The sequence below is a fragment of the Podarcis bocagei genome (genome assembly GCF_964188305.1).
Source record: "Podarcis bocagei genome assembly, chromosome: 1".
NCBI lineage: Eukaryota > Metazoa > Chordata > Lepidosauria > Squamata > Lacertidae > Podarcis > Podarcis bocagei.
Window position 1 is genome coordinate 138,730,665 of NC_138125.1, and position 1,153,433 is coordinate 139,884,097.

Here is a 1,153,433-nt window from a genome sequence, read left to right on the forward strand (position 1 = left end):
TTGCAACCATTATGTAGTGATTTACGGTAATGGCTGGAAGCCGTCAAGGTGGGTGGAAGCCGTCGTGTCCCAGAGTGTGGGCAGGAGACGCAGGCCTCAGCGGTTGGGTGTGAGCCAAGTCGTGGGGCGCTGGAGTTCCACGCCTGCCAAGTTTGCACAGGCCTCCGGCAGCTCGCGCACCCCAAGGCATGAACAGATGGCGGGACCCAGAGAGGCCAAAGCAACCTGGCGCCCGGGTTGAATGTCCTTCCCAGTCAATAGCCAGCAATCAAGGCCATCGGCAGCCCAGCTCCACGGATCCTCCTGCTGTCAAATTATACCCTGCAACTATTATGTGGGGAAAGCACTGGAACCAATTTTAGAGCTGCAAAAATGGGGGTGAGACTATTATGAGATTAAATGTGGTATTTTAATATCAAAGTACAATGATTATCTGCTTCCCATACATACAATGCCCAGCTGATTATCTGCATACTGCAAAAGCCAATAAAACCAATGCCCACACCTTGAATGCATAAAGAATTTGACTTCAGACACAGTGACAAACACTTTTGTCCATTAATTTTTCAAGAAATGCATCATAGGTTAGCTACTTTAGTTTTCTCAAAGCAATGGGTATTATATGTAGAATATAAAGTGAAATGTTCCCATGAAGACTGGCTTTTTAGAAAGCAAGCAAGAACCAGTTAATGAGGATGCTTCCACAAGCAAAGAGACAAGCAAATGAGCAAGGAGGAATGTCTGGCAACATGGGGAAGCTTCAGTGGTGGAAGAGACGGAGGCTGGTATGAACTAGAGTTATTCCCAGCTCATCGCAGGCTTCGATCACAACTTGGTCAGCTGCTGAACCAGAAGGGGCAGCAATGAACTGGACTCCACTCTGAGAGAAAACGAGGGGGGAGACAAAAACAAATCAGCTTTATTGAACCATTTCATTAGCTGTTGCACAGTTCTGCACATATGGGGTGCCCACAAAAGCTGTCAACCACTTTTAGGGAAGATTGTCCTAAACGGAGGTCAGAGAGGATACTAAGGGTGGTGAATCTTCTCTTTGGAGGGTGCTGAAAGATGAGAATTGCAACCTGTCTGAGTTTGAGTAAGTATCACCAGCTTTTTCCTGAAATGCATGTCTGGACTAAATTTCCCTACAGCTACTCCTGCTTCCACTTTGATACCTCTTACTTGCAACTGGAACCTACAAAACAGGCTTTAGGGAGCCAGTATGCAGAGCAAGAGCAGCTAACTGGGCATATTCTCCTCAGGCCCATTAGTCATTAAGAGTCGCAGTCACACACACACACCCCCCCGCCAATTCCACAGCCTTACCCGCTTTGCTCTATCCACGTTATCCCTGAAAGGGAAGAAAGCATCAGAGCTGAGCGAGACTCCGTTCAGTTTCCCAATCCATGCCTTTTGGTCTGCCTCAGTTAGCAAAGCTGGGACTTCCTCAAACAGCGCCTTCCACTTGACAAGATCTTCATCCTGCAAAGGGGCATTTTAAAAATTCACCTTCTTCATTGATGGCATCTAATTCAACAATGCAGGCAAATACAGTGACAAGAATGCAAACATTTCTCCAAGTTCCCCACTGGAAGGTCACAGCTACGTAACACCTTGCTACAAAATTTGTACTCAGAGGTTTATTAAATTCTAAGCCCCTCTGGTTCCTTTGTTGTTTAAACTAATACAAACACGTACCCTTATAGCTTCCTACTACAAAGCTCCCTCCTCATTTCAGTCATTTGCTTTGCTTGGCCTATTTTCTGCTACTCCAGCCAGTGAGTAAACATCAAAGCACCCAAACAGACCATTTAGTACAAGGAGCCCAACACAACATTCAACAAAACAGGATTTTGGCTCACTGTCCTCTGTCTTGAGTGCCACTGATCCAGCTGCCGTTTGCCCCAAGGAAGCAATCAGACTTCTGACATGATTTGCAGAATGTCTGTTTTAACCACATCCCTGTTTGCTTTATTGCATTCAGACTTTATTGCATTCCGAAGGAGTGTGTAGTTTACCAAGTTATGCAACGTTTGTGGAAGCCCTGAACTTGCTAGAGAAGCATTCAAGAAATTGGAATAAGAAGTCAAACACCCTTCTGCAGCTAAAGGGGGTGGGGGCAGTGTTCAAATTTGGATATTTGTTTTTAATGCTTTCGGCACAAGCTTTTCAACCAGAGAGTTGCCACTCGTGGTCCTTTTATTCCCTTAAAGATCTCTGATGAGAACTAGGCGGCAGCTCTGACTTAATTTCTTCTGGTACTTCAGATTGAAGTCTTTAGGAACCTTCCCTCTTTATGAACCAGTCCTTCTCGTGGAAGCAGCTATAAAGGTACCCAGTTGGATCTTCTGAAATATCAGTTGATAAATATGATGTGTGACTATTTTTCTTTAAAAACCCAGATCTGGAAGGAAGACACTTGATACTGATCCTAGTTTTATTTGCATCTGACTCTTACCTTTCAGATGCACTTCATGATGGGAGTATTGTCTGCCTCTGAGAAGTGTGGAGATGCCTGGCCTTTTTACTGAGGCTTCCAAGGAGGATCTAAGTTGGGGGGAGGGCTGCTACCCTAAGATGTCTAATGCACTTGGAACAAACTTGCCTGTTTTTCATACTGCTGTTTTTTGTAATTAAGTACTGTATAAAAGCAACAGAGAATTGCAGCTTCAATAACTAACAGCACATAGATCCAGCCATGGCAATCACAACCAAGAGCTCCCATCCCAAGTACATGAATATGCAAGGCACACCTCTTCCTCCCTAGGCTTTGGCTATCCTATTGAATATTTGAATAAGGCAGCCCTTGGCACAGAGCTTTTGCAGGGTTGTAAGCATTCCAAGGTGCCTCCTACACGAGCAGAGGTTGCACGTGGCCTAGTGGTCGGAGTGCCGGACTAGGACTTTGGGAGGCTAGAGTTCAAATCCCTGGTTCGGCCATGAACCTCACTGGGTGACCCTGAGCCAGTCTCTGCCTCACAAGACTGTTGTAGGGATTAAGTGAGGAGCAGGGGGAATCATGTAAGCCACCTTGAGAAAGGGGTATAAATGCAACAGACAAACACAATGTGTGCAAGCACCATTCTGGAGTTTGTCTCTAGCCAAGTGCCCCCAGGCTTACCTCTCCAATGGTCCCTGTGACATACTGGTCAATAGCATTAGAGATTTCCGCTCTTTTCACTCCCGCTTTGAACTTCATGGAGAGCACCCGGGGGTGATGCCTCAGCCACCAGTGGTTTGCCTTGTCTCCAGCCAGTCGGGTGCAATGGATTCGGGACTGCTGCCCTGCCCCAATACCAACCACCTGAAATAGACAGAGCGCTAGAATTATTCGGAGGAAGGGCAAGCTTCCATGGGCACCTTTTCCTAAGACATTCACTCAAGGCCTCGCCAGAGAAGCCAAACCTTAAACAAACTGTGTCACTGATATGTACCAGTTTAGAAACAAGATTCCTGAACATTACACACCCGCCGGGGGTGGGAAGCAAAATATTTGTTAAGTTAGGAAACAAGACTGCTTTTTCTTCAATAATCCATATATTGAGCCAAGGAAAAGGAAGCACTCAAGTTATGAGAGTTTCTAGGCATCTAGCCTGCTCTGGGAAAGCAGTTGCACTGCGTAGTCTGAGATGAGCCGTTCTCCAACGTGGGAGTCCCAACCACTATGGAGAAAGCTGTAATATTCTCTACTACATTGCAAGCTATCTTAATTTCCACTAGCGCTACAGACTTCATTGAAATGGGCAGATGGTGCAGGAGTTTAAGGCAGCCAGAGAGAGTCAATTCTGGCTGAGTGAATAGGTGTCACTGCAGCCCTTAACCTCTGGAAAAGATTAGGGGCCCCAACCCAAAGGGGGATTATAAAGCTCCAAGATATTTCCTTGGAATTCAGTCTTACCAGGTTCAATAGGACCACAGGCTGTGTAACCTAATGCTGTCCAGCATTATATGAACTTGTCCACGTAAGCAAAACAACATATAGGAAAATTGTCAAAGGTTAGATTTGCAAGCATGGAAATATACAGCTCAGGAGAAGTAGGTAAATTTCTAGCTGAAATTTATTCATTACTTTAATACAATTTTGTATACTGCTTGATTGCAAAAAATCCCCCACAAAAAAGCACAAAAAACCACGATTTTGGTTTACAAATTGCTGCAACATATGATGCAACATATGTTGCAACATATGATGCAACATATGTTTCCTGCTTGGCAGGGGGTTGGACTCGATGGCCCTTGTGGTCTCTTCCAACTCTATGATTCTATGATTCTATGATACAAGAGTAACATAGAAACTGCTGAGCTTTTTTTGAAGGGGTGGGGAGACACAACTCATAGGCCTCTAATGTTAAGGAGAAAGAAAGAGGGGGGCAAGCAGAGATACAGAATACCAACATCCAAAACTTTTGAGTTCCAATCACTGTCCCGTACCTGCATATTTTTTCCTGCTGTTACCACTTTAGTTCTACATATATTTTCAAACTTTTTTTCACAACAATGAGGACTAGAAAAGCAGGCAGAATCTAAATGAAATTTAGAAGGCAGACTGGATTTTTATATTCTCCAGATGCTATCCAGGCAGTTCCGCACAGGTTCCCAAAGAGCGCAGTCTGGCTGTTCAATATCAAGGCTGCCTCCTAAGTCCATTCAATATCATTTGCTTGAAGCACACCATCTCTTTTGGCAGCGATGGCTTGGGGTAGGGAGGATGCGGAGGCAACGGTGGATGTTGTCCGGATGGTGGTGCTGTGGTCATTAGGCCAGAGGAGCTCCAGGGGAGCTGTGGCAGCCCCACAGGTACACACAATGCTGCTGCTGCTGCGAGGTCACAATTTTCCCCCTTCCCCCTGTCCCTTATGGAGGCACTTATACTGGGCATTGCCAAAGCCAGAAAGAATTAACTGGTGCAGAAAGACAACTTCTTCTCCTAAGCTAATGCCTTTCTGCTTAGTAGCAAATCCAGTTTCTTCCTATCTAAATTCTACCTGCCTGCATGTGCTCAATCTGAAGCAGAAATAGCAGCAATCCATCAGAAAACCCATGCATGCGAAGACAAGTTCTTAAGAAACTAGTCTACTTCAAATGGCTGTCCTGTAAATCCACTAATAAATGAAGAAAACGAAACGGGGGGCAATCACCCTCACGCGCGAAGTCTGGCTAGCAAGCTTCTTTTAGCATCCAAAGTTTTTGTGGTCTCAGCCCTTCTAATATGCTGTTATATCTATCTAAAACGCTCCGGGAAAAATCATTACATAATTTATTTTACAGGTGGGCTGGAGAGCAGTTTAGCAGACTGACTAGAGAGGATACTTTTAAGAAGAAGACAACACATGTTTTATTTTGCGTAAAGCCAAGAGCAGCGTTACACCACCCTCCCCCTCTCTACAGACCGGCACTCACCGGGAGAAATGTTAACCGAAAACCAGGTCATTACCAGTGCAATCAATAACAATTTCCCTGCTCATTTTTTCCAGGGTCCGCAATTATAGAAATTAACAGTTATTATTATTCATGACTGCAATCCTATCTAGCAGCAGGGCTTAATAACCTTTACTGAAAGAATAGCATGTGACACTCTAAACTACAATCTGGGTGTAGAAATTATGATTGTTGGGATCAGGAGTCAAGGGACCAAATTCAAATAGCCGTTCAGCCACAAAGCTAATGGGGTAGCCTTGGGACAGTCACATCTTTTCAGCCTAAACTACCTCCTGTTGTGAGCATAAACATCCGTCGGTATGTGTGTATATGTGTGTGTTTTACGAACCATGCATTCTGCTCTGCGCACCTTGAACTCAAGAGACAGATTAAAAATCTAAACAAATCCAGGGAAAGGTGTAAACCTCATTCTAATGCAATGAGGACTCAAAAGCTATGCTACAACTGTACATTCACAACTCTGCACTAATTCAGATAATAATGCCAGTTCCATGCTTAGGCAGTGCAACTCTGTGCATTTTTACTCTGAAGCAATCTCCATATGCTCAGAACAATCTTATTACTGTAGATTAAAATTGTGAATTCATTTTTAAGCCTGTATTTAAAGGGCAGTAAAAGGCAATTCTTACTACCTCCAGTGCCATTGCAACAGGGAACTCAGAGAGCAAATAGTCTCCTAAGTTAAGCGACTGACATCAGGGAGGTGGCCTATAATCTCAAATGGCCAAAACTCAAGAGTTGCATCATCCACGTGGATTTCATTTTCAGCTCAATTATTTTTGGGGTTTGGGCCTTCATTCTGCTATGTTAAAAACAGGTTGGGGGCACTTTCCACTCTCCTCACCCCCACCCTCTGCAATATTTTGGGACTGTGTTCCCGTTTCCGCCCAAGGACAAGCTCTTTAGAAAGGAGCACCAGGGGAGAGATGAGTTCCTTGCTGGGTCAAGAGGCCTGGCCACTGCCTCAAACTTTCCAGGCTGGTTAGGCTGCATTTCCAGATGTTAAAGCCCTAAGTCCAAGGCCAAACTGAAAGAAATGAACCATTTGCTGTCTTATTCCTACCGTGATTTCACATCTTGCCAGGATCATTTAAAAAACAAAAATAAGGATCGTTCCCCAATGACAGGGAATGAAAAAACTGAACTTGTGTCCTTTTTTTAGCAGCCAATGAATAATATGCTCCTAGCTAACAAGACAGCCACTGGCATTACACAACATTGCGCTTGTTTAATATTCCTCAGGGGCTGCACAGTGAATGGATTTACAGAGTCTGCATGCTGGGCAGCTGTAATGTTTTGCCTAACATGGCTTCTCCACTGGCTTCAGGACTGCATTGAACCTCAATACAAGCTGGTTTTACACATCAAACAACACTCTTCATCTTCACAACAAACCAAATACTGCTGCACCTCTAAGCAGTACAAGTGCTTGGTCTATGGCAGTAGCTCTCAAAGGGCAGGCCTTGCCCCACGGGTGGACCAGGAGAGGGTGGGAAGTGCAGTGGGAAGATTCAAGGGCAATCAAAGAAACATTCCAACATTTCAGTGTAGCATAGTATCAACTTAAAAAATAAAATAAAATGCAGAATATGGATATCTTTTTAAAATGAGAGTGAGAGCACTGGCTGTTCTTCTACAGTTCTCCACAACATATTGTTCTGAACAGGGATTTTGAACTCTGACAAATATGAAAGATCAGAAAAGAGAAAGGCTTCTTTGTGTTGAAGAGATGAGTTTGTTTGTCTCAAACTACACCTAATATAAATGTGATTACTCATACTTAAGGCACAGATGAAAGAGGCTTGTTTATAATTACATTTTGGAAATGATTCATGTTATTATGAAGCGGCGCTGTTTTATACTTTCTGGGTGTCTCATGACCATATTATATAGTAGTTGTGTTCTGTGTTATAATTCAAGCACTGCTAGGAGTTGTTTCTTTGTGTTTTCCAATGTATTTATTATCAATAAAAAATCTGATGTGGGGTGAGCTAATTTATATTCTGAGAAAAAAAGTTTGAGAACCTGGTCTGTGGTGTTTGATTTGTTAATTCTTGCTCCTTCGTAGTCACTGAGTGAAAGACAAGGTGTGTGAAGCTGCTTCCCTTCCAAGCAGAGTGCTCAGGATCCTGCGTGAGCCTCTACACCAGTGTTTCCCAACCTTTTTTGGGCAAAGGCACACTTGTTTCATGAAAAAAATCTCGAGGCACACCACCATTACAGCCCCGTGACGTCAGCGCGCAGCGTCACGCCGGGAGGGACATGAATTGCTAGCAAATTACATAATCACCTCCTTGAGGGCTGGCTCATCTTCTCCGAAGGCAGAACCCCATTAATTAACAGGACAGACTCACACCATAGCCAAGACGAGGGGGGGAAACCTCAGTCATGCACAGTCATGCACATGTGGGGGCTAAATGAGGACGAAGACCGGGCAGAGAGCAGGGTTCAAATCACCCCACCTGGCCAGGACAATCCCTGGGTGCTCCCTTGGGCCACTCGCCTGACCCACCTCGCAGGGCTGTTGTTGCGAGGATAACACAGGGAGAACCACGCACGCCCCGGGAGCTCCTTGGAGGAGAAAGCGGGCAATGAATGCAATGCACGAAATATATGAGAGGCGACCAGGTTTTGCAGGTGAGGGGCCCCCGCCAGCCTCCGCTTCCAACACCCGCCGCAACGAAGCCGAAGTTTCCCCCCGGGCTCGGCTCGGGGAGCAGCGCTGCTCCCCCCGGCTGCCCTTCGCCCTCCCGGCTCTCTCTGCCGCCCACTGGGGACCCCCCTCACCTGCCAAGTCCGGAGCGCCGGTGGAAGTTGCATGCATGCATGCAGGGCGCCGCGTTGCCATTGCATTGCACTGCACTCCATGCAACGCCTGCACGCATGCATTGCCTTGCACGCCCGCCAAGGGGTCTCCCCGCGGTCCAATGCGTCCCCTCCGGCGCGGATGCAGCATTGCAAAAATAACCCCCCCCGACGCAGCCCTACCTGGGGGGCAGCCTCCGCCTCCGCCGCTCCGCCTCCGCGGGGATCCCCGGGCTCCATCCTGCTGCCCGATCTCCGCGGGGGCGCAGGCAGGCTGCGCGGGGTCTGCGCGGAAGAGCCCCTGCCCGCCCGGCCGCCGCCGCTGCGCTCATTCCATGGCCGGGAGAAGAGCGCTTCAAACAAAACGCCCGACCCGCCAGGCCACGCTGGGAAACGTAGTTCGCGCACCCCACGCGGGCGCGGAGCCCAAGGGCAAGGGGACTACGGATCCCGGCAGCCCCCGCGCCGGGGACGGAGGGGGAGAGGCCGGGTGCAGGGATGGCGGGACGGGTGGGCGAGCGAGTGAGTGGCAGCCGCCAAGCCTTGGCCAAGAGCCAGGAAGGGCCTCCCCGGAGGAGGAGGAGGAGGAGGGAGGCGCAGAGCGGGAGGGAGGGAGGGAACCCCAGGGGTCATCTAGTGACGGTGCCCCAATCGAAAATTTGACTTAAAAAAAAAAATCTTTCGAATTTTTTAATTTTTCCCGCGGCACACCAGGCAACATCTCGCGGCACACTAGTGTGCCGCGGAACAGTGGTTGGGAAACACTGCTCTACACTCAAGGAGCCACCATGCGGCAGAAGCCACGACTCCCTCCCAGCGCTGCTCCTTAACTGCCCCATGGCAGCTCCTGACAACCTCCACCTTCAGATCTGCTCCCAGGGCCAAAAAGCTTCTTTACCCCTGCATGATAGTTTCCACCAATTCCCCAAGCCACATGCAGCCCCTAGAAAATCTACCTTGCTTTGGTGGTGGCAAAAATATAGGTGGCCGTGGCAGGGGAGGGGGTGGGTCTACAGGAAATTACAAAAATCACAGCAGGGGTTTCCGTTGGATGTGAATGGAAGCAGCCCTTCTGTCCCTGGGGAAGAACAATTCAGGAACTAAGGCCATGTGCTTCTATTACCTTTATTCCTTCATAAGCATTCTGGGTTGCTTATTATATGCCTCTCGTCTGAGTAACTGAATTTGAGTACCGTGATTCTTAGTTAAGGGGAAAAGCAGCAAATCCTGTCAGCTCTGAAGAGAAAAACTCGAGGGGCACTCAGGGCTCCCTCCACACTCCCCCTTGTCCTGTGCCTAGAAACATGGGGGTCTGAGCTGTTTCCCCCTGCCCTACACCTTTCCCAGGGAAAACCCTCTAGCTCTGAAATGGAGCCAGCATCAACCCAGAGAAAACCCAAATGGCGGTTTGCTCCAATTGACTACTAAAGAACTTAGTTCTCAGCTGAGTCCTAAGGAGCAGACTCTTTTCCCTGGGGAACAGAGTGGGGCAAGAGGAAGTGTGGATAAGCCCTCAATATCAGGAGCTGGACAATATTGAAGCACATCCCAAGGGGGGGGAGTCATGGCACACACCCCTGAAAGTTAAGGGGCCACCCAAGGGCTTGTTCATTCTGGCTGTGGCCCTGATCCTTTAAGATTTACGGGAGATTTGCCACGAATTTCAATGGCTCTTGAATGGTGCTAAAAGCAACTGAACATTTATACAGCCAACACTATACCAGCCAGGTACAAGGTATATCAAAAGTACCCAGTGGAGAGTTGCCATTTCAGGTCTGAATGACTTGTTTATTGCAACGAAGAATCTCAGTGTATTCTAGTTAACTCTCTTGGGATGTTTGCAGAGACTGCAACAGAATACAGCCCTCGTGTCTGTCAACTGAAATGACGGTATAAACAGTTCAATCATTTATCCGGAGAAGAAACAGAAGCAGGATTAGAATCCTAAATTATTCCATAAGCTTCCCCCCCCCCTTGTTTTTCAGCTCAGCCTAGCCTCTGAATAGCCCCCTGAGCACATAAACAAATCACAGGACGAAGTCAACTAAGAGGCTTTTGACACAGAGAAAAAAGCTCATTGTGTTGCTATAACTGCTACCATTAAAAAAGTGTGTGTGGTGGGAGAGGGTAGAAGCCCCACATCCAGAGAAAAACAAGCACAGTTCAAAATGTACCATACACAAACAGAATCAAAATGTACACCTTTTGCCCCAAGTAGCAAAGAGTCTTCCTTCTGCTTGAACCTGAATGGAGTCTCTTACTTCCCCAGCATCACAGATGGTACAGTCATTATTGCAACGCTCCAACAATGGAAAATGCAGCTGCCTCTGCAAAGGCTCTGGAGGAAACATCAAGGAGGGATGCTCAACACTGTTCTTGAAAGGGAGCAGCGGCAAACACGCTTTGTTCCTGGACCAGTCCTATTTATTATGCTTATGGGGAGGACATGAGCTTGAAATGACCTATGAGACCAGCAGCAGAACAGCTACAGCCCATGAGGCTCCTCTGAAGCACTTTAATAAGGTCAAAATTAAAAACTGCACCACCAGCACAGCACCAAGCTCCTCGCCCTTCCTGGCAAGCAACAGCGACAGACCTGCTGGGAAGCTTCCACAATCTCCCACCTTGTAAGCTCACAGTGTTGATAAAGCACAGGACACATGACTGCCACCCTAGACTCCTTAGGAGAGCAGAGCAAATTGGCAAGTTATAAAAAAAGGTAAAGGACCCCTTGTCCAGTTTCCCTGACTCACTAGAGGATTTCCCGCCAGTCTGCCCCTAGCAGCACTTCAATGCAGGGAGACATATTGACATTTATGGCGCAGCAGCAGTAAACCTGTATGGCACCACAAACGAGTCTCCTTGCAAAGGCAGGAGAACTCTTTCAAAGTCAGCAGATTGGTCCCAACAAGCCAAACCGTCTTTAGAAGGACAGCAGCAACTCAACAGGACTCAATATCCCAAACACAGTTTCTAGCTCAACATCACCACTCGTAATTGTGTGCAAGTTCAGAACTGGAAAGTATGCAGAAAGGTCTGCCATGCACTTGAAAATAATAAACAAGAGGTGTGAAGGGGAACACTTCCAAGGCATGCAAGTAGCACTCTGAAGTCTGATGGGGGCGTAAAGATGGCAACGCCTAGTGGAGAAGAGGAAGCGCTCTTTGTGCATGAAAACACACTCAGATTCCGGATGAAGACACGACTGCAGTGGCAGCGTGGCGCAAATGGTTTGAAAACACATTCACTGTACACTGAGGTATTTGTTTTCTGGGCAGAGAATGTGCCCTCAGTCACTTACAACGTATGTCCATCATCACCCACTATGCTGCTGGCTTCAATATAGTAAACACACACACGAGAAATTTTGGAGTCTGTGAGCCAGGGAACATAGACAAAGGTGGGAAGGGACTTACTGGGGAAGAATGTATCAAATGGAACTTAGCAAAACTTTAGCTGCAGACCCTGCAGAAAGATGTCTAAATCACTGCACTTGTATTTGTTTCACAGCACCAAGTTTCAAAAGCTGACATTCTGGCCAGAAAGTAAAATGGGATGATCTCCCTTGAACATTTCCAAGCAGTTACCTGTCCATTCTTGGCATAACAAACTGAATTAGACTGGGTGTATTTGACAGCGATGCTGGCAACAATCAGATCTCGGATTGCTGGCTCGGGCAGCTGAAACAACAAGAGAGAGGTGGCTGTGAAGGTATCTCTATTAAAGTAATGGAAATTGGCTGCAGAGGCAAAAGGAAAGGAAATACCCACTTCCTAAGCAGCACTACTCAAGACATAAAACTGAAGATCAGGGCACTTACTTTAATAACTGTTTTGAGTCTTTACTCTAAACACTCTGCAAACCAATTATCTTCTATAACCTGAGTGGTTAGATGACTGTTGAATTAAAATGAAGGCACAACAGTTTTTTTCTAGAAAAATCTAGGTGGTCTTTAACAGAATTCTCCTGCAGAGCAAGGCAGCTGTCTCCATGAGACACAGACATCTCTTCACCAGCCCTGGGTGAAGTCTCTCTCTCTCTCTCTCTCTCTCTCTCTCTCTCTCTCTCTCTCTCCCTCTCTCTCCCTCTCTCTCTCTCTCCTGACAGGGCTGCTGCCTCTTCCCTGGAGACCAAGAGGGGAGCTGAGAAAAGAGGGGGCTGGGAACCCTTGTTGGGGGGAGTGACATTCATTCCAAGAAACAACACTGAGTTTCCAGAAGATGCTAGAAGCCAGGGCGCAAGGTCACTGTGAAGAATGTCTCTACACATGCACTCTTCTGCACTGGACAGTTAAGAGATGTTTAGTCTAAACTCTTCTCTCAAACTGCAAATATGTGAGAGACGGTCTGGCAGTTTTTAGGGCCAGGCCTGAGCATTAATTTTAAACTGCCCTCTATCAGGGCTCTAGTAGAGGCTTTGTTTTGTATAGTTTGTAACAGCCACGCTTAAAACTGACCGTAAAGACTTGTGTCTGTACTCAATCATTTCCTGTGATTTCTTTCTACTCTCCATGCTAGTCTTGGAACTCTCCCATGCTGTGGAAGCTGTGTGATTACTCTGCTGCAGAGCAGGCCAGGTACCTGGAAGTGGGCTGGACCCAAAGACAGCTGCAGGCCAAACCCCAACAGGCACCCCAAGGGATTTATCAGAGCATCTGAAAATCCAAAGGTGGATTTTCAGATGAGCATGTTTCACCAATATAGAGAGCAATTGGCTTCTGCTTCTACCATCCTCACTACATACAGGATCTCCAGCCCGTCTCCAGATTTCTTGGCATCCTTGTATTACTAGTGAAGATGGACAGTTTAGTGACTGAGCAGTAGAGAAACGAGCCTGGGGAAAGCAGGCAAGCAGTGATGTTTAATGGCAACCTGATTAATGGCAAAGTGTTCTGCAGAGCCACCTGCTGATCTTAAGTGGTACTACACCAACAGGTTGGGTGCCTGCCTGTCTTTGGTGAAAATGATGAGGTTCTGAATGAGCTTCTGGACTTGTTCGAAGGAGAGGTGTTTTACTTGGGGGGGGGCATCGGCCTTTGGAGAGGACTGGTGTTTGGATGCCACTGTTCAGAACTGATGCTTGGTGTTCTGTTCTTTTCAACTCAACATAAAGCAGGATGGAATCAGAGGGCTGTATGTCCAAAGCCCGAGTCCTGCCACTCAACTAAATACCGTTAAGACTGAACCATTAAATGGTCTCAATGCAGCACTCTAATTTCCATTCCTGACAGGAGCTTTGTCAGTCAGCTCTCCCATCATCAAGGCACCCTTTCCTTCACTTACACTTTTATTTTTAGTAACGATGTTTTTGAAGAGAGATCGGTCAATCACGCCATCGTTCCTCTTCTGCATCAGGTGCAGTCCAAACAGAGTGCGGATTTCGTTTTCATCCGGCTCATAAGCTGGGTCCATCTAAAAAGCAGGATTCTGTTCTTAATGCCATGTCGATTTAATACAGTTTCTCTCATTGCTTATTGTTAATGAAGTACTGAAAAGCACCTGCTGAAAACCAGGAGCCAGCAAAAGGTTTACCAGAAATGTTCAACTCCATGGTCCTCACAAATGCCAAAACACACTTCAAAACAAGCAAGCAGCACCTGCTGAAAGTTTCTGTGTGGCGGCTTCCCAAAGTGTTATTCATCTTTCAGGGATTCAAGCCTCCTTCTCTTAAAGTGACTATGACTGCAGTCCTAGAAACATTTCAGTAGGAGCAAGCCCCACTCAACACACTGGGACTGGTTCCAGAGTAAAAATGTGATGGGTTACCCCCCCCAGCACACATATTAAGGGGTTTTGTATATAAATAGCTATATTTTTGTCATTTTATTTCTTTGCAGAACTATTGAGTGCAAAATCTGTTTGGTCCTATACAAGTAGGGAATACTTCCACATTGAAAGATATGAAACAGGAACTACTTTTAAACCATATGCCATTAAACCCTAAATTGATAGCAACGTTGTATTCATTACCTTTTGGACCACGGCCATATTGTCAGGTTTTTCTTACTGAAGGCTTTTTCTTACTTTCAGGTTTTCCTTACTTCTCATAGTTTTATTAAACTATCAATGCACCGAATACAAGTTTATATTGCAAACTACAAGCATACTGTATGGAAAAGTTTGGAATCACTAAAATGAGTCTCCTCAACCTAAGAGGCAATTTTAAGAAATGCCATTGCACTTTGAGGTTTTAAGATGTCATGGTTTTTGCTTAAATATCACACTTTAAAAATAAATTGAGGGAGGGAGCATGGAAGTCTGGACGTAGTTGGATATGACTGAGGAGTTGAGAGAAATCAGTTGTTATATTCACATATCCTGTAGCAGTTCAAACACTAACCTGGAGGACACAGTAGCTTCCATTTTTCTTTTTGGATAGGATTTTGAGGGCTTCATCATCATAGCCAGGAGCCACAATCCCATCAGATACCTGTATGCACAACACATGTTTGCAATAGATTCCCTTTTTCTATTGGATGAGTCACATATCTTCGCGCTTATTAAGCAGAGGCTACTGGACCATGAAATCCCCAAAACTTCACCCCAAAACTTCACCCCTCCCAGCCTTCTGTATGCTCATCTGCTCACTTAGGATTGCAGCCTCACCATGGAGTAATACCTAATTTCTTTTATAATTTAGATACTCCATAGCATTGCAGAGCTTTTATGTGATGCTCGTCAAAGGCATTCCCCTCATCTGTATTGGTTGGAAGGTTTCAGAAAATCCCCTTCCAGAACAGATTCTGCTCCTGTATTAAGAAAACACCAGATAAAAGACGCCACATCATCTTGGATTGCCCTCTTCTCGACACCCATCGCAGAGATCTCCTAGTGGCTCCCTTACAGCTCAAAATATCCACTTATAAAGAATCTATAACCCAATACCTGTTGAGGGATGATAATCCCGAAACTAGCAAGATTGTTTCGGGATATTTAGCCAAGATTTTTAAAGCTAAATCCAAAGTTGTCTGATTTATTCAGTGGTGGCTAGCGAGCCTTTTATATATTGTATGTGTTTGGATTATTCATATATTTGGGTGATTTTGTATGATTTTATTGTTTAAACCTATGCCAATAAAGGTTTAAAAAAAAGTTAAGTCACCCAAGAATGTCCAATATCTTATCAGCAAACTAAATTCTAAGGTAGTGCCAGTCCTATCGTAGTCAGAGCAGAACAGCCACAGATGAGAGGGAGGTGTCAGCATGCTCAAGGGACCCTTAAGGGAATGATTGCCAAAGCTGCCCAATAAGGAGTTAACCCTTTCAGTAGTCAATGAATCCTGTCTGACATTTGGGAGGGGAAAGGTACAGAAAACTGAACTGAACTGAATACTTTGGAAGACTACATAACTACTAGCTTGCTAGCAACCTGAACAGGATCCCTGCCACCACTACTGCAACATTTTGTTGCAGGTTCCGCTGGTAATTACAGAAGCCTAAATCCAAGCAGGCTAACTCTGCCCTGCAGGAGGGGCTGGAGCCTCGTCCTAAATGAACCTTTTTGGGGGGTAGAGGGACAGCCATGGATTTCTTAGACGGTCTGCCTTTAAAACCAAACCAAACACAAAAACACAACTTAAAACAAATGCTTAGCCTGGGGGGGGGGGGGGAAGAAATCTCAGTTGGGATTTCCAGCTTGTTATAACAACCTGTCAAACAGCCTTAGGTATCTCCCATGAAATATAAAACAGAAATTGATCAGGAAAAAAAGGCATAAAAGTTAGGTATAACCCTATGTCCGAAGGCTTAGGAGTATCAATTTAACAAAGGGCAGGGAAGAAAAGATCAGTTCAAGAATATGTTTTTTATTCTCCAAGAAGTGCACATATTTAGGGGAAATGATTAGTACGGACTCCCTGTTGTTCCATCTCATCTGCTGCTTTATAAAAATCAAGGGGTCACAGGCTGAAACTGAATCCAAAAGTTTTAGGTGAAGGGTAAAATTATGCTCTTGGTGAAAACTGACAGTCACGAGCAGTTATTCTGGGTCCATATTTCAGGACTGTGAAGAGGAGAGGGGATTTCTTTTTCATTTTTAATGGTGAATGGCAGGGGTTTAGTCAGGCATTGCTCTGGCTACAAAGGAGCAGCGTTCAGTGCTCAGCACGCTTAGGTTCTGATCAACAAAGCTTCCCAGTGCCTCTGTGTACTTCAGAAACTCCTTCCTCCCAGCCATTCCCTTGGTCTCACTTCTGCCCTTTATTGCAACATGGGCAAAACCCAGGCCTAAAGGTCTGGCCTTCCACGCACTACTAGGGTTGAGGGTTTCAAGATCAGGGCAGGTTCCCAGGGCAGCACAGGGATTAGTGAGGAGGACAGGGGGAGAACAACACCCACTATAAGTAAATTATATGCAACAAAATCACTACCAACCACCTTATCCCTACCCACCATCTACTCTATGGTCATGTAGTAGCCAGGCCAACTCCAGCCATAGTGACCAGAGAGGTGCAGAATGCCACAGGGACTGACCTCTCTGGAAATAATCTTCGCTGTGGGGACGTCACAGATGTCAGAGAGAGCAATGAAGTCACCAAAAGACGACATCCTATCAGCACCTGGGGGAGGAAAGTAGCATTTTGCACCAGAAAGGTCACCTACCAGAGTCAGGGATCCCAGAATTTAGCTTCTTAAGTGTACAGCTCAATCCCAGGTGCATTTACTTTTGAGTAAGTCCCAATGCGTTCAGTGCGCCTTACTCCCTTGGCAGGTTTCTTCTTAACTGCAGCCCAAGTTACCCAGGGGGGCAAGCAAGCTCAGTGTAGCAACTGAACATTTTCAACATCACTGTATTGATGTAAGTGGATCGCTGCAGCATGAATAACCAAGTCGCCAAACCTGTGTGGTACTTGCCAAGAACCACAAGTTAACAAAATTGCTTAACTAGCAGAAGAATCCCTTCTCCATGGAGTTCTTCTGTCTGTTGCCAGGAGCCACAATGTGGGGGAAATGTCTAACCAGCCTAGGGCCATTTCCAACAGACAGGGCACTGCTGCCCCACAATGTCATGCGATGAACAGGGAAAACAATAATTCTACACAGGGCAGTAAGATCAAAGGCATGGATGCAACCCTGATATGAAAACCCAGGCTGGATCTATACAGATATTAAAAACACTATTATCAAAAGCTATAGGAGGGAAACGCTCCCAAGGCAATCTGCCATTGACTTTGGATTCTGCTCTACAACGCCATCTGGTGTCACATTTTTATAACACATTTTAATGTTATACCGTATTTTTCGCTCCATAAGACACACTTTTTTCCTCTTAAAAACTAAGGGGAAATGTCTGTGTGTCTTATGGAGCGAATGTGTGGTCCCTGGGGCTGGGGGGGAGAAACGGAAAGGCTGCGTGCAGATGCCCTGCGCTCCTGAGCAGCTCTGGGGTAGCCCACGAAGCCTCCGCAAGGCAGCAGGATGAAGGAGGCCCTGAGGAGGCCCTGAAGAGGCTTCGTGGGCTACCCCAGAAGCCAGAACAGCTAGAGCAAGCGCTGCAGTGCTCCCTCTAGCTGTTTTAGCTTCTGCCTTAGTGGCGCAAAGCCTCCACTGCCCTGTGGAGGCTTTGTGCGGCTATCCCTGGCTTTTGCGGGAGGTGGGGGAAGGGACAAAGCGCGGCTCTATCCCTTCCCCCACCTCCCAGAAAAGCCCCCAAGAGCCGCGCTCCCTTTAAAGAGCTGCCCTTCTCCCTCCTTGGGGAAAAGCCTGCAAGCGCCGCACACACACTCCACACAGCTCGTGAAAGGGAGCACTGAACAGAGCCGGGGATGCAGACAGGCTGTGCTCAGCGCTCCCTTTAAATAATATGTTTTTTCTTGAATTCCTCTAAAAACTAGGTGCGCCTTATGGAGCGAAAAATACGGTAAATTGCCCTGAGTCCCCACTCACCTCTTGCTCGCGCATATGCAGATGCCAAGGGTGTCAGGGTGTTGTGCATGTCGTGCACCATACAGACTTGAGCTTCCTGTTCAGTGAGAGGTATGCCAACAGCTGCACCTGGTAGGCAAAAGAAGTAAAAGCAGTAAGAAGAGCTTTGTAAAAAAATAATAAATTATTATTATGACATCTGAAGGCAGCCCTGTTCAGGGAAGTTTTTAATATTTAACGCTGTATTGTTTTTAATACTTGATTGGGAGCCGCCCAGAGTGGCTGGGGGGACTCAGCCAGATGGGCAGGGTATAAATAATAAATAATTATAAATTATTATTTGTTTCTCTACAGTGGCTGTGGCCAATGGGGGCTTTGTAGCCCAACCTCTGGAAGGGCCACAGGGCTACAGATGCAGTACCATTTGTGTATGGCACTCCCCACCTGCAAATATCGGAACCTGAGCTTCAAATCGCAATTCCATTATTCAAAGTACAAGAAAGAACAAAAAGACTTGGACTAAGCTATTTGAAACTGGAAAAGACTGCCTTGGAAGGTGGTGGATTATCCTCTCATAGAGGTTTTCAAGCAGGTGTTGGATGGTGACTTTTTGGAGAAGCTATAGCAGTAGATTTCCTGCATTGGTAAGGGGCTGAGGGACTTTTGAAGCCCCTGCCAACTCTACGCATACAAGCTACTCTGAGAAAGAGAAGCGCACAACAGAGCTCTAGTTCACCTTTCTGTTAAGTGTCTCAGTTCTTCTAGATAGGACATTAGTGCATCTTTGGAGATGTAACACAAGAAATACAGTCTCCTTTAAGACATAGCACAGGTGGAGAAAGCCAAGCAAGTTAACCAGGACCCATCCTTGGAAGTCAGAGTCTTACCTGCTGGACTGACATGTTTGAAGGAGGCTGCGGCTGGAATGGCCAAAGCCTGTTTGAGCTCCTTGACCAGCTGCCACGCATTCAGAGCATCACACAGGTTTATAAACCCAGGAGAGCCATTCAGAACTGAAGGCAGAACATAAAAGTAAATTCAGTCATAAAGGCCTTTTTTATGTAGGGGCACCAACAGCCAAAGCGGAAGGTGCCATTCAGTTTAGGAACAAAGTGTTATGAACCATTTCTCTTTGCTTTTAATCCTACCAGTAGTAAACGCAAGGGAAAAGAAAGGAAGGAAGGAAGGAAGGAAGGAAGGAAGGAAGGAAGGAAGGAAGGTCCCCCTCCACTTTTACATTAACAAGAGCAAGGAATGAAACATCTGAGGGCTTGAAGAACTTGACAACATTCCAGCCACTAGAGCACGCTGCCTCCATCAGTAGCATTACTGAGAGCCGGGTGAAATGTAGTGCCTAAGATTATGAGGTATAGCTCCTAATCTCACCTCTTTTACCTGTTTTGAATGTACTGAATGAGTGTTGTTCTCTGCAGTCTGTGATGTGGAAATATCAATTCTGACCTACCTGATAGTAGTTCTTGTAAAGATTACAGTAGAAATGTGTTCCGTATATTCAAAAGAACTGTTTCCTAGTACACAGGTCCCACTATCAGAACTCTTGTTATAAAAAAAATCTGTTATCTGAGCACAAAGGATTATGCCCAAACCTCACTACATGAATGGCTGATCCAGATATCCGAACAGCCAAAGTTTGCCCACTTCCTTGTTTGTTTGTTTTTTGCTGGTTGGCGGCAGCCATTAGGGGCAGAAACCGTGGTGGAGGGAGAGAGATCAAAGAAATCAAGGAGGAGTAGAGATCGGGCAGTTCAGTTTTTCCTTTGTATGGCTTTTGCTGATTGGCTGCAGCAGTTTCAGGCAGAAATCATGGAGGAAGGGATGACAAATCACAGGTTATAGAAATGTTCCCATAGGAAATCATCAGTTTGCTAAGCAAACGCTCATTTAATGATTCCCTGGGAACACACTGTGTTCAGAAAGGAGGATCTGCGTGCATTGTTACAGAACCATTATAAGGTTATTCAGAGCAGACTTACAACGCATCCTACCTGAAAGAGGGAGCTTAGACCTCAATGTGTAGAGCTGAGCAGGAGTCTGGTGTGGGTTCATGCCATACCTCAGGGGAAGTTGAGACACCCCTTTGCTGTACTGTTTCCTGAAGTAATCAGAGATGGCCATATCATACTGAGCCGTATGAGTGAAAGCCTGCAGAAAGTACATTGAGACTAGTCAGTCACCAGCATTCTTGGAAAGTTGCGGGAAAGCACGACACACAGTCAGAAAGCCGACCTTCAGAGCCAGTTGCTGCCGAGTTTCCAAAGTCGTATCCTTAGCGCTGGACGCCTGCATTTCCTTTGCTATGGTGGGATAGTCCCCAGGATCACACACAGCAGACACGCGAGCGTGGTTCTTTGCAGCAGCCCTCAGCAAAGCAACACCTCCTGCAATTAAAAGGAAGCCAGGAAACCCATCACCATTCCTCTCTACATCACAGACTGGGAGCTTAAGGTCCTACCTTCAAAAACACACAACGCGCTGATCCATCCAGGGTCTGCCAGAAAACTCAGGGGAGGTGCCGGAACCAAGCTGAAAAAAAGCCCTGGTCCTCCGGATGTTGCCAGACTGCAAATTCCACCATTCCTGACCAGCGGCCATGCTGACTGGGGATCATGGGCACTAGAGTCCAGTGAAGTCTGAAGGCCCTCAGGCTCCCTAACCTTGCTATACAACATCTCAGACACACCAAATCTAGTCATCTCACATACAACTCATTTCCTCTCGCACACAGGGTTTGCAGGATTTATAGCATGTTCTACAGCCAGCCTTCCAACAACTTAGCAGATTTTATTACAACCACTGGGTTGTATCCGAAGCACCATATAGGTGCAGTTCCACTATGATGGGACTTCTCTTTACTTCCCTCCCCTCCATGCTCCCTCCCCCCAAAATCTGCTGCAGAGGGTCCTTAAACCCCCTGGAGTCAACTTTGATGGGGAGGGGACTGGAGGGGACAGGACAGGAGCTGAAGCCACACTGTGTGCATGGAAGTCCATTGAATCAGCAAAGCTTCATCGTTGGGTAAGATGGACAATGCAGCGGTTTCTGCACTGGCTTCTCAAAGTAATTTCATAATTTATGGAATTTTCTCTGGTGGAAAGAGAACCTTTAGAAAAATTCAGCCAATTACTACATACAAAATAGATTTTAAGGACCCTTTTTGTCCAAGGAACCATTTCCAATTCCGTTTCTGCTTGTCCAGGTCACAGAAAAGCCACCAAGTTGCCAGAAATTCAGCATTGCGAGACAAACATCGGGATACCCAGTGGTGGTGGGCTTGCACACATGCATCCCTTTCCACACCCCTCCCTGAAGTCTGTTTACCAGGAAAAGATGAAGCAATGACAGCCACAAAGTTGCTGGCACAAAGTTGCAAGGCACAATCCATTCAAACCAATGTTCCTTTGACTCACCTATGTCAATCTGTTCAACTGCTTCTGGGATAGTTACACCTGGAGATGTGACTGTCTTGACAAAGGGGTAGAGGTTGCAAACTACAACTCTGGAAGGAAGAAGATTGAAAGGCTTTAAATTGTTCACTTCAGACAGGCAGCTGCAGAGCTATGGGGCTGATGCAGCCCACAGCACCTTCAACCTAGCCCACATCTCCCCAACTTGGCCACAGCCACCCACTTTAAAAGTGTGGGACATCCTGTTAATGCAAGTGGGAGCCCCGCTCTGCTAAGCTGAACTGCTGTGTGATATGTGTGCGTGTGATTCATAGGGGACGGCAGCTTAAGGAAGGGCTACCCCTCCCCTCCACACATGATCCCTGAGAATCAGACTCCTTCCACCCATGCCAAGCTTTCTTGTGGAAAGGGGGAATTGTCAGCAGGCAGGAAGGAATGAAAAGAGGGGATAAGAGGATGGCAGAAACAAACAAGGGAGCAACTACAAGCTCTGGCTCTGCTGACTTTTGGCTCTGCCTCCACCGCCTGCAACACTGGTATGCAGCACCCCAGACGTATCCCTCTGAGGGAAAATGTGGTCCTTGACTCCACCTCCTCCTACCAGCCTCAGCCACCAGGCCCCAGTTGTCAGGAAGGATGGCAGTTATAATGCAGCAAAATCGGGGGGGGGGGGATGCAGTTCCCCATCCCTGCCCTAATGCAAAGCGATCATTTATCGGATCCCTGCTGAAGCAAAGCAGAAACCAGACCCTGACATGGGGCACTCAGGACAGCCACACCCCAGCAGCTGCTCTTCCAAAGGGCAGGTTCAAAAGGCAGGGCAGGAGCAGCCTTTGCAACAGTACCTGGCTCAATCTGGCAATCCAGAGTCAGGTCATCACCTTAAAGTTGTTTTCAGGTAGCCCACCAAATAAGGGGAATGTGCGTTTCATCCATACGGAACCCAGTTGAAAGGAAGCAGTGGGCAAACAGCAGACGATCTAGGCTGCTGAGACTGTGACAGAATGAGAACTAGGGGAACAATCCACCCACTAGTTCCAACAGGAGATGGAGGAAAGAGTATTACGCATATGCTTAATTCTCCTCTGAAATCAGTAAGAGGGAGACCAAATATTTTGGTTGGATTGTGCCCATATTGTCCTTTATTAGGTTAAAAAACCCAGTATCATTAAGGTGGCCCAGAAATATCAAACACTAAAAGTCATCTGTCCAGGTCACTGGGTGCTGATGGTACAGAATCAGGTGACCAGTTGCCAGACAGTGACCCACGTTACGTTTCCACTGTGCTTTACGCAAAACTGGCCAGTTAAGAACCACTTTTATTTAACTTTGATGCTTAACTTTCGGATTTCCATTTAATGAATAACTTCTGTTTGGCATCCAAAGTCGCACTTTGCACCACACCCACATCAAGTTGGCCAATCGAATGAAGCTGAGGAATTATTGCGCTACTTCTAAGTTAAGGGATGGGGCAAGAGGCGCAAAACTGAAAGGGGGGGCGTGCACAGACCAAGTCTTCAGCCCCAGGGTCCTCAGCCTCTGGCCCTGAATTTATGCACTCTTACGTTTGAAGTTGACTTACATGTTGCAATCCAAACAGTACTATGTAAATCTCAAAAGGGTATGTTTGCCAGTGTTTCAAAATAAAAACAATGAATAGAAGTATAGAGCCTTTAAGTCTCTTACGCTATTATTTTTTCTCCCTTTTCCTTCACTCCAAAAATGATGACAATGAGACCATCTCACAAAATTTATGCATCTGATCTATTTTTCACTCTAACACACAGATAAAGGCTTGTTTATGGAGTAGAAGCCCTGGTGTCTATGGCAAATGAACATTTGATTGGTTGCAGGTTTATGTCATGATTATTTATTAACTCGCAATGACCCTTTAAACATTTTACCTTACAAGACTGAAATCCAATTTATCCATGTCAGCTTTATCTTGTGGGATGTCCCGAGCCAGAATACCTAATGGGGGGGGGATAAAAGAATTAGAGAAAGGAGTAGGAAAACCAATGTATGATTAGCTAAGGCTGAGAATGCCAGATTCTCCTGTAGAGATTTCATAACTGAGATAAGTGCCAACTACTTTCCTAGTTACTCAAATATTACTCATGAACATCCCAGTTAAGTCTTAGCATATAGCTATCAAAGTTGAGACAGCATGAGCCAAAGTATTTTTAAATCTAAGTGAGACCCACTATGTGTACTGGGCTTATTCCTACCCAGGTCCTTAAAGTGTTGAAGCCTTAAGTCTCAAAGGCACCTACTTGACTCAGACTTTGAATTGCTCTTACAGCACAAGTCTATTCAAGCCTCCTCAGACCCAGCAGATTCAATGGAACACTCCCTAGTAATTGTGCACAGGAATGGAGCTTAGAAAAGGTTGCCTCTGGATTTTTTAAGGCTTCCAAATTATGATAGAATACTGGCCTACGTTTCTAGCAGTATTTGACATGCCATTGGTTTTTGGATTTCTAAACCAACATATTTTCACAACGCCAAGTCTTTCAAAAGGAGGGGGAAGGGAATCCCTCATGTCATCAAGCTCATGTTATAGGAAAGTGGCTGAGCTATGTATAAAGACAAATGACATAGTGCTGCCCTGTGGGGACTATATAACTTCAGAATGCAAGCTCACATATGCTTAACCCCCCCCCCCAAAAAAAACCTGACATCCAGAAAACTCAGCCTAGCCTTTTCCTGATATGCCAATTCCCAACATTCTACCTTTGCAGAGGAAGGCAGTTTTTGACTGGGAAGGAAGACTTAAACAAATATGTAGTTTCTTGCATGTATTTTGCAGCGACACCGCTATCCTGAGAGAACTGTACCACATGATACCTTCCAACTCTTAATTCAGCTGTAAGGAGCCACAAAACTTTTGACTTTATGCTTCTAAAATGAACACCCAATCTTTTTAAGGAGTTGTAAGCAAGGAACCACAAACATATAATCACTGTGGAAAACTTACATAGGCTACAGTGGTACCTCAGTTTAAGAACAGCCCTGTTAACAAACTATTCGGTTTACGAACTCCACAAAACTGGAAGTAGTGTCCTGGTTTGCGAACTTTACCTCGGTCTTCGAACGGAAGCCGAACAGTGGAAAGGCACTGGCGGCGGGAGGCCTCATTAGGGAAAGTGCACCTTGGTTCAAGAACGGTTTTGGTTTAAGAGTGGACTTCTGGAACGGATTAAGTTCGTAAACCGAGGTACCACTGTAGTCAGAATCATGGGCCGCAATAAGTCTCACAGATTATCCTCCAGGAAGATGCACAGTATTTAGGACCAATTCCAGTTTCTACACACACACACACACACACAATACTGGATCTCAGGGAGAGGGGCGGCACCCTATATTTCTATGGGGAAGGAATTATTCTGTGAAGACGCATTCAGGAATGCAGGTCCCCATACGGAGCTTGGAGCAAAACAGCCCAGACCCAAGTGCATCACCTCTGTGAGAGGAAAGCTTGAAAATGGGGTAAGCAGCCTTTTCCCTGGCAATGAGTAATCTATTGAGATTGCATGCTGAAGTGGCCAGAGCCAATGATGGGTGGAGCCAGAAGCAAAAGCCTTGACTAATCTGGAATAAGTGTTGTCAGGGATGGCATAAAGTGAAATCAGAGGCCATAAATCACCCCCCCCCCATGTTTTAGATGATGTGCAACTTCAGCAGATCCACCTTTCCCCAGATGCCACACAAATTCCATAAAATACAGCCAACAGAAGCACGTTAGGACCAACCTACCTGCATGAACAGCAGGATGAAGGGTCTTCACACGCCCTCCCAACATTTCCGGAAAGCCAGTGAGATCAGAAACATCTCTGTGCAAAGGGGTGGGGGTGGGGAGGAGAGCAATAGAGAAAGAGAAGAAAGTCAGAAGTCAGTTACTTGATTTCTATAGTACTCCTTTGGTGCAATAAACTGTTTGACTAAAAGACTGATCTGCCAGTTGAGATGGTATAATAGGTATTTGGTTAATATGAAACACATGGTGGAAGATTCTTTCCATCTCTTCTTCTCTCCATTAAATAACACTTTTAATGTATCTGTTCTAGTGAACATCAAAAAATTGGTGAATGTAAACAATTATTTCATGAATGTTGACAATCCAATATGAATGTCTATTCTGTCTATGTCTGAAAATGCCGCAGCAACCATTGCCTAAATGAATGTCAAAAAGTCAAGAAGCACAGGCTTATTTTCACAAAAGGCAACAGGGATTGCCAGCACTGACCATGTGGATACCCACTGACTTCTGGGCAGTCACTGTAGCATATATATGAATTGGCTTGGCCAGCCTTGTTCGGCCTGACAAGGATGCTGTGATAAATCACTACTTTAAATGTACAGGTGAAATATGGAAGCTGAAAAAGGATTATTTACTCGGTGTCACCCAACGTTTCCAAGCTAGAATTTGAACAAACTCTTCTGAATGTAAGCAAAGTACCTCCTTAGCCACAGGTTCTCTGTACAGTCATGATAATGTCTTGGGTATAAAATAAAAAGAGTTCTTGTAGTAAAATGTCTGAGCTCCTAGAAATAGAGCTGCCCTTAATCTAAACAATGTATGATTTTCCAAGGTAAAGGCAAAAGATAGTATTTTTTTACCCAACTTTGCAGCCAGTCATGAAAACCCCAAAACCCAAGTCTGCATTTAGAGCTAGATACATCAGCTATCCATAGCAACTTGACAGCTTCCTCGCCCCTCTGTGAAATACTGGCCGACACCACAAAGTTGGTGGGAAGATAAATTGAAATTTACTGGAAATTAGGGAGAACAAAAACAGCAGCAAGGGGCAAATTGCTAAGGAGTTGAGTCCATGCTGCACAGCTCCACACTCTCCAGCACATTATGGTTACACCACTGTTCACCTTTCTTTTTAAGAAATACTACATACTTTGCATGGTACAACAGGATGACCAAAAATCACTTAGTAAAGACCGGAGTTGGAAAATAGGAACTTTTTGCCCAGGGAGGCACGTGTTACCTCCTCTTGGACTAATCCTTTATCATGGTCTTGAATGGGTATTTTGTTTAATGCTTGCCTATCTTAATGGTTTTCCTTCTCTTAATGGCACACAGCCTCAAACAGATGACAGATTACATGAAAGGGGACAGAAAGGCTTTCAACTGCTCATTTCAGAAAGCCTTTCTAGACATCTAAAAAGCATTAGTTCCCTTTCACATGACCACAGCCAAATAATGCATTTCCTTTCCTCTAATTAAAGTAAATTTCACCAGGAAAGGCTATTGAGAAAAGAATTTAAAGGATTCTAAACTCAAGACAACATTACACTCTCTCTCCCCACTTTAAAGTCCATTTTCAGAAAGAAAAGCAACCTTGTCTTGTACCTTGGAAGTCAAACAGCTTAGTTGCTGAACATTTTGGTTCCCAAACGCCACAAACCTGGAAATGACTGTTCCGGTTTGCAAACTATTTTTGGAAGCCGAACGTCCAACAGGACTTCTGTGGCTTCTGGTTGGCTGCAGGAGCTCCCTGCAGCCAATCAGAAGTCATGCTTCAGTTTTCAAGCTTTTTGAACAGACTTCCGGAACGGATTCTGTTCGACTTCCAAGTTATGACTATATTTCAAAGCAGCCATTTTTATGTGGAAACAAACCACACCTTTAGAAATTTGGGTGGAGAGCTCAGTGGTCTAGTCCATGTTTTGCCCAGAGAAGATGGTTATGAGGACAGAATGGGAAGGGAGAGAACGACATACGTCACCATGAAGGAAAGGCAGAACATACATGCCATCATATGTAAATAAATGTAAAAATGGAAGCCTCTCATCCCTCCCCCATGAACATTTCTTCAAAGTCTTGTACTGGCCTCCTTTTTACAGACCCCCCCCCCCCCGTGAATACTTGCAGGATACAAGAAACCTAGGCAAAAATATATGCACAACACTAATTTGCAGGTCCTTTGAATCTTTATACTGGGTCACATCACAGGTCCATCTGGCTCAATACAGTCTACTCTGACTGGCAGCACCTTCGCCAGGGTTTCAGGCAAGGAATATTCCCTGCCCTGGCTGGAGATCCTGGGGCTTGGACCTGGGATCTTCTTTATGCAAAGCAGGTGCTGTGACGCTGAGCTAAGGATTTCTGTTCAAGCTGTGACAGAAGTCCAATGTGAGAAAAATCCCAGAGAACAAGGACAGCAAAGGAAATTAAGTTATAATCTAGGATCTGTCAGCTCAATATGCAGAGATTTACTTAAATTTGCTTACTCTCTGGTTTGAACTGACTACAGTCTGCCACTTCACCCAAACTGGCAAACTAACAGAAAACGGTGGGTTTATGCAAACTAGCAAGTAACTAAGAAAGGAGTGGATGAAGGGATTGCACAGGAAACACAGAATCACAGAGCTCGTTTCTATGAAACAAATCCATGGTTTGACAATAACAAGTGAAGTGGCAAACCCAATCTCAAGTTTGCAATGCAGAAGCAGGCAATGCCAATTACTCTGAAACACTTCATCTGGGGCATGATTCTGTGAACCTTCAAACATCTTTTACCTGACGTTCAGGCCTGCATCCCGAAGGGTTTTTGCGGTTCCTCCAGAAGCAACCAAACCCAAACCCAAGGAACTGAGGCATTTTGCAAATTCCACTAGGCCGGTCTTGTCTGAGACACTGAATAAAGCTAGAAGGAAAGCAAAAGATAATCAACATTTTTTAAAAGACTGTTAGCATGTAGCAGAACCCCCAAATACACAATGAGTCACTTGTATTTCCTTGTGCGCAGCTCAGGGAGTCAAGAATGCATAATAAGGCTGCGGTAATGTGCACTCTTAACTTGGAAGCAGACAGCGGAAATTTTCTAAATAGGTATATTTAGGATCAAAGTATAGCCAGCCAGTGTGGCGTGGTGGTGGGAGGCCTGAGAAATCAGGGTTCCAGTTCGCCTTCAGCCACGATGCGCCAGGGGCTGCTGCGAAGATAAAAATGGGGAGAGGAAGAACCAGGCAGGCAGCCTTGAGCTCCTTGGAGGAAAGATAGGATGTAGCAAATGTAGCAAACATGCTAAATGTAGCAAAGAAATAAGGTGCAGTGTCACATAAATGGACTTGCCTTCCGACTAAATGCCTTTAGGTTCATGGCACAAGGCCTGTTTAAACTGAAGAAACTCCAGAGGGCAAAAGGCAGCCCTCACTCAGAAGCACGGCTCCTAGAAAGTTTGAGTCTTCTGTTCCCATTTTAAAATTAAACAGCAAAAGGTGGGGAATCTGATCACAGATCTCACAGATCACGTGTGGCTCAGCCACAAGGAAGAAGGCAGGATGCTGAAGCCCATTTCCACACTCCTTATCCAAGGTTCACACATACACAAAGCACCTCTTCAAGGTCAAGGCACAGGGAGCACATGAAAGCACAGCGCAGTCATAGAATCATAGCTGGAAGGCACCCTGAAGATCATCTAGTCCAGAGCTCTCCCAACTTTTCATGTTGGTGACACATTTTTTAGACATGCATCACTTCACGACACAGCAATTCAGTTTTACTCGCAAACTGGAGGTGAAACTAACCCCTTTCCAGCCCTGGCAGAAGTATGGGGAGCGTTTGTGCAACACACCAGCGCACTGCCGCCGACACACTAATGTGCAGAGCAAACTGCACTGATCTAGTCCAGCCCCTTGAATGCAGGACTAGGCATCTGCTCCACACAGGGATCAAACCTGCAATCTTGGCATTATCAGCAACGCACTATTTCTTTCTTACCATCTTCTTACAATGTCTTGTACTGTCTGTCCAGAAACGTAACTGGCACAAGTTTTCAGAAGCAAAACAATGGGAAACACTGATTTGTTTTATTTTATTATTTTATTTATGCCATCCCTACACAAGAGGTTTCTTCAGTGATGAGTCCTTTGTTATTTTGCACATTTGCAACTTAGGCTCCAAAGCGTTTCACTTTCTAGGCAATTCCCCCTCTCCCCAACTTTTTGCCTACAGCTTGGTGGTACAGTCCAGAAACAGTTTCACCACACAAGAACAAAGGAGGGTCCTGCTGGATCAGGCCAAGAGCCCATCTAGTCCAGCATCCTGTTCCCACGGGGGCCAACCAAAGGTGCCCTCGTCTCCATGAATTTGTCTAATGGTCTTTTAAAACCACCCAAATTGGTGACAGTCGCCGTCTCTTGCAGGAGTGAGTTCCATAGTTCCATAGATTGCGCACTGTGCGAAGGAGGGGCACCTTTTATCTGTCATAAATCTCCCAACATTCTCCTTTGTTGGATGTCAGCAACTTCCAGTGCTACGAGAGAGGGAGAAACACGTTCCCCTATCTCAGGGATCAGCAAACTTTTTCAGAAGGCAGCCAGTCCACTGTCCCTCAGACCTTGTGGGGGCCGGACTATATTTGGGGGGAGAGAATGAATTCCTCTGCCCCACAAATAAGCCAGAGATGCGTTCTAAATAAAAGGACGCATTCTACTCCTGTAAAAACACGCTGATTCCCGGACTGTCCGTGGGCCGGATTGAGAAGGCGATTGGGACGGATCCGGCCCCTGGGCCTGTGGTTGCCTCCCCATGCCCTATCCACTTTCTCCACCACCCTGTGAGTATTTTTATAAGCTTCTATCAGCAGGGCTGGTCACCTGACCCCCAAATGGCAGCTCCCTCCCTGCCAGGGAAGAAGGGGCCAGGGAACATCCACCCCAGGAAGGGGGAGGGGGGACCGGGAGAAGGACTGACACTGGGATCTGCTGTCCGAGGCAGTTGTCTCACTTTGTCTCCTGGGTGGGCCGGTCCTGCTAAAACGTCCCAAATGCTGCAATCTTTTTTCATAGGGGGTGAAGTTGCTCCATCTCCCTGATAATTTGGGTGGCCCTTTCCTGAGCCTTTCGCAACTCTGACCCTAACCCTCGATTCTGCAGCAGAGACGGAAACTTTAACTCTTCCAGCCACGCCACCTTTATATATATATATATATATATATATATATATATTAAAAAACCACGGCTGCTGGGGCTCTGTCGCTGCGGCCCTAAATCTGGGTCCCTCCGGAAGCAGCACGGCTCCCTCCGACCCGGACGAGCTTAGGATTTGCAACCCCGGAGCGAGCCCGAAGGAACCAGGCGCCCCTCGCGGGCTTCCCACCCCTCCGCGCCCGCAGGTGGGCGGACGCTGCTACTACTGCTGCTGCTGCTGCTGCTGCTTCTGCCCAACTTGCCGAAGCGCCCCGAGCTCCCCGCCCCGCACCCCGAGAGAGCGCAGCGCAAAGGCCCCTCCGCCCCCCGAGCCCATTACCCAGCTGCTGCCTGGAAGCCATGCTCGCTGCCCTCCGAGGCGCCGCGGGAGAAGGCTCGGTCCCACGGGGGCGGGAGCGTAAATGGGGCCGGAGGGGGGTGGGCCCGGCCGGGGGAGGGCTCCAGGGGTGCATGCCGGGAAGCGGGGACGGAGGAGAAGGCAGGCTCTCTCTCGCCAACTTTCGCGGGCGCGCCTCCTGCGAAGGGAGGGCCGGTCCAGCAAGCGCCAAGAAGGGGGGGGGCGCGGGGCGCCTGAGCTGCTTCTCCGCGCGTCGCATTGGGCGCAGGCTGGCCGTCTCTAGAAGTGAAGCGCGTGGCCGAAATGCCTGCCCTGTTGCGGGGGGGGGGGCAGCAGGGCGCCAGGCGCACTCCGGCTTGCTCTCCAGAAGGCGGCTTCCTTTTCCTCCTGGGGAGGCGCCCCAGGAAGGTAGCGCTAAAGGCAAGGCTCAGCAACGGGGCGGGGCGGGAGCCCCCACGGATGCCCGAGGCTCCCTGAGCAGGGCTCTGGGGGAGGCAGCTCTGTAGTTTGTGTGTTGCGTGAAGGGGGAGGTTTTTTAAAAATCTGTCCTAAATCTTCCAACATTGCTAACCCAAATTAAAGAAGGTGCAATAAAAAAATTCCTTCCAGTAGCACCTTAAAGACCAACTAAGTTAGTTCTTGGTATGAGCTTTCGTGTGCATGCACACTTCTTCAGATACACTCTTCAGATACTCAGTGTATCTGAAGAAGTGTGCATGCACACGAAAGCTCATACCAAGAACTAACTTAGTTGGTCTTTAAGGTGCTACTGGAAGGAATTTTTTTATTTTGACTATGGCAGACCAACACGGCTACCTATCTGTAAAGAAGGTGCAGTTATAGGGGCTGCATCTAAATTTCTGTCAACTGCCTCATTTGGCTTCAGCCCACCCATAATAATCCTCTCTTCACCTAAGAGAATATTGACTGAATTCTACGCTCAGTATGCCATTTAAAAAACCGTAAGAGTTCCAGTTAATATAAGAATATATTTACACTACACCTTTCCCCCTGACAGAGACTGAAGGTGGCTTACAGGTAAAATAAGCAGTCAGTTCCCAAAATACTGTTCCAAGGAAGTCCTTACCTGCTGGCGGAAGGACAAGGAGGAAGCCAGTCTGGCTTCTCCAAGAAGAGAGTTGCATGGTCTGGGAGCAGCCACCAAGAAGGCCCAGTTCTTGTTGCCTCAGAACCAATCCCAGTTTGATGATCAGGTCGTGGTTCTTCTGGTCCTGGAAAGAGGAATGACTCTCTGGCCCCAGGTCTGTGGGGAACCTGTGGGGCCCTCCAGATATTCTTGGACTCCCAACTTACACCAGCCCAGCCAGCAGAACTGGTGCTCAGGGATGTTGGAGTTGTATGTCATCTTGAGCTCCATGGAAGAAAAGTGGATAGAAGTGTAGTGTAATATAATCTGGAGCATTGAAGGTTTCCCTGTGTCAAGGCGCCGAAAGCCACTAAGCAGCTTACATTTGCAGTTGCAGTGGCACTGCTCTGTCACTTTATATTACTATGACTAAACCACATTAGGAATTTAAGTGGAAAACTAATCCATCCTCAGCAAGGAAGTGGAGTTGCTTTTACAGATTTAAACTGAGCTGCCCAAGTTACTGACACTGGAGCAAGAGACAGGATGTGCAGCTGAGTAACCACTCTGGAGGCAGGGCTGGCCCAGGATACTTCGGCACTGAGACGAACCATAAAAATGGCACTGCTCCTGGTAGGGGAGGGGGGTGATTGAAGCTCTGCATCAGGTACAAGGGTGGGAGGAGACCAGCAGCACCTCCTGTTTGCCCAGAAGCCACGGTAGAGGTGGCCAGGGGGTGGGGATGCACATCCGGCCTTCAAGGAGCGCACCACAACTGATAAACCACCATGGCAGCAGCAGCCTCAGCAAGTAGAGCATTCCTGGGAGGACAGATCTGCTGCCCTTGTGGCTCTTGCTGCCTGAGACGGTCGCCTCACCTTGCCTCATGGTTAGAGGCATCCACAGAAGCCCAGTGCAGCCCTGTTTCGTGTGACTTTTGAGCCTGAAGAGGCCTGGAAGCTGAAGGGTCAGAGCCCGTGCATCTTGTTATGTGCTCAGAAGCGCACAGGCTGAACTGTGGGGTGATTACGTACTTCTTCTGGTGAATCAGAGCTCTAAAAACAAAAGTTTATTCACAACTGCATTTGATTACTTCAGCTACACTCCTAATTGGCCTTCACTGTAATCTTCCCTGAAATAAATGGAAATGCTTTGAGGATTGCATGTTTAGTGCAGTATCGCTGTCCCAGTTCATCTGGGGAAGGAAGAGGCAGGCCTCAAAGTCTGAGCCAGGAAGCCCTTGAGGAATGCCTGATGCCTTTTGACCCTGACTTCATATAAACTCAGGAGGATACTAATGTATCTTTTCTTTTTGATACAGCAAAAGCAGCTTGTGACCTGCCTCCTTTTTGCTCCTTTAATGTTTTTCTGTTGCCAGGGATGGTTTTTTTGCTTTTGCATTTGCTACATGAGGCGAGCCCTGCTGGATCAGGCCAACCAAAGGTCCATCTAATTCCACATTCTTTTCTCACAGTGAGAAACCCCAAGTCAGGACACAAGTGCAGCGACACACTTCCCATTTGTAATTCCCAGCAACTGACCTGCAGAGGCAGAACACAGCCATTGGGGTTGGCAGCCATTATAGCCAGACCTTTCTGGTCTAATCCTGATTCAAAGCTATCACTACTTGTGATACTGTTCTCTTTTAAATTATATTTGTTTGAGTGGCCAGATCTGGACTTCAGTTTGCCCAGTCCCTTAATCTCAGCCCCACAGTCCGCTTCACTTCTTGAGCTGCAAAGGCCTGTAGCCTGAGACCTTGCCCAGGTGCCAGGATGTTTTTTGTTTCTTTGAGGAGCAGATTTAAATAATTGGGAGATGCTAACCCTGTACTATCTCAGCTTTAAGCCTGGCTGCTATCCTTGTGTTTGAGTCAAGCGAAAACATACAATTTATGGACATTGCCTTCTCCAAATAACAGGATAGATTAGAAAGAAAAAGGTCAGAGGCAATTGGAGAAATCAGTCATCCATGAGACAATAGGATTATAACCCAAACCTTTATTTTATTAGATTTCTTACCCACATTTCAACACAAGGCTCCAGAGTTGGTTGCAACAATAAAATGCACAGTTCTAAAACAAACAAAACGGGTACATTCATGAAACAAACGAACAGATAGTTAAACCAGGTCCATATCTCACTGTATACAAGTTGTACAAGTGACAATAAAGTATTTAAGTTCAATTTCAATTTTCAATTCAGTATGTTTAACAATTAAAAACCACTCCACCTGCAAAAAATAGCACATTTTTACAACAACAACAACAAACCTGACATAAAAACAGTTAAAATAGTTCCAGTACAGAATCTGACTGGGATAAAGATCTCCATTTAAAATTTTCATTGAAAGAAAAACTCTCAGCAGGCACCAAAGAGATAAGAGGGACAGAACCTGTGTGCCATGCAATGGGAGGGAATTCCACCGCATGAAAAAGCTGCATCCTCTATCGTAAGGAATGCACCTCCTGTTAAGATGGCATCTGGAGGAGGTCCTCTCCTGTGGTGATGGATTAAGTATATAAGAAATGAGACACTCATTTACCGTAAGTGTCCTGGTCCCAAGCTAAATATACCAGCATCTGGTACTATTTAGAGAACACCATCTTCTTTAAAAAAATAAATATTGAGATTTAAGATCACCAACCAACACCCACCAACAAAACATCAAATCTTGTTACATATGTCCTACTTTATTCTCCATAGAGCCGTTGACTTCCATCCTTCCCTTCCACCTGTTTTCCTATTCCATTCTATAATTCATAGTTTCTTTAATTAAACATTACATCATGACATAAGGTTTACTTCAGTCCTGCCAACGTTTTCAAATTTGTACAGTTCTCAGTTATATAAATCATAAATTTACTCCATTCTTTTTGGTACTTTGTTTCCTCCTGATTGCGAATTCTGTGTGTCAATTTAGCCATCTCAGCATATTCAACCAACTTTATCTGCCATTCTATCGGCGGCATCTCCTGTTGCTTCCACTTTTGAGCTATCAAAACTCCAGCTGCTGTTGTTGCATACAGATATAGTCTTTCATCTATCTTCTTAATATCTTCTCCCACCAAACCTAGCAAGAATTCTTCCGGCTTTTTGGGAAAACTATACTTAAACATCTTTTTTAACTCATTATAAACGGCTTCCCAAAACTCCTTTATTTTATTACATGACCACCACATGTGATAGAAGTCTCCATCCTTTTCTTTGCATTTCCAACAAGTTTTACTGCTTGCTCTATACATTTCTGCCAGTTTGGTGGGAGTAAGATACCAACGATAGACCATCTTCATAACATTCTCTTTTAAGGCAGAACAAGTGGGAGAACACCATCATATCTACGCACATGACAGCAAGCCAATAATCTATGCATAGAACACCCTTTGTGGCCTGAAACATGGCTCCCGTTTTTGGTCCCCACTGCTCCATGCACACATCTCTAAATCAATTAATACGTTTGACTTATTAGCAAGCGACTTTGGGAAGGACCAAAGTGTTGTGCCAGAGCACAGAATGGGTATGTCAAAGTTCTGGTGCTGAGTTGTGTGTGCTCCTTTTCCTTATAACGAGGTTGCAGGGGGCGTGTCACTGTTGGGTCAGCAATTTGATTATGTATTGCAATGACTTGGGCATTAAAGATTTTGGTAGAAAATGCAACATAAGTTCAAGTTCTCCATTGAGTGGGAGCCACAACAATTAATTTTAATACTAAGGAAGAACAATGGGGATGGGGAAGTCATATATATTGTTTGCAGATTGACAAGAAGACTGCAGGATGCTGGGAGTGATTTCCATTCTGGACCTAGGGTGAGTAAGACAACATTAACAATTTCCATTTCCACTGGAATACCCACTGCCAGGACACAGCCTCCAACAGAGTACCACTGATGGAATGTGACCCTTGACAGAAGTACAAAGGTGTTCCCATTCCTGCTTTAAAGAGTAGGTGAACACATAGTTGATGGACTACATGGACTGATTCTGGCAAATGATTAACATCAGTTGAGGAATTTGCTTCTTCCTCTAGGCCAAACACAATACAAAGAAATACAGTGAAATAAAGAGAAACAGCTCACGCAACTCTGTATGCAATTATATCAAACCTCCCAAAGACCAAAAATAAAAATAAGACATTTATATTCCAAGTGTCCCGTTTCTTTAAATACAGCTTTTTACATTATGCATGCAATACCAAAATCATTTAAGTTCAATACAAGATGTCTCAAAGCCAAAGTTCCATCCAAATGTTCATTTGTTCAATAAAGAATCTCCTTATTGTTAAAGGATAATCCACAGACTGGGAAAAACTGTCCGCATTTCTGGGAGTGTTGTAGCTTTGCTCTCAATCACTCAAACTGCAGTGGCAGTGCCCTGGCTGTGTGGAATCCTAAGTGAGTTTCCTTACAAAATGAGTAGAGCACATTTTCACTTTTATGGAGCTGACATTTCTATTTTAGCATGTGTTTTGCTGTCATATCATCCCATTGCAGACTGACCGGAGGAAGACATTTGAAACAGAGATTTGCATCCAGCCATCTTGCTTAGGATTTCACACAGCTGGGGCACAGCTATATTTAAAGAAACATACACTTGGAGGAATATAAATGTCTTGTTTTTATATTTGGTCATTGGGAAGTTCTGTATAATTGCATACAGAGTTGTGTGAGCTGTGTTTTTCTAGGCCAACAATTTGCTCTTTTTGAGGATGTGTAACAAGACCTCTGTTCAAGCCATGTTTGATGGCATGGATCCAATGAAGTTGACTCTGGTTCACTGGTTAACCTGGTTTAGAAATTTTGTTAGGATTAGGGTTGGGATTAGTGTTAGGTTTAAGGGTTGGGGTTTAGGGTTAGCAGTTTGGATTGGTGTGGGGGGGATGGGGGTTAGGGGTTTTGGTTTAGGGTTAAGGGTTCGGGTTATAGGTTATGGGCTAGGGATAGTGGTTAGGGTTAAGGTTAGTGGTAAAGGTTAGGGTTAAGGGGAGGGTTATGGGTTGGGGGTTATGGGTTAGAGTTAGACTTTATATAACTCCTGACTGAGGAAAAACCTCAAAGTGGTTTATAAAAAAGGATTGCTGCCTAAAATGTCTTATTTCCTTTTTTCTTTTTATTCATATTTTAAAACAGGAAAATTCAGTCTGAGCTGCTGCTCACAGTGAAGGTGCAGTATACAGGATTCCTTTATTTGTGTCCCAGGAAATGAAACATTGCACTCCACTGGAGACGCTTCACTTTTTTAAAGCTCATTTTGTATTTTATTTTTTTTAAATCAAGCAAATGGAAATGCTGACGGTCAGTCCCTTAGAGGGAGGTCTTATTTAAATCAACGTGAAATGCTTGCAAGTGGTGAGTGTTTAGGGCTGCTTGTCACATTCATTTCCTAAAAAGAAGCAGGGAGTTTCATTTTTAAAACTGTAATAATAGAGATTCAACACAAGAGTGTGCCAGTGCATTTGAAAGCTGAACTGATTTTCATTTTCAGGTTTCACCTAGAAATCCAAGAAACATCAAAGCAGCTGGGATGCCTGCCCAGCCCAGCAATGTTTCACAGATGAAAATGCATTGGCAATCTTGCAACACCTCCCTCTTCATAAGGAGAATCACTGTGAACCCTCCTATTAGGACACATTGCTGAAGGCTTTTCTACTCTTTCGTGGCCACTGCCTCTGCAGTAGCCTGTCCTCTTCTGACTTAAAAGCCAAGAGGGTAATACAGCAGTTCCTTTTGCTAAAGACATACCAGAAAAACATAATTGGCTTGCAATGACTTTTTGACAATTAGAAAAAATGCCTTTGTATGTGAAGTGGCAGACTGTATGCTGCACGGTGCTTTGTGTGATGTGCCTGCATTTAAATGCATGTGCTCTAGACACAAGGAAGGGAGGAAGGGAAAGAGAAAATAATTCTAGAGACTCTGGATACAGCATATCTGCATTAATTCTCCATTGTTCATACCACGTACTCTAAATCACTGCCTTCTCACACTTATCCCTCCCTCCATATGGATACACTCACTCCTTTTTCAGTATCCCTGGTACAGTATTAGAAAATCTGGACTGAGGGAAGAGAAAGTGTAGGAAGGCAAGGAAGTAGCTCCTAAGAATGGTTAAAAGGCTTCCTATAGAAAAAGACAAATGGGGAACCAGAACCTAAGGGTCTTGGTCATTGTTCTTAGTCACCTGTATGACACTCATGCATGTAAATGAGCTCTGAATCCTTTCGTTGGAGAGGAAGAGGAATGGTTGTAATTCTTTTTTTCCTTGTTGATGGAACAGGTGAGTGACCATCTCAAGGAGATCAGCCAGGCCTCCATGCTCACAGCATAGCAGCAAGTGCAAGGCGATCATAAAAGCTGTCACACATTATTGTTGACACCTGGCACCCGTCTGTCTTGAGAGACAATGGAGTGTGCCTCCAGGGATGAAGTCCAAGTGCTGGAGAATCACAGCACCCATTGTGACTACAGAGACCGGTAACTTGCAACTGCTGCCTCCGTCCCACATTGTTTCTGCTGCGTTAGCAGAACTGAAGTAACCTCCTTGGGCCACAAGCATGGCCAGGGTGTCTGGAGGTCCTGCGCTGCCCAGACGACAAGCTGAGCTGAGCTAAGATGGGGAAATTGAGGATTGCTTTTTACAAATAGCTGTAATTTCGAAAGACTTATGCAGCCACCATATGCTTAGCTGTCATCTGTTTCCACCTACAGACTCTTAGCCAACAGGTGGATGCTCACCCCACCCTTTCTAGTTTGTTTCCCAAACTGTTCTATAAGAAGTTGCCTGAGAATCACAAGAAAAGATACCAGGGGAGTTAATTAAATATGGTTTTTCACCTTTGGACCTTTTGAAAATATATCACGTGTTTGAAAATCACATCCATAGAAGTCTGCAATTAAGTCCCATATAGATGATACATATTGGATGATACACTTCTTAGATGCATAGTACAGGTAACTTGCAATTTACCTACATTTATCTTGCGTGTGTTCAACTTTACATGCTTGGCAAATAAGGCACCTGTCTTATTGCCTTTAAAAAAAGCCCTGTAAAGGCAGATATTTTTTTCTGGAACAGGGATTTAGCAAATTTCTAAAGTTTTGATCATTTCCCACTTCTACGCCCAGATCTCATGCTCAGGTTCTGCAGTTCCCCCAGTATCAGGCTGATGTTTGAGATCAGGCAACTTTAAGAAGAGGAAAAAGGAAGCAGGACAAAGGAGCTTTGGTAAGTGGCAAGTTCATTAGCATTTGATATCTGACTGTGTAAATTCCATAAACATGTAACTTAAGAAGATTAAACCCCTGAGCAGAAAGAGCTACAACTTACTGTATTATAACTAATTCCCTTTGCGTGTCCAGGGCTTTGAAATGTTAATAAACCTGTTGCATAGAACAGTTCTGCTCGCTGCCTTGACTCATCTCACAATTACCTAGTTTTTCCTCATACTATGTCTAAAAGAGATAGAAATAAACCTCTGATCCAAGACTTGCAGGCACCACATGATGTCTGTATGATTTACTGCAGGGATGGGGAATCTGTGACCCTATGGCCACTTCCTATGCATTGTCAGTTTGAGGTGGTCAAGGTGGGGAATGGGGCATAACAACTCCCCCCCCTCCCTCCTGCCCCATAAATTAATGAATCGATTTATTTCAGTCGCTGACCAGAGTGCAACCATATACAACAACAGAGAGCATACAGCTATAAATAGATTAAAATTAAACTATGAGCTGATACACGATAAAGAATTCACATATAAATATATATAAGTTAAAACCTTAACCACTAATTTAAAATACATTAAGACATTGGCCATTAGATTCATTCAAAGCTTGTCTCCTTAATTTTATAGCAGCAGCACAGAATTTAGCCACTTTTAAGGTAATTTCTGGTTCCCTGTCCTCTATTAAGTATTTTAAGTAGTAATCATCAGTTCTTCTTGGGGTTTGCTGCATGATTGGAGTGATAAATGTATAGCCTTGTAATAATGACAGTGTAAAGGTAATGGACCCTTGGACAGTTAAGTCCAGTCCAAGGCGACTATGGGGTTGTGCCGCTCATCTTGCTTTCAGGCCGAGGGAGCCAGGCGTTCGTCCACAGACAGCTTTCTGGGTCATGTGGCCAGCAGAACTAAACCGCTTCTGGTGCAACGGGACACCATGATGGAAACCAGAGCGCACAGAAATGCCGTTTACCTTCCCGCTGCAGAGGACCTATTTACTTGCACTGGAGTGCTTTCCAACTGCTAGGTTGGCAGGACCTGGGACAGAGCAATGGGAGCTCACCCAGTAATTCTTGGCCGTCTTTAAGAGGGGAATGTCCAGAGCAGGAGAGAAGTCTGCATACTGTTGTAGACCCAAAGCTGATCTGCTGACAGCTCCCACTGGGGTGCATCTCATGTGCCTAATGAATCTCAAGTTTCTTTTATTCAATGTATGATAGCAAATATTGGTTGAAAGAAAAGATGGTAATGGATGATACCGAACTATATCACAGGAACATAGGAAGTTACCTTATACTGTATACCTTATAAGGTATATACCTTATACCTTTGGTCTATTCAGCCTTGTATTGTCCACACTAACAAGCAGTAGTTTTGGTTCTGGAATAGGCAGTCCATGGAAATCCCATTGTGTAAGGAGAAGTCTGTTCCACTAGCAGACGGACACAATGGATATTTATTTATAAAGATTTCTGATTTACAACCACAAAATTGTCATAAAATTATGAATAAAACACACATATAAAAATCATCAGAAACTTTAAACACAAATAAGGCTATTGGGAAAATATTTCTGGGTAGACTTGCTTCAGCAGGCATCTAAAACAGTTTAGCAAGGGTGCTTGCCTAATATCAATATCACAGTATCACAAACATCCCCGCTATAGTTAAGACCACCAATATTGGTACACAAGGCATTTACTATCAAAAATATATAAAAATTATATACAATCACTATATTGTTAAACATTTCTGATGATAGACTCAAAAGAAAGTGGAAGAATTTTATATAACTTGTTAAAAGTGGGCAAAGGTTTGCTGGATATAAAATCGAATGAAAACTGCCTCCAGATAGTGCACACATAGCATTGTACACCATGGTAACTATAAAAAGAATACACAGCTAGTTCTAGGCAATTCTTAGTTCTGGAGGTATAAATAACAGTATTCTAACCTCAAAAAATGTCTTCATGTAAATCTACAATGACTTTTTGGAAACATTATTAAAGTTATTAAATGAACCAGCAGGAAAAAAGGAACCCATAAATCTTCTTGTCTCATTATTAGGACTGTTGCAGCAACCTATAAAAAAACAACTATTACATGATTATACATTTGATTGTGACACCTTGGATACAGATTGCAAAAGACTGGAAGAAATCAAGCTTATCTACAACAGATGAATGGCTTTCAAGTGCCAGGCATACGTCAATAATGATAAACATCACACCCTTCAAAATACTCTGAGACAATAGAAACCCCACACTTATAGGCAACTGTACAAAGAAAATAGTGGTTGGAGAAAAGGAAAACGGGGGCCTTTTGTGATGTTGGGATCAAATTAAACCATACAAATATGTATGGAAGAGAATACAAATATTGTTTAATCTTAGTAGTAGATAGGTAGCCGTGTTGGTCTGCCATAGTCAAAATAAAAAAATTCCTTCCAGTAGCACCTTAAAGACCAACTAAGTTAGTTCTTGGTATGAGCTTTCGTGTGCATGCACACTTCTTCAGATACACTGAAACAGAAGTTGCCAGATCCTTCTATATAGTGAGAAGGTGGGGAGGGGTGTTACTCAGAAGGGTGGTGGGAATGGGAGATAGGCAGATAGCTGGGAGAGCCTGTTCTCCCAGCTATCTGCCTATCTCCCATTCCCACCACCCTTCTGAGTAACACCCCTCCCCACCTTCTCACTATATAGAAGGATCTGGCAACTTCTGTTTCAGTGTATCTGAAGAAGTGTGCATGCACACGAAAGCTCATACCAAGAACTAACTTAGTTGGTCTTTAAGGTGCTACTGGAAGGAATTTTTTTATTGTTTAATCTTGTTGAATTTAAAGTCCCAATTAATTTTTAAATAGAATCCAGCAGGAATTTTTGTGGGGGTTTTTCATAGAGATGTTTTCTGTAAAGTCAGAAACCCGCCCTCGTCTTGGTGAAAATACAGCAGCTTACAGAATTGACAATATGCCTGTTAAAAATATCTCCAAATTTACTACAGGTGGAAATGATTTGGGTGTCAAGATTTAATACAAGTTTTAGAATTGAAGTTTGATCTTTGACCTCAAATGTAAACTGCTTTTTCTCTCTGAATCCTTATTTACATTTATTCACAAACTTACACCTTCATTTTTTGAGAGTGATTTTTTTTGATGTTGTGCAGCTCCAGCATCTTTCTCATGCTCTCATTCATTTTCCGCATCATGCTATCAGAGCAGTCTAGAATCCATTTCATAATGTGCCATAATAATCCTAGATTGGATCTTGTTTTGTTTTCTCTGTTCAGCAACTTAGGGTAGAATTTGGAATAGGAATTACTAATTGTGTTCCCCATTTGTTGTTTCTGTGACTATTTTTAAAAAATAGTTTACACCATTGTTTTGTCACAGTCTAGCCCCACTGCTTTGGTGATGCAGATTTTGGATCAAAAGTTAATACAATGTGACGTATTATTGATTAGGAATGGCTCCCACCGTCATGACCGCCTGCACTGCAACTCTTGTCAGTCTGAATTTTGTTTATTTAAACTGAGATCTCATTAGTATTTACATATGCAAGAACACAATATCCTATAGTCATTTGTCAAATGTTCTGGAATTTGGTCAAGGTGCAAACAAGCTTGCAGCAATTAGGGGAAAATATACAATCTACATGAAAGTCACATTGAAGGTAGAAAAGACGGTGGGCACAAGAATCAAATTCATGGAATTCAAATGCTAACTAGTTGCTGAGAAGTTATTCTTTGGGGATTATCATTTGGGGCATGGCAGTTCATCCCTCACTTCGAATTAATGTGATGAACAGTCATTACTTAAATATAATTAAATGTGTATGACTCACAGAAATTACTGGCACAGCCAACCACTTCCCCCCCACAAAACATTGAACCAATGCCTAACCGCCAACCTTACAAAGTTGTGACGATTTGCTACACGGTAGGCAAAAACCAAATGGCACCAGCCAATCAGCCAAATGGCAAAATTCCTACCTGGCCCCTCCTCCAAAACAGACGACCCCTAGACAGGCATAGCAAGGCCAAAGAACAGCTCTAAATAAAGGGTGAGAGGGTGGGTGATCCGATGCACGGCGCAGGAAAGAGAAAGCTCCCAGCAACGTGCAGCAGCTTAAATATCCCCTCGGTAGCCAACAGACGACCCAACAGGCCAAATTTCTGCCCCAGCAACAAAGGAGCAACCAAGGGGGTGTTGTGGCTATCCAAACGGTCCTGCCCCACAACAGGGAGGCAGTTTAGGTGATCTCACCACAATATCCCATCCCTGGTGGGCTAATAAGGAACTGGAGTTGCTTCCTCTTTTATAGGCCAGGTGGTTTAGAGAAGATCCCGTGTTTCTTTCCTTAGAGTCATGCACAGTAATGGAAGTTCTTATTGTTATATCAGTAATTAACACCTGCCCTTGTCCCTGTGTAGTTTATTAAGTTGGGCATTTTTAGTTAATGATTTCAGTCATTAGTAAAAGAAGATTGCTGCAGCTTGTTTCAGCTTTGCATTTTCAGTTAAGTACAGTATATAATGATACAAAATTATGTCAATGTTTTTAAGCATTGAAGCAATATACATTATGGTCAAAGGCCTAGAAACGATGCCTTATGAGGAACGGCTAAGGGAGCTGGGCATGTTTAGCCTGGAGAAGAGGAGGTTAAGGGGTGATATGATAGCCATGTTCAAATATATAAAAGGATGTCACATAGAGGAGGGAGAAAGGTTGTTTTCTGCTGCTCCAGAGAAGCGGACACGGAGCAATGGATCCAAACTACAAGAAAGAAGATTCCACCTAAACATTAGGAAGAACTTCCTGACAGTAAGAGCTGTTCGACAGTGGAATTTGCTGCCAAGGAGTGTGGTGGAGTCTCCTTCTTTGGAGGTCTTTAAACAGAGGCTTGACAACCATGTCAGGAGTGCTCTGATGGTGTTTCCTGCTTGGCAGGGGGTTGGACTCGATGGCCCTTGTGGTCTCTTCCAACTCTATGATTCTCTCTCTCTCTCTATATATATATATATATTAGTAGTCTGCAAAAGTTTATGTCATATTAAATTGGTTAGTCTTTAAGATACCACATTCCTCCTAGTCCCCAATTAAAGTGTAGCAGCTAGTGAATAATAAAATAGTAAAAGTGAACCAAAATGTCTCCCAAACAGGGCTGTGCTCAGGGCTCTGCAGACCATAAACCCAGCACTGATTCTTCTCTTTTATAACAAATATATACCGTTATATCTTCTGTGCTTAAAAGGAAGCTAAAATATATCTTTAAAATTGCAAAAGAGAGAGGCTTGGGAAGAGCTTTAAGGATGTAGATTAGATTGCATAATAGCTATTGATTATACAATGCTTCCGGCCACCTCACCATTGCTTGAAAAGTGAGGATTACATTTCACTTCTTCTGTTACCGAACAATCTCATTTATTTTGCAACAAACAAAGCTAGCAGGGAAACGGAAAAGCTAAAGAAACCTTCCAATCTAGTAGTATTACAAAAGAAACAGTGCACCAACAGCTATTAGCCCAGGATGTGTAAGCGGCCAATTTGGGCAATCAAGTGTGATGCCATTGATGACACATACTGCTCTAATTGTGTCAACTTTCACAAAGACACAGATTAAGCATTAGGCACTCATCACATCAAAGCTATTGGCATCTTTCTAGCACCTGGGTGTAACAGGGCATATTTAGTTTCCCTTTTTATTTAGCAAAAGGAAAAGTGGCCTTTATAAGAGCTACAGGTAGCAGATGAAGACTAACAGTGAGACAAGAGACAATTGTAAGGGCAGACCTTTTCTTTCTCACTCTCTGGCCTGGCCTACAAATCCAACAAACAGAGATGGGAATGAAATGGAGTTATGACGTTGTGTTGTTGTTTGTTTAGTCGTCTTAGTCGTGTTCGACTCTCCGTGACCCCATGAACCAGAGCATGCCTTGGAAACTCTCACTTTCTTCTCAAAGCTTCTCCTTTTTACGTCCGTGGAGTTTTCTTGGCAAAATACTGGAGTGGTTTGCCAGTTCCTTCTCCACATGACGTTGTAGAATGGTCTAAAAAGAAAAAGGAAAAGATAAAGGGCCTCTGGATGGTTAAGTCCAGTCAAAGGCGACTATGGGGTGGGGCACACATATGCATACCACTCCTGACTGCTTGGAAGCCCCACCTTTTAAATATCCCCGCTTTTAAATATCCTTGCAATTAGAAAACTAGAGCAACAGGGAATGGGCTGACCTTGAACAGTTCTCCCTCATGTGCATTTTCCTGCAGCATTTTTTTTAAAAAAATAAGGTCATTAAAAATAGTGTGTGCCAGATTATAATAAAAGACATGGTATATAAACCACTGGTAGCATGGAAAAAAAGGAATCTATAAAAAAATAAAAGGACAAGGGTTATCCAAGCTGCTAAATCTAATACCTTTGCTCTGTTTTGGAACCCCATAGTGCTCTCCCAAACCTAAAGACCACCCATGGCAGACTGCCATATCTCCCCAAGGATTTGGGAGGTGTATTTTCAGGAGCCCTATAGGGACACTGATGGTAGTGTAGCAGGGCAAATCTGCTGTCTCACTTGCACCATTAAGTACTAGTGAGTTGGGTTGAAGGAAAAAGTCCAAGATTTATTTACTGCAGTAAATTGTTGTTTTAGCAGGATTGCTCCACAAAGGCTGAATGTGGGGGGGGGGGTGTTATCCACCTGGACTTTTATAGGGTTTACAAGCAAAGGATTCATTTAAAACCCAATCAAAAAGCTCCAGACATCTGCAGAGAGTAGTTGGCAAAATACTTATTGGATACAACTCTCTGTGAAGTCTGGTTTGCACCCTGACATGGCATCTCTTCAAGGGTCCCTCGCTTCTTACTAAAGTTCTGAAGTCTTCATAAATACAAGTCTACATACTAAAAGGGAGAATTGTAGTCTGAGATTTATGTTCACATAGATAACAAGCCTACATAAGGGCGAGTTGTCCTTGGTAAGCTGGGATGGCCGGACTCCCAATGGCCAGACTCCCATAAATTTACTTCTTTAGAAGTTCACTCCCCAAATGCCTTATCTTTGGTATTTCCAGCAGACAAGCAGCAACTGGACTTTGTGTCTTTTATGAACCAAGGATTTTTACAGAACCCAGATGTCTCATTCAAAGGGGGCTCTTTATAGGTTTCTCACACAAAGCATATTTTGGGGGGGGGCAGGCCCTTGGGGTCCCCCCACAGTGGAAGTGGCCAAAATATCCAAAACATAGAAAGTCTTCCAAAGTGGGATCCTGTGACAAGAACAAAGACTGGCAATCTTATAGCTCAACCAAATCAGGGGAAAGCCCTGGGAGAAGACTTACCTAATTCCTGCTGAGGAGGCCATCAAAAACAATTTGGATTTTGGGGCCCCTATCCTATACCATCCCAACATTTTCTGAGAAAAATTCGGGCCACCTCCCACTCCCTGTCACTTGCCCCCTCCCTGCCTCTGACCCCTTCCTCATCCGCCTGCTTGCCCCCCCTTTGTTGTCTTCAGCGTCCGAAAGTGGCCTCCGCAGGAAGCTTCATCTCCTGACACTACGCAGCCTTGAGTGGCCTCCAGCAGGTCTCTCCAGCTGGTGAAGCGTCGTGAAACACCGCGCGGCCTAGAGGGGTTTCTGGGAGGTTGTGGTGTGTCCTGGTGCAGGAAAATTGGGGCATCCTGGGTTGCTTTCAGAAGCCGGGGCAGCTTCTGTAAATTTGGGGTGTCACCTGCAACGATATCTATGGACCCCCCCCCAAAGATTTGGGACTTTCAATCATTATCCCAATATATAAAAAAGGGAGGAAAGATGATCCTGCTAATTATAGGCCAATCAGCCTCCTCAGCATAATCAGTAAATTGTATGCAAGGCAGCTGCAATGGAAATTTCAGGACTGGCTGGAAGAAGAAAACATCCTTGCAGAGGAAAATCCGGATTTAGGGAAGGCTGCTCCACCACTGACCAGTGTTTAGTACTCCAACACTGAATCGAGAAATACTCCTCTTGCAGCACAGTCTCCCTTTATGCTGTCTTTATTGACTTTAAAGCAGCCTTTGACTCCATATCCAAACTATGGAAAAAAATGGAGGCCTCCCCACTTGACAGGTGCTTGTTATATTTAATATGCATGTTACATGAAGGGACCTCGCTAAAAGTGTAGTGTAACCCCCTGGGGCCATCTCTCCAATGCTATTGGAACTGAGAAAGGTGTCAAACAAGAGTGCATACTGGCCCCACTCTTATTTAACTTCTTATGCTTGTTTACTGTAACTAAGAGTATGAGAATGCACACCCTCTACTTCTGCAGCTGCCCTATCAAGCATGTTTTATTTATGTATGGAGGTGCTTTTATCTTATGCTGTCCTTAGGACCATAATAAAGATCTGGATTTGGTTTAGAACCAAAGCAGAGTTATGAGTTCACAATGTACTGATATTTATGAAGAAGCATTATGGTAAATATGAGTTTGACCAAACTGCGGGAGGCAGTGGAAGACAGGAGGGCCTGGCGGGCTCTGGTCCATGGGGTCACGAGGAGTCGGACACGACTAAACAACAACAACATTATGGTAAATAGAAATAGATATCCTTTCTTTATCTTGAAAAGTATTAGTGAAATTGGTGAAATTGTGTTCTTCATGTGTTCATCATTTGAGATTATGAGTATGTACAGGTAGTATAGCCTTATGATAGGCTACCATGAAAATTTCTGCTCATGGATGAAGCATTATAGCTTCTTTGCTTACTCTTGTTATGAGCGATCATTTTAATTATCTTTTCTTTGATATGGAAATATTTATATTGCAATAATAAAAAATAAAATTGATGGGCTTCCCGTAACAATGAAAAGGTAAGCTCCACCTTTAGTTTGAAGACATACAATCCTCTTAACCTCCTCAAGATGTACTGCATGTGCAAAATTTGCTCTGCATACAAATCTCTCAGGGAGATTTGGCTGAAGGTTCCACATACATTTTTATTCTCCCTGTTGTTTATCTGGGTCTGTGTTATCCAGAATTGGCTAGAGGTTGGGGTCTGGGAATTGTTTCACGATAATATGACAGGTACTTTCCAGAAACAACTGAAGGCATTTTCATTCTGCCAACCTTTGCAGCTGAATGAATAGGTGTCTGCCACAGGTGTTGCACTGTTTTAAAACTTGTACACATATATACAGCATGAGTCGGATGGAGAAAGGTCAGAACTTGCACATTCCAAGAGGATCCCTTGCTTCTCCCATAGATGCAGCCGGCTTGAGTGCAAGAATAGAGCCTTCCGCACAGCCTACATAATCCAAACTGAAATCCTAAAGCCTTTTTTTTTGTCTCTGCCCACTAACACACAGCTGAAGTGGGGATCCATTCCTCTTTGTCTGGCAAAGAGTAACCACCCATTATCTTTCTTTTGTTCTACATAATGGCTCTTCTGCCAGGTGATCTCCCGATCAGGAAAAACTAGTGTAGCCCGAGGCTGTTAAATCCAACATCTGGCACCTTCTCTTAATACTCCAAGTATTGGTTAAATTCTAGCATTTACTAATTCTATGAATTATAAGGAGGATCAGGCACCCAGGAATTGAGAGGGTCCTTACCTAACTAAACTTACAACAATACTATCAGATTGCTTTCATTTTAAAGTTGCCCATAGGTAAACCACTCATGGGCAACATGACCACACTTTTTCAGAATTCTGAGTAACCCATTTTCTTCTAACCTTTGATTAAAAATAAGGCACTAGACATGGGCCTTCTGACAAACCATCCTACTTACCGTACATTGTCTCTGATAAGGGTGCCTGACAATGACACCTGCCTGGATCATCATTGGCTCAAGATAATGATAGAGAAGAGCAAGGCATCACTGTTTTTGTGGTTAGCGAAGGTGTGTACCAGCATTACTCAATGAAAGGTTCTTAAGAAGGCTCACAAGCAGCATTCCAGGCATCTAGATTTTCCCCATAACTTCTCAACAGCCACAAAAGAAAAGTCAATGTTTATTGCTCAAACTAGCTTATGCACATGAAAATGAGGACAGAATGGAAGAGCCACATATCAAATCCAGAACTAGTATACTGAATGTGATAAAAAAAAAAGTTTAATCCTTCTCTGAACCACGTGCCATGCTGTATTCTGGACTAATTCTTCTGATCCCTGTATTTGATAGTTGTTGTTCTTGTGAGATAATAATTTGTTCCTGGTGCTAAAATTCATCTAGATCCCAATTACTGCTTTGAAAAGCATATATACTCAGTCTATACTCTTGTAGTATTGCTATCATGTGTTCTGTTCTTCAAGGATAGACTACTTTAAAGCTTCTAAATAGATACAGGCAGGTTCTTTGTGTTGGTGACAGCCAAGCTATTGTCATATAATTTAGGAGGACTGATTCTTCCTGAATTAGTCCAATACTTGCACACCTTCTTTTTCTGGGGGTTGTCTATAAGGGATGACAAACCAGCAGTGCACCCCATTTGCAGAATGGCTTTTCGTTTGCTCAGTGACATTTTCATTTCCTCCCCCCCAGTCCCCCCCCTCAGTCTGATGCAGAGGTGGACACAGCAGGGAGGAGATGAAAGTTCTGTTGTATCAAAAGGCATAACATTGGATATTGCCCAGTATCATAATATACTGTTGTGAGTTTGAAGGGGGGGGGTGTACGCATGCCAGACTCCTCTAATCTCTGGATCCAGCAAGTGTTAAAAGCGACTAAAGCCTTCTAGTTCAAGAAGGTGGCCAATCTAGCTTCCTGGTGAGGTGATGGGGGATTAAGGGGCTCAGTGTGGGGTGGCAAATGGGTGAGGCCCCCTCCCTCAACAGATAAAGCCAGTGCTGAGAGCAGAGTTGACAGTGATGTGAACAAAAATCAAAGCAGCAAGCAGGGGAGAGAGCCATGCTGGATCTCTGTTTGGATCCAAAGCTATGGCTATGGGAGAAATGAGACACTTTGAGAGGTGTTAATGCTGTGAAGCCCTCCATCGTAGGCTGATAGAATCATAGCATTGTAGAGTTGGAAGGGACCCTGAGGGTCATCTAGTCCAGCCCCTGCAATTCAGGCATCTCATAATACATGACAGATGGCCATCCAACTTCTCCAATCAAGGAGGGTCCACCACCTCCCAAGGGAGTCCTTTCCACTGTTGAACAGCTCTTACTGTTCTCCCTGATATTTAGCTGCAATCTGCTCCTTGATTCAAGTGTCCTGCCCTTTGGAGCAGAAGAAAGCAAGCTTGGTCCATCTTCCATGTGATAGCCATTGAGATATCTCCTCACAGTCTTCTTTTACCCAGGCTAAACATACCCAACTCTGGCTTAAGGACAACTTTTACAAATAGGAAACATTTGCTATAAGAATTCAAAATTTCTGCTTTGTTAGTCACTTCAGTAAAAATATGGTTTTAGTGATTAACTGCATTCTACCAAGATCCAGAAGAAACATGTCAGAAGTGCTGCTTGATGCTTTCATTGGTATCTGTCTATACATACACATTCCCAAGTGAGAGAGAAAGTTGTATAGATGTGTAATTAAGCCATATATCATAAAGACACCACAGTCTCTGCTGTGCCTCATTCCCAAAGGAAACCTGAATGCTGGGTGGGTGCCTGGAACCCTTGGTATTTCACACTGCTCAGAAATTGGGATGGCATGCACCAATACCAAAAGTGGTGCGATGGCTGGCCAAAAGGCTTTCTTATTTCAGTGCTTGCCCTTGGGTAACATTTCCCTTCTCACCTGCCTTTACTTCTCTTTCATCTATTTTCTAATATCATTTGAATTAGCTGCAGTTTGCAGAGTCAGTACAATTTTTTCAAAAGTAAGTTGAAGGCAATTGCTCCTTTTGCTGCTGGCTGAATGCGTTGCATGCTGAGACTGGTTTCATTTCTTCTCCAGGTGAGACCAAATGGCAGCCAAGCACTTTCCGTGTCTGCTACTTTGCATCTAATTTCAAAAGATACTCCTCTGCATTTTCTTTCATCATTTATACTCTTATAGAGTAAATAGCTTTTTAGGGTGTTTTCACAATGGACACCAAGATTGGCTGTTCAGTCTGGAATTGGGTGACTTGCGAAGGTGGCTAAAGTTGAATGGAAAAGCAGTGAGTTTTGTCTATTGGCTGTTTATATAAAGAATTTGCATGTGCATCACACAGCTGTATGGCACTCAGCCTGTGTCTGAAAAGCCTTGTGTGATTTCATATAGTTCATTCAGCAGACAACCTTGGGTCGAAAGAGCTGGCATTCTGCAGAACTTGCCTGCATCTTGCTCTGCTCACATGAAAGAGGTGCAGGGCACTTCTCAGAAGCTGAGCAGACTTTGCTGATGTCTGATGGCAGAGATCCAACGGGCTGCTTCATAAGCCCAGTGGCAGCAACTGTACAAGCACTCTGGAGTACAGCAATCCATAGATCTCCTAGAGTTTCTCAAGGAATGCTGTTGTTTAATGCATTTCCCCTCAAACCAGCTTACTTCCAATCTGAAAATGTGAGGCACATTTATATTGCAATTAAACTGAGTTGTGCACATTTCAGACAGTTATTAGTTTTATTATGGAATACAGTCTCTGTTGTTCAAGATGTATTTCATTTTATTTGCCTTGCAACAACTGGGAGTTCTGTTTCTGCTCCTAATATGATCACGCCTGTTCTCTTGCTGTTTTGGTTGCTTACAGTATGCTTTTCTCACTCTCTTCTTTTGCCTGGCGGAGTGGAAGAGCCGAGCAAGTTTTATTCTGCTATCACAATGCCATTTTCTTCTTCTTCTTCTTCTTCTTCTTCTTCTTCTTCTTCTTCTTCTTCTTCTTCTCTTCGTCTGGGGTCACCCACACTTTCTCTTCTTCCACTGCTTTCCCCACCCCCAGGGGAAATCACTCTTTACTGCCGGATTGACACTTGATCCGGTTTAGCCCTAAAGAGCAGGTTTTCCCCGAGAAAGGAGTGGGGTGAGACCAAACTGAGAACCCCCTGGAGCCCTGCTTTCTAGGTAGAGGACCAGGGGAAGTGTGGTTGAGCCCAATGTCTCCTCCTTGTGCCTCTTCTTCTTCTTTAGTTCTATGCTGGACAATTGCTGTTCCCTGCAAATATTTATTTGACTGTTACTTATATACATCCTGCCCCTTTGTTTGCTTTTCTGATTTTGAGGTTTGTCATTCAACTTTCTTGGCATCTTCTTCAACTGATTTATTACTTGGTGGTTATCATTTACATATTGATCAAACTTCCAATTGTAACACTTTTCTTCTGTTGGGCTCTTGCTCTTTTTCTTTCTGTTTCTCCTCATTCTGTTAATCATTATTTTATTGCATTATTCTCTTATGTTATTGAATGTTGCCTAGACTTTTTCTGTTGACCTCATTTGATATCATTTCCTTTCTTCTTCACCTGCTCTTTCTAAGCCATTTCATGATTTCCAGTCCTTGTAACTGGATTCCTCCCTTTTTTTTGGCTCTCTTGTCTTCTCTGTTTTGCTTGAAGTTTATTTGGCATCTTAAGCAGTTGGGGACGCGGGTGGTGCTGTGGTCTAAACCACTGAGCCTCTTGGGCTTGCTGATCAGAAGGTCGCCGGTTCAAATCCCCTCGACGGAGTGAGCTCCCGTTGCTCTGTCCCAGCTCCTGCCAACATAGCAGTTCAAAAGCACTCCAGTGCAAGTAGATAAATAGGTACCGCTGCGGTGGGGAGGTAAACAGTGTTTCTATACACTCTGGTTTCTGTCACGGTATCCCGTTGTGCCAGAAGCGGTTTAGTCCTGCTGGCCACATGACCACATGCTGTCTGTGGACAAATGCCAGCTCCCTTGGCCTGAAAGCGAGATGAGTGCTGCAACCCCATAATCACCTTTGACTGGACTTATCCATCCAGGGGTCCTTTACCTTTTTACCTAGACCAATATACCGTATTTTTCGCCCTATAAGATGCACTTTTTCCCCTCCAAAAATGAAGGGGAAATGTGTGTGCGTCCTATGGGGCGAATGCAGGCTTTCGCTGAAGCCTGGAGAGCGAGGGGGGTCAGTGCGCACGCCCCAAGCTTCGGGCTTAGCACAGCGCACCTGGGGGGGGAATAAATTTTCCCCCTTTATTTCCCCCCCCCCAAAAAAAAAACTAGGTGCGTCCTATGGGGCGAAAAATACGGTATTAGAATTTGGGAGATTCAGTGGTTGAAGTAGCCAAGCCACATTCTTGGTGAGTTAAGGAGCCTAAGCAGGGTCATTAGTATAACAAAAGGAAGTAGCTTTGTGCCAGAGGGCAAATGGGTGGGCATGGCTGGTAGGGAGAAGGACAATAGGTATAGTTGAGTTGTGTGAGCTGGGCTAGAAGTAGGCAGAAGACAGTGAGTGAGAGCCATGCTTGACTTCTGCTGAAATCCAAGGCTATGGTTATGAGGGAAGCAAGGCCCTCTCGGGGTGTTAATGCTGTGAACCCCTCCATCGTAGGCTCATGTTGTATATATGTGTAAATAAACCATATATCATAAAGACACCACAATCTGTTGTGTCTCATTTTGATGGAAACATGAACCCTGAGTAAGTGCCTATAACCCCAGGAAGCTTACACTGCTTGGAGATTGATGTGGAAGGCAACAGTACCATCCAATAACATTTTTGGGCTAAAGCATACTTTGGACATAAATAGCCTCTGCATGCTATTTGCATCTCATAAGTTTATAAGGAGTTGTTGCAGTGGTGCCAGATTCAAAACCACTTTCAAAGCCAACATGACTAACTTGGGCCTTTTAAATTTAAGGAAAGGGGAGCAGCAAATTGCACTTGGATGTTCAAATAGAGCAGTGTTTCTCAAACTTGGGTCTCCAGCAGTTTTTGAACTACAACTAACATCATTCCTAGCTAGCAAGGTCAGGGATGATGGGAATTGTAGTCCAAAAACAGCTGGAGACCCAAGTTTGGGAAACACTGAACTAAAGCTTCCAACCTTACAAAGGGATTCAAACACAGAGCTGTCATCTTCCCTTTATTGATGAGATCCTCTTTGAAGTTCATGTAGATCTTGAACCAGAATGACAATGTTTTGGTATTAAGATGTGGCCCTGAGAACACTTTCAGATCCATGCTTGTTTCTTCTTTGTCCTACAACCAATCAGCTACCTACCTCTGTTTAATCATTAGCATAATTCAACTGTGGAGAGGAAATTAATTAATGTTGAAGTAGTGTTATTGACCTAATGTCAAACTCTTATAGCCAACCTACATTAATTTAACAAAATTAATCAATTCAACAGTAAATTAAATTTACTTGCCACACTCCATTCAGGACAAAATATGTTGTATGAATGAAGAGTGCAAAGACTCAAAGAATTAAAAGAAAAAAATTGCAGTGCCTATATCCTTTGAAAGGAAGCTCTGAGAAATTGCGCCAGCACGACACTCCCACAGTGTGTTGCAAAGTTACCATGCCATCCTCCACCCCTGCGTGGTCTCTCCACTTGGAACATTCGTGGCTTGGTGAAATGAATATAATTGATTGGCAACTGTGTTACCACAGTAACTTATGACTAAGGCACACATTCAGGGCTTGGCCACACTTACCTTTGCTCTGTGCCATAGGAGTAGCCGGGATTTTTGTTGTGGGGGGGCAGAACCTCTGTTTTATATTGATTTGTATTGCTTTTGATTGATTCCCCTCTGCCCCCCCCCCCTGGCTACGCCCGTGCTTTGTGCTTTCCAGGCTCAGATCTGCGCTTTCAAGCTCCATGTCCGAACGCTCTTTCCTTTACCCCAGAGCTTTCCCTGCAAAAACAGCAACTCAGGTTTCCCACGGAGTTCTCTGATTTAGCAGTAAAGAGCAGGTTTTCACAGAAAAAGCTCTGGAGAAAAAGAGCACACACACTTGGACATGGAGCATTAAAGCGCAGGCCATGCCTGGAAGGTGTGGAGGAAAGGTAAAGGTGGGAAAACCCTCTGTCTTAATGATTAAGAAGGAGCTGAAACTATCCTAGCATCTATTCACACGCATCCCTAGGAAGGGCCACCACAGTTGTTTTTGTTTTAAGGCAAAAGTTAGAGTCCCTGTTCTCTTTTATAGCACTCCCTGCCAAATTTATATGCATAGGAAAGCAGGCAAAAGAGTGAGACTGGCCACACTGGCTTGTCAAGCTGGTTCCCAGCTCCTTTTCTTTTATGACTTATCTTCTGCAGGCAATATGTGTAGGTGGCAGGGAGTTCCTAATTGGGGAAAAGGTGTGCTGCTTATATCCCAGCAGAAGCATCTTGGAATGCCACCCATTTTTTTATCACACAGGTACTGGAGGCAGCTCAAAGAGAGGGAGACAATATTATAATTAACTCAAGATTGCACTGGCTGGTGCTTCTCCCATTCCTTCCTCATTGGAGGAATAACCTGTTGCATTTGCTAGGAGCTATTGCAGAAGGAAAGGCAACTGTGTGCACAGAGCAGGGACAGGTTGATGAGCAAGCTCCTGAGAGCTATGCTGCGCAGAGAAAGGTCACATTCAGAGTGGTGGGCCACCGCAGCATAAGCTTTTGGACACCTCAAGGAGGGGAGAGAGACGACTGAACCAGTTGGCTTTGGGGGGGAATTCCACGGATGGCTTCACTATTTCAGCACCTGCGGGTGCTGCTGTGGAAGAACTGGCTGGGCGTCAAACGGCAAAAAGTAAGTATTTAAGAAATAAGAATAAAATGAGAGAAAACCTTATATTCTTTGCAGGTTCAGACTGAGAAATGGCTTGTGACACTGACCAAAAAAATAAAAAAAATAAATTAAGGTGAAAGATATTTGCTGGTGGAAGAGCCCTGAGTAGGAATGTGGAGGTGTTACATTTTAGATCACGTTCAAAGGTGTGGTGCCTCAGAACAGAAGCAAAGTCTCAGTTGCCTTTATTTGGCCTGCTCAAATTTCTGTTGACTTTTTGTTCCTTAGTGGGGATACTTGAGTGGTCTGGTCTACATGTGTAGCAGAATGAGGTGGCGATGAGTTGAAGGGTTGGAAAGGGCTGCTCAACTGTAGGCTGCAGGTGGCAGGTGGCAGGTCACGCTTAGGAATGCTCACGTTTGTTAAAAATACCCTTTGCAAAGAGAAACCTAGCAGAGCAGTCAAAGGTCTGGGCTGGAGTCTCGCTTCAGTAGACTGCTTGCCCTTTAAAAATGTAGAAGAATAGTCAAAGATTACTTGCAGTCAGAAGCGATACCGACTATTCTGTCTCCTGGGAATTATACCAACACATCCCATCTCTTTCTGCTGTATGTGTGCAGAAGTCGACCAGGCTTGCCATGCTCCTTACGCATGAGCCAAATGCTTGTTGAGGCTGAAAAAGGAGCAGCGCTTACCTACAACCTCAGCTGGAGGGAAAGTTACAAAAGGAAGAAAAAAACACCCTGAGGAATCAAGGGGGTCTGCCTTTCATTGGTTCATGACTTTTTAGCTTCCACTGCACCTGTTTCATGGGTATACCTATTTAGTTCTGTACTTATTTAGGACTGTACCTGTGCATCTACTTTCTGAGCAGGTGCTGCCATGGACTGATTTTAGGAAAATTACTTCATAGCTATACAAATTGGGCTGCCAGGATTATGCAAAACTTTCTCCGTAATTTCCCTCAAGAAACTTGGCAGTTTGTGAGCATTTGTATCATACAATGTGATGACAACTAAGCATTAAAATCTACTTCCTGAGTGGTAGTTTAATGTAGTGAGATATGTTAAAATTTAAAACCATTTCAGCAGGTATCCGTCTGCTTTTTTATGTTGGGAGAAGGCTAGGAGACTTTCAGCTCCATATTCCCTGATTTTCATCCAATGAACACTGCCATTTTTATTTAAAATCAGGGTATCTTTCTCCCTTGTCAAATGTTGATGTGTATCACAGTCCATTCACAAAACTTTCCCCTCAGCACTCTGCCATCTGAAGGCTTAAAAAAACCCCTCTCTTCTATAATCCCCCCCTCTGGATTGTTGTTCAACAGAGCTACTGCTTGTGATATTTGTTGGTCCTAATGTTGCCCCTTAAATATGTGGCAGTCGGTTATATCGAAGAGTCTTTCATCTGCCGTGGTTTGACTGCATCAGCTCTACCCTTTGGGGATTCTGACTCAATGGGACAGATACAATGAGCAGGCAGGTGGAGGTGTGTGCCAAGGCAGGAATTCTGAGAGCTGCCTTTTCTTTTTCCTCTTCCCCACCCCACCCCAGCTTCAGCCAGCTAGATGCCTCTGGGGAGATAAGCCAGCGTGAATTACACCAAATTCCATTCAAGGGTGGGGCTGCTGGTGGCTGGCAGAGGGAAGGCAAGCCTTTAAAATAGAGTTTGAGTTACACCACCACCTTTGGGTGGGTGGGCAGGACAGCCCATCTCTCAGACATCTGACATCACAATGACATCAGGATTAACAGGTGGATTGTCCCGCCCACCTGTCAAACAGTGTTGAACTGTTGAACAGTGTTCTGGCCTGGTGGACCAAAAGGTCTCCCCACCCCTCTTCTCTATGGACCACCTTCCTCCACATCTTCCTTTCTGAATGCTCAGTCCATCACCTGAGCTCCAGATTCCTGGGCTGTCCAAGGAATAAAACTTACTATTGCCACCTTGGTAACAATACGCCATTTGGAATGATGCCCTCCTGGTTGAGATTCATGAAGACATTATAGTTTATGGCTTGTTTAATAATATATTTATTTCATAAAATTTATATACCACATGACTGTAGAAAGAAACCTCAAACTGGTTTATAAAAAAGGCAACACAATAAAATTGTTACTCAAAAAGTTAAAGCTATAATTTAAAACATACAGGAAGTTAAAACCACAATAGAATAGACGGAAACAAACTTTCTAAGCCTCTGGGTAGGTTTGCCCAAATAAGAATGTCTTCATCAGGCACCAAAAAGAATACAGTGCCTGCCTGATATCAATAGGCAGGGGGATCCAAAGTGTTGATGCTGCCACATGAAACCATTGAATACTTACAGATGCAGAATGGGTACTATGTCCATTGACTGAGGAGGTCGACTGGGCACATGTGGGGTAAGGCAATGTTGTAGGTAAACTGGTCCCAAGTTGTTAAGAGCTTGGCAGCAAATCAGTAACCAGTGCAGAAGGCTGTCAGCTGAAGAATTTTTACTGTTGTGATTATGTTTCCTTTGTTGTTTTTTTGCCTTCATTTGTTGCTTTGTTGGCTTTTGGTTATATGAATTGCTGCTTTTGTTGATTTTTTTTATATTAATGGCTGTTTCATGCATTCTGTGGATTTGATTTGATTATTTTTCTTTAAGCCACTTTGAACTTCTTTTGGGTAAGGAGCATACAAGTTTGCACATGCACAGGCCTTGTTCTGTGCCCAATAAGTGCAGGGTGCCCTTTCCTGGCTTCTTGTGGCCCATAGACTGAGCAAAATACTGGGCAAGGTTTTGCCTAGTATCCTCTCTGAGCGATGTCCCATGAGACCTTGAAATGCTTATATACTGTAAGACTGCTTCCCCTGGAGCTCAAAGTTTCACTCCCATGCACCCCTGGGTTAGAGCCTTCACTGAGCAATTGCATTGCGAAGGGTCAACACAGATCCATAAGGGGTTTGAGGGGAGGAATGACCACGCCCCCCAAGTTTGGGTTGGGGTATCTGCCTGGTTGGAATCTGCACCCTGTTTGCCCAGTGAAACCTTGTTGCTTGGCTTGCACCACGGCAAGGTTCAACACTGGCCAACTCCCGTGGAACGGGTTTGGGATGGTTCAAATCTGGTGGACCCATTCCTTCAATGTGGGGCTTATGGAATGATGAACTAATCCAGGACCCCATGCCATGCCAACCCTTACCCTGCTGCCTTCTGTCAATAAATATTTGGCCTGATTTCATCCTAGTTATTTTGCTGGTCTCATGGGTCACATAATGTGCTTGCCTGGGCAATTGGAATATTTTGGTTTTTGAATCAGAGGATTCTTTCAATGTCTATATAAAAAGGTCCCAAGGCCCATCTGAGTCAATTTTTGAGCAATTTCAGACTTGAGACTTGGCTAGCCTTTGAGCCTTCCCACTATTTTTATAAATATGGAATAATTGCTGATGGAGAAGAGAGGCATTTGTAATGGTAATGACCATTCTAGCTAGTGTAGGCTTTATGCTTCCGTTACAAAACCATTTGATGGGGGAGCTGCTTTAAGCCTAATGCGAAAACACCCTGTGACACAGAGATCGAAATATAACACAGTGCAAGAAGCAGGGATTTGTGTATGTTTGGATACCATCGAGTGCCTTTTTGAAACAAGATGGCAGACTGAACCTTTCAGAACTGTACTGATTTCAACCATTGATTTCACAGCAGCACTTAACTTTTTGTTTCTTAGAAGTCCTCCCCCCCATTTTTTTTATTGATTTTCACAAAATTATAGACACACTAACAACTAAACAGACAAACAAAAATCAAACCTTATTAAAACTAATCTTATTAACATTGTTAAGTGACTACCTCGTATCCTCCTGGTTGGGTTTCAATGCATATCATTTTAACGGTTTTCCAAATCAAAATTCTTATATACTTAACTTGATCACTTAACATCATTCTTTCTTCCCAATTCAGCATTAAACATGTTAATTCATCATATTACTTATTTAAATCCTAAGCCTAACTGGCAATTGCAAGCTTTTTCCAATTAATTTAACTTAACGTATTTAACTAAATAATCATTGAATTTCGACCATTCTTCCTGGTACTCCTCCTCCTTCTGGTCGCAGACTCTTCCGGTCAGGTCGGCTAGCTCCGAAAAGTCCATCATCTTCATCTGCCATTCTTCCACAGTTGGTATTTCTTGTGTTTTCCACTTCTTAGCTAGTAAAATTCGAGCACCAGTAGTGGCATGCAAAAATATTTTAACATCTTTCTTGGGCAATTCCAAACCTGTTATCCCAAGAAGAAAGGCCTCTGGTTTCTTAATAAATGTATATTTCAACATTTTTTTCAATTCATTATAAATCTTCTCCCAGAAGTCTTTCACCTTAGGGCAGGTCCACCACATGTGATAGAAAGTACCTTCTTTTTCTTTACATTTCCAACAAAGATTATCACAGTTATGATAAATCTTTGCTAGTTTGACAGGGGTCAAATACTATCTATACATCATTTTCATTATATTTTCCTTTAACATTGTACATGCAGTGAACTTAACCCCTTTCTTCCATAATCTTCCCCAATCCTCAAACATTATGTTATACTGTATCCTACATCTCTTGCCCAATCTATTATCACTGATTTAACTTGTTCATCCTTTGTATGCCACTCCAACAATAACTTATACATTTTAGACAGATTTTTAACTTTAGAATCCAACAACTCTCACTCCAACTGTTTCTTAGAATTCCTGAGCAGTGTCAGGCACGAGTCTGCTAGGGGTGTAATAAAGTAAAAATCACCAGATCTTCAGTTACTGCATAAGTATCCTTTTTAAGATTTATAAAATCACTCATTGCTATGCCCACTAATTCTTACTACAGTGGTACCTTGGGTTACATACGCTTCAGGTTACATACGCTTCAGCTTACAGACTCTGCTAACCCAGAAATATTACCTCGGGTTAAGAACTTTGCTTCAGGATGAGAACAGAAATTGTGTAGTGGCAGCGCAGCAGCAGCAGGAGGCCCCATTATCTAAAGTGGTGCTTCAGGTTAAGAACAGTTTCAGGTTAAGAACGGACCTCTGGATCGAATTAAGTATGTAACCAGAGGTACCACTGTACCTGTTTTCAGATTTGATACTCATTCTAATTTGTAGCAGAAAATCATTTGCTTGGTATAGGGATGAGGAACCTGTGGCTCTCTAGATATTGCTGAACTCTAACTCTCCTTGCTGCCATTCAGTAAGTTACTGGCTGGGGATGGTGGGAGTTGTAGAAGAGTTGCATGCCTGGGGACATTGGATGGGATTTGTGTGCATTCCCCAGCCCCCTTCCATGTTTTAAGCCCTTGCACCTTCAGGTGAACATCAGAACAGGGCTGCTGTGTCACATGTAATACTAGAGTCCCTGAAACATCAGCACATGTACTTTTATATAGCAACTTTTATTTTAACACTATGCTTCATCTTACTGTCTTCATGATCTCAGTAAGTTGGGTGGAAAAAGATTGCAGTCTATGCTCCAGCAGCTGCAGTGCCGCTGCCCAATCTAATTGTCAGCCATGCCTGCCAGCTGTTTTGCACCCCTGTTTGTTGGCCTTTGCATGCCATGTCTGCTCCGCTATCCAGTGGGCTGGGGGCTGGGGAAGTGGGTCTGTAGCAGTGTTGTTATTGATTTTATAAGGCTGCAGTTTCCTGCAAGCCACCCTGATTGCATCATCTACCCAATCAAGCGAATCTAGAGCTGTTTCTATGATTTAAGCTATCACTGAGAGCAGAAAAATTCTCTGTATGGGTAGTCTCAGCACTACGCTGCCATTCTGCCCACTGGCAAACCACATCCATATTGCAACTTTTATATAATTCACCACTTTCCGAATAGTTTACTGGGGCACTGAGACAAAGTCCCATATATTACTGAGCAAGTGATTGATTGGTTATTCATTTGTGCTGTGTGTTTCAATCAAAATGGGTCCTATGACCATAATGAAGATGTTTATTATTTTCCTTAGAATACCTGTGCCTTAAAACATTTTCCATGTTTTTTAATTTGTTGATTTCCCCTTCACTGAGCATGTATGACATGATAAACCAATAAAAGAGTAAAATGTAGAGTTGCTTGAGCATAAAGCAACATCTGAACTATGGGGAGATTCCTCCTCAAGTGAAACAACATGCTTTCTAGCCAATGGACAAGGGGAAATGTGGACAAGTCCCTAATGGCACATTTTGCTGCAACTGGTCAACAAAGGGCAACTGGGATGGTCAAGGAAGGTAACAGCCCAGTTGTTTAAGCTCCAGCCAGGGAGTCAAATTCGCTCTTCCCTCCCTTTGGCTGTCTTTCAGAACGGGCATGAAAAAAACACCCAAAAGGCTGTCACATTTTCAGTGGAGACAAAAGGGTTCCCATAAACCTCCCTCCCACCCTGCTTTGTTTAACTCAGTACCAGAAAGACTGGGGTGGACTGGGGTGGAATTCCTGAGTTGCTGAGACTGGGTTGCTATGTATAAAGTTGGGTGCCTCTCCACCCCCTGCCAAACTCTGTAGGGTTCCAGGCACTCACCCAGGGTCTGTATTCCTGTGGAGAATTGAGACACAGTGGAGACTGTCATAGCTTTAAGAAATATGGTTTATTCACCTATTTACACCTTCATTCTGCATGAAGGGAGTCCAGATCTTACAGCATGAGGAGCTTGTCCCCCACAGCAGCACAGCCATGGAGTCTGGTATCTCTCCCAACCAGCCTTCAGCCAACCTGCCCAAGATGAATCCCAGTCTTTATTCTTCCTTCTTCTTCCCATAACACTTCTAAAAGCTCTCTTTTTACCTCATACCCAGTTACCCTGCCAACTTCCCAAAGCCCCAGTGTCTGTTCACACCTCCGGGCAAGAGGAAGGACAGTTTTATTGCATTGGCAATGGCTCCCAATGGCCCTGTAATGTTTCTTAATGGCCCTAGCTTGGCCAAGTCATTTTGCATAGAGTAACCCAGGAATTCCTCTGCAGCTTATATTTCCCCCCTTCACATACCAGCTAATCGAAATCCAATCATTTATTAATTTCTAATGTTTTTTTGGGGGGGGGGTTCCCCTTCCAAATCTATAACATGTTCTGTCACGTCAAAGTCTGGTAGATTCTTTGAAACAAAAGAAATCTCTTGGCTGATTTGTTGTTTTTGTAAATTAAGGCCAGATTGTACAATATATTTCACTACTTTCTTTCCTGATGGGTGAAGTTCATTTATCTCTTAATTGGAAACTCATCTGGTATCCAAAGAAACAAAAAGTAACTTCTGGTTTATACAGGGTCCCAGAGATCCATGAGTTTCCAGTTCGCACAATTCAGTTAGCCCATTGCATGGAGAAAGCTAAAACTATCACTAGGATAATTTCCCATAATTCCCTTGGCCTTCCCTCAATATATGGCCTATGGCAGGCATAGGCAAACTTGGGCCCTCCAGATGTTTGGGACTACAATTCCCATAATCCCTAGCTAACAGGACCAGTGGTCAGGGATGATGGGAATTGTAGTCCCAAAACCTGGAGGGCCAGAGTTCGTCTATGTGGCATGCCTGGCTCAAGTTTTAACTGCTTTAGAAACAAGGATATTTTCAAGCTCCCAGTTTCCAGTTACATCTAGTTTTATAGATGCTAAAATCTTGTAAAATTTTAGAAAACCACCTGAGAAGCAAAGGATTGGAATAAAGTGCACCCAACCAAAGGAAAGAGACAGCTATGACACCCAAAAAGACACATTTGGGAACTAATATACAAGCTGTAATTAGCTGTGATATGAGCTTGAGCTTTGAGCTGGAGACTCATGGTTTATTGCTTCAACACATAAGTGAAGCATGAGTAGTACCAGCTAGCAGCCACCTACAGTTGCAATATGGGGCAGTAATAATGCTGTTCTACTTTACACAGATATTGTAAAAATAACTGAGAAAATGTGCACAAAGTTATTTTACTGTGAAGATGCACAGTTTAAATATTATTGTTGTTGCCATGATAAGTATGGAAGAAAGGGGTGTTTTTGATCCATTGCAAGTGAATTGAAGCTGCTTCAGTGGCTGCTCCAGCTACTATTTCCAGGAGCTTCCACTTCTTTTTCTATGAATGTTGCTTAACAGTTCTATATCATTTTCAGAGACATTTTTCTGCCTATATAAAATCAGTTTGCATTGCTTGTAGGTCCCTGTGATAAAAAAAAGAGGCCCAAGAGTTGATTTGCCATGTGCTGGTGTAAATTAAATAAGAATTACTTGCAGGCTGTGTAGCAATATAAGAAAATATGGGATTTTCACTGATCCTCTAACTGTTCAATTAGAATAATATCTCAAAAACTATTATAGAATTAGTTTAAAATTTACCAGTGCTTTCAAGGATTGAAACTCCCTGGGGAACCTTCTATGGAAGCCTGGCTTATTTGAGCCTAGAATGAACTTAGTTCACTTATTTATTTTATTATTTGATTTATATACTGCCTTTCATCACAAGCTCTTGGGGCGGTTCACAGAATAAAATACAAGGTAGTAAAGGTAAAGGTACCCCTGCCCGTACGGGCCAGTCGTGACCGACTCTGGGGTTGCGTGCTCATCTTGCTTAAGAGGCCGGGGGCCAGCGCTGTCCGGAGACACTTCCGGGTCACGTGGCCAGCGTGACGAAGCTGCTCTGGCGAGCCAGCACCAGCGCAGCACGAGGAAATGCCGTTTACCTCCCCGCTATAAAGCGGTACATATTTATCTACTTGCACTTAGGGGTGCTTTCGAACTGCTAGGTGGGCAGGAGCTGGGACCAAAAGACGGGAGCTCACCCTGCCACGGGGATTCGAACCGCCGACCATGCGATCGGCAAGTCCTAGGCACTGGGGTTTTACCCACAGCACCACCCGCATCCCAAAATACAAGGTAAAACACAAGTAAATAGTTAAAAGAAAACCAACAAACAATAACCCCCCTCCTATAAGCACATTTAAAGGGCTGTAGAATATTAATCAGGCTGGTTGAAGAGGAACTAGGAATTTAGGAAGTTATGTTTTGCTGAGTCAGCCCACCCAAGAGGCCTCAGGCAGCAGGATCCACAGGAGCAGTAGCTCCAGCCAGTGGTGGAGGAAGGGGGGCGGTGGAGGTGGTCTGCCCCGGGTGTCATCCCCGAGGGGGTTGACATCGCCACCCCGCCCCCTGGGACTCCCACCGCTCACCATGGGTGGCATCCCCCTGGGACGCTCGCCGCAGGCACTGCCCTGGCTGCTGGAGCAGCTAGCTGCTCCTCTGGCTCCAGCCGCCAAGAAATGCAGTGCCTACTGCTGCTGCTGCTGTCACTGCTGCATGCTCCTTGGAGACCCATCTGCCGCCTCCTTGGCAGCGCCTCCCCACCCTGCTTGCCACTTCTGCAGTGGCCTCTTGGCAAATAGGAGGCTCAGCTTGTCTCCCCCACTCCTATGGGGCTGCTGTCTGGGGTCTCCTGGGCTCTGCACCTGCCCAGTGTGACTCAGAACAGGCCCCTTTCAGCCCTGCAACAGCCTTTGACTCCACTTCAACCATCAGTGAAGGTTGCTTCGATTCCCCCCTTGTTCCTGATGTAGATCTTCACTCACCCCTTCTTCCCTGGTAGTGGCAGGGGGAGGCACCATTTTGTGGTTCGTCTCAGGTGCCCAAATTGCTTGGGCTGGCCGTGAGACTATCGGTCCAATTGGTCTAGCCAAGTATGATGTACACTGGTGAGCAGTAGCCACTCAATGTTTCAGACAGAACTTTTTCTTTCAACCTGGAGATGCTTTCTACCTGAACCTGGGATTTCTCTCTGCAAGGCAGATTCCCCACCACTGAAGGCTAGGACAAGTATGACCACAAACAAATAAGGTTTCTAGTGATTATTGGTGAATGCATTGGATTCTGGTAGAAAGAGAATTGGAAAGCTGATATTTTATATATGTGTGTAAGTTGCTTTGTTGAACAGATTTTCCTTTTATGCTACTGACATACCCTTTTAACCATTTAACAAGGATTCACGCTGCCCCTGCTTCTCTCTCTCAGGTTTGGTCACTCACATTAATTGCATGGCCTGTGTTTCTATTCATCCTTATGGCCATCATACGAACCAGATTCCCTCCAGAAGCCCAGCCAAACTGTGAGTAACTTGATCCCCCTTTAAAGACGGATATGGGTTTTGTATTGTTGTCGAAAAGGCTCAGGTCCTTTATGTCTAGCAGCTTTAGCTATTTGAAGATAACTATCATTTCTCCTCTCAATCTCCTCTTTTCTGGGCTAAACGTACTCTGGGAAGAAAAAGCTTTTAATAGTTTCTTAGATACCATTGTCCCAGAAGGGTGTTTTCTGTCTACTGCAACCTCTCTCCAATCTGCCTATTGTCAGCAAAGTCAGGTGCCCAATTTTGTGTGATGGTTTTGTCAATGGGGACTTTATGCACTGATTCTAAGCATAATCTGGGAAGTGTAGAGGTGCCACACCCTCTCCTTTTGGATGACACCGGCATGTGTGTGAAATCAAAAACGCTTAAGAGATAATCTGAATTTACTATATTCCAGGTCAGGTTGGTATAACCTGTTTGCTGGAATGTTTCTTAATAGTTTCTTCAGCATCTCTCTTTCAATTTACGCTCACATAGAGCAAGCTATTTATTTTGCAGGCTCACCTAGAATTGTAGGAACAAGGAACAGTGCCTGTAGCAGCATGAAACTAGTTGAACAAGATCCTTCTCCTGTTAGCTAATAGTTTCTGGTCTCTGCATGATATTAAAAAAAAAGAAAAGAATTAGCAATTGTGCAATTCAATATTGAAGTAAAACACTATACCAGAATATTTTTCTAACTAATCCTACACTTAATCCAAACTGACATTGTAGAACTTAGTCTCAATGGTCACTGCTGGACACTTCCAGCATTAGCTGCAGTTGGGGAGTTTAACAGGGACAAATAAACTGCATGGCTACAGTTCATCTTTAAGGGCTCAGAACCCACGTTAGTCTGGCAATTTCCAGCTAATCACAGCCATGACAGGTTTGACATCTTCCAGAGCAGAGGAAGATGGTTATGCAGAGTGGAAGGTATCACCAAATTTTCCCATCTCCTTATTAGAAAGAATTGGACCATGGACTTCATTTCTTTGCTTACCAGAGATGGAGGGCTGGGTAATCTTAAAATAATAAACTGGGGGTAGTATAACTGCCCTATGGCAGGTGTCTAAATTTGATGGGGCAGGGATAGGAGCTACTTAATACTTTTACATTGGACATCAGTCTGCTAAAAACCCTACCCAGCTGCTTTGCTCCCTGGAGGAGAAAAAACCAGTGCAGACTTGGGACACTCCCAGGCAGGAGGTTATTGTGGAATCAGTGCTGCTCATGCACACAAGCTTTTTTGCAGTGACTAAATGATGTTGTCACCAAAATGCCATTCTGCACTTCTTCTTTTTGGTATGTTTAATTCAGATGACGCCTTACTGTGGGGAATCCAGTCAGGAGAAATTGCCATTGTATATCTTCGGTAACCACTAGTGTGGAAGCTCATTAGAACATTTTTGGAAGTGGGGTGGTGGTTTGTCATGTGTCTGCTGGTGTTTCAGTTGGCGGCTTCTCATGCAGTACCCTTACTTCCATTTGCTCCTCAGCAGCACCCAATAACACTCCTCTCCCAATTTCCACTGTTTGCTAGATGTTCGTATACCAACAACCCAGCTCAGCAGAGCTGGTCTCTCAAGATCTCCACACAGTAAATTAGGGGATTACCTTGGAGACTGTAACTGCAGTATTCCTAATGTTTTTAGGCATGACCAGCCTCCCTGCCCTCCCCAAAACAAACAGAAATGGGTTGTATTATGAAATAAGAAGGCATCTACATATTTTGGAGATCCCACACCTCTTACCTAGAGGGCCAGGCTCATTCATGTTGTCTATGCTTGCAGAAGATAGCCAGGTTACACCTGCTGTTTTTTTGCTCCAGGCAACTAAGCCTCAGCTTGGTATACTTCCCCTTCCACACCATCTAAATGGAGATTTTGGAGTCAATGTGTATTTTATATACATTCTACAAATGACAGAGTAGTGCTTCCCTTGCAACATTCACACATAAAATAGCCTTGTGCATCAAAGCATCTTCCTACTAACTTGAGTTGCAGCTGTGCTTAGGACTTCCATCTCATTCTCCTAACTATACAGTGCCCTGTCAACACATTTCCACCGTATTGAACCTTGACATCTAGAGCTGCTTTGCACATTGTATTTTGCTCCCGACTTCTGTGGGCAAAAGCAGTAACATTCCAGTGGACAATTGTTAAAATGCATAATGTAATTCCTTAAGCTGATGCCTCTTCTTGCAATAAATAAATAATATGATCAACAATGGCATTTTAAACTGCATACCACTATTTGGTAAACTCTGCCACAACAGCAGTCCTCAATAGTGCAGCACTAGCCCAGTAACGTCAAGGGTAGAAGTAAGAGATTTTAGGTATGTTAAAAATAGAAAAGAAGACATGCAGTTTTTGTCCCAGTGAAATATGTCACTTTGAAAATAATTTCCTCAGAACTGATACTTATGTAAAACTCAAGCTGGTGATGTAATGTCTATTTTCACTGTGGGAAAATATCATTCCAGATACTTTATAAGAAGGAGAGTGGCACAGAGCTGCCTCAACACTTTGCGTCTCCAGGGGCAAAGTACCCCCACCTCCATTCTCCTCTTCCTCCCCACTGTCACCAATACTTTCCCCTCTCCTTTCTCCCTGATCTGCTGTTGTGCCAGGGCTATCAATGCCACACTGAGGAAGGGGTCCTATCAGTGTACTACCGTCATTTTGCTGCGATGGTGGCAAAGCTTGTATAGTTAAATTGTAACAGGATTTGCCTCTGTCATGGCTAAGGGGCAATGGCACAGGTAATCTCCAGGGTCTCCTCACCTACACTGCCTGACCCCCAGGAAGGGGCACAGATCCAAAATATGTTACCCACAGGAAGGGGCTCACCCTCAGGAAGGGGCACAGATGGGGGCACAATCCACTACCTATCCTGAACCTCTACCTGAGGTGTGCATCAAGGTTTAAGCCCTGCGGTTCCAAAGTCTAACTTATGTAAGTTATTTTCAGGATATGTTCATTCAGAACTTTAAAGCACTCTGCCACTGGAATAATTGGCTCCTACCTATTATGTGCCAATCCCTGCCCTCCCCCACCCCCAACTCTGTATCGAGGAAACTCAAATTCGCTGTCAAATTTAAAATTATCATAGTTTATGTACTTTGTGTTGCAAAATTATTCTCAGTTTTTGAGTTTTTAGTCAACAAGTGTACTATAGTGGCGTGTAGTATGGGGTATGTCAGGACTTGCAAGGCAGCATGTGCAGGAGAACTTATCTTGTCATGAGAGTGAGATACGAATGGTATTGGACTCTGGACAGTTTACAGTGAAAGTTAAAACCATATCATATGGAGAAAAAAAGTTCAATGTATAGAACAGAATAAAACAGCAGCTGAATAAAACCAAAGTAAAACCCGAAATGGTGAATAAAAACACCAACACGTTATTCTGGCACTTATGGTAGAAAACTCCACAAGTACCTCACTCTGGTTATAAAATAAATAAAAGAACTATCACTTTGCTACCCTTTCATGATACCCATAACCAGCTGCCCGAGGTGGTTGCCTCACTCTGCCTGATGATAGAGCCAGCTCTGAATGCTATGCAATGCAATACTGGGACCTTGCTCTCTACAAAGAAGTAAATCTGTGCCTAGGCTATACCAGCTTGCAGATCTACAGATAGAAAACTACCATGTATTTAAAGAGATACAATAAAGAATAAATTTCCAAGAAGGGTTAGAAATATGAACAGCAGTCAAAAACACTACAGCAAATATATACAATTAATTGGGTGGCATAAAAAGGATATGCAGCAAAAAAGAAGACGAAGAAAAAGAACCATGGAGAGGTGGAGCTGGAAGTCCTTTAAAAGAAATAAGAGAATGAAAATGTAAGATGTGTATACTAAGTTTGTGAACATGCATAAATAAAAAATTAAAAAGGAAGAAGACTAGTTTTCTGTGTCCACCTGTGTCCACCTGCATTCTAAAATAGTACAGCCTAGAGGGAGAGTTACTGTCTCAGTGAGCACTAGAGCCTAAGCCTCATTGTGAAGATAAGGGTTTGGGAAACATGCTTAAAGATTATGATTTTCAGGACCAAGAACGGGATGTGTTTGAAGGCTCAGTTCCACTCATTTTATTTTCAACCTCAGTTGACAGCCAGTTTTAATTTCTTAGATCCGTCATACTTTACTAGATGCTAGAAAACAGATCCTGAAATTATTAGAAGTACCAGAATGGAGGAGTGAAGGAGCGTTTTTGAGGGATTGTTTCTCTCAGCCTCTAAGCAAGAGCACCTGACTTTCTGGGGTGCATGAGAAACTTTGCGCAGGAGGAAGCACTGGGTGTGAGGTGCAGGGGGAGGGAAATGTAGGTCTCTGCTTCTTCCACAGCATCCCAGAGATCAGTGAAGAAATTTGAGTGTGACTTGGAATTGATCTGGGTGGTGTGGGCAGAAAGGCGGTTCAAGCGCTGTGGTGGCAAGGAGGAGAAGGCGTTTCTGGTGCTTGGAAAGAAAGATCTAATCAGGAACATACTCCCTTGCTTAATGTTGGGAAGATGAAGATTCCTTTAAAAATCAAAATCAATTCTAATAATGATAAAAACACCCTTTAAAAACAAACATTTGTGATCAATAACTGTGAAGAAAACCATAACTAGTGTTACCTAAGTGTGTTACCCTCCTAAAGCAGAGTTGTCCAGCCTAATGCTCTCAGGTGTTTGGATTATACTTCCCATTATTCCTGACCATTGTCCATGCTGAGCAGAGCTAATATAAATAGCCTGGAGGACACTAGCTAGAGGAAGGCTATCCCCAAACATGGCGTTTTCAGGCTTAGACAGAACCCAGAACATATTGTCTGTTGCCATGTTTTCCATTGCTAGTGACCAAGGGGAGTTTCACCCTCACAGTACCAATGTGGGATATCTCAGCTCCGCATTTGTAAAGTAACAGGTTGTCTGAGGGATTCTGTGTCTGCTTGAATAGCGGCATAGGGGTCATTGACCCGGGTGCAAAATTGTTAGGTACAAAACTTCAACACTGGGTGCTGCCTTAATACAGGCGTGTGCTTCTGTCACCGGGTCCGTTGAAAACAGCTTCTCCATGAGAACCAGGAAGTGTCAGCTTCGTTCTGGAGCTGAGAGAGGCTGGGAATGAGGCCAGAGAAAGAGAGAGAAGAACCCTGGAATGTGGGAAGGAGGAGGGCCAGCCTAGCCGCCTGACACAGAACAGAGAGCAGGCAGCATCCCTGAGCATAGTGGACAAGGAAAGGGGCGCCAGAGCAGAGATACACAAACTAACAGTTTCAGCTCAGAAACAGAGGGAGAGAGGCCGCCCCAAAACTCGAAGGCGTGAAAGGGACAGTGAGAGGAGGGGAAAAGAACGAAAGCGAAAGGGCTTTTTCCCCTGTTGGAGGAAGAGGAAGAGGCAGAGTTTAGACTCAGCAACTGCTAACCTGGAGTCAGACATGGAGTGAAGGAGTGATTTATGTGTTTGAGCAATAAACCTGAGATAATTCCTACCAGTGTCTCGCTTCGCTTCTGTGGGAGAGCCAAGCCATTACAGGAAGTGACCTCCACAGACAACAGATCGACTACTCTTTTCTTATCTCTGTGGCTATGATCTCCTGTGTGACGCGGATGCAATTAGTTGCATGTGCATGCCTATTCCATCCTTTTCCCTCCCCACCCCTGCAAGGTCCCAGACTCTGGCAACACATGCTATGCCACTGAATAGCTGTGCAGTTACAGAACAGCAGACGCCTAAAGCTTGCGCATCTCCAAGCACAATTCAGTGTGCTGATTTTAATCTACAAAAGCCTTTTGTGTTTGGGATTAGGGCTGGACAATGTCAGGTTTCCTACATCACAATGTATTGCTAGGCAAACATCATGATCTAGCGGTACATTGCAGTGTTCAAAACCCCGCTTCCCACCACAGCGCTGAGGCATCAGGGTGAGATCGCCAAGGTGGTTTCACCCCAGTGCCTCACAGTGCCAGGCAGGAAGCAGCTTCATGCTCACCATCTAACCAGCCCCATCCTTCTCCACCGTGCATGAGAGCAGGAGAAGGATTGGGGCTGCTCAGCTAGAGAGCACAAAGCCTCCCGCTCCTCACCTGAATAGCCGCAATCCTTCTCCAGCTTGCACGCGAGCAGGAGAAGCATTAGGGTTGCTCAGCTAGGGGCGTGAAGCCTTATGCTTCTCCGGCTTGTAAGCAAGCCAGAGAAGCATTGAGGCTCCTTCAGCTGGGGGAAGGGAGCACTTTAACAGAGACCCCACCCCGCCACTGGCTCACATGAGCCAGCGGTGGGCTGGGTGTTCCGTTAACTGCTTGGCTGACGGGAGCGGCAACCGTGCGCCCCTCAATGGAGCAGTTTCATGGAGCCTGCACGCCGCCACCGGCTCATGTGAGCCAGTGGTGGGTCAGGGCTCCATGAAACTGCTTGGCTGAGGCAAGGGCAGTCGCACACTCCTCAGCCTTGCCAATGTAGCTTGTATCTCCTTATGCATCGGTATGAGGGCAGAGTGGGATGGTGGCTTCGCGGTATATCACTAACTGCTGCCGCTCCTAAGTCCCTAGAATCATAGAATCATAGAGTTGGAAGAGACCACAAGGGCCATCGAGTCCAACCCCCTGCCAAGCAGGAAACACCATCAGAGCACTCCTGACATATGGTTGTCAAGCCTCTGCTTAAAGACCTCCAAAGTAGGAGACTCCACCACACTCCTTGGCAGCAAATTCCACTGTCGAACAGCTCTTACTGTCAGGAAGTTCTTCCTAATGTTTAGGTGGAATCTTCTTTCTTGTAGTTTGGATCCATTGCTCCGTGTCCGCTTCTCTGGAGCAGCAGAAAACAACCTTTCTCCCTCCTCTATGTGACATCCTTTTATATATTTGAACATGGCTATCATATCACCCCTTAACCTCCTCTTCTCCAGGCTAAACATGCCCAGCAAAACATGCCCTCTGCTTCCAGCACCCGGCTACAGCTTGTTTCTCTTTTGGTGCACTGGGCACTGGTGGTAGAGGAACTCAGGAGTGGCAGCGGTTTCACTCGCAATATACTGCTGAGTGAAGCTGCCATCACAGTCTGCTCCTCATAGTGGCCCTGGGTGAGGTATCAATACATTGCCCAGGCCTAGTTGGGATCAGCGTACTTAAAACAACTGCTAGTAGTTTTGAGTGCTGGATTGAGATTTGGGAGACCAGATTCTCATCCCTACTCAGGAGTGATGCTTGCTATGAGGATAAAATGGAGAAAGGGAGAACCATGTGCCCCACCTTGGAGGCCTCCTTCAAATAGAGGTCTTACAGCCCTTAAGGAATCTCCTCAGTGGTCAAAATAGATAGAGATTCCTCCCATAGACTGCAAACTTAAAACTTTCTGTGAAGTTTCAATGAACTCAGAGAGACTTCTGAATAAACATGTTTTGTGCTGTGAGAATCTGAAACTGATGTTCCTATGAACTGCTATGTTCTTACTTGCTATTCTGTTCCTTTTCTTTTGATGGAACAAAATTTTGCATTTAACCTTGATTTAATTTTTATTTTTCCTGTATTTTTTGTATTTAAAGCCATTTGAGTGTTTTGTATATATTTTAATTTCCCCAGTTTTATACTCTCTCCTTGTTGTTGTTTCAGGGATTGCATATTGGACACACTTTGCTTTTATTTGTTGGCTACAATTATGGTTTTTCCTGTATTTTTCTTATTGTATATATAGATTTTTCAGTCATGGGACAGAAAGATGGAGTAGAAATGCTTGCATAAACAAAACTTACTGTCCTTACATGATATAAATAGCAAACACCCATGGTGTCTGTTGCAACCACCATCAGGAAAACCTGCAAATAAACTATCATCTATCTATCTATCTATCATCTATCTATCATCTATCTATCTATCTATCTATCTATCTATCTATCTATCTATCTATCTATCTAGCATCTATCTATCTATCTATCATCTATCTATCTATCATCTATCTATCATCTATCTATCTATATCTCCAGTCTCTGAACCCCTTTGTCCACGACTGATGTTCTGCCCTAAGAAGGCACTAATTAACTGCTTTGTCATTTTAATGTTATGTTACTTTAATTACATCAGAATCCACTTCTAGAACAGGAAGGCAACTGTGCAATCATTGTTGCTTTGCTATCCAACAGTCATTAATTAATAGGTAGACTTCATTTGTAATTTTCAACTCCATGAGTTTACCTTGTTGGCACCTGTCTGTCTTGGGAAATAAAGGAGGAGTGTGCTTTCAGGGGTGAAGTCAAACTGTTGGGGAGTTACAGCACCTGTTGTGGCTGTAGAGAATGGTATGGGAGAGATTTATGTTGTAGCTGGGCCAAATGCTTTCAAAGCCATCTAACTGGTGGCCATTGCTTCCTTTTGTGGACTCAAATTCAACGCTTTAACTACATGCAACAAAGGTGGAGTTTTTTTGGTCTGCCGTGAACCTTCCAAGATTCAGCTTCGTTGGATGTTCAGGAGTTCTAGTATGACAAGGGAGAAAAGCTTTTCTCCACGCCATGCCAACTATGCTAAACTAAATGAGCTCTTAGCAGATCTGAATATTTACACATGAGCTTTCCTCAATTGAGAGTACGATCTAAGTGTGAACTCACCCCTTCCTTACTTTCCCCCCAGCAGGGACAGACTTTGGTAATATGGCATCCTGAGTGAAGACAAAATTTGGCAACTCTCATAAAGATGTCTTATTTTCACAATAATTCATTTTGGTACAGTTGCTTTTTAATGGATCTTCTCAGTAGGTACCCCATATAAATATATTATTGTGTGCCTCCTCGTCTTGGTGTCCTTTGTGGGGCACTTGCACTGCCCTAAATCTGCCGTTGCTCCCAGCCAGATTCCAGTACCAAAAGTGAGCTGGCTGAGGGTAGACTGCAGGAGAAAGAGAGGGGAATAAGAGGAGGTCGGTTCAACACATACCTTATATGCACTTTAAACCATACCACCACACGTGTGATTGGGATTAACTCATATTTAAAATATCAACAATAAAGACATAGATTTTAATGACTTTGGATGAATACTTTTTCTGTGCACCATTTAGTCAGCTTTTACACTGGGGTGTAATAGAGTTCATAGTGAGGGGAAACCTTGGTGCATTGCATCCAGAAAACCAGGCAAGGATAAAGTAACCTGGGAAAAAGAATGCCAAATGCTCATCAGTCCATTACACTTCTTCATCATCATCATCATTGTTTATTTGTATGCTGGCTTTCCACAGTTAAACCAAGCTCTGGGCGGCTTACAACATGAAAAGATTTACATAATCACAAAAATATAACAAAGGTTTTAATAGCCAATAAATTACATATCAATAGGTATGCAATAAAATTAAGTGATCCCTACATAAGTCATAATAAGGGCTAACAATAATGAATCTTAAAAATACCCAAAACAACAAAATTAAGCATCTCCAAAATTAAATTTTGACCTCAACAAAAAACCCCAAACAATACCCCACACCAAGTGTCTCTAGGTATCCTGAGAAGCGGGTCCTGCTGACTCACAGCGAAGGTGGCCTCTGGCCTTTTCAGCAGCCAAGTGGAGTCAGTCAGGGCCTGGCCCTTCTAGGCCTGGTGCAAAGAGGCCAGCGAGGCAAGGAGCAGGTCTGGCAGGACGATGAGCAAAGAATAGGATATGATATGTTATAAAGGTTTCTAGAACGATCTGAGTGGCTATATCCACTCTTGCCTCTTCTTCCCTGATTTATTTTCTTCATCCTGGACCCGGGCACTTCTTCTGTACTCTGTAGAAGACAGGCTCTAGATCATGCCCAGGGGGTCCTAAGCTGCAGGAGCCTCTCCAGATGGAGCCTTGAATGCATGGAGAACAGGGCTGGGAAGTCTGACCCCCTTGATCTGGTTGGCCATCTGCACAAGGCTTTGTTTACTTCTGCCCTTGGAGGTGGCCGCTGGAAATAAATACCACTCTTCTTTGTACTTAGATTTGCTGTCCAAACCTTCATTTCTAATCTATGTGTGGTTCTGTTTTACTTCTCTTCATTATCAGAAACTTTTAATAATAAAAAATGGACCGTAATTTTTCACCGATTCTCATGCATACCACCAAGCCATACTGACTTATGCCTATTTCTTGCCTACTTTCCAGGTTATCTCGCCCCCCGGAACCTTCCCAGTGCAGGTTTCTTTCCATTTCTTCAAACTGTGCTTTGTAGTTCAGATGCCAGGTGCAAAAGCACACCATATACACCGGAAGACCTGCTACCAAAACTGAATGATGTATCACCCATAAACAGGTAAGGGAGTAAGTCCTCTTGTTACATAAGATTCAGATTCACCATTTGTGATTTTATCTTTTACTTCTCCAAATCCTTGTGTGGGAATCATTTCCATTTCTGCATCACCGTCTGCTTCTTTCCGTTTAATTATTTATTGATCCAGTCCTGCCAACATTTCATCAATTTGGTCTGAAACCTCTGTGTATGCCTCCTTTCCATTTCCATTTTCGACCTCATATTACTCTGGCTCATTTTTTCCCATCATTCCCTTCATCTTCATCAAACATTGATCTGATCATTTTAAATTATTCATCCATCAACTGCCGAACAATACCAACAGTCACTGGGTCATCCAAAGGTACCACATTGGGTGCTTTTAATGTTCTAGATCTTATTAGACATTAAATCCACCTTAATGTTCCCCCTTAAAAGTCCTGGACTTCTACAGCTGTAACTGTGTTATTTCAAAAGCAGATTCTTGTCTGCCTCCTTTCTCATGGCTAGTTATGGCTGCTTCACTTTTGATTTCCCCGGTTCTTTAGTGGCAAGAAACAAAGTAAAAGGATTGAGGATTTCCTATCATCTGATTTAATTTTTGTTGTCTACCAGAAATCAGCCTGTCTGCTTTGCTATAACTCTTTAACAGTTAGTTTCCTTTCTGTTTTTTCAGCCACAAAAGGTAGTACTCACAGATTTTCAAATTATAAATTTTCCCAAGCAGATGGAAAGGGGATGTGTGATTCTCATTACAGTTTCATTGTACTAAATATGTTTTAAAGGGCTTTTAAAAGAGAGGGTGAGATTCTTTTATTGGCATTGCTCCTTAGCTTGCCAGCTCTTCCTTGCTCCTGTCCAAGGTGCAAGGTGCAGACAGCAGAAAAACGGCTTTGATCCAAGTGTCTTGAGGATAAATCCTAGATTACTCTGTCTCCGGAGTGAGTAATAGACCCAAACTATCTGTCTGGCTATTAACAATCCCCACAGAGCTAGCAGATAGCTCTCTGAATCGCCACAACTCTCTCAACTGTAGGAAGCTAGCCGGGCTTGATTAGCTTTTAACACTTGCTGAATCCAAGGATCAGAGGGATCTGGCACATACAAACACATAACAATAGTATCAGCTTGCAGCAAAACTAAGTGATCAATTTTATCAAGCACATTCCTTGCTTCTCTGAGACTCTCTCTTAAGATTTGAAATATTTTGATGTAGACCACGCACAGGAAGTTTACCTTACCCCAAGTCTGACCACCTGGCTCTGTTGTCTGCACTGATTTGCAGTCGCTCTCCTAGGTTTCAGACAGGAGACATTCCCAGCCCTACCTAGAGAGGCTGGGGGTGGAACTTGAGGCCTTCTGCATACAAACCAGGTGCTCTGTCACTGAGCTACATCTATTCTGCACCCAGAATCTCCTATACAATACTCTAAGCCTGCATCCCTGCCTAAGGTCACACGGAATGTGTACACCGAAGAGAGTGGCAGTTGACCCTGATTTTGTGGTGTTGGTCAATTAACTTAGGATTCATGAGAAATTCTTATAAGGTCTTGAAAGAGAAAGGTGAGGAAATATGATAGGAGAGTTAATTGTGAATTAAAAATCTCCCAAACTGCCCTCTACACACCTGGCTTTTATGAACAAATCACTCGAGGTTTTAACCCAGAAGTGGCAAAACCTTTAGAGTTGGAGAGCCGGATTCTCTCATGGCAACTTTCTAGAGCAGCCTTTCTCAACCTGTGGGCCCCCAGATGTTGTTGAACTACAACTCCCATCACCCCTAGCCAGCAAGGTCAGAGCTCAGGGATGATGGGAGTTGTAGTCCAACAACAGCTGGGGACCCACAGGTTGAGAACTGCTGCCTAGAGGCTGCATGCTCATGGTGAGTCTTGGTTAGCACATTTTGGGGCTTCTGCTGATTCCTTGTGGTTGCAGGGGCTCTGTATCTTGTCATTAAGGTTGTGGTTAGACTTGCTGTTGTTCCCAGTCTTCCTTTCATCATGCTCACTTCTACCAGCATTTGTCTCAGTTAAGAGCTGCCATGTGCCATGTGCTTGAACTGTTGCACCTGCAACATCCTGGGTGCTTCTGCTATACTGTTGCAGCATTACCTTGTGATGGAGCTGCAGTCTTGGATCTGGCCCTATCCTCTTTTTGCCATACCCTATGAGAAAGACCACCAGGGGGGAGAGCAAATAGCTTGTCCGTAATGGAAATAACATCAAGATTGGTTCCAGAATGGTTTTAAACAAAACAACAACCCATTGTGTGAAATAAAGGCAGTGCTTTATCAAGAAATTCACATTTTGGTGGGAAGAACTTGGCCTGAGTGGTTTAATGCAAGGAGCTTCAGTGAAGGGGTAACTATAAGTGATGATGCAGGATTCTTCTCACTCCTTTTTCCTTATCAGAAAATGGAGAAGGTCAGCTAACCCGGAGAAGGACAGCCATCCATCATCCCAGAGTGCTGATGTTCCCAAAAGCAAGAATGGTTCATTGGGTAGGTTATTTGATTCTATTAAGAGTTTAGCAAACTTCCTCTCTTAGCTGCAGATAAATGTTACAACCATGGAGAAGTATTTGAACAAGGGCCCAGGCGAGTTCTATTAAAACAATTGCTTTGTTTTCTATGGGTACTTGAGTGAGTAAGCAATTATTTTAAGCAGCTGAGGATATCTTAGAAGCAGCAGAAGCCTATATACATGTATATGCAAAACTTCAGTGGGACTTATTCCCAGATATGTGTGCAGTCTCATGTCCTGCAAGCTCCAAAAAGCTCAGTAGGACTTGATTCCCAGGAGGTCATTGATATGATTGCGCTTTATTAGTTAAAACTATTGAGAATAGTTACAGGTGTGTGCCTTTATATTAGGTTTTCCATGCATCTGGAATTTCCCAGGCATTGTTGGGAATCGGCCGTTCAAAACAATGTCCAGACGTATGGCAACCCATGTCGGAAGTGTAGATTTCAGTAAATTTGCTTAGAAATAGCTCAAGCAACTTTGGCCCTGCTTGCTCCTTCCATGTCTGCGGGGGGGGGGGGGGGAGAGAGAGAGAGAGAGAGAGAGAGAAGGGGGAAGAGGCAGAAGCCTCTGCTGCTAGCGCTGCCTAAGCAACCACTCACATTTTCTGTATTTTAATAAAGCTGTGGCCAAAATTATGCCAAAAGCTTTAAATAAAAATTATGTGTCAATTGTGTTTTTATTGGGGTGTCTTGGGGACCTCGACACACAAAACTAAAGTCCCCTTCCTTCTCTTCACGTATCCTCATTGGCTGGTTAGGGAGCCAAAGTGAAAGTGAAAGTGAAATTTCTCAGGACTCAGACAAAGGCAGAAAATCAGTTTCCTGAGCCTTAAAAATTTGTTCAGGGCAACGGCAAAGTCAGGAAATTGGTTTTTTAAGCCATAAAAATTTGTGGCTCCCATAGTCCAGTTTGAAATCAGATAGATAACAGGCTTGCTTAAAATGGCATGAAGGGAGAAAGGAAGTTCTGCTGAAGAAGAAACCCCCTGAAGTGAATGGGAGTTCTTTTAGAATCTTTGTGGGAACACCTTGGATGGCTCGTGACATGAGGCTGTTCCCTGGGGAAAACTGCAAGTCAGGGTGTCTGCGATGGGAGGGGAAATCCTACCTTTACTTTGAAGCATTGGGAAGGAAGTGCAAGTGTGTGGCTGTTGGCTGGATCATTACCTTGATTCAGGCTTCTGAAATCAGCAGGGGATGACTGTTGAGCTAGCTAGCAATTGTATGATTGCATGGTGCAGACAGTGGTGATCATCAGCTCCCTTATTCAAAGGCAAGAACAGGATCATCCCCAAACAAACTGGTTACTCCTGGTTTCGCACCACAAACTCTGTGAGGTGAGTGGGGCTGAGAGACTTCAGAGAAGTGTGACTGGCCCAAGGTCACCCAGCAGCTGCATGTGGAGGAGCGGAGACCTGAACCCGGTTCCCCAGATTACGAGACTACCGCTCTTAACCACTACACCACACTGGTGGTGGAATAATGCTGCTTGGAATAATGGATTATGACGGCTACATTTATCCATGCCAAACAGAGGCACTGTTTACTTTACGTAGGAGGCGTCATGAGCTCACATTCTTTGGCAAATTCAGAATTTGAAATTTGTATGTTTTTTAAAATCATTGCAGGGCTAATTGATTCAACAATCAATCTGAGCAGCATTGCTGAAAATATTTCCTCATCAGCCAGCCATGCCAGAATTAACTTGCTCAACAAGATTCTCAGTCTGGGAGAGGTAATTTCTATATTCGCTTTAATGAAATCACCTTTGGAATATCATTTTGTTACGTAATATTAGTGCGTGGGTTTATTTTAATAAGAAAATGCAAGCATGTTTCTAGTTTCCCAAATTGCTATCTCGGTATGTTCAAATGCTCTGTTTCTCCATTGTTGCTGCTGCTGCCACCACACCAGGAAAAAACAAGCCATAGTCCATCTAATAATAATAATAATAATAATAATAATAATAATAATAATTTATTTATTTATTTGTACCCTGTCCACTTGACTGAGTTGCCCCAGCCACTCTGGGTGGCTTCCAGCATATATAAAAACATAGTGAAACACTAAACCTTAAAAAGCTTTCCTATACAGGGCTGCCTTCAGATGTCTCCTAAGGGTTACTCTTCTCCTTGACATCTGATGGGAGGTATTCCACAGGGTGGGCGCCCCTTCCAGGAAGGCCCTGGTTCCCTGTAGCCTCACTTCTCGCAGTGTGGGAACCGCCAGAAGGCCTCCAGTGCTGGATCTCAGTGTCCATTTTGAGAAGAGCCTGGGTTTGGGGCTAGTAGCAGCTTCATACTTTACATACTTCCTGGTTTCCAGATATAACATGAAGTCTAAGAGAGATGTGTGCATCCCTGAGTGTGTGCATGTGCAAGCAAACTATAGTCACTTCTAGGCATGGCAGTCAGACAGGCTCCATATTCCTTTACTGGGAAGTATGGGGGTGGGGTAGTGGTGCTCACAGTCCCAATTTAGATTTCTTACAAGTTCTGGTGCCCCGAGCACTTTTGCTAGCCTCGTGGGTGCAATAATTGTGATCCTCTAACCTTTGCACTAATAATTGTAGCTGTTCAAAAAATTTGATGAAACCATTGATCATTCACACATTGAAACAACCACCTCATTTTCAGTTCTTCTTGTACGGAAATTTATTTTATAGATGCAGATGCACAAGTCTTCTGCAGGAAACCTTAAAGCTGGTATTTGTAAAGTCATGGCGGCATCATCACAGAATCTCCTTTGGGAAGTCTTTGGAACAAACATCTATCGAACATTTTGCTTCACCAACTTGTCCCTTGTAGAGTCCTTTTTTCAGGAATTCACAAGTCAGATTCCTAAAGTGAGTATCCAACTCATTTTTTTTTGACTGCTAAATAATAACCTCAATCAAGTTGCTTAGAGGAAAAGTTCCCCCTCTTCCCTTATCAGAGGAGCTTTTCACATTGTGCCCATTCACTCACCCTGTACCCTCAGCATAACAGTTGGCAGTTTTGTGAAAGAGGCATTTCAGTTTCTTTGTGCTTCATGAGCTGCAATAGCTGGAAATGAATGGCAGGAAGAAGCAGGGATGGAATATAAGACTTTATCTTTAATTGTTGGAAAACAGGCAGGCTGATCTCTCCTTGGTCAAGGGCAAAGGCTGGAGATGGGAACGCTTGCAGTATTTGTTAAGCTAAACTCAATAGCAGCAGGTGGGAGTGTTTAAACCTAGATTTTCTCAGCCATGTAAAAAGAGGGGAGTTGTGGGGACTGTTTTTAAGAGCAAAACGATTGCATGGGCAGGAAGTTCTAAACCTTCTCCTTTGTGTGACTTCCTGTAGCTTATACATAGTTTATATCATGGATATTTTAATTCTCAGATGATTAGATTACGTTTCCCTCCATCCCTGACCATTGGCCATGTTGGATGGTGGTGAAGGGAATCAGAATCCAACAAAGACATGAGGTCCACAGGTTTCATAACTCTGTCCTAGGGGAGATGATGAGAAGTAGGTACAGGGAGAGCTCAGCTCCACCAACCCACATACCTCCGCATCTCTAAAGCTTGGATCCCCAAACCCACTTTTATACAATGATCAGAGCAGATCTGAGTTTCAACAAATAAGTTTACTGCTGCCCTTTCTAGTTTGGCCCTAGTTATACCTGACAAAGAGTTCTAAAGGGAAAATTCAACAGGAATTTGAGGGAAATTGAGAAATGAGCAAGCATTACTTACCCATAAAATTGTCTTATACTGAGTCAGATTATTGGCCCATCTAATCAGGTGTTGTCTACCCCAATTGGTAGCAGTTCTCCAATGTCTCAGGGGAAGGGTCTTCATCAGCTCTAGTTGCCAAGAACTTCTGAAGTGGAAATGTGTATTGGTTTAGTAAAAGGAAAAATAGAATATGGTCAAATAAAATGAGAATTCACTGTGTGCCTAGATTTGGGGCAAGTTCTGGGCAAATGAGAGAGCCCAGCAGAGGTTTAAAATCACAGAGCATGCAACAAAGTAAAGCATTGAAATATAGGCTGTTAGACCTTTGAAATATCCCCTTCTAAGTTGCTTCCAAAGTTCCCCACTTCCCTTAGCATAGCAAGAGACCACACATTTGGGAAGTTTAAAATGGTTTACAGTGGTACCTCGGTTGTCAAATGTAATCCATTCCGGAAGACTGTTCGACTTCCGAAATGTTCGACAACCGAGGAACAAAGGGCAGTTGGCAAAGTCAATGGAGAAAAAAGGAAAAAAATGCAGCGGAAGCTGTTCGACAACTGAGGCAGGTTTGAAAATGGAAGCAATTACTTCTGGGTTTTCGGAGTTGGGTTTCCAAAATGTTTGGCTTCCGAGACGCTTGAAAACTGAGGTACCACTGTACTTATAAACTCTTCAAAAGGTCAGATACATACAGCAGCAAGAAAAGATAGGCAGTTTCAAAATGGTAAATATTTCAAATTATTCATATAGAAACACAAAGATGGCTTGCTTAAGCCAGGCAGTCTAAGGTTGGAGCATCTAGTTTTGACCTCCTTACTGGTAGGGTTCACATGATGGAAAGGAAAAAGAGCAAAGAGTTTGGTAACCCTTCCTTCCACAATGAGGGCATGTAACCTAGCTAAGCCTGGCAGGACAGCTTACTCTATTGTCTTAACCCCTTCATGCATTAATTAGAGTTAAGCATGTTGGTTATATGAGGCTGGTTATATCCAAGGATCAAACCTGGCACATCATGAATTCAAAGCATGGCCTCTGCCACTTCACCATGTTACTTCTTAAAGCTATAACACCTCTTTGCCTTAGACCATGTGTTTGTGTGGACATAGTAGCAAACTTTAAAAGGAATGAAGGCCCTGATTGAAGGCAAAATTCCATGTGCACTGAATCACAGGTGATAAAAGCATCCCTTTCAGTTAATAGAATTAATGCAGACATCCCTTCTCTATAGAAAAAATACTTGTGCACCATATATGCACCAACACATGTAACACTTCTATAGGCATCTGTTTCACTGCTTGTATATTTAATATACAAGTCATTAAGAAGCTGCAGACAATAGTGAATTCCTGCCGCAAGTGCATGCAGTGGTCAGCTATATGTTCCCACCCTTGAACTGAGTTCAAAAGAACCTCTTATTGGAATCATCAGATTAGGTTTTTTAAATGTGATTTTCCGTAAGAGTCTGCTTTCTCCTGTTGTGCCTTCATCATGTTTTATAAGGGCATCACCCAGCAACTCTTATTCGTTCTGATGCTCTAGGGCTAGTACAGTACAAGCCTTTGGCATACTTCAATACTATCTGGGAGCCCAAGCCTGTACCAGTTTCCCCTTCCTATCTGGGAGGTTTTGCAACTGGTAGGGCAAGATCACAAGATCTCCTAGTCATGGAACAGGTTCATGCAGGTCTGTAGTTCTCAACTCTCAGCAGCATCAGCAAATGAAGCAAACCTCCACACCCCGTATATAGCTGGGCTTTCTTGAGGTTTAGTATGGAAACATTTAAATTTTCAACCAGGCCAAATTAATATTTTTACTACTAGTAGTAGTATGGTTTGAAACATGTGTTTCAAAAAGTACAATACTTTTACAGAACAGTAATAAAAAAAAACCCCAGAAAGGTGTGCCCCTGAGCTGAGGAACGTGTATTCAGTTCATCACATGTCTTTACTTTCAGTATGGGATGAGAACAAAGGGGTTAAGCCAAAAGCTACTGAGGAAAGGGTTTTGTAAAGAGTGACTTGAAGTAAGTATGGAAGTGGGTCAGCATTACATAGGTGATCTGGGAGTAAGTTCTGGGCACGAGGAACAGCAATCAGGAATCTTCTCTCCTGCCTAGTTCTAAAAAGATATCTAGAATGACAAGTCAAAGAAGTGACTAGTAGCCAGGATGCCTGCCCAGGTATGGTATCACACACACATACTTTCCCCACAGAGCTGCAGTTTGAAGTTGTTTCCCTTCCTCCGTTGTGAGCGAGCTATGATTAAAAGAGAACTGGGGTCCCGTGAACTGCTCTATCTATCTATCTATCTATCTATTCCTTTTAAAAGTTTCATTTTTGTTTTAAGTTGCAGCAAGATTCTCAGTACCAGGTGGCTTTTGTCAAGGAAACAGTTTCGTTCTTATCGCTCATCTCCCAAGTGCAGAATGAAACTTCTCTATGGCGCATCCTCCTGATGGCCCCAGATATCACTCAAGGTGTCAGTGCTATGAAGGATATGATTGCTGCCCTTCAGAACACAAGCAGGTAAAAGAAAAGGCAAGCTATACACCAAAAACATAATAGCTATGCCTGGTATTTCGCTGACAGTGATGAAGTAGTAGCTTCCACTGACAGTTATAAAGGGAGGTGTTATGAAAGGAGAGCATGAGATTTCAGTGGCTCAGTAGTAGACTGGTTTATTTGAAGGTCTAGGCTGTGTACATGGACTTCATCTGTAGTGCTTGTTTCATTAAAGTGATTTTATTGTTCTTGGTGGTACAGAAATTTTTGCAAGGAAATAAAAATAAATAGTGTTCAAATGGGGCAGTGATGATACAACAACATCTAATACAACATTGTATTATCAATTGTTATATCAAAGGAGCTAATAGAATAACATAGTGAAAGAAATGAATGTTTATAACAGAAAATGCAAAAAATTAAAGCAAAACAAACAAACAAAGGGGCAGTGATGCTTGCCACATAGAAGTGTCTTAGGGAGGGAAACCCTGACTATTTGGAATTCATAGACTTCATGGCATTCATTTTCATCCTCCCCTTTATCTCCATTTCTTACTACTTTGGGAATAGGCCGCCTGCTTGCCATTTTGTTTTCCTAAAATGCCCTAGACATTGTGCAATTTCTTCCCTTACACTACCTAGCTATTTACAGGAAGCAAAGCTGTTTGATGCTCTATAATATGCTCATTCTGTGTTACTATTGCTTTATTTCCCCTGTTTACAAAGAATTATTATGGCTGTGGAAAAGGATTCTCCACTAGTTGCAAGTGACAATGGACTGCAAGCCATACAGAACATGATTAGTGGTCTGCTGCATGCCTTGAACTGTTCAGAGCAAGGTGAGGCTCCTTGCTTATCTCTTTATCAGGCATCTAAGTAATATTGATGGACAAGTTTAAGCTCTTGCAAATCCATACTTGTTGCATCATACAAAAAATGTTTTTTTGCTTCAGTTTATAACAGACACTAAGAGGCACAAAATAATGAAATGCTTACTGCCAACAGAAAATAGAAGCAATTTTTTCATAAGTTATTCAAGGCCTTGTTGATGTGTTTATTCTGATAAATGGAAAAGAATAATAGTCATTAGAGATACTGGGATGGTTTGTATGTAATGTTTATGGCTTAAGAGAGCCAGGAAAAGGGTCTCTTCTCATCTCCTCCTGATACATGCCATCTTTGGCACATTATTTAACCCAGAGTTCATTTTTTCTGAAACAGGTAACCCTGGTTTCATGTCAGTTTACTAACCAGGATCTTTAAACGTGGTTTATTCTTGGATCTTGTTAAGATCCTAGTTAGTAAGCCATCATCACCCCAGTGTTCCCCCTATGACACACTGTTTTAAGCAAACCGGGACAGAAGTGCTGAATATAGTTTTGGGATGGGGAGAAATTTGTTTCAGTTTTCATGTCCTAATTGATCAAATTTGCACTTTCCAAAACACAGCCATACTTCAAAATTCACATTTATCCTTCAAATGCTATGTTTGACTATCATCACAATTAAAGTTGAAAGGCAGTAACTCATATTGTGGATTTATCTTGTTTATTTTTATTTTGTAGATAATAGCAGCTCAGCAGTGAATGACATTTGTCAGCTCTCTCTTTACTGGAAAAACAACCCAACTTTAATGACTCAAATGAAAGACATTGTGAGGTGAGATTAGAGTAATAAATTATGTATGGGGTGAAAGTTAGGTTTTTGCTAATGTGAAATTTTATTCTGGGGGGCAGTGGGAAGGGGGCTTTGCAAAAACTGCATAGCTTTCACTGGATCATATGAACATTTAACCAGCAACTGCTGTATTGTTGAGGCAAAGCTGGTCAATTAAACTCATAACACACTGTGGATTTTAGGGGGAAATGTATCCCTGAGAGTTAGTATTTGTGTAACATTAACATATGCATGATTCCTCAGAAGTAAGTCACCTTGGCCGGGATTTAACTAACCAGCTCCATAAATAGAAGCCTTGGACAAGGGTTTCTGTTTGTGCGCTAGGGCTTTCCTTCCTCTCCTCTTTCGGCAGGCCCTGTCCCTCAAAACTGGCTTTCGTGTGTATGTGTGAGAATTCCCAGAATAGTACACAAAGGGAGGAGAGGGGCTTGTTCCATCTAGCAAACTGAAATGCTTGTGTAGAGGGAACAATTGAAAGAGCTTGAGGTTGAATTCTACCCACAGTGTTTAGCAGGCTTACTCCCAGCTAACTGTGTATAGGATTTCAGCCACAGTGACAGAATCCATGGCACATTGGTTGTTCTCAAATGTAGCTTAAAACTATGGCTTAAGGTTTATATGCGCAAGTATTGGGCACATGCGCTTCCTTCCTCTCTTCCTTCAGTGCAGCAGTGTGGTGGGAATCAGAACCCTTCGCTTCTGCTTTTTATGAATGATGATTTGTTGTTCTATGCAAGCCTAGAAATGCAGCACCATTCAGAAACTGATGGGCGTGTACTTCATTCTTCAAGCAGAAGCAACGTATTGTTTACTGAATTTTAAAGAATTACACATTTGTCATGGCATAAAGACTGACACGTTTATTCTGCCATGTTCTAGCTTGAGGGGGCATTATTGTCTTTTTGTTATTATGTTATGTATTTTGTGGGGGGTTTGTGTGTTTTATGTTGTAAACTGCCTTGTGATCTTTGGATGGAGGGAGATATATAAACTGGATAAATAAATCAAATCATTTGAATTTGTATTTCTGTATTTTTGTTCTCATTTCAGAAAAATATTACCTCCAGATTTTGCTGGTGAAGACTTCAAAACGCGTAATCTCTCAAAGGATTTAGAAATCATTAAGAAGTCTCTACATCTTTTTGAAGTTTTACCAGAGAAATTTAGCATTGCTGAACTGAACAACCTGTTCAAGCAATATGAGAATAACAGTGGAGTGAACTTGACTGATATCCTTCAGTGGCAAATGGAGGCTGACAGAGACAGTAAATTAAGAGGTGCACTTAATAGGAGAGAAATCAAGCAAATCAACAACTTCACATCTCTCCTGCTTCAAAATGACTTTAATAGGCTGCACTTGCTTGATATAATGGCTCACTTGAAAGAAAGTAAAAGTGTTCCCAAGTTTAGAAACATTTGGAATCAAACATTTTTAAATAAGACTAATATTATGGTCACAAAGATATGGCAAACCATTAAAACGATAAATTCTCACAAATTATCTTATATGCCTGAAAACCTTAGAAGGTACTTAGCATCAGTCCAAGATGTGCCATCATTGTTTTCAGATTTTCTGTTTAAACCTACAACTATTTACAACTTTCCTGAGAAGTTCTTGACACTCCAGAAAATCTTAAACATTGTAGCAAATGTTCAGAAAAGTCATAATTACTTATTGCTATCCTTCATTATTGACAAGATGCAGGACATTCAAAATTTCATTGGTGAATCTCATTGGAATGAATTCAATCATTATTGGCGTATTACAGAAAAACTGAGGTCTGCAAAATGGAGTGATACAGATATCGTTGCCTATGGGCAGGTTTTGGACATATTGCACAACAATCTTCATGTTCACCACAATGGCTCTGGCCTTCCTTTGAAAAAGGAGCTTGGGCAGCTGACCAAATTTGTGAACCATTTAATGAAAGAATACAGTGAGGAGAACATCAGTGGGGCAAATGTCTCAATGTTTTTAGATGCTGCTCTGAAAACTCTAGATGTACTAGAAGACTTGGAGGAAAGGTACATCCATGAATTAATTCCTGTTAATCCACTAAAGGATGCCAGCAATGAAACTGTCCAGAGATTGTTCCAAATATTCAAGGAAGGGGTAGATATACTTTCTGATCCTAGGCTGACAGAATCATCTAGTATTAAAAAATTGGATACCCTCTTCAGTTTTTCACGCATGTTACTTTTGCAGAAGTTGTATAGGACTTCAGCACAGCATGATTCTTCAGGAGAAGCAAAAGTACAGGATCTTTTGTATTTAACATTGACCCCTTTTCTAAGGGAAGACAATCAGGTTAATGAAACACTGCAGAACTGTACTGTCAAGGATGTTCATCACATTGTTCTTGAAGTGCTGTTGAATAATGCCACCCTACTGGATGCCTTAAGAGGAAGCAGCTGCCATTTCCTCTTTACCTCCACAGACTTGGAAAACCAAACAGCCCACCACCAGACATTTACTGAGCGGTTTCAGCTTGTGATAAGAAATTTAAAATTGATGCCAACTTTTCAAACTCTCCACAAAGACAAATGGAAATACTTTTCAGATGAATTTCAGTGCTTCATCAACTCATTGCAAGTTTCATCAGAGTTTCTCTCCAAACTGAACTATTTCCATAGCTACAAGAATCCCTGGATACAAAAGATGCATAGACGTCTAACAGCCATCTCTAATGAATTCCACCAAAGTAATCTGACCTGCCAAGCACCAGGGCTCGGGCTTATGGACATTATAAATGGACCTTCTGCTTTGCACATTTTAAGCCCTTTTATTCTGAATGAAACAGAACCTCGTGCACAAAATTTATCTGGCAGTGTACCACAAGCCCTTGCATCTTTTATTTTGTTACAAAATGAGCCCTATAAGAATGCCGCTGTATCAAAGATATTAAAAGTGAGCAAAAATGATGCAAGTCAATCAAAATGGAAGAACTTATCAAAGGTATTGAGTGAAGTTGCAAATATGTTGAGCTCCAATCAGAATGTGACAAATGCAAACCAGTATGTTCGACTCTTGGACATGACCAGGAAAGCTCTACTTCTCGTTGGCGCAGGACTGGCGCCTAATAAAACAGAAGCTCATCTGCCCCTTGAGACCTTAAGTTGGCAGATGAAAGCTTCCTATTTAGAAGACATGCTTGCTTCATTAAAATTATTCCTAAGTGAAACCTCTGACATAGATTTCAAAGCTCATTTAGAAATACTTTTTAATAATTCGTCTACACCTGTTGATGTTCTTGCTCAAAGCCTTTTTTATATGAACCCTCACTGGAAAGAAACCAAGAAGGCATCAAACCTAAGTAGAATGACTTGGAATCAGCTGATTTTAAATGAGACTAATTTTAAATTAGCAACAATATGGGAAGATATCAAAAAGGTGATCTCTATGGCAAATCCGCTGTTTCCTGAGAACGTGAAGCAGGACTTTGATGCAACACAGGAAGCCCCATTGCAGTTTTCAGATCTTCTGCTTAGATCCAAAAGCAGAAAAAACATTTTGGAGTACTTCTTAGCACTTTTGAATAAGTATCGTTTTACAGCAAACATGAGCATGAGCCACAATGCCCCCTTAATGGCGTACCTTTCAGGAATAATGCAAAAAATCCAAAACACCACAAATTTATACACACAGGATAATGGTTCTGATACTCTTTTCAGTGCAGAACTGGAGGAACTGACTAGACACTTATCCCACATTACACAGAAGTATACTGAGGAAGACTCACAAAGCAGCAACATCTCAGAAGTAATCTATGTGGTCCTCAGGAATCTCTTGTTACAGAAAACTTTTGAACACCAATTTAACACCAGCCAATTAGAAGCAACCCCTCAGTTGGTCTATGATAGCAATAAAGCCCTCCAAAGGGTATATGACATACTGAGGCAAGGGAGAATAATGCTTTCTGACAGCAGGTTGGAAGAAGAAACTGCTAAAGAAAAAATTGCTGCACTGTATGGTTTCTCACACTTTATCTTTCAAAAAGAATTTAATGAGTCTTTGTTAGGGCTTAGTACTTTAGCGGAAGCAAAGATAATAGATGTCTTGCATTTATCTCTGAGTCTTTTCTTAGATATTGGGAACCATGGAGCTGGAAGGCCACATAACTGCAGTGTCCAAGATGTAATTCACGTAATACTTCAGATGTTGTTTAAGAATGCCACTATCCCTGAGTTCTTGAAACAAAGTCATTGCAAACTACCTTTTACTTCCAGGGACTTTGAAAACAGAACAATGCCCAATCAAACATTTACTGAATTGTTCCAGGACTCAATAAGCAACTTAAAGCAGACTCCAGAATTAGCCAGACTTTACAAAAACAATAGTGAATTTTTGTCAAGTGCATTGCTATGCATCATCAAATCACTACAGTTTTCTTCAAGCCTGCTTTCAAAAATGGACGCCCTCTTCCATTTTAAACATCCATGGATAAGGGACATTCATAAAACTCTAGCAATAATCTCTAACGAGCTGCCCCCAAATGATTCAACTTGCCCAATCCCTGTTCTTAGTGATACAAATAATACAGTCAACTATGATCCTTTGAATCTCGTCCCGCTTTTCCTTGCCAGTGAAGCAGAATTTTATTCACAAAATCTCACAGACAGCTTAGCTGATGGGAATAATTTGTCAGTGTTTTTCAAGCTATTGCAGGATAGCCTTCCTTCAAATACTGCCATAAATGAAGTGCTTCAGATTGCCAGAGAAGCTGTCCACAGCCAATCTGGATGGAAGACTTTTTCTCATATCTGGAACGTGTTTCTCAAGTGGAACATTACAGAAGTTGAGTATGTGAAGCGTGGCTTGAAACTAGTGGAAAGAGTTCTAGTCGACAATGAAGTACCTGATGCCAGTGTTTTTAAAAATGTTACATTTTTGAATTTACTGAAGGAGCTAAAAGCAGATGTGAATCTACATTTTCTTCAAGACAGAACCAATCTGGAATATCAGCTTGACCATGTTGCACGCCCTTCTGTCATGACCACTGAAATGCTTCTAAACAGAATACTGCTTCAGAATGAACTGGTGCAAACACTGCCTCCAAGCAGTTTGATTGGACGGTAAGTGGTCAGTTTCATAATTGTAACAATCTGTTGTTGAACTCAGCAGTTCAAAGATTATTCAGCCTTGTTCTCAAATAGAGTTGGGGGGCCTCTAAATATCAGAGAGCTGCCAAATAGGGAGCTTGCTCTTCCACTCAGGCCCTGCTTGCGAGCTCCCCATAGGCATCCAACTGGCCACTTTGAGAACAGAATGTTGATCTAGGTCAGCCATAAGCAAACTCGGCCCTCCAGATGTTTTGGGACTACAACTCCCATCATCCCTAGCTAACAGGACAGGTGGTCAGGGATGATGGGAATTGTAGTCGCAAAACACCTGGAGGGCCGAGTTTGCCTATGCCTGGTCTAGATGGGCCTTGGATTCTCTTATGTCATTTTAAGTGAAGGCTGGCCCACCCATGAGGCAAGGTCAGGTGGCAAATCTGAGCCCAAGTTGCACACCACTTGCCACCATTGCACCATCACTGACTCCTCCTGTGTGGGGGTGCACCACTGCTGCTGCAAGCATGCCCTGCTGCCTCATCTGCCATGGGTGGCACCCATGGAGGCGGTCGTGACAGAGGTGACAGGTTTTGCCTCAAGCGGCAAAAGATCCTGGCCCGGACCAGATATATGCTTTAGTGTTTAAGCATGGGATAAAAACAATGTCTTGAATCCAAGGACCACACAACTCTCCCTTTTTGCTGAACTGCAGAAAAAATGACTGTAAGCTTATGGGTTCCTTCAGAGCAGCCTTTCTGGAGGCCTGGGGGCAATTGCACCAGAAGGAGAAAATCGGCAACCTCCCCAGCACCAGCAGAACTACATTTCCCTCATACTGGAGATTGAAACTGTAGTGTTTGACAAAAATAAGAGGGAGGGGCAGAGAAAGGGGGGTGCGGGCCGCCCTGGGTGTCACCACTGAGGGAGGTGACAAAATGCCGGGTGGCACTCACTGGGGGGCCTGCAGCACACCTAAGCCATGCGTCTCTCCTGGGAGTGACATGGCGGCTTGGGCTTGCACAGGCTTTGCACTGCCCAAACGGTCTGCCCACTGCCTCCCCCCAGCTGTAGGGTGGGAGGAGGCAGGCAGACTCTGGAGCCCCGCAGTGCGCCCCACCCCATGGGTGGCTCGCCCCACCCTCGCCCTGCCCCCATGGGTGGCTCGTCCCGCCCTTGCCCTGCCCCCATGGGTGGCTCGTCCCGCCCTTGCCCTGCCCCAATGGCCGGCTTGCTTTGCCCCTGGATGCACCGGCCCAGACGCCTGAGCGGCTTCCTCCTCCGCAGGACGGGGTGTGTGTGTGTGTAAATGAATGCACTATAAGCTAAACTTTTTTTAAAAAAGAGGCTGCGAGATCCAGGATAATAGCAGTTACCAAGACAGGAAAAATATGTAAACTAGAGGAATCTGTGTATGTGTAAGTGATTGAAATAATTGTTGCAGCCCAATCTTAAGCTTGCATATTAAGACACAAGTTTGACTGTTGTTTTTTTACTGTGGGACTTCCTTCTCAGTAAGCAAGTTTAGAATTGTTGCCTGATGCCCAAATTGTGTACTTAAAGCTGCAGTCCTAAACACACTTACTAGAGGGAAAGTCCTATTGAATTGAATGAGGCTTATACATGAGCAAACTTGCTTTGGATTGCATTTGGTTTGGATCAGTGGGTTAGCTTGTCTCCTGCTCCCAGCCTCTTAGCCTAAGACTCGCACTTGGACGGGCCAGGGAGGATCATACTGAAGCTGGTGAGATTTCTTAAATCTTTGAAGTTTAGACAGACTGTAAGTAACGTAATAAGTGAAGTGTCATACAGAGAAATCTGTTTAATTATGGCTACTATCCCAGATGGTGTATCTCTAAATTTGTTTTACTCAAGAAAGTTGAACTCTGCTATCTCATTTGGAAACTAGGAAAGCTACTATGTGCAGTGTTGTTTAAAAAATTTACCACCTTCATGTAAAATTCAGCTGAGCTGTCTGGCTTAAGCTAATTTGGTCTCACCGAATCAAATATAAGTGGGCTACAGATACATTTTTTTAAAGGATTTCTATTTCACACCATTATGTAATGTTTGCTGCGGCATACTTAAGAAGTCGGAGCATTCCTTTCTTGTTCTGTTTTTTTTGTTCTAGGTTTCTGTTTTCGGAATTTGAAAATGTCTTCTTACACATGTTCCCCAATAATGTCTTCAGATCGTACTTGATTTGTGTATTGAATGTCTCTGAAAGGCTGGAAAGTGAATTTTCAGGTAATGTATATGTTGATAGTGGCATACAATTTACAGTGATACCTCGGGTTACATATGCTTCAGGTTACATACGCTTCAGGTTACACACGCTTCAGGTTACAGACTCCGCTAACCCAGAAATATTACCTTGGGTTAAGAACTTCAGGATGAGAACAGAAATCGCACGATGGCCACGCAGCAGCAGCAGCAGGAGACCCCATTAGCTAAAGTGGTGCTTCAGGTTAAGAACAGTTTCAGGTTAAGTACGGACCTCCAGAACGAATTAAGTACTTAACTTGAGGTACCACTGTACTCGTTTTTGAAACTTCCCTTTATGGATGGCTGAACACTTTTATGTATGAACGTGCCATGGCTGGCTGTGTACACCCCATACATTCAAAGCTGATTATCCTCTGTAAGGATTCTGGAAACTGTAGTTTACCCCTATAGAACTAGAATTCCCAGGACCTTTAATAAGCTACAGTTCCCAGGATTCTTGGGGGGGAAGGAATGTGCTTTAAATGTATGGTGTGTAAGCAGCCTTGGACTAGCTGTTATCCATAAGATGAACTCAATATATGTTCATTCATGTATGCATTTATGTATATGTGCAGAGAGGGAGGGAGGGGAGTGATAGGATTTCCATTTTTGTTTTTACCAAGAGAAGCTGCAAAAGCCGCAGTCTTGATTTTGGGGGTGTCTGCTCAATATCACCCTCCCCTACCTGCATTTCTACATGCAGGGAAATGGTGGTGGTGAAGATGATGATAGTTGGATCTTCATAGGCATCTTGGTAGCCTCTAGGGCAAAAAAAGTACTAAGAATGCTTGAAATAAATAGACAAACAAGTAATTGTTTGGTTTTTCTGTACAGGAAATGCTGACCTTCCTCCAGGCTTAGCACAGCTGAAAAAGGTTATTCTCACTCCCCGTGATACCGACAAGAAAGATCTATCAGTTACAGAGATCCTGATGCGAAGAGTGAGTAGGCTCATGATGTTGGCTGGTACAGTATGATTGCATGGGCTTGTAACAGCTGTTATTAAGGCCTAGGTCCGCCCAACGTGCAAGTGTATTAAAAACCAGAAGACTACATTCCCTAGAGGAAAGCAGCTTTGGGAGGGGAAACCTAGCACAGAAATGGAGCAGGAATGCATCTCACCCTTTCCTCACCTGCTGCTTCTCTATTCCAAACCTCTCTTCCCCCCATTGCAAACATACATATAAAATGCAAATGGAGAAACTTTTCCAGCCCCCTTTGTTTCTACACCCTCACACAGCCCTCTTTATCCTCCTCCCAGTCAAGCAGAAGGCATTGTCTGGGTTCAAGGACATACTCAGGCAACACAACAGAAACGAAGACCACTCGAGGAGGGTGCAAAGCAGAGCTTCTGAGCCATGTTGTCTGTGGAGTGGAGGTGTAGTTGGTGAAGGGGCGTGGCATGAGGACAGTAGAGAGGCTGGAGGGGCACATTTGACTCCCTCCCCAGGTCTGAGGTCCCCTACTCTTAAAGCCGAACTTGGGAAGGTGGGAGGTGGTTTTGGCAGTGGCGGTTTAGAGCAACAAAGCGGCAGGTGGATAAGGGTTCATCGCCTCCCCCTTGGCTTCTCTGCTCCAGATTCCCATTCCAAAACTAGGGGAAAGCACCTATTGGGCCTCTGTCACATCCACTCACAAGTGCATATAACTTGCACTGCCATCATCACCTCACCAGTGAAACATTCTTTCTTCACCAAATTGGCCGGATTTTCCTCATTGGTTTTTGTTTTTAAACCACTCATTTCTGAATAAGTTTTCTCTCTTGATTGTATTTGAAGCTAACTCACCTCCAAAACTTGACATCCCTCCTTTGTGACACTGAGAGCATCCGGTCATTGCAGCAAACCTGCCAACTCCCTGGTGTTGGCTTTGCAGAGTTGTGTGATCAAAGTGAGTTCCACAAGAAGCTTCTTCGTGGTATAGAACTAAGTGATCGGATTGTGACCAATTTTATGAACCATAGCAGGGTGTCTAGAGAATTTCGAGACATAATCATAGGGGATCCCGAGAAACTCCAGCAGCAAATAAACAGGTAAGGCCTTCTTCAAGGTAATTTGTAGCAGAATATTAGCAGTGTATATTGCAGTGTATTATCTGTATCAGTGTATATTAGTTTGAAGTAACAAAGTATTTGGTGGTTTTTTTTAAGGTTACAAGAAAATGTGCCACAACTTAAATATATCCGTGATATCCCACAGTATATGGCATCTTTGGATTCTATAATGAACATCACTCAGAATACAATACACTCCAAGAAGCAAGGTAAGTTTTACATTCACTTGTTTGTTTCTTAGATTGAATTGCTTATTAAATTTAGTTGTCAGTATGAATCAAACCATTTTCATTGTGAAATTGTGGACAAGGCTTAGAATTTATACATATTTGTATAAAACTTAATTATATTCAACAAAGGCACAGTGACTAGTTACAAAAGCTGTAATTGGTGATAATATGACCTTCCTATCTTTGCTATGCCGATTTATTGTCTTTAGTGGGATAAGAAGCTTGGTCTCTGTTTAGTCCTGAACAAACAGAATCAAACTTACTCATAAATTTCCTCCTGGAGTCTGGCTTCTGGGATGATGGTGACATTCAGATCAGCAACAGAGCATCCTGGAAAATTAAATGCTCCCTCACTAGTTTCTGAAAGGTGCAGATTTTATATCAAATTTGTATCCATTTAGTCTCTGTTTGTCCTTTGTAGACAACAGAAGGGCATTCATGGCAAGTGATGGATATATTATCATGTTGGAGGATGGATAGGTGAATGAGCCCCTGATGACACAGCTAATTTTATTCATTTCTGTAATAGTGTTGCCTGAGTAGCTATCCTATACTATTATGGACTAATAACATCAGCCATACCTTTAGGGTCTCATTTACTTGCTTGTTCTAATAATATAAGCCACACCATCCAGGGGCAAAATGAAGTAAGGAAGGAAAACATAGCATTAGTGATTAACTTATTGCTATCAGCTAGGACTGAAATAGCGTTTAAATAGAAAAGTGGTGTTTCATCTAGTGAGGATTGGTAAAGAAGCAAATGGAATACATTGCTGATGGTAAAATAAACTCATTTGGTATGATTCAGAGAAGGAAGTGAAATTAGAAACACATTTATGGGCAATTGGGGTTTATTGTTAGGCTTTTGAAATACAAGATTTGGACAAAATGTAGCAGGTGAGATTACTGTATTGATTTTTATCAGGGGCTATGCTTTATTAAGACAGTGTTATTTTAGGTTTATTATTTCAATGTGTATGGAAAATGTTTAAATACATAAAAGAGAAAAGAGGAGCTATTTGAATACTGAATGGCCTTGAAATGATACAGCCTCAGATCTCTCTGGGCACAGGAATACAAAATAGTAGAAAATGGGAATGATACCTTTGCATATAAATGTACCACATGGTGACACTCTTGAGGCGTGTTCCCTACATCTCCCTGAAGCTACTTTCAGTGCTCTGCATAAGCAATGTTTCCTGAAGACTGAAATATTTCATTTCGTTTTGTTTTCTGATGTTTTAAAGACATGCTAATAGACCTTTTCAGAAACGTTGACCTCCTCAAAAATGATCTCAGAAATATGGTAGGAATGTCGGCAGAAAGTATCAATTCTTTGATGGAAATGCCTCTTCCAGAAAACAGAACACAGGCAAGTTTATTATGAATGATGCTGTCTACTTAGCTGGCTTTCCACATGCGGGGGATAAGTGGTAACACAGGCGCGCAGCTCGTGTATACTTATGCATTATGGGATGTGGTTACATGATCCACATCAGCCAGTAGCTCATGTTTCTTTCTGATCTGTCCATTCATAATGTATGTTCCGTCATAATTCTTTGTCAACAGTTTAGCTTATAGTGCATCTTGTTACAGATTCTGGGTGGACTTAATAGTGTGACAGCCTCTCCAGCGGGAGAAAATATGATGCTGAGACATATATAAAAAAGTTCTTCATATGCTAGCTGCTACTAATTTAGAGGTGGTTGCTGAGGGAAAGGCTTATTAAGAGCATGACAGAACATGTGCATTATTCACAGCTGCCAGTAGAAAGCAAGGTGGCCCCCTCCTGTTTCTCCATATAACCTAGGTTAATAAAAGCCTATCCTATCTTTTAGGAGTTTGGGCAACAAAAACCGCTCGTGGCGTATATACAACTGCTCTCTTTTGCCTCTGTTAATCAGGTTGGGCAGCTTTTTGAGTTGTTGAAAATGTGTAAACCTGTTTGACATTGGGGCAAAATAAATATGTAAGTACACCCCAGGAAACAAAACCTCTCCCAAAACACTTTCAAGTCAAAAACGAATATTTATCTCCAGCCCTGAGCACTGCTGGACAGAGAGTTGTGATGGATTCAGTCACATCGGCTAGAGTCATAGAATCATACAACTGTAGAGTTGGAAAGGACACCGGGGTCATCTAGTCCAACCCCCTGCAATGCAGAAATCAATGCAGGAGTCCTTCAGCAACACTTTCGTGGGCTTAAGATGCAAAACAAGTCATGAATCTTAATAGTCCAAAGATCCTGAATCTTTTAACTTGTGTTCTTGCATTCAAGAGGTTAAGGAAACTCCCAATTTGTTGTGTGAAGATTTGTATGTTGCTCCATCCTCTACTGGTGAGGGCCGAAAAAAGAGAGATGCTTAATTCATCCTCATTAGAGAGAGCTCACTATTTACAAACTTGCTTTTCCTCTGTGCCAATACAGCTGATTTTCTGGATACACCAGCTGGAGTCCTGTGATACTAATGCAGCTGGTGCTGATCTGGGAGTCGTAGCAAAGCAATTCTGCAACCTGCCACTCACAGAAAGAGTCCACAAGTCTTACGTTTTAGGGGTCACACTACTGCATTACCTGGATGTCTACAGTTTCATGTACAAGGTTTGTGTTGCGTTTGAATCTTAAAAATATCTCCCTAAACTTGTTTGTATCAGTACAAGTCTTCTGCTTCTTTCGTTGCTTTGAACATAATAGGAAGGAAGTTCAGGAAATCAAGCAACCTGGTTTGTGTGCCCATGTGCAGCAATGGTGTCATGTCTGCGAGCAATGGATATTCATAGGTTGCTGTGCTCATCTCACTTTACAGGCTGAGGGAGCCGGCATTTGTCCACTTCCACAGACAGTTTTCCTGGGTCATGGTGTGCTGCTGACAGCTGACTCCAAGCTTAATTCCATCTCATGAATGATCGTTTCAGGAATAACGTGAGCCTGGGCTCTCCCACCATTATAAAAATAATCATGGTTGTAGCTGTGATGAGGTTCAGGGCAAGCTTTTTCTGAGCCTAGTTCACCTACCAGTGAAAATATCTAGCAGTGCAAAGGGTAAAGGATGACAAATACAACCAAGCCATTGCCCCACCTTCCTTCTGCATGCAGTTCTTTACGGGGTCCCACCCGTGCACGATAACCTCAAACAATACCCTAAAGGAACCTATCTTCTAATTTTGCATTGCTCAAATCTTTCATATTGCTATTGCGAATACTAATCTGTTGCTGTGCTCCCATATCGTATATTGTCACAGTCCACCCCAATCTCTGGGCAGTGCGAGGTTCCACGCGCTTAGCCAGGGTTTGGGTTCCCTTTTGAAAAAGAGGCACAGTGGAGATTGTGGTGTCTTTAGGATATATAGTTTCTTTACAGATATATACAACCTGAGCCTATGATAGAGGGCTTCACAGTCTTAGCACCCCAAAAGGGTCTTGTTCCTCACATAGCCGCAGCCTTGGATTCAAGCAGAAATCAGCCATGGCTTTCTCCCTGCCTGTTCAGTTGCAGATTTGTCCTCTAGGCCACATCATAGCAAATTCTGCCCTCAAAACTCCACCCTCAAAGAAAGGGTAGAGGAGCTCCACCCATTTGCTGTCTAGCATAGATTCCTCTTTCCTTTTGTTCTCTTAATGGCCCATCACCCCGGCTGGCCTGGCCATTCTAGCAATTGAATCCAGGTATTAGAAGGGTCTCCATACTTCCTCCCACCCCAGCCCCTTGCAAACTGGTCTAGCACTCATAACAATGTATTTTAAAATGTAGCCCATTGAAGAATATTTTTTTAACAGATGATTTTGTAGAATTTAATAAAGAAATGATTAACCTGAGTCCAACTCCAAATTGCATTGAAGCACTCAAGAGTTATTACCTACTTGAAAACGTAATTGCTAAACTATGTTTAGCAATTGTATAATATTCCCTCTTCCCCTCTTCCTTGGCCCAATAAACCACTCTTTCCTTTGCTCTCTGCTTCCCTAGTCAGACCTGCGAAATCTCAGGCCTATCAAAAATTCCATATCCATTTTGTTCCACATGTATATTGACTGCACTCCAAATGGGACATTTTTATATGCCAATAAGAGCTCCGAACCAGAAGCCAAAGCCAGTTTTTCTCTATCGCTGCAATAATGTGATGAGAGGTTACCAGGTTGCCAAAGACTCACATCCTGGGCTCTAATGGCAGGTGAGGAGAGAGATCTTAGTTTTGCCTGGTGGGGACAGAGGATGGCACCTGATGCCTCAGAGCCTTGCTGTGCTGGTAACCACAAGGTGCACATAGGGTGCAGGGCTACACCAATGCAAGCACCCACAGTTTCTTTCTCAAGTTATAACAGTGGTTTATTTTGGAGTAGCAAAGAGACAGCATTTAGGATGACGGGGAGAAGATCAGGTTTCTGGCAAGAGGCTCCTGTTATTTTGACTCTCCCCCTATTGTGTATGCTATTATATTCTGCAGAAAAGTGCAAATGGTCGTCTTGCAAGACTTGAATGGCCTTGAAATTATTAATAGGAACAATAAGTCGCAGTTGGGGTAGGTTAAAATCCACAGCAGCCTACAGCAAATATGGCTTTGAAAAATGTATTTCGCTGTCCAAAGCTCTTAGCATGCAGCAACTTTTCCCTTCTCTCTTGTTTTACAAAAACACATTTAAACAATACATCTTCAAAATTGCACTGCCTCGCTTAAACCTAAAAAAAAATCTGATTTTTAAAAAACTTCTTTTCAACTGGGATAATAAAAAGGCCACTCCCTGTCTTTTGTCTTAAGTTGCCTAAAAGCCATTCTAGGCAAAATCTAAATGTTAAAACAGCCATCTTCAGTCATTTGCCTGAACTTGCAGCAAGTGGAAGCAGGGGCAGGCTCCCACGCCCCACTTCCCATGTCCCCAGATGTGCAGGCTGCTCTTCAGATCTTTCTGTTAAGCGCTGAAGAGGGTTTTGAAGAGTATTTGATGGAACCTGTTTGATTGTCTTATCAGGGTTTCTCATTGCAGGAAATTTTCTATGCATGTTCAGTTTAACATACTTAACCAGCCCTCTAGATGCTTTTACTGTAATCTCACAAAGATCTGAAGAGCAGGGCTTGCCTTATTGCCCCCTTCCCCCATCCCATGACTAACAAAAAGAAATAAAGTGATTTTCAAATGCAGCGGAACAAATTGCATGCTGTATCTGGACTTTGGTGTCTTCTTCTTCCTCATCTTCTCCTTGCCAGTGTTGATAATCTAGTCGGTGGTCCGTGCCTGGTGAAAAGGCACCAAGTAGGGCTGGTGTGGGTTTCCTCAAGAATGTAGCACTGTAGGAACTGTGTTTTACTTGCAGGTATATGTTGTTCAATCAATATGCTTTATCCATAAAGAATGAAAAGATGCTTGGGGCAGGATCTTGGCAAATCATGCCTGTTTTGAATACTTTCCTTTGTACTGAATTATACAAGTTCAACACTGAGCCAGTGTTGATTATTTTACAGACCTAGGAAATGCTAACATATTTGGGGTGGATCCACACACAGGAAAAAATAAGTCAGAAATTAAACAGTTATAACAAAAGAAAAAACGCTATGTAAAAATCACATGGGAAAATTTATTTGTTCTCTGGCACCATCAGGTGTTGCATGCTTATAATGCATTCAAAGCATATTTTTACTAATGAATACAATCGCAATTCAGCCAAAGTTAAGCAGTTTTAAGTCCTATTTATTTCAGCAGGAGAGGTTTAAAAGCATGTGCTCAATGCTCCCACTGGGATCATTAGGATCTAGAAGTTCTCTGTTTTGATTTTGTACCTCACATGCTTAGTTATGATGTTCCTTTCTCTTTGCTATTCTAGGTGCTTTTCCCAATGGAACTTCAAACTTCTTTGGATAAAGTGCTGGCTCTTCTCAAGGATTTGGATCACATCAAGGAACAGGTTGCATCAGATGTCCGTCCCCTCTTAGATGCAATTCATTCACTTAAAAAACTACGTCAGTCAAGAAATGTACCACTGTCCAAGGTTGGTTTTCTTTTTCAATAGGCAAAAGACAAAAATTCATTCTAAATAATAAATACTGTTGTGAAAACTAGTTATTGGTAGAGTTTCCAGGAATGTTAGCAAACATAACTAAAGATCAACAAAACATATATTATGTGTATAAATAGCAAATCATATGTTTTCCAGAAAGGGAAACCATGTTAGTTTGCTGCAGCCGAAACAATAGCCTTGTGGCACCTCAAAGACATAAGGATTTATAACAGCATAAGGTTTGATTTCTGCTACAGCATACTTCTTTAGATGCATAACAGAGTTTTACCCTGAATACATTTTATGCATCTGATGCAGTTACTGTAGTCCACAAAAGCTTATGCCATAATAAATTTACTGGTCTTTAAGGTGCCACAAAACTCTTTTTGTTGTTTTATGGTCTATTTTGGGGGAAGAATTCCAGGTAGGACAGTAGGAGCCATAATGAAGGTGGACAGTTGTATATCAGGTCTTTCTGGACTGTATTTAGCACTAAAGTATGTGCAAGATTTTACTGTTGTTGTTATTTTATTCATTATATTGATTTGTTTAGGTAGTTATTTAAAATAGATTTACCCCACTCCCCAGCAATAATATTTTTTTGGGACTGGCTTTAACATGAATTAAATAAAAATACATAACCATTTATGTATTTAAATACATAACCATTCTGCCACCAGAATGTGGCAGCTAGACTGGTAACTGGGAGTGGCCACTGAGACCATATAACACTGGTCTTGAAAGACCTACATTGGCTCCCAGTACGTTTCCGAGCACATTCGAAGTGCTGGTGCTGACCTTTACAGCCCTAAACAGCCTCAGCCCAGTATACCTGAAGGAGCGTCTCCATCCCCGTCATTCAGCCTGGACACTGAGGTCCAGCACCGAGGGCCTCCTGGCGGTTCCCTCGCTGCAAGAAGTGAGGTTACAGGGAACCAGGCAGAGGGCCTTCTCAGTGGTGGTGCCCAGCCTGTGGAACGCCCTCCCACCAGATGTCAAGGAAATAGACAACTACCTGACTTTTAGAAGACATCTGAAGGCGGTACTGATATCCATCTTGTTGTGACGGGGCAGGGGGGCTTTTCTGTTGTGACTCCATCTCCCCTGCGATATAGAGCAGGTGCCAACTGTGCTTTGCTTTCAGGGCTGGTCAAAACTTAGCTATTTTGCCAGGCTTTCACTGGCTATTTCCACCAACTTAACATGGTTTCCACTGATTTGCACTATATTTTGATACATTCTAAATGATCTTTTATTGTGAGCCACCTTGAGATTTTTCTTAATGAAAGGTGGTATAGAAAGTAGAAATTTATTTTTCTATAAAATTCTGAGATTTTTCTTTTTCCTGTCCATCCCCAAAGGAAGGCCATTTTAAAAAATTGTGACTGCCATTTCACTGTCACAATGTCCTGGAATGATGTCATGTCCAGGGCACTGTGGTAGATACAGAATGGTGGACAGCTGCCATCACAGCAGCTGCCTGCTTGCTGCAGCAAATTACAACTACTGTAGGAAAAAAGAAAGAGATGCAGTCCCAAGAAATGTGGTGGACAATTTCTCCTGTCCACTCACTCCTTGTTCCCTGGTGGGGTAGCGGGACATGGGTGCCACTTTGTGGTTCATCTCAGGTGCCAACAAGTCTTGGGCCGGCTCTGCGTAACATCCAGACACAACACTAACCATCCTAGTCCCATTTTGGCTGCCAATGTTATATGTTGCCACATAAATGTTATGCCATATATAAATTTGAATGTTACCATTATCTCATTTGCCAAAATTTATTCTGTCCATCAACATGCCTTCTGTTTGCTTCCACAGGCATTGTCTCAGGCGAGCAACTTAACAATGAACAGAGGGACATTTAAAATCATTTCGAAAGCTCTCTGCAATGAGGAAATCACTCCTTTGTTCTTTGAGTCTCTGCTTCCAGATTTTGAAGAGCAGAATGTTCACCATTCTTCTGTACAAGATGAGCGAATACAACATATTATGAATAAATATGGCATCCCACAGAACACCAGTGAGTTGTTAATACTATTGGTATCTGAAGCCTCTTGTAAAACCTACAGGGTACAACCCAACAAAATTATTGGGTGGGAGCAAGTTGTAACAAGTCTTAATTGGGAATTAAGATTTCAACTCATTGCTTTCAGGAGAACATAAGCACAATTAGGAATGTGCAAAACTGCATTTGTTTATTTCTTTAGAATTGTCCAATATGTTTTTTAAAAGTCCACAAATAGCTTGCTTATCAAAATCCTACGAACCTCTGCAAGATCATGGTCATGTTTATGTGTGTATTTATGCCATTTACATTTCTTGATATGAGGAAACAGGCAAATAAAGATGTCCTAAATATTTTAGACATTTCCCCTTTCACTCTTTCAACCACTGATCAACCTTATTCCCTTATAAATTAGTTAGAGGTCAATGAAATCTAAACACACACACAATCAGAATCCAATAAGATACTCTCTCTGAACACTATTGAAGTTGCATAGGAACTGGTCCAAGAATAGCTTTCTTTTGTCCTCCCACCTGTCTCACCAGGTAGAATAGAAATCTGGGACCTTAAAGATCAGCTTTCATTTTAACTTCATGGCTTATTAGTAAGGGTAATTAAAAGTCATATTTCTAGAGTTAGAAAAGCACTTATATGAGCAGGATTCTGTGCTTTTATATCAACTGAGTAGGAAGATGACTACAAGAGGGGAGGGTGTATACAGGGTGTATTTTGCATAAGAACCAGATTCAATCCAGTTATAAAGGATTTCAGGTGGCAGGAAAGACCTAATCTTGAGACCTGGTGCCAGTCAGACCATTGGTCCAATGACAATACGAGTCAGAATGGACTCAGTATGGCAGCACCATATGTTCATAAGGGCGCTCCGGTCTCAATGAGATCAAATTCTGCAATACATGTTTGTATGTAGTTATGGTGACCTATTTCAAAAATGGAAAAACTGACTTTGCTGCTGGAATTGCTGAGCTTTCAGCAGACACTTTACAAATAAATGCAAGGTTTGCATTTTCTTGGTGCAAGAAAAGTTTCTATCTGAAAAGTGAAGCAATGCAGACAGCAGTTGAAGTGGCTTTAATACATTGCCAAATCTAAAGTCCCCAATGAGTTTGGCTTTAGTATTCAGAAAGGTCACTGCTTTTATTTTGAGGAGTTGTTTTTCCATCTGTACTGACACTCGCTCCTCTGAGCTCCAAAAGCTCCATTTAACCTTAAACAGAAGAGGTTTTTGCTAGAACAATAAGAACCTTGTTAGCTGAGTTCAGCTATGGGAGATCTTTGGGGAGGATTAGCTTTGTCAAAAGGCATCACATCAGGATGTGAAGACAGGGCTTTCAAGGGATTCTTCAAGCATCTGCTCTCATCTGGCAAGCATCAATATCTGCATCCAGACTGTGCATCTGTGTTATATGTGCTAATTGTCTTTTTCTAGCATCGTTCTGCACATCAATCTTTTTGGACTTGGTGAAAACACCTACAGGGGCTTTAATTTGGTCTTTCTTAAAGCCCATGCTGTTTGGGAGGATTCTGTATACACCAGACACCCCTGAAACAAGAGCAATCATGGAGAAGGTAACACCACGCTCAATAAAATCAATAGTTCTTGGTGATTAGAAAACACTTGGTACTTGCAGTAGACACCAATTAGGAGGTTGCTTCTCCAGTGACTTGGGAACTTATGGAATTCCTAATGTTAATTTACCTTCAGAATATGTGGCTTAGTTGGGAAGAAGTTTTGTAAAAATAGCAAGAAATTACTATTAACCAGTGTGAGACTGCTCTCATAATCAGGGAGCAAACCAAGGCATCAAAGCACTGTAATTCACTTGATTGACTAGATATGCATTTTTCTTTGCCCATATATTTTTGTTCTCTTAGTCTAATGCAACATTGAAACTAATGGCTGAATTAACACAAAAATCCCAGGAGTGGCTGGACAATTCACCATTGCTGATGAGCTCACTGAATATGTTAAAGGAAACTATTCCAATAGCAAAGGTATGAAACGTTTACTCCCTATCTCCTTAACTGATCGAGTGTTGATTTTGTCTTGTTATGGTTTTTGTGCTAGTTGATTTGTACGTCTGGATTAATAATTATGCTTAACATTTCATAGCATAGGATTCCAGCAAAGTTGACCTTACCTCGGAGCTCCCTGATTCATAAAATAAGGTCCCCTCTGCTGCTGCTTACTTTAAAATGTGTGTGGAAGATGAGAAGTGTTTCCTTCCCTCATAGAAAGGGGAGCATTGCCTACATGCCCAGGCCTGAAAAACTTTCATGTGTCAGTCTTCTGTCCATGATGAATGATGCATCAGCCTTGCTGTCTGCATTGCAACCATTTTCACATGTATCATGAATGGGGAAAGGGCCTTGCAGCAAGTGAATGAGTGTGTGTGTGTAAGGTTTTAATCAGAAGCAAGAAACCAGAGACATCATAATGATTTCACAATGGAGTCTCCATCTCCTGTCATCCGGCTATCTCAAGTTCTCTCCCCCAAATCCAGGCTTTATGGGCCAACCACTGCTAATTTCTCAACAAAACGCCAAAGGTATTTTGGCTCAGCTATAGTTGCATACTTCCTATTAGCTGTCTCCTCTCACATGTACCTTCTTGCAGTTTGGGGGTAGGGAGAGCTTGCTCTCTCTCTGCTTGGGGGCGGGAGTTGGTGGAGCTTTCTCTGCAGTGGTGCTGAGGCTGCAGTAACGCAGTACTTTTGACCATCTGGCCCATCACATGGGGTTTTCTGATGAGGAAGGTAGGCATAGCTTTGGGCCCTTTTGCAAGGGAAGGTTAAACTGGTCAAACGGCTGACAGAGCTAGTTCCCTGTCTAATTTTTAAGTGCAAATTCACCTGTCTGTAGCTTTATGGTATTTTAATTAAGCTGCTTAATTTTTTAAAAAAGTTATATCATTGTTACAATGTGTGATTGTTTTGAGGTCTTGTATGCCCCCTTGGAACAACATTGTTTTATGGAAGGGTATGCGGTCTGAAAAGTTTAAAATACTTTTTTCATGATTAAATTAATATCTTTGAGCCTTTCCCTAAATTGTAGAGATACCTGTGTGCTGACAGGCTGGTACCTGCTCTATTATCTAAGAAAAACTGTTTGAGTCAGGAGGATCAAAAAGGCTCCATAGCGTAATGAGTTGAAATATTTGAATTCAAGCTACAAAATTCAGACCTTCTTCATAAATCAGTGCTAAAACTCCCCTCTGGCGCTGAGTCCTATGGCAACAATCATTTTCTTTTTACTATGAAGTTGCAGCTGTCTTCTGTCAAATGATGTCTTTATTAACTCATGGTAGCATGTGAAATTCAAGACAATGTATCTGACAGAGATAGCTATAACACAGGAACTTATTAACTCATGTAAGCAGTCAAATTCAGTATAACACAGTCAGTATAGCAAGGCTTGAGGGAAACCTTAGGGGTATTTTATTTTTTGTAACATGGAAATAAAATCTGGATGCTAGAAAAATTCATGCATCTCATGATGTCTTAATGGTGGCTTGTTTTTCTCTCAAGCCCATTTGAAAGCTTCATATGAAACATGCATATCAAGGCTATAAATAGGGATAAACAAAATTAGTAACGCTCATAAAGTGCTATAAAGTAAGCTGGTTTTGTTTTGCTGCCCTTCCACTTATGCCTGATGCAGTACTGTCTGCTCCACTGTGTGCTGTGGTTTTGTTTTCAGTCTGTCATGATCTATGCTGCTCTGCTATGCTATATTTACTAATCCATTGTCTCTCCTGCATGTTCCCTTTCAAAGTTTGATAAACAACAAATATCCTTGTGCCACCTTAAAGTCAGTGTTAATGAACTGGCCATTACAAAACCATCTATGAATGCAAACCTAACCATGCCTACTTAGAAGTTAGTCATACTGAATTTAGTGGGGCATACCTTCTGGTAAGTGAGGTTAAGATTGTAGCCTCTCTCACTGCCTTGATTTCACAACTCAGTATAAACTTGCCATCTTATATTGCTTCCCTCACTCAGTTACCAGAGGTAGGCAGTTGAGTTACAAGTCAAGAAAATTTCAAGCGGAAAAAAGTAAAGGAACTTTAATTTAAATTTCCTTTTTTCCAAATTACTTTTATTAATTTTCCAAATGATTACAAATCAAACCAAATTAGTTTAATACAATTTCTTAAAGCCAGGTCTTCCACTCCTGTTCCAAACATATGATCATGATCATTATTTCCTCACATTGCCACATCATTTCTTATTTTGAGTCCAGTTGACATCCTTCACTTGCCGTTTAACCATTCTTCCAGCTGGCCGCTTTTTTCACCTTACAACCAGCACCTCCGTTACATCTTGTAAATAAGTAATCCATTTCACGTGTGTAATCCTTCATATACATTGTTGTTCCAGACCTGGTGTGCTGGGAGAGTTAATTACTATCTTCCATTGTTCAGTTCTTTGCAGTGTTTATCTGGATGGTACTAGGTCATATTTCATTTTCCCGCTGTTTACCAACTAGCGTATGAGCTGCAGCCATAAATAACTCACAGAATACATATCCAAACTCTGCCATTAAAATTCTGCTCTGGAGTTCTTCCTCGGCACACAGTTAAAAACAAGATCTTTTCTCAAATTCAGTCTCTTTGCCAGATCTGTTCAGCAGCATTTCATTCTCCCCCTGCTGCATTCCTCCAACAGCAGTTCAGGAATAATTTTAAATAAAGTCCATTCAGCCCCAGTCGAGGGGGGAGGGCTTAGTAAACACTTGTGAAATTCCTTGTTGACAATAAATCAAAAGCCTCCCCCCTCTTTTCTGAAGTAACAAACAGAATAACATAGCAGTAGCTACACACATCCTTTTCATTATGCGGCGGGGGGATGGCAGGAAAAAATGAGATCATTTGAAAACCACAAGAAAGCACAAAGCACCTTGTCCCCCCCCCCTTCATTTCCTGGCTGTTATCAGGATTCTTGAGATTCAAAGAAAACATCCAGACACCTTCAAAGAGCCAAGCACAGTCCTTTCAGCAGCTGATTGATTGCAGCCCATTGGCATACAGCATGTCAGCCCAGGAGCGCCTCTTGATTAACGCCAATATTCCAGATTAAGGAGGAACCAACCACAAATCATGCTGGAGACGGAGGCTTGTCCATGGCAGGGACACACTCCCAGGTCGCACCCGCTCCGCCTTTCAAGTTGGCAGACGTGGGCTTGAGCGGCACAGCGGGATGCAGGGAGCTCCCTAGACTCCACTGGGGAGCATTGCCGGGATTTTTGCCTCAAAAATCCCGACTATCCCCTGCCTGAACCTCCCCTTTGCCTGTGGAGGGCAGCGAGGAGCTACTGCTATTGAGTTCGTGATGTAGCCAGAAACCTAACTGAAGTTTACTTTTAAGGGCATTTTTATAGTGGTCAAAAATCCAGATGGTTCTCCCCACTTTGACAAAGAGGCTAGGACTTTAACAGAGGAAGAAATATAAAATCCACAGGTAATAAGAGAGATCACTTATTTACATATGGAAAAAAACAATTTTGCATTCCATTGGCTTCTAAAATTCACAATATGAAGAGAAGCAGATCAAGGCTGAATCCCTAACTCTATTTACCTGAGAGTAAGCCTCACTGAATTCAATGGGATTTACTTCTCAGGTTTGCAGTCTTAGTGCATATGGGCTGCCTTGGGCCACAAACAACACTTCAGAAATAAAAAAAGAAAAGCAACACCTGTGTACATCGGTGACTTTCTTACACCTTGGCAGTGCCTCCATCAGCCCCACTTTCCTGTTAATTCTCTTTCAAAGTAAATAAAGCAGGTAATGGCCCATGAATTAGCCATCTCCCCACAGGGTTCTAAACATTTATTGAGCTTCATGATAACAGCATTGTGGAACATCAGGTGAAGTGACATGTAAAAAAATTACATTAATTATGTCAAACCTGCATACTGAAAAAGATAAAATAGATGCCAATGTGAATGTGGGTTGCATTCACTTCAAGGAATTCCATTCCTGAATACTGGGAACAAGAACTTTCCATATCTGCATCTGCCTATAGCAAAACTCTCCGACATCCCTAGCTATTAATAAAACTGCTCTCTTGCAGAGGGATATTTTTTGCCATTACTCTGAGGCCAAATTTGCTTAGTACTCAGACCTAGTTTACATTTACAGTTTTAAAAAAAGAAGATTAAAAAAGAGAGGATTGAGTGTTACATATTTCTTCCACTGTGCCTCTTTTCTCCCATATGGATTACCCCACCCTCCTCTATATTGTTTTGAATGAAACTAGGAAGACTGATAAGCTGACTTGGAGAACTTTGATTAACAAAAACATTCAGACAATGTGAGGTGCATAAGTTCAGAAGTATTCCTCCCTTTAAACTGAGTTAGCAACAGTTGCATGACATACAGAAACTGGATGCATAGTTTTGGGATGGGCAGATTAATATGAGCGAAGGGAAGGGCATGCCAGAAATGTAGATATAGGGAGTTTGGGGTTTGACAGTCATCTTTGGATATTGGGGGCAGTTTGCTAAAACCCACTACATTCTCAGCCTTGGTATATAATTATCATGGCAAAATTGTGCTAATCCTGGTGTGTTCCATGGCTTGGTCCCAGTCCAGCCCTTTTCCTTCTACAAATGGAAAGCTTGAGGTTCAGTTCCTGGGCCTGGCCTACATTACACAAGAAGCCAGCCACTGAAAGAGGAAAAGCTTGTGTCTTCTCTGGGAACTGACCATACCTTCTTCTCAGGGGACTCGTTTCCTCCTTCTGACAACTGTGGTTCTAATTTTGATAAGTGGCTGAATATACTTTGTTTAAGCAAGCTCTCATTTCATTATTTTGTAGAATGCACTGCAGAATCCCTTTGTGCAAGTGTTCATCAAACTTATGGTGAAACTAGATGCTGATGACCTTCTAAACCAAATTGATGAGCTGGGTAAGTTGTTGCACACAGCCATGCATGCTAACAGTACTAGAGATGTTCCTGATTATACACCTTTACTTGTCTCACATAAGTGGGTGGTTGCCGCTGATTTCTATAGGAAAACATAAGTCCGTATTACTTGCAGTACCCTGTGGAGACACCTATTTTTTGGACTGCATACTAGTTGACAGAGTACCCACTGAAAGGGACTACATTTTGTGGGGTGGACATAACACCCCACGCTTCCCTGTTGCTTCCCAAACTGCAAAACATCAGGTTCTTGTGTGAAGTGGGATTGTTGCTCAGGGGTGACAGAGCCCTGTAACCCACTTCAATCATACAAATCTAAAGTTCTGGTTTGCACTTAAATCCCTTCACTTCCACACAATATTAACTGTCTGGAGACACCCAAAATGGGAAGAACCCTAATGTGTGGTTTTATTTGTGAAGGGATTTGCTTTTTGTATGGAAGAGTATTTGGTCATTCAGCCCTCATCTATAGTCTAAAGTGGTCTAGGCCAGATACAAGTTTACCCCTTTCAGAGAGAACTAGGCAATCATTAGATCTTTTTCAGCTTTATGAATCTGTGAACAGAAACTACTAAAAGTAACTTCTGCTAATTTTTAGGTTTTCTTGTGTCTTCCACAGGAGAGTGTCACATTATAATCAATAGATTATGGCAGAGGTGGTTTTAGGTTGGTGCAACTGGCAGGCCCAGACGGGGGAGGGGGGGCATGTGAGCCACTTGGCCCGGGCCTCCGATTCCAAAGGGGGCCTTGGTCAACATATTTATCTATATTTTCAGTTTTGTCTTTATATGCAGATAGGGTTCAAGCCTTGAAATAAAATTATTTGTCGGCATAACTTTTGTGAAAATCATTTATATACTTACTTATTTATAAGATTTCAGTTATCCCCAGGGTAAAAAAAAGGGGGGGCACATTATCTACCTCTGCCTGGCTCTGCAAGGCCCTGGCAACTGGTGTGGTCATCCTGGGTGCCATCCTGCAGGGCTTGCCAAAACAATGCTGTAGAATACATTGTGAGAGGCGGCGGGGGGGATTTTTGTCTCGCACAGGGCGCTGCTGAAATTTGAGAGCCCAAAGTCCACCACTGATTATGGTTCTCTTGCTTCATTTCCCCCCCCCCACCCCCAGATGATATACGTTGGGAACTACAGAATAATGCTGACATCATAAACCAGCTTAGCGTCTTAGCAGGACTTTCAGTAAATATCTCCTCATGTGTGTTGTTTGATCGTATTCGTCCATTCAAGACTGTAGAGGAGCTGGAAATGGTGGCAAAAGATTTCTTTTTGAAGAACGAACTTCTTGCAAGTGAGTATTGTCATCTGAATTTGGATTTCTTTACTGAAATGAAATAGTTTTCAGCCAAAATTCAAGATGAGGTGTTAAAAGGTGGATCTTTGGGCTGAGGTGAATCATTCTGGTCTGTTACATTGGTGGTTTGAAATACATGACTTGACAAATCAAAGCTGATCCCCAGTGGCATGTGTTCCAGCATCATTCAGGAATAACTTTTAAAACAAACAAGCTGCCTAGGAAGAAAGTGCATAATGCACTGAGGTTATCTGTAAGCAAGGTCTGTTGCGAGAATCAGCAGGGATTGCAGTGGCCAGGTGTGAATCGGATGTATAGCTCACTTCAATTTTTCGTTTACCGTATTTTTCGCTCTATTGGACGCACCGGACCACAGGACGCACCTAGTTTTTAGAGGCGGAAATCAAGGAAAAAAATATTATCCCCCCCCAGCCCCAAAGAGCAACGGACAGGCTGCATGCAGCCTGTCCACTTCTCCCAGAGTTTCTCGGGGCTGCGGGGGAAGCCCGGGTTACCCCCCCCCCCCAGCCCCAAAGAGCAAAGAAGCCAAGACAGCGCACGGGATCCATGGCCGCGCAACCTCTCCAGCCAGGAGCTAAACCTCTCCAGTGCAGCTAAAGAAGACAAGCCAGCAAGCGCGATCCATCCCGCTCACTGCCTTGGCTTCTTCTTTAGCCTTGCACAGCATCTTTAGTCTTGCGCAATGGGATGGATTGCGCCCGCTGTCCACCGGGGCTGGACTAGATGACTCCTGGGGTTCCCTTCCAACCCTGCAATTCTATGACCTCGGAAGGTGTTTGGGGTCTCCACCACTGGAGGCTTTTAAGCAGCGGTTGGGGGACCATCTGCCTGGCGTTCTTTAGCTGTGATTCCTACATTGTGAGGGGGCTGGGCTAGATGACCCTTGGGTGGCCCTCCCAACTCTATACAGTCCTACAGTTCTGCGGCAGGAGATCCACAGCCACTTCACACAATGCCCACTCCCAATTTGTACCCCCCTACCTGCCACACTTCCCCCACCCCACTTAAGCTGAGGGAATTCCTGCCCAGAGAAACTCCCAGCAATCAAGGAGGAGGAATCCGCTGCAGCCGTGAGCAGCGGTGGATCCATGGTCCCCTTCCTTCTCTCCTCCGTAGTTGCTTTGAAGCAGGAAAGTGGGAGAGGAGCTGCTTACACGAGTGTAAGCTGCTCCCCTCCCACTTTGCTGCTTCAAAGCAATCACGGAGGAGGGAATCCGCTGAAGCCTCCAGCAGGGGAGGATCCATGGTCCCCTTCCTTCCCTCCTCCGTGGTTGCTTTGAAGGAGGAAAGTGGGAGAGGAGCTGCTTACACGAGTGTAAGCTGCTCCCCTCCCACTTTGCTGCTTCAAAGCAATCACGGAGGAGGGAATCCGCTGAAGCCTCCAGCAGGGGAGGATCCATGGTCCCCTTCCTTCCCTCCTCCGTGGTTGCTTTGAAGGAGGAAAGTGGGAGAGGAGCTGCTTACACGAGTGTAAGCTGCTCCCCTCCCACTTTGCTGCTTCAAAGCAATCACGGAGGAGGGAATCCGCTGAAGCCTCCAGCAGGGGAGGATCCATGGTCCCCTTCCTTCCCTCCTCCGTGGTTGCCTTGAAGGAGGAAAGTGGGAGAGGAGCTGCTTACACGAGTGTAAGCTGCTCCCCTCCCACTTTGCTGCTTCAAAGGGAGCCCGGGAGGAGGGAATCTGCTGCAGCCTCGAGCAGCGAAGAGGATCCATGGGTCCCCTCTTTCCTTCCTCCGTGGTTGTTTTGAAGCAGGAAAGTGGGAGAGGAGCTGCTTACACGAGTGTAAACTGCCCCCCTCCCACTTTCCTGCTTCAAAGCAATTACGGAGGAGGAATCCGAAAGTGGGAGAGGAGCTGCTTACACGAGTGTAAGCTGCTCCCCTCCCACTTTGCTGCTTCAAAGGGAGCCCGGGAGGAGGGAATCTGCTGCAGCCTCGAGCAGCGAAGAGGATCCATGGGTCCCCTCTTTCCCTCCTCCGTGGTTGCTTTGAAGAAGGAAAGTGGGAGAGGAGCTGCTTACACGAGTGTAAGCTGCTCCCCTCCCACATTGCCGCTTCAAAGCAATCACGGAGGAGGGAATCCGCTGAAGCCTCCAGCAGCGAAGAGGATCCATGGTCCCCTTCCTTCCCTCCTCCGTGGTTGCTTTGAAGCAGGAAAGTGGGAGAAGAGCTGCTTACACGAGTGTAAGCTGCTCCCCTCCCACATTGCCGCTTCAAAGGGAGCCCGGGAGGAGGGAATCTGCTGCAGCTTCCCCCACCTCCCGCAGAAGCCGTGCGCTCTTTAAAGGGGCTGTGCGACTTCTCCTGGCTTTTCTGGGAGGTGGGGGAATTCCCCCACCTCGGAGAAAAGCCCGCAGGAGCCGCGCAGCCTTTAAAGAGGGTGCCGCTCTTGGGGGCTTTTCCCCCAGGAGGGAGAAGGGACTGCTGCAGCCAGTCACTCCCTTCTCCCTCCTAGAGAAAAGCCCGCAGGAGCGCACGAAGCTTGTGTGCGGCTCTTGAGGGCTTTTCCCGCCTGCCTCCCCCCTGCATTCGCTCCATAGGACGCACACACATTTTCCCTTGCTTTTTAGGAGGGAAAAAGTGCGTCCTATGGTGCGAAAAATACGGTATTTCTTTTCCCACCTTTTCCCTCCAATGCGCACATGGGCAGCAGTGCCATATCAATTCTCAATTCAGCTGTCCCCAAATCTGATGATATACCTGTGTTTTTATTGTATACTCACTTAACATCCTTAAGATTCTCTGCTTTGCAAATTGAGAATCATAGCAATAGACATTATATTAATGCCTGTTCATTTTATTAAAGCATGCTTGAGATCACAAGCAATTGTACTCAACCTGTTTTTGGCAGATGCACAGACTTCTTTTGAGCATCAAACCCTGTTCTGCCAATTCACCCACCTTTCCCTAGACTAGAGCATTTTTTAAAGTTTGCAGTAACTGCTTTTTATTTCTTAGCTATTTATTCTTTGATAATTTTGTAATGTTACAAGTTAAACAAAGCAAAAGTTGAACGCACAAAACAAAAGAAGTTTGCATTGTCAATTAAGAACTACAGAATCAATATAGCATCTGATACATTAGTGGCATTTACCAGATAAAAAGAGATAGAATATCAGTATTACATACTGATAAGATCATGCCAGAACAATTTATGTTGTGTTGAATAATGTTGTGTTGAGTATTGAGGGATCATTATTACCATAAGAAATGAAATGAAACTATTGAGCTACAAGAATTACTTATGACTACACAAATCTGTTGCATCAATTCTTTCATTAAATGTAATCTTCACATTCCATTATCAATTTTCTATATGAAAAAACATTTTCTCTCTCTTCAGTTGAAGTTCTTTCTTTTGTCTTGTAGCACATATAGAAACAAGGTGATAAGGAACTGAGAAACATATTTAACAGGATTGGTTTGGTTTTAATGGCTGACAGATTAGTTTATTTATTTCCAGAATGTCTGTATGGTGATGCATGTGATAAAGGGACCCTGAGAAATTTTGTGGATGTTTCCCTATTAAAATGAAGCAGTGCATGAGTTCGATTCCAAATTACTGGGTTTTCTTCTTTAGTGGTTACTGAACAAATGTTTAATTAAGGAACTTGCAAGATATCTGAAAAACAACATAAAAGGTGACCAATTTGTCTGAAGCATGGTTGCAGGGCTGGGGAGAGAAAAGTAAATGTGTGTTTGCTTCAGAGGCAAGTAGACGTGTAATCTGAGGAGGACATTTTGGTGGGGAGGACCAACAACGGACACAACTTCTGATCCCTGTCTAGAGGCCTCTGAGTTTGCATCCCAGAGTTCAAGGCTAGTGTCAAGGGTCAACTTGCTGATGGCCCACACCCCAGTGAGGAACCTACTGACACGAACCCCCCTTAGCCCTGCTGCAGTGAAACGCATTTCTTTCTCTTTTTTAAAAGGTATCATTTTCAAGCCATTCTCAGACAGAAAGAGGGAGGAGACAGAAATTCCTGGCAGTCTTTCCTTTCCACCGCTAGTCAACTATACCATCCGAATGAGCAGCAAGATTTCCCAAACAACCAGAAGAATACGAGAGAAAATCTGGACGGTGGGTCCACATAACTCAGCCTCGCAAAGTCAGATCTACAGCCGAGCATTTATCTACATCCAGGATAGCATTGACAGAGCAATCATTGAATTGCAGACCGGGAAAACCGCAGAAGAAATCGCAGTACAAGTTCAGGCTACCCCCTACCCCTGCTACAACAAAGACATGTAAGTCTGCTGACTAAACCTCGTTAAGCAGAGCGTTTAATAAATGGTAGTTTACAACAGTATGCTCTCTGTGGGGCTGCCCTTGGGCCTAGTCTGGAAGCTCCACCCGGTGCAGAATGGGGGTCCTGGGTGGGGGCACAAAGCCACCAACATATGACACCACTGTTAAAACATCTGCACAGGCTCCCCCTCTACTACTGGGCCACCTTCAAGGACCTTGCACCAATTTACAAAGCCCTCAACAACTTAGGTCCAGGGTACCCGAGGGACTGCCTGAACTGTTATCTCCTAGCTCAGTCACTGAGATCATCTGCAGGCACATCATTGGCAACATTAAATTGAGTCTTTGGTGTCATCAGCCCAGTGGAATGTTATGCAACAGAGATTTGGGAGGTGCTTTCTGTTTTAACCTTCAAAAACCTGCTGAAAACTGTTCTGTGCCACCAATGCAGACAATAAGGAAAACAACTTTCCTCAATAGCAGATGATCTCTGAGTATACATTTTTATGAGGGTTTTCTAATGGTATTTAGATATGGTATTATGATATAGTGTTATATAAATATTTTTATAAATAAATAAACATTATAATGGGACAGAAATATGGTCACTCACAATCTCACCAGTTGTATCAGGCTTCTTTGCTAAAACACTTCCTGGTCAGGTAAAATCACCATAATGTGACAACTGGCAAAGGGATCAAGTAAGATCTCCAAACCAAACAGCAATCCTGATTTGGATGGCTCATTCAAATCACAGTTTGATAGTTTGGATATAATGTCTGTCTGTGCTTTGATCCAACTCATGGAGAGTGTTACATCTGAATGCACCCAATCTTCATTTATGCCTTCATAGGCTGCCTTAACAATATGTGAAACCCTGAAAAACTATGTTCCTTTTCTTTTATGCCAAGCTCTACCCACCTCTCTCCCTACCCACACCCACCCATTGTAGTGGAATCCTGCAACATCTGGTTGCCTTAACTTTAAGAATTAAGTAATTTTTACTTCTCAGACAGGAATCTCCCCTTCTTAAATTATTTAATGATAGCCATGGTAAGCTTTGATTTCTCACTATCACTGTTTTAGGCATTGCTAATGGTAAATTGTCTTTGACCCAAGTGTTTTGTGTAAGTAAACTCAGAATACAAGTGGATCCATACCAAATTCATACTATGTATGCTCTATGAATAAATGATTGCAAAAATAATCATTTTCAGTGGGACTTAGTTCCACGTAAATATGATTCAGTTTACAAATTAAACCTTTGCATGTTTACTCAGAAGTAAATCTACGTAGGTTTGCAGTCCTGTATACACAGGAAATTGCCAGGGAATAAGCCATGTTGAATAGAGTAGGGTATAAGTCTGAGTGAACATGACTAGGACAGGACTTGTCTGGCATAGATGTTATTGCTGCTTTCATATTCATCTCCTGAGAAGATCACAACGTCAAGTGATATTTCTGCAAAACATGGCAAAACATAGTATGCTTTGCTTTGAGGCGGAAAATTGAAACTACTTCCAGTCTCTAACTTCATAGAGTTTTGCAAAGGTATAAGAGCCCTTATATCTTTATCCCTACATAGGTTTATACAGAGGAATATGAAGTATCAGTCAAGGAAGGGTGGGGCACAAAACATGGCTCAATGTAGGGACTCTGAGAGCCAGAAACCAGTAGCTGTAGGTTTTTGTAAAAGCAAAAATTCTTTCATTGAATGTAGTTACCAGTTCCTAGAATGAGCCAAATGTTTTTTAACTATAGTCCAAGTTTCAGAGAAAAAACAAGGGCTTTTATGTTGAAAGTCATGCTAGTTATCCCTCCCTAATCCAACATACTTTGCCTTTGCAGCTAAATAATTGCTTTTCTTTTTACAGGTTCCTAACCAGTGTGACTTACTCCCTTCCATTCATGTTGATGGCTGCTTGGATACTTTACATTGCAGCCTTTGTGAAGAAACTCGTTGAAGAAAAAGACCTGAGGCTTTACGAGGTAGGCTGAAGTTTTGAGTATTCACCACACCCTGCGGCTGTATCTGACAGAGTCTGAGTACCTGGGTGGAAGGAATCCAGTCTATAGGGTTCCCTGTTAACTTATTCACAGAGACTGACAGAGAAACCACTTATGAAAGCTATGCCCTGAGCTCTTCTCCAAAACAATTCATACAAGCAAATTCAGTGGAAATTGCTCCTGGGTAAGACCTGAGAAGGCAGGTCTCAGAGTTCATTTTTCAGAATGAGAGATAGACTACCAACAAGACTTGCACCTTTAAAAGCTAACAGAGTTAGTTCTCCAAGAATGTAGAGGGGCCTAGCAGTTGATCTTGAAGACATTCCACTTTTCTTTGTGGTGCTCCTATGTTGTTTATCACTCCTATATAGGGATGCAGGAGAAATTCAGTTCCTTTTTCCAGTGAAAGCTGAAGCTATTGAATTTGCACTTTCTGAAACAGTATGTGAACTGAAGCACATCTACATTGTGCGGTGCAGTTCTCCCAACTAATGTTTGAAAATATGCATATATTCAGGAAAAGTATACATAAAAATGAATATATTAGTGAAAACTCCTTGCGTTGGGGGACATTGCAAAGCAAAACTGTGTACATTAGTCAAAAATGCATATAAAATGAGTTTGCATTCAAATGTTGATGGAATTTCAGGAAGATTTTTACAATTTCATTTATAAATTGATGCAAAATGTGGAGAACTCAATTTAAGATTGGAAAAATGAGAAACCAAGAAAACAGAAGCAGATCCTTCTGTTCCTACTCCTAATTATGCATATTTAACATTATTTGTTCTTTGAAATATTTCTTACCCTTCTTTCACCACAACGCAATTCTAGGGTAGGATACAATTAAAACAGATAAATGACAACTTGAAAAATAATAAATGACAGGAATCCAGGCACTGGTATCCAGCAAAGGCCTAGGCAAGTAGACAACATCAGAAGGGTGAGCAGGAGCTGTAGCACAGAGGGGAGGTGCTCCAAAGCTGGGGCCCACAATGACAAACCTCCTTGGTAGATCTCAACAGCCAGGCAGATCTATGTGGGAAGAGGCACTCTCTCTAAGTTACCGTATTTTTCGCTCTATAACACGCAGATTTTTTCTCCTGAAAAGGAAGGGGAAATGTCTGTGCGAATGTGTGGTCCCTGGAGCCGAAAAATCAGACAAAAATCAAATCGGGCTTCACAATTGCTGAAACGGAACAAAGAGCAGGGAAAGCCCCTCCCCTCCAGGCAAGAAGAGTGTCTGCTTTCCTCTCTGTGCTCCGGAGGGAACAATGTTTGTGAAGGGAGAGAGATTACAGGTTCAGCTTAAAATTCTGATTTGACTTCCTGCTTTTTGTTTTTGGGGACACACAGCATTCAAATATGCTTTCTTCAATTTTAAAGGATGAAATCCTTAAACAGTGTTTTGCCTGTAAATTCATGCGATCTGGAAGATTACAGTGTTGTGTGCCTCTTAAGGGATGGCAAAGCTTAGGTTTCGCTGCTAAATAGTTCTTAATGCAGTTAAAATGCTTTCTTCTGTCAAGGCAATTAAAAAAAATAAATATCAAGCAGCCGGAAAACATGCAGATGGGAGGGGGAGAGAGAGAGAGAGAGAGAGAGAGAGAGAGAGAGAGAGAGAGAGCTGGCTGGCTTGTGTGGGTGGGTGGGGGGACTTTTGCCTTCCTTTCCTCACGTTATAGCCCTCTCCTGCATTCTTAGCCTTCTGTGTTTTTCCTTCCCTCCCCACTTAAAACGTGGTTACAAAGCATGGATCCACATGGATCCTCAGGATCTTTGCATTGGGTCAGCCAAAATTCACCATCAGAGCACACAGCATGTCCATGGCTACAGCCTGCCCCCCAAAAATCACGCACCCACTGTTGCCTGGGGCTGCAATGGTGCAAAAAAGTGGTTACAGGGATTCTCAGGATTTTTGCATTGGGTCACCCCAAATTCACCATCAGATCACATGTCTGTGGCCACAGCATGAAGCACAAAAATGATACGTCCACTGTTTCATTCAGACTATTTTTTCCCTTGTTTTCCTCCTCTAAAAACGATGTGCGTGTTATGGTCAGGTGCGTGTTATAGAGCGAAAAATACGGTATGTAGGGCTTTATAAGTCAATGCAAGCACCCTGAAATGGGCTTGGTAGCATATAGACACCCAGTGTAGTTCTGTCAAGATTGGTGTAAATTGTTGCCAATAGGCAGTCCCCAATAAGAGCTCAGCTGCCTCATTCAGCACTAACTGCAGCTTCCAAAACAGCTTCCAGGGCAGCTCCACATATAGTGCACATTTCAGCAGTCCATTCTTAAGGTTACCTGCACTTGAAGCTTTCCCTGTCAAGACCATGTGTCCTGCGTGCAAGTTATGCATCATGCATATTATTACCCCCCCCCCATTTCATCAGTGTGCAGTGTGACAAAATATGTGCAGGAGTATAGTTCTCACTTTCCTGGCACTCCAACAGGGAATATTTGTCTGGAAAAGTTCCACTGGGAACAAACATCAGGAGGAAAACTGTGGGATGTAGTTGGGTAGGGTCTGCTGCTCAATGGAAGAGCACCTGCTTTGCATGCTGAAGGTCTCAGGATCGATCCCTGCAGTGACGGACCTTGGCACCTCAGATTTCAATGGCACCCTGTGCACCGCCAAAATCTGGCACACCTCTCCCCACACCTCTCGCAGTGCAGTGGAGTACTGGTGGCAGAGCCAGACGTTTTGCGCCCAGTACAGCCACACAGGTCACACTCTGAGCCACTCTGATCCCTGGCATTTCCAGGCCTGACTGGGAAAGACTCCTGTCTGAAACTCTGGAGACCCACTGCCAATCAGTGTCAACCATGCTTAACTCGATGTGCAAACGGTCTGACCTTTCGTAAGGCAGCTTCCAGAGCTCTTAAAAACTTTTGCACACAGCAAAGGGGTTCTTGGGATTATGGGCCTCTAAAAGAAAGCCATAGATTTCAGAAGAAAAGTCATTAGTAAGATCAGTGATTGGAAGCTGTTCGCTATTTTGTTTAGATACATCAGCGAATTGTTAAGAAATTATTTCTTTCATAATTGGTTCTTCTGACATGATTCTACTTTCCTGACCTCTTACATACCATGGTGTTTTTTGTGGTGTTATCTCAAGTGAGGCATGTGCAAGATTAGATTTCCTGTGAGACAACATAGCGATCAATGTGAAAATCTTTCCCCTTCTTAACTTGATTTAGTTTTCAAACTAAACTTCCACCAGAGGAGCAAAAGGGCTTTGTAATTCTTTATCTTGGTAGTCAGTGAAGTAGAGCATCCACTTCCACAGAATCAATTATTGCCTTAGCCCAACTACTCTCAATTTAGTGTACACTTATTTAAAATATGAGGCTATTTCTGCTAAAAATGTTCCTGTGTGCTGTCCTAACACTCAGTGGGACTTTTAGCACTTTCATTAGTGATTCAATCGATTCCACAGGTTAAACAAAGAAAATTATTGTTTTTGAGCAAACAGATCCCCACAGAGATGCTACTATTTCACAGAATCATCTCGGGTCATCTAGTCCAACCCCTGCAATGCAGGAATCTCAGCTAAAGCATCCATGACAGATGGCCATCCAAGCTCTGCTTAAAAACCTCGCATGAGGCAGAGGGCACCACCTTTTGAGGGAGTTTGGTTCCACTTTGAAACAGCTCTGATGTCATTTGTGTAATATTAGAACAGCAGCAAGTGTGGACTTTTCTAGAGTTATATCTGTGTATCTAATCCTCAAAGTATTTGTAGGGAAAGGGCAGAGTAGCTCTGTCGGAGGTTAGCTTCAGAGAGTCTTGGCCATGCCAGAATAACTCTCTCTTGCAAAATGTGGTAATGCAGGCATGAGGAGAAGTTATAGTGTGATCTTCTCATACCTCTGGTATTACGTTTTTGCCAGGGAAGAAGCTGTGTTAAAGCGGCTCAACAATGTAACATAAGAAATGGTCCACACATTCTTGTTTATGCTGAGTTAAAAAAATAACCAGGCAAAATATTTGGGGCAAATGGAGCAAAATATTTCACACATGCACCAGTAGCATTCAAGGATGTCATACAAGGAAGTCTACCTCCTAATCCTTGAGTTATAAATGTTCACTCCAAAGAAACAGCCTGGAAATGTTAAATGGAGTGAATTTTAGGGTGGGGTGCATGATTTGTTCAGCAGATTTGCAAGTTAAAATATTAGAATAGCTGGTATTTTTGAGAAACTTATCTATTTGGGAGGTAAGTGCCACTCCGTTTGAACTCCACCATGGTGTTGTTTATTTATTTCATTTTTTCCCATAGCTTAGCAAGTTAGAGATTCCAACTTTTTGATCATAATACATTAAAGATTTTGGTGCAGGAAACAATACTTGTTGGAAGAAGCTGGCAGAGCTGTTGCTGACCTGGCACCACTCAATAGCACTACTGATAGGAGCACACTTGATAGGTTGGGACATTGCCACTTGTAAACCTATCAATGCACACATAGGCCTTGTAAGGCAACCTCGACAACACCCAATTTTTTAAAAAAACACACACAGAGAGAGAAAAACCTACTTTGCTGTTAGTCAGAGTTTGCAGAAATATGAACTGGGGAGGTAACAGTGGCCTCAAGCGTCTGATTTCTCACAATTCATTAGGGTGTGCACATTCAGCTTAGTGGGGCACAATTTGGGCATTCCTGGTAAGGACTGACATGTCCCTCTCAGAGACTGTGAAACTTAAATTAATGCTGCAGACCACCAGTCACCCCTTCTATTTTAAAAGAAGAGACAACGGCCATCTTACTATGCCTACAGTACATAATTAGAATATCTGGGTGGTGCTGTGGTCTAAACCACTGAGCCTCTTGGGCTTGCCAATCGGAAGGTCGGCGGTTCAAATCCCTGCGACGGGGTGAGCTCCCGTTGCTTGGTCCCAGCTCCTGCCAACCTAGCAGATTGAAAGCACCCCTAAGTGCAAGTAGATAAATAGGTACTGCTGCGGCAGGAAGGTAAATGGCGTTTCCGTGTGCTGTGGCACTCGTCACGGTCCTCCGTGCGCCAGTAGTGGTTTAGTCATGCTGGCCACATGACCTGGAAAACTGTCTGTGGACAAACACCGGCACTCTCAGCCTGAAAGCAAGATGAGCGCTACAACCCCATAGTTGCCTTTGACTGGATTTAACCATCCAGGGGTCCTTTACCTTTTTTACCTGGGTGAGCTCCCGTTGCTCAGTCCCAGCTCCTGCCAACCTAGCAGTTCTAAAACATGTCAAAGTGCAAGTAGATAAATAGGTACCGCTCCAGCAGGAAGATAAACGGCATTTTCCCTTGGCCAATAAAGCGAGATGAGCACTGCAAGCCCAGAGTCGTTCATGACTAGACTTAACTGTCAGGGGTCCTTTACCTGTTTTAGAAGACGACAGCACTTAATACTTTGGTGTTTGTGTAAATGGTTTTATTGCTTTAGAGTTGGCTAAATTGATTTTATTTTTCTTTGAGTCTGTGTTTCTGTGTTTTAGTCTGTTTTTACCCTGTGCACCTCTTTGAAACTGGTTTCTAAATTTGTTTTCATAATAAATAATAGTAATAACTAATATACATGTTTGAATTCAATTAAGTGGCTATCCTTTTATTATTTCTCCCTCCATAGTATATGAAGATGATGGGTGTCAATTCCAGCAGTCACTTCATCGCCTGGTTCATTGAATGTGCCACCTTTCTCCTAATTACTACCACGTTTCTCATTGTTATGCTCAAAGTTGGGAACGTCCTTTCCAACATAAACGTTGTGATACTGTTCCTGTACCTCCTGGACTACAGCTTCTCCATCATCGCCATGTGCTACCTCATCAGCGTCTTCTTCAACAACACCAACATTGCTGCCTTGGTGGGCTGTCTCATCTACATCTTGACCTTTTTCCCATTCATCGTCCTGCTTGTCGTTGAAAATCACGTCAGCTTTTCCGTGAAGAGCCTGCTGGTAAAGCTCTCAGCTGTGTTAAGATGCGTGAAGGTGCTGGGGCAGCCTTAGTCAACCTGGAGCCCACAGAAGTTTTGGACTACAACTCCCATCCACCCCAGCAGGGCAGTGCTAGGTGGAGCTGGTGGGAATTGTAGTTCAAGACGTCTGAAGGCTGGGGGAAGGGTCATTTACCAAAGAATTTTTGTGGGGGGGGTCAACTTAAATGCACATTTTGGCTTGTCTCTCAACCACACAATAGCAGTGGTGTACTATTACGCCCAATTGCTTCAGGCAGCAGGGTTCACAAGGCCAGCAGATACCAATGCTGATCTTCCTTCCTTCTTATTCCTGACGTAGATCTTCCTTCATCTCTGCTTCCCTGGTGGGGGGGGGCACCATTTTGGGGTCTGCCTCAGGTGCCAAAATGTCTTGGGTCGGCCCTAGTTAACACCTCTATGTTTCCTCTTATCCAATACAGGGTAAAATAGATGAGAATTGGCAAAATGTCAAGAATATTTGGTTTGGATGTGCAATGCTGGATTCAAAAAAGCACACTCATGCCATGATGCTCAGTCAGTGGTCCCTAGAACTAACTCTCTCTCTCTCTCTCTCTCTCTCTCTCTCTCTCTGTGTGTGTGTGTGTGTGTGAGAGAGAGAGAGAGAGAGAGAGCCAGTTTATAGGGTGAACTGCATGGATATTGCCTTACTCTCCTTGTAGGAAGAAGAGTCTACGGGGATAATAAGAATGATTCCCAAGGCTTCTTTGTGCTCATTCTCTCAGGAATGCTTTCTTTCTCATCTCCCCACTCTCTCCCTTCTTTCGTTTAAAAAAAATACTTTCATTTTCATCTGAATCATGGGGTATAATTTTACATCTATACTTACATTTTACATGTCTCTGAAATCTGCATCGTCTTCATATGTTTACCTGGATATTTGTATGCAAATATTTCAGTAGGGTTTCTGTGTGTTTGTTTCTCCCCTGCTTTTTCCAGAGCCTGCTGTCTCCAACCGCGTTCAGCTATGCAAGCCAGTACATTGCCCGCTATGAAGAACAGGGCGTTGGTAAGGGTTCTTCTTATGTGGACACTTCTCTGGGTAGCCCTGGTGCAGTCTGGTTCATTGGCTAATGTGGAAATTGTCTTTATCTTACCTTTTCTCTTTTGTAGGCCTGCAGTGGGACAATATGTATAAATCACCTATGTCTGGAGATGAGACTAATTTTGGCTGGATGTGCTGGTTAATTCTGATAGATTCTTTTATTTATTTCATTCTGGGCTGGTACATTAGGAATGTTTTTCCAGGTAAGTAGTGCATGCAAGAATTTTCACTCACACACTCAAACACACACAATTACTAGGTTGCTCATAAGGGCATTAAGTTTGTGTTAGATGGGACAGATTATGGACTGCAGCCCATTGTGTTGTTAATCACAGAGAAGCCACCAAAGACATTCTTTGGTTGGGGCAACCCAGCCAGATATGTGGGGTATTGTTGTTGTTGTTAATAATAATAATAATAATAGTAATAATAATAATAATAATAATTAATTCCTATTGAGGACATCCTCTCCCTTGCACATTTGCAAGTGCTTAACAAATGGCATGTGCCCTATATTATTGCACATTCTACCATTCTTTGCTTCTAGGGACTGTGCAGAAGGATGTATTTGCATGACGAATGGCCATACAAAGTACTTACAAATGTCATAACCAGAACGGGTGTCACTCATAATTTTCCATATGTAAATTATGGTGAGCTCTCCCACTCTATTTCTAGAGGCAGATGAATTCAGGAATGTATGTGTGTGTTTTAATGTAATTATTTTGACAGCATAGTGGCATCATTATCATCATTTGTTCGCCGCCTTTCCATAGTTAAAACAATGCTCAGGGCTGCTTACAACATGACAAGATTTACATAATTACCAACGTAATAAAAGTCATAAGCAGTAAATAAAACACATCAAAAAGTACACAACAAAATGGAAAACAACTTTCACATAAATCATAAAATCTAAAAGAAGAATACAGCATTAACATCAGTTACAATTTGAAATGACATAGATTAAAAAAAGCAATTTAAAAAACAAAAACAGAGCCCTCTCTGCCCAGATGGAAGGAGGCAGGCGAGGCCCTTCAGGCCCTCAGCAGCAGGCGAGTCCCTTGCTGGGCAGCAGCAAACAGTCACAGTCCTTACAGAGCCCTTGGCCCTCTAGCCATGTGGTCTGGGTACCCTTGGGATACTGGGAAATTAGGGAAGAAAACAACACATTCACTTGATCAGAGGTTGCCAGCACACAAGTGCAATATACTCTGGGAAATGATGAAATCACATTGAACTCACACGACCACATTCTTTGGGCTTGCAGTCATATAGACCATGTAAACCTAATTCAGACCGTCACATGCTATAGAGTAACTTTTCCCAACTTCTCAGCCTCTCTCTCTCTTTGTCTCATTTTTTAAACAGGCAAGTATGGTATTGCAGCCCCGTGGTATTTTCCACTCCTTCCATCTTACTGGGCAGAGCGCTATGGCTATTTCCCCTTGTGGAGTGAGAAGAGGAAAAATTTTATTTTCACCAATTTCTTCTTGAGAAAAGAGCCAGCATTCCCTGAAAAGATATGTACGTACTCCAAGTTTTTAGATGTGGTGAATATTTATTTCATAGATTCGCTTACTTTAAACCAGGGCACCCAACAAGGTGCCCTTGAGATGTTTTTGGACTACAACTCCCATCAGCTCTGCCAGCATGGTCAAGGATGATGGGAGCTGTAGTCCAAGAATATCTGGAGGGTGCCACTTTGCCTGATCTCGCTTTAATCAAACCATTAGTCTTGTACTGAAATGTAACATAGATATTTGCCAGAGCTCAAAGCTGAGCAGTTATCTTGAGACGAGGGGTAAAGTTTAATGTTGTTGCATTTTGACCTGATGCCCAGAGAAGGTGGTGAGGCTGGACCATGAACAGCTGCAAGTGAGCAACTTGCTCAACAAAGGCTGAGAGCAAACTGTAGCCTTACAAGGCTCTCTCTGCAGACTGCCTCCTCCAGGCCCCACCTCCTTGTAGAAAACCTTAGAAGCTTAAAGGGCCAGCCCTCTGGCCTGAAGATGGACACTCCCTTGCTGTTTCATAGCCTCCTTTCTGGTGCCCGTGAGTGACCAGGCTCTGGCCCTACAAGCCCTGGGGGTCAGGGGCTTTCCTCTGAGAGCTCCTGTCCAGCCGTCTCAGGCCCAAGAGTCTCCCTATCTTCAGCAGTCAGCTCTGCACCCTGAATCTGGCTACGCTGCCCCACAACCTCCGACTCCCTCTCCAGAGCACCACTAGAGTCAAGGGTTATGACAAAAGGCAACACAATTTAGATTCCTCACCTGACCCTGACTATATTTGGAAATATGTATGCTGTCATGTTTTGCAAACTTAAATATGGGTAGGTTATTTGGATACTCTGCATTGTGAAATCCCAAAGCAAAAATTACCCCCTCAAGCTGATTGTGCAGGGCTTGTGTGTGATGACTGACAGGTAGGTGAACCAGGGATTGTTTGTCATTAGATATATACACACAGTATAATTTCCATATTAATCTTCCACCTATTTAAAGACTACCCATCTTGAACCATAATATTTCTTTGGTGGGGGAAGACAACCACAACTCACTGCTCTTAAATTTGCTGCTAAACCTGCTGTTTATTTAAAACCCACGTTGATGCATTATAGTTTGTTACAAAATGTTGTGGCTGTACGGTCATGTACATCTAATTTTCATAGAAAGAAGTCTTAGTATCCACCCAAACAGCTGTGTTTTCCATTTCTCCTTTTGACATGCCAAACATGGGCAGTAGCAGATATCCACAACATACGCCCCTTTCCTCTCCCTAAAACGAAACACAATTTTGAACTCCCAGCTCCAGAGGCCATCCCGCCAGCATACCTGCCTGTGTGGTACATTTTCATGCCACTTAGCACACTTACCATTTTTTGTGTTTTCTTTTACTGATAGCTGTCCATATATTCCATATGCAAATTCCCACCATCTGAAGCACAGAGTAAAAGGTTTCTCCATTCTTGTTGTTTTATAGTTGTTCAAGGTGCTCTGCCTTCTAACCTTGAACCTGAGCCGACCGACCTAAAAGTGGGAGTTTCTCTGTATGGAATAACAAAGGTCTATGGATCCAAAGCGGCTGTCCAGAATCTCAACCTGAACTTTTATGAAGGAAACATAACTTCTTTGCTGGGACACAATGGAGCTGGAAAAACTACCACAATGTAGGTTCTATTTGAAGATGAATTGCTTTGAACTGCAAGAAATACCACTTTGTAGCTAGTGAAGATAAATGCCAGAATCAGTAACATCTTTTTATGTTTCAAGACCAGATCAGTTATTGTCTTTGAGATCTGCTTCTTTGAAATTTATGCCATATACTTTCAGTGTTCTTTATTTATCTCAGCAGGTTTCTGTCTCCCCTTCCTTCATAAATGAAAGCATGTTTCTTATTTTTACTGATTTTTCTGCTGGCTTTTCTGCTCCTAGGCCAACAGAAGTATCAGCAGTAACACTTGTGGATGCTAAAGGTTCCCATTTTGTTGAATTATTGTAGAACTGTGTGCTTCAGCAGCTGGGCTTGGTGTTTCTTTTTATGCTCATAGCGGGAGAATGACACGCAGCAACAGCTTGTACGAGTCATCCTCCACACTAACTCAGTGGCTGTCATTTCCCATCAAACTAAGACCGTCTAAATTTGCAGGGTGCAAAAGTCCTTTGGGGTAAATCCAGCAGCTTTTCAGCTTTGCTAGTCTCTAGGAACACCCTGTTCTGTGCATGATATCTCAGTGCGGAGCTCCAGTTTTGCATAAGCACATCTCTGATCAAACAACTTAAATATTGTATATTTCAGGATCTGAACTATAGGTTACAGATCAGTCTATTGCGATTGCCTTCTGTCAGCAAAGTGGAGCCTTATGACAGAGAGCTGAAATGAAATTTTGTCACAATAGCTTTCCATATTGGCAATTTTGAAATATTTAAATTCTGATTTTTTAAAATAATCAATTTGAGAGGGATGCAGACTGCAAAATGTTTTAGTTATCAAAGGAAAACCAAAGTCAATGAAAAACTATGGATCTTGGTTTGGACAATCAATAATAGCTTGCATTGTGCTGACCAAAGGGAGACAGGCATCCATCCTCCTGACTCACGGTGTACATGTAAACTGGTCTTAAAAGGATCGTGGCAGAGTGAGGATGTGACTTCCTTTGCAGTGACATTTCATCATCTAGCAGTGTTTGCAAACATAGTTCTGCTTTAGCGTGTATGCCTTACATACATTGTCTTGTTGAAATCCTTATAACAATCCCGTAAGACATGTTATTATTAGCTCCATATTACAGATTCAGGGCTGAAACTGAAAGAGGCAGGTTTTCCTAAGGTTACCTAGGGAGTTCATGGCAGAGGGAAGATTTAAAGGGATTTCCTCATTCATAGCTCAGCCTCATGGCCACCCCAGAGTGTAGTGACTACACTATACTAGCTCTTATAACTTCTGGGATGAAACGCTGGATATTTGTCTCAACTGTTCCGTATCTCCCCTATTTCTAGATCTATTCTGACCGGCTTGTTCCCTGCTTCATCTGGCACTATATTTGTTTATGGTAAAGATATCAGAACAGACCAGGATACAATCAGGAAAAACATGGGAATCTGCATGCAACACAATGTCTTATTTAGTTACCTAACCACAAAGGAACACCTGCTTTTATATGGCTATATCAAGGTGCCCCACTGGAGTAAGGAGGAGTTACGCGCGGAAGTAGAAAGGTACATCATAGTAGTTATATGGAGAACAAGTGTGAATTTGGTGGGTTCACATTAAAATGAGATCCAAATAAAATTTCTTCCCCACATTCCTAGCTGCAGACAACCAAATCCAAATCCAATCATGTTCTTTCTTGGTTTTGCTGCTTTGTTATCACAACATTTATCTCCACACCGATTTTCTGTCTCAAGACTTAGCTGACTTCTGTATCCAAAGTGGCATAAAAAGACTGCATGGAGGAAATGATGTTTCCTAAATTACTAGGAAGTTTTCTGAGCAGGGTATACTTTGGATAAAAAATGTGCTTCTTTCCTTTGCCTGAGTCAGAATAATATTGAAATATTGGTGGTGAAATCAGGGTTTCATGACATTAATCCAAGACAAGGTAATCCCTGTTGCCAAGAACAGTAGCTTTTGCATAGTAGCTTTTCCTCATTATTATTGTCCTTTTTGTTTGGTTTTACCGACCAGTTTTTCTAAGGCTATTTCATGCCACTTTAGAGATATTAATCAACCTTTGCCATCCAATCAAAATGAGTTTGTAGTTTCTTTGTGTCACTGGGGGGCTTGGAAGCGGGCCAGAATACATTGTGATTCAGCTCTGAGCCCTTAACCTTGACACATTGGCTAGAAATCCTGAAACATCTTAAAAAGAACGATAAATGAAATCAAGTCCAAGGAGCATGTTAAATCACAGTTTTGGATTATGCCAATTCTAAGACAGCAGTTTTTCATGTGTATTGTTGGCCCTTTGATATATATATATATATAGGTTCCTTTGTTTTAGTTACACACAACGAAACATATTTTACTCTTACCTTTTCCTGGGTGCTATTTTGAAGGACTTTGAAGGAAACTGGATTATACAACCATCGTCACAAGCTGACCGGCTCTTTATCAGGAGGAATGAAAAGAAAGCTATCAATATCCATTGCTCTCCTTGGGGGGTCAAAAGTGGTGATTTTGGATGAGCCAACTACTGGGGTTGATCCATGTTCAAGGAGAGGCATTTGGGAGATTATTTCAAAAAACAGAAAAGGTAATGTGGGCAGAAAAGTTGACAACCTGGCTGTTTAAAGCAAAAGTAGAAGTTAATACTGTCATACACACAATAAAAAATGGGGGGGGGGGTCAGGGTGAGCTTGCATCATTGTTGAAACTCATGTCTGGAGTGTTAGGTAATCTTATGAAAAAAGTATTCTTTCTAAAAATATGTATTTTATTGGTTTTCAGCAGTAACATTATAAACATTACAGAAAAACACAGAGAGTGAATATTATTGGATTGTTAGCTACAAAAAATAACAGTAAGGTACATACATAATATCTGATTAATTAGTCCTCTGCACAGTGATACATGTGTTATAAGGGGGTTTGCAATAACTGCTGACTTACCGATGTGATCAATCAACAAAGAACATGTGCCTAAAAATTTGTCTTTCTTTGCCTGACCATTATTAACTCTGCTGTGTTAGGTCAAGCATTCAGAAAGTGCTGTTTCCCATACACATGCATGCCAGGATTTTCTCCTGTTTTCCACCTGACAGCTACCTCCATCCAGGCAGCAACTAAGAGGAGAGAGACAAGAGTTTGAGATGGAACCTCAGAGTTAGAGTTACTCTCAAGTGACAAAAGCGCTAATTTAGGATTCATAATCAATGACTTGCAGGCCAAAATGGATTGTCCAGAGGATGCCATTTACAATCGTCTGAGCCCCACACAGACCTATAAAGCCTCGGGCGAGGGCCTGCTTTTCAGTCTGAGCAATTCATCTCCTAGAGAGCAGACACTATCACACGAGTCCCTGTTTCCCATTTCCCTCTCGCATTTCCTGCTGTCTGCAACACCTCTGCAACATATTGATTGATATATGCTGCCTTTTCTGTATGCTTTTTTCAGGCAGAACAATCATTCTGTCTACCCATCACTTGGATGAGGCAGAGGTATTGAGTGACAGGATTGCATTCTTGGAACACGGTGGACTCAAGTGCTGTGGGTCCCCATTCTACCTGAAGGAAACTTTTGGCAGTGGATACCACCTGACCCTGACTAAAAGAAAGGTTTGGAATTGTTATGCAAAACACTTGAATGTTGTTATGGGGTGTGAAAATATCTAATGCTTTTCAAACCTGAAATTTCCCTGTGTTAAGGAGGAAAGTGAAGAAATGGCATCTAATGGAAATGATTTTTTTAAAAAGTATCCAGTGGCTGTTATGAATCTACAGGAAATGGTAAAATCGAGAGCTCAGATCGCACAACAGCTTCTCCCCACGGTGTCTTTACGTTTTGATTAGCTATTTGTATAGAAATGGCCAAGTGCTTGTCCAGTTACACTCTCTTTGAAAATTTAGCTTTTATAGTTTCATTTGGCTGTTTAGAATAATAAAATGTCTCTTCCTGAGTTGCTGGAGAAAGTGCATTTTCATGCATGTTTTGAGTGGGCCAGGAAATATAGTGTCAAACCACCCCATTCCCCTTCGGCCAGTATCTGATGGTTGATTTAAACTCAAAATCAGGGATGCTTGAGGAATTGGATTTTTTGCAAGTCCTGATATGAACTTGCCTGATCCATAATTCTATCCACCAGATTTTGCACTCCTCCAAATGTTGCAGCACAGTTCACAGAAATTTAGGGTTACCAAGTGGTGCATTTAAATATGTTTTAAGAGAAATAATTGATTTTAAAATATGTATTTAAATATTCATTTTGTAATGGTTTCTGATTTGGAAGGAGAACAAAACTGAGTAAAAATCTGCAAAAGTGGCATCACCTGGAAATAGGCAGATTTGACCATGGCTATAGTTGGATGGGGTTTTGTGCATCTTTCCTACATTGCTTTTTAAAAAAAGAAAGTTGAACTGGAGGAAGTGCAAGTGGATAGAAATCCATGTCAGAATCACCATTCCTGAGTTGCTTTTTCACAGTGTATCCCCCCTTCCTCCCTCCCTCCCTCCCTCTCTCACTCTCTCTCTCTCACACACAGAGAGAGAGCGCACTTGTGGAGGGAAATTTTGAGCTTCAAAAGATGGAACTGAAAGCATTAAGTAACCTTTTCCCTGGACTACCCTGGATTTTAAACATGTGGAATAAATAATTTTAAAACATTGCCTAACCTGTAATTTCATTCTGAGATTGATCCAGGGAGTGAGGTGGGAGGTAGTGGAGCAATTCTATTTTAACATCTTTGCAGAGTTCTTATAGTTAGGGATGTGCTGGAATGGAAAAGAAATAAAGTCGGCATGTGCTACTGTGTCACATTTTGACTGGCCAAAACAAAACTTTTGTTTATAAAGAAAACCTCCAGGCAACTGCTAGATTAGGCCAAAGAGGCCTTGTCACCCAGCCGCCTGTACTCATGAGGAGCCTGGAAGCAGGACTTGCACCCAGCAGCACCCCCCCCCCGTGGGATCCCCATTAACTGGTATGCAGAGCCATTCTGCCTCCATTGGGAGTAGGAGCCATTACTAGCCTTCTCCTCCATTTCTTTGGCTAATCCCCACTTAAAGCCATCCAAGTTGGTGGCTGACACTATATCTTATGGGAATGAATTCTATAACAGTCTACTGTGTCAAGAAGAACTTTCTTTTGTCTGCCTGGCTGGAATGTGCCAGCTTTCAGCTTCACTAAATGCCCCTGGGTTGTAGTATCTTTGGCATTAATAAAGAAATATGTCTGGAGAACCAAATCCTCACATGCAATAGCTTTAGTGCGCTGTGTTCTCCTCCCCTCTTCCCCTAGAGTCCAACTCTAAGCTTCACAGAAGAATGTGATACTTCTGCAGTGACAGCCATGATCCAGTCTCATCTTCCAGAAGCCTATCTCAAGGAAGACATTGGGGGCGAGCTTGTATATGCACTCCCCCCATTTAACAGTAAAGTTTCCTCGTCCTACCAGTCTCTCCTGAGAGGTCTGGACAGCGGCTTGAGTGACCTCCATATTGGCTGCTTTGGAATTTCAGACAGCACCGTGGAAGAAGTGAGCATCTAAACACTTTTAAACATCTGATAAGTTTTAAGTATCTGGTTGTTTTATTGCTATTTTATGCTGAAGTTTTATTGATTGTTGTTTTGTTTCAATTTTGTTGGGCGGGGGCAGTTTAAATCTTGTGAACCACCTGATAATAATTTTACCAAAAGGTTGGATACACATTTATTAAAGAAATAAATCTACTGGGAGCTACAAAGGCGAAGCCAAGGTATTGAACATTTTGCCCTGATTTTCCCTTAAATATATGAACATACATTCAATTTATTTATTAATGCATACATCAATCTACATAAAGGGAGAATTACAATCAGGTGCATAGGACCATTTATAGCCATCTCCAAGCTCTACTTTCCAGAGATGGAGCAAAAGATGGTGCAAATTGACTCAATGACTGGCCGGTGGCAAAGATGCCAGCATGTACAAGCAGCACCTCCATTGGTCAGCAGGGTTTTCTGACCCCTGGAAATGGGTTATTTACTTACATCCAAGGCTCTTTACTCCAGGGAGGAATATAAGAAGATGTGGATGATGAGGAAGATGCCAACTCAAGTCTTTCTGTTTCCCCATCTGTTTAGTTTCAGTGGTGATTTAGTGCTAGAAGTTTGTTTAAAGATATGTACATATTGAATTCACAGAAATATTTTTGAATTCACAGAATTATCAGTTGTCGGAAGACTCTGAACGGGCACTGTTCTCTTTTAACAGAGTGTACACCAAACCCTTTGTCCAAAAAACTTCTGTGTGCTCCTTCCCCCCACCTCTACCTGCTTTTAATATTTTGCCTGGGCTGTGGGCTTCTTCCCCCTTCTACATCTGTAAGAGGGCTTCACAGAACTGAAATAAAAGTATTTTTGTTTTGCTGTTATGCAGGTATTTCTTAATTTGACCAAAGACCTGGCAGAAGATGAACAAGCTGATGTGGAGCTGTCCCAAGAGGCGGCCAGTTGCAATCTGGAGACAGACGATCTCTCCATGAACGCTGATAACTTCACTGAGAGAGATGGTATTTATCCATGATTAGGTCCCTGGCAGCTAAATAATTGTCTACATTGTCAACTTGCATTAGCTAAGGAAGGACTCCTGTTTTAGGGCAGGCCCCTCTGGGGGTGGTGTGTGTGCTAAAAATTTGAGGATTCTCAGGAATACACCTTAGAACACTTGCTCCCCCTGCCAACCAAGAATAGTGGATGCAGTTGTCAAATCATTTATCTCATTTCCCCACTTTTCCAGGCTTAGGCTCTATCTCAGCAGCCAAGCACCTGCTTTGCATGTGGACGCTTCCAGGTTCAAAGCCCAGCATCTGCAGTAAGGACTTGGAAAGACCCTGTCTGCAACCCTGGGCGGCCACTGGCAGTCAATGTAGACAGTGCTGAGATACATGGTTCATTGCTCTGGCATAGTATAAGGCAGCTTCCTATGCTGTTATGAAAAACTTTCAATGGGAAGAGGGTAAAAAAAGACTATGAAATCTTACCCCAGTGTACAGTTTCGCCCAGAAAAGTTTCAGGCTTCTAGCATGCAAGAAAGAGCAGTTGCACTAACTACGATGTAATGCAGGCCTGCAAAATTCAGGAATCACCTCCCACAAATTAATGCAGCTCATCACCCTCCTGGATCCTTGACTCTGTTTAGACAAGCTGGAAGTTTATCAAGCTGACTGGGTGGGCCATAGATCTGCCATAGTAAAGGAACTTTACAGCCCAATTGTAACCACATTTATTGAGGACTCAATCTCATTTATTTTGGTGGGGTTTTCCAAGTAAATAAACTTTATATGGATTCAGTCTTAAAGGACACAACAGGCATTTTCACAGTCAACCATTTGGGGAAGGGGCGAGAGTTAAAGTGTAACTTTTGCTTCATTTGTAAACCTAGCAATTCAAGTCCCAACTGGCAACCAGCGTTGCCAGGACCAGAGAACATCATCCAAAGAAAATCAGAGCTCTGAAGCTGCAAGTTGCTTAAAGAATCTTTTGCTTGTCTGAAAAAGCAGCTTGAATTATAGGCCTAGTTCCAACTGAGGAGGTAAACCCCTGCCTGGAGTGTACTACTTCAGTGTAGGTGGATGCTCACATGACTGAAGATTCCACCATAAAAACCTTAGATTTCAGAGAGAAGGTCCCTAGCCTACAAATAAAAATGGGCAAATCACGTGAGCCCCCACGTTCGGACAATTACCTCCATAAATACCTTAGGCAGCTATCATAATTGACTAGGTAAACCCTATTTTCTGTTGGCTAGTTTGGTACCCTAAAGTTTCTCAAGAGTTTCAAGCAAATAATACAAATACAGCTGTGAGGAGAAAGTAACTTGTGACTCATCATGGCCACACTGATAACTGACGCTGCTTTCCAGTGGTTAATCTTGTTGCATTAAAAATGGGTAAATATGTCGGGTAAAAGAAAATAAGGCTCAATTTATTCACATGAATTACTGCTATCCACATGGTTGTGCTAGATCAGACATTACTTTTTTCACCCAATTGTATCTATGGAGGAGCTCCATGTTCTGAACTGGCCCTATGACTACATGCAAAGGAGCATGTTAAGGTAGGAAAATCATGATTCAGTGACATATATGCAGCTTCATGGCTGTTTATCAATCAGGCTGGTTGAGAGCTGAACTGCACTTTCTATGTGTCAATGTAGATAATCTAATGCGGATAGCAGCATATCACCTCAATTAAGATTTGAGAATTTGATTTGACTGTTTTAATTTCTATTCCGCTTAATAGATTTCAAATGTCCCTAAGTGGTGTACCAAAAACTGAAGCAACAACAGGCAACTGAAAGAAAATATTTCGAAAATACACAGTTACATAAAAAAATGTTGCATTAATAAAAACATTACAATATATATTCATTTTCCTTCTGACAGACCCTTTCTACTATGGCAAATTTTATATCTTTACATACTAAGAGACAATGTTCTTGTCATTTTTTGGAGTCCCATGTATTATCTTGTAGTTGCGGCTTGCTTTGTACAAATTTAAAGTATGGCTTATTGCCGATGGATGTGGTTCATAAAGGCTGAACATTTTACCTAGAAAAAGTAAAAATGCCTGCCGTTGTAAAGTCTCTATGTAGATTGAAATCTGAAACTTTGCTTCTGTGTTTTCATAATCCCTCAGCCGTTACTTTGCAATGGCCCCAACCCCCTTCTCATTGCATTTGGGAATATTAGTGGGTCCAATGAGTGCTGCAATTGCACAATACAGACTGTAATATGTATTTGGGTTGCAACCCCCAGTATCATGTTTTGAACAGCTGCAGGATGATTTGGGAGGGAGCGCAGAGCTTTTGGCTTGAGGCTCTTCCTCAGGCCAAGGAAAACGAATTAAGCAGCACTGACCTTTGCTTCTCCTTTCTGGAGTTAGGCGTTGAGCCAAACTCCAGGCGAATCTTCCTTGCCTGAGCTGTTTCTAGCCTTTAAATTTTACCTCCCAGCTAATGCCCTCTTTGTGCTTCCTTCCCATATAACTTTGTGACGGCCATATCTCATGAGTTTAGAGGCCATAGATCAGTGGCAGAGCACCTCCCTCCCTGGCACCTCCAGTTAAAAAGGCAAAATCTCCAGTAGCAAATGATGTTTATACCAGAGATCCTGAAGATCCGGTCTGTCAGAGTAGGCAATATTGAACTAAATGAAAAAACAGCACTAACATGTCTCTATTGCCTCTCATGTCATTCTTGGGAACGGCCGGGTTGCACCTCTTTTGTGATACTGACGGGTCAGTTGACGCACACTGTAGCACCTTTCCGCAATTTGTAGGTTTCCTCCAGTCTTGGCTGTGGGTCTTGGGTGAGCGCACCAACTCCTAGGGGCCGAGGCAGTTTTGGCCCCTCCCTCCCAAGTATTTTTTGAAGGAGCTGAGCCCCCTCAATATTCAGGGGGCCTTTGGCTCTGGCCCCCAGCTTCAGAAGCACGATGTCATGACGTTGCCCCCTCAGTCCCTTTAAGAAGATGGCGCCCCTGTTCTAGGGACAGCTTCAAACATGTGGAGGAGGTTGAGCAGAGGGTTTGTACAGTTTGGAGCCCTGGAGCAGCAGTGTTAGTAAGCCACTTTTTGTTTATTTTTTTTTTACTTTGTTTAAATGGTAATTTTTTTGGTACTATTCCATTCCTCCTGCTTTAACCACAGCTGGAGGATATCAAGCATAGAGACTGCATAAGGGTCTTAGACCTTTTTTTAAAGATGACTCTTTATCCATGGAATGAAGATAGTGTATATGCTCCCCTTCTTTAACCTTGACAGCAACAGTGTGAAGTTGATTAGGCTGAGAAAGAGTGATGTGCCCAAGGCAATACAGTAAGCTTTATGGTAGAACAGGAATTTGAACACATGTACCCATCCACTCCAGCCTGTCTCCAAAACTCTAGCTACCACAACACCTTACTACTTGGAGCTCAGAAGTTTGTAAAAACTTAATGTTCAGGCTAGCTGATTAATAAACAGCAGGAATTAACACAAAGCTGCATTGCCTGATTTGGTGCTATCTGCACTGGACATTTCACACCCTCTAGTGTGGTGCTTTAGTACAAAACTACTAGTATGGTAAGCAGCACTTAGAAAAAGTTCATGTGAGGCTTCTACATGCCAGCAGAATTCTTTGCCCCGTGTTGAGTGCACCATCCATGTGCAGCACATAATTCCATGAGGTGGCAATTTGTGCCGCAGGTGTCAGAGTGCCAAGTGAGTGCATTTGAGGCACTTAAAAAAAATCCTTTAGAGCAGAGCTTTCCAAACTTTTCATGTTGGTGACACACTTTTTAGACATGCATCATTTTGCAACACAGTAATTCAGTTTTACTAGCAAGCAGGAGGTTAAGCTAACACCTTTCCAGCCTCGGGAGGAGTGCCAGAAGCATTCACGCCTACACACTGCAACCAACACACTTTGTCGCAGAAGTGTGAAAAACACTCTGCTTTAGACAATGAGCTTGGGCTCTTGGCTGGCCATCAAGCTTGTGGCTCCAGCACAGATTTCTCCTGGGAAAGCAGCACTGGTGCAGAAGCTACCCCAAATCAAGGATTTTTGATGTAAATTAGTAAAAGAGAAGTAGCATCATTTGAAACCAACCCACGTGTTTTGGTCAGGTAAACTGGATGAATGCAAGTGTGAGGAGGGAGCAACGCTCAGTACTTATATATCTCGCTCATCCCTTTTTTGCTCAATAGACCAAGCGCTGGTTAAGCCGATGAAGTCAAACAGCTTTCCTCTGTTGCTGAGGAAGGCCACAGCTTTGCTGATTAAGAGGTTCCATCACACACGCCGCAATGTGAAAGGCTTTATTGCCCAGGTCATCCTTCCTGTGCTCTTTGTGACTGCTGCCATGGGCCTTGGCACCTTGAGAAGTAAGGTGGCGGAATATCCAGCGCTCCACCTCTCCCCATCCTTGTATGGTTCCTCCAAGCAGGCGGACTTCTTTGGGTGAATATCCCTTTTTATGTTATTAAAGCTAGCATTATGGACCAGGTATAATGGCCAAGATCTGCCATATGGTTAAGTGACAGTCTGGGGGCAAAAAACAGTATCATAATGAGGTATACTAGGAATATGGTTGGTGTTGTCTTGTTGCTGAGCAACAGCGTGCAGAGCTCAGTGGAATGGGAGCCCAGCCAACCAGAAGTCTCTTAGTCAGGTCTAATCCTAGGGTCGGGCGAACAGCAATCCACATGTTCAGATGGTCCAAGGGAATATGTTGATCTTGGGGGTCAAAGGTCAAGGTGAGAAGGCAGCAGCATGGTGGGGCCACGAACTAAAAGCGTTGTTACCAGCACCTGGCTGCTGCTGGAAGCTCTGCTTAAGAAGGCCGAAGCCAGCTGGTTTTCACCAGCACCTTCTCCTCTGTGTCCTTGAAGGCTGATCAGCTGCTGATGGAGTTATTCTACCTTCTGCCCCTTCAGGCAAAACTGACTCCTGGCTCATGACAGTTGGAAGAGGGGCTCGACAAAAGGAATTTTTTTTATTAAATTCTGCAATCCAGTGTTTTCTAGAGTTGGGAAAGCCTCTGGGATCTTCTTGTGGGACAAATCCTCAGCTTACCAAGTGGTGGCCTAAGAGGCTGGGTCAGCAAAGTGCAGGAGCACAGCTGTTGGCTGGTCAGTAGGGTTTTGTGTGTGTCTCAGGGCCCGTCAGCAACACAACAGAACTCTGCAGACCCAGTAGTCCCACTTCCTCTCACACCTGTTGGTCAGGAACATGAGCTCCCTTTGGTTTCCACAGCCAGGTGTTGCCTTTCAGCTCATGAGTTGTCAGAGGCAGCTTTAAAGGCAAAAGAGGCTCTAGGTTGCCAGTCTGACAACCTGCGTGTGTGCACATGTATACACACACACACACACACTCTAACTTCAACAATATGATTAGGTCTACTAAGAAATTATGTCTGAATTTTTTTACCTATCAAAGAGATTACCCAGAAATCTCTTGACTGACAAATTCCACAGATTTGAAGCCTCGAAACATTAAAAGTTTAATTCAGTCGTGCACAAATGCGGAGCCTCACAATTATTTTTAAACCTTTTCATATCAGCAGCTCTTTAGTAAACTTTCAATTGCTACTTTATATTCTTCTGGATTTCAAAAGTTTTGGCACAAGGCCGGCAGATAGGAAAACTGCTATCACTGTGCATACACCTTCCTGCCCCCCCCACCTTAAAATGAATTTCTATATCAACACATGCCTTGTGCTGAACTGCTTCTTCAGTTCAAGATGAATTGAATTCTAAGCAGCAGTTTGTGGATTCACCTTCAGGGACTGTTTACAGGGAAACACTTCAGAAGAATGACTCCGGTGTACGGTGCAGAAACTTTTTGGAGTGCTCTCTCATGTCAGAAAACGTCCCCTCCTGAAAAAGACACATGGGAGCTGGGAAATTTGCTTCTGAGATAAAAGCTGTTGATTCTTATTTGAAACGGGACTTATGAGTGATACAGGAAAATTTGTTTAGGGTAGATAATTGAAGAATTGCTCACAAACTGGTTATAGGGTCACAGCGTAAATTTTATATGGCAAATCATTAGTTTTATATGTGTAACTTTGAACCTAGCAAATGAATGTTTGTGCCAAAACTTCATATCTATTTCGTGTTTTATGCAGTGGGATATAAAATAGTGTTTGACTTTGACTATGCTTATTTTATTCAGTTTATATGCTATGTATCAGTTCTGACTCTAATGAAAGTTCAATTAACAATTTTTGTACTTTTTAAAAACCCTAGAAATTATAATGAGACTACTGATGCTCTGGTTGCTTCGCTGCTTTCTTTTCCTGGAGCAGATAGCACCTGCGTGAACAAAAGTCATTTGTAAGTAGCTGTTTTCTTCTTTTAAATTCCTAATCAGGGAAGGGAAGTGGCCAAAAATTAAGAGTCATCATGCATTAAGGGCACTCTTTCACCATCTGCCAAGCTATGGTTCTCTTAGAAACAGGTCTCCAGCAACCGTCAGATTGTTAAAGAATGTCGTTTTTAAAATGTTTTGCATTTACTAAGGCTGATATTTAAAGCGTACTTACTTGAAAGGTTCCATTGGTATCCATTCTGTGTTCAGTGCCTAGATGCAAAACAAATGACTTCAACTAAATTTAAACCTTCCTCACAATGCTATTCATATTTACCCAGAAGTAAGCCCACATAATTCAATAAATTTTATGCAACCCAAAGTTATGCATGTTTACATTGAAGTAAGACTCTTTGCACTCAATGTGACTCAGTCTGAAGAAAATAGGCATCGATTACAGCCATGGATTTCCTGTTCAAGGAGGCTCACTCACAGGTAAAAGTGTGGGGGGGTTGTAGCCTTAGCTGCCCAAGCAATATTCGTACATTGATGGCATGGGCCAAGGTGGGTAGGAGATTCTGTATCACACCTGTCAGGTGCTAGTGGTGGTTGCTCGTGGGTAACCAGGCAGGACTCCGACCTGTCTTTTACAGGTTTTATTGTGCAAACTATTTACAACGCAGAGCTAAAAGGTTCATGTCCATCTTAGTCACTTGCAGAATCTGGGAGTGGCCCCTTCCGGTTTCTGCCCCAACATAAGAACTTGGACACCCCAAGCCTCCGCCTCCCCTCCTTGCGTTTCACTCCTCTGCGCAACGGAAGTGGCGTGCGTCCCTCCTGACCAGCCGGTCTAGGTGAGGCGCATGGGCTCTCAGCAGCATCTTCGAGCCCTCTCCTCGCTTGGCTGGCCCTTCCCTCTCTTCTCCACTGGAGGGGGACGAGGAACTGCTCCTCAGAAGTTTCTGCGGCTCCCTGTATCCCAACGGCCCCCCTGCCTCCCTCCCCTGTTCCGATGGCAGTCCCCTGACAACACCTATTGAAGCACCTGTCTCATCTGTGCTGAATGATCTGTGTGTGGGAAAGCGTGATGGATTTTCATCTTGGGCCTTGGCAGTAGCTTCTGATTATCCCTGAACTGACTTAGCACAATTCTCTTGCTTAGGGAAGTATTTGTGCAGACTGCACATGATCAAGCAAGTATCACAGGATTATCCAATTAATGCTTTACCCATGCAATGCCTCAGGGCAGGCGCTCCCTTATGTTTTCAAGAAAATGTTGTTATTTTAATGTTAATTTCTAAAGTTTCTTGCTAAGGAATTTAAAGCAAGTCTCATTAGACCTTTGCAATCAATATCACAATTCAATGACTGAAAAGAGATTGACAGAGCAATAGGCAGAACCATTAAGAACTAGACAGGCTGAGTGAACTTCGCTCCCCTTGAAGCGAGTGGGATTTGCTGGGGGCTCTCAGGAGAATCAATAAATAAAGGCGATCTCCAGCCAAGTGCCCTGCATTAAATAGGAATCTGCCACCTTCTTACCATGTGTCATCTGCACACCTGCCAACAGGAAATGTCAGTGTTAAATCTGCTTATTTTCAGAGCATGTTTCAAGGAAGACGTGCCTGGAGAGTGGGTGTTCAGTGGGAACCAGAGTGCTCAGTATTCTGCCTGCAACTGCACAGACACCAGACAGGTAACGTTAAATTAAAACTCAATGAGAGGAGATAAATATGAAATAAACATCAGGGACTTGTGGAACTTGTTCAGGAGCAAGTGGCTGACTCCAAGGGTTGCATATTTGAACATGGGCTACATACGTTGGATAAATTGGTGACAGGAGTTACTGTCCACTGTCTGTCACTACCTTGAATTGAAAATACGGCTGTGCTTTCAGTCTTCTTTAGTCAGGAACCAATTATGGTATAAACGGATATCCTTCTTTTTATTATATTCCTTCAACTTTCCTCAACCTGGTACCTTCCAGATATTTTAAACTTTGGCTCCCATCAGTCCCAGGCAGCAGAGTGGTAGCCCAAAACATCTGGAGCGCACCAAATTGGGGAAGGCTGCAGACTCCAAGGTGGCTTGATGTGTTGAATGCTGGACAAACACAGAGCTGGTTCACTCACAAACAAGCTAAAACAGAGTTCATGGCTTTAAACTGCTTCATGGTCCAATCCTATGCACATGTATTCAGAATGAATTCCATTAAATTCAGTTGAACTTATTTCAAGATAATGCTGTGTGGGTTTAGAACCTTGGGTTGCAATTCTATGCACAGTTAGGCTGCTTAAATCCCACTTAGGCAAAGCATCACAGCCCGACCCCACTGGTCTCAGTGGGAATTGCTCCATAATACTATGGACTGTGATCTTAATCTCATTGGAAATAAGGGAATTGCAGTTGCCTGTGGAAGATATTACAGCTGAGGGTTGGACTCTTTCAAGGCTTCAACCAAAAGAGGAAAGATATAATTTGACTTCCAAGTGGTTCTCCTAGACCTAACACTACACTTGGCAGTATATAGTGATCTTAGTTGGGAATTCATCTCACCCGTCCTCTCTCTCCAACGTTTTGGCTATCCCTGGGTATATTAAATCCTATTGCGTGCAAAATTTTGTGTGTGCAATCACTGTGCACATTTTTTTGAATGCTGATAAGGGTGGAGTTGCCATAGTCCTGACAAAAAAGGGAGAAAAGAATCCTATCTCAGAAGCTGCTCCTTGCATTTCAAAGGAAGCTCCTGTTGGCAAAAATGCATTTTTGTTGACAGCATACAGACCTGTCCCAAGACATTTTGCTGCCTGAGGCAAAATACAAGGTGCCCCCGCCCACCGCGCCGTCCATGTCATGCCATATTCAGAAGCTCAGTGGGCCTGCAGATGAACTTGAGTACAACAGTGGTGACTTGAACAGTATGCCCCCCCCCTTCGGAGTGCAGCTGGTTCGCTTAGGAGGTGCACGGCAGGTCATGTGACACACACTGCTCCACCCTTCAGCATTTTGCCACCACTTCCCACCCATAGCAGCTGCCTAACTCTGCTTAATGGAACCATGACAGGGAATGAAAAATGCAAACTTCCCTGCCTCTCACTCACCCCACCCCACTGTTGGGAAGCTTCTCAGGCATTCCCTTGGCGGCCACAAACATAACAAAAATGTGGACATTCATTGCATTTACATAGTTAATGCCACTTCCAGTCTGGCCTGCACTGTGCATGTGTGCCTTTGTATGTGTGTCACTGAGTGAAAGGAAGAGTGTAAAGAAGAAATGAATTATGTGCTCCAACTAGACCGTACTTCCTGTGATTGAGAGGGTGCCAATAAACCAAGAATATTGTCTTGTGTTGTCCTTAAGCCTGGGCTTAACAGGGGCTGTAGCAATGCCATGGTGTGCATATAGTCTAAGTTTAAGGGCCTTAAATTCAGTATGTTATGTTAATGGCTTTTGCTACCATTGACCATGGTATCCTTCTGGGTTTGGGAGCAGGGGGCACTGTTATACGGTGGTTCTGCTCCTCCCTCCTGGGCCGTGTCCAGAAAGTAGTGTTGGGGAATGAGTGTTTGGACCCCTGGACTCTCACTTGTGGGGTGCCTCAGGGCTCCATCCTCTCCCCCATGCTTTTCAATATCTATATGAAGCCTCTGGTGGAGATCATCAGGGGATTTGTATGCAAGTATGCTGATGATACCCAGCTCTACCTCTCTTTTAAATCGGAACCATTGAAGGCAGTGAATGTCCTGTGTGAGTGCCTGGAGGCGGTTGGAGGATGGATGGCGGCTAACAGATTGAGGTTGAATCCTGACAAGACAGAAGTACTGTTTTTGGGGGCAGGAGGCGGGCAGGTGTGGAGGACTCCCTGGTCTTGAATGGGGTAACCGTGCCCCTGAAGGACCAGATGCGCAGCCTGGGAGTCATTCTGGACTCACAGCTGTCCATGGAGGCACAGGTCAATTCTGTGTCCAGGGCAGCTGCTTACCAGCTCCATCTGGTATGCAGGATGAGACCCTCCCTGCCCACCGACTGCGTCACCAGAGTGGTGCATGCTCTGGTTATCTCCCGCTTTGACTACTGCAATGCGCTCTACATGGGGCTACCTTTGAAGGCGACTCAGAAACTACAACTAATCCAGATGCACAGGCAGACTGGTGACTGGGAGTGGCCACCAAAACCATATAACATTGGTCCTAAAGGATCTTCACTGGCTCTCAGTATGCTTCTGAGCACAATTCATAGTGTTGGTGCTGGCCCAGTGTACTTAAAGTAGTTGAAAAGAATATGCCTAGCTGAAAAAATGGGTTTTTGTACACATTTTATGTATCCATATTTAAATTTAGTTAACATTAAAACAAACCTATTTTAAGATAAATTTTATGAATGACAAGTGATATAGGAACAGTATAGTGAGTTGTACTATATGATTTTTAGCTAAAAGAGTTAAAATTTCTGGTTGCTCCTAGAAATGTCCAAAAGTTGACTTTTCTCCACCTCACAAGAGGACTTTCTTCTCCCGGACTATTTACAACCTTACTGGCCATGATGTTGAGACATACCTTCTAGTGACTGCCAAAGACTTTGTGCAGAAGAGGTACATTGTTTATTCTATTAACCCCTCTTTATTTCTTATGCATTTTATTCTTTCAGTAAACACTTTTTATTATGCAGTCTCCAGTTGTCAGGTCATTGGAGTTAACAAGTGTGCTGTGTATTTAATTTTGATTAATTTTGAGGCATTTCCATCGTTCTCCCAGTGGATAGGGGAGGTGTGGGCAAAGTGTTTTTGACTACAACTTCCATCAACCCCGGCCAAAGTAACCAATGTCAAGAGATTATGACGATGACAGCTGAAGTCACCAACATTTGGGAAATTGCTGTGTGGCGTTTCTCTCTATGGTGCCCTGTTCACCTGATTCTACATCCCTGAGCAAATCCAGGTCACATTTCTTCAAGTTCTGGCAAGCCAGAATGTATGAATGACGTAATGCCACACATGGGTGAGGGGGATCAGGCTTGCTCTAGAATATTTTAGGAATCTCAACATTCCCATTTTGAAAAGGAGAAAATTGTACAACTACATTTTTTAAAAAACAGGAAAATGCATAAATAATGTTTATCTTATTCATTAATTTATTATAACATTTGCAGATACTGGGTTTTGTAAATGTAGAATTGTAAATATTGTGGCTCTGCTTTCACTGTAAGAGATGGTTAAAATCCTGCAAATCTAAAAATAAAAGGAAATCACTAACAACCATTTGAAATTGTTATTCTTCATTAAGATTTTAATGTGCTGGCTTGGCATTGCCTTAATGTAAGTACTTATGCAACCATTGCTGTACATGGTATGACTGGGCTGCTGAGCCTCAGAGTTTCACCCACCTTTAAGGAATGAGGCAATCCTGTCTAGCATGTAATTTATGACTGTTCTGGGTAATTCCTGAGGTGTATTTATTTTCCCCCTCTAGGTATGGTGGTTGGAGTTTTGGACTGCCTTTGACTAATGACCTGAAGTTTGATATAACTCCAGTGCCTGCTAACAGGACAATAACTAAGGTAAACTGCAGTTGTGGAATGAAATATGGAACGAAAATCTAGAAAAGCAGTTTATTGCATTCAGTTTAAAATAGGTACATAAAAACTAACCTGGTTAAAACTGGCTAAAATAATTACATGACAAAATTGGAACATTGAGCTATATTCAACTAAGTGATGGTCAGAGTCAATTCTTTGAAATTATTGAACATAACAAAGTTAGGTCCATTAGTTTCAATAAGTCTACTCTGAGTAAAGTTCAATGGTCTGCCACCACCCAAATAACAGGGATTACAGTGTTTATGACAGATTATTATTAGGTTCAGCAGGGATTTCATCTGTTACATATTTGAGGTGTTTAATTAAAATGTCTTACCTGTGCCCTCTCAACCAAAATATGTGCACACAACAAATATTATTTATTATATTTGTTAATTAATAAAATAGAAAATATTTATTATATATAAGATCTTTTCTGGATGGCTTACCAATACATAGGGGTGCTGGTGCCATGGGACTGGCTGTGGTGGAAGTATGTGTCACTGTTGCATAGGACTCGTTCACCCACTCATTCACTTGTTCTGCTGGAACAGTCTCTTGTATCAGTCATTTTTTCTTGCGTCAATAACATTTTTATTATAACAAATAAAAATCATTGTGTAAAGGGATACACAGCTGCAGCCTGTAGCAAAAGAAACATAGGAGGGGCGAAGCCTGTCAAGATACATGAAATAGTTCCATAAAAAAGACATTTCATGCTTATTGTCTTTTTGTGCTCTTGAATGAATCTTTGAAAGAGCCTCCCTAGACCCCCATCTTATAGCAGTCCTGGGTTACGGCTTTTCCTGACTGATTCTAGATCATTTGACATCTTCAGGACTTGAGACCTGGGTTTCCTGAGGCAGGAATCTGAAAAGTCTGAGAACACAGCCCGGTGGGCTTATAGCTATGTCTGCCCCTTGTTAGCACCGTATATTGAAGGGGGGAATGTGACTGGAATAAGTATCAGGACTCTGCTAAATTGGGGGTCTTTTTCAGTCTTATCCCATTAATGTTACTCAGTCAGAACTGAGTCGCACTGACGTCAGTGGCATTCATTCCTAAGAAAGTGTTGTAAAATTACAGGCCCAGGCACATTTAAAGCTCATTTTCTCTCCTCCAAAGAACTCAAAGCACCAATATTAGTTTTATTTTTACAGCAAGCCTAAGAGAAAGTTTAGACTGAGAATGAGTCCCTTGCTCAAGACCGCCTAGTGGGCCTCCTAGCTGAGTGGGGTGCTCTGTTCTTGTTCCATTACTGGAGGGACTAGGAAAATATCTAGGCTGCTTTCTGTACTACCATGTTTAAAAAATTACCCACAGTTCAGAACATCACTCAAGGTCAGTCTTTGAGGCACTTCTGAGTAGCGACTGTGAGGATAATACAGGAAAGTGCAGAAAGGCAGTTCATGGAAGAGATTAGAGTTCATGAATTGAATTCAGGGGTACAGCCTGTGAGGGAAATACCATAAATCCCTCAACAACAACAAAAGACACACACCTGAGACGCTGGTTTGGTGGCATCCTGGCACTGATATACATACCTGTCAACGTTTCCCTTTTTTAAAGGGAAATTCCCTTATTCCGAATAGGATTCCTCACAAGAAAAGGGAAAAGTTGACAGCTATGCTGATATACGTGTTACTGGAAACTACCATTCACAAGTGCACCTTGTTTGGGTGGCATTGGCCAGGGAGAAGAAGACACACAGGCCATATGCATAGTGGGCGAAGAACCATTTCTTATTAAAAGCAAAAATTTAAATTAAAAAATGACTCTTCCCTGTTGCTCTTGCCTCTCAAATTTAAATATAGGTCTGGTATAATCCTGAGGGTTATCACAGCCTCCCGGCCTACCTTAACAGCTTGAATAACTTCATTCTCCGTGCTAACTTGCCAAAAGAAAACTCCTCCGGATATGGTAGGTGCTCAGCAGGCTTTGGCAGCATCCTTTGCCTCTTCAGGTCTTTTCTGCCTATTGCCTAATGAATTGTGACATTGTAAAGCATAACACTTTTATTCATGCCCATTAAGAATGATTGGCGTAAAACAGCAAAATGGCTTGTCCAATTTTTAGGCTTCTCAGGGCATCAATTACACTTTCCTTTGTGTTCTTAATATGTGCTGCTGGAGACAAAAGTAATTAGTAAACATTGTCTTAAGACTCACATCCCATGATCAAGCAGGAATTATTTTCAGTCTTTTCATTTAAGCTCATTCAAGCACTTGGAACTGGTAAGTATGCTGTGAACTTGTAACTTTAGATAGGTCAGTCTTATTGAAACCTAGTTGGAGACAGAATTGATGGTATTTTCTCCATGGCACCTTTCAAACAGCCAAAGTCGTTTGTTGCTTTGACAAATAAATGACAGCTTAAGAACCGTTGAAATGGCCAGATAAAAGTTGACTGTCATTTTAGCAATTTGAAATAGGTGGCAATCCTGCTTTTGAGGTTTGACTTAGGCTTCATGTATTTAAAAAAACCACATAAAAAGAGCTTTTTACACTGACACTAAGCAAATCATAATGGCTTTCGACTTATGTATATTGTGCTTCTTTGCCTTCCAAGCCTAAAAAATATGTATTGAAATGGAAATTTTGACTTCTAGCCTAAGCTTCAGTAAAGGGAAAATGACTTTATAGTGAAGGAGCATTAACAGCTTAGTCAAACTGTATCTTCTTTATTTTTGATTGCAGGTGGGGGGGATTGCTTTCTAGTTGTTAGTAGATCTTGTTCTGAACTAGAAATTGCTTTCATTCCTTGATTGAGGCATGAAACACTGCACTGAAGGGGAAATTTTTGGGGTTGGTGGGTTTTTGGTTTTTGCAATGAACTGCAAGAAATATCCTGCTATTCCATATTGGCAACCTATTTTTAAAAGCCTACCCCAACTGCAGAAAATAAAACAGGTTCCCCCCCCAAAGAACAAATGGCAGCCAGGACCCCAATAAGAATGGATGACACATAAGCACTCGGCACTGCAGTGATTTCGAAATATGTTAAGAGATCAACCCCCTTGCCCCCCCCCCGCCTGCAGGCCTCATTTCAGCTCTTGTATAAATATAAATGAAAGAAATCTACATTTTTAAAAAGTTTGGTTTTTTTTTGCAATACTTAGAATTTGAAAATGCTATTATTACATTTATACCTCACCTTCCTTTCAAGAAGTTTAGGACTATGAAAAACGTTCTCTTCCCCAGTCCAATTCTTTCCTCACAGCTATTCTTAGAAGTACTTGACTGTTTGAAGGTCACCCAAGGAACTTCATACCTAAGTGGGGATTTCATTTAAGTCTCCCCATTCCTTTTTGTGGAACTCTTAATTACTGCACCACACTTCCCATTTAAAGGTGTGGGTTTTTTTTAAAAAAAATGTAATTACATAAAACAATACAATTAGCCCATATAATCATAAAATTGTAGAGTGGGAAGAGACCCTAGTCCAACCCCCTGGAATGCAGGAATCTCAGCTAAAGCATCCAGGACAGACTGCCATCCAGCCTCTGCTTAAAAACCTCCCAGGAAGGAGAGATCACTACCTGTTGTAGGAGTCTGTTCCACTGTCAAATAGCTCTTTCTGACAGAAAGTTCTTCCTGATGTTTAGTTGGAATCTCCAAACCCATGCAAAGTCTAAGAGTTAAAGGTGGCAGTCTCTCCCCTTATCATGCTTCATCACTTTGGATATTTTTTATTTTACGGATTTTTGCAAAATGCAGCTGATGGTTTTCTTCCAATCTGGTACCTTTCATCTGGTCAGTTTAATTCTGACAAGTAGTAAAGGATCATCTTCTTTTTCTGAGTGGAGTCGGATCATGCATAATGATGGCACCTTCACCTGGTGCAAAAACAGCTGGATCACCCATTCCACCTATTCTGAACATGGCCCCCATCCTTTTGACACCTGTCATAATTACATGTTTTCCCTAGCCCATTCCAGACCACACCTGGCTGGCTCCTGTAATATTCTCTGGCTCCTGCACCTATCCCCATCTTGCGCCATTCATTATCTCCAAAGGCTTCACTATTCCAGTCCATTGAGTTCTAGCTCCAAGTGCCCTCACCGTCCTAACTTCTATTCCTACCACCATATTGACCCCTTTAGATCTAAGAATGGAATGCTTTAAAAAGAGACACAGCTAAGGTTGTTTTGTGGCTTTCTCTCCAAGAACAGAATTGTGAGCACCAGTCTTCAGATGCCTCAAGTAAACCTTAGTTATTATCCTTGTGTCCTGCTTTTCATTTGGAAAGAGTGATTTATATGCGACTTCCAGGGGACTTCCATCTAATCACTAATAAAAGCTACAGCTCCCCTGAATAAAACAGCACATGACATTGGAAACCCATTGCTAAAATTGGTTCTGCGGTGCCTCCAAATTCTTGTAAATTCAGGTGGAAGTGCAGGATGGGTGAGTAGGAAAGGGGAACTGAATCCTGCACTCAGTCATCTCCTTTTACTCTGCATTCCCACCCACCCCTGGCCAAAGCAGGGCTCCAAAACCAGAAGCTGTTCCTGCCATGAAAGAAAGTGCTGCAGTGTGCAGTAGTGTCAGGGTGAAAAGCATTGCTGGAAGGAGGTTTCAGTTCCCTCCTCCTGCCCACTTGAGCTTTACTTTCAATTGCATCTCCTGCTTTATAGAGGTTTGGTAGGACTCAAGATAGGTCTTTCCTCATAAGACCTGGTTTGACCCTTAACTTCACTGGTGATATAGGATTGCCAGATTGTTCCTTGGATAAATGATGGTAACAAATACTATTAAAAATACCTAATGGTCATACCTAATGGCTTGCCCATGATGAAATACCATGGCATTCAGAACATAAATAGACTGCTGTTAACCTTCCTGCTCCTCAGCTAGCACTTGTGTTCAATGATCAGTTAAAGAAAACCCTAATTATTGTTCTTTGTGTAGGCATCTCAGTCGTTGCTCATCCTTATCCTGGTGGAGAGAGTCAAGAACAAGCTATGTAAGAACTTGATTTTATTATTTATTTTTATGGAATTTAAATTGTAAGTCCCCCTTGAGGGTTGGGGGAGGGTGGGCTGCTGAGCGGCACCAGCCAACTGGACCCAGCCACCCTTTTAATTCCCCACAGTGCCCCAGAGGGGTGATAGGTTAGAGGCAATGTGGGGAATTAAAGGGGTGGCTGGTTAAAGCTCTGGCACCAGAGCCCAGAAAGCCCAGCCAGGATGACAGAAAGAAGAGGTGTTTGTGAAAAGACACTTTACCAGGACATCTATCAAATCTAGAGCTGGATCTGTCTGCATACTTATTTTGAACGTACTTTTGTTTACCTTCCCCCACTCAGGCTTAGTAGTTTACTGGATATCATAGTCTCCATGTCCGTCCTGATTGGCTACTCCATCACGACAGCTAGCTTTGTGCTTTATGTAGTCAAGGAGCATCAAACCAAGGCAAAACAGCTGCAGCATATCTCAGGCATGGGTGTGACAAGCTACTGGGTGACTAACTTCATTTATGACCTTGTAAGTATCTTACCTGTTACATATCAGTTTGCAAAATGGTGTATGATGAAGAGCAGCGTGGAGATTGCAGCATTGAGATTTACCTTGAACTCTGACACAGAACACCTGAAAGGAGCTATTAAGTACGTATTAAGCTCCTTTCAGGTGTTCTGTGTCAGAGTTAAATCAACACCTGGGACTGGAGGAGGGAGAGAAGACCAAAGATGAGCCTGCTGGTTGTATCCCATCGCCCTTAACTTTTGCAGCGAGCCATCTGCTATACTTGTACAGGTTCCCCATGTGGTTAGAACCTGGACTTTCCAGGTTTCTAAATCACACAGGTAGCCTCCCTGAGTAGAACAGGCTCTCTGCTACAAAAGTTATCCCTTCAACTTGTGCAAGAATGGGAATGAGAGGTGGACTCAGTGTTCTTGTCCTTTCTCTCCTGTGCGTGTGGAACAGTTGAATAGCTGCAATGGTCGTGGTGATTCTGACCCACATAGGAGCAAACTAACTTTGTGCGAGGACATTTAAACATATTTAGAACTAGAGCTATTACAGTACGTATATGCTAAGAACATGGACAACCCCTTTTTCCCCCTGGCTGTAGCATATGCATAAAGCTCAGCACATTTATAGAAAGATCAGTGCGCTATTAAGGTCAAGACTTCATTTTATTTTTAACTTGTAGGCATAAAAATTGCTTTAGGTTAAATTGCAAAGAGGCAAAGGCAAAAAGCCAGATCTAAAAGTCATCCAGTGGTATGTATTTTGTTACGAACTATGAGTAATGGCTGTTCATGTAAGACTGTTTCCTGTGACCTTCTAAACTCAGTCAAATCTAGGCAGAAAATTTGCTCAAAAATACTCTGAACCATATTTTTCCAAGAAACATTTTATTCTTATTCTTATTAAATTATTTTGAAACAAATATGTTGGAAGCTTTCCCTCTTTTCGGGGCTTGGTTACTTTTTCAGAGTTGTTCAACCTCAAAACATAAAAAATTGTATTAAAAATTAGAAACATTTCATGGATTCACAAAACGGCATTGCATTAGCTTCTCAGGGGGGAAAAGAATATTTTGGATTGCAGCAGAATGAAAATATAACCGGAATAGAATCAATTGGATTGACTTCTGAGTAGACATTTGTTGTATTATGATGTAGAATGTTATAAAAGTTACAAAAGTAAGAGGTTGAATTATTACAATTAACTGGATGGATAGTTACCCCAGAGCATAATACAACTTGGTTCAGGAAAATGATAGAAAGGGGTCCAAGATAACAAAACAAGTAGGCTGGCTTGCTGAATTATTCAATTCCTCTTCCCATTAATTAGGATGTGTCAAATCGTTATCTAGTCGCAGTTATTTTTTGACAACCTCTTATCTCTATACATCTCAGTGGCATGCTGAAAACTTCACTACACTGGTTCCTCAGTCAGGCTGAGGCTTCATACACACTCAACATTCAAAGTACATGACTCACCCCCCCCCCAAAAAAAATCTTAGGAACTTTAATTTGTCAAAGGTGTTGAAAATTGCAGCTCCTTGAGGGGTAAACTACAGTTCCCAGGATTCTTGGGGGGAAGAAGTATAAATGTGCTTTAAACAGAAGCTACTTCTGATATTGTGTGCTAGTGTTCAAGGGCTGCATGACCACCCAGAAATTCGTAGTCTCTCAGCCTGCAGGGACAAAGGTGCCTGCACTATTGCAATGGGAGAGGAGAAGGGGGGGGGGGTATGAGAGCATTTACGTATGTGGGCTACACTCTTGTTCTCTCTTTTCAACACTTAGCCACCTCTTGCCAAATTATTCATTAGATCTGGGTTGTTTTCTCCAGTGGTTGTCCGAAGTCACCTCCAACTGGCCTGTGCACCTGCAAGAATCATGCAAGCCACTCAAAGTTGGTTAGATCTGAAGAACTTGCCACACATACTCTTCTGGCTCAAACCTTCATGTAATAGGCCTGCCTCTATCATGCTCCACATGCTTGCCGTGAAATGGCGTATTTATAAATCATCCAGTCGAAAACGTCACAGTGATCTAACTGAAATCAATATTCACCAGACTGAAACTAATGCAGTGATACTCTGCAACCTGATACTTCTCAGTGAATTCCTACTGGCAAACAATTCTCATTTCAAATTAAGGGGAGAGACTGGGAAGTCTTGAAGCTGCTGCTAATTAGAATTAGGGTTGGACTCAAGTGATTACACCCTCCCCCAACAAGAAACTATCAGCAATATTAAAAAACAGCAACACCTTGTGGTCATCCGCTGAGCTTCCTGCTTAGTGAGGATTTGAACCCTCCTCCCTGGTCCTAGTGGAAAGATGCACAGGATGTGTAGTTCTTGCAGAGAGTTGAAAACAATTTGAAAGAGAGAGTTGCTCTTCATGATGTATTTTGCTTAGCCCACTTTTGTTCTTGTTCTCAGAGTTTGCAGAAACGACAGGTAACAGTGCCTCTCTCAAACTATTTTCAGATCTCTTAAAGACTACTGTATGTCTCTAGCAAAAGACTACTCATGCTGCTTTAAAAAATAAAAATGAAAATTTCTTTTATTGAAATAAAAAAGCCTCACCAGAAACACAACCTTAGCCCTATGTGGAGTGGTGATTTCAGTCCATGTCAGTGACTCTGATCAAACAAAGGGGAGGGAAGAAAAGATGTGATTATATGTATCTGTCCTAAGGATGCTTCATATTTTTCATGCAATAGAAGCTAATTCAGTTCCATGTGTAATTTTCAGGTTTACTTTCTGATACCTGTTACACTCTCGGTGGGAGTAATTTCAGCTTTTCGGATACCAGCTTTCTTCAATGACAGCAACCTGTTGGCTGTATTCCTACTTCTTCTCCTTTTTGGGTAAGGATTTGGTTTAGTTTAACCTAACCTGAATTTAACACCCCATCCTGGCTCCAATCGTGAGCAGAACTCTCTAGCTCCTGCCGCCTCACCCGTTCTGCTAATGGAAGCCTTGCCGTCCGTCAGCTGAACTACACCCGCTGGATACAATCAGAGTAAGAAAGGAGATTTACAACATTGCACCATTATAACTTTTCACTTGGTGCTTTAAAAAAACCCAAACCTATTTAAGAACCCCTTTTTTATTTTGGGATATTATGATTCTGTGTTGCCTTGCTGGCTCATTTGGATATAAAGTCAGGCATAACTAAATAAAGTACAAACTATGAATGGTCAGGCTAACCTCAGTTAGCAGCTTGATTAATTTAGTAATCACTCAGACCAAGCTCATCCCAGAAACAACATGATCCTTTCCTCATCTTTTTGCTCTTGATAGATATTTCAAGGAAGCCAATGACCAACACCAGCTTTGCTGTTCTTTTTGACTTTGCCCAAAAAAAGATGAATGGTACATCCTTGTTGTTTTCTTTACCAGAGACAATAATCAGCTCACAGGCTGACTGGACGAGTAGCGTCAGTCAATAAAGGACATACTTTGCTGCTTTTGTTGGTCTCTTGCTTTATTGTATTTTTTATTCTTGTTGTTGATGCTCTGCAGATATGCAACATTTCCATGGATGTACTTGCTGGCTGGAATGTTCAAGGAAACAGGAATGGCCTTTATAGTTTATGTCTGCATCAACTTGTTCTTTGGCATCAATACGATCATGACTCATTCAATTATGTTTCTACTTTCCCAAGAAAAGGCCACTGATCAGGTATGAGCCTTGCAAACACACCTTGAACTCTCATGTATAGAAGTTGTGCAAAATTCATTCTATTTCATGGGGGGGACAGACAACAATGCTCTTACTTCAAGGAAGTTTTGACTTGATAGTACCACATAGTTTGGAGGCTGGTTAAATAAAGAAGTAATATAATTGCTTAAATTGAGTACTTTAAATCAGCCTGTACCTAAAACTTCTAAATACAATCAGCCAACCTCTTGATATTGCCTTCTGTTTATGTAAGGATGGCTTTCTCTTTCAGATTACAATGAATACCATCCATAAAAATATCTAAGGGCAATAAATCTGTACTGTGGGTATATATCTCAGTGATGGGGTTTCCTTCATGTAGGCTTCTCCACTCTGGAGGTCTCAAGTATCAAACTGCATCACCATTCTCAAGTCTCATTAGTGCCAGTGGCGTAGCGTGGGGGGTGCCAGGGGTGCCGGCCGCACTGGGCGCAACATTTTGGGGGGCGCGTTTGGCCGGCCCCCCTCGAGGAAGCGGGAACCTCTCCAAGGCGCAGCGCGCCGTCAGTGGAGGAAAAGAGCCGCGCAGCAGCAGCAGCAGCAGCAAAGCCGGGAGGAGGAGGAGGTGGAGCGAGCACTCATGCTTGCTTTACAGCCAGGAGGAGGGGGTGGAGCTGAGGAGGAGGGAGGGAAGGAGAGCCATGCCAGCAAAGCGGGCAGCAGCCGCTTACATGCGAGGAGGGACAGACGGGAGCCATAGGGACCCGGAAAAGCGCCGCGTAGCCAGCAACAGCTGCTGCAGCCTCAGCTAGCAACACTCTCTAAACGGAGCAATGAGGCTGCAGAGGGACGGCAGGGCACAGGAGGGCTCTGAGCCACGAGCGCAGTGAAAACCAGTAAAAAAGTTTTTTAAAAGGCTGCTGGGGACAGGAGGGCACGGGATGAGGGAGAGGGGGAAATTACAATTCTCCCAGCGTCTCAGCTGATCCGCTGAGCAGGACTTGGGTTGCAGGGGATTCACCATTAGCTGTGTAAAGCAGCAAAGAGGGAGAGAAGGAGCAAAGCGGGAGAGGAAAGGAGCTGCTTACACTGCTGTAAGTGGCTGCTGTCCGGTTGGCTCCTTTAAAGCAACAGTGCTCTTTCCCTCCCCCCTCCCCGCTCAGCTCTCCGAAAAGCTCCTTCTCCACCCACCCCATGCGAGCTCCTTTTCCCCTTAGACCCCCCTCCTGCATTATTAGCCACATCCTTCTCCACCCACCCCACGCGTGTTCCTTGTCCCCTTAGCAGTGGCGTAAACTGGGCGCAACATCTGGGGGTTAGGGTTAGGGGGCGCAAATCCACGGGTTAGGGGGCGCAAATTACTTGCCTTGCCCCGGGTGCTGACAACCCACGCTACGCCACTGATTAGTGCAGCACAATGGACGGTGCCTGGGACCTTGAGAACAAAGGAAGATATTTCAAGGAAACAGAATGAATTCATACCTTCCCTCCAAAAACGAACCTCCTTGGCCAAACTGGTTGCAGTGGGACCACCCCTGCATAAACCAGGAGGGGGGGGTGTCAAAGAGGAGCAGAGCTTCTCTTCCTCTGCCTGGGAATCTCATGATATATAGCTTCAGGCACTTTTTCCTGCAGCCTGAGTTTCCTTCCCTCACTGATGTGGGCAGGGTAAGATGTGGGGCATCCGGCTGTTGTTGTTCCGTGTATTTCTTACCTGCCCTTCACTGGGTGGACTTTTTTGTATGAATCTTTTGGTTGCTGCAAAAAATGTCTTGGCCCATATTTGGGAATTGCCTTCAATATCAACAGCTGCAGCAAGGATAGTCACAGTGTGTGAAATTGTACACGTGGACAAATTGACATCAGTATGTTTCAGATGGTTTTCTGGGACTGTGTACTCATGTGCACAAGCAGCGAGGTTTTTTTAGCTGTTCATATAAATGGGTGGCATCCAGTGGAATCGGGCCCATTGCATCCACTGGCACAATGCAGGCTAGCACCTGGTGCTTTTATTCTTAAAGACGCAGTCCTTATTTCTAGTTACAATTTTTTTGCCCAAGCTACTGCACCGTATCTCTTTTTCTCTTTTATAAAAAAAGAAAGCAACCACAAAAACACACATTGTGAAGAAGGATGATAGGTGAATAAAAACTGTGACTGCCCTTGTCATATCTTGTTTAGATAACATCATGCCTGGGAGATTACCTAACAGTTTTTGAACCCTAGCTATAGATATTTACCAAATTAGGAAAAATGCTGTCCAATTTAAAAATGTAACGATGGGTAGACTAAATTCCTAAATCTAAACATAAAAGCAAAGTACTTCCACCGTAGTAAGAAAGTATAGAAGCCAGCTCCCTTCTCTAAAAGATAAGCATTGTTTTATAATGGACCAGATTGTCAACTTTCATTATGGACACAGGTCTTTCTTGAACATGCATTCAGCATTTTCCTTGAAGGCGTTTGATCAGGAAAGCGCACGCAAAGGATTTACAAAGGATTTGCTGCCCAAAGGCAGACAAGAGTTGTTGATTGACATTGATATGTCCCTTGCAGGTGCCTGGCAAAGTCTCCCTATGGTGATTTATTGCCTATCTGAGGCCCAGCACAAGTGTCAACAGCATTTCTCACTCCATGACAAGAAGTACAGGGATCAGACACAAAGACCAACTTTTCACTGCTTGTCAGATGGTATTTTCACACACACCCTTCTTGGAACAGCTGTACATAGTTTGGGCCAGATTATAGCCTGAAACCATCTGCAGCACCAGTTTTTGTTGTCTGCTAGCTGACCTGAAACTAATGTCTTCAGTGTATCTATGTGTTAAAGACTAGCTGAAATAGAAGGTCATTTATGGGCTTTGGCAACAGTAGTGCTAGCAATGTAGTACCAGAGGTGAAGCGTTCCACTGTGCTGAATATGCTACAACCCAGATCTCCAGAAGTTAACCTGAATCATATTGGCCTGGACTACATACCTGTAAACAAGATGTGAAAATAAAGCATACACGATGGGGAAAGGCAAGCATATTGGAAAGTATGGCAGGAAAGGGGGAAAATTACCTTTTCTTGAGATGGGAGCAGGTTAAGCCAGCAAGTCCCTTTTTCTCATATAAGTGAGGGGTAGGGAAATCCTTCCTCATTCTGGTGAAACTGACTGACTGGACCTCCACCAAGAATAGCCTGTTGATGAAGAAGGGGTCACAATAAATTTCTGTGTGATGCACACATACTTAGCATCAGGATGCGTACAATACCTCTGCACCACCACCACCAGGAGGGACATTTTGCTATAAAACTCAATACATTATTCCTAATTTTTATGATATATGAAACTAGAAAGTAAATGCACATTAAGGTATTTTTTCTTCCTTTCAGAGCTTACATGACCTTGCTGAAACACTGAGGCATATTTATCTGATATTTCCACAATTCTGTTTCGGATATGGATTGATCGAACTATCACAGTATCAAGCCTTGATGGGTTTCCTAAAAGCATATGGAGTGGATTACCCTGACAGAACCTTTGAGTTGGACAGGATAAGTTCCAAGCTGCTTGGGTTGTTTATCCAGGGGACTATATTGTTTTCAATCCGCCTCTTGGTCGATGATGGGACAATTCAGAAAGTCTGGCATAATACATTAGAGTAAGTGACCTGTGGGGAAAGGGTTCTCCAAAATCAGAAACAGGGTGATGGATTGACAAGGAACAAGATGTGGCATATAGACTTGTGATTTATTGTTTTACATTTACACCAGGGATTTGTAAAACGCTTCCGCAACAAACATGGATTTCTGATTAGATTATGATTATGACAACAGCCAAGCGCAGTTTGCCCCAATCTCTCTCCCCACCCCCACCCCCGCATTGCAATCTGCCTTCTGTGCATTGGATACAGGAATTAGAAAATCGTCTTGTCGCACTATTGCCTTACTACATAACAGGCACACAGCCCCAAAATTAGAGAAATCCAAAAACAAGAAGGTATTTATCCTTGAGACAGGAGAATGGTCCCTCAGCTTGATCCACAAACCAGTATAAGCAGGTAGTTCTTACGCTAAATTGGGTTGCATTCCAATTTCAACTCAGTGGTTTTTATTTCTGAGTAGACATGTATATAATAGCTACTATTTCCATTCTCACATTTTCCAACTGTGGAAGAAGATGGTATATGCAAAGGCTTGGCGCTACCTTCTACAGAACTTTCACATATGAAACTATACCTGACCTACACAGAACCACAGATTAAAAAAAATAGTAGAGTTGGAAGGGACCGCAAGGATCATCTAGTCCAGGCTTCCTCAAACTTGGCCCTCCAGATGTTTTTGGCCTACAAATCTCATGATCCCTAGCTAGCAGGACCAGTGGTCAGGAATGATGGGAATTGTAGTCTCAAAACATCTGGAGGGCTGAGATAGAGGATCTATTCCAACCCTCTGCAATGCAGAAATCTTTTGCCCGACGTATCTATGGGAGCTGGTCTCTTTTAACACACCATTTTAAGCAGGAAGTTGTTGCACTAAGCTGAACTAAGGCTGCAATCCTATGTTCACCTACCTGAGACTAAACCTGATTTAACGGAATAGGACTTATTTCTGGGTAAACATGTCTAGGATTGCACTGTTAGTCTCACTGACTTCAATGGGATGGAATATTCCTCTCTCCAGATGGTATCTAGTATGTGCCCCTGGGACAGCTCAGTCAGCAGAGCATGAGATTCTACCAGTAAGCAGGGCATGGAGGCCATAACCCTCTCCTGCTTTTGCTTTGGGTTTTTGTGCCCATCATCTCATCCTGAGAGATATTCCTGCCTCTGATAACGAATGCTCCATTTATTCTCAAAGGTGACAGCTATAGGCTGACTTTTTCTCTTTGTCAAAAGTTGCCAATGTGTTGTCATCCATTGTTGTCCCAAGCCAGCATGACCAATGGTCAGGCTTAATAGGAGTTGCAGTCCAAGAATATCTTGAGGGCTGCAAGCTAGCTACCCCTGCTTGCCTCTGCATCTGTCCAATCCCCTTCAGAAGCTGTCTAAGCTGGTGGTCATCATAGCAACTTTTGGTAGTATCAAAGCTGCTTTGAGGATCAGAGTCAGGAACATAAGAATCTCTTGTTTCTAAATGCTGCTTCAAGGGCTCAAGATTAGGTGTCTCCAACAAGCAGCTGTGCTCCTTCTGCATGAGATGGTTTGTTTGTTAATGTATTTTTATTGTATCCCATTTTGGGATTGCTTTTAGTAATGAAGAGCAGGCTAGAAATATTTTAAATGTATTTCTTGTCAATCAAACACGACTACAACTTGTGCCATCGCAATCTGTTGTTATGGAACCTTCTCCTTCATCCCTTAATTTTCCATTGTCTTTTTGTGGGGCAGGGCTGAGTTGGATCTATTTTTTATATTGGTGGTTCTTGTTATTACACTTGCTTTTAATGTTTGTGTTGTCAGCCACTTTGAGTTCACCTTTCTGAAAAACAATAAGATAGTGCTAACAGGAGTTGTCTTCCACCATGCTAGATTCATGTATAACAAAGTACATGGCAAGCCACAATTCCACCTGGAAGCCATTGATGAGGAGGAAGACAAGGATGTACAAGCAGAAAGAGAGAGAGTCACATTAGGCTTAGCAGATTGCGACATGCTGCAGCTCCAGAATCTCACCAAAATCTACCACCTTCCCCACCGAAGAATTGTGGCAGTAAAAAATGTCAGTATTGGAATCCCAGCAGGAGAGGTAAGTCGGTACAATTAAAAACACTGCTACTGCCTTGGAATACATACACAGGCTGGCTTTTTGGCTGGCTGGCACCCAACACTGAGCATTTGGGGAGCCATTTACTCAGAGCTCTCTGCTGCTACACAGTGTTATTGTCTATAATCAAGAGCTCATCCAGGCTACAGTAAGCAGGGATGCAAGAGAGTGAGTGTGGGATTTCTCCCCTAAGTGGCCATAATATTACATTGGAACTTCAAGGAAAAACAACTCCAATATTGTGGAAAAACAGATGATATGGTCCTGTACCGTATTACTGTACCGTATTACAAGCAAGATGAAAGGGTTCGTTCCTCACGTCAAAAACATCCTGCATGTAAAAAGTAAACGTGTTTGCAGGAGTATTCAGCTGAGGCATTTGACTTCTCCACCTTGGAACTGTGATTTTGATTAATTTTGTCTGAAAATGAGAACATCCAAACACACTCAGTTCCCTTTGCTGAAGCCCATAAATCACTTCCTAGGTTTCTTTTGTTGTTTCGGTTTTCTCGTATGAATTAACAACTGTGCAGATAAGATTTCAGATTTTGCATTTGCAATTCTGTTTTAGCTCCAGCTATTGGATTTTCTGAAAGAAATTATGAATGGGTTGATCTTTATTAATGCACTATAACTAAATTCTGGTCTTTCCCCCTAACAACCCAGTGTTTTGGCTTGCTTGGTGTGAATGGGGCTGGGAAAACCACCATCTTCAAAATGCTGACGGGAGACATTGAACCATCTTTTGGAAGGCTGCTGGTGCGAGATGAAACTGGGTATGACAGACTAATTCATTTTGGGCAATGAAAGACAAGCAGGTTAGCTGAGGAAACAAGTCTAATGTGACATTTGCTTGGGTTACAAATTTAACCATGAAGGCTGGCCATAAAGGAAGTGCAAACAATATAAATATAATGATTTTGCAGTTCCTTAGGTGTATGACATATGCCCAATTTTACTGTGCTCTCCATTTTATTAATGGGAGATGGAAGCAATGTGGCAATCTTAATTCAAACTTAGTTGGGAGGCATTCCCACAGAACTGAGTTGAACTTGTTTCTGATGAAACAAATGTATGATCAGTCTGAAGGTTGCATCAAGTCATTTCTGCCCCAATCAATAGTCTGTTCTCCTTACTCCATGAACACTTACATGGTTACTTAACTACATCTCCCAGTGATTACAAAGGGTCAGACATCCAGCGAAGTTTGGCATATCTATATAAAAGAAGCAGTGTGGAATTTCTGTGGAGGGTTAGGGTGAGGAAACAAGACCAGTCGGTGAGATCTTGCTCCCCTGCTTGCATGCACTTTCACACATTGTGTCTGCAAAGACATGGCCTTAGCACTGTATCCCTGAAGGAGCATCTCCACCCCCATTGTTCAGCATGGACACTGAGGTCCACTTCCAAGGACCTGCTGGAGGTTCCCTCACTGTGAGAAGTGATGTTACAGGGAGAAGGCCTTCTTGGTAGCTGCGCCCACCATATGGAACGCCCTCCCATCAGTTGTCAAACAGATAAACAACTATATGACAATTATACACAGAGGTCCAGCACCGAGGACCTCCTGGCAGTTCCCTCTCTGTGAGAAGCCAAGTTCCAGGGAACCAGGCAGAGAGCCTTCTTGGTAGTGGCACCCGCCCTGTGGAACACCCTCCCACCAGATGTCAAAGAGAACTACCAGACTTTTAGCAGACATCTGAAGGCAGTCCTGTTTAGAGAAGCTTTTAATGTTTAACAAACCACTGTATTTTAATATTTTGTTGGAAGCCACCCAGAGTGGCTGAGGAAACCCAGCCAGATAGGCGGGGTATAAAAGCCAGAGTGGCTGGGGCAACCCAGTCAGATGGGGGGGGGCACATTTATTTATTCATTTATTTATTTATTTCTGCTACTACTACACGGAGCTTAGGTATTTGTTTTCTGTTAGCCCTAACCTTTATTGACTGAAAGCTTTCACATAATTGTATCAATTCAGGTCCTTGAATGATGTTGATGATGCACACTGGTCACTGTTTGGATACTGTCCTCAAGAGGATGCCCTGGATGATTTGCTGACAGTGGAAGAACATATGTATTACTATGCCCGACTACATGGCATCCCAGAGAAACATATTAAAGGGGTAAGTAGGTGTACATCAAGTTAGCAGTGAGTCTGTTGTGAAACTCTGCTCACCGTAGTTCTCTTTGGGTGTTACTTCTAAGGAGAGAAACAATAGTAGGGGAAACCATTGACCCTACCTCCATCATCACATTATCATCTGGGTGCTCTGATGTCCAGCTTCTACTTCGGAAGCGGGAGCCTCCTGTAGTTGTAGAGAGTCCCCTTGCATTTTAAAACCCTGGAAACAGGAGGGGAACCTCCGTGAGTACAGAAGGTCCCCAGCTTCAAAAGCAGCAGCCAAACACGAGAGCACATAGAAGTCGTGTGATGATGTGAAGACTGCCCTCTGTAATCCTGTTCTACTCATACTTCGGCTTTATAGGGATAACTCCTGAAGAGACACCGTGTTTTGGTTAGATATGTATTCATATATCTGTCCAAATTACTAAAGTATTTTGATTAACACTAAATAAATAATATCAATTGTCTTAAATTTTCATTCAGTAGCTGGATTTTTAAACAACTTAGCCTAGAGTTAAAAAACTTGGGGGGCTTTGCTGAACTGAACAAGGCTTACTTCTGAGCTAGCGTGTATAGGATTTCACTATCCAAGTGTGAAGATTGTGAATTGAAAGTCAAGTTACCTGGTGCATTTTGACTTTTTCAGTGTCTTCTTCAATGGCAAACACACAGAGATTAGTGAACGGGCTCCTCCAGAGTGTTGTCACATAATTCAGATTCGTCCACAATAAGAGAAAGGACAACTCTCTTCAATTCCCTTGCATATCATGGCTGAGATAACCATGGTCTTCAACAAACCTGCATCATTTTACTCATCACATAATAATGTATAAAATATAATGCCTTATATAGCAGGTTTTCCGCTTCATTGTCCACTATAATCTGGACACATGCAAGCTCTATGACATTTCTAGGGAGACAAATAAGCATAGTGCCAATTACTGTATTTTCCGCTCCATAAGGCGCACCTGACCATAAGGCACACCTACTTGGGGGGGGGGGCATTCAAGAAAAAAAATATTATTTAAAGGGAGCGCTGAGCAGAGCCTGTATGCATCCCAGGCTCTGCTCAGCGCTCCCTTTCATGAGCCACGGGGGTGGTGGGGGGGTGAGGCGCTTGCAGGCTTTTCGCCGAGAAGGGAGAAGGGACTGACGGGCTGCCCTTCTCCCTCCTCGGGGAAAAGCCCCCAAGAGCCACACACACACTCCGCACAGCTCTTCAAGGGGAGTGTGGCTCTTGGGGGCTTTTGCGGGAGGTGGGGGAAGTGAGAGAGACTCGCTCTGTCCCTTCCCCCACTTCCCACAAAAGCCAGGGATAGCTGCGTGAAGCCTCCCCAGGGAAGCAGGATGAAGGCTCCTCGCTGCCCTGCGCAGGCTTCGCAGGCTACCCCAGAGCTGCTCAGGAGCTTGTCGGGACTGGTGGGGGAAGCCCGGGTTCCCCCCCAGCCCCCAAAAGCAGGTTGGGGAGCAGCGGAAAGGCTGCGTGCTCCCTCCCCTCCCAGCCCCAGGGACCACACATTCGCTCCATAAGACGCACAGACATTTCCCCTTAGATTTTAAGAGGGGGGAAAGTGCGTCTTATGGAGCGAAAAATATGGTAGACCTTTAATAATTGACATTCCACTTGAATTTAAAGATGAAGGCTTTGCACTCAACCCTGGTTTCAGCTAAATTTGAGTTCTTGATCTTCTGCTTTGCCACGTCATCTTGGGGAGCCATGCAGGATAGCAGCTGCCAAATGTCCAGTCTTCTCCCCTGGACTGAAACCATGGGAGGCCTTTTATTCTGATTTGCGGCAGAAGCTTCTGCACAGGGTGCTGCTGACTGGCTGGAAACTGGTGAGGTTATTAACCTGCTTCCTCCCAAAAGTAATTTTCAAAACTGAAAAAAGCCTCTGACAAAGAAAGAGGAAAGACAGAAGGAAGGAAGAGCTAGACATGCATTGTGATTGCATAAATGTAGATACGGGGCTTTAAAAACAAAAGAGCTGAGAACCTGCTTGAATCATGGCAGGGAGAGGAGGAGGAGAGACAACCAAATCAGCATTCTCCTCACTGGGCGGCACGTCTGTCAAATCAATGGCAAATGTGGCCTAGAAGGTGGAAGGTAGGAGCCAAGTTCAAGACACGACAGAAAAACACACACAAAACACAGCCTTACAAAACAGCAGAGTTTAACATGAAGGTCTTGTGAATGCTGACTCTGTTTTATTCACCTTCCGTCTTTGCTAACTCCAAGCTGGCAGAGCAGCCAGGCATGCACTGCTTTTGTTTGGCACAAAGAGGCTATAATATGACAGCAGTTTTTAGAGTTCAGTACTTATTGCTTAATTTGACAAAACAGGATGAACAAAAATAAGAGGGTTGTTATTTCCATTCATTATAAATTAAGCAAAGTTTTATTTAAATGTATGCAAGTTTCAAATTGCTGATTAGCTAGCATTCAGGCTGAGCTATTGAAAAAAGGGCATCTGAGAGGCAAAATAAATGTTGGACAGTCTCGAGTATTTACCTGAATGTCAGGTGCTAATGGTTTTGTTGTCTTGCTGTCACTGTGCGAGTTGCTCAATGAGTTGCAACAATGACAACATATCAATGCCCAATCTTAAAAACAAAATATGTTTCCACAGATTGTACTTCGGCTTCTTTATCGACTTAACCTGATGCCTTACCAACACAGAATCACTTCTATGTGTAGCTATGGTACCAACAGAAAGTTATCAACTGCTCTGGCCCTTCTCGGAAAACCCTCAATTTTACTCCTGGTAAGAAATCAACACTAGTGTGTGTGTGTGTGTGTGTGTGTGTGTGTGTGTGTGAGAGAGAGAGAGAGAGAGAGAGAGAGACTTTGATTCACCATTTTCTCTAAACTGTTACAGAAACAGCAGCAACAAGAAGGGGCACCACATTAATTGTTAGAGTGAGAAGATGTACTCAGAACATTTAGCCATGAGATTAATGCTCTGAATAGAAACTAAACAATAGGGAAGGCTTGTTAATGTTTCACAATAAACGAACCCTTCTCAAGGAAATCAGAAACACTCTACATTCACTTTTTATAAAATCATTTTTGGGCTCCAAATTGGAGTGGTATATAAAAGTTTTAAATAAATAAATACTCTTCTCCCCTCCAATTAACATATACCGGTAACACATCTCACTTCAAGTGCTGAGTTCAAAGGGTAGGCTACAGAACATAGTTTATTTTGGGTGAGAGAACATAGGAGACTTGTATAATCTTTGCAGCATTTACCTTATTTACGAATATATGGGCAAAACCTAATGGAGACAAATACGCTCCTGTAAAGCAGACAGCACAGCCATTAATTCTGGCTCAGATCTTGTACAGAAAATAGCTGCACCCAAGAATGCTTCATCTTCAACCATCTCCCTCCCTCCTTCCCTCCCTCTCCCTCTCTTTCCCGTTTAATTTGCAAACCTGCTCCAATCTTCTAACTCTGAAAAACACTATCTCACCCATTAAGGGGCATTAAGGTTCTTATGTTAAATTCTGGATTGTGCACTGAGGACAGGGCAGCCCATCACTTCCTCTAATAGCAAACTCAGCTGAGTGTTGTTGATAGTAAAGTTCAACCCCTTGTAGCATCTGATCAGGCAGAGCCATTGCCTCCTTGCATGGAGTCTCCCTTCTCGTCAGGGATGCTTGTCACTGTCTCTGCTTCTTGCATCCTGGAATGGAGCATCCACAGCATGTCCTCAAGACTCCTTTGAAGCTGCACCACTTGCTGTGGGGTCTCCTGCCTTTGCAGCTGGTCCACTGGCCACTCGAGCTGCTCCTCCATTGCATTCAGTCCTTCATTCACTCATTTATGTATTGCATTTAGACACCTCCTTTATCTTCCAAGGAGGCACCCCAAGTGATGCATTTGCACTAGAAGAGTGTGTGTGTGTGTGTGTGTGTGTGTGTGTGTGTGTGTGTGTGTGTGTGTGAAAGAAATGAATAAAGAACAAGGATATTGTGTTAATGACGGAACTTATAATAGTTGGGAAGGAGATTTCCTCAGCAGAACAACTGCAAACTCAGCCTGGTTTCTGACTATCAAGCTGTGATGTTCCTGTTTTAATATCATGTTATCACCAAACAATCACAATTCAAACAATCACGGAAGTGCCTGGCAATTTTTGCTGATGGTGCCTGCTGAAGGATAATAGCATATGGGAGCTCATCTGTGGTCTATTGTCTGTGTAACGCTCAAAGCAGAAACCTTGCTTTAATCTATAAATGGAGTAGTAAGAATGTGCACAGCCCAAGTACTACTTGAATAGAAGTCATACACATTATCTGCCCCCAACATCATAATATCTGCCCAGTGCTGTTATCTAACAATGTGCATCTATCACTAATATTAACCATTTCCATTGTACACAGTAGCAATTGACTTTTGCCATTCATGATAACTTTTGTGTATTCTAGGAAGCATTCTATGCATCTGTTTAGTCATGCTCTGTTGCAGCTTTACTATTACAGCATTGCTATTATTATTGTTAACAATAATATTAATCTTTTCTGGAAGCAACTACAACAAAAAGGGAGGAGTGATTAATGTGAAGGCCAAATATTAGTGGCCAAATATAAGAGGAAACAGTGGCAACAAATCACAAGTTCCTCTTCTTTACTTTTTACATTTGCTGTCAACTTCTTTTATTTTAGGATGAGCCAAGCTCTGGCATGGATCCGAACGCTAAGAGACATCTCTGGAAAATCATCACGGAGGAAGTACAGAACCAATGTTCAGTGATACTTACTTCTCACAGGTAGAGTCCCAGGCTTCTAATGAAAATGATCAGACTCACTTTCCACATTGAGATGAGCCCAGTTCCTCGTTAGGCAAAAAAAATTGCATTCAAACCTGTATTTGTTCACTCAAGGTAGAGTGAGCGCAAATAGAGACTACCATGTGCTCCACTGAGCTAAAAGCTAAAAGAAAAATGGAATTGAAATGCTGGACTGGCCCATAGAACTAGCCTAGGAAATATAAAATGATGTTTTAAAGTGGCTTACAATGAAACACAGAATGCAACACAAGAACAGACCAATATCCATGGACTAACATGGTGCCTGCCCACTTGCACTATAGAAATCCACTTACGCAGCAAAACTTCTGGTTTCTCTTCTCTCTCCAGCCCCTGGAACCCCTCGAAAAATATGCACTGCAAGTTTCCACAACCCACTGGTGCAGATTTTGGAGGTGCACAGAGGGCTGGAAGGGGGAGAGAGGAGAAGTCATATTGCATTACCCACTCAAACTGCACTGGGTTTCACCCATACTAAATTACATTTTTTACTGTATGTTCCCACTACAGCTTCTCTTGCTGTTTCTAGTGGAGCAGAATTTCTGAGACTCTGATTCCCCTGAAAGCCCCTCGTCCTTTGATGGTGCCCCTTCAGCAGCTGCCCAAGGACCTTCTAGTCAGCAACTAAATGAAGGGTCACAAAGTTGAGCTGAACCACTAATTTCATTTAGTTGTTTGTTTCTAAAATCTCTGTACTGGATTCTTTGCTACCAAAGCACTGCCCTTTGCATTAGCCAATAAAATGAAATGAAAGCCATTCTGAAAATGAAGAGCAATTTAAATCCAGTTATCAAATCCACACAAGCTTTTATAATAGTTGCAGTGGAAAAAGAATCCAAATTGTATCAACCTGAGCCATCACTAAACACTTGTTTCAGCTAGTCATTAAATGTCAACAGTGAAGTGGCTGAATGGGCTTCCAGAAGCAGCGCATTGCATTCCAGAGCATGGCTGGTGAGGCGACTGCCTCGGGCGGCAAGCTCCACAGGGCCAGCAGATCCCAATGGAGATCTTTATCCCCCCCCCCCCCGTTGCTGATGTTGATCTTCACCTCAGGGACCAAAATGTCTTGGGCCAGCCCTGGCTGTCATCTTGGAGAAGGTTGTGACTGTGCTTACGCAGTCCTCAGGGTGCTGTACTTCCCCCACTATTCTGGCAACCCGAGGTGGAGGGGGCATAGCATATTCCATAACTCTTACGCGCTTGGTGGTGGGAACTGTTACCATTATTTAAGCAAAAATTGCACATTTTGCTACAGACCTGGAACATTATCAAAGTGGTAAGATGGGAATGTTCCCTTCCTTTCTCATTCAAGAAAAGACAGAATTACAGAGCTGAGGGAAAGTGTTGCTTGATCTAGCAGACTGCCCCTGATAAAACGAAAAGCTAAAGAAGCTTAACGTTGCAGCGATTAGAAATGACAATCCTCCCCAAGCTGTTATTTGTCTTTTAGGCCAGGTGCTTGGAAAATGGAAAACTTCTATTAATAACTTTATTTATTTTTTTCGGAATAAAAAGGCCAGACTTAGTTCTGATTTGCTATACAAAAATACGGTCTACGGTGGGGATGGGAAAGGGATCAGTTCCTGATTATGGAAGACATTCAGGCAAATGGGATAGTAAGCCCCCTTCAGTCCTTTGCACTAAACAAAGTTGGGGAGGGGGCATGTGTAGTGATTTGGGCAGTGGGACCAATATGTGCACTTCCACCCCACTGCACACTTTTGCCCTCACTTGTCCAGGCAGTACACCCAAAGAAGGCTTCTGCTTTCCTCTGAGAGGAACTTCTGCAGGGATTGTTGGAGATGATGCCCCCCATGGTGCCTTCTAACTGTACAGTTCTATGATTCTGTGAATGCAGCCGTGCCGCTGCTTGGCACTGCCCAGAGTGGGTGACAGTCCAGGGAAAGCCATTTATGTATAAGCCCTGGGAGGTCAAGCAGCTGAATCCCACGCTGCTTAATATTGACTGATGTGCAGATTGTGTGCATTTTCCAAAAACACTGGAGATCCACTCCACACACATTCTCACCATCATAGATTCTTCTCATGCTTCTTGGGGACTTCATTACTCTACTTTCTCCGTTTTTCAGCATGGAAGAATGTGAGGCCCTCTGCACAAGACTGGCTATCATGGTAAATGGAAGTTTCCGGTGCCTGGGTTCACTGCAGCATATAAAGAGCAGGTTGGTAAAATGTCTCTCACAACAGTTCCCGTAGGTTTACTGTGAGACCCAACTGAGCAGGAAATGGTGAAATGAAGACTTGTTTTTGTTACAAAGCCAAAGAATAAAGGGAGAATGATAGCAAGAGAGCAAACCAGTGCTTTTCTCTGGATAGGAAATTGCAGGTTGCAGTCCTGTGCACTTTCCCCTAGAAGTAAGTTTTGTTGAACTCAATGGAGCTTTCTTCTGAGTAGACACATACAGGACACCACTGTTAGTCTGCACCTGTTATCTCTGAGGATTTGGACAGGCTGGTTGGATGAGTTGATTCTCCTTGATTCTTGCCCATCCTGCCTCGTTATAGCGGCCAGGCTGGGCTGGCCAGGGGGCTCCATGGGGTGGTGAGGGAGTCTTCCTGGACTCCCTTAAAGAAGTGGTATCTTTGGTCCCAGCCATTATGGTCAATTATCGCCCAGTCTCAAATCTTCCATTCCTGGGCAAGGTGATTGCGCGGACAGGCGGAGACCCCCCAAGCCCCAGGCGACCCCCAGGAGGAATAATGACACTTGACAACGTGTTATGGGATTAAAATTGGCCACAACTTTATTAAACTTTCAGATGTAGTAAGACCTTGGCTTAGGCATTGGGCATTTATCCCTCCCAATCCCAGCTGGGGATCTGGGGAACATCAGGGTTATCCAAACTGTGTGGGAATTGGGCTGACGCTGGAGAATGTCTGTTCAAACAGGGAGCCCACCCCCAATTTCGCTGCATTGAAGGGGAGAGCACTGACAACCCATTGGCGTATGGCCAGTGCCTCCCCTCAAAATAACCCCTTTAACAGGGAACCCTGGGATCGCCGCCTCGGGGGGGCTTGGGTCACCGCTTCACGCCCCCCCATTGAGGGAAAATAGACTAAAGGATTCTGCCCAAGGCCTACAAACCACCAAAGTTGTGACGTTTTGCTATGGGGAAGGCGAAACCTGCCAATGCAGGGAAATTCCTTCGCGGTCTCTCAGCAGCAACCATCAAAGACTGCAGCAACGCCTGCAGGCTGTAAAGAAGAAGTTTAAACTGCAAAAGAAGGCATAAACTGAGGGAGGGTGGGGTGGGGGGAGTTCAGGAGCCGACTGAGGACAAACAGGTAAGTTACACCCTCTATTGTGAGTGTGGGCAGTCCTAGCTCTACCTGGCCAATTCCCTTGGCAACGCCCCCCCCCAAGCATTTGTCGAGGCTAGGCGGAACCTCCAGGTACCCAGCTGGGTGGGGGGAGAGGTGAAGCCAGGCTACCTTGCCGGGAGCCTCATAGTCTTGGGGGGGGCTGCGCTCAACCACGCAAAAGTCCCTCAGTTAATGTGGGGAGCGGTCATTGAGCGGGTGGTTGTGGAACAACTCCGGGCACATCTGGAGGATGTGGAACATTTGGATCCCTTCCACTTAGAATTCAGGCCCCAACATGGGACTGAAACTGCCCTCGTCACACAAGGGACTGAGGTGAAACAGGACTTCAAACTCTGTTTTGTAAATCATCTTCTGGTCAGCCCGAAACAAACTCTAAATTATATGCAATACAACTCTCATCTGGAGGGTCACACATTACCCATCCCTGGTGTGGATACTTGGGGCATGTTTTGTTCTCGTTTAGGTGCAACACCCATGCGCTGAAGGATGAGCATAAGGCTCATTAAAGTCCCACTGCTTCTCATTCAGTGCACTCACATTGCAGCATTTAGGCAATGATTAAAACTTGTGTGCACCTTCTGTATCCCCATCCAGTCATGGGTGTAAAATACTTGACCACTAGCCTGTTCCACTGGATGGTGACCTAGATTTTGAGAGGCGCATGCAAGCTGGGTGGAGGAAAGGAGCTCTGCTGAAGCAAATATTAATTCCTCTTGCACAGATAGTTTGCTTGCGCCTTACTTCTTCCAGACCCTACATGTTGACTATCCCTGACATGTGAGTTTCTGCACATTGACAGTGGACAGATTTATCCCTAATGTCCTTGCGGTTATTGTAAGAATTTAATATAGTTTTGTTTGGTGTCCTAGAAGGACTGCTTGATTCTAGTTTTTAAACCTCTTTTACATTCCATAAAATATTTATTTCCTTTTATCCCCCCAGATTTGGAAAAGGTTTCACCGTGAAGATGCATTTGAATAATAATTCCGACAGTATAGAAAAGCTGACAGAATTTTTGCAATTGACCTTTCCAAATACACATCTGAAGGTAAATGTAAAAGAATGTGCAGGGCATTATGTTGTAGGAAGTGATAAATATTTTGAGTATCCACCTGCAGCCTAAAGTGGTACAACCCAGATATTGGCAAGAATGAGGGTAAATAGTTTTGAATGCATTTGAGCACTAGCAGAATTTTTAAAGTGTCTTGAGTTATTTCAGCAATGCTATCATTAAAGTACTTCCATGATTTAACAGTACCAGTCAAATATTACCTTCTTATTATAAAGGCAGGGGAACTGAGGTGTAAGATTTTACATAGCTCCTCTGCAAGCTAGACTGGTGACTGGGAGCGGCCGCCGAGACCATATAACACCGGTCTTGAAAGACCTACATTGGCTCCCAGTATGTTTCTGAGCACAATTCAAAGTGTTGGTGCTGACCTTTAAAGCCCTAAACGGCCTCGGTCCAGTATATCTGAAGGAGCATCTCCACCCCCATCGTTCTGCCCGGACACTGAAGTCCAGCTCCGAGGGCCTTCTGGCGGTTCCCTCACTGCGAGAAGCCAAGTTACAGGGAACCAGGCAGAGGGCCTTCTCGGTAGTGGCGCCCGCCCTGTGGAATGCCCTCCCATCAGATGTCAAAGCGATAAACAACTACCTGACATTCAGAAGACATCTGAAGGCAGCCCTGTTCAGGGAAGTTTTAAATATGTGACATTTTAGTGTATTTTTCATCTTTGTTGGAAGCCGCCCAGAGTGGCTGGGGAAACCCAGCCAGATGGGCAGGGTACAAATAAATTATTATGATGATGATGATGGTGATGATGATGATGATGATGATGACTGAATCGATCTATCATGTCAGTGACAAAATGATAGAACCAACATTTGAAACATCTTCCTAATCAATAGCAGCTAGTAACATTAGACCTAACTGATTCTGGTGCTCCTTGCATAACTGTTGTGTGGAGATCCAGAATCAGCAACAGAAGCATTGGAAAAAAGGAGGCCGTACGGAGGAATAAACACGAGCACACAAAGGGGCCAGAGCTCATAAGGATAGCTATCAATCAATAAGATAAACAGTGCCTCCCCCCTCTGAATCTGGCATTCATTAACAGTAAATCTTCTTATTGGTACAGGACCATCAACTGAATATGGTGGAATATCATGTCCCGGTGTCTGCAGGAGGCGTAGCAAACATATTTCAAATGCTAGAAGCAAACAAAGAGGTCTTCAAAATCAGGCACTTCTCAGTGAGTCAAACAACTCTAGAAGAGGTATGGAATGATACTTGTCCAATTATGCTATACATGTATGTATGTATGTGTTTATTTTTATCTTAAATATGTCTACCTTGCCTTTCTAGGCATCCAAAGCAGCTAGCAATTTGATTGTCTTTATAAATAATAGTATACAGCACCAACACCTAAAATAACACAACACAACCTAAACATGTAAGCACTGAAAACATCAGAGAGAAGCCAACAGACCAATAATATTTACTATCAAAAGCCTTGAAGAACATGGCAGTTTTAATCAAGTACCCAGAAGATAGCAGTTTTGGTGTCCGGCACGTGCTTCTGGGGAGGGAATCCGAAATCAGGGCACCACCACAGAGAAAATCCTGCTTTTGGACCCACCTTCTAACTTCCAAAGGCAGGGACACCTGGAGCAGGTTTATGCAGGTGGTGGTATCTTTTAGATATATTGTATTTCCTTTGCAAACTGCTCCATTACTGAACATAGAATATCTAAAAGCAGCTTTTACCAGCTATATCATTCTAAGCTCACAGCCCAAAGCATAGGAACAATATGGCAGATACCAGCTAGATTTTTTAAAAATATAGGTGTACCTGAGATACAACGTGAATTCTTTAGCCAAGCAGTACATGAAGGCTTCTATTTAACATCTAATCCATTTTGCTATTAAAACCAAAAGAAGAATATAGTAGGCAGGAAATTTCAGAGGGATCTGTAGGAAATAGAAAAAGCAATAGTTTGCCTGTGGAATATTATGTTTTGCCAAGTCTCTTTACATGCACGTGAATATCCAGCCTTGGGAAGGCATTTGTAAGCAATCCAAAAAGCAGGGTAGATTTAATTTCATATATTTTGTTTCATTTTAGGTTTTCATCAACTTTGCTAAAGATCAAGGTGACCTGGATGTTTCGGATGCAAGTTCAGACATAACCTCAGATAGCTCTGACTTAAGCAGCCAAGATTCTAATGTAACTGCTCTTTACTAAGATTTTATTCTCTCAAGATATTTTAGGTATTCATTTTGGAATCCTGAACACTAGAACCCGTGATGGAAACACCTATCCTTATATCAGATTGGTCTTTAACTTGTTTCCTCTGCATTGGCTTCTGTGCTCATTATTTATCTATGCAAAGAATGTATAGACACTTTCCTGTATATGTTGCCCTGTGTGCTTGGGAACTTCCCTCCTCCAAGTACCATATCCGCTAGATGAAAACAACTCTTCTGCATTCAGGGTCATAAGCTAATGCTTTGCTGTGTACAGGGATTACGTCAGTATTAAATAAAATTATTTAAAATCCAAAGTCGTTACCTTTTAATTTCTATGATCTTTGGTTTTAAAAAAAAGGTAAAGGACCCCTGACAGCTAAGTCCAGTTGCAGGCGACTCTGGGGTTGCGGCGCTCATCTCTCTTTATTGGCCAAGGGAGCTGGCGTTTGTCTGCAGACAGCTTCCGGGTCATGTGGCCAGCATGACTAAGCCACTTCTGGCAAACCAGAGCAGCACACGGAAACGCCGTTTTCCTTCCCGCCGGAGCGGTACCTATTTATCTACTTGCACTTGGACATGCTTTTGAACTGCTAGGTTGGCAGGAGCTGGGACAGAGCAACGGGAGCTCACCCCTTCACAAGGATTCTGATCGACAAGCCCTGGACTCAGTGGTTTAGACCACAGTGCCACCCGCATCCCATGATCTTTGGTTAGCCCCATATATAAAACATGAAGCACCATATAAATTTTCCTGAACAGTGGCCAGACAAAGGAAGTGTAGAATGAAATTTTCTTGGACTGATGGAGCAGAATTTGGTTGTCAGATCCCTTCTAAGAAGAAAAATAAGTTTCCTAATCAATGGAAGGTTTCCAGCAAGGCTCCCAAAGGTCCAAAGTCCCCCTGGTGTAGCTCCCATATCCGTATTGATACACTCTCTTGTCTTCTACCATCTTTGTTCTTGCCAAGATATTATGAAATTTACCCAGCTTAATGGTGCAGCAATAAAACTGCTAGTGCATTTGCAAAGCTAACCCGGGTTTCATCTGAGATGGGGGGTTGTGTGCTGAGATTCCTGCTTTGAAGGGGGTTGGACCCAACTCTACAATTCTATGATCCTATCAATCCTCTAAAAAATCAGAAATAAATTGGATATAATATGCAATATATATTATAGAATATTGTCAGAGCTGCTTCCAGATCCTAGCTCACAGAGGATCACGCTAGCCAGCGCTCACTTTATAAAAGTCTTTATTGATTTACAGTTTCCATTTCCAAGCTGCCACGTGCAGCCCTACGTCTTATAAGCTAGACCAGCGAAGCTCCGTCTGAGTCCCCGCCTCCTGTACACCAACTTAATACCCTCGCCTTACTCCACCTTTTCTGCCTTTCCCTCCTTCTCTGGGTCCCTCTGCCCCCCGTGGTCTCTTCCTTCCTGGACTCTTCTGACGCTGACCCCCCGGACCCTTCTGTCTCCTTGCGGCGGGCTTTAGGACCTGGCTCCCTTTCCGGGCTGCTTACTCTGCCGCCTTCCTGTGCATTTGAACTTGGCGCGCGCGCCCAACCTCCCACTTTCCGCTTGACCGTTTCTTCGCTCCCCGATGGAGGTGTGGTCACTCCTGACTCATGCCCTCCCCCCTGTGGCGAGCCGCTGGATCCCGATACCTGGCGCCCTTCCTCCCCACTGCGCTCTGTTGGGGACGTTGGCCCCGATTTCCAACTGCTGCTCTCTGAACCCCCTTTTGTTCCTTTTTCCTGGGGTATCCCCCTAATCTCCCCCCTTGCTCTGGCCACTGGCGCTCCTTTCTGTGAATCTTCTGATTCACTGGAAAGACTCGGAGATCTCGGGTCGTCGTCATCGCTCATCTTTCCTTCGGACTCCTCCCCCTTGCTCTCTGTTTCCTCCCTTGCCCTCGCCTCTGCTCCTGAACCCCTGACAAATATAGAATAAATTGGATATAATATAATTTTGCTTTGTTCAGTCTGGAGGCAGATTATTCAGCTCCTTTTTTTATTGTACAAAATTTGATCAGATTTAGAATAATCTCAGTGTAAGAAAATTTGCCTAGTAAAATGTGTAAATCCAGGAGTACAGCAACCTGTTGCTGCTGAGACCTATTACAGAGAGTGATTGAGGGTTTAACCACACTCCTCTGGCTTTGCTGCTTCCCCCACCCTGCAGAAAACAACAATTTGTCTTTCCCCCAGATGGACATTAGTTCTGATCTATCACTAAAGATCAGGTTTTTCCTTGGAAAGGAGCAGGGCAAGGGGGAAACTGCTTGGACTCACGCTTTCTAGGCATCGCACAAGTGGAAGAGTGGCCATCCCTCATCATTTGCTTTTTTGTTGTTATTCCCATATTTTAATGAGCATAAAGTGGAACACATCCCACCTTTTCTACAACACTGATTTTTGCATTATGTTATCATTAGAAAGTGAGGTCCTGAGTTAGTCTTGCTATGTATGTGCAAGAGAGAAGAGGCTTCACTGACTTTTTTTAACCCTCCAAGAATTGCTCTTTCAAGCTATGCAGTCTTAAACCTGCTTCCATGAAGGTAACTCTCATGGATACTTCCCTCTTGTGTGCAAATGGTATCATTTTGGGTATCTTACCATGAACATCAGAAATAAGAGGAAATTGTTTTTATTTACTAAGACAGTGAAAGAAATTTTGCACCCAGGATATTTCTAACACGCCAAAATACCCACAAAAAGCAAATTGTGGTGAAATCCGACTCATTAAACTGTAGTGGAAATTTGCATGTGCAAAGTACTTTAGTACAGAAGTTAATTTGATCAGGATCAGAAACAGCTATTTGTTGAGGAAAAGGTAAGTGTTAGATACATTCAGAAATACTTTCTGTCTTTCCCATTATTACTGTTGTCCCTATATTGTGAATTAGTTTTCGGTTGCATGTCACACAGCATAGACTCAAGTGTTCCTTTGATGGTGGGTTTGCTGTAGCTGCAAAGGGTTCAGAGCCTGAATGCCAATGATTTAAATCCAATCATTCATTCCAGGCAGTGCATTGTTTTATGATGTCAGTGGCTTTGCTCTGCTGGTGACAGACGATTCCTAATCCTCAGTGTCCAGGGCTGGCTTTGCATTTGATGTGGGATGGAGAGAAAACTGTCCCTTTTCCCCACTTTAGACTTCTGTAACTAGAAAATAATTTTTTAAAATGCTTTCACATGACTGCCAGTTTTAGCTTTAAAGAAAACATACCGTGTTTAAGTATAGAATGGATGGACTGGAAATCAGCAAGAGACAGATCACTAGGAACCATTACTCTTTGCCTTTATTGTAAAGCACAACCTTTTGGCCTCTGCCTTTTAAACCAACTGAGGCTCTTTCCAGCAGATTGCCTTCAGTGAAACAGTTTTTCAAGGTGGCTTCAGGTCTTCTGTCTTCCAAAGGCACTAGGACCAAAATCAGTATTCCCAGAACTTTTATCAAGACTATCAGTGGGAATGAATGTCGAATATGACAAATCTAGTCAATCACTCTTGAGTTGCTTTGCCCAACAGCTATTCTGGGGTTACATTCTGTCAGTGCTATTTTTCAACAGAAAGAGGGGCTGGGGCTCACCGGGAATGCTTCCCTTGTTCTCTTATAATGACAGTGGCACCCACCTGAGAGGAGCCGGAACGGAGTTCCAGTGAGTTCCAGCTGAAAAAGCCCTGCATTTATTCATATAAATGCATTTGCCCTTGTGTCATAGAACAAACGCTGCTATCTCCAACCTAAAACATGGAACTCACTTTTAATTTATTAGCATATAGAACCCACCTTGTTCTCTCAGATATAGGGTTATCTCACTCATCTCTGTGACGTGTGTTTCATCTCTGGTCTGACATAAAAGTTGCCTTGCCTTGTTTTTCAAGCCTTAGATCTGTTCCACATTGACTATAGGAGGACAATAACAAATGCCTAGATCTTTTTTTTTTTAACCATGTTAGCTGATTTTGATAAACTTTTCAAGAATAATAGGACCTTTGGAGGGGATGAAGCCTACCAAATTTCAGGCAAACAGATGCAGGACTTTTTGCGATAGGTGTCTTTAAAGTTTTAGGTCTTTTCAAATGTGTTGTTTTCCCGTGGGCAGTAAATTAGGGTTGCCATGTGTCCTCTTTTTCCAGGACATGTCCTCTTTTTCTTGGGTAGAGTCGCTATAGCAATCCATAGTTAAAAGCAGAAGTCAGTCAATGTGTCCTCTTACTACTCTTCAAAATATGACAACCCGCCCTTCCTCACAGAGCACAGGGCAATCCATAGCACAAAGGTCCCCCTAAAATTCAGAGAGAGATATGCAGAGATTAGGGATTTATGTATTAAAAAACCATCAGGCTTCAAACCAGCCCTTCCCACAGGGGGCTGGGAGAGAAGTACACACTCACCCTTTTCTGACTTCTCTCTGCCTGGCATTTCCCATTCTTGGAGAGCTTCTGGGAGAGTTCAAAAAGAAACAAGTAGGGTTTTGTTTAACCCACTTTACAAGCTCTCCTGAGGCACTGAAGAGGTTCTGAACCCTTGGAGCCAGTGTGCTTTGCCTCAGACCATCATCCCAAGGCTGCTTCAAATATCTCCCCAGGAAGGTTTGGCTGGCACCTTCAATATATAGTGGTACCTTGGTTTGCAACCGTTTTGGATCACAACCACATCAAACCCAGAAGTGCATGTCCGTTTTTTTTTTGTTTACAACCCATTTTTTTGGATTACAACCCATTGTTTTTTGGGAGGCCCCATTGGTGAAAGTGCGCCTTGGGTTACAACCTGTTTTGGTTACAACCGGACCTCCGGAATGGATTCTGGTTGTAAACCAAGGTACCACTGTACACCTTTAGGAAACAGGCCTTTGGCTGATTGACATCTGATGCCCTTTTAAAATGTGTTGTGGATGGAGGGGTTACAGTATTGGGTTTTCTTCTTTTTTGTATTTTGTGTTTTTTATCGTGATATGTTGTGAACTGATCTGAAATCTGTAGGTATGGGACAGCATACAATCAATCAAATCTATCTATCTCTCTATCTATCTATCATCTATCTATCTATCTATATGTATCTATATCTATCTATCTATCTATCTATCTATCTGTATCTATATCTATATCTATCTATCTAATCTATCTATCTATCATCTATCTATCTATCTATCTATCTATCTATCTATCTATCTATCTATCTATCTGTCATCTATCTATCATCTCAGAAGCATGGCTCCACATGTTGGTCTCATGTCTTATCTGAGGGGAATGTATAACTCTGTCACATATGTCCTCGTTATTTCTTCTCTTTTCCGACTCCCTGCCCCTTCTCTAAAAAAAAGAGGTAAATACAAATGGTGATGATACCGTTGGTGTGAACCACTTAAAAGCAGAGTGCAACAACCTATTTATTAGCCATGACCCCAGTAGCTAAAGACCAAAGTTGCAGAAGTTCCCTAGGATACACTGAAACAATTGTGGCACAGCTGTCATTTCTGTGTGATTCTCCTCTGGCAGAAGTCTTGTGCAAACATGTCTTTCACTTCAACGCAGCAGAAGAACTCATTCTTTACTGACTGAAATTCATCAATCTCTCTTTTCCCACCACTACTGATCACTGTGGTCCCGAAGCCCTCATTTCTTTTCCATCAATAAGCTTTTGACCTCTGCTCCCTTCCACATTATCTAACTTGAGAACTTCACAGTGCTAGAGCATTTTTCAGGGAATAGGGGAGAAATGAGTGTCAACTAGATGAATCATGTGGCCTCTAAATGTTAATTAGAAGAGGATGGTTGATTGAAGGACACTCTTGTAAATCACAAATGCAAGTGAGGAAGATTTGTACTTTGTGCAATGGCTAGAAAGGTCCAAGGCTAAAGATGTCAAGTAGACATTTAATAATTGACTCACAATGGTGACTTGAATTGATTGAAGTTGATTTGCCTCCTTGGCCTAATTTGGTACTTCAGGTGGCATCTCCCTTTTATTACATGCTAAGTGTAGCATCACAGGTTACTTCTGGTCACAACGATTGGGCTCAACCGATTGGGGATAGCCCCTCCATGCCCAAAATAAATGAATCACTATGCCTAGAAAACTTAGTGTTGGGGCGGAGGTTCTAGCCTAGATTTCTCTCTGACATTTAGTTTCTAATGTCTTTTTCGTATGGAGCACCTGCAGTTTGTGATGTTACACTCTAGACACAAGCGTAGGTAAATGAGACTCCAATGATTTATCGATGAACGAGCTTGCAATCCTTTCTTTTCTTTTCAGAGTGCCTTGATCACGTAAGTACTGTGTCCAAATCAGTTTTTATACTTGAATAAATAATTTGTTTCTGAGACATTTCCCTTCAAGATACTCCTTTCCTTCCCTCCAGCCAATACTCTCAGCTCCTCAAAGATATTCTCTCTCTCTCTCTCTCTCTCTCTCTCTCTCTCTCTCTCTCTCATGAGTTGGCTCAACGTATGCTGGATTTTATATATGTGAACTTCCAGAGGTGCTGGAAGCAAAACAGGCACAGCCAATAGGTGGAAGTTGCTTTTGTAGACAGAATAACTATCTGAATCTGAATTATTCTTATTAAACAGGTATAAAACTGGTAGCATGTATATATAATTAAAGTTGCATTTCTAGAAGGAGGGACCGGGCTTAAAAAACACCTTGAAGAGTTCAGTAAGTAAAAAGGAGGAGTAATCTATGATGCAATCATACTGGCCATACTGTGGCCTTTTATTGGTTTGGGGGTGATTTTGCATTATAAAATCTGCTTCGTATTAAAATATGCAGGGACAAGGAAAGGGTGAAGCTCTATAACAAATGAAAAACATAATGGAGGAGGGAAAGGAAATTTGAACAGTGGTTGACGGTGGTGTTGTGGTCATTTTTGAAGTGCAGGAGCTGGCCATGGTAGTGCCCCAGCCATGCACCTAAGTAGAGTCCAAAAATGGTGGTCACATTGTTCACTCATGTATGTGTGTATGTATGTACATACTTATGTTGACATATCCAAGGTGCTTTTGTTGACATATAGATCCCTAAACAACTTGGGTCCTAAATATCTGTGCTGTCAGCAATTCACTGAATACTAAATGTCCTGTATTCCAACCTGCCAACATGGCAAGATGGTATCCTGCATATAGTGTCATCACTGATGCAAAAAAAGTTCTGGAGATGTGTCTCCCTGCCACGCCAGGTTCTTGCTCCACCAAATCACTGGGCATTCACTTTATTCCCAAATAACTCTCTGCTGGTTATGTGTTAGTTACTGTTAAAATGCAACAGCCAATTTAGACCCTCCTTGTGGCTGGTTGTTGTTGGGGTTTTTTTCTCCATCTTGGTTTATCCCCCGCCCCTCATGCCCCCAATGGATTGTGCTCTTGCTTTCAAAGCAGAAGATTATTTAGGCAGTAAATCCAGACAGGTCTATTGAAATCTGATCTGGAGTTCATTTAAACAGGATTGTCTTCGGTGTACCTTAGAGCTTAAGCCATCCTTTGCTGTCAAAATTAAATGATAGTTTAACAACCTTCAAACTGTGCAGATAAGTGCACTGTCATTTCAGATTTCTTGAAAGCACTTTTGGGGGGGAAACTGTGGACTTCATATCAAATTAGAGTTCTTCTTTAAAGTGCTGGGAAAGCTTTTAATAACTTAACATTTATCTATAAGGTGATTCTCCTATCCCTGCGTGATCCTAGACCAATTGAACCTGGAGGTGTGCACAGGGCAAATGAGGCACTGTGCCCACAACGTGCCAGCATGATGCTATGCAGGATCACAACCCCACTCAAGTCTGCAGCCGCTGTAAGCAGGACATGTCTGAAATACATTCTCTGCTACAGAGCATGGAATATACAGAGTTATGATTATTTATGTAGGGATAGGGAGTGCTTAGGGTGGTATAAAATGATAGTACATGACAGAAAATGCATTCTTTTTACCTGTTCCAAGCCTTATTTGCATTTGCTGGCATATACAAATATGTGACTTTTGTCATCCGAAATGAAAACACTGAGTCACCGTGTAGCACAAGGCACCTATTAATATGCTAGTCTCATTCTGAACCAAACCGGCACACCATTTTTAGTCTGATGTAGCAACGCATGCACAGACAACAGCATCTTCATAGCAAAGAGGCCTTTTCACTTGATGCATTTGACAGTGTGCATCACAGGTTGAGTTCAAAATAGCTTAACTCAGAACTCCCTATTGGATAAATCCAGCCCCATATAGCCAATATAATTTATGCATAAAGGGTTAAGATCATAGAGCAAGTTGTCCTGTCAGGTTTAGCTAGGTCCGACACCCTCGCCTTAGAAGGAAGGGTTACAAAGCTATGTATGTTCTCTCATTTCCACCATGTGAACCCTACCAGTAAGGATATCTAAGCTGGCTGCGTCATGCTTAGACCGCATGGCTTTAGCAAGCCATCTTTGAGTTTTATTTTACCTATAGTTTCCCCCCGCCCTTTCCAACCAAATTACAAAATATTAAAAACCAAGAGTTCTTCCAGTGCTTTCATCAGAGGAAACATTGGTGCATTTTGCTACAACAAGCAGTAGGTCTCAAACTGCAGGCTGGGCCTCAAACTGCTGCTTTTCAAAGTTGCTTCTGAGTGACCTCAGATGTTGATAGAGGATCCTTGTAAGCAAGTTTAGTCATGCACAAGTCTTTGCCTGACAAACTATTTTCTTACAGCTGTGGGCACCAATGAGCTCCTTCTGTGGAAGGAAATGGATGTGTGGATTATCTTGAGCTTGTTTATTTGGACTCTTTTATTATTATTTTGATAAGCCCTTTGTGCTGTGCAGAAATTGCCATACATTAAGCGCATAATACTTCACATTGCTGTACCACCTTTGAGCACACAAAGGGCTTTGCATACATTATCTTGTAAGGTAGGTCAGGTTTATTACCCCTCCCCCACCGCATTGTAATTTGGGAGGGGGGCCTGAGGTCGAGAGAGTAGCAGCTTATTTAGGTGAAATCATGGCGAAGATGAAGTTTAAGCTGGGGACATCCGCATGCACTGTTCAGTCTCCATTTGTCAGAAGCAGTCATAGTAGTAATTACATTTATTCATTGTAAGCATAATTGCTTACAGTTAAGTACTGAAATAGTAATACATACTATTGTTTTCAACTTCTGGAGAACCTCACCAACTTTGAAAGAGCTGATTTCTTGAGAGGTTTTCCTTTCGAGTGTCCCTTCCTGTTTTTGAGGCTCTAAAGCGTAACATCCCAGCATTAATATCTAGGCTCTGCCTGAGCAGTGCAGGTGATAGATTTACTTGTCTACCTTTCCTGGCAGTCTATTTATCTCCTAACCAGCTGCATCACAGTTGTCTTTGTTTTATAGTTATGAATAATGTCTTTGTGATAAGGGAACTCCAAAAGTCGGGCAAGTTTGTTTTTCTTGCACCAGACCAGCTTTTTTTGGATGGTTTAGCGGTGTGATCCTCGTGTCTTATTGCTTCCACCCCTGATGGTCAAGTGTGCGAGTAAATTAGCAAAAGGAAAATGCATCTGCAACACATTTCAGTGATTGGCACAAGGTGTCAAGTGCTGCATTTCCCCAAAGATATGCCAAATGGGTAGAATCAGAGGTATGCCAGTCTTAGATGTGACACTACACTGAGAAAAAGAAATAACCCTGCCATGGCAGGGCTTTCTCAGTGGCTGCCCCCGCCCCCAACTCTGGAATCCCCTCCCCAGTGATGCTGTTTGCCCCCATCGTTCCAAAAGAAGTTGAAAACATTTCTGCTCACTCAAGCACTCAGTAGATAAAGATGCTTGATTTGGCAGGCGTGAAATTTTTATTTTTGACAATATTGACAGGTATTTTTATTGTTTACGTTTCTCGTGTTTAACTGAGATGCTGTGTGGCTGCCTATGTTCCTTTGGGAGGAATGGTTGGATAAAAATGGAAATAATAATAATTTAAAGGTCACAAATCATTATATGAAACCATGGTTTCCATGTCTACAGGTTCCCCCCACCCCTCCTCCACCATATCAACGGCACAGGATTTAATGAAATGGTGCCTTTTATGCTGTTATTTCTCTTACTGTTACATTTTCCTTATTTGTTAGGAAGGCTGCCTTGTCGAATGCCTTCAGGTATCCATCCTATGCAGGCTTACTTCAGAGTAAGGCCAACTGCACTCAGTGGGGCTTACGTCAAGTAAACATGCACATGATGAGCTTCAAAGATGGAAGAAAGGCAAGAAAAAATGCAGTATATAAAGCTGCAGTGCAAATAAAGCTGTATGCCCTAAGCGAAAGTAATCTATTTGCCCCCCTCCCTCCCAAAAAGGTACGTTGCAAAATTAACATATAGATCATCCACTTGGCAGTGGCACATATGCAGCTATTCATGGGCAGAAGCATGCCATGATCGATGGGACTCTCTAGTATTTGTAGATTCTGGTAGTTTAAAAAAGACAAAAAAAATGTCGCTATATGTAACCAGAGTTTACAAGCTTGGAAGTTGGAGCTGCCTAGAGTTAAATCACCACCTTTTCTCTCTCATCCATACATCACAAGCATTGCTTAGGGGGGGGGGGCATTTTTCATTTCTCTTTTAATTTACATACCACCTTTTTATATTCCTATATACAAGGCAGTTTACAAGCAGAAAAAACAACAAAATATACAACAAGGTCACAACACACAATCCGATCCAATACAAAGAATCATAGAAACATAACTATAAGATAAACAACAAAGCAATATTCACTAACCTATTAGAACAGCAACAACAACGACAGCAACAACAACAATAATAATTTTATTATCTATACCCTGCCCATCTGGCTGGATTCCCCACAATAGCATACAACAAAATTAAATATCAACAAATAATTAGACAGAAATTCACTATTAACAATTACAATAAATAATGACTGCCACAACCATCAAGCAAATTACTAAACCACCAAATAAAAATAAAAATACAGAATACAAATTAACATGTAACATTTAAGAACAATTTTAAACAACACCCACCCCAGTTAAACCCCATTCTCATTAAACATTAGCACAGGAGTTCGGGGGGGGGGGTATTTGTTTACAGGTTCTTCACATGCACAAGGATGGATTTGGATTCTACTCTACGCAGAAGGTACAAGGAGGGCACCTTCAGAGTCCCCTTGCACCAGAAAATAAGGAGAGCGAGAGTAGGAGAGAGGGGTGCTGGACTTTCTCTTAGTCTTAGCACTGCCCTTTACGGACTGGAGGCCTTCAAGCTTGCTTGCACCCAACAGTTTCTTCCTTAATTTGTTATGTCTGTAAAGGTTTAATACTTTCCCGCTGGACTAGGTGGTCATTTAAACTTTTTTTAAAAAAGTGGTGAATATTCACATTAATAAGGCTGTTCCGTTGCTGCAACAATGCCCTGCATTTTGCAGCTTTAATTTGCTTTCTTTAAAAGCTGTGTGCTTACCTTCTCTGACATTTCTGTGCATGCTCCCCATTTTATTAAAAAGAAAGGAAGCAGCGAAACCGACGGATTTTTTGCTTTTACCCACAAGGTTAACCCCCAGCTCCATGACAAGGGAACACAATGTGGTATTTTCCTGGTGCTGGGTCAGCACTAGTGCTAAAACAGCATTAAGCATTTTTTTAATTATTCTTCTCTGGACATGCCTTTAGGTATTACACTGGGGTGAGGTTACGAGAAAGAATTCATGGTACGTGGTTTAGCAGCACAAGCCACACGAACAAAATTAGCCTGCTTTGAAAGTGTGTTTATTTACAATGAAAAAACCCCCCGCAAATAAGTCTCATTAATCATACACAAAGCAATATGTGGTTGCTGTTATTTATTATACCAACATAAATCACAAGGCACTGCCTCTGTATTAATTTGGATATACCATGTAATTCTAGAGAGAAGAAAAATGTCCTTCTTTGTACATGCTTCTCAGTTGTTTTCTCCTTCCAATCTCAACGTAAGAATTGCTGCACCAGCAAATAAGTACTTTTGTCTGAACTCTGACCACTGCCGTGTTCCAGGACCACACACAAGGAGGTAACATGTGGGACTGTAGCAAATGTTGCCATGCCCCCTCTGAGCATACTCTGTTCCGTTTCCCACCTCCACCCCACTTTTTCTTGTAAGCATAGGAGCCAACTCCTAAGGGCCAAGGTCCCTTCAGTCCCCAATAAAATATTTGAGGGGGTCAGACCATTCAAATGTTGTGTGTGCACCGTGTCATGTGATTGATTATGAAGTGTGGGGCTTGCCAGGGTCTCCCCAATATTTTATTCAAATTGGCACCCCCACTTGTAAGGTCAGTCAGCATTTCCTGCCCAGTGGGTTCTATTCCTTAGGGGAGAGGCTGTACCCCTTTTCTACCTCAGTTAACCTTGGGGTTCTACCAAGCCTGCTGGTCCCCCTCCCTTGTGACATTTTGGGCCCATAAAGACCCAGACTTGGAGAAGGAGTTCATTATTTGTATATGGGATTGACTGGAAGCCTGCTAGAAAGACACTGTGGTCTATGATTTAACAACAAAAGGCACACAGACTTGGCTTGGAAGTATGTAAGTGTAACCCTCGCTCCAGATCAGTGGGGCTGTGTAACTTACACTGGCATAGGTTCCCCCAAAAGAGGCCTGGAGCGACACAGGGCCCACACTCACCTGCCTGCTCATGGTCGGTCTGATCCCAACCAATTCCCTCTGAAACAATGGAGTGGGTCTGTTTTCAAGCTCAGCCTGGATGGAGGAAGCAATGTTGGTCCAAGACATTTTGCTGCCGGAGGCAAATGATGAAGTCCTGCTCCCTCTCCCGTTCCATCTACAGAGGCTGGCTGGACTGTCTGCCCACTCTTGCTTCATCAGTGGCGACAGGACATCATCTTCCAAGTCACCTGGCAGCTGCGGGTGGGGGCTGTACAACAAGCAGACATAGCTCTGATGCCCAACAGAGGAGAATGGCCAGGGGGCTTAGAAGGAATCTTCCGCTTTGGGTGATTGTCTCACATGCCTAATGGTAAGGCTTGCCCTGGGAAGAAGGGAACCCTTGCCTCCACCCCCCCCCACATCCCCCAAAAGCTGATTAAAAAATATATTTATCACACTGAAGCTCCTAGACCAGAAGCAACTCCCCCACGGGAAGACATTCATCTAAAAAGGGAGTTTTCATGAACTCAAATTTAAATTGGCCCATCGCTCCTTTGTAAGGAACTATGAGGATCAAGGTTGGATCCTGCTGTTGTTACATCTGGTCACACCCTCATTTCACAAAGATGACAATGGCACATTCAGTCTCTCTCAGTTCAAGAGGGAGGGAGGTGGTTTCATGGGGTGTTTTTTTCATATTCATTTGCTCCACAAACTTTGTCTACTTTGTCCTGAGAAACAAACACACAAACACCTGCCACTAAGGGAAGGATTGGCCCCTGCAAAGCTCTCAGAAGTTCCAAATTAGTTTGGAACTCTTTCCCTTCTGTGTTGAACGGTTTCAATAAGAAATTGATCATCTGGGTTGCAGATGTAAAATAAACTGTCAATTTAGCCACTTTTTAGTTGTTGCCATTTTTCTACTTCAATTTCCAGAGATCACGTCCTGGCTTGCTTTTTTTTGCAGGAGTGCCCTTTGGATTTAGCAATTCATAGAGTGAAAGCAGAACTGATGAACCACAAGCTCCTTGTGCTGCTGACTTTAATTAAAAATGCCATGTCTAACTCCAGCAGATGTTCCTGCGGTTGAGAGTAGACTAATAATTTAATGCTGCATAATGTGGAGCTGAGTCTGCTGCTTAGACTAAGAATGTACCAGATTTCTGTTCTTTTTTCTCTTTAAAAAGGCATCCTTTAGGGATCACATCCCCCACCGCTCAGACTCTTAAAGTTTGCTGTTCTAATAGAGCTGAACCAATTATGGACTAAGCTCAGCTTAGTAAACAGCAGTTCCAGGACTTGAAATCACAGAGTTTGAAGAGACCAGTATCACCTAGTCTGCTCCTGCAGAACATGAGCATCCCTCCCACTCAGCAAATCTGGCAACTGGCAACCTCTAGAGGTCGTACTGAAATTAAAAAAGCGCAGTGTAAGTGGGAGGCAAAGCAGCTTTTCTTCCTTACTGCCCTCTTGTCTGAGCATCTTGCCTCCACCTTCTCTTACCATGAGCAGAATTCCAGTCTAGCTTGCTATATCAGGTGATGAAGGAGGAGGGGGAAGGGGAGAAAGTGGGAGACGGTCCAGTGGCGTTGCCCCTTTCTCCTTAGCTATATGCAGAACATCTGCACCTGTAAGCAGAAGCAGCATACAGGCGCACAAGTTTTGCATGCAAAAAGTCCCAGGTTCTCCAGGCAGAGCTGGGAAACATCCTTCTCTGAAAAGATGAAAGTGTTTCACAAATATGTTTTCAGTAATCCTAACAACAGTTTTAAAGTCTAGGCTTTATTATTATCCACATATTGGCGATTGTGGACTTAGGTTAAGTGAGAATCCTTTGCCTGTTGGAAGTGATTTGCCCGTTGGGCTTTTAGCTGAAGTGAGCAAGGTGGACCTTTGGTTCTTGCATATATTGCCAGCTTATTTGCTGGTCCCTACAGTTGTGCTTTTAATGACAACTTGATTGGCAGAAATCAGCTGGTAATGCTTTTATGGCATGGGGAAGAAAAACACCAACTAATCTCCATGCTGCAAAAGGATTATTTGCTGACTTCCTGCAAAATCAAGCCGCTATAATAATTACAGTAAAAAGAAGAAGTAGAAAGTTATGTGTTTTGCCCCAGCCCAACATCCCTTTTCCTTACAGGCACCCCTGTAGTTTGGGGTCAATTAGTGCTGAACCAGCCACACAGACACAGGCAAGCAATGTGCCTGCTAACACCATAGGCAAAAATCAATGCAAATCGGCTTTCTCTCCCCACAACTTCTGCATAGGCTGTTCTGCATTGAATTTTGCAGATGGCATGGGTGTTCGCATGACCTTCTTGGCATGTGCAATCTATAATTGGAAGTTGATTCAACGCCACAGCATGAGAGGGTTGTAATAATTGTTCCTTGGAGGTTTGATTAAGTCCAGAACAAGAACTATGAAGATTGGTACAGAATGCAAGATAACAATGTTGTGAGTTTGCCGTGTGTGAGAGAGGCAATGGGCCCCAGTACGAGTCATTAAGGTAACCAACGAAGTGGCTCTGTGCCAGATGACAAATGGGTGGGGCCCCCCTCTCAACTGGCAGTTAGTTAGAAGGACAAAAGGGCTTCTTAAAGGGTTGAGGTGTGTGTGAAAGAGCTAGAAATTAAAAGCCTATGTGAGAGAGACATGCCTGATTTCTTCTTTGAATCCAAGGCTGTGGCTATGGGAGAAGCAATACCTCCTGGGGTGGTAATGCTGCAAGCCCTCCATTGTCGTCTCAGGTTGTATATATGTGTAAATAAACTATATATCCTAAAGACACCACAGTCTCTACTGTCCCCCTTTCTGAGGAAACTGAACTCTGGGTAAGCGCTGGAACCCCTTGCACCGCTCAGAGATTGGGGTGGTGTGCAACAATATGGTTTCAAAAAGTTTGGACTGCTCTGCTTTCTATTGAATTAGCAGAAGTTTTGCTTCTGAGGTCAATGATGATAAGTGCTGGGAACATAAGTCATTTTATTTGTCCTCTGAAAGATTGCACTCTCCAGAGGTATCAGTGTTGTTGGTTGATTCATAATGTGAAACGATGTTGTTTTAAAAATGTTGCTCAGTATCTGATTTAGCAGGAAAAACCTTTCCCTGTTCCACATGCTCAGGAAGGGGAAAGCAATTGACTTGTCAAACAGAAAGCACTTGCCTCTGTTTATCACCATCTTTCTTACTGTACCCTGTGCTGAGATATGATGAATACGGTAATAACTGTAACTTTACAGAGCAGTTGGGAACTTTCAGCAATGAATAAAATTTCAACTGGTTGAGTGTTTATATTAAAAGTGCATGACATAGGGAGCTCCCAGATGCAGAATGATGGATGGTCAATACACTTTCACTTGCATCAAGACCTACCACTAGCTGAGTGTGTGAGAGCAGTGGTGACTAAGGTGTGCTTCCACCTTGCCTAAAATAAACGGTGGTGAGATCTGCTTTCAAAAACACCCTCCCTGAACCCAGTTGTGCTGGATGATTTCCCTGGCTAGTATCTAACTTTCCGTTCTTGGTCTTTCAGTCTTTCAGCACTTGCCTCTCACCTCCAGATGTTCCTGGATGAGGGAGATGATCTAGAGCCATTTCAATCTGGTTTTAGGAACACAGAGTGGTATTCAACTGAGTGATACTCAGAGTAAACCTATTGAAATTAATGGCCCTTAGCCACATTCATTAATGAGTCTACTCTGAGTAAAACATAGTGGAATACTGCTGCCTTACACCACTGGTCCATCTAGCTCAGTATTGTCAACACTGTTTGGAAGCAATGCTTCCAGATTTCTTGCAAGAGACTTCCCAGCCCTACCCAGAGATGCAAGGGATTGGACCTGGGATCTTGAGAACCACTGCTAGACAGACTAGCAAGATTGCCCGCTTGTGCATTAAAAAACATATCAGTGAAGATAACATTTAAAAATCCATTGTACTGGGGAAAAGGCTTGCAAAAACATGTACATAAGCCCATTTTGCATGAGGTTTTGGCTAATTAGGAGAAACATGCACTAAAATGCTGATGAATTTCCATGAGGATTTAGAAAACATAAATAAATCTCAGAACTGAATTTGAGATTGGAAAAATGAGAAACAGAGAGAGCCAAAATTGACAGATCCTTCTATCCCTATTCCTATTATATCTTTTAAAAAAGAAGACAAAAATACTGGTTATATTACCCCCCTGAAACAAACTATTGCAGATCCAGACATCACTTCAACCCCATTGTTGGTTCACATTAAAACATTATCAAGTCTAATATAAGTGCTTAGTTCACACAACGTTTTGCTAGAAGTTCAAAAATAGCAAAAATGGGCATCATCTTCGAGCATATACAAAGTTCACATACATTACAACAGTCAGCCCCCTTTATAGCAGACAGCTGGATATTTTAAGGCACCCAGGAAATATGTGCCTCACATTTCTTCTTTATTTAGATTAAACATGGGCTCCAGCAAGAGCAATTTCTTGATTCATGTGTTTGTAGGAACATGGTTATCTCTCTATATCTCACCAGTAGCAAAACTATTTTACTCATTTTCTGTCACATAACAAATTGATTTTAAAAGATGCAGGTATTGTAAAGGCCAGACTTGCTTCGCCTGTGCTCTAAATACTGCATAAACCAAATTTAGGGACCTGCTTATTTTTCACTCCTTGCTTGTCTCCATCGTTTCCACTTCTGGCTGTCCAACTGTCTGAAGTAATTCACCAAGAGGACATTCCTTATATTTTTAGCATCTGCAACACCTTAACCTTATAAAATTAGAAATAATGAATCACTGGAGGCTTTTATATCATGCCTGAATGAAAATGTTGGTTACCTCTCACTAGCTGCCCTATGCTGTAGTTTGTCTTGCACAGTACCTACTATTCTGACAAACCTTTCTACATGACAGGACTCTTCACGCATGTACTTTACTGAGGAAGCCCCGAATATATTTTATCTGTCAGATGGGGCAACAATGTTATCGTCTGTTTTATGAGCCTATCCAGCATATAATGGCATCCAGTATGCTGCAGATGTAAATGTCTGCTTCACTACGGAGATTCATGGATCATCTGTGGGGTTTTCTTGTAGCCTCTGCTGGGTGTTCTGTATCACTTGTGAATGGGCAGACCTATTGGGATGTTCACTCAGTGATAAACCTAGGTCAGCCCCTCTGTAATACTGTATACAAAGTGGACTCTCAATATCTCCTGGCCACTGCTATGATAACTCTTCCTTGTCATTTAGCAGGAAGATTAATCTGGTTCTTGTGTTCAGCTTCATGTCTTGCTAAGTTAATTGCTGAGACTCTGAAACTGCTCTTGGAAAAAAAGCCTTAATGAATGAAATACAGCTTCATTGCAAAGTTTCAGCGGAGACAATTCTTTATACTTCAAAGGGACTCAAATATCAGCTGGCTTACTAGCAGTACAGTGGTACCTCGGGTTACAGATGCTTCAGGTTACAGACTCCGCTAACCCAGAAATAGTACCTTGGGTTAAGAACTTTGCTTCAGGATGAGAACAGAAATTGTGCTCCAGCAGCACAGCGGCAGCAGGAGGCCCCATTAGCTAAAGTGGTACCTCAGGTTAAGAACATTTTCAGGTTAAGAATGGACCTCCAGAACAAATTAAGTTCTTAACCCAAGGTACCACTGTAAATGTGAAAGGATCTAGGGGTCTTGGTGGACCACAAGCTTAACATGAGTCAACAGTGCGATGCAGCAGGGGGGAAAGCCACTGGTATTCTAGGCTGCGTCAACAGAAGTCTAGTGTCCATATCAAGGGAAGAAATAGTCCCACTCTCTTCTGCCTTGGTCAGACCACACCTGGAATACTGTGTCCAGTTTTGGGTACCATAATTTAAGAAGGATGTTGACAAGCTGCAACGTGTGCAGAGGAGGGCAACCAAGATGATCAAGGGTCTGGAAACCAAGCCTGATGAGGAACGGCTGAAGGAGCTGGGTATGTTTAGCCTGGAAAAGAGGAGACTGAGAGGAGATATGATTGCAATTTTAAAATATCTTAAGGGCTGTCACAAGGAAGATGGAGCAAGCTTGTTTTCTCCTGCTCTGGAGGGTAGGACTTGAACCAATGTTACAGGAAAGCAGAATCCAACTAAACAAAACAGTAAGAGCTGTTTGACAGTGGAACAAGTCTCCCTCGGGAGTTTCCTTGAAGGTTTGTAAGCAGAGGTTGGATGGCCATCTATCATGCATGTTTTCAGTGAGATTTCTGCACTGCAGAAGGTTGGAAGAGATGATCCTTGGAGTCCCTTCCAACTCTACGATTCTATCATCATAGCAGTGGATGACATAGGGCCAACCTAGCTCTGGTACTAGAGGTGACTGGAACCTGGAGAAAAGCACCTGAGGTGATGGGAAGGTGTTACTTGTTCCCCACTTGCTGGCATAATAAACTGCAACCCTAACTTACATGTGAACAGGGCAGTCCCACAAAGAACAAATGCTGCCGCCCCCAACACATCTAGTTTGCATCTTAGCACAGGATCTGATGGATGTTCCACAGGTATCTTGCATTATTTATGTTTCAGTTCTATATTATGCTGCCACAGAAAACTGCTAGTTCCTGCATTCCTGCAATAAATAAGCAGGAAGTATTTCTGTCCTGCTGAATAGAAATCAGTGACTAAAGCATCTCTGCCATCTGGCAAGCCGGGGTATCCAAGGGCATTTCTGGATGACAGGAAAAATGTGTTTTCTTCTTATTGCAATATTAGCATTTTCAGGTATTTTAGTATTATATTGTAGGCAGCCAAGAATAAATGTAGCTCTCTGAAGGTAAAAAAGCCTAGGCAGTATAAATGACGAAATATAATGTTATTTTAGTGCAGTCAGTTGTCAAGGTTAACACACCAGTGGTAGCAGCGCAAAGGGCTAGGGTAGAGGTTTTCAACGTTTTTTGAGTCCACATCTCCTTTAACCAACTACATGCTTTCTGTGGCACCTCTGTGGGGCTCAGGAGCCCAGCTATGTCCCCCCTTGCCTGCAGAGCTGGCAGCCCCTCACCCTTTTCTCCCTTGTGGAGTGTGCCCTCAGCCCCCTTTCCTCTCCCCTCTCCTTGGGAGTCCTCCAGGCAACTGCTGCTGCCCCTGGTCTCTGAGCTGAATCTCTCCTTCAGGAAGCCTCTGTTAAGCATTGCCACTCTCCCCTTTGGGCCTGAAGCTTCTTATTTTTAATTGAAGCTTTATATGTTTGGCTTCAAACCACTCTGCAGGGAGTGAAGGTAGATTAGCAGACCTCTAGTTCCTATATTTTCCCAGCAAAGTAAGCTTCATAGCGTGGCATTCCTGATCGAAGCAGGGTTTGGATTTTTTAGGACGTAATGGCTGCCGTGTTGCCTTTTTTTTGAGTCAAGCAGGCTTGAAGGAGTAAGATCAAGTCCTGAAACAAGTCTATTATTGTTTCAGGACATGCGGAATTTAAGAGGCTCTCTCTCATAATGAAGTATTTCTCTGAGAACAACTCCCCAAAGATTTCCTCATCCAGCTCGTCAGACCATCTAATACGCGAAAATCTCAGCTCCATGTTGGTGGGCCTGGGGAGCTCAAGTTTGTCATTACAGGATGGTCTCTGAGCTGCCCCATCCCCACCCCAAAGAGAGGTAACTTCCAGAGCCCCCATTCACCTGCTGAGTTTATAGCCAGGCCTGCTAAAATAAACAGCTGTGCAAGCCTTTGGGCGGCAGAGATGCAAGAGTGGAGGGGTGAAGGTCAGGATGACCAGTTGAGAGCCAGGCCAGAGCCAGGTTTAACCTCTAAAAGCCATTTCATAAACGCAAGCAGCTAAAACTGTTTTTCTCTCTCTTGCCTTGCAAACAGCAAGCTTTGCAAACAGCAAGTAGATTCTGCAGGTGCAGCTAGCTTGCCCCTGCAGGAAGTTTGCCAGTTGAGGTTAAGCCATTTCTGAGAAACGACCCCTGACAAAGGCAAGTAGCAGGATGTTTGCTGACCGCCAGGCTCCAGATATAACGCTTAGGTGTGAAGTTGCTAAACCACAAGGACATTTCTTGGAAGCGGGGGGTTCAGGGGCACTTCCTGGAACTAGTAAAGAGGTTAAGTAGATTATAAGCCAGTAGCGCCACCTAGTGGAATAGGCAACTTGGAACCGAAAGGACACACCAATTTATTAATTGGTTGAGCTTTAATGAATATGCATCAATGACCATAGGAAATTGTCAACCATTGGCTAAAGGGATGCCAAGGGGCTGGACTGTGCTTTGCAAAAAAGGTATATAAGTTAACTGCCCCAAGGAGAGGTGGGCATTTTCTCATTTTCCTAAATGAGAACATTTGCTTTTGTCTGACAAAACCAAATAAAAAACTTTTTCTTTAAGAAACTTTGCTGCCTGGTTTTTACATTCCTGGTCTGTATTTCTGCAGTCCCTTTCATTTCTGGTGCCAAGGTGACTCGGATCAGAAGGACTTTAAGTGTCCTCAGAGACCAGGAGGCAGCTCCCTTGCCCTCTGGGCAGAGACGGCGGAGGGCCAACGGACCTCCTGGCTTCCAAGTGCACACCGAACCTTTTCTTCGGAGGGGGACAGAAGGCAACTTGACCCTCTTGCTGTATCCTGGGACAGAGGACAACGGATTTGAAGAGCCTAGGTTGGGAGGACAGGGCAGAGAATAGCCGGCTGGGGTGAGTACATGGCAACAAGCCCTGAGGGGATAGGAAATCCTCCTTTTAATTAAGGAGAAGGGAGATACTGATCACATCTCCAGCGTGGATAGTGGCATTAAGTAGAAGGGTTGACCCCTGACAACCACCCACGCTTTAGTATTAGGAAGGAGAGAAAGGGGGGGCACAGGGTGGTTAGCGTATGGTACAACGTCTGGCGAGAGAGGCATTTTGTGCATGTATGTGTGTTACCCCGGGGCATTCCCCTGGGGTCGTAGCAATAAGTACTCCTTGCGAAGTGAATGTGTGAGTGTTTGGTGTGGGGACGTTGTACAGGGCCATACTGAAAATGGGAGGGGGGAGGCTCGAAAGCCTTGAAAGGTCCAGTAATTCCCCTTCAATGCATGTTAAACAACTTCAAGAAAGGATTCAGCGGAGACTATGGCATAGACCAGGGGGGACATCCTGACCAGATTCCCTATATAGACAACTGGCTGAAGGTGGTAGATGACAACCCCCCCCCCCCGGTTGAAGAAATGCAGGACTGAACATTGCAAAGTCACTCCCTCATGTCAGGTTTTGGAGAGGGAAGATGTCCAGAAGAAGTGCAGTGTTTATGGAGAAGAGTGTACAGAACAGTAAGCAGTTATTACTGCATTAACAGAGAAAAAAAATAAATAAATACCCACTTTCGAAAAAAGAGCATGAAACAGGATGCTGCTATAGAATTAATGTAACAGGATCTTGAACAGACAAATGAAGGACTTAATAGATTAAACACAAGTCATTTAGAAGAGAGGTCTCAACTAATTCAAGACCTCCAGAGGTATGGAAGAGAATTTGACAACCTCAGAGAGGTTTTAGCTGAGAAAGACAAAGAAATTTCTGCTATTATTTCAAATATAAATGTGTATTCTGAGCAGATTAATATTCTGAAATGTCAGATCAAGTGCAAAGAGGATGAAATGCAAGACAGGGAAGAAGTGTTGTCTAAGGCTGAAAGGGAAGTCCAGTTGCTGAAAGATGTACAAACCGAAGATGTGAACAGTGGAGGCAGAAAGCTTTCAGAACTTTCTGAACAGTTAAGTGTAATAAAATCAGAACTGGCTGAGGGAAAAAAAAATTGAAAACGTTAGTAAAACAAAAGAGAATGAAGAATTTGTTAGGCAAAACAAAGAGACTAGCCAAACAGTTAAAGATCTTCATTCTGCAAGTAAGACTTGTGATGTTACTTACAACAACAAACTCATGGAGTGTGACTCACAAATTAAATTGCTTAAAGAACAAATAAGTAAATCAGCTAAAAATTGCAAGAAACAGCAATAGAATGTAAGGAGGAACAGACCATCTTAAATCCCAGGTCGATGAACATATCTCTGCAAAGGAGAAATTGAACAAGTTACTAAAATTAAAAGAAAAACAAAGAACAAAGTTTTGTGAATGAGCTGAAATCAGTGAAAGATTCACACAACCAGCTCACTTTACAAAATGCAAAAAAAAGGGATGAAGATTTAGCTAATTTATCCAGACAACTTGCTGAACATACTGACCATCTAGAAATTGTCAAAAGGTCACTGCAAGAAAAGGCAGAGATTGTGATATCCCTAAAAGACAAGTTTAAAGTTGTGGAGAATCGGAATCCCAGGCTTCAGTATTTTAGCAAAACCTCTAAATTAAGTTACCAGAGGAAGGGAAAGAGACCCCTTTGAGTGGGGACCGGCCCAACAAGAAGCCTTTGAGACTATCAAGCAATTAGATTCCACAGTGAAAGGCTGGCCACCCTGTCTGTGGCCTGTCACTGCCACCGCCACACTAGTGGAAGAAGCAGACAAGTTCATGTTTGGCCAGGAGATGCATGTGAATGTGCCCCATTCGGTTCTCACCCTTATGGAATATAAGGAGGCTGAAACAGGCTTTGCCCAACCCATTGAGAAGTCTGCAGGCGCAGTGGAAGTTTGTGAAACAGACGTGCCTGATGGTCTAGAGAGACCAAAGGGTCCTAGCCATTTTAAGGGCCAGCCTTGATTCTTGGCTGTTGCCAATACTCCAAGGGAGGAAGCCCTGGGTCGCGTGGCAGGAACTGAAGACAGCATGTCAGGCCACAGTGGCAGCCAGACCAGAGGGGGCTGGGCTGTAGGACGCCCAGAAAGCCCAGAGGGGACTAGAGGATGCCCAGAAAAAGTACCAAGCCCAGAGGGGGCTGAGGCTGTTTTGAGAAGCTGTTTCTACGCTTCAATAAATCTGTGTGATGGACTGTGGGCTGGAGAGAGGCTGAGACCTGGGAAGAGGAAGGCAGTTACAAGTTGTTCCTCAGGCAGCAGAGCACCCAGAAGTGGGGGTGCAAGCCAGGCAAGCCGTTCCAAGAGCTCTAAGAAAGCCAAAGTCTCCAAGAGTTGTTTGTGTTCTGAGGCGAAGTCCAACAGCAAAAGGCATTGCCCTGCAATTGGCAGCTGGATGCAAGGCTAATATCCAGAAGTTGAGACGTTACTGGAAACAGTATGGGGTCCCGGAGAGATTGCCGTGATGCACTGCAAAGGCCATGGGAGAGGCCGGGACATGGTCACTAGGGACAACCGGAAGGCAGACAACGCAGCTCGTGAAGCAACTTTGAAACCTCCACCAGCACTCAACGCAGCCCTCATCCCACAACTCACTCCAGACGATGTGGAACCACGCTACACACCGGAGGAACAACAGTGGGCACGCCAGGAAGGAGCAACACTCCAGGAGGGATGGTTCCGTCTACCAGAAAACCGTGTTTTTGTGCCCCAACATCTGGCTACCGTGATTGTGAAGAATTACCACGAGTCCACTCATCTAGGGGGTCCAGCTGCCAGAGCACACCTTGGGAGACTTTTCTATATCACTAACCTTTCTCAACTAGTTGCTGCTATATCCCAGAGGTGTGTCCTGTGCGCCAAGAACACCCCCAGACAAGGCCACCTCCCTCCGCCGGGTGTACAACACGTGGGCTTCACCCCTATGGAGAGCCTGATTGTGGACTTCACTGAATTGCCTCCAGTTAGGGGTATCAAATACCTGCTTGTGTTTGTCTTCACGCTGACGGGCTGGACAGAGGCATACCCCACTAGAACAGAGATACCTCGTGAAGTGTCCAAGAAACTGTTACATGAACTCATACCCCGATTTGGCCTCCCCAGAAGTATTGGCAGTGACAATGGCCCTGCCTTCATTGATAAAGTTGTGGAAGAAGTGTGCAAGGCGCTGCAGATAAACTGGAGGCTACACGCAGCCTACAGACCCCAGAGTTTGGAAAAACCTGAGCGTATGAATCGCACCTTGAAGGCCCACTTGGCCAAGTTGACCCAGGAGACGGGACTACACTGGATAGATGTCCTGCCCATTGCCTTGTTTCGAATTTGGAGTGCTCCAACCAAGAAACTGAGACTATCACCCTTTGCACTTTTGTATGGCAGACCAACCCCTTTCGTCCGAGACATCCCCGCCAGTTTGGGGCGGGTGGGAGATCACATCACTCAGGAACAAGTGCAATTCCTGTCCCCGTGTGTGTTTGCTTCCCTTTCCAGGTACTACCTCGAGCCTACACCGTGCAGTCTCGCTGAGCCGGTCCACCAGTTCCAGCCGGGTGACAGCGTGGAAGCGCAACCCCCCTCATCCCTAAGTGGCGAGGCCCGTATACCGTCCTCCTCTCCATCCCAACTGCGGTGAGAGTAGCCGACGTGATTCCCTGGGTGCATCACACGCGTCTGATCATCACCTTGTGTCTGACGCTACCGGAAACGCGTTGGGCCACGGGCAACGAGATCCTGCGACTGATCATCACAAGGACTTTCACAAGGACTTTCCCCTTTTCTCTATAATGTTCTGTATTGATTTGCTCTATGTCCTATTGCCCTGACCCCACCGAGCCATACCGACCCTATTGGCCTGCGGACCTCTGCTACGACTGGTTCGTCTTGCCAGTGGTAAGAAACGGCGTGCTCATTGGCTATTGGGAACAGGGCTTTGATGAGGTTGCCGTATTGAAACATCCCACTACCCCACTGTGGCTTCTCTTCCACACCACTGTCCAGCGCACATGGGTACTGCTCCTACGGGAAGTTGCAGAGACGGTCGAAATCTACCGCTCTTGCTGTTGTGGGGGGGGGGAACCAACTGTCACTCAGGGGGTAGAGCACTGTACCAACCCCATCTGGTAGACCAGGTCCTAATCTTAATCCAGGTGTTGCATGGGACGGAGCCTATCTTAATGCAAATATTGCAGGGGAGGGAGCCTGAACCAGGTGCACATTGAAATTGCTGAACAAGTGCCAGTAAATCCTGCAGCCCCACCTGTGGTTGTCGTGGTGGCTCGAGCCTCCCAAAAATCCCAGAATACTGCCTGAACTACTGGGCCTGGTAACTCCACATCTAATACCCTTGAATGTGGTAGGGTATTCTTATGGCTGCATAAGGGTTACCACCCCAGGCTTCAGCCTCCATAGGCCCTGGTCAGAGACCACGTAGGTGACCGCTACCCAGTAGGACCAGCCTTTGAACTTTACAGAGTCTATTGCCATCCCTACAGCTCCCGAGGCCTAGCAGTGTATCAGTGCCAGGCGGCCACTTTTCCCTGTGTAGAGTGGGAACGTTTTGTGTGTAGACGCTGTTCACGCCTCAGTAGGGCCAGGAGTTAGAGGCCCACATGACCTGGCCTTCGTGGGCCCCCATCCCTTTGGCCTGTGGTATTACCCTTTTTGTGGTATTTTTGTGTTGGTGGTACAGTTCTTTGTTCTGGGGCACCGAACATCCCTCGAATCAGGATGTGGATCGAATCAGGATGTGGATCATACGCTGCCTCCTGATGGTTCTCACCTCTCAGATGGCCACCGGGTGGGAGGGAGAACACCTTCCTGAACATGACCACGGCTGTGGCCAAGAGCCTGAACAGGTCTGAGTGCTGGGTATGCGTGCGAGGTCAAGATTCTGAACACCACCTACGTGGTTCCCCAGCACCATATTTGAAGACTTGACAGGGTCATAGAGGGAGGCCTGTGTATCCACAGGAGTGTACATTTCCTGGCTCTCTATGATATTGTACCTATAGGTCCATCAAGCGAAAATGGAGAACCGTGACCAGTCAGCATTTTTGTGATGGAAAGGGGGGAATGGAGGGGTGAAGGTCAGGATGACCAGTTGAGAGCCAGGCCAGAGCCAGGTTTAACCTCTAAAAGCCATTTCATAAACGCAAGCAGCTAAAACTGTTTTTCTCTCTCTTGCCTTGCAAACAGCAAGCTTTGCAAACAGCAAGTAGATTCTGCAGGTGCAGCTAGCTTGCCCCTGCAGGAAGTTTGCCAGTTGAGGTTAAGCCATTTCTGAGAAACGACCCCTGACAAAGGCAAGTAGCAGGATGTTTGCTGACCGCCAGGCTCCAGATATAACGCTTAGGTGTGAAGTTGCTAAACCACAAGGACATTTCTTGGAAGCGGGGGGTTCAGGGGCACTTCCTGGAACTAGTAAAGAGGTTAAGTAGATTATAAGCCAGTAGCGCCACCTAGTGGAATAGGCAACTTGGAACCGAAAGGACACACCAATTTATTAATTGGTTGAGCTTTAATGAATATGCATCAATGACCATAGGAAATTGTCAACCATTGGCTAAAGGGATGCCAAGGGGCTGGACTGTGCTTTGCAAAAAAGGTATATAAGTTAACTGCCCCAAGGAGAGGTGGGCATTTTCTCATTTTCCTAAATGCACCCACATTTGCTTTTGTCTGACAAAACCAAATAAAAAACTTTTTCTTTAAGAAACTTTGCTGCCTGGTTTTTACATTCCTGGTCTGTATTTCTGCAGTCCCTTTCAAGAGGGCATCAGAGGAGGGAGAGAAGGAAAGAGGGACAGAGGCCAGTGTTGCCCATGGCACCCCTGACCATCATTCAAGGCACCCCAGGGTGCCAGGGCACACTAGCTGAAAACCACTGGGCTATGGAATAGCTAGCTGAGGGATGGGGGTGGGGGCGGGGGATCAGGATCAGGATCAAACATGGGATAAGGAGAAAGTGTGATTCCACCACAATTTTGTGAAACTGACCCAACAGTTCAAGGCATAGCTTTTCAACTTTTGCGAGGAATCCTATTCAGAATAAGGGAATTTCCCTTTAAAAAAGGAAAACGTTGACAGCTATGGTTCAAGGTGAAATGGCATCATGAAATTGTTTCACCCCTAACTTTGCACATTTGCTTAATAAAACTTATTAAACTCACTGGGGCTTGTTTCTGATTAGACACCCACAGAACTGCACTATAGATCTCTAATCTTCCCCACCCCCCAACAGACACACATTCTGCATGGGACACCTTTTGGGTCTCCTTCTGAATAATGTATCTTTAAGGGTTTTTTCTTCCAAGACATGCTTAATTTTTAAAAAAAGAAATCCAATCATAAAAAATGTATAAAACATCTCTCTGTAACTTTATATTTTTAACACTGCTGTTTCAATCACTGCCATACTTTGGAGGATTGTGTAACACTTCAACTCCTGTGTGTTTCTGTAGATTTACGCTCACTATCCACTATCATTGTGGCCCCCCAGTGAGTAGCAAATGAGGCAGATTTGTTTTAATGGCAGGAGCAGCCACCCAGTCAGACCTGCTGGAGGTGGCGGCCGGCTGGGCCTTGGAGTTCCCAAGCCTATTGGATTTGGGAGACTTCAACGTCCATGCCTATGCCGCCCCCTCCTCACAGGCTCTGGACCTAGTGATCTCCATGGCAACACTGGGGCTCTCCCAGTTTGTTTTGAGCCCCACCCATCAAGCAGGCCACACCCTGGATTTGATCTTTGGTGCTGGCATAGATGTGATCATGCTCCCCCCTGTGGAAGTGCCATGGTCTGATCACTGTGCTCTGAAAGCCAAGATTGACTTCCCGCTCCTCCCCTGCTCAGGTGGCAAGCCTATTTGGGCTCGCCCACAAAGGCTGATGGATCCTGATAGATTCCGTCAGGCCTTGCGGGACCCTGCCCCTCCTGGCGACTCATTAGATGATCTTGTCGAGGACTGGAATAACCGCCTCTTGGCGGCCATCGATGAGATTGCGCCTAAGCGCCCTCTGCGACCCCGTCGAAACCGGGCCCCTTGGTTTACCGAGGAGCTCCGGAAAATGAAGCGGGATCTCAGACGCTAGAGCGAGTATGGCGATGGACTTGTGATGGAGCTTCAAGAACATCTTATAGGATGCTTATGAAAGCCTATGGGCTGGCCATGAAAGCTGCTAAGAAATCTTACTTCGCAGCTTCCATTGCATCCACTAGCTCTCGCCCAGCACAACTTTTTAGAATAATTAGGTCGATAACGTCCTTAGGAGGACAACCAAATTTAAGCACAAATTCAACCTGCAGCTGTGAGGCCTTTGCGAGCTTTTTTGTGGAGAAAGTCCTGTTGCTTCGCCGTGACCTCCCTGCCGATTTAGATACAGTGACAGAACTGGAGGCCCTTTGACTGTCCTCGTGTCCAGTGTTGGACCATTTCGATCGGATACTCCTTGCTGATGTGGATAGACTCCTCCAAGCTGGTAGGCCCACCACCTGCCTCCTCAATCCGTGCCCATCTTGGCTGATTAGGGCGTGCCCAGATATCGCGCAGACCCCCCTGGTTGAAATTATCAATTTGTCCCTTGGCACGGGGATATTCCCAGGGGAGCTGAAGGAAGCAGTGGTGTGTCCGCTCTTAAAGAAAAGTTTACTAGATCCTTTAGATCTATCCAATTACCACCCAGTTTCAAATCTCCCATATCTGGGTAAGGTAATTGAGAGAGTGGTTGCTGAACAGCTTGGTAGGTTTCTGGAGGAAATATCGGCTTTAGATCCATTTCAGTCCGGTTTCCGTCCTGGTTTTGGGACCGAGACGGCTCTGGTTGCCCTAACAGACGATCTCCATAGACAGCTGGATCGAGGTGGGTCGGGACTGCTGATTCTTTTAGATTTGTCAGCAGCCTTTGACATGGTCGATCATGATCTTCTGGACCACCGCCTCGCAGACGTGGGGATACAGGGCATAGCCCGTAACTGGCTGTGCTCTTTTATCTCTGGTCTGGGACAGAGGGTGGCACTAGGGAGGGAAATGTCGTCACGCCACTCCTTGGTGTGTGGAGTGCCGCAGGGCGCAATTCTCTCCCCAATGCTTTTTAACATCTTTATGCGCTCCCTTGCCCAGATTGTCCGGAGCTTTGGGCTGGGTTGTCACTAATATGCTGATGACACTCAGCTCTATCTGCTGATGGATGGCCACACCGACTTAATATCGGACACACTAACCAGATGTTTGGAAGCTGTGGCTGGATGGTTTCGTGGGAGCCGATTGAAACTAAATCCTTCGAAGACAGAGGTCCTCTGGCTGGGTCATGATGGCATGGGGATGAGGGACCAACTCCCTTCTCTTGCGGGGGCCCAATTAGTGCCATTGCCTTCTGTTAAGAGTTTAGGTGTAATCCTTGACGCCTCCCTTTCCATGGAGGCACAGGTTGCAGCTGCAGCAAAGGTGGCACTTTCCCATCTCCGCTGTATTAAGCAGTTGGTCCCTTACCTTTCCCGCCCTGATCTGGCCACAGTGATCCATGCGACGGTCACCTCCAGGTTTGACTACTGTAATTTGCTCTACGCGGGGCTGCCCTTGAAGCTGTCCCAGAAACTCCAGCGGGTGCAGAATGCTGCAGCGAGGCTCCTCACGGGGTTTCGGCCATGGGAGCATATTCACCCAGTGCTTTTCCAGCTGCACTGGTTCCCAGTGGAGTACAGGTTCAGATTTAAGGTGCTGGTTTTGACCTTTAAAGCCCTTCACGGCCTAGGACTCTCATACCTACGGGACCGCCTCTCCCGGTATGCCCCATGGAGGACCTTAAGGTCCATATATAGCAACACCCTAGAGGTCCCGGGCCCTAAGGAAGTTAGATTAGCCTCAACCAGAGCCAGGGCCTTCTCTTCACTGGCCCCGGCCTGGTGGAATGCTCTGTCTCATGAGACCAGGGCCCTGCAGGATCTGATTTCTTTCTGCAGGGCCTGTAAGACAGAGTTGTTCCACCTGGCCTTTGGCTGAGAATGTTTGATTCCTTCCCCCTCTTTCTTTTTTCTTTCTCCTCCTGTGAAGAGGCTGCATCCTAATGTTTTAATGTTGTATTTTAATCATTTTTCTAAATTGTATTTTAATCAACTTGTTTTTATTATTGGTTGTTAGCCGCCCTGAGCCTAGTCTTGGCTGGGGAGGGCGGGGTTTAAATAATTTTTTATTATTTTTATTTTTAATTTTATTTCTGAAACTTTAAAAATCACACCAGAACAGGTTTTCCTGGAAAAAAACAAAATGGCAGCCTCTCTTAGTCTCTCCTTCCCCAAACAGAATTTCAAATCACCCCTCAGAATGCAGCTAAAAACAAAGTAGAAGCATCAGATTTCAAAGTAGGTGAAATGGCTGAAAATTCCCCCCTGTTGATTTGGGCCAGCCTCTCTAAACCAGACAGGACCAAAGTACTCCTCTGTGGCACAGTCGGACTGTACAGGAAAAACATGAATACAGCAGGACAAGACTATAACAGAAAAGATGTTTGAAATGAATTACTAGAAGCTACAGAAGCAACTTTAGCAAATGTTGTATGATTGTACGGTTTACGTCTGCAAAAAGAAAAAAACAATAACCTGGTACATTGCTAAAATGGGGTAGTTAATGCTGATTGGTCCCAGCTACAAAAGCGGAGGCTCCTGAAGAGGCCAGGGAGCATCTGGGCTGGGAGTCCTGGGGGACCTGCTCCCTGCCTTGCAGGCCTTTCCCATCTGGCCTGGGAGGGTGGGGCCCGGACTGACTCCAGCTACAAAAGCGGAGGCAGCTGATAATTATAAGACAACTTCCAGAATTCAGAATTTTGATTTTATGCTACTCTATAATACATACATTGTGCTTTCCTATTTTATTGATACAATAGAAAATGTAAAAAGATTGATGTGTGAAAACAAGTATTACAAAATCAGAGGCTGCAGTGCTATATATACTTACCTAGAGTAATTCCCATGGAATTGAACAGGGGTTACTTTTGAGAAGACGTGGATAGGATTGCGCTGGGAAGTACTTAAAATGGGAATATGTTTAGATTGTAAGCCTGCAGGCAAAGCTTTTTATTGTTTTATAACTACATTTTATTAATTTTCTTTATTGATTTTAGCTAGTGTACAGTGCCCAGTACATATAAGGTGTCATAAAAGTAACACATTTTCATAGTTAAGGTAATAAAATTGAAGAATGTTATAATTATGCAACTAATATGAATGTAGGTACTTGAATCAACACAACGCCCAAGTCAATAAATAGCTTAAGCATTTACTCCAGGTCAAGTTGGAGTCATGTCTCTTTACTGACCTTATACAATTCAGGCGCTCCACTGGTGGTTTCTCCTGGTTTGAAAAGAAAACTTCAACCAAATTAGCAACCTAATTTCCAATGCTATTCTGGCTGAAATCAAGATAGTTGTAGACATACAGGAAAGCCCTAACCTCAGGGCTAAATGAGGCACGGCAGCAAGAGCAGACATCTTGGTTGCCACGCCAGCCGGCCTCAATCACATATTGAAAAGGTGGAATCATAGAATCATAGCATTGTTGAATTAGAAGGGACCCCAAGGGTCATCTAGTCCTACCCCCTGCAATGCCAGAAAACTGCCCACAGCTGTTCCTAGGTGGGCTTCAACCACCAACCTTCTGGTTAACAACCAGGTGCACTGACCCAGCAGCTCCTAGGGTCTGGGGAGCTCTCAGGAGAGCCCTACTTGCTGGGACCTGGGAAGGTCGTGTGAGGCCTCTGAAAGTCTCTGCGCGATCTTGCTAGGCTCCCACAAGATCTCGTTGGAACCCAGAAGCTGTAGCCATGTAGTGTAACATGGGGGGGGGGGAACCATTGCCCCGGGCTCATGTTTTGAGGGGCGCAACCAGGCACCCCCACTATAGTTCCATCATTGAGGGAAGCCACGCCTGGGCTGGCGTTTGGGGCTGGGATATGGGTAGCAGCAGCAGCTGCTCCACTCCTGGGTCAGGTCTGAAGCGTCCACGCAGCGCCCCTGAGGCAGCCCCAGTAAGCAAGGCTTCAGCAGGAGTGGCAAGTGGAGCAGGCAGCAGGCAGGGCAGCGCCTTTCCATTTTCTCAGGTGGGATGGCCTCATCCATTCCCTGATCCAGGCCAATATTTCAGAATGCTCTGGGGCATTCTTCCTCAACCCCCTTGGGGCCCTCCAGATGTTTTGGACTACAGTTTCCACCCGCCTCAGCCAGCATGACCAATGGTGAGGGATGTTGGGAGTTGTAGTCAAAAAGACCTGGAGTGCAGTAGTTCACTGATACTTATTCCAAGGTAAACATATTCAGGATTAAAATAAAAAAATTCCTTCCAGTAGCACCTTAAAGACCAACTAAGATAGTTCTTGGTATGAGCTTTCGTGTGCATGCACACAATCTGAAGAATGTATCTGAAGAAGTGTGCATGCACACGGAAGCTCATACCAAGAACTATCTTAGTTGGTCTTTAAGGTGCTACTGGAAGGATTTTTTTTATTTTGACTATGGCAGACCAACACGGCTACCTACCTGTAACTATATTCAGGATTGCAAGCTACAGCTGCTAATTGGGCAAGAGATATGGAGATAATATGGTTTCACAGCTCAAATGCAATGGCAGTGTATCCAGCTGAGGCATTTACTATAAAAATTATCCAGACCTGCTGTGTTGCCAGTTGCAGAAACATCTGTAGTTCTGGCTCTGTTGAAGGACAGTAATGGCAAACACCAATTTAGCAAGCTTTAATGTAGGTGATATTGAGGGAAATATGTAACTACTGTATTTATTTGTAAAATTTCTATCCCACTGTTCCTCCCAAAGCTGTCCAGGAGTGGCAAACCACAAAACAGCCAAACAATGCAAAAGCAGTTTAAAAACCTGGAAACATTTTAAAACAATCAAATATCCTCACAGCTAATAATTAAAAGGTTGCCAGGAGCTGTATATTTCTGACACCCAATGTTTAGGTGAATAGGAATGTTCTTAAATTTCTCCTGAATGTTAACAATGAGGGAGGGAGATAGACTTTCCCAGGGAGGGCTTTCCACAAATTGGGATCCACTATTGAGAAGGTCCCAGGAGGACTTGGGTGGAAGGGAGCCACTGATTTCGGAACTTGTGGGAATAAGCAATGGGGGCAATACTGGCTTCCACTCCAATTTTAATTTTTAAAAAATCCCACAGAAAAATTGTATATACAACATATTGGGCCCCTAAGAGACTGGAGGAAACTCTGGGTAAGAGGTGGCCACGCTGCTTAGATTTACAATGATGAAATGCTGTCTGTATGAGGATATGCAGAGTTTCATTGGTAGCAAAACTACTAGTGCCACAAAATGCAAGGATCCAACACTTCTTACAGGTGCTACTTGTGTGACACAGATGATAAAGGCAGCTGTGCGTAAGAAAATAGTATAGATAACATGGGGGAAACTGCAATAATAATGGAAAAATATTCGTGGGTGTTTCTTTTTATTTGTTTACATGCCTGCGATTGATTGCAAAGATTTAATGCTTTATTTTAAAAAGGAAACCATCTCTTATAAAGTGCTGTGTTTCCTTGGTCGTTTCCTTATTCCCATGTTTCCCATCTCAGCTGAGACTGCCTGATACAGCATTGTCATCTCAAGATTGCTTTCTTAGGATTGGTTCCTGTGATAAAAGCTCCTGTCCAGACAAGCCCAAGAAAGTTTGGGAAGCTTCAGCCACACACCATTGCTAATCATTGAGAAGTCTCATTCACTGTATTTCTCAGCGGAACTATGAAATAGCATCCACCAGCCTGTTACCATTTATCACAGGAGACACTTAAAAAAAAAAGTATGTAGGAAGGAGGGGCATTTTTATACTTTCTACTTGTACTTTCACCTCCTGTTCATCTTCTAAATCAGAGGCTTAAAGTAACACCAGTGATGAAGACATATCAGATGACTGACCACATAGCTGGTACAGCAAAATGGTTAAGAAACTAGCAGCACAACCTTGTTTATGTTTACTTTGGACATTGTATATTCTACAATGGTGCTTGTTCTCAATAAGTATTGTATATATCGGGGAGGGCATACTGGCTCTTTGGGACAGCGAATAACAAGGTGGATCTGGGTAGTTCAGGATAACCTCTCATGTTACTTACTGTAGGCTATGTACCCAATAAAAGCAGTGAGGTTGTTTCAGTTTCTTACGTCACTAATACATACCAGGAAGGGGTAGGAATGTCTTCATCCAATGTGCATTAGCTAATCTGTTTCCTCACGATTAACTCCAATTCACTGTATCCCAGGCACAGTTCAAACACCATGTTATCCAATGTTAACTTTCTTTTTGGATAAATAGCAGGAGAATGGTCAAGAAACTGGATTCAGTGCTAAAGGCAAGGAAGCTTAACCTAGGCAGAATCTAGATCATCTAGACAGAAGTAAGCCTTTGTTTGGCCTTTTGAAGGTAGAACATGGCATGAATAAAACTGAAATGACAAATGTGTTACTTGGAATGCACATCAGAATCAGTGTTTCCTTCAACACCGTCATGTGTGAAAACACAGCTTTTTTATTGTCATGGTTGTTCTTTTGATGGTGATTTACTGTAGCATTTCTAAAACCTGAATGTTTGTATGTTCTTGGTCTTATATGTCGATGGAGACATCCAGGTTACAAGTTGGCACACAAACCACCCACTGTCACTGGGTTTATAAGGGAAGCTGTTTGTACTTTCAGTTAAATCTTACTTCAACACTGACAATGGACCAGGGACCTCCATAGCACCAGAGCACATCTGGCTAGTTTAAGGGGCAGGCTGTGTGGCAGATACAGCTCTGTCCTCCAGCACTGTGCCATCGTTGTCAGCCACCCGACATCAGTTGCCGGAGGTGGCTGCCCCACTTTTCTGATACCAGGGCTGGGCCTCATAACACCCACAAAGGAAGAAAACCCACATAGGCCCAGAGAATGGAAGTCACTTCACATTGGCTTCTATATGCTGCCAACATTATGTTGGGAGCAGCCCTGTGTGAAATGTGCACAATACTATGAGTCAATTCAATGGAAGGAGGTTTTCAGCTACAAACTTTGCTGTTAACGATTAGCCCCAAATGGAGCAATGATTCCCCATTGCACACTTGATATACACACACCAAAAATAACACTTGAGAATACCACTAAGCTCTTTATAAAATATGAAGGAGGTGCAATGTTGCCAGTGCTCTTTTACCAAAATGAACAATTTACCTTAGTCCCAAACAGCTGGTGGCATGGCAAAGGATTTAAAAGAGAGAATGGTTGTACATTTTACTGACAGCTGTTTTTAATGACTTTTGTCAACCAAATGTTGCTGCTTTGCATCAGAGAATATATTTATGATAGGGCTCCCTCCAAGAACAACTTGCTTGCTCTAATCACGTTTGCGTAGAGATTTATGACTTGGTGCTTATTCGCTGGTTAAGGCTTCACAACATGAAATGTCAGTGAGCCTGTTATAAATTGCTTTTGGCATCCCTATTCTATCTTTTATTTGGCTCAGAGTATTTCTACCTGAAAGTGATAAATTCCTGCTATAACTGCTTTATGTGCTCCAGTAATTACAGAAGGGGTGTGTGTGCAGATTTCTGCAGAGGTATCTTTTTAAAAACAGCAAGCAATAAAAAGCAGTAGAATGGGTTGAACCCTGAAACGTTATTGAACAAAAACAATGGCCAGTGAAATATCTGTGTCAGGAAGAATGTGATAAATGAAGGGGGAAGAATAGAAGCTACAGAAGTGCTTGAAGCCTCTTTAGGAACATGTTAATACTACTGCATTCCACAGGTTTTTCAAACGTCAGGCTTAGGGACTGACCACATTTTGAACACACATTTCATTGCCCTCACCACCACCCCATAAGTTCAGCCCTGTGTCAATAGCTTTTCAGAGGAATTCCTAATTTGGACCTTGTGTAGAAATAAATGAGCTTTATACCCAAAGAATTAGTTTCAAAGCTTTACTGCAGAATAATCTTAAAACTAGTTACATATAAACATTACATGAACAAAGTAACACTACAAACATGTAATGTGATTCAGTCCTTTATGCACTTCAGTAAACTTTCCTCTCTCCGATGCCAGAGATGAAATGTTCATCATTGCAGAGCTTCTCTGCTACTGCTACTACTGGCCATCTCTGACTTCTCAGGTTTCCTCTCTTATATGTGAGAGCTGCAGCGATGTGTCATCAGGTAGTTTAGCTCACTGAAATAGAAAAAACACCAGCCTTCCGCTTTCACCTAGAGTGGAGCCTCTTGCTTAAGGTAAACTTACTCACCACTAAGTGGCCAGGGCAAGCGCCACACTTTTTAACAACGAAAGAGGGGCTGGCGCTGCGCATCCTTAAGCCCCCTCTGCCTGCTGGAGCCACTGGGCTGCAATCCCACCCGCCGAGTCACCCCGCCCAGATGCCCGCGAAGGGGGAAGGGAGCGTCTTCCGAGGTGGCGCTGCCCCGCCACGCGCAGAGGGATCCCGGGCGCAGAGAGGCCTCCGAGGCGGAGCGAAGGGGCTTCCGGGCCGCCAAAGACCTTCCCCGCTCTCTTTCTCTTCCCCGGAGGGCGGCGCCTCCGCCCGGAAAGGCCGCTTGGGCGGCGGCTTTGCGCGCGCGTTTCCCTCCGCGGTTGGCGCCGGCGCGCTGGGCGAGGGGCGGAGCCGGGCGGCGGCGGCGGCGGAATTCGAAGCGTCGGCGGGCTCCTGTGGTGTCGCGAGGCGAGGGCGAGCCATGAGGGCGGCGGCGCTGCGGGGGCGCTCCGGGAACCAGCCCGAGGGACGCATGGAGGCCGAGCCAAGAGGCCGCCGGTGGAAGGAGACCGGCGCCGCCCTGGCGAGGCTGGCCGAGGCCCTCAGCTGCTCGCAGTGGTAATCAGTTGTCCCGGGGGGGGGGCGGGCGGGCGGGAATGTATATATAGATACATATATATGTTTGTGTGTGTGTGTCAATATATACGGCGTGTGTTTATTATTCTTATTATATCACAGGAGGGTTTATAAAAACACAAGAATATAAAGTATAATAACAAAGAAAAACAACCACCCCCACAGCATGATGTGCGTGTGTGCAAAAAGACATAGGTTTCCGTGTCTGTGTCCCTGCGCCCCTGCTGCGGGGGTGGGGGGGGGGAGAAGGGCGCTTCTTCATGCCCAGTGGGACCACCTTGAAAGATCCCTGCTGTCTCCCCCCATTTATTCTTGCCCTCCTTCACCAGCTCACCCCAAGTCTCCTCTGTTTTGAATTGTAAGTCTCTCGGGGCAGGAACCTGTCAAACACTTTCCTCATAAAGGTGCTGTGTTGTTATTGCTATTTATTGTTATGTATTAAATTTGTCGGTTGCTTTTATCTTGCCCAAAGCAAGCCAAAACAACTTAAAATCAAAAGCAACCCCTCCTCCATGGATATATTCAAATCAAGAAAGAGAAGAAAAAGCACAATACATCAAAAAAATCCCCCCCACTTCTAAAGGCCGCAGAGGCCCTCTCTGGGGAGAGCATTCCACAAACAGGGAGCCTTCTCATATGGTGGTGGTGGTGATGATGGTAAAGCTAGCTTGTGTGTAATAAATCAAGTTGGACATATATCATCACCATTACAGATGTATTTATACTCTGCCTTTCCCCCCTTACAGATAAAATAATAACATAATTGCTGTATACTGAGTAAGACATATCTGTCTATCTTAGGGTTGCCTTATTTCAAAAAGGGAAAACCAGGACACTCTGAAAGTTGAGTTGTTGTTCCATTGACTTGCCTAAGATCCAGGACAAAGCACCACATTTCTGATATTTCCCCCGGACATCATTTCTGCCTTTGAAATCCCGGTAATATCCGGGACGAATGGCAGCCCTAGTCTATCTAGCCTACTTCTGTCTGCTGTGAGCGGCCGCTTCCCTCTGGGTACAACAACAATTATTATAATAATACTTTTCCTCAGCCACTCTGGGCGGGTTACTAAGTCAAAGGCTTTCCCCAGCCCTGCTTCCTGAAGTTCTTTTACTTGGAGATGCCAAGAATCAAACCTGGGACCTTTCTGCGTTCAAAGCATGAGCTCTAATTCTAAGCCTTCCTTTAAGATTTGTCCTGTTACCATGGGAAAATCAGAAGGGGGAATGGAAAGGCAGATGTAAAGCAACGCCACAAAACAAATAAAAAGCTATAGGCTTTGTACCAGAACTTTATTAGGAATTAATTATGTGATTCTGATAATTAGGACAGGAACTTAATATATATATACTTTCCTTGACAGTAGGGACATTTTGAAGAAACCTGTGAACATAGGAGGCTGTGAACATGTCTTATGCCTGTAAGTAATTCCATATTATGCTGTGGTGCAATAACTCCTCTTCTGGCTTATTGGTGAATGTTGAAGATCCTTTCTTCTTCAATATGCTTTTAGTCATAGAATCATAGAGTTTGAAGGGTCCTGCAATGCAGGAATCTCAAGTAAAGCATCCATGGCAGATGGCCATCCAGCCTCTGCTTTCTGTGTTCTTGCTTCTGTTTTAAAACGATCTGCTCTTCTGTCTTTGGTATTTTTTGTTTCTTTGTCACATGGTATTTATTGCTTATTTTAAGCTTTTATAAACCACACTGTTTTAAAAAGTGGGATAATTGTACAGGAAACATCAATTCACCCTACTTAGGAGTTAATATTTGGAGTCTGCTAGGCTCAGTAATGCGTGTTGGATGAGTGTTTTACATTAGGTGCAATAGTTTGTTGTTGACTAATGAATTATATATATTTGTGGTTGCCTGTGAAGTTGGGCCACTTTCAGACCAAAATAATTGACACGTTTGTTTTATGAGCTGTTCTGGGTTGCATAAAAACATGCATACTTTTAAAGCAATACAGGCTGATCCAATAATGAAAAACCACTCCAACTTCTCTTGGATAAGGCTTGATTGGTAATTTTAATTGATAATCTTGTTGATTAGCTTCAGTCAGGGTTTAGGCATAGTTTTGGCACATGAACTGCCTAGGTCACCATGTACAGTGACCTCTGTTGATTCTCCTTGATTTTTCACCAACTTTCAAAACCCACAACCTCCTATAGAGGCTGCCCAAAGTGGATCTAGGTTCACCGTTTTGAGATGGTTTCCGCCCTATTCGGATGGCCATTTCCAGAGAGGTGCTTGGGTGAAGCAGTGGGGTTTCACAGAGGCCAGGCTTCATATTGTTTAGCATCTGTATGAAATGGCTGAGTGGCATCATGCAGAGATTTGGAGTGTGTTATCAATGTGCAGATGACATGCAGCTTTTTTTCTCCTTTACATTTGTAGGTGTGGCAATGGATGTGCTAGACTGGTGTCTGCCTGTGGACTAAATAAGAGCCAATAAACCGAGGCTCAGTCCAGCAAAGACTAAGGCACTATTACTGGGCAGTTCCTTAGACCTGATGGGTGGGACACAACCTTTTCTAGAAATAGTTGCACTCCTCCCTAATGGAGCAGGTTCACAGCTTGGGGGGCACTTCTGGATCTATTGCTGTGGTTGGAGGCACATGTGGCCTTAAAATTCTGGTTCATTTTAAAACATGGTTTTGCTCTACATGGCTTAAGGCCCCTTAAAGATTGTCTCAAACCACAGGAACCAGCCCAGACGCTGTGGTTTTCATCAGGGTGTGAGTGAGGTGGGGAGTGTGGCTGCATGGAAATAGACCTTTTCAGTGGTGGCACCCCATCTATGGAATGCTATTGCCAGAGAAACATTCATGGTGCCATCAGTGTCAATTTTTAGGTGCCAGGCTTAGACATTTATATTTACCCAGGCTCTTTGATGTTAAGTTACCGTATTTTTCGCTCTATAACACGCATATTTTTTCTCCTAAAAAGGAAGGGGAAATGTCTGTGCGTGTTATGGAGCGAATGTGTGGTCCCTGGAGCCGAAAAATAAAGCAAAAATCAAACCGCGCTTCAGGGAGAAGGGAGCTCCGTGAGACAGGAAGTTGCTGCTTTCCTGCATTCTGCCTCAGGGTCTTACTGCCCACCCTGCTCTGTTTCGTTGCTGTGTTTGCTCAAACGGAACAAAGAGCAGGGAAAGCCCCTCCCCTCCAGGCAAGAAGAGAGGAAAGCAGAGCGTCCGAACAAAGAGCAGGGAAAGCCCCTCCCCTCCAGGCAAGTAGAGAGGAAAGCAGAGCGTCGCTCTATCCTGTCCCTGCTCCGGAGGGAACAATGTATGTGAAGGGAAGAGAGATTACAGGTTCGGCTTAAAATTCTGATTTGACTTCCTGCTTTTTGTTTTTGGGGACACACAGCATTCAAATATGCTTTCTTCCATTTAAAAGGATGAAATCCTTAAACAGTGGCTGGCTTGGGTGGGTGGGTGGGGGAAAACTTTTGCCTTCCTTTCCTCACGTTATAGCCCTCTCCTGCATTCTTAGCCTTCTGTGTTTTTCCTTCCCTCCCCACTTAAAATGTGGTTACAAAGCATGGATCCACATGGATCCTCAGGATCTTTGCATTGGGTCACCCCAAATTCACCATCAGAGCACACAGCACGTCCATGGCTACAGCCTGCCCCCCCAAAATCACACACCCATTGTTGCCTGGGGCTGCAATGGTGCAAAAACGTGGTTACAAAGCATGGATCCACATGGATCCTCAGGATCTTTGCATTGGGTCAGCCAAAATTCACCATCAGAGCACATAGCATGTCCATGGCTACAGCCTGCCCCCCCCCCAAAAAAAATCACGCACCCACTGTTGCCTGGGGCTGCAATGGTGCAAAAACGTGGTTACAAAGCATGGATCCACAGGGATCCTCAGGAACTTTGCATTGGGTCAGCCAAAATTCACCATCAGAGCACATAGCATGTCCATGGCTACAGCCTGCCCCCCCCCCAAAAAAAATCACGCACCCACTGTTGCCTGGGGCTGCAATGGTGCAAAAACGTGGTTACAAAGCATGGATCCACAGGGATTCTCAGGATTTTTGCATTGGGTCACCCCAAATTCACCATCAGATCACATGTCTGTGGCCACAGCATGAAGCACAAAAATGATACGTCCACTGTTTGATTCAGAATATTTTTTCCCTTGTTTTCCTCCTCTAAAAACGATGTGCGTGTTATGGTCAGGTGCGTGTTATAGAGCGAAAAATACGGTAGCTTCTCCTGTGGTGGAGCAGGTTAGGACTTGTCTTTTTCATTATATTGCTTTGTCTTCATTTTACAAATTTTGTATTGTGAGCCACTTTACATTTGGCTTTTAGCTGATTTTATTTTGATGCTTTGACCAATTTCTTTTTTTGTATAAAGTGACGTAAGAAATGTAATTAGAATAACTGACTGCCTTATATTACTTTATCTGATCAGTACAGCAAGAAGTTTCCCTGCCTTACTTAATTGATCTCAAGCAGACACATTTCTTGTTTCAGGCAAAGTAATGATCTTTTCTACTGGGCAGTTTTGTAAACTACCAAGCTTCAATGCAGCCTGCCAGCCAAGAATAGCATAACTTAAGTTCCTGCTTTTGCTGCCTGCCTAGAACTGGCAAGCAAATTGCATTTATCTTAATAATAATAATTTTATTATTTGGAGCCTGCCCATCTGACTGGGTTGCCCCAGCTGCTCTGAGCGGCTTCCAACATAAATAAAAATATAATAAAACATTAAACATTAAAAAACTTCCCTATACATGGCTGCCTTCAGATGTCTTCTAAAGGTTATATAATTGCTTATCTCCTTGACATCTGATGAGAGGGCGTTCCGCAGCGTGGGTGCCACTCGGTGTTCAAAACTCCCATTGTTCTAGGCATGTTTTGTGGCAGGGAATTTCATTAGCACAAGCAGTTTCTGAGCTCTGGGCCTAGTATTGCGCCTAATACTTCACATTAAAACTTTAGAGTGGAAGGGAAGGAGGACCTTTCTTTGCCTCCCCACTTCCAGCTACTCTCTGAAGACTGGAGAAGAGACCCTCTTAAGAACATTAGGTGGGTGGACAGCGGAAGGACTAGACCATGTGAAAAATGAACATAATATTTTAGCTGCAGTTCATTTTCAGCTTTGTATTATTGTTATAAAAAAGCGTGCATAGACATTCCGTTGTTGCGCCCATAACCTAGGTTTAAGGCGCCATTTAGCTCCTAGCTTTCATATCTCAGTTTCTAACACTGGTGCCACTGCCAAGAAGACCCTCTGCCTGGTTTCCTGTAACTTCACTTCCCACATGTTATCCTTATTTTGGTGGATCACTGGTTGTGCAGTCCTGCTCTGTGTAGCTGCTTGCTGTAAAACTACTTAATTTGTATCCCGCCCTTCATCTGTAGATCTTAGTGTGGTTCACAACATCTAGCCATGTAAAGGGATAGTTTTTGATAGTAACCTTTGGTAGTGGATCCTTGTTCATTTAACCTTTTGCCCATACAATAAAAACCCAAACATCTTACGCCATTTGATTTTTGTGGGGATTCTTTAAAGGTAATGTGTAATATATTTATCTGAAAATTATGGTATCTTGCATCATCAGCCATAGTTGAAGCAACTGTCAGTTACAAAATCCATCACATTGGTCAACATTAGGATCTGAACTTCTGAATCTTGAGAGGTTTTTTTAAGTGAATAAAACTAAGCTTCAGGAAAGGAGTTCTTGTTTTCAGTTTTGCTGAGCTTATATTAAAGGGAAATGCAGTCATTGACCTGCTCTGATACGCCCTCATATTGAAGTGTATATATTGATTTGCTCCCTGTTGTGTGGTGCAGTAACAAGTGTTTTTGTTGTCTTACCTTTAAAACATTGCAGGTGGATAAGATCTCCCTGAGGTTCGGATTATCTGTTTTGAATACACTGCATACTTAGAATCTGGTTCTAAAACAACCTATACCAGTAAGCAGATGCTTTAGGAGAGAGCATAGAGGTTGCATTTTTCTGTAACTGCACATAACATTGCTTTTCATTTTACATGTATGTAACCAAGCACAAATACTGGGTCACCTCCTCTTCAGTGGCAGCAGGTTAATTGTGAAGTTGGCAGACCATCATGTATCCTGCATGCCTGTAAAATATGAGGACTTATCAGGGTGCTCCATTTCTAGAGTTTGCAGTGAAGGAACAGGCAAAAACTGAAAGTAAACAAGTAGATCTAAATCACTGTCCTTGCTATATGGTTTTTAAAGCCCAAATCATGCCTTGGAGCATAAGCCGTATAGTTAGCACAAACCGTGGTTTAGTGTGTTGTCTGAAAATTGAGCTGATGTGGCCTGTGTGTTTCTTCTGTTTATCTTATTTTGCCGTTTCTGCCCATCACAGTGTTAGATCCCCCTTAATAGAAAGCTGTAGCTATGGAGACTTTTAAAAGAAACAGCAGTAAGATGCAATTTTGTTGTTGTTTAAATGAGCCTCCAGAACTAGTAAACTAAAAGGTTGCAATTAAACATTGTCTATAAGACACCTGGCAACATTTATCATCACATCATTTGTGGAAAGGTTCCAAAGTGACTGCAGCTGCTGCAGCATCTTTTTGGCCTTATTGGTAAAGTAGGAGAGGATACCTTTGCTGGTTCCATAAGTGGCACAGCAATGGGCTGCATTATAAGTTTCCAAAGGCGTTATAGGTTTCCAAAGGCATGCAAACATAAGTGAATGCAGGGGAGTTTATATTCTGGGGTGATGGGATTGGGTTATGCAGCCCCACCCATGTGATTTATATCCTCTAGCTGCTGTGGTTGTCCCCCTTAAATTGTCTGACACGTTTCAACATATGTAAGCATGAAAAGCTGCTGTCATACTTTCAGGTGGGCCACTGAGCTATCTTGCCCAGGCTGGCAGCATCTCGCATTGAACTTGGTCAGGGTTTTTTTTCTCAGTCCTGCTACCTGGGACTCCTTTTAAATAGGAATCTCTGGGGACTAAATATGTGAGAAGCATGCACACTGCCACTGAACTGTTTTCTCACTATTCTTGAGTTATTTTTAAATGCCTCTGGAAATAGTTCTAAAATATTCCACAGTCCTAGTTCCTTGAGACTCTTTAACTGAAGTTCTCTTGCCCCTTTCCATGTGATCTGCACCATACAAACTGCTTAATTCATGCTTTCCTTCAGTTCCCCAATTCCCTTGGACTTATCACCTGATCTAACAGTCTCCAGTGCCATTCATGGTTTAATTCCCCCACCACCCCACCTAGTATTTACCTTTCCTGGAATGTCCCACCACAGTGGCTCCTGCTTCCTTCTTCATTCACATCCCCTTGACTCACTTTGTACCTTTTCTCCTTCCTTGTGTCTTAAACTGGCCATTTGACTAGTTAAATATTGTTGAAATTAGTCAAGTCGTAGAACTATAACATGCTTTCATAGATTTGCTCCAGTGACAAAGACCCGGATTAGGTAACTGGTATGGAGACAGATTACATTTTAAACTATTTTATCCATTGCTGATAGGTGAAAATATCATGCAAATATAAATATTTGTGTGAATAATAGAAGACTGAGCAGTCGTCTTGGCTTTTATCCTTGGAATCCAGGGACAGCCCAAGCAATAACAATTTAATGGTATGGTGGTTTAAATGCTATCCAACTAACAAAATGGACTTGAATCCACAAAAGCTTATGCTATAATAAATTTGTTAGCCTCTAAGGTGCCATAGGACTCTCTGGGTTTTATGTTTTGCTTAAAATGAAATTAAACAATGGCACATGGAACCAATAAAGACATGTGGGGGGAGGGAAGAAAGTTGATTTCTTCCCTGCTCCCTGGCATTGCATGACACTCCCAAGGGTTTCCCACTCTTCCAAGTGGCATTGCCAGGGGTCCAAAGGGCTGCACAGAAGTGAGTGAATATCTGTGTGTGGTTCCATTTATAATACAGGACAGAGAGTGCCTATACTTCAGTTAAAGTGTGCATGGAATCAAGCTCTTGTAAGGCATAGAAAGCTCCCTTGCACTTAAAGTTTTAGCATTGATCCATCTAGCTCAGAAGTATCTGCACCAAGTATAGGGAATATTTTTTCAGCCCCTTCAGGGCACACTGTGTTCAAGGCAACCTTCTGGGGGCCACTTTCCAGTGGACAGAGGAGCCAGAGGCAGAGAAGTGGGCTGATCAATAAATGTGAAATTTTCCTTTGTATAGTACACTAGTCTCATCACACTTGCACATTCATCTGCAACCTCTATCCAGGAAAGCAAAATGCATTATTGATGCTCAAGGGCAAAGTTTCAGCCAGGCAAAGACGCCCCAGAAGGGTTCATAGTGGGTCCAGTAGAGAGTGTGGCCCTGGGGAGACTCCTGAGGGCCAGATAGGCCCAGAGCACTGAGGTTTCCCCATTCCTAGTTTATACAGAGGAGCAGCGACTCTCCAGGGTTTCAGTCAGGCAGTCTTTCCTAGCCCTACCTGCAGATTTCAGGGGCTGAGTAATGGCCCCTGTCCTAGTAGAGTCGCCAGTTTTGCCTTTGCTTTCTGATGGGGCTACTGAGGTGTGTGTAAAACAGCAAACTACCTGCTTAACACTATTCGTCAATTGATTTACTGATGTATTAATCCTCACATGTCCACTAAAAGAAATCTAGATGGCTGAAGCAAGGGAGGTGATTTGAAACTGAGACGTATGGATATACAGTATTTCCCACGGTAGGTGTCATGGAGACTCTTTCCAAATCCCAAGTATTGGCATTTAGCTGAAAGCAAAACTGTTGTCTGATCATCCCCAAGATAAATTTCTTAACCCGTAGTTTGGCTGTCTTCCTAAGGGAGAGACCAGCATCTGGAAAGAGTGGGGGAAGGAACTCCTGACCTCAAAAATCTCTTCTGAATCAGCAGACTAAGATCCATCATCCACATTGCTTTAGAAGAGACTGATTTTCGTTCCCCAGGTGTCTTAAAGAAATGATTCTAGTGTGCTCTTCTCATGGTTGGAAGAAGGTTGCTTTGGAGAAAAGGCAGAAAAGGAGAAAATATAACAGTAGCAGCAACAACAAAAGCTCTTGTTATGCTGTTTCCTCTTATTGAATACAAATTATAGTTGAGTCTTCCACAGGAGTACACCCTGAACACTGCTTAGGGTAGTTAAGTCAGCTGCAGTTAGTTTTCCAAGCCAAGTCAGCTGCAGGTCAGACCAAAATAGTTTTGCTGCGGCATAAACTGTTAATGTGCCTGGAGAGGGGCGGAAAGTAAGAGGTGACTGATGTATAAGAGGAGAAGTGTGTGGAAGCAACAAAACGGCAGCCGCTGGGTCATAAGGGGTCTCTGAGCACTGGGTAACCTTTTCTGAGGCTTGAACAAAGCTGGTCCCTGCAGCGCTGCAGTTTGGTCGAAGGTAACTTCTGAAAGCTGCCTATGGTTAGCATGCATGGCATGCCACCTGAAATTTAGTGCATTCTGACATTTGAATATGCCCTTGAACATCGGTCTTTTAAAAATCACTGTAGTTGTACCAGCAGGCTCTAAGAGAGGTCATTTGTGTTATCCAGACTTCCTCAAGAGGCAGGCCTTGCCCTGTAAAAAGAGAGGAAAATCCTGCTTAAAATCCAGACAAAAAGTGGATCTCTTGGGAAGCAGAAGGTGATAACTGCTGGTGCAGTCCGTCCTTTTTGCACTGTGGTCATTAGAAACTTTCTTTGGTGCAATTTTAACCCATTCTGTCTTGCTCTGTCCCCAGGTTTCAGGACAGTAGTTTTCTTCCATGTTTTTATGGATGTTTCAGCACTCTTTGTATTCTCTTCTGCCCATCTGCAGTGTCCTATAAGTTCAACATTTCTATTTCTTCAGTTTCCTCTTGTATATTATTTACTCTTTACTATTATTGTAGTTTTCTCTAGTCCTTTATTAATGTATCTGTGTTGTTCTTGGACTTGGTCTAGCAGGACCGAACACCAATGTTCTTTATGTGCTGTTGTTGGTACTACAGAATACAGCAAAATGTCCCTGAGATCTGACCAAATGTACTGAGTAGAATTTAACATATTGACATTTTCTTCCATTTATACCCCACCTTTCTTCTGTCATGGAACCCAAGGTGGCAAACCAAGTGGCCACTGACCCAGGCACTGACCAGACCCAGGCCTGTTTTGCAAGGTGTTTGACACATGTGCTTTTAGACCATATCCTGTGTCATCAGTTTTTGTGATTTCACTCCCACTCTGCCCCATACAAATTTCTCTGAGTCCAGGGATCCATTTGTGTGTCTATTAGTTGCTCCTTCTAGCTCACAACATATATGAGTTATCCAGAACTTCAGACAGAAAGGAAAGGTAATTAATTCTCAAAAAATTGTATAGCTCAAAGATGAGGAATTTGTGCCCTCCAGATATTTCTGTCATCTTCCCTGACCACTGGCCGTAATAACTGGGTCTGACAGGAGTTGGTGTCCAATAATATCTGGAGGGCCAAAGGTTAGCCATCCTGGTATAGAGCAAGATTTATTGCTAAGGCAAATATTTGATCAATTCTGATAGGTACTCACAAAACTGTTAGGCTATGATCAAGCCAAAATTAAGCACTTAAAGTCTCGTGGAAGAGAATTAAGCAGGTCCTGAATGATTTCAGCAGGAGAATTAAGTGTTAATGAATTGGGCTTCCCCGCCAGCTTCCCCCGCCAGCCAGCGGGCAGGCTGCTCCCTGAGCTGCTCCCTTTAAAGAGCGCACAGCTCTTGCGGGAGGTGGGGGAAGTGACAGAGCGAGGCTCTCTCATTTCCCCCACCTCCCGCAAAAGCCCCCAAGAGCCGCGCTCCCTTTAAAGAGCCACACGGAGTGTGTGTGTGTGGCTCTTGGGGGCTTTTCCCCAAGGAGGGAGAAGGGCTGCCCTTTTCCCTCCTCAGGGAAAAGCCTGCAACCTCCATGCGGCTCGTGAAAGGGAGCGCTGAGCAGAGCCGGGGATGCATACAGGCTCTGCTCAGTGCTCCCTTTAAATATTTTTTTCTTGAATTCCCCCTCTAAAAACTAGGTGCGCCTTATGGTCAGGTGTGCCTTATAGAGCATAAAATATGGTAACTTGAAGCATCTTGGATGGATGCTTGGTAGAGTTGTAATGCTTAAAGCCTACTTCAAACCAGGAATTATCATCCTAATTTGTATTTGACCCTTAACCATGTTTGGGTATCCATACTTTAACATTTTAACTATGATTAAGCCTTATATTTTCATAGGGCCATTGTCACAGGCTGGATAATCTGTAGCCAGATAAATCTGTTAAAAGGTGCATGAAATATGTTCAAATCACTGCTTTCATAATTTATTGCAGCCTGTTATTTAGTCAGATTTTATTAGGCTCTTTTAGCTATTGGGCTCTTACTAGCTGGAAAGATGTGGTTTTCGCTGGTTTATAACTTATTCCAAATGTCTGCTATCTTGTCCAGCATTACAGACAAAATGTAAATAATTAATTTATTTATTAAATTTATATGCTGCCCTCCCTACCAGAGGAGCTCAGGGTGGCAATGATTGCCTTGCTTTGCCGTATTAGTACTTCAGTACTTACATAAGACTTCGCTTAAGCCACCTATCTTGAAACTGTTGCCAGTACTCTGTGTGAAAATGTTTTTGCTTATATCTGATTTGCAGAAATTGTGTGGGTGACAGCAGTGGAACAGCTTGCCCAGTGTGTCACGTGCCAGCCATGGTACAAGATGTGAAAGTAAACAGGCAGCTGGACAACATTGTCAAACTGCACAGCAAACTGCAGAGTCTGTGGGGCAGGGACTTATCAGGTAAGTGGAAGGATGGCTGTTTAAAGCATGTGGGGCAGACACATTTCTGAAATGCTATTAAATGTGAGATCTGGACATTTTATAGCAAAGTATGAACCTCACCCTCCTGAAATCCACTGAGATCTTCGTTAGAATAAAGGGTAAAGGCTAATGCAGCATTTATACCTGCAGTTCACTAGAATCTGTTGAATTTAGATGAAAATGTCACATTTTGTGGGGGACCATCTCCTGGAAAAAAAAGCTTAATAAAACTATGGGGCTTCTGTATTCTCATCCCTGCTTAAGGTTCTGAGGGTCAGTTTTCTCATTATGTATTCCAAGCATGGGCCCATTCCTACAACACAGTGCCCTGTTTTCATGATCTTGAAAGACCTGTGGTTAGGTAAGACGTGCAGTGTGCTTTCTACAGAGCTTTTTATTGTAGAGTAGATATTTGTAGCCCTGTGCCAGGGAACATGGTTTGTAGGTAATTTGAGTATATTTATGCATTTTTCCATGCCATATTTTCTAGTTATACAATTACATTCATGAACAAATATTATTCATTTGGAGACCAGCAAACATAGTATGAGTATTGGCTCTTAGATTGCAGTCAAAACCAGAATCTGTTCATAGAAAGCCTTTTCAAACATTAGTATTGAATGCAGTTCGTTCAGTGCTCTTTAATGCTAGAGGATTGTTCCCCAGGTTAGCGCTTTCCAGATGCTTTGAACTACAGCTCCCATCCAAACATTCTGATGCAGCTTCTAAGATCACAGGGGTTCATTACTGTTGCATTCACATTGGATAACTGACATTTGTATTTGGTAAATTCCCCCTTCATTTGCCCACCAAACTCAGTGTGTGGCCTTAACTAAGTCACTCTCATGGTAATTGAGGTAGAAAGGAGTGTACCTACATTGACATGGGGAGATTAATTCAAATTCTGGCAAAAACATCATTGCTGTGCTCTCTGCTAGCCAGTGTAGCACTTCCTTGCCCTGAGCATGTTCGCACTGTGGCAGCCTTGCCGCCTTGTCCTTATCTGTCACCATGCGCAATGGCAATACAGGCCACCAGATGCCACATGAGTGCTGCTGCACCACCCTGCTATTGATCTCCGCACTTGCAGAGTGCACCGAGTGTTGGTTTGGATATTATTTTAAATGGAAGTGGCTAATTGTGTAGCTCTTCAGCCATAAAAAGCAAGGCCAGTCATTGGGGGTTGTGGAAGCTGTAGTCCACTGGTGTCTGAACAGCCACAGGCTAGCCATTCCAGATTTTAAAATGGCTAGAATAGTAGCTTTGTTAATCAGTTTCATCAGAAATGAGAGTTTCTGTGTGTCAGAGTCCAGCTGAGCGGATGCCAGTGACCGAAGTTCTTCAGTCCTGTAATATTGTTGTCAGGATGGACATGGGGACAGGATATCGGCCCCAAAGTTTGGGTCCTTGTTCACTTCCTCATTTTCCAGTGTGATATGTGCCCTTCTGCTTTCTATGCTTGAAAATAGTTTGGTTTCTATGCAAAGGAAGAAAATACAAATCTGGCATCAGAAAAGATAGCATTTTTAAACCAACAGGAGAACATTTTAATCTCAAGGCTTTCTGCTCTTAACTGGCATTCAGCTAGAGTTCCTTGGTTTGAACATAATGGAACAATGGCTTAATAGAAACCAGAAGCTTTGCACTGACGCCAGTGATGCAAAGTGTTATACCATGGTTTTATGAAGACTCATATAAATTGTCAGAACCAGTTCATGGTGAGTGCAGATTGGAGCCAACCGATATCCACTATTTTTTCTTTAAAGAGCAACTATTACTTGCAGATTTGCTTATATTGAAAGTGTAATTCCGGACATAAAACTGAATCAGATCCACCCCTTTTGTTATCAGATTGCATGGTAGACCCTTTTATTAGCTTCTTTTTTCTTGAGTAAAAAATATAACTGTCAGCTGGTTCATTCTTCTAGATTGAAAAAAATGCTAGCAGTCTGCTAATATAAAGGTTCACTTGTTACAAATTTAAATTAAATTAAAGGAAAACTCCTTCAATGCAACTGTTTTGTGTAGTATCTCATGTATTTGGATGTTACCTTCTTAAGATGACTGGTAGGCAATTTGAAAATTAAATCTTAGAAGGCAAGTGTTAACGAAACCATCTTCAAGTGACAATCAAAATATGTTAATTAAGTAATTGAAAAAGGAAGATTCTTTTTAATTTACATGTAATTAAATTCAGACTAGGGAAGACTTAAATGCCTTTCCTGATGAGCTAGTATTGAACCACAGTGCTGCTGCTTTAGCAAAGAAGGGGTTTGTTTTGTCATAATCTTTACTCGGGGTTTTTGCTGACATATTGAAATCTCTGTCTTGCCAATGCAGTGACTCATGGGAAACCTGCAACAGTGTCTGCATATCAATTGTGGATCCTTTGTCTTGCAGAATTGAACCAAACTAGACTTTAGGAAACAATGCTTTGCCTCTTAAGGGGTCAAAACAGATGTGATATGGGAGATCCATGATTGAATTTCCCTTTATTGCTTTAAGGCAGGGGCATGTGGGGGTGTCAGATTTTGATCAGAGCAGCAAACAACACTTGAATAATGGTTCCAAGTGCTGTTCCTTTATCACTTAACTGTTATAAGCATACTGTTATAATGTTATAAGCATACAGGGTTGAGGAAAAAACCTTAATCCCATTGTTCCTTTGCAAATTTATATACACAAAATCAACCCCTTACCTCTTAAATGCTAAGTTCCAAAAGGTTCAATGAATAAATGGTTTGGAGTGGAATAGATCTGCGCAAGTAGCTACCGTATTTTTCGCCCTATAGGACGCACCGTCCCATAAGGCGCACCTAGTTTTTTGGGGGGGAAATAAAGGGGAAAAAATTATTCCCCCCCCCAGGCGCGGGGCTGGGGCGGGGGAGGCCCGAGCTTCCCCCGACCCCAGCCCCCAAACAGGCAGCTCTCTGCAAGCTGTGGGAGCCCAGTGCTGGCTCCCGCTGCTTGTGGAGAGGTCCGCGAAGCCTGGACGCGCTGATCTCAGCGCGCGCAGGCTTCGGCATGCCGGCAACTCTCCGCAAGCAGCGGGAGCGCTCCCGCTGCTTGCGGAGAGGTCCGCGAAGCCTGGAGAGCGAGAGGGGTCGGTGCGCACCGACCCCTCTCGCTCTCCAGGCTTCAGCGAAAGCCTGCATTCGCCCCATAGGACGCACACACATTTCCCCTTCATTTTTGGAGGGGAAAAAGTGCGTTCTATAGGGCGGAAAATACGGTAAGTGTGAAGCAGTAAAAATGAAAGTGCAACCTTGTGAACAGAATACTCCACAAGTCTTGGGATCTTTGTGTAATAATTGTGCAAGTCAGTTGCATGTCTGTGCAACTCAGACTTGAGGCAAGTGCTGAAGGCACTTCAGGGCTGGCAACCTCTTCCCAATCCCACTGGGTCCCAACAACTGCACTCACACTTAACTGTACAGAATAGGCACCTGAATGTAGAAGCAAATCCAAAGGGGTGTTTTTGGAGGAGGAAATAGTAACTGGGATCTTTAAGAACTTGTCAAGACCTTGAAGTGCTTGCCAGTCAACTAATAAGAGTTCACCGGTTCCAGTCCCTCCTTCCCAAGGCTCGCCTGACATTCTCCAAACAATAAAGTCTCTACCTGGAACTTCAGTCCTGCAGCAGGAATCCCTGAAGTTCTCTGCTCCAGTCCTTGAGTCTCCTTTTCCAGCTTTCCACCAGCCTGGTTCTCCTCGGCCTGCTCTTTCTGCTGTTTCTCCCACCCCCGGAAAAAGGAAGGCCAGTCTCTCCAAAGCCAGAGCTGCAGGGAGATATAGCCCCTATAAACAGTTAACTTATTAAACCTTACAATAATTTCATAATTATCTATGTATTTCTAATAGTATAACCAAATCAGTAATTTTTGATATAACTGTAGAAACTACTCTAAACAATTATTATTCCGAAAATAAAACCTTCATCTGGTTGTAAATATTAAGATTATACCAGCAAGAATGAGTCTTTCTGTAAAAAAATGATTTAAAACAAGTCTTACTGACTAGTGGTTTAAATCGTGATTTAAATTGATTTGATTTAAATCAAATCCACCCTGCTTAGCAATAAGTTTGGTTCTATCATCTGTGGCTTTAATCATGATAATGGCGTCCTATCGCACAGCAGGGTTTAATTACCTTACAAATGCTAGGATATTCAGTTTATCAGTTACTGTTGTGAATGGTTACTGTGTTTGTTTCACCTTAACATAATTGTCACATTTCATTTTCATCTGATCTGTTTTTTTCTCCATACTTGTGTCATCTGAAAATATCACTATACCTGCTCTCTGAGGAGATCATTCCATGTGTCTAGTGACACAAAAGATCGTGCCATAATGTTGATGTTAGTCTTTAAGGTGCCACATAACTTTTTTCTTTGTAAGAAGTGGGAGGGTGTCAAATCAAAGATTATAAATTCAAAAGGGAAAAGAGCCCCTAACTATCCAGGGGCTATGTCTTTCTTGCTTTCCATTTTTAACTCTTAATCTTGTGAACGAATTGGGGACAGAAGTAAGGTATGGGATTTAAGAGGTAGCTGGCACAGCAAGCTCTTCAGGCCATTGTTGAAATGCATTTCCCTATACCTTGCCTGTGAGCTGTGATCATCACTAGCAATTTTCATTTGACTCTGTTCTCCTCCTCTTTTCTATGTGCTCAAGTCTTCCTCCCCTCCCTAAATGCATGGGAGAAGGTAAACAGCCCTCCTAAATTATTGTCATTATCGGCTTTGTCATCCCCGAGAGGAGCGAGGCTCTTCGTTCCACTGTCTTTGACAGCATCCTTTCCAAGTGAACCTTATTACCTGCATTTACTCTAAAGTGTATAATTACTGTAATTAAGGTGGGTAATTAGGAAGAACTTGTTCAATTGAGGGACATAGTATGTGGCATACTGGAGATAAAGAACTCTGATTTATAGTAATGCTTTTTTCAAAAACGAACTTCCCAGCTACTTTAGCAGACTTTTTTTTTCTTGGCTCAGTGTACTTTAAAGAGACGCAGTTGTCTGCTGTAATCTTTCCTGACCACTGCTTATAGATGATTCTACCATATTCTTCATAACATAGTTTTACTTTCACTGAAGAGCTAAAAGGAAAGCTATTTTCTTTTTAAAGCATGCAGGTGCTGGCCATGTGCTTTTAAACACATGCTGGACCAGGTGTACAGGGCAACAAATTGGACATTGCGGAGGTGTGTGTGTGTCCCAATTTGGCTGTTATGCAGAGGTGGTGATTTTGACCCCTTTTCTGTTATGGATTGCATGGTGTTGCATGTGTATGATAAGAGTTTTCATAATGGCTCAAAACAAGTGTTTGAATAAGCTGGAAAATCCTCATAATTTTTATTCCCCTAGAGCTGAATGCTTAACATACGAACTAATCATTCTGTCATGAAGGTGCTAATGTTGTGCAGATGGTATCAAAGCACTTCCCTTTGGTTTTTAATAAGGGACTAGTTTGTCAAAGAGATTTATCAACTTCTGTTCTGAAAACTCATAATAGAGAATAATTTCAGCAGCACGCAATGTGCATCATTATATTCTTTTGATACAGATTAATGATAGTTAAACTAGATTTTCTAATTGCTGCTTTTTCCTCTATAGCTTGTTAGTGCATTACAGGAAAACCGTGGATAGGCAGCACTATAGCTATAAATCTTTTTTGATCTCAAATTTTATCTCCTTGGAAGTATCCTTAAGGGCTGTATCAACTGAGAGCACAAGGAACCTTGGTTCATCTTGTAGAAAATAATTCTACTTCAGTTTGGGTAGATATTATTCCTGTACCATTGTATGCAACTATATATTAAATACAGTGGTAGCTCAGAAGTTGAATGGAATCTGTTCCAGAAGTCCGTTTTTCTTCCAAAATGTTCAGAAACCAAGGTGCAGCTTCTGATTGGCTGCAGGAAGTTCAGGTTCCAAAGAACGTTCGCAAACCAGAACACTCACTTCCGGGTTTCCAGCGTTCAGTTGCCAAAACGTTCAACTCGCAAGACGTTCAGGATCCAAGGTATGACTGTATATGGCTAATATGCAGCGTAGCAGTATCATGTAGTTGTGTTTTCTTTGTAAAACAATCCTGTACTATATTAAGATTGGTATGTTTGTGCCCAGTTCTTCAAGTCTCTTGATGAATAAATGCTAGAAATGAGTCTTGACTAAATGCAGTGGATTTAGTCGTGAATTTAGAATCCATTAAATGCATACACAGTTGGAATGCATATTGAAGGGCCCAATTGCTTACTTTCAAGTTGATAGGCACCACCCTTCTATGTGGGGGTGAAGCTCAAACTAAACATAGTGATTTCAAACTCATCTCTGTTCCTTACGTCTAAAGTACAGAGTGGAGATTAAATCTTAAAATAGTGAAGGGGTGCTTAGGCATTCAGAGCCCTCTTTCCTGGTCTCTTGTTTTTCCTCCGGACATTTTCTCCCAGCTAGGTTAGTATCAACCTGATTGGAGCGGGGAGGCGGAGGCGGAATGGGCTTCAGAGGGTGGTCTTCAGCGGGGTAAGAAGACAGGAAAAGATTCATTCTCTCCCCCCCCACCCCATTTTGTTTGTTAAATCGCACTACTTTCTTTAGGTATTGCAGTAAATTGTAATCTTAGTAGAACCTTTGAAGAAGATAAAAATTGTCTTGCTTGATCAGATCATCTAGTTGAAGTATTCTTTTAAAGAATGGCATACTACATTCTTTTCCACCTGTGAGCATTTTAGAATGCTGAAAAAGCACACCAAAATTGCCAGAAATTTTGAATCCATGGGGGGTGGGTGTCAGTTTTTTCTTGGGGTTGGGAGGTTATCCAGTCAAAAGTGACTGCTAACAATAATAAAATTATGTGGACTGTAGACATCTATGTGTGTCTGTAGGTGGATTTAATAATATACGTAAGAGATTTTCAGAGAGAGTGTTCCATCTCTTGAACCTTGTGTAATTACTTTTATTTTATTCCTTTTTAGTGTTCTGCTCTTCTGCCCATTTGAAATATCTGGATTCATTCATTGCAGCAGACTATGGCCTATGCTAACCATAGGTTAGACCTTGTAGCTTGCATTTTCAAGTGCATTGTAGGCATACCACGGTTTAGAATTGCTTTTGTGTTGTTGTTTTTTTGCTTCTCCCCGCCAAGGCACTTTTATAGCTAACTTTCTGTTTTATTAAAATGTTCAGAGTACTTTATTATAATATTATAAACACAAAAAAATTCTCAGCCTCATAAACTTCCTCTTGCTGTTGTTCAGCAGTCTCTGGGGGCAGAGCAGTGGCTTTAAGTATTGTATAGTAGTGCATCTTGTAAATTCAGTTTTGCAACTGGCTGTAGCCTAGGGGTTGCCAATTTGGCTGTTGCACCAAACCATAGTCACAGGTGCTATCCAATGAATACCCATTGTGTTCACTGGGGCTTGGTCTCAGGAGAGTATTATAAGACTTCATCCTTTGGCTTCTTTAGCTAAAGCTTGGCGTAGTGTCAAAACTGAGCCAGTGCACCTGTAACAAAATGTATAAACCTATTGTAGAATAAATGAATATGCAGTTAAAATCTTGAAGATGCTTCCTACATTCTATGACTGGTATCCAACTTCTCTGCTTGCTTCCTTCATTTGTGGAATTGTTGAAAGCCCTGCTTATAATCACGTACAAAGCTGAGCTGGTATGTCTGCAATAGCAGTTTTTCCTTCCTTCCCTGAGCTATTTTATTTCTCTCCTGCTTCATGAATGTGAATATTTATATCAAGGTAAATATTTTGCAATTAATCTTGTTGAAGTGTAAACAGAGAAGAAGATAGGAGTAAATATCATCTGCAGAGTGTATTCTTCCCCAATCTGTTGGCAATCAAAGCATGTAGATGCTATTGTTCAACTAAAATTAGATCTAAGATTTTATTTGGATGGAAAGCTTCCTGGTGAAGAAAAAGAATGCCTTGTTTCCAGCACTTCTTTTTGTTCTGTCCTGTGGCTTCAGGCTAGCTGTGTAGGATTTGTGCTTTAATGGACTAGCCTTGGTATACCACTGAGGTACTTAGATTTCTTTATTAATTGGCCATCATCACCTGAGGTTATTTTTCTTCTTCTTGGAGTAGGCAGTGACTGATTGGTGCAACATCCTCTCAGCCAGTGCAGTAATTGGAGAAGAATGAGATTTGCATTCAGTCCATCATATTAAAGAAATTCCTGTAAGAGCTCAGGAAAGTTGCAGTTGTAATGCCCTGTGCTCTGTTAATTTTCTCTGCAATTTTTCATTTGTATTATGGTAACATGGGTTTTTATCGCTCCCATTGCAGGAGCAGTTATGCAGTCTATGCCTCTGGTTTCATGAGAGGGTTAAAAACCCATTATGTTCTAAAAAAGAAAAATACAACTGGAATTTTAATGCTGTGAGGTAGAAGTAATGTTAACTGTATTTAGTCTCAAAGGGCCATCATTTTTTAGTATTACACATTTTGATTTGCACGTCCCTGTTCCCAGAATGTTAAGCAGCTAAAATCTGCCTTAGAAGAAAGGATATGTCTTGATCCTTTAAAAAAATACTCTATATCAAGATTCATTTATATGTAGTGCATGATTTTTTAAATTATGATGTGGGGCGACGGGACAAGTTCCCTATAGTGGCACATTTAGTTGCAAGCTTTCTGCGTTTTGTGTCCATCTTGAGTCAGCTTATGGATCCTCTTGGAATAAGAGTGACAGTGGGTCAGTTCAGAGGCATAATGCGAAAACATGGCTTTTCACTTCAGGCACAAACCATTGGCTTGTGTGTTGAATATTTGAAGCTGCTTATACAGAGTTAGACTATTGGTCCATATAGCTCAGACTTGTCTGTACCAATTGAGAGCATCTCTCCCTAGGTCTTTCCTTCCTCTCCCTGGAATTGCCAGAAATTGGACTTGAAACCTTCTATATGCACAGCATATACTGTGCCACTGAGCTAAGGCTCCTTCTCTTGGTTTGGAGGGCAATCACTCACCAGAGTTTGATGGTTCAAATGTAATGCAAAATTGCAATTGGTTTGTTGTGAACCAAATTGACTCGGGAAACTCAGCCAGATGGGCGGGGTATAAATAATAAATTATTATTATTATAACCAGGGAGCAAGCAATTAAGCAGAGTATTAGGGTGGGATGGCAGTGTGTGACTGAACTATGTATGGTTTTAGTGTTGCATTTGAATTGACCTTGTTTGCATGGGTGAATTGTGCCAACTTTTTGCACAAGGTCCACAAAGGAATCTTAATTGTGATTGGTTTGGTGTCTGAATTGACTGTCTGAAATCATTGTTGCAAATCGCTAGCCTACCAGAATAACAAACCATGGTTTGAAAAAATGAAGAAATTTATTGCAGATGGAAAACCAGTAAACCATAGATGGATAGATGGAAGAGAATTTCAGAATTAATAACGCTTTCCATCTGCAGTCTGAAGTGGGACAGCCCAATCACTAGTTTGTCACCTCATTGAAAACTATACCTTAGTGTTCCAGATTATTTTGAGTTTAAACAGGCCACACACAGTGTTATAACGGTTTTTTTGTTTTTTGTTTTACTTATTCCAACTTCCTTTGCTAGGTTCAGGAGAGAACCTGTCTGACCCTGGAGATGTAGTTTGTGAGACAGGAAGTAAGAAGCAGCAACTAAAAGAGGACTTCAGTCCTCGTAGGAAGAGCAAGAAATTGACCATGCAAAAGAGACCAGAGAAGACAGAACAGGCTGTGAAGGGCCAGGATGGCCAGCCTCATGCCCCAGCTTCCACTCATGATTTTAGTCTCTCCCCCACTCAAGAGCCTTTTAAAGAGCAAAAGAACCCCAGTCTGAAAAAGCTGAGGAAAAAGACTTTAACAGACATCAACAGCCAACTGAGATTGCTCAAAGAAAGACAGAAAAAGACCAGTGGACATGATGAAGAGAGCACAAGCGAAGCAAAGGTGGTGTTTTGCAGTCAGTCATTGGATATCCCCAGTCCAGACCCCAAAAGCACATCGGAGCACAAGTCTGTAATGAGGGCGGAGCTTGCACAGGGTGAGAGTGAAGTCATTGTGGATGCCATTGTGAAACTTACAGAAAAGAGCAGCAGGGATAACTTGTCTTGTTCATGTGGTGTTGTGGAGGAGAACTTGAGTTCTAAAGAGTGCCTCCTCTCTAGAGGGGAAATGGCTCCACTAAAACGTAGAAGGCAACAAAGCAGATTGCCTACTCCTTTACACAAACAGCCCAGCAGGAAAGAGCATAGCACCCCTGGAAGTTTAGCACTGCTGAAGGTGTCCCCAAGGCCATCACCCAAAGATTCCCTTGGGGATTCTTTGCCCACCATTGACTGTATAAGGTGTTATCCATCTACACCATCTGCTAGCTCTTCACCAACAATGAGAAACTCTGAGGATGCATGTAACCAGAAAACTTCCAAAGCAGCACATCTGTCCAATACTGCTTATCAAAAAGAGGCACAGCTAACTGACTCTTTCTCCAGGAAATCTCCCAATAGCCTGCCAGCCAAGAGAAACCATAAAGGGGAGACTTTGCTCCACATCGCTTCTGTTGAGGTAACGTAAGCTTTTTGATTCACACACTGTAAATACTTTGTTTCCATTTTATAGAATCATAGAATCATAGAGTTGGAATAGACCACAAGGGCCATCGAGTCCAACCCCCTGCCAAGCAGGAAACACCATCAGAGCACTCCTGACATGGTTGTCAAGCCTCTGCTTAAAGACCTCCAAAGGAGGAGACTCCACCACACTCCTTGGCAGCAAATTCCACTGTCGAACAGCTCTTACTGTCAGGAAGTTCTTCCTAATGTTTAGGTGGAATCTTCTTTCTTGTAGTTTGGATCCATTGCTCCGTGTCCGCTTCTCTGGAGCAGCAGAAAACAACCTTTCTCCCTCCTCTATATGACATCCTTTTATATATTTGAACATGGCTATCATATCACCCCTTAACCTCCTCTTCTCCAGGCTAAACATGCCCAGCTCCCTTAGCCGTTCCTCATAAGGCATCGTTTCCAGGCCTTTGACCATTTTGGTTGCCCTCCTCTGGACACGTTCCAGTTTGTCAGTGTCCTTCTTGAACTGTGGTGCCCAGAACTGGACACAGTACTCCAGGTGAGGTCTGACCAGAGCAGAATACAGTGGCACTATTACTTCCCTTGATCTAGATGCTATACTCCTATTGATGCAGCCCAGAATTGCATTGGTTTTTTTAGCTGCCACGTCACACTGTTGGCTCATGTCAAGTTTGTGGTCAACCAAGACTCCTAGATCCTTTTCACATGTACTGCTCTCAAGCCAGGTGTCATCCATCTTGTATTTGTGCCTCTCATTTTTTTTGCCCAAGTGCAATACTTTACATTTCTCCCTGTTAAAGTTCATCTTGTTTGATTTGGCCCAGTTCTCTAATCTGTCAAGGTCGTTTTGAAGTGTGATCCTGTCCTCTGGGGTGTTAGCCACCCCTCCCAGTTTGGTGTCATCTGCAAATTTGATCAGGATGCCCTTTATATAGCAATTGAAAATTTAATTAGCCAACTTTATTAGCTGTATTTCTGTTTGGAGTGCAGAAATTGCACCATTCTGGAGGATTAGCAAAAATTCTGTTGCCATCATTTGTGTGCTGTATATTCATGTGAGGCTTATGGTATACTGCATGGTTTGTGGTTGGAGGGGGTGGGAATGCACATCAGTGGAAGATGCACAAGATTAAGGGACTGAAAGCTGTAGCAAACCAGGCATTCTCCAGTTCAATAATTAAACCTAGAAATAACTGAAATTCCAAAGGAATGAATTTTAGAGAAGAGTGAACCAGAGGAAAACCAAGGAATGGCTTGCATGGTGTTTAATAACCCCCAAACCCAGGCCTTGTTTTTCTGAACAGGGTATCTCAACTTGTGTGGAGGTTGTGGGGCTGCAAACACTGTGCTTGCCACAATGTCCCCGCAAGGGCTGACCCTGCCTGTCCCACCTTCAACTGTTCCATGTTGTGTGGGAAGGCCAGAAGAAGGTTTCTTAAATCTACTTGTGTGAGCAATGCAGGGTTTCTGATGGCGGGGAGGCATAGGAACACTTCCTTCAGACCTTCCTGCTCAACTCTGAAAGGTCAGAGGTGGTGCAGATGTGCATAGGCCTTGCTCCAACTTCCCAGCATACATTTCCCCTACATGAGTTGGGATAACCTGTTCGGGAATGATGCTAAAACTATCAACTGATCAGGCTTGTAGGGTGGAGAAACCTTTGTGTCCATCTGTGATCATCAGGAACGTTAACTGGGTACTTAAACCCAGTTTGCATTTTCTTTAAAAAATGAATGTGCATATGGAATTCACAGAATTCCATATTTGGTATTCGTAGATTTTGGATGGTTTGTCAATGTAGCTTTATGTGAATGACATATGGGAGAAGTGAATAGCTGTAGCTCCAGAAGGGGGAATAGATTGCTGTGATGAATGCACATGCTACTTTCCTTTAACCGAAGCCCCATCTGTCTAAATGAATTTGGTGTGATTGCTTCACAATAAATATACATGTGGATTTTATCATAAAAACTATTTGTCTTCCTTTTCCCTCATGGAGTCAGTATAGCATTTTTTACCATGTGTTTATGAAACCAAACTTTTCACTTTAAATGGAAGTGGAAGCTGCATGTTATTGCATACAAATTCCCTATCTGAAATCACTTATATTTAATTAGTCATTGGGGGACGGAATTGTATCGATGAGAGTGCTTCTGCTTGGAGGGAATTGCTATTCCTTCACTTCATTGAAATCAGCATTTTCTTCATTAAAAGGCTGTGTGCCAAGTATCCCAGGACTCTTTCCACAGGGATATTTGCGAAGGAGATGTTGAGCTAGGTTGTTCTGAAAAACTCACTTAGCTTAGCAGTTTTCTCCTAATGAGAGTCCCTTTCCTTTTCAGATTCACAATAAGTTTGTATATTTTAAGGAAGCAAGTAGTTCTGGTAGGAGTGAGATAAAGCAGTTGGGTTATTATTCCAGTATTCAGCTTTTTTGGGGTGGGGGTGAGAATTCACATGGAACTAGGTGGCAAATTAGTTTTATTAAATCTAACAAAACTCGGTTGAGCTTCTCTGCCCTTCAGTGCATCTCTTCATATTTCTAAGTCCTTTATTTATAAAAGTAGATTATTATTATTATTATTATTATTATTATTATTATTATTATTATTATTTAAAAATTGAATTTTCCCCTAATACCCACAGGTCTCAGGGTAGTTACAACATAAAATCACAATATAAAAATGCAAAATACTTAATAAAAACAAAAGCAACCCAATAACCTGCCCCCCCCCCCATTTTAAAAGGGCATTGAATGTCAATCAGCCAAAGTCCTGGTTAAAGAGAAACATTTTTGCCTGGTGCTTAAAGGTGTCTAATGTAGGTCTTTTTGTCCAGGACTGTACAGATGTTACCTTGAATGTGTGGAAGGAAGAACAGCGTATGCTGTCCTACCTTATCGCACACAGGTTCAAAGTAACTTCTGAACAGTTCAATGGACTGCTTTGTTCAGTTGTGTGTCTGTTGATGTTGAGACTTCTAGTTGGGGTCTTCAGAAACGTGACTTCAGATGATTCCTATATCAAAGTTTGAAGGTTTGGAAATGAATGGCAGGCTTGGGACATTTGAAGTAGGTTTATAACGAAATTTTTGGAGAGCAAGAACTAACTATAGTTTACCAATATTGAAGTAACCTGATTAGTGCCACACAGTGAAATCTTGCAGAGGAGGCATGCCTTCCCACTTGACTTAGGATTTGTATCTCGAGCAGATGCCTAAATCTTGCCCCTCCCACGGTACATTGGTATCATGATTCACACCGTCACTAAAGAAAAAAATCATTAAAAAATCAGGTCTCCTCTGGGCCTGAGTGTTACATATAATCGAGTGCAGGAAATATCAGCCACAGTAACAAATGTAGTGCCCCACCCACTCTGGGTGGCTTCCAACACATACAGTATAAAAACATAATAAAATGTCAAACATTAAAAACTTCCTGATACAGGGCTGCTTTCAGATGTCTTCTAAAAGTTGTACAGTCATACCTCGGGTTAAATATGCTTCGAGTTGAGCGCGTTCGAGTTGCGCTCCTCGGCAACCCGGAAGTAACGGAGCGCGTTACTTCTGGGTTTTGCCGCTTCCGCATGCGCAGACGCTCAAAATGACGTCACGCGAATGCACAGAAGCGGCAAAAAGCGACGCACACATGCGCAGACGCGCCATCGCTAGTTATGTTTACCTCTAGATGCGAACGGGGCTCCAGAACGGATCCCGTTCGTATCTAGAGGTACCACTGTATAGTTATTTATCTCCTGCAAGAAGTGAGGTTACAGGGAACCAGGCACAGGGCCTTCTGGGCAGTGGTGCCCTCCTTGTGGAATGCCCTCCTATCAGATGCTTTAATGAGAAACTGTATGTGTTGGAAGCTGCCCAGAGTGCCTGGGGCAACCCAGTCAGATGGGTGGGGTATAAATAAAATTGTTGTTGTTGTTAGGACACAGTTTGGGTGGGCACGCATCATTTCCCATGTATTCACAGTCGCTAGAGGGCTGTGAAAATTGCGTTCCTGACTTTTTAGACTCGTCTACTCCTGTACTATCTGAAACCAAAGGGGCACTTTGGTTGCCAGATGTGAAATATCTTGGTATTATTTTAAGCTCTCCCACCACACTAGACACACACTGCGCATAGAATAAAATTGCGTGATACTTAAGCATATGCCTGGTCATTCTATTGAAGTAAAGGAGTTGGTTGTTGAGGATGAATATTCATGGAAGGAAATCTAGGTGCCCCATTGATCAACTAGCAAAAGTATTTTTCTTTCCTAGTAGTTTTCCTATCAAAGTGTTCTGAATTACTTAACCAGTCGTGTTTCTCGATTTATCTGTGTAATGGAAGCAGTATTGTGGGAGGGTGGATGAGAATTACACTTATTTCTTCTGGGACTTCATTAATTATCAGGATAAATCCATATTATTTTCATTAGGTTGTAGGGCTTAATACACCAAACTTAATGAAAGTTAAATGAGTTGTACATTTTGGACTCTTAAAAGAGAGTATTAACAGCATTAGGCATTTAAAATTAAGTATGTTGTGTTGTTCCAGATCAATTTAAAATGGAATTGCGGGAAGGTCTTTCCCATTTTACTACTTTGACACTCATAATAAACATCCTAAAAGCACATTGGCTCTGAAAAAGAATCCTAGAGTTAGATGAGTTTGAAGCTGAAATGCATTAATAAATTGAAACAAATGTAGCCATTTGCCTAGTAAACTGGAATCCATGTTTTTTTTTATTACCCACCATACTCATTAAAGGTAGAATAAAATTAGTTAAATACAAACCGCAACCTCTTGTACTTCATGGGGTGAAAATAATCTAAGATAGTTGGGTAAGCTCTCTGTCACAAGCTTAGTCAATTTTAATTATCCAAATGTTATTCCCATAATTATCTTAATAGTTTTTTTCTGATAAGCAGGGTGTTAGTTTTTGATATATTATTTTGCTGTACAGCTTTAAGTTAAAGAAAAGTTAAACTTTATATCTCAAATGATATTGTGTGTAGATTTGTATATCAAATGATATTGTGTATAGATAGTTTGTTTTAGGGTATTATGTATCCCCTGAGCTGAAGGAACACATTTTGAGCCCCTGCTACCTAAGGTATAGCTCTAAGAGGGGCAATGGTGGTGGAAAAGTTTGTTTGGAGTGTCACTCGATATGTTTTGAGTCCTTATATTGTGCTTGGTCACTCCGAGTCTGCTGCGGACACCGTAGGTGCAATCCCTGTGACATGCAAGCTCGTGTTTAATATTCCCCAGTGTCTTTAGTTATTCTCATGCCCCTGCCCATTACCCACCCAATAGGAATAAGGGATGTGAATGACCCCCCCCCCATCTTCACCCTATAGAAGCAGGCCCCATTATACTGCTGACGAGTCCATGATGTATCTTTTTGTACCTGCCAAACCAATGTGACTGCCCTCCCCTCCCTTGACAGATAGGAGCACATTTCACAACTCCATCATTCTGTGGTCCACATTTTTAATTTGCTAGTAGAAGTATGTGTATGGGATAGCATACATAATCTACATCTGTGTCACAGTTAAGAAAACAAATAATAAAAAAGCATGTACACTGACACATTTTTAGAGCATTTATTACAAACAGCATTTTTGCTGCATCTGTTCATTTACATGTTTAGAAAGAGGCATTTTTACAGATAGGCACTGCAGCATTTTTAGGTACTCATGTGCATACTGTCCCCTCTGGTCATAAAACAAACCACATTGTGGTGTTGAGAAACAAACACATGCATTGTAGACCTAGAAAACTCATTCTCCAATAAAATATTTATGGTGTCCCCACTTTGCTATGAACTCTGACTATGTGCTTGCACCTTTTTAAAAAAAGTTCATTGTGGTATATATGTCAAATTTATTCTATAAATATTGAGAAAATAACACCCTTAACTATCTTCTGAGTCAATTTGCAAAAGTTATGAGAAGCAATGAAAACTGAATATTTTAGTCACTTGTGCTTGTTTTTTCTGCTTCTTCATAATGTGCTAAGAGAGAGGACTTTAATATCTTGTTGCAATAGTGATGTATTTAAGGGTTGAGTACCATTTAAGTGTCTCTTGTCATTTTTAGGCTGTGATGTGACAAACCAAGATTCTCAGTTACAATTTCAGCCTTTTTGAATCAAAGCAACATCTAACAGGCAGCTTAATGTATCTATAAAAGGAGCAGAAGGTCCATAAATGTAACATAGCACTCTCGCTCCCAGTTACTGATGTTTGTGCCCCATAATTTTATGCACTTCACTCACCAATATTTACTTTCATTTGAGGGTAGGTTAACAGCTTTCTGGGATGTTTTTAATCAACTAAGATGTTAGGTGTGATCCCCCACAGCTGCAAATGAGGATGAGCATTGAAACTGAATGAGATCTCCTCTCGCTATAGACACACGCACCATTTTAAAATGTGTTCTAGATAGTTAAACCAATTCAGAATCTTAATACAAGGTACGCTGCCTACCCAAAGATCATAAAACAACTGCCCCGATCCACTTCTAAATATTGCTCCTGCTGTAATCAGGAGTGTGAAGGGGGCCAAATATTTAAACTACCTCATTCTGCGCACCCTCCCCCCCGCCCCGTCAAAGCTCCAGCGCCTTAACCATTGCAGCTTTCTTTCCCCACCCAAAGCTTATCTTGCTGTGGTGACAGGCTATCATTCCTCCGTGGCCTCTTGAATACTGCAATGGCAGCATCACATTGTGCTTCTTTAGAAAGCTTATTTTCCATGCTAGGAATTTAGGAACACTATGGATCTACATTTTGTGCTATGCCTGGGGTGCTGCCTTTGTAACATTAAAGACGGATGGAAAAGATGCAGAGGGACCACTTCTCTGCTGCAGCCATTGGGGAGATTTGTGGGAAAGAGGTGCCTCTAGTGGTGGGGTATGCGTTCCAGCAAATTCATGACCCAGGCCCATGAGTTTTTTGAGTTTGTGCTTTGTCTCAAAATGAATTCAGGGTGTGTTTGAACTTGTAAGTTTGCCATTTTATGCCTCTGAATTCTGAACTTTAGTTTCATTGCAGGTTAGCAACTTACCAGCTATCAACTGGCCAGCCATTACAACTCTCCACTTACTGTCCTGTTCTGACTGGACCAACTGTTTGGCAGCCAGGTGCCCTCCACATATTTTGGATAAAATCTCACATCAACCCCAGCTAGCACAGATGGCTGGGGCTGTCATTTAAAACATCTGGAGGCATCAGAGCAGTTCATTTCTAACCTATTGACAAGTACTTCATTCTTAACTTGTGGTGTCTCTGAAAGCCACGAGGAATTTGAGGAGGTTGCTTCTCTCTTAGTTATTTTATTCATTTGTTTTTGTAGTGCATATATAAGAAGAACCAGGAGAGAGCCAGTTGAACATGTAGGGGTGGCTCTATGTCAGGAATGGGCTGGACTAACATGTTAGCAGTAGACTGTCAGATGATCTCCTGAATTGTTTTCATTTCTAACAAGCAGCTCATTGTATGTGCCAGATGAAGGCCTGATGCACATTTCCCCCATGGATTTGAATTTCAACATGCATAATATATTCCATCCTAAGGAAGCTGAGTGTATTTTGTTAAAGATACAAAATGAAAAGGGATGGCTCCTTTGAGAGCTTTTGCAACTTCTTTGGCCGCTGCTGACATTTTCCAAAAGCAGGAGATGGAGGAAGTTTAAGTGACTCATGCTTCTGGGTCATATCTGAAGGGGGAGATGTGCCCCCTGCTCTGGAGATGTGCTTCTCCTGCTTGGGAGACAGAACTTTCATTCCCCACCCCCACCATGTCACAAAGTGGTGTGTAAAGCAATCTTATTGCTTCTGCAAAACAGCCACAATAGCCCTTAATTTCAACTTGAATTTCACACAGCTATGTTACTTTACCATTATGGACAATCTAGATTTGATGGAGTAATGGTTTTTTCTGAAGCTTCTTTTGTTTAATGTTAACTACCATGTACAGGTTAGATGACCCAAGGTGTATGGTTTCTTTCCCCATATCATTTTTGGAAAAGAAGCTCCTTTTTGTTGCAAGCTCTGAGATGTGATCTACTCATAATGCAAGCACACACACACACACACACACACACACACACACACACACACACCCTGCTATTTATGCACATTTACATGTATCAGCACCTACCTAATATAAAAATTAAAATAAGTTATTACTGAATACTAATCTGCAAAGTGCATATCAACATTGCAGTCCATATCTGAGCCTAAGGGAACCCATTGGAACCTTCCACAGCCCTCTCCAGGCCGCATTACAAACACTTCCTGAAGTGGGATGAAAAGGCCATGTCTGATATTTTTGTGCAAAGTTCAAATGTATGCATGATGAGAACAATGACCAGATGATAATATTTGGCAATAACAATTCTTGCAAGGCAGTAGCATGTTAATTTTAACACCCCTAGTGGGAGAGAGGGGTGTATAGGGTGATAGGGGAGGGCTAGTACCTCTGGACTAAGGTATGCCATGCTCCTTCTGGAGTAGTCTGTCCACCTTTGGTCCCTACTTTGCATTCAGCTCTCACCTTTGGCTCCTAGAAGCTGTCAGCATGGAACAGTGGCCACACCTCAGGAGCAGCTTAGGAGAAGGAAAACTCTGATCCTAAGTCCTGTTGTCTGGGCAGCCCAGGACCTCCATCCACACTGGCCAGCCTTGCACCCCAGGGAGGTCAGTTTGGTGCTGCTAATGCAGTCGTTTGACTTCACCCCCGGAGGCGCACTCCACTGTCTCTTGAGACGGATGGATGCCAACAACAGTAGCGGGAGAAAGATCTTGTGTCTCTCAGTTGCCTCAAACTGTAAGTTAGCTTTGCATAGGTGTTGCAGACAGCACCCTTGTGTTTCTTGACCTTTGACCCCACAGTTAGCATCTCCCCAGCCCTCACTTGTATTGTACATATATGAGAACTGATTATACTTTTTATATATCTGATGACTGTAGCCAATGAAAAGCTGATGCCACAAATCTGTAAGTTTAAGGTGCCCCAAGCTTTGTTTCTCTTGATTCTTGTGTTCTGCCTACTAAGTAATTTATGTATTTTGCCTAAGGATGGAGACAGACCTTGTGTTTCCAGAGATGGACGATTGGCCACTGTTATGCTTCTTGTTCTAGCAGGCCTTGGTGCAACATAGCATCTATATGAACATCACTTTGAATGTTTGCTACGCTTCTGGCATACCATCTTAAGACTGTGACCAAATGCAGTCTTCATCTTTCTGGCTTCAACATCAGCAAAACAAAAAATTTAGCACCAAATTAGTCTGCTTACCATAAAGCCTACTGAAGAGTTCTAGAGAACTCAAAAGCTTGCACATTATTTTGTGATATTTTGATTAGCCCAATAAAGGAATTGCTGTAATGTGGATTTTTGCACAATAGCCTGTTTCTTGGTGTAGCAACTTGATGCACCTCATTTGGAATTTTGTTCTCTTAATTGTGGTTGTAGTATTTGCTGTTAACATGGGTTTTGAGACACCTTTGATTAAAATAAATCCTATTTGTGCTTAATAGCTTTTGTTTAATATTTGAATAGTTTAATTCATTAATAGCACATTAAAAACAGAGTATTTTAACTCTCACTATTTTATTTGAAATGGAGATAAGACATGGGCTTGTATCCAGCATCTACAGGAGCAGAAAACAGGTCATGCAACCAATATATTTCTATACAGAAAGGGTACCTCCTGACCCATCCAGGATCTCCCCTGGACTTTCCCCATCAGTTTTGGGTTGTTGTTGTTGTTGTTTTGCTTTTCTGCTACATCCATTTCCCATCACATTTATAGTATTTGAATATTATATATATGTTTGTTTGTGTGTATACGGTGCTTTTTTCTAAAAAATGTTTAGGGGTACTCTCATTTTGACTCAAGAAAATCACCATTTTATAGTTCAAATCGGGAAAAATAAATACAATAAATGGACAAAAGTACAAAGATTCACGAAATGTTTAGGAGTATGCGTAGCCACAGAAAAAGCACTGTATGAAGATACTTTTAACTACCTTTCACCAAAGGGGAAAGAGCAGTAGACAACAATTTGAAGGTTGTTTTTTAAATGAAATAAAATAAATCCACACAACACAAACAGTTTAAAATCAACAAATGAGCATAACAAAAGGCAACAAGGCCAAAACACAAAATAAAATCAACCCAGAAGATGAAAAGACAATTCCCAACAAATTTGTTGGAGTAATATGTGTAATAATCATGTATGATAAGTTGCTGCTGCTCTTATTTTTATTTGCTCATAAAATGCCCAAGCTTTTCTAAGTGCTGTACAGACATTAAAAGATAAAACAGGCTTAGAGTGATACAAAAGGAAAAGGGAAGGAAGAAGAAGGTTAATGGCTCCTTATTGCAGACAAGTGAGGGGAGCTGAATCTGAGAGGCGTCAAGTAGGGAGTTCATGCCTGAGGAACATTTTAAACCTTTTAGAATTACCACCACCATTTTTAAAAATTAAACATAGATGCCATCTTTGTTTTCACTGATTTGATTGATTGGTGCAGGTGCTACTTAATTCTTCCTATCGTAGGTTATACGTAGAAGTAATTGAGAGAGAGGCTGGGTGCCTTCGGCAGCAGAATGCAAAAGTGTTTGTAGGTAATAAGCATAGTCATTACTTGAAAATGTAACTGTTATCCTGCTTTTTGGTTCCCCACTCCATGCTTCAGTTTATCATGAGAATATTTTGTTCCATTATCGTAGGATGGAAATGAAATTATTTGGTTAAAATAACTGCCAGTAAGATAAGCAGTGCTGCCATTTCACTATGGATAGTCACTGAAATATTAAGCAGAAACTATCTTGTTTCCTCTGCCTATATTTGTAATCGTGCAATCTGGCTCATTGCATAATGTGTGCAAACACTTCTGTGGGTATTCTGGATTGGGTAGAGTTTTATTGGTTGGGGGGGATACTTTGATGAAAGACACTTAATTTTATGACAAACAGTGAAACGACAGTTGATTTTAACTTGGTGAAGAATACATCTATGCTAACCTGCCCAGTTAGAGTTCTGAATTATTGGAACTGCCAGAAGTGACAGTAGGGTGATTTGTGCAGTGTGGATGAATGTTGATTCAACCCATCAGTTGAGGTGGGTAGTCCAAAACATTAGGGGAGCATCAGGTTGGCAAAACGAGCAATACATACCTAACTTGGAACCCAAACAATAATAATGTAGACTGTTCTTCCCAGTTAATTATTTTGTTCATTTTTTTAATTATAAAAAATCAGATCCTTCTCATTCAAATAAGCTTCACTTCATGTGAGTTTCCATTCCCAAGTGTGGGGCAAGGGTGAGAATTGCAGGTGCTAGTCTTTTTGGGCAAGTGACCCATAAGCTTGGAGGTGTGGGATGGTGCCACTCCAGTGAGCCCTGTGAGACGTAAGCAGTCCTTCGCCCCAGTGCCTTTGGGGGCTTTGCTGTCAGGAGTCTCAGGCAGGAGTGCACACTGGTGTGTGGGGCCAGGCAGCAGGCCCTGCGGGACCTGACATCTTTCCGCAGGGCCTGCAAGACAGAGTTGTTCCGCCAGGCCTTTGGTCAGGGCGCAGCCTGACTCCCTCCTCTGGCAACCTGCACAGAATTTTGCTTAATTGGTTGCCACCAATTTGATTTAATTAATTTTTATAATGAAATATTTTTTAGATTGTGTGACTATTTTACTGTTTGATTATTTGATTGTTGTTAGCCGCCCTGAGCCCGGCTTCGGCTGGGGAGGGCGGGATATAAATAAAATTTATTATTTTGGCATTCCCACACATTATGCTTGTGCTGCAATGTTGCTAACCCAGTTTTACAGCAGAGGGAACCAATAGTCCATTCATATGTGGCTCTTGGACTAATTTCAAAAGCCCTCTCTGCAAGTAGTTCAAACTTGTAGCAAAAGGAATCTGTCCACTAGGAGCTAAAGGGGTGACAGAAAGGGGGGGCCGGTTGCAGAACAAGATGCCTACCTGCATGCAGCACCTGACAGATCACCCTCAATGTAATTCAGCCCTTGCAGAGAAAGGTTTGCCACCCGTGTTCTGTAGTGAGTCCAGGTACCCATCTTTCCTCTCTAAACAGTGGAGATCTGGCTCTTTCTAGTATTCATTGCAGTGTTCTTTGTAACCTGAAAGCTTGTGTCCTTTCTCCATCAAATTGTTTTTGCAAATAAAGACACCTTTCACTGAGTGTAGAGGGGAAATGTTAATGCTAAGAGGTACAAAAAAGAAGATACTGTAACAGTTTACAAATGTGGTCACAAGGAGACAGTTATAAGTAATTCTCAACTTTTCATATTAACTGATTTTGGGGGGCTGAAGTTTTGATTTCCTTCCTGACAGGTGTTTTTTTGTGTTGCATTTCCTTGAGAAATTAAATGTTTCCCTCTCTCCTCTCCTCTAGGGTGATCTTTCTGCTGTTAAGCACTTACTGAAAAGTGGAGCAGATCCCAATGTTAAAGACTATGCTGGATGGACTCCACTGGTAAATATCAAGTTTACTAAACATGTTCATTCTTTTTCATTCTGTGCCACTTTTCTTCTCTCTCTCTCTGTTGCATTTAAAATGGAAAAAGTGGCTTTCAAATGACAATGCCATGGCTGGTATGATTTCCCAGGAAAAAATCATGCTGAAGCTTTGCTGGATTTTAATTCAGTACTCCAGTAAATCAGCAGTTTGGGATATGAGGCAGCAGGCTCATTGGTTTTAGAATAGCATGGTTCCCATAGTTCACAGCCAGAGTCCCATGGATATACCAATCTCTGGTGTAGCCAGACATTATGGATGAATAGGGGACCCGCACAAGATGAAGACGCTCATTCATGTGAGGCTTCGTGTGTGTTGGATACACATCAGTTCCCCTTCAAAACTAGCATACAGAGATTCCCTGCTCTGCAATTTGTTGTTTCCCAGACTATGGTCCACTTCATGAGATGGACCAACAGGGCTAGTGGGCTCTAGTTTGCAAAGGGTCATGTCACGCTAAAGGCTTTATAACCGTCTGCTTCCTACTACAGTATTCTTTGTTGTGTTTGGTGTAAGAGATTACAGTAGGCTAGCTTTCTAGAACCTCGAGTCATGGGTAGCCCATCTGGTACTCCCATCAGCTGCACTACCCTAATGAATGGTCAGTTGTGATGGGAATTGTAAGCCAGCAACAGCTGAAAGGGATTATGTTGGAATCAAAGGGAGAGCTTAAGTAAAAAGTACTTGGTCCTAGGAAACACAGTGTTGAGTACAGTATCTACGAAGGATGCACTGATGGTTTTCGTTAACAACACATGCTGTTGTTATGTTTTCAGATTTTCCTTGTACTGGAAACAATTTTAAACGGAGATTCTCAGGATTCTTGCAGATATGTGGCTGGTTGCCGTAAATACACTCCGTCATCAAGGACAGGGAGTAGGCCAGTCTGGACATGATTATATCCAGTGGTTTATTATGTACATGAGCCGTGGGATTTCTGTGCTCCCCAGTTAGAGAGGAGTTCATAAGCTTTTAATTTCCAATGTCAGTTAACCACAGTTTAAAGTTAAGTTGTCATTAATCGTAATTGTGGCTAGTTAAAACAATCTGGTCTCGTGGGTTTGAGGTTGGCTAATTTAACCTAATCATAGTTAAGATTAGCTGCAGTTGTCTTGATTCAGATGTAACACTTAACTGTGGAAGGGCAAGCTTCCAAACCTCCTCCTCCTCCTCCTAGCCATGCCAGAGGAAGAAGGAAGTAGAGAACAGGCGAGTCTGAAGGTCACTGCAGCTCATTTCTCATAACAAGAAGCCATGGTTTATCATTAACATCCAAACGAGGCCAATGTCTGTGACAGCTGATATACTTTTGTATTGCATTTTCAAACTCAAGGGAAATTGAGTTTAGAAGTAGTCTGTGTTCATCATTGCTAGCTGTAAAAATCCATTTATGATGGATGTTGTATTAAAATGACTTCATTTTTACTGCCAGACTGAGCTCGTTCACATACCTTTCCCATTATTTATGTAACAAAGATTCCTAAAATCGATGACCTTTAATTGTTGTAAGCTTCTTTGAGATTAAATGTAGTGATTTTTAAAAAAATTCCTTTGAGCAATTCTCATGCATTGTCATGGAGATCAAGACTCACTTTTTAATCATTCAGGTTCTTAATGCTTTCTTCTGCGTTTTCCTCTTATCCAATTCAACACTTAGCATGAAGCTTGTAATCATGGACATAAGGAGGTCGTGGAGCTGTTGCTACAACATGGGGCACTCCTGAATGCGGCTGGGTATCAAAATGATTTGCCGCTTCATGATGCTGTCAAGAATGGACATACAAGTATTGTTGAACTGCTGCTTCTGCATGGAGCTTCTCGAAATGTAGTGTGAGTACAGGAGAAATGGATTTATCTCTGTATTTTCAAATGAATGACTGGAGGCATACCATTAGATCCTGGTGTTCAGAAATCTTGGGGAACCTACCACCTTTATTCTGAAGTGGTAAACATGACTGAAGTTCACTGCTTCATCCTGCAGGTAGAATGTTTTCCCCTCTAATTAAAAAAAATGCTATACATAGTAAACCAGGGAGAAAACTAGGCTAGAACAATGCCGTCATCCCCACCTCAGATTCAGGTAGGTGGTCTTGTTGGTCTGACGCAATCGGGGAAAAATTAAATTGTCCAGTAGCACCTTAGAGACCAACTAAATTTGTTCTGGGTATAAGCTTTCATGTGCATGCACACTTCTTCAGATACACTGAAACAGAAGTCACCAGACTCTTATGTGACCCAGACATCGTGGGTGAGATTCAGCTAACAAATCCTGGTAGCAGCAAGTGCAAGGACTTTCACTAACACAACATGGCTCTCCTCCTCCCATGCCATCTGAAATTTGTTCAGGGGCGTGTGCCAAGAGAACCCCAGAACAGCGCACAGGGGGAGGCGAGGGGGGATTGTTCCATCTGGCAAGCTGAATTCCTCCCCTCATTTTCTGTGTGATGGGAATTTGTATTGAGGGACATCTCATCATGTGGACACTCGGCTGTAGTCTGAAAGTGTATAGCCAAGTCACAGGCTTTCTCCTTCAGGGAAGAAAAACCTGACAGGAAGTTGACTTGCTGGAAGCTTCCCAGTGACCCTTATGTCATGTTATTAGTTTTGCTTAGAGCATTTTTATCCCACTCTTCACCTGGAGAAAAAAAGGCTCCTGGAGTGACTTACAGAGGTCAGAAATAAGACAATCCCTGCCCTCTTCAGACCTGCAATCTGAAAGACATAGCACAGAAAGAAAAGGTATGGGGAGAGATGAGGAGGGAAAGCAAACTCCCTTTCTTCAAAGGGAGATGAAAAATCGGATGGGGGGGATCTGTTCCGTTTCTCTTCCTTAAACTTAGAAAGCCCCAAATGTCTTGCACCATAATATTGCTTCTTACCTGTCCCTGCTGAGGTACAATATGCTACTTCAGCCCGCCTGTGCTGTCCTCAGGCTCCCTGCATTTGCAAGTGCCAGCACCACGAGAGCCAGGCTCTTCAAACAGGAATCTAGCTATTTTAAGAATATCGGGCCTTCAGGTGCCTTTTAAAAATGTGTTTGTGCTTTTCTAGTGTGTTTATATAAATTCTTAGTACTTCTGTATGCTTCTTCATTTCTGATTGTGGTGAACACTGTGCCTGAGAAATGTTTCAAATGCAGGTTTTGAAGTGACTTCTCTTTGTGGTCACCTCTTGGTGTCAATGACCAGCCTGCATTTTATAGCGCCCCCCCCCAAGACCTAATTTCTTATTTGTCAGGGGTTCAGGAGCAGAGGCAAGGGCAAGGGAGGAAACAGAGAGCGAGGGGGAGGAGGCAGAAGAAAAGATGAGTGATGACGACGACCCGAGATCTCCGAGTCTTTCCAGTGAATCAGAAGATTCACAGAAAGGAGCACCAGTGGTCAGGGCAAGGGGGGAGCCTAGGGGGACACCCCAGGAAGATAGAGCCAGAGGGGACTCAGAGGAGAGCAGTTGGAAATCGGGACCAGCGTCACAGCCAGAGAGCAGGGAAGAGGAGGAGCGCCAGAGATCAAGCGCTGGCAGCTCGCAACAGGGGGGAGGGCACGAGTCAGGAGTGGCCACACCTCCATCGGGGAGCGAAGAAACGGTCAGACGGAAAGTGGAAGGTTGGGCGCGCGCGCCAAGTTCAAATGCACAGGAAAGTGACGCAGTAGGCAGCCAGGAAAGGGAGCCAGGTCCTAAAGCCCGGCGCAAGGAGACAGGGAGTTCCGGGGGGTCGGCGTCAGAAGAATCCCGGAAGGAAGAGACCCCGGGGGGCAGAGGGACCCAGAGGAGAGCAGTCAGGCGGAAAAGGTGGAGCAGGGCTAGGATATTAAGTTGGTGCACAAGGGGCGGAGACTCAGACGGAGCTTCGCCGATCTAGCCATTAGACGTAGAGTTGCACGCAGCAGCTTGGGAATGGAAACTGTAACTCAATAAAGACTTTTACTTAATGACCGCTGGCTAGCGTGATCCTCTGTGAGCTAGGATCTTGAAGCAGCTCTGACATTATTAGTGGTCAGGAAATAACTGTTTGGCAATGCCTTCTAAATGCCATATGTAAGTGATAAAGAGCATGCATATATATATATCTTCTAGTAGAGAAGATAGGAAGAAAACAGAGCACATAAAACACAATATAATACGTTAAGTATACTATTAATTGTAGAGTTAAAACAATGTAAAACACTAAAATACATATATTAAAATGGCATAATTATATATAAATGTTAAACTAGCATGCTTGGTGGCTAGTCTCACCAATAGTTGAAGTCACCTGTACTATTTGGCTCTAAGACCTTTAGAAGTTAGCATGTATTTATTGGTTTGGGATTTACTGATAGAGGGCTGTGTGTGGGTGTGTTTATGCGTGCACATAGATATGTATTTGAAATACAATTTTAGGTCTTAAATTTTAGGTGTTAAAATAATTTTAACACAAATGATAGGAATTGCAGCATTACAGTAGCGACATAGAAAATACGTAGGTTGAGAGGTGAAAAACGAGTTCTCTGAGTACAAGTCCACTTTCAGTTGGCACACCTTGGAACAGCAACCCTTGGTGCCATTAGCCTGAAACCGAGGGAAGCAGATTGTGATTTCGTCAAAGTAAGGTAATAAAAAAAGTGTGCTAGGTGTGTCTAAACTCTTTGATATGCCTAAAGTAGCTCTTTGGCTCCCAACCAGTATAACAAATTGCATGCTTATATAGGCTTTAAGCACGTGCATCTTGTTTTCCATGAGGAAAACCAAAATGTCTATTCAGGAACTTAAATGAAGAAAGCAAAGATTAATTCCCCCCCCCCCCACCAAAAAAAAAATCTTATTCTGTAAGAAAACGCCAGAAGGCAGATATAGTCATACCTCGGGTTACAGACACTTCAGGTTATTTTTTTTTGGGTTACAGACGCACCGAAACCCAGAAGTACCAGAACAGGTTACTTCTGGGTTTCGGCGGATGCGCAGAAGCAGCGCTGTGGGTTGCGAATGCTGCGGGTTGAGAACGTGCATCCCGCACAGATCACGTTCGCAACCCGAGCATCCACTGTAATGTATGTTTCTCTGGAAATTGTCAAGTTTTAGTAACTGCTTTCCTAGTTTTTTAACCTTTTCTCCATTTAGCAGAGATGTGAAGCTACAAATAGAAAATATTATATGGACCAGTGGACCTATTAATTGCCCTGTTGGCCTAGTTAATTTTTTTAAAGTTAATCTCCTGCACATAGCTAATTCATATTTTATAACTGGATTTTTTTAATGTGTTTGCTCCCTTGAATTTCCTGTCTGTCTTGCTTCACAGCCAGCCAAGTGACGTGAAAAATTAGCTCTCTGCATTTGCAATTTCAGTTGCTCATAAAGGCTTTCACTCAGATGGACTGTCTTGCCAGTTTTTCCCCATGCACAATAAGTTTAACAATGGTAAAAGCTGTCTTGTTTCCTTTTTTCTGCATAGAATAATGGGTTCCATCCAATGCAAGTTTGAATTTGAACACAGTCAAGCTGTTGGGAGCATTTGTTTAGGACCAGATAGTGCTTTTAACAACAAATCTGAAAAAGGAACCTCCTCCCTTTGCTTGGAAACTTTTTGACAATCCTTACTTGTCTTTTTCACTTGACTGTACCTTGTGATTACATATATCATTTGGCCACAGTTTCTGTCCCCTTATGGCCATTATCTACTTGTGGCATAGCTGCTACTGAGTTACTACTGTGTGGAATGGGGAAGTATTTTCTGCAAAGTGGTTCATATGTGGTGTGAGTCCATTTAAATCCAGCCAGTGAAATCCCATGAAAACTGGAAAGTAAAATGGTGGCCCGGTTCAACTCTGTTCACTCTGCCCCTAACCTTAGTGTTGTGAGATCATTTTGTCATCTGAATGATCATTCATAGATCCCTACCTATAAATTGCTGTGCTTCAAAGTGGGGTTGCTGGTTGGGTTCTTTCTGACGTAACAAAATCAATGAACTTGTCCAACAAATGTTTTATTCATAGTTCTTAAAGTTGCTGCTAGTTAATAATATTCATATTTTGCCTTCAGTCATAGGCAATACATGCCTTCCATGGCAGTTTTGTTGACTTCTCACTCACAATGCTATTTTAAAAATGCGGCCCTGAACTGCAATACAAAAATCGAACACCAGAGATTCTCCTAGCTTAAGGGGCTACCTTTAGCATTGGCCAATGCTAGGTTTTTATTAGGAAATATATACAAGAAATTTCACGTAGTAAGTTCACTTTGTGCCTAATTCCTCATGTAATTACATAAAATTATCCTTAATTGTTAAACTGAGGGTTGAATTGAACACCTCATTCTTTACCGAATGCACATTCAGTAAAGCTAACAATATCCTACCAAATAGGCAATGCAATCTTCCTTGTTGGCCTTGTGTCCTTTTCATCGTACATAGATTACTGAGTCTGTAGTCTTACTGAGTTTGCATCAATTCTGTAGTCTTATAGGACACAGTTGTTGATAATAAATGTTTTAGAATGATTTCCAAGTTGAAGCAGACTTCATTCCATTGATTTAAACAGGTCTGCTCTGATTATGATCAACACTGCATATTATACTTAAATAAATATAAATATTAAAGCATGGCTTTAATGTTTGCCTGCTCCTTGCTCCCCTGCCATGACAATTATGTGAGGTATGGTAAGTGTGTGTGACTGGCCCGAAGTCACCCAGTGAGTGACTGGGGATTTGAACCTGGACCTCAGCACCTTGACCACTGCACCACACTGATTTCCTTAATTCTTCTCTTATTATTTTTTACAAAATATTTTGCACGATTTAAATAAATCTGATGAATGTACCTTCAACTGCTTGAGCACCAGAGCCTGCCTGTAATCTGGGAGCATGGCATAATTCTGCTTGTGGAGTCCATAGTTATTCAGAGTATGATCTGAAGGCACATGAGGCTGCTCCCTTGCTGAAGCTAAGCAGACGTGGGTCTGGTCAGTACCTGGATGGCTGGCCGCTCTGTATGCTGCCTTGGGTTCCAAGGTGGAAGAAATAAAATAAAACGCAAAATGGGTGGTGTTTACTTGGTAAGTGTCTGGATCAAAATGTCTACTTAGTCAAGTGTTTCCTCAAACTGTTGTTGGACCACAACTCCCATCATCCCTAGCTAGCAGGATCAGTGGTCAGGGATGATTGGAACTATAATCCAACAGCAGGTGGGGACCCAAGTTTGAGAAACACTGATCCTAGGCTGGGAGCATCTGTGGATGCTGCAGCACCCCTGCAGGTGAAAGTATATAGAATCACAGAATTGATCCTTTTGGCCTTGTATAATCTGTCCTCAGTGGGAGCTGCTTTTTGAAGCTTCAGAGCCAGTGTGGTGTAGTGGTTAAGAGCGGTGGAGTCGTAATCTGGTGAACCGGGTTCAATTCCCCGCTCCTCCACATGCAGCTGCTGGGTGACCTTGGGCCAGTCACACTTCTCTGAAGTCTCTCAGCCCCACTCACCTCACAGAGTGTTTGTTGTGGGGGTGGAAAGAAAAGGAGATTGTTAGCCGCTTTGAGACTCCTTCCTGTAGTGATAAAGCGGGATATCAAATCCAAACTCCTCCTTCAGGCCCCTCGAGAGACTATTAACAGGAGATCTTAGGGATTAAACCCTTCTGAGCTGTGGTCTCTTCCTTCACATGTCAGGGATGTCCAACAGGTCGATCGCGATCTACTGGTTTTGGTAGATCACGGTCGATCTCTGGCTCTTTTTCCTTAGCATCACTAAAACTGACTCCTGCCCCGCCCCCTCGGCCCGCCCTCCATTGTTGTTTGATCTCTGGAAGGGAAGACGAAGCTTTTTCTGTGCTGCTGTTTTCATCCATAGCGATCTTATTGTGAGTGACCTTACCCCTTTGTCCCTTGCCTTTAAACCCCCCCCCCCAAACGGAAGTCCTCCCTAAAGCTTTTTTTAACCCTAAAAAATGGGGCTTTCCTCCTCCCTAAAGAAAGCTCAACAACTTCAAGCTGAATCCCCCCAAAACGGGGTTTTCCTGGCCACCCCTGACATAAGTGAAAGAAGAGAGCTTATGCTTCTCTCTCTCTCTCTCTCTCTCTCTCTCTCTCTCTCTCTCTCTCTCTCTCTCACACACACACACACACACACACACACCTCCTTCCTACTATGAGGATGCTATAGCAATATGTCAAAGCACTTCATAGATAGAAGCATCATGCCATCTGTTGTGGTGTTAAGCCAGTGCTTTTATACGTAAACTAATATTTGCTTTCTCTTCTGGGTATGTAATCTGAAGTCTATTATAGCAGTTGATGTTAAATATAGCCCCTAAATTAAAGTGAGGCCAAATGACTGTGCTGGTGATTTATACTGAAATAGAGGCAACACGGCAGTCCTTAGTGGTTTGAAACTCCCAAGAGTGAAAAGGATTTTAAGCATTGCTGTTTTCATCAGACGCATTTATAATATAACCTGCTCCCGTCTTACTGATGTCACTGGAGGCTGGCAACGCTGTGAAATGAGATGTGAGCCAAGTCCTAAGTAAAATTGTTAAGCAGCAGCCGAGTTCATGGGCTGCTGCGTGTGCTAGAAGAGCAAGCAAGTTGGTGGCTGAGCTGGAGCAGAAGGCAGTGTGGATCTTTGGGTGGTGGTCTTCCTTTCGAGCCCCATGCCTCCAAGCTCAGTCAGAAAAGGAAACGAGACGCAGCCCAGGACCACTTGGGAATGAAAGCCACTTAAAACTCTTGGGCAATGTTCTAGAAAATGGTTTTCCTTTTTCTGATCCAGTGAATACACTTTCTGTATTTTTAAAGCTTGAATTCCCACCATATCAGAAGTTCCAATCAGTGTATGATGAGTGTGCAAACAGTAGATCATTGGCAAGGACTGACTTAATTACAAAGTTTCAAGCTTGTGTACCACCTCCTGCTTTTTATGGTGAATGCAGCCGCTTGTTATGCTAAATCCATCTGTCCTAAATTTAGTGCTTTAATTGGGTTTTCATTCAATTTTGCAGTAAACTGCATATTAAGAAGGCAGAAAATATATAGTGCAACTGTTTCCAGATAGTTAAGAGTTCAGTCACAACCCTTATTTACTTGAAATCCATCTGTCCTTGTTTTATTAGTAATATATTTGGTCACAAACCTGTGGATTATGCTGAAACAGAAAATATGAAATCACTTCTGATGCTCCCAGCAAAGAATGGCTCTTCTACTACTACTCAGTATCCAGAAGTAAGTATTAAAACCTTTTTTATTTTTTATTTTAAAAAGACTCCTTTAAACTGAACTTTGGCATTATGTTTTAAACTTAGCTTTATTGATTGTGCATAATGCAGAAATTGAAGCACTCAAGGCAACTTTTAACAATAAAGGCCACACAAAAACTAAAACAACAGAAGTTAGGTGGCAATCTGTGAAGCAGAAGCATAAAACCTCATTTAAAATAATAGCCAATCAATAAACAGAGTAAAAAATTAACCAATACAAGCGTAGTAATAATATAAAAGCATCCAAACATATTAGGAACAGGTAAAGTAGCTAAATACTAAGGGGAATAGCATAACCAATAGCAGCACTGTGAACGCAAGAGTCATAAAATTCCACACAACTGGCAAAAGTGTTTTCTTTGCTAACTAGGTCAAAGCCACCACAGAAATGACCCAGTGGACTTTTTTTGGCAATGAATTCCCCCCAAAAGCTTTCTTAGTCAACTTACCGACGTACTGTATACATATGTTTTTAAAATCTTTTTTGGCAAACTGTCACCCTGAAAGAAGGTAACTACTTAACACTGTTCCATAGAAGTTTCACTATTTGTTCACCAGAAGACTGCCCCTCTGATTCACCACATGTGGCTAAGCAAATGTCAGTTCAAAAGCCTGCTGAATGCGCTCCTGTCATGGAGCCCTAGATCCCGATGAGGCAGTGGACGTTGCCCAGTTGATACATCACCCCTCTGGCCCTAAGAGAGAGCTGCTGTGGTCTGTCCTTATGCTGCCAACAGCAGTTGTCTTTAGGTGCCGCCTTTTGGGGTTTGGAAAATGGGACCGTGGGATGAGTGTACTAGCTCCGCCTCCATTCCACCATTTTTTCCACCACCATCAACTCATGGAGGGCAACTGTGTGAAGTGGGGACCCTCCATCATCTGTGAAGGCTCCCTGTATGTTTTGGAAACCTGGCAAAGCTTGTACCTTCTGTTCCCCACAGGTACTTTTTGAACTGGGAAAGAAGATAGTGCCATAATACATTTTCCTCTCTGGGAAAGTATTGATAATTTATATGTCATTTAATGCCATAACAGACAATACTATTTAATGGAACAGTCCAGTACAGTGGAATAGTGGCTTCATAGCTACTTGCAGTGTTGGTGTGATACAGTGGTGCCCCGCAAGATGAATGCCTCGCAAGACGGAAAACCCGCTAGACGAAAGGGTTTTCCGTTTTGGAGGTGCTTCGCAAAACGAATTTCCTATGGGCTTGCTTCGCAAGACGAAAATGTCTTGCGAGTTCCTGCGGGGTTTTTTTCCTCCCCCCCCCTTTTTCCCAAGCCGCTAAGCCGCTTATCAGCTGATCCTAAGCCGCTAAGCCGCTTAACAGCTGATCCGCTAAGCCGCTAATAGCGCTAATCCGCTAAGACGCTAATGGGCTTGCTTCGCAAGACGAAAAAACCGCAAGACGAAGAGACTCGCGGAACGGATTCTTTTCGTCTTGCGAGGCACCACTGTATCTAGCTACATGCGGACAGTTTCAAAATCACTTACCTTCAATATGACTGCCTACGATGTGAGAAAGCAAATGTAATGTGTGAGGTTAGGTGCTGTAAGAATCTGCACGAGTTAGATTCTTTTATGTACTGATAGAGGGCTTAGCCAGCTTCTTCATTTTTTTAAAAAGTCCTGCACAATTTCCCCATTTGTTTAAAATAATCAAGTTCCTTATGTTACTATACATATGTTTATCATTAAATACTCATGAATGTGTCCTCATATGAACGGGAATCTCCATGAATGGAGTTGCCACAGGTCGCAGAACTGACTGCAAGAAGCGACAGCTGTATCTGTGGAGAGCCTAGCTTGTGCTAGACATTCTCAGGGGAGGCAAAATTTATTCTGCTCAGGTCTTTACACGAGGGATGGCTACTGTCTGCATCCTGCCTAAACTGAGGCTTCATGACTGATCGGGAGCCATTAAAAAGGTGATAACACGTAGCAGCAAGGCCCAGCCACAGTGTATTACAAGAGCTCAGGCATAACATTGTACACAATTATTTGTATTTACGTATACAGTACATGTGAAATGAAGAAAAAGGCAGCACTCAATAGCTCCATTTGTTACATCTTGCAAAACTATTTTATTTTTCTTACCATTGAAGTGACATAGAATCATCATAGAATCATAGAATCATAGAGTTGGAAGAGACCACAAGGGCCATCGAGTCCAACCCCCTGCCAAGCAGGAAACACCATCAGAGCACTCCTGACATATGGTTGTCAAGCCTCTGCTTAAAGACCTCCAAAGTAGGAGACTCCACCACACTCCTTGGCAGCAAATTCCACTGTCAAACAGCTCTTACTGTCAGGAAGTTCTTCCTAATGTTTAGGTGCAAACTCTTAGCTACATCTACATAGGCACCAGGCAAAACCATTTCTCTTCATTCAGGCCTTTGTCTGGCTGAGCAATCTATGGCCTGTAAAATGTGTCTGTGGGGGTTGTTATTATTAGTTGTTGTTGTTTTGTGGTGCATTTTGAATTTTTATACTGTAAACTGCCCTGCGATCTTTGGTTGAAGGGCAGTATATAAATGTAATTAATAATAATGCACCTTGATTCAGTTACTGAGGACCAGGTGAGATTGCATTGGGGGCCAGTCGTTGGCTGTCCCTGGCTTGCACTTCTGCCTTCTGGTATGGGTGTATTTTGTCTCATAATTTTATGCTGATTTTCACAGGCAGTGAAATCCAGCATCATGTGACAGACTTCAGCTCTTGCAGTGGGGTGTCTCCTTCCTTTCCTCCTCCCTGCAGCCCACTGCTCTTCCCAAAATCTACTCTGGGTCCCCCAGTCCTCCAGAGTAGGTTTTGGTGTGTGTGGAGAAGCAGTAGGAGGAACACAAGCAGAAATCTGTTCTGCTCATTCACAGAATTTCACCAAGACATTTTCACATATCTTCCTATTAAAATTGTTGCTAGGTTCTCAGAAGGCCAGCTATGTAAAACTTAAATGACTGGAAACAGCCATAAGACCCTTTTTGTCCCTTTAGTGCTGCTTTGTTAGATTTCATCAATATTTGTTTTTCTGTCTGTTTACGTCCTGCAGTGCTCCCATGAATTATGTTCATGTCAAAATAGTTATTTCTTATTTAATAGAAATGTCAAGTAGAGATTAGTTGCTCCTTCAAAAGGAAAAGATGCTGGCTTTATGTAGGACTTGACACTTTCCCCTTTTTGTCCTTGCAAAGCAATTAAGCCTAAATCAGCCAAGAGAAGGACCTGTTGTTCTCCTTGGAAGTGGTCTTAATCCAGTTCAGCAGCAATTGTTGAGCAAACTGGCAAAGGTTCTGAAAGCTAGAATATGTACGGCATTTAACAGCACAGGTAAGTTTTATGACTGTCTCTGCCCTTTTTATTTAAATTTAGTTTGTTCAAGGACTTAAGAACCTCACTTTCAAAATGTTAATTAAAATATTAACAATTAATTAATTAATTAACAAACGGGGGTAGTGTTTTGTTTGCTATTATATTATATATTTTTGTGTTTTTATACTTTAAATTTCCCTGTGATTCTCAGCTGAAGGGCAGTATATAAATTTAATAATTTAATAATTTTAGTTAAACAAAGAGTCCTAAGCAGCCACAAACGTTCTAATTTCTGAGGACATTTCCTCCCTTTCCTTGTGTTTCATACTGGTCTCTGAAAGTGCCCTATGTACATTAAGGAGGCTATGCAGAGAGATATCAGGCCAAAGCTCATCTCTCAAAGACCTCCCATCTCTGGGCAATTATAGACAGGGGCTGAAGTGTAGTGGATTTTTCAGCTCTCCCCCTCCCCACACTTTGGGCTGCTGGTGAAAGGAATATTTCCTCCCCTTCTGCACCTCTGGAAGCGCTTTATACTCATAATTGGCAAGCTTGCATCATGGCCTATGTAGATCTTTTTATTTAGACCTGGATTTTATGAACTGAAAAAATAGGGGATGTATTTGCTTTACAAAATGAGGGCTACAATCTTATGCACGCTCTCCTGGGAGTTATTTCTGAATAAACATGCATAGGATTACACAGTAAACCCAGAAAAGCTCTTTGCATATGTCTAGTTGGTTCCCATCCTTTCCCGTTTTTTGTCATTTCTATGGACCATATTCAACTAAATTGTTGCACTAGCCGAAGCCATCACAGTTCCCACGAGTGCGGTGGGAGTTCCTCCCTCTCCTCCCCACCTTCCCATATCTACCCCAGAAGGTCAGGAGAACCCCCAGGACAATGTGTTGGGCAGGGGGCAGAGGACTAGGGAAATGGTTTCATCAGAAAAGCAGAAAGGCTTGTGCAGATGAAAAAATCTTACTGCTACATTGAATACAAGCCCCTGGGTTTCAAAATTCCTGTGAGCCTTGCTGCATGTGGGGGCTACTGTTTGGAGAAAGGGAGTGCAGCCCTCACCCCCATAGAGCAAGCTTGTCATTAGTTGGACCTTCATCTGCATTGTGTCTTGTAGTTTACAATTGGCCCATATGATGCATTTTAAATAGTCTTATAAATGATTGCATACAATACAGTGGTGCCTTGCAAGACAAAATTAATTCGTTCCGTGAGTCTTTTCGTCTTGCGATGTTTTTCGTCTTGCGAAGCACGGTCCATCGCAACTGCGCCTCTTCAAGCGACTTTAAGAAAAAAGCGAACAAACTCGCAAGACGTTTTCGTCTTGCGAAGCAAGCCCATAGGGAAATTCGTCTAGCGAAGCAACGCAGAAAACGAAAAACCCTTTCGTCTAGCGAGTTTTTCGTTTTGCGAGGCATTCGTCTTGCAGGGCACCACTGTAATTGTGTTTCGGAAGGAAGTACTTCCGGGTGAGTATGCTTAGCCCATTCACAATTTTTCCAAGTATGAATAATGATGCCTGCGATAGGATTCTAGTTTTGTTTTGTTTCAATTCTGTGGGATAAGTGCTTTCAGAAGAAGGATATACATCATTATGTTGATCATTTATTGATTACTATTTTTATGTGCCGCTGCATTTAAAAACTTGTCTAATAACTTAATTATCGGCTTCTGAAGAGAGATGTTGAAAGCCTCAAAATAATAGCCAAGTTCCAAATGGCGCTGTGTGATGGTCTGCTGATGTATGGAAGCCTTCCCCCCAAGGTCAGAGAGATCAACTCCCCGTGGGGTGCAGAAAGCAGCCAGCCTAGAAAACTGCTGCTCCTCTCCCTGTGCATTATTTCTCCACTCGTGTGTGAGGATGTTTTTTGCCACTGAATGGCATTTTCCTATGGACCTGAAATAGCAGCGGTGACTCCTAAACAGGGATCTGACTTGCATCTTACATTTTTTTACATGATATGTGGCTTAAGTACCATATTTTTCGCTCTATAAAACACACTTTTCCCCTCCTAAAAAGTAAGGGGAAATGTGTGTTCGTCTTACGGAGCGGGAGGCTCTGCCCAGCGCTCCCTTTAAAGAGCCGCACACACGCTCCGTGCGCTCTTTAAAGGGAGCACGGTTTTTGGAGGAGCCTTCCTCCCGCTGCCCGGGAGAGGCTGCGTGCGGCTATCCCATAAGCCAGAACATCAAGAGGCTATCCCAGAAGCTAGATCCCTCTTGCTGTTCTGGCTTCTGGGATTCAGAATATTTTTTTTCTTGTTTTCCTCCTCCAAAAACTAGGTGCGTCTTATGGTCTGGTGCATCTCATAGAGCGAAAAATACGGTAGTTAATATTACTGGGGCTTCATATAATCTGTCTTCCGTTTTAGTGACACATGTTGTTATCCCTGAGAATTCTACATGCAGTACTATGAAGTGCATGCTGGCTGTTTTGACTGGATGCTGGATCTTGACATTTCAGTGTAAGTAACCAGATGGTCTTGTGACAAAAAATGTACATGTTTTGACATAAGGGGTAAAGACAATATGAATACATCAATAATGCTTTAAAAGCCTGGGGTTCTTTGTTAGGTGAATGACAAGAATTCAGTGCTAAATGTTACTCCATCTGTTGAAAATGTGCAGTGCCTCCTATTATTGTTAATGGAATGCCACTGAGTTAATCAGAGCTTTTTGCTTGTAAGTAGGGAATGCAGCTGTTAACTGCTTGGTTTATTAGTGAAGACATTTGACAGCTTAAGGGGAAAAGAACGAAAATACAGTGGTTCCTCAGGTTACATACGCTTCAGGTTTCATATGCTTCAGGTTACAGACTCAGCTAACCCAGAAATAGTACCTCAGGTTAAGAACTTTGCTTCAGGATGAGAACAGAAATTGTGCTGCGGTGGCGCAGCAGCATCAGCAGCAGGCCCCATTAGCTAAAGTGGTGCTTCAGGTTAAGAACAGTTTCAGGTTAAGAACAGAACAAATTAAGTACTTAACCCAAGGTAGCACTGTAATGAATCTGCTGATGAGTGGAACATCCCAGTAGCTGAGAGCTTTGCTTCCACCTGAGGTTGTTGGCACCTGCCTGTCTCAGGAGACAATGGAAGAGTATGCCTTCAGGAGTAAACCATCAGAGCATTACGGCACATGCTGTGGCTGAGCAGGTTATAGATGTAAGTAGAACTGCTTTTCTTCCTATATCTTCTTTTTTAGCTGATGCTAAAGATCTAACTATGCTGTTTTCAAATGCCAAATGGGCACCACCCCTTTCCATATTAATTGCTCTGTCGTTTTCATTATTGATGTGCTATGACACATTGAAGTGCAGTTTTTAAGATTCAGGGTTACTCCTTTGAGTTGCTGCCCAAAAAGATTTGGCACACAGTTTAAATGAGTGAAGTTCAAGTTTTTAAAGAACAGTTTAATTGAACAACATAGAATAAAAATAAAATGTGAAAAAGGAAAAAAGAAAAGGTATACTACATCATTATAAGAGTTAACAATTACAGTTCCATATATACTTACCTAATAAATAGGTATCATTATTATCTGAATACATATGTTTATTTTTAACCTACTATGTTTTGTATAAATGCGTTTCAGAGGACATGGTTCTTGTCCATGAAAAGTCTATGTTTATAAAACAATCTGTTCATAAGTTGCAAGTGTAGTCATATATTCATTGATTAAATGGAGCTGTACACATTTTTCCCCCCAGTGCATCAGCATCAGTCTTTTGACCATAGTGTGGTGGTGGTGTTGTTGTTGTTAATTAATTAATTAATTTTGTATATACCCCTTCATTCGAAGATCACAGGGCGGTTCACAACACAAAAATACAAAATAAGAACACAAAATACATAACGAAACAAACTGATAATTCCAGTTCCACAAACACATTTAAAAAGCCATAGATTGTTTAATCAGCCCAAGGCCTGTTTATCGAGGAAAGTTTTTGCCCAGCACCTAAAGATACATAATGAAGGCTCCAGGCTGTCCTACTTGGGGAGAGAATTCTTCTTTAAGAAGAGATTTCCCTTAAAAATATAAAGCGGTAAAGAAATGTAATAATAATAATTGTAGTAGTAGTAGTAGTAGTAGTAATAACAACAACAACAACAACAACAACAACAACAACAACAACAACAAGAACAATAATAATATAAAAAAACAGGGAGTCACTGCACAAAAGGCCCATTCTCATGTTGTTGCTCTCTGGACTCATGTTGTTGCTCTCTGGCACACAAAGAAGGGCCTCAGCTTGGGTCAGTCATATGGAGAGAACTGGTCCTTGAGGTATTGTGGTCCTGAACCTTTTAAAGCTTTATAGGTAAAAAACAGAACTTTGAATTGGGCCCAGAAACTATTTGGCAGCCAGTTGGGCCAGGATCAGTGTAATATACTCAAAACATCTTGCCCTGGTGAGCAACCCAGCTGGCAAATTTCTGCACCAGTCATGGATCGGTGCCTACTGATCTTGACATCAATGAAGTGGGGAACTTCAGGCTTCTCTCCAGTTCATAGATGGAGTGTGGTACCACTTTCAAAAAATGCATCCAACATAGAGTTTCATACTCATTTAATGAGGTATGGATTTACTTATTAATCCAGTTCTGCCTCTTGATATTCTCAGCTTAGTAAGCAACATGCTACTTTAAAAAGTCAGTGATTCTCCTCCCTGGTGGGAAATGTTAGGAATAACTCATGGGGTCTGATGCAGCTAAGTGCCTGTAATTAACACCATGGCTCCATCTGTTCCCACCAGTCTTTGTTATTAGTCTTCTTCAGAGTCATTACACATTAAAGATTGTTATAACAAATAATTGGACTCCTGCTGATGAAACATTTGTCTAGGAAAAATGGTTCCCCTCTTACTCTTGCTTATTTATCATACCTTCTGTTTGGCAATTGCCAAAGTCCACTTAGACATAACTGAGGAATAAATCTCATCAGAGTGCGCACACAACATTTTATGATCCAATCTTAAGACTTGCTGTGCCAGCAAATAAGTGCTTGGGAAAGGACATAATGGGTGCTGCTTAGAGACACAACTTGCCTAAGTTTAGTTGAAAGCAATAGGATTCCAGCTGAATCCCTTGGTTTCATCTAGAACCTAATGTTTCCTAAAATAGAGAGAGAATACATGAGCCCAGTGCTTATTATGGCTGACCAGGCACATGATATTGTATAGAATAATATCTGAGTGAGGAGAGCCTGTGCATGATCAGGACTGTTGTTGGGCGCAGCCATGGATTCAATGAGGGCAATAAACTGAGCTTGAACCCTGGGAAGATGGCAGCACTGTGAGTTGGTAGTTCCCATGTCTGGGAGTTTGGCCAGTTGTCTCTTCTGGCTGAGGTGGTTCTTCATCTGAAAGGAGAGGCTTGGAATGTGTGGGTGCTCCTGGATCCATTTTTATCACTGGAGGCTGAGGTGGCCTCTCTGACTAGGAGTGCCTTTTGCCAGCCAAGGCTGGCATGCCAACTACATTTGTTCTTAGGTAGTCCTAGTCTGGCACAGTGGTTTATGTTTTGGCAGCCTCAAGACTTGATTATTGCAGTGTGCTCTATGTGGGCTACCCTTTAGCCTCATCCAGAGGCTTCAGCTGGTGCAAAATGCTATGGCTAGACAGTTGATGGGAACAGACAATCGCCAGCAGATAGCTCCAGTGTTTAAAACCTTGCACAGGCTGGTCATATGCTACAGGGCCAGGTTCAGGGTTCTTGCATTAGTTTAGAAGGCCCTTGAGAACATGATACCTAAGGGTCCCCCTGTTTCCTTATTCCCCTGCTTGGTTATTGAGGTCTTTGGGGGAACTACTCTTTGGAGTCCCCACTGGCTCAGGTGCACATGCATTCTGTATTGTGGGCCCAATTTTAGGGAACTTCCTTCCAATCAAGATCAGGCAATCCCCCTTCCTGTCAAACGTACAGGATCTTACAGAAGGCTCCATTTTTATTCCTTTTTTAAAAAAATAATTTTTATTAACAGGCCAATCACATCACATTATCCAAATCACATTAGTTCCAAATTATACAGCCAGGCTCCATTTTTATTCCAACAGGCATTTTAACTGAGTTCTGATTTTACAATTTTAACTGATTTTTTATTAGCATTGTGTTGAGTTTCTTGTACGCCATTTATAGACAACTATAAATTGTATATGAATTGTCTAAATAAATAAACAAACGAATACATTGAATTAGAGCCATCAAACTATTTTTGATAATTTGGGGATCCTGGAACTGCCAGTAAAAAAAAAGATATTGAGTAGCAAAACTGAACTAGACCTCAGATAGAACTGAGCAAGATGGGCCAACAAGACAGCTCAGTGTTTGAGCACGGCTCTCTGGAATCAACAGGGCCAGGGACTTCAGTGCATTCTAAGTCTACTTTTTCTGCTCCCTCAGTCTCAATTTTGCGACAAAGTTGCCTTGGCTGCCACTAGCAGAGTCAGTCCTTTTTTGGGTGGATGAGCTTCTGCTGGAAGTGTGGCTTCCCCTCCAGTGAGGTACAATGGTTGTATCATATCCTAATCCTCATGGATTTGGATCATGAATCAGTGAACAGTGGTAGAGTATGTTTTGTGATTCCATTATCAACACTAAATGTTCTTAGCATGTGATTAGCAGTTGGAATTGAGCCAATGCTTACAGTTGATTTACCGTATTTTTCGCTCCATAGGACGCACTTTTTCCCTCCTAAAAAGTAAGGGAAAAAGTCTGTGCGTCTTATGGAGCGAATGTGTGTTCCCTGGAGCCAAATCGCTGTTGTCCTGTGCTCCTGGGCTGCTCTTTGGGGGTGGGGGGAGGAGCCACGGTGCTCTGCCGGCAGCCTCTGCTTTCCCCTGAAGTCCCGACAAGGTTTGCAAGCAGAGGGAAGGCTGTGTGCTGCTGGGGTGCTTGGTGGGGGTGGGGGTGGGGAGCTACACTGCTCTGCCTACAGACTTTGCTTTCCCCTGAAGTCCGGACAAGGTTTGCAAGCAGAGGGAAGGCTGTGTGCTCCTGGGGTGGAGGGTGGGGGTGGGGAGCAGCAAATTGCTGTCTCTCAGTGCCTCCTAATTCAACTGCAAAGGATTGCCTAACTGGATTCTGAGCTCCATTTGAAGTTTAAAAATAGTAAGTTTGGGGATTTCTTCAAGTAGCAGTTTTGGGGAAATAGTCATAAATACATGCAAAGCATCTCTACAAACCAGTAATAGTAATTTCAGCTAAAACTGAGCAGGTATCTGGCTCAGGAACAGTTTAAACTGCACAGCTATAACCAGACATCCTGTGTGTGTGGACCATGTTCCTAGTAGCTAATCTTTACTGCTGAAAAGAGGCTCTGATATTCCACTCCAACTCTATAATTCATTTTTTTTTTTTTAAAAGATTTTTTATTGCGTTTCTTTTCATAGATTAACAAATTTGTTTACATGGCAACATACAAGAAACATTTTTTATATATATATATAAGGAAAAATAAAAACAAGAAAAAATGTTATGAAACTTTCCTTAACATCTTTCAGCAATTCACTTTTGGACCTCCTCGCATCCTCTCAGCATTGCATTCATTGTTCTAGCCAGTTCAGCAATTTGTTATCTTGTTTCCCATCTTATTATACCTTTAAATGTATTATGTTACCAATTTCAAAAAATTGTAATTTAGTTTTGACATTCTTAATAAACATAATAATTTGTTTCAAATATTTCTCGTTTTTTCTGTCAATACTTGCTTTATCATTTCTTAAAATAAATTGCGGAAACATAACATTTCTTAATCGTGCGCTATCTTAACATTCAAACAACTTATAATGTTTTTGCAAATAGTCCTTAAATTTTTTCCAGTCCTCCTCCATAGTTTCTTCGCTCAGATCTCGGATTCTGCCAGTCATTTCTGCCAACTCCATATAGTCCATCAACTGCGTCTGCCAGTCCTCCAGTGTGGGTAAATCTGGTGTTTTCCAGAACTTAGCGATGAGAATCCTAGCTGCTGTGGTTGCATACATAAACAAGGTTCTGTCCTTCTTTGGCACCTTCTGGTCCACCATGCCCAAGAGAAAGGCCTCTGGTTTCTTAGAGAAGGTATATCTAAATACCTTTTTCAGCTCATTATGTATGATTTCCCAAAAGGCCTTTACTTTCGGGCAGGTCCACCAGAGGTGGAAGAATGTCCCTTCTGCCTCCTTGCATTTCCAACACTTATTATCAGAAAGATGATATATTTTAGCCAGCTTGACTGGAGTCATGTACCACCGGTATACCATTTTCATAATGTTCTCTTTCAAGGCACTACATGCCGTGAATTTCATACCGGTGTTCCATAACCTTTCCCAGTCTTCAGACATAATGTTGTGTCCCACATCCTGTGCCCATTTTATCATAGCAGATTTAACTGTCTCATCCTGTGTGTTCCATTTAAGCAGCAAGTCATACATCCTCGAAAGTACCTTAGTCTTTGGTTCTAGCAGCTCCGTCTCCAGTTTCGATTTCTCCAACTGGAAACCCACTTTTCTGTCCATTTTAAATACCTCTTGAATTTGAGCATAATGTAGCCAATCTCGCACCTTACCTTTTAATTTGTCCTGGCTTTGGAGCTTCCAGTTATCTCCTACTCTTTCAATCAGTTCCCAATACTTTGGCCAGTAGGCCTCCATATTGGGCTTTTTTTTAGAAATCTTGGCTTCCACAGGTGATAGCCACCTCGGGGTCTTGCTTTCTAATAAATCCTTGTACTTCATCCAGACGGCAAAAATTGATTTTCTGACAATATGATTTTTAAACAATTTATGGACCTTCGCCTTGTCATACCACAAGTATGCATGCCAACCATACACATTATCAAACCCTTCCAGATCTAGGACATCGGTGTTTTCCAACAGGAACCAATCCTTCAACCAGCAGAAGGCTGCAGCTTCATAGTACAACCTTAGGTCCGGCAGGGCAAACCCCCCTCTTTCTTTTGAGTCGGTTAGTATTTTAAATTTTATTCGGGGCTTTTTGCCCTGCCAGACAAACTTAGAAATATCCTTCTGCCATTTTCCAAAACATTCCATTCTGTCCACGACCTGAAGGGTCTGAAATAAAAATAGCATTTTAGGCAAAACACACATCTTTATAGCTGCGATTCGGCCTGACAAGGTAAGTTTCAATCTTGACCAAATATCCAAGTCTTTTTTAATTTCCAACCAACATTTTTCATAGTTATCTTTAAAAAGGTTTAAATTTTTAGTGGACAAGTATACCCCCAGGTATTTCACTTTTTTAACCACACTTAGCTCTGTCTCTTTCTGATACTCCTCTATCTCTGTAGGTGTCAGATTTTTGACCAAAACCTTAGTTTTTTGTTTGTTTAACTTAAATCCCGCCACCCGTCCAAACTCCAAAATAAGTTCCAGAACTCTTTTTGTACTAGATACTGGCTCCTGTACTGTCAAGACTAGGTCATCTGCAAAGGCTTTCAGTTTGTATTGTTTCGCTCCGACCTCTATACCTTGCACCAGCTGGTCCTCCCTAATCATATTCAGCAATACCTCCAGAACAGAAATAAATAACAGAGGGGATAAAGGGCACCCCTGTCGTGTCCCTTTTTCAATTCGAAGTTCCTCCGATACCACATTGTTCACTATCAGTTTAGCTTTTTGTTCTGAATAGATTGCTTCTAATCCATTTTCAAACCCCCGTCCCACTCCCATCCCTTTCAAGTTCTTCTTCATAAACATCCAAGAAATGTTGTCAAATGCTTTCTCCGCATCAATAAAGATTAAGGCAGCCCTTGTATTTCTAATTCGCAACAGCTCCAAAATATCAATGATGTTCCTGGTATCGTCCGACATGTGTCTACCAGGGAGAAAGCCTGCTTGGTCCTTGTGAATTACTTCATTTAATACATTTTTAAGTCTACTTGCTAAAATGTCTGCAAAAATTTTGTAATCCACATTCAGGAGTGAGATGGGACGGTAGTTCTTAAGCTGAGTCTTTTCCCTTTCTGACTTGGGAATCAATGTGATAAATGCTTCTTTCCACGTTTCCGGTGCCTTCCTCCCCTCCATGATCTGGTTACAAACCTCCAACAACGGTTGTATCAAGAAATCCTTCAAAGTTTTATAATATTTGGAGGTGAGTCCATCCGGGCCTGGAGATTTGCCCAGCTGCATGTTTTGGATGGCACCTTCAATTTCCTGTTGAGTTATTTTGCTGTTAAGAATTGATCTTTTATCTTGACTTATTTTAGGTAGTCCATTTGTTTCCAAAAATTGGTCCATTTCCGATTCTTTCTGAGGCCCCTGTGCGTAGAGCTCTTTGAAATATCTGTGGAAGCACTTTCTTATTTCTTCTGGTTTCTGAACTATTTTTCCTTGAATCTCCAGATTTGTAACCGTATTTAACTTTTGTCTTTTTTTCAGCTGCCAAGCCAGCAACTTTCCACATTTATTTGCTGATTCAAACGATCTCTGCTTCATTTGTTTGATTTTCCACTCAATCTCTTGATTGATCAGTTTCGAATATTGTGCTTGATGAAATTTGATCTCTCTTAGCACCTCTTTAGATTTCGGTTTGATTCTCAATTTTTTCTCTCCTTCACTTATTTTCTCTAAAATTTTTTCTTTTTTTCCATTCCAATATTTTCTTTTTATCGAATTCTGTTGAATCAGAAACCCTCTCATTACAGCTTTACTTGCATCCCTGATTGTTCTTTTCTCCACCGTAGTGTTCAAATTTATTTCAAAGTAGTCCTTTAGTGTTTTTTGGGCCTTCTTCACAATCTCTTGATCTCTTAGCAAGGTGTCATTCATTCTCCATCTGAAGGATCCAGTTGGGAAAAGTCTCAGTTCCATTTTTATGGCATTGTGGTCGGAGCAGGTTTTTGGGCAGATTTCCACTTTTCTCGTTTTCGGAGCCAGCCCTCTAGATATCCAAATTTGGTCGATTCGTGTCCATGACAAGTGGGCATCAGAAAAGAAAGTTCCTTCTTTACCCAAAGGATTCTTTGTCCTCCAAATGTCGATCAAGTCCATATTGTCTGTCATTTCAAAGAAAGTTTTAGGGAGTCTGCCGTCTGTTGTTAAGTTTTGATTTTGGGATTTATCCATATTTGTAGACACCACCCCATTCATATCTCCCATCACAATAATATTAGCATAGTCCAAATAGTCCATCATTGTCTCATGCAGCTTCTTGTAGAATTCTGATTTTCCATCATTTGGCGCGTAGATTCCTAATATCAAAATCTTTTCCCCTTGTGTTTGAATTTCAATTGCGAGGATTCTTCCATGATCATCTTTAAATAAAAATTTTGGCGACAGGTTCTCCTTTGCATAAATTACAACACCTCTTTTTTTAACTTTGTCTGATGAGATAAATTCTTGGCCAAGTCTTTTATTAATTAATACTTTCCTGTGGAGCCTAGTCACATGTGTTTCTTGCAAACATATTACATCCAATTGTTCTTTTTTTAGGATATGAAATATCCTTCTCCTTTTTTCCGGAGAATTCCCGCCATTTATATTCCAACTAAGTAGCTGCAGAGACATCCTGTTCTATTTAAGATGTTCTTAAGATGGGGTGTCTTCCTTTTGTTCAGATCCCGAAGGTATAGGCGTTGGCCCACTTCCGGGCGGTGCTGGTGCTGGTAAAACTGGAAACCAATCCGCTCCTTTTTGGAGATCTTCTCCGTGGTCGTGAAGGAACCTTTGGTTATCTTCAGGTGTTCTTATTTTAACCTTCCTTTCTTTGTAGGTGAAGGATAATCCCTGTGGAAACTCCCACCTATAGGGGATTGCGTTGTGTCTCAGCAATTTTGCTAATTCTGTATAGGTGGCTCTAAGGTCCAGCAGCTGCCTCGGGATATCTCTGTAAATTTCCACTCTTTTGTCTTGTATTTCAATTGCTTTTTTGAAGTGAAGGCCTAGGATCTTGTCTCTCTCTTCCTTTGTTCTTAAAATTATCAAGCAGTCTCTGGATCTGTCTTTCCTTACCAGTCTTCCCAATCTATATGCCGAGACAATCCTAAAATCCGTGTCTTCCTTTAAACCCCAGAACTTCGAGAATTCCTGTGTTAAGTATCCAATCAAATCTCCTTGCTCGAGTTCTGGAATACCTCTCAATTTGATGTTGCTCTCACGATTTTTCAGTTCCACCATTGACAGATAGACTTGTTGTTCACCCACCTGTTTGTGCAGGGGCCTAACTTCTCCTTTTATTTCTTCAACCTCTTTTTGTAGGACTCCCACTTTCTGGATTGCTTCTCCAGCTAATTCTCGATTTTCCGCTGTTGCTCCTTGCAATTTCTCTATGGCTTGCGTGTGCTGGGAAACTTGGTCAGTCAGTTTTTGGATCGAGGAAGTTGCTTTATCTATCTTCACAGACTGATCGTCCACCTTCTGATTTAAGCTTGATAGTTGCTCCAATATTTGTTTTAATAGTGTGTCTGACCCACCTGCTGCCATATCTTCCTCAGTGGATTTCTCAGTTATTTCCCCTTGTTCTCTATGAGACACCAGTACAGCTGGAACCGACGAACGGCGTCCTTGGGTCAATGTTGTTTGTACAAATTGTGCTGGTCTTCTTTCCTTTTCCTTTTCTTTTTCCTTAGCCTCTTTGGTTTCCTTTGCTTTAGACGCTCTTGTTCTCCCTGCACCACTCATTACACATCTGTCAATGTTCAAGGTCAAATTGTCTATTGTTCCATGGGAAAGACAAATTCAGGAGTAAACAGCCAGTGAGATGGAATTCAAAACAAAAGTCAGTTCCCAGGATTTTGTAATCCGAAAGCCCTGTAGGGGGAGTGCCACCCGATTTCAAAGACAAGGAAGGAAGTAATCCGCCATTGAAGTTCCAAATTGTTTCAAAACAGTAAATTCGTTAATCCAAAAGTCCCTTCATAAATTCAAGATCTCCCAAAGCACCTTTTATAAATCGACAAAGTTTCACGAAAGGTGCTTGTAACAGTATCCCAATCAGTCTTTTCTGCTCAAATATAACAATTACTTTCTAGCACAGTTTGCAACTGTTTCCGCAGTTTGACACAGTCTCTCTCTCTGGCAGCCCGACAATCTGGCTCTTTAAAAATACAGCCCAAAGAAGAAAAAAAAATAGGAGGAAAGTCACCATCTACTGCTTCTTTTAGTCAATGTCCATTTCCACCTTAAGCTCAATAAAATAGGCAAGTTTTATAGCACGAAAAAGTTTAAGCTTCCCAAAGTCCCGTTTCAAATGCTTCCGTTTCTAAAAGCTTTGCTTTGATCTTGTCAGCAATGTCGGAAGACGGACTTCCCTTTTCTCGTCTCCCGCTTTCAGCCAAATTAACCGAATTTCTTTGCCAAATTTTAAACCCCTTTACTCACGGGTATGTTGCTTGCAGTTTAGCGTTGATTTTAGGAAGAAGGATCAGCGCTCATCTGTAACAGCCGCGCGGCTTCGCTTCCGCGGAAAGAGCGATGAACTCACAGCACCGCTACCCCTCCTTCACTCCGGGTCTCCTTACGGGGTCCCTTCTGTGCTTTCGGAGCAGCTTCTGGTGCCCGCCGAGTCCCACGGCCACGGGCTCACTCTACCCGTGGTTTATCTTGATGGGTCGTCGCTATGCCGCAGCGAACGACCCTTTTCCGCGGAGCCCCTCTTCAGAACCCGAAGAGGACCGCCATTACAGTTTCGCGCCGCCCCCGGAAGTTCATTATACAAATTCTTACAAGTACAGTCCACCTATACTAAACCAAAAACATTGTGTTCTCTTGGTATTGAATGGAAGCTATTTATCTGCCCTCTTTTCCTCCTCTGTTCTTTGCTCAGTCACTCCATTTTGAATCTTCCTTTCAAAACAACCATGCCTGTTTTGAGAAAACTTCAGAGATTTAGGAACTGGAGCACAATCATTTGATCTTTAGCTTCACAGTATTTTAATATTCTTTTGGAAGCCGCCCAGAGTGGCTGGGGAGGCCCAGCCAGATGGGCGGGGTATAAATAATATATTATTACTATTACTATTACTATTATTATTATTATTATTATTATTATTATTATTATTATTATTATTATCTTTTTGCTGTTCCTCCATACTCCAAGCACTTCTCATTTGCACAGCCCTGGTTCCTCTCCCTGACTATTAATATTCTTGATTATTAACAGTAAAATGCTCAAATTTTAGTTTTGTGACTGCTGCCAATACTGACTTCCCAGTGATAATGAAAACAGCTACATTATAATGGAATGTGTCCTTTTTCCATTCTCATCATTATATACCATGGCTCGCTTTAAAGCAGCAAAGTGGACAGAAGCCACACACTTTGCTGTTGTAAATAGTTTAGTACAAAATTGGAGTCAGATTTTTTTTCTTGTTTTCCTGCTCTAAAAACTTGGTGCGTCTTTTGGTCAGGAGCGTCCTATGGAGCGAAAAATACGGTAACTTAACAAATCAATGCTTGGATAACTGAATGCTGCAACTATCTCCAAAATCTCATAGCTAAAATGCAGTCATTTTTAAAGAATTTCTTTTTTAAAGAACAAAACATCTTACTTGCATTATGGGCACCAAAGAAGTATGCCGGTATTATAATTTGTGCTTCTGATCACCTTCCTTCTTGGCAAAAACTCAGCAATGTGTGAAGCTTAATCTCAACCTGGATGCAGTAGAATAATGTATGCCTACCCTTAGTATAGCCCCAGAAATGGTCACAACAATGAAATAATGGGAAGGAATATAGAAGACATGCCCCAAGGCAGCAGAGGCAGACGACACTGCCACAAATGAATTTATGTGCCTTTAGCAGTATAGTAGTTACTATACTGCACCAGACTTACATAGAAGTGGGGAAGAAGAAAGAAGTCGAACCTTTTGTATGACCTACTGTACTGTTGCACATTGTTCATACTGTTACCATCATAATTTGATGTTTTTCTAAGCTGGAGGTTTCTTACTTGCATCAGGTGCTGTAAAGAATATAACCTGAATGCAGATAATTGCATGGTGTTCTGTGCAGACAGTGCTGCTTTCCTATCCCACCCATGGCCAATCCAGTGGTCTGCACCCACATTTCTCCCAAAGCTTCTGAGCTCAGAAGTTTCTCAGCTGGAGCCAGAGTGGGGGAAATTGGTAAGACTCCCCTTGTGCAAGTAGAATCTTATAGCCAAGCCAGTTAACCCTTACATTGCTACCATGATTCATACCAGACCTTTTGCTTTTCTTCTTGAGCAATGTTTGTATGATACGGAGACAGTACGTTATAAAACATCAGTGCATTCATAGCCTGCAAGCCCTGTCAGCTAAGCTGACTCCCTCCCTTCCCCATTATGCAAAACTGAATTATTTAAAGTTGATTTCTAATGCAGCAATCCAAACCCATCATCTGTTCAAACATAATTCCTCTTAGGACTAATTATCTGAAGTGCAAAAAGAATCAATGTGCTAAAAATCATGATCAAGGCCAACTGGCAGGTCAGAGTTTGTCCAGAAATAGAAATCCAAAAGCAAACCTAGCCATCAAGGGTGGGCACTCAAACTCAGGGACACACACTTTGACTTGCAGTTATTTCAATGCCTGTAAAGATTTTTCCAAAACTATTCACCCATCTTTTTTGTTTAGATTGTGTTATGTCCCCTCCATAAATCCCTACTCTTGCTAGTCCTGGATCCAGCACAAACACCTTCACCCTCCATTGAAGGCCCTCTGTGGCACTGCCCACACAATGGCCATTCATTCCCATGTGAAATATCCCAGTATCTGCCTGCTTACGGCATTCTCTTCTTAAGCTTCTCAGGTCCCCTTCTCCATCGAACAATTCTGCTCTTTCTTTGCTGTATGTCTCCCAGAGCCACCTACATGATGCTGCCGCCTAATCTCTTCCTTCAAATCCTACTTAAAATAAAATAAAAACCCTTTTGTTGAGAAGCTTTTGACTTACCACTCAGCCCTGAGAAAAGTGTTGTTGTGGCTCAGTGATGGAGCATATGCTTTGTATGCAGAATGTCAAAGGTTCAGTCTCTGAGTAGGGTTGGGCTATTTAAAACTCCTCTCTGAAATCCTGGAGAGCTTTGCCAGCCACTCTTCTACTGTACCAATGTTTTGACTTTGTATAAGGCAACATAAAAAGGTAAAGGTAAAGGCACCCCTGCCCGTACAGGCCAGTCGTGACCGACTCTGGGGTTGCGTGCTCATCTCGCTTAAGAGACCGGGAGTCAGCGCTGTCCGAAGACACTTCTGGGTCACATGGCCAGCGTGACGAAGCTGCTCTGGCGAGCCAGCACCAGCGCAGCACACGGAAACGCTGTTACCTTCCCGCTATAAAGCAGTCCCTATTTATCTACTTGCACTTAAGAGTGCTTTCGAACTGCTAGGTGGGCAGGAGCTGGGACCGAACGACGGGAGCTCACCCCGCCGCGGGGATTTGAACCGCCGACCATGCGATCAGCAAGTCCTAGGCACTGAGGTTTTACCCACAGCGCCACCCGCGTCCCAGATAAGGCAACATGCAGTGTAACAAAGAAGTTCATCTACTCCCGCTATTTATCCTCTCCTCCTTCCTTCCTTCCTTCCTTCCTTCTTTTAATTTATTTTTTATTGAAACTTTTCAGCATAGATTGCAACAATTGCTTGACATAAGGTCCTTCTTTCAAGCCAACCATATTCCATTCTGTTCCATATTTGGTCATTCTGTCAGGGTTTGATTTTTGCCTTTTGTTTTCACAATGACTTTCCCTAGTGTTGCTATCGCTTCCTACAGTGGGTTTTTTTTATCAGCATAAAATAAATCACTACATTTCCTCCTCTGTCCATCTTTTCTTCCAAATTTCAGGGGTAGATGCCTGCCTGAAGACAAGTGCTCGGGAGCAAGAAGAGAAGTATGAAATAGATGGTGGCCCACGCCAAGGCCGACTGAACAAAGAGCAGCTGGTGAGAGCTTCTTTGTTAACCTTCAAGTTTGTTTTTGTAGCCCATATGATGTTGTTGTAGCCCTTTACTATTTTCCACCTGTGCAGGCTAAGGGAAGTAAAGGCGTATACTTTATTCCAGCACTTGCTTTTGAGAAGTGGTGTACAGCTGCTAACCAAAGCGATTTTGACCTGTTAATGGATTTCTGTTGTCATATGTGCTGCTAAAACTTTTCAGTGCTTTCAAGGTAAGTCTGGGAAACATTTATACAAAATGCTGCCTGAACCACCAAGAGCTGAAGCTTTCACCTTTCACCAACCCTTGGCACCCCAGGGGTTTTGGTTGAGTGTTTTTGTCCTGGTACACTCAAGTACCAGTTTTCAGTTCTTACCGAGAAAAAATTGCATCTGAAATGGGGAAATATAGCTTAAACACTTTCCTATTTTGCTTTCCATTTGGTTATTTTCTTGGTTGTGAAATCTTTTGAGAGTACTTTGTAACCCTTTTTAGTTAATTATCTGTGACTAGAGGCTAAGATCTGGGTGGTTGTTTTTCAGCAGTGTATGAAATTCCACTCTTCGCACTCTTTGCATGAATTCCCAACAACAACCAGTTCTGTTCTGATACTCTATATCAGGCACGCCCAACTCCCAAGACACAACAAGGGCAGTGGGGGGGGGCAGGGACTTTAAGGTTTTTTTTAATCACATGATCAGTTGGCATTCCAAGATCACCCACAATCGACCACAATCATTCGGGGATCTACCTGCTGATTGCGCTCGACCGGTTGGACAACTCTGCTGTAATATTGTAACATTTGTCCATTCTATCTGTCTCCCACCTTTCCCACACCATAGCACAACTCCTCTTCATGTTCCTAGTGATGCTGAGACCATGATATCTCCTGTTGCCCTTTTCCACCACCCTCCTTGGGGTTTCCTGTCAATTAACTCCCCTATCTAATATAACGCTCCCCCCCCCAAGCAATTCTTAGTCCTTGGCCTCCCTTACCACCCTTAGGCTCCTGCCTCTTGTCTCCTCTCTAACTTCCTTTCAACGGTATTTCCCCCCGGTCGCATTTTCCAAACAAAAGTTGCACTGTTTGTCAGTATTCTGTTGCTGAGCAATTGCGTTCCTGCTGAGCAGCTACTTTGCAACCATGTCAGCCGCATCAGCCAGTGGCTTGGCAGAGTGATAGGTGCGCAAGAGCCAGCTGCTGTTTTTAAGACTGCTGTTCATACAGAGTATGATGGGGGGACTTGACTTTGGACATCAACACAGAGAGAGAGAAAGTTGTATTGTAAGGAAACGGTATTACAGCTTCCGGTTTTTAAAAATCTGGCTGTTTGTTTGTGACCAACTCTTCATATTTTCCCCCTTTCTTTATTTCAGTTACCAAAGTTGTTTGATGGCTGCTACTTCTATTTTTTGGGAATGTTTAAGGAGCACAACAAGGATGATCTGAAGGAATTGGTGAAAGCAGGTGGAGGACAGATTCTGCTGAGGAAACCCAAATCGGATAGTGATGTGACACAGACAATCAATACTGTAGCCTATCATGCTGAGATTGCTTCTGACCAGAGTTCCTGCACACAGTATATCATCTACGATGGCTCTTCTAACTACAAGCCAGAGAAAATTCGGCAAGGAAAGGTTTGGGAGGCACCGTCTAAGTGGCTTATAGACTGTGTGGTGTCATTTCAGCTATTACCTGTTAAGACATAAAAAATTCCAGAATTGTGATGCTAGAATCTTTAGCTCAGCCCTGCTTTTCAGACAGATTGAAATTATGTTTCAGCCTAGAAACAACTATTAAGCAACAGATTCACTTCATTTATATCATGATTTTGGGGGTGGAGGACACACATTCCAGATTTAGTTAGGCTTGATACAATTTAGACCCCTTTAGTGGCAGACATTTTTTTTTAAAGGAGAATCAATTGAAATGTTAGTTCAAGTTAGGATTCTAATAGCAGTAATATTTAAATTAAGACCTGAGTTTGTGCAGAGGTGAGAAGGTATGGCCCTCAAGTTGTTGCTGGATTCCAGCTCACACCAGCCCTCGTAGCCAATGGTCAGGAATGAAGGGAGTTGTAGTCTAGCTGAAGGAGATGTAGTCCAGCTGAGTTCTAGGGCCTCAGCTTTTCCATTCCTGAAATTGTATTTCAATTTGCATGCAGTTTATCATTGCTGGTTTTAATAATAATAGCAGTAGCAGCAGTAGTAGAGTAAATTTCTGAGCACACAGGTCAATTTAAAACTAACATTTTTAAGCCTTTAGCACATGTCTGCACAAAATATCTCCTGTGTGCTTACTATTATGGGGCATATTCTGAAATGATGGTCATTTTACACTGAAATCCTGTGTTTGCCTTTTAAAACCCACCAGTATCACTTTGGCTGCTCTAATCTCTTTATTAGATAAAGCGCTGCAGGCAATGATATAAACTACCTACTGTTAAAGCTTTCCCCCCTGTTTTGCTTATAGTGAAACAGACACTAGCATTGGTTTTGCCGAATGTTTAAATGGGTTATTCTTATGTTTGTAATCATGATTTCTGTGTTCTTTCTTATGCTGCGATTATGTTCAGTATGTCATCAGTGATAAATCATGACTTGAAGCATTGCTCTGTGAGTCTTTTTGTATGTAAGAATGCTGTGTAAGTGGCAGGTTGGGAGAGACAGGCAAATCGCCACACCATCCTTCCAGTCATCTGCCAATACTGAAGTAAATCCATCTTCACTCCAAGACCCTGCTCATTTGGAGAGTTGCTACAGCTCAGAGCTGTCACACCACAAGTAATGCTTGACAACCTCTGTGCATTTTTGGGCTTAGTTTGAGGGGAAAGAATGAGTGCAGCGTCTTCTATACCTTTTCTCTCTTTGGTGCCTCATTCCAGAGAGCCTTTCATTTACCCTGAGCTGCTATGGAAGCTTCTGAATCGAGAGCATAATCCTTAGGCAACATTCATTCATATGGGTCCCTGGTGAAACCTGTATCTAGGCTTTACTAAGTCAGAATGTAGGTGGGAGCTCAGATAGAATCAGAGAATTGTAGAGTTGGGAGGTACCCTGAGGGTCATCTAGTCCAACCCCCTGCAGTGCAGGAATATGCATCCCATATGGGGATCAAACTTGCAACCTTGGCAATATTAGCATGTTTTCCCCAGCATTTTTAAAAAATAAATCCTGCACACAGGAGACTAGCATGCTGCAGAAGGCTAGGGTAAAACTGTTCTCCCTGACATACTAGTTCTTTATGTGCAGGGAAGTATTCAGTCCTGTGAGTTCCCATCTGCAGTTAGAAGACAGATAGGTTCCTCTCAATGAGAATTAGGCCTACATCTGTGAAGGAAAATCTTGATACAATAAATAGTGTAATGGCCAAAAAATAAAGGCAATAGTCATTTTGCTGCCATGTTTCACAGCTCATTTCATCCCTTAAGATGAAGAACTGCATTCAATAAGAAGCAAATCCTTGGTGGGCAATAAATCTTGGCCATAGTGTTTAATTATATGTCTATATAATATCTGACAGGCTGATCACACCCATAGGGGACTGCTAATTTCCCTCCACAATAAAAACAGAAGCAGCCAGATTTTGAAGCTGGAGTATAATGGCCGCTCACCCAATTCACCGGTGGGCGGCAGTTGCAACCCAACATGGGACTCCTCCATCCTCCTGCAGCCACACCGTTTTGTATTGGACTGTTGCTATACTTCCCTGGCCATCGCAGTGGCTTCTGGTTCTTGCCAAACCTCAGCCTATCTGTGGCAGCCTGGGGGGCAGGGCAGCAGGAGGGACCATGTTGAGGGAGACTTCTCTCCGGTCCGCTCACAGAGCTTAAACGGGGGCCGGGGCAGCCAACAGCAGCACAGTCAGTCCAGGAGCATCACCTACCCAGCCCACCCTCTAATCTCGCTTTTCTTACAGGCTAACCTTTTCCTTTACAGGAATGTAGGCGTTGCTTTAGGTGTACAACGGTTGCTGTTTTTTCAGAGCCGGGAAGAAATTTTCCCTGCTCTGCAGGTTTAGTCTTCCCCATAGCAATTGTCACAACTTTGGCGTGGGCCTTGGGTGGAATCCTTTAGTCCTACATCAGATGAAGGGGTGAAATGGTGACTCACCCACTTTTCGTGGCAGTGGTAACAGGGTACCCCGTTAAAGGGGTCTTGAGGGCATCTCTGTCCACAAGTGCATGGCAGGTGGGTCATAGAGCTCCCCTCAGCGATTCAGAGAGGGACCAGCTGTGTAAATTTGTGTTTTGCCCTGGTCCCATCTTCCCCTAACTGACCCTGTCATGCCTCAGATCCCTGGCTGGGGACTGAGAGGGATACACACCCATGCCTATGCCAAGATTTCCTACATCTGAATTCAATACAGTTGTGGCCAGTTTTAATCCCATAAAAGTTGTTGTGTTTTCCCTTTGTGGGTCTGGCTTCCAGGGGATGGGGTGCTGCACCTGCGTACGCAACAAGTTTATTCTGTCACTGTACAGAATAAGCTTAGTTTTACCAGTGCTAAGTCACCCTTAAAAATAGCAGAGTGCAGTGTATATACAGTGCCTTTTTTGGAAAAGAAGAAACAGGCTCCTCATTTGTGAGGAGGAACAAGTAGTTTCTCTATCTCAATCTAACTCCCAGCAGGAGGTCAAGTCTGATGTATCTGAGAAGTGTCAGTGCCTGCTGGGAAGAGAGAGGAGGGGCCGCACCATGCAGCTTGGTGATGTTGAAACGGCGACAGGTAACAAGGTGCCACCTATTACTCAGTGCAGCATTTTGTGTTAACTTCTTTCCAGTTCCAAAAATGTGCATGCTTTGTGGTTGCGGCAAGTTGTTTATATGTGTGTTGCAGATTTTAGCATGGGAGGTGGGGCTCTTTTGAACTAATACCAACTATACTTAAGAGCAGTGTTTCCCAACCTTTTTTGGGCAAAGGCACACTTGTTTGGTGAAAAAAATCTCGAGGCACACCACCATTACAGCCCCGTGACGTCAGCGCGCAGCGTCGCGCCGGGAGGGACGCACGAAAGTGTAAGTTTCTATTTACAGTGTGCTCTCCCCAAGACCTTAACCGTGTAGGTATATGGCCACGAAAAGTAACAGTTGCATTAGCAGTCAGGTTACATTATTTTGACAAGCAGCCGAAGAAGTGAATCTTCCACAAAGCGGCCTGTAGAGGGATGTGTGCGTGTTTTGTTGCTGCAAAGATCAGGACACCCCCACTCCCCGCAAAAGTACTTGGTATTAGGCGCATTTTCATCGGGCTTTTCCTTGCAATGCACAACAAGAGGAGTGATGTAAAAGCGGGTCGGGGCCCGTGTCGGACTCGGGTTCACACGTTAAGTGTTGGCCACCCTGCCAGCACTTTGATCGGCAAAAAATAACACGGGTTTTATTATTATTATTGCGCCTGCATTGACGTCAGCTCATGTCTGGGAGCATGTGCGCGCAGGGCCGCCGCGGAGCTGATAAGGGCGGGTTTTGTTGCAATTCCTCGGGTAGAGGAGGAGGAGGCCGGTCGGTGAGACGGCGAGCTCGGCACGTCTGGGAGCTCCGTAACTCGAGCCGAGCAGTCCAGCCGCAGCCAGAACTCACACGGCGAGCTCGGCTGGGTCCTGGCGCCTCCCGGGTTCCCAGCCGTGTAAATTGCTGCGGGAATTGCATCACGAGCGAGGGGGGAGGGAGGGGAGAGGAATCACCCGGAGCTGCTGCAAAAAAGCATATCGTTTCATCAGAAAGAAGGAAACTCCATATAATAAACTGCAGGAGGGCTTAAGGCCGGACTAACTCACCCGAGGCGCTCGCCGCCCCGCCTCTCGCCGCCCGACTCGCCCGCCTCCCTCCCACGGAGGTAGGCTGGTGTGCCGTGGGAGGGAGGCGGGCGAGTCAGGCGGCGAGCACACGCGGGGCGGCGAGCGAGCTCTCTCCCACATCCCATTGCCGCTCGCTTCGGCCGGCCTACTGGGCTGTCGCAGGCGGAAGGCCTGCGCATGCGCGAGGTTTTCGCGCCTTCCTCCAGTAGGCCGGCCGAAGCGAGCGGCGATGGGATGTGGGAGCTCGCTCGCTCGCTCGCTGCCCTGCGTGTGCTCGCCGCCGCCCAACTCGCCCGTCTCCCTCCCACGGAACACAAGGCAACGTTCGGCGGCACACTAGTGTGCCGCAGAACACTGGTTGGGAAACACTGCTTAAGAGAACAAGAGATGTTGTAGCTTTCTCTTGTTATCTAGAATCAATTTTCTGTTGTAACACTCTTGAGGGGTGAGTTCTCTCATAAGAGAACTTAGAATTACAACCTATGCATGATTAAGGAACCAATGTGATGATGTGCACACTCTGAATTTCGGAATCTGGCCTTTTGATACAGAACCTTGGCAGCTCCTGCAGCATACATATAAAAACTTTCAGCTTTCAAATAGAATTTTTAGACACGTGAAAGCAGTTTCTGCTTCAAAAGCTTTTCATTTATCAGAGTCAGCCCATTGTTTCCTACAGGACGTGTCCCCACGCACTGCCCTTTCGGCTGGCATAGTATTCACCCAGTCACAAGGGCGCATGGCTATAGCGGCTCAGGATCTCCCCCAGCCTGGCCCCATCAAGCCCCTTCCTTTGGTTGATTATGCTGGGTGGATTGTTGGTAGGTGTGACTTCGACACGCCAGGCGGCCTGTTGCCAGGTGGAAGAACTTCTGCTGGAAGAGGGGGGCTTACACCAGTGTAGCTTCCCCTCCAGTGAGGGCCCAGTGGTTGTACCATATCCTAATCCTCATGGATTTGGACCATGAATCAGTGAGCAGTGGGAGAGTATGCACAAACCCGGTTGCATGTTATTAACCGTACAGTTCTAACCTCCTGCAATTCAGCTTAAGCTTCACAGAAGGTAGGTTTTGTGGAAGCGTTTGAAGGGGAAGAGAGGTGGCAACAGTAAACACTGTTAAGAACAATTGAGCCAGCTACTTGTTTCCACAGTCTGTAAAGTGGTTGTAAGGACTGTAGCAGAGATGAGACTGGGAAGACTGCACTAATTAACAACGTGAAAAGGCCAAAATCATGTTTTCCATTTTGCAAATTGCATCTACTGTTGTTGAAACCCATCAGATAAATTGTCTGTATGGGCCAAGAAGAGCCGATTATTTCAGCTTTTTATTTCCTCATCAGTCAGGTGAAGGGCAGCAGTGTTGTCAGCATGGAGTCTCATTAGTGCTGTTGACAGCGGGGTACTCCTTGGTTGCCGAGACAGAGAGCTGCCTTTCGGGATGTACCAGTCTCAATACACTGCTATCACTATGAATATGCATCCGCTCATATTTCTCTGCAATTAAACAGGTAGAAGTACAGATATTCAAACTGAACATCCACTAACGGAACTGGAAGAGCAGGCCACCCCTGATAAACCAAAGTAAACTGAGGACAGTACAGCATGCAAACACACACACACACACACACACACACACACACACACACACACACCCCTATACCTTGCTTGCATTCATCCATGAAAGACCAATTCTTTCCCCTCAGCTTCTTTGGCACCCTGTCTTCACCACTGAATTTATTGGGGGAGGGAAAGGAACCAGGGCTTGGGTCTCAAAGCAGCCACTGAGTTGGGTGAGTTTTCTTTTCATTGCAACCATCACCACACACACAAATCCCCAAAGAAAGCAAGGGGGGGGGGCAAAGGGATGAAGGGTGCCCTTCATTTCTTTCCCCAGAAGCTGTTTGCAGTTTCCTCTGTGTTACACTAACTTATGTGAAATTGGAAGAATAATCTGCAAATCTACACTATCTAAAGTGATATTTGGATGTGTGAACACACGCACAAGCACCCACTAGGGGCTAAGGGCCACTCCAGGTTCCCACTTCCCCCACATTAATCCCCAGAGCTTCCCTTTCCCACCCCATTTACTCCTTCTCAACCCCATTTCTGGCCATGCCTCTTCTATTCTGCAGCCCCACTTTGCACCCCTTTCTTCACCTTCACATCCACACCTATGTCTCCGGCTTCTCCTCCTTTTGTGCCACCACCCCTTTAAACACAAGCCGGCCCCCATGTTAACCTCCTGCACCTTCCCATTCTGCAACTGCTATGCATAGTTTTCAATTTCTACCCAGTTATGAAGCCCCCATCCCTGCCCATTCTGCAGCCCCTTTCATACTCCAGGTTTCAGCTTCACTCCCGTTTCCATGCTGTCGCCTCCCTCTTTCGCAACCCTCCTTTCCCTTCTCCCCTCCTTCCTTTTCTCAACTCCCACTTGCACACAGATCACCCTCATTTCCATGCCGCCACCTCTCCTATTCTGCAGCCTTGGCGCACACATCCTATAACGATGCATGTTTTAGTAACTTTAATGTGAACAGAAACTTGAGAGCGAGCCTCTCAGCTTATTCAGCTAGAGAAAGTTCAGCTCCGTGGGTGGATGTTGTACACATATGGGTGTTTGCTTACTAATGAAATCCCTGTTCTAAATCAATACATTGAATCTGGAACATCCTCCTGAAGACAATGCATGGTACCAGGAGTCAAGTACATTGTGTGAAGGACCTTTCCCTTTCTTTTCAGCCACTGCTTTTGCTCTGTCAGTGTTCCACCCTCCTCACTCCCATGCCAGGGCCATTGCTGTTGTGCTACCTCCCTTCTCTTCAGCAAATCCACGCAAAGCCAGGATTCTGAGGTGGCACTGCAAATTCTGCAAATTCTCCAATTATTTAATAATAAAACTCAAGATATGACATCAAATCATGAAGATGACAATATTACTATTAATAATTTCCTTTAATCTGAGGTTAATATTTGCTTGATTCCTGTGGAAAAAATGAGTACAGACAACTCCCCATTTAGGTGGGGGTTATGTTCCAGGCACTGCAAATTAAGAGAAAGGTGCATATTAGGAACACCATTGAAAAAGCCTGCAAACCGTCCTCTGGAGACCCTTGAAATGCCCTTAAAAAAGACAAAACAGCAGCACTTGCCAGATCTACCAAACTCCACCACAATCACATCTTCCAAAGCTTGCTCAAAGTCGGACTCTCCAGTGAAAGGGCTCCTGGGATTGCACTTGCAAAAGCTTGTGGGATTGCTAGGTGCTGCTTTTGCACCATTTTTGCAGTTCTCATGCTCTTTAGGGCTGTTTCTGCCCTTTTTGTGTCACTTCCGGGTTCGTTGCAAGGGAGTTGGGCAGAACCTCAAGGGTCATCTAGTCCAACCCTCTGCAAGACAGGAACCTCAGCTAAAGCATCCATGACAGATGGCCATCCAACCTCTAAGGAAGGCAATGCACAACCTCCCAAGGTAGACTGTTCCACTGTCGAGCAACCCTTACCTTCAGAAAATTCTTCATAATAATAATAATAAAAATAAAAAGGAGGCGGGCTGGTGTGGAGGACTCCCTGGTCCTGAATGGGGTAACTGTGCCCCTGAAGGACCAGGTGCGCAGCCTGGGAGTCATTCTGGACTCACAGCTGTCCATGGAGGCGCAGGTCAATTCTGTGTTCAGGGCAGCTGTCTACCAACTCCACCTGCTACGCAGGCTGAGACCCTACCTGCCCGTGGACTGTCTCGCCAGAGTGGTGCATGCTCTAGTTATCTCCCGCTTGGACTACTGCAATGCGCTCTACGTGGGGCTACCTTTGAAGGTGACCCGGAAACTACAACTAATCCAGAATGCGGCAGCTAGACTGGTGACTGGGGGCGGCCGCCAAGACCACATAACACTGGTCTTGAAAGACCTACATTGGCTCCCAGTACGTTTCCGAGAACGATTCAAAGTTCTGGTGTTGACCTTTAAAGCCCTAAACAGCCTCGGCCCAGTATACCTGAAGGAGCGTCTCCACCTCCATCGTTCAGCCCGGACACTGAGGTCCAGCGGTGAGGGCCTTCTGGCAGTTCCCTCATTGCGAGAAGCAAAGCTACAGGGAACCAGGCAGAGGGCCTTCTCGGTAATGGCACCCGCCCTATGGAACGCCCTCCCATCAGATGTCAAAGCGATAAACAACTACCTGACATTCAGAAAACATCTTAAGGCAGCCCTGTTCAGGGAAGTTTTTAATGTGTGATATTTTAGTGTATTTTTGTTTCTGTGGAAGCCACCCAGAGTGGCTGGGGAAACCCAGCCAGATAGGCGGGGTACAAATAATAAATTATTATTATTATTATTATTACCTGCACACCACCTGTGTGCAGTGAAATTAAACGAGTCCTCCCCCCCCCCCCCCCGCATACAGTCAGTCTTGTTTGCGCTCTGTGTGCTTGTTGGAAGTCAATTGCACCACTTTTTCCATTCAGCAGCCCAACAGCACACAGATAAAAACTGTTCTTTAACCTGTTGGTGCAGCTGATTATACTTCTGTATCTCCTGCCCGAAGGTAGGAGATTAAAGAAGTGCTGGCCAGGGTGTGAGTCGTCCCTAAGTATTTTCCTCTCTCTCCTGAGGCAGCGGTCTCCCGTGATGTCATCTAGCGAACTCTGGGGACAGCCCATGATGTCATGTGCTGTATTTGCCACCCTCTGTAGGGACTTCCTGTCCATGGCTGTCAAACCAGCGTACCACACTGTTATACAGTATGAAAGGACACTTTCTGTTGTGGCCCGGTAGAAGGAGATCATCAGTTGTTGTTTGACATTGTTCTTTCGCAAGACCCTGAGGAAATAGAGTCTCTGTTGGGCCTTCCTAACCACCTGGGTTGTACTGAATTTCCAAGTGAGGTCTTCACTAAGGTAAACTCCCAGGAATTTAAAGTAAGAGATTCTCTCCACACAGCCCCCCGCCCCCGATATACAACAGGGCTAGTTCCCCTCTCTTCCTCCAAAAGTCCAACACCATCTCCTTTGTCTTGCTGAAATTTAGGTGCAAGTTGTTCTCCAGGCACCATGTCGAGACTTTTTGAACCTCCTCCCGATACGCTGATTCATCTCCATCTGTAATTAGACCCATTAAGGTGGTATCATCTGCAAACTTAATAATTACAGTAGATGTTTCGTTGGAATCTCCTTTTTTGTAACTTCAAGCCATCAGTTTGGGTGCTACACTACAGAGCAGGAGAAAACAAGCATTCTCCACATCTTCCATGTGGCAGCCCTTGAGATATTTGAAGATGGCTATCATATCTCCTCTTAGTCTCCTCTTTTCCAGGCTAAACATACCCAACTCCCTCAACATAGTTTCCAGATCCTTAATTATCTTTGTTGCCTTCCTCTGCACATGTTCCACCTTGTCAACATCTTAAATTGTGGACACAGTATTCCAGATGAACCCTTAACCTAACCTTTATCACAGGGTGATTATGAGGCTAAAGAGGGCAGAGGAGACTATGCGCACTGCCCTGGCCTTCTTGAAGGAAGAGCATTGTAAACATGTAATACATTAGATTAGGGTAGCTGACATGGTGCTCTCCAGATCTTGTTGGACTCTAACTCCCATCCATCCCAGCTAGCATGGCCAACGGCCATCTTAGTATTCCCTTGGTCCAGCAAGAAATGAGAAGCTTTCACATATCTGTTTGTTTGTTTAAATTCCTGCAAGCAGAAATGTAGCAGAGCAAGGAGAGAGTGAAAGTAGAACATGCCTCCCTGATGTGCTAGGGGATTTTATGTTTCCATTTAAAAAACAATGTGATGCCATCACCTGCGGTCTAATGTGGTCCAGTCCGTTCTACACTTCACTCAGCTTCATGGTTCTAGTAAAGTTCCAAGAGAATCGCTGGTGGCCAATTAAGCTACATTCATCCCTTTCTTGAAAACATTATTTCTCCTAAAACTATCGTTAGTCATGAGGCTGAATCACATTCTTTCTTTCTTTCTTTTTCCTTTTTAGCCTGGAGGGAAATAGATCTCTCTCTCTTTTTTTCATTTTACAATATTTGATCACTTTCAATGTCATGTACCAAGAGCAGAGTAACTAAAGCCAGTTATAATTAGACCTCTGTGTGCAATTAATAATGCCTAAATGAACTATGAGTGCTCATCAGAACACCCCTATACTTATTAACACAATTAAAAATAGCATGCTTTGGTGATCTGCAGTGAAAATGATGCAACAGAGTTCAATGAGAAATAGCCCCCCAAGAGTTCTTTTCCTACTGATGCAAACTTAAAAGATGGTGGCGTCCCAATGGCAAGCTTTCTTAATCTGTACAGCAGATGATTTCCTTGTCAAACAATACCATTTAAATATAACCACAGTCATTAAACCAGGTGGATACCATGGACTGGAGAAGCACATCCTTTCAAAAATCTAAGTTGAGTAGTTTACGAGCATTTTCAAATTGGTCTATGGAAAGGGGACACCTGCCAGCTGAATTGAAAGCAAACAGCAATTTCAAGGCTCTTGTTAGCAGTGCATGAATCAAAGCAATCATTTTATCTGTGCATTGTTGAACTGTGCCAATACTTTTACTTGAATTTTGTCCATTTGTCTCCTTAAATGCACTTAGAATTCTTTTTCTAAAACTTTATTATGAACTTTAGAAATAATTACAGAAAATGACTCCTTTCAAACCTTACATGTCCGTAGCTTGCATTCCGGTAATTGACAAAACAGCAGCCCCCCTTGGACAAAATTTCTGTCCTATTCTTCACCCACCAAGACAGATGTGGCTGGGCCCTTTGGATGATCACTAGCAATTTTTGCTTGCCATTCTCCGCTCATTTTTAAAATAAATATTAATATCCAAGAATAGGCATAGGCAAACTCAGCCCTTCAGATGTTTTGGGACTACAACTCCCATTATCCCTAGCTAACAGGACCAGTGGCCAGGGATGATGGGAACTGTAGTCCCAAAACATCTAAAGGGCCAAGTTTGCCTATGCCTGTCCAAGAAGCTTGACAACTAACCATTCTCACACACACACTGCAATATTCATTGGACTCTCATTATTAATCCAAATTTAGCCCATTTTATCATTATGGGATGGAGCAAGACTCTACCTTCCTGTTTCTTTCCATCTTTCTCCAGAGTTATTTCAGCAGCAATCAGCATTTTTGCCAGCCTGCACATAAAGTGAGTCATTTTATTTATGTCCACCCTACACCAAAAGATCCCCTAAGGGCTCTCATGCCTGTTTGTCACTGAGGTTGTCAAACCTGTGCCCAGGTGACAAGGCACCACTTCAGACTGCGGATGGGACCAAATGCTCCTCCATATCGGGTTCTTCCCCTAACATGCTAGTTTTCTGTGTGAGGATATTCTTCTGTACAGAGGAGTCTTTATTCATGTGAGTCCCTGCTCTGGAAACTGAAGCCAAACAGCCCAGACACAGCTTGATCCACCTGAGTGACAACTAAGGTGCATTTATGTGTGTGCATCTTTTAGTGCAGTGGGAATTGCCGTGAATTAGACCTACTCAAAGGTAAAAGTAAAGGCACCCCTGACAATTACCGTATTTTTCGCTCCATAAGATGCAGTTTTTCCCTCCTAAAAGGTAAGGGCAAATGTGAGTGTGTCTTATGAAGCGAATGGCACTGCGCAGAGAGGGAGAGCTACGCAAAGCCTGTTCAGCAAAGTGGGAGGAGGAACAGAAGGAGACCCTGGGAAGGAGAGGCGCTGCGCAGAGAGAGAGAACTGTGCAGCACCCCTTCAGCGACGCCTGTCCTGCGAAGCTGGAGAAGGAGCAGAAGGAGACCCTCCTGCGAAGGAGAGGTGCTGTGCAGAGAAGGAGAACTGCGCAGCACCCCTTCAGCGACGCGCCTGTCCTGGCTTCTGCGCAGCCTCTTCGGGCAGGGGGAGCCTTCATCCTGCTGCCCTGAAGAGGCTTGGCGCCTTTATCACAGAAGCCAGAACAGCCACATGGTATCCCAGAAGCCAGATCCCTCTTGCTGTTCTGCCTTCTGGGATTCAAAATATTTTTTTCTTGTTTTCCTCCTCCCAAACCTAGGTGCGCCTTATGATCTGGTGCATCTTATGGAGTGAAAAATACCGTAAGTCCAATCGCGAATGACTCTGGAGTTGTGGCGCTCATCTCGCTTTATTGGCCGAGGGAGCCGATGTTTGTCCACAGACAGTTTTTCTGGGTCATGTGGCCAGCAGGACTAAGCCGCTTCTGGCGAAACCAGAACAGCACACAGAAATTCCGTTTACCTTCCCGCCGGAAGGTACTTGCACTGGCATGCTTTCGAACTGCTAGGTTGGTAGGAGCTCGGGCTGAGCAACAGGAGCTCACCCTGTTGCAGAGATTTGAACCGCCAACCTATTGATGGGCAAGCCCAAGAGGCACAGTGGTTTAACCCACAGCACCACCCGCATCCCACTACATAACTACTCTTAATTATATTCAAAGTAAGGTAAAGGTAAAGGTACCCCTGCCCGTACGGGCCAGTCTTGACAGACTCTAGGGTTGTGCGCTCATCTCACTCTAGAGGCCGGGAGCCAGCTCTGTCCGCAGACACTTCCGGGTCACGTGGCCAGCGTGACAAGCTACTCTGGCAAGCCAGAGCCGCACACGGAAACGCCGTTTACCTTCCCGCTGGTAAGCGGTCCCTATTTATCTACTTGCACCCGGGGGTGCTTTCAAACTGCTAGGTGGGCAGGCGCTGGGACCGAGCAGCAGGAGCGCACCCCACCGCGGGGATTCGAACTGCCGACCATGTGATCGGCAAGTCCTAGGCACTGAGGTTTTACCCACAGCGCCACCCGCGTCCCGCTATATTCAAAGTAGATGCATTGAAATAGATGAGATTCAGGTTCTTCATTACTAACTTACATCACATTAATTTCAGTGGGTCTACTCTATGCACCACTAAATCTGGATCTACCCCATGTCTTTAATCCAGCAACAGAGCAGCATGCCATCAGGATTTCAAAGAGAATGTTGCGTGCTCACTTGCATGTTAATTAGAAAGGAGCCAGAAAGGTAACATTTTGCATACAGATGTGGAGACAGGGATGAATAGCCATGTGAAAAAGCTTTGATGCAGCACCAGGAAACCAAGGACAAGAGAAATGATACCGTCCTACAGAGGATACGTTACATTATCAGTTGTTCTGGAATAACAATTATTTAACTTGCTTTAGTGATGGGTTGGCTTGTATAAGCAAGCAATTAATCAAACTAAAAGCAAACTAAAAAATGAAAGTGGGAGGGAGACTTTTGCCTCAGTTATTTTTCATGTTGAGATAAATTAAGGACACCACATTTGCTGCCTGGTGTGTGCCAAGGAGTGACCTGAGTGGTATGCAAGAGAACGATGAGCAACACACCCCCTCGTGGTTCCTGGTGGCTCAAACGTGTTGTGGATTCAGGATAACTCTCTTGCAGTGCAGTGAAGCAAACTGGTTGGTGATGGAGGGGGTCATTATTCCTTCTAGGGTGCTTTCAGTTGCAAAAATGCCCTGGGTTTTGTCTCAACAAAACGGACAAGTCAAAATGTGAACAACAGCAGCAAGTCATGTCTCTGGGGGTTTTCCCCACCAACATTCCAAAATTTGGATGTATTTGGATGGAAGGATTTGGGGCTTAGTCTTTGCGGAGTACAGGGACGCGGGTGGCGCTGTGGGTTAAACCATAGAGCCTAGGGCTTGCTTATTGGAAGGTCAGCAGTTCGAATCCCTGTGACAGGGTGAGCTCCCGTTGCTCGGTCCCTGCTCCTGCCAACCTAGCAGTTTGAAAGCATGCAGTGCAAGTAGATAAATAGGTACTGCTCCTGTGGAAAGGTAAACGGTGTTTCCGTGTGCTGCTCTGGTTCGCCAGAAGCGGCTTAGTCATGCTGGCCACATGACCTGGAAGCTGTATGCTGGCTCCCTCGGCCAGTAAAGTGAGATGAGCGCTGCAACCCCAGAATCATCTGTGACTGGACCTGATGGTCTGCGGTCCCTTTACCTTTACCTTTGTGGAGTAAAAAACCTAGTCTCTTGCCCCTATGTTTTCCTCCAGCAAGACCAGCACATACACAGCCAGCTCCTGGAGCCACAAACCTCAGGAAAGGAGCTGTCTGACAGGAAATTTGAGGAAACCCTGTGATTACTTCTGTTGCTGTGCCAGGGAGTGTGAAAGATGTCACATTGGGTACCTGTGAAATGTGACATGAGCTATGATTGGTAAAAAGGAGCCAGGATGTCTGCAAGTTCTAGTACTACAAGATGGGTGTGCAATAACCAGCCTCGTATAACCAAAGTCTAATTAATGCATGAAGGGGTTAAGACCATAGAGTAAGCTGCCCTGCCAGGCTTAGTTCACCTTTGGACTATTGGTCTCCTTCAGTCTAGCTTGGTATGTAAAGAGGTCTGAGTGGGTTGCTCCAAGCTCAGACCACGTGGCTCTAACAGGCCTCCCTTGAGGATTTAGGAACTTTCACAACTGTAAGCAAGCCAAGTTTTACTGCCTGTGTTTTCTGACTGCTATATGGAAAAGCACATGAACCTGTCCTTTGAAGAGGGACAGTAAACCATTTTTAAACAAATATGTGGTCTTTTTCTATGCTAGGGAAACTTTGGAAGGAACTTAGGACATGTTTTAAAGGTCTAACAGCCTATTTTCCCGGGCTGTACTTTGCTGCATGTTTGTGATTTTAAATCTCTGCTGGGTTCTCTCACCAAAGAGTACTTGCCCCAAACCTGGATCTTGGCATCCAGGGAATTCTCCTTTTATATACCTATTTTTCCTTGCTACAAACAAGAGGAAGGCAAAGCAAATATGTCTTATTGCCTTTCTTCACACCATGCATAATTTCACACACCCCTGTTGTGTCCCTCTCCTTACCCGCCCCCTCCTCTAAGCTAAAAAGCCTGAGATGCTTTTAGGCTTTCCTAGTAAGAACACTATTCTACTCTCTGGGTCCCTTCAGTTGCTCTTTCAGGTTTTTTTTCTAAGACTAAAGCCTTCTTCTACTATTCTTAACACACTAACATAATTTCGAGTATAACTTGCACATGTTTCCTTAACCCCTCCACCCTCGTTACACCTCACTTCACCTTGGCTTGGGGCACTTTTGCAGACTAATTCTCAAGATTATACCACAGTGCATCGTTTCTGGACATTTCCTACTAATGCCTTTTACATTTGTAGCTAGTATCGGGAAATCTAGTACCAAAAGGTTAATGTATATCCATTAGTTTTGTTAAATGCGCTAGTAGGAGACAACCAATTTCTGTAAATTCATTAGGCCTGAAAAGGCACATGAGGCGCTTGAAATCTGAAGTGCTATTACCTCCATCTTGCCTGAATATCAATGTAAAGCTTTGGTTGTTTTTTTAAAAAAAGATATTAAAGTATTAGTCTCTAGATTTCACAGCAAGGGGAACCTGATTAATACTAACTGCAGCATTTTATACGTGCTTGTATGTCTTTTTATATGTTTGTATTGTCTTAAAAAATTTTGTAAAATCAATAAAAAAAATTTATATAAAAAAAAAAATACTAACTGCAGCATACTCTGATGTGGGGCCTTGAAAAGGTTATAATACCAGCAGGGCAGGAATCAGGGTGATGGTCTCTGGATTTCTGGTATCTGCTTAGATACAGTAATGCTAGTTCTAGCCCTGTCAGTCTGTCTCTTTAGATAAAGCATGTTTAGCCTGTTCTTCAGCTGGAAAAGCTTCCAGAGTGGCTTCCAGATCAATAAAAACAGGATAGTCTTCAGTCTTACAATCTAAAAAGACACTGAACAAAAGGAAAGGGGATTGGGAGGGAGGAGGAAAATGGCAGTAAACCCAGCAAACTCAGGCACTTGGTTACAAAGTATATTTTCCTAAGAATGGGCAGCCATACATTTCCAAAATGTTCGCTGAACCTATATTGATGAGGCAAGGATGGTGAAATCTGTCACGCCTTGACAGATGGGAAATGGCCCCGGATTCTCCCTCTGCTTCCTGCCTTGGTAAAGCAGTAACTGCCCATACGGCTCCCTCACTATGCAACACTCACATGTTTTGCTCCCTCCTGATTGGTAAAGATTTGTAGTATGTCTTCATCTTCTTCGAAACATCATGGAGATCCATGCAGTCTGGTATGTCAGCTGAGAGCTTGCACCGTATAGGCCAAGAGAGGTAGATGGTGTGTGTCTGTGTGTAGACCTCTATCATCATCATTTCTCTCTGAGGCTTCATCTGTATTGTAAACCACCTTGTGATCCTTGGATGAGGGGTGGTGTCGAAATTTAATAAATAACAACAACGGCAACAACAATGTCTACTTTAATACATTTGACTGTTTACTGTGAACACCTGATGGAATAGTATCCCACCTGCCCAGCTGCTCATGTCCTGATACAAAACATTTTGAGCCAAAGGGCATTAGAGGAGGCAGAAGAAGCCTAAGCTTAGTGATGTTTGTTGTTTCAGCTTGCTGCTAAGCCCTGCTCCCACGTTAAATTAGTTGTGGGTCACTGGTCCCCCATCCAAGGGGGAGGAAGGGCAATGTGGTGGCAGTCCTTGCATGCCAAACACTCACCTTAAAAAAAGAAGTCTTTCAAAATGGTTGCACAATTATAGGATACTAGAACAGTGGGATTTTCATTTTGTTTTGTTTACAATGCAAAGCTGCTAGGTTTGTGTTTCCTTTCTAACCCCTATTTTGTCTCCTTTGCTTCTTGTGGGTGCTGACAGGGAAAATGGCTCAAAGTGCTGCTGGGCAGAATGCAACCCTCTCCTGGAAGGAAGAGTCACAGTGCAAGGTGCTCACACTACAGCGCATCGTTTATGCAACCAAAGTGTAGATGAGCACAAAAAGTGACATTACATGAATCCAATATTCAGGACAAATATGGTTGTGAAAGTGAAGAAGTGGAAGAACAGGCACTGTGTGTCTCATTAGACATTGAGGATGTAATCACATGTGTCGACTTCCCATCCTCTTCAGATGCAGCCTTTGATGCCATGTGACACATACATCACCCAAGCGATGCATTTCCCTCCGAGGAACATGGAGTGTTCTGTTGTATCACTTCTCCTCCTGCTGCTGCTCACCCAGTTAAAGGACTGATTATCTGAAGGCACACTCCAGAATACTGTATTTGGAGAACTGGAAAGTAGTGGGTGGGTGGGGTCCCTGGCAAATTATTTTTAGGCCCCGGCAAGCAGCCCCATGAACATGGGGGCGGGGGCTGCAATCAGCCCACCGGTGACCACTTTCATTTGGAGAAACTCTTGCATGCTTACAGAGGGGGAGTTTTCTCCTTGGGAGTCTGCATCTGTGGCCTCTTAGGAGCTGGTGTTCAGGAGGCTTATACAACTGGGAAGGACCCCTGCTTGAAACCTCAAAGTGTTTCTGCTAGAGAGACAGATGGTCTGCCTTGGTTTAAGGGAGCTCCCCACACACCTATGTTTCTACTCTACTGGATACCCCCAGCCCTGCCTATTTGCCCCTGCTGGGCACTTTAGACAGGGCACGCTGCATAGGACAAAAGGCTAAGAAAGGGACATGTCACGGGGCACCCCTCTGCGAAACTGCCACGGTCTTGCCATTAGTGTACCACAGTGAATGGGTGTCCCTAAGAGGGTGGGAGGCTTGGGTTCTTGTCCAGTAGCCTACTGACTTCACTGCAGGCACTGAGGAACATGTGGCCATCCAGATGTTGCTGAACTCCAACTCCCACAGCCCCAGTCAGCACGGACAATGGTGTTCCAGCAACACCTAGAGGTCACATGTTCCTCATGCCTGCTTTACTGATTTATCCTACTTCCTCTGCCTAAATATTGTTTCCAGCAAGGCAATACCCATAAGGTGTTGTTGCCTGCCACCCCAATCTCTGGGCGGTGCAAGATTCCAGGACTTCCAGGCATTTGCCCAGAATTGTGTTCCCTTTTGGAAATGAGGCACAGCAGAGACTGTGGTGTCTTTAGGATATATAGTTTATTTACACATATACGCATACAATCTGAGCCTAGGGTGGACGGGCTCATAGCATTAACACTCCAAGAAGGCCTTGCTTCTCTCATAGCCACAGCCTTGGATTCAAGCAGAAAATCAAATATTCCCAGGGAAAGCTTCCTAAAGCCAGGGAGCTGCCCCCGATAAAAGCCCTTTCCCCAGTTACTAGCTGTCTCACCTTGGCAGGTGGTGATACCCAGAAAAGGTCCTTACAGAAGGATCTTTTAAGTAGGAGCTGACAGGTTTTTTTACAATGTCAGCCTATAAGTTCCTGTCATGAACCATCCTATAGGGCCTATGTACAAAAAAGAAAGAGAACCAGAGCTCTTGTGTTAACCTTGGAGATTCAAGATGGCTCAGATTCTGGGTCAAGCCCTTTCTCTCTCCTTCAGAGGCAGCAAGAAAGAGCTCCTTGCAGCAGGGTGCTGGGCAGAGTTCCTTAATAAGATAGCCCAAATCTCTGAGAGAGCTCCTAATTTCTGTTTTAATGTAAATAATTAGCAATCGAGAATACTTTCTTGCCAAACATAATTTGTTCATTTTGATTTGACCATCACAGCATCATTTTAATTATTAATGGTCGTACCTCTTTGCAGTCTAGATGTACTATGCAGTATTTCACAAAATAATGAAACCTTCGTAATAGGAGGCTTCATGTCAGCTATTAAATCTTTACTGAGAAAAGGGACAAACTGCACTTGGTGTCTATGAATTATGAAGAGAACAGACAGGCAAAATGTAGATTCTTGCTTAGCTTGACCCTACCTATGTTGTCTTTGAAACTCCCCAAAGCATGTCTTTCTGCACATCATCTCAGTAACTAGCAGTTGCAATCAAAACCCATTTCTCCAGAACGTGGAGGGTACAACTTTTGAATTTATTTTATTTCTTTTCCTTACCAGGTTCCTTAAGCACCCTTCACCACGCCCAGCATTAAAACAAAAAATCATAGACATGGAACATTAAGTAGCAACAAGACATTTCCTCCAAAGGCCTGAAAGAACAGATATGTTTTAACTTGCTGATAAAGCCAAAATGTCTCCAGATGGATGGAATTCCACAGTCAGGGTGCCACAGCAGAGAAGGCCTCCTCCCATAAAACTGTGCTGCAGGCAGGGCTGGCCCAAGACATTGTTGTACTTGAGGCAAACTACAAAATGGTGCCCCCCCAAGAGGTGTGAGTGAAGATCTACATCGGGAACAAGGTGGGGAGGCGGAATAAGGAGATGATAGAGACAGATGATAGATAGATAGATAGATAGATAGATAGATAGATAGATAGATAGATGATAGATAGATAGATAGATAGATGATGATAGATAGATAGATAGATAGATAGATAGATAGATAGATAGATAGAGTGTAGAGGAGTCTGCTGCTGAGGAGGCATCAGATCAGCCTCCAAAGAGTGCACCACAACTGTCGCTGCTACTGTGGCAGTGGCAGCGGCAGCAGCAGCAATGCATTGCCTTGGTGTCTGGATCTGCTGCCCCTGTGGGTCCTGCCACCTGAGGCAATTGCCTCACTTTGCCTCATGGCAGAACCATCCTGATGCAGGAGTGACCATAGCTGAGAAGAGACACTCCTTGCCACTGAGACCACCTGGATCTCGAGCGACAGTGTTGGATCATCTAGGCATATTCCTAGAGAACAAATGGGCTTTGTCAGGGGATGGCATGACTCTGTCAAAAGCAGGCTATCTAAAAGGGGTTTAAAGGTAAAGGTACCCCTGCCCGTACGGGCCAGTCTTGACAGACTCTAGGGTTGTGCGCTCATCTCACTCTAGAGGCCGGGAGCCAGCGCTGTCCGCAGACACTTCCAGGTCACGTGGCCAGCGTGACAAGCTGCATCTGGCGAGCCAGCGCAGCACACGGAACGCCGTTTACCTTCCCGCTAGTAAGCGGTCCCTATTTATCTACTTGCACCCAGGGGTGCTTTCGAACTGCTAGGTTGGCAGGCGCTGGGACCGAACGACGGGAGCGCACCCCGCCGCGGGGATTCGAACCGCCGACCATGCGATCGGCAAGTCCTAGGTGCTGAGGTTTTACCCACAGCGCCACCCATGTCCCTAAAAGGGGTTTAGGTCGGAGCTAAACAGTATAAGTTAAGGGCTTTCACAGATGATTTAGTACTTACTTTACAAGAGCCAGACACTAGTACGAAAAGAGTTTTAGAGTTAATTCAAGAATTTGGTCAAGTCGCTGGATTTAAACTGAATAAACAAAAAACTAAAGTTTTGGAGAAAAATCTAACAGTCATGGAAAGGGAGAAATTTCAGAATGAAACAGGCCTGACAGTGGTTAAGAAGGTGAAATATTTAGGGGTTAATATGACATCTAAGAATGTGAATCTATTTAAAGATAACTATGAGAAATGTTGGGCAGAAGTTAAAAAGGATTTAGAAATATGGTCAAATTTGAAGCTTTCCTTGTTAGGCCGAATTGCAGCTATAAAGATGAATGTATTGCCTAGAATGTTATTTTTGTTTCAAACATTGCAAATTCTTGACAAGATGGACTGTTTCAAGAGGTGGCAGAAGGACATTTCGAAATTTGTCTGGCAGGGCAAAAAACCCAGAATAAAATTTAAGATTTTAACGGATGCAAAGCAAAGAGGGGGATTTGCCCTGCCGGACTTAAAACTGTACTATGAGTCAGCAGCGTTCTGCTGGATGAAAGAGTGGATGCTCCTCGAGAATACAGATATCCTGGACTTGGAAGGTTTTAATAATGTATTTGGATGGCATGCATATCTATGGTATGATAAGGTTAAAGCGCATAAAGCCTTTAAAAATCACATTGTTAGGAAAGCATTATATAATGTCTGGATCAGATATAAAGATTTGTTGGAAAACAAAACCCCTAGATGGCTGTCACTAATGGAGGCTAAAGCTGTGAAAAAACTCAATATGGAGGCTAAATGGCCAAAATATTGGGAAATTTTGGAACAAGAGGGTGATAAATTGAAATTACAGAGTCATGAGAAATTGAAGACCAAAGTACAAGATTGGCTCCATTATTACCAAATAATGGAGGTTTACAAACAAGACAGGAAAATTGGCTTCCAGGTGGAGAAATCAAAATTAGAAACAGAATTGTTAGAACCCAATGCTAAGAACTTGTCTAGAATGTATAACTTGTTGCTGAAATGGAATACACAAGATGAAACAGTTAAATCAGCTATGATTAAGTGGGCACAGGACATTGGTCATAACATTATGTTTGCTGACTGGGAACAGTTATGGACCACCGGTTTGAAATTTACGGCATGTAACGCCTTAAAGGAAAATATTATGAAAATGATTTATAGGTGGTACATGACCCCAGTCAAGCTAGCAAAAATTTATCATTTGCCTGATAATAAGTGTTGGAAATGTAAAGAAACTGAAGGTACCTTTTACCACCTTTGGTGGACGTGCCCGAACATTAAGGCTTTCTGGGAAATGATATATAATGAAATGAAAAAGGTACTTAAATGTACTTTTCCTAAGAAACCAGAGGCCTTTCTCCTGGGCATAGTCGGCCAATTGGTGCCAAAGAAGGACAGAATTTTTTTTATGTACGCCACCACAGCAGCAAGAGTACTCATCGCAAAGCATTGGAAGACTCAAGATCTACCGACTCTGGAAGAATGGCAGATGAAGGTGATAGACTATATGGGACTGGCTGAAATGACTGGCAGAATCCGCGATCAGGGGAAAGAGACGGCGGAAGAAGATTGGAAGAAATTCAAAATTTATCTTAAGAAACATTGCAAAATTAATGAATGCTAAAATGTCGAGGTTCTAGGGAAAAATGGGGGTTACAGCTGTAAAAGATTAAGTAAAAGAAAAGAATAAGGGAAAATTTGATAAAATTAAGTTTTGTTAGGATTTGCTGACATAATTTTGGAAATTGGGATGTAGAAAGGGGAGGTATGGGGAAGTCGATGAAGTAAGGTTTAAGGGAAAAAAGGGTATGAAATTATACATGTTTGTTTGTGTGTGTGTGTGTTTTTTGTTTGTTTATGTCTATTAAAACTTTGTAAAACCAATAAAAATTTCATTAAAAAAAACCAAAACAAAAGCAGGCTATCTATCCAGCCATGTAGTGTGTGGTGTGTTTCACAGAAAGGCTGAAGTATCAGGTTGCCTACCCTGCTCCTCCTTCAAGTTGTCTAACAGCGGCGTATTCAGCTGCCACACGAAGAAGCCTTCCACATGCCCCAGCGCCTGTCTGTAGGGCTCCTCCACGACAGTTGGAAGCCTGAGGCAGTCAAGATGTGTGGCTGGAGAGGAGCATGCCAGGTAGTTGTGGTTTGGTGGCAGAGGCTGGGGCTGGCAACTTCCTCACATCTGCTTTCAACATATGAGCCTTAGTCTCCAAAATCTTACCTGAACCTGCCTTATACAGAGTCAGACCACCAATCTGTCTAGCTCAGGACTGTCAACTCTGGCAGGCAGTGGCTCTTCAGGTCTAATATCTGAGTTCCTTTCACAGCTGGAGATGTTGGAATTGAAACCTGGGATCTTGCCAAGGCTGGCCCAGGGCAATTTGGCGTCTGAGTCAAACCACAAGATGCTGTGCCCCTGACCAGAGAAGAAGGGGTGAGGAAAGATCTGCATCAAGAACAAGGGAGAGAATCAAATGGTTGAACTGGGAATCAAAGGCCATCGTTTGGTGGTGGTGGTGGTGAGGAAGAGGCCTGCTCAAAATAACGCTGGGTGGGTGTATGCCCCAGGAGACCCCAGAGGACAGCCCCTGCCATTTCCTCCCTAGGGATGGGAGACCACCAGCGCCTCCTATTCTCTGAGAAGTCACTGTGGAGGCAGCAGATGTTACGGAGGAGGCAGCAGATCCAGTCTTGAAGAAGCGCACGGCAGCCATTGCTACTACTGCAGTGGCAGCTGTGGGTGATGTGTTTCTTGGCGGCTGGATCTGCTGCCCCTTTGGATTCTGCCACCCAAGGCACTTGCCTCACCTTGCCTCATGTGTGAGTCGGCCCTGGATCTTGTGCATGCAAAACACAGTAGATGAGAGGTGGGGGGGTGATGTTTCTAGAGAGAACAGCCAAGGAAAACAAGTCCACTAAACTATTACTGCCATGGACTTGGATATGTGAATAGGATATTTAAAAGGGAGCAGGGCTCTCTCCTCAGCAATTGCTAGGACTATTTTAGATGTGGCAAAACACCTAAACAGAAAGCACTTCTCAGAGGAAGGATATTTAGATCACTGTTACTGACTGAAAGTAGATGTGTTTCACAAAGTGGGTGCACATCATCCATGTCACCATGTCGCTAGTCTCAGTTTTGCAGCGCTTGTGACATGCAGGTTACATATCAAATCCACTTGTCACACAGTATGATCTACCTAGGACTTGCACATAAATTCCCTGTTGGTAAAACAATACATGGAGTGCCCTGATATGGATAAAAAAGAGCCAGCAAAGTGGCAGAGTGCTCTTAATAACTTGTGGGCTTTTAAAATCCCTGTTTGAGCATGGAAAAATGCAAGTGACCTGAGAGGACATTAGGAGAACTCAAAATACAAACTGGTAATTTCCCCAGCAAAATATATCACTGAGTGAAAGTTTTATGTCCTCTGAGCTTACTGTATTAATTTTATGCATGAGTGCTTTATTTTTGCCACGTGAGATATATCACTGGCTTACTAAAGCAAAATGTCATTTGCCCCCCAAAGGGATTTGGCCACTTACACTTTGTCACCAAGGATCACTGCAGAGAGATAATGCAGGGCTGTGACATGCAATTCCTCATATGTTTATTAAGTGATTATAGATCTATTGCTATATGTATGTGTTTGTTTTGTGTGCGCAGGGTTCACAATCTCAGAAAGAGATTTTAAAAAACAAGTTGTTATCATCATGCTTCATTTTGAGTATGAATTCAACAGAGTATCGCCGGCATTCCAGCCCTGCTACGCATCAGCCTACACACGGGACTGCCAGGGAATGAACCTGTGATTTTTCTAGACGCAAAACATGTATTCTACCACTCAATTATGATTCACAGGGCTCCACAGAGGCCATAAAGAAGAAAACAGAATGATTCTTACTTGCAACTGCTCTTCTCTCTATGCAGTCATGCAAGTTGCCTTCCTTCCTTGCCATAAAGTGCTTGTTAAGACCATACCATCATTGGTCAGGCCACAACTTTTCCTAATAAATTCTTAGCTTCACAATGCCATTCCCATCCTTCTATTTTAAAAATATCATTACACCAAAGGAATATTTTTATTAAATTTTATTAAATTGTGTATTCCAAAAGGTGACCAATAAATCCCAACTTTGAGCATACTGTTTATGCTTATTACACCCCTCCTTGCCTTAGAATGATAGAATATTAGAACTGTATAGTTGGAAGGGACCCCAAGGGTCATCTAGTTCAACCCTGTGCAACCCCGTGGAGGAATCTCAACTAAAACATCCATGGCACATGGCCGGGCAACCTCTGCTTCCAAACCTCCAAGGAAGGAGACTCCACCACCTCCCAAGGGAGTCTCTTCCAAAGACAAACAGCTCTTACCACCAGAGGAACACACAGTCCACCACTAAGCTGTTGCTCTTCCCCAAGGACGAGAAGATGGCAAAGTTTGGAAAAGGAATTTGAGTAGGAGCTACCAAAGCATTTGCTTAGTTTGGATATTCTTGTCACTGCTTATCCCGAACTTGCATGCCCAGTTTCAACCCCTGCTGAGTTTTCTTATTGACTCCAGCAAGAGCAAAATCTAACCTTAAAATCTCATCTTTTCTGAAGTAGGAACCTCATTTACTTTCATGCCATTATGTTAGTTCCCTTGGCCCTGCAGCCATATGAAAGAACATTTTAATACCTTCTTGTTTTCTAAAATGTTCAATTTCTTTCCCTTTCCAGAACACAACTCCCAGGAGTTGGCGTGTTCCAAAAGGAGCTGTTAATAGCTTTTAATGATAACGGAAGGGCTGTGATAACTCTGGGTTTCTCTATAGCAGGGCCCCCAAATTGCTGACCATTGATCCCGCAATATGCATTGGCTTGAGAATGAAAGTAATTTCCTCTTTTTGATGTTCCTTGTGCCTTACAGAGATGGAAAATGTCTGCTAATGCATTATATTTCTAGGCTTGTTTTCATTCCATCTCGTGAAACGTGACACATTATACCGTAGGGAATCAGCTCCATGGTGAAATCTCCTTAAATGAATCTGTGATGAAGTGACAAAGGAAAAGTCAAAGAATGAATTTGCTTCATACACCAATCCCCATCAATCCCAGCATATGACAAGGGAATGTAACAACTAATGAAACGGAATAATCTACCCTTGTTAGACGTTTTGTCTTAGCAATTGATGTCTAGGGAAAAGGCATGCAACTGACAAGCAAATCTCTATGTTGGTCACCAATCCATCATGACTGCCCCTTGAATTGTAACAAGTCTGGATTAGGAATGCCATCATTCTGGTAAAGGCCACATGGAAAGATTGGCTACGCAGCATTGTATGACCAACTTAGGTCAAAATCGTGGCATCCTCCAGTTTTGAATGAGATATATGACACTTCCAGAAACAACCATTGCATGTCGTGGTTCAATCCTTGCAGAGCTGGGAATGTCCCTTGTCTGAAACCATGAAGAGGGGCCACTAGTCAGTGCCGAAAATGCTGAGCTATGTGGACTCAGGGCCTGTTTTGGTGCAAGGCAGCTTCCTATGTCTCAGTGGCCACTTGCTAATGCACAGAATGGTCCAGCCCTGACTTCAGTCACCTGTTACCATTGTGAAATCAGGGGGTTGGCAGCTGGACAGCTCCACCCACCTGTCAGGTTTGGCCCACAAGGCTATGCTCTGGCCTGCAGAGTCAAAAGTGATTTGTGCAAAATCCCCTGTATGATAGAGGATTTTGTGAAAAGGATTTTTATTAGCCTGCTCAGTCCTCTGGCAGCTGGACACAATCTGTCTCCCTGAGGCCTTCTCAAAGTTTTATAGATTTACTAAGAGCGAAAAGAAATTATGGCCTCCAGCATTTCTAGGTCAGTGCCATGTGTGTCAAAGGAGCTTAGCCTTTGCCTTTTGTGGCACTCTCAGCAAAGCCTGTCTGTCTGTCTGTCTGTCTGTCTGTCTGTCTGTCTGTCTGTCTGTCTGTCTGGAAGGTAAAGCTGCCCATCAATAAATATTCTCTGGGTGACCTGCAAACAAAACAGTATTAAAAATTCAATTTAAAATCAATGACGGATAAGTAAATACATCCCGGCACCTTGCCAATCCTTATAACAGAGACAACATAAAATAGTTTACAGCCTGGATTTAAAACAGAATTAAAAGATCTTGGTGAATAAAAAGGTCTTCCCCTGATGTCATAAAGACCACAGAGGTCTCAGGGCATAGTCTGAAGGCATCAAACGGAGCACCTCTGGGGCTGGTCAGCGTCCAGATGGCAGAACTCTTAGAACTCACATGGATGCCACCTTGTGCTCCATGAGGGGATATAAATGTTAGAAAATAAAATGGAGAAGATGTCTGACAGGCGTCTCGCTGTGGAAGCCATTCCATATCTACCCAAAAGGCAGTCAAGTGTGGGGCAGGTGGCTGGGGCTGGGGGAATAGCACTGCAGCTGAATTTGGCCAGCTGACCAGAGGTTCCCCATGGCTGAGGTAGGCCAAGCAGAAGGCAATGTTCCTTCAGGTAACCTGGCCCTAAGCTGTTTAAAGGTTAGTGCTAGCACTTTAAAGCCACCACTATAAATCCCTTTGTCGATACTGTTTTCTCATTAAGTAGAATGAGCCTTAAATACTTCATTGTGCAAGCAGTTGTTTGGGGGATAGATTAGGGAGGCAGTGGTGGCTGAGGGATGGTGTGTGTGTGTGTGTGTTTTCAGATAGCAAAACAGGCTTCATTTCAGAAACATGTTACAGATTTAAATGTCTGCAAAGGGGGGGAAATCAATGCCTGCCTGTTACTTGTCTAGATGTAAAATTAGCTGGAATCTATGGGACTTTTAATAATCCATGACAGTAACCTTGAGTCTTGTGAAAGTGAGGGAAAATTGAAAGCCAGGACTGATACATCTGCAATTGAAATTGGTCCCAGTGCAACCCTATTGCTCTCAGATTCAGCTCATGCTGATAAAATAGCAGAAGACACATAATACAATGGAAAATTGGCTCTTCGGGTATCGTAGAATCTAGCCTTAAAATTGCCTTAAAAGTGCTTTAACCTTGGCCTTATGCTTCCTACGGGTCCTGTTGCTCTTGCTGGCATAAGTACTGATACTACCAAGTAGCATATTAGATTTTTCTTCTGAGTAAAATTAAAAATGAAATGTTCAGGATCCTGTTGATTCTGGTTTGTTCTGTATGCCTCTGCTTGAACTGAATGGCTTGAAAAAACATGCAGATTTCAATACACAGAGGTAACATTATTGTGACACCATTTGCGCAAGTGTGGTGTGTGTCTGTACATGCTTCTGTGCAAAGTATGTGTGCGTAGCTATCTATACGTATACACTAAGTCACACATTTCTGTTTATTTTTATTTTATTTCAGAGAAACATTGCAATGTGCATATTAATCAGATAACAATCATATAACTCAGAAACTATGCAGAGGGTTCCTAGTTAAATATCAATGGTCACTGAATATCAATTGAACTTCTGGGTTTTATATGTTTCCAACAACATAGTTGGAAGGACAGATCATGAAGCTGAGGCTCCAATACTGTCTTCAGAGGCAGCCCTAGGTATAACGCATTGCAGTAGTCTAACCTCGAGGTTACCAGAGCATAGACAACAGTAGTTAGGCTATCCCTGTCCAGATAAGGGTGCAGCTGGAGCCACCAAGTCCACCTGAGCCTTGAATGTGCATTAAATATAGGGTGTGTATGTAGCCTTGCTGGCAGCACTAAATGGCCTGCCAGTACAGAGAAACCACAGGGTTGGAGTTCATCAGCAACCTAATCCAGTTCTGTGTTAGGACAGGTGTGGGGAGCCTGTGTCTCTTATCAGCCCCAGTCATCATGGCTGGTTATCAGTGAAGATGGGAGTTGTAGTACACAAGTTGAAGGCCACAGGTTCCCCTTCTCTGTGCTAGGAGACGAGGTCTTGGTAGTGCTGTCAAATGCTGCTGGATGGAGAGCCCAGTGTAGAGCATGGAGGATTGCAGCTCTGTGCCACTCAAAGCTTCCCTGGTAGATTTCAGCGGATCATGCTGGCATTCAAAAGCACATGAGAAGGCTGGTCTTTTGGCAGCCATAATTGTATATGCCTCTAATCATTGTATTATTTTCATCACGTATGACATTACTTTAAAAGGCATAAGGGGAGAGCGTCCAGCCTCTTTGCTTTCTTTTATTTTTTGCCCTATAGGGCTATCATCTGACCATAATACTAATAATGGTAATAACAAGCATTTATATAACTGTTGTGAATGTTCAAAGCACTCTGCATAAATAATTGTTAATCAACCAGTGGCACCTGGTTGTTAACCAGAAGGTTGATGGTTTGAGCCCACCCAGCAACAGCTGTCAGCAGGATTCCTTCATTGCAGGGGGCTGGACTAGATAACCCTCAGGATCCCTTCTAACTCTACTATTCTATGTAGTTGGTGGATAACAAATTGTTCACTCTAAGGGATACCAAGCCTCTGGCTGAACCCATTTCAGATCTCTTCTGAATGTGCCGGAACTGCTGATTTGACCACAGTCTTGGTTTTTCCAAGGGAAATCCTGGCAGGGTGGAAGTTTGGTCAGGCCCTAAAAATCTCTGCTTTAAAGTGAGGCTGCGCTTTGGGAGTGAGGTGCGTGGAGAGAAGAGGATCAAAAGGGAATGGGAAATCTTTGTTATTCTGCTCCCTTGCACAAAGACAGCAGGCAGACAACACCAAAACGCTAAGCAGTGTGGATGAAAAGCACATTTATGCCAAGAATTCAGTACCTGCTGCACTTTGCTGCTTCCCGGCTCATTGTCAAACTGTATTTGCATCATCTTCATCATCATCATCATCATCAGCAGCAGCAGCAGCAGCAGCAGCAGCTCTCCCCTTCCCTGCTGACAGGTAGAATGACTTGATTCTCAGGCTGGCCAGATGAAAGGGAATGTGTGTCGTGATCTGGCCATGGAGCCAGAGCACTTTGTGAGTCAGCGACCTGCATAGGGAGCAAAGTGGCCAGTTTCCAGGGGAAGACCGGAGAGAGCTGGGAGGCCTCCGGGCCCCAGTGGGCTGAGCCTGAGAGAGGCTGCCCTCAGGGCCAGAGCTCCAGCTGCAAGGGGCAACAAGGGAAATGAAAGATATGAGGAGCAGGACCTGAGAACGGGGTAGCCCTGGCGTGTGCTTGCTGAATGAGTGAGAGGGTTGGGAAAACACACAAAAGCTATCATCAAGGACAGGAGTCCCAGTTCTAATTTGGGTCTTTCTTCAAGTGGGAAATTTATAAAACAACAACAATCAAAGTTTTATTATAAGGGGTTATTTTTGTAACCCACTATGGGATTGATTTTAATGAAAAGCAGGCTAAACGTGGCTCAAATAAGCAGAGTGGCAGCAATCTGCCCGCTTCTCCATGCAATTAAGTGCTTGATTTGGCCTGGGAGAACAATTCAAAGAGTCCTGCCTCTGGTCTGCAGGATCAGCGGCAGACTGCTGTTGTTGAGGCAAGGCACCCTTTCTCAGTGCAACTCTCTCCCACCTGGAATAGGGCCACCAGGGTGAACTGCACCACAGGGTTGCTGTATTTTACTTTATCAACCCAACTGTTGTGTGCAGATAATTCACCAGAGGAAAATAGCACTAGCAGCCATTGGTATTGGGGGTGGGGTGCTAGTCAGCATGGCCCCACGGTCCCCTACACATGTGTATTCAGCTTATGGAGGGGACCCCTGTGTCTTCCCTGAATGTTACAAATTCAGGTAGAAAAGCCACTCTTTTAAAGCAAAGAGCCTTGTCTATAAAGGAAGTCCATTTAACTGTCCACAAGAATTGACCCACACGCTAATCTGCATGTAGCTTGCTGGTGCCTTGGGGGGGCAGGCGGGGGGGGGGGCAGCCCAGTCCATGCCACTGAAGTGACCCCAGCCCCACCAGAGCAATGTGGGGCCAGGCTGAGCCACCTGCCTGCCCCCGAGGTGGCCTTTGGCAAGTGGAGAGGAGCCCCAGGCTGGGCCACACTGGGGTTGCCTGTGTGGGTGCGCCTTGTTCGCATCCCCCACCACGATACCCCTGTTATGTGTCTAAACAAGCATGCTTAACTTTGCCACTCTTATTTTACAGAAAAAGCAATCCAAAACATGCCCTCGATACAGTATTCTGTTGGAAATCGGGCCCTCCCAGTAGTGGGTGGTGTGATGGAAGGAGGGGAAGTCCGCCCCCACAGAGCTGTGCCTGGTACCTTCATCATACAGTTTCTGTCATCGGCTGAAGACACACTGTTTTACTGTGGCCTTTGAGACCTGAGAAGTATATTTTTAGAACCCACCTTACTTGCGTAATTTAAAGGGTTTTTATACTGTTTTTAATATTGTGTTTTAATTGTTGTGACCTTAGGGTGAGTGCTGGGAGGAACAACAACAACAAGTTCTGTAACCTGTCCTGGGAACATGTGGTGAAGGGCGGGTAAGAAAACTAACTAAAAATAACAATACTTAATAATAAGAACCCATGAGCTGGCCAGAAATATAAGTGCTCCTTAGAAATAATCATGTATGACCTGAAACACACCCAAACAGTGTACTTGTATGTTTCTGGAGCCTCACTGGGGGAGTGTTAAAGCAGTTTAAAACTGGCTTTAGTTTATAATGTATTTTGGTCCTGAATATATTTTTTTTTATGGGGGATGGGTCTTGGCTTCCCCTGGACAGGGAGAGAACAGCTGGTTTCAGGTGTGGGGAAAGCAGCAGGGGCAGGAGAAGACCATTTGCCTTTTGGTCTGTTAAATCCACTACTGAATAATAATAATAATAATGATGATGATGATGATGATGATGATGATGATGATGCAGCTGTCCAGGCTGCTGAGCTCTTAGATCTGGCAATATATGTATCAGTCCCTTGTCTCTTGAGATGACAGCTCTTGGAAGCCAAAGAGAAACCTTTCAACTAGATTAAAGAGGTGCTATTAATTGCTATTGATCATGGGTCAAAAAATTAAATTGCATCTGCAGCCACATCTCTGAAAGGTCTAAATGAGAAAAGCAGTTAATGGGTCTGGCTGGTCCCGTTCTGTAATTAATTAAAAGGGATGAGAACATTACTAAAGAGAGAGAGAGAGAGAGAGAGAAAAGATTGAGATCTGAGTGGATAGCTTTGGAAGTACCAGAATTAAGACAACGCACATCCACAAAGCAATGTAAATTACAAGTTAATTGTAAGTGGTCTGAGAAGTTATGAAGAGGAAAATGGGCATACCTTTCATTCATAAATTTATTGGAAAGAAGACTGATAAACACCTAAGTGGCTTAGGATAAAAGGTTCCCTACATCTCTTTGGGACTGGCTTGCATCTATTACAGGCAAATGTGTCTGGCCAAACCCAAGCGGCCCTTTCCTTCTTTGGAGAAAAGCCCTTTTAGGAAAGGGTGAGTTGGAAGGGGCAGGCAGGGGGGAGCCAGTTCCTGCCTGCAACTTCTCTGCTCTAATGTGACCCCATCAAGCTGCTTGTCTCCCCACTGCTCTGGGGTTCTCAGGGTGTGTTTCGTGACAAGTAGAGACTTTTGAAATGTAACAAACATGGGGGTGGGTATTTGGACAGAAAGGGATGTTGCCCAAGTTAGGGGCTTTCCCTTAGGTTCCTTTAACTCCACTGGTTCCAGAATCCTACCCATGATATCAGAAATTAAGAAAGAGGGAATTTTTGTTTTTTGTTATTATATGTGTTTTTATCTTTTCTCTTTTTTCTTGATGCGTTTAATGTTTGTATTTTTCTTCTTCTTTGTATTGTATTGTTTTTTGTGATTTTGTATTTTCTTTGTTTATGTATGCTTGTCTATTGTGAAAAATTAATAAAATATTCATTAAAAAAAAGAATCCTACCCATGATATGATGAGGACTGGAATGAGTAAGTTTCCATTTCCTTTTAATTAGTGACCTGGTTATATATATTTTGTGTGTGTGTGTGTGTGTGTGTGTGTGTGTGTGTGTGTGTGTGTTGTTGCCTGTATTTTTAGCTTTAGGGGAAATGCATAATAGAAAAAAGCAGAAACAAATTTGCAAATGCTAATTTATACATATAGAAGCAACTTTAGAAATAATACTATAATCTACCTAGAAATACATCTTGCCATAGTGGGGAAGGCCATGACCAAGTGACTTGTCGGCCATAAAAACCAGACCCACCAAGTACCCCTATTTTCCAGGGACAGTCCCACATTTACAGAAGCCATCCTGGTTTCTGATTTGATCCCAGAATGCCCCACTTTTCCTTAGGATGTCTCTATTTTCATCAGAGAAATGTTGGAGGGTGTGGAGTTATGTGACCCCCTGAGCCAAAGAGATATCTGAAGGCAGCCTGTATAGGGAAGTTTTTAAATGTTTTATTACATTTTTATATATGTTGGAAGCCGTCCAGAGTGGCAGATGGGCAAGGTATAAATAATAAAATTGTTGTTGTTGAATAGGATGCCGCTATTTTCATCAGAGAAATGTTGGAGGGTATGAAAAGCCTTGGAGGAGCTTGCTGGTATTCATCTCTGACTATGGAGGCAGAGCACAGCTGTGTTGCTAGTATCCCTTGATTCACCTCCATGTATTTATCTAATTCTCTTTTAAAGCCACCACTACCTCTTGTGGGAGCCAATTCCATAGTCTAGCTGTGCACTGTGTGAAGAAGTGCTTTTTCTCATCTGTTTTAAATGCTCCAACATCCACTAGTCCACAAGTCCTAGTGTTCTGAGACAGGGAAGAAAGCTTTTTCCTATCCCCTTTCTCTGTGCCAAGCATAATTTTATAAACTTCCATTGTCACCTCTTGCCTGCTCTTTCTCCAAACTAAAAAGTCCCAAATGTGGCAACCTTTCTTCACAGGAAATTGCTGCATCCCTTCAAACATTTTGATTGCCCTTTTCTGTACCTTTTCTGACTGTACAATTTTCTTTTTTAGGTCAGGTGACCAGAATACCCGCTCAGTCTGCTGTCCTGGTGCAACGTCAAGGTCTCCCCTGTTGCTCTCCCTTCTTAGGGTTCTCTCTCCTTAAACCAACTTGGACCACACAGCTCTTTCAAATAGAGGACTGTCATATATAAATGTCTGACAGTAAACCTAGGCTACAAATTCTAATTTGAAAGAGCTGCAGAATGCAAAGGATCGATTTTCAACCTTAGGTTTGTGTTATGCAGCCATCATCCTTTAATCCTGGTTCTCAGGCCACGTGAATTGGTGTAGATAAAATGCATAAGTGCCAGTTCTGAAATCAGCTGCAGACTCTAAATGACTAATACCTTCCTGCCACCTAGATGGAAATCTCCCTCCCTGCAATGGGAGGCTGGAAGTGAATAGAATCTGCAAAATCCTGAAATGCTTTGCAAGCACTTTTTCAAACTTTGAGACTTTACATACAGAATCCAAGGATCAGCATGTACACACCAATCCAATGGGCACGGATCCTGCTTCCCCCATTTTGATTTGGAGCCAGCAGCACTCTGAGGTTGCCAGGAGTGAGTGAACATCTGTTCTGCATTGGGAGGCTTGAAACAGTTTTGTTCTTGAAAGAGGCTCACTCTTGTGAAGTTTGAGGGTACCTGCTTGAATAACTCAAACACGCTCTAGTGGAGCTTGACATTTCTCAACCTTACACAAAATTGTTCTTCCATTTTCATCCACTGCAATCTTCCAAGAACCTCCATTTTCCTATAACAATACAGCAAGACAGCAGCAAAAGCCATTTATCAATCTGGAGTCTTAAAAAAAAACAAAAAAAAAACAACCGCCCCCCCCCCAACAAAGTCTTGTAAAATATGCAGGCATTGCTTGACTCTTTAGCATTTATATAGTGCTTTTGAGCATTCAGAGCGCATAAATAACCCGGCAAATACAATCTGTATCGTTATCCCCATGTTGTGGGTGAGACAGCGGAGGCAAAGAGTGGCTTGCCAAAGGCTTCCTTGAATTGAAATGGAGGCTTCGCAACCGAAGAGTCAGCCTTTTAGACAACAAGCTACACCAGCCTGCAGTGCTGCCCCTAGGAGGCTGCTGACCTTGTACAGTGGACAGATGCAAAAGGGGTCAGGGCTGCTGCCCCTTTCATACCTGTGCACAGAGGAAAATCCTAGTACTTCTAGCTTCCATGATAAGATACACTTGCTGAACCCCCTAGAATCCACTTTGATTAAATGCCCTCTTTTTCACTGAGCCACTCTATGACCTTGTGGTTGTTCCTCTTTCCCAGCCAGCATGGCCAATGATGGGGTGGTGGCAACATTTGGAGGGCTACAGGTTCATTACCTCGGTGTAGACCGACTATTGTCATAGCATTTCATAACTTTTTGGAGGATGACTAGCGGTTGAATGTATGTATGTATGTATGGATGGATGGATGGATGGATGGATGGTTGTATGCTTAAGTTTGGGGCTTTCATTATAAATGTTTGCTTGTGTTTGCTCAACTGTTCCTTCAACCCAGACGGAAAAAGCCCTAGGAAGGAATTCAACAGCATGCTAGGTGTTTGCTGCATAATTTTGCCTTGCCAGATGGAATTGTACTTGCAGTTCTGGCAGTTCCCCTGACCCAATTTCAGGGGGCACATAAAGGAGGTGAGCAGGGGAAGAAGCTCCGTTGTGCAAGCAGAAGTCCTTGCACAGGGCTTCCACTGTTGGGACTCATTAACTGAATCCTGCCCAACTGAACCTCTTGACAATTGAGCGAAGCCTTGACCAAAACTGACAGGTATCTTCTATGTAGCAAAGTAGTAGTGCATATTCATATATATATATATATATATATATATATATATATATATATATGTGTGTGTGTGTGTGTGTGTGTGTGTGTGTGTGTGTGTGTGTGTGTATATATATATATGTAGGTTTTGGTGTCTTCGGGTGTCTTCCCGTGTAAGAGTTGGGGTGTCTAGGCGACGTTTCGACGAGGTCTCACTCGTCATCTTCAGGCTGGTGCTTTCGGCTTCTTGTTACTAGAACAGAGCAGGATCTCAGTGTTTGAGTTCCTATAAATACTGTTGAGGGGGTGTGGTGTATAGCCTCCAACGTTCTGGGCAGAGAGGAAGTTCCTAGGTTAATGTGCCTTTTCTTCTTTTGTTCATTAATTACTTGAGGGATATCTTGAGTGATTACTTGAGTGATATTCTGAGTACCACTTAGGAGGGTCATTAGGTGTGGATTAGTTGCTAAAGCTTTCGTGTCTTGACCTCTTGAGCTTGTGAAGAGTTTTTCTGAGAAGATGGCTGTACTGCACTTAGTTGTGCTCTGGCTTGGCTTCGTGTATAGGGGCGAGCTGTGGTTTTGTGCCCTGTGCCAGCCAGATCTGTGTAGGGATTGCAGGGGGGTGCAGCATCCGGAGGTGCCACTATGGTTTGGCTACTGGATGGTGTCTGTAATTTATCTGTGGAGAGGGTCTGGGTTTGGGTCTGGTGTGGTTGATTGGAGATGGCGTTCTGTGTGCCTCTGGTTCTGGTGTCGGTTTTTGTGGGGAGGGCTAATTTCCAGATGTCTGGCAGGCGGGACGTGTCGTCACGCTTGTTCATGTTGTGAGGGTGTTTCTCTATCTCGATGGCTTCCATGATTATTCTCTTGTGGTGATGTTCCATGTTAAAGAGCAATTTGGAATCTGCAAAATTAATTTCGTGTCCTGTTTCTTTCATGTGTTGGTAAAGAGAGGAAGTTTTTTCTTCTTTTTTGACGGCATTCTTGTGTTCTGCGATACGTGCATTTATTCGTCTGTTTGTTTGTCCAATGTACGTGGCTGGGCAGACTTTGCAGGGTATTTCATAGACCCCTTGGTTTTCTAACTGGATTTTATCTTTTGGGTTTCTGAGGATATTGGCTATTTTTTGGTTGGTGCAAAAGGCTGTTTTGATATTGTGTTTATGGAGGATTTTGCTAATTTTATCTGTAGTGCCCTTGATATAAGGAAGGAGGGCCATGCCATTGTTTTCTTCTGTGTCTTGGTTTTTGGGGGGTGTTTCTTTTTGGATTAGCTTCGTAACCCTGTTTTGCTGGTATCCGTTGGCGATTAACACATTTGAGAGATTCTGTAACTCAGTTGTCAAGTGGTCTTTGTCAGCCAGGCGTTTGGTTCTGGAGATGAGAGTCTTGGCTACGGAGTTTATTTGTGCAGGGTGGTGGTGTGATTGTGCATGTAAGTAGCGGTTGGTGTGTGTTTTTTTCCGGTAGATAGTGTGTCCTAGGGAGCCATCAGGTTTTTTGTAGATTAGGACGTCAAGGAAGGGAAGTTGGTTGTTGGCTTCTATTTCCATAGTGAATTGTATTTTGGGGTGTAGGCTGTTGAGATGTGTGAGGAAGCTATCTAGTAGCCAAGACTCTCATCTCCAGAACCAAACGCCTGGCTGACAAAGACCACTTGACAACTGAGTTACAGAATCTCTCAAATGTGTTAATCGCCAACGGATACCAGCAAAACAGGGTTACGAAGCTAATCCAAAAAGAAACACCCCCAAAAAACCAAGACACAGAAGAAAACAATGGCATGGCCCTCCTTCCTTATATCAAGGGCACTACAGATAAAATTAGCAAAATCCTCCATAAACACAATATCAAAACAGCCTTTTGCACCAACCAAAAAAATAGCCAATATCCTCAGAAACCCAAAAGATAAAATCCAGTTAGAAAACCAAGGGGTCTATGAAATACCCTGCAAAGTCTGCCCAGCCACGTACATTGGACAAACAAACAGACGAATAAATGCACGTATCGCAGAACACAAGAATGCCGTCAAAAAAGAAGAAAAAACTTCCTCTCTTTACCAACACATGAAAGAAACAGGACACGAAATTAATTTTGCAGATTCCAAATTGCTCTTTAACATGGAACATCACCACAAGAGAATAATCATGGAAGCCATCGAGATAGAGAAACACCCTCACAACATGAACAAGCGTGACGACACGTCCCGCCTGCCAGACATCTGGAAATTAGCCCTCCCCACAAAAACCGACACCAGAACCAGAGGCACACAGAACGCCATCTCCAATCAACCACACCAGACCCAAACCCAGACCCTCTCCACAGATAAATTACAGACACCATCCAGTAGCCAAACCATAGTGGCACCTCCGGATGCTGCACCCCCCTGCAATCCCTACACAGATCTGGCTGGCACAGGGCACAAAACCACAGCTCGCCCCTATACACGAAGCCAAGCCAGAGCACAACTAAGTGCAGTACAGCCATCTTCTCAGAAAAACTCTTCACAAGCTCAAGAGGTCAAGACACGAAAGCTTTAGCAACTAATCCACACCTAATGACCCTCCTAAGTGGTACTCAGAATATCACTCAAGTAATCACTCAAGATATCCCTCAAGTAATTAATGAACAAAAGAAGAAAAGGCACATTAACCTAGGAACTTCCTCTCTGCCCAGAACGTTGGAGGCTATACACCACACCCCCTCAACAGTATTTATAGGAACTCAAACACTGAGATCCTGCTCTGTTCTAGTAACAAGAAGCCGAAAGCACCAGCCTGAAGATGACGAGTGAGACCTCGTCGAAACGTCGCCTAGACACCCCAACTCTTACACGGGAAGACACCCGAAGACACCAAAACCTGCATATATATATATATATATATATATATATATATATATATATATATATATATATATATATATATTGGAGCTCCATATTGACCAGGGCTGCCAAGTCTGTTATGGATCACAATCCCAAGTGAATCCCATTGCATTCAGCTGACAAAAGCAAGAAATGGTGCAATTGAAGCAAGAAAGCAAATGGCCCCATTGGATAAGGAATAATAACATGAAAGCAAATTGAGATATTCCCTTAAATTGTTCTGAGAATTGTTCTGTGAGAGGATTGTTCTGATAATTGTTCTGTGAGAAATTCCCTTAAATTGGACTTAACCCCTGGATAGTTAAGTCCAGTCAAAGTGACTATGAGGTGCGGCACTCATCTCGCTTCAAGCCCAGGGTGCCAGCGTTTGTGCACAGAAAGCTTTCCAGGTCATGTGCCCAGTCTGACTAAACTGCTTCTGACACAACAGAACACCGTGATGGAAGCCAGAGCACACAAACACTTCATTTACCTTCACGCCGTAGTGGTATCTATCTACTTGCACTGGTGTGCTTTTGAACTGGTGGGTTGGCAGAAGCTGGGACAGAGCAACGGGAGCTCACCCTGTCACACAGATTCGAACCGCCGACCTTCTGATCAGTAAGCCCAAGAGGCTTAGTGGTTTAGACCACAGCACCACCCACATTCCTTCATAATAACATAAAGACGTTTTAGTATCTTATCGAGTCACATTCTAAGGCCACTTTTCATCAATTGTTTTGTGTGGGGATGTTGACATGGTACATTATTTTCATGTTCTGGAGTTAGGTTGTTGAAAATGTATTTGGATTTCCAGTGTTTACTATTATTATTTAAAAGATGTCTAGTCCACCCTTAGTTGTTACTGATACCAGGTAGTGCACAATCTGAATAGGGGCACCTCTGATTTAGAAGGAGATGCTATCTTCTGTTGAGTTATTCCTCAGAGGCACTTTAGCGGGGCTTCAGTTTTCAGGGTAAAGTATTTCTCCAGGATTTCTGAGTAGATTAGAAGCTTTTGTGATTGTGGTAGTGCCTTTGAAAGCTTTCTTCAGTTTCCCTAATACCCAGTAGGCTAAAGAACCCTTTTACATTTGAAACTGAGCAGCCTCTACGGTTAATGTCTGTGATTGGGGATGAACTTTTTGTTGTCTGGGAAACCAACCCTGGAGTGGGATCCCTGCAATTCACAACAGGGAGGTCAATTGTTTTACCTGAGAGAAATCAGGGAGGGAAAGAAGTCACATTGAAATTGGGAAAGTGAAAAGGCATAGGCATGAAGGTGGGAAGAAAGCCACAATTCTTCCAATCAGGAGATAAATTACAGTGAGTCTGTTGAGAACTGAGTCCTAGGAGAGTAGTTGTACCTAGATGTGTGGAAGTGACTTTGGGGGTTTAAGTAAGTGAAGATGACTGTGTACAAGATGATGTCTCCCTTTGCCCAAATATTTTGCATAACAAATGCCTCTGGGGTGGACTAGGAGACCATCTGCACCTACAAAGTTATGCTCCTGCAGCATGTTGCTATGTGCAAAGCACATACAAGGAAAATGAAGCGACACAAAACAAATGAGCACTATGCCCTATGGTGGATTTCCATGTGACACCATTACACCAAACCCACTTTGCCATGTCATGATTCTCACCAAGGAGGTAAACTGGTGATGCTGCTGAGCCACTTCAGATTACGAAGCTACATGGCAGAATGGGTCTCCTTGCAAGCAAACTAAAAACACTATTAATTTATTACCTGTGGTTTTATATCACCTTTAATTATATTCCAAAAGGTTAGGCTAGGCACCTACTTTTCTGGGGAGCAGGGAGAGAGAATTTTGACTGGAGTTCCTCCCACTCTCCAGTTTGAAGCCATGCAGTCCAAAAACCACAGGTTAGCCACCGTGGTGAGAAAGTAGACACCAGCACTCTTCATCAGCAACCTTCAGTCTTTTTGGACCATGTTCAGTACTTCAAGACCCACGTTTTAGCATCTATTTGTATAGTGGTAATTCTGCTCTCTCAAGCCACCTTAGGCCAAGCTGCAACCCTGTAGAACAGGTGGGGCTAACCTGTGGGCCTCAAGATCTTGTGTAACATCTGTGTTGCTACACAATATAGGTGTGTCAGACTGATAGCTTTTTGTCTAATGTATTTATTTTAACATGTCCCCAAATCAACCAAGAATAATAATGTTTTTATCATATTTAGGGTTGCACATATTTAAAGTACTGTACAAACAGTAGTGATAGCAGTAATTACTCAGCAAACCATTTGTTAGTTTAAATGATTAATGGCACTTCCCATCTTTTCCTAGAGGTATCAAATGCATTCTGCAATGTGGAGGCAAATTATTACTCTGATTAGGCTGCGTTAAGGTTAGAAATATGGTCCAGGATGGGAAAAGCTAGCATTATAGAGCGAGAAAAAATACTTGGGCTTCTCCTTCACAGTATGAATTTGTCACTGATTTTCAAAATGATCATAATCCAACTATGCAACCCCTAGGGTGTTGTCATACAAGCTAAAGCTGCTGAAATTCCCTCTCCTATTAAAGGTGCAAGAGCGCTCTCACTATTTGCATCTGTCCCCCCCCCCCACGACAGATGCAGCCCCTCTGAATATTCAAGAAACGTAGGCAGCATTGCCAACATGTGGGACACAGGCTGCTAGAGTGTCCGGGAAGTCAAGGAAGACGAGGCTTTTGTATCTTTAATTGTTGTGTAGGAGAAAGAATTTTGGCAGATACAGTTTTTGTCATGCAAGCAGGGATGAGAAAAACGGTGCACTGGCTGAAATTGTCCCCTATTAAGGTATAGAATTCTTGCCCTGCCCAGATTTGGTTACTGTCCTGGCTATAGTAACAAATTTAAAGGTGGAAAGAGAATTGGAAATAAGGTTTTGTGGATTTGATCAAAACCAGTCAGGGATATTCATACTGAGATATTTTGCTTCTTTGTTTTCCTGTTGCAATTTTATTTTTAGCTGTGCTGTAAAACCAAATAAGTGTTTAATTGCATTCTCTCCTGCTTCTAGTTGACAGTAGAACTTCTGTCAGTGCAAGTTTGCAGTATATGGGTCACATACGGCAGGAGGCAGTGTTTTAAATGTCTAGACCCCAAGCTTTAGAGGTAAGAATTGAGCCTGGAAAGGAATAGGCAACTACTTTGACCAATTTTGGCACAGCAATCAAAGCTGGTAAAAGACACCTGGAATCCCCTTTGCCACCTGAATAGCACTGGATCAAAGTGTGTCCCAGACTGCAGACTCAACTTTTGGGGGGAGGGGGGAAGGGTAATGTCCAAAACAAGCAGAACCCCAATTTCCTGACTGATCCCTCCCAGGAACCAACCGTACCTCCATAATATATGGATTAAGTTTGTTTTATTTGTTTTAAATTTCAGCTTGTTTCATCCCGTCCAGTTCTTCATGGCCAATTAGGTTGTGATTATTTTAAAACAAAATAGCACGGAAAATCATGAGGAATTGGAAGCATCAGCCGGTAGGTGTGGAGATGATGAAAGACACCAGAGACATTGTTTGCTGGATAACACACTTTATATTTAACAAAATAATTTTTTAATAATATATTTTTTTTCAATATTGTATTCTAGAATCCCATTTTTTACAGTAGAGTGTTTGTTTTTGTTTTCACTAGTTTTCAGGCACACTATTGTTTAAAGGTGTAAAAAAAATCTGGCTCCTTGCTGACAGACACCCTCTTAGCAAAAGTCCTACTAAACAACCCCCTGCTTTTCAGCAACTGTTTGAGTACACAGGTTGGTCTCTGCAAGTGGGATTTGGCATAGCTGAGGCTGGGGGCACCTAGCTGATGATCTGGCCCTAATGCTCTGGCTTGTGTGCACTGTTTGCCCACCTGATGCCCTCCAGATGTTTTGGACTACAATTCTCATCAGCCCCACCCAGCACAGGGGCTGATGGCAGTTCTGGTCCAAAATACCTGGAGACCATGAGGCTGGTGAAGGCTGATCTAGAAGCTTAGCCCTGCCTTCCTCCAGAGCACCCACCATCACTCCCATATCATGGTATTCATTTGCACACTGACACACATGCTTTGTAACCTTTGAAATTGTTTGACTTAATGGAAAAGTATGTGCAGAGGGATCGAGGTCAGGATCTGCCAATCATATGATTTTCAGACAGGGAATAACTCCCCTGAGTCACCCTGGGTGGGCAGACTTGCGAGCATGGTTTGAAGGCACAGGGTAGAGCATCATTGCTAGAGCTAAGCAGGTCTGGGTCTGTTTAGTGTCTGGATGGAAGAATGCCTGAGACCACCTTGATTTCCAGTACAGAAAGGCAGGATGTAAATGAAATTAATAACCTAACTTGTTGGAATGGTTAAGAAGCATGGCCGGCCCCTGCAAATTGCAACACCATTTCTGGTGGGTTGAAGTTCACACTGTGCCAGGAAGCCAGTCTAGATGATTTCTAGATGTTTGCAGCTGTGTGAATTTGTGGTAAGAATGCACGGTCATTCAAACAGGGTGGTGTAAGTGTAGCTAGGTTGTCGTTTGAGGTATGACAAATGAAGTGATTCCACAGCTTTACTCAATCTGGCAGTCCTCCCCATGTGCAGAAGCCAGAAACCACATGGGACATGGCCTGTGTGCCCTTAACTGCACAGTGCAAGAGCCCTGACTGCTACTGACGCTATCCAGCCACCCATGTATTTTGATGGCCATGAGGAGGGGAAACTAATGATCTCCATCTCTGCCTCTCTTATCTTCATCATGCTTCAGAGAGGGTGTGCAGGATATAAAGACATTGTCTCATCAGGGAAGTGTACAAGGTGCAGACCCTAAGATGGCTCCTGTGGTTGCAGAAACCCACCCACCCATTCAGAAAAAGAACCTAGTCCAATCTTTCTGGGGCTGAATCATGGCAGCTGCACGTTTATAGGTTTTCCTCCCACATACGAAAACCTGCTTGCATCCTAAAGTGTGATGGCTGGGACATAACCCATCTCCCTGGCATGCTAGCTTTCTGCTGGTGCAGGGAAGCATCTATACTGGCCCTCTAAAGTGGTGTACCTTGTGCTTTTTCTTAAATATGTAGAGCAGCCCTCGGAGAGGCACAAAACAGGGGAAATGGTGGTATACAAGAACATTCAGGTCCATTTTCAATTATGAGGAAGGTGCTCTTTTCCTTGGAGAAAAAAACGGTAGTGTTTTGCAGTGACCCCTGAAGTGGTCAAATTCCAGGAAAAGGCTCTTTGCTGCTACTCACAGTGGTCCTGCGTAGCAGATGGCACTCTCCAGCTCCAAGAGTAGCTGCTTTCTAAAACTTGCTTTGTGGTGCGTTCAAGCTTCTGTGCCTCAGTAAATTATTTGGACAGCTCTTAGTGTGCCTGTGCTTTGATGGATCCCAGCCAATTGCATTTTTTCTTTCAGTTCTCTCTCCCCCCGCACGCGCCCCGCAACCCCAATAGGACATGGTAGTTCCTTAATAATAGATGGGCCGCTATACTTCATGGCTCCACTTAAGGTTTTCATAGTGTTTCAAATGCCTAGGTATGTCATTTATTTTTTATTCCAGGGAATGAGAATGCTCAGGCCTGCACTGGTCTTAGCTCACTTGTGTGTAGAAGGGGGGTTGGGGTTGGGAGAATGAACAAACCACAGAAGGCATTTCTCAGTGAATGGCAAGTGTGGAAATGTTTCTTTCTGCTCTTTGTGGACATGAATAAATCACAAAGAGGGGTGAGGGAGGAGGGAAGCAGCTCATGAATGATTTACAAATGCGCATTTGTGAATTAATGGCCACAACAGCAAAGTGCCAACTTTGCTGCAAATTGGTGTATTAGAGAAGGGCTGCCTGATATGATGGAGGATGATGAGGGCCAACGCTGGCTCTGGCTGAGGAAATAAACTTGCCAAGCATCCAGGGAAGCTGTCCTCAAGGTACCTTGAAGTCTGCCTCTTTGCCTGCCTAGCAGTGCCCTTCCCACACCAGAACCCCTTGCTCTCTGCCATGGGAAAAGGTTCTGCAGGACAAAACCTGCCCACGTGGTTCACTTCCTCTAAATGTAATGGAACGAAGCACCAGGTAAGTGCTACTGAAATATATGAAAAGTTGAGATGGGTGAATTCATCAGTTTGGGTTTCTCTCTGTTTCTCATTTTGGCTTGCCCTGTTTCTGTGCATATATGCTTTTCTGAAGTCCACATGGAACTGTGTAGGCACATGTCCAAAAACATGTACATGCACATCTCCCATCGTATGCATATTTGTAACTAGCTTTGCCATTTAATGCATCTTGCAAGTAATTTCCCCTTAACAGAATGCATTTTTGCAGGTTATTTTCAATAAAATAGACATTTTTTGTTTATACAGAAACTGTATTGCAGATTTCAGAGAAGTCCAAATTTCAAAGGGCAGCTGCATTTCGGTTTAAACCCCGCTGCTGTCCCACTGCCTCCCTTACCCAGGTTGTGAAGCAGCAATGGCAACAGTGGGTTCTGGTAAGATCTCATGTGCTCCATGAGTTCTTGCGAGATTTCAGTGATATTTCATGAGCTCGTGCCAGAAACTGGCACCACTTCTCTGCTAGCAATGGCAGCAGTGGGGAGCAGGGCATCTGCTGGGGTGCTGCCTCTGGGCCTTCTGCCACCCAAGGCAGCTGCGTCACCCTGCCTCATAAGTGAGCCTGCCTTGGCAGGATGAAGTGACCTGTCTCAGGCACACCTCTAAAGAGCGGAGGAAATATATGAAGTCAGGAATTGGTGTCCAATATGATTCTTTAAAGTGTTGACTTTAAACTGATTTAGGCAGCCAAATATCTTGGGTGGGCCCTGGGCGATCCTATCCCATGCTGCCAACTGTCTTATGCTGACTTTTGTGCTGGCTTTGGCAGAACTTCTGTCCTGGTTCATTTCATTGCAGTCAGTTTTGCTAGCAACACTACCTTTGTTTGCTGGGATTCTTTTTTCTCTCTCTCCATGTTTTGCCTTCTCCTGTGGGATATATCATAGCTTGCTTTAATCACCAGCACTGCTCAGTGAGACACACATTTAGGGCGACCAAATACATTTATGATTTCAAATGTATTTCTCCTATGAGCAGAATAGGCAGGGCAGAATTTGGTGGGAGGAGAGCGTTACCAAATCAGCTGGGTTAAGGGTGGACCCTGGCAAGAGCTAGCTTTTGAGATCCAAATACTGGTTACCTGCCAGAACCTTGTTCTGTTGTTCAGACTTGGCAACTTCACCCTCTGCTAGGTGTGCTATGAGTACATGAAATTGCCTTATGCCAAATGGGACTGTTGACCCTTCTAGCCCATAATTGTCTACTCCAGGGGAGGTCAACATGGTTCCCCTTAGATGCCCCTGAGTTACGGCTGATAGGATTTGTAGTCCAACGTTTAGCAAGCCCCATGTTGGCTATCCTTGGTCTACCCTTTTATTTTGTGGTTTTATATTTTGATTTTATTCTGTGAACTGCCCTGAGACCTCCAGGTATAGGGCGGTATGATGATGATGATGATGATGATGATGATGATGTAGAAGACTTTCTCAACTCTACGTCTCAAAAGACTTATGAATGAAGTATCAGCTCATGCACGCAATGCATCTGCACTATTCTAAGCTGTGATGCACCGCCCTTTCCATGACCTGCACTGCAGGGTCTGGTGTGCTAGAAGAGGGAAGGCTCCACTTTAAGGTTAAAGGTTTGGTTTGGTGATCTTTTTACTGCACCCATGATTACGTGGCTGTAGTTAACAGCACATAGGTTCAAAAAGCCGCCTTCTATGACTTGATAAACCTTCGGGGGGGGCAGCTGAAATCAATGAAAAAATTACCGAGAAGAGGGTGCCCTTAGAAAGGAGGAGGGAGAGCTCTGAAGATGAAACAGCATTCTTGCTTGCAGGGTGATGCATGACGCACACTCCAAAATGGGGGAAAATTGCTTGCTTATGTGTGAGCAGCTGCCTACATACTCCCGACCTGCAAACTAATTTCTGTCAACCAACGAATGTATAGTTAGAAACAGGCCCATGCAGAGCTTGTCTGGGCGGGAGTCTTGTCTTGGCATGTCAGCGTAAGTCCAAGCGAGGCACCTGGCCGGCTGAGCACTCTGAGGCCAGGGGCATGGACCTGGTTAGAAACAGAAGGATGTGACTTGTGGGGAGGGGAGAAATGCCTGTGGAACTGGACTCATTCAAAACTTAATAACAACACTAACATTGGAATGGTGTAGCCCCAATTGAAAGAAAGACCAGGTGGCTAGGAACTGAAATCAAGTTGCTTATTGCATGTTGTGTGCGTATGTGTGAGAGACAGATGAGGGAGAGAAATCATGAATGGTCTGGCAGTCATGGTGAGGAATGGTTGGATCTGTCAATTTTGGTTTCTCTCATTTTTCCATTCTCCACACTTCCACATTAATTTCTGAATCTTTTTAAAGTCTTCATGAAAATTCACCAGCATTTTAATGCAAATTTCTCATAATACACACATTTATATGCAATTTTGCCCAATATACACATTGTTGCAAAATAATGGGATTCATTTATGTATGCTATTTTCACTAATATATGTGTTTTCAGATGCATTACATAGCTGGAGAACTGCACTGCAAAATTTGGAGATATGTGGATTTCAGAGGGTAACCATCCTTTGAATAGTTTCAGAAAGTGCCAATTAAGTAGGTTCCTCTCTAAATTCAGACAGAATTGGCTTTCTCCACCATCCCTTACCATGGCTTAATGGGGTTGGGGGCCAGACAATGGCAGCTATAGCCTACTGGAGAAATGTGGTTTGTTGAAGCAAGGTGTAAAGGTTGTATTTTAAGCTGGATCTAGTTCCCAACAAAGCAATCCAACCCACAATCAATTGATTTTTAGGAAAACACAACTAATATCCCCTCCATCTCTACAAATATTTGCTGCGGGCCTACTACTAGTCCTCCACAAACTTGGGCCCTAAATACTTGCCTTCTGTTGCAAAATTGTCCTTCCCACTTAGCAAGATGATCCTACTCTGAGACAAGAAGAAGACCAAGGGTATTCCCAGGAACACAAATCTCTCTCTCTGGAGCATGAGGCATACCTCACCAAGCTCTTAAGAAAAACTGTGGGATATGTTAATTGTGGACCTGGTTCCAACCTGTTCCATGATGCTGCAAGCTAGCTGTTGCCACTAGGCTTTCCAGAGTGGCTTTGGCAATTACAGGCTTTGGACACTAACATGTTTACTCCATCAAATATTTTACTGCCGTACAAGAAAATGCCAGCAAGCAGAGCTGTTTCCTATTCAGATCTGCTCTTGAGGAAGAGCAGTGTGCCAAAACCTGGTCTTACTGAATTAGTTCAAAATACTGCCATTACCTTCAGTGAATGCTGGAAATGGCACACAGAGGACCAGTCTTTGGAGGCAAAACCTAGATGATAGTGAAACAAGGTAAATACAGATATAACTCAGGAAAACTGCAGAGAAAATGGAATTTTAGCTCTGGAGGAAATCAACATTGTATTACATGGGATTGTTTACTTTGGTTTCAGACATCACAGATGGTCAAAACAATCCCTTATGTGAGCCTGTTGAAGTCCCATGCTTTAGGAATTTAGGATGACGTGTATTTTCCATAGTTTCCCCCCTTAAAGTATTGATGAACAATGTAATAGTTAGTCATGGATGGAAACCCTATCATTGATGTTTTCCTGTTCCAACATCATTTCAGATTCAGGTGGATAGCCGTGTTGATCTGTCATAGTCATAATAAATATGAAAGATAAAAAAATCGTTTTTAATAATTCCAGTGGCACCTTTAAGATCAACTAAATATAAGCTCTGAGACCTTTAGGAATAATATCCAAATTTTTGCATTTAGTTAGAAATAAAATATCAGTCTGTACCTGTGCGAATTTTTTTATAAGGTTGATGGACTTCCATTTCATGCTGCTCAATGTGGTGCCTTCCATAATTACAGATTCAGGTGGATAGTCATGTTGATCTGTCATGCCCTTCCCTGTGGAACCAAGTGCCATAACAGTCATCAACAGTTATAAGGTTGAAGCGACCTCTGCTTCAGAGTATCTGACAAAGTGTGTATTACACACAAAAGCTCATACCTTGAAAGCTTATATTTAGTTGATCTTAAAGGTGCCACTGAAATTATTAAAAAAGATTTTTTCATCTTTCATCTTGTTATTTATTACAACATCATTTCATTTATTATCCCAGAAAACCTGTTGATTGCAACATTCAATATCATGTTACTTGGTATGTGTGGGAGGGCAAAGAAGGTGCCATTATTTCTGGAGTCTACCTGTAGGGTCTGGCTACATGCCTCAGGTGGGCTTCCTCTTCCCTTCTCTGATAGTTAAATAGAGGCTGGGAGCAAGTTGGCAATGTAGAAATCTAATGTTCCTTCTCCCCTTTCCTCCCTCACAGAGCCTACAACAAAATAAGTGGAGTGGGAAGAAACAGGAATGCAACATAAGGGGAGGCATTAAGGTATATGGAGGGATGTCAGTTAGTGCTGGCTTTCTTGAGTCACATAAACTGTTTCAAGGACATTGAGGTTATCTACCTATATACTGGTTGCCTGACACTTTAGCCTGTATCCTTTGTCATTATGGTGTATACATTTCTTCAATTCAATTGTCCCCACGTGGTGGAGAAAGCATAACATATACAGAAGGCTCCTCGGGTGCCTGGTTGCTGTATATCTGTGCATCCATTATATTCTTGAAGGTCCTCCTTCTTCCTGCATCCTCTCTCCCACTGGTTTTAAAAAGTGCATTTCATTCCTGAACCATCCTCATTTAACTTGCGTGTTCCAACTACCCTGGCTCCGAGGGGGAAAAAGAAGATGTTGAAGCTCACAAAACCATGAATGATATTGATGTCACAGATGTGAAGAGCTAAAATGAGCTCTAACTCAGTTGGCAGGTTGGAGGAAGAACCTCTGTAGGATGTCCTTTTGCTAGCCATCAATCTGTGCTGCTTGCCGTGGTAGGTTAAATATCTATATAGGGAGAAAACTTGCCCATTAGTAAAATATTCACTTTTGTTAAACCCTTAAAGGTTTTGCTGGTGACCCTATTGCAGCTGGCAGATTTAACATGTGCAGTGTAGAAGCCGTTACATTGGACACACACTCCTTGTTGCTTGGGATTTTGCCCTATGCAGTCAGCTTGCCTTGGCATTCACGTTTGGAACACTGAGCAGGCTTCCACCAGTCCCCGTTGTGGCAGTGACAGATGTTGCACTCATCCACTTTCACTTCGATGCCAGCCGGAATGATGGTGGTTCCTGCAAAGCAGTTTGGACCTGGAAATGTACACACATAAATACATTAAACAGTGAAGCAGATTGGGGAATATGGATGTCTTTATGCTGGGTACAATTCAGCCAAAAGTGGTTCACTTATAAGCCCCACTGATGACAGAGCGCAATAGTTAAGCCCATGCTTAATTCTCTTCCACTGAAACCAGTGAAATTTACAAGTGCCTTACTTGAGCGGTATTGAGCCCACTGAATTGGACCCCTGCCCCTTTGTTTGTGCCTTGCTGTCAGGGTAGCAGTAGGGCAAAATGCCCCACCCATTTACATTCAGTGTGGCAGCACAACCTTACTAAAATGACAGTGCTAGGACAACAGTCCTCCACCACACCTCAGAGCAGCAATTAACACACGGGGCACATGACACACACCTCTGTGCCAGCTGAGGCAGCTGCCTCACTCTGCCTAATGAGCAGTCCTAGGCAGAATAACTGATCAGTAAATGCTTGGCAGCATTGAGCTCCACTGTACTCACAGCAGAGTGTTGTTTAGGGGCAAAGCTTAAATGCGAACCAGGCTTTGGGTTGGGCAATGCGGTCACAATCTATTAAGATGAAGGTCAAAATCAGGGCTTTTTTTCAGGGGATACTCAAGGACACGCAGTACTGGCACCTCTTTTGTTGATGCTAAAAAGTGTGGCACATACTGTAACAACTTCACGGTGAGTACCGGCATCTATTTTTCTAGAAAAAAAGCATTGGTCATAATTACAGTGCAAACATCTCCTTCTAAACCTAATACTCTAGCTACTTTACTCATGATCCATGGAAGCAGGAAACAGCGGAAAGATTCCATGTACCAATATAAACAATCTACTGTGTTGACAAACTGTAGAAAATCAGAAAAAAGACTGCTGAGCTGGCACCTAAGTAGACCCCAGACCATATGGTTTCGATCAGGATCCAAATGCATGAATGAGAAAAGAGGATGCTTCATCACAGCCACATTTCCATAGCTGCTAATGGAGAATCTACTCCAGGGGTCAGCAACCTTTTTCAGCCGTGGGCCGGGCCACTGTCCCTCAGACTATGAGGTGGGCCAGACTATATTTTGAACAGAAAAAAATGAACGAATTCCTATGCCCCACAAATAACCCAGAGATGCATTTTAAATAAGCACACATTCTACTCATGTAAAAACACCAGACAAGCCCCACAAATAACCCAGAGATGCATTTTAAATAAAAGGACACATTCTACTCATGTAAAAACATGCTGATTCCCGGATTGTCCACGGGCCGGATTTAGAAGGTGATTGGGCCGGATCTGGCCCCCGGGCCTTAGTTTGCCTACCCATGATGTACGCCTTCCTTGATTGCATACAGAGTATGGCGAAAGAGTGGCGCAGCAGAAAACAAAATGAAGAGGAGCAGGTCTAGAACTATGGATTCCTGGTTTCTTCTTATGGACAAGGCTATCATGAAATGCTGGCAAGCAGGAAGTGGGACATTACAGAGGCCACAACATTTCCCATCACTTTGTCAGTGAAAAATGATGGTGTTTGATGTCACACTAAGGTGATTTTCCCACTGGCACAAGCATTTATGCTGGCCAAATGGGACAATCTCTGGACCCGGAGATAATCCTCTGAGTTCCTTCTTTGTGTGCCTCCTCCATGAGAGGTCTGGAGGGTGGCAACACGTAAACAGACCTATTCTGCAGTGGCTCCCCATTTGTGAAATGCTCTCCCTTGGGAGCTTCGGCTGGCACCTTCATTAGACACCTTTAGGCGCCTGGTGAAAATGTTCCTCTACAATCAGCCCTTTGGCTGATTTACATCAAATGCTCTTTTAAGTGTGATGTGGGAGGGGAGAGTATTGGTTTGCTGTTTTTCCCCCATTATGTATTTTGTGGTTTTTATTTTGTAATTTTAGTTTGTGAACCACCCTGAGAACTATGGATGAAGAACAATATACAAATTCAAGAAAGAGGAGGAGGAGGAGGAGGAGGAGGAGGAGGAGGAGGAGGAGGAGGAAGAAGAAGAAGAAGAAGAAGAAGAAGAAGAAGAAGAAAAGGAAGAAGAAGAAGAAGAAGAAGAAGAAGAAGAAGAAGAAGAAGAAGAAGAAGAAGAAGAAGAAGAAGAAGAAATCTCTCTCCCCCCCCCCTGTTCTGGGAGAGTGCAGAGGTCACAAGCAAGGAGTGGGGGGGGGAGGCTATTGCACTAGCAAGACTCATTGTACTGGTTTCTGCTGGAACAACAAATTAGTTGAGTATGACCCAATGTGTGTTGGAGGGGTGCAGTTTCTGAACTTTTCTTTCAAATGTCTATGGCCAGCATCTTTACTGTGGTCCTGGACCAGTTATTAACGGCATGGCTGGTGAGAGTGGAACTGAAGGAGCTGCAGGATGATCATGAATGTGAAGTCAATCCACAGCATTCATGGGACATCTTACCATTATTTTAAAATATAAAAAACAGATTTCTAGGTCCTATCGTTGTAGAGCAAACAAACAAGCAGAGGAAAATCGCATGGAAAAGCACAAAAACCAATGCTTAGGGTAGGGCTTCTTTCAGACCTTCCCCCCCTCTTAATCATTTTCTCTGTGTACAAGTTGCAGACTGTCAAACTCTCTGTTTGCGCCCTCTACTGCCTTCCTATCTATTCTTCCAGGCTTCAGCAATCTATATATTCTGCAGATTTTACCGTATTTTTCGCTCTATAACACACACCCGACCATAACACGCACGTAGTTTTTAGAGGAGGAAAATCCGTAGGCATGCCACCTGTAGGCATTCCCTCCATAACACGCACAGACATTTCCCCTTACTTTCTAGGAGGAAAAAAGTGAGTGTTATGGTGCAAAAAATATGGTAATTTTCACTCAAGTTGGCAGGAGAGAGGAAAAGAGAGCAGGAAGTACATCCCACTTTTGCCATTCATTCTAGTTGCAGAATCTCAGCTTTCAGTTGCAGAATTATGATTTACAGTATAGGAGAAGTCTAGCTTCCAAATTCTCTCTGTATATTATGTAAAGTTTCTTTTCTCCAAATGGTTTTAGGAGGAGAACATCTAATAATGAACATGACACATACTGGCAATTTCCAGTGATTGCAATCCTATAGAAGTGCTTGCCTACTAGAGTGAGAGAGGTGGGGTCAAACTCTCTGGTGATGGAAAAGGGCACAGCTCTCCCAAAATCTCTTTAGAGCTGCAAGCGGGGGGGGGGGGGATATAGTCCCTGAAAGTGTCTCCTTCCTTCCTTGGGTCCTGCGCTTGTTATTTGAGAACAATGAATTATGTATGGCAGAAATGATTTATTCATACTCCAAACAAGATTTATTATGGATTTTTATTTTATAAAAGAGATTTCTCTAATCTGCTTATTATCTTTCCCCTCCCCCGACTCCATTTATTTATGAGAAAATATCAAAAATCAAACCACTTCTAAGTCAGCAGGAATTTGTCTCTCACGCTCATAAAAGTCTTACTAAAAACAATGGCCCAGATGTTTATATACATGCATGCTATGTTAATCTCAGACTCACGTATGCATAATTGCACTGTGCCTCCGTTAATACCACAACAAATACAAGGGGAATCAAAAGTAGGAGTTTGGGCAATGCTATTTTATTTATGACTAGGGGCACAGACCGAAACCTGGCAGATCATTTAACTGCTGTTCTCCAGCGATTTAAATCGACACCCTGCTGACTCGCTCTTTCCCTGGCCTAATCTAAGGGCCAATCAGATCGTGGGTGATATTCATCTCTCACTGGAGATGGGTAAGCAGCTGGAGGGTGGCAACTGTGGCCCTGGCTGGTGCCCACCAATCATAGTGAGCAGGAGGGACCAAGGGTGTGACTCATGGGGAGGCAGGTGAAAGACTAACTTGCAGGTCCAGACCCTGCAGGTGCCATTTCAGCCGCTCCAGGAGTATCCATACTGGACGATTGTGCTGTTGTTTTGGCATATCTAATATGGCACAAAGGCAAAGAAACGAATAAAAAACGAATAAAATTTTTGGAGTACAAACTCATTGTTAGAAGCCACATTCTGTCTTCTGCAGTGTGATTACACAGAGATTCATAGGTTCACCCCATAGCCATATGTTTGAAAAAACCCTTCCCATTTGAGACTACTTTCTGAGAAGATGAGCCCTGTCCCTGAAACAGTTGCAGAAGTCCAATCCCTTTCTCATTTACATTTTGGAAATGTATTTACACTTGGGAGAGTTGTTTACATTTCTCTTCTTGCTTTTCTGGACCAAAGGCAAAGGAAATGATGATGGATTTCACACTTAGCCCCCTCTATTTTCTGCTCAAAATGCTCACCTGTAAATGGAAACTATTACAGGCAAATAGTTCCCATCTGCTCTGTCTAAATTGTAGATGAGCCTAAATTAGAGGTGCCAGTCTGTTTAATGGGGAAGCAGATCCAAAGCTGTGTTTAGCTTGGTCATACTCACTGGCCTCTGTGTGCCTCTCCCATGTACTTTTGTGAATGGGGTGGGCTGACGGTGGTCTGCTTTCCACGCCAGAGGCATTTACATTTTATAGCATTGGAAACCCATTTCTTTCATCTCATTAACTTTATGATCACCATGGGCTTTATTAGTGCACTTCTACAAGAGCCCAGGTTTTTTAAAAAAGAAAAAGAAAAAGAAACCCCTACCGCAGGCCCCAAGTCTGAAGTTGCCAGTTTTAACTACCTCAATGCAATTTAGATTGCTGTCAGCCAAGATAATGGATGGCTGCTAGATATTGTTCACATTAAAACGATGCCTTCTGCTTTGCTTATAAGCAGCACAATAAATTTTGTTCCCATTTGTATTGGCTTTTACAGCCCACCCACAATAAAACTGTGTGAGTAAGACATCCCCGGGTAACTGTCAAACCATCTTTCTGGGCTGCTTTGCACATATCCATCAGTTCCTGTCCAAGTGGCAGCAACCACATTGCTCAGCACTCTGTCTTCTGCCTATTGTTACAAATTTTGCATGCCTCCCCCTCTCTCTGCCAAGTGGTGGCAACAGCCCATGGGCTTCCAAGCAGTCACCCACAGTCGGTATTCCTTTGGAGAACTGAGACACAGCAGAGACTGTTGTAGCTTTAAGAAATATGGTTTATTCACCTATTTCCACCTTCAGCCTTCATGGAGTGAGTCAAGATCGCACAACATGGTCATTTCAAGAGGGGCTTGTCCCTCACAGAAGGGCAGCCCTGGGATCCAAGACCTCTCTCCAAGCCAGCCTTCAGCCAGCCTCCCAAGATGGGTCCCAGTCTTTCTTTTCCCCCTTCTTCTTCCCAGCACACCTTGCTAAAAAAAAATATTTTCTTGTCACCTCACACACACCCCTCCATCACCTTGGCAACATCTGTCTCCCCAGGCCAAATAATTCCTCTCAGATGGCCCATCAACACCTTTTGTCGTGTTAATGGATTTGCTCTTCACTAGGCCAGCCAGGCTGGTTTGCATAAGCCAGCCCAGGGATTCCTTGTCTGGCACAGCTCTGCAGCTTGTACTGTCATCCATACCCCAATTAATCAAAATCCTACCATTTATTAATTTATCGTGTTTAGGGGGTGTGATAGGAGTTTTATGGTCTTAGATATATGGTAATGTTCATAACCACACATGCATAGGTCAGCACAGGAAGACCAACCTGGAACCATTTTGATTCCTAAACTGACCAAATGTTTTTTCTGCAAGGTCAAACTGGAAAAGCCTCCCCATTGTCTCTTTCCTCACAAATCCTTAAGGACACATTTAAGATATGAATAGGGTGTGAGCCTGTGACCTGGCCCAGGAAATAAGTATTTTACCACTACAAAAGAATGGCCAGGCTCCCCAGGAAATCCAATCAAGTAACTTGCCAGACAGGAGATAAACTGCAACAGGAGAAAAACAACATGCAAATGTTCTGTTTTAGACCGCCTTTTCTGGGATGTATCTGAGGGGTGGTCTTAGGTTACACCCCTTCTGTGATGCATGCATAATATTTCTGGGGGTGGTCTTGATCTAGAGGATGGGAATTTCAAAAGTCTTTATAAGCTCTTCTCTTGGACAGCATTTTTGTGGGTCCTCCTCCTTTCCTGCGAGTGAGGGGAGCACCCTGTTGCAACAGATCAATAAAGATCAAGCTTACTAGCTGCTTTGCTTCTCAATATTCTCTGGTTGACCTCTGTTATTTTCTCTTACCAATAGGGAACCTATGTAAGGACTCTACAGTGGTGCCCCGCAAGACGAATGCCTCGCAAGACGAAAAACTCGCTAGACGAAAGGGTTTTTCGGTTTTGCGTTGCTTCGCTAGACAAATTTCCCTATGGGCTTGCTTCGCAAGACGAAAACGTCTTGCGCTTTTTTTAAAAGCCACTTGAAGAGGCGCAGTTGCGACGGACCGTGCTTCGCAAGACGAAAAACATTGCAAGATGAAAAGACTCGCGGAACGAATTCTTTTCGTCTTGTGAGGCACCACTGTATATGGGCTCTTGGGTACCCCATAAGGGAAAAGGGCATATTTTGATTTACAACAGGGGTCCCCCAAAATCTATAACAATATTTTTGTGTGTGGTTGCTTTTCAATGCATCAGTCACTGGCCCAGATTTTCACACCATACGTGAGTTGATCACAGAGTATTGTTGTTGCCCTATGTGTAGGCCCTGTTATGCAGAATTTTTCTTTTTGCCTGAAACTTTTGGCCAGGAGTAATCCCAACTGTTTCACCACATTTCTCATTTTGCCCATGAAATGTCCTCATTTCAAGAAATTAAGGCAAAGGATGCATTTTCAAGGCAGTTTAATGCAAACAAACAAACAAACAAAACAAAAATACACCCTGAAACCATATACAGTGGTGCCCCGCAAGACGAATGCCTCGCAAGACGGAAAACTCGCTAGACGAAAGAGTTTTCCGTTTTGGAGGTGCTTCGCAAAACGAATCTCCTATGGGCTTGCTTCGCAAGACGAAAATGTCTTGCGAGTTCCTGCTGGTTATTTTCCCCTCCCCCCCCTTTTCTAAGCCGCTAAGCCGCTTATCAGCTGATCCGATCAGCAGATAAGCCGCTAAAAGCAGCTAAAAGCGCTAATAGCGCTAAGCCGCTTATCAGCTGATCTGATCAGCAGATAAGCTGCTAATAGCGCTAAGCCGCTTATCAGCTGATCCGATCAGCAGATAAGCCACTAATAGCACTAAGCTTATCAGCTGATCCGATCAGCAGATAAGCGGCTAAAAGCCTCTAAAAGCCTCTAATAGCGCTAATAGCGCTAATCCGCTAATCCTTCAATGGGCTTGCTTCGCAAGAGGGAAAAAACCGCTAGACGAAGAGAATCACAGAACGGATTCTTTTCGTCTTGCGAGGCACCACTGTACACAATCTCATTGCTGTACAGTGGAACCTTGGGTTACGTACCGTCCTCCTTATGAACGCTTCGGTTAACAAGCTCCGTTAACCCAGAAGTAGATGCCCCTAGTTGCGAACTTTGCCCCAAGATGTGAGCACAAGTTGCACAGTGGCAGCGCAGCAGCAGCAGGAGGCCCCATAAGCAAAAGGTTAAGAAGGGTTTCGGGTTAAGAACGGACCTCTGGAACAAATTAAGTTCTTAATCGGAGGTACCACTGTATGTCAAAACAATGCTCACGCTCAAGGTACATCAAGAAAAAGCTGGGATTAATTAAGCATCTGGTAATATACCAAGAGGGACTGGTTGAATCTTTAGTGGAGTCCCAGGGAAGCATTACTTATGTGTAGGGCATAAAGAGTACAAAGCAGAGCAGGGCTGCACTTTCAGCCCTGCCCCTGATGTCAGAACTTCTATTTTTATCAACCACACACTGTGTGTGGCTGTCTGTATTGAAAGGTCAACATGCAAGTTCCTCCTCCTATGTTGGGGCTACACAACTGGTACACCCACACAAGCAAATATCCCAATTGCATAAGACAGAGGATGTGTGGTGGCCTTTTGGAAGAGAGACGAGTGTGCTCAGTGTGTGGTTGTTAAAGAAGACTTGGTGTCAAGGGTGTGAATAATGTATTCCTAGGACTAAAGTTAATGGAACTGAGCCAAAAGTAGCCCTCCTTGACCCTGACACTGGGGTCACCAAGGGCAGAGCGCCAGTCCAGCTCTCACTCCAATGATACCCCTGAGTGCATGCTGGACAGGGGGCTGGCTTGAGTGCTTGGTGCGTACATGCATATGTGAGTGTGGAGTGACTGTGATTACCTTTTCTCTGCAGCCACTAACAGCCTGCAGCCTCCAGCGGGATTGCAATGAGGCAATGCAGCTCTCAGGCTGAAAACAATTCCCCTCCCCCTTGCGCCAGCAGACTAGGCTAAAAATGACCTATACTGTGGTATCTCAGGTTACAGACTCCGCTAACCCAGAAATAGTACCTCGGGTTAAGAACTTTGCTTCAGGATGAGAATAGAAATTGGGTGGCGTCAGCAGGAGGCCCCATTAGCTAAAATGGTCCCTCAGGTTAAGAACAGTTTCAGGGTAAGAATGGGCCTCTGGAACGAATTAAGTTCTTAACCCGAGGTAGCACTGTAATTCTGTGCTTAGCCCAGAATACTGGGCTAATTTTTGGTGAGGTGATAAACCACCACAGACTGTACAAATTCTCTGCCCCTAGAAAACTAGTATGCCAAGGGGAAAACTCAGCTAGAAACATTTCCTCTGACATACTACCGTTTTCTATATGATTTGTGTTTTGTAAGGTGGAGCCTTCAGTCCTGCGAGTTCCCATCTGCAGTCTGAAGTGGTTCCGCTCAGGCACAGATTTTCTACCTCAGTGAGAAATGGGCCCTTGCTGCAGTGCTGTGATGCCATTCTGATTAGGCAGACACATCTCCCGCTTTTAAATGCCTTGGGTCAAATAATCTAGGAAAGGCAATAACTGTTTGTAGTTGCTCTGCGAGCAGCCAAGCCAATTACCTGTGCCACTTTAATGAGAGGCATCCCGATTGCTTGCCAGATTGCCAACAAAAGGAGGCTGTAGTAAGGTTCCAGCTGTCATGTGTGGGGGTCTCGGGCAACAGCTACTCAGCCAGCTCACTCGTCCCTGGGATACTGAGAAAAATCCTTTTCATTAAATCTAAGAACAAAAAGATTCCTCTGGAGATCACATGAAGACGGAAAATAGGGGACAGAAGAGGAGGAGACTGTATTTTCTGTGGTTGCCCTCAGGCAGGCTGTTAATTATTTTATTGGAAAATTCAATATTGCTCAGACTCCCACACACAGTTGAAGAGTCCTCTTGGCACTTAAAACTGTGATTTGCTGCATTGGCCTCCATTTAACTATGCCAAGAGGAATAAAGGGAGGAAGCTGGGATCTTTTTTCTCTTCCCCACCCCCTCCATCCTGTGACAAGAGGCTGAGGGAAACCTCTGCCTGGCATATACTGGCGCTGCATGCCTTTGCACCCGTTGCCTGCCTCTCTGCAGCAAAGCCTCACTACCTAAGGAGGCCTTTGGCCATGTCTCTGGCACCGAATGGTGTGGGGGCCAGATGAGACAGTATTCCAGGTCCGCCAAGCTTCTGTCGTGATCTGAATGGAGACGGACATTTGACACAGCAGAATCAGGGAGGGTGGTACATAGCAATCAATTGGCATACAGCCTGAGGCATATATTTTAAGGACTGGAGCCCAGTGATTAAACAGAATGCAAGAAAGGGACAAAGGGCTAGGCCTGGGGCCTCCAACCTTGCCAGAAAAATGGAGACATGTCCCAATGTTTTCTTTTATTCTACCATCAACTCTCTCCCCCAACCCCTTGTTTCTGTAGTTGTGTTTTCTCCTGCCTGGCACTGGAGTGGTGTAGAATGGGTTGCCAGCACCCAGAGCCAAATGGGTGGGGGGGGTGGATGGGAGGGAGTTGGCATACACATGCTCATTCAATGGCCTAACAGCACTCACAACATGCAGGAGATCACAGCTGCATAGATAAGAAAATTGGAGTTGTTCCATTGTTGGAGAGGTCATTTCCTGGTTCACACAGAGAACCTATTTTCAAAGGAGCCCAGCGTCAGAATCATGCAGCTGCACTGAGGCAGCTTCGGGTATTTTGCACCAGGGGGAACCACCTCTGTGCGCCCCCCCACTACGTCACTATGCCATTGTCCACCCTACAGTGGCCATGTGTCCTGTTTCACAGAAGGTGAAAGTCTGGTCCAAGTCTGGCTTAAAGATGAGGTATTCTAAAAAAGGGAGCTTAGGGGCCTTGAGCTTGCCATCAACACATTACAGGAAGATGATGTATTGATGGTATTTGAAATTAGCAAAAATGTATAAAAGTGTATCAAATATCTGTTGGAAATGTAAGGAAAAGGAAGGTACCTTCTACCACATGTGGTGGACCTGTAGAAAAGTAAAAGACTTCTGGGAAATGATATACAATGAATTGAAAAATATGTTTAGGATAACCTTTGCAAAAAAAACAACAACCAACAACCCAGAGGCCTTTTTACTTGGAATAACAGGGGAGGGAATTCCAATGGAGTTAAAAGCATTATTTATGTATGTGACAACAGCCGCAAGAATATTGCTTGCCCAGAACTGGAAACAGGAGAAGATACCAACTAAAGAAGAATGGATAATTAAGATGATGGTCTATGCTGAAATGGCAAAGAGGACCTCGAAGATCAGAGATCAAGATGAGAAAAAGTTCGAGTTGGAATGGAAGAAATTTATAGACTATTTGAAAGACCACTATAAATATATTAAAACGCCAGCAGGTTTGATATAACATTTATGCAATTATATAATTGGAATTAAGATAAATTAGAGAAAATAATGAGATTGGAGATACAATTAGATGCATTAATTTTTGGGGGGGATTGGAATCCGGGGTGTGTGGGGAAGTCCATTTTGTTTTATATTTGGAGAAGTATTGAAATGATGAATTATTGTGATTATAAAAACTTTGAAAATTTTTTTTTAAAAAAAGAGAGAGATTGCCACCAACACTTAGCAGCCCCTGGTCAGCAGACTGAAAAAGCACATCTGCTACCTGGCTGGTTTTTAATGTGCGCCTATGCGAATAAATGATCATATGCAGATTGCACTCCTCTTTTGTCTTTTTTTATGAGATAGTTTTTATTTTTTGATAATGCATAACTAGCCACCCCTAGTCAATTTGCTGTAATAGTTAAGGAATGTCACACTGGGGATATGCAACTTCTTTCCCCTCCCCTCTCATCCATGAAGCCATGACCTAAATTAAAGGTAGATGAAGGTAATAATAAATATATTTTAAAAAATCAATGGGCTATAAAATAGATTGAGGAGGAAATGGGAGGGTTCTAGGAGATTTGAAGCAGGGGACCACTCTCAATGGAGCCAAAGTTTCACTTAAAGATCAAACCTCCTTAAAGGCTTCCAGCTTCCCAAAATGTATCCGTTCAATCAGCACTAGGTCTATCAGGTTGCCAAGCCAGCCTTGACCATCCAGTGGACATTTCTATATTTAGCTGCCAACACTGCTCTGTATCCAAACCTGCAAGCCAGGAGAGGGTCTGCCAGGGTCAATAGTGGCAGCAAGAATCCAAACACTGAATATATAAAATGAAAACCATGAGCAATGCCCACCTCTAAATGTGTATACCTAACACCGAAAGATTAAGCCAGCAATGACAGCCATTGCCCTCACTTCTTTGTTCCCAAAGAACTGGCAGTTCTCAGCACCTGCAGCTGTGCAATTATTGGCAACCCTTTCCAAATGCCTATGAAGTGGCCAATCCAAAAGCAGAAATGGAAAATGTAGCATGTTGGGATTTAATGTGGAATCGTGCTATTCCTTGGAGGAGTGGCTGCTGTTGATGGATGGGTATTATGTTTTGTAGTTGCACCCAAGATAAGTGGGCGGCACTGTATGTTGTGAAACTTTGCATTTTGTAGAGATTGTAGAGTTAATTGCTGGGGTGATATTGTGTATAACTTGACATTGCTGCTTAGTATGTATTCATTATGCATTATGTACTATTAGGGATTATTTATTTCCCTTCATTGCTCATTATTATGAATTGTACTTACCGTACACAGTCATTTTAATTATTTGTATTGCATGGGTATTATGATATGTATTGACTATTGACATATATTGTTTATTAGGTGAGGGAGAGTCATTTTGTTGTTGCCATTATTAAACATTTAGGAGTCAGAAACCTTTGCTCATCTACTGCAAATCACTCAGAGATCTACCAATAGGTTACAAACTACCTTGTACAATGTATTAAACTTCTAACATTTTCACTCTGATCCAGAGACTCCTGTTGTGCCTGGGCTTCTGCACTCTCTTTGACTTGAAGGACTTAACCATTGAGTGCTCTGATCTGTCTCCACCACTGAAATGAATAAGGAAGCTTCTGCTCTTGCAAGAGGTTTCTGCAACTGTCAGAACCACACAGATCTGAAGCAGTCTATGTGTGATTTGGGAATGATTTGGTTTATTACTAATATATAAATATATTAAAGCTTGAATGAACTATTTCTGGGAGACATTTCTCTGATATAAATTATGCCATGATAACAAGTATCATATTATTTGGGGCCATCATAGCAAGAACTGTGTCCCCCATGAATCCTTTCAGGAAGCAACCTTGATAAACTAATCATTTGTGGAGCCAAAGAGTTGATCTAAGAGGAAGAACAGGCAAGTGGTGTCTGTTGTTCATGTCAGTGAATTTATTAGGGTTCACAGAATAACCCCAGTTAATGGGAGCAATTATTGTTAATTATATGGATATTTCAATACAGACTTTTCTTCACTGCCGTGCACATTTCCCTGAACACGATGCATATTTTTTGGATTGCACATTCTGGCCTTTTGGACACAGTATGCTCATAAGTTATGCCATGTTACTGAAAATTGCAGCGGAAGTTCTAAAAATATTCCAGCAGAGGTTATCATTACTTTATCTACCCGAGTCCTGACTGGTAATAACTTTACATTCAATGGAGGCACGCTCTCTGCAACTACGAGGCACAGCTATGGGCACTTGAATGACTCCATCTTACACAAATCACTTTGTGGCAAAATTTAAACAAGAGATTCCCCATGGACTGCCGGATATTGTTCCCAGACAGAAACAAGATCACACAGCCAAGGCATCAGGATTTCATCCCCACTCATTTGATGAGTGGTGATTAAAGCCCCATGCAAAAGCACTCTTTGAAGCAGCTCTCACATGGGAGCCAATTCAAAGAGGGTCCCCGCCCCCCCCCGCCCCCGCCCAAGGCTAAAGCTCATGAGCTCCTGTGTGCTCAAAGGCCATCTTAAAGCCTTTTTCACATCTTCCACCTTCCCCATTAACAGTTACAGATAGGTAGCCGTGTTGGTCTGCCATAGTCAAAATAAAAAAATTCCTTCCAGTAGCACCTTAAAGACCAACTAAGTTAGTTCTTGGTATGAGCTTTCGTGTGCATGCACACTTCTTCAGATACACTGAAACAGAAGTTGCCAGATCCTTCTATATAGTGAGAAGGTGGGGAGGGGTATTACTCAGAAGGGTGGTGGGAATGGGAGATTGGCAGATAGCTGAGATCTCACTATATATTAGGATCTGGCAACTTCTGTTTCAGTGTATCTGAAGAAGTGTGCATGCACACGAAAGCTCATACCAAGAACTAACTTAGTTGGTCTTTAAGGTGCTACTGGAAGGATTTTTTTATTCTCCCCCATTAAGTTCCTGACACTGGAGACACGGGAGTGGGGTGGGGATTTGAAAAGTCTTTGCAAGTCCCCTTCCCTCCTCCCTTCAAATCCCTGATGAACTTAAAGTGGGAAGTGAGGAGACTTGCAAAGGCTTTTCCAAGTCTCTCCCTTTTCAAGCCCCCAATATTCGGGAATTTAATAGAGGTAGAGGTGGGGACTTGGAAAAGCTTTCCTTCTTTCCCTTCTGCCACAGGGATGCGGGGGAAGCTTTCTTCCTCTGCTTTGTCAGGGTTGAAGGAGAGGAAAAAGCTTCATTCCACTACAATGGGAGAGAAGGAAGCCAGAGGGGTTTCCAAGCAAAGCGCCCGAGAGAACTTCTTTCTCACTTTTCTGCAGCCGCAATGGGTGATAGGTTGTTAGGTGGGCAGGGTCTGCCCTCTTGTCAATTGCACAATGCCATAATAATGACATATGATTGACAGATGGGTGGTTACACCATCCTTCCTGTCCAATTTGGCCTGCAAGTCTGATCCCTGATCCCTGACCACTTTAGGGAGTAAAGGCGTTCTGAACATTCCAGCTGCAAAGCTCGTGTCACTGCCACTATGGTTCGGTTGAATATGGTGGGTAGAAGTCTCCTGGGACTTTCACCAAGTATAAATCCCAGTATTCTTTGTGTTAAGTAAAAATTGTTATCTGCTCCAAGAAACCACTAGCATGGTAGGATCTAAATTCCTGCTTTGAAGAGACTCCATTGTCTTCAGCTAGTGGATTGTGACTCAGAACTGGATCATGCCCTGACCCTGCTGGTCAAAGGCTCATCTCCTTTCTCTCATTGGTCCACCAGTTGCATATGGGAAATTCACAAGGAGGATATGAATACAACAGAAGCCTCTCTACTTCTTATTCCCAGCATACTGCCTCTGACAGTGGATGTAATACAGAGCAGAGTGTAGGAAAACGGAGAGAAAGAGTAGGGGAGGGGGGTGAGAGAGAGTATGCTACAGCTAAACTTAAATAAATAAAAGCTGGCCTGATCTTACAGGCAGGGGTCAAAGTTGCCCTAAGACTGAAACAGAAAGACAACCGTAATCTATTTAATTTTGTACTGTCAAAGGAAGCCTTCCTGTTACTTTTTTTTTGCTCCTGTTTTTTTTACTCAACAAAGTCTCAAATAAACCATCACAATGCTATTTCTAGCTCTGTCAATAATCAGTGTGCATTCAAATCATGGCATTATTAAAGAAGAAGCTGTATATGTTGGTAACACAATGGGGTAGTTTGCATCCACTGAAGACATTTTATTGAATTAAAAGCCTATGTATTATTCCACTGAGGCAAACAAACAGGCTTCCACAGAGACCCACTGCAGGTCTTGTTTTCTTAATACACCAGGGAGCAAGCCCTGCCTGGATTTCTATACAATCTAGTGGAGGATTAGCATGGACTGGGGAGGGGGAGAGGGAGGGAGAAAGAAAACAGTGCCATTCAAAGCAAGGCAGGAGAGCATCTTCCTTGCATTGAAGTCAGAATAATCAAAGCTCAGGGCTGGCAGTAGAAAATTACCAGAGCAGATTTTAGGTTCAACCTGAAAATATACATGGAATTTGAACTGTCCAAAACAGGGGGAAAGGTGGGGGTCAGGGAATGAAGAACACTGGGAAGTAATATGAAGGTCAGGAAAAAGAATGCAATACAATATACTTTACTATCATACAGAGAGCATATAAGCATGTATTTAAAAAAGAAAGAAAACTGAAAACAAGTTTAAAATACAAAAAAAATCTATATCTATATCTATCTAATCTATATCTATATCTATATCTATATCTATATCTATATCTATATCTATATCTATATCTATATCTATATCTATATCTACCATATATCTATATCTGTATCTATATAAAACCTTATATATACAGTATACACCACATGTCTGAAAACAGTACAGGAAAAAGTCCTGAAACCATTTTGTTTTTCCCAAACTCACCTCAAATGTTTCTCTGCAAGGAGGGAGGAAATGAGAAAAACCTACCCGTTGTCTCTTTGCTCACAAATCCTGCCGTAAGGGCACATTTAAGATATGAATAGGGCAAGCCTGTAACCTGGATACAGGAATTGAGTAGTTATCACAACAAAAGAGTGGCCAGGATGCCCAAGTAATCCAATCAGGTAACCTGGCAGACAGGATAAAAACAACACACTCAGATTTCTGTTGTCCGCCCCTTCTGTGATGTATGTATGATGTATGGAGGGGTGGTCTTGGGCTCCAGGGTGGGCAGTGCAAAAGTCTATATAAGGGCTTGCACACCTTTGTCCTGGGTCCTCCTCCTCTCTCCCGCATGTGGGGGGAGCACCCTGTTGCAACAGCTTTAATAAAGATCAGGCTTACTAGCTGCTTTGCTTCTCAATATTATCTGGTTGGCCTCTGTTATTTTCTCCTACCAATAGAAAACCTAAAAAAGGACTCTATATGGCCTCTTGGGTACCACATAAGGGAAAAGGAGCAGTTTTTTCTTATAACAATTTGGTGAGCCTGGCTACATGAAAACCCCCAGCATATAAAGTATGATGAAGACCAATAGTTGTAACTGCCACACGTGTTTCAGTTTTATGGTCTTATTCAGTGGCATATATGCTGTATGGGATAAATTGGCAGCTTTTCATTAAAAAACACACCAAGATGTGTGAAATGTATCATCCATCTTGACTCTGGATTTCTGTGAAAAGTTTAAGCGAAAAATGATTCCATGGTGTGTGCTGCACTAAAATACAACTCACTTAGCTGTAAAGGGAGCTAAAGTGGATTTACACTTTTGACCAAAAGCAATGGATTCAATTTGGGGTGTGTGTGTGTGTGTTGAAAGCTACCCCTGGGCAGCTAATGTCTGCTTTGAAGGATGGAACTTCAAATAACAGTCTCTGTGACCATCAAAATATTGAATATGCAAGCCAACCTAATCAAAGCCACATGGCACTCACACTGCTAAAATAACATTTTAAAATACCACAATTAAAGTATTCTACTTCCCTTTCATGAGCCCAGAGCAAGCACCATAATTGAGGGCAATTGTGCTAGAACAAGCCTATTTTGTTGACACTATCGCTTCTTTCAAAGTAAAATATGAGTCAGTCCCAATCCCTGTTAGGTTTCATTGAGATGCAGAGTAAATTGTCAGATTGCTATGGCATCTTGGAAGGACTATGTGTGAAAGCAAGCTGGAAGCAAAAGCATCTGGCTTAATTGTCTTTAGAGCACTGAGCATATGGCATTGTGCTGGCATTGCTCACATTTAAGCGGTCGCATGCCAAATGCCATGACAAATCCTAAACGCATTGGCAGGTTAAACATCCCACTCTTACAAATCTCAGGAAAGCCTATAGAAATCAATGTGTTTGCCCAAGGGCTCCACCAGCACAGAACCTGACCTTGGCTGTTGGACTGAATTCTGGTATAAAGGAAATCAAAGAGTAAACACAATGGAAAATCAGGGTGATGCCCTCAGCATTGAATAGTACATTGCAGAGTTAAGAATTAGCCCCGGGAGTTCTTCCGGAATAAATCACTTTTGAGCATCAGTAAAAGCATCACAGCCTGGGCCTTGATGTGGCTTTGACCCCATTCCTGGAAGCAAAGGGATTTCCTGCAGCTGAGTGGTTTGTATTCAGCTGTTATTGTTTCTTTGTTCCTCAAACCTATTAGTGATATGATGGTGTAGCAGATCCCACCAGTGTGACCAAAATGTTGAGGATCCCCCTCTCTAGTTACTAACTGTGGCAGACCCCACCTATGTAGACTCTATATATAACCACCACGGCTTATCTTTTGGGTTTTGTGTGAGGGTAAACTTAGATCCTTGGAGACTCAGGCAGAAGTGGAACAAATAAGAACAAAGCTGATAAAACAAAGGATGTATCAGGAGATAATGTTCTTTCAGGAAACAGTTAATAGGGCTTTTTTTCTAGAAAAAGAGGCGCCAGAACTCCTCTCCCCACCTCCTGCTTATTAATAATTATACGAAATCTAGTGGATGTACAGGCTTCTAAACAAAGTAGTAAACACACAGCTTCTTTTAAATGTCAGTTGCTTAATTCAGTTATTACTTCTCAGTTTGACGTTACAGCTTTATAGACTAGATGGTAAATTCTTAGTTCCTTAACTTAGTTGTTGCATAGGTTTTACAGCTTAATACTTTGGTTCTTAAACAAGGTGGTACTTTCTGTCTGTTTCCCAACCTTTTATCAGTCATACTCCTGAGGTACTTCAGGCAGTGTAGCAGACCCAGAGGATCCCCACACCCCTCTTCACTGGCCTGGGAGTCTTCTCTTTCTAGAAGATCTCTCCCCTCCTGACTGACATGAGACCAAAGGAGACTTTACCCTCACAACTTCCCCTTCTCAATCTCAGCCTCCCAGATAACTCCTGTCTGAATACTTTCTCAAGACACAACACTTTTATGCAGATTTTTAAAAATGGACATGGAACAGAACAGAACAGACTTATAAATGTGAACATGTGAAAGTGACAAGGGCTTGAAATATGCAAATCTCCCGCTTCCCCATCCCTGATTCCAGCATTACGGTATGGCTAAGAACAAGTATGCACATTCATAAGCATGCAAAATCTCTGAAGTTCTGCCCTGGGAAGAGATGTGCATCTATATATAAAACTTTAATGGAGAAACGTAAGCAGTCTAGGTAGATCTGACCAAAGGGCTGTCTATTCCAGCATTCTGTTTTCAGCAGCAGCAGTAGCCTCTGGAAACTCAGAAGCAGGGTGTGAAGGTGATCCATCTTATTGTTTTGCAAAGAGCCAGGTTATTTGATCATGCAAATATTTTTGAGCCTGCTTCGGTAGCTAACGGATAATCCCATGGTTTATTATACAGTGTTTTGGACGTGTCCATCATATCGCTAATAATATGTTGAGGAGTCATGTATAATTTACTCAGTCATGAATAATACAATGCAGCAGCCAGAAAGGCATTGCATGCCTACTGGAACACCCAGCAAAGTAAACAATATCCAAAGAATGTACCTAAGAGCTGAACAGCACAGCCACTCTGTTGGCAGAGTAGCTAAATTGCACCTAGGAAGCCAAAGCTTTCCTTGAAATTAAAACAAAGCCCAAACCCTTGTTAAAATATTCAAAAAGCTTTTACTTGCAGAACATATAGCTAAAGAAGAATGTATGCAAAGTGTTTACATTCACATCCAAGCATGGGCTTAGTTTTCCTTAGATTACAGCTTCTTCCTGAAACATTCAAACAAACTGTGTCTTTCTCTCTTTCAGTACTTGCACTTAGCCTTCTGGACATTACCCTGCAGCAATTGCATGTTGATTGCCCTTTTAAAAGACAAAGTCCAGCAACTGGAGGAACGTGTAGCTACGCTCCAAAGAATTAGAGAGCTGGAGCTCTTCTTGGAAGCAACAGAGCACACCGTCCCCACCAAGGAGGAGACAGGGGACTCCCCTGAGAAGGAGGCTAGTTCATCAACACAGGAGCCAGATATATGGAGAAACGTGACTCAAAGAAGTAGGAGGCCCAGGGTTCACTCTGATTGTTTAGAAATACACAATCGCTTTGAGGTCCTCTCCCCTAGCATGGAAGACGAAGAGCAGACTCCATTTGAGGATCTCTCCCTCATTACAGTCGATCAGGTATATGAAGACGAGCAGCAAAGTCAGTCCTCAGGGAATGTGCAGGCGACCTTGGAACGGACAGCTCACGGAAGAACCCCGACCAAACCCAAGAGGAGGCGTGTAGTGGTGATAGGGGATTCCCTACTGAGGGGAACAGAAGCAGTGATCTGTGGGCCTGACAAGATGTCTCGGGAAGTGTGCTGTCTCCCCGGGGCTAAGATCCAAGATGTAACTGAACGACTGCAAGGAATCATAAAACCCACTGACAAATACCCCTTCCTCTTGGTTCATGTGGGAACCAATGACACTGCAAGCAATAGCCTCCAGAAGATCAAAAGAGACTACGAGGCTCTCGGCAGGAAATTGAAGCAACTAAATGCACAAATTGTCATCTCGTCTGTCCTCCCAGTTGAACGACGTGGCCCAGGGAGAGAGGGGAAAATAGTGGAAGTGAACAGCTGGCTTCGCAAATGGTGTAAACAGGAACGGTTTGGATTCTTAGATCACGGACTGCAGTTTCTTGAAGATGGACTTCTGGCAAGTGATGGGCTGCACCTCACAACGGTTGGGAGAAATGTTTTTGCCAAAAATCTCAGAAACCTCATCAGGAGGGCTTTAAACTGACTAATGTGGGGGAGGGAGACAGTGCTCCTGAAGGTAGGAGTCTATCAATTAATGAAGATGATCATCCAAATGTCATAGACCAAATGGAGCAAACAGCACGCGGACCTAGTGGTGGGAGGAAAAAATCCTTAAATAAGAGACACGGGGGAATGATTAATGGACTTCAATGTCTGTACACTAATGCGCAAAGCATGGGAAATAAACAAGATGAGCTTGAGCTCTTGGTACAGCAAACTAAATATGACATAATAGGCATCACTGAAACCTGGTGGGATAAGTCCCACGATTGGAATGTAATAATGGGGGGATACAATCTATTTCAGAGAAACAGACCAGACAAGAAAGGAGGAGGAGTGGCGTTATATGTCAGGGATGTGTATACCTGTGAAGAGATCCAAGATTTAGAACCTCAAAGCCAATGTGAGAGCATTTGGGTCAAAATTAAGGGAGAGAAGAATAACAGAGACCTCATTGTGGGAGTTTACTATAGATCCCCAAGCCAAACGGAGGACATAGATGATGCCTTCCTGGAACAGATGGCCAAGCATGCAAAAGGAAGGGAGATAGTAGTAATGGGGGACTTCAATTACCCGGATATTTGTTGGACGTCAAACTCAGCCAAGAGCATAAGGTCAAACAGATTCCTCACTGGCCTTGCAGACAACTTCATTGTCCAGAAAGTGGGAGAAGCAACAAGAGGAACAGCCATTTTAGATCTGGTCCTAACCAATGTTGATGACCTGGTTAGTGGGGTAGAAGTGGAAGGATCATTAGGCGCGAGTGATCATGCTCTTCTGAAGTTTACTATACAGCAGAAAGGAGCAGCCAAGCATACTAGGACTCAATTTCTTGACTTTAAGAAAGCCGACTTCATAAAACTTAGGGAAGTGCTGGGTGAGATCCCATGGACAGCAATACTAAAAGGAAAGGGAGTTCATGATGGCTGGGAGTTTGTTAAGAGGGAGATAGTAAAAGCACAACGTCAGGCAATACCAATGAGACGGAAACATGGAAGGTGCCTAAAGAAGCCAGGGTGGCTATCTAAAGAACTTTTAACTGAATTAAGATTAAAAAAGGATGTGTACAAAAAATGGAAAAGGGGGGAAACCACCAAAGAGGAATTCAAACAAATAGCCAGCACGTGTAGACACAAAGTCAGAAAAGCTAAAGCACAGAATGAACTCAGGCTTGCTAGAGAGGTTAAAAGCAACAAAAAAGGCTTTTATGGGTATGTTCGTAGCAAAAGGAAGAACAAAGAAACAGTGGGGTCACTCAGAGGAGAAGATGGTGAAATGCAAACAGGGGACACAGAAAGGGCTGAACTCCTCAATGCCTTCTTTGCCTCAGTCTTCTCCGATAAAGAAAACAATGCCCGACCTGAAGATTTTGGAGCAAATGATTCAGCAAAGGAAACACAGCCCAGAATAACTAAGGAGACAGTACAAGAATATTTGGCTAGTTTAGATGTATTCAAGTCTCCAGGGCCAGATGAACTGCATCCAAGAGTATTAAAAGAACTGGCAGATGTGATCTCAGAACCACTGGCAGTCATCTTCGAGAAATCCTGGAGAACAGGCGAAGTCCCGGCAGACTGGAGGAGGGCAAATGTTGTCCCTATTTTCAAAAAGGGGAAAAGAGAGGACCCAAATAATTACCGCCCAGTCAGTCTGACATCAATAGCAGGGAAGATTCTGGAGCAGATCATTAAGCAAACAGTCTGTGAGCACCTAGAAAGGAATGCTGTGATCACCAATAGTCAGCATGGATTTCTGAAAAATAAGTCATGTCAGACTAACCTGATCTCATTTTTTGACAGAATTACAAGCCTGGTAGATGAAGGGAACTCAGTGGATATAGCCTACCTTGATTTCAGTAAGGCATTTGACAAGGTGCCCCATGATATTCTTGTAAAGAAGCTGGTAAAATGCGGTCTTGACTCTGCTACCTCTCAGTGGATTTGTAACTGGCTGACTGACCGAACCCAAAGGGTGCTCATCAATGGTTCCTCTTCATCCTGGAGAAGAGTGACTAGTGGGGTGCCACAGGGTTCTGTCTTGGGCCCGGTCTTATTTAACATCTTTATCAACGACTTGGATGATGGACTCAAGGGCATCCTGATCAAATTTGCAGATGACACCAAACTGGGAGGGGTGGCTAACACCCCAGAGGACAGGATCACACTTCAAAACGACCTTGACAGATTAGAGAACTGGGCAAAAACAAACAAAATGAATTTTAACAGGGAGAAATGTAAAGTATTGCACTTGGGCAAAAAAAATGAGAGGCACAAATACAAGATGGGTGACACCTGGCTTGAGAGCAGTACATGTGAAAAGGATCTAGGAGTCTTGGTTGACCACAAACTTGACATGAGCCAACAGTGTGACGCGGCAGCTAAAAAAGCCAATGCAATTCTGGGCTGCATCAATAGGAGTATAGCATCTAGATCAAGGGAAGTAATAGTGCCACTGTATTCTGCTCTGGTCAGACCACACCTGGAGTACTGTGTCCAGTTCTGGGCACCACAATTCAAGAAGGACACTGACAAACTGGAACGTGTCCAGAGGAGGGCAACCAAAATGGTCAAAGGCCTGGAAACGATGCCTTATGAGGAACGGCTAAGGGAGCTGGGCATGTTTAGCCTGGAGAAGAGGAGGTTAAGGGGTGATATGATAGCCATGTTCAAATATATAAAAGGATGTCACATAGAGGAGGGAGAAAGGTTGTTTTCTGCTGCTCCAGAGAAGCGGACACGGAGCAATGGATCCAAACTACAAGAAAGAAGATTCCACCTAAACATTAGGAAGAACTTCCTGACAGTAAGAGCTGTTCGACAGTGGAATTTGCTGCCAAGGAGTGTGGTGGAGTCTCCTACTTTGGAGGTCTTTAAGCAGAGGCTTGACAACCATATGTCAGGAGTGCTCTGATGGTGTTTCCTGCTTGGCAGGGGGTTGGACTCGATGGCCCTTGTGGTCTCTTCCAACTCTGTGATTCTATGATTCTATGATTCTATGATTCTACCCAGCGAGGCCATGCAGTTCCTTCAGAGAAGTTTCCACTTTCTCCTTCCAGCAGACTTCTCTTGACTGCTTCTTTGGGAGAACATCGACTTCCATACTTCTTTCTGTCACACACATTTGCACAGAAACATTAGCACTCCTCTCCTCTATTGTGTTAGGGACGTGGGTGGCGCTGTGGGTAAAACCTCAGCGCCTAGGGCTTGCCGATCGCATGGTCGGCGGTTCGAATCCCCGCAGCGGGGTGAGCTCCCGTCTTTCGGTCCCAGCTCCTGCCCACCTAGCAGTTCGAAAGCACCCCTAAGTTCAAGTAGATAAATAGGGACCGCTTTCTAGTGGGAAGGTAAACGGCATTTCCGTGTGCTGCGCTGGTGCCGGCTTGCCAGAGCAGCTTCGTCACGCTGGCCACATGACCCAGAAGTGTCTCCGGACAGCGCTGGCCCCCGGTCTCTTAAGTGAGATGGGCGCAAAACCCTAGAGTCGGACACGACTGGCCCGTACGGGCAGGGGTACCTTTACCTTTACCTCTATTGTGTTGAGAGAGAGTTCTCTAACACTGTCTCTTCTTCAGTGTTCATGGAGATACAGTCACTCTCACACAAAACAAAATGAAAAATGTAATCAAGACACCTCCCATGTAACAAAAATTAACCAATCTCACAAGAGTTACTGGGGAACATTCCAGAATTAAACACACAGCAATGCATTTAAGTATTCCCAAATTCAGTAAATTAAATCACTATACTTAACACACTCTGCCTACAGCCATCTACTTTGCCAACCTTACTCATGGCAACCAAGGTTATTTGCAAATGGGTCCTCAGTGGTGGCAAGCAAAACTGTAGCAAAGGCCTGGAGGCAAAGAAAAGTGGTGGACCATAAGCAACATGCTGACTTCATTTGGGGCGCAGTCTGTTTTAAAAAGTTCTATCATGCCCAGAATCGGTCCTGCCTTGAAGCAGACAGTGTCTGTGAGGGTGTGAGGGTATAGATGAAGACAGGAGCTAGTATTGGGATGGTGCAGACTGACTTGTGAAATGGTTGGCCCTAGCTGGGATGCGAGTGGGGTCATTTGGACTCTGCTTCAGGCAGCTAAATGTCTTGCCAGCTCTACTGCCGTTAGGCAGAGTGAAGCTGTTGCCTCAGGTGGTAGATCGTGAGGGGTTGAGAACAAAGAACGGTGTGAGCCATGTGGCCTGCCTTGCACCACCTCTAGTAACCAAACATCCAGACCAGCTTGCTGTCTTCAAGTGTGTCAGAGTCAACTGCCCATGGGGAATGCACAGTCTTGGCTTTCCCTGCAGGCAGAACAATACCTTGATCCTTGCCCTGGCCTTTGACACATGAGAGATGTGCTTTCAGATGTGTAGTCCTGTGATCGCAATCTGCTTTAACTGTTTTTAATTTAAAATTGTTGCAACTCACTCTGGAACCTGCTGTTGAAGGACAGGTAACAGATCTAATAATAGTGACGGTGATGAAAATGATGCCCTTTATTATTATTATTATTATTATTATTATTATTATTATTATTATTATTATTTTATTCTATTCCCAGGGTGGCTGGGAATAGAACACATAAACATAAAACAGAATTAAAACACAAACAAAAAAACCTAAAGAATTAGAATATTCACATATCGGATAAAAGCAGCAAGGCACGATCCATCACAGGAGTGGAAAACAATGGGTTAGTGTGCCAGGCTGCTAGCCAGAAGGCTGGTAGTTGGAGTCCATCCAGGGGCAGCTGTGGGCGGGATTCCAGCATTGCAGGGGGTTGGACTAGATGCCTCTTGGGGTCCCTTCCAATTCTACTATCCTGATACTATGATTCTGCTGTAACAATCCCATTATCCCTTCCTGTGATGGTACTGAGAACCAAAATGCTCCCTCAGTGGGTGCACACAGAGGAGCAATTCTGTGGAACTTCAGCAAAGAAATGAAACAGGTGATGTCTCTACAGACTGGAGGTGGGCAAATGTTGTCCCCATCTTCACAAAGGGGAAAAAAGAAGACCCAGGTAACTACTGACCGGTCCAGAGGAGGGCAACCAAAATGGTCAAAGGCCTGGAAACGATGCCTTATGAGGAACGGCTAAGGGAGCTGGGCATGTTTAGCCTGGAGAAGAGGAGGTTAAGGGGTGATATGATAGCCATGTTCAAATATATAAAAGGATGTCACATAGAGGAGGGAGAAAGGTTGTTTTCTGCTGCTCCAGAGAAGCGGACACGGAGCAATGGATCCAAACTACAAGAAAGAAGATTCCACCTAAACATTAGGAAGAACTTCCTGACAGTAAGAGCTGTTCGACAGTGGAATTTGCTGCCAAGGAGTGTGGTGGAGTCTCCTACTTTGGAGGTCTTTAAGCAGAGGCTTGACAACCATATGTCAGGAGTGCTCTGATGGTGTTTCCTGCTTGGCAGGGGGTTGGACTCGATGGCCCTTGTGGTCTCTTCCAACTCTATGATTCTATGATTCTATGAGTTTGACATTGATACCGGGGGAGGTTCTAGAACGGATAAGTCAACAGTCGGTCTGTGAGCACTTAGAAAAAGATGCTGTGATTACTAAAACCCAGCATGGATTTCTCAAAAAAACAAGTCATGCCAAACAAATCTTACTACTTTTTTTGATGGAGTTACAAGCTTGGGGAATCAGGGGAATGCTGTGGACATAGCGTATCTTGATTTCACAATATTCTCACAACAAAGCTGGTAAAATGTGGGTTGAACAAGATAACTGTTAGGTGGATTTGTAGCTGGTAGACAGGCATCCAGGAATTTAGGAGAGTCAAGGCACCCACAAACTCATAACAAAACAGTTCTCCACACATATGAGCCAACTCGTAGGGTCTGAGGGGTCTTTGGCTGCCCCAATAAAATATTTATGGGCACTGTTATTCAAATAGTGTGTGTGATCATCATGTGATCAATTATGCAGGGTGGGGCTTACCTGCCCCCCCAATTCAAGTTGGCACCCCTGTCTCCACAAGTAGGTCTAAGATGAAACCTGTTCCACACATCAAAGGATATATATATAAATACCAGCAAATAAAATACATCCCAATCACTTTGATACTGATCAGCCTGTTTCAAGCACATCAGATTACAGAGTCTGAAACATAGCAGGCTGTCAGATGCATATTCTCATCTGGATTTCCATTCTCTCCCCCCCACCCGCTTCCCTTTTCCCCCTTCTATTTGTGACACTTGCTTTTGGCAGGAGAGATCCGGCACAGCTATTTCCCGAGTGCTCTCGCCACCCCCGTTTCAACTGCCAAACAATTCATTCTGGGAGTTCTGTTGTCATCTAGGCAGGTGTTATCTAATCTCACAGACTAGCTATTTCACTTGCTCTGTTCATATCCATTTCAAATTCTCTGACCCACTTACTTACCTGTCTTTTTATAATGGTCTAGATTCCGATCCCCTTATGTGCATAGAAGATTTATTTCCTGGGTACAAGTCACAGCTCTGAACAAACAGACAGGGAATGGAGATTGGCACAGACTCCATTGTGTTCATTACCCAAAGGTTTTGATTAGTTAATCTTAGTAGCTCCTGTAACTACTCCACCTCAAAAAAGGTATTTCATGTCAAAATAAATTGTGTTAATTAAAAACCTATGCTCAGGTTTCTGTATCCCAGTACACCACTAACTGGAGATTATAGAGAAAACATGGAAGCTGGCAACACATTTGAAAAGGATTTGCAAAGATAAAAAAGTGTGTGTGTGTGTGTGTGTGTGTGTGTGTGTGTGTGTAGATATATATATAGAGAGAGAGAGCAGAGAAGATAGATCTCTTTCTCTGTTAGCATTGTTCCCATTTATGAGCCTTGAAAATTGTGGTGGGTGTGAGCGTGGGGGGTGGGGTGGGAAGAAATGCCAAGTTTTTCTTGGCTTGAGATGCTGAAAGCTTCTTTATTTATTTTTTTAAAAGATAATGCCATTTTGATCCAACCAGTTCTCACTAATGTAACACTTAAAAAGCAGTGGATCTTGTGTCTGTCTCCCTGTGATAATCATGAAAGAAAAATTGTTTTTAGACTACTGGAGGAGAAAAAAAATACCATTAGCAAATTATTTTCAGCTACTTCACACAATATTCTTGCAAACCTATAGTACAGAGGATTCAAATGGGGGACACACACACATAAAAGTGGCTATTTCCCATCTAGGGAGTATTTGTAAAACTTACATTATGTCACATCAGCCAACCCCTCCCAAATATGCTCACTCGACTATCTTCTAAATCGGCAAATTTTACTAGCCAGACTAGGTAAGAGCCCCGCCACCCTCATTTATGATGTCTCCAATGATTCAAGTAGGTTCAAAGGATCTCCTCGATTCCATGTGTAGAGTATTCCAGTTTCCCACCTTCCCCTTGAGGGAATGCCCTGTTCAACTCTCTCATGACCCCTCCCTCATTTGCTGCCCTCTCCACTAGTTTTTGGAGAGGAGGAGAAGGGAAACGCAAGTGGGGCGTTAGGGAACCTCCTCTTTGGTTGAGTAGCTGCTTCATACATCCAGTTTTTATTCAGAAAATGTTGCCACAGCAGCTCTGTTAACTCCCTGTGCATGAGTGTCCAAGAGGAATCCCTGTCAGGTTAAACAACTGGTCCCGTGGGACAAACTGAAAGACCTAAGGGGAGGGATTACCTGAGACAAAGATCAAAGGAATTGGTACTTGGGCTAGAGGAGGGAGAGGGACTTTCAGGTTAAGTTAGTTATGCTCAGTAGCCAGAGGTATGATAATATAAGTTTTCTGCCACAGGACGATAGGATGGTCTTAGAAGGCAATGAGCCAATCAGGACAAGGATCCCAAGTCTAAATGGATGCTGAGTTCAAAGTAGTGAGGTGATAATGGAGTTCTGTGTGCAAATGGAGGTGGGGAATCAAATCCTTAAGGGGTGCAAACAATGGTCAGTTTATCAGTAGGGGGAGGCTGGATGCAGAAGCTGCTGTGTCCTGTCACAGATAATTAATAGCCAAATTGAGGTGTGTGCTTATGTTGGCAGTTGCCAAATGGATCAGGTTCAGAGTTGCAAATTTGCAAACATCTAGAGATCTTGCTTGTCCCAGACATTGGACTCAGCTATGTTAGTAAAAAACCAGTGTTTTAAATGCGTTATATCCAGGTGTGGTCTGGCCAAGGCAGAAAAGAGTGGTACTATTACTTCCCTTGATTTGGACACTATTTACCATTAGATTCTAATGGATTATTGAATATTGCTTTATTTATTGGATATAAGTTGTTTATAAGTTGTTTATTTATCACAGGGTTATTATGAGGCTAAAGAGGGCAGGGGAGACCATGCTTCTTGGAGGAAGGGCGTTGTAAACATGTAATGCATTAGACTAGGGTCGTGTCAGGGAACTGGAGGCAGAGAAGGAGGGGGGGGGGAGAAGCAGTGGCGTAGCGTGGGTTGCCAGCACCCGGGGCAAGGCAAGTAATTTGCGCCCCCTAACCAGTGGATTTGCACCCCTTAACCCGTGGATTTGCGCCCCCTAACCCTAACCCCCAGATGTTGCACCCGGTGCGGCCGGCCCCCCTGCACCCCCCACGCTACGCCACTGGGGAGAAGAGAGGCACTTACAGAGATCCTGCGCCTTTAATCAGCAGTTACTCCTCCTCGTCCAAGGAGGAAGAGAAAGGACTGTCGGGAGACAATGAATCTGGGAGGGGTGAGCCATTTCCGGGGACCACCCACTCACGGAGCAGAGGAAAGAGGGGGTTTGGACTTCGGAAGTGGGTTTGCTGGGCGAGGCAAAGGAAGGAGCCAGTTGAGCTAACTGACTCATCGTAATGGAGTGCATGTTTGAGCTCTTGTAAATACTTTGAAGCTATCCAATAAATCACTGTACAGAGGTGGCTGGTTGCCCGGAGTTGTATCTCAGCTAGCTTTTCAGCACATCCTTAACAGGCAGCCAACATGGTGCTCTCCAGATGTCGTTGGAGTGCCCTTCCATGAATGGAAGGAGTCTTTCCATTTGCAGAAGGGTCTTTGATGTAACAAGGCCTCTGCTAATAGGAGGAAAAAACTATTTGCAGGGATTAAAATCCCTCCCAAGAATAGAAGGTGCCTGTTGGCTGCACTGCATGGACTCAGTGTGATTATGGGATCAAGATTCTTTTCTGTGCTGTGATTTACGGTAATCAGTCTGCTTTTGCATTGGTGCAAACTGGTAACCTATAAGAAAACACACACACACTGCAACAAATTACAGTGTGCCTTGAAAACTGCAACAAGCAAAGCAAACACAGTAGTCTCTGAGCAGAAATCCAGAGGTCCAGATTTTTATTTATAAATGGAAAAAATACAGATTTCTAGCTCATAAATAATACCAAACCATTCAGAATTTCAAAATCTAAAAAGAAGATTAGTTTGTATTCTGTGGAACCTACATATGTATACTAATATACACAGGGACTTAACATCTATCAAACTGCATCATTTTTAATGCTTCCAATTAAAAATCCTTACAGCCGGAAGGAGAGAGATATTGTAGGTGTAAATCCATACAGCCATAGGCAAGTTTCTTGCCATCCCATCTGCCACCACAAATGCTAATCCTCAAAACACTGCCACTTGCAAGCTCTGTCTGTTGTATGTAAATATTTTCAATGCATTCCCGGGGATAGAGCAAACAGTAAATGTGTCTGTTCTGCTCTGAAATGTAGACGTGTTTGATTGCGATTCTATCTCCCTTTTGCCAATGGCTGTCTCAGTTAGAAATGTGTACAAGCCATATGGGATCATAGAAAGCGACAGCACGTTGTCTACCAAGTAGCACGGATAAGAAAACGGGAAGTCAAGCAAGGCTGAACTGTTCTGGCAAGCATCCCACGAGCAAGAGAGTATTTCCATATCTCTGACAACATGGATTAAATCGTTATAAATCCTCTTAGCTTACCCTCTAGAGTCACAACTTGGAGTTTGTTTTGTTTTTGGGAGGGAGGGAGGGAGGGAGGGAGGGAGGGAGGAAGGAAGGAAGGAAGGAAGGAAGGAAGGAAGGAAGGAAGGAAGGAAGGAAGGAAGGAAGGAAGGAAGGTGCCTTATATACCAAGCCAAACCATAGGCCCATTGAACTCAGTAGTATCTACACTGATTGGCAGAAGCTCTCCCAAGGCATTTTTTCCAGCCCTATCTGGAGATGCCAGAATTTGACCTGAACTGGACCTGGGACTTCTGGTGTGCCAAGGAATCACGTATAACTGCCCCAATAGTATCATGAGCACATATCATCATGAAGGAACAATAAAAAGGACTTCTAGAGGGGCCCTTTATGCCATTCTGCTATTGGAATGTTTCAATCACCTCTGCTGCTAGAATGTTTTAATAATTTTGCTTCAGTGCTCTTGTTGTTGTTGTTGTTGTTGCTGCTGCTGCAATATTAATGCATTATTAGCATATGCCGCCTGTTTGAGGGCAGAAAGGCATGGAATAAATCATTCTTTGCATAAATAATCCAGATGGTGAGTGGACTGGATTTGCAATATCATTCTGTTTGGGAGCTAGATTTCCAGGAGAGCTGCATCAAGGATCATCCCAAAGTTTGGCCTCCAAGCCTCACATTGACTCATGACTCCCTGTGTGTCCTTAAAATTTTCTGTGCTTTTGCTTCCTTACTTCCACTGACTTGCCCTATTTCTGGTCTCACCTTTCTCATTGCCCACCATTCAGGCTGGGAGCACGTGGCTGGGTGTGGCATGTGGGGTGGTGATGGAAGAAGTCTTGTGAGACTGGCAAACCAGATGGTGGTCATTCACTGGGTGATGGGCGCCAGAAACTGCAAATTTCTCCACTAGAATTTAAACTGATCATTTGGCAGTGGGGTGAAGACAGGGGAGTATGTAAAAATCACCTCAACATGTGACTGTCATAGTACTTTGGATCTGGGCTCCAGTCTCCATCTCCCAGCTGAGTATTTGTAGCCAAATGGTGATTCCTATGACACGCCTAGCCTAGGGAGAATCAAAATGAGGAAAACGACGACTGTGAAACTAAATAACTCTCTCCACAAGCTTATCTTAAATTATCTCCCATCTTGTAACAAAACTTTTTAAATAGCATTTCTGGAACTAGATTACGTGGTGAGATTAGAGAATAACAGACTCTATATAAGAGAATTATCTGTAGCATCTTCTTTATCTAATCAAAATCCAGGCAGCTCTTGCCAGTGAATTACTTAGTGCCCCTTTGAACATTATGTGCTGTACTTGGGAACTATTTCAGAGCACAAAATATATTTCATGATTTATGAATGGCACACACATATGCAAATTACATATTTTGTCAGCAAAATATACAGGAGCATCAACCGCTGTGCAGTTTACATGCCAGTCTTATAAATGTTGCCATGCACACATGCACCGTTTACTTGGGAGATCAGTTATTGAGAACAAAGTTGCTAAACGTCAGGTGCATACCAAAGACTTTCTTCTTCCAACAGGCATTTTAAGGTAGCGCTTGTTTATATTAAGATTTTTATTGTTTTATTCTCTGTATTGTTTACTTCTATGTACACTGCTTAGGTGCCAATGATTCAGTGGCATATCCAGGCCTTAAAAACAAAAACAAACGAATGAATGAATGAATGAATGAATAATAAAAATGTAACATACAAAACAAAATTAAAAGAACCTGACCCCATTCTAGTTCAGACTATCTTTGAAACTGCACCAGAACCATAAAAGCAAAAGTATCAGCTATGCTATGGAGTATGTATGCCGTATTTACTAGGTGTTCCGCAAGGAGTATGACTTCCAGTGCAAAAATATAAGCATACACAACGTGTGTGGCATAGTGATGAAAGTGTTGGACTAAGACCTAGGGGACTGGAGCTCAAATCTCCACTCAACCGCGCAGCTCACTTGAGATCTCCTACTGCACACCATGTTCCTGCAAGAGAAGACAGGGCTCCCCCGCCTTTAATGGTTGCATGGGAGAGGGAATTTCAGCAGGGTAGTTTGCATGGCAAGCTACAAGTGCTGAAATCCTCTCTTCTACACAACTCTTAAAGTCCCCTCCTTTCCCCCCTCCACCTTTACTCATGGGTTCTGATCAGTTTTTTCTCAGAAACCTGAATTATGAGTAGACCAGCTTCCCTGAAATACTGCCACCCATTATGGATAAAAGTGTGGCTGCAGGGGAATGTTGGGTATATTGTATGGAATCACTCTCAGTCCACATGACTGAAGTGGCACACACGTGAGCACCAAATGTGCACCTTAGAACGATCCCCAGAATTCTTTGCAATGTGTAGAGGTTGCTTGGCGGTCATCAAGTTTCCCTTGACAGGCAGCTTGATCTAGAGAAAGGACTGCATGAAGGCAGAATATTTGAAAAGGATTGTCCTATCATATTATATTCCTCAGGAGCCATTAGTCCTGTACATGTGTTTTGATGAAGCTTTGTAAACCGAAGGCAGTACCAAGAACTGATTTTCTCAGACAGCCTCAGAAGTCAACTCCATTTGGGACTAATAAGTTGAGTCATAATAAGTTTGCATTTCCTAAATGGTGATATGGCTCCCTGTGACACAGACTGATTGTGCCTCAGCTGCTTTACATCGAGAGTGGAATATTAAACACTTGTGTGTTATCATTCTTGATCAAGAGCAATAGTCCCCAAACAAATCCAAAGTGGGAAGGGATCCAGATGGAACAGAATGAACTACTCCTGTTTATTGTTAGCATTCTTGCACAGTGTGAAGAGGAGGCATAACTGGAGGCACCAGTAGATACTAAAACAGAAATGCTGGTGCACAAAAGACCCATAGCTGCATTTAAAAAGCACTTTGTCAGCTTCCTCTGGCAGACAATGCTGACTGGGTGCATAAAAGCAAGCTCCAGGTCATTATCCCGTCAGGTGAAAGACTACGGCATACGGTACATTCCGATACATTTTAGGCTGAAAAGCTTCAAATAATAAAAAGTTTTCCTCTCCATCTGATTCATGACAAGAGTTCAGCCTAGTCCAAGTAAGTTTCCAGCAAAATTGCACCAGCAGGTAGAAGGCATCCCCCTAAATCAATATGCCCTGGGAAAGTGAAAATTCCCGCTAGATCAAGGCCAAATTGTCCCTGATATGTATCATCTCCACCCCCACCCCCCGTGCCTGTGTGTGTTTAGAATGTAGAAACGCTGTGTGTGGGTTTGAGGTGGAATAGAGAGGCTGCTGAGTCTTGGCTCTGCTGGTCATTTGTCTGCTCAAAATTGTCCCAGCGCAAGCTGCTTTTCTCTCTGCATGGAAAAAGATATGGGGATCTCCAAAATGTCAGGTCCAGGGCGGGGAAACCTAATATTTTGTTCCTCTGTGATTGCAAGGCTGACTGTGTTGCTCTATACTTAGGATGGGAAGTGCTGCAGTGCAGTTTGCCTTTTCAACTCCTGTAATTATCATGATTTTCACATAGGCTGCTGCGTCTTCAGCTGGAGCCTTAAAACTGTGAAATTGGAGCATTGGACAAGGCTGTGGTTTCAGATAGGCTCTGAGGTCTTTCTCTTGAGTCACTGGCATTTTGCTTTAAATTGATGTGGGAGATTTCATGCATCTCTTTGTATACTTGTGTGGGAGCAACTCCCACGAATCCCAGAGAGAATTATTTCTGTGTCAAAATTGCGGAAGACTGACTTGTTCAGCAGATTCACAAGCAGAAAGAAGACGAACTATATCACATGCCAAGGATTAATCAGTGATCTTTGAGAGTTAAAAGTGGAGGCACTGTTTTTTTGGCATAATTAAACAGAACTGAGTATATTAAAGGTTTAAGGTAGGCTTCACACTGCGTTCCGTGAGCATGAAGAACCTATTGAAAACTATGGCTCTGGTTCACGGCTGGTTCTATTTCATTGTATCTGAACAGCCAATTGCTGCTTCTATTAATTTTAGTACTTACAGACATAATCTTGTGTCATTGGAAGGCAGGATGACATATCATTTGCATCTTCTTCATGAGTTAGAATTCTATCGCAGTGGAATAGCCGTATTTTACTTCTGGCAAGGCAAGGGTAGATATCTGAAGAGCCAAAGTCACCTCCACCAAGGGCTTGTCTCCCTTAAGGATTCCTATATCCTCCATCACCTCCCGACTTCACTTCCTGAAGATGATCTAGGCACAGACAACAGCCTTTCCTCTTAAATCCATAAGCTGACTCCTTCCATGTTAACTTCCTGCTGCAGCAGTACCTATTTTGAACTGCTAGGTTGGCAGATGCTGGGACAGAGAAACAGGACCTCACCCCATCGTGCGGATTTGAACCACCGACCTTCCGATTAGCAAGCCCAAGGGGCTCAGTGGTTTAGACCACAGCACCACCTGCGCCCTCATAACTTAGTCTCTGCTGTCCCTCATTCCGAGGGCACCAAACCCTGGGTAAGTGCCTGGAACCCTAGAATTTCACACCACTTGGAGATTGGGGTGGCGTGCAGCAGTATCAAGACGGCTGGTGACAGATTTTTGTTTAAATTGTGTGTAGCAAGTAGCAAGGGTTTATCTCCACAGAGTTCTACTGATGCTACAAGTTTCATGAGTGTGGCTTTCCCTCTTCATAAAAGGCAATGCAGACAATGCAGAGACAAGCCCATGAAAGTCCAGGGCTTTTCTTCTTTCCCTCAAGAGAATTTTGGGCAGTGTAGTTTATCACTCAGAGAACTGCAATTCCCAGCAACCCTTAACAAACTACAGTGCCCAGAATTCTTTGAAGGGGGAGAAGGGCTTTGAATGTGCTTTAAAGATACAGAACTAAAGGCTCTTTATTGTTTTTATTACTGCTGACTACTAGGCTCACTTTTCTGGTATGCAGGCATGGGCGTAGCCAGGGGGTGGGGGGATAGCTCCCCCCCCATCCAGTAAGTAAATAAAAATACTTAACTGACTGACCAATTGCATTGCAGATAACTCAGTTCTGCTCTCCCTAACATAAAGCCTGCCCCCCCAATAAAATAAATTCTTGCTATGCTCACAGATGCAGGAAAATCTCCTAGCTGCAAAACCTTATTCAGAAAATGGCACCCCCCCAAAAAAATTGCCTGTCACTTGCACTGAATAATTGGTTGTCCTCCCTATATCTACTTAACTACACAATGACCATGCTATTATTTCTGCATTCACGTGTTCACAGAAGCAAGCAAAGAGCCATTATGCAAGCCATCTCTTCCCATGCTTTGAATTTGCTTCAGCCGCTTTCACTTAAGCATGAAAACAAACTGGGGAAAGCAGTTCCATTGATGAAAACAAGCACTTGGTGAAGAGTTCCATGAATATGTCTGGTTATAATTTAAAACAGAGCTTGTGAAATGTGGGTGTGTTTGATCACTGGCTGTAAAATATTAGTTTTAGGGCTGACAGTTCTAAGAAAAGTTGTTTTCTTTTCCACAAGTTTCTTCAAGCTAGGCCTGCACCTTCCATCAGGTTTCTGACTCATAATGAAACGCCCAAAGACAGAAAGGCACTTTGCATTAGGTTGCAGCTTTCTACCTGTGGACCACATTATTGGTTGCAGTGTGCTTGCACATGTTCACAAGAGTGCTACACATGGTTAAAACTCCTTCATTCAGCATCTAGGGCCAGAAGGCTGGTGGAATTTCCAGGCATGCCAGCTAAATAGAGGGTTGGCAGTGGCAGATTGACCTGTGTCTTGTGATGGGCGGAGGGAGGAGGTCTGCATATCAGGACCTTCAAATCCTCTTCCTATACAGTTGAGTAGCATTTTCACAGCTGGCAGTGCTGACCACCTGAAAAATGTGTGTGTGTGTGTGTGTGTGTGTGTGTGTGTGTGTGTGTGTGTGTGCAATCTGCTGCTACATGCAAGGAGCTGGAGAGTGGGACAAATCTTTCCACCAACCTGGTGCATAAAACTCCACCATCAGCCCCTGCCCTTACATTTTGTAGCAGGAACATACCAGAGAAACAAGATGCTGAGAATTTTCACATTTATCTCAAGTTCTAAGTTTACAAGGTGAAATGACATTAATGTAGTTTATTTTGTTTTATTTATTCAGTCTGCATTAATACGTGTCGGGGGATTTAATGGCATGTCTCATATTTTAAGTGGGTGATATATACACAGTGGTGCTGGCTGTGAGTCAAGTCAGCATAAAACCAACATTTCCCTCTGCTTTTTTCCACCTACAGCTGTGCATGATATTTTATGCATTTATTTTATCTCACTCATAAAGAGGGCAGAAGCTGTAATGATGCCAATTTCAGGAAGACAGAGCTCCCATCCTAGTGACTTCTTTCCTTCTACCACTCAGCCCACCAGTTGACATCAAATAGCACACAACTGTAACCAGCCCAGTATGAAACGTATGAACAGATGTGGTGGAAAACCCAATGGATTCTTTTGATATTGTCCTATTATAACATCCAAACATGATGAAACACACTGAGGTCTATCCTGGGTCGTCTGAGAAACTAGGGCATGGAAGTCTTGGGTGCCAGCCACATACGCAACATGCAGATCACAGATAAGGGGCAACAAAATGGCTGAAGCACCTTCCCTACTATGGCAAGGGGGCAGAGGGTGAAGTCAAGGGGGGGTGAACTACCTTTTCATGGGTTTGGTCATGTCCACAGAATGGAAGATGGCAGGATCCTCAAGGATGACCCATGGGGATCTGGCTTCAGGCACCAGGCCTGATGGCAGATCCACTCTCTGTTACAAAGAGGTCTGCAAACAAGACATGAAGGCTGCAAACATCAATCCTGCCATGTGGAAATCCCTTGCAGACAACCACAGTGCCTGGAGACTCACAGTCAGGTCAACCACGCATAGCAGTGACCAGAAGAGGAATGGCCACTGGGAGGAGCACAGAGAGAAGAAATGCCATGGCACACCTGCAGCAGCACAACTGGATGCCTTCATCTGCCCCATCTGCAACAAAACATGTCTCTCCTGTGTAGGTCTCTACAGCCATGGCAAGCGCTGTAACTCTCCAACGGTTTAACTTTACCCCCAAAGGTGTAAAGTCTCCTGCGACAGATGGATGCCAACAGGCTGGCTTATACCAGGATGGCTCATCCCTCTCCCACTGCTTTTGTGACTGTCTTTCTACAAAGCTCCAAGCTGGCATAGGTTCAGAGGTATGCTGTGGGAATGGGAAAGCTCTGGATCCAGTGGATCCACACCCAAACTTGGCATGACTCCTCTTTGTCCTCTCTGGCACTGAACAAGCATGGACTGAAGTCCACTCCATAGCTCCAGCTTAGCAGGATTGAATGGCCAATTCTCCTTCTCCAATGGTGGATCTTGCCACCCCCCAGAGAAGAAGATCCCTGGGGAATCCTTTCATTCAAACCTTCAAGCGACACACCCACAACTAGCACCCCTGTGCCCCCACCTGGTTGGCTCCATCTGAGCCAGCGTCAGTGAACTGCAGTGTCCACAGGGGAAGAGGCGAGGTCTCCAAGAATGCAGCTGCAGTCATCTGGTCAAAGTGAGGGCCTTAAATTTATTTTAAGTTCTGAATATTTAAATTTGCAAGAATAATTGGAGACCCATTAGAAATGACTTGATGTACAAATCACTAGGAAACGAAATAAACAAAAATATATACTCTGGTCACATTTCACTTCCAAGCTGTTACTTTCAGTAACTGGTGCTTCCTAAAATAAATTATTGTAATAACTCTGCTCGGATAATTATATAGCTCATCTCATTATTCACTCTTATTACAATGTTCTTATTTAAAATGCCTAACATTACAAGTCATGTTAATATTTAGGTGCCTTCCATAGTGACAAATTCCAGATGGGTAGCTGTGCGGCCGCAAAACAACAGAGTCCTGTGGCATCTCAAAGACTAGCGAATTTATTGTGACAAAAGCGTTTGTGGTTCAGAACCTACTTTGTCAGATGCACACATAAACAATGAATTATGAAAGCTTGTGCATAGTTGAAAACTGTGGACTTCGTTGCCACACCATGGGGTGATGGACTTAGATTGCTTCAAAGGGGGATAAGACAAATTCAAGGATGATAAGGCTCTCAATAGCTATTAGTTATGATGGCTATGGACCAGTATCTCCATTCTCAAAAGCAGCAGGCCTTTGAATACGCTGGGGAACAACTATGGCTGTTGGGCTGTAGGTCCTGCCTGGGCTTCCTAGCAGCATCTGGGTGGCCACTTTGAGAACAGGATGCAGGATTAGACTACCTTGGACCTGATCCAGCAGGGTTCATCTGAAGTTCTTAGGACTCTCTCCCCTTCTTTTGGAACTGAGAGGACCTTACAGAGCTAGTTGAGAAAGACTGTGATCCTCTATAGGATTACTTAGGTGTAAGCCCTACTGAATTCAGTGAGACTTCTAAGTAAAGATGTCTAAGATGAGCTGAAAGTCAGACAAAACAGCACGTATAGATTGTGTCAACATGCCCTCCCGGGAACTCCCCGTGTTTGCAAAACAATTGCTTGGAAAACTGGCTGTCTGAATCCAGCCGAAGTATATTTTGTGCTCTCATTTATTTAACCATTGTCTGCTGTAGTTCTCTGAAATGGTGTCAGAAGTAAATGTAAATGGAGACATTAATGGCTAAACATATATGTCCCAGAAACCACAGTGGTCCCTTGTATCCTGAGCTGCAGGCATTCCTGTGCCTTGGTTACCTCAAGTAAAAATTCTTTATTTCAAAAATCCATTTAGACATTTAGATTGTGCCCCATAGCCTAAGCTCCAAAGATGCATTAAAGTTAATGGAAAGACTTTCCTACTGGAGGCTAGCGTGGTTTCATTGTCCAAACCTCCTTCAGACAGAATTAACAAAGGTGTTAACGATATCTGATATCCATTCAGGCTATTGGAGAGTTTCTTTAACCCTTCGGTCCACTCATGGCTTTTTCCTCTGTGAGCCCTTGCCATTTAATTAATTAGATTCATGGCATTCATCTATGGCTTTATTGGAGTGCTATGCAGAGAATCAGGTTGCTAATAAAATGAAATGAGCATATGCCACTTTTTGTGAGCATGTAGTTCCCTTTTAATTACCGTAAATGAGTAGATGAAAGCTGCTGTTGCATCCATAGGCTAATAATTCCTGGGTTTCCATTGAATTGCAAAGGGCCTGACGTTTCATCATTGCTTGTATTTTGCACAACCATGTTGGGATAGGAAAAGATGTGACTCTACTGGCCTTGGTCATTTTGGCACCTCAGTCCAGGACTGCCAAGTCTCAAGATCTGATTTCATTTTCTTCTCAGGGTCTCCAGGTGAACCAAGGTGGACCAAAGTAGTGGGGCAACTCCCCTCCATCAGGCTTCAAGTGATGAGGCACAACAAGGCTCTTTTCTGATGCAGCAAGTGCGGGTCTCTGCCCACACAAGGTGCCAGTAAGCCCCATACTTACCAGACCACGATCAAGAGAAACAAGATACTGCACATCAAAATCAGAAATGAGCTTGGGCATACCATTTGATAAAGAGACACAGCAGGCTTCTTAGCATATATGGATTAGATGTTGCAGAATAATATGCAGACATATTTTATGTCAATATAAAAGTGATATCATTCATAGGCACAACATTGTTATAACACAAATATTATACAACATGTAAATGTGTTGTAACAATGAGCTAGATTTTATGATAGCAATGTAAGAAAAGCCCAAAGGTCAATTTAGTGCAGCATCCTGTTTCCTCCATAGTGGCCAGTCAGATGTTTCCAGGGAACTCAACCAGCAGGGAATGAAGGCAAGAACCCTTCCCCCTTTGTCACCCAGACATTGACATTCAGGGATACAGTGCACATGATCATGGAGGTTTTGGTGACCTATTGTGGCTCACAACCATTGATAGTCCTGTCTTCCATGAACTTTTATTTATTGAGTTTATATACCGCCCTATACCTGGAGGTCTCAGGGCGGCTCACAGAATAAAACATGTCAAACTTTGTTTTTAAAGTTTTTAAAGTTATCTGAATAGGTGGCTGCCACCCAATCATGTGGCAAAGTTGTGCTCACTGTGTGCGCTGTGTGAACTAGCACTTTCTTTTTCCACTGGGTGACACATCCCTCAAAGTGGTAAAAAATGGAGAAAAATATATCTCTGTCAATACGATTCATAATATTACACAGTTCTTTCATGATGATTAGAAACACCAGGGAGGAAAATGTGAATGATCCACCAACAGTTAAAAGTGAAATATCCCACTGGTGTTTCAGTGGAAAGTATTTAAACAAGTGCTTGTTTCCTATTAAAATAAATGAGAATTAAACATTCTTAATTATGACTTCTTTGCACCCAAAATACATTTTCAGTCTGCATTTTCCTCATTTGAAGGCTTTTTACAAAGAAGACTCTGAGATCCCATGGAAAGGGAGATATAAAGTAGGCTTTCCTCCAGCCAATATAATATATTCTCTGGCACTGTATGCTGGGCAAATGAGTCATGTGATCTATGGCCCCTCATCAATCTGGCCTGTTGAATGGAAGTGTTTGCAGTTATAGTATCCAAGAATGACTGGGCATCAAAACAAAGAGATTCTCTTCCATCAGCATCTGACAAAGTGGGCTCTAGCCGATAAAGGCTTATGGCACAAACAATTGGTTAGCCTTTAAGGTGCCATGGCTCTCTTAGCTCTCTGTCCATTCGTGTGAAGCAGTTCCTCATTCCTGGATGGTCCAACAGAAGGAAGCAACTGACACTTGCCAAATCCTATGATCCAGAAGCAGAGTGGAACTCCCTATCCGTGGTATAGCAGGGCAACACTGTACTCATGGCCTGATGTGAGCAGATGGTGAAATACGTGCATGTGTTCAAATGATGTTTTTTGGAAGAATGAGGACAAAGTTTTCTGCCCTTGCTGGCCATTGGTGGCACCAGTGCAGACAAAAGAGATGCGCACTAGCCAAAACTAATTTAGACCAATGAATATCTTGTAGGACTATTTGACCATTTTACATGTAATAGATAATGGATTGTCCTCCTTCTTAACCATAGCTATAATCGATGGTGGTTTTAGCATGGAATTCAGTGGGATCTGCAGGGTACTCATGGAAGAGTTGTGATCAGCACTTATTCCTTGCAACCATCTGTGAAACCAGGATATTGCTCGAAGAAAGGTTGATCCCTAATGTTGCCTCTGAAATCAAGGAAAGAGTTACAGCAGAGGCATGAGAATAAGAAACCATCCACAAGGAAAATCACGTAAGAAAGAGACAAAAATGCATGCATATCTGACACTGAAAAACCAACTAAGTTGGGGAACATGTTGACTTCTGCATGAGACCTTGGAGAGCTTTTTCTTCCCAGTGTACATGGGCTAGATGGACTAACCATCTGGCTCAATGTTAGTGTTGAAATTTTGAAGATTGAGAGTTTTGCAGGAGGTAGGGAGATGTGCACATATTGTGCATAGCAAATAAGATAATAAGTGCACATAGGTGTGGGAAACATGTATTTCACACCTGGGAAGAATCACAAAGATGTGGAATTTGATCAAAGGTCAATGAACAATGAATTGTTCAGATGTGCTGTCTGATTATTATAAGATTTCTTGGAGTGCCTGCAGCTTTAAAGGCTTGCAAACAAAAATATAAAATATCTAATCAAGCTGCTTAAGTTGCAAACATGCAGAATTGCAGGTTGCTTTGGTGGAACAAGAAGAGTGAAAAGAGAGAAGGAAAAGTGAAACCAGATGTTTCCTGAGGACCAACAATCTGGGAAGTCAAACTTGGTGCTGCCTGATCACATAATTAAGTGATAGGGCATAAGCCTCAATACTGTACAAAATACTAATATTACTAAGAGCTAACATTTCAAAATTATTCTTGCTAGAATGAGGCAACCACAGATGCTCAGAAGAAATGTGGAAGTGCTGGATGTTGAAATTTGTCAGGGCCACTAAATTTTTGTTTTTGTGAAGAGTTTGTTAGAACATGACCTAAGACTGTGGATTTTGGCCAGGATAGTGATTATTTTAGGAAGTCTAGCATGCTAGGATATGAAAATTAGGAAGTGAAAATCAGGGGTACATAACCTGAAATGAGCTCAAAGTGTAGGGGGTTCTAAGTGAGGTCACATATGTGAATTGTTCAGTCATGAACCCAAAACCTTGGCATCATAAATTATTATTGAAGGCTGACATAACCCACTTTGGAAAAGTATAAAAGCAGATATTTGAGATCTTGAAGGGTCTTGTCATCAGAATCCTGGTGAGAGGTCCCACTTCCAAAGATGCTGAGCATCTTCTACTTTGCTTTAACCTTGTAAATGTTTAAGATTTGGCTGTGTTCTGTTTAAAGGGTGTTGATTTTTTGTGAGCTGTGACCCTTTTGCAAGCTCTTGAATAGTCAGTAACTTAAGCAGCTTTATAGATCATAGTATAAATGAATTGTAGAGTTGGAAGGGAATTCCTAGGGTCATCTAGTCCACCCCCTGTGATGCAGGAATTTCAGCCTAAGCAACCATGACAGACGACCATCCAATCTTCGCTTACTGTCAAACTGCTCTTACTGACAGAAAGTTCTTCCCAATGTTTAGTTGGAATCTCCTTTCTTATAACTTGAAGTCATTGGTTTGAGTCCTACACTCCAGAGCAGGAGATAACAAGCTTGCTCCATCTCTTATGTGACAGTCCTTGAGATATTGGAAGATGGCTATCATATCTCCTCTCATTCTTCTCTTTTCCAGGTTAAATATCCCCAACTCCCTCAACTGTTCCTCATGAGGCTTGGTTTCCAGACCCTTGATTATCTTGGTTGCTGTCCTCTGCACACAGTTTATCAACATCCTTCTTAAATTGTGGTGCCCAGCTTTGGACACATTATTCCAAGTGTTGTCTGACCAAGGCAGAATAGAGTGATATTATTACTTTCCTTGATCTAGATTCTAGACACTCTACTTTTGTTGCTGCAGCCTACAATAGCACTAGCTTTTTTTTGCTGCTACATCACACTGTTGACTCATGTTAAGCTTGTGGTCTACTAAGAGCCCTAGATCCTTTTTTACATGTACTACAGGCAAGGCAAGTACCCCACATCTTAAATTTGTGCATTTGGTTCTTTCTGCCTAAGTGCAGAACCTGATATTTCTCCCTACTGAAATTCATTTCGTTAGCTTGCGCCCAGTTCTCCAATCTGTTAAGATAATTTGGAATCTTGATTCTGTCTTCTGTAGCATATGCTACTCCTCCCAGTTTGGTGTCATTTGCAAATTTGATGAGCATCCCCTCCTTCATTCAAGTCATTTATAAAAATGTTGAACAACAACAACAACGGGCCCAGGACAGATCCCTGAGGCACCCCAACTGTCACTTTCCCCCAGGATGACGAGGAACCATTAATGAGTAGTCTTTGGGTTCCATCAGTCAACCAGCTACAAATCACCAGATAGTCCCCTCATCCAGCCCACATTTTATGTTTCATAGGAGTCAGAGGCAAAAGGAAGATATAGTGATTCCCACATACACTTGAGGGTATTATGAAGCAAAAATTTAGTCCACATTTCAAAGCAATCTGAATTGGATCTGCCATTTCTGCACCTCCACCAGCAGCAGAAGAGGAGCAGTAGCTGGGTCGACTACAAAGCAGGCAAAACTTTTGTTACCATCTTCCTGCTTTGTTTTGCTACTGCTCCCCACCGAAAGGAGAGGAGGGATGCTGGACCATCCCTGAAGGACAGTGGACTCACCCACCACTGATTTGTAGCAGTTGGGCTTGACACCAGACTTCTGGGTGGGGTGGGGAGGTTAAAAGGGGGAAATGCTTGGTTTAATGTGAATTATTTTTGGACTAGGGGGAGGTTGAGGTTTTGTTTATTTGTTAATTAATTAATTAATTATATATGGAGATGTGCAAACTTTGAGGCAGCTGTGTTTCAGGTACTGTATTGCTTTGAGAAGCATGAATTAGATAAGTTCACACAACAGTACTGACCATCTCTATTCTGAGGTCACGTTGCCCCATACCTTGTCAAGGTATTCTCCAACATGATTTGGTTTTTTTAGAAAAGAAATGCTTATATGCAAACTTACAAAACTTATTGCTCATTTTCTTTTGAAATCCTTTTCTTTCTCTGCTGATGTTGGCATAAAACAGAAATGTTCCATAATTTAAATCCTGATGAAATCTATTTCCAAAACAGTTTTTTTAATGCTTCACTTGAAAAGATTGATGTTTTTCTATTGTATTTTCCAGTGCCAATTAATTACTTAATTCATTAGCAGTGTAACACAAGAGTAGGCTTTGAAAAGCCCATGCTTTGTGTAGATGCCTTTTATTATGGCTAATTAAGTACTGTGGAAGGACCTGATTAGACCTCTGAGCATTTCCTTATCTTGGGGAAAAAATAATGCACCCAGTCCTACAATGTATGTAACAAAAGCAGAACTTGACAACTCCGTAGCTATTTATGAAACAAAAACTATAGCGGAATGCACCAAGAAATGCAGTAGGGGGGAATCTATACTCCGTATGCCCACTCATCCCCGTGGAGACTTAGCTACAGTAGTGCTAATTATTTTGGCTATTAAGCAGAACATAAAGAAAGCGGTGCATTCAGTGACTGAAATGAACAACGGTGCCAATGAGTAAACGCAGCCTTGGGACAAATTGATGTAATGCTCACTAAAGTTAGGAACAGATTTCCAGATGGCTATTGTACATATGGCTAAGGCTACAGTGGTAGCCAAAAAAGGCAAGAGAGGAACCTTTTCCAAATGAAATCAGCCCCGACCTTGAAACATGAATATGTGCCAGTGTGACAAGTTACTGGATTTGTTCAGCTTCTTAATTTCTCCTCTTTACCCTTACTCTGCCCAGCTTTTACTATGATCAGATTTAGGCAGTATTTGCAGCAAGCACTAAATATTCTTCACAGGGGGTCAGATTGTGTCATCTTCTGCAGTTTACAAAGGACTTTATGAACCCATCTATTCCCCTGCTGTTGGTTGATTTATTTGTGCAGGGAGACCAAAAAGGAGGGCCTTGAGTAATGCAGGAACACAGAGCAAGGCAATCACCCCTGGAATGTATTGATTCACAGTTAAGTACATAAAAGGAAGAAAAGGTGATGCACGTATTACAATTGCAGCAGGTGGCATGTACAGTACAATTTTACAATTTGCATTCATAGAACAGAATCAGGCTTGTCAAGTTGTACCATTGTACTCATATATGGAATTCCAGACATTAATAATGTGTCTTAAACCAAGTACGAGTATATTAAACCAAGTGTCTCCACTGAACTGCAAATTTGACATCTGCTATGTCAGAATGGATGGAGTCTCCTGCTAAATTACTACCCTCCTCAGTTGGAGTCCTGGGGTCTTCTTGGACAATGCAGATTAGGGATTTTCACATGACATCATAACTTTTACTAAGTTCTTAAAGCTACTGCAAGTCTATTTGCAAATGTCTTTGTATTATAGGAGTTTACTTCCCATTGGTACGACTGTAATCCTGTAAAGGTCTGGGGCTGGTATACATCTCCCCCTTTCTCTCGTTATAACACCTTGAGCTTGGTACAAATCGAGATTTAACTAAGAGAATTGCTTGCATCTTTGGATTCATGCAACATGGTCTCCATGTTGTGAAAACATGTTCTATTGATTGCATCTGTTCCTTGCCAGAATGTTATTGTTTTAGGCACATAACTTTTCTTCTGCAATTTATCTTTATCTTCTACCTGCCTGTGAATCTATACAGGCATGTAACAGATCAACATACAGTCATATACCAGAAGTGAGGGTTTGTTGTTATTTATGTGTAGGTTCACAGGTGTCCCAATTAGGGAAGGGCTGTGGTACAGTAGTGGGGCACCTGGTTTGTGTGTTTAAATCCTCAGGTCCCATGCCTGGTGTTTCCAGGGCAGGGAAAGACTCTACCTGAAACCTGGAGAACTGACTAGCCCCATTGAAGTCAGTGGGACTTAATTTCAAGCAAGCACATAAAGATACCGTTGCACTAACAGGAAGTAAGTCCCATTGAACATAATTGGCCTGCATTTCAAATAAATATGTTTTGGATCAGTCTGCATAATGGAAAACCTCCCTGCCTTGCGCATCTCTGCTAAAAAAATACCCACACTGCTGCTCTTTGTAGAGATATAGTTTGCCATTCAGAAATCCCAGAATTGATATGTAAAGTTGAGACTCATGCTACCATTGGCGTTTAGGGGTTTTTAATCCTCCTGATGAAGGCAGTCAGTTAGCATCTCACCTGGGGGGGGGGTGTTGCTTTGAATTCCAGAGCACTGTGACAGACAGCAGAGAGAATAACAATGAAATCCTGCTTTTCTCTCTCTCTCTCTTTCTTTGCTGCAGTTGTGTTCCGTTCTGTGTCTCTGTATGATTCGTTACTATGCCCATGCCTCTTGCTCGTTGGCATTGTGTTCTCTGACTGCCACTGCAGTCTGCCTCAATTAAAAAGAGCTGGGTGAGAAAAAGCTCCCTTTGCTACTGGCAAAGTCAGGTCTCACTGGATGTCAGCTGACTATAGCCAGTGGGGAGACGGATTCAACTTCTTAATGAATACCAGGTTATCAGAGTGTCAGTTATGCATGACCCAAAGCAGCACTTGTAACCAATTCAGCACAATGTGTTGTCAGGCAGCAAGACGAATGCTTAACAACACCCCAGTTCTGTCCCTGTTTATCAGTGGCAGACCCTGATTATGGATACCTCTCCCCATTTTGTGGCCCCCATTTTGTTCCTATTTTGTTTTTTAAGATCCCTGTTCAATATTTTGTTTAGTGAGGGGCCAGAATAAGATGTGATATTAAATGTGTTTTTGCACTCAGCATGTTTAAAAATGCATATATTGGATCCTGGATGTCAGGGGTTCAGGAGCAGAGGCAAGGGCAAGGGAGGAAACAGAGAGCGAGGGGGAGGAGGCAGAAGAAAAGATGAGTGATGACGACGACCCGAGATCTCCGAGTCTTTCCAGTGAATCAGAAGATTCACAGAAAGGAGCACCAGTGACCAGGGCAAGGGGGGAGCTTAGGGGGACACCCCAGGAAGATAGAGCCAGAGGGGACTCAGAGGAGAGCAGTTGGAAATTGGGACCAGCGTCACCGCCAGAGAGCAGGGAAGAGGAAGGGCGCCAGGGATCAAGCGCTGGCAGCTCACAACAGGGGGGAGGGCACGAGTCAGGAGTGGCCTCACCTCCATCGGGGAGCGAAGAAACGGTCAGACGGAAAGTGGAAGGTTGGGCGCGCGCGCCAAGTTCAAATGCACAGGAAAGTGACGCAGTAGGCAGCCCGGAAAGGGAGCCAGGTCCTAAAGCCCGGCGCAAGGAGACAGAAGGGTCTGGGGGGTCAGCGTCTGAAGCGTCCCGGAAGGAAGAGACCCCGGGGGGCAGAGGGACCCAGAGGAGAACAGTCAGGCGGAAAAGGTGGAGCAGGGCTAGGATATTAAGTTGGTGCACAAGGGGCGGAGACTCAGACGGAGCTTCGCCGATCTAACCACTCGACGTAGAGTTGCACGCAGCAGCTTGAGAATGGAAACTGTAACTCAATAAAGACTTTTACTTAATGATCGCTGGCTAGCGTGATCCTCTGTGAGCTAGGATCTGGAAGCAGCTCTGACAGTAAGCTCCGTCTCATAACTGTGGGCATCTACGGCCTCAAGGAGAGGAGAGAAAGCGGGTGCCTACTAGCGAGCTCACGAACGGCAGACAACATGACGGCTGAGCAGCAGATAGCGGAACTCAGAGAAGCAGTGTCACAACTGAATGCCGAGGCTCTCGCATCCAGGAAGAGAGAGGAGGAGGCAGCTGCCGCCTACAGGGATCTCCAGGTCAGGTTGGACATGCTTACGAAGCAAGGGCAACTGACCCCCAAACCGGAGGGAATTGGGTTGGGGAGACGAACAGGCGGTCTGGTCTCTCACTTCGATGGGAACCTGCAACAGTACCCCAATTTTAGAGCAGATGTAATGTGTGCACTGCAACTGCTGAACAAAGACTTTAGAGATGAACAAGAGAAAGTGGGATTCATCATGTCCCATTTGCATGGAGATGCTAAAGCATGGCTGCGCAATTTGTGGAGGGATAAGGATCCGGCGCTCCAAAATGCGGATGCCTTTATTAAAGCGATGGATGGGTGCTTTTTATCAAGCATTGACGTGGATCTTGCTCGGCAGCAGATACATGGACTGAAGCAAGGGAGGGCCAGCGTAAGGCAGTACCATGCCCGCTTTTTCGCTTTGGTCAGTGCCCTGGAATGGGACAGAGATTCGCCTCCGGTAAGAGACCTGTTTTGGGAGGGATTGCACGGCTCGGTGAAAGATGAAATTGCGAGGGGGGAGAGACCCCGGACCACGCAGGAGATCGTTCAGAGGGCGCTGGCGGTGGGGGTGCGGCTGGAAGAACGTCCATGGAGCAGGGACGAAGGGCGTGGAGGGCGCGAACCAGCCAGGGGCTCCTCCTTTCTTCCCAGAGAAGCAGCGCGTGCGCAATCCACGCCTCCGTCTGGAGGAGGGACGGAACCTATGGAGGTTGGAAGTGCAAGGGCTCAGTCAGCAGCCAGAGCCCTAGCACCGGCAGCAGTGAAAGCGAAGCCTCCTAGAGGGAACAGGAAGTGTTACATCTGCGATGATCCGCAGCATATGGCGAAAGAGTGTCCCCGGAGGCTCCACCAGCACACTGCAGCCTCAGCAATGGTAACTGCAGCAACGCAGCAGGGAAACGACGGAGTCTGGCTGGAGGAAGAGGCACTGGGGCCCAGCCAGACGTGTCAGTGAAGAAGTCCCCAGAGATTTTACAGCCCCTGGACCCCCTCCCGCCCAAACCAGTAGTGAGGCTCACCGCATCGCTCCAGCTGCCCAATGGAATCACCATGGACGTGCCAATCACCATTGACTCCGGAAGCAATGCGGACTTTATAGGGCAGGACTTTGTCGACCGGCACGCTATACAGTTGCTGCCTGCCACGCTGCCCCTGCAGGTTGTCACGGTGGATGGCAGGGAGTTGCTAGGGGGGCAAGTGGTGAAGCAGACGCCACCAATGGTGATGCGACTTGGGAATCACAGGGAAATCATCAGCTTCAACGTCACTCAACTATCGGACACGCCCATTGTATTGGGCATGAGTTGGCTGGACAAGCACAGCCCAACGCTGGCTTGGTACCAGAGGCAGCTGACTTTCGGCTCTTCCTTTTGTGCTGAACACTGCATAGTGCCCCGGCAGGAAGGAGAGGAAGAGGAGTCACAGCTGCAGCTAGACACGCTGCAAGCGGTTCCCCACAAGTACGCAGAATTTTTGGAGGTTTTCTGCGAGAAGGAGGCAGACAGGCTACCCCCCCACAGACCATATGACTGCAAAATTGACCTGCTGCCGGGGGCGGCGCTGCCCAAAGGGAAGCTGTATTCCATGTCTGAGGACGAACTGCAGGAACTCAAAGAGTTCATAGATCACAATTTGGAGCGCGGTTTCATCCGAGAGTCCAAGGCAGCGGGGGCAGTCCTGTATTCTTCGTTAAGAAGCGGGACACGCCCCAAAAAAGGCTTGTGGTGGACTATCGCGTCTTAAACAGTGTGACCAAGCCATCGGACTTCCCCATGCCCCGAATCGACGACCTCCTCGCAAAGGTACGGAAGGGCAGCGTGTTCACCAAGTTGGACCTGCGAGGGGCGTACAACCTCATTCGCATGCGGGAAGGAGATGAGTGGAAGACAGCCATGTTCACGCCGCTGGGCACCTACGAATATAGAGTTATGCCTTTTGGATTGCAAAATGGCTCCCACGTTTTTCAAGCGTTCATGCATCACGTGTTGTCCGGGCTCCTCTACAAGACGTGCGTCTGTTTCTTGGATGACATCCTGATCTTTTCGGAATCGCAGTAGGAGCATGACAGACACGTCAAGGAAGTGCTGAGCAGACTACAGCAGCATAGGCTTTACGCCAAGCTGGAGAAGTGCCAATTCGATGTGACGGAGGTGGATTTCCTGGGCTACAAGTTGTCTGACAAGGGGCTCGCCATGGACAGCGCCAAGGTTCGAGCAGTGTTGGATTGGAAAAGCCCGCGCAACCGGAAGGAGGTCCAACGGTTTGTCGGCTTCGCGAATTTCTATTGCAAGTTTATCAAAGGCTTTGCCATGCAGACAGCGGCCATCACGGACACGCTCAGCTCCAAGAAAAAGAAGTTCATCTGGACAGAGCAGGCGGAGCAGTCCTTTCAGGCACTCAAGCGTCTCTTCGCGTCGGAAGAGCAGCTGCTTCATGTCAACCCCAGCAGGCCGATGAGGGTGGAGACAGACGCTTCGGACAGAGCCGTGGGAGCAGTCCTGCTGCAGAAAGACCCGCAGGGGGTTTGGAGGCCGGGAGCGTTTTACTCCAGGAAGCTCAGCAAGTCCGAACAGAACTACACCATCTGGGACCGGGAGTTGCTGGCCATTCATGCAGCGTTCAAAGCGTGGAGGCACTTCCTGATCGGCACCAAGCACACGGTGCAGGTCTGCACGGACCACAAGAATCTGGAGCACTGGCGCACGGCACAGTTCCTGAACCAGAGGCAGATACGTTGGGCTGAGTTCTTTGCGAACTTCGACTTCCGAATAGAGTATGTCCCGGGGGACACCAACATCATGGCAGATGCTCTCTCCCGTAAGCCGCAGTATCTGGAGGAGGCAACGCCAGCGGCCGCCATGCACATCTTTGCACCAACAGTGTGGGCGTGCGCTGCGGCAACAGTTGACCTGGAGGCGGTGCGACGAGCGTTGCAGGATGACTCCTTCGCGCAAGCAAAGATGGCAGAGGTGCAGAGGGGCACGGCAGCGACCGACGAGTTCCAGCTGCGAGATGGATTGCTCATCCGTAAAGGGGCCATCTACGTGCCGGGAGACGAACTTCGCGCCAAGGTACTGCAGCAGCTGCACGACGCGCCCACTGCCGGGCACTTCGGCAAGGAAAAGACGGTGGAATTAGTCGCCAGAGACTTCTGGTGGCCCGGAATGAGAGGGGAAGTCGCGGACTACGTAGCGAGGTGTGACACCTGCCAGAGGGCCAAACCAGTGCACAGACCGCTGGCCGGACTGTTGGAACCGCTGCAAACTCCGGTCGAACCATGGGAGAGAGTGGCCCTGGACTTTGTCACGGATCTGCCCAGCTCGCGGGGCAAGACGGCCGTGCTGGTGGTGGTGGACTTGTTCTCCAAGATGGCACATTTCATTCCGTGTGCTAAGGTGGCCACGGCGGAACAAACCGCCAAACTGTTCATAGACCACGTGTTCAAGGTTCACGGTCTGCCGCGGTCTATTCTGTCCGACCGAGGGCGACAGTTCATCTCGAATTTCTGGCAGAAGCTGATGGGCTTCCTGAACGTCAAGATCAACCTGGCGTCGGCTAGACACCCGCAGACCAACGGGCAAGCAGAGCGGGTCAATGCCATCATGCAGCAGTACCTGAGATGTTATGCGAATCAACAGCCTGCGACGTGGGTGGATTACCTGCCTCTCGCCGAGTTCGCCTACAACAACACGAAGCACGTGTCCACGGGGTTCACGCCGTTCTTCGCCAACAACGGGAGGCACCCCAGAACCTTCCCGGGACTTGAAAGAATGGGGGAGGGGGAGCCGCAGACAGCAGATGCGTTCGCGTCGGAGTTGCAGGAGGTCCACGATCAGCTGCGGCGGCACCTGGAGCTGGCCAAACACGCATACAAGGTACAAGCGGACAAACACAGAAGGGTTGGCGAAGAGATCCATGTGGGAGACTGGGTCTGGTTAGCAGCCCACGCAGCGCCGGCCAGGTCGTTGGCGAAGAAGAAACTAGGGCATAAGCAACTGGGGCCCTACCAAGTCGAAGAGCAGGTCAACCCGGTGGCTTTCAGGCTGGCGCTCCCGGAGGGTTCCAGGATGCATCCGGTGTTCCACAGATCGGTGCTCACTCCCTACAAGGCACCACACAGGTTTCAGGAACCAGGAACGGCACCGAGTCCGCTCAGAGAAAGAACCGGGCACGCGGGAGTGGCACAGGAGGAGCGCATCAACGAAGTCACGGAGATTTTGGACTCCAGATGGGGGGAAGAGGGGGTAGAATACTTTCTCGCCAAGGAGGGCACCCCGGCCAGTGCGAACAGCTGGGTGCCGGGCTACGCTTTGGACGAACCTCTGCTCAAAGACGAGTTTCATGCCCTCTTCCCACATAGGCCAATGCCAGAAGACTTTTTCGACGACTGGCTTTTCACGCCCACGCTTTCAGCCAGCACGTTCCGGGGTTTCGACTCGGAGGAGGAACCGATGCGAGACGCCCGTTCCCCGGAGGGGTCACCCTCGGGATCTGCCTCAGAACCCTCGTATTGGTGGGACGATAGACCAGAGGAGCAGTGGCGCAGAAAGTGGCTGGAGGGTCCAGGACGAGCAACGCCGCCAGGAGGAAGCGAGGGAGAGACGGACATGGACGTTTTCGGGGACGACCCAGGTTTCGAGCACGGCGGCACAGAGATGGAAGCGGAGGTGACCGTCGTCGACGAGAGCAGGGAGGAAGAACCGGAAGAATTCAGATGGAGGCCCGCCACGGGAAGCGAACTGTATCCGACATTCGTCCCCCTGACACAGCAGCACCCAGCTCCCGCACCGGAAGGAGGGGAGGGGGGAAGAGGGGGCTTCGAGGGGGGGATGGATGTCAGGGGTTCAGGAGCAGAGGCAAGGGCAAGGGAGGAAACAGAGAGTGAGGGGGAGGAGGCAGAAGAAAAGATGAGTGATGACGACGACCCGAGATCTCCGAGTCTTTCCAGTGAATCAGAAGATTCACAGAAAGGAGCACCAGTGGCCAGGGCAAGGGGGGAGCTTAGGGGGACACCCCAGGAAGATAGAGCCAGAGGGGACTCAGAGGAGAGCAGTTGGAAATTGGGACCAGCGTCACCGCCAGAGAGCAGGGAAGAGGAAGGGCGCCAGGGATCAAGCGCTGGCAGCTCACAACAGGGGGGAGGGCACGAGTCAGGAGTGGCCACACCTCCATCGGGGAGCGAAGAAACGGTCAGACGGAAAGTGGAAGGTTGGGCGCGCGCGCCAAGTTCAAATGCACAGGAAAGTGACGCAGTAGGCAGCCCGGAAAGGGAGCCAGGTCCTAAAGCCCGGCGCAAGGAGACAGAAGGGTCTGGGGGGTCAGCGTCTGAAGCGTCCCGGAAGGAAGAGACCCCGGGGGGCAGAGGGACCCAGAGGAGAACAGTCAGGCGGAAAAGGTGGAGCAGGGCTAGGATATTAAGTTGGTGCACAAGGGGCGGAGACTCAGACGGAGCTTCGCCGATCTAACCACTAGACGTAGAGTTGCACGCAGCAGCTTGAGAATGGAAACTGTAACTCAATAAAGACTTTTACTTAATGATCGCTGGCTAGCGTGATCCTCTGTGAGCTAGGATCTGGAAGCAGCTCTGACACTGATAATTAATGGAAGCCATTGGGAGATTTTCTCCCAATGCAAAATAGAAGACTCAAAGAATGGTTTGCAACATATTTCCTAAAATACAGTATTTCCCCAATAAATGACAGGATATATATGGACTGTGACCAACATTGTGTGTACATCACTCCTCAAACCAGCAGCAGGAGTGTACTGGATGCAGAGCAACGAAGTGGGTGGGTGAAGACAGCCCTTGCCTGGCCCTGGGTTACCAGGGTTCCCATTCTTCAGGCTTCAGCTCCATACTGCAGATTAGCCTTCCCCACCTGGCACCCTCCAAGCTGGGCTACAATGCCCATTACTCTTGACTGTGCTGGCTGGGGCAGATGGAAGCTGGAGTCCAAAGCTCCACACGTGGCTTCTCAGACTGGGTCCCATTGAGTTAAATGGGGCCTGCTTCCAATTAATTGTGATTAATATTGAAAGCGAAATCACTGAGTTGGGGGCAGGAGGAAGGAATCTTGCAATATATGAACACAAAGACACCATGACGTGAATGGCTTGCAATTTCAAATTCCGGAGAAACTCATTTTGAACTGTTGATGTCTGATAGTAAGTCAATTATGTTTCTCTAGCATATCTTTAACCAGCAGAACAAACACATTTTTTGGTTTTTAAAATGGCTTAGGGCAGGTGATAGCAAAGTAATTGTATGCAGCATACGGCAGGCAGAGAAGAGCCGCCAGCCGTGTGCAAAGCAGGCAAAGGGGGTGGAAGGTATGGGAAAGGTCACTATAAGCAGGTTCCTATTATGATTATGAAAAGTCGGAGGATATGCACCGAACGCACACACAGAACCAGTGGCACAGCTGATGTAGCGCAGCAACTCCAAAACTGTTTGAATCTTGCTTCAGCTCACCAAGATGGCCTTAGGCAAGCCATTATTTTGTGGCATCAGTCTCTTGCCTTAATCTCCAAACTTTACTGGGTTGTGGTAAGGATCACAGAAATGCAATATGTGCAAAGTCCTTTATAGTTGCACAAATGCTAAGAACTATTAGCATTTAAAATACCACTGCATGGTGGCTTCTCCAAGTGCAATAGCCTGTCATGCAGGATACAGCAATTTTCTCCATACTCCTCCAAACCACCTTGAAATAAATGCCAAGGGATGGCATGGCAGAAATGGCTAGATCCACATAGAATTATAGAACCGTAGAGTTAGATGGGATCCCAAGTGCCATCTAGTCCAACTCCCTGCAATTCATGTTCAGCTACTGCAGCCAAATGGATTGGTTCTTAGCATATTATCTATGCACTGAGACAAAGGAAGTATTTGCATGTTAGTTTTTATGGGAAATGGAATGTCTCCCATGAATATTCTCATAGCTGTTTGGGAAAGAGGTTTTCTTAACTTTACGATTTTATTTAATTTCCCTATGATGCCATGATATTCCCATACTTGCCTTTCCCATTCTTTACCTGCAGCAAGCAGTGTTCTTTATGCTTTGCCACTGAGTGCCCTTTGCCAGTTTCAGAGGGTGTTACCCTCCATCTATCAGGTAGAGCATAAAAAGTCCACCTCTGGGGAATAGCAGTGAGATTCACTATCATGAATCCACTATCATGGTCTTTAGCTGTGTAAGCCAATATGCCACTCCACTACCCTAATCCTTAGCTCAAATGGCAACTTTACATATTGTATCCTAATTTGGTCTAAAGAACTATCATGCCCCAATTCATTAATCATATTTTACATCACCTGGGGTTAGAAGCTTAGAGAACAACCTAGTTAACTTTAAGAACATTAAAGATCCATTGATTTCAAAAAGGGAGATTCTCACACTGAAATTAATGGGACTTCATTCATTCTGGATCATGATCTTAGTTTTTACTGATTCATGACAACATGTGCTAGCTGGCAATTTGACATTGTAGCCAAATTCTATAGGGGAACAAAGGGAAATTCAACCTTAAGTCAACTGTTCTACAGCACCTTTTAAAGTGTACGCTGTGCTTTGCAGTTAAGATCTCTCATCCTTTCCCTCAGTTACCTTGTGAGGTAGGAAATGGCATGAGATAATGACATGCCCAAGGTCTCCCATGATTCACTGTGGTCAGATAGAGAACTGAACTAGCCCACTGAGCCACAGGATGTGGTCTCTTTTATTCAACCAACTTCAGGAAAAGATACTCCCCAACTTTCAGTTTGTTCCTTTATGAAACCATGAGAACGTCAACTTCCTACAGCACAAATGGGCAATATTAAGCCCACCAACCATAAAGGTCCACAAAAGGTTTCAGTATCACATTGGTTCATGACTTTGTCATTCCGAAGAGACACTGTCCATCTTCAGAAGTCTCTATTTAATTGCATTTTACAAAGTGGGGAGTTTTCCTGCTGAATGTCAACAAGACTTTTTGAAATGAAAGCAGCAGCCCTTTGAAATGCAGGTTCCCATTGTCAAGGGAAAGTGGCTCAAATCCCTGATCAAAATCTTCTAGTGGAGTAACACCCACAAAAGAGCCAGCTCCAATAAAAAAACTTTAAAAATATTGAAATGCTAAAACACCAGCCTAGTTCCAAAGGCAGGCCTCTGTTTTTAATCACATTTCCCCCTTCAGTTCTCTAATAATTACTGTTCTGTATTTCCTGTAATGCATTTCTTGTTTGCATTGACATTGCTTGAAAGGTAACCGAAAATTATCTCTCAAGCCTTTTGCCTGCAGCTTTATCACAGCACAGGAGTCTTATGCAAATTAAGTGCAGTGCCTCAAATAAAAGAAAACTAAATTCTTTCATTAATATTTGGCGTTTGCTGCCCTGGTCTGTAACCTGGGAGGACCTCTGCAATTACTATGCGGTTCTGAGCCAGGCATCTGACTCTGAGCTACAGTGGCAGCTTCCATTCCGTTGCTTCCTTTCCTGGGCATTAAACTGCATCCCATAGAGCTTACTCAAACAAGCAATCGCCGCTCATGTGAGACGCCTAATTGACTTCAGAGGGCTCCTCATGTGGGCAAGAGTTACTCATGCGGCTACTGTACCCAGGGAAACGTGCGCAGCGAGAAAGCTCAGGCCGGCCCCTGCGAGGCTCCTTTCAGAGATGCAGATAGGCAAATGCATTGATTTCAAAGATACATTGTGTTCCTCCCAGACTGAAACACGGCTGACTGCGGCATCGCTCCCTGACTAAAATCAATCAGCAGGATGGCTTACTCTGAGTTCTGAGCTCTCTCACTCTTCTGGTGCTTCTCAATGTAGAAAAGGAAGGAGGTACAGGGTTTTGCTTAGATCATAAATGAGAGAGTACTGCATTCCACAGAGATGTGTATTGATCTGAAAAGGAGAGTGTCAAAAAGCAATGCTGCTGTATACATATCACAAGGCACACAGCTCACTGTGAGGAGGAGAGTGTAACTAAGGCTGAAATGATGCCAACTGAAAACCTGAACAGAGATTTACATGCATTAGGAGAGCACATAAAAGGCAGAAACCTTCTTTAAACCAAGTACATCAACTCTAATTAGGAAACATTCTCTCTACTCTCTGGGAGGTGTGCATGTGTACCTGGACAGTTTCATTTATTCTGCCTTTCGCCAGTGGTATAAACAAAGCATGTTCTCTCTCTCTCAGTGTGGTTTGTGGATCACTATCAGGGGGCAGGTATTAGGATGACACTGTGGGAAGACAGGATGGAAAGGAACCCTCCCCCCTTTTTCCCCAGATGTGCACACACACAGATGAATGGCAATTGTGATGGGATGATTAGCTGCTTGTGCGTAAAATCGTGGTCCCTCAGAGTTTGTGCAACTCCACAAACCTCTGTGTGTGACAGAGCTCCTCAAACATGTCTGCCCTAGTCACTTCCAGATTCCGACAGTGGTTGTTTTCGGAAGCGCTTCCAGCATAGAAGCTCCTTAACGGAAACACGTCTCCTGGACTCACGACGTGACAGCTTCCTGCGAGGAAAGGGTCTCCCTATGGGAGCTTCTGACACCTCCCCGCTGTTCTCGCTGGACGTGTCCCTGAGCCCTCCCTCTTCCCTGCTAGTTCCTGCTTTAGCTGCTCCGTCTCTCTCCGCATTCATGAGACCTTCCTCCAGAGACCCATCTCTCCCCCAGCGGATCATGTAGCGCTAGCCAGCTCATTCCCAAAATAATAGGAGCTCCTCCCAAGGTGGCCACATTAAACGCTATCAGTTCTGTGTGCCTTGCCACCCTCATTATCATTGGGACGGTCTGCAAGCTGACTCCTCCTCCCAACAGCTCCCTGCCATCGATCGTGGTCACCTGCAGGGGGTTGCTTAAAGGGATCGTCTGTATCTGGTGTTCAGCAGCAAACTCTTTGCTCATAAAATTGCAGGAGCTGCCTGAGTCCAACAGCGCCTTTATCTTTAGGGTGTGTCCATTTTGCAGCTCTAGCGACACTTCAATCACTAGAGCAGGTTGAGGAGCTTCTGGCATGGGCACTTTCACTGCTCTTTGGCCTGGCTGCTGTGCCCCGACGGTGGCAACCAGGCGTTGGCTTTTACTTGCTCCGGTTTTTCCTGCTCTCTTCCCTCAACAGCTCCCACCATCCCTTGCCATTCCTTCCTCTGGGGGCAGACTCTGGCAAAGTGACCTGGCTGTTGGCAGAGATAGCAATTCCGGGCGCCTTTTCCCTCCTTCTTTCCCCCCTCACTGGGCTTTGAAACTGCGCGCGCGCGCGCTGTTCCGATTTCCATCGGCTCTGCCGGCGGGAAAGTTGTCTCTGGAATGTCAGGAATGCGGAACTCCTTCCAGCGTTCCCCCTTCCCTTCCCGCCTCTCCAAAGCTCTCGCCTACTGGCGCGCTCCTATGGTCAGCGCAGATTTAGTCAGCTGATCCATAGAATCCGCCCTAGGACCCCGGGAAAGTTCGTCTTTCACAGCCGAAGCAAGGCCTTCTTCAAATAGCATTTGAATGGGTGCCGCCGATAAGTCCCACCCCAATCTGTGAACCAGCATGGTGAACTCAGTCCAGTACTCACGGACAGATCGGCTTCCCTGCTTGCAAGCCATTAGCTGTCTGCGCACCACTCCCTCCTCAATATCGCTGGAAAACATGAGATCCATTGCACGAAAGAACTTCATGGTGTCCTTTAGGACGTCATTGTGCGTTACCATCAGGGGTCGAACCCAGTCCCTCGCCCCCCTCTCAAGATGCCCAATCACGAAAGCAACTCGCGATTCCTCATCAGGGAATTCATCAAACTGCACATTAAGTGCATATTGCATCTCTGTCCTAAAGGCATGGTAGTCCTTGGGGTCCCCCCCAAATTTCTGCACCAATCCTGGTACCTTTCTGTTGAACTGGGTGGCTCTCCCCTTCTTGTCTGCATCCTGAGCCCTTCTCTCCTCCAGCCTCGCCGTCTGCAGCGCCAGTTGGATTTCCAACGCTCGGTACCTTTCTTCCAAGCTTGGACCCACTCCAACTCCTGCCTCTCCGGTTCCGGCTGGGTCGCTCATGATGCCTTCTCCTGCACAGGCAGCTTACAAAGACTGTTGGAATGCTGTGATGGGATGATTAGCTGCTTGTGCGTAAAATCGTGGTCCCTCAGAGTTTGTGCAACTCCACAAACCTCTGTGTGTGACAGAGCTCCTCAAACATGTCTGCCCTAGTCACTTCCAGATTCCGACAGTGGTTGTTTTCGGAAGCGCTTCCAGCATAGAAGCTCCTTAACGGAAACACGTCTCCTGGACTCACGACGTGACAGCTTCCTGCGAGGAAAGGGTCTCCCTATGGGAGCTTCTGACACCTCCCCGCTGTTCTCGCTGGACGTGTCCCTGAGCCCTCCCTCTTCCCTGCTAGTTCCTGCTTTAGCTGCTCCGTCTCTCTCCGCATTCATGAGACCTTCCTCCAGAGACCCATCTCTCCCCCTGCTGGTCCCTGCTTTCGCTGCTGACTCCCTCCCAGCCTCTGTGAGCCCTTCCACCACCTGTTCCTCCGATGGCAGTTCCCTGACAGCAATTTAGCACATTATTAATATGCTACAGAACACTATGTAACTGGAAGCTTTTGGGGGGGGTTCTGTCAGTGTAAATATTTTTATTCATCCGGACAAAAATGGCTGGAATTATATGACAAAATCCAGTACCCTCCATATTCATTTTCACTGCAATGGCAGGAATAGCCAGTGTGAATTCCCAAATGTTTCTGGACTACTACAACTCCCATCTTTCTTGATAATTGGCAATGGTGTCTGGGGCTGATGACAGTCTAAAGACTTCTCACACTGACAATATCTGAATTATGGGATTTTCAATATAAAACTTGCACAGAGATTGACTGGGTTAGTGGGAGCTGTAATAGATTTTGACAAAACAGCAGTATCACAGGAAAAGCCACTAGAATTAGGCTACTTTCCTATTGTCGTTGGGAGGTTATCCCCAAAGGCCACCAGCTGAATCAGATCCACCTTTCTGATGTCAAAGACAGATATTGGAAAGGATCTGATGTTGGCATCCCTCTGGAATAGTGCCAGCTTCTCCAACATATTTTGATTTTTTTTATATGGTTGTTTACTTTGCTTCAAAGCCACTTTGATGTATTTTATGAAATAGTGCTATATAAATATTCTTCTGAATAAATAAATAACATATTGGCGCTCTGAAGGCCCAAGAAAGTGGACACCCTAGAGGCATGCTGGGAAATGGCTGGGATCCCAAACTAGGGGAAATTTCTGACCTGTTCCTCTGGGAGCAAGGAGAGGGGAAACATTTCAATAAGTTCTTTTAAATGGACAGAAGAATGCAGAACATTCCTCCACCCTCACTTCTGCTTTGTAGGCTCAAGCCCAGCAGGACTTTGCGTAAGGCAGCAGAACCACCTTTGGATTCCTCCTCCCCCTTTAGGATTGCATCCTTATGTGTAAATCACTGTGTGGAAAAAGGATGAGCATAGAGGCATTTTAGTGCGTGGGGCAATGTCAGAATCAAAAGGCTCAGCAGAAAAGCACCCAATTCACAAGCTGAAGGTCCCAGGTTCAACGTGCAGCTGGAAATGTCCACTTATCTGAAGCCCCGGAGAGCCACTGCCCATCAGGATGGACACTACTGAGTGAAGTGTACCAATGGGTCTGAGGTGGCTTCTTATATTCCTAACTGCAGCCAGACATGAAAAACACCTAAGGGTGATTTTTCTCTAAACAAAACCATCCAGAAAATCTCCCAGGCTTTGCTCCCTAATGGCTGTGATTAGCCTTAGAAATTTACAAATCACTCCTGCTTCTACAAATCACTCCTGTGTCTGAAAATGTAATGTGGGAAGAGTAGATACGTACAGCTTGTGGTTGGAAGGATGTGGGAATGCAGGAGAAACATGACAGACCACACACAGGATTCCTTTTGGGAGAAGAGGTGGAGTTGGAAGGCAGAGAAACAGTGACATGTACGTAACACAGAGAGAAGCAGCAGAACTACAAAGCCAACTGCATTTCTTCAACATGAGTCCAGGTGAAATATAAAACAATATAATCATCTCCAGAGTGTGTCTGACATTCTTTTATTCTTCCAACTGGAAGCGTCATTGAAAATTGTTGGTGCCTCTGGCAAAATAGTTCTTCAGTGCTCTGATGTTGATTTCTGCCAGGCCCGATTGTTCCTCTGTCACCAAAGGAACTGTGCTAAAGCGAGAAGATGAGGCCAAGGGAAATTGCCAGCATTCTTGACCTCAGTGATACCCGCTCAGTTTGAAATTTTATTAACCTTGTCCAAAGCCAACAATTCCTGACTTGAGGCAACTTTTCTGCTGCTGGGTTGAATTATACTGTGTTCATGTTCTCACTTGACACATAAACATATCTCTAATGGTTGTACTCATAATCAAGATAGCATGTTCTTCTCAGATACAGTGTGAAAAAAATGGTTTCTGTGACCATTAGGCCCTAGTTATCCTGTGCAAAATGCCAAAGTTTAATGTGTCTATTTTGCTGGGCACAGTCCATCACCTGAAAGTGCTGCCCCTCCTTCCTTGTATCAGGCTTGCTCCAAGTACTTTGACCCTCCAAGATCATTCAGAGTAGCTCCAGAGAGCATCTCACCTGTTAGAGAAGTCCACAGAAGACTTACTAAGTCTTACCTTGATGCCACCAAATGAATAAGAAGCATTTCAATCATAATCATGCTGCTCAGTGTCTCACTTCATGAAGTGAGTGACCAAAGTCCTACACAGTGAGTTTTATGAAAGTGCTGGGGATTAAACACAGTCTACAAGAAATCACTTCATCAGCCTCACTCTGCCGTGTATAAAATGTGACTTCCTAAAATTTTTATTACTATCAACATAGCTGTTGCATACGTAGGATTGGAATACATCTTTTTTAGATGCAAGCCAATGCACTATACCATTGGGTAAGGGGCAGCTTACCCTGGTGCTCCTCCCAATGTTGCTGGACCTCCATTAGCCCCATGGAATGATGGGTGTTGTAGTTCATCAACATATAGAGGGCACCAAATTGGATAACCCAGTGGGCTTAGCAGGGCTGCGGAGCCTGGGGGCCTCCAAATGTTACTGGGCTACAGGTCTTTTCATCCCTGACCATTGGCCATGTTGACTGGGGTTAATGGGAGCTGGGGTTGAGGCCCACCGACTTCGCAACCCTGCTTCAAAGGGAAAGAAAGGTGCAAAAATGTCTACATAATTAAAAGTGTAATCCTATACATATCTGCTCAAACGTAAGTCTCATTGAATTCAATGAGGTTCCTTGTAGGATTGCTGCTAAAAGACAGTGCAGATCCTTCATCCAAATGCATCAAGATAGCTTAATTTGCTTTGAAGTGGAAGGTGGAAGAAATTTCTCATCATATCTAATTCAAGGGTTCATAATATGAAAATACTTAGTCTATGGCTGTCATGGATGAGAGACTTTGACGCTTCAGCACTACTCAAACATATGGTAATGTCCAGGATGAGATTTCAGTAATGATCTCATTTTAAATGGTGTGTGGGTGTAGGGGGAAGAGAGAGAGAGAGAGAGAGAGGAGAAAGACTATCCCTGGTTTAGAATTAATGAGTATAGCAGAGACACAGAAGCTGGAAGTGGGTGGGAAACACACAGAGAAAACTTTTAAGTGCCTTCTTAATCTTCAGTTTGCCAAACTCACTTAGCTGTAATATTTAATTCATAGCTTTATTACACACTTCACTCAGCAAAGTCTCAATTTAATATAAAAAGGCCAGATCAAACATTCAGCACTTTACATACTAGGATTCCTTTTCCACATTCTCTTTTCTTCCCTTATGGAGAACCCAACAAGAGAGAATTAAATATGTCCTAAATCAAAAGCAAAGCGACTCTGCAGCTTCGCCTAAACAAAATGCTTGATGAACCAGCATCCATACCCACCTCAAGGCTTAAGATGTACAACTGAATCTAAGCATTTCAAAGGATGGCTCCTTTCTCCTCTAGACCATTTACAAAGGTGAGCTTCAATATATAAAGAAGCCACTGTGGGGAAATGGGTGCTGGACTAGGTGAGCCATTGGTCTGTTTCCAGTGGCACTGGATCTTCCTAAGAGCATCATCAATCTTGTATTGTTTGGAATGGATATACCTCACAAGGCTAAGAGAACCCAGATTCAAGCACCCCTACTCTTCTTCTTCCTAAGGTGTCAGAGACCTGGTCTGCCCAAATGACACCCTCCACTACTCTCTTCCAATGCCAGCCAGTTATTATACTTAAAGCAGGGGCTTCCAGACAACTGCTCCGTAAGCCTCTATAAGTCAAGGGGAAAGAATCCCTGCTTGCGGATTTCTTTCCTACCTTGTCCACTTTCAGGTAGAAACACACATTTTGACCACATCTTCAGCCTAGTTCTTAATGAGGCGGTCAGTCTGTGCCTTGGCCAACCTCCAGCCTGCTATCTTCTAAGTCCTGGGATGGTCAGTGTTGATCGGCGTTGTTATTCAAAACATCTGGAGGATTCTTGGGGGTTGAGGAAGCCTGTTTTGGTCTATACAACTTCAAACTCAGGTGGGGGCTCAACATGAGCAAACATTTCTCCATACACAAAAAGTCCTTGCCCAGTAAGGTACACAGGAAGAGGCTAAGCCAAAACCTTCATGTCTGACATGTTGGTGTGGAAGGGTTACTATTTTTGGTACTGAGGAGCATCCAGAGGCATATTGCCTCCAATCCTGAAGATTCCTTTTAGCTACCATGTCTAGTTACCATTACTCCAATCTGACACCACAACCCAGTGCCTATTTCCACAAAAGAAAGTCCCATTGAGTTCAATGGCACTCACTCCCAGGTAAGCTCATACCCTCCTGCAAGTTTAGTCCATCTGGCAACTTGAAGTGATATAGTTCAGACAGCTTTATCATCTCAGTGAGAGCAAAAATGTGATAGGTACACACATGTACTTCACCATCTGTTTCCTGAGTCAAGTTTGACTAAGATGCCCTACAAGACCACCCTCTTCTACTTTGATTCCACATATATGTAACAGCTCAAACTTTGGTGTATGTCAACACTGACATTTGAAAGTTGATAAGCCCAAACAGACTTTTTGTACACCTGCAAACTCAAGTCATACTCCAGTGAATCTTGACAATCACCTAAACATAAACATTCACAACTGTGTGAAAAGTGAATGCACTATTTTCTGACACTATTTTCTGGCAATTGTAGATATAATAATGAATTTATTGTGCTTGTTAAGGCTCACAATATACAAGGGGTAGTATTAACTGCAACAACAACAACAAGTTGAGTGAAAGAATCATCTGATATTTTTCACATATTATTCTGCATCACTTTCTTAAGTCATCAATATCTAACTCTGGAAGCCAAATGGGAAAAGGGGGAAGTGCCCGGGCACCTTTAATAGCCATGCAGAGGAGATAATTAAAGGTACGGGAGCACGGTCCTCTTTGCCATCTGGTCACCACTCCCCACATTTAATCCTAGCAGCTGGCATTTCAGTGTGATCTTTCCATCTCTTTGGATTACCTGAATAATGTTATGGGATGGGAATAAAGTGGTGACGGTAGCTTTATTTAGTATATTATCAGGTAGGGATTCAAAATGAGTACTAATTGCTGGAGTACTACTGAGATAAGACCACTATAGATTTCATCATAGCACCATGAAAAGTATAAGATCAGAAATGAACAGTTGGTTACATTTCTTTGATTACAATCATGAAAGAAGGATGCTGTTAACTACATTGGATGAAATCTCTGATAAGATGAAACAGGTTTTTGTAAATAAAGCACTGCAAGAGTCATGTTTTGCCACTAGTAATGAGTAGTACATTTCAGGGGTGGGTGAGAATTGAAATCCCCAAATTTGGTTCCTTAATATTTGATCCACATCAAATTTTTTTCCTTTTTTAAAAAGTAATTGCTGACTTTTTTGTTTGTTTGTTTCTAGCGGGATTTCCCCAGGGATCCAAACAACTCTTCAGAGAAGTGAATGAAGTCTTCTCTCATCTCTTGTCCTCCCAAATTTTCAGGGTCTTCTTTATCCTGCAACAGTTGTATATAATCAAATGGCAGGTAAAACATCTCCGAAACATCTTTTCATTCTTCAAAGATTTTCAAAATATTTTTGAACCTTGTGAACCATCCCAGAAATAATTTTGGCAGGGAAGTGGAAAAGCTATGAAGAGTTGAGTTTAGTCCAGTAGACAATGAATTACATTGGGAACTGGGAAACTTACAAGTGCAATTGTATTCAATGGGGCTTACTCCCTGGTAAGTATAATATCTCCTCTCTAATTCCACTAGAGACTCATATCGCAATCCTACTCTGGTGATCCGCCTTGCACGTGACTATTTCGCCCTGATAATGATGTTCATCTACCACACATTAAGTTCAACAGTACATGGATGAGCCTCATCCCATAGATGGCCATTCTTAAGGTCTCCATTGCTAGATCAGGATATCACCGTAAATCATCCTGCAACATCAGTTAACAAGGTGCACCATTTCCTATAGCCTATATACCTGAGGGTGTTAGTCCCACACCTGCATAGACCAATGATGTACACATCTTGGATGAATCAGGTACTCATTTACAATAAAATGGGAAAGCAGTCAGATGCCTTGCAATAGGAGTGTGGGATATGTGACCCTCCATATGTTGTAGGATTCTGACTCCCATTAAATCCAACCAGCGTGGCCAATAGTCAGTGATGATGGGAGTTGTAGTCCAGCAAAGGTGTCCCACTTGCTTTACAATCTATATTTACCAAACTGGGCTTGATGAAGCTGCTGCTGTTGATACTGAATATAAAGGGAAGGGACCATCTGTATTATCTGGTGACTGAAATAAAAAATAAAATAAAAAATTGTCCAGTAGCACCTAAGAGACCAACAAAGTTTGTTCTGGGTATAAGCTTTCGCATGCATGCACACTTCTTCAGATACTGCATGCACACAAAAGCTTATACCCAGAACAAACTTAGTTGGTCTCTAAGGTGCTACTGGACAATTTTTTAATTTATTTTTGACGGAGTCAGACCAACATGGCTACCTACCTGAATCTGGTGACTGGACACTGCACTTTGAGAGATACTAAATATTTTCATACTCCATCCCTATAGGCATTAGTAGCTTTACTACTGTCTGCCAGTAGGTTAGACTTGGTAGCTTTAAACAAATATAACTTTGGCTATCATCTTAAAGTTATCACTATTAGAAAGAAAACAATGTCAGTTAGTACACGGAAGTGTGAAGTGTAGCCTCTGAATCACCAAGTAAAAACTTGAAAGTGGAAGCAAGTCAACTTTTGAAATTTCCACCCTTCCAAAGATTGCTGTAGACTGCATTTCCCAATCAGATGAAATCTTTGATCAGATGAAACAGGTCTGATCTTTGCAAATGACACCAAATCTGTAGAGACAACTAATTTGCCACACATTTGTATCAACTGGTGGTGAGGAAATTCTCCTTACTGCTTGGCAGGACTGATGCAGGCCTATCAAACGGGCTACATGAAGACTGTGCTAAAGTTACTGCTTAGCTGATGGCATCCAAACATTCTGTCTCGCTACCACTCAGTCTCTTTAGAGAGGAAACTTTGATAAAGTTTGCTGAAGCTTAGGGCATGGCGAGTGCCTTCAAATGCTGGGTCACACACTCCAGAAAGAGGGAGGAGCAGCTGCAGGATTATTGCAAGAATGAGATGGGAGATGCTCCATTTGGGAAACATCACTTAAGCGAAGACTCTTAATACGGAAGTGAGTCTGTGGGGAGTCTATGGATTGGCTTACCACAAAACATGAGGAATCTCCACATTAGTTTACAATTAGGATGGCATGAAATGACTGCCCAGGTGGACATACCTGTCCATGCACAAAGCTATTTGCCATATAACCAGAGAGTACTGAGTCTTCCCCAAGCTTCTACTTCCTCACTCTCAATTATGCTAACATTCACAAAGTCTGAGGCAAAATATTAAAGACACAGACAGCAATTAGGCAGCCAACCCACATTAAACTACAAATAGACACTCTAATGACAAATTAGGAGTGGCAGTGCATGAGTGGGCTCTATGTGCTTGTCATCATCACACTTGGAACTTTCCAAAAAGGTCTTTCTGAAGGTCATATAACTTCTTACAAAGAATCAAGGAGTAAAAGTATCCTTTAAGGGAGGTGGTGGTGAAGAAGACCAACCATGAATACACATACGATTGATATGTCCGAGATGCAGAAAGATTGGCCCATGGATCTGTGGTGCTTTGCAAGTATATCCCTGTGAAATAATGAGAAGGAGATGTGCTCACAATTAAGGGGCAAGTCAGAATCTCCCACCTTCTTTCGGTTTGGGAAAATTCAGCTTGGGGTGAGTTTTTACAGCCTGGCCAGCAGACAGACATAGGCCCAGGTTAGATGGGGGGGGGGGCATGATATTCGATTGAGCAAGCAAATACCAGGAATACTATCCACCTGAAGCGGGACAAGTGTGCACCCAGAGGAGGCTGGATCAGGAGATAAGCAGCAGGGCCAAGCAAGGTGAATTATTTAGAGCAGAACATACAGCAGTTGCAATGCAAATGTCAATTTTCAACTTTGAATGCCACAGAGTGACAGCTGGCCTGACCTAGGAAGTAGATATATGGCCAACCCACTAGCTGGATGAATGGACTAGAGGTCAGTTGGAACTTGACGCTTCCATGGTATTATTGTGAAGTGAAATCTTTTAACCTTGAAGTTCCCTCAAGGCACTGCTTAAGCACCAGACAACTTTCTTGATTTAATTTTGGGGCACACTCTATCAAGCTGAAGGCGGAACACCCAAGAGCTTGCCTTGGGATGCCATAGATAATATTCATAGGTGAAGCAGCATGCAAAGTAGCCTGAGCCCCAAGACAGTCATATTATTAGAAAGATGGGAGAATACGGCTACTCCTGCTCAGTGTTAGGTGAGCAAGATATCACTTCTCCCCACCCCCCTTATCCCAACATGTCCTATCTCTGCCCAGTTCTGTAACACACAATGGCTTCAGCACCCCTACGGAAGGTCACAAGACCCAGTCACTGGAGTCATCCACCCGTCCACGTCAGGCCACACCACTCTCTGAGGAGGTCATCATGTTGTACTAGCACTTAGGTCACTTAGGTCACTCTGTTCGCATCCTGAGGATTTCTGTGCCAGATATGGGCAGCTCATTTGTGTCTTAAATGTTGATTTTAAATTAATTCAGTAATGAGCAGGAAGTTTATATTTGTTAAGTAAATTAAGAAAGAAGCTTTGGTAAACTATAGAAGTGCCATGCATGGGAATAAATGATTATTTACTGTTATTTCTGCCAATGCCCTAAAAGCAGAGGTCATATAAATATTTGTTGCCTATTAAAAGAAATGTACATAACAACCACACCTGACCTTTTGCTCCTTGCACAAGCAATGCTCTGGCAGATATCTGCAAGAATCTCAAGTGAGCCTTGGAAGGCAGATATAGGAACAGTATTTTCAAAGTCCGTATCAAGTTTGATAATTTACAACTTTAATTATAGAGTCAATGAGAGATTGCCTATGGAACATCTTTCTTCTGTCTGATATTTCATCATGATTCTCTCCACTAGTCTTTGCATCAAGTGATTAATGCAGTGGCCAGGAAGTTTTTCACTGTCAGTGTGTTTTGGTTTTATCTATATTGTAGTGTGATGGCAACAAGCTGAAATTTCCTAAGACCTAAGACTGAAACTACACAAATGGTAGCCCACCCTCATTCCTCACTAACACACTGGCTCCCATTGAAGTTACTGGGGATGTAGCAGAATCAGGTGCACACCCACTCAACCTGCCTAAAGGGTGATAAGTGATGTTGATAGCTGCATAGGTGGTCAGGGTGCAGGAGGGGGAAGAGAAGGAGGCAGTTTTATGTTACCTCCTTCCCCGTCCCCACTGTAGGGGGGAAATGGCAAGAACAAAAGCCAGTTGTTGTTAATTATGGCATACCCTCCAACATTTCTCTGATGAAAATAGGGACGTCCCATTCCATAATGATAATTTTACTATTTATACCCCACACAGCTTACTGGGTTGCCCCAGACACTCTGGGCAGCTTCCAACATAACGTATTTTTCGCCCTATAGGGCGCACTTTTCCCCCTCCAAAAATGAAGGGGAAATCAGGGTGCGTCCTATGGGGCGAATGCAGGCTTTCGCTGAAGCTTGGAGAGCGAGAGGGGTCGGTGCGCACCGACCCCTCTCGCTCTCCAGGCTTCAGGAAGGCATCAGCAGCCTAGGCAGCCCTGCGGGAGTTCCCGCAGGGCTGTCTAGGCTGCGGATAGCAGCCTGCTTCCCAGAGCACCGGGCGCGCTGAAAGCAGAGCGCCCCGCGCGCCGGGCAGACATCCGCAGCATGGGGAGCCCTGCAGGAGTTCCCCACATGGCTCCCCACGCTGCGGATAGCAGCCTGCTGCCCGGCGGGCAGGGCGCCCTGAAGCAGAGCGCCGCTGGCACCGGGCAGACATCGGCCAGCCCCACAAGCTCGGGGGACAGCAGGGAGGCGCAGCGCCGCCATCCCGCTGTTCCTCGACCTGGTTCGGTTTCCCCACCTGCTTTTGGGGGAGGGAAATAAAGGGAAAATATTTTTCCTTTATTTCCCCCCCCAAAAAACTAAGTGCGTCCTATGGGACGGAGCGTCCTATGGGACGAAAAATACGGTATTTAAAAACATAATAAAACATTAAACATTAAAAACCTTCCCTATATTGGATTGCCTTCAGACGGCTCGGGGGTCGTATAATTCCATACTCTCCAACATTTCTCCAATGAGAATAGGGACATCCTAAGGAAAAGTGGGACATTTGGGATCAAAGCAGAAACTGGGACGGCTTCTCTGGATCAGGGATGTCCCTGGAAAATAGGGACCCTTGGAGGGTCTGTTATGGTAGTGGGGGAACAATGAGTAGATTGCAGCGGACGTTAAATCACACTTATGGCATTAGTTGCCTATTGGAAGCAATGGAGTGGGACCTATTCACTTAAGTCCCATTAATTACAATGGGCCTTGGTCAAAACATAGGCCTCAGAGAGGTGGTAAACCTTTTCCTGGGCTTGACCACTCCAGACTTTATGCGGTGGCTCACACAATGCGTTGGTCCTCTTTGCCAGATAAAACTGCTACAGTACATATGGAAAATAGCATGTCAAAGGGAAGGTGCTAGCTTTTTATTGCCCTGATATGTTAGTTTTCTACATAGAGGGTGGGAGAGCCAGAGATGCTCAAACACACTCCACTTGCCCTCCCACCAGTCTTCAACCCACCCACTCACCAGTCGGGCTCCTAACCTTCTCCCTGTTGCTACCCACCTACCTTGCTTCAAAACTCTGGTGGGAGTAAAGGAATTAAAAGAGGGGGGGGGTTCCACTCCACACCCACTTCTTATGTGGCTCCTGAAGTCCTGCCACACCAGTAACTAATGTAGTGACTAGAAAACGTAGCTATTCTACAGCTCCTGTCCCCCCCCCCCCGCCCAGGATGTCTTATGGACATTGGTAATTCTTGGAAAACTGACACTTATCATAGCTGTGCTTCAGGAACTAGAGGAAGAAGGCCTGGGAATATTCTAAGATAGGATAGAGGTCTATTACAATAATGATGGTAAGTTGTATTATCATAAGCGGTCATGACTGATAGAGCAATAGATATTTTGAGGATTATAGATATGTACTTACTTATCTGTACTATATGAGTATATTATGCATGTTCTCTAGGTTGTCTTCATTAAAATTTGTAAAAATAAAAAATGAGAGGAAGGAAAAAAGAGACTCACTCACTGCCAGAGCAGCAACAGCAGCCAGTTACACTAGTGGGTGGCAGGGGTTTGGGGGTAGGGAAGTGTTTGGGTGGTTACTGGGGGGGGGCACATAACTGGACACATGACTTAGAACAGAAATAGTTAATTTACCAGCTCAAGTTATGATTCACACTGAAGGATTGTTGTGGTGGTGGTGGTGGGGTTTTTTTAATTAAAAAAATCTGCACATATTTGTCACCTGATTGAGAACCAGATGTAACTTTTGATGGGTTCTGCCCAACTCCTGGAACCCTGCACAGCAATCTCACTGGAATTTAAGTAATCTAACTGAACGCATAGTTGCAGCCAATTTGGCAGTGCTCGTTATTCACAGCAGTGTATCCCCCCCCCAAAAAAAACACACCTGTTTCTGTTCTTGTTATGACTAAGTCAGGGATCTGCAGAAAGAACCAATCCACAAGATCAGAATTTCTGCTTACGTCGAGCTATTCTGTCATTCAAATCTAATGGCAAAATGCTCCTTTTGTAACATTTCTCCTCTGCTGATTTAAGCAGCATGGAGAGAGAAAAACAAAACAACTCCCCTCCCCCATATAATCTGCAACTATCTCTATTTACATGTACATTTACATGTGTGTGAGCTCTGATATCATACCCTCTAACATTTCTCTGGTGAAAATAGGAATGTCCTATTCTATCATTATTAATTTATTTATACTCCACACATCTTACTGGGTTGTCCCTGGTTGTCTCTGGACGTCTTCCAACATATATATAAACACAATAAAACATTACCCACTAAAAAACCTCACTATACAGGGCTGCCTTCAGATGTCCTCTAAATATCATATAGTTCCTTATATCCTTGGCTTGGGGTTCACATAACTCTATACTCTCCCACATTTCTCTGATGAAAATAGGGACATCCTAAGGAAAAGCTGGAGATTCCAGGATCATATCTTCTGTAAATCCGGGACAGTCCCTGAAAAATAGAGACACTTGGAGGGTCTGTGATATATAAGCTATGACTTGTAGTCAGAGTTACATAAATCCCAGTGAACTCAGTGGTGTTTTGGCTGCCAAGGAGACCCTTCCCTTTGGAGTGCAGCCTATGCTGGGCAAAGGAAAATGGAAGAGAACACTTGGAACAATCTCACAGTGCCAGACTGCACTCAGGAGGATTAAAGGCATCATAAAGATCAATCTCTCAATTATTCCAAAGAAAGACTTCTAAAATACATACATTCCACTGATATAAAACTACAGCTCCATGATGCAGTTCAACAGGACAGGGCTTGCGCACAGTTTTTCCCATGCAAAGGGGGATAAATAATAGTGATTACATTGCTAAAAATCTGAACTTATTCAAAGATAATTATGAAAAATGTTGGTCAGAAATTAAAAAGGATTTAGAAACTTGGTCAAGATTGAAACTTTCCTTGTTGGGTCGAATTGCGGCTATAAAGATGAATGTATTGCCAAAGATGTTGTTTTTGTTTCAAACCCTACAGATTGTGGACAGAGTGGAATGTTTTGGAAAGTGGCAGAAAGATATCTCTAAGTTTGTCTGGCAGGGCAAAAAGCCCAGAATAAAATTTAAAATTCTAACCGATGCAAAGGAAAGAGGGGGATTTGCCCTGCCGGACTTAAGGTTATATTATGAAGCTGCAGCTTTCTGCTGGATGAAGGATTGGCTACTCTTAGAGAACACTGATGTCCTAGATCTGGAAGGGTTCAATAATGCTTTTGGATGGCATGCATATTTGTGGTACGACAAGGTAAAGGTTCACAAAATGTTCAAAAACCATATTGTCAGGTGTTAGGCTCACACCTAAAAATATAAATCTAATTGAAGATAACTACACAGCGACCTGGAATAAAGTTAAAAAAGACCTGGATGTCTGGAACAGAGTAAACCTTTCGTGGCTTGGTAGGATGGAGGCAATAAAAATGAATATTCTTCCTAAGATGTTGTTCCTCTTCCAAAATATTCCGGTCATCAGAGGGACTAAAATATTTAAAGACTGGCAGAAAGTACTCTCTAGGTTCATATGGCAGGGAAGGAGGCCAAGGATCAGATACAAATTACTCACGGACCGAAAGGAGAGAGGAGGACTGGCGGTACCCAACTTAAGATTATATTATGAAGCAGCCTGCTTATGCTGGGTGAAAGATTGGATAACTCTGGAAAACAAGGACCTATTAGAACTTGAGGGTGTAGAAAACAGGTTCGGCTGGCATGCCTATCTTTGGTCAAGTAAAGGGAAAGTACATAAGAGCTTTTCGAACCATATTGTCAGAGGTCCGATATACGAAGTCTGGGAAAGAAACAGAAGACTGCTAGAATCTAAAACACCCTGGTGGCTATCCCCAACAGATATCTTATCATTTAAAAAAACAAATTTGGATGAACAACACTTAACATATGAAGATTTACTGACAAGCTCCCATGAAGGCTGGAAATTAAGACCGTATGAGGAATTGCAAGGAAAGCTGAAGGGTTGGCTACATTATCATCAAATTAATGCAAGATGGACGGAAGACAAGAAAGTAGGAATGAGTGAAAAGAAATCAAGATTCCAAATTGAAATAATTGAAAGTAGACCTAAGTTACTATCTAAAATGTATAACATTTTACTAGAATGGGACACGAAAGATATAGAAATTAAGGAAGTTACGGTAAAGTGGGCAAGAGATTTGGGACACAATATAGAACATGAGAAATGGCTAAAATTATGGAATGAGGGAATAAAATTTACGGCAAGTGCGGCTATCAGAGAAAACTTAGAAAAAATGATATACAGATGGTATTTAACCCCAGAAAAATTAAACAGGATGTATAAGACTGGTAACAAGGCCTGCTGGAGATGTAAAACAAATGAAGGGAATTTTATACATATGTGGTGGACATGTGAGGGAGTAAAAAAATTTTGGAATCAGATATATGATGAATTAAAAAAAATATTTAGACTCACATTCCCCAAAAAACCAGAGGCCTTTTTACTAGGGATGGTGGGAAAAGAAATACCGGAAAAGGATAAAACCCTGTTCCAATATGCAACAGCTGCAGCCAGAATGTTAATTGCCCAGAATTGGAAAAACCCAGCTTTACCAACGGTAAAAGATTGGCAACTGAAACTCTATAGTTTTATAGAAATGGCAAAATTGACGCAAAAAATTAGAAATCAAAAAAATACAAAGTTAAAAGAAGATTGGAATAAATTTATAGTTTATTTTGACAGTAATTATAGTAACTTACCAACTACAGTAGGTTTGACCTAATCTTCCAATGTCACAAACTAAAAGTCCATACCAGCTGTTTGATGAAATCATTGAAGGTAGGAATCCGAGATCAGGAGGGAAGGAAGTTGCTATTAGTAAACTGTTTGTATGTATTTTCTCTTTTTTCATTTTTCTAATTTTTTTATGTTTATTCAATGTCTTTTTTTACGTGTATTGCCTTTCTTTGGCTATGTTTTCATTTTCCCCCTTTTTTCTTGACTGTATATGATGAAGAAAACCTAATAAAAAGTATTTAAAAAAAAACACCATATTGTCAGGAAATCAATATTTACTGTCTGGACAAAATACAAAGACTTATTAGAAAATAAGACCCCAAGATGGTTATCACCAATGGAGGCTAAGGCCCGAAAAAGACTCAATATGGAGGCCGGTTGGCCGAAATATTGGGAAATAATAGAAAAAACTGGAGACAATTGGAGGTTGCAGAGCTTGGAGAAATTAAAGAATAAGGTGCGAGATTGGTTACATTACGCTCAAATTAAAGAGGTTTTTAATTTGGACAAAAAGATAGGATTCCAGGTGGAAAAATCGAAATTAGAGACAGAATTGTTAGAACCAAGGACTAAGGTACTTTCAAGAATGTATAACTTGCTGCTTAAATGGAATACTCAGGATGAGACAGTCAAATCAGCCATGATAAAATGGGCTCAGGACATTGGGTATAACATCATGTTTGAGGACTGGGAAAGGTTATGGACCACCGGAATGAAATTCACGGCATGTAATGCCGTGAAGGAAAATATTATGAAAATGATATATAGGTGGTACATGACCCCAGTCAAGCTTGCAAAAATATATCACCTGTCTGATAATAAATGTTGGAAATGTAAGGAGGCTGAAGGGACATTCTTTCACCTCTGGTGGACTTGTCCAAGAGTGAAGGCCTTCTGGGAAATGATCTATAATGAGTTAAAAAAGGTATTTAAATATACCTTTACTAAGAAACCAGAAGCCTTCCTCTTGGGTATTGTCGGCCAGAAAGTATTAAAGAAGGACAGAACTTTTTTTATGTATGCGACTACAGCAGCAAGAATACTTATTGCAAAGCATTGGAAGACACAAGACTTGCCCACACTGGAAGAGTGGCAGAAGCAATTGATGGACTATATGGAACTGGCGGAAATGACTGGCAGAATCCGAGATTTGGGTGAAGAAACAATGGAAGAGGATTGGAAAAAGTTTAAAGACTATCTACAAAAACAGTACAAGCTATATGAATGTTAAAAAATTGCACGATCCAGAAAAATACGATTCCAGTAACTTGATTATGTGACACAGAAAATTAAGTGATATGTAAGAAAAGATCGAAACTTAAAGAAATATTATGTTTAATTTAAGATATAATTAATTGACAAAAATCACTTTAAGTCTAGAAATATAACATTCGAGAAGTACAAAATAAGGAATGAAACAAGGTAATAATTTGCTGGTATTTTTATTATAGAGAACGCAGGGTAAGGGAGATGTGAGGAAGTCCAGTTAGTTATATAAAAAATGTTATGACCAGTTGTGTTTTTCTTTTTTCTTCTTTTATATTGTTTGTTGGTGCAATTGTATTTGTTTTTCTGTTTGTTATTTCTTTGGTGAAGGGATTTTGTGTGTTTGATATGTGATTTTCTATTTTATGTTTGAAAACCTAATAAAATATTTAAAAAATAATAATAATAGGGATTACATTGCTTTGCAAGACAACACTGTGAGAGATCCCTGTGTTTTGGTCTGCTGAGGCCAGGAGTAATCGAGACTCTTACATGTGCCTCCAGGCTATGTGTCAGTGGAGACTAACCCTTCAGGGTGAATGGGGCACTGACCCACCACTACCAACTTACCCCCCTTGCTTGCCTTCTTACAGCAATTCAGTCCAGGGGGTGGCACTGTCTACCAGCTTCCTCTTCCCACACCTCGGTGCTGCGCTTGTACAACTCAGCATGGAGGTGGGTGGGGACAGACCTACCCTGGTTGGTTCTGCCTGTCATTGACTCTGGCGCCACCTGCTGTTGGGCTCCCTGACTTCTGCCCTACAAGTCCCAAAGACAGACCCTCCAAAGGTCCCTATTTTCTAAGGGCATCCCTGATTTAGAGAAGCCATCCTGGTTTCTGATTTGATCCCGGAATGTCCCACTTTTCCTTAGGATGTCCCTCTTTTTATCGGAGAAACACTGGAGGATATGGTATATACAGTATATTTTAGAACAGAATAAATAAACTGAAGGTTTTTCTGTATTTATTTACCCTGCAATAGTAAATAAACTACTCTGTAGCAGACCATGTTAATAAAGTGACCAATATCAGACTCCTTATAAATAATAGAATATTTAATGGATTGCTTAATCTCAAAATGGATTTGATTTGATCTATGGAATAGCTCAGCTGAAACATCCAGCAACATTTACTATAGATTATGGGGGTAGTGAGTGCATTGGAAGTGAGTGCACTATTTCACGTGTTCAAACTTTCTGAAATGGCACTGGCACACACACAAGCACCCCCCCAATCTCTAACGAAGGTGAAAACAGCAGCAAAAAGGGGCCAGAGATTTATGAGGGAGACTTAGGAGAAGATAGGGGCTGTCCCTTGGGAATGGACACTGTGAGTATGTAATCCCTGGGCACAAGCTAAGTGGTACATTCCTACAATCTGACAACTGCTTCAAATCCCATGTGCTGTTAACTTCTGGCTGATCACATGGCTGCAAATTGACTAACCTTTCAGTTGGTTACATCTGTTAAGAGGACATTTTTAGCAACTTCAACACAGCTTGTGTTCACCTCCTCCACCCTGACCCCGCACCTTAAGGCAAGCTTTTGAAATATTTCCTCATTGCAGGAAAAGATAAGTATTGGACCAAGCTGGCAAAGTGTCTTTCGGAATCTTACTGCTCCCTGCCCTGTTCCCTCTTAACATTATAGGACAATAGACCAGCGATGAGGGACAGGAGACCTCCCAGGTGCCTCCAACTCTAGGAATGGAAGAGACATTTTAACGGCACCACTTCATAGTTACAAACAAAATTAAATTAAATGAAGAGCTGAAGATGCAGTGAGCAGTCCTGTTCACATAAATCTGGTGAAGCCAGACACGCAGAGCCAAGGAATTGGTACTTTTTTTGTAGCCCAGCTCTATAATATCAATGCTGAATTGAGCCACTGATTCTCCCTGACTACTAAATAACCCTTGTGGTGTGCCTCTTTCTTGCTGGTGATGAATAAGCAGGGCCTATAGTAATGAAAATGTGCCAAGGTAATCCAAATTGCATGAACTCTTATTTTGGCATGATTTATTCTGTGCTTGCTAGTTACAGGGAAGAGCAAGCAGCTATACAAAGCTGCTGGAATCCCCAGTGGCTTTGGAAACTTCAGCAGGCAGTGCCTACGTGGCTGCGCATATCTGCAGCTGTTTGAACTTAAAAAAATAAGGAAGTTGAAACACATGCTCAGTGGCATATTCTGCCCCTTTTCTGTGTTCCCATAGAACAGGGGCACTCCCACAGCCCTGTACAGTGGTGCCCCGCAAGACGAATGCCTCGCAAGATGGAAAACTCGCTAGACGAAAGAGTCTTCCGTTTTTGAGCTGCTTCAGAAGACGAATTTCCTATGGGCTTGCTTCGCAAGACGACAATGTCTTGCGAGTTCCTGCTGGTTTTTTCCCTCCCCCCCCCTTTCTAAGCCGCTAAGCCGCTTATCAGCTGATCCGATCAGCAGATAAGCCGCTAAAAGCCGCTAATAGCGCTAATCCGCTAATGGGCTTGCTTCGCAAGACAAAAAAACCGCTAGACGAAGAGAATCACAGAACGGATTCTTTTCGTCTTGCGAGGCACCACTGTATATAATCAATAGCACTGCTGATTTATGCTGGAAGGAAAACACTGGCAAAACAGTGCTGCTTGCTGCTGTTTGGATTCAGATTCTGGCAGTGCTATGACTCTGCAGGGCATAAGCATTGAATGAGGTCTTGTTGCACTGGATTTGTCACCCTCCTGCTTGATCTCTGGATCTCCAGAGCTTACAGGCCTGCTCACAGCAGTGCAGTGGGGGAAGGGATGATTCTTCAGGTGGTCGTTCCTCTTGCACCACAGTGCAGTGGGCAGGGAGAGATCTTTCTTGGTAAGTTTAAGTGCAGCCTGTGGGAGTCAAGGCCATCACAGTTTGTGACAGTTGTGAGCTTGATTTTAACAGAAGTAGGCAAATTTTAGACCATGTAAAAGAGGGAGTTAACAACACTTGACAGACTTTTGTTTCAAAAAGTCACGATGAGTAGGAATAACAACTTGGGGCAATGATTTTGTATTCTATCAGTGCTGGGAAACTTGAAATTAAGTGACCTTTCCTCTTAAGACAGAAATGTTGCGCATCACCTGGAGCCATCGTCCTTAACATTTGCAGTGACAAATTAGACGATGAGACTGGAAAGGAGGCGCATATCTCTCTGCTCTCAGATTTTAGCCTTTCCGCAGAGTCTGCCTACTAGATGTACAACTCGATTAAGTGGCTCTGTGCAGCCAGCATGGCAAGCGGAACTGCCACTGACATTCTGCAAAGCACAAAATGGCCATTCAGCTTCATTTGGGGAAATCCTGAGAGATCCTGGGGCTAATTCACAGAACCACTTGAATGTGGGAGTGACACACAAATTAGCATGAGAGCCCATCTAGGACAGTCAGGGATGGCCCTACCATTAGGCAAAGTGAGGCAGCTGCCTCAGACATCTGATTTTTGGTATCGGGAAAGGGCAGGGCTCCAACACTGCTAGTTTCTGTTTTCTTTTTTGGGGTGCTCTGGCAAGTCTTCCCTCTTAAAGCACAAGCAGTTCTGACAGCAGCACTGGTGGGATCTTTGGAGCAATCAGAACTATTCTTGTCGTTTCAGAATGCACTGCAAATTTCAGCTGCTATCTGCAGGAAGCAACTGGAGGAAGAAGAAGAAAAGGAGGAGGAGCCTCTTTCATAGCTTGAACACTCCAGCTGTGTAAGAGTTGCCAGGAGGCTGCACCTCTGCCTCCAAATCCAGTGGCTTTCCTAGCAGCTGTCCATGAGCGCCTCTGTTTCCCCTTGCCTCATGGAGGGGGCTCTCCAGAGATGTTTATCCCATGCGCCAATCTACTGGTGGGGCTTCCCAAATGGGGAGGACGAGAGGGGAAAAGGAGGTGGCAGCTTGTTCCCAATGCTGAATTTTCTGTATGGGTGTGGTTGTGTCTGTGATTGTGTGTTATGTTATATGTTTGGTTATGTTAAAGTTTGTGTGTGTGTTGAGAGTGTGCCCGTGTCTATCTTTGGAACTGTGTTAAATGTAAATGTGTGATCATTGGTTCAGGAAGTGTGAGTTAGGTAGGTTTGCATTAAAATGAAAAACTGAACTAATTTCTTCCTAATCCCTACACGCAAGAGGCAGCTACAAAAAAAGAAAGACAGAAAAAGTAAGAATGGCTTTACATTTGTTTTCCTTTGCAGAGCCAAATACCAATTCCTTCCCACATATCCTGGTTTAGATGGTGTCATTAGTAAAAGTTCCGCCATCACTTGATTGTTGCAGTTGTCACATGAGAAAAATAGAGTGTAAATTACCGTAGGTACCAACTCATGAAAGATGGCAAGACTGGAGGGGAGAAGATGTTTGCTTTTTCCTTTTCCTTTTCCCTTTTAAAAATGTGAATCTTCAGGTCAGGAATGCTAGACTCAACAGCTTTCTGCATTAACCTTACTGCTGCACAGCTTTCTGCTCTTGGCCATTTATAATTAAGAAAGGCATAAAAATCAATCTCAGTGTATTGAGAGGAAATTATTGGCCACTTAACGGCCACAACAGTTTTGCAAGCAGGCATGCTAAACTGCTTAGTGCAGAAAGCACAGCAAAATGCTGAAGGGCTCTTTCCTTGCCACAAAATGACGGTTGTTAACATTAGATTCGTAAGGAACAATCTTTCTAATGGGAATTTGCATCAAACATTGCTCCTGGGATATTTTTTGATACTATAATAGCGAATGAAAATGACATCGTCAGGACTCAGTCACAACTACATTATTAACTCAGACCTGTCATGAATATATTATCTGTGCCAACCCTCAGCTCTCCATGTAATAACAAAGAGAGTGTCTCTGAGCATATCTAGAGTGTGTTTTCCTCCCCTTTGAACAGCCAGCAACACATACTAGAGATAAAGAAGCAGGGCTCCAGAGTTGTGAGCTCCAGGCAGCAGGTATGAGATGCCAAAAGCTGTCTCCTTAGCAAGAGGCGCTGACACATGGACTAGGATTTCGAATGGTGTGTTGACGGGGTCACCAGATTAACAGCTAACCTGTGGCATCCCAGATGCTGCAGAACTCAATTCTCTATCAGCCACAGCCACCATGGCCATAGGTCAGTCAACACTGCTCTTCAGAAATATCTAGAACTAAGCCCTAACAGTCTTTGAAGATTTGCTTGAAGATGTGCTATTTTTGAGATGAATTTGTAAGTCAGCTGTTGACTGGTCCTTTGAAATTCCATCTATTTTACATCCAAGCACTGAACACGTGTGAAGAAAGTGCACAAAAACACCTCAACATATGTTTGGGTTCCAGGCTGTCTGAAAGACCATATTTCCTCATAAGAACCTGCCTGGACTCTGAGATCTTGTGAGAAAGACCCTTCTCTCAGTTCCTCCACCCTTACAGGTGTGCTTGGTGGGGACGTGGAACAGGGCCTTCTCAGTGGCTGCTCCCAGACTTTAGAACACTTCCTTATAGAAGCTAGACTGGCTCCCTCCTTGCTGTCCTTCCACCAGCAGAAAGGGAAAACTTTCTATTCCAACAGGCCTTTGGGAACTAATTGTTTTTGAGGAAAAGGCTGGTGCTGTGATGTTTTTATTGTTGTCTGTTTCTAAAGGATCTTTTTATAATATTTTAATTCTATTCGTGTTTAATTACATTTTAATTATCTACTTTTTAATGTTTTTAGTTTGTTCTTTTTTATCTGTGTAAGCTGCCTCAAGTCCCACACTGAGAAATAGTTGGGATATAAATAAATATAATAATATTCATTATTATAGATATCATCATAGCTATTAAAAGCTGGCATACTTACTTTCCCTCCCACTGGGATTGCCGGGGGAGGGGGGCAAGGGAGAACTGTCTGGAAAAACAGTCTTCCCTCCTGCTCCACCCTCCTGGCACAAGAGCCCACCTTTCCTCAGGCTTAAGACCCAGGCCACAGACAGCCACCACAAGACCGCAAGCAGCCTGCAGCCCCTCCTGTCTTTCCCATAATATTGAGCAGAAGCCCTGTTCAGTCTACGTATGGGTTAAGGTGTCCCGATATGAACAGTGTCAAAGCTATTTCCCACAGCTGCTCCCTCCAGATACGTGAACCTTATTCTGATGAATATTCTGTGGCAAAATTCAAAACCATCTGTAGGAGGGGGCTGCAGAGAGGATCCACATTGCAGGGGGCTGGACTAGGTGACCCTGGTGGTTCCTTCCAACTCTACAATTCTACGGTCTACAACCAGAGAGCGAATGGTGGGACATTCCACTTCTGCAAGTCCATAACGCAGAGGGTAGGAAGATCCTTGATTCATCAGGGGCCTTCAAATATAGTGTTATATCATCCTCAATAGATCCCAATAATGTTCATTTACTTCTAAGTAATTCATACTGAAATAAAGGAATAAGCAGGGCTCAGAAGCAGGGTTTTGAATGTGATGTTTTACAGCTCAATTACAGGATATTTACTTAGCACAGATGGAGTGGGATTTTGTGGTGAGCCATGGCCAAAAGAACGGAACAGGAGAAAGTCTGCTGCCATGCCTGAGGATGGGAGGGCAGCACTCTGCCTTCCAGCTTTCAAAGCACAAGTAGCAGCTCCACTTTAAGACTGCATGTAACAGCCACTCCAGCGCGGCAAACAGCAGCAGCAACGCCACCCCCGTCCCCTCGACTCTTCCATGATGCAGGGACAGGCAAAAAGTGCCACACAATTGATAGAATAGAAGCCCCCGCTTACTGGATGACTTTAAGCCTCAGAGGCATCACTGATGCTCCTTTCCTTGGCTTGAATATCAATCTTGAGAATGCCTAATGTTTGCCTTTCTTTCCCCCACCCTTCCGCCAATGCCTGGCACTTTGTACTGTCATGGCAGTTTCCCCAGTGTATCTGATGGACTTCAGGGAGGAGAGGGTAGGGAGCGATTGGAACCCTGTTATGCTCTAGGTAACATCCCTGAGGTGTGAGAAGGGCCAGTTGGGGGTCATAACTGGGCTGTGAATGAACCAAGCTCTCTTGCAGACTCCAGTTATGAACTGAACCAGTATTGTCACCCAGCATTCTTTTCAGACTATACTGAAGATGCTTCTAATCATACAGAGCAGTAAAAGTAAGCTTCTGGTCCTCATGTTTGCTAAGGCATGCAAGAAAATGTTCAAGCTGTCTCAGCTACAGTTTGAGGCTTAATCACCTTATTCCAGGAGTCTGGTCATTACTTGCCTTACCCAGTTCCTTGCTGCTTGCCATTTTCTCCTACTCCTGCCACTCTTCCATGCATCCTCTGCCCCGGGGCAGAAGTAAAAGCATAATGCCATGTGGCAGCTTGACCTCTGTATGGCTGTAAAGTGGAGCATGGCATCAGGATCTATTATCCCAGCAGCCATGAATCAGATTGCTCTTAGCCAGGGCTGGATTTAGGTTTGATGAGGCCCTCAGCTCCTGAAGGCAATGGGGCCTTTTATATGACCAGCTGTTCTTTGTCAACAACAGATTGTCACTGTTTTTTGTGTTGAATATATGGACCATTTGCACATGTTGCCCTGCAACCAGTCCATGCAGAATGTAGGCACCCTATATATAGAAATGAGCAAACCAGTGATATTTTAGGGAGCAGGCTAGCAGGCGGGGCCCATGACTTGCATCATAGGAGCCTATACAACACAAAACACTGTTGCTATATGTAGGTTTTATTTTATTTGTTTTTTATCTTAAATTTTGGAAATGGACATCCAGGTTTTTTCCCCTTAATTTTTTTGCTCCCCCCAAGAGAGTGGGGCCCTAAGCTATAGCTTGTTTAGCTTAGATGTAAATCCTGCACTGCTCTTAGCACAAGCTTAGTCCCAGCTTTTCCTAATGAAGTTAAGTTTCTAAGTGATGTACAGAAGGTTGTTTTTTTTTTAAAAAAAAAAAAGAACACACACACATTCTTTTTTATGTATTGAAAGCTTACCATTTTTGCAGACTGGACAACACTGTTCTGGTTCATAGACTGGGTTGACACATTCAGGAACGGCACAGTCTGCTACAACACAGTGAACTTCATTGCTGGGCTCACAGCGACACCATTCACATGGAGAGGGCTAGGAACAAAGCTCAAATTAGCCCATTTTTCCCCCTTCTAGTAGCTCCATCAGTTAGTATTATTTATATCTCAAGACATAAAACCCACTTAGCTTATTCATTTGACAATATGGCACATGCACATAATGTAACAAAAATGAGCTTTACTTTATTGACAAAGTTCTGACAGTTCATGCTTCCAAGGAGTCAACAAAAGTTCCATAGGAGGGAAGGGTGTGTGGACAAAAATGCCCCTTTCTTCTCCTACCACTGCAATACTGACCAGATAAAGGGTTAGGATTTCACCATTGTTGTTTGACACGAAAGCCAGCTACTCCAGCCTAAAGGAACACGCATATGTCCTGAGGCTAGGAGGACAAATTAACACTGGGCAAAGCCACGCCATATACCCAATGCAAAATAATCCTGGGTACTGTAGCTCCCCCCCCCCCCGAGCTAGAGTTCCCAGCACCCTTAAGAAACCACAGCTTCAATGCTTCTTTGGGGGAAGTCATGTGCTTTAAATGTGTTTTGGAAGTGCTTTAAATCTATGGTGTGGATCTGGCCAATACTGAGGAAAGGCTGGAGCAGAACTTCCAGTTACATTTCCCATAGTTTTCATACCTGCATTTTAGACCTGAGCTAAAATTGCAGAAGGACCACAAGTGCTGTTGCCGCCTGCTGAATGTGGCTGTGAGCTGCCTGCCATTTTAAATTCCCTGCAGTGCTATATTGGATCATTGCTGGAAATTCCAAGTGGCCAGTCCAATGGTCTCGATCTGCTGCAGAGTGCAGTGCACTGCTGCTACCCACTGCCAGTGAGCCCATGAGCATGGCCCCTTACCTTGGTGGGGGGCACAAGTTGTCAGATAACAAAGCAGGTAGCACTTTGCCAGGGGCCACCTCAGACCTGGAGCTGGCCTGGCTAAAACAAAATTCCCTGTCTCGTTTTCATTGTTGTACAGAAGCTCCCCTGTTTTCAGTGGAGTGCTGACTATGCACTTCAGAGTCTATTTTTCATCCAGGTTCTGACACTAGAAGCATGGGCATAGCCAGGATTTTTGTTGGGGAGCAGGCTTTTGTTGGGGGGCAGAACCTCAGATTTTTATTGATTTGTGGGGACAGCTGTCCCCCTGCCCCCCCGGCTACACCCATGACTAGTAGGCTGGTTTTTAAGACTTCAGAAAACTATGCACTCCCTGGCTTAGCCGTTAAACAAAAAGTTCTTTCTCATTGAATATGCAAACTCTCATATGAGAACTAAAACTCACAAAAAATTCCCTCAGCTCTACATGTCAAACGCTTGGTTATTCATAGAAATATCTAGAAATATCTAGAAATTAGATCTGTAATAAAAACCACCTTATTTGCTGGTGCCAGAGTTTTCCAGACATGTAACGTCCAGTGGTGTCCAAACTTTTTTCAAAGAGGGCCAGATTTGATGAAGTGAAGGGCTGTGGGGGCCGACCAAAATTGTTGAGCTTTTTTTTATATAATTGAAATTGTTGAGGTTTTTTTTTTAGGATTTTACCCCAGGAAATAAACTGCCACAGGGGCCAGATTAAACCGACTGGTGGACTAAAGTGATGCTTAAGAAAATGTAATAGGGATTGATAACTGGAAATGGATATCTATAATAATAGGTTAATATATGGAGTAAGGATGAATGTTAGAGGGTAAGGATTTGCTGAATGTAACATTTGAACTGGAATACAAAATGGGAGGTGTGAGGAGGTCAAGAAACTAGTGAAGAAAATATAAGATTTGAAAATATTAATCTATTTTTAGTTTTGATTTTTGGCTTTTCTCTTTGTTCTTATTCTTTATTCTTTATTTTTTCTTCTTTCTTCTATCAACTGTTTTTCTACTGTGAACCTTTTATTTGTTTTGCTTTTGTAGTTTAAATGTTGGAATTTGTTTTTATTGTTTGTGAAACATTAATAAATATCATTTAAAAAAATAAAATAAACCGACTGGTGGACTTTGGACATACAGGATGAAAATGTGTGACTCAGTTTGAAAGGCCCTCTGCCTGGACTCTTCTCCAGCCTCCAAACCCTTCCATTGATTATGTGCAGATACAACTCGTCTCATCTAAATTCTCCTGGCTGCCTCTGTTGCTTTGCAGGAAGATAAGGCACCTGAACTGTACTCCAAATCGAGTAACCCAAACGGGCATAGGGTGTAGTAATGCCTCCGGGGGGGGGAGTGCACACGCCAAGGCGCATGTGCACAAGTGTGTACGCTGGGGGACGGGGCAGGAGGAGCCCGCCCCTCCAGCCCATCCCTCACCGCCGCCGCGCAGTACTGGCACACTTGAGAAGCTCACTTGGAAACGCAGGAGAAGCAACCCCTCCCTCCAGCCAGCCCTGTTTCTTTGGTGGGCCTCACTCGCCTCCCGGGAGACGGAAACACGGGGCTCCGATGGGGCACCCTCAATGGATGGAAGCACTTTGCACATATTTCTACATGCTCATCCTGTTTCATGGTCTATTGACCATCGATGGCAATGTACCAAGAGCTTGTTTTCACAATCACTACCTCAGGATAGTTATCTAAGGATACAGAAGTAATAGCTCTACTGTTTTTTGAAACTTGCATTTTTCTAGAATAGTGTAATATGTATGGGAGGGGAGGCTTCAAATCCATACTCAGCTATGAAATCCCTTGAGTGACCTGGAATACTAATATCTCGGTCTAACCTACCACACAAGGTTGTTCTGAGGGTGTTCTGATCTATCTAATATTGCACAGTTTTTACTGGGACAGGTCAGTCTGGAAATGACATTGTTCTTGCAGCTGACTGCACTCTTGCCTCTAGACCAAGGACGTAGATGCACCACAGTCAATGTCTACCTAAAATCACTTTAAAATCACTTTAAACATTAACACTTACTTACAAAAGTATTGTAAACAGGTTAATACATTGGTAGGATTTTAAGAACACTTGTAAATTTAGAAATAGTGTAGGAAATTTGAGGTAGAACAATAATTTGGAGTAGAAAGCATGTGCAATTGAAAAGGAAATTTAAGGAACCAGGGAGAGGGGGAGGGAAGTCACAGGATCTGGATATTTTATATTGCTTTTATGTATATTTTTCTTTGTTTGTGGTTGTTGTTGTTTGTTTTTTATTTTTGTTATCTTTGTTGAAAATCTAATAAAAATATTATAAAAACAAAACAAAACATTAACACTGGTGCCATGAACACAGTTTAAATTAAACTGGAACACAAATGAAGAAGGGGTGAATATATATATTATGGCTTTACAGTTTTTGAATGGTGTTGCTTTCTCTGCTTCATGAATTGCAAAACAATGCTATGTCTTGCAGACATAAAGCTCTTTGCAGTTCACCTCAGAGATGCTCCATATGTCTGGAATCAAACAATCTGTTCCTAAGAAATTCATGTCTGCCCTGAAATGAGCTAATTAAAGCTTCGTCTCCTTTGTCTCAGTGTCTACAGTCTCTAATCCTTATCACCATTCTGCTTCCTTGTGACTCTGGCAAATTTGATAAAAATCAGTAGTCTTTAAGCAAAAGGAGGAATCTGTGGGAGGTGGATCACCCTGTCTAATTATCATTCTGATTCCATGTTCCCTTTGATTTTTGCCATAGAAAATTATCACATACAAACACACACATATGCACACTTTAGTGACTAAGACCCAGGGATGCTTTCAGCTAGTTTCTGTGATATAACAGAGACCTTCCTTTATTAGCACATCCTGTGGGATTTCTTTTTCACGAGAATATTACACTCGTTTCAGAGATGTCAAGAAATGTCTTGCAAGTTTCCAGTGGTGCTACAAGCTAGCTGCATATTCTGGGGATGGAAGAGCATCAAATAGATGTGGAAAATGCCCCCAAATGACTTTGCTCTGAGTAAATGAGACATGACAGATGTATCTTTTTTTGCTTCTGGGGTGTTAGTGTTACCTGAAAATGACACCAGAGAGAAATAGGATATTGTATGACACGGAAAGCAACTGTCGGGATGAAAGAAAATCACACCACTGTATGGCATAAGGAAATGTTCAAATCTTTGGAGAAGGAGCATTTTTTGAACCAGTTCTGGACCTTTTCTCTCCATTTATTTTCCACACCATCAAATCTTGAGCTGTTTTCTTGTGCCGTGCAACCAAATAAATCTCCCCCCACCCCGTTCCAAACACATACGATTTTCTCACTCTAGAAAAATTTTCCATCATCCATTTCCAATATCATTGCTTAAAATTATGAAGCCTTTGCACAAGAATCAATACATGCCCTTATCACTCTACTCCCAGGCCTCAAGAAAAAGAAAGATGTCCCTCTCAAAGGCTTTCATAGGTCCTAGGCAGAAGTTAAAGACGTTCAGCACCTTATAAGAGATAACAATTGTCCAAGTGTACTTAATGGGGCACACCTGGATCTCACTCACAAGTAGTCACAGCAGCTAATAGCTGCCAGTTGGATGGAAAAGGCTGAGAGGTGATGCTTTTTTCCCAAGAAAAATAGGTGTAACACCATGAAGTTGTTACAGTAAGTAACAACTCGGGGCAGCCCTGAAGAGATGCCACACACAGAACAAAATGCTAGGCTGTGGGAGTGTCTCCTCCACAGACTTGAAGCAGCCCTGCTGCAGTCAGGAACCTAAATTGTGTGACATGTCACATATGCAACAGCCTTTACTGTACTGTAGCTTCCCTTGGGGAGTTCTCGGCCTTAATCCACAGTTCCTTTAAAGAGTCGTCTTGGACTCAGTTACATTAGTAAAAAAAACCACAACCTGTTTTATATGCATTATAACACTGTGACACCAGATGGTGCTGTGGAGTCCTGTCTTTCATCAATGTGATTTCCCTTTATGAGGTTTACAACGCGTTTTAACTAAAATGCTTCTTTGATGTGTCTAGATCCCGCCCTTGCCTTTGCTCAGCTAAGAACTCTGTATCATGGATACTTTGCGCCAATTCCTTGCCATCATTTTCTGTGTGCTCGGCTGAGGTGCGAGTTTGGATGAAAGTTACCTCAGAACCAGTGTCCCTTAATCCCATCGCACCCCTCCTCACTCCCTCTCAAAGCCTCCATATGGCCCCTGTCCACGTCCTCCTGGACTCTCCAGACCTGCAAGACCTTGGCTGGTCTCTCAGGCTGGCTGTCATCAAGGTCTGTGGGCAGGTTTTGACTCTTTAACCAACTTAACATTTTTAGTTGAAGGTGTGTTTCTAGTCTTCTCCAATTTTGGAAAATAAGTCCTTTCAAAACTAATCAGAAAGGGTTCTATATCATTATGCCTCTGGTATCTGGGAATTTCCCCCTGTTCCCCTGAGAGAACTTGCCCACTTCTCTGTGGTGCAAACAACTCTGCCCTAAGTTGTATCTCCTGCATTTTAAAGTTAAACATTTCTTTTTCATGCTCCCTTTCTGTTTCCTTTTCTTCTACCTGAATTCTAGCTATTTTTTCTCTTTCCTACCTTGATCTTTTCGCTTGATCTGTTTGACTTCTAGCCATCTCCAGTTCCATTTTCATCATTTCTAACTCCTGACTGGAACGCAACACGGTCTTCCTTTCTAACTTACAAGGCTCCTTTCTCTAGCTATAGAAAGCATATTTTTATGTGTATAAGATGCCCCCATGTAAAATTTGACCCCCATTTTTTTGAACCCCAGATTAAGAAATCAATATTTTAAACATCAATCAGAAGAACTTTGATATTTTATTAAATATTCAAAGCACCAGCACCTTGGGCTGTGTGTGTGTGGGGGGGGTACGCACAGGCAGCAAGCAAAGCAGGCCTCACCAACACCCGATATTCCCCAAAGTTGTGGAGCATTCTGGGAGGGACAGTGGCTCCAGCCCCCCTGCAGCCTCCATGCTACCCTATAGCCACAGGGCTGATCTGCAGCCCCTGCAGGCAGAAATGGTAAGTGAAATGATTGGCAGTTCCGGCAGCTTCTTCACGGCAGCCGTGGGAAGGTAAGCAGTGTTTTTTGACCCCAGAGGGGGTCTGTATGAAAGGAGGTGGTCTTTCAGATAGTTGAGGTCTATGTTATGTTAGCGGTCCTGCGTGGGAGAGGAGTCTTTGCAGTGTAGCCGATAACATGCATAGCACTGCAAAATGCAAGCGGTGTTTCCTACCATACAGACCCACCTTCATGAATCTAAAAATAAATAATATTTTGTGGGCAAAAGAACTCCTGGCTCTAGAGACTTCCGGGGTGGCGCCATCGGCAATGGCGGACTCCCTCTGAACTGGAGGGACTAGCTCTGCGTGAAACGGGTCTTTTCCGCTATGGCGAAGCGGGTACCCTGCAAAAAATCACAGGCGGATGAAGCCTGTGACCATGGGACTTGGCGGGCACCTTTAGCGCCCCCCCAACTCGCAAAGGAACCCACTAACGGGCTCCGAAGTGAAGAGGGGGAAGTGGCGCGGTGCTGAGAGTCAACTGCTATTTCCGGACTTCCGGGTTGGCGCGATCTGGAAATGGCGGATTCCCTCTGAGCTGCGGAGGGAATCTGCTCAGCTGAGGACGGGTCTTGCCGCGCCGGCGACGCGGGGACCCTTAAAAACCGCAGGCGCTGAAGCCTGCGGACTGAAGACTCGGTGGGCGCCTTAAGCGCCCCCGACTCACGAAGAGCCTTTTTAAAGGCTGCGGAGAGGGTACGGAGGGTGGCGTGGCGCTGAGAGTCGATCGCTACCTCGGTTGAGCGAAGCCGCGAGCCATGACTGGAGAGCGCTGACTTCCTTCCTTGAAATTCGGACTGAAAAGAATAACCCGTGAGTAAGGTGGAATTGGATTTTAAGAATATTATCCCGTGAATTTGAGACGACCGGGGGGTGTGCTAAAAGGAAGTCCGCACCCCCCCTTCTGCAGACGATCTAAAGCAACGACTTAAGAACTAAGCTGGAGAGCCTACCCTTTGTGGGGTGAGTTAAAAAAGATTTTAACTTCCAAGATTTGGCAAAAAGAAATTTTGAGCTGGAGAGTGGAGTTTTGGAAGCTTTCTTTCTGTTGTAAACAACCCCCCCTCCCGGGCCCGGGAGCGTCCTGTTTTTGAGCTTGTGGAAGAGGTGCGGAGTTTGACGGCTGTCAAAGCTGTCAAACGGACAGTTTAGAGTGGAAAAATTTGTTATTTAAGATTCCTCTGGACTAAAATGAGTTACAACTGAACTAAAATTGTTGGAAACAAAGTAATAACAATAAGTTAGAGGATTGTTGGAGAAAGATTACCAAGTAACCAGATTCCCTCTAGGGGGAACTCTGTGAAACTACAATGGCTGTGGATGGAAAGTTACTAGTGGAAATCGAAAGAATGTTTCATTTTGTGGGAATCTTACAAGAGCAGAGTCTGGCTATGAATAAACAACTTATGACCTTGACTTCTGGAACAAGCAGCTCTGCTGAATGTATTGAGGACCTGAATGAGAAAGAATCCACAGCTGAATTGGAAATGATATCAAAAGAAGTGGAAGAGACTAAACAAGAAAAAGAGGAAATAAAGTTGGAAAGCACCAACCAGGAGCTGACATCTGTGGAATATAAGCAAGGAGACTTTTGGATCATATCTACCACAAATCTGCGAAAGATGCAAAAGAAGAAGGAGGAGGCCCCGGGAGTTTATGGAATACAGGAATTTAAAATAAAGAAATATGATTGGGGCCTCCACTTTGACTTTGATTCTGAAGATGCAGGCCTTGTGGAAATTTTCCAGCAGCTGTTTCCAAATGCCCTTGTGGGAAGAGAATATGGTTGGATGGTGATAGAACTCTTTCGAGATCCGACGACCGACATAAAGGACTACCAACAAGACCGGCGGAGAGGGACTGAAAGAGACTTGAAAGCCTCAGACGTGAGGAACCCAGGCTAAGAATTGCTATTTTGGACATGTATTGGGGAAGGGACGAGAACCGGGGATGGGAGGGAGGGAAGAATAGAATTTTAAAAACACTCAAGACCTTTGGGTTTAGTTAATATGACCTTTATTTAAGACAAAATGGGAAATCGATGGAAGGGAATTTGAGTCCAACTTAGAATTTTTTTATTTTTTTTTATGAAAGAGGTAATATTAAGATGGTTAAGAGGAGAAATACCAATTTGCTGACATAATTCTGGGAATTGGGATGCATGAAGGGGGGTGGGGGGAAGTCAGGGAACAAGGTTAGGAAAGTAGGATTTTCTGAAATTATACATGTTTTTGTCTTTTGTATTTTTTGTGTGTATTTTGTCTTTATAAAAGGTGAAAAACAAAAAAAAATTTTTTTTTTTTAAAAAAGAGAGTCAACTGTTATTTCCGTGGAGCGAAGCCGCACAGCCGTTGCCGGAGAGCGCTGCCTTTTTCCTGGGACAATTTGGCTTCTAAAATAAGCACCCGTGAGTACTTAAACTTTGAACAATCGGACTTTAAATAAGGACTTGCAAGAAGAAAGGAATTGGACTTAAAAATTTATTTTAATTTGGTACTGAAACGGGAAGGTCTAAACAGGAAGTCAGCCTTCCGTTTCTTTGTAGACAGAATAATGCAAAGACAACGTAAACTAGAGCTCAGAAAATCGCTTTTAAAGGATTGGCTTTCATCATTTAAAACTGTTGAACCCCCCTTCGGTAGCAGGAGAAGAAGGGGGATCTTTTTTGGACTGTTTAAACCTGCAGAAGTGAGTTTAAAGCAAAGTAACTTTCCACCGTCCTGATCCTGGAGCGAGGTGTCAGGACTGACGTTTTGAAGCTCAATGACCAGAGACAAACGTTTTTGACAGATAGTTAAAGGAAGAGAAACATAGTGATTCCATTGCTTCCTTTCGCACTTTAAAGGAACAAATATTGACAAAATATCTCAAAAAAGATATTTTGTTGCAAGAACAAATAGAAGTTCTCCCCCTAGAGGGAGACTGTGAAACTGTAACTAATTCCAGGGAGCTTGCAGCTGTCTCAGATTACAATCGTGGGAAAGGACTTGTGACCTTGTGGGACAATGTATCCAGAGGCTCTGCTGTGTGCTCTCTGTAAAACAAGTGCCCTACTGGAACAGTTAAGTGAGAAGATGGATTTGATGACTAATGCGGCCAGAATTTTTGAACAGGCAGTGGGAAACTATGTGGAGCCCACCCAGGAATTAGATCAGGAGTGTGTCCTGACAGAGCAGATGAGAGAAGAGGATGTTGCTGAATCTTGGGCGCCAGAGATGGAGGGAGCTGCGGCCTTGCAGGAACAAGAGCTTTTGGATTTGACAAATGAACTTGGAAAAAGCCAGATTTGGAAAGATAAAGTTTGGACTGGTTTGGAAATGGAGGGTTGGATAGACCCCCCTATGCAAGGATGTTTGGACTTTCCGAGTCTGGCAATGGGCCGTGAGATGTTTGGAGCTGTGGGGGCTCTCAATTTTGGAGGGATTCTGAAACATCTTCCTAAATACCACATGGAGTTGAGTCTGGACTATGGAAAAGGGGCTGATTTGTTGAAAAGGGTCAAAGACATCATCAAGCTGGAGTTCCCACGAGTGAAAGGAGAATATGAAGAAGAGCTGCGGAAGGGACCTGGAAGAGATTTAAGGGCCTCGGATATAAGGTTGCCAGGTTAATGCGCTAGATCGATGGGATAAAAAGGACTGACAAAACCCGGGACCAGGAGGAAGGGACGCTGGATGAAGATTGGATTGTTTTTATTTCTCTTTTTATTATCAGGATTGTTTTATAAAATTGATGAATGTTAGAAAAATGTTGGAACGAAATTATTTGGCTCTAGCAAAAATGTTTAAAGAATTAGGCAAGAATATTATGGTTGTGAGAAGTCGGTAAAAATAAGTTTTAAGTTTTAAGTTTTTAAGGTTTTCTATAAGATAAGATGAAAATAGATTAAGGTAACGTAATGACAGAATACTATGAAATATGGAAAGGATTTGCTGCATAATTAATAACCAGGATACAAAAAAAGGGACGAGGAGGAGGTCTAAGAAAGAAGGTGATGAGACTTGGGGATTTGAGAATGACGGACTTATTTTTGTTTGTCTGCGGTGTATTTTTGTTTTTTGAATGTGGTTTGTTTTTTCTTTGTTTTTTCTATTTTCTTTCTTCGCTTTGTTTTTTCTTTGTAATTTCAAAAATTTTCAATAAATATTATATTAAAAAAAAAGAACTCCTGGCTCGAAAACCACAGGGCCACACTCTAGGTCCAAGAACTCCAATTAATCCATATGTATTTTTTATGCTGTAAACCGCCTTGTGATCTTCAGATAAATGGAGGCATATAAATGTAACTTTTTAAAAAAACCAGAGCTGTTTTAATTACATTTCCACTTCAGATCCGCTGTCCCAGAATGACATGCAATCACAGTGAAGGGTGCGTCGTTTATGCAATATTCACTACAAAGAGGCTTTTGCTGTCCAGAACGTTCTCATTCCTGCAACAAACTTGAAAGGGAGGTCAGAATTATGTCCTCTTTACAAGCGGGAAAATAGGTGAATGGCCCAAGGCCACTCAGTGAATCCATGGCTGTCCACTAAGGAAACCTATGACTGCCCTGAAGACTGAATCCTGAAGACTGAAGTTCAATTCCTCCTCCAACCACAAAGCTCACTGGCTGAGCCTGGGTTAGTCGCTGCCTCTCTTGGGTTGCTGGGAGGATAACATGGCAGGGAGAACCCTGCAGCCCCTGCTTGAGTTCCTTGAAAAAGAGTTGAGCTATAAATGTAATCAATAAATCCTCTGTGACATGAACTCCATGAACCAATTAAGAACAGCATGCAGGGATGAGACTCATAGGCGCCGACTCCATGGGGCCTGAGGGGGCCCGAGCCCCCTCAAAAATTTGTTTGGGGGGGCTCTGCCCCCCCAATAACCTCGGGCGCCCCTCCAGCAGAGCGCCGCCGCCGTCCAGCGCCTCCTCCCCACCTGCTCCCTCGCCAGCCAGCCAGCCAGCCTCGCACCCTAGCCGGAGAGCCCCGGCCGTCCCTGTTGCGCAATCGGCTGGATCTCCCTTCAGCAGGCCGTGCTCACAACTCGCCCCAGGGACCCCCCAGCAGCGGATCTCCGGCCCAGCTGAAGAATCCGGCAACAAGCCCCCTCCTCCCCAATCGCTCCGCCGAAATACGCTCCAAAACCCCCCAGATAGGCCGCCGGCCGCCAAGTCTTGTGGCGCCCTGAGCGAGGGTCTCTCCCCAACACCGCCACCTCGAACTGCGTTCTCCCGGATACCCGAGCGAACCAGCGGCAGGACCCCGGTATGGGCCCCCCCAATATTTTTTATAAGTCGGCGCCCCTGATGAGACTAGAACGAATACTTCCCCCAACACGTTTATTTTCTATGTGAAGTGTGTGTATGTGTGTTGTGGGTGTGTTTCAATTAAGAATTATCCAGCGGGGCAGTCAAGCATGCAACCTGAAGTGCTACATCCCAAAAACGCTTTGCTGCTTGACTCTGCATAAACTGGTCTTGACTTCTCATTCGCACATTCAGATCATCAATTAATGCTACAATAAACTAGAAACAAACACCCTAATACAAAATGTATTTCAATCTATATACATTTAATTGTGGTTTAAACTGTATCAGAGCATGCTTTTTTTGCCAGATGAGTGGCCCTTTAGTCCCATAATCCCATCTTAATATAGCAACTGGTTTGAGATACATTAACAGAAATATATAACAGAACCCCATGGTTCTGTCCAAGCTTCTGCGAATCTCAGATTTAGACCAAATACAACGGGTTTCAAAAACAGGCTCTCAGAGAATAGCTCATACCTTTCAGGAATTTGTCTAGACCGTGTCAGTAAATGCCAAAATCTTTACCATGGTGTACATGACACCCCCCCATAATAATTTAAGTTTGTTGGGTGCAGATCCTACAAAGTTTTCTGCATTTCTTGTGGTATACAAGGATAGTAAATATTCCCACCCTGTGCTTTTGGGAGAGCAGCAAGTGAACTGGGAACTTTGATCTCCGTAAGCCTCCATCATGTTTGCCTTTAGCTTTTTCTTCTCTGAGCCAAAGAGATCTCATATTTTAGGCTCTGCCTAGGAGGAGAGCATACCCTATTCCTATTCATTTGTATTTTTCCTTTCAGGAAAAAACGTCCAGTTGAATTATACCACTTTTTAGGTCAGACAACTAGTGCATGCAGTATGTCAAAGAGACTCATGACATACTTAATGGTCTCATGATATTTTCCATATTATGCCTTAATTGCACTAATTGTACAGTTGCATTTGTTTCCTAATTATACTTCATCTGCCATTTGACAGCTGCAGCATATTGCAGTTCTTCCTCTTTCCTAAACCTTCTGCTCAAATCTGTGCTGTTTGCTATGACAGGACATCGGCAGCAGATCACTTTGTTAGTAACCACTGGATTAGCCTCACAAATCTCTCCTGAAGACAGGCTTTAGAGATAGGCTAAAGAAATGCTTTATCTTGAAGATAAAGTTCAGTGGAGCTTACTCCCAAGGAAGTATGTACAGGATTGTAGATTGACAAACAATAAGTCCTTCATTTCTATGAATAGGAGAAAGTCACTGGCTGAAGAGCTGAGAAATGGCACAGGAACTGGTGGGGAGGGAAATACCTCTCCCTCCCCCCTCTCCCCCCCCCCAATTTTCATGTCAACTCCATCTGTTTTAATTCCCTTTGGACTTCTCGTCCTCGGCTACAGTTCAACTCCAGCTGCCATGGCTGTTTCCTTAACATTCCCAGGCAAATGTCACACATGGGTATGTGCACACTGTGAGGGTGAAAAGGTGTTTTTCATAAATTGTGTATGAATAAAGGTGTTATGTTAGTATTAGGGGTGTTCTTTCAATATGGTTGGTTTTGAGTTCCCCAAGGTATCAAACAACAGCATTGATGTAGGTTTGATGCTGCTCCTTCGGTTACAAAACAGATGTTCTGACACACTGTGTTATATTCTTATAGGGATATGAAGGATGCCATTCATATGTAGCAGTTATAGGTGATAAATGACACTTATACACAATACTAATGTTCAGGTATATGTTGAATCTCCTATATGTGATTCACTAAGATGTTTTTAAGTCACAGGAATAGTCTGAGAACCAAATGTGTTCTCATTTTATAATTGATGATATATTTAGTATGTCTAATGGGTCTGAATGGAGTTATGAATGGAAATATGTCTGAAGGAATGAATGAGAACCAGATGGTTAGTGGCTTTGAAGAATTAAAGATAAAGAACTGAAGAATTAAAGATAAAGAACTGATTGAATTTCAACACATAGGACTACTGAGTTGAAGGCAAAAACAGGATGGACGAAAATGGACTGCAATACAAAGAACCATCATTAAACTATTGAATATTGCGCCAGCTGAACAGGATGGATGAACTAGTGAACCAGTTACTGGATTGTACAAGACAAGATAAGCAGAATGACAGCATGTCTGGGTGAAATAGAGGACAACCTGTTCTTGAAAGATGACTGAGACAAGACTGTTCATAGAAGACATGTTGAAAGAAACATGCTATTCATAAAGACAGTACGACAACATGCCGGAAACCAAGGTGTTTTCAACTATAACTATTCATATCTATTTGAGGAATCAGCATGCCGACAGCTAGTCCAACCCCTGCAATACAAGACAATGTAGCTATATGGGGACCTGAGACTATATAATGGCTGGGAAGCCCAGGTGGCATCATATGCTGTCCTACCTGCAGGAGGATGCTGTCCAGAGACTCATAAAAGAACCTGATCAGTTCTTTTAGTGGGCCCAACCATCTGGTAGGTATGAATGGAGTGATGAATGAATGAATGAATGAGTCCTTATTGCTTATTGCTTGTTAATCAATAAAGGGTTGTAATCTGAAGGGAATTGTGTCATTTTGTCTTTCTTGAAAATGCTCTGACTTAACTCTGTTTTTCACACACCAGCCAACACTGCCATGTTTCAGGAATGACTGGTATCAGAGCTTGAAGGTGTCTCAGTTAGAGAACAAGACCCCTTGGAATCATTCTGCATGTTTGCACTGAGTGAAGCTCAGTTCGACTAATACACACCACCAAACATATCAATAAGAAAGAACTATAATGTACTTTTAACACTCAGAAATGCTACAGAAATGTCCTGCATCATATTTATGCTTATGGCAGGGAAGTGAACTGAGCATGCTCAGGAAACAAGCAAGAGAGATGAACAAGAGATGAATGCAGTCTAGGGGCAGCTCATTTGTTGTTGTTGTAGTAGTAGTAGTAGTATATTTACTGCCAGGGAAGGGGGCAGACACCTGTGGGGTTTTGTGCCTCAGGCGCCAATGTACTTTGACCAGCCTTGGGTACTCTGTGGTACACTTGTGGTGAGGGTACCACTGGATGCTTTGCCTCAGGCAGCAAAATGTCTTGGGCCAGCCCTGATGCCGCCCTTCTTCCTGCAGTTCCTTAGTTGGATAAGCAGGGAAGGGAACTGGGTGGTTGTCCAGGACACTACATGGACACACACACAGAGAGAGAAAAACACTTTATAAATTCCCAGATCACTTGCTGCTCTCCCAGTGACACAGGAGCTGGCAACATCTTTAGGCTGAGGGCCACGTGCCAGTGGTGGGTATGGTGTAGGAATTTTGGGGGGTATTTTATAATATAGAGCCCTGGGAGTGGCCCCCAGATGTGACTCTTACAGTAGGATGCATTAACACCACACAAAAGCCAGAGGTTTCTACATACCCACCCCATGTCTCACCAGGCAAGCAAGAGGCATTACCACAGTTTAAGAACGTTCCAGCCAGTCAAGCAAAAGCACCCAAGGAGGGCAGGGAGCAAGGAGGGAGAGAGAGAGAGAGAGAGAGAGAGAGAGAGAGAGAGAGAGAGAGAGAGAGTGTCCTGTGACAGAATTGGGTCTTGGGACTCTTCCCAGCACCAGGTAGAGAGCCTTGAGGGGCACATTCCTCTCCCAGGCCTGAGGTTCTGCATGGCTGTGATAGTCTCCACACCTTTACCCCTCCCTTTCCAGCCCATGGATAAAGAGCCACTGGCAACCTTTCTCTAGTCACCAAGAAATAACAAAATTTCCCACTATAGGCACTTTCTTCTGGATCTCTTAATTGGTCTGTTATTGTATGTTGGCCTCTGTTATCGTACGTTTCTGCTCCCAAACGCTGAAAACCCGGAAGTAAATGCTCCAGTTTTCGGATGTCTGTCAGAACCTGAAAGTCCAACACGGCTTGAGTGCAAGAAGCTCTTAAACCAATCAGAAGCTGTGCCTCGGTTGCTGAATGTTTCAGAAGTCGAATGGTCTTCCGGAAAGGATTACGTTTGACAACCAAGGTTTGACTGTATTATGTTTTTCTATATGTTGGAAGCTGCCCAGAGTTGCTGGGGCAACCCATTCAGATGGCTGGGGTATCATCATCATCATCATCATCACCACCATCATCATTGGATAGGATGTTCCTATTTTCATCAGAGAAATGTTGGAGGGTATGGTTCGCACGTCTGCCGTGTGTGCGTTCTGTGGAAGGCGAGGGGGCTCAGTGGCTTTTTGCTCTTCAAAATATGGCAACCGTAGGAAAAGCTGTATCTCTTGAACCATCCCTGGTTCTACACATGGCCTGAGGGCCTACTTTCTTGCACCTGGTTGTGCCCAGTCACTTCTTTATTCTAGAATTTGTCAGCAGAGAACATCTTTAGCAAGACCCCCATTCAGAATCCTGCTGGGCCAATTCTGAAAGAGGGTTCCAGCTGGAATTCTGCTTGATGTCAGGTCTCAGGTTTGACCTGAACTTCCAGGGCTTTTAAGTTTCCTTCTCCTGGTCTTTATGAGAAAGTGCAATAACTCAAAAGTGAAGCACTTGGTTCATGTGTTTCAGATTGCGTATTTGTGGGAGATTTCCTGGTTTCTACTTGTTTTGCTCTTCTCTTTGAAAGCTGAAAGCAAAATGCATGGGTGTATATGCTCCATTTTTTTGTTTATTTGCTTGTTTTTCTTTGCTAAGGAAAATCTTAATAAACTGTTCCTAAAAACAAGAACAAGAAAAAAAGAGTGAAGCAGCTGATTATTACATTATTATTTTTAAAAAGATCATGTCCATCCTCCTGATTGATTTCCACTGCAGGATTATTGCCTCTTGTCCATGTCATTTTGAAATATATTTATTTAATACATTTACTTACCATTAATGGAACACTCATATAAAGCCGATGTGTGAGTCTGTAGCGTAAGCGTGGCAATATTGGTGGGAGCAGTTATTTTGTCTCCTTCCTCTTCCTTCTGCCTTCCTTCACATGCCACACTGATTGGGAGCATACGATCTGATCCATTTCGAGGATGGGCTTTCATTTTTATCAGGTTGTTGATTCTTTCTGCATCTCTTCCCAAGTCAGCCAAAGTTGTCTTAACACACAAGATTCTACTTAACACACTTCAGCTGGCTGCCGGCAGACAGGAGCTGACATAGCAGATTCCATTTGCTGAGGTGACTATGGATTGATCTCCCCCAGAGACTTCTCACCGTATGTGCCAATAAACCAATGAATGTGTTAACCTGATACTTGCTGGATAGAAGGGTTGTAGAGAGACGGTGTGACTTGTACTTCTTCAAAGAGCAATGCGTCCAATATAGACTCACCCCTTCTGTCGCCTGATCTCTGCTTTAACTGAGCCTCCACCATCCTTCTTCTGAAATATCCTCCCTCTCTTTCCTCTCCCTGGAGAGGCTTTTCTTGACACCCACTTCAGACTTCCTTTCTTTTTAAAACATTCTCCCAGGTTTTTAACATCAATTTTTGTAATTTAATATTAAGGTCTCCTGTATCGTTGGTTTCAGCTCTCCTAGGTGGTTTTAGCCGTTTTATATGCTAGTCAATTAATTTGCTGGAGGATGACTATTGTCTGTTCTTTTATGGTGCATTTTGGTTTTAATGTTGATTTGTTTTGATTTCTTGTATTGCGTTCCCATTTTGAGAATGTACTTTATGATGATAAATAAATATAAAACCTTTACTTTATTTTATAGATCTTGCACATTTTAATTATGTATCCAGGCATAGTACAAATGCCTAGTGTTTCTATACTGCCAGTGGAGAATCATAGACTCAAAAGCCGCCCCCCCCCCCATCCCGGTACAGGAGACCCACTCCTATTGCATCCCTGATAGGTGGCCACCCGATCTTTGCTTTTAAACCTCCAGAGAAGGAGAGTCTATTAAGAAAGATCATCTTAGACTGATCTTTTCCACTGCTGGATACCTCACACCCCCAGGAAGTTATTCCTAAGGTTTAGTTGAGACCCTGTTTCTTGTAAGTTAAACCCAGACCCAGAACTATCTTCTGGAGCAACCAGAAACACATCAATGTGACAGCCCTTCAAATATTTAAAGATGCTGGCCATATCACTTTCCCTTATTTAGATTAACGATACTTAACTTATTCAGCTTTTCTTCATAGGACTTGACATATTCCATTTTGCTGATGTCCTTCTTAAACCACGCTGCCCAGAACTGGATTCAACTTTTCCAGATGAGAACCGACTGAAGCTGCGTTACCTCATTCTGAACAAGGGGGTGATGGGTTCTATTCACTCCACCTTACTGGTGATTATGCTTTTATTTCAATTGCTTTCTCTTTTATCATATTGCCATGAGCTTTTATTCTTTTAAGATACATTCTTGCCACCTGACACCGTGAAGTGGAAAGAAACGGCTTTATCAACTATTAGAAGCTTTTGAGATTTTGAAGAAAGGACTCCAAAGGGTGCCAAAATGTGCTGAATCATGTGCCATTAACCACATATTTATGAAAAAGCCCTGTACAATATTATAAAAACAAATTGCATGAAACAATGAACTGGTTCCAGTTGCTGGGCCAGCTGCGGCAGGGCAGCTAAAAGCAAGCATTTGCAAAGGCAGAGACTTCCTGCTGGCTCTGGTGCCTCTAGTTTCCGGCAGGGACTACAGTTACCCAAAGCCCAGGATCTCTTAGAAAAGATTGTTCTGGAAGCCCAAGTGCACTGACTTTTTCCCTCTTCTTTGGCGCTGCAAGAAGACACATGTGCGCGCACACACACTGCCATAGGTAGAGGTGGAAAAGGGCTTTCTGCATGATTTGTTAACCCTGTACAGCATCAAAAGCTTCTGACCACATGTAAGTCTCCTGTGTGAACCAGGCTGAATTTCAAAGCACATTTTACTTCTATTAATATCAGTAGAAGGAAGCTCACATTTAGCACTCTCCCATAGAAATGAATGAGCATTTTGCATGCTTCACTTGGGGTGAATTGTGCTCTGTATTCCTAATTGTTTCACACTTTTATGGTGAATGTTCTGGGGTCACTATTAGCTAACTTCAGAATTGAAAAGTCATGCATGATATAGCTGCTAATGCCTGTTTTAATGTGACTTACACTGTAATTAAACCAGCTTGAGCATTAGGACAACATTCTCTGGTAGCCCTCTCTAATTACAGCCCACAGCAACAGTTCACAGTGTGAAAAGAATTCATAACTTATTTCCAGGAAATAAACAGTAGGAAAATTTTGCTTGTCAGTAGAAGGGCACTTCTAGTTTTACTTTTAAATAACAAGCTTTCATTCCCCTCATAGCATAGGACTTGCCATACTTCTCTCACAATAACTGTACCTTCCCCTCCAGCATGGCAGTCAAATCTCTCAGAACAAATGGGCCACAAGAGTACTTTGGCACAGAACCCGCAGGCCACAGACTGAATGAAAATGTCCATATTGTAAATTAATATTCTTTAAATCAATATACTTATTAGAATATATATAAATATATATAATTAATAGATTTTATATTTTTATTTATAAAAGGAAATTCAATACACAAATAAATATGTGTGCTTTCCTTAACAATGCAGATATTGAATCCTCATCAGAATAAAAAGGTGGGGTATGACAACAACAATAATAACAACAACAATAATAATAATATTTCAGAAGGCTTCTAGTCAAAACGATTTGAGCCTCTTTTCAAGCCAGTAAATAAACGAAAGCCTGAAGAATAGTGCACAGCACCATCAATATTTTGAATCGGGGCCAAGGCCCCCCACTATTGAAGGGGGAAACACCCCCTGCCAGAGCCCTTGGGGTGCCCCACCCGGGAGCTGGGAGGGGACTGGGAGAGCGAAAGTGAAGATCGCCCTCTGCACATCCCAGGCACATGCTGTGGGGAAGATGCAGCGCTGCGCCACAGTCCGCCTCCTTTTCCCTGCACGGGGAGGAGGAGGAGGCAAAGTGCAGCGCTGGGCTCCACACTCCACGTCCTTCTCCCCGCGGCAAGTTGGCGCCCCTGGTGCACGGGATGTGCAATGGCCACTTCATCCTCCTCCCCTGCCTGACACTTGCCGTAGTCCTGCAGCATGGACCACCATTGCCCTCACAAGGGCTCCATCCCTGCTGCGGCCAGGCTGCCTTCTCCAGAAGCTGTCACCTGTCCTGGGGCCTGCAGGGTCTTCTGCTCCCCAGAGAGGGACAGGATGAGGAGTGACTCTCGCCTCCTCCTCTGCCAAGCGAGGAGAGGCCCCTCAGTTGTGCTGCCTTCTAGACTCCCTTGGCCAGGGAGGGGAGGGGGAAAGCCCACCATTCTCCAAATGGCAGGAAACCAGTTGATGTGTCCCCCCCACTCCAGAATATGCGGGGGGGGAGGGACCTGTGCCAGCTGCAAAACACATGCACACATAATTATAGAAGGAAACAGAACTGAGCTCAAAGTGCCAGGGACCCCAGCATCACACACCCCTCTCCCATATCACAGCACCAAGCTCAGAATGAGCCCACCATGGTGTCCCTGCCCGCTCACCCCTGCCCTCCACCAGGCCGGGAGGCTGATCCTGCCCCCTCCCTTGCCATTGCCCGCTCCCTAACCCACCCCTGGGTACTCTCCTAGCACCCACATGCCCCATTTTAAGTGCAAGGCTGGAAGGTGGAGAAGAGCCTGCCCAAGACAAGAGCACCCCTGGGAGAGGAACCTCCCCCCCGCCACCGCCCAAAGGAAAGGAAGGTGCTTTGGCCTGGCAGAAGGCAGCCACCGGTGCCAGTACAGCAGATTCCAGGGCTGCTTGCCCAACGACCCAGGCTGGGGGAAGCAGGAGGCTGGGAGGTACAAGCCTCCAAGGGGAGGGGGAGGGGAGCAAATCAACACAAGGCAACGAGGCCATGGTGCCCAGACTCAGCATTGCCTTGCAGGTGCCCCAGAGCAGTTCAGCCCCCGCCACCAGGCCTTTGCCTCCCACCCTCCAGACCCAGCCATGGACAGGAAGAGCAGAGGGGCAGCTGCAGCCTGGGGGGGACGGGACAGTTTAGGATACACCATGGCACGCCATAGCCACTCAGGAGGAACACCCACTACCAAAAGTGTAGCCACCTTCCAATCACCTGGTGCACCTGAGATATTGGAGGTTCCAGGTGTGGCAACATTAAAAATAACTGCAACCGATCTAGAGCTCTGTCTATCAGTGATACTAATTAATGGCAAAAAGACACTCTGGTGGTTGAAAGAGACTGAAAGCCCAGCAACATGCAGGAGCTAAATGCCCCTCTACCTAGTATCTGGTGTATGGCGTACTTGGGGGCTGATCACACAATACACCCTTTCATGCTCTTCCTCCTCCTGTGAGCTTTGATGGAATTGTATTTTATGCAGATACATCAGCAAGAAATTCAGAAAGAGGAAAAATGAAGCATATCAAAGTGTACATTTATACCTGTAGAGTAGCTGTAAATATTAATGATGGCCAGGACAATAGCAATTCTTAAGGGAGTGTTTATTGTAATGGTAATTCCAGCTGGTGAATGTATAGTGGGGAAAGTGTGGTGAGCAAGCGGAGTCTGAAAATGAAAAAATGAATGAGACAAATCAAGGGCAAAGGGGGCTTTAAAATTAGAGCCAAGACAGAAGCAGATAAACTAGAATAGATGGTTCAGAAAAAAAGCCATCTAACACAAGGCGGCACTTATTTAAAGAGCAGAAAAGAAGACTTTGATGTCTGCTTTAGATTGTCTCTGATCTTGGGTAGAATAGCTGGGGATTGAAAGGAATCTAGTGCTCCAGAATTTGAGATTTAGTAGGTGTTAAAAACTATCCAAAAATAGATGAGTTAGTTTCACCTTCACAGCAGGCATGCAAGTTGAACTGATGATAAGAGAAAAAAAGGGTTGTTTGTTTATAAACTGATAAATGCCAGCTGAATTGCTAGCAAGAAACATATTTTCGCGATTCACAGAAGTTACTGGCTGTTTGAATTGGCTAAAATTACTGGCTACACTTATTGAATTGACTACACACACTTGAATTGTCTTTACTTATTATTATAATACTATTGTCTGCCCTGCTCCCTGGACTGAGAGTGTGTTGCGGCCGTCCCCCAACAACATACAGTTATATTGTCTTCCTTGTGAACTCCAAATCTATGTAGCTGGTGGGCTTGTCCTATAGAAGAGGCCAACCTATTAAAATAAAATAAAAACATTTATCCCTAAAGATGTACAGTGATTAAGGAGCTTAGGTCTATCCATACCTCTTCCTTGAATAAAACTGAAGACAGATAAAGAACAAAAACTGCAAATGGTGCTCAGAACAGCAGCCATTGTGTGTCGGGTAACATAGGCTTATACTTCATTGTTGGCAGCCCATTCATTTAAGATTGGATTTATGGAGCCAGTTTAAATATAGTCTCCAAAATAGCATTTATGGGTGTTTCCACAGACAGCCTTCTCTTGTTTGAATGAATTTAGGCAGAGGGTTCCCACGCTAAGCAGGTGTCCTTTTCATTTTTGCTCAGAATACCTGAAGGAGCATCTCCACCCCCATCGTTCAGCCTGGACACTGAGGTCCAGTGCCGAGGGCCTTCTGGCAGTTCCCTCCCTGCAAGAAGTGAGGCTACAGGGAACCAGGGCCTTCTTGGTAGTGGCGCCTGCCCTGTGGAACGCCCTCCCACCAGATGTCAAAGAGAATAACAAATACCAGACTTTTAGAAGGCATCTGAAGGCAGCCCTTTTTAGGGAAGTTTTAAATGTTTGAAGTTTTATTCTGTTTTTAAGGTTCTGTTGAATGCCGCCCAGAGTGGCTGAGGAAACCTAGTCAGATGGGCGGGGTAGAAATAATTTCTTCTTCTTCTTCTTCTTCTTCTTCTTCTTCTTCTTCTTCTTCTTCTTCCATGTAGGAACATGATGTGACCAGTTGAGCTGGAGCTTCCCATGCCTTGCTCAGGAGGAAGAGCAAATGTCTTCTAGCTCGGCCTAGAACCATTTCTTCTTTCAAAGAATTTTAAAGCATTTTTGGGTGGATGAAAGATAGCATTTGGGACTTCTTTATAAACCTGCAAGTGGAGCTTGGAATAGTGCCAGGTGCCTGGGAAATACTGCTAAGAATTCAGAAGACCTCGTCAGTGCAATGCATGGCTGCGGCCTAAAACTTTGTGGCTACAATAGGAGATAGTCCCTTGTTTCACTATGGATGCTCCCCCCCCCCCCGGGGAAATCCACTCTTTAGCACTCATTTGCAGCAAGTGACAATTCGGGTTTTCCAAAGATTGCCATTTGTTCCAATTTATTGCTAAAGAGCAGGTTTTCCCTGAGAAAGAAGTGGGCCAAGGGGAAAACTGCTCAGACCTGTGCTTTCTAGGCATGGGGCAAGCGGAAGTGTGGACAAGCCCACGTCACACCACTGGTCCCTCTTAACACAGAGTGGCAGTAACCCTCCTAGGTCTCTGGCAGGGATTGTTTCCTGCCTCATATCCAGAGGTACTTTGAAGTGCAGATGCCAGGGATTGAACACAACAAGAGCCCTGCTGAATAATAATAATAATAATAATAATAATAATAATAATAATAATAATTTATTGTTTGTACCCCACCCATCTGGCTGGGTTTCCCCAGCCACTTTGGGCGGCTTCCATAGAAACAAAAAATACACTAAAATATCATACATTAAAAACTTCCCTGAACAGGGCTGCCTTAAGATGTCTTCTGAATGTCAGGTAGTTATTTATCGCTTTGACATCTGATGGGAGGGCGTTCCACAGGGTGGGCGCCACTACTGAGAAGGCCCTCTGTCTGGTTCCCTGTAGCCTCACTTCTCGCAATGAGGTAACCGCCAGAAGGCCCTCGGCGCTGGACCTCAGTGTCTGGGCAGAACAATGGGGGTGGAGACGCTCCTTCAGGTATAATCAGACCAAAGGCCTCTCTGATCCAGCACCTTGCTCTTACAGTCACTAGCCAGATGCCCATGGGAAGCCCAGAAGCAGGACATCAGTGGAATGGCACTCTCCTCTCTTCTGCTTCCCAGTAATGGATATTCAAAAGAAATTTAACAAGCCTCCCTCCCTTTTCGCTGATCTGCCCTGCTTCCTTCAGCTCTTTGGAGTGTTTAGCCTCTCTGACTGCTGCATATTCCTCTCACCAGCAGCAGGCTTAATGCCTTTTCTGTCAGGCGCTGCTTCTCTCAGTCCCACCTTTCTCCCTATAGTTCCTTCTTCATTAGCTCCTTCCCTTCCCAGGTGTCTGCTTCTTCTGCTTTTCTTTTCCTTAGGACATCTCCATCCTCTGCACTCCACCAACCAAAATAAGGCTTTGAGGTTTTGTCCTTATAATGTGTCAACCAATGTGTTCAAAAGGCCCCCAAGCCATATTCATTTATTCATCAATTTTCTCAAGGCACAACACAACTTCTTGGCGAGCATTTCAAAATCTGCAGAGCCTGAAGTATCTGGTTCAGAAGAACATTATATAAGCAAACCTTATATAATTCTGTGCAAAGGGTCTGAATTTCATGAAAAAAATTCTTGACCTGATGACCCATTTAACCAATCCAAAGAAACCAACAAACATGCACAAAATTTGCATTGTCTCCCTCCCTGGGTGGATCTGTGCTCTTGAAGGGAGGAAAAGGTTTTATAGGATTTTGATAGTTCCCCTGTGGGTCGGAACAGCTCAGAACCCTTCTTCATTATTACAACTTACCTTGCTGTTGCCTCTTACTACCTTCCAGTGGGGTGCGAAAACTAGAGAAGCACACAGAGGGCTGTATCCAATGCTTGCTTTGCCTTAGCAGAAACTGCTTCTGTTCACACGAGGTACCCAGTTTTTGCAGATTCTTCCCTACCTACCAGGAGCAACCTTTGGGAGGTGATAAGTGGATAGGCAGGGAATCACAGGAAACTAGCTGTGAACAGAAGCACTTCCACTAAAGCAAAGTCTCCATAAGATGCACACAACCCTACATATGACATGGAATACACATTAGGTAGCTGATCTTATTTATGTCAGATTTAAAAAATGATTTGGGCTCTTAATAATGCATTCACCTCACCCCAAATGTTGTATTGTATTATAATGACCAATTCTACTTAATATTGCAAGAGAGGCAGCTTCAGTTTGGATGGATCAGTGATTGCATGGATTACAGATAGGTTTGTTTGTTTGTTTGTTTGTATGTTGGTTGTTTGGTTGGTTTTAGCAAAGGATGGTTTCATCTGCTGTTTCATCCTTTGCCTCTGTAAAGTGAATATGATAGCTGAGCTCCACAGAAAACTCTAAGGAGACCGTGAGCTGGGATGCCATCTTTCTTTTGTAATTGTGGCTAAAGCAATGATAGAAATAGCATGTCCACTTGAATTTTTCAACCTTTATATTTTTGGGACCTGATCTCCAAACTATGAAAGCTAATCAAAACGGGTTTAAATTGGTCCTTAAACACCTGCTGGGTTCTGCTACAAAAGGCATCTCATGCCAAGGGTTGCAGTGCAGTGCAGTCCAAAATGGCAGTAGTCAGAGGGCTGAGGAATGATGTTATAATTTTGAACCAGGCATACTATACTGGATGGATTGCATTGTAAAAGAAAGGCATTAGGTATCAAAGTTAGTGCAGAATCAAAAGTTCTCTAAGTTTGAACTGCCTTCAAATGCCTTATTTCTTTCATTCCTCCTCTTAAAAAACTCCAGCTACTCAGATCATGCACTGAAATGCGATGATATGTCACTATGCAGCTAATCAGAATCAGAACAAATGCAAACAATGAACTGGAAATGCATAATACATTGCAGATGACACCAGACTGGGAGGGCTGGCTAATAAAGAGTAAGGATTCAATATGACCTTAACAGATTTGAGAACTGGGTCCAAACTAAGAAAACAAATTCCAATAGGGACAAATGTCAGGTTCTGCACATAGGCAGGAAGAACCAGATGCACAAATATAGTATGGGGGACACCTGGCTTACTAGCAGTTCATGTGAAAAGGATCTAGGGGTCTTGATGGACCACAAGCTTAACATGAGTCAACAATGTAATGCAGCAGCAAAAAAAGCTAACGCTATTCTAGGCTGCTTCCCAGATCAAGGGAAGTAATAGTACTGTACCACTCTGTTCTGCCTTGGTCAGAAAACACCTGGAGTCTGTTCTAGATGTGTCCTGTGTCCAGTTCTAGATGCCGTAATTTATGAAGGATATTAACAAGCTGAAACATGTGCAGAGGAGGGAGACCAAGATTATCAAGTATTATGAGGAACAGTTAAGGAAGCTGGATATGTTTAGCCTGGAAAAGGGGAGATTGAGATGATATGACAGCCATCTTCAAATATCTCAAGGACTGTCACATGGAAGAGGGAATTAGCTTGCTTTCTCCTGCTCTGGAGGGTAAGAGTCAAACCAATGGCTTCAAGTTAAAAGAAAGCAGATTCCAATTAAACACGAGAAAGAACTTTCTGACAGTAAGAGCTGTTTGACAGAGGAATGGACTTCCTCAGAAGGTTGTGATCTCTCCTTCCTTGGAGGTTTTTAAGCAGAGGCTAGATGGTCATCTGTCATGGATGCTTTAGCCGAGATTCCTTCATTGCAGGGGGTTGGACTAGATGACCCTGGGGGTCCCTTCCAACTCTATGAGTCTATGATTTTTGTTCTGCAGTTCCAAAGTTATGCAATTTCCACTTTTGCTCTTTTAATCTAATTACCGTATTTTTTGCCCTATAGGATGCACCTTTTCCCCTCCAAAAATGAAGGGGAAATGTGTGTGCGACCTATGGGGTGAATGCAGGCTTTCACTGAAGAGAGCGCGAGGCGTCGGTGCGCACCGACCCCTCTCGCTCTCCAGGCTTCAGGAAGCTATCTGCAAGCCTTGCGCGCCCGGCGGGAGGTCCCGCCGGGCGCACAAAGCTTGCGGGCAGCAGCCTGTTCTGGGGGCTTCCCCCGCCCCAGCCCCACGGCTGGGGGGAAATATATATATATTTTAATTCCCCCCCCCCAAAAAACTAGGTGTGCCCTATGGGCCGGTGCGCCCTGTAGGGCGAAAAATACGGTACTTTGGCGGCGAATACAAGTTAGGATTTATGGGAAGTAAAATCTTCAGGTAAAAAGTAACTATAATTTTAAAAGGAGGATTGGCTCTGCTGGGAAGCCAGCTCCATTGCCCTTTCCTCCCTTGCCCATCAGCTGCCAATCGCCATTGCATCCGGCTGCAGCAGGAGAGGGAGAGAAGGGAAGCAGAGCCCCTCTATCAGCTCTGCTGAGAGACCAGCAGTATTTGGCTTCTGCCCCTAAACTGCATCCACCCCAGTTGCTCATTGTAAAAATTACTAGTTATCTAGTAATTGTGTAATTTATCTAGTAATTTATCTAGATAAATTTATCTATTTGTGTGCGAGTTTCGTTCCCCCTCTTCCCTCTTCAGTCCTTTCCCCTTTTTGTGTTATGTCCTATAAATCTGTAGGCAGCTGCAGATTGGTTATAATTAATCATAATCTGTAATATTTTTTGGTTGAAGAGCAGTATAAAAATACTTTAAATAAATACATAAATAAATTACTCTAATTTAGGATTTTTGAATTACGAGTGCCCCACAACCAGCATTGGACATTAAGCAAAACATATAGATGTCCCTTTTAATTATTATTCAGTTAAATACCATCTACTGCATTTTGTGAAGGTTTTGCTTTTTGTTTCCATTTTTACTCTTCTTTAATTTTTCCTCAAAATCTTAACATTTTTGTTTTTGCCAAGATTGAAATACCTGAAATCTAAATTTCAAGTTTTTGTGGGGCAGCATCTGGAAATTAGATTTTCGAGACTGGCACACATTCCTTCATACCTTGAAATTCACTTCAAAATATTTGTCTTCAGTCTCAGTCTGTAGTAAACCACAGCTTGGATTATGCTGCAGACTTTTAACAGTTGCCAATATTTTATTAGTTAGGAAATGGTGTAGTTCTTGTGCACCATGTGAACTGGAAGATCACGTAGCTCTTTGAAAACAACAATAAAGATAGACAAAAAGCATAATATTTCCTTTTTCTATTTTTTTGCTATTCTTTTACAAAACACCCCCCAATAGCTTATATAATGCCTTAGACTGCAAACTTATCCCCATGCCTGGAAGTAAGCCATAAGACTTACTTACATATGGCATGATGCACATAAGAGCCCACTGTTTGTTCCAGCCCTTACATCATTTTTGCAAGTTAGGTGAATATTATCCCTCCCTACTTTGCATTTGAGAGCTGAGGACAAGATATCGGCAGCCAGCCATAGGCCACACAGTGAGATCACTACAACGGAGAGATTAAAACAAGAGGCCACTAACATGCACACCACTGGCCAGTTAAAATCTTGGAAATTAAAAACATACAAAACAAAAACAAATGCCCAAAATCTGAAATGTACATTTTAAATTACTTTAAGCTCTTATGGACAAGAATTATGGCACAGACGTTCTTTGGTGAAAGCAACAAGAAGGCAATTCACAATTCAAAGGAGGTCTCTTGCTTTTCTCCTGTGGCTGGGTATGTAACAAAACTATATATATTGAAGGCAAATTGGAGCCAAGATCTCTTAAATAGTTGTGAATGATTTTACAATGGCCTTTTAAGAAGTGCCCCACATGGTTTTGTCTTGATATCTCTTCCATTTAATTTTTAGCTAAGTGATTTGGACAAAGGGCTAAACTACCGTCCCCAGAGATAGAGAAATGGCATAATGACAGCAGAGGTTAATGACGCTATAGAGAATGCAAGAGAAATACAACGGGATTTTCAAAACCTTGGGCGATATGTAAAATACTGGCATGTGAGAAGTGAGTGTTGGTAGCTTTAAAGTTTATATGCAATTTTGGAGCATATATTAAATGGCAGAAATAGGAAATGGCAAGGACTGGAGGGCAGGATTAACAGTCAGAAAGTGATAGTTGGGGGCCAGGCTTTGACACCACTGGAAATACAGAGCAATGTTACTGCACATACTGTGCTTACTGCTGATGGAACTATATAAATAATACTGACCTGAGAGCAATCGTACGAGAAATTAATTGCTGGGATATAGGCCGAGAAATCACTGATCACTATTATTAAGTCATAGCATTAAAGAGCAGGGGGAGAGGAAACTGTGAGCTATGTGTCCTTATAAACATCATACAGAGTAAGAGGTGATGCAGAGTAAGTGTCCACAACCCTTTAGCTGCAGGTAGGGGGCTGCATTAAAAGCACACAAACAATTCCTCCTCCTGCACACGTTTCATATATAGCAAAGCAAGAGGTGGGAGCTTCCCTGTATGCTCACTAGATACACGTGGTATTTTATATACATGGGGGGGGGGGTGTCCCACAGAAGCCTACTTCCACAACACAAGATTGAAGATGATACAATATTGCTCTTAAAAACGTAAATCGTGCTACCATGCCAGGGTGGAACAGAAGGTGGAGAGGGGGACAGTAACTCTCCGCCATGACTCTGGTGAAAAAATGCTGCCCTGACGCTGCTATTTGCATTTTGATGAAAGCAAACAGCCGTGTGTGTGTGTGTGTGTGCTTGCTTGCTTGGTCAGAACCATAGTGAGGGAAGGTAGAAGGGTGAATAAATCATTCTCCAGCCCTTGTGGTCTCCCCCCCCCAACACTCTATGGCTATAATTTTACTTTTTAAAATATGTGTATGTTTTAAATATGTGCATTCACTTGATTGTCAAGTTGCTGTATTGTCAACTTAAGTATTGGCAGGGAGGAAATACAATGCTTAGTCTTGAAGCATGTTTTTTCTCTGCTACGTTGCTTCTACTTTTACTGTACGACTGAGAGGGCTCTGACATGACAGCCAAGGCGGCCTTGGAAGCTCTGCAGTCCTTCTGGGCTCCAGGAGATGCATGTGAGATCAAGGAGAAGTTCAGGAAGGGGCTGGACAGGAATGTGTTTGGTCAACTCTTGATAGGTTTGTTTATATTTACCAGTCACTTGATGTCATTGGATATAGTGCTTGGAGATAGACAGACAGAAACTTTATTTGCATAAGCCACTAGCCACAGCAATAAGATAAAATATACTGGGGACAGAGATAAACAGTTAGCTATGCAAAGTTCACATCAATACAAATGACAGAATTGATACATGATCCTTTTGCCACAGTTAAAACATCTGATAATAGTGTTTTAGAAACTACATGAGCAGAAAGAAAAAAATGGAAATGCGGGACTCAAAATGCTGAGATTTTCTTTCCTTTTCTTTCCACCTGGTCTGTCAGTTCAAGGCAGCTATTCACCTTCAACTCTTGTATTCCTAGTAATACTGAGTTGTAAGTGGTTTATTCCTGTGCTGGTGAGGTCTGAGTCATGCCCTTTCTTTTCCTATAGCTTTAGAGCCTAATATGGTTATTTTTAGCTAATTATATAAAATCTGTCATTGGAAGGCTTAATATGTCATAGTCCTTTAAACAATTAGTAGGATAATTATATACTTTGCATTAAATTAATTCACAGACACTTCCCCCAGCCTAGATATCAGCACTTTCCTGTCACTTTTTATCAGTGCCTACATTAAAATTGCTTACATTAAAAATATGTGGGAATTTTGTTCACAGGCTAAGAGCAGCACGGGTACCTTAAGAGCAGAACATCACAGGAAAACATGTAACCAGTATCTCCAGATACAAAGTAATGCCATGTTATGCTTATGACGTAGCAGCTGGTGATGACAGTCCAACATGGACACATTGTCTGTCATTGGATGACTGGCATCTAAGGCTGCACTTCCAAAACAAGAAAGGCTGCATCCTTGAATTTAAGCATTCTTGCATTCTATATTTGGGTTTAAGCCAGACAAGGGACCTCATGGATGGCAATGTGATTGAATTGGTTTAACAGTGTTGCAAATCCAGCTGTCTACTTAATTTCAGTGGAAGCAATACTGCAAACAAAGAGGGGGGGAAGGGGGGGGAGAACAAGCTTGGAGGCAATATGCAGGTTCTGCCATAGATGGACCCTCTCTCCAGTCCAGGTGGCTCAGAAACCCTCTTTTAAAAGCAATAATCATACTTGTGATTATATGACTGTATTTAGTTCCTTTTGCCCTGCTGAACGGCTAGTCAGAGGAATGACTGCTTCTTCAACAGGGCTTTGTGTGCACAGTTTTGGACAATGAATGTATTCACACTTGGATTATGTGCATAAGTCAAGATGAACAGAGCAACATAACTAGAGAAACATTCAATGTGGGACATGTGGCAGTTCTTTTTTTTACTGAACTGCCTGCACATTTGTAATCCAATTTAGCTATTAGAACTAGTTTATGCCAAAAGCAGAGATGCTACGATAGTCCAGCAAGTCCAGTATCTGAAGCAATTATTGTAGCTCAGCTGCTGTGTAATTTATTCTTAACCTTCTTTTTGTCCTATTCTGAGTTACTGTCCATTGTGTGTGTGTGTGTATGTGTTAGGGTTGGATGCACAAATGAGGTGGGGTTTAAAAATTCAGATATGCATCCAAATGTCCATCTGAATGTGCATTCCACTGAGACCAAAGGACAACCTTTGAACATATTTATGTCGTCAGCTCCTAAATGCAAGACTGAGACACTATGAAGCTTTCGAAGGCCATGGGCCAGGAACGCTAAAACTATATATAGGGATAGATTTTATGCATCCATAATGAGTATTGTGGCCCACAAGAAGACCTCAGCAGTGCTGGCTAGGAAAAGAAGTGAAGGCACGAAAGGTGCAGTGAATACATTGAAATGTGTCACTGTTGAAGGATGCACACTCCGTTCCTTATATGGCCCCTAGGCTGGTTTTCCATCACCAGACCATCACCACTGCTAAGCATGATTATAATGCTGGATTTCTGTATGGTATAGAACCAATGCCTAGACAGATACTTGACTACTATAACAACACTAAATAAATGGCTTACTTTTTATATAGGTACTATTCTAGTTATTGTCTGACATGCCCTTCTACTTGAATATGTATTGCTTTTATCAGCCATGACAGAAATATAGTAAGTCAGTAATTTCAGACACTGTTGCATAGGCAGCGTCACTGTAATTTTGCCAGGAGGGAGATAATAAATCATACTTTTCCATTTGACTGATGTTCTGTTTCTCTTGTCTGGTTTCAGCAGCTGAGTTCTATCTGGCATTGTTCATCATTTCTCTTATTAAAGGATACGGCACATTATTGAAAATGCTTTTGTGTGCAAAGATTTTCAAGCAGTACATGAAATTATAGAACACATAATGAAAGGCATCATTGATCCTGGTTGCAGGGGGGTTCACCATGCCCCCACCCTTGGGTGACTTTATTAGTCATCATTTTTGTAACTTGAGAACAGCTTAACATTCCTTGTGACGTGCACCACTGGTCAGTCTACCTAGAGCCAAGAGGTTTTCCTAATGTTTGCTTAAGCCTTTATTAACTTACTTTGAGCTGAATGCCTTCTAGAGCTCAGCACAGAAATGATTTGAGCATTTCTGCCACTCAGTAAGCAAACTGGGGAAGGAAGGATGTGTTTGGAGAGAGATCAAAGAATTGCCAATATGCTTAAAGATTTCTAGTTGCAAGGTTGTTGTTTTTTTAAAAAAATCTATTGTTAGAAAATAAAGCACCTCTAGCAACTTAAATTAGCCAATTATGTAGATATCAGTTTGAGGAAAATAGAGGACTGATATAGCTCACATACGTCCAAAAGATATGTTTTCTGATATCTGATTCAGATACCTTGTTACTTATAAGACTACCCTGTTTGCTGTAGAGAAATTAGGATACAGAAGGATGTAAATTGAATTGTTGTTCTGTGTTGTGAATACCATTTGCTGTGGAGATATGCTGAGTTATAGAAGAAGCAAAACATTCTCCTCTTACCCAGTGTGCAGACTGATATTTTTCAACATGTAACATTGAAGTCATTTAGGGAGCACTGTGTAGACTGGATTTCATATGATAGTTGTGCATTGTGGAAGGGATGTGCTTTTGCCCCTGCCCCTTATGCTTCCTTCCCACCTGAAATGATAGATTCTGGTTTACTGCAGACCTTAAAAACAACATTTCAGTCTTGAAGACAGAATGGATATGATATTTGCAAGTAAGGCACCATGTAGTATGTGCTTTCAATCTGCATCAGAAGGGGGGAGGGAGGGAAGAGAGCCCTGGCCTTAGATAATTTAGGCGCTGCTGAAATGCAATAATGCACAAGTGGAAAGCAATACATATATAATGCAAACCTTCTTTAATATAATTGCATTGATTGAAACCTGTTTAAGGAGAATTAACAAAGGAGCAGATGTCTAGTATTCCCAAAACAAATGTTCCTATAATTAATAGATCATCAGTGCTTGACAAGGTTATTAAGACAGCTATAAATTGGATTATAAGACCATACGCAATAGTCAAAACTGGCCAGAGACTTTTTTATACGTATCTGGCAACAATGGCTCTGCATACACAGACCCCCTATTTTAAAACTGTGGTGATGCTTGGCTTGTCATCACTAAGGTCCAATGGGATTTTGTTGCAGGTTTCTACAGAACTGAGAGACAATCTAATATGCTTCCTTGCCATTTTTAAATCATAAGTAGAGTATATCTCTTATAGCATTGGACAGGAGACATTTATTTTGTTGGGTTCTTCTTTGGCTGTCTTTACAGCAAGAATGATTAATATGATTAATATGAATGTGTTGCTTATAGACTATTGGTAAGGTGAGGACATGATGCTTCCAGTGATGGAGTAGTGGAAATACAAGTATGTGTATGAGGTTAGATAGAGGTTACAATAGGAATGCCTGGCTCCAATAAGTTTGAACATGGAAAGAGTCTGAGTGATGCTGGTTTGCATAGAACAAACAAGCAGCAGAGAAAAGTATTGAAAAAAATGAGGTAAATTTGGATAAAACTGGGTTTCTTCATAACTAAGATCCTACACAACATGGAGTATTTTAAATTGCACAATCAGACCATGGCTAACTCCTTAAATTGCACTCAGCGTGAGCTGTACCAAGGTGTAGAACTGGTTTCTCAAGTGAGTGTTGTTCACCAGGTTCTGTTTAATCATATCATTGCAACATCACATTTGGGTCGTCTTGCAATGTGCTAAGACTAGGTTTTCCCATGTGGATGGTGGTTCACGCCAACCATAAGGTTTGCCACCCTGAGGCATAAGAACATAAGGACATAAGAACAGTCTGCTGGATCAGGCCAGTGCCCCACCTAGGGCAGCATCCTGTCCTCACAGTGGCCAACCAGGAAACAGAGCAGGAGCACAAGAGCCCCTCCTTGGTTTCCAGCAACCACAGGAAGCACTGCGGCCTCCAACTGTGGACACAGAGCATAGTCATCATAGCTAGTAGCTGCTGAAAGCCTTCTTCTCCATGAATTTGTCCAAGCCTCATTTAAAGCAATCCAAGCTGGTGGCCATTGCTGCCTCATTGGAGAGTGAGTTTTATAATTTGACTACACACTGCGTGAAGAAGTACTTTATTTTATCTGTCCTAAGTCTTCCAATATTTTATGAACTTTTATCATGTCACCTTTTACTTGCCTTTTCTCTAAACTAGGAATTCCCAGTGCTGCAACCTTTCCTCATAGGGGCGCCACTGCATCCTTTTGATCATTTTGAGGTGAAGCAAGCAGAACTGTACACAGTAGTCCAAATGCAGTCACACCATAGATTTGTATAATGGCATTACGATATTGGTAGTTTTATTTTCAATTCCGTTCCTAATAATTCCTATCATGCAGTGTCCCTATGTCACAGCTTCTGTACACTTGGTCAACATCTTCATTGAGCTATCTACTGTGACCCCAAGGTCATTCCTGGTCCATCACCTCCAGTGCAGACCCCATAAGCATATACATGAAATTCAGGTTTTTTGCTCCAACATGCATCACTTTACACTTGTTTTCGTTGAATTGCATTTGCCATTTTACCATCCATTCACTGAGTTTGGAGAAGTTCTTTTGGAGCTCTTTGCAATCTCTTTTTGTTTTAACAACACTGAACAATTTGGTGTCATTAGCAAACTTGCTCACCTCACTGCTCACTCCTAACTCTACATCATTTATGAACAAGCTGAAAAGCACAAGTCCCAGTACCTTGAGTGACTCCACTTTCTACTTCTCTCCATTTGGAGAACTGTTCATTTATTCCTACTCTTTGGTTCCTGAAACTTAACCAATACCTCATCCATAACAGGACCTCTCCTCTTTCTCATTAACTGCTAAGCATACTCAGGAGTCTTTGGTGAGGTACTTTGTCAAAAGCTTTTTGAAAGTCCAAATACACTATTTCAGCTGCATCACCTCTATCCATATGCTTGTTTAAACTCTCAAAGAGAGTTTGTGAGTAAGAACGTTCCCTTGCAGAAGCTGTGCTGGCTCTCTTCAGTAAGCCTTGTTCTTCTATGTGTTTGGTTATTTATCTTTAACATACTTTCCACCAGTTTTCCAGGGACAGAATTAAGCTAACTGGCCTAAAATTTCCTGTATCCCCCTTTTAAAAATTGGCATTGTTTTGGCTACTTTCCAGTCCCCAATATGGAGGCTGAACCTAGTGACAAGTTACATATTTTTGTTAGAAGACCAGCAATTTCACATTAGAGTTCTTTGAGAAGTCTCAGGTGGATGTCACCCAGACCTAGCAATTTGCCGGTTTTTATTTTGTCTATTAGGCCTAGAACATCATCTCTCATCACTACTATCTGTTCTAGTCCTTCAGACTCTCCTCTTGAACTGGGATCTGCCCTATATCCTTCATTGTGAAGACAGATATGAGATTGTAGCTTCTCCACAATCTCTTTATCTTCCTTTACAACTCCTTTGACTCCGGCACTATCTACCAGGCTATTGAGATCATGAGCAACATCCACATCCTTTGTACTAGGAAGGCAATTCATGCTGCAGTCTGTTATGTCCACCACATACGCGACTACCTATATTCCTAATGACTGAATCACCCAGTACCACAATCGCTCCACCCACTGGACAGGTATCCTCGGCATGAGAGAATACATTATCATCTCCCAAAGAATTGGTCCCTTCTAAACGAATGCCTCTCTCTTCCTCAAGGTGATGTTCTCTTTCCTTGAGACCTTCATTCTCCCTGATAGGAGGGCAGCTGCCATCATGGGAGTGGCACCCAGCTACCACATTCCCAAAGGCCTCCTCCACTCCCTCTCTGCCTCTTTTGCACTTTCCAGCTCTGCCACCTTGGCCTCAAGGGAACAAGCTTGCTCCCAGAGAGCCGGGAGCTCATTGCACCTCTGACATACCCATGACTTCTGCTGCATGGAGAGATAATTACGGTATATATATGGCAACGGGTGCAAAACACTGGAAAGCTCTCATGCCCCTGCTGGCTTTCTACTTGCCTGGTTGCTGTTGTTTGTTTCATTGTTTCTGTTACCTAACTAAGAGTTGGGGATTACTTTGGGCAGAATGGGCTGCCTTGGCCTCTTCACCCTATTGCCAAACTCACATGTCTGTTTAACTCACCTTGATAAGCAGCCAGGACCAAGTCACTTTGTCAGCTGGGGCTCATGGACTGGGTTCCCTGACTAGCTGATTCAATCTGCACATGTTGACAGAAACCACTTCCCTTATAGGCCTTCCCCCCTTTCTGTCTAATATTTAGAACTGGGGTTTCCCTTTCTAATTTAGTCTATAACTCGCAAGCTTTTTAACACCACGGTCCTTTCCCCATCTTTATCACCCACCAATGTAGATATTTGTTTAGGGAGATTTGGCTCAGTTTTCTCCCTTGGAAACTTAGAACTTCATGCTGGTTTTCCAGGGAAGAAAGCAAAACCCCATGGAGCAGGGAAGAAATGCTTAACTGAAATGGGCCTCTTGTTTCAAAACAAAAGCTGAGTTCAGGGAAAGTTTTTCATCATCTTGAAGATGAATCATACAAAACAAATCCAATATAATAAATTAGCTGAAATCTTCCACTGAACTGGATAAAGCAAAAAATAAAATAAAAATAACATAAAATAAAAAATGCTGCCACAAACTCTCCCATGAAACTGGATGAAGCTATTCATTCATTATCTTCCAATGAAAACTTCATACACTTGAGACTGAATGGAATTTAAAATGAGAGCTTAGAAGGCAGTAGCTTTGGATCAGGTAACAAAAGAGGGGTGGTTTTTGTTGTTGTTGTTGTTCTGCCTCTGCTTAATTTGAATTCAGTTCATGACATTATTATTACAGTCATAGCTTGGTTGCCGAATGCCTTGGAAGTGATTGTTCCAATTTTGGAACAATTTGTGGAAGCCAAATGTCTGGTGCGGCTTCCGCAGCTTCTGATTGGCTGAAGGAGCTTCCTGCAGCCAATCAGAGGCTGCACTTTCATTTCTGAATGTTTTAGAAGTTGAATGGACTTCCGGAATGGATTCTGTTCAACTTCCAAGGTACGGCTGTATTATCATCATCGTCATTATTATAATTATTATTACTTTTTATTAAATTTGTATATTTCTGTTCATCTGAAGATTACAGGGTGGCTCACAACATAAAAATACAAAATGAGAACACAAAATACATAATAGTAAAAGAAAAACAAACCAATAACCCCCCTCCTACAAACACATTTTAAAAGCCATAGAATGTTAATCAGCCCAACCCGGTTGAAGAGAAAAGTTTTCACCCGGCACCTACATTTATGTAATGCAGGCATCAGGTGAGTCTCCATGGGGAAGCATTCCAGAAACAGGAAACCTGCACTGAACGCAGAGGCTTTCACAGGTTGAGGTCACAAGAACTTGGGTTTGAGCGTATATCACATTAACAATTAAGGCCACTGAGACATGAGAACTAGTTGAAGGGAGCAGGGATATGTGAAAAACAACAACACTCCATTTCAATTAGCCTTTCAATATACTTTAGTTGAGATCCCTGCATTGCAGGGGTTTGGACTAGAAGACTCTACAATTCTATGATTCTATGAGGAACCTCAAAATTTGCCTCAAAACTTCACTTTAGCTGCAATTTGGTGTCGATGTGAAATATTTCATTAGATGTATAAATATGGCCACCATCCAAAAAAATTCTTTGGATGCTCTTTACACAAGCAGGATTCTCCAAAATCACCTTGATATTTTTCTTTAATATAGATTAGGGTTACCTGTATACCCAGCAGCTCTTCCTAGCTGGAATAATTTATAAAGTAAATGAGCTCTTTATACATTAGTAGCAATGGCAAGCCATCTCTATCTTCATTCAGACTGAACTGGGCCAAAATAACTCTTCAGTTTTGTCCAGCTCTGTGGTCCACAGACAGGAACAAAAGAGCTGGCATTCAACACAGCAGAATCTTGTTCTGAGTTGGGAGGATCATAAAATAATTGAATTGTATAGTTGAGGACTACAAAATGTAAGGACAAATAGTAGGTCATGCTAGAAAGAATTATTTGAAATTTAACAGAGTGCTGTTAATCACGTCTCCCTTTCCCTTCAAATTATGTTTTATATGTGAAACATATTTTAGTGGCTAAGTAATTCCACCAATTGTCAGCACTATTCACCTCACCCAGATGAAGAACACTAGTCCCCACTAAAGACAACAAACTAGAACAAGGAATGAGTTTAGCTCACACTGTCTTAACACTGCAGTAAGATACAAATAATTTAGGAATAGGGTGAATAATAAAAGCCTTCATTTATTTTTGACTAGTTTTTATACATTTCCAGAATGGTTTCTTTGTGACTGTTTAATGATAAGTTGCAACTATTACTGTGGCACCTTCGCCTGCACTGTCATAGGTCAATGTTGTTATAATCCTCATCTTGCAGAGGGCTAAAAGGGAGAGGCTTTTCAGTTGCTGGCTGACTGACACAGGAGTTCATGAGTTGCAGTTCAATCTCTTGGCCATTCTGACTCTTGTCTCATGGCTGGTACAGTTCCCCACAAATCACTGGTCTGCTCTCCTGAGTAAGACTCCAGTCCTCCTTCCGTGTCCTGCCAGTTCCTGACACCCTACCATCACCCTGATAGTCTTTCAAAAATGCAATCATAGGTAAGCTGTGCCATATGTGTGGTGACTTCCTACACAGATGTGGCAATCAGCACCATGCTATCCCAAACTGCACAACAGAGGGGTTTTGATGGGATGGTGACAATTTCTGGAGCAATGTAGAGAATCATTTGACATGCCATGCCATGTGGGGCAATCTTCATGCAGCTGTGCTTTCATGGGACTATTATGCTGCTAATAACACATGTGAATTTGGACATTCAAGCTTTTCCAGTAATGTTGCTAACAATTTAACTGATGTCAATTACTTTGACTGAAGTATTCTATGGATAAGATGGGATAAGCTCCACCCGGCCATTCTATTTCCTGGAGTGCCTTAGCACCTTAGCCAAGCTAACATATGGCTCACACAATCAATTATCAGAGAGTGGGCCTACTGGTGAACCTAGCAATATCCCAAAAGTGGATACACATATAGCATCCCTCCAGACATGTGAGCAGTCCTGACCATTCCATAGTATGCAATTCACATGGAGAAACAGAAGGTTCAGTCTAGCAAAGTTGAGTGCCTTTAAATCCTACTTATTCTAATGGGAGAATACTCCAACTGAAATGTCATTCTTCTAACCGATTGTTGTTAGTTGACCTTAAGTCTTACTTGCAGTCATCATGTTCAAGGGTTTTCTAATGGTCCATGTGAATGTATACACACTGTGGGAGGCAACTATATGTGGTGTGAACAGATCTTACTATGAAGATATCTCACATCTGTAATAACAAGTTTTAGAAAAAAAACTAATGAAACACAGTCAATAAATCTGAGTGGTACACGTTGCTCTTTTGCTCCAGCAGGGGCATCTGTTAACAGAAGAGGAGGGGTGGCAATTTTTGCAAGTTTGTCCTCCTTCCTGCAGTCCCTCACCCCACCTCAACACACACTCTGTTCTGGTGGGCCCCAACCACCCAGAGCAAATTTTCAGGGGAGACTGTGGAAGGCGGAATTGGAAGTAAATGCTTCCCTTTCTGTTCCATTAGCGGACACCTGCATTGGATATACAACCCCATCTTTAGAAAGATAGTAAGACAGTAAGAAAGGTGAGGCCCTATGATTATTGCTTTTTCTGGGCTTTTTCTGGGTTTTATCATCTTTGCACTGATAATGCCAGTTCAAAAGGCTGAAGAACCTCTATCTGAGGTTCAGAAAAACTGTGGATGGGGTTGAGGAAAAATCCCTTGAGCTAGATGGACCATTGATCTACTCTGAACAGGGCAATTCATTTTTCCACTTCGTAGGTACTCATTTCCAGACTTACTGAAGCTGTTTCATGCCTAAGGTTACATGTATGAAAAGATTTGCTTCATGATAATTGGAGCCTAACTACTCAAGAGTGCTCCAGTTGAAGAGAACTAGATCTTCAGACTGTCAAAAAAGGCAGGGTGATTTCAGTCACAGAAAGTAACCTAGGCATTCATAGCAGTCAAAACTAATTCCTGCACTAGAAATATATACTTCAAGCCATTTAGAATATAACCCTATGGTCCCTGAGAAAGCATTTTAGAGGCCACTAGATCCATTAGATCTCATTTTCTCTACTCTCAGAGATCTCATGTTGGAAGCTGTGGGAAGATCAACTATCAATCCTGCTTCAATGTCAGAGCTCTAATATCAAAGATAGTGAAAAGAAGACATTCTGGGGAGGGTGTTGCCTTCCTGTTCTCTCAACAAGCTCACAAAGTGGGGAGGGAGCAAACTATGCCAGTCCTGGAGCTGGAGTACTCCTTGCCAATGTTTCCTATGGGGGGGGGCGGAACCTTAACAAAAAATTAGGAGGGAGAACAAAATGCCATTAGTGCATTGGGAAATATCGTTCTTCAACTTTCGGTTCCTTCACCTGCACCTTTGGATTGCTCTGTAAACATGCGGAATGACAATGGGGTCAGCCTTTCCTGAATAATTATAGAATATGAATCACCTCTTATCAGTTTTGTTTGTTTCCATAGGCTTGGAGTTCTTCAGTCCACCATCTTATTGTGGATCTTCTCATATGTTTACCCATCCTTGATGAAAAATGGAAATACTGTGGCCTTGATCCAGAGAAACACAAGTGGAAATGAGGATGGCCTAGCCCTAGAGTGAATTTTCAGCACCTCAGAAAGCTCCACTTGAGCACTTGGGGACCCTCTTGAATGAGGCGTGTTGTGATGTGAGGGGCTGGGGTGGAAGGGGGAGACACTGAAAGTTGGGTGAAAACACCTTCCATGACAGGAAGGTGCCTGCCCATCCATCCTTTCTCCACAGCAACGTAGCCCACCTCATTTATAAGAATCCTCCAACCCTCAGGAGAGAGGGCTGCCAGGAGAAGGGAGGTGTGGGGAAGTCATTTGAGGTCAGTTCCACTTCCACTGACACTTCTCCACTGACACAATCATTCTAGGTTAACCTGCAAAATTGATTGTTTCTTTTCTGGTGTTCTTCATTAATACTAGATACAGGTCAGTCAAAGTGCTTAATTGCTGGTTATACTCCTTTGCAGCATGAAAGCTACAACACGTTTTCCAAAGGAGGTAGATGGACTTGTACATATCTCTAAGGAGTCTCATATGTTGGAACCAAAACAAGTTAAAACCTGACACTGAAGGTAACATGCTAGTTCTAATTATCTCTAATACACCTCTTATTCCCACCCACCTGACAATGATAACACAGAAATTGGATATTTATTGACTAGCATGCCAGATCTTTTCCCAATATCAATTAGACATCAAATTAATGCATGATTTTTAAAGTACTATATGTATTTCTATATCTAGATGTACATACACAATGAAATAAGGAATCAATGAATTAATATGTATTGGTCTTACCTTAAATTCCTCCAAGATTTTGTAGCTTTTCCCATGGTATTCACAAAAGTTCCTCACTTCTTTGCATTCTGGGCAGCATCCATTGTGTTCTACTTTAGTACACTTTGGGTGGATTTTGGGGCATTCTGGTTGGTCACAAACAGGTCCATCCTCAGTACAGACACATGGACAGTTGGAATGCCCTGGAAAAAACCGCTCTCCCAGTTTGTATACAAAACCACTGTCATCCACACAACCTTTCCCTCGATAGTCATCAAATATCAGATTATTATCATTATTTGAGATTTGATCACCTTCATCAGCAGGGTAGTCTTCATGGTTGAAGGCAGCTGGAGTGACCAAACTAGGAATTAGCAACAGAAATATGCAGGCTTCATGAATATGAAGAGCCATCCCCCTCCTCAACTTCTGTATATGGTCCTAATATCAGATATACACAGATGCTTCCATGGAGAGGCCAGAGTGGTGGGCTGAAAACAAATATTTTAAATAGGTACAATTTGAAACATATATAGCTATATAGCAGCTGACAAACATTAACTGATTAGAAATCCTGTCTTTTTAAGAACAATGGGGTCAGATCATTAGGTCATGTATGTAATACTAGCATAATCAACTGGAATTATGTGTACATAATTTGGATAATCCTCAAGCTATATTGGCTCTGTCTAATGCCAGGAATTGGTTGTTCATCTAACTTCATCTGGATAGCACGCACAATGTGTACCTCAATATAAACATTCTCCTGGTTAAATTAAACAACGTTCACACAACAGAATGAAATTGGATAAAGCAGTGTATTGCTAAATCTCAATGGATGATGAGCTATATGCCTTCAACTTGTCTCCAGATAACGCATCCATCATTCTAACTAGAAAACTAAAAGGGAATGCTAATCCAAAATGGATTGGACAATATGCCTATTAGCCAAGCAAGTTAAGAATTGATACTTCTTGACGTTAGTCAGACTTCTATGTGACAAACACATTAGTCACATCTTGAGTATTTCCCATGGTGTTTGCATAAATACAAGCAATTTGTTGTTTACATCTAGGTGGCATGCACATTTGTTTACTCACTGGTGCAGAGATTTTTTTTTTAATTGTTAAGAGGATGAATTACAGGTGAATGAGACTTTAATGGAATTCAGTCTAGAGACCATAATCGTTTCTACTGGGATCACAACTCAGCAGTGCTTTCAACCGACCTCAATTGGTTAATTAAAACAAAGATGTAAATATGCCAGGTGTTTTTATGGGAAGCAAGAGGTTAAAGAGAGAATGATTCTGAAATGTAATTACATTTAGACTTTGAATGAGAAGAAAATGGTGTACCAATTCTACTACTGAGTATAATGAAAAACGTTTGGTTGTGGTACTTATCTGACAGAAATCAAAATGTGTATTTCTATATGTCTTTTCTATATGAACTGATTCATAATGGCTTCTTTTTCTTAGCCAGTAGCCTCGCGTGTGCCTGACAGGGGCTCAACGTCACTGTAGACCTCATGTGTATGAGTCCTGGTGGACCCTGAGTGGCTGTGTTCATACTTGGATTTGCTAACTGATTATCTTATTTTACATTTCCCCTTGCCTTATCTTAGGGCATCTAATATCACCCCCCCCCCTAGTCTTAGGGCATCTAATATCATATCAAAATATACAAGGAGCATGTACAAGGAGAAGCCTACTAGGCACACTTAATGATTTCAATAGGCCATGTCAACTTAGTATCTCATACACCACCACATACACACAGATAGTCCACAGAATTCAGAAAGGAAGGCATGTACACAGATTGCCTGGTTTCAAAACGAAGGGGAGTCCTGCCTTTTCCTCACACTCTACTTCTATTTTGCTGCTTTACTATTGGCTGTGCTCACTCTGACAGACTTACTCCTGTAACACTCTTCTTGCCCAAGAGCAAGAGAAGAAAAGGGTGGGAAGGAGGGTTTTTATGAAATTGGAGAGAAAACAGAAATTCTATAAATTCTAATTTTATAATAAAAATCTTCTATGGCAAGAGTTATTTCAATTAATTGGATGTGTGGCATGGAGTTAAAATCAAAACAATCTTCTTACCTCTTTTGAATCTCTTGCTGTCTGGGGCCAACTTAACAGTGGTCTATATCTAACTGATATAGACATGCTAATAATGATAGGATATGTAATTTTTATGTTGACATGTACACAATGAATGTGTATCATTTATATGCACATCTGTATATGCATCTATATACTCCAGGTTCTTTTAAAAATAAAATGCTGCCAAGCAAGAATGACTCAGGGAAAAAGCAAGCCTTGCATCTTGCAGAACAAACTAGATGATCCTGTTGACAAAGCAGTTTATTCAGTGCTGAGAGAAAGCAAAGAAGGGGATTGGGTGTTTCACATGTCTGCTCAGAATGTTTCATTACTTGAAGTTCAAGATATGCTTTTACCACAAGAGTACATCCTACAGCAGTGGCAAGAGCATTTGGCTCTGTTTTATTTGTGTTGCAGAACTGTTTAATCTGCCTTTCGGATTCAATCAGAGAGACACTTACATGCTACAGGTAGGCTCCAGTGAGCCCATGCTTAAAGCTGTGGAAACTTTAGAAAACAAGCAAATTGCAAAAAAACTGATTTATAGTGGGGACAACAGAGAACAACCTATTGAATAAAATCAAGCATTATGAATAAAAAGAAAACAAATTTCACAAAGGATTAACATTGTTAACAATACTTTCCTACAGCATTTGGCCATTGTGGGTATTTTATTAGAACTTCATTAGCCTGTGTTTCTATAGAGAGAGGAGGGATGGAAAAGAATGAAAATCTATTCTGTTGTTTAAAAATTCAACATGAAAATAAGCTCTGGAAAGCTATCACTGTACAAATTTATTCTCTTTTATTATTTCTGATTTTAGGGATTTTAAATTCTCGATAAGTCTATATTTTATTTCATTGTAAAATGTCTACTTACCTATTCCAAGTGAAAGCTGGAAAGGGTTACAGGCCACCATAGATTAAAATTTCAGCAAGTCCTCTTAATTACACTTCCAAGAAAGAATCATGGAAAATCCCTTTCCCCAATGCCTCCCATTTCACACAGGAAACCCGGCAGATACACCAAGAGACTGAAGCTTTAACCCTGTGTTCAGAATTCAAATCAACAACCATGAGGGGGTCCAGAGGTGAGGCTGCTTGGTATAAAGCTACACTCCAAAATTATGGTCATTGTTGCTAGATTGTTCTTTTATCTCCTTATATCCTTGGTTGCAATCTTCAGTTCTACCCCCCACCAAAAAAGACCCCCACCAGATCACTCCGCTCTGTATATCTGCTAAAAAGCAGGCAAGGGTGGAGAATGTGCTACGCTTCCAATTCCAGAAACAGCAACAGCAACAGCATGCTGGAGCTTAGAGCCAATCCAGACCGAAATGCAGTCAGCAGCACCATCGTGTCAGTGTGGCTTTCCAGAGGCTCTCCCCAAAACAAATGATAGGGGACGTGTGGGCTTCAAGCACGGCAGCAACTTTTGGCAAGATTCAGCACTGAACAGCAGCACCTTCGGAGCACATTCTGCCGAGCCGAGTCTGGGATCCTTCAGCACCACGGACAGCAGCCGGCGATTCGCATTTTGCATCCTGCAGGCGGCGGAACGTGCCGCTCCTCTGGGCGAAGAAAACAAATCCTACGCTTCTACTCAGTGGGTCCACGTTCACTCTGGGAAGCTTTCCCTAGACGGAAGGTATTTTCTAAATTACCCATAAATATACTTTTGCATTTGACAACTCCCTTCCAAAGAAACAAAACAGAAACCCTGCCGATTTCAAAACGGTAGAATCAGACGAGACTGCAGGGCTACGTTCCAGGAAGTGGCAGTCGGTAGATTGAGGCTCTCTGCAGTTACTGAATGATGAGGCAAGGGTATCTGCCAAGGCATTGGTCTGAAACTTGCACATTCTTGTTTTGCTGTCAGTCAGAATTACTACTTTAAAAATTACGTGTGTGTGTGTGTGTGTGTGTGTGTGTGTGTGTGTAGATCTGTATTGAACTCTAAAGAGTAGATGAATTTAGAGGTTAGAACAAGTTAAATATAGCACCACTGCCAGAAAAGTATATTTTCTCTTCTGCCTTGTGCTGTAGTACCTTGGTGGTGGTGGTGGGGATAATTTCCCCTGCAATTCATCTCCTCTGTCATTAGGCGTCATTGTAAAGCTATTTCTCGAGGAAAATGCTAAATGATAGCTTCCTTTCATGCATTCTTTATTGCCAAATAAACAGGCATGATTGCAAAAAGATTGTGTGTGTACATATATATATAAACTTATATTAAACTAAGATATGAAAACTTTGCTTTATTTCAGATAATGAAAATACAGTTTAAGCCACCTGCACTGCTAGGAGGCTGCAGGAGAATTACTGTGAGATTTAATAAAATAGTGGACAAGGGTCTCAGTTCCAAATGCGAACGGTACCATCAGAGCCACCCGAGACCAGATGTTCTGCCTTGTGATCAAAAACGATGCTCTGAACTTCATCTTCATGGCCCAACAAGCTGGACAGCTGACCCGATTTGAGTTCTAAGGTCTTAACAGTTCCATCGTTGCTTGCGAGAGCTATAATACGACCTATAACATAGAGCAAGGAGATCAGAGGTCCAGAAGACAAGAGTTAAGAAGCAACTTTGGCAGCTCCATGCCTGAGGCTGTAGACGCTCACGTTCAATTTATCCATTTTCTGCACATAACTGAGACTCAGATAAGCAAGCACTTTTAGCACAAAGTACATAAAATCAATGTTTAAAAGAGATTAGATCTGAGAATGATTAAATAAACCTGAGGATTTCACACTGCCATTCAAGTAAACAAAACTGTGGGGACCATTGTTTAATATAAGGCTAAAATGCCTTTAGTCCAGTCATTCATATTCTGAAATCAGGAAGCAAAATTATGAATTAAAACATGAAATAAATCTGTAAATTTAATATGCAAATCAATAAAATGATTTTTTAAAACAAACCTTAAGTTTTTTGCATAATATTTTTACCATAGTTATATATATAAATAAATAAAATTTAGATTGTAAGGGGCCATAAATGTTTAGCAATGAGAGCATGAATGTTTGCTATGCATTGAAGTCAAAAACTGCCCCCCAAACTGAAGACAGCTACTTATCCAGCAAACCCTTGGAAGAAGGGTGCCCAGTATGTACACAAAGAGGTCCATTTCCTGCAATACCCCTCCTTGCAATGGAGTCAAAAACTAAGAGCTTCCAACTTGATTTGAAGGAAGTGGGGGAGCCCTCTTGAATGCTTACTCTGTAATCTAGGTAAAAATATGGACCAGAGAGAATAGACATTTCAATGGCTCTAAAATGCAACTAGCTATTGAAAACATAAATTATATCAGATGCTGAGCAAGAATCATTTATTTGTAACCCATAGAGAGAGAGAGAGATTGTGAATGTGGAGGACAGAAAAGGGTGTCAAAGAGGGCTGGGGAGAATATCTAGAAGCAGCAGAGATCTACATTTTCCAAAAACTGGCAAGGGCTGGAACTTCCAACTCCATCCAACTCCATTACAAACCTAAAGGCCTGATTGAGGCAAAGGCTGTACATACACACTGCCCTCTGTTGCCCTCTATTGCCAGTAACTCAGTGTTCCAGCATGAAAGTTTGGGTGGCTAAAGGGAAGTACATGTTTTATTGGTAGCATTGCTTCAGGCAAGCAGAGGTTCCCACAGCAGGAACCTGTGACAGCCTCAAGGTCAAGAGTTGGGAGGGATAACTCAGATCCTTTTGACCCTGGACACATGATGGAATCCATGGAAAGAGACCCTGAAGAGGTCCAGCACAGGACTTCATGGCTGCCATGAGGGGCTGCCCCAACATGTCATCAACCCAACGCATGTGACAGGCTACACCTTGGACCTTGTTTCCCAACTGGGCAGGAAGAGGGTGATCTGAATATTGACTGCGGCCCCTTCCTATTGTGATTTAGGCTGCCTCTGAAGACGGTTTGGAAACCTCAGCTGGTGCAGAATTCAATGGCCAGGATGCTCACTGGGTCAAAACAGTTTGAGCATAGAATGCCAATCCTGGCCTGGCACTGGCTGACAATTAGTTTCTAGGCCCAATTTAAAGTTCTGGTTTCAGGCTACAAAGCCTAAAACAGCTCAGGACTGCAATACCTCAAGGACCACTTCTTCCCATATGAAATGTCCTGGACCCTGTAATCATCATCTGAGGCCCTTCTTTGTGTGCCCCCTCTGTGAGAAGTCCAGAGGAAGGCAACACAAGGACAGGCCTTTTCTACAGTGGCTCCCGGCTTGCGAGATGCTCTCCCCGGGAAGGCTTGCCTAGTGCCTTCACTACGTATCTTTAGGCACCAAGTAAAAACATTCCTCTTCTCCCAGGCCTTTGGGTGATTGAACCATCTATGGCATTTTAAACTGTTTGGGGTGTGTGGGGTGTGTGGGGGTGTTATTGTTGTTGTTTGTTACTATGGTATGTGTTTTTGTTTTTATATTGTAAACCTCCCCAGGATCTTCAGGTGAAGGGCAGTATAGAAGTTTAATAAATTGTTATCAATATTATAATGAATCTGAATAACTCTTCCAATATGCCTTCAGCTTCCTGAGGGTCTTTCTACTTGCTAAAGTTACTTGGAGCTACTGAGAAGGGTCCAGTGCTGCTCTTCTAAAGCTCTGGCAATGTAGCACTATCATCCCATGTTCCTTACTCACCCAGCTAGGCTTCATGAGGAACTTAGAAGTGGGACTGCAAATGTTCCCACTTCTCTATGTCATATCACTGCCCTCTACCATGACGTATAGGCTACCACTCATAGGTTAGGACATTGTGACACTGTCCAAGGATATTAGAATCCAAATTGTTAGTACTATACCAGAATCACAAACAGGAAACCATTTTTTTAAAAAGGAGGAGGAGAAGAAGAAGCTGGCTAAATATCAGGAAAACCTTTCTGACAGAAAGAGCTGTTTGACAGTGGAACAGACTCACTTGGGAGGTGGTGGACTCTTCTTCCTTGGAGGTTTGTAAGCAGAGGTGGGAGGGCCACCTGTCATGGATGCTTTAGCTGAGATTCCTGCATTGCAGGGGGTTGGACTAGATGACCCCTGGGTCCCTTCCAACTCTACAATTCTTTGATTCTATTATTCTACGCCAATATGCTGTTGTAGAGAGATCACTTAACAGCTAAAGTTAAGCTTGGATCTGGTATGTTATATATTTGAATTACTCTCTAAACGTACTTGAGAAACTCCTAATAAATTAAATGTAATAATCATGAGCTTCACGTACAATCAAAAATCAATAAATTCATTTCAAAGCAGATGTGGTCCTTCCAAGAAAGACATCACTGCAATTCAAGTAATGATTACAAGCACTTTTGGGGTAAAGCAGAAAGTTCAAAATACACTCAGGGTGATTATAAGCCCTTTGTGTGTTCTGCTATATGGTTTAAAAAATTACCCAAAGATGAAGAATTTGTTTTTTCCAGGTCAAAGGCTGACTTGAAGGAACAACTCCACCCCCATTGTTCAGCCTGGACACTGAGGTCCAGTTCTGAGGGCCTTCTGGCGGTTCCCTCACTGTGTGAAGTGAAGTTACAGGGAACCAGGCAGAGGGCCTTCTTGGTGGTGGAATGCCTTCCCTTTGGAGTGCCCTCCCATAATAAAATTATTGTTGCTGTTGTTATTGCTGCTGCTGCCGTTATCCCTTCTCCGTAATTCATAAATAGTCCCAGAAGCCAATAGTAACTTGCCATCCTGAGGATAGGTGCACATGCACATATAATAAATCTTGATCTGATTGAAGCAGTGGGATTTAACATTGCAACTATCTCACTTCATAGTTTCAATGAGACTCACTGTGCCAATACATTTTCTCTTATACTCCTTTTAAAACCTGCTCTATCCCCCCATGCCTCACGGTGCATTTTCACATGCCTTCCTGCATGACTTCTTAATGCTAAATGGGTGTCCAGCAGATGCTTCTAATGACCAACTTACCCTTTTAACCTTATTTCTTGCATCTTTGCAACAGCTCTGTGAAGTTGGGTACCCACTACTTTCAATGGGTTCTACTCTATTGCTTTCAATGAGACTTTGCCATGGCTAACGTCAGTAGAAGAATTTGAGGTTATGAATTATTACATTGATCCAAGACTTTTATGTGAATTTTAGACAGAAGCTTCAATTGACAATGAGCTAGAGTTAATCTAGCTGAGGGTGCAGCCCCAATCCCCTTTGCACCAGGTTGGTGGGTGGGTGCTGGATTGGGCAGAAGTTCTCCTTCACCCAACCCTGCCAGGCTCCCCCTGTAGGGTGATGCCAGCATCAGCCTGCTGGCATGGAGCTCCCCTTCCACCCACTGAACGTGCAGGCAGGCAAGATCCCTGTCTGGTGGAGACTAGTGGAAATCCCAAAATGGTGCACTCCAGAGGTGGAGAGGGGCTGAGATGGCCCTCTGTGCAGTCACGTGATGGCACTGGGTCCAAGCTGGCACAGGGCACTGAGCACCAGATACAGCCCTGCCTCATTTCCATCCTGGCCAAGATGAGCAGCAGAGCTATGGGTAAGGCAACAGCACAACTACTGTGTTAAACCATGCCAGGCACTGGCCAGGGTTTAGACTGCATCCTTAAATGCACTTAAGTCCCATTGAAATGTGTGGGACTTAGATCATGAACCACTGAGTTCAATGGAACCTAAACTCAACTAACTTAATCTTGATCCAACCCAATGTCTGTTCCCTTTCTTGAGATGTCTCCTGTTTTCCTCTGCTTGGAATTCTGTTAGTGATGGTTTACAGAATTTGCAAAAATGAAGCAGAAAACAGAATAATTAATTCTGCTATAGGATATGCTGTACTAAATTCTAGTTACACAACTCAGAGAATGGAGAAAGGAATTAAACAAGTAAACAGAATGAGGATGAGGATGGAGTAAACAAGCAAGTATGGAGGGGCTGAGGAAAATTTGCTTTAGATTTTGAATTTGCTAGAGGAGAAAGAGCAGGCTTAACTTTACAAGTTATTTAAGCACATTTCTGCACACTCCACACTTAGAGGAGGGACACTGATATAAGTACAAGAGAAACCAGTCTAAGCATGATAAATATGCCCTAATTTGCACACATTTATAACTACTGGGCTACTTCATCTAAAACAAAGCCTGACACAGCAAAGATCTCTACGATGGATTAGGGTGTCCAAAGGAGCAGATGTGAATATCTATTATAAGCTCTTTTCTAGTAAGGCTTTGCTGACAGAAGTATTACGTATGGATTTCACTTGCAGCCAGGCTCCATGGGCAATCACTGAGAGGGGGAAAAATGCCACCCCACCGTGTGTCCTAAAAATACTATGTCTGGTAGAGGGCTAATACCCTTTCAGCTTTTCAAACCAGTAAAATGTATTTTATATTATTTTATTTTTCTTAGTAGGCTGCTGGAAGCTGCATTTTACATTGAGGAACAACAATAAACAAAAATGGATATTTTGAAACACTATATATTTAATTAAAACTTCAATTGCCTTCTAGAGGATTAGAATATATTCTTATACTGCAACAGACTAAGCTCTACATTTCCTACTGCATGAAGTTATTGGTTTAGAATGTGGATTGCTCTGCACTTGGAATCTCAGTGTTTTTAAAGGACAATGGGAACAATTCACCCAAAGTTAAACACCTGTCAGTTCAACCAATTTCACTGGAAGGCATGAAGCCCTCTGAAATAGATGGGACCTCATAATGTATAACTTGGTTTTATAGATAGACAATCTGTGCTCAGAAATGAAGGCACACCTAGATTGGTTCTTTTAATTGAAATAAGCGAGAAAGCTGAGAATTGTAGCTATGAGAAATATTAAGTATACTGGGTCATATCCCACACTGCTGTTCTGCTAGCTAGCGCAGCAGACTTCTGTGTGCGCAATGGAACCTGCCCATCCTCTCTTCTCCCCTGCAGCTCCCCCCTCTCAAAACCTGCTCCAGACTGGAGCAGATTCTGAGGGAGAAGAGGAGAGGATAGGAAGTCTCAGTGCATGAAAGAAACACTGTAAGTGCAGTGTCAGAAACAACCTAAAGTCCCCAGCAAAGTATGCTTAATTTTGTAGAGCTGGCAGTACTGGAAAGATGGAAAGAAATTGTATTTAAAACCTATTTTATCTGTAAGGTGATCTCGTGCTAGTCAGTGGGAAATCCATCAAACAGAAGTGGATACAAAAGAGTAGTTTGTGCTTCTTCTGAAGCTAACAGGTTACCAAAGAACTCAGATCAAATTGATAACACTTGTGCAGATATAATGCATCAAATTTCTGTAATTGATAATACATTGACATAGCTGAATCTCACATATTTATGTGCTATACACAGCATTTTTACCCATAATATTCCGTGTTTGAGTCATTCTTCTGCCTATGCATTATATGGGCTGAACACACATCTTTGGAAAGCCATTCAAGGCAGGGAGCATCACTCATGCCTCATAATTACCTCAATCAAAATTTGGGGAGCCTGTCAAAGAAGTGAGTGTTCAAGGCATCACTCTGTTTACGTTGCAGATTCGGTCTTCCTTTTCCTCACAAAGGCCACCCAAACACCACACCAACTCCCACCCATGGTTCCCTTTTCCCATCACACCTTTACAAAAAAAATTAAACACCACCCCCTCTATTCTACAGCTATTGAAATATCAAACTAATAACACCAAAACACAATTGTATAAAATTCTTTTGCACAATTAACTTTGAAGAACTTGATATTTCAATATTCAGCATCCTTGGCATACAATATTTGAAAGCTGCTTTGAATTTCATTTTTGGAAGGGGGGAGACTAATAAATAAAGAAATAAAAATGAGGAGAGTTTTACAGGTGTGAGTAGCATTATCATGTAGCAATTAATTAATTACTTAATAAATGTCAAAAGGCAACTGTTAGTTCTGACCAAGCGTCTGTCTTGTCCAGCATCCCATTTCCAACTCTCATCACCGAGATGCTTCCACAAGCCTCACAAGGAGATATGAAATCAGCAGGCTTCCTATTTTTATTTGCCCCCAGGTACACTTCCCCTGAACATGGAGCTTTCACTTTTTAGCTATGTGGCTAACACCCAATGAAAAAATGAACATCCATGAATTTGTCTAATCTTTTCCAAGACAGCAGTCATTGTCACATCTCTGTGTTAATTATACAGTGTGTGAAGATCTTTCTTTCTTTCTTTCTTTCTTTCTTTCTTTCTTTCTTTCTTTCTTTCTTTCTTTCTTCTACTGCTCACGATTTCTTCCCTTCAGCCCTTCTTTCCAGTCACTATCTCTATACCAGCCTTCTGCAACTGGATGACACTCCTCCTCCAATGGGACCAAATCTCCCATAATCCCTGTCCTTTGGCCACCCAGACTGCAGTTTATGGGAGCTGTATCCCAAAGCATCTGCTGGGCACCAGGTTGGACAAGGCTGCCATGTACCGTTCATGATTTTATAAACCTCAATCAGGTTGCCAATTAATCATTTGCTTCTGTGCTAAAAAATCCCAAACATTTTAGCATTTCCTGGAAACCTCCTAATCATGAAGGTTGCCCCTTTCTACACGACAACACAATATTCCTCAATTAAAGCAAATCACAGAACTGTATTATAAGAAATTAGGAACTAAGTAGCAGCAAGTACATTCAGCGAAAGATTTTGTTGCCTCCCTGTGTGTGTGTGTGTGTGTGTGTCTGCACTGACAGGGAACAGCTCTCCTCACACGCATTCAGTTCTAGCCAACTTACAATGCTTTGCAATTGTTGGCTGAATAAAGCAAGTAACGTATTTCCTCAGCAGCAGGAAAGCGAATATGTAAGACAGAGAATGGAAATGAAAGGACTCAAAATGGGAATGTCTCTTTTCCATTACCCTTTATGTCAACACTGATCTACTTGCTCTGAAGAATTTGCTCATTATAATGTAAATTCACTCCATCCTTTCCTCCAAAAAGAGATTTTCTTGTTGAGGGGAGTGAGAACAAATTGGGATTTCACTGCTGATTAAAAACGTTTTCAAATTAACAGCTCCAAAATGTCCTGTGAAATTATAATGTATGAGTCTAAAACAGGGGTAGGCAACCTAAGGCCCGTGGGCCGGATGCGGCCCAATCGCCTTCTCAATCCAGCCCGCGGACGGTCTGGGAATCAGCGTGTTTTTACATGAGTAGAATATGTCCTTTTATTTAAAATGCATCTCTGGGGTATTTGTGGGGCATAGGAATTCGTTCATTTCCACTCCCCCACCCCCCCCAAAGATAGTCCAGCCCACCACATGGTCTGAGAGATGGTGGACCAGCCCATGGGTGAAAAAAGTTGCTGACCCCTGGTCTAAAATATGCTTGTGTGTGTGTGTGTGTGTGTGTGTAAGTAAGTAAGTAAGTAAAATACATAGAGAAGGGTAAAGGATCTATAACTTGCATGTATATTTTATAGGGCTGATTCATTATACCAGAGATGTTCAACCTTTTTGAGTCCATGGCTCCCTTGACCAACTACATTCTTTCTGCTGCACCCCTGTGGGGCTTAGGAGCCCAGTTATGTCACCCCTTGCCTGCAGAGCTGGCAGCTTCTCACCCTTTTTCGAACACCCTCCCTTGTGGAGTGTGCCCTCAGCCTCCTCTGGAGTCCTCTTGACAGCTGCTGCTGCTGCCCCTGGTCTCTGAGCTGCCCCCCTATCCCAAAGAGACGTGCCTCCTCACACGTCTCCACAGGGGCTTGGCACTTGTCAAGGACTGGTGGACTAGCTGGCTGGGCTCCCTTGCCTGCTTGCTTGCTTACTCTGAGGTCGCTTCAGCTCCTGATAACCAGCACCCAGAAGCACCATTTGCCTGGGGAGCTTGTAGCCAGGGCTGCTGCAACAAACAGCTGTGCAAGCCTTTGGGAGGCAGAGATGGAAGAGGGCATCAGAGGACGGAGAGAAGGAAAGAGGGACAGAGACCAGTGTTGCCAGCACCCCAGGGTGCCACAGCACACTGGCTGAAAACCACTGCACTATAGACATAAACTGCAATCACCCTAGTACTCAACAGGAGTCTTTCTAATTGGAACCCCATAAGAACCTGTCCTATGTTGTGAAGCCTTCTGCGTCACTAAACTGCTGTAAGTTTCAATTACTTTATCTTGTACTGAAGGCAACACAACTTATGTTTGTACATGATTGAGATCCTATGAGCAGGCTTCAGCAGGATGTGAAAGAGGAACTTGAAATGTATAAAAAAGTCATCACAGATTAATAGCCAAGACAGAATTTTCACATCTTTCTCAGGTGCCTGTAACTAAAAGCTTTTCCATATAGCCAGTTTGCACATTCAGCTATAAAGTGTACGGAAATCAAGCAATCTAGTTGCATGTATGAAGCAGACCTTCAGAGCAGGAGTGAGAATGAACCACCTTTCTGCTGCCAAGGGATGGTTGCAGCAGTGGGTGGTCCTTCAGGTGTGCATACCAGTGGGGGTGGCTAGCAGTGAGGGTGGGCTCTCTCTCTCTCTCTCTCTCTCTCTCTCTCTCTCTCTCTCTCTCACACACACACACACACACACACACACACACACACGAGGAAGAGAGAGAACGCTAACCTATGTTGCTAAATTGAGACTCTTGGGAGAAGGTGGCAGATCAAATCTCCCCAGTGCTCCTGGTGCAAAAGATGGCTATCTTCCTGGTGCCATAGCAGCGGAGATAGTGACTGTGGCTGAATCAGGCTTTAACCACCCCACCCTCAGGGCTGTTGACTAAATGCCTGCTTTCTATCATATTGTGTAAGCGAAAGGAACATATGAACTTTGCAAAACTGATAGTTCCTGCATGCTAACTTGTCACTTCATTGGTAAACTTCTCATGTCCTTAAACAAAAGTAAATATTCTTAATTTAGATGTTACTTGTAAGACTAAGCTGAGATGAGGAACTGTATTTTGTTTAGGGGTAATGCAGCCCAATTTAAATAAGCCATTGGACCCAGAAATATCCAACACATTCTTATATGATTACATATATTGTGGTTTTATATTTTGTTTTTGTTCTGTGAACCGCCCTAAGCCCTAAGGGAGGTATATAAATTCAATACCTAAATAAATACGCTCCCATTGGGGAACTATTTTCTCCCATACTTTCCCTTTCTTTCAGTTTCATGCACACTGGAGGTATAAATCTTATTTGCTTATGCAAACATGCATCTTGTTCTTCCATCAGCAACAACGTGGAATGAAGGATGAACATGTTTTCCATGCTCATCTTCCATGCTCAACTGATGCCAAATAAGTAAAAAGTAACAGAACCACTTTCGTTATATACAATATGCAATCCTTCTCCTCATGAGAACTGTTTGCTAAAACAAAAATCATGCTGGTATATTGAAGCTGTTTAATTTAATTTGTTACTGCATGGCAGATTCCTTGAGAATGCAAAACTAGACAAGATTAATTTGCTGGGTTGTTAAAGCCAAATTACTGATGGCGGAAGAAACAAGGCTGCATTTGTCTCATGATCCTGCCACCTTCCTCCCCCATCTCATACCATGAGATCCTCACAGATAGGATACAAATTAGTTTTCGCTATATTAGTTCTCAGTTGACATCTTCTAGGCAACTAACATTTAGTAGTTGAGTTGTTCTTAGCAAATCCTTAGTGCATTTGGTGCTTACATCAGTACCACATGACCAAATCACAGCCAAAGTTGCATGTGGGGTGCAGTTCCTCCAAACCCCTGGTTTCAAAGGGCCTTCACGGCACATTTCATGACATGGAAACCCTGTGCCTTCTGCTAGTTGAAATCACCCCCTCCCCAGTTCAGCTTGCATAAGCATGTAGGTGTCAGTAAGCATGCCAGGAACAACTGCATAAAACCTTCATGCAGCAAGGCATGAATGCCGGCTGGTGCATGCATGTTCAAAGTGGGGGCGGCCTTTATGCCCTGCTTGAGTGCTTCTCAGAAAGAAGCCTTTGGCTGGCCATTTTTGGAAACAGGATGCAGAACTGCATGGACTCTTCATCTGATCCAGCAGGTCATAGGGCCCATCCACACTTTCCTTTGTTCCCTGATTTAAAGCCATGGGTCCAAGAGAGGGTTTTTTTGTCTCACTGTTTCCCCTGGACAAAGCCTGCTGTTTACTGCTGAATTGGAACAAATGTCAATCTGCAGTGGCGGGGCTATGGGGATGCGGGAGTGGCCGATCTCCCTGGGTAGCACTGGGCCTGCAGGGCACCCAAGGTGCCACGTCCTTCCGGGCATCATGTCCCTTTTGGGCCCAACGCTACCCGAAAAAGCAGCGCAGGCACACTACCAGCTGCCTCCCTCCCATGTGCCGGGTGCCTGGGAAACAATCGCTCTGGCCTGCGACCCGCTTCATGGCATGCCCAATCCCCATGGCGCAGTGTGTATGTCCCAGGCGCTGGTGGGGCTTCCTACACCGCTGGACGTTTGTTCTGATTTAGCTGTAAACAGTGTTTCCCCCCAGGTAAAACAGAATAGGGTGGGCCATCAGCACACAAGTCAGGATATGTTTAAGAGCTGTGTTTGGGACTCTTCAGACCTAAGACACAGTTGGACCCACATGTGACTATCAGGTCAAATTCCAACCATGGGATTTCCCCCTACAATACTAACAATGTTGCAACACCTTTTCTTCAGGCAGATTTACATATAATTTTTTTTACAGATTTTTTTTTAGCAGTATATTTCAATGGATGCCACAGTATTTTTATAGTGCAATTGCTAAAAAGAGAGAGAAAATGTTCTAATGAGTGCACAAGAAATTGACAATTTACCATAGCATATTAGACTGATGCATTAATATGGATAAACATGGATGTAATTAGGGTTGTTTCCTATATTTAATCCTGTTATTTACATAATGGAATTATAACAGAAGTAAAGCCTCTTTAACCTAAACACTGTACATAAAACTGCAGATTTCCTGGTTCTGCAGCACTTACCCCCACACTGGTATCAGGAATGGAACAGTATATGAGAATAAGAAGCCAGAGTGGGAGCTTTTCCCCACTAAAAGGAAGACAGTAATAAAAGGCATTAAAATGTCATTTAGAAATAAATCAAAAGAATGGTTTTTCAGATTTTGCTCAAATGCATAAGCAAAACAGTCTTCAAAGGCCCAAAACAGTCATTTCTTCTAATTCCTGCTCTCCTACATGAATTTTAGTTGCCTAGTATACCATAGCTGGACAGAGAAGGAAGCCAGCATCTATTATGTGTAGTGGATATGAAATAACATGTCATGGGGAGAAAGAAAAGCTTTGATCATTAAGGAAATGATTTTTATATACATCAGAACCAATTTAAAGCAATTCTGGAGGATCACTATAGATAGACAGAAACACTGCTTGGCATTTTATTACCTGCAGAGGGGGATATTGATAATCTGCATTGATTTCTGCTATACACGTGGAGAGGAATCTGTTGTTTCTCCAGAAAGATGTAGCAAAGTAAAAAGTATCAGGGAAGTGCTTGAATTTTAAGGATTTATTATTAACAGCTCAACCCGTACCATTATTCAGAACTTTTCAGCCCAATTAGAGGAAAGGGACAGTAACTTAATTGTTAGCCAATACACTATCAGAAAAATGTTTGGGAAGTTTGTTCATAAATGACTGTTACTACCATATACAGTCGTACCTTGGAAGTCAAACAGCTTAGTTCCCGAACGTTTTGGCTCCTGAACGTCTCAAACCCGGAAGTGACTGTTCCGGTTTGCAAACTATTTTTGGAAGCCGAACGTCTGACTGGGCTTCCACGGCTTGTGATTGGCTGCAGGACCTTCCTGCAGCCAATGAGAAGCTGTGCTTTGGTTTTCGAACGTTTTGGAAGTTGAACGGACTTCTGGAACAGATTCCATTCGACTTACAAGGTCACCAAGTGGTGACCATTTTATGCGCATCCAATTGGCGCACAATCGCTGAAATGCGGGTCCTTTCAGGGGCATAATTGGCCATAACAGGGTATGCTTATACATGCTTATAAACATGGGGGCCAGGAATGGAATCCCCATGCGAAATGTGTCCACCATGAGCTGTGTGTTGGATGAAGCATCCTCGGGCTGCAGTTGCTTTCACTCAGAATCTGAAGGAGGGCTAAGTGCTTTGCTGCCCACTGAAGAAGCCTGTTTACTTCCTAGATGTGTTGCTTGTAGATTTGTAAATAATGTCAATTTTACAAAGAAACTGCACCCTCGTGATGCTTTTGACATTATTTCCCTAGGCGAAATCACTGGGGCACAACAGAGATGCCCCAGTGCTGCTACTCCCCATGCTAGTCACCATTTAGTTAGAATTTGACTAAAACAGTTTGACCACAATTCCACAAAACATGCTCTCCTTACTCTCACAAATGTGTGCACTCTCTCTCTCTCTCTCTCTCTCTCTCTCTCTCTCTCTCACACACACACACGTGTCACATCCCTATTACCAAGGGTTTAATTTGTGTCAGAGATTAGCCATGGCATCTCCATACAATACAAGGGGCCAATGGTTCAAATCCTGCCAAATTTTGTTTCTTCATTTTTTAAAATTATTTGTTTGCTTGCTTTTTATATTAGGCTACTAGCTTAATGGGCTGTGGGCAGAAACAGTTTGCCTGGTGGGATGGAGCTGCTACACTAACTTCCTAGCAGGTAGATTGCTACTACTTACTGGGCAGGTGATGCGTCCCAGCAGCACTCTTGCCACCACATCTCAGCCAAGGTCCTTCAAGAGGCAGCCTGAGAAAGGGGCAGCAAAGACTAGAGCTGCTGATCACCTTTTTTATCCTTTGTGCTTATCTTGTTTCTCCTTAAGCAGCTACTTTTCCCTGGGAGCTGGGAGGGGAATAAGCAGAGACAACTAGCTGCTGAGGAATAATAATAATAATAATAATAATAATAATAATAATAATAATAATAATAAAATTTATTATTTATACTCCGCCCATCTGGCTGAGTTTCCCCAGCCACTCTGGGCAGTTCCCAATCAAGTATTAAAAACAATACAGCGTTAAATATTAAAAACTTCCCTAAACAGGGCTGCCTTCAGATGTCTTTTAAAGATAGGATAGCTACTTATTTCCTTCACATCTGAAGGGAGGGTGTTCCATAGGGTGGGCGCCACTACTGAGAAGGCCCTCTGTCTGGTTCCCTGTAACCTCACTTCTCGCAATGAGGGAACCGCCAGAAGGCCCTCGGCGCTGGATCTCAGTGTTCAGGCTGAATGATGGGGGTGGAGACCTTCAGGTATACAGGACCGAGGCTGTTTAGGGCTTTAAAGGTCAGCACCAACACTTTGAATTGTTCTCGGAAATGTGTTGGGAGCCAATGTAGGTCTTTCAAGACTGGTGTTATGTGGTCTTGGCGGCCGCTCCCAGTCACCAGTCTAGCTGCCGCATTCTGGATTAATTGCAGTTTCCGGGTCACCTTCAAAGGTAGCCCCACGTAGAGTGCGTTACAGTAGTCCAAGCGGGAGATAACTAGAGCATGCACCACTCTGGTGAGACAGTCCGCAGGTAGGGTCTTAGCCTGTGTACCAGGTGGAGCTGGTAGACAGCATGGAATGGAGAAATGTGTCCAGGGCAGCTGTCTACCAGCTCCACCTGGTACGCAGGCTAAGACCCTACCTGCCCGCAGACTGTCTCACCAGAGTGGTGCATGCGCTGGTTATCTCCCACTTGGATTACTGCAATGCGTTCTACGTGGGGCTACCTTTGAAGGTGACTCGGAAACTACAACTAATCCAGAATGCGGATTGGTGACTGGAAGTGGCAGCCGGGACCATAGAACACTAGTCCTAAACGATCTTCATTGGCTCCCAGTACATTTCCTAACACAATTCAAAATGTTGGTGTTGACCTTTAAAGCCCTAAATGGATTTGGACCTGCATACCTGAAGGAGCATCTCCAGGCACGTCATTCAGCCTGCACACTAAGCTTTAAAAAACCCCTCAAAGAGATTTACAAAAAGGAAAATGATGAGTGCAACATACAGTGAAGATTTCAGCAACAGGGTGAAGAACTTCATAGGGGACAGCTGTTCCGCTCAGGTGTGCTGTGCTTGAGCCACAACCATCTCATCAGCTGATATTGATCTAGTTTGCTGATTTACATCAGCTGAAGATCAAGCAGAGAACTTTGATTTTAAACACTGTAATATCAAATATTAGCATACTTGCCTCAGAAAGAGTAGATAAAACATAAAACAGCTGTTGCAAACTGTGATTTTAGTAGATGTAGATAAAATTCCTCATTACTGTCACACCATGCAGAGTGTTATTTACCAAGCAACTGATTTTCACCCTGCAAAATATGTTTTATATATTTTTGTTCTATAAACAGCTCTCAACAAATGCAGTAATTATTTCTTGTCTATGTAATGTGCACCATGTTTTGCCAAGGAATGCACTTTTCCGACAGTGCTATAATTCCTAAAATCTAGAAGGTGAATAAATCTTTTATATTCTTGCCAATGAAAACACATTTTCTCCTTCTACCGATTTAGAGTAGCTTTGTTTGGCTTTTTTGTTTTAATAATCAAAATGTTCTTGAGCAGGTATTTACACATCTGGAACTCTTGGGGAAACAGGAAATACTAGAGTACATACAGCAAACAAGTAATATTCTCAAAGCAACTACAAAATCTATGAAGAGAAATAAAGTTCAATTATTAGAAAAAAAATCAAGAAAATTAATCAGTCCTTGGATTTTACATGATTTACATCCCAGTCTTAATGCTCATTAATCTTATTCTTTCCCAGTCCATCTGCATTTTTTCAGTTCAAAGAATCATAGAAGTGCAGAATTGGAAGGTACCCCAAGGGTCATCTAGTCCAACCCCCTGTATTGCAGGAATCCTAACTAAAGCAGGGGGTTGGACTAGATGACCCTTGGTCCCTTTCCAATTCTACAATTCTATGGTCTCTGACAGATGGCCATCCAACTTCTGCTTAAAAACCTCCAAGGAAGGAGAGTTCACAACCTCCCGAAGGAGTCAGTTTGACTGGCAAACAGCTCTTACTGTCAGAAAGTTCTTCCTGATGTTTAGTTGAAATGTCCTTTCTTGATTCAAGGTACAAGTCCTATCCTCCAGAGCAGGAGAAAACAAGCATGCTCCTTCTTCCAAGTGAAAGCCCCTTAGATATCTGAAGATGACTATCCTATCTCCTCTCACTCTCCTCTTTTCCAGGCTAAACACACCCAGCTCCCTCAACTGTTCCTTATAAGGCTTGGTTTCCAGACCTTTGATCATCCTGGTTACCTTTGATCATCCACCCTCCAGCTCTGAAGCTTCCCCTGCCTCCGACTCATTTTACAGGCTTTGCCTTTCTGGGATATCTTTGGGAGCACCATGGAAGCTGCTTGAAATGTTTCTCTTGCCAATAAAAAGTCAACTATCAGACGTGTGTCTTCCTTATCTGGGATCAAATGTGTTGAGAATGGCTGAGGCAGGAAAGAGTTCATAGGAGAGCAATACAGCCATTTCACAAATGTATAAATTGCTGTCACAAGCAGGGAGCTCCTTCTGTGGCTGCTAGTGCTAAAACAAAAGGTCAGAATTACCAGCCACTTAGCTGTTGCTTAATTGGAAAGTAGTTGTTAAGAGCATCCATCTGTGAAGCATCTTCACCACCCAAGTGATGAGCTGTATCGGTTGACTCCAAGTACAGTTGGAGTTGACATGCTTAAATTTTTATCAATGGAAAATGCTATGCAGGCCTGTCCACACAAAGGCTTGGTCAATAGCTGTTGCCCGAGTTACAGCTGCAAATGTGCTGCCTGCAGTGGAGTTTGCAGGAAGAGTCCCTGCCACTGGGGGCAAAGCGATGACAGAAAAATGTCAAATGTTAAAATGCTGCCTGAATGGAAGGTGACTGAGAATGAGAATAAAGTGCAGCATAATCTGCTGACTGAGCTTCCTAAATGAATTAATCACCATAAAATTACCTTTATGAGATTCTGAGTTGAAAGACAGATCACTGAGAAACTTTCAGAAAGTGGCGGCAGCAGGGGGCTGCCCTTGAAAATGGCTCAGAAGCTTCAATGAGTTTCCATGCAGAATGCTGCTGTTAGCTGTCTCCTTGCTGGGATGGGGAGGCTGAATGGTGGCGTCCTTGACAGAGAAGGCCTGTGGGAAACACTTCCCATTGTTCATTCCATGTTCAGGGGCGTACGAAGGTGCTGTGACACCCGGGGCGGGGCATCGTCACGTAGGGTGCATGTGTGGCATTGCTACGTATGATGCATTCGCTGTACGTAGTGACACCACACATGAGCGGTTTGCCAGCAGCGCTCCAGCGCCGTACGGATGATGCTGGGATCCTCTGCTCACGGCTGCAGCCACGAATGGAGGATCTTCCGTTCGTGGCTGTAGCGGCGAAGGAGGGATCCCACCGCCATCCGTACAGCGCTCAAGTGGCACCAGTGGCAAATCGTTATGTACAGCGCATGTGTGGAGTCACTATGTACAGCACATGCACAATACGTAGCGATGCCACACATGCACTGTACATAGCGGTTTGCCACCGGTGTTGGTATCCTCTGCTCGCAGCTGCAGCCGCTAACGGAGGATCCTCCACATGCGGCTGTTGTGGCATGATGGCTTCTCGTGCCGCCGTGCCCAGGGCAGCAGGGCTAGCACCCTGCCTTGTCACCCTCCCAGATGTGGAACCCGAGGCACACCGCCCCCTGTTGTGACGCCACTGCCCATGTTGCCGCTGCATCTTTTGAAGGCTAGCAAGCATATGGTCAGAGCCGGGTGCTTATTTCGTGGTAAAGGAAAATACATTTGATTAGCTCCATCAGTGAGACTGCTGGCCCTTTCAATGTTACAGCAGGACCGTAGGAAGAACCCATAAAAAGGCAGCCCCTGGACCCAGAGTGTTGTGGCAGCAACACTGGCTGCCTATCAGCTTCCAAGCTGAAGTCACAGCGCTGCTGTTGGCCCTGCCATACACTGCTTGAGACCATGAAGCAGGACAGCAGGCATAACATCACAGGGCATTTTCAAGTGCTGCACAAGCTGTCTTGCAAACAGATGAATCATAATGCATCACACTTTATACATCGCCCCACCTTTTGTTCCAAGAAGATCCAATCCTTTAGACAGTTTGTGTAAAACAATAAATTACAATTAAACTTTTTTCATTTTTATTCAATCATGGCCGTTTATCGCAATACTTCATTATGATAATAAATTATTCTGTTCTATTATTAATTATTAACTTTTTAATCTATCTTCTAAATATTTCCTAATACTGCTAATATTCTAACATTCAAAATTTTCATGATGTTACACATAAATAATTGTAGCTTATATTGCTGCTTCATATAAATCAGAAAAAGTTGTTGCTGCTGTTATTGTTTTAAATTTGTTAGTCTCTTTATTTTTCCCAAGGCAACCCAAACCTTATGGCCAAACAAACAGATGAACAACCCTCCACAGATAACATTAAAAGAAAGAGGTGTGGGGGGGAATGAAAAATATCCCACCCACTCCTAAAAGTCCACAGATAGTTAAAAGCCAAAGGCCTGGTTATGGAGAAACACTCCAGAAGCAGGAAGCCACTGCAGAAAAGATCCATTCTTGTGTTGGCAACCTACAAGCGTCTCATGGAGGGCCTTAGCAGAGGGCCTCAGATGATGATCACAGGAAACAGGTATTAGAAGCCAGCCCAGCACTGGCCCTGTTGAATATTTTCCAAGACAATAACACACACTCACACTACAAAGAACTCATAAGCCACCTACTCTCAGCAACCAGGAACATCATAGCTAAACACTGGAGAGACCTGTCAGGAGTCTCCATGGAGCACTGGTACCAATCCGTATGGCAAACAGCTCTAGTAGAGAAGCTAACCAACAGGCTGAAAGTGACAGAGGGACAAATAAAGGAGGAGGCCTTCACCCCAGTGTGACTCCCCTTCAGCACATACACAGCCCCAAAAGGCAACAACAAGAACCCGCTGACAGCATGCAAACCAATATGTCTAACTTGACCCAACAAGCTTTCACCCCTCACACCAAAACAAAACTTACTGCCCCCCCCACCTCTCTTACTGCCACCGAAAACTAATACAGTGGTCCCTCGCAAGACGAACGCCTCGCAAGACGGAAAACCCGCTAGACGAAAGGGTTTTCCGTTTTGGAGGCGCTTCGCAAGACGAATTTCCCTATGGGCTTGCTTCGCAAGACGACAGCCCATAGGGAAATATCCGGGACAGCGGGGAAGCGCAGCGCGTCTTCCCCACTGTCCTCGGACCTCCTCCGAAGGCGGGCGGTGGGGCGGGAACGCCTGCTCCCGCCGCCGCCGGGCTTCGGAACGATGCTCCGAAGCCGGGCGGCGGGGCGGGAACACCTGCCCCCGCCGCCCGGCTTCGGAACGCTGCTGCGAAGCGGGGCGGGGGGGCGGGAACACCTGCCCCAGCCACCCCGCTTCGGAACGCTGCTCCGAAGCGGGGCGGGGGGGGGCGGGAACACCTTCTGAAGGCGGGCGGGGGGCGAAAGTCTTTGTCCCCCCTGCCTGCCTTCCCAGGGGCTTTTAAATCGCCCCGGACAGCGGAGAAGTCCTCCGCTGTCTCGGGGCGATTTTAAAATGCCGCCCGCCAGCATTTTAAGATCGCCCGGACAGCGGAGAAGTCCTCCGCTGTCCCGGGGTTTTTTTAAATGCTGGGGGTGGGAAGAAAAGCCCTTGTCCCCCCCCCCAGCCTTCAGAAGAGGTCCGGGGACAGACTGTCCCCGGACCTGGTCTGAAGGCGGTTTCCCTAGGAACGCATTAATTGATTTTCAATGCATTCCTATGGGAAACCGTGCATTGCAAGACGTAAAACTCGCAAGACGAAGAGACTTGCGGAACGAATTAATTTCGTCTTGCGAGGCACCACTGTATATGAATAGAAAGAGAACCTATCCACATGACACTGACACAAAAACCTTGCCCATTACTATTAGGGTTGCCATATTTTGAAGAGCAAAAAAGAAGATGCTATGACAACTCTCATTTTAAATACCCCTACTATATGTAGGCTATAGAAGCTGTGATATATTGTGGGGAGCAGGAGAAGAGGAAAGCAAAGCAAGTCTCCAGCCACCAGTTATGTCTAGGTCTCATCCAGAAAGTAGAGCCAGAGACACTTGGCAAATTTAAAAAATCCACCTGGACAGAAATTTTATCCCGGAAAAAGAGGGTGTGTCCTGAAAAAAGAAGACACATGGCAACCCTACAGTATGTAAAAGAATTTAAGTTTACTACCCCACCTTCTCTCTCTCCCCAGCTCTCTTCTTCCCCGACATTACAGTGGTACCTCGGGTTAAGAACTTAATTCGTTCTGGAGGTCCATTCTTAACCTGAAACTGTTCTTAACCTGAGGTACCACTTTAGCTAATGGGGACTCCTGCCGCCGCCGCGCAATTTCTGTTCTCATCCTGAAGCAAAGTGCTTAACCCGAGGTACTATTTCTGGGTTAGTGGAGTCTGTAACCTGAAGCGTCTGTAACCTGAAGCTATGTAACCCGAGGTACCACTGTATACTGTCTATAACATTTGTGTCTTACATCAAATATAACTAGTGCTATTTTTCAAGAAAAAGAGGTGCTGGAACTCACCATGAGCTCCCTCCCTCCTTCTTTTAAATGTTTCTGCATGTCCCCAAATGCCTCCTATCTATGATATGCAATTGAACCCGGGCATATATTTTTTTAAAGGGAATATGCCTGAATTTTTTGTTTTGTTTTTGTTTCTGCATTGGCTCAATCCTCAACTGTAGGATGGCTTGAACAACAACACTCCCTCCCTCCCATTTTATGTCTGCCTTATCTATTTAAATTGTCAGTTATGCCACATAGGAATGGTGACCTTTTTATATTCATAAAGTACTGAACACAATAGTGTCTTGACCTCAGAGAGGGTCATCAGGTGCAACGATGCTATAAATAATCCCAGTAAATAATAATTGGCTTCAGATGCTTCCTGAAATGCAGGCTAGTAGAGTCAGACTGGCAGCTACATTTTCTGCCCTGAAAACAAGCGTGGTTTGCCATAGCAGCGAAAATCAGAGATTTAGAAAATGGGATGAGCAATCTCTCTCTCTCTCTCTCTCTCTCTCTCTCTCTCTCTCTCTCTCTCTCTCTCTCTCCAGCCTCAGGAAAGGTTGGAAGAGAAGAGGATGCCTTTAACATAAGCATGTAATTGTCAGCAACGGCATCTCTATTAGGCTTGTTCTCTTAGCGAAACATTCCTATTACTGTCACTTCTCAGGGTTGTCATATTCACTGCTTTGACAGCACAAACACAGCCCTGTAGAACCTGTCAGAGAGGCCAGTTGCTTCCCTACATCACCTGACATTTCCTGCTCTTTAATATCAGCCTGTCAGAACACCTAAGAGGGAGCCAAGGGTTCGCTTGTTTGCCACTGTTGCTGTGACTACCCAACAGGCATGCCTCCCCCATTAGCCCCGTGCTGGAAAGCAATTCTGAATTTTACACCCTTAAGAGCTTTTATGCACTAAAATGCTGCTGGCATCAATCTACCACACAAGTTAACTAGTTCAATCACTCCAAAAGTTATATTCACCAAAATAACGCGTTGTATTTTACAAGGAAGACATTGTTTCTCCAGATTTTCTTTCCTGATTTTCTTTCACTTTACGTTTTAGGGATTATTATTCTTTTTTCCTTGGGAATCGCATAATATTACTTTCATAACTTATCCCTTTGTGTTCCAAGTTCTACACTAAGTAATGGGTATGTACCTTTTCATTGCTATGTCAAAATAAGGACTAGAGATTCAGGCAGCTACAGTGAAGGGGCAGAATATCCTAAATTCAGTCCCAGGCATCTATGATAGAGCTGGCAGAGACCCTGGTCTGAAATCCAAAGAGCCACAACCAGTTAGTCTAGAAAGTGTTGAGCTAGATCGACCAATGGTAGACTCCGTATCAGGTCCACTCTGGTATATGTTCCTAAAATCGCTAAGGAAGGTGCTGTAACTGAAAATACATAATAAGCCAAATTCGTACTTTTTGCTATGTTTGATATCGGTATTGGCTATAGAGACGCAGTTCTTAGGATCAAAGTGAATGAGTCAGTGGGACACCTGAGACCAGATCTCTGGCATTGAGCCATTTCACCGAGTTAACTTTCCTGTGCCAGTTTCCCCATCTAAATTGCTCCCTCCCAAATTACTGCACTTTGCCTGAGAGGAAACATAGAGGGACCTGTATGGTTCCTCCCACAGGACAACTACTACTTTACAGGAGGGGGGCAATTTAGACTGCATAAATGGCATGGGGAAAAGGCAGCTCAGTCTCTTCCATCAGCACATCCTTGGCCCAATGTAGGCACCCATCTAGCTGCTTTTAAATGACAACACTGAGATATTCTCTCCTGCCATCTCATCTAGCTCACTGAGCTTACAAACCTGTATTTGGTCTGTACCACTTCAGAGTGAAGGTGGGGCTGAAATATAATCACTCTGATCCTGAACCTCATTATGTTGTCAGCAGTGCTGATGCCACACAGCTCTACTTCTCCTTTACATCTACCAACATGGCAGTGGATGTGCTAGACCTGTATCTTGCCTCAGTAATGGACTGGGTGAGAGCCAATAAACGGAAGCTCAATACAAATAAGACAGAGGCACTGTTAGACTGGATGGATGGGAGATGTCTTGTTCTTGAGGAGGTTACACTTCTTCTTAAGGAGCAGTTATGTAGCTTGGGGTGCTTCTGCATCCATTACTGTCGCTTGAGGCCCAGGTGGGCTCAGCAGTGTGGTGTACCTTCTGCCAGCTTCAGCTGCACTCTTATCTGGACCAGGATAGCCTAACCTCTGTGAGCAATGGTCTGGTAACCTCTAGGTTGAATTACGTCAATGTGTTATACATGGGGTTGCCTCTCAAGATGGCTCAGAAATCTCAGATTGTTCACCAGAAGAAGACAGTTTGAGCATATAACACCAATCTTGGCCTGACTGCACTGGCTGCCAATTAATTTCTGGGCCCAAATAAAGCCTTACGTGGTGCAGGACCTCAATACCTTAAGTATCGCCTATCCCCATAGGAACCGACGTGGATCCTACGCTTGTTATCTGAGACCCTTCTCTAGGCCCCTCATCCCTAAGAGGTTTGAAGGGTGGCAACCTGAGAACGGGGCTTTTCTGTAGTGGCTCTTCATCTGTGGAATGCTCTCCCATAGAGGCTCACCTGGTACCATTGCTACATCTTTTTAGGTACCAGGCAAAAACATTCTTCTTTACCCATTTAATGGCCTTTAGCTATTAAATAATCTATCACCTGTTAAAGTTTGGGGAGGGGTGTTATTATGATTATTTTATTATTATACTATCTACTATTATGCCTTTTATTATGTTTTTTATTATGCTCCATAAAATGTGTTTTTTTGTTTTATGCTGTCCTGGGATGGTATATAAATAGCAACCACCACAACAACAACTGCAGTTCTGATGTAATGCTAGCCACTGAGAGGAAGGTGTAAGTCGGAACTGCATGTGTGAATGAGCAACAGCACAGAGCAATGCTCCAAACAGGTCACCTGAACAAATTGTATCAGACAGACATGGGTTCCAAATTCTAAGCTCAGTTGCATGAGCACATTTAGGGGCATAGCTGAATACAGGCCACTCTTCTGCAGGAACACAAAGGGGGAAAATACAAAATGTCATGCAGGGCATGACGTTAATTTTCCTGGGAACCTCCACTTTCATTTAAAAATGCAAGTTTCTAGTTCCTATGGCTATAAAGACTAGGTAATGCCTGATTCAGACTCAAAAGCCATTTAAGAGCTCCAGTAAATTGTCTGATGGATTCAGTGACTTGCATAGCTTCCTTGCCTGCCACATGAATAGCAAAACAGGATTAAATTATGCAAAGTTGTTATCATGCAGAATGAAATGATGGAAAATAAAAGAAAGTATGCAAATTCCCAATTTTTCACAGTTTTTACAGACTGGAGAAGTTGGCTTATCTTATGTTATAATATCCTGGACACAGGGCTTGTGCACACGCCAAAGGGCTTCCAAACTTTCTTGCTCCTGTTTGTTATGCCACATAGCAAGACACCATCAAAGTTTCAGTCCCTCCTAGTTTTAGCAACACAGCTATGGGTAAGGTACTTGCATTTTCTTATCTATTAGGTAAAATATTTAACATAGTTCATTTTTAAAATAGCAAGGATGCTCTTGACTGTTCTCATAAAAAGCTTTTTAATCTTTCTTTTTTACTTTCCCCCCTTAAGGTTGCAGCATGTCTTACGATGTGGATGGTCAAGGATTTCATCCGGGCCCATATTTTTAAGGAAGTTAAGCTGATTCACTCTTCCCAGATTAATACATAAATCAGAAATGCTGTTATTCTTCAGTTTTCACACTTTTCTGAATTTCGCAATAGAGTTCTTAGCTCAAAAATACACAGCAATTCATGTAAAAATGTGTGCTTGAGGTTAGAATGTGAACAAAATAAATATGATAAAATGCATTTAATACTGCATTTTTTCCAAGTACAGTGTTACCTCGGGTTAAGTACTTAATTCGTTCCGGAGGTCCGTTCTTAACCTGAAACTGTTCTTAACCTGAGGTACCACTTTAGCTAATGGGGCCTCCTGATGCTGCAGCACCGCCAGAGCACAGTTTCTGTTCTCATCTTGAAGCAAAGTTCTTAACCTGAAGCACTATTTCTGGGTTAGCGGAGTCTGTAACCTGAAGCGTCTGTAACCTGAGGTACCACCGTAAAAGGGGTACAAAAATGCATATGTGGGCTGTGTGTGTTAAAAATGAAATCAGTAGTCCTCCAAGGAGGAGATAGCAGAATCCACCCTACCAAGATGGTGAACAATACAGAAGATCTGAACCATTATTTATGATATGCCAAAAAAGAAATTATAACCATGGAAGAAAATAGGTGAACTCTGTTTCTTTTCTTTTCCTTCTTTTTCTTCTTCTTCTTCTCCTTCTCTCTTTTTTATTCTCTGTAATTTTAAACTTTCAATAAATATCATTTTTTAAAAAAAGAAAAGAAAATGGGTGAACTCTGAATCTCAGATAATTGAAGAAACTCCAGGTATAGTTGCTGACATATACTTCTCCACTAGCAATGCATTTTTAGGGAATTCCGGCTGGTTGAGCACAGAAAATACGAGTAAATCTGAAGGATTTTTCAATGCACTTTTCTACTGTAGTGAATATCAGAGGTGATGCTCATCTTTTTGTTTGATAGATCTATAGGTTGCTTGCTTTTTATTTTTGTTGCCAAATCTAATCTTACTAAGGCAGGCTGGGAAATATCCAGAGTTATGGAGAAACAAATTGCTTTTCAGATCTCTGTTAAGCCATAGGATTTTATTTAAAAGCATTAAAAGAAGGCACAGTTGTCTGCAAGGACAGTGTAATCCAGATATATAATACTTCAGTAAAAGGTTTCTATCAACTTTGGCCTCTCCTGATCTTCACTACACCATCCTGTCTAATGCTAGGTATTCTTGATATCTCGTATTTTATGTTTGCAGGCTCTCAGGCTCAGACAATGTATTACACAGAGTTGTGTGCTTCCCCCTCTGCATTTTTTTAAATCAATGCAGCCTTGGGCAGGATGTATATGAGATGTGGAAGAGCAGGTGAGGAGGATGCCAAGCTATTCCTCTGATCATTTCCCAAACCCAAGCCATCCTTCTCCAGTTGCTTTTTCATCCGTGAGGGTAAACTGGAAACCCAGAAACTTTGCCACAAAGATGAAGAATCAGCTTCGGGGTGATGATTTTGGGCTGGCAGAGGAGACCTTTCTTCATGCATCTTCCTTTTGCTCTGACTTGCAGCCTGCCTACATTGCTTTGGTTTTTTAAAAAATATGGTGGAAAGAAACACAGAACTCTGTGTAACATAGTTTGAGCCTCAGTTTCTTGCTTGCTTCTTGTACAGTTTATGCTGGACTAGCAAAGTGAAAGTAAAAGAGGAAGCATGATGTATAATTTAATACCCCTTAAGAGTTTAGGAGCTTCCCTTGGCATCATTATTTAAGGTATGTCACATTCTGAATTGTTTAGCTGCTTTGCAGAAACTGTACTGGATTTAAGATTCTAATAATGGAAAGAAGTAGGTATCCTTTAACATGTTCTTGTAATGTTATATACATAATTTTGTTGCCTGATGTGCAGAACAGACCCACCAGATGGTTCAAGGTGGAATCATAATCTTAGTGGAATTCTCAGAGGAAAATTGAAGTATGGCCATCCCAGCCCTTCACCTACTCATCAGTTTATACAGGAAAAAACCTCCATAAAATTCCTGCAAGATCACAGACAAAAACTCTATAGTAAGAAGGGGAAGGTTTTGCACACCTAACGAAAACCACTTTTAAATTTGAGGGTTTGCTTTCAAAAGCAATTTGAATACGACAACTTATTATTCAAAGAAGAAATTCTCACTGCTGATTATGCCTATGTCAACCTGCAAATACTATAAGAAGAAGAAGAGTTTGGATTTGATATCCCGCTTTATCACTACCTGAAGGAGTCTCAAAGCGGCTAACAATCTCCTTTCCCTTCCTCCCCCACAACAAACACTCTGTGAGGTGAGTGGGGCTGAGAGACTTCAGAGAAGCGTGACTGGCCCAAGGTCACCCAGCAGCTGGATGTGGAGGAGCGGGGAATTGAACCCGGTTCACCAGATTACGAGTCTACCGCTCTTAACCACTACACCACACTGGCTCTCCAGTGTAAGGGTTGGATGGATTGTAGGTATCAGACAGACACATGCATGTATGTATGTTTGTCCCACCCCTACAACTGCTAACATCAGGCACCCATAGCCAATGTCCACCATCCATATAGAATCTGCAGGCAGTTGAACATGACTTAGGATTCCACTCTTTCCTGCGCTGTTGAAGGACAATATTTTCAAGAGCTAAGTTGCTTTGCTTCTGAATCCATGCCATTTAATTCATTTTATGACAGGACCCTACTTTTGCACATCTGCTCCCAAACTTCTCAAGAACCAAAATAGCACTGCAAAACTATGACAGCAGACAACCATTTATTTTGACTTGATATTTGCTAGTGAGTAAGAATCAATGTGTTTTCTCTTCTATTGACTAATGGATTTGTTCTCTGCAGGTTCCTGTCTGCCACAGGATAAACAGTTGCTGGATTACAGATCAAACCCTCATTGCCGCCAAAGAAAGAACTATAACCCAAAAGGTAGTTACACTTTAATATCTGGCAGTGTTGATAAAATGTGCAAGGCTTCTGGTGCTGATGTAACATGCAGTCTCCACTGAAGAGCCCCAATCTAATCCCCTCTATTAAAAAGTAATTAGACCAAAATAGTACATCAGAAATTTGTCAGGATTCAGACCTTACTGAAATGCCTGCAAATCCAAAAATTAGCAAGGAAAAACCAGTTAATCTATTTAATAATTTACAGTCCTTTAATTTAACTTCAGAATACAGATATGAACAAGAAAATAGTTAGAAGTGATGTGATAACAAGGAGTTATTTTGACGAAAAGTGTACGTGGCTGCATGTGTTCAGGGTTGTGCAAAATCCACTCATATTCCTTCAGTAGCTTGGTAGAAGAAGCTGGAATCCCATTGTTTGGCAAAGAAGGGGACTGACTCAACCCCTACACTCTGCTCAAATACCTGAATGGTAGGATTCCAGCTTTGTTCATTATGTCCCAGCAGCCCCACGTACTGGCCTGGCCTGGCAATTTCCATTAAAAGCTTTGTTGAAGTGAACTGTCCAAAGTGGGGAATTTCTGTTACCCTATACCAGGGGTTAGCAAACTTTCTCAGCAGTGAGCTGAGTCCCTCAGACCTTGTGGGGGGCCGGACGATATTTTGATTTTAAAAAATGATGCAAGAGCGGCGGCAGAGGGACAATGAGCGGCGTGCAAAAGGGCTCCAGAGAGGGGCAGCTTAAAATGGCGGCCGCTTGTGCTGCTGCTGCTGCTGGCACCAACAAAGCCCAGCCCCCTTCCTCCTCTAGGCAGGGCAGGGAGAAGCCAGGAGGAGGGAGGGAGGAGGTGCCACTGCCGTGTGAGAGGGAGGGAGGGAGAGGGAAAGAATGTGTGCGCTGGTGATCCACGCGACGATTCCCGGACCATCCGTGGGCCAGATTCAGAAGGCAATTGGGCCTGATCTGGCCTGTGGGCCTTAGTTTGTCGACCCATGCCCTATATGAAAGATGGTCAGTTCAGTTTGCATTTTTATACTCATCAATTAACTGAAGAAAGCCATACTTTGCAACTCTGCTTAGATGGGTTCCTCCAGAGCTGCAAAAACAACCACAACCCCTTGTATGCACTTCAGCTTATCACTGTAGGCCTGCACAATTTATGACCCATGAAGCCAGAGGCAGCTCTTACCCAACTGCTGTTTCTGTCATTCACCCATGACTGCAAAAAAACGGGAATTGTCAAGCACTACAAGTAAAACAGCTTCTTTCAGGCATTTCATTTAGGGTATGAGTCACTAATATTTGGAGGCACATGGGAACATTTGCAAACTAGACAAACTGTTGTGGAGACCACAAAAACAGCGCAGGCAATGCTATTGTTGAATGCTCCTTTCAAGCCTCCTTTCTAATAGCAATGTGGGGGGAGGCAGGGGGCAGGATCCTGCAGTTCTTCCTTGAACATACTTTATCCTAGTATTTAATGTCCCAAAGTGCCTAAGTGAAGTCAAATAGCTACTGATTGTGTGTCTGTGACATCACTTGTGTTATTGTAACTCTTACAAGTGCTAAAGCTGTCTCTGCTTGTTATACCCCACCCTATCCACCACTCTGGAGTAATGCAATCCCCCCTGCCCCCCCCCATATACTCTCTCTGCTCATTGAATATATTATTGTTATGACTACAGGCTCCATTTTCCTTTTCCAAGTTTGGTCTGTTATGTAAATGAAGAAGACTACCTCAATTCTTTCCATTTCAGCACTGTGTGGCACCATGATTAAACAGATTGTGACTTTAAGTATAGAACAATGATTGCAGAAACTTGGTTTCCAGATGAACTACAGTTAGCTTATTTTCAAATGAGTTACTATTAATAGTTGAATTCAGAGCAGCTCTCATTTATTTTTAGAAAAGAACTAAGGCCTGTCACTTACTTGGAAAAGTTAGGTTACCCTGAAAGGTTTCAAGAGATGTCTTGTGATCAGAAACATGGAAAGCATGAAAAAATATTTTCATTTAAAAGCTCCCACTGCTTTGGGATGTAAGTGGGTATACAGTGGGGCAGGGGGAGAGAAGAGAAGGAAGCTAAATCCACCTCTACTTGGTGGAGATACAGACAAACCATTAATGAACAGAGCAAATATAAGGGAAGCACAATATAAAAGAAAAATTTGGGTAATAATTTGTTGAACTTGACAAGCTGAAAAGTGTGCAGAGAAGGGCAACCTAGATGACCAAGGGTCTGGAAACCAAGCCTTAGAGGAACATTTGGAGGAGCTGTGTATGTTTAGCCTAGAAAACAGGAGAGGAGATATGATAGTCATCTTCAAATATATATATTTTTGGGATATAATTTTTATTTGATTTTGCTAGTATAAGTTAAGCACAATACCAAGACATATCCTTAAAATGAGATTTCTCTAAATCTCAATACTTGCCCCCATCCCCTCGATGGGTCCTACTGTCAACATTTTCAATTCCATATTATTTACATAGTCTATGTTTTGTATCTATCCATATTGTCCATGGTATTTGTTACATTACAAGTGAGGACTGACCGAACCCAAAGGGTGCTCATCAATGGTTCCTCTTCATCCTGGAGAAGAGTGACTAGTGGGGTGCCACAGGGTTCTGTCTTGGGCCCGGTCTTATTCAACATCTTTATCAACGACTTGGATGATGGACTCAAGGGCATCCTGATCAAATTTGCAGATGACACCAAACTGGGAGGGGTGGCTAACACCCCAGAGGACAGGATCACACTTCAAAACGACCTTGACAGATTAGAGAACTGGGCCAAAACAAACAAGATGAACTTTAACAGGGAGAAATGTAAAGTATTGCACTTGGGCAAAAAAAATGAGAGGCACAAATACAAGATGGGTGACACCTGGCTTGAGAGCAGTACATGTGAAAAGGATCTAGGAGTCTTGGTTGACCACAAACTTGACATGAGCTGACAGTGACGCGGCAGCTAAAAAAGCCAATGCAATTCTGGGCTGCATCAATAGGAGTATAGCATCTAGATCAAGGGATGTAATAGTGCCACTGTATTCTGCTCTGGTCAGACCTCACCTGGAGTACTGTGTCCAGTTCTGGGCACCACAGTTCAAGGACACTGACAAACTGGAACGTGTCCAGAGGAGGACAACCAAAATGGTCAAAGGCCTGGAAGCGATGCCTTATGAGGAACGGCTAAGGGAGCTGGGCATGTTTAGCCTGGAGAAGAGGAGGTTAAGGGGTGATATGATAGCCATGTTCAAATATATAAAAGGATGTCACATAGAGGAGGGAGAAAGGTTGTTTTCTGCTGCTCCAGAGAAGTGGACACGGAGCAATGGATCCAAACTACAAGAAAGAAGATTCCACCTAAACATTAGGAAGAACTTCCTGACAGTAAGAGCTGTTTGACAGTGGAATTTGCTGCCAAGGAGTGTGGTGGAGTCTCCTTCTTTGGAGGTCTTTAAGCAGAGGCTTGACAACCATATGTCAGGAGTGCTCTGATGGGGTTTCCTGCTTGGCAGGGGGTTGGACTCGATGGCCCTTGTGGTCTCTTCCAACTCTATGATTCTATGATTCTATGAAATGGAGCCCCTTCCATTTCTCCTCCCGCTTAGCTGAAGGGGCACTGCGCCTTAACTGAAGGGGCACCTACCCTTCAGCAAAAGGAACCCGAAGCCTCCGTAGCACAGCGGGAGCTCCCGCTGCGCTCCGGAGGCTTCAGGCGGCTATCTGGAGAGCAATAGGGGTTGCTGCACACCGACCCCTCTTGCTCTCCAGATAGCCTTGGGTTCCTTTTGCTTGTGGGGCTGGTGGTGGGGAAAGCCGAGCTTCCCTCACCACCAGCCCTGGGGAGCAGCGGGCAGCCTTTCCACCGCTCCCCGACCTGCTGCCTTTGGAGCGCAGCGCGAGTTCCCACTGCACTCCGAAGGCTTCGGGTTCCTTTCGAAAGCAGACGGCTATCCCTGAAGCCTGGAGAGCGAGAGGGGTCAGTGCACACCGACCCCCCTCGCTCTCCGGCTTCAGTGAAAGCAACGCAAAGCCTCCGGAGCGAGGAGAGAGCGCTCCCTCTGTGCTTCAGAGGCTTCGCATTGCTATCGCTGAAGCCAAGGAGCCTGCATTCACTCCATAGGACTCACACACATTTCCCCTTAATTTTTGGAGGAGGAAAAGTGCGTCCTAAAGAGCAAAAAATATGGTAACAGATTTTTTTGCAGTATAAACTATTGTGGATTATACTCCACTTCATGAAAAGTAATCAGTTAGCCAATGAAATATTTACTTATAGAGTACTGCCTCCCACACTTAGATACATAAAATGGTAAGCAGTAGTGAACCAAAATGCTTTAAAATATAAGCTGTACAGGAAGTCTGATACATTTGCAGCAAAGCCTAAATGAAGAAAAGAGTGGATCATTCATAGCAGCAGTTATATATAATACTATCCTTCTAGCAATGCTATACTATTTAAACATCTATAGTGGAAAAGAAACCCATTGCAATGATTAAATCAGATATGAATAGAATCAAATTCACTGATAAATTATAGCACAGGAATTTCATGCTGGAACTTCTGTTTGAGGTCTTTTGGTAAAGAATGGTGACTTTAGTGTCAGTAGCAGACTGTCTGGGAGACATATCTTTTCTTACTGGTTTCTCAATCCTGCTTTTTTTTTAAAAAATGTGACTACTCAACTGATTCATTTTCTTGCTATATGGACAGAAATTTATTGCTGAGTTTAAAGCATAGTGCAATATTATGTATAAAAAAACAGAGAAACCACTATTGCTAAATCTTTATTGTCATGTGCATAAATCAACATGGAGATAAAACAAAAGAAAACAATGAGCAATGTTTGCTTTTACCATGCATTAGATGACATTAGAGCTCAGATGAACAGGAACTGTGCTCTTCACTGGAACTATTAAACTGTTGGCACCTAGGAATACAGTATTGTTCTGGTGGATTGAAACCAATCCAGTACCGATCAATGGAGATGGCGCAGCTCAGTGCATTGGTGTTTTGTTTTGTTTTTAAGAAAAAATGGTGCCAGTACTCACTATGAAGTTGGTACAGTAAGTGCCACACTTTTAGCATTTGAAGAAAACTGGTGCCGGTGCTGCATACCATTGAGCATCCCCAGAAAGAAAGCATTGGTGTAGTTGCACTGAATGTTCGGTTGCTTGGGAAATTAGTACAGCTTCTGTTAGAGAAGGGAAATTAAAGTCTTACACAGCAGCAGACTCACAACTGAAAAGGGTTTCCAGTATGTATTGAAACCACAGGAAGAGGATCCCAGAAGCAATGAGACTGAAATAAATAAGGATGCAGAGAAGACATTGGTCTGAGAAAGATGAATCTAAGAGAAGCACAGCTAGAGGATTAGGCTTGAAGTAAAGGTCAGAGACAAGGAATTAAGGCAAGAAGAAGCTCCTCAGAAAGTACAGCCCTAAGTAAGAGCCAAGAACTGGAGCAGAACTATACACAGCGCGTTGATGCAAGATGGGGTGTGAAATGCTGTCATCCTGGCAAGGGTCGCACGGGCCTGGGAACAGGGGACTAGGAAGCTACGAAGATACAGGCTGCAAGGCCAAGAATCCAGGCCCTAAGAGGGAATTTTGCCAGTTGTAGCTTCTACTGCAATGATTCATTGTCTTGCAGGGAGGGAGGGAAGAATTTAATTTCATATATTGCAAGGTTCTAATCATATGAAAATGGTCTTTGCACAAATGTTTAGGATAGGTATTATATTCATAGTATGCAGATAACTTTATATTTGCCAAAAATTGTATCTATATTTTCACTTGATATGGGGAAAAATAAATTCTACTCGCTATCTTCTACAGGCTTTCAGCATCAATGCACCAACAGAATTTTATTTTTTAAGATAAATTGTGTGGGTGCACTCAAGGAGATTTAGAATTTAAGAAGAGAATGTATTAGCCTGTCACTTTAGAGATACAGACCTTGAAAAGTAGTAGTCTTTCTAATGACAGCATAATAAGGATGTCAGCCTCCACTCTCTCCCTCTTTTTGAATGACTTTCTTCCCCAGCAGGGAAAATGAATACATTTTTTTAAAAAAATGTAAAGTACAGGATAACACATGCCAGTCACTTGGACAATTTTCTAAAATGAAAGCATGAAAATTATATAATGCTAATCTCTTTGATAAACTTGACTGTTTTTATTTGGGGGTGGGGAAGGAAAATTATGTTTTAAAACTCTAACCCCTCCCCCAATAGTATTTGCTACTGAGGCATGATTATTTTTATTTTATTTTTGTTACTAGACATTCCAAGGCACATTCCCCAGGGCTTCTCTTAATTCTGTCATTTGTACCTCTGGCAAAGGTTTTCTTAAAAACAAAAACACTTAGGCAGCTGTATTGCCCCAATTGGATGCTAACAACAGATCAATCAAGATGGCAGATGCCATACATAATGCAAGCTTTGGGGGAGACACCAGAAGATGTTTGTGTTTTATCAGTGCTTTGGCTGTTTTTGTTGCCAATTAAGGACTGCTTCACTTAACAAGAAAGACACAGGCAGACTTTGACATTTAGGATGTTGTGTGCTCTTCAGTCTTGCATTTTGCATCTAGAGAAGAGAGATGTTCTATAGGCATCATGAGCTGACTCTGCAGTCCTCCTGACTTCACTCCTGATAATCACCAAGGCAAGACTTCTCATTTTAGCTAATGTGGCCAAATTGATGCTCAACAATTAAAACCAACAACCACACATTACAGGCATTCCCCCACTTACGTGAGACCGACTTGCATGTGACCACATATATGTACAACACCGGAAAATAAATGAATAAATAGATTCAAAACAGGAAATGGCGGGAGAGAGCTGGAGAGCTCTCGTGAGGAGACCATCCCCAGAGCCCAAAGAGGACTCCAGTGAGGGTGGAGGAAGCCCCAAAGAGACCAGAAGAATAGTGTTTAGGCTGCTCAGCCTCCCCACCTAGCAGCTGATATGTGTGGTAGCACAGCAGCAACAGCAGCAGCAACAGCTGTTTTTCTGCACATCCTCCAGCCAGCCCCAGAACCTCAGCTCTAGTTGAAGAGAGAGTTGTGTGGAGAGTTGGAGAGCAAGAAAAAAATTAGCATTTAGAAGCATATGCACATGGGCCCCCAGAACATAACCGCCACATAAGGGGGAGGGAATGCCTGTATCTCAAACATACAGGATAGCACGTTAGTTTCCTCAAGGCATCCATATAGCAGGCCCATGGTGACTCACACAATATATGCAGGGAGCAGTCCAATACACAAGAAGCTGGAGTAAAGCAAGCCAACTAAGTTAAGCTGGCGAGAAGCTACCCCACATCCATTCAGCAGTGGGGCTACTGCTGGCTAAGCCAGCCTAGCAGGGGGGAAACAAGGCTTTAAAATAATGTTTGAGTTACACTGCCCTTTTTGCCAGCTTAATGTGTGCTGCATTGTCAGGTCACATGACTGAGCTGAATGGGCTTAGGATCCAGCCCAAGCTGGCCTTCCCATGACACACCCACAGAACACCCCCTTTTAAGGGCTTATGCCAGTTTAAGATCTGCCAAGCTTGGCTCAGCTGGCTACATCCTGTCTAGGACAGGATGGGGGAGATACACAGGTATACCTCCAGCTGAGCCAAGCATGGCATGTTATACTGGCATGGCCCAGCTGTGTTGGGAACCTCCTGGCACAGCCAAAAACACACAGGATCCTAACCCTGCTCATCTCAGTGGACCTTGTTATAGGACTGTTCTCACAATCACCAAACTAGTACTGCATAGTGTTCAATAGGTCTTGTTTTGGATATTACACTACAATCTATTTTTCATATTTACTTGAAAATAGACAAAGGGGTCTATTTGGGATTTGAATTTGGAATGGAGAAATCTATTCTGAACATGTGTATGGAATTTCATTCCAGCAGCAATGTTCAACAGAGATATGAGCAAAATGCTAAAACAAATGAACCTATGAACAAATGGAATGTCAAGAAGTGAGTTAAAAGAAAGGTCTTTGGCAATTATATGGAATCTCTGGAAATGAAGGGAATACTTTATGCAGATGTATTGGTGGATAAAATTAAAGAGGTTGCATTTAAATGAGAGAGGCTGAATTTGATTTTTTTTTTCCTTTGGAGGTAAATAATGTTGTAGTTAGCATGAAAATTAATGGCCAGCTGTAAAAGTTACTGTAAACAAGTTATGCCAGATGTCTGCTGAATTTTCATGGTTCTGTTTTAAAAGTCTAAGTAGCTACTGAGAAACAAAGTGGGAGAAGGGGAGACTGAAATTAAAGCCAAAACAATACACTAAGAAAATTAATACAATCCTAAGTGCATTTATGCATGCATAAGCCCACTAAAATCCACTTGTGCATGTAACTAGGAGCAGACCATAGATGCTCATTCTGTCTTCCTGCTAAAAGTCTTAGCCATACTTTTGACATGTAAAGATAAAGAGGCACTCCTAATCCTCAACTGCTTTATAAATCTTTGAGTGCAACTATATAATTGTGGTTGGCATCTGTCTGTCTCAAGAGACAATAGAGTGTGCCTCTGGGCATGAAGTCACACCACTGTGTTAGCAGCACCAAAGTGACTTATCTGGGGCGGTAGCTTGGGCAGTGTGTATGGAGCTCCTGAGCTGCCCAGCTGATGACCCCCTTTGGGCCTTGCTGATGTGGCTGCAGGAGTGGACAGAAGGAGGTGTACAAGGCACCATCCAACCATCTTGATTTGGGTAGGATTTACTCCTTAGCCCTTTCTTCTTCCGAATATGTCCCAAGGGCATCAGAGACTTAGGATCAGAATTTTTCTTCTGCTAGATGGGCTACCTTCCCAGGTTGACGAGCCAGAGCATTTCTTCACATGCAAGAGAAGCATCTAACTCACTGAGAGAGTGAGACCCATCAGCTACCCTCATCTGGTTTAGCCAGTCAGTGTCAAAGCTGTTTCCTGGCATGTGGCCACTATCGCAGGCTGACAACTTCCATTAGTCACAGGTGAGAGCTGAGTGGAGGGTGGGGACCAAAGGTGTACAAACTACCCCAGAATGAGCACGACGTGTCGCCGTGAGAGGTACTATCCCTCCCCTAATACCCCACACACCCAAATATAGTATAATAATACTAATAATAATACACATGCACATTTGCAAATACTGTACATTTTATAATTAATAAATATATTGATTTTATGTCACTTTTGTGTGTTCAAAGGAACTCACATACATTATCTTTGTAATCCTCAGTGTCACCATGCTGTACATTACATCAGCATTATCTTCATAACACAGATGAGGTGGATAAGGCTGAAAGGTAGTGGCTTACCTGGCAAATTCTGTTAATCTGGTAGCTGGTGTATCTCATGTTAGAGCACTGTAATGCTCAGTTCATACTGAGCATAATATAGAACACCAAACAGATGGATTTTGCTACCCCACCACTTCAGCTAGAGGGGAATAACTGTATGAGGAGGTCTATAGCTAAATGATAGAACATCTGCTTTGCATGAAAAGGGTTCCATTTTCAATCCCCAGCACTGGAAAAACTCCTGCTCCAAATCCTAGAGAGCCAGGGACAGTCACTGTTGACATAAGACATGTTCTGTGTTCCTGGAATAGCTCATCCCAAGACTTACAGATGTGATTAGATTTTGGAATGTTCCGACACACAAAGAGATAACTGGCTTCCTGTTTCCAGTGGTGGGAAATGGCTGACTCCCATACGATCGGATCCCAGCCGTGCTGGTAATTCAGGGCTGATATGGGGGTAATTAGCCCTGGCAGACTCCCCAGGGTGGGGGAGGACTGTCTTGCAGACCCGCAGATTGTCCAAGATTGTCAGCTTGCATCAAGGTGCTAGCGGCAGGACACTGGGTCCCAGAGGCACGGTACGGCTGGCACTCTCCAATGTCATTCTCATAGCTGGAAATATCTGTTTGATAAAATTATTGGATTTGGACAATAAACAGACATAGTCTGGACCGAAGAAGACTAAGGAAAAACCTGCAGAACTATACAGTCCCTGGTGTTTAAGCTCGGACTTCAAAGAGATTCTCATCATGGCGTGTGGATTATGGAGGTGTTTGGTATGTCTTTTTTCGCTTCTCAACATCTACAATTGGTTTTCTATGCCAAGCCTCATTAAGAAACCTATTTTTTTTAAAAAAAGAGTATAGATTGACTTCTATTTATAATTAAGTATTCAACCGCGCAGATTTACTCAGACTTGAAAGACCTGATATACATAAAAGAAGAAACAAGATGGCGCTTGTTAATATGACGCAGCACGGAAAGATGAGAATTCCTCCCTTTTTCGAGGGGAGTAGGAAATATTTGCTGGCTGACTTTGTAATGTCTTGGGATAACAATTTGGGACTACATATAGTGCAGCTGCTTGCAGAAGTTTTTCATTATGGGCGAGAGAGAAGGCTGAATGGATGTCTAGCAGCCCCCAATCTAGGACCCGGAGGGGGGGATTGTGTGGTCTCCGAGAGGCTGATCGATCGCCAAATGACTTATATCTGTGGAATACAGTTCATTTACATTGCAGTATTGCAAACAGTCTGCCCAACAATCTATAGTAACAACTCAACAATGTGGAAGATACTGTGTCACTAATCTCAAAAGAAAGGTGTGGACAACAGCCCGGATTGGAATGATTGAACAACCTGGGAGTTGCTGCATCGTTAAACTTCAAAGGATAAACATGGACAACAGCCCAGATTGGAAGTTTGGAATGAAGTCAGGAAAAGCTGCGCTGGTAAATAGACAATTGAAAAAATATATATTTACAAATAAAGCTGTATTCAGTGGATGAAAGCACATATGATTTTTGACATGATTGAGAATCGCATAGCCAGGGACGGAGAACTTTAAAGCGTTAAGACCAGAAGGCGGAAAATGTGAAAACAATGAGAAGAGGTAGGACTGAAGATTTGGAGATATGCTTCAGAGGTCCAGGCTATGGGGAGCCCAGAAAAATTAATAATTACAATTTGGTTTACAATTTGGTCCCTTGTTTTTAATTGGATTATGATGTGGATATGTTGATTGGCTGTTCTTATTGGAAAATCAATAAAAATGATTTTTAAAAAAAGATTTTGGAATGTTCTGAAACATGAAAGGCCATATGGACCCTTGATTGGTGCCTGGATGCAGGAAAATAAACTGAGCCTGCATCCCAACATGATGGAGATGATGTGAGTGAGTGCTTTCCATGTCCAAAAAGGAAATGGTTAGAGTTGCACTCCCCCTGAAGTAGCAGCTATTCAGTGTGGGGAGGCCTGTAGGTCCACCTTGGCCACAGGAGGTCTACATGGCCTTGGTGGCAGGGATCACCTTTTTCCATCTGTGGCTGACAGCTGTGCTCATTCCTGGCCTGGGACAGCTTGACCACAGTGGTCCAGGCACTGGTAACTTCAAGAACTGATTACTGCAATGTGCTCTGTGTGAAACTGTAGGAAATGCAGCAAGTTTGAAGCATGGTTACTGGCGATACGCTGGCTCAGAGATCGCACTGGCTGCTCATTTGTCATCAGGCAAAATTCAAGGTGTTCCTATTAGCACAAGAAGCTCTGAACAGCTTGTGACCAGTTTACTTAAAGGATTGTTTGACATTTCACGTGTTTCAATGTGCAGAACTTGCACCTTTATAAGTGCCATATTACATTCATTCTGCATTTGCAAGACATCTATCCTTCAGTGTAGCAGCACCTTGGAACTCTCTGCTCATTGATATTAGGCAGGTGCCTTCTAAAAGCTTTTTAGTTTAAGCACATCTTCCCAGACATGTGAATTTAAATTACATATTTTAATATGTAATTTTATTTTATAGTATATATATATATATTTGAAGTGTTTTAGGTTAACTTGTTTTTAGCTTCTGATTTTAGTAATCAGAAATGAATAATTTAGTTTCAGTAATTTTAATGAATAATTTAAATTGCTTAGAGGGTTTGATGATTGAGCGGTATATAAATCCTGTTAAATAAATATAAATAAGTAAAACAACTCTGGATGGCACAAAAGTACCCACAAGATTCTCTCAAGAACCCCATTTGGGGTCAAGCTAGAGGAGCAGCCCTGTCTCTTGGTCACCTCATTGTTCTACAAGCAGTCTAATTTTTACATCAAAGGGATGTGCAGATATGGGCAGTTCTGACCTTGCCTGCCCTACATACAGTCTGTCATCCAAACTGCTTTTCTTCCCAGCCTCATTACAATATCAGATACGATCTGGGCTGGGAGGAAAATGCCCGAAGAGAGCAAGGTAGCGAAGGAGAGAATTAGATCCCTCTCCCATGATTATCTTTTGCTGCAGAAGTTAGAGCCCTCTCCCACTCCCTGCTTGATACACAAACGGGGAATTTACACGAACAAACGCAAGTGGCTGCTTGTTCCTATTACGTACCTCCAGATTGGATTATAATCAAACCTCACATCCCAGTAGCTCTTTCTTGATGAAGCACACCAGTTGGCATTCAGGAACTGGCCTAGATTTTTCACAGTTTTTCTGCTAGCAAGCAAGATGTGGCTCCTCATCTCTTAGATGACACCTTTGAATCTTTAACAGCCTTTCCTAAAAGAGCTTTTTGGAAATTATTTCAATGGCCCATACATTGCAGGAGGAAAGGGGGTTGTGGGGTCTTGGGAAATAAAAACCTTTCCCCTTGCAGCCTTCCCTTCCTAAGGAGGGTGTTTACTAATCAGAAACTGTGGAGCTGGTGAAAGAACTGTGAGCACCAACTGATTTATACTTACAAACTGCTCTTGCTGCCAAGATCCTTGCTAACAGGATCTACAGACACAGGGATAAATGAGGCTGTCTTTCAGTTTTGGGCCCTGAGAGGCTTGTCAATCCATCAAAAGCATTTGGAGAAAGTTTCAAGTAAGGAAACCACTTTTGGATAGCTATTAAATCACTATAACCTCAGATACCAAGATGCAACCAATTGGCAGACGTGTAGCATAAGAAAGTCATAAGGAGTGAAATGATGTGAAAATAGGGAACACCGGAGGGACCTTTTTAAAAGAAAAGAGGGAAGGGAAGTAATATGAATATCACCAGCAGTTATGTCAGTGACGCTCAAAATACCTCGCCATCAGCCTTTCTGCTTCAGGACATCATGTCTTTGTTACTTGCCTGAGACAAGACACAAAATCCCTGATGGGAGTGTTATTGATAAATATCCCTCTTTCCACTGGCTGTGGCTCAAGATAAGATTTTGAAGTACAACGTCTTTATTATTACAATACAATTTGTATGTGTACAATTCTACATATATAAAATGTAAGCTCTAAAATCCAATTTCTGTTGTCTTTTTAAAAGTATGTGCAGCAATTTAGAAATACTTGGTGCATATGCACAATATAAGTTCCAAGGCTCTCTGTGGGCAAATAAGGAATTCTCTATTTAATTCATGATGCTGAAAGCCTCTATTTTGCTTATTAGGCAAAGGAAACACAATAATGGAACAGACTGCAGATAGTTTAAAGTTTTGTCCTCAGGAGCTAAGACGCTTGTTTTCCTAAACGCTAATCTAGTGCTAAGAGAATTGCTTCATTTTAAAAAGAGTTCAAACTTTTATTAAGCTGCGGATAAAAAGCCAGGTACAATCCATATCAAGAAATAGCTCCATATCTCATGCAGAGATACACAGACACCAGAGGTCTGATATCAGCTCCCTTCACAGTTGGTGGAACCCCACTGAAAGTCAGAGATGCCATACTCCACATTAGGCACAGGTAGATGACCTCCCATCATCCTTCCTGCTCAATGTAGGCATTCCTTTCCTCCTGTTTGTTGTGTGTGTGTGTGTGTGTGTGTGTGTGTGTGTGTTTGGTCCGGAAATGTATTTTTTTCTGAAAATCTTTGAAATGGGGCAACAGTTCCTTTTGAAAGGAACCAGGCAAATAGATGATATTACAAAAGAGATGTGTTACTATCTAGCTCCATCCTATGTCTGTCTTTAAAAAAAAAGATTACCAATGTATTATCCAGAGTTTAAGAACAAAACAAAACTTCCCTTCAATATTTTATGTGGCAGTATGGTAAATCCTTTTTGTTCTAATACCTCAGAGCACCCTTGACATCCCTAGTGGATAACTAGGATAAAGTACAGCCCCTGATTTATGGATAAAGGCTTTCTAGCTTTGCTGCTGGCTTTTAAAAAGGCACTGTGTATATGACATTGTGTATCAAGATGAGCATGTAATTAGGAGTGATCTTCCTCCCTCTCTTTTGACCTCCAGACATCTTGATAGAGAGACTCAGAATGGAGATAGAAGCCTACCGGCTCAGAATTGTTTTGTTCCCCCACCCTCATAAGGCTTTTAAAAGTCAACACTTTTACTTTATGTTCAACAGAAAGCTGCACTGCCATGTATACCATTCATGGCTTCACGAAGAGTTTCCATTGAGCTTTTTCTCCCAGGTTCACTAACAAAATTATCAATTCAAATATTTTACTTTAATTAAATGGATTGGTGTTTTTAATATATATTTAAAGGGACTTTAATTAAGCCAGAGTTTGTTACCAAGGGCAGGGCCAGGACTGGTGTCCCCTCCATGTCTTGCTTCCCTCATGCACACACAGCCACAACGTGCCCCCCCCCCGGACGTACAACCTTCCCTCCACACAATCTCTCAGGCACTCACACTTCCCCTTGCTTTTTCACAGGCACATTTTAACTTCCCCTTCAGCTATGCTTAACCTGCACTCCTCGGTGATCCTGCTACAGCTAATTGCCGCTGTCTTTGTGCTGCTTAGCAATGTGGGAACAGTGATTTGCCCTTTTGTCTAGCTGATCAGCTGGGCACTGGGGACACAAGATCTACCCACCCTGGAAGAATGGCAGATGAAGGTGATTGACTACATGGAATTGGCAGAAATGACTGGCAGAATCCGAGACCAGGGAGAAGAGTCGGTGAAAGAAGACTGGAAGAAATTCAAAGACTACTTACAGAAACATTGTAAAATTAATGAATGTTAGAAGGATGTTGGATAGAAACTAAGCGGTTTCCAGCTGTAATGTTTTAAGAGATATGAAAAAAAAGAGGTTTCACAAATGGGTAAAAGTTTAATGGTGAGGATTTGCTGAACTAACAAATCGAACTGGAATACAAAGAAGGAAGGTATGAGGAGGTCCGAGGAAATAAGTGTATGGAAGTTATGTTATTGAAAATTAATGTGTGTTTTTAACTGTTTTTTATTTTGTATGTTTATTTTTCTTTTTTCTTGTTATATTTTAAAAACTTTTAATAAATATCTTTTTTTAAAAAAAAAAAAAGATCAGCTGGGCACTGGGGAAAAGCGTGTGTGTGTGTGGCTTGGGGAGCTGCACTGTGAATGGCCATGGGCTACTTTTGTTCCAGGCTCACGGTTCAAGACAGAATCAGCCATGACCTCTTTTTCAAAAGTCTGGAAGCCCATTCCCACAACTTGCTTTCAATTATAGAACTCTCTGATAATCAAATCACAGTTTCCTAAAAGGTTTCCTAAAATCGTTTTATAATCAATCAAACTGCTGAAGATAGTCAACTATATTCAATGAAATCTTCAGACTGTTTCAATTTGCTTTAACAGTCTCATAAACATTAATTTGGAAATCTAAAGAAATTGAATGTGCAGTCATTTTAGATAACTTTGCATGCAGCCAGACTTTTCTATAAATTGTTTGCCATATACTGTAAGTGTGACTCTTCCCTGTGCATGTACAAAGCTTCTTTGAATTATAGCTTTCATTTCGATACAAAGCTTAGATGACAAAGTAGAGATTGAGGGATGCTATATTGTGCATATCTTAGATATGGATATATAACTGACATGAAATAAGATATTTAATGACAGTTACAGTTTTTGATGGAGCATAGCATAGACAAGACATCAAAGTAACAAAAATTGAGATGTGGAAACCGTGTAAGTGTGTTTTATGCATGCACATAAGTGAGCATATCTAAAGAAATACATTCTACATGCATACACTTGCAAAATATGCTTCATCAAAATATAAATGTAGTTTACACATCATACCGTATTTTTCGTCCCATAGGACGCTCCGTCCCATAGGACGCACCTAGTTTTTTGGGGGGGAAATAAAGGAATTTTCCCCCCTTTATTTCCCCCCCAAAACCAGGTCGGGGAAGCCGAACCAGGTCGAGGAACAGTGGGATGGCAGTGCTGCGCCTCCCTGCTGTCCCCCGAGCTTGTGGGGCTGGCCGATGTCTGCCCGGCGCGAGGGGCGCTCTGCTTCAGGGCGCCCCTCGCACCGGGCGGCATGCTGCTATCCGCAGCGTGGGGAGCCCTGCGGGGAACTCCTGCAGGGCTCCCCACGCCCCGGATGTCTCTCCGGTGCGAGGGGCGCTCTGCTTCAGGGCGCCCCTTGTGCTGGGCGGCAGGCTGCTATCCGCAGCCTAGACAGCCCTGTAGGACCTCCCACAGGGCTGCCTAGGCTGCGGATGTCTTCCTGAAGCCTGGAGAGCAAGAGGGGTCGGTGTGCACCGACCCCTCTCGCTCTCCAAGCTTCAGCGAAAGCCTGCATTCGCCCCATAGAACGCACCCAGATTTCCCCTTCATTTTTGGAGGGGGAAAAGTGCGCCCCATAGGGCGAAAAATACGGTACATACCAGCAAAGAAAAGGAGCAAGCTCTTCCTTCAGTTATAATTCATATGTAGTGGAGTACTTAATGTACCTGGTTTCTGAATAAACATATTAATTGTGTGATTTCAAATGCTTATCGCTGTGCGTGACCTAGCTTTCTTTCACTCTGTGTGGATTTCAAAGATATAAATAAGAGATGACAATGTGAGCAGGTTGCAAAAGAAATCCACAAAACAAACCTTGTTTATTGGCTGAAAGAAGGTCATCCTGACCTAGTCATAATTGAACCGTAAAGTGTGAAATGTTACAGGAGGAGAGAAAATCCAGCTGCAGTAAGCTTATAAAAGAAACGTCAATAAGGAAAACAAAAACACTGCCCATGGCCTTCAAACTTCAAGAGGTTGTAAAGTAATGCAAATGAGCATTGTTCATGCCTAGCTAAGAAAACAAAAATACAAGCATAAACATTTCAAAGTGGCTTAAATAAGAACTAGTTGTACACACCAAATTTGCAAAAATACCACTTTACAAGTTTTGATCTGAAGGAAACACAATGGAGCATCATAATGATAAGGTCACTCAGTTAATGGAACTGAGTGACTGCCATAATAGTACTGTATTGTTATAGATATAGATGGGGGGGACCCATCTAAACCCCATGATTTTGAATAATTGAGATACGGATTAGAGTACAAGCAGCAGAGCTGTGCCAGGCAGGGAATTCCTGGGCTGACTTATGCAAACCTGTTAACATGACAAAAGGTCTTCATTGTGAAATTGGGGGAGTAATCCTTTAGCTTGGTGAGTGAGATGTTACTAAGGTGATGGGGTGTGTGTTTGAGGGGACAAGAAAATTGAGTTTTTGCTGGGAAGGAGAAACAGAAGGAAGAGCTGAGATCCATCTTGGGTAGGCTGGCTGCAAGCAGCTTGTTTTGTTGCCTCTTGAAATAACCATGCAGTGAGATCTGGACTCCCTCCATGCAGACTGAGGGTGTAAATAGGTGAATAAACCATTTTTCTTAAAGCCACAAAAGTCCCTGCCGTGTCTTCCATTCTCAAAAGGAGCACAGATCCTGTATCCATGAGGCCTGGGACCCCATGGGCTCTTGCCACCACTTGGCAGAGAGAGGGGCAGGCACCGGATTTTTGTAACAATATATAGCAGAGGGATAAGCATCCAGTGAAATATAGGCCATGAAATGGTAACTTCCATGTGATTTTAATGCCTTTACCATAAAATATTGGTTGTTAACCTCACTAGATTGAGGCCTTCAACCTGCAACTTAGTACCTACACTTAATATCACTCACTCACTCACTCACATGTACCAGAGTTTCTCCTTCTCTTCTTTTATTTTTCCTTCTCCTGCATCTGCCATTCCTAGGTTGCTTTCAAACTTTTCACACTCAAGTCCTTTAGGACTGTTTTGGCATTGCTGTTCTGCTATTCACTGGGAGTGGAATTAAAATGAAGGTTCCACACAAAACTTATGCTACACTAAAGACGTGCCCTTTCAAGACTGTTCTGTAATATTTATTCATAAGTAAGTCCAGTGCAGCAAAGCTTCCCAGCAAGTTCACTAAACATTTCATCCTTGTAGGTTCAAGGTCTATTTACCTTATGGGGTTTTTTTTAGCATGACCGAGGGATTAGAGATGAATTGTCCCTTAGTCATCTTTTGTTCCCCATGAGAGGTGGGGGGCGGTTACTGGTTTCTCTCTATATCCCTCCTTTGCTATGAAACAAAATTTGGAAGGAAATCAGTAATTTGACACATACACCCCACAAGGAATGAAATCTGATTAATGAGGGGCAATTCATCAATAAACCTACTAGCCACTGAACAGGAAACAATTAAGCAGGCTGAACTGGCAAACAGGAAGCTTTCACTTAAATGCATAATGGTTCTTAAATATTTCAAAGGCACTGTGCAGCACTTACAGCTTAAAAAAAAAATCTGGTCACAAAACAGATTTGAAAATAACATGAGAGGGCAATAGGCAGTGTGGGATGAATGATTCAGCAATGATGTCATGAGGACTCATCTTATTGTGAGAAAATAAAAGTTGGTGATGCCAGATGAAACAGCTTGTGCAGAAGTCAGCTCACTGTCCCTTCATTTTTCTTCCTTAATTTCTCATTTTCTTTTTAAAGAATGAAGAAAAGGTGTTGGTGCTTTTGTTGCAAATCATCTTAGACCAAGAAACAGCTCATAGGTCATGGTCATCCAGATTAAAGTCATGCCTTAATGCCTAAATGAGGGGCTAGCCCCTGCTAGGTACAGAGTCCAAGAATTAAATGTAATTCCAAGGACAGAACATATGGTTCACTTACAATGACAGGGGAGGTAAACCTTAAGATTACAGAATCATAGAACTGTAGAGTTGGAAGGGATCCTGTGGGGCATCTAATCCAGCCTCCTGCAATGCAGGGATCTCAACCGAAGCATCCATGACGTGAGCACTGCTTGAGGACTCCATTCCAGACCCTTGTGTGACCAGCTGTCCCTGTTCTGCAGGATTAAGAGAATGCTGGAGTGGGCTGAGCCCCTGCAGGTAAAGAGGCACCTTTCAGTAAAGGCAGAGTGTGCAACTGGAATGCTGCTGCTGCTTTTATATAGGGACTGGCCTAAGTCTGACTGTTGCTGAAGCAATTCCAGAGCTTTGCCCTCTGTTAGTATTCAGCCTGAACCTTGCTAAAGATAGCCAGCCTCATCACAGAGCAGAACAGGGGGATCTTTGCCTTTCATCCTACAAATTTATTCCGTGTTCTCATTCCCATTGTGAACCCAGTGTATCATAATGTCTGACAAGGTTAAGGCTGGGATATCTTTGCTCACCAAAGAAGAAAATGGGATAGAAAGCGGGAAGCAATAAGCATACTGCGAAAGAAACGTTGGATTGTCTGGTTCCGTAGTTAATTTCTTCCTGAGATGAAGAGAGCAGAGGAAGAAGCATGCAAGTCAGAAGTCTATTCTCAATCTCATCCTGCAAGATCCAAACAAGTCTCCTATGAGGTTACGTTAAATCATCGCACAGTAATTAGCCATGTGTAAACCAGGTTCTGACTATTAAGAATTCTGCAACAAGACAGGCTGTTATAAGTTTACGCTTTGCAAGTATAATATCATTAACAACAAAAATCAGTCAACATATGGATAGTGGCTATGGCTAAAATTGAGAAATGTTCAACTGCCAGTTTCAGTCATGAAGTTTTATGTATCTTTGAGATATTGAAATAGAACATGGAATCAGATTTGCCATAAATACGTGCATGAGATATTAAGGCCTCACATATCAAATTACAAAAGCACACATGAGACAGAATCAGATATGTAAAATAGACTAAGTCAATCTGATTAGGAACTATTAATATGCTGTTGTTTAAACTCAGCAGCAGCCTGATTGGAGATTATTAGTGTTGTACTCCATGATGCTGCACAGTATAATCATGGAGTTGACCGAATATTCTAGCAGCTTCGAGCAGCACTCCCCAAACTGGTGCCCTCCTGATGTGGCTAGACTACAGCTCCCATCACCCCTGGCCATTGGCAATGCTGGCTGAGGATGGTGAGAGATGCAGTCCAAAGCACTGGGGGTGGGGGGTGGGGCACCAGGTTGGGGAAAGCTGCCCTAGAGCTTTTTAGCCTACTAGCAGGACTTGCAAGCAGCCTGTGGTGAAAAACTGCAAATACAAGGGAAATACGATGGACTGCAGTTTAGTATTAACATGACTTAATTCTGTAGTGAGAGAGGATTAAAAGAGATTAACCGAAGATCTTTGGAAGAAATGCAGAATACAACTACAACTAATAATAAAATCCCAATTCAGCAGATAAACAGATATATGCAATTATCTACTAGATCCTGAATCACACTTAGCCAGGACATGTTGGGGGGGGGGGGAGAGCATGTGGGGGTGATGGCAGAGCGGGGAGGGTAAGTAGGCCTGGCATGGCAACCGAGCACATGGAGGGGCAGTGCAGGATCCACCCACCAAAGATGCAATCCTGCAGGTTACAAGGCTCTGCTTCACTATCATTTTTCATGCTACTAGTGTAGCAGCACCCAGGAGGAGTCAGCCCTCCTGTTCTCTGCAGCACAGTGGCGGCGGCGATGACGATTTATTTATTTATTTATTTATTTATTTATTTATTTATTTATTTATTATACCCTGCCCATCTGGCTGAGTTTCCCCAGTCACCTTGGGCAGCTCCCAACATAATATTAAAAAGCATCTCCTCCCTCCTGAGTTTCAGGATTAACCCCCCTAATTAAATACAGCCTTAACCCCAATGGTCTGGGTCACATTCTCTCTTTGAAAATCTCCATGGGGGGGGGGGTTGTCAGAATTCCCAAGGGATGTGGGGCACTTTCAGTTATCAGTAAATGTTGCTGAAGGTGTCCAAGTTGCATCTATTCCATGAGGAAGCCACAGTGAGATAAAACATGAGCAAATATATAGACGCGGTCAACTTGCTAACACAGCCTGCTTCCGAATCAGACTACTGTAGAGCACATGGGGATGAGTTTGGTCATAATGGGGGGAGGGGAGAGGGGCCGTGGCCGCAGGTGCAAAATTATAAGGGGGGGGGGCTGCAACCAGGTGCGAAGCCCACATGCCCTGCCTCTGAGCTGGCTGAGCTGGGAGGTGGAAGAGCTGTCAAGCAGAGAAGACATACAGCCGCCGCCACCACCACCACCAGTAGCAGCACCAGTGGCCATGTGTCTCGTGGGATCTGTGCATGTGCGCCATGGCACGTGCCTCCACCCCAGCTGCCCAGCCCCCCCCCGGGGGGACGCAACACTTTCTCCAACCTGGGTGCTGGCAACTCATGCTAGACCACTAGGTCAGGTGTGTGAAACTAGACAGGGGTTAAGAATGCACACATGTCCCTGTTTTAATCTATAAAATGTTGGAGATTATGATATGTAGAAGACAAGGGAGCCAACTTGAGCCCCACACTGTGAGTGCTCAACATCGGCACGCACTGTGCCATGCCGTGATGATGTTGCGACGTGACATCATCATGTTACAGTGCACCGTTATTGTGGTGAAGCATGGGCCAGGGCCTGTGCCTCAGCTGGGGAGCCTCACGGTGGTGAAGTGCCAGAGTTAAGGCAGCACTCTGCCGTGGTGGCTGTGGCAGGTGGCGTTTGGCTGCAGCAGGCAGCATGCGGTGGATGCATTGTGCAGAAGCTGCAGCCACAGCGCACCGCTGCGGCACTCGTGGGGGGTGCACAGAGGTGGCAGCCGCAGTGGGGGTGCATGGAAGCGGCTGCAGAGCCGGCAGGTGTGGGGGACAGGCAGAGGCTGGGCATCCACAGCAAAAGTTTTGCAGGTGCCTGGGCCCCTGAAACCCCCTGGAGATGGTGGGAGTGGTAGAAGCTAACAGTGTAAACTTGCAAGATGCAAATCTGATTACATGTCTGCATGCACTCATACAGACCATAATAGGGTGTTGGCTTAAAACATCTCTGCATGGAAGTTGCTCCACGTGGCAAGTCGTTCATGTGCAAGCACTTCAGCTTGCAATTCCAACAGTTGTCTTGAAGCCACTAGATATAATCGTGAGCAAAACTACAGAATGTGAGCTGCTGCATGTGGAAGATTTGGTGTTTCACAACTTTCTGACTAGTTGCAGGACCTTAGCCAGACCTAGCAGAGTAAACACAGAATCCACGGAAGCAATTGGCAACTTGGCTGCAGACAAGATAGATGAAGCAGGAACCAGGAACTTGTAGTTAGGTGTTTATTATATACAGTGGACTATTTACAGGAACAGAACACAGATCTTTAGCTAGCTCTCTCATACACGACTCACAACTCCTACACTGACACAGAACTACTGAACTCTGAACTAACACATTCCAGTTAGTAGGCCATTAATTATCACTCCCTTGAGAGAGTTTGACCAATCAGGGAGCTGTCTCCATGTCTCTGTTATCACCAGGCAGACTTACTCCTTCAGAATGCCTTCTGGCTGTCTGCCAAACCTTAATTGACTCTGTGTGAGTAGCTGCATGTACACAGATTCCCAACAGAACGAGCAGCTTATACCTTGTCAGCTGTATTCAGACTAACACAATGTGATTAGTTCACTTCCCCAATATGGGGTGTTACTATAGCTTCCTTAAAAGAATCTACACTGTGTGCTATCAGTGTTAATAGTATCCTGTGCTCTGGTTTCCAGGAATTCAACCTCAGCCTGTGTGGGTAGCTTTGCACAGGTTTTCTTACCAAAATTTAACAATGCTTACCTAATTAGGCACTTCCCAACAATTAGAGTGAAACAACTGGATACAATAAGGGACTACAGCTTTAAATGTATTTGCTGCTTTGTGTTGTGCAAGACAGTTGTTTAGAAGGCAATTAATCAATCAGTGATTCTAATGAGGAAGAGGAGGATAAAGAAAGAAGGGCAGAGCGAGACAGAACACTAGACTTTTAGTGGCGTGGGGGAGGTCCCAATAATCCTGCTGGATTAGTAAATGCATAACAATGGCTGGATTTCCAACAACAAAGATTCATGACATTGCCATATATTGAAAATATGCTGGTGACATTTTAGATGACTAAATTAACATTTTAATTTTTATCAACGAACTGCAGAAGAGTGTCTAAGGATACAGAAGTAAGCCTTGCCTATAATTATCTATAAACCCCAATGTGAAAGCCTTGTGTACTAATTGAGTGTAAAGGTTACTTTGCTGCTATTTTAAATTTATATGATGGAAGGCTTCCTTCCATCAGCAAACTGTTCTGTGTTTTAATTTTTAAAAGTTTATGGCTCAGAGGAAGGAGAATCGAATTAATGACCTTCTCCTCATGAAACTGCTTTTGCTCCTGTCTGGTGTGCTCCTGACCTTTTGCATTCTGCAGACTTCCCTAGCCCATTGCCCTCCAGATGTTTTGGATAGCAAATCCAGCAGCTCCAGCCGGCATAGTCAATGGAAAAGGACTGTGGGACTTGTAGTCCAAACCGTCTGGAGGGCAGCAGGTTGGTGGGGAAGCCTGGTATATACTGAGCTGGAACAAAGTTTAAGAACAAAACCAAGAATCTTTTGTTCCTAAGTGCTATTATTGAATACCAGGATGTTATCTAACATGCTAAGGAAATAATAATTTGCCATCAAGAGGCTGGGAGAATTTTTGTTTATTAGCTCATTGTGATTCAATTTAGAAGACTCTGCTTCGTTGATCTTTGTGTAAGAATTTTAATTGGAAATGAATATCACAATCTATTTATCATCTCACACCACTAAGCAGAAGATGCAGTTCATTCCAGTGCTAACACCTGCTACTTAGCTTTGCAATGTAAGAAAACAAAATTAAAGCATTTCCCCATTTTTTTTAGGGCTAAAGGATCCCTGGACAGTTAAGTCCAGTCAAAGGCAACTATGGGGTGCAACACTCATCTTGCTTCAGGCCAAGGGAGACGGTGTTTGTCCACATGACCAAACCGCTTCCAGTGCAACAGAACACTGTGTCGGAAGCCAGAGGGCACGGAAACACCATTTACCTTCCCACTATTTATCTACTTGCACTAATGTGCTTTCAAACTGCTAGGTTGCCAGAAGCTGGGACAGAACAACAGGCACTCACCCCGCCGCACAGATTCGAACTGCCAACCTTCTGATCGGCAAGCTCAAGAGGCTCAGTGGTTTAGACCACAGTGCCACCTGTGTCCCATATATTAGAGAGATGAGCACCTCATCCCATAGTCGTCTTTGACTGGACTTAACCGTCCAGGGGTCCTTTACCTTTATTTTTATAGAAGAGCTAGTATGTAGGATATAGACTATTTCTACACTGAAACATGAGGTAATAAAGAATGGATGTACCCATAAGACTGAGACAGTGGTCTGACAAACATATAATATCAACTTAAGGTAGGTATACTTAATTAGGCAAATCCATGCCACTGGTAATTTTTATGAGTGGAAGGGACTGAAAAGGAACGGAATACTTTTAAGGTATGTGTTTATTGAATCATATTGAGTGTTGAATCTGATATTCCATTTATGAAATGGTACTCCAGGATGCCCTGAAAGTTGTTGAGCTTTTTAGGAAACACAATTTTTTGAATGACTTGCCTAAGATGCAGGACAAAGTGCTGCCTTTTGGAAATTCTCCCTGGATGTCAATGGTAGCCCTACCATTACCATTGATATATGCCATTTACTTGGAGTTTTTTCCCAGGGTGTGTGTGTTAAAGGGACTTGAACCTGTTTCCAACTCTATACAATGCACCCCTTCCCCCAATTCAGTGATGCATAAGATTTGAATCAGGCCCTACCCCATAGAAAACAAGGAATTTTCCTCAGCTTGTCAAACCATTTCCCATTCATTTTCTATCTTGGATGGAAGACTAGCATTAAAGCCCTTATTGCTGTTTCTCTGTGAATGTCAGAAATTTATAGTTCTCCCTAATATAAAATGTTTACCTTGATTAACAAAAGTAAGGGTACAGAAAAATGCTTTATCTTTCTTTATAGTATCCTATTTTGGTTTTAGCAATCTAACTAATTAATATAATCCTATTAGTCTGAACGCCCACTGTGTAATATTTCAGTACTTCAGGCAAATTGATTTTCCTACAGATTATGCACACAGCATCATAACCTCCCAGTAAACCAACTCCTTCGAATCAGCTCAAGCTCCCACATTTTTTAAAAAACAAACCCAAGCCCCAAATATGACAAATATTGTAGTACTGGATTCAGATTTTTCTGCTATTAGGGACAGTTCAGTCTAAACGTGATCACACATACTGCTTCAAAATACTCGTTGCTGGGGATCGCAAGTGCAGAGGGTACCAGAGCTGGCAGGCTACCTCCAGAACAGGATGCTAGACTAAATGGGCCACAGGACTCCAAAGGAACATAGAACACTGCCTGGACAGTGGCCCCCCAGAATTCCAGGCAATGGTCTCTCCCAGCCCCATCATATGCTGAGGATGCTCGGGATGCAGGCAAAGCAGATGCTCTAACCCAGCCTTTCTCAACCTGTGGGTCCCCAGATGTTGTTGAACTACAACTCCCATCACCCCTAGCTAGCAAGGCCAGAGCTCAGGGATGATGGGAGTTGTAATCCAACAACATCTGGGGACCCAGAGGTTGAGAACTGCTGCTCTAATCACCGAGCTATGACCCTTCACCTCAAAAAGCCCTTTTCTCTTCGATACCACATGGGATACCCGCTTCCTGTACAGTCATCTTCCAGCTCTTCCCTGCATGATGTAAGCAACTGAATCTAAGTTATCTCACATCATACAATGACAAACAACTGGATGGGAATCTGGGACACTCTCTGAAGTACACCTTTTGCTATTGCCATGGCTGTGCCTAATATTCTTCAATTTTTATTTGTGGTCTGAAAAGACTAATTTCAGTGGGGTAGAAATGCCCCCCATCCATACAAAGCACTTTGTGAGTTTTCATTGCTATTGTGACCCCTGGCTACAACTACTGGAGTGCCATGTTTTTTCCTCTGGTTGTTGTTTTGTCCTTCCTGAATTAGCCACACAAGAAGAGATCCATTCAATCAGAAATCATGTAATGAGATGATGTCACTATGCAGCATAGCCAGTCAGATCTGGCTACAGTACAAGCAGCCACATGTAATTACTACATTGCATCTGCCTATATTACTAGTGTTAACCAAGAATAAGAGAAAGAGAGGGCTATGCAAATTAATTGTGCCAAAAATGAGGGAGAAAACATTGCTGGAAATGTTCAAGAAAAACCCATGTAATATTAGGTCGGCCTTAAATGTTATCCTTTGATTTTACTGAAGGAAGGACTGAGGCTGAAAGACAATGAATTTCCCCTTTCCCAGTGAATTCAAAACTAAGCTTGGATTTAACCAAAGTATTGTAGACCTACATTCATGTTTGCCACTCTACCCACTAAACAACACTGCCTCTTTATAAACACCAAGCCCACATTCCCAGCATGTTTGCAGTCCTGTCTCAGTGACGTCTACACTGGCTTGGTCATGTCCACAGAATGGAAGATGGCAGGTTCCCAAAGAATGTGCTCTGCGGGGAGCTGGCTTCCGGCACCAGGCCTGTTGGCAGACAAACTCTGTGTTACAAAGATGTCTGCAAACTTGACATGAAAGCTGGAAACATTAACTCTGCCATGTGGAAATCCCTTGCACACAACCGCAGTGAAGGCAGGCAAGTCAACTGGTGTATCCACAGCAGTGACCGGAGAAGAAACAACCGCTGGAAGGAGCGCAGAGAGAAGAAATGCAGCAGCAAAACTAGACACGTTCATTTGCCTCAGCTGCAACAGAACATGTGTCTCCCACATCAGTCTCCACAGCCTCAGCCGGCACTGTAACCTTCCAGCAGTTTGTCTTCATCCCCAAAGACACACTACTCAATTGTCTCCCAAGACGGATGCCAGCAGCAGCATACATACAGCATAGCAACAGAACTCTAAAGTCTTACAGGGATCTATCTTACTGAAATAATTCCCTCTTGGATAAGTCTAATATAACTAACTTGCTTGGAGTTATAGGGCTTTGTGTTATTTGGCCATGGTTAAATCACGCATTTCACTCACTGGGCTGTTAATATCCTCTGGGTACAAACTGCATTTACTAGAAAGCTTTCTATTGTGAATTTCATCCATTGCTTGCCTTCTTCTGCTCCAGTTTTAAAATATACTATTGGGAACAATTGTCAATTTGAAGAGGGAGATGGAATAGTTGTTGGAAAACTTTCTGTATATGCTGATCGTATTTCTGTATCAGTACAGAATCCCTCTAACTTTATCTCTGCATTGTGTCCTATTGTGAAAGAATTGTCTTTGATACCTTGATGCCACCTGAACATGTTTAAATCAGAGGTATTTGAAGTGGAATAATGGTTCTGTCACATAACTGGAGATTAGAATTGGTGCAGATTTTAGTCAATTGTTTTGGATTAAAATTGACCACCATCTACTGGTACAGATTAACACATATTTAGATAACTGGGGTAACCTGAAATTGTGGCAGAGTAAAATAAGCTTGTCCTGTCCTCTTCTGGTTTAGGATCCAAGGGAAGGCTGGGCTGACACCAGGAGGCTGACTGATAGGCTTCACTTCATCCCAAAGAGCAGGATCATAGCAAGGAAAGTCCCAGAAAGAATGGATCTTTGGACCAAAGCTCACAATTTGAAAAAGAACTCTTGAAAGACAACAATGATAATTTTTTGTCTAAAATGTATAATCTGTTATTAGAATGGGAAACTAAAGACGAGCTTGTTCAATGGCACACTGGGCAATAGATACAGGACACAATATAGATCTTTCTCTGGGAGAAACTCTGGAAAAGCAACCTGAAATTTACAGCATACTATTCATTGAAAGAGAATTATTTGAAAATGATTAATAGATGGTACTTAACTCTGAGTAGGTTGGCTAAGATTTTTAAGACAGAATCAGATAAGTGTTGAAAGTGGAGGGAACCTTCCTCCACATGTGGTGCACATGTAAAAAGGTAAAAGAGTATTGGTAAATGATTTATAATGAATTGAAGGGAAATGTTCAAAATTACCTTCCCCAAAAAACCAGAGTCTGTTTTGCTGGGGATAACCCAGACTGAAATTCCCAGGTGCCAGAAAATGTTATTTATGTATGCAACTACTGCGGCCTGTTTTTGTTAGCCCAAAGACGGAAAGTGAGCGAGGACTGGCAACTTAAGTTGACAGAATATGCACAACTTGCAGACTTAACATATAGAATAAGAGAACAAGAAGAACATATGTTTAAAGATTGGAAAACATTTATTCAGTATATGGAAAATAACTGTGTACAGCTGAAAACACTGGTAGCATTGAGATAAATTCAACAGAGTAAATAATTTTTGATGGATGTAAAAGTGGAAAATTGATTGGAATGGTTATAGTAAAATATGCAGGGATGTATGATATGTAAAATGAACCATAGAAACAGAAGAAGGGAAGTCATTGGATATTTTAAAGTTTGTAAAATGTTTTTTGAAATTGTAAAACAGGATTTAATAAAAAATATAAAAAAGAAAGTCTGTTAGTCCCATCAAATCTGGTAGGCATTACCAGATCACCCCAACCAGGGCAGCAGGGCAAAAGGGCCCCTTATCAACACCCTGGGGAGATGATAGAAGACAGTACTTGCTAGGACTCAACACAGAAAAACCCGTTGCCTCTGCAGCGTCCTGTACCTGAAGTCTTGTGAGCACTTGGAAGACCGTCCGTTTGAGCCTCCTATTAGTCCTTTCATTCCCACTGTCTGAAGAGTCGCCTGCTATTGTAAAGGATCGTTGCCATATGCTCTAGCCACTGGCTCATACAGTGTGAATTGGAGGGGTGTCCCTTGGGGTGGAGAAGTCCAATAAGGCCAAACTCTCAGGTTCAGGTGGTCTAAAAGGGAGGGGATGTCTCTGCAGGTGATTCCTCCCCCCACCCATCAGTCAGATGAAGGCTCATAGCTGGTGAACACTCTTCTTTCTATTCAAAATGTCAATTTTACAAGTTGGGCCAGAACTTCTATTTCCTATAATTGAGATTTCTTTAAGGGTTCACTTAAGAATATGATAGAATCTGACAAATACTTTTGTGCCAAAAGGGAAATAATACTGTGTATAGCATACTGTCTATGTGGCACAGTAGGAAAGGCCCTTTATTGTATGGTTTCCAACTAACCACTGAAATAAATAAACATGAGTATATTAGATTTTTTTTTAGGCAAGTCTAGCCAAACATGTAATTTTATTATACACATTTGTTTTAAAAATCTGTTGACTTGATTTATATTTTCATAATGTTTCTACATCTATTGTTTTTAAAATCTATTTGTATCACTGTTTTAATGAATATTTTATATCAGTTTATATAAGCTGCTTAGATATTTTTTGATGAAGCAGTCTATAAATCTTGCTAAATAGATAAAGTTTATCTATTACTGCATCTCAAAAAGGTTATTGTAGAGCTGGAAAAATTGTTGAAAAGGACAACCAAAATGTTCAGGGGGTGGAGCGACTTCCCTGTGAGGAAAAAGGTTACAAGCTTTGGGGCTTTTCATTTGGTGCTTGGAATGATAACTGCCGTAGCTTTCTGAGAGAGATGAATCAAACTGTAAGAATCTGATACCTACACATATTTTGAAAACTGCTAATAGATATAGGAAGGATGTATAATCAGATACCCAGTTTTACGTTTCAGTTATTCAAGATGCAGAATTTAATCTAAATACGATGTGAGATGTTTTTGCTATTTGGTAAGCAAACGGGATAGGTTGCTGTATTGTGAATATGTGATTATTTAATTTCATCAAATTTGGGGAAAATGTTTAACAGCATTGTCTATTAATATTTGCCGGTTCAATGTCTCAATTTGCCTGTTTTATGGTTTATTATATTTGGTTATGTTTTTCAAATAATAAACAGAAAGTGAATGCAGTGGCAGTGAATGCAGTGGAAAAAGAATGTTGGCAAAATATAAATATAATTATTTTGGATTCTACTCTAAGGGAAAAGTTCAGGTTTGGCTAGAACAAAGACAACTGTGGACTGGAAGTTTAATATGTTCAAATGTATCTGAAACACAAACACACGAAATAAAGATAAAATCATTTATTATGTCATTGAATTTGAGGAAGGTACAATGTATCTTAAAGCACTAAGTTAAAAGATTGATAAAAGAGTTCAATTTAAGAAAGTGTCATATGCTGGACTCTAATTTTATGCATAGGTAGTGGGAATACTCCTGGGTTAATAGGCTTTGGGGAAAGGTTATGCATGCCATTATATTAATAGCAGAAAATAAGTTGAGGTCAGGTGCCCTTGATTATTTTGTTCAACTGCCAGAAGGATGCTGGCATGGGGCTCTTAGGGTAAATCTCCTTGTTTCTGTAAAGACTCTCCTCCCTGAAAGAGAGGGGAGTGGTTGTGGGCGGGAGCCCGAACACCGCTCCTAGCAGGGGGCGTTGCCCCCTGCCTCCAGCTCACCTGGCTGGCACTCACGCCCCCCCCCCCGGTGGCCGCCCATCCAGGTGCCATGGGGGGGGGCATGTCCAGCAGCCTTTATGCTGCAGTGCCAGCCTCTCCCCGGCCTCATTTCTCTTTGTTGTCCTGAAATAGGGATGGATTGCTTCAGAGATTAGTTTCCTTTATGCTGTATTTGAATAATTACTGCAATTGTCCTCTGTTCAAGGAACAATCCCCACCCCATAACATACTTCTAGTATTTCTAGCACAATGATGTATATTATATATATTTTTAAGAAACAAAGCATGGGTGCATTTTTAAAAGCTCCAGCTTTGTAGTTGATCCATTCCCCCATAATTCTTAACTATGCACCTTCAATATGGATGGAGCTCACTGCTTGTCTGTGCTCATTTAGTGCTCACAGTTTTTGTCACACTGGCTCAGTATGTGTTGAGAAATGGCCTGCTTTAGCTTGGGTCACAGTGGGTTTATTAACAGTGAACTCAGCCCTACTGTTGAGCCAAAATTTTCAAGCTGCAGCTTAAAGAAATCAAAGGAATACAACAACAGTTAAAAGATTAAAAGATGAATTCAACATCATGCTATGGTGAAGGTCCTGTCAGCACAAGCAATGCAGCTTGCCAGATGGAACTATTATCCTTATCCTGCACGCTTTTCTGGGGCTTCTCCTGCCGCCCCCCCCCCCTGCAAAGCCAACTGTGGGGGTGCCAGGAGGCAGAGGGGAGGAAAGGAGGAAAGCTCCAGATCATCCCCTGGAGACTCTTCTACCTAAATGCTCAACCTTCTACAGGAGCACAAAGATTCTTGTTTCCCAGAAAGGGAGTCTCAACTTTTAGGCCATGAGAAAGGAGCAGTAGCAAGTTCTCAACGAGTGAGGTCAAAGGGGGAAATGGGGATTGGCCAGATCACTCCAAGAAGTAAAAGCAATGGTACAAGGAGCAGCGGACCAAGGAAACAATGGCTGCAAACAGTGCTGGGGAAAGTATATACAAAAATGAGGACTTGAGGGGAAACTGTTTCAGCTCCCTGTCCCGTGCAATGCTCATTGAGAGAACGTTTGTCAGTGAACGGTCTGTACAGCCCCAGTTACATTTCACTGAACTGTTCCTGTCTTTCCTGAGGTGGTTTGTCCTTAGTTGATGTGCTGACACCATGTAGTCTTTGTGCAGATCAAAAGAAGAAGGGCCCTGCTAGATGAGAAAAAGGCTTAATCTAATCCAGAATCCTGTTCCCACTAGTAGCCTGTTCAATAGCTCCCTGAAGGCCACAACCACCTCAGTAAATAGCATTAAAATGTTCTGCTTTGAATCATTAAGAATTCTGTCATACTGTACTTGATTATTTTATTTGTAAATAAAACTTATTCACTGAACACAACATTTTCTTCCTTTGATCAAGGAATATTGCCCATATACTATTTGGAAACCAACATTGCACAGCACCGTTCATCTTAGGAAACGCTGCAGAAATAGTACCAGAATGTCAAGGAAAAGTAATATTATTAATAATAACATTCTACTCAGCCTTTAGCAGTGACCAACTGATCCCACACTACTGAACTTTTGCTTCTTTACCTTGGCCTGACCCTGAAGGGAGGTTCAAGAGCCGTACGTCAGCACTACCTCAATGCCTCCCTATTGGCAGGTGGCATAAGGACCCTGCTGGCACAGCTCCAAAGTGCAGCCTTTTTTTTGCTCCACCATAGCAAGGGGTGGAGGCAGAGCCACCCTGATTCACCCTGACTGCAGTGGGTTTAGGGATGTTGTTGGTGGAAAAAATATTTTGAACATATTATTTATATCTGTTTCTACCAACTGAAAGGTTCAAGGCTGAAGTAGGAAGACTCCAGAGCCATTAGCTCAAAAAAAGTGGGCCTCGGTTTCTTCACATAAATGCAGATAAACCAGAGTACAAAACCCTCAAAGAGAAAATAAATGATCCATCTTTAACACAAAATACATATTTTTCTTTTATTTCCACCCCAGCCTTTGCTTCTTTTCTACAAAAATGCATCTTATGTGTTCTGGAAAGAAAACATACAAAGAAGGCAATGAAAATGTTGCCTGCCAAATTGATTTCCAAGAGCAGGGTTGCGGACCGGGGTGGAAAACAGTCTATAGCACTTGTTGAAATCTACTGCAATATGAGAAAACCTGGACTGAAAAATGGGCAGGGTTTTGGATGCAGTCAAATAAAAGGCTAAACATCTGACCCAGGACACTGGTCAGACCCTAGCCTGGGGGGAATGATTTTCTCTTCTGCTCAGAAAACTGCTCCAAGATAGTTGCCCCAGAAAATTTTAAACAGCCATGGCCGGTGTGATGATGTTGTGGTAGAAAGGAGAGAGATGGAAAAGGTTGGGCATTTTGAGTGAGTACACTGCTGCTGATTGGCCAGCAGCATCCCACATGGGTTGACAGTTGGTTACTCAGCACAAAACAGCCTAAATCGTGTTGACCTTGGAGTGCCACTATAAGAGGAAAGTCAGCAGAGGTCATGGCACCCTCTGCCTCTTCAGTTGTTGCTCAGAGAAACCACCACCTACCTATGGTCATAGCTACCCTTGAGTTGGTTTTCCTGCAAGGCATGCTTGGAAAATTCTGCTTTCTTGCCTAACTTCTTTGCTAGAATACATGGTTATGTTAATTTCCCAAGGTCAGGGAGGGTAACTCTCTTTCCTGATCCTGCCAATAAGGGGCAGTACATGTCTGCAGTGAGCCTTGAGTTTTGGAGAATGCCATACCACTGCAACCTTCCCTGGCAATGGTCCAGAAGAGGGAAGATAAAAAGTGATTCGGTGAAGTGTTCAGGGTTGATCCTACCTCAAGGCAGAGTTTGGCAACTGATTTTCAGCATCATTGAAGGGCAGCAAATTGTTTGTTGTTTAATTTCTTAATGTATTTTTACTCCTGGGTGGTGGTGCAGAGATGTTTGTGCTTCCAATGCAAAAATAACTTGGCTAACCTTGAGTGAACTGCACCTTTGCTTGGCGGGGGGGGGGGGGACTTCTTGTTCTCCCCCAGGGAGCAAAAGATCTTCAGCTGGTCCTGGAAGTGTTACTTGTGATTTTGCTCTGTGGCAACTGGGGTGTTCCCTGCACAATTGCTTGGGGTGTTGGCAGTTGACGATGGCTGAATTGATGAAGGAACTGTGGAGTCTGCGGGTGGTTTGACGAAATTTCTGCATTAATGCTCTGTAGCTTGTGCTGATGCACAAATCTGGAAGGTTAAAGGTGGACTACTCATAGCACAAAATAAAAACAGTTCTGTGTTGATGGGGGGGGGCCTTTTCCAGACTTATCAGTGGATGCCAACAAGGCAGAATCTTTAGGCAGTGAAAAACAAAGTCATATTTACATAATCTTTTAAGGTGATTTGGTTTAGCTGAGTAAAATGGGACTTACTCCTGGGTAACTGGGTATAAGATTGCAGCTTAAAGGGGCTCAAATCCAATTTAAATGGCTTATAGAGCAGGGGGAAAGGGAGAACTCACAATATTTTGCTAATCATATTGTATTCGGCTAGGAATAACATTTTTATGGCATGCATTAAAGGTTTGAATCGCTTCATTAATCATGCTCATTTCTCCTTCACTGATTTAGATATGATTCATACCTTATTTTGCAAAGACTAATGCAAAAGGCTGGGGGCTTTCACTTCTTTACTCAAGTGTTTTTGGCTGATGGTTATGAAAATTGTTTCTACCTTGCTTAACCATTTTGTCTCAGAATATGCAGGTTATAATTACAGGCACCACCCCTAGTCTACCTCCAGCTCCATTTTTAATTTCTCTACTATAAATTGGAAATAAGGAGCATGATTTATTATTCAGCTCTACAAAAGAAAGGAAGGCTACAGGTCTTGGTTTAAAGAAAAGATGAGAGGGAGAGAGGGAGAGAGGGGGAGAGAGAGAGAGAGAGAGAGAGAGAGAGAGAGAGAGAGAGAGAGAGAGAATAGCCTTTTTCTAATCTATCTATAATTTACTTCTGTAAGTAGTCACTTTTTAAAATGCAGGTATTAATCAAAGACACTCAGAAAATCTGAGAGACACACCCAAAGCTAACCAAATAATTTGGGTGCATAGTTTAATAACACACCTCAGGTTTCAGTCCAGATTCTTGTGAACATCAAAATAAAATAAAATAAAACTAAATAAAATTAAATAAAATAAGCAAGGCTATTGTAAGTACTGGGAGAACATAAGACAGTTCGGGCAAACTACATTATAAATTCTAGCCTTGGTTGTGTGATTTAAACACATTTGCTGCCAAGGAAACGCCACATACATGTATATGCTTGCTGCCACCAAGAATGGAAGCACGAGAGAGCTGCTGCTAATGAAAAACAATCAGCTGAGAAGCAGCAAATTTCAAATTTATGTCTGTGTCATGGATGCCTGGAAAGGGAAGATGCTATATCCATAAATATTAGTTTATGATTAAGAGCAGGTGAGCCCAGGGGCGGGGAGTATTCTCCATTTACTTTTCCAAGTAGCATATTAACCTAGCCTATTGTGCAGCCTTTGAAAAAGGAAAATTATCCACACACTGGCATTAAAAGTCACATTAGGGTTTGCTTGGGAAAATAGTTCACCTTTTGCAAATTGCACACACAAAGTTCCGAACACCTGCAAGTGGTATTGCCCTCTTGATTCAGCTCTGTGTTGCTCAGGCAAAACTATCACCAAGATGCAAAGAATTATACAACTGGTTCAGTGTAGCCAAGTGAGATCTGGATTTTTACTTCTCAGGCAGCATGTTCCATGCAACATGTAAAACTCAATTAAAATGGAAGGTGCTTTCAAAAACCATGTGCATAGGTTGACCCACCCAGGTGAGGCTACAGCCTTGTATGCCACTTGTCTTATGTGAGTGTTACTGGCCCACTTTGGTCCAGCCTTGCCACAGACTCTTCCCCACCCCCTGATGGGAACAAGCTGCCTGGCTTTGGAAGAGGCTATCCATCTACCATAATTTCAATGGTTAAGCTGAAGCAGCATCATGGAGAGCAGCTTGCAGGGAGAGACCTAGAAGCCGTTCGGCACCTCTCCTCTCCACAGAAAAGAGGGTCTGCAAGTGCTGTGGAAGCGTTTGCTCACTGAGGGAGGACCTAATCCAGGCGCCCACAATTTTAGAGGGCAAATCTCTCAACGTCAGATTCATACACTGGAAAGGACTATCATTCTAGTGCACACTAGGAATACAGTGGTACCTCAGGTTAAGAACTTAATTCGTTCTGGAGGTCCGTTCATAACCTGAAACTGTTCTTAACCTGAAGCACCACTTTAGCTAATGGGGCCTCCTGCTGCCACCGCGCTGCCAAAGCACGATTTCTGTTCTTATCCTGAAGCAAAGCTCTTAACCTGAAGCACTATTTCTGGGTTAGCAGAGTCTGTAACCAGAAGCGTATGTAACCTGAGGTACCACTGTACTTGGAATAGAAGGGTCAAAGGCAGGAAATTTCCCAGTTCTATGTAAAGAGTAAACATTCATAAACTACTGGCATGATGGTGTTGTGAAGTCTATGGGTAGGGTTTATGTTGCTTTAGCTATAGAGGTCAGATTCCCAGAGGAAGCTCATTTAGGGAATAAGATTACTTGGGTTCAGCCATGGCTTTTATTTTCTCATTCCCCCCCGGGTAAATATACCATAGAAGAATTGTGGAAATTTTACAGCCTGATCCTTATGAGAATGTTTCCCTGAGTTTAATGTGGGTTAAACCACAGAGCCTAGGACTTAGAATCATAGAATCATAGAGTTGGAAGAGACCACAAGGGCCATCGAGTCCAACCCCCTGCCAAGCAGGAAACCCCATCAGAGCACTCCTGACATATGGTTGTCAAGCCTCTGCTTAAAGACCTCCAAAGGAGGAGACTCCACCACACTCCTTGGCAGCAAATTCCACTGTCAAACAGCTCTTACTGTCAGGAAGTTCTTCCTAATGTTTAGGTGGAATCTTCTTTCTTGTAGTTTGGATCCATTGCTCCGTGTCCGCTTCTCTGGAGCAGCAGAAAACAACCTTTCTCCCTCCTCTATGTGACATCCTTTTATATATTTGAACATGGCTATCATATCACCCCTTAACCTCCTCTTCTCCAGGCTAAACATGCCCAGCTCCCTTAGCCGTTCCTCATAAGGCATTGTTTCCAGAAAGTCGGCAGTTCGAATCCCTGTGACAGGGTGAGCTCCTGTTGCTGAGTCCCTGCTCCTGCCAACCTAGCAGTTCAAAAGCACGTCAAAGTGCAAGTAGATAAGTAGGTACCGCTCCAGTGGGAAGGTAAACAGTGTTTCCGTGCGCTACTCTGGTTCGCCAGAAGCAGCTTAGTCATGCTGGCCACATGACCCGGGAAGCTGTACGCCGGCTCCCTCAGCCAATAAAGCAAGATGAGCGCCGCAACCCCAGAGTTGGCCACAACTGGACCTAATGGTCAGGGGTCCCTTTACCTTTACGGCTTTAGGATTGCTGTGTTTACTTGATAATATGTCTCATTTGATTATTGGAGCTTTTATTTATTTATTCAGGAGTAAGATTGCTCTCCTAATGTAATTTACCTGAGTGGAAGCCCCATTGAATTCCGTAAGGCTTGCTTCTGAGTAGGGTGGCACTGTAATGCTTGCATGCAGACTGATTAGCTGATAACCTGCTCACTCAGGCCACTAACTCACTTGCTCACTGCCTGCCCTTTCATTTAACTGGGGCATACATCAAATTAAGTGGGCTTAGGACAGCAGCAAAACAATTGCTGCCTATATTAGGTTCTGAGGGAACTAGAAAAAAATCAGATTTATTTTTTATACATTTGATTTCAAGCAAGTTGACACAAGGAGAAAGCAAATAGGCAGTTGTGGAAGAAAGACATCCATAAAAAGTGCCAGAAAAGGGGGGAGGGACTGTAAGAAGGGGAAATGAGACTCCACTCCCAAGACCCATTTATTTTAATGAGACTTACTCTCAAGTAAGCATGCATGGGACTGCAACTTTAGTATTTCATTGAAGATTTGGAATGAAAATTGATTTTATTTAGTTGCTTTCTAAAAAATGGCAAGATTTTACAAATTAAGGGAGAACCCCTTTTTTGTTTTAGAACTGTAAGCTACTTCAGCGTGGGAGAATCAGATGAGTTTCTTCTATTTTTTAAACCTTTTTTGCCTGCACAGTTTCAAACCATGCAGGCCAATGCATAGCCCTCAAAGACCCTTTCAGCCTGCTCTTGGCAATCAGCTGATTGTTGGGTCTCGTGGAGCCCTTGTAGAGTGCTTTGCAAAACCCAGCAGTAATTATTACTGGGTTCTGCAACAACCTTTGCACAGGGCTTTGCAGGCACCACCCATCAGTTGATCACCAGTGCCTGCAAAAACTTTTAGGATGAACAAGGTCTTTATCTGCCCCTCGCCTGACATCATACATGACATAAGGTGTAGGACAGGGGAGCACTGCTTGGCTGAAATGGGTGGATGAGACAGAGGTTTCCTCCCTGGTCTATTGGAAAGCTTCCAGTGAACCAACCCAAAAAAATAAATTCCCACAAGGGCTGCGGCTTTTGTGTATCTTTGAACCAAATTTAGAAATATTTTCTCTTCCACTACTAGGATCAGCAACTGCAGTTCTCCTTCATTGCAGATAAAGAGAGCTTGTGTGATAACAATGGTGTCATTTTTATATGTGATATTTTACAAATTTTGAAGTGTTAAAGTTTTAAAACACAAATGACAACCTAGAGAGGTTTCTCTTGTGCCCTGTCTCAGGAAAAATAACTTCTAACCTCTTGAAGCAGGGTCAGGCGTCACATGCCACTTCTAATCCATATAACTGTTATAAATGTATACTCTGCACCAGCCAAGCCAGGAACATGTGATATCATTTTCTTCTACAACAACAAATTGTCACATCGTTTGACTATTCAGAATTCTTTCCCAAAAAGCTACTGTAAATCAATATTCTGAAGATGGCAATATGTCACTTTCACTCCTGCCATAGTTCTTTAGAGGTGTTTCCTTCTTCTTAAGACGTATAAGGAGATATTAAGTACCTGACAGCTGTACCTGACAGCTCATTTCTGCCATATAAGGTAGAATAACTATACCCAGTAGTTGAAAACTGGTCATGATAAATGACAAAAGAACATCATGGCCAGTCAGGTTGGAAGTCACAGTTGATGTGTAGCCATACCCCAGAGCAGTAGCCTAGTGTATTATTGTGTGCCTCCCTCAGTCTCCATTTAGAGTTTAGTAAGGTAAAGTGCAGGACACATTGTCATGCTGTTATGTGTTTCCCTGTCCTGGTTCCATTTCATTGCCTGTCAATTGCAAGAGATGGTAATGCAATGACATTATTTCATGTATTTTGCAATACTGAAGGTGACAGGGGAGAGAAAAGGAGAGGATGTTTCCATAGGCACCAAAAGGAGTAGTCAACAAGGCAAGTGTAATTCTGGCCAGAATTTATGAACGATAAATTGCTCGGCTTGGTTCTACAACAGTTGCATTCGATTATTTGTCTTTTTGTTGTGAAAAGAGGTACCGGCTATGCTTGCTGCTCATCTTAAATATGACACAAACACTAGCTTGGTGTACTGTTCTAAAGCTTTTACTTTAAAAGAAATGGAAACATTTATAATAATCACTATTTTGCTGCTTTCTTGTTTCCTGTGATCTATCTCAGCCTTTGATTCGTTTTATTTACTGAGCTACCAAAATTCATTTTTTCCCATTGGTCATTTACGTATGCACACCACTCCACTAAAAGCTTCACACATTGAATTTTTATTCATTTCTTGTTATGCTGAGTTTAAATTGCTGCTTATATAAAACATAATCACAAATAATAGAATCATAGAGTTTATAAAAATATTTTTGTCTACAAAAACATACTTGAGTGCTTTGTCATTATATTTGAAAGATTGGGGTGGGGCAAAAGCTTATTGACTTCTTTCAGGAATCAATGCTTTGGAAGAAAGATGTCTCCCGCCCTTCACCTCTGCCCCTGGGCTCCAGTCTGCGCTCGTGACCAAAGGAGATTTGACAACAGCAACCATCACATATGTTGTTCCTGTGACTATCCTGTGCACATATAAAGCAGGGAGGTGCTGCCACGCTCCTATCCTGCTCGTGGGCACCTGGTTGGCCACTGTTGGAAGAAGATGCTGGACTAGATGGGCCACTTCTTATATTTTCAACTGACCAATAGTGCGGGGGAGAGAGGGGAAAGTGGTAGCTTCCAAGCTGCCTAGATTGAGGAAACACGGAGATCTGAAAGTTCTGCAGCAATGTTATAGGGTTAGTTCTTTGGTACAACTCGACTCCTCGACCAAGAGAATTCTAGGCTGCAGATGTCCCACCATGTCTCTGGTGGTGCTGTGAGCTGGGAATCAATGCCTTAGACAGTTCATGAGTTGAGCTCTATGGTGCTTCACAGTTTTGCCTTTGTGGGTGCTGTAAATTGCCATAACCTGGACAATTATATTATGCTGTAATTTGGCATCAGGTTCAGCCAGCATCGTCTATCAATTTTTCAACGGCATGTAACTGCTGTGATAATTTCATTCTTTGGCTAACCTCTCAGCCTAAGGTGAAACTTGTTCTCTCCATTAGTAGTAACAGTTATGAAATCATTTCAGGTGTTACAACAATCGATCAAGAGGAAAGAAACCCAAGTTATGTCTGTGATAACATTGGTTTGATGCCTTTCATTTCTCTTCAGGAATACTGACAACTTTTGAGGAAGCTGATAGTTAAATAGAGCCATCTGTGCAGCAAGGGAAAACAACTTTAAGCTCACACATCTACCGGCAGTAGGTGCCTTCATCTCCTGAATATGGAGGCCTAAGATCTCATTAGAGCTGCTTCAATCATTATAAATACTTCTCTGAACAGTCTTTCAAATTTTGCATGAAATATTCATGGCCTTTAGCATTTTGGTATAAGGAAGGTAAAAGGACTGCATAGGCAACTGAATTGCTCATAACATTTTCAAGAAAAGAGGTTTTCAAAATCACACGCATGAAGATTTCTCACCCTGCTATACAAAGGAATTGGTATAAATATACTTGTGCACCCAATGTGCACTTTTCACCGAAAGAAACACAGCTACATGAGTTTGTCCAGTCATCATTAGTGATCCAATGCCATTTGTTTCATTGGTACAGTTTAATGAGAGCTGCCAGCTTTAGCTGGTTGATAAGTACACTAAAGGTTTTGTCAATTAGCTGGTGGGGCTGTAAATTAAGGGCACACCAGTTTCATTTTGGATCTTACATTCATAAAGAAAGAAAGTTCCCTGAAGAAAGTTCTTTAGCCCAATTTCTATGGATGAGCAGTATGAACATTTCTGAATTAAACAGAACTCTTTGTAAGTCAAAAGGTGAAGCTCATCCCTGGATTGTAGAGATTGACAGCAACAGGAGGCTGAGCTACCTTCCTTCCTTAAACTTTGTTGTTGTTGTTTAGTCATTTAGTCGTGTCCGCCTCTTCGTGACCCCATGGACCAGAGCATGCCAGTCACTCCTGTCTTCCACTGCCTCCCGCAGTTTGGTCAAACTCATGCTGGTGGCTTCAAGAACACTGTCCAACCATCTCGTCCTCTTCTCCTTGTGCCCTCCATCTTTCCCAGCATCAGGGTCTTTTATTCTCATGAGGTGGTCAAAGTATTGGAGTCTCAGCTTCAGGAACTGTCCTTCCAGTGAGCACTCAGGGCTGATTTCCTTCAGAATGAATAGGTTTGATCTTCTTGCAGTCCATGGGACTCTCAAGAGTCCCATGGACTGCAAGAAGATCAAACCTATCCATGGATCACTGCCTTGTCATGGCAAAGGGGCTTGAATAACTCAGAGAAGCTATGAGCTATGCCGTGCAGGGCCACCCAAGATGGACAGGTCAAAGCGGAGAGTTTTGACTAAACATGATCCACCTGGAGCAGGAACCAGCAAGCCACTCCACTATCGCTGCCAAGAAAACTCCATGGACAAAGACAACAGGCATGTATTCATGGATCACTGCCTTGTCCTTAAACTAGCATGAAGCTACTGAGACAACTCGCAAGGCCACAGAAGCAAAACTATGTGCTGACTCCTACCATCTGTTTTCTAGAACAGTACAAAAGTTTTGTCTAGTTTTGTGTGTGAAAAGGAAGGGGAAGGAAGGATAAGGAAACTCACAGAGAGAAACTTAAAATGAAACTACAAAATCAGTTACATTTTACCTATTTGAGGCAAGTGCTGGGTTTCAAAGCATGCCCAGAGTTCTCTATAGAAGAGAGGTTCTGGGAGAGAACATCTCTGAACATCCCAGGAAGACAGAGGACAAGGATGCAGCCCTTTACGGAGACAGACTTGTTTTTTCCTGTAGCATCGTGGCAGCTATTTATGCCCTTTGTTGTATTATCGTTATTCATATTTATGACATACTTTCTGTTGGGATATGAGTACTACGCAGCTGCAAACCAGTAGCTCGGTGTTTACATCACATGATGGCCCTGACCGTGGGACAGGATGGTTCAGGGAGTTCACAGGGCGATTCACAGGGATTTGTTCTTTGTGTAATTTGAGACCTTCCTGTTGCTTTTGTGAAGGAAGTCTCAGTCAGTTGCTTGGAGGAGATTGAACTGAATGGACATGTTTTTGAACAGATGTACAGACAGAAATAAACCGTAGATGATGTAGACTTTCTGACTTTCTTCTTTCTCCTGCTGGTATGCAAGGAGCAAAGGGGGTGTGCATCTTCCACGCAGGGAGATGTCGCCTATCAAGATCTTCCTGGACTGCGAGGATGTCAGCCAGAGTAGATCACCGGCAAACAAGCCCCGGGAGCCTGGGAGAGGGGCCAGCCTCTCCGGAGGGGGCAAGTTTTCCAACATTTTCTCCCATCCACACACATTTCTACCTAGTCTAATTTACATTTCTAATTTAGCCTCTTTCCCACAACTCTCCACCCCAAGTAGCACTTCTTTGTATTTAGCATTTTGTCCACCCTCATGTTCAGAAAAAATGATTCCCCCCCCCCCAGAAATCTGCTCCAGCATAAAAGGTTGGCTAAAGCAGCCACAAAGCTCTGTGTGCTATACATTTCAAATGGGATTTCTCCCCTTCCAGCTCAAAACTGCATCTCTGTTCCACTGTGATCCAAGCACTCCACAGCAGGACCTGGGGCCTTGCAGAGAGGTTAGAAAACTTTAAAGAGATTACCGGTACAACAAATTCAGTATTTGAAAAGCTACTTATAAAGGGAAGGGGGAAAATAATACCCACATATTTTTTATTTGAATACCCAAGTGAGATCAGGTAAAGTGGAAATGTCAAGTGGGGGTCCTCAGTTGTGGAGATCCTTGGAAAGTGAAAACAGGAGTGTTTGCCTGCTTACAGTTTGGAAACTGCACTTTTCAAGGAGCCGCTCCTATGTATGAAAAGAAGAAAAAAGAATGCAACCCCCCCCATGATATTTTCCATGTCTCTGTTGGTGGCAGTGGGAGTGGGGGGGCACCTTGCCCAGGTCTCCTCACACCCATCAGCACCACTGGGATTTAAGGCTCTTCTGGGACGTTTTCACTGCATTTGAGGTAAAATTAAAACCTGAAGAATATTCAGCTCAGCACTTGTCATTTCTGACCTTGTCTGATTTCACTGTAAGATTTCATAGAATTCTCCCTCCTCCCCATATCTACCCTCTGGCGGATTTGCAAATTTCAGTACTTGTCACATGTATTTAAGCTCTCACTAGAAAATAAGTGATTCCAAATGTTTCCACTGTAGCTTTAATCAAGCCCAAGAGTTCATCGACTTACATTTTATAAAAAATGCATTTGGATATGAATTAAATATATGTATTGTTACACAGAATCTTGGTCATCCATTGTTGTACTTTTTGCATATACTCCATGAGTTTAAACATTTATGTGATCTCTTCCCCTTCAAAGTACCATAGTAGCTAATTACTTATTCCCTTTTTCTTTCCACCTGCATTGTAGATGCTGAAGATCATTGAAGGACACTATCCTAGGGGAACTCTGCCTAAACATTCCAAAATAAAGGTTGCTTTATTATACTAGCAGTAGGGAACTGTCATATGCTTATGCTAAGCTTGAAAGATCTTCGATCACCCCTTCGTTTGTAGTTATAGTGCTGGAATGCAGTTGATACACATTCAGTAGCTGTTAGTTGCTTAGGACCTTGAAAAGCATCAACCAAGGTTATTTTGTAGTATAATGCAATAAAATAAAACAGACTTCATCATGTATGCAAAAGTAGTCAGTAAATCTCCTGCTCGTTTTAAGATACATGGTTTTGTGAAGTGCTTGGAACAGAAATTTCACTGCGGCACATAACACACACACTTTGCAAGCTGCAATAAACAGGTAAACAAATAAATAACCAGCAATTAGTTGTTCTCTGACGATGTTAGGGAAATTATGCAGATTAAGAGGGATGGTATGTAAACATATATCTGGCAGAGCTGGAGCCAGAGCAACTGTGCTCTAGTAAGGGTGAGTCAACAATTAAGCTCCAAGAATGAAAGCAGAATATTAAGATCCCTGGTGTCTGATCTGCAGAGTACTGATCTCCAGCTTTGCCCATTCACTTTTGTGCAGGAGTTAGGAGTTCTCAGAAAGTTTGCAACTAAAAGCTTCAAGTCAGATCTGAGGGGGGGGGGGCTAATAGTCCATGAAACCATCTACCCTAAACTCTAAACTAAGGATGACTCCAAGGTTGTATTTTTTCACAACATCTGCTTTTTATATTTAGATGATGCAATGCCGTTCCCACCACTGTACTGCTTAGCACTCTGTTTTCAGGATGGAGTGTTTTTGGTGCAAATGGATAAACTTTGTTAAGTTAGCATGAAGTTACACAGTTTCTTGCAGCTGGTCTGGAAAGTGGACTCCTGTTTCCAGCCATTGTTGCAGCTCCCCCATGCATGTTTACTCAGAAGTAAATCCCAGTATGTTTGCTAGGCCTTATTTGCAAACTCTGAATAGGACTGCAGTCAAAATACACAGAAGAACCAAGGCAATCCATTGAGTGTCAATTGGATTTTAAATTTTAAACCCACATTTTCAACCATCCACTTTTACAGTGTGGGACATGATGCCTGGTTCTCACATTCGCAAGTGTCTTGCCAATGACATGGACAAGGGAAGTTACAGAAGAGTTAGATACAACCCTCCCCTCCTGAAATGGCCAAAATAATCCATAGAAAGTAGCTCTTAATGATTTGAGAAAAGCTTTATACCACTTTATTGAGCTACATAAGTTCTACCACATTGAGTAATTTAAAGCCTAACCATCACACTGATGGCGTTTGTCAAGAACTTGCATAAGCATATTGTGGCTTTTAAGTTAAAATTTAGAAATTGTGGCTAAAAAATTCTATGCTAATAGCAGCAGAGACTAATTACACAATATAATATAAGAGAATGATCAGCTTTCTATTCAATAATAGAGCAAATGTGCTCAACAGTAGGTAGAATGGACTGTGGCCTTAAAGCAATAGGCCTCTGTCCTGCCTGCTGTTTCCCAGCTTGTGAACATGTTAAGAGTACAATGGCCTAGACCAGGCTTCCTCAACCTCAGTCCTCCAGATGTTTTGAGACTACAATTCCCTGACCACTGGTCCTGCTAGCTAGGGATCATGGGAGTTGTAGGCCAAAAACATCTGGAGGGCCGAGGTTGAGGAAGCCTGGCCTAGACAAACATAAAATGTACAACCCCACCCCCAATACTGCTCATAATACATTTGGGGTGGTGAAACAGAAGTAATAATATAAATAAATAAATATTCTGAATATGAAGATTGATTTTTGTTGTTTCGTTATGGCTTGAGACTTCAGGTTCAATTCCAGAGTGTTTGTGACAGGCTTTGATCCAGATTTCAGTTCGGGCTTGACTTCACTCCATCTTTGACACAAACTGGTCAGACTTTTGCCCATTATAATTTGTGTATGCCGGACAATGGGCCTGATTATGTAGTATTTGCTTATGTAATATTGTATCAGGTGGTCAGAGGGAAAAAATAGATGGCCACATTTGTCTATCCTCTCTCATGAAATTAGGTTTCTCCATTAAGATGGTTTATAGACTTTGGCTGTTATCCTGAAGACACTTGCATATGAATAATTGGCCTTGAAACCAATTGGATTGACTAACAGTTAAATAAGCTGCAGCTTACACCATTTGTGCCTACATATCTACCGTGAAATATTATCACCGCTGTTATACTGATAAAGCAGTTTATATGCCCTTTTTCCTAATCACATTCCTGACGGCACAGCAAGTGTGAGAATCATACCTGAAGGAGACACATTTATCATGTAAGAGAATCTATGGCCAGGATCCAAAAACATACTTTAGTGCACCCAAAGATTTGGGCAGGCATGTTTTTGAACAGCAGATCCCCATAATATATCCACATCTTCTTCTGAAGGGCTCCTCAGTTTTGAAAGTACTTTGCAATGCAGCCTGGCTCATGCTGTTAGAGAAACAGGACTCCAAAGCTCTTTGGATACTGAGCAGTTTAATTAGCATTCTGACAAAATGACTTTCTTAAATCTGAAAACAGTTTGGGCAAAAAGCAACCATCACCACAAGCTACTCTTCCAAGCGAAGGCTGCAATATTTTTTTATGATAAAATCATTTCTTCCCATGCTATCATGGAAACTGTGGGTTTTAATTCCTTCTCAAGATTCTTTAATAAACAGAGTAAACTAGAAATTAGATGCATGGTCATTTTCCGACATATTTCTTGTATATCTACAATTAAGCATTTGAAAAACTCACACACTGCCTAAGATCCTGACAATTCTATTCATTAGTTACACTCTAACAAGTAAGGTTTAAACCCCAGAGCCAATTAAATCTGCATAGTTGTATTTGGGAGTTAATTAATCCCAAACTTCTGGTTTTCATATGGATTTCAGATCCATGCTGTTAAGTACACTGAAAGGTCTAATGGTGGGCACACAGAAAACAATTTTCTGTCAAGCTCATTTCATCTAAAAACTAGGCAACTAAAAATGTTCTTACTGCCTCATTTCATGATAACATTGAAGAAATTGTCTATGTTCCATTTCTCATAATTTTGAAAGCATGCTTTTTCCTCCCAAAGAAAAGTTTGTTTTAAATATTGCTTCTGCAAAGGTCATACATCACTGCTACTACATCCACAGAGAAACTAAAAATATCTCCTATAGATCAGGATTATTTATTAATTTCCTCTCTTGCTTTGACTTCTATTTGTGGGTGATTTTCATAGACAAATGTTAAGTTTTAGGTGTCAAAACTTCACATTCTGGCCCCAAAAGTGAAAAAAACTAATTCCAGAAGCCAGCAGCCCTCATTAACGTAAACTTCTGATTATTCTTGTCCTACTATTAGTAGACTTTCTCACTAGGCAAGCCCAAGTCAATGAGGCAGCCGTGCCTCCTCTTTCAAACAGCCATTTCTTCAAATTAGCCATTCTGTAAATTGAAGAATAAATACCCATGACATCTGACATTCCCACTTTAAAACAGCTGCCTAGTGTGAAAACAGTGGAGGGAAGGTAGGGTTTGGCTGGAGAGGGTATAAGGAAAGACTCAGCTGCAGAATGCACTGCTTAGTTCCTACTGATCAGAAGAGTCATAGGTCAGCTTCAGTCGTGTGCCTGCTGCTGGATACTGCAATTTGCTGAGTAATGTGCCATAGAAAGCTTATAAATGGGACCTTTAAAGGAATTACATGTGCTATTTGCAGTGGCAGAGTACAATTATATAAAGCAGAATACCCAAATCCTCCGGTTTACTTCTAAATCAGAAATAGTCTAAATAGAAAGAATTTTATACATGTGACATTTACCACATGGATCAGAAATTTAACCTCGCCATTTGAAACTGATGAAAAGGAAATGTTACCTATAGAAAGTGTGGAGGATATTATGGAATCCAACAAATTACTTAACCTTAAAAAATGAAATTATTATTAGGAGAGGAAAAATGAGGAACCCAAAATATCTAAAACAGGCATATAAATTAGTAACAAAATGGAACTGCTGGAACACACAGAATTTTAGAGTTGGAAAGGCCCCTGAGAGTCATCTAGTCTAACCCCCTGGAATGCAGGAATCCCAAATTAATATGTTTCACTTTTTAGTTGGATTCCAAAAGGAACCTGGATATGGCAGAAAGTCCACATGGAGTTAGCATGGTGGGATAAATATGGAATAGAAAAAAATCCAAAATGGAATCTTAGTCCATGTACTTTTAGGGATATATTATGATCCTACAACAGCACTGTTTCTCCATGCAGGAAAAAATAATAATATTAACAATACTTAGGCACTATAGAGCATTACCTAGACTTCCAGGGAGGTACCTCTGGATAATGGCGGAATTCCTCTGACCAGGAGGAATTTGCCCCGTGAGAATTGGGTCTGGCCGCCACGGCAAAGGCGGAGACCCGCAAAAAATCACAGGCGGGAGAAGCCTGTGAGCGTGGGATTCGGCGGGCACCTTTTGCGCCTCCCCTACTTGCGGGGAAACCCGGTTTTGGGGATCCGGAGCGAAGTGGGGTGAGCGGCGCGGTGCTTCGAATCATCTGCTTCTTCCACGGAGCGAAGCCGCATAGCTGTTGCCGGAGAGCACTGACTTTTTCCTGTGGACAATTTCACTTTAAAGAACTATCCGTGAGTAGAGCGGAAGAGGGAGAATTGGACTTTAAAAGTTTAATTTGGCATCGAAAATGGGGGAGGTTCAACACAGGAAGTCCGCCTTCCCCATTTGTAAATAGACGGAAGCAATAAGGCTGCAAGCTAAAGTCTTGGAAAGCCTTCTGTAAAAGACTAAATTTCCATCGGAAAAGAGTATAACCCCCCCCCTTGGTGGTAGGAGAAGAGGGGGGGGGAGTTGAGGACAGAGTATACCTGCAAGAGAGAGTGAGGAAAGTAAAAATACTGCCGCTCTTACCCTGGAAACGGGCTGCTAGCAGGCCCGACGTTTTGGAATGTTCATTGACAGCACTTAGAACGTTCTTTGACAATCCAATCTTCATCCAGCGTCCCTTCCTCCTGGTCCCGGGTTTTGTCAGTCCTTTTTATCCCATCGATCTAGCGCATTAACCTGGCAACCTTATATCCGAGGCCCTTAAATCTCTTCCATGTCCCTTCCGCAGCTCTTCTTCATATTCTCCTTTCACTCGTGGGAACTCCAGCTTGATGATGTTTTTGACCCTTTTCAACAAATCAGCCCCTTTTCCATAGTCCAGACTCAACTCCATGTGGTATTTAAGAAGATGTTTCAGAATCCCTCCAAAATTGAGAGCCCCCACAGCTCCAAACATCTCACGGCCCATTGCCAGACTCGGAAAGTCCAAACATCCTTGCATAGGGGGGGTCTATCCAACCCCCCATTTCCAAACCAATCCAAACTTTATCTTTCCAAATCTGGCTTTTTCCAAGTTCATTTGTCAAATCCAAAAGCTCTTGTTCCTGCAAGGCCGCAGCTCCCTCCATCTCTGGTGCCCAAGATTCAGCAACATCCTCTTCTCTCATCTGCTCTGTCAGGACACACTCCTGATCTAATTCCTGGGTGGGCTCCACATAGTTTCCCACTGCCTGTTCAAAAATTCTGGCCGCATTAGTCATCAAATCCATCTTCTCACTTAACTGTTCCAGTAGGGCACTTGTTTTACAGAGAGCACACAGCAGAGCCTCTGGATACATTGTCCCACAAGGTCACAAATCCTTTCCCACGATTGTAATCTGAGACAGCTGCAAGCTCCCTGGAATTAGTTACAGTTTCACAGTCTCCCTCTAGGGGGAGAACTTCTATTTATTCTTGCAAAAAAGTATCCTTTTTGAGATATTTTGTCAATATTTGTTCCTTTAAAGTGCGAAAGGAAGCAATGGAATCACTATGTTTCTCTTCCTTTAACTATCTGTCAAAAACATTTGTCTCTGGCCAATGAGCTTCAAAATGTCAGTCCTGACACCCCGCTCCAGGATCAGGACGGTGGAAAGTTACTTTGCTTTAAACTCACTTCTGCAGGTTTAAACAGTCCAAAAAAGATCCCCCTTCTTCTCCTGCTACCGAAGGGGGGTTCAACAATTTTAAATGATGAAAGCCTATCCTTTAGAAGCGATTTTCTGAGCTCTAGTTTACGTTGTCTTTGCTTTATTCTATCTACAAAGAAACGGAAGGCTGACTTCCTGTTTAGACCTTCCCGTTTCAGTACCAAATTAAAATAATTTTTTTAAGTCCAATTCCTTTCTTCTCGCAAGTCCTTATTTAAAGTCCGATTGTTCAAAGTTTAAGTACTCACGGGTGCTTATTTTAGAAGCCAAATTGTCCCAGGAAAAAGGCAGCGCTCTCCGGCAACGGCTGTGCGGCGCTCCACGGAACTAGCAGTTGACTCACAGCACCGCGCCACTTCCGCCTCTTCACTTCGGAGCCCGTTAGTGGGTTCCTTTGCGGGCTGGGGGGGCGCTAAGGGTGCCCGCCGAGTCCCATGGTCACAGGCTTCATCCGCCTGTGATTTTTAGCAGGGTCCCCGCTTCGCCGTAGCGGAAAAGACCCGTTTAACGCAGAGCTAGTCCCTCCAGTTCAGAGGGAGTCCACCATTGCCAATGGCACCACCCTGGAAGTCCCCTAACTTCGGATTTGTGTTTGAAAGAGGATACTAATTGACTATTACAAATAGAAACTGTTTCCCCCTAGTGGAAGTCTCTAAAACTGGTTACTTTAAAAGAGCTGGGCTAGGGGAATTTCCAGTCATAAGATAAGAAACCGTGAGACTTTGGGACTTTGGGAATAACATCCTTGGCAGCACATTCATTTTTATCACAGCAATTCGGCCTAACAATAATAACTTCAAATTTGTCCATACTTCTAAATCTAAATCCTTTTTCACTTCAGTTCAACATTTTTCGTAATTATCCTTGAATAAGTTCACATTTTTAACAGTCATGTTAACCACTAAGTATTTCACTTTTTTAACCAATGTTAGTCCTGTCTCCTCCTGAAACTTCTCTCTCTCATTCATAGTTAAATTTTTCTCTAGAACCTTGGTTTTCATCTTATTCAACTTAAAACCTGCAACCTGTCCAAATTCTTGAATCAGTTCCAATAACCTTTTAGTACTAGGTTCTGGCTCCTGTAAAGTCAATAGTAAATCATCAGCAAATGCTTTCAATTTATACTGTTTAGCTCCCACCTGAATACCTTTAACCTCTTGGTCCTTTCTAATCATGTTTAGCAAAACCTCAAGGACCGATATAAAAAGCAATGGAGAAATTGGGGACTTCCGGGGTGGCGCCATCGGTAATGGTGGACTCCCTCTGATCCGGAGGGACTGGCTCTATGGGAATCGGGTCTGTTCCGCTACGGCGAAGCGGGGACCCTTGAAAAAATCACAGGCGGGTGAAGCCTGTGACCGTGGGATTCGGCGGGCACCTTTTGTGCCCCCCCCAATCTGCAAAGGAGCCCAGTTACGGGCTCCGGAGTGAAGCGGGGAAGTGGTACGGTGCTGAGAGTCAACTGCTTCTTCCGTGGAGCGAAGCCGCATAGCCATTGCTGGAGAGCGCTCCCTTTTTCCTGTGACAATCCTGGCTACAAAAACAACTACCCGTGAGTAGGCTAATTTCGGAAATAAAGGAACAAGATGGAGAGAGAATAAAATTGGAGCTTTGAAAAATTGAAAAACAAAGTGCGAGATTGGCTCCATTACTATCAAATAATGGAGGCATACAAATTGGACAAAAAAGTTGATTTCCAGGTGGAAAAATCAAAATTGGAAACAGAATTGTTAGATCCAAAAACTAAGAATTTGTCAAGAATGTATAACTTGCTGTTGAAATGGAACACTCAGGATGAAACGGTGAAATCAGCTATGATTAAATGGGCACAAGATGTTGGACATAACATAATGATGGCTGCCTGGGAATGGTTATGGACCACAGGTATGAAATTTACGGCATGTATTGCCTTAAGAGAAAACTTGATGAAAATGATATACAGGTGGTACATGACACCAGTCAAGCTTGCAAAAATCTATCATTTGCCCGATAATAAATGTTGGAAATGTAATGAGACTGAAGGTACATTCTTTCACCTTTGGTGGACATGTCCAAGGATTAAGGCATTCTGGGAGATGATTTATAATGAAATGAAAAAGGTATTTAAATATACCTTCCTTAAGAACCCAGAGGCCTTTCTCCTGGGCATAGTCAGCCAATTAGTGTTAAAGAAGGACAGAACTTTTTTATGTATGCAACAACAGCAGCAAGAATACTCATCGCAAAATATTGGAAGACACAAGATTTACCCACCAGGGAAGAATGGCAGATGAAGTTGATGGACTACATGGAATTGGCGGAAATGACTGGCAGAATCCGAGACCAGGGAGAAGAGTCGGTGGAAGAAGATTGGAGGAAATTTAAAGACTATTTACAGAAGTACTGTAAAATTAATGAATGTTAGAAAGATGTTGGAAGGAAGTTATATGACTTTAGTAGAAATGTTATAAGGAATTAAGTATAAATAGACTATTAGAGCATTAAAGGGAAAAATAAGGTTAGAATGTGTTAGAATCATAGAATCATAGAATCATAGAGTTGGAAGAGACCACAAGGGCCATCGAGTCCAACCCCCTGCCAAGCAGGAAACACCATCAGAGTGTTAGGACAATTATAGGATAGAAAACAGAGGAAGATGGAAAGGAATTGCTGAAAGAATTAATAGAAGTGGAATACAAAAAGGGAGGTGTGAGGAGGTCGTGGAAATTAGTGAAAGAAAGATAATATATTGAAATTGGATTGTGTTTTAAATGGTTTTTGTTTTGTTTTATTAGTTGTATGTTAGTGTTTTACAGTTTTCTTTTTTTTCCTTTTTTTGTATTGTATTGTATTATTGTATGTTTTTTCTTTTTTGGTTTTTTATAGTGTTGTGTTCAATTTGTTGGAAAACTAATAAATATTATTATAAAAAACAACAACTATAGAGCATTTCCTAGTTATCACAAATACTCAAGGAAGGTCTATGGTGTACTGACCTGGCCTTTAACAAAATGTGCAGAGAAACAATGAACAAGGAGGGATTCCTTATAGCATAAATAGGCACAGAACTCACAGAAATGACACACATATATAGCAATCTTCTCACCATTATGAAATTCATTCTTGTGCTAGAGAATAATATAAAACAGTAACACACCTAACTCTTTCTGTTCACCATTTTCTGCTCTGATACACCCTCAGAGTCATTTGCCAGAACAAATTTAGGAACACAGGAAATTGCTGTATACCGAGTTAGATCATTGATCCACGTAGCTCAGTCATGTCTGCAATCGCCTTTCTCAACCTTGGGTCCCCAGATGTTCTTGAACTACAACACCCATCAGCCCCAACCACTGACCATGCTTGCTAGGAATGATGGGAGTTGTAGTCCAACATTCAGTTAGGGACCTAAGGTGGAGGAAAGCTGGTCTACACTGATGCGGGTGGTGCTGTGGTCTAAACCACTAAGCCTCTTGGGCTTTCCAGTCAAAAGGTCAGCAGTTCAATACCACATGACGGGGTGAGCTCCCGTTGTTCTGTCCCAGCTTCTGCCAACGTAGCAGTTCAAAAGCACACCAGCGCAAGTCAATAAATAGCTACCACTGCGGTGGGAAGGTAAACAGTGTTTCTGTGAGCTCCGGCACTCATCAAGGTCCTCCGTGTACCACATGACCTGGAAAGCTGTCTGTGGACAAACACCGGCTCCCTTGGTCTGAAAAGTGAGATGAGCACTGCAACCCCATAGTCGCCCTTGACGGGACTTAACTGTCCAGGGGTCCTTTACCTTTACCTTTTACCTACACTGACTGGCAATGACCAGGGTTAGAGTTAGGATTAGCAGACATTCTGAGGCCTACCTGGAGAAGCTAGTGCAGGGGTCTGCAACCTTTAAGACAAAAAGAGCCACTTGGACCCGTTTCCGAAGAAAAAACAACAACTGGGAGCCGCAAAACCATTGCAACATTTAAAACAAATATATCTCCGGAGCCACGATCTGACAGCAGGCGGGAAGGTGACGTCGGGACGGTGCGTGACTAACGCACGCACCGCCCCCATGCGACGTCACAGCCAGTACAGTGCCCGCCACAGTGAGGAGTGTCGGGGCACACAATGCGCCTCCTCCCCTCGCTAGTATCCACCCCGGAGCCGCAGCAAAGATGTAAAAGAGCCACATGCGGCTCCGGAGCCACGGGTTGCAGACCCCTGAGCTAGTGATTGAAACGGCATTCTTCACTGAGCCACACCCTCCTGAATTTAAGAAAGCAGAGCCAAAGTCATCTAATCTCAAATAAGTCTTGATGCCAACCCTTGGTTAAATAAACGTACAACCTCATCAGACCCTGAAAATGCATAAAATGGATCTGAAATGCATGAGCTATATAAACTTGCAATTTAGGTATGGTTTCCAGAGAACAATGAGCAAAGCAAACCATAATTAAGTTTTCAACAAATTTCTTTGGAACTAATCTATAAATCTCTGTTGTAATATATAAACTGGCCCCAAAAGTGATGACTGTAATTAGACAACAATTTTTGTATAATGTTGTAAAAAGGAAAATAGCCTGCTAGTGCTAGGAATACAGTTTGAGTAAATCGAGTAGATTAGGACATGGATTGGTCAGTTGAAAAAAATAAGAGATCATCAAAATGTGTACAATGTGAGGCTTCACTGAAATTTATGTAAGTCATATCAACAGAATTCCAATTAAGAAAGGCTATAACAATCTAGCTAAAAGGGGAGGAAGAATGTATCAAAATTTCAAATTAAACTGTAATTACATACTATTAACCTACACCTTAATTTGGCTGTGTCATTAACGAAATACAGTACAACAATTCATATATTAGTTTAAAAGCTTATATTTTCTACTGGAGGTCATGTCAGTCATGGAATCAAATCAAACTTGTGTTACAGTTGTGGGGCCCAGTTCCCCATAACTCTCTAAAAGAAAGTAGCACCCAATTAGCTTTGATTCAACACTATTAGTACAAATTGTGTCCAGAAGGCAGAAGTCTGTGTATAGTGAAGGAATGAGTGAATGCTTTCCTCCTTACTCCTCTAATACACTATGACGAATTGTAAGGCCAGTATTGAGTCATCAATTTCTGGACTCATCTGGAACATCAATTGTACAATTCTGCCCTATGTATATGGTATCTTATTCAAACTTTATGCCAACACATGGTTGCCTGGCGTGACAGGTGCACCAGGGAGGTGGAGCAGGAAGGCGTGATCTTACTCCTTCTAATGCACGTACAGAAAATATTGGGAGACAGTGTTGTGTGACCCAGGCATCAAATTTGCTCCACTGAAATATACTCAGAGTCACAAAGTGATTTCATGCTCTTTATTCAGCTCATAGTGGTGAGGAGGAATGAATGAAAGTCCCCTCAAAGTAGAATCATAGAATCATAGAATCCTAGAGTTGGAAGAGACCACAAGGGCCATCGAGTCCAACCCCCTGCCAAGCAGGAAACACCATCAGAGCACTCCTGACATATGGTTGTCAAGCCTCTGCTTAAAGACCTCCAAAGTAGGAGACTCCACCACACTCCTTGGCAGCAAATTCCACTGTCGAACAGCTCTTACTGTCAGGAAGTTCTTCCTCATGTTTAGGTGGAATCTTCTTTCTTGTAGTTTGGATCCATTGCTCCGTGTCCGCTTCTCTGGAGCAGCAGAAAACAACCTTTCTCCCTCCTCTATGTGACATCCTTTTATAAAGTATCTGCTTTATATACATTATTTACACAATGGGCTGCACATGATTGGTTAATTCTGGAATTCTACTGTAAGCCAATCAGGTTGTGGATTCACTTATATCTGGAGCATGATTGGGTGGTTCCTGCCAACCAATCATACTGCTGCATTGTTCTTGGACCAATCAGACTGCTGCATTCTGAATCCTATTGTTCTAGGACCAATCAGACTGCTGCAATTTGGATCCTATTGTTCTAGGACCAATCAGACTGCTGCAGTTTGGATCCTATTCAACTCAGTACATAACACCCCTCCCCTCTAAGTTCCAGTCCTGCCCGGGAGGTCACATTCATAGTCCTCGAGGTATGCCGGCGGCCTACGTGTGCGTTGCGGCCTGTGGTGTTCCCTGGTCCGGGGTTCAGGTTCTGGCTCGTGTTCCAAGGATGCTGGCTGTGATGGGGCTGTTTGGTCTGGTGCAACCGGCTCGCTCAGTCGTGGTTCTGGTTCTGGTGTCCTTTCGGCCTCGCGGGTCCTCTCTGTATTTACTGATTCTGCCTCTCCTGCTGGCCCCTCCTGGTCTATGGGCCTCACTGCCCCACTGTTCCCTTGGGACTCCTCTGACCTTTCCTCCTCCTGGTTTTCTCCTGGGAATCGTCGCCGTATCTGGTCGCAGTGGCGGCGCCAGCATTGGCCCCCATCCGTTAGCACCTCGTACGACACGGGGCCAGTGACCCTGGTGACTGTGGCGGGTACCCATGCTGGGCCTGCCCCAAAATTCTTTGCGTACACTGGGTCCTGGGCCTCGAAGGTCCGGGGGTTCCTGCCTTCCCCCACCACTACCTCATCCTGAGCTCTATCGGGGTGAAGGCGGTCCAATCTGATTGCAAGGCACCGACCCATTAGTAGTTCAGCGGGGCTCCGGCCAGTCGTTGAGCTGGGGGTGCTGTGCTGTGCTAGGAGGAATGTGGCAAGGCGGTACTCCCAATCCCCTTGCGAGGACCCTATCTTTCTTGGAATGGTGTGCAACTTCTTGTGCCTGAATGGGGCGGTCGGGAAGCAGCTCCAGGCTCATAACCTCTTGTGCAGGTGCTGGGTCGGGGCCTGTTTCCGGTAGTGGTAGCCTGCTGAGGGCGTCCGCATGGCCCATTGCCTTCCCCGGGCGGTGAATCAGTGCATACTGGTAGCTGGCAAGGAAAATTGACCACCTGAGGACGCGAGGAGACAGCACTTGGGGGGGCTGCTTTTCGGGGGCAAACAAGCCAAGCAACGGCTTGTGGTCAGTCACCACGGTGAAGGGCCGCCCGTACAAGAAATCATGGAATTTTTTTACTCCCTTCACGATTGCCAGACCCTCCTTGTCTATTTGCGAGTAGTTCCGCTCGGTTGCGTTGAGTGTCTGGGAAAAGTATGCCACCGGTACCTCTCTTCCATCCGGGAGTTGGTGTCCCAGGACAGCGCCAATGCCATAGGGCGAGGCGTCACATGCTAGCACCACCGGCAGCCTCTCGTCGAAGTGTGCCAAGACCGAGTTTGAGACAAGCAAGTCCTTGACTGCCTGGAATGCAGCCTCCTGGCGCTGGCCCCACACCCAAGGGGCCCGCTTGTCCAGGAGTCTGTGTAGGGGCTCTGCTACCGCCGCCTTGTGGGAAAGGAAGGAATGGTAAAAGTTCAATAGTCCCAAGAAGGCCTGAAGTTCAGTCTTGCTCTTGGGCACTGGGGCATCACAGATGGCCCGTACCTTGTCCCCAGTTGGGTGGACCCCTTCTGCGTCCACCATAAATCCCAGAAAGTCCACCTGAGGCACTCCTAGTAGACATTTTTCCCGCTTCACCTTGAGACCCGCCGTCTGGAAACGGTGCAGAACGGTGCGGAGGCGGTCCTCAAACTCCTCTGGTGTGGGCCCGGCAATCAACACATCATCGAAGAAGGGGGTGACGCCAGGAATCCCTTTAAGGAGCGAGTCCATTAGATTCTGGAATATGCCTGGTGCCACACTGACACCGAATTGCAGCCGCTTTACCCTGAACGCTCCTCTGTGCGTCACAATCGTCTGTGCCTCTGCTGTGGCCTCATCTACTGGCAGCTGTTGATATGCTTGGGCCAAGTCCAGCTTGCCAAAAATTTTCGACCCAGCCAGGGTGGCAAGGACATAGCTGACCACTGGCACTGGGTATGCATGGGCCGAACCATTAGGCTTGACGGGTGTGACGATTGGGGTTTCCCAGGGGGCATTAGGCACCGGCTCCAGCACTCCTTGCTCCACGAGCCAGTCCAATTCCTCGTCTATACGGGGTTTCAGGGCGAACGGAACCCGGCGGGCCTTGAGCCTGACCGGTCGTACTGCGGGGTCAAGCTGTAGAGCAATGGGGGGGCCCGTATACTGTCCCAATTTCCCATCGAAAACCCCTGGAAATTCCTTGCAGATGGCATCCACGTCCACTTGTAAGGTAGTGTGGTTCACCCCGGTGATGGCTAGCCCCAGTGGTCCAAACCATGCCAATCCCAGTAAGCTAATGTAGGGGCCCTTGACCACGAGCAAGTCCAGTTGCCGCGTCCGCCCTCGGTATTGCACCCTGAAGGTCCCCACCCCCATTGTGGGGACCTTACATTTCTGGAAGTCCCGGAGGGTGAATGGGGCCGGCCTGAGTTTGGGACCCCCAGTAGGACACAGTTTCTTTAAGGTCCTTGCCGAGATTATGGATAGAGTTGAACCCGTGTCAAGCTCCATGCGGCATGGGGCCCCCTCTATCTGTACCTCTACATAAATTTTCTCTACGTTGGGGTGGGGCAACTGGTATACCTGGATGTCCGTGAGCTCCGTAGAGTTGCCTTGGTGTCTTGGGCCCCGGGACCTGGGGCTCTTGGATTGGTCATCTGATGCCTGGCGTCGGGTGGGCCGAGCTCGACACACCCGGGCGATGTGTCCCAATTTTCTGCACTGCTGGCACTCTGCGTTGCGGAAACGGCAGGTCCTCCTCTCGTGACTTTCCCCGCAGCTTGCGCAGTTCCCTCCTTCTTGTCGAGGCAGCTGTGGTATGTGGGCTGCTTGAGTGCACTGCTGTACTCGGTGCACCTCCTCCCTGTCAGATCCTGAGTCGTCGGTGAGGTCTTCATGGTGGACCCTCGGTTGGGGTGGCAGGCTCGGCTGTGCCTCTTGCGTCGACCTCACGGCAGCTTCCGTTGCCAGGGCCTCCTCCAGAGCGACCTGGAACGTTAGGTCCTTCTTGGCGTAGAGGCGTCGTTGCAGCTTCTCATCCTTCAGGCCACTGACGAGGCGGTCACGAAGCATGTTCTCCAGCTCTGAGAAGTTGCAGAACCGGGCAGCTTGGCGGAGAGAGGTCACAAACCCAGTTATGGTTTCCCCAGGGCTTGCCGCTTTGCGTAGAAGGCATTTCGACGAGCCACCACTGAGGACTGCGGCGAAAAGTGCCCCTTCAGCTGTTCCATTATTGTTTTGTATGGAACAGTAGTGACGTCTTCAGGTGCAAGGAGAGCCCGGGCGATTTCAAATGTCTCCTCTCCGCAGATGCTGAAGAATATCGCCCTCTTCTTGGCGTCTTCTTCATCGGTGACCCCTTTGGCTTCTAGAAGGAAGGTGAAACGGGAGGCGTACGCTTCCCAGTCTCCAGATGCTGGGTTGAACGGCGAGAAGCTGCTGTCGGTTGCCATTCTGAGTTCCTTGTGTCCCGGAGCTGAAGCCTGGATACACGGTGCGAGGCAGCGGTGCGGCAGGTGGCGGTGGTGCGGTGCTGTGTGTGGCCGTCAGCTCAGCGGGATCCCACCTTCGTCGCCAGTGAAATATACTCAGAGTCGCAAAGTGATTTCATGCTCTTTATTCAGCTCATAGTGGTGAGGAGGAATGAATGAAAGTCCCCTCAAAGTATCTGCTTTATATACATTATTTACACAATGGGCTGCACATGATTGGTTAATTCTGGAATTCTACTGTAAGCCAATCAGGTTGTGGATTCACTTATATCTGGAGCATGATTGGGTGGTTCCTGCCAACCAATCATACTGCTGCATTGTTCTTGGACCAATCAGACTGCTGCATTCTGAATCCTATTGTTCTAGGACCAATCAGACTGCTGCAATTTGGATCCTATTGTTCTAGGACCAATCAGACTGCTGCAGTTTGGATCCTATTCATCTCAGTACATAACACCCACATTAAGGGAACAAGGACTAGATGCCAGCATCTATATGCTTCAGTTTCTTCTTGATCTCTCCCTGTCTGCTAGTGTTGCAAGCATTACGATGTCAGGATGAATTGCACTACCCTTTCTTTTCCCAGTGATTTCCTTATGGCGAACTATGGGCACAAAGCCATAAGAGTCATTTCCCTAGTGGGAGAGATGGGAAGCAGAGTTTGCTCCATCAGCTCTGCTGTGACAGGCCAGCTCTCTTACGCCTCCTCTCTCCCTCCACTATTGCTTAGGATCACCTACTGCATCAGACGCAGGAAGCAGGGCTCATTCCTTCAGCTTTACTGAAAGCATCTCCTACCCTGAAGTGTGCTAGCTGGTCACTGTAAAAATAGCTGTTTAAGAATTGGTGCTTGGGCTCAATATTTTCCTCTTCCCTCCCAGTCTCCTTGATCTTGTGTGTCACTTTTTTTATTGCGAGCCTGTGGACAGGGACTGTTTTGTTTGGAGTGTATGTAAGCTACTCTGGGACCCTTTTTGGCAGAAGAGCAGGGTCCAAAGCTATAAATAAACCTAGATCAGCATGTGGGGAGATGGTTGTCATTAGCCAGTTAAAGTAAGGGGACTCTGCATATGCTCCAATTCATCTGTTTCTACAACTGCTTCACATATTCCAGACCTGAGCCTTGACACAGAGATGGCCCTTGAGCTAAGCCCTAGCTCACAGCAAGTTCTGATGACCAAAGAAGACTGTATTTGGCACCAGTCTTGGTCTTTAGGTTCCCTGGACCAGCATCCGATGTGCTGATCAGGCAGTTTTGTTTGGGGTGGGGGGCTTTTTTTGCGCATCCTGCACCCTGAGTTACAGCTAAATATATCCTTTCTGAGTCTAGTGTAACTGTTTGTGTAGTAAAGCAATTTACATCCTTCGTGGGAGGCAGAAAGGGAAGAGCAAATTTGTCCCTTCACTGGGAAGGCCATTTTGTATCCTCAGAGCAAACACAATAAAAGCCTAGGATAATGCAAAGGGTCTTCACCTGAGGAGACAACAGAACAAGCAGCAGGCAGGCCACCAAGGGCATCATCCCACAATGCTTCCTCCCCACTTGCCACTTGCCTGCTTCAGGCAGTGTGGACTGTTTATATTCATAAGTTGCTTGTCAATTTCAATGAAAATGTCTGAAGCGACTGTTTCCAAAGAAGCAGTAAATTAGACAACTGAAAAAGAGTAGCAAGGAAACATGCCATATAAAACTACATTAAAAACAGTAACTGGGTAAAAAAACCACCTGGGTTTCCAAAATAAATTTGATTTCCACATCCTTTTCAGATTCAATATCATAACAAAGCTGCCTCCCCATTTGCATCCTCCTATGCTGCAGGGAAATTACTTTGCTTTTTCTTATGTTTTTGTTTCAGAGGAAATCAATGAAAATTCCAACCAGGATGTCCAATCATTTCCAATGTGGGCTGTGGTCATAGCTTGTAATTGAAACCTCCCACAGAGAACAGGCTGTATTTTCATGAGAGCTCATAATCTCTTTCTTTGTCCTTACCAAGGACTGAAATGAACAAAATTGGTCAAGAAAATCACACAAGCCAAGGACATTCAATATCATGATCCAGATTGTACTTAGATATTCCAATTTTGAAAAGACTACAGTGCAGCAGTTTCAGCCACATTTGTCCACTAAATATTTTCTTCTGGAAAAAAAATATCATAGCAGCAAACAAGTCAAAAATAAGCTTGTATTGACAGAGTTCTGGAATGACTTTAGTGTCTCCAATAATTCTCAGGATTATGACCCTGAGCTGTTGCTAGTTTAAAGAATATTCAAACACCACTTGGCATGCAAATACTTTCAAGAGTAAGACCAATGCAAAAGAAACAGAAAAGATTTCTTTGTTGCTGACCTACTGATGAGGCTAAACATTTTATTTCCTTTTTTTGGGAACTCTCTTGAATGCCTTTTTGCTTCTGTCCTCGTCTGCACCGTGCTTCCTGTCAGTTCACCCCATCAACATGGAAAATTCAGCAATAGGAAGAAATCACTCAAACTAAAGTAACTTGATGACCTTAACGTTTTTTTTAAATGACACAATGCATTGGCAGGTAAGGAACTAATCTCACCAAATAGCAGTAATCAAAATAATTTCACCTAATACCTCCCTTTTCCAGACACTCTTCTACTACTAAACTTTACAAGAGATCATATCTCAATACTTGTACAATATCCTATAATCTTCTTGTTATATAACATTGATTCCTATGGACCTTCCAAATATGTGTAAGTAAACTTGAAATCTGGATAGCAAAAAGTGCCAACTACTCATTGCATCCCAACAACGTTTTACTAGGTAACTTCTTTGGAAATGGGGGGGGGGGGGAATCAACAAAAAAATCTGTAAAAAAATTAACATTTGAATTGTCGACATTTAAAAATTCATTGTATATGAAATAATAATGATCGTAATAAACATTGTATATGAAATAATGTCATAATAAACAGGACTCGGGTACTGCCAAATGTCATTTTACGTGGTCTGCAGAACCTAACTGATTCTTCTGTCCTCTCTGAAATTGTACTGATGTGTAAAATTTGTTTCTCTGAATTACAGCTGAATTTGTATAACGCCAAGTATAAAAATAATCTGAAAACTTCTTTTCCATCAGTGTTTCCTCCTTCTTGTTAATTTCTTGCCCATTTTTCCTGGCTGTTAAATTGTTGTCCTCCTCTTTCTATGCAGTTTCAGAGCAATTGGTAGAAAGTGCAACAATGTTTTATTTGAGAAAAATAAACAGCACATTTATGGCACACAAGTAAAAAAAATACCAGAACAATACAATAGCTGTATTGATTGGGGAGGGGTCTTGCTACAAGACTGCTAATGACCATTTTCAGAGACTTCAAGTCAATGTTATTATTAGAATTAATTATTAAATTTGTATACTGCCCTATAAGCGTAGGTCTCAGAGTGGTTCACAACATAAAATCGCAATAAAAAACCACAAAATGCATAATAAAAACAAAAACAAAGACAACCTAATAACCACCCTTCCACATTTTAAAAGGGCATCAGATGTCAATCAGCCAAAGGCCAAGTTAAAGAGAAATGTTTTCACCTGCCCCCCCCCAGGCATATAATAAAAAGAAGGTGCCAGTTGAACCTCTCCATGGGGAGAGCATTCCACAGATGCTCCAAAGGCCCGTTCTCATGTTGCCACTCTCTGAACCTCTCATGGAGGAGGCACATGAATCAGGGCCTCAGGGTCCAGGTAGGTTCATATGAAGAGAGGCAGACCTTGAGGTATTGTGGTCCTGAACCATTTAAGGCTTTATCTCTCAAAACCAGCACTTTGAATGGGGCCCTGAAACTAACTGGTAGCCAGTGCAGTTGGACCAAGATCGGTGTAAAGTGTCTTGCCCCAGTGAGCAACCTGGCCACTGAATTATGCACTAGCTAGATGTTCCCACTCTCTAGGCAAGTAACCAAAGGTGGACAGACTACCCCAGAAGGAGCATGATGTGCCCCTCCGTAACACAACAACAACAACAACAACAACAACAACAACAACAACAACAACAACAACAACAACATTTATACCCCACCCATCTGGCTGGGTTTTCCCAGCCACTCTGGGCGGCTTACAGCATATATAAAACATAGTAAAAATCACACCCCTTATACATACATACATGTGTGTGTGTGTGTGAATCATAGAATCATAGAATCATAGAATCATAGAGTTGGAAGAGACCACAAGGGCCATCGAGTCCAACCCCCTGCCAAGCAGGAAACACCATCAGAGCACTCCTGACATATGGTTGTCAAGCCTCTGCTTAAAGACCTCCAAAGTAGGAGACTCCACCACACTCCTTGGCAGCAAATTCCACTGTCGAACAGCTCTTACTGTCAGGAAGTTCTTCCTAATGTTTAGGTGGAATCTTCTTTCTTGTAGTTTGGATCCATTGCTCCGTGTCCGCTTCTCTGGAGCAGCAGAAAACAACCTTTCTCCCTCCTCTATGTGACATCCTTTTATATATTTGAACATGGCTATCATATCACCCCTTAACCTCCTCTTCTCCAGGCTAAACATGCCCAGCTCCCTTAGCCGTTCCTCATAAGGCATTGTTTCCAGGCCTTTGACCATTTTGGTTGCCCTCCTCTGGACACGTTCCAGTTTGTCAGTGTCCTTCTTGAATTGTGGTGCCCAGAACTGGACACAGTACTCCAGGTGTGGTCTGACCAGAGCAGAATACAGTGGCACTATTACTTCCCTTGATCTAGATGCTATACTCCTATTGATGCAGCCCAGAATTGCATTGGCTTTTTTAGCTGCCGCGTCTCACTGTTGGCTCATGTCAAGTTTGTGGTCAACCAAGACTCCTAGATCCTTTTCACATGTACTGCTCTCAAGCCAGGTGTCACCCATCTTGTATTTGTGCCTCTCATTTTTTTTGCCCAAGTGCAATACTTTACATTTCTCCCTGTTAAAATTCATCTTGTTTGTTTTTGCCCAGTTCTCTAATCTGTCAAGGTCGTTTTGAATTGTGGTCCTGTCCTCTGGGGTGTTAGCCACCCCTCCCAGTTTGGTGTCATCTGCAAATTTGATCAGGATGCCCTTGAGTCCATCATCCAAGTCGTTGATAAAGATGTTGAATAAGACTGGGCCCAAGACAGAACCCTGTGGCACCCCACTAGTCACTCTTCTCCAGGATGAAGAGGAACTATTGATGAGCACACTTTGGGTTCGGTCAGTCAGCCAGTTACAAATCCACTGAGTGGTAGCATAGTCAAGACCGCATTTTACCAGCTTCTTTACAAGAATATCATGGGGCACCTTGTCAAATGCCTTGCTGAAATCAAGGTAGGCTACATCCACTGCGTTCCCTTCATCTACCAGGCTTGTAATTCTGTCAAAAAACGAGATCAGGTTAGTCTGACATGACTTATTTTTCAGAAATCCATGCTGACTATTGGTGATCACAGCATTCCTTTCTAGGTGCTCACAGACTGTTTGCTTAATGATCTGCTCCAGAATCTTCCCTGCTATTGATGTCAGACTGACTGGGCGGTAATTATTTGGGTCCTCTCTTTTCCCCTTTTTGAAAATAGGGACAACATTTGCCCTCCTCCAGTCTGCCGGGACTTCGCCTGTTCTCCAGGAATTCTCAAAGATGACTGCCAGTGGTTCTGAGATCACATCTGCCAGTTCTTTTAAGACTCTTGGATGCAGTTCATCTGGCCCTGGAGACTTGAATACATCTAAACTAGCCAAATATTCTTGTACTATCTCCTTAGTTATTCTGGGCTGTGTTTCCTTTGCTGAATCATTTGCTCCAAATTCTTCAGGTCGGGCATTGTTTTCTTTATCGGAGAAGACTGAGGCAAAGAAGGCATTGAGGAGTTCAGCCCTTTCTGTGTCCCCTGTTTGCATTTCACCATCTTCTCCTCTGAGTGACCCCACTGTTTCTTTGTTCTTCCTTTTGCTACGAACATACCCATAAAAGCCTTTTTTGTTGCTTTTAACCTCTCTAGCAAGCCTGAGTTCATTCTGTGCTTTAGCTTTTCTGACTTTGTGTCTACACGTGCTGGCTATTTGTTTGAATTCCTCTTTGGTGGTTTCCCCCCTTTTCCATTTTTTGTACACATCCTTTTTTAATCTTAATTCAGTTAAAAGTTCTTTAGATAGCCACCCTGGCTTCTTTAGGCACCCTCCATGTTTCCGTCTCATTGGTATTGCCTGACGTTGTGCTTTTACTATCTCCCTCTTAACAAACTCCCAGCCATCATGAGCTCCCTTTCCTTTTAGTATTGCTGTCCATGGGATCCCACCCAGCACTTCCCTAAGTTTCATGAAGTCGGCTTTCTTAAAGTCAAGAAATTGAGTCCTAGTATGCTTGGCTGCTCCTTTCCGCTGTATAGTAAACTTCAGAAGAGCATGATCACTCGCGCCTAATGATCCATCCACATCTACCCCACTAACCAGGTCATCAACATTGGTTAGGACCAGATCTAAAATGGCTGTTCCTCTTGTTGCTTCTCCCACTTTCTGGACAATGAAGTTGTCTGCAAGGCCAGTGAGGAATCTCTTTGACCTTATGCTCTTGGCTGAGTTTGACTTCCAACAAATATCCGGGTAATTGAAGTCCCCCATTACTACTATCTCCCTTCCTTTTGCATGCTTGGCCATCTGTTCCAGGAAGGCATCATCTATGTCCTCCGTTTGGCTTGGGGATCTATAGTAAACTCCCACAATGAGGTCTCTGTTATTCTTCTCTCCCTTAATTTTGACCCAAATGCTCTCACTTTGGCTTTGAGGTTCTAAATCTTGGATCTCTTCACAGGTATACACATCCCTGACATATAACGCCACTCCTCCTCCTTTCTTGTCTGGTCTGTTTCTCTGAAATAGATTGTATCCCCCCATTATTACATTCCAATCATGGGACTTATCCCACCAGGTTTCAGTGATGCCTATTATGTCATATTTAGTTTGCTGTACCAAGAGCTCAAGCTCATCTTGTTTATTTCCCATGCTTTGCGCATTAGTGTACAGACATTGAAGTCCATTAATCATTCCCCCGTGTCTCTTATTTAAGGATTTTTTCCTCCCACCACTAGGTCCATGTGCTGTTTGCTCCATTTGGTCTATGACATTTGGATGATCATCTTCATTAATTGATAGACTCCTACCTTCAGGAGCACTGTCACCCTCCCCCACATTAGTCAGTTTAAAGCCCTCCTGATGAGGTTTCTGAGATTTTTGGCAAAAACATTTCTCCCAACCGTTGTGAGGTGCAGCCCATCACTTGCCAGAAGTCCATCTTCAAGAAACTGCAGTCCGTGATCTAAGAATCCAAACCGTTCCTGTTTACACCATTTGCGAAGCCAGCTGTTCACTTCCACTATTTTCCCCTCTCTCCCTGGGCCACGTCGTTCAACTGGGAGGACAGACGAGATGACAATTTGTGCATTTAGTTGCTTCAATTTCCTGCCGAGAGCCTCGTAGTCTCTTTTGATCTTCTGGAGGCTATTGCTTGCAGTGTCATTGGTTCCCACATGAACCAAGAGGAAGGGGTATTTGTCAGTGGGTTTTATGATTCCTTGCAGTCGTTCAGTTACATCTTGGATCTTAGCCCCGGGGAGACAGCACACTTCCCGAGACATCTTGTCAGGCCCACAGATCACTGCTTCTGTTCCCCTCAGTAGGGAATCCCCTATCACCACTACACGCCGCCTCTTGGGTTTGGTCGGGGTTCTTCCATGAGCTGTCCGTTCCAAGGTCGCCTGCACATTCCCCGAGGACTGACTTTGCTGCTCTTCTTCATATACCTGATCGACTGTAATGAGGGAGAGATCCTCAAGTGGAGTCTGCTCTTCATCTTCCATGCTAGGGGAGAGGACCTCAAAGCGATTGTGTATTTCTAAACAATCAGAGTGAACCCTGGGCCTCCTACTTCTTTGAGTCACGTTTCTCCATATATCTGGCTCCTGTGTTGGTGAACTATGCTCCTTCTCAGGGGAGTCCCCTGTCTCCTCCTTGGTGGGGACGGTGTGCTCTGTTGCTTCCAAGAAGAGCTCCAGCTCTCTAATTCTTTGGAGCGTAGCTACACGTTCCTCCAGTTGCTGGACTTTGTCTTTTAAAAGGGCAATCAACACGCAATTGCTGCAGGTAAAGCTGCCTGCAACCTTTGGCAAGAAGGCAAACATTGCGCAGGAATCGCAGGCGACTGCAGCTGTTCCCTCCCCTTCCATCTTGAGATCGTGTTGTTGGGGGTGGCTACAGAGGTCCTCCATCATAAAAAGCTTGAAGACAGGACAAATAACTTCGCCCACAAAAAAAAAAAAAAACCTAGGTCTCCCCCAACAAACGTTTGAGACTAGCTCCCCTAAATCTAAAAGATGGGTATAACTGCGCGCACCGCTAGGCGCGCGCCGCTGCCCTACAAACTCTGATAAGCTCCTCCCACAGCTAATCCCCTGCCTCAACAGAAACCCTGCCCCCTCTGACCTTTACACAGGGAAAAGAGCTAATCAGCCACAAAGAAACACACACACACAAGAAAACCCTTTTTGCTCCTTCTTCAACTGCTGCCCTACAAACTCTGTATATGTGTGTGTGCATGCCCTGATCTGTCAAGTTACCCTGATTCTCTACAAGACATCTGAAAGGTCTTTTAAGCCTTGAACTTTATTTCATGTGAAGTTTATAAACAAACGTCTCCACAATGTCTTTTGGTTTTTGGCACTACTGGAGTAAGCATAGATCATGAATCTTAACAGCTTGATACATTTAATCTACTAGGCCCACTTTGCTAATTAGAATGCACACTTGCGGCATCTTATGTGACAAACTTGGTGAAATATGGCTTCCTTGGCAGGGTATATTCAATATTCAATTATTTTCCTGTTAATAATTTATTTGGTATAATAAAGAGAGCATTGTAAATAAACACTGCCCCAAGCTTCGGTGTGGACTCACAGAACATGGAAAGTTAAAATGAAGGGTGTTTTAGCTAATCCTTTTGAAATATTGGAAATGGTTCTGCACATACCCAGACATAACTATCATTGGAAGGAAGCAAACTGAAACCATGCCTGGAAACTATGACTGGAGGTGGCAAGTAGATCCTAGGTTTCTTATGTGGAGGGAACACCAGTGGACTGTCCCAGCTAGGGAATACCATGAGTGTCTGTTTTATATTGTTTTTGTTTAATTTTAATATATCTGCTGGGGTTTTTTGTTTTTTGCTGTTTTTATTGTACATCTCCTTTTGATGATTGTGTAGAAGGCAGTGGCGTAGCGTGGGTTCTCAGCACCCGGGGCAAGGCAAGTAATTTGCGCCCCCTAACCCGTGGATTTTAGCACTCGAGTCTCTTCCGCGCCCCCCCAGATGTTGCGCCAGGTGCAGCAGGCCTCCCTGCACCCCCCACGCTACGCCACTGCTCCCACCACAAGTCTTCAGGACAGCCATCCGAAGGCTGGCGCGGGGAGAAGGTCTCTCCGCCCCACCGCCAGGCTTCGGAGCATCCTTCCGAAGGCTGGTGCGGGGAGAAGGTCTCTCCGCCCCACCGCCAGGCTTCGGAGCATCCTTCCGAAGGCTGGCGCGGGGAGAAGGTCTCTCCGCCCCACCGCCAGGCTTCGGAGCAGCCTTCCGAAGGCTGGCGCGGGGAGAAGGTCTCTCCGCCCCACCGCCAGGCTTCGGAGGAGGTCCGAGGACAGTGGGGTTCCTGCTTCCTCGAGGAGGGCCGGCCAAACGCGCCCCCCAAATGTTGCGCCCGGTGCGGCCGGCACCCCTGGCACCCCCCACGCTACGCCACTGCTCCCACCACAAGTCTTCAGGACAGCCATCCAAAGGCTGGCGCGGGGAGAAGGTCTCTCCGCCCCACTGCCAGGCTTCGGAGCATCCTTCCGAAGGCTGGTGCGGGGAGAAGGTCTCTCCGCCCCACCGCCAGGCTTCGGAGGAGGTCCGAGGACAGTGGGGTTCCTGCTTCCTCGAGGAGGGCCGGCCAAACGCGCCCCCCCAAATGTTGCGCCCGGTGCGGCCGGCACCCCTGGCACCCCCCACGCTACGCCACTGGTAGAAGGCAGATATCATCATCATCATTTATATACCACCTTTTATCAAATGATCCCAGGACAGTGGGATCACTAAAAACACATACAGTGGTACCTTGGGTTAAGAACTTAATTTGTTCTGGAGGTCTGTTCTTAACCTGAAACTGTTCTTAACCTGAGGTACCACTTTAGCTAATGGGGCCTCCCGCTGCTGCTGCTGCCACGCCACCAGAGCACGATTTCTGTTCTCATCCTGAAGCAAAGTTCTTAACCCAAGGTACTATTTCTGGGTTAGCGGAGTCTGTAACCTGAAGCGTATGTAACCCGAGGTACCACTGTATTACAGAGCATAATAATATGAACATAATAAAAAGTATAATAGATAGCATAATAAAACAACAACACCCCCTCCAGTTTAACAGACCATATATGATTTAATAGCCAAAGGTCTTGGTAAAGAAGAATGTTTTTGCCTGGTGTCTAAGATGTAGCGATGGTGCCAGGTGAGCCTCCCTAGGGAGAGCATTCCACAGAGGGGGAGCCATCACAGAAAAGGCCCCTTCTCATGTTGCCACTCTTTGAACCTCTCAGGGATTGAGACACAAAGAAGGGTCTCGGATGACAAGCCCAGGGTCCAGGTCGGTTCGTATGGGGAGAGGCAGTCCTTAAGGTATTGAGGTCCTGAGTCGTGTAAGGCTTTATAGGTCAACTTCGCCACTTTGAACTGGGCCTGGAAATGAATTGGCATTATATGTTCAAACCACCTTGTTCTGGTGAATAATCTGACCACTGAATTGCACCAGCTGAAGTTTCTGCACTGTCTTCAGAGGCAGTCCCACGTACAATGCATTTTAGTAATCCAACTTAGAGGTTAGCCCTATCCAGATAGGGGCATGGCAGGGCCACCAGCTGAAGCTGACAGAAGGCACTCCACGCCACCCAGGCCACCTGGGCCTCAAGCTGCGTACCTGCTCCTTAAGAAGGAGTGTAGCCCCCTCAAGAAACATCTGCTCAGTCCACTGGAGACTGTCTTCACATGCAAGGGAAGTCCCTAACTCATCTCGGGTTTGAGACCCATCAGCTATCCTCACCTGGTCTCACAGGCCAGTGGAAGCCACTGTCACATGCTGACAGCTTCTGGAAGCCACAGGTGAGAGCTGAGTACAGGATGGGGACCAAAGGTGGAGCAACAACCCCAGAAGGAGCATGATGTGTCCCCCTACCAGAGGCACTATGTCCCCCCCCCATACACGCTAGTCTAGGAGAATAGTACCTGCCATAATATGGTTAATACCGAGGCACCCAAACATTTCTATTATTATACACCCTTACAAAATCTTCTGCAGTATTTTATCCCATCTGACAAACAGCATGACTGTTTTTATTTGGGACAGGGGTTGTGAAGACAGAAAATATATTTTCTTATCTGTGCATTTGAGATTGGTTTCACTCAGTTCATTGTACCAATGAGTACAAGGGTTTCCAATGAGTTCACTGACTCATGCAGCCTCCCACTTGGGCCATGAAGGTCTCCATGAATTAATAATTCATTTTTAGCAGAGGGCACACAGGAGCTTTCACCTGAAGAGATGTGTAACAAGATGCCTTATTTGCATTTAAATCTCTACAAGTAGATGGTCAAAGCAGACCCAGCTTGAAGAATTGAATGTAATGGAACAGACTCAGGAACTGGTTGTAGAATAATATAGAAAGTTTCACTTAAGCACAAATACTGCTGGCTTGCAAGAGAACCTGAAACAGGGAAAATGAGGACAATCTAAGTCTTTTTCAAGCATTAGAGGAACCAGGGCAAAGCAACACGTGAAATTCAAGAATTGAGGTAAAGCCCATGGGGATGAGCATGGGAGCTCTGTGCCCTATCACCATTGCCCTCTGAGTTGGAGGGCAAATGTGTGAGTGGGGAGCCTACTTCTACGTCTATACGCTCCTCGTGTAATGCAGAATCCTGGAAAAGCAGGTTTCTACGTTGATGTGGTGAGCATCCCTAAGTGAGAAGCAGGCCCCCCTCTTCAGACAGCTGCCCTCCAACTGACGAAGGGCAATGTGGGGTGGGGTGGGGGTGGGGGTGGATGCATATCTCTACCGTTAACCCCAACTCCTGGATGCCTGAAGAGGGCTACAGTCACAGTGAAACACTTCCAGGTTCAGAGGTATCAATGGGAGAGTCCAGCATATATGTAGGTGGATCCATGTATTCAACACAACTTTAACAGTGGAGAGAGGGGAACAGAGGGGGGGAAGCCAACCAACAAAGTGAGAACAATGAGAAACCAAAAACCTGGAGAGGAACAGAAGACGAAACACACGCACAATAAAAGGAGACTACAAGGTGAAAAGAAAGGCAAAAGTCAAACACACATGAATAGAAAGCAAAAAAAGACAGAACTCTAGAGCTTAGGAAGGGCAGGTTCGAAAGGCAGGATGGCTCCTTCACCTGGAGAGGAGGCAGAACTCTGCTTAATCTGCCCAGCAGCAGGTGCCATTCAGTATGTTAGAAATGCCTTCTAGCATTATTTGGCAAACCATGCCAGATAATAAACCATGCCACCGACAACTGGGAAACACTGGCCTGCAAGTGCTCCAATTTGGAGACCAAAGGTGTCACGGGCTTTGAAGACACTCGAACTCAGGACACAAGGGAGAAACGTGCTAAGAGGAAGGCATGCTTGGCAAACCCTCACTGTGATCAACTCCTGGCCGGAAACCTATGTCCCACTGTGGAAGGATGTGTGGATCCAGAATTGGCCTCCACAGTCACTTACGAACCCACTGTTAAAATTGTGTTTTTGGAAGATGATCTTACTCGGCTACGAGTGATCGCCAAAGAAGAAAAAGAAGAAGATACCAGAAACTTCATGGTAACTGAACAGTCAAAGATGTGATAGATCACTAGTCCTTCTAAATTAAATACAATTTGATTTTCTGGCACCCGCCTAAGCACATGCTAACTGTATACCTTTTATGACAATTGCTTGTAGGAGGATTGTTTGCCTCTGCTCCTGAAAAAGGCAAGTGATGATACATGGGTGTAGCCAGGATTTTTGTGGAGGGAGGGTTAGGCTTTTGTTGAGCAGCAGGCTTTTGTTGGGGGGGGGCAGAACATCAGATTTGTATTGATTTGTATTGATTTTTATTTAGGGGAGCAGCTGCCCCCTGCCCCCTTAGCTATGCCCTTGGGATGATAGCAACCTATTTTAATGTGAAATGTAGCAAATAATCATTACTGAAAAGTGGAGTACTTATTAAATCAAAAGTGCACAGCATCAATGGATTTAACAGCTGATGAGAGGGAAAGCTTATAAAGATTTTTAGCAATCCATTTATTTGTCAACGTGTGCACATTAAGCAGCCGTGTTTCAGCACTTGCCCTATTCCTTACTTGCCTTGCTGCCTGCTATCAATGCTCAGACTTTTAAATTCCCCCGTTTGCATTTTAATTGGCTCTGGGAATAAGCAGCTAGAATAAGGAAAAGTAGTGACATTAATGTAATGCTCTGAAATCCCATGACATATAAGAGGCATGTAACCAACTCCCAATAATCAGGGCAGGCAGTTGTTCTGATGGTCTTGAGTCTGAGGTGTCAGAATCCAGACATTTTTATCTTAAGAATGGCATCTCCAGATCTACTGTGTTGTGCGTCTCTTGTATGCTCTTCTGCCCACTGCACTGCTCTCTATTCCAGCTGTCTTGTTAAAATGGAAAACTTAAGCCTTGTAAACACCAAGGAATTTGGCATCTGCAAGCTAAGCTTTTTTTATCTTTGTCTGCAAGAAAGTGCTCCTACTACTCCTAACAAATAAACTCCACAGCAATGGGGGGAATATTTTCTGGACTGAGGGCTGTATTCCCCACCCTCTAAAAACCATCAGCTAATGATAAGCAGGGTCCAAACAAGCGTCGGTATGTCGACTCTGCCCTCACTCTCCATGAGCACAGCCAAGTGTGCGGCAGGGAATGTAGCTGCTGCCCCTAAATCAAGTAAATAAATAAAAATACTTAACGAACAGACCAATCATGTTGCAGATAGCTACGTCCACGTCTCTCTCACACACATAAAAGAACACCACACACACAGAGAGACACAGATTCTCACTCATGCCCACCCAACAATTAAGCTTGGTGGGGAGCATGGTAGGTTTTCTCAAACCCAATTGTTGTGCGTGCAAGGGGTGATCTTCATGGACATTAGTAATGAGAACAGCCTTCACTGGTGCCATTGGCAAGCTATTTTCAAACCTCTTTGCAGCACGCAGTAGTTTTCAGAATGCCTTCACTTTGGCATTTAGCACTACTCCACTGGGTAAGAGCAATGCTAGGGTGAGGGATGGGTGTTTTCTGGAGAGAATTCTTATTCTGGGGGAAAGGGTTAATCACCTCTCCCCCACCTGCTGATGCTCCTCTGCAAGTGCCCTACACCTCAGCCTTTTGACAGTGGCAGTCTTTGGTCTTTAAAATTTCAGTGGTGCTCTGTGCAAGGCGTCTCTCGCCTTCTGTTCTGCTCAGTTCACTATGTTATAGTTGCAAAGCCCTGCGGCAGCAGCCTGTAGTGTCGGCGCCCAATGCAACAGAACCGACTGCACTGCCCAAGCCCACCTCTGTTTTTGAACGCCATGTCTGCCTTGTGATTGTATAGTTCTGCTCTTAAGTCACATAAGCAATCTCACTGGATCCTTGCAGAAGTGATCTACCGGTAATTATCTGAACACACACATTTGGGTCTACTTTTTTAAAAAAACAGAAAAAATATGGTTTTCATTGCAATTCTCTGCAGATCTGCTCTAAGTAAGGTTAACTGAATTCAATGAAACTTACTCCCAGGTAGAAAAACGAAGACAGCATGACCAAAAAAGACGAGATATTGGGTTCTACATGTTTCTCACCGTAACCATAATGCATATTCAGTCATTTTCACCCTCACAATCTATTTTATGGAACACTAGAAATACAGATATCTGAACTGAAGATTGGCCTTTAAAAGAAAAGCATTTACATGTCCAGTATTCAAAACAGTGTCAGTAAAATCCTCAGTCCAATAGGAAACTGCATCATTTTGAGTCTGAAAATCATAAACGCTCTGGAACATATAATGATAACCTCCACTGACATGATGAATAAGATGCATTCAGTTTTAAATGGCTTTTGTGATTTTGCTCCTGTGAGCTGCATACTACATGAAATACTGTGTGTCCTGGAGTACATGGAAGCAAGCTCTCCCATTATTATTCAACATTAGCTCCATTTGCTGATTCGATGACTAAAGGCCAATCGGCCAGATGCAAATTCCCCTTTCTGATGTTAATCTAACAAGCAGAAAAGCCAAGGGCCTGTCATTCAACACCCAAAAGCCTGGATGAATCAGGAGAATCATTTCATGAAGTACTGTGTGAGGCTGAGCTGGATGCAGTAATTATCTGAAGGAAGTACTCCGTTTTGTAAGGGAACATTTGCATGAAGAAAGAAAGAAAATGATCTTATTTTAAAGGACAAGATTAATCTTCAGATGGATATTCAGCATTTTGCCCATCAGAAGGGTTCCAAGACAGCATTGAGAATTCTGGACCTCTCCCAGATTCAAACTTAGAAAATGATGAGTTGCATATAGGTTAGGAGTGCTATTGACATCAGTAGGAAACTGAAGGAAAATTTACTACACAATCCTATGCATGTCTTCTGAGAAGGAAGCCTGAGTTCAATACAGTTCACTTCCAAGTAGGCATATATATACAAAGGACACATATTATGCATTCCAAATAATATGAAAACTTAGTCACAAGATGCAAGACTGATATCTGGGAAACATAAAATAAATTATAGCCATTTACATCCAGAAATTTGTAACTAGCAGAGTTCAAGCTTTGTTGGTCATATTCTGAGTAACAGAAGCAGAAGTTCAGTGCAAATCTTCTAAATTCTATGCTCAAAATAAATTGGAGATATAATTAAAATTATGTAAACAACAATATGCAGACAAATACACTGATTACATTTAAGCTTACAAAAGATTTTACTCAATTTTAGGTATCCTCTCTAGGGGAAAAAACCCAGTTAATTTTTGGTTTGCAATTATAATCTAAGTTCTTAGCAGATAGTCCTTTTATTTTTCTCATGTTTATTTGTTCTCATTAAACATAGAAAAATGAAATTAAAATATTGTTATGAGTTTGTGGATGCCAGACACCGATGGTCCTAGCAAATGCTAAAAGTTCATCAAGCCAGGCTAGCTTCCTGATGAGGTAATCACCTGGGTGATAGGCTGTTAAGAGAACCAAGGAAAGGGGGCTCTGTGTCAGATGGTAAATGGATGGAGCCCCTCCTCCAGCTCTCAGACAGAAGGACAAAGCCTGAGTTGCAGAGCAGTGCTCACTGTGATGTGAGCTAGATGTAAAACAGCAAGCTGGGAAAAGACAGAGAGAGAGCGCAATGGCTGATCTCATTTGAGGATGCGGATGCTGTGAGCCCCTCCACTGTAGACTCAGGTTGTATATATGTGTAACTAAACCATATATCATAAAGACACGCTGGGTAAGCACCTGGAACCCCTGGAATCTTGCATTGCTCAGAGATTTGGGTGGCGTGCAACAATAGGTAAACAAAACATTAAAAACATATGGTACTTCTGCAGTACCTTTTAAAGAGATGGTGTAAGTCCAGTCTATTAGCTCCCTTGTGGCAACATGGGAGGGCATAAAAATATAAATTTTTAATGCATGCACATTGATGATCACCAGACATCAGTGATCTCTACCAGAAACTCAGGTCGGTGGGCAGGGGTGGCAATTTCAAGGACATGGGAGTGGGCCTCATTTGCTGGCATTTTGAATTTTTCTTCCTACCCCACCTCCCCCTATCCTGTCCTGGGCTGAGCCATTTCTGGATGTGGCACGCATACCACCGAGCAGGGGCAGCATCTGTCCAGCCCTAGAGGACTGATATGTGAGCACTCTGTGAAAACTGAAAACTAAAAAGGAACCAGCCTGTAACACTAAGCATGCAGGGACATAAATGTGAAAATGTAATATCAAGGGAGGACTATGATTTACAGTTGTCTTATTACTACGACCGAGAGAATATAAAAATCCTAACCCATTCAGAGGCAACATGAAAGCATATATTTCATCAGTTTAAGATGAGATAAAAATTCTAATTAAATGCAGAAGAAAGCATTCCTGATATTATTAATGAGGTGCTAGTAACTTTCATTATTATTATTAACCATTTATGTAGTTCTGAGCCAGGTAATTTATATTTGTTATCTCATTCAGCATGGAGATATGACAGAATTACTCCTGTTTATTATATACATGGTTGGAATTGAGGCCCAACAATATATCTCATTAGTACTTGGCTTATCCACAAACTGCAAGCTCCAATACTTTATGCCTTCCTTACCTTGGTGACATTGGTATTACGAATCACACATCACCTAAATGGGCTATCTCATAATTACTTTGACATATGGCCATTGCAGGGGGAGGCAAGCAGTCCCTGAGGATTTCCAGCCCTGAGATGTATGAGACCGGACAGTGTTCTCCATGTGCATCTGGTAACAGGCCATCAGCATGCACAGAATGCAACCCTTGAAGTGCTAGAAGACACCCCAAACCGTGCCAAATAGGAGTGATGTTAAGCCATACTGAATAGCTATTAAACATATGAAATTGCCAGTACTGAATGAATTTAGACTTAGCACAACAATCATCTATGGAGGCAATTAGGGTTGCCAGGTCAGAAGCATCCCAGTCCTTGAAGTTTCAGGGCCCAAACCTGAGATCAGGAGGTTCCATCTTCAATCCAGATTTTAGGTTGTACAACCCGGTTTTTCTTACATATGCTTCCCCCCACTTCAATCACTCCACTCTTTTCCATATCCAAAGTGATGTCTTATCCCCATTCCTAGGGTTCCCAACTGAATTTATCTTTGTGGGGGGAATAGGGGGAGCTGTCCTAGAGGCAAAAGGGGGGAAATGGTGGGATGCAATTGGGAACCAATCCAGGGTCTTCTTTCCATCTGCTTCCAAGGCAAACCCTACCTCATCTGGTCCCCCCCTGACATCATAGAATGGAAGGGACCACAAAGGTAATCTAGTCGAACCTCCGCAATGCAGGAATCTTTTGCCCAGCATGAGGCTCATGCTCTAGCAACTCAGCAGGCGCCCTGATCCAGTGCTGAAAATAAATGCCTCCCCCAGGTGAGTCTCCACCCCGTCTCTCAGCATTTCATATGCTCTGCCTGCTTCTGAAGCACCACACCTTGTTCCAGGCATGCATATATCTGCATAAACTCCTCCTCCTCTTGAGCCCAGCCTAGTTTTCTTTCTCTCTGTGTGTTCCCTTAAGGAGAAGTAAAACGCCTGGAGAATCTATGCAATAATTTGCAGCTGGCTCCTGCTAGGTTGAAGCTTGCAAGCTGCACACAGAGCAGTCTTTTTGATTTAAAAAGTGTTCTTAAATATGCTTTCACCTACCTTGAAATTTGAGTCCTTTACCTACGTGCTGGAGGGGACCAGTCAAACCTGGATATCCCAGGTCAGACCTGGAGATCTGATAACTCTAAAGGCAACATAGTTGTACAGTACTGGTAAATGTGGATACAAAATCTTACTTGTAGTTCTTTCCATGCTCACCCAAAAAACATTTCAATGCCTGACTTGGATTTAAACATAACCTCAATAGTAGTAGTATGGTGAGCTTTCCCAGACAACATAATATTCACAAATTAACAGAACACTTTCCAAGTTTTTCAATATATTGAAAGAATATTACTACAAAGGAAAGAATGGGGCTTCACCTAAAAAAGTGAACTGTTGACAGACGTTTTTGTGTGTTTGTTTTCTGAAAGAAATGTGATGAAGACTAATGGGTATCATTCCCTGGGCTAGATGCAAAGCAGCAAATGAAAACAAACGTCCACCATCTGAACTTGAGGCCCTCATTATTGATTCTAAAGAATTTCATTCTTCACACTGATTTTTGAAAAAAACAAAAACATTTTCAAAAGGCTTTATCTACTGACTCTTTAAAAGAGATTGGTTTGTTTGAATCAGAAAATGTTATTTTAAGAGGGGATAGGTGGTGGGTGAAAGGGAACTAAATTCAGGCTGAAGGAACACTGATCATTCAAAGACTTATGGTAGAAACACAATTATTAGAGTTGTGAAATTATGAAATAGCTTCTCAGAATAATTATGGCCAATATAGTGATTTGTTGCTATGTGTTTTTAAAGGATTGCATGATTTTATGCATTTTATCTGTTTGCTTTGCAAATTGCCCTGTGGCTTCTACAAAGGGTGGTAAATAAATCATCTAAATGAAATAAATAATCATATAGAGCCTTATGAGTGCGGAAGTTCTGAAGGGGATCAGAAAAAGTGAGTAAGAGATGAGGATGAGACGGAAAGCCAAGAGTTTTTGTGAAAAGATGAACTATTTTAATACAATTCGATTTCATTCTTACATAAGGAAAACAATGGCTTTCTTCCCCAGTTTTCTGACAGCTCACTAGCTTCTAAATTTTAGTTCCCTCATGAACCCTGCTCTGCAATCCTCAGGTGAGTGCACCTGATCCCATATTTCTTCCATGGGATCTCCTTCTCCATCCAGATTCTATGCCCTGGTTCTGTTCACCAGCCTGTTTGACTTCCTGCTTTGCTCCAGGAAAGGGTAACCTGTGGCCCTCCAGATGTTGTCAGACCACTGGACGAACATAACCATTGATCATGCTAGTTAAGACTATGTGAGCTGGACTCCAACAACACCTGTAGGACCACTGGTTACCCCTCCCTGTTCTGTCTCAGTGTGAACTAATTGGGAGTAGCAGTCAAAAAGACTTGCGAATCACATCTGTACAAAGGAGATTCCAATTAAACATCAAGAAGAACTTTCTGGCTTGTAAGGGCTGTTCAACATAATAATAATAATAATAATAATAATAATAATAATAATAATAATAATAATAATAATTTATTATTTATACCCCGCCCATCTGGCTGGGCTTCCCCAGCCACTCTGGGTGGCTTCCAAAAGAATATTAAAATACTATAATACATCAAACATTAAAAGCTTCCCGAAACAGGGCTGCCTTCAGATGTCTTCTAAAAGCCTGGTAGTTGTTGTTCTCTTTGACATCTGGTGGGAGGGAAGGCACCACTACCGAGAAGGCCCTCTGCCTGGTTCCCTGTAACTTGGCTTCTCGCAGTGAGGGAATCACCAGAAGGCCCTCGGTGCTGGACCTCAGTGTCCGGGTAGAACGATGGGGGTGGAGACGCTCCTTCAGATATACTGGACCAAGGCCGTTTAGGGCTTTAAAGGTCAGCACCAACACTTTGAATTGTGCTCGGAAACGTACTGGGAGCCAATGTAGGTCTTTCAAGACCGGTGTTATGTGGTCTCTGCGGCCGCTCCCAGTCACCAGTCTGGCTGCTGCATTCTGGATTAGTTGTAGTTTCTGGGTTACCTTCAAAGGTAGCCCCACATAGAGCGCATTGCAGTAATCCAAGCGGGAGATAACCAGAGCATGCACCACTCTGGCGAGGCAGTCCGCAGGCAGATAGGGTCTCAGCCTGCGTACCAGATGGAGCTGGTAAACAGCTGCCCTGGATACAGATTTGACCTGTGCCTCCATGGACAGCTGTGAGTCCAAAATGACTCCCAGGCTGCGCACCTGGTCCTTCAGGGGCACATTTACCCCATTCAGGACCAGGGAGTCCTCCACACCTGCCCGCCTCCTGTCCCCCCAAAACAGTACTTCTGTCTTGTCAGGATTCAACCTCAATCTGTTAGCCGCCATCCAACCTCCAACCGCCTCCAGGCACTCACACAGGACCTTCACTGCCTTCACTGGTTCTGATTTGAAAGAGAGGTAGAGCTGGGTATCATCTGCATACTGATGAACACCCAGCCCAAATCCCCTGATGATCTCTCCCAGCGGCCGCATGTAGATGTTGAAAAGCATGGGGGAGAGGACAGAACCCTGAGGTACCCCACAAGTGAGGGCCCAGGGGTCTGAACACTCATCCCCCACCACCACTTTCTGAACATGGCCCAGGAGGAAGGAGCGGAAGCACTGTATAACAGTGCCCCCAGCTCCCAGCCCCTCAAGACGGTCCAGAAGGATGTTATGGTCGATGGTGTCAAACGCCGCTGAGAGATCCAGCAGAACTAGGAAACAGCTCTCACCTTTGTCCCTAGCCCGCCGGAGATCATCAACCAGTGCAACCAAGGCAGTTTCAGTCCCATGATGAGGCCTGAATCCCGACTGGAAGGGATCCAAATGGTCCGCTTCTTCCAGGCGTGCCTGGAGTTGTTCAGCAACCACTCGCTCAATCACCTTGCCCAAGAATGGAAGATTTGAGACTGGGCGATAGTTGGCTATCGTGGCCGCATCTAAAGATGGTTTTTTAAGAAGCGGTTTAATAACCGCCTCTTTCAGCGAGTCTGGGAAGGCTCCCTCACAGAGGGAAGCATTCACCACCCCACGAAGCCCATCGCCCAGTCCTTCCCGGCTAGCTTTTATAAGCCAGGATGGGCAAGGATCAAGGAGACAAGTGGTTGGTTTCACTCGTCCAAGCAGCCTGTCCACATCCTCGGAGGTAACAGATTGGAATTGATCCCACACAACTTGACTAGACAGGACTCTAGCACTCTCCTGCCCCGGCCCTGCTCCCACGGTGGAGTCTACCTCTTCTCGAATCTGAGCAACTTTATCTGCAAAAAACTTTGCAAAGTCATTGCAGGAGATCATGTTGCCCCTACTGGGCCCTGATGGAGCAGGTGGTTCTGCTAAATTGCAAACCACCTGAAAGAGTCTCCTGCTGCTGTTTTCCGCAGATGCAATAGAGGCAGTGAAGAAAGTCTTCTTCGCCGTCGCTATCGCCACTTGGTAGGCTCGACATTGAGCTCTAACCCGTGTCCGGTCAGATTCAGAATGGGTTATCCGCCACCGGCGCTCTAGCCGTCTCAACGATTGTTTCATTGCCCTCAGATCCGTGGAAAACCACGGGGCTGTCCGGGCTCCATGCAATCGGAGAGGGCGCTTTGGAGCCAAACAGTCAATAGCCCTGGTTAGCTCCACATTCCAGTGGGCCACCAGGGAATCAGCTGAAAGGCCATCAACATGGGATAAAACATCCCCTACCACTCTCTGGAAACCATTTGGATCCATTAAGTGGCGGGGCGGACCATCTGAATCGGTCCCGCCTCCCTGCAGAGGGGAAGGGTCGCGGAGAAGTCCAACAGTGGAATAGACTCCTTTGAAAGGTGGTGGACTCTCCTTCACTGGAGATTTTTAAGCAGAGGTTGGATGGCCACCTGTCATGGATGCTTTTGTTGGTATTCCTTCATTGCAGGGGGTTGGACTGGATAACCCTTGGACTTGGAGTCTGTTTCAACTTTATGATTCTATGATACTATTATCTCCCTTTCAATAAAGCAAGTTTCTGAACCACAGGGCTTGTGCACTATACTTTGGAATTAGACAGCAACACTCTTAAATCCAGAGCTGGAGTATATCGCCTTCCTCCTTTTTGTGTTGGAGTAATGGGAAGAACTCTAACTCAGTAAGGGAAGGGCTGTGGAGGTTTCCATGGCAGTGGGAAGGGGCTTTGGGGGTCAGATCTCTGTCTCTGAGGGTGGAACTCTGGTTCTGCCCTTTGGGAGGGACTTCTGAACCATCCTGGGGCCCTTGGGACACTCTTCTGGGGACCAGGGTACTGCAGCCTTAGTTTTTCATGAGGGTTGTATTACAAATAGTTTTTTTTAATCTCAGACACAGAGGAAAATGGTGATTTCAAACAATGGCAGAAGTTTGAGTACAGCAAGCCAAGGGTGACAATGAGAGGAAAATAGATATTTTAAACAACATCAGAGATCTGAGTAGAGCAAGCAGAGGAGGGAACACTACACACTCAACTGGGCAGCCCAGGACCTCCGCACACCCTGCCCGGGCTTGCGCTCTGGGGAGGTCATTTCGCTGCTGTTAACACAACAATGTGACTTCACTCCACAGAAGTGCACTCCACTGTCTCTTGAAACAGACGGATGCCAACAACATACATATATTATATGCCAATAACTGCATTCCAACAATTCAGAGAAGTGAGAAATCCAATCTGCGGATTATTCTGGGAGTTAAGGATCCATCACTGAAATCTGAAAAGATCAGATTTGTCAAGCAGCCCCAGGAAAGTTATTCTCAACTGTGCAGCTTTCTGCCCTTAAACAATGCCACAATGTTGTACATGCCACTAGTTCCTCTCTCAAAGTTCCTTAAGAAATTCCAGTTTAGTGAGACAGAGGAATCCATGGCACCTCCTCCTGCCTAGCCACCAGCATGGCTTGACTATTCCACACACTTCCCATCAAGTCACTTCTTGTAGTGAGGTAGACTTGCATCCCTGTTGCCATAGCAATGGTTTGAGCATGCCTCTTCCTCATGGCAGACAACTGACATTTCCCCAACACCTCTTGCCTAGCTTCAACATGAGTCGACTAATCTACATACTGTATTTTTCGCTCTATAAGATGCACCCGACCATAAGACACACCTAGTTTTTAGAGGAAAACAAGAAAAGCCAGCAAGAGCCGCAGACACGCTCACTCACACGCTTACTCTTTAAAGGTAGAGCGGCTCTTGCTGGCTTTCCCGGGAGGTGGGAGAAGGGACTGACGGGCTGCCCTCCGTCCCTTCTCCCATCTCCCAGAAAAGCCAGAGCAAGCTGCACAGCTATCACTGAAGCCAACACAGCAAGAGGGGGAGCTGCGCAGCGCCTCTTGTTCTGCTGGCTTCCAAGCAACGCAGGAGGAGGAACGGAAGGGGCTCCATAAGGGCTCCCTTCCTTCCCTCCTCCCACTGGGAAACCAGCAGAACAAGAGACGCTGCACAGCTCTCCCTCTTGCTGTGCTGGCTTCAGTGATAGCTGCGCAGCTTGCTCTGGCTTTCCCCTTACTTTTTATTAGGAAAAAAGTGTGTCTTATGGAGTAAAAAATACGGTACTTATCACCCTATCAGAAGAGACACTACCACACACACATGTGAATCAATCTTAAGTGTTCTTCATATTTTGTATAAGCATAAATGAGATATCAGCTATAATTTATTTACTCCGGCACTAATTTTATTGGGGAATCTTCCATGAAAAAGCCTTTAAAATTGGAATGGAGGTTTAAATATATATTTTTAGATTTTTATTACTTATTAAATTGATATCCCACCCTTCATTCCAAAGGAGCCCATATATATCTTTTACATTCTTTTAAAGTTCATAGAAGCAGAAAATTCTGTCACTCATAGAATCAAAGGATTATGTCTCTTCACAGTTATATAGTTCACAACAGCAGTAATTCATGATAATTCACCTCTTTTTCTAATTGTGATACACCTCACACAATTACATTCAAATTCATCTCATTGTTTCCATGCCAAGAGAGCTTTCAAAAATATTAAGACAAAAGAGAAAAGTTAACTTCAAAGTCTTAGTGCAAAAGGGATTTCTCAAGGAATAAAATTACAATAACAAATTAACATTATTAAAAGAAAATTTTCCACAGGGGGGGGAAAATATTGCATTAGAAATAGCATAGTATATAAACACAACCATGTTGCCCTTCAACAATTCCTCTTAACTTGCTAAAAAATAAAATCTGATGAACTCAAGGGAGACTCTTCTTCCCCTGTGGAATGTAAGCCCAGACAACCTATTCAATCCTCAATGATTAGAAACAGTCTTTTCTATATATTTTATGCTATTTTTTAACCATTCAGTATAAATTAATAAACTAACCTAGTATGGAGATGATGTGTGAAATCTGGAATATTAAGATGAGGTTCAGGGTGATGCCCTCAATAGGAGGATTGCTTTTTGTTCTCTTAAGGCATTGCTACATGCCCCCCCAACCCATCCTGACATGAGATACAAGGCAACAGATTCAGGACAGAGAAGAAAGGCAGTCCTTCTTTTAAGAATGCATAGTTAACCAAAATAATTGGCTGCCACAAAATGTAGTGATGCGCACTGCCTCAGATGACTTTAAAAGGGGATTAAACCAAGTAATACAGGATAGAGTCAGGATAGAGGAGGCAGGAGGATGATCCAGGGGTAGGGGCTGGTGATTTGTGGGGTTCTGTGCCACCTGTGAGGCAGGGGAAAGAGTCTGGGTGGTCAGAGATGGAAGGAGAGGAGGTGGGGGAAGTACTGTAGCAGGAAGGCACAGAGGTGGAAGAAATGGTTCCAGAGAGTTAGGCCCTTAGAATCTCCTCCGTCCCCTCCCCCACTGTGTCCAAGGACAAGGAGGTGCTTAAAGCAGCAGCAGCTGGAGATGCTGTGCAAAACTCGCCAGTTGCTTGCATGCACCATGTCCGGCGGTGTGGCGCACTGTTGCTCCAACTGAGTCAGAGAACAAATCTGAAGGAGGAGCTGCATAGCTAGCTATTTATCAGGAGTGGTGCATGTGATTCTTATACCTTAGGAACTGATTCAATTGAGTGTTTTGCCAATAAAGAATTAAACTTCCAATGGTGGGTCCTCATTGAGGGGGCTAGGTGTGTTTGGGACATCTACGCATGGCTATTAGGCATTATAGGTAAACAGGTGCTCTCTGTTCAGAGGCAGAAAACCTCTGAATACAAGGTGCTGGTAAGCAAACAACTGCAGGCTGCTGTTGCCTTCATGTTCCACATGCTGGCTTCCTGACTGGCCATGCTTGGCTTTGGAAACAGGAAGCATGACTAGATGGATCTTGGTCTAATTGAGGAGGGTCATCTGATGTTGTTAGGGTTTCCCTATTAATCTAAATCAGTTTGACATATTCGTGATCTTTTTGTCAAGTGTTGCTGGACTACAACTCCCCTGAGCCCTAGGCACCAGTGGTGGAAATTCTGCACTCAAAGTTCTGCACCTAAAGTAAGTCTAGTACAGTAGCCTCATGTGTCCAAAGGGAGTGCAGATGGAAATCTGAACTGATAGCTGCTAAGTTAAAGCTGTTGCCTTGTATCTCACTCCAGGGGATATATTGTTTGATCTTCATCATCCTAAGCATTTGGCAATTAGCATTATTTCCTTTTTAATATATATTGTCTTATGAGGTGTCTTCAACAGATGTAGTCTGCTGAAGTGTTATTATTAGTATTATTATCATCGGATGAATATTATCAGATTAATTTCACAATACAATATATTGTAAATCCCTTCTTTTATTGTATTATACTGCAGAAGGCAATTGATTTCTTTTTTTAATATAATGGAATAAAATCTACTCAGTGCACAGAAGCTGTCTAAGCTGTTGATCTTTTTTTAAAAAAAGCTTTCACGGAAGAAAGGATAAGATGACCTTCAAGGATCTATAGTGTCTGATTGTCTGCAGGAGTAAGCTAATCACAAGATGAAGCTCTTGAATCTAAGCCAGACTTTGAGATGAAACCATGTAGCTTTCAGCATGAAAGGAAGGAATTTTCATCAAATAATTGGAAATACATCCAAAGTGGGAATTTACTAATCACAGCCCTCTGTGAGCTAGGATGAATATAAATTTGAGAATGTATGGAGCTAAAATATTCACTAGAGGAGAAATGGAAATGAGAATGTGTTTTTGTAATTTCCCATACCTTCAGTTTTAAAATGCCTCTTTTTAGATTAAGTGTGATTTTAAAGCTTATTTAGAAAATAAGATAATTTAGTATGTGATTTGTGGACTCAAAATTAGTTGTGACCAGACCCCCCCCCCACCCCAAGCAGTGATCAAACCTTTCAGATTTCTTTAGTTTCATATGGAGAAGTCAGAAACTGTGAGGATATTTCCAACACTTACATATTCAGGGCAAACTATTTTCCCATTGAGTTGATTTTGGCATAAATCCAGTGCAGCTGCAGCTGTTTCATCTCCTCAAAGGATACTGTTTAGCAGCAATCAAATATTGCCACAGTCAACTAAGGGCCTGCAACCAACGTAATGTGCCATATATTGCCCTAAGAGGTACCCAGCCGCTTCTAAACCTTCGTTTTATGATGGACTCATGCAGTCTTGTGAGATGAAAACATTTAATTCCACTGAATTGTGTCACAAAAGCTGGCTCCATTAAATAACTGTCCATCTTGCTGCACTCAGGGGAGGGAAGTGTTCCTTTTCTTACAAAGATAAAGAGAATATCAATGGGACTTATCTCTTCAAAGTACTGAAAAGCTCAAAGCAATTGCCTAAAGTTATTCACTGCTTTGAATCCAAAGATCCACTTGCAAAAGAAGAAGATACTTCCCACTTGAACTTGGGGAGGAATCAGTGATTTCCATTTCTCCCCCCCCAGCCCATCCCAGTTCAGCCCCCTATACCACATCATGGCAGACTTTAGGGGTGGGCAGATTTCAGACTGGCTTGGTGCGTCCTGCCCCCCCCCCACCTGCCAGCACCTGCCCAAGGCATAAATGAGGCACGCTCTGACACTGCCTGCAAGGGCTTGGCCTGCTGTCAGCCTCCTGACACAGTTTCTTCCCTGGATGTTTGCGGATAATAAACTGAATACCTAAAAACAAGAGTGAACTAGTCCTCATGGAATCTGTAAGGAACCACTCATCTACTCCCTGCGCTCTGGAACACAGGACAACATCCAGAAGGACTGCAGATCCCTGAGGAAAAGCCCTTTCACCTCGGAACAGATATTTTGCCCTCTAGCTTCATTTCACTCTTTAATTCAAGTGTGTGTATGGCGGGATGTTGTTGTTGTTGTTCATTAAATTGGTATGCTGCACTATACCCGTAGATCTCAGGGCAGTTACAACATTAAATCACAATAAAAAACCACAAAATACATAATAAAAACACAAATACAACCTAATGATCCTCCCTTCCACATTTTAAAAGGGCATCTGATGTCAACCAGCCCAAGCCCTGGTTAAAGAGGAACATTTGCCTGGTGCTTAAAGGTGTCTAATGAAGGCACCAGTTGAGCCTTCCTGGGGAGAGCATTCCGTAAACAGGGGGCCACTACAAAAAAAGCCCATTCTCATGTTGCCACCCTCTGGACCTCATACAAAGAAGGGCCTCAGAAGATGATCTCAGAGTCCAGGCTGGTTTATATGGGGAGAGGTAGTCCTTGGGGTATTGTCGTCCTGAGCTGTTTAAGGCTTTATACGTCAAAACCAGCACTATAAACTGGGCCCAGAAACTAATTGACAGCCAGTGCTGTCTGACCAGGATCGGTGCAATATGCTCAAACCGCCCTGCCATGAGCAACCTGGCCGCTGAATTCTGCACTAGCGGGATGTTCTCTCTCTCTAGGTGCTGCTTCAAATAAAGTGTGATTTTCAGTTTGGCACCATTGTTGTACCTACCCAGCCTTGTCCATGTCCTTGCCTTCTTTATCAATTTAACCCAGTAACTGCTGGTCCAGCCTACATGTTGTCTGTGTTTTGTAATAAATGACCAATTCAATTACTCTAAGCTCTCATTGCCTCATGGCGCCCCTTAGAGAGCCTTGTTGTTTCTAAGATGCACTGTGACTCTCAAAAGACCCTGATGCAGGCATAGGCAAACTCGGCCCTCTAGATGTCTTGGGACTACAACTCCCATCATCCCTAGCTAACAGGACCAGTGGTCAGGGATGATGGGAGTTGTAGTCCCAATACATCTGGAGGGCTGAGTTTGCCTATGCCTGTCCTAATGCATGTAGATGTGTAGCAGTGATACATAACATAGACAAGGACAAGTGGTAACAAGTGTGTAGCAGGCAGATATGTTTTCCCAGAACCTAATTTGAAAACGAAGATTATGCTCAAAGAATATTAACAAACCTGCTGTAATATTTCTCCCTATTGCTTGGGAGTTATGACTGCATTGTTTTAAACTGAACTTCATTCTTGGTCATTGACTCAAGCTTGCTATTCCTTCTTTGGCTTTTTACTGTAGTAACAGTTCTGGATTTTATCCAAATTATAGGATTGTTCTACCTATTTAAATTATCTAGATCTGACAAGATTTTTTTTTTTCTACTGGAAAGTTCCCCACTTGGCTCAAAATAGTCTTTCAGAAGTGAGCAGTTGGTAGATGTGGATAGGAGATATATACTAGCTAGGGTGAGGTTTTAGTTTTCATTCTTTTTTTATATATATATATAAAATTTTTATTGGGTTTTCTGCTTTTATAAAGACAATACAAACACAACAATAACACAAGACACAAACATGTATAGATTCAGCAGATCCTCTTCTCATAACCTTGTTCCCTGACTTCCCCCCACCCCCCCTCGTGCATCCCAATTCCCAAGATTATATCAGCAAGTTGGTATTTCTCCTCTTAACCATCTTATTCATTTTGTTGCCTCTTTTCTAGTAAAGAAAAAAAAATAATAATAATTGATTTTCCTAAGTTGGACTTAAGTTCTCTTCCATCGATTTTTCATTTTGTCTTGAATAAAAGTCATATTAACCAAACATGAAAGTCTTAAGAGTTTTTAAGAATCTCCTCTTCCCTCCCTCCCATCCCATCCCCGGTTTTTGTCCCTTCCCAATAAAAATCCAAAGTCAAGATTCTCAGCTTGGGTTCCTCACGTCCGAGGCTTTCAAGTCCCTTTCAGTCCCTCTCCGCCGGTTTCGCTGGTTGTCCTTTATGTCAGTCGTCGAGTCTGGAAAAAGATCTTTCACCATCAAAACATATTCTCTTCCCACAAGGAGATTTGAAAGTAACTGCTGGAGTATTTCCACAAAGCCTGTATCCTCAAAGTCAAAGTCCAAAAGGAGGCCCCAATCATATTTCTTTATTTTAGGTTCCTGTACATATTGTCCCAGAACCTCCTCCTTCTTCTTCTGCATCTTTCGCAGACTTGTGGTAGATGTGTTCCCAGAGTCTCCTTGCTTGTGTTCCACAGATGTCAGCTTTTGATTGTTGCTTCCCAAGGTTACTTTCTCTTTTTCTTGTTTAGTCTCTTCCACCTCTGTAGACATTGTTTCCCATTCAGCTGTGGATTCTTTCTCATTCAGGTCCTCAATACAAACAGCAGAGTTGCCTGTTCCCAAGGTCATAATGTTAAGTTGTTTATTCATGGCTAAGCTCTGCTCTTGTAAGGTTCCCACCAATTGAAACATCCTTTCGATTTCCACTAGTAACTTTCCATCCACAGCCATTGTATCCATTGTAGTTTCACAGAATTCCCCCTAGAGGGAATCTGGTTACTTATTAGTCTTTTCTCCAACAGTCCTTTAGCTTGTTATTGTTACTTTGTTTCCAACAATTTTAACTCAATTATAACTCGTCTTAATCCAGAGGGATCTTAAATAGTGATTTCTCCGCTTTAAACTGCCCGTTTGACAGCTTTGACAGCTGTCAAACTCCGCAGCTCTTACACAGGCACAAAGGCAGGACGTTCCCGAGCCCGGGAGGGGGGGTTGTTCAAAACATAAAGAGGGTCTCCAAAACTCCACTCTCCAGCACAAAATTTCCTTTAACTAAATCTTGAAAGTTAGTGTCCTTTTTAACTCACCCCACCAAGGGTAGGCTCTCCAGCTTAGCTCTTATGTCGTTGCTTAGATCGTCTGCAGGGGGGGGGTGCGGACTTCCTTTTAGCACACCCCCCGGTCGTCTCCAATTCAGGGAAGAATTTTTAAAGTCCCAATCCGTCTTACTCACGGGTAATTCTTTCAGTCCAAATTTTCAAGGAAGCAAGTCAGCGCTCTTCAGCCATGGCACACGGCTTCGCTCCGCTGGGGTAGCGGTTTACTCTCAGCACCACGCCACTCTCCGTATCCTCTCCGTAGCCTTTAAAAAGGCTCTTCGTGAATCGGGGAGGGCGCTTAAGGTGCCCACCGAGTCACCAGGTCCTCAGGCATCCGCGCCTGAGGTTTTTGAGGGTCCCCGCGTCGCCGTCGCGGCAGGACCCGTCCCCAGCGGAGCCGATTCCCTCCGGAGCTCGGAGGGAATCCGCCATTAGCTGTTCGCGCCAACCCGGAAGTCCCGGTTTTAGTTTTCATTCTTAGCAAGGTTCAAAGACTGGCTCTTGGATTAAAAAAAATGTACCTCAAACTGTTACACACCCCAGAAATATTTGCTGAAATTAAACCAAGCTGAGGAAGAAGCACATGGCCAAGACAAAATACTCTGCACAGCTAGGACAGCAAAGTATCATCAGCCAGGAATAATGAGGACTTTGGCAGCCAAATATCCAGCAAGTTGCCAGAGCTGCCAGTGCACAGGGTTCTTGGCTGTGGAAATTCATACCAGCTTCTTAATTTGATCCCATTTAATATAATGTCCCTACAATGAGTTGGCCTGGAATATAGAGGGCTGGGCAAGGAAAGCCCACCCCCTTGTGAAAAAAACACAGGAGATTGGCTTCTATTCCCGCCTTGATTTTTGACCCCATGCTTCTTTGTTCTGACCCTGTTCAGTGTCACAGAATGTCATTACATTGAATAGGATTGGAATAAAGAGGTACATTAGTAAAATTCAGACTGCCTTACTGCACATGATGTGCCCACTCAACCGCTTTGATTGGCAGAATTGGCACTACAGCTGGTGCTGCATAATATCCATTTGTAGAAATTCAATCATTTAGTGTGGCAGCACCTACACTTTGGAACTTGCTGCCTATTGATACCTCACTCCTCATATTTTGCATGTACAGTGTCTTTTACTGTCCCACATAAGTAGATTATTGTTCCCATCTCTTTGGTCTGGCTTGGAAGTATTACCCCCAAACCTGAGTAATTTCTAGACTAATCCAATGAGAGTTTTGGAAAGCACACTTATCTCTACTTTGACAAATGTGGTTCATGTGTGCAAAAGGGTTCTGAGAACATTTTCTTTAAGGCGTATCAAGATAGCTTATGCTGTCAACTCTAACACCATCTATCACCTGTTTTCAAGAATGGTAGGATGAATACAGGCTAGGAATGACAACTATTGCCAAAGGTGCCAGTACCCCAAGCATTTTCATATGCAGCAGCCTTTCTTGCACATGAATTTTGCCCTAAAATATTTCTAGCTGAACTTGCAGATTCCTGCTTGGACAAGATCAGAGGCATTCTGAGAGACACACAAAGAGGGTTTGATAAAAACGACTGATATTCCAAAAGACAGGTCAGTGCGCATACATTCCTATGTGATGAATTTCTGCACCCTGAGTTTAAGCATACATTTACGTGGGGGGTGGGGAGTCTTAGAAATCGCAAAAAGTACCAATGGTCCCTATTTTATTACTCTAAATCCACTATGTATTTGGAAAAAACACAAACTAAAGCATATGTGCATTCCAGTCTGGGGTGTGTGCCTGTGTTTTATGCTGAGCAATTACTTAGCTTTTGGAATGAAGATTAATGTCCCCCATAAAATACATTTATTCTATTTGTACCTTGGCTACTTTTTAAAATAAAAGGAAAGTCATTCACAATGCAGGTGACATATTGTTATAAATAGCTGAGGATGCAAAAGTGGTTGTGCTCTACATATATTTCATTTCCTTGTGAGTTGCAGACCATCTATTATGGTACAAAGTCAGCTGTAAGAGTAATAGTACTTATCAGTCGTGGCTTATGAATACTTGTATAAGTATTTTAATGGCAGAAAAGAGGAAAAGTATATAAAAAACCCCGTAAATAAAAGTTTTTGTTTTCTGTTTAGGTTTAAGCAACTTTTAACACCACTAATTTAAATAATAGCAAGTATCTTTCAGACATATTACTTTTTTTGCTCACCTCTCAGGTCTGTTCTATGCATGCCACAGACTGGGGTGGTGAAATGGACTGCACCACTTTAGACTATAGGTACAGGACTTGATTTTAAAATGTTTGTCTACACTGAAAGCCCCCTATAAATAGAAAGGGAAATATAGGGAGAAGGCTGGCCTAAAACCTTTCCTCCTGATATTGTCTATTTGCAGGAATTTTTTTATACTTTTTCTTAAATAAACACAATTTTAAAAACATTTTATGGTGGTCTTCATAAGTAGTATCTATAGTGTACTGCACCACCTCATTTTGATGCATGAACAATCCGAGCCATTATTAGGCAATGGCTGACATGAAAGGTGAAGGCTAATTTCAGTGAAGGCTAATTTGAGATTTAAGTTTCATGCATTTAAATGATGGTGTGATCTCTGAAAAAACTGAAATGTATGAACTCGGCTGAGGTACATGGGTAATATGTGAAAGAAACAGAAACTAGTGGAGCTAAGTTAATTCTTTTTCAGCATCAAATTATTTTGAAAGAAAAATAAATCAGGAAAAGAAAAACAGTCAAGTCCTCCAGTTTCATGGAGCATCTTACCAGATGGGTCAAAGGCCACTTGGTTGCCAGGATGTGGGCCTGCGTCAATTGACACCATTGGTACGCCTCTCCGAATGTCCCACAGTTTCAACACTCCGTAAGAGTCACAGGAAACAATGGTATCACCCTGGGAAAGATGAGGAAAACGTTAATTCTGGAAGCCATTGTAATACAACGTTAATTGCAAAAAAAAGGAAGCCATATTAGTAACTAACATTTTTTCATGACCCTCTCCTTTACCTTAAGGATCTGCTTTAGGAAAGGCATATCCCATATGTAATAGAAAAAATATATTTCACAGAAAAACCAAAAATCTGTATTTGGAGTTGAAATGGGGGGGGGGGAGTTATCTGCACAAAAATGTTAACTGGAGATCGATTTGGAGGCATTTGACATAAACCAACAAGAATACATCTATATTATGTTACATTGATATTAAGATATGCAGGATTGCAGTGGACAATGTGCCTTTTGCACAAACATTTCGGTTTGATTCTTAAGATTCTCTTTCATGACTACCATAGCTGGCTGCCCAAGGCCAAAGCAGAAAGTGAGAGGGGTTCTCTCAACATTATCTCTGTGCTTCCTCTGACTCTCTGAGAAGCTGAGAATATTATATCTTCATAGCCTTGCCCTGCTGAATCTTATAGGAGGTCCTTCAAACTACACCCATTCTCTGTTCTATCCCATCTTCATACTCCCAAGTAGACCCTTGCTCCCAAGCAGGCTTTAGCCTTGGCTGGGAAATTATTTTGGTTTGCAACAATGGTAGCTTTGTGTTCCCTTAGTCCTACTGCTGCTTCCATGATTTGCCATCTGCCTTGTCCCCTCATAAATCTATTCTACAGCTTCCTTAAAACAATGAACTTGGACATGAAACAAGGTGAAAACTTTTCAGTGAGCTAGAATAAAAGGCTACAAAATAAATAGTGTTAAAAAGGAAGAACCTTTAATGCTACATTTTGTTCTAAACAAGAAACTTGGTAATTTACTGGATTGGCATCTTCAGGTACTGATAAGAAATGGCCTTCTGCCTCTGGCAACAGTATGGTTTTCTTCCTTCCACAAAATGTTGAAATCAGAATCTAGCAACCTTGTTGAAGCCTTCTACATTTTCATCTCCATAAGTACTATTATTTAGTAAGGCTCACTGCCCTTCTCTCTGCTGTCTTCTATTGATGCTATATGCCACATAGTAAAATTAGTTTTACACAACAGCATAATGGAGCGCTGAAGCAGTGAGCTGTGTGATTTTCTTGTATGTTGTGGAAGAACGAAATTAAATACAAGGCAAAAAGCTCCTGCTCAGACCCCAGTAACCTAAGAGTAATGTTCTCCAGAATTATCCTTCTTCTGGGTTACACGCTCTGCATAATAGAAATATCAATTCTGCTATTTTATATGGTCAAAGAGCAAATAACAGATGAATCACTGAGTTGGTGAGGCAAATGTTGCAAATCTCTTCTTAGTAAATTTATCCTTTCATTATCATTTTCTTTTAAGGAATAATTAAAATAATGGCAAGCTCGACCTTTGGTCAGGTTTGTCACTGGTAATATAACTGGTCTGTCCAATCATAGACAGGAACTGGTTCATCTGGCATGAACTCATGGAAGTAACTACTTATTTCATCAAATGCACCAAGTAGACTAATATACTTTAGGCATATAACCACTAATAAATAGTTCAGTAGCTGATCCATATGTAGCACAACCCTATATATGTTTCTTATGTTCAATGGAATGTACTCCCTAGTTAGTATATTTAAGATTCCAGCCAGGTGCACCAGTGGAACTAAAGAACTGTTAGAAAACTGAGCTAAATAGTACTGCATAAGGAAGGGTGAATGCTGTAACCTACCACTGTCACATCGGGGGGGGGGGGAATAAAGAAAAGAAATATTGCTTCCTTCAGCATGTGTACCAAACCTAATCTGTACAGCACATAGACATCAGTTTATGTGTATGCTGTTTTCCCATAGTAAGCCATGCTCAAAGTGGCTCACAACATCAGAAAACATCATTCATTCACACTTGCAAGGCATATAAACAAAATTTAAATCGGCCAAAGTATGTCATATTAACAAATATATACTATAAACAATCCAGTAGAAATGCATACTAAGGTTAGCAACAAAAGTACAAGAACATAATGCAAGGCGCAGTATAACTAAAACATCTTGTCGAGAGCAAAATGTTGGCCCCAGCAGCAACACCTAAACAAGGCCTCGTGCTAGTCTTCTCCAGGCACTTTGCGGATGAAACAACAGACCCTCCAAGTGTCCCTATTTTCCAGGGATGTCCCTGATTTAGAAATGCTGTCCCAGTTTCTGATTTGGTCCCAGAATGCCCCACTTTCCCTTAGGATGTCCCTATTTTCATTGGAGAAATGCTGGAGGGGATGGAGTTATCTTCCCCCCAGCCATCTGAAGGCAATCCTGTATAGGGAAGTTTTTTTAAAAGTTTAATATTTAATAATAATAATAATAATAATAATAATAATAATAATAATAATAATAATATATTTATACCCCCACTCTGGGCGGCTCCCAATCAAGTATTAAAAACATGTTTTTTATGTTTTTATGTTTTTTATATATGTTGTAAGCTGCCCAGAGTGGCTGGGGCAACACAGTAAGATGTGTGGGGTATAAATAGTAAAATTATTGTTATGAAATGGGACATCCCTATTTTCATCAGAGAAATGTTGGAGGGTATGAAGGAGGTCTGGGCCCCTGAAATGAGCCACATGATGAGCAGAAATCAGATTTGGCAAGACTCACAAGTAGATGGATACATATGAATATTATTTTTCCAGCAATCAGCTCATGAAGCACTTTTTTGGCTTCCTTCCCTTCTTTCCTCCACTGCTTTTCAACTCTGGGTCAGGATCCACCTGCTCTGCCCATCACTCATTACACCACAGGAAAAGGAAGCCTAAATAGGAGCTGGAAGCCTATGGAGGAGGCTCATGGAACCTGCCAGCCAGAATCCAACCCTCTGGGAAAAGAGTCCAGCCAAATTAGAAATCCACTGGTATACAAAACTGAAGTGGAGTCAAAGGGGCAGGCCTTTACACCACTATCATGATAATCTAATTTCTGTCAGATTGGGGAATCTAGACCAATGTGCGAGCTAATGGGTTTGCCTGTCCAGTGTGATTTTCAGAGATTTCATTTCTAGCCCTTATCTTAGTAGCAAAGATGCTCCACACTGTAGGCTGGAGTCAGTCACAAATAAGTTCTGTTTCAATTCAGACTTGTAAAGTTGATAAAGTTATGGCCCATGGTTGAACCATATCCCCGGTAGACAGTCTATCCTCCGCAGACACTTCTATTTAACAAATGCTTTGGGTAACTAGAAATCAAATTCAAAGTTTGTGCCTGTTACCGGCTTTCCATTTCTCTGAGCAAATTTTAATTTGGAGAATTTCTAAAATTAATTTTTAATAGGTGGGTGTGTAGTTTGCCACAGATTGAAGTTAATATCTTTTTTCTCATTGCATGTTACTAATGTACACAAGCAGAGGCACACACTGATTGAAACCCTGTTCCAAGCTATGTCAGGGCAGTCACACAATCATAGCAGGAATCATATTTTGCTTTGACATACATGTGTGCTAGTACACACTCTGAGGGGGAAGGGGAGGTCATCAAATAAAAACTGTGAAAAGATGCCCCCCTGCAGCAGGCCCAATGAAGTCTGGAAATCAAAAACAGAAGAAAGGTGGACTTTAAAGCAGCACTGCTGAGCAATCAATCAATAGCAAGTTATTCAGAAGCCCAAAATTCAAGGAGAAACTTGGATGGAGAGAAATTTTGCAAGCATTGCTCTCTTGTTGGCATGTTTACTTCTGAAAGGTATCTCATAACCTGTCCTGTCCTCACAAAGAGTAGGAGCTTACAGGGCATGACTGACATTTCAGTGTGGCTTAACCACAGCCTTTGCTAGTGGAAAAACTGATCACCTCACATTTATGCTCTTGTTGCTCCAGCTGCGGATACTGCAGTCCACAAAGGAATGAAACAAAAGCTGCTGCTTCCTTTCAAAAACACAGCCTTGACAGCCGTCACAAGTTTTCCCTTTCATGTGTGCAAGGAAACAACCACCCTGATTGATATGCAACTCTGTAATGAGGCCATAATAGTGTGGCTGTTTATAAAATGCAGGGCGCCCTTGCTGAGCCCCCCTCCCCTCATAAATTTAGGCGCAGAGCAATTACTGCTCACTCATGCTACTAGGTGAATCTTATTAGCTTCAGACAAGATAAACGAGGGCTTTGGGCATCTCTTGGCAGTGGCATGAAGAACTGAGGAAGCTGACCAGAAAGGACCAGCAGCTCATCCCTCCAGCACCTGGACAAATGTGCAAGCCCTATTCCATTATTATTTGCATGAAGGGGCACTGCCAGTACAAAGAGGCTGCAGGGTTGGGGCTTTAGCATACTGTATAGTTGGATATCTTCTTCTGCCTTCTCACATGTTCAGCACAGGGTTCCTGGCTTTAAATCAAGTGCAGAATCGACATAAGGAGAGTAGGGTTACCACTGCAGACATTTGCCCTGAACACATGGGAAGCTGGAAGGAGGCAGGCAGCAACAGCATGTGCATCCCCACAAGACCTCTGGACTCAGGCAGTGACTGAATAATCTTGCAGAACAAGCAACAAATGAGCTAAGTTGAAGTGCTGAAGTGCATGGATTTCTGTTTGTGAAATGCAATGTTCTTACCCTCTCCACCCTGTGTGCCCCCTAAGTCTGTTCTAGAGGTTTCCCCAAGCCTCTGGAGGAATTTGGGGAGGAGAGGGCAGGAAAGTCCTGTTGTGCAAGTGGAGATTCTTGTTAATAAAATACTGCCCATAATTATTAGTGATTTTATCAAAACTTGTATTCCTGGGTTCAGAAACAGAGTCTTGTGACTTTGATACGTTCACCTCAAATATGAAACATGCACCACAAACTCCAAAATCTTATCCTGGTCAGGGTTTGATCTCACCCACAAATTATCTTATAAAGTTTGCAGGTCAGGTTTTAATTCAGAGAACCCCACATTTTATATATATATATCTCCCTGCTTTTGCGGGAGGTGGCGGAATTCCCCCACCTCCCGCAAAAGCCCACAGGAGCCCCACGTGACTCCTGCGGGCTTTTCGACCAGGAGGGAGAAGTGACTGACTCGGCCAGTCAGTCCCTTCTCCCTCCTCGGGGAAAAGCCCCCAAGAGCGGCGCGCTCTTTAAAGGGTCGCGGCTCCTGCGGGCTTTTCTAGGAGGTGGGGGAATTCCCCCACCTCCTAGAAAAGCCAAGGAGCCCCTTTAAAGAGCGCACGGCTTTTGCGGGAGGTGGGGGAATTCCCCCATCTCCCCCAAAAGCCCGCAGGAGGGAGAAGGGACTGACTCGGCCAGTCAGTCCCTTCTCCCTCCTTGGGGAAAAGCCCCCAAGAGCTGCTTGCTCTTTAAAGGGTGCGCGGCTCCTGCGGGCTTTTCTAGGAGGTGGGGGAATCCCCCCCCCCGTAGAAAAGCCAGCAGAAGCCGCGGAGCCCCTTTAAAGAGCGCGCGGCTTTTGCCTGCTTTTGCGGGAGGTGGGGGAATTCCCCCATCTCCCGCAAAAGCCCAAAGGAGGGTTGGAGAGTAGCGGCAAGGTGTCGCGCGCCTTCCCGCTGCCCCCCATCCTCTGGGGCTGGCGATTGGGGAAGCGCTGCTTTCCCCACCGCCAGCCTCAAACCCGGGTTGGAGAGTAGCGGGAAGGCGTCGCACGCCTTCCTGCTGCCCCCCATCCTCTGGGGCTGGCGATGGGGGAAGCGCTGCTTTCCCCACCGCCAGCCTCGAAGCCGGGTTGGAGAGTAGCGGCAAGGCGTCGCGCGCCTTCCCGCTGCCCCCCATCCTCTGGGGCTGGCGATGGGGGAAGCGCTGCTTTCCCCCACCGCCAGCCTCAAAGAGCAGACTCTCCTGGCTTCAGCGGAAGCAACGCGAAGCCTCCGGAGCCCAGGCTTCGGAGGCTTCGCATTGCTATTGCTGAAGCCAAGGAGTCTGCATTCGCCCCATAAGACGCACACACATTTCCCCTTCATCTTTGGAGGGGAAAAAGTGTGTCTTATAGGGCGAAAAATACAGTATATATTCTTAGTGAAAACATGAATGAAAATAAGGATCTTACCCTTCCCTTGAAATGTTTCTAGCACTTGAAATTGTCAAACAATGGTAGATTATTCTCTTCTTGTTTGTTTAAAATCACTCCACATGATCCCTCCTTGCTGTGTGAAACAGAGGAAATATTTCTGCCTTTTACCAAATCAAGGACTAAGACGTTTCTTGTGGTGTTTGAAAAGAAGAGTACATGCTAGGCTTGCAAAAGTTCTTTGCATAAATTTACATACAGAGCTCAAGATCACTGCACACCCTGCAGAGTTATTGCTATACAGAGTTGACACTGCACTTTATACAGCAGTTTTCTTTCCTACACTTTTTTCCCAAGGAGCTTAGTCTAATCAATTTATTTTTCTTTTTATCTATCAAAGCAGTGCCTCTCAATTGCAAAGAGTTGCGCAGTCAGATGAGGAGAGGAATGATAATTGCCAAAGCTTTCTTAAGATGGTTGTGAATTGGATCCTATCTTTACACCAAAGCCCTGGTAGTGGCATTCATAAAGGACTCATGGGTGATGGTATCTCAGATGGTACTCCATAAGCATCCCAAGCATAAAAGCACCTTCAAGTGTGCTCCTGACCATAGCTGTCAACTGACAGATTTGAAAATAAGGGACCAGCAGCCTTGAAAATAAGGGACCAGCAGCCAAAATAAGGGACCTGCAGCCTCACCTGTTCCAGGCACTCCAGTCTTCCTGTCCTCCTGCAGTCTGGTCAAACTCATGCTGGTAGCTTCGAGAACACTGTCCAACCAACTTTGTAACCAGAGGTTCAACTGAATAGAATGTGAATCACATGCACCACAAGGCCTATGCAGCCTCAACTTAAGATGGCTCCCCGGCCTGGCTTTGCACTGCAAAGTTTGCAGCAGCACGTGCAACAAAATGGCATCCAGCATTCAAAAAACCCCTCAGCTTGCATTAACTAGCCACACACAAGGCATGCAAACTCCACCCCCCAGTCATTCTTAGACTTCTTATTGGGTGAGCAACACAGCCAAGCAACACAGTTGGAGACTCCCTCCTCCCTGGCAGGCAAGGAGGGAGGGAGGGAGAGGAGCTGCTTCCTTTGAAATTTAAGGGACATCATTTAAGGGACATTTAAGGGACATCCATCAATAAGGGACAGCAGGATGGCGCTGGAATAAGGGACTGTCCCTTCAAATAAGGGACACTTGACAGCTATGCTCCTGACCAACATCAGTAGGTGTGAATTCACACATGCCTTTTGGGCTTATTTCCCACTCCATGACGCTAATCCTTCTCCTCCATAGGAAGTTTCAGATGATGCCTCATGTGCTGAAGCAACACATGTGATGGGACTGAATGCCCTTCTGCCATCTGTGCATTTGGCTGGCATGTACTCTGTGTGTCTACTCATGTATGTGAGTAGACCTTTTCCACACAAGGGTAGGAGATCTTTGTCCAGTTAGAGTCCCACTTTGCATGGAGATCTGCACAAGTACATCTACTTGAACATAGAAACCTTGAATATTCAGGCAGCCAGGGGTGCAGTTACTGGGCATGTTAGCAAAGGCAGGACTAACTGATACAGCCCATACATGCTTTCTTTCAATGTGCTGAAGGGCAAGTTGAACCCTTCTCATGAGTGATAGTAATATAAGATAATGGGTGGGATGCTTCTAGCAATCCTTTGAAACCCAATACAGTGGTGCCTCGCAAGACGAAATTAATTCGTTCCGCAAGTCTCTTCGTCTTGCGGTTTTTTCGTCTTGCGATGCACGGTTTCCCATAGGAATGCATTGAAAATCAATTAATGCGTTCCTAGGGAAACCGCCTTCAGACCAGGTCCCCGGACCTCTTCTGAAGGCTGGGGGGGGGGGACAAGGGCTTTTCTTCTCACCCCCAGCATTTTAAAAAACCCTGGGACAGTGGAGGACTTCTCCGCTGTCCAGGCGATCTTAAAATGCTGGCGGGCGGCATTTTAAAATCGCCCCGGACAGCGGAGGACTTCTCCGCTGTCCGGGGCGATTTAAAAGCCCCTGGGAAGGCAGGCAGGGGGGGACAAAGACTTTCGCCCCCCGCCCGCCTTCAGAAGGTGTTCCCACCCCCCCGCCCGGCTTCGCAGCAGCGCTACGAAGCCCGGCGGCTGGGGCAGGTGCTCCCGCCCCCCCACCCCGCTTCGGAGCAGCGTTCCGAAGCGGGGTGGCTGGGGCAGGTGTTCCCACCCCCCCGCCCGGCTTCGCAGCAGCGCTACGAAGCCCGGCGGCTGGGGCAGGTGCTCCCGCCCCCCCACCCCGCTTCGGAGCAGCGTTCCGAAGCGGGGTGGCTGGGGCAGGTGTTCCCACCCCCCCGCCCGGCTTCGGAGCACGGGGAGATCGCTTCTCCCCACCGCCCCTTGCTTCAAAAGAGGTCCGGGGGCAGCGGGAAGCGCTCCCGCTGCCCCCGGACCTCTTTTGAAGCAAGGGGCGGTGGGGAGAAGCGATCTCCCCGCAGCCGCTTGCTTCAAAAGAGGTCCGGGACCTCTTTTGAAGCAAGCGGCTGCAGGGAGAAGCGCAGCCGCTTGCTTCAAAAGAGGTCCGGGGGCAGCGGGAGCGCTTCCCGCTGCCCCCGGACCTCTTTTGAAGCAAGGGGCGGTGGGGAGAAGCGATCTCCCAGCCGCCCCTTGCTTCAAAAGAGAAGACCCGCTGTCCCCGGGGCAAGCTTCGTTTTGCGAAGCAAGCCCATAGGGAAATTCGTCTTGCGAGGCAACTCAAAAACGAAAAAACCTTTCGTTTTGCGAGTTTTTCGTCTCGCGAGGCGTTCGTCTTGCGGGGTACCACTGTATGTAATATCTGTTTTCTTCAAATATCTGCTACTTTGCTCATTTTATAAATTGACTAGCTGAAAACTTCACAAAGATTCTAGATTTGCTACTAAATCCTGTAATTGTTTGAAGTTCAACCCAGATTTCTCTTGCGGGTCAGAAGGAAATTTATACAGGCTTAACAAGAGACTTCCAATCTCTGACTCCACTCCCATCCCACTGTGCTTTACTGTATTTACCAAAAGTATGGCCTGATAGAGGCAGCCCAGTTAATATGAAACACATTCAAAGTGAATTTGAACTTCAGATTGATTCCAAATTGAGCAGGTACCTAGTACTTATTCACTGAGTATGCTTTAAGACAGGCAACCAGTCCACCGTATCTCTAGACTCTTCTCAATGACCCACCAGGATGCAAGAGATAATTGTGGGTGGTTTTATTTATGCTGAGAAGAATTCCAGCTTCATAAAGTACTAGGATGAGCCAGGGTGGAACTAGGGTTCCTAGACCACACAACCACCCCAAGAGTATCCAAAGCTTCCAAGAAACCTGTACACCCCTCTCTGCATAACATGTGTTGTCCCTGGAACCTCTTCTCTGGCTTCCTCAAAGAGGACCCAGTGCATACACCACTCAACAGCCTTACCTACTCTAGAGGGTTGCTGTGAGGATAAAATAAAGAGGGAGAGTACCATGACTGCAACCTTGAGCCCCTTAGAGGAAAAGGCAGGATATAAGCAAACCACCACACAAGCCTTTGAGAGGTAGAGATGCAAGAGGGCACCAGAGGAGGAAGGAAAGAGGGACAGAGGCCAGTGTTGCCCACGGCACCCCTCACCATCATTCAAGGCACCCCAGGGTGCCATGGCACACTGGTTGAAAACCACTGATATAATCAATGTCTTGATCCTGAATAAAATTTATTTAAGCAGTCCCTAGGAAGGGCTCTTTTTAATACACATTTTATTGCTTAATGCAACACCCATATTCATAATTTTGTTCTGTTATACTTTCATACGTGAATATTTTTAAATTTTTCATTTTCAAAGCACCTTCTGTACTAGTCTTAGTCTTGTGTTAAATAACAAGGCTAATATCTGTATTTCATTATAACCTTACTTTGTAATTACACTCTGCAAGTAATAGCATCAATCATCTAAGGAAGACCCTATTAGCCTTTCTGCATCTACAATTGTACATATTTAAAATTATTAAGTAACCTTTGCAAATGACTGACTTTGAGTTTATGCAAAGCGCTGAATACGCTGAATACATAAATAAGAACCTCTGGTGCCTTTTCAGTTTTATATTCTATTCTATTCTCTGCTTCTGTCTGTCAACTGCAGGCAGGCTGCCCCTTCTTTATTTTTGCCATCCGTAGAAACATTTAAAAGATCTGATTCTTGAATCGTTTGGCTCAGTAATGAATAAGAACTGACATCAAATATCAATACTATTGGCCTAGCTAAATGGTAACTGACATCAAGCTGGACTACTGAAGAGGTAAACAAAATTGAAATTTTGTTTTGGTATAAGAACTGTCTGACATTATTTGTCCTTTCGTAAATCAATGGAAAACTGACCTGAAGTGTTTGCATTTCAGCTGGGGATTCCCCCTCCCCCATTTTTGGTTTGGGCGGTGGGGGAAAACAAAGAAAGGAGAATGGGTTTCCACAGACCGTGAGGTGTTAAGATAATTGCAAATACAAAATGTTCGAATATTAATAGGCAAAGTATTAAAAATATAAAGAAAATTCAGCCTATTTAAAGCCCCTTGCACATCAACAATTTGGAGCTTAATCTGATGCACAGACTGCAGAATGCCTAAACCACTGAAATCAATGGGCTCAGGCATGCTAGATCTGCAATAGGTTCAAGTGCTTTAAGACTCGGCTCTTGAGCCTAAGGCCAGTTTAAATATAAATGTAAACAACAAGAAATAGCAAAAATAATATTATGCATTATGATTGATTATTCTGTTATATATTTTTTAAATTCAATCTTAAAAAGAAAATGATTGCAAATCTCTCATATACTCATAGGCAAACACACTGCTCCTTGCATATCATTATGCTGATCTTATTTGCAAACCCTCCAAATATCCCTTTTCCAGGGACAGTCCTGGATTTACAGGTATGTATTTTTGTTTTATAGATCCTCTTTGTTTTGTTTTAAAACTCTTATTTCTTTGCTGTGTGTCTCTGTTGCTGTATGAGAGATTTGCAACCATTCATTTTAATGCTCCTTTTTAAAACAACAATAACATAGCTACTGGGTTCAGTTGGAGTCAGTTTACTTGAACGACTGCCTGACCCCATATGTGCCTACTCATCTGCTTCAATCTGTGGACCTGGCACTTTTTACAAGTGCCACAAAGCCTTCACGCCATACTTGCAATTGACCCTTCAGTGGGCACCTACTGTCTGGAGCTCTCAGTCCATTAATATTAGGCAGATTCCTTTGTTGCATTGTTTTCAACATCTACTAAAAAGCATTTTGTTAAGACAAGCCTATCAAGACATGTGCTTTTACTGCGCAATTTGTTTTGAAACTGCTGGTTTTAGCTGCATTTTGATAAAAAAAATTGTCTACTTATTTTTAACATTTGATTTTATTGGCATTTTCTGATGTATATTTTATAAGCAGCTCAGAGATTGTTATATAAATCTTGTTCAATGATAAATAAATGAATAAATATCATTTTAGCTATCCTTTATTAAATATTGCATACAATTAAAATCGCCTTGATTATCTTGGATGCAATAAACTTAAAGGGCAGAGAACTGCAAACAAAGGACCCATAGTGTGCATGTATGCTGTAGATCACCTAACATATATAGCTCTCCAAAGAAATTCAACAACCGTTGGGTGCTGGGGTATTAAATGGGGTGCTCCCTTCATTAAATGAGAACTCCCCTCTCTTTTTCTAAAGATAAAAAAGAGCACATACAAAGACATATCTAATTACTGCTAGCTCAAGTCACATTTAGAATTTTTCTTCCTTCATCTAGCCTAGGCATAGGCAAACTCGGCCCTCCAGATGTTTTGGGACTACAACTCCCATCACCCCTAGCTAACAGGACCAGTGGTCAGGGATGATGGGAACTGTAGTCTCAAAACATCTGGAGGGCTGAGTTTGCCTATGCCTAATCTAGCCAGTTGATATTCTACTAGTCACAGAATACACTTTCTCCAAATTACTGGGATAACATGTGACTGGCTAAGAGGGGACAGAAGCTGGATATGGATGTGGATTCAGGAGAGGCAAATTAATGAGATTAGGTGACATCTGGATTTGGAAGGCTGCCCATTTGAACTTTAGTGACAGGTATTTAAGGAGCTTTTGTGGAATACAGTAGAAAGGATCAGTCCTGGTTTGGGTGGGTTGTGAAGCAGAGCCTTTCAATGAAGGCCTCCGCCTGGGTCTTTCATGACATGTAAAGTCAACTTGCAGGGGAAAATGGCCTACTGGGGTTTTAGTAGATGAATAAAAAGTTTCATCCTATTTTCTTCTCTAGTCCACAGAATCTGGAGAGATGCCATGTTGTCTTTGAGAATGTCTTTGGAAATTTGCTGAAGGCACAGTATTGCATTTTTATCTGGATATCCCTACTTACTAAAAGTTTGAGCACCATGTTAACAAGGACCTTTGCAATCTGCTATTCTGGTCAGCTTCAGAGCTATTCATTCAGAACTTTTTGAAGAGTGTGTGCCTGCACTGCACTGATCTCTCTAGGGAAATAAGCAAGGCTGTATTTTTCCTTATGTCTTACTGCTCCAGGTTTTTTTCATTTCCTCCAAACAACTAAAGGACTTGGATTTCACCAAGCAATAGCCATCTTGAATACTTTAAACTGCCCAAGCTCAGGTCTCCTAAAGTCATATGAATAAAACATAGGAATAATATAATTTAACTACAAAAGCAAAGTTATCTTCTTACCATATTTCCATAATTAAAAACGGCTGTACAGATTCTGAAACTCTCCAAATTAATTTTCACCTTCATGAATGTTGAGTTAACGTTCTCAATGTTACAGTCCTACCATTCCAGAATTTTGACTGGAGCTAATTTTAACTTCAGAGAGAGCAAATAATACATCCAATTTGGATATCCAATTTTAACAGATTGTGGGTTGTTAACTGACATGGTTTTGTAATTTTTTACTCCTAAAAGGTTCTTGTTGCAAAAAGATTGACCCTTTCATAATTTGACATATTTATCTCCCAATTAATTGCCATTCATTCATCCATTCATTCAGATATACATACATACCCTAGCCCATCTCCTTAAAAATGTTTGCCTACTCCCTTCCAACTTCCTTCCTCATCACATCCAGAAATGATTCTTGCTGCTTGGCAGGTCTGAAGCACCCCTTAAACTCCCATACATTTTTACTCAGTCTTCCTCTTAATTCTGCTTTTGCTGAAAGTATAAACTCATAAATCCAAAAATTCCATGTAAAGTTAAAGCTAAAGGTACCATTAGGTCCAGTTGCGGACGAATATGGGGTTGTGACGCTCATCTCGCTCTATAGGCTGAGGGAGCCGGTGTTTGCCCACAGACAGCTTCTGGGTCATGTGGCCAGCAGGACCAAGCCACTTCCGGCAAAGCCAGAACAGCGCACGGAAATGCCGTTTACCTTCCCGCCGGAACGGTGCCTATTTATCTACTTGCACTTGACATGCTTTCGAACTGCTAGGTTGGCAGGAGCTGGGACCGAGCAACGGGAGCTCACCCCGTGGCGGGGATTCGAACCGCCGACCTTATGATTGGCAAGCCCAAGGCTCAGTGGTTGCATCTTGTAACTTGAAATATGGTTTTGGTAAATAAGCAAACATAATAAGCAGAAGTCCTATGGTCAGCTTGTGTATTTGACAAACTAGGAAGTTAATGTTACAGACACCTATTCATGTATGTTTTTTTATGATACGTCCACGCAGCATGCTTTCCAAACATGTATCAAACTTCTCAAATTCTATACTATCCGTTCATTACTAGTACAGGCTGTGTTGGTAACTTAGTTAAATGTTTAACTTTTGCAAGAAGATATTCAGCCTTGAAGTTTAGCTACTTCTTGCTTGAGAACAATAGATAAGCTCTAAGAAATGTTTCAAGTCTAAGTGACTACATCATAACCAGAACGGAACCATTCCATTTGTGTTCAATACCCACAGAACTCTGGATGTCAAAGTGATGGGTGCAGTCATAGGTATATCAGTGTATTTAAATCAGAATTGTCAAACTGTGTTATTATTGTTATTATGGTTTTTGTTTTAGTGTTTTTTGCGGTTATTGTTTGTATTGAAAAAATGATTAAATAATTTTTTTAAAAAAGTGATGGGTTCAAGTCTAGTATTCTCCCTGATATACTAGTTTTCTATGTTCTTTTAAATAGAAGAAATTTTATGTAAATGCCATTTGCAATCTAATGTGGTATAGCCCCTACATCTTGGATTTCGTAGATCTAAATTGTGTTGTACTAAAGAATCTGGAAGTTTAGAGGTTCATAATTCTTCATGATGTAAAAGCTTTGATGTCTGATTAGATATCAGATTCCTGATACAGCTTTTGTTTTAACTGCTCCAAAACTGATTGCATTTAACCTTTTGACAGAATGCATCCCCATAGAAACTGTCCCAGACTCGGCTTCTGGTTCCAGTCTGCCTTAATGGATGCCGCTCCCATGATAGCAGAGATCATTAGTAAAGATAAACAAGGATTATTTGAGGGTAATTGTCCTTGCAAGCTCCCCCAGGGGCTGGGGTAGTGAGTGTCACTCACAGACCATCTCGGTACCTGGCTCTCGCTCTGACATGGAATCTGGGAGGCAGGGAGGCACTGAGTGCAAAAGCAGTTCACCTATCGGTAACCCCCCTATGCAGCCATTAAGAAGCAGAGGTACTTCTGTTTATTAGAGTGAAATTAGGACTAATATGCAGACGTGTGCTGGAACAGATGGGTCAAGATCATAAACTCCTAAATTGAACCTGCTACAAAGCCGTAATGTTTCAAACTGGAAAGAAGACTTACTTTGTTGCAAAATATGGTATGTGAGGGGGTGGGAGCATTTACCCTTTCTTTATATATACCATGTTTGCTACATAATTTATTATGGTAACCCCACCCCCCCCACCCCATGCTAACAAATTGATAAAAGGCAAGAGAAGATAAAAGAGAACAGGGTTATATTTATGGAATACAAAGAAAAATAGAACTGTGTGAGAAAATTGAGATGGATTTAAAGCATTGAAATTTCACTGTATTGCTGGCGCCTTCATTATATTTTTAGGCACCAGGTGAAAATCTTCCTCTTCAACCAGGCCTTTGGCTGATTAATATTTTACAGCCTTTTAAATGTGTCTGTGGGAAAGGAGGGTTTTGTTTTACTTATTTACTTGTTTTTATCCAGTATTTTATTCTGTGGTCTGAGTTCTTATGATGAAGGGCAGTATGTATGTATGTATGTATGTATGTATGTATGTATGTATGTATAAATCTCACTGTGTAAAAACTGCATTCCAAACTTATCGGACCCTAGAAGATAGTTAGTCAGAGAGCTTTGCTAGGATGTTTTAACACTGGAGTGCTAAGCTGGGAAGAAAGGTATGGGAATGGAATGTCAATAGCCCCTCACTGTAGGCCTGGTTGTATGGCAGAATCTACGCAATCCGTTTTGTTAGGGAGTAGGAATTAAGAGAAGTCGCGCTACTTCTTTCAAACTACATTTTGTTTTGCCTTATAAATCACATTTATACATCTGAACTCCATATAAGGGTATAAATAATATGCAGGAAATGAGGGTCAAAGGATGGATAAAACCCACAGGGAGCTTTTCCCACATATAAATCTGTGGAAATGAAGCAGGTTTTTAATTCTTTTACAAATAACTATTTCAGACTAGATTATTTTATATTAGAATGAAAAGATACTATATAGAGTGTATATTGTATATTGTAAGACAGCAAGAGTAAAGAGTCATAGGAATGGGACTCAAGTGATGCTTGCCTAGCTGATCTCTGCTTGTTTCTTTATGTCCATTATGTTTAAAAGGGTAGAGAGTGGTATTTTTAAATTTTCTATTCTGTCAGACTTTAATGGAGTCCAAAGTGCTCCTCATCAGTTGTGCCTGATGCAAAGCCTATAAGTCTCTCCTGCTCTTTTATTCAGATCTGGAAACCACAATTCCTGCTTTGGCAGCCCAAATCATGACTACTCTTCACACCCTCTATTGCAGCTGTAGAGAACCTTTGGCTTTCCAGATGTTGCTGAATTACAACTCTCATCAGCCCTGGAACACATGGCCAGTAGTCAGGGATGATGGGAATTGCAGTTCAAGCAATATCTGGAGGGTCAAAAAAATTCTGTATCTGCTTTACTGGGTCTCCCATACACTATTATTTGGACATTACCACCACTAGACAGATGCTAACTCTAGGGCTGCCATACCTCCAAGTTTTCCCAGACATATATGGGATTCGTCCTCTGGAAATGGCATCTGGGGGGAATTTTCAGAAAGAAAGAAAAAAGTCCAGGAAAATCCAGATGCATGGCAACCCATATCCGGTTTTTCACTTTTTGAAATATAGCAACCCTAGCTAACTCCTCTGAAGCTTGCGGCAAGTGGGCTTCAGTGGAGAGGATTTTCCTGTGTCACTCTCAAAAACATAAGATCAGCTGTAAAATAAAATACATGCAATGAGGCAATTGCATGTGCTGCTATGCTGAAACCACTAACTAAAAAATAAATATATCAAAGATGAACATGTGGCAATTTATTTGGCCATTCTGCCTCCTCCTGAGTAAGCACATGCATTTGAAAAACAGTCTTGCATCTAAATTCGAAGCATATTTACTCAGAAGTAAGTCAAACATATTTCAAGGGAATGGACTTCAGTGAAAGTATATACAGCACTGCAGCTTTTAGAATGAAAAAAAACCAACTTGAATAATTTGATGTCTGTGCACCTACAGTTCAGCTGCCTGCCTTCCATGTATCTGCGATTAATTTATATAACTGTAATTACAGCTTCTAAAATTGCACCCCTCACTCTGTTTAATCAACCCTCTACTGGCAGTTTCCATCTTTTCTAATTAAGTTACTGAGGATGTCAAGCCATGATTCCAACACAGCGTTTAATGCCAGATGCAATATTCTTTATCAAAATAATATGCTAATCTGCAAAATCATCAGCATACAAAAGCTTGCTTCATTTAATCATGTTAGGTCATGAAGGATACTCTGCAGGGGGAAAGTTGGTATCTTACTTGAGAATGTCTTAATGGGCTCCTTCAACAGGAAGGGTGGGATGTATATCATATGATAAACAATAAGCAACAATAATTGTGCAGGGCTCTGTGGAAAGAGGCACATCAAGCCTTCTAGGTTTCGTTGACTCCACAGAGAAATGAGGAACCTTGCTGAGAAGACAACACATGTTTATTGGCTTCCCCCAGCTATGCCACTGGGGAGCTGGCAGTATTATTTGCTTCTGAACTCAGCAATTCTGTTGCCACCTGAGTACCAGGGAGTTAATTTATATATATATAAAAATCAGGTGACAAGAGGTAAGAAGCTTGACTGCTGCAGTAGAATTGTAATTGCCCCTTCCTCCCTGTTAAACAGGGGTAGGCAACCTAAGGCCCGGAGGCCGGATCCGGCACAATCACCTTCTCTATCCAGCCCACAGACGGTCCAGGAATCAGAGTGTTTTTACATGAGTAGAATGTGTCCTTTTATTTAAAATGCATCTCTAGGTTATTTGTGGGGCATAGGAATCCGTTCATTATTATTTTTTCAAAATATAGTCCGGTGCACCACATGGTCTGAGAGACGGTGGACCGACCCACAACTGAAAAAGGTTGCTGACCCCTGCTGTTAAATATGTCACCCTCCCCTTCTGTTTTGCTCTGGGGTTGGGGGTGAAATACCTTAAGAAATTTGAGCCCACAAAAAATTAACAGAGAACACAGTAAGGGGGTAGGTGCCCCCAGACCACCTGTCATTTAAACACTGGTTTTAAAGAATGTAATATTAAAGTAGCTGTTTTAGTGCTGAGCCAAAGGGGGATGCTATCTCATGAAAAGGTTCATCAGAACTGGCACTTCTCTCTCTCTCTCTCTCTCTCTCTCTCTCTCTCTCTCTCTCTCTCTCTCTTTGCAGGGGGGGATATTAATGCAGAAGCAGAAGGTCTGCAAAACTATCCATTTCTGATAGTAGTCTGTAATTGACCAGGTCTGATTCTAAGGGGCTTTCTTTATCCCTAGTGACACTGACATATAGCTAAATCTGAGTTGCTACACAGTGTAGTGAAATCATCACTTCTGGAGTGTGAACCTCTGTTTCGGATGACTTTGGGAGGAATGAAACAAACGGTCAAAAGAACAGAGTAGGAAAACAGTAGGGATACAAATACCTGTGAATAGCTATGAAAAAGATAGGCTCAACACTCTTTCCTGGGAGGGGAATACCCACCCACTCCCTAAAATCATGAATACTGACCTGAAAACCAGGTGACCTGGAGATCAGGTGGCCAGATGCAAAACATGGCAGGGCTCATATGCCTAAAATACTTGCGTAGACAAGAAAATTTCAGCAGGTGTAGCTCTTGTAATGGAAGCCAATTCAGCTGAAATTCCGTCTCCTACACAATTATTACACATGGAGGAGCCCGGCCTTCTTCTGCATCGGGTCATGCAATGTGGAGAACATATAGCATACCATTCCTCTATTCCCATAGAATCTTAGAGGCTGTGCACATGACATATTCAGCTGTAGTGTCATTCATAGATATATTCTACTCTAGGCTACCATTTACTTTAGGGTTTAGAGCTTACCTTCATGTTGAATGTGGCATGGTTGCAGGAATGCATGTGACCACAGAAGGTCTGAGCACACAGCCCCTTTAAAAAGAAAACACACAAAAATCAGAAAAGCAAATCAGACAATCACATATGCTGTATAACTTCTTTATAAACTTGTTGAGTTTGATTTTGTGCTGTTCCAGCTAGATGAATGGATGTTTGTGCAAACTGATAATATGTTATCCTTGTGTCTAATACCAACCAACTCTTCCCCTTTCCAGTTTCCAGAGACAACATTAGCACTAAGCACTTTGGTCAGATTCCTGGTTGGGGGGGTCAGGTATTAAAAGGTGGTAGTAGCTGGGTTCCTACATCATCTCCTCAGAAAAGTCGCCTTCAACTGCAGAGGATATAATCTTGAAGCAGTGCCGGATTTATGTATAAGCTAAACAAGCTATAGCTTAGGGACCCACTCTCTTGGGGGGCCCCAAAAAAATTAAAGGAAAAAAATTGGATATACATTTCCAGAATATAAGATAAAAAACAAATAAAATAAAATAAAACCTAGATACAGCAAAAGTGTTTTGTGTTGTGTAGGCTCCTATGATGTAAGTAATGGGCCCTGCCTGCTCCCTAAAATATCACTGGTTTGCTCATTTCTATATATAGGGTGCCTACATTCTGCATGGACTGGTTGCAGGGCAACATGTGCAAATGGTCCATATATTCAACACAAAAACCAGTGACAATTTGTTGTTGACAAAGGACAGCTGGGGATATAAAGGGCCCCATGACCTTCAGGAGCTCCTTAGGGCCACATCCAACCTCAATCTGGCCCTGCCTTGAAGGGCTTGGTGTTGTTGGGCTTGCTTACAAAGCAAAACCCTGACTGACGTTCACCAGGCAGGGCTAGTCTGAGAGCTGAAGAGGAAGTGTTTCTCTTTGGGGAAGCTATTCCTTATAACCAAACTGTCCCAAACCAAAATTACTAGAGAAGAGAAATTTTGTCTTTTTCACTACCACTTCAAACATCTTCAAACAGCCCACAGTGAGCATTCAGCACAATTTTTCTACCACTCGTATTCTAATTACCTACCCAGTTGCTCTAACTAGAAAGAGAAGTAAAAGGGCACCTAGATATCATTGTACTGGCGCTGAACGAACTTTCTGTTGGACAGGTGGAGTGAACAACCATGTCTTTGAAGGTTTATCTATTATCCCATGGAGGTCCTATGAAGCTGCATCTGCATTCTAACAATATCTGGATATTCCTGCCATGCCCAAGAAGAGACATTGCATGTTTTGAACACTTATCTGCAAATATGGGTATGCATTTTTTCTGAACAGCAGATTTTTCTAAATTGCTATTTGCAGATTAGTTTGGATCCTAAGCATACTGCACATTGTTCCTCATTAAAGATAGTCAGTGGCAACTGTTCAAGTAACTTGCATACTGTGTACAACCAAAGCCATATATTTACTTTAAAAAACAGGAAAGAATTGGGTTGGAACAATGATGAATAATATACATGTAATTAAGAGAAGCTAAAGTGAAGTATATATATCTTTAAGGGGAAAATAACCATTATTTTATGAGGAGTACATTGCTATAAATCTAGCATTAGCTACTTGATAGGAATAATCATGTAATTTATGGAGTAAAGCTAATCTTGTTAATTGAAGTGAAGGGGATAGCCAAGGTACTGGTAGAGATGAGTATACAGCTCATTTATCTTCCTGCTGTTAACTCTTAACTCCCTCTTAACTCCCATCATTTCTCCAACATATACTGCTGTTTGGTTTTGCTCCTTATATGATCTTAGCAACTCTAACGGCTAAAGTCAAACTTATCTAGATGTTTTATATTATATAAAATCTCCCATTCCACTATAATGTACAGTACTTAATTTAGCTTGCTCGAAGTCAAGATGGCAATGGCTACTGAAATTCTGGTTTTCTTAGTTGATCTTGTGGAAAACCTCAGCCTTGTAATAGTGTAATGCTATTTATTTGTTTATTGGTTATTTATTTATTGTGTGAATCACCCATAAAACATCCTGAACCAATTTAACAATAAAAACTTATATAAATGGAATTTCAGTCCAATGTGGATAAAATGTGAGGTAAAATGCTCCACTTACAGGGCTTATGAACCTGCTCCTTCAGCAAAGTACAGCCCCATCCAAAGCAGGCAAATGACCAGTTATCTGGACTCAGGAACTTCTCACTCATGGTGTCTCCACCTTGCCAAGATTCAGACTCAGTTTTTGGCCCTCATGTAGCCCACCACTGTGTCCAAGCACTGGTATAGGGCTTGCATGGCTTTTCCTGATTCAGAAATTACAGAGAAATAGATCTTGATAATGTCAGCATATTGATGACACCTTATCCCAGATCTCCCAATGACCATTCCTAATGTGTTCATGTAGATGTTAAATAACATTGGGAACAGCATAATAGGCAGTGGCCCCCCGCAGCACAAGTGCTATGTGGGTAGGTGGGTGGGTGGGAAATCACCCAATGCTATTTTCTGAAATCAATCCTGGAGAAACAGTGCCTTCAATACCCATCACACTACATTGGTTAAAGAGACCATGGTCAATGGAATCAAAACCCACTGAGAGTTTAAACAAGAATAATAGGATCACAATAACATTCTTCTCTCAATAATGGTCATCCATTAGGTGGGGCAGCTGATTGGGACAGCTGCTGCCATGCACCTGGCCTCCTGTCAGCTGTGTTGCTGTGCTTGCTATGATAACAGGATGCCGGAATAGATGAGCCATTAGCCTGATCCAGCAGGCTCTTCTGTTCCTGCAGCTGTCACACCACAAATCTTTTGATCACCTACCACAGAAAGAGCGTATTTGTCACTGGGTGGCAGTTGTCAACAAGTACGTTGGATCATAGGGACACAGGTGGCACTGTGGGTTAAACCACTGAGCCTAGAGCTTGCCGATCGGAAGGTCAGCGGTTCGAATTCCTGCAACGGGGTGAGCTCCCATTGCTCAGTCCCTGCTCCTGCCAACCTAGCAGTTCGAAAGCACGTCCAAGTGCAGGTAGATAAATAGGTACTACTCTGGCGGGAAGGTAAATGGTGTTTCCATGCGCTGCTCTGGTTTGACCAGAAGTGGCTTAGTCATGCTGACCACATGACCAAGAAGCTGTCTACGGACAAATGCCAGCTCCCTCGGCCAGTAAAGCGAGATGAGCGCCACAACCCCAGAGTTGTCCGCAACTGGACCTAACGGTCAGGGGTCCCTTTACCTTTACCTTTAAGTTGGATCATTGCTTCTTTCAAGACTGCCAGCACCACTCTCTTACACAAAGATGCACCTCTCATGTACCCTCAACTAGCTCTGTGAAGCGAAGGGTCAAAGGAGCATATGTTTAGGCTCATTGTTGCAAGTGCCTTGTCTGTGTCATCAGGCCATATCAACTAAAACTGATGCCATAATATCCTACTGTGCTGGAGACTATTCTGGAAATTGCAAAAATGTGGCTCCAGTAAAATTGCTACGGAAGGGAGCAAATCTATTCTGAAAGGGCCTTGCAAACAGGCCACAGTGGGCTTTGAAGGCCCAGAACTCTGCTCCTTGGGCTTCAAGGGGGTTATCTGCTCTAGCCAATAGAAAACCGCCAAGAGCATTTCCTGAAGGTGCACCATCTGAACTGACTTTAAGGAAGTCCAGTTCTACCTCTTACTATTGTAATTACAGCTACTATTCAATTAGACAGTTGATTTAACAACTATCCTCATCAAAAAATATATGATGAAATAGGTAGGTTAAAAGAACCTCCTTTCCATTATATAGATTCTATCATTTTTTTAGTGTTCCTGACTAATCAAGTTTATAAATTTAACTTGGGGCAACATTAGACCTTGCCAAGGAATATTCTCAAAGCTAATTTGCAAAAGCAACGTTTTGCAATAGATGTGGATTTACATATGAAAAGAAAGAAATTTATAATAACTCCTAGCTATTGATAGGGCTACTAAACTATGCAAACCTTACAATTCAATTCTCTTAAGGGTGCCGTCCATATCTTTTCAGCTACAAGCCTGAATTAAATCTGGAGATGTAAGTTAGGTCATACTATTTCCATCAGACTTCTAAGTGCATCAACATTTTATCATCGATAATGAACCTTTTGGAACCAAATATATATAACTAGTGTGCTTTGGACTAATATTTTTGGCTTGTTGCTTTTTTATCCAAATATCCTAGAAACTATTAGATATAAACGTAAACCAAAATTCTGTAAATAGGTCCTTATAGTTCCATGGATCTAGATAAATGCCTGGCTTCACACATTAACTTGGATGGCTTTGAAGGGGGACTAGACAGATTCATGGAAGGCAAGGTATTTGTGGATATTATGCCATGATTTTTAGCTGGAATCTTCATGCCCAGAAGCAGAGTCCCACTGTGTGCCAGTTGGAGGGGAGCAACAGAAAAGGATCAAGGGGGTGGTGAAACTCCCCTATGAAGAAAGGTTACAGCATTTGGGACTACAGTGGAACCTCGGATTATGGCAGGGATCTGTTTCGGAGGCCCCGTTGCAACCTGAAAATGACGCACATCGAAGCACTGCCTTTGCGCATGTACGAAGCGCATGCGCAAGCAGTGAACCCGGAAGTAACCCATTCCCATACTTCCGGGTTTGCCGCAGACGTTCGCCGAAGCGGACACAAGCGGAGGCGGACGCAGAATGAGATTTGACTGTATTTAGTTTAGAGGAAAAAGTGAAAGACAGTTGTGGCTGCATAATTTTTAGTGTTAAACACCACCCCATCTCCAATTGGAGTGAGATTCCAGGGGCTCCGGGTATGTGTTTTCTTCAAAAGCACAGACTGTAGTGTCTCTGTGATATATGGTTTTATTTATAAATATATACATCCTGCACCTAGATGGAGGGATTGCAGGTCAGTCACAACCTATAAGTGTCTGGCTTCCCCCTTAAGAGCAGCTTTGGATTAAAAGGGCAGCGAAAAGCCATCCTCTGTGTCTCTTAGTTCCAGCTGGTCATCCCCAGCTCACTTGGAGTTCTGCCCCTCCTCGTCCTCCTCGCTGCTCACCAACTCCAAAGACCTCCCCATAGACATGTGTCATTCAAAGTTGAAACCCTAAACCTGGCCTTTGCCTTTGCCCACTGGCACCCAGCAAAGAAGGGGCCCCTTGCCTGGCAGCCTTGTCCTCTGATGGGCCTTGTCCTTGATGAGCCATCACTGGCTTTTGTCCCCTGCTAATGGGTTAAACCACAGAGCCTAGGGCTTGCCGATCAGAAGGTCGGTGGTTCGAATACCCGCAACGGGATGAGCTCCCGTTGCTTGGTCCCTGCTCCTGCCAACCTAGCAGTTTGAAAACACGTCAAAGTAGATAAATAGGTACCGCTCTGGCGGGAAAGTAAACAGTGTTTCCATGCGCTGCTCTGGCTCGCCAGAAGCGGCTTAGTCATGCTGGCCACATGACCCAGAAGCTGTATGCCAGCTCTCTCGGTCAATAAAGTGAGATGAGCGCCGCAACCCCAGAGTTGTCCGTGACTGGACCTAATGGTCAGGGGTCTCTTTACCCTTTAATGGCCCATCCAACTTGCTGGCTTGGCTCATTAGCATAACAAAATCCAGGTCATTTCCCTGTTTGGCAAAGTTTAATCAAACCTTCATTAATTCTAACTTTTGCTAAATGCAGGAATTATGAGGAGGATCTGGCACCCAGGAATGTATGGCAGTGGTTTTCAACCAGTGTGTCGTGGCACCCAAGGGGTGACATAACTGGGCTCCTGAGCCCCACAGAGGTGCCACAGAAAGAATGTAGTTGGTCAAGGGAGTTGTGGACTCAAAAAACGTTGAAAACCTCTGATGTAGGGGAATTTGGGGGAATAACATGAGGATGTTACTTTTTTGCAGTTCAGTTGCTTATGTGTAAATGAGCAAAGGAAAGCAACCAAATAGCTTAAATTCTACAGCCTACCTAATAGCAGATTAGCACAGATGAGCTTCATATCCACGAAGAAGCAACGTTTAAACTTTGTGTGAAGAGAAAGGAGAAAGGTGAGGGGTATGTCTGTCTGTCAGGGCCACCAGTAAAACCTGAGCTTGAGCAGCTGACACACTCTCAAGAAAAACAAGAGCAGAGAGAAGGAATTGAATGCTCCGCCACCTCTTCCCTGCTAGACAGAACAATTAAGGAGGTTTTCCTGACCAGATGCATGTCAGATGCTTTGTATGTGAGGCGGAGTTCCCTGTGTAATGGAGAGCTAAGCCATCTGGATAGTAAAACAATGGCATTTTATAGAAAAAAAGCTTTCTGAGCTAATATTTTCTTCACAGTTCAGTTCAAAAGGAACAAGGACATGGGAAGTTTAGGAGTGGGGGCTGTGTAGGTGGGGGAGAGATGGCGGGTGATTCTGAAGTTGGACTGGCTCAGAAAACCAGCTAAGTCATTTTCTCTCTGTCTCTCTCTAAAAAAAATTGGCTTATTAACCTGGAGAATCACTAATCTCTAGCCATAAAACAAAAATAATAATTAATTGCAAATCATCTATAGGAATTGTATACAAGTCTTAGTCTCTGAAAGTAGAACCTTTAAGATCTAATCAAATTTAAACCAGAAGTTCCCAGTAAAAATTAAATAACCATTATTTTGGAACTAATAGCTAGGAAACAAAAGTGATTATATATGCACCTGAGGGTAGATACTGGTAGAAGTATTAAATTAGGTGAGAAAATATTATTAGAAGGTATGTAGCATGTTGCTGAATATTTATCAGAGGACAGGTCTTCTGTGGGTAACTATATTATTTGTTAACATTTGGTCAGCCTAAGTCATGGTCCACATTGCATTTTCACAGCTGAAGCTATAAGGTTTCCATTATTCTTTTTCATTGTAACCAAAGTATCACTGTAAATTAACATGCACCTCTAAACTACTCTGGTTGGATAAATACAAAAGACTGCTTCTTTGTAAATATTTAAGGGAAATTTTCACTATCTATCCCCAGACAACCCCCAGAGCAGCCCCACAAAGAATTTTCTCTCTCTTCTTACACCATTGGGGTAGCAGTGGGGAACAGGTTTCTAACCTTTCCTTTTCTCTGGCCCTGTCATTTCCTATTTGGAGATGAATTTTGAATATATGGAGAAACACTCAGTAATGTCAGTCTCCATCTGCAATCTGAAATGCTACAGCCCAGGCGGAGATTGACTGCCCCTAAGAACTAGGCCTAAATTGCATGTGAGGTCTTCTATATGAAGGTCACAAAAGGGAAGCTAAATTTGCTCTGCAGCTTTAGTTGCAGCTTGCCCATTGAAAGTGATTGTTTCTTTAATTGAAGGGAATTGCACTAGTCTTGCAAGGTTTAGTCTTAATAAATGTAAATAATTTTAAAAATTGCCAGCTTGTATCCAGCCTGCTAGTATTTTATTCTATGAACCAACCTGAGATCTTATGGTGAAGGTTGGGATATAAATCTTAAGAATAATAATAATAATAACCCAGCCCATTTTCATTGATTGTTTTGCAGTTTAGTTTTGTATTTCTCAGACTAACCAGACTAACTCTTGGTCTTTCTGCTTGCCTTTTTAAACTACAGGGAATGCATTAGCTCTCCTCCAGTCTTCACAAACTATTCCAGTTCTCCGCTATATAATGCTTTGGCCTTTGAACTCTCATTGAACACAGCATGAACGGAGTTATTACTCTGCGTATGCCACCAAACAAAAAAGATCCCAACTGTTCTTTCCTTAATTAGGAATTGGGGTGGGGGTGGGGGATAAACCATGTTCGTAGGCCAACATACTGAAAGTACGTGAAAGTAATTTAAGTGAGCCTTTAAGGCTCTCATTTAAAGCCTCAAAAACAACAATTTATAAGAGAAATGCTGACAAGCCACATCTGTGGTATTATAATATAACCTGATAGCGAGATAAATGTTTCATGAATTAGGAAGTTGAAAAAGCTTCTCAGTTCAGCTTTGTTCTCCAGATTAAAGTGAAATATGTTGTCGTCTTCTATCAACACTTGCATTTCAAATACTGCAGCTTCTAAAACTCTTTAAAAAGATGGTACTTGACCAGACAGAAGGACTGTTTCCTCTACTTAGTACTGCAGGACTATTCAAATTCTAACCAAGACAGAAAGTTTAACAATAACAAAAACTGGGATAAGAAGCTGAGCAGTCAAGAAAAGCTTAGTACATTGAGCAACCCTATTTCCCAGTTAGCATTTTAAAATGGAAAAACAAACAAACATGCCATTTCCCCCAACTCCGCCAGATTCTCAGTCCATCCAGCCCAGCATATTGTCTACTCCATTTGACAATGCTTCCCAAGGTCTCAAGCAGAGGTTTCTCCTAAACACAGTTCTTTCTCTTAAATGATTAAGATTTACTACATAGAGTTATATAAGTTCTAACATGGTGAAGGCTAACATTCCTCCACCTGCTGTTCATCTATGTATATCTTATTTTTCCATAGAAGCAAATTATTCCTAGTCCTCCTCATCCCAAAATCCTAAAGAAAACATGCCATGGAAGTTGCAACATTATACACACTTATTGCACATCCCCAAAGCCTTTTGCAAAGTCCTACTGAACCTCATTTGCTTCTGAGTAAAAATATAGAGGATTGCACTGGAAAGCACATAGGCGATGACTGTATGTAGTGGCCAGTAATGACTGCTCCCCGCTTAAAAAGGGGGGCGCCCTTTGTGTGGACGCGCGGAGCCCTAGATCTGGAGCGGCCCCATCAGCATAGGCTTGGTTTGCCTTCCCTCAGGTGGGATACCTGGAGGTCTCCGCCTACCTCAGTCAGTTGTCCAATCCCACCTGGGGGAAGCGTTGCCAAGGAGACCAGGCCAGGTAGGGGAGGGATTACCTGCCCACACAATAGAGGGAGGATCTTACCTGGGAATCCTCACTTGGCTCCAGAGCTTCTCCCACCCTACCCACCCTCAGTTAATGTCTTATTTGCAGGTTAAGTTTTCTTCACAGGTATGCGGGCGCTGCTACGTTAAGGTCGCTGTTAAAGGGCCGGAAAGGAATTTCCCTGCATTGGCAGGTTTCACCTTTCCCGTAGCAAAATGTCACATCTTTGGCGGTATCAGGCCTTGGGCGGAATCCTTTAGTCCATCTTCCTCTTTGCGGTAGCGATACCAGGGTTCCCCGTTAAAGGGGTTTCTGAAGGGAGGCTTTGACTGTACGCCGAAAGGTCGTCATTGCTGTCCCCTGCGGTGGCGGCGTAACGGGGGCGGCTATCTCTGCTTGAACATATGTTCTCCAGAGCCGGCCCATCCCCCCCCCACACACACTGGATAACCCTGAAGCTCCCTAGGTCCCCGGCTGGGGACTGGGGAGGGAGAACGCCCAATGCCTGAGCCAAGGTCTACCCACATTGGAAATTTAATAAAGTTGTGGCCAATTTAATCCCATAGCATGTTGTCTCGAGTCGTTATTCCACATGACGGGGGGACCGCTCGGGATCTGGGGACGCCGCCTGTCCACGCAATTCTCCAGCTCTCTCCAGCATTCTCTGCCAGCCTCTTGGGGGCAGTGAATCATAGAATCATAGAGTTGGAATAGACCACAAGGGCCATCGAGTCCAACCCCCTGACAAGCAGGAAACACCATCAGAGCACTCCTGACATATGGTTGTCAAGGCTCTGCTTAAAGACCTCCAAAGTAGGAGACTCCACCACACTCCTTGGCAGCAAATTCCACTGTTGAACAGCTCTTACTGTCAGGAAGTTCTTCCTAACGTTTAGGTGGAATCTTCTTTCTTGTAGTTTGGATCCATTGCTCCGTGTCTGCTTCTCTGGAGCAGCAGAAAACAACCTTTCTCCCTCCTTTATATGACATCCTTTTATATATTTGAACATGGCTATCATATCACCCCTTAACCTCCTCTTCTCCAGGCTAAACATGCCCAGCTCCCTTAGCCGTTCCTCATAAGGCATCGTTTCCAGGCCTTTGATCATTTTGGTTGCCCTCCTCTGGACACGTTCCAGTTTGTCAGTGTCCTTCTTGAACTGTGGTGCCCAGAACTGGACACAGTACTCCAGGTGAGGTCTGACCAGAGCAGAATACAGTGACACTATTACTTCCCTTGATCTAGATGCTATACTCCTATTGATGCAGCCCAGAATTGCATTGGCTTTTTTAGGTGCCACGTCACACTGTTGGCTCATGTCAAATTTGTGGTCAACCAAGACTCCTAGATCCTTTTCACATGTACTGCTCTCAAGCCAGGTGCCCCCCATCTTGTATTTGTGCCTCTCATTTTTTTTGCCCAAGTGCAATACTTTACATTTCTCCCTGTTAAAATTCATCTTGTTTGTTTTTGCCCAGTTCTCTAATCTGTCAAGGTCGTTTTGAAGTGTGATCCTGTCCTCTGGGGTGTTAGCCACCCCTCCCAGTTTGGTGTCATCTGCAAATTTGATCAGGATGCCCTTGAGTCCATCATCCAAGTCGTTGATAAAGATGTTGAATAAGACCGGGCCCAAGACAGAACCCTGTGGCACCCCACTAGTCACTCTTCTCCAGGATGAAGAGGAACCATTGATGAGCACGCTTTGGGTTCGGTCAGTCAGCCAGTTACAAATCCACTGAGTGGTAGCATAGTCAAGACCGCATTTTACCTGCTTCTTTACAAGAATATCATGGGGCACCTTGTCAAATGCCTTGCTGAAATCAAGGTAGGCTACATCCACTGCGTTCCCTTCATCTACCGGGCTTGTAATTCTGTCAAAAAACGAGATCTGGTTAGTCTGACATGACTTATTTTTCAGAAATCCATGCTGACTATTGGTGATCACAGCATTCCTTTCTAGGTGCTCACAGACTGTTTGCTTAATGATCTGCTCCAGAATCTTCCCTGGTATTGATGTCAGACTGACTGGGCAATAATTATTTGGCTCCTCTCTTTTCCCCTTTTTGAAAATAGGGACAACATTTGCCCTCCTCCAGTCTGCTGGGACTTCGCCTGTTCTCCAGGAATTCTCAAAGATGACTGCCAGTGGTTCTGAGATCACCTCTGCCAGTTCTTTTAATACTCTTGGATGCAGTTCATCTGGCCCTGGAGACTTGAATACATCTAAACTAGCCAAGTATTCTTGGTACTATCTCCTTAGTTATTCTGGGCTGTGTTTCCTCTGCTGAATCATTTGCTCCAAATTCTTCAGGTCGGGCATTGTTTTCTTTATCGGAGAAGACTGAGGCAAAGAAGGCATTGAGGAGTTCAGCCCTTTCTGTGTCCCCTGTCTGCATTTCACCATCTTCTCCTCTGAGTGACCCCACTGTTTCTTTGTTCTTCCTTTTGCTACGAACATACCCATAAAAGCCTTTTTTGTTGCTTTTAACCTCTCTAGCAAGCCTGAGTTCATTCTGTGCTTTAGCTTTTCTGACTTTGTGTCTACATGTGCTGGCTATTTGTTTGAATTCCTCTTTGGTGGTTTCCCCCCCTTTCCATTTTTTGTACACATCCTTTTTTAATCTTAACTCAGTTAAAAGTTCTTTAGATAGCCACCCTGGCTTCTTTAGGCCCCTTCCATGTTTCCGTCTCATTGGTATTGCCTGACGTTGTGCTTTTAGTATCTCCCTCTTAACAAACTCCCAGCCATCATGAACTCCCTTTCCTTTTAGTATTACTGTCCATGGGATCTCACCCAGCACTTCCCTAAGTTTTATGAAGTCGGCTTTCTTAAAGTCAAGAAATTGAGTCCTAGTATGCTTGGCTGCTCCTTTCCGCTGTATAGTAAACTTCAGAAGAGCATGATCACTCGCGCCTAATGATCCTTCCACTTCTACCCCACTAACCAGGTCATCAACATTGGTTAGGACCAGATCTAAAATGGCTGTTCCTCTTGTTGCTTCTCCCACTTTCTGGACAATGAAGTTGTCTGCAAGGCCAGTGAGGAATCTGTTGGACCTTATGCTCTTGGCTGAGTTTGACATCCAACAAATATCCGGGTAATTGAAGTCCCCCATTACTACTATCTCCCTTCCTTTTGCATGCTTGGCCATCTGTTCCAGGAAGGCATCATCTATGTCCTCCGTTTGGCTTGGGGATATATAGTAAACTCCCACAATGAGGTCTCTTGTTATTCTTCTCTCCCTTAATTTTGACCCAAATGCTCTCACTTTGGCTTTGAGGTTCTAAATCCTGGATCTCTTCACAGGTATACACATCCCTGACATATAACGCCACTCCTCCTCCTTTCTTGTCTGGTCTGTTTCTCTGAAATAGATTGTATCCCTCCATTATTACATTCCAATCGTGGGACTTATCCCACCAGGTTTCAGTGATGCCTATTATGTCATATTTAGTTTGCTGTACCAAGAGCTCAAGCTCATCTTGTTTATTTCCCATGCTTTGCGTATTGTGAACTGAGGGGCTTCATAATTCTTAATACAGTGGTGCCCCGCAAGACGAATGCCTCGCAAGACGAAAAACTCGCTAGACGAAAGGGTTTCGCGGTTTTTGAGCTGCTTCGCAAGACGAATTTCCCTATGAGCTTGCTTCGCAAGACGAAAAACGAAAACGTCTTGCAAGTTTGTTTCCTTTTTCTTAACACCGTTAATACAGTTGCGACTTGACTTCGAGGAGCAACTCATAGAACGCGGTGTGGTAGCCTTTTTTGAGGTTTTTGGTGATTTTTGAAGCTTTTCCAAAACGTTTCCGACACCATGCTTCGCAAGACGAAAAATTCACTAGACGAAAAAACTCGCGGAACGAATTAATTTCGTCTTGCGAGGCACCACTGTAGTCAGACTTACATGTGGATATTTTTTGATGTGATGAAGAGAGTAATACATAGCCAGGATTTTACTCATAGGCGTAAAGTTAAGTCCATGGTTTAACCTGCAGTTAAATGGTGAACACACTGGCAGAGCACATTAATGTTTTACTTCCACATGCACATTATCAGTGGTTTGGAAAGTGCATATCAGACTTGTCAGGGGCTGCCTCAGGTCTCAGCTCACAAAAGACCAACGCCAAGCTCTTCTTATATACAAGGATGTTTATTGCAGTTCATTATTGGTTCCACAACCGAGGCGTGCAGCCCCGCGTCTCTTAGCCTAGACGTTTGAAGTCCCCTCTGAATCGGTCCCGCCTCTACACCAGTTTAAGAGGCTTGTGCTAGACCACCTCTTCCTGTCCTTTCTTTTCCGCAGGGTCTTTCTGCCCCCCTGGGTTCCTTCCCTCCTGCTTTCCCCTGACGCGGATCCCTCAGATGCCTGCTCCCCCCTCCTTCGTGCTTTGGGGCCAGGCTCCTCCTCCGGGCTCTCTGCATTTCCGCGCGCCTCCACATTTGAACTTGGCGCGTTCGCTACCCCTGACCTTCCTTTTGACAGTTACACTACTCCCTGTACTACTCTCCGCCCCTTCCGGCAGGACGTCCTGCCCCGATCTCCTTCCCCTGTCTCCTTCCTGCTCTGCTCCGTGTGTCACACTGGGAACTCCACCCTTCTCACTCCGTTTCTCCTGGGAAGCCGACCCCGATCTCCCACTCCCACTCGGGGTTTCCCTGCTGCTTCCCTGCTCCTGGCAAGTCCCCCCTGTGACCCCCCTTGGCTTGACCAGGGGCGCCCCCTTCTGGGAATCCTCCGATTCACTTGAGAGACTCATGGAAGACCTCAAGTCATTGTCATCCTCTTCCTCACTGTCCTGGGATTCTTCCCCATCGCTCTCCGTCTCCCCCCTCACCTGTGCCTCTGTCCCTGAACCCCTGACAAGACTGTTAGATCAAATCCATACAACTGCGATCTAGCAAATGTATCAACATTAATAATAAAAACCAAATTAAGAGTTATTTTTAAAAATAAAGCTTTAATTATGAATAGCAAATTTGCTAGAACTCCACTGTGTGTCTGTGAAATTTTGTATGCCTACCCACTGTTTCAAGCTGAACTTATTATTAAAGCAATTGTTAAAATTAGCATCTCAGGGATTGTTGTTGTTGTTTAGTCGTTTAGTCGTGTCCGACTCTTCATAACCCCATGGACCAGAACATGCCAGGCACTCCTGTCTTCAACTGCCTCCTGCAGTTTGGTCAAACTCGTGTTGGCAGCTTCAAGAACACTGTCCAACCATCTCGTCCTCTGTCGTCCCCTTCTCCTTGTTCCTTCCATCTTTCCCGACATCAGGGTCTTTTCCAGGGAGTCTTCTCTTCTCATGAGGTGGCCAAAGTACTGGAGCCTCAGCTTCATGATCTGTCCTTCCAGTGAGCACTCAGGGCTGATTTCCTTCAGAATGAATAGGTTTGATCTTCTTGCAGTCCATGGGACTCTCAAGAGTCTCCTCCAGCACCATAACTCAAAAGCATCCATTCTTCGGCGATCAGCCTTCTTTGTGGTCCAGCTCTCACTTCCATACATCACTACTGGGAAAACCATGGCTTTAACTATACGGATCTTTGTTGGCAAGGTGATGTCTCTGCTTTTTAAGATGCTGTTGAGGTTTGTCATCACTTTTCTCCCAAGAAGCAGGCGTCTTTTAATTTCGTGACTGCTGTCACCATCTGTGGTGATCATGGAACCCAAGAAAGTAAAATCTCTCATTGCCTCCACTTCTTCCCCTTCTATTTGCCAGGAGGTGATGGGACCAGTGGCCATGATCTCAGGGATAGCACAAGGCTTCTACATACAGTCATTCAAGCACACATTTCTCAGGTGACTCAAGCACATACAGTATATAGGGTATATATGGATACCCTACATATTTCAGTAAATAATATGAAAGTAGTCAATTTCTTGATGCAATCCCCAACCTCTCTCATAATTCCCATCAATAAGTAAACAATAAAGTTATAAAACATATTCTAGATCACATTCTATCTTTCTGTCAATTTCAGAGAGATCTGATCAGTGGTTATAGAGGGGGGGGATGTACACAAGGCCAAGGATCTCAAGAGGGACAGAAATGCAAATTTCATGAAACTTTGAAGTGCTATAAAATTAAAACCGTTTGAGATAGAGGGGAAAAATTAAGGGGGTTTCTTTCAACCATAAGGGAAGAGTGTACACCAAGTTTCATCAAAATCCGAGACATGACCGCATTAAACTGCCGTGGAATGACCCCAGTGCTAGTAAGTAGCAACCATATAATGTTTCGGTTCTCTCTCTCTCTTGGTTTCACCAGATTTGCAACAATAATAATATTTTTGTGTTTTTAGAAAAGACATAAACATGTATAGACTGTGCCACTTTAAACTGGAGGTTCAGAATAGTACGGTAGAATGTTCTTATGTTAAAATATCCTTGTATATAAATAACTAGCATATCAGGGAGACACTAGGATAGGAACATGTTTGCTGGGTTTTGTTTTGAAAGCTGTTTTCTGTTGAGGAGCATTCAGTAATGTGAACCCCCACACTCTAAAGTGTCACAGCTCAGACAACAGGCTGACCACTTTCATCACAGCTAAGCCCAAACTGCTTGCCTTCATATACATCTTTTTCTTGACATTCTTATTTCCATTTGCTAATAACTTTATAATTTCAGATATTATTTCTATGTAAAAAAATTACACATCATTTTGGGTGGCTGACAATTCAGAGATTGACAGGAAAATACAAAAAACACTATGCTCCATCATTGTTAGAAAAATAGTCTCATTGATACAGGTTAAGGAACAGAGGGCTCCTTAACAATAGCTAAAGCCCTTATTAGATCATATAAATAACCAAGCCAGCCTGCAAAAGATTGATCATAGCTTTTAAAACATTTGCAAAATCTGTGTTTAATTAAAATCATTTTAATATGCAAATGAATCCTAATCACTCTCATTTTTTAATGTTAGTCCGCCTGCGGGGGTCCTAAACAGCTCTAAATAGCTTCAGTTGTGGTTCGAGGACCCGACCCCCGTGTGGTGAAATAAAGACACAAGGACACGTGATATATGGTTAATGGGCAAGAAAAGGCCACAACTTTATTGGTTACAGCAATGGAAAAGGTATTGGCTTAGGCATTGGATGATGGGTTATTCAACCAGTGGGTGGAGCCTGTCGATGCTGATCCGACTCTAAGCCCACCCCTGTTGTCACCGAGGGCCGTGCCAAGGCCTCCCGCCAAGCAGGCATCGGACGGATACACGACCCCCAGATTCCTTTAACGGAATACCCCTAAAAAACAGAAGGCATAGGCGATGGCCACACCTAGCACTTCGACACACCACAACACATTATTCCAATGCCTAACCTACCCGCCAATACCGCAAAAAAGTTGTGACGATTGCTACGAGGTAGGCGAAAAAACCAAATAGCCTAGTGCCAAGTGGAAAAATTCCTACCCGGCCCCCCAAGCAACCAGGGCGACCAACCTAAGGTCCATAGCAAGGCCAAAAAACCTAAGCCCTGACTAAAAGGGAGTGGAGGGTGGGTGACTTTCCGAAGAGGCGACGAGGGAAAAATGAGGCCGGGGAAAGGCTGGCGCCGCAGCAAAAAGCTGCTGAACACGCCCCCTCAGCAGCACCTGGTTGGGTGGCACACAGAGGGGGCGTGGGCGCCAGCCAGGTGAGTTAGAGGCAGGGGGCTACGCCCCCTGCAAGGCGGAGCTCGGGCTCCCGACCACAACCACTCCCCTCTCTTTCAGGGAGGAGAGTCTTTGTGGTTCGAGGACCCGACCCCCGTGTGGTGAAATAAAGACACAAGGACACGTGATATATGGTTAATGGGCAAGAAAAGGCCACAACTTTATTGGTTACAGCAATGGAAAAGGTATTGGCTTAGGCATTGGATGATGGGTTATTCAACCAGTGGGTGGAGCCTGTCGATGCTGATCCGACTCTAAGCCCACCCCTGTTGTCACCGAGGGCCGTGCCAAGGCCTCCCGCCAAGCAGGCATCGGACGGATACACGACCCCCAGATTCCTTTAACGGAATACCCCTAAAAAACAGAAGGCATAGGCGATGGCCACACCTAGCACTTCGACACACCACAACACATTATTCCAATGCCTAACCGCCACCCGAGCCAAAGGCTCGCCGCCAATACCCTCACTGCTGCAACCAATCCCGAATGCTTTTACTGACACTAGCTAGCCAAATGTCGCTCCCCAAGTCCGAAAGGTGGACACCATCATTCCGGTATAGCGCTTGGTCGCAAATACGAATACGATCATGCCGGATGACACGGCCAGACATAAAGCACACCCAACGGGCTACCGCCCGATTTACGAGTTTCCTGGTTCTTTCAATGGCCAAACAATTTTGCGCTCCGCGCCACTCAAGTCTTTTTAAGAAGGAGGACCAGAACACCGTCGTTCTGGGGCACAATGCTGCCAAAGTATTCAAGTCTCTTTTAATGCTCCCCAATAAGTCCACACTTTTTCTGCTGGTTAGGTCATTCTCTCCCAACTGTATCACGATGGCGTCGGGAGGGCCAAAATTGGCTACTTTCTCCCGGAGCAACGGCATCAGCTCCTCCCATCGCATGCCTCTTCTCGCAAACCAGGAAACTCGGACATCATTTGGGAGGCCAAGGTTAGGTGCCAGGCCGCAACTTGCTGCGCGTGCGCGGGCCCAATGAACAATACTGTGACCGCAGATCCAAATATTTCTTCTGAGCAACGCTAGGGGTAAAGACAGAAAAGACGGCAGGTAAGTGGGGCCCAGCGACTGAAAGCGTACTAGCGAATGTAAGACTTATAAGCATTTGATCTCCACCGGCCCATTTCTTTGATCCTATCCGCCGGTAGCCCTAAGTGCGCAGCCGTGGTTGCGGCACCAATCCTAAAAGAGTGCGCAGCGTACTCCTGGGCAGATAGCCCACAGTCCCCAATTGCCTTGCGCAGCACCCTGGTGAATTGGTATCTCGACATGGGCGACCCATCCTCGTGAATCAAAAATGGACCTGGGCCAGGCGGCCTAAGCTCGAGATACCGCCTAGTGTCCTTTACCGGACATGGGCCCTGCTGTGTTGATGCTGAGAGTTTCACCAGGACACCCTTGCCGGCCTGATCGGTTTTGGACTGTCGTATGAGCACTGACACGGAAGAACTAGACAGCTGCACATCCTCACACTGGAGTCCGCGGTTTGAACCCCGTGCACTAACTTCAAACACAACCTCCCCAACCCTTAGTGCGCCGAAAAAGGCGATAGAATATGCTGCAGAAAAAAGGCGTGCTTCAAACCTGGACCAGCAAATCAACCTTAGTTTTTTACGAATTTGAGACAGCAACCCATACGAAATCGGCTTACGGCCTTCGTCCCTGGGAGGCTGTAACCTGCTCCATCCCTCGATTGCCCTACGTATCATGAAGTCGCAACACGGGTCATGAGCGAATGTAGCTTTTGAGAAGAAACTGATAGCTGCTACATGAATTTTTAATGTTTTTGGGGCACGCCCCAGGTCGTCGAGATGTGAAAGGTACTGCAAAACGTCGTCTGTGGTGGGAGGCACATTATATGAGAGCCCGGATAACCTAAACCTGAAACCCATGAAATCGCTCCAGGCCTTCTTGTAGGACCTGAGCGTGGAAGGTGCTACGGACGCTAATACTCCCTGTATCACTTTGCGTCTCCAACGTTCCACAGGTACTCCGGAAAGGGTTCGGGCAACTGTTGTGCTCCAGGTGCCAGCGACCGGAAGCGAGGAATCTGGAATCGAGATAAGGCATCAGCTATATCATTCTTGGCTCCAGGTACAAATTTGGCTGAAAATATTATATTGTACTCAAGGCAACGGAGGACGAAGGCCCGAAGAAGGGAGGAAACCCTCTCAGACCGAGATGACTGCCTGGCAAGAATGTTCACCACCGCCAGGTTGTCGGTCCTGAAGCACACACGATGGTCCCGGAACTCCTCCGTCCAAATGTGAACAGCTACCACTATAGGAAAGAACTCGAGAAAGGTGAGATCCCGTGTGATGGCCTGGCCTAACCAAGCCGCCGGCCAACGCTGAGCACACCAACGCCCCTTGAAGTACAGGCCGAAGCCAATGGATCCGGCCGCGTCCGATTGTACCTGGAAGTCTGAAGACAAGTTCAACACATCCTGCCATAGAGATACCCCGTTGTAATTCTCTAAGAAGGCCAACCACATCTCGAGATCTAACTTGACCGACCTTGGGAGGCGAACCCTATGGAGCGGGTGTCTAAGACCGACAGACAATCTAGTCAGGCGGGCACAGAAGGGGCGTCCGGGGGACACCACTCTGCACGCGAAATTAAAGTGCCCTAGCAACGACTGAATCTGCCTAAGGGTAATCTTTTTAAACCTAAGAGTGTCCTGAATTAATTCCCTAAGGGCTTCGATCTTTTCAACGGGAAGGCGTGACGACTGAGCCACAGTATCTAACTCAATGCCCAGGTAAGTGAGTAGCGTGGCGGGTCCCTCCGTTTTCTCGGCTGCAAGTGGGACCCCCAGGTCCTGCGCAAGGGCAGCGAAGGCCTTAAGTAAGGCTGCGCATTCCCCGGTGTCGGGGCGACCCACAAAAAGGAAATCATCCAGGTAATGCGTGACACCGGAGGCATTTGTCCTGAAGCGAAGGGCCCAGTCCAAGAACGTGCTGAAGGCCTCAAAGGCCGAACAGGCCACTGCGCAGCCCATAGGCATGGCCCTGTCAACGTAATACTTTCCTTGAAATTTGAAACCCAGCAACCTAAAGTCGCTGGGGTGGACTGGGAGAAGGCGGAAGGCCGATTCGATATCGCACTTAGCCAACAGCGCCCCGCGTCCAAAACTACGGATTAACTTGACTGCCTGGTCAAAAGATGCGTACTTGACTGTGCAAAGCTCAGGTGGGATAGCGTCGTTAACCGAACCGCCTTTCGGGTAGGAGAGGTTGTGAATGAGTCTAAATTCCCCGGGGGTCTTCTTGGGCACAATACCTAGTGGAGATATGTGAAGGTTTGGAATTGGAGGGCTGTCAAACGGGCCTGCCACCCTGCCTGCGCTAACCTCCTTGGCTATCTTACGTTCGGCGACTTCCGGCCTTTCCCTGACTGATTTTTGGTTTGGTGAATCTTTCGCAATCAAAGAACCTGCAATAGGAATTCGAAACCCGCTGGAAAACCCTTCACGTAGATAGGATGCAGCTTTTTTATCTGGGTAAAAGGCCAAAAGGTTACATAGGGGGGCCAGCTTGATAGGGGAGAAGGCCAATTCCAGATTCATCTCATCTCCTGTTCCCAGCTGCGGGGGCTCCCCTGGGACTGGGATGATGGAACCCCCGGCCACCCCGAAAGGGCTGCTTCCCTCCCTTAAAGCAGGATGTAGCGGGGTGAGCCCCACCGCATCTCTCACATTCATGCAGGTATCTACAAGATGGCCTCTGGCATGACCCTTTATTGTACTCCCAGCATACGCGACGCCTGTAATCCTTTCTCTGCTCATTCCTGGCCGACCGATATGGGTCAACTGGTTTCTTCTCCACGTATGGGCCAACCGCCACTGACCAAATGCCGCTCTCAATCTGATCCCAGCGTGCCAGCGGGATCCTGGAAGCTTTTCTCCGAAATTTCTTGTCGTAGCTTATGGCTGCAGCCTCCCCGGACAGGGCGCAGGCCGTGCGGATATGTGAAAGGTAAGCGACAAGGTGAACGGCCCTCTTGGGGTAGGCAGCAACAATAGTCCCCATAAAGGCCTGAAAACCATCAAGCCAGTTTTCGAATGTCCTAGGTACGGAAGGATGCCTGCTCCTTTTCTTACCGTGGGAAGGCCTCTTTTCCCCCCTGCCCAACTCCTCAGCCGGGGGCACTAACTTAAACATGTCCACAAACTCTCCATTTAAGATTTTCGCACGTAGCTTGGGGGATAGATGATCACCTGGTATAACATCTGAGGTTGAGTAGGTGGATATGGAGGCGTCTTTTACCAGAGCCCCATCCTTCCACTCTTGGGTCCCCCCGAACCTTTTTCGGTGGGTATTGGACCTCCTAGAAAGAGCCCAATCCGGGAGACCAGACACTTCCTCGCCCTTCCCCCAGTAGGACCCCAGGGACGCGTCGCTATCATAGTCCGAGGAAGAAGTACCTGTATCATCGTCTGAGTCGTCCTTTCTTGACTTGCCTTTCCTGCAGACGTGCTTTTTCTTCTCGCGCCTCTTACCCGAGGGTTTCTCCCCCGATGCTGCAGTGGTAGCGTCCTCCACCTCCTGTGGTTCGTCATCCTCGCCTGCTGAAGACCCTGAATCCGGCGACTGCGCCCTGGGCCGCTTGTCCTGCGTGCGGGTAGAAGAGCTGGGGGCAGCAAGATCGTTATTACGAGCAGACTTAGAGCGTGCTTTTCCCCCCCGAGCGCGAGGCGCAGAAGCCAAGGCCTGCGACTGGGACCTGGTCCGTACCGGACCCGGGCTGGAATCCACAGCTGCCCTAGCTCCCTGAGCATCCTCAAACAATGCGGTGGACGTACAAGGTAATTCGTCCCACCGGTCAGATCTTGAACCCCCAGGAATCACCTGGGTCTCAGGGATAACGTCGGGCGAAGAGGGGGGGCTAGGATCGGGGTAGCGTTGTTCATATTCGTCGATAAATGATCTAAAAGCGTTAAGAAAGTGGGAAACGGGCTTTGCTTTATTGCCCTTCCGCTGCTGCCCCCTGGCTGTGCTCCCCCCAGCGTTGCGTGTGGCTTCGGACACATGTTTTCTCTTAGGAGCCATGAGTCCGCCTTGTGCCCTAATACCGCAACGGTGCTTGATAGTGTGTGAGTGTGTGTGTGTGTGTGCAGATTTATGTGTATGTATATATATGACTAATACTTTCCTAATGTATATATGTTTCTGTTTCTATCTATTTATTATTTATTATATTATTATAATTTTTGAATTTTTTTTTTTTTTTTTTAAATATATGATATTATTATTTATTTATTCTAATATATTTATTTATTATTGTTGTGGGTTTTTTTTTTTTTTTAAATTATTTATTTATTTATACAATTATTATTATATTATTAATGTATCTCCCGGAATTGATTGGGTTAGTAACCAAATGCAATACCAATATGAATTTGAAATCAATCTGCTACTCTTACTATCCCCAGGATTAAAGAATATTATGATAAATTGTCAGTGTCTGGCGATGTCCCTAATTGCTTGACACAGTACAGTGTATTAGGATTGCAGCTGCAAGGAACAAGCAAGGGGGAAATAAACAACCACTAACACTACTAAGGAAAGAAAACAAAATGCAAGCAGCGCCAACTGCTCAGGCTTATCACTCTACGAAACAGGAAACTGCCAGCAGTTTGGTTGCCGAGCAACAAGACAACAATCCCAATCCCCCCAGCAGCCTAAACAAAAGGTATTCAAAGAGTGCAGCAGAATTAAAAGACTCCCTCCCTCAGGAGAAACAGCCCCTATTCAAAAGCCAGAAAGCTGCCGGTGAAGAAACAATAGAACAATAGCTGAGCTGCCAGGTCCCCCGGGGCTAGCTGGGAGTAACTTGTTACCTCTTTACAAATGCAAATGCTGAAAACAATACCTAAAGTAGTGATCGTTTGCTGCCCAGCTTCCAACAGTGTTACTGTAACAATCTAGAAACCAACAATAGTATTACTAAGAAACCCAAGCCTCTGGCCAGTAGCCACAAAGGAGGGGGGGGGGAATCCCAGGCCCTAGGGGGGTATGTAAAACAGGAAAACTGTAACAGGGGAGGGAAAAAACCTCTGAACCCTAGCTCAACACAATTCAAGCTGTTGAGGAGGCCTTAAATTATTGCAAGCAATGCTGCTGTGTTGATAGAGCAAAGAAAGGGGGGCCCTGCTGGTTTTCAGCAGCCCAGTACACACCCTTAGCCACTGCCCCCCGTAGAACTCAATATGGAGGAAAGGAAGGGCAGCAGGAACACGTGAGCCTAGCGCTCTATAGGAAAGTCCGATGCTCTACCAACTGAGCCACCCAAACTTCCGCACACCCAACTCAAGACGATTTAAATTGCTGCTAGAGGCTTGGTTTTTTTTTTTTTTTTTTTTTTTATTGTAAGCAGCAGCGCTGGTGAGTCAGTAGAACCCCTCCCCTACGAGGGAAACAGAGCCGGGTTTGAGGGGAGTGCGGGTAAAACGCAGAAGAAGAAGGCCCCCAAAACAGTGCCCCCCAAGGTAAAATATCCTGGAACGGAAGCGGGAGGGGAACACGTGGGCCCTACGCTGAAAATGCCACACGAAGCAAAGCAGGAGAGGAAAAACAAAGCAAAAGCCAAACCTAACCACTGACACTAGGGCAGAAGACAAAGAAAGGGGGGGGGGCACCGAACCAGCGGGCAACGGAACCCTGACCCAGACACGACCGAGAAAGGGCACCCCGGGACCCAGGCAGTAACACCGGCTATGTATTCGACTCTCAAAGCCTCTTCGAGGTGCTACCCAGTGGGCCAAGCGCCTCCGTTACCTTCCTAGGGGTGCGCACTGGGGCTAAAATAAATGCAACGAACCAACAAACAACAGCGGATGCGCGCGTCAGCTGTTGGGCGGCCCAGGACGGCTTAGCGGCAGCAGAAATTTGGGGGGAATTCCCGATGGGAACAATAAATGCGCGCGTCAATAGTCGGCCCGAAGCGGCCTGGCGGCAACCGAACAGCGACGAGAAACCAGAGAGAAAATAATACCGCGCGTCAGCTGTTGGACGGCCCCAAAGCTGCCTGGCGGCTGCGGCGCGGTCAGCAGAAGCACGGGGGTGAACTATTGGCGCGCGTCAGCTGTTTAGCGGCCGGGAGTGGAACCGGCGGCCGCCGGGGTAGTGCCCACGTGGGCTGTAACCCAGACTCCCTACTAGCAGAGATATGTTTCAAAAATCCAACGCACACCGACCGAAAGCTAGGGGGGGGGGAGTAGGCACAAAGAAAATATACTCAGGAGCAGCTGTGAAGCCAAGGGTAAACAAGGGGAAGCAGTCGCGCCAGAATCGCACGGAAAAAACAAACACACCAAACACTCGGCCCTAGCCTAAGCCGCAGTAGAGAATAACAGCCTCAAAGACTCAGCCAAGCCTCAGATAAAAACACCCTACTCCAAAATACTTCCCTGGCTTCAGGTAGCGGGAGCTCCTATCCTTGACTTTCCGAAGAGGCGACGAGGGAAAAATGAGGCCGGGGAAAGGCTGGCGCCGCAGCAAAAAGCTGCTGAACACGCCCCCTCAGCAGCACCTGGTTGGGTGGCACACAGAGGGGGCGTGGGCGCCAGCCAGGTGAGTTAGAGGCAGGGGGCTACGCCCCCTGCAAGGCGGAGCTCGGGCTCCCGACCACAACCACTCCCCTCTCTTTCAGGGAGGAGAGTCTCTGTGAATATGTTTAATAGAATCACTGCAGAATTTGCTACTGCAGAGGAAACATTTCAGCTATGCATGTAGTAAAGCTCTCAAAACTGCTTTTGTGTCTACAATTTAGCCATGAAGGTCAAAAAGGTGTTCAGTGAAGCATAAATCTAGATCTAGGGACCCCTTCGTACATTTTTATACAGGGTAATAATTAAAACACTTTTCAATGCAAGCAATACCTCTGGGGGCTTCTTTTGAAGAACAATCTGTCCTTGGTGATTGTAAAGACTGGTCTATAATATAGAAAACCGACAATAAGAAACTGATATCATGTCATCATTTCTCTCAAACATTCCATCTTTGCAAATATAAGAATATTGGCTGAAAGTTTTAGAAACAGAGGCACCATATCTGAAACAAAGTGGAAGTATCCACTTTTCTTTTCTTTTAAGCGGAATAGGCCTAGTAGACCAACTGAAATGAGATAAGAAAGGACCTCCAGGTCAACCACCCACATGGCAAGCCATTTCTCTTGGTCAGGAGAAAACCCGTTTGACAATTCAAGAACAGGTTGTGACGGCAACACACCCTCAAACCCGCTGATGGTATTGGGAGTGTGGAGAAGATCCACAAGCTCACTGGAAGCCTCCCCTTGCCACAGATGGTTTCTGGTTTTGCTTGAAGGAAGAGAAAAAAATGATTTCAAAAATGTGTAAACTGTTACTAGAATGGGAAATGATCGATTAACTGGTTAAATCGGCAATGATACAATGGGCTAAAGATCTAGGACATAATACAGAAATGGATGCATGGGAGAAGTTGTGGAAAATTGTCATTAAATTTACTGCCTGTTGTACTTTTAAAGAAAATTATATGAAAATGATGTATTGATGGTATCTAACACCTAAGAAATTGGCTAAAATGTATAAGAAGGTTAGAAATAATTAATAGAATTGTAAACAGGTTGATGGAACTTTCTTTCATATGTGGTGGGCCTGTAAGAAATCAAGAGCATTCTGGGAAATGATATATGATGAGATGAAAAATACGTTTAAAGTGCTTATACAAAAACCCCCACAAAAAAACAGAAGCCTTTCTCTTAGGGATTATTGGAAAAGAAGTTCCAGAAAAAGAGTGGATAGGATTCCTTATATAAGTTCCAAAGAAGAATGGATAAGGAAGGCGATAGACTGTGCTGAACTGGCAAAGTTAACAGCCAAAATGAGAGAACCTAATGATGATTGCTTTGTGGAAGAACGGAAACCCTTTTCGAACTATTTAAGGAAATATTACAGTTTGATGAATAGTTTGATCAAAGTCCTCCTTCCAGTTGTGTGGGAAGAGCAGGGAGCACACAAGACCAGGTCTCACACCACTTGTATGTGAAAGTGGTCAGTGGATGATCCTTGCACCTTCGTAGACATAATATACAAGTCTTGCCTCTAAGAGCCACAGATTAAAGAACTAGGCAAGGAGAATACCAAAGCCAAACATCCCACAAGATTGCACTTGAGTGCTCTCTTCCACACTATAAATAATACTCTCATTAAAATTCTGCCTTGGATGAAAGGCAAGTCCATTAGTCTGGCAGCTAATTTTTACTGGCTCCTGAGATGTATGCATATTAAAAATGCAGCTTTTGTAATTGCCAGACATCAACTACCTAGTCAACGCTCCTCTTGGAGTTTTTAATTATTTACTTCATTTGCATATACATTCCAATTTATGATCACTGTTTAGTTATCAAGGGATCTTTTTGGTAATTTCTCTTTTGAATTCTATTTATCCCTTTGGCATCCTTGGCAAATGTTCTGAGACCGCTTTACCCCAGCACTAAATAACACCAGGCAATATGTGCTCCTAACCCTTATAGCACATTTCATCATAGATACTATTCACCTCTATTAAATGTGTGCTATAACCATGGCTAGTTCAGCATTAGTTACGTTCTGAAAAAACTTCCTTCAAATTCATATTTGATTCTCCCCTCCAAACACCATTTCCACATACATAACTGTGTTGGCACACTCCTCCCATTTTCTTCAGCTTTACTTTCTATTGGTGGTACAGAACTATAGAGCTCTGACTTAATTTCATGTAAATAAAAACTGAGGGCAGCTGGGATGGTCCCACTCCAGCAACCAACTACAGAAATGTTAGAGGGAAAGTAAAACATTTTTTTTTATAAGATTTATTAAGTTGTGGGTGAACATATCAGACGACACAGCGATTCTTCAAACAGCCCTTGTTTATTCACAGGCCAGAACTGAACTGAACTGAAGGGTTCAGCCCAGTACCACGCAACTGTAACAACTTTCTGTAACTATCCAATCACTGAACGTCACTTTCGATCCCTTATTTGCATATGTGGACCTGAACTATCTACAGTATCCCCCTGCTGGCCCAGGGTGAGAACTTCAGTACATAACAAGATTACCAACATTTGCAGGCGGGGGTAGGATGAGAAGGGCTTCAGCTATATTTGCAAGGAATGAACTTTGCCAAAGGAACAACCTTATTATATCAGAGTTGCTAGATCTGACTCAGACATCTCTTTCTGTTGAAGCATCCATTGTACACATTATACCCTGTCAGTAACAAAGTCCCAATAGCATCTTCACATAGGTAACCCTACTTCCAGAATATACAGTAAGAATTTTCCTGTTAAATGTTTAAATTGCACTTGAACCTCTCTCAAGGAAATGCAAAAGTACTTGCAATTCTGAATGCATATTCTAAAAGCACATTCTAGCTAATCACAGAGAGAAAGCCAGTGTTAGACTCACATAGCCAAAACAACAAATGGCCTTGCAGCATCTTAAAGACTAACAAGTTTATTGTGGCATAAGCTTTTATGGACTTGAGTCTACTTCATAAGATGCATGATGAAGGGGATGCCCATGAAAAATTATGCCAAAATAAATTTGTTCATCTGTAAGGACCTAGATGACTCAAGCTCTGACAGGTTTTAAATCCAAACGTGAGAGATTATGGACCCCATGTATAACTAATGTGAAGCAGAAATGTTATATTAATATTAATGCCTATAGAGTCTCAGCGTTGGTGTCAATTACTTTTGCATTTTAAGAATTTTGCATTGGAAACATGATTACTTAAGTATACATTTTTATTTTTCAGAAATGAGGATAATGTTAGAACAAATATTTTGTGACATCTTAATATGAATGAGTAATGACTACTGATATATGGATATTTTTGTATGCTTCGTATACTTATATAAACATGTTTTACATTCAGACTACTAATCAATTCAGGGAGGAGGAGGAGAGACACCCCTCACCCCACAAAGCCTCTTTTGAGTCTCATGTGACAGGATTTCACTGGGACCATATTTTGTACTAGGTATATTCACTACACACTTGGGGTACAACATTTATGAGTGCCACAAAATTTTATGAGACATACACCTAGGTTGCCATATTGGCCTGAATATAAGCTGCAGTTCCCCCCCAAATTCCGATTGTGAAAAGAAAGCAGCCTGGGAGCGCAGGGCAATGGTGTGCCGGCCGCTGGCCGCTCCCAACCCTCCCCCCGAGCTATGGGGGGAGTGGGGGAGTGTGGCTCCCCCCCCCCAGAAAGCAGCATGGGGCAACAGCGCCCGTCCCACCCGCGGCTCCCAAGACACCGACTTTTAAAGGTGTGGCTTATTTGCAGGTGTGGTTTATATTCGGACCAATACGGTAAGTAGATACAAGACTGCAGCCTTATCCAGTTAACTGATTACTGAAATACAAACATTTTGATAAACATTTTGATAAACTGATAAAGCTATTTTTATAGCTTTGATAAAAGCTAATGTAAAGAGCTTTTAAAATTCTTTACATTATTTTTTTAATAAACGTGCTTATAAAAGCTCTGTAAATGGCATCTTAAACGTGCCTCCCAGGTGATGGCAATACCACTTCTAAGATTCCGTCTGGTATGTAAATGCCAAGCCCCCTGCCCTCCACTGAACTATGGATTTTCTCACATGAATCCCCCCCTCAAAATATAATAATTTAAACTAACAAAACATTTCTTCTTTAAAATGGTGACAACCTACTAAACATGCAAAAATGCCTATAAAAGTTATGCCTCTGCAATATAAGGGACAGGTAAACCCACAACCCGCATTTTACACTTATCACAGAATTGTAGAGTTGGAAGGGGTGTGAAGGGTCATCTAGTCCAACCCCCTGAAATGCAGGAATATAAAATAGACCTTTGGGACCTGAGCATGTAATTCTCATGGGAATGAAACCAAAAATGACAAACCCATGTGAAGTTTCCTCCCTCTTCCCACAGATATTATGATGTCATTATATAGTATGCTTCTCTTTTTCTATTCAGGCTAGGGAAAAAAGAGCATATGATTTTAACACAAGTTTGACTAAATATTGTTGGAAAGAGTGGACAAAATTTGATATGATGATGATGGTAACCCTGTGCCAAGTATTAATTCCACACCTATGAGATGGCTGCAATGTACTTGTTACAAAATGAGTTCCTAATCAAGTCAGTATTACATTAACCTAAAGTTGATATTTTTGATGAAGTATCCTTTGTATTCTGTATCTGCCCCAATGAACCTCACACTTCTATCCTACAGTCTAACTTGAGAATGAAAGTAGCATAACATGAACTGGGGCATGTGTACAGCTTCCACAATTTATACGTTAAATGTGCTCCTAAGGTGAAGAATATTGATCTCGCTCTCCTGATTGACCTGTGCAGCAACCCCCTTCTCCCAGTTTACAGCTTCTAGCCCCACAGAAAGATTCTTCGATGACTACATGTCATCCCAACAGCAATGATTCTTGAAAAAAATATTTCCCCCCCTGCTTCTTAAGAAAGAGTTATAGTCTTCGACAAATACTTCCTTGGCCTGTCATTGACATTCAGCTCCCAGCTCTAACAACAATAGAAGAGATTGATTTGTAAACCCCATTATATTTGTATTCCCTCCCTTTGGTACTTATGGAGACTTTCTGTAGGAAGGAGACTGAAGAGTAAATGTGGGCAGAGCAAATGTATCTTGCCTGGCAGGTAGAAAATTGATTACCAATTCCCATCTCAAACTTCCCCAGGGATTTCTCCCGATAGTCCCCAGCTGGAAGTCTGAGTGGGTGGCATGAATAGCGAAGGTACACCAGAGATCATAAATCAATCACTGTTATACAACCTGCAATTAGATAACAAAGTTTTGTCTACAGAAATATAGTGCTTTTCTTGGTTCTTTCAGAGATCCCCCCCCCCCATTGCTCTATACAGCATCCCCTTTCTATGCCTATTGGTAAGGAATTACCAGTGCCACACACTGGAAATGGAATATGGAAAGAAACCTGGAATCAGACTGGTGTTTTTTTAAAAAATAGAACTCAATTATTAACAATAGTAATAAGCTTCAAATCTATCTCTAAGTTGCATCTGTTGTGTGGGGTAAAAATAACTCCTAAACCCCCTTCTGTTGGCACAGCAATCCTGCTTTCCTGGCAGAAAAGAGACACAAGTCTAGCAAACTCCACCAGCTGGCAGGAGTCTAAGGACTGCTGTTTCAGCACGGGATTGTGAGTGCTGTAGATCACAAGTCACGTTACCACTAGTGTAGTGGCCACAAGCTGTATGGGTTCAGTCTATTGCCCTGATAATATTTAAAGAAATTCATATTTGAATAAAACATCCCATGAGCAATATACTGACAAACAGTTTTTTGTTTGTTTTTTACAGAAAACGGGTCCCCTGAAGGAGGAGGTAGAAAAACCATTCCTTAATCATTTCTCTCTGGAGCAGGAAGATCTGAATACATGGTACTGTAATTATAAACCAGCTGCAAATCTCCCCTATCTCTGCAAATTTATTGAGTATGTAGCCAGTAACCAGATCCAGGTGCTCTTGGATGAGGCTGATTTCCTGAATCCCTTTAAACTGGGATCTTGAGTGCATTTCCTTTACATTTTATGGGCACTATGCGCAATCTGCACTTCCTGAACTGCTTCTGCTCCGCTTCCTAACCTAACAAAGGCCCTCTGTATACCTGCCCTGCTGATCTGCTGGAAGAAGGGGTGGAGCGCCACTAAAGATTATGGCAGTCCAAGCTCCCTTTCACCACCCAGCTGCTCCCCAGCAAACTGAGCAATGCAGTCAATCAAAGTTTTAAACCTTCCTTATCACTCCCATAATTCTGATGAAAATTGCCTCCCACCCCACCCTAAAACTTAGGAAGAAGCTTAAAGCAGCATGGGGTCAGTCAGGGTGCCAATTTGACTAAAATATTGGCAAGGAAAACCCCAGATTACAAGTTGCAGCACACACACACCCTTTGAATGCCAACACCCATCAAATATTTTATTGAGGACGCCAAAGGGACCTCAGCCCCAGGAAGTAGGCTCCTATGTGGTCAATCATCATAGGAATTCAGATTAATCACACAATTAACATTCAGACAGATAAACACACACAAGCTTGTATTTAGGAATATCAACTCACTTAGCCACTTGCATTATGAGGAAATTATATATACAGATACAGTGGTGCCTCGCAAGACGAAAAGAATTCGTTCCGCGAGTCTTTTCGTCTTGCGATGTTTTTCGTCTTGCGAAGCACGGTCCGTCGCAACTGCGCCTCTTCAAGCGGCTTTAAAAAAAAAGCGCAAGACGTTTTCGTCTTGTGAAGCAAGCCCATAGGGAAATTCGTCTGGCGAAGCAACGGAAAACCGAAAAACCCTTTCATCTAGCGAGTTTTTCGTCTTGCGAGGCATTCGTCTTGCGGGGCACCACTGTACATGTAATTATTTTATTTGTTTTTGAAAATTAGTTATAAAAAATAAATTGCAATTATTTTAATAAGTCCCACACAGTCTTAAAAAACATTTTTTATTGCTAAAGTCAGCAGCAGTTTATCTACTTTAATAAGAACAGTAATTAGCATCACTAAACAATGCCATTAGGAAGGACAGCTTGATGCTATTTTCTGAGTTTATGCCTTTCAGATAATCTAAGGAAGCAGCATACATTTTTAAATGAATGTTCTAAATTAAATTTGGATCAGTCATACCATAGTTAGCTTCTTTACAAGGGTACACTAATAATATATGTTTAGTCTCTGATGGTAAACATGGAGTCTGTCTACTCTCCCAAGGCCATGGAGGACACTGCCTTGCATATTCCATGGCTCTTGCAGTCCTGCTCCTACATTCCACAGGGTTTAAAAAGCCTCAAAGAAATTGTTGGAGTGCTAAGAGCATTTTATTTAGCTAGCTAGTTTTCCAAAAAGTCCAGGGGGTTGTCCCTAGGTGGTCTTGGATCCAGGCAGATTACTAGGCCAAGCCTGCATAGTTTAGCAGGTACAGTGATTAGTTTCTAGACCTAGTTCTAAACCTAAGAAATTTAGGAAGCAAAAAGGAAAAGTAGCCTTTCTAGGCAATTTCTGAGAGATGAACTTCCCTGGCTACTCCTAGCTTTCAGTCAATGAGTGAAGTGAGATATACTATTCATAGGAATCCTGGGGTCCTCTTTTACTGTACCTTTCTGCTTTTCTCTCATTGTCTATTCTTACCCCATCTTTATGGGATTCACTAACATGAAGAGTTGTGCTTGGCTTCCTCTCTGATTGATTTTAAATGAGTTCTGAATATCTTGATCTGCTTTTTAATTAAGGTTTGCATCCTGAAAGTTGCAGTTTAAACTGTTTCGTATTATTTTATTTATTTTTGTTTCCTACTGTTTTGGTGAATTGCATTTTCTACAGTTGTTGTTTTCTTATTTTGTTTGTGAAGCAACTTGGCAGATTTTTGGGGTGGGTGTGGCAATTTCAGTGAGTCTACGCTGAGTTTGACTAATGTCTGATAACCCAATGATGAAATACTGCACGAAAAGGAATCATGACACAATTGTATGCATCAAGATTCCCTTTTTTTTTGCACTTTACTTCATCAAGACATGATGTGTCTCTGCACATAAGCAATCTGTACTGGGGGAAAGTTATAAATAAAGAGAAGAAACTGAAAAGGGCAGCAGACTGCGCATTTTTAAGTCTGTACAAAGCCAACAGATCAAAACCCAAAGAATGGTGGACTGCTAACTCATTGGAATCATTCCACAATCCAGACTAGTTAATTGGGGATTCCAAAATCCATGGAGAAATTTGGATGTGGATAATTCTGTAAGCATCTATCTCTACTTCAGACCATTATCTGGGCCCAAGCAGATACCCAGGAATTTTTCAACTCCAGCAGTTAGATTATGAATCTTAAAAACAGCTGTGAATATTTTTCAGGGGTAGGGACATGCTATTTCTGATATAACAACCCCAAATAATAAGAAGCTAACTAATAATAAGAAGCCATCACTAAGGATGAAAACATAAGATAATACACATGTCAATGAAGTCCTTACTTCATCGACATATATATTATCCTTATCTTATCTTCCAAAGACAACTTCGGAAGGGAAGAAACTACCAGAGTGTAACATCACACTAGCTACTCTCTGACTTGCGGCCCACTGTGCCAATGGACACCTCTCCAAGAGGTGCACACTTGTGCATAATGCACTCTCTTTCTCCAAAGTGACATTAGTCTGACAATTTACTTGAAAGCTGTGTGAGGATTGCTCCTGCTTTCCTCCGTCTCTGCCTCACAAAATGGTCCAAGGATGCCTTTAATGGCATGCAGCTGGCAACACTGGGACAGGATAGCAATCAATTTGAGAGAAACCTTAGTGGCAATTGCTGGCACCATGCTCTTGTATGTGTGGCTAAATGGCTGTTCCTGGATTGTTGCTTTTCATCTGGTGGTCTTTAACGGGCCAATCCCACTCAAACACATGTACTGGGTATTTCTTGCCTTAACATTAAGGCAAATAATGTTTTCCCTGTTCACTGACTCAGTGAACTAGTTTTATTTTACCAGACAAAAATTGACAATGCATATTAGCAATATAAAAAGGAAAATGTTTTTTTTTTTCATCAACAGAATAAATTTTGTCATGGGGAAAGGGAGACTGCTTAGCTAATCTTCACTTTTGAGTTGAACATCTATATATAAGGTAATCTCGAATAAGAAAAAACAGTAATTTAGATTACATTTTATTGCACTATTTTCAGTTCTATCTCATTATCTAAAGTCTACTAATTGTGTTTTTAACAGTTTTAGACAAAATAAAATGACAGACAATTTTAAGTCAATTACAATGCAGAGATGAAGTAAAATATATAAAGATGCACATTATCAATGAAAGAGTTTAAGAATTGTTTCACATAATGCTCATTTTTACCAGACTTTGTGGAGCACGTTGCACTAATAACATGTACAGGTTGTAGATAATTGAATGAAGAGAGGAAGGCAAGGTTGGGGCAATATATTGCTAAAATCTAAAGAATGGGGGAAATCATACTGCAGCTCCCAAGTAGCTTGTTTATATATTATTTCATAAAATTTATACACCACTTAACTGTAAAAACACACACCCTTAAAGCTGTTTACACAAAGATAAAACAATAAAATCAAGAAAATATTACAATACTTTAAAACATACACGTTAAAATATTAAAACAGATTAAAATTCACATAAGCGTTTCTAAGCAACTGGGTAGGCTTGCCTCAACAGGAGTGTTTTTAGCAGGCAGAGAAAGGAATACAGCAAAGGTGCTTGCTTGATACCAATAGGCAAGGACTTTCACAGTTCTTACAAATGCGGAACAGGTACTATGTGGCACCTGTAGTAGTGCCAATTTCGCCAACTGAAGCACATGTGGAGTAAGGCGATCTCATAGGTAAACTGGTCCAAAGTTATTAAGGACTTAGTATACAGTTGTACCTTGATTGCCAAACGCCTTGGAACTTGTATGTTTCAGATCCTGAACGATCGAAAACCGGAAGTGAGTGTTCCGGTTTTCAAATGATTTTCGGAAGCCAAACGTCTGGCACGGCTTCCAATTGGCCTATTGGAAGCTGCACCTAAGTTTTTGAACAGTTTTGGGAGTCGAGTAGACTCCCAGAACACATTCTGTTCGAGAACCAAGGTACGACTGTACTAATAGCAGCAGCTTGAATTTGGCCCTGTAGCAGATTGGCACCCTGCACAGATCTTTGAGCACAGGTATGTTACACACACACACACACACACACACACACACACACAATCTAAAGCACTGCAGAAAACCTTTGGCTACAATCTTAAAACAGCTATTAGTAGGTCCCACTGGAAACAACTGAACTTCCTGCCCAGGCCTCTACTATAAAGAATGGAAGGTTGGTGTCTGCAGCAGGCATTCATGGGCAGCTGCTAGGGCCCTGCACCTTGGCGAGGCAACTGCCACTGTATGCACTGGTCCCTCCCTACAAGAAAAAAATAGTGTGACGGAAGCCAGAGTGCACAGAAACACCATTAACCTTCCCACCACAACGGTACCTATTTATCTACTTGCACTAATGTAATAAACTTATTACTAATGTAATCAACTTGCACACAGTAGATTTATCCCAATGTGAAATCCTGTTCCTCTTTTATCCCAGCGATAGTTTCTGGTCTCTTAGGGACAATGTTCCTCACTATAAACCACTATGTTTCAGGAACCAGGTGGGAAGCCTCAATCAACTGAGTAAGAGACTGGCATGTAAAGCACCCTCATTAGCAAAATACTCTTATGAATTTTCCTTGCAGACAGGAATGTTGGATGCAGACCAATGTATAATATCAATGGAAGTGAAATATTATATTATTATTATTATTATTATTATTATTATTATTATTATTATTATATTCATTGGGGGAATTTAAAAGCCAAAACAAACTTTCCAAATGGTGTTTACCAGCACTTATTTCATGAGATTGAAAGTCACAGTTCAGATCTGAAAGAACAGCCAGTTCTCAGTGGATCAGCCAATGGCACCTTCTTGGCAGCTCATTGTTCCTTCTGCATGCTGTGCCAGTGCGCGCCATATTCTGCAACAATTAATTTCAAATAGGCTACTGCAAACTCTTGCCAGAGACTTAGGGACTTAAGCCATTAAGCCCCTAAGCTTTGCACTGTTTTCAGCATGTGGTGGTTTTTTTAAGGCATAGACTGATGAGGCATTGCAACAATCATGGTGGAATCTGCATCTCAACATCTGGCAGAAAAATACCTGAATTTTCATTAGGTTGTCAACCTTTCGCCATAAATCTTTTGACCCCTGGACAGGGACAAAGGGTAGCATGGTTTTGCATTATATTGTACTTTTATGGCTGTACACAGCCACCCCAGAATCTGTGGCATGAAGGGTGGTCTAGAAGCCTTTAAAATAAATAAGCAGGAGCCGTGAACAGGTCAGAAGGCAAAACCTGACTCAGATTTTTTCCATCTGTGGCTACAAATGTGATACGGTGTGTGTATGTTTGGGTTTTAGTGCAGGGTAAGGGTGTTGTGCAAGTAAATGTGAACAAGATCAGTCCTTATTGTTGCTGCTGCTGCTGCTGCAGAGCCATGTCACTGATCTGACACCACCCACCCTGCCTCTCTCAGCTCAATACACCCCAGACCTGGTGGCGATGCAGCAAGTCTCTCACAATGCAGCACTGGAAATGGTTCACCAGGGCTCAGGTGAACCATTTGTCTCCTTGTTGGATGTGCAGCACAGCTCCAGCATGAGCTCTCAGCAGAAAAAGAGATTGCGCTGACTTTACTCAAAAATAAACAAAAACTCTGCCAATCAGCTCCAAATTCTGCTTTCTTCCACACATGCACACACACACACACAAAATATGTCAACTAGCCTGAAGGAAAAACCAAAGAAGCAAGCGAGGTCCCCCACCTGGTAGACTGGCAAGCCTAGATGTAACTCAAAAGAAACATCTAGTGCGTGAGCGATGCATCTGCTGTCTATGTCTCTAGGCAACTGTAAATGTCTCTAAGCAGCATTTTCCCAGCTGTGTTCTGTCTGTCAGCTGTGGAACTTCCAGATTCAGAGCCTTTGAACATTAGTTGCTGGGCAGAAAGGACTATAGCATTGCCAGCTTCTTGCTGCCCACTTTGGGAAGAAGGTTGTTGCACTATACCTTTGGACTATACCTTCACATGTGATGTGCAAATCTTCTAGGTTTCTTCAGAAGTATATCGCAGGGTCCATGAAAACACAGCTTGCCCACAACAAACCACCTACCTCTGGCGGGTACAGCAGCAACAGTCTATTATTTTTGCTGCCTTGCTGATTAAGCCATTTTCTTTAATTGTCAGCCCTTCCAACCTTCCCTCTCCCTGCAAGCCCCCTGATTGCCAGGCTTTCCCAATTGCCACTGCTTGAAGGTGAACCATGGAGGTTCTGGCAGCAGGCTCCCAAGCAAGTTGGAGCAAGGAAGCCCTGCAAGTTGTTTGGGAGACTTCTTTTTCCCAGCGTTACTCATCTCCCAGCCTTCCTCGCAGCTCACGGAGCTGGGAAAGGGACAGGGATTGCCACACCTAACTGCTGGGATGATCCCTGCTCACCTGTGCAGCTTTCAAGTTGGCAGTAAGGCTGATGACTTGTCATGCTCTCCAGCTGACAAAGCAACATGCACCATGTCAGGTGTCACAAGTGTATCTGACGATGCCTGGTTAAATAGATAGGATTTTCCAAAAAGTGACATTTCAAATTCTGAAACAAAATGGCTAGCTGAATTGCCAGTCTTCTAACTGAAATTTTACTGTCAACCCATATACTTGTCAACCATACATGAAATTTATTACGGTCAGAGACTAGCTTGTGAAACACAAATGGAACTACAATCCCAAAAGCAAAACAAACATTTAAAACAATGGATTTTAAGTTTAAAAATGCAGTAGGTATATAAAACATAAAAACTTTAAGATAGATTACCATAGAGAAATGGATCCGAGTTTGGGAATTTTCTTAACAAACTAGATTGAATCAGGGGATGGTCTGCGCCTACAGATCTGTGCGCAGAATCTGGCAACCATCCGGGTCGTCTTGTGATTTTTGCGTAACAGGAGAAGATCGAATTTTTGTTTTACCGAGAGGTCAGCAAGCCTCACCAGCAGGGGGTCAATAGTTTCTCTACGTGCCTTATCGTAAAAGGGACATCTAAAAAATATGTGTTCGGGGCTTCCTATACCCCCCAATGGACAGGCGCAAATTCTCTGGTCATATGGGACTTTCTTAAAGGATCCTTCCAAGACCGAGAAGGCAGAGCTGAGCTTCTGGCAAGTGTAAAAGCCCTTCTTGCATTTTTGGATACAAGAAAAAAGAGATATGCTGCCGGTGCATATCTCTCGATTTCTACAATTTTGCAGTCAGGGCACCTTAAGCAGTCCTGTTGTCTCTTGGTGTCTATAATTCTTTGCCTAACCATAGCTTTTGCTTGGCCCAAGCCCAGACTTAGAAGGGCTTGAGGGGCAAAACCCAGTTTCTGAAGAGTGTCTACTTGTCAACCAAAATGTTCAGATTTGAATTAAAGTGAATGCTCAGGCTATCCTAAACAACAGTGAGTTGGATCCAAAAAATGGTGAGCAGAATGAAAATAGCTGCCAATACTTGCCATGAGCATTAGAGGAAATGTTCATCCAGTGCCATAGTAGGCAGATACACTTATAGCAGTTCTCATGTTCCCCCTTGTGCAAACTGAGGAATATATTTTGCATTTCCTATGCAACTATGGCAACCCAACTTCCTGTATTAAGCACTCTCTGGAACATGTCACCTTCCAAGTGCAGAAGGGCTTCTTTGGACCCAACTCAGTCTCCTTTCACACCACATTTCTGGTGTTTATAGATCAAACATTCAGCCACACCACAGTAAATCTGAGTCACAACTACATCCCTGCAGCAGAACAGGAAACTTGAGAAATTACCATTTGGCACTGGGACGTTCTCAGAGACCCATAAAGTATATAATGCATACCATTTTCTTTTCAGATAATAATGCTGAGAAACAAAACATTTTCATTCAGACTCAGGTAACTGCTGAAGCAGAACATTGGTGTTTACTGAACCTGTAAGCCATTGTTTCATATGTAATATTATTCACTTCTCAACACTATTGCTTAAGTAAAAAAGTAATTTCATCTAGATTACTTATCCCTTTGGTATATGCCACTTTACACACTTTTATGTTCACAGACCATTGACATAATAGAAAGGAAAACATTATGTGTTGATAGAAACAGCTTGATCAGAAAAACAAGCAGTTCTTTCAAGCTGAAAAGAATATTCCAGTTATTATCATATACATTCAAGGGATTCAGAGGGGTGGTGTGTAGTGTATTTGTTCTGGAGATGTGCAAAGCATGCTAAATATTTGTAGGTTTGTAAAAAGGCATGTTCTCAACTTTGAACGCACTGCATATCACAGCTGGATAATCTGGAAGGAACCCAAAGCTTCCTTCCAATACCTAGATCCAGTGCAAATGGAGAATGAGGATTCCCTCTAGTGAAACTGGTGCAGTATCCCAGTGCTCTTTGGTCCTTACCTTCAACAATCCTTACCTCTCTGAACTCATTTCTCAGGAGATACCTGTCTGTGGCCTTTAACCCTTTAGTGTCACTACCCTCAGCTGCCCAAAGGACTTCTGCGTCCTTACTGGCTTTTGTTTCTCCCTTGCTGCCCCTTTATGCCTAGACCTCTCTCACAAACATCTCTTTGGCATAATGCATCTCACTTTCTCTTCAAATCCTTCCTTAAAACCCACTAGTTCTGCCAAGCCTTTGGCTTGACCCCTGCTGAATTCAGTACAGTCGTACCTTGGTTGTCAAATGCCCTGTAACTCGGACGTTTTGGCCCCCGAACGATAAAAACCTGGAAGTGACTTGTTCTGGTTTTTTAATGTTCTTTTGGAAGCCAAACGTCTGGCGGCACTTCCGCAGCTTCTGATTGGCTGCAGGAAGCTTCCTGCAGCCAATCAGAAGTTGTGATTTGGAAGTCGAATGGACTTCCGGAACAGATTCCATTCGACTTCCAAGGTACAACTGTACAGGGATTCCTGAGCCCTCCTCAGCTCCAAAGTTGAGAGAAACGTGTCCAGAGCTGCTCAAACTATATGCAGTTTTCCCATGTGACTGGGATGAAGGCTGAAATTGACATAAACTGGCAAGTCCCCTAACTGACCTGTTTTCCTTCTGCGGTGGGGGGAGGGAAGCAAATTGACCATGGAAATGGATTAAATTTACACCTTTTTCATTGATTGACGTAAATGGGAACCTTCTGGTTAGCAGAAAGAGTACGCATCACTCTCAAAGCATATATATATAGGCTGAAAAATAATGAAACCAGAAGATTTAATCCTGTTCAACACAGGCATGAATGGCATTCAGTAAATGCTTCAAAAGCTAAAGCAACAGGTCACAAGTTGAAAAACTAACATGGTCCCTGGGAATGCCCAAAAAGGCAACACAGGAGGCCTATGATATAAAGGTCATCCTCATCAGATATCATACTCCTGTCAATGTCTCTGGAGTTAAATACTGAGTGAACAGGTTTCAATCCACCATAGACTTTTGTAAATGCACTGCTACTTGCTGAAATACTATTATTCTTATTTACCCTCTGCTTTCACACAGGAATCTGCACTATGAAGCTAGAACATAATGTAGTTAGTTATGCAACAGCACGTGAAGCAATAAGGGCTCGATCCAGAGGAGCACAAGTGGATCTGCCATGTGTACGGGAGTCCTGTTCTCTCTGCCAATGGGACTGCATGGACATACATGCTTTGAAAGGAGAGAATGAGGGTTCTAGTGTTCATGTTGGTGAAGAAGAATAGAATGGGATTTATGTGCATTTGGGTAAGATCTGGGCTTAATTGGACTGAGATAGATGAGAATAGGAGTTATCCTATCCAAGGCTTCCACCAGCCTAGAAGAGAAGCCTTGTATTTGTGTTCTGGCATGGTGGGAAGTTTTAAGAGCCAATAACGGGGGAAGAACATATTTCCCCATTTTCCATCCCCCAAGGTCTGTCCCTGCTGTTACAGTTGGCTAAGATCTGTTACCTTTGAAACTTATAAATACCCACCAACATTTCTCTGATTAAAATAGAGATGCCCTATTTAACAACAACAACAACAACAACTTTTACTATTTATACCTCACCCATCTGACTGGGTTGCCCCAGCCAGTTTAGGTGGCTTCCAACAAATATAAAAACATAATGAAATATTAAACATCAAAAAACTTCCCTATACAGGGCTGCCTTCAGATGCCTTTTAAAGGTTGTATAGTTATTTATTTCCTTGGCTCCGAGGTCGCATAATTCCGTACCTCTCAACATTTCTCTGATGAAAACAGGGACATCCTATGGAAAAATGGGACATTCCAGGATCAAATCAGAACTGAGGATGGCTTCTGGGACTATTCCTGGAAAATAGGGACACTTATAGGGTCTGCTTATATAGCTATATAGCGAGGAATGGGGGTAGATCTGGAGAGCAGAGAAGGGAAAGTGTGTCCTTTTCCTGTTACATTGGGCAGGTGGCTATTTTTTATTTCTTTTATTTTACAGAGTTATATACTGTACTTCTGCATACCTAGAGAATCCCTTGAGTATGCAGAAACCACTACAGTGGTACCTTGGGTTAAGAACTTAATTCGTTCCGGACGTCCGTTCTTAACCTGAAACTGTTCTTAACCTGAAGACCACTTTAGCTAATGGGGCCTCCCGCTGCTGCTGCGCTGCCAGAGCACGATTTCTGTTCTCATCCTGAAGCAAAGTTCTTAACCCGAGGTACTATTTCTTGGTTAGCGGAGTCTGTAACCCGAAGCGTCTGTAACCTGAAGCATCTGTAACCTGAGGTACTGCAGTACCTTACTTTTGGGTGGCCCCATTTTGCTTCCAAATTGATAGGCATTCAGTCACCTGAGTTTGCTAATAGAGAGACTGATGATTCTAAAGCACAATCCATGCCAGTGCTCTGCCTGAGTTGTTTCTCGCTGTTTTCTATAAAAGTTTGGGTTATGAGCTACAGTCTGGCTCTAAACAAAAGCATTATCATAATGGGAGTTTTATACTTTCGTCAGGGTTGGCTAGTTTCACTTATTCCAGTACCTGCAGTCCATGTTAAGGGTATTTCAGCTGGTGATACAGCTGGGGAATGAGCAAACATACTTATTCAAGTGTATGTGAATGACTGCCCCTAGGGATTAGGGGGGGGGGGCAAATGAAAGAAAACAGGTCCCATATTCTCAACTCTGATCTATGACTGTGTGAGAGTGTCTCAGAATATCTGGTATAGGAGAAAAGGTAAATATATATTAAGACTGCATCAAAACCTTCGGTAGTGCAACATTTTGATATTTTCAGAAAGGTTTATTAAAAAAACTTTGATTATGGATGTTAAAATGTAGTTGTTTTACTATGTGTTTTAATTGCATGTAGCTGTACTTTTATAATGTTTTTATTCTTGTTATTTTGCTGTTGGCTTTTGTTTGTTTGCAAACTGCATTGATATTGCTTCTTGAAATGAAAGGTGGTATATAGATTCTAATTCTATTAAATAATAATAATAATACTATGTAAAAGTGGATTCAAAGATAATAACAGCAACTGTCTGAAGACTCAGCTGGTTGAACATTTGGATAGAAGTGAGAAAAATAATGGGTGGGATTCAGCTAAGTTGTGTGTGTGGAACAAGGTCCACTTGTGAAACAGGAATTCCCCACCCCCACCCCAGTGCCCCCTAAATTTGCAATGTAGGGTTCAGGGAAAGTCCAGAATAGGTTTAGTGGATTTGCAGGGGTCACACAGGGGGTCACTAACTGCTATGTTGAATTCCATTCAATATATTTAGATGCATAAATACATGCACAGTATTGCAAGATAGAGGAGCTAATCATTCCAGATGAAAATACTTTGGGGGATGTCTGCAGTTCACAGTCCCTCTTTTCTTCAGGGTGTCTGCCAGTGACTCTTTGTGGAGTTCATGCCTCATCTTAGAAGTGGTCCTAATGAGGATGCGTTGGGAGGGAGGAACCTGAACACTTCATAAAAGAGGCATTCACCTCTTCCACAGAGTTTACTGCAGTGTCTGGAAGGTGTAAAGAAAAGCATTGCCTCCGCCGCCCCCCCCCACTAGTGGATTTCCTACAAATGAGACACACAACTCGCCCTCTCCCTCACACAAACCACATGCATGCAGAAGAGCCAGCATGAAGAATGATTTTAGTTGGACCATGTGCTGAACACATTGCCGCTTCTCCTTAGCAGCAGCAGCAAAGGAACGGTGCAAGTCTTCACTGCCTGCCTATGGGCGTTGTCAGGATTTCTGTTGGGGGGCAGATTTGTATTGATTTGGGGGGGGGCAGCTGTCCCCTGCCCTCCCCCTTGGCTACCTGCCAGTCTACTGGGGACATAGTGGGGCATGGAGTAACAAGAAAAGAGGAATGGCAGAAGAATGGAAAAGACGGCTGCTTCAGCTGACCAGTGTTTAGCCATCTGTTACTTTTATTTCTGAAGAACAGACAAATCCTAAGCATAACTTTGATCCCACATAAACATATTTCCTGTTTCTGATACAATGGTACTGACATAGTTGAGCAAGTTTATAAGGAATAATGACTTGGAACCAGATTAAACTAGAAGAATTTAAGCCCCACTGAAATCAGTGGGACATGTTGTGACTGAAGTTCCGCTGATTTTCAGCAGGCACGTGACTCTTAGGCCACTCAACAGACACCCAAGTTTCTCTAGGAATAATCTGACTGCTGCCTGAAGTTAAAAGATGTACTGTGCCTTTGTGACTACAGCACTGGTGAGTGACATTATCTATATGAAGGAATGGAGGAGCAGAAACAGAGATGCCACCATGTGTGACCTCAGTTTGCATCAGTTTTTGAAACCTTCTGCTTCACTTACCATGGCAATCTCAATATTCATGTATTTCTATTCATTCAGTGCACACCAACTATATATTCACAGAAGATTCAGCTCAGTCTTTCTGAAGCTGTGGCCCATATCCTGCTGGCCGTTTTTCTCATTTTCAAGGTTTCTACACATAATTATTTTTACATCAGCTACCTATCATCTGTTTCAAATCCTCACTGCCCAGATGACAACATTAGACTGTTCTGTGGAAAACAACAAAGATAAAATTCTTGTTCAACTAGTCAAAAATAAATAGAAAAAGGTGGAGGAAGAAAATAATGCTGAAAGCATAATGTACTAGAGGAGTAGGTATTCTATGCTTTTCACATTCTCTGTGTTATGTACTGAAGTTCTCACCCTAGGCCAGCAGGGGGATACTGTACGTAGTTTTCACTCAGGTCCACATATGGAAATAAGGGATTGAAAGTGACGTTCACTGATTGGATAGTTACAGAAAGTGTTACAGTTGCATTGCAGTGGAGCTCTATATAAGCAGGCTGGCTGAACCCTTCAGTTCAGTTCAGTTCTGGTCTGGCCTGTGAATAAACAGGAGCTGTTTGAAGAATCGCTGTGTCATCTTATATGTTCACCCACAACTTAACACTCTAAAAAATTCCTTACTTTATTCTCAAACCCATAGTTAACCTGCATACGCCTGGAAGGATTTAAAAGAGTGGACTACATTTTTAAAAAGACTGATTGGAGACATAGAGAAGTGAGAAAGAAAGATACACATATCCAGTTAAGACTAGCAATGATATCATAGCATGTTTCATCAAGTCCAAACCCCAGCAATGCAGAAATCTCAGCTAAAGCATCCTTGACAGATGGCCATCCAGTCTCTGCTTAAACCCCCCCCCAAGGAAGGGCAGTCCACAAGCTCCCCAGGAAGACCATTCCACTCAAGGGTGAAATGACCCACAACTTATTAGAGTGAACAATGATACCCACATTTAAGCTGAAAACTTATTGTTGCTTTCTAAATCTTGTTCTTATTTTTCTATTTGGCATTTTCTCTTAGTATAATTTAAATAAAATGTTATTGTTTAAGGAAAGTTATTTATAGAGCCTATAAGCCAACACAGATATATCACATAAAGGTTCAATGAAGTCATCACATTCATGGTTAAAGTAGAAAAAGTACAGCGTGGAATGATTTAGCAAACCACAGTCTGAGATATGCCAACAAACCAGAATCAGAAACCATAATGTGAAGTGGGTTTGTAGAACATGGTTTCTTACGATGCCTGATGTATCTAACAATAGTTACAGCCACTGCTTCATCATCAGAGGCTGCTGCATATTGCAGAAAGAAGTAAATCTAAGAGGCTGCATAGTTAAGGAACAGATATTAGCCTGGTTCACACAACTAATTAAGTCAAACCTTGGCTGAGCAAAACCACATGTGCATGTGGGTTCATCTGCTTTACTCCTTCATGGCCCTTTTACTGTCAGGTAGGGATGGTGACAAAATTTGTTAAAAGTAAGCAGAATAGCAAGTTTTGACAGAGCTTGGCTGCTCATGCACAAAACGATCTCCTGCCATACATGTGAGAGCTTGTGGGCACTCTTTGATACCAATCTTTTGATAATTTTTTCACCCCGAATTTCTCATCACTGTTTTCAGTCTCTGAGCTTAAGATCGTCACTCTGCTCATCTCACTGTCATTATTTCTGTGGTCCTCGTCTGATCCAGCCAGAGTAAACATGTATTGGAACTATGTGTGTGCTCTGTCTGTTATATCTAGGCGATGATTTCTTAATATGCTGTGCCATGCATTGGCATTACACAACAAATTTACAGAATGCTTTTTTTAAATGCAGATTCTCTCCTGATGTGACTGTCAGCAATCAGCAGCATGCATTGTCAAAAGCAGAAAGAAGAGTTAGTATTTCTTATGTGAAGATGCCATTCTGTCATGCATTCATTTCATTTGCAACATGCACACCCTTTTCTGCTTGGAAAGGCAGCCAGCTACCAGCCACAGTTAGAGTTTCAGACAGTAAAACAATTTTTACTGAAGTGATCTGAATTCAGGCAAATAGAACAGTTAAAAGATTAAGTGTCCATCTCTGAGCAGGGTGGGGTGGGGTGGGGTAGGTGTAGTGACTGGGGGCAGTGACTGTGGTGGGTACTTTAAGTAATCATACAAAAGAAGAAAAGACTACCCAGACCATGACAAATATTGATTAGGGACTTCTGCACAGACCAGTTCCCCTCTAGGCAATTCACAACCACATTGTTGTCACTAATGTCCTCACTAATATGACCCACTTCATTTCTTGCCAGAGAACCGCAAGTACCCATGAAACAGCAACTCTACTCCATCTACATGGATTCTTGGCCCATACTGTTTCAGGCCAAAGGCCATAGTTCTGTCATGCCCTATGCAACCTGCTAGAAATCCATGCCTATATTTCAGCCTATCATCCTCAAAGTGATGGGCAGACAGAAGGGATCAGCCCTACATAGGAGCAACATCTCTGGTATTGCTCTTCCCATCAACAGCAGAACTGGGTAGATCTGTTGTGCATAGCAGAATTTGGCCTATAACAGCTCTCAGTTTTTCCTCAGCAATACTTCCAAACCCTCTATTTTCCAGATGTCACTTCTTCCACTAATTTCCAGCTGCTGGTGCCTCTTATCAGGCTATCCAGGAGGACCTCAGAGTCAAGTTGAACCATGCCAAATACAAGGACTATGCTGACCGCAAATGGCAGGCTGAGAGCCCTCTTGAGTATGCTCATCAACTCTCCAACTGACACTGAATGCCTCTCTAGTAAAATAGATTGTAAGTAGCCCCACCCATCCAGCGGCGTAGCTAGCCGCTCAAGTGCCTGGTGTGGGGGCGCGTCCTGCAGCAGGGGGCAGGGCAATCTGCCCGTGAGGGCGGGGTGAGCTGCCCGTGGGGGTGGGGTGAGCCTCTCCAACACTTGGAGTCTCTCCGCCACTGCCCCCTCAGCTGTAGGGCGGCTGAGGGAGAGGAAGTAAGCAGGCACAAGTCCCATGATGCCGTTTCAGGCAGCGTGGAACCTGCAGGCGCCTAAGCCACCACGTCATTCCTAAAAAGTTTTGTGAGCCCAATTTATTATTATTTTTTTAAAAAACTCATTTTGTCACACACACACACACCCCAGTGATGACGCCTGGGGCGGACCCCCCCCCCCCGCACACCCTTCCTCCAGCATTGCCCCAACCCTGATAACAGCTTTGCCCCTTTCTGAAAACCCTCTTGCTTACAGGCTTCAGCTACCTTCAACATAGTACATCCAGTGTTTCATCAGTCGCTCCTGGTTTCATCTATGCTAAATCCAGATCCAGAAAGACACCAACCTCCAGCCACACCACTCATGGACAACAGGCAGGAAGAATATGAAGTGGCTCAAATTCTAGACTCATGAATGCATCAGAGACTCTTATAATGCCTCACTGACTGGAAGCGCTACCTACCCAAGGACTGTTTGTGGGAAGCTGTTCATGACCATGTCAGCAATTCCATTGTGGCTATCTGCACAAGCCAAGCCCATTGGATTGAGACCATGGAGGGGGAGGTGATGTCAGGACCTCAAAGTCCAGCAGCCTTTAAAACACAGGGTTGGAGGCCTCAGAGTCACCAGCTAAGGATCCAGACCAGAATCAGGGCTGACTTGAGCCCAAGACTGATAGGCAGGAGTCCACAGAACAACCTCCCAAAGCACCTGGCAATGGAAGGAAACTTACAAAAAGTTGGTGTTCAATGTTCCAAAATATTATATATTATATAAGTCATGTTTACATAAAGTTCAGTGGTCTCTAAATGCATAAGTTATTGGAGTCCAGAGGGGGAAATCACCTTTATTAAATTGGGACATTCCTCATTTCCCTCCTACTTCCTCCCTATAACTTGACGTCATCCACTTGATTGAGGTATTATTACAACAGATTCAAATATTTCCCATCAAGCAAGCAGTGTGTTTGTCTAGCTTTTATGCGTTCACCCAGTTCCCAAAGCAATAAGTTAGCTTACTGTTCTGGCATCCCAAAGAGACAATGTCTTGTCTGCAGAGCTGGTGAGAATGATGTTGGAGAAAGGAAGAAATTCAATGCTGTTTACTGAATCCTTATGGCCACGAAAGGTGTATCTGCACCGCTCACTGCAAAAGAACACAATGACATATCCTAAGCAACTATAGTGGAATAACTTGGCAATGTTTTCCAACAGCAAAAGGAAGCATAACTACAACTGACCGACAAATTATAATTTGGCATCCACACTATTCATGTTGACAAAAAACAACAACACTATTTACTTACTTACTTACTTACTTACTTACTTACTTCCAATATTTATACCCTGCCTTTCTACATAACAAGGCCACTAACAAGCTCATTAATTGTGCCAGTTAGATTCACTTGAGCAAACTATTTCCAGTTCTTTGACTTTGGTTTTATGTGCTACATTGTTCATGCACATTCCTGCATTGCAATTAAAATAAATGAATGTCATAGAAAGGCATGAAATGTTGATATTTCATAAAACGATGGAGCTGCTATCCCTACCTGTGAAACTGAAGCCCTGTGACCCACCGAGCCCACCTTACCCTAGGCAGATAGGGAGAACAAAGGAGGTTAAGATTTAATCCCATGAAGATCACTGTGTTTGTGCTACTATTAGCCTCATAGGAAAGTGATCTGCCACATTTTAATAGAAGATACGCATATAGAAATAACTCTTCCCTGTTTGGCAGATGAGAGGTGTGGGCAGGCTGTGTGGGTGTGTTTACCGTAAATGGAAAATTGGAGGAAGAAGTTATGTTACTACTAATATTTATTTATTTATTTATTTATTTATTTATTTATGTCTTACATTTATGTTATTTTCCCCTCTTAATATCCTGAATATGACTATAATGCAGTATGCAATGATGATATGATAAAACAGAAAAACAAATAAATAAGGGTTGTTGTTTTTTAGGAAAAAAAGGCAAATGGATGCATGGCAGTGACCCTTCCACATGTCTCTCTCTCCATGACTGTGCAAGAATGCATGTGTGTCTCTGTGTTGCAGGTGCACACCTGTCTCTCTTTGTGTGAGAGTGGGCAATGAGACGTATGTGTCTGTGCTTGTGTGAATGTATAGTCCACCACCAATGTGCTTTACAAGTGAAGACTATCAGTGTTTCAAATTGCCTAGAAATTTCTTAAGAATTTACACATAGCCGTTAGATCTGACCCAGCATCCTGTTTCCAAGGGTAGCCAGCCCTATATTTCCTAGAAGCCGTCATGCAGAGCAAAGAGATAGCAACCCCCCCCCCACCCGCCCACCTTCTTATTCCCCAGAAAATGGTTTTCAAAGGTATATTCTGTCTTTTGTGGCCAATTCACAAGCGGGAGTTAACTTCTGTTTTGCAAGTCTGGAATGCTGTTTATATTTATCACACCCAGCTGTTTAAATCCTAATGGCAGTGGCCATTTTTGTAAGTCAATAATCAATTACACAGTGAATTGAATAGGTTATTAGAGATTCAGCACATCATTACATTTCTAGCATTAGAGGAGAGTTCTGGAATGCAGGCACCGTGCAAGTACAGTACAGGCTGTGAGAGCTCATTCCAATTAGACACAAAGAAACAATCTGGGGAAACGGCAGGCTGCATGTTCACAGGATATGAAAGGTGGTTGAGTCACATTAGCACAAGATGACCTGTGTGATTCCTTTCAGTTGTCACAGTCTATGCTCCAAATTATAACATGAGTCTTCGATAAAGCCTGTATTTGTGGCAACAGTGTTTACATTATCTGAATAGAGAAAGATGTAGGTAAAATAGTTTGAAATAATCAATTAGCACTGAACAAATTGTGTACTCCTAACAATTACCATATCATACTTCTGACAGAAATGCAAAGAGAGAAAGAATGTGCTAGAGACTGCAGATAAATTCCTCTGGGGTAGAACAAGAACACATTGATTTATATCAGACAGTTCCCAATAGAGAAATTGAAAGCTGCATCTTCAGGGGGAAAGACAACCCAAGAAAGGAATATATATTATGAGTAACTCAGATACGATGGGGGGGGGGGGGTGGGACTGCAGACAGACAGGCTGCAAGAACAGGCTTGTGAGAGATTAATTAGGTGTCAGAGCAGGGAGGCCCATTCAGAATCCCTTAGCAAGGTGAAAATGGACTAAAGTGATGGACCACGACAACTAAAGGAAGGAAGGAAATGATTTGTACGTTTCCATCAAGAACATAAACACTTGGGCCTGTTTCAGCTCTCCCTCTTTGCCACTTCTATATCAGTGTGTAGTGATGAGCAAGCTCCCTTCACTCTCTCCAGATTTAATTTACCATTCTGGTGGCTCAGTGACTGATATTGTTCTGAACCTCTGACTGCTACATAAAACAAACTCATCTTCTTCCAGCTGAGACATAATTTAAATGAAAGTGTGCAGCCACACTCAAAGCAACTGCTGAAAAGAGTCTTATGATTTTCCACAAAGAAAAATGCACAATTTGAAGCATACCTCTGTCTCTCTGACCCTCTTCCCCTTCTGTCTTCCTTACTGGACAGAAGAACAATTCTATCAAGAATGGACAAAATTCTTCTCCCAGAGACACTTTTCCCAGTATAGAATCATTCACACCACTTTAAAAGAGGCAAAATGCCCACTTACCCCCATCCCCACTAATCCCCCTGGCACACCACCCACTATTCCACCACGCAGCACAAAACCTCCAGATAAAAACCTGGCAAACCAAAGGCTTATACTGCCTAGCAGACCTACAAAAACAACAAACCCATATCAGCACAAGAAATGCAAGACAAGCTAGGGGGCACTCAAATGCCCTGGCAAGCACACCACCAATTACATGCCCTCTTAAACAATCCAGTAGTAAAGTCAGCAGCAACTAGGCCCTTGACAACCTTTGAAAACCTCTTCCTAACAAAGGGACACAGCAAAGGGATGGTACTCACAATATACAAAATACTGCTACAAAATCCCACAACCCCCCTTGACGTAATCAAAAAACAATGGGAGGACGACATAGGCCAGTGATGGCGAACCTTTTAGAGACCGAGTGCCCAAACTGCAACCCAAAACCCACTGATTTATCGCAAAGTGCCAACACAGCAATTTAACCTGAATACTGAGGCCTTAGATTAGAAGGGGAGGTTGGCGCATCCATGTGGAGAGAGAGCAGAGCAATGCAGGGGCGCCTCGGTTTTCAAATAGCTTACTTCTCAAACTACTTGGAACCCAAACACTTCAAACCCGGAAATGAGTGTTCCGGTTTTCAAACTTTTTCTGGAAGTGGAACGTGCTCTGTTCTGAGTATAACTTCCGTTTTCAGAGTGAGGGAAGGCGGCCTGGGCAGCAAGCAAGCCGGCACCTGCTGCCCTCCAGCGCTGGGTCCCTCTGCTGCCCCAACAGCAACCACCCGCTCCTCCAGCTCCGGAGGCAGAGAGTGAGGGAAGGCTGGCCCGGGGCGGAGGCAAGTGAGCTGGTAAGGGATGTCGCCGCCACCCCACCCCTCCAGCCTGCTCCTGCTTGCAGCCAAGTAGGAGTGGGATCGGGCTGCTCTGCTAGGCAGCACTGCTGCTTGCACAGGAACAGGAGCTGGGTGGGGGCTGCTCAGCTGGGGAGGTGCAGGCTCCGTCGCACTTTCTGTTGTGGGGTTTGTGGCTGCACTACCCTCAAGAGAGAAGTTTAAAGGAGACCCCACGTCCGCATCAGATTCCCCGCAACCCCGGGAAGGCAGCAGCTAAGCTGAATAGCTGCTGAAACTGGGGAAGGTGGAGGCAGCCCAGAAGCTGCATCTAAGAGCCCCTGCATCACCTGAAGGCAGCCAGGCGCTCCTCAGCTGAGCTGCCCGATCCCACTCCTACGTGTGTGCAAGCAGGAGTGGAGGCGGGGATCTCTCAGAAGGGGAGGCTTCATGCTTCCTAGCTGAGAGATCCCTGCCCTGCTCCTGCTTGCATGCAAGTAGGAACACGAAGCCTCCACTCCACTTCTGACTCCGCTCCCAATGGCCCCGGCCAAAGGATGTGTAAGGCCTCAACCTTGCAGCAGCAGGAGGAGGAAGGTGGCTGCTCAGAACTCTCGGCAGCCCACCAACCTGGAAGTTGTAGCTCCGTTTTGTGCGCGCGCACACACACACACACGATGCCCCATCCAAGGCGCTTCTACTCAGACACAAGTTGAGCTGAGGACTCAACGTGCTGCCCTCGCCTTCTGCCAGCTCTGTGCTGGGCGTGCCTGCCCACAGAGAGGGCTCTGAGTGCCCCCCTGGCATGCGTGCCATGGATTCACCACCACTGCTCTAGCCTATCTGACAGTTTTATGAGCCCCGAACCACATAGGTCGCAGCACAGGAGAAAAAGATCCCAGAGAACCACGAGAAGGGGACAAGTCCAGGAAGGATTCCTCAAGTAAGTCTGATTATTCTGATCGTGACCACGAGGACCAGATTAGGGGTACTGGGTCATGACAGCTAGATCGCCTGGACTCCCAAAGTGGGTCTGGATACAGAGAAATAGGAAGCACAGGAGTGATAATGGAGCCACAGCTTCTTGTGGCGAGGAGGGTTTAGACTCCAAGGGGCGTATTAGGGAGTCTACTTTTAAGCACACAGACCAACCCCCAGAATTCACTTACGGGGGGGGGGGGATATGTGAGCGCATCCTCAATGGTGAGTTTATAGACATGTTTTCCCTGCTGTCCCTGCCTCCTCTTATAGTATAAAATCAAAACCGGATGAGTGGCAAAAGAAGGAATAGAAGATAACTATTGAATGCAACTATCATAATTGGATTACTGTGTTTTCCATTTATGCAGGAGTTATATCCTCAGCCTATCCTGACAGAGGATGGCATCTGTTTAACTATCAGCATATCATCCTCAAAGCCAAATTGACAGCTGGGGAAGAAGAAGAAGAAGAAGAGTTTGGCTTTGATATCCCGCTTTATCACTACCCGAAGGAGTCTCAAAGCACCTAACAATCTCCTTTCCCTTCCTCCCCCACAACAAACACTCTGTGAGGTGAGTGGGGCTGAGAGACTCCAGAGAAGTCACCCAGCAGCTGCATGTGGATGATCGGGGAAGCAAACCCGGTTCACCAGATTACGAGTCCACCGCTCTTAACCACTACACCACACTGCTGCCCTAGAATATGCAGAGGAGTTCAGAGAAAGGGCCGCAGAGGACCCTACAGCCTAATGGGATATTAAGAACAATGACACAAGAACCTGTGTTAATGCGAGCCTTGTTGGTACTTTAATGAGCCTGCCCCAATGAAACAATGAATACAATGACTTCTCTTGTGTTAATTACAGGGAATGTTCCTACAAAGGTTTATGACAGCAGGTCTTGTGTGCTTTAGAACAGAAGACTTCTGTAAGCAGATAACTAGAAACGGAATCTTAATGTGCCTTAGTAAGACACATTTTTGTATGTACTAAAATACTAACTCGTGACTGGGGAAAAATCGATTTGCTATCATCTGTGACCTTGAAATACAAATTTTGGGATTTAACAAGGTGGGGGTGGTGAGATTTAATTATGAGAGTGTGATCTCATTCATGTTTTTATTGTTAGAACTATAAATGAGACTTTTACTGATTATTGTAATGAAGGATTAGGGAGATAATGTTTTATGCTGTTTGAACATGTGACGTGCTATGAAAGTATATCATCATTATTTGCTTGTGATGAAGATACTCCTACATGAAATTGAAACAAAACCAAACAGAAAACAGCAAAAGACAGGTTTGAGTTCTATACACAAAATACAGGCAGATACAGTGGTACCTCTGGTTACAAACTTAATTTGTTCTGGAGGTCTGTTCTTAACCTGAAACCGTTCTTAACCTGAAGCACCACTTTAGCTAATGGGGCCTCCCGCTGCCACCGCACTGCTGGCACGCGATTTCTGTTCTCATCCTGAGGTAAAGTTCTTAACCCGAGGTAATATTTCTGGGTTAGCGGAGTCTGTAACCCGAAGTGTTTGTAACCCGACGTGTTTATAACCCAAGGTACCACTGTATACAGAATTATTTAAAAGAGTTCTGTTCAAATACTTAAAGTACTTCTTAAATCTCAGAATATGCTGGGTTGGATCCAGACAGCTAGTTGCCTTTAGGCCCAACTAAAATCAATGTGAAATGTTAGTCACAACAAGTCACACTAAATAGGAACATAACTTGCACCGTATTCCTACCTGCATTTAGCGTACTTCTGAGCAGACATGTATACAATTCTGCTGAAAGTTGGGGTGCAACCCTTTTGTTGAATCTCACCCAGGATCCTTAGGAACTGTTTTTAGAATAATGAATGTCAAAAGGTTGTTTGGAGGAGGTTGAGCTACTCTGACTTAAATCATTGTCTACTGGAGTATGATATATGATTATGATGATGCTATTGTCATCACTGCCAGCACTCTGCATTGGTAAGAAATTCACATATTAAGCCTCTTGCATATATTGATCAGATGTTAGATGTAAGGATGAAGGAAGAGATTGTGATCACATCTGCTGGTCCTATCCTCTCAACATGTCTGACCTTCTATAAGATGAATAAACCCCAACATAAGCTCCAAAGTAAATATGCTCCAAATCTGCAGTCTGTACACCCAGAAAAATGTTGGATAGGGAAGCTTCAACTAGAAAGCAGGATCATGGTTTCCCCAGCCATGTATAAATCTCACTCCAGCCAAAGCTCTGCAGAGGCCTTTAGTTAATGTTCCTCCAGCTATGGCCATATAAATTCAACGGCAATATTGCATTTCCTTATTCATGTTTTCAAACTTTTATCATATGTATCTATAAAATGCCTACAGAGCCACGGGGTATATTGGACAGGGTGTTGAACTGAGAGGCTTGGATTCGAAACCATACTGAGCCACAAAGCTTGCTGGGTGAACTCAGTCAGTCTCGCTCAGACAAACCTATGTGACAGGATTAATGTGAAGATAAAATGGAAGACATATGGGACTGATAAATAAATAACTTCATTACTGATATTTTGCCAGATACCCACTTCTGCGCATCTTTGTCTACTTGAATACAAGCATGTTCAAAAGTGTCATTTAAATTAGCTGTTCTCCAATGAGCCAAATATCTTTTTGCCACATCTTTCAAATCTCTTCAGGCTCTTCAGGCTCTGACTGACGACATGATGAACAAATGCAAGAGGAACACAACATGAAGGGTCCTCTAGGTAAGCCAACCCAAACTCTCAATGTGTAGCTTGAAACACAGGCAGATTTTCTTTGGACTGGATGCATATTCCATTTCAAATCAAGTCAGTTGAAGCCCATTGACATAGCAAGTATCAAAGCACAGACTTTGTGGGTGAGTGCTCATATCATCTCTGTGAAATATAAAAGGGCTTCGTTTTTAGGTCTGTCATACAAACTTCTAAGTATGTTCAAAAAGGAAAAAACTTGAAATATATAAATTTTCATGAGTTGGAGCGGAAAGGTCTGAAGTAGGAATGTTTGTTCCCTGTATGTAGGCTCTGCACAATATTTTGAACCCAGATGGGAGACAACACATCCAAACCTCTGTTCTACCTTCAACTGTCTTGTGGATAGGATCCTGATGATGCTGATATTGTTTATTATGCATCTTTTAAAAGCTACCTTAAGGCAGGATTTAGATAACTAAAACAGATAAATAATACTAATGGGTCAAATTAGGCTATTAAAATGGAAATATAATCCTAGATTAATTTATTTTCTCTGCCAACCTTGACATGGTGTATGAAATGTTAAAAAAAATGATATTTGCCAGACTATAAAAAAGCAGTCAAATATACCTTTGGGATTCACTACGATCCCTTCCTTCACTAGATCTTTTCAGTCAGTGGGGAGTAACTAGGGATGTCTCCAAAACTCCTAAGTTTCTTATTTGGAACAAAAGATTGGCCTAACATGTAATACTTGGAAGCTACATGTATCAAACACTATTTCCCTCATAAGTTAGAATGCCTCAGCATTCAATGCAAATATTTCTGAATAATTCTTCTACAGCTTCCACAATTTTTAGAAAAGGTATGTTGATCAGAAACATCAAGAACTGGGCTACCTTAGCTGCATATCCATATTTATTACTGACAAATTCATTATTTTCATGTTTAACATGCAGTTGCAGGTCCAGGCATTATGATCCCCCTACCCCAACCCATATAAATAAGAGACCAATAAGACTGGTTTGGATCAAAACAGGCCACAATTTTCCTGAATACAGATGAAAGAGGTTTGGCTTAGACATGGGGCAATCAAAATACTTTCTGCCTGCCTGCCAGAAGCGACATGTGGTCAATCTGGGTGGGGGTTCCTATGGCTTACATCAAATAGGGTGACCCCCGCAGGGACTGCTATCTGGGGGAGTGCCTTCGGCCCTGGCCCCACATGGGCAGGCACACAGACATAACTCCCCCCCCCAGATCCCTTTAACAGGATACCCCAGCATTTGGAGGGGCAGGGGGAGACTACAACCTCCCCTCTATCCAAGATAACGGATTCCCCCAATGCCCAGCCGCTGAAGGAACAAACAGGTAGTACCCTGGATATAGTTTAAATGGCCAAATCCCAGCCTGCAACCCCATTCACCAATGCAGGGTGCAGACTAGGATCTGGCTCCTGATAAGCCTATCAGGAAGGGCACTGAAATCATTGTTCCATCATTGGGGCCCCAGTGGAGCCTCCGCTGTTCTGCAACGCTGCCGCACCAAGAGGGGTGAGCGGACTTGTGGTGGCAAATCAGTGGCCTGATTCACCATAAGCATCGGGCTCAAATGCCGCGGCCTCACTTCTCCTTCTCCAGCACTTTTGCCTGTTTTCAACTTACAGTGGCTTCACTACGTCTGCAGCTGGTGTTAACTTTATTGAAACAAGATAGCTTCAAACAGTAATTAATGATTCTGAACACAGTTGAGACTAACTAATGTTTCTGATGTGGACATAGTGAGTTGTTTTTTTAAAAAAAGCACACATTCTACTCATGTAAAAACACGCTGATTTCCGGACAGTCCATGGGCCGGATTGAGAAGGCGATTGGGCTGGATCCGGCCCCTGGGCCTTAGTTTGCCTACTCATGTGCTATGGCATTTCTGTTTGCCAGATGGAATGATCCCCTCTTCCCCCACACTGTTCAGCAGCTTTGGGGAGCTGCAGGGGGCATGTGGGGAGAAGTGTGCGGAAATATTGTTGCAATAGTGGACTCTTTTTGCTCACAGTGTTCTCAGTTCTGTAAAACCAAATGCAAAAGAGGTTCAGTCCCACCCCACACCTGAAGAGGGTGAAAAAAGAACGAACTCAGGTTGTGGGAGCAGCATGGACTGCTTCCTTCTTGAAGCAGATATGTGATGCCTCTCTTTTCCAGAAGCATTACCTGGACCTACAATTGGCTACTGCTGTGTCAAACTAAAAATGCAAATGGATAGACCAGATCTGAAATTTAACAAAGTACAAACAACTAAATCATTCTTAAACTGTGCTGTTCTCTTTTGTCTAGTTTTCTGCTCAGCAGTTTAGAAGACAATAATTAACTCTGCCTCCGTGTCAGTGACAGTAAGGTTATCATGAGTTACCACAGCAGCTGAGATCAGCAATGAGATGCACTTTCCCCTCTAACTCTTCTGCAAGGCTTATAGAGCAAATTATCCCTCTGTGTTATCCCTTCACAGCTACAGATTTCATTTCTTGTTCAATACTATTAATTAGCATTTATGTAATGTTTTGAGTGTCCAAACATTAGCTTGTTGCAATCCTTGCAATAGTATTAATTCTAGAAGTGAAGCTGAGAGAATAGAGGCTTGCCTTAGGCTACTGATGGTAGATGTGAAATTCAGGACCAGGAACTTCCTGATTTATAATTCAGTCTCTTAGGCTGAATGGCTCATATGCATGGATATATAAACTTGTTTCCCCCTGAATTCAACAGTGTTTATGCTGCAACAATTATATCCCAGAATGACCAAAAACTCAGGATGGTAGCCAAGTGGTATTGCAGTAGAAAGTTCAGTTATTATAGACAAAAATATTTTTACTGCAGATTTTTGAAGTGGGTTGAAAATTATAATAAAGGGTAGCATTCAACTAACTTTTACTCAGAGTAGACCCATTGAAATTAGCATGATTAACTTAGGTCCATTAATTTCAGTGGGTCTACTCTAGTAAAAGTTAGTTGACTACAACCCAAATAATGTAGAAAAATGTTTCATTTTCTGGGGTTGTTGCTTTTTTAAAAAGAAAAAAAGCTGTAAAACATATCTCTCTCTCTCTCTCTTTTAGCTCTCTACTTCTAAACTGCTTTATTTTCTGATGTATAATATGTGTATATCGGTTTCTGAATGCCAGAACAAAGATAAAAAGCAACACATGAATAACTCAACTTGCTGCTTGCACCAAAATAAAACCCAGTACCATTTATTCACATCTATCAGGCAAGATCTTGATTAAACAGGAAAGTCCTGCAGCATATCTTGAATGGATGGCTGCCCAGTTTTATCAGGTTAATCCAATAATTTACCTTTTATCTCAATTTGCCATCCAAACATGGTTCAATATTTTCAATTGATGAATGTGTTGTTAAGATTTCTGGCCTGCTGACGTCAGCAGGAAGTGTCTAATCGTGTTTCAAAATTAGTGGCAGGCAGCCTAGCTGGCCCTCCTCCTAGCACTGTTTTTGGGCATGGCAGGGATAAACACCCCACACTGAACAGCAGAGCCAATAGCACATTCTGAAATTATTTGACATCTACCCAAGGAATTCTGAGACCACATCTCAACAAAAATCCCACAATGTTTCTCTTAATGGTCACAATCAACACGGATTAATTCCAGATGAACCAGAATGCAGTGTTGAAACTAGATGCAAAAATATTCATGTCGTAGCATCATAGAATGTCAGAGTTGGAAGGGACCCAAGGTAAGGTTACCAGATTTTTTTCAATGAATCCAGGGACACTTTCAACTTCCTACTAAATAGATTTTGTCAGGGGACTGATTTGTAAATCTGGGTACTGTCCCCGGGAAACGGGGACGTCTGGTAACCTTAACCCAAGGGTCATTTAGTCCAACCCCCTGCAATCCAGGAATCTCAGCTAAAGCATCCATGGTAGATGGCCATCAAACTTCTGCTTAAAAACCTCTAAGGGGAGTCCACAACCTCCAGAGGGAGATTCATACATGATATTTATTTATTTAATGGCATTTATCTTGGTGGATCCCAGAGCAGGGTAAAAGACAACCATAAATACAACCATAAATATTAAAAACTGACTTAACAGTTGTTGTTGTTGTTGTTGTTGTCGTTTAGTCGTGTCCGACTCTTCGTGACCCCCTGGACCAGAGCACACCAGGCACTCCTGTCTTCCACTGCTTCCCGCAGTTTGGTCAAACTCATGTTAGTAGCTTTGAGAACACTGTCCAACCATCTCGTCTTCTGTCGTCCCCTTCTCCTTGTGCCCTCAATCTTTCCCATCTTTCTCTCTTAACAGTAAGAGAGACTAAAATCAGATGAGTGCTACATATCACAGTTAATACTACACAAACCAACACTTCAAATGCCCAGGGCAGAAAGGTAAGCCTTTTCTTAGCAGCAAAATAGCACCAATGCTTAGCACCAATGCCAAGCACACTTACACCGGAGAGCATTCCACATAATAGGGTACCACTACAAAAAATTGTGCACAAAGAAGGAAACAGAAACTATCCACTGAAGTGGCCTGCTGCTTAACTTTCCTATTAACAATTAGCTCTTACTTCAGTGGAAGATATTACTTACATAATCTCCTTCTTGCTTTTTAAAAGGAAATAATTTTGCTGATGGAAGGAGTTGCTATGCTGAAAATGAAGGCACATTCAAGGTATTCATAGTATTACAAGTAAATACAATAAGAGTGGTTTGTCAAACAGATGATGTTGGGCCACAACTACCATCAGAAGCAGATTTGGGGCAGCACGCCTGGTTCCTGCACTGGGCGCTGAGCCTAGATGATGCCACAAGGTGTTGCAACTATGTCATAGTGCAGGGGTCTGCAACCCGCGGCTCCGGAGCCACATGTGGCTCTTTTACACCTTTGCCGTGGCTCCGGGGCCGATACTAGCGAGGGGAGGAGGCGCATTGTGTGCTCTGACACTCCCCACTGTTTTAAATGTCGCAATGGTTTTGCGGCTCCCAGTTGTTTTTTCTTCGGTCCAAGTGGCTCTTTTTGTCTTAAAGGTTGCAGACCCCTGTATAGTGAATGGAGCAGAACAGAAGGCAAGAGGCTGGGGGTGTCAAATTTCGGCCTCTCACAGGGTGCCACTGAAATTTGAAAAACCAAAGTCTGTGTTGTATCCATCACCCCTAATCATTGGCCATGCCAATTGGGAATGATGGGAGTTGGACTCTAATAACATCTGGAGGGCTACAGATTAGCCACCCCTAGTATAAAAATGTATTTGAAGTGTTTATAAAATAAAATGACTAATTCTCAAGACAGAATATTAGCTTTCCTGGCCAGCCTAGCAGTTCAGAAGCATGTCAGTGCAAGCAGATAAAGAGGCACCACTGTGGCGGGAAGGTAAACGGCATTTATGTGTGCTCTGGTTTCTGTCACGGTGTGCCTGTTGCACCAGAAGCGGTTTAGTCTTGCTGGCCACATGACCCAGAAAGCTGTCTGTGGACAAATGTCGGCTCCCTTGGCCTGAAGAGAGATGAGCGCTGCACCCCATAGTCACCTTTGACTGGACTTAACCGTCCAGGAGTCCTTTACCTTTACCTTTTGCTCCACACCCTTCTCAAGTGCTTTTTCATCATTCAAATGCCTTGAACTGGGATAACAAATCTTGCTTGCATGGATGGAAGATGGGAGGGGTGTATGTGCGGATGCGGAAATGTCTGACTTTAGAATGGAATATAGCCTGCTGTAAAAAGATAAGAATCACATCCTTTGTTCCACTTATTTTTGCCTCTGGATCTATGCCCTCCACAGAATACAATGTCCTGTACACGAGAGAGTGCTATCTAGAGAGGCTCTGTTTGAAAGTATTGAAATTACATTTAGACTATGCCAGTCTAGGAATAACTAGAACATTACCAATCAATGCCCACATGTTATTTCAATACTCTTTATATTGAATGTTTCAACAAAACTCATTGAATTAGAAACCTGGACTTGCTCCCCAAAGGCCTGCTTGCACATGGTGTCCCCACAGCTGACTGCTCATGCCTACAGCTATCTGGCTACCTGTACTGAGAGTTAAATGGGTATTACAGGATCAGTAAACAGTGCACTTGCTAAGCCTTGCTTCTCTATGCTCACAACACTGTGTAGTAAAGTAAAGTTGGTAGTGGCAACCATTTATTAAAGAGGAGTCCTCAACTGTGTATGTTTGTTGGTTGGGGAACCATCAGCTGAGAGCACTGGCTTTTTGCTATAGTGAATCAAAATATTTATTGGTACTCTAGGCCCACAAACCCCACAACAGTTCTCTGTTCCTTAACTAGTATCAGTGCTTTTTTCTGGGGGTACGCAGGGGTACGCATACTCCTAAACATTTTGTGAATCTAAGTTTGGCCTCATTGAGGGGCAGTATTTCAATATGAGTAGGAAAATGAGAGTACCCCTAAACAATTTTTTAAAAGAAAAAAGCACTGACTTGTATTTTTGGACACATGATCTGGTTGCCACAGCAGCAGTGCAAGGGACACCAACCTTCCATCTTTGTTTAAAATAATGGACTTTGGATACAGATCTATGGGGAAAGGAATATAGCAACTTGTTTTTACATTCTAATAGAAGCTTAGATTATTGATACATTTATTTGACAGAGTAAAAACCTTTCTGTCACAAAGTTTTCAAAACAAGGAGATTAAAGTGTGCATGGCGGCTGATTCACTTTTCTCGTCAGCACTTTCCTGAGCTGGTGCTTTCGCTTTCATTCTTTTAATCCAATTGTACTCCACACAAAAGCTAGATATAAAGCATTTCCTTCTATTTTATTAGCAATTATCTTTTGTTCCAATCGATGAAGAAAAGCCTTCTAAACTACGCCAATGTGTGAAATTCAAATTGTACAGTCCTAACAAAATTAAAGTTATGATTTGCTTCAGATTGGCTGTTTATTCACACACCCTTTGTGACAAGGTTCTTCATCAGAAGGTTCAGATAGCCAGTTCCATTCAGCACAAATATTTTGTCAAAAAGTTGTTGTTGTTGTTTATTAGATTTATATACCGCCCTTCATCACAAGATCTCAGCGTGGTTCAGAGGATAAAAATACAAGGTAAAAACACAAGTAAATTGTTAAAACCAACAAAACAACAAACCCCTCCCACAAACACATTTAAAAGGCTGTGGAGTATTAATCGGTCCCTATTACAGGTCCCAAACTGTGTCCCAAATTCAATTCTATTTCTGGAAACAGGTGAATGCCCACTCTCCATCAAAGCATGGTGGGCTGCCTTGAGATACTGGCTCAAGATCTCAGTATTCGGCCGGGGGAAGGGATTATTAGTACATTTAACCAACGAGAAGTTTGTCAGCCCATGGCTGAAAACTATGGCCAGAAAAGCCATCTTGATTGGACTGCCATCATCCCTCTTATATCATCTGGGTTACAACACTGCCCTTGAATCCCTGAGGCAAAGGCTCTGGGACATCTCACATAGCGACCTACGATCCCGATCTTATGTAATTTGTAGCCCGGTCACAGCTGGAATCCAATATGGGTACGACTTTCAGATATCCTCATACCTTAGGAATTTGTCTGTACTTACCTATCGGCGTTTAGTTACCAAAGCCAGACTAAATGTATTTCCTTCGGAAGTGCTAAATGAAAGACTGAGAGGCATCCCTTATCAGAATAGGCTTTGTTTATGTTCCCAGGACGTCGATTGTATGAAGCATATCCTACTGCATTGTGGGCAATATGAACAAGCAAGGGACCAACTGATCAAACTCCTACTGGCAAATACGCCGGGAAAATCTGAAGCCTCCCATATTAAATATCTTTTGGATGACAGGTCTAATGATATTACACTGGCCGTGGCAAAGTTTCTTTTGGAAGTTATAAGGAACAATGATCATTATGCCCTAGATAAAACAAAATGACTGCCTTGGTTTCCTCTAGCTGTCTGTCTGGTCGTTTTAACGGTATCTAGTTTTGAAATTGTTTTGTGGGTCTTTGGACCGCAATAAAGATTGATGCCTTATAAAACAAAAAAATACAAATACATTTCAAAATGCAAATTGACATATAACTCTTAAGAATAATTTAAAATAACCCCACCCCAAATAAACCACACCCACCCACGTTAAAACGCCATCCCCGTTGAAACCAGAACTTTAGCACAAGTGGGCTGGCCCATGCCCTCGTTCCACCCCTGAAGTCCAGCCCCCAAAGACACAAACTCCTTTGGTGGTGGCCCCACCCCCAGGTCAAGCAGGCTCTAGAGAGCTGCCCCAGTGACCCATGCATGCCTAGGTGTTTCCAATGCTCCTGCCTGCCCAGGGTCCTAGTCCCTGCCCTACTTGCACAGTTGCAGGCAGCTTCTGGTCTGGAGATCCAGTAGAGGCCACAGGTCCAGCAGGTGGGGAGAGATGGAGGTCTCCCAAGCAGCAGCTGTAGGCAAGTTCTAGGTTAAGATAGCCCATTCCATTCGGCACTCATATTACATAGCCAAAACAGAGATCCTTCAATATTCTGTTGTAAATTAGCATGAAGATATAGTTATGTAGTATATTAATGATTGTTTAATCTGCCTACTAGAGCACCATTACACCTTACAATCGCTAAATATTCATTATATATTATACTACAGTGCTCACAAGTTTCTCTCTGTCTTCCCCCTCCTCCGCTAAACTTGACTGAAATTGCTTAGCTCTGTTCAATCGGCAGCTACTTGTGAAAACAATGCAAATGGTTAAAATGCAATAAATATCAACACTTAAGCACTTAAGTGAGTAAAATGAATTTCAGGGTGTTTTTAAATTGCTTTTCTTTGGAGTAGAGTCTAGTTATTTATCCCAATAAGCCAGATTTCAAGTGGGTGGCATTCTTCAGAAAAACAACCCTCATTGTATCAATGGGCCTACGAACTGGAAGAGATATTATGAATAATGGATTTGCTGTGCTCTTTGACACAGTACCACAGCAAATAAAACTCATTCTGGTTCTTCTAATAAGCAACTGTTGAAGTGCAAAATAAAACATTCACCAACTATCTAACCTACAGGTGAAACCATTTTCATTAATTTTGTTTTTCCAATAGCTGTTGCAGCAGATGACTTCGTGGGGTATGACTGCCCATCTTTTCAGCAGAAGAAGTGGCTTTTAAAGGACAGATCTAAAATATAGAAGGCATATTTCATTCTTCTCATCTGCTTGTCAGCTCTGAAGGAGATGATTTGTCTAAAAGAAATGAATGCAATCTATGTTCTGATTCCAAAAGATATGCTTGCATTGAGCAACTGAATTTATAGATTAAAAATTTAAAGAATAAGGAGGCAAATCTGAGGTTGAGCTGAGCTGAAAATGTAGGAATGAATCAGTATGTTGGAATCCACTCACAATTTTTAGGAGAGACTATTTTTTGTTTCCTTGTTTGTGTCCAAAGGTATGAAGTCTGTTTCCAGACATAAATCTGTTATTAAAGTAGTAAATGGAGGAAGCTTTTAGTTGCCATTCAGGAGCCTTGCCTCAATGAAGACCACAGCTACAGTGGCTATGATAATATTCAGAGTGTATAGCAGAACAGGGGAGGACTAGATATTTTAGGGCTGAGGTAGCAAGAGATTGAGGAAGCCACAAGTCCAACTGCTCCACTTCAGGAGGTAATTCACAGATTTCACCCCCATGTAACATTGTTCCCAAGTATGGGGTACTATTATTCCCAATAGAGTAAATAGCAGATGTTCTCTTATAGGGAAGATGATAAATAATAAAGTGCCAGTGATCTGGATCAACACAAAAAGGACATAAGATCAGCACATAAGAGGACTCCATTACCCACCAATATCATTTTATAGGTGCTATATTAATATTCTTGGTTTTCCATTGAAGCTGAATGCTGACATGTGGCAGCTGGTGTATTCAGAAATTCATTGGTTCTTGGCTATGATTGGTGGTCCTCACTGTGTAATTTGCTGTCAAACATTTTTAACAATGGATTGTGATGGCACAGAGACAAACCATCTGCTCTGAGAGTGGGGATGATCCATAAACTAAACACAAACACACAAAATGGTTCACCTCATGGAGCCCTTGTCATACATAGCTGTTTGAAATAGGCTCTTTGTGCCAACTATTTCATGAAAATCCAACTGTAATCAATTGCCCCTTTGATTGGATTATCTTGTTAAAGAAATTTTGCATTGATTTATTTTCATTCTTGGATCAGCATGATTCCTCAAGTGGCTTCTACTTTACCTGACTAGGGTCCCATCACAGAGTTGTTTTTAAGAGTTACAAAGTCTGCATGCTGCTAAGCCTAAAATAATGATATACAAGGTTCTGTGTAGGACCACAACTCCCATCAGCCTCAGCCAGCATGGTCAAGGATGATGGGAATTATAGAAATTACATCTAATCCAGAATAAGGCAAGTAGACTGGTGACTTGGAGCGGTGACTGGGACCAAATAACACCAGTCCTGAACATAGCTGTCAACGTTTCCCCTTTTTTAAAGGGAATTCCCCTTATTCCGAATAGGATTCCTCGCAAGAAAAGGGAAAAGTTGACAGCTATGGTCCTGAAAGACCTACATTGGCTCCCAGTACATTTCTGAGCACAATTCAAAGTGTTGGTGCTGACCTTTAAAGCCCTAAATGGCATCAGCCCAGTATATCTGAAGGAGCGTCCCCACCCCTATTGTTCAGCCTGGACACTGAGGTCCAGCTCTGAGGGTCTTCTGGTGACTCCCTCACTGTGAGAAGTGAAGAGAAGGGAATGAGGCAGAAGACCTTCTCGGTATTGGCACCCATCTGGTGGAACGTCCTCCCATCAGATGTCAAGGAGATAAAGAACTATGCAGCTTTTGGAAGACACCTAAAGGCAGCCCTGTGTAGGGGAGTTTTTAAAGTTTAATGTTTTATTATGTTTTTGTATATGCTTTAAGCTGCCCAGAGTAGCTGGGGCAACCCAGTCAGATGGGTGGGGTACAAATAATAAATTTATTATCATTATTATCAGTTATTACTATTAGTAGTAGTAGTAGGTAAATAACTTTATTGTACTAGTTGTTGGCCATGACAAATCTGAACCAAAAGTAAATACATGTAAAGGGATGCTGCACCACAAATAATAGTCTCTATTTAGATCTCTATTTAGATATCTTATTCTTTGGGGACTTCAGCACCTGCAATGGAGGGAATTTTACTCCATGTGGGAGTAGACTTGGAAGAAATCTTCACATTATCTCATTATTCTCTGGACAAGAAAATCAACCCACAAGGCAAGAAACTACTTGAGTGGGTTTACTCACGTGATCTTTATATCCTGCTTCGAAGTCCTACTGATGTCACAATAGAATAGAAAGCGATCATTTCCCATTACTAGTTACAGTCTATCCCCTGTTAGAACCGTTCCCCCTGCCAGAGCCATCAAGTCCTTCTGGTGAGCTTGTGAGTACAAAAAGACAAAAATGTTCACTGACACTAAGTGACAACGTCCCAAAGAGTTTAGCCTCTGATGTGTCTACGCCAAGTCCTTCAAAGCAAAACGTCCAACCTGCTGCAGATTTACCAACAAATAATAGCAGAAATCAAACCCTGTCTGATCAACACCAAAGAACCTAGTATTACTATTTAGCAAATTGGTATACCACCATTCCTCCGAAGATCCCATATTCACAATAGAAAAATACAAAATGAGAATACAAAATTCATAATAAAATAAAAACAAACCAATAACCCCCCCCACAAAAACATTTAAAAAGGCATTTAATGTTAATCAGCCGAACACCCGAATGAAGGCAACTCAATTTTATCAATCCATTTTTTAATAGATGATGTGACTGTCAGTCACCACTTCTTAAATACAGCATCATGGTGGTTGTCACCATATAAATAACGTATTATTTATTGCCCCACCTCACTGAACCTTCCATGCAAGACAATCTAAAAAGCCACACACAATGTAAAGGATAAGTATCTTAAAATACTTATTTGCTTTACAAAACATTCTTACTATCTCTTTCCCACCACTCAAAATAATATTCCCCTGACTATGAGTGAGTGGTCTGCTTCCATTAAAAACCATTTCAGAGTTATTTCTAGAATTTTATTGGAAACAGTTATGTTTAATTGCTTCCTTACTATCTCCACAGAGTTTAACCCCATGATTCATGTATGTAATTCCTCTTAAGACCCCTTCTAGTTCTTGTAAAAATGACAGAAATTTGGTTTGAAAGCTCTGGAATTTGCTCGTTTCTAATGTCCTATCCCTGGCCTAATGATTTTATTTATGAATAATTATACATAAGGTTCCATTTCCGTAATCCAGCTGAATAAAGGCCTAAAGTTTTGTACAAAACACCACCCCTGGCCTATGTTTGGGATTTAGACAGTGCTTTTTTCTGGGTGGATGCATACCCCTAAACATTTTTTTTAAAGAAAAAAGCACTGGATTTAGTTAACTGAATTCATGTAGTGCTCAAGGCCAGAATGTGACGTCAAGACAAATCAACACATTTTCCCATTGGGTAGTATGCGGTACATATAAATCAGCGTTTCATTAAATAGTCTGGCTTTGATTTTTATATATGAATTTCTGTGGAAAATTCTTGCTAAGGAAAAGTTTATACAGAAGTACTGTGAATAGGAATAATGCCAGCCAGGCTACAAAAGCATAGAAATGTGGTTGCTTGTTCACTTCAAAATGCAGGGCAGTGGTGGCTTGAGACAGAGTGGGGAGCAGTTTGAATGGGAATTGTATGCATGAGGCTAGAATATATTCTTATACAAAATGATTCTTATCACATTGTCAGGAAGTGTAAAAATCCATATATCATCTCCTAACTTTGCAACCTCTTGGAAGAACTTTTTTGTCTTAATAGTAAACTGTCTGAGGGCAGCTGTGGGACTCTGGCTCATATTTCACCTAATCAAATATTAACATGGGATGCTTTTGTAGGGCACATAAGAAGTAGAAAAGACAAGACTTTCAGCTATTCTGGAGAAAAAACATCTGACAGCATACAATTTTATGCAAAGTTTCTCCTTTCTGAATTCTCAGCAGGGAGAAAAAAGACCAATCTTTGAGGAGCGCCTGGGGCTAAAAGAACTAGGATTGAAATAAGAAGAATTGATAAATAGAGCCATTCATTACAACCATCTTTCGATAGCAAATGACCAGCTCATCTAATTTCAAGCTGGAATACATTACAGTTTACAATGGTTTCAGGAGTCTGGCTGCTGCCACTAGCCATGTACAGCTTCTGAATCAGAAATGGGAGGCTTGTGTTATTCAGCTGCTGTAAACAGAGGAGCCATTTGAAATTGCGTTTGATGCAACATTGTCTTCTTTTGAATGAAACAATACCACTTGAAGACAGAACAAAGGGTGTGTACGTAAAACGTGACTTGAGCGGTACTGACAAAGTATTGCTGCGATGATTGAAATACTTAATCTTAATGAACTGTTGTCTACACTGAATATATTACAACTCCTGGTGCTCTGCAAATCTCTCTCCCCGTGTGTCTCTGTCTCTCTCCACAACATTTTCAGTTTTGAATGCAGTGAACGACAAATGTTCTCTAAAAGAAAAGGAATGGGAAAATAAAGGGCTACAAAACTAGAAAGGATATAGCCAGAATCTGCTTTAAAAAACCTGAACCTAATTGAAAAGAGCATGCTAGCTATAATTATTTAGCTATTCATAGTTTAGTGGTTAAGCGTATATTATTCAAGGCTTAAAAAAAATCTGATAGTTAGATTTTTAAAAAACAGAGCAGCAAAATATTTGCAATTATTTGCTTTTTTATTTATTAGGTAGATATCTCCAGCTTTTTCCCTCCACAAAAGATTTGCACAAACTGGCTGGTGATAAAAAAAACTCATTAATACTGTATCTGCCCTGTATCTCCACTGTGGGGGGATTCTCCAAGCCTGGGTCACACAAGCTGTACCTTCAAACTTCCATTTAGATTGTCTGCAGGTAACTCAGAGGTATCTTAAGCAATTAAAAATATTAACCATGCTGGTGCCATGAGATTCTGCCCACTTGGCATATGATGATTTAAACCTCAAAGGGACCTTTACTTTTTGCTTTTCAGTCCTATCTGTAATTTAAGCCATGGCAGCAAAGTAAGTATCCTTACAGCCATTGCTTGAATTCAACTGGGGTTGCAAATATTCCTGCTGAAAGTGGAGCTTTTAGTTGGCACTGGATTCATGCATGGAAGTAAGTCAGAAAGTGGCCCACTATTTAGAGCAGAACTGCATGTTACAAGGGGAACCCTTGGGTTCGCCTTATAATATGAATGCTTTGGCAGGGCCATAGGGAAAACTGACAGGAGGCCTTCCCTTAACCTCTCCCCAGCCTCAGTTTTAATCATTTCCATGGCTGGACTGTAACACAAGAATTAAATTCAGATAACAGGAAATGTGGTTAAGCACACATAATTTCTCCCCTAGCCTTTCTTCCTTGTTCCTCTTCAAACCCCAATGCAACTTGCCTCTATTAGTCCTGTATATATGCTTTGTTTCCTTGGTGCTTAAAACTACCCTAAACTAGGTCTCTGCAACTTTCTTTTCTCAGCTGTACCAAGTACTGCTGCAGTCATCTATGAACTGCAGCTTTAGAAGCTGACCCCATGCCAGGATATTTTTATTCAAAGGATCGTTTTTATTAGCTTAACCCTTGTTGATGCCCCTGATATCAACAAAGATAGGCTCAAATTGTTCCAAGTCCTTGCTGCTTGCAATGCAATCATCTGATAGAGAGTTGGCAAAGACTATCTAAAAATGGTTCCAAATATGAAAGATTAGAGGAAACAAGCAGCGATATCAGAAGAGAGGAATGATATGATCAAAGCAGTAGGAAAGCTACATAATTTTAGCAATTGGATTTTGAACAAAAGGTGAAAAACTCTTAAGACAGACAAGAAAAATCAAGTACGGAATAAATTTCAGTAGTCAAAATGAGACAAAATAAAGTGCAAGAAATTCTAGAAGCAGGGATTCCAAGCCAAAGTGGCCTGTTTGCGACATTACTAAACCTCACATGCGCTGACAGGCCCTGCGTTGTCCAGCAGAGCAGCAGAGCAGTTCCAAACCTGACAAGGTACGGGTTTCTATAAATTTGTAGGACAAAGTATGAGTAAAATATGACTTTGCAAAAGAGAGAGAGAGCGATCTCTTAATGAAGGTTCTGGATGCACAGAGACCCTAAGTAGGAACAGAAGACTGAAAACAAATAACTGAAAACAAATAATGAAAAAAGCTAAGAGGGAGCTCCCAGAGGTGCTCCTTTGCTATTTCTTCGTCCCATTTCAATGGAAGCTCACTGTGCTGAAGTGTTCAGATGTAGTCAAACTGAAGGAAATAAAATGTTCTTAACTGTCTGCAGAGCCAGTGTGGTGTAGTGGTTGAGAGTGGTAGACTCGTAATCTGGGGAACCGGGTTCACGTCTCCGCTCCTCCACCTGCAGCTGCTGGGTGACCTTAGAATCATAGAATCATAGAGTTGGAAGAGACCACAAGGGCCATCGAGTCCAACCCCCTGCCAAGCAGGAAACACCATCAGAGCACTCCTGACATATGGTTGTCAAGCCTCTGCTTAAAGACCTCCAAAGTAGGAGACTCCACCACACTCCTTGGCAGCAAATTCCACTGTCGAACAGCTCTTACTGTCAGGAAGTTCTTCCTAATGTTTAGGTGGAATCTTCTTTCTTGTAGTTTGGATCCATTGCTCCGTGTCCGCTTCTCTGGAGCAGCAGAAAACAACCTTTCTCCCTCCTCTATGTGACATCCTTTTATATATTTGAACATGGCTATCATATCACCCCTTAACCTCCTCTTCTCCAGGCTAAACATGCCCAGCTCCCTTAGCCGTTCCTCATAAGGCATCGTTTCCAGGCCTTTGACCATTTTGGTTGCCCTCCTCTGGACACGTTCCAGTTTGTCAGTGTCCTTCTTGAATTGTGGTGCCCAGAACTGGACACAGTACTCCAGGTGTGGTCTGACCAGAGCAGAATACAGTGGCACTATTACTTCCCTTGATCTAGATGCTATACTCCTATTGATGCAGCCCAGAATTGCATTGGCTTTTTTAGCTGCCGCGTCACACTGTTGGCTCATGTCAAGTTTGTGGTCAACCAAGACTCCTAGATCCTTTTCACATGTACTGCTCTCAAGCCAGGTGTCACCCATCTTGTATTTGTGCCTCTCATTTTTTTTGCCCAAGTGCAATACTTTACATTTCTCCCTGTTAAAATTCATCTTGTTTGTTTTGGCCCAGTTCTCTAATCTGTCAAGGTCGTTTTGAAGTGTGATCCTGTCCTCTGGGGTGTTAGCCACCCCTCCCAGTTTGGTGTCATCTGCAAATTTGATCAGGATGCCCTTGAGTCCATCATCCAAGTCGTTGATAAAGATGTTAAATAAGACCGGGCCCAAGACAGAACCCTGTGGCACCCCACTAGTCACTCTTCTCCAGGATGAAGAGGAACCATTGATGAGCACCCTTTGGGTTCGGTCAGTCAGCCAGTTACAAATCCACTGAGTGGTAGCATAGTCAAGACCGCATTTTACCAGCTTCTTTACAAGAATATCATGGGGCACCTTGTCAAATGCCTTACTGAAATCAAGGTAGGCTATATCCACTGAGTTCCCTTCATCTACCAGGCTTGTAATTCTGTCAAAAAATGAGATCAGGTTAGTCTGACATGACTTATTTTTCAGAAATCCATGTTGACTATTGGTGATCACAGCATTCCTTTCTAGGTGCTCACAGACTGTTTGCTTAATGATCTGCTCCAGAATCTTCCCTGCTATTGATGTCAGACTGACTGGGCGGTAATTATTTGGGTCCTCTCTTTTCCCCTTTTTGAAAATAGGGACAACATTTGCCCTCCTCCAGTCTGCCGGGACTTCGCCTGTTCTCCAGGATTTCTCGAAGATGACTGCCAGTGGTTCTGAGATCACATCTGCCAGTTCTTTTAATACTCTTGGATGCAGTTCATCTGGCCCTGGAGACTTGAATACATCTAAACTAGCCAAATATTCTTGTACTGTCTCCTTAGTTATTCTGGGCTGTGTTTCCTTTGCTGAATCATTTGCTCCAAATTCTTCAGGTCGGGCATTGTTTTCTTTATCGGAGAAGACTGAGGCAAAGAAGGCCTTGGGCCAGTCACACTTCTCTGAAGTCTCTCAGCCCCACTCACCTCACAGAGTGTTTGTTGTGGGGGAGGAAGGGAAAGGAGAATGTTAGCCGCTTTGAGACTCCTTAGGGTAGTGATAAAGCGGGATATCAAATCCAAACAACTCCTCCTCCTCCTTCTTCACATTTAGCCATATCTGCATGTAAGGCTATATCCAGCCATGGCTTCATGTAAATTCATGGTTTTCTGGAGAAAACTACTCTACCTTGGTTCTTTCAGCCAAGGTTTCGTTTAGTGTGTTGTCCCAACCTGGGCTTGTGGTTAAGCTCTCTTCTCCTTAACCGGAGCTGTAGCCAAGGTTTGCTCTTGGCTACAGATTGTGATTCAGGAGGAGAGAGCACAATCCTGGGTTTGGATGACACCTGCTATGCTAAAGGGACCAGGAAGAAGCAAAGTGAGTGTGAGCTTCCCTGCAGGACCAAGCCTGTTTGTGTGGTCTGGGGAAGGCACAGCTCCACTTACGGTGTCACACAAACCAGGTCAGTTTCTGAGAGTAAAAAATGTCAATTTTAACACTTTGAACATGCTTCATAGGTTGCTTTTTGAATAAAGAAATGAGGCAAACCTTTTTTTCCAACCTCCTAGTTTTGTCCGCAGTTTGCTAAATCATATACCAAACTTTACTCAGACATTAAACTAATTAATATGAGGTCATTGTTATTGATTACATGCCCTTACAGCACTGACCTGTATCCAGCTACACTGCTTTTTAAAATGTAGATTTCATTATACAGGCAGTAGAGTAGCGGTAGAATTAAGATGGAGGTAATTTTCAACATTATACAGCTTCATAGTCATTTTTAAATAAACAATTTCCATATAGGCAAAGGTACTTCAATAATTCATAAAAAGTATTAACTCTAACACCATTCACAAGCCATAGAAGCAGAGGTCCAGTTTATTACATTCTTCATTGTGACAGAAACAAGTCATGGATCGGGATCTGGTTTAATTAATTATTTGGTTTAGAACTAGTAACTGTTTAAAGCTGATGGTTGCAAACTAAGACATGGTTTTATTATATTTAGCTGCATGGGTGAGGGGCAAAATGGCTATTGAGAGATAAACCAACAAAGATAATTAAAACAATATTTTTACTGCTCAATATGATCTGTTGAATTCCTAAACTCTAAATAGTGTGACTTAGAGGCAAAACAACCTCAGATTGAACATTTTAAAATGTCACTTTGCTTTTTATTCACTGTGTGCAGTATGTGCTACTGAACAAGATAACTGACGGTCTTTGTCAGGAGTAAGCTAAGATTGATTTGCATTTCTCAGATAAGTCCCTTCATCTCTGAAGAGATTTATAATTGCAATTAATCTTGCCATAATGACTATGACAGCCCTGGATTTATGGTCAGGCAACCCAATCCTCAAACTGTTTGCAGATCTATTAATATGCATAGCTATATCTTTTCAATCTTTGTTACACTTATGAATAATAAAATGGTGATTACTGTTCCCACCCACCCTTTTCACAAAGCTTTTTTTCTGTGGTTATTCCTGAGAGATGTCCATTTCGCAGGGTTCTGGTTATTGCTGAATATGACATCACTGTCAGTTTTAGAGGGTGAAATAAGGCGGATGTCTTCTCCTTTAGAGTGGGTATATGGCACGCTTCCCAGTCTGAGAGCCTGTATGCTCCAGTTGCTAGACAGAGAGCAACAAGTCTGTGAATAACCATGGAAAAATCAGTCTAGTTTCCCCATTCATTCAGTGGGCAGCTATGCACAAATTGCTCCCCCTATATTCTTTCTATGATGGGAGCACTACACTATACCTATGAAATAGATGGTTGCAGTCTAAGCCTAGGGGTAGAAGAGATTCATACATCTAAATTACTTATTCTACACCTTCCATCCCATCTTTTTGCCAAATATGGGCCTCCGATGCAGTTCATAACAAATAGTTAAAAACAATTCAAACAACAACAAAAAATAAAACAGGCAAATCCACCAGTGAATGATAACAACCAGAAAAAGAAAGCCAAGTTCAGTCAAATCATTGCAAAAGCTTACGTCATGGATAGTCAATATACCCAACAACATTGTTGAAGTACAGCTCCCATCACAGCCATGCTGGTTGAGGCTGATGAGAGTTGTAATTCAACAAAATCTGTAGCACCTTGTGGGTGCCTCTGGCTACCTCTGTCTCAGCCAAATAAAATGTGCTTAAAAAACAACCCAAAAACACTCAAAAGCTAACAATGACAATGCCTGGTGATTAGTGCAGAGAAAAGTGTTCCAAAGACTGGATGCTAACAGAAAGGCTTGACTAGATGACCCTCGAGACGCCTTCCAACCAACAATTCTATGATTCTGTAGTCTTAAGCTTCTCCTTCCCTGTCACTGTAATTGAATTATTATTATTATTATTATTATTATTATTATTATTATTATTATTATTATTGCATTAGAAGCAGGAAAGGGAGGCTTCTGGACTTTTGGACGAGGGAATCAAATATTTGCTAATGGAGGATACTGCAGCAAAGATGAATGATTTATTCGTATTTATCTTCACTGTGGAAGATGTAGGGCAGACTGCAGTGCCTGAACTAACTTTCTCAAGAAGGGAGTCTGATCAATTGTGGCAAACAGTGGTGACAAGAGACAAATGTCTGGGCCTTATTGACAGTTTTAAAAAAGCAAGTAACCAAGTAACCGGGTCTGAGTGGCACCCACCAGAGAGTTCTTACAGAACTGAAATGTGAAATACGGATCTTCTAATAAACATATGCAACTTGTCTCTAAGACTGGCCACCATGCCTGAGAATTGGAAAGTGAACAATGCAACACTGCTTCTTAAAGAGGGATCCAGGAGAGGTCTGGGAAATGACAAGTTAGATAGCCTAATGAAAAGTGTTGGAAAGCATTATCAAAGATACAATTACCAAGCACAAGTCTTGCTGAAGATGTACTGGCATGGCTTCCACGAGTGTAAGTCCTGGCTTATAGTACTTTGAAAGTGTTAATAAGGCATACAAGTCCAATAGTCACTGTGAATTTAGACTTTCAAAAAATGCTTTCTATACTAAGTCCTTCACCAAAGTTTTCTGCGTAAGGTTTGCAGTCATGGGATGAGAGGACCGATCCTCTTATAGATCAGCAACTGATTAAAGACCAGGATGAAGAAAGATAAATAGACAGGGTTGGTTTTTGGGGGGAACCTGTCCTTTTTAAAGTGTTAAAGAGTGAGCAGCGCAGTGGCCAAGTTCTTGAAAGTGCCAAGAACAAAAAAGCCATTGCAAGAAGCTCTCTCAAAACCGAGTGAATGGGCAATCAAATGGCAGGTGCCGTTCGATGTAAGCAAATGTAATGTGATGCACATTATGGATGAGAGGATCCGAACTTCATATATATGGGATCGGAACTCACAGTGCCTGTTCAGGGAAGAGACATTGGAGATGTGATGGGCAGCTCAATGAAAATGACCCGGTGTGCAACAGCTCCAAAAAAGGCAATTAATTTATTTATATAAATGAGCAAATAAATGAATAGTCTCAGACTACTTACAAATATTAAAAAACCAATACAGTGGTGCCTCGCAAGACGAAATTAATCCGTTCCGCGAGCCTCTTTGTCTAGCGGTTTTTTCGTCTTGCGAAGCAACCCTATTAGCGGTTTAGCGGCTATTAAAGGCTTAGCGGCTATTAAAGGCTTAGCGGCTATTAAAGGCTTAGCGGATTAGCGGCTAAAAGGCTATTAACGGCTTAGCGGCTTAGAAAAAGGGGGGAAAGCAAAAAAAAAATCAGAACACTTGCAAGATGTTTTCGTCTTGCAAAGCAAGCCCATAGGGAAAATCGTCTTGCGAAGCAGCTCAAAAACGGAAAACCCTTTCGTCTAGCGGGTTTTCTGTCTTGCGAGGCATTCGTCTTGCGGGGCACCACTGTATATAATTCAGCTGTTAAAACCAATGCAACACAAACAACTAGGTGATGAAAACAAATTCCTGCATTGCACAACACAGCCTTGGCCACCAAACAAATAAATACTCACAAACTATCTCTAAATGCAGCTGTAGAAATAAAATAAAATAGAAATACAACAGTAACATGCCTTAGAGAAGAGAATGAGGAAAGGGACTGAAGTAAAACTGTCAACTTCATAAAGTCATTATACAACTCTAAGCTGCAAATTAGGAGAGTGGGCCACCCAATTGAATATAATGAATGGGAAAGACTATGGACAAAAATTATAAATTTTACAGCGTGTTACTTAATGAGAGAACTATATGAAAATGCATCACAGGTGGTACCTGGCACAAGAAAGGATTGCAAAAATGAAGAAAACATATAATAATAAGTGCTGGAGATTCAAGATACAAAAAGGAACCTTCTACCATATGTGGTGGACATGCCCTGAAATTGGGAAATTTTGGAGCATGATCCACAAAGAAATAAAGAAAATATTAAGAATATCATATAGTAAAAGGCCACAGGCATTCCTTTTAGGAATTTTAAATGACGATATCCCAAAAGACAAAACTATTTTTTTTCTTATATGCAATGTCTGCAGCAATAATCCTGGTGGCTAAGTACTGGAAAGGGAATCAGTTACCCACTAGGGGAGAGTGGCTACATAAGCTCTCAGAATACTTAGAATTAGCCAAATTGACAGATATAATAAGACAAAAACCAAAAAGTGAAGTAAAAAAAGAATGGGAGTGCCTAAATGAATACCTCAAAAGTCAAGATTCGAGGGCAGAAATCTGGCTGAGTCTGAAATAACCTTGTGAAGTGAAAGGATATGAAAGAAGATTTATATCTAGATGTTAGGATAGAGAGGATAAAGAAAACAGGAAAACAGGAAGACACAATGAGAGATAAAGGAGGTGCTGTGGGATTGGTGGAAGTCAATGTCTTGTTGTTGTTGTTTTAGTGTTTATAATATTAACTTGCAAGATTTAGATTTGTTTTTTGTGTTTTTTAGTTTCCGAATGTTGATTTTTGTGTGTTCTGCATTGTTATTTTTTGATAGCTTTCATGTTATTGTGTGGAAAATACTAATAAAATTTATTTTCAAAAAAAGGAGAGTGGGCTTGTTTCATCACTGTTGTTTAGGCACCTGTGAAACAGTGCTAGCAACTATTTTCCATCCATTCACAATTCTTCAGATACATCCCAAGGAGTAATATCTCATTCCTAGTATATTGTGTATGCTCAAATATTTTCAAAGTAGACTGATTTGAGGAGTTTTTCCCTAATTGAAAATTGTATAATTAATATGGAAGCCATATGTCGATTTGTTACCCTACTTACTCTGTGCTACCTTTGGAAGGTTGCCTGATAGTAATCTGACAAACTTTTGCTTTTCTAGAGCATTCATTTCATCACAAGAAAAAGTTTTATACTGTACTGAGTTACTTTATAAATCCATTCAACAGAAATCACATTGTTTCACTAGAGCCTCTTGCCTTTCCTTTGTATATATTGCTTTCTCTTTCAATATTTGAAATGACATCACATGTGAGTGCAATGAGCTTTAAACCTGGTTGGAATTTATTGGCAATGTTGCAATTTTATCTCTCCTGAGTCTGTATCATGCAACTCCATTCTGTGTGGGATCCCTGCTAATGCCATTACGGTTGAGCATAATGGTCAAGTCCATCTGATTGCATTGCTTTTGTCTGAAATCTCAGAGTACGTCCTACATTGCTGCAGTCCTTCTTCAGCATCCACTCATGTTCTGTATAAGGTTGCATTTGGAGCTTTCTGATAATCAGATCCAGCCCTTTCAAAAGTAAAACATATCTTTAAATCAACCATCTGCTGATTAGCTACTAAACAAATGATGGCTTGGCAGCTCAGACTGAATGGAAAAACAGCTCCTTCCCTAGTGAAATTTAATGTGCTTTCTTCCTCAAAGAAAGTTGAACTGGAACCCTGAGTACCATGTGACATGAAGTAACAAAAACAAGAAAGTGAAAATTGAAAGTGCCAACACTGTCAGATTGGGACTGTCAAGAGCGATGGTGAAGATAATGCAGAAACCAGAAAGCGCATTCCCTGTTGAGTTCTGCTCAACTCAGCAACACTTGGTTCAATACCTAGGACACTTTCCCCAATGAATTTATGTCAGAAAAAGTTATATTCTCCACCATCTGGGCTTCTGATTGCATTTGCAAACTAATTTTATTGCCCGTACTGCAGTAGCAAGCTATTGTACAAACAAACATAATGAAACATGTCCCCACAGTGAAGAAATACCATTATAAGCATTATTTATTTAGTTTAAAATCTATCTTAAACCACTGATAGAATTCCATTTCATAGATTGCAGAGAATCCATTCAAGTCCAACCCCTTTGGAACAATGCCACATAAATGATAATTTTGTGTGAAACCTCTGAAAGCTGGATCCAGCCAAAGTTAATGTAAGGTTTAACTACCACTGAAATCAACAGAACTGTCAAGTGCTTACCGTGGATGGACTATGCCCTACGTCTTTGGGTCGTTCTCACACTGGGAAACAGGCTGAACCACTGAACCCCTAAACCAAGTATACATGAAAGAGGTCGTCTAGACATCTGGAATGAGATGCCATCAGGACACTGATGATACCTAGCTCTATTTCTCCTTTTCATGAGATTCAGGTGAGGTGGCAAAGCTACTGAATCAGTGTCTGGAAGCAGTAATAGATGAAGGCCTATAAACTGAGGATAAACCCAGATAATATGGAGGTGCTGTGAAAGAAAGCTTTCACTGATCAACAAGATGCTCAGCCTTTTATGAATGGGGTTGTGCTCACCCTAGTTCAGCTTCACAACTCAAGGATACTACTAGACTGATCTAGCTGGCAGCCCAAGGAACATCCACAGCATACAATTATCTCGAGCTCTGCCTGGGGCATCCACTGCAATCCCTCCTACAGTGATTCATGCCATGGACATCACTTGATTTGCTGAGTTCCATACAGATTCAGCAGGCACTTTTTATTTCAGCCTTTAAACAATTGCTGACCCCCCCCTCCTATTCTGCCAGGCATATACAGGCAATTAAGAATACATCTGTCCACAATAGTTACCTGATTTGTGATATAGTTTCTATTGATAAAAAGTATAAAAAGTGCCAACACCAGAAGAGGGAGGAGAGAAGACAGAGCAAGACAAAGGTACGTGGCTCTCGTGCTTTTAATGATAAACCATGATTTGACTTTACATCCAAATGCCCTCTGTGTACAGATGGGTATATTCAAAAATGCAACTAGCCTCACCTGCTGACAAAGGTGTACATGTCCAGTAACAATTTTGCTGCTGTTTCTACTAGCTGGAGCCTAATGCAAAGTAAACTTTGATAGTATTGGGCCGTCTCTAAGAAACTGTTTAGTTGATCAGCATTGCCCTGACAAGGCTAGACCATAAAAATGCAGATCACGTATCACTGTCCAGATAACAATATATAGTACAATCTGTACGGCACAATCCTGAACACATACCAAACCGAAACATTAAACAATCTTCTGAACTATGCCTATTTACGCAAATACATGACTCTACAAATAAATGATAAATGATTGCGTGATCATATTCCAATTCCATAATCAAATTTATGTTGTGAAGAATTGTGGGGATGATTACATGCATCATAAGGAATACGAGCTAGGAAATTCTTTGTAAATATGAAGAGCATATGCAATACAGCAAACAGCTCAAAATTTATTTTAATGATAAAATGCAAGTTTATTACTGGAAAAGGAATGAAATACTTTTATTATTCAGTCACTCTGAATTTCCATTGAAGACTCTTTGACCCTGAGGGCTCTTTCAAGAAAGAACAAGTAGATATAAAACCAAAGCATTTATAAATCCTGGGGTTGTTGAGGTTTTTTTAGGATTTTACCCCAGAAAATAAATTGCCACAGGGGCCAGATTAAACCGATCAGTGGGCCGGATTAGACCCCCAGAATGGACTTTGGACACTAGAAGTAGGATTTGGAAAAAATGAAGATGCTTTCTTCCTGGCCGTAAGAACACACATGGTGTCTTGTGCCAGTAATTTCCATAACAATCACCAAGAAACAAAAGAGTACTTTTAAGACCTAATCCCATAGGTCACTGCAGTAGCAAAGAATAAAGAAACCCAAAATATCATGTTGGTACAATTACATGACTGGTACTATTACACTGTCATCGCCAGATGGTGCAAGTCATTACATAGCTCAGAAATGGACAAAAAAGAACTGGAAGTTGAGGAACCTGTGGAACTCATATTATTATCACAGAATTGACGAGATGGAAGTGACCCTGAGGGTCATTTAGTCCAACCCCCTGCAATGCAGAAATCTCAGATAAAGCATCCATTACAGATGGCCTCTAGCCTCGCAAGGGAGTCCGTTCCACTGTACAACAGCTCTTATTGTTTGACTACAACTTTCATCAGTCCCAGCCATTATGGTCAATAGTTGGGGATGATGAGAAATTTAGACCCAGCAACACCAAGAGAGCCATAGGTTTCCTGCCACTTGCTATAAATCACCTATTCCATACTCTACCACAGAGCTTTCCAAACTTTTCATGTTGGTGACACACGTTTTAGACATGCCTCATTTCGCAACACAGTAATTCAGTTCTACTAGCAAACTGGGGGTTAAACTAACCCCTTTCCAGCCCCAGGAGGATCACATGGAGTGTTCGCCAGACATACCTACACACTGCTCCGCTCTACCAGAACTGATATAAAGGGAAATCCTAAAAACCCCATGGATGTAAAAATAACTTACAACCAGAAAAACTGGGTGTAATCATGACACAAATCTCTGATCTGCAACAATCGTGGCACTGAATCCAATAGGCTTTCATACTGAATAAAATAGATATGCACACACAGACACTTCATAGAATGTGACATAATTTTTTGATTATTCATTTTATTTATATTGAGCAGATTATGTTTAATATAGTGCAATATTATTTTGGTGTTTGAAAGCATCTGAAAATTTTAAAAGATCATTTGTCATTTTCCTGAGCCAACCTTCCCCCCCCCCCAACATCTAGAATCTGTTTCAACATACAAATGATTATAAATTATCACATACCTGTTCAGGTCCCATATTTTGCTAGTTTTATCCATAGAGGCAGAAGCCACAAAATCTCCACATGAATGCCAGGAGCAGTCCCAGGCCGAATAGCTGTGACCTTCCAAGGTCAAAACGCAGCCGCCCTTTGCAAAGTCCCATATCCGAATAGTTGCATCTCCGCTGGAAGTGACCAGTTTTGTTCCACTGTTGAAAATAAGAAATCTGGATCACACATGGGCAACATTTCAGGTAACACTCTCAGGTCACTATGATGACGTCCATGGGTGGTATTCTACTAAGCTTTACTCAGAGATGACCCAGTGAAATTAATGGACCTAACTTAGTGATGTTCATTAATTTCACTGAGTGGAATTCACCCAAGTTTTTGCATGTTCAAATTGAGATATGCTCATGCAATGGGACTTTCCGTGTCCCTGGGCCCCCTAAATCTGCTCTGGAAGGCTTTGGAGCACAGGAGTGAGCGGGGGGTGGGGGGTGGAATACAGTGGCATTTTGTGGAATTATAAAACTTTGCTCACTTGTTGTCAGAGCTGCTTCCAGATCCTAGCTCACAGAGGATCACGCTAGCCAGCGTTCACTTTATAAAAGTCTTTATTGAGTTACAGTCTCCATTCTCAAGCTGCTGCGCGCAACTCTACGTCTTATGGGTTAGACCGGCGAAGCTCCGTCTGAGTCTCCGCCTCCTGTACACCAGCTTAATACCCTAGCCTTACTCCACCTTTTCCGCCTGACCGTTCTTCTCTGGGTCCCTCTGCCCCCCGCTGTCTCTTCCTTCCTGGACTCTTCTGACGCGGACCCCCCGGACCCTTCTGTCTCCTTGCGTCGGGCTTTAGGACCTGGCTCCCTTTCCGGGCTGCTTACTGCGCCACCTTCCTGTGCATCTGAACTTGGCGCGCGCGCCCAACCTTCCACTTTCCGCTTAACCGTTTCTTCGCTCCCCGATGGAGGTGTGGCCACTCCTGACTCGTGCCCTCCCTCCTGTTGTGAGCTGCCAGAGCTCGGTACCTGGCGCCCTTCCTCTCCACTGCGCTCTGTTGGTGACGCTGGCCCCGATTTCCAACTGCTGCCCTCTGAGCCCCCTCTGGACCCTTCTTCCTGGGGTGTCCCCCTAGGCTCCCCCCTTGCTCTGGCCACTGGCGCTCCTTTCTGTGAATCTTCTGATTCACTGGAAAGACTCGGAGATCTCGGGTCGTCGTCATCACTCATCTTTTCTTCGGCCTCCTCCCCCTCGCTCTCTGTTTCCTCCCTTGCCCTCGCCTCTGCTCCTGAACCCCTGACACTTGTCTTCAAATCTCCAATAGGACTGACAGGGTAAGCAATGTTTCTTGACTATGAGCCTAAAGTTTATGTCAAAGTATGAAAAATATTATTATTATTATTATTAGTAGTAGTAGTAGTAGTAGTAGTATTTATACCCCGCCCTCCCCAGCCAAGGCCGGGCTCAGAGCGGCTTACAAGCAGTAATAAAAACAAGTTTTTATTGATTACAACTTAAAAACAAAATTAAAATACAACATTAAAATATTGAAACATTAATTAATAGTGCTTTATGGTATTCAAAGCAACCAGATACATTTGTTGTTGTCATCCATCTGTCTTGAGAGATAATGGAGTGTGCCCCCAGGGGTGTAGTCAAATTGCAGCACCTAAGTGACCTCCCTGGGGCACAAGCCTGGGCATGGGCTGCCCAGACTAGGAGACCTCCCTCTCAGCCTTGCTGATGTGGTCCAAAGGAAAGCAGAGCAATATGTGTGGCACCAGCTTGGCTGCAGGAGTTGCTGGAAGAAGGTGTGCAAGGCGCCATCCAACCATCTTAGGGACTCCGGATTTGTGTAGGTTTTACTTCTTAGCCTTTTCTCCTTGTGAAGATATTGCACAAGGCACAGAATTTTCCTTCTTCCCAGGTTGACAAGCTCCATCTGCCACTCAGTTTCCTCTACGGAGCATGAAAAAACCACCTTCTTGACTGTTGGACACATTACAAGTCTTGTCCACTCAATCCACCAGAGTCTGTCTTCTCATCCAGGTGAAGTTCCTAAATCATCGAGGGCTTGAGACCCATTGGCTATTCTCACCTAGTTTAGCCAGCCAGTCAAAGGGTGTAGCCACTGTCGCATGCTGACAGCTTTTAGAAGCCACAAGTGAGAGCTAAGAGCAGGATGGGTCCAAAGGTGGACAAACTATATGAGAAGGAGCACAAGATGTCCCCCACCAGAGGTACTGCCCCTCTCCTAACACACGTCCCCACACACCAACAAGATATATTATGCTGCTGTAAGTCTTAAAACAATTCTGGAAGAGGTCACAAACATTATCTCCATACTGTAGATAGGGAGCTTGGGAGGGACTCCCCATTTGCAGGCATAAACAGACTTCAAAGGAGTTCCCTCTCAGAACTCATAAACCGATCAGTGTTGAAAGGCAGCTTCTTCAAAGGCTCTCCTCTGTGCCCATCAGCTGATGGACACTAAGAGGGAGCCTCTTTGAAACCTGTTTTTCAGGCACAGATGGACTTCAGAAGGGACTCCCGCACAGCACCCAGAGGTGGGGTGGTACCAAGTGGTCATCCGCTTCCCCAGCCACACAGGAAGATGGTGGCCTCCCAGGACCAGCCACGGCTGCACCATGCAGCAAATGCAGCTCCTCCTCCAGAGTCCCAGGTGAGTGGAGATTCCTTGCTGCTAGAGCATGACAGGGTCCAAATTTTGGAATTGGGTTGGGGAGGCTGTGGTGGCAGAAGTTACATTCCTCTGTTGTTGTGTTTAATTGTTGGCGTCAGCCACATATTCAAATTTGTACAAATTAAATGTGAGCAATATTTTAAAGGAATTTCCATTACAATATTTAAAAGTTGGACACAATACAATGTTGGAGGATTGGGAAAGGTTGTGGAAGAAAGGGGTTAAATTTACTGCAAGTACTGTATTAAAAGAAAACATCATGAAAATGATGTATAGATGGTATTTAACCCCAGTAAAATTAGCAAAGATATACCATATGAATGATAATTTATGTTGGAAGTGTAGAGAGAAAAAAGGCACCTTTTATCATATGTGGTGGACGTGTCCCAAGGTGAAAGACTTCTGGGAACAGATTTATAATGAGTTGAAAAAAATGTTGAAAAATACATTTATTAAGAAACCAGAACCCTTTCTGCTTGGAATAATAGGATTGGAATTGCCAAAAAAAGATGTTAGATTGTTTTTGTATGCCACTACAGCGGCAAGACTTTTATTGGCAAAAAATTGGAAATCACAAGAAATACCAACAGTAGAAGAATGTTAGACTTTTTGGAGCTGGCCGACCTGACTGGAAGAATCCGTAATCAGAAAGAAGAGGAATACCAAGAAGAGTGGAAGAAATTTAAAGACTATTTAGCTAAATGTTGTAACATACGATAAGTAGAAATTATTTGAAAGTACCAAATGGGCCTAAGACTAGATTAATTGTAAAATACTATGGATTTGGATAATTATGAAAAGAGAAGAGCATTGTAAACTAAAGGTGTTAATTTGATTAGAAAGAGGATATTGGAAAGCTGTTAAAAAGTGTTTCAATGAAATTCAGTAAGCAGGGATTCGAGGAAGTCAGTTAACAATGAAATATAAATTAGGCTTTAAAGTATTAGGTATATATATGTTTGTTTTTGTTGCTTTCTGTTTTAGTATTGTAATGTTGTTCTCTTTTTTTCTTTATTTATCTGTCTTATTTGTTATAAATTTGAAAAATTAATAAAAAATATATGAAAAAATACAATATTAAAATGTCTGCCAAGGCACAGTCAAAATAATACTTCCTTATGAAAGAAAGAAAGAAAGAAAGAAAGAAAGAAAGAAAGAAAGAAAGAGAGTCCCATCTCTAGTTAGATATTCTCCATGTAATACATCATCATGTATTAGTATATTGTGTGTTTAATAGAAGTCTTTATGTACAGTATTTGATAAAAGTATTATTGATTTAACAAAAGCTGACAAATTAACTAGAAGTGCCCCGCATTTCTTCTGCGAGCCTCGTCCAGTCTCATATGATGCCTGTCCATGGTTACATTTTAGAAAAGGTGAAGGGAAGATTAATTTAAACTTAAATAATAATTGTATTTATTTTTATTTATTAAATATGTATACCATCCTTCATCCAAAGATCACAGTGTGGTTCACAACATAAAGGTGCCTTTTGATCCATCATAAATGACAACAATATGTCAGTGTATTATTAATAAAGCCACAGATAAAGACTGGTTAAAACAGACTTTGAAATACCTTCATTTATTTTCAATGCACTGAAAAACTTGGATATATAAATTAGGGTTGCCGTTATAAACATTATCCAAAGTAACTTAATGTTATTCAAAAGAATAACAACTTTGCAGACAGTCTCTGTTCCTCTGACAGGGAGGTTTTATTAGGATTATGTAATAAATTACATCAATTAATTATATAACTGCCTGGAGAGAAAATGTCATTCATAGAGTGCAGTGTCTCAAGGCCACACATGCAGTGCAATGCAGTCTTAGGCATATATATTTGGAATGAAGTCCCAGTGTTCAATATAGCTTTCCCAGATAAATGGGCAGTGGACTTCTCATTAACAGCACAGTCCTAACCATGGACTCCTGAAATTGACTGTGTTCAATTACCGGTAATTACAATCCTAACCAACTACAATTTTACTCAGAATATACTTATTGAACTTAAGTATCCTAATTTAGTCAATCAACATGTTGAAATACCACCCCAAGTCTACTGACAAGTAAGTCCTATTGAATTCCCAGGTAAATGGAGCTAGGATTGCAATCTTTTGTTGATCGGCCTGCAACTGAAGTAGAGAAACAGGGCTGTTACTCCCCGAAAGTGTGGGGGAAACGTGAAAGGACCTCAGTTATTTAAGGCAATCATATCATAGCAACTGTGCTGCTTTCTAAAATGACAAATTATTTGGGGACAAGAGTTACTAGCTCATTGCCAGAGAATGCTAACCTCTCCCCACACTATCACAGCACTGGCACAGTGTCAGCACTCCATGTTCTCCCTGCAAGCTACTTGCATAAGAGACTGAGGCGTAAGAAGCCCCATGAGATAAAAGGCCATACCAGTCAAAGAATACTTCAGTCTGACTGGGTTTATTCACTTATATTTAAAATGCAGGAGGTAACAAGAAGGTGTTTGGACAAATGCATAAAATGCAAAACATGTCAAATTACTTTTTCAAATGCTAACAAGTGCCTGAAATATTCCTTCTGATATTTTCCTAAATCAAACATACCTGAGAGGAGCAAAGAGCTCTGCATTAAAGGTTGATAATCTCTGGCTCTGAAGGTGGAGGGAGTTTTTCCCAGAGATTAGAACTTCTGAACCACTTTACAAGGGTTAGCATTAAAAGTCTATGAAGTGAGAGTAGAAGTGCTGACCTCAGCTGCCATAGCAAGACATTGCTAGGAGGGAAGAAATGTCTGCAGGTTGATGCCAAAGCAAGGAAGTAAGTTCTCTGTTGTTTTGTAAAGATGTGTTCCTTAAAGAAATCTAGCTTCCTCCTCCCTCTCCTGAGAAACTGACTGAAACAGCTTTTATCTGCTGAAGTTCAAGTTTCCAGAAGCAGAGAGACTTCTTCAGCTGCCTCCAGACCTTTCACTACCCAAACTCATCCCATATAGTCATCCCATTGCTCCATCTGAGGCCCAAGCACCTCCCGCCTGCCCTCTGCCACTGCGCCCTTCAGCTGCGCACTGCGGCAGGGGAACCGAATATGCATGAGACACAAACACTGACTGCTTGCAAAGCTTTCATTGCAGTTTGGGATCTGATTTCAGTCCAAAGAATCACATGTCACTGGCATTGTCAGAGGTGTGCTGGGGCAACGCAGCCAGATGGGGGAGGTATTATTATTATTATTATTATTATTATTATTATTATTATTATTATTATTATTGACTCAATTTATTCATCTGTTTGAATTTATTTGATATGACCATTAAAAATCTAAAATATTATTGTTCAATCTTCCCTCCAGTACCTCATAACTGAAAAGCTTTATTAAGAATGCAATATACTTTATCTGCATTAACAGCACTGCTTCACATATTATCTTAATAGAGATCCCATTAAATGTGTAAGCCCCTTCATACTTTACAGAGTGGGTTTTCTTTTGTTCATACATAATATAAAGATATTTATAATCTTAAATATCCAACTATTCCCAATGTTTGCTGAAAAATTATGAAGGTGATTTTCAAGTTAGTAGAATAGAAATATTTTAGGATTGTTCATTTTAAATTTCTGAGTCAGAAATGAGCCATTGCCCTCACCAATTCAGCACTCCCCCCCCTAATTTTTAGTCCATACTTTTCTCAATTAAGTCAGTAAAAAAATTTCCATAAACCAATTACCAGTAGCTTTACACCAAATAGAATAGAATTTCCAGATTCTGACTGAGATACTTTATCTGCAAGAGATGCAAAGATTGCAGAATTGCAATCATGAAAAGAAGACTAGTTGAACCAAGAGTATCCGTTGGCACCATGAATCACCACCCCTGAGACACAAATACATTGTAGTGGATTTTAGTGGGCATCTGAAAACTGCTATAAACAAAACAAATATATTTTCTGTTTACAAAATGCTTCTTGGACAAGGTTTGCATTAGAGCTGGGATAGCTCAGTCGGCAGAGCATGACAATCTGAATCTCAGGTCTGTGGTTTCGAGCCCCACGTTGGGCAAAAGATGCCAGCATTGCAGGAGGTTGGACTAGATGACCTTCGTGGTCCCTTCCAACTCCACAATTCAATGCTTTTATGTTAAAGAATTGGGGGGGGGGTTGGGGGGGTTCTAATACCAAGACTGGTGATTCTGATACAAGGAAATACAAGGAAATAACCATGGCAGAACTGAAAAGCCCTTACATTTGCTATTCTCCTGTAGCTAAAAATATACTCAACCACTGGTGCCATCTCCAGGGGGCCCCAGGAGCCCAGTCACCCACAAAAGTTTTGCTGCCCTGCATCCGCCCCCCCTCAGTGCGCCCTGCGAGTGCTGCCTTGGTGCGCCACGACTGCCGCTTCCATCCACCGCGGCCGAGCACCACCTTAACTTTGGTGCCACAATGACTGACTGCGGGCCTGCGCCTCTGCCATGGGGCCCCGCGGGAGAGGCCAGTCCTGTTGCCAGCGTGGTGCCAGAGGAATCTAAGTGTCTAAGCAATCCACTCATCCTAGGCTTGTAAAAAGAAAGAAAAAAGCTGCCATTCTCAACTAATCAACTGCCGATTATGATGGCTTTACTGGCTGCTGCTAGAAGCAATATCTGGAGCGAAATCTGTTTGTTACTCCCATGTTAGTCTTTATTGAGAGAGGGAGGAGGTTTAAAATTCCATTCAAGATAAAAAGAGCTATGGGGTTGATCGCATAGAGTGTTCTCCTTAACAGAGATCACGGGTTGCAGTGGGGTCTGCCAGGCCGCCCCTCTGTTGCCTGGCAGGATTGGAAGGTTGGCTGTGGCAATGATTGGATGGTCATGTTGCTGGGGCAATTTGTGTGTTGCAATTTGGTGGGAGGGATTTAAAGCTTTATATTCTGTGCATGCAGCTTTGGAACTTTCTCTTTTGCTGCATGCATCGGAACACCCGCCCACCCGCCCTGTAATTAGGGTTTTTTTGTGTTGACCTTGCTATGCCTGTCATGGGGTCATCTGCTTTTGGGGCAGGGGACTGGTAGGAATTTTGTCCATCTGGCTGATTGGCTGGGCCATTTGGTTTTTGCCTACTGTGTAGCAAATTGTCACAACTTGTAAGTTGCGGTTAGGCATTGGTTATAAATTGGTTGGAGGAGGGGCAAGGATTGGCTGGGCCTACCCCTCCAGCGCTGCTGCGGAAAGGGAATTCTGTTAAAGGAACCCAGGGGCTTGCCATGCTTTCGTCCAAATCCATGGAATGGGGCTAGGGCCGGCAAGCCCTGGGGAGCATGCGGGGAGAGGTGAGGGTCTGTGCCTCAGCTCCCTGTCTCCCCAATATTGTTTTCCCTTACTGGCTTTCGGTGGAATCCGGAAGTCAGTTCTGTCCCCAGGCCGGGGGGGGGGGGGGGACATAGTCTTAACCAATGCCTAAGCAACCACTAACAATCATGTATGTTAATAAAGTTGTGGCCAAAATTATGCCAAAAACCTTAAACAAAAATTACGTGTGTGTTGTGAGTTATTTGAGGGGTGGCTTGGGGACCTCGACACGCAAATAATTTTCTATATAAGTATGTGTGTGAAAAAATGCAGATCCAACTAGCGTCTGCCCCATCCCTACTGGTCATAACCTATAAAAGCTCTAAACAGTTTGGGATCAAGTTACATTTCTCCTGTATGAAGCTGCCTAGGTTTTGAGATTTCCCAAGAATGCCCTCCTCTATGTCCTGCTGACATCTGATGTGCATTTGGCAGGAACTTGAGACAGGACGTTGGCTGCACCCAAGCTATGGAACTATATTCCAATGGTGGTTTTTAAATCACAGCTCAGTATGTTTTTAACCAGCTGTCATTGTTGATGTTTTATCTGCTCTTATTTAACTGTTACCTTGTTTTTCTACATTACTGTTTTCTCTGGATCAATGGACTTTAGTTGTGTTATTAATTTCAATGGGTCTCCTCTGAGCATGACTTAGTTGGATGCAACCCCTTTTTATGGCTACGTTAATAGGTTATTATTTTTGTTTGTGTTTACAGCATGGGTGGCGCTGTGGGATAAACCACAGAGCCTAGGGCTTGCCGATCAGAAGGTCGGCGGTTCGAATCCCAGCAACGGGGTGAGCTCCCGTTGCTCAGTCCCTGCTCCTGCCAACCTAGCAATTTGAAAGCATGTCAAGTGCAAGTAGATAAATAGGTACCGCTCCGGCGGGAAGGTAAACGGCGTTTCCGTGCGCTGCTCTGGCTCACCAGAAGCGGCTTAGTCATGCTGGCCACATGACCCAGAAGCTGTACGTCGGCTCCCTCGGCCAATAAAGCGAGATGAGCGCCGCAACCCCAGAGTCGTCCGCGACTGGACCTAATAGTCAGGGGTCCCTTTACCTTTACTGCAAGCCAGTTTGTGCACTGCACATGGAAAAGTGGGATATAGATTTAACAGACAATAAATAAATCATGCACCATCAAGCCAACTCTCAGGAGCCATTATAGATACAATCACATGTCATAATGCAAGCAGGACATGCAAAATGTCAATATGGAAACACTTAGCTTTGTGTACACTGCACATCTGTTTTGGGGGATGTCAGGTCACTTTTTGAGTGAAGGATAAATATATCCAGGAATAATGTGCATGCTTACTGCAAGGCTGTATCTGCTGCTACACTTCAGGAGCTAAGCTGAAAGTGGGAAGAGCTGCCATAATGGCAGATACTAAGAAAAAAGTGGGGCTTGTAATGAGAAGTGACCATCGCTGGAGTACTTTGTGCAAGAATGGTTGGTTTACTCGCACAACCTTCAGGATTTCATGGCACCCACGAAATGCATGATCCTATTTTCAACACAGAAAAATCAACCCAAAAGTAAGTGAGGTATGTGAAATGTAGTTAGCAATAGGAAAAATAGTTCAGCCATTCAATATTATTTCCAAATCAAAAATACAAAGACGATTTTTCATTAAGATAAAAACCAATTAATGCTTTCTGCCTGAGAGCTCCCCAAGTCTTTGGAAAGAAAGGTTTACTTGATATGTATTAAATTATGCTACTAGATCTCTATTTACAGTGCCGCTGGCTAACTTGCTCAGGGGTACACCATAGCTGTGTTCAAAATCAGCATGCCCCAGCTTTAGGATGCTACCTTAAGTACAAAAGCACTCTGGTATCACACAGCAGGGAAGGAAAAAAGAACATTCACATTAGTAGGGAAGTATGAACATTTTTGTTGAAAGCACAGCACATAGGGTTGCGAATCCAGATCCTGACATGACTTCTGCAGCTTTAAGAGTAGCATAGAAAAAATGTTAACATAAGTGTCAGAGCTGCTTGAAGATCCTAGCTCACAGAGGATCACGCTAGCCAGCGATCATTAAGTAAAAGTCTTTATTGAATTACAGTTTCCATTCTCACGCTGCTGCGCGCAAACTCTACGTCTAGTAGCTAGATCGGCGAAGCTCCGTCTGAGTCTCCGCCCCGTGTGCACCAACTTAATATCCTAGCCTTGCTCCACCTTTTCCGCCTGACTGTCCTCCTCTGGGTCCCTCTACCCCCCGGGGCTTCTTCCTTCCGGGATTCTTCTGACGCTGACCCGGACCCTCCTGCCTCCTTGCGCCGGGCTTTAGGACCTGGTTCCCTTTCGGGGCTGCTTACTGCGCCGCCTTCCTCTGCCTTTGAACTTGGCGCGCGCGCCCAACCTTCCACTTTCCTCTTAACCGTTTCTTCGCTCCCCGATGGAGGTGTGGCCACTCCTGACTCATGCCCTCCCTCCTGTGGTGAGCTGCCAGCGCTTCCCCCCTGGCTCCCTTCCTCTTCCCTGCTTCCTGGCGGTGACGCTGGTCCCGATTTCCAGCTGCTCCCCCCTGAGTCCCCTCTGGCTCTATCTTCCTGGGGTGCCCCCCTTGCCCTGGCCACTGGTGCTCCTTTCTGTGAATCCTCTGATTCACTAGAAAGACTAGGAGATCTCGGGTCGTCGTCATCACTCATCTTTTCTTCTGCCTCCTCCCCTTCGCTCTCTGTTTCCTCCCTTGCCCGTGCCTCTGCTCCTAAACCCCTGACATCCATCCCCCCCTCGAAGCCCCCCATTCCCCCCTCCCCTCCTTCCGGTGCTGGAGCTGGGGGCTGCTGTTGCAAAGGGACGAACGTCGGATATCGGTCGCTTCCCGTGGCGGGCCTCCATCTGAACTCTCCCGGGTCTTCCTCCCTGCTCTCGTCGACGACGGTCACCTCCGCTTCCATCTCTGTGCCGCCGTGCTCGAAACCAGGGTCGTCCCCGAAAATGTCCATGTCCGTCTCTCCCTCACTTCCTCCTGGCGGCGTTGCTCGTCCTGAGCATTCCAGCCACTTTCTGCGGAACTGCTCCTCTGGCCTATCGTCCCACCAATACGAGGGTTCTGAGGCGGATCCCGAGGGTGACCCCTCCGGGGAACGGACGTCTCGTGTCGGTTCCTCGTCCGAGTCGAACCCCCGGAACGTGCTGGCCGAAAGCGTGGGCGTGAAAAGCCAGTCGTCGAAAAAGTCTGCTGGCATAGGTCTATGTGGGAAGAGGGCATGAAACTCGTCTTTGAGCAGAGGTTCGTCTAAGGCGTAGCCCGGCACCCAGCTGTTCGCACTGGCCGGGGTGCCCTCCTTGGCGAGAAAGTATTCTACCCCCTCTTCCCCCCATCTGGAGTCCAAAATCTCCGTGACTTCGTTGATGCGCTCCTTCTGTGCCACTCCCGCGTGCCCTGTTCTGTCTCTGGCCGGACTCGGCGCCGTTCCGGGTTCCTGGAACCTGTGCGGTGCCTTGTAGGGAGTGAGCACCGATCTGTGGAATACCGGATGCATTCTGGAACCCTCCGGAAGTGCCAGTCTGAAAGCTACCGGGTTGACCTGCTCTTCGACTTGGTAGGGCCCCAGTTGTTTATGCCCTAGTTTCTTCTTGGCCAACGACCTGGCCGGCACTGCGTGGGCTGCTAACCAAACCCAGTCTCCCACGTGGAGCTCTTCTCCAACCCTTCTGTGCTTGTCTGCTTGTACCTTGTATGCGTGCTTGGCCAGCTCCAGGTGGCGCCTCAGCTGATCGTGGACTTCCTGCAGCTCCGACGCGAACGCATCTGCTGTCTGCGGCTCCCCCTCCCCCATTCTTTCCAGTCCCGGGAAGGTTCTGGGGTGCCTCCCGTTGTTGGCGAAGAACGGCGTGACCCCCGTGGACACGTGCTTCGTGTTGTTGTAGGCGAACTCGGCAAGCGGCAGGTAATCCACCCACGTCGCAGGCTGTTGATTTGCATAACATCTCAGGTACTGCTGCATGATGGCATTGACCCGCTCCGCTTGCCCGTTGGTCTGCGGGTGTCTCGCCGACGCCAGGTTGATCTTGACGTTCAGGAAGCCCATCAGCTTCTGCCAGAAATTCGAGATGAACTGCCGCCCCCGGTCGGACAGAATAGACCGTGGCAGACCGTGAACCTTGAACACGTGGTCTATGAACAGTTTGGCGGTTTGCTCCGCCGTGGCCACCTTAGCACACGGAATGAAATGCGCCATCTTGGAAAACAGGTCCACCACCACCAGCACTGCCGTCTTGCCCCTTGAGCTGGGCAGATCCGTGACAAAGTCCAGGGCCACCCTTTCCCAAGGTTCGACCGGAGTTTGCAGCGGTTCCAACAGTCCGGCCGGCGGTTTGTGCACTGGTTTGGCCCTCTGGCAGGTGTCACACCTCGCCACGTAGTCTGCGACCTCCCCTCTCATTCCAGGCCACCAGAAATCCCTGGCTACTAATTCCACCGTCTTCTCCTTGCCAAAGTGCCCGGCCGTGGGCGCGTCGTGCAGCTGCTGCAGCACCTTGGCTCGAAGTTCGTCTCCCGGCACGTAGATGGCCCCTTTACGGATGAGCAATCCATCTCTCAGCTGGAAACCGTCGGCCGCTGCCTTGCCCCTTTGCACCTCTGCCATCTTTGCTTGTGCGAAGGAGTCCCCCTGCAACGCTCGTCGCACCGCCTCTAGGTCCACGGTCGCCGCGGCGCACGCCCACACTGTCGGTGCGAAGATGTGCATGGCTGCCGCTGGCGTTGCGTCCTCCAGATACTGTGGCTTACGGGAGAGAGCGTCTGCCATGATGTTGGTGTCCCCCGGGACATACTCTATTCGGAAGTCGAAGTTCGCAAAGAACTCAGCCCAACGTATCTGCCTCTGGTTCAGGAACTGTGCCGTGCGCCAGTGCTCTAGATTCTTGTGGTCCGTGCAAACCTGCACCGTGTGCTTGGCGCCGATCAGAAAGTGCCTCCACGCCTTGAACGCTGCGTGAATGGCCAGCAACTCCCTGTCCCAGATGGTGTAGTTCTGCTCGGACTTGCTGAGCTTCCTGGAGTAAAACGCTCCCGGTCGCCACACCCCCTGCGGGTCTTTCTGCAGCAGGACCGCCCCCACGGCTCTGTCCGAAGCGTCTGTCTCCACCCTCATCGGCTTGCTGGGGTTGACATGAAGCAGCTGCTCTTCCGACGCGAAGAGACGCTTGAGTGCCTGAAAGGACTGCTCCGCCTGCTCTGTCCAAATGAACTTCTTTTTCTTGGAGCTAAGCGTGTCAGTGATGGCCGCCGTCTGCATCGCGAAGCCCTTGATAAACTTGCGATAGAAGTTCGCAAAGCCGACAAACCGTTGGACCTCCTTCCGGTTGCGCGGGCTCTTCCAATCCAACACCGCTCGAACCTTGGCGCTGTCCATGGCGAGCCCCTTGTCAGACAGCTTGTAGCCCAGAAAATCCACCTCCGGCACGTCAAATTGGCACTTCTCCAGCTTGGCGTAGAGCCTATGTTGCTTTAGCCTGCTCAGCACTTCCTTGACGTGTTTGTCATGCTCCTGCTGCGACTCCGAAAAGATCAGGATGTCATCTAAGAAACAGACGCACGTCTTGTAGAGAAGTCCCGCCAACACGTGATGCATAAATGCTTGAAAAACGTGGGAGCCATTTTGCAATCCAAAAGGCATAACTCTATATTCGTAGGTCCCCAGTGGCGTGAACATGGCTGTCTTCCACTCATCACCCTCCCGCATGCGAATGAGGTTGTACGCCCCCCGCAGGTCCAACTTGGTGAACACTCTGCCCTTCCGTACCTTTGCGAGGAGGTCGTCAATTCGGGGCATGGGGAAGTCCGATGGCCTAGTCACACTGTTCAAAATCCTGTAATCCACTACGAGTCTCTTTTGGGGCGTGTCCCGCTTCTTAACAAAGAATACGGGACTGCCCCCCACTGCCTTGGACTCCCGGATGAAGCCGCGCTGCAAATTATGATCAATGAACTCCTTGAGTTCTTGCAGTTCGTCCTCTGACATGGAATACAGTCTCCCTTTAGGCAGCGCCGCCCCCGGCAGCAGGTCAATTTTGCAGTCATATGGTCTGTGAGGGGGTAGCCTGTCTGCCTCCTTCTCGCAGAAAACTTCCAAAAAGTCAGCGTACTTGTGGGGAATCGCTTGCAGCGTGCCTAGCAGCAGCTGTGACTCCTCTTCCTCTCCTTCCTGCCTGGGCACGATGCAGTGTTCAGCACAAAAGGAAGAGCCGAAGGTCAGCTGCCTCTGGTACCAAGCCATCGTTGGGCTGTGCTTGTCCAGCCAACTCATGCCCAATACAACGGGCGTGTCAGATAGTTGAGTGACGTTGAAGCTGATGATTTCTCTGTGATTCCCAAGTCGCATCACCATTGGTGGCGTCTGCTTCACCACTTGCCCCCCGAGCAGCTCCCTGCCATCCACCGTGACAACCTGCAGGGGCAGTGTGGCCGGCAGCAACTGCACAGCGTGCCTGTCGACAAAGTCCTGCCCTATAAAGTCCGCATTGCTGCCTGAGTCAATGGTGATTGGCACGTCTATGGTGATTCCATTGGGCAGCTGGAGAGATGCTGTGAGCCTCACTACTGGTTTGGGCGGGAGGGGGTTCACGGGCTGTAAAATCTCTGGGGACTGCGTCACTAACACGTCTGGCTGGGCCCCAGTGCCTCTTCCTCCAGCCAGACTGCGTCGTTTCCCTGCTGTGGTCCTCCTTGCTGCGTTGCTGCAGTCACCATTGCTGAGGCTGCAGTGAGCTTGTGGGGCCTCTGGGGACACTCTTTTGCCTTATGCCCTGGTTCCTCACAGACGTAACACTTCCTGTTCCCTCTAGGAGGCTTCGCTTTCACTGCTGCCGGTGCTAGGGCTCTGGTTGCTGACTGAGCCCTTGCACCTCCAACCTCCATAGGTTCGGCTCCTCCTCCTGGCGGAGGCGTGGATTGCGCCCGCGCTGCTTCTCTGGGAAGGAAGGAGGGGGCCCCGGCTGGTTCGCGCCCTCCCCGCCCTTCGTCCTTGCTCCACGGACGTCCTTCCAGCCTCACCCCCACTGCCAGTGCCCTCTGAACGACCTCCTGGGTGGTTCGGGGTCTCTCCCCCCTCGCGATCTCATCTTTAATCGAGTTGTGCAGCCCCTCCCAAAAGAGGTCTCTTACAGGAGCCGAATCTCTGTCCCATTCCAGGGCACTGACCAAGGCGAAAAAGCGGGCATGATACTGCCTGACGCTGGCCCTCCCTTGTCTCAGCCCATGCACCTCCTTCCGTGCAAGATCCACGTCAATACTTGATAAAAAGCACCCATCCATCGCTTTAATAAAGGCATCCGCATTCTGGAGCGCCGGATCATTATCTCTCCATAAATTGCGTAGCCATGCTTTCGCATCCCCATGCAGATGGGACATGATGAACCCCACTCTCTCTTGTTCATCTCTAAAGTCTTTATGCAGCAGTTGCAGTGCGCACAGTACGTCGGCTCTAAAGTTGGGATACTGTTGCAGGTTCCCATCGAAGTGAGAGACTAGCCCGCCTGTCCGTCTCGCCAACCCAATTCCCTCCTGCCGGGGTGTCTGCTTTGTCAGCACGTCTAACCTGACCTGGAGATCCCTGCAGGCGGCAGCTGCCTCCTCCTCTCTCTTCCTGGATGCGAGAACCTCGGCGTTCAGTTGTGCCACTGCTTTTCTGAGGTCCTCTATCTGCTGCTCAGCCGTCATGTCGTCTGCCGTTCGTGAGCTCGCTAGTAGGCACCTGTTTCTCTCCCCTCCTCGAGGCTGTAGATGCCCACAATGGAGAGACAGAGCTTACTGTCAGAGCTGCTTGAAGATCCTAGCTCACAGAGGATCACGCTAGCCAGCGATCATTAAGTAAAAGTCTTTATTGAATTACAGTTTCCATTCTCACGCTGCTGCGCGCAAACTCTACGTCTAGTAGCTAGATCGGCGAAGCTCCGTCTGAGTCTCCGCCCCGTGTGCACCAACTTAATATCCTAGCCTTGCTCCACCTTTTCCGCCTGACTGTCCTCCTCTGGGTCCCTCTACCCCCCGGGGCTTCTTCCTTCCGGGATTCTTCTGACGCTGACCCGGACCCTCCTGCCTCCTTGCGCCGGGCTTTAGGACCTGGTTCCCTTTCGGGGCTGCTTACTGCGCCGCCTTCCTCTGCCTTTGAACTTGGCGCGCGCGCCCAACCTTCCACTTTCCTCTTAACCGTTTCTTCGCTCCCCGATGGAGGTGTGGCCACTCCTGACTCATGCCCTCCCTCCTGTGGTGAGCTGCCAGCGCTTCCCCCCTGGCTCCCTTCCTCTTCCCTGCTTCCTGGCGGTGACGCTGGTCCCGATTTCCAGCTGCTCCCCCCTGAGTCCCCTCTGGCTCTATCTTCCTGGGGTGCCCCCCTTGCCCTGGCCACTGGTGCTCCTTTCTGTGAATCCTCTGATTCACTAGAAAGACTAGGAGATCTCGGGTCGTCGTCATCACTCATCTTTTCTTCTGCCTCCTCCCCTTCGCTCTCTGTTTCCTCCCTTGCCCGTGCCTCTGCTCCTAAACCCCTGACAATAAGGAATAACACATTTGATAAAATTCTTTGGAAAAGTACAAAGGTTCTCTCAGAGTCGATCTGACAATCGTAATAGCAAAACAATAACTAACTTCCCACAAACACCAGCCAGGATTTTTGAAACTGCCTAGGTACTACCAAAAACAATATTTCAATAAACTCATTAAAAGCAGAAGCCAACCCACAGATAAATGTGGATGGGAAGGGACATTTAGCATTTTTGTTTGAGCAGGAGGAGGAAAAAGAAACATTTTAATCAAATCCATTACCTACTTATTGATTTCTCTTTGCCAGGCCGGTCCTGCAGAAAATTTATATAGCATATGACATTGAACTATTTGGCCAAAGATGCTAGATTAGTCTGAGTAAAAAAATTAACTTCTCTTACAATTTCTCAAATTTCACTATGGGTCATTGTTCAAGTGTGATGGAATGAACTGAGATACCACACGACTACATTTTAGGTGGACCTAAACTTTAGGTCCTAAACCACCCCACTTCTTTTCAATGAATACCTAGCCTACTTTGAAAGAAAACAATCCCACTTCAGCTTCTGTTCAGGAGTGATTTGTTACTTTGGCTGAGGACTTTGGGTTCATTTTTTAAAAAGATGTTAAGAACACAAAAAGGAGAGCAGATCAATACAGCTCAGGAACAACCAACATGTGCTCTCCAGACATTGTGGACCTCAGCTCCCATCATCCCTGACCATAGGCCATGCTGACAGAGGCTGATTTGAGTTGTACTCCACAATTCTGGAGTACCATGTTGGGTACCTCTGATCAAGCTGTAAGAGCAAAACTGGTTTTTTATTATTGTTCCTTTGGTCCTGAAATATATATTTTTTATTGTTTAAAAAGCTTTACAGGTTTTTCACGATTTAGCCATGCTTTTTGTTTGATGTTTGGAAATTGCTGCTTGTTTTTATACATTCAGTTCTATTCCAGAAAGAGCATAAGAGCCAACTGCAATAAAGTATTTGAGGAGGCAGGGCCGCCCCCCAAAGTTGATGGGTGTTGCCATTCAAATGGTGTCCGTGTGCTGTGTCTTGTGATCGATTATGTGGGGCGGGGCTTACCTGCCCACCCAATATCTTATTCAAGTTGGCACCCTTGAGAAAGAGTTTGTAAAACTTCCCTGTTGCTAAGTGTGCCATGAGAGTGGAAACAGACATATTTGAAACCATTTTTATTGCGGTTGTGTTAGCCCAGGCCAAACGGGTCTTTTGAATAGCCCCACCCAGTCAGTAACTTTTGCCTCGTTTCTCTGAAGCACCAAACAAGAGGGGATAGATATACTTGGGGTATACAGAAAAATCTTCAAAATAAAACAAAGTTATCCTTATTTAATATGCAGGTTGAACTGGTTAGCCAAAATGACTTATTTCTGGAGAGTCTTCATTTCCTAATCTTTGAGGTCAATATGGTTGCAAGCACTAGTCTTTCATAGCAGAATTTGTCACTTTGTGTGGAACCAAGAAGCAAGACTTAACTCAATGTCTTTCTTAACAACTTTCTCACAATATGCCTCAATGTGATAGCAATATTCAACTTGCCTTTCCCAGCCTGGGTGCGATCCAGATATAAATGGTTCAGATTATTACCTCCAACAACCTTCATCATCAGCCAATGGGCATTGTAGTCCATTCTCTGGACTGCAGTTTCTTTTAACTGATTTTAATGTATTTTTAACTTGTTGCAACCTGCCCTCATGCTGGAGTGCAGCAAAGAAATTAGAATCATGGAACTGTAGAGGTGTGGAGGACCATGAAGATCATCTAGACCAACCCTCTGCAACGCAGGAATCTTTTGCCAAACATGAGGTTCGAACCCGCAACCCTGAGATTAAGAGTCTCATGTTCTACCGACTGAGCTATCCCAACTTAATACAGCTGGAGGGCACCAGGCTAGGGAAGGCCACAATCATTTATTTTGTAAATGAGGCAGTGAATTCAGACTGATCTGAAGTTAGGTACTTGATGTTTGCACCCAGTGCTTTTTTTCTGGGAGGACGCAGGGGGATGCAGACCCCTAAACATTTTGTGAATCTAAGTTTGGCCTCATTTGAGGGGCAGTATTTCAATATGAGTAGGAAAATGAGAATACCCCTAAACATTTTTTAAGAAAAAAAAGCACTTACCGTAACACCCAAAATGTTACATGTTTATAGGAACTTAGTTTTCCATGAAGATACATCTTTAATACTTAGGAATTAAGCACACAGACAGTGTGGTACTTAGTGCAGCCTCCACGGTCAAGTGCATTATTAGACAGACCATGGTAATCTAATCTGCTGTACAACAGGACTTTGGAACTCACTGTTGTCTCCATATCTAACAAATTTACCAGAGACCCTGTGGAATAACTGCCATTAAGAACAGCAATGTCAAATCACATAAGCTAATGCTTTTTTCACAGCTTCAGAATGGATAAAAGTGCTCTACTTAACTAGGGCTTTAAAATGGTACTTAGGTTGTCTTTTTAGGAGGTTCTTGAGTCATGAATCTGACAGGGCAATTTTGACCACTAAACCTCCTAAGCTGCTAAAAATGCTTTCAAATGTAAATGATACACTAAGCTTAAAGTCTCTCTTTTGAAGTCAAGGAAAAGACAAAGTATTAGGATATTGCAGTATTCTTCCAAGCAAATAGAATAATCTCATAAAACATTAGAAATTATGCATATATTAAGGAGGGGCTGATCTCTTTAAATACAGGAAGCTATCTTTCATGAGCCTGAATTGTCTTCTTCAGGAGAAGGGAGCCATTTTTGCCTGAAAACCACATTGCCGCCGTAATACCATGCGCACCCTTAATACTAATCCCAAATACCAAAGCTATTTCCCATAGAAACAGAGGTATATATTTCATTGTTAGTAGCTCTACTCCTGAGTTTTACTTTTGCTCCACAGAATCTCTCCCCTCCCAACAGCTGCTTTCAACTGAAAAGCTTTTGGATAGGAGGGGACACAGAGTAACAGATGAAATCCAGCTGAGGACCCTATCTGGCCAGTAGATCCAACCCTGGTTTATAGTGACTGTCAGTTCTCCCAGGATTGAGTCAGCTGCTTTTTGATGCAAGTAGATGCAGGAAACTGAATTCTGGGACCTTTTGCATGCAAAATCTATACTCTGCCACCGACGGGACTGCAGTTCTTGTTCTTGTAATGCAGGAAGCTTTCCCAACGGGCAAGTGACAGCTAGCAAGACAGCAAATGTATTTATAACTGGGTGAGCCCTACTCTCTCCTCCTTTTTCAAGGATCCCATTCCATCCTACTTGGTTTTCAGCTTTTCCTCTGTCAATAGACAGGGTAGGATTCTACTAAGGACTTCCAGTAGTGTAGCTGTGCTTCTTCCCTACCATACAATCCCCCTGAAATTTGCTTAGGAGGTCTATATATTTACCCAGAACGGTATGCGGCGGAAAGAGGGTGGATAGTTCCATCTGGCAAGGTGAAATGTTTGTGCTGATGGGAAGACTGCCATAGGATTTAATAAGTGGTGCTGTGGTCTAAACCACTGAGCCTAGGACTTGCCGATCAGAAGGTCGGCGGTTCGAATTCCCGCAACGGGGTGAGCACCCGTTGCTCGGTCCCTGCTCCTGCCAACCTAGCAGTTTGAAAGCACGCCCAAAATTGCAAGTAGATAATTAGGTGCCACTCCGGCAGAAAGGTTTCCATGCGCTGTTCTGGTTTCGCCAGAAGCGGCTCAGTCATGCTGGCCTCATGGCCCAGAGAAACAGTCTGTGGACAAACGCTGGCTCCCTCGGCCAGTAAAGCGAGATGAGCACAGCAACCCCAGAGTCGTCCGCAACTGGACCTAATGGTCAGGGGTCCCTTTACCTTTACTTAAGCAAGCTCAGCACTCATTAGGATGTTTTGGGGTCCTCCACCACTTTAATCTTGGGGATTATCTTCATGCCATGGGCAACTAGATTGGCTGCCAAGAACTGTGCTGCCTTACACTTCATATAAACAAAAAAAAGCTTATATATTTTTGACATCAGCTTAACTTTTTGAGTTCTCAAAAGATTTTTTTCCTCACCTGACATTGATTTATGAGGGCATTATCATTGTCAAGAAGATTGATTTAGTGTGCTTTTGGGATACCTGTTAAAAATATAACCAAACTTACTGTTTGAATAGATAGATTTTACAGCTCTACAGCTTGTGATTGGAAGGAAGGAAGGAAATGCTGTATTTTAATTTTCAACACCACACATCTTCCTATACATAAGTAGGAACAGGAAACAGAACATGGATTTTCAAAAATTTCAGGAGTGTACAGCTATTATCAGATTAGTGTACTAATGTTGAAGCCAAAACCTTGACAGAGCAGGGCCTAGAATGTTTGTCTGGCACATATGACCCTTTAGAACAAATATACCACTGATATCTTAGACCTTTCTGTCATCTAAAACAACTCTCCTAAGATAGATTTTATACTGAGTCCTATACTGAGTCACTCACGGGTTCATTTAGCTCAGAATTGCCCAGCGGTGTACCTCAGAGTCTTTTTCCATATTGTTATATGCACTCCACCCTCCAAGTGCTGAGAGATTTCAGGGGTGTCTGCATATATTTTGGGCTTTGTTTCCTTGGTAACTGAGATGGCAGTATCTTTGTAGAATATGGTTTTATTTACACATGTATACAGCCCTAAGCCTAAAATGGAAGGGAACACAGCATTACCATTCCAACAAATCTTGCAAGAAATCTTAAGATTTCTACGGAGCCCCCCAAAGTCATAGCTTTGGACCCAGCTCAGGGAGCAAATCAGGTCTCTGGGATTACAGCCATATCATAAATTTAAAACACATGGCTTCCCCTAAAGAATACCGAGCTCCATAGTTTACCCCTCACACAGCTTCAATTCCCAGAAGCTTTAACAACCATAGTTCCCAAGATTTAGGGGAGAAAATGGTGTGCATTAAATGCATGTTATGGCTGTAATGAGGATCTTCTGAGCTCCAGTGGAGACTTGCCCCTGGTCAATTGTTCTCTTTTACATTTACCAATGACTACGGAAGAAAGAATCTGTCAGTTATGGTTGTCTGCTTTTATTCATTTTTCCAATCTTAAATTTAATCCTGCACACTTTTCAACAATTTGCAGAACTGTTTTTAAATCTGTCAGCATTTTAGTGTGAATTTATTTTAATAAGCACATTTTTTTAATGCAGCTTTGACTAAAGTACACATTTTTACAAGCAATTAGCCTATATATAGTGGATTTTTTATGTTCTTTGTGGGTAACGTTTTTAAACACATTTCTCCCCTACTATTCTTCATTTTTGTAAACATTGATTAGTTGCAGAACTGTAGTGCAACATTCTGACAAATGTCAATTTCAAAAGATGGCTATTTTGGTTTGTGTATTAATTTGAGAAGTGCAAATTAGGTAGTTTTTCAGTAAAATGCAAACAAAATAGAATTTCTCCCCCCATCCTTACTAGCATGAGCAATGGGGAGGCCGTGTGGGTGGGACTCCATTGCTCTCCCAGTTGCTGCCAGTTCCTGAGAGAAGGAGGAGAGGGGCAAGGCACAGGGAAGATGGAGTGATGTAGCATGTGGTGGATGGAGAACAGGCTTGGCTCTGCTGCCATGCGCTGCATAGCACCAAGCTCCCTGTACCTCACCCTTCTCCCTCTTGGTAAGTGGTTGTGACCTGCAGTGTTGGTAGGCCAGGAGAACAATGGATACCCCGCCCCGGCCACCAATTACATCACCCACATCTGCAAGTATCTTCATTATCTTCAGCTAGTAGCTGGCCCCTAGTTAGCTTGGTGATTCCCATCCCTGACATCACTAAACAGAAAAATGGAATGGAACATAATTTTGAGATAGCCACATAGGAAGGGTCAGTTTCCAATCTTAAATTGTTTAAATCAAAATAAAAGCTTCAAAGCTTCTCTTCTTGGAAAGCACTACACATATGGAGAACACAATGCTGAGGTCTCCCTTTGAAGTCTGACCATTTGTTACCTGAAATTCAGCAAGAAAGGAAAAGGTATCCCTCCACCTCCCAGTTTTTTTCCAGCTACTATACTCTGCAAATTATTAACTCTGTTTGAAGTTTTCTTTTCCTTTATAAAGCTCAAGGCAAAATTCCATTCTCAGAGCTGCACAATGGATCACATATAGACATCCAGTCTACTTAACTGCAGGGAACTTGTTCAGCATTTCTTTACAAATATCGTAGGGCCCACAGATCTTGTGGGGAGACTGAGGTGGTTTTTAACACTGGCTTAGTATTCAGCTGATCCCAGAGCCCAAATCAGAATGGAGGTTAGCTCTTTTGAAGGTTCAGCCATCATGTGGCAGGTGAATATTTTCATTCGCTGTCCATAATCCATAATTTCAAACCACTGCCAGAATAATGGCTATGACTTAAAATTCCTACATGATTCCCTTGTAATTGTAATAATGTGATATAAAAATAAGGATTGGGAACATGAGGGTCTTGGAGATTTAAACTAAGGTCTACTTTTTTCTTAAGACATTTACTTTGTAAGTGGTTGCTCAGCCTGCTCCCATTTTTCACACCAAGGACATTCACTCGTTTTTGTTTTTGGCTAATGATGTTCTAAGAACAATGTACATATTTCAATGTCAGGCCAAAATTAACTGGCCCAGTTAATGTACACAGGCCTATGCAAAACATCATATAGTATACAGGCCTATATAATATACACAGGTGTGTATATAAGAGAGCAGAGGAACACACCAAGTCTGAAAGCAGAGAGAGAAGGCACTAACTTCTCCACCCACCTCCTGCCTCTAAACGTTCAGTGGTTTGTCTGAATAGGGCTATTTCTCAGTTTATTTCTCTCCTTTTGTGAAGCCAGTATGGTGACAAACAGAAGTATGATTTCATATTTTAGTTCTAGGTTTGGGGTTAGGGTGGGGGAAGAGCAAAGAGCTTGTAATCATAGCAATGTTCACAACCTTGCACTTATTCAAGACTACTTTGCAAAACAAAAATCATATGCATTCAAAGGGCATTTGTTGTGGTCACTTTTTAAAGCGGCATAATAACCAGATACGCACCTGATAAATGACGACATTTGATTTTAAAAGGGAGGAGCGATATCAGAAAACCTGCCCTTGATTTGTAAATGCCATGCCTGGTTTTACACCTCCAGAGAACTCTGAAGTGGCTACAACAATAATAATAATAATAATAATAATAATAATAATAATAATAATAATAATAATAATAATAATAATAATAATAATAATAATTTATTTATACCCCGCCCATCTGGCTGGGTTTCCCCAGCCACTCTGGGTGGCTTCCAACAGAATATTAAAATACTGTGATACATCAAACATTAAAAGCTTCCCTAAACAGGGCTGCCTTCAGGTGTCTTCTAAAAGTCTGGTAGTTGTTGTTCTCTTTGACATCTGGTGGGAGGGCATTCCACAGGGAGGGCGCCACGACCAAGAAGGCCCTAGTTATCTTAATGACATTTCATTGCTCCTGGCTTGGCCCTTCCACCCAGGCAAGTATTTCAGGACCAGAGAAGACCAGAGACTTGCAAGTCCCAGAAGAAAGAAGAAAGCAGGCAGACCTCTGTGCCTCCTTGATTGGCAGGATCACCTACCAATACCATCAGACCCTTAGTGCTGTTTTACAACCCTGGGAAGACTAAGACCTCCAAGGCAGCCATTCTAATTAGCTAGTGATTCTAATTACTTGATAACTAACATTTCTAATTCTGTCTGAGAACAGCACTTTGCTGCTATTTCTAACAAAACTTTTCAGTATCTTGATCCAAAGACATTCATAATGATTCAGCTAGTTTTCATGACCCTAGACATGAGGAATGAACTGGATGAGCTGATTGTGAGTGAAAATAAAGTATTCCCAGTGAGATTTTTTTATTTTTTAAAAAAATGATTATTAAGTCTCAGTTATTAGGAAGCATTTTTATTTAATGAATTCAATGGTTGTTATTTGTAATGACTGAAAATTAAGCAGTGTAGTCCATATATTCCACAAGGGGGATATAAACTGTTCTTCAAAGCATAGGCAAATTAGCTTAATAGGTATTCTGCCTAAATTCTACAGACCTAACACAGCTTAATTTGTATTGGGGCTAAATTCTACTACTTAAATTAGAAATCTGGGCAGCTTTTGCTGTCTCTGTCAAATAACAGACTGATTTGAGAACTGGCTATTTCACCATGAGCACTGTTTTATCACTCACATTTACACAAGTATGTGACAGTGTGTAAGACCACTTGCTTGCCTCCTTTGTAGATTTAAAGGCTGTTATTGAGACTATTGATACAGCAAAGTTATTTTTCCCGTGAAACCTACTTAAATCTGTAATTTATTTATGAATCTATTTATAACCATGTGCATCCTGCAGTGGCAAAGTAAGCTAAGCACCTTATGTCTAGCTTGAGATGGTGACCTTAAGATTCCCCTGTAATATTGTTCTAGATAGAGGGGAGGATCACACAGCAATATTGTAAGCTTGTAGCCTGCAGTGCACGGCAATTTTCACAATTTTCAAGCAAGAAGCTGTGACTAAAGATTGTTAAGTGATAATGTGTCTCAAAAACCACAAAAACCAGCACACTTTTATTTGGAAGCATTGGGTAGATACAGAAGGGGAAATTGCAGGGTATAGTTAAGATTTGGTAAGTATTTTTCAGTGCATAGTAATTTTAGCAATTTAAGGTCAGCAGATGTATTTGAAGGTAAGGACGCCTATTAGGTGACAGTGTGGCACTTTAACCATTAAAGCAAATATGTTTGTCTTCACTAAGCCCAGTCTTATGCACCTTTTTATTTTATTTTTTAATTAATTTTTTATTAAATTTTATTAAATGAATAGAAGAAATAGAAACAATATATAACCATACATAAAAATATTTTGTTTACACAATTTTCCAGAATGCAGACTAGAAAAGAAGAAAGACAAAAGATAAAAGAAAGAAAGAAAAAGAATGAAGAGAAAAAATACTTTTCATAATCAATAATTCCAAATTCATACTTCAAACATTACAATATTTAAATCCTAGTTAAAATATTATAAAAGACTTCCACCGCATTCACCACACGTCTCTTGGTTATCTGATTCACCTTTACATCTGTTCTTCAGTCACCTCCTTTCCTTAAATTCTTTCATAATCCATCTAATCTTTGTATTCTTCACAAGGTTAGTCTAAGCACAACCAAACTTTCGTGTTTGATCCCTGTTTGTGTAAATATTCATTTAAGCTTTCCCATTGTTCCTGTATCATAGTTTTAGATTTGTGCCTTATTACAGTGGTGCCCCGCAAGACGAATGCCTCGCAAGACGGAAAACCCGCTAGACGAAAGGGTTTTCAGGTTTTTGAGCTGCTTCGCAAGACGATTTTCCCTATGGGCTTGCTTTGCAAGACGAAAACGTCTTGCAAGTGTTCCGATTTTTTTTTGCTCCCTCCCCTTTTTCTAAGCCGCTAAGCCGCTAATAGCCTTTTAGCCGCTAATCCGCTAAGCCTTTAATAGCCGCTAAACCACTAATAGCGCTAATCCGCTAAGCCGCTAATAGGGTTGCTTCGCAAGACGAAAAAACCGCTAGACGAAGAGACTCGTGGAACGGATTAATTTCGTCTTGCGAGGCACCACTGTATATCCGTCCATTTTGCTAACTCCAGATACTCACATAGTTTACTTAACCATTCCCTTTTTGTTGGGATGTTATTTCCTTTCCAGTAACTGGCCACCAACGTTCTGCTGTTGTTGCGTATAGGAATATGTTAATTGTATCTTTGGGGATATCCTTACTCAAAATTCCTAATAAGTATGCTTCTGCCCTTTTGTTATATGAAACCTTTATTAATTCTTTGTTTTCTTCATGGATCATTTCCCATAATTTTTTGATCTCTGAACATGTCCACCACATATGATATAGGGTACCCTTCATCTTATTGCATCTCCAAGATTTATTACTAATCAATCTATTTATTTTTGCTAGTCTGTCTGGTGCCATATACCATCTGTGCTACATCTTCATATAATTCTCTCTTATTGAATTGCAGACCATAAAATTTATGTTTTCCCCCCAAAACTTTTTCCAATCTTCCAAATCAATTGTATATCCTAGATCCCATTCCCACTTTAGCATATTCTCTCCTTTTACTTCTTGGTCTAGGGGAGGGGCTTTATCTAATACTCTATACAGTTTTGAAAGTGTTTTTTGATTATTTTGTAATACCTCTCTTTCTAATTTTGATGTTTTATTCCCAAATCCCCTAATTTTTATAACTTTCTCATATGTAGCCTTAAGTTGGAAATATTCTAGTAAATTTATTCCCATTGTTTTGAGTTCTTCATATCCTTTTAATTTAATATTTTCATTCATACCTTCTACTAAATCTCTATAGGTTGGCCAGGTGGTTTTTATATTATTTTTTAATGTCGAGGTTGCTTCTAATGGGGAAATCCACCATGGTGTTCTTTCTATAATTCTCTCTTTTGTTCTCTCCCATACCTCATATAGGGCCTTCCTCACTAGGTGGTTTGTAAATCCTTTATGCAATTGTATTTTCCCATAGAATAAGTATCTGTGCCAGCCATATATTTTATCTCATCCTTCTAGTTTCAAAACTTCAATATCTTTTAGTAACATCCACTCTTTCATCCAACTCCAGAATGCTGCTTCGAAATATCTTCTTAAGTCTGGAACTGCAAATTCCACAGTTTCCTTTGAACCCATCATTATTTCTTATTTTATTCTGGCTTTCTTCCCTTGCCATATAAAATTGGCAAGATCTCTTTGCCAGCTTTTTGTCCCAATTATTATTGGGATTGTTTGAAATAAAAATAAGATTTTCGGTAATATTGCCATTTTAATCATTGATACTCTCCCCCATAGTGGAAGTTTTCGTTTGTTCCATTTTTCTATACTTCCTTTAATTTCCTTCCATTTTTTAATATAATTGTTGTTAAACAAATTTGTATTTTTATTTGTGATCCATACCCCTAAGTAATTGACCTTGTTTAAATCTTGAGACTTCACCAAATTCTTTCATTTTTATTAGTGCTTTCTGAATGCTTTCTACTGAAGTTTCGGTTGTTATGATTACATCATCTGCAAAAGCTTTAACTTTGTAACATTGTGTTTCCAAATTTATACCCCTTATTTCTTTATCTTTCCTTAATGCTATTAGTAATGTTTCCAATATTGTAATGAATAGAAGTGGTGATAGGGGGCATCCTTGTCTTATCCCTCTTTCAATATCAAATTCCTCCGTAATTTCATATTTATAATTTAGCATTTTGTTTTTTATAAATTGCCTGAATTCCATTCATAATTCTCTTTCCTATTCTCAAACTTTCACAAGTTTTAATTAAAAAGTTCCACGAAACACTATCAAATGCCTTTCCGGCGTCTACCAGCAGCATTGCTATTTTCTAACTTGGTCTCATTTCCACGTATTCTAGTAAATCTATGATTACTCTGGTATTATCTTTAATTTGCCTCTCTGGTAGAAACCCGGCTTGGTCTTTCTTTATTATTCTTTTTAACAAAATTTTCATTCTGTTTGCTAAAACACCTGTGAAATTTTTATAATCTATATTTAATAGGGAGGTTGGTCTATAATTTTTAATTAATTTTGAATCTGCACCTTGTTTTGGGAGTAGGGTTATTAACGCTTCTTGCCAAGAATCTGGTATTTCTCCTTTCTCTAGTATTTCATTCATAATTAATTTTAATTTTGGTGCAATTATTTCTTCTAGTTTTTTATAGTATGTCACTGAGACTCCGTCTGGTCCTGGTGATTTCCCTTCTTTCATATTTTTTATCACTTCTTTATTTTTTCCAATTCAATATTTGAATTTAAGATGGCATATTCCGTTTCATTAATTTCTGGTAAGCTGTTCTCTAGCAGATATTTTTGAATTTTCTTTTCCTCCTTCTGTTCCGCTTTATAATTTTTTTAATAATATTTTATAAATCTGTCTTTAATCTGTTCCGGTTCAATAATTTCTTTTTCTTCATCTATAATTCTATTTATTACTTGTGATGGCCTGGGATTCCGAGTCTGAGAGTGAACCGGAGGAATCCCAGCCGGCACAGGAGTCCCTGCCTCCAGGGCCGGCTGAACTGGGGCAAGGCCTAGATGCTGAGGAGCCTGCACCTGTGCCAGATCCTCAGGGGCAGGCACCAGGTGAGACCATTCTGGCCCCAGAGGTGCTGGAGGACTCAGTGGCTACAGGTGAGCCTCCCCCGGGGCCCAGTGACCCTTCGGCCTCTCCTGAACTGCAGAGGCTTAGGGCAGAGAGCCGAAGGGAACTGGTCTCTCCCAGGAGGAGTGCTCGCCTTAAGGCCAGGAGAGGCGGGGCTCCTGGGGGCCGGGACCGCCCCCGGCCTTAGAAGAAGATAAAGGCCAGGCAGCCCGGGCCCAGGTTGCGGGAGCAACGTCGTTGTGGAGTACCTGCTTTTCCCCAGACCTGGATCTGCACTCCCAGTGTGCCTGTTCCACGCCCGGCTTCCTGCTTCTACTCTCCGGTGTTCCTGTTCCTCGCCCGGCTGCCCGCTGCTGACCCACCTGTGTTCCTGTTCCCCGCCTGGCTTCCTGCTGCTGCCCTACCAGCGTTCCTGTTTCCCCGCCCGGCTCCCTGTTTCGGACCTCGCGTCTCATCTAGTGATCGTCTACCCTGCTAGTGACTCTGGACTGAACTTCGGCTACGGTATTCGTACCTTTCCCCCCCTCCCCCCCCGGGACCAGCACAATTACTCTTTCTATTTGCCTTTCTTTGATAAGCCATGCCAACATTCTGCCGGGTTTATTTGCCTGTTCAAAGTATCTTTGTTTTGTCCAGATATTTTTTTTTCAACTTCTCTATTGATTAAATTGGATAAATGAGATTGTAGATTCTTGATGTGGTGGAGTGTGTCTTCATTTTTTGGATTTTTTACTAGTTCTTTTTCTTTCTCTCTTATTTGTTTATTTATCTCCATAATATTATTTTCTTTATTTCTCTTTATTGCCCCATTTGTTGTATTGCATATCCTCTCATGAAAAATTTACTTGCCTCCCACATTATTTTCTTGTCTGTACCTTGATTTTCATTTATTTCAAAAAATTCTTTCAATATTTCTTTTGCTTTTAATACACTTTGTTCGTCTCTCCATACCTCATCATTCATTCTTCACCTCCCCTTAGTATGACTTTTAAATTTCATGTGAGCTGATACTGGGTTATGATCTGATATAGATCTGTTCAATATTTCCGCTTTATCTAAATTCAACATCAATTTCTTTGATAACCAAATGGCATTGATTCGTCCCCCAGATTTTTTTGCTTCTGAATAGTAAATTATATCCTTAACACTTGGGTTTTTTGTTCTCCAGGCATCATATAAATTAAAATTTTCAGTTAAATGAAAGAAGGAGAGTGGTAGTCTACCTGAATTAATGTTCTGTCTCTGTGTTCTATCCATTTCTATAGATGTCACCCCGTTTAAATCCCCCATGATTACTATATTTTTGCCCACATAGTCCCATAGTCTCTCTTTTAAATTCCTAAAAAATTCATCCATTCTATTGTTCAGGGTGTATATTCCCACCACTATAATTTTTCTTTCTTTTGTTTGTATTTCTACACCTAAAGTTCTGCCTTCCTCATCCTGAAATAAGAATTGAGGCTAAGCCAATACCACTCATCACCTGTAACCAATAAAGTTGTGGCCCTATTTAGCCCATTAACCTTAATAATTGTGTCATGTGTCTTTATTTCGGGGGGGGGGGCTCGCCATGCAAACAAGGAAGAAAAGACAATCTGTATCATAAAATATGGTTTCAAAATTAAAAATAATGCTCCTAACAACATGTTAGGGTCAACTTCCCTTAATTTGCTATGGATCTCTGAAAAAAAGCCATCCTGACTGTAGCAGCCTAACCATTATTTCCCTTCAGTCCTTCCTAGAAAAGCCCACCTGGTTGCTGCTCAGTCACTTACAAGGATACACTTACAAACCAAACATAAAGTTAGAATTTAAATCCTAGTAAATGCTGCATTCTTAGTAAAACCCTAAATTGGAAGAAATTCATATATTGAATGACTTCAACGACGTACAAAAATAACAGCAGCTTTTTTTCTATTCTTTCAATACCATGCGGTGAAAATAAATTCAGACTGGCTTATTTTAATTTTAATAACTGAGTGAAAAAGAGGAAAGCCTTTTGAAAAGTGTGTTGGTCAAAGACTAATGAGAAATCCTTGGAGGCCGAGTCACTGGATGCCATGGTAACAATACAGGATCAAAATCTTATTAGTATGCCCAGCAGCGCTACAAGGGGTAGTGTTCTCTTCCAATTGCCCCCACCCCTTTATTCCATAAATTACTTTGATGTTCTTAAGACTGGTCCAGTAGGAACTACATTACATAATCAACTAGAATATTTTGACAGACATGCATCTATGCACCACCCTCCCAGAAGCAAAACAACCAAACATACTAGTGTCATGTATTAAAATGCTTAGTTCTCACTGAAGTATAAACCTCTGTCAAGAGCACGGCTGGTGGGAATCACATGATGGATAGCTCCTCCATATTAAAACACTCTGCCCATAGAAAACTGGCGTGTCATGTAAAAGAGTTCTAGTTTAGCCTTCTACCTGAGATGCTAGTTTTTTATGTGAAGGGTTCCTCACCCTGCAATAAAGTGGAAGAATGTTCAGTCATAACAGACATGAAAGGTAAAGGACCCCTGACCGTTAGGTCCAGTCGCAAACGACTCTACGGTTGCAGCGCTCATCTTGCTTTACAGGCCGAGGGAGCCGGCGTTTGTCCGCAGTTTTTCCGGGTCATGTGGCCAGCATGGCTAAGCCGCTTCTGGCGAAACCAGAGCAGTGCCCGAAAACGCCGTTTACCTTCCCGCCGGAGCGGTACCTATTTATCTACTTGCACTTTGACATGCTTTTGAACTGCTAGGTTGGCAGGAGCAGGGACCAAGCAACAGGAGCTCACCCTGTCACGGGGATTCGAACTGCTGACCTTCCGATCAGCAAGCCCTAGGCCAGTGGTTTAGACCACAGCGCCACCCACATCCCTACCTGCCACCTTAAAGGGAGCCCACAAACATTTATACGTCAACAGTAAATGGGACAAAGATTTTGCTAGTTATTCATATGTGTAATTTAACACACACACACCTATATCTTAGGATTCATTGCTTCAGTGTTTACAAGTCCCTCAGTCTCATAGAGTCATAGAATTACAGAATAGGAACGGACCCACAAGGGTCATTTAGTCTAATCCCCTGAAACACAAGAATCTTTTGCCCAACATGGGGCTCAAATCCATGTCCCTGAGATTAAGAGTCTCGTGTTCTACCAACAGAGATAGCTCTCAAGCTTGTCAACAGTAACCCAACCCTTTCTGCCATGTGTGAAGTCACTCAACTCCTATCTACCCTTCCTTTCCTGGCCTCTTTTCCCATTTCCCTTTGGGCTCTGCCTCTTCCAACTATTCTACTAATTTATTGTTATTATTCAGTCATTTATAAAATTTGCAAAATTCAATAATACAAAATGGAACTTAAGCCTGTTACTCAATATCCAAGCTCTCCCTGCCTCTCTGACACCCTTCCTACCTACAGTGAACCATGGCTCATGCTCCAAGGTCCTGTGATAGACTCCCCACTCCCTCCATCAAATTGACCATACCCTTCCTTCATAGAAGCTGCAATGTTCACAGCATCAAACAAATGGAAGTGGGGTGTATTGGGACAGGAGATCTTACCTCACATGGCAAGCTGTAACTCCTGATCTTCTGAAGTGATAGTGTTTGTGGGATGGGGGGAGAATTCAAAACAATCCCTCACCTCTAAGCCTACCTTAATTCAAGTAGCCCATAGTTAACAGTTAAATTTTAGCTACAAGCCCCAGGAAGGACAGCCCACTGCTGCTGCCACACTAAAAAGCTGCTTCCTCTTAGTCTGTACAGAAGTGGCAGTGACCTGCTATTTTGTCCAGATGCCATTTTGTTCTTAACATTTTTTTTTAAATCTCCAAAAATATTCCCAAACATTTAATGTCATACAGAATTTTCTGAAGAAAAAGTACTTCTAGACTTCCCACCTCATCTTTCCTGGTGTTTGTTTTTTTACTTCTTTTTATTAGCTGTTTTGCAATATATATGTTTATATTATCTGAACTTCACTATCATTAAATCCACTGCTTATATTTAAAATCCTGCCCACAACTTCATGTATGGGTGATACTTTGACAGATAATCCATCAATGGTGTTCCTGATGCCTTTTCAATGGAACATTTGATCCTGCTTATACTGGGTAAGATCATTGGTCTAGTACTGTCTACTCTCCAGGGGTCTTTGGAAGAGATTTTTCCCATCACTAAAAATGCTGGGGATTTAAGTTGGGAGCTTCTACATGCGAAGCACATGAACTGTGTCTGAAGTATGAAGCTGGGAAGGACTCATCACCACCACATCCCAGATGCAGTGGAAGTCTAGCAACACTAAGCATTGGTTCCTCCTATCCACTACCAAGATGTGGAACTGGAGAGAAGACAGACTGTCTGTTGCACACAAGGAATCTCCTGGGTAAAGTGACAGTCTGCAGCAGAAGCAGATGCTGTGCCATTTGGCCTGATGTTTCAGTGAACAAGCAAGTAAAAGGAGTGTATGTCAAGGTGTCGCCAGTGCAACCAAGGATTTCCCAGAACAGGGCAAACAATAGGAAGTCGCAGTGGCAACCTTTGAAGAAGCAGGGGGAAAGTAAGAGGCAAGCGGAAGCAAGGGAGGGCTGAGCAGGAGGGAAAGGGTAGCAAAGGAGTGGAGAGAGGGTATCAGATGAAAGGAGAGATCCTCCATCCCCACCACTGTGTGGGGTGTGTGTGTGTGTGAGGGAGAGAGAGAGAGAGAGAGAGAGAGAGAGAGAGAGAGTTGACTAAGCAACTAATAATGTCCAATTCAGATGACTTTTAGATCTGCTTGTCCTTAAGATTTTGAATGAGCTCCCTTCTCTGACTATGGAGTCTTATGCTAATAAACCACTCACATGCCCAGTTAATTGTGCAAATAAGCAGTCAAAAGGGTTTATGGATTTATACGATCTGAAGAGAAACCAGAGTATTACAGTCAAAAGGGTTTATGAAATTGCCCTTAGTTATACTGAGAGAGAGGGAGAGAGAGATGAATGAAGACTGTCTTTTCCTGAGTAAAACTGCATTACCTGTCTGATTTCTAATGGTAATTAAATGCAATGAGTTGTTGGCTATCTCAGTGTCTTAAATCACTGCTTCTTTTTCTTAAGTCATGGTGGGAGAAGTTTTAGGGAAAGGTTGATGCACTTGTTCTCTAGGTAACATGGGAGAGAAAATAGATACCATTCGGACAAATAAAATAAACACTTAAAAAGCCAATTGCAGTATTTATAGGTGATTTTAAGTATGCATCCAATTCAGCCTTGTGATAAGCACAGAGAGACTGGCATGGAGAGATCTGAAAAGCTTATTACACTTTGTGAGATGCACATGCATGTGGGCAAAAGTCTGAAATGTACAAAATACTGAAAGCAATCAATCTTAAGTCAACACAGTGAAAGGCAAAGGAACATTTATCTACATGTTTGGAAATTCAGCAGAAGGATCCACTCAGAATAGAAAGTCATCAAAGCAGACCGGCTAGAAAAGGCATAGCAAACAAGCACTTTCCCAGAAGGGATTAGTACTGGTTCACAAGGCTGTTTTTACTGACCTTGGATGGAAGCAGCACCCAGAAAGCCAATCAGTATGACCTTCACCCTTCATGATGATGTTCCCATTGGGAAAGGCCCACATCTTCCACAGGCGGTCATCACTTCCAGTAACAACAATGTCTTTCCTCGGATGTAAAGCCAAGCTGTAGGGAGCAAAAGGAGGAAGTAGGGGTTAAGAAATAAAATCAAAAGAACCATAGTACCCCAGCAATTTGTTAAGGCATTTGCTTCAGGAAGGAAGTTCCATCAGCTACATTATACCTACCATACATACACTCTAGAAACATTACAGATTTTCTTTAAAACCTAAGGTTCCAAATATTAATAAATAGGAAACAACTCACTCCTAATGTTTTGAATGCTGAACCCAGCTAAATCATTCACATCTTCAAAATACAATCAAATCTTACTTGATGTCCTCATCATACATCATATATGTAGCAAGTACTCTGAGAAAGGTACTTGCCCTTTACCCTAGGAGACTGTGAAGGAGATATCTGCCCCAAATCCTCTAATCTGAACTGGCACCTAGGCTAAGGTTACCAGACATCCCCGTTTCCCAAGGACAGTCCCAGAATTTACAAATCAGTCCCCATACAAAATCCACTGAAGTTGAAAAGTGTCTCCAGGTTCATTGAAAAAAAGTTTGGTGACCTTAACTTAGGCAAGGAGGGGAGAATGCTTGAGAAACAAACCCAACCCACTCCTCGGCTTATTGCAAACTTGGGTGATGGGCTGCAGGAAAGGGCTCTTCTCTAAGGTCCCGTTTGTAATTTGTAATAACTTCCTTTACTCTTTATCCCCTTTCCCTTCTTAAATTGATATTTTCCTATGTAAGGAAGATTAAAAATAGATAATTCATTTCTCTGAATCCAAGTAAAAATGGCACAAGTCCTTTTTTCAGCTTGCGCACATCCCACTGTCTTCAATAAGCCAGTGTGTGTATGGAACATTATCTTCTCTCTGTCTTTCTCTAGACTTCCTTTTAAACACCTTTTAGAAAAAGAAAAAGCCACAACTATTTTCTCAAAGTGCCTTTGTAATAATCTGTAGCAACTGGTTGGTAAAAATAACATGTATAGTATATCAGAGAAAATAAGCTCTTGCCACTAGAATGTAACACACAATGCAGAATTCATAGGGTGTCCCCCCTCTGCCTTAATTACAGGGCTCCTACAAAATGCGAAAGCTGCTCAAGAGTCGTACAACCAGAAGTGAATACCATTTAATTAGCAGCTGGGTTGGTGACACAAGTATGGTCGGGCTGCCACTTGCAAAAGGGAATCACATTCATTCCTCAAAGGGTGCCATATGTGTAACATTAATTAGGTGCCCTTGCTTTTCTTTCAGCAGCTCAGCAATGTAAAAAAGTTTTGCTTTCTTTTTGTTCACGGGATCTAATTATTTCCAGTACAGAAGCCCCTGTAAACTCAAGTGAAAGTACTTTAGGAGGCCATGGCACAGTGATATCAGCATTCTCCGCCGCCCCCCCCCCAACTGCAGAAGGACTTCGTCCTAACATAAAGCGGGAATGCAGAGGCTGTCATAGTCATTTTCATCTGATGCATTTATATGCCCATTGCATTATTTGGAATTATTTAACTCTCCTTAAAAACAGGGGTGGCTAACCTGCAGCCCTCCACTTGCTGTTGGACTCCAACTCCCATGAATCCTGGGCAGCCTGGCCAACAGTCAGATACATGGCAGGAGTCAGAGTCCACCAAGAGCAGGAGGGAGACAGGTTAGCCTCACTGCTTTAGAACATGAATAGAATGGGACATAGCTTATTACAGTGGCTAATGTGGATGTGGTTTTGTTTACAAAGCTAGGACTAGCTTCAGTTTATGCTACAATTCAAGATACATTATCAACTCTGAAGCATAGATATACCAATATCTGAAACCGCTTCCACCTCCAAATTGAAAATCACTGTTACTTGGGCTCAAGTAACACCCAAGCGGCGCCACCAGATTCAATGGAATTGTCTTCATGGGTAACATGTATGTCTAAGCTATCTGTGAATGAGAAATACCCAACATTTCAGCAGAATGGGCCACTGAGAGAGACTGCATAAAGGTCTATTCAGACAGAATTGTGTGATCCTAATGAGATGTTTAAGCCTCACCAAAAACCTGCTTCTGCAACTGTGATTCCCCGCTCCGCATGTACTTTGACACTGAACATCTACACATCTACACTGGGCACCTGAGTGTTTGGATGGAACAGAAGCTAGAGATGCTCAATATACATAATCAGTGATGTGAAGTCATGAAGTCATGATAAACAGCCTGTGGCATCAGTTGCCTAGATCTCATCCCACCAAAGGCTTCTGTGTCTTTTAATTATTGTAACCTTGAAAAAAGCTTCACATCTGGTCGGGAAACAACTTGATAAACTTATCGCTGCCTCCAAGTTATTAAAGGAATAAGAGAAAATAAAGGAAAACATTTCCTGAATCACACAAATGTCACATTTCCCCCCGTGACTCCCCATTATTTTTCTCAGGAAGACAAGCAAAAGAAAAGCAACTCCATTGGGGGGTTTCCCTGATGTCTACGACCAATACTAAAAGCAGACTTCACCCCCTTTAAATGGGTCTTAAAATCCCACCTTTTTATTGCTGCTTTTAGTGGCTAGTTTGTGCTGGAATTTTTTTGATGGATATTTTATACTGATTTTAGTAATATTTGAAATGTAGTGAGATCTGGTTTTATATTATTATAAAATCGAATTATGATTTGATGTGCATTGACCTGTCTTGAGTATCACACCAAGCGAAACCAGAAGCACTGATCTGGAGAATTCAGAAGTTTAGTCTCATTGTCCCAAGAGAGGCTGAATTTTTTCCTATTTCATGATTTTGCACTGAAATATATAATTAGACTTTGGTACTTTGTGGTGGTTGTGCAGCCTATTGTGACCAATGATCGTTCTACAATTTGCTGTTGAAGGTAAGGGTATCTATTAGCTTCCAGTTTAAAAAGCATGACAACTTATATTTTGTCTGCTTTCAACAATGGTTACCTCAGCGGTTATTAATAACATTCATCAGGTTCTGCTGGAATATATATATTTTAAATAGAACTGGAGTGTTCAAATGTGAAACAAAACAGACATATTGTGAGGTAAATTACAATGATTATTTGACTTGCTAATAATTTTTATTGTGTGACCTTTGGCACTTTTCAATGTATATGTTTCCTGAGAGCACAGAAATATTAAACTGTCTTCTTTTTCAATAAAAGGAAAACAGCTGTTCCCAAATGCAATTTTTGCTTGACCAACTTGAAACAAGGCACTTTCTATCTCTAGCTTGTTTGAGATTAACATTCATCATTATTGTTAGCAATTCCCAGGTTTCTCCTGCATGGCAGCTTTTTCACAGATGGTTTGAAGCACTGCTGCGTTCTGTACACACTTAGAAAGGATGTGACACAAAACTTGCCACTTGGCAAGTTCTGCTAAATTACAAAGGTTTATACAAGAAGGTATTTCCAAATTGATTAAAAAATACAGCATTGACCTGCCAATTCAAATTCCTAAATTAATATGAAAATTTAAGGCATTACCCTTCTCAAGGTCACCATTAGAATTGGAAAAAGATATATCACTTCCTATTGTCAATATATGGGGCCCTGATCCTGCGTATATGCATTTAATGGCCTATGTTGCTTCTGTGCACATACACACACACACACACACACACACACACCTTCCTATGCATTATGAGATTAGAAGTGGGCATCAGACGTGTGTGACATCTCCCCTTTCCTTCCTGTCCCTACTTCATATTCTATGAGGAGAAGGTACTGTCCAAACTGCAATAAACCTTAATTTGGATACTTGACCGAAAACTTGTAGTAAAAGTTCGAACTATGGATTGACAAAGGATTTATAAAAATAGTTATGAAAGAGATGCAGAGGGGGGAATCATTACATTAAGATCCACAATGCGGGGAGGGGGGTGTCAAAAGGGATTATATGTTTTTTAATTCATTTGTTTATGTAAAATGAAAAATGAAAAAATAACATTTATAAAAAGGAAGTATTTTGATAGCAATGATATAAAAGATCCATGGTCAGGGTAAGATAGGTGCAAACAGTCTTCCTTTGCTGCCTGGCCTTGCCACTATGACAGGCTAGAAGAAGAAGATGGGGCTGTTAGCCATTCAGTTCAAACAAACATTGGTTACAGAGCCTGCTTTGGATCAAAACAGTCACAATCTCCAGCTCAGACATAAGCCAGGGATCATTGTTTCTCCCATATGCGCAGCAGGAGCAAATTGCCCCTGTTCAGAGTGTTAGCTATGGTTTACTGGGTTACTGGTTCACTGGGACTGGAGAAATGGGGTCAGAGTCTGAAGTGGGTAGAGTGACTGGACTTCTGCTCAAGAACTAATGTTCCCTTCAGCACACAGAACTGGTTGGGCAGCGCACTGGCTCTCTTCCTTGTCCAGGAAGGTTTAATCAATTATAAGGAAAGAGTAATATGAAAGAAGGGTTTCAAATCTCAGCAAGCAGAACAGGACTGGCACATCCTATAATTAACAATGCCTTTATGAATGGATGGGTTTCATTTCAGCTTGAAACATTTCTGCCTTCATTTAAATCTAATTTTGGTGATGAAATAATGTTTTTTTGCTTTTATTCAGTTGGAGGTTTGACATTTTACAGATCTGAAAACTGTTGTGTATGATATCATCGAAAACATTTCTTTTAAGGTCAAAGAATTACAGTTTTCTGACATTTACAGTGATAATAAATTCTGTATTTCTAGCCATTAGGTAACAAGGGGTTTCAACTACCTCATAAATCGCCTAATGATTTGACATTGCCCATATTGCACTGATTCAACAGGACTCTCATACGGCATGTGCATTTCTCCTGTGTGCTATTATTTCTGACGATGCCTATTCACACCACCCATACAGATGCTACTGATGTGATGAACATATTTCCCAATAGCCTTGTCTCCTTTGTTCTAGGTTATATTTTTATTACACTTATTTAAAATATTTAAATCCCACTCATTCACAATGTTCAAAAAAGCATCCAACAAAATTTCAAATCACATTAAAATGGCATTAAACAAATTGCACTACAGACACTTCTAAGAACCTTTCATTTCTGCTGAAACAGAACATTGTCATGTTACCTGCTGCTGCCCAGCCACAAGAGACCTCAGAGGCAGGAGAGGCCAGCCAACCAGCCAAGTCTCAGGGGGCCTGGAGGCAGAGTCCATATACAAGGTTTAGTCAAGTCCTAAGGTCAGGGGTATTTCAGTTCACATAGTAAGACGGTCCGAGGGTGAAGAAAGCTGAAAGTCCAAGGTCATGAGAAGCAAGAAGCAGCAAGGTCTGGTCAGGAACAACAAATGTTGTTTCCAACAACTGGCTGAGGCTGGAAACCCTACTTAAGAAAGCTGGAGGCAGCTGGTTCTCATCCAGAGCAAGAAGGCTGATCAGCAGCAGAGAGAGTCACTTCAGGCTCAGCAGGTGAAGGCGACTCCTGGCCCATGACACAGGAGTCCACAAGTTACTGGATATGCATGTACAGTGGTACCTCTGGATACGAACAGGATCCGTTCCAGAGCTCCGTTCGCATCCTGAGTAGAACGTAACACGCAACTGCCCGTCTGCGCAGGTCATGTTTCACCACTTCCGCGCATGCACGTGACATCATTTTGAGCGTCTGCACATGCACGAGTAGCGAAACCCGGAAGTAATGCGCTCTGTTACTTCCGGGTCGCCGTGGAGCGCAACCTGAAAATACTTAACCTGAAGCTACTTCAACCTAAGGTATGACTGTATACATATTGTATTTTCTTCATCCTTATGAGAAATATGTAGATCCAGTTGACATTCTGAAATTTCTTTTATTACTATATTTCTTTTTGAAAAAACTGTGTCCACCAAAAATATAAATATGTGCCTCTTTGTTACATTTGTTTCCAGGTTTCACTAGAACGCCACTCAGACTATCCAAAGTAAAAAGCGCAAAAATTCATTACCCTGAAATCACTTACTTTTCTTATGTTATTTATTAAAATATTTATAGTCCCCTTCTCAAAGTTTCCTGTAGCAACTATATATATTTTAAATGGACAACTTAAACTGTAATCCTATACTCACTTACCTGGAAGTACCATTGTACTTAGTGGGGCTTACTTCTGATTGCAGTGTTAAAAAAAACATATGCATGGGGGCAACAAACCAGATAGCAGACCAAGGATGATGATGATGATGATGATGATGATGATGATGATGATGATAATAATAATAATAATAATAATAATAATAATAATAATAATAATTTATTTGTACCCCGCCCATCTGGCTGGGTTTCCCCAGCCACTCTGGGCAGCTTCCAACAAAGACCAAAAATACACTAAAATGTCACACATTAAAAACTTCCCTGAACAGGGCTGCCTTCAGATGTCTTCTGAATGTCAGGTAGTTGTTTATCTCTTTGACATCTGGTGGGAGGGAGTTCCATAGGGCGGGTGCTACTACCGAGAAGGCCCTCTGCCTGGTTCCCTGTAGCTTTGCTTCTCGCAGTGAGGGAACCACCAGAAGGCCCTCGGATAGCATGAGATACATTATTCTAATAAGTGTTTTCCATTTTAGGTTCCTTATATGCCCACATCCATCCCCACACGTGTAAAGCTTTCATTCTGGTAAGTTGTTCACTTTATTTATTTGAAGACAATTTTGCATTTGCAGATACTCAAACCATTGTCATTTAGCTTTGTTTGCTTTTTTGTAGCAGTATACAAATAACAGTAATAATACATGTACCTACTATACTCAAGATGCATTTGTCAAGAGACCTGAGGCTCAGGGCTGAAGCTGCCAGTGTTGATCTTTGACAAATGTGAAAATCCCTCTCTCTCTCTCTCCCTCTCTCTCTCTCTCATACACCCCCCCCGCCCCCTTATGATAAATGTTTTATTAGAACTTGAGTTATAAATAGAAATAACCTTCACAGAATATTACAATATTAACCTCTGGTATATTAAAGTAAATAAAATTGGCCCGAAACGTATGACACTGGCTCTGACTAAGATCTTTGGTCCCTCTGGCCCAGGGCCACATGGCAGTGACTGGCAGTGGTACTTCGGAGACTCAAGCAGAGGACTTTGCCAGCTCTTCTTCCTGATGCCAGGGACAGAAGTTTCTGTATGCAAAGCAGAGGAGCATCACGGAGCTATGGAAATCTTCACACAAGTAGGGATTTGGAAGGGTCCCTGACCGAATGCAGAAAAAAGACAAAAGACTGGGCGAACACCATTCTGCCATGAGAGAACAGAACAAGTCATCCTCCCCCTGCCCAAAAGTGAAGAAACCTTCCACCAGTCAGGTGAAGGGAAATGCAGAGGTGGTAACAAATGCAGGTACTGTGTTCCCCCCAACCTTCTCGCCAAAGTCTAGCAATGGGGCAGGCCCCACTATCCCTGGCCTGAAATGACCCATTCTTACTAGGAAGACTTCCTAGAAAAAGAGGGGGGTCTGACATATGCATGCAGATGCTCTCCTCAGGCTCTCCGACTGTGTATCCTGGAACAAAGTGATAGGGATTCAGCAGCAGAGCACATTGTGCACTGAGAGATGTGCAACACACACACACAGTACAGGTTCTGTGATGCTGCTGTTATGCTAGTTCTTGGCTGTGGGGATACAAATTTAAATCACTAATTAAATATTTGAACAACACAGAAATGCTAGGAAAAGAATACATACACCACCTGCCCTATCAGAAAAATAAAACAGTCTATAATACCTAATGGCATATCAAAATGTTACAAACTTCAAATCTGTGTACTCTGGAAAAAAATAGTTTTAATTTAGATGTGGTGCAGAAATGTGGTTAAGAAAGGGATATTCATGAATAGAAATATCACCCAGATGAATGCACTAATAATTAAATAAAATGTATGTGAATACTCCTTTTACTGGCACAGCTATGTATAAACTAAACTAAACTAATTTAAGATGTGCCCCATTAGTCTTCTTACCATGTGAAGTAATATTTATTTATTTATTTTGCTAACATTAGTCTGTGCATTGCATACCATGCTGATGATATTTTTCTATGACAAATAGACTGTGATCCTCTCTTTAAAATAAAAAAGGCAACCATTAAAAAATAACTTTCATTATACACTTCAGTAAGGGAAGTAGACAAGAAATGCGGAGATGAAGGTTTACATTTTTAGTTTTAAATAGCCACCCACTCAGATAAAGTTATATCAAGAAACTATAGGGGGATGTTAGAACATTAGCTCTAATTGAAAAATGAACTAGAAGGATGTTCAGACTCAGCTATGTGAAAGCATCATACTTTTTCTTTCATTCTTTCCTGTGTAACCTTATCATTATGCACTTGACATCCATCTAAGCAGGGCAGATTTCAACAAATAATGGACACAGAATGTGTAGGCAGTCTGCCATCAAGTTCCACCTTGTCCCCCAGAATATTTAATATATATATATATGAAACCACTAGAAGGGATTGGGAATGCAATGTATCTAATATAACTATAAAAACAAATAAGTGAGTGAGTGAACCCTGCCCCCCCCTCTCTCTCTCCATTCCCCATGAATCGGGAACGGCTGTGCAAGTACTGAGCCAGGTGGGCCAGATGAAGGCCAATGAACTAAGGCTGGTCCTGATAAGATGGTATGGATGTGTGTATGGAAATCAGGGAGGCAGCCTAGCCCTTCCCCTGAGAGAACAGGCTCATGGTCTGGGGTGTGCCATTGGAGGCCCAGGTGGCCTCCCTGGAGAGGAGTGCCAGGATAACATGATGCAGCAGTTATCACGTCACGCTAGGATCAGGGAGAACAAGGTCCAAGCCCCTGCTCAGGCATAAGCTCATGGGGTGACCTTAGGACAGCTACTATCTCTCACCCTAACACACCTAGGATGGGGGAGGCCAGGTGGGATAAAACATACTAGCAGAAGCAGAAACATTAAGATTTACATACATACAGTTCTGCGAATTCCTGCTCAAATATGCTGCTTGACATCTATTGTTCAATAGCTTCCAGTGACATATTCTATTCCCGCCCGCCCCCCCCCCCCGGACAAAGCTGAGCAGGAAGAGCGAACCCCACTAACCTCCCAACTCATTTTAGTACTCCTGCAGAATACAAAGAAAAGAAAATGAACAATAAAACATCTTGGGTTTTCTACTCCTTTAGATTGATCCCAGGAGAAAACAACAACAAAATCCATTTTTGCACTCAAGCATCTGATGTTGCCAGTTTTAGATTACAGGCTTTTTATAGCTCATTTCTGACTGAAGAGGTTGAGCACCACAACATCTCTTTCTTAGAATACACAAATACTGTCATTTCCAGCTGTTATTGTGCTCAACTAGCTATAGATTCTAAACAAACACACCCCAGCCTCCTCTTTTTTAACAGGGCATTCTCTTTGTTAAAACCTCCTCTTGTCAGTAGCTGTAACCTTGGTGTTATATACTATCAAGAAAGTAAACATTACCTCAAAGCTTTCTGTAAAAAATGTGATTGCATTGTACCTCAGGAAAGGAATACTGTGGGCATTAAAAATATATAACATACATGAATCTAAACAGTACTGAAACTAACATGCATAAATATTTTATTCTTTCCCAACTTTTGCCCTATTTGGGAATTACCGTATTTTTCGTCCCATAGGACGCACCCAGATTTCCCCTTCATTTTTGGAGGGGGAAAAGTGCGTCTTATAGGGCGAAAAATACGGTAATACTCTCATTTTCATAGCATGGGAGCCAGGAATGGGGGTGCACCGTGCAGCTCTGCCCCTTAGTGTGAAATGCGCAAAGGTCTGTAGCAACTGGGAATGGGAAATTTATTTTGATCTGCATTTTAGAGAAAAACCATACCTGATTCACCCTTCCTGGTCCAATCATTGTCTCCCTTTACTGCTCTCATTCCCATTTCCTAACCCCCTACCAAAGTCTCACCTACCAAGTCATCTCAGCATTGCCCTAAATCAGAACTGTACGATGGAGTCAGTTGCCACTCAAGGAAAATCCTGCCTGCACCCCACAATCCCTGCTTCAGTGCCTTACAGCTTATTAAATCCTAAAAAGGTAAAGGACCCCTGGAAGTTAAGTCCAGTCGCAGATGTCTCTGAGGTTGCGGCGCGCATCTTGCTTTATTGGCCGAGGGAGCCGATGTTTGTCCACAGACAGTTTCTCTGGGCCATGAGCCGCTTCTGGCGAAACCAGAACAGCGCATGGAAACGCCATTTACCTTTCCGCCAGAGTGGCACCTATTTATCTACTTGCAGTTTTGGGTGTGCTTTTGAACTGCTAGGTGGGCAGGAGCAGGGACCGAGCAATGGATACTCACCCCGTAGCAGGAATTCGAACCGCCAACCTTCTGATTGGCAAGTCCTAGGCTCAGTGGTTTAGCCCACAGCACCACTTATTAAATCCAATTTATTAAATCCTAGAACTGCTAGCTGGCTGAACCATGAACAAGAGCACTGTTAGAAATGAGGGTCCACAGCAAAAATTGCTTCCCCTTACAGTTGCGGCCTGGCATGGCCCCTTGGGGAGGGGCAGTCACCTCCTCCTTCACAGCTGGCCACTTTGCTTTGGCCTCTGGCTGGCCACAGAGGATGATGAGATAGCCTGCAAACATTTAAATCAAAATTGGCCAAGGAAGACCTTTGGGGTGGGGTGCTTTGGCAGTGGACCAGAGGGCTCAAGACTTCACTCCAGTCTGATACCAAGGGGATTTAAGCTGGTCGCGCTGAGTGCCAGCAGTGTCATCAGCAGCAGATCAATCCACCAGCCACATGGGCATTGCATTCAGAAGATTTTGCTATGGAGGAAATCATCGTTTTTGGAGCCAGGAACAAATTGGGCCATTTGAGGATTTTGCCTTCCTCATAGCAATTGTCACAACTTTCAGCAGATAAGGCATTGCATTGAATCTTTAGTCTATTCTGGCACCGGGGGTGGGGGGGGAAACGGACAGGTGAGATGGTGCATCATCTGCCTTGAGCAGATGCGGTATCTCAGGGTACCTTTAAGAAGAAGATTCTGTCCAGAAGCCAAAATGGGGAGCAAATGGGCCATACAACCTCCAAAGGCGGCGGCGGGGGGGGGGGGGACACAGCTTAGTTGACCTGTGTTTTGAGGTGACCCTTAACCCAAGCCTGACCCTGTCCAACATCAGCCTGCAGGCAGGAGGCTAATTCAGGATACATGCCCGATGCCTAAGCCAAAGCCTACCGGCATTTGTAATAATAAAAAAGTTGTGGTCATTTTCAATTCCAGAACGTTTTTACTTCTGTTCTGCTGCCACTTCCTCCTTTCCTGTCCCTCAGGGCACACTGCACACGGGCCCACAACATTTCTCTTTCTTTCTTTCTTTCTTTCTTTCTTTCTTTCTTTCTTCATATCCTACTTGTTTCGATAAAGATTTGAAAGTGGGCCCAATGCAGCACTGTTTTAGGAATGATGAAAAATCTATGAACCAGATCAAAATGACTGCAGGGAGAAGGAAAATAAATGCTAGCATAATTCCACAAATTCCATGCAGTGCTATAATAGTAAGGCTCTATAGCAGTTTGTTTGCTTTATTTGTGCCAAAGGCCAAAGAAAGCTCTTAGGCAATTCATTAATTTTAAACACAATCAATTAAACTCTACTTTTTGAGACAGACTCATAGACTCATACAGTTAGAAGGTACCACAAGGGTCATCTAGCCACCCCCTTCAATGCAGAAATCTTTTTGCCCAATGTGAGGTTCAAACCAACAAACCTGAAATTAAGAGTCTCATGCTCCACTAACTGAGCAATGCCTTCACCCATAAATATTTCCGCAGAACACACCCAAAGAAAAGTTTCGTTTCAATTTTCTTGAGCTCAGTCGTGACGTGCAAGATCTCTTCCATGAGCAGAAAGCATTTTTCACATGCATAAAAAATACTTCTGACTCACCCACTCTGGTATTTGTACATTTAATGGCTTATAAACAATGAATTCATTAATGTTTATTAATATAAGAAACTATAATCTATTTAAAATGTTCTATTTATCATTCTGAGATTTGTATTCTATTCTGAAATTTATAATATTATATGTTATAATATTAATTATAGGTTAATGAAGCAATGCTAGAGTGTGTGTGTAGAATGAACTTTAGCAAATAAAATTTTAAAAAGTGGAGGAAGATATCTTTAAGCCATTAATATTAATGGGCTTCAGCATTAGTAATGTGGTGCTGTATTATGGTCAAACGATATTGATAATTATGGGTGATAGTCAACTAAGCTTCACGCAGTGTTGGCCCACAAAAATGAATGAACATGGCTAAGTTAGGCCATTAATTTCAGTAGGTCTAGTTTTAGTAAAACTTAATTGAATACTACTTTATGATAATAGGCATTCATAATAAACACACTACAGAGAAGTTTTTGATATCAATTCTCAGCACCCCTTACAAAATCCCTATGATGCATCCTATGCTCATTCTACTCAGAGCAGAGCCACTGAAGTTAATGGGCATGACTAACTTAGGCTGATTTATTTCAATAGGTCTTTGCTGAGTGCAGCTTAGCTGCCTACATCCCCCTGTAAATTAGAGCAGTGTTATTATCTCCACAATGAATATGGTGAGGCTGAGAGATTACGGCTTGCTTAAGGAGTGTGTGCATAGATGAAGCATGATTTGAACTGGCAACATCCTAGCTCACATTTCAGTCATATTTGCCCAAATCAGTGTGAGGAGCAATAGGGAATAACATGTGGAATTACTTTCCTTTGCATAATAATTTTATTGCCAGTAGAAAGCAAAATCACTGTAGTTTATTTCAAAAGTAATTGGTTGACAGGGTTCAATTGTCATGAGCCCCACAGCACTGCTGGGCTTGGGCTGGCAGGCTCCGTTGCAGGAGGAAGAAACAGAAGGGCACTTCAGTTGTGGGGGCCTAGGTTGGCAGAGAGGGCATATCTCCTTTCCACCCTGATTCCAGTCATTTCAGAAGGCAGATCTGGGATGCCACCTCTCCCTTTCCCACAACTTTCCTGTGGAGCAGAGAGCCCCAGTGGAGGCTGTGGAGGGCCTTGATCAGCCCAGGGAGGAGGCTGAGTAGGGGGTGGCAGCAAGCGAACAGGAGAGGGCAGCCTTCTTGCCTCGCCTCAGGTGCTGCCTTCACAGCAGAGTATGCATTTGCAATTCCAACATTTCAGCCAGGTGAGTGAGTCTCATGAGTCAACCATGTCTCATTTTTAAAAGCTTGGCGGGGAAGCCTTGGGAACTTGTCGGGATTTTATCACTTCCATCCAGTTCTTGCCCTGCTCTTGAACTCCTGAACTCTAACGCCTGAGCCCTGGGACTTCTGATCAGCCTGTACCATTAGTTGCCTCTCTTTCTTACTTACAAACAAGAGCCTTTGCTTGCATTTTTGGTGCTGCAACTTATATTAGTCAATGTAAGTTTAAAAATCCAACAAAATTGCTGAGAATACTGCAGGCGTTTTCATTTTAAATAAGCTATACAAATAAAACTGCTGACAATTATATTGTAATTCACTTAACTTTATGTGAGATTTTTCTTTGCCTTTATACCACTTAGTAATAAATACAATGAGAAAAGCATGGTTCCTTACAGAGAAACATTACTGAGGCACTCTATTTAAATTAACTTAGTTTTCGTTAATAAAAATGTATATTTAGAGCTTTTATTTCTGTATGTAGAGCTCCTTATTAATTTATTGAATACAAATGCAAGTCGCAATTGCTAAGAGGATTCCCCGCCCCACAACGTATTTCCAAGAAAAGGAGAGTAGGAAAGAGGAACAGAGAATGAATATTTGGAGTTTGATATGTGAAAGTACCAGGCCAATATAGTTAATCTATTTCGATATCTTTCCTTTATAGGAAATGTGCTAATAAAAATAATATCCCCCCTTTCCCCCAAAACAATAAGGACAAAAGAGAAATTAAATGAGTGTTGATCTGGTTGCAGTCCAGATTCAGTTTCCCTTAAACCTTTTGGTTATGGATGTTAGGAAATCAGTGGTAATACTAATCCATCTCCCCCCTCCCCTCCCCCCCACCCCTGCTCACTTAACATCCACATCACAAGTGCAGCATTTGCATTCTGCTTTTTCTGTTTAGAGAACATGATTATTCTTCAGGAAGAACAAGATTGGCTGCCAGTGGCCTGATATACAGATGGAATTCTGCTTGGGTCAGAGGAATGTGCCACAGCGTAGGCACCGGCAGATATTCCTGTCGACCTCCCCGCGTCTCCACTCTGCTGATAAGCAGGCGAGGTCCCGGCGATTCATCTCAGATGTGTGAGAGGAACACACCGTTCACCCTCTCTCCCCTTTGGTGTCCCCCAGAGAGGGGAAAGAAGCAGACAGAAAACTATTTACATCTTTTATTTCTGTCTCTCATATCAGTACAGAGAAACACGTCTGCACTCGACAACAGCAAGAAGAAACTCCTCCCATGTACTTCCAGTACAGGTCATATGACACACACACTGAGCTAACATCCGGTGCTCAGTACGGATTGGACTGCCCCTTTGTTTCTATGGCAACAGTCACAAACATCCTGTCTGGCTTCCCAGCCACAAGCAGCTGACTGAGCTGCTGGAGCCTTTGCTTGCTGCAGCATTGGTGCTTTATGGTAACATACTCCCCCTAAAGTATCAATGCGTGCTGCGAGCAAAGCGTCATCCAGAGAAGAAAACAAACAGTTGTTATACTTATAACATTCCCCTGTTGTTTCAGTTCCACCCTTGGAACTACCCGCCACTGGTTTAACCAATGTACCTCTCTGGTTGTGTGACTTCGCATTTCCTTGGTTAACAACTCTCTGTTGTGCCTTTGTCTCTGACTCAGACACAGCTTCAATCTGTCCTTGATCGTTTACAACAGCAACATATGCAAGGTTAGCAAACTCATTTGAATACCTCTTGGGTGGTACACCCTTCGTTGCTCTCTCAGACCTTCGTAAGAGCTGCTGCTCTTCTCTGCTTTCTGGTTCAGCCTCTTAACTCTCTGGAGAACCAGTACTAAGCTTAATCAGTGGTTCATCTTCCTCTTCTGAGGGTCTAGTCATTATTTGAGATTTCCTCTCAATGACTGTGACAACTGAGCTGTCTGAGCTATCAGTGTCATCACCATCAGTACCACTGTAATCTGTGACATCAGAAAAATCATCATCATCATCAGAATTATCTGTGGAAAAAGTGTGAACAATCACTCTCTCCCGTTCAGGAGCACTCTCTAGAAACTTTGTGAGAATCACCTGACCAGATTCAGACAAAATTACTCTGTAGAGACCTTTTTCATAACCTACAAAGATGCCTCTGGCATTCTTTACCCCACTTGGAGCTTCTGTTCTCACATGAGACCCGAAAACCTTGAAATAGGCAACAGAAGGTTTTCTATTAAACAGCTTCTCAAAAGGAGAACATCCCAACTCTGTTGAGACTTTTCTCAACCACACATGAAGATAGGACGCTAGCGATTCGGCCCAATAATCATGTGGCAAATGTGAACTCAGCAATTGCGCATGCATCCCCTTTTGCAATTCTTTGTTCACCCTAACACAGACACATTTCTTCCACGCTTCTTCGGAACTAGCAAGTTTGTGTCTTATCCCTTTCTCATCCAGGAACCTCTGGAAATCCTGTAAAAGAAAAACTGGCTTGTCATCTGTGAAAAGACAATCAATGTTAGCATCATGCATACTTTTAACCTTGTCACAAAACTCCTGAAACTTTTCTAAAGTTTCCTGCGGTTTCTTCATCAAGTAAACCCAAGAATAATTAGTGTAACAATCAACACACACAAGGTAATATTTTGCACCGCCCCTAGATGGTTCTAGAGGACCAATCACATCAGCATACACCCGCTGAAAAGCTCTGTCGACCTTCTTAGCCACCTTCCTGGTGCCCTCTTTGTTGGTCAGACCTGTAAGAGAAAATTCGTTAGAATCAGAAGTATTACATTTCATGTAATCACTTTGATCAAAAGTCAACAAATACAGTCCATCTTTCTCTTTGGCAGTAAGAAACAGTTCTCCATCTTTGTAGATCTTGCATCTTTTAGCATCATAGTACAGTTTTAGTCCCTTCTTTGCAATCTGCGAAGCACTCAGCAGACTAAATTTCAGTTCTGGAACCAGGTAAACATCGCTTATAGTCAAGTTCAGACTCTCAAGATACACAGTTCCAATTCCGGTCGCTTCCAGTTCTTGACCGTTGGCTTGTTTCACAGTGAAGCTTTGCTTCTTCAACGTCGAAAACAGTTCCCTGTGTGGGCAGAGATGCTTCGTGGCGCCGGTATCGATTATGAAGGCGTTCCCAACATCTGGCGTGGTTCCTTTCGCCATCATAGCCTTTGCAGGTTTCACCTGGCAGTTGGTACGGCTTTTGCTTGACGCCTCAGGCTTCGTAGAGCTGTTCTTGGCTCCTTTTGACTGTCGTGGCTTCTTACAGTTTTGCTGTAGATGCCCAGTCTGTCCACAATTATAGCATCGGACGGCACTCAATGCTATGGCATGCTCTCCAGTAGATTCAGCAGTGGGAAGATTTGAACTCTGTTCTTGCCTCCCTCTGTCTTTCACTTCCAGTGCAGCAAGTCTGTCGTGTTCGTTCAGGACCACAGCACACACTCTTTCCGCGGTTAGCTGAGCCGCCGGTAGGGAACCAAGCTGACTGGCAACAACCTTGTAGGTGCGGCTAAGGCTGTTTATCATCATGAAGCAAAACACTTCCTCCTGTAGACGGAAATTGCGTTCCACCATCTGTTGACGCAGAAACTTCATCTCTGTCAGGTGCGCTTGAACATCTCCATCAGGCGCTAATCTCAGATTGGTCAACTTCTCAAAATACAGCAACGCTGAAGAACCAGCATCTCTCTGATGCGTTGTACGCAGCGCGTTCCAAACCTCTTGCGCAAATTCCAAATGCTGTATATGCACAAGCTGCTCATCTGAGACACACAGAATTATAGCAGTCCTAGCTTTCACATTCTGTGACTCCCAAGCACGCGTTGGTGCTGCTGGGATGGGATTCTCAATCACCCCAAACAGTCTCTGATTCTGCAGCAGGGCCTTCATCTTTACAGACCAAGATGAATAATTGTCATTGGTCAGGAGGGGTGGAGAAGGCAAGCCTCCCCCCTTCTTGGCATCCATTTTGAGTCCTTGCATTGACTCTAAAAGACAAGCCTCTAAAATCCAATAGCTGGCTTGTTTACACTCTGGACACCTGGCAACTCTGACACTGGCTGCGTTGGAAAGTCCCTTCCACCAGTTCGTGAGGACCTAGTCATAACAAAACTTTGTTTACGCCTCTCTGAGGCATAGTCTGACTGTCCAGCCCTCTCGAGTAGCTTTCCATTTCTCCTCTCTGAGGCACAGCCTTCTGAAGGACGTTGCCTAGCAACAGCGCATTCCTTTCCTCGGACAGGAAACCACAAAAATGCCTGGTATGCAGGCCTCTTCTAAGTTGGAGCTGCTTTCCCACACTCGCTGTCCGTGAAGCAGTGAATGAATCAATCTGCATTCACACTTCTAAGCCCTTAAAAGTCTCATACCTTGAGCATCGGCTTGGCTGTCAGCTTCTTCTGGTCAGCTTCTGGCTGCAGAGAATCAGCCTCTCAAATCAGGCTTCCATGGAGCAGAGGAGGACAATTCACCAGCCTCTCATGCAGATGTCCGATGGATCGAAGAAAACAGCAACCATCCGAAGGCTGCCACTGTTGGAATTCTGCTTGGGTCAGAGGAATGTGCCACAGCGTAGGCACCGGCAGATATTCCTGTCGACCTCCCCGCGTCTCCACTCTGCTGATAAGCAGGCGAGGTCCCGGCGATTCATCTCAGATGTGTGAGAGGAACACACCGTTCACCCTCTCTCCCCTTTGGTGTCCCCCAGAGAGGGGAAAGAAGCAGACAGAAAACTATTTACATCTTTTATTTCTGTCTCTCATATCAGTACAGAGAAACACGTCTGCACTCGACAACAGCAAGAAGAAACTCCTCCCATGTACTTCCAGTACAGGTCATATGACACACACACTGAGCTAACATCCGGTGCTCAGTACGGATTGGACTGCCCCTTTGTTTCTATGGCAACAGTCACAAACATCCTGTCTGGCTTCCCAGCCACAAGCAGCTGACTGAGCTGCTGGAGCCTTTGCTTGCTGCAGCATTGGTGCTTTATGGTAACATAACATACTTTCCCCCCTTTAAAAGGTCCATGTTTTGCTCACATAAACAGGTTAAAATATGTTCATCCTTTCATGTTCTGCTGGAAGAATAGAAGAGCTGTATATAAGCATTGCTCCAATTTTTTTTTAATTCAAGGTATTGGTTTCCTTCCCTTTAGCGATAAAAGTAATCATTGACATCTTGTTATTTCAGATAAACTTTGCAAGCAAACAACTTGCCAGACAGACTTCCCTTGTAGAAGATAACCAGAAGGAAAATCTTTGGAATGAGGCTTATTTCAGTTTTGCATATTCTGAATACATATTCTGAATGCATATGTAGAAATCCCTGCATGAGGAATTGATGAAAACTGTGTGGACGAGTTATAAAAGATTTAAATAAATATGTGAGCAAGTTCATCCAAACTGGAAGGAATATCAAGATGTTCAAATTCCTGCATATACAGGTATTCAGAAACAGAGTTCTTTTAAATGTCTGGAAGAGGTGGGATAATGAAGAGTGGAAGAACACCATACAATATTTGTGAACAACTGTTTTGCTGAATCTGTTTCAGGGTCATGTTCAAAGTCCTCCATGTCACCTTTCATCATGTTCGAGAGAGTCCCTGAATCCTCTGCAGCAGTTTTTTTGGAGGTGGAGAGGCTGGCAGAGGGAAGGAAGAATTTATGGCTATTGCTTCCCTCCCTCTGCCCCTGGATCAAAGACCCTTCCATGAATGGAAAGACAGCATTAGTTACGTCTTATTTGTTTTTGAAGCTTACGCTTCCTGTATCTTTAATCATTTTAGCAGAAAGAAGCCTTCTTGAGGCAAAGGACCTCTTACTGCTGGTACATTCCCTGATCATTTAAATAACTATTAATAGACTCAGAGTCTCTAACATTTCACAGAGGTAAATTGCACAACGTGGGGCTGCCATACGTCTGGAATTTCCTGGACACAGCCGGGATTCGGCCGTCGGAAACAGTGTCTGGGCGGAAATCGCAAAAATGTCTGGGAAAATCTGGATGTATGGCAACTCATGTCAGCGGTGTTTTTGGCGATTTTCCACTTTTTGAAATATGGCAACACTAGTATAATGATGATGAAAAGTGGATAGGACCAGAGTCCAGCAGGCTGGTGGTATGGCCCAGCATGCAATAGCTTGAACAACACAATCAATAATGGGATGTGTCCCATGGAGGGCTTACATAATGATGTTGTATCTTCAAAACAGATTAAAGCCCCAGCATCTCTCTCTTTAGAGATTAAGCACAGAACCATTATTGAAAGGGTCAATGGCAGGGAGGGGGCAAGTGATGGGGTTGGCGGAATGGTGTGTGTGCGTGTGCGTGCGTGCGCTCTGAATTGCCCTCCCAGTAACAGGACATAGGTATTATTGACAAAATGAGGAAATAAATATTTGACTATCACCTACCCTAAAGTATTCAGATTATTCAAATATAGCAACCTAAATCCAAACTTAAGTCAGGGCCCAGCCAAATTCAGAGTCCAGTGAGAGGGAGAAAAGCCCCCCTTGGTGACTCCAATCACACCAGAGTTTCTGCAAAGCTGCTGAATGAACCACAAGCCACTTCCATTGATGTTCCGTTGGCGGCATGCAAGCACCACAAACTTTCTGCCTCAGCCCTGTCTATTTATGTATATTCATTCATTTATTTAAAACAGCATTTATACCACCATCTCAAAAGGTATCAGGTGGTGCACAACAGTATCATAGCACCCAACATTTCAGGAGGGCAAAGCAGCGCACACACAAACACACCGTGCCCCCTGCCCCCTCTCCGTGCTCCTTCTGCCCACCACCCACCCAATATTCCCGCAGCTGCTTCCCCCGCCCCCACCTCAAAAACCCTCAGAGTGGCTGCCACTGAGAAGAGATGTGAATCCAGTTTGCTTCAGGGCTTAGTGGCAATCTGAGCTAATGTTAGCACTCTATTCATTATACCATACTGTGTGTGTTTGTACGTGTATGTTGTTTCCACTATTTTGCATGAAAGAGGAGATGTGTTGATTTTTGTAAAAAGAAAAAGAATGTGAACAACCTTTTTTAAAAAAACTCTTCTCTCATATCTATGTTCTAAAATTCTTGGCTTTGTAGCCATTTTTAAATAGAAAAGGCATGCAAGTATATTTATTTATTCATTCACCCTGTGTATGAAATTTCAATGAAAAAGGAAATGGATTATTAGCTCCCTCGCTATTTCTTATGCTGAGGGCATGAGTTCAACAAACAATGAGATGCACGGGGGGAGGAAAGCAAAACTGAGGAAAGTCTGTCTGAGGAAAACCTTTTATGCACTGACCTCCAGTAGTATCCTTTTAAAATCTCAAATTGGAGCCGCAACCATGGTTTCTTTTCTAGGTCAACAACCTTTTTGATTAAGCATTAAATGGGCCTTCTCATCTCTTTCACATCACAGATTTTTTCCAAGGCTTTGCTCTTCTAAATTACCATCTAGCTCTCAGTCTTTTTCAGACCGTTCCTTTGTGTCTCCATTTTCTGACTGCCAAACTACTGCAGGTCCTTTACTTTCTTTAATCTTGTTGTTAGTGCTGCCAGCCCACACGTATGCTGCTTCCTAGAATCTATGTGTCAAGCAAGAGAAGATGCTGGAGAGAATTTAGGCTTACTTTATGCAGAATAGTTGAATTTTATACATAACAGGTAGAAGAGAAGTTAGCAGGACTAGATTAATTGCTTCATGTCCTTTTCCTAGACGTTGCAACAACAGGTTGTTTTATACACGGTTGAAAACAGAATCATGCATGAGTAGAGTAAATAATATGAAGACTGTGAACAGAATACATTTTGTGGAGGGGGGTAAGACACTTTTTGGCTAGCACTGAAACAGGGAAATAAGAAAATATGGTGTGCAAAAACACATTTTTCTCCCATCTTACTTCTCCACCTCAAAATTAGGTCAGTACAGTACTTCCGGGTTAGCGCCTCCAGCAATGGCGGATTTCCTCTGATCGGGAGGAATCCGCTCCGTGGAAATCAGGGTCTGGACCGCCACGGTGAGGCGGAGACCCACCAAAAACCACAGGCGGGAGAAGCCTGTGGACGTGGGATTCAGCTGGCACCTTTTGCCTACTCGCGGGGAAACCCGATTTCGGGGATCCGGAGCGATGTGGGGTGAGCGGCATGGTGCTTCGAATCGACTGCTTCTTTCACGGAGTGAAGCCGCATTGTTGTTGCCGGACAGCACTGACTTTTTCCTGTGGACAATTGGACTCTAAACAACTACCCGTGAGTAGAACGGAAAATTGGATCTCTAAACTTCTTAATTTGGCATCGAAACGGGAAGGCTTCAAACAGGAAGTCCGCCTTCCTCTTTTGTAAATAGATTGAAGCAAAGACGTTGCAAGCTAAAGCCTGGAAAGTCTTTTGTAAAGGATTAAATCTCCATCGGTTAAAATTACTAAACCCCCCTTGGAAGCAGGAGAAGAGGGGGGAAATTCTAGATCGTTTAAGCCTGCAGAGGAGAGAGTGAAGAAAGATAAATCACCACCATTTCGAACCTGGGAACGGGCTGCCAGTAAGATTGACGTTTTGGGAAAGTTCATTGGCTGTGAATAAAACGTATGTTGACAGATTGTTAAATAAGAGAAATATATTGTTTCCACTGTTTCCTTTTGCACTTAAAAAGGAGCAAAAAAAGTAACTGAAAATCGAAACTAACTCTGTCGCTGGATCTGCGTTTAAAAGGATGGATACAAATAGAAATTGTTTCCCCTAGAGGGAGCTTTTGAAACTGTTGCAGGAGTGGAGCTGGGGAATTTCCAGCTGCAGAGATTAAAGAGCGTGAGAATCAGAGTCTGACCTTGGACAAGAATGTTGACAGAAGAAGCCTTAGTGATTGCATTTTGCAAGACAAGTGCTTTATTGGAACAGCTTCATGAGAAGATGGATGTGATGATTATTAAAATTGACAATTTGGGACAAAAAATGACTGAGTTGGGACAAAAAGGGAATACCTATACAGAAATTACTCAGGAATTGACCCAGGAATCTGTTTTGACATGGCAAGCTGTGGAGAAGACGAAGGAGAAAGTTGTTGTTGAACCTCAAGTAATTCAAGTGAAGAGAGCCCTGGCCTCACAGAGGCCATTTGATGAACATAAGCTGTTGCCCTTTATGATCGAATCTAGAGAAAGCCAGACTTGGTGGGATGGAGCCCTGCTTGGATTGGAGAAGGAAAGTTGGATAGATCCTCCTATGCAGGGATGCTCTGGCCTTTGGGATCTGGATTTGGGTCAGGGGGAGAGTGGCGCTCTGAAATATCTTTTGGACTTTAGTTCCGACTATGGAGAATGGGCTGACCTGTCGAGAAGGAATGAAGACATTGTTAGGTTGGAGTTTCCCCGAGATCTACTCCTCAGTGCCAAAGGAAGGAAATTAAGAACAAGATCAGCAGAAGATAAAGTAAAGTGCATGTATAAATATGAAGAAGATCTGCAGAAGGGACATGGAAGAGAGTTAAGAGCCTCGGACAGAAGGTCACCAGGTTGATGGACTATATGGTATTGATAGAAAGGACTGACAGAATCCGAGACCAGGGAGAAGAGACGGTGGAGGAAGATTGAAAAAAAGTTTTAAAAAATTTATTTAGAGAAATGTTGCAAAATTAATGAGTGATAGAAAAATGTTGGAATGAAATTATATGGCTTTAGTAGAAATGTTATAAGGAGTTAAGTATAAATAAGTTTTAGGGTTTTAATGGTAAGATAAGGTTAAAATAAATTAAGATAATTAAATGATAGAAAACAGTGAAAGATGGAAAGGATTTGCTGAAATAATTAATAACTAGAACACAAAATGGGAGGTGTGAGGAGGTCGATGAAACAAGTTAATGAAAGATAAAGCTATGGAAATAATGGATGTGTTTTTAACTGTTTTTGCTTTTGTTTTTGTTTTGATGTATTGTGTCTTTTGCTTTTTTATATGTATTGTAATGTATTGATTTGTACTGTTTATTTTTTCTCTTTCTTTTTTACTTTTTTCTTTAATTCTTAAACTTTTAATAAATATTATTTTTTTTAAAAAATAGGTGCAGTACAGAAAGCAAAACAATGCCAAACCTAGATACAGGAATATAGCGACAGGGACAGTGGCCATCAGGCAATGGCTTTTCCCACCTGCCTTACCCCACCCTTCAGCCGAGACCAGGACTTCAGAACAGCAGAAGCAGCTGGGAAGAGAGAAGAGGAGTTCAGGAATATTTTTTGAAATAATTTTATAAGTTGTGTGCCTTTGTTTCTTAATTTAATAATTTTACATGTTTTTGTATGTTTTGTGGTATTTTATGAAATGTGACTTGTTATTTTTAATTATTATAGTTTAGTATTTCTTTATTGTAATTGACAAGTATAAACTATTATTATTTGCTGATATTTAATTCTACTGTTTACTATTAGGTTTTCTACTGGAATGTTGAATATTGCTTTATTTGATGTAAGTTGTTTAAAGTTATTGTGACTTTTTTGTATTGGATCAGATTGTTATTATTATTGTTTGACGTTTTATGATGCTTATATATGTGTTGGAAGCCACCCTGAGTGGCTGGGGTGTAAATAAAATTATTACTGTTGTTGTTTAAATTTGTATAACCGCCCTATACCCGTAGGTCTCAGGGTGGTTCACAATATAAAATTACAATATAAAAACAGAAAATACAGAATAAAAACAAAAATACAGTAAAGACAACATAAGAATCCCTCCTTCAACAACACATTTTAAAAGGGCATTGGATGTCAATTAGCCAAAGGCCTGGTGAAAGAGGAACGCTTTTGCCTGGCACCTAAAGGTATATGAAGGCACCACTTCTGACCTTAGCAAGCTTTGCCCATACCTGTTCCTTGTACTGAGTGCTTTAGGTAATCTGGAATGTATGCACATATATGTGGATAATATCACATTTACAATAATGCATATAATATATATGCATATAATAATTGTTTGTATTTTTAGTAGATCTGGTTAAAAGGGGGGGACCCCACTTCAATTGACGTTGAGATTTTCAGAATATTCCATCCCAACAGGTCGACAGCCCATGACCCTCATGACATCTCCCTTGAATCCCCCCAAATGTTCCCTGCTACCATCTACTTAGGAGAAAGGAAAAAGCCTTACATATCTTTTTTTAAGGTTACTTTGTAAGGCTCAAGCCACTGTTATCCATTTCATGGTCTGCTATTTAACATAAGTTATGCAGCTAATTACATAACTTAGATACGTACGTTCATTTTAATGTAAATGAAACACTAAAATAATGTAAAAAGTTACTAATTATACCATACTTTTCCGTGTACAAGACTAGGTTTTTTTTTACTTTTAAAATAAGGTTAAAAATCTGGGGGCGTCATACACGGATAGTGCATATGCCCATTTTCTAAATTTGGGGTCCTCAAAAGTAGGGGGCGTCTTATACACGGAAAAATATGGTATATTGTTGTGTTTCTGACCACAGACAAACATGCAAATTGAAGCAAGTTCTGCTTCCCTACTCTCAGGTAAACTGGTATATGACTTAATCTAGTAATGCTTAGTGCAGCCTGCAATTTAAAATAATTTAAGGAATTGTAATGATTTAATTAGACTAACATGATCAATAGTTCATAATGTTATTTTAAATTAGATAGTTAACTATGCCATATTCAGAGTAGACTCACTGAAATAAATAATACCAATACTAATACCAATAATAATTTATTATTTATATCCCACCCATCTGACCGGGTTGCCCAGCCATTCTGGGCAGCTTCCAACAAGTTATAAAACCACAGTAAAACATAAAACGTTGTTAGTTATTCAATTTATTTTTGCTTATTTAAGTTATTTTATTTTTGCTTTCAATAGACTTCACAAACTTAAAAGAATACCTACCACTCAGCTTTCATTTCAGTCCACACAATATAAATGAAGCATTTAATCTAAGAGGAAAGGTCAATGTTTACAATACTTTGGGCAACATTCCAGCTTGTCAGCTTTAACTGTTTCCTCCAGGCTGCCATGCATCACCAAGCCTCAAGTTTATCTTCTGATTTTGCAGCTGAGGTTCTGGCAAAGTGGAACTTCCTCTAGGCAAACATGATGGTAGAATCCAGAAACGGTTGGCATCCATGCAATAAAGTGCACCAGCAAAACACATGTGCTGTGTCTGAAAGTCTCATTTGATAATCAGTAGGCTAATTAAAACAGTAATAACTATGTTCCTCTTGCTAGAATAAGAAAGTATTTCCATACAAGTGCACAATATTTTATAAGCATGATCCAGATGCTGACTCAAGGAAAATCATCAATAATTTTAAATAGAAAATGCCCCCCTGGGAATTTGGCTAACCATGAAGAATATAAATCTAATGGAAGACAACTACACAAACACCTGGAAAGAAATAAAGAAGGACCTGGATACTTGGAACAGAATAAAACTCTCTTGGTCGGGAAGGATGGCAGCAATTAAGATGAGTCTATTGCCGAAATTGCTGTTCTTATTTCAAAATATACCGATAATTAGGGGAACCTCAGTATTCAAAGATTGGCAGAAAGTACTCTCTAAATTCATTTGGCAAGGAAAAAGGCCAAGAATTAGATTTAAATTATTAACGGATCAAAGAGATAGGGGAGGATTTGCGGTTCCAAATTCAAAGCTATATTATGAAGCCTCATGCCTTTGCTGGGTTAAAGAGTGGATTGTTATAAAAAACACAGACCTGTTGGATTTAGAAGGTTTCAGCATAAGATTCGGTTGGCAAGCATATTTGTGGCGTAATAAAGAAAAGGTCCCCAAGGGTTTTTCTAACCATATTATTAGAGGGCCACTGTTGGAAGTATGGGAGAGAAACAAAAAATTACTGGAAAGAAAGACCCCTTGGTGGTTATCACCAATCGACATCTTAACAGTAAAAAAAATAAATACTGAAGGAGAAAGATGGACATATGAAGATCTGTTAGTAAAAACAGAAAATGGATGGAAGATTAGGACATATGAAGAGATAAAGAATAAACTAACAGGCTGGATCCAATTTCATCAAATCAACGCTTTGTGGACCGAAGACAAAAAGGCTGGGATGAACGGGAAAAAAATCTAGATTCCAGGTAGAAATATTGGAAAGCAAATCAAAACTCCTATCAAAAATGTACAACCAGTTGCTAGAATGGGACACCAAAGATGAAGAAATAAAGGAGGTAATGGTGAAATGGGCGATGGACTTTGGATACAACATAGAGTTTGGTAAGTGGAAGAAACTTTGGAATAAAGGCATGAAATTCTTCGCTTGTACAACACTTAGAGAGAACATGGAAAAAATGATGTCCAGGTGGTACATCACGCCTGTAAAATTAGAAAAAATGTACAAAACCGGAGACAAATCATGCTGGAAATGTAAGATTAAGGAAGGCAATTTGTATCACATGTGGTGGTCCTGTGAGGTAATTAAAAAGTTTTGGGAAAGTATTTACAATGAACTAAAAAAAATATTTAAATATACCTTCACAAAAAAAACCGAGGCCTTCCTTCTGGGGATAATTGGAGAAGAAATTAAAAAGGAAGATCAAACACTTTTCCAATATGCAACAGTGGCTGCTAGAACATTAATAGCACAAAACTGGAAGACATCAAAAATCCCAACCATAAATGATTGGCAATCTAAATTATTTGAATATATAGAATTGGCAAAAATGACACAGAAAATAAGAAACCCAAAAGGCACAATGTTTAATAATGAATGGAATAAATTTATGACATATATTGAAACAGATGTAAAAAATTTAAAAATCACAGTAGGCTCGATATAACGCCTGCGACGTAAAGAGACTTAAGAAAACGAAACTGCAGATAGAAAACCTTTTGTAACATATTCTGAAACCGAGTTGAAGGGAAGTCAATTATTGTTGTGTTATTTAGTTATTTAGTTATTATAAGTTTAATTTGTTGGTGTTTTATGTTATGTAATGTTTTTCTTTTGCTTTTCATTTTTTTGTTGTTTGTCTTTTAGTTGTTTTAATGTATAATGAATTGAAATTAATAAAAAGAATTTTAAAAAAGAAAGAAAATGCCCCCCTCAATTCACCTTTTTTTTTTGTTTTAATATTTTTATTAAGTTTTTCTGAAACACAAATGTCATATACCATTATCCAATCCAAACAGACCTTTACAATCCCTGCCCTACACCCTGACTTCCCTCATCTTCCCCTTGGGTTTATTACATGTTTGTTGTATTCTGCATGTATATATTCTACTGAAAATTATTACATTGTTATCCTTCATATTTTAATTCATTAAAGTTGTGAAAGTTTATTCAGATCCTGCCAATGAGTCCATTTCTTTTTATTTCTGCAGATAAATTAAAAAAGTTCCCATTCTTTTTTAAAGTCACTATTGTCTATTTCATGTAGTTTGTCTGTTAACTTTGCTAACTCTGAATAGTTCATCAGTTTTTCTTGCCATTGTTCTTTCATTGGTATTTCTCCAGTCCTCCAACTTTGAGCTATTAAAATTCTTGCCACTGTTGTAGTTTACATTTTTCTTTCGGCAATTCTTTGCCTAAGATACTTATCAAGAAGGCTTCTGGGGTTTTTTTTACAAATGTCATTTTAAACATATTTTTTTTCAATTCATGATATATCATTTTCCTTTTTTAAAAAATAATTCTACATTCCCACTACATATGCTAAAAAGGGCCTTCCTTTTCTTTACATCTCCAACAATTCTTCTATTCTATTCAATACATTTTTACCGGTGTAATATACCAACTATACATCATTTTCATGTAATTCTCTTTCAGCAATGTACAATTGGTGAATTTCAAATTCACTTTCCATAATTTCCCCCAATCTTCAAATTGTATATTATGCCCCAAATCTTGTGCCCATCTGATCATTACAGATTTGACTTCTTCATCTTTAGTTTCCCATTCTAATAATATATTATACACTTTTATAAAATGATTTAGAGTTCTCCTCTATAATTTCTTTTTGAAAGCTGGAGATTGTGTAACTAAATCTGTTTTGTTATCTTCCTTAAAAATCTCATTTAGTTGTCTATGATGCAGCCAAGTCTGAACATACTTCTTTAACTCTTCATATTCTTTCAATTTTAACTTTCCTTCATGTTCTATTAGTAAATCCCTCGATTCACATTTTAACACACACACCCCAAACTGATGAGGCTTTGATAAGGAATATTCAAGGACAAAGCATCCTTTTCTGGCAACTCAGAAGATGAGTGACTTTGCAATGTACTTAGAAGTCACTGGGTGGAGATACATAGCCCAAGTGGCAGGCAGGGCTCTGATACCTGAGAGATGCTGGGGACCTGATTCCAAGCATGGGCAGTAAAAGAGTAACAATTGGCATGGGAATCCTGCCCAGGGCCAGCTTAGCTATTCCAGTACTTTAAATAAAACTATGGGTTATTTTCATTCAACTCAATGATAGTGGTGGTGTTCCTTCTTTTTTCCAACAGAATCTGAATAAAACATCAAGTGAATACATGGAAATAACTGCCACTAATTCAATAACTAAAATGCCTGTTTCCATTGTTAGTAGGTATACTCTATTTATTTTGTGATATTGGTGTTTTGGTAAAGTGGAAATATCTTTATGCCTTTGTTTCTCATCCAGCTTCACAAAAGTAATTTAAAACAGAAATTGCAGGAGCTAGGATCAAGTGAGAAACCAATTTCCTTATTCAATTTGTTACATTGAGAGCCCTGAAATATTTGTGCTGGGAATGGAAAGCTATTTCTACATTACTGATGCCAATGTATCGGCATCAAAAACAGCTGGGGCACCTGGAACATTTTGGAGCCAGGCTTTATGCAACCCAAAACCATAATTTGCATTTGATTTGCTGTGTGTAATAGATATGCCCTTTCCTCATTTTGATGTGCTGAACATGAAATCAACAACATGGATTCTTCAGAGATTCCTTATTCCATTTAGGGATCTTATGGTGTGCTTTGAATACAAGAGTAAATGCTGTTTTCTAGCACCTTTTGCATCCTGAATGGTAAAACTGTCTGCATTTTTAATACACAACAGCTTTTTTGTGTTAAGTCCTTGGCAGAAATATAAGGCAGACTGTACAAGCTGCCCTATAAAGAACATTGTTCCTTTTCTAGCACCATTTACAACAAATCTTTTGTATCTGAATGTATAGATTTTATGTGCCTTACAAAAAAACTACAGCAATTGCCCTAAAAGGCTGTCAGTTTTGCCTCATACACCAAATATTCCAAGGAATATGAGGTCAAAGTATCAATAATTTAGCATTCGCATGAACACAGGTTTTTTTTAACCTAGGCTAGCAGCTTTCAAACTATTCTTTTCAGAATATATTTCAGGAGGAGTCAAATACTGAAGGAATGGATATACAGTGGTGTATCTTGCAGAAGACATCAAGAAGAGGTGGCAAGAATACACAGAGGAACTATACCAGAAAGAAATGGATGTCTCGTATACCCCAGGTAGTGTGGTTGCTGACCTTGAGCCAGACATCCTGGAGAGTAAAGTCAAATGGGCCTTAGAAAGCACTGCTAATAACAAGGCCAGTGGAAGTGATGATATTCCAGCTGAACTATTTAAAATTTTAAAAGATGATTCTGTTAAGGTGCTACACTCAATATGCCAGCAAGTTTGGAAAACTCAGCAGTGGCCAGAGGATTGGAGAAGATCAGTCTACATCCCAATCCCAAAGAAGGGCAGTGCCAAAGAATGCTCCAACTACCACACAATTGCACTCATTTCACACGCTAGCAAGGTTATGCTTAAAATTCTACAAGGCAGGCTTAAGCAGTATGTGGACTGAGAACTCCCAGAAGTGCAAGCTGGATTTAGAAGAGGCAGAGGAACCAGAGACCAAATTGCAAACATGCGCTGGATTATGGAGAAAGCTAGAGAGTTCCAGAAAGACATCTACTTCTGCTTCATTGACTATGCAAAAGCCTTTGACTGTGTCGACCACAGCAAACTATGGCAAGTTCTTAAAGAAATGGGAATGCCTGATCACCTCATCTGTCTCCTGAGAAATCTCTATGTGGGACAAGAAGCTACAGCTAGAACTGGATATGGAACAACTGATTGGTTCAAAATTGGGAAAGGAGTACGACAAGGCTGTATATTGTCTCCCTGCTTATTTAACTTATATGCAGAATTCATCATGCAAAAGGCTGGGCTGGATGAATCCCAGGCCGGAATTAAGATTGCTGGAAGAAATATCAACAACCTCAGATATGCAGATGACACAACCTTGATAGCAGAAAGTGAGGAGGAATTAAAGAACCTTTTAATGAGGGTGAAAGAGGAGAGCGCAAAATATGGTCTGAAGCTCAACATCAAAAAAACGAAGATCATGGCCACTGGGCCCATCACCTCCTGGCAAATAGAAGGGGAAGAAATGGAGGCAGTGAGAGATTTTACTTTCTTGGGCTCCATGATCACTGCAGATGGTGACAGCAGTCACGAAATTAAAAGACGCCTGCTCCTTGGGAGAAAGGCGATGGCAAACCTAGACAGCATCTTAAAAAGCAGAGACATCACCTTGCCAACAAAGGTCCATATAGTAAAAGCCATGGTTTTCTCAGTAGTGATGTATGGAAGTGAGAGCTGGACCATCAAGAAGGCTGATCGCCGAAGAATTGATGCTTTTGAATTATGGTGCTGGAGGAGACTCTTGAGGGTCCCATGGACTGCAAGAAGATCAAACCTCTCCATTCTGAAGGAAATCAGCCCTGAGTGCTCACTGGAAGGACAGATCGTGAAGCTGAGGCTCCAATACTTTGGCCACCTCATGAGAAGAGAAGACTCCCTGGAAAAGACCCTGATGTTGGGAAAGATTGAGGGCACAAGAAGAAGGGGACGACAGAGGACGAGATGGTTGGATAGTGTCTTCGAAGCTACAAACATGAGTTTGACCAAACTGCGGGAGGCAGTGGAAGACAGGAGTGCCTGGCGTGCTCTGGTCCAGGGGGTCACGAAGAGTCGGACACGACTAAACAACTAAACAACAACAACATCTTGCCTCACTGTGTCCCAGGGCAGGATTTCCTACCTTTCTACTTTCTACAGTCCTTTACCATTCTATTTAGATTAAATTCAGGCACTTTTAGTTTGTTTGTTTAATTATTATTATTATTTATTAAATTTCTATACTACACTTCATGTGAGGATCACAGGATGGTTTACAACACCAAAACACAAGAACCATACCATAGTAACAAACAAAACCAATACCAGAGTTTAAAAGGCCACAGATTGTTTAATGAGCCAACGGTTAGGGAGAAGATATGTCTTGAAGGCGCCTGGTAAGCCTCTCTGGGGACAGCAGTCCACAAGCCGTGCATCGCCACAGAAAAGGCCCGTCCTCGTGCTGTCTCATGTTGCCCCCTCCGGACGTCTCATGGAGGAAGCACACAAAGAAGAGCCACAGACTTTCTTGGCACTTGACATTTGGAAAAATCTGCTTTTTTCATAGCAGTTTTTGTTAGTAGTAGTGCAATAGGCTTTTGTGGCACTGAGACAGCCCCAATCACCTTCTTTGGCAACGCACGCCATGAGAAGACGGGGAGAGTATGTCCCTACTGGTACTGCTTGACATCTAGGCTCAATTCTCCCCAGGGAGGCACACCAGAACTTCCTGGGAAGTGCTTAAAATTATTTATTACAATAAATAATATAAAAATATAGATAAAAGATAAAATTTATAAGCTAAAGAGAAAAAATGTAAAACCAATCTATCAATGCCAAAACATAACAACAACAAAAAAGAATAAAGGAGATGCCAAAAAGTCTAGTTCACATTAAACTTAATGCTTGTATTGTAACAGCATGCTGTCTGAACTAGTTATTCCAACAACAAGAAGTAAAAATATTCTAATCTTTACCAAAACAGATTTTTCAATGGAGTTCTCCAGCCAAGAAATGTGTCCCAAAAAACTACAAAAAATTGCTATATATTAGGAGAAAATTGTATTAAACTGCTGTTAATATTCATAAGGATTATTTAAAGAATAAATAATTTTCAAACTGATCTGGAAATATGGAGAACTGAATACATGATTGGAAAAATGAGAAAGTGAAACTGACAGAGTTGCTCATCCTTAGTTCAGAGCCACAAAATCTGTCAGTATAGCCCAAGTCCAAAACTTCTAGGACCTTTTGTTTCTTTTAATGTAATGAATTCCAAGGAGTAACATTGCTGGCTCTACTCTGGAATAATTAATGTGAAATTTACTTTTATTTGTGTACCACATATAGCTGTTGTTACTGGACTATGATTCAAATCAGCATTGTCTTTTCAATGTAATTGTAATGTAATACTTTGCCAACCACTCACTGCTCTCTCTAGAAAAACTAATCAAATCTAATGGAACAACTTTCTCAAAGACCAAAAAACTCCATTGTAATATATCAAGCGCATGTCCTATAGTCAGCAGATTGTGAAAGTAATTAAACAAAGCTGGCGCATCTAGAGTACAAGGTTCCTTGTGTTTACAAGAGAGCAGAGATCACTTAGCATGATATGTATATAAAGTCAGGAAGAGCTTACTGGGTTCAGAATTAATTTTCTTCATAGGAATTTTGAAGTTTAAAAGCAAATAAGAAGTAGCAGACATATAGTGAACAGAGGTTGAGGGAAGCTAGAAGGTTGTGGCTGTTTCAGAAATTACAGAGAATTATTGCTACTGTTAAAATGAAACTGTCATTCTGCTTTGCTACACGAAAGTGAAATATCTTTCGACAGTCCAGTCTTATCAAGTTGCTTCCTTAAATCACGGTTAGAGTTAGAGCAACCAGACATTTGCAGAACAGTTAAAGCAGCATTTCTAAAACTGGATGGCAGAGTAGAGTAGAGTATAGTATAGTATAGTATCGGCACGGCACGGCACAGTAAGCTTGGCTGTGCTAGATTGGGCAGTTGCATTATCACTTATAATGCATGTAAATGCAGGAAACATTCTGTAAAAATGTAATAAAGAGCAGTGGTCTGAGCTGAGGTATGAAAACAGAATGGTCTATATTCTTTTTGTTTCTTGGTTGATTAGTTTGGGCAAAACCGAAAAAATACAACAAAACAGTTATGAGTGATCCACGCAGGTGGTGTTCTAGACCAGTGTTTCCCAACCGGTGTTCCGCGGCACACTAGTGTGCCGCAAGACGTTGCCTGGTGTGCCGTGGGAGGGAGGCGGGCGAGTCGGGCGGCGAGAGGCGGGGCGGCGGCGGCGAGGAGAGGCCGCCCAGCGCGGGGCTCTCGCCGTCTGCCTGCCTGGCTGCCTGCGTGGCGCTGACGTCACGGGGCTGTAACGTGCCCCACATAGGCACACGCGGGGCGGCGAGCGAGCTCCCTCCCACATCCCATCGCCGCTCGCTTCGGCCGGCCTACTGGGCTGTCGCAGGCGGAAGGCCTGTGCATGCGCGAGGTTTTCGCGCCTTCGGGATTCCCTTCACGCCTTCCTCCTCCCGGGTCCTTGAGAGCGCGGGAAGCGGCAGCGCGAGACCGGCGTTGAGCCTGGTAGGTGTTGCGCTTGCCAAGGCAGTCATTTGGGAAATGAAAACTTGCAAAGCAAGCAACCAGTTCAATCTGAAGTACGTGTATGCTTAATATCCTGTATCTGAAACCTGTTCTGCCCCCTCCCCCACACTTGGTGCCATTTTCATCTACACATGCAGCAGAGTAAGTTGACCCAGAATAGTACCAATTCAGATGGCAGATGGGAGAATGACAGTGCTGAATGCTTTCCCATGTAGAACAGTCCCTGCAAATAAAAACCTAGCATATTTGGAAGAGGGATGCTAGCCTAACTATTACCTTCTATGCTGTTACTATTTTTTTATTTTTTTTTACATAAGTAAAAAGTGACCTTTCCCCATCTGGCATGGTGGTGTGCCTCGAGATTTTTTTCATGAAACAAGTGTGCCTTTGCCCAAAAAAAGGTTGGGAAACACTGTTCTAGACAGAGAGTCAATTCAATTTCAGCTTTGTTTTTGGCCATCTGTACTCAGTAACTTTTCATTTTACTAACTGTGTGCTGGGTTGTACAATTATGCTTAAGATGTATACCTTGAAATAATATGCCACTGTTTTGGATGCAGCCAAAATTCTGTGCATCTCAGAATGGGAAAACGCGTGTGGTACTGATCCTCACCCTGCTCTGGGCAATGACAAAGAAAAAAGACCCACTAGAAGTCTCAAAATTTTCCCACACTTCAGTTTGCAGGCACAGGGAAATCTCAGAAACATCACCAACGGTCAGATCCTTAGCTACTGTAGTTTGACATTTGTGCAGCTGGCAATTTGCTAAAGGAAATATTCCTTTGGCAAATGCTCTTTATCATGACTTTATCATGACTATCATTGCTTTTCTCAAATGCTACTTATTCCATTATCATCATATCAAAATGCGCCTCTTTTTGCCATTTTTTTTCTGATCACTTTTAGAAATCCATTTTTGTTCTTTTTATTATTATTATTATTATTATTACTATTATTATTATTATTATTATTATTCCATGCAACTATTGGCACTCTTGGTTTGGTCCTGTATTCATTTCTGAAATACATTGTTCCACCAATTCTACCTTCCTTGTTTCATATTGACAATTATTCCCTGCCTTCTAGTTCTATGTCTTCCTTTAAGTCTGCCCTTCTTTTAAAAACAAAAAATAAAAACCATTCTTCTAATCTTTTATCCTTATTGTACTACCATTCTATCTCTTTCATTTTCTTTCTGCAAGTAAATTTTTATTCAGAATTTGTAAAAGAAAAAAGAAAAAAGGACAAACAAATACAAAAATAAACATTTTAACATAAATTATTCATCCTAATTTCATGCTATACAAAAAGTAAGTGTACAATCATACAAAAAAATAATATAAACATTAGGCTCTACTTAGCCTTTGACTTCCCTTCACCCTTTTGGTAAGTATCAAATAAATCCCGGGTTGCGTAATTAGTTTATTAAAGTTTATAATTATTAGCTGATAAAGTTTTTCTAATACCGCCAGTTCCTCCTATATATCCGTTCCAATATATTTCCAAAATTTACTCCAATTTTTTTGAAATTTCTGGTCGTCTTGGTCTCGTATTCTGCCTGTTAATCTATCTAGCTCGGCATAGTTAATCATTTTGACCTGCCAGTCACTTACGTTAGGTATAGTTTCTGTTTTCCAGTTTTGTGCCAACATAATTCTTGCGGCTGTGGTGGCATAGAGAAATATTTTTTTATCTTCATTTTTTATTTCCTTACCCATAATTCCCAGCAAAAAAGCCTCAGGTCTTTTGGGGAAAGTATATTTAAAAACTTTTTTAAGTTCATTATAAATTGCTTCCCAAAAAACCTTCACCTTGTTGCATTGCCACCACATATGGTAGAGGTCTCCCTCCACTTCACCACATTTCCAGCATGTCTTATTTTCTGATCTATAGATTTTAGCCAATTTTGCCGGCGTAAGATACCATCTATAGAGCATTTTCCAAACATTTTCTCTCAAACTCGTACAGGCCGTAAATTTAATATCTCTATTCCACAATTTCAACCACTTTTCAAATTCGATGTTATAGCCGAAGTCAATTGCCCATTTAATCATTGCCTCTTTGACTTCCTCGTCTTTTGTATGCCATTCCAGTAATATGTCATATAATTTAGACAATGTTTTGTTTTTACCTTCTATTATTTCTATATTGAATTTTGATTTCTTGTCCTCAAAGCCCATTTTTCTTTTATCTTGCTTTAACATATCATTCACCTGATGATATTGTAGCCAACCGGTGAATTGATCCTTTATTTCCTCATACGGTTTAAGTTTAAGCCCTTGTTCTGATTTTCTTACCAAATCTTCGTAAGTGGCTAACTTCCCTTCCATGTTGGTTTTTTTTATTGTTAAGACCTCTACCGGTGAGATCCACCATGGTGTTTTTCTTTCAAGAAGGTTCTTATTTCTTTCCCAGACCTGATATATTGGTCCCCTGAAAATATGATTTAAGAAAGCCCTGTGGACTTTCACCTTCTCATACCAGAGATATGCGTGCCACCCGTACCAATTATTGAAACCTTCTAAATCCAATAGGTCTCTGTTCTCCAGTTTTATCCAATCTTTTAGCCAAAGTAGGCACGCTGCTTCATAATATAGGCTCAAATCTGGGAGAGCAAAACCTCCTCTTTCCTTTTTATCAGTTAATATTTTCATTTTAATCCTTGGTCTTTTCCCCTGCCAGATGAATTTCATCAGGGTTCTCTGCCATTCTTTACATTGTTTTAAACCTTTAATAACTGGAAGAGTTTGAAATAAAAACAACATCCTCGGCAAAACATTCATTTTAACCACTGCTATCCTCCCTTTCATTTTCTTTCTGAAGTCCTTGAGCGAATAGTTCTGTGTCTTGCTTTAAAACAACACAATATTTAATTGTTTTTAAACAAATACAAAGACACTTGTACAGGATTCAACATTCAAACTCCCAGTGTCCTACTTTCCCCTCTTCTTGATCATTTCCAATGTTTCTATTCGTCTTCTGGCAATCACTTTTTCTGACTCAGCAAAACACGTCAGTTATGTATGCTATTTCTGCACACTTCCTGTGTGACCTCACATCGCCACTTGCAATCAAAACTGCTTTCCACTCTTCCTTGAACAAAGAAAAGCAGAATTTGTTCCTCAAATAATGAGACAGAAGATGAAATCCAACATCCGTTCCCATTACTGCAGAACCTGGCATAGACGGACAGATGCTGTCTGTGACTAAAGGTGTGAAATTTTGATTTGATTTTGATGCACAGAATTTTAGTTTAAGGATTAGAACTCAGGCAGTGACATAATTAGAGGTTCTGCAGAGTTCATGTCAATGATCTGCTCAGGGCAGATGTAATACACATTGGTGCCAAGAGAACAACCTTGAGTACCAATGTCTGCACTTAACTGCATCATTATCTTCTCAAGCTAACATTCTATGTTTCTGGCCTTTTGAAATTATAATGACTACCACCAAGGACAGTCATCATAGTCACCTCATGCTTATACACCTGCCTGCTGTCGCTTTTCCCTTTTTCAATTTTGGTGTTAAAGGTAAAGGTACCCCTGCCCGTACGGGCCAGTCGTGTCCGACTCTAGGGTTGTGCGCCCATCTCACTTAAGAGGCCGGGGGCCAGCGCTGTCCGGAGACACTTCCGGGTCACGTGGCCAGCGTGACGAAGCTGCTCTGGCGAGCCAGCACCAGCGCAGCACACGGAAACGCCGTTTACCTTCCCGCTATAAAGCGGTACCTATTTATCTACTTGCACCTAAGGGTGCTTTCAAACTGCTAGGTGGGCAGGAGCTGGGACCGAAAGACGGGAGCTCACCCTGCCACGGGGATTCGAAACGCCGACCATGCGATCGGCAAGTCCTAGTCACTGTGGTTTTCTTGAATTTATATCCTACCCTTCTTCCCCAAGGAGCCCATAACAGGGCAGTATGAGGTGTGTGTCTTTTAAAATCTCACTTACGTCTTGTATTACTACAAGGATGTCACTGGTACAGTAAAAGATTCTATGTGCCTTGTGTTGAGGGTTCAAAAAAGTAGACACACCCTGAACATTGTAATTACAGCATACTGCCCTTTCCCTATTTAATCCCAATGCCGTATCATTCACTCTAAAAAGCACATACACCATTAACATACTAATTTAACTGCCCACACTACTGTCATGTCACACATTCTTTCACAGAGTTTGTGCTGCTCTGATGAGTGGAAAGTGTGTTCTCATTCAAAGAGAGCAAGTCTTGTGGTGGGGTTTGCCAAGCCACCCCCCCCCTTGCTGGGCGGGTAAGAATAGATGGTCTCTGGCAGTGATTGGTCTCTTGAGTTGCTGGGGCAATTTTGATGTTGCCAGTTTGGGGGAGGGAACAGAGGTTTTTTAAGCTGGGCACGCAGCTTCGCACTTTCTCTTTCGCTGTGTGCGCCGGATCACCTGGAGCACTTGGACCGTCTGAAGGACAGTGGAGCGATCTTCTCATTGTCTGGTTACATTTCTTTATTTCCCCCTTCTTTTTAATGCTCTCTAGTCCCTTAATTAGGGACGTGGGTGGCGCCGTGGGTTAAACCACTGAGCCTCTTGGGCTTGCCAATCAGAAGGTCGGCGGTTCGAATCCCCGCGGTGGGGTGAGCTCCCGTTGCTCGGTCCCTGCTCCTGCCAACCTAGCAGTTCGAAAGCACGTCAAAGTGCAAGTAGATAAATAGGCACCACTCCAGCGGGAAGGTAAACGGCCTTTCCGTGTGCTGCTCTGGTTCGCCAGAAGCGGCTTAGTCATGCTGGCCACATGACCCGGAATCTGTACACTGGCTCCCTCGGCCTATAGACCGAGATGAGCGCCACAACCCTAGAGCTGTCCACGACTGGACCTAACAGTCAGGGGTCCTTTACCTAGTTCCTTAATTAATTTAATTCCCACTTTTTCCTGTTTGATTTCCCACCCCACCCCTTACCCTGCCTGCCCTGTGGGAAGATTCTCCCTGTATCTGTGAGCGCTGCCTGTGCATAATCCTCCTTGGCTTGCCTTTCCCAATAGGGGAGAGCCCCCGTTAGGAGCTTTCTTTTGCAAAAAGGTTTTCCCCATTTCGCCCGTTTTATAATTGTGGGGCTAGTCAGGGCTGTTCCCAGCTTAGCTGGAATCACTTTCATTTATAGTATCCCCAAAGGTTGGCTTTATTTTGGGTGCGTGCAGTGCTGTTGGCTGAATTTTAATCTAGCCTTGGGCAGGAGCGCTATTTCGAGTTCCTTTAATATTGCAATGAGACAAAAAAGACAAAGAGCAGAAGCAGGGAGGCCTTCACAGCCTGCACATATCATTCAAGCCTAAGTCTTCTACAGTTAGCAGTACAGTAAATTGTTAAGTCTCTGTGACACGTGACTCATTCTCTCTATAAGAATGTATCAGCTTGCAGGCTCAGTTGTTGCTTATGTATATCTGAGGCAGACAGAGTGGCGCCAGAGGCTCTCTGTGCCTCCAATGAGCACTCTGTGTATGCTCTTTAACTATGCTGTTTCTGAACAAGTTTATTTTCTTCAAGTTTTTTTTTTTTTGCCCTGATAGTGGCGACTGCCATTTTAGAGACAAGCCATTGTGGCTTAGTGGCTAGAGGGCAGGACTAGGACCTGGGAGACAGGGTTCATATCCCACACTTAGCCATTGTTGTAACAAAACAAAACAAAACAAAACAAACTGCTCCTTATGGACTATTCTGTTGCTGGGTAGTTTGGCCCATTTGTGATAAAAGAACTTTGGGTTTCTTGAAGGGGCGCTTCCCTCTAAAAGGGCAAGCAGGGGTACCTGGACAAGCTGTGGGCTACCTCAACTCTGTTATTTCACTGGAAACATGCGGTGAGAGGTGAGGGCCTGTGGCGCAGCTCCAGTTTCTCCCCAATATTGTTTTCCCTTACTGACTTTTGCGGAAATCCGGAAGTCAGTTCTGCCCCAGGTGGGGGGACAGATAAGGTAAAGGTAAAAGAACCCCTGACCATTAGGTCCAGTCGTGACCGACTCTGGGGTTGCGGCGCACATCTCGCTTTATTGGCCGAGGGAACCGGCGTACAGCTTCCGGGTCATGTGGCCAGCATGACTAAGCTGCTTCTGGCGAATCAGAGCAGTGCATGGAAATGCCGTTTACCTTCCCGCCGAAGCGGTACCTATTTATCTACTTGCACTTTGACGTGCTTTTGAACTGCTAGGTTGGCAGGAGCAGGGACCGAGCAATGGGAGCTCACCCCATCGAGGGGATTCGAACCGCTGACCTTCTGATCGGCAAGCCCTAGGCTCTGTGCTCCAGCTTTAGGCACATGCCTAAAGGTAAAGGACCTCTGACAGGTCCAGTCGCAGTTGACTCTGGGGTTGCAGAGCTCATCTCGCTTTATTGGCTGAGGGAGCTGGCGTACAGCTTCCGGGTCATGTGGCCAGCATGACTAAGTCGCTTCTGGAGAACCAGAGCAGCACACGGAAACGCCATTTATCTTCCTGCCAGAGCGGTACCTATTTATCTACTTGCACTTTGATGTGCTTTCGAACTGCTAGGTTGGCAGGAGGGGGGGACAGATAGTCCTAACCAATGCCTAAGCAACCACTCACATTCATGTATGTTAATAAAGTTGTGGCCAAAATTATGCCAAAAACCTTAAACAAAAATTCTGTGTGATATGTGTTTTATTTGGGGGGGGGTGTCCTGGGGACCTCGGCACGCAAAAGCCCTTATTGTCAACTAAGCGACACCACTGGATACAACCTATTTCAGAGAAGAAGTTGCTAGACCAGCTGTATGCTCATGCAAAGCCGGAATGGTCTCCAGTCTCCTCAAGAGAGCTTATGAGCCATTGCAAGAGCCATAGAAAGAAGGAACCAGAAGACAGATGGAAGATAAAAGAAGTAGAATAAAGTGGCTGAATGGGCTATCTGTTTCCTTCCCTATCAGGAACAGGGGGCTTCTCTGGTCTGATGGGAAGTCAGAGGAGGGACAGCAGCCTGCTCCTACTGGAGCAGCAATAAAACTGCTAAGCACATTTGCAATACTAGGCAGAGTCCAGTATGGTTTTAAATCAGATGGGGGACAGGGTGCTGAGATTCCTGCATAGCAGGGGGTTGGACTAGATGGCGCTTGGGCTCCCTTCCAACTTTCAGCTGGTGACCCCTAGGACTGCGACAGTCATTGTAATCTGAGATGCAGGTGCAGAATCTACTCTGCAGTGTACAGTTTGTGTTCCAATATTTGTGCTGAAACCCATTTTGCTCATTATGTTTAATAACTGCTATAATCAAACAAAATTCCCAGAATAATTCCCCAGAACATGGTAATACTAACAAAGGTTTGTTGTTTTTTACAACAAGCGGTAAACATGTAATTCCAAGCAGAAGGTATTGTTTTAATCATTAATGTTGGCCCTTTCACTCTGGGAAATCTGAGAAGTTATGTATCTTTGCTCCAAAAAACGTTTACTCCTAAGTCCCAATGAGTTCAAAATGGCTACCTAGTAGATATGCATAGAATTGCAATCCTATAAATTATTATCTTGGGAAATTGACACTAGAAGAGAGGTTTGCAAACTCACTGTGAACCTCTCAATAAATATTAAAAATATATTGTCAGACCCTACATAAAGTTAATACCAAAAATATATATTTATACTTATTAAAAAAGAAACAAAGTTACATAAAGAATTTCATCCCTCAAGCAAAAGGAAGAATTGTGTAAAATAAATATGTCCTGTTAATGGAATTTGTACCTTCAAGCATATAAATTTCTGTTACTTCTGGGTTTTGTTTTTCCTGTGTGTTTACATCTTTAGAATAGACTTGGGCCATGGATTTAATAAGCCCAGCCAAGGAAAACCATAAACAGGGCAATTAGATTAAAATAAAAAGAAGACATTTTTATCTTCCCTTGGGAAGAAAATGGGTATTTTATTTCATGTAGGGAAGCCTAACATGGATGCTAACTGCATACCTCTTTATGACACACATTTAAAATATCAGTGCTTTTGATGCTCCCAGCAAGGAAGCTCTTTTATCATTCAGTAATGTCTTTTCTTTTATACGCTGCCTTTGTGGGCCTCTGGCCTCTACTTCTTATTCTGCAGACTAAAGCAAGAAGGAAAAGGCATGGCTGTCTGAGGAACAATCATTAGTTACAATGTAATGAGAAATTTCTTGAGAGAGCTACAGGAACAAAAAATACAAGACAGTACTAAAAATCCATTCATTGAACAAGCACTTTGTGCTGTACCTGCAGAAGTCTGCCACAGTATGTAAGAGAAACAGAGATGGTGTGTTCTTCCTTAGTAGAGCTGTGTCACAGAGAAGAGCACAGGAGAAAATATAGCAACTGGGATACTCCATAATTGAAAACATTAAGCAGCTTGATCCTAAACTTGGCTATTCCAGCAAATACTGACTATTTTAATATGGGGCACATCATCTGAAACAACCTTACTGCTACATAAACCCATTACCACGACAGCTACACCATAGAGATGCTATGCTACGCTCGTTTGCAAAGGTTTAAGATGAGTAACTTTAGTAACTTCAACAAAAATCACTCTTTTAAGTAAATAAAAAAAACTGTCTGTTAGTGAGTTACAATCTGACAAACCAAGCAACACCCCCCCCCCTTCTTGACACTATGGACTTCAGTACTAATTTTGGGTACACAGCATAGAAAGCATCATCCACTTAGGGTGTGATACATTCCAAGTTAGTTGGGATCTGCCCTATATGTTGTGAAGACTTATGCAAAGAATCCATACAGTTTCTCTGTAATCTCCTTATCCTTCTTTAGCATACATTTGACTCCCTTATCATGCAAGGGTCCAACTGCCTTATTATTATTATTATTATTATTATTATTATTATTATTATTAAGCACATAATTTCAAAACTACATCATAAGCCCAACTGTGATCATGGGCCCTAAATGTTACAATCTTTTAGCCACCATTTGCAAGCCAGGAACTAACTTAAGGACTACTTCCATTCTGCTAACCGGTTAAGATTTGCCATTCAGATCCTCTTAACATGTGGCCTAACCCTGCTGTTCAGTGGGTAGGTTAGAAGCAATGCCCTGTTCAGCCATAACACTCCCTTTTCCTGACTGGAGGACCATGAGTGTGAGGCAGTAGCGGCAAGGAACTCAAGTATGTTGAGGAACAGGGACTAGTGTCCTGAATCAAAGTATCAATTTCCTCTTCCCAAACGTGGTGGCACATAGCACAAATAACATGAAAACTGGGCTTCAGACATCAATTATGTATTTAAATTGATTAAAATATGATATATTTCATACAGAAATATATTAGCTATAGATTAGGGTGTTACACTATGACTCTACAAGGAAAAGGTGATTGAAACAGAAAATAAAATACTATTGGGGTGGGGACATGGTGGCAACGGGTAAGAACAAAGGGACATTAATAATAATATACTTTTCAGCCACATAATCAATAGAATATATACAAATAAGATTAAGTAAATCAATCCCATTTAAACCTCTAAATTACATGCTTTCACCAGCTGTAGCCCACATAAGTGAAGCAATTCATTCTGCATGTGACAGAGAAGAAATACTATTCTGGTGATACAGTATTGTTGTTCAGCATAATGAATTGCAATAATGTCATATACAGGATTTTCAAATGTAACTCAATATATGCAATGTTAGAACAAATTAGAGAAGCCCCTTGGTCAATTGAGGCATTATTCTAAATTCTTAATATATAGAAGTACATGATACAGTAACAGGATCATAGACCAATATACTTTCAAAGGTGCATTCTTGATTATTATTATTATGGGCTCTACGTGAGGCTGGAAAAAATGTCTGCAGTCTTGGGCTCCTATGCTTCCTCCTCCTTTGTTGTAGGTGTAGAAGATCAGAAGCGTCCACTTCTGGTGTAGATTAAGAGCAGTTTAGAATATCATCTGAACTCTAAGCTGTAGTTAATATTAGCTATCGGTAACTGAAATTAAGCCAGATTCATGAACTATGGCTCAAAGCTGGCTTGTTTCCACTAACCATAGTTTAGATTAGCCTTAGATTGCCAGGATTTGGACAACACAACAAGCTGCAGTTAATCTCAAACTGAAGCAAACGTGTGCAAACTCCTCACAGCTACACTGGAGAAGAAGGGGGGGGGGGAGCAGACAAGCCCAATAGCTGCTGCCGCTCACTCTCATAATGCTAAATTAATTTGTGGAAGAGAATATGTATAGATCCAGACTCAATGGCATATTTATTTCAAAAAGCAGTCATCAATCCATCTTGATGAATAAAAACGCTGGCTGAGGGAAGGTGATCTGAAGGATATCCAGCATCATGGTAATATCTTTTAACCCATTATTTCACCATATTTATTCATCACACTCAAAAGTGCATTATTCACTTAAATTATTGATTGTATTAATAAAATTACCACAGGCAAAATTTTAAGAGCTTGCATTATAACATTAGGAGTGCTATTTTTAAAAAAAATACAAATACTGAATGCTAAAATCTCTTTTAGACAAAGCACTCAGTGTCTTACAGCATTTTTTACCATTCAAAGTTCTTTGTGTTTCTTGTTGTAATCCTTGCAACTACACTGTTTGGTAGAACAGCATTATCTCATCTCCATATTGCAGACGAGGTACTAAGGCTGTGAGAAAGTAAACTGCGTTGGACTACCTAGCGAATTCATGACAGAAGAGAGATTGGGGACTTCTAGATTCATAGTTCAGTCTCTTAGTTTTTATGCTAGACAGCGAACGTATGGCTGCTTCTCCTGAAATACTTCTACTGAAATACTAAGACACGCTTGATGGAGGAGATGTGAATATTTGAAGAGCTGGATAGAGAATGAGATCTTAGGAAAATCTCATCGGTGGGGGGCGGGGATGGTGTAAATTAATTAGCATGTGTTTGGGGACTAATAAACGTAGGTCAGCCCAGCCTGCATAATAGGTACTAGTCAGGCTGAAAGAAGAATTTGAAGATTAGGTGATAAATGAAACCTTAAGCATTTAAATGTGTAAAGTTCAAGATGATGAGAACAATCTGGTCAGATCTTAAAATGGCACTGGGGACCAGTTTCTCACATTTTTATGATAACTGTATCAAGAATATTCAGCCTCATTCTATGGAGCTAGCAAGCTAAGAAATGTTTCCTGAAATTGTGAATGGAAAAAACTGAAAAATCACTGCATCCAGACAGATACCCAGTTTAACAAAATCAAAACTATAATGTCAATAATGTCCATAATGTTTTTTTATGAGGTGTTTTTTCAGAGGGTGTCATTCATACAGAATGATGAGAGGAATGTACCATGGGGAAAGTATTATACAAGTGCTCCAGAGTCTGCTTGACATGTGGTAGTCTCACTGCCAATACAATTCTGGTCCATGTCCAATATTTTCCAAATGACCCATAAAGCCCAAAACGGCTTGGGACCTATATACCTGAAGGAGCCCCTCTCCTAGTGTGCCTGGGAGTGAAGCCCTGCTCAGCATCATGCCAGGAGGAACACAGAGGGGCAGAGGTGGGTCTTCTCTGTGGTAGACCCTGGCTTTGGAACTCCATGCCCCCAGATTTGACAGATGGCTACAGCTGTCATTTAGACACAAGCTTACAACTCGGCAGTTTATGCAGGCTTTTGATACCTGATGGATATGTAAGTTCAGTTGAGAGGGGTTCAATATACTCCACTGTGGGTTTTAGTCACCATTTTTATTATCTTGTTATTCTTGGTTTCCTGAACAAGCTTAGGCAATGATCAGAAAGGATGGGGTTTTTAGCCCAACAACATCTAGGGACGCAAGACTGAAGAACACTTTAAATCATTTGTTTGTTAAATTCAGAGTGGTTGCTATGACTTATAAAGTATAAGTCAACCAGATCAAGTATGCACTTGCATGAACATAATATTTTATTACATTTGTTTTTAATTTGTTAAGTGAGCTTTCAACACATTTCTGATTCTCATGTCCCATTTTAAAACTCCACACACTTATTTATACCTCCTGCATACTCCCTCCTTATCAAAGTCTCTTCTAAGGAGAACCCCAAATATTGTGATTTTCCCCATAAGGGAAGTGCTGTCATTTTCTATACATTTCTCTTTTAAGCTCTGATTTTGACAAGGGCCTGATATTTCCCATATTATCTTCAATCAACTCCATTTCCACATAATGATGGGGCATCTTGTAAGTGAAAAAAATGACCCTTAGCAGCCCTATATATTTATACCAGTGCGATCTGAGAGGGAATGAAAGTCAAAGACTAACACAGATATTTATAGAAAACTTGGTAAGTGAAGATAATGGATCAAATCCTTCAGAGTTGCTGGAGAATACTCATATTTTATTATAAGAACTTTTACTAAAAGGAACAGAAATGAAATTTTTTCATTTTCACAGTTTTAGAGAAAACTGAAAGCATTAAACATTCTGAAACTAGAACAGGGAGCCGCAGGAAACCCACGAGTAGAACGCCACCCAGGCAGATTCCAGATCATCCTTGTGGTCCAGATTAAACATTTTTATGCCTCTCTGTTTTTGCTTCTCTAACAATGTCCTCTGGCCTTAATCCCCAAACTTTTTCTGTATGACCAATAGGACTCAAAGTAAAAAAATAAAGCAAGAGGGATTTCAGATTAGGCCAGACTCAATTATGTTCATCGAAAGGATGTGCGGTGGGCATAGGACCACCAAAATGAAATGGGAAAGCATCCCACCCTGCTTTGAGCATGCAGACACAACTGGTAGCAAACGGTTTTAGAAAATTTCCCTGTTTCAAAAGCTGTTTATGGCATGAGAGTCCACTATTCAGGGAAGGTGTATGTCTATTTAAAAAGCACTGGATGCAGTGGCAGAGCATATGGAAATGTCGAGGGGGAGCCCACTGCAGGGCACTTGCCTTGCAAAATGGCTCAGGGGGTGCACTCGGACACCACAGCTCAGGAGAGTGGGCAGCAGCATTGTGGGGAGCAGGAGACACAACACCCAGACCGCGAGGGATGCTGGTTAAATGAGCGCACAGATTGGTCAGGGGTGGGTGGAAAAAAGACTGCACAGATGTCCTGCTTTCCCATCCCCCAAAATTTGGATGATGTATTATTAGAAATGCTGCTTTAAAAACCTGGACATTTTGGCGATTTCAAAAAATTCCCCGGACGGTAATTTCACCTCTGAAAAAGAGGATATGTCTGGGGAAAACCAGACACATGGCAGCCCTAGCTCTGGATACTGTAAGTCTACACCTTTCTGCAATAAAGCTTTAGTACTGGCCATTCTGGTGTCTTTAGAATCCTTCCTTGGAACTCCTGAGTTTTACAAACACCCACAAGCTCTCCTCCAGTTTGGGGGCTGTGCTTTGCAACACCTATACGTCCACACTTCTCTTTGGGGGGGGGGAATGGGGGGAAGTGGAACAATAACAAAAAATACACCTTCAAAATACACCTTCAAAAAGTCATTGTCCTGCCCTGGAGGAAATGAGCTGAGTTGCGGTCCAGAGTATGTAAAGACCAAGAGTCAGCAGAGCAAATTAAGAGGTCAAGCACCACTGACTAGTCCTTTAGAACCTTGGGCAGGTCCCAGAGAACAGACAAGTTCTTTCATGTTGACAGAGTTCTGGTGTAGTTCCTTGACCCACCCCTTTGGTAGAGAATGAAGAACCTTTGGTAGAGAATGAAGGAACTGCTCCGAAGTCTGACACTATCTTGCCTGTATGCTAACTCTCATAAAATATAGCACCTATGATCGTGCACAGACCAACCATGCACTGACTCTGATCATTGTGAGGATGCTACCTCGGGGTCCAGCTCAGGGGCAGTAGTGAGTGGGGCTGCTGTTTTAGGGGCCTCTCATTCAGAATGTTCCTAGTTGCTGGACTCCAGGCTGGAGAGGTCAGAGTCCAGATCTAATGCTTCCGTGGATTGTGTTACTGGCACACCTGATTCTACTGACTTTATCCCTGCAAGTAAGTGTCAAGTTGGTTTCGGAAGTCACAACAAATGGAATAATTATTGGGTGCAACCCAGCTACATAAAAGCCAACAGGATTGCTACCATCATGGACTTCATTCAATCTAATAATTACCAGCAATGGGGGATTGCCCAATTGTTCAAATTGTGGGTGGAGTCGCAATCTGGTCAGACCTCACCTGGAGTACTGTGTCCAGTTCTGGGCACCACAATTCAAGAAGGACACTGACAAACTGGAACGTGTCCAGAGGAGGGCAACCAAAATGGTCAAAGGCCTGGAAACGATGCCTTATGAGGAACGGCTAAGGGAGCTGGGCATGTTTAGCCTGGAGAAGAGGAGGTTAAGGGGTGATATGATAGCCATGTTCAAATATATAAAAGGATGTCATATAGAGGAGGGAGAAAGGTTGTTTTCTGCTGCTCCACAGAAGCGGACACGGAGCAATGGATCCAAACTACAAGAAAGAAGATTCCACCTAAACATTAGGAAGAACTTCCTGACAGTAAGAGCTGTTCGACAGTGGAATTTGCTGCCAGGGAGTGTGGTGGAGTCTCCTACTTTGGAGGTCTTTAAGCAGAGGCTTGACAACCATATGTCAGGAGTGCTCTGATGGTGTTTCCTGCTTGGCAGGGGGTTGGACTCGATGGCCCTTGTGGTCTCTTCCAACTCTATGATTCTATGATTCTATGAAAGAAGCCCCAACAGTAGAACCCCTGTACAAGGGCATAAGCTTGAGCAACAGTCTACTTCTCCTCCCCCTGCACCACCCTAAACTTAATTGGCTGTGGAATCAGGAGAACCCCAAGAACAGCATGCATGGGGAAGAGAGGGGGTTGTTCCATCTGGCAAGCTGAAATATTTGTGCAGATGGAATGTTCATCATAGTGCAAACTAAATTCCACCCTAAGTATATTTATGCAACTTTGGATAAGTTTGCTGTAAATTCCAACTGCAGTGTAGACGACAATATTCTGGTGGCTGTATGTACGTACATATGTATGTATGTGTGTGTATATTTGGCTGGGGTGGGGGGCAGATCCAATTTTTCCAGTGCAGTTCCTGATTCCTTGTCTAGAATAAGGACAGAGCACAAAGAGTCAATTTGGTTCACAATGCTAGAAAAATGCGATACCGCCTATGGCCATTTTGCAAAAGTCCTGCACAATGAAAACATTTATACATGTTTGCATATGCTACCAATCTTATGCTCACTTTGCAGTCTTTTATCAACTTCAAAGCACCTATACCTTTATACATATCTACAGCTTTTGTGAAGGCCATTAAGCTTCATTGGCAAAATCATTGCTACAGCTGCTATACAATCAGTGGCGGAGCTTCATGCTCTAGCACCGGGGGTAGAGAGCAGGCAGAGTCGGGGCTGGCACGTGTTCCGGGGCGGGGTGTGCCACCTGCAGGGGTATGGTGTACATCCAGGGGACGGGGTGCACCACGCCACCTGCGGGAGCAGGGCACCCAGCGCGGGTGGGGAGCAGCTGCATTGGCACCCTGGGGGTGCACTCCTCTTCCTCCACCAGTGTATACAATGATTGACAATCTGCATAACATGCTTCATAATTTTAAAAAAAACATATCCAAAGGTTCTTTACTGAAGAGTAATATCATGATAAACAGTCTGCTGTGTTCTTCACATTGCAAAATAACCGGCTGTAACTATCTACAAAGTGTGAAAAAGTAGAATGTGTATAATCTGCATTAAGATGTTTGCCCTTGAAAATGAGCCTAGAATAAACATAATTTTACTAGTGAGCACCTAACAAGGACAGTGAGTGAGCAGATTTTCAGTTTGCAGTCACCAATCATATGAATTCTTTATCTAATGCTTTATTGGAGAATAGTAGTAATTAACTCAGAACTGCAGTTAGTGATATTACTTACATGAAGGGGAAAACAAGCATTAAAGACCAACATTCACAGAATAAAAACTTTCACTTTTGTGGCCTAGCTGTTCCCAGTCAAGCGAACTATGTTATGTATTAGTGGAATGGCATTTCCAGACAATTTGCAAACAATTCCAGATGGAAAAAGCAGTAGGTTGGAGGCAAAACAGCATCTTCTTTAGCTACATGAAGTTTATTTTTATTCTATTTTTTATTCCCTGTGGGGAAGGGATGCAGGGCTCGGAGGATGCAAGGGAGAGACACAGCACGCCCTCTTTGCGCAGTAGGTTTACACGCAGAGAGGGGAGGCGTAGGGTGGGGGTCAAAAGACTACACTGCTGGGGAAAGCTTAAGGACCGCCCACTCCCAGATTCTGCTAGCGAGTGAGCAGACATGGAATTGAGTCGATCTGCATTGTGAATGTTTTGGACAGATAATAAAGCCTGGAAAAGACCCACGTGGAGTCTTGCCTGTTTGCTCTCAAGCAACCACGCCAGCACACATAACAGTAATGGAAAAAAAAACCTTAAAACACAGCACTGCAAACACTTAAAACCATTTAAAAGCACACACACAAATTTAAATACCAAATACAATACCAAAAATGACAAAAAGTAAAATACAACTAAGAAGTAAGGTCACCATCTGTTAAATATTAGAAATGAAATGACCAAAAGATTGACAAGGCACCATTTGAAGCTCAGACTGGAGAATGTTGTGTAATTGGGCAGAGGTGTACCTAGGGTCCCTTGAACCCTTGGCAAGGAGCTTTAACCCCTGCCCCCATCACTTTACCACAATAGCTACGTTATAAATTATTACATTTTATACAACCCAAGTACTTGAAGCATCTGGAGTGAGGGCAAAGCAAGGAGGAAGGGTGGAAAAAATTGCACATCTTTGTGCCACGGTGCAAGAAGGACAAGATTTTCCTGCATTTGATCTTGCTGCGACAGCACTGTCATGTTGCCACACATATATACATTATTTACACCATAATCTGATAGGTGATTTTTGCATCCCCATGGGCCTGCACCTCAGGAGCCGGTCTTGGCAACCCCTAGTAATCAGGATACGATTGCTGAGAAGACCCTCTGGCAAGTCAACAATGGCATCACCAGAAGAGTTTCCCCAGCTGAGCTCCAGTCTTATTCATTATTGTCTCCAGACACAGATACAGCAGACCCCAGATGGCAAGAAGAAATAGAGCTGAGTATCATCCACATATTGATAGTATCTTGCCTCAAATCTTCTAATGACCATTCTCAACAGATTCATATACACACTAAAAAGCAGGAGCAAGTGCTTTTTACTGCTGCTGTCTGGAGCCAACCCTTCAGGCGGGAGAGGAACCACCAAAACACTCCCAAGGCATCCAACTCCCAATCTACAAAGTGGGTCCAGCAGAATACCAAGCATGGTGGTATCAAAAGCCATTCCTCATCAGGTGTGACCAAAACGGTTTAAGTGCTGAAGCTAGTTCTGAAATGGGTCAAGGTAATTAGCTTTCAAAAAGGACATCTAAAGTTGGACAACACCTAGTTATTTTTCTTTCTTCAAAATTGCTTGCATTAATTTCTTGTGTGAATTTTCTATTGACGGAAGTATTAGGCCCATGTCATTAACAGAATTACAACACCTGTAACAGCAGCATAAAAAGTAGAAATCCAACAGACACCATTTCACGGTGTCTCCACTCAAAAAGGCCGAATCTATGCCTACTCTAATGTCCATAAACGTTCAGGATTCTTACTAATATAAATATGAGTAAAAACAAACCAAAAAACTTTTTCTGCTACACACCAAATGGTGGAATTGTTTATAAGGATGTTGTGTTTGTAAATCGCCTTATAGTAAACTCAGCATTCTTTGAAAACTTTGTACTTGTTATTTTAGTAAGGTAATGTAATTTCATCAGACATAATAAAAAAAAATTATTCCAGGTACTCCTTGTCTTTTAGAAAATCTGAGTGTACTCATAATAATAAATTTAATTATCTCTCTGAACAATAACTAAAACCTGGGGGGGGGGGGACCATGGACATGTCAATTTAATTTAGAATTGCTACTATCTGTACTTCGTCCAAACAGAATAAATTACATTACTCTGGAGGAACAATTGTTATCTGAACATGTTGCTTACACTCTTCCTCACCCCTATTTGCTCAGGGAATCTTAACTGTAGTTAATGTGTCTGATGTATCAGAGTAAAAGGTGAATTCTCCAAAAGTTTCTCTTTATAGGAGCAGGTCAGTCAAAAGGTACAGAAATCTGAAAGCTTACCAGCTCCATGCTCTATATTCATTTGTTTGGCACTTACTATGTATGTGAGTTAGATGCCTCACAAATACCGTATTTTTCGCTCTATAACACGCATCTGACCATAACACGCATGTAGTTTTTAGAGGAGGAAAACAAGGGGAAAATATTCTAAACGAAACAGTGGATGTATGATTTTTATGGTTCATGCTGTGGCCACAGACATGTGATCTGACAGTGAGTTTGGGGTAGCCCAATGCAAAAATCCTGAGGATCCATGTGGATCCATGCTTTGTAACCACGTTTTTGCGCCATTGCGGCCCCATGAAACAGTGGGTGCGTGTGTGTTTTTTGGTGCAGGCTGTAACCATGGAAATGCTATGTGATCTGATGGTGAATTTGGGGTGACCCAGTGCAAAAATCCTGAGGATCCATGTGGATCCGTGCTTTGTAACCACGTTTTAAGTGGGGAGGGAAGGAAAAGCACTCAAGGGACAAGGAGCACGCGTGGGGGGTGTGGAGAAGGAGCTTTTCGGGGAGCTGAGCGGGGAGGAGGTAAGGAAAGAGTACTGTTGCTTTAAAGGTATACTTAAGGTATTTGCCCTGTGCCTGGGGTTTTTTCCATTTAACAGTTTGCAGCCTTTTCCTTCCGCTCCTTGTTTTGAGGCAGAATAGATTTGAGCAAGTGAGGAGGACTTGGATTGCAGGGGATTCGCCATTAGCTGTGTAAAAGCGCTCCTCCTTGCAGCCTGAACGATAAGCAGCCACCAGCAGCAATAGAATGGAGCACAAAAAAGCGGTAGGGGCACTAGGACCCAGACAATGCTCAAATCTATCCTGCCTGAAAACAAGCTGCTCTGTCCCAGCCGATCAGCTGAGACGCGGGGATTTGCGAAGTTTTCCCCTCTCCTTCATGCCCTCCCCAGCCTTTTTTTTTACTTCCTGGTTTTCACTGCGCTGGCTCAGAGCTCGAGGTTGGTTTTATTTTGCTGCTGGTTGCTTAAATTTTTTCTTTCCTGCAGTCCCTCTGCAGCCTCATTGCTCTGTTTAGAGAGCGCGCAGACTTTTGCTTAGCATCTGTCCCTCCTCCCGTGTAAGCGGCTGCTGCCGGCTTTGCTGCCATGGCTCTCCTTCCCTCCCTCCTCCCCTGCTCCAGGTCGCTTTAAAGCAAGCAAAGTGAGAGCCTCGTAGAGCATGTAAGCGGCTCCCGCTTTGCTTGACTGACGGCAGCCATGGCTCCGATCCATGCATTCGCTCCGTAACACGCACAGGCATTTTCCCTTACTTTCTAGGAGCAAAAAAGTGTGTGTTCTTTAGGCTTAATACAAATTCAGCTATACAAACTGGATGTAAAATTGATCTGATGTTTTTGTGTGTCATGACCCTGGAATCTAGGAATGACAAGAGCACCAAATCAGAGGCTGCAAGGCTGAGGAGCTGGGCCAGGTTCCTGGCTTTGTGTCTGATCATGGCGGTCAGGAGCCCAAGTAATATGAGGCTGGCAGGCAGTAAGCCCACAGCACCAACACCCATAATACCAGAGCCAGGGCCATCATACGGCTCTTCTTCTGGACCTGACAAACCACCCGACCTTACCAGTCCAATGGGGAAGAGACAGCACCAGGCAGGAGGCCATGAAACAATGCCTGTCTTCAAGCCAGAGGACTGACTTTCTAAGAGTCTGCAGTTGCCCAGTGAAGGGGGCAGAACACAGGAAAGGTGGATTGGAGGCAGAGCCTCAAATGATCTCAGTTCACCTTCAACCAGTTGGCCACACAGAAATATCTGTGCTCTTTCAACAATCACCCTGTCTTACCTTGCTGAGCCGCCTGGGCTCCTTCTCAGAACCAGAGCAGAATAATGAGCTATCCAACAAAGAGCATGGACAACAGGGGGGCCGCTAGGGGCGCATTGGAAGATGGCGGACAATAACATCTCTCCGGCTCACACGAGGTAATTACGAGGCTGATATGGGAGTATGCAGCCTCCCTTTGTTGCCCAAGGGAATGGGGAACACTGCCTTGCCTGCTGTGGCCATAAATCACCCCCGGATTCGAAAGAAGGGGGTGAGGGCACTAGGCACAAAGCCCTTGTGTGGGTCCGGCTCTCCCGGACGCTGTCTCTGATCGCACGCTGGCTGCATCAGCTCGAAATAAACAATTAGAAAAGAAGCAAATGCACATACTTCGAGTGAAGATCAGGAGTACTGCTAATTAAAGGGATCTCTGTGATGTGGAGCGACGGGCTGGATTCAACAATAAATCAGAAGAGCGATTTATAAATCATAAATCGGAGCGAGACTGAAAAGGGGGGGGGGCTTTTCTTTTTTTGTCTTATGTGAGTACCCAATAACCCTTCCCCCTAAGAAAGAATTGCCGCGATTACTGATCACAAGAAGGAGGAGTAAGAACTGTGTGGAAATTAATTACTAATCAAAGATATGGCGTGTGGGAACAGCGAGAAAGGAAAGAAAGTTGTCTGTGACACAGTCATAAAAAGAGATTGTTATGGCAGGCCTGCCAGCAGGAGGACTGAGGGGGAGGAGGACTATGGCCGTTACTATATTGGAATGTGAGATCGGCCTGGCAGGGTCCCCTGAGAAAATTTATGAGAGGCAGGCCTGTGGAAACCAGGACAGAATGTGGGAAACGTTTTGTACGGAGGTGTTGAAATGATGTATGTCTATTTTGATATGGCTCTTGGATGAGTGTAAAATCCACACAGGATATACATTTGTTTTCAACCCGCTTGTGGAGACTATCAGAGATCATAAAGAAAACAAGAAGATGAGGAAAACAACAAAGAGAAGATGGAATAGAACTGTGAATACTATTTGGACAGAACTGTGTGTATTAAAGCAGCAGCAAGAGAGATGTTTGGATCCCGTTCGGAGCTCGAAGTATGGGTATCCCCAACAAAAATTTTAAAATTTGGCTGTGTAATTTGGAATTAATGTGATTTGGAATTAATGTGATTTGATTGGCCTGTTAATAAAAATTATTTTTTTTTAAAAAAAGAGCATGGGCAACAATTAAATATGGTGCCATATATATATAAAAAATGTTTCATAGCATGTCAGTGAGAGTACTGAAACAGAACTAAATATCACAAGAAAAGAGCAGTAAACTAGGCTCTGACACAACATTGGGTTGTTTTTATTTTAAAATACAATAACTAGAGATGATCTTGATTTGATCGCTATCCATAATTGTAAATGTAAACCTTGGAGAAGAAATAGCAACAGCCTGGTTGCTGACAGAAATATTCTAGCCACAACGAACATTATAGCTGTTTTATATATTCAATCCGATTAACAAAACTTTTTTTTTTGGCTTAAACATGTTTTTATGGGTTTTCCATGTTCACCCGAGCAAGAGGTGTCCTTTAAGCAGAATTGATACATTATGGTATTCTGTCCTGTTGAGAGTACCAGCTTCACCACTACCTTGGAGCTGGAAAACTGTCAGTGGCAAAGTGGTGGACCTAAGGCCCAGATCTGAGTGCTCACTAGCACACCTTAAAATTGATTACTCTCCTAATTTTTTTGATTTATGCATTTCTACCCCTTTGTGCACAATATCCATTAATTATTCTATCTGCTATCAACACAGCAAAACCAACATTAACTACATGAAAGAAAATGGAAAGCTTAGTATTGAACACAGGGGGGTGGGGGGTGGAGAGATCTTATAATTTCAATCTGTAACTGAAATCATATTGCCCTTTCTTAATTAAGATGTTATACACTAATTTTCCTTGGGTGCTTACAATGATAATTACTCCATGCATGGGTGATCCTTTCAATTAGTTATAATAGAATTTAGCATGTTTAGTGAGTATCTCCGGAGCAAAAAAATATAGGAAAAGAGAATGTTCTAGTGTCAGTGTAAAAATTGCACGTATGCAGGCTAGGAATCAGCTAAAAGTTCACTGTAACTTGTTATTAGGATTGCTCATTTTGAGGAGAAATGAACAGCAGAGCAAAACAAAGCAGCAGCAGCCCTGCTTGAAAAGGTGGGAGATGGGTAAGCAGTGGCAGGAGAACGCAGAAGCATTTATGGCACAGTGGGAGAAGACGGAGCCTGGGACAGATTGTAGACAGCATCAGAGACAACCGCAGTCCTCCCAACCTTCCACATCGGAGAACAGGGAAGCTGATCCATGAATCCTTGTGTGGGAAAGAGACAGCCCAAGAGATGGAAAATGGAGGCAAAGACACAAGAAGAGTAAGAAAGAGATTGAATTTCTACTACATAATGCATTCTGCTATGAAATGGCAGCCTGTTCCCTCCCCATCTTCTTAAATGGGCAACTACAATCTGTTGCCTTCTCATATCATTCAAAATAAGTAAGATTTACAAGGAGGTTGCATATATTATGTGCTACTCCACACAAAAATCCACTTTTTGTTTTTCACTTTCCTTTCCTTGCAGAGAATATTCGGAAAAACAATAGCTTTCATAAATCTCCCTCTCCCTCTCTCCTTTACTTGCCATAGGTAAAACAAGGAACAAGGTGTCTCTGAAGCCAAGGAATCTGTTTTCAGTACTAGAACTAAGTCCATAGTTCTCTTACTCCATATAAAATCCCATGCCTGGTCCCCCACCCATTCCCTTTGTTTCAATAGCCCTACTCAAAAAGCCAGAATTTTGTTGTTGCTCTTGAATACAGTAATTTACCAGCAATGGCAATGAAACAGAAGAGCAGGTTGACTGCAGGTATTTGACATAGGTTGCTTCCAGACAACCTGTTGATTGAACATTCATTTTGTTTGGAGGCAGACAATGTTATCTATTTATTGAGCATTCTTTCGGATGGGGGCAAGTGTTGGATAACACTGAATCATGCAAATATTATCCAGTGCAACATTTTCTGGTGCCTTTCCCCATCACTTTGCTTATCGCAGAAAGTCTGTTTTGGCAGGGAAGAGCTCCAGATCAACTCATATTGCACCATCTGAATTTTCCACTCTGCAATGAGTCCCACATGAAAATAGCAACAGTCTGGAATTGCCCATGGGTTGGGGAGGGAAGAGGGTGGCGTACTGGAGTAGCTGAACTGCAGGTAGATATTGGTGAGGGTGGGGAGCAAGAGAGGCTGGGTGGGGAAAGTGGTTCACAAGCACATTAATGAGGGGGAGCTTTTAGAAAAGCAATACTGAGCACCCAAAAAGAAACAAAAAAATGGCATTGCCAATATGATGTCCAGTCTTGGCTGATATGGAAGGGGCCAGAAACTCTTCCTGAATTCTTGATATACCACTTTTCATCCCCAAGGCCGCCAAAACACTGAACGGAATGTTAAAATAACAAAAGAGCACAGAAGACCCCACTCAACTTTTGCCTGCTTCAGCATCCATAGGTTTTCAAGATTTATCCGCAGCAATGGGAAAAAGCCCTTTTAAAACGATTCAAAAAAGAAAAAAACAGCAATGGAGTTTCTATGATAGATAATACATTCAAAGCTCTCTTGTGTGTGACAGAGATGCTATCTTTTAACAGCTGCATGACAGGCAGAAATTAAACAGGTTAGGCTATCTGCCGCGACTGCATTTTCTTCACATAATGAACCACTTCCTATCACACAGGAGTCCTGTCAGAAAACAAGGGAACAACCTTAGATTGAGACAAAATGTATTCTTAGACCCTCACCATATAAAATCCCATCGCCAAGTGCCAGAAAAATGTGGCAAATTGGATAAATATTTTAATATGCTGCTGTCAGTTAATATGTCTGCTTTTGTTATATAAAATCTCAGTTTGAGCAATCAGCTGTCTGAGCATTTTAAAGCTTGCTTGAAAGAAGATACACCCAAAGACTTCAAACAATAAAGCAATTAAATTCAATGTTATTGCTAACAAAAGTCCTAGTTTATTTTTTTAAAAAAAAGAACAGAACACCAAACCAGATGCTGTTGGTTTGTTATTCAGCACAAATGCTTTCCTATGTTACCATAACCATACTATCATAACTATGCCAGCACCGTCAATCTATTCCACTACATTTTTCATTTTAACAAATCCAGACACTTGCAGTAACGGGGCAGGAATATTTTTATTCCTGTTTGCCATTTTACACATTGTATTTCATTGTTCTCATGTCTGAAACCCTGGAGAGCTGGTGTTAGTCAGTGTAGTACACAAAACTCAACTAGGCGGACCAAAGGTTTGATGCGGAATAAGGTAGTTTTCTATATTCCCTAAGTCACTCTTAGACCTTAACCTAACCAGCACATAGATTATTTGTCTGGCAACACTGTTCTCAAACCAAGATTCTTATTGCCAATGAAGCACATAAGTAGGGAAGTATAGAACAAAAAACTTGTTTAAAATAAAGTAGTTTTCAGATGTGGATATGTAAGAGCACACAGGGAAATGTATCAACTGACAATTCTACTCTTTTGATGTGTGGTCAACCAAAGCATATATATTGGGTGTTATTATGCTGCCAGCATCTAAAGCAGGGATGGGAAACCTGAGGCCCAATATATGTTCCTGGACCCAATTCCCATCTAGCTCGGCTAGCATGATCAGTGGTAAGAAATTATGGAAAGTTCAGTCCAGCAACATCTGAACAGCCAACCTCATGAGAGGTGTGTGGGTGTGTAATGAGTCATAAACCTTTTTAAAAAAGGATTCTTTCATTACAGGTGGTTGCTGTCAATAAACACAATAGTTATCTTGACTTTATGCAGTAAACTAAGTCAACTCCCTTCCTGCCCTATGAAGGTAAGACCAAAAAAAAGAAAATCTGGTAGATCCTTGTAGAAAAGTTATGAGTTTGGGAAGATGTATACTAGAAAAATGAGACAGAATGGATGCCACTGAATATTTTAACCAGAAAATGAAAATGTCCCAGAGGAAATGGAGGACCCTCCATCTACAAAGCTGAAAAGCTACAAAGCTTTCCTGACTAAGCAAGGAAAACCATTGGTGCCATCAAAGTCTTTCAAAAGAGAGGAGCTGGAAACTGGTTTATTGACATACTGATATAAGGAGAAAAGATACAGTGGTACCTCGGGTTACATATGCTTCAGGTTACATACGCTTCGGGTTACACACTCCGCTAACCCAGAAATAGTGCTTCAGGTTAAGAACTTTGCTTCAGGATGAGAACAGAAATCGTGCTCTGGCGGCGCAGTGGCGGCTGCGGGAGGCCCCATTAGCTAAAGTGGTGCTTCAGGTTAAGAACAGTTTCAGGTTAAGTACGGACCTCCAGAACGAATTAAGTACTTAACCCGAGGTTAAGTACTGTATTGGTATACAGAAGCAGCTACATTACTCTACAGCTTCTTACTTTGCCCTTTTCATTCATAGACAATAGCAAGAGGGAGTAAAAGAGCCCTGCAATGCCAGGTCTGCCACAATAGGAGATGACAGGAGGCGAAAGTGCCGTCTATGTAAACATGTATGCAGCAAGAACTTGTGAAGTATGTTCTTGGCACAAAATGGATTATGATAACCATTCCAGTAAAACATATTTTAGATTGTGTGGGACAGGGACAATATGGGGCTGACATCGTGTGTATAGCACCCCAAAAAGGAACCTGCATTGAACACTGAATGCACATTACTACACAGTGTACATGGCTTGTACACTGTTGTTGTTGTTTAGTCATTTATTCGTGTCCGCGCCAGCGCTAATGGCGGTCCTTTTTCCGAGCTCCGGAGAAGGACTGCCCTGCGAGTTCGGGTCTGTCCCGCTACGGCAAGCGGGGGACCCCTAAAATCACAGGCGCGGAAGCCTGTGAACGAGGAGATTCGGTGGGCACCAAAAGCGCCCCCCCTTTACCGCAGAAAGAGCCTTTTTAAAGGCTCTGGAACGACATCGGGGGAGCGCGGTGCTGAGAATCGCTACCCAGCCCGCAGGGTGAAGCCGCGTCGCTATTAGTGGAGAGCGCCGATTCCTTCCTGTAAATTACGGACAGAAAAAACCCGTGAGTAAAACGGAACTTTTATTTGGAATTAAAATTTGGAGATTTGGTTGAAAGCGGGGAGGTCAAAATCAAGGAAGTCTGCCTCCCCCCGACTGCATGAAAGTGAAAGCAACGGAACTTTAAAGCTGCATCCGTTAAAGACTTTGTTTTTATTTAATCAAACCTGACATTTGGACTTTAGATCTCCCCTCTAGCTAGCAGGGCAGAGGGGAGGCAAAAGAGACTTTGGCAACTGCATGACTTATTTAAAAGAAAAATCCTCTGCTGCCTCAGCTGTCTAAGAGCATGAAACGGTCTGCCTTTTAGGACAATAGGACACTGAACTGGCTTTTCCCTGTGAAAGTTACACTGTGATACAAAGTTTTTGCATTGCCTGGATACAGTACATCAGAGTAAGTTGAGACAGTATCTACTGGGAAATTGTGGCAATTTGCAGTTACAAGTCTCCAGCCACACTTGCTTTAATTTTTCTCTTTCTCCCTTTCCTACGTATTTGGATATTCTCTTTGCCTATGTATTTGGACATTTTATATTTGGCCATTTTGATTTGCTCCCCCTAGAGGGTAAAGTAAAGGTTGGCCCAGCCTAGGACAGTGGAATTTTCCAGTGGGGAACAGCTCCCGTGGGAAACGACCTTGACATGAGTGGCTCACAAGAAGAGATAGTCACAAGAGCCAAGACCAAACAACAGCAACAGTACCAGCTGCAGCAACAACAGCAAAAGAAAAGAGGCTCAATCACAGGCGTAACTGCCGGACTTGCAGGAATAACAGGACAAGAAAAAGTGACAGCTGTCTCTATGGAAGCCGTGACAGAAGCCCTGCTCAAGATAAATCAATCCCTGGAGTCCCTGACAAAACAGACTTCAGAAAATACACAAAAATTAACAGAAATATCAACAAGACTAGACCAGAACACAGAATCTATAAATAAATTGGTTGAGGAAAATTCTACTACACGTAAAATTGCTGAAGAAGCGAGAGCTATCGCTGGAGAGACACAAGAGAATTTAGAACCGATTGCCAAGAAGGTCCATGAACACGACGCAACTTTGGCTCTGTGGGAATTACAGAGAAAAGAGAGAAATTTGAAATTGAGATTGATTCCAGAGAACGAAAGTGACAACCTTGCGGAGTTTTTAACACAGGAGTTTGCTGATTGCTGGGATCTGGAGGAAGACGAATTTAAAATTACAACAGCCTTCAGACTGGGCAAAAAGCAGGACAGAAAGACCCCGAGAGACTGCCTGATTACACTTAGATCTAAGGAAGAAAGAGACAAAATACTAGGACTACACTTTGAAAAGGCCTTGCAAATTGGAAACTCAGCTGCACAGATTTTTAAAGACATCCCAAAATATATTTTGGATTTGAGAAGCTTTTATAAGGACTTAGCTCTTTTGTTAAAGAAAAACTCCATCCGCTTCAGGTGGGAATTCCCACAGGGACTGTCTTTTGATTACAAAGGAAAGAAGGTGAAAATAAAGACTATTAAAGACAAAGACAAATTTTTGGAAAGAAATCAAGAGGACCTGCAGAAGGGGACTGTGGACCCAATTGCAGAACAGAGGAGAGCACTAGACATCCTGAATCTCTCACTTGGACACAAACCACCACCATCAGAGGAAGAGCAACAACTTGGAGCTGTTGGAGGAGTGTCAGAGAAATAACAAAATGGCCCTGCAACTTTTTAGCTGGAATTGTAATGGGCTCAATGGGCCTTTGAAGAGAAGACAAGTTTTTCACATTTTGAACAGAGAACAATTGGACTTGATATGTCTACAAGAAACCCACATAACCAGAGCTCACAGGAGATTACTTACAAACAAAAGACTAGGACAAGAATTTATCTCATCAGACAAAGTAAAAAAAAGAGGAGTTGTGATATATGTAAAAGAGAAATGGGCCCCAAAAATGATGTTTAAAGACGAGCAAGGGAGATATTTGGCAGTGGAGATACAAGTACAAGGAGAAAAACTTTTAGTTGTTGGAATCTACGCACCAAACGAAGGTAAATCTGACTTCTTCAAGAGACTTCATGAAACTCTGACGGACTATTTGGATTACAATATGATACTTATGGGAGACATGAATGGTGTGGTCTCCACCAACATGGACAAGGCACAAAGACTAACAGTTACCAAGGAAGGGAGACTTCCTAGGACCTTTTTTGAAATGACGGAAAATTTGGACTTGATAGATATATGGAGAACAAGGAACCCTCTGGAGAGAGAGGGAACCTTTTTCTCCCAAGCAATGATGACCTGGACCAGAATTGATCAAATCTGGATTACTAGTGGTATGGCTCCAAAGATTAAGAAGGTAGAAATCTGCCCAAAAACTTGCTCCGACCATAACGCCGTGAAGATGGAAATGAAACTTACAACAGCTGGTCAATTTAGATGGAGAATGAATGACACCCTCTTTCGAGACAAGGAGATCCTTAAGAAGGCCCAAAAAACTTTAAAAGACTATTTTGAAATAAATTTGAGGGCTGACGTGGAGAAAAGAGTGATCTGGGACGCAAGTAAAGCGGTGATGCAAGGTTTTTTGATTCAACAAAACTCAATAAAGAGGAAAAAACAAAATGAGAAAAAAGAAAAGATTTTGGAAAAGATAAAGGAAGGAGAGAAAAAATTAAGAGTAAAACCAAAGTCCCAGGAGATTTTAAGAGAGATTAAGTTATATCAAACACAATATATGGAATTGATGAACCAAGAGATTGAATGGAAGATAAAGCAAATGAAACAAAAGACATTTGAATCAGCAAATAAATGTGGCAAACTTCTGGCATGGCAATTGAAGAAAAGGCAGAAATTAAATACAGTTACAAGCCTAGAAGTGGATGGAAAGAATATATCTAAACCTAATGAAATTAGAAATTGCTTCTTGAGTTATTTTAAAAAACTTTATACTCAAGGCCCGCAAAATGAAGAAGACATAGACAAATTCCTTGATAAATATGGATTACAAAAAATCTCTCATCAAAGCAAGATGGATCTGAATCAGAGAATAACAGAACAAGAGATAGAGGCTGCCATTCAGAATATGCAATTGGGCAAATCTCCAGGACCAGATGGACTGACTTCCAGATACTACAAATCGTTGAAGGAATGGTTGATTCAACCACTAAAAGAAGTCTGTAATGAGATCCTTGAGGGGAAAAAGGCACCTGAATCGTGGAAAGAAGCATATATTTCACTCATACCAAAGACAGAGACTGAAAAGACTCAACTGAAGAACTACCGCCCAATATCACTACTTAATGTGGATTACAAAATTTTTGCAGACATTTTGGCAAAAAGATTTAAAAAAGTGCTGATGGAAAAGATTCATAAGAACCAAGCAGGCTTTCTCCCAAAAAGACACCTAGCAGACAATGTAAGGAATATAATAGATATTTTGGAAAAGCTAGAGGTGAATATAAATACTAAAGCAGTACTGATTTTTGTGGACGCGGAGAAAGCCTTTGACAATATTTCTTGGAGCTTTATGACAAAGAATCTTCACGGGATGGGGGTAGGCCAAAGTTTTGAGAATGGTATGGCTGCAATATATTCTGAACAAAAAGCTAAATTGATTGTAAATAATGTAGTAACTGAGGAACTTAAGATAGAAAAAGGAACACGACAGGGGTGCCCAATTTCCCCATTACTCTTCATTTCAGTTCTGGAGGTGTTGCTGAATATGATTAGGAATGACCAGCAGGTTAAAGGAGTGCAGGTCGGAGCTAAACATTATAAGTTAAGAGCATTTGCAGATGACCTAGTACTGACTTTGCAAGAGCCAAACACTAGTACGAAAAAGGTCTTGGAAATAATCCAACAGTTTGGCCAGGTAGCTGGATTTAAGTTGAATAAACAAAAAACCAAAGTTTTAGGAAAAAATTTAACAGATACGGAAAAAGAGAAATTCCAAGAGGAGACAGGGTTGACGGTGGTCAAGAAGGTGAAATACCTAGGGGTTTATTTGACATCTAAAAATGTGAATTTGTATAAGGATAACTATGAAAAATGTTGGTCAGAGATTAAAAAAGATCTAGAAATATGGTCAAATTTGAAATTGTCAATGTTAGGCCGAATTGCAGTGATTAAAATGAATGTATTGCCTAGAATGTTATTTTTGTTTCAGACCTTGCAGATTCTTGATAAGATGGAATGTTTCAAGAGGTGGCAGAAAGATATTTCGAAATTTGTCTGGCAGGGCAAAAAGCCCAGAATCAAATTTAAAATATTGACAGACGCCAAAGAAAGAGGGGGTTTTGCCCTGCCGGACTTAAAATTGTACTATGAGGCAGCAGCTTTTTGCTGGTTGAAAGAATGGATGCTCCTCGAGAACACAGACATTTTGGATCTGGAAGGTTTTAACAATGCTTTCGGTTGGCATGCATATCTATGGTATGACAAAATCAAGCTGCATAGTGCCTTTAAAAACCACATTGTTAGAAAAGCATTGTTTAATGTTTGGATAAGATATAAAGATCTGTTGGAAAACAAAACCCCTAGATGGGTGTCACCAGTGGAGGCCAAGGCAGTGAAGAAACTCAATATGGAGGTCGGATGGCCGAAGTATTGGGAAATTTTGGAACAGGATGGAGATAAGTTGAAATTACAAAGTCATGAGAAATTGAAACATAAAGTACAAAATTGGTTTCAATACCATCAAATAATGGAGTTTTTCAAACAGGACAGGAAAATTGGCTTTCAGATGGAAAAATCAAAACTAGAGACTGAATTGTTAGAACCCAATACTAAGAATTTATCCAGAATGTATAACTTGCTGCTGAAATGGAATACACAGGACGAAACAGTCAAATCGGCTATGATTAAGTGGGCACAGGATGTTGGTCATAACATTATGTCAGCTGACTGGGAATGGTTATGGAACACCGGTATTAAATTCACGGCATGTAATGCCTTAAAGGAAAACATTATGAAAATGGTCTATAGGTGGTACATGACCCCAGTCAAGCTGGCAAAAATTTATCATTTGCCCGATAACAAATGTTGGAAATGTAAAGAGACTGAAGGTACCTTCTACCACCTTTGGTGGACATGCCCGAAGATTAAGGCTTTCTGGGAAATGATCTATAATGAAATGAAATAGGTACTTAAATGTACTTTTCCTAAAAAACCAGAGGCCTTTCTCTTGGGCATTGTCGGCCAATTGGTGTCAAAGAGGGATAGAACTTTTTTTATGTACGCTACAACAGCAGCAAGAATACTCATCGCAAAGTATTGGAAGACACAAGATCTACCCACTCTGGAAGAATGGCAGATGAAAGTGATGGACTCTATGACACTGGCCGAGATGACAGGCAGAATCCGTGACCAAGGAAAAGAGACGGCGGAAGAAGAATGGAGAAAATTCAAAAGTTATCTTAAGGACTATTATAAACTTAATGAATGTTAGAGTGTTGTGGTTTTCAGGAACAAAGGGATACAGTGATATAAGGTCAGAATATAGAGATGACTAAGAGGACAGAGGTTGGAAAGTAACAATTGGGAGTTGCTATAAAATTATGGACATTGGGATGCAGAAAGGGGGGGGGTATGGGGAAGTCCCAGAAAAGAGGTTTATGAAAATATGATATGAAATTATACGTGTATGTTTGTCTTTTTAAGTGTTTGTTTGTTCTATAAAATTTTGTAAAACCAATAAAAATTTTATAAAAACAAAAAAACATTTATTCGTGTCCGCCTCTTCGTGACCCCCTGGACCAGAGCACGCCAGGCCCTCCTGTCTTCCACTGCCTCCTGCAGTTGGGTCAAACTCATGCTGGTAGCTTCGAGAACACTGTCCCACCATCTCGTCCTCTGTCGTCCCCTTCTCTTTGGGCCCTCCATCTTTCCCAACATCGGGGTCTTTCCCAGGGAGTCTTCTCTTCTCATGAGGTGGCCAAAGTATTGGAGCCTCAGCTTCATGATCTGTCTTTCCAGTGAGCACTCAGGGCTGATTTCCTTCAGAATGGAGAGGTTTGGTCTTCTTGCAGTCCATGGGACTCTCAAGAGTCTCCAATTTGAAAGAGGTGTCAGGTAGCAGCAAAGATTGTAGCCATGCCAGAGTATCAGAAATGGAACCAATGAACTGTGTGTGTTGCAAGAACAAGACACACCATGGGCTGGCGATGAAAATTCAGTTTATTTCATTGATATATTGAACTAGTTAGAACAAAGCAGTATGTGTATTGCAGCAACTGTAACAAATTTAGTAGGCAGGAAAATAAGATAAGAGAAAAATTAAATCCTCTTACTGAAATATTTGAGAATATGTACTGTACTACCACACATGTACCCAGCATATCAAGTGCTGCAGACTAGATGAGCCTTGGAGTCCCTCCCAGCGCTACAATTCTATGATTCAAACTCTCATATTGTTATTAGGACACAACAAAAATCTACTTTTCTGCTTGTTTGTTTACTTATATGCACTGCAAATTGTTCTGAGTAGTGGCTTTGGAAGCAAAAACACCCCCATTGAGGCTGATTAGTTTTCTATGGAACTAAGTATTATGATTTTGGTTTCAATCAAGAAGGAATGGAGAGGAAGATAAGCTTAAAGAGAAAAAAAATGTCTTAAAACTGCAGCACTGATAGAATAAAATTAATGGTGTGAACCAAGAAAATGAGTAGGTCAAATACACAGTTTATAAAAATCACATTTTATGAGAAGTTACTAGTGTCATCCTGCTGTTATAATGCATTATGACAGCACAGCAAAATAAACACAGAAATGGGTTCACCTTTACAAACTGAGAAACATAAATAAAAGCACAGAAACGTGGGAGGTGGGGCAAGATGGCGCCGAGGTAAGATGTGCTTATTAGAGCTCCACATATTCCCTTTCAATTACATGGCGGGGGTTTGCTTTGCTGGCTTCTCTCCCAACTCCTTTGTTCTTTTAAAAATTCCACTTATTGAAGGCAAGGTTTTATGCGTTCCGGCAGCCCCAGGAATTTGCACCACAGAACTTTGTGAAGCCAGCATTGTAAATTAGTTTTAACGAAACCTAACAGCCTTGCAGCCACCGCCCTGCTTTCCTGTTGGAAAGCCACCTTTTTGCAGCCACCTTTTTAAAATTTATTTTAAGGATTTTTAATCTTCAAAACCTTTTAATCTTTTAAAATCTTTTTAAATTCCTTTGACCTGCTATATTTTAAACAAACTGAAGGGGAGGAAAATTGCTGTTACTGAGGAGGCTACGTTGAAATAATGCCCCGTTTGGTTTTTGCTTTCTCTCTTTTTAGTCACCTCTCTATTACCTTGCTGCCCACAAAGTAGCTGTAGATCAATCTAGACTGGATGAGACTGTGGATCTGGAACTCAACCAATTGACCCAAGAAGTACGGCTTGTCTGATACTTGTAGAATTCCAGAAATGAGAAGATGGATTCTTCCCATCAAATAGATCTGTTGTTAGGACCAGTCTGGAGTTGACTCTCTTTACGTAACTGTAGCTCAATCAACAGATTGGGTTGCATCCATGGAGACATCTGCCATGAAGGCAGCAGGAATTAATCCATTGTTCCATGATGGCTATGGACCATTTCTGATAACATCTGATTTGATTATTGCAATGCACTCTATGTGGAGCTGCCCTTGAGGTTGGCCTGGAAGCTACAGCTGCTCAGTGGGGCAGACTGTTGCCACTATATTGTGTTGCTGCTGAAAAAATTGCAGTGGCTGCCAATTACCTACTAGCTAAGTTCAAAGGGAGGGTACCGATGCACAAACTCATATACAGCTTGGGAGAAAGATTCATCGGCTATAAAAGGTGAGAGAGGGCCTCCTGAAGATGCAATCTTATCAGGAGGTCTATTCCATGTGATATAAGAACCAGGCCTTTAGTACGGTGATACCTACCCTTTAGAATTTCCTCCCATCACATATTAGACAGCCACTGTCTCTATTGTCTTTTTTGGTGCATGCTGAAGACCTTCTACTTTCAACAAAACTTTTAAGTGGAGATCTTGATCCCAATCCACATCTGTATTAGAACTATTTTCACCTGTTTCTATATGTGGAATCCCATTATTTTTATATATGGAATTGTTTTTTATTATTTTTACACTTGTTTCATGGTTGTAGCTGCCTTACTTGTTTTATAATAGCGTATTTTGTTGTAATCTGCCATGTGACTTTGTGGTGAAGGGCTGGTAAGAAATCTATTTAAAAAATAACAACAATGTTTTCTTTTTTTAAAAGAGATTTCTTACCAGCCCTTCACCACAAAGTCACATGGCAGATTACAACAAAACACCCCAGTTGTTATTTGCACCACAGCAGGTTTTCCTCTAATTTGGGCTAGCAGCAACCACTGTTCCAATCAAAACCAGCAATGCTTTAACAAAAACATGGAAATATCAGGCAATACAGTCACAGCAACCCCACATATCATGTAATCTTGTCCTCAAAGAGTTCTCTGAAACTAGACCTGTCCTAAGGGTACTTGTACCTCCACATTTATTAGCATAAAACTTTTTAAACCCAAAAACATTTCAACTCCCTACTTCTAAAGCTTGATTCCCTGATTATAGACTAATTCTTGCTAGTGATGACTATAATTACCACAATGATGTTGCTTCACTAAATTATTTTTAAATTAAGAAAGACTTATTCTAGGCCATAATCATCTCATTATTATTTTGAGCACATAGGCAGTACAGCAAGTTAACTATCAAACTAGAATAAAAAGACCAAGGTTTTCGACTTTCTTTTAAAGAACATTTAGCTATTACATCTATTCATTTTAGGTTTTTTAAAAAAAGAAATTGGTTGGTTTGGGGGTGAAGAAATATAACCAAAAGTTCTCAACAAAAATGAAAACTTCTGCATAGAAGATTCTAACGGTCTAATATTTTCACAATTATGATGTGCAAATTTAAGTTTTAAGCTAAAGTGAGAGAAGAACATTGTCATGTTGGGAATCACATTACTAAAGCTTCAGTCTTAATGAATGTGCATGCTCTTACATGAGCATTTGGGTTTTCTGTTTCTCATACATGTGTCCCATAAGCATGGTTTCCATGGGAAATACAAAAGCAGCAGATTCTCTCTTGCACAGAGACACCAACCCAGCCAGATGGCCGGAGTAAAAATATATATATTATTATTATTATTATTATTATTATTATTATTATTCCTCTTCTCTTCTGGAAACAAGAGTTTTTGGGGGACAACATGAGAGGCTAGTTCAAAGATAAAAGTTCCATTGTACAAATTATTGCTCATTGCCTATTTGAAGCGAGTGGCGCTGTGGTCTAAACCACTGGGCCTCTTGGGCTTGCCAATCAGAAGGTTGGTGGTTCGAATCCCCATGATGGGTTGAGCTCCCGTTGCTCGGTCCCCGCTCCTGCCAACCTAGCAGTTCGAAAGCACGCCAAAAAGTGCAAATAGATAAATATATAAATATAAATGTTCAAGAAAGAAGATTCCACTTAAACATTAGGAAGAACTTCCTGACAGTAAGAGCTGTTCGACAGTGGAATTTGCTGCCAAGGAGTGTGGTGGAGTCTCCTTCTTTGGAGGTCTTTAAGCAGAGGCTTGGCAGCCATATGTCAGGAGTGCTCTGATGGTGTTTCCTGCTTGGCAGGGGGTTGGACTCGATGGCCCTTGTGGTCTCTTCCAACTCTATGATTCTATGATTCTATGATTCTATGAAATAGGTACTGCTCCAGTGGGAAGGTAAAGGGTGTTTCTGTGTGCTACTCTGGTTTCGGTGTTCCGTTGTGCCAGAAGCAGCTTAGTCATGCTGGCCACATGACCCGGAATCTGTCTGCGGACAAATGGCGGCTCCCTCGGCCTGTAAAGTGAGATGAGCGCCGCAACACCAGAGTCGGCCATGACTGGACTTAACTGTCAGAGGTCCTTTACCTTTAACTTTTATGGCTTTATTCTTGGAAAGAGTTGCTTTAGTATATTTACTTCAGTACAACACATCCTCCATTGATTTAAGTCCTCATTTGCTCTTATTTTAAAAAGTAATTTATGTCTGAAGTTCAAACTCCTATGTCCAAACATAGCTCCTAAATGTGGCTTTATTTTTCGTGTGATAACAGACAGATATGTTTATGAATTGGGTAGATTTTTGAAAGTGGGGGAAAGGTGTTATGCACTCATAGGAGTCTTCACTTATAACCAGCTGCACAAATATAAGATGGGGGACACCTGGCTTGCCAGTTGTACATGTGAAAAAGATCTAGGGGTCTTCGTAGACCACAAGCTGAACATGTCAACAGTGTGATGCAGCAGAAAAAAATTTGCTATTCTAGGCTGCATCAAAGGAAGTCATAATGCCCCTCTATTCTGCCTTGGTCAGACCACACTGTCCAGTTCTGGGCACCACAATTTAAGAAAGATGTTGACAAGCTGGAACATGTGCAGAGGAGGGCAACCAAGATGATCAAGGGTCTGGAAACTATGTCTTATGAGGAGTGCTTGAAGGAGCTGGGCATGTTTAACCTGGAGAAGAGGAGACTGAGAGGAGATATGATAGACATCTTCAAAGATCTCAAGGGCTGTTACATGAAAGATGGAGCCAGCTTATTTTCACCTGCTCTGGAAGGCAGGACTCATGCCTTGACTCAAGAAAGGAAAAACTCTCTGACAGTAAGAGTTGTTTGACAGTAGAATGGACTCCCTCAGGATTTTGTGGACCCTCCCTCCTTGGAGGTTTTTAAGCAGAGGTTGTACGGTCATCTGTCATGGATACAGTGGTGCCTCGCAAGACGAAATTAATTCGTTCCGCAATTCTCTTCGTCTTGCGGGTTTTTCGTCTTGCGATGCACGGTTTCCCATAGGAATGCATTGAAAATCAATTAATGCGTTCCTAGGGAAACCGACTTCAGACCAGGTCCGGGGACAGTCTGTCCCCGGACCTCTTCTGAAGGCTGGGGGGGGGACAAGGGCTTTTCTTCCCACCCCCAGCATTTTAAAAAACCCCGGGACAGCGGAGGACTTCTCCGCTGTCCGGGGGATCTTAAAATGCTGGCGGGCGGCATTTTAAAATCGCCCCGGACAGCGGAGGACTTCTCCGCTGTCCGGGGCGATTTAAAAGCCCCTGGGAAGGCAGGCAGGGGGGAGCAAAGACTTTCGCCCCCTGCCCGCCTTCAGAAGGTGTTCCCACCCCCCCGCCCGGCTTCGCAGCAGCGCTACGAAGCCCGGCAGCTGGGGCAGCTGTTCCCGCCCCCCTCCCCCCTTCGGAACATCGTTCCGAAGTGGGGCGGCTGGGGCAGCTGTTCCCGCCCCACCTCCCCCCTTCGGAACATCGTTCCGAAGTGGGGCGGCTGGGGCAGATGTTCCCGCCCCCCCTCCCCCCTTCGGAACATCGTTCCGAAGTGGGGCGGCTGGGGCAGCTGTTCCCGCCCCACCTCCCCCCTTCGGAACATCGTTCCGAAGTGGGGCGGCTGGGGCAGCTGTTCCCGCCCCCCCTCCCCCCTTCGGAACATCGTTCCGAAGTGGGGCGGCTGGGGCAGCTGTTCCCGCCCCACCTCCCCCCTTCGGAACATCGTTCCGAAGTGGGGCGGCTGGGGCAGCTGTTCCCGCCCCCCTCCCCCCTTCGGAACATCGTTCCGAAGTGGGGCGGCTGGGGCAGCTGTTCCCGCCCCCCCTCCCCACTTCGGAACATCGTTCCGAAGTGGGGCGGATGGGGCAGCTGTTCCCGCCCCACCTCCCCCCTTCGGAACATCGTTCCGAAGTGGGGCGGATGGGGCAGCTGTTCCCGCCCCACCTCCCCCCTTCGGAACATCGTTCCGAAGTGGGGCGGATGGGGCAGCTGTTCCCGCCCCACCTCCCCCCTTCGGAACATCGTTCCGAAGTGGGGCGGATGGGGCAGCTGTTCCCGCCCCACCTCCCCCCTTCGGAACATCGTTCCGAAGTGGGGCGGATGGGGCAGCTGTTCCCGCCCCACCTCCCCCCTTCGGAACATCGTTCCGAAGTGGGGCGGCTGGGGCAGCTGTTCCCGCCCCCCCTCCCCCCTTCGGAACATCGTTCCGAAGTGGGGCGGATGGGGCAGATGTTCCCGCCCCACCTCCCCCCTTCGGAACATCGTTCCGAAGTGGGGCGGATGGGGCAGATGTTCCCGCCCCCCCTCCCCCCTTCGGAACATCGTTCCGAAGTGGGACGGCTGGGGCAGCTGTTCCCGCCCCCCCTCCCCCCTTCGGAACATCGTTCCGAAGTGGGGCGGATGGGGCAGCTGTTCCCGCCCCACCTCCCCCCTTCGGAACATCGTTCCGAAGTGGGGCGGATGGGGCAGCTGTTCCCGCCCCACCTCCCCCCTTCGGAACATCGTTCCGAAGTGGGGCGGATGGGGCAGCTGTTCCCGCCCCACCTCCCCCCTTCGGAACATCGTTCCGAAGTGGGGCGGATGGGGCAGCTGTTCCCGCCCCACCTCCCCCCTTCGGAACATCGTTCCGAAGTGGGGCGGATGGGGCAGCTGTTCCCGCCCCACCTCCCCCCTTCGGAACATCGTTCCGAAGTGGGGCGGCTGGGGCAGCTGTTCCCGCCCCACCTCCCCCCTTCGGAACATCGTTCCGAAGTGGGGCGGCTGGGGCAGCTGTTCCCGCCCCACCTCCCCCCTTCGGAACATCGTTCCGAAGTGGGGCGGCTGGGGCAGCTGTTCCCGCCCCACCTCCCCCCTTCGGAACATCGTTCCGAAGTGGGGCGGATGGGGCAGATGTTCCCGCCCCACCTCCCCACTTCGGAACATCGTTCCGAAGTGGGGCGGCTGGGGCAGATGTTCCCGCCCCCCGCTTCGGAACAGCGTTTTAAAATGCTGGGGGTCGGCAGCGAACGCTCCTGACCCCCAGCATTTTAAAACCTCCCTGGGACAGAGACTTCTCTGCTGTCCCTTGGAGATTTTAAAATGCTGGGGGTCGGCAGCGAACGCTTAGCTCCCGCCCGCCAGCATTTTAAGATCGCCCGGGGCAGGTGGGGGGAAGGCAGGCGGGGGGGAGCAAAGACTTTTGCCCCCCGCCGGCCTTCAGAAGAGGTCCTCTTCTGAAGGCCGGCTGTGGGCGAAAGTCTTTGCTCCCGACCGCCAGCATTTCCCTATGGGCTTTCGTCTTGCGATGCAAGCCCATAGGGAAATTCGTCTTGCGAAGCGCCTCCAAAACAGAAAACCCTTTCGTCTTGCGGGTTTTCCGTCTTGCGAGGCATTCGTCTTGCGGGGTACCACTGTACTTAACTGAGATTCTTGCATTACAGACTAGATGACCCTCTACAATTCTATGTAGATGACAAGTCTACGATTCTATGATTCTATGCACCGTCATAGAAATAAAGAAAGAATTGAGGAGTGCATCCAGATAGGAAGTAATGTCCTGTTTTTGTGGAAAGAAAAATAAAGCCATGTATGTTATATTGTAGCAAACACGTATAAATTTAGGAAATAAAGGAATGAACATCACCAGGAAAGAGCCAGCAGCTTCCTTCCTAGCTTCTGAGAACTCACACAACATCATTGGGTCTGGTCACCGTCATGACGGCAAGACAACTACTTGTAATTAATTGCAACAGAAAGATCAAGGATATCTTTGTATCTCTTTTAATCCATTAATGGATAATATTGTGTACCTGAAGAGGAAAAATAGCACATAACGCTGAGAAATGCTTATATGAATGCCCCCCTAATCCTTCACTCTTGTGACTTTATATAGTTCCCTGTATTTGGCAAAGCTGCAATTCTTTTCTATTAAGCACAGTTTTGAATATCATAGTAATCAAATAACTGGAGGATACATTTTTAAAAATAACTTCTTTTCTGTTAACGTATTTTATACTGCTGAAATGTCGTCTTTGTTTACATGAAATTTACAATCAGATCATGCCTAATAGCACTGCTTCAATATATATATAGTTATGATATTTATACAGCTGTAGAGCCAAAGCCTATCCAATCCTTTTGAATTATATCTTGCATTATTATCAGAAACACAAAATACAGTGCCATTTAACCCCTTTATGAATTCACCTTTCAAAATGAAGCTGAAAAGAGTGACTAGTGGGGTGCCACAGGGTTCTGTCTTGGGCCCGGTCTTATTCAACATCTTTATCAACGACTTGGATGATGGACTCAAGGGCATCCTGATTAAATTTGCAGATGACACCAAACTGGGAGGGGTGGCTAACACCCCAGAGGACAGGATCACACTTCAAAACGACCTTGACAGATTAGAGAACTGGGCAAAAACAAACAAGATGAATTTTAACAGGGAGAAATGTAAAGTATTGCACTTGGGGAAAAAAAATGAGAGGCACAAATACAAGATGGGTGACACCTGGCTTCAGAGCAGTACATGTGAAAAGGATCTAGGAGTCTTGGTTGACCATAAACTTGACATGAGCCAACAGTGTGACGCGGCAGCTAAAAAAGCCAATGCAATTCTGGGCTGCATCAATAGGAGTATAGCATCTAGATCAAGGGAAGTAATAGTGCCACTGTATTCTGCTCTGGTCAGACCTCACCTGGAGTACTGTGTCCAGTTCTGGGCACCACAATTCAAGAAGGACACTGACAAACTGGAACGTGTCCAGAGGAGGGCAACCAAAATGGTCAAAGGCCTGGAAACGATGCCTTATGAGGAACGGCTAAGGGAGCTGGGCATGTTTAGCCTGGAGAAGAGGAGGTTAAGGGGTGATATGATAGCCATGTTCAAATATATAAAAGGATGTCACATAGAGGAGAGAGAAAGGTTGTTTTCTGCTGCTCCAGAGAAGCGGACACGGAGCAATGGATCCAAACTACAAGAAAGAAGATTCCACCTAAACATTAGGAAGAACTTCCTGACAGTAAGAGCTGTTCGACAGTGGAATTTGCTGCCAAGGAGTGTGGTGGAGTCTCCTACTTTGGAGGTCCTTAAGCAGAGGCTTGACAACCATATGTCAGGAGTGCTCTGATGGTGTTTCCTGCTTGGCAGGGGGTTGGACTCGATGGCCCTTGTGGTCTCTTCCAACTCTATGATTCTATGATTCTATTCTATGATTCTATGCAAAACAGGTAAGTTTGGCATAGTTCATGCTCAAGCACCCCGAGTCTTAGGAATCTACTTGTGTGAATAGTGTCATTATATAGTTTAATCACTAGGTGGCACTGGACTTAGTATCCAGTATCAAGGTAGAATCAGAAGTTTCCAGTTGCTGTTCTGTTTTTACTCAAGAGTAATAATAAAGTTCTTGCCTAGATTCTTGACTTGTTTTCTCCAAGCCTTCCTTGACACCATCACACAGTTTCAGTTTCGGTAATACTAGAATGCATAAACCATATTGAATTCATAAACGTTCATAAGCTTCATAAACTTTCAATGTACTTTCTGCTAGTGAAAAACAGTCTTCAGGCTGTCTCTATGAAGTTTCTTATCAAATCATATGTATTTATTTAATGCAATTTACCCCACTCTTTGTCCAAAACAGCTCACAGAGTGCTTTAATCAATTGTACTTGACTAACACCTAAACAGAAACTCTGGTGTGATTCCAACAGTATTTGAAAGCTGCTGGGAGGAGTGATTTGTCATGAAGCTACAACGTAACTAGAATCATAGTGTCTTGGAGTTGGAAGGGACCCCAAGGGTCATCTAGCCCAACCCCCTGTAATGCAGGAATCTCAGCTAAAGCATCCATGACAGATGGCCATCCAAACTCTGTTTAAAAACCTCCATCGCCTCTCTTCGGAGTCTGTTCCACTGCTGAATAGCTCTTACTGTCAGAAAGCTCTGGGTGTGGTCTGACTAAGGCAGACTAGAGTGGTACTATTACTTCCCTTGATCTGGACACTAGAGTTCTGTTGATGCAGCCTAGAATAGGATTAGCTTTTTTGCTGCTGTATCACACTGTTGACTCATGTTAAGCTTGTGGTCCACCAAGACCCCGAGATCATTTTCACATGTAAAGCTAGTAATATTGCACATTAAAATATACAATAAAACAAATAATTAAAAACATAGCAATTAAAAGAATAACATTAAAAGTTCAGTTCAGGGGAATGCTTCCTTAAACATGTGTATCTTCAGGAGCTGGCAGAATGCCAACATTGGTGGCATTTTGTACTTCAGCAAACAGGGCATTCTACAAGACTGGTGCCACCAGTGAAAGGGATCTCATTCTCAAAGCCCCCCGAAATATAACTTTCCAGACATATTAACATAACATAAATATGCTGTAGGGATGTAATTTCATGTGGATTAAAAACTGTATGGTGGGCAAGAAGAAACTAAATTAAGGAAAAAATTTTCCCAAGATGCTATTTAATACTATTTACAGCACCAAATATATTAAAGATACCTTTGAGAGTGAAATATCTGGAAATTTCAAGTTGCAAACAGCAACTAATTAGAAGAGGTAGAATGTCCAGGCCTTCAAAATGTGGCAAACAGAATTGCTTGTTCTATATTTGTATTGTGTATGAAGAAACTGAGAAGTAGTTATGCACCAAATTAACTGTCTTAAATAATTATAGATGCTTTTTCATGAAATAAAGAAGTAATATAAAAAGCCACTATATAATTCAACCACAGCATTTTAATTGCTTTTAAAATTAATCTTCCAGCATGTACCCTTGTTTTAACTTCAGCCCCATTTGCCAAATTCATAGCAAATAGATTCAAAATATTTGCTAAAGTATAGTTCCTTTGAGTGTGGCCAGAGCACAAGATTGATGGGTCTTTTAAAAGGTTATATTGTTATTTTACCTTTACAAAGATTATGATAAATTGCTTGAATTAAGCTTCAAAATAGCTATCCCTTCTTTAAATGGAGAAATTATCATAATGTAGTTTGTTCAAGTACAAGGCACAGACATTTTGGTATGCTAATGCAACCCTGACACAGATACATTTCAGTGCCAATAGTTTGCTGCGATTTGGATAGTAAAATGAGCATTCAAGTATGTCTAAATTATTTGTGACATTAAAAAAGCAGCAAGGTGCTGAACATTTTTTAAAAAAACTAACTCAATGCACATCACTAGGTAAAACAAAAACATTTCTGCAAACCTGCTATATTAGAAATTCACTTATGGTAGTATCTTCCTTTGCCTGGTTTGAGAGGTAAAGGTAGCCAACATGGTGCCCTCCAAATATTCTAGAGTGCCAATCATCCCTGACCATCTTTCATGCTGCCTGGGATGAAAAAAAAGTTATAGTGCAAAACAGCTGGAGGCACCATGTTAGCTGGCTCACTAGTCCGACCCTGGCCAAGGCAGAACTGGGGCAGGTCAAGGGGATCGAAAGAAGGGTCAAAACTTGAAACTCAGCACATGAAGGTTTCAGTTTCCAGGTATTTGTTTATTTAATTGCACCTGATGGTGATTCCAAGGCAGAGTGTGGATTCTGTTAGTGCATTGTCAAATCCTTGTCCAATGGTCTCTCCCCCCCCCCCATCAAGTGGTGGGGGTGGTCTCACCTATAGTACACTTCTTGATTAGTTTGCAAGGTTGTTGTTGTAGAGAGCAGAAAGGCATGACAGCAGGTGGGGGCAGGAGAGTGTGAAAGTAGCAGCAAAAAACCACAAGGACAAAGAGTTGTTGGTAAGTTCACAGCAACAGGGAATAAGAAGCAGTGGGCAGGGAAGGGATCTGTGCCCCAGTCAAGCTGCTGTAAACTGTCACAAATACTACAGAATATTACACATACAGAAATATTGTCACAGCATGGAGAGTTGAACTTACTACCAAAGTTCCATCAAGTTCAACATTGTATATGGCAGCAATTACATTTGTAATCTGAAAAAACTTTCCCACTTAAACATAGATGCCAAGCTAAGGAGGGGAATGAATGTTAAACCCCTCATTAGAAGATTCAGCTCCACCCGTTCAACATCAGTTTTTTATTCTTGTATGTTGCGTAGATTATTCCTTGTTAAAATGCTTGTTGTTTCTAGGCACTATACCGTACAAACCTTTTACCTGCTTGAAAAAGTTGAATTCATCATCTTCTAAAGAATATAGTGCGATTTACCATTTTAGGGGGACACACAAGATGTATCAGTTCTAAATTGGGCAACATTATTTTTCTTAAATTTTTCTTATCAAAAATATTCCATTTTTTAAAAAGTATACAAAGCCATTGATACAATAGGACAGTTTGGGATAAATGGGGATTTTGGGATAAAGGTCTACATAATTCCTGGTCTGGACATTGAGTTTCCTGAATTGCCATGGCAATTTCCATACCTAATCTTAAAAAATAACATACTCATCTTGCTGATCTATGAACAGGTGAATGTTGTTTTTAGGGCAACTAGAGATGAAATGATTTCCCCCCAGGAATTTTATATCATTGGAATTTCAAACTTTGACTTTTTGCAATTTAAAATTATCCTACATTTCCTTTTATGTTAAGGGGGAAAATGTTTGGGTGCTGGACTTCTAAACTGTAAGCTAGCTGGAGCTTTAAACATGAGGATGCCCATCACAATGTGTATCCCAAGGATAGATTCTGTATTTGGATGTGTGTCCCACTGAAAGCAATGAACAGTATCTGCGTTTAGATGTATATTCTCTTTATGGTTCCTAAGCCAAGGATATCCCAGGGACTTTTATTTTTTAATACGCAAGCCCATGGATTAGAAAAGCAGAAAATTCCATGGGAATAAAGGGACAGGCTTATCCCATTCCTAAATGATCTATTTATGTAGTGTCTATCAGAACCATAATAGGATATGGCAACAGAGTTATTATTTCCAGAACTGATGATGACATCCAAATCAGCCCTTAACCAAAAGGCAATCAGCAGCCACTCTAGTAAATTGAATAAGATACACATAATCCTGAAACTATTTCAACTAGTTAGTCAATTCAATGGCTTTCAACTTCACTTAGTAGAAGTCTTTCAGATGGTCTTCGTAGAAGTTTCTCTACAGTTAGTCACCTGGAGCACATAACCGAGTTTTAGGACAGCTAGGAGAAGCTGGAAGTGTTTTTGAATAAGTCTGCAAAGAGGAGGTATTACTTTGTGAAGTTTCCAGTCATTTGAGTATTCATATTTCCAAGAAGAGTGACATCCTCTCAAGGCACATGTCTAATCTGAATGTGACTGGATTTCATTTACATTCTCAGTACAGATAAGTATTGCAGAGATTGGCAAAACAGCCATTCTCAGGGGGAAATGTCAAAGCACACTCATACGCTTATTCAAACCAGTAGCATGCCTTTCATGTTCCTCTGAATTTCTAGAAAGCTTCAGTCAATGAACAAAAGAATTTAATTAGCATGCATGTCCCAGAAATGTGCTGGGACATCAACAGGATACCAGGAGTCAGGACTATACTCAGCAACACTGCTAAAGCTCTAAAAATGGAGAAGAGACAGTTTTTTGTTTTTTTCCTCACCCCTCTGACATAAGCCTTTCATTCAAACATTGGAAGCATATCTGAACTAATAAATTCTGCCCTCTTGAATTGCTTAGTCTTTTCTTGGCAGTAAAGGCATTTGTGAAACTGAAATTGAATTGGAGGTAGATGCTTATAGAAAAATGGGGTTGAGGGGAAAACAGCAAGTAGATACAACAGTAGGCACAATCAACAGGAAAATGAAACATGAATATTTGTATAGCTAATACCATACATAGCAAAATTTACTAAAATGTTCACTCCTGACATGGGGTTTCTCAAGTTGATTGCAGGACAAGGGGACAATGAGGGACACGGGCATACAAGTACCAGATTAATAGTTATAGTCTTTTGTGCCCAAGTGGCTTTGGGTGACATGTTGCTAAGCCCAGAATATTGCATATAGTCCAAGGAAGTGAGCTTGACAACTTTGGGAAATTGGGAGATGGAGGTGTCAAAGTACTTCTGTCAATGTTGTCCAACTTCCCAACTAGAAAGCCGCCTTTCCTCAGCTAGTGTATCAGAGGGGGAGATGTGACCTCTCTACTTTGACATGATGGAGGACTAGAGAACTTTGGTATCTTAATGGGATAGACAAGTGCAAGGTAGGTCTGTGCCACACCTACTGCTCCCCCTTCCCTTCTCCAAACAGGAAAATCCTTGGGGAGGGGATTAGAAGTACCTGGCACCTCCTCCTTCTTCCCCAATGTTAGGTGTTTCTTCCTCTGGAAAGTGGCAGAGGGATTGACATGAAGCAGCAGATTGACATGAAGCAGCCCAATGTGAACCCCAATTTAAGGAGGGACAGCTTAAGGAGAGACTGTACCAACCCTGAATTCATAGGAAGTCAAATGTTCATGCCCCACTCTTTCAAATACTTGCCCTGTAACTGCTGACCATAGTACTTTCTCCCTGGAACTGGAGTAGATTATCCATAGTCAGACCAGACCACATTCTCAGATTTATATACAGGCTTACTAGTTGCTGGCTATGAATAAACCAATGCCATCATTTTACTAATGTGTTTTTAAATTGCCACATTCTCCAAAACAAAACAAAAAAAAATTGTCAATGAAACTAGTGCTAAGTATTCAATCATGCAAAGGAACGATCTGACCTTGCCTGTGGATGCTCTAGTCTCATCCACACGATGCTTCCTTCAAGTCCTACTAAGGGTGCAGACTTCCTTAGGGACAATAACTCTCAATAGAGTGTAAGAAGTATGAAGTGCCCAAGGGAGTTAAAATTAAGAAGAAAAAGAAAGCAGCTTACTGTTTCGTAGGATATCTTTTTTTGTAAGAGACATATTTTAGCATGTGGGGTTCATGGTAAATTATCTTTCTAATAAAAAAATTCCTTCCAGTAGCACCTTAAAGACCAACTAAGTTAGTTCTTTGTATGAGCTTTCGTGTGCATGCACACTTCTTCAGATACACTGAAACAGAAGTTGCCAGATCCTTCTATACAGTGAGAAGGTGGGGAGGGGTATTACTCAGAAGGGTGGTGGGAATGGGAGATGGGCAGATAGCTGAGATGAGCCTTTCTAATAGTAAGTGCAGAATAAATTAGATTTGACTATCATTACTCATATAAAACAGACATTGAAATCTACTTTGTCCTTATTGGTGAGAAGCAATATACAGAAGACAGACATAACATTGCCAGTGATACTGAGGGCTATATTCACCTGAGGGAAAAGTTGTACAGAATATCAGAGAGCTGAGAAAGCATGGCAGAGGGGAGTAGAGGAAACTATGCTAAGGCAGGCTGATATCTCCATTTGAGGAAATCAGTAGATAAAGGAAAATGATTATTCAGAGTCTAATGAATATAGCTTTTCAAAACTACTAAAACATATTGTTTGCTTGAACTACTAGACCTCCTCTCTTAGATAATTGAATATGTGAGCTGAATTCTAGTCCCTGTCATCTTACACAAAAAAGGTATCTTCCTGAGAAATCCCATATTTCATTCAAAGCTTCTAATGCTCATGCTTGTAAAAATAACATTTTAAAATATACACAGAGTGTTATCAAATTCTACTCCAGTAGAATTTCTGTATACTGTGTGGTTTTCTGTCTGCTCTTCACCCACCGTTGCCAAGACACCCAGTACTATTAAACTCTTACCCATACTCCACAACACTGGATCAGATCTGCATCACTATTTTGTTAGACGCAGTCCAATACTTCCAGTTATGGTGGAGATAGGAGCTCAGTTCAGACATCACACCAAGGAAATGTAACCATGCTATGGCTTGACAAACCATGGTTCAAAACTGGCTAGAAAAGTAGATTCTGTACTATATAATTTCAACAAGGACTTTTCTTAAAAAAGAGAACCCTATCCACTCCCAAGATTCACAGAATGCATCAAGAGTTCAAGGCATGCTGATTTATTGTGAGACTTTAAAAATCATTTGTTGCTGGTAAAAATGGAGGTGTCTCTACTACTTGTAAATCTTCTTTCTAAGCAAGAGCAGAGATGCAGCCAGAAATCACAGAGAGTCTTTCTTTTTCCTGTTACCTGAAAGAGGGATAATTCGCAAACAGATATCTGAGCAAGAGGCTCTTCCTCTTGTACTATATAGAAAACCTCCCAGAGAAGCACAACTTTACTTCAACTAGTAGAACAGTGCAAGAGCATAAAAGAAAATAATTACAAATTAGGAAAGGCCTTCAGGATTATTCCAGTGCCAAGTCCAACCCAAATCATTCAGGGCAGGAAGATAGTCTTCATGGATCCTGCTCAGAAAGGAAATTTATAGCAATAAAACCATCCTCATTCCTTCTCTCTGGGAAGCCTGTACTCAGATAAGGTTCTCTGAGCTGCCAGGTAGAAATCATATTCTGTTCATTCTGGAAAATGCTCTCTTGGACAATATGTCTCAATATTGCTCCATGGAACTTCCTTCAATTTTTGGAACACTGTGAATGTGGATGTGGAAAATACTGGCACTAGCGTACTGATCTTGTAACCACAGTTCAGTATACCAGACTGTCCAAGTATCCTATTTTCCAGGGACATTCCCCAATTTAGAGAAGCCATTGTGATTTCCAATTTGATCCCAGAATGTTCCGCTTTTCCTTAGGATGTCCCTAATTTCATCAGAGATATGTTAGGAGGGTATGGAGTTATTTGACCCTTGAGCTGTCTGAAGGCAGCTCTGTATAGGGAATTTTTTTTAAAGTTTAAATGTTTTATTATGCTTTTATATATGTTGGAAGCTGCCTGGAGTGGTTGGGGCAGCCCAGTCAGATATGCATAGTAAAATTATTATTATGGAATGGGATGTCCCTATTTTCATCGGAGAATTGTTGGGTGGTATGACCTACCCTTTGGTAAATTTAGAACTTTTGGTGAAATGAAGGAGTGCCTTGGTCAGCTCCTCGACTAGAAACCTCGCTACCCATTGGAGAGCACTGCCCTAGCTCCATGCTTCCCCATGGGGGCCTAAAAGCAGCATGGCCATAACCACCTTATACTTAACCCTTAAGAGGCAAGAAGAGAAATTGGCAAGAGAGATTTCTCACCACTGAGGTTCTGTTTCTGCTTGTTCCTGTCTTCGGGTACAAGAGGAAGATGGGCTCTCCGTGGGCTTTCTCATTGCCCCCCCCCCCAATTGTACATATTTATTCATAAGGCCCTAGGACAGGTAGTCATTTTCTGGCCTTTACAAGAAAAAGATGGAGCACTACCCTTGATAAGACTGCAATCAAGTGCATTCCTATCTCATTCTCCTTTGTGTTAACCAAAATAATTTCTCTCTTCATGAAAAACCCAACCCTCTATAGTTTGTACCCCACCTTTCAACAGGTAACAGCTTCTTCACCAACTCACCACACTGAACACTGCACAAATGAAAAACATAAAAATTTCATGTTGGACTGCCTGTATATTATTCATTTTTTATTACAAAAAAAACCCAAACCTAAGAAAATATGTGTTACAAACAGATGGGCAGCATGTCATGTGCTCAAATGAGAGAAAGGCTGGTGACATGCTATAGTTAACAGACTTATGCTTGAAACATCTGCTGTAATCCAGTTTTCTAACATCAAAATCACTGTTCTGTGAAACCTGATAAACAGAACCAATACATTAAGTGGCAAAGTGCACTGTATCTAGTGTTATTAAATGAAAAATGAAAAAAGAGAACTATAAAAGTTTATTGGTGAGCAAGGCCTGCTACAATTGAGACACTATTTCAAAGCATAGCATGTTGGATTGAGTCAGAATTCAGTTTCCAACTGCTAAATTCCCAGAAACCAAGATTGCTTTTACTGGCTGGTAGGCAATTTTGGGATGAGCTCAATAGCAAAGAAAAAAGCTCAATTCTTTTCTGAAACCATACTATTTTCCCCTTTCATGCCTCCCTCCATCCCTTGCGGCCTATTGTTTTGTACTCTAAGTTGAAATTGGAAAGGCCCAGGGGCTTCTGCTGTCTCTGACACTGTTACTGTTAATTTGACTGCACGCCAGTGGTGAGCTAACTGAGAAAATCTACAGCTCTTGTCAATCACAAGCAGGGCAAAGCACCTAACAGTGTTGATTCAACAGTGCCTGGGAATAGAAGAGCGTACCTCAAAGACCAAGAGAAGCAGAGCCAGCTGCAGAATTCAACCAGAAAACAAACTGTTCTTTCAAGATGTCCTTCAGGAAACTCACGGACGAGACCAGTATTCAGGATTTAAAACTGACTTGCAAATTAATGAGAACGGAGTAAATCTACCTCTATAGCGGATTGAATATTGTATAGAAAACAATTCCATTCCCAGCTTACATATGTTCAGAGCTGTGCATGTACACAAAATTATAAAGCGCTAGAGAGAGCACCTAGATGCTTGTGGTCTTTCATGCCCCATGATGCACACAGCTTCTTTCCTGGTGCTCTCTCCTTTGTCTCCTCCTCGCACTCTTGGTACATTTTGCACAAACTTCTCCTTTCTCCTCCTTAACACCCCGCCTCAAGACCTGCTTTTCCCATTCCTGAACCACCCACACCAGCCTTACCATTCCCACCTGTTGCCACGCCTCAAGCTCTGGTGCTGAGACTTGGGTTTGAGGATCCATTCTCAGGGCACCAAGTGCAGCCTAAGTTGTGTGTTACCAGCTCTTTACTGCTAGGCTCAGTCTAGAGATGTAACATTTCCAGAATTTCTTCTAATGTACAGCATTTTTGTATGCTATTTTCACCAATATATGCATTCTGGTGCGCATTTTATTCTAGTATGTGCATTCCTGTGTGCGTCACGTGGCTGGGGAAAGACATTGCAAATTTTAAAGACAACTTCTGAATGATGGCTGTTTTTTGGTTCACTTATCCCCCCCCCAAAAAAAATGTGAATTTTAATTTGACAGGTTTACCTTTAAATGCAAACTAATTTATCCCCTTAGTAAGTGAGAAACAAGAGGAATCAGAGACTGAGCTGTACAAAGCCACAGTTACCATATTATAGGAGCAAATAAGATCCTCTGTATTCTGAAGTTGTTGAAATAACATCTCTAGTATCAAATCCCAGGAGTGTTGCTTAACAATTCAGACAAACGCAGCAGAAATTACATCATTACTAACTTTACCACCTTTGAATCTTGGATCTAGACATTTTGCAACAGTACAGCCAGCACTGACATTATTTTAAAGTACTGCTTTAAAAAGTAGTCCATGCATTATGCTGAAAGAGAAAATGTCAAAATGTCAGGGCTGCCGGGGAGTGGGCCCCAGCCCACAAAATGGCTGGGGCATGTTCCACAGGGGGGGATGCACTGGGACAACCGATCTCAGTGATCACGGGTAGGAGGAGGAGTTACGCTAAGACCAGACCATGTCATTACAGAGGAGGCAGGTTTAGTCGTTGTTTGAGGACTATCCCTGCCTCCGGGTCTGGTCCTGACCGGATGGATACTAGAATCAGCAAGGGATACCCACATGACCTGAAGGTGCTGCTGTGCAATGCCAGGTCAATGATTCATAAGACCACTGCCATCCATGACTTGATCATGGATGGAGGATTTGACCTGGCATGTGTAACAGAGACTTGGTTGGATGAAGCAGATGGGCCTGTCCTTGCCGCTGCTTGTCCACCAGGTTTCTCTTACGCACAGCAACCCAGGTCATGTGGGCGGGGAGGGGGGGTTGCAGTGATTTTTAGGAAGTCATTAGTTTGCACCAGGCGTCCTATTGGGAAGACCCAGTTTTCTGAGTGCATGTTCTGGAAGTTGGGCAATAGGGGCAGTACAGGATTCCTTTTGGTGTACCGACCTCCCCGCTGCACCAAGGATTCCCTGCCCGAGCTGCTTCAGGTCGTGGCGGATGTTCTCCTGCAGACACCTAGCCTGGTCGTCCTAGGGGATTTTAACATCCATGCCGACACGACCTTACAAGGGGCCGCTCGGGACTTCGTGGAAAGCATGGCCTCCATGGGGCTGTCCCTGAATAAGTCTGGCCCAAACCATAGCCACGGACATGCCTTGGACCTGGTGTTTACCTCTATGGATGTTGGTGATCTGACACTAAGTAAAAGCGAAACCAAAGAAGTGCCATGGTCAGATCACTTCCTGGTGCAACTGGACTTCTCTGCGACCCATCCCCTTTGCAGGGAGGTGGGACCAATTCGGATGGTCCGCCCCCGCCACTTAATGGATCCAAATGGTTTCCAGAGAGTGGTAGGGGATGCTTTATCCCATGTTGATGGCCTTTCAGCAGATTCCCTGGTGGCCCGCTGGAATGTGGAGTTAACCAGGGCTATTGACTGTTTGGCTCCGAAGCGCCCTCTCCGATTGCATGGAGCCCGGACAGCCCCGTGGTTTTCCACGGATCTGAGGGCAATGAAACAATCGTTGAGACGGCTAGAGCGCCGGTGGCGGATAACTCATTCCGAATCTGACCGGACACAGGTTAGAGCTCAACGTCGAGCCTACCAAGTGGCGATAGCGACGGCGAAGAAGAATTTCTTCACCGCCTCTATTGCATCTGCAGAAAACAGCAGCAGGAGACTTTTTCAGGTGGTTCACAATTTAGCGGAACCACCTGCAACATCGGGGCCCAGTACGGGCCACATGTTCTCCTGCAATGATTTTGCAAAGTTTTTTGCAGATAAAATCGCCCAGATTCGGGAAGAAGTAGACTCCACCGTGGGAGCAGGGCCGGGGCGGGAGAGTGCTAGAGTTCTGTCTAGTCAAGTTGAGTGGGATCAATTTCAATCTGTTACCTCCGAGGATGTGGACAGGCTGCTTGGACGAGTGAAACCAACCACCTGTCTCCTGGATCCTTGCCCATCCTGGCTTATAAAAGCTAGCCGGGAAGGACTGGGCGATGGGCTTCGTGGGGTGGTGAATGCTTCCCTCCGTGAGGGAGCCTTCCCAGACCCGCTGAAAGAGGCGGTTATTAAACCGCTTCTTAAAAAACCATCTTTAGATGCGGCCACGATGGCCAACTATCGCCCAGTCTCAAATCTTCCATTCCTGGGCAAGGTGATTGAGCGAGCGGTTGCCGAACAACTCCAGGCACGCCTGGAAGAAGCGGACCATTTGGATCCCTTCCAGTCGGGATTCAGGCCTCATCATGGGACTGAAACTGCCTTGGTCGCACTGGTTGATGATCTCCGGCGGGCTAGGGACAAAGGTGAGAGCTGTTTCCTAGTTCTGTTGGATCTCTCAGCGGCGTTTGATACCATCGACCATAGCATCCTTCTGGACGGTCTTGAGGGGCTGGGAGCTGGGGGCACTGTTATACAGTGGTTCCGTTCCTTCCTCCTGGGCCGTGTTCAGAAAGTGGTGGTGGGGGATGAGTGTTCAGACCCCTGGGCTCTCACTTGTGGGGTGCCTCAGGGTTCTGTCCTCTCCCCCATGCTTTTCAACATCTACATGCGGCCGCTGGGAGAGATCATCAGGAGGTTTGGGCTGGGTGTTCATCAGTATGCGGATGACACCCAGCTCTACCTCTCTTTTAAATCAGAACCAGTGAAGGCGGTGAAGGTCCTGTGTGAGTGTCTGGAGGCGGTTGGAGGATGGATGGCGGCTAACAGATTGAGGTTGAATCCTGACAAGACAGAAGTACTGTTTTTGGGGGACAGGAGGCGGGCAGGTGTGGAGGATTCCCTGGTCCTGAATGGGGTAACTGTGCCCCTGAAGGACCAGGTGCGCAGCCTGGGAGTCATTTTGGACTCACAGCTGTCCATGGAGGCACAGGTCAAATCTGTGTCCAGGGCAGCTGTTTACCAGCTCCATCTGGTACGTGGGCGGAGACCCTATCTGCCTGCGGACTGTCTCGCCAGAGTGGTGCATGCTCTGGTTATCTCCCGCTTGGACTACTGCAATGCACTCTACGTGGGGCTACCTTTGAAGGTGACTCGGAAACTGCAACTAATCCAGAATGCGGCAGCTAGACTGGTGACTGGGAGCGGCCGCCGAGACCATATAACACCGGTCTTGAAAGACCTGCATTGGCTCCCAGTACGTTTCCGAGCACAATTCAAAGTGTTGGTGCTGACCTTTAAAGCCCTAAACGGCCTCGGTCCAGTATACAAGGAGCGTCTCCACCCCCATCAGTCTGCCCGGACGCTGAGGTCCAGCGCCGAGGGCCTTCTGGCGGTTCCCTCACTGCGAGAAGCAAAGCTACAGGGAACCAGGCAGAGGGCCTTCTCGGTAGTGGCGCCCGCCCTGTGGAACGCCCTTCCAGCAGATGTCAAAGCGATAAACAACTACCTGACATTCAGGAGACATCTTAAGGCAGCCCTGTTCAGGGAAGTTTTTAACGTGTGATATTTTACTGTATTTTTGGTTTTTATGGAAGCCGCCCAGAGTGGCTGGGGAGGCCCAGCCAGATGGGCGGGGTATAAATAATAAATTATTATTATTATTATAAAAGGTTTTAGTTTCATTGTTAAGTTTCTAAACTTTTCAGTGGAATAATTGGAGGTCCTCCAAATATAGGAAAAGGCAGGTCTTTCTCTCTCCCCTTTTCCCCCACTGTTTCCAGGCTTTCACATGTTACCACTCAGCTCCACTATTTTACCATAAGCGATGCTCTCAGGCCAAACCACGTATCAGGTTTTTTAAAACTGACATGGCAACCATGTGACACTGCCATGTCACTCTCATTAAATCATCATGCCCTGCATCTAAAAAAATACGAGTTTTGGATTCTGGATACATGGCAGATGAATCTGCTGAGACACAGTCAAAAGTATTTCCTGTTAGCTATCCTAAGACTAATGGTAATCCCTGGACAAGGGTTAGAACCTTCTCCAATAGCCATAGCTGCTTCTATAGCTTCTCTGGCTCCCAGTCTGGCCTAAGTGGTTCTGGATATTCTGCCAGTGGCCTTCCTTGTTATTCTGTGACCAGATCAGCTTATCTTGGCATCCACTACCCACTGGCGGAGGAAGAGGAGTGCGGAGGGAGCGCATAGCCCCCAGCAGCACGATCCCAGTGGGATGCCATCACGGCTGTTCCCCCGCCCCGCCACGCCCCCAGGATGCACGCCACGCCTGCTCTCCGCCCCCTGGTGCTGGAGCATAAAGCTCCGCCACTGCCACTGCCACTACCCAGCTCCCATTCTCATTAGTCACTGCCTTAGCTTACACTTAGTACAACATAGCCCACAATAAAATTACTAGCCAAACTTGCTACCCATATTTGAAAGTACAGCCAATCACTGGGGAGGGGGGCAATTATTTATACACCAGGATTCCTTCCCTCTAACCGGACACCAATTTGTGGGTGCCTAGACAAGTTGGGACTATCTTTAGGCAAGTATAGTACAGTGGTGCCTCGCAAGACGAAAAGAATCCGTTCTGTGATTCTCTTCGTCTAGCAGTTTTTTCGTCTTGCGAAGCAAGCCCATTGACGGATTAGCGGATTAGCGCTATTAGCGGCGTTTAGCGCCTTATCTGCTGATCGGATCAGCTGATACGCTTAGCGGCTTAGAAAAAGGGGGGGAAAGGGGGGAAAAACCAGCAGGAACTCGCAAGACATTGTTGTCTTGCGAAGCAAGCCCATAGAAAATTTGTTTTGCGAAGCACCTCCAAAACGGAAAACTCTTTTGTCTAGCGAGTTTTCCGTCTTGCGAGGCATTCGTCTTGCGGGGCACCACTGTACTTACTCCTTCAGGATAGAAGCTGAAACCTCCACAGCCAATTGTAGGTTCCAGAATCTGCAAATCAAAGCCATAGGACACCACTGACCCAGTGTCTTAAAGTGTATATCCACTCACAGTGGATACACCATGTTTCTCATGCTTATTTATTCAGGCCAAAAGACTGTGTGGATATGAGGTCCCAGCACTGAACATTGGATGAGGACCAGGCACCTCTCAGCATGCCTACCACCATTCAGCAGTTTTGGTTCACAGGGATGGCAGGAAATGGGATGAACTGAAGCCAGCCTGCGTGAGAAGAGTGGTATACTTCAGCCCTCCAGACCTGTTCTGTACACTTGGGTGAGAAGGACCTATGCAACAGATGCAGCCTCAACTAGAGACTGGCAACGGTGTTTGCCTAGAATCCTTGTGCTCAAGTCTATTACACTAGTTGCAACAGTAGAGTTGGTGGCGAATGGTCTGATATGCACCCACTCTTGTGGCAGAATTGGTATTGAGCAGGCTCTCAAACATGGAGTCCTAAGGTAACGCACCAGCTCCTTCATTAGCTCAGGTAGGGACAGTTTGATGTCACTATCCTCAAATTGGGTCCTCTCCACTGGTCAACTCTCATGAACATTCCTCAGTAGCTGTGCTGGTATAGGTTATTTTTGAACATCAAGGTACCACAATTCCACTCCAAAGCTGCTTCCCTTGCTGTGATCAACAAGGTTGTGGCCTCTTTACATCATACATCTTATTTATACACAACCCTTGTCTCTGGAGGGGTCATGGGCCAGGAGTCAACTTCACCTGCTGAGCAGCAACCTGAAGGAGCAGAAGGCGAAGTGACTCCACCTGCTGGTTATCAACCTTCTTGCTCTGGATGAGAACCAACTGGCTCCAGCTTTCTTAAGCAGGGTTTCCAGCCTCGGACAGTTGGTGGAAACAACATTTGTTGTTCCTGACCAGACCTTTCTGCTTCTTGCGACTTTGGACCTTTGGCTTTCTTGACCCCTGGATTGTCTGACCACATGAACTGAGATACTCCTGACCCCCAGTTGCAGCAAGAGGAGAGAAAACAAGATAAAGTCCTTTTTAATGAATTTAGTCATTCATAATAGCAAGAGACGCAGCAAGCATGACAACGGCATTGCTCCAACTGGCTCCTCCTCCCTCTTCCTAGCAAGAGCATCTGTCCTTACAGTGGCCACTGGTGGTCAAATGTCTCTGGTTCTGTTGTTCCTGCACTCTTAATGAACATTGAGTTCTGGGAGAAGGGGGGTCAGAAATACTCTCCAGTGGCAATGTGTCAGCTGGTTGCTCTGCCTTCTAACACTGCCAAACTCTTCTGTTCGTCTGTCTCTGAGCTGTGACCATCCCCTGCTGTAATTCAGTGCTGCAGCCCTCCTCTCCTGCAGTGTCAGAAGGGGGAGGGGGCGACCTCCACCATTCCTCCTCCATCTTGCCCTCCTGAGTTCAATCCCTGACAAGGAGCTAGCTTAATTTACAACACCAATTGTATTATGTTCCTTTACAGCAGGAAAGCTTACTTTGCACAGCAATCACATGGTCATATATTAGAAAGGAATAAAAAGGGAAAATATGTGCCAGTTTGGGCAGGACTTCTAAACTTTTAAACAAAGACTCTGCTATACATCACTGCTAGGATAATGTAATTCATTTGTTTGGCATTTCTTCTAGCAAATATCAATAAAGAGCAGTCAAAATTTTATACTCCACTGAATCAGACATCTGGCAGTCTTTGCATCCTTATCCAGAGCATTTAAATCTGACATATCATTAATAAAGATTAATCTTGTTGCAACTAAACGTATGAAAACTATTCTATGCCTAACAATAAAGTATCATTGGGGAGTCTGCCACTTTTGCCCTTTTGCAAAATTATGTTTAATGAAGATCATTTGTAAAAATTTGAACTACTAATGCCCTCTAATTCAGAACATGTAGTGACAGGTGTCAAGCTTGCTTTGGGGCAGTGACTGTTTTCATAACTCAACTTTCCCTGCTCTAGATAATGGTTATAAAAACATAAAACAGCAGCTAGATAGATGATACTTATACAGTGGTACCTTGGGTTACAGATGCTTCAGGTTACAGATTTCGCTAACCCAGAAATAGTACCTTGGGTTAAGAACTTTGTTTCAGGATGAGAACAGAAATTGTGCTCTGGCGGTGCAGCAGCAGCAGCAGGAGGCCCCATTAGCTAAAGTGGTGCTTCAGGTTAAGAACAGTTTCAGGTTAAGAACGGACCTCTGGAACGAATTAAGTTATTAACCAAGGTACCACTGTACAGTAAAGACTTAATGAGTAAAGTTAATATTAAACATTGAGAAGAATTACTTTACATTGGCTCATCTCAGAAGAAACACAATGAAAGAAAACAGCACAAATACTGGAAGACTTGATAACAGCTTCCTATAGAAGCACACTAAACCTGGTACTCTGACCAGATGCTAAAGAAAAGGAGCAAGAGTCTTGGGCTAGCAGATTTTGTCCATAGTTACAAGATACCCTAGTTCTATGCACATCCCTACAGTAAAAGCTGTAGTGCAACATTAAGCATTTGCTAGAAAGCTTAATAATAATAACAATAATTCATAATAATTTTACTATTTATACCCTGTGCATCTGGCTGGGTTTCCCAGTCACTCTGGGCGGCTTCCAGCAAAATATATATTAAAAAATATATAAACTTCCTGATGCAGGGCTGCCTTCAGAAGTCTTCTAAAAGTTATGTAGTTCTTTATCTCACTTACATCTGATAGGAGGGCGTTCCACAGGGAGGTGCCACTGCCGAGAAGGCCCTCTGCCTGGTTCCCTGTAACTTCACTTCTTGCAGCGAGGGAACTGCCAGAAGACCCTCAGAGGTGTCCAGGCTGAACAGTGGGGGTGGACACACTACTTCAGGCATACTGGGACGAGGCCATTTAGTAGCTTCTTGCTACTAATGTGATTACTAGAGGTAGGATTCAAAAAATTACAGGCTTCTGTGTGCACACTAGAACTTTAGCCACTCCTTTGTTTCTGGGTCCCATGTGAACTTTAAAAAACCGCTCTAGAAAGTTAAGGGGCCTCTAGAATGATGAGATGCCATTGAAAAAAGGAAATCTGGAGCATCCAGATGGGCATGGTATTTTTTGATCATAACCGATCTGTCTGTTTATAATGAAGGATATAGTTTAAGTTAATTCATTACAATAATGATGGACACAGGTAATAGGAATAATTTGAATACTATGTGATCCAGTAATTAATGGTAAGACACATCTTATGGAGATTGACACCTGATAATTGTCTAATTACAGTCCCTCGGTCACTGATGAAGCCCAAAAGCAAACAGATTGAGTTAAAAAAAATACAGTAGTTACAATGAACATTCCAAAATCATATCATGGAACAATTACAGTTAGAATAACTTGAAACACAATTCCAAAAAAGAAAACAAGTCGAGCCAGGATTTTCAATAGAATGAAAGTTCCTCGTTATATATAGTGAATAATTATTGTTTCTGGTTATTTAGTATTTAATCCTCCATTCATTTTCCAGTAATAGCTCAGAAAGTATTCTCCTTGAGAAAAACAAGGAATGCTGAACTAATGTTGGCAAATTTCAAGATTGCTTAAAGTACAGAAGCTGCTATACTTTTACAATACTAATTAGTATCATATTTCAAGCTTTTAGCATTCATATTTTATACAAAACTATTAGTTCAACAAGAAGAATGAGGTAGGCATTTAGTGGGGGAGAGTTTCCATTTAAACCTTCTTCCCAAGATTAGCAGCAATTTTTATTTTTCTATCAGTTTGTAACAATCATGGGCTGCTGCAATATTTATTCTCATAATGAGAAATAAGCACCAACATCTATTCCCTCTTAGAAAGGTATTGTCTTCTACAGCTGCTTTTTAATATGAGTCACTCTGATGACATCTTATCTATAAACTTTCTTAAATTACTCTTAAAAAGTAACAAGAATGTCAGATTTGATCTAGCAAAAATGAAAGGCTGCCTTTCTTCTTAAGTTAATTGACAGTAAACAGACTTGCCTGTCTATCTATCTTTGTCTAACTTTTTCCGGCTGGATAAACGCAATCACTACTAAACTTGACAAAAGACAATGATATTATTAATGAGAGCATGTACGTGATGTTAAAACTTTTCTTTACAGACACCCAGTGAACTCCAATTAACAACATAGCTCTTATGTTTAAAAAGGCTTCGGGAGAAGAACAGAAAGGTTGACTGAAGGAAAATAGAAAGATGAGTTGGGTACAAATGCTCTAAATAAATAAATAATGTTCCTATTCTGCCTCACCACAGATGGTTCTTCTGTTTGCCTATGATACATACCACTTTCAATACCTTGCTATCTAGTTTGGCCTCTACTCAACACTGAGCGTTTTCATGAAGGTTATAGTTATCCCGATGACACATCTTCACTTCTAATAATATCCATCTACCCATATCTAGGAGCTATTTTGGTCAGAGCTGAGATTCTAAATTAGGTTCTCAGTTATGTTCAGAAAGCTATCAATGTTCTGGGGGATTATGGGTTCCTGGTGAGTTGGGAAAAGGGTCAGTTCGTTCCAATCCAAGACCTGCAACATCTTGGGGCCATCCTAGACACTGTTCAATAAAACCTTTCCTGTCACTTAAAAGGGTTCACAACACCATGGATATGACGAGCATGCTGCAAACCTCACATTTCTGGTCAGGGCCTTGGGATTTTCAATTCAACCATCCATTTTTCCCCCTGGGCACACCTGTAGGCCTCCCACCACAGATGTTCAAAGAATGACAAGAGAACAGGCTTTTCTGTGCCCCTCCACCAACAGTAGAAGGTTTCCCTCAGCATGGTTCAACTGGTGTCAACACCTTTCTGGCATAAGGCAAGTAAGTTTTTAATGGACAACTTGACAGCACTAATGGCCACGCTTTGGTGGTTTATTTTTGGTGTTAATTCTTAAGTGGGTAGAATGGATGGCTCTATGATGTTGTTGAGTGAATTTTGTGGATGAACACTCTTGGTATATTTCTTTATATATATTTTATATTTTATTTTGTATGTTATTGTCCATGTGAAAGCAATGGGTCTCCCAGCATTGTGAAAGAATACCTGAACTGTATAGACTGAGTTCACTTTAATTATAAACAAGCTGATAATTATGACCAATTAAAGTTGACTTATATGTGATTAGTCCTCAAAAGGTTCAGGCATAGAGAGGTGTTTTCTAGATATGTTACATTAGACCATTTACCTGAATGTGTGAGGAACTGAACCTGAGGTCTTCGGCATGCAAGGATCTTCTTCCCTATTGATCTATGGCCTCTCTCATTATATTTTGCTACAGAAAATGACAGTTTTAAAATAGTTTGGTATGAGCAACCAATTACTAATTGTATTTCACTTGAATTATTTCTTGTTTTAACTCTGATCTGTCTTCCACCTTTCTTTTATAGCTCCATATAGTTGTGCTTCTGAATTTAATGGATTTAAATGTGATAAAGATCTAGATAAATAAAGGAGAACCTGTGGTCTTCCTGATATTGTGGACTCCCATTAGCTTCAACCAGCATGGGGAATGGTCAGTAATGATGGGGGGCTGACCTACATGACATACCTATTTCAAACACATTTGATGGTAACGTAAAGCCTTCTTTTCTGTGGTTCCATGCACACTGCAGAATTTGCTGCCCCAAGAGATCTGTCTGGCTTCAATGAGCTTTCACCATCTTTGAAAGAACTTCTATTTTTTTTCTTTTTTAAAATAATATTTATTATTAATTTCAAAATTACAGAAAAGAAAGGAAAAAAATTAAAAACAACACTACAATACATAGGGGGGGACAAGAAAAAAACAAGACATAAAAACCAATGCAACAATACAGCAAAAAGATAAAAAAGAAGGAAAAAAAGACACAAATCCCATATTACATATCTTTAACTTCCATTTGCTTGTTTCATTGACCTCCTCACACCTCCCTTTTTGTATTCTGGTTTAATTGATTATTTCAGCAAATTCTTTCCATCTTTCTCAATTTTTACTAAATAATTTATCTTGACAATTTAACCTATTAATTAACTCAACAAATCCTTTCCATCCTTTCCCCATATTCTGTTATTCAAATTACCTTAAGTTATTTAACCTTATCTTACCAAGAAATACTTTAGAGCTTAACGCTTAATACTCGATTATACATAACTCCTGAGATCTTTTCTACTAGAGTCATATAGTTTCATTCCAACATTTTCCCTAATGTTCATTAATTTTAGGCTAATTCCCTAGGGGGAAAAAATTCTTTATAAATTTTCTTCCAATCTTCATCCAACGTCTCTTCTTCCTGGTCTCGGGTCATGTCAGTCCTTACTGTCCATTCCATCTAGTCCATCAACCTGGTAATCTAATGTCCGAGGCCCTTAAGTCTCTTTGATGTCCCTTCTGCAGATCTTCTTCTTGTTATTTATACTTGCACTTTTCCTTGTCTTTTGTTGGTCTCTTTCTTAGTTTCTTTCCTTTCTCGTTGGGGAGTAGGTCTCTGGGGGATTCCAACCCAAAATTATCTTCGTCTCCCTTCATCCAACCAGCCCATTCCCCAGAGTCCCACTCCCCACAATCATCAATGTAGTCCAAAAAATATTTAAAAACATATTTCGAGGTCTCTCCAAAGTTAAGAACCTCCTCAGCTCCAGACTCCCCCTGGCCGACTCCAACTTCAGTCTTCAAAGACAGCGGCTTATACTCCTGTAGGGCCTCGGGTCTCTTCATTTGTATTATTTGAGGTGCAACCGCAACCTCCTCCATTATCTTCTGCACTTGCCCAATCAGTACAATGTTCCTGAGTTGGTCCCTGAATAGTTTCTGTATCAATATTCCCTGTTTGTCCACAGTTATTAACCACAACAGTCATCAAATCTATTTTCTCATTCATCAAATCCATCTTCTCATGCATCTGTTCCAGCAAGGCACTTGTATTGCATAAAGCAAGCACCAAAACTTCCTCCCAGCTCATATTTAGTCAAGGTCAAAAAGGACTGGTCCCACGATCTTAATCTGACAGCTATAGAGTCCTCAAGTAGACGCAGCAACAACCCAGCAAGCTCCCTCTAGAGGAGACAATTTCTATTTGTATCCATTTTTTTTAAGGCAAGTCCAACAAAGGAAAATTACTTTCATTTTTCAGATATGTTGTTTCTTTAGAATGCAGAAGGCAACATTGGAATCAATTTCTTTCTCTTCTTTAGCTATCTGTCAAAGTATTCCATTCACAGTCAATGAACCTCTCCAAGAATTTCTGTCTCTGACACCCCGTTCCCAGGTTAGAGACGGTGGAAACTTATCTTTCTTCACTCCCTCTCCTGCAGGCGTTGAACAAAGTCCCCCCCCCCTTTTCTCCTGCTTCCAAGGGGGTTTCAGTAATTATAAATGAAGAAAATGTAAACTTTTTTAACGACTTCCCAGACTTTAGCTTACAAGATTTTTGCTTCAGTCTATGTACAAAAAGCGGAAGGCGGACTTCCTGTTTTGAACCTTCCCGCTTCGGTGCCAAATTAAGATATTTCTTGATCCAATTTTCCGTTTCTACTCACGGGTACTTGTTTTAAATCCAATTGTCCACAGGAAAAAGCTAGCGCTCTCCGGCAATGGCTGTGCGGCTTCACTCCGTGAAAGTAGCAATCAGTTCGCAGTACCGCGCCGCTCACCCCACTTCACTCCGGAGCCCCAAAATGGTGCCCTGCCGAGCCCCACGTTCCCAGGCTTCCTCCGCCTGGGATTTCTAGTGGGTCCCCACCTTCGCCGCGGCGGGAAGACCCAGTTTCCACGGAGCCAGTTCCTCCAGTTGGAGGAACTCCGCCATTCGCCGATGGCGCCAACCCGGAAGTCCCTTTGCAAGAACTTCTACCTGCTTGATCTGACTGCATTTTTGTCTACTATCCTGTCTGTTTTAAGCTTGTATTATTTGTGATTTTATATGTTCAGTTGATTATTTATATTTGCCACCTTCAGTATCCTCAGATATAAAAGGAAGGGTATGAATTTAGATACAATCTTGATTTGTTGTTCCACTTTGCTTTTGCCTTTGTTTACTGTGCACATTCACTGTCTAACTAATTCACATTTGGAATTGTAAGTTGTCTTTTTACTAGCAATGCATTCCCAGGCCACACAAAGTAAGTCTCTTTTGAAACTGAATTTGTCAAAAACAGCTTGTAATAAGAAGGGCCTCTTCAAAGGGAGGGAGTAAAAAAACTCCAGTCTTTAGACATACCTATGGTGGCTCTTTGGATCTCAGTGTAGAGCCTTTATGTCCAAAGAGGTCTCATTTCATGTCTGCTCTGTCAGATAATTTGTATTTTACTTCCAACTTTTACTTATGTAATAACATTTCTTTTAATGTCAGTCATTTTGCATGTATAGCCTTCAAAACTGAATCAAAGAAAAATGGATGTGGAGCATTATCAAACTTATGGCTTTCACTGTAGATATCCAGTATTCATTAACGTACTAAGGACAGCACATCTTTTTTTTAAAAAACCACAATAACTTTCCAAGTAGCATAGCTAATAAACATTAAGTCTACATTCTGATGGTTTATATTAAATTTCCTGTTAAAATAAGCATTATTTTTCTATAAAGAATTCATCATATTGATGACAATGGAATACATATATGTGTTAAAGGATAAAAAGAAAGTTAAGTAACTGAAGTCTTTTTTAGTCACCTGTGTATCATTTTTACGTATTCAGTATGGCACTTACTTTAAAACATTTTACTTCATACAGTATACACAGTTCATGTTTTAAAACAAATTTCTCAGTTGAATAGGCTCTATTCCTCTCTGACCGTTCTCATGATTGAAAGAAAAAATCATGGAGCATAAAAGATTACCTAAATATACCCCATCTAAAAATCCAATAGCAATAGATATATTGCTAGACTAGCAAATTTTCTTACACACCAAAGTACCAAACTTACTTGGACAACTGCTTTATTCACAATCACCAGAGCTGTATTAAAAATGGCATGGCAGCCTCAAGAAGCTGTACTGAAAGTAAAGCTTTTCGGTGCCAAGAGTGATGCCAGAATGAAACATGTGTACTAAAATGCCCACCTGGAAAACTCTTCTAGTACAGACCAGTTTCCAGCCAGTAGCTTGCATTGTGGAACATTGACCCCTGCATTTAAAACACAGATTTTGCCCTGAAGGCTGAAGCTCAGGACGTGTGACAAACGAAGGGTCATGCCACAAATCTCTCTCTCTCTCTCTCTCTCTCTCTCTCTCTCTCTCTCTCTCTCTGTGATGGCCTGGGAATCCGATTCAGAGGGTGAACCGGAGGAATCCCAGCCTGCACAGGAGTCCCTGCCTCCAGGGCCGGCTGAACTGGGGCAGGGCCTTGATTCTGAGGCGCCTGCACCTGTGCCGGATCCTCAGGAGCAGGCACCAGGTGAATCCACTCTGGCTCCAGAGGTGGTTGAGGACTCAGTGCCTAAAGGTGAGTCTCCCCCTGGGCCCAGTAACCCTTCAGCCTCTCCTGAGCTACAGAGGCTCAGGGCAGAGAGGCGAAGGGAACTAGTTTCTCCCAGGAGTGCTCGCCTTAAGGCCAGGAGAGGCAGGTCTCCTGGGGGCCGGGACCGCCCCTGGCCTCAGAGAAGATAAAGGCCAGTTAGCCCGGTCCCAAGTTGCGGGAGCAACGTCGTTGTTGAGTACCTGTTCCTGCCCGGACCCAGACCTGACCCTCCACTGTTCCTGTCCCCGCCCGGCTTCCTGCTTCGGACCTCGCCCCGCTCCTTGTGAACTGTTTCCAGGCTAGTGACCCAGGACCGGACTTTGACTACGCCAACGGTAACCTTCCCCCCGGGACCAGCACAGTTTGCTCCCGCCCCACCCGCACTCCCCCTTTGTAGGGGTGCGTTCGGGAAAAGCCAGAAGCCACGGCTGACCAGACAGCTGCGCTGGGGGCATTGGCCCAGGAGTACCAGGCCTTGACTCACACCGTGCAGCAGCTCAACGATGCAGTTACGGCACTTCAGCAGCGGTTGGACGCCCTACCGGCTCCTGTGGCCGACGCCCCAGCTCCAGGCAAGTACCCAGTGGCCTTGCCAGAGAAATTCGATGGGGCCCCGGCCAGCTTTCCCATGTTCCTCGCCCAGGCCAAGTTGTATATTCAGGGGCGAGCCCGGAACTTCCCTGATGACCGCACCAAGGTGCACTTTTTGATCAGTTTGTTAAGGGACCAGGCGGCCAAGTGGGCATTGCCGCTGCTCAGGCAAGACTCCCCCTTGCTGACTATATGGGGTTTTGCAACCATTCGGAGGCCGCATTCGGCAACCCCCAGAAGGAGAGTCAAGCCAACCGGGCAATTAGGCGTTTGAAACAGGGCAAGTCCACTGCGGCCGCCTACACAATGGAATTTCGGCTGTTGGCGCAAGACTTGTCTTGGAATGACTCTGCACTTCGGGACCAGTATCTTGAAGGACTGTCGGACGAGATACTGGACCAGCTGGCCACGATGGAACGCCCCACCATGCTAGACACCCTCATTCAACGGAGTCTACAGATAGACGATCGGCTGGAGGACCGTCGTCAGGCCCGGGGCCGCCGGCACTTCCAGTTCTCGGCGCCAGTTTCTACCAGCAGCTCCACGGCCACAGCCGAGTCATCGGAGGAGCCTATGCAGCTCGGAGCAGTGCGGCCACGCCTCTCCCCCGCGGAGAAGACGCGGCGTCGGGAGGGGAATCTATGTCTCTACTGTGGCGGAAGCGGACACTACGCCCGGTCCTGTCCTGAGAAACGCCAGCCACAGGTGAAACCGCCAACCCCAGTAGCTGATGGCCCTGGCTACCTGGGGTCCCAAACAGTGCAGAATGGGCCCGCACCAATGGAATTGCAACACCTTATGGTCCCGGTATGTCTATACCCTCCAGGTGGACTCTGGATTCTTACCCATGCTCTGGTAGATTCGGGGGCAACCCGCTCCTATATGGATGCTGCTTTTGCTGCCCATCATCAGGTGCCACTTCAGAACAAGCCAGAACCAGTACAGGTGGAGGCAATTGACGGACGGCTCCTGCGTTCAGGTGCCGTTACTCAGGAGACCCAGCCCTTGGTCCTGTGTCTCCAGCAGCACCAGGAGATGCGAACTTTGGACATTGCCTCCATGCCCCGGTTCCCCCTGGTGCTCGGGATGGACTGGTTGGAGGCTCACAATGTTCAGAATACTGCTGGATCTAGATATGCTGTAAGATTTTAATCTAACTAAATTTTACTGTGAAATTACCCTGTCAGAACCTGCTTCACCTGATTGCAGTTCAAAATTCCATATCTATGGCTTTCATGCCTTCTTTTGTTCCTGGTGCCGTTCCAGTGGCGGGGCTAAGCAGTCATGGTGGGCTCCGTTTGTCCTCCATCCCTCGCCCCGGCCCTGGGGTGCACAACACACACACACGCTCCAGGCAGCGTGGAGACAAGCTCCACTGCCGATTGCTGCTAGTGCCCGCCGAATCCCACGCTCACAGGCTTCCCCCGCCTGTGATTTTTACGGGTCTCCGCCTTCACCGTAGCGGCCAGACCCAGATTCCCACGGAGCAAATTCCTCCCGATTAGAGGAATTCAGCCATTACCGGAGGCATCTCCCCGGAAGTCCTGTATGTTTCTCACACTAAAAACAATGAAACTTAAATGCTTAACTATAGCAGGATTGGGCAATATGTACATCTAAATACAAATTTAGTTTGCTTCCTGCTTCACTTACCTGAGAGGCAGAAAGGCTCAGCTCTATGCACATCCCCTACTAGCAAAAGGACAGAACCAAGACGCTAGAAGATCTTAGTTCTCAGGCTTGAATAGTTTTGTAGAGAAACTAATGTGTCATGTTTTTAGCCATGACACTAGTATTCAAGAGGGACATGGGTGGCGCTGTGGTTTAAACCACTGTGCCGCATGGACTTGCTGATCAGAAGGTCAGCGGTTCGAATTCCTGCAACGGGGTGAGCTCCCATTGCTCAGTCCCTGCTCTTGCCAACCTAGCAGTTCGAAAGCACGTCAAAGTGCAAGTAGATCATAGAATCATAGAATCATAGAGTTGGAAGAGACCACAAGGGCCATCGAGTCCAACCCCCTGCCAAGCAGGAAACACCATCAGAGCACTCCTGACATATGGTTGTCAAGCCTCTGCTTAAAGACCTCCAAAGTAGGAGACTCCACCACACTCCTTAGCAGCAAATTCCACTGTCGAACAGCTCTTACTGTCAGGACGTTCTTCCTAATGTTTAGGTGGAATCTTCTTTCTTGTAGTTTGGATCCATTGCTCCGTGTCCGCTTCTCTGGAGCAGCAGAAAACAACCTTTCTCTCTCCTCTATGTGACATCCTTTTATATATTTGAACATGGCTATCATATCACCCCTTAACCTCCTCTTCTCCAGGCTAAACATGCCCAGCTCCCTTAGCCGTTCCTCATAAGGCATCGTTTCCAGGCCTTTGACCATTTTGGTTGCCCTCCTCTGGACACATTCCAGTTTGTCAGTGTCCTTCTTGAACTGTGGTGCCCAGAACTGGACACAGTACTCCAGGTGAGGTCTGACCAGAGCAGAATACAGTGGCACTATTACTTCCCTTGATCTAGATGCTATACTCCTATTGATGCAGCCCAGAATTGCATTGGCTTTTTTAGCTCATGTCAAGTTTGTGGTCAACCAAGACTCCTAGATCCTTTTCACATGTACTGCTCTCAAGCCAGGTGTCCCCCATCTTGTATTTGTGCCTCTCATTTTTTTTGCCCAAGTGCAATACTTTGCATTTCTCCCTGTTAAAATTCATCTTGTTTGTTTTTGCCCAGTTCTCTAATCTGTCAAGGTCGTTTTGAAGTGTGATCCTGTCCTCTGGGGTGTTAGCCACCCCTCCCAGTTTGGTGTCATCTGCATAAATAGATAAATAGGTACTGCTCCGGCGGGAAGGTAAACGGCGTTTCCATGCGCTGCTCTGGTTTCGCCAGAAGCGGCTTAGTCATGCTGGCCACATGACCCAGAAAAACTGTCTGCAGACAAACGCCGGCTCCCTTGGTCTATAGAGCGAGATGAGCGCCGCAACCCCAGAATCATCCGCGACTGTCAGGGATATCTTAACCTTTACTTAGTATTCAAGAAAAGGTTTTTCAAAATTCAGCCAGCAAAGCTACCTAAATTTAATAATGTACTTGCTATTGCCAGAAAAAGTTTTCCTGTTATCTAACATCACAAAGATTTTATTTTACTTCTGTGCAGCATCTGAATAATGATCAAAGATCCTAATTGATTTTCAGTCAACAGAGGATAAACCAGATGTTCTGCACTGAGTTAGGGTCATTATCCTTTTGTCAAAAATTTGTAAGAAAAAGGCAATTTGTTCACAATTATAATTTTTATAGCTATGAAATGTAATTTAGTGCCTGAGCCTACTTAACACATCACTGAACACTTTCTGTACATTTTCATTTCACTTAAGCCCTGACCCCAAATCAGACATGCTTGCTTTTCCTTACACTTCATTTCAGAAAATGCCACCAACCTAACAAAGCCAAAATAAATGTAATTCGATTTAGAGATTTAGATTACCTTTATAACTAATAATTGCAAACAGAGTTGCTTACCTGGTAATTCATGTGCCCATATGCAAGCACATCAGAATAAATATTGCAAAAATCTAAGTGACTTTTCTAAGTGCAATTATTTTACACTGGGGCAAGAACTGGGGAGGAGGGAAGCTCAGGAGATTCTTTGGAATTCTCTTTCTATGTTGGCTGTTTGATAATTGTTTGTAAAGTTTTAAAATCTGAAAAACTAAATAACATTTTAAAAAAGAACTTGCTTATTGGTGGCATTTTCTAAAGCAGCATATACACTGGCAGAACTATAACATAGATATTTATTTTTTATTTGCAGACCCACAAAAAACATTATCAAAATAAAAATCAAACAGAAATAGAGGGAAAGGATACCAAGGCAGTCACTATGTCCAGAGCATGTAGGTTTCTATTTCTTATTACTTCCAAGAGGAACTTAGCCATGGTCAGGGTAGTATCATTTGAAATACAGTAATACCTCCGCAAACGTCTGCCTCGTCTAGCATCCATTCCGGCGAACGTCCATGGCAAATCCGGAAGTACCGGAATGGGTTACTTCCAAGTTTGCCATTCGCACATGCACAGAAACACAAATTGCTCCGTGCGCGTGCGTGGCACTTTGCCCTGTGTCTTTTTCGGCTAGCGGCTGGGGCTCCGGAACGGATCCCGGTCGCAAAAAAAGGAGGTACTTAAGGTGGAGCGGAGCGCAGGTGGCGCTGTGGGTTAAACCACTAAGCTTAGGGCTTGCTGATCAGAAGGTTGGTGGTTCAAATCCCCACGATGGTGTGAGTTCCCGTTGTTCAGTCCCAGCTCCTGCCCACCTAGCAGTTTGAAAGCACGTCAAGTGCAAGTAGCTAAATGGGTACCACTCCGGCAGGAAGGTAAACGGCGTTTCCGTGCACTGCTCTGGTTCACCAGAAGCGGCTTAGTCATGCTGACCACAGGACCTGGAAGCTGTATGCCGGCTCCCTCGGCCGATAAAGTGAGATGAGCGCCGCAACCCCAGAGTCATCCACGTTTGGACCTAACTGTCAGCAGTCCCTTTACCTTTACCTTTACTTAAGGTGGATGGTTTCAGATTTCCAGTTAAGTTTACCAATAGGGTTTTTTTATTAATTGATCCCTGGCTTGTTTGAACTGCTCACAAGTATAGTAGGATATGTTTCATAGAGAGCATAATCAGAGCCTATTCTGATAGGATATACCAGACACTTAGTACTTTTGATGGAAATATGTTTAGTCTGGCTTTGGTGAATAATCGACAATACAGACAGATTCATATGATGGTAACTGAAAATCATGGCCATAGTGGATTTCAGATGCAAACGGTCCACAGGTTACATATGATCTAGAGCAAAGATTGCTGTATGAAATCTTTAGCCAGCATTTCAAGCGTCTGCCAGTGGCAATTCCAGGACTTTGTGTAGTGAAACAACAGCCCTAGGCACCGGAAGCATTTAGTCGGCTCTAGATTATGACCATCTAGTACCTACCAGTATTTACCAGGGGAATATCTTTTCTTGAAGACTAAATTTTTTGACTTCTCATAGATGATGAATAACCCATTTACAGAATAGTAATCTGACAACTTCCTTAGTTAGTATTTCAAGCCAGGTCTTGAGCGAGAGAGTATGGCCACATTGTCCGCATATAACAAAAGAGGGATCTTTCTGATTCCTATTTTTGGGATATGACCATCTGGGTCCATTAGCCTTTCCTCTAAATCATTTGGGAAAAGGCTAAAAAATGTGGGGGCCAAAATACAGCCCTGTCTCACTCCACATGCCATCTCAATACAATCCGAACATTGGCCCTGCAACCCACAATTTGCTATCACTCTACAGAGATTTAATAAGGAAGAAGAGTCATTTATCCTGCAGTAAGAGATGTAATTTGGTCTATAGTTTCAATCTGGGAATACAGTCAAAAGCGGATTTCATGTCCATAAAGGCCACAGATAGTTTTCCCTGCAGAAGTCTGGTGTATTTCTCTGCTAAGTTGTACAGCACGAGGCAGTGATCTGATGTTGAAAGGTTCTCACAAAAGACAGCCTGGGCTTCATATATTATATTATTAGCATTTTTAAAAGTTGTCAGTTTTACAGAGAGAAAACGAGCGTAAAGCTTTCCTATTATAGAAAGCAGACTAATTGGCCTATAATTTGAAGGCACATTAGATTGTCCTTTCTTAAAAATTGGGTGTCTCCAGCTGGTCGGCACTTTGCCCGAGTTATTAACTGTTGTAAAAATCACTGCTAAAAGAGGGGCCCACCATTACTGGTTTGATGTGATCAACTCAGCTGGAATTTCCTGGTGTCTTACTGCTTTTCAGATTCTTAATTAGCGCACAGACTTCTTCTGCTGTATCCGGGTTCCCAAGTGGGAGCTTTGTCAATTCTGGAAAATAATGTCGCAAATGGGGGGAGGGGAATTTGAATTGTCAGTAAATATTGTTTTAAAATGGTTCTCCCATACACGGGCTGTGATAGAGCAGCTAGGGGCTGGGGAGTTACTTTGACTTCATGAAGTTTGACTTCATTATTTAGTGAAGCGTTCAGTAACAGGGACCAAGAGTTGTGTTCAAACTGCCTTTTTTCGCAGCCAATAAGGTTTTATACTCCTTTTTTATTTTGAGATAGGTTGGAGGTAAATAGTTTAGACCAGCATTTTTATAGGCCAAGTAAGAATCCTGTAAGGCTTTCTTCTTCATGTGGCACTCTTGGCCAAACCTTTACTAATATGGGGCTTACTGCCCGAACTTGCATTGACAGAGACAACTGTCTCTGCAGGTGATCAATGAGATTATTGTAGGCCTCCAGGGACGAATCTACTGAGGGATCTTTGATTGTTATTTATTTTAAGTGGATTGCGGTTTGCGAGTTCAGTCTGGCCTCAGCTGAAGTAGCCAAGTCAGGAGTCCATTTTTTCCTTCACTTTACTCGACCTCAATTCATATATATATATAAAAACTGAGTGCAAAACCTTGGAGTGCAACCCAATTAATATATAGAAATACAACAAGAGTTGGTGCCAGATCGACTGATTCCATTTTTATTCCATTCTGTCTAAGAACTCTGGGCAGTATACCTTTTTTTCCTCACTTCCCAATGCTCTTCAAGGCTATGAGAGGATTTGAACCTGGGGTAGTAGTCAATAAAGCTTTACTCAGAGTAGACCAATTGAAATTAGTAAACCAAACTTAGTCATGTTCATTAATTTCAATGGGTATACACTGAGCACAGCATAGCTGAATGCCACCCTATTTCTTCCAAGTCCTGTATTACATAATATGGTAATCACTACACCATACTGGCACTTTTAACCAGCATAGGAGGTGAAACTAGTAAACAGCTATCAGATAAGTACATGAAGAGAGTGGAGAATAGTAGCTGGTTAATATGAGAGGCTGACACCTACTCTCTAGCAAAGCCTTGTATAGTCACCGCTTAGAGGTGAAAGCCTTCTCTACTGTCATCCTCCAAAGTGAGTTTCTGTGCCTCTGGGTAATTCAGAAAGCTATTGCTATACTGTATAAATCAGGAAAATTGGAATACATGGAATATTATTTTCAGAAAGCCTAATGTTTGAACACCACATAATTAAATATGATACAAATATACTAACGTTATAGAACATTAACTTTGAAACAGTAGTTTCTAATGTATTTATATAATCAGGATAAGCCTGAAAGATTGCATTTTAAACGCTTCCTGGTACAAATAGCACCTTTAAGAACAAACTTCTATTACTCAGCTGACCTTGTCCTTAGTTCAGTGATCTGGAAGCACTTTGCTAGGTATGTAGCTTCCTTTTTAATAGCAATGACCTTCATAGAACTATTACTGATTAATGGGCCTATTTTTGAAGGAAGCTTCATCCATAAGTCTGTCTTCTCATTCTTTTAATTAGAACCACTTTATTCAGGGAATTTATTCACTGGGGTTTTTGAATTGTTAGCTGTGTCTTTATAGTCTAATATACATTGTTATCTATTCAGAATTTAGAATATTTTAAAATCAAAATTCAGGCCATTTTCACAAGTTATGTTAACATCAAAAAAGCCCTTTGATTTAACTTCATCACTGTATTATCAATAAAATATACTTTATTTATTTTTGTGTTATTTATTTATACCCTACCTTTCCCCCCAAACCAGGATTCAAGGAAGTTTACAAAAATAAAAACTAATAAATATAAAACACAGAAGACTAAAAACATATAAAAGATAATAATTAAAAAGTGATTGAACTACAATGGAATTAAAACCATGTTAAAACAAAATTAATTAAAATACAGATAGAAGAAAACAGGTAATAAATACAGCACAGTGCTATTAAAAGTCATTTCCTTAAAAGCAGTCAGTTCCCCAAAGCCTGCCAGAATAAAACCGTTTTCACCTGCTGGCAGAAGGACAATAAGGAGGGAATCTCCATCTAACCACCCTAGGACGGGAGTTCCAAAGTCTGGGAGCAGCCACTGAGGAGTCCTTTGCCCACATCCCCAGGATGTAGGTGGTGAGACTGAGAGAAGGGCATCCTCTGAAGGTCTCTGAGCCCATGCAGGGCCGTAAGGGAGTACAGAGTCCTTCAGATAGCCTCGGCCTAAGCCGTATAGGACTTCATAGTTCAGAACCAGCCCTTTGAATTGTTCCCAGAAACAAACTGGTAGCCAGTGGAGCCCTTGTAACAAGGGAGTCATATAACCAGCCCTGGTCAACAGTTTGGCTACAGCTTTCTGAGCACTTTTCAAAAGCAACCTCATGTAGCGTGTATTCAGTAATCCAAACTGCAACAAAATAGAATCAAATCTTTCTCCAATTCATTTGACCCATTCTGTGTCACCAGTAATTCTAATGAAGGGATTGGTATTGGAACCTAGATTAGATATTCAAATTAACAATCCCCTCAGAGAAAATTTATGCAAATGCTATCCAAGCAAAGACCAAAAGTCACCTAGTTAGGCACCCGTTTGAGCCCTTCTAGCAACAGACCAAGTTTCATCCATTGTTCCTGAAGGACTTACTTTCCTAATGCAGAAATAGGTTTAGACATACATACAGTCAAGTGTCCCAACTAGGGATGTTGGTGAATTCTGCCCGAAGTGGAAATGGGAGGGGGAATTGCCACAGCGTGCATGTTCATTAGAGGTCAGGGATGGAAAACACTCAAGTGAATATGAGTACAGTAGACCCACAACTTGAATGTTTGCAGCTTTGAGCAGCTAGTGGGAAAACAAATAAATGGAGCACAAGGGCAAACAGATGGAAGGGGCTGTCTGAGATCTCGTGCGACCTTCCCAGAGCCTGTTAAGCAAGGTGAAGGGCTTAAGAAGCTCTTTCCATGTTGGGTTTTCCTGCCATGGAAAGGGTTTTATAAGCCTACCACCTTGCTTACTAGGCTCTGGGAAGTTTGCATGAGGCCTCTGGAAGGCTGTGGGTGGCTCCAGAAAGATCTTGTGGAAACTACCCACAGTCTTCCAGAGGCCTCATACAACCTTCCCAAAGCCCAGTAAGTAGGGATGGTCATGTGGTTCCAGGGATATTCCTGACTTTGTGCAATTTTTGACTTTGTGCGCAGACCTCTGGAATGTAACCCCCATCTAAGTTTCAGGTGAACAGTAATATTTGCAATTTCAAGTGTTCAGCTCAGCTTGCTGCACCTCCTACATTAGCACAATAATATTTACAGTAATCACATGAAGTAGTTCAGCATTATCATCCTCACACTGCAGATGAATGGGAGAAAGAGCTGGAGCTGAGAATGTCTTGCACCAGGCCACCTATAGTGATTGCATGGCAGATGCAAGATTTTAACCAGCAGCTGCCTGGTTCATTGGGCATTCTTTTAGACACTATACACACAGCTCTCATTAGAGCAGCTATCATCTATTCAATACTATCAGGCATAAGCAACAAATGCAGTTTCATTTTTTCAGTAAAAGCGTGTTATCTATTACTTTTGTACAATGTGACAAACAGTAATGCAAAGTCAGAAACACTGTATTCCTAATGTGTTTTTAGAATCCATCTCTGCTATATTGCCTTAATGGTTTGTGTCCCAAAGTATTCAACCTATTCCACAGAATGCCAGTGTTTTCAGTTCTAGACTTTCTTTGCCAGGATATTCTAATCTATCACTATCACATTATCAACATTAATAACAAATAATCACACATTTGAAACACTTTCAGAGCTGCTAAACAAGTGTCACACAGGCAGTACTGTTACAACAAAAGAGAACGTTGTGGGAGACGAGCATTTACAACAGGAAGCCCAACATCTCAAAGCCCCTTTTAAATTTAATATCACAGAGTCATGATTGCTTTGGGGTTTGCGCTTGAAACTCCATTAATGGCTCTCCTTTCATTCAGTCTGTCGTGTACTAAATACACTGTGCTAATGGGAACTCTAATTACTTTTATTTTGTGTTTCCTGAGGGCTGAGAACAACTGTTATAGGCAAAAATGTCATGGTGTTAGTATAAAAAGACTGATAATGGGAAGGGATACAATGTAAGAGGGGATTAATATGTCCTAATTTTTCACAGAACCACTGTCATTTGCGTCAGCAAATGTGCATAAAAGCCTCATCAAACAAGAGCTTTTGAAATCATCTCCCCCACCCCCCAAACAGGAACTCAAAATGTTTTCTTCTGTATGTTCCTGTATATGTATTAACTAGGAAAACTTTCAATGTAAAACCTTTTCTTACATATTATTGTGCCATACCCAGCAAAACACTACTATATATTGCAGCCTATCCACAGACAGGCAGCAGCTTCGTTCTCTCTGTGGTGCCAATGTGTCTTGCAGGCCTGAATGCTGCGCCACACCAGAGGCGGCTGAGGAAGAGGGACATCCTGGTTTTCTAACAGAATCTGGGGCGGCTTCTGTATATCTGGGGTGTCCTGCTCAGTGCTTTTTCAGGGGGTACTCAAGGGTACGAAGTAACGGCACCTCTTTTTTGTTGTTAAAAGTTGTTGTTACTTACTGTAACAACTTCATGGTGAGGACTGGCACCTATTTTTCTAGGAAAAAAGGACTGGTCTCGCTCAAATTGGGACATTTGAGTGGTCTGCAGTCAGCCGGTCAGGCACTGGCCAAGGGCCCTGGGGTCTCAGAAGGGCCCTCTTCCGTGTGCCCTGCCACTCACCACCCTCCCTTGCAGGCCCTATGTACTCTGGTGGGGGGCAGTGCCACTTTTGTATGGCAGCAAAGCTCAGTTCACAGCTGCAGAAGCTGCTCACCATCTTAATTTACCCAAAATACAATGCCCTGGCCTATGGATCTAAAAATTCTATAGGCCACAGTACTGCATTTTGGGCACATATAAGAAGACAGCCAGCCACCACAATTGAAAACTGAGCCTGGTGAATTGTCCCCTGCCTGCCTACGATTAAAATGCTGACTGGAAGGGGGTGAATTGTGTTGTGCTTGCTGCTTCTGTGGAAAAAGGATGACGATGGGGAGGGGTTGGAAGGCGTGGGCCTCGTTGATGACTCTGTGGCAAGAGTCCCATGATATTTATTTAGCAGGGAGAAGATTACTAGCACAGCCTTTTCTTTGACATGATACCTTTCTTTCTTTCAAAATATTTTTTTAATGCTATATTATTACAATTTATTACCAAAACGGCAATATATCAAACATCCTTGTTTCCTATGAAGAAAGAGAAAACAAATGAAATGGGACAGGGGAGAAAAATGACAGGCTGCATTTCTGTGTGCAGGACGCTTCTTCGTATATGGAACAGTCAATCATGTGAGGCCAGGTCAGCAGGTTTGAGTTGGTCCAGCCCAGGCATAAACCACCCTGTGATCCTTGGATGAAGGGTGGTATAGAAATTTAATCAAACAAACAAATAGACCTGAGTAAGAATTACTAAGCTCAACAACTCTGGTCACTCCTCCCCCAAAAAAGCTGACAATGGGTAGATCACTGCCAGTTTTTTTGTACTGGGAGTAGATCACTGTCTTTTGGAAGTTGGACGTGCCTGTCCTATACCATGGCCACACCACCTTTTCTCAAGATGAAGCTGTCCCAGTTTCAGCAAAGTTGCTCTACTGGGAGTGACGATTTCTTGTGTTTGATTACATTCTCCAAAGGAAGTTTACCATGCCAGCTACTGTCCTTCAGCTGTTCACATTTACAAGTGAGTTCAACACATGCCCCCCCCCCAAGACTACAGCATACATCTTTTTAACATTATTAACATACAACAGAACTAATGAGAAAGATTCCTTCATGCTGTCATTTTATGTCTACAATGTGCTCTTAGATTGAGCTGTTCTATACCATGAACCATCCAATAGACTGGATGTTAGCGACAAAGGCATCCTTTACCCACATTGAACAGTTTGTCATTGATTCTGTAGACTACAACCTCTCATTTTTGCCTTATTAGGAGACTGCATTTGAATACAGCTGGCCCGAAGTTTTACATGAAATATAATAAATCAGTGTCCTCCCCCAATGCAAAGAGTTTGAGTGGCAGCCTGCAAGCAACCTATAGTTGGAGCCAAGCTGAATCCTTTCCTGGCTGGGAAAAATCAATGCTTCCCTTAGGGATGACAGGTTTCTGTATGTCTTTGGTGATAATATAATATACTATAATATACTGTAGCTCTATTTTCTAATTAAAATGCAATACTATTTGCATTTTTAAATGATTGCAATTTGTCCTGGGCTTAATGGCTTAATTCATAGAATCATAGAGTTGGAAGAGACCACAAGGGCCATCGAGTCCAACCCCCTGCCAAGCAGGAAACACCATCAGAGCACTCCTGACATATGGTTGTCAAGCCTCTGCTTAAAGACCTCCAAAGTAGGAGACTCCACCACACTCCTTGGCAGCAAATTCCACTGTCAAACAGCTCTTACTGTCAGGAAGTTCTTCCTAATGTTTCCTAATTGCCAGAATCAACACTGAAAGGTACACACCAAGTCAGCACTGGGGGAAGAAAAAAACATTTCTGATATATGCAGTGAGAATTATTTTCTGGCAGTATTTTGTGTAAGTCAAGTTCATAAGAAAGTTCTTGGGAATCAATCTTGTTTGATTAGATAATATAGGAGTGTTCCCTCTGCAACTGTGGGGTCTTTTTTTACAATGAAGCAATATATAATGTGTATGAAATAAGCTAAAAAAATTAAGAAATTGTGTTATAGGTTTGGAATCACACAAAAGACATTATTTTCTTTCTCCATTTAATTAATCCACATAGTTTTTCTTCTAACCTTCCTAAACTCACTCAAGGAAGCATGCTTTGGAAGATTCCAAACATATAAACTGATTTCAGAAAAAAAGTCACCTAATAAATTCATGTTTCTCTGAGCCCACAGCTCCGTCAGTCCAGCAGGAGACTCTCAATCTCAGGGCTATGGGTTCAAGCCCCAGGTTGGGCCAAAAGATTCCTGAACTGCAGGGGGTTGAACTAGATGACCCTCACGGTCCCTTCCAACTCTGTGATTCTATGAATCTTAAAATAACTAAAGCTGACTGTGCTTAAATCAGCAGAATGGTGCTGCCGATTCAGAACAAGTCATAATGTAATCAGAAAACATTAACTTCAACCTCTTAAGCAAGTGACAGTTTGGACTTCTTTTGGCACCATGCATTCATGGATAATCTATTGAGATAATATACTTTCTTGGCTAAAAGTCATTTGTATGATCTTCCACATAAAATATTGATTCAATGGGAAAGATTGCACTGAGGTGTTAAATACTTTTCTGAGACACTGAAATCAAACACCTACCAGTATTGAACTATGATCCAATTCACCACCCTTTTTTACTGGGATTAAGAGACACTAAAACACCTAATTACCACTGCTCTGTTTTGGGAATAAAAATACTGTCTGCCTTTGAATCTTTCATGTTTTATCATAAAAATAAGTTATGCCAAGTATTACTATTTTTTAAAAGCAACTGTTCACTTTTACAATATATGTGCATCAGAATCCTGAAATGAGATTTAGAGCAAGCTGGGCAGGCTGAAAGGCTAAGTGGTAGAAGGTATGTGGAGAGGAATGGATGACCCTGTTCCCCTCCAGTTCCTTTTTCAGCTCATCACCACCACCCTTCACCAAGCCACAAAGGAAAATGACATGGTGGCTGATAAGGTAGCAGACTGAGAAGGACTATTTTAAGTTGGAACAGACCTGCCCTGCTCCTGCTCCTGAGTAGGCTGGTAAAGTGCTGATCTACTGACTTATTCAAAGCACAAATTAAAATATTACAGTAAGCTCTCAGGATATATATTCAAATATTTACAATGATGATGTTGAACAGCTTAAAGGGACAAGCAAGGATTTCTCATTCATCTGGTTTTACAGCCACTGTGGAGGCTTTGGTTTTGTTAAATCCCATGATATACTTTAAAATATACAAAATTGTGTTATATAGACTGCCAAAGATGAAGGTGGGAGGAAACCCTTTAACTTTCCTAAGTGCTTAGGATATGAAGAATAACATATGCATAAAATATAGAACTATTATGCAGTGAAGTGTCAATGCTACTGAATGTGCTTAATAACTGAATGAACACCATCTGAAATAAGAACTGCTACATATAATGACCACTGCATCTCTTATTCCAATACAACATCCCTGAATTGCTATTCTAAGCAAACATGGAACCAATGGACTATAAGCTCACTGAGAACAGCCATTAACCCTTATTGAAGTTCTAAATACAAACTACAGGGGATGTGTAGCTGATACATACCCAAGTTTCCATCATGCCTCTTCCTGTTAACCTCCAGAAAAGAGAGTCAGGTTATGACATCATCTTGATAAGTGTTTCCTGCCCGTGGGGAGCAGCAGCGATACAGAAGCACTCGGTACTTTTACACTAGAGTTTCTTTTACTCGACATTACCAAGAGACAAGTGAGGAAAATGCAGGTTGGCAGGTCACACATTTCTTATAACATTTATGTGGGTCCTTATTCATTTGCTTGGACAACTTCCATATTTTGCTCAATAATGCAACTTTACCTATTTCTTTCTTCTGAAAAAGCGAGACAGATAAGGAAGCCAATTAATACATATAGAGAGGTGCTATCCTTCTGGTGCACCTGGTGGAGTTTTGCTTTTCAGTCACTAATTAATCATGTTTTATCTTGTAAGCCTTTGTGTAAATTGAAAGAAAGTTAGTTTCAGCATTATTGCAAGTTCTCAAGTGGTTTTGATTGTTTATCTTGGAATGGCTCTTCAGAATTGAGAACAGGGAAGCGAGGTCCCAATGGGTCACATTAATAAAATGAATCAAGTAATTTACAAAATCCAAGTCAGCCTGTACTATTTTGTATATAAAGTAACCTTTAAAATAAAACTATCTATGCAATGTTAAAGAACTCCTGTAGGAATTTTAGACAAATTCTACAGAATGAACTGGTTGCATGCCAACATCGGGGGGGGGGGTGAGTAGAGCCTATCACCACAAAAATGTCTTATGGATCTTTGGGATTTATAGTTTTGAATTATGACTTGCTAAGAGAATGTGCTGTCTGAGTCATCCACAAAATCCAGTCCTTCTGCTGACCTCTGGTGTTTAGTTGAATTCATAACACATTAGCTATTATGTATGCACAAAAAACAAAATGAAAGCTGAGACCTAGGAGCAGGGCTGTCTTTAGCATTGCGCCACCGGGGTGCAAAGATCCGCCCAGCGCCCCCAAATTTAGTTTAGCCCCCAAATTAACTTTTATGCTGCTTATGTCAGACACCACGCTTATGCCTTATCTCTTGTTTGCGAAAGAAGGGAGGAAAAAGAAAGAAACTTTATTGGCTCATTTATTTACAATACACTTACACTTAAGTATACGGCATGCTCTGTGGTGGCCGCTAAGGGGAGCATGTCGTGAGAAACCCAAAGCTGCTGCTGCTGCTGCTGCTTCCCCCTCCTTCCCACCGCCCACCATCTCCCGCACACGCAGCCAACCGCCCTCGCACTCTCTCTGCAGCTTCGCCAAGTTGTTGCTAAGGCTATGATGACCACCATTCCGGCACCAAGAGGGTGCCACATGATGCGCCCGGTGATGGCTGCTTGGCGGGGAGCGGGGTGGTGGCAGCAACCCCGCGGCACCGGGGCACGCTTCCCTGCACCACCACCTCAGGCGTACCAAAGGCTGCCTCAATCCTCCACTTGCTCGCTTGCTCCTCTGTCCTCTCACCTGCCACCTTCGCCTTAGGTGGCTTCAGCAGCGGGCACCTGGCACACCCCAGAATTCGGCACCCAGGTTCCCCACACCCCTTGCACCCCCGGGTAAAGACGGCCCTGCCTATAAGATCACTTAAATATTGTGTGGGCCAGACAACCACCAAGTGTTGTTAGTCATAGCCCTTCACGTCAGATGCTTGGAGACAAATAAGACCCCACAAGAAGGGCCTACTAGGAGCAGAATCCTAGAAACTGTCAGCATCGCCCTAGAGCCAGTGCACCAACTGGACTCTTGCACCTCAACCCCGACTGGGCTAGGCGAGCTGGGTAGCACCGCCAGAGACCTCCTTTTCCCACAGGAACAGGTCACAGTGCTGTGGACTCACAGCTTAGAGCTGAGAGCACCGGATTCACTGTCTCAATAATACAGTCGTTGTGCAGCAGAGTTTTGCAGAGTCTTGCAGAGTATAAACCACTCGGAGAGCAGCTCTGTAGAATATCTTCCTTTTATTCTATAACGACAACTATGATACAAAACTATATACAGAGCTGAATATTCTAAGCATAAATCAATGCTACACTGAGAGTCTGCAGCTGCTCTTAGCAGCAACCTAATCTCTAGGATCTCTAACACTCTCACTCTCTCCGATACACTGACTGACTGACTCTCTCTCACACACACAGATATGTTGCTGGGCAGAATAAGTAGATAGGCAGGACACGCCTCCTTCTCTCTGTGGAGAGTCAGCAGAGACCATCAGGAGATGGTCAGGAGATTCTTGGGTATGGGAGGGGTGAAATCTCCTCATCCTCCCCCATTTCATCCGACCATTTCAAGAATCTTTAACATAACTGCAATTTACACATACACTCCAAAAGTTGTTCTCTGCTTACAACCTTGGTTAACATATCTGCAGGTATCTCTTTTCCCGGCATATAAAACACTTTTACAATACCATTGAATAAGCAGCTTCTGGAAAAATCTTCATACACATTTCTCTTTCTCACATACAAATTGACATCTCTAATTAGGCAGATTTGAACAAACCATTTTCAGAACTCAAATACACGCTTTCCTTCAAATATCAGGTAAGGAAATAAATAAAGCGTTTTGTGCTACTACTCTCAGCACACTTCATGCCTGGTTTAAAAACCCCACCAGAGTTGCTCGTGACCGCAGTCTTTGCAAACTCTTCAGAAAACCTTTTCGGTGGTACACCCTTGGTTGCTCTCTCGGATCTGTGCAGAACTCTTTGATCCTCTTGTTCTGGTGCTTCCTCCTCTTTAGGAGAATGGGGAGCTAAAGTATATGAAGCTGCTAAGTCTGAGTCAGCGTCAGACTCACCTGAGGCTTTTGGGCTCTGATAATCTGTGCCATCATCTGGAACTACATTGGCATCAGGATTATCACCAACAACACTTGCCTCCCTCTTAACTTTCTTTGCCCCTTTTGCATCATCATCACAAATGGGATGGCACTGAAAAACGCCAACTCTGTCCCATTGTGGATTGTCATCAATACTCCTGGTCAGCCTTATGGTTTTCGTGTCTGTGATTAGAACACGATAAGACCCTTTCTCATATCCTAGGAAAATACCATGTTCTCCACGCTTGCTCAATTTGTCACCCTGCGAGGTGTGCACCCAAACCTCCGAACCAAAAATTTTAAAATGCTTTACACACGGCTTTCTTCCGTGAAGCATCTCATATGGGGTGCAATTTATACTAGACTGGTACCTCCTGTTATACATGTGACAGAAAAACGAAAGAGCTTCAGCCCAAAAGGGATTGGGCAGCCCCGAATCATGTAACAGCGTTCTGATTCCTTGCTGCAGGGTCTGGTTTACTCTCTCACATAAACCATTCTGCCAGGGTGATCTGGGCGTGGCGGTCCTATGCTCAATGCCCTGTTCAGAAAGAAAACTCTCAAACTCTTCTGAACAAAACTCTCCACCCTTGTCTGTGAAAAGAAAACGTACATTCTCCTTATGTACATTTCTGAGCCATTTACAAAATTGGCGAAACTTGGTAAAGGCTTCAGACTTCTTCTGCAGCATATAGACCCAAACATATTTCGAATAGGAGTCTATCAGAACCATAAAAAACCTTGAATTGCCTCTAGAGAGCGCTAGAGGCCCCACTAAGTCTGCATGAATGACTTCATATGGTTTCTTGGCCTCTCTCCCAGACTCTGTACCTTTGGGAGCTTGCCTTGCCTTACTCTCAGCACAAGAAACACATTTCATGTGGTAGGGACATTCTTTCAACCTCATACCCTGAACCATATCAGGCATTTTTGCCACAGCCTGGAAATTCAAATGAGCATAAATACGGTGGTAATAATGAATACATTGGTCATGCAACTTCTCATTCTTATCTACAGATAAATTGCAACACTTTTTCTCAGTTGCTTCTGCAGTGCCTGTACCTGAAACAAAAGGCAATTGGTACAATCCATTTACACATTTTGCATACAAAATGAGCTTGCCATCTCTAAGAATTTCACAGCGAGATTTAGCAAACACCACCTTAAACCCTTGACGATCAAGCTGGGAAACACTCAACAAATTGTCCTGAACATCAGGTGCATACAGGACATTCTTAATAGTTGCATTCAGGCTCTTTAAGAACACAGTTCCCTGAGCCACACTTGTGAGAACTGTCCCATCTGCTTGATGAATTTCTTTCTCTTGCTTCTCAAGCTGAACAAAGAGATTCTTATCTTTGGCCACGTGGTTTGAACAGCCAGAGTCGACCACGAAGAAACTCCGCCCACGTTGACTGGAACAGCGAGAGATCAAGGCCTTTGAAGTAGCAGGTGCTTGGGGATTTCTTCCTCCTCCCCCTCTGCCTCTGAAGTTTCCTTTCTTCTTTCTTCCTTTCTGCCTCTGAAGTTTCCTTTCTTCTTTGAAGACTTCTTGCACTGGAAACTCAAATGGCCTTGTGCTCCACACGAAAAGCACCGCTTCAACTTCAAAGCTTTAACAGCAGCAGTTTCACTTTCACTTTCCCCTGCTGAAGACTCAGGCACATTTTCAAGCACATTTTTAACAGCACAGTTTCCCCGGCTTTCTCTAACAGCCTGTCTGCGATCCCACTCAGTCAGAAGCACGCAAGACACATAATCTTCTGTTAGCTGGTCAGAAGGCATCGTGGAAATCTGGGCAGCTACTCCATCATAAGACTCATCTAGGCTATTGATTATCAGCATTGCAAACACAGCCTCTGAAATAGCCAGGTCTCGCTGAACAAGGTCCTGTCTGAGACGCTTTAATTGAGATAGATGGCTAGGCAAATCACCACCTTTCTCCAACTGCAGCCTGCACAGCTTCTTAAAGAAAATCACACTGGAACCAGCATTCTGCCTCAGATGCATATCTCTCAACTTATGCCAAACAGCTTGTGCAGTCTCTTGACCCTCTAAGTTCACCAGCAAGTGGTCTGAAACACTCAAAATAATTGTCCCTCGGGCTTTCATATCTGCAGCATGCCATTCAGCCCAATCATCATCATCCTTATCTGGAGAGTCATCTTCTATCGTGTGAAATAGCTTTTCCCTCTGTAAAAGTGCTTTCATCTTTACTTGCCAAACTCCATAGTTTTCAGGCGTGAGGAGAGGAAAGGACAGAGCCATCTGGCCAGAATGTGCACAGGCCATGTCTGCTATTACTTAGAGCAAGACACTTCCCTCGTGCAACACAGATAAAGCCTTGACTCCTTCAGCCACTCTCTCTCCCACTCAGAGCGCAATTAACAGGCAAACAGGGATGCTATCTTCTTCCTTTGGCAGTCAGCAACATACCTCCATAAATCAAGCAGCAGCAACAGCAACAGCGGCCGCTTGAACACTCTGCTCTAAAACAGCTCTGCTTCTGGGCACCGCAGATCAGTCCAGCATGCAGCGTCCGTTCCACCGTCCGGCAATCAGCAACAGAAACCTGGGACGACTGGGACGCCTGGGACAACGTCAGGTCAGACAACTGGAACAACGACTGGGCCCACAACCGATGTCAGCATCGCCCTAGAGCCAGTGCACCAACTGGACTCTTGCACCTCAACCCCAACTGGGCTAGGCGAGCTGGGTAGCACCGCCAGAGACCTCCTTTTCCCACAGGAACAGGTCACAGTGCTGTGGACTCACAGCTTAGAGCTGAGAGCACCGGATTCACTGTCTCAATAATACAGTCGTTGTGCAGCAGAGTTTTGCAGAGTCTTGCAGAGTATAAACCACTCGGAGAGCAGCTCTGTAGAATATCTTCCTTTTATTCTATAACGACAACTATGATACAAAACTATATACAGAGCTGAATATTCTAAGCATAAATCAATGCTACACTGAGAGTCTGCAGCTGCTCTTAGCAGCAACCTAATCTCTAGGATCTCTAACACTCTCACTCTCTCCGATACACTGACTGACTGACTCTCTCACACACACACAGATATGTTGCTGGGCAGAATAAGTAGATAGGCAGGACACGCCTCCTTCTCTCTGTGGAGAGTCAGCAGAGACCATCAGGAGATGGTCAGGAGATTCTTGGGTATGGGAGGGGTGAAATCTCCTCAGAAACATGAGGCAGGGAGAGGCTAATTTCAAAGGACTAAACCCTTCCACATGCCTTGCCCCACTCCTATCTGCCTAGACTCACCATTGGGCATACTTTAAAAGTGGCTCTTCAGATACAGCTGAACATAATAATGCAAACTACAGGCTGCCCAGTTAGCGGAAATTGAATGTGGTTAATATAAAATGTTAAGAGTGTCCAGTAAATAAATGTTATACCGTATTTTTCGCTCTATAACACGCACCCGACCATAACACGCACGTAGTTTTTAGAGGAGGAAAATCCGTAGGCATGCCACCCGTAGGCATTCCCTCCATAACACGCACAGACATTTCCCCTTACGTTTTAGGAGGAAAAAAGTGAGTGTTATGGTGCAAAAAATACGGTAATTTGTTTTCATATAATATACTAATAATGCTCCTAAATCCCACCAAACAACAGCAGAGTTTTTAGAATTTGAAGCTCATTTATATTCCAAATAGGCTTGGACAACATATTTATTCCCACTGAGTTGCATCTTTATTATTATTATTATTATTATTAATCTGGCTGAGTTTCCCCAGCCACTCTGGGCGGCTCCCAATCAAATGTTAAAAACAGTACAGCAGTAAATATTAAAAGGGCTGCCTTCAGATGTCTTTTAAAGATAGGATAGCTGCTTATTTCCTTCACATCTGAAGGGAGGGCGTTCCACAGGGTGGGCGCCACTACCGAGAAGGCCCTCTGCCTGGTTCCCTGTAACCTCACTTCTCGCAGTGAGGGAACTGCCAGAAGGCCCTCGGAGCTGGATCTCAGCGAACGATGGGGGTGGAGCCGCTCCTTCAGGTATACAGGACCGAGGCCGTTTAGATCAACCATCTTCTAATATTGCATTTGCTAGCAATCTTCATTAAAAAGCACATTCCCAAAGGACAAGCTTTTAAACATGCACATGTTAAAATGTGGCTATTGGCAGAGCTGCATTGTAATATACTAAGTAATATATAAAGTACTTTAGGAGCTCAGTGAAAAGTTTTGAAAACGTAAACTAGATATATAGATGATGAAGTGTGGGATACAATACTCGTGCCATGCAACAGCAACTACCGGTAAATCTCCTAAATTATTATTAGTATTTCTTTAGCAACTACTTTTAACTTGTGGGGGCTGCTCTTCTATGAACTCCACATTTCATTCAAAAAACACAAAATAGCACTCTAGCACAGGGAATAGCATTAGGTTGGACCCCAGTGCTGAAAATGCTTCACCTCTAATACATGGGGAAACAATAGCAGTTTGCATTTACAATTTATCAGTCATGCTTGTTGAAGTCTTTACATTATGTTCTTTGCTTTTTCTTTAAATGCAAGAACTCTTCCTTGTAACATGAATAACAGATGTCTCAAAAATAAATAAGAGAGATGATAGCTATTTTAAGTTTTCTTAATTAAAAGTAATTCTGTGGGGAAAGGTAAAACAGAATTCTGTGGAGAAGGTAAAACAGAATGAACTGAGATGTAAAATTCACTTCTAAAGAATCAATTCAGTACAAAATTGTTCAGACACATTAACTAATCTAAATGAACTGAAAAGCATCCAGTTACATAACTCATTATAAGTTACAATGAAACAATTTAGATTGGGTCCCCTTATTATTCACTACCTGACATCTTTAATGGGTCCTGAATATTTTAATAGGTAAATGGACAACCCTTTAAGTTGATGCATGGTACATTTGCCCATTTAGATAACGTAATTCACTTGTGTGGTATACACTTCCGCCAAATGATTATAAATACATTGGAAGTAGGTAAAGTAGATAAGACTTAATGGAAGAACTAATTTATTTCAGCTGTAGTCTTCTGCAACATTTTTGAGTCTCCATTGTCTCCCAAGGACTGTCATTTCATTGACCTAAAGTACCTAAAAGTCAATGAAACAATGCCAGACAAATGGTTCTATGGCTGCAGCTCAAAGTGACAGACAGCAATATTTAGAATGGAATGCCAATTTGTTCAGCAGATACCATTTTCTAGTAGTATATGTGTCACTGACTTACTCTTCTACTCCTGGAATTTCACTAAGTGGTGACAGAGTTAAAAGTTGTGGTTGCTGAACAGTAAGGTTTGGGGAAACGGCCAGAGAACTGGATACCAAGGGAGGGAAAAGAAGGCATGACAGAAAAGTAGGCAAGGAATTGAAAGAAACAGGGCATATGGGGGAGGTGTCCCCAGACAGGAACATGAGTAATGGAGAGCACAATTCCCAAAGCAGTAGGGTATGATGTAGAAATGCAAACACTTTCACACACTTGACGTAACTATTTTAAGTCTTAAATAGATGAAGCCACTAAACATTTGCACTTCTATAGGAGATTTATGCCACCTGTTATTTCTTATAGCAGTAGATAGCTTTTATCTCTTTAGTTTAGAAGTATGAATATACTAGGATAAAAATTAATGCTGCCATGCATTCAATAATTTTGTGTCTCTCCGGTCATCTCTTTTCTTGCAATAAAAGAAAGCTTTGCTTAAGTCTGGTGTGGATCTACATTCTTGGGTTACTGAAACAGTGCTCAGTTCATCTGTCCCAAAACAGTGCTCACTTCTCTCTAGGGGTGTATGTGTTTGGGACAAGATGTATGTGGCAGGGACACACACACACAAACAAGTTCCAATCAGACACCCATAACAGGAGACATACAAAACATCAGGCTATACTAAAAAAACCCCAATTGTCACCATGGGGTAATAGTTTGAGACATAAAACAGGGATGATAGAGGTAACTAAAAGATAATAAGGCCACTTCACATGGTTTATGTATGAAAGGAGGCTCATGAGATCAAGCACCAGCAGTGGTGCAAAGCTTCCTCGTCTCTGCCCTCAATGTCTACATAATAAGCATGGACACCTGAAGGAAGAAAACCTAGGCACCACAGGCTTCTTCAGGAGCTGAAATCATGTATAGTGTTTCAACTCCTGGTTAACTACATGCATGAGCTTTACATACAATTGAGATGTTTACACCCAACATATGGACATGAAAGATAGGGCCAGGAGAATCCTGGCAACCTCACAGAAAGGGCCAAGACTGCAGCCCCACTACCCCTTTGATTATGTGCAGGTGGCTATACTCGGTCAATTAAATGCCTGAGTTCTAAATATCTCCAGGGTTAGGTGGAGTAAGTCTCTATAGGCAACAGATTCCAGGATATGAGTCTATGAAACCTCTTCTCTGGATATATCTTCATTTCACTTTGCCCACTGAAATGTCCCTGCTTAACACCAGAGGCAGAGCTAGCTGGTCTGGCACCTGGAGCAACCCGCAGGGATGTGGCTAGCCGCCCGTGGGGGTGTGCCAGCGGCGAGGAGCATTCTAGGCGGTGCGCCAGCGGCAGAGAGCGTCCCAGGGGCAGCACCGCCCACGGCGATGTCACCCCCCCCCAGGGATGACCCCTGAGGCGGACCGCCCCCACCTTTCTCCGCCTCTGCTTAAGACTCTAAGCAAAGCTCCCACCCACCTCGTTCCAAATTTCAACTAGAGGAAATGCTATTATTGAAACATATAGTCTCTAAGATAATCTAGCTGCATAGGGCTTTAGAAGTTAAAACCAGTACCTTGAATTGGACATAAAACCAACATGCATAGACAGCTATTATCATGTTGGTAATAGAGTGGATTATAGCAACTAAGCCAAGGCATCGCAGAGCCTGAGGATACTTCTCATATCCTTTGAGGTAAAGGTACAGCTGGTCAAGTAGGTAACTATCTGGGTCATGATGTCTGCTTCATGGAAAATGAGAGATCCAAAAACCATCCTTGACTTCACGCCTCTTTTACTGCGTGCAGTGGGGTTGCCTGGTACATTCCCACTCACCAACCAGCATAACCACTAGTGTCTCTGAATTTTACTTCAGCTAGTCAACCAGGACTTCCAAGCATATCTTTATTTTGTACTAAATTTAGCCATCAACTCATATAAAATCATAAACATAATCTACCAATATAGAATGAATTATCTTTAGTTATTTGTTTGCTTGTTTTTAAATTGCCAGCCAAAAATTATAAGAATTCAATTGGTATTATGAGCAACTTTAAAGTAGGGTGTATATTAGTCTATTTCACAGACATGGTGCACATAGAATCGTGTGTGCAGGTTTTGGTTTCATTTCACTGCTGAAGCTACCCTGGCTGCAAATAGCCTGGAGAGAGATAGAAAACGGTGGTTTCTGTGCTGCAGTCCATTAACTTGCATGATTAAGAATATGCAAACCACGAAGATGCTCACAACCTTGTAAAGACTTTGACCAGAGCAAGACTTCTAAAATCAAGTGCTGACACATGGATACACATGGTAGATTAGAAATGGCAAGCATTATCTATCTAGCTGTGGTTAAACGTTTAATTTACAAATATTATTTGATCTGAAACTAAACAGCATGTTGCAACCACTCTGGTAACCTTTTTTTAGCATCATTTAATAATTCCAAAATGCAAAAAGAGACTCCTTTTGTCTGAAGTTACATTATAAACAATTGACTTCTTTGTTTTGGTAAATATGTATTTTTAAAATATAAAAAAATGGAACTGGATTGACTCTTTTAAATGAAAAAGCGCCACCATATTTTCAGGAGTGCTGTGCAGGAAAGAATAGCTCAGGACCGCCAGTGAGATTTGTACACATTACAGGCTTAAAACACAGTGAGGCTGTTTTTTTCTTGCTGCATTTCAAGTTTAATTTTGTAAATCCTGGTACACATCATCACAGTCTCATGTGTTTCCACTTCATCCATTGTCTGTCCTCAGTTTTTCACCCCTTCACCCACCCCAATTATTATTGGTGAAGTTTTCATCCACCCAACGTTTTCCTCCTAGAGGTCATCTTCCTGTGGCTGCAACTATGATCCTATACATCTTCAAGATGCAATGAGATTTACTCCCAAGTAAGAGGAAAAGTCTAAGTGAACTCATTGCAGAGTTGAAGTTTAACTGTTTCTTAGCATTTCCAGCCCCTCCTTTGACTGACAGATGGACACACACACACACACACACACACCCCTCCCCCCATGTCACCTTTCTAAAAGGCAGCAATGATTCTTTTCTGGTGAGCTGCAGCTGGTGAACCTGGGGCACTCTTGTTTGAGGGGGGGGTGTTGGCAAGAGAGGCACAGGGGACATGCTGCTCAGGCATACTATGGTGCCTGTGTGAAAAACCCAGCTTTGCGGAATGCCCTCCCATCAGATGTCAAGGAAATAAACAACTGTCTGTCTTTTAGAAGACATCTGAAGGCAGCCCTGTTTAGGGAAGTTTGAATGACTGATGTTTGGTCGTGTTTTTAATATTCTGTTCTGAGCTGCCCAGAGTGGCTAGGGCAACCCAGTCAGATGGAAAGAATAGTAGTAGTAAGTTTTGTCTTAGTTTGAGCAAACTTTTTTGAGTAGTAGATCCATCAGCATTGGAGTGACTGTTTGACTCAAATTTCAGGAGTTTGTTAATAAAGAGAGTATGACCTTTCTTGGTAGAATACCACTTGGAATCCCAGACATCTTCAAAAGGCTTATTGCATTCACCTTCCATCAAACAACTGCTAATGGGCTGACTTAAAAAAAAAGAAGAGGACTGTCAACAGTCTATACCTGAGATCTTCACCAATAAAGGAGCACATAACTGGTTGCTTCCATAATTCAGTATCATCTGAGCCACAAGCTCTGCTGCACTACTAGGATTCTATGCTCCTTCCCATCAAATAAAGTTCAAAGGGCATTAAGTTATGTTAGCAGTAAAATGGAACTCTTAGGTGCACCATGGTGTAAGGCTGATTAGTCATTGCTGGGCATCTCTTATGACAACTGTAATTAAAAATGAATTCTCATTTTATGTGATGTGCCAAGGAATAAGAAATGTGAGACTGTGAGCTGTTTCTCATTGTACAACAGAACACTCAGGTTTGCCACTGAGTATACACTCTAAGTTGCAGCCAATCTTGGCTCCACAAAATGCACTTGTAGGAAACACAAGTGTCAAAGCATGTGGGATGCTTGTTATATTTTTAGATACACACTTTAAATTTCTATAACAATGTAATGTATTGAGTAGCCCTCACCCGTGACCTCACTGACCCCAATTCCAAAGAATGGCTGCAATCCTGCACACAATCTCCATAAACCTCAAGCCAACAGAAGCTAAGCAATGCAACTCTGAACAGGTTTGCAGTATAGTGTTATGAGTTTGTGGAGTGCCTGGACTCCCTTTCCAATTCCTGGACCCTCCTTCTAATTCCTGGGTGCCAGACACTGGAATTAGTATGTTAAAATTCAAGTCAGGAGCTAGCCTGGTAATGGCCCACTAAAGATTTGTTAGGGGGACAAAGGGAATGGATCTGCGCAAAACGGCAAATTAGAGGGTCCCATCTCTCATAAAATCATAGGATTGTTGAGTTGGAAGGGACCCTGAGGATTATCTAGTCCAACCCCCCTGCAATGCAGGAATACAGTATGCAGCTATCCCATAAGGGGATCGAACCTGCAACCTTGGTATTATCAGCACCATGCTCTAACCAACTGAGCTAGAAAGACAAAAGCCTTTGAGGAGAGCAGTTTGTTTTAGGATTGCAGTTGGGGATGATGTGGGCTAGGTAAAAGTAGTTGCAGTCTGTTAAAGGCAGCAAGCTAGAGCAGAGCCACAGAGGCTATGGCTGATTTCTGCTGGTATCCAAGGCTTTGGCTATGAGAGAAGCAATACCCTCTCGGAGCGTAAATGCTGTGAACCCCTCCATTGTAGGCTCAGATTGTATGTATGGTAAATAAACTATATATCATAAAGACACCACAGTCTCTGCTGTGCCTCATTTCCAAAGGAAACATGAATCCTGGATAAGGCGCCTAGACCCCTATAATCACACACTTGGAGATTGGGCTGGTGTGGGACAATACTTTTGACCCAGGAGCAAGTTGTGGCAGTTTTTTCTTCTAAAAGCAGCAACAAAATTTCAATGCACTGCTGATAGGGAGTTTCAGCGACGAACAAACACAGGCCAACATTTTCATGAATTTTCAGGGCACCTTTAGATCAGGCTTCCCCAAGTTGGTGTCCTCTAGATGTTTTGCACTAAAGCTTTCATTAAGCCTAGCCGACATGCTGCAGTTCAGGGAGATGCAACTTGTGCCCCCCTCCCCCCAGTCATGGAACTACAACTTCTATCATCACTGGCCATGCTGATTGAGGCAGATGGGAATTGGGAGTCCGACAGAATCTAAAGGTAACAGTTCCACATTCCTTCTGGTAGCCTATAAAGGATTAATAAACTATTTAAAATATGATAAATGAGGATGCTTAATTGAGAACTGTGTTTGTAATATGTTACATTTACTAAATCTATTTTTGAATAGGGTACACGTGTAGTGCAATCCTATTCACGAGTAAGGGCTGGTAAATTCAAGGGCCCTTCCTCCCACGTAAATATGTATAGAATTGCAGCTCTAAAAGCAAATGGAGTACCCTGGGGGAAGTAGCTGTTGCTTGTAGTCATTTACATATTCTAAAACGTCTACTGAGACTCACTTAGCCTCTGGCAATTTGCAAAACTGAAAAGTAAAAAGGTGGGGGAGGGGAAACACAAATCATACAGCATTAAGCATCCATTCCTCTTAAGAGTTAAAACCAGCAGCAGAACAGACTATGTGAGAGGAAACTACTGCAAGGAAGGTCTGGTTTGATTTTGCAGTTCACAAACAGCTCTAATTCACTCTGCTCTCAGCCTTTAAAGGAGCTCTGTCAATACAAAAAAAATGCCTTCTTATGGCAAAAAGTTTTCTGTTCCTGATGTATTTCTATGAAACATTCTTTGTCAAAAGCATCACTAAATAACCCAGGTCCATCCTGGATTCCTCTGTGAACATGAAGCTGCCTGTTTACTATTCAGTTTAAGCCTTTATGCTATTTCTATTTGCTAGGAAATATCCTACTGATTAGCATGTACAAAAGACCCTCAACTGAGCCTCGACCATGTTACTAGAAGAAAAAGAAAAAACAATGTTTTTTCCAATACTTTCCTGGCTTACTCATACAAGGCAAACATTACAACCCCAAAATTCTTCTACAGCTTAGATTTTAAGATAACAAGTTTTAAGAAGGAGAGTTATCTTCCAGCTTTAATTTATTGTTAAAATATGCTTTAAAAAGTATCTACCGTATTTTGCGCTCCATAGGACGCTCCGGCCCATAGGACGCACCTAGTTTTTTTTGGGGGGGGAAATAAAGAAAAAAAATTTATTCCCCCCCAGGTGCGGGGCTGGAAGAACCAGGTCGGGGAACAGTGGGAAGGCACGCTCTGCCTCCCCGCTGTCCCCCGAGTTTGTGGGGCTGGCGATGGGGAGAAGTGCGCTGATCCCGGGACTGCAGGCAGCTCTGCGCAGCCACCAGGAGCGGGGCGGAGCTTCGCCCCCGGCTCCCGGTGGCGGCGCAGAGCTGCGCTGATCCCGTGATGGCAGGCAGCTCTGCGCCGCCATCCGGAGTGGGGCAGGACTTAGCGCCTCGCTCCAGATGGCGGCGCAGAGCTGCGCTGGTCCCAGGACTGCAGGCAGCTCTGCGCGGCCACTGGGAGCAGAGCTGCGCTGATCCCGGGACTGCAGGCAGCTCTGCGCCGCCATCCGGAGCGGGGCGGGACTTCGCGCCCGGCTCCCGGTGGCCGCGCAGAGCTGCGCTGATCCCGGGACCGCAGGCAGCTCTGCGCCGCCATCCGGAGCAGGGCAGGACTTAGCGCCCGCTCCCAGTGGCCGCGCAAAGCTGCGCTGATGTGCTGCGCTGATGTCTACATGTGGTAACTAAATACAAAAGTTTACCAATCGCCGACCTGTAGTCATTGTTGTCTGGCAACTGCTTCGAATCCTGCTGATTCTTCAGGAAGTCAGTAGCCATCGGTGTAGCAACTGGATGTGCGTCTTGCATCTGCATGTGCTCAATTAGCTCGTGGATTTTCTGCCTTTGGCTGAGAAGAAATGATCCGTCCTCTTCTCTTTCCACCTGGATCCCGAGGTAATACTGGACATCTCCTAGCTCCTTGACCTCCACCTCCTTGCTAAGGTGTTTTACTATCTGTGTATAGTCTTTCTCACTTGCTGTGGCAATAATCAGGTCATCAACAAATGCTAGGATATATGAGAATTGTCCATTATTTGACTTACTGTACAAGCACTTGTCAGCGTCGCCTTGCTTGTACCCAAGTTGCGTCAATATTTTATGCAACTTCTGGTTCCAGGCTCTGGCAGCCTGTTTAAGTCCATAAAGTCCTTTCTGGAGTTTGCACACTAAATGTGCCTCATGTGGTTTTATAAAACCTTTGGGCTGCTTCATGTAAATTTCCTCTGAAATCTGCCCATGTAGAAAAGCGGTAGCAATGTCTACGTGTTTCACCCTCATTTTCTTGGAGGCTGCAATGCTTAAAAGCATTCTTACGCTGCTGTACCTCACAGTTGGTACAAAAACTTCATCATAGTCTTCACCAAAACGCTGTGAAAATCCCTGTGCTACAAGTCTAGCTTTGTAGCGCTGCACTTCTCCTTCTGACCCCTTCTTAACCTTGAAAACCCATTTACTGCCAATGGCCTTCTTACCGGGAGGCAGCTCAGTGAGTGTCCAGGTCTTGTTTTGATGCAGTGCATCCATCTCCTCCTGCGCGGCCTTCCTCCAGAGACTGGCTTCTGCAGCTGGCATCTCCTGTATCTCTTCCCAAGTGGAAGGTTCCTGTGGAAACGCCGACCCTGCAAGGTAGGACAACCGTACTGGTGGGACACCTTTGTTGGTTCTGGATGAGCGTCTGACTTCTGGTTCTGCGACCGCATCAGCTTCCTCATCCTCCTCCAACGCAGGCATGTCCCCATCTGAGTCCTCATCTTCATCTCTGGTGCCGCCAGGGTTCTGGTCCTCTGCGTCTTCTAGTGCGTCGCCTGTAGGGGGCGCTGTAACACTCGAAGGCAGATAATTACTTTGTGGGGTCTCAAAAGGGAAATATACAAACTCTTGAGTCCTTTCCGACTCATCTGAAGAATCCACAACAGTGTTCTTAGTGTCTACTTTTCCATATTCATCAAAATAAACCGCATGGTATGCATTTGTCTTACCAGTTTGTAAGTCCATAATTCTGTATCCTTTGCCTCCAGAAGCATATCCCACAAGGATACCTGCTTTTGCCCTGGAGTCAAGCTTGTGTCTGTGTTCCTTGGGCACGTGGAAGTAACACGGACTTCCAAACACACGTATGTGCGACAGATTGGGAGCTTTCCCATGCCAAAGTTCAAATGGTGTGCGCTCTGCACCTTTAGTTGGCAGTCTATTCTGCAAATAGACTGACGTGTACACTCCTTCGGCCCACAGCTTGTGTGGCAAACGTGCATCCTTTAGCATGCACCTTGTCATGTCCATAATGGACCTAAACTTTCTCTCAGCTATGGCATTCTGCTGTGGTGTGTAAGGAATTGTGGTTACGTGTGCAATTCCTTCCTTGGCCAGGAGAGCCTGCATTTCATTTGAGCAGTACTCACCTCCATTGTCGCTCATTAATACAGCTGGAGCTCTTTGGAATTTATTCTTGACCATGGCAATGTATTCCTGGAGCTTGTCCACTGTCTCACTCTTCTCTTTGAGGAAATATACAACACAAAATCTTGAAAAGTCATCCAGAAATATTAAAATATATCTATTCTTTCCCAGTGAGGGAACATTCATGGGTCCACATATGTCAGTGTGCACTATGTCAAGCACTTTGTTGCTTCTTTGTTCTGCACAACGTGGAAATGAAGGTTTTATAGCCTTCTCAGCTTATGCACTTTGCTGGGGCTTTGTTGCTCTGCTTTACCTGCAAACCTCTTACAAGATTTCTTTTCTGTAGATCCAGAATGAGGCTGGTGTCCCTGTGTCCTAGCCTTCTGTGCCATAAGTCCAGATCTGCTTCATCCTTCTGGCTGGAATGTGCCACTTTTGCAGACTGGTTCTCTGAAAGATCAAGCTCATATACACCATTTATTAGCTTTGCTTGAGCAAACACTTTGCCATTTCTAGTCACTTTACATTCTCCATTTCCAAATGTGACCTGGAAACCTTTCTTGTCCAAAGTGGACACGCTGATTAGATTGCAGCTCAGCTCTGGAACGTACAAAACTCTAGAGATTGTGTTCTCAATGCATTCATTGTTTATATTGCATTTCAGGCTCATGGAACCTGCACCTTTTGCTTTAACAATGTTGCCATCTGCAATCTCAATTTCAGATCCTTCTTCATCATTTATTTCATTAATCTCATTAAAATAGTCCTTTTTATATGAAAAATGCGAACTGGCACCTGAATCTAAAATCCATTTATTACGTTTACTTTCACGATTCTGGACAGCTAAATTCCTTTCTTGCAATAACCATGTGCATTCACATTTCCCCTTCTTTTCCCCTTTTGGCCTTTTGGTGGGGTTTCTCTGCTTTAGGAGCTCTGCAGTTCTTTGCAATGTGTCCTTTGTTACAATTGAAGCAAATCACTTTCTTAGGCATCTCTTTGGACTTTGTACATTGCCTAGATGCATAACTGCTGTCCTTGCTTCTAGCATTTCTCACTGGAGATTCAGCTCTATCTCTGCATTCTTCCTTTAAATAACCAATCAAATCTTTAAAAGTCAGACCTTGTCTATGAGCCATCAAACTTACAAATGCGCTAAAGCGTGGTCCAAGTGATGATAACAAAAATGCTATCTTTGTATCCTCATCAAAAGCTTTGGGAGTCAGATCAATTCTTTGAATAATCTCAGTAAACTTGTTGATGTGCTCTGTGAATTCCTCTTTTGAATTCATCCTCAATCTGGTTAATTTACACACCAAGTTTCTGAAGCTGTTTATGCTAGATTCTCCATACACGCGCTCAATATCTCTTAAGATTTGAGATGCATCATCTGTACTATTTATTAATGATAGTTGCTCATCACGAAGTCCACTCAAAATTATGTGTCTAGCTTCGCTGTTCATGCGTTTCCAAGCACTTATCTTGGCTAAATCTTCCTCAGTTGTTCCTGTAGGTTGAGGGTTTAAAGCTTCCAAAATGTGCTTATAATCTAAACACGCTATCAAGCGCTGCTTCCAGTGCATGAAATTGTACTCATTCAGCACAGGCATTCCTAGCTTTGCATCACTATCAAAAGCTGCTTTAGCCATCTTAAAATCCAAAAATTTGAAAATTCTTCAAAATTTCAAAATTTCTCAAAATTTTAAAATCAAAATCTCAAAAATCTCAAAATACAAAACAATTCTTCACTGCCTTGGGTCACTGTGAACTCTGAGGGAAGGAGGGGGGGTTTGCTTAATCCCCACTGCACAATGGAACAATGGACCATGTGCTTACCAGGAAGTTAACTCAGATAAATACTACTCAACTCAAAATCACAATCCAATGCAATCCTTCAAAAATACGCAGAAATATGCAATACTGGGGCCACTAACCCTTTGTGGGAATGTTCTGGGGTGCAGGAGAGGATATATTGACTAATTATATCCTTGTCCAACTTGTGCTAACAAGTTCCCAAAATATCAGCAGAGTTTATAGACATTCCCCTTTTGTACGCAACGGTAACGTGTGCACAGGTTCGCTAGAACCTCTATAATAATTACTCTGGTAATTTCCCCTTTGTTCCCTCTTAAAATACAAGACACAACACAGTCTTTATAAAAGTATAAAAGAGTTTACTCACGATCTGTTCACAATATGATCCCAGACGGCAGACAGGCTTAAAAAGGTAAAATACACTTAGAATCTATCTTATAGGAAGATAGCCCTCTCCTCTCTTGGCTGAGAGCCAAGAGGGCATCCTGCTTGTTCGAAAGGTGATGGCAGAGAGAGAGAGATGGCTGCCTGCCCTGTGCTTTTGTCATTACCTGCACAGGTGAGGCCACACCCACCTCTGGTCACATGTGGAGGAAGTCCGTCCCCAGGAAGTTTACCTGCTTGCTGGACAGACATCCCTCCCCATGTTGTAACATGTACACTCTAGGAATGTTGTCATTGACTGCTCCTGTGTTTACATCCCACAGTTTAGGGAAGCTTTTAATGTTTGATGTATTACTGTATTTTAATATTTGGTTGGAAGCCACCCAGAGTGGTTGGGGAAGCCCAGCCCAATGGGCGGGGTATAAATAAATGATGATGTTGATGATGATGATGATGATGATGTATGGCAGATTTCTAATTCAAAAAAGGTTGATAAATTATCCACAAGATGAATAAAAAAAATTCTCTCACTTTCCTAGGATGCTTAGACCATTCAAGCCATAATCTCTAGGGAGATTATTCAAAGGTTTAAGAATGACATTCTCAAGATGACAAACTAGAAAAGCATTCTATTGGGAAATATCCAGCAGGTGAAATGTGCTCAAGAAAATTAGTTTCCGGCAAACCCAAAGGAATTTGCTTGCTTCCTGTTTAGGTTGTGTTTGTTGTTCTGTCATTTTTTAAAGTTGACATTCCTAAACTGGAGAATACGGTCTTGTAATCACACAGGTGTTTGGTCAACCTGTGGGACTTCTAAAATCTATATTTCTTCCACATTCTGGTATTTCTGCATAACAACTAAGAATACTATAAATAGAAATAACCTCTTACTTAAAATAAAATGTGGGATCAGAAGAGACGCACACATACAGGTGAGACTGCAAACACAGCTAGAGCTTTGTGATCCCAGTCACACTACCTCCCCAGCCTGTCCCCTGGCTCTCATTCTATGGTGAAGTGAGAGAGTACAAACACAAGTGGACAACAGTCTGAGATTTAAAAATAGCCACAAGTTTATTGATTAGAGGTGTAGGTGGAATATTGGCTCAGGCATTGGGTGTATATCCATTCCAACCTCCTACTGGAGGGATAGAACTGCCTCAGGGTCATGCCACGGATTATGGCCTCCCCAAGACATCGATCTACTGAGGTGGCCATCCTAAGGCCACCACTGGAAGCCCTGTGGACCAACTGCACCACACAAACTTCTGGATACGGACACCCATTGAGACCTCTTTAACGGGAAACCCTGAAAATACCGCTGATTCCATACTGGGTGACACAACATTTCACCCAACGCTCAAAGACTAGGAGTCCACCCAATGCCTTAACCACCCAGAGTTGTGACATTTTGCCATGGGGAAGGCAAAACCTCCTGACCGGCCAATTTGTCTACAGGTAAATTTCTTCCTGGCTCCAAATACAGCAACCACTAGTAGGCATAGCAAGGTCAAGAGGTAAGAAAAAACAATAAGCTGAAACAACCCAGGAAAGAAAAGCAATGATAATGTGGAACCTGAAAAGGAAAATAATATTAGCAATGTGATAAGAATTTACTTGAATTAAACAATCCTGGACCAAAGCCTCAAGCTCTGAGCAGTCCAAAAGGCTTTAATATCTTTTCACCACCACCCACAGCCCACTATCAAAGAGAGAATCCTAGAGGGCAGCAAGCAAAGACCACCTAAAACCCTGTGCTTAAATACGTTAATATTGGTTACTGTGTTCTTAACATGTGTAATTGAATGCTACTTGCAAGTTGCCTTAACAGGATTTCTATCTGGATAGGCAAGATATAATTATAATAAATAAAAATTTTAAAAAATCATGAAACACATAAGAAGCTTTGTGGTACATACCAGGGAAACCTAGGTTTCATGCAAGAATGAAATGCTTCACTCCTCACCCCAACAAATACAGACTGTATCAGACTAGTGATTGCTTTAAAAATACATTATGATTTGAAAATGTGAAGCAAATTTCAGCAATCAAGGACAGGTTTATTTGAGAAGGACAAACCAAATTCTCCCCATGCACTGATGCTGCCTAGTCTGCTGAATGGAAAATTGGCATCTAAGCTCATCATACATCTGTGAGACATTTGTTTTGTATAAAGTAACTAACAAATGCAATAAATAATTTCAATTTTAGAGTTTCAGCAAAAAGATGGCTGATTCGCACTACTATTCCAAACTGAGAAAATTCCGTTTTTGAACATTTACGGTAATTATTTTCAAACTGTGGCAGCATCAACTATATTGGACTTTTAAATTTAGAAAAACACACACTACATTACAGAGTTTTAGTGGGAAATGCATGATGTGGAAAGAGATTTTGCTCTCTCCTATATTAATGAAACTAAAGATCATCCAGTTCAATTGTTTGCAGTAGATTTAGGAAAGACAAAACAAGACACTTTCTCAACAAGGCAGAATTACTTCATGGAATCCACTGTTACAAGATCTAGTAATGGTCGCTAGCTCAGATGGCTTTAAGAGGGTACTGGACAAATCATAGAGGAGATGGTTATGAGCAGTTATTAACCATGGAAAACAACTGGAGTCTCCCTATTCAGAGGCAAAATACTACTAAATACCTGTTGCTAGGGGTAAAAAATGTGAAAGGCTTATGAAGTTTTCTTGATGTCCTGACATCCTGTTAACCACTGTGGAGAAATAGTTTGCTGCACTAGGTGGACTTCATTATGGTCAGCTATATAAAATCATTTCATAAATGAAAACAATAAATTAATGGACCTTCAGTCTAATGACCCATCAAGGTTCTTCTTAGGTTTTTAATTTAATCTAAATTGTTTGTTTGTTAGCACTATTTCACAGAAAAGAAACATTTCAATAAAATTATATCACCACACAACTTTAAGTAACTGCTCCAATGTTATGTGACATAGCATCAATAAATGAACATGCTTCCAGAGTTCCTGGGAAAAGCTTATATGAGCTGAAGTAAAATGGAAACATGTGCTACTCCAGGAATTCACTGCCAACATTTAACATGAAATGTAAGCAGAAATGTAAAATAAAATATAGAAGGGAAGGACTCTAAACTCGCAAACACTGATTTTCTGACAGATAAAAAAGATCAGAGGAGAAATAAATTATTTTGTGGTCTTTAAAAAGTATATATTATCCTGCTGTCCAGGGAGTCACTTGGAATAACAAAAGGTGTCATATATTTTATTGTTACGTCTTTACTGCAAGAGGTAACAATGCAATCCCACATTATTAAGTCACTCCGGGCAGATATACACACACTTCAACTGTCTTCTTACATGAAAACACATTGATATATTCATAGAATTGCAAAGAATGATCCTGTGAATTCAAAATGCAATTATATATCAGCTATCGTGCTGCTTAGAGGCACAGCATCTTGAAAATCTGTAGGACTTTCTGATCTGTAGAAACAGTGTTTTAAAGGAAAAACAAGTATCTGCATTTTAGGGCTTTGTTAAACCTAACTGTAAAAATTCTAACTCAGTATAACAAAACATCTGACAGGTTCTTTATAGCAAACTGCATTTCTTGAATTAAACTTTTGCTTACCTTTGAAGCAAAATTCTAATAGTTAAGGTTTTAATAAGCTCAAAAAGAGTGGATAAATCAAAGTTCCTGAGAAACTTAAATACACCAAGGTCTCAAAGATACTGAATCTGACTTCCCCACAAAATGGCATCTTTTTGCGCATAGAAGTGTTGAGAGCTGAGACAAGGAAGTCAAGAAAGCCAAGATTATGTTAATTTAGTAACCCTTACTGATGCCCTGCACCCAGGAGAATTGAGATAACTATTTGTTAGGGCTGCCTCATTACCTAGATTTCAAAGGCAGAATTGATGGGGGGGCAGTTATGAAAGGCAGAGCTTTGTCCTGGATCTTAGGCAAGTCAAGCACTTTTTGGGGGCGTTTTTGTAAAAAAAAAGTTCAGCAACTTTATTTGTATATGTGATGGTGATGGTGTTTAGTATTACTAGCTGTGTGGTTTCTCTAGGTGCTTAAAGCTCTACATCCATGTCATCTGCCAGTTCTGTGCACATCTCTTTTATTGAGCTAAAGGTCTTCTCACTAAGTTCCCTTACATCTAATTTCACAAACTGCAGAGCTTGGGTGACTGGCTCTAGCATTTAAGAATTTTTGCTTAAGATCACAAGACAAACAATAATAGCTGATGTGCAAGAGGTGCACAACAACTGGCACAAAAGCTATCTTATCTTGGTGTTGCTTGAGTTGTGATATAGTACTTGTGTCATTTCAATTGGGGTTTAGGCCTGGGTTAGGCATAGAAACTGCTTTGGGTACCCTTTATGATGACATGTGTCAGAGGAAAACAGGGGAAATGTGTCCCTGTTATTTCTCCTCTCACGGGCTTTCAATACCATCAGCCATAGTATTCTTCTGGAGCAGCTGTCCAAGTTAGCGATAGTTGGCACCGCTTTGTGGTAGTTCCAGTCCTACTTGGATGAACATTTCCATAGGATGATGCTTGAGGAGTGTTCTTTGGTCCTGGGGAGACTTCAATGTGGGATTCCTCAGGGTTCGATTTTATCCCCCATGCTGTTTAACATCTGCATGAAACCACTGAGTGGGGTTATTCAGAGTTTCTGAGTACATTGCTAGCAATCTATATGCTCTACTTGTCATTTACATCTGCAGGTGTGGCAGTGGATGTGCTGGACCATTGTCTTGCAACAATAATGGGATGAAAATCAACAAATTGAAACTCAATCCAGATAAGACTGAGGCAGTGTTTGTGGGCGGTTCCCTAAACCAGATGGAAGGAAGGTTGCCTGCTCTTAATGGGATTACACTCCCTCTGAAGGAACAGGTACATAGCTTAGGAGTACTTGTGGATCCTTTGCTGTTGCTTGAGGCTCAGGTGGCCTCAGTGGTGCGGAGTGCCTTCTCTGAGCTTTGGCTAGTGGTCCAGTTGTGCCCCTATCTGGACAGGGATATCCTAACTACTGTTGTCTATGCTTGGATAAGCTCTAGATTAGATTAGTGCAACATGCTATATGTAGGGCTGTAAGACAGTTCAAACATATTACACTGATCCTGGTCTGACTGCACTGAATGCCAATTAGTTTCTGATTAGTTTCAGCTAGCGCCTTTATTATGCACCTTTAGGCACCAGGCAAAAACATTCCTTTTCAATCAGGTATCCTATATCCTTTCAAATGTGTTTGTGGGAGGGAGGGAGGTGGAGGGGGCTATTGCTTTGTTTTGTATTATGTATTTTGTGTTTTTATCTTGTATTTTTATTCTGTAAACCGCCTTGAGATCTAAGGATGAAAGACAAATTTGATAAATAATAATTATTATAACTTTCTGTAGGGGTCCAGCATTGTGTTTTAACACATCTGATGGAGGAGTTGCTTTGGATATGTAGTTTGCCATATTCAGCTTTTCCTGGTGTTCAGGTTGGACAGTACCGGTAGCTTCCTCAGTATTTTCAGTTGGGATGTTCTCGTGCCCTGGCCCTGTCTATTGCTGGATATTTTCTGCCTCTTTTAAAGCAGACACATTTGGTGCTACTTGCATGATTGCTGAAGAACTCATGTCTTCAGTATGCATCTGGAGCTCACTAGCTGTCTTCTGCTTTTTGAACTAGTTGCAGATATCCATAGCTAAAGAAACAAAAGCTCCTCTTCTTTGCTTTCTCTCTAGCAACCTTATATAGAAAGCCCTTCTGCCTTTCAACCTTCAAGCAATCAAAACAGTAGCACTAAGTCTCTGTTTCCAAATGAAATTATTTTTGCTACCGGTTTCCTGAGAACCACAACTCCTTCGTTCATATTATCTTTGCATTTTGGGGGTTTCCAAATTTTTAGAATCAGAATCAGAATTTGATTTCAAATCTTGTAACATTTCCAGAAGCAGCTTTCGTCTGAGCTGCCTCCAGGCCCAGGATGTTTTTCCTCTAGAAAAGTGAAGAGAGTCAAAGTCTGGCAGCCACTCTCAATAGGACCAGTGTCAGAGATCACTCTAAATCTCTTGCTGACTAGCTGGCGTGTGTGTGTGTGTCTGTGTATATCAAAAGAAATAAATGCATATAATATTTGGGAGTGGGGGGTTATTTCAGATGCAAGGGGAAATACCTCTACACAAAAGGGCCTCATAGAACCTCCATTCTCCATGGTCATTTTCACCTCCCACTGTACCATTTATTCACGGGGTCCCTACCCATCCACTTCTTTTATTTCACTGCATATAGAAATGGTTGCATTGTTACGAGTAAGTATTTGGCAACTAGCATTAACAGTTAATTATTCTCTATGATAGTTTAAAAAATCAAATACATAAATAAGCAATTTTAGAAGGTAGTTCCTACCAGTTCACTGCCAGAGCATGTACTTTCAAGGTGTTGCTCAACCTATATATTCCAGACTTTAGATGGCGCAAACATTCTTTTGTACGAGCAAGGTAGGGATTCACTTGAATATCTTCAGGAAACACTGAATCCTAGAACAAACACACAAAAAAGCAAGCATATAAGTAACCCTCAGTGCTTATATAGGTTCTGAACAATATTTGTATTTACAATTTAACCAGAGATGGTAAACACAACAAGCTGGAACCAATGCTTTTTTCTTACATAATGAGATTCACATAAGTAAGAAATACATGTGGAGTCAATTTCATTGAACAGTGTCGTCAAATATTTTCTAAAGATAAGTCAGCAGGCTAGAAAATTTACTATTAACTCTAATTAACCAGGCTAAATAGGCTTTATTAAAAATTGATTGTAATTTAACAATGTCAGGAGAGAATTTGACCTTATATAGTATACCTTAAGCAATAAAGGATTAGAGGGTTTCGAAACTCAATAATGTTTGCAAAATTATCACTCTACATTGTTAAATAGTGATATCATTTAAAAAAGATAAAGAACATACAAGTTCCTCTCAAACTACTATCATCCCTGGAGATTAAAAATACCAAATATTAAAAAAAAATCTCAGTATCTGAATCTCCATGCATAACAAAGATGCTCATTTGTAGCCATTTCATTCTGAAACCCTTCTGGTTAATTTTATGATTAAACACAAGGAATACACCTAAAGCAATCACATTCTACAACTGCAAAATATGAGGAAGATATAACTTAAAGCCTGAATTCATATTCTATGTCTTCAAAGGATCAGAAAGCGCAAAATAAAATTTCACAAAACTAAAAAAAAATGAAAGAGGATTATAACATTCTTGTTCCATTTCCTCATTCTGTCCCTGCTTTTTGCTTATACAACCAAACTATTTGGATATATGGTACAATTTTTGAAGTGCATGACTTATTTTGAAGATCAGAGCTAACAGGGCAGCAGTTGAAGAAGGAGCAAAAAAGGTTTTCTTGTGTGTGTGTGTGTGTTTCTTCGTGGCTGATTAGCTGTTCTCCCTGTGCAAAGGTCAGAGGGGGCAGGGTTTCTGTTGAGGCAGGGGATTAGCTGTGGGAGGAGCCTAGCGGCGCGCGCAGTTTGATCCATCTTTTAGATTTAGGGGAGCTAGTCTCAAACGTTTGTTGGGGGAGAACTAGGTTTTTTTCTTGTGGGGGGAGTTATTTGTCCTGTCTTCACGCTTTTTATCATGGAGGACCGCTGTAGCCACCCCCAACGACACGTTCTCAAGATGGAGGGGGAGGGAGCAGCTGCAGTCGCCTGCGGTTCCTGCGCAATGTTTGCCATCTTGCCAAAGGTTGCAGGCAGCTTTACCTGCAGCAATTGCATGTTGACTGCCCTCTTAAAAGACAAAGTCCAGCAACTGGAGGAACGTGTAGCTACGCTCCAAAGAATTAGAGAGCTGGAGCTCTTCTTGGAAGCAACAGAGCACACCGTCTCCACCAAGGAGGAGACAGGGGACTCCCCTGAGAAAGAGGCTAGTTCACCAACACAGGAGCCAGATATATGGAGAAACATGATTCAAAGAAGTAGGAGGCCCAGGGTTCGCTCTGATTGTTTAGAAATACACAATCGCTTTGAGGTCCTCTCCCTTAGCATGGAAGACGAAGAGCAGACTCCATTTGAGTATCTCTCCCTCATTACAGTCGATCAGGTATATGAAGATGAGCAGCAAAGTCAGTCCTCAGGGAATGTGCAGGCGACCTTGGAACGGACAGCTCACGGAAGAACCCCGACCAAACCTAAGAGGAGGTGTGTAGTGGTGATAGGGGATTCCCTACTGAGGGGAACAGAAGCAGTGATCTGTGGGCCTGATAAGATGTCTCGGGAAGTGTGCTGTCTCCCCGGGGCTAAGATCCAAGATGTAACTGAACGACTGCAAGGAATCATAAAACCCACTGACAAATACCCCTTCCTCTTGGTTCATGTGGGAACCAATGACACTGCAAGCAATAGCCTCCAGAAGATCAAAAGAGACTACGAGGCTCTCGGCAGGAAATTGAAGCAACTAAAAGCACAAATTGTCATCTCATCTGTCCTCCCAGTTGAATGATGTGGCCCAGGGAGAGAGGGAAAAATTGTGGAAGTGAACAGCTGGCTTCGCAAATGGTGTAAACAGTAACGGTTTGGATTCTTAGATCACGGACTGCAGTTTCTTGAAGATGGACTTCTGGCAAGCGATGGGCTGCACCTCACAACGGTTGGGAGAAATGTTTTTGCCAAAAATCTCAGAAACCTCATCAGGAGGGCTTTAAACTGACTAATGTGGGGGAGGGAGACAGTGCTCCTGAAGGTAGGAGTCTATCAATTGATGAAGATGATCATCCAAATGTCATAGACCAAATGGAACAAACAGCACGCAGACCTAGTGGTGGGAGGAAAAAATCCTTAAATAAGAGACACGGGGGAATGATTAATGGACTTCAATGTCTGTACACTAATGCGCAAAGCATGGGAAATAAACAAGATGAGCTTGAACTCTTGGTACAGCAAACTAAATATGATATAATAGGCATCACTGAAACCTGGTGGGATAAGTCTCACGATTGGAATGTAATAATGGGGGGATACAATCTATTTCAGAGAAACAGACAAGACAAGATAGGAGGAGGAGTGGCGTTATATGTCAGGGATGTGTATAGCTGTGAAGAGATCCAAGATTTAGAACCACAAAGCCAAAGTGAGAGCACTTGGGTCAAAATTAAGGGAGAGAAGAATAACAGAGACCTCATTGTGGGAGTTTACTATAGATCCCCAAGCCAAACGGAGGACATAGATGATGCCAAGCATGCAAAAGGAAGGGAGATAGTAGTAATGGGGGACTTCAATTACCCGGATATTTGTTGGATGTCAAACTCAGCCAAGAGCATAAGGTCAAACAGATTCCTCACTGGCCTTGCAGACAACTTCATTGTCCAGAAAGTGGGAGAAGCAACAAGAGGAACAGCCATTTTAGATCTGGTCCTAACCAATATTGATGACCTGGTTAGTGGGGTAGAAGTGGAAGGATCATGTGATGGGATGATGAGCTGCTTGTGCGTAAAATCCTAGTCCCTCAGAGTTTGGTCAAGTCCGCAAACCTCTGTCTGTGACGGAGCGCCTTAAACATGGCTCCGTCAGTCACTGGCAGATTCCGACAGTGGTTGCTTTCGGAATCGCTTCCAACATAAAAGCTCCTTAACGGAAACACGTCTTCTGGACTCACGGCATGACAGTTTCCGGCGAGGAGTGGGTGTCCCTATGGGAGGTCCAGAAACCTCCCCACTGTTCTCGCTGGAAGTGTCTCTGAGCCATCCCTCCTGCTCACTTTCCCTCAGAGACCCTCCTCTCCCCCTGCTGGTTCCCTCTTCAGCTGCCGAGTCTCTCCCAACCTCCGTGAGCCCTTCCACCACCTGTCCTTCCGATGGCAGTTCCCTGACATCCACCTCCCCTCCAGGGCCCCCTTCACCCCCTCCCGTTCCCTCTCCTCTGGGCGGTGAGGAGGTAAAACCCCGGAAAGAATCTCCTTCATCTTCAGACGTCTCGAACATTTCCCTCCACCGGTTGCAGTTCCTGGCCTCTGAGTCCTCCTCCTCCTCGGAATCGGTTCCTCCTTCCAACTCCGATTCTGTGAACCCCTCCAACTCCTCTTCCTCGTCGGTGGTGCCAAAGTATTCCCTCCGGAACCTCGCTACAGGCTGAGGTTTCTGTGGGAACCTTTGATGGAATGTTTCTATTAAGACCTCGTCATTGACATCCTCTGCCATGACCCAGGTGTTTTCTGACTCCGGTTCCCCTTCCCACCTTACCAAATACTCCACCTGATCACCCTTCCACCTGGAGTCGATGATCTCCGCCACATGGCTGCTGTGTTCCCTTTCTTCCATTGCTGGTCCCCGTGTGAACCTCCCTTCTCGGTCCCCCTTATACGGTGACAGCAACGACCTGTGGAACACTGGGTGCAGTTTCATGTGGTTCGGTAACCGGAGTCTGAAAGCCACTGGGTTGACCTGTTGCAGGACCTCAAATGGCCCCAATCTTTTGGGTCTTAACTTCTTACAACCCCCTTTGAACGGTAACCCTTGGGTTGACAGCCACACCTGATCCCCCACCTAATGGTTTCACCTTCTCTTCGGTTTTTGTCTGCCTGCCTCTTATACTCCTCCTTGGCCCTTTCTAAGTTGAGTTGGAGCTGACGATGGATCGCTTCCATTTCTTCTACAAACTGTTCGGCAGCCGGGACGCTCCATCTCTCCCCCCCTCCCCCGGGGAAAGCCCTGGGATGACACCCGTAATTAGCCAAAAAGGGGCTCATCCCTGTGGACACATTCTCCGCATTGTTGTAGGCAAATTCCGCCAATGCCAGCTTCTCTACCCAATCATTCTCTCTATCATTGACATAACACCTCAGGTATTGCTGGAGGATGCCATTTGCTCTTTCTGCCTGCCCGTTGGTTTCAGGGTGCCGGGCAGTCGAAAAATTGACCTCGACGTGCAGTAGGCTCATGAGCTTCCTCCAGAACCTGGACGTAAATTGTTTCCCTCTGTCTGACACCACCCTCAAGGGGGCGCCATGCAACCTAAAAATGTGTTCTACAAACAATTTAGCTGTCTCTTCCGCCGTGACTGCATGCAAGCAGGCTATAAAGTGGCACATCTTGGTTAATAGGTCTACTACCACCATGATGGCGGTTTTCCCTTTGGACTTCGGCAAATCAGTCATAAAATCTATCGACACTGCCTCCCATGGTCGTTCTGGTGTGGGTAGCGGTTCTAATAACCCCGCCGGCGCCCGCCTCTCTCCTTTGGCTCGCTGGCATTGGTCACACCCTCTTACATACTCCCGTACATCTTCCCTGACCTTGGGCCACCAAAATTCCCTGGTGACCAACCACATGGTTTTGTGTTGCCCAAAATGCCCCGCTGTGGGGCTGTCGTGCAACTGCTTGAGTACTCTTCCCCTCAATTCTCCTTCCGGTATATACAGTGCCCCCTTGTAATACAAGGCCCCGTTTCTCTCCTCAAAACCTCCGGGTGTCTCCCCCTCCCTCCTGAGACCTCTGAGTTTGTCCTGGGCGTATTCATCATTCTCCGTTCCCTCTACCAGTTCTCTTTGCCCCACCAATGCCGCCCCACACACCCAGCGGTCCTCTGGGATGACATGTCTCTCTTCGGGTGCTCCCTCCCGCTCCAAATATTCAGGTTTGCGTGAGAGAGCGTCCGCCCTAATGTTCTCTGGGCCTGGCACGTAACAAATTTCAAAGTTGAATTTGGAGAACTCCTGGGCCCATCTCACTTGCCGTTGGTTGAGTACTCGTGCCGTTCTCCAATACTCTAGGTTCTTGTGGTCAGTGCACACTTGCACCTTATGTTGCGCGCCAATTAGTAGGTGCCTCCATCTTCGGAACGCCTCGTGAATGGCGAGTAGTTCTCGGTCATACACCGTGTAGTTCCTCTCGGATTTGTTCAGCTTTCACGAGAAAAAGGCACACGGTCTCCACTCCAACTTCTCTTTCCCTGGCTGCAGAAGCACCGCTCCTATCGCTCTGTCTGAGGCGTCGGTTTCTACTCGCATTGGTTTTTGTAAATCCACATGCAGGAGCTGTTCTTCAGAAGCGAACGCCCTTTTCAGTTCCTCGAATGCTCACTCCGCCTCCTCCGTCCAAACGAATTTCTTCTTACTGCTGAGACAGTCCGTAATTGGAGCCATCAGATGGGCAAAGTTTCGGATGAACTTCCGATAGAAGTTTCCAAACCCTAGGAATCTCTGCACATCCTTCTTTGTTCTCGGTGTTTTCCATTCCAGCACCGCTTGGACCTTGCCTGGGTCCATGGCCAATCCCTTGTCTGACAAGCGGTACCCCAGGAATTCCACCTCCTTGGTATGAAACTGACACTTCTCCAGTTTCACCCACAGTTGGTTGGCTTGCAGTTGCCCAACACTTCTCTGACGTCTCTCACATGCTGCTCCTCATTCTCTGAATACACCAACACGTCATCTAAGAAGGCCACGCAATTCTTGTAAAGCAACGGTCCCAGGACGTGGTTCATAAACGATTGAAAACACGCTGAACCTGCTTGTAGACCGAAGGGCATAACGAGATATTCAAATGCCCCCAATGGGGTGAACATGGTGGTTTTCCATTCATCCCCCTTCCTTATTTGTATCAGGTTGTACGCCTCCCTCAGGTCCAGCTTTGTAAAAATCTTTCCCTTCCGCACCCTTGTCAAAATGTCATCGATTCTGGGCATAGGGAAGGCCACTGGTTCTGACACTGCATTTAAGGCCCAAAAGTCCACGACCAGCCTCGGCTTGTCCGTGTGTTTTTTGTCCACAAAAAACACTGGGCTGCCCCCCACCGCCCTGGACTCTCTGATGAAACCTCTCTTCAGATTTTTGTCAATGAACTCCCTTAGTTCCAACATCTCCCTGTCTGACATGGCGTACAGCTTGCCTACTGGGAGCTGTGCCCCAGGGAGTAAATTGATTTGACAGTCAAAGGGTCTATGCGGGGGTAGTTTGTCAGCTTCCCTTTCACTGAAGACGTTGCACAGGTCTGCGTATTGTCGTGGCACCTTCCCTTTCTCCGTTACTTCGGTCCCTGCTAGCGTGGCTTGGGCCCCTGCAGAAGCTTTCCCCTCTTTGCAGTGTTCTAGACAGTGTGCTGACCCAAAGGAAACCACTCTCTGATGCCAGCCCACTAGCGGATCATGTAACGCTAGCCAGCTCATCCCCAAAATGATGGGAGCTCCTCCCAAGGTGGCCACATTAAACACTATCAGTTCGGTGTGTCTTGCCACCTTCATAATCATTGGGACGGTCTGTAGGCTAACTTCTCCTCCCAACAGCTCCCTCCCATCGATCGTGGTCACCTGTAAAGGGTTGCTCAAAGGGATAGTCTGTATCTGGTGTTCAGCTGCAAACTCCTTGCTCATGAAATTACAGGAGCTGCCTGAGTCCAAAAGCGCCTTTATCTTTAGAGGGTGTCCATTTGGCAGCTCTAGCGACACCTCTATCACTAGGGCTGGTTTAGGAGGTTCCGGCGTGGGCACTTTCACTGCTCTTTGGCCTGGCTGCTGTGCCCCGACGGTGGCAGCCAGGCGTTGGCTTTTACTTGCTCCGGTACTTCTTCCTCTCTTCCCCCAACAGCTCCCGCCATCCCTTGCCATTCCTTTCTTTGGGGGCAGACTCTGGCAAAGTGACCTGGCTGTTGGCAGAGATAGCATTTCCTGGCGCCTTTCCCCTCCTTCTTTCCCCCTTCACTGGGCTTTGAAACTGCATGCGCGCGCGCTGTTCCGATTTCCATCGGCTCTGCCGGCGGGAAAGTTGGCTCTGGAATCTCTGGAATGCGGAACTCCTTCCAATGTTCCCCCTTCCCTTCCCGCCTCTCCAAAGCTCTCGCCTCCTGGCGCGCTCCTATGGACAGCGCGGATTTTGTCAGCTGGTCCATAGACTCAGCCCTGGGGCCCCGGGAAAGTTCATCTTTCACAGCCGAAGAAAGCCCTTCTTCAAACAGCATTTGTATGGGTTCCGCCGATAGGTCCCACGCCAATCTGTGGATCAACATGGTGAACTCAGTCCAGTACTCACGGACAGATCGGCTCCCCTGTTTGCAAGCCATTAACTGTCTGCGCACCACTCCCAGCTCAATATCGCTGGAAAACATCAGATCCATGGCTCGATAAAACTTCCTCGTGTCCTTTAGGACGTCATTATTCGCTGCCATCAGGGACCTAACCCAGTCTTTCGCCCCCTTTTCGAGATGCCCAATCACGAATGCCACCCGCGATTCCTCCTCGGGGGAGTCATCAAACTGCAGATTGAGGGCATATTGCATCTCTGTCCGAAAGGCATGATAGTCCTTGGGCTCCCCCCCAAACTTCTGCACCAATCCTGGTACCTTTCTGGCGAGTGGGGTGGTCTTCCCCTTCCCTGCATCTTGAGCCCTCCTCTCCTCGAGCCTCGCCGTCTGCAGCGCTAGCTGGACCTCCAACACCCGGTACCTTTCTTCCAGGCTTGGACCGGCTCCAGCTCCTGCTTCTCCGGTGGCGCCTGGGTTGCTCATGATGCCTTCTGTTGCACAAGCTGCTTTCAAAGACTGTCGGAATGCTGTGATGGGATGATGAGCTGCTTGTGCGTAAAATCCTAGTCCCTCAGAGTTTGGTCAAGTCTGCAAACCTCTGTCTGTGACGGAGCGCCTTAAACATGGCTCCGTCAGTCACTGGCAGATTCCGACAGTGGTTGCTTTCGGAATCGCTTCCAACATAAAAGCTCCTTAACGGAAACACGTCTTCTGGACTCACGGCGTGACAGTTTCCGGCGAGGAGTGGGTGTCCCTATGGGAGGTCCAGAAACCTCCCCACTGTTCTCGCTGGAAGTGTCTCTGAGCCATCCCTCCTGCTCACTTTCCCTCAGAGACCCTCCTCTCCCCCTGCTGGTTCCCTCTTCAGCTGCCGAGTCTCTCCCAAACTCCGTGAGCCCTTCCACCACCTGTCCTTCCGATGGCAGTTCCCTGACAGATCATTAGGCGCGAGTGATCATGCTCTTCTGAAGTTTACTATACAGCGGAAAGGAGCAGCCAAGCATACTAGGACTCAATTTCTTGACTTTAAGAAAGCCGACTTCATAAAACTTAGGGAAATGCTGGGTGAGATCCCATGGACAGTAATACTAAAAGGAAAGGGAGTTAATGATGGCTGGGAGTTTGTTAAGAGGGAGATAGTAAAAGCACAATGTCAGGCAATACCAATGAGACGGAAACATGGAAGGTGCCTAAAGAAGCCAGGGTGGCTATCTAAAGAACTTTTAACTGAGTTAAGATTAAAAAAGGATGTGTACAAAAAATGGAAAAGGGGGGGAACCACCAAAGAGGAATTCAAACAAATAGCCAGCACGTGTAGACACAAAGTCAGAAAAGCTAAAGCACAGAATGAGCTCAGGCTTGCTAGAGAGGTTAAAAGCAACAAAAAAGGCTTTTATAGGTATGTTCGTAGCAAAAGGAAGAACAAAGAAACAGTGGGGTCACTCAGAGGAGAAGATGGTGAAATGCAAACAGGGGACACAGAAAGGGCTGAACTCCTCAATGCCTTCTTTGCCTCAGTCTTCTCCGATAAAGAAAACAATGCCCGACCTGAAGAATTTGGAGCAAATGATTCAGCAAAGGAAACACAGCCCAGAATAACTAAGGAGATAGTACAAGAATACTTGGCTAGTTTAGATGTATTCAAGTCTCCAGGGCCAGATGAACTGCATCCAAGAGTATTAAAAGAACTGGCACATGTGATCTCAGAACCACTGGCAGTCATCTTTGAGAATTCCTGGAGAACAGGCGAAGTCCCGGCAGACTGGAGGAGGGCAAATGTTGTCCCTATTTTCAAAAAGGGGGAAAGAGAGGACCCAAATAATTACCGCCCAGTCAGTCTGACATCAATAGCAGGGAAGATTCTGGAGCAGATCATTAAGCAAACAGTCTGTGAGCACCTAGAAAGGAATGCTGTGATCACCAATAGTCAGCATGGATTTCTGAAAAATAAGTCATGTCAGACTAACCTGATCTCGTTTTTTTGACAGAATTACAAGCCTGGTAGATGAAGGGAACGCAGTGGATGTAGCCTACCTAGATTTCAGCAAGGCATTTGACAAGGTGCCCCATGATATTCTTGTAAAGAAGCTGGTAAAATGCGGTCTTGATTGGCTACCACTCAGTGGATTTGTAACTGGCTGACTGACCGAACCCAAAGGGTGCTCATCAATGGTTCCTCTTCATCCTGGAGAAGAGTGACTAGTGGGGTGCCACAGGGTTCTGTCTTGGGCCCGGTCTTATTCAACATCTTTATCAACGACTTGAATGATGGACTCAAGGGCATCCTGATCGAATTTGCAGATGACACCAAACTGGGAGGGGTGGCTAACACCCCAGAGGACAGGATCACACTTCAAAACGACCTTGACAGATTAGAGAACTGGGCCAACACAAACAAGATAATTTTAACAGGGAGAAATGTAAAGTATTGCACTTGGGCAAAAAAAATGAGAGGCACAAATACAAGATGGGTGACACCTGGCTTGAGAGCGGTACATGTGAAAAGGATCTAGGAGTCTTGGTTGACCACAAACTTGACATGAGCCAACAGTGTGACGCGGCAGCTAAAAAAGCCAATGCAATTCTGGGCTGCATCAATAGGAGTATAGCATCTAGATCAAGGGAAGTAATAGTGCCCGACAGGGGTGCCCAATTTCCCCATTGCTTTTTATTTCAGTTCTGGAGGTGTTGCTGAACATGATTAGAAATGACCAGCAGGTTAAAGGTGTACAGGTCGGAGCTAAACATTACAAGTTAAGAGCATTTGCAGATGACCTAGTATTGACTTTGCAAGAGCCAAACACTAGTACGAAAAAGGTGTTAGAAATAATCCAACAGTTTGGCCAGGTAACCGGATTTAAGCTGAATAAACAAAAAACTAAAGTCTTAGGAAAAAACTTAACAGATATGGAGAAGGAGAAATTCCAAGAGGAGACGGGGTTGACGGTGGTCAAGAAGGTGAAATACCTAGGGGTTTACTTGACATCTAAAAATTTGAATTTGTATAAGGATAACTATGAAAAATGTTGGTCAGAAATTAAAAAAGATCTAGAAATATGGTCAAATTTGAAACTGTCAATGTTAGGCCGAATTGCAGTGATCAAGATGAATGTATTGCCTAGAATGTTATTCTTGTTTCAGACCTTGCAGATTCTTGACAAGATGGAATGTTTTAAGAGGTGGCAGAAAGATATCTCGAAATTTGTCTGGCAGGGCAAAAAGCCCAGAATCAAATTTAAAATATTGACAGATGCTAAAGAAAGAGGGGGATTTGCCCTGCCGGACTTAAAATTGTACTATGAGGCAGCAGCGTTTTGCTGGCTGAAAGAGTGGATGCTCCTCGAGAACACAGACATTTTGGATCTGGAAGGTTTTAATAATGCATTTGGTTGGCATGCATATCTATGGTATGATAAAATTAAGCTGCATAGTGCCTTTAAAAATCATATTGTCAGAAAAGCATTGTTTAATGTCTGGATAAGATATAAAGATCTATTGGAAAATAAAACCCCCAGATGGGTGTCTCCAGTGGAAGCCAAAGCAGTGAAGAAACTCAATATGGAGGTCGGATGGCCGAAGTATTGGGAAATTTTGGAACAGGAGGGAGATAAATTGAAATTACAAAGTCATGAGAAAATGAAACACAAAGTACAAAACTGGTTTCAATATCATCAAATAATGGAGTTTTTCAAACAGGACAGGAAAATTGGTTTTCAGGTGGAAAAATCAAAATTAGAGACAGAATTGTTAGAACCCAATACTAAGAATTTATCAAGAATGTATAACTTGCTGCTGAAATGGAATACACAGGATGAAACAGTTAAATCAGCTATGATTAAGTGGGCACAGGACATTGGTCATAACATTATGTCCGCTGACTGGGAATGGTTATGGAACACCGGTATTAAATTTACGGCATGTAATGCCTTAAAGGAAAACATTATGAAAATGGTTTACAGGTGGTACATGACCCCAGTCAAGCTGGCAAAAATTTATCATTTGCCTGATAATAAGTGTTGGAAATGTAAAGAGACGGAAGGTACCTTCTATCACCTTTGGTGGACATGCCCGAAGATTAAGGCCTTCTGGGAAATGATTTATAATGAAATGAAAAAGGTACTTAAATGTACTTTCTCTAAAAAACCAGAGGCCTTTCTCCTGGGCATTGTCGGCCAATTGGTGCCAAAGAAGGATAGAACTTTCTTTATGTATGCTACAACAGCAGCAAGAATACTCATCGCAAAGTATTGGAAGACACAAGATTTACCTACTCTGGAAGAATGGCAGATGAAGGTGATGGACTATATGACACTGGCTGAGATGACAGGCAGAATTCGTGACCAGGGAAAAGAGACGGCGGAAGAAGAATGGAGAAAATTTAAAAGATATCTTAAGGACTATTATAAACTTGATGAATGCTAGAATGTTAAGGTTCTTAGGAAAAAAGGGATACAGTGATATAAGATCAAAGCATAGAAAAGATTAAAATGACAGAGGTCGGGAAGGAATATTTAGAAGTTGCTAAAAAAAAATTATGGACATTGGGATGCAGAAAGGGGGGGTATGGGGGAGTCCCGGAAAAGAGGTTCATGAAGAAATATTATGAAACTATACGTGTTTGTATGTCTTTTTAGGTGTTTGTTTGTCTTCAAAAAACTCTGTAAAACCAATAAAAATTTTATAAAAAAAAAAGGGAAGTAATAGTGCCACTGTATTCTGCTCTGGTCAGACCTCACATGGAGTACTGTGTCCAGTTCTGGGCACCACAATTCAAGAAGGACACTGACAAACTGGAACGTGTCCAGAGGAGGGCAACCAAAATGGTCAAAGGCCTGGAAACGATGCCTTATGAGGAACGGCTAAGGGGGCTGGGCATGTTTAGCCTGGAGAAGAGGAGGTTAAGGGGTGATATGATAGCCATGTTCAAATATATAAAAGGATGTCACATAGAGGAGGGGGAAAGGTTGTTTTCTGCTGCTCCAGAGAAGCGGACACGGAGCAGTGGATCCAAACTACAAGAAAGAAGATTCCACCTAAACATTAGGAAGAACTTCCTGACAGTAAGAGCTGTTCGACAGTGGAATTTGCTGCCAAGGAGTGTGGTGGAGTCTCCTACTTTGGAGGTCTTTAAGCAGAGGCGTGACAACCATATGTCAGGAGTGCTCTGATGGTGTTTCCTGCTTGGCAGGGGGTTGGACTCGATGGCCCTTGTGGTCTCTTCCAACTCTATGATTCTATGATTCTAAGTGCATGGTTATTACATAGAATCATAGAAATAACCATGCACTTCAAAATAAGTCATGCACTTCAAAAATTGTACCATATATCCAAATAGTTTGGTTGTATAAGCAAAAAGCAGGGACAGAATGAGGAAATGGAACAAGTTAGCTGTAGCTTTTAAAAAAATGGACATTGGTTTTACCATGCATTTCTGTTTGAAGGATGGACTGCAGGACATTTACTCAATAGGATGACTTCTCCCACTGGACTGGATAGGCAGGGTCTTTCTTTTGCCTCTTCTTCCAGATTACCTAATCATGGGACCATGGCCAATCAGGGGGAAGCCAAGAGGGTGATTCAACCTGGGCCTCAAACTCAAAGGGGACCTCAACTTCAGACACTTCTTGATTTGGTCTGCAACTTATGTGGTGTTGTGGTTAAGAACGGTGGACTCGTAATCTTGGGAGCCGGGTTCGCGTCTCCGCTCCTCCACCTGCAGCTGCTGGGTGACCTTGGACCAGTCACACTTCTCTGAAGTCTCTCAGCCCCACTCACCTCACAGAGTGTTTGTTGTGGGGGAGGAAGGGAAAGGAGATTGTTAGCCGCTTTGAGACTCCTGAAGGGGAGTGAAAGGCGGGATATCAAATCCAAACTCACTCTTTCTTTCTTTCTTTTTATGCACATTGGTTAAAAATGTGAAACACTCTCAGCTTTAAGCTTCAAATTTAAGAAAATAAGAAAGGTTATCTGGTAAAAGGCTTACTTTTTTGGTAACTGATATAGAGGTTATCATATTAAAGAGCATAAAATGTCAATAAATATTCATTAAAATATATTGGCTCTGATGGTACAAGATGAGATGATGGGTGTGTCTTCTCAGATCAGCTGATTATATTAACAAACCTCTCACATATGTGTGTGCGCATGCACCTTATTTTGTGTTCATATATTGACATTTTTAAATATTTTTTATTATAGCTACGGTCCTGAAAAGATGGAAGTGGCCTAGGCCTCTCTGGACCTCATAAAGTGCACCTTCCCTTGTTTGTGGTTGTTCTTGAATCACTGAAGTGGAAATTCACTTAGAGGACTTGGATAACTTTTGCATCCCCAATGAAAAAGATAAACATGTACCCTAATGCTAGCTTTCACTCTCTGCCTCTGGCCTTAGGGGTTCCTGAATATCAATAAAGTTCTCCTGTTACCATGACTGGACTCAAGTCTCCAGCTTTACAGTGTCTGCCCTTCCAATGTACAATATGTGAGAAAGAAAGCCACAGGATTTTCTGTTGCTCACTAAAAAATCTATACAGTGGTGCCCCGCAAGACGAATGCCTCGCAAGACGGAAAACTCGCTAGACGAAAGAGTTTTCCGTTTTGGAGGTGCTTCGCAAAACGAATTTCCTATGGGCTTGCTTCGCAAGACGACAATGTCTTGCGAGTTCCTGCTGGGTTTTTTCCCTCCCCCCTTTTTTCTAAGCCGCTAGGCCGCTTATCAGCTGATCCGATCAGCAGATAAGCCGCTAAAAGCCGCTAAAAGCCGCTAAAAGCCGCTAAAAGCTGCTAATCTGCTAATCCGTCAATGGGCTTGCTTCGCAAGACGAAAAAACCGCTAGACGAAGAGAATCACAGAACGGATTTTTTTCATCTTGCGAGGCACCACTGTATTACATCTACAATTATATTATTGTCCAGGAAGGAGGGGAAGGGGAAGACAGGCTGAATTCAAAGTACCCATCAACAGAATGATTTGAAAACATTTGGGGACTGTACTAAACATTTACTAAACATTTTAGCACATCTAGGGGGTGTATATAAAGGGCATCGTAACAAATAGTGTTGAATGTCCTCCATGTCTCCAGACTCACAGATATAGAGACTTTGGTACACAGGGGTGCTATTGAATCTTCCCATTAGATATGGAGAGGGCATGCACTGAATAGGCAAAGCTGTAAATGCTTTTCTAAGTGGTGCCAATGTGAGATTAATAAAGTACTGCTCCAGCCCAAAAGATGCTTCATATATTGGATGAGTATGCCATCTGGGAAAGCGAATGAAGGTTCCTCCATTTAGAGTCCAAATAATTTTTTTCTTTGATGAGTTGTTTATCGCTGTTAAAGGCTCCAAAATTAACTGATTCATTCAATGCCAGAATTTGATTCTTTCTTTCTTTCATATCACTTACAGTGGTAACTAGGGTTAAGAACTTAATTCATTCTGGAGGTCTGTTCTTAACCTGAAACTGTTCTTAACCTGAAGCACCACTTTAGCTAATGGGGCCTTCTGCTGCTGCCACACTGCCGCCATGCGATTTCTGAAACAAAGTTCTTAACCCAAGGTACTATTTCTGGGTTAGCGGAGTCTGTAACCTGAAGCATCTGTAACCCGATGTATACCAAAATTATAATCTGCCTGTGTTAGCAGAGTCAATATATAATATGTCTTTAAAAATGAAAAGATAACAATGGATTCATACCAATAGGCAAGAAAATGCACCTTTGAAAAATGCAAATGCTGATTTGGGATTGAAACCTTTCCCATTTAAGTTAAGGCCAATGATAAATTTACAAGTACCTCTTTCACATTGAAAGGTAGAGACACAGGTTAATGAATCATTAAATTATCAATCATGCTGTTATACCCAGCAGGCTGAGGTCCAGGTGAAGGCTCCGACCTTCTGAACAAGAAATGAGGTCTTCACTCTCACTTTTTATACTGCATCACCCATGCTTGTGTAGAAAGAGAATATATGAAGTAATTTAAAATAATGTTCATTACCACTTGTGTGGTATCAAGTGGCATGTTTCTTTCTCCAGGTAGTTTGTTTTTCTCTCTCACACACACCCAGTATTTCAGCCATTTTTGTGAATGGGCACCCCACCCTCCCCATGGCAGCCATTTTATGACAGCTTCCAAGGCACTCTCTCAAGATTCTAAATGTGCTCATTACCTAATCTTCCTGATTGGGACACTTAGTGTTCATCTCAATGCTAAATTCTCTCCCTTGGAAGGAGGAGAGAGAGAAAGTGGAAGGTAAGCCAGAGAACAGCTCTGACCCAATGAAAACCAGCTCTGCTCTCAAGTTTCTTCCCTTTCATTGAATCACAGAATTGTATAGAATTGGAAGGAGCCCTTAGGGTAATCTAGTTCAATCCCTTGCAGTGCAGGAATCTCAACTAAAGCATACATTTATATTCTTTTATAATACTGATGGTGATGATGATAATGTTACAGTGGTGCCTCGCAAGACGAAATTAATCCGTTCCGCGAGTCTCTTCATCTAGCGGTTTTTTTGTCTTGCGAAGCAACCCTATTAGCGGCTTAGCGGATTAGCGCTATTAGCGGTTTAGCGGCTATTAAAGGCTTAGCGGCTATTAAAGGATTAGCGGATTAGCGGCTTAGAAAAAGGGGGGGAAGCGGAAAAAAATCGGAACACTTGCAAGACGTTTTCGTCCATAGGGAAAATCGTCTTGCAAAGCAGCTCAAAAACGGAAAACCCTTTCGTCTAGCGGGTTTTCCGTCTTGTGAGGCATTCGTCTTGCGGGGCACCACTGTACATTAGCTTCCTAATAAACCTCACGCGACGGGGTGAGCTCCTGTCGCTCGGTCCCAGCTCCTGCCAACCTAGCAGTTTGAAAGCACGCCAAAAAAGTGCAAGTAGATAAATAGGTACCGCTCCAGCGGGAAGGTAAATGGCATTTCCATGCACTGCTCTGGTTTTGGTACTCTGTTGAGCCAGAAGTGGCTCAGTCATGCTGGCCACATGACCCGGAAAAACTGTCTATGGACAAACGCCGGCTCCCTCGGCCTGTAAAGTGAGATGAGCGCCGCAACCCCAGAGTCATCCGGGACTGGACTTAACTGTCAGGGGTCCTTTACCTTTACCTTTTTAAACCTCACACACAAATGTGTGGTGATTTGTGGGTGTGCATTTTTCTGGTTGCAAATTTTTGTGCTCATCCAAAAGTATGAGCATAAGCCAAAATAGCTGAAGACATCTGGTTTAGGATCTGAATGGCATGCTAAACAGTAGATAATCTAAAATGGAAGTGGAAGCTTCCAATCTCCTTGTGGCCACATCAGAGGAAGAATGGGAAGGGGATGAGCATACAAATCGGGGGCTTACTGTGGTTCATGCTCAATATGAATGCAGCCATAGAGCTGAAAACATCTTCAACATGCAGAAAGTGTGTTTGATTGTTAGAAGTGCTATCCTCTAAGCCTTATTCTTCATTTTCAACTTGGGTCAATATAAAGCACGTAGATGATACTTCAATATTATGTGTTGCCATTGTAAAAAAAAGGGTAGCTGTGAAAGGAAGCCCCATGAAAATACTTTTGAATACCAAAAAAAAAAAATCTCATTTAAAAGGTTCTACAATACTTCTTGGAGACACTTTGTAGTGCAATGTGATTTAACCATGAGTGCAATTATTTTATAAACATCTGAAATATCAGGGGAAAGTTGAAAATCACTGCAGAAAAAAAGAGCACAGTAAAAACTTTATTATATACTACACCTTGCTTAGCTTGCTAATAAAACTCATAAAAATCATCCACAAAGGCTGTGGCTACATAAATCCACCTTATTCAACTTTATAACCCTGACAGATTTTCTTTTCTTTCTTTTTTAATAAACATAAAGATAATATGCAGTAGATAGTAAAAGTTAGATTAATTAAAAAAGCCATTGTAAAACTGCCCTAACTTCATAGACAATGACAACTGTGCTCATCCAACTGTTCATACAAAGCTTGAGTAATAATGCCAACAGTAAAATGAAAACTGAAACGGCTCCTGACACAGTCCCAGTTTTAAAGGTCTGTTAAAGCAAGTGAAACTTTCTTCAGCGGCTGCTTATTCTGCAGAGATGAAATGAGAAGCAAAATGTGCTACAGCTACAGCTGTTTCTTTTCTGCTTGACATAATCTCCCAATCTGAAGCCACATGAACAATGCCAGGAAACATCTCACAAGACATCATACTCTAAAAAGTATGTCAAATAAATTCTGATGACCTTTCCAAATGGTGATTTTCTATTATTATAGCAGTTTGAATATTTTTTTATGACACAACAGACACAGGAAATCGAGGAATAAGATCAGATGTACCAACGTTTTGTAAGAAATCTTATATGCATAAGGCTAATTTACAATACTCTTTAGATTATTAGAATCATTATTGTTTATTGGTATGTCATTACATGCCTAGTTACCTATGCATAAGTCGCATTTGAATCAATGAGATTAGTCTTAAAGATGAAAGGATTGCACCCCCTTTCCTACGTCTGAAATAAGTAGGAGCCCCTATGCACAGATGAAGCTTCAAAAAGTGTCGTCGTATTCACTATGGTGTCAGGAACACCATCAGTTGAGAAGCCCATTCCTGCAGAGCTCTGAATTATGGTAGTAGCTTAATACTAGGTGTCTCTTGGCTCAGTAAGTAAAAGTAAACGCCAAAGCAGCTGGCAATTTCTGTTGCCCATGTGCTGGCAACCTCCATTACTGCAATGTGCTCTTGAGCTTCACTTGGAAGTAGTGGCGGAGATTCTTGCTCCAGCACTGGGGGCGGAAAGCAGGCGGGAGCGTGGCGGGTGTGCATCCCAGGGGCGTGGCGCACGTCCCGGGGGTGTAGTGCGCCGCCCGCAGGAGCATGGTGCGCCTCCTGGGGGCGTGGCGTGCTGTCTGCGGGGGCGTGGCACCCAGCGTAGGGGGGCAGCCACAATGGCACCCCATCGGGATCGTGGTGCCGGGGGTGATGCGCTCCCCCTGCCCCCCTCTTCCTCCGCCAGTGCTTGGAAGCTGCAGCTAGTTCAGAATGTAGGAGATTGACTGCTTGTTGGGACAGAACATCCCCCTCACAGAATGTTGCTGTTGTAAGAATTGCACTGACTGCCAAGTAGCTAAAAGGCTATGTTCAAGGAGATGGTACAGATGTACAGAAGTCCTATGCATCTTGGGACCAGAATACCTGAAAGATTGCTGCATCCCAATCAATCACTGCACTCTACAGGAGAGGACATCCTGCAGATACTATCTTATCCGGAGAGCCATTCCACATGTTGTAACGATCAGGATTTACCCCTTTGAACTCAATTTCATTGCATTTCAGGCCCTTTTACTGTCTTTTTGACACCTGTTGAAGACTTTCCTATTTCAGCAAAACTTCTAAGTGAACATCTATTTACCCCAGTTGCTATCAGTAGTAGATTTGAAATTATTTTTATATATGTAATTGTTTTATGTAGGTGATATTCAACTATATTTTACTCCTAATAGACCCAAAAGACCTTACTTCGCCGTGTTTATTAATTTCAGTGGGTCTGCTCTGAAAAAAACTAAGTTGAAAACTACCAGTGTGTTTTCTTGTATTGTGAAATTGCTTTCAGATGCCTTGTTATTATAAAGATATTTAATAATTATCTAGAATGGCCTGCTACATGTTGAACGCTTGACGTGGTAGTGGAGTAGATTTTTTACAATGCCAGATTTTATTATGACTGATATGGTTCCATCTATATGAAGGTACTACACTTTAATAGACCTATTGACGCCCACTGTTTTCCTTTCAATCCATACAAATGCCATATGCTGCATTTGGTGGAGTCTTGAGGTCAGATCCAACAAAGATCTTGTGCTAGTGGAAACCAGTGAAATGAGTCCCACTAGCTCAACAGGACTCCCCACCCCTTTGCCTGTGTATTCCTACTCCCTCACCAAATCTGCTTTGGAGGGTCAGGGTATACCTCCAGAACATAACACAGGGGGAGAAAATGAGATAGGTGACAGAATAATTTGCTTATTATCACTACTTTGAATTGGGAGGAACATTTTTTTAAGAAAGAAAAACCAGTCAAAGCCTTCCCTGCAACTATAGAAGGCTTCCAATGGATTGAGAGGTTTGTGTTTTCTTTTACATAAAGCTGTCCAGAAGGGGAAGAAGTTTTAAATATTTTCCCCTCAACTATATTTCATAGGTGAGACTATTTATAAAAGGGCAGCCAAAAATCAATCTGTAGCAGCTAACATTTTTTCCTATATTAGTACAGCCAGTATGCTATGGGTACAGCCTGCATGAAAACAAGCAGAGGGACAGAACAGCAGTCATCCCTTGATCAGTCCCCCCCCCCCAGCAGGCTGATCACATCCCTGAGGAAGAAGAGAAAGCCTCTTAAGAGAGCAAGCAATCTGGGGGTGCACTCTGGGCCAGGCAGCACTGATGTCTGATTCTCGCAGCAGAAAACAGCATGCGCAATTGGCCAACTGTAAAGGTTTAGTGAACCAAGGTTGATGAGTCCAGAAATGAGTGACAAGTATACTGCTGGAAATCTTGTGTGACATGCCTGGACTGACTGAATATACGGGGTATCATCAGCTGAAGCAGATGTATCCAGAACGGTGTCTGGCAGATAACAAAGGCTGGCATGCAGTCAAGTAAATGCCGTTCTGCCCAAATGGCAAGGTAAGAGGAACAATGACATCTACACAATTGCAGGAAAGGCATACATGGCAAGAAAAAAAAGGTCAAGATTGTTCCACTGAATTGATGTTACGGAATGGAAACGCGGCATAATTTGTCGACATTAATAAACAGCTGAAGTGAGCACAGTTAAGGTGACATATGAAACCCTTCAGGGGGGCTTGTCTTGGTACTGTGTGCAAAGAGGCAGTCATATATAAATGAAAAGGCAAAAATACCTAGTTATGGCCATTACATGGCAACCACATCTGGTAAACATGTGAGGTGCTGGGGTGAATCTAAATCACAGTAGCCAGTATCAGAAGCAGGCAGCACCAACTGCAAAGCTCAGAAATGTTCTGTACTGAGGTTGAACAGAAACATTGGAATAAGCATCATTTAGCTTCACAAACATGGCAAAGAACGCATATATGGCACAACTGAAATGTATATACAAAGAGGAGGATGTTGGTCAAATAAATTATCCTGAACACTTTGGTTCTTAGATAGTAATTGCCACCTCCAAGGTGTAAAATTGAGCAGAAGTTGCCATCCTTCTTCAGCATTACGAACAGAAGTACTAGCTGAAATGCCATGAGGAGGCAAGGCTAAAATTCCAGTAAGAGGGCAGCAGTGAAGGCTGCTGGAACCTAGACCTGGTCAGGTGCCTAGGAGGTCACGCAGGTGGCACATAAGTCCCTATTCTCCTCCTTTGTGAGCAATTTTGTTGTGATGCAATTTCAATCACTCCATGACTTGTTTCCCTGTCAATATTAGGAAGGCACCTTTGCTGTATTACGTAGACTGCCTAAACACGTTCTATTTGACCAATCTTACTCAGACATGTAATTCTGGCATGTACTTTAATGTGTGTGTGTACACCCACCCACCATGGATTTTACTTATATTTTATAGTCCACTTATTTTTAACATCTGATTTTATTGGTATTTTTAATGTTTATTTTACACTGTGATTAAGCAGTACGTAACTTACAAAGCAATGACAAACCTAGACAGCATCTTAAAAAGCAGAGACATCACCTTACTAACAAAGGCCTGTATAGTCAAAGCTATGGTTTTCCCAGTAGTGATGTATGGAAGAGAGAGCTGGACCATAAAGAAGGCTGATCGCCGAAGAATTGATGCTTTTGAATTATGGTTCTGGAGGAGTCTCTTGAGAGTCCCATGGACTGCAAGAAGATCAAACCTATCCATTCTGAAGGAAATCAGCCCTGAGTGCTCACTGGAAGGACAGAATCTGAAGCTGAGGCTCCAATACTTTGGCCACCTCATGAGAAGAGAAGACTCCCTGGAAAAGACCCTGATGCTGGGAAAGATGGCGGGCACAAGGAGAAGGGGACGACAGAGGACGAGATGGTCGGACAGTGTTCTCAAAGCTACCAGCATGAGTTTGACCAAATTGCGGGAGGCAGTGGAAGACAGGAGGACCTGGCATGCTCTGGTCCAGGGGGTCACAAAGAGTCAGACACGACTAAACAACTAAACAACAACAAACTTATGTTAAATAAATGAAATTCTACTTTTCTGAGACTGTAGTTCCTCATGCCACATCATACACCACTTGAGAGTACCTTAACTCTCCCAAGAGACTTTTTGGAGTATATGAGGAACTATACTGAGTGTGTGTGTAAAGAATTGGTAGCATTCCTTATGCGTGAGTAGAGAAGCTACTGTTGACATCGGTGGGGTTTAGCTTCCAACTTATATTTATTTTAAAAACTAAATATATTTCATAAGAAAATGTAAGCAAGCACTAGATTGTTTAGTGTGTGTTCATCACGCACACACAGTTATTTTTCCAGTAGGCTCACATACTATGTACTAAAATGAAATTTTAACTGTACCACTTCTTAAAGTCTTTTCAAAACCTTCCTATTTATTCTTGCAACAGAAATATAAATGAGTCTTTAAAAGGGTTCTTGAGACAGATGAAACTTAGTAACACTAAGTGTGAGTTTCTATGTTCATCCTAATGATGTCAATAAAATTATAAGAAGTGTTTGTTTATTAGTACCAAAATAAACTGGTAAACACATTTATAAACAATTAATGATTTGCTGGCAATTGTATCAGAGATATCTCCCAGGCTACTAGTTTTTGTATAAGAGTGGCCTGATAAGACACAAATATCAACAAAATACAGCTAAAAAGCTGTTAGGAAGTAGGAACAGACAAGCAATATTGTCCTCACATAGCCAGCAGTCTAAATCCCAACCAGTATTGGAGGTAGGTAAAGGAATTACCCTAGTAACAATTCAGTGAGACAATTAACAGCAGTTGGTTTGGAAAATGCAATTGGCTATTGCAGGATTGAGAGCTGAGGCTGATTGGCTCCCAGAAATATTTTTAAAAAGAAAGGAAACCACACTCCATGGGACCCTGCGTCAATAATGATCCCCATCCTGTTTGTCATTCTGAGTTCTTGTTTATATCCAAACACATCTGCAGTAATGTCTGGTTTCATTTTAAACTTCCTTCCCAGTTGAACACTGAGCTGCATGCCTGGCCCCATACCAGAGAGTCTCAAAGGTATTCTTGGGACAACTACATTTCAATAGCCTTCAAAAACCTGCAAAGCCGCTAGCTGAGGTGTGTATAAGGACACTATTTCCTTGAGCCTCTTTCTGGGGTGCCAAACAAAAAATGCTAGGCAATTCTAAAACTCATTTCTTGCAGAAATACAAGGATCCTGTAAGGGGTGAAAATTAGTTGAGTGGGGAGGGTGGTGGAAAACTCCTGTAGGAAAATCAGATTTTAAAAAACAGCTGCTGTAGCGAAGTTTATTTCATAAATAATAGTGAGAGGAGCTGCCCATTTTCTAGGATCCAGTAATCAATTTGCTTGCTGTAGCAGAGATTTGCTGCAGTGGGAAGGGACCAAAGCTGAATGGAGCCAAGAGCTAATTTAAGTGGAGAGATAATATCCACACCATACATTTAAGCTCATGGCTTCCGCTAAATAACCCTCTGAATTGTAGTTTACCCTCATAGAGCTACAATTCCCAGTACCTCTAACAAACTACAGTTCCCAGGATTCTTTCGGAGAAACCATGTGCTTTAAATGTATGGTGCAGATGTGACTAGGGCCAGGGGAAGATGGATGGATGAATTTGGGAGTGAACAGGCTAAGCCCAGAACACTGTTTCTAATTTTCCAATAATTCTACAGTATTCATGAATTGTTTCTTTTCAGGTGAGATCCTTTTGAATTTAAATTTCAGTTTAATACTGAACCACCTTGACCTCCAACCATCACACATACACAAACAAACAAACAAACAAACACAAACACACCCAAGACAAATCCAGAAACCCTGTTGAAATGTGCCTGCATTTCTTTCAGAGTTTTTTAATACCTTCCCAAAAAGTTTTCAACTATAATCTCACAAAGAGTTGGTACACTCATTTTGTTTTACTGTGGATCCATTTCCTGGTGCAGAAAAAGCTGAAGAATAAAATCAGTTTATTACCACCTGGCCTCTATACAACAAAATGTAATACCATATGCTTTTGTGGCTATCCTAAGTGCAAATTGTTATTCAAGAGCTGTAACTCACTCTAAAATCTCTAGACAGGGGGATAAATTATTTATGGGGGCTACAGCAGATGGCATGGTGAGTTAAAAATGAATTGTACTCTAAAAAGTGCCACAAACTTACACAAAAGATTTCTTATTCTGGTGCACTCACAATAATCTCTTCCAAACTTGCAGTCTTGACAGAATAGAGGTTCTTTCTGATACCTGAAAGAAGTGTCTGAAAGATACCCTATTTTTCCTTGATTAGCTCTCAGTTAAGATTCAGAGTGTGTGCAGTGGGACAGGGGAAAAGGAAGAGAGGGGATAACGACATGGAAATAAAGTTGTTTCCAATTCCCCTAAAGGAATCTGCTGGAAATAACATTTTCTCTGAGGGCTCGTCCACATGTACCTTTTGCCCCATGCTTTCTAGGCATAGGCCCGTGTTCTAAAGCTCCATTTCTGACCGCTCCCCCCCCCCCGTTTTTGCCCCGCAACTTTCCACAGGAAAAGCCGTTCTTTAACGCTAAATCAGAATAAACAACAATTTGGGTTTTTCGCAGATTGCTGTTTGCGCTAATCCAGCAGTAAAGAGCAGGTTTTTGCAGGGAAAGCTCTGGGGCAAAAGAATAAGTGCTTGGATATAGAGCTTTAAAGTGCAGACCTGAGCCTAGAAACACGGCACAAAAGGAAGCGTGGATAAGCTCTGACTAAACCAACAGCTGAAATTTGGTGCTGAGAATCTTCAGACTTATTGTACTGCAAGACTTCAGCATTCTCTGGAGAATTACAGATTCTATGGTTTCAAATTTGTCTAGTTGGGGCACCTGCCCACTGATGTCAAGAGCTGCTCAGCCAATGGCATAGCTGAAAACTGACCGTGGCCATTGACTCAGTAGCTCCTAAATGTCCTGCACAAAATAATACAGCTATTCTCAGCATGAATGTGGAAGGAAAGGCTTCAATTCAAATAAAGAGCCATTAATATGTGGGGAAATGCAACCAGGTGATTACCGGTAGTATTGAAATAGCCATGGCAGTTGAACCCCATGCAATGACATGGGGAAGACAATATTAATACATTCTCAGTTTCACTTAAGAGGTCTAAATTTAATCAGCGTTAGTTTGTAAAATAAATCACACATTGGAGTGAGCACCAGGAGTGCCAACTTGAGTAAAATATTTGGGGGCCCAGGTAAGCCCTGCTCCACATAATGGATCACATGACGCAGCACACACACACACACACACACACACACACACACTATCTGAATGATGATGTTGATCAGCTGGGGGGGGGCAACCCCCTCAAATCTTTTATTGGGAGGGGTTGAAGGGACCTCGGCCTCAAAGAGTTGGCTTTTATGGTTAGCACAAAGAAGATAACCGACAAATCAAAACACAGGTGCATAGTACATAGTGAAGTGGGCTGCAGCCCACAAAAATTCAAACCAAAACAAATCTCTTAGCTTTTAATGTACCACAAAACTCTTCATTGCGTTTATTTGTTATATTTATTAATTGCCTCATGTGACTAGTCACTTGGGTATGTACAATACAGTAGAAAACACACAGCAGACTAAGAGATATATCCCTTCCTCTCTGAATTTGCCACAATAGATTCTGGGCTTTATTCAGCTTTTGGTGGTGCGGGGTAAGGAATTTTTCTATATTTGTGAAAGAATGGTTAAAAGCTATGTGGACAAGGGAAACTAAATAGAATTCTGTGTATTCCACTTTTTCATAGACCACTCTCAATACGTAGTTTCACTGTAAAAGTACTTTGGAGTACTTTCTAATAATTCTCAACATGGAGATAATTTTCAAAGAATTGAGGGACCTCTTTTTTGCTGTTTCCAAATACCTCAGCACTGTACCACATGGAAATCCTTTTCAAAATGAAATGTGAGATGATAAAGCTTGGAAATCTTGTTGCTGTTTAAAAGCATCCTATTACTGATTCTGCTAGTGAGTGAACAACAAAAGACAAGCTGAGACATCCCCCTGGGCTAAATGCATGCAAGGAGACACCTTTAAGTACCAGAAGCATCCAGATCTGCTGCTGCTGTTTGTGTAATTGTTAAACTGATAAAATAATAAATGAATTCATTCAATGTTAAGAACTGAAGACCTCTATAGAGAAAGTGTGGAGGTTTAGTCCTGTTTGAAGGACGACAGGTATGCCTAAAAAATTCTTATGCAAACAAGTAAGCACTCATACGACGTGAATGTTTTTAAAAGTATCAGAATATGGGGATTTCCCCCCCCCCCCCGCTATTTGTTTATTGTTCTCTTTACTTGTTAACCTAGGGAAACCTGGGGAAATTGCTTGCAACTGATTCAAATCACAGGAGACAGTCTCAATTTGTCCTCTATTACTGCATGGCTACAATTTGTTTACAGGTGCTGCAGAAATGCTTTATGGGTCTACAAAGATGTTTTCTTTTGCAGACTTTGAGGGGGAAAGCATACTAACAAAAACTGAAGCTTTCATCCACATGAAATAATAAATGTGACAGGATGGTCTCCTTACAAAGTGCTGGTGTGACCAATTGTGGCTCATAGTAGGTTCAAGACAATGCCTTAAAATAGAATTTAGAAAGGAAGGAAGAAACCATCAGCATGTGAATGTGCTAAGAGACTTGCCGTTTTAAAGCATTACAAACATGGAAAGCCTATAATCAGAGACACCCGTGGGATGAGTGTACACGCTGGAGTCAATAATGCCTCTACAATGTCATTTTCAAACCTGAAGAGAAAATGGAGATACAAAAATGTGATAGAATCATACAACTGTAGAGCTGGAAGGGACCAAATGGATTGTCTGTTCTAACCCCCTCCAAATGCAGAAATCTTTCGTGGGGCTTTAACTCACAAACTGAGATTAAGAGTCTCATGCTCTACCAACTGAACCATCCCTCATCATGTAATGTCCAACACAGAAAGGGAAAGAATAGCAAATCTGCAACACAGAACACACTGCTTGTTCAGCCTCAAGCTGACTAAAAAAGAAATCAACAGGATATATTCATACTTCTGCTTGTCCCATGATTAGAAATCATGGGTCTGAGCAGTTTTTCATTTGACCTGCTGTTTTAAGGAATGGGTCCCCCTTGCCCCATTCCTTTCCCAGGGTAAATTCATTCTACAGTGCTAATTCAGGGAAGATTCTGGAGCAGATCATTAAGCAAACAGTCTGTGAGCACCTAGAAAGGAATGCTGTGATCACCAATAGTCAGCATGGATTTCTGAAAAATAAGTCATGTCAGACTAACCTGATCTCGTTTTTTGACAGAATTACAAGCCTGGTAGATGAAAGGAACGCAGTGGATGTAGCCTACCTTGATTTCAGCAAGGCATTTGACAAGGTGCCCCATGATATTCTTGTAAAGAAGCTGGTAAAATGCGGTCTTGACTATGCTACCACTCAGTGGATTTGTAACTGGCTGGCTGACCGAACCCAAAAGGTGCTCATCAATGGTTCCTCTTCATCCTGGAGAAGAGTGACTAGTGGGGTGCCACAGGGTTCTGTCTTGGGCCCGGTCTTATTCAACATCTTTATCAACGACTTGGATGATGGACTCAAGGGCATCCTGATCAAATTTGCAGATGACACCAAACTGGGAGGACAGGATCACACTTCAAAACGACCTTGACAGATTAGAGAACTGAGCCAAAACAAACAAGATGAATTTTAACAGGGAGAAATGTAAAGTATTGCACTTGGGCAAAAAAAATGAGAGGCACAAATACAAGATGGGTGACACCTGGCTTGAGAGCAGTACATGTGAAAAGGATCTAGGAGTCTTGGTTGACCACAAACTTGACATGAGCCAACAGTGTGACGCGGCAGCTAAAAAAGCCAATGCAATTCTGGGCTGCATCAATAGGAGTATAGCATCTAGATCAAGGGAAGTAATAGTGCCACTGTATTCTGCTCTGGTCAGACCTCACCTGGAGTACTGTGTCCAGTTCTGGGCACCACAGTTCAAGAAGGACACTGACAAACTGGAACGTGTCCAGAGGAGGGCAACCAAAATGGTCAAAGGCCTGGAAACGATGCCTTATGAGGAACGGCTAAGGGAGCTGGGCATGTTTAGCCTGGAGAAGAGGAGGTTAAGGGGTGATATGATAGCCATGTTCAAATATATAAAAAGATGTCACATAGAGGAGGGAGAAAGGTTGTTTTCTGCTGCTCCAGAGAAGCGGACACGGAGCAATGGATCCAAACTACAAGAAAGAAGATTCCACCTAAACATTAGGAAGAACTTCCTGACAGTAAGAGCTGTTTGACAGTGGAATTTGCTGCCAAGGAGTGTGGTGGAGTCTCCTACTTTGGAGGTCTTTAAGCAGAGGCTTGACAACCATATGTCAGGAGTGCTCTGATGGTGTTTCCTGCTTGGCAGGGGGTTGGACTCGATGGCCCTTGTGGTCTCTTCCAACTCTATGATTCTATGATTTACATCAGGCCAGTCCACTCTGGACAGCATCAGGGCATTCCCAGACAGCACACGCACTGGGTTCTGCCCAACTTTGGGGAGCCTGGCACATGTGTGTGATGTTATGGGCCAGGAGGACGCATGGCAGGGTCCGCTGTGGCTGCATTTAGGCCTGACAGGGCCTGTCACAGGCTGTGCAATATTGAGGGGGCCCAGCCCCCTGCTTCAAAATTTGGGGGGCCTTGCCCCCCCATGGCGTCCTGCCAGAAAGTGAAGACCTGTTTTGTGTTACACTGGCTCTGCTGCTTGAAAAAGCACTTCAGAGAAAGTAGAAGCAGGGAATCAAGCTAACAGCTCCTACAAGTTCCAACTGAAGTGTAAGGAGGTATTGATCTGCAGTAGCACCCTTTTGAGCCCTTTAGGGACTTGGGTACAGGCTTTTGCTGAACCCAGGACCCTTTCTCAGGAATCAGATTAACACTTAGTCCCAATGTACGGGGAAGACAAGGGCTGCAGCATGAACTACCTCACCTTGCTCAGCACATTTCCATGCTGTAATTCAGAAACAAAGGAACATCTAGGAATAAGACTGCAGGAACTGTTATGTACTGAAGTTACCACCCTCGGCCAGCAGGGGGATACTATAGTTTTCACTCAGGTCCGCAGATGCAAATAAGGAATTGGAAGTGACGTTCAGTGATTGGATATGTACATAAAGTTGTTACTGTTGCTTTGTAGTTGAGCTGTATATAAGCAGGTTGGCTCAACCCTTCAGCCCTGTTCTGTTCTGGCCTGTGAATAAACAAGAGCTGTTTGAAGAATCGCTGTGTCGTCTGATATGTTCACCCACAACTTAACAGGAACAACAGTTGGGACTCAGTAATTTGAATTCAGCATTCCAAAGCGAGGTTTTTGGAGATGATAACTCTTAACCTTTTTTGTGAGAACACTAAAAATGAAAGGATGGCTGCTGAAGTACCAGACAAAGAATTATTGTGAATAAAATATAGAAACATTTACTAGTCATGTTTGCTTTCGTAGATTTTCACGGGTACAGGAATGCAGGTTTTGGTGTCTTCGGGTGTCTTCCCGTGTAAGAGTTGGGGTGTCTAGGCGACGTTTCGACGAGGTCTCACTCGTCATCTTCAGGCTGGTGCTTTCGGCTTCTTGTTACTGGAACAGAGCTCTGTTGGCTCTGTTCCAGTAACAAGAAGCCGAAAGCACCAGCCTGAAGATGACGAGTGAGACCTCGTCGAAACGTCGCCTAGACACCCCAACTCTTACACGGGAAGACACCCGAAGACACCAAAACCTGCATTTACTAGTCATTTATCTACAATCCTTTAAAACACTCACTAATTATTTCAGGAATACATTTAAATTCTCTTAGTACTTGATGTTGAGTATTGTATTCTTTTTGAAATTCTATTCCAAATAAACATGAAGGAGCATTTGGCAATGTATAAAAGAATTAGTAACATTTCAAAACTGAATGAAGTGGTAGAAGCAGATATCATTTCAAGGCAGCAATCCTCCACAAATATACATGGGAGTAAGTCCTACTGAACTCAACGGCATTTACTTCTTAGTAGATATGTATAGGATTGCACTATGAGCCAGCAAAAGCAGCATGTTCTGCTAAAATAAAATTAAGCACTTGCATTGTTATGGACCAAACTGCAATACCCTTACACACTGGCTTTTGCGGTAGAAGGATAAGGATTAAGTAATGAAAGCTGCTAGTTAACAAAGGAACCACATCCATAGCGAATCCCCCTAAAATCTGTGAGGTCACCTCTTAGACCTGTAGAGGAACAAGTACAGTATGTTGTTAAACTGTGGTCAGAACACAGCACACTGGAGAACTAGAACCTGTTGTGAATCAATAGACAAGAAATAAGTATCTACAATCTTGTCAGAAGGAAAACCAACTGAGGAAAGTGACAAATTATTTTTAAGACCAAATATGCATTCCAAGGATTGACTATGAAGCAAACTAATCCTGCCAATTATTAATTCATAAACCAGTTGGCATGTAGACTTGGCATCTTCTTGCACATATAGTTTCAGCACAATATGAAAACAATTAAGATTTAATTTTATACTCCCAGGAGTCAAACAATGTTTAAAAAATACAATGTAAATAACACTGGGTATCAGAAAAAGTAATATTACATAAGTCCAATTTACTTGTGGCATATTAGTGTGATTCAGCATCAGGAAAAACTAAATGCTAATGCTGATTTTATTTCTTTTGGATATATTTACATATGCAGAGCTTTGTTTAAATATTGTGAAAAAGATTTAGGAGGAAAATCCATAATTCAGGATAGAATTATTAATTTCTAAAATAAATACTGCCATAAATGAGCACCTGAGCCCTTTTCAGTTAGGCTTAAGGCTTTGGCGGTCCTACTTGGTATTTGAATCACACTTCAGTGGTGGAAAACCATTCATGAATAACTTATAAAAAGAGGCATTAAAATGGAAATAAGTATTAACAATTATCATTGTTAACTACAATATCACACAGAGGTCCAAAAATTGTGGCTAATTTACTAGCTAACTATTAACTGTCCAGCAGCAAGCCACAATTTTAGTGGGCCTTAGTTCTAGGTAATGGCCCTTCAGATTATTTATTTATTTAGCATCAGCTATGCAATGCAAAAGGCACTTCACCCCCCAAAATGGTATGAGAAGTTCTTTTCCCAAGGGACTTGAAAAACTAAAAACAGACGCTGGAAACAATAGAGGAAGAAAATGGAAATGGAGGCAGAAGTAATTCAGTAGTAATTCAGAAGCAATGCTATTATTTCAGCCACACATACTTTGGCTTACTCACAGGTACTGGGACTAGGGCAGTTTCCCCCAACCTGATATTCAACAGATGTTTTAGACTTCAACTCCCACCAGCCCCAGGAAGTATGGCCAATGGTCATACTCCAAACATCTGGAGAGCACTAGGTTGGGAAAGGCTGAACTAGGAGGTGTCTCAAAGATGCCAAAGCAAGAGAGAAAGGGTGGACTTGTTTCAAAGAGCAGGAGATGTTCAGACAGTTGAAAGTGCTGGAGCTGGAGATTGAGGCGGCCAGCGCTGTGCAACGTGTGTAATGTCAGCATGTTGTGCGACGTGCTGCGGAATTAATGTGAGCATGTTGTGCAGTGTGCATGCACAGCCACTGCAAATTTGGGGGGATGGGGCCTTTGCCCCCCCCCCAGCACACCCTAGATGACACCTATGGGCAGGGGTGTGTCTGGGTATGTGGAATCACACCTTAAAACTGATAGCTAGCTCTATTTAAATGCTTAGCAAACATATATTGCTATTTGTATAGAGTTTAGCAGGGCTTATTCTCAAGCAACTGAACATATGATTGTAGTCCTAGTCGCTATTAATAATTTCCCTCTTTTGTTCTTTAACCTTTCCCAAACTCTGGGTAACAAGGACAAGAAATAATATAGTGCATTGTCTTTGATCTGGCTAGATCCACTCACACAAAGACAGTAATTTGTTGACCTATTTAATGTACTGGTCAGATATTCTGCAAGCGTAGTCTGCAATCTGAGCTAAGTAAACATGTGTCTCACAGGAAAGTTAATTCCCCCAGATGAACAACCCTCTTATGGTTCAATTTAATTTTAAAATACTAAACCGAGGACATCATTCTTCATATATTCAAAGTTCAGCCTGGCATCTTTAGTAAAAATTACATCATAGATCCTGAAGTCAGAAATATCCTGAGATGACATTACAGTGCAAATTGAATAAATGGACATCAAAAGACAAACATATAGGATTAAAGAATTCTGAGCTCAAATGGGCATGGCTCGTCTGGCAACCAAGGCAGATGCTTAATTGCCAATGCAATTCTGGGCTGCATCAATAGGAGTATAGCATCTAGATCAAGGGAAGTAATAGTGCCACTGTATTCTGCTCTGGTCAGACCTCACCTGGAGTACTGTGTCCAGTTCTGGGCACCACAGTTCAAGAAGGACACTGACAAACTGGAACGTGTCCAGAGGAGGGCAACCAAAATGGTCAAAGGCCTGGAAACGATGCCTTATGAGGAACGGCTAAGGGAGCTGGGCATGTTTAGCCTGGAGAAGAGGAGGTTAAGGGGTGATATGATAGCCATGTTCAAATATATAAAAGGATGTCACATAGAGGAGGGAGAAAGGTTGTTTTCTGCTGCTCCAGAGAAGCGGACACGGAGCAATGGATCCAAACTACAAGAAAGAAGATTCCACCTAAACATTAGGAAGAACTTCCTGACAGTAAGAGCTGTTCGACAGTGGAATTTGCTGCCAAGGAGTGTGGTGGAGTCTCCTCCTTTGGAGGTCTTTAAGCAGAGGCTTGACATCCATATGTCAGGAGTGCTCTGATGGTGTTTCCTGCTTGGCAGGGGGTTGGACTCGATGGCCCTTGTGGTCTATTCCAACTCTATGATTCTATGATTCTATGATTAATGCAAGAGCTCTCCTGATTTTGAGGCCTATGCCACTTAGAATACAAAGCGCTAAGGTAAAACTGATCTGAAGCAGATGTATTTCCCTCAAGTCTGTCTTCTGTTCCCCAAAAACCTCAGACAGTGAAGAAGACCCTAGCAGGAATAAGGTTCCACTACACACACACACACACACACACACACACACACACACACACTGCAAACCAGTCAAGATTGTACAACTCTTCATATGTGGCAGGAAGGGGTGTGTCTCGCACACATGACAGGGCTATGCAGAGCAACCCCCTCATGCAGGCCTTTCAAAATATGAAGGGAGTTGAGAAAGTATCCACCTGATGCAACAAGCAAAAGGAGGAACACCTCTTCCTAACACAACTAATACAACCATAAATGTAAGTCGGAGGAAAAAGCCAAAAAGGGCAACATTAAGCACAGAAAAGGAAATTCCTGGGTTGGAGTTGTACTAACAGAACACCGCTTATTCCATACACACAACTTTTGTTGTAACAGAAAGGAAACAAATAATGCTTCAGAAAAACATGGAATGGGAACTTGAACATCTTCCTGGCAGGAGAAACATCAAAGGTGTGCCTTGGCCTGGACAGCTCAGCTGGTTAGAATGTGGATGAGACAGTGTTACGTACAGGGTGAACAGGACTTGAAATCAATAGAATGTACTTTATGTTGGACTGGATTGTGACTATTTCATAAATAGAAATATGTTTTTCAAGTTCTCCCTACCCAAATATAATACAGGCAGCAGCCATTTTGTGCACAACTGCCAACACACACTGTTTTTGGCCCTAGAAGGGGGCTGAATGGGGAGGGAGCTATAAGGGGTGGAGGGGGCTCTGGCCGCTCTGCCAATGTGCACGATGACCCAGAAAGCAACCGCCGCACAACTGAGGAGTTGCCTGTACCTTCACTCCATTATCCTCTGGGTGCCCCCTAGCAACTTTCTCATACAATGGAACCTTGGTTGTTGAACGTAATCCATTCCGGAAGACTGTTTGACTTCTGAAACATTCAACAACCGAGGCACAATTGCCGGTTGGCAAAATCCATAGAAAAAGTGGAGAAACGTGCCTCGGAAGCTGTTTGACTTCCAAAGCGCGTTCAAAAATGGAAGCATTCACTTCCGGGTTGTTGGTGTTAGAAAGCCAAAATGTACGGATTTCTGAATCGTTCAAGGTTCCACTGTATAGCTGCCCCCTTTAACACTTCTGAACCATCCTCTGTCCACATAGGAAAAAAATTAGAAGAGCCAGTGTTTCTCAGCTGTAAACCTCAGAATCCAGAACCAGATTACACCAACAGCACTGGTGCTACACAGGAGTCACCAGTTGGCTTCTGGAATACAAAGAGTGATAAGCTCCAAACTACAAGAAAGAAGATTCCACCTAAACATTAGGAAGAACTTCCTGACAGTAAGAGCTGTTCGACAGTGGAATTTGCTGCCAAGGAGTGTGGTGGAGTCTCCTACTTTGGAGGTCTTTAAGCAGAGGCTTGACAACCATATGTCAGGAGTGCTCTGATGGTGTTTCCTGCTTGGCAGGGGGTTGGACTCGATGGCCCTTGTGGTCTATTCCAACTCTATGATTCTATGATTCTATGATTCTAAGCTGTAGGAAGCTACAGAATCTTTCAGCAAACAGTGATATGGTTAATCATGGTGGTGTTTGCTATCACATGAACCCAATACTTTTTGTAACAATATTAAAACACTGAACATGAGGCCAAATTCTACAAAAATAGGCAAAATGAGAATTGGCATACCTTTGGATATCTCTTGCCCATCTGTTTTGTTGGATCTTTGGCTGAGTCATACGGATTAACACCAGTAAATACTTTTGGTTCCTTGGCTTCTCTGAGAGCTTTCTGGGAAGGTCCCGGTGATCCATCTTCTCTTTCACACTTACGGCCGGCTATAAAATAAAAGCAGTTTGGTTTTTACATTTGTTTAAAAAATCATTTTTTGGTAGAAATTAAGCATGCATAAATTTGTTCTACTATAAAACAAATTAATCCCTGATTAATTTGCCCAACTTGCTTGTGATTTCAATCCAACCCAACAAGGATTGGCAATCTAAACTGGAATCTCAAATGGAACAGATAGGACATTGGCCCTCATCCAGACTAAATAAACTCTTTTGAACATTCCTGGCAACTGATCTGTACACACCCAGAAGATGGGACTACTAGTGTCAATGTGGGCACCATGATGCAGAGCCTGAAGAACCACAGAGCAGAAGATTCCATATTGTTTGAAAATCAACAGTGTTTGGGAGAAGAGGACTGCAGTCACAAAATTAGAATCTTGGGGTTTTTTTATTTAGCAGAGCTCTAAAAATGAGTATGAGTATGAAAGTATATCTGCATGTACAACTGCACACCCACAAGTCACAAGTGTCTCATTATATTCTCTCCAGTTAAAAAGCTGGTTGGGAAGTCTATGCTGGATAGCAATTTGAGAATGACAGAAAAAGCTCTGACTAAAAAGAGCACCAAATGGACTATCTGCATTGGGGCTACTACCTTTAACATGAAAGACGATGTAACATTCACATTTACAATAGCAAAGAGAACTAATATGGACCAGATCCTTCTGTGTTGCCCTTCATCACTGATTCCATGGGAAGTTCATAACAGTACAAATACATTACTAAGAAAAATGCTACAATACAAAGCACTTCAAAATCTTCATACCATGCATACTTTTATTTATTTGTTTTGTTTTTAAATTTTTATTAAATTTTATTGAATACAAAAAAAGAACTTTTAATTCTTTATTACTTGAAGTGGTCCTACATAGATAATACAATGTAACATATTATTACAAACCCATTTGAAACAGCATTCAAATGCAGGTTTTATGCTTGATTTTTTTCTAATATAAAAAGCCCCAAACAATGCAATGTTCCTTCACAGGTGAGTTGTACCAGCCACTTTATCACTTTGCTGTTTTCCCAGCTTTACAATATCCTTTTTGAGATGTAGGTACCAGAACTGTACACACTATTCCAAGTGCAGCTGCACCACAAATTTCCCTTTCCTAATGCTCCCTACCATGGAATTCATCTTTTAAACAGCTGGGTCAACATATTAATTGAGCTTTCCATCAACAGTCCCCAAGATGCCTTTTCTGGTGGTCAGTCTCTGCCACTGAACTGCTTTTGCCATTTTAACACCATCTTAATGCTTAAGGGATGCTGGTGGCACTGTGGGTTAAACCACAGAGCCTAGGGCTTGCCGATCAGAGGGTCGACGGTTCAAATCCCCACGACGGGATGAGCACCCATTGCTCGGTCCCTGCTCCTGCCAAACAAGCAGTTCGAAAGCACAAAGTGCAAGTAGGTAAATAGGTACCGCTCTGGCGGGAAGGTAAACAGCATTTCCATGCGCTGCTCTGATTTGCCAGAAGCGGCTTAGTCATGCTGGCCACATGACCCGAAAGCTGTATGCCGGCTTTACCTTTAATGCTTAAGGTCAGCATCATAATTCCTATCAATTTCCTTGTGCAAAATTCAACAGAACTGTTAAGTTTGAAGGTTACAAATGCTGGAATAATGATTACACATGAGCAGTACTATTTTTCTAGAAAAAGAGGTGCCGAAACTCACCATGAACGCCTCCCTTGTTCCATATTGATGGCAATGGTGCCCACTTGAGAGGTGCCAGAACTGAGTTCAAGTGAGTTCTGGCTGAAAAAAGCCCTGCACATGAGGCTGATGGAAGTTGCTGTAAATCCAGCTGTACCATTAATTTTTTGATTATTTTAAATATTATTTATTTTTTTGACTTTTAAAATATATCCGTAGGACAACCTACTTGATTCGTTGCTGGCTAAGATTTTTAATGTTTCTGTTAATCAGGAAAATTACTTTTCTTCTTTCTTTTTGCTCCTGTTCCTTTTTATATTAGATTTCAAAAATATTTTTTATTCTGGTGTATTATAAAAAGATACTTTGTATTGTTTATGAACTTTTGTATATCTTTTGATAAGTATCAATGAATATATATATATATTCTATAAAAACTGCAAACACCAGTGGTGAAAACTGTTTGTTAAATCAAGTCTGTTTAAAGATTTAGAGCAACCAGCCTATGCATGTTTTCCAGAAAACATATACCTTTTTGCACTGCATGCTTCAATGTTCTGCAAAATTGACTGTGATGGCCATATGGGCGAACTGAAGTCATTTGAATTGTCATTCTTGAAAAGTACACAAAATCCAACACTAAAATAAAATGTGCATCTAAAACAAATAAATTGAAAAATCCTTTCTGCATGTGAAATTATTCTCTCATTTTTACTATGAAGCCTGTGTTCAAAGGGCACAATCGACCAGGGCCTTGCAGAGCCAGGCAGAGGCCCGGGCCAGGTAGATAATGTGGCCCCCTTTGCGCCTCCGTGTTCACCCCAGTGCATCCCCTGCGATTGTGAATATGCTGACCGAGGGCCCCTTTGGAATCGGAGGCCCGGGCCAAGTGGCCCATATGGCCCCCCCTCTGCCTGGGCCTGCAATTGACTAGGAAGTAAGCCCCACTGAAATAAACAGCTATCTTCTCTGCACAGTTCCCATTCATGGGACCTGCCCCAGAATATCTTCTCTTTGAGCTAAAACCCTTAAAATAAAAGTAACTGAAGCGTATGACCAACTTAACTAATTTATTTGAAGGGACGCATGTGACAAGAACTGTTTCTTACACAAGATGCTAGCCTTATAAATACTTTAAAAACTTTTCAACAACTGTTACAAGTATCATGTCTCAGAGTATTTCCCTAAGCATTACACATTGCAGAAATGTTTTATTTGTTTGGAAGCTCTTCTCTCACTCAGTGGCTGTGGTTGTCTGGCAGTTACATTGCTAGTGGGATTGTGTTCGTTCGTGAAATATACATACTTGCAAACTGCTACAGAACTAGGAAAGCCCAGAGGTTTAAATAGCATCTTTTGATCAAATACATTTCCAAGTTCTACAAAATCATTACGGTTACACAGTATAATATCTCAGAAGCATTTGCAGACCTCCTGTTTTGAGTGCCTTTCAGGTGGGATGGAAGGTATGTACTGTATATGCAGCAGAATTAAAACAGGTGCCTCTTCCTATTCAGTCATTCAGTCATTTTGCATTGCATACCAACCAGGTCATTCTGTATTGCATGATGACTAAAACGTTTTAAAACTGTAATTCCTTTTGGAAGGAACTTGCCTAATAAGCTTTAATGCAGGGGAAGGTTTACAGTGGGGGTATAGTGAGGGTTAGACACACATAGATTCCTCATCTCTAGTTTACATAAAATTGTGTTGTGGCACAGCCAGGTGACAGGACAGGGTTAGCAGACAATCTTAATGACCTGAACTGGAATAAGTCTTTCCCTCAGGCAGCCTAGTCCAATGTTGTTTAGGACTTTATAAGTAAGTCAGAACAAAAATCTTAAACCAGGTTGGTCACATATAAGAAACCGGTGCTGCTCCTCTTTTAAGAGTGACATAACTTGTGCATGGTATGGTGCCTCACTCAGCAACTTAGCTGCTGCATTCTGTCCTAGTTGCAGGTTCCAGACCAGCCTTAAGAACACTCCCATATACAGCATATTACAATTGTCCAGTTTTCAGGTTATCAATGCATGAGTCACCATGTCACGGTTATCCCTGTCCAAAAATAATCATAGCTGTCAAAGGGGAGAAGCTGGCAAAACTATACTGAAATCACTGAAGCCTCCAGCAAGAAATGTGAGACTATGCACCAGCTCTTTTGAGGGAAGAGTGCAACCCCATCTAGAAAGGAGTACAACCAATGTCTAGGCAATTTGGGGAAGCCTGTGTATAAACTTGCATTATTAATCAACTTCCCATTCTGTAACATTGCATTTGGCCCTTCAAGCAGCAGAACCATTTTACTCACTGCCCACTATCTTGGAGAAAACAAATAAATAAATGCATGTTATCTTACTAAGATTAATACTGGAATTCAGTTGCTGATGCCCCAATGTAACTAAGTGTATACTGGCAAAGTGCAAGAATCCAGTGACATGTAATAGTTTCCAGATTCATTGTAAAAAAACCCCACACATCCGCATCTCCATAAATATGTAAGTATGTAAGTTTGCATACAGGTATAAACAGGGACGTGAAAAGGCTTGGTAGCAGTTGGTCCAGTTGATGGGCATCTATGTGATGGCTGGGGACAAGAGTAAGGCATCCCAAAAGAAAGAAGCTTATTTTTCCCCTACTTGATCTTGTTGTAACTACAGCCTGCTGATAGAATGCTCCTTCTGTGCTTACTTTCTGTGGGCTACGAAAACAGTGTGACACCATGGCTTAAGTTGGATGGTGGAGCGATGAGAGCGTCCAGCCAGGACTGCTGCATGACCACCACTGCTGGTACTCCTTGCCATATAATCCTTGTTCATTCACTCATTTCACCGTTCCATTTCCACCCCATCCCACCTACTAAAGGTACTTAAGAGATTAATTATAAATAACAGTTTTCATCTCCCAAAAACTTGTTTTCAAAAATGAATAGAGTTTTTCGAAGAGCCACACTGAATAGCAGTACAGAGTCATCCTGCTGTTGTGAGTCTGGGCTGTCTTGATTACTGTAAATGGGTATCATCTGAAATGTTTCCTGGTGGAGAACAGGAATATGACAAAATAACCTTAATTACTCCCTCTAAAAATAGGGTTGGCTTACTATCTGGAGTGCTTTAGCAAGGTAGCCTTTTATTCATAGCCTATAACCCTAGGAACTGTGCTGGTATATAAAAGTGGAATGCTGTTGTTATATCTCTATTGAGGTAACATTCCTGGGGTAAAACAAGTCACTCACTAGTGTCAGCAGGCAAAATGAAGAAAATCTGGTGTATAATATACAGGGGGGAAACACTGCCTCAGCCACTACAGACAATTAGGAACATTTTTACTGAAATTTAAGAAAAGTATTTTCCCATGATTTACAGGTTTTGCACTGTTCGCTCTGCATCTTTTCAGTGATGTTCCTGAAAATCACTTCAGTAAATTGTGTATCTGTTCTGTTAACTTTGTTCCATTTAGGTCCCAAACTGAGCAAAAGCGTGAAACATACAGCCCCAATATCAACACTAATTATCCTCAGCTATTTTTTGTACACAATTAAAGTCTTCTTTCAACGAAAGCTACATATTATCAGTGACCAACATGGCTAAAAATTTCACTAGGATCACAGCCTTAAATAAAAAATGGCTACATCTTGTTCAATCACTTCAGACTGCACCAACATATAAGGAGATTCTGGATGGACCAGACCCAAGTTCCATCTTGCCCAGCGTCCTCCACTCACAACGGTCAACCAGGTGTCTGTGGGAGACCTACAAGGAGGACATGGGCACAACAGCACCCTCCCCACTCCTGTGCCCCAGCAACTGGTACTCAGAGGCATGTTACTTTCAACATCAGAGTTATGCAGAGCCATCAGGACTTGTGGCCATTATCCCCCATTAGTTTGGTGGCAAATTCCAGTGTTTATTCACAGTATGAATAGTGCTTCTCTTTTGTCTGTCCTGATCTTCCAACATTTGGTTTCACTTTGTGGCCCTGGGTTCAAGTATTATGTGAGGAGGAGGAGGAGGAAAACTCTCTAGCCACTTTTTCTAAAGGACCTCCATGATGCAACCTTTCCTCATAGGAGTTTTTCAGCCCCTTGAACCTTTTGGTTGCTATTTTCTGATCTTTTCCAGCTTAACTTCAACGTGCTTTTTAAGGAGCAGCAACCAGAACTGTATACAATATTCCAAATACAACTGCAATTAGATTTTTATAACAGCATAATAGTATTGGTAGTTTTGCTTTCAGTCCCTTTCCTAATGATCCTTAACACACCTCTTTTACAGCTGCTGCACTCTGAGTGAACATCTTCACTGAGGTATTGCTGGGACCACACCTTCTACCTACGATGGACCTGCTATCAAAATATGAAATCCAGCAGCGTTTATGGGGAGGGGCACACTAAACAGCATTCTAACACGTCAAGGAGAACACTTGGCTACCATACTTCTCCTTATTGGAGCGACAGATTTTCTGTGGCGAGGGGATGTGGTGTGTATGGAGTTCAAGCATGTAAACTCCAACCTACAATCTGAAATGGTACACCCCAATGAGACCTCTGCCTCTAAAATAAACTGCGTACCTACTGATTGAATCAACCAGAATCTAAATCAATGTTTTGTTACACACACACACAACCACTACAAAAAATTATACGCAAAAGGGTTTAGCCATGCAACTATCATAAAATATTATGGGTGGATGCTAAACAGTTTACCCTGGAACGAAGTCACACTAAGTTCAATGAGACTTCCTTGTGAATATGCTTAAGGCTGCAGCCTAATCACATTTCACTGCAGTTGCTATTTATTTTTATAGTAAGTCATTTCTATTAGACTTCTGGAAGGTGAGTAAAATGATAGTAATGCAGCAGATAGGCTGAAGGGCTCATAAAATAAAAATATCAATGTTCCATTGCCAAACCTGCAAATATATTTCATAAAGCTACTCAAAGGAAAAGAAATGTCCATGATCAAGATCTATAAAACTTGACATATGCTATGACTTATTGCCAACCTATTTTCCAGTTAAACAATAGTAGTAAAGTGATATTGCAAACAGCATTTGAGTTTCCTGTTTTGATTTTCAAGTCTCCATCCAAACATGAACACCCTTAACCTTTTAGCGAATTTGCTAATACAAATAACATATAAATGCTGCTTCCTAATATAAAAATGCAAATCCCTCAAAAAGCCTCCATATTTCAGTTTGTACATATTTTGCTTAACATTAGCATCTTGTACTTCAAAACTTGGTAACAAAATGTTTTTTAAAACAGAAAAGCTCAGAGTCAATTCAGGCTGTATACAAAGGAATCCTCATGGAGCCAACACTCCCCCTTCCCATTCCTCAGCACATCCACTCAACACACCAAGCCATTAATTGAATGAGATGCCTGTAAATGTTTCCCATATCAATGTCTGGCCTGTAACAGGCAGTGTACTGACCATGCGCACAACCTGCAGGAAGGAAAGCGGATACAAAACTCTGTTGATTCCTGCAGGAATCTCTCTAAGCATGGAGGACTGTTTCTATGGTGGACTAGACAGTGTCTGCAGTATTTATTTAATGATATGATGGACTATCTCATCCCCAGGGCAACCTCTGCTCCCAGGCAATCAGGAAAGAGAACTGACGCAGCATTCAAAATCCACTCAGTGACATCTCAACTCCCACAGTAGCTCGGAAAGCATTTCATTCATTTTGCAGATTTAACAATGTTTTCCCACCATAGCCCTTCAGAGCTCACACCCATTTGCCTGGTCCACGTGAATCACTGTGTCTCAAAGCGTAACATTCATTAAATCATTTTAGGGTTTAACATGCAGGAGAATTTTGAATGCCTAACCATTTGCACAATCTTTGAAAAGCATTTTTTTCTGTTCAGGTTTGGGATTTCAATATATAGGGAAACGTTTACCTTTAGTGACAGGAATTTGAATGTAGCTTCCAGACTCTAAGCTTTGTAAAGTGGCTTGTAAACCTGTAATCTGAACAATGAAGGGGAAAAGACATTGAGAACTTTCATTTCTCCCATTAAGAAAATCAGATATATGTGTGAATGCATGCAAAATAATCAGTCTAAAATATCTCAATGTGGTAAGAATCTGAGTGCCTATAGAAATCAATATATTAGTTATTCTTCAACATACTTTTAAACAATGCTTTCCATGTACTCAGTCAGGGTAATTAAAGTGAAGTAAACAATCTTTCCACCTTCTCAAGATCACTTCACATAGTTCGTCAGTAACTCTCAGGCAAAGGGGAATCAGCACTCAAGCTTACAGGTGGCCTAAATTATCCAGCAGGAATTTAGCCTGCAAATTACCACCACACTCTGGCCAAAGATGGGAAATGCAAGGAAGCCAGCTGTATCAACTACAGCTGAGCCAAAATTTATCAAAAGCCATTTATTCTTCAAAAATATTAAGACTTCTCTTTTTCTCTCAAAAACGTCACTTTGCAGTGTTTTTCAAAATACTCTCCACCATCTACCCTTCATGGTGCCCTGGAACATAATTAAGTTCAAATATCTTCAGGGTTGTCACATGGAAGATGCAGCAAACTTGTTTTCTCCTGCTCTGGAGGGTAGGACTTGGAATAAATGACTTCAAGTTACAAGAAAGGAGATTCCAACTAGACATCAGGAGGAACTTTCTGACAGTAAGAGCTGATCGATAGTGGAACGCACTCCCTTGGGAGCTTGTGGTCTCTCCTTCCTTTTTTTGAGCAGAGGCTGGGTGACCATCTGTCTTGGATTCTTTAGTTGAGATTCCTGCATTTCAAAGGGTTGGACCAGACAACCCTTGGGGGTCTCTTCCAACTCCATGATTTTATGATTCTATGAAGTCTGGAGCATTTTGGTTGATGCAAAATTGTGGCCAGGCTACCCAAAAACAACCCAAACATTTAAAGCGCATACTCCGACCAAGAATCCTAGGAACTGTAGTCTGTTTTGGATGCTGGAAATTGTAGCTCTGTGTGGGGCTAATTACAGTTCTTAGGATTCTTGGGGGGGTGGGGAATCAAATACGCTTTATTTGTATCAATAAGGCAGCATGATCCTGTGAATGCTTCCAGGGCTGTCTTGCTCAACAGTCTGAGCATCGAGGAGATCTGCCCTTATTGCATATAGGTTGCCTTTGCCTTCTTGGCCCTTTGCTTTTGCCATGCTCTGTCACAACTGAACAGGAGATGTGCCTGACAAGGAGGGAAATGAATGTATCAGATCTGACCCACACTGGGATAATATGCATCAAACATACATTCTTCACAGTGTGGCCTAGAAGTGAGGTCACGTACACTTCTATGAAATATATACCGACAGTTGTTTTGCATATTTATACTGAAGACACCTGAGGCTTTAACTCTTGCAAAATCTAACAAGTGCCTCAATCGTTTTAGTGAGGCTAATAAAGGGAATGATGAATTCTGCTCCTTTTCTTGAAATAATCTTATCCATCTATTTAATTGAGTCAAAATTGGGAGAACCTTGACATTAGATGCAGAACAGTGTTATGAATTTAGCAGCAGAACACATTATTCATTTTCTCAAGGCTTGTTTGAGGCATAAACCTCACTGAAATGAATGGAGGCAGCATAGCAGTGACACTTGGGAGATTCTGCATGGCTGACAATAATATCAGGATTCACCAGTGTGAAAGAGTGAAACCATTATGCAGTGGGTTATATTATCCTTTTACCCACTGTATAAGTAGGATGACGTGACAGAGACACCACTTGCCCTACACATAACCTTGCATTTTCCAAAACTGAAAATAAAAAAATAACCCCATTTAAACATGTTTCAGGGTCTTAACTGAAAAGCCAGATATCAGCTTGCTGAGAGGCTTTGGAAAGGAAACAGGCCAAGCACAGCAGCACTCTTAGAGCTCTTTCATTGGCATACAGCCTAACACAGTCCAGCGCATGGATCCAATTCTGCTAGAAGGCAGAAAGAACTCAGAGACATGCAATTCTGGCCAGCAACTGTTGATTCAACAGCAGCAGCCAGCAGGACATATTTTAATTCATTTTATTCATAGGTATAGCTATATAAGAGAAAAAATCCTTGTGAATTTGTATGCTGCTGGGGTCTGGCATAGTGTGTGTGTGTGTGTGTGTGTGTGTGTGTGTGTGTGTGTGTGTGTAGAGATTGGTTTATTAACCTGGCAAAGAAATGACAAGCTACCAATTACACCTCTGAAGAGAAGTTTGATGGTGCTTGCTTGCCAATCACCAGATCCAGCAGATGGCACTTGAAAGCAGCAAGCCACAGCTTTCTTCAGAATACAGAATTATCCCTCCCACACCTCAGGTAATCTCTCCATTTTATATTCAGTGATATGACCCACTGATTTTAAACTAAGAAGAGCTCTGTGCACTTGACATCCAAGAAAAACTCAAAATCGCTAATGCCCCACATTCTTTGTGCATTACATATTCTTGGGTTTTATACGTGGTAGGGACACAGGTGGTGCTGTGGTCTAAACCACTGAGCCTCTTGGGCTTGCCGATTGGAAGGTTGGTGGCTTGAATCTGTGCAATGGGGTGAGCTCCCATTGTTCTGACCCAGCTTCTGCCAAGCTAGCAGTTCGAAAGTATACCAATGCAAGTAGATAAATAGGTACTGCTGTGATAGGAAGGTAAACAGCATTTCTGTGCACTCTGGCTTCCATCATGGTGTTCCATTGTGCCAGAAGTGGTTTAGTCATGCTGGCCACATAACCCAGAAAGCTGTCTGTAGATAAACGCCGGCTCCCTCAGCCTGAAGCGAGATGGGCGTGGCACCCCATAGTTGCCTTTGACTGGACTTAACCGTCCAGGGGTCCTTTACCTTTTTAACCTTGTGTTTTGAGTATAGAAATGGAAACTTAAACCAGTATGTATGATTATGATTATGATCTTTCTTTATTTCCCTTCCTTATTTCATCCTCAACACAACCCTGTCAGGGGGTTAAGCTGAGAGAACGTGACTGGCCCAAGGTCACCCAGTGAGTTTCATGGTTGAGTGGAGATCTGACTCCTTGTCTCCCACATCCTAGTCCCACACTCTAACCATGACTCTACATTAGTCTACATTAGACAGTAAAGAGATCAGTGCTTTCTGAATCTCTAGGTTAAACACACTACAGGTTTTTACCTGCCCAACCACTCTGTCTCTTTCTAAGCTTGTGAGCATCTTCTCTCGCAGTAAAATCTCATATTTCTCATTCAACTGCTTTAACAGTGGCTCATATGATGCATAATGTGTCTTCAGTCTACAAATAAATAAAGAAAAAAATTATACAATGGTCACAAGGCAAGAAATATTCTGTAGCATTTAATTCTCAGAAGAAAGACGTTTCTTGGTTAACTGTAAGAATTATACAATCCAAGTTCTTTCAAACTAACCCAAATGTTCAGGTCTGAAGATTGGAAAAATATTGATTAACACAAAGTAGAATAGTTGGATGTCATCCTAGAGTGAATGTTTTGAATAATTTATTTTATGTAACTGACAGACAGAAAATCAGAAGTCATTTTTATTTTATTTTATTTCTTTTCTCCTTCTCTATTATTTTGTTTTTTCTTCTTTGGTATCCTCTGCTCTGGCCATTATTGGGATTCAAGGACGGTTGGTGGAAGGACCCTGAGTGAGAGGCAAAGAAGTGAAGATCTCCCAGGGTGAGAGATTGGGAGGAAGAAGGAAATCTCCCAGGTGAGAGCTGGGAAGGTCCAACACTTTCTGTGGGTGACAAGGGTTAAGAGCTGCCTTTGAGAGAGGACTCTGCATTTTCTTTTCTCTTTCCTTTCTGTTTTTGTTTTTATTTACATTAGTTTCTTTTATCTTACTGGAAAAGCTTTAATAAAATCTTATGAAAAACAAACTATTCCAAATGTTTATTATTATTATTATTATTATTATTATTATTATTATTATTATTTATTATTATTATTGTTATTATTATTATTTATACCCCGCCCATCTGGCTGGGCCTCCCCAGCCACTCTGGGTGGCTTCCCAAAAAATATTAAAATACTGTAATACATCAAACAATGTTGATGGAGGTGGGAGTTTTCATTTTCCAAATTATCAAAGTACATTAAATGAATTACCGTATTTTTCGTCCCATAAGACGCACTTTTCCCCCTCCAAAAATGAAGGGGAAATGTGCCTGCGTCTTATGGGGCGAATGCAGGCTTTGGCTGAAGCCTGGAGAGCGAGGGGGGTCGGTGCGTACCGACCCCTCTCGCTCTCCAGGCTTCAGGAAGCTCTGCGCAACCCTCGGGAGACCGGCTCCGAGGGTTGCACAGAGCTGCCTGCGCTCCTGGGACCAGCGCAGTTCTGCCCGGCCACCGGGAGCCGGGGGAGAAGCTCCGCCCCGCTCCCGGGGCCGTGCAGAGCTGCCTGCGCTCCTGGGACCAGCGCAGCTCTGCCCGGCCACCGGGAGCCGGGGGAGAAGCTCCGCCCCGCTCCCGGTGGCCCTGCAGAGCTGCCTGCGCTCCTGGGACCAGCGCAGCTCTGCCCTGCCACCGGGAGCCGGGGGAGAAGCTCCGCCCCGCTCCCGGGGGCCGTGCAGAGCTGCCTGCGCTCCTGGAACCAGCGCAGCTCTGCCCGGCCACCGGGAGCCGGGGGAGAAGCTCCGCCCCGCTCCCGGGGGCCGTGCAGAGCTGCCTGCGCTCCTGGGACCAGCGCAGCTCTGCCCGGCCACCGGGAGCCGGGGGAGAAGCTCCGCCCCGCTCCCGGGGGCCGTGCAGAGCTGCCTGTGGTCCTGGCACCAGCGCAGCTCTGCCTGGCCACCGGGAGCCGGGGGAGAAGCTCCGCCCCACTCCCGGTGGCCCTGCAGAGCTGCCTGCGCTCCTGGGACCAGCGCAGCTCTGCCCGGCCACCGGGAGCCGGGGGAGAAGCTCCGCCCCACTCCCGGTGGCCCTGCAGAGCTGCCTGTGCTCCTGGGACCAGCGCAGCTCTGCCCGGCCACCGGGAGCCGGGGGAGAAGCTCCGCCGCGCTCCCGGTGGCCCTGCAGAGCTGCCTGTGGTCCTGGCACCAGCGCAGCTCTGCCCGGCCACCGGGAGCCGGGGGAGAAGCTCCGCCCCGCTCCCGGGGGCCGTGCAGAGCTGCCTGCGCTCCTGGGACCAGCGCAGCTCTGCCCGGCCACCGGGAGCCGGGGGAGAAGCTCCGCCCCGCTCCCGGTGGCCCTGCAGAGCTGCCTGCGGTCCTGGGACCAGCGCAGCTCTGCCCGGCCACCGGGAGCCGGGGGAGAAGCTCCGCCCCACTCCCGGTGGCCCTGCAGAGCTGCCTGCGCTCCTGGGACCAGCGCAGCTCTGCCCGGCCACCGGGAGCCGGGGGAGAAGCTCCGCCCCGCTCCCGGGGGCCGTGCAGAGCTGCCTGCGCTCCTGGGACCAGCGCAGCTCTGCCCGGCCACCGGGAGCCGGGGGAGAAGCTCCGCTCCGCTCCCGGTGGCCCAGCAGAGCTGCCTGCGCTCCTGGGAGCAGCGCAGCTCTGCGCCGCCATCCCGAGCGGGGCGCTAAGTCCCGCCCCGCTCGGGATGGTGGCACAGAGCTGCCTGCCGTCGCGGGACTGCAGGCAGGTCTACGCCGCCATCCCGAGCGGGGCGCTAAGTCCCGCCCCGCTCGGGATGGCGGCACAGAGCTGCCTGCCCTCCCGGGACTGGTGCACTTCTCCCCATCGCCAGCCCCACAAGCTCGGGGGACAGCGGGGAGGCAGAGCGTGCCTTCCCACTGTTCCCCGACCTGGTTCTTCCAGCCCCGCACCTGGGGGAGAAATAAAATTTTTTTTCTTTATTTCCCCCCCAAAAAAACTAGGTGCGTCTTATGGGCCGGAGCGTCTTATGGGGCGCAAAATACGGTAAATATGCTGGTCCATATTAAAATTTGTTTCTTTCTACCAGATGAATGTTATGTCTATCCCTGGTGCAAACAAAATGAACATATGAACTGACAACCAAGCAAATTACAATTAAGAAAGATCAACTAAAATGTATTTCTCTAGTATTAATTACAACAGAACCTAAATTTAGAATGTTCCACCAAATTAAGTAGAAAGTCAAGTTTTCATTATGGATGGTGAGTCTATTTGCTATGTAATTCACAAGAAACTGCTTAGCACACATCATTTAACAAGTTCAGAAAGTCACAATATTCTTTTTCTGACTTCTACATAGAGAGGCAATTTCTAATATAGGCAGGTTGCTTAGATCTAACTAATCCTCTGCATGTAATCTGTGCAATCAACAAATTTGCCTGCAAAGTGTTTGAAACCTTCTAGAGCTTATCAACGATGACATTTTTTTTAATGGGAGGCCTGCCCCTTAGGCTGTTTGTTCAGATGAACATAGCCCCTGTTGTTCCACCCAGTTCCTAAGAGATTTTTTTCGGTCTAAATATGAATGTCTTCAGCAGGTGCTGAAAAGAGTACAGTGAAGGCACCTGCCTGATATCAATAGGCAGGGAATTCCAAAGTGTGGGTGCTGTCACACTAAACAATCAACTTTTTACAGGTGTGGAACTGGTATCATGTGGCACTTTTAAAAGTGTCAATTCTGCTGATCAAAGTGGTTGAGTAGGCACATATGGGGTAAGGCAATCTCACAGGTAAACTAGTCCCAAGTTGTTAAGGGCTTTATATACTAATAATAACACCTTGAACTGAGCCTGGTAGCAGATCGACAACCAGTGCAGACATCTGAGCACAGGTCTCACTCCTGTCCACAATTATGCTGCAGCATTCTGCACTAACTGCAGCTTCCGGATCAAACACGAGGGAAGCCCCACATAGAGCACACTGCAGTAATCAAATCTTGAAGTAACTAATGCATGAGGTACTGTGGCCAGGCTCTCCCAGTCCAAGAATGGCAAATGCAGTTGGTAAAAGATACTTCTTGCCACTGAGGCTACCTGTATCAATTCAGCCTCTTAGTTCTTTGTTATACAGTGGTACCTCGGGTTACATACGCTTCAAGTTACATACGCTTCATGTTACAGACTCCGCTAACCCAGAAATAGTACCTCGAGTTAAGAACTTTGCTTCAGGATGAGAACAGAAATTGTGCTCCGGCGGCACAGCAGCAGCAGGAGGCCCCAGTAGCTAAAGTGGTCTTCAGGTTAAGAACAGTTTCAGGTTAAGAACGGACCTCCGGAACGAATTAAGTTCTTAACCCGAGGTACCACTGTACAGGTGAATCCCCATTTATGCATGAGCTGGAGGCACAGCAGGGCTTTGCTGAGGCTCTTCAGGTTTCTTCCGCCACTTCCGGGTTTCCAGGGCTGTGCATGTAAGTGGTTGTGCATGAATTGAACACATGTAAATAGGGGGATGTTGTAAATATCATTCTTAGGTAATGCTGGCTCTTCTCTTGAAGACCAAGTGGGTTTAGAACCCTGTTTGTAATCGTTTACCTTTTGATGTCATTAATGAGCCTGTTTTTTTCCTGCACCACTCGTTTATGATGCATTCGATGGAAGTCACGCTCTTTCTGCAGTTTTAGCAGTGCTTCTTTAGCTTTGCTGCATGAAAGAAAAAGGAGAAAATGAATGCTTTCTGGATAAAGGAATATAAGACAAAAAAAGCAGGGGGACATACACAACACTCCTAACCTTTAACAGCACGCATTCAAATCAGCAGGGAATACTGCTGAGTAAACTTGCTTAAGCACACACTGAAATCATGGTGAAATCTCAGACAAAATTAATGTCTGAATTGGACAAAATGACAGGAAGGATTCAAAACCTGCGGGACCAGAGATTTACAGAAGATTGGAAGAAGTATATGAATTATTTGAAGAGCAACTGTAATCAACAAATTACGCTAGTAGGACTACAAGAAGTTTTGTAAGGAGGAATATACAAAGTGTTACAAAGTAGAAAAAGATAGAGATATTCGTTATGAGTTTGAAATGTAATAGGGAAGATAAGAAATGCATACTGAGAGATTAGACTGGAAAATTTTCAGGCAGGATTGATGGAAGTCAAAAATTTGAATAATATGTAAAAGTATGTTTAATTACTGTTGAAAATGATATGTTAAAAAAACTAATAAAAAAATTATATATAAAGAAATCATGGTGAAATCAGCTTCCTCATTTGTGCCCCTTCTCTTTCCTATTTCCCTTTGCACTGGATTCAGTTTCTGGAATACATGCTGACATTGAACACTTTTATCTGATATACTGTAGTGCAGCCATTTCCTGTTACTGTCCCTCATACTGAAGCTACGTACTTCAAGTACTCTAGACTTGAAGCTGCTAGATCATATTTTGATTGACAGTATACTTGTTAACCTTGCTGAGTGTGTTTCTGGTCCTGGGTACCACAAACAGGGACAACTGGCCAACATATCTCATAGTAATGTCTACAAGGAAGCGTGTTTCCAAAGAAATATTAGCACCTTGAATATCAAGCTCACAAAACTACTACTGCCTAGGACTTTCCCCCTTTAAATGTCTATGCATTTCATTTTCTGTCAGGAAGGAACATACAAGACAGATGCACCAAACATTTTAAGGACAAATGCTTACTGCTGCCTCTCACCAACACGGTAGATCTCCCTCTCTCACATAAAACATGTAAATTACTTAGTGTTTTGTGATTTTTTTTCTGTATGGCATGCATTCTCAAAAGTAAATCAATAATGCTATAAAGGTTCCTGTTCCTGTATAGCCAGCTCATAGATCCAATATGGCCTTTCAAAAATTGTGAAATGTAAAATGTAGCAAACATACATGCATTCATTAAAATGGCTACAGCATGCAATAATTTCTTTTGTAAATAGTTATGCTTTTTATTTGTATCCCACAATACCTTCTAGGCTCAGAAAATTGACAGGATTTAGTTACATATAAACATAAACTGCTTAAGTAACATGGCATGTATCTCTGGTCAGTCTGCATTGCCATCTTTTCTAAACGCAGTGGTTTACACCTATATTAACTTCAGCACCACAATGTTATTATTTAGACCTATTCATATATAACAATCCCAGTGCAATTAAACTACTGCTTATCTTTACATGGTTTCTGTTCTGGATTTTTTTTAAGTTGATATACTATATGTCTTTGTATAGAGCAAGGAAGTGTAGCAAATAAAATTTTTAAAAGGCATGGTACTAAGCCATCTTCCGTCCATTTATTTTATTTTACTTAATTATACAATTAGCAGAGAACCATTTGAACTGGAAAGCCTGGATGCCTTCAGAAGGCTGAACAAAAGCTTTGCTTTATGGATTGATTGTGTTTCTGATTACCAGCCACAAATACACACACACACACCCTCACACACACACACACACCCTGCCCATCTGACTGGGTTGCCCCAACCTGAATACTAGCCTTTCTCCCCATGAACCCACTTGATCCCTTCAAGTTTAGACCCATGAATTGTGATGGGTCTGCAGTTTTGTGTAATGGCTTGGTACACTGGCTTTCCCAGCTCTCTCCTGTTCTTAGAATTCCATAAATCTGCTCACTTGGCAGCTTATTGTAACATGTTCATGTTGGGCACAGTCTAGTCAGACATAAGCACTCTTAAATCACTTTTACTTCAATGCTCTTTGCAATTAAACCTGTAAGTTCTGTAAATAAATACATTCAAATCTTGTTGAACACATGCTTAACTTTCCTTTTGAAATTAACAGAAATTGTGGTTAATTTGGCAGGATCTTTCCCCAGGTGAACAGCAGAAGACCCATTAGCAATAACAAAAACCTACTTGGCTGCTATTTTATAGCTCTCCATTTCCTTCTTGAGATATTTGTTTTCCCTTTCCAAATGTTGATTGCAGGTGTATGCATCTGGAACAAATCCAATGTCTTTAGGTTCAAGTATACCTCTCTGCATTAGCTCATACCTGAAATTAAAATGAAAAGTGTTTCTTTTTCTCCCTCTCTTCCTGGCCCCAAGGATTAGAAAGATCCATGAGTGGGGCGCCCAGTTGTAGACTGATCAAAATAGAGTTTACTACTTGATGGGAATGTTAAACACAGCAGGAGACCCATAGGTTAAAATGCAATATACTTCCTCTTTCTAGAAAGCTATTACAATATTGTTGTCATTGCTTTAGAAAATTCAAGGGGAAAGGGAACACTTAGCAAGAAATGCATTAAAATTAAAACATGTCACAGTTTGGGGGTGTTCATTGAACCAACACTGTCATTAGAGTCTCAATGCCTCAGTGGCTCAAAGTTGTTGCTTTTTTATCAGCTTCTGCTGACCATACCTAAATGGAAATAGCTTGGTCACAGTTCGCCATAGTCTAGTAACCTCCCTTTTAGTTTTATTGCAATGTGTTGTACATGAAGTTGCCTTGAAAAATGATACAGAAACTGCAGCCGGTCCAGAACAGGGCTTCTACTCAAGATGAAGAACTATCCCTTCTACCAACCAACAGGTTTGGGGCTGCCTTGTTAACCTGCCCTGTAGCAAAGTAGAGCTGCTGTTTACCGGTTATTCCAGGTCATCCATGAAAACTATCATCCATGATTTAAGCTAGGATGAGCAGGCTGACCTGGCCTGTGTCACCAAGACCTGAGGAAATGAGCTGGGTGGAATTGATCTTTGTGGGTCTGGATAGCTTAGTTAGAGTGTTAGAGTGTGGTGCTGATAACACCAAGGTTGCAGGTTCAATCCCCATATGGGACAGATGCATATTCCTGCATTGAGGTGCTTGGACTAGAAGATCCTCAGGATATGACCCAGCCTTCTCTGTCTATATTATCTAGTTCAGAATCAAAAATAGGTGGGAGGGTAAGGGAAGCAAAGATGCTATTTTGCCTCACCAGGAGATCAGTTCACTCGGGTACTGGGTTTGAGTTTGTACCTTGTGTTGGACCAGAGAGACAGATCACAAATTCCATGGTGTTCCAATCATCCCACTGCCCAATAGTCTCCCTTCCTGAATTGGCTCTTATGCATGCTGTGCCTGACCTCCAGATCAAAGTATCAAAAGCTTCAATGACAGGAGATAAAAATTAATTAGATTCTGAAACTGCAGCACCCCAGCACCCTTCAAAAGTCAGAACAGAACAAATACATAGTTAAAATACACTGAAAAACTTATAAGCATATTATTGGGGGGGGGTGCATGCTAACTATTTTGTGCAAAATTTTATTTGCTTTTGTTCTAGGCTTGTGTAAGCGGTTACAAGCAGGCTACAATTCTGGAAGTAATAACAGAGTCAGCCATTGTATTGAAAGAACACAGGGACAGAGCCAGAATTCATTCATCTTTTAAATGAAGCCAGCACCACTCTAATTTTGCCTTAAAGTAGGTAGTGGACAATTTGCACTGCTTTTGACCTTCTTAGAACCTCATCATGAAGGCAGACACATCTCTACTGATTGTATCCAAATCAATGTATAAGAAAGGCATTAAAGCTGCATTAAATGGGAAGAAAATATTAAAGCAATATGTTAAAACAAACACAGCAGCAAGTCTAAAAGTTGAAATCATTTGAAAATAAGTGTGTTCACTTCCTGGTTGAAGCAGGATTTTAAGGCCTGTTAAGTCCGTATAGTTAAAGCCATGGTTTTCCCAGTAATGATGTATGGAAGTGAGAGCTGGACCATAAAGAAGGCTGATCGCCGAAGAATTGATGCTTTTGAATTATGGTGCTGGAGGAGACTCTTGAGAGTCCCATGGACTGCAAGAAGATCAAACGCATCCATTCTTAAGGAAATCAGCCCTGAGTGCTCACTGGAAGGACAGATCATGAAGCTGAGGTGCCAATACTTTGGCCACCTCATGAGAAGAGAAGACTCCCTGGAGAAGACCCTGATGTTGGGAAAGATTGAAGGCACAAGGAGAAGGGGACGACAGAGGACGAGATGGTTGGACAGTGTTCTTGAAGCTACCAGCATGAGTCTGACCAAACTGCGGGAGGCAGTGGAAGACAGGAGTGCCTGGCGTGCTCTGGTCCATGGGGTCATGAAGAGTCGGACACGACTAAACGACTAAACAACAACAAAGTTTCTTTAGGGAAGGTGGTGTAGCTCTGGCCATAGGATTTCATCTAAGTGAAAGGAAGCTGAGCTGGTGTACAAAGTGACTAAGAGCTATGAATCAGGAAGTTTCCAGTTTGAAACTAACTTCTACCAAGATCTCATGAGGTGGTCTTCTGTAAGCCATGCTCAGCCTCAGTCCTCCCCATCTGCAACATGGGGGGTAATACTGATTTTACCATACAAGGTTGTCACCAAGACAACAACTAGAAATACATGTGAAGCGCTATGGGATCTGGAAAGCAATATGTGAAATAGTTATGATGATTATGAAAAAGCTGACACTCAAAGCAACACATCTCCAGCAGAGTATGTGCAGAGAACCTGGTGGCTTGAGTATTCTCACTTGGTGCACAATTTCTGGAGAAGCAATAATATTGCATGGCAAACAGAAGCCCTTTCCAGGCTTTCCACTCACTTAAAAATCAATATGCAAGCAGGGAAAGTGAGGAAGAGCATGCTGAACTAGGTCCTGTCTCCATCTCTATCACCCATCATGAGTTGGAGGATGAACATTTGAGGCTCCTTGTGCAATTTAGACGGGTTCAAAAGTTTGTGGCAAAGTTTAGAAGCTTCTCTCCAACTCATGGTGGGTGATGGGGATGACAACAGGGCACAGAGCTTAGCATGCTTAGCCACCATTCTTGTGCTGGTTTTACACATTAGTAGAATAACTGAAGAGGGCTTGAGTCTCATAAAACCTCTGACTTTCCCAGAAGGCCCTTACAAAGATTCCACCAAAGGTACAGTAATGTGCAAGGGACTCAGGCGGCAAGGGGTGGGGTGTAGTTTTAGGCTGCCCTTTGCACTGGGTTTCAAGCTGAAGCTGCAGAACACTTGTGATTATTGGTGAGTCCAACCTTTCCTGAAGACTGAATGCAAGGACTGAGGATCAGGAGACTGGGTAAAGGAACAGAAGAACCAGGACTATTATGGGTTGGGAGAGAAAAGCACAAAGTGGCAGCTGGGGAAAAAAATAAGGAAGTGTGGAGAATAAAACAGGGAAGAGGAACACCATGTATCTTGGAGGAAAAGTGGAATATAAATGTAACAATAAAAAAGGAAGATTCCTTCATTTAGCACATTCCTCAGCCTGTACCTATAGACTCTCGAATGCACTCCTTCCTCTCCTAACCCTTCTATTCCAGCCCTTCTCACAAATACAACATTTCTACACATAACACATAGCGTCATCTTGCAAATCTGGTGGCAGCGTGGGCGCCGCCTTCCCTGGGCTCTGCCTTGGCGACCTGCTTGGGAGCCTCCTGCCCCTTGGCTCCCTTGCAGCTGCAGCCTCTGCCACCAAGGGGGAGTGTGTGGTGCCCCAGCCACTGCACCTCATGATGGAAACCTAGAGGGCGCTTGCCCCAAAAAAGCTCAATAATGCCAATCTATTTTAGGGTTTTGTTGTCTTAAGTTTGGGTTCAAAAAAATAGGGGTTGTCTTATACATGGGGGAAATACAGGAAAATCGGGGGGGGGGATAATTATATCCAGAAAAATATGGTACTTATACTGAGTAAGAGTCAGGTAAGACCAGCAGAAGGGGGCTATTGTCCTCATTTCCTGCTTGTGGTGTCTGATGGGCACATGATTCATCACTGTGAGAAAGAGGTTGCTAGACTAGGAAGGCGCTTGGTCTGATTTAGCAGGACTGTTCTTGCAGAGTTTATCAACCCTAAGGCATCATTCTTCAGATCTGATGTGACAGGAATTTTAACAATCCATAGAAATGGCTGCCCACCCACTCCCGGGGGTGGGCGCAGTTGTGGCCCATTGGAGTAGGCCCAAATCCTGGGTAAGCAACGCTGGGAAGGGTGGCCGGCAGTTGGCTGGTGGACTTTCCTGTCAGCCAGGTATTTGAATTTGGGCCAGTCATGCCTGGCTGGGTAGGCAGGGCTTGGGAGAAGACCAGAGTAGAGCAGGCTTTGCTTTGGTCCACCCCCATCCACAGAAATGTAAAGCTCAACATTACAACACATAGGTAAATTTCCATGTATAGTCTTAAACTGCAAAATATAGATTTGTACAAATGACAAAAAACTGAATTTATGCAATATACCACTCATTTTATAAAGAAAATATTCTAATTGGTTCATACTTTGGTTTTATTCTTCTATTAAAACAAACTGAAAGTTAAAAGATGAAACTTTTATATAAAATTAGATACTCGAAAAACTCAGAATTCTCAAGCTATGAGATAAACACATTAATTACCTTGCCTAATTTAATTAAAGATTAATTCTTAAACAGGCTTTCATATCTAAGAGGTCATTTAATAAATGAGCTGAGCTCTTATAGGTGCAAATGAATCAACTTTCTCAGCATTAATTATTTTCTCATTTTGAATCCCATTAGAGTTTGATCACAGCATGGATCTGCTGTATATTAGCAAGAGAAAGAAAAATGTGATAAATGCAATTTACTTTCAGTTATTAATGATGTTAATTAACAATGTAAATGCAATTTTAAAACATTCATAAAATACATGTTTAGGGCATCAGTTCACAAACCATTAAACATGATGCTTTAATACCATAAACACTAACCAAGAAATCACTTGTCTATGTGTGTACCCTCAGACTGTAATCAAAGTAGTCTATTAATTTACATTTATATCCCACCTTTCCTCTGAAGTGCTCAAGGTGATGTACACAGTTTCCCCCCTCACCATTTTATCCTTGCAAAATCCCATTGAAGTATGTTGGGCTGAATGACTATGACTACTAATGACTACTAATCCCACATGAGCCAATTAGTTTCCTGGCTGAATGAGGATCTGAACCCAAGTCTCCCAGTTTCTTGTTCAACATTCTAAACATTATTAAAAGATAACAGTCTCATAGAAATACAGAAAAACAATAGAACTTTTGAAAAACAGAGTATTTCCCCCTCTGTAGACGAAAAGGTTTGAATTAAAATAAAACTTTTTTCTGCACTGGGAAGGGGGGAGAAAAATGTGTTTGGCCAGCCCTATGCTTAGGGGCTTTCCAAAGTGCATAGGCATGAGAATACAGGGGGGCAGCTGCCCCTCTAAATCAAGTAAATAAATAAAAATACTTAACTAACTGACCAATTGTGTCACAGATAACTCCCTTCTGCCCCCAAACATAAAGCCTGTCCCCCTAAAATAAATTCTGGATACACCCATGAGCATAGGGCTGGCTGCACCACCAGGCTCTGTGGTTCCTAAGTACCTGGTAGTCAGTTCGCTGTCAAAATACCTTGTGTGGAACTATAGCCGCCTCAACACCAAGGTGAACAATTATTGACATTGTCAAATAGCTCATGCATCGTAAGTCACAGATTAGCATATATGTGTCATTCTCAAAGACATAGGCCACAAAAATAGGTTTCAAAGTGTGGGGAAATATGACTTTAAAAGCTAGGCGCGGGGAGGGCTGAGGAACATTTTCAGTGGTTAGGTGTCAAGCTCTATCTTTTGTCCCTTCCACCCAATGGCAAGCCAAGACTGAGTGATTTATGAAAAATAAGCAAAGAAGCATATATCTGCTTAATTAACATAATTACATTGATTTTAGAATTTAGATCATCCAGACACTTATTTGAGAACAGAGTATACAGTTCTGGGTTTTAACCACTTGGTTCAGGATGCAGAACAAATAGGGCAGATACACTGAAAATTGGCTTGACATTTTAAAAATAATGTTATGGTCTTTGCACTTTAAAAATGTTTGTGTTTTACTTAGCAGTAAATGAAGTGTGTGTGCAGGCCTAAAACTTGCACTCACATTGGGGAAAGGTCCTATTATGAAAAAATAAAGACAAAAATTAATACTTAAGTGTCACGGGCTGCCTCTGGTCTCAGCTCACAAAAGACCAACGCCAAGCTCTTCTTATATACAAGGATGTTTATTGCAGTTCATTATTGGTTCCACAACCGAGGCGTGCAGCCCCGAGTGTCTAACGTCAGACATTTGAAGTCCCCTCTGACTCGGTCCCGCCCCTGCACCAACTTATGAGGCTTGTGCTAGACCACCGCTTCCTGTCTTTCCTTTTCCGCAGGGTCTTTCTGCCCCCCTGGGTTCCTTCCCTCCTGCTCTCTCCCGAAGCGGATTCCTGAGATGCCTGTTCCCCCCTCCTTCGTGCTTTGGGGCTGGGCTCCTCCTCCGGGCTTTCTCCATTTCCGCGCGCCTCCACATTTGAACTTGGCGCGCGCGCGCTACCCCTGACCTTCCTTTTGACACTGACACTACTCCCTGTACTACTCTCCCCCTCTTCCGGCAGGACGTTCTCCCCAGATCTCCTTCCCCTGTCTCTTTCCTGCTCCGCTCCGTGCGTAACACTGGGAACCCCCCTCTCTTCCCTTCGTTCCTGCTGGGAAGCCGGCCCCGATCTCCCACTCCCGCTCGGGGTTTCCCTGCTGCTTCCCTGCTCCTGGCAGGTCCCCCCTGTGACCCCCCTTGTCCTGACTAGGGGCGCCCCCTCCTGAGAATCCTCCGATTCACTTGAGAGACTCATGGAAGATCTCAAGTCATTGTCATCCTCTTCCTCACTGTCCTGGGATTCTTCCTCGTCGCTCTCCGTCTCCTCCCTCACCTGTGCCTCTGTCTCTGAACCCCTGACATTAAGGTTTCCAAAAGTTATAATTTGCCATAAAAACTGTCAACAAAAAGGCCTAGATGAGGCATAGGCGAACTCGGCCCTCCAGATGTTTTGGGACGACAACTCCCATCATCACTAGCTAATGGGAGTTGTAGTCCCAAAACATCTGGAGGGCCGAGTTTGCCAACGCCTGGCCTAGATGGTTCCCAGAAGGCTGAGCTCATTTGCCAAGGGACAAGGGAGGCTGAGCAGGAAAATCCTTGGCACCAATTGATGCATTCCCAAGGTGATTGTAGATTTGTTTTTTGCCTGCTTCACACTGTTTTTTGCCTACTTCGCACTGACAGAATGCTAGATGGATTTCATCACTTTGGGCAGTTTAGGGGGGGAGGAATAGTTTGCTTAAGCCTGGTGATGCCCCTTAGGCATCTTTCAGGTGAAGAGTCGGCCCCAAGGCTCACCTTTCAGACTCTGCAGTTCAGAGGGTGAGATAGGGGCCTTCTTTGAGACCAAACCCCCTCATCCACCTAGGGTTCTGCAGTCCTGGAGTGGGGTGACAAGGAAAGGCCTCCCTTCCCACCTTCAGGATGTGGCCCAGGAATCTGGGCAGTCTAGGAAGCCCAATGGCTATACACAGTGAAGTTAGTTCCTGCCCCATAGTCATTCCCCTCTGCTGATTATAATTTAAGGTTTAAATAAAAGTGGCGCAGTTCAACCTCATTTTACGTGTCTGCCTCTTTATTTGCCTATCAGGATGCAAAATATGTCATACATACTTATTTCTGCAGGTTTGTAGTTGGAATACTTTTTTTAAAAAAAAAAAAGGGCATACCATTCAGTTTGAAAGCAGTCTAGTGTCCTGTTCATCCCCATTCTAATCAGGAAATTGCAAAGAAAGTCATCTACAACTTCTGGCGTTTCAGACAAGGAATGTTTAGCAATCTGACCTGGTCGCTGAGCCTAGAAAGAAAATCCAAGAGCTACTGTTAGAAATATAGCCTCCCTGTTTGCCTCATTATTGCTTTCAAGAAAGCACATTTCAATCACAGTCCAGTTGGATTCTTTATCACATAAATTACAGCACAAGACAACTATAGCAGCTTAATTATCATGGTCTGGCATATTAGGGAAACTTTATGGGAACTGTAAGGAATTTCTCTTGGTTTTGGTTCATGCCTCCTACATAATGTGCTCAACCAGCATAGGGGGATGATGTACTACTGCTCAGTTGCTATGCAGCTTCTTTACACAGAAGGAAATCCCACTTGTTGGTGTAATTTAGAATAATGAGTTGAACTGCACTAACTTCTTGGTCCATGTCTTGAGTTGCCCGACCTCCACATCTGGATTCTGCTTAGCTGGATACAGCTGTACTGGGCTTTAGAAGCAGCCTAAGGCCAGAAGGCTGCTTCTAACTCTTCTAGCTGCTTCTTACTCTTCCACCCTCCCGTTCTCTAAGGCAGTGTTTCCCAACCGGTGTTCCGCGGCACACTACTGTGCCGTGAGACATCGGCTGGTGTGCCGTGGGAGGGAGGCGGGCGAGAGGCGGCGGCGGCGAGGATCCGGCGGGGGTGGGGGGAGCGGGGGCCGTCGCGCGCAACCGAACTCACTTGGCGCGCTGCCGGCTTGTCCTCCTTCAACCCGGGTCGGGCCAAGCCTGCTCACGTCCCCGGATCCCCTAGCAGCAGCCGCACGCTCTCCAAAAGCGCAACGCTGCGCGCAACCGCTCGGCCAGCTGGTGCTCTGCGACTCCGCCCTTTCCCCTCCCAGCGCCGGAGGGTTCGCGCGACCGCAGCTGTTCCCTTTCGCAGCGCGCGGGAAACAATTCCAGGCCGATTGCCTTGTGCCGAAAAGCACCGCCTCTCCTTCCAGCTCAGGCCCGGGCCGCCGGCTCCCCGAATGACGTCACGGGGGCGGGGCTTTAATGGTGGTGTGCCGCGAGATTTTTTTCCGGTAAACAGGTGTGCCGTTGCCCAAAAACGTTTGGGAAACACTGCTCTAAGGAATGTGCTCAAGTGCAATGGTGGGTATAAAGCAAAGGCTGCATTCACCAGCATTAGTTAAGTGTGCGGTATCAGCGGTGAAGCTGAAGGTTACATGCTATATGGTGACAGTACAGAATGGTGAGCTAACACTGGATGAGTCTGCTGGAGCTTTGCATACTCTGCTGATCACACTGACTGACGTGTGATGAAGAATCAACAACAGATGGCTGGCCCAGTGTAACAGATTATGGGCCAACTGACTTCACAAGTCTAACACCACTGAGTTCCAAGTGTTTATGCACAGGACTATATCCTTAAAGTAATAACTAACTGAATCTAGTTCCAACAACATATAACTAGTTTCATTCAACAACTAGGGGTTCTGGGTGGCGTATTTATTGTTATAGCCACATCAAAACACGCATCCAACCACTTTGTTGAAGCCCAAATGAGCACCATGTTAGCCAGCTACACATGACTGACCCTGTTTCCATAAGAAGACAGACATGTCTTTGAGCTGTAAACCTATGAAAAAACAATTCCAAACTGAACCTGAAAATAATACAGTTAGTCAAAATAAAAAAATTCCTTCCAGTAGCACCTTAAAGACCAACTAAGTTAGTTCTTGGTATGAGCTTTCGTGTGCATGCACACTTCTTCAGATATACCGTATTTTTCGTTCTATAGGACGCACATTTTCCCCTCCAAAAATTAAGGGGAAATGTGTGTGCGTCCTATAGAGCGAATGCAGGCTGCGCCGCTAAGCCCAAAGCCAGAACAGGAAGACGGAGCACTGCGGAGCGCTCCGTCTCGCTGCTCTAGCTTGGGGACGGCTGCCCGCACAGCCTCTGCAGGGCAGCGGGGTGCCTTCACCCCGCTGTCCTGCAGAAGCTAGCAAGGCTGTTCCCAAGCCAGAACAGCGAGACGGAGGGCTCCGTCTCACTGCTCTAGCTTGGGGATTGCTGCGCGCAAACCTCTGTAGGGCAGCGGGGTGCCTTCACCTCGCTGTCCTGCAGAAGCTAGCAAGACTGTTCCCAAGACAGAACAGCGAGACGGAGGGCTCCATCTCACTGCTCTAGCTTGGGGACGGCTGCGCGCAAACCTCTCCAGGGCAGCGGGGTGCCTTCACCTCGCTTTCCTGCAGAAGCTAGCAAGGCTGTTCCCAAGCCAGAACAGCGAGACGGAGGTCTCTGTCTCGCTGCTCTAGCTTGGGGACGGCTGCGCGCAAACCTCTGTAGGGCAGCGTGGTGCCTTCACCCCGCTGTCCTGCAGAAGCTAGCAAGGCTGTTCCCAAGCCAGAACAGCGAGACGGAGGGCTCTGTCTCGCTGCTCTAGCTGGGGGATGGCTGCGCGCAAACCTCTCCAGGGCAGCGGGGTGCCTTCACCTCGCTTTCCTGCAGAAGCTAGCAAGGCTGTTCCCAAGCCAGAACAGCGAGACGGAGGGCTCTGTCTCGCTGCTCTAGCTTGGGGACGGCTGCGCGCAAACCTCTGTAGGGCAGCGTGGTGCCTTCACCCCGCTGTCCTGCAGAAGCTAGCAAGGCTGTTCCCAAGACAGAACAGCGAGGCGGAGGGCTCTGTCTCGCTGCTCTAGCTGGGGGATGGCTGCGCGCAAACCTCTCCAGGGCAGCGGGGTGCCTTCACCTCGCTTTCCTGCAGAAGCTAGCAAGGCTGTTCCCAAGCCAGAACAGCGAGACGGAGGGCTCTGTCTCGCTGCTCTAGCTTGGGGACGGCTGCGCGCAAACCTCTGTAGGGCAGCGTGGTGCCTTCACCCCGCTGTCCTGCAGAAGCTAGCAAGGCTGTTCCCAAGACAGAACAGCGAGGCGGAGGGCTCTGTCTAGCTGCTCTAGCTGGGGGATGGCTGCACGCAAACCTCTGTAGGGCAGTGGGGCACCGCGCTGTCCTGCAGAAGCTAGCAAGGCTGTTCCCAAGCCAGAACAGCGAGACGGAGCTCTAGCTTGGGGACAGCTGCGCGCAAACCTCTGTAGGGCAGCATGGTGCCTTCACCCCGCTGTCCTGCAGAAGCTAGCAAGGCTGTTCCCAAGCCAGAACAGTGAGACGGAGGGCTCCATCTCGCTGCTCTAGCTTGGGGACGGCTGCGCGCAAACCTCTACAGGGCAGCGGGGCGCTGCTCTCCAAAGGCTTCAGGGATCTTTGAGGCTGGCGGTGGGGGAAAGCAGCGCTTCGCTCCACCGCCAGCCCCACAAGCTCTGGTGAATGTACCTTGGACGCACCTAGTTTTAGAGGGGGAGAACAAGAAAAAAAATTTTTTCCCTGTTCTCCCCCTCCTATGGTCCTGTGCGTCCTATGGTCCGGTGCGTCCAATGGAGCGAAAAATACGGTACTTCTTCAGATGCATGCACACAAAAGCTCATACCAAGAACTAACTTAGTTGGTCTTTAAGGTGCTACTGGAAGGAATTTTTTTATTTTGACTATGGCAGACCAACACTGCTACCTATCTGTAACTGGATCCAATAGCTCGGAAATTGATAAAATGCTTCTGCTTTTCATGGTTTATGATTACAACAGAGAGCTTGATTGTGCACACACAGCATGGCTTTTGGCCTTTTTCTTCCTGTTCTTCCGCACCACTCCTCAAGCCACTACTTTTGAATTCCATGAAGTTTCAAAAGAAGTATGTGTGCCCTCTGAAAGGAATTGGGGCCTATGTTGCAAAAGTAAAAATAGAATCAGTTGAAAGGAAAAGGGAGCTTAAGGATCACTTAACACCTTCATCGAGATGAGACTTGAGTATTATCCCTGTTGGCTCATTTTTATCTATTCCTTTTAAATATATATAATTACACATGCACACAACTCACACATTCTATATAATTTATGTCCTAGATCTAAAGAAACACTTTCAGGTTGCATGTGCTCAAAGCAAGTTTGGAGTTCTGATTTTCAAACAGCCTCCCTTCCTTTAATAGCATCTCTGTTGAAACTTAGGGCAGTTTCAGAAGCAGTTGCAGTAAAGCATAGAGGTCTGACATACAAAGGAATGTATTTCCACTGGGAATGTTAAATGGCTTTAGCCTGCCTTAAGAAAGTGTTTTGAAACTGTCCAATAACATGTAAATTGGATGACAGCTGCACTGGATTTATTCCCACTAGATGCCCATTATTTTCATTGCAACCAGATAATAAGTCACCATATCTGAATATGAAATATAGAAAATACCAAGTTTATTTCAGCTTTCATTATGGACACTATTGTAAAATTTGAAAATGGGGGTGCGGTTAAACTACTTAGTTTGGTTCAGTTTTGCCACTTAGATGTAACATAATGTCACCCTTTTCAATCTAGAAGTTCTCTGCTCTCTCTCACATTAGTCTTGAATAATAATGCATTTGTTGTAACAGTCTGTTAACCACCACACTCACATGCATATTACATTAATAACTGTAAAGTCATATGAATCAATGTAGTCACATATTTTGAAAAACAACATATTTACCATAATTTGGGCATCAACAGCCTGTTCCTGTATGGTGTATAAAGCCTTTGCCAGATCTTCATCACCATCTTGCAGGCTAAATTCATCATCAGCTGGTACCTAAGACAGAATTATAAATACATATACAATGAGCACATCCACTGAGTTGAGGGAAACTGTTTCAATCCCCAAGATGATAATAATCTATTTGCCACAATTCAGCAATGGAATGGCTTTTTGTATATGTCATATCCCTGCTTCAGGGCTGTATCTAACTAAATCATACTCACAATAGTCCCACTGAAATGAATGTGCATGACTCACTAAAGATCATAATTTCAATGAGTCTACTCGGAGTATGACTTTGACTTATTTCGTTTTTGTTGTTGTTGTTGTTTAGTCGTGTCTATACCTAAATAAGGGTCTTAGGAGATAGAACGAGGAAAATCTGAAACCCCAGCAGAGGTATTGCTAGACAGCATAGGCCAGAGATCAGATTCAGTATAAGATATCTCCTTATAGCTTAATACCCCTAACTAATATACCTTCTTTATTCATTTTCATCAGGGGACCCAAACTGCATAAGTATTTATGGGATGGGGAAGCTATAAGGTCCATCTATTTAAATAAGCTGAGAACTCCATATTCAAATGCAATATATACACGATATTCTAGATCAGGACACTTGGTTGCCAGTTTAATGCGATACTATATTTGCTGTTTCTGTCAATTAAAGACTTGCCAATTTTGTACAGGCGAACTTGGTAAATGCACAAAAATGCCTGTAATGTTTTCCTTTGCATGAGAATACAACTTCTCCACATACGTTGCTTTGGATCAAAGTCTACATGAAATTACCGTTCTAGAAATGTGTACCAAATCATGGGATATTAAAAGTGAGAGCATACTCTAGACCATAGTTTTACCCGAAGTTCAGAAGTCACTGAGCATATTTATCTGTGGCATCAGTAGAATTTGGTTCATATCAGAGTCCTGTCCCTGAGCAATTTTACATGGATGTTTTTACTATTCAGCTGGAATAAATGGAAAAACTATAAGCAGGATATTTCTTATTATCTTTCATTTTCATAGACACCTAAGTATAAAAATGCATGCACTGTTTTCAGTGTGAGAATGCCTATAAATTACTTGGGATAAACAGAATCAATGGTACATTACAAATTATGTGCACTTGCATACATAAATGTAGGCTTGCAACTATGAAAATATAAGTTGAACATTCAGGCACCAAGTGGCCAGTACTATCCCAGAATGGATTAACCGGATGCATTTAACTGATTTTAAATTAAGATAGTACTAATTAACAAATTTCTGCGTAAAGTCACCAGTGTTTCATTGATACAACATACTATTTTTTTCAGGCACCAACTGTGCAAGAATAAGATTAAAAACATTCAGATATTTTCTGTACTAAATCAGGCCAATTCTATTTCCAGATTATTTACAAACTTACTTAATGTTTCACTGTATTATTTACATTTACATGCATGGAATGGGGATTGTTCGTTATCTGTCTTTTTAGAAACCAAAATATAAAGTTAAGGAGAAAAAAGAATTGCAAAAGAATAAAAAAAACCAGGCACAGCACTTGTGAAAAATTACAACAGGCATTGTTTTCTCCTCTCCCCACATCAGTATTCAGTGAACAAAAAACAAAACCAAACCGTTATAGGATCAGTGTACACTTTTATCACATTTTGTCCTAGTCAGATCTACTGAGTTTAGGGTTTAAGTAAATTACATCTGGGCAAGAGGGAGGGCAGGATGGAAGATAATGAAGAGACACAGTGCACAGAGACCTTCTAATCTGTGTGGGCACAAAAGGTGTGTGTGAAAATAGGGATCCGTAGAATCCCATGTCAATATCCCAGCCAATGCTTCTCTCAATTCCTCAGCTCTCCGCTGCCTCATGCAAGGGGCAGCGAATCACAAGAACAGGCACTGGCAAAAATCAAGATGTGGGATAAACCATGAAGCCAGCCAATGCCTCTACATAGCTCCATCCTTATTTCAGACATTTTGATATATCGGTATATCGCGATGTTTAGCTGGTGATATAGCACAATGTTGAAAACCAGATATCACCCTAGTTCTGGGATAGACCTTGTCCTTCATTTATAAATAATAAAGTATGTAAGACTATTTTTGTGGCTAACAATAAAATAAATTGTATTTCTCTGTTACTTATCAATATCACAATTTGTACTTAAAAATAAAATAGGTTACAATTTTTGTGTTAACGTCTCTTACCTCTTCATATTGGTAGTCATCTTCAGAGCTTTCTGCTACTGAAACCTCTAAATGTTAAGTTAAGTATAAAACAGTAAACAGTATTTACTGAGCAACACATACTCTGCAATTCTTGGGATAAGCAAATTCTATTCAGAGCTGTCAGTTTGCTGCTTGACTGCCTACACACACAACAGTGAAAGCCACTATACATCTGGCAACAAAATTTAGCTCTCAAACATTTATGAACACCATTTAGTGAATATTTGCTTTGCTTTGCTTCAGGAATTCAGGTTGCTATTTTCTCCAGGGATGCTGGAACAGATTCTAATCTCAGCTTGACTATGTTACAAACTCCCAAGAGTTATCACATCTTCCAATAAATATCTGTATTTATTCATAAAGTACCTGTCCATTCAATTATCATTTCTAACTTCATTGCTGGGAGGGGGGTTGTCATTTTTGAGCTTGCCAAAAATATGCTTCTGTTATGAGATATAAATATTGTTCACTAGGATTAGGACTGTATTTTTTTTAATACTTCTACAGGAAATGCTAATTCACTGATGCTATGATGTGAAGCACTGTGTCTTCAAAAGGGCACTATTTTCCACCTTGGTATTTCTAGTGTTAAAACTTCTTAATATTTTAATGTTTCAATATTTTAATGTTGTATTTTAATTTTGTTTTTAAGTTGTAATCATTCAACTTGTTTTTATTATTGCTTGTAAGCCGCCCTGAGCCCGGCCTTGGCTGGGGAGGGCAGGGTATAAATAAAAAATTATTATTATTATTAATGATCTGCACAGTGCACAATTGCCACAGAAGTCTGCTATATATTGACCCCGGAACCAAACAAGTCATCCTGATTGGGTGTTTTAAAAGCATACTTGTGGCCCTTTTTACTGGGCAGTGAAAGAGGGCCTTTAAAAAGTGTTCACAATGCCTGGCAGAAGCCAGAAGGTGGGTAAGCAGCTCTTGGTATCATGCTATTCCTTTGTATCAGCAGACTCCCACTTATAAGCTCCTCTCTCAGGTTTACTGCAACCCACAAGATGCAAAAGGGGGCTAATATCTCTGGACAAAACTGTAGGGTCCCTATAACTACCCTGGTAACCATGGGTATAACCAGAATTTATGCAGGGTGGGCGGGCGGGGGGGGTACCCCCACCTGTCGTCATCCTGTGTCTGGCTCTGTCTAGCAAATTAGGAATGAAATGTCTCAACAACAGTTTTTTTAAATTAATTTCTTATGGCAGTTGTTTGAAATTACTTTTCTTTTGCTCAGAAAAATCTGTCAAAATCTTCATTCATTTGAAAATTAGGAAGTCAGATAAAAAATTAACATCAGGGAGTACCTTTCATGCAGTTAATGATTATATTTTACAAAATTACAAAGATCACATATATTTAATTTTATTTTTTAAAAATCTAAAGTAAAACATGTTATCTTGGCTTTGCTGAAAACCTTTTCAGCACTTCCTTCTCAAATTTCTCCTTTTTTCTGATGCAGTTTTTCTGTGCACACTCAGTAAGCATATCCCATTGAGACGCTCCTGCCACTGTCGACCTTAGCCAGGTCTTTGCTCTCTCTAAGGTACTGAATGATCACCCTACAGTACAAGTGGTGAATGACTGAGCAAGAGAGATCAGAGCCTTTTTGTAGTAGGGTAAAAGATTTCTGCCTCTTTTACTAGGACTGCTCTTTGCTGAGTTTCTTCTCCTTCCACATGGTATCCCAGAGTTCAGCTTCAGTCGAAGTCTTGCAAGTGATAAGAACTGCTTGGCTTTCATCTTGAAGGGTCAACTCCAACATGATACAGGGGTGTAGGTCCAAAAGTAGGAAAGCAGGTGAGAAATGATGCTCTAACAAAGACACTAAAGAGTCCAGGTAATGAGTTATAAATAACCTGTGGGAAACTTCCAGTTGACAGGCCTTGCTGGTGCGCACTCTCAGGAGAAAATCGTGGAAACTATGAGAAGCTTCCAGAACCGAGCTACCTGCAACGTGATTGGTCAGTTTGCAGAATCCACACCTATCACTCAGTCAGGTTGCCAGTTGTGTTGGTAGAATGCAGCACAACATCATCCAAGTGACCTCAGTGAACATTTCAATTTCCAATATTCTGATTATTTCTACTTTTAGTTACCGGTAAGTATTTTTATTTATTTACTTTATGGGGGAGCAGCTGAACCCCCACCCCTCGCTACATCCATGCTGGCAACCAAATAATGTATTCCAAAATATCAGTGGTTCATTCACGTGCTCATCTTCCACTGTGATACATGCCATCATCTGCCAACAATGCCCTTCTGCACACTACGCAGAACAGGCTGGTCCCTACACAAAACAATAAACAGGCACTAATCTGACATCACAGGTGGCAATATGAAAAAAATGTTCCTTTGTACCTTAAGCAAACGAACTTCAAGGGGAGATTTGCAAAGGAACCACAATTCATAGAATCATACAGTTGGAAAGGACCCAAGGGTCATCTAGTCCAACCCGCCGCAATGCAATTCATCAAGTGGTTTCATGCTCTCATTTGTGAAATTAATTGAGACAAAAGATTTCTGTCATGTGTTAACTGGCTCACCAATGCCTGGACATCTGTATCAACAATAACTGGGGGTTTTTGTGGACAGTCACTATTAACCGATACTCTCTGTACTTTACTGCATTTAATTTCCTTCTGACCTCACTGTTTATACCACCACCTGCCCCATTACGCATCCTTGGATAGATATGCATACAGCTCCGGATAACATTTCATGCAACTGATGAAGCGGACTGTAGTCCACAAAAGCTAAAGCTTTAAGGTGCCTCAAGACTCTTCGTTATAAGAAGCTACCAAATGAGTCAAAGCCTTCCTCATTTTTGGTGAGCAGAGTTGGACAACAAGAGGCAGTCTGTGCTGTCGACTCTTTCAGTATAGTCTGTAGTAAGAAGACAATAGGAGAGGCACAAGTTTTACTGGGGCCAGGAAGGAGATGCAATATGGTACAAATAATGTTATCTAAAGTAAGTTATAGTACCATTCACTGCCCTCCCCCTTTTGAAATGTCTATTAAATGTTATTAGAAGATGCTGCAATGCTGACAAATATGTCACAACACCAAATCACCCCATATTTCAAATAAGAGCAGCTGAAGAAAAAGCTTGATGATTTAGGGCACTTCAAACCAGAAAGCATTCTGTACATTTTTATAAGGGCATGGGACTTGGCAGATCCTTTAAGCTACATCATTGTAGACTCACTGTGGAGACTACACATTCAAGGCAGGGGTGCTATATAGCAGGGAGTGGGAACCTCAGGGTCTGGGGCAAAATGTGACCCTCCAGGACTATCTGGCCCTCCAGACTCTCAAATCACACACCCTCCTGGGCCAGATCCCTCACTAGACCTGTTTTGCACACTTATTGAGTGTTTTTGCCTGGCTGGAATGTGTCCTTAGAATTGCCAGATCTCCAAAGTCTCAGATCCCAACAGCCACAGCATGGAGGCACAAGCCTGGGACTCAGTGAAGCATTGGCAGAGCAAGGTTGCGCTTCAAAATTTCAAACCTCTCCTTCTAACTGATATCCAGTGTCACATTACTGATCTCTTTTCAATGTGTTTTGACATATATTTATGTACCTGCCTTGGTGTCTACTTGAGTCACAAACTCTTTCTGAGAGAGAGAGAGAGAGAGAGAGAGAGGGAGGGAGAGGGAGAGGGAGAGAGAGAGAGAGATTGTACTGGAGGAACAAGATGGAAAAGGTGGTGATGATTTAAACTTTACTTTTGGGTAAGCTGGGGCCTATAAAAATAAAAGCCCACCGTGCTTTTGCATCCTAGACTTCAAATATAACTCATTTCCCTGAAGATCCTGAATAACTAACCTAGAAGAAGGAAGTATGAGAAACCTAGGTTCTTGCTAGGCCTGCCTAGATAGTTGTGATAAGCTCTGACTAGGTAAGCAAAAGCTTTTCACAATACCATGCAGATTTGCATTGGGAATTCTGTATTAACTACTCCAAAGCCATCAGGTTGCAGACTGAGTATTGTGCATGCATTTAGTTTATCCTGATAATGTGACTGTCGTTCAAATAGCAGTTTAATATATTTCACAATTCAAGGCATATTTATTGAAATTAGATGGTATTTATGCTTTAGCTCTACAGAGATACATTCTTCTAAAATAGCTGACATGTGCATTAGTCAGAAAAGAATAAAAGGGTATGCTGTCACTGCCTGCTCCCCATCCCTTTATCTTTACATTTAACTTAAGAACTGTAATGGGGCAGCTACAAACCCTGAAACTCTATGGGTCAAGCTCCCTGGAAGCTGGCAAACATTGTGGTGGTCTGTTTTTGCTTTAGTATCAAGTTAATGGGAAAGATGAACGTACTGTCATTCATCACATGAAAATATGAAGTTCTACCAACATGGCAAAGCCTGCAACATTTCAGTCCAGAGTACAAACCTATGCAGCGACGTGGATGGTGCTGTGGTCTAAACCACCAAGTTTCTTGGGCTTGCTATTCGTAAGGTCAGCAATTTGAATCTCAGCAATGGGATGAGCTCCCATTGCTTTGTCCCAGCTTCTGTCAACCTAGCAGTTTGAAAGCATACCAGCTAGAGTAGATAAATACCGTACTTTCCCGTTTATAAGATGCCCCCTTGTATATTTTAAGAAAAGGAGGGGAGATGGCCCAAAGTTGTTGAGCCTCTCCCCCCACGCAGCTGTGGGCAGGAAACACTCCCTAGCCTAGGACTTCCGGGTTGGCGCGATCGGGAAATGGCGGATTCCCTCCGAGCTCCGGAGGGAATCGGCTCAGCGGTGGATGGGTCTTTGCCGTGCCGGCGACACGGGGACCCTTAAAAACCGCAGGCGCGGAAGCCTGCGGACTGAAGACTCGGCGGGTGCCTTAAGCGCCCCCCCTGATTCGCAATGAGCCTTTTTAAAGGCTACGGAGGGGATACAGGGGACGGCGTGGCACTGAGAGTCGACCGCTACCGCCGCTGAGCGAAGCCGCGAGCCATAACTGGAGAGCGCTGACTTCCTTCCTTGAAATTCGGACTGAAAAAAGAACCCGTGAGTAATTTGGAACTGAACTTTAAAACTTTTACCTTTTGAATTTGAGACGACCGGGGGGTGTGCTAAAAGGAAGTCCCCACACCCCCCCCCTTGCAGACGATCCAGAGCAACGAAATAAGAACTAAGCTGGAGTGCCTACCCTGTAAAGGGTGAGTTTTAAAAAGACAGTAACTTCCAAGATTTAGAAAGGTAAATTTGAGCAGGAGAGTGGAGTGTTGGAAGAGTTTTTGTTTTGTGGTAAACAACCCTCCCTCCCGGGCCCGGGAGCGACCTGCTTTGGAGCCTGTATAGAGGAGCAGAATTTGACAGCTGTCAAAAGCTGTCAAATGGACTATTAATAGTGAAAAAAATTGCTGTTTAAGACCTCTCCGGATTAAAAGGAGTTACAATTGAACTAAAATTTTGAGAAACAAAGAAACAATAATAGGACAGAGGATTGTTGGAGAAAAGGTTACTCAGTAACCAGATTCCCTCTAGGGGGAATTCTGTGGAATTACAATGGCTGTGGGTGGAAAGATACTGAGAGAAATCGAAAGAATGTTCTCACTGGTGGGAACCCTACAGGAGCAGACTACAGCTATGAGTAAACAATTGACGACCTTGGATTTGGAAACAAGTAGTTCTGCTGAAAGTAGTGAGGGCCTGAGTGAGAAAGAACCCACAGCTGAATTTGAAACAATAAACAAAGAAGAGGAGAAGACAAAACAAGAAAGAGAACAAGTTATCTGGGAAAGTACTAACCAGAAGCCGACATCTGGAGAACACAAGCAAGGAGACTATTGGATTAAATCCACTCTAAGCCTACGAAAGATACAGAAGATGAAAGTGGAGGCCCTGGGACTTTATGGAATTCAGGAGCTCGAAATAAAGAAGTACAATTGGGGCCTCCACATAGACTTTGATTTTGACTATCAGCAAGACTTAGGCCTTGTGGAAATTCCTCAGCAGTTGCTTTTAAATATGGGAAGAGACTATGGACTGATTGGATTGATTGTTAAGGAAATCTTTCGAGACTCGATGATAGACAAAAAGGACTACCAACAAAACCGGCGGAGAGGGACTAAAAGAGAATTGAGAGCCTCGGATATCCGGAATCCAGGCTAAAAACTGTTATTTTGGACATGTCTCGGGAAAGGACGCAAAGCGGGGAGGGGAGGGAGGGAAATATCAAATTTAAACAACACTCAAGACCAGGGGGTTTAGTATTAAGAAAATTATGTAAGAAAAAATGAGAAATCGAGGGAAGAGAATTGGGGTCCAACTTAGGGAAAATTTATTTTTGTTTTTTATAAAAGGACTAATATTAAGAGGGAAGAAATGCCAACTTGCTGACATAAGTTTGGGAATAGGGATGCAGGGGAGGGGGTGGGGGGAAGTCAAGGACTAGGGTTAGAAAATAAGATTTTCGGGAACTATTCATGTTCGTTGTTTTTTATGTTTGTTTTGGTGTCTTGTTTGTGTTTATATAAAATGTGAAAACCCAATAAAAATATTTTTATTAAAAAAAAAAAAAAAAAGGAAACACTCCCTAGCCTAGATCGTTTCCCACACGCATTGGCATCGGGTGAATTTGCACTCCCTCTAGCCATCAGGTTTGCAGGAGCGCAACCTCCCGATGCCGCCACGCATGGGAAACGATCCAGGGAGTGCTTCCCACGCACAGTGGCATTGGGTGGATTTGCGCTCCCATCAAAGAGCTTGCCAGCGGTGCGCAGCTTCTCCCCACCATGCAGCTGCGGGCAGGAAACACCTTCCAGATTGCTCCCTGCTTGCTGCGGCATCAGGGGAAGCCATGCTCCCAACCGAATGGCTGGCGGCACACCGCTTCTCCCCGCCATGCCACTATCCATGTACTGGACAACCCCAGTTTTTTGACATGATTTTTGAGACAAAAATCCTCATCCAATACACAGAAAAATACAGTAGGTCCTGCTATGGCGGGAAGGTAAGCAGTGTTTCCAGTGCTTTGGCTTCTGTCATGGTGTCCCATTGTGCCAGAAGCGGTGTAGTCATGCTGGCCACATGACCCAGAAAAGCTGTCTGTGGACAAACACTGGCTCCCTCGGTCTGAAAGAGCACTGCACCCCATAGTCAAATTTGATTGGACTCAACTGTCTAGGGGTCCTTTACCTTTACCTTACAAACCTATGCACACCTACGTAGTAGTTACTTCTGAGGACTGAGTTGCAAGGTTGCAACCCAGTGCCTATTTTTCCGGGATCAGTCCCCTCCCACTAAACCCACAAAAACCTTTCTATCATGCAAAAGGTCCAGCTGCAAAATTTCAAGGAGACCTTTGCCCCAACTCAGCTCCTCTTGGGAAAAGCAATCCTAAGAAGACTGAAGGAGGGCTCAGGAAGATAAAAGGTGCTTTAAAAAATTACAACATAACCTTCTTATTATTTATTAAATTTGTTAGTCGCTTTATCTTGCCAAAGGCAACCCAAAGCAATTTACGAACAAACAAAACAAAAGAAAAGGGGTTTGCTCCCAGGGCCTTCAGAAAGCAGGATTTAAGAGAAACATATTTTCTTACATCACTTGTTGCTGTTACAACTACGCAAATTAATGAGAGGGATCATCACATTTATGGGGAAATGAAACCGGATGCGGGGGAGGGGGGTCCCAAACGGAATAAAATTGCCGAAGGGACTTAAAGCACAAACTTTTCCACCTACAAGGACTTGGTTTGAGTTAATCTATATTTGTTTGCTCAAACCCACTTAAATAAAAGCAGTAAGAACTTTCCCCCCTGAACTTAAGACGCCTACACCCATATTGATCCCTGTGCCCCTATTTATAGATAGAAAGATAGAGACGCGGGTGGCACTGTGCTCTAAACCACTGAGCCTCTTGGGCTTGCTGATCAGAAGGTCAGCGCTTCGAATCCCCGCGACGGGCTGAGCTCCCTTTGCTCAGTCCCTGCTCCTGCCAACCTAGCAGCTCAAGAGCACATCAAAGTGCAAGTAGATAAATAGGTACCACTCCGGTGGGAAGGTAAATGGTGTTTCCGTGCGCTGCTCTGGTTTCCGTCATGGTCTTCTGTTGCGCCAGAGGCGTTTTAGTCCTGCTGGCCACATGACCTGGAAACCTGTCTGTGGACAAAGGCTGGCTCCCTCAGATGAGCGCCACAGCCGCCTCTGACTGGACTAAACCGTCCAGGGGTTCTTTACCTAGATTATGGGATGCATTACAGGGTGGTCAGGTGACCAATGATAGGCGACAGAGAGATGCTAGAGAGGGGGAAGGCGACAGAGAAGGACAGCCGACAGGAGGCCGGACATTTCTAAAGAATTACACGGGCGACGGTCCTGCTGGGCTTGCGCGGCAAGCGGCGCTCTCCCCTCGCTCGGCCCAAGGATACGCTGCAGGCAGAAGGTGCCCTCCGTGGTCGTCACCGTCGCCGCCTCCTCCATGGCCGCCGCCGCCTCAGCCCGTCCCGCCGACAAGGCCGCGCGCGCGTCGCTCCGTTGCCCAGGCGACCCCGCAGCCCCGCCCCTTCCCAGCGCGCCGCGTAAAAAACACCCGACCACGCACGGCTCGCATGCGCAGTGTAAACCGCGCCCGTGCCTTGGTCGGCTAACGTGGGAATTCACGCGTCACACACGTGTCCTGATGGTGCTGCGTGTATTCCAAGAAAGCCGTACTTCTCTATCTCCTTTATCTGCCTCAGAAGATTTATACACCGCTCGACTGTAGAAACAGAATAATAATAATAATAATAATAATAATAATAATAATAAGCCCACCCCTCAAAGCACTTAATGAAAGAAAGGCAATAAAACCGAGGAGCAACCCACAGCCCTGTCTTGAAAACGTGCAAAAGTCAGAATACGAAAATGGATCGAAAGTCACCTCAGCTTCCTCAAGCTGTGCTCAGTGGGGCAAAAAGTGGGGACGAAAAGGTTTGACACGATTACAAAGGTAGCAAAAGGAGTCCTAAGCAATTAATGAAGCGCATCGAAGAGCATGATCCACATGAATCGGGGGATCCAGTGCCGGATTTACCTATAAGCTAAACAAGCTATAGCTTAGGGCCCCCAAAAAATGTAAAGGGGAAAAACCTGGATGTACCTTTCCAAAATATATTCTGTTATGTGCAAATGGCTTTAGATACCTATTAGGTCCATGCAGCATCTATTCAACACAAAAAACAGCGACAGTTTGTTGTTGACAAAGGAGAGCTGGACATATCAAGGGCCCCATGACCTTCAGGAGCTGAGGGCCTCATCAAACCTCAATCCGGTCCTGATCTGGTCTATATAAGATCTAAAAATAAAGGCACAAAAGAAATGAATATCCATGGCAGCAACAACAACAAAGCCCAGCAACAGGCCCTCAACAATAGCCCAGCCCAAGAGCCCTGACATTGCTGTGTTTCAGAGGGATTTACTACTTCTACTACTACTATTGATTGATTTATATCCCCACCTTTTTCCCTGACAGGAAAAAGCTTACAGATAAAATTAAGGAGAGATTTAAAAACACTGGGGTGGGATAACATTTTTTAAATTAAATATTAATAGAATTAAAACTATACAGATACAGATATAAAGATCTATTAAAACCATGCAGATAATTGCAGTAAAAACAGCACAGCACCGACGCTTTCATGAAAAACAGACTGTGATGAGAGAGCAACACTTTCCTCCAGCACTTTGAGAATAGCAAGGGAGGATGATCTGGGTGGGCAGATTTCTACTGGTCCCAGGAACAGAATTTGAAATCAACTACCATTTTGTTATTTATCAGTGGTCAACTCAGTGGTCCTTAAAATGGGTTCATAACTGTGGTACCTCTCAGAGTGGCCCATGTTAGAAGTGCAGGGAGTGACGACTGCTGCAGATGATGTGAACAAAGCACTTTATATATTTATATTCTGTTTTTCTCTGTTTTATGTATTTTATCTTTTGTAATGGTTTCAGCTATAATAATGATGATGATGATGATATGTGATAATGTACCGTGAGACTTTTTTAAATGGGAAAAATAAGAAAGTCTATTGTTACGTCACCAGTGTTGACATTGTTAAACATTTGGGAGGAAGAAACTGAGGGGTGGGAGAGTTACACAGATCATTCATTGGTTTCATGTTAGCAGTTGCCTAAGTGGAAATGGCAAAGAATTGGAAGCAGGCTGACCATTGAACAGTGGGGAACTGGACAAAACACATCTGGCATATTGCAGTGGCCGAGAAGCTGACTTTCAAATTGAAATTGGCAAAGGAAAAATCATTAACATTGGATATGCAGTGTGGAATACCTTTGTGGTTAATATTAAAGAGTACAGACAAGGCTGTCTTCAAGGCAGGGACACATTACCGGAAATCCTAAATGTAGTTATTTATTTATTTTAATGCACACAGACACACACAACTCTAACTAGTCAACAATTTAGAGACTGCACCTTTTAAGAGTGGCTGCCAGACTTGGATTTGCACTTTTCTGGAGAACAGCTTTCCTGGGACCACAGGCAACTCAGATGAATGTTGCTGCTTCTGATGTAACGATGCTGCTTCAACAAATGTTACAATATTTCAAACCCTTAAAGACCAGGTGTGAAATTCACCTTAGGGGTTTTTAATTTGATTTACAGTATGTTGTTCAACTGACAAATTAGAGTTGTGTGTAAAGCCTTACTCTGTTATTGTTAAATGGGTGAATAAAGCAATTTCATAGAATCATAGAATCATAGAGTTGGAAGAGACCACAAGGGCCATCGAGTCCAACCCCCTGCCAAGCAGGAAACACCATCAGAGCACTCCTGACATATGGTTGTCAAGCCTCTGCTTAAAGACCTCCAAAGGAGGAGACTCCACCACACTCCTTGGCAGCAAATTCCACTGTCAAACAGCTCTTACTGTCAGGAAGTTCTTCCTAATGTTTAGGTGGAATCTACTTTCTTGTAGTTTGGATCCATTGCTCCGTGTCCGCTTCTCTGGAGCAGCAGAAAACAACCTTTCTCCCTCCTCTATGTGACATCCTTTTATATATTTGAACATGGCTATCATATCACCCCTTAACCTCCTCTTCTCCAGGCTAAACATGCCCAGCTCCCTTAGCCGTTCCTCATAAGGCATCGTTTCCAGGCCTTTGACCATTTTGGTTGCCCTCCTCTGGACACGTTCCAGTTTGTCAGTGTCCTTCTTGAATTGTGGTGCCCAGAACTGGACACAGTACTCCATGTGAGGTCTGACCAGAGCAGAATACAGTGGCACTATTACTTCCCTTGATCTAGATGCTATACTCCTATTGATGCAGCCCAGAACTGCATTGGCTTTTTTAGCTGCCGCGTCACACTGTTGGCTCATGTCAAGTTTGTGGTCAACCAAGACTCCTAGATCCTTTTCACATGTACTGCTCTCAAGCCAGGTGTCACCCATCTTGTATTTGTGCCTCTCATTTTTTTTGCCCAAGTGCAATACTTTACATTTCTCCCTGTTAAAGTTCATCTTGTTTGTTTTGGCCCAGTTCTCTAATCTGTCAAGGTCGTTTTGAAGTGTGATCCTGTCCTCTGGGGTGTTAGCCACCCCTCCCAGTTTGGTGTCATCTGCAAATTTGATCAGGATGCCCTTGAGTCCATCATCCAAGTCGTTGATAAAGATGTTGAATAAGACCGGGCCCAAGACAGAACCCTGTGGCACCCCACTAGTCACTCTTCTCCAGGATGAAGAGGAACCATTGATGAGCACCCTTTGGGTTCGGTCAGTCAGCCAGTTACAAATCCACTGAGTGGTAGCATAGTCAAGATGACTGCCAGTGGATCTGAGATCACATCTGCCAGTTCTTTTAATACTCTTGGATGCAGTTCATCTGGCCCTGGAGACTTGAATACATCTAAACTAGCCAAGTATTCTTGTACTATCTCCTTAGTTATTCTGGGCTGTGTTTCCTTTGCTGAATCATTTGCTCCAAATTCTTCAGGTCGGGCATTGTTTTCTTTATCGGAGAAGACTGAGGCAAAGAAGGCCTTGAGGAGTTCAGCCCTTTCTGTGTCTGACTTTGTGTCTACACGTGCTGGTAATTTGTTTGAATTCCTCTTTGGTGGTTCCCCCCTTTTCCATTTTTTGTACACATCCTTTTTTAATCTTAACTCAGTTAAAAGTTCTTTAGATAGCCACCCTGGCTTCTTTAGGCACCTTCCATGTTTCCGTCTCATTGGTATTGCCTGAAGTTGTGCTTTTACTATCTCCCTCTTAACAAACTCACAGCCATCATGAACTCCCTTTCCTTTTAGTATTCCTGTCCATGGGATCTCACCCAGCACTTCCCTAAGTTTTATGAAGTCGGCTTTCTTAAAGTCAAGAAATTGAGTCCTAGTATGCTTGGCTGCTCCTTTCCGCTGTATAGTAAACTTCAGAAGAGCATGATCACTCGCGCCTAATGATCCTTCCACTTCTACCCCACTAACCAGGTCATCAACATTGGTTAGGACCAGATCTAAAATGGCTGTTCCTCTTGTTGCTTCTCCCACTTTCTGGACAATGAAGTTGTCTGCAAGGCCAGTGAGGAATCTGTTTGACCTTATGCTCTTGGCTGAGTTTGACATCCAACAAATATCCGGGTAATTGAAGTCCCCCATTACTACTATCTCCCTTCCTTTTGCATGCTTGGCCATCTGTTCCAGGAAGGCATCATCTATGTCCTCCGTTTGGCTTGGGGATCTATAGTAAACTCCCACAATGAGGTCTCTGTTATTCTTCTCTCCCTTAATTTTGACCCAAATGCTCTCACTTTGGCTTTGAGGTTCTAAATCTTGGATCTCTTCACAGGTATACACATCCCTGACATATAACGCCACTCCTCCTCCTTTCTTGTCTGGTCTGTTTCTCTGAAATAGATTGTATCCCCCCATTATTACATTCCAATCGTGGGACTTATCCCACCAGGTTTCAGTGATGCCTATTATGTCATATTTAGTTTGCTGTCACTAGAGCTCAAGCTCATCTTGTTTATTTCCCATGCTTTGTGCATTAGTGTACAGACATTGAAGTCCATTAATCATTCCCCCGTGTCTCTTATTTAAGGATTTTTTCCTCCCACCACTAGGTCTGCATGCTGTTTGCTCCATTTGGTCTATGACATTTGGATGATCATCTTCATCAATTGATAGACTCCTACCTTCAGGAGCACTGTCTCCCTCCCCCACATTAGTCAGTTTAAAGCCCTCCTGATGAGGTTTCTGAGATTTTTGGCAAAAACATTCCTCCCAACCGTTGTGAGGTGCAGCCCATCACTTGCCAGAAGTCCATCTTCAAGAAACTGCAGTCCGTGATCTAAGAATCCAAACCGTTCCTGTTTACATCATTTGCGAAGCCAGCTGTTCACTTCCACTATTTTCCCCTCTCTCCCTGGGCCACGTCGTTCAACTGGGAGGACAGACGAGATGACAATTTGTGCATTTAGTTGCTTCAATTTCCTGCCGAGAGCCTCGTAGTCTCTTTTGATCTTCTGGAGGCTATTGCTTGCAGTGTCATTGGTTCCCACATGAACCAAGAGGAAGGGGTATTTGTCAGTGGGTTTTATGATTCCTTGCAGTCGTTCAGTTACATCTTGGATCTTAGCCCCGGGGAGACAGTATGCTATTATGCCGGACAAGAGTGTAAACAGAGGCCAAACATGGAGCCTGGCACGCTTCCGCTTGCGCAGCTTTGCTGTTGTCCGTGCCGATCCAAAAATCCTTCCTGCCTCTCTCTCTTGCCGGTAGCAGAGTAAACACAGCGGCGAGAAGAAAATTGCAGCACGTGTGTAATAATTCAGAACAGACACAAGGCATTCCTTATCTTCGCTTGCCTTTAATCATGAAGTTTAACAGCATAAATTCAGACCTGGTGAAAGCTCACCCATTGTCTCCCTCTCGCATAGAGACAGCGAGCAGACTGAAACACTTAGCGTCAAACCACTCCCTTAAGTGTTTCTAACCACGCCTCAGGAAAGAGACGTCACCAGAACTCCTTAACCCTGTGAGTTCTGAAACCAATAACAGACAGTACACTTCCCGAGACATCTTGTCAGGCCCACAGATCACTACTTCTGTTCCCCTCAGTAGGGAATCCCCTGCCACCACTACACGCCTCCTCTTAGGTTTGGTCAGGGTTCTTCCGTGAGCTGTCTGTTCCAAGGTCGCCTGCACATTCCCTGGGGACTGACTTTGCTGCTCGTCTTCATATACCTGATCGACTGTAATGAGGGAGAGATCCTCAAATGGAGTCTGCTCTTCGTCTTCCATGCTAGGGGAGAGGACCTCAAAGCGATTGTGTATTTCTAAACAATCAGAGCGAACCCTGGGCCTCCTACTTCTCTGAGTCACGTTTCTCCATATATCTGGCTCCTGTGTTGGTGAACTAGCCTCCTTCTCAGGGGAGTCCCCTGTCTCCTCCTTGGTGGAGACGGTGTGCTCTGTTGCTTCCAAGAAGAGCTCCAGCTCTCTAATTCTTTGGAGCGTAGCTACACGTTCCTCCAGTTGCTGGACTTTGTCTTTTAAGAGGGCAATCAACATGCAATTGCTGCAGGTAAAGCTGCCTGCAACCTTTGGCAAGATGGCAAACATTGCGCAGGAACCGCAGGTGACTGCAGCTGTTCCCTCTCCTTCCACCTTGAGAACGTGTCGTTGGGGGTGGCTACAGCGGTCCTCCATCATAAAAAGCGTGAAGACAGGACAAATAACTCCCCCCACAAAAAAAACCTAGGTCTCCCCCAACAAACGACTGAGACTAGCTCCCCTAAATCTAAAAGATGGATCAAACTGCCCTTCAAGCTCTGATAAGCTCCTCCCACAGCTAATCACCTGACTCAACAGAAACCCTGCCCCCTCTGACCTTTGCACAGGGAGAACAGCTAATCAGCCACAAAGAAACACACACACACACAAGAAAACCCTTTTTGCTCCTTCTTCAACTGCTGCCCTGCTAGCTAGTTGTGGGAAACTAATTCTGAATAGGTTTAGTCCCATACAAAATAGTAGATCACCATGGTTTCTCATTGTTTCTCTTCAGCTCCATGTTGTGGTACAATGGGGTCCAGTCATAAGTCAACAACCTGTTGTTACAAGTCATACATAAAATGATGCCAATGTATCATGTAAATGCAAACTTTTAAAAAGTAAATCACAAGACCAACCATTTGGAAGAGAAAACAAAAAAACATTGGATAATGAACAACAAACCAACCAACCAGTGTACAGTACACATTATTTCAGACTGTGGGGGAGCAAACAATGGTTGGCAGCCGATATTACAGTCCAAACACCCTCCTGGAGCGCAGACTATACCACCCATTCACAGTGCAGGGACAGCAGTCTTCACAGTACAGGTCTGGTCCCCACGATTTCCTGTGCATGCAAAGCTACCACCCGCCCTACATGCCAAAATGTGTACAGTGTGCAAAAGTGTTATACTAGTAGAAAAACTATGACGAAGTTTAGAAGGCAACACTAAGTTCAAATTTAATATCTTCCGTTTCTCATCCCGCTGTTTAAACAAGCAGTATGGTTTTTTAAAAAAATCTCAAAGCTGCAGTTGACATTTAAGCCTACAGTATCAATATGCCACGCTGCAGCTTTCATTAGCAATGCCAGCCCCCGCATGGTTCCACCCACCCACATGAATTATAATCAATTGGATGTTACAAGCAAATTGCTTCTTAGATTTCAACTGGACTCCTAGCAGCTACAGATTCTTTATCTATATGCAATTTCTATACTGAAGTAATAGCAATAGATTGGTACCAGGTGCGTATTGTATTTGTTCAGCTACCTACTTTTAATATGCCTTATATTCAATCCAGTGCACAAATTATTCCAACTGGAGTACTTAGATTTAAACTGATTCCTAGCCTGATTCTAACACCTGGTGCAGTGCCACTCTGATGCTGATGTGATATGTCTGGGATTGAGTCTCAAATTCCTTTTTAAAGCATTACTAGTTAAAAAGGTGTCAGGTAAATTTCTAGATGTCTTGCAATCCAGGCACCCCCACCCCACTGCTTCTTTCCTCTTGCTTCTTGATGAAAATTTACAACATTTGTAAAGAATCAGCAACATTTTATTGGACATTGTCAACAAAATGCAAGCCTTATTAGACATTTCTTTCCAATACATAGATCTGAGAGAGTAGAAAGCAACAATCTAAACTAGTTAAAGGAAGAGCAATTGTTTATTTCTGGCTTGGGGACTGTTTAATAAGAAGTGCACCTAAAACATCAGATGTAACAATGAATCATCCTTAGGCAGTTCTTTAACCCTTTAGTTTAACAGGGTAGCATCAGCAAGCCACCAATAATCTTCAGGCAGTTTCAGCTTTTGGCATCTACACCAGCAAAGGGGTGTGGGGTAAACTAGTGAATAACAGAACTAATAAGGGCAATAAACAATCGATTCACACATTGATGTTCAAGGGACAAGGGGTCGTTTACATTTCCCTGCAAATGTCATGAGTGGAGGTTTCTGCAATCCATGTAGCTGTCTGCCTTTATTATCAGAAATAATCTCTGCAGGGAATACATGTCCATTAATGATGAACTGAAATGGGTGCTTGTGCGTTTAGTAAATTTTTCCACCTGTGAAGCAATCCCCTTTCCAGCCATTTAGGCAATTTGTGAAAAAATACGCGCCAATCTGTACGGCAGCAAGTGCTGGCAGAAGAGGGGGTGCAATCCTGCTGCCAAGGAAACCAGCGCAGCAAGACGGTGCCCCAACCGCAGGCAAGAGGACGTGTTTCTTTCTAGCCTGTGTTGAAGATGGAGACGATGCAAGGAATGTACTTGCTCCATGCCTATAACTTTAAAGGGCTTCTTCACAACACTTCCCAAGGTAGTCAGGGATTACATGGTGGAGACAATGCTATCAAGGCATCTTGTTGTGAATCACATTTGGCTACATGATCACATCACTGAGTGAGCCCTAATTGGTTGAAATAATGAAGTGAAGAAGTCTTTTCAGTAAAAGCAATTGTCCCCAAGCAGCATTTTATATTTATGCCTTTATCCATGAGAATTAGATTCAAATGATTCATAACAGTCACATACTCAGCATACAGCCCCCCCCATCTCTTTCCTCTCCCTCCTCAACTACTAGGGCTTGTCCAGGACAAACATCATAAACACTTAGAGTTAGCGGAATACAACACAGCAGCAGACAAAGAATAATGGCAGTGGGCAATATTGAAAAAAGACGTGAAATGCAGGAAATAGAGGGCTTTTTGCGTGAACAATTTGGCACTCCCGAAACAGCATCTTTCACAGTGAAAACTGAATCTTGTGAAAATCTTTCCAGTAGCCCCTTAGAGACCAACTAAGTTTGTTATTGGTATGAGCTTTCGTGTGAATGCATACAAATCACTCCTTTCTGTGGCAGCCTTTGATTCCCACTTCAACCATCAGGTAAGGTTGATTTCATCCCCCACCTTGTTCCTGATGTACTTCTTCCCTCATGCCTTCTTTCCTGGCAGGAGGGGAATGCCATTTTGTGGTTCAGGTGCCAAAATGTCTTGGGCCGGCCCTGATGTGCTGGATTGGGCTGTGTACAAAGTGAATATCTTAAGCATTCTGATAAAAGGCTGTGGCTCAGTTATTAATCGGCTTTCACAGCTCAGCTATAAATTAGTCAAGCACTCCAGGCTTTCCTATTTATTTAGTGCTTGGCTCATGAATTCAATTTTCAGGACCACATTCACATAAAGCCTTGTTTAGTGGATGACAATTTGTCTATATTACCCTTTTTGCATCTGCCCCATGTTCCTTGCACTAAAATAAATTATATCCACAAATGGTTTGAGCAGTGCTTTTTTCTGGGGGAACACAGGGGTACGCATACCCCTAAACATTTTGTGAATCTAAGTTTGGCCTCATTTCAATATGAGTAGGAAAATGAGAGTACCCCTAAACATTTTTATTTTTATTTTAGAAAAAAGCACTGGGTTTGCGAAGACCGTAAAAGGCTGGGTGGGGGACTTTGGGAGGTATTCAGCTGGTTTTACTCAGGGTTAGGCCTGCTCAAATTAATGAACATGATTAAATTATGTCCATTAATTTAAATGTGTCTATGCTGAGTAAAAGTTAGTTGAATACTAGCCTTTAATGTTGAAACAGTAAGCAATATCTACAGTATATCTTGTAAATGTGATGATTTTTTAAATGCAGTTTATCTTGGCTACAAATTCGTTGAGAGTGAGGAATACTGGCTAAACTGTTGTTAACAGTACACTGTGAATTTTGGACTGTTTAAAAAATGTCCATGTTATCATTCAACATTTTCTACATCAAAACAGATTCACAGGGTATCATATACAAGCTGCTTTTAACTTTTCTTTCTCTCATTGGAATGACAACGGTGACATCTACTGTTTAAGGGAAGGAACTGTTCAAATAGGTGCAAATCCACAAAGATTCAAATCTTTCCCAGTGGTATGCTGTCTTCCAGCGCATTGGCACATATCCCAATATACGTACTGATGAAAACCCAGATCTGCGCTCACTGACGTTTTTTTCAGACACCCCATGCTTAGGCCCTTATAACTGAAGGCTTAATATCTTGCAGAGAAAGTCCCAAAACTCAGGAGCAGAGAACATACTTTTAAATAGGGATGATCACACCAGGAATAGGGCAACTTCTAACCATTCATTCTGGCCAAGCTGGGTTATTGTTTAGTGCTTGAGACAAGACCCACATCAGACATTGGCAGTGCCTCTGGGCAAATGAAAATGGTGGGTGGCTTGGGGTCTCACCAGCACTGTACTGGGCATGCACGCAGCTCAGGACCAGCACAGCCATTGGGTGGTGCCTAATGCCATCTGCTGCCTCTGCCATCTCCAGAGAAGCAGTCCTGGCATTTGGTCTGATTTTGGGTGAGATTGTGCCTATTTCCGGCAAGATCTCACCAAGAGTGTGATATCTTGCATGATTTTGATAGGATCTAGGTGGAAATTGGCACAATCTCATTTGAGACCAGCTGGGGCTGTTGCCCCCTGTCTGAGTGTGGCAGATGTTGCAGGGTAGGTGATGGCAGTGACAGGGCACTTTCTGTTTTGCCTCAAGTGGCAACACAGGCTGTGTGGTCCCTGCTTCAGCTGTCCTGTAAGCAAAGTAGGAAAAAGAAGTTGTGTGTGTTTTATTTTTTTAAGGGAGGAGCCAGGAAATCTGTTGTCTAGCAGAGAGCACTGGGTCTCCGGTCCCCTAGACCACCCCCTAACAATGCCCATGTAGTCAACATTTAGTGACATTCTGGCATTTTTCTTAGGGAGGCAATAATAACTCTCTAGGATCATGCCCAATCCCAGGGGCTTTCCACATGGGCCTTTATAGTGGTATAATCACTGGTGGTTTTGGATTATTGGCATGCTTTCACAGTTGTTATTCCAGAATATTCCAAAATAACTCCCTCTTTTTCCTCTACCACAAAAAATCTGACTTTTTTAATATTCAGTATTTGTTCACGCATAGATGAGTTACAGCAGGCACCCCCAACCTGCGGCCCTCCAGATGTTTTTGGCCTACAACTCCCATGATCCCTAGCAAACAGGACCAGTGGTCAGGGATGGTGGGAATTGTAGTCCAAAACATCTGGAGGGCCGAAGGCTGGGGATGCCTGAGTTACAGCATTCTCCTGATGTCTCTTTGAAGGCAGTGGGGCTGTTGGGCATGATTTAGGAGACATCTGACCAATGTAAGCTTTCAGTTTGGGATGTTCTGAAGAGACTAAGGCAGATCACGACAAGAGTTCTGGGACGAGGTGTAGAGGCACATGCCACCTCTTCTAATCCCACAAGGTTAGAATTTCAGAATACCAGGCATTATATACCATAAACAAATGCACAAAAGCAACAGCATGAAAGAGCTACCCCCATGCACATGCTCATAGCTCTTACTTTTACTGTCTGGAGGAATATGAGGATATGTAAGGGTCAACATGACAGCCATGGAACTTTTCTCAATTCAGGCACAAGCCACCATTAGTCTGGAAGGGGAAAACCACATTCATTTTCTAATAACAGCAGCATGTGACCCCAAATGCAGATGGCCAGCTCCAAATTCACTCTTAGAAACATCAGAGCAAACAGCAACTATACCACTCTAAAAGTGTGGAAAGCCCTTAGTTTGTTAAACTCTTTAGCCACTAGGTGGCAAAAACAAATCAACCAGCCATACATTGGTTTGCATGTAAAAAGTTCCAGGTTCAATCCCTGTTATCTCTGGCTAAACAGATGAAGATGGGAAATACCATCTAAATAACAGTTTGTCTCAAGACATCCTTTTCCACTGCAAAGCAAAAGATCAGTTTTTTAAAACAAAAACAAAAACCCACACCTCTCCCAAAGTTCTTAAAATGAGTATCACTATTCAAATTTTCTTGCTGCTTACTTTGTTGTTGTTTTATCCACCCATCATGAGCAGATCCCATGATTTAAAATTGAGAGTAAAAACAAAAAACCAGATTAAAAATAGATTCTAGTCACAGGCCCTGAAAACACACATCTCAGGGGTCAAAAGTCAGGGTATAGAATCATAGAACTGTAGAGTTGGAAGGGACCCTGAGGATCGTCTAGTCCAGCCCCCTGCAGTGCAGGAATCCTGCCCAGAGCCTTCGCTGGTGGGCTGGAAGAACCAGTCCTCTTTTTAGCAGCCTGGGGCACTGACTCATTGCGCCACAGAGAGGTGTGGCTTCAGCATTTGCTGAAAGCTGTATAGTGAAGAAGCCAGGTGACCCTTTGAAGGGAAGGGATCCTATAAATTGAGGGCTGCCACAGAAAATGCCCTCTCTCAGGCCACCCAAACCTCTGAGGAAGGTTTAACTACCAAGAGGACCCCTCTACTGCTCTTAATATTTAGGAGGTTTCCTAGGGAGAACTTCAATTCTGTACGCATTTAAAGGCAAATCTAACAATTTTGGAGTGTTCCAAAAAATATGTGAGCTGAAACCAGCTATAGACATCACAAGCTACATTTTTCTGAATTTTGCAGTGCCACTTTCAAGCCAAGTAAGGTGTACCAAAATTTGTGTGCTGGGGTAAGATGTGCATTAAAGATGCACATGTTAGTGGAAAATAAACTGATGCCAAACTGAATATAAGTCAGAAACAAGAAACGTAGCAAGCCAAAACTGACAGATTCACTCATCTCTACCTTCTGCTGAGTGCTTGTCCTCCAAACGACGACCAGAACACATGGTCTGAATGAAGTGGCTTTCTCATTCTGGTTTGGAGGGCAAGGGCTGCTGCTATTGAATCCGGTTACATCTAAATAGAAAATGGAGTGGGAAGCGGAATTAGAAAACCATAGAATCTTAGAATGGTGGATTTGGAAGGGATCCCCCCAAGGGTCATCTAGTTCTACTCCTTGCAGTGCAGGAATCCTGCCCACAGCTGTCCCTGGTTGGGCTCAAACCTTCAAGCTTCTGGTTAACAGCCAGACACACTGATCACTGTGCCAGGGAGAGAGAAGGAAGGAGAGGGGGTGCAATCTGATGGTTAATTTATGGTCCACAGCATCATTTGGCAAAACACACTTTTTGCCTACATCTCATTGTCTAGAAGAAGACCACTTGAATTGGGCAACTGCGGCATAAATGGAGCCTAATATATCATAGAATCATAGAATGATAGAGTTGGAATAGACCACAAGGGCCATTGAGTCCAGCCCCCTGCCAAGCAGGAAACATCATCAGAGCACTCCTGACATATGGTTGTCAATGGTCAAAGGCCTGGAAACGATGCCTTATGAGGAACGGCTAAGGGAGCTGGGCATGTTTAGCCTGGAGAAGAGGAGGTTAAGGGGTGATATGATAGCCATGTTCAAATATATAAAAGGATGTCACATAGAGGAGGGAGAAAGGTTGTTTTCTGCTGCTCCAGAGAAGCGGACACGGAGCAATGGATCCAAACTACAAGAAAGAAGATTCCACCTAAACATTAGGAAGAACTTCCTGACAGTAAGAGCTGTTCGACAGTGGAATTTGCTGCCAAGGAGTGTGGTGGAGTCTCCTACTTTGGAGGTCTTTAAGCAGAGGCTTGACAACCATATGTCAGGAGTGCTCTGATGGTGTTTCCTGCTTGGCAGGGGGTTGGACTCGATGGCCCTTGTGGTCTCTTCCAACTCTATGATTCTATTCTATGATTCTTGTCTGGTCTGTTTAGCAGCTATTATCAACGGCTATTAGACATGATAACTAAATGGAACCTCCATCTTCAGAAGCAATATCGCTTGGAATGCCAGCTGCGGGGCTGCAGACAGTGGTTGTTGATTTCACGCCCTATCCATGGGCTTCCCAGAAGCATCAGGCCAGCAACAGTTGGAAACAAGACACTGAACTAAATGGACCTTTAGTATGATCAATCTAGCAGGGCTTTTTATGTGCAAGAAACACCAGCCTTAATTTCAGCTGAAGCCATAGTGGAAATAAATTGCTCGGATTTAGTGTTGTGGAAATTATCACATGCAAATGGAACTTTCACAGTTGAGATTTTGAGTGTTTGTGAAATAGAAACAATTTGACATGCAAATTTTTTGGGGGGAAATATTCATTACACTTCTCATTTCAATCTAAAAGGAAGCATAACACATGAATATATTTGAACAATAAATCATTAGCTGCATAAATACGATATACCTAAGGAGGGGGAAAGACAGAAAATCTCTTTCAAGCTTTTAAAAATTGCCATAACATTCCAATATTCTAAAGTACAGCCTCCCAGATTTCTCCCAGATTAGCCTCCCTTTCAGAGTTTTCCTTGTTGTTCCCTTCTGAGATATGCTGCTGAATACTCCCTTCATCATTCCTTGAGATGTTTTCCAGATTCTTTTCAGTGGGCTGTTACAGGACTGTGCATTCTCTGAACCAGAAAAGAAGACAGGCAGAAAGAAAGAAAGCAAGAGAATTCCATGTCAAGAAAGTAATGTTAGAACTTGTCTGATGTGGTCCACAGGAAAGCAGAACAATGTTGAACACCACTCCAAAACATTGCTGTGCCGTAGCAAGACCCCAGGGGATTCCAGGCGCTCACCCAGGGTTGTGTTGGCCTTGGGAAAACCAAGGCACACATATTTACACCTGGAGTCTTCAAGTGAAGGGGCTACAGAACATGATACCCCAAGTGTGTCTCTTATTGCCCCTCTCACAGCTTCAGCAGTCAGTCAGTCCTGGACTCTTGGTGCAGCCTCCTCCAGCCACATGTCAAAACTGTACACACCTGGTTTAATCACCGCATAAGTCTTGTCTTAAGAGAGCGATTACATGATGTACCAAGGCTATCTTGTGAATTCAGTGGCTGTGTCTTTCCCAAGTGTCAGTTGGCATGTTCAGTTGGGCTTTGTCACTGTGGACTTGCTAGCCTCTCTTAGTAGTGACACACAGAGTAGTAATGGAAATTTCATTGCAATGCGAACCTCCATTGCCAAAATATTTCTTCAGTGTATGACGTAATGAACATCTTTAGCATTTAAAGGTGATGTGCAAACCTGCAGGGTATGAATGAATGCCAAGGATTTCTAAAAAGGCTGATTTTACTGCCAACATTAAAAAAAAAAATCCTTGCAGTTTATATTAATAAGGCTGGATGTTATTGCATGTCAAAAGTTATTGTGATTTATAAAGTATTCCTCACATAGTGCATAATAAAAATACTTGGCTCTCAAATCCAATAACTAAAAGATGATAGTAGCTTTATCTTCAATATTTAACATGACCTGGAACTTTCTGTTATATCTGATGACATTTTGCTATATTTTCCCCCCTACTAGTATTTTAGATTGCTTGAACTACTACAGAACAAGGAGACATCAGGAGGAAGGAAGGGAGGAAGGCATAGATTCTATATTATTTTATCTCAGTCCTTGAAAATGTTGGCAGGTGCCAACAATTAATTAAAAATACTGATAATATTCCTTGTTCAATGTCACTCGGCATATTCTTGTATTTAGGAAGCCCCAGTATTTAACAACAGCATAAAACACACACATACACAATGCAATAAGGAGTTTTATTTGGTAGAAATTCTTAAATGTCTTTATGAACTACTAGTGGCCCACAATACATTATCAGGTACCGGTAATTCTTGTGACTAGGAAATTATGGGAGGCCTTTTGTACTGCAGTGAACTAACACACACTAATTTAAAACACCAGCATGAACTCACGAGGTGGGGCTGGATTTGGGCAAGCAAGTACCATGCATTTCCAATGACCCACAAGGATTAAATTTTAATAAATTACTAACCTTCCTGACAGAGCACCATCTGATATGTCTCATTCAGTTCAATGGGACTTACTCCCAGCTCAGAGTGCATGGCCATTGGTTGGTGTGAGCCTTTGTCCTCCTGGTGTTTATCTTTCTTTCCTCCCCCACTTTTAAAAAATGTGTATATTACTGTTTTGCAATAGCAAATACAAACCAAACCATACAACAACAAAATAAAACAAACTGTGGAGTACTACGATATTGACTGAGGCACTTTAACTTAGGCCCCAAAATGCACTAGCAACCAATGAAACTAGTACAATATAGGTATTGCATGCTCCAACATCAACTGCCCTGTGAAAAATGGGACACCTCGTGAGAGTTAAGCAGCCAAAATTTTAGGCTGTGCTTTCTTCGGTCATGGTGCCCTAAAACACACATTTTTGGGCACTGAACCAAAAATGCACATTTTCTGTGCCCAGATAAATCACTTTTTGAGGGGCCGCAATCTCACACAGGTCATATGACTTGTGCAAGAGTGCCGCCCTGGAAGTCTCCTTCTTTGGAGGTCTTTAAGCAGAGGCTTGACAACCATATGTCAGGAGTGCTCTGATGGTGTTTCCTGCTTGGCAGGGGGTTGGACTCGATGGCCCTTGTGGTCTATTCCAACTCTATGATTCTATGATTCTATGAAGTTACAAGAGCTTCCATCATCAGACAGCATTCCCTGTGTTGGCAATAAAGTGTGTAAAAAAAAAGTGTGTAAAAAAGCAGGAGGAAGGATTCACAGCTTCTAAACACAGGCCTGCCTCTCACACCGTGTGACATCTCCATCCTTTGCCTGAAAGGCGACATGTGCCCTTTGAAGGGGACAAGAAGCAGAAAGGGGTGTCAGAAACTCAACACACAGCAAGCAGAAAAACAGTTCTCCATGCACGACCCCATATTATTATTATTATTATTATTATTATTATTATTATTATTATTATTATTATTATTATTTTTACCCCACCTTTTCTCCAGACAGGGACTCCGAAGGCACTAAAAAGTCATGATGCACTAGACTAGCAACTTGAAAGAACACACTGAAGACAAAAATGCATCCCAAACAGGAACCTGCTAAAGTTTTAACAAGTATTGAGACAAGGAGGGCCAGCAGGACAGTAAACAGAGAGTTGCCAACACTTCCCATAACAACGTGATTTCCAGTGTGGATTTGTTTTGTGTACAGCTTGCTTTGAAGCACAGAAACATTATTTCATGTGCTAATGATAAAGATAAAGATAATGTCCATAAACTTCAAAGTTTAAAGGCGGTGTAGTTTTCTTAAAAAACTGGGTTGGGCATGGAATGGAATGAGTGAGAGCGAAAGTATCCTGACAAGTGGAACAGGTTGAGTGAAACAAGAGGCTGGAATTTGGGGGCCATAGTATCAGTTTTGATAAATGGCCCAATAGTGAAAAAGGCAAGAGTTGCTTATAGTTTATGGGATGGGATAATTTGTGTGCTGGGTGTGAACTTACATCTGGTGTATGCAGTCCGAAGGAGCAGCTGAATGTGGCGCACCTGATGACCCATGTGGTGGAGCACTGGACTCTGCCTGGTAGCTCCCATGGAAAGTCAGCACAATCTTAATTCCCCGTATGCCCAAACTGATCACAAGCACACTTGATGGGCACGGACATAGAGCAGCATCAAATTAGAAAAGGTATTTCAAAAATGCTTATTTATTTATTTATTTATTTATTTATTTATTTATTTATTTGTGGTACCTCCCCTTCCCCCCAAACCCCACCTTTTAGTCCAAAAAAGACTTCCAGAACGACCAGTAACTGGACAGTTCCTGCACTCAGGCTTATAATCTGGGCTCAGACTTGCATAATACGAAAGGAAAAGTGATCAGGAAGGAAGAGGTGGGGAATTGAATGCAGATACTAGTTCTTTGTTGCAAAGTTATTCCTAGCATATACTGAATAAACTGTGGAACACGGTGATACTGTGCCACATTGATACCATGCCAATTATCCCTCTTCTTCATGGTTACCAACCCTGATGCCTCTGTTCTTCCTCCCCTATCAGAGACAGTCTGTCTTTCCTTGTGTCCCCCTTGGGAGAGGGCCATAATTCTCATGTCATGCTAATGCATCTGATTGATCCCTGTGAGAAGAGAGTGCTGGACCAGAAGGGGCTTTGGTCTGATCCAGCAGACTTTTTGTTGTGTTCTTATGAAGAATCTAAGATGCAGTGCACAGGTATGCAGTTTAATTTCACTGTAGGCTTGCAGTGTGCGCATCCTTCCACCGCGTCTACAAATAAAAGCAATTAATTGAAGTAGAGCTCATATATGAGCACAGTGTAATTAACTAAAGAGAGGCACGTATGTTACTAATTTAACCTCCGAAGGTAAGGCTGAAATGAAGATGACTATCAAACTGAATTATTTCTTCATTAGCAAAGCTCAGGGACAATCTCTGCTGCTGAGTAATGAATTTTAATTGTGTGTGAATGCTTCCATAACGTAAGTCCAATTACTCCACAAGGGAGGGCATTATTAATATGGGGGAAAGTATAGACAACCAAATAGAAGTGATTTAAGTAATATATATATACATAGTATTCCGGCTAGCAAGGCCTTCATAGTGTTATCTTGCTGTGCTACCATTTAAATTATTGGTGTTACTGAGAAGCAAGTTCATGGGGGGGGGGGAATAGGTCTGCAAACCCACAAGCTATTCTTTCATCACATATTCATATTGAAACAAGCTCATGTTTCTCCCCATATGTTTATATATCCAGTCATGGACGACTCTGGGGTTGCGGTGCTCATCTCTCTTTACTGGCCGAGGGAGCCGGCGTTTGTCTGCAGACAGTTTTTCCAGGTCATGTGACCAGCATGACTAAGCCGCTTCTGGGAAACCAGAGCAGTGCATGGAAACGCCATTTACCTTCCTGCCAGAGTGGCACCTATTTATCTACTTGCAATTTGGGGTGTGCTTTTGAACTGCTAGGTTGGCAGGAGCAAGGACTGAGCAAGGGGAGCTCATCCCGTAGCGGGGATTCAAACTGCCAACCTTCTAGAATCATAGAGTTGGAAGAGACCACAAGGGCCATCGAGTCCAACCCCCTGCCAAGCAGGAAACACCATCAGAGCACTCCTGACATATGGCTGTCAAGCCTCTGCTTAAAGACCTCCAAAGGAGGAGACTCCACCACACTCCTTGGCAGCAAATTCCACTGTCGAACAGCTCTTACTGTCAGGAAGTTCTTCCTAATGTTTAGGTGGAATCTTCTTTCTTGTAGTTTGGATCCATTGCTCCGTGTCCGCTTCTCTGGAGCAGCAGAAAACAACCTTTCTCCCTCCTCTATGTGACATCCTTTTATATATTTGAACATGCTTATCATATCACCCCTTAACCTCCTCTTCTCCAGGCTAAACATGCCCAGCTCCCTTAACCGTTCCTCATAAGGCATCGTTTCCAGGCCTTTGACCATTTTGGTTGCCCTCCTCTGGACACGTTCCAGTTTGTCAGTGTCCTTCTTGAATTGTGGTGCCCAGAACTGGACACAGTATTCCAGGTGAGGTCTGACCAGAGCAGAATACAGTGGCACTATTACTTCCCTTGATCTAGATGCTATACTCCTATTGATGCAGCCCAGAATTGCATTGGCTTTTTTAGCTGCCGCGTCACACTGTTGGCTCATGTCAAGTTTGTGGTCAACCAAGACTCCTAGATCCTTTTCACATGTACTGCTCTCAAGCCAGGTGTCACCCATCTTGTATTTGTGCCTCTCATTTTTTTTGCCCAAGTGCAAATACTTTACATTTCTCCCTGTTAAAATTCATCTTGTTTGTTTTGGCCCAGATCTCTAATCTGTCAAGGTCGTTTTGAAGTGTGATCCTGTCCTCTGGGGTGTTAGCCACCCCTCCCAGTTTGGTGTCATCTGCAAATTTGATCAGGATGCCCTTGAGTCCATCATCCAAGTCGTTGATAAAGATGTTGAATAAGACCGGGCCCAAGACAGAACCCTGTGGCATCCCACTAGTCACTCTTCTCCAGGATGAAGAAGAACCATTGATGAGCACTCTTTGGGTTCGGTCAGTCAGCCAGTTACAAATCCACTGAGTGGTAGCATAGTCAAGACCGCATTTTACCAGTTTCTTTACAAGAATATCATGGGGCACCTTGTCAAATGCCTTGCTGAAATCAAGGTAGGCTACATCCACTGCATTCCATTCATCTACCAGGCTTGTAATTCTGTCAAAAACGAGATCAGGATGGTCTGACATGACTTATTTTTAAGAAATCCATGCTGACTATTGGTGATCACAGCATTCCTTTCTAGGTGCTCACAGACTGTTTGCTTAATCTTCTGCTCCAGAATCTTCCCTGGTATTGATGTCAGACTGACTGGGCGGTAATTATTTGGGTCCTCTCTTTCCCCCTTTTTGAAAATAGGGACAACATTTGCCCTCCTCCAGTCTGCCGGGACTTCGCCTGTTCTCCAGGAATTCTCAAAGATGACTGCCAGTGGTTCTGAGATCACATCTGCCAGTTCTTTTAATACTCTTGGATGCAGTTCATCTGGCCCTGGAGACTTGAATACATCTAAACTGGCCAAGTATTCTTGTACTATCTCCTTAGTTATTTTGGGCTGTGTTTCCTTTGCTGAATCATTTGCTCCAAATTCTTCAGGTCGGGCATTGTTTTCCTTATCAGAGAAGACTGAGGCAAAGAAGGCATTGAGGAGTTCAGCCCTTTCTGTGTCCCGTTTGCATTTCACCATCTTCTCCTCTGAGTGACCCCACTGATTCTTTGTTCTTCCTTTTGCTACGAACATACCCATAGAAGCCTTTTTTGTTGCTTTTAACCTCTCTAGCAAGCCTGAGTTCATTCTGTGCTTTAGCTTTTCTGACTTTGTGTCTACACGTGCTGGCTATTTGTTTGAATTCCTCTTTGGTGGTTTCCCCCCTTTTCCGTTTTTTGTACACATCCTTTTTTAATCTTAACTCAGTTAAAAGTTCTTTAGATAGCCACCCTGGCTTCTTTAGGCACCTTCCATGTTTCCGTCTCATTGGTATTGCCTGACGTTGTGCTTTTAGTATCTCCCTCTTAACAAACTCCCAGCCATCATGAACTCCCTTTCCTTTTAGTATTCCTGTCCATGGGATCTCACCCAGCACTTCCCTAAGTTTTATGAAGTCGGCTTTCTTAAAGTCAAGAAATTGAGTCCTAGTATGCTTGGCTGCTCCTTTCCGCTGTATAGTAAACTTCAGAAGAGCATGATCACTCGCGCCTAATGATCCTTCCACTTCTACCCCACTAACCAGGTCATCAACATTGGTTAGGACCAGATCTAAAATGGCTGTTCCTCTTGTTGCTTCTCCCACTTTCTGGACAATGAAGTTGTCTGCAAGGCCAGTGAGGAATCTGTTTGACCTTATGCTCTTGGCTGAGTTTGACATCCAACAAATATCCGGGTAATTGAAGTCCCCCATTACTACTATCTCCCTTCCTTTTGCATGCTTGGCCATCTGTTCCAGGAAGGCATCATCTATGTCCTCCGTTTGGCTTGGGGATCTATAGTAAACTCCCACAATGAGGTCCCTGTTATTCTTCTCTCCCTTAATTTTGACCCAAATGCTCTCACTTTGGCTTTGAGGTTCTAAATCTTGGATCTCTTCACAGGTATACACATCCCTGACATATAACGCCACTCCTCCTCCTTTCTTGTCTGGTCTGTTTCTCTGAAATAGATTGTATCCCCCCATTATTACATTCCAATCGTAGGACTTATCCCACCAGGTTTCAGTGATGCCTATTATGTCATATTTACCGTATTTTTCGCTCTATAACACGCACCCGACCATAACACGCACGTAGTTTTTAGAGGAGGAAAATCCGTAGGCATGCCACCCGTAGGCATTCCCTCCATAACACGCACAGACATTTCCCCTTACTTTTTAGGAGGAAAAAAGTGAGTGTTATGGTGCAAAAAATACGGTAGTTTGCTGTACCAAGAGCTCAAGCTCATCTTGTTTATTTCCCATGCTTTGCGCATTAGTGTACAGACATTGAAGTCCATTAATCATTCCCCCGTGTCTCTTATTTAAGGATTTTTTCCTCCCACCACTAGGTCCGCGTGCTGTTTGCTCCATTTGGTCTATGACATTTGGATGATCATCTTCATCAATTGATAGGCTCTTACCTTCAGGAGCACTGTCTCCCTCCCCCACATTAGTCAGTTTAAAGCCCTCCTGATGAGGTTTCTGAGATTTTTGGCAAAAACATTTCTCCCAACTGTTGTGAGGTGCAGCCCATCGCTTGCCAGAAGTCCATCTTCAAGAAACTGCAGTCCGTGATCTAAGAATCCAAACCGTTCCTGTTTACACCATCTGCGAAGCCAGCTGTTCACTTCCACTATTTTTCCCTCTCTCCCTGGGCCACGTCGTTCAACTGGGAGGAGAGATGAGATGACAATTTGTGCATTTAGTTGCTTCAATTTCCTGCCGAGAGCCTCGTAGTCTCTTTTGATCTTCTGGAGGCTATTGCTTGCAGTGTCATTGGTTCCCACATGAACCAAGAGGAAGGGGTATTTGTCAGTGGGTTTTATGATTCCTTGCAGTCGTTCAGTTACATCTTGGATCTTAGCCCCGGGGAGACAGCACACTTCCCGAGACATCTTGTCAGGCCCACAAATCACTGCTTCTGTTCCCCTCAGTAGGGAATCCCCTATCACCACTACACGCCTCCTCTTAGGTTTGGTCGGGGTTCTTCCATGAGCTGTCCGTTCCAAGGTCGCCTGCACATTCCCTGAGGACTGACTTTGCTGCTCGTCTTCATTTACCTGATCGACTGAAATGAGGGAGAGATCCTCAAATGGAGTCTGCTCTTCGTCTTCCATGCTAGGGGAGAGGACCTCAAAGCGATTGTGTAATTCTAAACAATCAGAACGAACCCTGGGCCTCCTTCTGATCGGCAACCCCTGCTGTTAAAGTGTGTGGCTCAAATTCTTCACATCCCTAATTGTGTGGCTGTAGTTCTTTGGTGGATAAAAATAACTTGCCTCACTCCAGACAAACTAGCAATGTTTGAGTCTTACCAAAACCAAGAGAACAAAACTGCCTCGGTCCTGTATACCTGAAGGAGCGTCTCCACCCCCAACGTTCACCCCGGACACTGAGATCCAGCGCTGAGGGCCTTCTGGCGGTTCCCTCATTGTGAGAAGTGAGGTTACAGGGAACTAGACAGAGGGCCTTCTCAGTAGTGGCGCCCGCTCTGTGGAACACCCTCCCTTCAGATGTGAAGGAAATAAGCAGCTATCCTATCTTTAAAAGACATCTGAAGGCAGCCCTGTTTAGGGAAGTTTTTAATATTTAATGCTGTATTGTTTTTAACACTCAATTGGAAGCCGCCCAGAGTGGCTGGGGAAACTCAGCCAGATGGGCAGGGTATTAATAATAATAATAATAATAATAATAATAATAATAATAATAATAATTACAATTACAATAGGGCACCCCGTACATGTTTGTTCAGAAGTAAGCACCACTGTCTTCAGTGAGGCTTACGCCCAGGCAATGCACATAGGATTGCAGCCTTAGTTGCTCATAACTAACTTAAGCTCAATTAATTTTAATGAGACTTAAGTCAACTAAGGATACAATTCTAATCCCCCAAAGTTGATGGCTGAGGAGGAAGTGGTTAAGATGGCACAAATGTTGCTTCTCACCATATCTGACAGCCAAGACGTGAGCTCATAGTGGTGCAGGTGGACAGCTGCCGCCGCTGCCTCTCCTGCCAGAGATAGTCAGCAATAAGCACTAGAGCAGGCACCCCCAATTCCAGATGTTTTGGCCTACAACGCCCATGATCCCTAGCTAACAGGACCAGTGGTCAGGGACGATGGGAATTGTAGTCCAAAACATCTGGAGGGCCTTAGGTTGGGGATGCCAGCACTTGAGGTTCTGGACTTGTGAGGTGGAGCTATGGGTGGGCAAATCTGCCAGTCTTTGGCTTTTCCACTTTTCCATTTTCCCAAGTTTAAGCTCAGTTCTCCACATTTCAGCATCTGGTTGCAATTAGAAAGGAAAAGCCTTCATGGATTTTCACCAGCATTTTAGTGAGAGAGAAAAAAAAGCCTAATAGATAAATGCATGTATGCAATTCTGCCTAGTATAAATACTTTGCAGAGCAATGTTCCCTTCAATAATGCATTTCCATGTTATTTTCACTTATAGGTGGATTTTTATGTACACTTTGCCCTAATACAGTGGTACCTCGGGTTACATACGCTTCAGGTTACATGCGCTTCAGGTTATAGACTCCGCTAACCCAGAAATAGTGCTTCAGGTTAAGAACTTTGCTTCAGGATGAGAACAGAAATCGTGCTCCGGCGGCGCGGCAGCAGCAGGAGGCCCCATTAGCTAAAGTGGTGTTTCAGGTTAAGAACAGTTTCAGGTTAAGAACAGACCTCTGGAACAAATTAAGTACTTAACCCGAGGTACCACTGTATATGCATTTTTGTAAACACTGCTTGGCCGGAGAACTTCTGCAAAGTTTGGAGAACTGCATATTTAAAAGGGTGGCTGTGTTTCCGCTCTTCTGTTATTTCAGAAAGTGCAAGATGAAGCAAGTTTGCCTATAGACGTGAACGGAATCAAATTTCCACCCCCATCCTCGACAGTGCACAGAAGGCTTTGGATTCCTGGGATTCAAAATTCCAAGGATCCCTTAAGGGCCCCCGTCAGAGGTGGATTTAAGGCAGCGCAACCGGATCTGCCACACTGGGAGCTAAGCCTGGGGGGGGGGGCACAGGGCGTTGCAACTATGAACTGAGCAAAACGGGAGGGAGAGGCAAGGGGCAGGCATCAGATTTTGTTCTCACAGTGTGCTGCTGAAATTTGAAAGGCCAAATTCTGCCCCCACCTCAATCCTGAGGCAGCCTGCAGCTGACAATGCAAGAAAGATCCCAAAAGCCAGACCCACAATGGTATTGTGCTGGCCAGTGTGAGCAACGGTGCTTTGGGCAAACAAAAATGTTGAGGAAAAAGATGTACGGTGGATTTCTAATGCAGCCACACAATTGTTAGGAGAATGTGAGCATTTTTGTTTTCAAATTAAATCTTATTTCACTTGGCTCCCTGGCCCCCTGCATTATGTTACTATGCTTATTGCTTATGTCTTTGCGGAGAAACTAACCATTTGTCCATTAGTCAAAGGTGGGTAACAACAAGGCCCAGAACCAGGAACCCTAAGGGAGCTAAAAGCTATCTATCCAAACCTCCTTTGAGCACTTAATGTTATGTAATGACACTTGGGAAATAGGTTTTAAAAAAAACAAAAAACAGCTTCGCCATTATGTAAACTGACATATGGTTGTATAATGTTACAATATTCAAAGTGCAAGCTGCTGGGGAATAACGCATGGATATCGAAGGGAGAGAATATAAATATAAATATAAATAAACATACATTTATCCTTAAGACTCCCTAAAAATGGCTCATTTGCCCCTGAAGGGAGTCTAATTTTGGTGTCGGAAGGACCATCATAATGCATCAGATTGGAAGGATGTGTGAGGCACATGAAGGACGTGTGACAGGACCTGAGAGCCACGGGGAGCATCATTACAGAAGGTAGTCTTCTATTTGAGGGTTAATCAACCCCAGTCTGGTTTAAAGTTAAGGATCCATATGCTACAACAGCAGCAAGAATCTTAATAGCTCAAAATTGGAAGACCGGAGAAGTACCATCAAAAGCACAATGGCAAGAAAAGTTGATGAACTATGCAGAGTTAGCAAAGTTAATGGACAAACTGCGCGAAAAGGACAATAGTGACTTTAAAAAAGAATGGGAACCCTTTACAATATATTTGCAGAAACAACAGAAAGAAATGGTCGCGCTGGCAGGATTTAAATAAACATTTACAATTTTATTTACAGAGAACAAGAAGTACAACAATGTGATAACATAGTATTGTATATAAACAGGAGAATGTATCCTCTGACGTAATAAAATAGAAGTGGTAGTTGAGGGAGAGGGGAAATTGGAAAATGTATGTTTAGCAATGATATTGAGAAAAGAAAATTAATAAAAATTATTTTTTTAAATAAAAAACTTAAGGAACCATAAAAAAGGAGCAGAGGAGCCTTGGAAATTGCCCTCACCAGCAGAATGAGCAGGCACACAAGTCAACTGAAATATATGGTATATCTATTTAAATTATAGTAATTATTTCTAAATTTGTGTCTATAGTTCTGGATATAAATTACTATTTGCAAACTAACACCCTCTTTCCCCCTTTCCTTTGGTACCACAACTCCTCATGTTTGGCATTGCATAACTGCCCAGCCTGGTCAAGGGACTTTAGCTTGAGGATGCACTGCCTGTGTCGGCAATGGCTCACCAGCTGCTTCAGAGAGTGCAGCCACAAGCACGGCTGTCTTAAGCATATGCGGTGCCGGGGTGCAAAGATCCGCCCGGTGCCCCACCCAAGTTGCCCAGTCCAAGGCGCACAGGAGGGCGGAACTGGCCGGCCGCCTCAGTGTCTCGCTGGCTCGGTCGCCCCCAAACTCATGGCGCAGAGCCGCCCGCAGCAGAAGAGCCCACTGCGGCACTCTTCCCCCAACAGGCGGGCTCTTCCCCAGACTCAACTCTCAGGCCCTGGACTCTTGGCCTGGCACCCCTGAGAGGCCGGCGCCCGGGTACCTCGCACCCCTAGCACCTATGGGTAAGACGGCCCTGGCCACAAGCACCTGTCATGATCCAGCCCCAAGACCTTATGTGGTACCGCCAACAGTTGTGCCAATACAGTGGGTTACATACGCTTCAGGTTACAGACTCTGCTAACCTCAGGTTAAGAACTTTGCTTCAGGATGAGAACAGAAATCGTGCTCCGGCAGTGTGGCGGCAGCGGGAGGCCCCATTAGCTAAAGTGGTGCTTCAGGTTAAGAACAGTTTCAGGTTAAGAACGGACCTCCAGAACAAATTACCAGTACTTAACCCGAGGTACCACTGTACTGCAATTTCACAAGGGAATCCTTCCCAAACCATTTCAGCGCACTGTCATAGTAAGTTGCAGTGCTTTTCTTTCTAAAAAAATGTTTAGGGGTACTCTCATTTTGACTCAAGAAAATCACAATTTTATTGTTCAAATCGGGAAAAATAAATACAATAAATGGACAAAACAACAAAGATTCACAAAATGTTTAGGGGTATGCGTCCCCCCAGAAAAAAAGCACTGGTAAGTTGTACCCACAGAAATTCCCTGACCAAGATCTACGGAGCTACTATGTGGACACTAAGGGCTTGGCTGTGCCCAGTGCAGTTTCATACTTTTCCTCCACTGAACAGCAGGCCCCAATGGCATATCAAAAAAATCCTTCCATTTAAAATGTGGCAATTACCCTGTGACATAGGGGGCTACTCTTGAAGAAACAGCAGCCCAAAGACCCCTTGGAGGGGGAGTAGAGAACTTACTTGCATGGATCTTTGGATCCTGCCCTACCTGCTCCACAACTATAGAGGAGGCCTCAACCTCATGCTCAAAAGTTGACCATTTCTGGGGTGAATGGTTAACAAATGAATTTGCTGATTCTTTATTTGGGCATTTCATATGAGGGAAAATGACAATAGGAAAAAGAAAACAGGAATATGTAAAATACCATCATAATTAAAAAAAATTCCTTCCAGTAGTACCTTAGAAACCAACTAAGTTTGTTATTGGTATGAGCTTTCGTGTGCATGCACACTTATTCAGATACACAAAAGCTCATACCAATGACAAACTTAGTTGGTCTCTAAGGTGCTACTGGAAGGAATTTTTTATTTTGTTTCAACTATGGCAGACCAACACGGCTACCTACCTGTAACTATCATCATAATTGAGTGCATATATGTTCCCTTTATTTGTGAAACAGTATAAATGATCTTTGCAGCAGATGCTTTTGGGCCATAGAAACAACTTTTTTCACATTCATCTTTTCAAAAAAGAAGATGGGGGGGAAAGACTTTTTGCTTGATTTGTTTCTTAAAGGGAGAAAGGATACATCACATGTGTTACATTTAACTGATGTTACTGTAAAATACTTATTTGTTTGCATTTCTAATTGGAGAAGCACAGATGGCAGAGACGTCTGTTAAAATCATGCACTCTTTAAAATTTCTGATAATATTACAGCGAAGTGCAATCATTAAATAACTGTGCAGCTTGTATAAAGCCAGAGTTTAATTTACTGGAACCACATTTTTGCTTACTAGGTGGGAGAGGATCCTTAAGTAATCTGGTTCATACTGACAATTAGGACAATGGCTCAAATACAGATTGGCAACAGAAATACTTACACACTATCGTCTGAAGACACAGTTGGACAGAGTTAGAAATCTCCGCTTGGAATCCTATTTTGACATTAAGTAGTGTAATAATAAATTAAGCTATGGCCTTAGAACTGGACCTAATGGTCAGGGGTCCCTTTACCCCTTTACCTTTACCTATTCAAGGGGCAATGAAGAAGGTATTCATTATTAATCCTCCTCCCATCATGTTAATGATAAGAAGAGGAAGAGGAAGCAGCAGTGGCCGGAAATTAAAGGCATAAACACCCTGAAAAGCCCCCATAATCTTTGTTTGTTGACACTGGACAGACAAATCCTTCTATTGTTGCACACCACCCTAGTCTCCAAGCAGTGCAAGATTCCAGGGGTTCCAGGCACTTACCCAGGGTTTGGTTTCCTTGGACTGAGGGACAGCGGAGACTGCGGTGTCTTTAGGAAATATGGTTTATTTACACAACTCTGGCTTGTGCCTTTCTAACTAGCGGTGAGTTGAGGGAGGGGGGCCCACCCTTTTTCTGTCTGGCACAGAGACACTTCCTTTGTTACCATAATGGCCGATACTTGGAGGGCCAATACCTCACCAGGAAGCTAGCCTAGCTATTCCAGGAACTGAATCCGTGCTGGATCCAGGAATTAGAAAGGGGCTCAGGCATACAGCCTACCCCTCTACTAAACCCATAACACTATATATCCATAAATCAGAACTGAAAAACATAGAACAACAGAGAAAATAACAGGCTGCAATGATTTGACAACACTGACCAGAAGAAGATATGTGATCCTGTTCAGCCAAAGCTGCTAGGCAGAGGATCCTTCCAACAGCTGCCTTGTTAGAGTAAGATCTGACTCCGCCTGAATATCAGGTACAGGAAAATGCACTGGAAATGTATTTGGAAACACTTGTTAAACCTGACGAAGTGAGTTCTGTTCTGGAAAGATTGCAGAGCTCAGCTTCTGCATTTTCACTCCTCTAGACCTGTCCCTTTACGCGGTTTAAAGCAGCAATTGACAAAAAAGAGACACTTTGAAATAAATCACAGCACCTCTAATAGGTTTGTGTGTGGAGTGGGCTTTGTTTAGTATTGAAAGAGTTACTTCAACAGCACTTTTTAGATATATAAAAACACACCCTGGTAATCTACTTGTCTATCCTAAAAATTTCATTTTTAAAATTCAGTGCAGCACTGAGTTTCATTAAATGTTTACGATTCTATTACATGATACATTTTTAGATAGCTGTAATAAAAGGGAGTTGATAAAACTTCATTATCTATAGTGTCAGAGGGAAAATAAAATCTAATATCTACAAAGTTTGTCCATAATATTTGTTGCAATAGTGCTTCAGGGGGGAAGCCTTCCTCTAACTGCATTTAATGTCACAGAAAGAAACATCTTGGCCCTTTGAAGTTAACTGCAAAAAGAACGTGAGGAAACTTTACTAAGCAGTCTGAACATCATTGTTCCATTAGCTGAATAGAGGTGGATAGCTGCTAGCCGTCCTGACAAATTGTCACAGAACAAACCTCCATAGTAGTAATCCATAGTAGATTTTTTTTTCTATACTCAGCAAGCAGAAAGAATATTTTAAACAACCCTCAAAATTTAACAACAGAGTGATAAGAAGGCTGAGCTTGTAAATGTTTTTGGGTGTGTGTTTTTTTGCAAAATAGAGCTTTGAAATAATACATCCTCAAGTGGCTTGTTTCTGATGCAGAGAGTAGGACTACAAGATTTCTGTGTTGCTGTCACCCTACCCCACTTTTTTTTGGAACCAACATCCTCTGTTTATTTGCTTTTTTATATGCAGAATCTAAAGCTCACGAAACGAGCATTGGTCAGGATCAGTGGCGTAGCGTGGGTTGTCAGCACCCGGGGCAAGGCAAGTAATTTGCGCCCCCTAACCCGTGGATTTGCGCCCCCTAACCCTAACCCCCAGATGTTGCGCCCAGTGCGGCCGGCCCCCCCTGCACCCCCCACGCTACGCCACTGGTCAGGATAGCCATTCCATATGAAGCTGCTGATGCCACAGCCGGCTTGGGCCATCAGGAATCACCCAGGGAAAATAACCTTCTCAGAAGCTGCGCCTGGACTGTAGAACAGTCTCCGCTTGAGGATCCAGTGGGCACTTTCAGTATCGTATTTCTGCTGAAAATCTTATAATAGTTATGTTCACCCAAGTATTTGTGGATTACTGATCATTAATAAACAGATTACTTCCGCACTGTGTGATTTTTTTGTGTGTGTATATTTCAAACTGCTTTAATTGAATTTATGATATTGCTTTAATAGTGTTTAACTTTGTTGTACACCACTTTGCTATGCCATCAGACAAAAAGTTTCCTGCACTGCAGGGGGTTGGACTAGATGACCCTTGGAGTCCCTTCCAACTCTGCAATTCTATGATTCTATGTGAAAAGAAATATATAAATCTTTTTTAAAAAATTAAATAAGTAAATGGCCCAGAGTTTTTGTTGAACTTGATCTATGTCTGGACACAAAGGAAAACAAGGGTCTTCTAACTTCAGTTATCAAGGCAAAGCAACACACCTTGCACAATTCACTCAAAGTTCAGCACATTTCCCATCAATGGGAAATTTGAGTACATTTTAAATCACTCCCAGTGAAATCAATGGAACATAAAAGTGTTTAATGTCAACTGGAATTTGCCCAGTCACTTTCACTATAGAAAATTATAGAATTTTGAAAGCGATCTATGCAGCAGCACATCCAAGAGAACCAAATCTTCCCTGTTCCAGATCATTTTTAAGCAGTCTTCATGATTACTTTAAAATCCCGCCCCCTGAATATCTGTGTGTTTTAACCATACTTGTGTTGTTGATGTGCACACTAGCATAACTTCCCAACATTTAACATTCTATTATAAGGCTGGGGGGCAGGAAGACACCCCCGAAGAAATTAATAAATGTGGGGATCTAGGTATTATTTGGAGTATTGAAGGGAAGATTCCAGGCCAGTGGAAAAATGCAAGCTAAGCTTCCTTTCCAAGCCAGGAAAGGAATAGAAGCATTAACACGACAAAAAGTGTTGATGGCCCCCATCAGAGAGGAATCCTTGGGCTGACAGGTGGCAGGGAAGGGGCAGGGGATTCCTGACTACCTTGGCTGCTGATGGGAGAGGCTACAATGGAGAGACCGGGGAGCATGGCAAGGTGTAGCATAAAAAGCCACAGCCTCCTCCGTGCCCTGAATTCACAATGGAAGCATGACCTTGGGTGAGCGCCGGGAACCCCTGGAATCTCATGGAACTGCTTGGCAGAGGCTGGGGTGGCCTGCAACATGACTGATTTTACAAGGTGACAGAAAGCAAACTATGGTAAATGATTCTTGGTGACATTCTGTTATTCCCAAGGGGAATTGTTTGGGGTGAAAAGATGTCTGCCCCCTTGGAAACACTGAATATGCAGTTGGTTTAAAGGGAAATTTGAGTTGGTGGCTGGAAGCAGTGTGCTACCCTCAGACTACTTCTTAAGTTGTTTTTACATATATCTTTTTGAATGGATATTTTTAGGCAGGGTGTTTTTTTCCTTAATTCCCTTAAAAATCCACCTGGGAATGTGACCAGACAGATTTGTTCCATCCCCTCTGAAAGCTGTCATGGACCAGACTTTAATGGGCCCATCCTGCCCTACTCCCCCTCCATCTCTACACAGGCTGATACATAAAACTATGAGACATAGAACTAGTTGGCAGGGTTGCAGAAGGTCCCACGCGCAACCCCTGGCATCCTCAGGTGAGGCTGGGAGGGACTCCTGCCTGAATCTCTGGAGAGCCTGCTGGTCCATGTGGAGAATCATAACACTAAGCCAAATAGTCTTACTATAGGGCTGCTTCCTATCTTCCTATGACCCCTTTCTGCCAACATGATTTTGGTTGGTGAATTCTGGGATTCCAACTGGAAATGTTTCTTTTTCAGGTCAGGTTAAGAAATATCTTGGACATTTCTGGTGTATGAAAAGATTGAGAAAACTTACAACAGGATAAATATGGCCAGAGACACATTCCCCATAGGGCCAAATACGATGGAGGGAGTGGACTGGGGAGATACATAAGTTATTCAAGCAATTCAGTGTTGGCCATGTATATTGACTGGGTTCTACAATTGTACAGCAACATTTAAAAATATGTGATGGCTTTCCAATTTCTTAATTTACCATTTTATTTATGTATGTATTTTATTTCTTAACTTTTTATTAAATAAAATTTCTTCAGGTTCTAAAGCTTTTTTTGGGGGGGGTCATAGTTTGTCAACAATATTCCTGCTTGAACCATCATGCTGGTGAAGTCAAGAGCAAGTCACGCCCAGCTATAAAGGTTGTCAGTTGTGACAATCAGTATAATTTGCAACATCAGAAATCAGCAGAGGGGATAAACAGACTGAGGGAGGAAGGGGCCAAAGAAAACGTGACTGCCTCGTATTTCTAAAAACACCATGCAGAAGTCTGGGTTACAAGGATATGAACAAAATATATCAATGGAACAATTCAGATCAGAAAGCTGTTTTGGAAATACAACAAAAAAAATAAAAAATAAAACAATGGGTGATTGGATATCATGCTTGGAACATTTGTATTCTAATAATAATTTCATGATTGTCTAAGATAGGTCTTGGAAATCCCAGAACATTGTTACAGAGTGAATCTTATTTTTTAACATAAAAGCAATTTATAGCAGAAACGCTCTACAACACGAGGGTTTTTTATATGTTGAGAATCATAGCTAAGCTTTAAAATACCAAAATCAATACATGGTGGATAGCCATTGGCAGCGCATACCATGTTGCCTAATGTGATTTCAGTAATATTGTTACCATGCAACAGGAGAAGACGGTGTGTCTGGATCAGATATGATAGCCACTTACATTCAGAAAGTGCAAACAGCTGTAAAGGATATGTCTCTAGTTGAAAACCTTTTGCAAATTGAGAATTTTAAGCTCCACAATGAAATTCTAATGATAATTCTGATATAGCTGCAATATCTGAAATTTATTTAAGCAAATCTATCATAGAATAACACTGTCCCACTAAGAACTAAAAAAATCTAGATTACTTTTTAATTTTAGGATTACTTTACTTCCTTAGTGGCAAAAATGTGCAATTCCATGGGCAAAAGTAAACCAAATATCAGCAATGGATATGAGAAAGCACAGAAAACACAAATCATGTAAATTGCTTTCACCTTGAAATGGTAAATCTGAAAAAGACTAACAATCAGAATAAAGAGGACCACATTGCGAATATTCTTGTGCCAGTTAACTACCAGCAGCTCACTTGAACTGGGTTCCATCTGCAGGGCCAAAACGGGGGAAGGTGTTAATCACCCACAATCAACGCAACTGCATGCATGGTGAACAAATGTCCTAAGGATTTGCTCCTGCTCCACTCCATGCTTCCTTCACCCATTCAATATAGGAAAAAATATAGAAATGTTTATGGTTTTTTAAAATTAATTTTTAGACAGGATTGGCTGATGTTTGCAGACATAGTAGCCCCTCATGAGTGAATAGAGCCTGCCAAATTACAAATAGATCCAGAGTCCTTTGTGCTGGCCACCTTTCATCTCCCCCCCCCCCCCGAAACGCAACCATTACTTTTTTCTTTTTTGGAAGAAAAGAATGAAAATTTAAGCCATGGTAGCTCTTTTCCTGCCACATTTCAGAAGGAGAGTTGTAGTGGCTTCCACAGTTTTGGGGTGGCTAAAGTATTCACTTACCAGTAATCTTCTTTTTAACCTATTAAAATAGTATATGTGAAAGAGGTAGAACTAGGTAGGAAACCTGCCAAATTTCAGACAAATGGGTCCAGCGGTTTCTGGTTTTTTGTCTTAGGTACCTTTAATGTTGATTTGGGGAAAACAAAAACTGATTTACTTTCTTTCCTGTGGTTTTGTGGGAATAGGGGGGCAGTAGAAGCATAAAGAGAGAATAAAAGTTTGAAAAAAACATCCGTGCATGTTTCACCTGTTGTTTAATAACGCTTACTGCCAGGACGGTGACAAGGCCTCCCCTGGATCCGGCTGGAGGCGAGGGGTTTCCTGGGCTTGGGGAAACCCTTTTTGGCTTCACCCAGGAAGTGGATTGCAGCTTGCCTGCCTATTTGGCAGATCAGACTGAGCCCGCAGGGGTTTTTAATCCTGGGGCCTAGTCCACCTAGCCCAGGGGGGCTATGAGTAATTATTTTTTTAAGGGGCAGTAGGCCAAATAGGTTTGGGAACTTCTGATCTAACTGAAGAGTAATAACTAAATAAGCAACTGAAGTTTAAACAGAAGCTGTGTGTTTACTACCTCCTTAGAAGCCTGTAACATCCACAAGTTTCAGTATAATTATTAGTTAATTGTTTCCTAAAAGAACTTTATCTCCTGACAAATCATTTTGTTATACCAACTTAATTCTGCAAAATAAATCCTTATTTGTTCACCTTTCCGGAGTCTCCAAGTTCCAAAGTTTTACATCATGCAAAAACCATAAGATAATCCATGGTGGTTATAGTGTATGTAGGGTCTATGGAGGGGGGTTTGCCACATTTTGGTGGTAGCGGTGGGATCCACTTCAATGCTTACAGCTCCAATAGTTATGCCAAGTGACAAGACGGTTCATTGACTGAATTCCAAGTTTTCTAGCCACACTGTTGCCAACTTTCTTCCTATTATATAGAACAAAGTTTGACAAACCCAAACAGACTAAACTCAGATTATCATATAGGCAGTACAGTACAGCCTTAAATACTTCCAACAGTGGTCTTCCATTGTACTAGAGGTGAGTGGTTTTCTCCAGAAGTTCTTTAAGGCCTGGTGATGACAGAACTTTTCCAGCCTTATAATCTATGAAGTATTAAGAGCAAGTTTAATATGCAAGCTCATAACAAATATGCAAGCTCATAACAAAAGATATGAACCACTCCTCCATCTAGTGTCACACTAAATGAATCCAATGCTTCACTATGAAAATTAAAATGCAGATTTAAAAGGTTGTGGTTCAGTATTTTTAATAGCTATTTAATAATTTATTTATTTATTATCCAGAGCTGAGGGCAATGAAAGGAGCTGAGAAATGGCTTGAACACAAGTGGAGGAAAACTAGTGAGTGGTCATTATCGAGCCTTCTCAATGACAGTTGCTGTTTCCGTGGTCTCCTCGCTGTGTCATCTGGTGGAGCTTTTTCAGGTACATGGGGCCTTTTAAAGTCTGGCCTGAAGGAGGAGGTTGAACCAATGGTGTCCTTCTGTGACATTTTGAGGATAACATCACTTGCTCCCACAGGTAGCTTGATTCTGCTCTTACAGCATAATCTCAAGAGGTATATAGAATTTAGTATACTGGTTTTTGGATGAATTTTGGCTGGTGTGGACATGGACAAGGTACTTTGATTCATGCGGCTGACTGTGTGCGCTGCTGAGACTCTTGTCCCTCATGGCCGATTAAAAATAAGAATATCCATTATTGCAAAAATCAAACGCAACATAACATCAATGCAACCTTTATTATTTCTCCAGGAAAACTTGGCTCCTGGTCATTGTGAAGTACGTATAAAAATTAACAACACATTTTATTAAAATGCAGCACTTTTTTGCAGTTAAGTGGAATACCCTGCAATAAGTGGATTTTTGATGATTACGGTAACTTTTCAAACAGTCTGCTCATATTGACTGATCATGTGCACAGAACTCTGTACGTACCAGGGCTTCCTCATTCTTTTGTATGCTGTGGGAAATTCCCATACAATTATAGGAAACTTTCTTCTCTCTTAAGACAAAAATGTGGTGATTGGAAAGATAAAAATAACCTTTCGATACTAGCGTCTCTCTCTGTATATCTGCCTATCTAAATGAAATACATACATTTCCAAGCTGCCAACGGTTTCAATGAAAATAATGATTTATAGTAATAGAAAACAATTATTGCATTGTATAGCATCAACTTAAAAATTAATAAGACAGGCTCAGCAAATATTAAGGAGGCTCATTATTGTCTTTATAGGTATTTTTACTGATACTGCTGCATATAAACATAAAAATGGAATACTTTATAAGGAGTATATAATGTGGGGGTGGCAGAGATTAACGTACAGATTATTAAGGCCTATATAGTTTTACATTGTCTAGTACAGAGAATAAAGTGCAGCCACTGTGGGAATTCATCCAGCCCTGTTTCAGCACCCAAACTGCGGCAGAAGGTGGACTGAAGGAAGTTTAGAGCAGGGAGGAGAGCCTGTAATGTAATCCAAATGCTATTGAACTTCAGCTCCCATCAACTTCAGCCAGCATGGCCAAGAGTTTAGGGATGATGTGACCAGGGGTAGTGATATGGCACCCCAAATGAAGACAAACTTTGGTGCCCCCTTAAGTATTTCTTATTTTCACAATAATTCTTTTTGGTATAGTTGCTTTTTTATGGAACTTCAGCTGTGCAACTTGTGTGGAGAAACCACCCGCACCACTCTATGGGCTTCCTATGAGCTTCAGGCAACACCTTGACCCAGTTAAGGCCAGATCTACATATGTGGCAGAATATGTTATAAAGTATTGAAGTGGATGGTGCCAGTTTCAGGTGAGAGTTGAAAGGTTCTAGCACAATTAGCACAATTAGTACCTTCCTCACTGGTTTCCTACTTGCAGACAGTTTTTTTTAGAAAAACAAAAACAAAAGAACATAGAGCAGCATTCAAAAAATGCATAGGTGTTCCTTGACAGACACGTCTGTGGAGAAAGTGCTATGTGATGATAGAAAGCCTGAAAGCCATGATGATGTATGATCCACCATTAATGTCAAATATTTAATGTTGTTGCATGTCAGCTATCAAATACTGCCAAGTATCAACACTCAAATATCAAATATTGAAATGAGGTATACTTGCACGTCAAAAGTTTAATAAACAAGAGAGCACTCAGAAAATACCTGGATAATATTTGACACTGACGTTCACAAATGAGAATTTCCAGAACAATTTCTGAAAGCATTTCGGTTTTAAAAAGCACTGTATGTGTGTGTCTTTTATGTATTTATATTCATATTCTATCTCATTTCAAATATTCTAAGTAGTTGCATAAATTTACTCATCTTATTTGCATCCTGAGCCTAATTATACTTAATTTAAAGTAAGTACCCTTGACTTCAGAAGAACATTCTTCCAAATAAGAATATTTAGGATTGTAGCTTTGGCATCAGTCCTGCGAGGAAGGCCTCTACAGTTTTCTTTTTCTAGACCTGTGTCCAAGGCAAGTTTTGTGATGGCCTATCACAAAATGCAGGTGGCGCTGTGGGTTAAACCACAGAACCTAGGACCTGCCGATCAGAAGGTCGGCGGTTCGAATCCCCGCGACAGGGTGAACTCCCGTTGCTCGGTCCCTGCTCCTGCCCACCTAGCAGTTCAAAAGCACGTCCAAGTGCAAGTAGATAAATAGGTATCTCTCCAGTGGGAAGGTAAACGGTGTTTCCGTGCTCTCTCTGGTTCGCCAGAAGCGGCTCAGTCATGCTGGCCACATGACCCAGACAAATGCCGGCTCCCTTGGCCAATAAAGCGAGATGAGCACCGCAACCCCAGTCATCCGCGACTGGACCTAATGGTCAGGGGTCCCTTTACCACCCAATTACAGTTATCTTAGCTGATCCAAATCCTGAGTTGCGGGATCAATAGTTCTGAAGTAACATAATTTGCTTTAAAATGATTTACATGTCGGACCATCGGCTGGGTGAGGACTGCAGGGCCTGCTCCCTTCCAGGGCCTTCTCCAACTGGCCCAGGGGGCGTGGCCCAGGCCCTTATTTGGAACAAACTTTTGGGGAAGCTGGGAAGTGTTCTGCAATTGCTTCCCTGTTCCAATGTGTTTTAAAATGTCCTCAAGCAGTTGGTGGCAATTTAAATTTGTATTTCTTTTTTTCCTTTTTTCTCTTGCTGGGGGTGGGTGGGTGTAATGGATATTTGGTTGGGGATTAATTTTAGTGTAATTGTTCTGTTTTTGTTTTCTGTTGTTTTATTGGTTCTGTATAGTTTGTGTTTTGTTTTTAAGGGGCGGGATCAGGGCTGCCTGGGAGTGAGGCCCCAGCCAACACGATGGCTGGGACAAGTTCCACAGGGGGGGAAGCACTGGGACATCCGATCTCGGTGATCATGGGCAGGAGGCGGAGTTACGCTAAGACCAGACCATGTCATTACCGAGGAGGCAGGTTTAGTCGTTGTTTGAAGACTATCCCTGCCTCCGGGTCTGGCCTTGACCAGATGGATACTGGAATCAACAGGGGAAACCCACATAACCTGAAGGTGTTGCTGTGTAATGCCAGGTCAATGGTGAATAAAACCACTGCCATCCACGACCTGATTGTGGATGGAGAATTTGACCTGGCTTGTGTGACAGAGACCTGGTTGAATGAGGCAGATGGGCCTGTCCTTGCTGCCGCTTGCCCACCAGGTTTCTCTTACGCACAGCAACCCAGGTCATGTGGGCGGGGAGGGGGGGTTGCAGTGATTTTTAGGAAGTCATTAGTTTGCATCAGGCGTCCTACTGGGAAGACCCAGTTTTCTGAGTGCATGTTCTGGAAGTTGGGCAATAGGGGCAGTACAGGATTCCTACTGGTGTACCGACCTCCCCGCTGCACCAAGGATTCCCTGTCCGAGCTGCTTCAGGTCGTGGCGGATGTTCTCCTGGAGACACCTAGTTTGGTTGTCCTAGGGGATTTTAACATCCACGCCGACACGACCTTACAAGGGGCCACTCGGGACTTCGTGGAAAGCATGGCCTCCATGGGGCTGTCCCTGAATAAGTTGGGCCCAACTCATAGTCATGGACATGCCTTAGACCTGGTATTTACCTCTAGTGACGTGGGTGATCTGACACTAAGTAAAAGTGAAACCAAAGAAGTGCCATGGTCAGATCACTTCCTGGTGCAACTGGACTTCTCCACGACCCTTCCCCTCTGCAGGGAGGTGGGACCAATTCGGATGGTCCGCCCCCGCCACTTAATGGATCCAAATGGTTTCCAGAGAGTGGTAGGGGATGCTTTATCCCATGTTGATGGCCTTTCAGCTGATTCCCTGGTGGCCCGCTGGAATGCGGAGTTAACCAGGGCTATCGACTGTCTGGCTCCGAAGCGCCCTCTCCGATTGCATGGAGCCCGGACAGCCCCGTGGTTTTCTTCGGAGCTGAGGGCGATGAAACAATCGCTGAGACGGCTAGAGCGTCGGTGGCAGAAAACTCACTCCGAATCTGACCGGACACAGGTTAGAGCTCAACGTCGAGCCTACCAAGTGGCGATAGCGACGGCGAAGAAGACTTTCTTCACCGCCTCTATTGCATCTGCAGAAAATAGTAGCAGGAGACTCTTTCAGGTGGTCCGCAATTTAACGGAACCACCTTTACCACCGGGGCCTTGTAAAGACCCCAAGATCTCCTGCAACGATTTTGCAAAGTTTTTTGCAGATAAAATCACTCATATTCGGAAGGAGGTAGACACCACCGTGGGAGCAGGGCCAGGGCGGGAGAGTGCTAGAGCCCTGTCTGGTCAAGTTGCATGGAATCAATTTCAATCCGTGACCCCAGAGGATGTGGACAGGCTGCTTGGACGCGTGAAACCAACCACCTGTCTCCTTGATCCTTGCCCATCCTGGCTAATAAAAGCAAGCCGGGAAGGGCTGGGCGATGGGCTCTGCGGGGTGGTGAATGCTTCTCTCTGTGAGGGAACATTCCCAGATCCGCTGAAAGAGGCGGTCATTAAACCGCTTCTTAAAAAACCATCTTTAGACCCGGCCAGTATGGCCAACTATCGCCCAGTCTCAAATCTTCCATTCTTGGGCAAGGTGATTGAGCGTGTGGTTGCTGAACAACTCCAGGCACGCCTGGAGGATGCAGACCATTTGGATCCCTTCCAGTCAGGATTCAGGCCTCATCATGGGACTGAAACTGCCTTGGTCGCACTGGTTGATGATCTCCGGCGAGCTAGGGACAAAGGTGAGAGTTGTTTCCTGGTTCTGCTGGATCTCTCAGCGGCCTTTGATACAATCGACCATAACATCCTTCTGGACCGTCTAGAGGGGTTGGGAGCTGGGGGCACTGTTATACAGTGGTTTCGCTCCTTCCTCCTGGGCCGTGTTCAGAAAGTGGTGGTGGGGGATGAGTGTTCAGACCCTTGGGCCCTCACTTGTGGGGTGCCTCAGGGTTCCGTCCTCTCCCCCATGCTTTTTAACATCTATATGAAGCCGCTGGGAGAGATCATCAGGGGGTTTGGACTGGGTGTCCATCAATATGCAGATGATACCCAGCTCTACCTTTCTTTCAAATCAGAACCAGTGAAGGCGGTGAAGGTCCTGTGTGAGTGCCTGGAGGCGGTTGGAGGATGGATGGCGGCTAATGGATTGAAGTTGAATCCTGACAAGACAGAAGTACTGTTTTTGGGGGACAGGGGGCGGGCTGGTGTGGAGGACTCCCTGGTCCTGAATAGGGTAACTGTGCCCCTGAAGGACCAGGTGCGTAGCCTGGGAGTCATTTTGGACTCACAGCTGTCCATGGAGGCGCAGGTCAATTCTGTATCCAGGGCAGCTGTCTACCAACTCCACCTGGTACGCAGGCTGAGACCCTACCTGCCCGCAGACTGTCTGGCCAGAGTGGTGCATGCTCTAGTTATCTCCCGCTTGGACTACTGCAATGCGCTCTACGTGGGGCTACCTTTGAAGGTGACTCGGAAACTACAGCTAATCCAGAATGCGGCAGCTAGACTGGTGACTGGGGGCGGCCGCCGAGACCACATAACACCGGTCTTGAAAGACCTACATTGGCTCCCAGTACGTTTCCGAGCACAATTCAAAGTGCTGGTGTTGACCTTTAAAGCCCTAAATGGCTTCGGCCCAGTATACCTGAAGGAGCGTCTCCACCCCCATCGTTCTGCCCGGACACTGAGGTCCAGCGCCGAGGGCCTTCTGGCGGTTCCCTCATTGCGAGAAGCGAAGCTACAGGGAACCAGGCAGAGGGCCTTTTCGGTGGTGGCGCCCGCCCTGTGGAATGCCCTCCCATCGGATGTCAAGGTGATGGACAACTACCTGACATTCAGAAGACATCTTAAGGCGGCCCTATTCAGGGAAGCTTTTAATGTATGATATTTTAGTGTTTTTTGGTTTCTGTGGAAGCCGCCCAGAGTGGCTGGGGAAACCCAGCCAGATGGGCGGGGTACAAATAATAAATTATTATTATTATTATTATTATTATTATTACACGTCACAGGGCGTACAAACTTAGAAGCTGTTGCTCCTACACATGGATCTTCTCCTTGCTCTGCTAAGTTAGGCTGAGGCACTGACTGACCCAGGAGCACACAGGGAGCGTCCTGGCAGAGCGGCGATTTGAATCCTGGTCTCCCAGGTTATAGTTCAACACTCTCTAGTGTACTGTTGATTGTGTAATTTTAAAAATTCACTGTAATGTTTCTTGTCAGCTGCCTTGGAAGGACTTGTAAACAGGATATAATTGTAATGAATAATAAGAAATAAGAGGCATAATCTCCTAAGTAAGATAAATGGAAGAAAGCTTTTTAAAACTGGTGCTTGCCCTCTGCAATTTTTAAAAATACTTGGATTAATAGTATTTTTCAATAAAGAACTGGAGGCCAAATTAATCCAACAAATTAAAATTGATTAATCTAACCAATATACTCAATTAAATGTTTTAGGCCTAATGAGAATTCCTGTTTCCCAGCAAAGGCAGCTGCTGAAATCCTATGCACATTTTCCCAGGAGTAAGCCCAATTTAACACAAAGGGGCTGATTTCTGAGGAGACATGCTCTGACGACTGATGCCCAGCAACTACAAATGCACCCATTTCCCCCATTTTTATTGCCAGTTACCACTTGAACAGCAGAAGTACTAAAAGGAGGGTGCCTCTGAGATTGAGCAGCGTAGTGCAGTGGTTGGAGTGCTGGGAGACCAGGGCTTGAATCCCTGCTCTGCTGTGAAACTCACTGGGTTACCTTGCCAGTCCCTGCCTTTCAGCCCAACCTACCTCTCAGGGTTGTTGTGGGGATTAAATGAGGAGGTGAAAAACTATGTACTGTATACCAACTTGAACTCCTTGGAGGAAAAGGTGGGATATAAATGCATAAAAAAATAAAAATACCCCCCCATCATGAGATGCTGGGTTTCCCATGCAACACACACACAACCAACAAATACGCACGCAATTTGCTTGTTTCTTTCTTTGTTTACTTCCTAGAATCAGCTGGAGGAGGGGGGGGGAACCTTGCTCAAAAATAGGAGGCACCTGTCTCCGTAGCCCTGCTAAGCAGGAAGGAAGCAAAACACCCAGCAACTTTTATCCCGGCGCTGCTCCTGCTTTCCTCCTGGAGGGAGGTGGGGAAAGGGAGATGGAGGCCGCTCTCTTCCCGGCGCGCCTGGCCAAGGAGGCACCTCGGGGTGCCGCGGAGAGGCAGCCTGGCCGAGGCAGCAGCTGAGCCCTTGTCCTGCAATCGATTGCCGAGTCTGCTGAGCGGCTCCGCGGAGCCCCGGCGACGCGCTCTCCCGCTCCTCCGTCTCCGCCCTCGCCGGCGCCTGGCGAGAGATGTGCGCCGGGAGGATGCGTGCTGCGCCTGTGCGCGCCTGAGTTCCCGGGATCGGTTTCTCGGGGTTTGACCAGCTGTCCCAGGCTAACCCTGCTCTCTGAAGATGGAGGAAGTAAAAAAAAAAAGCCATGCAGGATTACCCTTAGCTACAGATCCACTGCCTTAGTTTCCATAACCAACTGCGGCGCGCAAACATAGGAGCGTTACGCGCAGGAGGAGAGGAGAAAAGGAAAGGGAAGAAAGGGAGGGAGGGGGGGAAAGGGAGGCTTAAAGAAGCTCATTAACAAAACAAACAAACAAGGGTGATGGAACTGATTTGCAACATGCTCTGCTGCTGAGGTAAATCTTTGCTGGGGGTGCATATTTTGGTGGGGGGGGGCAAGAGCAGCTCTGCAAAATCTGTGTGCAAAACGCGACCTCTGTCTTCTGTGCATCTTGTGTGTGTTTGTGTGTGTCTGTGTTTGGCAAGGCGAGGGGGAGCGGGCCGGAAAGGAGAGGAAGGTCTGTCAGAGCAACGCGTAATAATGGAGCATCTCCGGAGCCCGGGAGTCAAATGACTTGTTGCTGTTTTTACCCGCCCCCCCCCCGCAAATATTTATAGTGGTGCAGGAAGGCGAAGAGGACTGGATGATGATGATTTTTCAAAACATTCTTCTTCAGTGTAGATCGAGCGATTCAAGAGACCACAAAGGCAGTATCTATTAAGGCATAAGTCAGGGTTTTTTGGTTTTTTTTTAAAGCAAGGAATCTGCTTTCTTGGGTGCTCAATTGATTAGTCAGTCCTCTCCCCCCCCCCGCCCTCATTCTTTGAAACTGACAGGGGCTTGTCACCGTTTGCAACTGTCTCCCATGCAAGATGCATGCAAGGAAACCCACGATTAAAGATTTCTCTGAACGCAAACGCAGGGTTTTATGGCATGGCACACATTGCATTTGAAAACGCAGGGCTTAAATTACTTTGACAGGTTCTGCTATGGACTCGGGAAGGAGCACAGAGAGAGAGATGAAATTAAGATCTCTTTATTTCGCCCAGGGCCAAAAAACAGTTCTTGTGAAGCTGGCCTTGGTTTCTTGCTGCTTGGTTCCCTTTCCCTTTTAAAACTCCCTGATCCACGCCTTCCAAGCACCCCCTTTCTTTTCCTCCAAGATTCCCCCCCCCCCCCGATTCTTAAGGAACCGGTGGATCAAGTTTTCTCTCGTCTAGTTAATCGCATTGCTTGTCGCTTTGGCTGACCTCTCTCTCTCTCCTTTTTGTTCTTCATCTTTCCTGAAAGTACGTGCCATTCCAACAAGACCATCCTGGGGAAGGGGGAGGAAAGAAGGTGGGTGGGGAGGAGGACAGAGAGGGAGAGAGAGAGGCGCTCCTTTCTCCTTCCTTCTGCTTTGTTTCCCCACCGATCCATTTGCTCTGAATGTGACCTACCTGTAAGTTTTCTTCCTCTTCCCTTGAACTCTGGAGGCGGGGAGGCGAGAGGGAGGGGGAAGAAGAAGAAGAGGAGGAGAAGGGGCTGGATTATTTCAAAACGCTTCCCCATCTTGCCTATACCTCCAGTGCACCATAATCCCCTCTGTCTCTTCGCTCTTGGCAGGGAGGAGGGGTTAGAAGCTGCCACCAGAAGCCAGAAATGGTGAACAAACTTTTATTTTAATCATAGAACTTTTTCTCTCTCTCCTCCCCCACCCTGTATATTTCCTTTCCTTTCTTCCCATCTCATTGCCTGGGATAGTATCTCACCACCCCACCAAAAGCTTGTTGTTTTCAGACAACTCCCCCCCCCCACCCTTGTTACCGAGTGTGTTACCTGCAGGAAAGGGAAGAGAAGGTAATTTTGAGGAGGCAGGAGGACACGGCTCTTCTCCTCCTCAAGCATTTAGAGCTGGTGTGTTATATTTATTATCCTTATTATTAAAGCCATGCAGGCAGCATCAGTTGGATGGCAGCTTCGCCTGTTGAAATGTAAGCGTTATGTATACTGAGTGTCTTAGGAATTTGATCTGCAGTTTGCAGAGTGGGGGAAGAAGGCAGAGAAAAGTGTATATCTTATTTATTTATTTAAAAAAAAGAGGGGGATGAGGTGAAGGGAAGTGGTTTAGGAGACAAGAAATGAAGCTGCCTGTTTTCCAGTAAGTAATGGAGAAATTCCAGGAGCTGGGTCTAAATATACTTGGCGATCAATACAGAAATGGCTCATTGTGAATAATTTAACTGCTTGGTGTAGCAGGAGTTTTGAAACTAAAGGCAAAAGGGATCTGGGGACTGAGAGGAAAAATTGAAACTCTTCTTTTGCCATTATTTCCACCCCCCCCCCTTCATTTTAAAGTTTCCTCTTAAAATGATATGGTGATGATGACCAACCTTTTCATTTCATTTTATTTTTAATCAAGTCTTGAGCTAGTGGGCGTCATCTAATACAGTGACTTAGGTTTCTGGAAAGTAATAGCTTGTTCTCTGCTAGTAAAGTGCTTCAAGAAACTTTTTGAGATTACTACAGTATAGAGCATGTGGTCTGAAAGTATTTGGAAGGGGCTCCAGGGTTGGCTAGAATAGATAAGTTAGAATGAACTGGACCCTGGGTAAAATAGCTGCTGCAACTTGGCTTTTAAAAAGTATGGACTCACCTACTTGTTCTGAAGCCGAGGACACCACGGAACAACTGCGGTGCAGGAAACCTTGCGGTGCCGGCATCCCACAAGACGTTCAGCTCAGTATCCCAAAGTTCTCACTTGGCAGTTAAGCCCCCCTGAGTTCAGTCAGACTTACTAGCAAGTACACTGTGGACTGAAGATTAGGAGGCTGTTTACTGATAAAGCATTGGCATCTTCGTTGAAATACACCCGACACAAACAGGACTTCTTTAGAAACAGGGAAACTGTGATTCAGGTGTGTGTCTGCTTCCCTCCCACTTTCTTTCTTCTGCACAGGGTTGTTTCTGGCATTTAAAGTTTTCTACCTGCCTCAACACTTGGATGCCTGCAGGAAGATCCTAGGCAGAGACACTTGTGCTGCTCAAACACTGATTAAATTGATAGCAGCAGAAAATGGGCAAATGGCTTAGGAGCCCAAATGTTTAATAACTGACAGAGCGAGGGCAACTTTGACAGTGTACTTTTTGCCTTGCAGCACTGCACTTTGACTATGGAAGCAGAGGCTACTGATGGATACATGCCATGTAAGTATTGCTTTTATTTTCTTTTGTGCCTTTTGCTGCTTAGGGGCCACAATGTTCTTTGTCTTCTTATTGAATTCATTATTTTAAGGCAACATGGGTTGGGTGACTCTTACTACTAAATACAGTATTGGGCACTTCAGTGTCACTGCATATATGCTTTGGATCTGTGCATTGAAGGGAAGCAGGGTGGGCTGTAACTTTTTCATGTTTGTACTCCATGTGTTTTTAATGCTTCCCTGTGGGATGACATATTCTGCTTTTAAAATTATACATACTATGCAAAGTCAAGTAACTGAGTATGACATGAAAAGGGGTGTGCGTACAGAGTGATATCTGTCCCAGAGCAGCAGCTAATATATTTTGCCGCAGAAAATGACCCTTCCTAAGCTGTGGAAGAATCTAATCATGCTGGGAACTGAGCTTTCAAATATAATCTCCCCTCCCCTTCGCAAGCACATGTTCTTACTTGAACACAAATGTCAATTTTCCTCTGTGAAGCTGATAGAAGGTTTTCTTCTATGGAATAGGTGACAATGAACTTTCGCCCGAAAGGGATCACTCCAATATGGCAATTGACCTCACCTCAAGCACACCCAATGGGCAGCATACCTCACCAAGTCACATGACAAGCAGTAAGTCACCTTTCATACAGCTTTTGCCTAGCAGGTTTATCAATCTTGTTCGATCCGCGTAGTTTGCAAATGCAAGAAGAGAGGACAGGACAGATTTGCTGTAGTTCATGCTGATGTCTTGTCTAAATCTGAGCTTGATTGCCAGTCTCAGTTATCCCAGGATGGCGGGGGGGGGGGGCAGGGCTAGTACTTATCTGAACCAGGTAGAAAAAACCGAGGCTCTGCTAGTTTCTTTTGTGATCGAAACAGTTTTTAGGCATGATTCCAAAGCAAAGGCAAAATGAAGACAAAGAGCCAAGAATATTCTGAAGCTATATTCAGTGAGCTGAATGACTGAAGGCTTGACAAACCCCCAACCCTATTCTCTGTGGCTGTTCTGTCTTCCTCTCACTGCCTCTGAATTGGTATTATTTGTAATAGCTTTCTAATTGTTGAACCACTTTAAACTTTTTAACTTAGTCTCTTGCTTCATACACACTATGCCTTTAAAGCACATTGGAAGCACATTTCCCTCTGCCCTCAAAGAATTCTGGGCGCTGTAGTTTATTAAGAGCTGCTGGGAATTGTAATTCTCTGAGGGGTAAACAGCAGTGCCCATAATTCTTTGAGGGAAATAATGTGTTTCAGGACTGCTTTAAGTTTGCGAACACTCCATACCTTTAGAGTATTAAATATCCACTGGATGTAATTGCATGAGATGATTTTATTTTTTTAAGGATTGTGGGTTGCTTTTGTTGTTGATTGGAATGTCTTAATGGACCTCTAAAACTGAGAAACTTGAATTTACAACTTTGTTTTCCATCTGCCCACTCTTACTGTGCATTTGCTTGGGGATTCCTGCAAAGTGGATTTTTATTTTTTGCAAATAATGTTCTGCTAGGAAGGTGAAGCTTTAAGAATGAACTTGTTGCAATAATAAAGTATGATCTTCATATCACCCCTGGCTGAGAGGAAGGTGTTACACTCAGGCTTTTCTCCTGTCCTCCGGGAGGTTATGAGTAAAACACAGGTTTTATGAGCCTTTTAAATTGAGAGTTACTATGAAATATCCAATTATTATATATACGTTGCAAAAGAATACGATTGCTAGTACTCTGAACTGAACTTTATATGGTAGCTTCTCATAATTCCGACATTTAGACATTTCCAAACCTGTGGAATTGGAGTTCAGATATGCATTTTATTGAGCTATGAAACTTTACTGCTCACTTCCTTCATTTTTTTTCTTTCTTTTTTATCAATGATGAGAAAGAAAACTCCTGTTTTATTATGTCAACAGGAATGCTTGCCCAAATGAGGCTTCAGTTCAGTGAACACTTGCTTGGGAGTAAGCTTCACTGAACTCAGTGAGACTAGCTTCTGAGTAGGCATGCAGAAGAGAAGAGTACACTTTTAATTGTTGGGTGAAAATGAACATATTGAAATCGGGCAGGTGCTCTTTCATAGAATGTTATCATCTAAATTCAACTGTTACCCTGTGCTACCCTGTTAACCCAAACCAGCAAGTACAATGCATAATTTTGTCTAGATTTAAAATAGATGGCTGTTCCAGTATGGTGGATGGGGGGTGGGGATATATCTTTGTGCCTCTGACTTGGCCTGTGAATACAGACCCAATTCTGTTGCCAAGCACCAGGGCATTTGCCTGAATACAGAGGACTTGGGGTTTGAACCTCAAAGCAGTTTATTCTGAGACCTTGACTAGAATCTTCCACTGATCCCAGGCGCCCCAGCCACCTGCACCAGAGATCCCGTTGACTGTGTGGAACATGCAGAGGGTGCTGTGCGCACAGCAGCACCACAGATCTTTTGAATTCCCACGCCTCCATTTTCACTACCATTGGCACCAGGGTCTCAGTTTGTGCGGGAGGGGAAAGGCCAAGGGGATGGAGTTCAGGAGGGGCCATTGAAGTGGAGCATACCTGAGTTGTTGCCTCCTGTCATCACGAGATAGAAAGGGCCACCAGTTTCTAAAGCTCTGAGCATTTGTAACTTCTTCAGGTTTATCAGCAGCAATTTGTGTCCATGGATTGGTGTTCTGATGAAAGAAGCATATTTGTGTGTGAGAGTGTGTATTGGTGTGTGTCTATGTGCACACGTGCACAGTACACCAGTTCTTCTCTGTGGGAGTGGATAGCCCCAAAATGTGTGGGTAGGGCTTCCTATGTGGTTTTAATTAAATCTCCGGTCATTTATTTTATGAAAAATCTTTAGATGAGGTGCTTGGTACACTGAAATACATTTTGAGTCAAGTTTTTAAGCAGCGGTGACAGAACAGTTCCTGTATATTTTGCAAAAAAAAAATTGTTTGAACCTATGGACTTTGTTACTTACTTTTGGTAGGACCTATGAACAGAAGAGCTTCCTTGTTGTGAGATTGTTGATCCATCTAGATCAGTCTTATCTTCTGGCAACAGCTCTCCACATCCTCTGGCCAGGGGGTTTTCCCGCTCTGTTACCTGGAGGGTGTTGGGAATTGAACTGGGACCTCACACCTGCAGGACACGTGCTCTATTCCTGTTCAGTAGAAATGTAATTGCAACCAAGTTGTGACTGGGGTTCTCTGCAGGGGTTACTGTAGGCACTTTCTTTCTCCCACTGTTATTTCAATAGTTCTTCTGCATTTTCTTTGGAGAAGATGCCCCAGCTGGTTAGAGTGTGGTGCTGATAACACCAAGGTTGCAGTTCGATCCCCATGTGGGACAGCTGCATATTCCTGCACTGCAGGGGGTTGGGCTAGATGATCCTCAGAGCCCCTTCCAACTCTACAATTCTGTGAATCTATGTTAAAACCAGCTAGGTGGCAGGGCTTGCGTATGCCTGTCAGATCCCTAAAAATCTGTTCCATCTGAAGCAAGGTCTCCAGAGAGTCCTTCAACTGGCTTCTTTGCTGCTATTTTTGTTTTCTCAACTTCATAATTAGAAATGAATTGTTTGAAATTCTACCCTACTTTCTCCCAAAATATGTTTAAAACAAAATATAATAGCATGTAAAACTATCAAGACACTAGAAGACAGGAGGCTTGCTGAGTGCATTCTGATGCATGATACATTGATACAATGATACATTCTGATACATTGTGTCACTGGCAGGACTGGACGATATGTGGTTTTCAACACTGTGATATATATCCAGCTAAACATCACAATGTATCGATTTATTACAATGTCTGAAATAAGGATGGAGCTATGTGGAGGCACTGGCTGCCTTAACGGTTTTTCTTTCATCATGATTTTTGCATAACACACACACACACCACACACCTCATCATCAGGCCAAAAATTATGAAACTGAGATCATGATATGGACTTCAAACTGGTTTTGGATTCTATATCTGTATATTTGCCCAGCCCTAGTTTCTGGAATCTGGACCTAGGCAAGAGGCAATGGAGTGCTATGGTGGTGGGTTAAAACTTTCTCAGACATTCATATTCGGATCATTAGGCTCACCTGGTATGGATGGGCTTATGGGTTTGGGCTGTTTCCTATGCAGCATTTCATGCACCTGAAGGCAACAGAAACTTCTTTGTGCTTGTTGCATTTCTGACCTGTCTTTGCATCTTAGTCCTGTGCTGAAAGGCTGTCTCAGGCTGGTGTGTTGCATTAATACAAGAGTTGCCAAACATTTTGGATTGAACGGTTGGGGTGGATTTGAATTTTGAGAGAGTTCTGGGGGCACCAGTCACAAAATGGCTGCCATAGTGGGGATATTGGCATAACAGTCATGATGAAGCTTTGCCCATGATTATATTTCCATATGAGAAAAGTTCTAACCTTTTGAATTTCTGCCTAGAAAATAATTGCATCAAGGAGGGGGGAATCCAGCAACTCTTGAGGAATCCAGAGATTCCTATTGGCTGGTGTCCAAACGAATCACTCATCAATCACCCCGGGAGCAGCCTGGCTTGCTCATTTCACAGAAATCACTTAGGAAGGTTCCTGCACATTTTGCTTCATGACTTTCTTTCCAGGAGGGCTGGAGACTTCCTTTGGGAAAAAAAATGAAAGTTCAGAGTCTGGGAGCCCTACTTGGGGTCCTGCACTAATGTGTGTGGGACTGATAGCTTAATTTTTTAACCTTAATAGAAGATTAAATGCTATATAGAGCTGTTTTTCCTTATCTAATGCCCACCCCCACCCCGAAATCAACAGTATTGATTCTGTTACTCTTCTGGGACTTGTTCCTCCAAAGAATAATACAAGCTTTTCCACTGTGGCTTTCCTGAACAGATCAATTTAGGACTACACCCCTTGCCTTAGTCTGGCTGGATTTGTATCCAGTTGAAACAAGGAAGAAGCCCATAACAGGCAATTTTCTTGGCTTTTTTGTGTACCGTAAACAGTGTGTGTACCAGACAGGAGAGAGAAACAACTGCTTTCGAAACAAGCCACTCTCACCCAACTCTAGTAAAATTACATGCTTGGGAGAGAGGGTTTTTTCCCTTCATATTTATTAGCCTGTGGCAATTCCAGGTGAGTAAGACTTGGCTAAACTACTAATGATTTCAGGTTTGCTTCCAAAAGGTTGCAGGTCAAATATTTTTGGCACATGTTGCGTAGATGTCAGTTTCATCTTTTCATTACCACATCTATAATTACATATAGCATACATAGATTATAGATGAAGCCAAGAGCTCCTCTTTTATAAAGAGAGCAGTGATATTTGCAACATGAGATTGTGTCTGCTAACTAACAATATTATATATACTGTGCAATATGTGTCTCCGAGAGAGAAAGAGAAAAATACTGTGTATTCTTTGGTGGATGATCAATTTGAATACCATCTTGAAAGTTTTATAAGTGAGTGCTGAGAAACAAATTTAGTGAATAGGCACTTTTATCCAGCTTCAAGCCCTCTTGGCAGTGTGAGCCACTGTGATGTTGCAAAAGGGTTTTGGGGCACATTCCCTGCTTCTGAGGGGAACCAGCCATGCTCAAACATGAAGATTTGGCACTCTCCTGTTTGCATGGCAGGTGTCCTAGGCAGCTGCCTAGTCTGCCTCTGTAACTGACCTCTCCTTGCCCTAGACCAGGCATAGGCAAACTCGGCCCTCCAGATGTTTTGGGACCAGGGATGATGAGAATTGTAGGCTCAAAACATCTGGAGGGCCAAGTTTGCCTATGCCTGCCCTGGACCCATACTGCTATCCCAAAAGTATCCCTTATGCCCTGTACCCAAGGGGAAGGGCTGGTGAGACTGTTGCTCACCCATGTGATTTATCCATTTAAGAGAATTCTAGGCTGCCTTTTTAAACTTTTATTATTAAGATGTAGAAAGGACAATGGCATTAGTAAGTTGCAATACAATAACTCTGAATGTACTTAAGGGGGGAAAAACACCAGTCACTGGAATGGTGAGAACAAAGCAGTGAGGGAATCACAAGGCAATGAATGAAATGGAGGGACGTTGTCTTGTTAATCCGGGTCGGGTGTAGCAGGGCATGGTTTGGGCCGACCAGACAAAGTCATATGTCATTGGTTGCCAAATGAAGTCATACTTCACAGGGATAAGTGGCTTCATATGTTGCTTGTCCATAGCCTTCAAGTGGCAGCAAATTACATTAGTTTAGCAGTCCCCTTCAGAACCTTAAGATGATGGGTCAGTTTTTCAAAAGCAACTCGGAACAAAGCTTCCCAGCTGCTCATGGTAACAACAGAAACATGCTTCTATCCCTGTGTTACTGTCAGTCTAGTTGCAACTAAAAGGGAAAATACCAAAGGTAATTTTGCAGAGGGAGGTTGGTGTTAATTCCTGACAAAATTGTGAGAAGAAACAATTTGGGGTCTAGGACCAGTGAATGCTGATTCCAATTCCCTTAAGAATTTTTGCCCAGAAAGTAGCCACTAGGAGACTGCCTTTTAAGTAACTTCAGGAAGTGGGTGTAAGGCTGTAACACACTCCAAGTGAAGGGAGAAGGCATTATTAAAACACTGAATGGTAATAGTCCCTCGCATTCTGCCATTCATGCATCCATTAAGACTGCCAGTGGTGCACTGTAGAAGATTCACCATATTGACTGAGCTGCTGTGCAATGCTGGTGTAACAGGAGGGCACTATTTGTGTGGTGCTTGTGTCCTGTGCCCACCACACCCCACTCCCCTCCCCCAGTTGCACCAATAAGCTGTTTTTTATTTGGGGTGATTTTGGATGATTTTGTTTATATTCTGTGTGCTTAGTGTAAGCAGCAAGCTTATGCTCTTTCAGCCTCTAAAGGGAGAAATACAAGTCACAAGTATAGAGTCACTTGTCCTATTTTCCTCAGAAAGAAATCACAGAGGTTGTCAAAATTATTATTTTTAAAACACATAAAGTTTATTTTTGACAGACTATATCTTAGTTCCCTCTCACCAGGTAGCAGTGATGTTATCTCTGTGGTATCCAATACGGTACTTTACACGCAAATCCACAGATAGATGTACATGTCTGGAACATCACCCTTGGAAGCAACTAAAATGGCAGGATGGTGGAGAGGAGGGTTGTGACACAATGGCAGGTATTCCTGAATGAGACTGGTCCACTGCAATCTGTGTTCCGATCAGGTTTTGGAACTGAATTAGCCATGGGCGCCTTGATGGATGACCTTCATTGTGAGAGAGACGAGGGAGTGTGACCCTGTTACTTCTGCTCGGTCGCTCTGTGGCTCTCAGTACCGTGGTCTCCTTTTGGACGGACTCTGTGGGATGGATGTCAAAGGCACTGTGTTGCAGTGGCTTCATTCCGTTTGGTTTAAGGAGCCATTTGGTGCCTAGCTCGTATATCTGAGTTTCTAACACTGCTGTTGAGAGTAGACAGTAGGAGGTTTGGAGCAATGTTTCTTAAGCTTAGAGAAGATTGTTCACCCTCCCTCATGTTGTAAATGATGACTGTATTTTATTATGGGAAAGAATGTTTTCCCAGGTTAGAATAGTTTGTGACTAGAGTAGCTTGTGACTTGTCTTGGTGATTTTGGGTCAGTTGATGCTCTTTGCTTCGCTGTTATCAGGTGTACCAGTTCCCCTCTTGGTGCATTGGCCTAGTTCTCATTGAGGTGTTGAGCCTGGATCTGGGCTGTACCACTTCAAAGTGCAGGTGGAGAGTCACATGACTGAATGGTCCTCCACATCAAAATCCCCAGTGCATAGAAAACTTAGTGCCCCTTAACGTACTATTTTCCCATGTGCAGGGAATGTTTTGGAATGGAAGAGAGTGTAGTCATGTCATCTAAAGTGGTACAGTCCAGACACAAGCTCTCCGCTTCAGTGGCCTCAACTAATGCCATTTCATCTGTTTTCATCTGGGGTCCTGCCTTTTTGGAACATGTTGGCTTTAAACAGACTTCATCCATTCCAACTTTGGAAAAATAATTAAATATCTAAATCCTTTCCCGGCCTTTAGTTAACTGCACAATAACATAACAAAGCTATTTTTATTTGGTGCATACTGTGGGTCTTAACAGCCATTATCCATTTTTTCCAATCTATTGCCCATCTTTCCTATTTTATTTGTCACTTTGTTTAATATTGACAACTTTAATTGGTTGTAAATGTCTGTTTGCAAACTTTAATTAGTTATAAGCTATGTTTGCATGTGTACTATGAATCCTCTATTTTATTGCAAAACATATTGGATAATGTTGATTGAAAGATTAAAATGCCAGGGTACTGTTAGATTTTGTATGAACTATAAAATATCTATAATGGAATAAGTATATTGCAAGGTTGTTCTGATCAATTTGGACAAAATATCTCTCTCTCTCTCTCTCTCTCTCTCTATATATATATATATATGTTTTTTTCTAGAACTGAGCTGAAGTGTTCAGTTCTGATTTCTGGAAAAAAAAATGGCAAGGAAAGCAAAGGAGTGGGGGTTGGAGGACGGAAGACTGAAAAACCCCAAAACCGTTGGAGGGTGGGTGGGGGAAGATGTAGCTTAAGTCTATGTGGTGGCAGTGGTTTTAAAATTTGGTTCTTCAAATCTAGAAGCTCTGTCACCCCTTGAAGCAGCAAAACTGCAACCCTCAGCCCAGCAGACTTGCCATTTTCCTTGTGCTTCTATCAGTGACACAACGTCAGGCTGTAGCATCATCCCAGTGACATTCTTTAATGGGGAAACAGAAATGATAGCACAGTGCAACTGCCACGCTTCATTCACATGTAAGCCTGAGCCAAATCATAGCTTTGCTTCTGGTAGCTGGAGCTTTGGGAGAAGGAAGCGGCTGTGATTTTTGCTCCTGGTGCCAGTGTGCTTGCTCATTCATGCTAAACCATAGTTTCACTCACCCACACCTGCAGAGTACACAGGGCCCTGACTCCAGCTCTGCAGGTAGCCTTCACGTCCACAGGGGAAAGGCACTTGCAATAACTGAGGACCGTTCAGGTCTTACCTCCCATCAGGCAACACCTCTGGTTTATTATTATTAGAACTGTAGTGGTGCCTCCACGCTAAATGGTTGAAACTCAGAATAATGCTGATCCAGGGGGGAAATCATTGCAATTTAACAGCAGTTTGAAGTTTCCAGTGCAGGATTTTGAAAACAGAGAAGAGGAAATACTTGGTAGAGTGGGGGGAGGATGATGAACTGTGAATTAAAGTGCCATTCTGGACCACCATCTATCTACTTTCTAACTTCTGAGAGCCAGCAGGTTGTTTTACAGATGCTACAGTGCTGTGTCTGGTGGCTTTCTCCATATGGCAAACACATGCCGTGGCTCTCCACTGTTGATTTCCTTTATGCTACTTGTTTGTGGGTGTTTTACAGGAGTGTGGCAAAAATGACCTTATTTTGCATTGTGAGTCCCTGTGCTGGAACTGCTTGCCTTCTGGAGTCAGCCGGCACATGGAAGGTTTTGGAGAAGCTTCTGTGTGGTTGCTGTAATCTGGCCATTGGCTATCAACTTCCATGAGATAATCCTTACATGCTTTCCAGCAATTCTCCTGCAGAAACAAAGAATAAAGGTTTGGGGCCCCCTCTACTTTTTTTAAAAAAGAAAAATGCTGAAATTTAACATTTCTTTAAACTGAGCTAGGCCATGGTCCAAACCAGCACAGTAGCAACTGGTGGCAGGTCCCCAAGGTCTCCGTCCTTCCCAGCTGTGGCACCTGAGATCCTGCAACTGGAGTGTGGGCTTTTTGCATGCAAAACCACCTTCAGGGCTCTCTACCTCTGAGCTCTGGGCCTTCCCTGCCAAAGGGAATAGGTTCCATTCTTGGGTGGTGATCCTGCGAGTATGCAAAGTATACAGAGCCCTCGGAAGACTTCTATACGTGCCAGTTACGTAGTTGTTAGACCACTCTGCTCTCTTGCTGAAGGTTACAATGAGGGTGGAGTTGAATCATTGGTTAATCTGCGGCAGAACTATTATATTCACATTAATGGCTTTTTGGGGAAGATTGCTTTGTAATAAAGCACAACCTGTCACACCCTCTCCTCCCGCATGTGTGCATAACAGTCATCCTGTCAGTTTCTCCCACACCCTCTTCAATCACCTGGAGGAATACCAGGTAGCTTGCTGTTCATTCAGCTTTTTAAACAGCTTCCTTTGGCACCTTAGGCAGCCATGTTTGTTTCTCACACACCTGCCCTGAGACCAGAAGTGAGCCATTCTATTGGGGGGGGGGAGTGCCTGAAGCAAAGAAATATAGCAAGGTTGGGGGCATTATTCGGCCCTCCTCACCTGCAGGCACAGTGTTGTTGTGAAATGCAGCCTCTTCATTGTCTCAGCATGTGAATAAACAGCCACCAGCCACCTCAAGCTTGGACTTCTTCCCCATGCGTGGCTCCTAGCTCTACCCAGCCAGTACTCTAAGCGATAAGTGAATTTTCTCCAATATTTGGAGGCTTGCCCTTTAAATATGTACAAATACTGTCCACACCAGTGGCGATGCGGCACACATTCACTATAACCCTTGTGGTTGGTGCCATTTCAGGACCTTGTTTATTTTTGGCTCTCAGATGTTCTGTGATATGTGTGCGCATGAGAGAGACCTCTAACATTTCCTCCTCTTTTTCCAGCCTTTAAGACTTTGGTGTTTGCAAGGTACCTGCATGCTGCTGATTTTTACAAAATGGCTTTACTAAATTCATTTCCTGCCACCCCCTTGGTCTCTAAAGGGCAAGGCGTCTCATTTAGTTAACATACAGTTATCTGCAACTGCCTTCCTTGGAGGATCCTTACACCAGACATGACTCATCCAATTGGCATATGACATGATTCCACTTAATTTGCATACTGTAATTGTACAGCATTGTTGTAAAACTTGTTTGAGACTATTTCTTCCCTCACACCATAAGTTTGTCAAATTTCATTACTGGGTGTAATGCTTGTTAAATACAGCTTACTAGTAATAGATGTGAAATTATATAGTATGCGTGCGCACACACACACACAAATAAGTGCTTGCCTCTTTCTCACTAGGGCATGCTTTCAGGTTCTCCCATTGAGCATGGAGTCCTGATTACAGAGGGAAATCTAGTAACAATATTAAAACAGCTTTTCTTCTTCTTGAAAAAAAAGTTTTTATTGAACTATTTTCATGGATGACAAAACTACATACAGTGGTACCTGACTCCGCTAACCCAGAAATATTACCTTGGGTTAAGAACTATGCTTCAGGGTGAGAACAGAAATCGTGCTAAAGTGGTGCTTCAGGTTAAGAACAGTTTCAGGTTAAGTACAGACCTTCGGAACAAATTAAGTACTTAACCTGAGGTACCACTGTATAGTATCTCTGTTTTCAGTTCATAGAGTTTTCCACAGGTCAGTTTCATCTGGTGTGAGAGATTAACACAGTTTTTCTTCTTAGCACTATATATTTGTTAGTCTCACCACCTGCCCTGCTATATCCTGTCTTCATGTAAAAGAAGGAGGAAAGGCCTCTTAAACTCTGCTGCAAACATGACTTGCTCTGTGGATAACTGTACTTCTGTTCTTTAAACATGAACTTAAAACTCCTAAATTTAGGCTGTAATCCTCAGCGCACGGGAGTGGTGTTGGCCCTAGGATTTCACCGGGGGGCAGGGGAGTTCAGGCACAGTACTCTTAAGTGAGAGCTAACCTGGAACAGCATGAAAACAGAATTCCCATGGACTGCCTCTGTTCTTATTGCATGCTCTATGCAAGGCAGAAATAGTGATGCCTCGACCTGTCTTGAATGTCCAATCTTGCCTTCCTCTGGAGTCAGCACTGCCAGGAAGGGAAATCCGTAGGGTTACTTCTGAGTAGACGTGCCTATGATTGCACTGCACAACTGTAGTTAACTGCATTTAATAAGGGTTAGCATCCTAGTAAGTATGCTATGCTTGGGATTGCAGCCTAAGTCTCATTTAAAATATTCAAAATATTGGACTTCTGAGTAGACATAACTAGAATTGGGCTATAAATCTACTTCTTAAAAATCCAGAGCAGTTGTCCATCAAAGCCCTGGAAAAGGGGGAAGGCGGAGCCTCCATATAAATGATTAAAATGGCAAAAGGCTATACAGTGGCAGTTGGGGTTTGCCACTTTAAAACAACAACAACATGGGTATGTACTACTGTGCTTGAATGATATCGTGAGATGCTCTCAGCTTCAAACTATTAAAAAATGAAAAGAAAAAAAGATAAAGTGCCAGCAAAATGGGCTGAACAAGTATCAAAGTGATAGTAAAAGGTAAAGGGTAAAGGGACCCCTGACCGTTAAGTCCAGTCATGGACAACTCTGGGGTTGCTCACTCATCTCGCTTTACTGGCCGAGGGAGCCGGTGTTTGTCCGCAGACAGCTTCCGGGTCATGTGACCAGCATGACTAAGCCACTTCTGGCAAAACCAGAGCAGCCCACGGAAATGCTGTTTACCTTCCCGCCGGAACGGTACCTATTTATCTACTGGCACTTTGACGTGCTTTCAAACTGCTAGGTTGGCAGGAGCAGGGACCGAGCAACAGGAGCTCACCCCGTCGCAGGGATTTGAACGCTGATCTTCTGATTGGCAAGCCCTAATGTGCTCCACTTGGGTGCCCATGCCTTTCACGCAGCTAACTTTCACAGTGCATGTACAACTACACAGATGCAATGTTTGAAGTGGAAAGGATGGAATGTTCCCAGTGGGGAAAACCTTATGGTCTGGTTCCTCCAGTAGAAGTGTTACACTGAGAATGTCCCTCCAACCGAAGGGCTACCTAAGAAAGATACTCAGACCTCTGCAACAATCTTCCATTTATTGGGGTGGGGGGGGGTGGAGAGATAGAATCATAGAATCATAGAGTTGGAAGAGACCACAAGGGCCATCGAGTCCAACCCCCTGCCAAGCAGGAAACACCATCAGAGCACTCCTGACATATGGCTGTCAAGCCTCTGCTTAAAGACCTCCAAAGAAGGAGACTCCACCACACTCCTTGGCAGCAAATTCCACTGTCGAACAGCTCTTGCTGTCAGGAAGTTATTCCTAATGTTTAGGTGGAATCTTCTTTCTTGTAGTTTGGATCCATTGATGATAAGACATAGTTGCAAAAATAAGATGATGATAAAACATAGTTGCAAAAATAAAAATTATAGTGCAGTTGTGAAAGATGTAATTAGGAGGGGTGTTCACCAACCACAAGATTCCGTTTAGTTTTTTTTTTTATAAAATTTTTATTGGTTTTACAACATTTTTGAGAAAAACAGACAAACATTAAAAATGACAAACATACACGTATAGTTTCAAACATATTTTCATAAACCTCCTTTCTAGGACTTCCCCATACCCCCCCTCTCTGCATCCCAATGTCCATAATTCAACTAGCAACTCCCAGTTATTACTTTCCAATCTCTATCATCTTAGTCCTCTCTTGCACTCTGACCTTATGTCCCTGTACCCCTTTGTTTCTGGAAACTACGACATTTTAACATTCATTAAGTTTATAGTAGTCCTTAAGATAGCTTTTAAATTTTCTCCATTCTTCTTCTACCGTCTCTTTTCGTTGGTCACGGATTCTGCCTGTCATCTCGGCCAATGTCATGTAGTCCATCACTTTCATCTGCCATTCTTCCAAAGTGGGTAGGTCCTGTGTCTTCCAATACTTTGCGATGAGTATTCTTGCTGCTGTTGTGGCATACATGAAAAAAGCTCTATCTTTCTTTGTCACCAATTGGCCGACAATGCCCAAGAGAAAGGCCTCTGGTTTTTTAGAAAAGGTACATTTAAGCACCTTTTTCATTTCATTATAGATCATTTCCCAGAAGGCCTTAATCTTCGGGCATGTCCACCAAAGGTGATAAAAAGTACCTTCAGTCTCTTTACACTTCCAACATTTGTTATCGGGCAAATGATAGATTTTTGCCAGCTTGACTGGGGTCATGTACCACCTGTATACCATTTTCATAATGTTTTCCTTTAAGGCATTACATGCCGTAAATTTTATACCGGTGTTCCATAACCATTCCCAGTCAGCTGACATAATGTTATGTCCAACATCCTGAGCCCACTTAATCATAGCCGATTTGACTGTTTCATCCTGTGTGTTCCATTTCAACAACAAGTTGTACATTCTAGATAAATTCTTAGTATTGGGTTCTAACAATTCGGTTTCTAATTTTGATTTTTCCACCTGGAAGCCGACTTTCCTGTCCTGTTTAAAAAATTCCATTATTTGACGATATTGGAACCAGTTTTCCACTTTATGCTTCAATTTCTCCTGACTTTGTAATTTGAACTTATCTCCATCCTGTTCTAAAATTTCCCAATACTTCGGCCATCCGACCTCCATATTGAGTTTCTTCACTGCATTAGCCTCCACTGGTGACACCCATCTAGGGGTTTTGTTTTCCAATAAATCTTTATATCTTATCCAAACATTAAACAATGCTTTTCTGACAATGTGATTTTTGAAGACACTGTTAACTTTATCATACCAAAGATATGCATGCCAACCAAAAGCATTATTGAAACCTTCCAGATCCAAGATGTCTGTATTCTCGAGGAGCATCCATTCTTTGAGCCAGCAAAAAGCTGCTGCCTCATAATACAATTTTAGGTCCGGCAGGGCAAAGCCCCCTCTTTCTTTAGCATCTGTCAATATTTTAAATTTAATTCGGGGCTTTTTGCCCTGCCAGACAAATTTCGAAATATCTTTGTGCCACCTCTTAAAACATTCCATCTTATCAATAATCTGCAAGGTCTGAAACAAAAATAGCATTCTAGGCAATACATTCATTTTAATTACTGCAATTCGGCCTAGCATTGACAGTTTCAAATTTGACCATATTTCTAAATCTTTTTTAATTTCTGACCAACATTTTTCATAATTGTCCTTATACAAATTCTGATTCTTGGATGTTAGATAAACCCCTAGATATTTGACCTTCTTGACCACAGTCAAACCTGTTTCCTCTTGAAATTTCTCCTTTTCCATATCTGTTAGGTTTTTCCCTAAAACTTTGGTTTTTAGCTTGTTCAACTTAAATCCAGCTACCTGGCCAAACTGTTGTATTATTTCTAATACTTTTTTCGTGCTAGTGTTTGGCTCTTGCAAAGTCAATACTAAGTCATCTGCGAACGCTCTTAACTTGTAATGTTTAGCTCCGACCTGCACACCTTTAACCTGCTGGTCATTTCTTATCATATTCAGCAACACCTCCAGAACTGAAATAAAGAGTAATGGGGAAATCGGGCACCCTTGTCGTGTTCCTTTTTCTATCTTAAGTTCCTCAGTCACAACATTATTTACAATCAGTTTGGCTTTTTGTTCAGAGTATATTGCAGCCATACCATTCTCAAAACCCCGGCCTACCCCCATCCTATGAAGGTTCTTCTTCATAAAACTCCAAGAAATATTGTCGAAGGCTTTCTCCGCGTCCACAAAGATCAATACTGCTTTAGTGTTTATATTCACCTCTAGCTTTTCCAGAATGTCTATAACATTCCTTACATTGTCTGCCAGGTGTCTTTTAGGGAGAAAGCCTGCTTGATCCCTATGAATCATCTCCATCAAAACTCTTTTGAGTCTTTTTGCCAAAATGTCTGCAAAAATTTTGTAATCCACATTGAGCAATGATATTGGGCGGTAGTTCTTGAGTTGGGTCTTTTCAGTCTCTGACTTTGGTATGAGTGAAATATATGCCTCTTTCCACGATTCAGGTGCCTTTTTTCCTTCAAGGATCTCATTACAAACTTCTCTTAATGGTTGAATCAACCATTCCTTCAGCGATTTGTAGTATCTAGAAGTCAGTCCATCTGGTCCCGGAGATTTACCCAGTTGCATATTCTGAATGGCAGCCTCTATCTCTTGTTCTGAGATTCTCTGGTTCAAGTCCATCTTACTTTGCTGAGAGATGTTTTGTAGTCCATATCTTCCAAGGAATTTGTCTATATCTTCTTCATTTTGCGGGCCTTGAGTGTAGAGTTTTTTAAAATAACTTAAAAAGCAATTTCTGATTTCATTGGGTTTAGATATGTTCTTTCCATCCACCTCTAGGCTTGTAACTGTATTTAGTTTCTGCCTTTTCTTCAATTGCCATGCCAAAAGTTTACCACATTTATTTGCTGATTCAAAAGTTTTTTGCTTCATTTGCTTTATCTTCCATTCAATCTCTTGGTTCATCAATTCCATATATTGAGTTTGATATAACTTGATCTCTCTTAAAATGTCCTGAGACTTTGGTTTTGTTCTTAATTTCCTCTCTCCTTCCTTTATCATTTCCAAGATCTTCTCCTTTTTCTCATTTTGTTTTTTCCTCTTTATTGAATTTTGTTGAATCAAAAATCCTCTCATAACTGCTTTACTTGCATCCCAGATCACTCTTTTCTCCACGTCGGTCCTCAAATTTATTTCAAAATAGTCTTTTAGGGTCTTTTGGGCCTTCGTGAGAATCTCCTTATCTCGAAAGAGGGTGTCATTCATTCTCCATCTAAATTGACCAGTTATTGTGAGTTTCATCTCCATCTTCACGGCGTTATGGTCGGAGCAAGTTTTTAGGCAGATTTCCACTTTCTTAATCTTTGGAGCCAGTCCACTAGTAACCCAGATTTGGTCAATTCTGGTCCAGGTCATCATTGCTTGGGAGAAAAAGGTTCCCTCTCTCTCCAGAGGGTTCCTTGTTCTCCAGATGTCTATCAAGTCCATATTTTCTGTCATTTCGAAAAAAGTCTTAGGGAGTCTCCCTTCTTTAGTGACTGTTAGTCTTTGTGCCTTGTCCATATTAGTGGAGACCACGCCATTCATGTCTCCCATAATTATCATATTGTAATCCAAATAGTCCGTCAAAGTTTCATGAAGTCTCTTAAAGAAGTCAGATTTGCCTTCATTTGGTGCATAAATTCCAACAACTAAGAATTTTTCTCCTTGTACTTGTATCTCCACAGCCAGATATCTCCCTTGTTCATCTTTGAATATCATTTTTGGAGCCCATTTCTCCTTCACATATATTACAACTCCTCTCTTCTTAACTTTGTCTGATGAAATAAATTCTTGTCCTAGCCTTTTATTTGAAAGTAATCTCCTGTGGGCTCTGGTTATGTGAGTTTCTTGTAAGCATATCAAGTCCAATTGTTCTTTATTCAATATATGAAATACTTGTCTTCTCTTCAAAGGCCCATTGAGCCCATTACAATTCCAACTAAGGAATTGCAGAGCCATCTTGTTATTTTCTTAAGGCTCCTCCAACAGCTCCAAGTTGTTGCTCTTCTTCTGATGGTGGTGGTTTTTGTCCAAACGAGAGATTCAGGATGTCCAGTGCTCTCCTCTGTTCTGCAAGTACGTCCACAGTCCCCTTCTGTAAATCCTCCTGGTATCTTGCCAAAAATTTGTCTTTATCTTGAATTGTCTTTATTTTCACTTTCTTTGCCTTGAAGTCAAATGACAGTCCTTGTGGGAACTCCCACCTAAATCGAATAGTGTTCTTCTTTAGCAAGAGAACCAAGTCCTTGTAAAAGTTTCTTAAATCCAAAATGTATTTTGGGATATCTTTAAAGATCTGTACAGCTGAATTTCCAATTTGCAGGGCCTTTTCAAAGTGTAATCCTAATATTTTGTCTCTTTCCTCCTTGGATCTGAGTGTAATCAAGCAGTCTCTCGGTGTCTTTCTATCTTGCTTTTTACCCAATCTGAAGGCAGTCGTAATTTTAAATTCGTCTTCCTCAAGGTCCCAACAATCCGCAAACTCCCGTGTCAAATATTCCACAAGGCTGTCACTTTCGTTCTCCGGAATCAATCTTAATTTTAAATTTCTCTCTTTCCTCTGTAACTCCCACAAGGCCAAAGTTGCATCATGCTCATAGACCTTCTTGGCAAGCGGCTCTAGCTTCTCCTGTGTCTCTCCGGCAGTGGCTTTGGCCTCCTCGGCAATTTGGCGCGTGGTGGCGTTCTCCTCTACCAATCTATTTATAGATTCTGTATTCTGGTTTAATCTTGCTGATATTTCTGTTAATTTTTGTGTGTTCTCTGAAGTCTGTTTTGTCAAAGACTCCAGGGTTTGGTTTATCTTGAGCAGGGCCTCTGTCACAGCTTCCATAGAAACGGCTGCTCCTTTGTCTTGACCTGTTGTTCCTGCTGATCCGGCTGTTGCGCCTGAGATTGAGCCTCTTTTCTTTGCCTGTTGCAGCTGCAACTGTTGTTGTTGCTGTTGTTGCTTAATCTTGGCTCTTGTGACTATCTCTTCTTGTGGGCCACTCATGTCAAGGTCAATTCCCACGGGATTTGTTCTCCCTTGGAAAATTCCACTGTCTTAAGCCGTGCCAAACTTTACTTTATCCTCTAGAGGGAGCAAATCAAAATGGCCATAGAGCGAAATTTCCAAGTACCAAAACAAAGGAGACAATCCAAAAAGTAAGAAAAAGGGAGCTTAACACAGTCAAAGTCAATGTTACTAAATACTTGTAACTTCAAATTGCCACAGTTGCCCAATTTATACTGTTTCTTCTTATAATATACAATAGTCAGGCAGTGTGGAAACTTTGTATCAAAGTATCACTTCACAGGGAAAAGTCAGTTCAGTGTACTAAGAAGGCAGACCGTTTCGTACTTTCAAGCAAATGAGACAGCAGAGGTTTTTTTCCTCCAAATAAGTCATGCAGTTAATGGTCAGATTCGCCTCCCCTCTGCCCTGCTTGCTAGAGGGGAGATCAAAGGTTTAAATGTCCGGTTTAGCTGATCAAAGGACGGATTTAAACGGATGCAGGTTTAGAGCTCCGTTGCTTTCACTTTCATGCGGTCGGGGGGAGGCAGACTTCCTTTGTTTAAATCTCCCCCGTTTTTAGCCCAATTTTTAAACTTGAAAAAGTCCCGGTTATTTTTCAGTTCTTACTCACGGGGAATCAGTCCGAATTTCTTTTCAGGAAGGAATCGGCGCTCTCCGCTTATGGCGACGCGGCTTCACTTCGCAGGCTGGGTAGCGACTCTCAGCACCGCGCTCACTCCCGATGTCGATCCGTAGCCTTTAAAAAGGCTCTTTCACGGTACCGGGGGGCGCGAAGGTGCCCACCGAGTCTCCTTGTTCTCAGGCTTCAGCGCCTGGGATTTTAGGGGTCCCCCGCTTGCCGTAGCGGGTAAGACCCGAACTTGCGAAGCAGTCCTTCTCCGGAGCTCGGAGCTAGGACCGCCATTAAGCGCTGGCACCGACCGGAAGTCCACAAGATTCCGTTTAGATCCAGATTCAGCGCAAGGTGCTTCGTAGGTTGCTCTGTTTGACTCATCTGCCCAAATCTGCTCCGTTTCCTCTCCCCGCTTTCACTACTGGGAAATCAAAAGACGTCTATAACCGTTTTCCTTTCAACAGAAATTGGCGAATTTGCAATCATGGTGGTTAAAACCTGCCAAATTACTGGCAAATATGGTCTGGGGTTTTGTACAGGACCTTTTAAAATTCTGGTTTTTTATTTTAAAAAGGAAAAGTCTCTAAATTTATTGTTTGTGGGCAGAACTGGATAAAATTTGCAGACATTCTCATAGCATGAATCCTGACAAATTTAAAATGGGCCTCTGCAATGGTTTACCAACAAGGGCAGCTATTATATTTGCTGGAATCTGCTCAGTTTTCCCCTTTTCTGTATTGGAAAGTAAAAAAATGACTATAACTCCCCCTTCCACACCTTTGCTTGAAGTGGATAAAATTGCATACATACTAGCCCTTGCAAAGTAAATGACTCTTGCCAAATTACAGACAAATAGGTACAGGAGCTTTTGTGCTGGGCATCTATAATAAGTCATCTTTTCCAAAATGAAACAGTCTCTAACTTTTTAAATCACAGCTGTCAGCCATAATGGAGCCCTTTCACTGACCTCTCTCCATTTTGGCATCTTCCTTAAGCTTAGAGCAGACACGTGTTTTGCTGTTGCAAAATTCTTCCCACGCCCAGGTGCTCCTCCCCTCTCCAGATCCTGGTGTTTTCCTTAAGCTAGAGACGCAAGTTTGATTTTGCAAACTTCTAGTAGTTTTCCCTGCAACATCCTGGCTTTAAAGCATAAGCTTAGAGACATAATTTCATGTACAGTGGTACTTCGCGATACAGACTCGCTAACCCGGAAGTAGTACCTCAGGTTAAGAACTTTACCTCAGGATGAGAACAGAAATTGCATGCTGGCGGCGCGGCGGCAGCGGGAGACCCCATTTGCTAAAGTGGTGCTTCAGGTTAAGAACAGTTTCAGGTTAAGAACGGACCTCCTGAACGAATTAAGTTCGTAACCCGAGGTACCACTGTATATTCCTCTGCAGGCCAGGTCAGGTTGGGATCTTGGATAAGGACTATGATACTGGCTCAGGACAAAGTTAGTGGTCCTGCAGCTGACGTAGAAAAATACAAGTTGTCTCAGCAATACCTTGGGGAATCCGCCAGAGCTTTATAGCCAGGGCTAAGATAATCTAGATAGAAACTTCACTTCCTGAGTGCTGCATCTGGCTCGTAAAAGGGTTTCAACCTGTTCCAGATCTCCCAATGAATCTGTGATCCAGTTGTTGGAGTCTGATAGCAGAGGAGTCCCTCTCGGGTTCAGGGGATGGAATATGAGCTCTGGTGCCATCAGATTGACACTGAAAGGACTAGAGGTTGGATCTATCTTATCCTTGGAGCTATTGCTGTTGAATTGACCTGGTTTATACTTTTCAGGCTGAAACATGGACCAGAACACATTTATCCTTTAGTTTTTGCACTTCTCTGAATTTTGGGATTCAGTTCTCTGCTCAAAAGCACTAGAATGCGTATTTTAGGTAACAATGCATACAAAATATGTACTTTGTCAAAATAAAATGAGTAACGTAATTTTTTGTGCATTGAAAAACCACAGGCTGATGTGGAACAATATGGAACAGATGTATGAATGAACACGTGTGAAACTAATTAAATATCTGCACTGCCTTTCTGTCCAAATGAGCCCAGCGCCTCAAAAAAACCCAAGCAGTAAAACAATACAACTAAAATAAAATTTACAAACATTTTTAAAACAGTAAGAACAAATTGAAAACATGTGTTCAGAACATGTATAGAAATATGTGTACAGAAATTTCTCTATAGTTGTTAAAAGATAGCTGGTCCTTGGCTACGGGCTCAGAATCCAAGAGACAGGGTGTAAAGGAAGCATCAGTAGGGAAGAAAGAGAAAAGCAAGGTTGGAATAGCTGCTCCATTACTGGCCAATGGAAAGAGCCTGGGGGGGCCCCTCCCTCCACTATGGTGGTCTTTCTGGGAGGCAAGGAGTGCAGTCTTATGGTGGCCCTTGGTCTCCTGGACACTAGCTGAAGCCCTAAACTTTGATTTGAAGTCGGGTCACCTGATATCGTGACGTCAGGAGATTGGCAGGAGGGCATGCTGCCCCCATGTCAAAGTGGCCCGTGAGGTCACTCATTTCTCTTGAAATTTTTAATCTGAAAAACCCAAGCAATATGATCTTTCCTGTGGAGGACACAAACTTACTAGTAAATATATAGATATATATTTAAAGCACCATATGATGTTTATGTTTCTGCACATATTGGATTTTTCTCTCAGTGTCATGAGTCTGTTTTCATCTGGATTTAACTTTGTTTTGTAACTGAAGATATATTTAGGAATATGCAAGTAGTTGCTGCAGAATGGCTTGATGCTCGCAAAATAGGACTTTGGATGGGTGTAGAACAAAGCAGAACTTCTTCATGAGGCCCTCTGTAATCATAGTGCTTTCTCCTTATATGTGTCTCATTTCCCACATTTCTTCTGCTACTACTGCATCAAGACTGTCAGTTTCTGCAAAAGTTTTAATGCTGACATAAATTTATAATCAGTCATGCACTGAGCAATTTTAAAATATACATTTTTATATTTTGTGTATTGGTTGTATAATTTATGATGCATGTGGTATCTGGGTTGCAGGGCAAGTATGTTCATCCCAATTGTGATTAGTCTGGTGTCGGGGCGTTTACATCAGATTTCCTCAGTACACCTTTGATAAGGAAGACTGCCTGCTGTGGAGATTGCCTAACTGGAATACTAATGTCAACACTGATAAATATCTACTGAACAGAATTTGTGTGGGAGTAATAATTCAGTAATAAAATAGGTCAAATTAATTTTACTGCTTAAGGGGATCTCTTACAATAACTATTTTGTAACGCTATCTTTGACAGCTTGCTCGGTGTTACAGAGTAGGTAGAGCTGGGATAATGTGATATATTCCCAGCTGTAAATGAGCTGTTATAGCAAGTTGCCTATTGGTTGATGGTTCAAATAATGTCTTTCTGCTTTTTGTAGGGTCCCAGGGGCTCTTGGTACTTTATTTCCTGCCATTTTGTAAGGAGACGCAAGATATAGAAAGTCAAGTCAAGTAAAAAGTTACTGAATAATGCTGAGAATTTGAGAAAATGAGCAGTGCAGTCAACTAACAGCACAACCTAGAACATGTCCACTCAGAAATAAGTCCCACTGAGTAGAGTGAGCTGAGGTATGACTGTCAGAGTTAGGCAATTTCTCTCATGGTTGAGTAACAACAGGGAAGACTCACACACTGGGGATTAGCGGAAAGAGTTTCCAGAGTGACTTGCGCCTCAGCATTGCTTTTTTCTGGAAATTAAGCACCGCCTGGTCTATATTCTCTCTTGGAAGTCAGTACTAACCTACTTGTTTGGATCCATCATGTGCTAATCTTTAACATTTTGAGTGATTACTTGCACATATTCTGCAGTGATAAAAGAAGTAAAACAGTGAGGATAACTATTATCCTTCCTCCATTGCGCTTTAAACTTCTTCAGCATCTAATTATCTCTTTCCTGTGGACTTCTTGTTTCTGAGGTACTTAGACTTTTTTATTATTCATTCTTCTCTTCCAGTTCCTTCTCCATCTGACTTGAATAGAATTTAACTTGCTAGAATTTCTGGCTCTTCCTATTTCCCCTTTTGTTGTGGAAAATTTCTTCCTTTTAAAAGTGCCCCACGCCTAGCCTTCTGCCATGGTGCAAGACTTGTGAATTTTTGCATTATTCCTATGGGATTTACAGAAGTATGTTTTGACCGTGAAGTTACATTTAGAGTTAGGGATTGTCAAGAATGTGTGATTGGATGCTATTAGAAAAAATGACTTTTGTCACGCACAAAAAGCAAGCAGAAGCCACAGGTGACCTTCTGTGTGGAAGGTGAAGGAGATGTTCTGCAACCAAACACCCCGATTGCAGAGGCAAACTTGCAGTCTTCACATAATTGTACTTAGGAACGTAAAGACCACTTGTATAAGTCAGGTTCATGAGAGAGCAAAGAAATGAAACATACAAATTGTTCCAGTGCATAGTTTAGTTACTGAAGATATGTTGAACCTGCTCTTCATTGTTTTCTGATTCCAGGGCAGGTTACAACTTAAATCATGACATCAAAATGTAGATAAAGTGCATCATAAAGATTTCATTTCTTTACAAACCCAACCCAAAAGGGGTGTTCAGCCCCTTTCTAGCAGAAGAAGGATGAGTAGAGATCAGAGCAGTCTTATATTTCCAAGGTCTGCTCCCTCATGATTGTTCAACTATATCCCAGTGACTTCATTCTCCCCTTAGGGAGTCGAAGGAAGTGTCCTTCAAGTAAGGGAGGTTGGAGTGGCAGAGCAAATTTACCATTGCTAAAGGTGAAGCGCCAATGTCTCAATGTCATAATGGCCAATCACATATAGTTATGTACTGATGTCATTAAAGGGAATGAAGCTCATGAGAATTCGGTCACAGGTGCCTGTATTGGGATCAGATATTCTCAGAAAATGTAAGTGCTTTTTAACCACCCTTGAAAAATTAACAAAAGGAGCTCCCGTTGATTGTAGCATTTTGCAAAACTGCCTCCTGTCCTGAATTTGGTTCTGCACTAGTCAGGAAAGATACCTTTCTTTACATCTGAATCTTGAACTATACAATTGAACCTTGAGGGTTTTTGTTCTTGTTAATTTGAAACTGTAATCCTTGGGCCTTAGTACTGTAATAAGGACCATTAATTCTACATGTTCTGATGATGAAGATAAACAGTCCCCATCCTGCAGCATCCACAAAAGGGGCCTTTCCTGAGGTTTTGCAGAACAAAAGCATAATAATTTATTCAGTTAAAAACTAGGTAGTGAATGGAGTTTAAATGTATAGCCCTATTGATTCAGGTGAAGGCATCTAATCTCAACATCATCTTCTCTGGACCTAAAGGGAAGCACACTTTGGTCCTATCCAAAGCTAGGGGCTTTCGTTGTCTCTCTCTCTCTGTGTGTGTGTGTGTGTGTGTGTTGTTACAGTCTATTGTAAAGCTTCCTTGGGGATCATTTGATTGAAAAATTGAATATTAATCTTCTAAATGTTGTTTCCCACACTTGCCTGCCATATATTTCTTGAAAGCCCACAAGGAAAGGAGAGCAAGGCTAGAACTCAAAAGTGTTTTGCCCACCAGAAATTAGAATTCAGAGACAGACTACCTCTGAATCTGGAGGTTTCATTTAGTTACCATGTATTCACCATGAATTTGTCTATTCTCAGTACGGAACAATATAAGCAAGTGGCCATCACCATTGTGTGTGACAGAAAATTCCAAAAGTTAATTATGCATAGTGTGACAAACTAATTTCTTTTTCTGTCTTGAATCTCCTCCTGGTTGATTTCATTGGCTAAGCACGACTCAGTTCTGTATTATGAGAAAAGAAGAAAAGTGCCTTTTTCTCACCTGACATAATTGGTTGACACCCCTAATTTTAATGGTTAAATGCCCTTTAAATGCCTTGATTGTATAGACCATAATTAAAATGTGTTAACTGTTATCATACATGTGTTACATTTTTCTGTGCTTGCTGTCTTATATGAGAACAGTTGAGGTGAGTGAAGATACTGGAAACCATCTATAATGAAATGAAAAAGGTACTTAAATGTACATTTTCCAAAAAACCAGAGGCCTTTCTCTTGGGCATTGTCGGCCAATTGGTGACAAAGAAAGATAGAAATTTCTTTATGTATGCCACAACAGCAGCAAGAATACTCATCGCAAAGTATTGGAAGACACAAGATTTACCTACTCTGGAAGAATGGCAGATGAAAGTGATGGACTATATGACACTGGCTGAGATGACAGGCAGAATCCGTGACCAACGTAAAGAGATGGTGGAAGAAGAATGGAAAAAATTTAAGAGCTATCTTAAGGACTACTACAAACTCAACGAATGTTAAAATGTTGTGGTTGCTAGAAGCAACAGGGTACAGGGATACAAGGTTAGATAATAAAGGAGGACTAAGATGACAGAGATTAGAAAGTAACAACTGGGAGTTGCTAGTTCAAATATGGACACTGGGATGCAGAGAGGGGGGGCATGGGGAAGTCCAAGAAAAGAGGTTTATGAAAATATCTTTGAAAGTATTTTGTATGTTTGTTTTGTTTTGTGTTTGTTTGTTCTTTTTAAAAAAAATGCTGTAAAACCAATAAAAATTTATTAAAAAAAAAAAAAGAAGATACTGGAAACCAGAGTTAAAGCCTGGCTGTAACTTTTTTTGTTCTTTTTAAGCAAAAAAACCTAGAAGCAGCTCTTGCAGTGAGTGTCACTAGATGGCAAAGACATGCTTGCCCTATTTAATGGGTAATTATGAGTTCACATAATCACCTTTCTAAAATTTTCAACCGGATACCTTCCTTATGCAACCTTCTTGCAAAGATATGTGTTTCAGCTTTTTACCTATAATAATAGCATATATTTTAAATGTGTTGCTGTAATGTGGTTGGGACAGGAGAAATAGAAACACAGCCATTTCCCGGCAGATAGTAATAAGATTTCCCCCCCTTCCCTCAGGATGCTCAATGCGCTGAGAGAGGTTTGTAATTATTATCCCAAGATTGATGCTTTTGGCGGGAGTGTAAATTTTGTCCAGTAGTAATCCATTAAGAAATCAATAATCACCCTACCCTGAAATGCAGTTTGTTTTCCTGCTTCTGTATGAACACCAAGGGTCCCCCCCCCCTCTTCTAAGTCAGTGTCTTGGACTTTGTCAGAGAAGTGATGAATACAAGAATGGTCAGCTGAACTTAAATAATTCTGAAACCTATTTAGTTTCTAGTTTTCAGCCTTGTATTTCTGCAGCGATTGTTCTAGAAGAGGGATGAAGAACTTGTAGCCTTCCCGTTATGCTGGACCACAACCCTCACCATCCCAGACCATTGGCCATGGTGGCTGGGGCTAAGGGGAGTTGGACTTGCCCAACTTCGGAGGGGCCATGGATTCCCCAGCTCTGAGAGACTGGGATTGCAAGATTCCACCTAAACATTAGGAAGAACTTCCTGACAGTAAGAGCTGTTCGACAGTGGAATTTGCTGCCAAGGAGTGTGGTGGAGTCTCCTACTTTGGAGGTCTTTAAGCAGAGGCTTGACAACCATATGTCAGGAGTGCTCTGATGGTGTTTCCTGCTTGGCAGGGGGTTGGACTCGATGGCCCTTGTGGTCTCTTCCAACTCTATGATTCTATGATTCTATTCTAAGTTCTCCCTCCACTTGGGCTTCTCCCGAATCGCACCCACCCCCTTCCTACTCCTTGATTTGCCACCTTGATGTCCTGCTCTAGTACAGCTAGTTGTTTAGTCGTTCAGTCGTGTCTGACTCTTCGTGACCCCATGGACCAGAGCACACCAGGCACTCCTGTCTTCCACTGCCTCCCGCACCTTGGTCAAACTCATGCTGGTAGCTTCGAGAACACTGTCCCACCATCTCGTACTCTGTCGTCCCCTTCTCCTTGTGCCCTCCATCGTTCCCAGGGAGTCTTCTCTTCTCAGGGTTCACAGTAGCCAAGAATAATTACTGGTGCTACTGTAATTCATCAGAGATCTATTGATCAATGCAGTGCGATGAACTAGAGGCAAAATGATTTTTTTAGAGAAGTTTGAAAAATATTTTCAGATGAGCTTTTATTAAAGCATATCACATTCAGTCAATATTAAAAAAAACAACAAGAATAAAGCCCCCAGAGCACACCAGGCATTCTTAATTTCCAGTGTCAAGTTTGCTTTCATTTTAGCAATTACACAGTGAACTCTCTGTAAGATGCTTGCACCAGCAGCTTAGAGCTCAGACCCATAATAGAAGGAATAATAATATTTGACATTTATGTAACACATTTCAGGTGTTCAAAGTGATTTATATCTCAGTTGCACTGTTTGGAGCTTTTAAAATATTATCTGTAAGCTGCTTTTGAGTCTGGGAAAAAGGTGGGATGATGATGATGATGATGATGAAGAAGAAGAAGAAGAAGAAGAATAAGAAGAATATGCCCATAGAAAAAGATCTCTGTGATTCTCAGGATTGCTTTCTATAATTCCATTTGCACATTGCAGTGCTGACTCAGCAGGGAGCATGGCATGTTGCCCTATGGATAAGAGCAGAGTAAGGAATTGGGTAAAACAGAGCAGATATTGGTAAAGTAGGCCAATTTCTAAGCCATCTGTAATTTTTCCAGGATTCCTGTACTGCCACTGGTGAAAAATTTTATACCTGTCAAGGTTTTCATACACGACTCCCAGAGCCATTTTTTGTAGTCCTGTGGCTGCATATATCAGAACATTATTCAGTTTTCTAGCAAAATTTTCCATGAAACAATAGGTAACTGTTTCTTTATCTCTTGCCACTGTGCAGAGGAATGTTTGTATTCGGCAGCTAACTGGGCACTCTGAAATGAACCGAGAGATGCTTGATCTCAGACTAAAGTTCTGTGCATGCATTTGGGGTAGGTATGACTCTGGGGGTAGGAAGAGGGGCCAGAACGATGCCACTGATCAAACGTCCATGTGTTCAAGTTTCCATTGGCACATTTGGACTGTGATTCACACCTGTCGCAATGGGGGGTATGGGTCTTTATGCATGGAGCCCCCTCTGCAAATGGCATCTTGAACTCAGGCAGGTTTGAGCACAGGGCCAGCAAGAACAATCCTGATCTTCTCCCCCAACGTTAATTTCCACATGAAATGGATGCACAGAACTCACACGGTCTCTGATTAACAAGGAAACCCCTTGGAACAGCACCCCATGTGTACATGTAAACAGTAAACAGCCTAGATGCCCAGTGGCCTCCACCTGCTGCCTTGGGCTGCAACTCCCATGACTCCTGATCGCTGGCCATGCTACGTGGGGCTCTGGAAGTTGGTCCAGCCCCGTCTGGAAAGGACCAGACCTGTTGCTCAGTGGTAAAGTGTCTGCTTTGCACGCAGAAGGTCCCAGGTTCAATCCTTGGCCTTTCTCAGTAGGGCTGGGAGAGACTCCTGCCTAAAGGCAGCTTCCTATGTCCCTGTGACCTGGATTAAAAAATGGGGGGAAAGAAATAAAACCAGCCATATGATGGGCTTATTCCTCCCTCCTTAAACATTCTGATTGCTCATCCCATGCACACATTCATACGTTTGCTTTGCTTTGGTTTATGCAGCGGCTAAGATTTCTGAAATAATCAGTTTAGTTTTCAGCTGCTGATTAGTGTGTTCCCTTAACCAAACCAAGCATGGTTCTAAGAATGGAAACAACTAATTAAACCACCATATAATAGGGGGGGGGGCACGTCAGCTGAAAGCTACAGATCTTAAGGGGCATCTTATTCTAGGCTACTAGTTTTAAAGACTGTTGTATCAGCATTTGTGCCTCTGTGTTTAATTCTTCATTTCCCTCCCACATCTCAAAATGCCCTTCAACAATTAATCGCAAACCTACAAAATAAGCGTGAAGTGAATAGCAATGGTCCTTAAACAGTCATGGATGTTTCGTTAGTGCCCGTCTGATTATGAAGCAGGGGGACATGATCCAGAGCTTCCCTTGTGTTTGATCCAGAAGTTGCAGTTAGTGCAGGCCTTGTCAGCGTATAACACCTGCGCTTGGAGATCTGCACCTGTTGTTGATTTTCTACCAGGCCAAGTTTGAAGTGTTACTATTAGCATATAAAGCCCTTAACAACTCAGAACCAGTTTACCTATGAGGTCCCTTTATCCCTTGTGTGCCCGCTCTGACCACCTTGATCTGCAGAATTGGCACTACTTCAGGTGCCACATAATACCTGCTCTTCTTTGTAAGCACCTGCACTTTGGAACTCCCTGCCTATTGAGATCAGGCAGGTGGTGCCTTCTCTCTTTTCAGCGCCTGCTAAAAACATTCCTGTTTAGATAGACCTACCCAGATGCTTAGACAGCTGAGGTAATTTTACTATTTTAACTTTGTATGTTTTAAAGCAGGATTGTAATTTTTTATTGGTTTTACTCTCTTCTCTTTTGTAAACTGCTTTGAGATGTTGTTGTTGTTGTTTAGCAGTGTATAATTTTTTATGAAATAAATACAATAAATAACTTATGCAACACAACCTGTCCCACAAAACTTGATTTAAAAGCCTCTTCTGTGGCAGCCCAACTAACATTTTCTTTATTTTTCTATTTACTTTTTATTTTTTGTACATGGATGGTTATGCAGAAGGTTGGTTCTAATTTTTAACTGATTATTTTTGTAGCACTGATGGTTAAAATCCACCCTTAATGTCAAATTTAATGTGTCTTGCTTGCACTCTCCTTACCCGCCCCCCCCCCCCCCGCGGCCCTTGCATGCTGCCGTTAACATCTTTAGATTCTCAGCAAACCATACTTTGCAGTTTGTCCCAATGGCCAATGTATGGTTTGTGCTTTCCTACAAACCAGGATCAATTGCAGTGCTCAAGGCAAGGGCAACACATAATTTAGTGTGGTGTAAGAGTATTGGACTGCAGAGACCTGGATTCAAATGCCCCCTCTGGGATGCAGCTCACTGGGTGGCCTTGGACCAGGAGTTATCTGTCATCCTACTACTATACCTCAGAAGGTAGTTGTGATGATAAAAGGGGTGTGTGTGGGGGGGAAAACATGTCTGCTGCTCTCCACACCTATATTCAACAACAACAACAGATAGTTTGGATGAATAGTATGGATGAATTGGCAGACTCGTTTGACTAAGGCCGGAAGTTACTAACTGTGGTTTGCAAGGGCCGGAGGGAGCGGGAGATTGGCCCGCGTGAGCCTGAGACTTGACATTGCAAACCATGTTTCAGCATTTGATCTCGCCTTCCCCAGTCTCCCCAAAAAGCACCAAGATGTAGAGGTTGTAGATTTTGACATTTTGAATTCTTTCTTTCCCTGCATTTCCCCCCTTCTTTCTATGCTCATAATGCTCATAACATTATTCTACATGCTTACCAGCAGCTCCTGCCAGGCTAAATGAATAGACAAATCCTCCAAATGTGGGCTTATCAATTATGGTTGTTTACTTGCACATTTACTTATTTCCTCCTCTTACTTTGAGCATTGCATTCGAAGTTTCTGGATGAGCAGTTAAAAGAACTCAGAGCTGAGATGCATAAAATGGCAGACAAAAATGAACTAGACGAAGCTGAGACTGAAGTGGACACTTGGAAAATGATATACAGTGGTACCTTGGTTTATGAACTTAATTCATTCCTGAAGTCTCTTCTTTAAACCAAAGCGTTCTTAAACAAAGATGTGCTTTCCCATAGCAGCGGGGGACTCAATTTACAAATGGAAAACACTCAACAGGAAGCGGAACATGTTCTGCTTCTAAGGCAAAGTTCACAAACCAAAACACCTACTTCCGGGTTTGCAGCATTCTTAATCCAAGTTGTTTATAAACTAAGCTGAAATAAATAAATAAAATGTTCAGTAGCACCTTAGAAACCAACTGAGTTTGTTCTGGGTATAAGCTTTCGTGTGGTCTCTAAGGTGCTACTGGACAATTTTTTTTATTTATTTCGACTGTGTCAGACTGACACGGCTACCTACCTGAATCTATAAACTCAGTTGTTCTTAAACCAAGGTAACACTGTAGATGGGGGACTTCCAGAGCAGGAGAGTGGAATAGTTGAGTTGGATGCAGTGGACCTCTGCTCTGGGTCAGTGAGGGGATTGTATGCAGATTTAAGTGATGGCTGTTTGGCGAAGGACCTTGTGGGAGAGGAAGGGAAGGGAAGATCTCCCTGGGTGGGAGGCTGGGAGAAGAAAGGGAAGCTCCCAGGTGAGAGCTGCGGGGGGGGGGGGGTTCAACTCTCTCTGTGAGACAAGGGTTACCTGCGAGAGAGGATCCTGCATTCTTCTTTCTCTTTCTGTTTAGATCAGCTTGTTTTGTTTATTGTATTGTATATGAAAAGCCTTAATAAAATATGTATTTTTTAAAAGAATTTGAAGTTTCAGTGGTGATTCACTTGTCATCCAGGCAACCACTGCAGCATCTTGTTAAATGAGACAAACGGTTAAAAAAAGAAAGAAAACTAGCTAGTGGGATGTTGGCCTTCCCGCGCGCGCGCGCGCGCGTGTGTGTGTGTTGTGTGTTACAAGTTAAGTCTCTGTGTTTTGGCTCAGATGAATGAGCAGTGGGGTTTAGAAGACTGGTAAATGTGTGCATTAACTCTAAAACTCTTGGGATGTTTTCAAAGCTTCAGTCACTAATCCTGTTACGAGTAATGGGATTTGTGAATGTAACTCCCATGCAGGACTGTTTTTGAAAATGTATCGTTAAGTGTCAAAAAGTTTCAAGACTGATGTTTAACTTTGCACATGATTTTATTATATCTCTGGCTTGTTTGTTTTCCCAGCGCTTTAATTTGCACTGGCTATTGGAATCAACATAAGCCTGGAAGATTGGTGGGTTTTATAAGCTGTAATGCAAACCAAGAAAAATATGATCTAACGGTAAAGAAGCTTAAAAAAAAAGTCTCATAAGATTTCTGTTACAATACACTGTGTAAATTTTTGATAGTATATTGTTTTATTTCGACACATTCTGGTAGCCTAAACTTGTCAGGCACGGGTTTTCAAAATAAATATAAAATAAATACACAGCAAGTGAAAAGCTTGGGTGTCCTGACATGTTCTGGTGCCAGCTAGAAAGTTAAAAAGTATTTTTCATCCTTGAATAAATAGATTTATATTTCACATGCTTATAGCTTCATTGTTTTATGACATTGTTGCCAAGCAACCCGAAATGGGTAGGGGGGTCCTTTTTTGAGAGAGAGGGAGAGAGAGCGCACACACATTTTAAAGAAAGTATACGTTAGAGGTTGCTAGGAAAGGTCAGAGGATACAGAATCGTTTTAGATGCCAGGAATGTATGAATTCGGTGCTATAAAAGTGTAAATTTTCCTATGCCAGTAATGTAACATCACAAATAGATTCTCATTTAGGCCCTAGGAGCAAGGGGCATTTGAAAAGTACAGTGCAGCAGGTGAAAATATGGCAGATAAGAATGGTTGAGAGTTTAGGCATTTGTAGCCTGGGAGAACAACAAGGGAATTGGGTCTAGATTCTACACAATTAAAGCGGTCATGACTGAAGTTAGCCTCTATGAGGATCCTTTGAAATGAAAGGTCATAGCAAAAATATCCCCAGTTCTATCAATCTTGCACAGAATCCTTTGGCAAAAGAACATCTTTCTGCGCCCTAGAATTTTCTCCAAAATGGGATGGTGATAGGTCTAGTGCAATGAGGAGGATGCAGAAGGGTAGACAGCCTGCCAGCACAATTGCTGCTGCCACTGCTAATGGTGAGCTGGGTCCCCAAGAACTGTTGGAGAAAGTGGAGCTTTCAGATTCAGCCAGGCACAAAGCAGCAAGAGAAGATGAGGACAAGGGAAGGAACTGGGCACACCAGCCTTTTCCTGTGCCCCAAATTGGTCTTCCAGCTAACATCCTTGTTGATTACTAAACCTATATGAACTGCTTCCCCACACATAAGAGACTAAAGGTCTATGTAGTTCAGCAATTTATGGGAGAGATACTGGCTATCTTCAATCTCCCTTGCTCCACTTTTATTTCATTTAAAAAAACCTCTGTGGTCCACCCTGTGTCTTGGTGGTCTGGTAGAAACCAAGAGAGTACTCTCAGAATTTCTTAACTAATCTGTGTTAATTGATCCTGGGTAAACTTCACGCTTTAGTTAGTAGCTCTTAACGGTGGTAGCTATGTTCTACCTCCACTGTCAGAAAGAGCAGGCTTCTGAACCAGAGCTGCTGGAAACCCCTGGAGGGGAGAGGGCTCTTGTCCTCTTGTCCTGACTGTGTGCTTCCCACTATGAGCGTAGGATGCTGGAGTAGATGGACCTTTGACTTGATCCCGGAAGGCTCTCCTTATGTGGTTCTAGGTGAACTGCTATAAATTGATCAATAGTTCACCAACAGATTCCTTCACCTTCCCACCCATCTTTCACAGAGTTCTTTCCACATGCTAACTTGTTAGTCCTCACCACAACCCCTTGTCTGCTTTACCTCACAACACCCCTATGATTTAGGACCTTATTCCAATATTGCTGTTGAGCAGCTTAGGCAAGAAAATAGTGGACGCTGCCCCACCAACCTCAGCCTGTCTTTAGCCAGCCCCACCTGCCCACTGCCTTTCTTATACTCAGCTCTGGCCTGTTAGTCTCCCCACCTTCGCCTCCACCAGTCCCAGTGGCCGCCAGCCATCACCGCTAGAAAGTGTCTTGTCTAACTGAGCTATAAAATTGCCAGTTCCAAAGTCCTTACTATCACCCAGACCTCACTGCTCTCAAACAAGTTCATTTGTTCAGTAATCAAGACATGATGTCAGGGACTGAGTAGATGAGGAAGAATGGTGGAGACCGCCACCCCAGGCCTCGCCCAGGGAGGAGGAAGGGGCAGATAGCATAGACCTCCAGTAGTGGTTTGGCACAGGCAGAGGGAGATGAGGGCAAAAGCTGGGAAATAATGGGAGAGGAGGAGGAGGAATTAGATAGCATTCAGCAGGCAGAGCCTGAGCAGCAGTTGAATGAGATGCTGTTGCTGGAGAGCATCCCAGAACCCGCACCCTCCCCCCCCCAACCAGGTGTTCACTGAGAATAGCAGGACAGAGAGCTCAGAGGCAACTGTCGCATAACAGCCACCATCAGAGGCAGGAGGAGGAGTCTAATGAATAGGGAAGTAGTGGAGAAGGGGAGGTGGAGCTTCACTCGGGGCAACATTAAGCATTACGGTTCATCTTGGATTCATCTCTAAATTGTATTAATAAACAGAACTGAAAAAGCTTGCTGTCAGGGAACTGTCATCAGTGCCGGAGTGAGAGAGCAAGCTCCAGAGGGATCCCAGAGAACGTCCCGGGATTGGGAGAGGCAGCCCATCTTCTGGGGAAGGGAATCAGTTTAGCTCCAGTGGAGAAGGGGGGCAGATGGGGGAATCGGAGAGGCGGTCACATGACTCCTTGCCAGGGACCAGCGGGGAGAGGAAGGGTCCTCCGCTGCCTACGCCCTCCTTGCGCAGAAGGCTTCCGTGCAGGGAGAGTAGGAAGAGAATGGGCGTCAAAGAACTTCTTTGCTGGAAGAAGTTCCATAAACGCCCACTGACGGATTCTGCCAGCGATTGAGACAGCCACGGGTGAGTGGCTGTCCGGACAAAAAAGGTTCACTCAGGCAACCCAGCCAGGTGTTGGCACAGGCTTACGCACGAGCAACCCCTAGAACCATTACAGTTGCTGTTTCTCTTTCTCACTTTTTGAAGCTGCTGACAGCACCCTGACACATGGGTTGTAGTTCCAATGTTTCCTATCCAGGAAAGTTAGAATGGCGTTTGCAAAGCTCTGCGTTAATTTTGTTTACAAAGAAATATATAGTATATACCCGTGGAGAGAGCCTGTCTGCATCTGATGATGCCTTTCATGTCAGAAGTGAAGGAGGAGGCAACTAGAGAGAGGGGTCCCCCCCTTGTTTTAAAAAATGTTTTTCTATGCCTTGGTGAAACCATCCTGTGGCACTTAGCCAAAAGTCAAGGGGAAATCTCATTAGAGGGCATTTGACTTAGTCAGAGCAGGAAACAGTGAGGAACACTGATTCACACATTACTTTTTCCTACGTGGAGATCACTGCTTCATAGGAAAATACAAGTGTACCATAGTGTGCGGATTGTGAAATTAATTGTGTGTCGTTGTCCCCACCTCACAAGTACACAAATCAGGAGACCTGTGAAATTGCTCAAAACGAAAAAGGCTGCTCCAGGAGATGAAATTTAGCAGAAACTCTCCTGCCTTACATTACTAGAATAAGAGGAGAGTGAGAGAGCTGCTGGGGTTCATGAGGGTTATTCCATTATGTATTACCCCCACACGCACCCTGTATTGCATTAATAATATTAGTGAGTTTGAGATGTTGTAAGCCTTAAGGCCAGAAATAAAGCTGGTGAAAGCCAAAGGGCTTGTGCTCTCTATCCAAGGAATCTTCCATTTGTCCTCACAATAGGCCTGCTGAATAAAATAACTTGGCAAAATTGAAGTGGCCGCAGTACAGAAGCTTATATTGCTCCTCTTTTCCATAATAAGCTTTCTTTCAAAGTAAAAGAACTGTGAGTTTTTAGTATGGGAGAAAGAAGAATAGGAAGCCCAGAAATAATCTTCCCTTTTTGCTGCTCCTTGAGGTGATTTAAGTCAGCATGAATTGCATGCATTGGAAACAAAATAAAATAAAACTGCCATGTTTGTTTGTTTGTTTGTGATGTACAGTGGAGTGGGGACCTGAAAGCAAAATAGTATGGGATGATGAAGAAAATGCAACCTTATTTTCGAAGAATAGCTAAAGATAACATATGCTAGTTTTTAACCAATTATAGTTGCTAACAGTAGTCCCCCTTATGCATAGCAAAGCAGCCATCCGTCATGTATGATCTAGTTGAAATTCCTGTATTGCAGGGGGCTGGACTAGATGACCCTCAGGGACCCTTCCAACGCTACAGTTCTATGATTCTGCATAGTCTGTGGTTTTGCTACCAGCCTCAGTAGTTTATCTGTGCAAACTATCTCAACGGCATAAGCTGTACACAGTACATCTGTAGTCGTTCCATGAGGTGGGCAGGTTGGAAATCCAGGAAAATTAGATATAAGACAAAGCCAAGTTATGGCTGTCGTCTCTTGTTGGAGACGTCTGTCCCCATTTTGTAACCTTGGCACACTGGGCTCCCTTTCAGCCAAATAATCTCCACTGCTCATTTCTGTGGATCCAGAGCCAACTCTGGGACACCCAACCACCTGAGAACATTCTCAAAAGCATTCTGGGCTGACTTTTTACAGGAGCAAGAGTAGAATAACCAGATCTTGCATGGGGGCTGTCACTACAACATCATTTCTTTCTGTCCCACCCTTTAGGCCTCCTAAAAGCAGGGCATTGCTGGTGGGTGAGAGAGATATCAACTTCCCTGACCAGTTTTGGAAAGGCTGGTATATATCATATTGGCATATGAGTGAATTGATGTTATGGTCAAGGTTTTTAAGTCCTATTCAAGTGTTGCTTGAGTAGGACCTGAGTTGATATTGGATTTGCTGCAGGTCTGTGTGCTTGTGTGGCCTGTTGGTCCTGGTGAGTAGCTGTTTTAGATGAGAGGGCTGCCAGTATTCAGCAACAGACCTGTGGCCCAATGTCTGTGAGAGGGGAAAAAAATTATACTAAAGAACAACACCGACAGCAGGAATGACCACACTAAGAAACTAGTGACTTCTCATAGGCTTCTGGTTGTTAAATATGAGAACACAATGCTAGACTATACAGTGGTACCTCGGGTTACAGACGCTTCAGGTTACAGACTCCGCTAACCCAGAAATAGTACCTCAGGTTAAGAACTTTGCTTCAGGATGAGAACAGAAATCGTGCTCCAGCAGCAGGAGGAGGCCCCATTAGCTAAAGTGGTACGTCAAGTTAAGAACAGTTTCAGGTTAAGAACGGACCTCCAGAACGAATTAAGTACTTAACCTGAGGTACCACTGTATAAGCCTTTTGTCTGATCCAACAGGACTCTTCTTATGTTTTAAAGTTGTTATAAAAGGAGTAATCTAAATGAGGTATAGAAGAGCTACCGTATTTTTCGCTCTATAAGACGCACCAGACCACAAGACGCACCTAGTTTTAGGAGGAGGAAAACAAGAAAAAAAATATTCTGAATCCCAGAAGCCAGAACAGCAAGAGGGATAATCCCTCTTGCTGTTCTGGCTTCTGGGATAGCTGCGCAGCCTGCATTCGCTCTATAAGACGCACACACATTTCCCCTTACTTTTTAGGAGGGAAAAAGTGAGTCTTACAGAGCAAAAAATACGGTAATTAGTTTTGCAGTGATTTTTATTTTCTACTTTTCTGTACTACTTTAAAAATATTATGAGGTATCAGCCAGAAAACATGAACATTTAGATTATTTAAGGAGATGGTAACAATCAGGGTTCAAAAAATTGAACTGAGTTCTGTTCTGAGTTTTAAATAATGTAGTTTTTTTTTAAAAAAATGAGATATTTGTGCAAAGAACTGAAGGTACTGACAAGGGTCTAGTAGGTTTTAGTATGGATTAAGTTCTGTTTATTAGTTCTCTGTGAGTGTGAGCACATGTGCTTGCACTGCACACATTTGGCTATGAGAACAATATATATTTTTATAGGTCAGAAGCAGAATTGGTGTAAACATTCATTTTCAGAAGGCCCTCTGCATGTTCTGAATCTTACTTGCACTGAGGAGGGACTTGGCCCCAAGGGCCGGCTTGACTCCTGCTCCACTTCAACTAGTTCTGTTGTCTCCACTTTGTAAAAAGGAATGGCAAGAAAAGTTTAACATGCCTTATTCATGTTAAAGTGTGCATGCACATGAAAGCTCATACCAATAACTAACTTAGTTGGTCTCTAAGGTGCTACTGGAAGGAATTTTGTTTGTTTGTTTTGTTTTGTTTCGACTATGGCAGACCAACACGGCTACCTACCTGTAACTCAAAATATCACGTTCTGTGTTACCAGAGTCATAAATTGTGGAATTATTATTGTTGTTGTTGTTATTTATTATTGTTATTAAAACTGGGCAGGTGTGTGCATATCTAAGTTGATCTATCAATGCTGTGAAATTGTACAATTTAAAAACACAAGAATAGAGAATGTATGTAATAGCCCATTCAGCTGATGGACTTCTAGCATCTGTTTTTCTGTTATTGTAAATAACTGGAATTTCAACTTAGTCCTGCTTATTCATAAGTTAAAGGCACATGGAGGGAAAATAATATCTCAACCAGCCCTGAGTGACTTGACTTTTTGAGGTAAATGCCTTTGCTATGTTTTCCTCAGAGGACCAGAGATATAAAATAGTACGGTGGTACCTCGGGTTAAGTACTTAATTCATTCCAGAGGTCCATTCTTAACCTGAAACTGTTCTTAACCTGAAGCACCACTTTAGCTAATGGGGCCTCCTGCTGCCGCCGCACCGCCGGAGCACAATTTCTGTTCTTATCCTGAAGCAAAGTTCTTAACCCGAGGTACTATTTCTGGGTTAGCGGAGTCTGTAACCTGAAGCATATGTAACCTGAGGTACCACTGTACCCTACTTTGTGCTGTGGGTAGGAATCTAAAAACTTTCAAGTGATATGGAATACTTAATCAAGCAGAAAGGAAACGTAGCTAAAGTCTATACAATATATTTAAAAGGTATTCTTGGGCTTTCACCACAGTCTGCAATGTTCCAGTGTTGAGTTTCTTGTTTCATGTGTGTTTCAAGTGCTAAAAGCCTCCCCAGACTGTCCATATTGCTTGCATCAATAAGCAGTTGGTTACGAATGCAAGCAATTAATAACCATGTGTAGGTAAGAAGCAGCTTCTTTTACTCTCTGTCTAGCGAAGGCTCCTGAGCAGCTCAGAAGGGTGCATAATCTTCCACTAATGAAATTTAGACCAGTAAAAGACACATTTCCCACTCTTTCTGACATCCAAGGCTGTGGGTGCCTTGAAATGGGGATACCAGAGGAAACCAAACACCAGAGGAAAGTAGGCTTGGGAGAACCCTGAAGTTTGTGGGAGTCAGATAATACAATAATTAGTAAAAAGAATCACAAGGATTGGGCATGCTCAATGACTGACAGTTTGAGGGGGAAATGGAGAACTGGAATGGGTGGGTGAGAGAACAGAATGGAGATGACTGAAAACCTGAGCAGGCCTTTCACACTGCAAAATATTTTGTCACAAGTCCCACGTGCCCCTTCACTATTATGTGTCCCTTGACTTGTAGGAATCCTATTTAGGTATGCCACATTTATTTCATGGTTTCACAACTGAGTCTTCTTCTTTCAGTATAAAATGAACTGTCTATAACTAGGAAACCTTGAAGGCCATTATCCCACGCTCAGCATAATTTTTGACCTATTTCATGGTGCAATTTATTCAAGTGGGGGAAAGGGATGTTTAAAGGCACCTTTTTGAATGAAATGCTATGTGTATCATTTAACTGAGCTTTTAATGAGATAAGTACATCATTATAAGGATGAACTGTAAACTGAGAAAGCATCATTCTTACGAGATCCTTGTGGATATGCCCTTGGGATGATTTCAGGCTGCTAGAAAATGTGGAAAAACAGGAAGATTGCACTCAGGGATGGATGTAAACCAGCGAGGGGGTGGGAAAAAACACTCTCCCCCCTTTCACAATGAGAGTAAGATGACACTTTTGGCCTCAGGCCTGTGAGACTTCAGAGATCTGGGATAGTGTAGAAGGGAATCAGGGCTGGGCTGGACTTGTGCAGCTTTGCTTCTGCTCAACAGCTTTCTTTGGATGCTCAGGGTTAACTATATCTTTGCTGCTGCTTTCACAAAAAAAGTCAATGAGCTTGTAGAAACTAAATCACAAAGTTGAATAGTTGCCTAAATGGATGAAAATGCTGTGGGTTTTCAGCTCAGAAATGTTATATCAAGGATGTTATCATAAGCTTCTCCATGGATTTGTCAGATCAGTCTCTCTTCATCCACCGGCTTCATTCGCCACTTCTGGCATTAGCCCCTTATTCCTGCTTTGAAAACGGTGGAGCCAGTTTTGCCTCCTGTGAACGGAAGGTGACAGAGCTCCGCGGATGGGATGCTCTTGCTGGCTGGGGTGGGTGGGGAAGAGTCTGGATCCAACCCATGGTGTTTTGTAATGTTTCGTCCAGCAGGACTGAGCGTGAGGCAATCTTCTTAACACTTCATGTGCTCCCTGCCCCACAGATTGATGGAAGGGGAGTACAGACATAGAAATTGCTTTCTGGAGGCAATTTCAACACAAAGGTCATTTATGTACAGGATTATCATGTACTAACAGCCATAGAGCTAAGTGTTTGAAATGTGAACATATAAAATCTGAATATCTTTTGCTCTCTATACAGCGGGGGCTGTATTGTAGATGATGTAAAGCCTATGCCAGTTCTGTGTTCCTTCAGTTTATTGTCATGCTAGGATAATGTGTTATTGAATCTAAAAAATATACATGATTTTAAACAGTATAGAATCTGATACTGAACTACCTTTCCCAGCCATTCAGTTAAAATTTATATTTTGCTCCAAGCTCCTTGAATTATAGGGCAGTGTAGACTGGAAATTTTTTGTAGGGCCATGAGAGTGACTTCGCTCTTGGCAATATTATTATATCAGCCCAAGCTGTGATCCAGCCTGATAGGTCTTGATAATTCTTGTACAGGGAGAATTATTGGCAGCAGGGAGCTGTTTTCCCACATTCCCATGGGCTATTAGCATTAAATTTGCAAACTGCATGTAAAGTGGTGTGGCAATAAAACTGCTGGCACATTTGCAAAGCTAAGCAGGGTCCAGTATGGTTTCAAATTGGATGGGAGATTTCTTCATTGCAGAGGGTTGGACTAGATGATCTTTGGGATCCCGTCAAACTCTATGATTCTAACTGGCTTTGTTGAAAATTATTCTTGTTGAAAAGTGACGTGGGGTGTTTTTTATATGCCAACTGTTAGTGAGATCATGTGAAAGCTCTGTCATCACTTACTGTTACGGCCATCAAGTGATGAAAATTACTTGTGTGAATTCATTCAAAGGATTTGGTTTCTCAGTACAACACATTGTGTGAACAAACTCTTATTTTCTCTAACAATGTTACTACACTTGGAAACTATCATGTTTTATTGGCTCGTGGCCAAATCCCCCCCCCCCTTCACAAAAAATGACAATAAAGACTTGGAATGGTGAAAAGCCAAGTGTAGCCTTGTAAACTGTTTCAAGCGAAGTGTTGAATATAAATTTTAGTGGAACTTGATTGATCACTAGTCATTGCCATATGAAAGCCAGGAAGGTCCATGGGGAGATCTGGGTGATACATGAATTTATCATCCGCTGTGAAATAAAAGTGACTGACAGTTACCTTCAGCCAAGGAGCTGCACTTAAAGAACATTAGTGAGACAGATTAAAATGTTATATCTTGCTGACAGTGGAAATTGATTGGAGTTGCTGGATGAAAGCAGCCAGTCCTTGTGTTATGCAAACTGTCAGATCAATCTATGCTCAGTTCACTGTTTCCATTTGTGGCATGCATGGAACAGTGAATTTCCCTCATTTTAATTGTGAACTAATTTTAATGTTATGCTGCAAAGTGTTAGCAGAGAGGCCACATTTCCCTTTAAATCCCATCCTTGTTACATGTGAGAAGACCTGTGATGTGGAATTTGGAACTTGGCTACTGCCCTGTTAAATGTGCAGAAATACTGAACTAGAGAGTACTTCTGAGCATGGCAAGAGCAATGACTCCATACTGGTTAGTAACAACTCCTTTCCTTAAACATCTTTGAGGAATTAGGATTAGGAGAATTTCTAGATTGCATAGCCTGGGGGCAGCGCTCAGCCCTGCACCGCCCATTTCTCAAAACCAATCACTGCTGCCTGTGACCAATAGCAATTAATTGATAGAAGGTCATGCTAATTAACTACCGGTACCAATTCAGTTGGAAAGGAATACGTTTTGCGCATTAACGTGAAAAGCAGAGAACTATGCATAGACGTTTTTCAATGGATCTTGTTAAGTCAACAAGTCCTTGTTCCAACCTATCCTCCAAAAGGCGCCATATCAGTAATTTTATAAAATAGAAATAAATAAACAAGTGGTAAAATGAACACGTGTAAACAGGGGGCGGCCTGCATTTCTTTATTTCTTATGCAGGACCCAGAAGTTCCACTTGGTGCCAGTGACAGTTTTGAGCAAGTAGTGTTTATATTTTCAAAGTGAGAGAAGATACAGCTTCTTAGTTCCAGCTTGCTTCTGAGATTTTGTTTTTTGCAGCAGACACAGTTCAACCTGATTAGGGCTACAATCCTGTGCATTTACCTGGGAGTAAGCTCCACTGAATGCATTGAGATTGACGTCTGAATAAAGAAGGATGGGATAACACGATTAACTACGGTTTTTCCCATTCTACCAAAAAGGCATTCCAGTGTGCCCATTGTCCCACCCCAACCTTACCATCTTCTTAGCATTCATTCTGAAGCAGAATACCAGTGAGCCTGAAAATTTACACTCTATCTTGCAATTTTTTGATTGGTCTTAAAATAAGTCATTGTTTTTACAAGGTTTTGTAGAGTGTGTTGATACTGAGTACTGTACTTTTCTGTGTATAAGACTAGGTTTTTATATTTAAAAATTATGTTCAAAATTGTGGGTCGTTTTATACACAGATGCAATCTTTCCCCATTTTCTCAGTTTGGAGACCACAAAAATAGGGGGCGTCTTATACATGGGGGCGTGTTATACATGGAAAAATACGGTATATCTAACCTTAATAGGCTGGGGCTTCGTTACCCACAAAGCCTCCCACAGACATCTCATTGTTCACCCCTCGTAATAATTATAATGTTATAAACAACTATCATTGCTGCTGCGTTTGTTTGGAAAGAGATGAAACTGTACTAGGGCTTTCCTAGAAAGGCTTTAAAAATGTGTGTGCATCTCTCTCTCTCTCTCTCTCTCTCTCTCTCTCTCTCTCTCTCTTCTCTGTTGTTTCCCGCTAGACAGTCCTCCCAATGGAATGAGAGAAAACAAAAGGCCTTGTTTTCACCACAGCGGAGAAGCATCTGGCATTCTTAGGGCTGACTTTTCAATTTTCAAAATTGCGTTTGTAGTTTGAGGGCTGTGGACCAGGAGCACTTAAAGCCCTTCTTCTAGCCCCCTTCCTGCCCACCGCTGGGCTGATTGGTATTACAGTGGTGCCTCGCAAGACGAAATTAATTCGTTCTGCAAGTCTCTTCGTCTTGCGGTTTTTTCGTCTTGCGATGCACGGTTTCCCATAGGAATGCATTGAAAATCAATTAATGCGTTCCTAGGGAAACCGCCTTCAGACCAGGTCCGGGGACAGTCTGTCCCCGGACCTCTTCTGAAGGCTGGGGGGGGGGAACAATGGCTTTTCTTCCCACCCCCAGCATTTTAAAAAACCCCGGGACAGCGGAGGACTTCTCCGCTGTCCGGGGCGATCTTAAAATGCTGGCGGGCGGCATTTTAAAATCGCCCCGGACAGCGGAGGACTTCTCCGCTGTCCGGGGCGATTTAAAAGCCCCTGGGAAGGCAGACAGGGGGGACAAAGACTTTCGCCCCCTGCCCGCCTTCAGAAGGTGTCCCCGCCCCCCCTCCCCACTTCGGAACAGCTTTCCGAAGTGGGGCGGCGGGGGCGGGTGTTCCCGCCCCCCCTCCCCACTTCGGAACAGCTTTCCGAAGTGGGGCGGCGGGGGCAGATGTCCCCGCCCCCCGCCCCACTTCGGAACAGCTTTCCGAAGTGGGGCGGCGGGGGCGGATGTCCCCGCCCCCCCTCCCCACTTCGGAACAGCTTTCCGAAGTGGGGCGGCGGGGGCAGCTGTACCCTCCCCCCCTCCCCACTTCGGAACAGCTTTCCGAAGTGGGGCGGCGGGGGCGGGTGTCCCCGCCCCCCTCCCCACTTCGGAACAGCTTTCCGAAGTGGGGCGGCGGGGGCGGATGTCCCCGCCCCCCCTCCCCAGTTCGGAACAGCTTTCCGAAGTGGGGCGGCGGGGGCGGGTGTCCCCGCCCCCCCTCCCCACTTCGGAACAGCTTTCCGAAGTGGGGCGGCGGGGGCAGATGTCCCCGCCCCCCCTCCCCACTTCGGAACAGCTTTCCGAAGTGGGGCGGCGGGGGCAGGTGTCCCCGCCCCCCCTCCCCACTTCGGAACAGCGTTTTAAAATGCTGGGGGTGGGGAGCGAAGCGCTGCCGACCCCCAGCATTTTAAAACCTCCCCGGGACACGGGGAGATTTTAAAATGCTGGGGGTCGGCAGCGAACGCTTCGCTCCCGCCTGCCAGCATTTTAAGATCGCCCGGGGCAGGGGGGGGAAGGCAGGCGGGGGGGGGAAGCAAAGACTTTTGCCCCCCGCCGGCCTTCAGAAGAGGTCCTCTTCTGAAGGCCGGCTGTGGGCGAAAGTCTTTGCTCCCGACCGCCAGCATTTCCCTATGGGCTTTCGTCTTGCGATGCAAGCCCATAGGGAAATTCGTCTTGCGAAGCGCCTCCAAAACAGAAAACCCTTTCGTCTTGCGGGTTTTCCGTCTTGCGAGGCATTCGTCTTGCGGGGTACCACTGTACTTTTTAAAAGATCAGCATAAGATTACAACAATATTTGAGAGTGCCTTCCCCCCACTCCCAAGTGGTCCTAGTGAGTACTATGGCTGAGTTTCGTGATTTGTGAGGACCAAATGGAATGAGCACCCAAACTCAACACCTTCCTGTGCCTGACAGGGGCTTGACCAACTTTCCCTACTTTTGCAGTCCCAGCCAGGCAGCAAAAGAAGATTTATTGAGCACTTGATTCCCACCACCCAAAAACACACAGTTATGTTTAACCAATCTCAGGTCATTTCCAGATCGTCACTGTTTTCAGGTGGGATTCAGTTATATCCTGACAAATTCAGACACTGCAACTGAAACTGATTTGGCGCTCTTGTCAAACAATCCTTTTCCCTCAAAAGATTGGCTTGCATTCATTCATTTATTTATTTAGAAAAGTAATGGGGAAATGCACTGGAAAGTGTGAGATTACACATTTGCTTGAAGCAGTTGTCTAATCTCCCCACAAGCAAATCAGGACAAATGTTCATTAAATAGCCAATGTCAACTAAGCTCTAACAAGCTTGTTAAACAGAAGGAGAAAGTATTTACAGTGGTGCCTCGCAAGACGAAATTAATCCGTTCCGCGAGTCTCTTCGTCTTGCGGTTTTTTCGTCTTGCAAAGCACGGCTATTAGCGGCTTAGCGGCTTTAAGAAAAAGGAAACAAACTCGCAAGAACTCGCAAGACGTTTCGTCTTGCGAAGCAAGCCCATAGGGAAATACGTCTTGCGGAACGACTCAACGGAAAACTCTTTCGTCTTGCGCGTTTTTCGTCTTGCGAGGCATTCGTCTTGTGAGGTATCACTGTATTCTGAATACTGGAATGATTATCATTGTCACCTTAATTCCAATTCAGATGTACAAAAGTGTGGCAAAGCTGGACACAGATAGCCAAGCCAAGCCTGACACTTTGCCATAGTCTCAGCTGCTTGCGTTTGATGCTTCCTTGGGGAAGGCGGACCTCTCCATGGCAGGCCACAGTAGAAAGCTGCTGGTGGTAGTGAGTCAAGACTGCAGGTCTGTTTGCATTAGATTGGGCCAACAGGGCTATTAGGATATAAGGAGCCCTGCTAGATGAGACCAAAGGCCCATCTAGTCCACCATCGTGATCTCAGTGGCCAACCAGAGACCATCCAGAAAGCCCACAGGCACCCCTGTTTTCCCCAGTTGCTTGGCCTACTGTTAATAACTGAGAGTTATTTGGGCCCGGTGAATGGTGTATGAAAATATTATGCTTCAGTATTGCTGAAACTAACAGATGTGGTTCTCAGCACAACTGGATGCACCATGCAAAGGTACAATACAGTAATATTTTTCTTTAAAAACAACCACCACCAGTCAGTGGGATTTCATGTTGAGCTATCACTTTCTAATGGCTTTTTCTAAAACTATGGGAACATTCTTGGTGGTGGCTCCATCAGTACCATTTGTGGGGATTCCTTCTCCCATACGGCCTCCTCTAGTTCAGAAACCATCCTGCAAGACTCTCATCATCTACTAGAAATGAATGTCTTTTTGATGGTGGCCCCTATTTCATATTTCTGAAAGAAGCTCACCAGAGTCATTGCAAAGGTTTGGACTAAAAGACCCTTGGGGCCCATTCCAAATCTACAGTTATATAATTCTGTGCTTCTGTGCTCCTTTTAAAAGACCAGTGAAGATATTGCCATTTCTGCATACCTTCTCCCATCCCATTGTAGATAGTATTGATTATTTTGATTTATATTAATGTACTTTAAAATAATAATAATACCTGTAACGTGTTCATAAGAAACACAACAAGATATTTAGCAGTGACTCGTGATTGTGGTTTTCTGCCTTGGTGTATCTTTAAACATGCAGGATCTGGAAACATAATGTTGCTTTTGTGTTTCAGTCTTGACAACAAAGTAAAGCAATTCACTGTGGTCAATTTTTCCCTAAGTGGAAAATGTTGTTTTCTGATACCATAGTGATAAAACCATCTAGTGTTTCTGATCATAGGACTTATTCCTTCCTATTATCTATTATTTTATTAAATTGCAATATTGAGCAGTTGAGATTACTGTTTCTGATCCAAAGGAGCCAGTAATACATCTCTCTCTCTCTCTCTCTCTCTCTCTCTCTCTCTCTCTCTCTCTCTCACACACACACACACACACACACACAGGTTTTTACTCCTGCTTTTGCAAGTAAGCTATATTCTCTTGAGTATAAGAAGTGGCTTTGATCTGAGAGCTGCTGCAACTAGTAAAATCTCATGGGCTTGTACCCATCTGGTGCATATGGTTCTGGTGATCAAGATCATTATGTGTATTTTCTTATTGTTGCCTATCACACTGCTCATAATCCCGAACTCTTGGTGTCATTTCAGTGTCAATAATTTAGGATAGGAATGCATGTCTTGCTGTGGGGGGAAAACCTCAATGTTGGCAAATGCCTCTCAAGAACTACAGTTATAATTAAAACTTAAATAATGCCTGAGGCCATTAACCAAAGCAGAAGGGGGTTGAGTGTTTTCCATATTGTACTGAACAGGCCTGCACAACTTGTGAAATTCGCAGCCCCCCAACCAGCCACATGTCAGACTCTACATGAGCTGCCACAGTGTTCATCTTGGTGGAGCCAAAGGAATTGGAGCTCATGGAGCTGGATCGAAGTGCAGTGGTGGAAGAGTTGCTGCCTCGTCTTCCTCCGTGATGGCAGGTGGTAGCTAGAGAGAAGCAGGGTCCTCTTCGCTGGAGCTGTCTCCACACGCAGTGGAGGTGGCCTGACAGCCACTTCCTCTCCCTCTGATGGCCTCAGCACGAAAAATAGAATAAAATAAATCAAGAAAGCTTTACATTTATTTGTTTAGACTACTTGAGTCCCAGTTTTAGAAGAAATAGAAGGCCGGGACTAGGAAGGAGTATGGCCACTAGTGTGCCTGCAACGCAATATAGAATCCAAACTTTGGAAGCTCCTGTTCAATTCCAACACATGCCCACCCCACCAAGCCTCCAGGGTTTGGTTTGGTTTCTTTAAAAACTTATTTCTTAGCCCTTTGCAGGGGGAAACAAAAACAACAAAGACAAAAAACCTACCGCTGGAGTATTTGCTTAAAACCAAAGATTAAGTAGACTTTTGAATGAACGTCTCAAGTGACTTAGTTTTATTCCAAAAGTCTCTATTTTGTTTGTGTTTGAGGTTGGTTTTTTTTAAAAAAGGAACTTTTAAACACACATTTTTATCAGAAGATTCATAAAAATCTATCTGTCTCAGATAATTTCATTTTATAAGATCTAGATTTTCTAATGAAGGAATTTGCACTTTTTTAGTGCAGAAATTAGTTAGGATAGAATCTTGGAAAAGTATCTGCTGCTCTTTTGGACTGCTGCTCCCATGGGGTGTTGTTTCTTTTAGAAACATACTGGGAGTCATGGAATTCTGGTATCATTTGAAAACAAGAGGTCCTTTGTTCCTCTTGCCGTGCTGATTATAGGGAACAAGGCGGGGGGAGTTTCTGTGTGTTGCCTGGATTTTGCTGGTTAATCCCAGTTGCAGCAGGGAGTTAAGAGAAAATCATACCAGCATCTGGAAAGCTGGGAAAGCAGGAGTGAGCAGCAGTTCAACCAGCCCATCCCCAGGCAAACTGGTTTCAACCAGGAAAATGTCAAAGAAATTCAAAGAAATTATTTGCACACCACCTCAGGCAATTGAGTATTCTGTTTCCTAGTGACATTTTTCCTGGTATCAGCTCCTAAATGACTGCATTCCTGAAAAATAACCCTTTCATCTGCTAGACCAAATTCTGATCTGCCAAGGGCAATGAGATTAGAAAAGAATGTAATAGAATTTGGGCATTATTCCATTTCTATGTTATTTTAAGTAGGCTGCGCCATATTTGGAGGGCTTAGTAGCCCAGTGGCACAGCAGCACCCACAGAAGGATCCTGGTTTGGCCCCTGGCATCTTCAGTTCAAAGACAGGTTTTTGGTAGGGCTTCCTAGCAGGGCTGGGGGAAAGCCTAAGATTAAATAATTGCTTCCAGAATAGATTGAACCAGTGATCTAACTGAACTTCTTATTACAGATTAATAGAAAAGTAGTTTCCTGTTGAAGACATTAAGTTAGGGGAATTTCTTGATCTTGGTTCATTTGATTATGGTGAGATAATGTGACCCCATTTCCTTTCATAAAAGTGCTGAATGTGTGAAATCAAAGAAAGAAAGAAAGAAAGAAAGAAAGAAAGAAAGAAAGAAAGAAAGAAAGAATAGTGGTACCAGAGAAGAGCAGCAAAGTCAAAGGAGAGGAGAACGGCAAACTCACCCATGAAAGAGTTTTTGTGGGTTGCCAATTAGGTGCCAGGGACCCTACTGGATGATCTCATGGTCCATTCAACGCTTGTGATACTTTGCATGCAAATACTTTGCATTTGCCAACAATCCAGTATTTTTTTGGCATAGAATGTGAGCACTTAAGAATCTCTTGGTTTTGTTTATAATGAAACAAGTTTTTATTGCTAATGGTAATGGAATTGCATTATATGTGTGTGTGTGTGAGAGAGAGAGACAAAACTGTTGGCTAAAAGTTCCAGCAAGTGACATGCCACACCCTTCTGCCCTTTTGCCACATCCTTCTGCACAGCTTTGCTAACACTTTAATTAGCTATGTCTTTTCTTCTGCCCTCATGGCAGATCTTTATTTATTTTGCAAAGATGCAAATGTTGGGAATGTAGAAATGTTAATATGAATGATTTGTTTGGGATGTCATATCTTTCAACAGTCCTCCACTCAGGGAATTAGTCAGTCAGAAAGAGAATGAAAGAAAGGAATCTTATCCCTTAGTGTAATCGTCTTCATTACTCTCTCCCCCCCCCCCCGCCACTCTGCCCAAATGTTACAAGTGCAGCAGGGAACGTTCAGTCAAGACTTATTTTACTTTGAGAACCGCCTTTCTCAACACACTTTAACATTCAAAAAAACAACAACAGTTGAACCATTGACCCATAGATTGCATAAACTGAATTAATAAAACAGAATAATTGTTCCATGTTTTCACACTAGTACATATCTGAAATATTTTTTAGAGGTCAAATTTCAGAAATTTAAATTTTGAATTGTGTACCTAGAAAATGCTGCATACAAGAATAATCTTGATAAAATGCTATGATACCCAAGCGCTTTCAATTTCTTTCCAGTCTCATGCAAAGAAATGTAATGTAATGCTTGCATCCCAGACAAGTCCCCCTGCCCCGCCCCACCCCTGGGTGGAATACTGTCCTCTTCTGATTTTAGCTCAATCAATTAATGCCAAGAAAAAGGACTTGGCTCTGCTCTCTCACAGTACATGCAGCTTCTGCAGTGCTTTTATAGTATCATTCCCTGGTCCGGCAGAATAATTTATACATATTTCTGGTAAAACAGTAAGTAATGCCATATATCTCTCCCACAAATTCTCTTGCCTGAGACATCTCTTCAAGGCTCCACTATTTTTTATTTTTTTGCTAGTATAAATATATATGAATCAATCTAGGATGCAATGCTATGTGCACACTTACCTGGCAGTAAGCCCTTTTGAACTCAGTAGGGCTGACTTTTCAGTAAGGAGTGGCCCGTAAAATAGAATATAAAAAATAGCAGAGAAATATGTTGACCGGTTATGCTTGTGTTCACATAGCATTCAAGACCTTATTTTAAATCTCATACATTGTAAAGGTAACAACACCCCACAGTTGAGAAGTGGTATTCAACTAAGTTTTCCTCAGAGTAGACCTGCCGAAATTAATGGCTCTAATGTGCTCAGGTTCATTAATTTCAGTGGGTGTACTCTGAGTAAAACAGTTGCATGTCAGCCCAGGCTCTTATAGGATAGTTGATCACCAGAGCTTTAGGATGAGTAGTCCACAAGCCCTATGTTAACTCGTTGGGGCTGATCAAGACTCAGTGAGTCATAGACATTTTGCCAAGGACTGGCTGCAACCTGCAACGGTTGTCTAGACTGGCTCATCTCTTGCTCTGCTAACGAACCACGCTTCTCTTGCACACTCTCGTTTCACGGAGCTTTTTTATTCTGGTGTTTTGGAGGAGTATTTACTTAGTTTCTAAATGGTTGTGGGTGTTGAGTCTTGGGTATGAGGTACGAAATGCAAACAAACCAACGTCCCTGAAGACTGAAGAAAGTGCTAGAAGGAAGGCAGTTTGCTGTTTTAATCTGAAAATTAAGCCAAAAGGGAGATGAAATGCATAAGAACCACATCTTTTATAAACTGCTCCTTGTGGAACTTTGCCTTCTCAAGGCTGTCTATTTCCATTTGGGGTTTTCCTGCTCTAATGGCCCTGTTCTCAGTGACAGCAGATTATATCCCATATGACACACATTTATGGAAAGGTTCCAGTTCAGTAAAGCAAATGGTGTAGAATAGACTTTCATTCAGCAGGAAGTAAGACAAGTCTTATCTCTCATATGATCCCATATTTGGAATTTCTTCTACTAATTGTTGGCCCTGGAGCACCTATCCTGTACTTTCTGGTGATAACAAGATATCTTGGGGGGTTAGTAGGTCATATTGCTGACTCACTTTGGGTTGATTTTCATGTTGTGCAAGAGTCATGAAATGGCTTGCCGTGGCCACGATCCAAAGAAATATTCAACTCCTTCCATGTGCTGGAGGGAGACGAGGGCTCTTTTATTCTCCTGCTGCAAGTTTGTTTTGTAGGCCTGTGCCTGAGTGCTTTAAGGACCAGGCCACAACCCTGACTGAATTTATCTCTTCCATTGAATTTAAAAGTTTGGGTTGGGTTGTACTCTGAGTTGCTTTACTTTTTTTAATTGTGGAGATAATATTGAAAGTCCTCACCATCCCTTTATTTGTATGCTACATTTCCACAAAAAATATTCCAAAAGCAGTTGATTTGTCTGAAATGTGGAAACTCTGAATTATTTTAAGGGCTGCCAATAAGGCAGAACAGCTTTAGAATTTTGTTCTGGATGTTATGTACCTAAGTGTGTTTGTGCGTGTGTTGGTTGGTTTGGTGTTGTTGTTTTTAAGTAAAGATTTCTTCAGCTAAACATTTGGATTAGTGAAGACATAATTGCAGCTAGGCATATTATCTTTAAAGAAAAGCCGAGAAGATGAATGACAAATACTCTGTATGAGCAATTCAGAAATATTTACGGTATGGCTTTGCTTTTGTTTGCCTTTCTTGTGGCTTAAAGATGCCATTGTGAGAAAAGAAACATGTGAGCAAAAGCTGTTGGTTTGAACATTATGTCAGAAAATATCGAGAAATTGCAAGTTGCTACACAGATGTATAGATTTAATGAGATACCACAATGCCATTTATTTATGCTAAGGACTATGACACACATGGAACTGAAGAAAAGTTTGCATTCTGAACTATTTTATATTTTTTGCATTGCCATCTGTTACTACAGACAGAAAACTGCCATAGCAAGGAAGCCTGAAAGTTACGGGCATAAATAAAACGACAGTTTATTTCCATATTTTCAATGTGTGATAGCTGGTGCATGTAAGGCCTAGTCCAGCCATCTGAAGTGGTCTTGGCTCAAAAGCAGGAGAAAACAGAAAACTGTATATCTCCAAATAACAACCCACTTAATGTTGTGCGACTCTTACTGCAACAACTGCTCTCGAAATGTTGCTACTCTACGTTCCCGTATTCTGCTGCTGATCCCTGTATCTGCTTCCCTTCACACTCTCCCTCTTGGAACACTTTTTGTGCCTCCTACTGTTACAGTAATCAAAGTTCAAAATGGCTTGATCCTGTCTGGGGGTTATTGTGACAATATAAAGAGCAAGTGGGTTGACTTTTGGCCTACTGCTAAACCCCAGTCTGGGGACAGGCTGACAAAGAAATGGTAAATGTCACACTTAAGTTCCCAAAAGACAGAGACAGAAAGGCAAAAGGGCCATGGAAAACCTGCTGGATCACATAACTGATTGCCCCAATCCAACTCTATTTACATGTTGGGCAAGACAACTAGCTGCACCAGAATGGAGATGTGCATTTAAATATGCATTTATCAATCCAGGTGAAAACAGGGCAGTGTGCATAGCGGGCACTGTAATTTGGATGTGCACCCTGAAGAAGGGTTAGATGGGCATCAGATCTGCCCATATCTTGTTTAGTCAGGTGATACACATGACTGGGTGGGAAAGGGTGTTTATGCGTGTGGATCTCCTTCGCTGGAAAGAAATATGTACTGAATTAGGTGTTTGTGTCCCCCCCAACTCAACTGCATGATCGTAATGATCTGACTCAGATTTGAAAATTGTGGCTTTTGAGTACCCTTTTTGATTTACCCTGGCTGTGTTACCGTAGGTACACATTCACCTCAGCAACACTTTTGCAGGATTAGTTGTGCTGGCCGCACACAATGGAATTCTACTTTACAGTGAAATCTTAGGGTGGGGACCTTTATCTACCTCCAGTAGATCACTGTCAAAAATTGACAAGATTCCTACACGGTTTGGGAAGCTTAAGTGTAGTCCTATATCAGGACTATCCAACATGGTGTTGTTCAGATGGTGCTTGACTATGACCATTGGCCATGTTGGGGTCCAATAACTTCTGGGGGGCACCATATTGACTATCCTAGCCTATCAGATCCAGTGCTATGCAGGAGGCCAGATATATCATCACTATGATGGATATGTTGGTGGAACACCACAAATAACAACAGCAGAGCACTTTCTGTGACTGCAGCTGCAACAACTGTTGTGAAGAAGAACCCAGGCACTTTCCAGCTAGTTTTGCTTATTATTGTGTTAACTTTTTATACAGGGTATCTCGTGTTACGTACCGTACTCCTTACGAATTCTTCGGGTTACAAGCTCCGCTGACCCGGAAGTAGATGCCCCTTGTTGCGAACTTTGCCCCGGGATGTGAGCGGAAGTTGAGCTCTGGCGGTGCGGCAGCAGGAGGTGCCATTAACAAAAGTGCGCCTCCCGTTACGAGCGGTTTCCGGTTACGAACGGACCTCCGGAACGTATTAAGTATGTAACATGAGGTACCACTGTATTTACCATATTTTTTGCTCCATAAGACCACTTTTTCCCTCCTAAAAAATAAGGGGTGCGTGCACCTTATGGAGTGAATGCAGGCTGTGCAGGTGCGCAGCGATCCCTCTTGCTCTTCTGGCTTCAGGGATAGCCACACAAAGCCTCTTGAGCGCAGCTGGAGCGCTCCTCCCTCTTCGCTCAAGAGGCTTTGTGTTGCTTTCTTGTTTTCCTTCTCTAAAAACTAGGTGCGTCTTATGGTCAGGTGCGTTTTATAGAGCAAAAAATACGGTGTGCTAAGGTTGTCAATGGATTAAAAAACAGTTTCATTGAACAAACATTTTACTTTTTAATTGACTAATCCAGAGGTTGTGGTGTGATTTTATTCTAAATTTAAAAGAAAATGAGCTGCCACTACATTGATTTGGAGCAGGCACCCCCAGCCTGCAGCCCTCCATATGTTTCGGCCATGATCCCTAGCTAACAGGACCAGTGGTCAGGGATGATGGGAACTGTAGTCCAAAACATCTGGAGGGCCAAAGGTTGGGGATGCCTGATTTGGAGTGTTGTCCCTGTTTCCCACTACATCCACCCTGGCCAACTTGTAATGGTATTAATAGTCCCTGAGGGAAGAACCTCAAGATTTCTTCAATATTTATTTAGTGGAAGTATAGATGCATTGTAATCTGTCCATGTCTTCAGGAAGCAACCACGCTTTTCCTACTGATTGTATGTAACATTTCACAACAGAAAGAAATGTCAGTGGTCTTGAAGAGTTGGCTATGTATGCTTGATTTTTTTTTTAAAAAAAGACTTTATCTAATCTGTGTGATTTCAACAACTGCAGTCCAATTTCAAATATCTCATGTTTAGGAAGTGTGATTGCATTGGGCGTGCTGAAGTAGCTTAGAGCAGTGTTTCCCAACCACTGTTCCGCGGCACACTAGTGTGCCGCGAGATGTTGCCTGGTGTGCCGCGAGATGTTGCCTGGAGGGAGGCGGGCGAGTCGGGTGGCGAGAGGCGGGGCGGCGGCGGCGAGGAGAGGCCGCCCAGCGCGGGGCTCTCACCGTCTGCCTGCCTGGCTGCCTGCGAGCTCGGCGGGCAGCGCCTCCGTCCGCAGCGCCCGCCTCGCGGCTCTCATTCCCTGCCCCTGCCAAAGCTCACCCAGCCAAGCCGCGCTCTCCTTCCTGCCTCGCTTTGCTGCCTCCTCCCCCCCCACCCCCAAAGCTTGGAGGTTCCCCGGCAAGGGGGAGGGAAAAAAATTGAAACTTACACTTTCGTGCGTCCCTCCCGGCGTGACGCTGCGCGCTGACGTCACGGGGTTGTAATGGTGGTGTGCCTCGAGATTTTTTTCATCAAACAAGTGTGCCTTTGCCCAAAAAAGGTTGGGAAACACTGGCTTAGAGGGTTTGTGGATGAAATTTAAATTCTAGACCTGTTCCAATCTGCATTCAGAATGGGATTTGGAATAGAGATTAGTTTATTGGCTCTGGGGGCAGAGATGAGCATCATTTGGAGCTTGGCAGGAGAAGTCTAACTGTGAAATTCCTTGCTTTGGATAAGGTGGAGTTTGCACACTTTTTCTGAGCTCCATATCATAGTCCGTTCACTGAAGAATAAACGTGGAACTGAGAAGGGAAAAAGATGATCTGCTGCTTACTGGAAAGACAGTTTAGGTTGTGAATTAATAGGGAAGAATGTAGCAATGAGAAAACACAGGATTACATTTTAAGTTTTCACTAAATTGGGTTAGAAGAAAAGAGTCCAACTTTAGATTACAGTATTCATATGACTTAATTTCATTCTCTCACTAGATAATGCCACTCCTTGTTTATTTTGAGGACCTTCTGACTGCAAGTGTTTTTGGATGGTTCCAATTAACTAGGTTCAGAGTGCTCAGCCATTCTGCTGTGCTTTGGGAAGGGGAACCTGTGTGGCTCTCTATTGTTACTATAGTTCCCATTAGCCCAACTAGAGTGGCCAGTGGTCAGGGATGATGGGAGTACGGAAATAATGAAATACATCTTAGGTCTCTAAATGTCTGTTGTGGCCTTTGCATTTATCTATGAGTTCCGTTTGGGTTTCTATATTCTATAGATTCTATATTCTATATAAGTAATAATAAATTAGACATCTCTATTTTCATTGGAGAAATGTTGGAGTGTATGAGGTAGGTCAGGCATGTCCAACAGCTAGTTCATGATCTACTAGTAGATCACTGGACGTCTGCAGTAGATCACTGGTAGATCATTGGCTTCCCCCAAAGAAGCTGAACAACTGTGGCTCCCCTAAAAAAAAGCTCAACATTTTACCTCCTCCCTGAAAAAATGCAACAACTTGACCTGAACCTCAAAAAAGGGGGTAGATCACTGCCAGTTTTTAATTCTGTGAGTAGATCGCAGTCTCTTGGGAGTTGGCCACCCCTGGTCTAGGTGTAAATCCTGTCATTTCCCCCCCACAGCTATCTCCTTGGCAGTTACCACCTTTACAAATCAGATCCCTATCTGTCAGTAATTGGTTCTGGGTTTTAATACTACCAGCTCCACAAACAAATCTGCCTCTTAATATGTCCTCCAGAACATTCCCAAAAGAACAGTGTTCAGTGAGTTTATTGAAATCAGGCCTATTCTCTTTCTGCTATGGAATTTGAAGCATTCCACAATTGTACTTGGCTTTGGACAACAGTTTTCAGACAAGAACTTTTGCACCTCTGCCAAACTTTTATCCCCTGGCTATTGTGGCTGCAATAAACTTCTCAAAGGGGAATATGTTTTCCTGCCACATACACTGAGAAGTATGGCTCTTTGCTTGTCTCCATCAATGATTTCATTAGCCAGAAAATGATGGCCTCATCTCCCCATTGCTGCCATTCCCAGTCTCTGGATTAAATTCCTTGTTTTTTTCCATAGGATGACACAGTCAGATTTTCTCACTGCTATCATTAATTTAATTCAAAAGAAGGCAGAGTTTACTCACTTTTGCAGGCCCCAAATCACAGGTTATTTGTTAAAGAGCCAGCAAGCACATAACTGAATAGGAAAATGGAGGAAACCACAAGAAGAGTCTGAGAGTGGAGTCTTTAACACGAACCAAATATTGGAAAGACTAAGCCTATCATTTCCCTGTTAGTAATTTTGTTGTTGTTGTTTAGTCATTTAGTCGTGTCCGACTCTTCATGACCCCATGGACCAGAGCACGCCAGGCACTTCTGTCTTCCACTGCCTCCCGCAGTTTGGTCAAACTCATGCTGGTAGCTTCGAGAACACTGTCCCACCATCTCGTCCTCTGTCATCCTCTTCTCCTTGTGTCCTCAAACTTTCCCAACACCAGGATCTTTTCCAGGGAGTCTTCTCTTCTCATGAGGTGTTAGTAATTTTAGACAACTTTTTAGTGTTTTTGTTTTTTGATGCAACTGATAATTAGATACTTATGGGCTGGCAAGAGTGGCTACGGATAGGATGTTGGCAGTTCTACTCCTAACTGATAGACCAATCACAATGGATAGTATTGGATAATTGCTGTTTTATTTGATGGCATTGCTTCTCAACCCAAATGCTATGGCTGCCAAGCGGGGGCCACTGTCAGGTGGGCCTCAGTACCACAGCCTGCCCAGTGCAGTCTCCACTTGCCCACACCACCCGCTAGCCGTGCCATAGCATTTTGGCTGCAAGAAAGCCAGCACCAGAAATCCCTTGCATGCTGAGTAGAGGTGGCCAGGAGACAGATAAGTTTTGGGGGGAGTGGAAGCAAGGGTGGTGTTGGAGGAAGTTAGAAAGTAAGATAAAAGGTTAATATTTATTGTTAAAATAAATAAATAGCTAGGCAAGGAATAGAAAGGAAGGTGATAAGAGGGAAAAGCTGTTATAGGGAAGAGAAATGCATAGAAGGACCAGTTATGTCACACTCTGCTGCCACCTGCCACCATTTTGTGACTGGCTCTGTGGCTGCCCTACATCACCCATTTGCGACTGGTGGGCCTCAGTAATGTTCAGATGTCCTAGGGGTAGAGAGTTTGAAAGGTCCTCCCTCATGAGATTTGTACTGTGGGTTTCTGCAAAGTACCACAAGCAGAGGCTGGACAAGTGTTATCTGTTAGGGATGCTCTAGCCTGGATTTTCTACCTCTAGCAAGGGATCAGACTGGATGTCCAGGCATAGGCAAGCTCGGCCCTCCAGCTGTTTTGGGACTACAACTCCCACCATCCCTGACCACCGGTCCTGTTAGCTAGGGATGATGGGAGTTGTAGTCCCAAAACAGCTGGAGGGCCGAGTTCGCCTATGCCTGCTCTATAGTTATAAGGTTCAGTCATGTTTGTAGTGGCTTTTAACATCTACATGCAGCCACTGAGAGCAAGTTGTCCTGAATTTTAGACTGAACTTTTATGTTATGTTATGTTTTCATTTACATTAGACTCAGGAGCAGCACTTACTTCTCTGAATAAGTGCCTGAATTCTGTTATGGGATGAATGAAGATTAAAAACGTGACCTTGTTACCCTGTTTAGCATCATGAATGTTTCCCCTGGTTGTTCACACAACACTCTAACCCAAAATTTAGTTGAGGGAGGCAGCACAAATGCAGCATCATACTTTTATTTGTCTGCAGCCTTTCCATAGTTAAAAGCTTGCTCATGACAAGATTCACATAATAACAAAAAATGTCATAAACAATAAATAAATCACAACAAAAAGTGCACAACAAAATTGAAACATTTCCACATAAATCATAAGATATAAAATACAAAAAGTATCAATAACAGCAACCCCCTATCCCCAGCCCAGCCCAAGAGTCTGTTCAGCAGCCTCAGCTTTTGTAGTTTTGAGTCAGTAAGGGCCCTCCCAGACCAGGTGGGAAAAGGCCGGCCATATCTTCCAGAACTTACAGATAAGAAAGGTCTGGGCCACTGGCGAGAAACTTCCAGCCCCTTTACTTATCCCCTGCTCATTCTTGCTGCTGCCCCAAGCTAAGCCAAGCCAAGCCAAACTCTGAACTATGACTTGAGCCAAGGTTTGTTCTTTGTTACAGCTCATCATTAAAAACAAGCGTGAGGCGGGGGCTGCATGCACACTATACATGTAAAGCACTTTGCTTCCCCAAATAATCCTGGGAACTGTGGTTACCTCTCACAAAGCTACCATTCTCAGCACCCTTAACTACAGTTCCTAGGATGCTTTGGGGGAAGTCATATGCTTTAAATGCATGGTGTGGGTTTGGACAACACTCTAAGACAAACTGTGGCTTTGCTCAAGCAAAGCAGCAGCAGCAAGGACCACCGGCAGCGCCTCTCCTTGAGCCTGCATGTTCACCCAGTCCCAGTAGGTGTGAACCAGGCCATTGTGTGGCCTTGGGTTAGTCACGGTCTCACACCTCCTCCTCCTCCTCCTCCTCCTACTTCTTCCTCTTCTTCAACCAAACAGGGTCAACCAGATAATAATGAGTGCAACAAAATTCACATGTTTAGGGAGTAAATCCCATTGAGTTCAATGGGGCTTACTTCCAGGTAAGCACTGATAGAATTGTATCCTGAATGTAAAGACTATAACTCTGGTCTTGATCCAGCCACAGTTGAGCACAGTGACTTCCCAGTGATTCAGAAGATGCTAAAATCTCCCCCATTACCACCAAATGACCCCCAAAGTGCTTAGTAGCTGTACCTCAAATAAATAAGACCCTCGTCTCTCTCTCTTTCTCTGTGTGTGTGCCTGTGTGTGTATGAAGTAATGCTAAGGCAGAGGGAATTCCCTAAGCAGCAGGGCTACTTGTCAAGAGCTGAGGAGATCCCTGCTGTAGCAGCATTTCCCTCCTTGGAGACCTGCAATTCTTCTCTTAGTCCCAGATGGAGAGGAAATCTTCACACAGCAACAAGCTCTAATGGCAGGTTCCTGACAATGGTAAGGACTGAGAAAGGGGAGGATGGACATTTTTAAAACTGTGTGCACAACTTTGCTTAGTGACCAAGGTGATTTGCAGTGGAGCATGAGACCTGGCAGTTTTTATTCCTCAAGCGTGTGGGAGTCTTACAATGCACTGCGTTCAAACAATCTGCGTGTGTGAAAGGCTGTACTTCAAAGCTAACTGGCAATCTTTTGTTTTGCTGGTTTTTACAAGCGGATCCAACTGGATTCTCGCCAGGGTTCAGAAGGGAACGCTTAATATCACAGGTGAAGTCAAGATGCTGCTGCTAATACACGTTTCATGTCAGCTCTGTTGTCAGCAGGGCTTCCTCTTCTGAAAATCAAACCTTTTGTTATTTAAGGAAGGAGTCAGATGCCCCCACCCCAACCTCATTTGTTAAATAACAAAAAGTTTGGGAACAACGTTGGGAGCAAAATACAAATGTATGTTCCCATACATTTGGTGCAAAAGGCTTTAAGAGTCCAACAGCCCCTCTCCTACACCTGCATCTTGTTTTTATTTATTGGGGCAGCTGGGGTTGGGCTGGGGAAGCTTCTCTAATAGTTCAAGTCCAGTACAGGAAGAGAGTTCAGCTTTGAGTGATGCTACATATTTCCTATGGGAGAGGCTGCCATGTGCTTTGGGTGCAGCAGGTTCACTTAAAAGAGGTTCAGAATGGCTTTTCTGTCTGAAACCTTGTAGTCATGCCTCTGTCATCTATTGGCCACTGCTAGCCAGAGTAGATACTTTGGGGCTAGCTGGACCAATGATCTGGCCCCATATAAGGCAGCTTCCTATGTGGTCAAGGGGAGCCTTCACACAATTACTGTCCCAGGCAGCACAGCACTGGGGCAGGAGATACCAATGGGTGGGAGAGCGCTTGCTGGTCCTGTCTAGCTCCTGTGTCTAGTTGGCCAATTCAAACACTAGAGCAGAGGGGTCTTGTAATTCTGAATTGCTCAGAGCCTTGACATGCCTTGATGACATCTTGCTGACCATAACTTTGACTGCTATGGGATAGAGACTTATCACCACTGTTCTTTGTAAAGCAATATGTACACAGATGGTGCTGAAATTCTTTTTTTATTTGTGTATTTATTACATTTCTATTCTGCCCTTCATCTCAGAATAATAATAGCTAACAATGAGTATTAATATTATATAGCAACAACTGCTTCTTGGGGGCCTGCTGTGTCAGTTCTTGACTTGCTTACATGACTATGCACACAATGTGTTCCACATTTGCTGATTTGTATTTCTGTTTCCTGATTGGTTGGGCCACTATAGCAGATCAGCAAACTTTCAAGTTAAACAAAGGTTGCAGGAAATGGAAGACGTCCTGTGAACCTTTTTGAAATTAGTATTTAAAACTAACACAGCAGTATTGTTGCTCTTTATTACAGTCGCTAATGAAACAAAAGTTTATTTTCTTAATGTGCTATTTATTTATTCGCAGCAAATTCCATAAAGCTAGAAATGCAAAGTGATGATGAGGATTCTGACAGGAAGCCCCTGAGGCGGGAAGATGGGATCAGGGGTCATAATGAAGGGAGCAGCTTGGAAGAGCCCCTTACTGAGAACCACGAGATGGTGGAGAACAGAAAAATTCAGGAGCTGTCAGGCGAGGGAGGAATCCGGCTTCCGAATGGTAAACTGAAATGTGACGTCTGTGGCATGGTTTGCATTGGGCCCAATGTGCTTATGGTACATAAAAGGAGTCACACTGGTAAGCAGCTGAAAGAAAACGTGATGACTGCCTTTGGCATCTGATGTTGATATTACCTGACATCTGTTCTCTTGCATTTCTTGATTCACCAATGATAATCAAGTGCAGTAAGGAATATATTCAAAAATCCTTTCAAAATATGTCAGTCTGTTGACTAATTGGGGAGAATGTTAATAGCACAGATTTCTAGACTTACCTACTTCACGGTAATGAATGCATTTGAGAGAAAAAAATTCCCCTGCCAAGTGTCCTTCACTGTGAAGGGACATCCTAAGCCAGCTCTTTAAAAGTTGACCTCCCTTTTTTCAGTAGCTTTACAAAGCCCTCACCTCCTGTTTCTCAAGTCATTTAGCTCACACCAAAGTGTAAGTAAGAGTCTTTGCTAAAATCAGGACATCTCTCACATGGCAAAGTGACTGGCCTTCATATTGGCTAGGTCTTTCAGTAGCTATCAGCCATGATACCAACTATTAGTTTCCATGTTTGGAGGTGTCTGAATACACTGGAGAACCCAGTGGATGGCTTGAAATTATGTTGGACTCAACAATTCATATTTGTGAAAAGCCTACTAAAAACGAAAATTGTACATTGGCCAGAGAGCACCTGTTTGCCTCTGTTGTTTTTCCCATTTTGTTCGACTAAAGCCTTTTGTAAGCTCACCCCCTCCCCAAACTTCCAGGGAAGTAGCAGGACCATGCCTGCTTCCTAGATCACATAAACATGCCCGGCATCATCAGTATCAGCTTCTAGGGGCCAGCGAAGACATTCCTGTTCACCCAGGCACTTGGCTCTTATTTAGGGTAGCCTAGCCAGGATTGCTGTTCATCTTTTAGTAGGGTAGGATCTGTCCTTTTTGTTTTATTGAAGGATGAGCACTTTAAGTCAATAGTATTATTTTATATTTCTGATGTATTTAAAATTTTGTATTATGTATGCTTTTGTAATTGTAAGTCACCTCGAGACATTTACTGCAGTAAGTGAGGAGAAAATGCAATGAATAATGCGACTATTAAGTGTGGAGCCCTAAGGAATAAGGTCGGTCATGAAATACCTCTCACTGGTGTCAAAGGCCACGGTAAAGAGGTGTGTCTTCAGCATATATGAAAGCTGTATGATGAAGGTGCCAGATGTGCTTCTTTGGGGAAAGAATTCCACAGCTAAGCGGCTGCCACAGCAAATGCCACTCCTGAATCACCAAGGGCTGTTGAACTCCCAAGAGAGCCCCCTTCTAAATGCACGCTGCTATTGATAAAAGCAACCAGGTTGCTGGGTTTCAGTTGTGTTTAGGTGTGTCTGCTGAGTGAGAGTTCTGTAACTGGGTTTAATCCAAAACATACTTCCATGGAAGTGTGTTCTATTAGTGTTGGTGGAATTTACATACTGGTAGATGCGCTCAGAACTGCAACCTTCATTTTGAGCTCTGCGGGCACTGCAGTATAAAACATAGGTTGGATAGTGTGGGTGTTCAGTCTGCCCCCCAAAGTCGACATATTCCCAGTATGACTTTCACAATAGCATTTGTCTAATGCTAAATCCAAACCTGGAAAAACTGATTTCTAAGGTAGGGCAGAAGTGGTTCAGATATGTTGAATAGAAATAGCTGATTATGACATCCTTGGGAGGCTCCCCTCCCTTTTTATGCATTAAAAATAAATAGTTTGCTTGTTTAATAAGAGGCAACAACTTTCGTATTGTTCAAAGTCCTGCACCCAAACAGAAGCAGGAGGGTCTTGGAAAGTGGCTCCTGCCTGGCTCTCCCTAACTGAGTAGCTAGAAGACAAAACCGCTCCCAGGCTCCTGAGTGTTGGTGGGGTGGCATATGCACTGCCGTGAGCTCCTTGGCACCTAACTTGTGATATGACCTGGCAGCACTCAGCATCTGAAAAAAACCTGTTCATAAATCTACATGATATAGCCTGAGGCATGACTACATATAGGATTTCGAAATAATTAGCAAAGGGGAGCAGGAGGCAAGGAAGAAGAACAATTACAAAAACGAAAAAGGTTGGGGGTGATAATAGGAGGGACATCAGAAAAAAACAAGTTGGGAAAATCCTGTTAAAAACTCATTGTCTTCAACAATGTGCAACTAGGGTGCGACTGGTGCAAGCGAGGAAGGTCCACCTCTCAGTATTAGGGCTCATACTTTGCATGCAGAAAGATTCAGTTCTTGACATCTCAGGAAGCAGAGCTAGCGGAAAACTCTGCCTGAGAGCGTGGAGAGCTGTTGGCTTTCAGAAAGGTAATGCTGGGCTAGAATTACCAATGGTCTGACTCAGAATAAGGCAATTTCCTATGTTTTAAGGGGCGTGTGTGTGTGTGTGTGCATAGAGTGGGAGTGTAAAGTACCTGACCCTGAACTGAACATGGAGGTAAATCACAGGTATTATTATTATTTGATTTATTACAGTGGCAGTAAATATAGAGACAATTTGGACATTTTACACTTTAGGCACTGCAGAGCTGTTGTCTCTCCACCTCCACCCTCCGCCCCATAGCATTGTGACCCAAAAAAGAAAGAGAAAGAGATTACATAAGACACTGTCCTTTTGTTATAGCCATTAGAGTTCCTATATTGAGGAATAGTGCTTGTTCCCTCTCTGAAAAAAGGCAGTGATGCAGTGGCTATTCAGATGTTCTCAAGCATATAGAAATGACTTCTCTTTCTGTGTGTAGCTTTGTTCTCTACTTTGGCTGACCCCAGATGTTGCTTAGCTATTTTATTATATGGAAGTTTCCTTTTTTGTGGGGGAGCCGGGGGAGGTTTTCCGGTAGAAATGGTACCTATAAAAGGTAAAGCTGAATCTCCAACGTGGGATAATCATGTTGTTACCTCTAATAGGACAGTTGTAAGGATCACTCAGGCAGAGTCTACGCATGACATAGAATGTGGTGATGGAGTTGTCAGGAGGTAGAATAGACTTGTACGACTTCAAAAAGCAATTGTGATTCCTTAAAAAAACGACCCCTATAAGAAAAAACACTGCACAATTAAAAACCAGAACGTACAGTTGTTTCTACTCAGTCTACTCCATTTCTTACTTGTAGGGAGTAACTCTACCTAGTGGAACATTCAGAAATGGTATTCACCCCACCCCACAGTTTGAAGTGGTACAGCCCATTTTACCACCTCTTTTGACCTGGCCTGAAATAATTCAAATGCTTTGAATCTTCTAAAACACTGGATATATTATTTTGATGCATTAAAATCTCCTTGCAAATAAGCACCAAAAAACATACTTCTAACCCTGTAAGCCTGTGGTGCATCAAACAGCATGAGAATAAAAACTGAAAGGTGCAGAGGGGAGGAAGAGCTTAACTTTACAGTATTTAAAAAATAAATAAAAATACCCTACCTCATCTGCTGGATACAGTTCTTCTGATGTAAGAGGCGCAGAGTAAGCAGATAAGTAAGCAGTAATTGTGACTGGGAAGTATAATTAGCTGGCTAGCCTTTTTGGGAATGATATTAATGTGCACCATGAATTACTTCTTGGCCTTTTGTGAAACTGTTCCATACCACAAAACTTGGCTGCCAAACCCTACAAAATAGTTTGTCTAAATAGATACGTGTTGGTGCGTATCCAAGCATAGTATTTCATTCTTTTTAAAAAGGAAGCTCACTAAAAGCATTGCCCAGCAGACTCAGAACTGTGTAGATGTTTGAAGCTCCCAGTCATCTGATGCTCAGATTCAGGGGGGCAGAGAATGGAGCATGGGAGGGGAAGGAGTGGTGCCTGGAGCATCTGGGGGAGGAAAACTGCTGAGGGGCCAGGTGGGTTGATGCAGATAATTGTTCCTGGTGGCGGAAAAAACCTGAATGTGTTTAGGGTCTCATTCTGGAGGCGTGAGGGCCATGCGTGTGTAATGAATAGCAGAAACTCTCAAGCTATGCAGCTTATACCCCTTCACCCTCATTCAGGTCCTTCAGCCTAAGATTTCACTCCTCCATCTAAAAAAGCCCTTGGGAACAGGCTAAATTTCAGACTGTAACTTCTAACCCTACTGTACACAGGGGAGAGGGGCAAACGCAAAGAGGACAGGCCTCCTGTGCCTTTGATGGTTGTGTAGATGAGGGAACTAAAGCAGGAACTAAACCAGTGGCCCTCCAGATATCAGAGGACTACCATTCACATCATCTCCATTTCTTGTCGTGCTGGCTGGGACTGATGGGAGCTGAAGTCCAACAATATCTGGAGGACCAGAACTTCCCTACTCCTGTTGTAGGGGGACTTACAGCAGGAGTAGCTGTTCCTGGCTCTTAGCCAGAGATTTTGTGAGGTGAGAGCCACTAGGGGCAGAGAGTAATTACAGAACAGGCAGGCCATAAAAGCAGATAGCCTAACATACAGGAAGTTATTTAATCCTTGATTTTTTTTTAAAAAGTAAAAAATTAAAGCTTAAGGTTGAGCAGGAACCTGAAATATCCCCTGAGCCAGGGACAAGCCTTATGACTAGGACGCTGCACTACTGGATCTTGAAACTACATTCTCATGAATGCTACTCATGAAGATGAGGAATAGTTATGAGAAAGGAGGGCTCCCGAAAAGACTCGTGTACACTCCTAGTTAGCTTTTTGAACCTTCCACCTTGCTCTTCATTTTATAAGGCTTTAGGTACATATGTAGGTACAAAAAACAATCTTATACCTTGATCACCTTATACCATAAACCAAATCAAGTGATAATGCTTCTTCTGGACTGTAATAGTTCAGCCCACAGGTTGGGGCCAGGAGGAGATGGCATGTTTGAATTCTGTCCCATAGGGGTAAATCCCTCTTTCTGAATAGTGAACTGAAATGTTAGGAAGAAAGATTCAGCTTGTTGTTTTCTGTAGGTGGTGTGGGGTTGTTGTTGTTTGTTTGTTTGTTTGTTTGTGTTTGTTTGTGTTGTTTTGAGAACATGCAAACTCACAGTGACCCTGAGCCTCCAGTGCAACCCATAATGGTAATTTCTGAAAAGATTACCTTTTTGATTCATTTGAATCTGTAAATTGGTCTTAATTTGGCCTTATTGTCTAGGTGCAACACCTGAATTGTGCATAATGAAGTTGTGGCCGAGGGAAGGTTATAACACAACACATTTTAATCTTTAGGACGCTATAAATATTATTTCTGGGTTTTGACTGTAACTGACGAATGTTTCACAAATTCTAAACTGATTTCCTGATTGTGAGCTTTGGAAACATCTAAGGTCTGGGATTCCTCCCCATTTCCCAAGTGGGATTGTAAAAATCAGGGGTCATTTGGGCTGAGGCCTAAGATTCTCTGTTCAGTGGATTTGTGCTCCATATGTGAGACAAATCAGCACACACACACCCCAAACACACACACTGTTCTATTAAGAAACTGATGCACAGGATGGTAATTCACAAGAAGGCTTATAAGAAAAATCAAAAACTTGTATAACATAACATGATCTCAAAAACCTACGTAAAATTGGCAAGACCTTTCCTTCCCCCTTTCCTTGCTTTTTCTTCTTTAAAACTACTACTCCCAGCAAAGGGCTTTTAATCCATTTATCATTTCCAAAATGCTTTGACGTAGCCTTTACAATCATTGATCATGAAATGCAAGCTTTCTGTGGACCATCATTCATCAAAGAAGTTCTATTTACAGAAGGATGTGAAACTGTAGACAGCATGTAAAACTGCTGTTTTACAGTTTGTTTCACAGGAGTACCAAATCAGATTTGCCACTTTTCAACTTAACTTCTTGGTTACTCGAAGACTTGCATTGCACAGCCTACTTTATAGAATTTTTCATGATTGCAATAGCCAGGTAATCAGGTAATATTGTCACTGAATACTTAAGGTACTCTTTGGCCTAGTTCTCACAGAGGTGGTCTGTGCATAAGGACTGTGTCATATGCAGATGAGGACTCATGTGACTGAATACTGTTTCATGTAAAACATGTCTCTGCACACAGAAAACTAGGGTTTGAAGAAGTCTGGTCTGGACCCTTCTCCCTCACATGCTAGTTTTCTACATTGTGGGTGTTGGGTGGGTGTGTTAATGAGCATTCAACTCTGTGTGAGCCACAGCTGTAGCTTGAAGTGCTACAGCCTGGACTCAGATTTTGTTCATCGGTGAGAATCAGGCTTTTGTTGTGGAGCTTATAGAAGAGATTTCTGGGCGCCAGTTTGGCGACCACAGTTAAAAAACTTCTGCCGTAGTTCATAGTTAGTGCCATTTCCATTTTCCCTGTGTGTGTTTCTCCTTCTTGCATACAGGGGCAAATTGTTGTGAGAGCAAGCTGCAGGCAAGCAATGTACGGTAGTTGAGATCAGAGGAGCATAGAATTATAGCGTTGGAAAGGACACCAGGGGCCATCTAGCTCAACCCCCCACAATGACATTCCCTTGTGACGACTGAAACCTAGGCTTAAGGTGTCATTGGCTTATATTTCTAACACTGATTCTATGAAAGTTTATGCAAAGCTATGTGCATGACTTGCTCTAACACTACTTCAGGTGGATCATTATTTTAGCAAGGGTAAATAGTTTCACTAGATTCAGAAGATATGGAAGGTAGTACTCAGGATGGGTGCTGCACAGACTGCCTGATCAGGGCATGAAACAAATCAGCACAGGAAATCTGAAGGCCTGGTTTAGCCTGGCTAGGCTTCCCTGGTCAGCAGGGCTTGATGTGAACCATGGTTTAGACAAAGGATGTATTCCAGTACCAAGGCTTGGAATATATGAGGCAGCTATAAAAGGAAATGAATCTGAGCCTATGCACCCACTAATGATAGCAACCACCCACCCACCCTCACATTGATATGGGTTTTAGGGTTTAGAGGGCCTCAGGGTCAAGATGAATCTCACTTCAGATTTCCCTGGTCTGCTCAGCACAACATGATGCTTCCCAGTTCAGATCTTCTAGGCAGGTATAAAGGTTTACCTTTGAAGGCAAATGTGCACTATCAGGGTATGAGTGTTGGAAACCTGATTGAGAATATTAAAGCATTAATCCACTTGCTCAGTTAAGCTCATTAATCTCCCTATTAAGGTAGTTTTAAATGACTATTCTGCAGAGGACATATGTGAGAAGGGGGAAGTGATGGGGATGACTCTGACATGAGTAATTAAAGCATTCTGTCAGATGAGAGGGAAAACTGGCTACCCTGAAAGTTCCAGCTGAGGTAGAATAATGAATACTGACTCTGGAATTTGTTGAATTTAAAGGTTTTAAGATCTACATTTACAATTTAGCTTTAACTTTTAAGAACTAAGCTCAATCCTAGGCTCAATGTCTACTCAGAAGTAAGTCCCATGGAGTTATATGTGTATGTGTGTAAAATTGTAGCTGAATTCTGCCAATTTTTTATCAATAATCAGGGCTTTACTGCTCAGAAACTTGAAGGTGCTTCATTGTTAGCCTGCCCAGCTACGGAGCTGCTTTAAATGTAATCAACCCAACAATAAGCAGAAATGTTGCCGCCTTCTGTTCCTGAGTTCAGCATCTATTCGCTTGTCAAATACCTTGTGGCATTGTTGTGTGTGAGAGAGACTTCTTTGGCAATGTGCGGCTGCACTTCACATGTTATCTGTGTATAAGAAAAATGTAGTCTTTATAGAGAAAAATGTCCATCAGCTGCAATATAATGCAAGCACGACTGTTATATGGAACAACCTAATTGCCATATTTATGAAGTCAATACAGGAAATCTCTCATGTGTGCTTTAGACAGTGGGCAGATCCACACCGTACATTTAAAGCACATGACTGAGCACAAAGAATCATGGAACTGTGGTTTATAGCTGTGAGAGGGATACTACTGTTCGCAGGATTCTTTCAGGGAACTGATATGCTTTAAATGAGCACTCATAGTTCTTTAAATGTATGGTGTGGCTCTGCCCATTGTGGTATACCTGCGTCTGTCTGAATACATATATAAAGCCTTGCAGCTTGCAGTCAGGATGCTTGAAAGACATTCCCTCCCCTTGTACTCCCAAATGATCCATGTGCTCTGCAGGCGGGGCTTCCTGTGCAATCCATTTTATCAGGGTGTCTGCTCTGCACAGTCTAGGAATCTGGCCTTTAGTGTTGTGGTACCAACCCTTGGAATTCCCACCTGTTAAATATTAGACAGATATAGTGTCCGTAATCTCTTTGGTGCCTTCTGAATGCCTTCCTTTCCCAACAAGCTTTTTTTAAGTAGAGTTCTTTCCCTATCTGTATTGGAATTGTTTGTAGATATTTTATTTGTTTTACTATTTCTGTGTTTGCTGCCCTGAACTCCTTTGGGAGGAAGGGCAGAATACAAATTTTTATAAATAACTATTAATAAACCAATGGCTGCTGATTCTGCTGATCACATGTGGTCTAAATGAGTATGGGTGGGTGGGACTGCATAATTATTTGGTAGCCCCAGCTATGGTGATAAAACATAAATGGTGGCCACAGAAGTGTCCCACATCAGTGTATTCCTGTTTTGTTGACCTCCCTGGTCTCCCAAAACACAAAGCGGAATGAAGACGGTGGAGCAAAGAGAGACAAGATGAAGGAGCATTAGGTTGCTGGGGAAGGATCAGGGGGGAGGAGCCTTAGAGAGTGGGGACCTTCAGTCCTTGCAACTGCCTCATTGGGGCAAGACCTGCTGGGAAGAGTTGCTGTGATCACTAGGCCTGAATTGTTTTGGTTTCTTTGAATGAAAAGTTAGCTTCACTGACACCGTGTGTTTTATTGCTGACCTGCTCCTGACTCCAGCTCCTGACACTATATTTGGAGAAGATCCGTTAAAAAGCAGCAGTACCAAAATGAATTATTGTGAAAATAAGAAATGGGTGTGTGATTTGGTCCTCACCCAGGGTGCCATATTATCAAAGTGTGCGCCTGCTGCTGCTGCTGTTGCAAGTTTTTCTCTACTATTATGTAGCATTTCAGGAGGGGTAGATTTCCTGGATTTCATTGTCTCAGATGTTATATTTATGAGAGCACCCTTGTTTGAATATTGGGAGATTGGGCATGTATATTTGTTGGCCATGGTTTCTCAGACCTTTTCTCCGTTGTCTTCTCCACTGCAGGTGAACGTCCCTTTCACTGTAACCAATGTGGAGCTTCCTTCACACAGAAGGGGAATCTACTGAGGCACATCAAATTACACTCTGGGGAGAAACCGTTCAAATGTCCCTTCTGTAGCTATGCTTGCCGTAGAAGGGATGCCCTCACAGGACACCTCAGGACGCACTCGGGTGAGTCTACAATGCCTCCTCTTTAACTGCAGTGCTTTTAAAAGCACTGAACGTACATCACTAGCTACCTTATAGTGAGTTATTATCTATACTGACTGACAGTGTCTGTTCAGGATTCCCGTCAGGATTCTCTTTCACAGTGGCCTGGATTGCTGAGTTACTGAAATGGCAGTTGCCCGTGTGTTGGGGGTGGATCTTGCCCACATCCACTGCCTGCAATCCTTTTGGGCCAGCAATGCCAGGGATTGAATCTGGCCAAGGTGTGGCTTTCACCTTTTACCTGTGGCTCCTTTGTCCTACTGATATGCTTTCTGATCTAGAGGCAGACAGGTGTCATTTATGTATTTGTTACAAAAAAGCAAGCACTGCTTCTTGGCGAGAGCTCAAAGGGAGCAAGAAGCGACTCTGCGTGCAGGCAAATGGCTTATCCATACCTCAGCTTATTAAGCCAATATATGGTTTTCTGAGTGTGACTAAAATTTTCACAGTCATGAATGCTGCAAAAACTGTATTTCTGTTCCCTTCACACATAAATTGCACAGGCACAATAATGGATCCACCAAATTATGATGTCAGCTTAATGGTTCCAAGGAAAATTGATTCCATTAGGCCAAAGGACTTCTATGGATACTCTTGACAAGCTTTCTGTGCCCCACCCCCGACCCCATGGTTCCAGGCCTGGATAATGTCAACCAGAATTTTTTTTTTGTAACTTCAGCACTTCAGGTATTAAGCCCACCATTATCTGTGATTCAGTAATCCCCAAGTATCAGAAAAACGCAGAGGTCCAAAACCTTCCCAAGCTAGTTTTTCTGATCTGTCCTACAACTATGAGGTTATTGATGTGTATGCAAGATGTAAGACACAACTGTTAGGTGTTGGAAATTTGACTAGGTATTTCAAATTACTGTTGAAGAACTAGAAATAGAATATTGTGAGTGTTCTTTATGTTTTAAGAAATGGAAAGTCTTCAGAAGATTCCCCACTAGATGTGGAAAGTCATAAACCAAACCCCAGCTGTTTAACCCTAAAGATCTGTTTCGTACAGCTAAGATGGAGAATACCTTTAAGGAGCGCCTCTAGCAAGTGTAGGTTGGACCCTCTGTCTTCTAGATCACTTTGTCACTGATAATGATAAACATTTGTTTTAAAATAGAAATAATGTTTTAAGTTTTAACATCATAGGAAATCATGGTATTTACATCATAGGAAAAAGTTACGAAGCTTTAAGAAGAAATAAATCATCTAAGCGACAGACTACTCAGGTGCAGGTGTATATTCCAGTACACAGGGGATAACATCATCATAACAAAACAGTTGGCCTCTGTTGCCTTTTGATTTTGAACTTTCATCCTAAACTGGCACAGAGAATGTATTTTCTTGTATCAGAAGTTGAACGTCAAATTACCATGGTCCAGTTTCTGCTTGCAAAAAGGTACACCTAGCAATAATTACCTAATTCCTTTCTCTTCTGATCTTGCTGTTTACAATTAACTCACCACAATCATGTTTAAAAGTGCCTGCTACTCAGAATAACACTTCATGCATTTGATGAAGTGGACTAGTCCATGAAAGCTTAAGCTATAATAAATAAGTTAGTCTTTACGGTGCTGCAATACTGCTGTGTTTGCTTCAAGAGACCAGCACAGGACCCCTTCTAGAAATTGCTTTTCTTGGGTAGATTCCACATCTAACATTTTGAATAGGTGTTAAAATAGGTAGCATTTTCTCTCAAACTATTCCACTACATTCCTTTCTTCATGATATCTTTGTCATGGATTCTGCTCCATACTGATCAGAGCAGACCTCAACATATGGGTAGCAGAGTAAAACCATAAACATGATGCAGGGTTCCCCAAAAAAACAACTCAGAGGTAATCAACTTCATTCAGCAGAGTTTATTACTGAAGGTAAATGAGCATAACAGTCACAAATCAAATTCTTCAGGATTGGCACAGTCCATAAGAAATCCAGTTGCATCAGACTTAATTTAAACTTCAGTAAGACTAAAACATAGACTTAGTACTATGTACAGACCACCATGCCAGAAAGAAAGAGAGACAGAAAGTGAAACCCAAGCTCTTCTGGCCTATTATTAGGAACCTTCTGCTTGTTTCCAGGCAGAATAGAAGCGTCTAGAAACTTCTAGCTTGCACAGCTTGTATCACACAGAGAAGCTTTCAGAACCCTCTTGAATTAATTAGAATAGGAAAAATCTCTACACTTTAAGTGAATACTTTCTGTACCAAAAAAATGTAAACCTGACAATCTTTACCTTTAAGTTACTCCCAGGTGGTCTTTACCCCATGTGAAGGCTATCCTGAATATTAAACAGACTTGTGTTTGGGGATGAGATGGGGAATGGTCTATCATTGAACCACTGACCAATTTTTTTGTGGATCTCATAGTGCCTAGTGGCTTCTGTTATTCTTGCTACAAATACAGGATTAAGTAATGTTTGCTCTGATTCAGCAAATCACTTTTTATGTTCTTAAGCTAGAACATATATTCTAGTATTAGTGAATACAGATTAGTTACTTTTTATTGTCAACAGGTTCTGAGTATGCATCCTTATTTTCTAAATTAAAACATATTTGTGGACCATAGGGATTTCACTTATTTTTTTAAAAAAGTTGAACCATGCAAGATGTAAGTCAGACTGCCTCATTTTAGGGTGAATTACTGTATGCTGTCATTCACATTGTAATCTTGGTCAGTCCTTTAAGTTGAGCACATAAAAAAGCTTCCTATCAGTAGCCATATCGTGAGTCACTATTTTGTTTGTTCTCACAGCATTGGGCACAGTATAAGCCAAGATCAGAATTTCTGAGAAGGGAGTATTAGTTACTGACGTTACTTTAAGCATGTAAAGATGGAACTATGGTAAAAGAATTAGATTTACAGGAGATGTGGAGATTCAATACAATGTTTTACTTCTCAGTTGGAGAGCACAAAACGAAAGCCAAGAATTTCCATCCCACTGCACAACCCAAGAAAATATTTAAATTTATGCTTCTTTCTCTTAAAATTCATTCCCACTGATTCTAAACAGAAATCTTAGAAGTGAACCCCATTGATTTCAATGAAACATGCATGTCAGTAGTGTTTTTAGAACCCTTCTTGAAGCCCAAATCACCAACGCCCAAATGTTGAAGCAGGTAACTTCATATGGGACAACATGGCTTTATGCTGTGCTACAGATACTGAGAAGCTGAGCTCCTTAACGGGAGCCAAATGAAAACTAGGTCTTGAACCTGGACCTGTTGTGAACTTTGCTTGACATTCCCCGCACACCTACATTTTATTGTACACAGAAGGCAAAGAAGTTTTATCCTGTAGGCTTCTCGTCTTAGGGAAGAGCTTTTAACTTGATTGCTGCTCTCTGGCTGTTTCCCCATTTCTCTGTTTGATAAGTGTGGCCTTTTCCCGCCCTGTATCTCAGCCTTCTTGCCCTGTGGTGGCTAATGGAGATTGACTATGCAATGGGTTACACAGGATGTGTCATTTGCATACATAGGTTTTGCTTAATTATGCTGCTCTGGCTGCAGGCACAGACACATAAGTTTCCCTGCTCTCTGTGTAATAAAATAAAAGATTTATATTTTCATAATTAAATGTAGGGCTGCGGTCTTTACAGTGCTAAATGAGCATTGGAGGCCTGGGCAAAGGCAGTTGTTTGAGGGTGACATACATCAAAGCAGAGAGGAATTAAAAAACTGAAAAGGACAGAGAAAGAAACCTTCTTGGAGACTCATAAACATATTTATGTGGTAATCATATGAACCCTCACTCCACAGTGATCAAGATGCCCATACTCCCATCAGTACCAAAGGTCACAGGAGGTCTCTCTCTTCCCATCCCCTTTGCTATATCCTGGGAATTCCTAGTGTTCTAACGTTGCTGTTGGCATTTTAAGGGCCTCAAGTCCACTTCTGAAGCATTGCCTTAATTTTTACAAAAGTTTTTTTTAAAAAAATCAAAACATTTGCATCCCTCCTTTTCTTCTAGGTAGCTAACAACAGCAAGTTATAAAAATGAATTACAAACACATGCACACACAAATGTAAAGGGACCCCTGACCATTAGGTCCAGTCATGACCGACTCTGGGGTTGCGGCGCTCATCTCGCTTTATTGGCCGAGGGAGCCGGCGTACAGCTTCCGGGTCATGTGGCCAGCATGACTAAGCCGCTTCTGGCGAACCAGAGCAGCACATGGAAACACCGTTTACCTTCCCACTGGAGCGGTACCTATTTATCTACTTGCACTTTGATGTGCTTTCGAACTTCTTACAGCTAACTCAAGCTAAAAGTCTCCATTCTCCAACTGTTTTGGTAAAAATTCATTAGTTATTTATTAGTTATATCCACATTTCCTACAAGATGCAGCTTAAGGTGGCTTACATGCGGCTAAAATCAGCATGAATATGTGTGTGTTGAGGCTTGTGTTTGCATAGATAGAGATAGATAAAATCACTTACTAAATTCCGTAAACTTCAGAACAACCAGCAGATTTGTTAACTAGAAGAATAAAGACCCATCAACCAAATGTCTGGCAAAATACAAAAATCTGTTACTTGTATTTTAAAACTATCTGTATTTGGGGGGGGGGGTTGATGGGAGTTGTAGTACAACACCTTCAAGGGGGCCATAAATCCCCATCCCTGTTTTAAAAATCAAGGAAATTAAGGCAACATTGCCACTCGAGCTAATCTTACAGGGATCAAGGTGTCAATGCCAAAAGCCATTGGGATATTAGCCTAACAAATATACCTTCCTCTGCTGCCTCAAACTGTCCCCATCCAACCCAAAACAGTCACCAAGCAAATATATTGATTATTTATTTATTAAATTTCTATACTGACCTTCATCCAAAGATCACAGGGCTGTTTACAGTAGAAAATCACAAAAAATGCATAACGTAAGAACAAACAAAAACAATCACACACACACACAGAGAGAGAGAGAGATTAAAATGCCATAGATTGTTAAATTACCCAAAGGAATGTTTTTGCCTGGCATCCAAAGATATATAATGGTGATGCCAAGCAAACCTCCCTGGGGAGAGCGTTCCACAATCAGGGAGCCACTGCAGAAAAGGCCCTGTTCTCGTGTTGCCACCATTCAAGACTCTTGTGCAGAAAAAGGGCCTCAGATGATGACTGCAGAGTCCGCATTGGTTCATGTTCCTTCTCAGTAGCGCCACCACTACACATGTTTCACTTTTATGGCCACATCTAACATGGCAGTGTTCTGGTTGGTATAGTTTCTCAGAAAAATGTGTGGAACCAAGGGGCACACGATTACAGGAACTTTGGCTGTGTTGATCCCTCTTGTGAAATTTACTGGCAGGAATAAAGACTGAAGATAAATATCCATATGGCTCAGTATAAGCTTTCTTACACTTCCTTATATGTCGGAACAAAGGGTATCTTTTTATGTTCATGCTAATTACATAACAGTAGCTCAGTGAGTCATAGTTGATAGAATTGATTTCTAAAGCTGTCACTAAATAAATAGCATGAAATGTTTTTGGAGCGAATGTGCACCAGAAATCGGATAACCCAACTGCTGTTTGGTACGTTTGAATGTGTCTCCTGGTTGTTCCTCTGCTTGCCATTCTAAAACAGGGTGCCCCTCAGCTATTAAGATACCTGAAATACTAGTTTTAGCTGCAAGGTATGGGATTTGCTCCATGCAAATAAACTGAATATGTAGGAGATTTAAAACATTGAAAATGGATTTTCAGCACAGCATAAAACTGGCATTCTCTTCCAACAGATACAACAATGGCAAACTCTGCAAATGAGTTCAACATCACACACACACACACACACACACACACACACACACACACACACCATTTACAGTGGTACCTTGGGTTAAGTACTTAATTCGTTCCAGAGGTCTGTTCTTAACCTGAAACTGTTCTTAACCTGAAGCACCACTTTAGCTAGTGGGGCCTCCCACTTCTGCCGCGCAGCCGGAGCATGATTTCTGTTCTCATCCTGAAGCAAAGTTCTTAACCCGAGGTAATATTTCTGGGTTAGCAGAGTCTGTAACCTGAAGCATATGTAACCCGAGGTACCACTATATTATTATTTACCAGGAGGGAAGGCATTTTTCCTAATTAGGGCTGTGCACAAAGGATATCTTAAAATTCTCCACCCTCTTTGTGGGCAGAAGAACTGGAGAGACCATTTCACTTCATTTCTCCAGGGGGAGGAAAATTCATCTAGCAATTAATAGGGGGGTGGGGATTAGTGGCAGTTGCACAGTTAATTTATTTTTTCCTAACTTTTTGTCTCCCTTTTGCCTTCTTTCAAGGGAGCAAGAGAGCGAAAAACTCTGGACATTTTTCAGGGGAAAAAGTATTTGGAGACATTTCAGCTCAGCTCTAATACTAAATTTCAAAGTCTCAGATACTGGAGTAAGCAGTGGGGGGGGGGAGTGAAGGATTTCACGTGGATAATCTAACATTTAAATGATCTGTAGCATTCTGGGCACTATTAGAAACACTGGCTTCCCCAGTCATAAAGATTGACATGTGACTGGATGAAACCTCTTCTAGCCCACTCCATTGTTCCCCAGAGAGAACTCGCCAAGTAAGCTGCATACAGCTCTTAGCATTTCTGGTGCTTCCTCCTGTTCCCTTCATCCTGCCAGATAGCTACGCCTGTGGGACTGGCATGCTAGAAGTCAGTGGTGGTGTGGCAAGGCTCAGTGCCAGCTCCATTACTCACACTTTATCCTGCGATTTCTCCCTTGTCTGTAATCTCCACCCGCTACCCTTTTTTATTTTTTCCAATTGATCCGTGCAGGTGAGTCAGAAAAACCTGCTTGTCCACAAACCTGTTCCTTCTTGCCAAACATTGGTCCTGGTTCTTGTAGATTCTAGGAATAGATTATCAAAATAAGATGTCAAGTAGAGCTTGTTCATGTGCAACCCCCCCCGCCCCCCAAATGTGCATTTCATTCAATATAAAATAAAGGTCCTCTGGATATTTATAAACAGAGCTCCCACTTGCACACTCCTTCATAGTTGGTGTTTTACTTACTCCTTTCCTTATTTTATTTATTTTATTTTATTTATTAAAAAGGTTTGTTACCCTCCTCTTCAGTCATAAGGATCCCAGGGAGATTTATAGATTGAAAATAGAAATAATGTCAGACATAATTAATAAAAAAGCAGACGATTTGTTTTAAGATAACACAAATGATTCTAGCATTTAAAAAAGCAGCTTTAAAAATCAAAATAAAAAGCTTGTTCACCTGGTGCCAGAAAGGCATGAGGTGAGTCTCCTTGGGGAGGGCATTCCATAATGGGGGGGGGCACAACAGAGAAGGTTCTCTCTCCAGTTACTATGTGTCTCATTTCATAGAATCATAGAATCATAGAGTTGGAAGAGACCACAAGGGCCATCGAGTCCAACCCCCTGCCAAGCAGGAAACACCATCAGAGCACTCCTGACATATGGTTGTCAAGCCTCTGCTTAAAGACCTCCAAAGTAGGAGACTCCACCACACTCCTTGGCAGCAAATTCCACTGTCGAACAGCTCTTACTGTCAGGAAGTTCTTCCTAATGTTTAGGTGGAATCTTCTTTCTTGTAGTTTGGATCCATTGCTCCGTGTCCGCTTCTCTGGAGCAGCAGAAAACAACCTTTCTCCCTCCTCTATGTGACATCCTTTTATATATTTGAACATGGCTATCATATCACCCCTTAACCTCCTCTTCTCCAGGCTAAACATGCCCAGCTCCCTTAGCCGTTCCTCATAAGGCATCGTTTCCAGGCCTTTGACCATTTTGGTTGCCCTCCTCTGAACATGTTCCAGTTTGTCAGTGTCCTTCTTGAACTGTGGTGCCCAGAACTGGACACAGTACTCCAGGTGAGGTCTGACCAGAGCAGAATACAGTGGCACTATTACTTCCCTTGATCTAGATGCTATACTCCTATTGATGAGGCCCAGAATTGCATTGGCTTTTTTAGCTGCCGCGTCACACTGTTGGCTCATGTCAAGTTTGTGGTCAACCAAGACTCCTAGATCCTTTTCACATGTACTGCTCTCAAGCCAGGTGTCACCCATCTTGTATTTGTGCCTCTCATTTTTTTTGCCCAAGTGCAATACTTTACATTTCTCCCTGTTAAAATTCTTCTTCTTTGTTTTTGCCCAGTTCTCTAATCTGTCAAGGTTGTTTTGAAGTGTGATCCTGTCCTCTGGGGTGTTAGCCACCCCTCCCAGTTTGGTGTCATCTGCAAATTTGATCAGGATGCCCTTGAGTCCATCATCCAAGTCGTTGATAAAGATGTTGAATAAGACCGGGCCCAAGACAGAACCCTGTAGCACCCCACTAGTCACTCTTCTCCAGGATGAAGAGGAACCATTGATGAGCACCCTTTGGGTTCGGTCAGTCAGCCAGTTACAAATCCACTGAGTGGTAGCAAATGGTGGGGGGACACGGAAAAAGGCCCTTGAGGAAGTGCTTAAAACTCTGATTCCTGTCCTGCCTACATAAATGGGTCTCTCTCTGCAACAAAATGTCACAGTGTGTGGAGTGCCTGCATTCAGGGTTCTAGTCACTCCATTGCATTTTCCCTCCCCTCCGGTGGCTTTTGTTTTTCTGTTCATAAGAGTTTGGGGGGGTGCTCATTTGTGTCCATTAAAATTATTGATTTATTAATAATATTTATTAGCTGTTTTTGCCTCTCCCTGTGTGTGTGTGTGTGTGTGTGTGTGTGTGTTTGTGTTTGTGTGTGTTGGAACTTGACTGACTGTACAAAGTGTTAAACCAGGAGGGACACATATAGGCCCTGAACCACCAGTCCTTGGGTGAACTACCAGCTCTTCAGATCTTTGAATGATTAGTGCAAATGCCTGGTTAAGTTTAAGAAACCACCTTGTGCATGGAAACATGACTTATCAGAGTTTCTGATCATAAAAAGAGTTCCTAAATGTGTTCTATTGAATATGCTCTAAAGCCCATTGCAGACCTTTGCACTAATCGCACAAAGATCTGACGAGCAGCCAGCCTTCCTGTGGGTGTTGGCGACAGGCTTTGCATGCACACTCACCACTTCACATCTTGAGATGAACGCCTGAACACATTGTGTCAGTCGCTCACCATTCCTTGTCTTTGAGTTATTATTGAGCTGTCTTGGAAAGGTGTCCTCTCCCGCTGGAATTTTTTCCTTAAGATTTTTCTTGCCTCTGGAAACCTCAGGGTTAGCCCAAATTGGTTGGTTATTTATGGGTGGGTAGTGTGCCTAGGCTACGTGTGTGGGAGCACAGGAAAACTTGAACTGATATTGGGTGGAATGGTAGAGACTTTGCTATTAGACAGGCTTCCTCAACCTCAGCCCTCCAGATGTTTTGAGACTACAGTTCCCATCATCCCTGACCACTGGTCCTGCTAGCTAGGGATCATGGGAGTTGTCGGCCAAAAACATCTGGAAGGCCGAGGTTGAGAAAGCCTGCACCCACCCTCTAAGTTTGGAGGCCCATCAGACTGCCACTTGTGGAGGCCAGACAACAAAAGAAGGATGTTGCCTTTATGCTCCTCGTGTGGAAGCATCTGGCTGGCCACTCTTGGACAGGGATTAGGTAGACCTCTGGCCTGATCCAGGAGAGACTCTTTCTGCATGTTATGTTCAAGGATGAAGCAACACTCTTGACCTCCTGCTCACATTGCTTTTACACAGCTATAAAACCTAATTTTTGCTCTTAAGTTCTTTCATTATAGCAGCTTTCTCAGACTTGTTCAGTAACATCCTTACTTTCCACATTTAGTACATTCTTGTTGCATATGTCTAGAACCAAGAAGACGGTTTTATACTCTCAAGGAAAATACAAGTTCAAGCAAACATTTTGGCAGGCTGCTGCAGATAAATGAAGATTTATATTCAGGTTGTGGCCCTCAAGCCCTTGGCAAATTGCCCATATGTTCTTTGATGTTAAGAGAAAAACCTTACACTGACATAAGCTAAAGAGCTGATGTAATCAAAAGCACCTGTGTGTGTGTGTGTGTGTGTGTGTGTGTGTGTGTGTGTATAGGCAGGCCTATTCATCTTCTGCAATTCCATGCTGGGAGATAGATGGAAGTACATATACAAGGGGCTTTGAGAACCTCAAATTCAGTGCCAGGTCCACATTTTTACCCCCCTTCTCTGTTGCCCCCCATTATGCAGCACTTTTGAGTTCCAGACAGTGGTAAAGAAGACGGGGGTCTGAAGGAGAAGACAGGTGAGGAGTGGTGGCTGCTCCTCATCACCCGTTATTCCTTCATTCACCCACCCACCTGTGGTGAGGTGAGTGGTGATGGCAGTGAAGAGGGGGCTCCAGGTGCTTTTGGTGACCCATACTAGGGTGCTGGAACCTTGGCCATTGCCCAGGGATGGCCACCCAGATACCAGCTCCTCTCAGAGTCCACTTATTTTTTCTCATTATTATTCATTCATTTGTTAATCTTTTCCAAGCCTATTTGGTTGTGCAGAAGCACCTAAAAACAAAATTGTCAAAAAGAGGAGTAAGATTTGTACATGTGTGAAGATATGGAAATTTAGATTCAGTCACTATAATCTAAAAAGAAATGCGGTACATTTCACCATAGAGGAAAAGACTGAGCATGTGATGTGCGTATCTGCTCACTCAGCTGCCTAGGTGCTAACTGCAGATGGGCAACTTCCGATCTTTTCTTTAAACTGGACTCCTTCAGGGAAGAAGGTCCTCTGGCAGCTGTAAAACGCAATATGTGAGCACCCTGTTTGAAACTACATTTGCCGGTAGTTTCTGCTCAGTCCTTCAGGAGCCTTTTTTGAAGGTAGAATGGCTGCTTTTCTTGTTTGTTGATGTTCCCTCTGCTCCTGCATATTCACCAGTGTTAGTTAGATCCAGCTGATTATTTACGGCCAACTAACATTCATCAAATTATTTTCATTACATTCATTACATTATTCATTACATTATTTAATAGCCAACTTACAACTTACATTCAGAGAATGTAAATTTTTAACATGCAGAGACCACTGACCTTTGGTTTGAAAGAAATGGGTTGAGTTGAACTGAGGATATAGTTCAGCTGTAACTATAACAGCCGTGAATGCTTCATTCTTCTATTCTTGTTGTCTTAAAATTCCTCTGTCTAATCCTTTCGTTCATGATATTTTGTGTCCTTTGGTCTGGTTTTCATCACACCTGCATTTTCCCCCTCTCCATTTGCTTTGTATGGTTTTACTGTCTGAGTTCCTTCTGCCTTTGGGTTTCACAACTGTATATAACAACACAGACAAACCTGTGATCTTTTAAGGAATGGCAGGAAATTCTCCAGAAGGATTGGGAACAGCACTATGTCGAACAGGAATTGCTGCATTTCATATTGTAAGCTGGTTGTCAAACAACCAAAGGTTCTTCACTATACCAATATATGTTTCTCCCCAGTCCCTGCAAGACATTTTAAAGATCCTGCGATTAGAAGTGCTCTAATTTGTGCCATGTTTGCATAACTGTTTGATTTCAGATGTATGAGAAATGTTTTTGACCTTGGCAGTGGGATGTCTGATGCAGACCTCAGTATTCATCTGGGTTTACGTGATCCACTCCAGATTTCTTATGTCAATTGGAAGTCACCTCTACTAAAAATAGTTTTAATTCACAAATCAAGCTTAAAGGGAGGGTCCATATAAAGAAAGAAGTTATTTGTCTATATTTTTGCTAGCTTCTTTCTTGATACCTATGAAAAATGAGGTATCCCATTCCGGGGTGTTTTGGCAGGCCTAGCTAGATTCACTATACTAGGTGTAAGAAAGAACCAAACATCCTGTGAATGGGTGTATGAAGCAAAGTTCTAGAGCAGGGTTTCCCAAACTTGGGTCTCCAGTTGTGTTTGGAGTACATTTTCCACCATCCCTGACCACTGCTCCTGTTAGCTGCTAGAGACCCAAGTTTGGGATACCCTGTTCTAGTGAATGTCACAGATAATTAAAGCTTGTGACAGCAGCCATTTTGTGTTTAGTTGTGAAACTAACTACACAATTTTGGCTGGTGGGAGAGAGTTCTATTAATCAGTCTCATTTACAAAATGTACAGCAGCAAAAATATGCTAGCTGATATATATAAAATATCTAGAAAAGAGAAATGATTTGTCTGACAGCATTCCTGATGCTAACTGAGGAATCCACCCCTTTGTTGCTTGTGTGATCTGTAAATCTCCAGTTAGGAATGGTCAGTATCAGTGCAAATGAAAACTGAGTAACTTCAGCAAGTTTCTTAGTCATGATACGCTAATGAAAACAAACAAACAAACAAAAAAGGATCAAGTAACAAAGAAACCTCTCTTCCCTCCAACAGTACACAAACTTAGGATCTTTCATGCATCTAATTGTTCTAAAAATGATCAAGGGTTTGGAGTCTCTTCATTCTTAGGAAAGACCAAAGTGTATTTCAATATTGAGACTCACAGAACATCCACCATCATCTGAGAAATTTCACAAACCTAAACAAATTTATCTTCATCACATAGTTGTGAACCGTAAGAAGAAAACACCCCTTTAGCAGATAGAGGAGCAATGACTTGCCTAAGCTCACATAGTTTTGTCACAGGAATTATGTTCAGATCTTCCAAGACATCATACTATTTTAGCCAAAATGAGTTTCTAAGTTTGACCTTACTACATAGCGAGTGCTGTTGCAGACAGCACAGCCAAACCTATGAAGGTGGACAAACTGGACAGGACAACGTTCTGGGATTTTAAAATAGGCTACAACTTTATTGATTCCAGATGTAGGTTAGATTTGGCTTAGGCATTGGGTGTACAGTAGATCCCTCTCAGCTCCCCTGTTGGAATGCTGATGCCTTGGCTTTTGGATGGAGACTTTGGGTACCCTGTTATCACATTGTTCTGAGGTGGGGATGGTACACAACTTCAGCTCCTTACCTGATGTTAAACTAAAAGGATTCCACCCAATGCCTTATCTGCCAAAGCTGTGACTTTTCCTATGAGGAAGGCAAACCCCTCAAACAGGGCCAATCTGTTTGCACTCAAATTCCTTCCCAGCTCTGAAAATGGCAACCGTTATAGAACCACAACAAAGCCAATAAACACAGTATCTAGGAAGGAAAAAGTTAGCATACAAAACCCACAGCATTTCTGAATAGAGTAGGAAGGGAGGGATGTTCTTTGTCCAACTGCGATCCTTGGGGTCAGCCATAGCCAGCCTTTACAGGCGTACCAGAGTGAAGCCTGCTCCACCTCAGTCCGTTGTCAAGCCACACACACTCAGCCTGGCCAGATTGGCCACCATTCAAATAAACAGATGGCGGAAAATCTCGCCAACCCAACGGCTGGCCTGGGAATTCCCCAACTGCTGGCCTCCTAGCCTTGCTCCCCAGGGATTAGAGCCCACCACAATGGGCTGCAACAGCCACCTACCCCATGACTGGGCAAGCAGTCATTCCCACCTATTCTGAATCATTGTTTTCAACTTCTTAGTTAATTGAGTTGTTTTTTTATCAGGTTTTATTATAAGGATCAGATGTTCTAGAACGGTTACTGGCAAAGGATGAGCAAGAGCGGATGGACAGGTTCCTGTGTTCTGCTCACAGAGAAAAGATGGGTTCAAAAGTGATGTGTTGCCCTCCCTTCTTGTTACTGTTCAAAAGCTGCCACCTAGCAACAGGTCCATCACTCAGACAGTGGGATAAGCACCCTCAATATACCCAGCATGCTTAAGTCTAATTAGCGTATGAGAGGTTTAACACCACAGAGAAAGCTGTTCTGACAGGCTTAGCTATGTCACTTCACCTTACTTTGGGTAATCAAGCTTATTATCTTTTTTTTAAATGATATTTATTGAAAGTTTAAGATTACAGAAAAAAGTAAGAAAAAGAGAGAAAAAAGAAGTTAAACAATACAAATCAGTACATAGATAGATAGATAGATAGATAGATAGATAGATGATAGATAGATAGATAGATAGATAGAACAAAGCACACAATACATCAAAGCAAAAATAAAAACAAAAACAATTAAAAACCCATCCAATATTTCCATATCTTTATCTTTCATTAACTTGTTTCATCGACCTCCTCACACCTCCCTTTTTTATATTCTAGTTATTAATTATTTCAGCAAATCCTTTCCATCTTTCACTATTTTCTGTCATTTAATTGTCTTAATTTATTTTAACCTTATCTTACCATAAAAAACCCTGAAACTTATTTGTACATAACTCCTTATAACATTTCTACTAAAGCCATATAATTTCATTCCAACATTTTTCTAACACTCATTAATTTTACAGTATTCCTCTAAATAAATTTTTAAACTTTCTTCCAATCTTCATCCACCGTCTCTTCCCCCTGGTCTCGGGTTCTGTCAGTCCTTTCTATCCATTCCATATAGTCCATCAACCTGGTGACCTTCTGTCCAAGGCTCTTAACTCTCTTCCATGTCCCTTCTGCAGATCTTCTTCATATTTATACCTGCACTTTACTTTAGCACTGAGGAGTAGATCTCGGGGAGACTCCAACCTAACAATGTCTTTATCCCTTCTCGACAGGTCAGCCCATTCTCCATAGTCAGAACTAAAATCCAAAGAATATTTCAGAGCATGTTTCAAAATTCCTCCACAGTTGAAGGCCCCCACCACTCCAATCTCCCCCGGCCCAAAACCAGGTCCCAAAAGCCAGAACGTCCCTGCATAAGGGGATCTATCCAGCTTTCCTTCTCCAATCCAAGCGGGACTCCATCTCTCCAAATCTGGCTTTCTCCAGATTCGGTCATCAAAAACAACAGCTTATGTTCATACAAGGCTGAGGCTCTCTCCACTTGTATTACTTGAGGTTCAACAACAACCTCCTCCTTTATCTTCTCCACAGCTTGCCATGTCAAAACAGATTCCTGGGTCGGTTCCTGAGTAGCTTCTGTATAAGTATTCACTTTTTGTCCCAAATCAGTCATTTTTTGTCCAAAATTGTCAATTTTAGTAATCATCACATCCGTCTTCTCATGAAGCTGTTCCAGTAAGGCACTTGTCTTGCAAAAAGCAATCACTAAGGCTTCTTCTGTCCACATTCTTGTCCAAGGTCAATGTCTAATTCTCATGGTCTTTAATCTCTGCAGCTGGAGAATTCCCCAGCTCCACTCCTGCAACAGTTTCAAAAGCTCCCTCTAAGGGAAACAATTTCTATTTGTATCCGTCCTTTTACAAGCAGGTCCAGCAACAAAGTTATTTTCGATTTTCAGATATTTTGCTCCTTTTAAGCGCAAAAGGAAACATTGGATTCAATATGTTTCTCTTATTTGACTATCTGTCAACATACGTTTTATTCACAGTCAATGAACTTTCCCAAAACGTCGCTTCCTGGCAGCCCGTTCCCAGGTTCAAAACGGTGGTAATTTATCTTTCTTCACTCTCTCTCCTGCAGGCTTAAACAATCTAAAATTTCCCCCCTCTTCTCCTACTTCCAAGGGGGGGGGGTTAGTAATTTTAGCCGATGGAGGTTTAATCCTTTACAAAAGACTTTCCAGACTTTAGCTTGCAATGACTTTGCTTCAATCTATTTACAAAAGTGGAAGGCGGACTTCCTGTTTGGAACCTTCCCGCTTCGGTGCCAAATTAAGATGTTTAATAATCCAATTTTCCGTTCTACTCACGGGTAGTTGTTTAGAGTCGAATTGTCCACAGGAAAAAGTCAGTGCTCTCCGGCAACAGCAATTCACTCTGTGAAAAGAGCAGTCGATTCGAAGCACCGCACCACTCACCCCACGTCGCTCCGGATCCCCGAAACCGGGTTTTCCCGCGAGTAGGGGAGGCACAAAAGGTGCCAGCCGAATCCCACGTCCACAGGCTTCTCCCGCCTGTGGTTTTTAGTGGGTCTCCGCCTCGCCGTGGCAGTCCAGACCCTGATTTCCACAAAGCGGATTCCTCCCGATCAGAGGAAATCCGCCATTGCCGGAGGCGCTAACCCGGAAGTCTCCAAGCTTATTATCATAACCCCAGTCTACCTGAGAAGCTCAGTGTGTGAAGAGGTTTGAGTTGGTTGCTCCAGCTCAACTGCATGGCTCTCATCAGCCACTCTTAAATTCCTATGTGGAACTTTCACCACTTTATAACTAAGGTGGGTTTTACAGCCTGTGCAGCTTTTCTGACTGATGTGTGGAAAAGCAAATGAATCTGACCTTTGAAGAGTTTGTAAGTAAACTATTTTTAACTTCAAAAGAAAAAAAAAGGTCAGAAGTTCTAGAACCCAACATTTGCATTTAATTAAGTGTGTATTTAAGGTGCTTCAAGCTTATACATGAAAACATAAATTGTGAATAGGACAAGGATGTGTTTGCTATTATGTTTATCATACACAAATACTCGCCATGGAGCTACGACTGACTTTAGTTCCCTGTTGAGTGCATCCTACCCTAAATGTTAATTATATATATCTTTATATATTGGTATCAAACTGCCTGTTAAACTTTGAGTATGTTAAGTGTGAGTGTTTCAGATTTACCTCCCCAGCAACAATAAAAACTGGAAACTTCCACTTCAAAGATACAATACAATAAAATGGATTCTGGGTGGAAATCTATGATAACATGGTGATGATTTGCCTCTTTCGCTTGAGCATGGCAGCTAGTGTGGAGAGGGAAGTATGGTGAATAAAATCAGTTTCTCTTTTTCTTTTTGACAAGCAGATATAGCCATCTTGCTTGCTAAGCTTTTCTGCTAACATATATGTTTGCAAATTTGTACTTGTCACCTAGAAAGATGGTGGTGATAACATGGCACCTGCAAACCTTACAAAGGGCCAGAGTTTCACACCTAAACTAAAGTTCACTCTGAGCAGTCCAGGATGTGGTATTGGAGCTGCTTTTGAGTTGAAAAGAGGTATAACAAACATCTGCTTGAATCTATTCATTTCATATGCAACCATTTCCTTACACGTCCATCCAGAGTCAATTATGGTTTGTTAACTTAGATACATCCAAACAAATGGCTGTTTTAATTCAAACATTTTAAGTATAACATTTAAGGCTCAAAATACTATTGATTTGTAAGTTTTGATACTGATTTCTTATCAGTATTTTACCTATATAGCTATCACTTGTTACACACCAGAACTAAAGCCATTAATTAAACTGAATAATTCAATGGCTACGTGCCAGACCCCACCCCCAGCTGCAGCTCTGCATAGTTGACACAGTGCACCCACACCATTTGAATGGCAATGTTCATCAACATTGGAGGGGGGCCCTTGAATATTTTATGGGGGGGGTGAAGGAACCTTTGCCCCCAGGAGTTGGAGGAGGAGGAGGAGGAGTTTGGATTTGATATCCCGCCTTTCACTCCCCTTCAGGAGTCTCAAAGCGGCTAACATTCTCCTTTCCCTTCCTCCCCCACAACAAACACTCTGTGAGGTGAGTGGGGCTGAGAGACTTTACAGAAGTGTGACTAGCCCAAGGTCACCCAGCAGCTGCATGTGGAGGAGCGGAGACATGAACCCGGTTTCCCAGATTATGTGACTACCGCTCTTAACCACTACACCACACTGGCTCTCCAAAGGAAGGGAAAGAGGGAGGGTACTCTTCAAAAGCACCGCTGAAAGCTGAAATTCACTATGCATTCTTCTAACAGTTCCTTCACACTGGCAGGATATCTTTTAGGATTTCTAGCCTTTTCAAGCATAAAAACAAACAATCCACAGTCTGAGTTCTGATCTTCTCTTTCTTCTGATCTTATAGGCATTGTTAAGTGTCTGTTTGTGATGCAACAGTAAAAGTAATTCAAATGGCAAAGGACACTTCTACAAAAGTCTGATGAAGACAGACATCAAAATCGGACACCCAGACATTCTATTTACGGGGAGGGTACCTAATTTCTGGTGCCTGACCCTTAGCAAATCTGTATCTTTATTCCTGTTCTGCCTTTGGGAGAAAATTTGAAGATGCCCTGTTTTAAAAAAAGTGTGCGTGCGTACACACACACACACACACACGTGCCTGCATGCACAAGTTTCCCTGTTTTGATCCCTTCACAAGACCTAGTCCATAAAACATTAAAAGCAATCCAAATATGTTTAAAAATCAAAATCAAGGATAAAAGATAAACACACAATCAAACTAAAAGCAGAAAAAGGAACCAAAAGAGCAGAGTTAAATATGTACTAAATAACAGTTCTATAAACACTTACCTGGGAGAAAGAACCCTTGAACTCAATGGGGCTTACTTCTGAGTAGATATGAATTGATGTCATTGTAAAACAGCCGCAGAATTAAAAGCTTGCTGACAAAGATAAATCCTCAGCTGGTGGCAGAACGAAACGTTGCAGATTATGTTTTGATTTGCAGGCAATTGAAGTACAACTGCATCCACTGCAACATTAAACATTTTAGCAAACTTGTGTAAGTTTTTAAGGGAACAATACTGTTTCAGTTAGTAACATGTGTTTCTGAAGCCATACAGCACAAGCTATTGCAGCATAAATGACAACAGTGAAGTTTTTAATGTCTGATGCTTTATTATGTGTTTATATTTTGCTGGAAATCACCCAGAGTGGCTGGGGCAACCCAGTCAGATGGGCGGCATATAAATAAAAAAGTATTATTATTATTATTATTATTATTATTATTATTATTATTAGTTATGCTCAAGCAATTGCCCTCAGTTTGAGAATGGGGATGGTATATGTACACAATTAAGATGTTAAACATTTGTCTAGTTCCAATGGTCTAGTAATCTGGAGGGCATTTTACTCTAGCCTTTTTGTTAGTTCTGAATAAAATTTACATCTGGCAGTCAGCCTTTTCCAGACCAGTAGAAACGAATTCAGTTGTTAACTGAAGGTATTTGCATGAACTTCTGGGTTCCCCCTCAGTGTCCCTAAATCAAATTTAAAAGTTACACTGATTAGACTGTACGTCATATTACAAAAATTACTCCTTTCTCTATATATTGGTAAATATTGCTTTGTCAGAAGTAATACATTCCAGACTAAAAGGCATTTTTAGGCCCTTGTTGCACATTCCTTAGGAGTGGGAGCGATTTGTGCACCCTCCCCCCCCCCTGGAGTTTCATGCGAAGGGGGAGGGATGCCTCTCCCCCTCCCACGGGACTTGGAAAAAAGGGAGAGAGAAAGCTTATTTGTACTTTGTCTTTAAAATATAATGTCAAAAGAAGTAGGAAGGTAGTTCCATCTAGGCTTCCTCTCTTGCCACTTCTCTCGAGTGATGACCTTGGACTTGAATGCACTTTCTAAGATTCTTTATCTTTCAGAGTTTAAGCAATACAAAGCATTGTTTTCCTTACTTCAGTTTATAAGCCAATTTGTTCTTGGTGAATTCAATTTTGTGCTTTCCTGTTTCAGGGTGATTATCTATCATAAATGGAAATATTATTTCTGCTGCATACATCCCATGCCCTGCTCCCTCCAAAATTAAGAATGAATGAGAAAGAATGCTTCTTCCTTACCAAGAAACATTAGCAAGAACTACAAAAGCTTGTAACACAAATAGCTTCCTGAGTGCAAGGCTGCAGACGCTTACCTTCTGAGAGGCAGGTGCCAATGATGGGCAGGTCCAGAGGGCAAAGCAATGACTGTAAACTCACATTTCATGCAGCCCTCTCTGTCCTCCATCCAGGCAGGCAGGAGGCATTGTCAGAGTTCAGGGACACATTCCAGCCAGGCAGAAACACTCAGGATATGAAGCAGGCTTAAATGGGAGGTGTGATCAGGGGAGAAAGCTGAGGGTCTCATCCAGCCCACAGTCCTCCACCTATGCTTTAGATGGGAGATAACAGATCTCCGTATCTGATTTCATATGACTTCAGGTTACTAGCAGGTGAGTGTGGCTTGCCCAAAATGGTCTCCTGGACCAAATTCAGAGGTCTGGCAGGCCTAATTAGTCTCGTAGCCTGGAGGCTCTCCGCCACTGGCATAGAGACAATGACATGCTTCCCTTCCCTTTCATAAGGACATAGACACCCCTCAAAGCTGCCACACCAATGTCATAACTGATAGTTGTACAGATGCAATGCAACAACGTCTGATGTTGCACTTCATCAACCGCATCTTGTCCCTGTCTCCATTTTGTTTTGCAAAACCATTAGAAACATAAGGATGTTCTGATATTATCCCAGAGCCCTGCTTTTAAAAAGAGTATAGTCATAAGAGTCTCCCCAAGCCCCTGTGACGTGTCTTGTAATCTTTCCCTCATTGTTACTTTGATGCAAAGGAAAAATTATTTGTGGCTACAGGTAAATGTATTTAAACCACCCTGTGTTGGCCTTTGTGGGTACTACACACTTCTGTAACATTTCATTGCTGTATATTCATGGTGTGGGTGAATGACTGGTAGGGTAGTGATGAAGTGAGGTAGAGAAAAGGGAAATGAGCAAAGGTTAGAGGGTGGAATAACTTTTGTAGGCGTTTTCCTACTCTATTTTTGTAACTGCAAGGTGCCCTGGCAACACTGATTTAACCTGAAGCCTCTCTTCTTTCCACAGTGGGTAAACCTCACAAGTGTAACTACTGCGGACGGAGTTACAAGCAACGCAGCTCTCTGGAGGAGCACAAGGAACGCTGTCACAACTACCTTCAGAATGTCAGTATAGAGGCTGCTGGGCAAGTCATGAGTCACCATGGTGAGTGGAAGCCTCAGTCCTGAGTACTTTTGACAGCACTCCCTTTCCCCCCTTTTTGTGCTATTCCTAGCAATCCACAAAAGTGAAAGAATTGGGAACATGTACTTAAATAGACCCACAATGATCCAAACATTTAATATAAACTCAAGCCTAAAAAAATAGTGTAACAAAGACTTGTTGTGAATTATGTTTATTGTTAATTTAGTGCAGTAAGTAGCTATGAAAAGGAAAGCTAGCTTCAATGGGGGGGGGAGAAATACCCCAACAAGGTCAAAGGGGAGGATATAAATGAATTTATCCTGGTCATGCTACTAGCCATAGGCACACATAATCTCTGAGGAAGCACATGGAGTTGCTCCATGTAATTTAAGTGAAATGTCTGGGCAGCCAATGCAGACAGAAACTCTGTACATGACAGTGCACACGAAGCCAGATCAGGACAACTGCAAATTGATAAAAAGAATGGGACATTTTGAGGCATGTAACAAGTCATTCATGTGTCTTCAGATGTTAAACTACACAACAGTTAATCTTGCTTTTTGGATCCATTACATTAGTGTCATCTTAGTAAATGTTGCCCCACCAAAACTTTTAATACTGTGGGCACTGCCCGCTGTGCCAGTTCAGAACATAAAGCATAATAGGAGGCTGACAATTTATAGGCAGCTACTGTAAAAGCACCCATGAAATACTGCACACGAGTCATCTGGATAGTGATGAACTGGCCTGGGCTGCTGATGGAAGTCTGTCCCATGGAATGCTATGAGCAGGGGTGAGAAGTGAGGGGTTGGACCTTTGCTGTAAGTTTGTACCCTGTGCTAATAATGCGTTAGACCTGATCACTCCGATGGTTTGGGCATCTTTCTTTTGGAATTCCTGTGTATCTGAACTCCTTTGAGCCCTCTGGCTCTGCAGGACATTTCCGAAGACTAAAATCAATGAGCCATGAACAGAAAATCTACTGTACCCACTAACTCCATTCAGACATACAGTGGTGCCCCGCAAGACGAAATTAATTCGTTCCGCAATTTTTGTCGTCTAGCGAATTTTTCGTCTTGCGAAGCACGAAATCCCATAGGAATGCATTGAAAATCAATTAATGCGTTCCTATGGTCAAAAAAAGTCGAAACAAAGCCAAATTTGGTACAACAACAGTTTATTAACTGCTCTTTAAAGTCACACATACTGTAAAGAGCAGTTCAAAAATTGAAGGGAAAATAAATTAACTTTATAAACAAAACATGTCTTTGTTTTTAGACAAAGGAAACAAAGCCGCGAGACGTTTTCGTCTTGCGAAGCAAGCCCATAAGGAAATTTCGTCTTGCGAGGCAAATTGAAAACGGAAAAACCTTTCGTCTAGCGAGTTTTTTTGTCTTGCGAGGCATTCGTCTTGCGAGGTACCACTGTAATACAAAACTGTGGCTTTGCAACAAGGGATCACATGCTCTCTCTTCCCTGCTTCTGTGCAAGTTCCTTTCCTCCTTGACCTGCTGACTGTCTTCTGCTAAGTATGGTTTGCTGTTATGTCCAAAACCGTAAACTGTGATTAGCACCTTTCTTGCAAACCATGGTTGAAAACACATGTCAAATTAGGGTTTCAAGTTGTGGCTTGGAGGCAAGGTTCTAATATTCTTCCAATATGGGCATCATGGCAAGTAAAGGTAAAGGTAAAGGTACCCCTGCCCGTACGGGCCAGTCGTGTCCGACTCTGGGGTTGCGCGCCCATCTCGCTTAAGAGGCCGGGGGCCAGCGCTATCCAAAGACACTTCCGGGTCATGTGGCCAGCGTGACAAGCTGCATCTGGCGAGCCAGCACAACACACGGAAACGCCGTTTACCTTCCCAGTAGTAAGCGGTCCCTATTTATCTACTTGCACCCGGGGGTGCTTTCGAACTGCTAGGTTGGCAGGCGCTGGGACCAAGCAACGGGAGCTCACCCCGCCGCAGGGATTCGAACCGCCGACCATGCGATCGGCAAGTCCTAGACGCTGAGGTTTTACAGCGCCACCCGCGTCCTGCATCATGGCAAACTAGTCAGCAAAAAGAAAGACCCCAACAAACCCAAGTGAAGGAGACATGCAAGAGGGAAGAGAGTGGGAAGCGCAGGGGCCCATTACAAATGCTCCCAATTGCCAAACCATGGTTTAATGCTAAGTGTGAATTGAGCCACAGTAGCCAATGCTTTGGGGTAACAGTAGCCAGTCCATCAATTCCACTTCAATGAATAGGATTTAAGCTGTGCTGTGCTGTGCGCAACTTTGAATCAGTCAACACAAGAATGGGAAAAAGTCACCCCTTCACAACAACTTTTTCTCTAGAACTATGAAGAGAACAGGAACCATAAGTCTGTCAGGAACTGTGGCAATCACAGTTAAATGAAATCAAGTAGGCTTTAGTGCTATTTCAGTTTTGATTAATAAGCTTGTTGTGCTGCCCATAGAGATTTCTGGAGCCAGCATTCACAACCCACCATCACTGCTGCACTGGATTCTGGGGGCCCTCTGAATGTTTGTGGAAAGTCTGATTTTGTTCTTCGTTTTTGTCTAAAAAGAGTTGCTGAGACTCTTAGCACTGAAAGACCTTCTCTCTAGTCTTTGATGTGTGAGAGCTGGTTGTACCTGGATGGTAGCTTTTCAGAGACTCAGAGGTTATAGAATAACGGTAATTTCCTGCAGTACACAGTCATGTTTCCTCTCCTGCTATGGTTTCTAGTCAAACTGCTTTATTTATGGAGGCTTGTAATGATTCAGTCTATGATTCCCGTGGAAAGCCCCCAAAGCAGGAAAATCTGGAAGTATATTTATGTATGTTTCTGGTCCAGCTTTCGTGTGCTGCTATTGGACAGTGCCCATGAAACGTCTCCACTTCTCCAGCCTCAGAGCAGTTTATTAATTATTTTCAAGGGTTAATTTTAGGTTTTTGTAGCATTCAAAAGGATTAGTTCTTATTAGAAGAAGCCCTCATGTCACACACATACACCCCGCCCCCTTTTAATGCATTTACCAGGGGAAATGTGCTCAAGAGACATACTTGTGCTTTGTGCCATTGTGTTGGTACATCAGTCAATGCACTCTGGCCCCAGAAATTATTGGCTGGCATGCCTAACTTAAATCTTGATTTTAAAGTCTTGTTTCAATATTCTATGACTGCGGTTACACCTGGGCAGGGGAAGAAATAGAGTAGCAGTGAACCTCTGTGTCCCACATTATGAAGAGGGCTGCTCAGAGCACTACAGACTCAGTCACTATCATTGTGGTTTTCTTTGGTTGTGTTTTATTATCTTGTTGTGCTATGTACTAGCATCCTCAAACATATGTGCATTACACATTGCTCGATTGCATGTCCATTGTAAAAATGAGCATTGTAAAAAATGTTGATTTAAATTAAAAACCTATGCTGAAAACCTCTGCACTCTTACTTCATTGGGAATAAGACCTGTTGAACATAGTGGGCCTTATTTTTAAGAATGCATAGGCACAGGCTGCACAAATTCATAACAATTGCTTAGAAACTTTGAGTTGGTTTTGACTTAAACCCCACACCATCAGAGGGAAACAAGGATGCAGACTTTAATCATCTGCATGTCTCAGTCATATTGAAAGTAAATATGAGTTCTGGTTTTTATTGTTGTTATTTGAGCTTTCCAACCTTCCATTTATTTCTCTACTGGCAGTTGGACTCCTGTGGCAAATGAGCGATCTTTGTGTGTCTCAGCAAGAGCATACTGTGCAATTAAAAAAAAGAAAGTTTACAAAATAAATGAGGTTCTAACATTTGGCTTTCCTTGGCAGCCAACCTACAAATAGATAAACGGAATGGATTGTCAGTTGGACAGTTTCCATGAGCCAGATATTTCCCTCCCACCCCCAGGAATCTTTTACCAGGAAGAGGAAGAGAAAGAACACACTCTTTTGTGGGTTCTCCTGCCCCTTTTATTTTTTATTTTAAATTTCTAGCATAAAGCTGTGATCACGTCAGTGAAATCAGTGTAAGATGTGATCTACCTGTATTCATAAGCAAAAGGTACTTCTAAAGTTTAATGTGGAAGATCAAATCTCTCCCCCCTCTAATATCAGACATGGGTTGGACCAGTTACAGGTGTTCAGTGGTATTAATAGTTTCTGGGTTTTATAGCTAGGCCTGGCTCAAATTAAGTCATGTTTATAGCTCTCTTCTGAATTCCTGCTCTTTTGTCAGTTTCCCCTTTTAATTGTGGGAGTTGGGGGGGTTCATGAAAAGCCATTAGTAGGCAATGAATAATAGGAACAAATCAAAAGTAGTATTCCCTGCAAATCCTTCTCCACAGCCAGTCCCAAGCCAACGTCAGACCCAGTTCAAGAAGAAGTGTCACCAATGCAGAGAGTTGGTTGTGCTACAACTGAGCCTTCATGGCAGAATCTCCCTCTCTCTTGCTGCTCCTTTCTCCAGCTCCACATGGTGAAAATTTACAAAGGTCCTCAGAAGGGAAAATAGTCCAAACAAGATGTTACTGTACTTGGATAACCTGATTAGCAACTACATCTGGGGCATTAAAAATTAAATACCATGGGTAGTTGGGTGGAAATGACGGGTTTTAGCAAAACTGCAGCATGCAGGGAGGGGAGGTTCATTCTTCCCTCCCCAGCTCTGATCCCAATGAAAACTGCACATGTACACGCAGCCTAGTATTTCATTTTTGAAAACCCCAGATGTGGCAAAGTGTGTTGTTACCTTTTCCCAGGTGGTACTGAAAACGGGAATGAAAGAGGGAATAGGGTGTTGGGGAGGGAGGCAAAGGGGACATTTTTAATGGTTGGATATGCATACTTAGTTTTAGCAGTCTCAATAGGAAATAGGGGTTTTGATGAGACATTTGAAAGATGAGAGGGAGAGGCAACGTCACACAGGTGTCTTTGGAGGAGAGAAGCTCCAGTCCTGAGAAGAGCAACAAAGGAGGAAGTATAGAGCAGTGTTTCCCAACCACTGTTCCGCGGCACACTAGTGTGCCGCGAGATGTTGCCTGGTGTGCCGCGAGATGTTGCCTGGAGGGAGGCGGGCGAGTCGGGCGGCGAGAGGCGGGGCGGCGGCGGCGAGGAGAGGCCACCCAGCGCGGGGCTCTCGCCGTCTGCCTGCCTGGCTGCCTGCAAGCTCGGCGGGCAGCACCTGCGCCCGCAGCGCCCGCCTCGCGGCTCTCATTCCCTGCCCCTGCCAAAGCTCACCCAGCCAAGCCGCGCTCTCCTTCCTGCCTCGCTTTGCTGCCTCCTCCCCCCCCCAAAAGCTTGGAGGTTCCCCGGCAAGGGGGAGGGAAAAAAATTGAAACTTACACTTTCGTGCATCCCTCCCGGCGTGACGCTGCGCGCTGACGTCACGGGGCTGTAATGGTGGTGTGCCTCGAGATTTTTTTCATCAAACAAGTGTGCCTTTGCCCGAAAAAGGTTGGGAAACACTGGTATAGAGTCTTCTGCAGGAGTGGGAGGTTTCTGGTAGGCTAAAGGCCTGCTTTCCCCTCGAGAAGACTAGCTCTGCCTATCTAGAGGTGAACAGAAAAGGAAGGAACACAGAGAAAAGGTTGGGGGCTTCTCTCAGACACAATCTTCACTAGATAAGAAAGCTCCTGGATGACATATAAATTAGAGTGATTTATCAGAGTGTTTTCCTGGAAACCTGTTTTTATTCTGTGCCAAGTTGTTGTGAGAAGTGCAAACAGAACAAAAGCAATGGGTGGGGGGTGGGCATATAGCAGCATAGCTTTATACCAACTTCATAAAAAGAAAGTTCCCAAGTCATTCAAGCCTAAGTGTTCCTATTTTACTTCCATAGCCTCTGGAATTTAGGAGGACTGAAATGGCTTAAACAGTTGAGCTGCTTTTCTACCTAAGGGAGAAAAAAATTCAGTGCCATTGCTCCACCCTTCAGCTGTATAGATAAATATCGTAACTATTTATTTATAAAGTATTTGCCTTACTATGAGTATCTGATCAGAGGCAGGGCATCTAAAGAGGACTGATTTGGGGGAGCTGCAAGTTGCATGGCTAAACTCCTGGATTTTCAAAATGTGTGTCCCACTAAGCTGAATGCAGCCCAGCCCTGTTTGGCAGCTCTTCAGGGGCTTCCTAAGCCACCTGTGCTTTTTGCAGGCCTAGAGCTGCAGAAACTTGCAGGCATCTGGCAAGCCACAAAATGTGCCTGGTGACATGCTCAGCTTGATGGGTTACGTATTGTGCAGGGATATCTTATGTTCTGTTGGAAGTAACAGAGCAATATGAAACTGAAAATAGTTCAGATGATTTTAGGGAGCCAGTAAATGGATAAAACTTTTTCTCCAAGGTAGTATTGTCATTGTAAAGGGGACTGTTTTGTTGTTCTGGTGGTGGTGACTTCATTTGGAAGAATTATTAGCCAAATACATGGGGAAAGACGAATGAATTCTGCATTTTCAATTGTAGTCTTTAGCTTTGTTCCTCTAGTCATTTTTGCTAGTTTCATACTTTGAACTATCTTGTCTGGATCTTATAGAATAGTCAGTATGAAAGTGTTGCAATAATCCGCATTTAGTGCAGCCCTATGTCCTATGTTCAGTCTGAATTCACTAAGCCAGGAGGACAGAATTGTGATGGTGGTAAGACCCACTTCCAACCTACACACAATTCAGAAAACTGTCAAAACAGGCCCTATGCCAGGACAAATCGTGAGACATACAGGTTTTGTTCTGACTGTCAGCTTTCTAGTGTCTGCACATGACTCAGAGGTGAGGTTGGCCACTGTGATATTGTTCTTCGCTCTTGTGCATTACACCAAACATATTAACTGTCTAAAATGGGTGCCCCTTTAGTAAAGTCCTGAGAACCTAAATGTGAATGGTGTGCTTATCTCAGTAGTTCCGTGGTGTGCCCCCTCCCCCTGCCATTTTGTGGGATTCTTGAAGAGCTGCTGCCATGTTGTCTTGGTAGCCAGTTTGCTAACAGCCCCTTGTTTCAGAAGACGGGGCTCACTATGCCAGGATAAAGGAATCCTATATGCAGCAGGCAAAGAGGAGTTTTCTTCAAGGGTCCTGGTTCAGGGAGTGACCCTTGGTGTCAGAAAGGCTGGGAGAAATGTACAAATGCCCCTATTTTCGTCTCTGTAATGCAGGATAGGCTGTTTTGCTTTGCAAAGAAATATACTTCTCAAAGTTCTTGACATAATCATTTTTTCAGGAAATATGAGTATGCAATTCTGATGGCCTTACGGTCAGCATATCCAGCCTGAGAGAGCATGTGCAGAAGGAGGATCGATGAATATCTTCGAATATACAGCTGCACACAAGGGATCTCTCCTGGCAATTGGGAACTTGCTTGTCTAGGTTTCCATCATGAAGAGGGAGTCAGTGTACAGTTGAACACATGTCTACTCCATGCATGCAATTTACAGAATGCGCATAGATGGGGAGAGATGGATCCAGCCAATGTGATCGTGTCCCTCTCACTCCTGCATCCATTCACTCACCCTGGATATGTTGTGAGAGCAGGGCTGTAAACCTGGGACATTTTCTTCTTCCTTCTTTTCTGTCTGAAGAAAAGGTGACATACCTTCACTCACTCGCTCTTTCTTCCTTGGCCTACCCCCACCTACTGTATCCAGTCCCTCTCCCACTATGCCTTTGTTTAGATTACTCCATCTAGGCTTCATATGTTTCACCTTTCCAGGCCCTTCAATACTCAGGCAGTCTAGGGTTGTCAGCTCCACTCACTACTGGGTAGAGGAACCATAGAACCATTTTGGAGCTGTGCTGCATGCTGGTGGACATGGAACCATTTTATAAATAAGCAATAGCAAACAGACAGAAATATTTTTATTGGCTTTGTTTCAGATAATAAATACAAAAGTATTTTAAAATGGCAGTTTCTCATTGTGTGTGATTAACCTTAAGCATCATTTCTTTGATTCATACGCAGAATTAATAAATTGGGGCGATTCTGGAAAACATGTGGCATGTTATTTATGTAGTGCATAAACATGGTGTCAGTCTGATGTTGCTGGACTTCAACACCCACAATCCTTGACCGCCACATGCTGGAGTTCAGGAACATTTGGAGTGCACACCATGTTGACTCCTAATGTAGTGGCTTGTAGAGGCAATTCACATATCCATAGCTTTTAACCTAGCTCACCAATCCCAGATCTCCTTTCCCCAATAGTGGAGTTGTTTCTTCATGCTCCACAGCCACCTTCAGTTGCAAAGAGCCCTTGCCCAGAAGGTTATTAGAACCAAAGGCCAAGAGCATCATTAAACGACTCCCCAAACTTTCTAGTGCTTTTATGGGCACGCATTGACTAATTATAGTTTGCAAACCTAAAAAATGTTGACCACTTTTATTTACTTAATTTCTCCTGGAAGTGTAGGTAGCTCTATCTGATTTGGCTTTTTGGTTTTATGTAGTATCTACTATGGAAGATGGTAAGGAGCAAGATCCTGGGATGGACAACAATGTTACTCTGGTGCCTTTTGAAAGACCTGCTGTTATAGAGAAGCTGACAAGCAACATGGGAAAGCGTAAAAGCTCCACCCCACAGAAGTTTGTGGGTAAGCGTCAGATGAGCATGTTGTTGTTTGTAGCAAAAAAGGGGGTAGTTCATTGTTATATCCTAAGCTCTTAAATGTTCTAATGTAGGGATGGCACAATCAGAATGAGACATACCTGGGGGGGGGGGGAGCTGAGGACTAGAGAAGTGCATAGGCCATGGGGCCAGAGCCATGCAGTATGACCTGCAGTATAGAACCCTGCAACTGCTGAAAGCCAAAGATTCATTCATATATATATATATATATATATATATATATATATATATATATATAAAAAATCTGGGGACAAAAACATATACCAGATTGCTTAAGAGCTCTACAGAGGACATTTGCTTACTCTGTGATAGCAGTTTCTTAAAGGCAAAATCTAAAAAACCCATATTCCATTTCTAGTAGTGTTTCCCTAACAGTGTTATGTGGCACAACACTGTTCTGATACACACTGTTAAAAGAGTGCTGTTTCTTTAGTTCTGTCTGAACTACAACTGGCCTCTTCTTAGTGTAGAATGACATTTTCTCATATATTTCCAGAGCTATCAGCGATATTGGATAGGCTGCTCAATCAATTGCGCACACATTTTGTTTCTGTTATTAAAAAGACCTAGAAAGGTGGGTGCAGGAGAATCTTCGAGTTTCCAGGGACACAATCGATGGCCAGGAGTGGCCGGCACAGTGGGCCAGAGCTGCCACTGGCCTCCAGACAGCCATGTCATTGCTGCTTACCACAGTGGTTTGGGGGCAGGGCAGCTGACCTCCCCACTGTTCCACCCTTGGGAGGCAACACCACACCAGCTGCTCCTCTGGATGACTGACATGGCTGGCCTTTGTATATGGTCACATGAAAGGATATAAGATGTTAGGGAATAGGTAAGAAACCCAGCTGGATGGACTGAGTGGGATAGATAGTGGGGAAAGACTAGGAGTGCAGGGCCATTGCTAGGAGGTAGCCCACTGGTCCCTCCCCCCCCCCCATATTTTGTTTTGTTTTACTTTTTAAGAAGAAGCTACTTTGCTTTACAGGCCTAGTCAGCCACCATCTTACTTTGTTCAGAGAGCTGAACTTACATCTATATATGCAAGTTAGCATATATGATTTTTATAAAAATTGTTGTTGTGCCTGTACCCTGATTCTCTTAAGCTCCTGGGGGAAATATATTAGTTGCACTTCAAATAAATGTTGGGGAAATCCCACACTTAACAGTTTTTGCATGAAGCCTCATTGCACTCTCTGAATAAATAGAGGTATAAAAGAATTTCCCCCACTAGATGTTCACAGCCCCAGTTCTCTAGCTGTGTGGGTTCAGAGGAGACGGGAGTCCTTCCCACAGGACAATTGGTAATAGAAGGCCTTGTGAGCCGTGGGAGGAGAATTTTCAACTAGAAAAGGCTGTGAGGTGAACTTCACGTGTATCCCTCTCTCTTACTTGTCTTTAAAGATTTGTTCTGTTGACTGAGTCACGTGGTGGTTCAAACTCTAGTCTTGCATTTATGTAGTCATTTTGCCTACCCTGTCATTGGGTGCTTATGCTGTCCTGGCATGTGAGCCATAGCAACGCTGTTCCTTCCAGTACCATTTGTTCCATAATGCGAGAAACCCAGAACCACGAGGGCAGAATCCATATTGGGATTCCTCCTCCTCCTGCTCCTCACATCAGCACTAGCCCATTTGTTGACCACCAGCATTACACTTTCCATTTTTAAGTTCGGAATAGAGTAGTTGCTTTGGAAAATGATCATCAGGCATCTGCACAACATGACCAGTCCTTAACAACACATTAATGTTCAGAACCCATTAAAAAAGGTGCATTATTTCTTTTCAACAAGTGGGGCAATGAAGCTGAGAGACAGTTACCTTTCTTGCTTTTATCTACTAGGTTCATACAGCTTAAGTGAAATTTGATTTCAGATTGATTAGCCAGCCACCCCCAACCCCAGCACAATGGGCACCAACTAGCAGATGATACAATAGATCTGGAATTTCAGAGAAAGGTGTCACACTCTGGCACAGAGACAGCTAGAAGTACGGGCCCTTCTAGTCAGTAGACTGACCTTTCACTCTCCGGTGAAACCTGCAGGTGGTATTCTGAGCTGAGCAATCTCAGTGTTACGGTTGAAATTTCAGAAGAAAGGAAGGAAAGTGTCATGCTTCCAATGTAGGAAAAAGTTGAAACAGACTAAACAAGACCTGGCAATCAGTATTCATGTCACAGAGTGAAACTGAGTGAAACTAATGTCTGCTCCCCACCTTCATAATATAAGTTTAGCCCTAAAACCTTCACAAGACAAGGAAAAGTGTGCATGTAAATTTCTTCTGATGCTGTATTAAAAATAGTCAGTTTTAGCAACATACTAATACAATATTTTTACCTTTTTCCATTGTACAAGGGTCATTCAGTTAGAGAATTACAACTATACAGTGATAGCTATTTTTTTTAAAAAATCCTTCTGTGATAGCATTTTAGCAGCTCCTCTATGGCAGCATGTTTCTGACTAAAAACACTTGTGAACATTACATTTGTTGAAGGGCACCAGTGTGAATTTATGGGCGCAACTTCACCTTGGAAGCAAGGGGATGGGAAGAAGGACAGTGTTTTCCAGATGGCATAATATGATGTAGCTAATTGGATCTCAGTAGCTAGTTACTTTAGCTAATGGAGCAGTTATTATGGCAGTAAAGGATAGAAAAGTATATCATTTTAATCATAGTGAAAATTCCTCAACTCGGCAACATATTAGGTTTTGAAAACCTGCAATGAATAATGCTCTTCAGACTGATGAGCTTGCTTGGATTTATGAACTAAAAAATAGTTTACCTTTTATGCATATAACATAGTTTTTTTAAAAAAACTTATTTTCTTGAATAATTTTGTGGTTTTATGAGGTGTGTTATTAGCAGCCATCAATTTATTAATGACTGCTTCTAAATCATATTGGTACCCTGACCACTTTGGCACACAGAATCTTACCCATGTTACAATCTGAGATGCCAGGGCTTGTTTCAAAAGTTGATAATCCCAGGTCATTATCATGAATCATAATTTAAAGGGGGAGGGGGACAAGATGATGTGTTAAGCACACATTTCTTGCTCATTATCTCTTACGTTTCTGAGAAAACAAAATTATTTCAATAAATTCTCTTAACACCTTTGCGTACATAATGGGCATGCTGTTTTCATATGATAGTTTATTCTGAAATGTAGGTGGATCCTATAACTTGCCAGGGCCCTGCTTATCTTAAGCTGCTCCAGAGACTGAAGGCTGATTTTACCCATACATCTTGTACTTCAGTACGGATTCCAAACTGGAAACATTCATGTGTCCCTTGTCATGTTCCCAGTGGCACTTCAGAGCATTGTTACAATCCTTCCGCAATCTCTACTGGAATGAAGATACAAAACATTATTTGGTAGGGGGTGTGTATGGCACCCAAGATTCAGCTTGTATCTGTATTTGTGAGGTCTTTTTTTTAAATCCAATATATTTCTGAGTTGCTCTTTGCTCTCCCTGCTTCAGTCTGTATCAGGTTCCAAGATGATGTGCAGAAAGGGTTCCCCCTTCACTGTAATGGTGAATCGGAAAATGACTATAATAACTGTTCCCTCTTTTGGCCAAAGTGAATAAAAGTTTCAGGCACAGGAACCTCTCCAGAGTATGTTAAGCCTGCCAAATTGCAGACAAATAGGTTCAGAGGCATTTTTGAGGGAAGGAAAAGTCATCATTTTCTTCTATAATCCATATTAGTTTCATATATTGGAGGTGAGGGCAAGGGTTTGTCACTTGGTCTTCATTTATTATAATCAAGAGGTAGGCATTCTTGGTGTGTATTCTTGCCTGAACATTAAAAAGAAAACATTTGCATCTTCACACTGGCCTTTCTAGTGCAGACCTTGCAGACCTTCAATCCTTGCCCCAGGTTGGTCAGATGTTTCCTGCTGGATGTCCCCTGCCTTGGGGTAGTTGCATTGCCCTCCGTGTGTCCCCAGCCCAGCTAAAGGCAGGGGGGGGGGGGAAACTGCCATTGCTAGAGGACCAGAATTCCCATTCACTATTTAGGAGTATTTTAAAGATATACATGGTGTATTTTACGTGTGTATGTTTCCTTCAGGTTTGGCAAGAGGCATGGAAATATAAATGTGAAGTGAGAATTAGCTCACATTGATCCTATCCACATTTTGAGCAAAGTATACTGAAGTGCATTAACTGACTTGCATTAACCACTTTGTGGAACCTTTGTATTGGTTATGGACTGAAGTTACAAGCTCTAAACCACAGAAACCGTATTCAGACATTAGCAAGGGGAAGAAGCAACACTGGGTCAGCCAGGTCATGCATTCAGCACCATTCCCAAGGCCATGCAAATCTCCCAGCTCCTCCTGTAGTGAGGAGAGTGGACTTAGGCAGCAGGAATCCTTTCGTGTCCATTGATACTTCCTGTGAAGTTGAGAACCCCTAAAATATCAGGGTTCTTAGTCATGTGCAAAAGGCTCCCTGCTACAGAAATTCACTCTTATCCTGAGAGAGGCCAAGAGTGACCTTGGAAATGGGCCTAAACACACAGTCCCATCGCTCCACTGCATTGCAGTGCCACAGAAAGAATGTAGTTGGTCAAGGGAGCTGTGGACTCAAAAAGATTGAAAACCTTCAGGCCAGAGTGTCAAACTGATAATCCATAAAATGATTTTCCCCATTCCTTTTTCACTTTGATTCCACTCTTGCTAATTTAGTGTAATAAATTTAATTTAATAAATTTAAGAATGTAATAAATTTAATTTAGTTCAGAGTCCTGCCTCAGCTGCCAATCATGTGCATACTTAACCCGACAATAAGCCCCATTGAACACAGTAGGACTTCCTTCTGAGCACAGGATTGTGCTGTAAGTGACCAAAAATGTTCTTATGGAGGCCACATTTTACAAAATGGATGCACAAAACATCTCTGTATTTTCATGTTTAATAACAGATTGTTTCCTTATTGTTTCTGTATTGTTGTTCTTCTCATGCAGGTGAGAAGCTCATAAGATATGGCTACCCTGATATACATTTTGACACGAACTTGCCCTATGAGAGAGATGCTGAGCTGATGCAGACTCACATGATGGACCAGGCGATCAACAACGCCATTTCTTACCTTGGGGCTGAGGCGCTTCACCCCCTGATGCAGCACACGCCAAGCACAATTGCTGATGTGGCCCCCGTCATAAGTTCAGCTTATGCTCAGGTCTACAACCCTAACAGGATAGAAAGACCAATGAGCCGAGAAACTACTGACAGCAATGAAAACAACATGGATGGCCCCATCTCCCTCATCAGACCAAAGAGTCAGCCCCAGGAAAGAGAGGCTTCTCCCAGCAATAGTTGCCTGGATTCCTCTGACTCAGAGAGCAGCCACGAAGACCACCAGTCCTACCAGGAAAACCCTGCCTTAAATCCCAAAAGGAAGCAAAGCCCAGCTTACATGAAGGAGGACTCCAAGGCTTTGGATGTCACGAAAGCGTCTAAGGGCTCTTTAAAGGATATCTACAAAGTTTTCAACGGAGAAGGAGAGCAGATCAGGGCCTTTAAGTGTGAGCACTGCCGAGTTCTTTTCCTAGACCATGTCATGTACACCATCCACATGGGGTGTCATGGCTATCGGGACCCATTAGAATGCAACATTTGTGGCTACCGGAGCCAGGACCGCTATGAGTTCTCCTCACACATTGTTCGAGGAGAGCACACGTTCCACTAGGCCTTCTCTTCCAAAGGGGACTCTGAGGTGGGGGGGCGGGACCCGCAGACACTGCACATGAAGAAATACTGCACTTACAATTCCACTTTTCCTCAGACGTTGACACACCTTTTGTTGTTGTTGTTGTTGTTGTTATTTTTGTTGCTTTTTTTTTTAAAAAAAAAACTTTATTTTTGTTGTTAACCATACTGGACCCAGTCTCACCTGGTACCAGTGGTAAGGAAGAAAGGAAGGAAATAAGGAAGGCAAGGGACTAGAGTAGTTCTGTTGTTGTTGTTGCTTTTGCTCTGAAAACTGGTGTTAACTGTTTCAGTGGAAATTGAAAGGCAGTCCTTTTCTGTCAGGTTTTTTTCTCTGTATGTTTTGTAATACCTTGGGTACTGCTGAACTCTACTAGGTGCTCTAACGTCTTAGCAAATTGTCAGCTTTTGGTAAACAATTTCAGGTAAACACATTTCAGAGGAAAGCCCTTTCAAATATGTAGATACATTTTGGGGGTTGAGAATTGGGAGTGGAATATTATTTTGCAAAATTGTTCATCATGGGTGTGGGGAGGTTTAGTATAAAGTGAACCCAAATTCTTTAGATTTAGGAGCAAAAGCAAATACCATTATTCACTCAGACATTACTTCCTACAGTGAACTACTTTCCTTGGGGTTCTGTGTTGCTTTTCTTGAATATAAATGAAATGCTTAGGTTTAATACTGAAACAATAAAATAGAAGCTTGATTTTATATTTATGACGAGACATCCTGCAGGACACTTGGAAGTCCTACAATATTATTTTACTCATCCTGACATGCACTTTTAAAACAAAGGGCAGGAGAATTACTGAGATGTTCTTGTGTCATAAATATTAATTTCCCAGCTTCATCCAGGCACTTAATTAGTTGGGCCCTGTGTACAATGAAAGATATTTTCAAATCCTAGTGGAGATCTATGCATGTTTACTCAGAAGTAAGCTCCACTGAGTTCAGCAGGAGTTTCCTTCCTAGTAAGTGTGCTTAGGAATGCAGTTTTAGAGGTGCAAATGTCAAGTTTTATGTAACAGATTCTGCTGCTTAACAGTCTTGGGCATACTAATTAGAAATGCATTTTAAAGATGAAATGTTTCTATTTTTCATTTTATTCTTCAGTGTTAATTGCTCAACAGCCATCTAAAATTAGACTTAAAGTTAGCAGAGCATCATGGATTGGGGGTGCTTCTGTCATTCTGAATGCTGTGTGGCAGTTGGTGGGGTGGCACTGCTTATCTGACCTCCTGCCACTGCTGTTGCTGTCGTGGCGGCAAGCTCAGTGTGGTGCAAACGCACCAGCAGGAGAACCCGATTGGCTCCACCATTGCCTCCCCCCTCCCACTCCTGGTATGTCCCAGCAACTGCAGGGACAGGATGTCTGGGAAGCAGCCCCACCCCTCCAACCTGCTCTTACTGCAGTGGCGGTTGATTCATGTTTCAGTCAACATTTCTAGTTTACATATGCAAAGATTTCCAGAGAATATTAGAACTGCTTCACACATGGCATTTTTTCTACACAAATTTTGGGTTGGGGGGGGCACTTCCATGTTTTGTAAAAAAATCACAAATGTCTATTTTGCCACAAGTAAACATATGAAACCCATGGTATGTGGTTTCCATCCATCTAGCCATAATAAAATAGATACTTGTTTCATGAATGACAGTATATGTAAGGATAAATGGAATTCTTACAACATACAGGAAAACAATCGTGTGTGAAGCAATCTTAATTCCCTCTTCTTTCTCCCTCTCTAGTGTCTCTCTCTCTCTCTCTCACACACACACACACAAACGTTTCCCATCTTGTTGCTGTGCACTTGGGAGTTCACAGCCAGTTGTAAATTCTGCTCACATTTGCAAATGAGAGATACTGCCCTCGTATTGTTTAAATGACCATTCATTTCAAGCTAAAATAGAACTAAGTCAAGAACCCCAATTTATCTGGAGGTTAATTTCTTGACTAGCAACTCACTTCAGTTTCTAGTTAATTCCCTGATCATTAGCAAATGAGAAATTAAACTAAATTAAGAGATTACAAATCTTGAGGTTGTGTAAATGAGCCCTCCGTTGACTGTACTTAGGTGAGCTAGATTCTGAACTTTTATTTTTAATAGGTTTGTGTTTTTTTTGCTTAGAGATACTGTTTTGCTTTTAAAAAAACAACAGTGGCTACCTCACTTTTTTTTTTTACATCCTTAGTTGTTTTCCCAACCTTTGGGTTGAGATGTTTGCACATCTTCTTGTTAAACGAAGAGAGTAGTTAAAAGTGGTGCGTGTAATCGAATTAGATAAGGTTTTAAGGTTGTTTCTTAAATCTTGAGCAGACTATTTATAGTTTCTTTGTTTTTATATATTTTACTTCAGCCTATTAGAATAAACACAAGGTAGTCAACTCTCTCAATACAAGACGAGAAGGATGGGCAACGGTCCTCTTAGTTTGCTTTATGTGGGTCCACGGAAGCATTGATTCAAACTCAAAATGTCCCTTATGATGGTTGCAAGTGGAAGTAGTTATGGATCTTAGAGATGTGTTTTTAGACATGTTTATGAACCATCTCACTACAGTAAAACCAAAAGGGTGACTCTTGTCAGTATATGTGCTCATCATCTATGTCTCTCTGGTAGGAGGGCTTGGTCGTGTTGCTTTGCTTACCTTTCCAGGTCTGCAGCTATAGCAGAAAGGAACTGTGTGATTTAAGATTTCCTCCAGGAAACATGTTTGGCTGGTTCAATCTATGTTTCAAGGGTAGAGTATTCTGCAGTTGTTATGCAGAAGCTACTAAAAGTTTCATTAATAAACTCGTCTAAAATGCAAGAAGAAATATTGATGTGATGTAAGGATTTCCTGGCAGGAAATCTTAGGGCAAAATGGTGAGTTCTGACCACATTTGTATAGTTGGCCTCTTAATTTTTACTTAAACTTTTATTCCAGGATGAAAAATTACTATGTAAAAGCCCTGAATTATCCAGGTGCTCTTTTATTGACTGACATCTCACTTTGACTTATGATTGCTCCCTTAAGCATATTTTAAATGAGAGTTTAAATTAAGAGGTTACTATTTTCATATTGTGATGGTGTAAACAAATTTTCATTTTTTACTGATCTACTTTTACAATAGATCCACACACCCACACCCAAATTGCTCTTTGAACTATTCTTAACCCAACAAGCAGCTTGGCAATCTGGCAAAAGGCTTTTCACAAGGAAAAAGCAACCAGTTCCTTCTATTTCCACTCTTCCCTGCTTGCCAGCGTGCTGTATGACCTAAAGCAGGTTGGCAATATTCTAAAAAAACGCCAGCCAGAAAAAACAAAACAATGGGTGCACACTTGAAACACACTCAGTTGCCTCTTTGGATTCCAGTCCCCGTCTTTTTCAACCAAATGGTTTTATAATCTCCCTTTGTCCTTGTAATCTGCAATCATGGTACAGGCAGAGCTCAGGAAAGACTATCTGCCACTAACACTCTTCCTTCTTGCTCTCAGTCGTGCAGGTCACATTCTGAACGACTATTTCCCCCACTCCCCAACTGATACCACTGGAAAGCTTCCATGCCTGAAGGGAGCTGTCAAAAAGCTGTTCACAAAGATGACTGTTGAAAGTAAAGTTGTGTCCGCACCGAATCAGCCCCGCCATTGCATTGCACCGCATGATGTGCACTTCCACAGTTGTTGGAAGAACTCAGAGAGCAAGAAGCTTATACAGTCCAATCATAAAATAGGTCTTTGGGGGGTGGGCAGCTCTAGCATGCTTTTTGTTTCCCATAGAAATATGTCCATCAGCATCCTTGAAGGGTTTCAGAAGGACAGGGTGTGAGATCCTGGAATGGGGCGTATGTTGCCAGGAACTCCTCTGTCAAACTGGGCTATATGAGGCAGGTGGGGAAGTGTCATTCCTGCTGATTAACGTTAGAGATGAAAGTAAAGAGGCATCACTTTCTGTACTGATCAGTTTTCAATAAGCAAAATGATTTGCTGAAGAAAAAACAGTATTTTTGATATTGGTCTTCCTGGCTTAGCAATATCAGAAAACCTTTGTTTTATCTAAGATCTGTCAGAAGAGCAATACTATGGTCTGGAGAGAGCTGGGTGCAGGAATCCTACCTCTGCATTACATATGTCCTTATAACCTCTCTATTTGTTCTATTTGGCTCTGTGTCAGTGCTGATTTAGCCACAGAACTGTGAGTCCATTGACCTTATATATCCCAGCCTAATAAAATGCAGGCATCCTGACACCTTCTGCACATAAACAAGTCATTCTATTGGCAGTTTGAACTGTGGGAGGTAACCACAAGTCATGGGGTTTTAGGGGGAAAGGGGATCTGTTCAGTTATCTTACTTATCCTGGAATTAATGACCAAATCTACAAATTAAATGGGGATACTTTTTAAGTATCATGTTCATTGAACATTTGCTGAAACTCATGCAATGCCTAGATGATTCAAATCTGATAATGTTCAATTCTGAGATAGAGCATACATTTTCTGCAAGGCTTTAAGGAGTAATAGATGTTACTGCATCTGTTACCTTTTCAAGATTTTCTCATTTGTTCTGTATTTATCACATACACTCACTCACACAATGCATCTCCCAACAAGTATTTATTGGCATGTTTTAAACAGTGAGGGTTTAGATTAGATTAGATTCAATATTCTTAAAATACTATAGTATATTGATTAGAGCAGTGTGAAGTATTATTGCAAGAACAATGATAAAAGAATTTAATGTGGTAAACTTGTATTCTGCAATGTTTTAATAAGGCTGCAGTCCTTAAAAACATATTGGAATACTTTGGTTGAAGGGTCGGCTGAGCTCAGAGGCACTAATTGTGGCTTGCAGCTTGGCTGCTTTGAAGCTTGGCAGCATATAAAGTGAAATCTTCAGTATGGTCAAAATAAGGGTGAAATAAGCTTGTAAAAAGAAGAAATTGAATTTGAATCTCCATCAGCGTGGAATCAGCATAATTATTTCAAAATTTGGGTTGCTATAAGTTCTATGTCAAGCTTGAAATTTGAGGATCTCTGGCAGTTTTCAAGAGGCAAAATTGCCCACAATTTAAGTTCAGTTGATTACTTAGCGTTAACATAATGGAGGGAGGGGAAATTGCTTAGGAGATTTTTGTTTTTATTAATAACAATGCTTTGAAACTGGAAGATCTTTCTGTTTTCCAAGCAGGGCATGCTTCGGTTGTGAAAGTAAAACAAAATGGAAATGCTTCTATTGATTTTGATCAGATGGTTCAATTTTAATTTGACCTTTAAACTCTTGTTTCAGTAAAACCCTTGAAAAATTAACTAAATTTCACCTAAATGAAAACTTCAAACTGACAGAAACCTAACCTTAGGCTTCTTAGAATTACAGGCTATGAAGTATACACATTTAACTGACATTAAGACCCATTGAACTCAATGGGACTTACTTCTGAGAAGACGTATGTAAGAGTGCACAGTTAAATGGCTGCTTAGAGATACAAAAATATGTTTTGTTACATCACTCATTTTTCATTCACTTGTTTTGTATTGGGTCTTGACCGTACAAATTAGCAATTTCCCCAGTTTTGGCTTTTGATTGGCAGCAAACCCTTAGTGCATTGAATTTCCCAAGAACCTTCTAAAACCTTGTATGCCTACCCATGGATTCTGGGGCTTGTTCCAGTGGTGCACGCAATTTATGTTATGCACTGATCAAGCCTGTTGACCCTCACAGTTGGCCTTCTTGGACTGAAATTGTGGTCTAGAACATCCGTACAACAGCTGCAGGCATGTCCAACAGGTCGATCACGATCTCCCCTGGTCACTCCTAGTCGATCTTTGCACCTCCACCAAAAAAAACCAACAACTCTGGAAATGGGTAGAGGAAGAGGAGCAATGGTGGTCAAACTGTCTTTTGATGGCCTTCCATTCAGGAAACCCTGCAATCAGATGCTCAGTTCCATGGAGCACTGTTTGAAACTCCTTCTCATAAGCTTTTTTATTTGTTGGAAGCCATCCAGAGTGGCTGGGGCAACCCAGCCAGACAGGTGGGGTGCAAATAATAACATCGTCATGATTCTTATTATTTCTGGTAGAGTTACAAAGAGAGGGGGTTTTTTATATTGAAAGTTGCATGCCACGTGGAGAAGCCTCTTGCAATAGAGATGGAATGGGTGTGTGTCTGTGCTAGCTTCAGAGTAACTAGATTGCAAGAAAGTTTGCCTTGGAGTGGTGGTGGGGCTTTTAGAGTTACACAGAGGGGGGAACCCTGAAAGTTAGAGATTATCAAATCTTTTACTGTCTGCTACCTGGGACACAATATGAGTAGAATCCAATGTAGCTCTAAGTCTCTTGTTCCAGTGCAAGGATTTCATCTTGTTCAAATGCTTTCTCCCTCTCCTACCCCTGCTTGCCCCCGAAAATCTGATCTAGGGATTTCTGTGCAAGCATAAGCATGGTAACTGAACACCACCATAAATACTTATATAAGAAATTAAGTTAAACACCAACGCAAAACCAGTAGCTTCAAGTTGCAAGAAATGAAATTTTGACTAAACAACAGGAATAACTTTCTTGCAGTAAGAGCTGTTCAACAGCGGGATGGTCTGCTTTGAGAGATGGTGGACTTTCTGTCCTTGAAGGTTTTTAAGCAGAGGTTGAATGGCCATCTGTCATGGATGCTTTAGCTGACATTCCAGTATTGGGCAGGTGGACTAGATGACCCTCGGAATCCCATCTAACCCTGCAATCCTATGATTCAAGGATTATTTATAAATTCAAATTGTAATTCTTAAAAATAGAAAAATGGGTTTAGAAATAGGCAATAGGGTTAGAAAACCAGTTTTGGTGCCAAACATTTTATTTTTCAGAATTAAATTCTAAGGTCCCAGTCCCTCTTCTGGAGCTTCTCCTTCCTAGCCCAGTGCCTCCAGAACAGCCACCAGCACGTTAAGTGGAGCTGCAGCTGGAGTTGGCATGATCATGGGCTTGCAGAGGAGCTTATTGGCTCCCAAGGTTTGAGAACTAACCCCCAAAACCGAAGTTGAAAGGTTGGGTTTTTGGAAACCAATTGCAAATATTTGTGCTAAACAATATCTGGATTTCATTTTTAAAAATTGGGTCATGATGCAGCCAACACGAAGCTCATTGAAGCCCAGTTGATTTCAGTGGGAAATATTTAGGGACTTAGCTCCCATGAGAGCCAAGCGTGGAATCAGGCCTTTGTTTTTCAGATTTATTTCTGCTTTACAATACATAGTAGAACTTGATGTTCATGTCTGTGAGAGACTGTAACAAAAGAGAAGGATTTGGGTTATTTTTGTAGTAATTCAGATTTTGAAACTGTGATTACAGATTTGACCTATTATCAAGCACTCTCAAATCTTGACCATATTCATGTTTCATGTCACATGTAGGAATTTTCTCTCTGTTTTGTTTTGGTCTCATGTTGTAGTTTGTTTCCTGTAGCTTTGAGTTGTATTGTTTTTCATTTTTAATTTGTTGTTGGTTGTACAGTCTGTTTACATATTTTTGTACTCAAGTGTAGTTTTGTATTAAAAAAAGAAAAAAGCAGTTGATCTGAGATATATATATATATATATACAGATATATATTGAGATATATATAAAGGTAAATAATCTTTGTAACTATCAAACATAGGTTACTTAGTGATGGCAACGCTGTGGAATCATAATACTGTATATTTGCCTTCCTTTAAATTTTTGGTTGTGCATTTCTCTTAAAATGTGTATCATTTTATGACCGACTGGAAACTTTTAATGCATAGCTGATTAGAAAGATTTAAAGTATGTCACTTTCCTGATGCTTTAAAAGAAAGGTTTTGTGTCTGTCCTGTTGCTGGGTATGGTTTCTACCTGCCAAATCTGCTCTTGATGCTTCATTCTCGAACTTGTTTTTTTAGAGTATAGCCTGCTGCACGCAGGCTTGGACCCATCATTCATACAATTTAGTTTAAGATGGGGTGTGGGGGAACCTGTCTGGCTGATTGTCCCATTCATGTGCAATACTTTCCCCCTCAAAAGTCTTATGGTGCATTAAATATTTGAATTATTACTTCAAAGTCTGAAACAAACTTGCGAGCAGGGAAGTAAATGTGAAGGCTATTTTTTAAAAATGAAAGTGGTTTTAAAAGAACCTTCAGAGACCTGTTTCCACTTCAGTTCCTCTACTGAGGAGCCCCAGGCACATCTGCTGTTGAAATCCAGGCGCATTGTGCAGGTTTGTGGAGCACACTTATGGAGCACTGGCTAGTCCTCTAGGACTCTGCCATTGCCTCTCTCCCTTGAGCCGTGCATTCCAATGCATGTCTATTCAGAAGCAAGTCCTGTTAAGTTCAGTTCGACTTGCGTAGGACTGCAGCCTAAGACTAAGAACATTCCCAACTCTGTCCTACAGATGCACAAAGCAGATCTGTGTGATTGGTATGCTGTCCTTCAAGGGTTTTTTCTGCCATTCCTTGAAGGATTATCTGGATCACAGTTAAAACAAGTCAGTTTTAGCAGAGACTTTTGTTCAGAACTAGATTTGGTACAATGGTTAAAATAGAGTGGGCACAAGTATTCCAAAACTGCACCTTCCCAATTCTTCTTACTTTGCAGGGCAACAGTAGATGCTGAGCAAAGGCTAGTGAGAACTACCCTTAATTCAGTGGTGGGAATGCAGCTGAGGGGGCCCCAGTTCTTCTTCGCGCTTTTCTTCATAAGTGTGCCTTTGAGCAATGCAGCCTCGGCAGGTTGCTTGTTAAGGCCATGCAGTTTGGTTTCCTCCTAGGTAGGACTGAAATCTTTTCCTTGGGTAAGGCACTTAACATTGCTGATGTCCTCCCTCCCCGAATGGGCCTTGTCCAGAGGTTGCAGATGCCCATTGAAAACGTCTTTTGGATTGGAAAATTCTGGGTTAGACTCAGAGCACTTAGTGTAGGCTTTGTTTTGGTGGGAAATTTGTTTCTGGAGAGGAGTGCAGGCAGACGTGCTCTGACCAGGACAGCTGATTTTGAATTCTCCTTGCCTTATCTGTTGTGATAGGACTTGTTTTATATATCATGCTTTATTTATATATCTAGTGTATTTTAATGCCTATTTCTCAATAGGTGGGATCTGCTGTGCTGTAAATATGTATTTAGGTACAGAATGAAAATCCTTGGGAATTTCTTTGGGAAACTGTTACTGAGCATGAAAACCACATAGTGGTTGCTGGGGGGTTTTTGGGGGGGGAGTTATGTGGGGGGGTGTTTGTGTGTGTGTGTGTGTGTGTGTGTGGGAGAGAGAGAGAGAGAGAGCACGTGCAAGATTAGCAAAATTAATCTCGTATTTTAAGCACTTGCCAAAAGAAAAGAAAGTTTAAGAAGCATTTTTATTTAAAGAAGTGAAGTGCATTCAGAATAGGGAGTCTCCCACCTGATTTTAAAGTATGTGTTTTTCAGAGCAAGCTGAAAATCTCTGCTCAACTTTTATTTCTGTTACTCCATAAAGATTTCCATTTGAGTTTGACGGTTTATTGGAGGGACATCCACCAGTTGTTGGGTTTCCAACTTAGTCAGGCCAATGTCTGAAGTTCTCTGAAGGTCTTGAAGATAGTGGGTCTTGCAACTGAGTAGTTAGTCTTCTCTTAGCTTAATAGAGAAGATAAGAAACAGCAGGAATCAATCCTACCTCTTGAAAGAGACTTCTTCTTCTTCTGCTGCTGCTGCTGCTCTGCTTTGGCAAAGGGATCTGTGCTCTGCTGGGTGAGGAGAAGATCTGGGTTCTGTGTGTGCTTTTAGTCAGAGAGCTCTTGGCTAGCCAGTGCGTGGATAAGTGGACTCCTGTTCTGGAGAATTCTGGTGCTGCTATTGTGCATGATTAAATGCAAGAGTTCAAAGCTAATTCCTGCTGACATTTGAAATATGCATATTCTAGAACTTAGTGCAGAATTCAGATTCTTGGGAATCTTAGTGGGTGCATATGAACTTAAGAACTGGCAGCGATTCCTGTCGTCACTTCAAGAGGGAAAAGAGTTCACCCAGTTTGCATATTTGAAGTGCCTCCTCTGAAACGGTTTTTATCTATCACAGTGGCAGAAAGTTTTCAGGAAGGAGATGTGCTGCATTTTGCATTATGTGCACTTCGTTCACTAAGGTTTCTAATTATGTTCTTCTTCTGAATTAACCTGTAACTTTGCTCTTGTCACCACTCAATCCTTTGTCAAGTAGTTCCAAAATTTGCAGTAGCTTCAATATAAATTTTATTATCTTATGTGATTCCTCATCCCCTCAAAAATCTTGAATATTTACATCCATTTTAATTATTTGGCAGAATATTTAGAGATGTTTGATAGGGGGAGGCAGAATATGAACAAGTTAGTTCGGGGAGTTTGAAGATATTGGGATTCCATGGATTCCTACTCTGCCTATGGTTGAATTTGACATGTATCAAAATTGAACGTGACCTAATGCTTTCTTCCCTAGCTTGTGAGTGTTTGTGCAAATTCTCAGTTATGAGCAGGTGATTCATGGCGCAAACATTAGAGCTCAAGGTGAATAAAAGGGTTTGGAGTTGTACAAAAATTTGAAAGGGCTTTAGATCAGGTATCATTGCAATAGTGCTGAACAGTAGATCATTTGGAACTGGCCTTATTGAACAAATTCAGGTATTGGGAAATGCTTGGATGAATAACTTGCAGTCACTACCTACCCTTCCTCTTCATCCTGCTGGGAGAGGTGTGTCCCGATTTTTAGCTTGGCCACGAAAGAGGTTTCAATGTTCTCTTAAAACTGGGGAAATTATCAGTTGGCCAATCCATCCCTTACTAGGTATGAGAGATGTAAACCCATTATGTCTTCACACACACAAAGCCTGGGAACCTGTTGATCTAGCACTAGTTCTGGAAGCATTCTAGGAGAGAAGGTGGCAAAGCTAAAAATAAATGGTACTACTCTAGAGTAAAGGAAGCAAGGGTTCCTTTAAAAATGGCATCTACAACTGCTATATGGCATAGTTCTTGAAACTGGCCATATTTTCCCCCTTTGCTTACATGCATACAAATGGTTCAGTACATATATGTGTGCACTGTATACAGATATGAGTGCAGAAAGTGCATGAGAGAGAGTGTCTGACTATGTATATAAACAAGACAAAGCTGCAGAAACTTTGTAATACTTTGTGAAAATGATTATATTATGGACGTTTGTACTGTGCACAGCTACTGGAATTAAATGTAGGGAATCTCAGGAACAAGCATAAAATTTGTCCAAGACTTATTTCTCAAATGTGTATGTGCAGTTTTTAATTCTGTATACTATTTAATATTTTACCAATAAAAATAAACTTCTCACATAAAAGACTTTAGTCTCTCTTGTCATGGACATTTCGGAAGTTGGAACAAGTGTCTTAGTACAATTGATGCTTATCTATTATATGATAGCCAGTTAAAATATATGGAAGACACTGATGGCAGACTGTGTGCAAGGCCAGCTTCACTATTTAGAGCAGAGCTTTCCAAACTTTTCATGTTGGTGACACACTTTTTAGACATGCATCATTTCGTGACATGGTAATTCAGTTTTCCTAGCAAACTCGAGGTTAAACTAACCCCTTATAAGAGATACGGACACATATTGCATGACATACCTACACACTGCAGCCAGCAGACTAACATCTGTGACACACAGTTTGGAAAGCTCTGGTTCAGAGGGTATCTCAGACAAGGTAACTTAAGTAGTGTGCTCCCCTAAGCTGGACAAGCTCCATCAAGGCTGCACTTGCAAGCTCAAAAATTTCTCATAGTACCTATAACCTTCCTTTAGGCTCTGCAGGAAGGGAGAGTGGCGAGAATTCTTGTGGAGGTCAAAGGGGATGGTCCTCTGGTTATGGAAATATATGACCCTGGGTAGCCCAAATAATGCTTTTAGAGAACATGGGCATATAAACTTCAATTCTGTACTGAGCCTGCTCACCTTGTTTCAGACTTCCAAATAAGCTGAGAACTAGGCATAAGGAACTGGAAACTAGTGTCTAACTTCAGCCTCATATCTTGAAGCTGCTAGTGATCTATTATTACAGTGTCATCTGCATGTTGATAACTTCACACACCCAACCCTTTGGATGACATCACTCTGTGGTTTTGTGTAGATGTTAAATAACAGGGGCAACAGCACAGAACTTGCAGAGCCCTACAGCATAAATGCAAAGGAGCTGAGCTCCCGGAACCATCACCTGGATATGCCATCCAGGCAGGATCAGAACCATTACCACACAGCGCCTCCAGTTCTCACTCCAGGCTCCCAAGTCCAGAAGGCATTTCTTTGAAGTGCAAATGATTTAACTAAATAACTGTAACATGGTTAGTGGCATCAAAAGCTCCTGAGAGGGCCAAGAAAATCAGGAGGGTGGCACTCTTTCATCTTTTCCCCTGGTATAGGTAATCTTTTAAGGCTCTCAAAGCAGCCAATGCCAAATCCAGACCTGAACCTTATTGAAATTGATCTGGAAACATGGTCTCATCCTGGAGTTGTGCAGGGACCACGTGCTGTAATGCATGCACAACACAAGGGAAACAGCGGGGGGGGGGAGGCAATCATTATTACATTTTTCTGAATCTAGAGTAGAGTTCTTAAAAACAGCAGTTGGACCACCGCCTCCATTAGAGCAGTTGAGAGCATCATCTCCATTAAGGCAGTTTTCAACTCTTGGACCCAGCTAGTCAATCCCACCCTGAGCAAAGAGGGGTTAGGACTGAGTACATGCAAAGTGGATCACACACTTGACCTTGCCCATGTCCTCAGATCTCAACAGCTGAAATTCATCCAGCAGAGCAGGACCAGATTCTTTTTTGGGGGGGACAGTAGGTTGAGAGAAAGAAATATTAAACTAGGAGGTCAAAAGACCATGACATTTGAAGCACAGCTTAATGTGTGGGGGAGCTGTAACAGTTTCTTTGGCACATGGGGACAATGCATTCACCTTGCCCGAGAAGCAGCAACAGATCAGAGCACCAAAGCTATGAACAGCTATGGGAAAATGCATGAAAAGCATAAGGAGGGGATATGTTGGACACATTTTTCCCCCTCATCCCCTGAAATATGAAAATCAAATCTCAAGAGAAGAAAATGTTTATTTCCACCACCCCATATAAGAACATCTGCCCTAAGTCCCAGTGGTGCATTTATAAGTGATGCTTGTTAAGAATGTGCATGATGGCTCAGTGTTGGCTTTTTAAAAGATGAGGAAAAGAAGAGTGGTAGCTCTTCTTGAGATGTGTGTTCGCTGCTTTCTACCTCTTCCCAATCTGCTAGGCTTAGTAGATCTCTGTTTAACCAAATCTGATGTAAGGATGACGCAACTGGAATACAAACAAACCATGAGAGATTACGGAAACCTTTTCCTTGGAGGGTTCCAAGGAAAGGCAACTCCCAAGGGTTTCTGTGGGGGTTTAAAACTCATTTCAGAGAAGTCGTAGAAGCCACTGGAGCAAAAGTTTCTGAGTTCTATATGCTGATCACATGCCACTTAGAAAACAATGAAAATTAGCAGAAGGGTAATTCTCACAAAACCAAAAAACCAAAGGTAGTCTACTACTGCATCCATTTTGAAGGCGCAGGGTAAAGAATCGTGACGCCCTTGCATTTCAAGATCTTGTTCTTCATCAGAAACATAGCTAGAAGCATCCAAAATATTTTAACTAGTGAACGTTGCTAATTTGCTTTCACTTTGTTAATGAGAACTCTTTTGTCCTTTAGCACAAAACCCATGCAAAGAACTGAGTGCTTTAATTCAGAGATACGTGCTTTGGTGATTTCATGTGTGTTTTAGAACCTGGTATTATATGCACCCCTAGCCAGATAAGTATATGACTTGTTTCCTGAACTTATCAAGCCTACCTGATAATCATGGAGTAAAGACCCTGACACAAACTTTCCTCTGGTGGTTCTTTCTCTCGTGGTAAAAAAGAAGAAGTAAAAAACGTCCAATCTAACACTTATCAAGATGGAAACATGGCTAGGCCTGTTCTTTTAGATAAAACGTTTTGGCTTCCAGCTGCCTAACAACTTATCTTTCATCCTAACGGTCTTAACCTAAACCTTTTTCCTGATCTTTGATACTTCTGTTTTTCTGTAGAACTGCAAGGAGTTATGAGTACAGGGATGGGGGCAGTTGAGACAGGGCAGGAAATGAAACTGTCATTATTTCTGGAAATCTTTTAAACTAGGAAAGGTGCACCTGTACTCACAATAGCCTAGAAGACATCAACCGAGGAGAAAAATGAATACTGGCACTTGGGGTGGAGATTGTTTACAGATCATAGACATAAACCTTCAGTACAGCAGGATTTCATTTCTATTTCTTTATTAAAAAAATTATAATCAGTGGTACCATAAAACACACACACACACACACAAAATAATCTGTGATTAAAGCCTCAGGACTGAATCCTACAGGCTTGGCAGGGGAAGTGAAGGCACCTCCTCTGCTTATCCAATCCTTGCTGCCGCTGCCACCGCTCTCACTCTCTGGCCGGGTAGCACCACTGAGCTCTTTCACTCTCTTGTTTTCCAGGGAGTTGTGATATATCTATATAGATATATCTGATTTCCCTTCTATTGGAAACAATGAGAAAGAAATAAGCTACACCTTTCTGAAAGCTGGTGTCCTTGGTTGAGGGGCATGTCCTCTGAGCTTTATGGCTAACGGGGGGGGGGGGGTAAAAATGAAACAAATAAAATACTTCACCACATTGGGGGCACACATCACAGAGTGATATAAATCACCGACTATGGTATCTCACCTCATGATAAGAATATTGACGGCATGAAATTACTCATGGCGTCTTTAAAGAAAAAAGGAAACTAGGGGAGAATGTGACATAAGGCAAACACTATATATCTCAAACCTCCAGAACTCTATCACCCACTTGGTATTTTCTGTTATTCTCTACTTATTTTCTGGCACAGACCCAGTACAGGGACAAATTACCTTGGTTGGTGTGCATTCACATGAAATTGTGAGGTGAAAGTATTGGTGCAAAGCAGCCCAAGCTCCCCCAAATATTAAGGTGAGAAAATATGGCTCTTTTCTCGCCTTCCCCGACTGACCAGGAGAGAAATTGTGAAGGAAAGATGTTGACCCTATCTTTCCTTCCATGATTTGATGTGATTTTACTCCCCTGCTTAAAGTCTGACCAAAAATAAGGAGGTGATCGTCCTCAGCAAAGCTGTGCTTTCTGTACAGCATTTTTAGTCAGCAAAGATAGCCACTGCTTAATCACTGGGAAACAGGAAAAGTGAGTGCATATTCCAGTTGCCTTAAGTAATCATTGACCTGAGGCAGCACATGACATTTGATGTTACCTCTCATTATGGAATTAATCATATGATGTTATCACTGTTCCACCTACTCATTTTCAAAGGTGTTTTTCCCATGACAGCTTGGAGGTATTCCTCCAAATATGTACCCTTAAAGCTTTCATTGGCCACGGTTGGAATGCTGCCTAGACAATGCAGACCATCTAAACAGGGAGTCAGTGTGGCATAGGAATTAGACTGTCAGACCCGGACCTCGCAGACCAGGGTTCAAATCTTCACACTGGGTGACCTTAGAACAGTCATTGGCTGTTAGTCTAACCCACCTCACAGAGTTGTTGTGGGGATTCAGTGAGGAGGGGGAGAATCATGTATGCTACCTTGAGCTCCTTAGCGAAAATGGTGGGATGTAATGCAATAAAAAAATAAATTGCATGGTGAACTTAAGTCATTTGTTACAAATGCTCATCTTCTTCCAACTGCTTCTTTTTATTTTATATTTTTTATTTTTATTCTTAATTACTCATTACTCCCAGCTGATGCCCCGAATATTCTATAATAATGAGTCATCAAAATATTATTAAAGAACCAGATATATCCTTTGGCGAAAATGGTATAAATGTCTTATGTATGTCACTGTTGCATGTATGTGTAGGACTTGAGAAGTTTATTACTCTTTAGTACACATATCACAAGCTTGATTCTGTTTGATATATCTAGAACATGAACAGTAGAAAATATTTCATAAACTGAAAAAGGAATACATTTTCAGACACACGTTGCATTTGGTGGGCAAACTCAGATTTTCTCTTTAGGGAAGTTTTTCTTAGTGGGGAAAGACAAACAACTCCAGACATTTCTTTCTTGCTATGAGGCACAGCAGCAACAGCGATATAGATTGTTAATGGTTGTTAATGATATAGGTTGTTAATGTGTAAACTTCACTGAGCGCAGAGGACTTATCTCCGAATTAACATTCATAGGACCAGGCAGCACATCTATTCTTTGCTTGCAGGTACAAAAGGTATGCTAAATCTGTGAGATATACTCATACAGTGGTACCCCGCAAGACGAACGCCTCGCAAGACGGAAAACCCGCTAGACGAAAGGGTTTTCCGTTTTGGAGGCGCTTCGCAAAACGAATTTCCCTATGGGCTTGCCTCGCAAGACGACAGCCCATAGGGAAATCTCCGGGACAGCGGGGAAGCGCAGCGCGTCTTCCCCACTGTCCTCGGACCTCCTCCCGCCGCGCGGCATCGGAACGAAGCTCCGATGCCGGGCGGGGGGGAAAGCCTCCTCCCCCCCCCGCGCGGCATCGGAACGAAGCTCCGATGCCGGGCGGGGGGGAACGCCTCCTCCCCCCCCCGCGCGGCATCGGAACGAAGCTCCGATGCTGGGCGGGGGGGGGGCGCCTCCTCCCGCCGCGCGGCATCGGATGGCTTTCCTGAAGACTTGGGGTGGGAGGAGGGTTTTCCTTCCCACCGCCAACATTCAGAATGCTGTTCTGAATGTTGGCGGCGGGGAGGAAAAACCCTCCTCCCACGCAAGCCCCGGGAACAGAGGGAAAGCGCTGCGCGCCTTCCCCTCTGTTCCCGTACCTGTCCTGAAGGCTTGCGGTGCGGAGAAAAGCCCTTCTCCGCACCGCCAGCCTGGCAAGCGGTTTCCCTAGGAACGCATTAATTGATTTTCAATGCATTCCTATGGGAAACCGTGCATCGCAAGACAAAAAAACCGCAAGACGAAGAGACTTGCGGAACGAATTAATTTCGTCTTGCGAGGCACCACTGTATAACCAACATGCCTAACTCTGATTAATGCATGGAGGGGTTAAGACCATAGAGTAAGCTGTTCTGCCAGGCATAGCCAGGTCACCCCCTTCACCTTGGGAGGAAGTGTTGCCAAACTCTTTGTTCTCTCACTTCCATCATGTGAACCCCACTTAAGCAAGCCATATTCGTGTTTCTATTCCAATAATGTAGAAACTCTTACCATTTTGGGACCTAAGTTATACTGCCTGTCTTTTCTTGCTGCTGTATGGGAAAGCACATGAATCTGAAGAATTTGTAAGTAAACCATTTTTAACCTACCAAACGTGTGGTCTCTCTCTCTATGCTAAGGGAAGTGGGGGACTTTGGATACAAACTAGAAGGGGATATTTTAAAGATCTAACAGCCTATATTTCCACATCTTTGCTGCATATTTTGTGATTTTAAATCTCTGCTGAGTCTCTCTCACCAAATAGTACTTGCCCCAAGTACTCTAGGCACCCAGGAAATCCTCATTTTATTATTCCAGACCTACATTTTCCCCTTTTAACCAAATTAACCAACAAAATCTTACTCTTTGCTTGGGATGCATCATATTTTGAAAGGTGAAGACATGCTGTAAAGCTATTATACAAGATAAACTGTTAGGAATTCTTGTGTTTGGAACAGTTTCAACAGGATGGAGAGTGAAACAGATGACCTTCTGACCCCTTCCATACTTAGAATTATGATTCTTTAAAGCCATAGTGATACTGTCACAGTCTTGTCATGTCTTCAAACCACATGAATTTCTCTTTCGTGTGAGGAAAAGATAAAGTGATAATAAAAGTATGATGAAATGGTTATTATCACAAAGATGGTTGCAATACTGGGGAAATAGGATTCAAAAACATGGAGTAACTGTACACATAATAGAATGTTTGGATAAGATTAGGAGAGTTCCTTGTTTCAGCTGACACTATCAGTACAAGAAAAGAAATATTGCTTTAAAAAACTCTGTAAACTGAAAGCCTGAGAAAGTTCTTATCTATAGGACCAAGACAAGAATACTCCAAACCACAGTGAGGAAGATTTAGAAATGTCTTCATGTGCTCCAGATATGAACAAAAGTGGAATAGGAAAGTACTGAGAACATATCTGTAGTTTAAGCCAATACCTCCCATTTAAACATGACCTTGGATATTCATGGTATTAAATAATAGAAACCAATAAATAAATACTTGTTGGTAAAATAAATTCACATCTCAAAGGTCTGCCTTTGAGACACAGTTTTCAGATGTCTAAAAGAACGCAGGGATGATTTCTGCCCAACCTCTACTGACAGGGATTTCAGCAAGACAGGGCCTGCCACGCTGAAGACTCAGTTCCTAGCAAAGGCGCGTGGGGAACCACTAGCTGTGCCCCATCAGAGAATCTCAGAGACTGAGATGGAACATAAGCAGTGTGATTATCTTGAAGCTACTTTGGGCCCAATTTGGGGGGGGGGGGCTTTGAAGTTGGCACACTAGCAAGAACCTTGAACCTGACTTGGTAGGCAACTGGCAACCAATGCAGCTCTCCATGTTGCCAGACCTTGCACTTGTGAGCAGTCTGGTCTTAGCAATCTGCACTAGTTGCAACTTCTGGACTAGATACAGAGGCAGCCGCACATAAGGCATGATGTAGTAATCGAGCCTTGAGGTTACTGTGGCCAGGATTATCTTGGTTCAGGTAGAAGGCAGGCCTGGCCACAGAGTTCACTTGAGACTCTAGTGACACAGGTGGCTCAAGAAGTGCCCCCAAGCTGCAAACCTGCTTCTCCAGAGGGTGTGCGGAACAGGCAACTGATAAGCACATAGGAAGAGTTACATTGGCTAAGCCCAGCAGCCTGTTTTCCAAAGTGACCAACCAGATGGACAGGTCATGAACACAACTGGTATTTTCTAGCAAATGGTATTCAGAGGCCTTTGCTCCTGGAGGAAGGACATAGCCTTCGCGACTGCCAGCCTTTGATGCCTTATCCTCCATAAAATTGTCTAATCCCCTTTTGAAGCCATTCAAGTTGATCACCATCCACATACCTTGTGGTAACCAAATAGATTGTTTAGCAATGTGCCATATGTGAAGAAGTACTCTCTCTTGTCTGTATTGAATCTCCCCATCCACTTTCTTCACGCCATTTATAAATGTCTGCCATATCTGTCTGGCCCCTCCACTTGCCTTGTTTAAAAAGATGAAACATTCCCAGTCATTTTAATATTTCTACATGGCGTTGCTCCAGCCTCGTAATCATTTTAGCTGCTTTTGCAGCGTGGGTGTTGTTAACAGACACTATTGTGGGGCTCTGCCTTTATCCCACCCCATCCATCATCCCACAATTTTGAGATGGGGTTGCTGGAATGGAAATGTGCTATATTTAATTTTCAGGTCACAAGGCAGAAAGGAAGCAGCTGAAAAACAGTTTTTGTTTCTAGAAGTGTGTTGGGAGAGGATAGGTTGATAGGCATGCAAAATATCTTTCATTTAATGTGTGACATACAAACCTCTTTTTAAAAAGTAGTCTGGTTCCTCAGTTCAGTTCAGGCCTGAGACGGCCAGTGGTGTGGACATGATTTACCTCTATAAATTCTGCCTGTTCCAAAGCTATTATTGACATAAAGGCCTTGGCAGAAAAAAGACAGAGATTGAGGTTCAAATACCTGCTCAGCCCACAGATTCATGGGAATAAGACCCTCCCCACCAACCTGGTTTTGGATGACAACTTCCCCCCTGAGAATTGGACATGCTGCCTGGGACTGGTGGGATCTGTGGTCCAACGGCTTATGGGGGGCACCAGGTTGGGTATGATTGTGCTATACTTTGCACAGAGGTCTTGTGAGGACAAACACCCTGAAGACAAGTGCACTCGTATATACAAAAGGTCAGGGCAGAGTATGAAAAGTATGAACTGAGAAAAAAGATCCCAGGAGTTTTGTAAGACATGTTTAGCACACAGATTCTTTCCCCTTTACCTCTTGCTCTTGCTCTCGCTCTCTTGTTATGAGTTTTGGGGAGGCTGTATGACAAGACCCTTCTAATTCCTGGATCCAGTGTTAAAATCTAAGCACAGATTCAAATTCATAGAATAGCCAGGCTAGATTCCCAGTGAGGTAATGGCCTAAATATGGGTAGTTAAGCTAACAAACGAAGTGGCTCTGTACCATATGGCAGCTGGGTGGGCCTCCCTTCCTCAACTCGCTGGTAGTTAGAAAGACAAAGGCCAAAGCTGAGAGTTGTGTGTGTGTCAACTAGAAGCAAGCAGCAGGGAGACAGAACCATGCCTAATTTCTGCTGGACTCCAGGGCTATGGCTATGTGAAAAGCAAAACCCTTTTGGGGTGTTGATGCTGCGAAGTCCTCCATCACAGGCTAAGGTTGTACATATGTGCAAATAAACCATATATTCTAAAGACACCGCAGTATCTGAAGGCAACACAAACCCTGGGGAAGTGCCTGGAACCCCTGGAATCTTGCACCGCTCAGAGATTGGGGTGGCTTTCAACAATAGATAAAAACATTCTGACAACTTACATGAAAACATGACTTCAAACATGTAGGATTAGAATCAATCTTGACGTTGTTTTCAATCCCGGTGTCGTAATTGTTTATCCCTTTATTAAAATAAATAAACACATGGTTTCTCAATCCAGGTTTCTCATCAAGCCATGATTCAGGAAGCTTGACTTCATGCTTTAAAGTGGACTTGCTAACCCTGGTGTGTGCTAACTGTTGCTTGTTTGATGTGGCATCTGAAATGACTAGCCTCATCATTGCTCCAGGGAACTGGAGACCAAACGAAAACAGGCAATCACCTCTAAACTATGATGTGCCTGTAGATTTGAAAACTCAAGCTAGGTTCAGGGTTCTTCTTAACTATGGTTGGTACCAGCAATCATCTGTTTGATGTGATGTCTGAGGGCCAAACCAGACACGATGCAGGAGAACTCGGATGAGGATCTCCTGTGATTTGCCATTAAAACAAACAGCTAACCCTGCATGGCTGCTTTTAAAACTATGGAAGTGGCGCTCAGGGACCAGGATAAGGTTTTTAACCCTTCTTTCCTTTGGTGGAGAGCTGCAGTGCAGTGGTAGTGCATATGTTTTGCATACCAAAGGTCTCCAGTTTATTTTTGGTGTCTCTAGGTAGTGTTGGGAAAGGCTGTTGATGGAAACTCTGGAGAGCTGCTGCCAGCCAGTTTAGAGACCATAGTGAGCCAGGTGGACCAAAGGCCTGGACTTGGCAGAATGAAACAACCTTTGGTTGCTGCCAGCTTCACTGAAGGTGGACAAAGGTTAGTTAGTAGGGGGGACTGTTGATTCTGTCGTTAAAGTGTGGAATTTAATTATAAATGAGTAGGATCCTGAGGTGTTTATGTTTTTTGTTGGAATGAGGGTGTTGTTGCTTTTTTATTGTTGTTGTAAAAGCTATTCAGTGTTGCAATGGATTTGTTTTAATTATATCTTGACTGGTGTCCTGCTTTTTATTGATAGGTACAGGTGCTGTACCTTTTACTGGTCCTCCACAGATAATAGCAGCTTTAAGAGGCCTTTTTCACTGAGGCAAAGGCAAACGAGGGAAAGGTTAAAAGTCTCCCCCAGAGCACCACATCCCCAATTTTCAAAGAAGCTATGGAACTAATAACTGATATAACAACACCAAACAACCAAGGAGATAAAAATCAGCGATCTCCTGAATTCATCTAGTTTGACCCTGAATTGTCTTAACAGCCTTGGTGGAACAAATGCAATCAAAGTTCTCTAGTGCACAGAATTGTGTGCTTTTCGTACCACAGTTTTGGGGTTGTTGTTTTTTTTTAAAAATAGTAATAATTAAAAAGTTGAAAAGAAAATCCTGGGCTTTTGATATTCTGTCACCTTCATCTCCCACGATCTACAAGGTTGAGAACTTGACATTGGGGTTCAAGTGGTAGCCAGTCAAGCAGGGTCTTCCTTGCCCTCTAGACACAGGACTGGCCTGTTTCAGGAATTCCTGATAATTGTTGTTATTGTTGCTCCTTGCAGCCCTGAGAAATACACCTGCAATGTCTCACAGAATACGCCTCGTAGCGAGAGGCCATGGCCCCAGTACACAAGAACATAGTCTAGTTATGTAAAGTGTGATCTATCTCTCATCTGTTTATTGCTCTCAATTTGTTTGTGATTCATATTTTGTATGTACAAATGCTTGTTTAATTCCTGGCACAAGGACCGTGCTCATCAAAAGAGAGAGACTAATAGCATTGCCGGCAGCAAAGCAGTAGTAAGCCAAGTACAGGGCATGTTAACACAAACAGCTTAGTCAAAGAGATCCAGGTTCTGGCATGTGGCTTCTCAATGGTCCTTCTGTTCAACCTATTCTATGTCAAAACCATCAGTTATGCCAAATCATGCCTGCTCCCCCATAGCCATTTTATGGCAGTAGTTGGATAAATATTGTGTTTTCTTCACTAGTATTGGGAACAGTTCGGCCAATGTTATAGCATTGTAACCTTACTTTTTTCTAATGATCTTTTAAAGTTTTTCCTATAACCATGTCTTATATAACAATGGAGACAAAGAATTACACTAAAGTTCAGAGGGCCACAGTTCAGAGGGCCACTTGTGAAAGGGGGGGCAATTTTCATGCTAAACCATTACAGAGTGTTCTCACTAACTGTACATCCCACACACTCAATAGACAATGGGAGATACTAAAAAGAAGAAGAAAAAGATTACTCCAGCCAGAGGAATTAAAGTGGTGCTCTTTCCCCCACCCCACCCTATTCTAACTATTCAAGGAAGATAGCACATCCCATATTAATATTTGCCACAATGGGAGGGAACCCAACACCTCACCTTTTCTTGCTTTCCTGGCAAGTGCAATTGCACAAAAGCCTGAGTGAAAAAGAATGTGGTGTTGTCCTCCTGTCAACTTGACTGGGTGACTCAAAGTGGCAGCTTTTGCCCAGCGATTCACTTCCGGACTTAAGAATTACATGCACAGGTCATTGCATGGGTGCACAAATGCAGTGTGATTTAGATAAGAGGGGACCAATATTTCCCACACTACATTGCGTGGATGGGGCTCCACATTTCCAGGCACTTTGCAGTGCAAATGGTAAGGTATATCCCCCACAGCTGGCACAAGTTGACTGAACATTGGAGGAGGAAAGGATGCTATGAAAGGGCACGGGGTGTATCAGTTATTCTCACCATTAAGGTTTCTTCCAGTGGTTCCCCAACTTTGTATACGATGAATGGGGAGTATAGCTTTGTTTTAGTTTTTATTATGTATTTTATGTTTTTGTTTTGTATGTTTATGCTGTGAACTGCCCTGAGATTGTTGGATGAAGAGCAGTGTACAAATCAAATGAATAAAATAAGTAAAAATAGCTCAGTGGGAGAGCATTTGCTTTTGAATGCAGAAGGTTCCAGATCAAACCTACAACATCTCTGGTAGGGCTGGTACCATCCCCTGCTGAAATCCTGGAGAGCCACAGCCAGTCAGTGTAGGCAGGGGGAGGAACAAGGGCTTCTCGTGCCTTGGCCTAAGAAGGCCTGGCCTGGCTCCTCATTTTGCCATGCCCAAACCATGCCCACCTACCCTACACTGGATGTCGTCGTTCATAGCCAAGAGAAGCTTGCTGTCATTGCCAATCAGCTGGCCAGTACTGAGAACAAGCCAGCTGGCATTGGCTTCACTATGGAGTCCCCATGGGGCCAATCCCTTCCCCAAGTGGGCCTTGACATCAGCGCCTATCAGCTGATAGAAACTGACTTCAAGCCCACTGAACCAGCTGTGCTCCTGAATTCTCCATGGGCTTGTGGGTATGAGTATCCTTGTGGGTATGCAAAGCATGTGCCATGGGGAACTCAGCAGCACAGCCAATCCCTGTGGAAAGCAAGGCTTGACGTCACCGCCTATCAGCTGATGGGTGGAAACTTCAGGCCTTGTTTGGCTTTGCATTTTCCTTTGTAGAGCAGCTTGTATGGGAGATGAGTCACCTAACGTCTTAGTGACTGACACCAGGTGATCAGCAGGTGGGTGAGTCCCATCCACCTGTCAAAGTGGCCTGCCAGGGGTGGGGGAGCCCCATCTGGTCCACTTGTCAGATCCAGTTCTCCACCCCTGGTGCAGACAGTACTGAGCTGGACAGGTCCCTGGTCTGATGCAGCATAAGGCAGATTCCTGTGTTCCTATGAAACCTCTGGTTCATATTTTCCCAAGCAGGAGTCAAAACACTATCTCTCAACTAAACAGCTCTGTAAAATAAACTGAAAATCAATTACTTAATGCTGGATTGTACAAACCTTGAGAGAGGGGAGAAGGGAATTTTTTTATACTCAGACCCCCATTCATGTTAATTTCTGCTATGAAATGATTTTGGAGAATTTGGCTGGATACACACTAAATCTTTATATCACATTCAAAGCACGTTCTTTCCGTCAAATAATTCTGGGCACTGTAGTTTACCCCTCACAGAGTGACAATTCTCAGCAGCCCTTCAAAAACTATGAGAGGGAAGCATAGGAAGGTCTGGTTGCCCCCCCCCTCCTGCTCACTTGCCCAAGCAAATGCAGTTGGCCATCGCCCTGACGACTGATGAGTGTAAATATAATATAGAGAGATACTAGGCATTCCAGGATGTCAGCTAAAGAAGCCTCTTTTCACTTAGGCCTTTGGGGAGCTTAAGTGAAATAATATTGAATTGGAGCTGCTGCTGGAGTAATTGTTTGGAAGTTATTCTTCATATTGGAAATGCAATTGAGTTTTAATTGTATCTGCTGAGTGATGTTTTTTAAGCCACTCGAGGAGGTTTTTTTTTATGAAGAGTGATATATAAGTTGGACAAATAAATACTGTACTGTTCTATAAACCGTAAGTGGGTGGCCGCAGTTGCCAGATACCCAAAATGTGAGCGTAGCTTGTCAGGATTGAGCAAGGCTGCTTGCACCACACACCTCTTGTATCTAAGTTAGAATCTGTACCATTTGTATTTTGTTTCTGCCTTCCAAGCCTAGGCCACGTTTTAAAAAGATGAGGAAAACCTGCCCGTTCACTTTTTTTAACCCCAGAGGAAAGAATGAAACAAGTGCCAATTTATTGTTTCGGCATTCAGCACCGTAAATCTGTGAAAGAAATACAGTCCAGACAGGTGTGGCACTTTTTACTTAATAGCGCAAGGTTACAGAGTTCAAGTCTTCCATGGAAAGAGAGAAACACGTGGAAACTGTATTTCAATTTTACTTATGTGACTTGTAACAGAGAACTGATGTCCATTTATAACTTACTGTAAGTTAACGTTGAAATGCTTGGTGGTTGTTTCAACTCTGAAATTCAGAATCAATGTACACACTAAGGATGCTTTCAGACAACTGTTTATTGAGCATTCATTCTGATCTGTTTGCAGGCAGATTAAACACTGTTTTACATTTAATGTTTGTGGGGAGGCTAATTGCGATGGCCTCAAAGCAGGTGTTCTCCTGCAATCTCCACTTCATTTCCTCGTCACTTTTCTTATCACAAAAGGTCCAGTGTTTGGGGAAGTGGATTTATTGGGTAAGAACTTCAAATCAGCTTTATTTGGAACAACCTGAGTTTGCCAATATGTGATTGAATGTGACCTAAAAATAATGACCACCTGGAAGTGTCCTTAAGAGAGTCAAACCTCTATTAGCAACTCTGAATTAGTTCCTGGTGACCACCTGCCCCATTCCAGCACACTTTGAAAGACACTTTTCCTCCAGCAACTTCTCTTCACATGGTAGGCATCTCAGAGGAAGAAGAAGCAGCCTCTGGCTTCATGCCGGGTGCAAGAGATCCATCCGCTTCCTCCTTCTAACTCTTCTACCTTGTGCAGAGTCCCAAAGAGGAATCAACCTTTCCTTCATGCTGTGGTCTGATGGCGCTTTAAGCCAACCTCCCACTGCCCTTCAGCATTTGCGAGGCTAGAAGCAAAGTGAGTGAACCAGAGGACATTTATTTGGATCAGCACTTGGAGGGCACTTGGAAGCAGTGAGGAGAAGTCACCTCTGAAAAGCCATAGCCCCCATCAAGGTGAGAGGCCAGCCTTCTGCACACACCAGGACCAAACATGACATATTTGGATTCTCTAGCTATCCCACACAGCATAAAGCTGCTCTCCAGACAGTTCCCTGAGCGCAGGGGTGGGGAGCAAATCTTTTAGTCCAAAGTACCTGGAAGCCACCAGGCTGTTGAAGGCTGTCTTTTACAGGCTTTTCTTGAAATCTGACTTTTGAGCTGTTGACTACCTCAATTACAAGGCAAGGGAATGCTGGAAAGTGGTTGAAACTGGTTTGAGTCAGGGTAGACCTTTGCTGGAATCCTGCCTTCCTTTGGTGTGCATGCTACTAATACTGCTCACAGTTGATAAGGTATTAATGTACACCATATAACAGTGCACACTGAAATGCCAAATGCTACAAAGGTATTAGCATTAGGCACAGTGAATCATTCATCACTGCACAGGAGCCATTGAAACATGTGTTTTGGAGTTTTCCGTCTCCCCGTTTTAAAGCATATCAAATTGCCCAGCAGCTCAGGTGATGCTTGTCGTTGCCTTCTTGCTTCTGTTTGTCCCCTTGACCTCTTGCAGTGAATTATATGAAAGGTAGGACTGATATGTTCTTGCTGTGCCAAAGCCTCTTCAGAACTTGCAATTAGGAATGTACATTTAAAATGGTTAGAAAAGGGATTATGGGGATACTTTACCCTTTGTATGTCAAGTTAATTTAATTTGCAACAGCAGACCGAGAATATTTCCATACGACTCCAATGTACCAGATTTTTCTAACATTGGGCATTTTTTATGTGTTTCCCAAAACACATTTAATCTTTCTTGCACATTTACCAAGAAGTTTTATGAAAAGAGCAGGCCTATGATTAGGGGAGCTGTGAAGAATTGGATTTACAAGAAAGTAGCCTGAAAAACAATTGGTGACAGCACAAACCTTATGGGCAGAGATGCAGTGTTGAGAATCATATCAGTGCCTGAAGGAAGAGGACTTACTGCTATATAAATGCCCAGCAGATATTGATTGAAGGAACACTCAGGCACGCAGCCTGAACATATCTGTCTCCATGAGAATAAGCCTTGGACACTTGGATGAGTGTGTGGAGGAGCTTGCCTCAATTCCCCACAAATGCTTCTTCCTCTTTCGCATCTGGCTTACCAAACAGGGAACAAGGTCTGCTAGTTGTTGAGCCCCTCCCCCCGGGGCAGAGAGAGAATCTGTAACACTCAACTATTTAGCTGAGAATTGTCTGAAAAAATCTAGAACCAAGACTGAGGGAACCAGCAAACAACAGACATATAGCATATCTCTGCTTGTCCTGGGACCTAGCTCCTTCTAGAATCCTTGAGATGATGACATAGCTAAAATTACTGCATGAAATCAATGCGTGGGTAATATCCATCTAAACTATACTCAATTAAAGGGTCTGTTCCATGAAATATATGGTCTGCTCTGAATATGGCTCAGCTAGATAGCTCAGTTGGTTAGAGCGGGGTGCTGATAACACCAAGGTTGCAGGTTCAGTCCCTGTATGGGACAGCTGCATCACAAGGGTTGGACTAGATGATCCTCAAGGTCCCGTCCAACTCTACAGTTCTATGTCTTATATACCTTACGACCCCCCTCTTGTTGTATGCGGAGGACGCGACCATCCTCTCCCGAACCAGACCTGGTCTGAACTACCAACTCAGGAAATTCTCAGACTACTACTCTGGTAATGGGTTATCCATCAATTACGAAAAATCAAAAGTCCTGGTGTTTGAGAAGAGATTCTCCCCGAGTAAATGGGTACTGGACGGTCACACACTAGAGCAGACCGAATTCTTCTGATACCTAGGGCTTCTATTCCATCATTCTAAGTCCTGGAAACATCATTGGCAGACCGCCTATCAAAAGGCAGAGGTAAGCAAACTGGCTATAGTTTGATTCTTTTATACAAGGGGAGGCCATTATGTTCCATCAACCATTAAGGTATTTAATGCAAAATCTGTCTCTCAACTCCTCTACGCCTCAAATGTCTGGTTCAATGGCTCATTCTCCAGGTTCAATGGCTTTCAGGCAAAGTTTCTCCGGTCCCTCCTACAAGTTCCAAATTGAGTTCCAAATGCAAAACTATTTTTAGACACAGGTGAATGTCCTCTATGAACTAAAGCATGGTGGGCTGCCCTGAGATACTGGCTTAAGATCTCAGTCTTTGGCCTAGGGAAGGGGTTACTTCCACACCTAAATAACGAGGAGCTTATCAGCTCATGGATGAAAATTATGGTTAGAAAAGCCACTTGGCTTGGTATGCCACCTTTTCTCCTGTACCATCTGGGCTATGATACTGCCCTTGAATCTCTGAGGCAAAGGCTCTGGGACTTATCACATAATGATCTCCAATCTCAATCTCATATTATCTGTGGCCCATTAGCAGTAGGAATTCACTAGGGGCTCAATTTTCAGATACCAGCATATCTTAGAAATTTGTCTGTACCAACATATCGGCGTCTTTTCACCAAAAAACAGATTAAATGTATTCCCATCAGAAGTGTTAAATGGCAGACAGAGGTATCCCTTATCAAAATAGGATCTGTGTATGCTCTCAGGACGTCGACTGCATGAGGCATATTTTATTGCATTGCGGTCAATATGATCATGCTAGGGAACTATTGACAAATCGGCTGGGTCAATCTGAAGCCTACTATATCAAATATCTTCTGGATGACAAGTCCAATGATATCACAGTGGCTGTGGCAAAGTTTCTTTCAGTAGTCATACGAATCCAAGATCAACATACCCATGACTAAACAAATACAGTGGTACCTCGGAGGTCCGTACTTAACCTGAAACTGTTCTTAACCTGAAGCACCACTTTAGCTGATGGGGCCTCCTGCTGCTGCCGTGCCGCCGGAGCACAATTTCTGTTCTCATCCTGAAGCAAAGTTCTTAACCTGAAGCACAATTTCTGGGTTAGCGGAGTCTGTAACCTGAAGCATATGTAACCTGAAGCGTATGTAACCCGAGGTACCACTGTAATGTTTCGGTCTCCCTTCCCTGGGGGGTTGTCTGTATGAATCTGTATTTTATTCTGAATCCATGTTATGGGTCGTTGGACTGCAATAAAGATGATGATGATATACTTTACTGAATTCTAGTGTTGCAAAACTGCAGCAAAACATCTCAAACTCACTAGTGCTGCATTTTGCCATAAAGCACCACTGCTGAGAAGATAGGCATCACCCCCTCATGATCGCTCTGGCTAGAGGTAGATTTAGGGGAGCGCAAGTGGTTCCGTTGCCCTGGGTGCAGGGGGGTTCCACAGGGGGGTTCCGCAGGGGGTGCCACAACTATGATATAGAATGGAAGGCAAGAGGCGGGAGCACCAAATTTTGGCGTCACACAGAGCGCTGCTGAAATTTGAGGCCCCCAAGGTCCGCTACTGCATTTGTGCCATTCAAAGGATTCCTTGCACCAGCCTGGTTCTCACAGCCCACTCCAGCAGGAGCATGTGCTCAGTCTGCAGATCAGTAAATACATTTTTATAGAATGTCAAAGTCAATCTAAAACTTGAAATAATGACAGAGGATGGAACAAAACCACCTCTCTGCTGCCTTATTGTTACCTCTTGCCTTTCTTTGGGCTCCGTGTTCCAGTTTTGGTTGTGTGTGTTTTTCTCTTCTGGCTAGGGAGAATGGGCCTGCAGTGCTTTTTCTGCCTGTCAGCAATGCTCTTTAAACTGAGTAAAGAGATCCGGAGTTGATTGATTTGAGCCACTCCCTTCTCCTCCAGGGGCTGAGAATGCTTCTTAATCTGTGTTCGCAGTCTCTGCTGGCTCAGTCAGCGGGAAACAAGGGCAGGAACACCAAGTTCTGATTTCCCAGTGTCTCAGCCTAAAGGAATATAACCAGGATGCCTGGTTTGTCCATCACACATAATCTCCTACTGAAAAGATGACCCTTCTCTACTTCTTCCTGATGTTTTTGCAGTGATGCAGCTAATAAGGGGAGCCTTTGGTTCCTGCTCACCAGTACCAACACGTCTGCTGTTGTTCACATAATCATAGGAACACAGGAAGCTGGTTCATACCAGACCCTCCAAGTTTCCCTATTTTCCAGGGACAGCCCTGGATTTACTGAAACTGTCCTGGTTTCTGATTTGATCCTGGAATTTCCCGCTTTTCCTTAGGGTGTCTCTATTTTCATCAGAGAAATCTGGGAGGGTATGGAGTTATGTGACTCCTGAGCCAAAGAGATAAGTAACTATACAATCTTTAGAAGACATCTGAAGTTAGCCCTGTATAGGGAAGGGAAGCCACCCAGAATGACTGGGGCAACCCAGCCAGATTGGTGGGGTAATAATAATAATAATAATAATAATAATAATAATAATAATAATAATAATAATAATAATAGAATAAAGGTAAAGGTACCCCTGCCCGTACGGGCCAGTCTTGCCAGACTCTAGGGTTGTGCGCTCATCTCACTCTATAGGCAGGGAGCCAGCGCTGTCCGCAGACACTTCTGGGTCACGTGGCCAGCGTGACAAGCTGCATCTGGCGAGCCAGCGCAGCACACGGAACACCGTTTACCTTCCCTATTTATCTACTTGCACCCGGGGGTGCTTTCGAACTGCTAGGTTGGCAGGCGCTGGGACCGAACGATGGGAGCGCACCCCGCCGTGGGGATTCGAACCGCCGACCATGCGATCGGCAAGTCCTAGGCGCTGAGGTTTTACCCACAGTGCCACCCGCGCCCCACAATAATTGAATAGGATGTCCCTATTTTCAATGGAGAAATGTTGGAGGGCTCATCTGGACTTCCATTTGTCCTGCCGCTTTCCCCCTGGGAAACCTGATCTTTATCGCTGAATTGGAGCAAACATCATCTGGGCAGGGCTGCTTCCCAGCTCCCTTAGCACTGGCAGCAAGGACTGCTTCTGTGTGCTCCTCCAGTGGTGCAATGGGTCAGTGCGCCTGGATGTTAACCAGAAGATTGGTGGTTTGAGCACACCCAGGGCAGGATTCCTGTATCTCAGGGGGTTGGACTAGATGACCCTCGGGATCCCTTCCAACTCTACAATCCTATGATTCTAGGACTATTGAGCTGTGGCGACTCATGGGCTTAACACTGGAGTGGGAGCAGAATAACCAGAGGTTTGGGAGGAGGTGGGATTTAAGAGAACACGTAAGTCAAAGACCATCACAAAGCTGTATATCTTGTAACTAAGAAATCAGATGGTGTGGAAAAAGGAGGAATGTCAAGGAAAGGCCTGGTATGGATTTTGTTATTTCTGCTGTTGAGCCTCCCCGTCTTGTTTTCACCTCACCTGGTTTGACTGTTCTGCATTTCTCCTTGCTAGGGGCAAGCAAGAGCAGTTAACATCTCTTTCACCTTTCATGTGACCCTTCCACTGCCGCACCTTAGTTGGGTGACGATAACAAAAACAGAGCTGAGAATTCCCAAAAGGGCGAGGTCCAGCTAATCCTCTCAGAACAACACCAACCTGATACTTCATGGGTGTGTCTCTGGTAGTCTCAGAGTGAATTAACGTCTCCTATTCTCTTCCTTATCCACTTCTATGACTGTCTCTTTTCCTCCCTCCCTTCTATTTTATTAAGGCAGTCATCTGTCCCATTCTCCAACGATGACTGCTACGCCTCTCCTGCTTATGGAGTTACTGCCTTGAAACGAGCATTTTTTCCCCACCCTCGAATATTTTTTACCCTCCACTGCCATGTGCAAGTCAGTGGAATATATTGGAGCAGTTTTCAACTGAGGCAAAGAAAGGATATATTTTTATATTGGCCAGTACATACATTACTGAGAAGCACTTTTGTGTACTTGAATTCCATGACCCTCCACCTTTGTAAGAAGAACTGGCATGCCAGCTGTCCAACACAAGCCTAGATGACCCTTGAAATCCATTCAGACTCTGTGATGTTTTTACACTTTGGTGGGGCTCTGGTGTATGATCTCCCACTTTGGTTTTGGGGATGCACATAGTGTTTTCAGGGGTGCAGCAAGGAAGGATGGTTAGTTAATCTGCAAATTATCCCCCAAACACTTTATTAAGCCTACTGTATCTCATGGCTGTTCACAGCCATCATTTCCCTTCTCTGCTGCTGCATTGATGCCATTTCTCTCCATTCGTTCACCTTCCCTAAGTGATCCCTGGCAACCAGAGATAGTAAATGTGACACCATTACAGTACTGCACAGGTATTCAGATTCCCTATGTAAAGATGCCACTGAGGCCAATGCACCAAATCCAGACAAAATCTGTGCTTTATGGACTGGTAGTCAAGCAACTGCATCACAAATGTCTTAAATTTGATATCAGCTTGATGTGGGCAGCCCCTAACTCTATTGTGAGCCACACCCCAAACTGCCAAAAATGTTAATCAAAATACTGCAACTTTTGCCTCAGTTTAGGATTGTTAGTCTTGCATAATTTACACTGTGGAATCCTGTATAATTGGGGAGTAACCTCTACTATATTCTTCCTCCAAGGTAAGAGCACATAGGACAGCAGCTATAGTTAAAAATCTCCAGGGAAGAGGAAACTGTGATATTTTTCTCTCAGTGATAAAAATGCAGCCCTTTTCTGTGCACATTTTATGTAGATAGAAACAGCTACACAAGCCTTACCAGGCAAAGCTTATCTCTATTTTCCAGGTTAGGGACTGATCTTTGGATCAACAAAGGCCTACCCATAAGAAGGGCGATTTAGCAAGCCTAAAAACTTAGCAGTGAGACTTGGGTACAAGCTCCTAACCCACTTGACACCTCGCCTCACTTGGGGTTTTTTTCTGTTAAGGTTGCCAGCTTATCATATTTTCTTTTTTAGCAAACAGAATGTTGACAAACAGAATTTTGGCTCTGTATTGCAATTTTGGAGAAGACACATCCACCTGGCAAAGACTTCCTGGCTGTACTCTTCATTCATTTGCCCATTTGCAAATGGAAGAGAAAAATGCTGTTGCCTTTCAGGGATGTCACAGGGATATTTTAAAATAGGTTATGGAATATCATTATGTTGTCATAATGCAGTTTAGGTCTGTGAAATTATTTATCTGCTCCCAGATGCTAATTGTCAGAGCTGCTTCCAGGTCCCAGCTCACAGAGGACCACACTAGCCGGTATTACTGTACAAAAGTCTTTATTGAGTTACAAGTTCCATTTTCAAGCCGCAGTGTGCAGCTCTACGTCTTAGAAGCTAGACCGGCGAAGCTCCGTCTGAGTCTCCGCCTCCTGTACACCAACTTAATACTCTAGCCTTACTCCACCTCTTCCGTCTTCCCTTCCTCCTCTGGGTCCCTCTACCCCCGTGGTCTCTTCCTTCCTGGACTCTTCTGACGCCGACCCCCCGGACTCTGCTCCCTCTTTGCGGCGGGCTTTAGGACCTGGCTCCCTATCCGGACTGCTTACTGTGCCGCCTTCCTGTGCATTTGAACTTGGCGCGCGCGCGCAGCCTTCGACCTTCCTCTTGACCGTTTCCTCGCTCCCCGATGGAGGTGTGGCCAATCCTAACTCCTGCCTTCCCGCTTGCGGCGAGCCGCCAGCTCCCGATGCCTGCGACCCCTCCCCCCTACTGTGCTCTGGTGGGGAAGCTGGTCCCGATTTCCAACTGCTGCTCTCTGAGTCTCCTCTGGTCCCTTCTTCCTGGTGTGTCCCCCTAGGCGCCCCCCTTGCTCTGACCACTGGCGCCCCTTTCTGTGAATCTTCCGATTCACTGGAAAGACTCGGAGATCTCGGGCCGCTGTCATCGCTCATATTTCCTTCGGATTCCTCCCCCTCGCTCTCTGTTTCCTCCCTTTCCTGTGCCTCTGCTCCTGAACCCCTGACACTAATCTTTTCCGGAAAAGTGCTTAACACCAACAGGAAAGGTTGGTTTACAAACTAAGAGTCCAGTAGTTTTGTAACATTGATCATTTGTTTTCTATATGGATTAGAGAAGATGCTAACTGCCAGACTAACGTGGAATAAAACATAGTTTATTATTGTGTGTGTATCAGGAAACCTCAACATTTAGACTCATTCTTTGACTGTTTCTTTAACCACTTCCAAACTTTTCTCTGAAAAATGTGCTTCACTGGATATCACAACCTCAAAGCCAGATGGATTTAACAAATCACATTTACATGATCAAAATGAAATACTGATCACTTACTAACTGTGTTAAAAATAAAGCACTTTAATTGCCAGTTTAACATGCAATAATACAGTACTTTGGATAGCTGAGGGTTTTTTTTAAGTTGCAGTAACATGGGAAACCTTAAATTTTTGATAGATTTGAATGCTTCTGCTTCTGTATTTCAGGCTTCTGCTCTGAAACACATGCTTCACTGGACTTAGGAACACAGGAAGCTGGACTTAGGAACATTGGCTCATCTGCTCAGCACTGACTACAGTGACAGATGGTGGCTCTCCAAGATTTCAGACAGGGCCATTCCTAGCCCTACCTGGAGATGCTGGGGACTGAACCTGGGATCTTCTGAGTGCAAGATGGATGTTCTCTCATTGAGCTACAACTCTTCCCTATCAGAGTCACAAAGCCAGATGTGTGAAAATACAAATTTCATGTGTTAAGTCAAATTCATTCCAAATCAATTTGAATTTCTTCTACAATGATGCAATAAATCATTTCCCCACTTTGTCTACATCTGCCCTCCAAAGATTCAATAAATTAATATAGCATTTCTGCCCATCAAAATTACTACAACATTAAATAGTTTGCGTTCTTTTTCATGGTCTGTTATTTATCTGTACTGCCTGCATATGTCTAGGGCATTGCAAAAGAGTGTTCTCCTTTCCAGGTCCTGTGCTTAGAAAGAGATTGGGTGTGCGTGCATGCCGTCATGTGCATTCATGCTCAGAGTAGAAAAGGGCAGGCCAGTATGTACTGTGGGCTTAGAAGAAGCATTCTGATGTGTATAGATGCTAATCTGCTACCTCATGAATGCCAAAACACCTTAAAGAAGTAGAAACCAAGCACTAAATACAGGGAAATAACTTTGTCCTCTACTGGTACGGGTATCTTGGTGTCACGTTGTTTTCCAGTTCCTCCCTGTCTTTGTCCTGCAAAGCCCAACTGGAAAACTCCACTCCACACAGTCTAAACCAGATAAGCAGCTGGAAGAACGGAGAGAGACACAGCTGCCGTGGCAATATCTGTTTCGACCACAACAAAATGGACAGTTGTTTGCAGAGTGAATTTATGTTTCCATTTTATCTGTACTTTATCCCATTTTTGATCCAAGTTTCACAACTAAGATGCATTTTGAAACTGGAATGCTTACCCACCCACACCACGTGAAGCTGGTATTGGCACATCCTCACGTATGTAAACACCATTATGCACCTAAACGCTCCATTCACCTGGTGGGTCAAATAGAGGCAATCAAATTTTTCTGCAGTGATTGTTGTATGAGATGCTATTGCTCTCTTGAGTGAGTCTTAGGTCGATGTAAGGGATTGTCCTTTGGGCATATGGTGAAATTGTCTACCTAGAGTGGTATGCACACAAATGCACTGAATTTTAAAATGCAAAATTAATGTGTGGACAAAAGAATTAGGGTGTGCTTTTATGATCATGTCTCTTGCCATGAACTCACAAGGTGTGCTCTTTCACTCTTTCCCAGAACATTATACCTGTGAAGTGCTTCTGAACACTATGAAGCCTATCATCATCATCATCATGACCACCACAAGGGAGCTTTCAAACATTCAGTCCAAACCTACAGTTTGAATTCTGATCAGAACCTGCTAATTGTGTGTTGCGGTCTCTAAGACTCTCTGGACCTTATGTTGCCTTGGCTGGCCCACTTGCATGAATGGTTCAACGTTGTGTAGACCTGGAAAGGTTTTGAGAATCAGCTCTAGCAACATTGCTGCAGGTGACCACCAAAAAAAGGCAAAAAAGAACTCTTTTGAATAATGACAGCAACAGTAATGAAACAGGATAAACTTTGAATATTAAAAATGACTGCAGTAAGAAAAAGATTTTTTCCCTGTACATGCTGTTCACCTTTATTGATCTAGTCATCAGTTTGAAAGTTGATCTAGTCCAAACCTCTCACCTTGATCTGGGTATCCTTCATCTGAATATTTGCCCATCTAACTCCATTTTGGAAACCTTCCATGAAGGAGATTCTGCAACCATCCTGAGCTCTCACAATTAAGGAATCCTTCCTAATGTTTACCCTAAATCTATGTACCTGTAGTTCAAAACTATGGCTCTGTGCCTGATCTCTGAAACACATGAAGTTGTTATAACTGATCTAGGACCAGCTGGTTTTGTATGTGTGTTTGTGTGTTTAAATTATCTGTTTCTTCCAGAGATGAAATAACAAAGCACAAGCTGAAACAAGATGATACCTGAATCCATGAAAGTCACCCTGCTGTTCTGCTCATTGTGTTTATACTGTAATTACAGGTAGACTGCAAAGGAACTGGAGCATGGCACCTCTGACTGATTGTCACATTCAAGAAACTGGGAACATGAAAGCCACATTGTTACATGTAGGCATTGGCAGTGCTCTGAGTCAAAACTGTCATCTCCAGCCAAGGTGGAGCTGAGAAAATGTGGAGCGTTCATTTCTGCATATAAATATGTCACTCAGTGTCCTCCAGTGCACAGCAGCCAAATGCCATCAAAGATAAGGAAATTGATTTAATGACAGTTATTTTTCCTGGTTGATTATGTAGCCACTCCCAAAAAAGCCATTTCCCCACTGTCAGGAGTGGAGAGCATTCTACATGACTCGAAGAGGCTGGAGATGTCACTGGTGTAACTTTGATGGTAACTAGATCTGTATAAACTGAGTCTGAACATTGACCACTGGAGTTACCACACATCAAACTAGAGATCACTTCTGTCCCTTTGAAAGCTTGCAAGGAATGACAGAGCAGAGCCACTCCATATCCTGCTCCAAACCTCCACTGGACCTTTTCTCCATCCTTATACATCAACAGAAGTATAGTGTCCAGATCAAGGGAAGTAATAATACCATTCTATTCTGCCTTGATCAGACCACACCTGGAATACTGAGTCCATTTCTGGGCTCCACAATTTAAGAAGGATGTTGACAAGCTGGAACGTGTGCAGAGGAGGGCAACCGAGATGGTCAAGGGTCTGGAAACTAAGCCTTATGAGGAGAGGTTGAAGGAGCTGGGGATGTTTAGCCTGGGAAAGAGGAGACTGAGAGGAGATATGAGAGCCATCTTCCATATCTTAAGGGTTGTCACATGGAAGAGAGAACATGCTTGCTATCTCCTGCTCTGGAGGGTAGGACTCAAACCAATGACTTCAAGTAACAAGAAAGGAGATTTCGACTAAACATTTGGGAAAACTTTCTGACAGGAAGAGCTGTTTGACAGTGGAACAGACTCCCGTGAGAGATGGCGGATTCTCTTTCATTGGAGGTTTCTAAGCAGAGTTGGATGGCCATCTGTCATGGATGCTTTAGCTGAGATTCCTGCATTTCAGGGGGTTGGACCAGGGGCATAGGAAGAGGGGACGGTGGGGGCAGTCCACCCCAGGTGCCGTCACTGAGGGGGGTGGCACTCGGCGCACCACCCATCCGCATCAGGGGGAGGTGGAGCTGCGCCGCTTTGCTGGCGCCATCCCCCCCTTTCCCCTTCATTTTGACAGCTTGGGGGAGGCTTGGGAGTCGTGGGCAGGTGGCGTGACAAATGTCTGCCATGGGCGGCTCGCTCCGCCCCTGGCTGCAGGCCATGCACACTGCTCTGGGCACCTGAGCGGCTATCCCGCGCCTGGGAGGGCACCCTCCGTGCCACGCCCCCCTCAGGAGCATGCCCACCCTGGGCAGCGCGGCCATATGCTCTGCCACTGGGTTGGACTAGGTGATCTTTGGGTCCCTTCCAACTCTAAGTTTATATGATTCTGTGATTATCCCTCACCTGCTGTAGCAAGCCTGGTATTAGCTTAGCCCCACAGAGGCAGGAGAAGAAGAAGTTTAGCATGTGGGGAGCTGCATTGATAGCTTCTTCTCTCTCTATTTCAGAGCTTTCAAAGCAGCAGGTGTGACCTCTGGGCTCACACCAGGTTGACGTACTTGCCATTAGCAACCTGTAGGTGAGCTTTTGAACAGGGACTAATTTATTGAGCATTATTATGTAGTACTTTCATACTCCACATCTCTCTAATTTCCTCAAGTTCTGTCCTCATACACACACACATATCAAATTCCTAATTATATTGCTCAGATCGGTATCTTTTTCTCTTGAGTTTTGTGTTTGTGGGTGGGTAGTTATTGGTTTGTTTTTGTTTTATTCTGTATTCTGTATTCTCATTTAGTATTTTTATGTTGTGAACTGTCCTGGGATCTTCAGATGAAGGGCAGCATACAAATTTTAATCATCATCATCATCAACAACAACTGTTTCACAAGCTGCCAGCAAAATAGAGCCTAACAGAGAAATATTTGGTTGTGATCAGCTATGTTTTTGGCTGTGCTGTGAGAGGGCTGGAGCTCTTCATTTTGAAGCAGGCTATAAATGGTTCAAATACATACATACAGACAGGCAGACAGACTTTTATTTTAGAGGCGATTGCTGGGAAAGCCTGAAGGATTTTATTATTATTATTTTGGATTTTATTATTATTAAAACCCTGAAGGATTTTATTATTTTGGATTATTATTTTGGATTTTATTATTTTGGATTATTATTTTGGATTTTATTATTATTAAAACCCTGAAGGATTTTATTATTATTATTTTGCAGTCTGATCTTGAGTAGCACCTGCTGTTGCATTCCCACAAAGTTTGAGAGGGGGAAAAGCAGGTTGCATTTCTAACAGGACTTGCAACTTTATGATTGCAATTAAAGTGGGCGGGGGAGGACCCAGTTCTTTCTGCCTCTCCCCCTACCTTTCTCCCTTTTCAAAAAAAGTTTCATTATGTTTACAAAGATATGGGTCTTTGTTGCAATTAAAGGATTCCAGTGTGGCAGCCCAACACACCAGCGGAGCAGCATTCCAGCTTTCCATGGTAACAGTCGCATGTTTAGCCAATCCCACCCAGACAACCTTAATCCTACCTTTGTGGTCACCCTGAAAAAGCTTCTAGCTCTGCTATCAGATGCAATCTTCCTTGGGTAAATATTTACTAGAACCGGCTTAGGTCTTTCTTGGGGCGGGAGCAAGGGAAAGGTTTGTTCTATTCCAAGCCCTTGGAGAGATTACTCATTCTGTACACCAGATTTTCCGTATCCAGTTTACATGTCTCCTGACTTCCTGGTTGAAAGCAGATCAAAGGGAGGGAGGCTGTATCATCACCATAATGGCGGTCAGGCTTTGCCACCACAATTTTCTGATGTGTTGACCACGGCGGCTTTCAGGGGCCAGACTGTGGCAGTGGAGGCCAACTGGGATATTGCCCTACCAGGCTCCATCTGCCCCTCCTGCCTGCCTTGTTTCTTACAACTAGTCCAGAGGCTGGCACTGGCTGTCAGCTTCCTCCTTAGCCCCGTGAAGAACTCAGCAGAGAGCAGGAGGAAGACAAAACTAGAATTCATTGGTTTTGCCTGTCATTGGCTCTGTCTTCATGTACTTTTGGTTTCCCTGCCTTCATCCTACTGGCCCAATGGGCACCAACCACCACTGGCCCAAGGTCCAGCTAGTCTAACATTAACAGCAATAAATCTACCAACCAGCAGGGAAACCTGTGGCCCATCACAGTTCCTGCCCAGTGAGACTGGAAGCACAGTGGCCTTTCTTACAGAACAATTTTGCCTCTGGTTCCGCCCATGATTGGTTCTGGCTCTACCCACTGCCAGCATGCAGGCCCTGAGAGATTGCCACCCTGCAAAGGAATAATGCCCCCAGCAGAAAAGAGAAGTTGCCCACTCATTGCCTAACTGCACAAATTACAAGGCCACCAAAAGGTTCTTATTGCCAGATCCTAAAAAGAAGGCAGGCCACACTGCTTCAATTACTCTGGGCCCCCCTCATCAAGTAAAAAAATAATAATTAACTAACTGACCAATCACATAGCAGATATCTCAGTTCTGTCCCCCAACATTGAGCCTGCCCCCCTGGCTACGCCCATGGCCCAGAGCACCCATTGCCACCTGTCCCCAGAAAAACATGATTGTCCTTTTTTGGAGAAAAGTGTCCTCTGTCCTGTTTGGACTTCAAATATTTTCATGTATTCAAGCTCATCCTCATCCTCAAAACTTTGTGGGCAGAGGGTGGGTCTGGGGGAGTAGTTTGAGACAGAGTTTTCGTGCAGGCAGAGTGTGGGTCGCAGAGAGCAAGAGAGGGAATCTGCAATGCATGGGTTGGCTACAGTGTAGTCTCGGGGGGGGTAGCAGGGGGGAGAGCAAGAGAGGGGTATTGCATGGGCCTGGTGGGGAGTGGGGAGAAAGAGTTTTTGTGCAGGCAGAAGTGGGTGGGCTGGAGACAGAGACTTGGTTTCTGAGAGCAAAGAGAGAGGGTTTACACAGACCTGGTCTGTCCATCCGGTGGAGAGTGGGGGGCAGCTAAAGTGATTTTTAGCCCCCAATCCTCCCCTGACTGTCCTGTATTTTAGTGGCACCCCTAATTGGTAAGTACCAGCACTTTGAATTCAGCTAAGAAAACTGATCAGAAATCAGTAGAGCTCATACAAAACAGGTGTTCAATCTTCCCCGAGGCAAATTCTGGAGATTAATCAGGCTGCCAGTTTTTGAACCAACTGCAGATTCCAATCAGCGTCCAACAACAGGCCACAGAGAGTGCACTGGAAAAGGAACCAGGCTTCCTGTACAGCCCAACTGAACATTGAAAGCCATCATGCCAGACATCCTGGTCCCCAAGGGAATGAAACTTACCTTGGGTACCAGGGTGGGCCTGTAGGCTTCAGCACCGGCTCCTTTCTTGGTTCCCAGTTTCTCTTGGTATTGTGGGCTCAAACTACATGACTCCCAGGCTGTGTTCACATTCCTGATTAATGTGCATTCACTGTTCCTGCAGTGCTGGATTTTTGTTCCGTATTCACACCACGCTATCCAAAATGTATATGTCTCCTTTATTTAAAGTTATAAGATGCTACTGTTTAGTATACTTATTTAGATGTACCCTTTAGCACAGATTTTCATGTGAATTGTGTGTGATGTTTTTAAATCACAGGTTGCTGGAGAAAAGGGATGGAACACACCTGTCAGTGAAGAAAGGCAACAGTGACATGGATCAGAAACAGACAAAGGGGAATGAGTCTAGGTGTTGAAGGAATCTTCTGAACCAGAATAGCTTTTCTTAAAAGCAACAGCCCAGAAATATTGCATATGGAGCAGGAGCGGAATTTACGAACAGCGATTACAGGTTTATGGCTACATGCTTACCTAAGGGCAAAATGTGTTTTGCTTTTACCCATGATAATCAAGAGCACAGATGATGCAAAGGAAGGTCTGTGAATGTTGATTCAGTGTTGATTTGTGTGAGAGAGTGTGAACTTGACAAATAGTTTTTGAAAGGGTATGCTGAAGCCCAGTGGGTCACATGGGAGGCGACACGCAGACTCCGCAAGAGCCTCTCGCATCTGGCGCTGTTGGCAGGGAGAAGAGGGCTGGGTGGGCCCGAAAGGTCAGCTGAAAGCAAGAGTGGCAGGACACAGAGGCTGCCAAGAAGGGTGAAGTGGGGCAGCTGAAGACTGGGGTGTGAATAACAGGCAAGGAATTGTTTTGGCAGCAAACTCTTGGAGAGGCAGAAAGGAAACCAGTTTTTATTTTTTGGTCGCTGGACTTCCTCTTTTCCTTAGCATGCAACTTTCATAAATAAACTTTGTGGTATTTCCCTGGGGACTATGTAGCATCTCCATTGGTTTGTTTCTTTGTTTGTTTGTTTGCTTGTTTTGGAAGGCAATAATTAGCCAGACATTTCCCACAAAATTTACATTTAAAGGTACATCCCTGAAACCCAGTTGGCACGAGGGACTGGGGCTGTAACTATCATGCCCAGTTATGGCTCCAGAAGATTCAAAATGACTGGAAGAAGCCCACAATGTATTGAGATAATTTGCAGAGCTCTATGGGAAAGGTGCAGAATATGTTATGCAAATTTTATTTATGTATTCATTTAATATGCTGTATTTTATCATAAACCCAAAACTGGTTTCCCTATAAGAACATCAATAAATAATCATACAATACAATTAAAACATAATATGTGATTTATTTATTAGAGACTTGTGTATGCCACTTTTTATCATAAAGAATACAAGAACATCAATAAAACATCATAGACTACAATTAACAACTAATATGACATTTAAAAAAATGTGCATAATGCATATGGATTAAATCTTGTATTCCGGAGTTCACATAAGGGGGAGAAAGAACCTAGAGTCCCACGGCTTGGTCTGTTTCTCCATTTATCAGAAACTATGCAACTGTCAGACACTGCAGTTATTTGCTAGGACAAAACCTCACCCACTCCTCTCCTTTTCTACCAACATTAACACTCGCACTACTTTACCGCTATCAGTGTGCCCCATTTCCCCTCCATGTAATGTGGTTGCCTGGGCATTTCAGAATAATTTCTTTTTAAACAATGACAAGTACGTGTTTTTCCATGAGAAATCATTATATTTTCCTTAATCAGCAGCACTGAGGAAAAAAACGTGAAATGAAAACTAAATTAACATGTCTAGCTATATAACAGAGGAGGTCTCAATGAATTAACTAGAGAAATAATATTCTTGTAAGCTGTATAACTTTTAAATTTTGCTCAATATTCAGCTCCCTGTGGGCGACGGCTTCTCATGACTGAGAAACTGGTCAAATGTCTGCCCTGGATGGGGTTGCGCTCCCCCGAAGGCCCAGTGTGGGCTGCTTCTGTCACTGGAGGCCCAGGGAGCCCCAGTGGGTAGCAGCGCCTTTGGCCAGCTGCCACTGGTCCGGGAAAGCTGGACCACAGTAGTTCAGACACTGGTGACCTCAAGACTGGATTAGTGCAATGCACTCTAGCAGAGGCTTCGCTTGCACACGATTCAATAGTTGCAGTCAATGCTGAATGTTGCAGCATTGCTGGCAGGAGGGGGCCATGTCAGCACATCACATGTCTTCTCAGAGATCTGCAGCAGTTGCCCATTTGCTACCAGGCCAGGTTCAAGGTGTTTCTACTAATATATAAAGCCCTTAACAACTTGGGACCAGTTTACTTGTGGGATCTCCTGACCCCATATTATTACCCCTCACTCGGCTACTTCAATCTGTGGAACAGGAGCCACATAGAATCATAGAATCATAGAGTTGGAAGAGACCACAAGGGCCATCGAGTCCAACCCCCTGCCAAGCAGGAAACACCATCAGAGCACTCCTGACATATGGTTGTCAAGCCTCTGCTTAAAGACCTCCAAAGGAGGAGACTCCACCACACTCCTTGGCAGCAAATTCCACTGTCGAACAGCTCTTACTGTCAGGAAGTTCTTCCTAATGTTTAGGTGGAATCTTCTTTCTTGTAGTTTGGATCCATTGCTCCGTGTCCGCTTCTCTGGAGCAGCAGAAAACAACCTTTCTCCCTCCTCTATGTGACATCCTTTTATATATTTGAACATGGCTATCATATCACACATAATGCTTGTTGTGCACTTGTAATAAAACCCTTCCGTATAGCAGCACCTTCACTGTACACTTTCTGCACCTGCTTAAAACATTTTTGGTTTAAGCAAGCCTATTTGGATATGTAGAAGTCCCATGTGTTTTATCCCTTTTGAACTAATGTCCATTTTAAATCATATTTGGAATATTTCTAAATAATTACTTTTAACTTTTTAATCTATATTTGTAGGGCTTTATTTTACATATTTTTGAACTGCTTCAATTCTTCTTACAATCAAGTGTTTTTTAACAAAAAAAAAGGTTAACATAATAATAAATAAGTACAGTTATACCTCAGGTTACAGCCGCTTCAGGTTGCTTTTTTTCAGGTTACGGACACCAAAACCCGGAAGTACCGGAACGGGTTGCTTCCAGGTTTGGGCGGTCGTGCATGCACAGAAGCGCTAGATCGCAAGCCGTGGACGCGCAGATACGGGTTGCAAACTGTGGGTTGCGAACGTGCATCCTGCATGGATCACATTTGCAACCCAAACGTCCACTGTACAAATAAATGTCTATGTCTGTAGCTGTGACCGGTTTGGAAACTGATGGATGGATGGACGTCCTGTTGCTGCTACAGCAGAAGGACAGAGCTGCTTGGCTTTGCAGCCAAGAAGTTCTGCTTGTCTGTGCAGGGCAGCCTTGCTGGATCATGGCCAATACCTCAGAGAGACTACACAGGTACATTAAATAGCAGTGAAAAGCAGTTCTTCTTGAAAGAACTGAAAGATGAGTCATATCCCCTGAATTCATATGAAAAGTGAATCTAATAGCAATTACCAGGGTGTGAATTGTTTTCCCTTAATTACCTGACAGTTTTGACAGATCTGTGATTTGTGTCCTTAAGCTGTCTATCTTCCAACATTAAAGTTAATTCTGCAATTAATTCAATCTTAATAGTAACCTCTGAAATGCTTATATGTGGCCTATGAGTTAATGGGGTTCTCACTAAAACAATACTGGAATTTTTAGAAGAAACACTTTTACAAAACAAGATCAGAATTTGGCTTCAAGGGTTTGCCTCTCGTTTTGCAAACAGCATTTTGGCAATCGTTTCTGCTTCCAAATTTGCTGTTGCAAAGGGCACCATTGGTATGTATTTTCCTCTTAGAACTTCAGTAGACTTATTCACTGACACACATTGATCCAATATATGTTTGGCCATGATCTCTGTAGATGCACCAAACATACACTCAACACTATCAGCTTCTCACCCATCTGTTGTAGGGCAGCAGTGGGGCCTGGATGCAATCCTGTTCTCCAGCATCTAAGCAGACATATTGCCCCTAACTAAACTCTAGTGGTCTATAAAGGTCTTTTTATGCAATCTGTATGATCAGATTAATCAAAACTGGGATCAAAACAGTGAAATGGTCTAATGATGCCATGGTTTCAGCAGCTTATGGTCCCTGTGAAAGTTGTCAGTATCACACACACAGCCCGCTACCTTTAATCTATCCAACCAAAGGTAGATGACACACAAACTTTTGGGCACAATGCATTTGGTCATTACATCATGAAGGGATTAGCAGGGACTCTCTTTTTAGTGCTCCTGGAGTTTTCTGCATAAGGGAGTCTAGAATGGGAGTAAGTATGCATGATCTTATATTATTGGGAATACAATGCCCCAGAATGAACTTTCCTCCTGATGGTTCCTTGGGAATGCTTCTCCCTATATTTCCTGAACTATCTACTGAATAAGAGAAGTAGAAAAGGACCATTTTGCAGTTGAATATATCCTGACCCCATAGAGATGCCCTGAAAGGCTTGATTCCTACCCAGTTTAGCGATACCCTCTCCCCATCACAGCCTTCAAGGTAAACCTAAATAGCTTCCTGATAGTATGGTATGCCAAGTTCAAAGGTCAAGGGAATGCAAGGGGTCACCGTGGGCTGCTTTTCTCACAGCTATGGGAAGTCACTCTTTTAGAGGTTCATCGACTTGATCACATAGCATAGGCTGCCTTTTGCCAACCAGGAGTGAAGCAATTTTATAATTTAACTAGGTTTTTTTGTAGATTTTCACTAGATACAGTTACAAGCATCATGTTGTCCCTCCCAGAGGATGGGGATGGGAATGGACCAATAGATTAACTCACCTGTGACTTTCTCTATGGGACAATGATATGTTGATTCTTCCTTATTAACTTGATGAGCATTTTTTCAGCATAAAGAACAACATTGAGACTCTGAACATAGCAGAGGAACACCTTTGCTCTCCACCACATTTACAGCTAACAGCATTGTCAATGTCTGTTCAGTATGTTGAGAAGCTCCCTGTTGATAACAACAGAAAACCTACAAAAATGTCCATTCTATCAGGATATTTTTTTTAAAAAGTTTTCAAAAAGAAAGATGATTGCTTCCTCGAATGTGCAAATAGCTGAGATAAGAAAAGGTGGGGAGGAACCACAACAGGTATGTTCATGCCCATGAGACCCGTGACAATCGGAAACAGAAATCTGTGTTGGCCTTAATTCTCAGGACAGTCGCTATTTGCACCCGTAGAAACCTCAGTCCTTTATTAGCACTCTGGAACTCTTTTTCCAATTCTGAATTGCTATTACTCTTTTTCTTTTAGAACAGCAAGAAATGGGAAAACTGACTTTATTACAAATGGGTGACTCCCAGTGATTTTTTCCTTCTTCAGTTGGAGAGCTAAGCACATAGAATTGCAGAGTTGGAAGGGGCCAGCACCTGATTCCATTCCAACCCCCTGGAATGCAGAATCTTTTGCCCAGAGTGGGACTCAAACCCACAACCTGAGATTAAGAATCTCATGCTCTGCCAACTGAGCCACGTGTTTAATTCTTCATTTGAAAGGAGTGACGCTTCAGTGCTTAATTTTAGCTGGCTTATGCCCATTGTTTTGGTGCATTTATGTAGCTATTTAATATTTCAAGATTACCTTCCCACATCCTGAAGTGTGTGGGCTGTGTTGTATGAGGCACCAGTGAAAGGGAAGCGTTGCTTGAAATCAGGTGGAGGACCCTTGAACTCATTTGGTGCAAGGTTTGCCTAACTCCAGGCAACTATGCCTCCAACTGTGATGCCCACATTGTCCAGTAGATCCTCCCACAAACCTCCTGGAAAGAGTTTGCAGGAGATACTCAGCTCCTCCTCGCAGCCCAGTGTAAGGTGTTTCTGCCTGAGATGCCTTCTGCTCACACAACATTGGAAACAAGCTTCTATTTCTTCTTCTCTGCAATAGAAAATGGCCAGCTGATTCATACATGGGAGAAAGCACACATGGGAGCATCTCCTGCATGAGGCACTTGTCACATGGAGCAGCAGTGCTGGACACAAAAGTCCTTCTAGTGAGCCTCTTTCTGATCCTGCACTGCTATTTCTTTATTATCAAGGGTATGGTGGTCTATAGAAGCCCCTGCCCTGAGAACCTTCATTCATTTTGTCAATGCCCTTTTTGCTTCCTTCCATGTTCCTCAAAGTTTTTGCCAAGGCAGAAACCATGATCTTTGAAGTGAAATTCCAACGAATTGCTAAAGGTGTCATTTAACTGAAGAGTCAGCAGATGGCACTGCACTCGTGATGAAATTCTGCATATATGATATATTTAAAAGCAGGATTACGGTAGATATCCTTGTTGTCTTTCACAGGCCTCTTTGCCTCTCAACTAAGAGCTCCTTCCTTCCTTTGCACTTCACTCCCTCTTGACAAAGTTATTTTCTTGCCCATTGTTCCTTTCCCCCCTTCATCCTGCCGTCTGTCTGCTCAGTCCAAATCCACAGGAGATACATCCCACGCCCCCAGACCCCACCTCCCAACAGAATTCCTCATACCATGCATTCATTTTGAGCCCACACCTCCACCCCACACAACCAATGGAACAAAAATGATAGGATAATAATGATAGAACAGAGCTTCTGGGCAAGAGAATAATGCCATTGACATAGTGCTATAATTGTAATTTTATCCGAAATTTAATAAAGAGGTGGACTCAGTACAAAAAAAGAAGAAGTAGAGAGATAAACAGCTACCTTTCCTTTTTTGCATTTCATCTCTACAGCCGATGCTTTTTTTTTAATGCCCAAGACCTGCGGTCCTGGCTGTCCATGTTTAATCAGAAGTAAGTCCCAGTTCGTTCCCTGTGAGCTACTTATGTGTAATTGTGCACAAAGGCTCTAGCCTTAAACTATGCATTGTTGAAGCTGGAAATTATTTTCTCCAGAATTTCAATTCCTTCTTGAAAGTCCAACAAAAGTACTTTTTGGGGGTGGGGGGAAAACATGTTTCTAGCCCACATTATATTAATAATAAGTTTCAGAAGATGAGGGGAGTGTGTGAAAGACAGAGGCACGCAGGAGTGGTGTCACTTACAGTATGATATTCTCCCAGTCTAATGATCTCCTGAACCAATGATATGATTTTAAGGGTCAGAATAAAGATCCCAGCAAGGCAAGCCCAAGACATTTTGTGTATGAGGCAAAGGATAAAGGGATGATCCACATGCTGCTCCACATGCAGAAAGTGGCTGGACTGAAAGTTCACTCTTACTCCAGTACTGACAACAGAACAGCGTCCTCCACCACATCTTGGGGAACCAGGCGACCTTCAGGGGCACAGAGCACCGTCCTGCAACGGAGGGGGATGGCTTAGGGGCTCAGGAGGAATGGCAGGAGGGCTGCCTTGCCCCAGCATCTGCAGCCTGAGGAACCCCTCAACAGTGGCAGTATTTGGAGTTAATAAGAGCATTGCCAGGAGGTACTCAATGCTAAGTATGCTCATTCACGTACATAATCCAAGCTAACTTCAGTGGGTCTACTCTGAGCAATAGGTCATTTGAATCCCACCCTTGGTACCTGCACAGTGCTAGCGTTAAAGTTGCATGAGTCTGCCCCATTCCTCATCAGAATCCCATAGCTCAATGGCAGAGCACATGTTTTCCATACAAAAGATCCCAGATTCAGTCCTTGATTTCTTTAAGCAGACCTGGGAAAGCTCTCATCTGAAGGACACATGGACAGTGGCAAAGCTGCATGCTCCGCTACCGGGGGCGGAGAGCAGGTGGGGGCGTGGCGCACATCCCGGGGGTGTGGTATGCCGCCCACGAGGGCGTGGTGCTTGTTCTGGGGGGGGGCTGCTGCGATGGCACCCTACTGGAATAGTGTTGCCGGGGGCGGTCCACTCCCTCCGCACTCCCGTTCCTCCGCCAGGGCACATGGAGACCCTCTGGCAGTCAGGGTGGGCAGTACTGAACTAGATTTGGCATACGGCCTATTCATCCAATGTGCTTTCCATTTGCTGTCCTTTCTCTGCCCCTTCCCTCTGAGAGGGGGAAGCTTTGCAACCATTTTCAGTGCTATCCAGGCAAAACGAAGAATCCGTAAGGGTGACTAAGCTTTTTAAAAACAAGCCTTCTTAATTTGCAGTCAAACTACTTTATAATTAGTCACTTTGGCGTAATTAATTGTTCATCTTATCCACTTAACTCAGCCTTACTGTTCATTATTCATGAGGCTTACCAGTCGGTGCAATATTGAATCAGTTAATTAAAATGCAGAAGCAGAAATCTAACCCAAATTTCTATTTGGCAAATGAAAGTGGGAGCGCTGACACTTCATGCAAAGGATAGTTCCATAATTTATCTTAGTTACCGAAAGTTTATGGAAACTTACAAAGCACACCTGCTTCACAAATAAAGTGTGCTAACTGGGAGTTGGGAGAGCAGGACAGCTCTTTTGGGCCTCAGGCAAGGAGCCTAGCAAAGGCTCACCCACATGTGACATTCCTTCACATTTGCAGGGATCCCCTCCTTTACTGGAAAGACCTCTTGCCATTTGCATCTTTGAAAGATTTCCTAGGGGCATTTCCACCCAGACTTTCCCATTTTGTGCCTTTTTTTAAAACACACTGACAGTACATAGAAATTAGGGTAACCAAAAAATAAAATAAAATCAAAATATCCAATCCATCGTTGACATTATTCATCTTATTTCTCATTCATTAAAGACAGAGACAGGTATAGCAGGTGAGCAGAAGCCCTAGACAGAACACACAATCTCTCAGGTAAACAAAAAACCTGCCAAAACATTTATTTTTTTTGCATATGGCAAAACAACATAAGAGACGAGGCTCGGGAATACAGATGTGGATACAGAGAAGGGTGCAGTATTTAATTAACATCAACTCTAACATTACAGGAGCCAGAATCTAGTACAAAAAGAGTTTTAGAATTGATTCATGAGTTTGGTCGGGTGGCGGGATTTAAGTTGAATAAGCAAAAAACCAAGGTTTTGGGGGAAAATTTGACACCTTTAGAAACTGAGGGGTTTCAGAAAGAGACAGAGTTAAATGTGGTTAAAAAAGTGAAATACCTAGGGGTTAATTTGTCTGCTAAAAATTTGAATTTATTTAAAGACAATTATGAAAAATGTTGGTCAGAAATCAAAAAGGACTTAGAAATTTGGTCAAGATTGAAACTTTCCTTGTTGGGTTGAATTGCAGCTATAAAAATGAATGTATTGCCGAAGATGTTGTTTTTGTTTCAAACCCTACAGATTGTGGACAGAGTGGAATGTTTTGGAAAATGGCAGAAATATATTTTTAAGTTTGTCTGGCAGGGCAAAAAGCCCAGGATAAAATTTAAGATTCTAACCGATGCTAAGGAAAGAGGGGGATTTGCCCTGCCGGACTTAAGGTTATATTATGAAGCTGCAGCTTTCTGCTGGATGAAGGATTGGTTACTTTTAGAGAACACTGATGTCCTAGATCTGGAAGGGTTTAATAATGCTTTTGGATGGCATGCATATTTGTGGTACGACAAGGTAAAGGTTCACAAAATGTTCAAAAACCATATTGTCAGAAAAGCAATATTTATTGTCTGGACAAAATACAAAGACTTATTAGAAAATAAGACCCCGAGATGGTTATCACCAATGGAGGCTAAGGCCCGAAAAAGACTCAATATGGAGGCCGGCTGGCCGAAATATTAGGAAATAATAGAAAAAATCGGAGACAATTGGAGGTTGCAGAGCTTGGAGAAATTAAAGAATAAGGTGCGAGATTGGTTACATTACGCTCAAATTCAAGAGGTTTTCAAACTGGATAAAAAAATAGGATTCCAGGTGGAGAAATCGAAATTAGAGACAGAACTGCTTGAGCCAAAGACTAAAGTACTTTCGAGAATGTATAACTTGCTGCTTAAATGGAACACTCAGGATGAGGCAGTCAAATCAGCCATGATAAAATGGGCTCAGGATATTGGGTATAACATCATGTTTGAGGACTTGGAAAGGTTATGGACCACCGGAATGAAATTCACGGCATGTAATGCCCTGAAGGAAAATATTATGAAAATGATATATAGGTGGTACATGACCCCAGTCAAGCTTGCAAAAATATATCACCTGTCTGATAACAAATGTTGGAAATGTAAGGAGGCTGAAGGGACATTCTTTCACCTCTGGTGGACTTGTCCAAGAGTGAAGGCCTTCTGGGAAATGATCTACAATGAGTTAAAAAAGGTATTTAAGTATACCTTTCCCAAGAAACCAGAGGCCTTCCTCTTGGGCATTGTTGGCCAGAAAGTGTTAAAGAAGGATAGAACTTTTTTTATGTATGCAACTACAGCAGCAAGAATACTCATTGCAAAATATTGGAAGACACAAGATTTACCCACACTGGAAGAGTGGCAGATGCAATTGATGGATTACATGGAACTGGCTGAAATGACTGGCAGAATCCGAGATTTGGGAGAAGAAACAATGGAAGAGGACTGGAAAAAATTTAAGGACTATTTACAAAAACACTATAAGCTGTATGAATGTTAAGAATTTGCACGATTTGGAAACTTTAGCTTCAGCAATTAGATTTGGTGAAACAAGAAACTAAGTTATAAGTAAGAAAAGGTCGAAATTTAAAGTAATATTATGTTTAATTTAAGGTATAAGTAATTGATAAAAAGTACTTTAAATCCAGAAATACAACATCTGAAAGGTACAAAGTAAGGCATGAAACAAGGTAATAATTTGCTGATATTTTTATTGTAAAGAACGCAGGATGAGGGAGATGTGGGGAAGTCCAGTTGGCTGTGTAAAAAAGCTTTGGAAAGTTGGATTCTTTCTTTCTTCTTTCTTTTTTTCTTTTATTTCTTTTTATATTTATTATATTCTGTGCATATCTCTGACTTTGTATCTGAAAAATGTAATAAAAATATTTATAAAAAAAAAAATTAACATCAACTCTAGCACCTAATTGCCAACATTTTGATTCTGTTATTCCAATGAGATATATATTTATTTCTACCAGCATTCTAACAGAACTGTTTTAGTTTTTTCACGCTCACCAAAGTTTCTTGCCAAACATTTTGTGTCTTCTAGTGAAAAGAGTTGGGTTGTTTTTCCCCCACATTCTTTGCTACTACAGTACTCACTATAATTATAATATTACTATCTACCATTTCAGGAAATTAAGTTGGTAGTAGCATCCCAAGTCCCACCCTCCAATAACATCCTTTTACTGATATTTTTTTCTAAATATGTGTATGCCTTATTCACACATTACTTTTAAATAATTTCTTCTAAGTCTGCAAGCATTTGTGGCACTCAATGCTCCAAAATTTCAGTCATACTCACAGGAGCTTTTATCCAGACTTTCCATTGACAGACACATTAAACAGGGAGCAAGGAAACCACACACTGCAAGGCAACAGATGCAATCTCCTAAAGTTCCTTTGTATTGCATCCTGAGGCAACAATGTACATCACCAAAGAACAATGGGTGGACATGTGTCAAAAATTCAGCAAAGATTTTCTTGTTGTCTTTATCTTGATTACCCATTACTTTGCCTTGTGTAGTGCCTTGCCCTGGGCCCAGCCCTGAAGTTAGCTTTGGCAATCATCTTTGGTGTTGTGGTATTTAGACAATCATGCCCTCACTTGGGGACTGGGTAAGTCAGAAAGTAGCAATGACGCCATTACGTAGTGGAATCTAGAGACAATGTTTTCTTACCAGACCTTGCTCAATGAATGCCAAGATGCTGAAGAGGTCCAGAGGGTTGCAACATGAGAACGGGGCCTTCTCTGCAGTGGCCCCATGGAAGTTCACCTGGCACCTTCATTAGACAACTTTAGTTGGCAGGCAAAAACGTTCCTCTTTAACCAGGCCTTTGGTTTATCTTATTGACATCCAACACCCTTTTAGAATGTGGTTCTTTTCGGGGGTTTTAAATTGGGTTATTGTTTTTGGTTTGATCTTATATGTTGTGGTCTTGTTTTTGAACTGCCCTGAGACCTCTGGGTATAGGGCGGTGTATAAACTGAATAAACAACAACAACAACTTCCCCTGTTTCTGCAAATATGGCTCAATGTCCCTGAAGGCCAACCTCTCTTCTTTAGCTGTGCACTCACAAGCTCCCGAAGCCTGGCAAATGTCAGTGGTGAGTCACACTCGCTTTGTACTGCTCTGATCATGTCTTGCTTAAAGTCTTCCCCCAGGCATGCGGTAGGCCCCTGTGAGAACAGGGTGCTGGACTAGATGGGCCACTGATAGGCACACGTTACTTCTCATCTTTTCAGATGCCAAGGAGTGGGGGGGGGACCTCCGGTTTTTAATTTGGAGAACAGGGATAAGTAGCAGAAGCAGCTTCAGGACCTTACACAGCTCCTGATGTTTTGGAGGCACATGAAGGGAGATATTTTGTGAGGTGCAGCTTTCCCTGACAGTGCACATCCCAACATTTCACAGATAAAAGAGGGTCACGTTTGTATCATCCTTATTAGCATTCCAAGGATCACTGCCAATAACCTCTTCCCAACCCCCCAACCCCCCCAACCCCATCACATGTCACTGAAGGCAGTCTGCCCTCTACTCAATTAAAAGTCAATAAGCCATTTGCATTTCTGGTAAAAGATATATGTGGGGAAAACACAAGTCCTACCTGCTTATTCTAATTCTTATTTAGGCAAGGATATTGTTGGATTCCAGCGCCCATCAGCCCCCTTCAACATGGCTTATAGTCAAAAGGGGACTTGTAGTCCATCAATAAGGGACGCAGGTGGCGCTGTGGGTTAAACCACAGAGCCTAGGGCTTGCCAATCGAAAGGTCGCAGTTCAAATCCCCGTGACGGAGTGAGCTCCTGTTGCTCGGTCCCTGCTCCTGCCAACCTAGCAGTTCAAAGGCATGCCAGCGCAAGTAGATAAATAGATACCGCTCCGGCAGAAAGTAAATGGCGTTTCCGTGTGCTGCTCTGGTTCGCCAGAAGTGGTTTAGTCATGCTGGCCATATGACCTGAAAGCTGTACACTGGCTCCCAAGGCCAATCAAGCAAGATGAGCACCGCAACCCCAGAGCCAGTCACGACTGGACCTAATGGTCAGGGGTACCTTTACCTTTAGTCCATCAATATCCGGAAGGTCACATCTTGGCCTTAAAGGGACAGGACAATTATGAGGCTCTGGACCAGTCAACCCAAGGTGACAAGATTTCAAGAAGATCTACTTCATTAGGGAGAAGAAGAGAACTTGCTGTACAAAGCTATCTAGGGACTGCACTGGTCTCTCACAAGTAAGTTGTCCACTATTATTGTGTAAACATAACTAGGAACCTGGAAAGATAGTGAGGTGTGAAGGAATCTTATTTAGGTTTTTTTGTATCGGGATTCTAGATCTACGGAGCAGGTAATGGTAAGCTGGTGTGGGTATTGTCATGCACAGCTCCAAGATAGAGAATGCCATACATTATGATTGCTGCATGATATTCTGCCATTGCTTCCCACAACAAACCTGTAATATATCAACACCAGGCACATGAGTACATATATGCATCTTCAACCACCAATGTACATATACCTGGGAAATTTGATTGGCCCAGGGTTCATGTACATGCACGAGCACAAAACTTTATATGCATGTACACGAACCCTGACCCAATCAAATGCATGCAAAGGTTTGTGTAGATGCATACATGTGGTCTAAGGATGGATGAAGCTGCCAATTTGGGTTGCTCCCCCCCCCCCTGCCCCAATATTATGTTCAGTTTTGCCACATTTCTACATCAATTTGCTTTTTTTTACACAGCTTCATTTTTGTTGTATAACTGCACAATAAAATTCAGAGAAGTGTGGTTTTCAAAGGGTAGCTGTGTTTCGGTTCACATATGGTGAGTGAGAACCAGCTTTCCTCTTCCTATGCAACCTGCAATGCATTATGCATTTGTACTTTGGAACACTGTTGTTGCCCCTGTGTTTCCAGCGCCAGTTGTGATATGTGGGGCTGCTCTCATTCTCAAGCACTCAGGAGATAACAGTAATGAGGACATATGGGCAGATAGACTGAAGATGCCAGGAGACAGGTTGGGCAGTGCTATCATACAGCGTCACATTCTTGCCTCATAACCTTATTCTTCCTCTGCAACTGAAGCATTTAATGCAAACTTGAATCCCTAAGGCTCAACATAAAATATTGATATGAAGAGATTATGCACTTCATATATTACAGTTTCTAAATGATTTTAGCAGTAGGTAGCAAAGTGTAATTTTCCAACAGTAATGCTCCAATTTGTTCTTATTAAAAGTCCTTGTATTAGATTTTCAGGAAACAATAACAATTATAGCAGAACACAGAATGAGTCTTATTTTTAAGTGAATTATTATTCCGTTCAGCTTGACTTTGCTGCAGCAATTAAGACATATTTAAACTCTTCAGTGCAGTCTCACTGTGGAGACACAGAACTGTTTTGTTACCCTGGTGTTCATGTTCCTGGCTTTTGTGGGCTGTGTAGCTAATGAACAGCGAATGTGCTGTCACTGTTTTCATCATGGGTGAGAACCAGGGACTTGCTGGTGAGCTGCTAGCTATCCTGGCCCAACTGCACTGGCTGCCAATTAGTTTCTGGGCCCAGTTCAAAGCGCTGGTTTTGACCTATAAAGCCTTAAATGGCCCAGGACCAGAATAACACAAGCCTCTCTCCCTATGAACCCAACCGGACCCTGGTACAATAATCTAAGACCCTTCTTCATGTTTGTCCTCCACGTGAGGTGGCACCATGAGAATGGGCCTTTTCTGCAGTGGCTCCCCACTTATGGAATGCAATCCCCAGGGAGACTCACCTGGAGCCTTTGTTACACATCTTTAGGTTCCTCTATAACCAGGCCCAGTGGCTTAGCGTGGGTTGTCAGCACCCGGGGCAAGGCAAGTAATTTGCGCCCCTAACCCGTGGATTTGCGCCCCTTAACCCTAACCCCAGATGTTGCGCCCGGTGCGGCCGGCCCCCCTGCACCCCCCACGCTACGCCACTGACCAGGCCTTTGGCCTTATTTGTGGCCTTTTAGAAGTGGGTGGGATGTTTTCAATGTACCGTATTTCTCTTTCCTCTTAGTTTTAATGGGTTGTTGTGAGTCTGGGGGTGTTGGTAGGCTGTATGCCCGAGTCTCTTCAATTCCTGAATCCAGCAAGGATTCAACTGTTGAAATGGCCAGGCCAGTTTCTTGCTAATGGCCCCATAAATATGGGTCATTAGGGTAACGGAAAGACAAAAGCCGGAACTGAGAATGTGAGAGCTGAATTAGAATCAGGTTGCAGGCTGAAGCATGTGTGTGAGAGAGACATGGCTCATTTCTGCTGGAAACCAAGACTGTGACTATGAGAGAAGCAATACCTTCTAGGGGTGTTAATGCTGCAAGCCCCTCCATCTTAGGCTCAGGTTGAATATATGTGCAGATAAGCCATATATTCTAAGGACACCCCTGAACCCTGGGTAAGTGCATGGAATCCCTGAAATCTCTCACCGCTCAGAGATTGGGGCTGGCATGCAACAGTGTCTATGTGGGAGTTATTGTCTGTTTGGTTGAAAGTTGCTTTGGTTTCCCTGGGCAAGAAAATGTGACTGACAAATTTAATAAATAGAATAAATAATATAAAAAACCCAAATCCATGGAGAATAGTAGGAATTCCTACTGAGAGCCCAGTTAGCCAGAACATACAGTTGGGAAGACAGTCTACTGGCTTTCTTCCCTGATTTATTGCATCCTGTCTTCTTTTAGTGGGGCCTAGACATCAAGCTAGACATGATGGGCACGACTGGAGTGTGTAGGAGCTCCGACTGTATGGTGGCATAAGGATGTTAGCTAAGACAGGCAGCCCAGTCACCACCCCCCATTTCCCCACCCCCTTTGGTTGCTGCATGGTGCTTCCAAGCCACTCTTGAATTCCTATACCAATAATTTAGGGCCTTTCACTACCACAACTAAGTCATGTTTTACTGCCTGTGCAACTTTTTCTGAATGCTGTATGGAAAAGCACGTTAATATGACATTTAGAGAGTTTGTTAGCAAACACTTTTTAACCAATTGGGTGGTCTTTTTCTATGCTAGGGGAGGAGAGATGTTTTGATACTCAGAAGGGCATATTTTAAAGGTCTACGCCTGTATTTCCATGCTTTCCTTTGTTGCATGTTTTATGATTTTAAATCTCTGCTGGGGTTTTCTCACGAAACACTACTTACCCCAAACCACAATCTTGGCATCTGGGAATTATCCATTTATAGCTAATTCTTCCTTGAGCCAACAAATGCTTCTTGGTTGGTTCACTTATTTCTGGATAACCACAGAAAGTATAACAAGGTAAATGTAACACCATCTTCTCCTAAATGGTTCTCTGTTTCTCTCTCCTGAGTCCTGCATATCTACCTACCTTCCTTTCTTACTTACTTTTCAGTCCCTAGTATAGTTATTTGGAAGTCAGTCCCATTTCAATTCAGTGGGACTTTCTGGAATGGCAGCTTAGGGTTTGCTGTCTTCTTGCCTCAAAGTTCTGGCTCTCATAACTCCGTGAGGTATATTTAACAGAGCCGGCTGAACTAGTCTGCTGGCTTTCTGGAATTTTATACAGGCTTTGATCTTCAGTCAAAGGAAGGAGCACTGAAAGTGGGAAACAGCAAATATTTGAACACTGTATTCCATAGTTACAACCCCACCCAAGCCCCCTAAATAGCTTTCAGCCCCATTGGCAGCCCTTCAGTGAGCAGCTGGAAGAGCATGGGGGAGTCATAAGAGTGATGAAATCTTTCATTTTCTAATCCAGAAACCCTCCCCAGCCATTCCCAAGATAGGTATTCCTTTCATGTCATGAATGGTTTAAAAAACAACTGCATTTTCAGTTTGGTTACTAGAGCACATCTTGAGAGCTTGATAATGTCACAGTTCTTCTGAGCTAGATGTAATTTTCTTCCACCCCTCTTCACCAGCCCCATTATCCCTGTTGCCCTCCAGGTTTCTAAAACATGTGGGGAGCCCCCATAAGTTCAGAAGTTCCCTGCTTCTGACAGTTGCTCCCCAGTTGTGGAGGGTGACAAGATAATATGACTCTGAAGGGTTTTCTGTCTCACTGACACTATCTTGTGTAGCTGTATTGTCTTGTGAAGTAAAACAGAAACCAAATTCTCAGTACCTGCAACAATCCCATCATGTTCCCATAATGCTAATCACATTTCGGGATTTTACTGTCTGGGTGAATGCTCCTCTTTCAATCAATCAGCAAATGAATCCCTGCCCATAGAAACCCGTATGTCAAGGAGAGAGCATAACTTCCCCACGCCATATTTGTTTTCTACAAGAAGGAACCTTTATTCATGAGGGAGCATTGACCCTATGCAAGACCCCCCACTTTCGGTCTAAAGTCAAACAGCCCAGTCACTGGTTGACCACCTTGGAAGAGTTAGCCTGAGTCTATGCACATTCCTAAGAACCTCACAGAAACTATGTAATGCTTAGAAATTGCCATGAAAATGCATGCTACTCCTCCATATAAAGACATGAAAATTCAAGGATGGGGGATCCATGACCCTCCAGATGTTGTTGAACATTCAACTCCCATCAGCCACAGCCAGTCAGGGATGCTGTGAGTCCATCAACACTAGGAGGACCACGTGTTTCTCATCCCTGATTTAGGTGCTCCATCTCTCAAGCCACCCTGTGCAGTTATGAGTTTTTCACCAGCATCAAGTGGATAGAAAAGGGGGTGCCTATAACTTTTCCAATGCTTTGAGTCTCACTCTCTCTATGTGTTTGTGTGAGAGAGGGAGAGGGAGAGTATAAACTGAAAAGAAGACTCACCAAGCCATCCATGCTCCTGTGGGAGAGGAAGGCAGGCAAAGTCCACCTCAGATCCTCCTCCAGCTGTCGTATTTAGACATCCATCCACTCTGGGGTGTTCTACCACCAACTGCCCTGAAGAAAGAACATGGTGGAATTTAATATGTTGGCATTGTTTCTTATGTGTGAGTTTTTCTTAAATATAATTTAATATTACTTGTAATCTGCCTTGGACAGATTCATATCCAGAAAGGCAGGGTATAAATGATGCCAATAAACAAATCTCAGGCATATACAACTTTTAAGTCTTCTTTACCTATGTGACATCATTCCATGTAGTTCTCTGCAAAATTAACAAAGTCATCACAGCTCTTTTCTCTCAAACATGAATGACAGTCCAATCCGCAACATGTTTAAACTTGGTGTCAAGAAAGTAATTCCTCTAGCTAATCGCCAGTGTGGAATGCTAGCAATTTCCCTCATTCAGTAATATCTCATAGACCCCTTACTTTAATAAAATGTAACTGCCATTAGAAGAACCAAACAGCAGATTTTAAAACTTTCTATTACTGATATAGTTATGTTAATTTCTTTAGAACATAAATATTGATGTTATTTGGGAATATTTGTAAGGCATGGGAGGGGTGTTTACTCCTCAGTAGCTTTGAGTTATGAGTTATGATGGTTGTGCGCTACACCCCAGAATCAGACACAGTTGCAGGGGAACAGCTCCAGGAGTAGGTTGTTACCCCCATATCCTGTTGTGGCTTCCCAGGGGTATCTGATTGGTAGCTGTGGAAAACAAGATGCTGAACTAGACAGGCCTTTCTCACTCCTCTTCAGCTGCAGGGAGGTCTTCTTCAGGCAGCTGATATATTTGGTCAAAACAAAATTAAAAAAAATCATTCCAGTAGCACCTTAGAGAACAGCTAAGTTTGTGTGTGCATGCACACACACACAAGAAGCGTGCATGCACACGAAAGCTCATACCAATAGCAAACTTAGTTGGTCTCTAAGGTGCTACTGGATTTTTTTTATTTTGCTTCAACTACGGCAGACCAACATGGCTACCTACCTATAACTACCTGTAACTAGATATATTTGGTATTTGGGTTAAGTAAACCTGGGCACAGCTTTCTCTCTCTGAACTCAGTTGCCAACCTGCTAGACACCTGACTCATCCCATTAGCACTGCTTCACACAAGCATGTTCACCACTCAGTGCCTCATCGCATAAAAACCTGGAGCTAACTGTGGCAACAAAAGCATCCTGTTGCGATGAAGTCAGATGTTATAAAAGCTCTGACCTGGGGTGGTCATTTCACACCTGCACACCTCCATTTGCAACTGATGAGCATGCAAATATGAATTCACACTCAGCTTGGCAGTTAAAAACCTAGTAATATTCAACCTTTTCATGAAACATATTGTATAACAGGGAATTTCCTACTTGAAATTCAAAAAGACCCAAGGTCTCATTATGACAGTTACTTTGATTATAATGTGTCAGATTCACTGCACCAATAATTAGGAACACAAAAAAGTCAAGGCAAGGTTGCTAGAAATGTGAGACCTATGTGAAATTAGCTAACCTGAAACCCACAGGTTTCAGGGCAGAGAATCTGGGTTTCACTTCAGACTTACAGTTAAGGTGGGATGGAGAAAACAGATTCCTACATTGTGCATGTCTGATTAAAAATGTTTTAAAATGATAAAACAATGGTGTGCAATATCACAGAAGTTAAAGAAAATCCATCCATCCCTCTGTTCTGGGAGGGTTAATTGTAAAAAAGAAAAGGGAAAAAAAAGAAAAACTATATTTAATACATCTAGAGTAGACACACAATAAAATCCAACACTTGGATCTTAATAGTAAATACTAAATAAGACACAGCAGAATTTTAAATTATCATGTGTCCCCATAGGTTCTTCTCCCCTCAAAATGTTGGCTCAAAATAGATTGAAATACTTTATTATTTTCAGGCAGAATTTTAATAGAACATGACTGGAGAAAGCCAGGATTTCATGGCAAATTTAGAGTTGCTCCATGTTGAAGGGTTTAAAAGATGCCATAATATGTCTCTCAGAGAAGATGAAAAATGTAGAAGAGATCATCTGTATTGATACCATTATTCAGAACTGGAATAAATTACTCAAACATAAGTGAATGATTTCTAGTGTACATAAATTAAATAACTCAACAAATCAATGGACTGTATTATCCAAGTGAAGAATACCATTACAATTGGAATTGTGTGTTTGTGTGTGTACATGCGCGCACATGTTAAAACTGTATGATCTGGAATGCCTTCCCAGTTTGGATCAGGGACCCACAGTGGTTTCCTGTTATTTGTCCCTGAAGTGATATTTATTTAACATAAATATATGTACTCTGAAAGCACATATATAAATTAGATCCATTCTGAAGGGAAAAACAAATCTGGATTTCACTTCCTAAGTTAGCGCTGTCCCCAAAATTCACCAGATAATGCCCTGACCATGACAAGGGGGCACATCTCTTGGGCATCCCACATATCACTCAGAAGGCTGCAAGAAAGGAGTGCTGTGTCCAATGTGTTGTGGAGTGATGACCATTTGAGGCAGCCCCATGGTAGTCATAGAGGCCCTGGAGTCCTGAGCTGGCCTAGGGGCAGCTTCTGGGTGGATATTGAAGTCCCCCAGGACTATTTCGCTGGGGTCAATATCCCAGGAAACATCAGAGGCCACCTCCACCAGCTCAGTCAGAGATGCTGCTGGGTGGCTAGTAGACTGTACTCAACCCCAGCATACCCAGATGTAAGCCCCCCAAGTGCACACTGTCCCAAGGGCAACATGAGAGATGAGTCAGACTTTGCAAAGGGTCAAATACCAGTCCATGTCCAACACAACAAGCATTGTTCAAAGTCAATCCGCACAGCCAGGTTCCTACCTGCGTAGAAGACCCAGGAACACCTGGGCTCAGTCCCAAAGCCACAGTCCAGTGGCATTCCCAAAGCAGCCAAGTCACAATCCATCAACAGAGAAAGCTGAGCAGCCACAGAGCCTCTGCCTTGCTTCTCTTCCATCCTTCCCAGTCTTGATGACTTCACCTGAGTTTGCACCAGCTGGGCCTTGGCGATGCAAGTGATTCTCACCTGCCCTGAGCCTCATGCAGCCAAGTGACCACAAACCTCCTCCCAGACCCGACAAGCCCCATGATCTCCACCGGGTCACTAGTAAGCTGGGCTGGGTTCCCTAGCCTGCCTCAGTTTCCTGGAGTACACGTCCCACTGTTCCTGATGCCTCAGAGCCTGCCATGTCTGCAGAGACAGGGGCACCTCTGGTCCTGGTGATATACCCCCTTCCCAGGGCTCCCATGAATTGTCAGCTCCCCTTGGGTGTCCTCTGATGTCCCATGAGTACCTCCTAAGTCCCCAACCTGCCCTTCCCCATCTTCAGCTTGTTCCAGTGTGTACCAATCACGGCTACACTCTTCACCAGGATCCCCTTCCTCAGTGTCCTGCCAGTTCATGATATAGACCACCAGCACCCCCAGTTTGTCTCTCTAAGCCCTTCCCAAGATCCAAAGGGTTTTCTGGTAAAGGAAATGCTGCTTCGATGGAACACCCCCCCCCACCGCTGCTGCCCCGATCATGCTTGGTGCTGTACCAAGTAGCCAAATAGGCACAGCTGAGTCAGTATTACATGCCAAATCAGCCCCTTCATATAGATCAAGTCATGGATGAGCATTGTCTTATTATGGACCAACCTGACATTCAGTAAGATCAGTGGGCTTATCAGATGAGCCACCAGTAACTTCTGGAAGAATGGGAGGGGTGAAACGGGGGACAGAGACCAAACGTCTAGATCTCCACCCAGATGGCGGTCAGCTCCTGCATTCCAACTGTACCTTCCCCTGCCCACCACCTCTGAAACTGGGGCAGCATCTTTACAACTCCCTGCTACCTGTCAGCCCAGAAACATCCTAGCATCACTCAGTGTCTCACAGTACAGATACAGAAATACCCAATGCTTTTTTCTCTAAAAATGTTTAGAGGTACTCTCATTTTGACTCAAGAAGATCACAGGGAAAAGAAATGAAGCCGCCATCTTATTCACAAAATGTTTAGGGGTATGCGTACCCCTGCGTAGCCCCAGAAAAAAAGCACTGGAAATAGAGATACAGAAATGCTTTCCACATAAATCCAGAATACTTGACATGCAATAATGTTGGCATGCCAGCCTCGTTACAAGTTATTCTAGGAATGTCTAGTTGAAATGCAATTCAGAAGGGGTCATCACCTTGGTAACTAGAGGGAAATGCTTAATCACTTTTTGGTTGCCTTCAAAATGGCCTAGGATGATTTGCCTTGTGTGTTCAGATCTATTAATGGCACTGCAGTAATGCAATAAATAGTGTTTCTGCTTGGCAAAGAAAATGCAACCCATTTGGCTATTGATAGTACTTAGTACTAATACTAAGCATTTAAATAGTGGCTTAGAGTGGGGATATCAGAAAACATTTCACTGGGTCACAAATAAAAGTCCACTAGCATTCTTTGAAATCATGGCAGTACCTAAACACAAAGCTAAGGGAACAGTGAAATGTTTCATGTTAGATTGGAGCTCTGAAGATTAATGGATGAATGGACTGGACAACAGAAACCCAGTCCTTGATCTGATCCAATGTCAGATGTTCCTGACAATAGAAAGGTCCGTCAAGGTATCTATAAAGGGATGCTAATGTAATAAATAATGCCATTCTATCATGCCATGGTCACTCACATTGAGAACATTGTACGTAGTTCTGAATGCCCTGCAGTAGCAGATAATGCAGAAAAGAGCAATTAAGATGCCTGGGGGGGTGGAGCAATAGCACATGTATAGCACTATCACTTTCATCAGAGTCAGCTCCCATTGGCTATTGACTTATGGAGCCCAGTGTTTTCTGTCTACATTTATTTTATTTTTATTTTTTTAATAAAATGATATTTATTGAAATTTTACAGACAATAAAAGGTTACAAGATTAAAAAAGGAATAAAAAAGAATAACAATAATAAAAGAAAAAGAGATACAAAAATACAAAGATAAAACACATAAAAAGTAAGAAAAAATTAAAAAGAAATCAATATTTTCATGTCTTATATTTCATTTACTTGTTTCCTGACCTCCTCACACACCCCTTTTTTGTATTCCAGTTCACATAGTTAATTCAGCAAATCCTTACCCTCTATCATTTATCTTTACTCAATATCTTAACCTATTATAACTATATATTTTAAACCATTGTCAATCCGTATTCACATATTCTTGTTAATCTTTTTACCAATACCGCTTATTTTCAATCCAACATCCCTTTAACATTCATTAATTTTACAGTATTTCTGCAAGTAGTCTTTAAATTTCTTCCAGTCTTCTTCCACCACCTCTTCTCCCTGATCTCGGATTCTGCCAGTCATTTCTGCCAGTTCCATGTATTCCATCACCTTCATTTGCCATTCTTCCAGTGTGGGTAAATCTTGTGTCTTCCAATACTTTGCAATCAATATTCTTGCTGCTGTTGTTGCATACATAAAAAAAGTTCTGTCCTTCTTTGGCACCAATATGCCAACTATGCCCAAGAGGAAGGCCTCTGGTTTCTTCAGGAAGGTATATTTAAATACCTTTTTCATTTCATTATAGATCATCTCCCAGAAAGCCTTAATCTTTGGGCACGTCCACCAAAGGTGAAAGAATGTACCTTCGGTTTCTTTATATTTCCAACATTTATTTTCGGGCAAATGATAGATTTTTGCAAGCTTGACTGGTGTCATGTACCACCTATATATCATTTTCATAATATTCTCTCTTAAGGCATTACATGCCGTAAATTTCATACCAGTGTTCCACAACTGTTCCCAGTCAGCAAACATAATGTTATGCCCAACATCTTGTGCCCATTTAATCATAGCAGATTTAACCGTTTCATCCTGAGTGTTCCATTTTAACAGCAAGTTATACATTCTTGAAAGTGTCTTAGTTTTGGGATCTAACAATTCTGTTTCCAACTTTGATTTTTCCACCTGGAAGCCATTTTTTTTATCCAAATTGTATACCTCTCTTATTTGGTAATAATGAAGCCAATCTCGCACGCTATCTTTTAGTTTCTCGAAGCTCTGCAATTTCAATTTGTCTCCTTCTTGCTCCAAAATCTCCCAATATTTTGGCCATTTGGCCTCCATATTGAGCTTTTTCTGAGCCTTTGCCTCCATCGGTGACAACCACCTTGGAGTTTTATTTTCAAGTAAGTCTTCATATCTTGTCCAGACATTAAACAATGCTTTTCTGATAATATGGTTTTTAAATGCTTTATGTGCTTTAACCTTGTCGTACCACAAGTATGCATGCCACCCAAAAACATTGTTAAAACCTTCTAAATCCAAAATGTCTGTTGTCAGGGGTACAGGGACAGAGGCACAGGGAAGGCAGGAGATGGAGAGCGATGGAGAGGAATCCCAGGACAGCGAGGAAGAGGATGACAATGACGCAAGGGATTCCATGAGTCTCTCCAGCGAATCAGAGGATTCCCAGAAGGGGGCGCCCGTGGTCAGGGCAAGGGGAGCCCCAGGGAGAGAGTGTCAGGAGCGGGGGGCCAGCAGGGGACCCCACAGCGGCAGCTGGGAATCAGGGCCGGCTTCCCCACCAGAGCGCAGCGTAGGGGGGGAAGGTTCCAGTGTGTCAGGGGAAACAGCTCCGGCAGCAGAGAAGGAGGAGGGATCAGAGGAAGCCATTCTCCCGGGAGGGGAGGAGGGCAGTGAGGGGAGTAGCATAACTGTCAAAAGGAAGGTTAGAGGTTGGGCGCGCGCGCCAAGTTCAAATGTGGAGGCGCGCGGAAGTACAGGGAGCCTGGAGGAGGAGCCAGGTCCCAAAGCACGCAGGAGGGGGGGAGAGCAGTCTGAGGATTCAGCGTCAGGAGAATCCAGAAGGAGCGGAACCCCAGCGGGCAGAAGGACCCTGCAGAAAAGGAAAGAGAGAAAGAGGTGGAGCAGCGTAAGCCTCTTAAACTGGTGTAGGGGAGGGACGGATTCAGAGGGGACTTCTACCGTCTAAGGTTAACAGACGTGGGGGCTGCACGCCTCGGTTGTGGAACTTACTATGAACTGCAATAAACATCCTTGTATATAAGAAGAACTTGGCGTTGGTCTTTTGTGAGCTGAGACCTGAGGCAGCCCTGACATCTGTGTTCTCAAGAAGCAGCCAATCTTTCAACCAGCAGAAAGCTGCTGATTCATAATAGAGTTTAAGGTCTGGCAGGGCAAATCCCCCCCTTTCTTTTGCATCAGTTAGTATTTTAAATTTTATTCTGGGCTTCTTGCCCTGCCAGAAGAATCTAGAAATGTCTCTCTGCCACTTCTTGAAACAGTCCATCTTGTCTAAAATTTGTAATGATTGGAACAGAAACAACATTCTTGGCAATCTTTATAACAGCAATTCGACCCAACAAGGAAAGCTTCAGATTTGACCATATTTCTAAATCCTTTTTAACCTCCAACCAACATTTTTCATAATTATCTTTAAATAAGTTCCCATTTTTAGCTGTCATATTAATCCCCAAGTATTCCACCTTCTTAACCACTGTTAAACCTGTCTCATTCTGAAATCTCTCTTTCTCAGTCATTGTTAAATTTTTCTCAAGGACTTTAGTTTTTAACTTATTCAACTTAAATCCTGCCACATGACCAAACTCTTGAATCAGTTCTAATACTCTTTTAGTACTAGATTCTGGCTCCTGTAATGTCAATACTAAGTCATCTGCAAAGGCTTTCAGTTTGTATTGTTTAGCTCCGACCATTATACCTTTAATCAAGTGGTCCCTTCTAATCATATTTAGCAGAACCTCCAGGACCGAAATAAAAAGTAATGGGGAAATTGGGCAGCCTTGTCGTGTCCCTTTCTCTATCTTAAATTCCTCTGTCACCACATTGTTAACTATTAGTTTAGCCTTTTGTTCTGAATAAATTGCACTTATACCATTTTCAAACTCTTGACCGACCCCCATCCCCTGAAGATTTTTCTTCATAAAGCTCCAAGAAATATTATCAAAAGCTTTCTCGGCGTCCACAAAGATTAAAACTGCTTTAGTGTTAATGTCCTCTTGTAACTTCTCCAAAATGTTAATTATATTCCTCGTGTTGTCAGACAAGTGTCTGCCTGGGAGAAAGCCAGCTTGGTCCTTGTGTATTTCTTCCCCTAGTACTTTTTTTAGCCTTTTAGCCAAAATGTCAGCAAATATTTTGTAATCCACATTTAATAGGGATATGGGTCGGTAGTTCTTAAGTTGTGTCTTTTCAGACTCAGTTTTCGGTATAAGTGTGATATATGCTTCTTTCCACGACTCTGGCGCTTTCCCCCCCCCCCTCCAAAATTTCATTGCAAACCTCCTTTAGTGGTTGAATTATCCAGTCCTTCAAAGTTCTGTAGTATTTTGAGGTTAAGCCATCCGGCCCTGGAGATTTTCCTAACTGCATATTCTGAATGGCACCTTCTACGTCCTGTTCCGTGATTTTATAGTTCAACATTATCTTATTTTCTTGAGAGATTTTTTGCAATCCGTTTGTTTTCAAGAACTGGTCTATATCAAACTCTTTCTGGGGCCCTTGTGTATATAATTGTTTAAAATACCTCTGGAAGCATTTTCTAATTTCCACAGGATTCTGAATGTTTTTTCCTTCCACTTCCAAGTTAGTAATGGTGTTAAGTTTTTGTCTTTTCTTCATCTGCCAAGCCAACAGTTTCCCACATTTATTTGCCGATTCAAAAGTCCTTTGTCTCATTTGTTTAATTTTCCATTCAATTTCCTGATTCATCATCTTCATATATTGCACTTGATGTAACTTTATTTCTCTCAGAATCTCTTGTGAATTGGGTTTCACTCTCAGTTTCTTCTCGCCCTCTTTTATTTTTTCCAAAATTCTTTCTTTTTTCTCATTTTGGGCTCTCTTCTTTAATGAATTCTGTTGAATCAGAAACCCCCTCATAACTGCTTTACTTGCGTCCCAGATTACTGTTTTCTGTCTACATTTAAACATGTTGTGTGATGTCAGGTAAGATGTAAACTTTGTTTTTGGCACTGGATCTGAGATGGCTGTTTCCACATATGAAAGCTATTACTTGATGCTGCAGTTATCAAGTGATGACCTTGTGTGTAAAGTCATCCTAAGGGACAATTTACATGTTACACGCCCACATTTAATTACACTGTTCTTCACATTCATTTAAAAGAGCAGCACAAGTTGAGTTGGGAAAGAGCAAAATGGTGACTGCTCTAAAAAATTGTTTTATAAGGTATGTAATAAAAGCTAAGAGTAAATATGTATAGTAAATAAGCAAAGAGAAAATACTTTGGATCAGGGCCTGCCTACCCATGAGGCAAGGCGAGGCAACAGCCTCAGGTGGCAGAGTCCACAGGGACAGCTGCTCTGGCCTCCAAGAAACGCATCACCCGCTGTTGCTGCTGCAATGGCAGTTATGCCTGGGGCGGCATGCTCCATGGAGGCCAAATCTGCCACCTCCTTGGTGCCCCCCGGCTGCCTCTTGGGGAATAGGAAGTGCTGCTGGTCTCTTCTCGCCCTTGTTCCAAATGTAGATCTTTATTCCCTCCTTGTTCCTGATATAGCTCTTCTCTCACACCTTCTTCCCTGGCAGGGGGCGGGGGCAGCACCATTTTGTGGTTTGCCTCAGGTGCCAAAATGTCTTGGGCAGGCCCTGCTTTGGATAATATTTCTCCTGAGCTTTGTTTAGCTCAAAACTGACTCAAGCAGTCATGAGATTAATGATGCATTTAGTTTTAAGATGGATCATTGTGATGATTCCTCATCCGACGGATTGTGGCAGGCTATAGAATGTCGCCAGCTGATTGCTTTGCATAGGCCATTTACTTGGTATTCGACTAAAATTTATCTTTTAGAAAGGAATCCTATCTTGACCTAATTATTTCCACATATTAACACATTTTTCGACCAATGGGGACCAAGATATATCCACTTAACTTGATATTCTGCCTAAAACAGGCTCAAGGGAACTTTCCAGTATTTAATTGTTTATTGATCACACTTTCTGAAAATGGGTGACTTTTTACAATGTAATAGAAATATTTGTAATTAACAAGTATAGCAGCTGGAATATGAGGATTCCTCTCCCAACTCCAAATGATGTGATGATGAGTCCTGGAGCTGACCATATGGCTGCCTGTCTTCAACCCAAATGCTAGCTCTGCAGCTGCACCCTTGACTCTCCACTTTTAAGGTTCAGAAATGAGGAGAGTTGTGAACTGACAGAAAAATGACCTGGCCTGCTCTTGTGACTTTAACAACACCGTGATCGACAGACATCAGCAGGTGATGTCATCAGCAGGTGATGTCATCAGCAGGACTCCCTCACAGAACCATTCATTCCTCAATGTGTGTTGGGGGGGTATTGTCCTCTTTTAGGAATAGATGGGCAAATTCTTTGAACTCTTTGATGAGGGTGAGTTTACCTTTAAAGATGCACTTGCAGTTGGTTGTCTCTTTTTCTCTTTTTATTGGGAAAAAATGCTTCAAAGCCACTTCAAGCGACATAATCCCTTGTGAGAACAGCAATGAATCATGACACAGCATCATTCCCATGAAGCACTCATTCAAAAATTACAGTGGACATGCCCCTCAGCAGCCAAGGCCAGCCAAGCTGCCTTTTCTGTATATTTTTGTATGGGGGGGGAGAGAGAGAGGAGGATTATAGAATCAGCATTGTAGAGCTGGAAGGGACCCAAGGGTCATCTAGTCCACCTCCCTGCAATGCAAGAAGAGAAGAAAAAAGAATCCTTCAGCCACATTCTCCTTAAAGGTAAGCCCACCACCACCAAGTTCTTAGATTTTGCCCCTCCAAAAAGACTCCAGTCCTTGAAAGTGATGGAAATGTCTTGGCTATTTTGGCCCATCATTGGGGTGCACCCTTTTCCATGTTGCAGATAAATATGATCACATGCTAATTGAATCACTCTTAGTAACCGTGTTCGTGGGCTGCAGATAGAAGAGAAGCAAAGCCACTGGGATTCCATAACAAGCTGGATATGAAGTGAGACCAGCTGCTCAGCTTGCAACTGTGGTCCAGGACGGTGGGCAGGACAACCTTAGACATCCCACTGGTGCCTCCCCAGTGAAGATGCTAAACCTGCCCTGTGAGAGCAGGACTAGTTGGGTTGGCTCTGCACAGGCCTATGGTATCGGTCAAGAGTTTATCCCAGTTTTTGATTCTTTGTGACATTTAAATCTTTAAAGACGTATCCCACTAGATTAAAGCCAAAGGGGGCATTTGCATGGGAAGTCAGATAGGTGTCTTAATATTTTGGTTCATGACAGGAGGAAGAAATGGGTTGCATTTAGGTTGCTGGGTATTATTCAGGTAGAAAAGAAAGAAACACAATCTGCTGATAAGTGTTGGAATTCACCCTTCCCCTTTCATCAGTAAATTTCAAGGTGTGGGTATTAGACTCCATGTGGAAGTGGAATGTGTGGATTAAATGTAACATAAAAATCTAAGAGAAGGCCAAAAGTGATAATGTTTACATGTGGCGACATGTGGCTTTTAAAGGAAGCCTCTTCTATCTGATGAATCAAAGTGTGTGTTTTTATCTGGGAGACTGAATCACAGCTGGAGCTGTTAGAATTCAGAACATCCCAGGATACTGGATTTCTGGTGAGGAGCCTGAGGAGAAATGTCGTTATCTGGAAGGACGATGCCTCCAAAGCAGAGAACAGGCTTTGGATGAAAAGGTCTCAGGTTGACTGAGCAGTGCGCCATTCGCCCCAATGGACCAGCCTCCACCCCTGGACACGCCCACATTCTGATTTTGCGTTATGGATGGGAGAGGTAAAGACACAATGTACTTAACTGGATTTTATTACTACAGACATGGCAGATTTCACATCCCTGAAAGAACTAGCGGCTAACAGATCTGAAACAAAGTGGGAGTTTTGCTTATGGTCAAGGTTCTGGTTCAGAGGCATTCTCTCCTCCTCCCTCCATGGCAGCGGGGGGGGGGGGGCGGGGGCGAAAGGAGCATCTGACTCAGTTCCTTCTCCAAAACAGAGACAGTGGCCCTGAGCAGTGCCCTCATTCCATATACAGTATAACAACAACATATATATTCCTCCTGAGCCAATCACACCATGCACATACACGGGGGGGGGGGGCAGAGAAAATAGGTACGCTATATATATATATATATATATATATATATATATATATATATATATATATAATATTAGATATTTTAGCATGGCTTAATGCATTCCATATATAAGTACCCAGAATTCTTTTGCAGGTACATGTGATTTTTTAATAACGCTGTGCCTGCATTCTGTTCCTGTTAATTGTGCTAAAAAAACTAGTATCTACAGGAGGGGTGGGGAACCTTTTTTGGACTAAAGGCTGCATTTCCCAGTGGAAAGCTGTCAGCAACGGCATTCCAATGGTGGGTGGGACTAGACTCATATGCAATTACACACCATTAACGCACACATTAACGCACACAATCTCTCTCTCTCTCTCTCTCTCTCTCTCTCTCTCTCTCTCTCTCTCACACACACACACACACACACACACACACACACACACATATATACAGAGCGCTAAGCCCCATGGGAACAGGCATATATTATATTTAGTTCTTAGTACTGTAACTCCATTTTCTCTATAGAATTGTTTCTTGAATAAACTTTGTAAAAACAGCTCTCCAATACCTTTATCTGTCCTGACTGCAAAAGGCAGAAAGACCTCAGCAGCTGCGGCAGAAGAATGCAAATAAGGTCGAAGCACAACTGAAGAGCCTTGCCAGAAAGCTACTTAAAGCTCCAGCCTTCACAATGCAATTGCATGCATGCAATTGCAAAATGCATATTCTGTTTTTGCATGCTTGCAAGAAACAAACTTTTAGTGAAACATTTTCTCCTCCACTTTGATCTTTTTACAGAGTAGGAAGCTGCAGTTGTGCAGTTTGCGCAACATCAGACCCTTTGCCTCTCCCCCCCCCCCCAACAGATGGTGGCCAAGGAGGGATGTGCGGCCAGAAATTTGCTACAGACACATCCACCCCAAGCTGGGTTGTCATTCCCCCTCCCCCTTTGCAGTGTTGTGTTTGTAGGAACAGAGCAGTAGTGTATATATTGCTGCTGAATGTGTCAGTGCCAAACATCACACACAGGCTCCCCATAGTTGTATGTTTGTGGTGAAATGCATATGCTTGCTGGCTTCCCATACATGTGTTTAACTTATACTATAGAGTTTATCAACAGGAATCATAATGCCCCCATGAGTTTGCAGTTGTGTGCCTGGATGTCTGCTTGTGCGCTGGGCATGTGAGATTTGCTTTAAATGAATGGGGAGTTTGCAAACACTGAGAGGCCCATCAGGCCATACAGTATCTATTTATGGGTGTACAACATATTCAGGATCTGGGCTTTATTGAGAAATCAGTGTATTTGTACTTAATTTCAACAGATCCAGATCACTGAAGTTTAAAGCCAGGCGGTTTTGCACAGCTATTTGACAATTCCTGCAGTTGTCATGTTTAAAAATATTAATGTATTTCATGGACAAACAATTTTCTGTCTGATCTATTAATACAGTGGCTGCTGCAGACAAGTGGGTTTTGAGGCTGCAATCCTATATCTACTCAGTGGCGTAGCGTGGGTTGTCAGCACCCAGGGCAAGGCAAGTAATTTGCGCCCCCTAACCCATGGATTTTAGCACTCGAGTGCGAGCGCGACCCCCCCAGATGTTGCGCCCGGCCCCCCTGCACCCCCCACGCTACGCCACTGGGGCTGGGGGCGAGCGAAGGAGCCAAGGACCCCCCCCAAAGGCTCAGCAGGAATTTATTAAATTTATTATTTGCGGAGCCCCCGCAGGCCGAGGCAGCCGAAGCCCCCTCCCCTCGGGCGCCTCCCCGCCCCCTCCTCTCCTTGGGCTGTAGGTGGAGCTCCAGATCCGGGCTTGGCGAGCGCCTCTCCTCCTCCCGGCCGGGTCCGGGGGCTTCCAGCCGTGCTCCGTCCTCGCCCCCACCCCGCGGCTGAGACTTGCGCTGAGAGCCGGAGCCAGCGGCGCCCCCTTCTGCCGGGAGACCCTCGCCCGCCCGCCGGCTTCCTCTCGGAGGGTTTTGGGGAGCGAGGCCCCTCGGAGCTCTCCTCCCTCCCAGTCGGCAGAAGCAGCCGCCGCCTGTGGCTGGGCCGAGGGGATGGCGGCGTCGGCGGGGTGCAGAGGCTGCCCGTGCCCAGCCAGGCGTCGGTGGCGGCGTCAGCGCTGCTGCAGCGGCTGCTCCTCCTGCGAGCAGTGAGTGGAGCGCAGCCGCAGCGGCGGCGGGGGGCGCGCGCGCGATGGCCCAAGGCTGGCGGTGGCAGCGGGGAGCCCGGCGGAGGAAGGAACTTGTCCCTTCCCTCTGGACTTGCGCCCCCCCAGATGTTGCGCCCGGTGCGGCCGGCACCCCTGGCACCCCCCACGCTATGCCACTGTATCTACTTACATGGGAGTAAGCCCCATTGAGCCCAATGGGACTAATTTTTTAGTTAGACGTACATAGGGTTCCGCTGTGATTTTTTTTATTAAGATGGAGAAAGAGACTGAACATTTGATGCTTTAAAATGCCTTTAGGGGAAAAAAACAAAGAATCTGGTGCTTCAAAGGGAAATCTACATGAAATCAGGGATGAACATGACACATCTGCCCCCTCTTGTGGCAAAAGAATGAATGATACAGCAAGAAAAAAAGAAATAGCCAGCAGCAGGCTACTGTCATGAAATTTTGTGTCACCCAAACAAGAACAAGATTGGTTTAGAGATTGTGAGATTTTTAAAAGTTCATATACCTTTGTGTAGGAGTGCTCATAGTGGATCTCATCACACTTCGGGTTTAAAAGCTGCAAGCACCCCATTTCCCACGCCAGTTTCAGTGGGTTGTAGCATCCCACTTCCAGTTTTCCTCGGAATGCCAGGTGCTGGGAGTCGCAAGTGGAGAGAGTGCTGTTGCTCTCAGGCCAGGCGTCCCTCAGGCAACTGGCTGGCCGCTGTGAGAACAGGACTCTGGACTAGGTGGGGTTTTTGTCTGCATCAGCAGGGCTTTTCTGCTCTTAAATGGTATACTGAAATTTTCCACCCAATTTGTGGAAAGCAAAATGGGTCTGGCTGCAGGGTGGGGGAAGGAGTTTGCCAAATATTCTCCAAGGTGAGGATGAATTACAGATTAAAAGAGAAAAGCCTCAGAAAAATACCTTCTTTCATTTAATTCTCTCAATCAGTACAGAATGAAACTATATTGTTGGTTCACACTAGCTGATGAAGGAAGCTGTGGTCTAAGAGGATTGCAAGGAGCTGGAGCCAAGACCATTGCTGCCAATATATTTGGTTGGATCTAGAGTTGCTTCAGAAATTATTGATGTGTGGGTGGCAAAGGGGGAGGGAATTTCACTGAATCGCGAACTTTTCCAAGAAACAAACCCAGAGAAAATGTGTAAAGAATTTCTTGCAAAATTCAGTTCAGCTATAGGAGTTGGGAGCATGTTTGGGCTGGCCTTGCCTCCTTTATCATGCGTGTTTCTCCATCCTTTAGTGGTGGCATCTTCTGCATGGAATTATGAGGAGAGGGATCCACGACAGGCTGGAAAAAAGGAGAGGAAGAGATCTCAGCTAATACTGGCAAAATGTTATAAAAATGCACTAACTAGGGAAGAGCAGTTTGCTTCATTTGGGACCACTTCAGCCCAGAGCTACTGTGGTTTGGAAATAGTCCCAACTACCTCCAGGGTGGCCTGATTTGGCTCAGAATTTGGGCTTTACCTACAGTAGAAGCACATCATTATTTATTATGGGGAAATACTAGACTGTGCCTTTTTAAAGCTTCCTAACACTTGATGAAGTAAAGTCTACTGGGCCTCTGATAATGTAATACTTTCTTTTGTATGGTGTTTTCCCATTGGGAAAATATTCTTTAATCTTTCCTTTAATAGCTCAGTAAGAAACTGAGTGTGGAAAGTAATGTCTCTAATTCGCTAAATGAGATTGTTGCCTTGTGTCACAATACTTCCTGGCTTCCTCAGGAAAGTGTCTGGAGAGGCTTACGGAGGTGTTCATGTCACTTGAAGAAATGCGGTTGTCGGTTCTTTGTCAGCCATCTGCTGACAGGAGTTCTCCTTTTTAATTAGTCAAGTTGTACAGTAATGGGGAGAAGGTGTGTGAATAACTGAGCAGAAAGGGAACAACACCACACAAGATCAGCAATGCAGAATGAAATTATCAGCCTAATGAGCCGTGAAATGATCCATTCACTTGCATGGGAAGTTAACAGCAGCCCACATTAGACTCTGACATGGTTGACAGAACTTTCTCAGGAGAGCCCAAGCAGGTCACAGGAAAGAATGGGCTTTTCTCATGGGTGCGTCTGTCATCAAACTGCAGGGAAACCTTTGCCTGGCGTTTACCAGCACACTGAACATCAGTGGAGGGAGGTGGGGGGGATATCTTTGGGCAAGATGACCTTGCTGAAGGTGGGGGGATGTCTTTGGGCAAGATGACCTTGCTGAAGCCCCTACATTATAAATAGTCCAGTTGCCACTCCAAAGGGACATGCAAGGTTGCCCCACCGCACTGTTATGATTGCCCGTTTTGCAAAAGGAGAGGCACCTTATGGCAGGGAAGTGAACCATGTGTGACGGTCTTGTTTGCCTTTGATCCCCACCAATTTGCTTTGTGTACAAAGGGGGAGAGGGAGTGCCATCACTGGCTGAGATGGCCACTTAGTCTGCACATGACGTTCCCTGTTTTGATAAAGCCACTCATAGCCTCTTCCTACCTGCTCAGATTGCTGCAATTTTGGGTGTCCATATTAGGGAAAGTCAGAAGAGACATTGCTGGAAGGTGAGAGAAGCCTCTTACAGGATACTTCCTTTCTGGCGTCTCTGTTGGAAGCAGTCAGATCCCACCCAGTGGCCAAGCAAACATGACCACCATGTCCGAGAAGCCCCACAAACCATGGGGGGGGGGGAGATGGCTGCATTTGTTTAAAAGGAATTTGCTGCCCAGTTCCGAAAGCAACACAAGGACCTCTCAAGCACCGGGAAACAAGGATTGATTCACCTGAATCCAAATTAAGATGATCAGCAGTATCATCATGTGCTTCAGAGACAGTTAGTACTGAGTCTCACAGGTTTTCATCTTGTTCAACACTTATAGAACTGTAGAGTTGGAAGGGACCCCAAGGGTCATCTAGTCCAACTCCCTGTGATGCAGGAATATCAGCTAAAGCATCTATGACAGATGCCCATCCAACCTCAGCTTAAAAACCTCCAAGGAAGGAGAGTCCTTCACCACCCGAGGGAGTCCATTCTGCTGTCGAACAGCTTTTACTGTCAGAAAGTTCTTACTGATGTATAGTCAGAATCTCCTTTGTGAGCCCAGGGGCAGTGAGCTGGGGGCCACCGGCTGTGTGTAAATAGCAAGAATTTCATGACCATGGTTTGGGAACGAAATGGCCACAGCTATATTGATCACAGATGTCTGTAGGCTTTGGCATAGGCACTGGGTATGTATCCTGAATCACCCAGCCCAACAGCTGGCTGATTCCTCCATCCAGGTCACTTCTGGGGTTAAGGATCCCCCCATGACACAAATCAAACCGGGTGAACCCTCCAGGTCACAACTGGGGTGATCTATGGCCCTTCGGACTTTTAGACAGAACCTGCTCCCTGGACCCCTTTACCAGAGTATCATGAAATTTTGATCCTGGTGAAGGGGGAGGAGTTCCCTCTTACCTCCTAGTTTAGACTAAGGATCCAACAGTTTCTGCCAAAAGTTGTGACAGTTGCTATGAGGAAGACAAAATTCCTAGACAGGCACAATCTGTGTGCATGCAAATTCCTCCCTGCCCCCGAATATGGTGACTGATAAATTCCACAGCTTGTGCAATGCCTGCTTAGCTCTGGCCACAGCCAAAAACCCAGGCGGGCGGGTGGATGTCTGATTCCGCCTGCACTGTTTGCTCCCAGCACAGCTGGCTTAAATGTTGTGGTAGTGGACCAGAGTGAAGGTTGGCTCCGTCAGGTCCATTGTCAGAGTCCCCCACCCAATGACTGTGATCAGCCAACTCAAACATTTAATTTGGCAGCAAATCCCATCAATCCCTGCTGAGGCCGATGGCAGAGTCAGCTGGTCATGCAGATAGGAAGCCCCTGCCCCGCCCCCCCGGCAACCCCACAGCCACACTGTGCCACAACCATCGCTGCCAGTGTTCCAGCTCACATGAGTGTGCTGTGCAAGATTGTTCATGGGCGCATTATCACTGGACTAATCACTTAAATCGTTGCATGTGGCCCATGAACAGAAATAAAGAGAAATATTATTATTATTTATTAAATTTGTATACTGCCATTCGTCCGTAGATCTCAGGGCAGTTCACAACATAAAAACATAAGATATAAATGCAAAATACATAATAAAAACAAGAACAAACAAACAAACACAAAACACAAACCAATAACCCCTACCACCACCGACAAGCACATTTAAAATATAGCTAGCAACTGCTATGAAGCAATTTTGGAATTTCTTTATTCCAAAGTGCCACCACATTCCAGTTAGGTGAGCCTTGCTGAGGTGGTGTGAGAAACGCCCCCCCCCGCCTCCCCGCAGGTGAAGGGGTTTTTTGGCAGCATCTTTGTTTCTTTTTCTTTTGTTGTTAATATTGTTAGCAGAGACTTTGGGATAATGTGGTGATCAAAACATAAATAAACAAAGAATAAAATTTATTTATGGGAAGTCATTTGTTTGACTTTACCTCAAATCCCTGCCAAAGGAATTAAGGTTCTGTTTTTATAATCTGTGTTCTATCCTAATTAGCTGTCCGTGAATGACATGGGTGCTGGATTCCTACCCAGCCCATTTTGAAAATATTTTTACTCTTCAGATCCTTGCCAATCATTTTGCTCGGTGTTCACATACCTATGGCAGCATCTGAGGTGTGTTTCAGGGCATCATGGTATTAAAAATAAAATTCCAATATGTCCAGGTAGAGCCTAGGAAAATGCTAACCTGCTTTCAGGGTTTTTCAAATGCATTTCAAACCATTTTTAAAAGGAAAACACGGCCATGTTGATTCTTCCGCTAACTTCATTTATTCTGCTCCTGTGTCTTTTCATCTTCAAGCAAACATATCCTCTGCTCCACCGGAAAGGAAAACAGCCAACCATCAGGTGCGCAACGGATGCCAATAACTTTCTTGGTACATTTTGAGGCATAACAGAAGTGAAGGGCAACCGGCTCCCCCCTCTGACTTATCCAGGCTGCGCCGACTCAAGGTCTACAGCAGTGTGCCTGGAAAGGAAAGTAATGCGTTCCCAACATTTGCAATAAATGGATCATTAGATGGCCATTCTGTAACTTTTGGGAGAAGCCAACCAGAAAATTGGATTTCCTTGGATTCTTTGCCAAGCTTTGCTTAAAAAATGCCTCCTGATTACTTAGTTGCAGCAGATTATTTGGTTGTATCATTACCAACTACATCTGAAGTGCAAAGACCCTTGACATGTTCCTCTGGTGGGCAGCTTTATTTTTAGATTTAATTTCAAATATGAGCATAGCCTTTGTCCTTTCGGTAAAGTTTTGCAATTTTCTGCTCCAGCTGTGAATCTATATGACCTTTGCAACACTAGTCTTGGGAGGAGTGATATAACCGTGTTAACATTGATCTTTCTACTGCGAATGGACTAGAGCTTCTTTCCCACAGTCCTTCCTGGGCCTTTGAGTACAGCTCCTTCTAGGTAGTGTGTGTGTGTGTGTGTGTGTGTGTGTGTGTGTGTGTGTGTGCATATGCAAAGGTCTGAAGCAGGGACGGGGACAGGGATGCAATCCTGTGTCCTGTTCTTTCAGGCTTACTGTGGGGTGCTGGGTTCTTTAGAAAAGCTTGTCACCAATCTTTGTTCAATATCTGCCCCCTTAGCCATGAGGTTTCAGGGATTCATAGGGAGACCACTGTTAATTGCACTCAGTCACATTCTCAGCCTAATTCAGTCTGTCAATTTTTCTCTGCTCCTCCCATCTCCTCCTTCAACTTCTGGCTCCTGCTCAGGACAAACTTCTACGACACAGAGAGTTATAGAATGCAACACTGGCTTGGCCTTGGTATATTGTTGGCTTTCCCCCCTTCTTTTTTTTTTTAAAAAAAGATACTTGCAACAAGCCAAATCTCATCCTTTGACCCCCTGCTTTCTAACCTCTTTTAAAAGAAAGCTTCCCACCATTCTTCAGCCAAAAACATTAATGCATTTTAAACGGCCCAGCACACAAACAATACACACCCACCCCTCCTGAGGCTTGCAATTGATTCTATTCTCTTATGGCTCTTAATGAAAAAGTTTTCTCCTGAGAATTTCCCACTTAGGATTCTGGTCCAAGGCTGACTTAGATAAGGGTGGGGAAGTCGCTTCTTTTTGGTGGATCAGGCCCTTATCCAAAATGTTTTCCTCAGCTGTTGCTGTCTAATCAGAGGCAACTCTAACTGAAATATTTCTTAAACAACATAAGGTAATTGTTTCTTTTCAGATCATTTCATATAATTAAGCAATAATTCCTCTTGACACAAACATTAGTGGGAGAAAATAGATCACAGATTGATTTAGAAATATTGAACCTGGACTGTAATCCATTTTCTTGGCTCAGAGTCTGTAACAAGGGATATTCTTTCTTTAGGAAAGCATTTTATTAGAACGCTTAATAATGACTTAATGTTTCAGCACATCAATATGCTCTGCAGCGTAGACTTTGCCTAGAGATGCAGTGACGCTTCTTTCCCTTAGAGATCCCAGAGAATATATGAAAAGTGTTAGATGCCTATAGAGAATAAAGTTAATTTGAAGATGAAAAATAAGATTCATTCATAAAAAGGTATGGAAAATGAACCAACAAAGTGCAAAAATACACCGTATTAAAAATAAAAGTTAAGAGTTTGAGGAAGTGAGGCCTTTATGCCTATTTTTATATACAAGTGTTGTTGGTTGCGGGGAGGGAGTCGCAGCCGCGGTTTCTGTTTTGTATGCAGTCGGATCTTATGTATGATTACTCAGAATCAAATCTCTGTAAGTTCAACAAGACTACTCCCAACAGCTGCATGTAGGCTTGCAGTCTTGGGCTACAATCCAAACCCCACTTACCTAGCAGTAATCCCCAGTTAAGTCAACTGGACTTATTTCTACGTCGATATGGTTAGGATCGCACTGTTAGTCTGTCTGCTGGATCTACTCCCTTATGAAATGCTCCCTTGCCCAGAGTTTGTCACATACTTCCGTGCAAGTGTTGTAAATAAAAATATGCCCTTTTCCCTTATGGGGTATCCAAGAGCCCATATAGAGTCCTTACATAGGTTCCCTATTGGTAGGAGAAAATAACAGAGGCCAACCAGAG

The 1,153,433-nt window shown here is 43.1% G+C and overlaps 6 protein-coding genes and 2 long non-coding RNA genes across 20 annotated transcripts; 4 read left to right on the forward strand and 4 right to left on the reverse strand.

Moving 5' to 3' along the window:
* Nucleotides 1-387: 387 nt before the first annotated feature.
* ATIC (5-aminoimidazole-4-carboxamide ribonucleotide formyltransferase/IMP cyclohydrolase) lies at nt 388-30,893 on the reverse strand. The gene is made up of 16 exons (XM_081173130.1): nt 30,801-30,893; nt 28,068-28,194; nt 25,289-25,365; nt 23,437-23,503; nt 21,536-21,624; nt 20,355-20,506; nt 20,114-20,270; nt 18,995-19,120; nt 18,129-18,236; nt 16,716-16,801; nt 14,584-14,673; nt 13,527-13,655; nt 11,832-11,924; nt 3,122-3,304; nt 1,327-1,482; nt 388-880 (listed from the first exon to the last, which is right to left on the reverse strand). Exons 1-16 carry the CDS (start codon nt 30,820-30,822, stop codon nt 761-763), a joined length of 1,782 nt encoding a protein of 593 aa, XP_081029256.1. The 5' UTR covers nt 30,823-30,893; the 3' UTR covers nt 388-760.
* A 6,036-nt stretch (nt 30,894-36,929) lies between these two features.
* LOC308582213 lies at nt 36,930-39,250 on the forward strand. Its single transcript, XR_014005557.1, has 3 exons — nt 36,930-37,609; nt 38,178-38,851; nt 39,026-39,250. It is a non-coding gene; the product is annotated as an uncharacterized lncRNA (long non-coding RNA).
* A 16,217-nt stretch (nt 39,251-55,467) lies between these two features.
* Nucleotides 55,468-175,920, forward strand: ABCA12 (ATP binding cassette subfamily A member 12). The gene is made up of 54 exons (XM_081189293.1): nt 55,468-55,742; nt 65,720-65,813; nt 75,930-76,077; nt 78,465-78,553; nt 80,206-80,312; nt 81,243-81,422; nt 84,627-84,805; nt 85,508-85,620; nt 86,347-86,440; nt 87,509-91,531; nt 93,642-93,757; nt 94,610-94,716; nt 95,554-95,807; nt 95,925-96,037; nt 97,306-97,430; nt 98,487-98,660; nt 101,878-102,042; nt 103,870-104,071; nt 105,504-105,643; nt 105,950-106,069; nt 110,897-110,987; nt 112,134-112,313; nt 116,269-116,584; nt 118,460-118,574; nt 124,213-124,542; nt 125,520-125,589; nt 125,694-125,828; nt 126,997-127,152; nt 128,608-128,794; nt 130,125-130,343; nt 131,184-131,380; nt 132,240-132,400; nt 134,080-134,316; nt 135,199-135,331; nt 139,508-139,760; nt 141,551-141,637; nt 143,214-143,307; nt 146,076-146,203; nt 147,081-147,168; nt 149,001-149,106; nt 152,097-152,151; nt 152,494-152,671; nt 155,403-155,518; nt 156,177-156,336; nt 159,694-159,962; nt 161,832-162,048; nt 162,733-162,842; nt 164,045-164,189; nt 166,821-166,955; nt 168,863-168,966; nt 171,099-171,191; nt 173,296-173,401; nt 174,495-174,632; nt 175,482-175,920. Exons 1-54 carry the CDS (start codon nt 55,674-55,676, stop codon nt 175,599-175,601), a joined length of 11,841 nt encoding a protein of 3,946 aa, XP_081045419.1. The 5' UTR covers nt 55,468-55,673; the 3' UTR covers nt 175,602-175,920.
* Nucleotides 175,921-212,627: 36,707 nt separating this feature from the next.
* BARD1 (BRCA1 associated RING domain 1) lies at nt 212,628-279,693 on the forward strand. Of its 3 annotated transcripts, XM_081165002.1 has the most exons (11): nt 212,628-212,776; nt 214,159-214,215; nt 224,407-224,552; nt 234,153-235,123; nt 247,563-247,643; nt 249,343-249,515; nt 256,759-256,867; nt 260,095-260,230; nt 262,603-262,695; nt 276,991-277,088; nt 278,460-279,693. In XM_081165002.1, exons 1-11 carry the CDS (start codon nt 212,640-212,642, stop codon nt 278,790-278,792), a joined length of 2,334 nt encoding a protein of 777 aa, XP_081021128.1. In that variant the 5' UTR covers nt 212,628-212,639; the 3' UTR covers nt 278,793-279,693. The 3 variants fall into 3 exon arrangements, with proteins under 3 accessions (XP_081021128.1, XP_081021130.1, XP_081021129.1); XM_081165004.1 differs by lacking the exon at nt 224,407-224,552 and having other exon boundaries at nt 212,641-212,776; XM_081165003.1 differs by lacking the exon at nt 214,159-214,215 and having other exon boundaries at nt 212,711-212,776.
* A 41,214-nt stretch (nt 279,694-320,907) lies between these two features.
* Nucleotides 320,908-456,128, reverse strand: VWC2L (von Willebrand factor C domain containing 2 like). Of its 5 annotated transcripts, none has more exons than XM_081183695.1 (4): nt 454,854-456,128; nt 451,890-452,218; nt 410,760-410,889; nt 320,908-327,853 (listed from the first exon to the last, which is right to left on the reverse strand). In XM_081183695.1, exons 1-4 carry the CDS (start codon nt 454,891-454,893, stop codon nt 327,705-327,707), a joined length of 648 nt encoding a protein of 215 aa, XP_081039821.1. In that variant the 5' UTR covers nt 454,894-456,128; the 3' UTR covers nt 320,908-327,704. The 5 variants fall into 5 exon arrangements, with proteins under 5 accessions (XP_081039821.1, XP_081039820.1, XP_081039824.1 ...); XM_081183694.1 differs by having other exon boundaries at nt 451,890-452,359; XM_081183696.1 differs by lacking the exon at nt 320,908-327,853 and adding an exon at nt 391,712-392,522 and having other exon boundaries at nt 451,890-452,359.
* Nucleotides 456,129-456,216: 88 nt separating this feature from the next.
* SPAG16 (sperm associated antigen 16) lies at nt 456,217-922,453 on the reverse strand. Of its 2 annotated transcripts, XM_081172703.1 has the most exons (16): nt 922,341-922,453; nt 913,916-913,962; nt 911,666-911,764; nt 907,056-907,183; nt 899,371-899,508; nt 897,064-897,171; nt 892,807-892,924; nt 889,585-889,654; nt 881,854-882,002; nt 847,336-847,466; nt 708,680-708,823; nt 674,454-674,639; nt 641,076-641,202; nt 594,086-594,151; nt 575,344-575,470; nt 456,217-456,504 (listed from the first exon to the last, which is right to left on the reverse strand). In XM_081172703.1, exons 1-16 carry the CDS (start codon nt 922,390-922,392, stop codon nt 456,329-456,331), a joined length of 1,866 nt encoding a protein of 621 aa, XP_081028829.1. In that variant the 5' UTR covers nt 922,393-922,453; the 3' UTR covers nt 456,217-456,328. The 2 variants fall into 2 exon arrangements, with proteins under 2 accessions (XP_081028829.1, XP_081028830.1); XM_081172704.1 differs by lacking the exon at nt 708,680-708,823.
* Nucleotides 680,405-682,009, reverse strand: LOC308582400. The gene is made up of 2 exons (XR_014005654.1): nt 681,702-682,009; nt 680,405-680,894 (listed from the first exon to the last, which is right to left on the reverse strand). It is a non-coding gene; the product is annotated as an uncharacterized lncRNA (long non-coding RNA).
* Nucleotides 922,454-965,098: 42,645 nt separating the features above from the next.
* IKZF2 (IKAROS family zinc finger 2) lies at nt 965,099-1,073,431 on the forward strand. 6 transcript variants are annotated; one of them, XM_081180233.1, is made up of 8 exons: nt 965,099-965,366; nt 968,149-968,197; nt 968,725-968,829; nt 1,028,924-1,029,193; nt 1,038,220-1,038,387; nt 1,058,876-1,059,013; nt 1,067,411-1,067,554; nt 1,072,557-1,073,431. In XM_081180233.1, the coding sequence occupies exons 2-8, from the start codon at nt 968,164-968,166 to the stop codon at nt 1,073,279-1,073,281; spliced, it is 1,584 nt and encodes a 527-aa protein (XP_081036359.1). In that variant the 5' UTR covers nt 965,099-965,366; nt 968,149-968,163; the 3' UTR covers nt 1,073,282-1,073,431. The 6 variants fall into 6 exon arrangements, with proteins under 6 accessions (XP_081036359.1, XP_081036360.1, XP_081036361.1 ...); XM_081180234.1 differs by lacking the exon at nt 965,099-965,366 and adding an exon at nt 966,433-966,452; XM_081180235.1 differs by lacking the exon at nt 965,099-965,366 and adding an exon at nt 966,464-966,655 and having other exon boundaries at nt 1,028,924-1,029,115.
* Nucleotides 1,073,432-1,153,433: the final 80,002 nt, after the last annotated feature.

Excerpts from the sequence above, each read along its gene's own strand:
- ATIC (XM_081173130.1), bottom strand. The coding sequence starts at position 30,822 with ATGGCTTCCAGGCAGCAGCTGG. Across the intron at positions 20,507-21,535 it reads AGTTGAACAGATTGACATAG|GAGGTGTTGCTTTGCTGAGG; the intron begins GTGAGTCAAAGG and ends TTTTAATTGCAG. Across the intron at positions 20,271-20,354 it reads GGCAGCAACTGGCTCTGAAG|GCTTTCACTCATACGGCTCA; the intron begins GTCGGCTTTCTG and ends TACTTTCTGCAG.
- ABCA12 (XM_081189293.1), top strand. The coding sequence starts at position 55,674 with ATGGCTTCACTATTTCAGCACCTGCGGGTGCTGCTGTGGAAGAACTGG. Across the intron at positions 110,988-112,133 it reads AAACCAAATTGATGAGCTGG|ATGATATACGTTGGGAACTA; the intron begins GTAAGTTGTTGC and ends CCCCACCCCCAG. Across the intron at positions 164,190-166,820 it reads CAGAGAAACATATTAAAGGG|ATTGTACTTCGGCTTCTTTA; the intron begins GTAAGTAGGTGT and ends ATGTTTCCACAG.
- BARD1 (XM_081165002.1), top strand. The coding sequence starts at position 212,640 with ATGAGGGCGGCGGCGCTGCGGGGGCGCTCCGGGAACCAGCCCGAGGGA. Across the intron at positions 235,124-247,562 it reads TCCACATCGCTTCTGTTGAG|GGTGATCTTTCTGCTGTTAA; the intron begins GTAACGTAAGCT and ends CCTCTCCTCTAG. Across the intron at positions 249,516-256,758 it reads GGAGCTTCTCGAAATGTAGT|TAATATATTTGGTCACAAAC; the intron begins GTGAGTACAGGA and ends TTGTTTTATTAG.
- VWC2L (XM_081183694.1), bottom strand. The coding sequence starts at position 452,282 with ATGGCTCTTCATATTCATGAAGCCTGCATATTTCTGTTGCTAATTCCT. Across the intron at positions 410,890-451,889 it reads AAATCTTGGAGGAATTTAAG|CCCTCTCCATGTGAATGGTG; the intron begins GTAAGACCAATA and ends CTTTGTTCCTAG. Across the intron at positions 327,854-410,759 it reads TTGTCCAGTCTGCAAAAATG|GTCCAAACTGCTTTGCAGGA; the intron begins GTAAGCTTTCAA and ends GTACATTTCCAG.
- SPAG16 (XM_081172703.1), bottom strand. The coding sequence starts at position 922,392 with ATGGAGGAGGCGGCGACGGTGACGACCACGGAGGGCACCTTCTGCCTG. Across the intron at positions 913,963-922,340 it reads GGGCACCTTCTGCCTGCAGC|AGGTTTCAGTAGCAGAAAGC; the intron begins GTATCCTTGGGC and ends CTTAACATTTAG. Across the intron at positions 641,203-674,453 it reads AAAATATGGGACCTGAACAG|TGAGCGGTGCAGATACACCT; the intron begins GTATGTGATAAT and ends GTTCTTTTGCAG.
- IKZF2 (XM_081180232.1), top strand. Across the intron at positions 968,830-1,028,923 it reads ACCAAGTCACATGACAAGCA|CAAATTCCATAAAGCTAGAA; the intron begins GTAAGTCACCTT and ends ATTTATTCGCAG. Across the intron at positions 1,029,194-1,038,219 it reads ACATAAAAGGAGTCACACTG|GTGAACGTCCCTTTCACTGT; the intron begins GTAAGCAGCTGA and ends TCTCCACTGCAG.